The following is a 1153433-nucleotide window of genomic DNA, read 5'->3' as shown; positions in this document are numbered from 1 at the left end:
CCGTAGCAAATGGCAAAGGATTCCGCCTGTCGGCCAGCCGAGTCCGTTGGGCCTGAAAACTTCAACCATGGTTCGTTATGAACATTGAAGTCCCCCAGAACAATAAATTCAGCCGAAGGGTAGCGGGGCAAGAGATCATCAATAGTATCTCTCAAATGTTTGAAGAGCTCGGAAGTGTCTGATTCGCTATGGTTCGGTGAGCGGTTTAGACATGCGTAGAATCTTGCCGTTTTGGCAAGATTGACGCGCACCCACATTACCTCAAATCTGGAGTTTTCCAGACTCAATAATCGTACACAGTTGACCTCAGCTCGACTATAGAGGCAGACTCCTCCTTTGAGTCGGAACTTGCTTGCAAGGGTAAAGCCCGGGCAGTCCAGATAGAAGTAGTCTGGCGGCTCGGCTATCTGAGTTTCGGATAGGAAAAGAAGGTTGGGACGTTGGGACAAAAGATGGTGATGAACAAAATTTAAATTAGTGAGCAGACCGCGAATTTTGGCAAAATTTACCAACAGTTTTGGCCCGCACCGGGGACGCCTGCTACTCGCCGCTGTATTGATGTTAAATTTATTTTGTATGTTCATAATTTTAAGTTTGTTTTTTTTTTTTTTGTAAGTGTATGAGGTGAAAGGAAGGTCTGGAAAGGAAAGGTATGAGGAGTGGGTAGGAATCTGGGGTTCAGGCTGTCCGGGAGTGAGGAGCGTTTGGTTCCAGCCCACCCACTGCGGTGCTAGGCGATAGGCTGGAAGAGTCCGGCTGGAGAGGGCATCCAATGCGCCCCAAACGCTACTGCTGGTCCCCTCCGGTCACGAACCGGCACAACAGCAGTGGCGGGGTTTTTTCACTCGCTGATGGGGCAGCCCACCCTTAGTCATGAGCCTGAGGGTCGGGCCCCTGTACTATCGAGCGGCCCGGACAGCGGTAACCGGTTGTAAAGGGTCTCCCTCAACCAGCATCTCCCAACCGGCCCGCCACGCAGAAGGTGCTCCAACGCACCCGCCACCAAGACCTGGGCAAACCTTAACCCATGAACCCGGGCACCCCTGCTAAGTCACCAAACGTAGCGAACCACTTGGGGTGACCTGTGGCAGAGGTGTTGGTCATCCAATAAATGGTTCCCAGGGCGGTGGTACCCATTCCCGCCTACCAAATTACATTAATTAATGAGTAACGAGTAAAAATAAATACAAAGTATCTTTCAATTTTAATTTAAACAGGAAACATTTTTATAAGAAACATTGTACATAATGTGAGATGTTAGAGAAGTTATTGTTTTTTTTAATAATCTTTCAGCCAGAAGACGATTGTCGTTTAACGAGAGTGAGAATGGAGGACCCGGAAGTTTTCGGAGAAGGGCACCAATAAATCAAAGTTATACTATACAGAGAGGTAATCATGACTGTTGATTAGTGTTCTTCATCTTTAATTGCTTATTTTAATATATTAGTTTCTTTGCATGCACCAAATCTTTTTGTTACTCGTTACGGTCTGCTTGTATATATAAATATATGATGTAAATATTATATGTACTTATACTCTCTATGGGATGTGTGGGATTGAACTCACCTCCCCACATCCTGGAATAAAGAATTATTATTATTATTTGTCCGAAACCCAAGATGGCAATCGGTGCTCAATTTATATATTTGCAAATTTTCTAAAATATAACGAGTTAACACCTAATATTATATAAAGTAGTTGTAAGTATTGAAATGGGAGAGTGTTGTTGCATTAAAAGAAGAACACTCATGAACAAATTTTGTTTTTCCTTGCAGGAACCGTATCGCCAGCACAAAATATAAGGTGTGCCTCCAATCTCGGTGACACATACGACACAACTTTTGCTAATTACAGCGATGTAGGTTCAAGTGGTATCACGCATGGAACATATACTGTCGTTAATCCTGAAGTTTGCTTCGAAGACTCCAGATATAATGACTTTGCATCAGGAGTCCAAACCGATCTCAGATCTTCTCCACGGTCCCGACGCCAGCAATCGATTTGTAGAGATAATAACTCTACTTTTGCTGAGCTGAGATCTACGCGAAATCCACAACCACAATTTACACCACCATCTGGACGTAGATGCCCACAAAACGCCATGTCATATACTCCCCAAAGAACTGCACCACGCGAGAGACGCACTCAATCAGGTTCTAGATTCAGACAACCAGTGCAGAGACAGGAAAATTTTGATTTTGACGATGAATGTGATATATCAATAAATAATTCTCGGCGAGAAAGAAGTGATGTTAGTCGAAGTAACAGAACGGCCTCAACTCGAAGTGCTAATATACCAAATTTTAACTTATCATCTCCAAGGAATGAACCAGTAATGGTAGATATCTCGCACAGACTGCTTGAAAATTCTAATTCCAGACAACCGGCATCTATGGATGCAGTTTCAATATCCTTACTAAGCAACCGCAATTCTTTAGATGCTGATTTAAATAACATCAACGACATCCTAAATGACGAAAATTTTATGGACGATTTGATCGCTGATTTATCACAACGATCAGTTGATAATTCGAATAGATCAAATCAACCAAGAAGCCCTAGAAATTTTCCAGCAAATAGATCACGTGGACGTATAAGATCACCTCAACAACTTGATTTGGGTGACGGATTTGGTAGACAGGATAACCGTGCTGACCAAATGGAAGACATACAACGTAGAAATTTTCAAAATGTTCGACGACAAATGGCAAATGTTTCTCTCCGCGATTTGGATGATGGTCTAAGAGGTAGAAATATGTCGCCTTCAGCCAATCAAAGAGGCCAGAGAAATTTGCACGATGAAAGCTATTTAGAACAAAGAGGTCAAAGGCGAGATTATGAAGACGGGTTGATAGGATATAGGTCACCACAAGCTAATCAAAGGGGTCAGAGAAGAATCTGTGAAAACGATTATCAAAGGGAACCAAGAAATTTGCACGATGAAAGCAATTTAGAACAAAGAGGTCAAAGACGAGATTATGAAGATGGATTGGCAGGATATAGGTCACCACAAGTTTATCGAAGGGGTCAGAGAAGAAGCTCCGAAGACGGTTATCGAAGGAGACCAAGAAATTTGCATGATGAAAGTGACGTAGAACAAAGAGGTCTTAGAAATTTGCACGATGAAAGCGATTTAGACGATATTCCACTTTGTCAAAGGGGCTTGCGAAGGGATTTAGATGATGGTCTTGTTATGGGAAATGTGTCACCACCAGCAAATCAAAGAGGCCAAAGAAACCTGCACGATGAAAGTAATTTAGAACAAATGCCTCAAAGACTCGATTTTGAAGACGGACTGGCAGAAATTGTGATAAATTTGCACGATCAAAGTGATGAAGAGCAAGGTGGTGTAAGAAATTTGCACGATCAAAATGATCAAGAGCAAGGCGGTCGAAGAAATTTACATGACCAAAGCGATCAAGAGCAAGGTGGCCCAAGAAATTTGCATGATCAAAGTGATCTCGAACAAGGTGGCCCAAGAAATTTGCACGATCAAAGTGATCTCGAACAAGGTGGCCCAAGAAATTTGCATGATCAAAGTGATCTCGAGCAAGGTGGTCCAAGAAATTTACACGATCAAAGTGATCTCGAGCAAGGTGGTCCAAGAAATTTGCATGATCAAAGTGATCCGGAACAAGGCGGTCCAAGAAATTTACACGATCAAAGTGATCACGAACAAGGTGGTCCAAGAAATTTGCTCGACGAAAGTGATTTAAACGATGTTCCACTTTGCCAAAGGGGATTGAGAAGGGATTTGGAAGATGGTCTTGCTGCAGACAATGTGTCTCCTCGAGCAAATCAGAGAGGCCGAAGGAATTTGCACGATGAAAGCGATTTAGAAGGTGGTCGACGTATAAATATGTCTCTTCAAGCTGATCAAAGAGGACACAGTTTAGAGGATGGTTTTGGCAGAGTTCCTCATGGAGATCAGCGGCAGGGAGCTGGAAATGTATCAATAAATGCAAGAATGTACAGAGTAATGTCCCCCGCTGCAAACCAAAGACGATGCCGATTAGAGGAACAAGATGTAGATGGTTTAGTACCACGCAATAGACAGTTAATGTCACCACAAGCTAATCAAAGACGTTGTAGATTTGAAGAACCAGGTCCTAGTGGCCTGCCAATGCAGAACAGACAGATATACATGTCTCCAACGGGTAATCAAAGAAGGCCAAGAAATATTCAACCCATCTCGCCAGCAAATCAAAGGTCGTCTAGGCATATTCCCAAAGACAGATTAGGAAACGGTTTAGTATTTGGAAATGCTGATATTTCCCAAGAAATGCTTGACGATATGATTGAAAACCTAATAGAGGATATATCACAACAGTTAGAAAATATGCAACCTGCTCCCGAAAACATGTCATTATCATCACCAAGACGAGCTGCTAACATGTCATTATCACCGCCTAGAGCAGCTGCAATCGTGCCATTATCATCCCCTAGACAAGCTGGAAATATTCCAGTAACACCACCAAGACAACCAGGATGTTCACCTTGCACATCAAGACAGGCAAAAAAAACACCATATAACGAATCACTTGCTCCGGCTAGATCTCCTCCGGGTAATAGAGCAGGCCCTTCGCAAAACGAATTTACCACTAATGAGCAACTAATAAGCAACTTATTACGCGCATCTGCCAATGCTTCGGGTATCGCCGTACCTCCACCTACTGGAAGTCCTCAAAAAGATATTGAAAATTTAGTAGCACACGGTGCATTAGATGAATTAACTATGTCGTTAGTTAACATATCATTGAATGAAGATATAATATCGGGACCAAACGCGTTGTTGGAACATGTTTCTGAGCTTTCTTTCATTAATATAAGTACAGAGGGCGGGGAACAACAGATCTCTATTTTGAATGAATCAATCAGACCTCCGCAAAATGCAAATATGTCAAGCTTGTTGGGTGGATCACCCCGGATGCTGGAAGATGAATCTCCCTTGTGCAGCTTAAACCAAGGTGACGACGAAATTCTGAGACTGGAAGGAGCAGACCATGAGCCGTGGCGCGTTGCTGTTCAATACTCTCCCGATGGCGAATTAAGTGTTGAAGAGTATAATTCTTTCCAAAGAGTTGTTGAAGATCTTGGTGATCCTTCCCCTAGGTCTCCTAATACTCCTCCCAAGTCTTCAACACCAACGAAGCGACCCTGATTCTTGGTTTTTTGTATACTGTTGACTAAATAAAATCTGTTTTATGATGGAAAATTACAGCGATAATAAGTTTTTTTTACTTGGAAAATACGTTATTTAAACAAGCGTATGAATACAACTTGAAAGATTATTTGTTCCAACATTCCGGTCTCTCTAAAGTCAATGCCCACTCGTGGGACGGGTCATTTCGGAGAATTAAAATAATTCTTAAAATTTTAAAGTTAATTTACAAGTTCTGTGAAAGTTTAATTCAAGTTCTGTTATTATTTCAGTTCTGTCAAGCAACTAGTCTATAATGATATAATAACAGAACTCGAATAGGACTTTGACAAAACCGGAAAATGAACGTTGAAATTTGATGAATTGTTCAAATACTTCGAAACAACCCGTCCTTAAATTTGTTTTTTTTTTAGGAAATAATATAAGTGGCTTTTGTGCTAATTTGGATTACTGTTATGTATTTGGTCTGTGCAAGATATTAACAACTTTCTGATACCCATTGTTTGTAGATATTACTTTTTTCTTTATAAATATACAAATATTAAATTTTTAGGCAAACATCATGTAAGTAAGCTGTATAAATTCTGTGTTTTATTTTGCTTCTTTTTTAAAAATATTTATAAAATGTGAATGCTTTATTTGTGCCTTGATTAAAAAATACACGATTAAAATCGGTAAAAGTTATTTCACATTATTTTTTGATTTTTTAAATTTTTTTTATAATGTCGTTTTACAGCTGAGAATGGTTAAAATTGATAATTTTTGAAACTAGATTTACTTATTATGTTAGCACAGTTTGATAAACAAACAATTTTATTTAAAAATTTATTTTGGCCTTGTATATCACTGATATCTGCGATGACACTGACTGAAAAAAGAAGTGCATATTTTTAATAAAATAACACAACACCTTAGATAATTTAATTCGATTATTTTTTTTAAATTGGTGTAAAAATAATACAAAGTAAAGCATTTACAAAATAGTTGTGTATGTCATTGTTTCAGCAACTTTTTACTCTCGGTATCGCCCCGGTGAGGGACCTTTCCAGGACCGAACATCGAAAATATACTAATTTTAAGGTTAAACGCAACGCTCGTTGTATTCTACGTGTTCACAGATGGCGTTAATTAATTTTACCGATGATTCAATCCAATATTGTATTTGTATGCCTTTCTCGATAGAATTGAGTTTTTTTATGGACAAAACTATTTATTCATATTCATATTGCGTATATGAGGGCGCAAACAAATAATTTGTCTTAATACTGTAAAGCAATACCTTGCAAAAGCGTATTTAAACAAAATTAATTAATTAACGCCATCTGTGAACACGTAGAATACAACGAGCGTTGCGTTTAACCTTAAAATAGATATACGCCAGATATAAAATGTAAAAATATTGTAGCTAAATAAAAAAAATTACAAAAAATCAATGTTTTGTTACAAATGACTTTAACTATGTTTATATAAAATAAATAGCTTTAATTCCCGAGCCAGTGAGGTAACTACTGAAAAAACTGATGTATCGGGGTAGCAAATATTAAATATATAAGTTTTATTAATAAAATTTAGATTTATCGTGAAAAAAGTAAGTAGATACTGCCAACGTTTTATGAACATTAATAGATTCCAACTTTAAACGCAAAACTAAGACAATCTTTTTTCTGTCACTTTCATAAATCATTTGGGTAAAAATTATTGTGATATTTAAAGTAAATATATTTCTTCAAAAATTATTGGGTTTTAATTTTAAACAATTTACCGGAGACATAAATACGTGAAGTGAAAAGTATAAAAATCGGTTTTGTGTTTAATTATTTCTGTTGTTTGGCACTGTTAAAATATTAACTATAGAGTTCGGTAGTTCGTCATAGAATATCCTGTCACAACATGTGAGTGACAGGAAATAACACAAAATCAAATTAAATCAGTTATGTTGACGGATAACGTGTATAAATTAGGCGTAAAAGAAGTTATTAATCATGGCAAACATTTCGGACGAAGGGATGGAGGGGCTGGATATGAGTATGGACATGATGTCACCATCCAGGGCAGGCCCTTCATCGGGGTACTGCCCTCCAGGGACTTTCTACGGATCGCCCTTGGCATCGACTTCCAGTTACCCGGACCCAATCACAGGAGGCAGATACGAACATCTAAACCTGATGAATAACCTCGCAAAGATGCAGAAATTGAAGCGAATAAGAAGGCAGCTGGAGTTGAATAGGACCCCGCCTCCGATGGAATCTCCGCCTACTTCTCCACGCAGAACTCCTCGGGGGGCAGCCCCTTGCCCCGTGAGCCCCCCGCCCAGCCCTTTCCAGTCCCCGCAGGCGCCGTGGAGCCCGCGGACTCCGCCACGCCGCGCTCCAGACTCGCCGCGCACCCCGCGCACCCCGCGCACCCCGCGCACCCCGCAAACCCCGCGTACTCCACAATCACCGCGAATTCATGGACGAGGTGGTAAATATTGTTTGATTTCACTAAAGTTAAATATAATAATACATGCATATACCTGTATGTACCTAAAAAATGTTTTATTGAGGCGAGGTTTTGATTGATGTTTTAAGATTTTTATCGAGGTAATAGAGTACGGATATCATCTTCTTCAAATACAATCTTATTTCCTTGCATTTTATTTAGCTTTATTGGCACTCTTTTTGTAAATTTGTGCTTAACGCTAACTTACTTTTATTTATAAGTTTATTATTTATTTATATTTGCTCAGAAGACATTATGCCAACCCAGAATTCCAAAACTTTGAAATCATCTTAATAAATATTAAACGTGTAAGTATTGATTTCAGCCTCTTCTCCACAACGAGCTATGCCGGAGGGCTGGGTTCCATTGTTTGCAGACGAAGTCGAATTACCAAATGACCTTCTCGAACCCGTAGACTTTTATCAACAGCAAGAAGAGCCCTTAGATTTATTACAAGATAATATTCCAACAGGACTACCAAAAGCACTCGTTGCAGCTCCACTCCGGAAAGGATTCTTATACGGGGAACTTTTTGCTGAACCATGTGCCGAGCCAGGCCTCAATTTCACGAATGAAGCGATGGAGTTCGATAGTATTGAGCAGATTAGTTACGAAGCAGAATTGGAAGAAATCGAAAGAGACGATGCAGCTCAGGTGCCATTGGTAGATCCTTATTTTCCAGATGAACCTTGCGAAGGGCAACCCGAGTATGAGGTGGAAAAAAGATGGCAAGAAGTTGAAGAAAATGAACCACTCGACATGTCAGCTAGCTTTGAAGAGTGTCCATCATACATATCAATTCCTTCAACAAAAGATACAACGAAGGATTCAACGAAAGATTCAATAATCCCCAGTTTTCTTCACTCTACTTACTCAAGTATGGGTTCCGATGCGGAATTGTTTGTAGAAGACGAAGAAGATCCAGAAGCTTTTGCGATGCCCAGTATAGCTAAAATAAGAGATCCTGGAGCAAGATTCCAAAGACTAAAGTTTTTGAAAGATATGCATTTTCGTGATATGACTGAAGAATCTTTTAGCACTTCTGTACATGAAGAATTTTTCATTCCTGCTCTTCCACCCGAACTACCTGAAGTTTGTCCGGGGGAACTAGACGATGAATTAATGGACTTGAATGTTTCGGGTGCGTCATCCATGGGACCTAGCGAACCGGCTGCGGCTGAGTTGTTTGAAGAAGACCTACCTGGAAACATTACTATGCCTTATATATCGATGATACAAGACCCTGGAGCAAGATTCCAAAGACTTAAGCTTTTGAAAGATATGCATCGGGAAAAATCCAAGCGTCGCGACCGTGTTATGCCTCCCATGGGAAGAGTACCAGAAAGACGCCACTCGCTGGATCAAAAGCGTATCAAAAGTCAAGTGAGGCGTGGTTCCGCTCCTCCTGGCTTACTAGATAACCAGGGACCAATTCAAATGTTATTCCCGAGACGTCATTCATTGGAAATCGAGCAATGGCCACGGGATGCCATCAGAAACCAAGTAAGACGTGGTTCCGCTCCTGCCGACTTTTATGATAAGAAGTTTCCTTTACCAGTAATAATTGATAGACGTCACTCGTTCTCCGATGAGCAGAGGCTCAGAGACTCCATCGGAACCCAAGTGAGACGTGGTTCTGCTCCTCCTGACTTATTTCAGAGGATACCACCACCATATGTACCTATTTGTCCAGGGAATATAGGTGATGAAGCAATAGAGTGGGATGCGTCAGATCTAATGGCTGATGAGCCGTTTGAAACAACACCAAGAGAACACCTTCCTGGTGTAATCGAGCCAGAGGATCTTTATTCCCCCGAGGAAGAAATAGCTTTTCGCGAAGCAGCGAGAAGATTTATCGAAATCAAGCACGATCCTCGAATGTATTATGAAACTCACAGGCCAGCTATGCCACCTTTGCCAACTGCGCAAGAATTGGACACCAGTGGTTTTTCCGATATGGATGCTGACATACTGGGGGACGAATGTTTAGAGAGTTTTTCCAGCGTGGGTTCCGCTAATAGACTTTTTGTTGAAGATGACAATGTACAAGGAGCATACACTATGCCCGGTGTATCCAGGATTCAGGATCCAGCAAAACGGTTCGAAAAATTAAGACAATTAAGAAGTTCGCATTTTGGTGAAGTACCTGCAGACCATTTAACCCAATTTGTACAAAATGCACGCATTCTTGAACGTCGTGAATCATTTGGTGGCAGAGACCAGGCGAGAGAAGTATTTTCAGGACGTTTGTCAGGTCCTCCTGGTATGTTAGAAGTTTTGCCTTCAGCACCACCTCTAATTCGTCCCGGAAACATATTGGATGAATCAATTGATTTTGGAGATGTTTCAGAAACCTCCGCCTTACCAAGTGAACCAGATGAATCTAATTTAATGGAAGAATCATTCGATTTGGATGAAACAATACCAGAACCAGTTGTTTATGAATTTCCCGATATTGTTGAACCTGAAGAAGCGTTTTCACCAGGAGAAGAACAAGCAATCCGTGATGCACACAGAAGATTTTTGGAAGTAAAGTACAACCCTGAAATGTATTACCCTTCTCAACAATTTGCTAACATTCCACAAAGAGATCGTCTTTTTGAAGAATCATTACCTTCTGAATCATTTGAGGATTGGGAGACAATGGGAGCCCTAGCTGCTGCAATATTGGATGAGGATGAAATGTCCTTAATTAACGCCATCTCTGCTACTCCTGGAAGAAGGTCCCGACGCCTATCACAGGGATTGAGTCCAGCCAGGAGGGCCTCTCAAGGGCGAAGGCTATCTGGACCCCCTGTATTTAATCTGGAAATGGAACGTAGACCTATTCCAGATAGAATTCCGGAAAGAGTAGTAGGTAGAGTGTTTGATGCTCAACCTTGTCCCGATGGATTTACAGATGAAGCATTTGATTTAGTACTTGATGATTCGGATTTATCAGGCTTGGAAAATATTAGCAGAGCACCGGCTATGCCAGGTCGACATTCTATTGGCTTAACACCAACCAAACAACGTCACCGCCGGCGGTTATCAGGGCCCCCAGATTTTAACCTTGAAAGACGCGCTCGCGATCAGATAGGTTTTATGGACACATCAATGCCGGAGCATGATTATTCCGGTGTTTCTGATTTTTTCCCACCTAATACTGAACAATGGGCCGAAGAAATGTTTAGAACTGTAGGCAAACCGGGAAGAAGAGCTTCATATGGTGGAGCTTCAGGTCCTCAGGTGTGTCCAGGTAGACGTATGTCGGCTCCTCCTGAATCTGTAGGGCCGATTGATTACTTTGAAATGGAACCTAGGAGACCAGTAACAAGACCCCGACATTCACTTGGAATGACTCCTACCAGACCCCGTGCAGGTCGTAGATTATCGGTACCACTAGGTGTGAATCTCCAACAAGAAGCGTACATTCCTCCAGAATGTAGAGCACCACCAGGTGGTGAACGATTCGTATCTGAAATGCCCTCGTTAAGACATTCTTTTGGTGAAGCCGATTCTTCAAAAGTTTTTCCATCAAAAAGATTATCTGCACCACCAAAATTAGACATTGGTGGACCAAGAGGAATGTTTGGAACCTTGGTAGTACCACGAAAAAGGGGTTCTTTTGGCGGAGCTACAGGCCAGCGAAAATATTATCCTGGAAGACGTATGTCAGGTCCTCCAATTATGCAAAACTTTGTGGATCCGGGTGTATACAAATCTGGTCCGCGGGGACCAGATCAAGGTGACCTATTTGGGATGCCACAAACAAGACCGGATAGAAGAGCGTCTTTTGGAGGAGATACTGGTCAACGACAAGTGTGTCCAGGGAGACGTATGTCAGCTCCCCCTGAAACTATAGGGCCGATGGATTACTTTGAAATGGATCCTAGGAGACCAGTAACGGGACCTCGCCATTCTCTTGGCACGACTCCAACCAGACCCTGTGAAGGCCGTAGATTATCAGCGCCACCAAGGTTGACATACAACCAAGAGGGTTCTCTTGAACGTACTGCAAAAGTTTCTTTTATCGATATTACCAAACCTGATGGTGGAGAACAGCATATTTCTATTTTAAGTGAAGGTACACGATCACCAAGAGAAGTTCATTTCCCACCTTCCAGAGACTCTCCCGACAGAAGCTTTATTGAAGATGTTTCATTTTCGTTCGAAGACATTGAAGGGCTGGATTTATCGGGTGAGTTGGATGAAGATATTTTATTAGTTGATGGCCCAGAAAACACACCGTGGAAAATAGCCATTCAGTTTAATCCCAAACAGTCACCATCATCTCCAATATCACCGAGAGATACGCAAGAAGTGAAGGAACTAAGAGATATTATTTGTGGAATCACAAGTACTCCTAAAATGAAACGCATGCAACCTATAATCCCTCAAACTTTACCAAAAATGTCACCAATCCAAGAAAGTAATATGCGTATGCCACGACCAACAGTTCCTTCCCCAATTCCTTCACCGAGATCTTCGACCCCCCCTCGCCCTAGTGTAAAAAGACAGCTTAGCATGTTCAGATCTCCTTCGGAATCTCCCTCTCCACCACGTCCCCACCCTTGCGAAATGTCAGCATTAGAAAGAATGCTTGAGGGGCTACCACCTCAAAATGTCTTTGATGCACCTTGTAAACCGGATCCGAGCCAGGTCTATGCATCTTTTACTGCAAGGGCTGTTCCTGCTGCACCTCAGCCATCTGGTTTACAACAACCTTTGGCACGCTCACCCCCAGCGGTAGTTCATCGCATCCCAGAGCGTGGCATGCGCGCTCCTGCGACTATTTGCATGCCCACCCCTACGAGAACTGGTATGCGAGCCCCTGCGGCAACTGGTATGCGAACTCCTGCAGCAACTGGCATGCGAACACTTGCGAGGACTGGCATGCCCGCCCCTCCCCGACGTCCCCCCCCTTCCGATATGCAATCATCAGCATTAGAAAGAATGCTCGGGGGGATAGATGATGACTTTGATGCATCTTGTAAACCGGCTCCGAGTCAGGTCTATGCATCTTTTGCTGCTGCAAAGGCTTCTCCTGCCGTATGTCAGCCAGAGCAACTGCCATCTAGCTTACAAGAACCCCCATCACGCTCACAACCAGCGCCGGCTCGTCGTTCACAAGTCCTGCGTACACCAGAAGGTGGCATGCGCAGACCCGCCCAAGGTGGCATGCGCGCTCCTGCGACGCCTTGCATGCCTGTCCCTGTGCCCACCATAATTACGCGCACCCCAGTAAGCACTGGTATGCGAGTCCCCGCGGCATCTGGCATGCGAACTCCTGCGGCGACAGGCATGCGAACTCCTGCGGCGACAGGCATGCGCGCCCCTACCCGACATCTACCCCCTCCTGGCATACAATCATCGGCATTAGAAAGAATGCTTGAGGGAAAGGATGTTGACTTTGATGCATCTTGTAAACCGGCTCCGAGTCAGGTTTACGCAAGTTTTGCTGCTGCAAAGGCTTCTCCTGCTGTATGTCAGCCTCAGTCACAGCCATCTGGCACACTACGACCTCCGGCACGCTCACAACCTACGCCGGTTAGCCGCTCACAAGTCCTTCGTACCCCAGAGAGTGGCATGCGCGCTCCTGCAACTACTTGCATGCCAACCCCTGTAGCCACTGGTATGCGTGCTCCTTCGGCTGCCACCATGCGAACTCCCACTGCATCGGGCATGCGCAAACCATCACAAACCACCGTACGATCCACCAGTGCAACTGTTATTCGCACACCCGCTGCAGTTGGCCAAAGTTCCTCTGGCAAAAGTGGCAAGGGCACACCCGCCGTTGCCGGAACTGGCACGCGGGTGTCCGTCGTAACGAAACGTATCTCCAGTGTTACCAAAGCAGGTCCTACCGCTGCCCTCCCTTCCGGCAGGAAAATGTCGGCTTTAGAAAAAATGCTTGAGGGGACAGATGATGACTTTGATTCAACTTGTAAACCGCCTCCGGGTCAGGTCTACGCTTCTTTTGCGGCAGGAAGACCTCCTCCTGCTGCAACTCAGCCTCAGCCATCTGGATCACGACAACAGCGGCCAAGCAATAGCACTAAAAGGAAGTAAGAAATTTCTGGATTTGAATTTGAAAATACATTTTCCAGTAGGCAACACTTCAAATTGATATTGATGATTCAAGTACTAGTAATAGTAATACTTGCAAGCTTTAAACGAAAATCAAGCATGAAAATGGAAATCAATCCAGTATTTTATGTAATTTTTATCAACGTTATAATTTTATTATCTTTGCTGTCAATTGATATTAACAGCCGTCTTGATATCTGTGATTTTGTCCTGCTATCCTTTTGGCAGACCTACTACTTATCTGATCGTCAAAAGAGGAACTAACTACTAAAAATAAACAGTCCAAATATCCACTGCATCGACGCTTCCAATGGCAGAGAATGATATAAAGTGCCATGATAAAACATCTAATTTAGTGTAGGCACCTACCTACACATTTCTAAAATTTTTCCGCAAAATAATCTGATGTGATGCTTCAAGCATACTATTAAAAATTAAAAAATTCAAATTCAATTTCGATTATTTTAAAAGATACGAATTTAGATTTTGTAGTTCATAATCCAAAATAAAGAATACATATCTATTATAAAGGTGCCCACCTACTTACATTTGTACGATGGATCTTCCACACATTATTTAAATGTTTTATTCTTACTATGTTTTAAATTTTATAAATAATATTTGTACATTTTTATACATTTTTAATAAATGTGACTTTGTTACAAACGCCCTTATTTCTTTGGTGACGAAATCAAATAATTTATGTTGATTGAATAACCTCACTTTTGTGATGATGACTCCCCACAAACCATGTTATACTTAAGCCGGTGAGAGATCGCTAGTGATAACCTCCATAAACCTTTAAATATATTTAAACCGGTGCGATATTGATTGTGATAATCTGAATAAACTTTTAAATATACTCCAGCTGTTGAGAGATTCCTTGTGATAATCTCCATAAACCTTTGGATATACTCAAGCCAGTGAGATATTGCTTGTGGCGGCTCGAGCACTCTTCGATGGGACTGACATTTTTTACGTGTTCTGAAATCGCACTACCCGGAGAAATAAAATAAAAATGTTCATGTAATGCACATAATCAGATGTCTAGGACCCAAAATAAATTTAAATCTATATTTAACCCAATCAATGGGTCGTCCAAAAGGGGGGTCAACTTGCAAAATCAGTCTTACAAAACAAAATTGTTAACTCTTTCGTAAAGCGCAAAATTTTCTTCAATTTAAATTTAAAACTTTTGTTTTATACATAAAGCGCGGTCTCCTGCAACCGTTTCCACAAACAATACGTCAAACATTACCTCAAACGTTTTTGTTTTCGTCCAAATTCCGTCTCTTCCCTTTGTTGAATATTATTAGCGGTGAGCGTGTCCATAGTCATTATTTTCTAGATGTCTCATGAGTAAGATGTGCATGCTCTCAGTTTTTCGCTGTCAGATGAGTTTTGACTAGGAAGACGTTCTTGCAGTTCAAATAAAGTATTGCATCAGGAATGAAATACAGATATCGGGATCGATCGTACTTCGACCATGATATTTTTATATTTATATCAGGAATTGAAAAGACACATTTTGTTTAGGTAATTTCATCCGCATCTCGGAAACTGATTTCAAATAATTAGTTTTATTTATTCGGCCTGATTTTTAATTTAAAAAAACAGCATAGGGCAGTGACGTCATTTCACCAGAAATGCTTTTATGTGAATAGCGCACAAGGGTGTCAACTGATCCCAACTGTAAGAAGCCAGTGAGACAATGGCTTCCTCAATTGGGGTATGGTTGTGAGGCTGAAGGTAGTAGGGGAAAAGAGGGGAAGGAGATGGGGAAGAGGAAGGTGGGGATTTACCTGTCTATTCAGGTCTGGTCACCAAACACGGCCAAAGCCACTTCAAGCAACGTTTCAATTCTGAATGGTGGTCTTACACTAAGGTGATACTGAGAATATCTTTCACTCTGAAACGTGCCACAATTAAACTATATATCAATTTTTATTAATAAATTGTGAAACAACACAAATTAATCAAACAAAATTTACTTGCGCACGTCGGTATTTAAATCCCTCAACCACGGAGGCCGACATTATGATTTCTCGTAGCTGATGTGCCACTTGGCAATCTCGAAACAGCAGCTGTCAAAATTGTTCGGGAGAATTGTTGGGACCTCTACAATGGACTTAAAACACTTTATTTTAAAGTGAGTTAACGGTAGAAACAATCATCCATTACTACATTATTAATTTACAATTTATTAAACTAATAACTCATGATTGTTAAGCTCGCTCAGTGTACATAACCTCAAACACTCGTACGATTTATGCTCGTGACAGACCGCACCGCGCGGGGGCTGCCAAAAAGTGAAATAATCTCCTCCCCTGCTTCCCGGTTTCAAATGCGCGAGAAAGTTTTTCATCGGCCAGGGAACACATCGACATTTCGTTTTCGAACAAAAATGTGTATGGGAACGCCCCCTTTTCGAAAGTTTGAGAACATTTTCGTCGTGGTGTTTGAAATAATGTTGTGGAATAGATCGCTGGAGACCGCGGCACAATTTTTTTCGAAATACAGAGATTAAAAGAACAAAATAAATCAAAAAATAACAAAAAACACAATTTTTGACACGTTAAAGGTTTATTATTGTTCTCTTATTGTTGTCTTGATGTCTCTATATCACGCAGTACATAATGTAAAATATAAAACCGTGTGAAAGCCCGTTTAAATTAGGGGGACACGATACAGCCAGGCCAGTTTGATATTTGTCACCGTCGACTAAACAACTCAAATTTGTGAACTGAAATCGTACATGGGTACATAAAATAGGTTATTTTTTCATAAACATTCGACAAAGGTTTATTAAATATTAAAAAATAATACAGGTATCTAAATAGTTTTTTTTAGAAATATTCGAAAATGATGTAAGTCAAAAACATGGTTAAATTATTAAAGGTAAGTAAAATAGATTTTTTTTACACATATTTAAATTAATTTGTTAATTTTAACTTTCCTGACGAAGAAGATTTAATTTTCATGTAATTAAATTTTTTTTATTTAAAATTAGTAACTCAGGAAGGTAAGTAAAATAGGTATATATTTTTTTAACATCCAGAACCAAATCAATTCCGCTTAAAGAGGCCACTAGCCAATGAGAGGCCAATGGGCACAATCAATTAATCATCAGATTTATCAAGAACAATCGATTCTTGAAAATCGATTGTCGTATCTCGACATTAAAGTGGAAACTAGACAATAGTTTTGAAATGTCAGAAATCATTAGACAGTCAAATCGATACAATCATTGTGAACGTCAGAATTCATCGCAAATAGAAATCGAGAAGGTCGTTTTAAAACTTTAGAATTCATTCCAAAACGTAAATCGATTCTCAAATCCAAGAGGTTCGACATACATCAAAAATATTTCGGATTGCTTGACAATCAAGATATTCCATAGGTACATTTTAATCTACCCACTGAGATTTTATAAGCATTTTGATTTTACAATCTACCCGTTGATTGAATCGTAAACGATGAATCAATATATACTTTCAGGTTAAGATTAACGTTTTCAATATATTTTTTATTTAAAAATTGTCATGGCGATTTTTTTCATAATTTAAGATGGTAAATATGTTATTTTGAGGTTATAACACTATTAAGATGGTGAATATTTAATTTATTAGAAATGAACACGAATGAAATTAATATCAGTACCTCTTAGTTTGCAATTAATTAAACGATTTGTGAACTGTATCTTTTTTCAATAATAATATCAAAGTAACTTTTTATATATAAAAATACAGTATTGTTAATTGCATACAATAAAGAACCCCCCAAAAATATTATAATTAATAAAATGATACTATTCTGAAGTTTTATTATAATTTATTGTCATACGTAGAATTTATAAATCGGAATTTAAAAACGAATAAAAACCATCACATTAAAACACACCGTTTTGTTGGTACTACTAAATCTGCTGAATCTGACATCACAACCAGTCTACGTGATTAATATATTTGTGGTCTAGAATGACCATATTTGAATCGATGAAAATGTTGTTTGTGTTTAAACCGATTCTGATGTTGTTGTTTCAGTGTTGACGGAATTGAAACATTATTTGGGCGCCTATAATAATTTATATTCAGAAAATTAACTATAGTGAATGGCATTAATTTACAGGTCGATGATGATAAGTTTATTATTCATGAATAATATTTTGAGGTTGGTATAAAATCAAAACTCAATAATATTATATTATATGATTATAATAATTCTAACATAATAGGTACCACAAAGGATAAATTCTATAAGCCATCATGTAATTAAAAAAGAAAACATGCAGTTGAATCACCAAAGTGTAAACTAACTTTAAATATACTATAGGTTAAATTTATAGCAAACATTTATTACACCACCTAAATTAAATTATTTTACTTATATGCATCAAAATGATCCCCGGATCCCGGAATATAATTCCGTTGACCTAAATGATAAAGAAGCATTTTTTAAATGGTTTTAGTGCTGGCGCGCACCATTTCTTTCGTAGTAAGGCAGGTTTTTAAACACTGGTTAATTGTTTATCAGGTACAGTCATGGATGTATTTTTGCACGTTGGTTCAATACAATAACATTACGCTGTCCTAGTTCTTGTATGTTCAATAAGCCTTTTTTAGCAAAACTGAGTTATGAATGCCATTGTGTTCATTAGCCTATTACGCATTAATGTAGCTAAAAAAAACCAAATTTTTCGGTTTTTAACTGCTATTTTCAGCATTTCTCGAGTGCCAATATCCACTCACGGAACAATGTGTTAGTTCTTGTATGTTCAATATTCTGTATATTGAACGTTCAAACACTCAAAGTTATGCATAGAATAGTTTTAAAAAAGTTCATACATATTTGTTCAACGTTCTGCCTTGTCGTGCCGCAATTTGAGTTCTAGCATGTTCAATATTCACTTTCAACCAATCAGGAGTCGGCTTGTTACGGCTTTAGGATTGTTAGCGGCCGTCTTGGTTTTTTATTGTTTTCGAATTGCCATCAGAGCTGCTTATTGTTCTATTAAAAATACGTTTAATTGTGAATAAACTGCTGTTATTGAAGTGAAAAATGACTTCACCGACTCCAGAATCAACAAACCTTAGACCAGTGGCTCAAATAGAAAGGTAAGTCTTAAAATTATGTTATTTATACGCATTTCCAATATATTTTACATGTACTTTTTGAACTTGCTAGGCATATACACAGGATGCTCCATTTATTATTTATTAATTAAACTATTTATTACACCTTTCGTTCTTTACGTAAAACAAGTCATACTAAATTAGTTATTTTTATTCCTAATTTGTTTATTTTAATACGTTTTAAATATTCTAAAGATAAAATTAACCAATTTGTGGACTTTATCATTAAAAACGTATTATGTTAAATATGTGGTCAATAAATAAATTGTGTTGAACAAACAATGTTCAGTTATGTGTTTTCCGTGAAATGTTTCAAACGACTGACGACCTCAGGCCCCTCCACCGAAACTAGTAATTTTCGTAGCTTATAATTTCGGCACATTTTTTTAAATTTTTTTATTTCAGTGTCTGTTCCGCCTTTCCATAAACTTGTTTGTCGTATTATATCTACTCATAATATACACGCATGTCCGCGGGAGCTCAAATTTCTAAAATCCCGCGGGATGTTAGAAATTTGAGCTCCTCCTAGTTTATCTTAATATCTACATATCTAGTTTATCTTAATATTATACTTTTTTTTCAGAATTGAAGAAAATAAAAAAAAAACTTACTTTCGATGATGACGTCGTCATAATGAATCCGGAAGAGCTTCAATATCCAAATGAATTCATTATTATAGATGATGATATAATCCGTATACCAACTAGTGATACTTCCATCGATGCAATGTTCCAAGATTTACACTCACAAGTCGCAATCCAGGAAATCACGCAAGAAAAAAAAAACATAACAAGAAAGCGACTCAGAAATCCCGAAACATGGCCGAAAAACGTCAGAAAAAAACAAAGAGAAAGCGGTAAAGAGTACATCGATGTGAAAGGAAAAATCCATCAAGCTAAAATTGTCAAACCTGGGTGTGAGTTAAAATGCGTAAATTTGTGTCACCAAAACTTTAATGAAAATGATCGGGAGCAAATTAGGGCAGAATTTTACACTCTTTCTGATGCAAAGAAGAAGCAGTTCTACGTCGCATATACCAGCAGAGAAAAACCGAACAGAATCAGAACTGATGAAAAAGAAAGCCGGAAAAATTTTTCGTTTAAGTACTTTTTCTTGAGGAATTCGGAGAAGCTGCAAGTGTGCAAACGATTTTTTTGTGCGACTTTAAATATTTCTCAAAGGAGGGTTTATCATTTCTACGAAAACTGGACGCAGAAAGGAGGAGCGGTGGCACCAACACCAGCGAAGGGAAAATACGTCAAGAAGTGCATTGACAACAAAAAAGTTGATGAAGTTATCGATCATATTTCGTCCTTTCCAACCGAGGATTCCCATTTTTGTAGAGCGTCATCTCAAAGGAAATATTTAGATAGGTCGTTGAGTATTTCTAAAATGTATGCGCTGTATGCGCAAGGAAATTGTGAGCCTGTGAAGGAACATATGTACCGAAAGATCTTTAATGAAAAATTTAATCTTTCGTTTTTTAAACCAAAGAAAGATGCTTGTGATTTGTGTGCTGAGTTCCGTGCTGCAATAGTTCCGGATGAACTACGTAAGCAATTGTATGAAGAGCATTTATTAAAAAAGGATGAAGGCTACAATGAGCGTAAACAAGACAGAGATCTTATCAGCAATCCATCATCGGCAGTCATTACGTATGACTTGGAAAATATTTTTAGTCTTCCAATGGCTAACTTATCATGTATGTTTTATAAGAGCAAATTAACTGTATATAATTTGACTGCCCATTGCAGTTCAAATAATGTTATTTATAACAGTATCTGGGATGAGACCTCAAATGGCAGGAGTGGAGATGACATAGCCAGCGCATTGACGAAAATACTTAAAGAGGTAGTGAAAAGTTTGCCGTCTCAAGTAACCAAATTGGTTTTATGGTCAGACAGTTGTGTGCCGCAAAATAGAAACTCACATATGAGCATGGCATTGCTGTCTTTTTTGAAGTCTGCTCACTCTGGCAACATCACAGAAATCCAACAAAAATTTTCAGAGCCCGGACATGGAAATGTCCAAGAAGTTGACACTGCGCATAGTCTTATTGAAAGGCATCTACAACACATTGAAATATTTAGTCCGTTATCATTGCTAAGATCGCTGATAAAAATTAAGTCCAAATCATTCAAATTTGAATTCATTCAACTAAAAGGTTCTGATTTTTTGTCTTTTCACGAAGAAGCAATGAAATTTTCATTTTCTCAAATCCCTTACTTTAAAACTAAATTCATTGCTTACAATAAAAGTGCTTGGAATATTATCTCTTATAAAACACGGTTTTCTGGAAACACTACATCCAGGGATATACTGGACCTAAAAAATTCTATCAAAATTTTGTCCAGTATTCAACTAAAGCCTTCTACCAGTTCTATTTCGAAAAAGAAAATAGATGATATAAAAAGCATGTACAAATATATGCCAGAAGTTGACAAAATATATTTTCAAGCAATATTAAGAAAGTTTGAAATTAAAGACCCCGAACCAGAAATTGAAAATATTTCGGGAACATCTATAAATTCTCATAAAAAAATAGCGAAAGTGAAACATAATATTGAAGATCTCAACACGAAACTTCCAGGGACCATCATTATAAAGATCCAGACAAAAGTACGTAAAGAAACAAATAAAAGTGCCAAAACAAAAAAAATGAGCCAAAAGAAAATAAAAAACCAAGAAAAAAAAGAATACCCCGGAATAAAAAGTAAACAATTTTAAAAAGTCAACTTTTCCAGGTACACTTAAATTATGTTACTTCTAATAAAAAAGTTAGTGTTTGTTCACTTTTATGTTTATTCCTTTTTTACTTTCAACGTTTCTTTTAATGAATAATGATTTAATTAAAATATCTGTTCACTTTTATGTTTATTCCTTTTTTACTTTCAACTTTTCTTTTAAAGAATAATGATATAATTAAAATATCTGTTCACTTTTATCTTTGTTCCTTTTTTTACTTTCAACGTTTCTTTTAATGAATAATGATATAATTAAAATATCTGTTTACTTTTATGTTTATTCCTTTTTTAATTTCAACGTTTCTTTTTATGAATAATGATATAATTAAAATATCTGTTCACTTTTATGTTTGTTCCTTTTTTTACTTTAAAGGTTTCTTTTAATAAAAAATATAATTAAAATATCTTTCTACTTTTAATTTTATACCTTTTTTACTTTTAACGTTTCTTTTAATAAAAATATAATAAAAATATCTGTACACTTTTATGTTTATTCCTTTATTCCTTCCTGTGAGGAGTCAGATAAAAAAACCAAAAAAATATAAATATTTTTTGTTTTTACATTAACTCCACACAGGAGGCCCTGAGGAAAATAATTTCTCTCAGGGCCTATGTCATCTTTGAAGATGCTCTGTGGAGGGTCTTTTTGAGGAGAGGAAGGAGTGAACGTGGGTCTTGAAGAGACCCATGTTGTAGGAAGGAGGAAACACAGAAGCCGGCAATTCGTTCCACAGCCGAGCTGTTGAACACATGAAGAGTCGTAGAAGCGACCCGTTCTCATGTGACAAATGTCAACTGTGTACATATGTATGTTGGGCGGTTTCCCGACTATGCGCTGGTGCCGAGAGGATCAATGACGCTATTCACTCGGAGCATCTTCCATTGTAATACCGATAGAACAAGGATAGCATTTCCACCCGACGCCTGTGCTCTAAACATTGCAATCCACTTGTTAATGCGGGAGAATCTATCAAGCGGACCGCCCCTTTCTGCACAGAGTCGAGGGGTTTTTTTAGGTACATTGGAGCTCCTGACCAGAGGTGGCTGCCAAATTCAACCGTGGGGCGCTTACTATAAATACAATCTTATAAAAGAACTACAATAAAACTAACTAGGTACACAAATAACAAGTTATTACTATTCTGGCGCGGACCCATGACCCAAATCACGGGTTATTTATTATTTATAAAAAAATAAAAATGTCTTGTTATAATATAATGTCATATAAAAGGAAAAAAATACTATTCGAAAATAAGTAAACTTGAAAAATAACAAACATAATTAAAAAAAAAAACAAAGCGAAAGCCCTCCAAATATATGTATGTATATAATTTATAAAATAATTTTGGTACCCACATTTTTGTTTGTCTGATATGATTTTATACTTATCAGTTCCAATTTTAAAATGAAATTTGAACTTGAATAATTTTTTGTTTTGACGAGTTTTATTTTAAATGTAAATGTACATTTAAAATAAAACTCTTCAAAACAAAATGTCTAGAAATTGTTACATAGTTAATGCCCAAGAAATAAAAAAAAATGAATAATTTTACCTATGTTGTTACACATATGAATATTTCACATCACGCATGCACCGACAACCGAAATTAGTATGTTTAATAATGCACAGCTTACTCATAAGAAACATCATTAAGACGTATCTTTGTACATAGTTACGCTTTCAAACTTATATAACCTTAATCATAATATTTGAATGATTTAAAAGGTGTCGCCTTTGTCGACAATTACCTGAAGAACGCTGTTTGTGTACATATTTCAAAGTAATAATTTAGGACAACTACTACTTACAAGATAAAATTAAATTGTTTGAAATCTGAAAATCACCCTGTACGTACAATTTACCACTATTTGGCTTATTGAACATAAAATATCTCAATGTTTTGCACGCTGAATTGTTCAATATTCTAACAATGTGTTCAATATCCAAAAGAATTAAACATTATTTTCAACCAATGTTCAATATCCACCTTTAAAGTCATAATATGGGCATATTATAGCTTCAAACTTCGAAATTAGACGTTTCAACATTTCCTGTAATACATATGTATAAAATGAAATGACCAAAGCCGAGAATTATTTAGAATTTGCCTGTAAAAACAAAAAAAACGTCTTCTGTAAAATTTGCAAAATGGTTTATTGAACATACAAGAACTAAGGCAGCGATTAGTGATGAGATGCCAACAACTTACTTAGTGTTCTTCAATGTTCAAAGCGGATAATCTTGAATGAAAACGTCTCGACTCCCATACAAAATACAGCGCATCATCAGCGCCTGTTGAAAAAAAACGTAAGCTTTTTGAGTATGGTGATGTCACACGTCACGCCCATAAAAAATTAATACTCTGGAAATTATTTTAACTATTAAAACTAACCATAACAATACAATACTTGTATTTAACTTAAAAAGCCATCATTTATAAAAAATTGTGATTGGTGATTTTTCACAAAAATGGCTCTATACAAATTTTCCAACTGTTATTAATGAAAGTTTGTACTTACTGGTTAAGCTATTGCACTAAGCTACTGTAGCTTGTGAGCAGGAACTTTTGATATTATAAAAACATGTATAAAATAACAATACTTGGACAACACGTGGAAAAGGGTCACGACTGGAAAATTGTAAAGGTACTCGTAAATGCAAATAATGACATATACTCTAATATACTCGTTTGAAACAATAAATGCAAAAATTCTGGCATCCAAAAAAATATGCGAAGAAATTTGAAATCCGTAGATAATGTGTATAATAATTTATTTATTTATTAATTTAAACGCCTTGATGGGCTTTTACATTATACATATTTTACATAATTTATTGCACACTACAGTGACAACGGAAGGTTTTTTATTTTTAAAACATCAACACAAAAATAACATTTTTTTTAAGTTCACAAAATATCTACAAGAAAACAACAAATATACGCAATCGCTGTTTTAATATGCTACATAAAAATGTCATTCGGGTATCTCTTGAACACAGGCAAACTTATATTAAATATGTCGATATTTGAGGTGAATTTGTTTCGAAGTGTGTGAAAGCGAGAAATAGGTGCATGTATGTGATAGTTGGTACTAAAGTTATTGTTGCAGAATAATATATTTTGCCTAGTTGATCGAGTAGGTAATAATGATAATAGATTATTTTTCCGACTTTATGTCCAGGTTAAATCTTCCCCACAGGAAAAACTAAACCCTTCCACAAATGATCATCTAGTTAATCCACATTATTTATTTATTGGACAATTTGTTTAGCACCGCTTTTGTGAGATCATCTCAGGGGCGCTTTACAGTTGATATCAGGTATTAGAAAAATATAAATATTACAAAAATAAGTGAAATTAAGTTAAATAAAATGAAGTACATGAACAGGTGATATGAAGATAGAAGATGGAGACTCTGCAGCAAGATTTCTAGGTGGTGAGGAAAATGGACCAGCTGCTGCAGCGAAAGAGCGCACCGCGTCCATCAACAGTGCCAGCACGAGGTTCGTCATCCATCCTGGTGTGTATCTGCTGCTAATTAAGCGCTGACACAATATCCTCACATAGATAACAGACCTTGGCAGCACCGCTGTGACGTTCGGCGAAGATAGAGGATGGAGACTCTGCAGCAAAAATCCTAGGTGGTGATGGAGCAAGTGCATATAAGCATAATAAATACAAAATAATACAAAAACAACACGTCAAATCACCAGAGATCAAATGGGAAAATAACTCACCGACTCCAGATATTTTCATATATTATTATATTATTTAATAGATTTATTTTGCTTCCAATTTTTTTTGTCCGGGTTAAATCTTCCCCATAGGAAAAACTAAACGCTTCCATATAATAGTCTCACTTTTCCACAAATAATCATCTAGTCAATCAGCACTATGCAAGTGCATTATAATATTAGCAAAATAAATACAAAACAATACAAGAACAACACGTCAACTCACAAGAGATCAAATGGGAAAATAATTCACCGACTCCAGATATTTTCATATCAGAGGGTTCGGCTCGGTAGAACTTCTAACAGGGCCTATAAATCCTACTGATCCCTCAATATAAATATTTAAAAAATCTTTCGTTATCCTACATGTATTCAAAATGACCGACTTTTGCATCTTTATGTATAAATTTTTTGATAGATCTAATACGTCTAAATTTTTAATGAGAGAGCTAGGTATAATGCCAGTAGCCGAAATAACGAATGGTAATATTTTTATAGTCTGAGAATGCCAAATTCTTTTTATTTCATTCCCTAAATCTGTGTATTTTCTTATTTTGTCATTAGCAGATTTTTGAATATTACAGTTATTTTTTTAATTTTGTCATGTAAAACTATATCGGGTCTATTATGACTAATCGTTCGGTCTGTTAGTATAGTTTTATCATAATATATTTTATAAAATTCGTTTTCTAAAAATGAATTTGGTTCGTATTCATAATATGGTACTATATTACGGCAGTCAATCAAGTTATGTTTAATTACCAAACTTTGGTGAATTATTTTTAAAACTTGATTGTGCCTAAATGTATACTCGGACGGCGCTAATATAGAACATCCCGATATAATATGTTCTGTAGTTTCCGGAAAAGCAAAACATTTTCTACACAAATCATCAATTTGATTTGTATCTTTGCTATAATTTTTAGTATTAATGACTCTATCCTGAATGGCAACCATGAATCCTTCTATTTCTGCGCTCAACTCTCCAATACTCAACCATTTGTTTGACGAAAATTTGTCAACATACGTTTAGTTGATATAATTGAAGTGTTTTGCGTGTAAAATTTTATTTGACCAGGAATCTAATAATTCCTGGTTGGGATTTATAAAAATGTTGGCATTCTCATCGTATAAATTTAAAAGTGTAATATTTCTATCTGCCTTGCAAATTATTTTGTGCATTTCTGAGCTATGAGCTTTCCTATGGAAAAAAGTTCTTAGCATTTCTACCTGATTATGTTTCAAAGAAGTTATTTTGACTATACCTCTACCTCCTAAATTTCAAAAAAATATGATCATTTATTTTATTATTATTATTTTAATTTGAATGCAATGTAATTTAATTAATTAATACTTATTTTATGTAAAAGCCGACGTGTAAAATTATTAAAAATATTAATCTTGATAGTAAAAGAAGAAATGATTTCAAATAATGGTTGATATTTTTTTTCTATACGTGCTTACCATAATGTTACTATACCAAGGTACCATTATCATTTTTGTCTTTGCCCCCCCGCGAGACAAAAATTGCTGCCTCTGACTGCAGCTATGGCTCCTGCTGATTTCCGATCGATTAATTCGATTCTTTATGTTGTAATGGCTAAAAATAATATGAATATATGTAAGAATATGGAGGATGATAATCTAAATAAAAGATTAATATTTAAGAAATACAATTTATTGTAAAACAAAACATAGCAAGAGACTCAATGAGTAATTTAAATATAAATAATCTCAGGGTGCGACTAACCTCGAAGAAACGTTAGTAGGTCGGTATTATTACCATTTTATTTATTTATTTATTTTTGTAAAGAGACAAACAGCTTTAACAGAGCAAATATAAATATATATATGTTAATTATAGTCAAGCCAAAAAAGTCTCCTATATTAGAATTGATTGGAGATGGAGTTTTATTGCATAAAAAAAAAAATATATATATATATATATATATATATATATATATATATATATATATATATAAATATATTATAGGTGAGGAGGGGAGGAATAGGAATTTAGGATGAGGATAGGAGATGCTTGGGATACATTCCATACTATTGTATTAATTTTCGATCGTACGAGTTACTTCTAATCGATATTTGTGAAGTGTATTGCTAAAAATGTCTATGTTTTGAAATTTAGTATTATATTGGGCACATATACGTGGAATGGGTGAATTTTTTCTAAAGTTAGTTCTATATGTAGGTAAATGAAACAAATGGAATTGCCGTGTTGATCTTGTTGGAATATGAATATTTATTAAATTGGTTAGCTCTGGTGAGTCGAGGCCATTGTTAAGAATTTTAAATAATAAGATTTGATCAAAAATCAAACGTCGTGTGTGAAGGGAGTTGAAGTTGTGGTATTTAATAGTATCGGTGTAATTTAAGAAATGTAAGTTTTGTTTATAATTAATGTGTTTAAAAATTTTTTTTTGAATTCTTTCGATTCTTTCAATGTGAGCTTGGTAAAAAGGAGTCCAGATCGGTGTGCAGTGTTCTAGGTGGGGACGGATGAACGCTGTGTAAAGGGAATATAGAGTCTTAGGGTTGCGGAAAGGTTAGGTACGTTATTACGTAAAAATTATTAACATGGTGATTGAAAGTTATGCTAAATTGTAGGTAGTAAAATGAATTATAATTTTAAATATCATTACTATAAATATTAAGGGCGCCAGTTCCATATATAATCGATAGAACAAAATTTATGAAATTATAGTAAACCAATATTGCAAACAGAAAGAGAAACTAAAGATTGAATATTTGAATTGAATATTGAAATGCATAATGATAAACTAAAACCTTCCCGATTCCGTGTTGAACGCCATCCGCGAAGAGTCCTATCTTCCCCGTACGTCTGATTGCTGGATCCGCCACCCGAATACTCCAGACGAAGCTCCTCTTGTTCCGTCAGCCAACTCCGAACCTTGTCTCATGGTGTCGCCAGTTGTCGGACATCCACACCAAATAATAAAATCAACGGGTACTTAATTTATCCCGTTACAATGTTTCGGTTAAAATATATAGATCCTGCCCAACACTAGGTCGTACCACCTAGGAATCCTTCCTCCGTGAGTCATGCCGTCCGACTAGAGGTCTGAATTTATACTGTACGGATTTTGACTCGGCGATAAGCCACCGGCAAGGGGATTTACCAAATGTGGCCGAGCCGAGCTTGCTGATCCACACCGAGCCATATGGATTTCCTCACAACGATGAGTTTTGGCTCGGCACCGGACAATTTGGCTCGTTGGCTCTGTCGTGTTTGTCCAGCTTAATAAGTATAGAGGCCGAACGCTGAAGTAATTTGTACCAGTTGTTTATATTAACAAGAAAATAACTTATTATTATTATATTAAAATTAAATAGTTGAAAATAAATTTAGGAAAACGGGAAACATGGCATTAAAATTGTTAGGATGTTGCTAAATAAAAAAAAATCCATTAAGGTACCGACCTATCTACAAATAAAAAGTTAAAATTAAAATCTTAGAATTACCTATATATATTTTTAATTAAATTTTTATTAACTTATTGTATGGATAGGTCTTGATAAAGCTGGGTATTTCAGAATTCATACAGCGTTAATAAATTGTTGGTCTACCCCTTCTTTGCATTAGAAGCGCGTTACAAAATGATATTTTTTTATAATGGTTTTCAAATAATTTTTTTCTTTTGCCTTCTATACATTTCAGGAAACGGAGATACATTTTCTAAATTTCATTTGAGTGCCAACGATTTGTTCGCTGACCATTACTGTTTAATCCGTGACCTAACAATATAATAATATTTTTGTTAACATTATTTTTTAGACGGTAAAATTTCCCTAAAAGGAAGTCTGTTGCATATATTTTCCATGTGGTTTGAACAGTTGATATTGATCTATTGTAATAATAACAATATTACAATAGATGTCAATATCAACTTGGATGAATAATCGAATTGGATGATTTGTATAGCGCCTTCGCCTGGTTAACGTATCTGAAATGAAACCATAACTTTAAAAACTGCCCCCAACTCTAGAATATTACTTAAAAAATAGTTTCTTAAGACTGTAAAGTAATACTTTATTAGTTTTAAATGCCGAAAAACACGCGAAAATTAGCGTTATCGTTAAAATTTTAAAAAACTTTCTTTAAAATTCGCGTTATCACATACGCAAAAATTGCAGGTCTATGTCAATAACACGTTCGAACCGTTTTTCTCACAAGAATCAGAATGATATTACAAATTTATAGATAGGTAGTGCTTGTATCGGGTCAGAGTAAATCAAGAGTTGGTGTGAGTCGTTTGTGTGCCAAGAAACACGGCCAAGTTATTTCTATTTGAGAAGTGGTGTCACTTTCACTTCGTTATATCGTTTATTTTCTGTGAATTGAGTTATCAGATTGATCTATATAATGTCGGAAGGTAGCCTATTTGTGCAATATGCAGCGGCCTTGTGCGGTTGGTATTTTGGTTTTAATATTATTTTATAAATCCATGAACACTTTGTTTTATTTTGAGACAAAGATTTTTCAGTGCGCAATTAGTCAATCAATATTTGATTTACAATAAAAATATATAAATTTGTTTTAGACCACTTTGATTTTAATTACCTGATGAAGAAAGGGTGCTTCCGAAACCGGTAGAGTGTAATTAAAATTAAAGTGGTCTAAAACAAATTTATATATTTTTATTGTAATTGGCGAGCCACAAAGTTAATGCTTATTACAAATATGCAATTATTTGATTATCTTTAAATAACAAGTATTGAAAAACATATTGAAAATATAATACAAAAACGTATGGTTTCACGTACACCTATTACTAAAAATGTATAGTTTCACGTACACCTATTAATAAAAATGTATAGTTTCACGTACACCTATTACTAAAATAAAAACGTATAGTTTCACGTACACCTATTAATAAAAATGTTTATTTTCACATACACCTATTACTAAAATAAAAACGTATAGTTTCACGTACACCTATTAATAAAAATGTGTAGTTTCACGTACACCTATTAATAAAAATGTATAGTTTCACATACACCTATTACTAAAATAAAAACGTATAGTTTCACGTACACCTATTAATAAAAATGTTTATTTTCACATACACCTATTACTAAAATAAAAACGTATAGTTTCACGTAGACCTATTAATAAAAATGTATAGTTTCACGTACACCTATTAATAAAAATGTTTATTTTCACATACACCTATTACTAAAATAAAAACGTATAGTTTCACGTACACCTATTAATAAAAATGTATAGTTTCACGTACACCTATTAATAAAAATGTATAGTTTCACATACACCTATTACTAAAATAAAAACGTATAGTTTCACGTACACCTATTAATAAAAATGTTTATTTTCACATACACCTATTACTAAAATAAAAACGTATAGTTTCACGTAGACCTATTAATAAAAATGTATAGTTTCACGTACACCTATTAATAAAAATGTATAGTTTCACATTCACCTATTACTAAAATAAAAACGTATAGTTTCACGTAGACCCATTACTAAAAATACACAAATTGTAGTAAAAAAACGTTGTTTTTTATTGGTTGATTTTTATATGTGGATATGAATACAGGGGTCTGGTGAAGTTAATATTCTGTATATTACAGTTACTTCATCACTGGTGTACCAAGGGATGCTGCAAGGATGGTCTTCCCCTGTCTTTCCTAAACTTCTCTCGGGGGAAACTGGCATCCAAATAACGAAGGTGGGTCCATAAGTTCATAAACTCAAAGTTCTGGTCAGAAGTTAACAGGAATTACCAGTACTTATCTAATTTTAGTTAGGTACAAGTCATATAGTGCACATTGCATCTCACACTTTTCAGCGGGTGATGTGAAAATAATCAAACCCTTTAGGCTTAACATCTATCGACGGACGGTGAAATTGCTCATAGAATTTCCGAGTGCTTCCGAGGTATTTTAAATCTGCTTTATATATTTTCTATTTTTGAAGTTGTCAGAAAAACAAATAACAAAATATTAAAAAAAGTAAGATAATAATATTATGATGTTCAATGATTTAAAAAAATATCTCTAAACAGTGTAAAACAAAGTCACTATCTAACGTCATTTCTAACGCTGGGTAAACCCTATGAGATACATCAAAATAATGCACAAAAGAATTGTAAATCTTAAAAAGGCCTACAGAAAAGTACCCAATGGTATATGTCTTCTCCTAAGCAAAATGGTGCTGCCACACGCAAAGCTCACATCAACAGATAATATAAAGCACAATAGCGCTCGCCATACAATCCCATACAGACCCGACACACGTAAAAAGATAACGCGCTATAAGTGTGGTTCTGAACTTCGCTAACCGAATTTATTTTACGTAACCGCTCCCGACGCGATATTAGAAAAGTTATGCGTCCCCCTCTCCGCCGTAAAAAGGAGAGGGGGTCATTTTAATTACGGAGCTACCAACTAAGTTCCGTGTTCCCTTTGACAGCCATGACATAAGCAGCCTAATAATGCATTTCTTATTTATTATGTTAGCTCATATCGTCTCATGTGTGCTAGTACATTTAGAAACATAAAAAAAAACTTTATTTGGCAAACATACTTAACATATATTTAAAATATAAATATAATCGATATTTGAATTTGAAGTAAACAAATTTTCGCCCTTTCAAAGTTAATCATATTTTTAATCTCAGTATGTTTATATGGTAATATCATTCGGTTTTTTGATAAAAGTTGGACGGCTTGGACGAAAGTTTATTTTACAATAATTTATTATATGTCGCTTTCGTCGATCGGCGTGCGAACTGCGAATTTCCTGATTCGACGGAGAGGTTATGTCAGGTTATGTGAAAATGCGCTATTTACGCGCAGATTGTTTAAAATCTAAAAAGTTTATAAATAGCATTTATAATTATATAGTTGGCGGCATCATCATCTGAGGATGAGCTGTCCAACAGATCCAGCAATAGGCGACAAGTATCATCCATTTCGAAAACGTGCTCAAGCTGTCAGTAAGTAAAGTTGTCACTTTGACAGATGAAATTATGTTCCTCGGCCGCTCTCGAATTCAACTGACCCCCTCTCCTACCATAGGAAGAAATATTTGATAGCGTCGTGTGTCGGTAGAAAAGATGATGCGCTGTACATTAACTTTTGATGTGAGCTTTGCGTGTGGCAGCACCATAACTCCAAGAAACCCCGGGTACACGACGGCTAGTTTCTAAATAATAAAATTTTAACATCAAACGTGGAAATTTTGACAAATGAATTTAACGAAACATTATGACTCAAAACTTCCATAATTTTGAAATGATTCCAAGTTTTGAAAACACTTTTCCGTTTGTGTTGGGATTTACTACGAAAACTGTTACTTCACTTTTTATGCCGTTTACATAAAAAAAAATATTAACCTTCAACGGCACGGAGTAAACTTTCCGATTTATTAAAAATCTGGTAATATTATTCGTATTTATGACTGCAGGCCAAACAAATGAAACAGACTTCCTAACAAAGTATCTGTAAAACGCGAATATGTTATTAGGACGGTGGAACACGTGTGCATGAAAATAGTAATTTTGTCGTATTTCGTCATTATGTTTATCAGGAAAAGAACACCTGCGTGAACACGTATTCAATAATTCGATTTCAATAAATCAGCCATACTTATTTTTCTATCTTAACTAAACATTCCGCAAATTTGCAATCCTACATTTTGACAATTTTTAGGACTTTATCCACGGAATCAATTATATTGGAGACAAACCGAGAAAAATAATTATTTCTCCTTCCATCTACGAACAAATCACATACTTGGCATTTCAGAAAAAAAAACTTTTACGTGTAGGCAGGCCCGGTTAGATCGGTCCTTAAGAGGCTATAATGGATATGATGTTTGTGGCTAGTAATGTCCTTTCTAGGCTTGAAGGGTTAGGTGTAGTTATTTTTTTTTTTAATTGTTAAATTTTTTTTTAAATATTTTTTTTTATTTAGTTACTATTTGAAATAATTAGGTACATTTTTGTATGACACATGAAATAAAATAAATATATAAAATTAAAACAGATCATTGAAGTCCTCCTCACTAGGAGATTCTGTGCTGAGGGGGACTATATATGTTAGTATACGTTTTCAGCGACTAAGATGTTGTTTTAAATATATTAGCTAGTTCTTCTTCCGATATTTCCCTAAGCCAAGATTTGATGTCCTTAATGTAGTTATTTTTCGTTTTCATTTGTTTGATGTTGAGAGGGAGTTTATTATATAATTTAATTGCTAAAAATTCTTTGAATGAAAAAAGAGTTTCTTTGTCCAAAGGTAGAATTACATTTAGGAATATTTAGCATGTCTGTTTGCTTGGCTCTGGTTTTATGATCGGGAGAGGGGTTTGCCTCTGGTTTATTTTTTAAGTGATGAACTAGAATATTTTAAGCATAGATTTTTTGTAAACTTGGAACATCAAACAGATTAAAAATATCAGTAGTTGGCGTCCTTACGGGGAGCTTTAATATGGTCTTTATGATCCAATTTTGAGTTTTCTTTAGTTTTTTAAGATGGTTTGATGATGCTGAGCCCCATCCTATTATTCCATATTCCAGTAGAGAGTGGCATAGAGCATAATATACTCTCTTTAGATCTGTAGTTGACAAGATATTTCGTAATTTTTTGAAGAAATAGATGAGTTTTGTTAGCTTTTTTGAGGTTCCTTCGATGTGTGCATCCCAATGAAGTTTGTCGTCAATTACGATCCCAAGATATTTAATTGTTTTAGTTTGGACTACATGCGGGCAAGAACATTGCGGATATTTGTTTAGACATTCATGTAATTTGAGTGTATGCTCATTCGTTGGTTGACCTCTTTTGGTTTTAGAGAAAGTTATATATTTAGTTTTACTCACATTTAATGTAAGGGAGTTTGCTTTTAACCAGTTTTGGAGTACAGTCAGACCTTGCTCCGCTTTTTTATGTGTGCTTGTCCAATTTTGTTCATAAAATATAATGACAGTGTCACCTGCAAAGCTCATTATGTCTCCTTCAATGAGAAGACTCATAAGGTCATTAATATAAATGAGAAATAGTATTGGACCCAATACGCTTCCTTGAGGGACACCGTACTTGATTGATAGAGTTTTGCTACTTTTTTTTTACCAATTTGTACATACTGCTCTCCTCCAGTTAAGTAAATTTTAATTAGATTTAGAGTTGTTTGTGTTATTCCATTTTTTTTTTAAAAATAGTATTTCATGTTGTTGTTGCAAAACTTTCTGAATAATTTAAACCATTGAAAAGTTTCGAAAATTTAGATTTTGGGTAAACCATATGACATTTTTTTAGAATTATGTAGGTAGGTACCTACGTGAAATTATGTAAGATAGGTTCAGACACGGAATAAATAGTGTTATTCTTACGGGTAGAGAAAATGTTTCTTCTGTAATTTGCATTAAGTAAGCAGCATACCCAAATTGTTGTAAAATAATAATGTATATGTTTGCAGCATTATTTTACAAAAACTGTCAACATTTTCCGAATTTCACCTTAACTAATGAAATAATTGTTCTAAATAAAGAGTTAGAAAAAAATTGGCATAGAAAACAAAAACGCTGTTTGCTGTTAATAATACTTAATAATGCATTTATCTTAGAAACGACCAAATGAATTATTACTTTTGATACCAAAGAATTCAACAATTTATTATTTTCGCGATATTTTTCATTTATCATCATGTTATTATTTCGTGCCTTCATGTTTTAACACCAACCTCATTCCATATTATAACAGCAATGATAAATGTACAAATGTCCAGAAAGTCGTAGTAAAAGCGGGAAACTGGTGAATCTACTTCACACTTGGAGTCATAATTGTAATTTGACTATTTTAGACTTGTTGTTTCATTTTGTGTAAATCGATTCCGAAATTAGATTTTTTTAATATAAAATTTTAAAAATATCGGTCGCAAAGGGGTTAATATCGACTGTTTAATGTATTTTTAAATGCGTAGACCTGTCTTATAAAGTTTTTAACCCTTTAGTTGCCGAAAAAATTGAAAAATCTAAAAGTTCAGACCGAAGACCGTTCAACCAGTTTATACTACGAGTTTTCGATTTTCGGGTATTTAACTTATATTTTATTATTGTTTTGTTTCAGGAGCAATGTTCCTGGCTGGCATCCCTGATAGCTTTGGGAGGTCCTCCAGGCTGTCTCCTGGCGCAGTACCTGGGAGACATGATAGGAAGGAAGAAAACCATCCTGCTGGTGGCTGTCCCAGGTATTGTGGGATCGGTAATAATGTATAAAATGCTCACTAATATCGGTCTAATAACATGTCTGTTTCTTCTTTCCTGGTTTGGATAGGGGCTCTTAGCACACGATATAAGGCAAAAAGAAAACCTACTGCCGCTGGTCCTAAATCAGAACTGGGCGAAGATTTTAGCTATAGATAATAGAAACCAAGTGAGATATTATATGAAAGCGTAACCACTATCGCCGGGCTACTATATAACTGCACGGAATCAGTAAAAGTTTTGCATCAAATTTTTTAAATTGATTTTTTTTTTTTTTTTCCTAAATCTTTACACATAGAAAGAAAGGGTTTTAGATTAAATTAACTAGAATAATTAGAGATAAATAAAAGATCCAAACATAACCCTAATTAATAATCAAACAAAAATTATCAATTCTCCCTTGCTTAATATTTTCAAAAAACCCAAACAATATAATTCCTTAACATAATCACCCACGTACCAACAATTAAGGAAACCCTTAGATCATTAATTTTAACAGGTGTGCAAACACTGCTGGATTCCCAAATATTTTGGTTATTCCAATTCTTAATGAATCATTTTTGAACATTACAGAAATTTAAATGGGTGGGGATAAATAAAATCATATAAATAAGTCGTCACCGTGTGGACATATCCACAGTTTGATAATGGCCTCAAAAGCCGAAACAGCTGTCACATTAAAAACTGTAAAAATAACAGAAATACTTGCAGAACTTAATAATTATTATAACAATATTAAATTTGATTTATTTTAAATTTATTTAAAAAATTAAATTAAACACCAAAACAATAAATAAAATATTTTTAAATTGAGATTATAAAACAAAGGTGCAAATTAATAATATGCTATAAAACATTTAAATTCATTAATTTAATAACCCGATTTAAAGAGAAATATTCTCGGGTCTAACAGGGGAGCTAGTTTACTAATACTTAAAAATAATAAGGGTACTATGTAATTAAGTAGGTACCTTAAATATTTGAAATATTGGATATCACTGGAGCCATTTGTGCAATATATTTACATTTAACATATTATTTAATTGATACTATTCCTCAAAACATTAATATGAAAACGAAATTTGCATTTGCTTACTGCGGCTTAAAGCCAATGAATTCACCTAGATTGCATCGCTTATGCCATATTTTTAGGTTATATAATTATGACACATTTTTTGGAAAATGGCAAAATATGACAAAAAACCTCTCCAGTGGATAAACGAATAAGTAAAAATATAGCAACATACTACATCTGAAAATCATCAATTATATATCAATTGGTCTGTTAGATATTATGTACAAGAAATTTAAAAAAAATTATGATTTTTTATTATTTAAATGAATTAAACACTTTGTTTTTATTATTTTTCGAGAGCAAAATATGCACCAAATATCTCTAATGTGAAGTTAAACAATTTTCACATCCGACATTGTTCATTGAGATCATCCCATCTCTATTAAAAAGTCATTATAAGGATCATTATTCGCGATAATGAAACGAAAGACGGTATACCAAAGGCTGGTTTTGAATATCAACTTTTAATCAGACTGTTAGTTGTAATCAGCGAAAAATGCTGATCTAAAAAAGATTAATATGTGATTTTTATGACAAAATTGATATGATTGTCATTGATGAGTGTGTTTCGTCAGTATGGCGCGATCAAGTAGCAGGCCACCCCAAGGATGAATTTAAGTCCCCCGGGGTTTCTTCGTAGAATAATGATTTCGATGAGAATACCAATGTATACAAAAACATATAATGTCCACTAATATATACTTTTTAAAAGCTTGTATTTTTATTGGTATGTATAAAATTTCGATTATATTCTTATACATTAATTTATGCAAGTACCCGCCGGAAACCATGCGGTGGACTTGCTGTAATTTTCTTAGCCCGGATACTCGTAATACAAGCTGGAAACTAGTGAATCTATCTCACTCAGAGAACCCAAAATACTTAATTTATTGGTTTGGATTTAAAAGTTATTAAACAGCTGATGTTAACCCCATAGCGACCGATTTTTTTTCAAATTCTACTTGGCGATCCACTACGTCATGTAATATTTTAAATTGAGCCGCTATCAATAACAACCTTTACGTAGATGGTGATAAGGTTTAAATTCCCGCTTAACACCATCCGCCTGTTTTGATTTATGTAAGAAAAAAAAATTTCAAAAAGTGCCTTTTATTTTATTTTGTGGATGTTCAGGCATAAATATTTAATTTTTTTTCGATCATTTTATAAATAACTTAATTTGCCACGTTATACAATAAAATTATAACCGAAAATGGGTTCGTAAGTAGGAGATTTTGAACTTTAAAGCAGTTTTCATAGGCCTTTACATTATTTTTTTCTGGGCTTATAAAAAGACTTATCTAAAAAATACTCGATTATTTCAATAGCCAAGATGTATTCTTCTTCTTCTTCGATGGCGCTACAGCCCATATCGAGCTTTGGCCTCCTGCAACAGTCGCCTCCAACTCCTCCTGTCCTCAGCGGCTGACTTCCAGTTTGTCACCTGGAGAAGCTGTGCTGCATCCCCTCTTACCTCATCTTCCCACCTCAGTCTCGATCTTCCCACTTTTCTCTTTCCACCTGGGTGACCAGTCAGAATTCTTTTTGGGACGCGTGTATCCGGCATTCTCTGTACATGCCCAGCCCATCTCAGCCTGAGGAGTCTCATGTATTCTAGATGTATTCTACTCGCAGTATTTAATTAAAGCATCTGAAACATTTCTAGGCGACTAAATTTTCAAACCAAAAACACATGATTTTGCATTACTACGTATGGCATCGCCTTAAAAAAAAACATCTTTGGACTCGATTAATTGAAAACCAAAGCTCATATGTAAAAAAATTATACCTCAAAATTGACTACAAATTTGACGTAGATTCAACAGTTTTTCGCTTGTACTACGAGGTTCCAGGCACCGCGTATTGTACTATAAGTACTATTATGTCTTTTATTCAGTTGTGCAACTGTTTTTAAATGTTTTAAACATTTCCGAAGACTGTGTGTAGGTGTAGAGGTGTCATAGTGAAATGAAATCAGATTAAATGCTATCAAATACCGATTTTTACTTGGCATATTATTGTACTACAACTTAGCTTTATAAGTAGATAGGTACTTAATAAACAAGACGTATCACAATAAAGCGAAAAATAAAATGACAACGTTTCTAAGCCGGACGTCAACGACATTCTGAACTTTTTGAAAATGTCCACTTCAAAAACACGTTTCAGCATTTGATAAAATTATTATGACCGTTATTTTTTTAATTCAACTTGTACAATTTTTTTTATAACATTACACGTTGGGGTCGAAGTCGTTATAATTGTACCGTTTGCAGTGAAAAAAACCTTGTAAGTGCGTTGTAGGAGATGAAAAACATATCGATATTTTGACGAACTACATTAAGGCTATGATGGTAATCAAACGAAACATAAACAGTGATAGATACTCTCTGTAGATCCTGATTGTTTCTAGAAATGGTTTAAGGCGTTTTAAAGATCGCACGGAGAAAACTTACAGAAATTAAATACTGTTAATTTAATAAAGATCTTGTCAAATCATTCCTGTTAAAAATGGGAATGCGGGCCTATAACGAATAAATTGATAGAGTTTCTAACAGCGTATTAGTTAAAACACGTGTTTATAGATACTGACATACTCTTATTGTAGCATTCTTCTATTGTGAAAAGAACACGGGTTCTAGATAGATTATGAAAAACTTATATTTTAACAAGAATTTAGCATTCTGTCACTTTTTTAACAGGATTGTATTTCTCCGAGCAGATCTGAATAGCTAGGTAATTCCCAACATTCCTCTAACTCATCTTCTTTTGCTTCTCCACTCCCTTCCACTGCACAACTTATCCCGATTGCTATATAAAAAAAACAAAAGGTTTCCGGAAAACACGTGAATCAAAAATTCACCAATACAAAACAATAAAATGTTTTTACAAATATGGAAGTTTGGTATGCGTATTATTATTATTAAAATTGGGAAATACGTCGCTATTCAATCAAACAATCAAATAAATATTGAAGTTTGGTATGCGCGTTATTATTATTATTGGAAAATGCGTTTGATTGAACTGCGACGTAAAATATCAAATCGATATCAATTGATAAAACAAGAATTATATTTCTGCTACGAATAATTACAATTCGATATCATCTTGACATCTATTAGATAAATCTGTCGGTATCTGTCACGAAGTTGATTAATTCGTGATCTGATAAACCCAACTAAATCGTATTTAGTTACTTACTCATTCAAAGTAATATAAACGACCTAGCCTTTGTTAGTACCACTAAATTGGAACTGATTTTGCCCAGATTGTCAAATAAGGTTTTTCAACTATTATTATGTCGGCTCCATGACAAGACATTGAAGAAATGTGATGAAGAGTTAATAAAAAGAACAAACAAAAAGAAAGCAAGCCTAAATAATAATAAACCTAACCTTACCTAATCGAAACTATTATTTTATTTTCTGGTTTGTCTCTGTTCTGTTTTATCATGTTTATTATAATGTATGTACATTAAAAGGATTTGTCACATACTTATTGATTGGTATTTTTTGTGTTAACACTTTTTTGGAAACTTTCTGTAAAGAATGTGTGACGATGAGCTAATAGAATATTCGAGAATGTTCGCCCATGCAAAATGCATCGTATTAGAACCTAATAGCGAAGCATCGTAGGTACGGCGCATCTACCTACTCGCTGGATTATTCTCGAGGTTGCGGGTTCAAATACTGGCGTGCGCAAATAAATTTTATTTGATTAATTTGTATTATTCCACAAATCACTCATTTAAAATATTATATATTGTATGTTTTGTCGTACGTTCCAGAGTGGAAAATACTCTTTTTATTCAGAATTGAAACGTTGCATGAAATTGTTTTGGCTGTGTTTGATGACCATATATGAATAGTCAGATACTTCCCCACCTCCTTCTCCTCCCCGCTATTTTTTTCCTTATAACCTACCTCAATTGCGGATGCAATGGTCTCACTGGCTGGGGGCAGTTGGGACTCTGGTGCGGTTTCACATAAAATCATTTCTTAAAGAAAATTATAAAAATTTTGATAAAAAATATCAGCATTTTTCAAAACCAAAGATTGTTTTGTCGTTTTACTTTACAAAACCTTTTGCTTTATAAATAAAATAATTATTTTACATAAATTTTTATTTATTTTATTTATTATCTTTTACAGCGATAATTATTTACTAATTACCTTCCATTTATCGCTATATTATTAGGTTCCTACTTATTTGTCTATTTTTATAAATATCTTAATTTTGTACACTTTGTATCCTGATGAAGAAACCTTTGGTTTCGAAACGTGTTGATTATTTTTATTATAGTGGTTTAAACATCATAGTTAATCTTAAGCTTTAATTTATGATTAAAAATTACTTGTAGTAATTTATTTTTACTAAAAATATATAAATATTTAAACATCTTAAGAACATTTAATTGATGTTTTTAAATGAAAAATTGACTTATTAATTTATTACTCCCTTGATTATGTAATAAATAATATAAATAATGCCCTCGTCTTCAACAATATTAATTAAAATGTAGTCCATAATCTGTAAAGTTAAAACTGTGTTTAAACACATATTTAACCTTTTTTTTTGTTGTTTGTTTTTGGGGTGTTATGCCGTGTTGCGCTAACTCCTTCTTTAGCCGACGTTTCGGACAGCGTTGCAGTGTCCATCATCAGGGCAGATCCGGTAGATCCGAAGATGTGTGTATCTACCGGATCTGCCCTGATGATGGACACTGCAACGCTGTCCGAAACGTCGGCTAAAGAAGGAGTTAGCGCAACACGGCATAACACCCCAAAAACAAACAACAAAAATGCTTTTGGCCGTGAGAATCTAAAAACATACACCACATATTTAACCTGATCGCTATTTCATATAATATGAGAAGTTGCAAATATGATCCATTAAGTTTCACAGCCAAGAATGGCATTTTCAATTTGAAAAATATCACAACGACACCTCACATTGCACTGTACATTATTTAGCGATTGGAAATACGGATTAATAATATTATAATGTATAATGTATTTCGAAGAATGTACATTTTATAAAAATAAAATAATTTTCTTCTTTCAGGGAATGATGGTCGTCGCGAAAACTCCTTTCCTGATGTTTATATCCAGATTTATATGCGGAATTTGTGGAGCCATTGCAGTCGTTGTAAGTTTAAAAAAATTCAGTAATTAAGAAGAATCTATAAGCCAAAAATGTGTATATTCTTGGTATACCTTATATTGTAGGTAATAGGCATGAAAATCGCTTGACAAACGCAGTCTAGAAACGTTCGATTTCAAGCACAAAACTGGTATTTATTTATTTTGTAAATAATTTGATAAGAAAACAAAAAAGTTAATCAAGTGAAACTGTCACAGACAATCTTAGCTATAATACAGTATTTTTAAAAAGTTGTTTCATTTACGCGTTCATACATTTGTATTGAAAAAATATTTTTTTGTAGTTTACATTTATATTTTTTATTGAGTAATCTATTTTTTATTGTTTTCTACTCAAGAGAAACGATAGGAAAACCTTCAATTTTTCTAAAGCATATTTTTTGGTATTCATAATATATATATTTTTTAATTTGCTGGCAACCCGGGCGTTTATTGCAATAACATAATCATAATTAAAAACATGAAAGTGACCCGCCTTACTAGAAGATTTCTGTTCTGAGGCGGGTACATATATATATGCTTATACATACACATACATATATACAAATATATACGTATATTAATATATACATGGAACATTCCATATATAGTTACATAAAAATAGGAATTTTAAATTTACATAGATGCTAGCGTATAAATCTCATAATAATAACATAACAAAAAATAGTTCAAATAATAAATCTTTATAACAATGTACACCAATTCGTTATAAAGATAAATCAAAATAGTGATTTAGCATTAAGCTTCGCCTTAATATTTTTCACAAGTTAAACATTTAACTTAACAGCATGTTTGTATATGAAATGGTATAAGTACTTGGAAATTGATTCAATTGAAAGAATAAAAGCATACATATCACAGCTGGGAATTATTTTTAGTGAATGCTGATAAAAAAGAAATTTTCTGTTTTCATTGGAAAATTAATTATTTTACAAAAACTCATCACTAACACCATCACTTTGAATATACATATCTCTCAGATTCTGTAAATCTCGCATATAATAAATAATAAAGTTGATTCTAAATGTAGGGAGTCTATGATACCAACCGTCCTCTAAATGTTGTAACCAATTTTTGTAAAGTAATGAAAAAGCTATGGTTAAATATAAAATCTTTGCATTTATAAGTACCATTATTAAAAGTATCGAATACATTTTTTTTACGAAAACACTGTTTCCAGGCGGACGGTAGGTAGCTGTGCTGGTGTTACATCTGATTTCCTCATCTTATATATATAACCATGTTGGCGTTTTCATCATCTTCATGTTTGTTGACCATGTATATTGATTTCCTGACCTTCATGTTTGTTTACTATGTATATTGATTTCCCCACCTTCATGTTTGTTGACTATGTGTATTGATTTCCTCACCTTCATGTTTGTTGACTATGTGTATTGATTTTTTTTACCTTCATGTTTGTTGACTATGTATATTGATTTTCTTACCTTGATGTTTCTTGACTGTAGGTTGTGCTAGTGTTACTTCATAATTGTACGACTTTCTTATTTTCATGATTACTTAATTACGTAAGAAGTTCCATGATTGATAAGGAGCTTTTTGAAATCATGCTAATGCCAAGTGCAAGGTTTGAGAGGATCTCGACCCTCTAAGCAACATTCACGGAAGCGATAAAGATTTCACACCAAGTGCACACAAATCAGCTGAAATATGCCTTTGAAGTAGTCAATACGTACCTAAGAATCAATGTTTTCCATAACTCAATACGAACATTTCTTAGAATGAATAGGCATAATTGTCTGTAGTTATCTAATATATAATATGAACGTTTCATCAATTGAGTAGGCATTTTTACTTGTAGTTCTAACAATATTTTAACGACTTTCAAGGTTTTTGATCACACAATATCTAATAAATAATCACATACGGGCAGCTGGTACACAGTAAAAACTCATTTAGGTAGATTTAAGATAATGCATATGAATTCCTTGTATTTTATCTAAGAGAAGTTTTATCAATTATCAACTGAAAGATTTGTAATCTGAGTAGGTACTTAAAAACCCTTTGTACGTATAATCAATTAAAAATTTTCCCGGTATCTCGATTGGTTTTTTTTATGAATACTTTGTTTTATATTCTTGGGTTTCTACGTGAAAGTTTTCAATTTCAATGACGTTTCTCTATCTATATGTTTTTTCGTTTCATTTTTAATATGGCTGCCATGCAGAGCTCTTTTGACGCGTACAATAGTAGTTGGAATGAAAAAAAATTGTTCATCATTCAATTTCAATCCTTATTCATTGTCACCGGAGGCTATTCAAAAAAACACTATCCGGCCTATACAGAAACAGAATTGTCACACTCTAGTCACACATAAATAAAACAATATAAACAATTAATGGACGATGAAGACAGGTAGGCAATCGTATTACCTTTTATTTTCTCTGGAAATGTATAATTCTGATTTGAGAAACGAAAAATAATAAATCTAAATAAATATACACAATACACATTTTCAAAGATCGCATAACGATCCCAAGAGAATTTCGACTATTGCAAAATATAGTCAGTATGCTATACTAAGGAGTTGTTTGAAATTTGCATGAAGGATTTAGCATTGTTAAGCACAAGGCTAGCATGGACGCCTTAAAATTGTCAACATTGCTAGGATAAAAGTTTTTATTGAGGCAATGCCATACGTAGTAATGCAAAATCATGTGTTTTTGGTTTGAAAATTTGGTCGCCTAGAAATGTTTCAGATGTTTTAATTAAATACTGCGTGCAAAATACATGTTGGCCTTTGAAATAATCGAGTATTTTTTAGATAAGTCTATTTATAAGCCCAGAAAAAAATAATGTATAAGGCCTATGAAAACTGCTTTAAAGTTCAAAATCTTCTACTTAAGAATCCATTTGGTTATAATTTTATTGCATAATGTGGAAAATTAAGTTATTTATAAAATGATCGAAAAAAATTTAAATGTTTATGTCTGAACATCCACAAAATAAAATAAAAGGCACTTTTTGGCCCTGTTTTTTTCTTGCATAAATCAAAACAGGCGGATGGTGTTAAGCGGGAATTTAAACATTATCGCCATTTACTTAAGGGTTGTTATTGATAGCGGCTCAATTTAAAACATTACATGACGTAGTGCATCGCCTTAATATAATTGGTGATTAATCGACTTCTAAATTTACAGTACATATTTATGGTCATTTATGTTAAAAAAAAACATTGTTTAGATACTTAAATATTACATATAATCCGTTTTGACGTAATGCGATGTTTTTACCAACGTTAATTAAAAAATATATCTCTATTTAAAATTATCGACATATTGACGCTTGACGTACTAGCGATGACGCTGATAACTGAGTTTTATTGTTTTTTTTATCGATTCTGCTTAGTTGTCGATGCGGCCATGCAAGGTTCTCAGTTTTTTAATACTGGATAACATTTTTTCTCATTCAGGAAGGGTCAATATACATCGGCGAAATATCAGATAAGAAGATCCGTGGTACCCTGGGCAGTTTCATCACGGGGAGTGCCAACCTCGGCAACCTGATCATGTACGGAGTTGGACCATTTGTATCCTACGAAACCATCAACTGGATCTGTCTCTCAGCGCCTGTGATCTTCCTACTGAGCTGCCTCTGGATACCGGAGTCCCCCTACTATCATCTCAGGAATGATAATTTGGAAGAAGCAGGAAAGACAATGATGAAACTAAAAGGATTGAAGAACACTAAGGTATGATTTTTTTAAGGTTGTGAGAGTACTCTTCTGTGACATGGATTTTCCCCTATTCGTTGCCATGTCATGTTTCACAGCTTAGTGTCCAGTTATTGTTAACAGTTTGTTGTTACCTAAATCCCCTTTAACTATCGATAGCGTGTGTGGGTAAGTACAAGTTCAGTTGACCCTTATTATATTTACCCCGAAATCGTTAAGTTTTATGTAAATATATAATGAATATTTTAATACTTTACTTGCAGACAATAGATGAACACTTGCAGCAATTACAAATGCAGGTGCAGAAGGATATGAAAAAGAAGACAACGTTCAGAGAACTACTCACTAAGAAGGAGTACAGGAAAGGAGTAATTGCTATGTTTGGTAAGTTGATCTAAACAATTTCATTTTGAAATGAACATACCATAAACCAATTAAGATCTGTTAATTAAGAAGTCAGTTGAAGTCAATTATACACACCTACTATAATGTAAGCAGAGGAATAATATACAGAAAAGGATATTATAAGAACAGTGAAAATACTAAATTTGTATTGTATACTAAATTTAGCCAGTTTAAGTTGATATGTTTTCAAGGTGTTGCTATCCAAAAATACTTTGGAAAAAACTTAGAGAACTCACTAGAAAAAGCGCTACTTAGTATTAACATATTAAACAAATGCCTAGTTAAAATATATTAACAGTAAATATATTTTTAAAACTAGTAACATGATCTTAAGCTAACCGAAAAGAAAAATGCCGTCTCATAAACCATTAAAATAAAAGGATAAAACCCACAAATTTCAGTAGTGAAAAATAATCGATTATCCAATCCAAGCCGCTCGAAATCGCCGTTGAAAGGCTTATTTTTGAGTCTAGTCGAATGTCCTTAATTACATACGCCAAACGTCAAAAGTCATGTTCACTAGAACAACAAGTGGGTTGAACCAATAGTTGAGTTCGTTGAGAATATAGGCCCTGGGATTTCATATCGGTAGTAAAAACTAGTAGAAGAAAACTATCCCACTAATTGGCGTATTTGGTAGAACAGTTCATCTTCTGCCAGCATAAGTAAACAAAGGATTATAATTTAGGCTAATCCGGTCCCGATTAAATTATCTTTTAGATGATATTACACTCACGTCACGCATTTAAACGACTTACAAATACAGAATAAAGTAATAAAATACTTTTTTAAGTATAACCCAGATACATCCAGCAAAAAAGTATACCGTGAAACGAACTAATAAACGAACTATCAGAAAACTGTACTAATATAACATTATGCCTATTAATTTACAAAATCCAAAAATGATTTATACATACAAACAGAACATTTATAAAATACATAACAAGTAAATTAACCATTGACCAACAAAGTCTAGACAGGGCGTGTGGATGTTAAAGATGTCGCCGAAACCAAAATTATCGGTTCTATGAATTGGACGACCTTAGTTAGTGCCTTATTTCGCAGTCAAAAGATGGATCATTGCTTTTCAACTTGTTGGTCTGCAATGACTAAATTTGACTTCCAAGATATTATACTTTCGAAACGAGGCAACTACCCATCGGCGGGCCGAATTGTTTGACCGAATTTGTAAGCCACACTTATTTTTATAATTATACATAATTATATACTAATTGAAAAAAAAAACTGAAATTGGTAAAGGTAACATCTTCATAAGAGTGTACACATAATATACAATCTCCTTTCCGATAACCTGAAATAGAAAATGGAAAAAAAAATAATTTAGAAAAATTGTTTAAGCTTAAGATTAGTGAGCAAAATCAAAATGAGCTTGTAAATAAATATTACTTAGGTAGTAAATTATAATATTAAGATATTTTGAATGTGTACTTGAAGTGTGTATATTTCGTGTTTAAGTAATGCATGTATATTTTTTTTAAATTCATATAAATAACATACAGTTGAAAATGTCTACATCTCGTAAGGTGTTATAACAATAATGTTGATTAGATCATTTTTTTTATATCGCCATTTTCGTGATAAAATCACCTCATGGGCGCTTAACAACTTAAAGTGTTGTGTAATGTTTTGCAGATTAATGAAATTTGCCCATTCTTAGATTTGTATTGTGATATACTAAATAAAAAGTTCGATCTGGTGTGGCGTTCAGGGTAACGAAATGCAATCCCTTTTAGCAGGTATGATGAATAAACAAGTCAGTTCACAATTTTGAGGTATAAGAAAAACGCACTTATGACTAATGTTGGGTATAACAAATGTTTTTAATTTATATTTTAACTTCCTTGACGGAAATAATCATTTTAAATAAAACTTCCAGGATTGAAGATATTACAACAGCTGACAGGAACATTAGCCATCCAGGCCTATCTGGAAACTATATTCAGGGCAACAAGCATGAAGATATCAGGACCTACTGCCAGCATTATCTATGGAGTAATACAATTTCTCGCAGGTACCATCAACATTATTTCCTGTCAATATTAGTGTTTCTATAATGGACAGACGAAAGAGAATTGGAAGGTGAAGAATTTTAGGAGAGAAAAGCACTGATATCTGTCTTCAGGCTAAGGACTTCAGAAGAAGTTCTGTGAGTCATATTGGAAAAAAAATCATAAAGAAACACGCTTTACTTCAACTCGTAATATAAATATTGCATTCACTAGCAGTTGGAAGAATGTACGTATGGGGGGTTTAGGGAGTTCAAACCCATCCATCAGCCTCAGTATTGCGTTGACAAAAATAGTACTGATATAATGCATTCCTGGAAAATACAAAAATATTATTTGCACCATCCTCTTTTATCAATGTGATGTAAATTATAAGCTGTAAGTAGAGAACCGAAAAAACTTTCTGAAAAAATTCCAACCCCTCAATACGTTCTTCTTTGCCCCCCCATGGTCAAAACCTCAGGATCTAACCCCCCATGTGAAAGCTATAGCTACGCCACTGATATTTGGGATTAGTTGTTTTGTACGAAAGAGCATTTTTTTAATATTGGCAGAAAAATTGGAACAAAGAGTAAGGAAGCAAGAGAAATAAGAAGATTGCATGAAAGGTAGAACTTGAAGTAAACAATAATTTTCATCTTTTCCAGGATTCGTAGCAACTGTCCTGGTAGACAAGATGGGAAGAAAGCCACTACTCCTTGTATCCTCTCTGGGAACTGGGATTTCCCTAACTGCAGTAGGAGTCTACTTCTATATGCAGGACGTCCTCAAAGCAGACCAAGCGACGATGGAAGCCGTCTCCATGCTTCCTATCGTCGGCATCATAGGATTCAATGTCTTGTTCGCCATTGGAATCGGAAACCTTACATACGTCTTACAGTCTGAATTATTCCCCACCAATGTGAAGAGTGTTGCTTCGTCATTCTTCACCATCATTGGAGCAACGATGGCATTCTTTGTGGCAAAAACGTATCAAGGACTTGTGGACGAAATTGGAGTTCATAGTGTGTTCTGGATGTTTGCGTTTGTCGGCTACAGTGGAGTGTTTTTTGTTTATTTCTATATACCGGAGACGAAAGGAAAGTCTTTGGAAGAAATTATTTTAAAATTAAATAGGGCCAAAGGTGATAAATCGAATAAAAACGAAGTACCTTTAATGGATGAAATAAAAGTGTAAGATTGTAATTATAATTATGCATTTAAAGTAGGTCAATTATTATTAGATTTATTATTTATTTATTTTATAACAATGTAATGAAAAGTCGGAGTTTGAAAACGGTATTAAAACGGCACGTAGGTAGACCTACAGATTATGAATAAAAATTCTTATACGTGTTTTAATTTTATTTCTAACGTTATCAAACATACTAATTTTGGTTGTCTGTGCGTCCTGCGTAAGTTCGGTTTAATGAACTAATATTTTCATTGAAAATAAGCGTGATTTTCAAAACTCGAACTAATTGTGTGAAGAACTCAGAAAAGCGATAAAGTATCTACTTATAATGTAGTTAATATTTTAAAAAGAAATAATTTTTTTTCAAAAATTGGAACTGATTTGTCGAGAATTCAGACCGTGAATTTTAACTAATCTGCGTTAGTTACATTAAAATACAACTTTATTTAAATTATTATTATTACAGAAGTATTTATTTCTTCAACAAATGTATTCAATGATTATTAATTAATGAAGTAATTTACTAAGCATTATAATATGCCTACATTGAGAAAACTTACTGATATGAAATAATGTTAATTTATCAAAAATCTGGCGAAATTATCCGTTTTCCTGTCAAAAACGGGACTGTAGGCCTGTAAGAAATGAATTGACAAATTTCATAAAAAACTATCAGTAAAGCATGAATATGTTATGAGAAAGTCGGAATACGTGTTCATAAAAATTATAATATTTACGTATCTCGTCCATTATATTTATACGGACAACACGTGTTCAGGTATATTTCGAATGACTAATGTTTTATCAGGAAATGTTGATGCAGTCACATTTTAAACAGTATTTTAATAAAAACCGTACTCAATTTTCTCCGTGTATCAGAAAATCCCTCACGAATTTATTTTACGCAAAATAGATCGCATCAGAAATATCACTAAATCGAAGAAATGCTGCCACTTTTTTAAGTATGACATGTGCTGAATCTATTTATGCACGTGTCTTTTACGTTATCGCCATAACCGGTGACACTTTTCTACGTACATGAAATGTGCGGAATCTATTTATGCACGTGTCTTTTACGTTATCGCCATAACCGGTGACACTTTTCTACATACATGACATGTGCTGAATCTATTTATGCACGTGTTTTTTACCTTATCGCCATAACCGGTGACACTTTTCCGAAGAATAAATTTTCTGTTTGATTAAAATCTGTCTTTGGGAAACTGAGAATTTATTTAAATGATCCTAATAAATATAATAGTGAACATAAAATGTTCAAAAGGCGTTAAATTATTCAAAATAAAATTTTATTGTAGAAATCAGCAAATGTTCATAATGAATGAAAATTCAATTTTGGTCTAAGTACTAGTATCCATTGTTTAGTGACGATTTAAAAATAATTCAAACATTTGAATTGTCCTGTTCCGTTGGGAAGGTTATTGTAAAGTTCGGAAGCAAAATACCTAAAATTTCATTTTCCAAATGTAGTTATTGGTTTGGCCTTCAGTAGCCATTCTTTCGATTTATGTCGCGTGTTTCATATGTTTTGAGTATTTTCGTCACATTTCGTTAATTTTTTTCTAAAGATGTGCGTTAAGATTGTTTTGGCGTAAATTTATCGAACATCTAGTACTTTAAGTTTCTTGAAGATATATTCAGTGCTTGCTTTTGAAGGAACTTTAAGGATAACTTCTCTGATTTATTTTTGCATCTTTGATAGTGAATCTATGGCCGAAAGTGTTGCACCAACCCATGCAATTAATCAATTTTCGATGATCGATTGGCAGAGCCACAATATACAATTTCCATATATTTAAAATTAAGTATCTAATAAATTTTTTTGGAAATATATATAATTTCCATATTTTTTTGTGATAAGAAGGCAGTGAGAGTTCCATTTAAGATGCGTATCAAAATTAAGACTCAGATATTTAATATGTTTGGTTCGATCTTGACAAATACAATAGCAGTGTGCATTATTAGTATTATAATATATGTATGGTGATATTAATGTAAGAAGTAATTTATTTAGTTAATATTATGTTTAATGTTATGGAATTTATATGTACCTATTTTTAACAGAGTTGATTGATTTTTCAACCTTTTTGTAGGTGTCTAGAGAATCGTCAGATTACATGAGTAGCACAGTATCATATACAAAACTATCTAATTTGCCATCAATCATTAAGCTACAATGGTCGTTGATGTACAGTAGAAACAATGTTGGGCCTAGGACACTTCCTTGGGGGACTCCAAAGTTGATTTAAGTTGTTGACTGAATTTTGACACATTTTTTCTATAACATTGATAAAATAGGTAAGAATATATTACAAAAAACAAACAATTGGAATAATGTTCAATAATCTACCTGGAAAACAATATAGAATATAAACATATTATCAAAACTATTTGACTGTTACATTGTAGAAGAACATATAAAATAAAGGATAAGAAAGACGTTCTACATTGCAAATCTGGGAGGTAGTAGGAACATAGTAAGTTTCTTGTGTTTTGAAGTCACCAGAATTTCAAGACACTTTTATTTGAAGGATCTTATCACTACGTTATACAATATTGCTAATCAATAGTTGAGTATAGATAAATAATGAATATTAGAGTCACTCAAACTTAGTAAATAAATAATTATGACATCAAAAGGGTTAAATAAAGTGCATGAAATCAATTGTGACTATAATAGTGTATTCGGGCCTCTCCATAAATATTCATTCGTCAAGTATTTGTTATATTTATCTCGAGTCGGGAGCGGCTCATGTGCGCTGTGTGGCAACTAATCAGTACTATTTTTACAAAATAAACCATAGTGCCTAGCTCCCCACCAAATAATTTATATAACAAAAGATAATAATAAAAAAAGTAAAAATAATAATTAATTAAAAAAAATGATTTCAATAAAGAATTAACATAATTAAATTTAAATTACGAAAGATATTTTTTTAATTGAATAAAAAATTAAAGGAGAATAATAAGATAAAAATAATTGAATTAAAATAACTAAATTAAATTGATTAGGTTAAACTTAATTAATTAAATTCATCGCTAATCATTTAATATGCAACAAATATGCTTCTGATTCCGCCTCTTATCAACACGTTTTCGAGATATAAAACTGACCTCTCGAACTTAGGTCAACGAACAAGGGTTCCTTCCCATTGATTTATTATACGGAATGTAAAAGACGTACCTAATTTGGTTTGACAAGCAATACCTGAGGTCATTCGGAGTAAAAAATGTACATGACATTATGGTCTCCGGTGACTTTTTTTTTTAAATGGAAGGTATTGTACAGTTAGGTTCAGAGTGGGGGATCAAGCAGTAACTCGTTTGTTTTGTATAAGAAAATAATAAAAATTGTCACGGGCGACCACAATTTCGTTTACAATTTTTGCTCCAAATAATATCAGGAATCACTGATTAAAGTAGGTCAAGTACGTTTCCCGACACACTGTATACTTGATCTAATATTATTTTGACTTCGAATATAACCTTGAAATTATGAAATTCATCACATACCTATCAGATTATTCCAATTTAAGTTGTAGAGCAGCGGTTGTCAAACATTGTAGAGTAGCTATAATTTTGATAACATTTTTAGGATAAGTAAAAAAAATAGTGCGCCACAGGTAAGTTTTCACTCTGGAAAATATATGTAGGTTTGCTTGAAAAATAAAGTGGATGCAGCAGATTTTCGAAAACGCATACCTATCAGTCAAAGTTAGCCACCTAATAAAGTTGGCCATCTAGTCAAAGTAAGGCTTACTTGAATAATGTGGATGTTGCAGATTTATAAAACCGGAAACAGAACTTACAAACAAATTCACAGACAGATAGATGTAATGCCACTGTTGAGTTAAAAAAAGACTTAGCTAAGCCCAGTCAAAAATATTTATCACGTGCTCAAAGAGTGAACCTGTATTTACAATTTTAAAATTATACCAAAACTATTGACAACCTATAACCAATTAATAATAATAATAATAAAAAACAGAATAAAGCATCAATCAACAATAGAAGATAATATTTGCAATGTAGTCGATTAATGAGCGTGATACTACATCCAATATGACAGTCCTTTTAAAAGTAAAAAAATCAGAAGATAAGATAGTACCATCAGCGATGGCAAATCGTTTTGTTTCATAAACACAAAAAATACATCACCTAGATAAAGATACAAAATTCGATGGATTAGACTTCAAATATTTCTTCTCCAATCGAAATTGAAGTCGAAAAGAAGTCAAGTCCTGAAATGTACAAGCCTTTATTGTTTTGGTTTCAAATATTGCATCTCCTAAACCGGTAGGTTAGAGATGCAATATTTAATAAACCGGTAGGTAGTTATGTTAAAAAGAAAATATTCCTACCATCCCAAAGATATGAACACATTAAAATATTTTGTAAATCCTCCAGGCAATGTTTTTGAATATTTTTTTTGAAATAAGATATTGTATTTCATAAAAATATAATTTATCTTTGTTAACAAAAGTTAACATAAAAAATATTGTAATTACATTAGGTACAGATATGTACTATAAAATGGAAAAAAAATAATTTTTGTTTAACTAAATCTGATTTTAGAATGTTTGCAAATTTTCAATTTCATTTCATTTAAATATAATTTATGGGTATACAACATCTCTAAGACATCGAATTATATTCTAACCAAAAGCAGCAGTATTTATTAGTACGTGTAAAACAATGAAACTAACTCGTTTGCATGTTAGAAATCCAGAAAAATTAAACATCACCATTATGTTGAATCCTGCTGTAATTATTTATTAAATTTTATTTACTTATTTACCGTACAAGTTCCTTTAAATACACAGAATAAAACATTTTTACAAAATAGGATTACAAAACGATTTAACATCAGGCTAAAGGAAACAAATTGCAAATTAATAACTTTTTTTTAAAATATCTGCTAATTATGCATATTGGTTACCTAAGCTATGTATGCGCAGTGTAAGCAAAGATTTAAAAAAAATTACTACCAGCACCAAACCCCACTCCTGAGTGAGCGCTGGGCCCAAGCTCACTCAAGGCCACGCCCTGCATAGTTGTTAATTACTTTGTTGTTAATTTACTCTACGTCATATATTTTTTCATTTTTCACATACCTACTGTACAACAAAAATGAATGTTGAAAAAAAAAAATTGTTGGAAGTGCCAACAAGTTCAAAGCAACCCAATCAGGTCGCTACACGCATACTGCTTGATATTGCCAACCCCGCCCGCACCCCCTCTACCGTCAAATCACTATCAACACGCATACTTCGTCCTAGACATAAGAATTGATAAGCACCCACTTGTATCTTGACTTCTGGACCGAACAGACACGCGAAAGCGTTCAGTTTGAGACGAAATTTAGGACATAAGGCCTAAGAAGATGGACAGTGAGATCTGTCCGAAACGTCAGAAATTTAAAAGTCCTTTTAAGGACTACTTTACGCGGGTAAACCGAGAACATTATTCTACATATATATATATATATTGCAGTGAAAGATAATTTTAGTTCGTGTGACTCCATTAGGAACATGAAATGAAATGAATTGCAATAATGCAAGGCTGTAAATAAGGAAATGAATAATTTAAAAATGAAAAATAACTAAGCCATTATTACAATGAATTCAGTCATTATGTTGAATGCCATAATCATTTGTTGAACCCGATTACCACAATGAAATCCATCATCATTTTAAATATCCTCATCACATTGATAGCGACAATTACCGTGAGTTCCATCATCACATTGGATAAAAACATTATACAGAATCCCACTGTTGCGTTGATTGCCATAATCGTGTTGAACGTCATCATTTTGTTGAATACTGGATTTATGTTGGATCATGTTGCACAAACACAACGCTTCGACCACTATACAAATATGCTGAATACTATTGCTATAATTAAAGAATATTAATATTATGTTGACTGCCATCATTAATTCGAAGATACATTTTGTGGAAAGACCCACTGATTGGAAACCTCTGACGCGGAGAGCAGCTATTAAGTAATCGCGATAAAATAATAACAATATTTGCTCACTTATTTAATAATAAAGATATACATATATTATGCATGAAAAACCTGTTATGAACTCAGATCGCATCATGAAATGGAGTGAGACGATAGTGTGCGAAGAAGCTGATGTGTGTTATCTAAGTTGAAAGTGTGATTCCTCTACAAAGAGTGATATTGAGAAAATACTGATAAGTTTTAGTTAAAAAAAACACATTACCGTTCACAATGACAGAGGGAAGCCTTTTTGTCCAGTATGCAGCGGCGCTTTGCGGTGAGTAATATTCAATCGTTACAATAATTTATTAATCACCGGCATTTATGACGTTCTTGAAACGAACAAATAATTCAGATAAAAAATATGAAATACAATCTCATTACATTAGATTAAAATAGTGTTTTAAACAAAGTTGTTTTCATATTCACATTATTGAAATGTAGTCAGAAAGTGAATTTCCAATAATTGTTGAAGAAATTATTTAGATGTTCGCGTTAATAATCGTACATGATAACCACTTATTTTTTTTATTTATTCATTTAACTTAAAATAGTCACACTTCATTTTGTTTTATATAAACACGTATTTAACATTTTAATTTACACTTTTTCTATTTTTAATACTTATTGTAGACATACTTCCTTGAATTTCCTTTAAATATATTAAATCAAAGTACATTTTTGATTTCACTGGAAACTAAGCTATACATTTGGATGCCACAGTAAACAATTCTGTGTTTTTGATTTGTTTAATCTTTAAAGTCTAATGTTTTCTTTCTGTCTTATATGGTGTGTACAGAAGTCTTTATTGTAATGAAGTTTGTCTCTAAAGTAAGTTGGTTACTTACTACTTTATAGATACAAATTAAAACTTTACAGGAAATTCGTTGATTAACACTCTTTATACCTAATTCCTTAAGCAGTTTCTGCATTGATTTATATAACTTATGAAAGTATATAAAATTAAAGTACAGAAAATTTGCATTTTAACCAATTATTTTAAATGAAATAATATGAAGGAAGCGTGTACCTCGTTTCAAAGTAGTAGATACACTCATTATTGTCCTGATGAGAAACCAAAATTCAGAAGACAAACATTGCTGTAAATATCGTAGTGCTTAGTGAGCAGATCTGCCCCATAAAGACTAAAACTTCCTTCGGTCTCACTACTTTCCCGAAATTATTCAGGTTTCTAAAGGCTCACTGACTACGGTCAGTTAGGACGCCTATAATATGACAACAGCATAAAAAATGACTTTGTGAAATTAACTTTGTTGAAAATGTAAGTAAAAAAACATTTTTAGTGGTTGTTTATTACAACAAATTATTTTTACAACTCTCTTAGTAAATTACGTTTATGAAAAGATTTTTTTGCTAGCGGTAACCACATTCATTCGTCTATTAATGGAGTTTCCCGAATTTACCCTTCTTTCAATACCTCTGTCACCCTCCCCATCTCTCGCAAACATAAAAAAAACTCATCACCTGTTCCTAGTATTCATTATCCACAACTATATTGCACACTGTTTTCGTGCTCTCTCTTTCAAACACCATAATTTTAGACTTACTTACATTCAACATTAACTCATTCTTCATATATACTTCATTCATCCTAGATACGAGAGATTGTAGATCTTCCATACTATTAGCAATAAGCACCGCATCATCAGCGTACAACAGTCAACATACGTTTAGATTAGTAAAATTCACGCCCAATACCATCTCTTTCAATTCTTCTATACAATTTTCCATGTATAGATTGAATAACGACGGTGACATCACGCAGCCTTGCTTAATACCTTTGTGATATCAAACCCCCCCATAAAACCACCGTTCACCTTAGTACACGCAACACTTCCCTCATACAGAGACGCGATTACATTTGTGAGATTCGTATTTACTTCATACTTGGACAACATCTTCCATAGCTTTTTCCTGTCAACTTGGTCGTATGCTTTTTGTAGATCTACCTAGGCACGGAAAGTTTTTTTTGTTTTATGCCAGAAACTCCTCAGTGAGCATACGCGTTGAGAAAATCTGGTCCATGTACTCCCTTCTACTCATAAAATCACCTTGCACATCCCACATTTTAGCCTTTGTTTCCATTTTTACCCTTTCAATCAAAATTCTTCCATTCAGCTTGCCAACTGAACTTAGCAGGCTAAGAGCCCTATGATTCTGAAATTCCATATGTGACCCTTTACCTTTGTATCCTTCTCCAATCTAATGGCGTGTATTCCTCATTTAAACATTTCATAAAAAGTTTGCACAGCCATGTGAGATTTATATGGCTATCTCGTTTAATTTTTATAAATTAAAATTTTTACTGCCCCATTGTAAACTTAAACTTATATATTTTTCTATGGTTGAATCTATTCTTAGATATGGAATAAGAACTTGGGGGCACACTAGCAGTACTTACATTAAATATGTACAAAATTTGCAAACTGCAATAATAAAAAAAATAGTCACACCAAACATTTATAAACAAAGAGAAAATCTTAAAATACTGTACGGTGCAGAGTAAAAATTTATTACTTCCAATAAAAGGTCTCCTCTGGTATATTACTTTTATGGACAATACGGGAGAAAGCTTGTACAAAAAACCACTGGTACACGGGCACAACACAAGATTTACAGAAGGAAACGGGCTAAAAACTCCTCGAATTTTAAATAAGTATTGAGGCCGTACTCTTGAATACTTGGTACCTGTGATCTTCAACAAACTAAATAAAAACTTACAAATTGTTAATAATGAGAGACCTTGCCCTAAAATCATAAAGCTGTGGTTAATAAATGATCAATCCATATACCTTTGAACACCTTAATGTAAATTCCCAAACTCTTTGTTTTTAGTGAGGTGCATTAGATATATAATGTATTTACAATTACTCGTTAGAAATATATTTTGCGAATGTCTGCAATAAAATAAAATCTGTGAAATGTACCTACTTAGAAATAAGACTTACTCATGTACACATAATCATACAATGTTATAGACATAGACTTAAGATATTTTGATTCTGTGGATCCTGCAGATAAACTGACATGTGACAGCTTTGTTGGTCTACCTATGTTGTTAAATAAAAAAAATAAAAAAAAGTTTTCAGCAGCAATATTGTCGAACCTAACAGCCTTACCATTCTTAATAAAATTAATCGATCTTTTTATAATAAAAATAAAATGAAAATACTTGGTTTTATTGTCTACTGGTTCAGTACCTCCGTAACATTATCAGGACAGTTATAAAAATTATGCTATAAAATACAGAAGTGCACATATATATATATATATACATAAATTATTAAAAAATAAAAATACAGTATACTAGAGTGGGACATTGCGTCAGTTGTGGGAGAAAGGTGGGGAGGGGATCTTGGGATAAGTGAAGTAATGGGGAACGTACTAAGAAATGGGCTGGCAGTTAAATTTAATTTGGTATTAAAAATTTTAACCTTTGAACCGATTTTTTATATTTCGATCTTTTTATCTCATCCATGCTGATTTCGGTAGCATTCACCCCATCATCATCTTTTTATCTCATCCATGCTGATTTCGGTAGCATTCACCCCATCATCATCTTTTTATCTCATCCATGCTGATTTCGGTAGCATTCACCCCATCATCATCTTTTTATCTCATCCATGCTGATTTCGGTAGCATTCACCCCATCATCATCATCATTTTCTGTGTCTGGTTTTGTTTGGTGCTTCATTTAGATTTATTAATATTTTTTTCTTCTTCAATGGTTAAATATTACATTTATAGCCATAACCTCCAAAGAAGTATACAAATAAGTTCAAAACTATTGAAAATTGTGATTTGTTCGCTATCGAACTATTACTATCATAGTAGGTCTACGGGAATGTGAATTGAATGAAGACTTTGTTTTGTTTTCATATTGATAAGCTATCGGTTCTGTTCAGACAGTTTAAATTCATAAATACAACATAATTTTTTGGTTATTATTTAAATGCGATCATTATGTTTTTTTTATGTGAGTTATGTAGCTTGAATCATATTTTTCAGAATTAATCATAAATTTTACCAATAATAAAAAATATTTATTATCTTCTTTCTTATTGTTTTTCTGTACCATTTAACAATATCTGCTATAAAAAGTGTACAATATTATTATGATAACTCATAAAATGTAATTTTTTATACTTCTATTTATAAAAATTTCGATCAGAATCAAAATAATTGATGTGTGCGATAGCCCATTTGGTTAGAGGCGGCATGACTTCCTCTCTTTCTGTGATTTGTCAATAAATGAATCTGACAGTATACAGGCAACTCGAATTATGATACCACTATTCAAGCTTTTTTACAATGGCGCGCAAATTGCCGACTACGTAAAAAAATTATCTACAAATCCAAAATCGGGTAAACAAAAGTTCGGGCTTGTTCCAAAATTGAATATTCTGTTACAATATTTAGTTAGACCCTTTTACAAATGTGTAATAATTTACTTATCTCAGTTATTTTAGTGTCGCTACGCAAGGCGGTTCGTTTAAGAATGAACATTCAAATCCTACGTAGAAAAATCCCGCAATATAATAAGCTGTAAACGTTGTAAAGTTCTGGTTATTTCGGTGGTCAATGATGTAGTAATAGGAACCCTCCTGGTGCCAAAAATATCGTCAAGTGGTTTGCCCGCAGCTCGACGAAATAATACGCAGATTTGGTGTTAGGGCAAGTCTATCAATTTAGATATCTATGGTGTTCTGTTAGTTTTTTTTTACATTCCTAATGTGTTTCTAATACTTATTATTATAAATGTTGTTTCAATATTTAATATGAAAAATACTTATATTATAGTAACCTTATCACTGGTCTACCATGGAATGATACAAGCTTGGCCTTCTCCTGTCTTCCCTAAACTTCTTTCTGGAGAAACTGGTATTGAAATAACTAAGGTGGGTATGGATTATAAATCCACAGAAGTTGCAACTGTTATAAAAATGATTGAAATAATACGGAAAGGGAATTCAAAGATAGGAAACGAAAATGTTTTAGACTTCTAACCTTCGTGGAATGGAAATCCCTTTCCTCAACAAGCCTAAATTTAATTTTTGAACCAACTTAATTAAAGCTAGCGTTCAGAAGCTGGACAAAACCGTTGACTTAGTCAAAATATTCACAATTGCGCCCTGCCATCGTCTTTGGCAACCATTTTGGATCTGATGTTCCTAAGGGACAAAATAATCCTAGATCGCTGAATATATAAAACACACACATCTTCAAATAGAAGTTTGAAGGTGTATGTTTTATATAGATTTGAATGGGAACAGATGGAAGCACCGACTTAGTACCTCTTGGTTCTAGGAACAAGAGAAATAATTAAAATACAGCGTTGTGTCTATCTTACAAAGCTGGTATCATATATACGATTGGATTTTAGATTTGTACCAAGAGACCGAATTTTCGAAGTTGAAATTTATGGCCCGAATCACCAGACTTTCGGATTTAAAAACTCACCCATAGTCCTCACTATTTTTATCCTCGATGGATATATCTTTGGTGTTTATTATGATTGGCTTAAGTCCGTTTTTGCTACAAACTGACTCAAGCCCTTCATACAAAATAAAAAATATATTTTCATTTGCAAACGGATTTCAATAGTTTATGAACAGCCTGTATTAGAAATTATGAAAAGAAATCAGCATCATTCAGAACAGATCCAGAGTCGAGAAAAAACTCGTGCCCAGCTTCCGTTCTCTCCCTAGAAAGCCTTACGATATTACGATAGCGTTTTGGTAGAATTGTCTTCTATTTCTTAATTTCTTCATTGATGGATGAAGGATTCGTTCATGTCTTTTCAATGCTGTCATCACCCCATAGTTACAAAACAATGTTATTTTATTTTATTGACGTGGTTTTTCAGGAGCAATGTTCCTGGCTGGCGTCCCTTGTGGCTTTGGGCGGTCCCCCTGGCTGTCTTCTGGCGCAATACTTGGGAGATATAATCGGGAGGAAGAAGACAATCCTGTTGCTGGCAGTACCAGGTATTATCGGATCGGTAATAATACGAGCATGATGATATTAGGTATTTCTCCAGTCACAAATCGCGGTGAGCTGATGAATGACTATTAGTTTGCGCGGTGCATGGTACGGCGTGGTCTGGCGAGGTGTCGTCAGGAGTTCTTGTAAAGCGGTTCCAATAATTCTAGAAACTGTGGGAAAGCCGGAGAGTTCTCGCCGCAAGTTCAGAAGTTTGTAGGTTGTAATGTGCGCGGCTTATACTAGAAGTAGCGTGTACTTAATACTTCAAGTGAGTCATACATGCAGTAATAATAGTGGAGTATCGATAGATAAATGCCTAAAAAAATAAACGAGGATAATAACAATTCGCCCATTAAAAAGTGGTGGTAAAAAAATCACCTTCCTAAATGTTTGCGCCTGGTTGAAAATTGAATAGTGTCCAATAAGTACAGCTATGTGAAAACCTTGTGCCTCGTATGAAAAAGCAGATCTACGATATAGTCTAAATGTAAAAGCATGGCTGGGCGTAACACAAAATAAAATAAAATAGTCACTGAGTAAACACATTAAAAAATAAATGCTTTCACATACATTTGAATGGAATTACACTATTGATTTTTTATAAAAATATGAGGCCCTGTGCAGAATAATTTCCCTCAGAGCCTATGTCATCTTTTGGGATGCTGTATGGAGGTTTTCGTTTAAGAAAAGAAAGTTATGGGAAGGTAAAACGTATAAGGGTTGGGTAGAAGTCTAGGAATCAGCGTGTCCAGGAGTGACGTTCTTATGAATATATCCCTCCCACTGCGGTGCAAGATGGGTCTGGAGACCAGTTGGAGAGTTAAAAGGGTCTCCCCAAACAAGGTGGGTGGGCGCATCCTGAACACACTTCAACCAATGAACCTCGGTATCAGATCGAGTCAGCCAATCAACACTCAACTAATAACTATATTCACCATTTCATTTGATTTATAATTTGTGCTGAAACCTATATTTTAAATTTGAGTACAACATGGTCAGACTATTCGATCACAAAACATGCCCACATCGCATTGCTTGTGAGATAGTTCAACCAAATATTAAATGATGTTCTCTCTTTATTCGTGGCACGATACTCATTTTTCGATATTTTAGCATCGCTAATAGATATAAGTTTTGTAACAGAGCACGGAACATCCGAACTTTGGCACTCATTGCAATAAAATTATCTATCTAATGTGTTTAATAGAATATAATTAAACGGTGCATACATGCGTGATGTGAAATATCCCAACGTAATAATAATTTTCCAACGTAATGTGTAAAATTATTCCAGTTCAATGAACTTTTAATTTTCCAAATTGTAACTGTTAAGTATTAAATTATATCAGACAAGCAAAAAAGTCGGAACAGAAAAATTATTTTATTTTAATGATTTTTAATAATAATTTTATATTTGAAATCCGATAGACATTCAAATTAATAGACGTGCCCTAACATGAAATCCGAGTATCATTTCGAAGTGCTGGAGGCAAACCATGTGACCATATTTTTGGCACCAGGAATGTTCGAAAATGCTTTGAAAAACTATTTCATAAGTTTGCTAAAGTAAGGCAGCTTGTAGCGCTGTCCATTGTCGAACTTTCTTGAGCAGGATATGAATGTTCGTTCTCAAACGAATCGCCTGACGTAACCAGCAATTTGAGCAGTATTGTAAATAGAATAAGTAAGCAGAATTTATTTTTGAAGACCGAATGGTGATGTTACAATGCGAGTTGCCTGTATAAATCAGATTCAATTACTGACAAATCACCGAAAGTGAGAGGGTTATGCCTCCTCCCGCGCCCTGTGAAAGTTGGTTTGTTGGCCTTTCACTGATTGGCTTGTCTATTAATTTGGTTTTCTATGGACAGATCTAATTCTAAATAATGATTTTTTTAAATAAATCTATTCGATTTTCACCTTCGTTTTCGATAATCAATGAATGCAAATCTTGGAATCGGAAATTAACCCACTAATAATTAATTAACCTCTTTAATTAATTAACCTATTAATAATTATATCCGATTGAGCTGAAACACGGCAGATTGACTCGTTGTCGATGTCAATGTATTCTATAGTGGCAAATATGTATCACATACGTATTTCTCTGAAATCGGATGACATTACAGCTGTTGATATACGAAATAAATGTCTTTCGTACTTGATCGGCATTTGGCGAAGTTGTCGACTACAGTTCCTGGGTAAGAAGGTTCAATCCTCAGTCAAATATATATTTTTTTAGTTTTAAAAGACAATTAATAGTTCTATTATCGTTTAAAAAAATATTTTTACGGGTTGATTTTTTAAAGTTTACAAACGTTGTTCATTCGAATCGTAAATTTCTGATCGTCTCTAATTATTTTTTTGATAGGTAATCCTAAAATTATAATATGCCGTGATTTTTCATTAGTCTGCGCTGGTCCAGTCGTAGCCTCTCACTATTCAAATAAAAATATTTTTTAATAGTGCCAATGGTGCCGGCGTATATCGAATATGCAACTGTGTGTAGCAAAACTGTTTTTTTAATGGACACATTAATGAGTCGACAAGATATAATTATATTTGGTTCTCAATACTGTTTTTATTTGCCATCGGTTTCTTTTATAGACAGAGTATTGTATTCACATCTGTTCAGCTGAAATAAACAACTAAACAAATAATTATTCTGCACAATAGATGTATAATAATAAAAATAATAATTCCTATTATTTTATTTTAAAAATATTTTTCTACTCTGCGGCGACATAAACATTTATTGTTACAAGTTTAGAAATAAATCTAAAATTCTCGGACAAGAACGTAGTACATACTCGTAGTAATGTTTTTAACGATAAGACCATATTATTTTCACGGTAAAATAAGGGATACGTGTGCGATTATTAGCAAATTTTATTACAATTGTACATGTTTTATAATTTTTTTGCTTTTTTTTAAAATTGGAAAACCATAATAATTGAAAGAAACATACTTTCGCAAAATGTCCAAGGGAATAATCTGATTAAAGATCTGATGCTTTCTTTTTGTGACATTTCACAATAGTCAATTCACATGCTTCGTTGGATATTAGCAAACATGAACCTGGAATACTAGGAAGGTTCAAAACACATCACTCTATAGATTGGAATTTCCTAGCATCATATCATATTACAAGGGCAGGTTGGCTAAAGGTCGCACTTGGTAACCTTTGGGTGTTTCTGAGAAGTTGCAGATGAAACACGCATTTTGATCCCCTCATAAAAACAAAATGAAACTACACACAAAAATATTTACATCTACCCTCATGATGCAGCAAAGATGTCTGAAACGTTGGCTTCAGATAAGCAGGAAGCGCAAACATCGACATCTCATGAATTATTTGCAGCGATGACTAGGAGCTGACTCAATATTTATACACAGAATTTTAAACAATAACATTGACTGTACCGAACATCTGTCCCTTAACATACCTTTGAAACGTACACATATTCTAAACAAATGCAGCATCTAATTCGCCAATTAACCGAGCTCTTCATACTCTAAACAATATTTGTCTTAACTGTAACATTGACATTTTTTCGGATTCACTGCCCAAATTCAAACGTGGCATCACGTCAATAATTTAAACTATTCAATGCGCATATATATAGACGCACACATAAACAAACACTCACACATACATTACACACGTAACCAGAGATGTGCTTTATTTCAAATAAATCCATTTCAAATGGAAATGCAAAATGCAAAATGGGTATTTTCCATTTTGCATTTTAAATGCTTTTTTGCAACATTCTTCCTACTATCTCCACTCAACTTTTTTTCATAAGCCCCAAATATCAGTCGGTCCTCAACCTCGCTATGAGAGATAATTTACATTTGTCAAATTGCTCCCTGTAGGAGCCCTGGCAATTGAGTGATACCATTACAAAAAATACTGATTCAAATACTGAACATGGGGCCATGACGCTGTAATATTAAATGTTAGATAGTAGTTTCTATGTTTTTACGTTGGCAACATTAGTCCCGCGCAAATTTGTTGTGATTTCATAATATGAAGTCGTGGTGTTTTTGGATTTACCATCATGTAATTAATATGTTTGTTCTACATTGATGTCCATTATTAAATGACAAAATTGTTTAAAAATTCTATAATTATTTTAATTGCTTGACCTGAGAAACCATTTTGCATTTTCAATGCATTTTGAAAATAGGTATTTTGTATTTGAAATGCTTTTCTAAAAACCATTTTGCATTTTGCATTTTCAAATGGAAAAGTTTTGACCCATTTGCATTTTGCATTTCAAATGGTTTTGGGTACCCATTTTGCACATCTCTGTACGTAACACACACACCTATAAACTACACACGTCACCTGGTAATTAAGGAATAAACATAGATATTACAAGGAAACATATCATAGGTACCCAACATGAAATATCTTATTCCTGTATATTGTTTCATCTCTGTAAATCATGTACTGTTTGTTTCTGTAATATGAAAAAATATATAAAATAAAATTTCGAACCAGCCAACGTAACAAATCTTGTTTGATAAATAAAATACACAATTTGAAAGCAGCCTTCTGAGAATATTATTTTTTCCATATCTCTATTCTAACAATATTTTATTAAAATGTGTACTAAGTTTATTTAACTTTTTAGTACGAACAACTCTCCTATGTGTTAGACTTATTGATTACGTTTAGTAAAAAATAATTTGTTGTTGATTTCAGGGAATGATGACATTTGTGACCACCCCAATGTTGATGTATATTTCAAGAGTAATCTGCGGGGTTTGTGCGGCCATTGCGATCGTTGTAAGTTGAAAGATAATAATAAACATATTTTATTTCTAATTTGTTTAAATAAGGTCTACCTTTTCACTGTAAAGCTTCCTTGAGGTGATTATTCAATCAAAATGATTAAATGATTGAGTTACATTTTCAGAAAATACCCAAAGATGTATATGTATAATTAGATTTGATTCTGAGCTCCCAAAGTACGAGTACTTCCAATTTGCGACCATCAACCGTCGACGGATCATCAAATTCTAATTTCGATCGATTAACCCTTTCAAACCAGCGTTCTTTCTCGAGAGGATGAAGAAAAGAAAACATGTCTCTTGATTTCGAGAAATAAATAGTTTGATATTTTGCGTATTGGTTGTGAAGGGTGAAATTCGACAAATACCGTAAATAAAATGACAGATCCCGTTTCGGCTGTTTTGCTTCACTACTGCTCCATTATACTTTTTATGTGATCTTCTTATTTCCGCGTGTTACACTAAAAATTAATATATATTTTTTTAATTAAACCAAAGTTTGGGTGATAGGTTTTTCCTTACTAATATAAAATAATCCTAAATAACCTTAATAAGGCCTAAAAATAACAAAAATCATATTAGAGAAAACTCTTAATTAATAAGCAAAGAAAAGTTTACAAAACAAGTATACAAATAATTGTTTAAGGTGTAATCAAGCATTCAGTATGGTCTAGAAGTTCGGTGCAGAAAGGATTAACCGAATACTAGCTTATACTAGCTTGCGTACTTAGTCACCTTAAGAATATCACATGAATGTATGGTTTACATGCACCTACTACGGCAGGGCAGCATACTCACAGATTCGTGTTGAGTCATTCAGTATGGTCTAGAAGTTCGGTGCAGAAAGGATTAACCGAATACTAGCTTATACTAGCTTGCGTACTTAGTCACCTTAATAATATCACATGAATGTATGGTTTACATGCACCTACCACGGCAGGGCAGCATACTTATAGATTCGTGTTGATGTCGAAAAGAGCCGTACTAAACCAAAGCACGAAGCCCCTCCTCGTTTGCATGGACCTAACATCTCCAATTTCTCAATATCTTAATTATGAAAATCAAAAGATTGAGGTATTTGAACAAATAAATTAAACAGCCGGTGAGCCGTCGGTTATGCAATGGGGAGATAATTAGAAGGTAGAACGCAGAGTTTATCCATAAATTGACGCATGTATCCGTTATCGTTAGATTAATTCAGAAACTCGAGTAGTTAAACTCTACACAAGATAATATTATCTATCGGATTTACCCGAGTTATTAAAACAACGATATTTTTTAATTTTAATCACATGGATGATCAATAAATTAATGATGTATGATTATCATAGATCGAAGTGATTTATGATTTGTTTTACAGTTAACTTAATTAACGCTGATTCATAACATCAAATTTTCTTTTATCATCAGTATGTGGTGATTTTTAATGGTGAAATTGATCGGAATGCCGGTTATCATGATAATTAAAGCTGACTGGTTTATCCAAATTTTAAACTCGACTCAAATTTCCCAGTATTGATTGTGCGAGATTTCTGTATGATTCTGGTCAACAATGGCACTAGTATAGTAAGATAATTCTGCGTGATGCGATCATAAAAATAAATAATAATTACTTTTCCCGCCAATGTGCAAACTTCTAGCTATGCAGCATACGGGTATAGCTACGAGTTGCATGTTCGATTAGTTCTCTTATTCTCTTTTCTCAGAAGTTTTTTAAAAGTTCTTACATTTCCTTGCCACTATTTTTGTCTTAAAAAGACGGCTAAGAATTTGTAACAGGATAGCAACAAGAAGTGGGTGTTTTTGAACAGCGGTACAGCATAGAAGGCACGAGATGTAACAACTTATTCCTTAGAATAATAAACTTAACTCTCCTTATCAATTTTTTATTAGATTTCAAGATGCTTATTGGCTACAAAAATGTAGAGTAATATTATTATGGATTAACTTCTCCGTGGTAGCAATTCGAGGGTTGCGGGTTCAAATCCCGGTGTGCGCAAGTAAATTTTATTTGATGAATTTGTGTTATTTCACAATTAATTAAGGCGATGCCATACGTAGTAATTCAAAATCACGTGTTTTTCGTTTGAAAATTTGGTCGCCTGGAAATTTTTCAGATGCTTTAATTAAATACTTCGAGTAGAATAAATTTTGGCCTTTGAAATAATCGAGTATTTTTTAGATAAGTCTTTTTATAAGCCCAGAAAAAAATAATGTAAAGGTCTATGAAAACTGCTTTAAAGTTCAAAATCTCCTACTTACAAACCCATTTTCGGTTATAATTTTATGGAATAGTGTGGCAAATAAAGTTATTTATAAAATGATCGAAAAAAAAAATTAAATATTTATGCCTGAACATCCTCAAAATAAAATAAAAGGCACTTTTTGGCCATGTTTTTTTCTTGCATAAATCAAAACAGGCGGATGATGTTAAGCGGGAATTTAAACCTTATCGCCATCTACGTAAGGGTTGTTATTGATAGCGACTCAATTTAAAATAGTACACGACGTAGTGCATCGCTTTAATTAAAAAAAATATATGGTATATATGCGGCACGCTCTAAAATAGAAAACACCCTCAGTATCTCCCTGGTGTAATATCACCATCCAGAAATGAAACTTTGCTTGAAATGCTAAAAAGCCGTGTTTTGTGACCAGATCTGAGTAGCCGGGTACTCCCCATTTTCCTTATCTCTATATCGTTCCCTTCCCCACTACCTTCAGCCTCACAACATTCCCCAATTGGGGATGCCATAGAATCACTGGCTCCAAAACTCTTGTACGTTATTATAAAAAAAAAACATAATTTAAAAAAATCATTATAATAAATAGCATTTTACAGGAAATCTCAATATACATCGGTGAAATATCGGATAAAAAGATTCGTGGTACTCTGGGCAGCCTCATCACAGGAATGGCAAATCTCGGAAACTTGATCATGTACGGAGTTGGTCCATTTGTTTCCTACGATACCATCAACTGGATGTGTCTCTCGGGGCCGGTGATCTTCCTATTATGTTCCCTTTGGATTCCTGAGTCTCCTTATTATCACCTCAAAAATGGTAACATAGATAAAGCAGGAAAAGCTATGATGCAACTTAAAGGATTGAAGACCACTGAGGTATGAGATCTAAAAGTTTTTGACATAATATTTATCATCATTATCGATTCAGATGCTAAGCATAACTAACATGTGCCTATTGTGCAGTCTTTTGTATTTCTCTTTATTTCTTTGATAGTATTGCAGTCTCCTTAATAAAGTTAACTAGGCAAGACATTGGTTGTTTGGTGATTTTTTCTGCTTCTACAACTTCGCAGAGTCTTAAAACCATCATTGAAAAATGTGTTTTTGTTGTGATATATATAAGAAATCACCTTTGATAGAAGCCTTTTTGATGCTCTCGAAGATATTCAATTTAATTTAATTAGTTTTTTCATTCATCAAGAAAAAAATCTATATAATAATACATTTGCAGTCGATCGACGAAGAATTGCGACAGTTGCAAGCTCAGGTCAAGAGTCACATGGAGAAGAAAACCACCTATAAGGAACTCCTTACTAAAAAAGAATACAGGAAAGCAGTAATTAGTATGTTTGGTAAGTGTCATCATAAACCCTTTTCTAAGAAATTAACCCACAACCAACTATGATCAAATACTTGTTTGGTTGACGCAAGACCTGTCTAGATTTTGCTTTGTGATTTTGGAATATGTTTCATAAACATTTCTAACGTGTTCGAATATACGAACATAATGAAATTTACTTACTTAATTAATATATTTTTTATCAAATACATTCAAAATTATGATGGTTTTAGAGAAACGACGCATAGATCAATGGTTTTAGTGTTTAGGACCACTTTTTTTCTCATCCACTGCGTCATCTCCAATTTCAGCTTTTGATTCAGATTTTAGCTTTTGGCTCGACCCATATATTTGTTAACTAAGTAAAGCTCAGTTTTTTACATTATATTTACTCAAGGTTTGGTTATAAATGACCTTTATGCCTTTCTAATGGTTCCTGTTTTAATATAAAGTCTGCCATATTAGACGTCCGCATCTTTTGCAATCATCATCTTGTGCCTCAAGGAAGTATTCTGGGTCCGATTCTGTTCCTAATTTACATTAATGACCTTTGCCACATAGAATATGACGGAGAAATCATCAGTTTTGCAGATGATACTGTTCTCCTTATAAATGGGAATAATTGGACAGAAACTTTTAAGAAAGCAGAAGACAGACTAAACAGGATTAAAAAATGGCTAAACTACCATTCACTTACACTAAATGCTAATAAAACCAAATTCATCACTTTCAAAATAAAAAAATACAAAACACTCAAAAACTTGAAAATTTATAGCCCGCATCACTTAAATGAGCATTGTAATTGACCCTCATTAGAAAAAGTTGACCATATAACGTATCTGGGTCTAAAAATTGATGGAAATTTAAAATAGACCAAACACATTAGCTATTTAGATAATAAAATTAAAAAACTAAGTTATTTTTTGAAAACTATCAGAAATGTGCTCATTAAATAAGACTTAATCAAAATTTACTTGGCTCTCTGCCAATCACTGTTAGAATACGGTATTATCGGATGGGGCAGTGCAAATAAAAATATACTAAATCCACTAATTAAAACTCAAAAAGCCATTATGAAAATTATACTGAAAGTTCCTGTAAGAACTAGCACTGACGAAATCTTCACCAATCTTAACATCATGTCAATTAAACAACTATATTCTAAAACTATACTCATTCACATTCATAAGTACAAAACCCAAGAAATAACAACAAACACGTACAATAGAAACACTAGATCTCATGGTCAAAAACTTATCCAACAAATAACTACTAATACAACTTTTGGACAAAAAAGCTTCTTATATCATAGTATTAAACTCTACAGTAAAATACCACTCTCACTCAAAAACTTCAACATTATAACTTTTAAATCTCCAATAAAAAGCTGGATACTTAATAAAGGGAGATCTGAAATAGAAAATATACTGATATCAAACACAGACTAAAACCGAATCTTATAAACTGAACTATACAAAAAAACACTATCTTACTTATTTTAAAATTATTTAAAAAAAAATTATACTACATAATATATGTTTATAATTAAATTCATATGTTACTTTGTTGTTATATTCATTTCTTTTCATTTATATATATATATATATATATATATATATATATATATATATATATATATATATATATATATATAAATTATAATATGTAAATGAAATCCTCAGCACGGGAGATCCCAGTGAGGATATCATTATCTCTATATGTTACTAAGAAAAGAAGACAATAAATCATTATTATCATTTATCTTCTTATGTTCAATTATTGTAATCAATGTAAATGTATATTTTCATGTAAAAGCCCATTAGGGCGTAAATAAAATAATAAATAAATAAATAAATTATCATTTTCATCATCTCTTCCAAAGATTTAATGGTTGCTTTTTATCTTCCGGTCTCCAGTTTAGCAAGGTGTTCCACAAAGTATAATAGATTTTTAAACATAATTTCCAGGATTAAAGATGCTGCAACAGATGACAGGAACATTGGCCATTCAGGCTTATTTGGAGACCATTTTCAGGTCCACGAGCATGGAAATGTCAGGACCAACAGCCAGCATTATCTACGGAAGCATTCAGTTTGTTGCAGGTAACATATTCGCTGTTAAAGTGTTTGTTGTTGAAATTAATGGGTAAAAGTGTACAAAACGAAGAAAAGCAAACACAACATCAAATTGAGTTCTTCTGTATGATGGGAAAATGTGTACCAATGTGTTTACTAAGCTTTTTTAATTTTTCATAAGGAATTTTTTCCATCTGGTATCCAGCTTCGAACGTTTGATATCCAGTTATTTTTATTCCTAGTAGCTCTCAGCTGTCCAAAATACGCAGATCATTCACACAGCAAAAAAAAAAAAAATTAAGGTCATTAACCCATCTCATGTGTTGAAAATTTAAGACAGAGATATGTGACAATAGCCATTAAATAATCCTAAACAGAACCAAAAGTGTTTTGGATATCGCTGATGTGTTTTTTTTATATTTTAGGGTTTATTGCCTCTGTTTTGGTGGACAAGATGGGAAGAAAGCCACTTCTCATCATATCCTCTATGGGAACTGGATTGTGCCTGACTATAGTAGGCATCTACTTCTACATGCAGAACGTCCTCATTTCGGATAGTGCGACGATGAGTGCCGTCTCCTGGTTCCCTATCGTCGGAATTCTTGGGTTCAATGTCTTGTTCGCTATTGGAATAGGAAATCTTCCATACGTCTTACAGTCAGAGCTATTCCCTACCAACGTGAAGAGTGTGGCTTCTTCATTCTTCTCGATTATGGGGTCAATGATGGCTTTCTCTGTGGCCAAAATGTACCAAGGACTCGTTGATCAGATTGGAATCCATATGGTTTTTTGGATTTTCGCATTCTTTGGTTACAGTGGCGTGTTTTTCGTCTATTTTTATGTGCCAGAGACTAAGGGAAAGTCATTGGAAGATATTATTCTAAAATTAAATAGGGCTAAAGGAGAAAAAACTAATAAAAATGAAGATACATTATTACAAGACGTAAAAGCTTAGAATTTAAATATTATTTAGTTAATAAAGAATTATTGCTTTGTGTTTATTTCTGTCGTTGAATAGTGTAATCCCAATTTGAATGTGTCTATATACTAACTAACTTTGCTTTTATTTAACTACTTTTTTCATGTAACTTTAGTGGAAATCCGTATGATTTAAGAAAATGTTTTGTTTTTGTTTTTGAATATTTATTTAGATGTATGCAATACATCTAGTAAGAAAATACGTGAAATACAAGATAAATATGCAATTTTAAAAAAACCAGTTAAATTAAATTGGTTTAAGAGGACTTAAATAAGATAAAAGAATAGAATTTTTTTTTACATTAGATTTTTTTGATATCCTACGAAAAGTGCCAAGGCTTGTGGCTTCCTTTACGGCTTTTGGTAGGTTTTTATAAAGTTATTGCCCTTTATAAAACACGCCAATTGTCCAAAGAAGCGAAGCTAACAGTACACAATAAAGTTTTGGTACTTACCCTGATGCGTGGCAGTGATGGAACTGACAGAGGAAGGATGAAAGTAGACTGAATGCTGTAGAAATGAGATCCCTAATTCGTATGAATGGTAAAACCATTTATGATCGTGTGAGAAATGTGGAGATCCGCAAATAATACAAGGTAAGCGTAATCAGTAAGATTAAGAAAGGGACGCTTAGATGGTTTGAGCATGTAGAGTGGCACGATCAAGTGAAGCCGATACTCGAGTCGTGCAAGACTGTGAAGAGTCTGAATAATGGAAGAGTATGTACGAGACGATGTATGGATGTGAGTGAGGTAAGGAATGTGTGCCAAGACCGAGTTGTTTAGCGGTCCGTCCTCTCTGCCTTCCCCCGCGAGAAAAAGGCGTGATGGTTAGTTAGTTAGTTTAAAACACGCTGTTTTATGTGCACGTAAGTTTAGTTTTGGTAAGTCTAAAATGTCGGCAACTTCTCGTAAGATAATTGTGAACATTTTCATGGTACATCATATTAGTTTGCAGATAATTAGGGAGAATGTTATTTTTAAGCTTGTAGGTAAATCATTGTTAACGTATTATATATTATACATTTACTATCATTAATTGAGTCTGTAAACTTACAAACTATTTATTAATTAATGGCCAGTATGTACGTACATAGATCCTAGGATATCAATAAATTATAGAATTAAAATAAATTAATTAAAATTAAAATTATAGAATTAAAAAAAAAAATAATCAGCATAAATCACATTGGTTTTATGAGTTTATGCCCAAGGTAGCCTGCATATAATATAAACAAATGTTCAGAGCGACATTATTCTTTCTTATGACTATAAATTTAAGCGGAGATTATTCTATCAGCTTCTTTCGGCAAGTGGGTAGTTTATTCAATAAAAAAATACAATTATAATTGTTGTTAAATTAATCAGGTCGAACAAATGCGTTAACTTAATTTTTCTTAATGAAAAGTTCTAACATCCAAGCACACAGCTAACCGATTCTGCTCCAGTAAATATCCTAATAGTTTATCCTTCATAGGACACCCATTGTTTATCCCGGAGACGGGTGCCTACCGTATTACTGGGATAAACCATCAACCGGAATAAACCGGTACCCGATTCAATCTGATAACCTTATCCCTAATCAAATCTCCAAAGTCGATTTTAATCGATTTTAATAATAGATTTATTTTCAAATTCATAGAATGAACGAGGAATTATCAGGAGTTTATTAATGGTGATAATTTTATGTATTATTGTTAATAACTTGATTTTAAAAATGCTGAAATTATTGGTAAACAGAAACCTCTTCCAAAAACAGATAAAGTGAAATTGTGGTCGGGTAAAAGAGTTCACTCGCCATCTTAACAAAAGGAGATCTCCTTTTGTCACCTAACGAAACAAAAAGAACCAATGAAGTAGGTATTTTCATAAAAAGTAACTTCCACAAAAAAAATTGATTGATAAAGGTTCGAAAAAACATTTGGAAATGAAAACACTAAAACTAAAACTAATCACTAACCAGGACTAATTTTGTTCTTTTGTTCTACTAAATATGTATATAAAATGCAATGCAACCAACAACTGTGACTACTTTACTTAATTTCACTTTATTATTTAGTATTATTTTAATACGTTTGATAATCAAACATCGACTCATTATGTTTTAATCTAATTTAATTTTTTCTTTTTATTTCTTTATTTTCTTTCACTCCCTTTTTTCTTCTCCTTTAAAACTTTTAATTGAAGTCACCCATAATCCACTACTTCAAAGAGTCACGTAATAGCATAAAATAACAATTAAACGTTTCTTACTTAATACATTGTAACTGCTATAATTTCATTTTTTTTATTTTTTATATTTACTCCACACAGGAGGCCCTGAAGAAAATAATTTCCCTCAGGGCCTATGTCATCTTTGGGGATGCTGTGTGGAGGGTCTTTTTGTGGAGAGGAAGGAGTGAACATGGGTCTTGAAGAGTCCCATGTTGTAGGAGGGAGGAAACACAGAGGCCGGCAGTTCGTTCCACAGCCGAGCTGTTGAGCTTAAGAACGAATCGTAGAAGCGACCCGTTCATTACAATACCAGGCAAAATAACCAGTGCGTTAAAATTGTGGCTATACCACTCAATGGAAATTTTGATCTGTAATTTGACGTGTTATATTAAATACCAATATTAACAACCCGGCATTGATATCAGATTTACATGTATGGAGTTGGTGTTACAATAAAGACCCCGTAATGGAAATATTACCTGTTAGTAATGTCACAGTGAAATACCAGAAATTTGCTTTACGTAATTATACCAAATCTGTTTCATCAAAATGACAATTAAAAACACCTTTAAAAAGTGATATAGAGTCATTAAAAGTGATGAAACAAAAACTAGGTAAAATAGTTACCTTTGTAATCTATTTAACTTAGTTTTTGTTTCATCACTTTTCATGACTAAATATCACTTTTTGTAGGTGTGTTGAATCATTTTGATGAGATACCAAGTCAATGTTATTTTATTTAAATTGAATTAAAATCATTAATTGTTGTACGAATGTACCTATAAGGTGCGAGTTTTGTAATGATTTTCCCTTTTATTAAATTCAGCATGCACGCGGGTAAAAATCAGTATAACTGATTTATTAAAATCCGCCTTAATATGGGATAGCAGGATGTTTCCTATTTAACTTTTAGTACATTCATTATACATCGGAACACTACACTACAATTCCGTTTTTAAACGGATTACCAATAATTTTAGGAGGTTCTTAATAAATTATTATTTTTTCTCTTTGCATTCCGAAAATTTTTACTTGAATGCTAAACGTGTAACCATCCCATTTCAATTATTAATTTAAATCTGACATTAATTGAATGAGGCCGGTGACAAAGTGACAATGATACTAATACATTTAGTCGTAACTTCGTGACGGTTATGATTGTTAATGTGACGGTTACATCATGACGCCAATGCCAATGAATTTACAGCATTGGAATGCAGTGCACTAGAATAACACATATTTCAGTTCAGTGCCAATAAATCGGCGTTTATTGTAATATTAGCTGACTTCCACCAAAACCTCCTAGATCACAAGACCGGGACACTGAATCAAATCAGCCTCCTAGCTCGTAGGGGATAATTAAAAAATGTATTTTTATTTATTTCTTTAAATGAACTATAACATTTTAAGATATTTTAATAAAAAATAAAAAATTGAAAAAAAAAATTAAAACGAAATTTTTTGTAAAATCTCATACAAGTTAGGAGGCTGCTTTGAATGAGTGTCTCGGCCTTGTGATCTAGGAGGTTTTGCTTGCACTCGGCGTTGCTCGGGGAATAATAAATGGTTTGAGGTAAAGTTCTGCTCTTGTGAATTCTCTTGTGAATACCTGACAACTTGGTGCACTTTTAAGGTGGAAATAATATTATCGTATGGTGATAAGCATTTATTTCACTTGAATGTCACATATCTTCCTCGACGTCCTTGACCTCTTCAACCATTCACTTCCAAGTCATATATTCTCCTTATACCTCTTTCTTCGTTCATAACTTACGTTTCATTTTACCACAAATAATTATTTGATTCATGTCTTCCTGGGGCATCACCGACTTTTTCTACCACCCATTTCATGAAGTATAATTAAATCTATATGGTTTCTGCAAAACAACTACATTTTGTCTAATTCAACTCCGTATTTCATTCCAGTGCAATATTCTCGAGCGTCCCGAATTCTTCTACCATTAAAATGGCTCTCTAAACACTACTGGCACTAAGAAAACAAAATTTAAAATTTTCAGCGAAATCGGATAAATGGTATATAAATGCGTACGGGACAAAAAAAAAACAATAATTTTTACAAACAATAAAGATAATTTTAATTTTTCATACAAAAAGACAACAACAATATTATTAGTTGCCATCATTAATTAATATGAAGACATTTTTAGACATGTCATTAATAAGACAACGATTAGATAATATAAAAATAAATAAAATAATACAATGTGAAAATTTAAGACAAGTTGTATTTCTTAAGGTTTTCAATTTCCTTGTGATATTTTCTCATTAGCCATTCAGTGATGCTTTTGTTAAAGGAATACATATTATATGTTATTGTTATGGTCTGTAGTGGCAGTTTGTTGTAAGCGTAACAAAGGTTGTCTTATATTTCGGTACCAAAAGTCTTCCTTGTATTTTTGCTGTTGTGTCTTTACTACGGGTGATATGCATTGATGGATTTGATAGATGTATTATTATTATGCCTACGTTAATGTATAATTGCCTGACATAAAGAACCTTTAAATACGAAAAATTTACTTTATTTGATGCCTGAAGGGCTTTCAAAATATAATTCGTAGGATTACTTTTTAAATTGTTATCAGAGGACCTAACAAAGTAAGAGCCTGCTGTACCGTATCCTAGATGACTTTGACATAAGGCAAATAAGACTCTAGATCAAGAACTTTCTTTAGTTTATTATAACTATACATGGTTTGGTCAAAACTTCAATGTGCTCTTCCCAGCGAAGTTTGTCGTACTTAATGTAATGTGCGTGTTGAATTGACTCATCTTTGTAATGGTTTAATTTATTAGCGTCGCATGCGTGCATTACAATATCAGGATAGGATCTTAACTGGCCACTCTTGTTGATACTGAAGTTAAAAAATATTTGGTTTTACTTGCATTTAAGGTGAGCAAATTACAATCCAGCCATGATTTGACTCTATTCATGGAATATTCGGCCTTTAAATATTTTTCTCTTCAAGTTTTTTCTTTGATTACTATTACCGTATCATTTTCAAAGCTTATAATGGTGCTGTCATTGACGTTAAGGTTAGAAAAATCGTTGATATAGATTAAAAATTGAATTGGACCTAGCGTAATGCCTTGTGAAACTCCATTTTTTTTCTTAATTGTTCCCTTTTGTCTTCATTGAGTTGAGGACTTTGGGTCTTATTTTCAATGCAGTTTTTAAACCACTGAAGCGGTTTGTCAATAATTAATATGTTTTCAAGTTTGTAGGACATGATGCTTAATGATCTGGTCTTCTGAAAGTGAGAAAGATCAGACGAATATTTGGAATCAAAATAGGAAAATGGTTTCAGGTTATGAAATTCCAATATTATTATAATTATTTTTACTAAAAAATTAGATAGTCAAAGATCAAAGACGCATTTCTATTAACCGATTAGTAGGTGACCGATAACTGAAGGCAAACACCGTATCCTAGGTCCTATGGCATAATATACGGAACTAAAGGTAGACAACAAAATACTAGTAAAGGCGATAAGAATTTTCCAGGACTTGTAGCGGCAAATGCGATGATGATGAGGCTTGAATTCTTCTTATTACGCTTGGCAAATGGTATACAAGCGATAGTTATTTCACATGAAAAAACTACTTTTAACTCAGTTATTTCATTGGTCAAACATTGGAACAATCTTGCAGATCTTGTACATAAAAGAGTAACACAATCAGTAGTACTTAAATATGATTGGTAAAACGTATCCTATATTCATCAACGCTCGCCATGCAGTTTTCGGTTGGCAGCACTCAGAGCTTTTGCAAACCCCACTGCTCATCAAAGCCTTCGCTTATTAATTATGGACCTACAATTACGGAACGTTTAACCCCCGCTTTAATGCAACCAATTATTAAGTAACTAATTTATTCGTTGGGCGGAAAGTTGCTGATTCAAATTGGTGAACCTACGAACTGTATGTATCTGGTTGTAAAAGCTACAAACAAATAATGTGAGTGAATAACTAAGTATACGATATTGAAATTTCCATATTTTAACTTGAGGATTCCGAATTACGTAAATGTGGATAAAAATAAACAAAGTGATTGCTGATGACTGGTTGAATAAAACCAGCATCCTACTGTAGTCAAAGTTACTATAAGAAGTATAAGTAAATGATTCATGGGGTTTATTGGATGAAGATTTAGTCCGATGGTCATGTCCTTTTTTTAAAGCAACATAGGTCAGCGAATTTATTGTACCTTTCCTTTAACCCTTCAAGCCTCGGAAGGACATTACTAGCTACAAACATCGTATTCTATTAGAGCGAGGGATACATTTGAACGCGTCCATATAGTATAGAATGTGATTTGATAGAAAGAAAAATAATTAATCTTCTCATTTTTTTTCAAGTATTTATACTTAATTCAATGGATAAGATCCTAAAAATTGTCCAAGTGTATGAAAAAAGTGGGACTTTTTCGATGACTTTTGTAAGTTTAAAAAATATTAACATTTTTTTGTATAAACGGTATAAAAGTGAAGTGAGGTTTTTCGTACTAAGGAAGGGGGTTGTTTCGCAGAATTTGAATAATTCGTCAAATTTCAAAGTTGATTTACAAGTTCTGTGAAGATTCTGTTATTATATCATTACTGGCCAGTTGTTCAATCAACTTTGAAATTTCATGAATTTTTCAAATTCCTCGAAATAACCCGTCCTAATTCTATACACAAAATAAATGTGTTTTCTAAATATCGAATTCTTGCAAAATTATAGACGTTTCGATTCAAACGCTGTATCGGTGAATTTTTATGTTTGATATTAAAATTTTATTATTTAGAAATACCAATGTTATCTTCAAATACAAACATTTGAAGGATTATTTAAACTAGTTTCTAAAATGGTATTTATTTTTTCGACAACTTAAAAAATAAGAAGTACCTATGTAGCACATTTACAATACCTCGAAAGCATTCCGAAATTTGAATTCCGTGAGAAATTTCTGCGTCATTGGGACTATTTATATATATATATATATATATAAATATTCCCAACTTTAAGGGTTAATTTCCCAATTAAGTTTTTCTTAACCTGATGTTCTTTTGCTGTAATTTTTTTTTATGATAAACTTTGGTAGTGCTTGTTATTCCGCGTTCTTGCGAAGTAAACCGATTCATGTCTTGGTGATTTGTATTCTGCGTTTGTTTACTTCACAAATGTCACAACCGAATCGACATTTGGCGTCATTTGCAAAAGTTATAGCGTTTTACAATAGGGTGATTACTTTTTCCCCATATGTCGTATCAAATTGTATTTTGGGTTTGTTTACTTCATAAATGTCACAACCGCATTGATTTGGCGCTATTTTCAAAAATTATAGCGTTTTACAATAGGGTGATTACTTTTTCCCCATATGTCTTATTGCATCGTATTTTGGGTTTGTTAACTTCACAAATCTCACAACCCAATTGACATTTGGTGTCATTTACAAAAGTTATAGCGTTTTCTAATAGGGTGATTAATTTTGCTCCACCTGTATATATATCAGTATCAGTATATATGAATATACGAGTATATATCAGTACGGCTATCGATCTTGAAATATAAATTAGCAAAGTAAATCTTTCATGAAAACGATTAAATTTTAGTCTTCATTTTATAACCATAACGTTCACCCTTTTTAAAAATCTACCTCCGTCATCTGAATATTGCTTATTGATCCAATGCTACCTCATCCCATCACTTCTATGGGAAATAGCCTGATTAGTGGTTTGTTGTTAGCCCCCTAAGTTGTTTCGCAAACACAATATCCGTACTTCGGTAACAACGCGCTTAATGGAAATCTGTATTGCTACACACAGATGTTATCACAAATGTGAATGTACATTTTTATTGTACATTCACATTGAGCGTTCAACTGGCAGAGTGTTTGGAATACTGTCAACACTTTAGGAAAAGTTAAAAGTTTAAAGTAAATACGAATGCGTAAATTCTATAACAAATTATTATACTAGTTCTATTATTTATGTTATCCTTGTTTTAGCTGAGAACGTTATCTGTAACAATACGACAGATTTTTTTTATTTTCGTTTTGAACATACATTTCGTATGTTTATAAATTAGTGGCTGATAGGTACTCTCACGGTGAAAAACCACTATTCACAATCAAAATGTTGCTTGAAATGGCTTAAGCCGTCTTTGGTGACCATATCTCAACAGCTGCGTACTTCCTCACCTTCTTATCTCTCTTCTCCACTTGAATCCCCTCCACACTCACTTCAGCTTAACATCATATCCTATTTGGGGATACCATAGTTCCACTGACTCCAGATGGTTGAGAGCAGTTGGGGCTTGTGCGGCAGTCACATAAAAAATGGTAAACTAACTAACTAACTAACTAACCATCACGCCGTTTCCCCGCAGGGGTAGGCAGAGAGGACGGACCGCCAAACAACTCGGTCTTGGCACACACTCCTTGCCTCATTCACATTCATACATCGTCTCATACATACTCTTCTATTATTCTGACTCTTGACATGGCCCGACTCGAGTATCTGATTCACTTGATCGTGCCATGTCTTCCTCGGGCGTCCCCGACTTCTGCTACCATTCACATTTGCATCATATATCCTCCTTACACTCCTATCTTATATAAAATGGTATATGTATTATATATACATTAAAAACTAAACAAGTCAAAAAAATTAAAGAAAATTAAACGATAATATTTTGATACACGAATACAAAAAAAAAACAAGAAAATATTAGCAGCATTTGACGGACACTAGCGGAACATCTGTTTACAGTTGATGTTGGTTTCATAAAAACATATGTGGAATGAGCTATTGGCATCTGAATTTCATCTTTCATATAATCCGGACCTCTTCAATATATCTCTTCCTACAGCCCCTAACTCAACCCGCCTCACAACACTGCCCAACCGGGTGGTGACATAGTTCCCCTGCTTTCCACAATACACACAAGGGCAGTCACACAGTCACATAAAAAAAATAAAAAAAAACAAAGCGTCTTTAGTTCCTCTCAGCCGTACGTAAGTGAATAATTTTTGTCGAAGTTTAAATTGTGCTATATAAATAAAGCATTGTTATAATTTTATCTTCAAAATATCTTTCTGGGAATATTACCATTTGTCTGCAATCAAACACGCATTTTTAATAATGCCCCCAGAAGCAGTAAGTACATGCTCAACAGGGCGAAATGGACGTCCCACTTGTATTTTGAGTAGGTTTTTATTTTTCTTATACCTTCATATTTATTACGCGAGCCGGAAAATTTATGCTAAACGCTCCGCGCGATATGAACAAAGCGGCAAAATGGCCGCCGTGATTAAAATATGAAACGGTATAAAAAAAAGTAAAATAAAAGTCCTCGGAACATTCTGCCTTCCGATGACAGTAAGTACGGTTGCAGATGCATCCCACTGCGCCATTGATGGCGTTTCCCGGTTATGGCGGCTTCAAACAGAGAGGGATTAAGACCACTTGCTGAATATACTGCTTAATCTTCAATTTAGTTCCACCATTTTACAATAAAAGGGAATCAACACAAAGAGACAAGCTCAAAATAACTCAATCGCACAAATGAATTATTCCATTGTTATGATAAGTTCAAGCAGGGAGGGATTTGGTCCATTTGCTAAAAATACCTGTTAATTAATACCGAGAGTATTGGAATGACACATACTCAACACTCAACATGACTTATATCGTAAAAACAAGCAAGGAAGGATTGAAACCATTTGATTTATCTTTTTACGTATGGTGGGGAAGTCAAGGGGGAACATCTAGGTCCGTGAATCAGTCTAGGGTCTCAAGCGTCACCCTGTAGACCACATTGATCCTGCATTCGTTGACCACATGTTCGGTGGTCTGTACCGCACCGCATTCACACATCACATCGACTCTTTAAGACCTCACTTGTGCATCATGTAGGCACAGCGGCTGTAAAGGCACCTTATCCTCTTGATGACGGACCAGAGTTTTCGAGGCAATGAGAATCCAGGCTACCTGGATTCCTAACTGGGCTACCCAAATCGATAACGCAAAAGGATCATAACACAATCACGGCTTCAAGAGAGAGTTGATTAAGTGTTTCAACAACAAATAAACACCTCTTTTTAATTTAATTCAGAGCGTAAGTATTGGAAACATCACACGGAGCCTCAAAGCTCAAAATACACTAACTGTTATGGCGAGTTCACAGACTACACAATATACCTATACAATACACCTCAAAGCATGGCATAACTCATGATGCAAAGTTACATGCATAAAACTTTACATAATTCAGAGTGAGTATGAATTAATCCACATAGACGGCATTCTACCCATGACGTAATTTTTGGAAATAACCCGCATTTGCATAACTCAATAAATAAATGAAAAAAATCCATAAAAGCTCAAAGCTTTTAAGATTTTATAGCCAGTGGAAGCGGATTTGGTGTCATATACTTTACCCACCTAAGCGCGAAGCACTTTCTAAATCGTAATGGAAAGGAAAGATTTTATATTTCTAAAGCTACATAAGCTTGATTCAAAGGAAATTAACTGACTAACATATAAACAACAATCACAATGTTTCTTCGTAGAGGAAGGAAAGGACTTTTTGACTTTCGATATATTGGCATACAAAGCTCCGGGCCAAAAAGGCCCCTTTCTTTTTCATAATGAATTTATAATAATGGTTGTAGGAAAAATATGTATTTTACGTTTGTTCGTAATAATTATTTGCAAGGGAACAAAGCTGGAAAATGGGGAGGTTAATCTTTACGAAGGATCTGCTTAGTATTCGTAGGTACGTTTTCATCGGGTAGGACGTGAGGGTGACACACAAACCTGCATTGTGGCACACATCTTGCTTCTCATTCTAATGCTGATATTCCGACTCTCGACTCACTTGATTGTGTGCTTGTTGTCTTTGATTTTAAAAATGGCATTCGTCATATTTCATAAACACCGTGTTTCACGTTCATGCCATGAAACTTTGGGATCATGATTTTCTAAGAAAAAATCCTAATTGAGTTTTTTAAACAAAGCAATTCAATTAATTAATTCCCAACTAACTAAAAAAATTGTCCTGTATCATTGTAGCTTTACTCTTACGAGTGATGCTCGTGTTCGGATAATATAATGGTCAACCTCACATTTTAAATCTTATATAGATCAGCTGACTCAATGGGAAGAATTAATAATGGCTACAAAAGTGTGTTTATATGAACGCTTTATAAATCATACAATAAAATAAAAATTAATAACTTTTTATTGGGCACTAACAAAATAAATAAATTGTGTACATTTTTTGCTCTTCTTTCTGTTGAGGCCTGGAAGTTTTTTATGAATAACCCCCAAAGTTTCACGGTATGAGCGTAGAACACGATGTATTTATATTTGGGTTAGTAAATTCATATCAACAAACTATCATGCAAAAACTCACTCTCAAAGACACAACGATTAAATCAATCAAATAAAAATACAATTAATTAGTCTAGGATATTAATAAATTTCTGTATTTTTGAGTTAAAAACTGATAATGATTTTTTTATTGAACGGTACAGCTTCAGTTTGAAATTGAACGTGCTTTAATTATTAGGTAACGCCATACAAATAAAATAATTCAACTCAATAAATGCTTTATAACGCAACCTTTACAACTTGATTTTATTTGTTCGATCTATACAATGTGTAGATACTTAGTAACTTCAATCGTCAGAAATTTTGTATCAGGCGCTGTGCTTTCATAACAAAGTTTAAATTAATTAACACAATAGTACCCCAATGTTTAGTGTGTAAAACAGCAGAAGTTTCAACATAAACCTTACCAGAAAATTAGCAGGATTAATAATATTTCGAAAATTATAAGGCGTGATTAAGATTGGGATTTAAAAAAAAATTAAATTATGTAAGCTACCTCCGTGACAGAGCGTTAAGATCGTTGAAGCAGGGTTCAATTCCTGGCGAAGGATAGTAAAAACTTTGATAAATAAGTGTAATTTAAATCTTCATACAAAGAATAGGAACAAAAACAAAAAAAAACACCTCGTTTAAAGACCAATATTCCGAAAGTTTTTTTTCTTGAAATGTATTTGACTAGCTGGATTATTGGAATGATTTATTTCTCCATCTCTTTCTTTTCGAACATTTGAAACTCTAGTATTGTTTCACATCAAGAAGAAAAACTTTTATTTTTAATTACTTATTTTGTGTAATCCACCGCTGTGCACCACTGGTTTGGAGATGACAACCCAATAAACGAGTAGCTAGGTGCCTCGCAAGTATCAGCAACAATTTTTCTGCAAGTAGGTACCCACCAGTAACTAGAAGCCAACAGTCAGAGCGAGTAGATACCGAATGTCAGGGAATGAAGTTCCGTTGAAAGCTCGCTTTTCCGATCTCAGTAATTGCGGCCAGTTGATATACTTTTATTTTTACTTTTATACACAATTTCGTTTAACGGTAAAACGGTGACAGTTTTTTGTGTATTTTTTATTAATATTTGTGGGTAGTGGGTAAATATTAGCGCCTGCATTTGATGTATATTTTCTTTTAGAAGTAATTACGGAATGTTTTACCATAATGCCTCATACAGATAGGGTAATCATGTTAAAGTTCTTCATCGAATGAACAGCGTACTCCGATGACTTGGTTACATTATGAGGACAAATAGAAGATTAACTAACTATTATTACATTTATACCGTGGTAAAATTGATGGAAGTCGCCACACTTCTCGACTTCAAAATTGAGGTGACTGGTATTACTGCAGTTCCAATCCTTTTCTAGGCTGAAAAATGCAGGGTGAAGATTTCCACTATTATAGACAATCTTCAAAAAGAGATGGCATCATAAGATATAGAATTATTTTTTTGTTGCAAATTGATTATAGTAGTCCCAGGAGAGGTTGTATGCACGTCATCGACGATTAATAAAATTCCAAATAAAACGCGTTCATAAAAAAACTATTTCTCACAAGTCTTGTATGAAAAGAAAAAGACAGAGAATACTGTTTTAATCGTATTTTCATGAAAAATCACGGACATATGTTTCTTTAGAATTGTAGAATTTTTTATAGTATTGGCAGTTGTGAAAATTAACAACAACAGAACTTTAATTCATAAAACGCAAATTTGTAATAAAATGAATTGTAATACAATACTTGTAAAATAATATTAACAAGCAATGAGGAAGAAATTCAACATTAATTACAAACTTTTTCGTTGGTAGTTTTATGGTAAAATAATATGATACTATCCTAATAAATATTAATATGTACTAAATTCCTGTACGGGAACCTTCTAATTTTTAGACGAGTAACACTTACTACAAATAAATGTCATGGTACACTATGGGGTTTTCGAAAGCAGAATACAGCAGGTTTTATGAAAATTAAAGTTTAGCGTTTTATTAGTTTTATTTATTTATTTACTGTAGGGCTTTTACAAACAAACTTTTTTTGAAATAATATTATAGTTAAAATAACGCAGATATTATATGGATACTAGCTGACCCGGCAAACGTTGTTCTGCGATATAAATTATTTATAATGAATATTTCGGTTGTTGAATAAAAAATAACGAATGTATTTTGAGTGTGTGGGGATGGGATCTATGGCAGAAATATGAATGGAGCACTGAAGACGATGACCGCCGATAAAAATAAAAAAAGCACCAACCATTCATTTTCTCAATTCAATGTGTTTCATTAAAGTAACGGACATATTCATTGTTCAGAAAGAACAATGAATATGTCCGTTTGTAACATAAAGCTTACTACGTGCAGTAGTAGATAGACAATATTGTTTGTACCTAAGTGTGTATCAAATTCACAATCATTTCTATCATTGACGCCAGGGAGCGTTGAAAGCGTATTGTTTTCATTTTTCCTTGAACACCGGTCGGTGGCTGAGTTGACATCGTATTTGCGTCCGATTCGATTTTCATAAATTTTCAAGTCATTTGTAACCCGGAAATGTTTGTCTTTATTTAAAATAAAAAAAACACAGCTTACGTACCTGTTGGTAGATAAAAATTCTGAAAACTGGCAAAAATTAAATGTAATAATTGTTATTATGCTTCTTATCGTGAATTTTAATTGGCAGAGATTTTCAGAAAAGAGTCAACATATGATCTCCTTTATAAAAATAGATTTAATGAAAATACAGCATTTTCAAAGATATGGCTTAGATATTGTTGAAAGTTGTAACCCTCCAGAACGTACAAGACAAAAAGACCAATCTGAGAAAACGACATCAAGAAATAAAAGATAGTTTAAGGCGACACCAAAATGTAATTTAAGGAATTTTATCTGTATGATTAATTTGATGTCCACGGCCATCGATTTAATCAATTCCATTTACAACCCATATTGGCGCCCATAAAACTTTTATTCACGTGTGACAATGTTTTATCGGATTTCATTATAAACATGATCCTAAATCAACCCAAAAGTAAAGTTCAGTAATGTAGAAATTTGGGTTTGTACCTATGTAAATATACATCGCGTTATTTCTCCTCGGGTTAAAGTCGGTAGGTAGGATAGATCTCCATACTTCGTACATTGCACTTTCCTGGTGTCATAGGTATTCAATTTATTATTATAACCATTTGTACATCGAAGTTAGCAAATTTATAGCATTTAAAAATATAATAATATGGCTCCTACAATCCAATCTATCAATTGGTGCAGACTTTATGGTTTTCGGAAAGATTCTAAAAATTCTGACACAAGTTTAGTAATAATAATAAAATATCATTTTTATAGCGTAGCTTAGTGTCATTTCACTTCAAGTGGGCTCGAAGTTTATGAAGATGTTTTAAAAAAAAAACATTTCATTGAAAAAGAAGATTTAATATTGTCGACATTATAAGCGACACTTAAACGAAAATTTAAAATAGAAAAATAAGAAATTTTTTGATTGAATCTAGGAATTGAACCCAGGACCTCTGCCTTGCCGGGGATTTTACCAAATTTTCAGTTTCAAATTTCAGCTTGAGAGTCTCTAATATTGTTTTCAATTATTTAACATAACAATTTGAGGTTTTACTCATTGTGTTAATAATTTTTAAATTGATCACTTTTACATCATTTTCTTTGCATTATATTGACTGCACAATATCAAAAAGGCAACAAATCAAAATCTAAACAATGTTATAACAAATCTGTTTAGGCAAGCACTTTTCAACCTTCTCTTTCTCCTCTCCCACTTCTATAAAAACTTCGCAACATTTTCCGAAAGGGGAAATTATTGTTATTGTTCCATTTGATCCTAAACAATCGCTGTAACAGTTTTATGATAACATAAGGTTAGAAGCTATTTCCAAGAATACGTCGCGTCGTCCGTTTAGTTTTCATATAATTTGTAACAGACTAGGGAACAAAAGTGTCCTTTTTGGAGAACACAGGCCTCTCTGTTGTATTTTATATCAATGTTTAAAGCTACATCAAAATGCCATGCCGGTTATAATTCCATCTACCGCTACGCTTAGCTGTAATTTGCCCAATGGAATTAATTAATAATTATTATCATGCATAATTGAATGCAGATTCGTTCCGTTTAGGAATAATTACAATCATATCATGCATTCAAATATCTGAAAGTCAAAACAGTTTTTCGATCCACGCTGCACAAACAACACAAAAAGATATATTTATACACGGTTTCAGGAAACTCGTAGTATGAGCGGGAAACTGGTAAATCCACATCCCATTTGGAGTCGATTTTGTGGAATAATATTTTTGATTTGACTTTCGTTTTCGAGTAAATCGGGACCAAAGTTGGAATTCTCTGAGAGTCTCTTCTGCCGGAAGTGAGTAAGTATAATTGAGTGATATTACATGATGCCGCACCGGAGACTCTTCTGCCGCAAGCGAGTAAATATAACTGTGTGATATTACATGATGCCGCACCGGAGACTCTTCTGCCGGAAGTGAGTAAGTATAATTGAGTGATATTACATGATGCCGCACCGGAGACTCTTCTGCCGCAAGCGAGTAAATATAACTGTGTGATATTACATGATGCCGCACCGGAGACTCTTCTGCCGGAAGTGAGTAAGTATAATTGAGTGATATTACATGATGCCGCACCGGAGACTCTTCTGCCGCAAGCGAGTAAATATAACTGTGTGATATTACATGATGCCGCACCGGAGACTCTTCTGCCGCAAGCGAGTAAATATAACTGTGTGATATTACATGATGCCGCACCGGAGACTCTTCTGCCGGAAGTGAGTAAGTATAATTGAGTGATATTACATGATGCCGCACCGGAGACTCTTCTGCCGCAAGCGAGTAAATATAACTGTGTGATATTACATGATGCCGCACCGGAGACTCTTCTGCCGGAAGTGAGTAAGTATAATTGAGTGATATTACATGATGCCGCACCGGAGACTCTTCTGCCGCAAGCGAGTAAATATAACTGTGTGATATTACATGATGCCGCACCGGAGACTCTTCTGCCGCAAGCGAGTAAATATAACTGTGTGATATTACATGATGCCGCACCGGAGACTCTTCTGCCGGAAGTGAGTAAGTATAATTGAGTGATATTACATGATGCCGCACCGGAGACTCTTCTGCCGCAAGCGAGTAAATATAACTGTGTGATATTACATGATGCCGCACCGGAGACTCTTCTGCCGCAAGCGAGTAAATATAACTGTGTGATATTACATGATGCCGCACCGGAGACTCTTCTGCCGGAAGTGAGTAAGTATAATTGAGTGATATTACATGATGCCGCACCGGAGACTCTTCTGCCGCAAGCGAGTAAATATAACTGTGTGATATTACATGATGCCGCACCGGAGACTCTTCTGCCGGAAGCGAGTAAATATAACTGTGTCATATTACATGATGAAGCATCGGAGTCTCTTCTGCCCGAAGCGATAAAATATAACTGTGTGATATTACATGATGCCGCACTGGAGTCTCTTCTGCCGGTAGCAAGTAAATACAACTGTGTGATATTACATGATGCCGCACTAAAGTCTCTTCCGCATATCGCACTGGATTATTTTCTGCCTGAAGCGATTAAACAAAACTGTGTGTATTACATGATGCCGTGAGGGATTGAGTAAATTACACTCTCTTATAAATAGTGAAATTGTATTTTTATACTCCGGCAATTAAATGTAAGATTATGACTCAAAAGCCTAGATGATAAACAAGAAAAAAATTGAACTCAAAACAACTTTCTCACAGAGGTTGTTAGTGTAGCGCCACAGTGTTTCTATAATGCCAAACTTCATTAAAACTGTGTCCCTAAATCCAATATTCGCAATTCTATTATTAACTTGATAATTCAAAATATTGTAAGTGTCCTTATTAATAAAATCTAGTAGGCGCTCGTATCGTTGCTTCTACGCCATTAACATAAATAAAAAAATATTTTTTGGGTATATCAGTATCCTCTCTGATCATCCCGGAGAAAGACTACAACTCAAAATGACAAACAACTCGAAACGTGGTTTGAAAACACTTCAACCGTGTTTGGTGATCAGATCTGAATAGCAATCCTGTAATAATAACTTTCCTATTCGTATCTCTTTCTTATCGTCCTCACCCCCTTCAGCCTGACAACATTTCCCAATTGTGGATGCCGTAGTCCTATTGGCTTCAAACGGCAGGGAGTAATTGGGATTTGAAACTAACGCCTAGCATAATAAGTTATCATAAATAGATAAATGACCAATAAATGACTTCAAAACTTTAATTTTTGTATGGTCATAGCGCTCAACGCCATCATATATATACACCCCTAAGTGCATCTACGAGTATTATTATAGTCTATGTGTCTCTGGCGCTACGGTCGTAGCGCGAAGCCGGCTACGATTCAGTGTACCTGTGGCGTCGGTCGTAGAGGCACGTCTGTTACGCCGTAGCTCTCGGTGTAATATTAGCACTCCGTAACTTTGCTACGAGATTTAAAATACCTGGTGGTGAACGCTAGTTGCCGCGTCTCTGGCTAAACTTTTGGTATTTGGTGGAAATCGAGTTTGAGGAATTTGATTTGTTTCGGAGGTTCGATGGAATTTTCCTGTGAGTATATTCAATTTGATACTTTATTAGTTAATACATGACCATATTTTTTAAAAATTTAATAATTTTTAAGTTATTTTTAGAGTCTCCAAATTGGAAAAATATTTTAGAGGTTATCAGAAAAAAAAAATTAAATATATAATAGTATATTTATTTATTAAACTAGCTTTACCCCGTCATGCGTTGCTGTGGCTCAGTAAGTCTGTGCAGATAGAGAAACTATACCGCATGTTGATTTTACATCCAACAGATGGCGATAACATCTATATAAATGTATTCGAATACAAAATTGTGTCAAAATTTAAAAGCAATCGGTTAAGTACTTTCGGAGACTTAAGATTTTGAACAAACGAAAACTAATATTTTAATTTATATTGATTTGACCGGTCGGTGGCTGAGTTAAAATCGCGTCTGGGTCCCATCCAAGCGTAGTATGTTCAATTCCTCGGCTGGCTAAGTTTTCTATCACAACACAAGCAACATTTTCCGCTTACTGTGGTTTTAACTCAAATAGACATTGTTCGGTACATGTAAATCATTTCATGTGAATTCAAATGATATAATAAAAACAATATATATATATATACACAAATGTAATTTGATAATATACTACATTTAAGAACTATTTACTATAACACATATCTCCATGTCATTACTTAGAAACATGTATTTAAGAAGAAGTATTCATTTTAATTATAATTCTTTGAGTTGCTAATATATTTTGCAAATGTTATCTCGCAAGGAAGTTATGTATGACCAGTATCTGATATAATCACTGCTTGAATATGTTACTTTGAGTCCGAAGGGGGCAAACATCAATTAATTTAAGTACTGATTTGACTTAACTTGTTTTTAATTCCACGAATAAGGAAGTTTGAATACAAGTACCCTTTATAAAATTATTTTACTTTAAATTATTCGTCCAGTTAATTCGATTCCTTTTTCATTGAAACTTTCTAAAGAATCAACTTGTTGGCAGCGAAAAATATTAAAACGCCATTATACACGAAAACTTAAAATGGAAAAGATAATTTAAAAGATCCGTCAGAAAATACCAAATTTAGAAATCTGATTATTTTTTTTAACATGACAAAAGATGTTAAACGCAATTCGAATTAATAAAGAAGTTCTTTAATGTTTTTCGTGAAATTGAAACAAGTTTTATGTTTGTTATTACGAAATTTTTCTTTTGTGAATAAATTTCTTGATAAATCTAGGAGGTTCTTTCGTTTTTGTTATAAATAACTTATGAAGGTAGTATAGTAAAATTTCCTGTTTCTTTCTCATTGATATTATGTTGAATATTTTTATTTATTAATTTGTATTAATTAACTTTGTATAATTTGTATAAATTAACTTTGTATTATTTAATTTGTTTTTTTAACAATAACTTTTAATCCATACTTGTATCATAAATTTACATTTACTCATGTAAATAACCCCATTTTACATGAACATATTTTTAAAAAATTAATACTGGATTTTCAAGTAATAAGCAGTGAGTGATAAATGTAATAAAAAACAACCTTTATCGATTAATGAATAAATAAAATAGGGTACTGATAAGTTTGCAAGTCTGTAAATAATATAAATTGATGACAGAGCAACTTGCTAATCAATTAATGAGAACTAAAGAGTCTATCAGATGGATTGCCACATGTCACAAACCAAGACCAATTGATTCACTGTCTTTTTTATTATATTATTATATCGAAGTATTTTATAAGAAAGATATAAGGTTTTTTTTTGCACTATTTCTGAAGTCAAACTCGCTGCCCGCAAGCTTAAAACCGAATTCAAATTTTAATAAGCTGACGATACCACTATCATAATTACTCGTTGTTTCACGGAAATTGAACAATTCATCAAATTTCAAAGTCAATTTTTCAGTGAAGGTTCTATTCAAGTTCTATTATTATATCATTACTGGCCTGTTGCTTCACAAAACTGAATTCATAACAAAACTTGATTAGAACCTTCACAGAACTTGAAAATTAACTATCTAATTTGATATGTTATTAAAATTCTGGGAAACAACCCGTCCTAGTGTATCTCTATTATTGAGTTGAAAACTTGTATGGCAGAATAATAAAATATCCATTAAATACAGGTAAGTCAAACAAGGTTATCTGAACTAAAGGTGACTTGAAATACCTTCGTTGATTATTTGTGCATATTGAAGTTTATTGGAAAAAAGTTATTTATGACATCAAACGAAATACTAAAAAAAACACTTTTGTCGCGAAAAATATTTATTTTCCTGAGCATTTACATTTATATTCGTGAAAGGCATTTTTTTTAATACAAAAGCTGGAATTTCACTTTTCATTAACATACTCTTTACGACATAAAGTCTACGTTGTATGACTATTCCTTCTACGATACAATACATCGACTTGTAAGCCATGTGGTAAGGCGCTAGGTTGTTAATTCAAAGATCGTAGTTTAATATCAAGTTCATTAAACTAGTCCCGAAACGACGCTGGGTGGAATTAATTTGTATTATCGGGAAAATCATTAAGAAACCAACGGAATGTTTCACCTGAACTTCGTAGGGAGGAAAATATTTCTTCATCTTACGTAAGAGCTTCATCATAGGGGTAGGCAATGGGTAGTGCTTTGAGAAGATATTGGCTGTACGTTAGGATGATGAAGGCTAACCTAATTGATAAATCCTCTTGCCACCCTTTTAAGAGCTTATTTGAACAAGGATTTATTTTTAGTAGTTTTGGTGTTTATCTGAAATAAGTCATCAGTTTTATGGTCATAAAATCAGTGTTGATGAAAAATATGTGTCAAGACAAACTACAAACGGGGATCGGTATTATCTTCATTTGGTATTTGTTCTTCTTCTTCTGATTGCCTTTTTACTTATCGGAGGTGGTATATCATCTTAAGACCAGAATTTCTCAAATGTTCTTGTGTCAGACGTTATAGTTTTGATGTCTCGATGTACGGCCTCTTTCTCCATTACCACTTTGAACGATTGTTTTTAGTTTTTAATAGGCATGCTTCCACAGGGTCTACGTTTACAGATCTTTATTGAAAATGCGACTTAAGTTCAAAAGAAGGAAATATATTATTATAATAATAAATAATCACACTATATTTTTGTTTTAATAAAAACGTTTTAATAAAAAAGAATAGCTCCGCACAAAAGGGCATAAAAAGAGTGATGATTTATTCAACCTTTTTCCAGAACCTTATTGAGTCATAAAATCCTAAAATATGGGCTGAGATGAGAGCATTGATGTATTATATTCAGATGATAAATGAAGCTAAAAAATAAGTTTACCATTTTTACCTCCAACAGACCTCCAACTCTCCCAACGCTCTTACAAAAACTACAGAATACGGTCTACGCGCACCGCTTATCGCATTTTAGTAGTGGAACAAGTTTCGACGAGATATTAGTTCGCAGTAACACCTCTAATTGTTAACTCTATGGATGAAAAGGATTTTTATAACATACAAACACGCACATTGTGTAGCTATGTAATAATGTCGTTTTTTTCTCACATTCATTATTTTAATCTCGTTTTCCTTTCAGCAAAAATCCTGACACGCTTAGTAATAATAATTACAACGCGTCTACCAATAATGTTCAAACATGTCGACAGATTCTTTTTTAAAACAAAGCGCTCAGAGGCAGCACAAATTTTAAATTAAAGCGCTTGAAAATGGTAACAATAAATTATTGCTTTCGGGAAAGGAATGTTCGCCTCTAAAGTACCTATAACACGCAGAGCGGAACTATTTTTACACGGCAATTAATATCGCAGTGAAACAATTGGACAATGTTAGGCAGAAAAAATATTCAGACAGATATAATATAGGTACATCGAATATTTCGTTCGTGAAATAGGTTGTGCTTTTTGAGTTAGGTGGAGCGTAAAGGTGACACATATTTCTGAGCTTTTACTGTTCGGAATCACGCGAGGAATTTTATTTAAGTCGCGTAGTTCATATATATATATAAATGTATTTGTATATTTTAACGTTGCTTTTAAGCGTATTGAGAAATACTTTCGACATTTAAATAAAAATATTCGTTGTGATGATATTTGCATATAGTTAAATAAGGCAGTTCTTTATTAATCTTTAATTGTTCCCATTATTTTTACATGGAGGAAGTCCATACACGTAAAAAAAGATTTAGGTGCATAAATATGATATAAATGTGTACATAAAATATAAAATAAATATTAGTAATTAGTTGTATTTTGGTATAATGTAGAAAATTATCGAATTCAGCTCTTGATTTCCCAATATACAATTTGAAAACAAAAAAGGTTACCTTAAACGAAATTTTGACAATTCTAGATAAAATTTTGCACACTGGACATACAAAATAAGATGGAAATTTCTATCCACATCTGATATTGAAAAAGTACCACTATGATAATAAGTGAAACCTCTTTACTCTATGTAAAGCCTGGGCAATAGCGGGTACCACGACTAGTAGACATATAAAGAACAAAAAATGACATTTGAAATGGACAGAAAATATTGATTATTTTTTTTAAAGTGGACTGGAGTTCTCATTAGTTTATTACCCTAGTTGAAATAGTCCATTTATAATCGTACTGTCTTATTCGGGTGATTTCTTCCATTCATTATCATTGATACAAAAATAAATATTTCTGAGAAAAACAGAATGTTGCCGGTCGGTTGTCAAGGTAACGCATGTCTGAACACGCGAGGTTATTGACTCAAAATTGCTGTACGAACCTTAATAATGAACTGCAATCATTTTTTGATAAGAGATTTAATATTAAGAGCTGTTCGGAAGAACTCTTTTAACTGACTTATTACTATAATACGATTGATTTATCCTTTATCTCTAAATAGTATAAAATAAAGTCACTATCCGCGTCTGTCTGTCTGTTTGTGCGCTTAGTTCTTCTAAGCAACGGATATTGATAGAATTTTCACTATCATTTAGAGTTTTTCTTCCGAAAGGTTTACATATATAATACATGCATATTGTACTAATGGAAAGTAGAGAAAAGTTGATGTTTTATAATCAAGTGGTAAAAATATTTTTTCGAGCACTACATTACTAACGCTGGCTAAACCTTATGAGATACATAAAAATGATGTATTACCACAGAAATATGAATATATAGACAAGAAATTAAAGGTGAGGGGTAAAATCAACTGTTGAAGAACGAAGGGGGTAAAACTGACTGTGATTCGTCAATAAATCAATCTGACAGTATATAGGTATCTCGCATTATAATATCACCATTTAGTTCTTAAAAGTAAAATCTGCTTTTGAATGAATAGACATTTTTACATGGGAGCGCAAATTACTCGCCACGTTATGAACAAATTTGCGAGGTCCAAATTCGGCAAAAATCTATTTTCAGAGTCGAATATTTTGTTTACGTATTTAGTTAAGACACTTTTATAAGTGTTCATAATTTACTTCCCAGTAACAACGATGCGCACACTTGAAAATCGCTACATTCGACCAGATGTATCTCGATGTAATAGTATATGTTTCTACAACTGATTCATATTATACGATGTGAATAAGCTTAAAATGATGCTTACATATGGAATGTAATACGACAATTGGGTTTATTCTCTTTTTCACATCTATTTTTACAAGTTTTCATATCACAAGCCACTATTTTGCCGTGTTATTTCATAAAATGCCTCGACCATAGCTCGACGCTAGTTCGAACAAGAATGATGACGTCACATTCTCAAGATTCACGGGAAGCCATACGCGAGCCCAGCCGGCTCCAATGGAACCGGTATGGGGAGTGGGGAATAATACGCTTTTAATCACTTAGGGCAGGTCTACTAATATTCATATGTCTATGTGTATTACGGAATTGTACATCTTAAAAAGGCCTAAAGAAAATTCCGAGGTGGTGTATGTCTATCTTCTAAGGATAACAACGCCAGGTACACGTCTGCTAGTTCATAATATTTCTAATTTTCTCTAATATAATAAATTGGAACCAAAATTTCGCCTGAAAATATAAAATTTCTAAAAAGTTACCATAATACGCTCGTGACTTTTGGGTGTAATAGAGTATTAATATTATTAGAAATGGTACTTCTGATGTTGTTGTAGATCAAGACGATTTTTTTTTTAAATCGATTTTTCGTATGTAGATTTTCAGGAAATTTCAGATTACACGGATTTCCTGAAAATCTTTTTACTAAAAATTAATTTTTCAAAAAAAAATAAAAAATCGTTTTCAGCTACAACAACATCAATAAAGTTATTTTTTGTAATATTAGCACACTAGTAACTCAAAATTCACAAGCCGCCACTGCTTAATTCCCACCAGTAATAAACCATAAATGTTACATTACATGACTTCGCTACATTACAATTCAATAATACCTCAGGCGATAAACCAACATTGCGGACAAACTGCTAATAATAAAAAAGAAATATCTGTTGTTAATATCGAATCTTTGAAAAATAAATTGTCATCTGAATTATGGTTAGATATTCTCCGAAGTGATAACGTCAACGAGTGCTGTAAAATATTTGAAAATAGATTAACGAACTTTATAAATGATTCAAAAAAAATTATTCCAAAAGGAAATACAGCAAAATTTCGTAAAATCAAACCGTGGATAACACATGGGCTTGTTGTGTCCATAAGACACAAAGAATGGCTTTATAAAGAAACAAAAAAAAACCACTAGACATTAAATTAAATGTTCAGTTTAGAGAATACAAAAATAAATAAACCACGTTCATAAAAAACACGAAAGAAAATTATTATAAAAATAAACTTGATGATTCTGAAAATGACAGTAAGAAAGTTTGGAATATAATCAATGAAATCATGGAAAATAAACAAAATACCAAAAGTAATACTATTAAGAGTGTAATACAAAACAATAACATAATTAACTGTATTGAAGAACCTAAAAAAGGAGCAAACGCTTTTAACGATTTCTTTGCAAATATCGGAAAGATTCTAGCAGAAAAAATTACCGTGAAAAAAATAAATAAGATGTATATTGAAAATATTCCAAATATAGAAACTAAACTTGAACTCTTCGAACCAACCAATCCGTCTGAAATTGTACAAATTATATCAAAAATGCGAGGTGGTTCTGCTCCGGGATTTGACGGTCTCGCTGTAAAAACACTAAAAATCATTAAAAATTATATTTCTACACCAATCTCTCATATTATAAACAATAGCTTTAAGACAGGAGTTTTCCCGAGCACGTATAAGAAAACCATAATCTCTCCAATATTTAAGTCCGGTAGCCCGGAGGACATTTCTAATTATAGACCCATTTCACTCTTATCTAATATATCGAAAATTTTTGAAAAAATTGTTAAAAAAAGACTAACTGCATTCTTTAAAAAAAACTCGATTATAAATGAAAATCAATTCGGATTCACAGAGGGAAAAAGTACCCAAGATGCCATTGCAAAAATTTCATCTAGTATTCAGAGTGCCCTGGACAAATCAAATAAATGTATAGGAATTTTTATTGACTTAAAGAAAGCATTTGACAGCATTTCCCATGAAAGACAATAGACAAAAAGACAAAAATTAAAAGAAAATGGCATTGACCACTTAGCTCTTAAATGGATAGAAAGCTACTTAACAGAGAGACCTCAAATTGTAAAATTAAACCAAACCTTTAGTACACCACTAACAAGTACATTTGGCATTCCTCAAGGCACGGTCCTCGGACCATTACTATTTCTAATGTATGTAAATGACATTTTCCAACAGAAAATCAAAGGTGAATTAATCTCTTATGCTGATGATACTGTTTTATTAATAAAAGGTCAAACATGGGAACTAGTTAACAAACTTGCAAATGAATGTATTAATATCTTAAAATCATGGTTTGATAATAACCTACTCACACTTAATGCCAAAAAAACTACATATGTATTATTTTCACTACAAAAAATACCTAAACACAAAGTAAATATCATAATCCATGATGAAAATTGTGACAATGTCAACTGTAAACTACTTAATCCTATTTGTACTGTAATCAACTCTTCTTCTGAAATTAAATATCTTGGTGTGATCATCGATGAAAATTTGAAATGGAAAAGCCATATTACGGAGTTAGTAAAGAGAATAAGGAAATGTATATATATATTTGTTAGGTTAAGAAATATTTTAAATGTGAAAATACTAAAAAATGTATATTATGCTCTTGTCCACTCCCTGCTTATTTACGGAATCATAGGTTGGGGAGGATCTTATAAAAACAACCTAAACTCGGTAAAAGTCGCGCAAAAAATTATTATAAAGGTAATACTTAAAAAAAACTCTACTTTCACAACAAAATTGCTTTTTAAAATATTTCCAGTACCAAATATTGATGATATATTTAAGCAAACTTCAATTATAAAAATGTGTAAAGAAAAAAATAACACAGAATATCAAGAATTTTACAAACTGATGAGAAATGGAAATCAATTTATTACGCCAATCTTTAAAACAACTCAAATGCAAAACCATTATATTTACCAAGCCATAAAAAACTACAATAATCTCCCTTCCGAATTGCGCTGTATTACGAACCAACAAGAACAAATCAATAAAATCAAACTTTAAAAAAAAAAAACTTATATTAAAAAAATATATGGATATATTATATTTATATTTTACACATAACATTGAATCACTGAAGTAAGAATCGTGGCTCCCTTATCAGGCACAAGAGCTCCTCTTTTCTGATAAGGTATACATGAGCAATTATGTACCTAAATATTATATTTTACAAAAAAATGTATGTATTAATGTAACTATGATCTATATTAAAATAATAATAAAAAATAAAAAAAAATGTATCCCCTTACATTTTTTTGTATTTCCAATAGAGAAATATACAATCTCAATGACAATTCTTTTTTCTAACTTTTTTTAGGTAGGTGCCGGTAGGTACCATAATATTGATTATTCCGATTTGACAGCTCTTAGTAGGAACCAGCAAAATCTGGCTGGTCAAAAACATTCTGAGCCGGAACTGGAACGTAACAAAATAAATTAAAGATAGATGAAATTCCAAATGGTCGAGTTAAAACAGGACTTAGTTTGCTTTAGTTTCGACAACCATATCAGAACGGATCAAAACAGATATTTGTTGTTCATTTGCAATTTAGATTGCTTGATTTATTGGATTAGAATATTTACAAGAAGTACTTTAACAAAGCAATTGCATGTAAATATCCCTCACTAATTTGGGAGGCAGGTATGGGTACCGCCGCCCCAGGAACCATTTATTGAAAAACCAACACACCTGCCATAGGTCACGGCAAGTAGTCAGTAGGGGGGGCAGAGATGGGGTGAGGTTTGTCCAGGTCTTGGCGGTGGATATGTTTGCCCGCAAAACCCAAGACCCACCGCCTTCCACCGCAGTGGGAGTGATGATTTATTCGTCACTCCTGGATATATTGACCCCCAGATTCCTACCCACCCATCATACATTTTTCCTTTCCAGAAATTACTCTCCTTCTTTTCCTTAAAATGACCCTTTACACAGCATACCCAAAGATGACATAGGCCTTGAGGATTTTTTTTTTCAGGGCCTCCTGTGTGGAGCTAATGTAAAGAAAAAATACTTTAAGCTGGAGGATTCTACGTTTATAAAATGTGTTTGGTATGCGTGTATGGCGGTTCCATGATAACTCGATACAATAAAAATTCAGCACACCTTTTAAAGGTGATATTAAGTCTATGTCTAACCCATAAATCTAGTCTACGTAATCTTTTTAACCTATTTTTTGTTTCATCACTTTTAATGACTTTATATCAGTTTTTGTGTCTTGAATTGCCATTATAATAATAATAATATAATAATAATGATTTATTGTCTTCTTTTCTTATTAACACATAGATATAATGATATCCTCACTGGGATCTCCCGTGCTGAGGATGTCATTTACATATTATAATTTAATTATAAGAAATTAATATTACAACAAAGTATAATGTAGTATATATATATTTTTTAAGTAATTTTAAAATAAGTAAGGTACTGTTTTTTGGTATAGTTCAGTTGATTCTGTTTTATTCTGTGTTTGATTTCAGTAAATTTTCTATTTCAGATCTTCCTATGTTAAGTATCCAGCTTTTTATTTCAGATTTAAATGTTAAAGTGTTGAGGTTTTTGAGTGTGAGTGGTATTTTGTTGTAGAGTTTAATACTGTGATATAAGAAGCTTTTTTGCCCAAAAGTTGTATTTGTAATTATTTGTTGGATAAGTTTTTGATCATGAGATCTAGTGTTTCTATTGTACGTGTTTGTTGTTATTTCTTGTGTTTTGTGTTTATGAATGTAAATGAGTATAGTTTTAGAATATAGTTGTTTAATAGACATGATGTTAAGATTGGTGAAGATTTCGTTAGTGCTAGTTCTTACAGGAACTTTCAGTATAATTTTCATTATGGCTTTTTGAGATTTGATAAGTGGATTTAGTATGTTTTTATTTGCACTGCCCCATCCGATAATACCGTATTCTAACAGTGATTGGCAGAGAGCCATGTAGATTTTGATTAAGTCTTTTTTAATGAGCACATTCCTGATAGTTTTGAAAAAATAACTAAGTTTTTTAATTTTATTATCTAAATAGCTAATGTGATTGGTCCATTTTAAATTCCCATCTATTTTTAGACCTAGATACGTTATATGGTCAACATTTTCTAATGAGGGACAATTACAATGCTCATTTAAGTGATGCGGGCTATGAATTTTCAAGTTATGGTTTTCTTCAGAGTTTTTTGTATTTTTTATTTTGAAAGTGATGAATTTGGTTTTATTAGCATTTAGTGTAAGTGAATAGTAGTCTAGCCATTTTTTAATCCTGTTTAGTGTGTCTTCTGCTTTCTTAAATGTTTCTGTCCAATTATTCCCATTTATAAGGAGAACAGTATCATCCGCAAAACTTATGATTTCTCCGTCACATTCTATGTGGCATAGATCATTAATGTATATTAGGAACAGAATCGGACCCAGAATACTTCCTTGAGGCACCCCGCATTTGACATCAATACACTCACTGGTTATGTTGTTAAGTTTCACAGTTTGCTTTCTATTTCCCATGTAGCTTTTAAAGAATATCAGTTCATTATCAGTGATCCCTATGTTAACTAGTTTTTCAAAAAGATGTTGGTGATTTATTGTGTCGAAGGCTTTAGAAAGGTCGAGAAATACTCCAATGCATTTTTTATGTGAATCTAGAGAATTTTTAATATATTCAATTACTAAAGCTATGGCGTTGGATGTTCCTAGATTTTTTCTGAAACCAAATTGTTTTGGTGATAATAGTTTATTTGATTCTAGGTAATCGATGAGTTGAGTTTTAACTGTTATTTCTAAGATTTTAGATAATGTGTTCAGGATTGTGATTGGTCTGTAGTTATTGATATCTGTACGATTTCCTGATTTAAAGATTGGTGTAATAGTCCCTATTTTGAGTTGTGATGGAAATCTGCTTTCCGTAATAGATTTGTTTATTAGAAAGAGTATCGGTTCGGTAATTTCATCTTGTATAAATTTTAATGTTTATCTTGAGTTGTCAGGTTACTTTATATTGCGTATATCATTGAAAACTCGACTGAAAGACTCCTATCCACCTTTTTCATTATAGGCCAAGGAGCTTAGAAATAATTTACCTACATTATTCTGTCAATATATTAAACAGATTTTTTAGGTACCGCCACCCCGGGAAACATTTATTGGATAACCAAAACCTCTACCATAGATCACCCCAAGTGATTTGCTACATTTGGTGACTTAGCAGGGGTGCCCGGGTTCATGGGGGTAAAGATTGTCTAGGTCTCGGCGGCGGAGGCGTCTGCTCATCTATCTGTGGCGGGCCGGATTTGGAGAGACTAATTGAGGAAGATCTTTTTACCTCTCCAGACGGACTATCTTCAACCATCGTTGTAGGGGATGAATTCAAACGTCCGTCACTCCTGGATACACCGATCACATTTTACCCTCCTTCCTTTCCCTAGTAAACTACTTTCCTATGGGTCCAAATCTGTCTACTGAGTGCAGCTAATGTAAAAAATGGCAACTGTAAAGTAACGATGTAACGTAGAAATTAAAATTGATAAACCAACTATTTTTACTCACTAGTATCATTTGAACTAAAAGATGAATAAAATGTTAGTTATTAGTTATTATAAAGATTAAAATAATAACCCTATCACCTTAACCCATCCGCATCAAACCCCGCCAGCCGGCGCACTTTGGACGGAATGGAAAAAAAACGCGAATTAAGTGGTTTTTGCAAATGTTAATTTTTTTAATATTTATATTTTTTTTAGTGTAGTACAATAGTTTCTGCATTTTTTGTTATAATTTAAATATGTCAATAGGACTTAATGGAAGTTTGGCAACGCTGCAAAGTGTGTCTTAAGTTGGATGTTTGGCATCGCGTTTTTCAGTTTAATCCTACGCGTGAGCAGAGACGGTTGTGTAATTAGTGACATTTGGATATATTTACAAAAGTTTGTTATGGTTAACATTCCTCGAGGTATTTTTAATTTAATTTACCAAACTATATATCAATATATTATTTGTGTGAGATTTTAACTTACATCTAATTTTAAACTATTTTTGAATTTTTTTGCTTTTAAAATGCATATTTCAATTAGCATTTAGAAACAAAACATCGTTTGTTCCCATTTATGAATATATACGTATTGTAGACTGAAGTCTCACCTTTAATGTCATATATAAATTGTGATCATCTTTTGTTCTTCCTTGAACAATTTTGTTATTTTCAGGAAGGCCTAAATGCATTCCCCGGAGAGAATTATTCGAGACATTAAAAGAACGGGGTATATTAAATGCCACTTCTGTGAAATCAAAAGAGTTTTTAATTAATTACGTAACACAAAAATACCACATAGCGGCAGGTTCTAACATTTTGAGCCCTACATTTTACAAAAACATTAAGAATTTTTCGCTACAATTAATGAAGAAATGGAGAAAAAGCCGCAGTTATATTGTGAGGTTTCAAAAACATAATTTAGAGTGGTTGCAAGAAAAGCTAGTTTTCTCCAAATCTTTGGGTAGACCAATAAAAATATTTCAAGAAAGTGGTTCTAGATCAAAGCAGAAAAAAGTGCACGATCTGTTAGTCTCGCACTCTTGATGAAGTCCAGTTAGCAGCAGAAATGAGTTTTCGAAGCGCAGGAAAAAGTGATGCTGCAAAACTCGTAAAACAGATAACATTTTTACCTTGTCGAGCATCAAGAATACGTCAAGCTTTTGCAATGAAATGTAAAAACATCCTTAATCCATACTCACCGGAAGAGGCTTTAGCGCTTATTGTGGGCTTAAAGTTAACAAAAGAACAATACGTCAGTAATGAAATTCTTTTTACTCCCAATAGGACAACTAAGTGAAGATGTGCAAGAATCGAGGCATAAAGAAATAAGGTACTACCGAGAACATCATAGCCCAAAAAGTTTCCAGAACAAGCACCAATCAAGATATATTAAATAATTTGTTAATCTCATCAGACCCCGTAATTTCCTCTATTCGACCACTTCCTAAAAAAAAAAGTTCTGTGTTACCAACTGAAGTTTTAAGTCTACTAAGAATTCCGTCCAATGGCTCTGGAAATTTGAGTGATGATTTAGACTTCGATGACAACGGAGACACCTTTAGCACCTAGATTTTCTATACGACCATATTTCTAATTAAATTTGTGTTTCTGATTATTGCCCATCTTTTTGTGTTCATAGAAGTGACTTATAATATGTAATATTTATGATTAATATGTTTTATTTTCCCAGATATTTGTATATCTTCAAATTGTATTGAATTATTTGTCGTTGTAAATTTCTACATAAGAGTATATTAATATTTTTACTTAAAAATGGTTATAATTCATTAATAAAAAAATTAAAAAAATATTGCACTAATATTTAGCCAGCAAACAATTAATTCGTGTTTTTTCTTCATTCCGTCCACTGTGCGGCGGGGGTATATCGCTATGTCTTAAACTCAAGCCACGTTGGCATGGTAGGGGTGTATCGCTTTGTCTTAAACACAAACCACGCCGGCACGGTGGGGGTGTATCGCTTTGTCTTAAACTCAAACCACGCCGGCATGGTGAGGGTGTCTTAGACTGAAACCACGCTGGCAATGTGAGTAAACTAGAAAAGACATCTGGTTTCTATTTTTAAATAACAACGGCTTCTTAGATAATGAAGCATTCATTAATAATAGGCGTCATAATGATTTTTCAAAATATCGAGAGGTTTTGGCACCGTTAACCTGGCTCGAAAACCGCGTTGTGGATGCTTTGACGAATATTATACCTTGTTTTTGCCGTAAACATATTATATACGTAAACAAAAATTATGCTTACAAAATTGATCAATGTTTATTTTTTTCACTGTTAAAAAAAAAAAAATATATAGAAAAACATATTTTTATTTAAAGTTGCTTTTATATCCTCATTTACTAATATTGTTATTTTTTTAAACTCATTTAAACATATTTTTTTACATAACTTGATCCAATACAGAAGGAAATTAAAATTTTTACGTATAAAAGTTATATTAGATTTAGTACACCACTGCGAATATAAAAAAAATGATACCAAATTTATTCGGAGCTGAGGATCAATTTTTAAATTCAACAATCTGGATGCCAATGGGTTAATCAGACTGAGATTAAAACATGACAGCAATCTAGGTGTGCGAATATGTAAATTAGTTTTGGTGCCATTGGGTACTGAACCCAATAATATCCATCTTGTATGCAAAACGTCTATCCACTTATCTCCACTCCTTTCCAATCTCGCTATCACGTGATTAGATCCTATGTGTCTTTGAGCGAAAATCAGTTTTCCAGCGAAGTGAATTTTCAGTCATGAACATGTAAAATAAATCTAAATAATACAAGTAGGTAAAGTAGGTGTGGGAGATGCCGATGTTAAAGGCTTGACAGTACTTAAAATGTAAATAACTAGCAAGGCGTTATGAATGATTTCGAGTAAAGTTTTTGAATTCTTTTTACTTCATGTATCCTTCAGCGTCCCTGACTTCTTTAACCATTCACTTGCAAGACATAAATTCTCCTTACGTCTCGTTCTCCGTTCATCACGTATGCCTAATTTTATTGCACATGACTATTTGATTCATCTGGTCGTCTCAGGTCAGGTCTTTCGCAGGCGTCCCCAACTTTGTCTTCCATTCGCTATCATGAAATTCACATTGTTACTGTAATATTTTTTTTCATTATATCGCCTTTAATTTGACTAAATATATCATTCCAAGCATTAAGGTTTCCTCGTACGCCTAAGACCATTTTTTACTATTCACTAAATCTACCACTTTTATAATGTAAAAAAAATACATAATATCGACTTTAATTCGAGTACTTATCTCATTCCCATTCAGAGATAGTATATTTAATCTTTTTCCACCAGTCACTACAACAAACCACATTGCTAGTATTAAAACTAAATTATATCGACTTTTATTCTACTCGCATATCATTCCATCGCAGAGATATTGCGTTATGTTTTTCTCTGGTATCCCTGACTTCTTATACCATCCAACTCACACTCTAACCACCCCTGACACCAATAAGAAGAGACATTGAAATTTTCAGCAAAATCTGTTCAATAGTTTTTGAGTATTCAAGACACACACATACGGACATCCCCTTTTATTTGTATAGTTACTAAGCTCAAAGTAAAAAAAAAAATATATATTATTTAAAAAAAATCTTGTCTGTTATGTATAAAGTAAATTGGTGTAGAGTACAAAGAAAATAAAATCAAGACATCTTTCTCCATCACCGTCGATTAAGACGCCTAATGAACATAAAAATAAACTCAAGTCGAGGCAATACCCAAAAATAAAGCCAGACGATATAACAACAACGTAAGTGAATCAGCCGTGCACAAAAATTTGAGACGCGCGCCTCCGGTGTATTGAACAGACTTGCGGTTGAATTTGCCTTATCAAATCTGTAAAGTAATGTGGGAATCTTAAAGACATAAGTGATGAAGTCGTGTAAAAACAATGGCGTAATGGACAGACCTACGGTTCACTTTGCCTAGAAGGCCTAGAAAATCGATATTTCCGTGGAGGTTTATTTTAATTATTTCTGAATACCGTATTACTAAAATTTCAAAAATTTCTAGAGACATCCCCCGGAAAGTTAGTAATTCAGCGTCTAGAAAAATAAAATGTTGTGCTTGCAGCTAATTTAAATAATATATATAAAAAGTTTTATAAATTTTCAAATCGCTTTACGTACCTACAATATTTTAATGGAAGGGTACTGTTTTTATTAATATTAAATATAAATTACTTATATCAAATCTTCTAGATCCATCTAGAAACATTTGAGATTTTAGTAATACGTTCATCACAAATAATTAAATGGGAGCGTCGAGTAAACCTCCGTTATTAGAATCTTATGTCGCCTCAAAGACATTCTAGAAACTCCTGCAACATAATATCCAGTCCACTTTCGGTCCAAATTATTAAACGATTACGATATTGGAAAAAATAACAGTACGAGTCTTACCTTATTCAGTGTGAATCTATTACGATGATCGTTGATCTTACATAAAAAAGAATAAACAATTCATTGTGTTGAGTAAACAAATCGTTGACGTGTTAAAACAAGTTAAAAAGTTATGTCGGAAATCTCGCGTAGAAAATATTACAAAGCACCTAAAAACGGTGCACCTTTCTTTTAAAAAAAACTCAAGAACCACTTGCCGAAAGACGCCCATCTCTTTTTTTTTTTTTTTTGGTTTTAGGCATTTCACCCTGAAATAATTCACTTGCACAGTATAGCGGGCGGTGTGCTAGCATTTACACTTAGTTTACGTTTACAATTCAGGAGCTGGATCCGCGCACGTCATTTTTGCCAACATCGCTTTTTTAGTATCTCCAATCCCTTCTTTATCTGATGTACAAATATGATTTCTTTAGGTCTTACACCGACGAAGCTACACGCAAAAGTTTCAACACTAGTCACAAGTGATTATTGCATCCGTATATTGATGTAAGTTTGCTTGTCTGCGCATGATCCATTTCAATCTGCTATTTTTAAAATTTCAAGTAATAGGGAAGTATATACAGGGTGGGGCAAAAGTAATCACCCGATGTTCTTTAGCGGTAAATTTTTTTTAACGATAAACTTTGGTACTGCTTGTTATTCCACGTTATTGCGGAGTAAACCGATTTATTTCTTGTTGATTTGTATTCTGTGGTTGTTTATATACCCTATATATACCCTTACTTCACAAATGTTAAAACCGAATTGACATTTGGCGCCATTTGCAAAAGTTTTGGCGTTTTCCAATAGGGTGATTACTTTTGCCCAACATGTCTTGTCGATTTATATTCTGCGTTTGTTTACTTCGCAAATGTCAAAACCGAATTGACATTTGGGGCCATTTCCAAAAGTTAAAGCGTTTTCCAATAGGGTGATTACTTTTACCCCAGCCTGTATATATACCCTTAATCCCTATGTGTATATTCATAATCTTTAAGTCTATGCCCACCGGTGAATTCTCTGTAGCTTACAAAGTTCTCATTTGTTGTGAAATCAAACGTTGTTCCTGTAGAACTTTGGAACTGGAATTCATGTGTGTGATATTTCCTACATTAAAAAAACCTGGTAAAAAACAGGAAAAATATTATAAATTTATAAAGTCTCAAAATGCTGAATGATTTCAAAACTTTCGGTGATGTACCTTCAGATAATGTGGAAGAAAACTGTTATATTGTCTAAAGTGGTAGAAAATTTCTGCTAGTGAATCACTCGTGTTCGTTTTTTTTTATGTGTAATGCGTAATAATTATTTAACTAAATATTCGATTCACAATAGTTATCAAATACTAAAAATAAATTCGTATCTAAATTCAAAACCTTTTAATTTAAATTGTCCCCAAAATCACTAACCAATCACAATTTTTAAAAATTGCCTTGGATGCAAAAGCAACTTTTTCACCATTTCTTATCAAATATGTATTTGAACAACGCAGTTTTTCAAAACTTAAATGAATAGTCTTTCTAGAGTTGAATAAATTCACAACAATAACACAATACTTAAAACGCGTTCTTCTAAAACATACAATTTTTATCATAAGATTGCATCCTGTCCCTCAAATCTTCCCTCCTAAGGCGCATTCTCTATCAAGATTTAAAAAATAAAAACAAATTGCTTTTTACGTGCTTTCTAATTTGACTAGTAAAATTTTCGTGTTTAGTGAACTCAGAAATTATGATATGAGTTCATTAAATTATTTTTGTGTATGACGAACTTGTGTGTTTGACGATAGTGACATGAAATTAATTTAATGATTATCTCGTTAACTACTATAAACCATTTTCTGTTTTTTGTTGTGTATCAAGCGGAAAAAACTATAGAATGATAAGATGTGGCTTCACGAAATTTGTTTTTGTTTCAAATGTACGAGCTGACGCAATTATTTTTAGCGCCATTTAATGAAAGTTGCTTAAAACAGGTTGCACATTGTTTGCCTTTTTTAACAATTCTTCGATGATAGCAAAACAATGATGAAAACTGACGAAGTCGGGTAGTAACTACTTTTGTACTAGTGCAAATATTTTTGTGTTATCCTATAAAGGAAGGATTTAAGATTTCAATTCATCCTCATGGTAGTCTTCCTAAGGTATATGATGTGAACCATGAAAAATCACGGGTTAAACTTTATCCTCAAGAAAAAATATAAAATTAGTTGGCAGGCATTCAAATCTTATCTATGATATTAATATTTATTTACTGGTGCTTTTTTAAGATTGTGACAAAACTTTTCTCTTTTTGTATGGACGTATTATGGGAAACTAATACAATTTATAGAAAATCCGGTTACTTCCCACAAAATGAACTAATAATAAGAAACTCCGCGGTAAGAACATACTTACTAAGCTAAGCAAACTTTTCTCTTTCTGTAAGGAGATTACTTCTTCCACGAAATAATATTTTCGGCTAAGCGAAAAGTTTTTATTCTTGGAAATCACGAAAACTGAAAAAATATACTGCATGTCACATCACATGGGTAGGATTCTTTACTGTGTATGTATTTTCCAAACATGTCTACATGATGTTTCAATTCTAAGTTTTCAAGGTTGTGAAAGCGTGATTCCAAATTTAGATACGTAACGTAATACGTAGACAATTATTTATCTGTCCGAAATTTATAAAGTTAAAAAATAAATTTATTATTTAAATAGATGCTTTATGCATTTTAACTTTCATTTGGACTAATTTTGTCTAGCTTGACTTAGGAAAGTATCCGCTGACATAACTTTAAAGTAGTATTTTTACTCTGTGCAAACATGGGCAATCAGTGTAACAGTGTGGAAGAGCTCTATTTTTCCTACATATATTTTAATGGAAGGCGCTCCAAAGAACAAGCGTCGTTGATGCGCAGCTAGAATCTGGGCTAGAAATTTTTCACATGAGAATCATTGATGTTAGGATAATTGGCGGGTTTATTAAAGACCCAGTTTCAATTCATCCTCAGGTTATTCTGTATGAAATAAAGACCCAGGTTCAATTCATCCTCAGGTTATTCTGTATGAAATAAAGACCCAGGTTCAATTCATCCTCAGGTTATTCTGTATGAAATAAAGACCCAGGTTCAATTCCTCCTCAGGTTATTCTGTATGAAATAAAGACCCAGGTTCAATTCATCCTCAGGTTATTCTGTATGAAATAAAGACCCAGGTTCAATTCATCCTCATGGTATTCTGTATGAAACATAGACCCACGTTCAATTCAACCTCAGGGTATTCTCTATAAAATAAAGACCTAGGTTCAATTCAAATATTATTATTAGGGTATTTTGTATAAAATAAATATCAAAAAACTAATATCGTCTACAGCACTAAGCAATTAATTGCCTTCATCAATGTAATTGCTTTCATATTCTATAATGGTATCCCTATTATTATTTGTATTAGAAGGTATTACAGTTAATAACTTATTTATGAGTCCTGAAGATAACTGAAGAGGCATAAAATCCTTCTTTGGGGAAAGAGTATATACCTTCCATTCGCTACGTTATTGTTTCTCGGAAAATGTTGTTTTTCATCGAAAATACTGACGTAAAATATAATTCTCGACCTTGATTTATAACCCTATCATTTCACCCATTAAGGCATGAACTTTAAACCTTAAAAGTGATGCTTTGAATTAGAGCATTAGATGGTATTAACATATTAAATAAGGTTAATTTAAAATAACTGGTTTATAAGTCAAATAAATAGCGAGCATACAAATAAAAAAATTCAGGTTCTTTAATATTTACTTTCTGTTTTTTTATGCCAAATCTTTGTTTTCTTATATTAATTGTATAATATTTATTGTATAATATTTAATGTTTAACCTTTAATGATAAATCCAATGAATGGTTAGATAAAATTCATTATTGATATGGTACCGTTGTTAGTAAATAATAACATGAATACATTTTATTAAACATTTATTTGTCATTAGTTAAAATTCTTATTAGAAATATTTAAAAATAAAAACAAAATGATTGAAAATGTCCGGCTTCAAAAAAAAATGAATATATTTTTATTTATTAATTTTTTTACTATTTATTAAAGGAAAAAGTACATGTAAGTAATAAGGTTTGCAATTTACAATGACAATCTTTAATACTACTCTTCCAGAGAAGCATTCGCTTGTGGTTGGAAGAGGAGGGTACATTATGTTTTTTATTTTGAGTTTTTAATTTTGTTATGACATGTGGTGTATTATATTATATTATATTATACCGAAACGAAGTCAAGCGTACGACCACAATGTTAATGAAATTAATACACAGTTATAGAAAAGGTACAACATGAGCATCTCCTGTCCCCATCCCATCTTCCTCTGCCTCTTGCCCTTTCCTATTCTTTCTTCCTTCTAATATATTTATATGATTTTTTTTTTCTTTTTTGTTAATTTCATTTTCAGTAAATGGTTATAACCAATTACAATTTTGTATTATATCATATTAACCAACATTAGCGTAAGAAACTATTTTGGGTTACCTCATATTTAACCTCTTGTATAACTCATCCTGTGTAAAATTGCTGTTTGTTTCTTACAATAAATAAAAAAAAAATATATATATATATATAAATTATTAAAGGATCAATGTGTGTAAATATAATATATGTATATACATTTTATTTACTTGTTATATAAAGATATTATTTTACGTCGAAATTAAATTATATATAAAATTAAATAAAATATTATTAATAATCGTTGGTATTTTCCATACATTTGTCATCTGATAGAGGGTAATCTGGCATACTGGCCTTTAAATGCTTGTAAAAATATGCAGTGGTTCTGGCAGCCACTGTTGTGTTTAATAAGATTGGTTTGTTTATTTTGGGCCATACTTCCGGGGTGCTCAGAATATATCTCCCTTTCTCCTAAAATTAAACCTCTTGAAGTCAGCAATGTACTGAGTGTCAGTTTTGCAGTATCTGATGAATTGTTGCCAGCCGTGGTATAGAAATATTTGGAATTATGCCCTGTTTTTTGCCCTTCCAATCACTGACTGGACAGAGTCTACTTCCAGGTGAGTGTGACCACGTAATAAAATAATAATTTAATGATTTTGAGTTTTTAATTTTTTGTAAAACAATGGCTTTTGTTAAATTTTCTAATTTGTCCTGCGCCGTTGACAGACCACATGGTTATTTTTTCAATTTTATCCCTTAAAATGGCCAAAACAAAAACAAAAAAAACTGTACTGAAGAAATTTAGTTATCTAATTGTAGGTTTGAAACAATCGACAAAGGTTGTTAAGCTAAACGCGTCCAGAGTCCAGATCACAATAAAACTTATTCCTTTTTATCTGTTCTGAGAATAAGAACTTTTATTAAATGAACCATAAACTTGAATGATTTTATTGAAATAGCGATTTTTATAAGGATTTGTGTCTTGCAATCACTAGCCTTTGACATTTGTAAGTATTTTTAATAGCGCAAAGTTGTCGGGACGTGTAGGCACGGGAATCTGTTCTACTATCAGAGTTAATGCAGTTGGCACGTTTTATGTGTAGGTTTGGAAAGGGACTGATACTTTAGTTTTTATTTTATTTACTTTTGATTTTAATTGGCGACACGGTTCCACAGTAAAATACTTCATATATCACCTCATATTCTAATATCTTTGATATCAACTATCAAAAGCTACATAGTAAATTATCCGATTTTTTCAAATTGTATCGCACTTTCGCCTCATGTGAATGGTTTTCTTTTTCTTTTTGGAGTTTTTTTTTTTTTTGTATCAGTAGTATTTTTTATCCTCAATGTATAACAATCACAAACATCGAAACATCGCAGATGTCGTTTGCTGGAGGATCAAAACATAAATTTAATTTCTCATTAAAGATTTTACCGTAGATCCATTGATGGTCTTGAGTCTAAATTCATAATATATTTACTTCCATAGAAGGCGTACTAATGTAAGAGGTAGAAAAATGCGAATGGATTTGGGTTAAAATACTCATAATGCAACTAAATCGTAAAGATTCAAGTCAATGTACATCTTTCAGCTTCTAGGAAGTAAAGTAAGCTTCATCATTATTTATTTTTGAAAATCCCAAATTTCTTCAGGATTGGACTTCTTCATCTCTCTGCCACAAATAAACATGACCATTTTCTTCATCATACAGATATAGGCTAAAAATAACACATATGTATTTTATATTTTCTATTCTCATTTTAAATAAAAAGCATTCGTCACCTGACATTACATTGAAACCTTTTCAATGAAAAACATTTTATTTATAAAAGTTCATATGCGAAAAGTGCGTCACTTATGTAATTAGGGGTGACATGCCCTGTCATGTGTCGTGGCCCAAAGCGTAGCAAAGCTTATGGCGTAGCGTAGCATAGCTTACAGTGTATAGACATCGCAGCATAGCTTTAAGCATAGATCACAGCATAGTCTTTGACACGGAAGTGATGAGCAGCTTTGAAAGATATCAAACAAGATACACGGGCTCGTGGAGGGATATCAAATATTTATCTTCGCTCACGTTATTTTAGACATTTTTGTTTTTTGAGAACGGATCTCCGAAGTGGAAAAATGTTTGGGAATCGTTTTTCATTATTAAATAATACACACACAATTATTTTTTGGTGAGTAGAAGCGGTATACACTATGTAAGTTATATATATATGATACTCCCACTATCGCCCTGGTGAATGACTATTGACTATCCACACGGAGAAAAAATAGTATAGCTGATTTATCAAAATCGGTTAAAAACGGGATTGCAGGCCGTTCCGCGTCGTGATAATATATAATGATAAAATGCAACACAATAATTCTTATGAATATGTGTTCCGACATTCGTGGTTTACTGAAAAGTTATTACGACCTAGACTTGTTAAATTAGCAAATATTTAATATCAGTAAGTTTTCTACGTGCAAAACCAGATGAGAATGTTGGTACTTTCCAACCTTCCTATTTGTCATATCTTTCTCTTCCCAACCCCTTCAACGTCACAAAATACACCGCTTGCGGATGCCATTGTTCTAGTGACTCAGTAAGGTGACATTTAAATGTGCAAGCAAAAGCAATCGAATGGATGACCTCAATCCTTACCGTAAATAATTTGAAAACTCTTCGACTAATGCAGTTATGTCAAATGGATGGTTAGTTAGTTTAGCTAGCGAGGCATAAGTAAAACAATTTTAGAAATTGTTGGACATTTTTGGACACAAACAGTTCATGTGGTCTCCAAAATTAGCAAAACTATCTATGTTTAACTTTGCAAGCACTATACAACTTAAAACGTGACTAAACTGTACACACTGACACAGGCGATAAATACCGCATGACGATTTTCATTTATTTTTTATTGTTTTTGATGGATTTAAATTTCCCGCCCTTTTGTAGTAACTCTAACTTGACCTTGTTGTAGGTAGAATATATGTACTCCTCTTCTCTTCTGTGACATTGCAAAGCGAGTGTATAACAAATGTACTTCTTATCAGTTAATAAAAGCAAATCATACAAAATAAGAGTTTATTTCTGTTTAAATCATTAGGTTATGGGCCCAGATAACCCAGAGGCATTCAGTGAAAGTTTTTTCTAATAAACTAGCAGTGAAAAAAAGGACTATTAGTAAAACATAACCTCCGCAGTGAAAACATGGTGAAAACATAACCTCTACTCCAAAAACAAAACAGTGACTTTCTCGAATCATATTCCAAAGTGTTTTCGTGTTTGAACTCTGTGTTTTCATAAATAAAAATGGCAACAAACAGTTCATTGGCATTAATCGAAAAGTTAACCGGCCGTGAAAACTATGCGACATGCAATTCGCAGTGAAAACCTACCTACAACACGAGGAATTGTGGGATTGTATTAAAACAGCTGACACATTTACAGTGATTGATACGAAAAAAGACACAATAGCAAAAACAAAAATTATTCTTCTTGTCGATCCTATTAATTATGTACACATCGAAGAAAAAAGTACGGCAAAAGGAGTATGGGATAAATTGGCAGCGGCATTTGATGATTCCGGGTTGACACGCCCGCGCCGGGTTGGTCTTCTGCGTGATTTGTGTAATACCTCGCTCAGTGCATGTAAAAGTATTGAAGAATATGTGAGCAAAATAATGTCGACAGCTCACAAACTCCGCAATATTGGCTTCAAAGTGGACGATGAGTGGCTCGGGACTTTGCTGCTCTCCGGTCTGCCCGACTCATATCAGCCAATGATTATAGCAATTGAAAGCTCTGGCACGAAGATAACTGCAGATTCTGTTAAAGCAAAATTATTGCAAGATGTGAGAAATTATGAAAACAATACAACAGCCTTCGCAGTAAATAAAAGGTTTCATAACAATGACAAGAAACAAACCAAGGGTCCGAGATGTTATTCCTGTAACAAATATGGCCACAAGAGCCCTGAATGTAAATCAAAACCCAAAAACAAGGTACAGAAGCCAACCTCATCCTATGCTGCTGTGTTTATCGCATCGTCTAATTATGATGACGCCTGGTACATAGACTCAGGCGCCTCAGCTCATATGACGAAGAACAAGAATCTCTTTCAAAAGGAATCAACTCCTGTAATAAAGAACATTAGAGTTGCAGACAATAAAGTGTTATCTGTGCAAAGCTCGGGAGAAGTGAGTTTAGATGTTTATAATGACAAAGGCCAAGAAAATAAGATTCTGTTTACAAATGTTCTACATGTCCATGGACTAGCAACTAACCTGCTATCTGTGAGTCAAATTATTCGAAATGGTGGTCAAGTAAAATTTGATAACTCCGGCTGTGTCATCTTGAACAGCAAGCATCAAATAGTAGCAACTGCAAGTATTGTTAACAACATGTACCGGCTGAACATGCCTGGAGGGCATGCTCACATGACTAATGTTGAAGAACAAGATGCTTACCTGTGGCACCAAAGAATGGGGCATCTGAATTTTCACAGTTTAATGAAAATGGCTGAAAATACTAAACATGTAACTTTTCTAAACAAAACAGAAAATCTGACATGTATAACCTGCAAGGAAGGTAAACAGACACGATTACCTTTTAAAAGTGAAGGATCAAAGGTTAGCAAACCCCTAGAATTGATTCACTCTGACATATGTGGGCCAATGGAAACCCAATCTCTTGGTGGTGCAAGATACTTTATAACTTTTCTCGATGACTACTCAAAGAAAATTTTTGTATACTTTCTCCACAACAAATCTGAAGCTCTTGGAAAATTTAAAGAATTTAAACAGGAAGTTGAGAATCAACTGGATACTCATAAAAAGATTCTTCGGACAGACAATGGCCTAGAATATGATAACAAAAATTTTTCCGATTTCCTGAAAAGTGCTGGAATCATACACCAGACAACCACACCGTACACACCTGAACAAAATGGTACAGCGGAACGCATGAATAGAACACTGGTGGAAAGAGCAAAGTGTATGCTTCTCAATGCTGAACTGCCAAAGTTATATTGGGCTGATGCAATACACACTGCCGCTTATATCATCAATCGTTCTCCAACGAGATGTTTGTTGTTCAAAACTCCCATGGAAAAATGGTTTGGCCTGAAACCAAATGTGAATCATATGCGTATATTTGGATGTGAGGCAATGGTTCACCTGCCTAAAGAAAAGCGCAAGAAATGGGATCCAAAAGCACAAAAGATGATCTTCATCGGATACTGTGACCACACAAAAGGTTATAGATTCATACTGCCGAATTCCAGAAAAGTAATATAAAGAAGAGATGCTACATTTCTTGAATCTTCTGTGAAAAGAGACGTTGTTCCTTTAGAATTATCCATGAATAAAATAGAAACAGAAGAGGAAAGTTCAAAAGATGAAGATTGTGCCTCAGAAAGTTCAAATGAATCTGTAAAATAAAACAAATCCACTTCTGACAGTGAATACATACCAGACACCAGTATTGAATCACCTGGAGTAAGTAGTGTGAAGTTGAGACCTAGAAACAAAAACAAAAACTTGCCTGAAGAAAGTACTTACCTATGTTTATTTATTCCTGATGTTCCGGAAACATATAAAGAAGCAATTAGTTCAGAAAATAAAGAAAAATGGATAAAATCAATTGATGAAGAACTAGATGCACATAAGAAGAATGAAACCTGGATATTGATAGAAAAACCTCCAAATGCCAAAGTGATAGGATGCAAATGGGTGTTCCGAATAAAAGAAGAGTCAACGGGTCCACGGTTCAAGGCACGACTTTGTGCAAAAGGATTTGCACAAACAGCAGGTATCGACTACCCCGAAACCTTTGCACCAACTGTAAGGTATGATTCGATACGTTTATTATTATCCATGGCTGTCCAGTATAACCTTAAACGCATCCAACTTGACATCAAAACCGCATTCTTATACGGTGAGCTTGAAGAGACTATATTAATGACTCCACCTGAAGGTCTGCCTAGTGAAGGCAATATGGTATGTAAGCTCAACAAGTCTCTGTTGAAGCAATCTCCCCGTTGCTGGAATAAGAAGTTTGACTCGATTTTAAAGAAATTTGGTTTCGTCAACAGCAAAGCTGATCAATGTGTTTATTTTGGTCAAGTCAACAATAAGAAATGCTACTTTTGCCTGTATGTTGATGACGGCTTGTTATTTTCTAAAGATGAATCAGTACTAAAAGAAATAACTAATGACTTAAAAACTGTATTTGATGTAAAAATAGTGAATTCAGTGAGTAACTTTGTAGGCAAGCAAATTGAGATACTCAGCAATTGTATATTCATACATCAAACTAAATATGTGGAACAGATATTGCACAAGTTTAACATGACTGATGCCAACCCCAACAGTGTTCCTGTGGACCCTCATGTAAAGTTACAAAAAGGAGATGGAGACCCAGAAAAGAACATTCCTTACAGAGAAGCTGTGGGTTCCCTCATGCACCTAGCTATAGTGAGTCGACCTGAAATTATGTATGCAGTGAGCCTAGTGAGTCGATTTTTAAATTGTTACAATAAAACACACTGGAATGCCGTGATGAAAATCTTCAAATATCTGAAAGATACAAAAGAGTACGGGCTGTATTACTCATCCACATCACAGCCACCAGTAGTGGCTGGTTATAGTGATGCTGACTATGCCAATGATCCTGATACAAGACGTTCAATCACGGGCTATGTTTTCATCAAAATGGAGCAGCTGTAATATGGTCTAGCCAAAGACAACAAACAGTTGCCCTGTCAACAACAGAAGCAGAATTTATGGCAGCCTGTGCTGCAACCAAAGAAGCTATGTGGATAAAACAGTTGTTATGTGATATTGAGGAATATAAACAAGATAAAATGTACTTACATTTAGACTTTTAGACAATCAAAGTGCGATCAGTGTTATCAAAAATGTAAACTTCCATAAACGCTGTAAACATATCGACTTCAAGTACCACTTTGTTAAAGAAAAATATTATCAAAAAATTATTGATCTAAAATTTGTAAGTAGTGATAATCAATATGCAGATATATTTACCAAAGCATTGCCAAAGGATAAATTTCAATTTTTAAGATCTAAACTTGGAATGCACAATTAAAAACTCTACAAATAATATTATGTAAGAATATTCTGAAAGTTGTATAATATCTTGTTTCAAAGGGTAATTAATATCCAGTTATTTTTGTTTTTTTTTTTTATATTATAAGGCTCGAATTTAGAGGGAGTGATGGATTTAATTTTCTCGCCCATTTGTAGTAACTCTAACTTGACCTTGTTGTAGGTAGAATATATGTACTCCTCTTCTCTTCTGTGACATTGCAAAGTGAGTGTATAACAAATGTACTTCTTATCAGTTTATAAAAGCAAATCATACAAAATAAGAGTTTATTTCTGATTAAATCATTAGTTTTATGTGAAACTGCACAAGAGTCCCAACTGCTCCCAACCATCTGGAACCAGTGAGACCATGGCATCCCCAATAGAGGTATTTTGTGAAACTGAAGATAGTGAGGAGGAGAAGGAGGTGGGGAAGAGAAAGGCTGGGAAGTACCTGGCGGTTCAGATCTGGTCACCAAACACGGCCAAAGCCATTTCAAGAAACGTTTCAATTCTGACACCAGGGTTATACTGAGATTATCTTCCACTCTGTAACGTGCTTCAAATATACTATATGTTATTGCAAATTAGTAATTTGTGAAATAACACAAAATAATAAAATAAAATTTACTTGCGCACGCCGGCATTTGAACCCGCGACCTCCAGCTTGCTAGTCGAGAACCCTTGACCACGGAGGCCGCTGTAGCAAGGCACCTGTTTATTAGAATTTTTTTAACTTGATAATATCTTGATTGGTTAAGTGTGAATTATTTCATAATTTTTTTGTCACCCATCCCTAAAACCTGTTCACGAAACTCATACCCATTTCTAAATAATATTTGTTTATGCGGTGTAAAGACAATGTAGCATTAAAATTTTGAAAAATGTATGCGTATGTAAGAGGCAAAATTTTCTTTCAATATATTCTCATTTTACTAAAACGCAAAAAATTTTGGCTTTTCCAAAATTTTGTTTAATAGCGTATTGTTTACCAACCAATTTCAAACCGTACAATATACCTTTTGCCTACATACAAATATTGGTTGCCATTCTCGAGAAAAAGTCAACTAATATAAAATAAAATCTACCCTGAAAAGACAGATACGCATAATCCAGGTTCATACATTTTTTAAGCGATTCGTAAAACCATTATTTTTATAAATAATTTTATTTTTTTGATTTATGTGATACTGCTCAAGATTTAGAGCAGCCAGTGGATGTATTTTATTCCCTTTGTTTGGGGAATATTGTGAGATATCAAAAAATGGAAGCGATAGAACATGGACGAAGGTTGGGAGATACCTGGTTATACAGATCAGGTCACTTAACATATCTTCACCTTTTTAAATCCAAGTTTCGATCCTTAACTGAGGTCTCTAATTAATAAAATTAAAATCTCAGGCTGTCTTCGCATAACTTTTAATGTAATATTTTTATGTGAAAGAATTTATATTTTAGTTAAGAAATAAATAGATTACATATAATATATACAGAAATATGTTATATTTATTATTTCTATTTCTAGTGGTATAAATGGTAGAAAAAATCGAAGTATAGTTTTATTTTTTATGAAATGAAATCGCATGTTCGCAAAAAATAAGATTCTTTAGGTCTTTCTAAATGCTAATTTTATCAGAGAGAGAGAAATTTTTTTCATATCAATTTACACGGAGTCCATCTCAGTTTATACAACAAAATCGTTACTTATTGTTCGAAAATGAGAGCTGTAAAATGCTTCGAAAATCTCAGAAAAAGCGTTGTGGTATCATACTTATTTTAGCCACCGGTGAAAATTCATACTAATAAAACGAAATATTGAAAGGATTTTCGTACAAACATAAATTATGAAATTATGAACCAAATAACCATTTTTTGCCTTCAAAATTTGTTGGATAAAATTATAATATTTGGTTTCTGAAATACACACTAGTTTTTTTTATAGTGAATACCTCACAAGAGTCCCAACTGCTCCCGTCTGGAGCCAGTGAGACTATGGCATCCCCAATTGGGGGATGTTGTGAGGCTGAAGGTAAGTGGGGAAGGGAAAGAGGAAGGTGGGGAAGTACCTGGCTATTCAGATCTAGTCACTAAACACGGCTAAAGCCATTTGAAGCAACGTTTCAATTCTGAATGGTGGTCTTACACCAGGGCGATACTAGTAGTATCTTCCACTCTGGAACGTGCCGCAAATATACTATATATTACTTTTAATTAATTAATTGTGAAATAACACAAATTAATCAAATAAAATTTATTTGCGCACGCCGGGTTCGAACCCGCGACCTTCGGAATGGCAGTCCAATGCGTTACCACTGGACTATGCCAGTTGCAGAGAGTGTATGTATTAAATCTTAACTATTAAACTAAAAACCTGCGTGTTAAAGAATCAAAAATTCTCAAGAGATAAGTTCTAGAGTAATTAAATATGCACAGATATGCATGTCTGTATTTTATTGGTGTACAAAATTTTTAGCTTGCATTGCAATTTCCATCGTAGATCACAAAAAAATATATCTACAAAATAATTGTAAATACTTAGGTACCTATTGCTTTGTTTGCTGAGAAGCTAATTGCGGTAGTTTAACGGGTACCACCTCTCATTTTATGAAAATAATAATATAGTTACAATATTTAAAAATATAATAATTAAAATCGTGGATCAGTCAAGTAGAGAGTGTCAAAATTCGGGCAAAACAGGCTAGAAAAACAAGTTAGCTCTATTTGCGCTTTGGTCCCAAGAGACCTATAAATATTTGAGTTTCTAATTAACTATGTATGTTAAGGAAGATTGAATTATTTCTGATGTACAAAACTAAGTACCAAAATATTTCACTAATAAGACAATTATTTTCCATTATTTATAAGATCATTTTGTTCCAAAAATACGAAAACAATTTTATCGGTAAAATAAAACATTTCTCAGTATTGAAAACAGTGTTGAATCTCGCGCAAAGCCAGGCAGAAAAACTATTTATCTCTAGTTGTACTTTGTTGCTAGGGATTTAAAAAATGTTTATACTATAAGACTAAAATTCTTTCTGATGTATAAAACTAACGAAAATACGCAATTCTTGTCGTGTTGTGTTTTGTCTTGTTTCTTTTTCTCTCCTTTTCTATCCCCTGAATTTGTAATCGAGCATAATCTACTTTTAACCGTGAATAAGTACATTTTTTCTTAATTGTTCTACTTAACCTCCCCTTTTCTATTTTTGTAGTATTTTGTATGCCAAACTTATAATTTTGAAATAAAAATACCGATGTATAATTAATAATAATAATAATAATAATATTTGGCTAATTTATATAGCGCCGTTTTCGTGAGAAATCACCTCAAGGGCGCTGTACAAATATATTTCTAAAATAGTTAATACTAGAACTACTGACTTATCTCTAATACTACTATCTTAACGACATATATACCAGTATTTACATATTTAGCAACTTACAACTAAAATTAATATAAACAATCTAATCTTACTAACGTCAGAAGAAGAAAGAAGTTCTATTATATTAGGGTGTTTTTATTGTTAGCTGGATATATATGTTAAATGAATGAAATTAATGAATAAAATCAATCGTCAATCTTAAACGCATCTAGATGATTCATATGCCAACAATTAAACCGATTGACTTGTTGTGTTCCCGCTGATATTGTCCATTGTCCATTGGTAGGCTAGTCAATAGCAAAATTGAATGAACGGAATCGCTAGATAATGTAACAATTACGGAATAAAAAAAATGAAAAAAAATAAATATTTGGATAGAATTTATGGAAATGAGTGTTTAAAAAAGTGAGTTTTTAGTTTGGATCTAAATTCTGTTGGGCTGGTTATACATCTCAATTCCATAGGAAGTTTATTCCAAGCCTTAGGGCCGGATAATCCGACTGCACGATCACCAAACTTAGTGTTCGGATTTCGCTTAGGCTCTTTCAACCTTCCAATTGCAGATGATGTCGCTGATCTAAGAGTTGACTGCCTTAGACCAGTATTTTCCGGAATGCATAGCTCAGTAATATACGGTGGCGCCATTTCGTTGATAGCTTTAAACACCAACCAGCATAGCTTGTACTGGATCCTTTCAGGACACTTCAGCCAGTGAAGATTTCGGAGGTGTTCCGAAATGTGCGAAAACTTGGGTACCCCGGTGATAAGCCTTGCTGCGGCATTGAACACTGATTGTAGTTTATCAGTTTCGCATTTAGGAAGATTTGCATAAATGCCGTTGCAATAGTCAAGACGTGATACTATGTATGAGTTCACAAGTAATTTAGTTGCCTCTGTTGAAAGGTTCCTACGAACTGACTTAAGTTGTCTAAGGTAGAAGAACCCCGTGCTAACGGTCTTATTTACCTGACTTTTTAAAGAAAGGTCTGAATCCAGATAAACTCCCAGAAGTTTGACGGTTGTTTTAGCAGTTACGTCGTTGCCGGAAATAGCGATTGGTGAGTTTTCTATTAAATGTTGGCGTCTATGTGTGGCTGCCCAGAGAAACTCCGTTTTTGAAGGATTTAGCTTAAGTTTATTTGAGGACATCCAGAGATTGATTGCTTCTAGACACTCAGCGGTGCGAATTTTTAGGCCGTCGATCTCATTTGGTGAGCAGTAAAAGTATATTTGCTGATCGTCAGCATAACCGTGAGATAAAAGACCAAATGACTCGATAATTTTTGCGACGTCATTTGTAAAAAGAATGAAGAGAAGTGGACCCAAAACGGATCCCTGGGGTACCCCTGAAGAGAGTTTTGTGAAGTTGGACTGTTTATTTCCAACCTTTACTGCTTGCGAGCGATTTGATAGATAAGACTCTAGCCAATATTTGATTTTAGAATGTAAACCAAACGTTACTTCTAGTCTCTTAATGAAAAAGTCGTGGTCAATGGTATCAAATGCAGCGCACTGCAAAATGACTCATTGCACTTATTAACTCCCACCTATGTATTGTAAGATCCCCCCGTCAAAACTAATTACGTTTGTCTTCACACACACTCTCTTCCTTCTTGTTTCGGGTTCCGCAATGAAGCATACGACATTACATACGTTCTTATTCAGTGCTTATCACGATTGTTTATGATACGTGGCTGTTGATTATCGACGCGTGACAGTAAATAAGACTTATAACTGATTATGTCCCCCGAATTACGTTGCAAAAGACAAAAAACTAGTCTTAGTAGAAACAGAAGATTTTCTTCAATATTTTTATAACCCATATGACTTATTAATAATGTTTGTTACTATAAAGTACGTAATAATAATGTTAAAAAACTTTTCCTAATTGAGAAAATAATGGACAAAACCAAAACAAAGATGTGAAATAACGTTGCTTGGTGCTATTTCTTGCAACGTTCTTCCTAGTATGTATTTCATGCATTTACGCGGGTAGATTTTCTTAATAGCTTACATAAATGTTTTCAAATATTGGGTGGAAAGTTGCCAGAGACGACGGCTTTTTACGATACTAAGAAATGTTAAGATTTGGATTTGGTTTGTCAGGATTAGTTTTCAACAGTTCGAACATGACAAATTAATAACTTTATATAAAGAATGCGAAAAAATATCCTGAAATACCAGCCCTGAATGACATAATTGAATAAATTTTATTTAATAAAGATTTTATTTGATTATGATTTGAACTGCTCAATGAATAAGCCTCCCGGAGACGAACTTTCCATTTTGGCTCGTGGAAATATTTATGCGAGGGTTGGAGTCATTTGGGAATTACATATGGTTTCTCTATTTATGATCCTGAGATTTGCCATATTTACTATAAAGCAAATTGAATAATATAAAGTTAATAATAATTGGATAATTTATATGGCGCCGTTTTGATGAAAAATCACCCCAATGGCGCTGTACAATTTATTACGAGTTCCTGGGCTCTACCTAATTTTATTAACAGATACAGGAAAAACATACTTAACTGGCAGGTCACTTCAGATAATCATATTTTTGTTAAAAATTTTACAACTTTCCCCTCAGAGGACAATGTAGTGATAACACTGGTCCTTGATTTAACATTTGCCATTTTAACTATTGAAATTAGAAGATTAGCGGCAAAAGTAAATTTGATATTTCTTTTAAAATACTGAAGCATTTACGACTCTTTAGGACTGCAGAATTTAAAAAAATGACCTCAATTTCTTAGTTGCTTACATTTTAACACATTTAAATATTTAAAGTGTGTTAGTTATACCTAAAGATTAAATTAGGATGTGTCCTAATGAAGAACTAAGGAGATGAAGGTTGACTTACAAACACATAAGTCAACCACTATGGACGGGTTGTTTCAGAGATTTTGAACAATTTATCAAATTGTGAAGGTTCTATTCAAGTTCTATTATTATTTAAGTTTTGTGAAACAGCTGGCCAGTAATTATATAATAACAGAACTTGATTAGAATCTTCACAGAACTTGAATATCATCTTTGAAATTTGATAAATTGTTAAAATTTAATGAAATAACCGGTCCTTACTGCACAATATTCAACATTACGATTTGTTGCGGCGTGATTGGACTGTAATTGCGGTATTTGTGATATTGTTTGATTGACTTACCAATATCTCCAAACTGTCGGCACCTTCCACTTTGCTCTGCTTTAATCACCGGTGGGGGTAATTGTTAGTATTGGAGGAGGTCAAGGAAAGGGAATAGTGATATTGGATTTGCGAAATGGTTCAATGCGTTATAGTTTGCTATTTTTATGCACTATTTCACGGCGATATTTTGCAGTATGACATTTGCCGTTTACAGCGCGGCGCGGTGGTTTTAATAACTCAAGATAGGTTATGCGGAAAGCGGTTGCACTTGCGGCGCGGTTACTTAAACAACTGACTCATGTAGGTAAAAGGCGCGGAACGCGGGTGGGAAACAACAGAACCAAATACTTTGCAACAATAACTAGCCCGAGCACGATTCATATTATTTTATTTGAAAAAAAGTAAACAGCAATACAGAAATTTAAAAAAATATTTATTAATAAAATGTGCTCACTGAATTTCTTCTTGCGCAATGAACATTTTACCCTGTTCCTGTACCTGTACCTCTTCACACAACCAGGTGCAGTAAAACCTTTTAATTTATTACTCATAAAACATTTCTGGCGATGACAGGGTATTTTTTTTTTTTTAATCTCGAAAAATCACGATAATGAAAGCTTTTTTATCTTTGTGAATCAATTTTCTTTAACGATTAAAAATGTGCTATTTTTGATTTGCCGCCAAAATTAGGTGTTGGTTTTTACTCGTGAATCGTTGTTGACGTCATACCGGCCAACGTCGGTGATAAACACAGAATGACGTGGTAGCCAATTGGAACCATTTTAGAATGTGCGGTCTTACATTGCTTTAAAAATCAATTTTCTTTAACGATTAAAAATGTGCTATTTTTGATTTGCCGCCAAAATTAGGTGTTGGTTTTTACTCGTGAATCGTTGTTGACGTCATACCGGCCAACGTCGGTGATAAACACAGAATGACGTTGTAGCCAATTGGAACCATTTTAGAATGTGCGGTCTTACATTGCTTTAAAAATCACTAATTTTTAACGAAAATATTTATATTATACATTTTTACCATACAAGTCAAAATGTTCAAGCAAATTATTAACGGTATTCTTGGTTACAATATTGAAAATACCTCATTAAAATATTCTTCAGAAAAAGCTTCAAGAATTAGTTTTGGGGTATCTAATTGACTGCCAAACAATGAGCAGACGCAAAATTGTGTGTTCTATAGTTAAATATTAATGTTTAAATATTCAAGAGGCAAAATTGGGAAGCAAAGTGATAATAACAGTCAGTTTGTGAACTACTCCCAACCTTCCGGAGTCAGAGAGACTATGGCGACCCCAATTGAGGTATGATGTGAGGCTGAAGGTAATGGGGAGGGGAGGGAGATTTCATACACCAATATATCCAATTTATATATATTTAACTGTGTGTTTCCTGAAAAACATAAATAAAAATAAACACAAGAGAGATGAGGAGACAAAGTACATGGAGTTTTTTTTTAATATAGGAAAACAGCATTCAAATTTCTAGTAATAGTACTACAATGTATCAAAGACTATTATGCCGGAATCCTTCAGTGTTTGATTTTGATTATTATAAAATCATTCACGAGACGCAATGTTCACTCAGTTAACGAAATACAAAACGGTTTATCACATCTATTCATACTTTAGTACGAAATTCGACGTTGGGAACTATGTAAGTACTAAGCCAGGCTGAAATAGATTAATCGACTTAGTTCTTGGAGCATTGCGTGCATATCTCGCTTAAAATCCATTTTGTTTCTAATTATGTTCCTCCATTACTTACGCGCATAATTTCTGAACAGAAATTTCGCATGACAGGGCATTTGTTGAGTTTATTATGCGAAATGTTGGCCCGTCGACTTGGAATTAATAAACTGGTTATAGTTTGAAAAGAGGACCAAATAGTCAAAGTGAAACTAATTAAATAACTAATTAACAAAAAAATAATAAAAGTCTTGTTTAGAATTAAAATTAATTGCTAAAGCGTTAGAAGTAAAGATAGAACCACAAAGAATTAACCAAAACAAAGATAGACAATTGAAAATTTTAACTATAGAATTGTATTTGTATGCTATCTTGAAATAATTTATTGTTTATACGGACAAAACTATTTATTCATATTCGTAATTCGTCTCAATATTGTATAGCATAACTTGCATCATAGCATTTTAATCAAATAGTTAAGTTAACGCCATCTATAAATACGAAAACGTAGATTATAGCTAACGTCACATTTAATCTAAAGGGTCTACATAAAATAATTCATAATCTGCTCTTTCAGATGGCACTAATTTAATCATTTTTTAAAAAGAAACACTTTTTGAGAGGAAGTTCTTTTTTTTTTTTTAAAAAAGAAAGACAAACATTCCCGGGTTACGAATAACCTGACAATATTTGAAAATCTCCTACTACCACCACAGAAAGCTGAAAATGTTGCTTGTGTTGTGATGGAGGACTTAGTCGGCCGAGGAATTGAACACACTACGCCTGAGTAGGACCCAAGCGCGATGTCAACTCGGCCACCGACCGGTCAAAATACTTTAAAATATTAAAATGACTTTTTGAAGTGAAACTTCTTTAGGCGCGTAATGGATTTTCGGGGACGGAGTAAAACCGAGTCAGAATCGACACGAAAATGCGGGTACCTCCACCACCGCTCACCGTTCACTGTCCCTCTCTCACCATATGCGCTTGTTGAGGTGGGGGAGCCGCTCACGAACGTTCTCTCTCTTCTCTTCTTTCCTCTCTCTCAGACACCAGCGAACTGCGCCACGCCAAGCATCAGCTGCTTGGTTAGTATACTGCGTCGTGAGTGTAATACGAGTGAAATACGTAATTGATTGTGGTTCATACGGTTAATTTGAAAATAGAGAGAGAGGAATACTAGAAGTTTCACTTCTGTCTTGCGTAGGCTTGACACACCCACTTTTTTATTTGCGCCCGTACAACATGAATAAATATATAAAAACATTGTTTTGTCATAAAAACTTAATTCTTTCAAGACATACAATATTGCATATGTGATTCAATCTAATTTTGTATTTGTTTGCCTTTCTGGAAATATTTGCGTCTTTATACGGACAAAACTATTTATTCATATTCATAGTGCATATGTACAGGCGCAAATAGTTAAATTCGACATTTGTCGTTGGTCAGTGTTTTACGTAAGTGGAAATGTTGCATATTTTTGACGTGAAACATCCCTCTTTCTTCTCGGCCGCCAAAACTCTGTGCGGTATATTTGCTTCTACTCTAATATCTATTCTAATTGATGAAGAATGTTTTATTTGTATTACATATATTTGCGTTTATTTTAATAATTATTTTATTATAAAAAATATAAAGAGTATTGATACTTTTATTTTAACTTCCTTCAATAAAAATCAATTTTATTGTTTCACATCTGCCAGACGTCGTTGTGTCACATTGTGTGTTCATTACTGATTGAGAACTTTTTGTTTTATTATTATTTTTTTAATATGCCTATTTAAAAAAGTTATATTACATCATTTAAAAAAAGCAATGTCTTTAAAAAGTAATAGACGTAATATACAGGATATACACCCTTAAATAAGCTAGTTCGTGTGTATGTTATTTGTTTATTTATATTGTGTTAATTAACTGTTCGGTATTTTTGATAATTTGTTGACGATAACTGCAAAGGCAATTGAGTACCCAGGCTGACGGGTTGGGGGGTAGATTGAAGTAAAAGTATTATTATTATTTTAATTGAAAAGTCTTCCACGATAGGCACTGAATAAATAATTTACCCTTTATAAATATCTTAATTTTATTTGTTTCTAAATTGTTTAAATAGCTTTTATTTATTTAATATTTCAAAGTTTTTATGTTTTACTTTAGTCTTCTTCTAATTAACTGTACTGAATCGATTAACCCTCGTAAAATGTCCTCCATAGGTAAACTCCTAGCGTGGACGACAATATAGGATCTCTTATAATAATTATGTTTAAATTAAATAAAAACATTACAAAAAAATCTGAAGCCATCGAACTATCTGCATAAGACAAACGAGAACTACTTCACCATTCTTATTAATAATGCACTAAATGGATATTACCCAGAAGTGAAATCCGATGCTCCTTTTGTTTAAGACGATCTTCTAAGAAGAAAACTTTTCTATTACTTACTTGCGTAATTACGTTTCTTCAGCCAGAAGAAATATTCAAAAGGAATCAATTCCAACGACCGTTGGATCTTATTTCCCATTATTCTATCACAAGCACGTTCAACGGAATGCATTTTCATTTTGGAATTAGAAACTGTAATTACAAGGAATAACTGAACCAGTTGGTAAAATGAAACCTGAAAGTTTTTACCTAGTATATTTATATTTTTTATTTTTTTTACATTAGCTCAACACAGGAGGATCATCTTTGTCATCTTTGAAGATGCTGTATGGAAAGTCTTTTTAGGGAAAGGAATGAGAGAAAGTTCTGGGAAGGAAACAAGTATGAGGGTTGGGTAGTAATCTGAGGTCAATGTGTCCAGGAGTGACGGACGTAATAATCCATCCCTCCCACTGTGGTGCAAGGTGATGGGTCATGATACAGTCCGTCTAGAGAGGTCAAAAGGTCTCCCAACAGACTCTTCCGATCCGACTTACCACGCAGTATGTGGACAAACGCATCCGCCGCCAAGATCTAGACAAACCTGCCAAGTCAGCAAAAATTTGTACACGGTTGACATTTGTCACATGAAAACGGGTCGCGTCTACGACTCGTTCTTGAGTTCAACAGCTTGATGTTGGTACGAATTATAAGATTCTAATAACTCTGACTAATTCCTCTCCTCAAAAAGATCCTCCACACAGTATCCCCAGATATGACATAGGCCTTAAGGGAAATTGTTTTCCTCAGGGCCTTCAGTATGGATTTAATATTTGTTTAAAAGATGTAGATGGAATAACCGTCGATTACTTCAAGTTCAGACATAGTAAAAATATTACAAAATTCATTTGAATTCAACTCCTTTGCTTCTACAACCAACTGTATTTGAACTACAAAGCTGATTAAATATTATGAAAAAGCTATGCAGCAAATAAACTCATTTGCTACAAGTTTTGGTTGGAATTCTAATTAAATAAATTTATGCATTTATTGCACTGTGAGATCTGACTTAGCCGAGAGTTTGACATTGACTGAATGTAGAGTAGATCAAAATTAAGGTTTATATACAAACGGTCTTCAAATACTGAAATCAGCTACGGCAAAAGAGTCGCAAAACAGCTGAAATGTCTTCATCTAGCGATTGATTAAGTTTAGCACAAGATAAATAAGATCGTTGTGTTTAGTAAAACCCTTGCAACAGAATCTGCTTACGAATTACAGCTTCAAAAGAACATGCATTGTGTACTGTAAATGAATTTAAAACGAGACCAAATGAAACGGTGTTTATTGGAATTGGGTGATAGTATGTGTAGGTATGAAACAAAGTACAGCAGAAGGAAAAAAAAAACGAAGTCCAATAACTTACCACTGTATTTTTGCGAACACAATCACATAGTGAGTTAAAGCAGAGCAAAACTCTCAATTTAATGAGTTCAACCGCGATACATTGAGAAAATTATCGTCACAAAACAACGAATGAATACTTAAACACTTTCAATATTAAAATATTAAATATCAACTTCTTTTTTTTCAAGATTATGTACACGATGAAAACACCAACCAATTGCTTCCAGCAGTTCAATCCATTTTCAATCATTGTTCTGTTTTTCAAAACATTCAAATTTACACTGTGTTCATGAGATTGTTCCAAGTTTGAAATATTTTTCCAGCAAGGTGATGGTTAGGGATGGGTAGGAACTGGAAAAATGACATTCCGGTAGGAAATAAACATATTCTCAATTTCAAACCAAACAAATACTTTACCGACATTTGTATTTAATATCGCTTCCAGGTAGATCTAAAAAAGCAAAAATATTACTTATTTTTAATAAATACAATTCTGCTGACTTATTTTCAGCTTTTCAGAATACTGAACATGGTGTTACTTCTATTTTAATATGTCGCGGAAATTGGAAAGGTTTTGGGAATAAATTGTTCAGTTATTACAATCACACGGAATATTATATGAATTCATATATTATATTTTTGAATCATTGAACACAATATTAACGACTCTCAAACTAGAGACGTGAAACATAAAACGGATAGAATCTTGCAATTATGCATAAATAATATGTTTAAAGAAAATGAAGATAATGTTAATAGTTTTCAGTCGAAAAATGATTCAGTTAAATGGTATGATATGATGGAATTATCCCAGTTACCAGGGCACTTCCCCAGTAAGGTTTCAATTCCTATATGCTACTGATTCTTTTTCTGTTTCACATCTTTGGTTTAAGAGTCTTTAATATTGTCTTCATTGATTAAATAAGACAATTTAATAATGATAATAATAAGAATAAGAATTTATTCCAGAATGTATGCAGGGGTATTGCAATGCACTACATTCCATATTTGAAATAATATACATAATTAGATTAAGAAATGGAAAAATCAGATCTTTTAAATAACAAAAAATGCCCACTACTATTGTGCACAGGTTTCTATTTTTATAATTTTGTAATTACCTATTATTACCAGTTTTTTTTTTGTTTTTGTTATGTTATATTTATGTTATACCTATATAATGTTTATGTTATGTTATGTTTATGGTAGGTTTATGTTTATGATATGTTATGTTCATGTTATGTGTATGTTATGTTATGATATGTTTATGTTATGTTCATGGTATGTTTGTGTTATGTTTTATAATCACATTTGTTTACTCCCATGTGCTGTGTTTGTTTATAAGATTGCCAATTGCATAGTTCTGCTTAAAAAAAACGCTACTAATTTTAGAAAAATATTTGGTTAAATAACGAAAAGCGCCCACTTATATTGTACACAGATTCCTATTTTTATAATTTTGTGATAACCTACTGTTACCAGCCCTGTACCGTTTATGGTAAGTATGTTATGTTATGTGTATGTTATGTTATGTTTATGTTTATGTTATATTATGTTTATGTTGCGTTATGTTATGTTTATGATGTGTATTTAATTATATTCAGAAATTTATTGTATTTTTTAATAAGAAAAATGTTAATTGTGTATTGCCAAGATCACCCCTAATGGGTGAAAGCCAAAATAAAGAATAATAAATAAAAAATAGACTAAGAAAATTAATAATAATACAGGTGATTCCGACAGGCACAAAAAAGCGGAATTTAAGAGAAAAAAGATAAAATATAAACACAAAAATGAGTGTAAGCAGCCGTTTATGGAGGATATTTGCACATCTCCCGTCTCCAGAGGGCCATCAGAGGGGACTCCATCCAGGCAAACATAGCAGTGATGATTTTGTTACTTGATTGGCGCAGTCTGCGCCATAAGCTTCCCATGTGATAGCGGAGAAGCGCTCTCAAAGATTGTACTCATCCCTCCAGGAACATTTCTGTGGCGCTGCAATATCTCGGTAGGCGGAATAGTTGGCATTATTGTAAGCGTCTTTTAGCTTTTGCCATTGGGATGCAGTGTAATTTGAGGTTTCAGTTATTCCACTACAAAAATATATATTATTTTTTTCAAATGAGTTATATCAATTTGAACGTCTATGTGTGTTATTTATTTAGGTAACTATTACTTTTATAATAAACAAAAATGTTAAAACTTAAAACTTGTGATCTACTCCAGGCGTTATAATTCTTTAAAATATGTGTTTTTTAAACTAAATTTATATTACCGCTAAGAAAAAAAGGACTGTTTGAAATTCCTCAGAACCCGGGAAAATAATAGGAGTTTTCAAACTCAAAATAAGTAGTATATTGAACCAAAGATTGAATCTTATTCAATATGCTTAAATCGACGCGCGATGTTGAATACGATGATACTCATATTTGAAAATAATGAGCAATTAAGGTGGTAATTTAAAGCAAACAATTAAAAATATCGTTAAGGATTCTATATATTATTTATATAGATATTATTTTAGAGATATTCTTTACGGTTATTGTGTTTCGTCTTGATTTCATATTAAGATATATTTTGACGATACTTGAAATATGAATTATTATCTCAACCGGATATTTTTGGTTGTAATCTCAACTACAACGAACACAACCGTTGAAATGTCGCGTCATGAAATTTGAAAAACTTTTTTGAAGGGTACTGTTTAGTTCAGAAAGAAAGAGGGAGGTGTATTTGGACTCCTATAACCAAAGATATTTTATTTATGTGCTGATTAAGCCCTTTCTACCCCCAAAGTTTATCACCGATTTCAATCATTTACCTATATTTAGTCTACTGAATTGTACAATAATTGTTTAAGTAATTGATTCTGAGGACAGGATGTTTCACAGAATTTGAACAATTCACCAAACTTCATAGTTAATTTTCTAGTTCTCTGAACGTTGTTTTCAGTTATGCGAAATTACTAATAAGGATACTAATAATGATGTAATAGCAAAACGTGAGTAGAACCTTTCAAATTTCCTTTGAATTGTTTAAATTCTGTTAAACAACCCGTCCTGGCTTTAGTGATTTCTAATGATTCGTTATTGAGCTTCTAAACGCCTAAGTGGTATGATACATATATTTTAAATATGTCAATTTACTTTTGAAGCTCACTGTAACACCAAAAAGGAGAGTGGTATAAAAATAAGTATATTGCCATCAAGGGTAGGCAGGGATAGCACCATCTGCCTAAAGAATTCCTTAATTATCGGGAAACGGAAGAATTTACAAATGTGTTCCGACGGTTGGAACGGGAAATAAATAACAAAACACGGCCACACTGTACGACCATTTAATTTAAATACCCAAGATTGGTCTTTCATTGGGTAAAAGTAACTTACGTCATAATCTACGCGTTCAAAGATGGAGTAAATTCAATTATTTTTTGAAAATACAAATTTTTGCAAGTTATGCTTAAAAAAATGAATACGAATTATTTTATCGAAGGAAGCAAACACTTTGTGGTGTGACATTATATATTAAATGAAAAAAATACACTTTGTAAAACACCATCTAACCACCCGATGTCCCACAAACATTCAGCTTTTCACTCCATGATACATCGATTGATTACCGTACCATTAAACAAAAACAATTTTAACAAGGAATTATCTATAATTAAACAAATTGCTGTAAATAACGGGTATGAGACAAAACTAGTAGACAATATTCTTAGTAAAAACAAATAGCATCAAAAAAAATCTTTTTAATAAATCTAATAATAATAAAAATATTAATCACCAATTCCGGTGGCGTAGAGTACTGTATACAAATAACTTTTCTTCTTTAAGTGTAAAAAAATTCCCTCCAGAAATAAAGCCCGCTTTTTATACTAATAATAATTGAGGTAAATACTTAATTAACACTTAAGATATTGATGATAAACTTAGCCACTCGGGCATATATAAACTTATTTGTAATGATTGTTCTGCTTTTTATATCGGAAAAACGGCCCGGAACGTAAACATAAGAATAAAAGAACACCTGAGGTTTTTAAATAATAAAGCATTTTCAGAATTCGCGAATCATCTACTAGAAACTAACCATTCATTTGATAAAACCTCTGGGACTAAAATAATACATAAAAATGGAATTGGAATTAGGTTAAACAATTTAGAAGCCCTCGAAATTAAAAAAGCTGTCAATAATAAATCAAATATATATAATCAACAAACAAATCAATTTAACTGATAGTCCAATATTTAATTTATTCCGTTAACCTCTTATAAAACTGTTTCCTCCCTTCCCCCTCCCTACCTACCCATCCTGTAATCAGTCTACATTCTTTCTCGTTCTAGCACTAATAAGGTGTCTGCTCTTTTATTTCTATCTCTTTCACTCGTGTCTGTTATTTTATTTCTATCTCCTTCATTCATTGTTTTATTTTCTTCTATATATATGTGTATGTATGAAAATAACTTTAGTTGATATAGTAAGCCCTGACGAAGCTTGAGCTAAGCCAAAATTGGTTGGCTGTTAATATTAATTCATAATAAAAATGGTGTTTTACAGAGTGTATTTTTTTCATTTAATACGAATTATTTGTTTGCGCCCGTACACATGCAATATGAATATTAATAAATAGTTTGTGCTTATTAAAACTAAATTCTTTCAAGAAATTCATACAAACACAAAATTCAAAGGTTTGAATCACCGATACAATATTGTATTTGAATGCATTTCTTGAAGGAATTTTTTACACATACCTAACTATTTATTCATATTGCGTATTTTCCTGCGCAAACTAATAATTCGTCCTAATAAAATATATAAATAGTTTTATCCTTAAAAAAAACTCCTTTTTTTCCAATAAAGGCACACAAATACAATATTATATATCAAAATAAATTCATTTGCCTGGTTAAAAACCCACCTAGAAATTGCTGTGAAATTACTTGACCCTTATATTTAAACTATTTTTAGTGACTACAATGAACGCTTGGCATTGGATACTGAGCTAGCGAGAAGACTTGAAGTTGTGGCGTAGTTTAAAATAAAAATAACAACCCTCGCTGGGTATAGTGGGCACCTGACAACCCATTAGATCTTGTGGTAGAAATTTCCAGACTTACTGTATTAAAGTTCTAGTTCTATTCTCGTCAAAGGGAAGATGAATGCGTATTTAAGGCATTTGAATGGGTAGTTAAATCATTGTGGTTTTTCGTAATAGCTTGAAAATTCGTGCATAAATTATTATACACGGTGTCCGGAAACTCGTAGTACAAGCAGAAAACTGTGAATCTACGGTCTCGACAACGGCCTCCGTGGTCGAGTGGTAAGCAATCCGAAGGTCGCCGGATCAAATCCCGGCGTGCGCAAGGAAAATTTTATTTGATGAATTCTATACAATTTTTCATTAAAAATAATAAATAGAGTACTTGCCTTCACAGTGGAAGATCCTTTCCGTATCGCCCTCGTGTAAGACTACCATTCATAATTAAAGCGGTTCTTGAAATGGCTTTCGTAGTGTTTAGTGAACAGATTTTGAATATTTGGGTACTCTCTCACCTTCCTCTTCCTCAACTCCTCCATCTTCCCACTACCTTGAGCTTCAAAATATACCCAGATTGGAGATGCCATAGTCTCACTGGCTCCTGACGAGAAAGCAGTTGAGCCTTTTTTTTGCGTTATTCACATAAAAAAAAACAACTCAAATGTAGAACAAGTTTTTTGGACACGTAAACATTTCGATTTTTTGAAATGTTCACAATAATAATAAATGTTTAATTCTCTTCCTTTTTTGTAACAAATGGACGTTATGATATCTGCACTGGGATCTTATTTACATACTATTAAAATTTAGTACCTAGTGAAAATAATATGAAAGAATAAAAAATATACTTTTTTTTTTTTTTAAAAAGAAAGACAAATATTCCCGTTTTACGAATAACCTGACAATATTTGAAAATCTCCTACTACCACCACAGTAAGCTTAAAATGTTGCTTGTATTGTGATGGAGGACTTAGCCAGCCGAGGAATTGAACACACTACGCCCGAATGAGACCCAAGCGCGATGTCAACTCGGCCACCGACCGGTCATGTAGTGTTTTTGTGAAATAATTATTCCCATTAATTAGAAGCACGGTATTGTCCGCAAAATTTTTGATTTTGCCTACACATTCTATGTGGCATTGGTCATTAATGTAAATTAAGAACATGATTGGACCCATAATACTTTGATGATCCTAGCAGCGGTGACGCGGCTGCTACAGCTTTATGTTTTTCACTTAACTTTAAAAGAATTTTAGTTTATAATCGACAATCCGTATATTTTAATACAGCTGTCGTTCCAACTTTCAGCCCTGCAACACTTCAGTTACATTCAAATGTACATGAATTTTTACCCTTTGTTTTAAACAACTTTATTGAGTTTTATGGGTCGACGGTTTTCGGGTGCACTCAACCATCTTCAGTACAATGGAAATATAAACTATTTATATAATGTCAAGCCAGCCAGTGTTTGCTTTCGATACGATACGATACGATTACGATAGTTAAAAATGATTAGTTTTTATACATGGGTGTTATCGTAATAACTTTTGGATTATCATGCCATATTGCGCCTCCTCCTTTTTTAGACAACGTTTCGGACGGCGTCACGGTGTGCATCATCAGAGCTAATTTTGTGTTGAACCTATAATTATTGTCTATGGCACGAGGACAGCGTTACATAATCCATCATCAGGGCAGATGTCATCATTGACACTACAACGCTCTCTGAAACTTTGCCAAAGAAGGAGGAGGGGCAACACGGGATAGCAACCCAAAAAATAATCACAAAAATACTTTTGAAAGTAAGAATCTCAAAATACATCAGTACGTATTCTATATTATATTGACTTGGTGCGAAATCCGGCAGGACAGATAACATTTAAAAATAAATATATTATAAAAAATTACATTTCATATTTTAATTTTGAACTAGTCTCAGAATCGTGGTGAAAAATCCCCACTCACATTCAAAAGTGCTTGAAATGATTTTTGTAGTAATTAGTGACAAGATATGAATACTTAATAGCCAGGTACTTTCCAATCAACCTCTTTCCTATGTATTGACATACCAACTTCCCTTAGCCTCACATCATATTCTAAATTTAGGAAGCTATAGTCCCACTGGCTCCGGGAGTTCGAATATTTTTTTAAATTTTTTAAATTAACCCCACATAGATAGCCCTGAGGTGAATAATTTCCCTCAGAACCTATGCCATCTTTTGGGGTGCTGTGTAAAGGGTCTTTTTTAAGGAAAGGAAGGAGATTAAGTTCTGGGAAGGTAAACGGTACGAAGGTTGGGTAGGAATCTAGGGATCGTTGTATCCAGGTGTGACGGACATTTGAATTGAGGGATATTACCACTGATGGGTCGAGATACCAGATGGAGAGGTCAAAGGGCCTACCCAAACCAGCTTCTCCCGATTTGGCAAGCAACGCAGCTGGTGGGTAGGCGTATCTTGGACACACCTCAATAGAATCCGGGCACCCCTGCTAAATCACAAAACGTAAACGCTGGAGGTGTCCCATGTCAGAGGTGTTGGTTATCCAATGGGGCGGCGGTACCTAAACCCACCTCCCGTGGTTTTGGATGGCATTCAAATAGTTTACCTGACTTAAAAAAAAGAGACGTGTATTTTTCCTCAATATTCTAATTTCGTACGAATGAATGAAGTCAAAATTATTTCAAAAGCTGAGGGGTGAACGAATTATTATTCCGTTTTCTCCATTTTCGATTCGTTCAAACAAATGTTCGGTATCATCCACCCGAAATTCTTGGAAAAGTTTCCCCGTAATGTGTTGATTTAAGAATGAGATTTTTTCCTTTGAATTGACACGGACTCAAGATTTTTAACTGATTTGTCAAACAGAAGTCAAACGAATTTATAACTGAACGAATTTTCTCTGAGTGGGGAAATTTTTAATTTGTTTTTTTTTTCTAAGCATGGTTCAGTTCTTTTCTTTTTTCTCTAAGAAAGATAATTATTGTCGTTGAAATATGCGAATTATGAAATGATTTTGCGTATTTTCATTATTGTATATTTGAGTAGTTACATTTAATTTTTACGTTCATTTTTATAACTATAAATCATATTATTTTCAACAACAACTTTTTATTTGACTTATTTAACCCATGAATGTAATAATAATAATAATAACATGGAATTTATATAGCGCAGTTTAGTGTCATTTCACTTCAAGTGCGCTTAACTACTCGTATAACAAACTTTAAAAAAATGGTAATTCAGTGTTAATAGTTCTTAAAATTATTCCTACAGTGTGCCTTACCCTATACAGATCTAATATTATAACACTAAATACACTGTTTATACAAAGTGATGACAAAACTTAGAATAACAATAACAGTAGGACAGGACAAAACACGAATATTAAAACAAAAAAAAACATAAAACAGGAGGCAGTTTTTGCTCAGAAATGAGAATTTTCTGAGCAGACACTAAAAAGGTACAATAAGGAGACAACCGAAACCAAACAATTACCGGAAGTTTTAGAATATGGCTTATTATAAATATTGAAAAGAAGTTAAAATTTATAAATGGTAAGATTTTTCAAATAATTTTGTTTTTAAAGCTCGTTTAAATTCAGCCAAATTCTGGAGATTAGTAAGAGCTGAGGGAAGTCTATTCCAGATGAGAGGGCCTGTTACACTAAAAGAACGATCATAGTAAACAGCTCGATTTGACCTAGAAAGTTCGATTAGACGATTACTAATATCTAGATCTGCTGACCTTAGAGTAAGCTGTCTATTGCTTAAGTTTTGTCGGATACATAGTTCCGATATATATGCTGGCGCCATTCCTTGCAATGCTTTGAAGGTCATTAAGCAGATCTTAAACTCTATTCTTTCAGGGCATCGAAGCCAGTGAAGGCGATCCCTTAGGAGTGGGGTTATACGGCAATACTTAGATTCACCGAAAATCATTCTTGCCGCAGCATTAAAAACTGACTGGATTCTATTGATTTGTTTCTGAGGTAGGCCGGCATATGCACTATTGCAATAGTCCATACGTGAGACGACGAACGAATTTATGAGTGACTTTGCTCCATCAGAGGGAAGGCATCTCCTGATTGATTTTATCTGCCTTAAATGGAAAAAACCAGAACTCACAGCTTTTGAAATTTGCGATTCAAGAGAAAGAATATTGTCCATAGTGAAACCTAGAAATTTTATTTCTGCAGAAGGGATTATATCCGTATCCTGAATACGGATTGGACTGAAGTCAAGGAGAGCTTGCCTTCCAGGGGAAGCTATCCACATAAATTCTGTCTTTGTGGGATTTAGTTTAAGTTTATTGACAGACATCCAACTTGAGATTGTGTTAATGAGGCTAACCACCTGGTTTTTAAGGACGTCTTTTTCGTCCGGAGAACAAAACTTGAAAATCAAAAAATAACACTGCAGAAGAAGATAATTATATACTAATAAATTCAAACGAATCATGAAATAGAACAAGACACAGAAAAAATAAAATAACTTTTTTTTCTGTATCTTGTTCTATTTCATGTTTCATTTAGATCTCAGAACAAAATATTTAAATATATGTGCCTAATGTGTATTTATTTTTTCCCTATCACTTATTAATAAATAAAATAATTTTTAATGAAAACCTTTTAATTATTTAAAATTTTTGCTATCAAAGAAATTTTCATTGTTCTTTGTAATATCGCTTTACGTATAGGTACGATAACACAGCTAACATATACCTATTGTACGTATATAATTATTATTTATTAAAAATAGGCACACAAAACTAGGCAAATGGTGTTTAAATAATAGAAATAAGAATAAAATAATAACAATAATACAATGACATAGTAAAACTTATAATTATTATTCGACATCTCCGATCTGTTATTTGGGCAACTGTCCAGAGGCTGATGGATTTGGATGCCTAGATGTTGGCAGATGTGACAAGTCCGGAGATGTATTGTCGGATAATGGCAGATTTCAAGTCAAATCTGATTATCCTAGTCCAGTCCCCTTCGTGGACTCATATTCATCATGTTCTCGATAATAGTCAGTGTTGATCGATAATGGGCGTAGAGACGGTGTGAGGGGTCAATTTCTTTTCTCCTAGTCCACGGAGATTGGTTTAACTTATCTTACTTAAGTCAGACAATGATTTCATTGACAAAACTTCGGATTCTTTTCCATCATTTTTTACTACACATGCCAACTTCCTAAAGAGGGTCTGTTTTAATCTTAGAGCATTGCTGATGGAATTCACTATAAACCTTATCGTTGTCTAACTTTGTCACCCTTTGTTCTTACTTACTTTTGTTATTAATTACTTAAAGCTAAAAAAATTCAAACTACTGAAAAAACATAGAAATTCTTTACTATTACAGAAAACAATTGTGCGTTACGATCCTAAAACTATGTATCTTTCTCGTAAAGGATGCTTTCATGCATACAATAAAGTGTATCAGTACTATGATCTTGTGCAAACACCACCATATTTATAAAATTAAAAATATTTTTTGAATTGCTTTAAAGATCACACAAGACTGAATATCCGCCCTTCACCGTATGCCGATATCAGCTTAATACCAACGGGGCTTAAACATGGATTAAGGCATTAAATTCTCCTCGTTTCAATCTACGTGTCCTTCTTATTAATGTCAAACTCAACTCCGGCGAATATGCGATGTGCGTGCCAGTCATATAACGTGCGACCAATGGCGCAAACTTTATAAGGTTGTCTTTTACTGTGCCAAAATTGACAGTATTTCGAATAGTGTGGTGAATATATTGACTACGATACTGTCATCTGAGCGATTTCATATGAGCCGTGATGATATTTTAAGTTCTAGAATTTGGAAAAAATAATGATTCATTCCTGTCATCTGAAGCAATTTCTCTGTCAAATCTAAAAAAAACTTGATCATTTATTTGTTAACGGACTATGTTTTACTACAATATATTACATATTACATGGAGTTAATACAAAGAAAATGATAGAGATTGAAAAAAAAATTACAGCAATGACAAAAATAGGTCACAAAAAACAATAAAGATGATGTCATTTGAAGGTTTTGATGGAGTTCACGACTTCTGCCACATCAATACAAAATATTCCTTACGAAATAACTGAAAAAAAAATCATTTTGATTTACACCAAAATATTCAAGGCTTTGACTTGAGTTGTCTGTCCATTCTGGACACTGGTGAATGGTATCCATAATTAGTAATTTGAGTATTGATTGAGGAAAAACAATTCATCGTTTGTGTGTCCGCAAGAAGGGATATTGAAAGGAATGAGTTATAACAAAGTAGGTGAGTCAATCATACATTTAATAATTTAAAAAAATGGAGATGAATTCAAAGTCTTTCTGGCGTTTTTTCTTTTTTAAGAAGAAAGGTTTAATTTTACTTCAAGATCGTCTTAAGTGTAATCGCTTTTTTCTAGTCATAACTTCCAAGCAATTAAGAAACGATGCTGTACGGATTCGACATGATTAGTTAGCTCGAAAGCAAAAACAGTAAAAACAATTCTTCTTCAGGATGGGGGTTCAGAGGATGACATCTAGGTCTGTTAGCCAGTCTAGGGCCTCAGGTGTCGCCCTGTGGACCTCGTCAATCCCCGTGGGGAACGAATGGAGCGGACAAGCACATTGCAGACTCTTTAAGGCCCCACATATGGATCATGTGGGCACAGCGGCTGTGGAAGGATCTTATTCTATCGATAGCAGATCAGAGTTTACGAGACTGAGAGAACCCGGGTTTTTATGTTCCAGGTTTAACTTCTTATACATGTTTTGATTAATGGTGAATATCGATTTAAGTGTAAAAAAATTGATCCATAGTAGGGAACTTATCTAATGTATTTCACTTCAATGTTATTATGTATATTACGGAGAAGGCTGTATGTATATTTAATGTAATGTATATCACCTGACATCCTTCATATAATTTTCAGCAAAATCATCCCCCGTGACGCGGCAAAACGTTTTTCTGGGGTGTCATTTGGAAATAGGGGAGGGAATAAAGTGCTTGATTTTTCAATTTATACGGAGTGTACTACATTGTAAGGTTCCACAACAGAAGCTAAATCATGGATTAGAACGGGAATGGGTTTAAAAAGGCCTAAGAAATCAACTTTGTAACGAATTAACGATTGCCATATATTGTCAAATAACTTGTTGAGATTTATTATATGGTGTCATGTAATCGCTGGCAACAACATAAGCAAATATCAAATTATGAGGTTTTATCGAATAAAGAATCCAATTTTTTTTTATTATTACATTAACAATATGTCGTTAGTATCTGTCTCGGAAATTGATGACTTAGGTATTTGATTTGATACGAAACTCAACTTTATCAAGCATATATAAATAATAAAAAATAAAGCTTTGAAAATGTTGGGATTAATTTTAAGGGAATCTAGTGATTTAGATAATGTCAATACTGTAAAAACATTATATATATGTTATATAGTAAGGAGTCATATAGAATACAATTCCATGGTTTGGTCCCCAAATTATGAGGTTCATTCACTTGCGATTGAAAGAATCCAAAAAAAAATTTAGGATATGTAAATTTTAAAATGGGCATTCCTTGAGAATGACTAAATTACGATAACGTACTTTGTTCATTGAATTTAATAAAATTTTCTTATCGTAGAATCATTTCCGATTTAATCTGTTTGTACCATTAATTTTGTAATTGTAAAATCATTTATTCAATATTTAATACCCCTGATTTATTATATGGTTTATTATCTCTTTTCATACTCCAAGCAGGTCAGTTACAAGACCTACCATATTATTGTAGCAATTCTATATCAACGTCCCAAGATTACACTCCTATGCGACGGATTCAACAGCTAGGAAACAAATACTCCGATGTTGTTGAAATATTTAGTACATCAATTTTAATATAAAAGCTTACCTTATTGAAGTTTTTATCAAGTAGGTGAATATTTTGATAAAGCTATTTAAATTGACTAACACATTAACAGTAATTTGTCGGTTAAAAAAAAAATTGTACCTACATTCTGTGTGCATCAAATTCAATAATATTTTTCTTTATATTTATTTTTGTGCAAATTTTTTAAACAATCGTTTCCTGCACGAATTGAGTATAATTTTGTAAATATGTAAAAGCCTTAATAGGCGTAAAAATAAATCTATGAACAGCGGCGAAAAAAAAACTGATTTTTTTCTGTTTTATTGTCCAATTTAAAACTCAGCTAAGTAGAAATCAAAAGCTTAGAACCTTTATTCCATGTTTCACTTCGCCGGCATCGCGATGCCCCTTTTTTAATAGATAAAAGATTTTTGTTAGACTTAATTATAAAATTTCCTCCGGATTAAAAGCTTAAATAATAACCCCAATATGGTGGATGGGGCTAATGGCTGGAGGGTAATAATCATTCTGCATTTCTGTGGAAATATATTTAGGTATTGTACAGCTACAGAAAACAACTTATTTTTACTTTTTTATATATCTTTCTTGATTAATAACAAAATAATAAAGACCATGATCAAATAAATCCTTAAAGTGTCCATACCGATTTGAATATCGCAAGCTCGAATAATTCCTTCGAAATCTTAGGACTTTGAATATCTCCAGCTCGAATAATTCCTTCGAAATCTTAGGACTTTGAATATCGCCAGCTCGAATAATTCCTTCGAAATCTTAGGACTTTGAATATCGCCAGCTCGAATAATTCCTTCGAAATCTTAGGACTTTGAATATCGCCAGCTCGAATAATTCCTTCGAAATCTTAGGACTTTGAATATCGCCAGCTCGAATAATTCCTTCGAAATCTTAGGACTTTGAATATCGCCAGCTCGAATAATTCCTTCGAAATCTTAGGACTTTGAATATCGCCAGCTCGAATAATTCCTTCGAAATCTTAGGACTTTGAATATCGCCAGCTCGAATAATTCCTTCGAAATCTTAGGACTTTGAATATCGCCAGCTCGAATAATTCCTTCGAAATCTTAGTACTTTGAATATCGCCAGCTCGAATAATTCCTTCCAAATTTTAGGACTCAGGCCATTGAAATTGATAATCTGTCAAAAAAATAATTTTGATACTTGAAAACTTTTGATCAATTTTACAAGAAGGAGAGAAATCTGACATTAATTCGCGAACCGGGACACGTATTTTAGACGTACAAAGTCTATACCGTATCTGTCGAGGAGGCGACTGCTAAATAATAGGTTTTGCTGTGTAAAATGACTTACGAAATTGATGTGTGACAAACAGAAGCTTCACTATTTATTGTTTTTCTGTTTAATTCGTAGAACTGCAGTTAATTTTTTTAAAAATTTACTGTAAATAAAATTTATTAATATTATTATTTAGTTCTGCAAGTATTTTTTTGATTTTTGTTATTGTTACAGCTGTTTCGGCTTTCAAGGTCATTTTCAAACTGTGCTGATAACCATAACGTTTAGACGACTTATTTATACATTTTCTGATCACCTATATGTATATAAGAACACGTAATCTACCATTATTTAAAAAGTAGTGGATAAATACAGAAAAAAATATTTATTAAGGTATCAGTCCTTACCACAAAAATATGTTTTTTTGAGCGCTGAAACCACATCTCAGCTGTATTTGCCATTCTATTCGCACGGAGACTCCCTTTTGGATGATGAGTTCCATCTCACTCGCTCGCGCTATTGCCAAATCTGCCTAAGGGTGGAGGTAATATACCTACATCACCAGCGTTTCGTTTCAAAAAAGAGATATTGCTGATATATAAAAAATCTTTACTTTTACTTAAAAATCTCTTTAAATGATTGACAATCCAGTTAAAAACAGAACTGCAGGCCGCTTTCTGATATCTTGTATTCTGATTTGATATTCTTTTTGGTTAATTCGTAATAACATCGGAACCCGTGTTCAAGAACCTGCGTTTGTTTTAGTAATATGAAATGACAAAATGCGAAAATGTTATGATTTTTATTAACATTTTTTCGAACATCGTGACAATTCAATGGTATTTAAATTCGTTTTTCTCACAAAACCTTTCAATTAATTCCTTAAGGCCCTGCAATCCCGTTTTTAACGGAATAACGAATAATTGGACGAAATGCTAAATAAATTATTATTTTTTTTTATCAGTAAGTTTTCTCTGTTTATTATGATAATTATTTCTACATAACTAAGTCATAAATAATTTAAGAAGAAATGGCAGAACAGTGATAAAATGCTTTGATTGACCGAGTCACCCCTCATGGCACCCAAAGTTTTGTTTTACATTTTGGCATGCCGAAGATTAAAATACTTCAAGCTGTACAAACTAGTTATGAAAACCACAGATAAATAAATTTGTTTTCAAAATGCCTACCTACATTGGTAACGCCTCGACTGTTAAGATAATATTTATTAGGAAGTAAATACCTGACAAGATCTGGTCCTCGACCACGACTGATATCATTTCAGCAATGTTTCAATTAAAATTATCAAAAAGTTTGTAGTGTTTTGAATTTCAAGTACTTGTTCTCTGGCAACATGCCTTTTTACAGGACAAAAAAGTTAATTTCATTTAAATGCTAAGTGCTGATGTCTGAAAAATCTCTCAAAACGCTTAAAAAACTGTTTCATCATTTGACAAAGAGATTTTTTACTCTGCTTACGTTTTATCTGCTAATTATTTACGATTAAAAAAAACATATCAATTGGTGTTAAGTGTTCATTTCTGAGCATAAGTTCTTTTGACAACAATGACAAATAAAATATAATACAAATGAAAAATATTTTTTTAATTTATTTAAGATTTGAACAGTTGTGATTAGTTGAATAAAATAATATAACAAAGTTAATTAATTTGCCAAAGTTTGAAATCTCGGAATTCATTATTAACGCCTTTGAAAGTCTTTGAAAAAACTTTATAATTTTAATTATAATATTGATATTGATTTTGAACAAAGTCGTTTGAAATCACTTTTTTGGCTTGTTTTTTTCCTCTCATTTGTATTTTTAATGAGAAGAAAGGGTCCCAAAAGTCTTCAATAGTTAGTCTCAATCACTTTAATTAAAGTCAAACTCAGGTGTTCTAAACACACTGTGTTCCCAGAGTGGTAGATGATATCAGAATTAAGCATGGCTTTGACAATCAATAACAATGGGCGTGATAAGTGACTCGATCGTAACATTCAGGTACGTCTTAACCTTCCTCTCTTGCAATGCGAGGAGCATGCTAGTTTCATTCCACTCAGTCTTCTTTTTGCCATTCTAAAAAAATTGAAAACATAAAAAAATCATTTCCATAATCAGGATCGGTTCAATAGTATGACCACTATGGCGGTCCAACTATCGGATATTGTTGTTCTTTCAATGAAAATTGTTGTTAAAAAATCTAAACAACTTTTCGAATACATTTAACAATAAATAACAATAGTATAAATGCACAATGCTTACAAAAAATACAGTGTGTGGCAAGCCTACGCACGACGGAATTGAAACTTTTAGTATTATTCTCTCTCTCTTTTCATTTCATTCTCTCTTTTTTTCTGTCTATTGACATATTTATCAGTAGCATGTGATAAAAAAAATTAAAAGTCATAAAAATATGGGATTCGAACCCGGGTCCTGCATAACGAGTGTCGAACGCTTTGCCTCTAGACCGCGAGGAGAGGTATCTCGCGCGACGAGAACCGCGTATACAACGTGTACTCCTCAATTGACTTGTCCCGCGTAAATTTTCGTTTTCAAACACGGCAAATGAATAATATCACATAACGTCTCGTTAACGCTTTATATAGGGTCAAATCGAAGATATATCGGCAGTGTGAAGTCATATCTGTCGTTTTTCAAAATATTTCCGTATATTTGTCCGTTTTGGAAAAGATCTATCGTGTTTTAACAGTCTCATACCCGTATGGAGGCTGAATTTGAAAAAAATTTCTAAATTTTGAAAAACTCACTTACGGCTGCGTTTTTTACTAAAAAAACTTGTCACGCACGTCTGCGAGGGTAATTAGTCGCGTTATCGGCCTTGATTAGTAATTTTAATGATTCAAAATAAAAATAATTAATCAGAATACCGAGCGACTCTACCGGCTCGATTTGTAAGCTATATTTCGACCAAAATATCATATATTCAAAATATCTAAAAGTCGCAGCACGAGAGCATTTTATCACTTTTCCTCGTATTAAAAAAATCATAAAAAGAAAAAAAATAGTTAAAGCGGGGATCGAACCTCGGTTCTTGACGACGACCGTTGGGCGCTCTGCCTCTAGACCACGAAGCTGAGTTTGGAGAGTGACCTAAACTAGGTATATAATATTAGCTAGGCTCCTATAGCAAAATGATCACGGTTTTTCGTGACGGTCATGAGTCGGTTTTACTCCGGTCCTCGAAAATACATAACGCGCGTAAAGAAGTTTCACTTAAAAAATACAATCAAAATAAATAATAACGTTATATTAAAAATGGTAAGATTCTGAAATAATGAAGTGGTCTATTTGTTGCGCTAGTCCATTGATGCCAACCTACCCATATTTATATAAAGTAAATAGTGATAAAATCGTACGTATCTCTTTTATTTATTTGACCTTTGTGTTTCAAATACGTGACAACTTCAACAGAAATACGGGTTTAATTTAGTATAAGGTCTGACGCGATAGGTAATATAATATGTCATTGTGATCGCGTATTATGTTTTTATCCCAAATATATTGAAAAAGTTGTTCAGGTTTTAGGTGTATCAAAATCGTGTTTGACAAGTTAAGAAAATAAATCTGTTTTTAGTATAATGAGGTTCGTGCTACCTTTTTTATAAAATATTAGTTTTTTTACGGTTTTGCACGGGAATTTCAAGCTTACAAATATTACAAGAGAATATCAGTGGCTTCACCACACTGTGAATGCGGTGAAAGTGGTTTCGAAAGGCGGAACAGCTTTTATTTTAAAAAAGTCTTGCAGAACTTAAAATTTATTAGTTTTGCAAGCTTTCGTCCTTTGCTTAACTTTCCAGCTTCGCCCTAAATTTGGATTGAAAAATTTTACAGAATATTTCGCAAAAAACTGCCTTCTTGAGCTAAAAATGTGGTTTTGACTTAGAATTCATAAAACAATAAAGCTTTCTAAATTTTCTGATGCCAGAGCTCACCGTTAACCGAATGTTCCTTGTTGCTGCCTCAGTAGGTAGGTAAATTTCTCGCTTTACAATTAGGATAAATTTATTTGAAAAATGTTTATCATCCTTTTCCTCTCGCATGTTGTAGTATGTTTCCCTGAAGCACAAGGTGTCAGCACTTCCCCGAAAGAGTAAGCAGGGGGTGGGTTTGGAAGTATTGACGGAGGTAGGTACCTACTACCATACGCCATTCGCCATACGCGGAGTGTGCCCGGGAGATAAAAGAATCACACAAAAAGCGGCAACGAAAAGGATCATATTTAAAAAAGATTCATGGCTTCGTTTGACGGTTCAAGGATGCTGTGGGAATTTTTTCTCATTCAGTATTTATCGAGGCTTAAGTGATTCTAATACGGCAAGTAAAAAAACTGCTGTATTTTGATTTAAATTGTAGGGAAATGTTTATGAATAGGGGATGTTGTTTAAAACTTGTTTCCTCAGTTTCGTCTTGGCAAAAGATAACCGTTTACATTCCAACCATTAATTGAATAATTGGCTTTAGGTAGTAGTGTTAAGTGACTCGATGTGAATAGACCGGTACTACCGCTAGCCTTTGCCATCTTCATTTCCTTTTTTTCGTACTAAGACAGACAAACATTTCCAGGTTACGAACAACCTATTTTTTTTAATTCCCCCTTCTTTCATCATTTGAAGCGGAATAATGATGCTTTTGCAATGATGGGGACTTAGTTAGAAGAGGATTGAACCCGCACCTCCTGTGTGGTAATCCAACGCATTTATCCACTCGGCTACCAACCGGTCATTCTGCTTTCGACCTCACAACCTTTTCTCAATTTGGTGATGCCTTATTCTAGCTCCGGATATGTTCACACTAACGCTGTTTGATAAAACAGGCTCATCGCTCTATCTTTTCCAATTTCTTTCATATCACTAAATTCTAAATGGCAATGTGAATACAAACATTTACTACCCGGGAAAAGTGCTATGACTAACCATATAATATAGTTTTAAATTTTTAAGTTTTTTATTTTCGTAAGAGATAATATGTACTTATGAATGTATTTTATACTGACTTTTTAAAAATATCTTTGTTTAAATTTTCTTCAAAACACACATATTTGTATATATATTAAGAGATTTTACGTGACGTCATCGTTCTAGTATTTTCTGCCTTTTTCGTTTTCATACAAGACGTGAGAGTAAGTGTGAGAAGGAAAATGACGATCGTTGATGACGTAAGTACGAGCACTCGGTGGAATTAGTAAACAAAATATATATTTTAAGCCATTCAGTTTAATTTTTATTTTGTTTATACATTTAGTTTTCTAGTTATTACATCACATAGCCTATACGAACATATGACTATAATGATACGGGCATGAGTTAAATATGTTATTCGAGAGAACATAAACAAATCGTAATATGTTTAAAAAATAAAATAACGAAAACAAATTGAAGTTACGACGAACACACGATAAAAGAAAAGTCGGCGATATTAATCAAGGTTATAGTTAAATCCTTTGCCACTTACATCACTACCGTAGCACAAGTCATACTAATAACCGATCTTTATGCCAGTTTTGGAATCAAAAGTGATGTGTGTCATCGTGTTAGTCCTTGTTAAATATAGAACAAAAGATTTTTTTATTCTTCTATTCCTTACTTGCCCATCATTCACTTTATCGAATATCATTACATCCGTGATATTATCAAATGTAACTATCTAAATTTATTTGGGAAACAGACAATAAAACGAATATGGCTCAGCTGGGCGGTTACGTGTCAAAGGAAAACAGAATCTATATGAAATTTGTACCGAAAAGTCGGGAAAATGTGCCTCGAGTAATCCTAAATGAGGGAATTTGGCCATTCGGTCCAAATCTTCGACAATTTTCATATTACGATAAAACGAATAAAATCCACTTTGACACCGAATGGTCCAATAATATGGGGAATTTATGGGAATCTGAGACATGAAAGAGACGTTTTTATTGGATTGACAATAAACACATAAAATATAGGTATATCGTCGTATTGCGTTTTAGGTAATAAAACGGATAGACTGGCTGTCATTAAAATACTATTATCTCTGAGGCTGGCCAATACGGAGTAAGGTTACAAATTAGTCATTTGCCTTATACCAGTTAATTCAGAGTTTGGGTATGGAGATATTGTGGATTACTTTTTTTTTTGTATTAGGCAATTCACCCTAAAAAGAGTGCTATGTGCCGTTAAAGTTAGGGGAGATGGTTATAATTTTATGGGAAATCTATACAGGAATAGGAAATCTCAAATATTGAAGTCATTCAAGTCTATGAACTTGTATAGAACTGAGAAAATGCGAGAATTGTTAAGAGAAAGTAAATAAGGAATACTAAGGGGAGATTGGTGGGTGATTTTTATAAGTAAACGATAAATGCCTTTGAAAGATGAATGATTTTTACAATTAAAGAAAACATGATCAAGAGTCTCATTTTCCATGCCGCACTGGCAGATTGGACTATCTAGGACCCGGATTTTAAACAAATGGGATGCAATGGAGCAATGCCCAATTCTCATTCTCGAGATACAGGAAAAAAATCTTTTGGATTTTTTCTTGCCGTGGAACCAAGGTTTACTTGGTATATGATTTTGTATTCCAGCATAAAAAGCACCAGTTCGGGTTTTCGTATTAGACCAATTTTCTTCCCAGGAGCGAATCATATTGGATTTAAGAATTGGGATGACGTCAGAGATAGGAATTCTAAAATCTAAAGGATTAGAGCCAGAAATTGTTCCAAGTTTAGCTAGAGAATCGGCTTTCTCGTTACCCTCAATTCCCAAATGGCCAGGGACCCAAACCAATATTGTCTCGAAATTTAATTCATTTAAAGATTTAAGGGTGTTTCTGATATTATAAATAATATAGTCTTCTGGTTTATGGATATTTGAGGAAATTTTCAACACTGCGCCTAGTGAGTCAGTGCACAGTAAGGCTCGTCGAATATTGAAAAGCTGGATTTGGCTCAAAGCTTGTTCAATTGCGAAGCATTCTGCAGTAAATATGGAAATTTCTTTAGGCAATTTATAAGACAAATCTAAATCAAATTCGGGAATGTGTACCGCAGCTCCACAATCTTTGTTATCAGACTTAGAACCATCTGTGTAAATGAGTGAAAATTCTGGAAACTTAGAAGATGTAATGTTTTTAAACTTTTCCTCAACATTTTGATTAGATGAGGTTAAAATATCAGTTCGGAAGTCTGAAGTTATAACATTGGGGATATAATTGATAGAATCAAATGGGATAGTGAAAATAGGAAGGATAGGATCTTTTTGTAGATTTTGGAGGGAAGAGGACAGAGATTTGAATGAAAGAAAACTTTTTAGAAGGAGAGGAAGTCGATTTTTATCTGTCGATCTTTTTTCGTTATTTAAGTTATTGAACAAATAATCAAGGCTTTGTTCTAAAGGGTGACGCGATACAGAAAAAGATTTAAAAATATATTTATCAGCCAGGAATTGTCTCCTCAAAATTAAGGGGGGATCAACACATTCTACCTGGAGAGAATTAATTGGAGAAGATTTCATCGCTCCAATAATTATTCTGAGCGCTTTCGACTGAATTCTTTCAAGTTTTTTGTCCAAATATTTAGGAAGAGGATCGAAAAGAAATGTTCCATAATCCAAATGGCTTCGCACTAGAGCACCATACATTAATTTAAGAGTAGTAGGATGAGATCCCCACCACACTCTGGAAACAGCTCGCATAATGTTCATGTTCATGCATAATGTGAAATGTTCTGAATATGCGGGAGCCAGGAAAGTTTATGATCCAAAAGTAGTCCAAGAAATTTAATTTGCTTAACGATTTGAAGAGGGACATTATCAAAGCAGACAGAAAAGGGGGGTATTTTTCTTTTGCGCGTAAAAGCCACTACTTTGGTTTTAGACGTAGCTATATTCATCCCATTTGTCAACAACCAAACTTTAATATTATGTAAAGCCAAATTCAATTCCTTCGCAGCGTGCGATAGATTTTTGTGTGATAAATATATAAGGAAATCATCAGCAAAATAAAGTCGCTTGATAGATGAAGGAATTACATTGTCTAAATCACTTATATATATATTAAATAATAATGGACTGATTACGGACCCCTGAGGAAACCCCTTCCATAGTTTGCGATTTATCGTTTTTGAGGAAAAGTGGATAATAATGGATCTGTCTGTTAGTAAATTAATAATAAATTGAACTAGTTTTAAGGGAATTTTTATTTTAATTAATTTTTCTTTCAAAATGTTAATTAATACATCGTCGTAAGCTGACGAAAGATCAAGAAATGTGGCCAGAGTGCAAGAATTAAGGGAATGAGATATACGGATGTCTGTTGTTAATACACTTAAATTATCTATGGTTGATTTCTTTTTCCGGAAGCCATATTGATTAGGAGAGATAATTCTGTTATTTTCAACAAACCATTCCAATCTGTTCTTTATCAAGTGTTCTGCTACTTTCATTAAACACGACGAAAGAGCAATAGGACGATAGGATGAGATTTCAGATGGATTTTTGTCAGGTTTTAAAATCGGAAGAATTTTTCGAACTTTCCAGACTTCAGGAATAAATCCCGTTTCGAACATGTAATTAATTAGGGATAAAAAATATTCAACCGACATGTCTGAGAATGCTTTAATGAAACTATATAAGATTCCATCAGGGCCAGGAGAAGAGTCTGGAAGGGAATTGATTACTCGATTTAATTCACTTACTGAGAAAGGAGAGTCCAGCCAGCTAGAGTGAGATGGATAAGAAATAAAGGAAGGCATTTCCTCACATCTGGCAACTGACGGAGGAGCTATCTTATCAGCAAAACCTATAATAATTTCTTCTGGAATATGTTTGGAACGCTGGGGAGTATATGACGAACCGAATTTTTTTAAATTGGACCATACGGATGACTGGGGAGATTCAGGAGACAAGCGTTCACAGAATTTTCGCCATCCAGACCGCTTTTTGTTTTTCAAAACGCGTTTCGCTTCTGCCTGGGCGCGTTTCACAGAAAGGTAATTTTCGAAAGACATACATTTACGGAAAATGGAAATTGCTTCTCTTCTGGATTTAACGACACTAGTGCATTCTTCATCCCACCATGGGGTGGAATGTTTTATCTTAATGTTTACATTACGTTTTTTAAGTGTTTTTTCTGCAGCTTTTATTATCATGTTAGGAAATAATTCACATTGTAAACTAGTGTTGACAAGGGAAGACTTAGATGCTTGAACAATGGAGTCTAATTCTGAAGAAAAATTTCTCCGATTCGCGTCTTTCGTTTTAAATTTAAAACTATTGTTTATCGAAAAGGAATGCGTTGAAGATAGATGGTGGAAGGTAATTATTATAGGAAAATGGTCACTGGAAAGTGGATCTTTAAGAATGTTCCAAGAACATATGGGAATCACCGAAGATGAGCAAAGAGATAAATCGACTGCACTTTTCCGATGTTGAGGGGCAGTGAAACGAGTTGGAGATCCATCATTTAGAATACATAAATTATAGGTATCCATAAATTCTAATAGATTATGGCCAGAACGGTTTGTTAACTCACTGCCCCAAGAAGGAGAATGAGCATTGAAGTCCCCAAGTATCATATACGGGGGACGAATCTGGGATATAAATGTTGACCATTCGTTTTCAACAAAAATTGTAGAGGGAGGGATATATATTGATAGTAATGTAATATCAGATACAACAGCTGCTACTATCTGAAAATTATTGGGGAGAGTATTGAAAATAATTTGTTTAAAAGGGATAGAATTATGTATAATAAGAGCAGTGCCACCTTTGCCATCCAGTCTATCATGTCTTAGACAATGATATCCAGGAATCTTAAATTGGTATGAGGGTTTTAACCACGTTTCGGAGATGGCAGCAACTGAAATATTATGTTCATCAAGTAACTGTACAAGATCAATTTTGTTGGCGAATAGACTTCTACTATTCCATTGAAGTATTTTGCTCAGTTGCGGATACATCGGGAAGGCTAGAGAGTAAAGATTTCATATAATCGGCAGCGTTGGACGGTACTTTATTGTTATTTGAAAGGATCGTAATTAATAGGGTAATTAAAGTTTGAATAAAAGAAGAATTTTCAATCATGACTTTAGGTAAGATATCGGAAGTTGGACAGTTTTTTAAGGCAGTCCCATTGGGAGCCTGGGATTTATTATTCCCATTCGGGTTAAGTAAAAGATCATTATGTAGTTTTTTATCGAAAGAAGGAATAAATTTTGGATTAGATTTTATCGGTTTGAAAATTGTTTCTTTGTGGGAAGATGATAGAGGGGATTTAGGGGAAGAAAAATGAAACATAGAAGCGTTAGACGTTATCCCTGCAAAAGATTTTTTCGTAGGAGAGAATAATTTAGAAGCCTGAAAGTAGGAAATGTTGTCTGCAGCCATTGACTGTTTGATATTTCTCTGTCTAGATAACTCTGGACAGGCCACACTAACAGCAGTATGGTTGCCCTTACAATTAATACAAATAGGGTTATTCGTTGTATTTTGACACTGTTCAAAGAGATGATCCTCTCCGCAATGGAAACAACGAGGAGGGGAACGACAAATAGGTTTTGAATGGCCAAAACGGCAACAGTTGAAACATTGGATCGTCGGGAATCTGTATACTTCAACGGGAAGAGCGTTATAATAAATAAATACACGGGATGGTAATGTTTGACCTTCAAAAGTGATAACAACGGATTGGGAAGGTTTCCATATAGTGGTGCCGGTGGAAGTATCCTTGAAATTCAAACGACGTGCTTTTAAAACTTTTGGAGTTAATTGAGAGTCATTAAGAGCGTCTACTATTTCTGTTTCTGATAGATCAGTTGGGATACCTCTTACTCTGCCCATTCTGGTTAAATTGAAAGTAGGTATGAAAGATTTAAATTTATTATTTGAAAGAGAACCTATTTTTTTAACAAAATCATTAGCTAATGTGGCGGATTTAAATTCTATGGATAGTTTGTATCGACCTTCCGGTTTTATTGATACATTTATAATACCGAGGTTATTGAGTTTTGAGCTAAAAATAAATTTACCGAAATCCAGGGGATGAATTATTTTCCCCTGTTCAGTCCTTTGGACATTAACAATAAATGGAGCTGAAGATGAAATAGAATACATAAGCTCAATGGCTTTAGCTTCTGTAGGAATGGTATCATTATATCTTCCATGAGAGATTGGGGATTCGTTTGTTTGTGAAAGAGATTTAATTTTAGGAGGTACATTAAGACAAAGCGGAGGTCGTCGTTTTCGGGAAGGAATGGTTACAGAAGCTTGGGAATCATCAGAATCGTAGACGTCTGCAATATTAGAAATGGACTCAGGGTCAGGAGGTCGATTTTCATCCTCTTCCATTTCAACAAATTAAAAAAAATGAAACAATAAATACTATTTAAGAAATAATAAATGATAGAAATAATACACGCAACTGCGTCGCAAACCAATAATAGAAACAAAAATAATGAATACGAAAATGTAACAATAAATAAATCTTATCTGTACGCCGCGCCGCCGTCAGTCAGCCGTCAAACACAGAGTATATATTCAAGGCGAAACTTAATGCCAAATCACTATTTTGATTAATCTTTATAACGAATTGGTGTACATTATCAATACCAAAATGTATCCCTTTGATAAATTGAAGGTTTTCCTATCGCTTCGCTTGAGTATAATACAAATAAATATATAAATTACTAAATAAAAAATATAAATGCAAACTACTAAAAAAAAATTTTTTTCAATAGAAATGTAAAAACGCATAAAGAAAACAACGTTAAAAAATACAGTATTATAGCTAAGATTATCTGTGACAGTTTCACTTGATTAAATTTTTTGCTTTCTTATAAAATTATTAACAAAATAAATAAAAAAAACAGTTTTTTGCTTGAAATCGAACGTTTCTAGACTCCGTTTGTCAAGCAATTTTAATGAATATCACCTACAATATAAGGTATACCAATAATATACACATTTTTAGCTTGTAACTTCCTCTTAAAGCATACGACGATGTGACTTAACTTGTTTAATACACTTTTAAAATACTTTGGGACATTTTTTCTGATGTTCGACTACAAATATTTTTTGAATTATTTGGTAAAGACAAATCAATATTCGGGGTAGAATGCTAATAGTAAATATTTTTAATTAATAATCGAATCAAAACTTCGAAAACCCCAAATTATTTGAATATTTTTTGATTGGAAAAACCAACTCATCTCTACGACATTAACATTTTTTATTTTTAAGAATATTCCTTTTTAAATATGAATACCCCCAAAGAGTACAAACCAACTGCTCTCGGCTTTCCTAGGAAAGTGGGACACCCAATAACTGGGGTATATTGAATTTCTGATCTGAGTGAGGAAGGGAATGAGGTGGGAAAAATGAAGTTTTGGAAACATTTTTATTAATTACCTATTTACTAATATATTCTTATAACCTGCTCAAACAGTAGTCAAAATAATCAAATTTTTATAATTTTTTCATATGCATTGTTATTTTATTGACATATTTATAAATAATGATAATCATTAATGGAAACCATCATCCGTTTTGAGGAAAAAAAAATTGCTGGTGTCTTTTTTTGATATTAATATTATTGAATGAGCTTTGTCCGTATTCAAATTATTAACTCGAAACATAATTCTCTATATAAAATCCATCTGCAACCGATGTTGAAAACTGATTATTGACTATTTTACTGTCTATTAACTGACTATTTTCGAATAAAAAAAAAGAAAAAACAAAACAGTGTGTAATATTTATGAAAGGTGCCAAGACTATTTTTATAGCTATTGTGCTCTGTTTTTGCTTGCATGGCCCTCATTAAAATAGATTCCCTCTCCGGGCTGCAGAGAAAAGGGCTAAAATGTAGAAAAACCTCTTTTGTCTTAAATAATTCAAGGGGCTTTGTGATATTTAAAACGCTATGTCATTTTACCCGGGAAAAAATAATGACTGCAGCCAACACCGGTGACCTAAAAGCAATTAAAATAGATTATCATTAAATTTAATACCTTCACATAATATATTATGATGAAAGTGGTCAACCGTATTTTAATTACACCACACAGAAAAATGAAATCAACTTTTCATTATTGCATTTTAGTGAACTCAATAGTTGTTACGTAAATTGGTACCTGTTTTTATTTATTCACGTAAAAATGACGCACACGTCAACGCGGTCGAAATTCCCGACTGCAAATCCAGAGGTCGTGTGATCGAATCCTGGCGATACACTTTGTTCATTAAATATGAAATACATTCGACTATAAATCGTTTTTTTTAATCATTGGTTCGTATTTATAGCTCAATTACAATGTTTTTGAAATCCTAATTGAGCGTTGTTCCTCTCGCGTATATAACGCATGTTTGGGGGCGATGCCTGGAACATTACGGTGAGACCCAAACGGTTGCACTGGATATTTCTCAGGGCTTTGACCGGGTTTGGCACCGAGGAATTGTTAAAAAACTGTCTTCTTACGGATTTCCCGCATCATTGAGTACATGGATTGCCGAATTTTTGGGGGAGAGGTCGATTTAGACGGTTGGTGATGGTTAAACCTCTTTCTCACATTCCATAAAGCTTGGCGTCCCCCAGGGATCGGTTCTGTCCCCGACTTTGTTTTTGTTACACATCAATGACTTTGTGTCATGTGCACAAATTAATTGTTGCGCGGATAATAGCACGGTCCAAGATACTTTTTATATTTGATAAGCCTCCAGAGGATATATAAACTCCAACAGCTCGGAGGACTTTGAAGCAAATTATGGACGGTTAACTCTTGGGGAAAGAATAACCAAGTCGAATTTAATGTTTCTAAGACCCAATCATGTCTGATTTCGTATAAAAGGGATCAAAATGATAATCTAGTCTCTTTCAACGAAAGCAATCTTCCCCAACACGCCTTCAATTGGTATGCTTGATGTAACTCTAAGTGACCAGCGCAGGCATGCGGGCTGCACAGAAGTTATGTTGGCCTCTCAGAAGCTGGGTGTACTGCATGTCATGGCTCGTAGATACTTTAATAATACACAACCGTTGAGCCAGTTTTAATCGCAAATGCGCTTTACTGTTGAATTTAGCAGCCTAACACGGGAACCGTTCCTAAGACTTAATTTCACAGCTCAGCGGCAGAACAATTTGCCGGCCTGTGTGTTTTCTCCCTTCTACAACATGGGTCATGGAGAGACCTCTCACTCATTCCTCAACAACTTTTTTTATCATATGAGAGTTCAGGTTTTGGAACATGTTGATGGAATTTGGTAAAGAATAGTACAATTTTGGGACAATATAGTTAATTCGCCTTTATGCCAGCGTGGTTTTGCAGTGAGACACCGTACAAGTATGTGGTATGTCTCTGGCGTATGCATTAGAAATATGTAAGGTATGGTTTGAGATTTTCACGAACAAAATTATTATCTTGATTAATTTTTGGTGAATTATTCCGTTTTTTTTCCGATACCTCCTTTAGTCAACGTCTCGGATATCATTACAGTGTACATCATCAGGGCAAATTTGTAGATTGTAGTGAAGTATGCTTTTATGTATGTTTAGCTGAATAGTTTTTCGTTTCGAGTGCTTGACGGCTACACCAAAACTAAATGCCTAAAACAACATTAATTTAACTAACTAGCTCTATATTCATAAAACTCACAATTCACTACAATCTATATATATATATATCTGCCTAAATGATGGACAGAAAAGAGCAACACGGTATAGTTACTCAAAAATATGTAATGTTCGTCAAAAGCATTAAAATTAAATCATTCAATAATTTGTTTAAATTAAAGTTCATATTTATGCCTTTTTTTTTAATTTCCTCGCAGCATTCAATATCGGCCAATATTAATGTTTTCATTTTCTTCAGCGTTCGGTGAAATGTTTATGATATTCATACAAAACCACACAAAAAGTATTTACAAGCCTGAGAAGAAAATATTAAAGTGACTGTAAATTGTCCCGCATTGGATTCAGTTATTTTAGGTTCCAAGAAAAACGTTATTATAAAAAATCGCATTTCTTTCGCTGCTCTCCGAAATCCAGAATTTCCAAATTAATATTGTAACAGTGCTCTAAAATCACTGAATGTAAATCTGTGAAAAACTTCAGTGATTTAATAGAAAACTCTCGACACCAATCACCATAAAATCTCTTGACTTCTAGTTCACAGACTGGCCAGTAAAATTTATTTCTGAGATTCCTCTACCTTAGGGAGTGTGGCTATTACCCGTGCCTCTATCCTACTGACTTTCTCTTGGGCATGCTCGGTATGAACCATATAAGGGGCAGAAGAGATTTGCATATTATATCACACTTCTTTAAACTGATTCGTGGATGGTTTGAAAATTCATTACTAGAGTATTAGTCCCTATGTTCCTGATGGTTATCTCCGTCGCCGACAGCATAGACTGTCTTATCTCCCGTCCTGCAGGACTAACTTATTGGTCATGCCGGTGGGGAGAGCAGCCTTGCTGTTGAACAGAATTAATTTGGATATCGACATATTTAGCATCGGTGATGCTGCCTTTAAAAGGCAAGTTCTATTGATGCTGGTATAGTACCATTTTACAAATGTACTTAAAAACGAATTAAAATGTAATTTTGTAATGTTTTTAAAGGAATAAACTAATTGAATTGAATTACCTGCTAAAGAAAATTTCACCCAAAAGTAAGATAATATTAAGCTTTCTCGGTCACATTGACACGCCTACAACATTTTTATATCGATTTATCTATCCAGTTTTTATAATTTCCTAATATTTTTTTCATTTACTTGCTTTTATAAATTTTTTAACTTATCTTTTATGTATGTAAGCAGATTAGTTCCTAATTGATTTACGTAAGTATAGAAATAATTATTATTTTACGAAATTTTAGGTATTTAATGGTGTTCTATATTGCACGCAATCAGTTTTCTACGCCTAATTATCTTTTATGAACATGGAAAATTATTCACGAACAAGCAAATAAGCCCACAATTTGTATGTTTAAAATCATAACTTATTATTACTAACGGCAATTTAATGTGCAAAACAACAGAGGAAACCTGCTTTTTTTAACATGAACATGCATGTATCTAAATATGTAACCACACGAACAGTATTTTTTAAACATTTACGTTATTTGATTTAATTCATGTATTTATTTATTCAAAGCTTCTCACAGAATATAAAGCATGTTTTCAAATAATCATCGACCTCATGGGACTGCTTGTATAGAGGTGAACACTTGACCCATTTGAGAGAAGCAACAAAAATATATCTATATATTACAAGGTAAAAGAAAAAAAAAACATGTTGCATGAGTGGCTTAATGGATACTTAGAGAATGCTTTATAACAAATTTGAACAATAAATTAATCTTAATATTTGAACCATAAATTTATCATATTCAGCGCCATTACCTGTGAGATGATTTTGGACAAAAAGGGCCTATGCAAATAATCCAAATATTTTTATTATAATATTGGAATCATAAATTTTTTGTATGAATTTATTATTCTGATATGGGTCAGATATTCTTTCAGTCAAAGTATCCAACTAGCCACTCTTATAACATGTTTTTAGTGATTAATGTTGCTTCACTGAAATGTATAAGTTTGTTAACTTCGATATAGGCTTAGTCCTAGTGCAAATGATTATTAAATGGGAAAAATTATGTTTTATATTTTGTAAAAAGCAATTATAAAAAAATATTTAAAATCTACAACATTTAGGTATTAATTAGGGAAATGGTTGAAGTATCAATATACGTTTATTAAATTTTAAAATTTCTCTGTTTGTTCCGTATCAGAACCGACCAGAGTATTAATATGGAAATCAATTAAATGTTTACATCGTATCAGAAAGCCGACAAGAGTATTAAAATGGAATTCAATTAAAGGTGTACTGCGTATCAGAGCCGATAAGAGTATTAATATGGAAGTTAATTAAATATTTATTTCGTATCAGAGCCGACAAGAGTAATAATATGGAAGTGAATTAAATGTTTACTTCGTATCAGAAAGCCAAGAGTATTTATTTATTTATTTATATATACGCCTAAAAAGGCTTTTACATAGAAGTGATACATGATGCAGTACAATAAGAGAATATGTATTATATAGGAGATATTGACAGTAAATAGATGTAATCCATTTTAAAGAAGGTAAAAAATAAACACTTGTAAAATTGTGATTACAAGTATAATGAGAAAATATTAAAAAATATTAAGCAATATTAGTAAAACTTAAGAGTAACATAAAGTAAAAAAGAAATTACAACAACACTACATATAAGACAAATCATTAAAACTATTTTACCAACGCTACTCTAATTTCTAGGAATCAACAAAGTGTTGGTGTAGATTATGCTTAATTCTATATATGGAGTCAATAAATAAATCAATAGCACCCCCATACTTGTTGCCCAGATCATGCATCCTATTGGTCAGTGAGTGTGTCTGATAGTTGGTCGAGTATTTATTACAGAAAAATGTTATATTTTGTCTTGTATTCCTAGTCGGCACATGTAGTTTAATAGTGGCAAGGATGGCAGGACTATTAATTAAGTTGTTAATGACTCTGTGTAACACAACCAGGTCTGAAATAATTCTCCTGTCAGACAGTGTTATTAGATGCAATTGATTCATCAAACTGACATAATTAATGTAATCAATAGGAATTCCGAGCTTAAAATTTACGTACTTAAGAAATTTGTGCTGAACTCTTTCTATATTATTGGAGTGAACTTTATATAAAGGGGACCAAATAGATGAATTATACTCCAATTGACTTCTGACTAATGAAGTATTAATATGGAAGTCAGTTAAATGTTGAAAAGTTTGATCCATTCAATCCTTTACATCAAAGGAAAGTCATATTCGTTCTCCCCAATAAACTATTAATGAAATACAATACAATATAATATACACTCCATCGAAATCGGGTAGCTAAAAACATGTTCATAAATACTATATTTGCCAGTTAAAAAACATTCCTATTTTATTTTTATTTTGCTTTGTTTTGAAGTAACAGGTTTTTTACAGTAAAAAGAAGTTAGCATGATTGAAATTCTCGCGAATAAGTGAACGCCTATAACGTTTTCACTTTTACGCCACTCTGGCGGAAGGGGAACAATATTATTGGATATTTCCAGCGGGCGCGTGGCGAGAAGATTGGACGGCAGAAAATTGAAAATGTTCTAGTAAATGCACGAAAATGACGGGAGCCATTAAAAAAATCACACCGACATATGAAAATACATTTATTTTGGATATTTTGATGTTCATATGAAAATGGTGTATTTTGGATATGTTGTCACTTTTCTGAATATGTGATATTTTGTATATGTTGCCGCTTTTTATGAAAACGTCATATTTTGAATATGTTGTCGTTTTTATGAAATTACTATAGCTGAAGTATACGTTGCTCAGAGAATTATAAATGATTTGGGGTAAAGTTTTGAGATTGTGAATTCTAGAGTGCCTGACAAGTGGGTGCATTTTTAAGGTGCATTTAATATTTATTTATTATTTATTTATTTATTATTATTACACGCCCTAATGGGCTTTTACACATTACAAAGTTTAATAGTAGAGTATCACAGTTATTATAGATTCTACAAAATTAAAACAATAAAGGAAACATAATACAACGAAAAAAGAAAAAATATTAAATGTTACAACAAAAGCATATAATAAAATAAGATACATTAGTAAAAATGATAAGAAGTCTCACATAAATAGATATTCAAAATAAAAATAAAAATATATATATTGCGGAAATTATAGATGTCTATTTGTGTCTCGATCTATAAAAGAATTGAAATAAACAATATTTATATTGATTATTTTTAAGATGAAATATATCTCCCAGATCAGAGTATTTATTTCCGAGACTGTGAAGTCTTGGAATCGGGGAATTTTGATAAGACAGTCCTGGTGTTGTAAAAATAAAAGGGTAGTAAATTTCGGCAAGATCTTTTGGGTATGTGGATGCTGATTAATTGGAGTAACTCAGGACAGTCAATTTTGTAATGAAGTATTTTATGTAGTACTATTAAATCTGTGTTTATTCTTCTTTCAGAAAGTTTTAACAGGGACAATTTATCTAGTAAGTAGTTGTAATCAATGTTTTCTACAGGAATATGCAATTTATAGTTTATATACTTCAAGAAGTATTATTGTATTGTAGTAAGTATTTGTTTCACTTGATCATGCCATGTCTTCCTCGGACTTCCTTAACTTCTTCAACCATTCATATCCATGTCATACATTCTCTTCACACCCTTTTCTTCGTTCATCACATGTGACTATTTCTACCATTCACTTCACGTAGTATCACGAAATCCACATTGTTTCTGTTAAAAAAACTCCATTATATTGACTTCGACTCTGTATCTTATTCCGGTGCAGAGATAATGCGTTAAGGCGATGCACTACGTCGTGTAATATTTTAAATTGAGCCGCTATCAATAACAACCCTTACGTAGATGGCGATAAGGTTTAAATTCCCACTTAACAGCATCCGCCTGTTTTGATTTATGCAAGAAAAAAACATTGCCAAAAAGTGTCTTTTATTTTATTTTGTGGATGTTCAGGTATAAATATTTAATTTTTTTCCATTATTTTATAAATAATTTAATTTGCCACATTTTACAATAAAATCATAACCGAAAGTGGGTTCGTAAGTAGGAGATTTTGAACTTTAAAGCAGTTTTCATAAGCCTTTACACTGTTTTTTTCTGGGCTTATAAAAAGATATATCTAAAAAATACTCGATTATTTCAAAGGCCAAGATGTATTCTACTCGCAGTATTTAATTAAAGCATCTGAAACATTTCTAGGCGACCAAATTTTCAAACCAAAAACACATGATTTTGCATTACTGCGTAGGGCATCGCCTTAAGTCTTCATCGGGCGTCTCCTTCTTTTCCTACCATTCACTAATGTATACCATACAGTAAGTGTTAAAGTTTAGAAAGTATATTGTATAGTCTTTAATTCTCATTTCAATGCTGAGAAAATTCGTGAATTGCTTCGGGCCAGTGGCGGCTCGTGACTTGAGTGCGATAGAGTGCTAAATTTTCCAGTAGTTTTTGAGTGTATGGGGATAAACAAAAGATAGCATTATGGAAATGATGTAATTTTGTTTATGAAATGACAATGATTTCAGATATGAGTATTAGGTATGTTGTCATTTACGTAAAATGGTAAGGCTTCACAAATGTTGTTACCTTTGTGAGATGGAAAAGATTTCGGATATATATTTTTTTTTTTCCTATTTGTTTGTTTTTTGAAAATATTGTATTTATTTTGAAAAAGTATCATAAATAAGTTTAGTACAAATATTTTGCTAAATTCCTTGGATTAAAAACAATTATAATTTTAATAAAAAAATAGTTTTGATCGCGTTCATTGTTTAAATATAACCGACATTTTTAATCTCATCTGGTGTATCAGACCGAAGTGCGATACACAAGACTGTAAATGGGCCGGTGATCCCAATCTGTGGAGGCGGAAGGCGTCGTCCTTCAGTGGCGTGGAGGGGTATAACGGGGCGTCTCTGTAGCCGTTGTAGAGCTCGTCCAAATGCTGATTTTCGTCCTTCTTGTAAGGTCCGGGTCGGGTCCGTAGAGGCAGAGAGGTCCGTAGTCCAGGGTGAGGCGAGGGGGCAGAAGAAAAGAAGGTGAGTAGAAGCAGAAGTCGGAGCGAGGTAGAAGGCAGAGCAGAGAGAGAGTTGTAGAGCTGGTGGTGGTTGCTGGCTATCTGCCCTTCTGAGGGACTTTTTCTCGTTTTATAGGCCGCCGGCGGTCGCGCGATGCTCACACGGGCACACTTTCTCTTTGATTCCTGGAATCGAAGGCCGTGTTGTGACGCGATCGCGGCACGCCGCCGGTCCGTTTACCGCCGCTCGACCGGTAGTTTCGGGCCCGTGGTCGAACGCGACCACGGCCTTTCTTTGTTCAGGCACGATCCTCAGAATTGCGCCTGTGGAACGTTCTGACGGCGAATCATCTCGCACGCCATGACGGCGCACGGCCCTTTGCTTCGGGCCGTGGCCGAACGTTCCTTCTCGTATAGGCACGATTCTCATAATCGTGCCCGAATCAAAATGCTCTTATGATTTTATCCCCAGCTCTCACAACATTCTCTGCCCGTGTCCTCTAGCCAAGCTCCGACGTTTCATTTATTATAGGATCACAATACATTTTACATAATTTTACATACAGAGGGTCATAACAGTTTAGCTTTTCATAGATTTACATTTTATATTCTTCATATTTCGGGCAGTTTCTTCAATTTAAGAACAGGGCAGATAGTAGATTTTAATATAGGGCGACCGCGTCCGATCCCGGAGCAGTACGTCCGTTACATCTGGGTTTACTTAAAACTTTATTATAAAATATAGACTTAAAGACAAATGGGAGAAGGAATGGGGGGAGGCGGGGGTATTTAATACCAACCAAAGGACAAATACTTATGTAAACATGTAACATGACTCTTGACTATTTACCAGTGCCGATGGGATTAATAACCTTAATTATTCGGAGCCCTTTACATTGAAATATCGGTAGAATGAACACGGTAGTCCCAAACATAACACGTACGCACATTTACAATTATTTCTGATCTGTGTGTGCTCAAAATCAACGGTGGCTATGAACCTAACCACAAAAGGGGGACACTGTTATTAATACACGATTTGAATAGGGTTAACAATTGTGTACTTTGGAAACTTGGTAATGTTCTCAGAATTAATAAAATGACTGGTTGCGTGGCAATAAAAATGGAAATTTTAAGGTTATTATATACGACTGACTGAATACCCAACGCAAAACTCAGCAAGTTCACCGTAATGAGCGTGTGTGGGGTCATTTGTACACACCAAATCTAAAATCAACACTTCTTCGTCCCTAAATATATTTGCATACCTGGATCAAAAGGGGAATTGTGTACTTACGGTGGTCTATTTTGGGATCTAATGCTGCATCCACACAACGTCGGATCTAAAATAGGTACAAACGGAACGTATACAGGTAGTAAAGTGCACTTACTTCGGGGGGTGATTCCAAGTGATTTCAGAAGTAGAAATGATAAATAACTTTTTTCGAAATTCCAACGTTTTTAGGTAGTTTTTCGGTAAAAGTTGAATTGTTTGTATGGTAAAATAAATATTCTTCAAATATTGAAGACAATATTAGTGATTCCTAAACGCAAATCTGAAACAGAAAAATCAGAAAAGGAAACGGTCACATCTGGGACTCGAACCCAGGACCCTTGTCTTTCCGGGACAATGCTCTACCAACTGCGCTAATGGGACCCTATCCCAGTTGGTAGAGCATTGTCCCGGAAAGACAAGGGTCCTGGGTTCGAGTCCCAGATGTGACCGTTTCCTTTTCTGATTTTTCTGTTTCAGATTTGCGTTTAGGAATCACTAATATTGTCTTCAATATTTAAATATTATAATTTGAGGTTTTACTCAATAAGTTATTCCGAAAAATAATAAATATTCTTCTATGGAAAAAAAATTTACTATGGTAAAAAAAGTTGGAATTTAGAAAAAAATAATTTATCTTTTATACTTCTACCATCATGTAGAATCACCTCCCAAAGTTAGTGCACTTATTTATTTATTTATTAACGCCCTTTTCCGGGGCTTTTACATGAGAATACTAAAAAATATACATTATTTATTGTACATAACTGAATTGCTTCATTAACATCATTTTATATTTGTTTAAAGATAAATTGAAGATGTCCACTGAATGTGTCATTATTCTTTTTTTAAATTTTTTTATGCATATTTTTTTTAAGGAAAGACAAACATTCCTGGGTTACGAATACCCTGATAATATTTGAATCTCCTACTACCACCACAGTAGGCGAAAAATGTTGCTTGTGTTGTAATGGGGGACTTAGCCAACTGAGGAATTGAATACACTACGCCTGGGTGGGACCCAAACGCGATGTCAACTCAGCCACCGACAGGTCAAATTTCCACTGCTATACCTACTTTACCTACTTACATGCTATACCACAAACCTACTTTATTATAGTACACAGTGGAAATATTATTCCACTAATATTATTTCCACTGTGTATTTATTGGTCAGCGTATAAGAAGTTTGTTATATTTTGTTAATGCCATCAGAAAAACAATAATAGTATTAACACTAAACAAAATATGAAAATAATAACATTACGACCATTAAATTTTATTTTATTAATTTTTATTTTTTATTTAGTAAAAGATTATACATTTATATACATTATTTAAGGAATGTTTTGACTGCCCAACTAGGAGGGTTCCCGTTTTAGGACAGACAAATTAGGATGAGTAAACATTTTGATAAGTTGTTTGATAAGTATAGTATTAAAATAATAATGAAATAATAGGTATATGTACTTTTAACTGCTGTCTTAGCCTCCTAACATATTTTGTATAAATATGAATAACAAAGAGAAGAAATAGAATAAACTAAAATATCCAATTAAACATAAGATTAACTGCTGCTTGGGTAGCATTCTAATTTAAAAGTACTAGGTAGGTACATATATACACATAATGATAAAGATTAGAACATAAAGGAATCTTTTACATGTTTTTTTTTTTCGTTGGAGCTTTTGTTGTTGTTTTTGGTTTGTGTCTGATTTATATTTGTACAAAAATAATATTTAATAAATATTATTATATATATTATTAAATTTCAACCGGTCAGTGGTTGAGTGGGCATAGCGCTTGGGTCTCACCCGAGCGTCGCGTGTTCGATTCATCGACTGGCTAAGTCCTCCATCACAACACAAGCAACATTTTCGGCTTTCTGTGGTGGTAGTAGGAGATTTTCAAACATTGTTGGGTTATTCGTAACCTGGGAATGTTTGTCTTTCTTTACAAAAAAAAAAAAAATTAAAATTATATTTGCAATTCAAACCTAAACAAGAAGAGATTTTTTTTATAAACCTATTTACTGACGAGAATTGCTTGCAGATACAAATAATGCTACGCATTGATCATATTATTAAAAAAAATAGTAAGCCAAGGATGTTATCGTAATAACTACGAATTTCAATTATCTTACATGTAGGTAATTTAATCAATATAATATGAAATTATATTTGCTTTTGAAATTAACGAAATGTTGGAAAACTAAAACTCGTATTAAACTCTTTGGAATGGTTGTGCGACATTGTGCAGTCAGAATTCATGGAAAAACTAACCGATGAATATTTTAAATTCGTTTCTCGGTAAGCAAACACAGCCAGTGTATATCTAAATATTCAATTACTGAGATTCTCGGAAAGCTTTTTCCGCATTTTTCTAATTATACCTTAGTTTACTTCTAACTTACCGATATGCACTTTCAACAAACCTACCTTCCTGTACTTTTTAGGCAATGTCATCGAAATAATGACTACGCCGGGTGTCAGAAGGAAAACAGAACCTTCACCAGCAGATTAGCTAAAATATTCAAAGATTGTTAAATTAAAAATAAATTTTCCAACTTTAGTATCTTGCTAAAGCAAGACATCTTTGCACTAAAATACTTGGTGGAATTTTATAATATGGCGGTCGTAATTCTACATTTGTGGACTGTGTCTATTACACTTGTGTGTGTGAGAATAAACTGGGCATGCAATTGACTGAAGTCACATTACAAGTGTAGTTCAACAGATTTAGTCAGACTGTAAAGCTTCGTGATTTTTTTATTTTCTCGACTCTACTTCTTCGTGAAAAGTTACAGGTATTTCTAGTGGTAAAATATTAGATAGGCAGCTCGTGACTTTTGAGCGTGCCAGAGTGCTAAGATTAAAAAATAAGACGTTATGATTTTTTTCTAAATTTTCGTTTTTCGTTTGAAGATTTTTAGGACGGTTTCAATTCAGTGGCTCATTATATTTAAAAATAAAAAGAAAATATCAAAAGTTTCGTTTTTTCAATGTAAGCACTGTTGCACACTCAAAATCACGAGACTAATACCTTTCACATAGAATTACACCACGCAGCTCAATAGATGCCATCATTTTACTATTAGAAACACTAGTAGATTTCCATAAGTAATTAGAAATAAAATGCATAGTTTATTAGATTTGGTGTAACATTTTGCCAAGTTTCCATGTATGTGTTAGTCATATATCACTAGATAGTTCAGTATACCAGTAGAAGTACCGGTAAGTTTCCAAGTAGAAATCATTTCATAGTTCAGTAAATTCAGTACCACTAGAAGTACTAGTAAGTTTCCACATAAAATGTTCAGTAGATTTGATACCAATAAAAGTACCCAAAAGTTTCCACGTAAAAGAGTATCACCACACAGTTCAGTAGATTCAGTACTATTAGAAGTACTAGTAAGTTTCCACATAGAAGCGCTATTACATGGTTAAGTAGATTCAGTACCAACAGAAGTAGGTACTAATTAGTTTGTTTCCGGGAGTATTATTACTACATTACAGTTCAAGTAATACGGAGTACCGATATGAGTTCACACATCAGTTTCACTGCACAATTCGACTGATCCAGTTGACATTTTACAGAGATGTCCACGAGACTAAACTAACTCTCCACTCCGTATGGAAGTTGACACAAGTTAAGCACAACCCCCTCCGCCCACTGTTGTCCACCCACTCTTGAAATTGTTACATCTCCGGAGAATGGAGTTTGCTGAAAGCATCCAGCATCGAGAGTTATAATTGTTGGGAAGTGGATTGTGAACCAAAGTTGGCGACTGTGGAATCTTCAATAATCTATTAACCGAAGAATGCTTTCGGGAATTACTTTGTTAGAAAACAAACCTGAAATTATAATGTATATTTTGTAAAGTGTTTTCAAGTTGATTTTAGATGGTTGAAGCAATGAAAGGCATTCCCGCCAGATTTGCGCACTTCAATTTAATGGCTTCTACCTTTGCTAATATTTTTCCAGTCTTCATAAATTAGTGGTTTTTACCATTAGCAGCAGACCTTATAAAATACCATTTTTCTTCAGACATCAAAAAGCGTTTATTCATTTTTTTAATTTTTATTGAAAGATGTAATAGAAAATTTAAATTAAATAATGATATCTTTGCATTCGGCCAGAAAAACTAAACGTCATGTTTTTCTGACTGGGCCGTTTCACCTTATTCCTATTTTTATTTTTAGAGTATCATACAGCGATATCAATGGAAAACCTTTCTAAAGTTACTGACCAAATTTTATTCCCAAGGTTTTAGCATTTGTGGATTTTAAAAACTATGTTTCAATTATAAACTCCAGTATTATGTCAAACTTCTGTTAGTTTGTTTAAGCCACGCTTTGCGGAAAATGGTACTAAATGAGGACGGATTTTTTACGGACAAAACATTTATATATTATTTATATTCATATAGGTACTGTATGTACAGGAGCTGACAAACAATCTTGCAAAAAGTTTTTCCTAAACTAATTAAATTAGTGCCATTTATGAACGATCTGTTTAAGATTAATTTAAGCTTACCCTTAATCTAGATAAATACTTTTTTATTTACTATGATAAATGAAATTAGTTCCACACGGGGGAGGTTCCATTATGTTATCTTTGAGGATGCTGTATGGAGGGTCTTTTCGTGGAAAGGAAGGAGCAAATCTGAGCCTTGAACAGAATATTGTTATAGGAGGGAGGTAACACAGAATCCCTCATATCTACGATGGCGATGCCTCCGACTGCAGAGTTTACAGCTTTCATAAAACGAAATTGTGCAAAATTCTAAATTAAATCACCCGTATTTAAATAAAATATGAATGTTAAAAGTCTGGTGGTCCGTTGAGCCGCCATTAATCTGAATTATGACGTCACGGCTGACAGGCGCCACCTTTTGTCGTCGGCCGTCAGATGGCGGCCCTTTCACACTAATTATTGGCGCGTTCATTAATTGCCGGTTAGTGTGCGGAGCAGATAAAGTTTAAACCCGCTTTCACGGAGAAATGTGGCTTCATTTTGGGATTTTTGATATCAGAAAAGTCGGGAAAGTGTTGACATTATTTTGAAATGGCTTCCATGGATTGAGATACTCAGATTTTAAATGTAGAAGAACGGAAATACTTTATAACTTTCTTTCGTGCACATGCTTATTGCGTATTTCGCACGTTAAGTATTCGCACATTACCAATGTATTGTATAATATTATTGTTTACCAGTAGGTATATATTAACTACTGAAATCTAGATAGCTTCCTTTACAAGAACGATACAAAGCTATATTGGCGCGTCGTACAAGAAATTAAATACAAGTTTGTACTCTAAGACCACGTTTGAAATGTACACCGAGATCAGGTGTTTTCTGTCGTGCTTTAGAAGTATGATCTATAAGGAATCTATACAAGTAAATCATATGTTTGAAATGGAGTATAAATTGTAGATCTAGAGAAAAATTTGTCAGCGACTGCATTGTGCACAGGACTGTAGACTGTAGAGTGTTGGTACCTATGGCAATAAAAAAGGTACTTACTTACATGTCATTTAGATTTTTGATTCAAAAGCTGCAGATTTATTTCAAATCATTCTGATATACATCACTACCTCAGGATATTATGTTATATTGCGTTGCATAGGACATAATAGTTTTTATGAACGCAAATTAAGTCGTAATAAAGTACTTTAGTGAAGCAATTAACAAAAATATGGCATTCTTTATGGTTCCAAAAACCTTGCAGTTTCAATTTCACACTACGTGAAGAACAGCCGAGGGTTTTGAGAAAAAATAAGTTTTCAAAATAATTTTGGAGAGCAGCGTTGTTATTTGGAGTTTCCTAGAAAATTGTTGGTGTCACTGATGGAGCACAAACAGGAGAACAATACAGATGTATAACGACCTTCAAAACGAGCACTCAAATAGCTTTTGTTATGTTAACAATTTCTTTAACCGACAATGAAAACAAATTGTTCAATTAAACAATTATACTGCATTATAATGACATTGACTTTGTAAAATCTATTCGACATGAATTTAAATGATACGAACTGCACCAAACAATTGTAGATTTACACACCTACCGGTACAGGGGACAATAGTGCATTATTTAAATAAATAAATTTGCTAACTACGGTAGCGACGCCCCCGGCTGTACAGATAAGTTTTTTTATCCGAAAATGAGTCGTGTGCTTTAAGAAGCATCATTTGGAAACAAAAGCGTTCGCGGCGGCGTGGGCAAATTTGTAATTCAAATACATCTGATTTAACTTTTGTAAGTGAATTAATTTGTTTTATAAGCATTACTTTGCGTTATTTGTTGCGAAACAAAATAGGAATAAGCCGCTAGAATGTATTTAATTCCTTCGGAAGAGAAGAAAAGTAAATAACTGATAAATTTGTTGCGAAGTAATGCTAGGATTGGAATTTTTGTTGTAGACTTTCATTATTTTTTTATGAGAATGAGGTTGTGTTTTTTGTTATTAATTACAGTTTAAAGTTTCTGTTCAGATTTATATTTTCATTATTTAACTAACTAACTAACCATTATTCCGTTTTATAGGTATATATTACCAAACCCCTTGTCATGACATACGGACTACTTGCTTCATTCCCATTCATATCCACTCGTCTTCAAATATTAAAAAGGTTTTTCCAGGCAAGATTGCATAGATTTTTTGTGCTTCCTAGAATAGGAACTGAGGAACACAGTTTCAAGTTGCCGGATCAGGAGAAGCTGGTTCGACGATACTCTTTGAGAAGTCATAATCCAACTGGTCTCTCCTGACCCAACGCCTAGCGCCGCAGCGGAAAGGAATATATCATTCGTCTTGATCAAAGATTCCTATCCACGTCTCATACCTTTTTCCTTCCCTGAACTTCATATCCTTCCTTAATCCAAAAAACCCTCCACACAGCATCCGCAAATATTACATATGATATTAATTAAAAAAAATATTGATGCCATAATACCTGCTTTAATATTTTAGTACCTTCACAATCTATCTATATAAAGAAAAGTGTATGTGAAGAGCAGCGTGACTTCGCTTTTTTACACAAATCTACAGTTTTTTTCGAGAGTGATACATTTTGCATACGTGACTATCAAAACAAAAGAAAGTTCACTGTCTGCAGGAGATTCAAAACTACCCTAGCCCCCTTTCCCACCCTAAAAGCAGAATTTTGATTCTTATTGATGATATTTTGATACTTATTGATTACATTTTGATACTTATTGATGACATTTTTATACTTATTGATTACATTTTGATACTTATTGATGACATTTTGATACTTCTTGATAACATTTAAATACTTTTTGATGACATTTTTAAGCTTTCCATCTAATTTGGAAAAACTCTGCATAAAGCTCGAGCAACGCGGGGGACTATAACTAGAATAATAATATACAGAATTTACACATTTTAGCGATTTAAAAAATATTTTGTATTTTGTTGGTATCTAATACCCACGCAGACAATTTTTCAGAATAAAATTATCTAATTTAATTATGTATTTTAGACAAATTTTACCAATGTGAGTTTAAGGGAGTAACTGGTGTGACTTTATTTTATTCGGTTGTTAAGTCTTGTTCAGTCTTTTCAAGTATTTCATAATCCCTCATAAAATACCAGGTCATAATGAGAGGAAATATTTTTTTACTAGTGGATCGCCTTAAGCTTCAGACAAAAACTATTTTTAATTCAAAACCTTCAGTGTGATAAACGTCCCATTGTGCCACTGAAAGCACTTCGTTTAGTTTCTCAATCTGAGAAGTCAAATTTCGTTCTTGATTTTGACATCCCGCTAATTAGGATTTTATTAGGATGTCATGGGCTGATTCTGGCAATAATAGCTGATGAACTTTATCATTGTATATCAAAATAATTCGAAAGTTAAAAGATCCTGAGCTAAAAAGACCCAAGTAAAAATAAGTCAAGAGTCTCTAACAATAAATTGATCGCTGGGCCTAAGCAGGATTACCCTTCAGTGTAAAGGGGTGGATTCTTGAACGATCGGAGGGATAATATCCCTTTTTTGAGAGCTGCTTTTATTATTTAAAATTATATTCATATACGTGCATTTAAGTAACCTACCTCAATAGACGACGTCTCTTCTGAAGAAGGCAATAATTAAGTGTTAATTAAAGGTACACGATGTTAGGGATTAATTTAAGAAAAAACTAATTTATACATCACAAACGAACGGTTAAAGAAAATTTTCTAGATAAGTAGATGGTATAAAGTACATGTGTTAAAGAAGACAAACATTTCCGTGTTACGAATAACCTGACAATATTTGAAAATCTCCTACTACCACCACATTAAGCTGAGAATGTTGTTTTCCAGCCTTTATACTGTGCAGACATAGGCGCGCATAAGGTGTAACTTACAATTTTCCTCTTTCCCATCGACTTCTCCTATCTTCGTCCTTCTCCTAGCCCCTCAGCCTTGCATCATACCCTTAATTAGGGATGCCACAGTCCCAATGGCCCAATGCACTGGTACTCTTACGTGGTGTTTACAAAAAATATATATTTAAAAGAAACACAAACATTCCCTGTTTACGAATAATGTGACAATATTTGAAAATCTTCAACTACCACCACATTAAGCTGAGAATGTTGCTTGTATTGTGATAGAGGACTAGCCAGCCGAGGAATTGAACGCGATACGCCTGGGCGGGACCCAAGCGCGATGTCAACTCAGCCACCGACAGGTCTTGACGCTGCCCTTCGGCAATAGACGATTTTGAACTGAGAATGATGCGTGTGTGTGTTTTAAAAAAACCTTTTTCTTTATGAGACTTCTAACTTCCAGCTTTGAACACAGGCCTGTCAAAATTTCATGTGTGACACTGGCACATACCTCCCTTTAAGGGGGTGGTTAGTTCCTTGTCCCTGCTCCAACAGAGGTTGCTTTTGACGATCGTTATTTTTCCATTTTAATTTATGGAAAAATTATGTTTTGTTTTAGTACCATATTATTTCAAATCACTATTAACGTAATTTTTTTCTACGTCTATTCAGATTGTGCATAAATACTAACTCATCTTCCACATAAATATACATACATTTTAGTAATTCTTGCTGTGCAAGGACACTTGAGTGTCGAGATAAGTTTTTAAATAAATATAGCTTTGTTTATAAAAATTGTTGTTAGTCCTTGTAGTGCGCTTTGAAGGAGTAATTTGTTGCTTATAGCAGGGTGGAAAAGTGTTGTGTCCTCTCAACTGTGACAATTTCACATGTGGATGCATTTCATCTCTATATATCTTTCCGTCTGATGATATTGTGGCTCCAAATTCCAAGTTACAACATTCGTCTGTAAGTCGTGCTTTGAGTGAGTAACCCTTTCTTACTTATACCAGGGTGGTAAAGATTGTTTCCCCTCAATTTCGAACCAGACAATTTCACCCGTGGATGCACTTTCATCTCTACATCTCTTTTCTTCTGATGATACTGTGGCTCATATCTCCAAGTTACAACGATCGTCTCTAATTATAAGTCGTGCCACATGCCCAGCATACATTCACGTGAGTTTGAAGGTGGTGATGTTACTTGAATTTTTATCAGCCTCGACAAATGATTTGTATCGGAAATTTGGAGAATTTTGGAGAAAGATTACTTTTGGCGTACATTTAAAAAATTCTATTAATAAGCTCAAGTTCGTGAATCACCTCCTTACTCCATTCTTTCCTCGTGGATCTAAGTGGCTGCAACACTTGCGGATCTCGAGTGGCTTCATTGAATTGTAAAGAATAGGGCAGCTTAGCCTTGCCAGATATCCGCCCTCGGTTGTCATCTGCCGCAAAGAGCCACGTACCTACACCGCCTAGAGCCTAGTTGCCGTGCTCTGTGATGAGGCAGGGAACAGAGGGAAACGGAAGGGTGACGGACGATGGTACTTCTAATCTGAGAGCAGATCTCTTCAAATATTGGGCTTAATATATTTTTAACAATGGCGGGCCAAAAAACATTTTTTTATGAAACGTTAAGAAATATTTTTTTATTGCCGTGACGAACCACTGATTGCTGGGAGGTTGATGAAAGAGAGGAAATAGATGGTTGATGAGTTCCTGGCTATTCATATGTAGTAATATATTAAGATGGAATTTTTACAGTCTCTATGGTCGGGGGGGGGGGGGTAAGGTTCTTGTAATCAGGAGGTTGTGGGTTCAATTGCCTGTGTGCGCTAGTAAATTTTATTTGTTACTTTTTTATTCGTTTTTCATTTAATATAATATAATGTCACAACCCAGAGTATTTACTTGCTTAGCAACTTTTTTAAATATTTTACTTATACATATTATGCTATAATACAAAGTATACTTGCAGCACGATTCAGAGTGGAAAATCCTCTCAATATCTCTCTGGTGTAAGACCATCATTCAGAGATGAAGAAAGGAGGATGCTTTAAATGGCTTAAGCCGTGTTTGATGACTAGGTCTCCCATCTCTTTTCCCTTTCCACTACCTTCAGCCTCACAATATACCTTAATTAGGGATGCCGTAGTCTCACTGGCTCCAGACGGTTGGCACCAGTTGGGATTCTTCACAAAAAAAAACACCGCTAAGGCCATTTCAAGATATTTTTTCAATATGAATGGTAGTGGTCTGTCACCCGGTTGATTCTGAGAGTAGATGTCTACAACTAAGGATTATATTTTTTTAAATGTCTTCCTGAAATTAAATGTTTTTTTTTTGTTTCAGATAAAACACCAATGAGGGAAAAAGAGTAAAATTAGGAGTGTCATATATTTTGACAGTGAGGTAAATCAAATTGTAAATTAAAGTGGAGTGCATCGCAGTTATTAAATTAAAGTGCTGAAGTGCATCGAGGTTGTGTTTGTCACTTTATACAAAGAGAAGTTTCATTTGTATTAAGTTGAAGTGGAAAACAAGGGAAATGGAACTCTCAGCGGGTCTGCGGGGGTTTTTCTTCATTTTGGTGTATGTCAGCATCTGTACTGCAGGTTGGTTTTTTCTTCAATATTGATATTTGTCTTCGCAACACAGGTTTATATATTCTTTTGTACAATACAAATAATCCGTCTTACTCATATTATATAATACGGGGGATAAGAACGAGTTAGTAGAAAACATTACTCATAATAACGCGCATACCGTATACAGTATAACGGTCGCAATACGGTATTATTAGTAGATTACAGATTTTTACACCATCCGACTCACAGGAAAAGGAACGTATTATAATTGAAGTGAGACGAAGACTGCAGACTTAGGCTAAAAATCTGGTTGATTTTAAAATATAAAAAAAGCAGTAATACTCATTTGCAGCACTATCAGAGGAATATTTAAATTCAAAATTTCAATTTACCAAACAATACAGAACGCATAATTCAATTGGCCGGATTTCAATGCAAACAGACCGGGTCTATGGCGTATCCCATTCCTTGTCTCATCACACAAAAAAACTATAAGCCGTTATAACTGCATTAACAGGACAAACAATAAATAATCATAGTTTATTATGCACCACTTTACAAAAAAATTGGTTCAAAGGTTAGTCACACAAGATGGTTTCTAGGCAATTTCCCCTTATCCTAGATTTGGCTTCAATGCCATTCATACAAAATCACACAAATGCTCTGTCGAGGTCTTTTTAGGTTCATGTATCCAAGGAATAAATATGCCATACAAAATAATTTCATAAGTAAACAAGAATAATCTGATAAACTATTAGGAGTAAAGATTTTAACCCGAACTTCTTCATGTACACAGTAAAAAAATCATATTTAAATCGCATTAAGTTGCATACCTATACCTAGCGTCTCTGAGTAACTCCAGTTCAAGGACCTCTAGGATTGGGATTTTCTTTGATTTTAGAAATAGAAACTGACTGTTGGAACGATTCAAACAAGAATAGGTGCGAAAAATTGTTTTACAAATTGATTATTTTCAGTGAATTTGTTTCATGGTATAATTTTAACTGGAGGTGTCTGGGTTGTCAAAAAAATTTTTTTTCGACTTCATTCTGTATTATTTGTTGGACTTTTAAATACGTTTTGTACGTGTTTCCCGGATTTCAATTAGATAATTTATTATTGTATTAAATTAAAGACCGGTCGGTAGCTGAGTTGACATCGCGTTTGGGTCCCACCCAGGAGTAGTGTGTTCAATTCCTCGGCTGGCTATAAGTCCTCCATCACAACACAAGCAACGTTGTCCGCTTACTGGGGTGGTAGTAGGAGATTTTCAAATATTGTAAGGTTATTTGTAACTCGGGAATGTTTGTGTTTCTTTTTAAAAATATAAATAAATCAATGAATATAAAGAAGATGACGTATTCTACCAAATATACCAATTAGTGGGATAATTTTTTATCCCACTAATAGGTTTTTAATAGAAACTTGTTTAGCCTTTCATTAATAAAATGTTAAAAAAATTATTTGTTAAAATTGCTAAAATGGAGATGGACCGAAATATTAATAAAAATATGGACAACGCACACGCCCACAACTCCATTGGTTTATCTTATCAGGGTTTTCAAAATCGCACCACCATCGCATATTCAAATACTTTATTGAGTTGGAACCCACTTTTAAGAAATGCCATATTAATTATTATTAATCGAATTACTTTAACCAGTGATTAACATTGACTATGTTTAATTTTTTTTTTCAAAAACCTGTTATTTTAAATCAACCACATATCGTCACCGGTCACTTAGCATAGTAAACGCCCAACCCCTCATGTAGATACTGGCTATCCAATTACTTCTGATTTTCTATGTATTATGTTAAAAAAAAAGGCTAACATGTCACCGTCAAATTACATTAGCATTTTTTAATTCAAATAATGTCAGGAATCAATGGAAAAAGTTAATCAAGTACGTCCCTTAACACCCAGTACAGATATGGTTTTTATAGATTTAGAAATTTTAATAGTTTTGCTAGGATATTATATATTTTATGGTGCAACATTAAATAAAACATTTCACAAAAAATATCAATAATGTATTGATGTACGATTTTTTATATTATCAGAAATTTAAAAAAAATTCGTTGAATGTTAGGTTTTTTTATATAAATACTTTGCGTATTGATTAATTTTCCTGGAAAGCACTTCGCTTTAATTTTTTATAAAAAAAGCTCATAAAATAATCTGAGTATATGAAATTTGAAAAACCCTCTCGCGCTGCCAAAGGGCACTCACACCGTATTTCTGAAGCCTAAGTTCGGTAGGTCTTTGAAGTGGTTCCAGGAAAAAAAAACGCTTTTTGCCAATGTACTTAAGAAGCACCACCTCGTTAATGTTACTCGAAAGTTTCACTCACTTCAGATTTGTTGGAATTGAAAATCGATACGATTGTAATTTACAAAGTTCTATTGTCTGGAATCTTTTTTATTACCCAACATCGTAAGGCTCATATGCTTCAGATTGTTAACCTTTCCGTACCGTAAAGATAGCAATCCATGTTATCTAGACATTTACATCTTTAATATCGCTCTAAACTTACACAATCACCACACAGTTTTTAAATTACAAAAAAATTCCGTGGCAATTCAGCATTTTTTGTTATTTATTGTAACTGGTAGATATTATTATTTCTATAATTACAGACAATTTCTGTTGGTATTACATTTTAATGATATATTGAAACAATTTTAAACTAAGAAAATAATTATTCTTAATAATTAAATATTTCTAAAGTAAAATATGTATAATATTAATAATGAGTAGATTACAATATTATTTCCTACTCAATTGTTCTTCCACTGTAAAATAAATATCCTTAAGTCTAACATAATACAAATATCACAAAAAACTCCAATTTTACCAAGAATGTAATAATAATAACTATATACACCTGTATGACAACTGTAAATGGCTGAAAAATGTTCAAGTAATTAATATTCACTAATTAAATAGTAAATTAATGCCTGCTGGTAATTAACAAATAATTGTAATTTCCACAATGTTATCTAAAAAGTAATTTCTCTAATGATATGAATTTATTGTTAGGTTAGGTTAGGTGAGGTTTAAAAGTAATTTCTCTAATGATTAGGTTAGGTTAGGTTTAAAAGTAATTTCTGTGATGATATGAATTTATTGTTAGGTATTTGTGTTACATTACCTACTTCATATGAACTAAGCCTATTAATATGATTGTCTTGAAACGGGAAACCTTCCCAATTGGATAGTCAAAGATTATTCTGTCATTTTTTTTAGTATCTAATAAATAAATAAAGATAATCATTAGACCGGTCAGTGGCTGAGTTGGAATCGCGTCTGGGTCCCACCCAGGCATAGTGTGTTCAATTTCCCGGCTTTTGCAAAGCAACATTTTCCATTTACTATGATGGTAGTAGGAAATTTTCAAATATTCTTAGGTTATTCGTAAGCTGGGCATGTTTGTCTTTCTTAAAAAAATGGAAATTCAACTGTGAAACACGACATAGCAGCTAAGATGGCTAAAAGCTGAAACCGGTAACGATAAAAAATAAAATAAGTGGAAAAGAGTATGGAATTGTTTCAATATATTATAATTTTTTTCGTATAACGCATTAAATTTTAAACAATAAGCAGCTAAATCATTTTAAAGAGTGTATATTTGAATTTGAGCTCGCTGATAATGGTTCTAAATAGTTTTGAACAAAGATGGGAACAACAACACCCTCCAGTAGTCCCCTCTTACGTGTTACGAAATAGTACACAACTATTTGTAGAGATGCTTGTTTTGACAAGCATCTCTTTTAAATGATTATACTGTAAAAGTTGTGACGGATTTAAATTTCTAGTTCAGTAAATTCAATACAAAAAGGAAATAAATTATTTGATTTTCTCTGAATTTGATTACAAAGCCATCGTGCCTTGTTTATATTAAAATACAACATTTGTTTATGATTTATTCAAAGGGCCACCTTTGAAAGGAGCAAAGTTAAAATATGTCAAGTGAAAGCTTTCAAAGTGGACTGCCGCAAAACTTGTAAAACGAAGATTTAGTGTAAAATTTGCCGGAAAAGTTGCTATAAGAAGTTGTTTCACTTACTCTGATTCATAAGTCATTGTTTGAAGGTTTTGAACCAGGAATTTGGACAAACTTAAGTCGCGCAACTAAGTCCCAACGACTAAGTATTCTGACACAAAGATAAATAATCACCAGCGCAAATAAAGGACAAAGTTGAATTAAATATTAAACGGTACTTATGGTGCTTGGGGAATTCACACCCTTCCGGTTGGAGATTCTTCCACGAAATTGTGATGCCCTATTTATGGTCCTCTGACCTAGCTTATATAAAATATAAATTTATAATTATATCTGTAATCGAAAATATTAATTTCGGTTGTGTCTGTATTTCTATTAAACTCTAGAACTCGGATTTGATTTAAATAAAAGTATAATTTTGAAAATTGGAAATGATTGTGTGAAAGATTCAGACAAATGATAAAGTAGGTACCTACCTACAACATAAAATAATTTTAATTGTCCTTTTTTACTTTATTTATTCTCATTTTTTTACACATATAATACATAATAACACATAGTATATAATAACAAATAGTAATAAACAAGAAATGAAAACCCACTAAGGCACTGATTGAGTGTGGGTAGTATAAAAACGATAACTATATTTTTTTAGTTATTACAAAAAGTTAAGGTTAAATGTACGAGGACCAATGAAACTGTTATGTGTCTGCATTAATTTAGTATTGGTTTGGGGGGTGTAAAATATATTATTTGTTCTTTTGCTCATTCTGTTTTCATTTATTTTGATACATATTTCGTTGTTTTTAAGTGATTTTTCATGAGTTTGGTATAAATGTCGACAGGAATAAAATACCAAGAGTACAGAAATTTATTTATTTATTCATTTATTTAACGCCCAGAGGGCTTTTACATGGTTGGTAGTATAATTTTAATTTGACAAATACTTTCAAACATAAAAAATAAGAATAAAATTACATTTGATAAAAGCTATGTAACAAGTTATACAAACACAAGAAACAAAAACAGAAAATTACAGCTATTTGTTGGTTTACATGATGTGTTTAGGAGTATTGTTGAAATAAATGTTTTAAATGATCCACAAAACTTGCCAAGTTGGTATTGAATATGTCAACATCACCCAAGTAATGATTTCCCATGGTGTGAAGTCGTTGTATCGGAGAGTGGGAAATGTAGTTACGCTTATGTGTGCTGCTGTAGAATATTGTATTTTGTCGTGTTGTTACTGTGGGTGTATGTATGTTTATAAGTTGCAGGAGTTCGCAACAGTTGAATTTAGAGTTAAGTATTTTGAATAAGAACGTTAAATCGTTTATTTTACATCTATCTTCTAATGTATGTATTTTTAGAGTATTTAATAAGAAATTGTATTTTAAGTCTTCGACACGGATATTTAATTTAAAATTTATAAAACGTAGAAATTTTTTTTGTATTCGCTCAATGTTGTTAATGTGAATTGTATAAGATGGAGACCAAACTACTGAGTTATATTCAATTAGACTTCTTACTAGAGATACGTATAATAGTTTAATGGCTTGCAAAGAATTAAAGTTTTTAGTTGTTCTTAATACGAAGCCTAGTGTTTTCATACCTTTGTTCACAATTTGATGGATATGATTGGTGAAACTTAGTTTTTCGTCCAAAATAATTCCAAGATCTCTCATTTCCGTGACTCTTTCTAAAGCTATGTTATTGATGGAATATTCGAATAAAACAGGATTTTTGTTTCTGAAGAAAGTCAAGGTTTTGCACTTTACTACATTTAAAAATAAATTATTTTGAACGCACCAATCTCTAAACTTACTAATATTTGACTGTAGTATATGGCAATGATTTATATCAGTTATTTTCTTGTATAGTTTGACGTCATCTGCAAAGAGCAATACCTCGACATCGTTGAAGCAATTGTTTATATCATTGATGAAAATGAGGAACAAAACCGGGCCAAGGTGACTACCTTGCGGTAGGCCACTGGTAGCCCGGAAAGCTTTCGACATCCAAGATTTTATTTTAACGAACAGTTTACGATTTGACAAATAGCTACTAAACCAATTTTAGCATGTTATCCCTTATTCCTAGAGCAAATAGTTTTTGGATTAGTAGTTTATGGGATACTTTGTCGAATGCCTTCGAAAAGTCTGTATATATACAGTCGACTTGTTTATTTTCTGCAAATGATTGTATAATGAAGTTTTGAAATACCGTTAAGTTAGTTGCGGTGGATCTTCCTTTGATAAAACCGTGCTGTTTTTGATTAATTAATTTTATTAATTTGGGATAGATTTCATCAAGGACCAATGATTCAAAAAGCTTTGGCAGTACTGACTGTATACAAATGGGGCGATAATTAGCTATGTCAGTATCGTCTCCTTTTTTGTAGATCGGTGTAATGAAGCTAGATTTCCAGCGGTCTGGAAAATGTCCAAGGGACAAGAGACGGTTAAATAGTAATGTAAGTGGTTTAGATAATGTATTAGAGCATGTTTTGAGGAATATTGGTGGAATTTTGTCTGGGCCAGCGGATTTGTCAGTGTCTAAGGAAAGTAATTTTTGTTCGCAACACTTTTGTGTGATTTGGCAGTTTGTTAAGTTTGTGGTCATATTAAATTTGTATTCGGGTATTTTATCATCTGGAGTGTGTTCATCATATACATTTTTGTGGAAGTCCGAAAAAAGGTTTACAATATCCTGTGTATTGTTTGCACTGATTCCATTCATATGCATTATTGGCGGGTAGTCTGTGTTTTCATTGTTCATTTTTTTAAGAAATTTCCAAAGGTTTTTGGATTTAAAGACAGTGTCCTCGACAGAGGTTATGTACATTTTGTAACATTGTTTGGAAAGATCTTTACATTTTTTCCTAGTTTCGCTAAAGATTATATAATCATTTATGGATTTACTTTGTTTGAATTTTTTGTGTTGACTCTTTTTTTGCTGAAGAGAGGCTGTGAGCTCTGATGAAAACCAAACCGGGTAGGTATAGCTTCTTGGTGTGTAAAAAGGTACATAGGATTCAATAGTATTAGAAAAATATAAATAAAGTTTATCTAACGATTCATCAACGCTTTCATCGGATAAAAAAGACCAGTCTGTATTTGAGAAATGGGAGTTAATTGAGTTGAAGTCGGCTCGTTTAAAGTTTAGGACGCTTTGTGAAAGTTTCCTTTCATTATCACATGTCATATTTAATTTAATGTATAGGATAAATATGTAATAAATATCTAAGAATGTAACCCAAAATCTTCTTTGCTATTATTTTTTTATACAGTAACAAATTTAAGTATTTGGAGTTAGTAACTTTGATTTCATTTTACTGTCCGATGAAATAATTTTTTTTTTCATTTAAAAAAAAAAACCATCACACCTCGCCACTGGTAGTTGGGCACGATATCGGATCACTTGATACGCACTCCGTCTCGTTCTCGCAGCACGGTAATACACGAGACAGAGCTCATATCACGTGTGAGATAGAAAACCTATATATTTTGTTATACGGTATAAATGTTATACGGTATTTCCTTTTGATTGTTAGGATGAGCATTTATTGCTCCGTTATTAAAAACACACACGGAAGAAACTTTTTATTTTCAAAAATAACTTAATAAATAGATATAACTAAAAATATGATTTAAGATTTTCACGGCCAAAAGTATTTTTTTTATTTGTTTTGGGAGTTTTTTGCCGTGTTGCGCTAATTCCTTCTTTAGCCAACGTTTCAATAACAATGACACATCTGCCCTGATGATGGACACTGCAATGCTGTCCGAAACGTTGGCTAAAGAAGGAGTTAGCGCAACACGGAAGAACACCCCAAAAATAAATAACAAAGATATAAATAACGTCGGTTATGTAAAAAAAATAACTTTAAATAATATAACAAACCAACATAATAATACGAATTATTTTTTTGCATTTGCTCAGTTTTTTTATATTAAAGACATGTTTGCTTTTTCCTTTTACACGGTGCGTTGGTTCTTACCTGGCTTCCTTTAACCAGGTGATATTATGATCTCCGGTGACTTTTTTTAAGATTTTTGTTATTTGTTTTTGGGGTATTATGCCGTGTTGCGCTAACTCCTTCTTTAGCCAACGTTTCGGACAGCATTGCAGTGTCCATCATCAGGGCAGATGTGTTATTGTCATTGAAACGTTGGCTAAAGAAGGAATTAGCGCAACACGGCATAACACCCCAAAAACAAATACTTTTGGCCGTGAAAATCTTAAATCATATTTTTTTAAATTATTCATTTATTCTTTTTTTTTGTTCTTGAGTAGGTATTGGACAGTCAGGGCCGCATAGGGGTTAGACGGTTACTCGGCTGAGGCCCGTCAAAGATTTTTTTGGTTTTATTTGTGAACATTAAAAAAAAAACAAATAATTTCACCGGTGTTCAAAATGCAATTTGCAGTTATAACTCCAATAAGTTTAAAATTTGTAACACCCTATATATATATAAAGGGTGTTACAAATTTTAATATAGGGCTATATACTATATATACTTAAACAATATTTACATAGTGGACATCTTTAGTTTATCACTAAACAAATACAAAAGATTGTAACTTAGGCAGATCTGTTATGTACAAAAATGTAATAATTTTAAATATTCCTATTTAAAGTAGGATGAAAAGGGCGTTATTCGATAAATAAATATCCGAATGCATAATATTTTGACCAAACATGATATGCATTAAACTGGCAGTAAAGTATTGGTAAGATTTTTTTGTAGGAATGTAACCCAAAATCTTCTTTGCTATTATTTTTTTATACAGTAAAAAATTTAAGTATTTGGAGTTAGTAACTTTGATTTCATTTTACTGTCCGATGAAATTTTTTTTTTTTCAATTAAAAAAAAAAACCATCACACCTCGCCTCTGGTAGTTGGGCACGATATCGGATCACTTGATACGCACTCCGTCTCGTTCTCGCAGCACGGTAATACACGAGACAGAGCTCATATCACGTGTGAGATAGAAAACCTATATATTTTGTTTTTTATTGAAAAAAAAAACAAATCAGCGAAATGACATTCATTTTTTAATTCCTAGTACGCTCAGGAATCGCTTGTGAAAATACTTCGGGTAAATGCTATTATGTATATGATATTTACCACTACTAGTCCATAACTTGTAAAACTACTGCCGGATTAACCGGACTATTAAATAACAAAGTTTTTCTCATTTATAATCACCAATACAATGTAATTTACAAAGCAAAACAAAAGGGACACTTTCTACCATCTACCATAAAATTTTGTCTTTCTTAACCCAACTTTTCCCCCTGTAAAGATAAGATATTGTTAAGTATTTATTTCACAAAAAAAATGCCAAAAACCTGAATTTAGTTTTATTCTCAAATTAAATGGAGATTTGTTGGAAATAGCAATCAGGAAAGAAGCCCAATTCTATGCGAATACTAAAACGTTTGTAGGTACCCATATAAAATATAAAGAGTGAATAAAAAAATGTTATATAATGTTTCACCTTCGCACATCTTGCAAAGGAATTTTTATTAGCTAAAAACGTAGCCATAAAATTTTATATTTGAAAGAAACTGAGTTTTATTCAAGATCTTTCGACTAGGTACAAAGTTTATGTAAAACCTTTCGTCTAGGACCAGATTACGATTTCATAATAACATAAATTGTTATTATATATAGATGAGACAAAAAGCGAAATAATAAAAATATCGCATTCTGATAGTGGAACACATTTCGACAAGATATTAGTACATAATAGCGCCTCTAATTGTATTGTATGATAATTTTTATTGTATGGCGATTTTTACTGAATAATTTTTTTTTATCAATTTCACCTAAAGTATGATTCATTCTTTCAAATCGGCATAGATCACAGATCTAAGAATTTTCTGTTCAGTGGTTTTTGTAACTAACAGTGGTGGATATGCTGGAACATAATAATAGTGACTAAAAGTCGTAGAATGTATTTGTATAGGTGCATAGGGCCATTTTATGTAATGGAACATCTGTCTCGGTTTCAGCGACGTGTTAGAATGAAATGGCACGATTCTTCATATTTCTAAGGAATCTCTGTGATTTGTACTTTAGTACGGCTGGCTGTAAAATTATTTGGTACAGTTGTCAGTGGTGTGGAACGAACTATTTTTAGTCAGATTATTACCATAATCAAGAATTTTCTTAGCAAGCATTTTCATCGAAAAATAGAGCAATGAATTAATATTTAACGGTTGTTCCGTCACGCCGATTTGCTTTTGACAGGCCGTGTGCTGACCAATAGTATGGTCAGATTTTGAACTGTACAGTTTGAATTCACACACGTCAACTATAATCACGGAGTGCCGTGAGCCGTACAATCGCATCGAAACGTTCGTCTTGTCAAAACCAATGTGTGTACTATCACTGGTTATTTATCGGAATAATCCCTTAAACGTATTTTATCGCAACTATCGCAATCCAATTCAACATAACGAGTGCTACCGTACAAAAATCACCGTTCCAGTGCTGATAGATGATTCTCGAGATGCAGATTTCGTTCGCCACCCGGTAAGCTGACTGTGAATTAACCTTACGCATTCGCCTGTCATAAGCCATAGGCTTTATCCGTGCTTTATTTATGTGGAATAGCCCTTTAAAATAGGCTATCCCAACCCTTGTTCGTTCCTCGAACAAACGGTAAACTGTAAAAAAAGTATAAGGTGGGGAAGTACTTGGCTATTCAGATCTGGTCACCAAATAGGCCAAACCCATTTCAAGCAAAGTTTCAATTCTTAATGGTGGTCTTACACCAGGGCGATACTGACAGTATCTTCTACTCTGTAACGTGCCGAAAATATACTATTTATTATTTTTTTATGAGGAACTAACACAAATCAAAATAATCATTTCACATTTACTTGCTCACGCCGGGATTTGAATCCGCGACTTCGAGCTTGCTAGTGGAGAGCCTCACCCCTCCACCTGAAGGTCACAATATAGGGAAATAACTTTAATTTGTTTACAGTACGATAATGAAACTAGGTTCATTTCTAATTAGTACATAATCTTAACTACTAACTCTTGGCAATCGTGAATGATAATTAATTTAAAAAACGTAGAGAAATAAATAATTAATTGTCAATTTGGAAAACATACATATTTGATGAAATACTGATTTATGCATCCTATGTGTAATCTCAAATGATACAAAAATATTGTATTTAATAAAATGATACAAATAATCTAGTACGCTACTTACAATATGCCCATCATAGTAATTATCTCTAGTGCTCCTCTCCGTACTCAAACTAGTAAATATGAGTATATACCCCTGTGTTACTATTGCAGTGCCTATAGTATTTATGTCGTGCTTTCTTTAATATTGCTGACATTCTGTACATGCCATCTGGAAGCTTGATGTGCAAGATCAAAATAATCATTACTGAAAAAGTTGTAGGTACGCCAACTCAAAAATATTATTTTCTCAAACTGGCTAATGCGTGAAAACCGCAAAACAGCTTTACACTTTTAAAACTTAACACAATTAAGAAATACATCGAAGAATAAAAAGGAAAGATCAAATACATAAATTTAAAATCCTAAAAATACTGTTCTTAAAAACTAATCGACAAAACATTTTTCAAAAACACATTATTCAAGAAATACAACCGTATCTTTTAATGTATTGTTTTATTTTTACGTTGACTCCACTCAGAAGGTCTTGAGGAAAATAATTTCCTGAGGGCCTATGTCATCTATGGGGATGCTGTGAATGGTCTTGAAGGCCAGTGTTGTAGGAGGGAAGAAACACAGAGGCCAGCCAAGCTGGTGAACTCAAGTACGAATCGTAAAACGACCCACTCTCATGTGACAAATGTCAACCGTGTACAAATGTTTGGCGTGTTTCCCGACTACGCACCGGTGCCGAAGGGATCGATGACGCCAGTTCGGAGCACCTTACAATGAAATACCGGTGGAATAAGGTTTTTCTTATTTTTATTTCCACTTATTATTAGGTCCACGTTACCAAATAGTATGAAAAAAAATGTTTCAATATTGGATTCTAAAATCTGCAAAGAGCTTCAATTCTTCTTTTTTAAAACATGAATACCGCACAAGAGTACCAACTGGTTCCAGTGGGACTAAGGCATCTTAAATCAGGGTATGTTGTGAGGATAAAGGTAGTGAGGAGGGGAAAAAGACGAGTAAGAGGAAGGTGGAAACTAAATTACTTTTCCTATCTGGTGACCATACACGTTAAGGCTATTTCAAACAATTTTTTAACTATGAATGGTGGTTTTAGAACAAGGAAGATCAGAGTTTACTCTCAGGACTGAGAGTAGACTCTTTAAATTCCCTCCCTAAGCAGGGGTTAATCTCAAGAAAGATATTAATTAGCATCAAGAAACGTATTTAACGTATGTAACGTATTTAACGTATTAAACGTATTACGAGTGCTGTTATTCAACATGACTTCTCAGGAATTGTCCATCCACACCGGAGGCAGTTTTTATATCATTTATTCTTTTAAAATTATTATTTTGTGTATATTATTTTTATTAGTTTTACTACATACGTGAAAATAATACAATATACGTATGATACGTGTATTGTATTATTTTATGTGTTCTTATTTGTATTATGTTAAAAGCATGGTTCGGGCATTTGCCTAGTTTGGGGTATTTAAAAAAAATAACTACAACTAGTTTAAAAAATTGATGTCATACATTTAAATATATTAAAAATATTTATTTTACAAGCAATAATTATTAGCCTGAAACACTCATCCACATTGAAAAATCTTCTGATAAAATATACATGACGCCAACGGGACTTGAACCCGTGTCCTTTCGATTTCCGGTCGACAGCTCTGACCACTGAGCTATGGCGGCTTAGGTATCTCTTATCCGCGAAATAATTCAATATATATTAGTGTTTCATTCAACAATTACTGCTTGTTACATTTTTGCTTATAAAATAATATTATTGCTTGTAAAATAATTGTTACCCTTTGTGCTATGCATAAAAAATCTTGTCTTAAACACTAATTTACCAAAAAAATAATAATTAACAATATTTATTTATATAACGCATATTTTTTGATAAAAAAGGAGTAATAAATTACTTTTTCTGTTATTGGATTGTGTTGTAAATAAATGATTTAATTCTATGACTTCAATCAGACTTTTTACTAATTCTAGGACTCCACTTTTTCAATGCGTTCGAAATGTATTTGAAAATGAAGAATTATATTCAATTCACTAGGGAGTAAATCTTTGAAGTTATGCATGATGTATTGTATGTTGCAGCCCCGGGTCTCGCCAGGGCGGGGTCCCTCGAGGCGGCCGCCCTGCAGCTCGGCACGCAGCAAGCGCAGGCCCAGTACCCGGCAGCAGCGCTTCAAGGGGCGCGCGCGGCCTCCCGCTCCGCCGCCTCTTGCCTGGTCACCGCCGTACAGTACACACACGGCCAGCAGGTATGATTTTTGTTTTTGCGTTTCGGTTCCGTTTTAAGATGGTGGCCGTTTTAATGGCTCACTAAACTTTTTTTTTCAAATAATGTGAAATCGTCGTGCTTAATTGGACATTTGTTATCGTTTTTTTTTCAATATTATGGTACTTATTCGAAAAAAAAATTGAAAAAAGAATGGTCATTGAGATAATGATATTTATTTGGACAAATTGCATACTACTTTATTTTTAATTTAAAAAAAATGTAACATAAAATATACGGCTTATAATTTCAAATTTCTACCGAAATATAATATTACTTCCCTTGGATACTTTAAGAGCACCCGCAGATGAGAGACTTTCGGTACGGGGACAGTTTCATTGCAACAGTTTCGGGCATAAAAATCTATGTAAAAGTATATGTTACGGAGGTTCGCACACGAGCGACACTAGGGAGACTTTTTTGAATGAATTCTGGAATAGTTTCCAACTGTCACTGCAACTCACGTCTCTCGTCTGCGAGTGCCCTGTGTTTTAAACTTTTAAGAATATAAAAAATGATATTAAATATTTTTTAAAGATAATCTATATGCATTTACAGAAGTTAAAAAAATAATTATACGAAATTTCCTCGATAGAAAAAAAGGCAAAGTATGCTCCGAAAGTATTAAACACAGTTCTGGTTTTGTTATTTGATATGATAAAGGTTTGAAAAAAACCACAGTGTTTCTTGAGGGGGCTTTGTTCTATTTAAATAAGTCATGATATATTAAATATTTTTGCGTTCGCCTAGTAATAATATTTTTTATATTTGCTCGCTCCCTCTAACTTGTGTATTTACATATCTCAATTTCAAACCAACTTCTTCTCCCTTTTCAATACTTACCACGGAGCCTCAAGTAGGTAGGTATTAAAGTACCTACTTACAAATCTTACGGTTTCACGGGAAATTTTGGTGATGATTAATTAAATAGAGAAAATAAGAAACAAACTTATTTTGACGTGATGTCTACTTCGTCGGAGGCTTGCTATTCCGCACTCGCCTCTAGGGAACCCTCTAATGTTTTTGGTAGAAGTATAACCATCATACTGATTTCTCACGGGATAGATAGTACTACTACATACCTGCAACCTGGCATATACAGTGTCTAATTTTCATCAATTCACATTATTCTCTGCACTTGATTTCGAGTAGTATTCATATCAATTCAATTAAGAGTTCTCATCAGACAACCCACACATTAAGTATTCCTCAATGCAACATTCGAAACAAAAACACATTCATTTACCGCGTTCAGTGAATTCGATTTATTCAACACCACACCTCACAACTTCAAACCTGAAATCAATAAATAACATTCACACAATACATATTACCTACTCTAAACAATTCACAATTTGGGAGAAGAATTTGGGTACAGCCACCCGGGGCACTATTTAATTAATAACAAACAACTCTGTCATAGGCCACGCACATTAGTTTGTTATGTTTGGTGACTTAACAGGGGTGTCCGGGTTCGTCAGGTGATGTTTGTTCAGGATGCGCCTGCCCACCAAATACGTGGGTTGCCAGATCGGGAGATCTTGATTTGGGAGACGCTTTGATCTCTTCAACTAGTCACTCTTAAGGCGAAATAGGTAGACTTGACCTGAAATTTGGCATTTTGAGGCCAGTTTTAGACGTATGGACACATTTCTAGAAAAAAACACAAATTGTTTTCGAAAGATCGTTATTTTATCTATTAAAGTAGTATGTTAAATTTTGAAAAATAATATTATTTTCATATCATAATAAAGTGTTACCGTTGGACGATGCGCAGATTTGTTGCATTTTCAAAGGTGAATTTGTATTATACAACAAATATTTCAAATCATATAATAATACAGTATAAACCATCAATAAATTATCTATCATAAGTATGTATAAGAATTTTGTTTTTATTTCGAATAAAATTACTAATAAATAAATCCGAACACGCGTTTTGTGACGAAAATCCCTCAATTTGACTATTTATTCATGGTCTTACAAATTGGTATAGTTCAGATTTTTTTACAAAAATAATTTACCAAGAGATTATTGAAACATTAGAAATAATTTATGACCAAAAAATATATTCTTAAAGTATATAATAGTAATTAATTTCGATTCGCGTTTGCGCATTTTTATTAACTCGGCACAAGACGAAATATTGACATTACCCGCCGCGACCGGGCGGCAAGCGGACGTCTTGTCCACGCCGGTCTAGTTAATAACATTTTAAAGAAATTCCTCGCTTAAAAATGGGGAGGAAAATACCCTTGGAACAAAAGTTTTATTAGAAAACACAAATTACGACATCAAAAACGTACGTGGGAGATATATTTTCAAAAAAAACAAAGGTTAGCGATATTTAATTATCCGTGTACATTGTACGTACTTAAATGCTACAGGGTCGTTCGAAAAAATCAGTCAGAATAAGCACATATTTTTTATAACATTTGGAGAAAATTTTTTGTTGTTTAATATCCAAGGAAAAGAATCAACTATGGACTATCAGGAGTTTATGTCTGTCATCGATGTTTCATGTATAAATGTTAAAACTTATGCCAAAGTACGTGAAACTGTTTGTGATTGGTGGTCAAAAAGTGCCACGAACCAGATGAATTTTGATTCGTGATGTGCGATTCAAATCATTTTATTTTTCATAATTTCTATTTTACTATACAATTCACTATTATATTGGTATAATTTAACATATTTAATATTTTTTGTGTTAACGTTTGTCAGTTTCATAATGTCATATTGTGAATTGAGCTTCTTGTTTTAGGAAAAAAGACGAGGTTATGTTTGACATACAAACCTATGATTTTTCAATCGAAATTAACCTCGTGAATTTAATAATATTTCGAAAATTATACGAGTCAGGTCGCTCCGTTAACCATGAAAGCGATACAATATTATGCAACCGCATAACTACATATGTAGGTAGGTACCGTAGAAAATAGTTGGAAATAAAACCTAGTTTTAATATATATACTACTTCAGTTGTAAGGAATAAACCCTCTTTTCAATGTCATACATATCAAATCAAGTAATACTTTAAAGATAAGTATTAGAAATAAAACTTACCGGTAATACCTTTCGGAAAAACGAATAAATATGTAAAACAAAAGATTTTTACTCACTTTTGGAAAACCTATGTAAAATAAATTAAAAAAAATCAAATTAATCAAATATTTGATTTTTTTTATATCTACCATGTCAACGCACTGCATTTGTATTTATTTATGTTTACGCTCTCGGACGTATAATTTACAAATATGTATGTAACTACTTATTAGGAAGAAAGCTACAACCGATAAATCATCAACAATAATTGTTATTTCATCGGAACCATGCTGTAGTTTTTGTCAGCCGCGCGGATTTACGGCTCGCAGAGGAATGAATTCGGTGTTTCAGTCTCGTTCTAAAAAAACGTCCGATCGCGAGACCGTCTTTTAACGAAATTTGAATTCTCGTCCGCTGGTTATGACCCCTTAACCCATCGCCTTGCGCCGTAGTGAGAGGGATATATTCGTATTTCTGTCACACCTGGACACACTTATCCTTGGATACCTAACCACCACTTAATTTATTTTTCCTTCCTTAACTTTCTCTCCTTCCCTTTCTTATAAAAATACCCCTCACACAGCATCCCCAAAGGTAAAATATGACCCGAGGGAAATTATCGTTCCCAAGGCAACCTGTTTGGGATTAATTTAGGGATTATAATTTTGTATAATATATTGTAATTTTTAATTCATTAATTATTTAATATAATTAATTTAGATTAATTTTAATTTTATATTAATTTATGTTTAATTAATTTATTTTTTAATTAATTTATTAATTTTATTATATTAATTTATTTAATTTTATTTATTTTATTAATTAATTAATTAATATATTTATTAATTAATTTATTCATTAATTATTAATTTAGATTATTTTAATTTATTAATTAATATTTTATTAATCTTATTTATTATTAATTTTACTATCCCACTAGGGCGTGTAATAAATAAATAATAATACAAATAACAGAACTGATCCATTCCCTTCCCCTCCCTCCCGGATCACACCCCCATACGCTATTGTAATTATTTTTACTTTTATAATCACTGATAATTCAGAAACACAAGAGAAAACCAATTATACATTCAATTATTGTACATATTATAGCCTTACCTTATAAAATATTGAAAATCGTTGGGTTTTCCAATAAAATAAAACAAAAATCATAATCACGCAACCTTTTTTATGTAAACGTGTATATTAATATACACTCCGCTTTTCAACACAAGCATTGCTTAAAACTCTTGACAGGCCAAGATGCCAAACAAAACGTCTGTAACCAAGTGGGTCATCCGACGACCCAATGCATTTTTCTGTCTTATGGGCTTTTAAACTGTAGAAATTCCAATTATTGAGTCACTTATTAATGTATTTGCGTAGAATACGTAAAATACTAAAATGGTATATCAAGTATTTAAGCTAACATAAGGAGGATAGTAATTTTGGGTACTCCCTACTCCCCCACTTGGCTGCGGGATAGTTAAAAGAGAAGCGTAGTATTGTAATTTGAATTATAAATGTATTTGAATTCAAAAACTAAAAAAACCACATATTTGTCAATTACGGAATAAGATTTGACCATATTGATGAGATATAGTCCACAAACCAATGAATAATTATAAGCAATAATTAGTCGCCTGAAATATCAATACTAATTGAAAATATCTTTCACTTGTAAACCACCTTTATTTTTGTAGGAAAGTCTTTGTAAGTGCTAAATTTCCCACTAGATGGCATCGAGACATATTATGTCTACATTTGTTGGGTGAAATATTTTGACTTGTCAAATATTATTATTTTTTTAATGATAAACTAATATTTATAAGACAAGGTTTTATGTCTAACATAAAGGATAACAAATAATTAGGAAAAAAATATAATGAGCAGTAATTTTTGATTGAGGTACAAGTAAATTTTGAATTATTTGGCGGGTTGAAAATAAGCCAACATAGCTCAGCAGTTCAGAGTATCTGACCGGACATCAGAAGGTACGGGTTCAATTCCCGTTGGCGGCATTAATTTTATATCGGGAGATATTTTCAATTTATATTGATATTTGAGGCGACTAATTATTGCTTATAATTATTTGTTATCCTTTATAATATGCATAAAACCTTTTCTTATAAACATTAGTTTATCATTAAAAAAATAACATAAGTCAATGACTTAAAAAAAACATGATGCCATAAACAGATAAATAAAGTTGTTTACAAAATCCAAAACTAAATTTACGCTTGTGAGATTAGCAGTTCAATTTCAAACAATTTTGTAGTTCTCGATAAAGCGGAAAATAAAAGTAAACAAATTAGTGACGCGGTGTATATACCCCGCATGTCATTTTTTTTAATCCTTTTTTTTCATTTCTGATAAGCTTTCCGTCCGGCTGGCCACCAAAAGCGGCTGATTGCATCTGACGGGTATTTATTTGCGTTTCTATTTATTTCCGGCTGAAAAATGGGATCTGGCGGCTTTTCGGCAGACGTGATACATGACGAGGAAGGTTTTCCATTGAATCCACTGAAAGGAAATCGCGGGGAAAACACCGCCAAAGTTTCGTGGCAAGAAAATATCAATTATTTCGTTTGAAAGTGGGTAGAGATATTTTAAGGGGACATTGGGGCAAATATAAAGAATGATATATGAGATCAATGTTATAACTTTCAATGTAGATTTTTAAATGAAAAGAGTCTCAACTGCCCGATAGGATGATAGCATTTCCAATTCGAGGAATGTTTTTGAATTTGAACGAAGTTTCAGGATATGGGCAAGGTAAGGAGATGAGAAAGATCACGGTTGGGATATACTTGGAACTCACTAACTATGGTAATGTAATTTCAAGTAACGCAACGATTCGATTTTGCGAAATGGAAAAAAAACACACAAAAGGCTATTTAATTTGTGAAAAATTTATTTATTACATTTAAAGAAAGATGCCTACGTATTTCGCTTAAAAAGAAAAATCTACCCACCGGAATGACCATTTGCATGTTAGTCCTGTAGGCCAGGAGATAAAACAGTCAATGCTGTAGATGATCGAGATAATCATCGAGAACCATCGATGTTATAGTGAATGTCAGGAACATAGAAATGTGTGGCCTACGTCTGTGGTTTGTTAGTTAGTCAGCCTATTTATATGCACATTTCAATCTCCAGGAATCAATCTTCCTTGTCTATGCCATTAATTTATTACATTTAGATGAGACATGAAGCGAAAAAATAGGATTCGATTTTTGACCTCCAACTGACCAACAACCCTCCCAACGCTAAAACTAAAAATTCTTCTAATAGTGGAACAAGTTTCCACAACTCCAATTGTGGCTCTAAGGTTAATGCTTGGTTTGGTGTACACATTTCCATGTCGTACTCAAGAATATAGAAACAACTCTAATTCTTAAGTCTAGAACAATCTACGAAAGCTATTACTAATGCTAGACATTTCATCGTTGTTACATTTCTATTGGTTCTGCCCATTTTTAATTCGTTCATAAAGGGTTTTACAATACAACGGCCTCAGGGGCCCTGTTTTACAGCGTTAAATATTTATGTAATGTGTCAACAGTCTTTATTTAGTAGGACTTTGTTGGGGTAACCATACATTGTTTTATTCTCGTATTTAAATATCGCAGAGCTACAGCTAACAAGACATAATAAACAATTATTGTCATGAAACTAAACGCTATATTATGTAATGCTCACTCGAGCGCAACATTTCTGTTTTCTAAGACAGAGAGATAAATTGAAGGTCTGCTAGACAATAATAATTTTTATTTTTTTTCATTAACTCCATACGAGAGGCCCTAATCCTTCAGGGCCTATGGAAAATTTGACGATGCTGTGTAGAGGGTTTTTTAAGGAAAGAAAGGAGCTGAAGATCTAGGACGGAAAATGTATGAGAGATGGGTAAGAATCGGGGGATCAGTGACGGACGTATGAATCCATCCCCCCTACTGCGGTACAATGCGATGAGTCGAGAGAGTCCGGATCAAGAGGTCAAATGGTTTCCCTTAACCGCCCTCTCCCAATCCGGCCCGTCACGCTGCTGATGAGCAAACGCGTCCGATGCCAAGATTTGGACAAACCTTACTCCATGAACCCGCACACCCCTGCTAAGTCACCAAACGTAGCGAACCATTTTCTTGGTGAAACCTGTGGCAGCGGTGTTAGTACCCAGACCGGCTTCCTAAATAAATAAAGAATCATAACATATATTTTAAATTAAAAGCGATTTTTAATCCTACATACAGTAAATAAGTCGCTGTGTCGAATAACACGTTGTTTATAGCTAATTGAGCATCTTATTAGTCAAGTGCATTTAATACTAATAATTGTATAAAAAAAACACTTAAATATTTCAATGAATTTTTATAATATCATAATGTACAGAAATGCTCATAAAATACGGAAAAAAAATAATTAAACATTTTGGTGCCTTCTTGCGATACAAAAAATTAATTTAAAAATTTTGGTGCCTTCTCGCGAGACAAAAAAATAATTAAACATTTTGGTGCCGTCTCGCAAGACAAAAAAATAATTAAACATTTTGGTGTCTTCTCGCGAGACAAAAAAATTATTAAACATTTTGGTGCCTTCTCGCGAGACAAAAAAATAATTAAACATTTTGGTGCCTTCTCGCGAGACAAATAATTATTAAACATTTTGGTGCCTTCTCGCGAGACAAAAAAATAATTAAACATTTTGGTGCCTCCTCGCGAGACAAACAATTAACTCAACATTTTGGTGCCTTCTCGCGAGACAAAATTAATTAAACATTTTGGTACCTTCTTGCGAGACAAAAAAAATATTACCACTTGTTACGTGCGTGCATAACATCACTAAATGCAGTTTTTATTAACCAGTTTTTATTATAAAACAAAAAAGTAAAATTTTTATTAATCTTATTTATATTTTATTAAAAAGTAAAGTTTTTATTAATCAGTTTTTATTATAAAACAAAAAAGTAAAATTTTCACATAAATGCAATTTGTTGTAATATAAAAATATAAGCGCCTTAATAAAAGTCGACATTTACGATACATAAATGGTTGTTTATCAGTTGTGTAAAATTTTAAACACTTTATATGTAAGGCCCGTAGTGTGTTGTAAAATGAGTTGAGAATGTATTATGCAGGTAACAAAATAAAAATATACTTTCTGAATGTTGAGCAGGCCTGCTTAGAGGTTCGCAATGTCGGCAAAATGATGCGAGTTACAGTTTCTTCATTACACTAAAACCTACATTTCCATGTTAATATAGCTTTATGACAAGGAGCAAGAAACTACCCATGCTTGAAGTATATTACAAGGATAAGTAGATTGAGACATATCACTTCAGTAGCGACCTGAAAATTTCGAGTTAGTTTTCGGCGAAAAACGCGTATTTTTTGTGCAATTTTTCGGAAAAGTGGTGAAATTTTGCAAGGAGGGGTGTGGTATATATTAAAAAAAAGAACTTGTTAAATAAAGACCTAAATAGCAAAGCTTCATCTTGCTTCTTCCCCAATAAAGATGACGGAAAACCTATTAAAGAATAAATAAGAATTATTGAATATTCTTGGTTTTGAAATAATCAGATAATTCGATATTTAATTTAATTATTGAAGATTTGTTACATTTTAGAAACCTTTTGGTATTGAGCAGCAAAAAGAGGCGAAAAGCTGTTTTTTTTTCTTTACGATACGAAACTCTAGTAAAAAATATTGTGGCATAATAAATATAAATTCGCATAAATCAATGTACGCAGATTCTGAATATATGTGTTTTTTGTATGTACATATTTATTCGTTTTAAATGGTCATTTAAAACGAATAAAAGGTAAAATCAAATGACAATAAAAACAAAGTTTGGTTGGTAGTCTCAACTAGTCTACGTGTGTAATGTATCTATGGTCTACAATGTCTTTTTCTTTCGTAGTAATCCAGGTTTTTAATCACCGGCAAATAGTTGGCGAAAAAAACCGGACATGGATGTATTTTCGCACTTTGGTTCAATACAATAACATACGTGACGAGGTGCTAACATTTTACGTAGTGTTCTTCAATGATAAATGCGTATTATCTTAAGAATAAAAAAAGTATCGACTCCCGTACAAAATATAGCGCCGGTTGAAAAACAAGGTTTTTGAGACTGGTGACTGGTGACGTCATACGTCAAGTCCATAGTATAGTGCTATTTTGGGAGACTCGAAAAATTAAAACCTTGAAAATATTTTTAATATAAAACTAACTTTAAACATTAAAAAAATATTGGTTTTAACGTTAGAAGCTCATTAATGATAACACAAAAATAAAAAAGGGACTAAAGTTCCTTAGTGAATAAGTATACAAAAACGTTATTTAGAATGTATCGCACATATATTATCCTTATTTTAAAATAAATTCACGTGAAAAATAATTAAATTAATAATATTTTTTTTCGGATTCTCTGCCCAAATTCAAACGTGGCATCTGTCAATAATTTAAACTATTCAAAGCGCATACATACAGACACACACGCACACACAAACACTCACACATACATTACACATATAACCTACACACGTCACCTGGTAATTAAGGAAGAATCATACCGCTTAGCAGACATTTCAAGGAAACGTATCATAGGTACTCAACATGAAATATCTTATTCCTGTATATTGTTTCATTTCTGTAAATCATGTACTGTTTGTTTCTATAATATAAAATAAAATACATGAAATTGAGATACAAGATATCAGGCAATGTAAGAAAGACAGAGCGCATGCTAAATGGGATGGCACCAAAATGTACTAAGACAGTGGTGGCATTGTTTCTATTCAAATCTACATGAAAGACATTTCTATTGTGTTATCTATTCAGTGTTTTGAGTCATATTATGAGACTAAAATCCTTATATTTTATATATACATTCTGGTCACATAATCGGTGGAACTACGGGATTCTCTAATTCAGTGTTTTAATAACCGGTTAAAAATTATCCCAGCATTATTAAAAAAATCTTAATTTATATTAAAGGAAAGTGAACATACTTTGCTGACTGATCTGGAAGTGCTTTATCAATCTTAAGGCGAAGCTTAATGCTAAATCACTGTTTTCGATTAATCTTTATAACGAATTGGTTTACATTATGAATGCCAAAAATATGCTTTAGATAAATTGAAGCTTTTCCTATCGTTTTCCTTGAGTAGAATTCAAATATAATTTTTAATTACTCAATATAAAATATAAAAGCTAACTACAAAAAATATATATTTTCAATATAGTTATATGAACGCATGTATGAAAAAACTTTAAAAACTACAATATTATAGCTAGGATTATCTGTGACAGTTTTCCTTGGTTAACTTTTTGCTTAATCATAAAAAATTTTACTATATAAATAAAAAAACACCTTTGCACTTGAAATTGAGCGATTCTAGACTCCGTTTGCTAGCGATTTTAATGCCTATTACCTATATTCGTGACGATATAAGGCATTCCAAAAATCCACACATTTTGGCTTGTGGCTTCCTCTTAAACGTTTATTACATGCATTAAAATAGTTTCATCTTAAAACGGACCGAGGTTTTCCTGCTTGATTTTATTAAGAATCATTCACCAAAATATTTTTTTTTGTTTCTGCACAATCATTAAATTCAATAATTTTTATCTTTCCGTTGGTACTTTTTAGGTTATCTCTATTGTGGAACAAATACCAAACCGTTCTTTTTCGCTCTTTATCACCCTATCATTTTGTTGAAATATATTTATTTTATATTAAAGCCATTTTTGTTGTTAATTACATTTATTACATAATTTGCGTAATACACTGGACTCCATTTTTACACGGTGTGTAAATTACAATACCGTGTATAAAGTATACTTACCTAAAAATAATATAATGGTTCCCTTGTGTAAAAATAAATTCAAGATGTCAAAAAACAATTTAATGGTTGTTTTTTTAATCTTGATTTTATTTAAAAACAAAACAATGATTATTTACAATCAACATAATAACACGTAGGTAGGCACATTTGATAAAACATATTTTTCATCACTTAAGACGGGACAGCACCCTAAAATAAATCCAGAATCTTAACGACGTAAGTGAAACAGTCGTGTACAAAAATATGCGACTTAATAAAGTAGAAATCGTAACGACATACGTGATGAAGTCGTGTAAAAACAATATCGGCTCGAGACCCGGCGCATAGGACGAACTTTTTTGCCCTAGCCGGCCTAGAAAATTGATCTTTCCGTGTGGTTTGTTTTATTTATTTCCGATGAACGTATTTCTAAAATCTCAAATGTTTGTAGAGGGAACCTTCTATAAGGTACTAATTCATCGACAAGAAAAATAAAATCTGGTGCTTACCGTTAATTTTATAGTTGAAAAACTTTTTATGATATTTTTAAATCGTTTTAAATAAAATATTTCAAGGGAAGGGTGCTATTTTTATTAATATTAAGTATAAATAACATATATCCGTATGGATCTTGTTTAAATTAGGTTGAAGAACAAAAGGGTAGATTCCTCTTTAAATAAAACACTTTGTGGAAGTTGAAATTACACCGAATTTATTGTTGCTTTTTTCCAAAGCTTATATTGCTACCGACACCCTGTGGAAATCAATCCACCAACGGAGAGCGAAATATAATTGTCACTTTGGGTTCCTTTAGCTAGAAACTATCGAAGAGAATTGAGTTCCCCAATCAAAATTGGGGCTTAAATAACATAATTTGGCTGCCTTAAGGTGTAAACTAGCGTCATCTGTATTCTAAATCAGTTACTCTATATAAATTATAATTGGTTTGAAACTCGGATCAAATTCGAACAGATCTCTTTAGAAAGATTTGAGATTTTAGTAATAAGTTCATCAGAAATAATTAAAATGGGAGCGTTGAGCAACCTCCGTTATTAGGGTCTTACGTCGCCTTAAGATATCTTGAGATTGTGGAGTAGTTCTATTAAAAATTTCGAGTTTACTGGATTTAAAAAAATTTCTTGCTCCGCTTTCCGCATATCTCTTTGCGTATGTTATATTCTGAATACTAAGTACATACAAGGAATAAAAACCCATGTTATTTCGAAACCGTCCAAGGGAGTCCAGTGTATTAATAATTCAATACAATATCACTTTTATCTGTATTAGGCATTTACGGAATCGCACTAACTTTCAAACATTACAGCAATAAAAAAAATAATCTGTGAAGATTCTAGCTACTATGTTTACAAACAGCTGACTTTAAATACAATTGTAAAGACCCCTCCGTTATAAGATTTTGAACAAAATTGAATTATTAAGAGTCGGAAAAATTGCGAATTCGTGAAATTATTGTCACTTGAGATTACTGAGGAGGTTGACGTCGCAGAAAAGAAAATTTTGAGTTTTCCGAAAGAAATAATAATAAAAAAGAAATGCTTTTTTTAATAAAGCGAAACAAGTTAAGAATATGGACCAAATGACTGAATAAAGGTAAGCTCGGGAATTCAAGAAAGCGGAAGAAAATTTAATGAAAATATTAGTGGATTTTCTTTTCATTCCTTACGTAAATTCTAATGGATTGAGTTACTTCAAAGTTTTGAACGGACGAGAAAGAAAAACAGTTTTAAGAAACAATACGTCAGATATTAAAATGTTTTCACTTTCATTTCAGATGTTATGGAACCAAATGGCTTTAAAACACATTTTTTTCACCCGCCATAACACAGGGTCATCCCTAGCATGGAGGGTGAAATATAAAAAAAAAAACACATGTACTCTCTAAATCATTTTTATTTTTTTTTATTGTTTAACTTATAACATTGTTACATTGTACATAAAATTAGGTAATCATAGGTAATAGTGAAAAACATAAGTTATTGAATTTCTACTCCAATGAAGAGTGCTAGCTCTTGAGCTTGGCGTAGGAGTTATATGATAATTATTTCATGTTTATATCAGTAATTAACATAAATACAGTACAATAAATATAAACTTAAAAGAGGATTGTGACGTTAATTTTGGTTGTAACATGAATTGAAGTTATAACATTTGATATATGATATTAATTTTTTTTAAAGATAAATTTGACCTTCTTTTTGAATAAAATAAAATCTGGTATTTTTTCACTTCTTCGGGAAGACTATTAAAATATCCTATGCCTTAAGGATGAGTTAAATTTAAGTTTTTTTATTACAGTTTCTTTATATATTTGTAATATTGCATCTTTTTTATAGAGGTCTTCAATTGTTGGTACTTCGAAAATTTTGAACAGTGATGCTGAAGAGAATGTTGTTTTTTTTTTCAAAATTACTTTTTTAATTAGTTTTTGTACCACTTTTACAGAGCTTAAAATTTTTTCATATGCACCTCCCCACCCAATGATTCCAAACTGAAGTAATGATTGGACTAGTGCGTGATAGACTTTTTTCAGGTTGTTTAGCTTGAGAACATTTCTTAATCTAATGAATATATAGATACATTTTCTAATGCGCTTGACAAGTTCACATATGTGTCTGTTCCATTTCATATGTTGGTCTACAATTACATCGAGGTACTTTACTTCAGTTGTTTGGTTTAGTATGGTACACGATTTATTACAAACATCTTTGTTACATTTTTTGTTGTGTATTATTATATGAATGTTGGGGTAAGTTTTGAATTTATTTATTGTGAATGGTATATAAACTGTTTTTTTTTGCGTTAATTGTAAGTAGATTGGTATCGAACCAGTTTTTAGGATTTGGATGTCATTATTTGCATTTTCATTTACAATTTTCCAGTCATTATCTTAATTATGATAATTGTATTGTTGTGTTCCACTGAGGTTTTGTTTAAAAATGTCGTTTACGTCATCATCATCATCACTTTTGGCTCTACAACCCCTGGTGGGTCTTGGCCTCCTCAAGAGTCTTCCTCCACTCATCTCGGTCCCGCGCCAGCTCTCTCCAGTTTCGAAGCTCCAAGGCAGACAAATCTTTGAGGACGTTGTCGCTCCATCTTAACCTTGGCCTTCCCAGGCTCCTTCTCCCTATCGGTCTTGAGCTCAGCAGGGACTTGATGCTCGGTCATTCTCTCCACATGACCTAGCCACCAAAGTCTTCCCAGTTTTATGAATTTTGTGACGTTTAGCTCCTTAAACAGAGTATAGAGCTCATTGTTATAACGTCTTCGCCAAAATCCATTTTCTAGAACCGGTCCGAAGATGCGCCTCAAAATTTTCCTTTCAAAAACGTCCAGTGCTCGCTCATTCTTCTTAGTTAGAACCCACGTTTCGGCTGCGTACGTAAGCACTGGTCTAATTAGTGTTTTGTACACTAATACCTTGGTGGTTCTGGAAAGCAGTCTGGATTTTATATGTTTTTGTATGCGGAAATAGCAGCGGTTTGCATTCACGATGCGCTTGGATCTCCTCTGTAGTGTTGTTATTGTTTGTTATCAGGGAGCCCAGGTATGTGAATCTTGGTACCGTTTCAAAATTTTGGCTTCCACATACGAGAGATAGGGTTTGTTGGGTACGTTGGGTACGTTGGGTCGTTTACGTACATGATAAAAAGTAATGGACCCAAAACAGTACCTTGTGGTATCCCAAAATCACTTGTGAGTGGTAGACTAGATGCGTGATTAATTTTTACTACTTGTGTTCTTTGGTGAAGATAACTTTTTAGCCAACTTAATGTTGTGTCATTAAAACCCACGATCTTTAATTTTTGTATTAGTTTGACATAAGATATGCTGTCGAAGGCTTTTTGGAGATCAACAAAAATACCAACACATTTTAATGATTTGTCTAAAGCGTCTTGTATGGTACTAGATAATTTAGCAATGGCGTCTTTTGTGCTTTTGTTTTCCGTGAATCCAAACTGGTTTTCGTGAATTATATTATTAATCTTTATGAGTTATTCTTTTTTTGGCAATTTTTTCAAAAATTTTTGCAATGTTTGATAGTAAAGAAATAGGGCGGTAATTGGTTGGTTCTTCCGGATTGCCGGTTTTAAATATTGGTATAATTACAGATTGTTTGTACATGGATGGAAAAACTCCGCTTTGAAAACTTGTATTGATTTTATGGTTTTGATTATTTTATTGAGTTAATGGTTTTGATACTTGTGATTTTATACATTTCAGTGTTTGTATTGTGACCCCATCAAAACCAGGAGCAGAACCTCCTTTCATACCTGTAATAATTTATTCAATTTCTACTGGTGTTGTTGGTTGAAATAATTCAAATTTATGCTCATTATTTACTGTAGTATTTGGGTCATTTGGGGTAAGGCCTTGTTGGATTTTTTTAGCGAGGTTTTTTCCTACATTAGCAAAAAAATTGTTAAATACATTTGCGGCTTCTAGAGGTTTATCTTTACAGCAGATTTTTGAATCATTATGGTTTAAATTGTTGATTGTTTTATTTTTTAAATGTTTTTTATCGACAATTTCATTAATGATGGACCAAATCCTTTTACTGTCATTTCCAGATAATTCAATTTTTTGTTTGTCATCCTTTGTGATTTTTATTAGATATGTAAGTTTTTTTTTATAAGCTTTGAAATGTTTTTGTAATGTTATATTTTCCGGTTGTTTTGTATATTGTTTGTAGAGTGTTTCTTTGTGTCTAATTGAGATGATTAATCCGTGAGTTACCCATGGTTTGATTGGCTTTAGTTTTGAAGATGTTTTGTTAGATGTAATATTTCTAAAAGCATTTATGTGAATACTCAGTTTTTTATCAAATATTTTGCAGCATTCTTCTACATCGTTACATTGATATATTTCTTGCCATTCTTTTTCGTTACTCAATATTTTAGTGAGAGAATTTATATTAATACTATAGTTGTATTTATCAGTATTATTAACGGCCGTTGTGGGTGGTAATGAGAGGTTTTGATGTTTGTAGTCATATTTAAATATACATGCAAAATGATCCATTACAGCTGTTTTAATTACCGCAGATGATATATTTTGTATATCTTTGGTGTTTGTGAATATGTGATCGATACAAGATGGTCGTTGTCCGATAATGTTTCTGGTGTATGAATTTATACATGAAATGTAATTTAATCAATAAAATCAATAAAATAAATAAATAAATAAATGTTCTCACGTGAGATGAGATTCTCTGGTATAGTAATTGGATAACTGTTTTATAATGGAGGTGTCAGATACATAATGTCCTGACGATGTATAATGCACGATTGCCTGAAACGTTGGCTCAGGAAGGTGAAAGTGGCTTAATTTCCCAAAAACGAACAATCGACATAATTTATATTTATCTAGTAGGTACGGTTTTTTTTAAAATCATTAATTCAATAAGAGACATGGTTTGTAAGAATATAAAAATGGCATAAAAATAACATCGCTTTAACCCTTACGTTTTTTTTTTAATTGTATAACCACATTATTTAACTAGTTTTTATAAAAAAAGTAATTGATCCCCAAATTTTTAAAGTAATATTAAGAATAATAATTTTGCCCAAATGTTTATAGAAACGTATATATAACGAAATGTTTTCCAAAATCATTATGCTACTTAGGACGGGTTTCAGAAAATTTGAACAATTCATCAAATTTCAATGTTGATTTTCATGTTCTATGAAGGTTCTATTCTAGTTCTATTATTATATCATTACTGGCCTGTTGTTTTACACAACTGAAATAATTACATAACTTGAATTGAACCATCACAGATCCTTAAATTCAACTTTTAAATTTGATGAATTGTTCAAATTCTGAGTAACAACCCGTCCTAAGTTAATTTTCACGTTCTATGAAAGTCTTATTGAAGTTCTGTTGTTATTTTTTTGTGTGCATTACAGATTGATGCAATCCTATTACAATATACATGAAATATACAAAGCTTTAAATGAAAAATTTTACAATAACCAATATTTTAGAGTTCTTGCCTAAAATGACTTTTGAAATCTTCAAGGCCAATGTTGAAAATGTCAAGAGACCTAGAGGTATCATTTAGCAGCACCATACCTCTTTTCATGCTATGCTGGGCCATAACGTCCGTGTGGAATACAGAGCAAATCGTGGCGTCGACCATGATGGTAGTTGTTCGGTACAAACAATTTATAGCATTCCAAGGGGTATGGGCTGTCAATGTAATAGTTCATGATTTTAAAAGCTGTTACTTGAAGGGTCCCATTTCTCCTATTCACCATGCGTTCTCATATAAAGATACCTTAGATTTTTTTTTTAATTTGTTCTAATAATTCTATGTATTTTTGCTGGTATGGGTCCCAGAGAGCAAAGGCGTATTCTAATTGAGATCTTATAAGGCAGTTGAACAACGATGTCTTTGCTTCGGGCTTGGAGAATTGTTTGCTTATTCTTATCACAAATCGAAGAAGTGTATAACAAAATGATACCAATCCCACGATATGATCTTAAGAAGTAATTTTGGGATCAAATGTAACCCCGAGGTCTCTTATAGATTTTACTGATAATATTTCAACATTTAGTTTATAATCAAATCTGATAGGGTTTTTGAAACGCGTATACATCATAGTGACACATTTTTTTACAAGGAAAGTTTATTCTCATCTGCCCATGAAGTTATTGCGTCTAAATCAAGTTATAATTTAAAACAATCTTGAATTTCGCATATCATCCTGAGCAGTTTAAGATCATCAGCAAAAAGGGGTTATATTAACATGGGCCAGTTGCTTTATAGAACTGAAATAATTTAACTTGAATAGAACTTTCATAGTCCTTGAAAATTAACTGTGAAATTTGATGAATTGTTCGAATTCTCTGAAACAACTCCCCCTACTTAATATTAATTTAATTAAGACGGTAAAAATATCCTTACATGACATGATCTTGTTGAACACGAATAACCCGAATATAATAATCTCGAATGAAACCGTTATAATATATCCCTATGATTAGATTTAAATTTGCAACAAATATAATCTCACATCGGTGTACATCGGTTATATAATAATATGTACTATTATTTTTTTCTTTTTTTAATGATAAACTAATGTTTATAAGACAAGATTTTTATGCAAAGCACAAAGGAAAAAAAAATATTATAAGCAATAATAAGTCGCCTGAAATATCAATACAAATTGAAAATATCTCCCTACTAAAAATAAATGCCGCCAACGGGAATATATCTTCTTATTGTAAAATGAAGTACGACGAAGTATATGCCCGTTATTTACTTACAAATAAACATCAGATGATAAAATAAAATTTACGACTAAAATGATTTTCTCTCTTTTATTTTGTTCCGGATCGGTGGGTAAATATTATCCAACAGGTACGAGTAGTTCCTGAAAATGGTCTACAGTAGCCTCACTTCCAAACATCTTTTATCAGGAATTTCTTGGCTGAGGGATATTTCAGAGTCAACACAAGTGAGAGAATTCCGAAAAGTTCAAGTTTCTCGCTTGACAAAGAAAAAGATAAAAAGGGTCTGACACTGATTTAAAGTACACTAGGTTAGTTTTGCGAACGGGTATTTTTACGGCTCATCTGAAAACTATTTTACGTGGAATGTTATGAATATAAATAACTTAAAATAAATGCATTCTATATGTGCGAAATACATTCGAAAAATAAACTAATTATTTTTTCCGTAGCTGTACCAATATGCTGCTTTTTTAAAAATAAATTTAAAAAAAATTAAATGGAGTTCTACGAATTAAACACCAAAACAATAAATAAAAAAATTGAAATAAAAAAAATAAATAAAAAAGTAACGCTGTTGGTTGGAGTCGGAACTACGGTATTATTTGGGGTATGTAGATAAAGTGAGGATGTGGATGGGTTGAAGGGAGTAGGGAGTGAAAGAAAATGGAGAAAGAGAGTTGGGAGGTACCTGGCTATTCAGAGCATAGGCATTTAACACGACTGAAACTATTTAAAGCAACGTATTGATTTATAATGGTGGTCTTACACTGGGGTCATTCTCCGAGTTGTAGGGGAAAGGCTTTCGACTAGCAAGTTGTAAATCGCGGGTACAAATCAGTAAATTTTATTTGATTAATTTGTGTTACTTCACGGTTCATTAATTTAAATAATATTTAATGTACTTGCGGCACGATCCATAGTGGAAGTAACTCTCAGTATTGCCATGGTGTGTATGTAAGACCACCATTCAGAATTGAAACGTTGCTTGCAAAGGCTTTAGCCGTGATTGGTGGCCAGATCTGAATGGCCAGGTTCTCTCCCACCTTTCTCTTTCCCATCTCTTTCTCCTTCCTACTACCTTTAGCCTCACAACATACCCCGATTAGGGATCCCATAGTCTCACTAGCTCCAGACGGTTGGGAGCAGTTGAAACTCTTGTGCGGCATTCACATAAAATAGTACTTATCTGTCAGGTAGGTATGCTGTCCTTGTTCTATCGGTATTACAATGGAAGATGCTCTGAGGAACAAGCGTCATTGATCCTTTCGGCACCGGTGCGTAGTCGGGATACACGCCAAACGCGCGCCCAACATTTGTACACAGTTGACATTTGTCACATGAGGACGGGTCGCTTCTACGATTCTTTCTTAAGTTCAACAGCTCGGCTGTGGAACGAACTGCCGGCCTCTGTGTTTCCTCCCTCCTACAACATGGGACTCTTCAAGACCCATGTTCACTCCTTCCTCTCCACAAAAAGACCCTCCACACAGCATCCCCAAAGATAACATAGGCCCTGAGGGAAATTATTTTCTTCAGGGCCTCCTGTGTGGAGTTAATATTAAAAGAAAAAAAAAAAAAACTCTGACATCTCCCTCTGGGGTAGTCGAAGAATTGAGAACACAGAGAACACATTCTTGCCTAATCAATATGTGATTGATTCATTTTAAATATGTTACCATAATTATATGTATATGTATATAAGGATTGTATTAGGACATAGATAACTACGTACCTACTTAAAATACCACAATAAACAATATAATTGGTCAAATTTTTTTGTTGTTGGTTTGAAAAATGAATCGTGGTTTACGCAGCTGATAAAAAGTTTTCTAAATAATTCGTCAATGCCTATCTTGTGCATTGTATTACTATGGAATCAGAACATTTAAATTCTCTCAAAGGATTCTTTGACAATTCAAAGGAATTGAATAAGGCTCACTGGTTTCGCGGACATTTGGGCAATTTGGGATTCAAGCGGGGAATAAGACAACTAGATATATATATCAAATACTTTTGACCTACTTTCAGACATTTTTCACAAAAATTGGATTCAGGGTCAATCGACAGACAATTTTTTAAAACTGCGTCAAAGGTGTTGGTAAATGTAATCTTCGAGTACTCAACAATATAAAAATACTCCTAAGTTCATAATTGCAGAATAAGGAGAGATAAGTGTTCCAACCTTTAAAGTTACACCTCAAAGTGAAGACGTCATCGTCCCACCGACTCCGGGCAGTTGGAACTCTTGTGTAAGTAAGAACACAAGTACAAACAGTCAAAAAGCATATGGAAATACTCGTTTTTAGTGAAATTGTTTGTTGTGTTTCAGTATCGTGTTTCGTTTTGGTACAGAAATTGTTAACTCTTAAAAAAATCTCTTTCGCATAGTATATAAAAGGAGTTCAGTTTTTCGAAAGTTCGTGTCGAAGGTGTCAGCTGTTTATTTTTTGACTTCGGACCCTTCAAGATGTGCCCGGGAGATTGGTGAAATCATCAAATCGGCGATGGATGGCTTCATACAATCGACTACTAAAGAAACTGGTGTTGGCTCAAAGCCGTGGTTCAGTCGACAATACTCCGAAGCATTTCGACGAAAAAACGCGGCTTACTGAGCTTATAACACATCTCGAACGCCCGAAAGCAGATCAGCATACAACAAATCGGTAATGGAATACAAGAGAATCATTAATAGTCAAAATTCGAACACGACCTGCAGATCAGGAAAAAGCTGGCTGCCTGCCCGCATGGCAGCAGAGCATTTTGGTCGCTTGCGAGCTCAATAGGTCGGAATTTTTGCAAACCCAGTTTGCCACTTCTTACCAGACCTGACGGCTCACTAGCAAACACCGCCACCAAAAAGGCTAACCTATTAGGGAAAATGTTTGCGGAAAACTCGACCCTCGACGACGAAGGTGCTGTTCCGCCGTCGGTTCCTCACTGCGGCTTTTATATGAAAAAGCTGAGGATCCGGCATCGGGATGTACTCCACGTCATACGGGGACTCGATGTTAACAAAGCTAGTGGACCTGATGGAATACCTGCCCTGGTATTACAGATGTGTGCTGCGGAAATAGTTCCAGTTTTGACAAAGCTCTTCAACACGTCCCTGAAGTGTGACACTGTGCCCTCTGGTCGGAAAAAAGCGGTCATTCACCCTATTCCCAAGAAAGGTGACCGCTCCAACCCGGCCAACTACCGCCCCATAGCGATCACATCAGTTCTGTCAAAAGTGATGGAACGTGTGATCAACAACAAACTGCTCACATACCTCGAGAAGAACAAAATTATCAACGACCGTCAATACGGATTCCGGCGGAACCGCTCGTGCGGTGATCTTCTCTAGGTCGATTCAGGCCGTTGCTGACGGTTTCACCTCTTCCTCACACTCTATAAATGCTGGCGTCCCACAGGGATCGGTTCTGTCTCCGACTTTGTTTTTGTTGCACATCAATGACCTCTTGACATGTGCACCGATTCATTGCTACGCGGATGACAGTACAGTTCATGATAGCTTTTTGTTTGACAAGCCCCCAAAGGGCACACAAACTCCAACGGCTCGGAGGGCTTTGAAGCAGAGAATGGACGGTTATCTCGAGAGTATTTCCTCCTGGGGTAAAAATAATCTTGTCGAATTTAATGTTTCAAATACCCAATCCTGTCTGATTACGTCTAAAATGGATCCAAATGATAATCTCGTCTCCTTCAATGGAAGCAATCTTCCGAACAGGCCTTCCATTGATATGCTTGGTGTAACTATAAGTGACCAGCTCAGGTACGGGGGCTACATCGAAGCCAGAGTAAAGTTGGCCTCTCAGAAGCTGTGCGTACTGTACAGGGCCCGCAGATACTTTAATAGTACACAACTGCTGACCCTGTACAAATCGCAAGTGCGCCCTACTGTCGAATTTGGCAGCCATCTCTGGTCCGGAGCCCCTAAATACCTGAAAAAAACCCTTGACTCTGTGCAAAAACGGGCGGTCCGTTTGATAGATTCCCCAATCTTAACAAACGGACTGCAATCTTTAGAGCACAGGCGTCAGGTAGGTATGCTATCCTTGTTCTATCGGTATTACAATGGAAGATGCTCTTAGGAACTAGCGTCATTGATCCATTTGGCACCGGTGCGTAGTCAGGATACACGCCAAACGCGCGCCCAACATTTGTACACGGTTGACATTTGTCACATGAGAACGGGTCGCTTCTACGATTCGTTCTTAAGTTCAACAGCTCGGCTGTGGAACGAACTGCCGGCCTCTGTGTTTCCTCCCTCCTACAACATGGGACTCTTCAAGACCCATGTTCACTCCTTCTTCTCCACAAAAAGACCCTACACACAGCATCCCCAAAGATGACATAGGCCCTGAGGGAAATTATTTTCTTCAGGGCCTCCTGTGTGGAGTTAATATAAAAAAAGAAGGAATTCAATTTTCGTGTTTCGTTTTGCTAACGTTCATGTCAAATAAGTTCAGATTTTTTAACATTCATGTTGAGGTTCAGTTTTTCTAACGCTCATGTCATTTGAGTTCAGTTTTTTTAACGTTCATTTCAATGGAGTTCAGTTTTTCAAACTTTCATATAGAAATTTTCAGTTTTCTAGCGTTCATGTCGAACTAGTTCAGTTTTGTTAACGTTCATGTCAAATAAGTTAAGTTTTTCTAATATTCATGTAGGAGATCAGTTTTGCTAACGTTTATTTCAAATGAGTTAAGTCTTTCTAATACATGTACGATGGACACCTCAGATCGTATAATTTAATCTGAGATGGACCCCAATGTAATGTACTTTAACTTTGAAACATTGTGGATAAAATTCATGTTTATAACAAACACATTCATTTTCAATAATATACTAAAGAATTCGATTCAATTCAATGATCATTACTCATTACAATATCTATCTGTAGAATTCACCCACCGAGCAAAATGTAAGAGATAAGAGAGCACACCCTCCGGAGAAATTTCTCACAAGGCGCCCAGGAACTTTAACAATTATTCACCAGCGATAAATCATCATTAGGGGAAGATTCAATTCCTTGAGCGAGAATTATTATTATAACTACCCTCTATCCTCTACTCTATGCCCTCTCTCGGCGGCGGGGAGATAAAACGATTCGGTTTGTAAATTAAATTGTTTACTTTATTAAAAGTAATGGTTATTTAATTAGGTAAATTTATGGGTCTCAGTAATATTATTTGTTTGTTTTGTACTTCTTACGTTGTGCAGTAGTCAGGACTAGAGGACTTTGTAATTGTCCAATGATGGTATCATAGGTTCAAGGTGGAAAGATTTTTTAAAGGAAAAGTAGTAAAAATAAAGAGATGTTTTGAGAATTTTCTTTTGTTTAATCATTTTTGTATAAATTCGGAAGTAAAAGTGCTCATTGAGGGGTACGTGTGGTGTGGTAAAATCGAATTCAATCGGATGTTGAGTGCAAGGTTCCTGAATAAAAAAATGTAAAGTGCTGTATTAATAATAAACGTAATAAACAATATTATGAATTGGAAGATAAGTTTATCAGGACATTAACGTGCAAGAGAAAGGAAGACGTCGGGGACGCCTTATTAAGGGGATGCACTACGTCGTGTAATATTTTAAATTGAGCCGCTATCAATAATAACCCTTACGTAGATGGCGATAAGGTTTAAATTCCCGCCTAACACCATCCGTCTGTTTTGATTTATGCAAGAAAAAAACATGGCAAAAAAGTGCCTTTTATTTTATTTTGTGGATGTTCAGGCATAAATATTTAATGTTTTTCCGATCATTTTATAAATAACTTAATTTGCTACATTTTACAATAAAATTATAACCGAAAATGGGTTCGTAAGTAGGAGATTTTGTACTTTAAAGCAGTTTTCATAGGCATAATACATTATTTTTTTCTGGGCTTATAAAAAGACTTCTAAAAAATGCTCGATTTTTTCAAAGGCCAAGATGTATTCTACTCGCAGTATTTATTTAAAGCATCTGAAACATTAGTAGGCGACCAAATTTTCAAACCAAAAACACATGATTTTGCATTACTGAGTATGGCATCGCCTTAAGTCACACAGAACGCACATCAACTGAATCGATTCTGTGTGATGAATAATTACTGTCGGTAGGAATATTGTTCAATATTATTATTTCCCGGTAGAACAGTGCTGGGTTCCTATACAAGGCTGGTGACATAAAAAATTGTTGCACAAATGATTTAAATTACTCGTTAGTAAAAACCTATTTCTCAAAAATAATCACAGGTCATGTAAAGGGTCATTGGACATGATGCATTATTTTAATATAACAGCGCAACCTTAAATAAAAAGCTTAGGGTGATCATCAGTGGTACAAGTGTAAATATCTAGTTTGGAAATTATTTTGACACGCTAATTTTTTTGCTATCAATTTCTGTAGCCGTTGTTAACAACATGAGCACAAAATGAAGAACTTCATATTAACCCCAACTTTGAAACCGTGATTTTGAAAAAAGTTTTTTGTTTGTAAGGATATTTATTAGGCTTATATAAAGATGTGAAAAAAAAAATATATAAACTTTCTGGGGGGAATTTTAACCAAGGACATTTTCAATAATTATAGAAGACATTTTTTCTTATGACCTTATACATTTATGATTTTCATAATTTCACTTATCATAAGTGATATTATTGCTGAGAAACATATATTTTTTATTGATAGGAGCTTTGCATTGGGCATTCAACTTGCAGGAATGTTAATTATTTGGACTACAATTTTTTAAAATATATAGTTTTTTTTATTTTATCCCTAGCGCATCGCGAGTCGTAATAATATCGTGCATTTCGTCATTAAGTTTGTTTGTACGTGCAGTTTCCGCTTCAAAATGGTGGCCGTTTTAATGGTTCAGGAAATATTATTTTCAAACATGGGATAGTGCTTTTTATTTGGACTTTCTTATTAGCATTTTTTCAATCACCTGCCTAGTCAAATCGAATAATTTATTATTTGAAATAAATAAAAAGTTCCTTTTAATATATGGCTTATAATTTTCAGTAGGTAAGTATTTAAATTCCTACTTAAAAATCTCACGATCTCAGAGGATTTTTTTTTTATAATTTAATAAATCTAATTTTTGATCTTAGTTTTTTCTCATTTAATAAGTGGGAAATAGATAAATACTTTTTTTTTGACGCGAGGCTTCACAGAACTTCTAGTTTAGGTCGATATTTAGATATTTTTGATATCTTCCTCCATTTAAATCTTGATTCTTGTAGTCAAAATAAGCGATTTAATATCGGAAAAATATAAATATTCATAGTGAATCGCTTATTTTTATTATATTTTATATGAAAAGTGATGATAATTGTAATTTAATTAATGAAAAAATGAAAAAAACCATAGGCAGATGCTAAACAAACGTGCGAGAAGTCCTTATCTAACGACGGCCCGCGACCGACTGGCTGCAGGTGCTGGATGGGCGCTGGACGCACATACACAGCTATGCGGCGTTGGTATCGATGGTCTAAATAAAACTGCGAACGTGTGGATTTCTCATGTTCCCGCATAGCGAACTAAAGCGGGATATCAGTGGCGTGTCATATCCTCGCACACTTTTGGCGTAGTTTTCTACGATTTTTAACAAAACACTCTGATTTTTAATTGAATTTAAAATATTTTTTTTTTTTAATTCAGTGCATAAATAAATAACAGAGGAATACCTAAAATCTGAACACAGAATTTATAATATCTATGGAGTTATTACAGTTATTAGAAGCAATGTCTAGTAAATACACACCACAGATAAGGAAAGGTTAAAAATGGCTTTCTCATTTTGATGAACGAATAATATTATTAGATATCTACTAGTACCTTAAGTCGTAGTAATCTAAAGTCGTTACATTATTAAGTGGTATGATAGTATGAACCTGTGACATAAAACATTAAATTACACTTATTTTAAGCAAAATTATAGTCGTTTGTTTATTAATTGTTTTTGAGAACATTCTAAAAACAATAATTCTAATTTGATTAGAGATTTTTACGGCCAAAAGTATTATGGTGGTAAATGTTTGGCTATCACCTGCCCTGACGATGGACAATGTAACACAATCCAAAACGTTTGGAAAAAAAGAGGTAGGTAATTCAGTATATAAAATCCAAAAAAATAATCACTACTACAATACTTGTTTAAATAAAATAATAAAATGAAAACATTTAAAAAAGCAATATGTAGCAGGACTCGGGTACCCAGGCCCTTTGTGCTTTTATTTAATTCGCTAAACGGTATCATGATTTACATTCCAAATTTGTTCTACTCCACTTCGCTTATCTGCTGCCATTTAATTTCAAAATGGTTTATACAACACGTAGAGGGTGGGAAGTAAAAAAATATAAATATCGTGATAGAAGAACTTCCGTGGTTGAATGGTTACAATTCTTAGCCACAAGTCCGGAGGTTGTCGGCTTAAATCCCGGCGTGTGCAAGTTAATTCTATTTGAATAATTTGTTTTATTTACCAATTTATTTATTAACGTGCAGATATATTTGTGGGACGTGCCAGAATGGAAAATATTTTCAGTATCACCTAAGTGAAAAACCATTATTCAGATTCGAATCGTTGCTTTAAATTCCTTCTTCTCTCTCTCATCTTCTTCCCCTTTCTCCTGCCTTTTTCAGCTTCACAACATATTACAATTGGGGATGCCATAGTCTCACCGGCCGCAGGCGGCTGGGAGCAGTTGGGACTCTTGCGCGGAACTCACATAAAAAATATATGAAGCTTTAATTACGATTATATACACATCCTTGTTTATAAATATACCGAATGCACAAAGTTAAAAACCATGTTCGCACCAAAATAAAATAGATAAATCCGCTGTAACCTCTCTAGAAAATAGATAAGAAAAAACGGAACTCTCAGTGGCAGAACTATAAAAATATACTTGAACCATTTTCTGTTTCCTAACCATTAGATCAGAATTTTTATCCAAATATTGCAAAATTATTAATAAATTGTTGTTCTTTTAAAACGAACATTGGATATATTTACACAATAAATAAAGTTACAAAAATATACATAATTTAAATTATATTTTTGGACCACCCCTTACATCAAAAGCTCGTTTGTGGCCAAAACGGAAAAATATTCAAATAGCTTACTGCGAAAATATTTAATACACACACCCTCTGTGCCATTTTGTAAAATTGCTTGTGTTTGCATGTAACTTTTTTCAACGTAACGACCCACCATACCTGGGTGTTCAAATGTCGAAATAGGAATATATTTCCAAATTAATTTTGATAATCACACAACTTACAAGAGTTCACAACTTTTGAGTATGTTTGATGAACAAAACAGGACAACAAGATTTACAGAAAACCTTCCAGAGCAAATAAAACTGTCTTCCAAAAATTACCCGTATATATTTAAAGCAATATACAATAATCAACATAAAACCTCAAATACATAAATAATTGCCTAATGATTTATAATTCAGTTTGTAATATTCACCAGGTATGTATATTAACTTTAAGGCCCTTCTTCCACAGGTATAGGCAAGTATCGTCAACGATTCAGGTATCTTGGTGACTTACGTCGGGCGAGAATGTTCAGACTCACTTTGCACTGTGATTCGCCTCATACAAGCAAGAAGGTACATAAATCACTTTGGATTTTTATTAGATGACGTCATGGGGGTAAAGCCTGTGACAGACCATGCTATAAGCGCGCTATATTTTCATGGCTTTGCCTATTTCAGCATATCGCTCGCCGTACCATCCCTGTGTCGCCTACCTAATCCAGATATACAGTGTAACAATTGTATTCTTAATCACCCCAATCAGTGATTAAGAATGCATTTGTGACGGGGATGGGTTGACTAATACCTGAGTCAGAAAGTCTGATAATTAGTTGTTGAAATATTCAGATGCTCTTATCTGCTTCTTGCGACGCGATGAATAAGGTCGTTTGCTGAGTTTAGGGTGTTTTTATTTCAGTTCTTTAGAAAATGGCGGTTATTTTTTAATTTATTTATTAATTTAAAAAAAAAAGTTTTTATTATTAAGTCCCGTTAAACTGATTGACATCAGTTTGTCAACGGGTTCTTATAACGATTACTTTTTTTTAAATACATATACAATTTTAACAAGTACATAAAATATACACATAATTACATTAGTACAAAAAATTCTTTCAGATAACCATTTTTTTAACAAACATTTCCTTCTGATAGTCAATTCACAGCTTTTTATTGAGTTGGGTAACAGGTTGTAAATTATTGGTACGAGGTATTCTAGAGTTCTTTGACTGTATTTATTCAGGTATCTGGGAACTACAAGTCCATCGTTTGCATATACAAGTCAGTTTGCAAGGTATGGAGTATTTTTCTGTTCAGAAACTTTAATATTGTAATGTAAAATTTATATGACAATAGATTGTTACATATTTTACATCTTATTTTTTTATTACATTGATTCTATTGAAATAAAAAAATATTGTTTAGTCAAATTTTCATCGTGTTAGAGTTAAATACATCCCACAGATGGGATACAAGTAGGTACTTGATTGATATATTAGAAATTTTACCGTCTAGCTTATTTGAAACGAAACAATTTGCGTCATCGAGACTTATTTATTGACGATCATTTATTTCAAACATTTTTAGATTGATACTAAGAACAAAACAGTAAACATTAAATGATAGTCCATAGCAATGACAGCTACAGCAACTGTTTGGTTGTGAATAATGAGGCTGGTAGATGATGCTATACGCAACTTGGCTATTCAATCAATTCCCATTGGTATTGTATGGCTAGCGATACGCTGAAATGGGCCAAGCAACTAGAATATAGTGCGCTTATAGCGGTCGTATCGAAATCAACAATGATTGGTGGCGACGCAGGGTATCTATTCCCCAGTCTCGATCGCTCGCAATTTCCGCCAAAAGTACATACACTGGTAGAGTTTGTTATTCTTGAGTCTCACCGAAAGTACATACTACACGCTATACGTCAAAATTCATTCGACTTAAACAACGAGTGGATCGAAGCAGTAGAGATCGGCAAAACTGTCAAAATCTCATTGCATCCCGATGAATTGCCTTATACAAAAAAAAAAATCGTTTCCCGCGCGTTTTTCGAAGTTGGTATCGGATTCGTTTAGTTCTGCAGAGTTGTTTTAACCATTTTTCTGGCATTTCGATATGTATACACCACCGCCATTCATTTCAGAAAAAGTGCGGTAACAAAAAAAACGTTGACAGAACGACGCGGCAACGGTTTGTTTTTGACATTTCAAATTAACTCCATAGAAACCTCAAACACATCAGAGACATAGACAATATTCACAAGGTTGCCAACACAGTCATCTTTTCAACCGTGCGACACTTAAGAATGTATAAATATAGAACTAATGACAAAAGTCGTAGAGATTTTCGTTCGTAGATGGCGCATAGCGAGTAATTCGTGGTAGAGACTCTGGAATAGATACCCAGGTCTCTTGATTTCGATTTCAGTAGCGACGTGTTCGAACTGTGTGCGACAAGTTGTTTGAGTTGTTGAGTATCGGGTACTTGCGAATCCCTGTGGATGTAAGGCCTTTATATGTAATATTTATTTCGTCGAGTTTCTAAAAATCTATTTTAAACATTTAATTTACATCTCCTAAATAGCTCATTTGAAAGGTATCTAATTTTCAAAATATAAAAAAAACCTCCCCCGGCAATTATGCCGTTTACAAAGCATCGAAAGTATAATATTTGAATATCGAAGTATATTGAAAACATTATGTAGAATCCACTATTTATGTAATGTGAAAAATATTGGCCATCTTTTTTAAAATACAGGTAATTTTATCTTTGAAACGTCTTGCCAGTTGTAGTTGCCATTTTAAACAATTCAACTGTTGATGATCACCCATCTACTCGATCCACTAGCAAAATAAATAAACTTTTATTAATTATAAGTTGTGAACTCAACTAAACCGCAACAACCGTGCCCGAACGGACTAGGACTACATTATACAACTTCACCACTTGGAAATAAGCAAAACTTTGTTTTATTTTTTATTCGTCTCCAAGCTGTGTCACCCCTTCATTCGACAGTAAAACAGAAAACCAAATTGCAAACATATTTCCTTTTCCTGTAAGCCTGTCATTTCTTAGCGAAGTAAAAGTAACATAAAACACTGCCCTATATTCGGCGAGTAAGAACCTTTTTGCAGGTGCGGATCCGAAGAGAATACAAAGAATAAAAAACATCAACGATAAACTAAGGACTATAAATTACAACAAAAAAGCTCAAGAGAATCTTCGTCACTAGCATAGAAAATAGTCAATACTTAAAAGAAGTCGCAAGTTAACCCTGTCAAACCTGTGTTAAAACTAGTAATAGTAGAACATATATTTGATGCTTGATGATAATTGGTACAGTTATTTGAAAATTTTTGATGTGTTTTCATCAATAGTTTAGAAGCTATAGCTAATTTGAGTGAAATAATATTAGGTAACAAAGGGCGTGTTTCATATGAAATGATAAATAGTACACTGTGTACAAAAATATAATTTTTTAAAAATACATATAAATAAAATATCGAAAACATACCTTCAAAACAAACTGTAGAAAATAAATTGGTCGAGATTAAACGCAAAAATCACATTTTGAAATGGCTACCTTGTAAATGGCTAACTAAAATCCAATTAAACAATAGCGCGCAAAGTCAGTTATATCAGCAATTGAAAATAGAGAATTGCCAATTTATATTCGCAATTAGGAAAAAATTACACACGGTACGAAAGGGTTAAAAAAAAACAAAAATGCTAAATAAAATGATTATCGAAATAACAATTTTTTTATATTATTTTTATATTGCTCTTCTTTTTATGTGAGTGGTCTAATTCAACTTTTAACATTTTTAAATATATTTTCGAACCATCTTTTTAATAACGTTTATAAAGTTGTTTTAAAATTGTTTCTAACATTTTTCGTTGGATTGCTGTAATTTGTAATAATTGTAAGATGAATTGCCAACTTGAAATGATTTAATTGATTTTAACGCAAATTATTTGGTGAGACGCTGGAAGATTAGTGAAGTTCTAGTATGTAAAACCTGTCTAAAGCCAAGCACTCTCCGCACAACTTGTTGGGTTGACATAATTTCTCCCAAATATATGTCGCAGCGGATCACACTTCAGAATCTAGCTAAAGGTTAGTTGGAGATGGTCGTATGATATTCTTAATGCGTATTATAAATTAACACGCTGAAAATGCGTACAACTAAAGGATTATGCTCATATATGTATAAATAGGAGACATCACTAAAAAATACACGCTTTGTAAATTAGTAATCTTTTAAATTCCATATGTAATTTTAGGAAAAAATTCATAGCTACCTTCGCTGGTTTTCAATCTGAATCTATTGCAGACAGTTAGTACGTGTTTCATAGAATTTGAAAATAGCAGTATAAGAATTAGATTAACTGAAAACCTGAAGAATTTTCCTAACTATCCTAATAGGATTAACGGAAGTATCATACGTGGTGTGGTATTGTTTGTACGAGTATCAAAAATGTACTAAGAGGCGTTTAGCTTTGTTTTTGAGTGCTGAATGAAGATTTAAAAACTCTTGTAGCATGAAAATAAGTATCATGTACAAATGTAAATATATTTTGATGTACAACAATCTCTTTAGCTTATAGATATTGACCGCTCGGTGGCTGAGTTGACATCGCGTATGGATCCCACCAGGCGTTAGTGTGTTCAATTCCTCGGCTGGCTTTCGTCCTATATCACAAAACAAGCAAAATTTTCAGCTTACTGTAATGGTAGTAGGAGAATTTAAAATATTTGCAGGTTGTTCGCAACCCGGGAATAATTATTCTTTATAAAAAAATAATAATAATACAACTAAAACTATAACTGACTAATAAGTACTAAAATCGCAATTTATGTCATGTTATTAGCAGAACTAATTACGGGGTTTGAAAATATTTGGATGGAGAATATAAAACATGGAAAAAAATGAAAAATAATTCTCGGACACCCAGGAAGACATGGTGCACGATAAGCACAAAAAAGAGATTTACGAAATGTATGAGAAAGAAACGGAAAAATTGAGTCATGGTTATTAAGTATAAATATTTAGCATTTTATTTTTGTGCTTCCAGGAAAATCGACCTAGCAATCTCTGGAAGCAAATTTGATAGTAAAGTTGTATAGAATGTATAGACATAATCCTAAAACCCCGATGTTCATCGTTTTAGTCTGTTTATTCTGTCTTGCCTTAATTGGGTTTGACTTACTTAAAAGATTAAACAAAAGTTTTTAAGGCCATCTCTAATACCCCAAGGTTATTTTTGTTTACAAACAAAAGACCACGCAGGGCTACTTGTTTATATGTTAAACAATAATAATGCCTACACATAAGAATATAATAAAAACAAAATAAAGCGCTTTGTCCAGGATTCATAATGTAAGAACATTACGAATCATAAATCTAAGAACATTGAAAACAAATAATTAATATTTTTTCTTATAAAACAAAATCGAGGTTAAGAAAAAAAAACATATTTTACCATAATAATTTTCTCATAAAACAGCTTTATAAATAATATGATATCTATTTTTCAAAAGTTAAATAAATCATGTAAAAAGTTCAACGATATCGTCATTTAATGTCACTTATGACATACCTTCCAACTAAATGGAATACATTAAATGTCGCAATACTTATAATTATCGTCCCCCTTTACCCAAAGGCCTTGGGGTTTTATTCCGACTGCAGCTTAGGATCTTGTAATCCCATAATCCGGCCCTGGATTTCGCCCAGGTCCGGGGGTGGGTATGTTTTTACAACATTGGAAAAGGGTAAGATATTATGTACAATCAGAACTTTTTGTTGTTTTTGGGAAAAACAACAGATATTTTACCAGCGGAGCATTTTTTCGGAGGAAAGTAATAAGTTAGTCGTATCACGGAAACGAACCGCAAACTTCATAGTTTTATTCCTGTGTAGATTATTTGAATAAAGCACTGCGATAAGAATAATAGTATAACGCAAAATATTGAGGTAGGCATTTGGAATAAAACACTGCGATAAGAATAATAATATAACCCAAAATATTGAGGTAGGCATTTGGAATAAAACACTGCGATAAGAATAATAATATAACCCAAAATATTGAGGTCATTTGGAATAAAACACTGCGATAAAAAAATAATGAAACGCAAAATATTGAGGTAGACATTTGGAATAAAACAATGCGATGAGAATAATAATATAACGCAAAATATTGAGGTAGGCATTTGGAATAAAACACTGCGATAAGAATAATAATATAACGTAAAATATTTAGGTAGGCATTATTCAGCAAGAAATTAGTTCATATTAATTGAAAAATGTAATATTGTTGACAATTATTTGTAAATAACTTTATTATATTAAGAACGTCAGTTTGCCCATTTATATAAGGTAGATAATTTTATTTGTTTACTTTATTTTATTAATAACATTTACAGTTTTACGGGTTGAGGGCAAACATATTATGATTCATAAACTTGTGGTTCATAGATGGCACCTTTTGCAAGTTATGCTTTAAAATATTAGGATGAATTATTTGTCTGCAACCGTAAATACTCAAGATAAATACGAATAAATGGTGTTGTCATTGTAAAAACTCAATCCTTTCTAGAAAGGCATTCAAATTCAATTTTGGATTGAATCACCCATTTTTATTTATATGCATTTCTTGAAAGAAATGACTTTGTGTACGGACAACACTTTTTACGGGCGCGAACAAATGATTCATCTTAATATTTTAAAGTATGACATACAAAAAGTGTTTCTTTCTAAAATAATCAAATTAGCGTCATTCTGAAAGAGCAGATCATGAACCTTCACCGCGACACAAGAAATATTTTCAGCTTTCTGAGGTGGTAGTGGAAGAATTTCAAACGTTGTCAGGTTATTTTTAACCCATAGAAATTATAATAATTAGCTTCAATCCAATGAGTAATGTTCACATTATGCAAAAATAATTTTAAAAAATGAATAATTATATATAGGTATACTGAAAAAACAAAAGACATACATAAAAAATACAAAAACAGGAGTTCATTTGAAAAATGTATTCGGCCTATGTTCTACTTTTAAATTATTTCTTCGATGACAAAACTCTAATGTTGACACACATGGTATGAATGCAAATTGATTAAGCCGTTAAAATTAGCTCACGGATAGAAACTTTATTTATAATACTTCATCCTTCAATGTGTACATGCGCCCTTACTGATGAACCATCGTTGTTGTCGAGTTTTGTTTGTGCGGTCGGCTTCACAATGGATGAATTGATAAACATCAAAGATTAAAGAAGAACACAAGAAAAGCAATGTGGGCGTGTTTCGTAATCCGAAAGTTTGTCTGATCGGGCCTTAAAATTCAAATTCAAAAATACGAACTCTCAGTACAAATTCAAAATCAAGTGGAAATGCGATTTACAATGTCAGGCAGAGTAAGAGAGATAGATAATTCAATTCTGATTGTCTGTCTAATAGTTTATAGGTAGAATAAACAGTACTTGACGGCCGGCATAGTCCAGTGGTAACGCATTGGACTGCCATTCCGAAGGTCGCGGGTTCGAACCCGGCGTGCGCAAATAAATTTTATTTGATTAATTTGTGTTATTTCATAATTAATTAATTAAAATAATATATAGTATATTTGCGGCACGTTCCAGAGTGGAAGATACTACCAGTATCGCCCTGGTGTAAGACCACCATTCAGAATTGAAACGTTGCTCCAAATGGCTTTAGCCGTGTTTAGTGACTAGATCTGAATATCCAGGTACTTCCCCACCTTCCTCTTTCCCTTCCCCACTTACCTTCAGCCTCACAACATCCCCCAATTGGGGATGCCATAGTCTCACTGGCTCCAGACGGGAGCAGTTGGGACTCTTGTGAGGTATTCACTATAAAAAAAAAAAAAAGTACAGTCTATAGCTGTATTTGTTCCCATTCAATCTATATCGAAAGCATTTTTATTTTAAAATGTTTTATATTAGATGTGTTTAGTCAGCTATAACATGCCAGCTTTGCAGGACCATCTTTCATATTTTTTATCTGTATTTTGTATTTTGTCTAATATAATTAAATACGATGCTTTTCGGTAAACCGCAAACAACGTTTAAAATTTGTACGACAGTTGAGCGTCAGTTGAAAGTATGTTGAAAGTTATTTGAAAGTTAGTTGAACGTTAATTATTTACCCCTTTTCATGTTAATCAATGTATGCGTACCTGCTTATATGTTGGTTTATCCTAGTATACAATTAACTACATGAATAAGTGATACAAATCGTTGTCTCAATTTCTCTAACTCCAATCTAGCATAAGAGCCTACAATATATTGCATACCGTGTGAATACTAAAACAGGTTGTTTACATAGCAGATTAAGAGTAACTTGTACACTGAAAGGGAACGAGATTGAAATGTTAACTATTTGAATTTATTACGGATCCTAGTAATTTCGCAAAACATAATGGGTATATTACACAATGATAGGATAAGTCAAGGAATCATATGAAACAAAAACGGTCAAAAGGCAGCAGAGTGAATTAAATACTTGAAAATGCGTTAGAATAATACAAAATTTAAATAATTGTTAATAAGCGGGAAACTGGACATATAGGACTAAAAACACTTTTTTTTCGATCTGAGCATTTCGATTTGTTTTTACTTTTCCCATTTTTTAAGCAACTAAAGGCTTTTGGAGCCGGGTCTACACTTCTACTCATTTGCTAAGAAATTAAACAGCTGACATAAACAATAAGGTGGAGTGAAATTTTTTTTTTCAGAATTTCGAAATCGACATAGTTGCGAAAGATGCTCCATATATTAACAATTACAACAAAAATAATAAAAAATATATATTCACAATACCTGGACATCGCCAAAGCTTTATATTTTATCATTTTCACGATTTTACCAAAGTATTTATAGCTCATGTATGCGATATAAAACACATATAAAATTTTGTATTTTACCATTTATTTTACAGATAATACATTCGTAGATTGTTAGAATGAACAAATAGTGGAAATAAAAAATGTACACATATTATAAAACTCATTGAAAAACTTGAAAATTACAAAAGTTACTATGAACGGTACTGCATTTTGGTGTTAAAAATAGGCATAAGGTGTCGTGCTCTAACCTTGTTTTTATTAATCCATCTCGCCTCAAGGGTCCACAAACAACGGCTGAGGCTTCTGTTACAATTTTCACACTTCTCTCTGTAGCTTGAGTGTGGCAAGGAAAATTCTTTATCATTGGTAGTATGACATCCTCAATTATCGTGTGATCGGTAATGGCTTGTAAAATTGTCTCGTCACTTACAAATTTGGTTAGTGGTGGCTCGGTTATATTTTCCCACTTTATAACATCAATATAATCATCTGTTGAAAAATCAAAAACAGGCACTATGAAGGTACGAATAAAGTATGATTGCATTTTCATTTGCCGAGCTTTCAATATTCTTCTCAACGCCAACTCTCTTACGTATTTTCGGTTGTCGTTTAACATGGCTAACAATATATTTTCGTGATGCCCAAAAAAGCCATTACGCTGGATTACTGGATCAATAATATGTTTTAAATCACTGGGCAAATACCGTGAAAGCACTATTGTTTCGTGTAAATGCCTTGCACTGGAAAGACATAATGGTTTGGTCTTAATGTTGAACCACATAGGTGCGTAAACTGTTAATACAAATGTCGTTAAAGTTACCATATTTTTTATGGTTTTAGGGTAGAAATGTAAAGCCGAAGAATCCAATTCGCTGTAGTGAGCCACCAGGATTGTACAATTTTACCGGGATTTGTTTTTGATAAATTTTCATTGCAGAATCCGGAGTCAATAGTTTTACACATTTTCAGTAGATACAGCTGATCTGTACTTAAATCATGTGTATTTTTCATACTTGGAAATGAACATTGAATGATTTTAAATTTCACGACAGGAAGTTGTTCACACTTATTTAAAGATTTACCAATAATTCCAGTGAAACTTTGCGGTCCAGTCGTGGTTCCGTCGATGTTCTCAAAGAGATGTCGCAAAATGAGTTCGTTTGCTTGTAATTGACAGACAATCCACTGTAAAGGCCGTTTGAGATGTGATTCAAGGCGCCGAATAACACCTCCTTTGTACCCCGTATTAACTGCAGTTCCGTCGCATCCAATTGCAACAATTTTTCCAAAGCAATATCTTTCGAAGACAGTAATGAAATAATTCCATTACTTATTGCTTCAGATTTTCCGGTTTTTAATGAAATGTGTCCCATGTACTCGCTACCTGGTTCTTTTACTAAACTAACGTGTTCTTCAGTTATTCGCCGGTTGTCCTCCATGCTTAAAGTTTTGTCCTTCCGTCCGTCGAAGTATAAACCAAATTCATTGGAATTGATTACTAACGGCTTACTAGTAAGGGCAGTTCTTTTCTTCATTCGAGCTCGACGAATTTTACTCCTATCCACAACGCATCTTGTAATACAACGAAAACAATTGCAGCTCCTGCTCGATCTGAAATACAATATCTGTCTAGTGTTCTTGCCACAACAGGGAAGTCTTTCACCTCATGGTGAGAATTATTTGGTTGTGCTTCAATTTGCATTATTTCTTGAGGAATTGAAGACGAAGCACATTTTTTTGAGAGTCTAAAGTTTAAACTATAAGAAGGAATAGCGTCAGTACCCCGATCTCCTAGATAATGTCTAGCGGATCGGAAACTTCGCCAAGATGATACGCGATACACTTCACTCTGTTTGATACGCGTTTGGGGTAGAAGGATTCGTTGCTGTGTGGGAATAGTTTAACTGTTCCTACAGTCCTACTTTATAATTATATTATAAAATAATAATGTAATTATATCATAGGTAATAAATAAACACTCAATTTTTTTTACATATTTATAAGCATTTCTAAGAATCGGGAGAACATTATTGGTGTTTTCAGTGTTTTTATCAAAAATTCAAAGTGGTGGCGATGTCGTAATTATAAAAAAATATTTTTTATATTTTTTATTTAAGATAAATACATAACGGAGCATCAATCCCGCGTATGCCGAATTCTATATTACGGAAAAAAATCTCCATACTAGACCGCTCCACCTTAATAAACAACACAAATCAAAAATTTATTCTACAAAATCGACTATAACTGTGATGTAGATTCACTAGTTCCTGCTTGTACTACAATTTTCCAAACACTGTATATGACCTTCACGTTTGGAGTGGTACAAACCCTGAGAATATATTTGGCGAGAGATTACCTACCAATCTGACTAAGCGATTCGCAATTGATTAAGCCATGTTTAGTTATAAGATCGGAACATTTGAAACATTTTAAAATCGGTTAAATTTTAAAAACAAAGAAAGGTAAAAAATCTCCACTAAATTCCACCCACGACTAGGATTTGGGTACATATTATAAAACACACTAAAACAGTGTTTCCAAACCCTTTTGCTCCCGGCTATCACGTTTGTGTGGGTACAAAAAAGTAAAAATTTCCCTCCATTTTCCATTTTGTCACAGGTCATTTGGCTATAAATGTGTACATAAAAGATTTTTTACTAAATTTTTCTTAATATAATATTAACCTAATAGAAGGAGGTAAATAAAAAAATTAAAAGAAATAAACAAAAACCTCTGCAACGAAAGGATGAAATAAATCAATCACACTGAATGTCATCGTTACTTTGAAGAACGACTAATTTTCATTAGCTTGTTTACATCGATTGTGAAGCAATTCGATCTTGAAAAAAAATCGAACGTTTCCTAACTTCGCAATTTGTAAAAGTACTTGTCATGCATAAAACAAACAGTTACGTATCTAGTAATACTAAAGAGATAATTATTTCAATAAGTAAGGGTATATATCGGTGGCTCGTCTGCCCAAATGGGTTTTCTTTCTGCCGGCCGCCGCTGGATGATTTATGTATTGTCCGATAGTATATTTTCAATGTTCAGCGTCTGTGAGAACAGAGCAAGCAAAAACAAATAGCAGCTTACAACGGGCTGTTGCCAATTGTTTTGCTAGGTCCTACCGGCGGCTTTGGCTGTGTAAGATCTACGAGTATGTACGTAATATTTGCATCTTAATACTACTTATTAATATATTCTCTTATTCTATTCAATTTATTGGGATTAATTATAACCCGTATTTTGGTTTCCGTAGATTATTAAGGGCAAAGGAATGTACATTATAATTTACGCGATAGATAAGGTTTATTTAATTATTTTATAAAAATACTTTGTATGCAACATATGCTTTGAAATAATAAGACGAATTATTTGTATGCGCCCGTACATACGTAGTATGAATACGCATAACTAGTTTGATCCGTATAAAATCTCAATTCTTTCAAAAAATTATACAAACACATTATTGGATTGAATCGTGAAAGAATTGTTTTTATACGGACAAAACTACCTATGTACATAATTTTCCCTTATATTTTAAGGCATAAATTGAAATGATGTATTTTTATAAAATAATAATATTAATGCCACTAATAAACACGAAGATTATAACGTACGTGACATTTAAACTTAATTTGATAGGATGGTACCAGACACCATCTAGTAAAATTATTTTCCGTGTCTTTATCGTATTTTTGTTGATATTATTTTCGTCAGTGATTAACATACTCATATTGAATTTAACTATCAGTAAACATATTCCTGTTTTTTTTTCTACTTGTATATTCAAACAGGACAGGCAGATACTCTCAGTATCACCCTGGTGATAGAAAACCTTTCAGAATACTCATCAATTGCCTTTTTTCTTGACGAGATCCGATTAACCAGGTACTTGTGAACCTTCGTCTATCCCCTTCTTTTCTCGCCCAGTTCATCTTCAAAACAGTCCCTCTGGCCCCAGTCAGTTGAGACTTATGTGCAGTATTTAAAAAGGGCTAGACGAAGAATTGAGAAAGAATTGATCATCTAAATTTGCACCGGTTAGGTGAATCATAGAGGCAATAAAAGTTGTTCACAAAATTGAAAAGTTATCGATTTGACCTGCTGTATAAAATTTACGAATATAAATCGGTTCATTTTAACGTGCCTTAAAAATAAATCTGTTTCCAATCGCGTATATGTAAGTATGTTTTAGTTAGGTCAACGATGGTTGTTTTTTTTTTTAATATACAGAACTGAAATACGTCAATTCTAAGAGCAAACTGTGTTCGGACAAAAACTTCTTTTTAAATTCGATGAAATTCCTGGGTAGACATTTCTCCCCTTGGGAGAGGTAGTAGCAAGCAGCCAATAGCTACCAGGGAGCTATAAATAGAGAAGAGACCAATATACTGTCCCTTGTAAGTAAAGGGGGAAGAGAACTACTTCAAGAAGGGACATCGGAATTCGATATTATAGGAAAGCGATGAAATATATCTTACAAGCCTCTCAGGGCGATAGTTTACAAGTATTTTTATTGAAAGATCCCATGTTACAAGTTATAACTTACAAGTAAATCAATAAATCTGGAGGAAGGGAAATGTTCATGGAATCAATATGAAGTATATTGTTGAGTTTGATAGCCTTTATCAAAGTTCTAATTAAATATTGTGTATTATGAAATAATATCACAAGTAATTTCGTCAACTATTCGAAACGAAACGATATTAAATATTAATGAAATCATACGCTTTACAAATAAACGTGAACGATTGTTTAGGATTTTAAAAATACTCTCAGAATCGTCCTGGTGAAAAATTAGATACTTTCTAACTTTCCCCTCCCGCACCCTCCAGCCTCCAACATACTCCAATTGAGGATGCCGTAGTTTCATAAGCTTTGGACAGATAGGAGCAGTTGTGACTCTTGTACAACATTTACATTCAAAAATGGTTATACTTTTTGTATATTACAATGACGTAAATTGTTCTCTATACCCAAAAATGTATCACAAAACAGTAGCCGATAGTGAATCAAAAGCGCGACAAGGATAAATTAAAAGTTTCGGAATTTTTTTATAACTTCAAAGTAGTTCAGGTAATTTTTTTGGTAATATTCTATCGACCATGCATAATTATTCAGATCTGTTTGATTTATATTTTTAAACATAATTACTGTGATTTGTAAGTGGACGCAAGACGATACTATATAACCAACTGTCTAATATCAGACCATAAACTATATTTATCCAGAAGCAAAGTAACAAAAACAAACTGTCTAATATCAGAGCATAATAAATTATTATAAGCAATAATTAGTCGCCTGTAATATCAATACAAATTGAAAATATCTCCCGAGTAAAAATAAATGCCGCTAACGGGTATTGAACTCGCACCTTCTGATGGCCGGTCAGACGCTCTGGACCACTGAGCAACGTAGGCTTATTTGCAACCCGCCAAATAATTCAATTTTATCTAATTATTGCTTATAATAATTTATTATCCTTTGTGCTATGCATAAAAACCTCGTCTTAACATTAGTTCATCATTAAAAAAATAATCAGCGCATACATTATAATTATCCAGCAGCAGAGTATACAAAAAACTGTCTAATATCAGAGTATAAACTATATTTATTCCGCAGCAGAGTATAAAAACCAACTGTCAATATCAGAGCATCAACCATATTTATTCAGCAGCAGAGTATAAAAACAAACTATCTAATATCAGAGCATAAAGTATATTTATCTAGCAGCAAAGTAACAAAAAACCAACTGCCTAATTTCAGAACTTAAACCATATTACTCCAGAAGCAAAGTAACAAAAAAAAACTGTCTAATATCAGAGCATAAATTATATTTATCCAGCAGCAAAGAAACAAAACAAACTGTCTCATATCAGAGCATAAACTATATTTATCCAGCAGCAAAGTAACAAAAACAAACTCTTCATATCAGAGCATAAAGTATATTTATTCAGCAGCAAAGTCACAAAAACAAAGTGTTTAAAATCAGAAATTAAACTATATGAGCCTTACTAATAAACGTGTTTTAATATTTACATATCAGATAAAAAACAACCATCAACAATGGTTTTTTAACAGGTGTGTAAACTTTAGAATGCGTTAGGATTGCGTATAGGCCCTATATATCCTATAGCAAAATAAAAATAAACATGAAAAGAACCCCACATTTATTTACCCTCGCATTTTTTTGACAGCCTTTAATACAGCATTAGGTATTTAATACAGCACTTTTATATAGTGCTGTATTAAATGCCTATTGGTTTCAATTACCCAAGCTGCATCACCAACTCCACATAACATAATATGCAGATACTATCAAGAGCTAAAGAACGAAACCGGTTGGTGACAAATACTGCCACAAATGAATGGTTTTATACACGCCAGTATAGTGTCAAATCCCTACTTTATATAGGTTTCTACGAAAGTAATATTCCTATTTCACGATACAAATATTCCCAACAATCGACATTTAAAAAATCGTAAATTGGAAATAAGACCATAATGTTCCTGGTTCCGATACTATTTTCTCATAAAATCTCTGATTTTATTATTTTTTCTTCAACTAATAACCAGCTGAAAAACCCATTTTCAGAGCATTCTACCCGTGACATAAATTTTACCCTTCAAAACCTCATCTCTTCGGTAACATTTTACCGTTTACCGATACATTAGTTTTGAAATAGATTTCTGAATTCACCGCGGTTAAAGGGTCGTAATGAAGTATCGACTCTTTTCATAGTTAAAAAATAACCTTGGCGCTGTGAATATTGATTCTACCGACAGCGAAATTTACTGCTGATTACACATTAAATAAATTTTAAATAAGTCACCTAGGATTAGGTCGGAGTGGTATGGAAGGTGTACTGTTTAGTTAGTTTTTAAAAAAATGCGCACGCTAGGAAAATGTAAATTGTACAAAACCTTTGAGAAAGGTTTTCTCAGATACTTACCCATACAATCGGTCAAAGTTCAGAGCAATAACATGCCTACACTAAAATTTAAAATAACTATTTTCCTTTCACCTTACCGCGTAAATTTCGTTTGTCCGCGCAACATTTATTTACATTAAACCCTCAGGTCCCGGCATGGTGGCCATTTTATTTCAGACGTTGTGAGAAGGTTGGAAAACTCGTGTGTATTTCTGCTTTGCAATAAAATCCAAAAAATGGAAAATATCTGAACGCATCCCAACATTAAAAATTATCTTTGAAAGGTGATGAAATAAGTTTTCAAATTTTAACTGTTAGAAATAAACATATGATTCTTTATTTCAAAGAAAATTTACATTGGATGATACATTTTGAATGTATCATCCAATGTTATTTCATTAATGTTAATGTTAATGTGAATGTTAATGTGAATGTTAATGTGAATGTTATTTCAACCGTCATGCAAGGGATGCCCCTGTGTTATGCCGGGTGAAGTTTACAGATTTTCAGAGATTTTCAATATTTTCATAATAAACATAAGAGTTAGATAATAATAATAATAGTTTTATACAATTCCGATTTAGTTAATATTTTATGTGACAAAAAATAAGTTAATAATTAATTGAACATTTATAATAATTATATTTTATATGAATAAAGTCAATTAAGGAATGTGAGAGATGTGTGGAGGGAGATCAGGGCATTAAAGTGTAGAATTTATGGATGTTGTAATTGAAATATATTGCAGATGTTAGGATCCATAGAGTTATCTGTGTTGAGTTGAGTTTAGGTTTTTATGATATCAAGGAGAAGGTTAAAGGTTTTCAGAGCTAGGTAAATGATTTTTCTTTGTGCTGATTTAGTACGAGGTTTAGGTAGGTTATTTGGTTATATTTATGGTGGTGTGATTGTGTTGAAGTAGTATTTTTTTTTTTTTGTACAAGAAATGTGTTAGCACAAATATAAAATGGAGTTGACGTATATTTAAGACATTATATTCGATATAAAGTAAAATTGAGGAATATCCTGTCAGTCGCTTGTAAATAACACGTAATACCACATTTTGTGCTTTTTGCAGAAGATCAATAGTAGCTTGAGCACAGCTACCCCAAATAATGATGCCGTATGCTAATGCAAATTGGCAGAGAGCAAAGTATACTGAAGTGTTGTAAGAGTAAGGATATTTTCTAGAGTTCGAAACACATAAGATAGCTTACGAATGCGGGGAGTTAGACTGAATATGTGCTGATCCCAACGTAGATGTTCATCAATCAAGACCCCCAGATATTTTATATAAGTGACTTAAATATATATTTTTTTAATGCATCCATAAGAATGTTTTAATAATAACGCACTTTACGGTTTTTCTTCTAAACCCTGAATTGAAATTACGGATGGCCAAAAAAAAACTTATTAGAATAATGCGTTATAAACATTACAGTTCCCTTATGTTTTTGTCGTTTCATATAAAAAAATAAATTTATTAAAAATTCAGATTTCATTAAATGTTCTCAAATTGCCGTCGGAACCATTGGTTTCATAGAGGTGCACATTTCAATCATTATATTGTTAACTTCTTTATTTCAATATAAAGCATGGAATTTTTTCTTACACCTTTTGTATCATATTTCTAACAAAAACAGTAAGGGAGAGACAATGATTTTTATGAGACCAAATAAGCTATTCTCAAAAGCACACAAATTGACTTTACGGGTAAAAGCTCTTTTGAATTTGCCTGAGATGTCTTTTTCGTGAGGGTTATTTACCTAAACATGAAAAAACTATTCGCATTTGTGAACCGTGTGAAACCATTTAGTCATCAAGTTATTAACCATCATTTATGAATATACTATAGTATAATATAATATAGGTGTTTGACCCTTTGGAGACTGCAGCAAGAGAGGTGGGCTTGAAAATCAATGAGAACAAAACTAAAATCATGATGCAAACCAGAACCCCACACCGCAGAATAAAAGATTAAGTGAATTTTAAAAACTCCTATAACTTTGAAGTGGTCGAAGAGTTTGCCTACCTGGGCTCCATCATAACGCAGGACAACGAAGACCCAGTAGAAGTAAGAAAGCGCATCACAGCCGCTAACAACACTTACTTCGCGTTGCTGCCAGTGTTCAAATCCCGAAACGTCCATAGGAAAACCAAAATAACCCTTTATAAAACAATTATTAGAACGGTCTTGGCCTATGGATGTGAGGCGGGAACACTGACAGCAAAGTCTGCGGAACGGCTGGACACCTTCGAAAGAAAGGTACTTCGAAGAATCTTAGGAGCGGTGCGAGAGGGAGAGGCATGGAGAATCCGCCACAATAAGGAGCTATATGACATCTACCAAGCTCCCAGACTCTCTACTCATTTACGGCTCCAAAGACTAAGATGGGCCGGACATGTGCACCGAATGCCAAGCACACGTGTACCAAAGAAGGTTCTAACAGGACACCCGGGAGGCAAACGAAAGGCGGGCAGACCTAGGCTGAGATGGGAGGACGATGTCAGGAAAGATGCCAGAGGACTACTCCATGTTGCAGATTGGAAGACGACGGCCGAGGACAGAGGGCGGTGGAGGCTCATGTTAAAGGAGGCCAAGGCTCGAAATGGGCTGTAGCGCCATTGAAGAAGAAGATGAATATACACCTGTTACCCTATTCCAAAGTTTTCCTTTTGATAATGAATAGATTCAAACTATTTCTATTTTAGAAATATTGTGTACACATATTATATATTATTCATCAAAACACAAAATCAATCAATGTTATGAATTCACGGTCAACTGCAATAAAACTCGATATCTTCCTTATTAACGTCAGATGTATTGAAAAATTATTTGTTTTTTGAAATACGTACCAACAGATTAACAGAAATTTAATTGGAAAATGAATTATTCGTAACAATCGTTTAGCCCTTGAAAAAACAAACAGTGTTAATTTATCAAAATAAAAGCTTTTTAAAAATACAATTACGGAAAAATAATTTTTCTAATACAGGCTGTCCGGGGGTAAAATGAACAAATTTCTAAGTGAAAAGTAAGCAAAAAAACGCCTAACCCCATTTTAAGCAACGTTTCGATTTTTAATGGTGGTTATTTAACTGCTACTCAAATATTATTTTAAGCCATTCATTAAATAGAATAATAATTATTATTCATTATTTCCAGGTGTCAATTCTGTCGAGACTAATAAATATTCACACAAACGAATCAAGAATGTGCAGTTTTATAATACCTTTAGGGAAAAGTGCGTACCTACATGGAATCTTACTGATTTGAAATATTGTTAACTTATTACAAATCTGGCAAAATTATTTGTTTTCCTGTTAAAAACAAGACTGAAGGTTCATAACGAATCAATTGACAAATTTCATAACATCAGTAAAGCACGAATGTGTTATGAAGAAGTCGTGACACGTGTTCTCTAAAATTATAATATTTTCGCATCTCGTCCATTATACCTGCATGACGTGTTCAGATATATTCTAATTGACTAATATTTTATTGGGAAATGGCCATGCAGTCAAATTTTTAATAGTATTTTGATTTAAAAAAGCCGTACCCATTTTTCTCCCTGTATGCTGACACTATGCCGTGAAAAATTTGAGAATATATCTTTTGTTTTATTAAAGCAAAGAAAATTGTAAATATTTCGACTGCAAATCGATACTAAGCCAAGCATTTAAAATATTCGAAGTTTTTTGTATGGCGTGGAAGAATAAAATACATGCATAATCACATTTGGTTCGAAAGTATCGAAAGCGTTGAATTTGGTAAAAAAAGTTCTTAGCGAGGCCTTAATTTGGTTATCCATTGAACATTTTCGAGGGGAGAAAACGTAATTTGCGTAATAAAAAGTTGGAAAATGTAAAAATTTTTTTAAAATTTCGCCAGCGATTTAAACAGTTTCCCTTCAAAAATTATTCAAATTTGAAAAATAATAAGTATGTATATTTGTTAGATATTTAATACTTTGCCAATATATTATCTTTATATTTGGATGACGCCCGTCCCTTTTCTGAAACTTTTCTTCTATAATTTATACGATAGATCAACTTGCACCTGTGGCACAGGGATGTGTTGTTTGATAGATTTTTAAATATACTTATACTAAAGTAATACTAGTTGCTATTAAAAATTTACGAAAAAAACGAATTTTATATATTTATAAAGGATGTTGAATCTTATACAAATCTTTCGGATCACGGGACTTCTTACCAATGAGACAGGCACTGCTAATACTACTGTTACAAACAATGTTATCAAGATAAATAATTAGATGCCGAGTGATGCACAGCAAAGGTTCCCACTCAGTCTTCGTCTGTTTAAACAAGTCCTCAATAATTGCACAGTAAATATTTTTCGCTTATAAAAACTTCTATTAAGATAATCTCTTAAAACTGAACATCTATATATTTTCCATTTTATTTATCTGTTTTATTTCATCTTTTCATTCTTAATTTTTAATATTATTCTAATTATAGAATTTGTTTATTTAATTTTAATTTATTTATTGTAATTTAAGAAATTTGACTTCCAGTACATTTACAAAAATCTTCTGTTAACCTCAAATGAAATATGAATTACTGTATTTAACCTTAATATCCCTATTACTTATGTATCTCCTCCTTCTGTTTCGACACTGGAATTTCCCTGTGATACCGGCATTAACAAATCAATTATAGTTATATTTTATCACGATAAGTAAAACATGAAACATGAAGATACATTATAAAACAACGATGGTATTTGAAGGGATAAAAATATTATCAGGATATTTATAACAAGAAAATTGTTACTATTTCACAGCCTTATAATACATTTTTTTATGTATTAAAAACATATTATAAACAAGTTCATAGAGTAGGTAACTAAAGAGAAGTATACGTTTGATAGACGATAATTTAATATTTTGTAAATATACGTACATTTGGAACTTTCAATTGAAACTTTAATTTAAAAATACGTTTTGCTTTTCTTTTTTTCCAAACATAAGTACAATTAGTTTATTGTGTTGTTCGAACTTGTTATCGAATTCTTTTTTGATTTATTTAATGTATCGATATGGATTATTGTTATTCTTAGCTTTCATATGTGTAGTCCTTCGCTCAGTTTGATCTTCAAGAAAATCAGTCCTGAACAATAATGGTTTTATAGAAAATATCCATTGATCTTTAAATATTTCATCAATTTAATTTTTTAGCGGAAATCGTATTAAGTTTACGTTGAATAAGACGTGACAAGAACGCACTGCACAACACATACACGAACGTACAACGTTGTGTCTACTAAACAAAGGTACATTATTTGTGGCTGTAAAACGGTTTGGAAGATTAATTACCCAAATTTACATTTTATGGCGTACGGGCTTAATACGTTGGAATATGGTTTAATAAATTTTGACAGGATATGAGAATAATAATTGCAAAAGCCCTGCTTTTAATAGAAAAATTATAAAACGAGGATTAGGATGAGAATTATATCCCTTTAAAACTATTATTAAAAATCTTTTTTATGAAAAATTACTTTAAAGTGAAATAAATCTCTCACATTCATTTATGAAGGACGTGTTACTTATTTTACATGCGATCCTATACAAGAGTCCCAACTGACAGAGCCAGTGAAACTATGGTATCCTTGTTTGGGGAATGCTGTAAAACTGAAGTAAAAATACTCCCGAAATTTTCCACTATTAACGGCTATTTATAAAATTAGGTGGATTAGAGCTACTTTTTATTAATATATGTATAAAAAATTTTTTCACCTTGTCAAGTAGAGTGAAGTTACACTTGTCAACAAACTGCTTAATTGTGGTTTAACGGGAAGAAAACAATATAAAATTATAGTATAATTTTTTTTTTTCGTAGGAAGCAATTACTTTGTGATTAGACATTCTATATTTAAACAAAGTATTTTATTTAAATTTATATTATTTTCACATGTATTGTTTAAATTTATACATTGTTTTCACTTGTATTGTTTAAATTTATATATTATTTTCACTTGTATGGTTTAAATTTATATATTGTTTTCACTTGTATTGTTTAAATTTATACATTATTTTCACTTGTATTGTTTAAATTTATATATTGTTTTCACTTGTATTGTTTAAATTTATATATTGTTTTCATTTGTATTGTTTGAAATTATATATTATTTTCACTTGTATGGTTTAAATTTATATATTGTTACACTTGTATTGTTTAAATTTACACATTATTTTCACTTGTATTGTTTAAATTTATATATTGTTTTCACTTGTATTGTTTAAATTTATATATTGTTTTCATTTGTATTGTTTAAATTTATATATTGTTTTCACTTGTAAATTACGTCAACCTGTTTTATTAATTTATATTATTTTTACACCATCTGCACTTTTACAACTGGTTTATTTATTTGTATTATAAAATTATATGTACTATGTATAGTGTTATTTTTTTAATGTTTTTGGATTTTTTATTTTTTTGTTTTAAAAATAAAAACCTTCTGTTGGCACTGTATTAGGCAGTAAATCATGTAAAATATGTATCACGTAAAAGCCCATCAGTGGGTTTAAATTAATAAATATAAATAAATCAATATCATTTTATTATTTGTTATAATTATTTTTTTGTGAATTATACTTTGCTTCTATCAGGGATTCATAGATCGGATGTAATTTTACAAAAATATAGCGTGCCATATTTGTCATTTTCATATTAACGTAATGTGACCAGAAAATTGGTTTTTTCGGTAAGCGCTTCTGGGAAAGGAACTGATTTTAATCAAAATTTTCTAACCAAATTGGAAACAATAAAATGTATACGTGTTGTTGTCTACAAATACTTACCGAAAATTAAGACTGGAAAATTATGATACTAATTTTGGCTGTGTGTCTGTCTATAACTCAGGTTTAATGAACTGGTCAAAATTGGAACTGATTGTAATAAAGTACCTACCTACCTACCTACCTACCTATATACAAATATACATTTTTTTTTACTAGAAAAAAAAAAACTGTGATATTTCACTTACTTTTTGGGTACTCATGAACATTGAACGTAATACATTTATAATATATAAAAGTAAATTGGGTGAATATGGCACCGATTTCCTTCAGCGAGGTTAACTCTACCAATGTGAGCATTAGAAATTAAATTATGTCTTTAAAATATGATACGTCTTTTTAACTAATATGAAAACTAGATATCTCACCACGAATATGAATGATTCAAATTAAAATGGGAACACGGAAAAGAGGAGAAAATGTTATTTAGGTGAAAGCCCATGGGAATATGGTACGACTAACCTGGGTAATATGGAACCAGTACAAATAATTCACCAATAGTCATTATCGTAATTGAACGGTTTTATATCCAAAATCACAATACAAATAAACATCCACATGCACTGACCCAACAAACAAAGCAGTAACAGCGACTGGTCGGCAAGCCGATCAAGACAGCTTGAACTGTGTAGTACAACAATATAACGCCAATCGTGCCACAAAGGCTAGGTCTTATATAACGCACAGTTGAAAACTGGCTTCATAATTATTTAAGTGTAAATATTTTGTGAAACTATACATTCTTCCCTGCAAACTATGACAACTATATAACACAATGACTTATGGAACCATCTAAGTGATGGTATTGAATCTAGGACGTTTAACGTGTTAGTGTGCAATATTACCCACGGTGCCATATCCACCCACTTTACCTTTAAGACTCTACCATACCTACTTACCATAAGACTCTAATAACGGAGGTTTGCTTGACACTCAGATTTTAATTATTTCTGATGAACTTATTACTAAAATCTCAAACGGAATCCTTTCGGATGTAAGTTAATTTCATTTAAAATTAATAAAAAAAGGACTTTACCATTTAATAATTTTAGGTTAAATATTTAGAAAATTTTATAAAAAGTTTTTCAACTCTAAAATTAGCGGTAAGCACCAGATTTTATTTTTCAGACGATAAATTAATAACTTCTCGAGGGATCCCTCTGGAAAAAAATAAGATTTTAGTAATACATTCATCAGAAATAATTTAAAGAAATTCCACGGAAAGATCGATTTTCTAGTCGTGCTAGGGCAAAGTCGACGGTCCGTCCATTATGCCAGGCCACGCACCGAATATTCTTTTGATTCCCATTTTATTTTAGAGATTTGATAGAGAAAATTCAACCGCAGGTCTGTGCAAGGTGGCTTCACTTACATCGTTAAGATTCTGACTTTATTATAGGGTATTGTCTCGTCTTAATAAGGATGATGTAGAATACAGAAATCACTATAGGAGTGAGTTACTATGTTGTCTACACCTTGAGTTGGCGCTGTCACGTGATTGTTGACAATAATGTTGTCAGTTGGAAGTTACCGACCACATTAGACGAGTCTTAACACCCTTGTTTATTGAAGCCAGAGGTATATTAGTAAATTTGCAGTAAAGCACGCTGATTTTAAATATTTTATTTACACCAAATTTTATTGCCCTGCAACGACATTTTCAGGTGGCGTGGTGTACCTTAAATATATTAATTAACATTTTTTTACATGTTGCTAGAGCTCCTCACAAACGCAATTCAAGTAACTTTTATAATTATTTATGGTAACACGAGTTGGATTATTATTTCCGGCTCTTGCAACTATATGGATTTCTGTTAAAACAAACAGCTGCAAATTGTCTTAGACTCGAAGTGCATGAAACTCAAAATCACTCCCGTTGATCTAATTCTTGATGCCATACTGAATTACTAAAACATGCCCAATACAAGAAAAGATTTGTCGTATGTCGTGGTTGGTGAATCAAAACAGTTAAAAATACAACATGTCATAATGCACTACTTGTGAGTGAAAAACTATTTATTATTCTTGAATAACGGAAAAAGTGTTACGATTTGAAAAGTTGGTGAAATATTGGCAAAGTATAAATAAAAGAATGACAAAAATCTTATATGTCTGTCGTTAGACATCAGAAAATAAAACAGGAATTTTATAAACATATAATAAATGATATGATTATTTTCTCACCATGTTAAAAAATGCAACCCACTTCAAGTGCAACGACCGGAATTGTAGAACGAGCTCGTAAATATACTCCAAGGTACATGAATAATAATATTATTCTTGTGCAATTCGATACAAATTAGCTGAAGGCGTTTGTGAACCCTTGCTGAGCGGATTGAATACGTATTCCATTAAAGAGAAGGGTATGTTCCTGACACGTGATGTTAGCATTCTGTTACTTTAAGGGTTAGAGACGACAGAACGTAAATAATAAGGCTGTGCCGTACTACGTGGTAGGGTTACAGCTTACTTATTTTGACAGTTCTACAAACTTCCGAGTCAGAGATATTCTGTTGTTAGTTGTTACTGCTTTAATACATTTATGAGAGTAGATAAGAATTATTATTGTGTAGTTTTAGAAGTCTGCCATTGTGATTCGGAAAAAATATCTCTGTGCCCCACAGCGCTGATCTGTCAGCGCAATCTTTGTATCATACAAAAGACAAAGCAATACATAATATTGGCTTAGTGTTTATTACACGCTTACCTAATTTATATTTTTGTTCCGTAGATATGGCGTGCCGACCCTTGCGAGTTCTGCCTTTGCCTGGATGGTGAGATGTTCTGCTGGTGGCAGGAGTGCCCCCCAACAGCCCCGGGGCCCTGCCCTGGCCCACAGCCCTTCTCCCTGTGCGGTAGGTGTCCCCAACTATCTACTAGCCTAATAATCTCCCCATCACCAACTGTGTCAATCATTCACATGTTTTTAACCAATATTTGTAACCGTCCATATCTAGCTAAATTCATTTTCATCCACATTGTCAATCATCCATATCTATCTGATAGATGGATGTTATCTGACAACAACCATTTCACCAACATTGTCAATCATACATATCTAGATCTACATTTTATAAATGTTGTCAATTATTCTTATCTATCTGATGATCTACATTTCATTAAGTTGTCAATCAACAATATCTATCCGTTATAATCCCCGTTTCACCGATGTTGTTAATCACACATATCTGGATACATAATTCATCAACGTTGTCAATCATCCACCTTGAATCTAGATATCTCTTTTCCAATTGTCAATCATATATGTGTAGATGATTTCATCGACGTTAACAACCATCCTATCTAGCCCATGTAAATTTCATCAACATGGTCAATCATTCTATCTATATCTCGCTAAAATACTTTTCATCAACGTTTTCAGCCACCCATATCTGGCTGATATATGTTTCATCAACGTTGTCAACCATCCGTATCTAGCAAATATAAGTTTCATCAACTTGGTCCAATTTATAAAAAAAAATATATCAGCGTTATCAACCTGTATCTGGCTAATGTAATATGTGTTTAATGAACGTTGTCTATCAGTCTTTTTCCTTAGACGTTCACACATAATCACTCCCCGACGTTTCGTAGTATGGGCGTGAAACACATTTTTTATGGTGTTTGTATATTAACTGTTATCAATAATTTTGATTTTGATTTATATATTTTTCGGTTCCATGATAACTCAACACAGTGACAATTCAAAAGACCTTTAAAAAGTGATATAAAGTCATTAGAAACGATGAAAAAAAAAAACCTAACCCAACCTAACTAACTTAACCCATTTAATAAAGTTATTGTTTCATCACTTTCCATGACTGTATATAACTTCCTAAAGATGTGATGAATTATCATTTTGATGATTTATCCGGTCACCATTTTTTCATGTGTAGCGAAATATTTTTTTTCAATATTTTTACTGATAAAATTGGAAAATATTACATTTCCGTTCGCGATTTGTTCGGTCATTATTGGGGTCTCAAAAAAACATTTCATCTTTATTTACATGCCCATTCCCATGCCCAATTGTTCGAAAATGTAACACAAATTTTAGTTTGATTTTATTACACTACCAAGTCTAAAATAAACATTGAGGTAGATTCGCTTATTATTAAATTTTAAAAACATAATCAGACGCTAAAATCGTTATTCCTTCATGCATGATAATGTCTTGTCACATCATGCCCACAAAAAACTGATTGTGAAATTTTGAGGCAACTTGACGAGGGTAAACATTCTTTACATAACTAAATCACAATATCTTTGCCCGGACTGGTCCAGATTGACAATATATAACAATGTTCAAAATGCGGAGAAAGGTGTTTGAATTCAATGGAAATAGGATTATGAAGAGTAATGGCAGAAAATAGTATCTCTGACCGAGTGAAATGAGAATACAGAATATACCCTACCCACCCCGTAATGGCGGCGATCTGTCAACATTTTCATCCCTGAAAAGGTTGTATGGCGCGCACAACCTTCCGGCGCTTCCTGATAACGAAACATTTGACATTTCCTTGAAAAGTATTAAAATATTTATGGCTCTCATCTGTTCAGAAGGAAAAAAAAATTTGAAGAGGTTTACACAATTACATAATATTGCTAATGTTTATCTGGATCTGCTATGTTTTTAATGTCTTATTTAATGTGAATACCGCACAACAGTCCCAATTGATAGAAGATCTGTGATATCCCCAAATTGGGTATGTTTTGATACTGAAGGGAATAGAAAGGATGCTGAAGAAGAATCTATCTAAAATACAAACCTGGTAGCTAAAAAAGTTACGAGCAACGCGAAACGTTTCGATTCTAAATCTTTCACCAGAGTGATGCTGTAATCTACCTAAAATACATCCCTGAAATGCACACAATAATAGTACGTCACGCAATTTTATATTTGGTGTGAGCGTTTAATTTTTTTTCAATTATTATTCTGTAATGAATATTTTTTATCTTTGTTTCAGGAAATTCATCGGGAACATTGGTAAAGAGGCCCAACACCCCATATAAGAGAGTCAAAAAACTTCCAAAAAAAGCTTCAGAAATCAAAAAATCCAAGCCGGCTTTTTCCAAAACAAACTCCAAGCCTCTCGTAACAACTGCCCAAGACGTGACTCCATCTTACTTCGCTTCTTCAAACATAATTCCCCACGCAACTGATTACACTTCAAAAGAGGAAAGGGTGGAAAGCACAAAGATGCCTAAAGAAGTCGCGAGACTCAGAACCGAGCCGTCTAAAAATAACAAACAAATATCGAAATTCGATAGTCAAACCTACCTGACATCTGTTGAATATTCGGCGAATTTCACCGAGGACAATTCCGAAATGAGAAGTGGGGCCGACTCGCAGACACCTACTTCATTATTCGAAGTGGGAGAGAAGACAAAAGATGGGAACTGGGTAATGTCCAGCGGGGGGGACGCGAGTCTATCTTTCAAAATTGGGGTGGGGGATGGTGAGACGACGATGTCTTCCGATGCTTCTAAATCTGGTTGTGTTGTGATGGGTGAGTCTTTTTATGGATTAAATTTATTATTACATCTTCAGTGTTACAAACGGGAAAATTGTGAAAGTACACTTTTGAAATAAATGTCAGCATTCAGTTTTATTTTGCTATTTTGATAGTTCTTAAATTAGATAGTGGAAAATTTTAAATGAAATTATCTACTCAAAAATTTTAATATTTTTGTAACCAGGTATGCACTTACACGCAATTTAAGAGAAGATAATACCCGTAGCGACCGAATATTAAAGAAAGTCTAGAAATATATAAATATAATTTTAAAAAATCAACCCCAAATATGATGTAGATTTACCAGTTTCGCACTTGTACCATGAGTTTACAGACACCGGTTATATATGTCGCCGTAGCATCAATGGACTGGATACGCAGTTTTTTGTATTTATTTGATGCTCTTCGAGGTTGGTGGGCCTATGGCATCCTATGGCGGATGGGTAGGGGAAGATAAGAAGTGCCTGGCTATTCGGATATAATCCAGGCTATTCGGATCCTACACATGGCACAAGCAACGTTTAGATTATAAGTTATGAATTTACTGAACGAACTGTTGATAAACTGTGAATAAAATAAGTTAATCTCTGCAGTTTTAGTATTACTGCATACCGCTTAAAATACTTGTTCTTTAAAACTTATTTAAGCCAACTGCATAATATATATCTTCAATTACATTAGTCTGAAAACCACTATTTACCAGTACCCGCTCATCTAGAATGCATCAATAGTCAGCCAAGTAGGACGTACAAAGTTTCAGTTAAACCTCCAGAAGTTAAACTAATGTAACTTAACAGACAATCGGATCCGTTTAGTTTGAATTCACCAGCGAAGCTTAAGTTCAAGTTCTGAGACATCGGTGTTTACTGTTCTGGTTCTCAGAAGAAATCTACGAATATAAGCGTTTCACATTGATTAAAACGTTAAGAGGATCAAGACTAATGAATAATCGGCTTGGATTTTAACAGTGGCGTACTTATTATAAGTAGTTTGAAGTATATTAAAATTACATTGTATATATTTTTTATTGATTTACACTTAACAACAACTTAAAATATATTTGGGCTTAATTTGGAGAACTTCGAACGATTTATGTATCTGTTGTTTAAAGAACTATATTTTGTCAATCGTTTTGTGTGAAATATTCGATGTTTCAAAAACTATCAATAGTGAATTCTGGCTTCATAAAATATCTCCGAAAGTCCCCCAGTGTCATCATTAGTAACGGATTAAAAAAAATGTAAATAATTATTTAGGTTAAAAAAAATTATACATTTTTCAGAAGTAGATTCGTAAAAGTTGTTCACAGTCGCTGTAATTATCTTTCAGTTTATATGTACATATTATAACAAACAAATGAGGAAAAAACCTTGAAAGTTTATACAGTGACTTACTTTTTTATGAGAATACCGCACAAGAGTTCCAACTGCTCCCAATAGTCTAGAGCCAGTGTCTGGCATCCATAAATGGGTTATGTTGTGAGGCTAAAGGTAGTGGGGAAAGAAAGAAGCCGGAGAAAAGGAAAGGTAGAGGTATACCCGGGTATTCAGATCTGGTCACCAAGCACGGCTTAAGCCATTTCAAGCAACTTTTCAAATCGGAATGGTGGTCTTACACCAGGGCGATAGTAAGAGTATCTTCCATTCTAGAACATGCCGCAAGTACACTATACATGTTTTTAAATGAATAAATAGTAAAATAACACAAATTTAATAAAAAAATTACTATTTTTAAATTAAAGGCAAACCAATGTTTACAAGACAAGGTTTTTATGCAAAGCACAAAGAAAAACAAATTTTTAAGCAATAATTACTAGCCTGAAACACAAATATGTATTGAACAAATCTTCCGTGGTTCCGTGCGCATGACCGGCAATCAGAAAGTGCAGGTTCAATTCCCGTAGGCGGCATTTATTTTTTCTCGGAAGATTTTTTCAGTTTATAATTTTCTTTCAGGATAATAAATATTACTAAAATAAAATTAACTTACGCACGCCGGGATATGAACCCGCGAACTTCGGATTGCTAGTCGGGAGCCTTATCCCTCGATCACGGAGCCCGTCAATTTGTCAAACGACCACAAATATTTTCTTTATTGCACTAAAAAGTGTAGACCGCAGATAAATTACGCATCTACGAGAAAACTTATTTTTTTATTTTTAATAAGACGCTGTTTTTTATCGTGGAAATAAAAACAACACACAAATCATCGATTTTCAAAACACTTTGTTATTATTTTAGTTTTGAAATCAAACAAAGATGAATGTGTCTATGAATACTACTTGTATAATAAACCTACGCCACTGGCACTGTGTTTTCAGTAGGTAACCTTTTAAAACATTATATGAAAAGGCAAAACTGAGCCAAATTAATTAATTTAATAATCTCGCGTAGTTTTGTTTTGTTCGGAGTTTTGGAACCAAACAATTTAGAACGTAGCTGTTTCAATTAGGGTGAGTTTATATTATACTTAATAATCTTCTTCGACTAATTTTCTCCTCGATTCTCGAAATTTTGCTAAAATCGTGAGAAATTATTGTATTTATGTTAGGAACTAAAACAAACAAGGAATTTCTTTGATAAATATCATGACTGCTCAAAATGTATTTACATGAAACAACAAACAAAAATTGGTTGTGTTTATATTTTTATAATCCCATCGATTTCAAAAATCACTAAATATCAAACAGATCAACAGTTCTTGTGATTTATTTGATTGGGTGTTATGCCGTGTTACAGAGTCCATCATCAGGGCAGATGATGGACTCTGTATTGTTGTAAGAAACGTTGGCGAAAGAAGGAGGTAAAGCAATACGACATAATATCCTAAAAATAAATAAAAACTTAAAACTTTTAGCAGTGAAAATCTGAAATCATATCAGATTAACAGTTGTTTAGAATTTTCAGGGCTAAAAGCATTATTGTTATTTATTGATTTCTTATGCCGTATTGCGATTCCTCGTTATAGTGTCCGTCATAAGGACAGATTATGGACTCATTGTTTTAAAAATTTGATAAACAAGAATTTTGCTAAAACTCAAAAATGGATCACAGTAACATTTAAATTATCTAAACGTTTAGGCATACTGAAGTTATTGTTATTGTACGAGACGTCATCAGACAGGGAGATTGAAAACTATGTGAGGTCATGTCAACTTTATATGTGGTTATTTTATAAAATAACAAACACATTTAAAATATTCGAGAACAAAATATGCATTTGTGAGGGTTGATTAGTAAAAATTTTGTGAAGGTTGGTTGTCTTAGTAAAAATGACAAATAATAATTAGTATTTTGGTACTAAAAATATAGTTTCAGGGTTAAAATATACTTCAGGTAAAATATTTTTTCAAGCTTGGTCCCGGTAAGACTAAGGATCTGCGAGTCCCAGTTGTACCGTTACCTTATTATTTTGTGTCTTTTTTATTTCATATTCATTGAGAGTGGTTAATATATTATTTTTTTTAATTATGTTTCCGACTTTATGTCCGGGTTAAATCTTCCCCATAGGAAAAACTAAACCCTTCCACACACTTTTCCACAAATCATCATCTAGTCAATCCACATTATGCAAGTGCATTATAAAAGCAAAATAAATACAAAACAATACAAGAACACACGTCAACTCATCAGAGATCAAATGGGAAAATAATACATCGACTCCAGATATTTTCATATCAGAGGGTTCGGCTCGGTAGAACTCCTAAAAAGGCCTATAAATCCTACTGATCCGTCAACATAACTATTTAAAAAATCTTTCGTAATCCTACATGTATTTAAAATGACAGATTTTTGCATTTTTATATGTAAATTTTTTGATAGATTTAATATGCCTATTTTTTTAATGAGAGAGCTAGGTAGCCAGTAGCCGAAATAACAAATGGTAATATTTTTATAGTCTGAGAATGCCAAATTCTTTTTATTTCATTTCCTAAATCTGTGTATTTATTAATCTTTTTCATTGGTTATTTATATTTATTTTATCAAGTGTTTCCATATCATAGAATGCAAGCTTTTCATTCTTTCTTGATAAATAATAATGATTTACCAATTACGTTCTTCAATTAGCAAAAGATACCCTCCTACAGTTGTCTTGTATACAGAGCAAAACAACAGTATCTACTAAAATGTGTGTTCTCTTCTTATCAATTAGATTATTAGTTGAGTCTTGCGTAGGAACTGTAGGAACGTCGCAAAATCTCAATCAAAATCTCAACAAAATCTCACGAAGCCTTCAACAATATAACATGGAGACAACTGGAAGTGGTTCCATTGGACTGTTAGTTTTTGGATCATAAAAAAAGAGAGACATTTTTTTATTGTGAAGTGAAATACAGAGTTAAGTAAGTGCAGAAAAGAGAAATAAGTAAAAATCTAAGTACCGTTGGAAGAATCTTGCATATGAACCGTTCAATTAGTGATTAGGTATTATTGATGATTTTTTTTTTAATTTGGTATATTTTTTTTAAATCCTGATATAGTGATGCTAATGATACATAGAGAAAATACATAATTTAAATTTAGAAATGCAGCATTCCCGGTTTACAAAAATCTCAGATCCACTCACTTCCATAAATATAAGCGGAAAATGTGGCTTGTGCAATTATGAAGGACTAAACTAGAAGCGCATCGCACCAAAACCTCCTAGATCACAAGGCCGGGACAATGAATCAAATCAACCTCCTTACTTGTGTGAAAACTTCCTAAAAATGAAAATATTTATTTTTAATAATTTTAAAAAATAAGAACAAAACTGAAAAAAAAATTAAAACGAAAATTTATGTGAAATTTCATACAAGTTAGGAGGCTGCTTTGAATGAGTGTCCCGGCCTTGCCATGTTGGAGGTTTTGGTCGAACCCGCAAAGTCTGGTTTAAGAAAATGAATTCATTTTTATTTTCAAACTACCACTTCACTCACCGTGGTATTGCAAAAGTGTGGTGATCTTCCGCTGGCAAACATGTAACTTTCACTTTCTTCAAAATACATATCCTGCAGCGCTATTTCCGTCTATTCTGTAATGCTTTATTATTTAATATGGTAAAAGTTGAGAAAAATATACTAGGAAAATGGACGGTCGCTCAGATAAGGTTGGGAACCTCTGTTGTACACCAACACAATGTTCAGGGAAGATAATATGATAAAGGTTAAATCAACCAACATAGTTCTCAAACAATATCTTCTCCTTCATCGTTATATTCGTGCATAGTTACCTACCTACTTATTTAGGTCCTCGTTCAAAGCCTTTAGTTTTGTAGCTTTGTATGGATTACCCTCTCGCCGAATTTAAGAGCCTTAACCAATGGTCAGCATCACAATAGGCGCAAGCCATAGTTAGTTCCAGTGTTACGTTAAGTCCGTTCATTTTCGTTAGTTTCAATTCATGCCTTGAACGTTTTTCAATAAGCACTAGAAAAAAAGCGAAATGCCAGGGTTTAATTGGATTGTTGACTGAACTCTAGTATTATTTATGGCGGTCGCTCAGCGGCGTGTAAAATTGTAAATTATTTCGCTCGTTATGAAATTTATTATTCAACCATGAAATACGAAATTATACTTGAAATAAAATTATTTTTTTTATAGATATAGCATTCTTTGCTACACATACTGTTAACGGTTTTAGTATATTCAAAAATAAAATATGTATGTAATAAAGAAATAATCTCAGATTCCATTTATAACCAAATTATTTTAGTCGGAATTCTAGATAATACACCTACATGAAACAAAAAAAAAGTCAGATCAAAAAGAGGTGAGATAATATACTTAATACTAGCAGTTAAAAACCCGCTCCGCGGGTTTTTTGCTGCTAGGCCCTGCGGGCGGCACTTGGTTTTGCTTTGCCCAGTTTAAGTGATACTTGTTAGTGATACATATTAGGTCATTCACAGAGAGAGGGTGACTATATATTGTAAATAGATTATTACAATATGCCCCTGAGGTAATATCTCACAAAAGCGGCGCTATACAAATTGTCCAATAAATAAATATAATGTTAACATTTTATTGCGTACATATGCATTGATATACAACGGAAATAGATAATATAATGTAATCTTATTAAACTTTATTTCAATCACAAATAACTCTGTTTACATCACTTTATTATATACAACCACTACATGTTTCATGAACGAAGTTCACCTCATCAGGAGTAAGTATACTCCGAAGTCAAAAATTAAATATAGATTACAATTGGAAAGAAGAAGTGGAAGGAGGGGGGGAAGGTTAGAGTGGGAGGGTTTATCAGAATTAGGAATTACAATATCGTTAGACGGAAAAGATCAGTTGAGTGGGAAAATATTTAAAAGAGAGTTTATTAAAAAAAATCTTGTTTATTATATCTGCTTTTATATTAACATGTTTTCTAATTTCTAAAAATATAAATTATTTATTTGCGATGCTTTATATCCTGTGTGAAGTATTTTAAGACCCGAAAAAACAAATAGCATATAACCCCAAAACAATATATTTTATAAAACAAAAAGCATTTTATAACGGTTATTCTAATAAATTGATAGTTGAAATAGTAAATAAAAAAAATTAAACATGATCTCTACAAATGGTGAATTTACCCTATTTCTAAACAATGGCGTAGAATTCTATTTCTGGATAACGATATTTCCAAAATAATAAATAAAAACTTTCCTGGTACTATTCAACCGGCGTTTTACACTACTTACAAAATGAAGAAATATATTCTTAATAATAAAGATATCGATAGTCAAACAAAAAAATCGGGAGTTTATAAACTCAATTGGGATGATTGTAATTTCTTTTACAAATGTAGAACCAATAGAAACTTTGAAGTCAGAACTAAAGAATATCTCGAAGCTCTAAATGGAAATAGTGAATATGAGTTTGATCATCTTTTGAATAATGATCACACTTGATAAAAATTCAGGTCTTAAAATACTTCACACAGGATAAAAAGCATTGCAATTAAATAAGTTTGATATTTTAGAAATAAGAAAACATGTCAATACAAAATCAAATATAATTAATAAGCAAAAAAATTATAAACCCTCTTTTAAATATTTTCCCACTCAACTGGTCTTTCCGGTCTAACGGTATTGTAATTCCTAATTCTGCCCACTCTTACCGCCCACTCTTACCCCTCCCCCTTACTACCACTTCTTCTTTCCAATTGTAATTTATATTTAATTTTTGACTTCAATATATACTTACTCCTGATGAGGTGAACTTCGTTCATGTAACATGTGGAGGTTGCATGTAATTAAGTGATGTAAACAAAGTTATTTATGTTTTAATAAAATAAATAATGCCATCACAAAGTGATAAGCTTCCAGAAGAAATCTTCATATTAAACGTGTGTTAATGGTCCAGTAATTTTGCGTTGGTTAGATGCATATTTAAATATACGTGCCAGTCATTTGGTTCGTTCTTATACCGCCAGAGGGGCAGAGTGGTCGAATTTTGCCTGCAGACCCCCTTTCGGGATTTAAGCGAAACATACTATTTGAATTCGACCAATCAGAGGGCCTACATCGTCCAGACGCAAGGGTATTAATACTATCAGATAATGGCTTGGTGTGAAATCACGACCACCTGGCAAGCCGTAGATTCGGGTTCAGGGCCAAACGGCACCAAACATATTTTGTTCTATCCGCTATCCCAATAAAATAATGTAGCGCAACCTAGAATTTGTAATTGTGATAAATGTTTTGTTTTCTTAGTGGAGAAAACACAGATACAGACAGTAATAAACAAGACTATAAAAAAAACATTATTTGGAGAATTCGCCAGCATCCTAACTATATCTCACAGATTAATGTAGAAGCCGATAAAAATAATAATAACAATATCAAATGTTAACAAATATTTTTTTTTACTTAAATTTAAGAGAAAAAAAATTAAATAATATAAAAAAATTATTTCCTACGAAAAAAATGGGGAGAGTGCATAAAATCTATCAATAAACATTTTGAAATAAATTTCAGAAAATAGAAGGAAAAACTAAATTAATTCGAAATTAAAGTATAAATAAAGAATGTCGAAGTTATGTTTTTTTATATTTTCTTGTAGTAAAACCGTTTTCGATGTTCTACTGAAAGTACTGCAAAATTTGAAATAAAAAAATCTGTACCAACTGTTCTTAAGACAATACCCTAAAATACGGCCAGAATCTTAAAGACGCAAGTGAAGAAGCCGTGCACAAAAATATGCGACGTATTGGACAGCTGCGGTTTAATGTTCCCCAATCAAATCTCTAAAATAAAGTGGGAATCTTAACGAGATAAGTGATGATCTCATGTAAAAACAAAATGCGGCGCGACGGACCTACGGTCGACTTTGCTCTAGCAGGACTTGAAATTCGATCTTTCCACGGGGTTTATTTTAATTATTTCTGATGAACGTTTTACTAAAATCTCAAATATTTTAAGAGGGATTCCTCGGGAAGTTACAAATTCATCGTGTAAAAATTAAAAAAAAACATTAATAAACGTTTCAAAAAGTTCTCAAACTATTTTACATAAAATATTTTAATGGTAAGGTCCCTTTTTTATGAATCTTAAATATAAATAACTTATTACCGTAGGAATTTGTCTACAAACATTTGTAATTTTAGCTATGAGTACATCAGAAATAATTAAAATGTGAGCGTCGAGCACATTTTAATTATTTCTGTGTCTTATGTTGCCTTATACTGAAAATCTGTGAACTACGAACACAACATGATAGAGTTACTGAATACATTTTTAATATTTGTTAAGATTTAGTAATCAAGGAAATCACCGCCAGAAATAAAAATTGCTGCGATGTAGTTTTTGATTTTTTTTTCATGTAAAATAAAATATTGAGTCAATACATTTATTTATCTTCTAAGAAGAAACATCGTTATGTTTAACGCAAGGCAATTTTATTTTAATTCAATTTAAATAATATATTATTGAAAAAATGACACGTCACTGATTTTCAGGAAAAGGAATATAAAATACAAATCATTCAATGAAAATATCGACAGCTTCAATGAAAGAAAATGCAAACATCTTTTGAAGAAATCCAATTAACACGGCACAAAGCAACCTTACAAAAAGTCTTGGGAAATAAAGAAATTGATTAGAAGAGGAAAACTATTTCAGTTTCAATAATTACTAATTGTATTTAACCTTTACGTACCTGAAGATAAAAAATACGACCCTAGTCACTAGTCACCGCAACCACAAAAGCAACCGTTACTCTTAATATTACTCCACACCCGCATATTAGATATATAATAATTTTCAATTTCGGAGACGTATGTGGGTACCGCCGCCCGAGAACCATTTATTGGATAACCAACACCTCTGCCATCGGCCACTCCAAGTGTTTTGGAGATTTAGCAATGGTGCCCAGTTCATGTGGTAAGGTTTGTCCGGGTCTTTGTATTGGATGCGCCTGTCCCTCGCGATCTCTCCTGCCCACTGCGTGCTAGGAGAGATCGCGAGAGACCTTTTGACCTCTCCAACAAGACTCTCTCAGAAGATCGCCTTTCACCAAAGTGGGAGGGATGGATTCATATGTCCATTACACCTGGACACACTGACCCGGATTACTCTATTGACCAGACTTACAGACTCCTCCTACCCAGCGTTCATATCTTTTTCTCCCTAAAAAGACCGTCCACACAGAATCCTCAAAGATGAAATAGGCCGTGAGTGGAATTATTATCTTCAGGGCCTCCTGTGTGGAGCTAATGCAAAAAAAACATTAAAATTGTTTTGCTGTTTTACCTGTGACTGTAACAAAGACAAATCTTTTCATAAAAGGTGTTTTTTAAATATACCTACTTATTGAGTATTAAAGTAGATTTGTTTCGATACTACGAAACATTTGAAGGAAAATGTTTCCAATGTTTCCATTGTTAAAACAATTCTTAAGAGTTTTAAAAGTTGTACAATTATCGGAGAGGTAAAAGTTTCACTACGGAAATCCATTAAAATCCAATAAGATGTTTCAGAAATTAATCATTTTAATGTAGATTTAATGAAAAGTTAAGTTTACTTCAGTCTAGTTAAAAAGCAATAACGCAAAAGACCGACAAAGATACTCTTTATTTTATTCGAGGCTGAAAAAGTTTCCTTTAACAAGTAGGTACATCGTCAGTGGTAACCAGAAGAAATGAAATATATTCAGCGCCCTTGAGGTGACTTTTCACAAAAACGGTGCTATACAAATTATCCAATTATTATTATCATTATATTATAAAATGCATTCTAAAACAGAACACGATTAAACCGAACTTGAAATGAAACATTATTTTGAATGGATTAAGCTATGATGAGTAACCAGATCTGAGAAGTAAGGTAATTAACCTTTTTCCTGGACATCACACTCTGCCCTCCACTTATACCTTTCAGTCTGACAACATTCCCCAAATTGGGATGCCGTAACTCTACCGGCTTCGAGGAAATAGGACCCTTGCGCGGTAATAACATAAACAACAAAAAACGAAAAGCGATTGGTTTATTTATAGATCACTGTTTCAACGAAAGATGTTTTGTGGCTATTTATAGTTCAACATCCCAGAAAAAATAACAAATAATGAATCTACATGGATTACTGTAAGATCCATTTCAATAAAAAAAATCAGTAAATTAGGAATCCACGGTGACTTACCCTAGTGGCGCAATTCGTATCTTCGGAGTATAGTTTAATGCGTTCAGTTGGAGGAACCAAGTTCAGCTCTATTCCGTGCCCTCCGGCGTACCCAAAGGCTCTAATTTAGGGCCATCATTATTTAATTTTATACAACGGGGGGAGTTGGTGTAAAGTGCATTTTTTTCTGGAGAAGATTTTACATAATAGTGTAAGTAAAAAAGGGAAAATAACCCAGAAACATAAAGACTCTGTATTCCCTTTACGCCGTTCACATCCGCCCCCCCACTTAGAATAAATCACCCTAGATGAAACAAAGACTATCCAGTATATTGTTGAAAACTTGAACAAGAGAACAGAATAGTATTTTTTTTATTAAATTCAAAGTACATCACAATATATTATTTAAAAATTGCATGATTACTAGCACATAATAAATAAGTCGAAGACATATTCAAATAATATATACCACATAAGTAATGATGAGTGAAACCTGTTTTATCGAAGAAAATAACCATACTGAAATCACTTATCAGAGGTATTCGAAAATTAGAAGCGACTCATTTAGCAGGCATACAGGTGGAATTGCCGTATAATCCAAGACAATGTCACTTAAAAAGCCACTACGAATGAGGTCCTAGATAAAAATAATACCCGGATACTTAATATTGAAATTCAAAGATTTTTTGGCGGGGAACCTACGCAGCTATTTATCGTTCCCCAAAACAAAATGATTCAAAATTATTTGATTTTCTTGAAGAATGGTGTCGTAAACAAAAAAATATAACAGACGTAATCATCTGTGGAAATTTTAATATTGATACGATGAAACCCAATACAAAAAGCACAAGATTACAAAACATAATTAATTATATACTATTTGGTCCTTCTGTTATTTATACAATTATTGATCTCCTTTTGTACAACAGAACTCTCTATGATAACTTGTATTGTATCTGCTTATGTCGTTCATACTCAGTTTATTATTTTATCTGTTTAAAATTGTTGTTCTGAACAACTTACCTATAGCAATGTATACATGTAAAAGTCTTCAAGGCGTAAACAAATAAATAAATTGCCTAGATTAGAAGCAATTGAAAAGTTGGTCAACAATTATTCAAGAATGACAAAAAAACTCTAAAACCATGATTGACTTGGTAAATTCTAAGGACATTTTTATACGGCAGTTCTGTAGAAGAACTCAAAATATATGATTACATACCTATCGTTAAAATAATTAGATATAATAGTCCAGATTCTCAATGAATACGAAATACAGTATAAGTGTGTAAGGTTTGTATAAAAAGTAAATATGTGATAACTATCCACTATCTTATATCATTCAAAATTTAGACGGAAAAGCGAAAAAACTAGTAGGACATCTGAAAATAGTAGTAAAGAAGCTAATGGACTTTGACTAATATTAATTTAAAAGATACAAATAAATGGTATACAAAATCCCTACATCCACTACGAGAACAAATAGATACAGCTTATAAGCCTATCAAATACAATTTACGGAAAAAAGGTGGAAAATCTTTGAGAGACTTAGATACATAGCGAAGATATTCCAAAAATTCTTAGATTCTGCTAAAACTAATTAACTCACAAAGCATTTCAAGAAAAATGTGGATTACGCTTTTTACAAATTTTAGGCATCAGAGAGAAAACGTTAAAGAAGATCGGTTTCCCGATGAAGTTAAAAATAATACACCTAAAATAGCATAACAAATTGACACAAATTTTGAACTTAGTGTCGAAAGTATAAATAACCGTATGCAATTAGTTACATATATTTCTTCTCAACTAAGAATAGAGAATAATATTTGTAGGTTTAATGAAAATGCCGGTGAATACTTAAATAAAATTCTTATCACAATGAAACCAAATCATCGCCCGGTGGAATAGACATAATCAAAAATATACTGCCAGCTATAGGAAACAGATAAGTTGACACAAATTTTGTACTAATGTCAAAAACATAAATAACCGCACTCAATCATATACTTCTTTTCAACTAAGAGAGAATAATAATATTTTTAGGTTTAATTAAATTAACAGTGAATATTTAATTAAAATTCTTAACACAATGAAACCAAATCATCGCCGGGTGGAATTTATTTATTTATTTATTGACGCCCTATTGGGCTTTTAAGTACATAAAAATTACAAATTTCATTTTTAACAACAGAATAAAACAAACAATAGAAAATCGAAATAAAATATAATGATTTCATGATCTGCCCTTTTCAAACTTTTCCTTCTCTTCTTTCTACGATAAATTTTCTTTCTAATATTCCGTCTAGTATATTTTGGAGGTATATCTAAAGCTAGCAAGTTTATAGTGTCAGGGCAGTCTAACCTTGAATAAACAATTTTATATAATAAAAGGAGATCAAATATTTTTCGCCTTTCAGATAATTTCGATAAGTTGTTTACTGCGTAAATTGACATAATTGATTTCAATAATAGGAATACCAATTTTGAAATTAATAAAACGTAAAAATTTATTTTGAATTTTTTCAACGTTTGCATTGTATTCAACCTGACTTCTAACCAGAGACGTGTATAGTAATTTTATAGTTTTTATGTTATTAAAGTCTTTAGCGATTCTGAGAATAAATCCAAGCATTTGTAATCCCTTACTGGTAATGCTATTAATGTGATTCAAGAAGCGTAATTTGGAGTCAAAGATAACTCCAAGGTCATTGAATTCAAAAACTCTTTTTAGATTGGCATTGTTAATTGAGTAGTCGAATAATAAAAGGGTTTTAGATCTATGGAAACTGATCGTTTGGCATTTGTTGATATTAAGATGTAATTTGTTTACGATGCACCATTCATAAAGTTTATTTAAGTTCATTTGTAGAGTTAAACAATCAGAAGAATTACCGATCGATTAACACAATCAAAGATATGCTGCCAGCTATTGAATACAGATTGGTTGCAATTATAAATAAATAAACGTCGCAGGGATTTTTTCCGTATTCATGGAAAATGTCTATAATAACACCCTTGCAACAGTAAATGCAAAAAAATTAGGACTATAAATGGATTTCCAAAATATGAACAACTACTATAATCAGAAGATAGAACAGAAAAGTACATTTATTGAAAAAAAAGCATTTTAGTTACAACAGTCAGAGTTTAGTAACAAATATTCCTGAGAAACAGCTAATAAGTTGTGTGGTTAATGAATAGAAAAAAAAAGATTAGAAGAAAAGCGCAGAAGCAGTATTCAGGGATTTTAGACGTGCCTTTACGTGACGTGAGAAAGAGTAATGATGAAATTGAAGACATAAAAATTCATGGAAATGAACTGCAGTAGTTTATTAAATATCTAAAAAATAGAAAACAAAGAACCAGAATTAGAGATGCTATCTCTGATGAACAACAAGTAAACTTGCTCAATGATCTATTTTGTAAGGGCTCCTTTGTATTATATACATTAATGATATTGTGAAGTGCCTAAAGTGTCAAACCATCAAACTTTTTGCAGATGGCACACTTTTATACATTAAAGCAAATAATATTATAGATTCACTATCAACAGTAAAAAAGTGAACTTCATGAAATATCTAAATAATTCAACATAAAAAAAAAATTAAATGTAACTTCAAGCAAATTCTCAGTGTAAGGCCAAAAAGCAAACTTAATTATAACACTAAATATAGACAGTCAAGATATTGAAGAAGTACAAAATTAGACCATTAAAAAGAAAATTGGTCTACAACACCACTATCTCACCTGAATTACTGCACAAGTGTTATTTTTCTGAGCAATAGAATACAAGTTAAACAAACGGAAATAATTCAGAACAGAGTTATAGTATATTGTGCTGTAATATTGTGCTAATTCAGAACAGAGGCATGAGTATATTGTTGAGATTTTAGGCTTCATAGGACAAATTTTATCGGGAAAACACAACATATTTATCATAAAGTTTTTAAAATTTTCAATTAACCACCTTTTAATGTTAAGAAAGCAAAAAGTTTTCAATTTTTTTGTGGATTATGTCTCAATATTGTGAATTTTTGTACGTAGGTAATTGAATATTTTTATAGTTGTTTCAGCATAGATATGCACTAGAGGGAAAATGTTAAAAATATAGCTAAATTAAATACTCGTTCATTAAAAAAAAACTCCAGTAATTGAAGGCGGCCTAACCTAAATAGACAATTTTTCAAACATAACCATACTTATTTATTTTTTACAGGCGTGGAGTACCGCGTAGGGCAGAACCTCCCCTCTACGGGTAGTTGTCTGGCGTGCCGCTGCGAGCAGGAGAGACCTGGAGCCCCCCGCGTGGCTTGTGCGCCCCGGGGATGCGCCCCCCTAGACACGGCGCCACTGGATGACACGGGAGCTTTCTAGATCCACATAACGGCCACACGCCTGCATTCTAACATCAGGAATGATTGCGAGCTACACCTTAACGCACCATCCACGTGGACTTTTACATTGAGAATGTTTGGGAGGTTCACCCTAATGTACCATCCGCCTGATATTTTACAGTAAGAATGTTAATGTTTTTTATGGTCTGCCGCTGAGAGGTCTGTTGTAGCTGATGTTTCTGGGTTCTCAATACAATATAAAAGTTAACTTTTAAACAGAATTAAAAAACCATCCCAAGACATACTACCAATTAAATTTTATTTCTAAAATTAAAGCTCATAAAAAGATTATGATTATTTAGTACGGGTTGTTTTACAGAATTTGTACAATTCTTCAAATTTCAAAGTTAATTATCAAATTCTGTAAAAGTTCTGTTATTATTTCAGTTCTGGAAAGCAACTGGCCCATAATAAAATAAAATCAGAGTGTTAATAAGACTTTCACAGAAATTCAAAATTAAAGTTGAAATTTGATGAATTGTTCAATTTCTGTGAACCCGTCCTTAGTAAACCATACTTTTTCCTACTCAGGAATTTAATTTTATTGAAGTTTATAGTTTACCAGTTGTGTAAAAGTATGAAAATTCTGATTTGCCTCCAAATGTTTTCATATTTGGAGACCATAAACTCTTTATTATATTTGGTTTCAAATTTTAAAGAACCCAATATTTGAAGACGATTGTTTTTCTTAACAACAGAGATGCACAACCCGCGGCTCACGGTTCAATTTCGTGCGGCCCGCAGGCTCGTTCGCACGGCCCAGTTGACTAAATTATAAAAAACTAAATGTTTGAGATAATTCTTATTTTAAAACAATGGCTCAGAATATTATTGCAGAGGTTTTTTGTTAATTCTTACACCCCACGTCCTAAATAAAATACAAAGTAGTATCTTTTTTCTCACCAACGCAACGCAAAGTATAGTTAAATAGATGGTTTAGATAATTTAGGAGATATTAAAAAAAAATCCGGTTAGCACGCCAGAACATAAAACAGAATACAGGAATGTGAAAACTTCATTAACATGAGAAACAAACAAACCATGTTGCAAGGAGCGTGTGATTGATGTGGCTGGTCAATGACAATGATTGGTCAATAAATGAATCCAAAAGCTTTGAGGCAACTTGCATTCTATTAATAAATACTTGGAAAAAAAATCTGCTCACTAATTACTGTCATTTTCACGATAGCGGGCGAATTGCTAGCAGTAGTAATAAAGGTTATTGTAAATTCCAAATGCCGCTAAAAATTCGGTCCTTTTTCAAAATCGAATATTTTGTTATCGTATTTGGAGAGACACTTTTACAAATGAGTTATATTTTACTTACCGCAAACAAACAACACGCCGAGTAAACGTCAAATATGCATATATTTAGCGTTACAAGAAAAATGCTAGTAAAGTTAGAAGCGTGCACTCAGACCCTGCATAAAAAAGTCCCACGATGGGTTGCGCTGTAAACCGTTACCTTACTTATTTAAGAAAACTTTACTTTTCTGTGGAAGGTCTCGTTATATTGATGTTCGATAGCCATCGGTCAGTGTACAAATGATGTCATCGTTTATTCAAGACATGAAAGAACTCTCCTGGTTCCAAACTAATTGTCACGTGGTTTGACTCCAGCTAGTCAAAATGATAACCGAATTTCATGTTAGGGCATGACTATCTCTTCTGACGTCAGTGGAAATCTGACAAATTATTGAATATTGGCCGTTCTGCTAAAAAGGTTCTGCATCACTGTTTTAAAAAGTAAAAATATACTAGATGCAATTTTAATTAATTTTATTTAGTTTTTTTTCATATGAACGTAAAATGACTATTTTAAACTCTTTTATTTAATATAAGAAGCAGAAAAATGTATTGTTCTTGCTAGTTAATTAATTTAGCTGATCTTAGTTAAATGTTTTCAAATAAATTATAAAAAAACCACATGATATTTAATACAACCCAAATAATATCAATTAAGCCAACCATATCTTTTACCATATTATATTGTTATATCCTTCGATTATCTTACATTAGAAAAACATGAATATAAAATGTTTTAAGTCTAGGTAATCCAAAATATCAGTTTTTTAGCTTTAATCCCTACCCGACCAAATAGTTTTGATATTAATAGATTTTGAAAAATGTATAGAATTATGTTTTCATTAAACTTCAATTTTTATAAAATCCATTTTGTATCCAACAAGTCGAGAAATGGAAAATAGTGTGTTAATTTATAGATCTCCCAATACAGTCTATATTTCAATAGAAGTTATCATAGCACATGTATCTTTAAAAAAACAGATTAATAACCTTCGTACCGACTGTGGTGATGAGAAAATGTGGAAGAAATGTTTGAAACCACTGAAGAGATAAACCGATAGAAATGTGTTGATGGTGTGTCCATGCGCGCGAATTAGGTTCAACCATAGAGATATCGGTTTTCAAATATCATTAATCTACAGATAATCATGTTCATTGGCCTAGAAGACGAAGAGTCTTAAGTAAATTTATGGCGTCAGTTCAAAATCAAATCGGTGTAGATCACACTTCTTGGTAATATGTCTTCAGTGGTTTCATTGTAACGTAAAGATTTCAAGAAACTAGAATCATCATAAAACGAGGAATAAATGTATTGGTAGATTTTATTGACGTAATAAAAGGGGGAAAAATATCTTCTTGAAAAAGTTTCATATATTTAGAAACCATAATCAGTGAATTTGTAAAAGTTATGAATTGAAAAAAAAAAAGACTCGAAGTTTAAAAAAATACAAAGATATTATTTTAATTTGTTTAATTAATAAAAAAATCATGCATAGTGAGTAGGTACCTACCTGCAAAAGTAATATCAGAAGTCAAAATATTATCATCTTCGATTAGTAATCTAAGATTAATATAAACGATTGAAAATAAAATAAAAATGTTATTTAAAATGATTTTAATAGAAATGATATATAATCAGCATCAGTTATTTAAAGTAAATTATGTTACAATATCTGTTGTAAATAAAATCGACTTTATTTAGAATATTGATTGTATATATTATTATGTATGTATGTAGCTACCCAACCCATATTTTATTATTTAATAAATGTAATTTAGAGTCGATGGTATTGTAAATATTATTGAAGAACAATAAATGATTTAAGTCAAAATGATAACTTTTTTTATTCAAATGTTTAACTCTCACTAATAAAAACTAACTAATTAAATAAAATGAAGTAATTAACCCAAGATTTTTAATTTAAACGTTTTAGGACCTTTACAAATTATATAATAATGGGTTGATCGATAAATAAGTGGTGAAATATGAAGTTTTTTTGGGTGTATAAAAGTGCCACCTGAGTCAGTGCCAGTTGGTTAATGGCATCCTAACCGAAGAGAAAATAATAGTACAGGGTTTTCTAATAAGAGGTGTTATTTTGAATAGCCCGATATTTCGGTAGATGTAAATTAGGAAGCTGTCATTATTTGACATTTGACAAGTAGAAACTACACCATTAATAAATATGGAACAATACACGCTTCAACAACGCATTGAAATTATTAAAATTATTCACTTGAGTGAATCAAATGCAAATCATTTTGAGTGATGAGGCCCATTTCCACCTCGGTGGCTTCGTCAGCAAGCAAAATTGTCGCATCTGGGGCTCGGAAAACCCAAGAGTTATTGTTGAAAAGCCTAGCCTATCCGGCGGAGTCATTGGACCTTACTTTTTAGAAAATGAGTCTGGAGCAACAGTTACGGTGAATGGATTGCGCTATCGAGAGATTATTAATGATTTTTTATGGCCGGAATTGGATAGCATTAATCTGGACAACGTTTACTTTCAACAATGCGGCGCTATGTGCCACACAAGCAACGAAACCATTGATCTTTTACGATTGAATATCAAAATAACACCTCTTATTGGAAAACCCTGTACGTGTTGTTTTTAATGCTGAAGGCAGTTCGGAAGAGAAGTAAATTAGGAAAAGGAAGGTTAATAAGTACCTGTCCGTTCATTAAATACAGCTTTTTTGGACGCCGCCTCCCCGGCAACCATTTATCGTATACCAACACCCTTACATAGATCAACTCAAGTGATTCGCTACGTTTGGCGATTTAGCAGGGGTGCCCATGTTCATCGGGTGGGGGTTTTCATGTTCACCAGCCCACCAGCTGCGTGGCCTGACAGATCGAGAGAGGCTGATTTGGGGAGATCCTTTGACATCTCCAGCTGGTCTCTTGACCCACCGCCTTGCGCTGCAATGGGAAGGAAATATAGACGTGTCCGTCACTCCTGGACACACTGATCCCTAGATTCCTACTGAACCCTCATAACTTTTACCTTCCCAGAACTTCCTTTCCTTCGTTTCCTTAATAAGACCTTCAACACAGCATCACAAAAGACGACATAGGCTCTGAAGGTTATTACTTTCATCAGGTCCTCCTAAAAAAGGTTAGTGTCAAAAAAAACCTTAAGCCATTTCAAGAAACGTTCCGTTTCTGAATACTAGTCGATAATATGAGTACCCACCACTCTGGAACGAGGCAGGTTGGTATCAAAACTCCCTCGTAGACCATTAGCTCCACTTCTGAACAACTTTTTACTAGCCACTTGTACTTCCACTGGGAAATGTCCGGCAATGACGTCACAGGAGCAATTCAGTCTTTGTGGATGGATCTGTTTGGCAGATATGCATACCTCTCTTTCCAGGCAGACTTCCAGTCATATTATAATGTTTAACACGTTGAACGCCACTGTGGAAATGAAGAAACATTACCATTTTAAATTTGAAAAAAAAGTACTCAGATGGCATCGGCGACCATCAAAACGTATTCCTTTTTTTACCATAATTTTCCATGAAAATCGAGAAAATTAACTGCGGTCACCGGTGACCGTCATGGCGCTATGGGAGAAAATGACGATTTTCGTTATGAGGTCACCGGTGACCTACATGGCGTTCAACGTGTTAATGATAGAATCAATGGTAAAAGCCATTACAAGTGACAGCTTGCTTAATAATCTTATTTGGTTGATGATCTTATAAACTTTACAAATAAAAACCAGAAACTTCAACGTATAGTAGGTAATTAACTATTAGTTTTGAGAACAGTAGACCAGGCGTTAAAAAAGCATGTTTCTAATTTTCTCAAAGTAAATGTTTTAAGATATTTATTTCGACACAGGAATTCCCTAGTGAGATGAGCGGCGGAGAATTCTATTGTAATGTATCATTTTATTAATTAAGAGATAAATAAATCATACTGATTCTGATCTCTGATTTCACGAGATTTGTAAGTTGGTATTTATATACTTACCTACTTAATAATAAACCATATATATTTTTAAATGATATATTTTTTCTTTGTTTTACTCCAATTTATTATATAGTGAATCAAAACAAGGAAAAAGTGTTTGCTTTCTTAGATAATTTAACATTTTTTGTTTCAAACAGGAAATTAATAAGTTTTTCAAAAGAAACATCACTCTCCCAATGATAATTATTTTTTTAAATTTCTTCAGTCATGTAGGTACTATAATGTTGAAAAAATGTGAATAAGAGGGTTTAATAAAATCGACGATTTCACATTTGAAAAACGAATATTTGCTGAACCATAGTCAAAGTTAATCATCTAGTCCAGTGGTCGGCAAACTTATTGGCCAAATAGCCAAATATGAACATTACAGTTTAGTTTGTTTTGTCTGTTTTTTTTTTTTTAATTTGGTAAACCTTTATTATAATTTTAGACCTTCATTAAATTACGGGTACACCGAATAAAACTTATTTCACACTTAATGAAGATTTATTCGTTGATAAAAAATAATATAAAAGTAAGGTATCCATAAATTTAAATCATGACAATGGCTGAAAAACACTTTATGCGAACAAAGTCCTTGCACCTCCTTGGAAAGTTTCAGTAAGTCAGGTTTTTATGATGTTGTTTTTAATTTTAGGCATGACTCCAGGTTCTCATCAATAAGACGATTTATCAGTTTACTTTTGATAAGGTTCATGCTTGAAAAAGATTGTTCGCATGAATATGTAGAACCAAAAAGAGAAAGAACGGCAAACGCGAGTTTTTTTCAGCTGATAGTAAGAGTCAGGAATACTATTCCAGACGTTGAAAATGATCATGTCTTCCTTCTCCAGGTCTTTCAAAGCAGACCACTTGTGTTATGAACGAAGGTCACATTTGTTCTTCTTCAATATTTCAAAATCAAAACAGACGTTGAAATTTAGAGCTCCATATTTCCTTTTTTTAAATTCTGCAATTGTATTTCAAAGTTACCAATATCAATGCCAAAAGGAGAAAATTTCAACTCAGTTATCGTAGCATTAAGAAGATTTTTGACGAATGCTGAGGTCGCTCTGCTGTTTTTAAACTCCTGAAACCTGCTGATACCTGCTGGCCGTGGATATTTGTGACAGAGCCGCACTCAAGGAGCCAAAGAGCCGCATGCGGCTCTGGAGCCGCACTTTGCCTACCACTGATCTAGTCAATGTACATAAAAATAAATTTATACAAAGATGAAATGGTAAACGGTCGAGTTAAAACAGTACTTCGGTAAGCCCAGTCAATTGAGAAAATGCTTTTATGAATACACTTTGATGCTAGACAGAATAGTAAATAAACTTTGCTTTCATCAAAATAGAATCTGCTAAGAATTTTATATTTCCATTAGATTTGAAATAAACGTTTTATTGAACATAACTCGAAAAGCAAAACAAAGAAATGTTATTTTTCCATTATATTCCTGTTTTAATTTTACTTTCAGGCTTACAGTCCCAGTCGCTGGGGAAATTTCTTGTTTCAGACATATTCTTTGCTACTGGGTGGCGGAAAAGTTGTGTTTTAATTTTTATAAATGTTTTGTAGAATTTTAATTTATTCTTAACTAGCGTAAATAAGTCCCGGCGTTTCCCGAGCTTTGCACAGAGTTTTTCAAAATCATTTGTAGGCAATTATTAATATCCTCTTATTTTGAACGTTAAGAAGTTTCAACATTCTGTTGTAATGTGTGGGAAAAAGAGATTGGGGTAATTATACGAAATTTCATATAAATCTTTAGATTTCTTCACCCTTCAGAACCCATTATTTAAATCAATTTGGTAGGAGTCTATGGGTACCGTCGCCCCGGAAATCATTAATTGGATAACCAACGTCTCGGCTATGGCGATTTATTTTTAGGGTATTATGCCGTATTGCGCTACCTCCTTATTTAGACAACGTTTCAAATAAGGGAGACAGAGCGACACGGCATAATAACCCAACAATAAATCACTATTATAAAATATGGCCGTGAAAATCTTAAATCATAACTGATTTCTAACGTAGATCACACCAAGTGGTATATTACGTTTGGTCCCTTGGTTTATTTGTATGTTTTGTGAAAAAACAGTGTTTCTAAAACTATATATATTGTAATCACCTTCGTAAGTGTTCAATGATGGTTTGGTTATTTTTCTAGAGTCTGCATAGGTACGCTTAGATTACCTAATGTTGCAAAATACTTTGAATACCATCTTTGAAAACGAACCAGAAAATCACTCAATCACTTACTTAATAGAATATTTTGGGGATGTGACTGATAATATATATTTTTGAGCGCCTATAAGAACTATATAATAGTATCGGAAATAAAAAATAAACTTCAAATGATTATGATCAGATGTGATTACAATAATAAATACTAATTTCGGTTGAGCATGAAAATTTTTGTGTGGTTTTTGTTTAAATACAGTAGTTTTACTTGGTTGAATCGTATTATTTCCTTCACTTCTCTCTCGGAGGGTACAATCTTAATACTATTACATAATATTCGTATAGTGTTTTTCATCTGAGACCATTTATAGGGATATTTCCCTTCGAACAAATCAATGAAAAGAGTATGTCTGTAGCTCCGGTTCAACAAACTCTAGAAAGATATCTGTTACATAAAATATTTTTTTGTTTGTCTTTTTAAAAATTCGAATTGTATTATTATTATCCTGTGATTTTTCATGGCTAGTGTTTAATATTTATAAGATTCTTATTTTTAATGATAAACTAATGTTTATAAGACAAGGTTTTATGCATAGCATGAAGGATAACAAATAATTTCCAGCAATAATTAGTTGCCTGAAATATCACTACAAATTGAAAATATCTACCGAGTAAAACTAAATGCCGCCAACGGGAATTGAACACGTAATTTCTGATATCAGGTGCTCTGAACCTGGTTGTTTTCAGGTGAAAAAAATATAGTAAGCAGTAATTGTTGATTGAAGTACTAGTAAATATTGCTTATAATTATGATTGCTTTTAATTATTTTTATGAGATTCGTTTTGTAATCATACTGTAATACGTCGCAGGTGTTTTTGCGAAATTATTATTTGTCGGGAAACTTTCTGATTCATCGACTTTCAATACGTGCTGAGGGATTTAATGAAGGGAAAAGTATCGGTAATGGTGACGTTCTTGTTTCCAAAAGAAATAATGGAAAAGGAAATATTATTATTAATACTAACGACACAGGTGGGCAGCGTAATAGGAAAAGTAATAAGTATTTTACGAAACAAAGAAAAGTTTAGCCTGAAATAATCCTCCTGTATTCATTGAACAATGGGTAAAGTTTCAAAGTCGTCGAAGGTGGGGAAAAAATAAAATAATAAAAAATTCATAACAGAGTTTTATTAAAATTTTAGATTGACAAACAATGTATTTTCTCGGAGTTTTAAAATCTTTAGAGGTGGTTGGATATTACTTGGGTGGCAGAGCAGTAAGCTCTTTTGGTTTGAGTTCGTGGGTTCGAAAACCACGTGGGGGATTTTTTAATAAATGAATATTGTTCACCATGCTCCTGAGTCGTAGATACTTTCATCGACCTAGTGAAATAATAATGCTCTAACTCTTTAAAAACTGTTTTATTTATTTATTTATTTGACCGGTCAGTGGCTCAGTTGCATTCGCGTTTCGGTCCCACCCAGGCGTCATACGTTCAATTCCTCAACTGGCTAAGTCCTCCATGTGACACAAGTAACTTTTTCTGCTCACTGTGGTGGTAGTTGAAGATTTTCAAATATTGTCACATTATTCGTAAACAGGGAATGTTTGTCTTTCTTTTTGCGTTTGCGTTGTGAGGCGGGTTAAGGTAGAGACTGTAAGAAGCGATGTATTAAAGTGGATTTGGAAGGAGCCCAAATTGTATAACGGATAAAAAACAGATGCCGGTAGCTTGTTACGCATGCGGACCGATTTACACAAAAAACGAGTGGAAGAAACGACCCGTTCACATAAAACCAACATTAAATGTGAACGGGTGTTCACAGGATCAATGCAGCTAACTCTTTCAGGCAGACTCCATTGAGATACCTGTAGAACAAATTCAGCATAATCGTGATTTATTTTTGGAGTGTTATGCCGTGTTACTCTATCCCCTTTTTAACGTTTCGGACAGCGTTACTGGGACTATTATCAGGGCTAATGTGTAATGAAAGTGATTTACTTTAGACTCTTTCGTAATCCTCTAACTAGCTAGGGCTTATAATAATAATAATATAATAAAGTGTTTATTCCGGTATGTGGGGAGGTTAGTGCAGTCCCGCACATTCCATATATATATAATAATACCATTTAATGTATCTGTCTAACTAATACTTATTTGACCTCCTTACCTGATGTTTTTTTAAAGTATATTATTTCATATTAGTGTATATAAAATCTAAAATAACTCTAATTAATTAATATTATAGTTGTTTTTCCTACGTAATATGTGGTTGTATTCACTAGTCTGAGTCTAAGTTTCTTTAATGTATTCTATAAGTAAAAATTCTTACTAGGGTAAAAAACCTCATACAAGTAACAAAAAAACGTGGTGGAAGTAGGTATGTGTGTATGTAGATGCGGGTGACCGGATAAATCATCACAGTGATAATTCATCACATCTATAAAAATTTATATAAAGTCATGGAAAGTGATGAAACAAAAATTTTATTAACTGGGTTAAGTAGGTTAGGTTAGGTTAGGTTAGGTTTAAAAAAAAATTTCATCGTTTCTAATGACTTTATATCACTTTTTAAAAGTGTGTTGAATTGTCACTGTGTTGCGTTATCATGAAACCGTAGATACGATACCTAGTTGCGAGTTTGAATAGTTTTTGTAGGTAATAGTTTTCGGCGTTTAGTTTTGGCGAATAAATATATTAAAGTTTGGCAGCTAAAGAAGGTGGCATAATACCCATACAATTACCCATTTATTTGTGCCATTCTATTATCAGGTATGGCATATTAAGCTGGGGCGGTGCAGCCAAGACTGTACTAGATCCGTTAGCCAAGGCACAAAAAGCTGTAATAAGAGTGATGGATAAAAAACCTTATATGTATCCATCGACACCCTTATTTAAGGAACGAAAATTGTTAGACGTAAAACAGATTTATATACATGCACTCATAATGTACTATACGAACAATCCCAAGCTTCATAGTCTTGTAGATCACAGTTACACAACAAGACTAAGATCAGAACAAAGGATGATGGCACCAAAAATGAACACATCGTTTGGACAACGTTTCCACGTATTCCTGGCTCCTAAGGTGTATAATGAGTTCAAGCAGCAATTCAGTAAGGTTGAAACAGGCCATCTTCAAAAGCAAAGTACCGTATGGCTCATAGAATGTGGCAGAATGAAATCGGAAAGCTTTCTGAAAGAAATTATTGTTTGACTGAAGAAAGACCAATAAGTAAATTCATTCCGACTTTATCCATATTATCGTATATATATATTTATTATTTTTGTTTTTGTTTTACCATTTGTATAACGATATATGTACAACATTGTATAATTGTTTTTATATTTTATTTTATGTTTTTATATTTTCTTATGTTTTCTCTTTATATTTTCTTTTGTTTTCTTTTTATTTTTTTATTTATTTATGTAATCACTATAATACGTGCATTTACCGAGTTTGATATATTAATAAAAAATAAATAAATCTCTCACAAATCTCACAATTAAATCATGTACATACAGTTCCTACCTACACCTACAGTACTTACGTATAGTAGCTACACAACACGCTCTATTAGGATTGTGTGTATTACTATGAAACGCCACTGAGAAACAGTAATTTGTCAATCGGTGTAGATCACACTTCTATGGGTAGCAAAATGTTTGGGACTTTTGCTGAGGTTTTGAACATCCAATTATATTTTTGTTAGATATTTGTTTTTGGGGTGTTATGCCGTGTTGCGCTAACTCCTTCTTTAGCCAACGTTTCGGACAGCATTGCAGTGTCCATCATCCAATGCTGTCCGAAACGTTGGCTAAAGAAGGAGTTAGCACAACACGGCATAGCACCCCAAAAACAAATAACAAAAATACTTTTCACGTGAAAATCTTAAATCATATTTATCCAATTAATAGTTTCCGGGCTGTCGATAGTATTATAGTAAACATGCAAAATCTAAAAATGGCGTACATATTTTAATACAAAAGTATATATATATAATATAATCCAATATATTTTATATTAAATAAAGAAATAAAAATTTGGTAGCTAACGTAAAAAATCATATCAGGCTCATCATATTATATTGGGTCTATTCATTAGAGATGGAAATTGGTTTGTTAAAAACGTATTTTCAATCAGAGAAAGCGCTCTGGTTTGCACAAAATCAATAAGTTCATTTATTTATTTTATTTTAGCGAAATCAACAATTACAGTTTGGCTGGTTTTTATATGCTAAGAATTAATTATCTCGAGAATATTTTTTTCCACGCATCATTAAAACAAAATTGCTAGTTTTTTTGGGAACCCACATTACAATATTCATGTACAAGCTATTGAATCGATGTAAAATTAAATCTTATGTTTTCTTAATTTTAAATTGAGTTTTCCAGCAGTTTTTTTGAAACTGCTGGAAAAAGGTGATTTTCAAGTTTTGTGAAGGTTTTATTCGAGTTCTGTTATTATATCATTATTGGCCAGTTGTTTCACAATAATAACAGAACTTGAATAGAACCTCCAGAGAACTTTAAAATCAGCTTTGAAATTTGACGAATTGTTCAAATTTTGTGAAACAACCCGTTCTTAGTATTTCTATATAAAATAAATTTTAGTACTACCAGATGTAACTACCATATGTATTCCTCATTTCCCAGAATACTTATGGAGGGAAATAATTTTACCGAGTCAGAGGACATCTTTAATTTATCACTTAACAAATACAAAAGATTCTTACTGAGATAGTTTAGTTATGTAAAGTAAATGTGTAGTGTATTAATATAACATTTTTAATAGTCATATGTAAAAGCCCCTAAAAAGGCCGTTATTAAAGTAATAAATACATTAAAATGAAGAAATAAATAAGCAACTGTAGTTAGTAACTAATATCTAATTAGAACAATTATAAGCAAGTGTATATATTTTTTTAAATACAGTAAATACTGAATACTCGTATTTTAATCTCTATAAGTGTGATGGGTCAATGAAACCACTCATTGTGTAAGTAATATTCACATTAAAGTTCCAAACAGACGTTATTTAATAACAATATTGCCTTTTTCAATCCAATGTCTTGAATGTGTAGATTGTATAATATTTGTATAATGCAACAATATATATATCTTTATAAATAATAGCATCGGGTATTTTTAAAAACATGTGCCAATTTCTTTCAATTCCATGGTAAATAAACACTCTGTAAATGTTTCAAATAATAAATTAATGAAATTGATTATAAGTTCAAGAAAAAAATCGTTTTTCGAAACAGTTTTATAAATTTACTTCGGGCACTCCAGAAACGTTCAAAACATACTTCTACTGCTTTATCTCTTCGGTGACAATAAGTTAATTTTAAATATGTGTTATTTCATCAAAAACAGCAAACATTTAACCTTTATCTAGATCTTTGGTCTCTTATTAACATATTATGTGTTAAATCTACAACTAATTGCTTCAATTCGGCCTACTGTAACTTGGTGAAAAGTACAAAAGCCTTTGGATCTTTTACTGACGCAGTAGCGAATCAAGTAATACACTGGCAAGGCCCACCACTTATTTTTTATTTAATACATCATAAGGTGCCAAGTCAACGAAGCTGAAGTCAATCAAGTTGAAGTTGAAGTCAAGTAAAGGTTAAACAACAAATACAATTGTCTTTCACTAACTCTAATATAAAAATTCCACCAACCAATTTAACAATTTAAAAAGATTTTTTTTTTCAATTATTTCTGGCTTTTACCCTTCAAGGGTATTCTTGGCCATCATTTAAAATTATGGAGAAACAAAAGGTGAATTTATATATGAATTTTATTTTAATAGGCAAATTTCAAAATTATGATGAAAATTGGAGTCGAGTTCAGACTTAGAGGTCTGGAGGGTAGGCAATTTTAGATAAGGCTTGATAGAAGAAAGGATATTTGTTTAGAGATGGACAACCAAAAAATGTATCATCTAAAGTTTCCACTTCTATACCACATAATGTAATTGTGCATTTTACATGTGAACATGTGAATTACATACATGTGAATTTTTTAAAAAGGTGGGAAGGAACGGAACAATGTCCGATCCTCATTCGAATGAGTGTAGAAATTTATTTTTTGGAAAAATGGGTGAATTGCTGAAACCACGGTTTTGATGGGATAGTCATTTGCATTGAGGCATAGTAGGCTCCCTTGGTTTGACTAGCAATGTGCCAATACTCTGCCCAAACATTGCGGATCTATCTTTGATGATGGAAAAACTAATTTAAAAAGATACCACAGATCTAAATATCTTATGCATTACCATAGTCTTTAACTTACAAGAACCATAATAACTTTCTCAATATTATTATTTCAATAATTCAACATCGATGGATGCAACAATGCCCATGTGGTGATTTTTCGCAAAAAATAGCGCGATAAAAATATCGAATTATTATTTCGGACAAGGACGTATTTGTATATAATGCCATTTATTTCATTAAAAAGAATGATTATTTTTAAGTTTTTTCTAATAAGGTCCCGGGGTGATTGCCAAAGTCCCAAGTACGGTCTTGTACTGAGATATATTTAAAGACGCGAAGCCCACAAAGCCATGATCATTTTGAGTTGGCAGTGCGCCCGGCAGGGCGCTTTCTTCTTAATGAGTTTTTCTTCTCAGCCGAGATTAAAAGAGATCTTGGATTTTGAATGCTGCGCTAAATGAGCTGGCGCATTCAGCGAAAATTGGATTATTCAAAATTGCATTTTGTGCTGGACTTTGAAGAGAATGTGCGAAAATCCTCGTTATGTTAACGAACCAACGACCAACAATTATCAACGCAACTAACACACATCAGCAAACAATGTTTTTTTAGAGCTACATGACATCAACGATTCGTCACGATAGTAAAAGTGTTGTGATACTATAAATAATATTCCAAAAATGATATGAAATGAAAACATATGATTCTGTACGGTCATAAATAATAGAAAAAATGGGAGATATGGCAAACAAGCGTGCTGACTGCCGCCGAGTTATTACCATATTGCAGTGAGCCAGTGAAAGTTATGCCTTTAATGTGTGTGTAGAGTTTAAGTTTATGATAAATTGTAAACATTTTAAACAATCCTCCTAACTTAAGAAGAATATTAATAAGAACAAAAAAATCAACCGGTAAGTGGCTGTGTTGGCATCAAGTTTGGGTCACACCAGGCGTGGTGTGTTTAATTTCTCGGCTGACCGAGTCCTGCATTGCATCAAAAACTTTTCCGCTTACTGTGGTGGTAGTAGGAGATTCTCAAATATTGTCAGGTTATTCGTAACCCGGAAATGTATGACTTTCTTTAAAAATAAAATACATTTGTATATGTATATGTATATATATATTTTTTAAATAATACTTCTAAACAGCAAAATTCAGAATATTAACATAAAAAACAAACGTTTAACGGTAACAATATCGTGAACTTTATACGGAACCCTTTTCAGCGAGTAGAAAGCTTTGCATAGCTAAAGGGCCTATCGTGTGTATAGATTCTAAAGGGCAAGTAGGCTACAGAACTATTATAAGCCGCATAGTATATAGGCTACCTCAGCAATAGCCCACGTCGATAAGAAAACATTAATGGGGCAAAAACTTCCATTTACCAGGGAAGCAGCAAATACGAAAAAAAGGTAATTGAAAAAATTCCCAGTTAGGAACGACTCAATGGTTAAATAAGAAATTTGTTGTTATTTTCTTTTGCGTTACATTTTTCATGCGAGAGTAAATTGACCCGAAGGAAATACGGAATATTAAATGTATTATTAGAATATTTTATGTTAAACGTAGTTGTAATGTCGAAACACATTTTTAATATTCAAATGAAAGTTTTAGCATGAATTTGGAATACATGTTACTCCTTTTGATGAACAACTTCTTTGAAGTTTGTTCTAAGGATTTTTTTGGCGGTTATCGGCAGTAGACCGCCCGCTGTTACGTAAAATTCTCGAATCGAGCTTTATAAATTTATAGCCCGCTGCGTTTTATGTAATAAAATAAATCGTGGGTATATTATATCCTTCAGATTTTGAAATAAATTTAAAAAAACACCTTAAGTGATTCAATTCACCCCGTAATCTCGTATTATAACACTATTTAAAACAGGCACAAGAAACCTATTAACCGTTTTTATACAGGCATAAGATACGTTTTAACTGGTTTTATACTGGTACAAGAAACTTTTTAACCGGTTTAATACAGGCACATAAACCTGTTAACCTGTTTTGTACAGAAACAAGAAAATTTTAACCGGTTTTATACAGGTACAAGAAACCTTTAAACCGGTTTTATACAGGTACAAGAAATCTGTTGACCGCTTTTATACAGGCCCAAGAAACCTTTGAATCGGTTTCATATATCACAAAAAACCTGTTAACCGGTTTTAAACAGACAAAAAAACCTGCCAACAGGTTTTTCAAAGGCACAAGAAAACTTGTTAACCGGTTTTATACATGCGCAAGAAACTTTTTTAACAGTTTTATATAGGACCAAGAACGGGCACTATACGGGCACAAGAAATCTGCTAACCAGTTTAAATCCCAATGTCTGTGTTTCTGTCCATCCTCTCCACGTATCCAGATCTCTTGTCAGTCATCATACCAATCAAATATTACAATAGAATCCATCGTGCTGTTAAAACACCATACCCACTTGTTATGACTATCGTTTATATCCATTAGCTAAAACAACTAATATGTGAGTTTAAAGTTGAGAACAAGAATTTAATTTGTTTGCTTCAATATTTGAGATTACAATTGTTACCTTGTTTGTGAACCCCTCAATGTACATACCAGAATCTGAATCCTGGTTCATCTCTAATCACACCGATCCACATTCCTACATTCAGTATTAAAATCTTTTAATTTAAATACAGTGCTGAAAGTTCTTCTGGGCTCGTCCTAGATCGCTTTTAGACGGTACAGACAAACATATCATCATTTGTACACCTGATTTGAGTGTCTATCTATATTTTATCTATCTTTAGTGTTAATATTTATTATCAAGCATTGACCGTGCTCGCAAATATCGCCAACTGACTATAGATGACAGACCTCTTGAATCTGAATACGATGGACGATATTCCGCGCACAATACGGAAAAACATGTATGTACACGGAGAAACATAGATATTTCGGATTTATTAAAATACTGTTAAAAACGGGAAGCAGGCCGTCTCCTAATAAAATGCACCTTTTTCCCTCCTAGTGTATAATGAAGAAAATGTAATCATTTTTATGTATACGTTGCGTTTATAACTTTTTTACTAAAAGTTTAACATGAAACCTATCATTTCATCGTTAAAGGCCTGCAGTTTCGTTTTTAACAAGATTACGAATATTTTGACGATTTTTAATAAATTTTAAGTTAATAAGTTTTAGTTTTAATCATAAGTTTTCTCCGTGTGGAAAAAAAACCATTCAAACAAGTTCTTTTAAGGGTCAATCACCAGCCAGTTTGTTTATTTGGCGGGACTATTAGTGGTCATCATAAAAAAAAAAAAACAAAAAACAGAAACCATCGGGATCATGCACCTGACAATCGGGATCTTTCAAATAGTGTCAGTGGTTTCCTAACAATGCGTTAATAAATAACATTTTAACCTCATAAATTCGTAAAATGCTTCATATATCCTTTCTGCTGTATTGCGTCTACTCTGCTTCACGTTAAATCATCGGAGATATTTCCAAAAAAACTTTATAATGGGTAAGTAGTCTCGCTTCAAGAGACAACTATTATTTATGATCGCATACTGCCAATATTCACTATCAGTCTTTACGTCGCACGGTGTCTCGGAAAGGTGTTTTTGACGGACATAATCTTTTTTTTTTTCTTATTATTTCTGGCTTTCACCCTTTAAGGGTGTTCTTGGCCATCATTTAAAATTATTGAGAAATGAAAGGTGAATTTAAATATTAATTTTATTTAAATAGGCAAATTTCAAAATTATAATGAAAATTGGAGTCGAGTTCAGACTTAGAAGAGATGAGATGTTGAATGGAGGGGAGGAAATTTTAGATAAGGCTTGATAGAAGAGAGGATATTTGTTTAGAGAGGTACAACCAAAAAATATGTGATCTAAAGTTCCCACTTCTAGACCACAGAATGTACAGTCTGGGGAGTCAACGACGTGAATTTTAAAAAGATGGGAAGGAACGGAACAATGTCCGAAACTCATTCGAATGAGTGAAGAAATTTCTTTTTTGGAAAAATGAGGGAATTGCTGAAACCACGGTTTTGATGGAATAGTCCTTTGTATTGAGGCATAGCAGGCTCCCTTGGATTGACTAGCAATGTGCCAATACTCCGACCAAACATTGCGGGATCTATCTTTGATGATGGAAAAAATTTCAGATAGGGGAATGTGGTTGACGAGGGTAACAACAGGGTTGGACGCTCCTTGTTTTGCCAAGGCATCCGCAATATCATTACCCATGATACCAACATGTCCAGGAATCCAAATCAGAGTTGCAGTTTTACCAGAGTTTGAATGGAGGCTATCATCTCTCGAATAAGGCATACAAAGTGATCATCAGGATGAAGAAGAGGACTGGATTTAAGTTTTTGGAGGGAACTGAGAGAGTCAGAGAGAACGAGGGAATGTTCAAAATTATTTTTGATTATATATTTGAGAGATTCTATTATTGCAATGCACTCGGCTGAAAATATTGAAAATTGATTTGAAATTGAATGAAATATTCTGTCATTAGAATTATTGTGGTAACGGACATAATCTGTTTATGTGAAAACTCTTTGGATTTTTTCATGAAAATGTTTACAGTCTCTAGATAAATATAACATTAAGAAAAACAAAATTGGGTTCCTGAAATTAAAGGTAAGGAACTGAAAAAAATTGAAACTAGGAAATTGTTATAATTTAGTTATTTATAGATTATCGATTTATATTTTAGAAGTTTTTTTAACCATTTTTAATTAACGTTTTCGGTTATTGTGTAATAATAATAATAATTTATTAGCTTATTTGTATTGCACTGTTTTCGTCGGAAAATCACCTCGAGAGCGCTAAGAATTATATTTTCAAAAGTAAGGTTTCAATTCTGGATAAAAAACTAAAAAATTGAAATACGATAAATTTTATTATTTTATATATTTGTTTACAAATTATGTTCAACGTGTACAAAAAATATATGCATAAAAATAATGTGTTACCATCATGAAACCGAAACATTGAAATATCTTTCTATGAGTAATAATTATTACCATTAAATCTTTTACTATTAGTATGTTGTGTTCATTATAATGTTTCTTTTTATAATTTTTTTGTGCACTCTCTGAGATTATTATATTTGAAGCATTTTGAAGTAGATAAATTGAGTAATCGAAATATTTTTAGGTATGTAGGTACCTAGGTACTAAAAACAAATCTTGGAAAATTGAAAAGTTGTGGTGTTCAAATTTTATTTTATGTTTCGTATCCAATATTTATTTATTTATACGAAAGTTTTTTTAACAGTACGAAAAATGTATCCTTACTGAGGTTATTGGGGTGCACTGTTTTAAGGTCATTTACAGTCAAATTTATTAATATAATATTATAATAGAATGGTTAACCAATTCAAAAAATATTATGTGGAACGGAAATAAATAAAAAAAAATATAAATAAAATAAAATCATTCTAGAAATTTACATAAGATATTAAAGGAAATATAAAGGGGTGACAGATTAAGCTGTACGCATTATGGCCTGGCCTATTTCAGTATATCGCTTGCCATACAATCCCAACGGGAATGTATGGCGAGTGATTATGCTGAACTAGGCCAAGGCACTATAATACAGCGTGGTCTGTCACAGGCTTAAGGACAGTTGAATGCTGATGATTGAGTTTTAGTATAAAGAGATAGGACATAAAAGATGTAATGTTATGTTTATGAAAACAAATATAGGTGCAGTTTTAGTTAAATTACTTTTTCATTACGTTATTGTCACTTTGGTTTACCCATATTTCATATTTTTTTCATACATTTCCTGAAACATCTTGAACCAATAGCTACATTCAAGTTAAAAAATTTCTTTGAGATATTTTTTCATTTTTCATAATTTTTTAAAACCAAACAAATCATTTAGCACAAAAAATAGTTATATATTAATAAAAATAAATATATATTGATAATTTTCTCTCCAATCAGATTATTACATATTTTCTATATGTTGGTTTCCAGTAGGACACAGGTGGACAAGATTAAAATATATATTATGTGCAAAAGTTTTACTATATATTTTCGAGACCGTAAAAAGATCATAAGGTATGAAACATTTTGAAAAATATTTTCGATGGAAATATAGAAAAATAATAAAAGCCAAAAAGTGTATAACATATTTCAATAAACAATATTAAGGCGATGCCATACGTAGTAATTCAAAATCATGTGTTTTTGGTTTGAAAATTTGGTAGCCTGGAAATGTTTCTTAATTAAATACTGCGAGTCGAATACATCTTGGCCTTTGAAATAATCGAGTGTTTTTTTATATAAGTCTTTTTATAAGCCCAGAAAAAAAAGTATAAGTCCTATGAAAACTGCTTTAAAGTTCAAAATCTCCTACTTACAAACCCATTTTCGGTTATGATTTTATTGTATAATGTGGCAAATTAAGTTATTTATAAAATGATCTAAAAAAAATTAAATATTTATGCCTGAACATCCACAAAATAAAATGAAAGGCACTTTTTGGCCATGTTTTTTTCTTGCATAAATCAAAACAGGCGGATGGTGTTAAGCGGGAATTTAAACCTTATCACCATCTACGTAAGGGTTGTTATTGATAGCGGCTCAATTTAAAATATTACACGACGTAGTGTCATCGCCTTATCGATAAGAGCTTTCGAAATCAAACCCACGATTCAGTCCAAGCTAGTTTCATAAAAAAAATAATTTTCGTCAAAAGTCATCAATCAAAACCCCACAAGGTATTTTCAATTATAAAAAATGTTAATTTCATTATATCGTCAAAATTCGCGATGGATGATCGTTTCTATGGGATGAAGATGCTGTGCGTCGTCCTCGTGTTGGTAGGAACAATCGTTAAGTTCATCAACTTATCCATTAACGAATGCGGTTGGATTGGTTAAAACGAATGGCTGCGCAGCCTTTTCTTACAAAAGTTTTTTTGGATTTGAAGCCAAAATACTTTAATAAACCAAATAATAATCTTTAAATCAAAATATGTAGCAAATATCTAGTGCTGGTGTGAGTTATATTATTTATTTTTGTTTTGAATTATAAAATAGAGACCCATAAAGAATTTGGTTTTTATTTAAAGTATGCCATTTTCGATTTGCCGCCAAAACGAAATGTTCGTTTTTATTCGTGAATGTGGCAGCGTTGACATCACAAAGCGTAACGTCGGTGGCAACCATCTTAAGTGCCAGCGGCGTTATCCCGTCATAATACCGTTGTAGCCAGTTGGAACCGCTTAAGAATATGCGGTTTAAGATTCAGTTTTTAAAATCAATATTTTTTATGAAAATTACATTTTTTTAGTGCGATGATCAGAATCAAAAAAATAAACTTTAAAACTTCCACATGTTTTCAACGGTATTCATAGTTTGTGAAAATATCCCATTCTGACAGACCCGAAGAAGTTTCCAAACATTATTTTCAATATTTGATTTGATAGATTGACTAGGTTACCGAGGTAGAAAATTGGCAATGAAAATTGATAGAGCGGTCGGCCAACGCGCCTGTGGAAAGTTCAAGAAAATCAGGAGCAAGTGAGACGTGAAATACGTATGTCAAAAGTTGGTGGGGTATTTGTCTTTCACCTTTTGACTAATGTCCTATAGTTCTACAGAAACTTCGATAGCAGACGAAGCAAATGGACTAAAAATAAATAGATAAATTTGCCCAAGTTATTTTGAAAACGTGAACAGAACTAAAAAGACGATCTTCATAATTCCAACCTTATAATCTTATAGTTAAATGTAGGCACTCAAATATACACACTTTAGTCTATAACAAAAGAAATACTTCGACAAAATATATTAGGTTTCTTATGAAAATGTTGTTTGTCAGTACGTTTCAGATCCAAAAGTTAAATGAAATAAAACTTTGTTTAATGAAATAAAATAAAACTTTTATCATATGAAGCAGGTACTTCGTGATTTAACATTATAATTTACAATAAATTAATAACTTAGTAAACATTACTTTTATTATGTGTACTTAATGCCGAACGGGTTTTGCTTCAACCGTACCTTCTTTAGGGCAATTATACTGCCCTGAAGAACCTACGGTTGTAGCGGAACTTAAGCAGCATTAAGTATAAGAAATGAAAAGGGTGTTTACTAAATTATTGTTTTATTTGAATAAAACTCTAGGTAAAACGCTCGGAAATGCCTGCACTGGTTTTAAGACTGCACCTATTTTCAAACATTTTAGTACGTATTTCATACAATTTAAAAGATTAAAGTTTGAGGATTTATGTCACTGAAAACTTTAGACATTTCCTAACTGCCCTTATAGAATTAACATATAAATAAAGTGTAGTTTTTCTTGAGTTAGCTGTTATTAAACTCATGACTTGGGACATTTTTGAGTGCTGGCCCTTAAATTGCGTGAAAAGCAATTTAGGCAGGAAAATGGCAAATCACATATAAAGCAGGTAATTGTGAAAATTAAATTTTTTGATTACACAGAACATATTTATTTTTGGTTGAATGTCGTCCGCATTCAGTGGAACTAAGGGCCTGGGGAAAAAAAGGAGAGTCAGAAAGGTTGAAAAATACGTGGCTATTCAATTCTTAAGCTGGCTAAAACCATTAAAAATAATTTTTCGATTCTGAATTGTAGTCTTTCACCAAGGCGATACTGAGAGTATCCATCACTCTGAAATATATTATAATTTTGTTGAATTACCTACATAGAAAACAATTAACGTAAGAAAATTCCATGATTAATTTTGCTAAAATGGCAAATAGAACACAGGGATTGGTAAGGCGAGACGAATAACAGATGAGGTGTTATATCAAAGCGTTTATTGAGTCAGTGAAGATGTTTCGATGACTCCGAACGGATGCTTGACGCTGAAGTGGACGTTATCGATGGCCACTTCCCCAAGCCGAAGAACACCGCATCGGTGGATGTAGTCGACGGTGAATCCTCCAGGTCGATGGTCAACACCATATGAAGCGGAGATAAATGGTGGTGAAGTGGTCCTGGAATTGAAGTCGGTGGCTTTACACTGCGTTGGCAGAGACTGCACTTGTGGGCGATGTTCAGCACTGGTGAAGACCATGGGTCTTCCAGGTACTCTAATATGAAGTAAGAAAGCCAAAAATACAATGGAGCTGGTTGGCTAATGATTTTGGTCTCGAAAAGAGTGCGAAGCTGGATACTAGATGCGATGCGGATGTCGCCTTGTTCAGTTAGCGGCGGGCGCTTGCCCGGGAATGAACGGCTGAGTGCTAAAGACATGCTGCTTAGGTACCGCGATGTGGTATTTATATAGTAGTCACACGCACCTGGTAAAATTTTGAACCTTTCAGGCCGTAAGTAAGTAGGCTGGCGGCTTTGTTATAGTTCCAGGAGGTACCATTTATACTGCGCGCTGCTCTGAAAGGTCTCGAGCGTTCAATGTACTTTGAATTATTCCAGTAGCTACCGCTACAAAATTATCATTAAAACTATTTGCACAAAAATAAAACTTTCTGATTTTTTTAATATCCGGATCGATTTTTCAGTTTAAAAACAGAGTTTGACTGCTCCTTGATTTTTACATTGATCAAATATGCTAACGGAAGCATGGAATAATTAATATTTAATTTGATGGAAAGTATTTTTTTCCCAAACTCTCATTAAAAACACAATCCCACCAGACAATTTCAACTAGGCGAATTCTAATCAATGGCATACGTATTTGAGTACCAATGTGGGACACCAACATATCAACGTTTTGTGGGCTTAAAAATATTTTCATAAAATATTATTTTATAAAAAATAAAATGCATTGAAGAATTTTTTTTGTGAACGACGTCACATTGATTAAACCATTTATTGTATTTGATGATTTTATCGAATGGTTTGTTAGTAGCTGAGTTGGCGAATGTATCGGGTTCCTAACAAGTCAACGGCCTCCGTGGTCGAAGGGCAAGGTTCTCGACAGTTCCAGAGTGGGAGATACTCTCAGTATCACCCTGGTCTAAGAACACCATTCAGAATTAAAACGTTGCTTTAAATGGCTTCAGCCGTATTTGGTGACCAGGTACTCCTCCCCTACCTTCATTTTATCCATCTCCTTCCCCTCCCTACTACCCTTCAGCCTCATGACTTACCTCAATTGGGGATGCCAAAGTTTCACTGGTTCCAGACGGTTGGAAGAAAAACACGTTGTGGGTTCAATTCTCCGTCATTGCACACACAACATTTTACAAGTTTTTTTATAGAGTTGTAGTCAAGTGGTCCAAGCGTTGGACGTTAGTTTTTGCATCCAGACGTCGCGGGCTCAATCCAAGTCCTTCATCATTTCATTAGAAAAATAAAGTTTAAATATTAGTTGACCAATTTTCAAATGGGTATTGTTACGTTATTATTATTATTACGTTATACCTTGGAAATTTTTGTCTTTCTTTTAAAATGTATAACTAGTAATTCTGTAAATACTAGAACTCGCATCCAAAAATGAGTGTTTCTAATTTTCTTTCAGATAATAAATCAAAACGATTTTTTTCCGAAATTATGAGATTTATAAGTATGTACTCACCTACCTGCTGAAAACCCATATGTTTTTTTGTAATAAAAAAAATCAAAATTACGAATTACACAAGTTGTACAAGGAAACGTCAATTTCAATGAAAATTCTTTTTTCAAATTCTCTTCCGGCAGGCAGGTAGCATAATATTAAAAAATGGAAAAAGTAAAAATAAACAAAACGATTTCACATTTATTAAAAGGATTTCAAAACTAGCCATCTAGTAAAAGTAAGGCAAAATTGAAAAATAAAATGGTTGTACTGATTTTATAAAACGGAAACTGAACGCGCAAACAAATTTACAGACAGACAAAATGCAAAACGGTCGATTTGGAACAGGTCTTCGCTACGCTCAGTTAATTAAAAATTGCTTTGGTCATCATCTCCCGGAATTAAGTCTATCTAAAAGCGATTTTAACAAAAATGAAATTTTAATTAGTAATGTAATCCACCTACAGCCCTTGGTGGAATTGATTCGACCTAAAAATCGGACAAAATTTTGATTTAGTTTTACAACAAAAAGTTATTCGCCAATAACTCCCATCCCCGGCGCGTTGCCCTTTACTGAACTCAAACGGTTTTCGTTAGTCAAATATTAATTCTTGCTGAAACAATTTCCAAAATGCGGTTCGACTGGTTGGGGATGGATAATAGGGTTTCCGGCTAACTCACCTCCGGAACTAACTAACTGACATAACAGAACATTTTTAGAACAGTTATTTGGATTTGAAGTCATCAAAAGTGATGAAATAAAACCTAACTAAACCTAACAAACCTAGTCTATTTATCATGGTTACTATTATTGTTACTAAAGTCTGAATGTTTCGTAGCCGAGAGTGCGAATGGGTCAGGTTCCCAGTCAGACGTTGTGAGTTCAATTCCTCTCTTAGTTAAGACCTCAACTATTGAACAACCAACATTTGGCAGTAGAAGTTAAAAAAATATTCACAGGTTTTTCGTTAACCCGGGAATGTTTGTCTAAAAATGTATAAAATAATACGCCACAGAGGTAGATACTATCAGTATCGCCCTGGCCCTGTGAAAGTGCATCATTCAGAATTGATTCTGTTTGATGAACAGATCTGAAATCCAGGTGCTTTCTAACCATCATCAGCCCCATCTCCTCCTATCCGATCCCTTCACCCTCACAACATTACCCAATCACTGATACCATACGACCACAGGCTTCGGGCAGTGCTATTTTTGCATAAAATTATTTTGTCTCAAACAATGAAATTCCCAATGCAGGTAATGTAAAATGTTTACAGGTAGGTACATATATAAGATAATAAAAAAAAATATAGCCCTCGGTAGTCTCGTTGGTTAATCGTGCCTTAAATTTAACAAATATTTTCGGTTGCCCCAACCCTAAAAGACCTTTTCCCCAATAAACATACCCTTCACCTAAAATTGTAAATCTATACTATTTATATAACCAAATGCCTATAAGGATCTAGTAACTTTCTATCCAAAATATCGTAATACTGAAATGCCTTTAAGGCTTATTTTATTACCAAAAAGCAATGTGATACCTATTGAAATTGTAGTGGTGGAAAAATTTCTTCTAAAATAATGATGTAATAAAGGATGTTTTGATCTAAAGCAGTGGTTTGTGTGATGTATACTAATGGGTTATTTAATTAATCACAGGTAATCTAAAATAAGTCAATTAAAAAGCAATCATTCTGCACCATCCAACGAAAATTTACACCAGGAAATATTAACATCAAGAAAACTGTATAAATTTAATACATTATTATGTCTTCTAATATAAAAAAATAAATACTGAACTTGTACATATAAAATTTGAACACAAAGTTAATTAAAACGTTACGATTACACATACACTTTGCACGACAACATAATAACATATATTTAAATACCACCAATTCACGATTTGGCAAGTAACACATTTATATCATTTCTGAAGAAATTAAAAAATGAACAAGTTTAGATATAATAAAAAAAACATTCTGAAATTAAGTAAACAAAATAATTCTAGTGTGTAGGTACGCATGTAATATTGTAATGTATTTGTTTTGATAACCATTCTACAGGGATTTCCAATAAGATGTGTTATTTTCATATTCGATCGTAAAAGATCAATGGTTTCGTTGCTTGTGTGGCACGTAGCGCCGTCTTGTTGAAATTAAACGTTGTCCTGATTAATACCATCCAATTCCGGCAATAAAAAATCATTTATCATTTCTCGATAGCGCAATCCATTCACCTTAACTGTTGCTTTAGCCTCATTTTCAAAAAAGTAAGGTCCAATGATTCCGCCGGACTATAAACCGTACCAAAAAGTCACACGTTGAGGATAGAGAGGCTTTTCAACAATAACTCTTGGGTTTTCCGAGCCCCAAATGCGAAAATTTTGCTTGTTGACGAAACCACCGAGGTGGAAATGGGCCTCATCACTCAAGATGATTTGCATTTGATTCACTCAAGTGAATTTTAATTAGTTCAATGCGTTGTTGAAGCGTGTATCGTTCCATTTTTATAAATGGCGTAGTTTCTACATGTCAAATGTCAACTGTTTGTCAGTTGTTTCTACTTTTCAAATGACAGCTTCAAAAGTAACATCTACTGAAATAGCGGGCTATTCAAAATAACACCTCTTATTGGAAAACCCTGTAGTTGAATGAGTGTAAAAACATTTTGTTTTAATCTAAATTTAAATTAATAAAAACATGCATTTATTTAATTTAATTTTGTTTTTATTGTAAGAACAGAATATATCATTTGGCGGGTTGGAAATAAGCTGACATAGCTCAGTGGTTTCAGAGCACTTGACCGGACATCAGAAGGAACGGGTTCAATTTCCGTTGGCGGCATTTATTTTTATATCTTCAATTTGTATTGATATTTCAGGCGACTAATTATTGCTTATAATTATTTGTTATCCTTTATGCTATGCATAAAACCTTGTCTTATAAACATCAGTTTATCATTAAAAATAAGAATCTCATAGGAGTCCGATTCGAGCCGCGGTCAACAGTGGTTGTGTGTACCTTACTATTGCTAAGTGCCGTTCGCCCGTTCCTGCGCTGCGTACAGATAAGAGATTATTGTTGCATTTTATTTAATATTGTTTATCGTTTACCTATTTGTTTGCATTCCTGCTTACGGCTAATCCGTTTTTGTTTGTACAGTCAATGAAATAGACTGCGTATTATTTTTTCAGTTTAATTTTTAAAAGTTAAGTTTTTTTATATAATGGAGGAAGATGAAGATAGACCTCCCGACCCAGGGTCGATATTGGATTTTTATGATTCGGAATCTAATACGAGCCAGGTTTCTATTACGCTCCCATCTCGTAAACGACGACCATCGCATAGCCTTCACATTCCATCGAAAGTTAAATCTATACCGCCGATTCAACAAACCTCGACCCCTAACGACCTTAACACCAATAGTAACATCCAGCCAAGTACTTTAACTAGCGATAATGCAAAAATTACTGAATTACTTTATCCTGCTTCAGCTTCCGGTCCATTTACCGTTAATGTTCAGAGAACTGAACAGGGAAAACTTATTCATCCTTTAGATTTTGGAATATTCGTATTTGATTCAAAAAATAATAACCTTGGTATTGTTAACGGTTCAATTAAACCGGAAGGGCGATATAAATTATCTATCGAGTTTAACACTGCCGCTTCCGCAAATGGATTTGTAAAAAAAATTGACTCGCTCTCAAATCATAAATATAAATCGTTCATCCCTACATTTAACCTTTCGAGAATGGGTCTTGTGCGAGGAATTCCCGCGGAGATCCCAGAGGCTGAAATTGTTGATGCTTTGAATAATTCTCACGGAACCCCGAAAGTATTAAAAGTACGTCGACTGAACTACAAGGATTCTACTGACGGAAACACGATCTGGAAACCTTCCCAGTCTGTTGTTAAATTTCCAACAATTCAATGTTTCAACTGCTGCCGGTTCGGACATTCGAAATCCGTATGCCGCTCCCCCCCACGTTGTTACTATTGCGGAGAAGGTCACCCATTTGATCAATGTCCTAAATCTTTCAATGATCCCATTTGCATTAACTGTTCGGGTGCACATACTGCGGTCAGTCTAGCCTGTCCGGAATTAACAAGACAGAAGAACATAAAACATAAAATGGCTACCGACAACATTTCGTACTTCCAGGCCTCAAAGTTAATCTCTCCTGCGAAAAAATCATTCGCAGAGATGACATCGTCCTCAGCTCCTTTCCAAACAACCACCTTTTTAAATTCAACGTCATCTTCTCACAGAGAAACCATTCTCAAGCCAGTCAAATCCAACCCAAAATATACACCTTACCTTGATAAAAAACAATTGAATAATATTTTGGCCAGCCCGAATGGGAATGCCAAATCCCAGACGCCCAATGGGTGTGCCATTAATGGTAATTCTTCCCCTCCTGCTCTCCCCGAAATAATGAATAATAATTCTTTTATACACACTTTAATTACGCTTTTAATTTCTATCCTTACAAACAACAATACTGTACCGTCCAACGCTGCCGATTACATTAAATCTTTATTATCTTGCCTACCCAGTGGCTTCAAAACTGAACAAAATCCTTCAGTGGAACAGTAGAAGCCTCTTCGCTAACAAATCTGACCTAATTCAATTACTCGACGAACACGACGTTTCAGTAGCCGCCATTTCTGAAACGTGGTTAAAACCCTCCTTTCACTTAAGAATTCCAGGTTATTATTGTCTCAGACACGACAGACCGGATGGTAAAGGCGGCTCGGCTCTGATAATCCATAATTCTATCCCTTTTAAAGAAATTAATATTCATACTCCCTCCGACGATATCCAGATAATAGCAGCTGTCTTATCTGATATCACAATATTGTCAATATATATTCCTCCCTCTACGACTTTTATTGAAAATGAATGGGCACCAATCTTAACCCAGATTTGTTCCCCTTATATGATCCTTGGAGATTTTAATGCACATTCCCCTTCTTGGGGTAGCGAAAAAACAAATCGTTCTGGCCGCAATCTTTTAGATTTTATTGATACCCATAATCTATGTTTTTTAAATGACGGATCTCCAACCAGATTCACCCCCCCTCATCAACGGAAAAGTGCTGTTGATATATCTCTTTGTTCGTATTCGTTAGCATCTAAATGCTCTTGGGACATCCTAAACGATCCCCTCTCTAGTGATCGTTTCCCAATTATAATCCGCTTCCACCATCAATTTAACACTTATTCCCCCCCAGTTAAAAATAATCTCAAATTTAGAACGAAAGATGCGAATTGGAGCACTTTCTCTTCTGAACTAGATAACCTTATTAATTTAACAAAATCGTCCCCGGGAGACATCAGAATGTAATGTGAGACGTTTCCTTCTATGGTTATAAATGCAGCAGAAAAATCCATCCCGAAACGCAATGCGAACATTAAAATAAAACACTCTACTCTGTGGTGGGACGAGGAATGCACTCGCTCCGTCAACTCTCGAAAAATAGCAATTTCCCCTTTTCGTAAGTGTATGTCACTAGAAAAATTTTTATCAGTTAAAAAAGCCCAGGCAGAAACCAAACGAATTTTGAAAAATAAGAAGCGCGCTGGATGGCGGAAGTTCTGTGAGAACCTGTCTCCGGAAACTCCCCAGTCTTCAGTTTGGTCTAGCTTAAAAAAATTTGGATCATCGTATTCTCCGCCAAGAATCAAACATATATCAGAAGAAATTCTTATAGGATTTGCGGATAAAATAGCCCCCCCATCAGTTGCCGGATGTGAAGAAATGCCTTCTATTAAGCCGTATCCATCTCACTCTAACTGGCTAGATGCTCCTTTCTCCATTGATGAGATGAAACGAGTGATAAAAGCCCTTTCTGACTCTGCTCCGGGTTCCGATGGAATATTTTATAGTTTCATTAAATCATTTTCTGATATGGCGGTTGAATATTTCTTATCTCTTATTAATAATATGTTTGAAACAGGACTAATTCCGGATATTTGGAAAACTCAAAAAATCATTTCCATTTTAAAACCTGGAAAAAATCCATCTGAAATTTCGTCTTATCGGCCTATTGCCCTTTCATCATGTTTGATGAAAGTAGCGGAGCGTTTGATAAAAAACAGACTAGAGTGGTTTGTTGAAAGTCAGGATATTATCTCACCAAACCAGTATGGTTTTCGGAAAAAGAAATCTACAATGGATAATTTAAGTTTGTTCACAACTGATATCCGAGTTTTTCAATCCCTAAATTCTTATACATTGGCCACATTCCTTGACCTTTCATCAGCTTACGATGATGTTTTACTGAATGTTTTGAAAGAAAAGCTAATTAAAAAACAAATCCCCCCGAAATTAGTCCAATTTATTATTAATTTGCTCACAGATAGGTCTATTATTATTGAGTCTTCCTCTAAATGCTTAGGGCGCAAACTATGGAGAGGTTTACCCCAGGGTTCTGTTATCAGTCCTCTGTTGTTTAATATTTACATAAGCGACCTAGACTCAGTAATTCCTTTTTCTATCAAGCGACTTTACTTTGCGGATGATATCCTTATATATTTGTTACATAAAAATATTATTCTTGCAGCTAAGGAAATGAATTTGGCTTTACAATATATTAAAAGCTGGTTGTCAATAAATGGGATGAATCTGGCGGCATCTAAAACAAGGGTCGTAGCTTTCACGCGCAAAAGAAAAATTCCCCACTTCTCAATCTCTTTTGATAATGTGCCTCTACAAACCGCTACTCAAATCAAATTCCTTGGTCTTCTTTTGAACCATAAACTTTCCTGGCTTCCACACATTCAGATAATTTCTACAAAGTGTGAAAAGGGACTTAATATGATGCGAGCAGTTTCCAGAGTATGGTGGGGATCTCATCCTACCACTCTTAAATTAATGTATAATTCCCTAGTTCGGAGCCACTTGGATTACGGCACATTCCTTTTTGACCCCCTCCCTAAATATTTAGATAAGAAAATGGAAAGAATTCAATCAAAAGCCCTCAGAATGATTATTGGAGCTATGAAGTCTTCTCCAATTAATGCGCTTCAGGTGGAATGTGGGGAGCCTCCATTATATTTCAGAAGGCAATTCCTTGCCAATAAATATATTTTCAAGGCTTTATCGTTATCACATCATCTTATTAAACAAAGTCTTAATCTGCTAAGTGTTAATTTGAAGTCTAACAAAAGATTGAGTGAAAAAAAATGTTTTCCTCTCCTAATTAAAAGTTTTCATCTCTATAATTCTCTGTCATCTTCCCTCCAATATCTTCAAGAAGTTCCCAATCTCCCTATATACAATATTCCATTTAAGGCAATCACTTTTATGCCGAACACAATAACATCAGATTTTCGGAAGAATATTTTATCTTCCCCAAATAAACTTCATAATGTGGATGACTGTTTTAAAAGCATTGTGGCTTCAAAATTCCCTGGATTTTCCATCCTTTACACTGATGGTTCCAAATTTGAAAATAAAAGATGTGGAGCATCGATATACAGTCCAGAATTCAACATCAATCTCACTTATAAATTACCGAAAGAAGTTTCCATATTTACAGCTGAATGCTTTGCAATTGAACAAGCGCTAAATCAAATCCAGGTTCTCAACATTCATCGAGCCTTACTATGTACTGATTCGCTAAGTGCTCTAACTAAAATTATGTCAAATATTCTATGTTATCCGGAAGACAATATTATATGTAAAATAAAAAATCTTCTCAATTCCCTAAGTGAATCTAGGTTTGAGACGATATTGGCCTGGGTCCCTGCCCATTTGGGTATAGAGGGTAATTAGATGGCCGATTCTCTCGCCAAATCTGGTTCAGATTCCGGAACTATCCCACTAAATTTTAGAATCCCTATCTCCGATGTCTTCCCGATTCTTAAATCCAACATGACTCGTGCCTGGGAAGAAAATTGGGCAGTCTCCAAAATAAGAACTGGATCTTTCTATGCTGGAATTCAAAACCATATCCCTGCTAAGCCATGGTTTCACGGTAAAAAACTGTCAAAACGATTCATTTCATCTATTTCGAGAATGAGAATTGGTCATTGTTCAATTGCATCCCACTTGGCTAGAATTAGAGTTTTGGATGATCCGGTCTGCCAGTGCGGTGTGGAAGAGGAAACCCTCGACCACGTTTTCTTTAACTGTAAAAATCATTCATCTTTCAAGAACATATACCGCCGTCTTATTAAAATCACACACCAGTCCCCCCTTAACATTTCATACCTTTTATCTCTTAACAATTCTCGTGTTCATACAGCTTTATGTAAGTTTATTAACCTGAATGAATTCAACATTTAATTTGTTTTAGCGATCTAAATGAGTCCAATGTTTAATTTGTTTTATTATTCTCCCAAGAGATTAACCGAATTTTTTTATCCACTTTAACTGTTACCGGCACAAAGCACTCTTTTCAGGGTGAAATGCCTAAAACAAAAAAAAAAGAATCTCATAAATATTAAACACTAGCGCAGACCCATGAAAAATCATAAGATAATAATAATACAATTCTAATTTTAAAAAAGACAAAAATAATTTAGGTAACAGATATCTTTATAACAATATTATAGCTAAGATTATCTGTGACAGTTTCACTTGATTAACTTTTTTGCTTTCTTATAAAATTATTTATAAAATAAATAAAAACCACTTTGTGATTGAATTCTAAAGGTTCTAAACTCCATTTGTCAAGCGATTTTAATGCCTATTATTTACAATATAAGGTATACCAAGAATACACACATTTTAGGCTTGTAGCTTTCTCTTAAGTACTTTTTGAAATAAAACTCTTCGGAATCAGAAAGGTTTATTGTTACGATTTCTCTTTTCGGAAAATATGTAGAACTACAGGATACGGTTAATACGCACATATTATTTTAAAAACGATTAGTATTAATCATTATTTAAAATAATTAATAAAATTAAAAATGATTATTCCCTTTGGCGGCAATTATTTTTGAAGTGGCAGTTTTAACCCAAACTGACAACCTTAGAATCTAAAACAGGTTTTTAGTTTGGGTTACAATGTGTTTTTCTATACATAGTTTGTGTGTACAAACCATGTCCAGTAATTCTGATTTGTACTAACTTTTCTTTCGAACGGCATGAAAACTTGGCTCTACAACATACCGCAAGTTGCGATTTGCGATAGTTTGGAACTTTTGTGCGGTAACTTATTACCGCATTTGTTTGCTTACAAACATATTTAAAATATTTTTTTTTTAAAAGCTTTAGATTGTGTAGATAATATTGTATAGGCAAACCTAAAAATAACCTGGACGGAAGAAGAAAGAGTTGAAGAGTGGAAAAAATTTACTAAAATACCCTCGCTTTACGCTAATAGAGATCAAAGTAAGTGCAAGCTTATTATTTGATCGACAGGTAACTAAATATGATAAATCGGTTTCCTCCGCACAATGGCTGTTCTATCAGTATACAAATTGTAACGCGTGCATTACAATTCCAAAGGATTTGTGCTGATGTGGTGTTATTTTTTTCAATACATTTATATATTATAATGTACTCACATAGAATACCTCAAACAGGAGTTGCGAAGGCGGTTAATCTTCAAGTTACACGATAATATTTGAGATATTTACACATTTCTATGGGGAAAAGCTTAGATTTTTTGTGAATATCACACAACAACCCGGATTGTCAGAACCCAGTGGCAATATGTTTTTCGCAATTGGGGTATGATGGGTTGGAACCTGGCTATGCAGATTCGGTCACCAAACAAAGCTAAAGCCATTTTAAGCAACGCAAAGTTATGATTATATATGGTGGTCTTTCACTAGGGTGAAATTGAGAGGATCTACCACTATATAAAAAATAAATATATAACTAGTAAGCGGATATATAAAACCGATCATTTTATTTAATGTACGATCTTGCCAGGCTTCGAACACGCGTCCTCCTTTTACATATTTCTACATACATTTCTAAAAAGTGTTTTATCCTTAAGCAAGGTTATAAATACATTCCTCTATTATAGATTTGATGTCATATAAAATGATGTAAAATATACCGCATTTCTCTATACTTAGCTTTCCGTGAAAGTTCTAGAAAGGTAGGTACTTGCAATAACCTAAAAAATATTGTTAATAAAATTAACATATAATATTTTTGGTGTAAAAATATGTACAGGGTTTTCTAATAAGAGGTGTTATTTTGAATAGCCCGCTATTTCGGTAGATGTTACTTTTGAAGCTGTCATTTTTGACATTTGACAAGTAAAAACTACGCCATTAATAAAAATGGAACGATACACGCTTCAACTATGCATTGAAATTATTAAAATTAACTTGAGTGAATCAAATGCAAATCATCTTGAGTGATGTGGCCCATTTCCACCTCGGTGGCTTCGTCAGCAAGCAAAATTGTCGCATCTGGGGCTCGAAAAACCCAAGAGTTATTGTTGAAAAGCCTCTCTATCTTCAACGTGTGACTGTTTGGTGCGGTTTATGGTCCGGCATAGTCATTGGACCTTAATTTTTCGAAAATGAGGCTGGAGCAATAGTTACGGTGGATGGATTGCGCTATCGAGAGATGATTCATGATTTTTCATAGCCGCAATTGGATGGTATTGATCTGGACAACGTTTACTTTCAACAAGACGGCGCTAAGTGCCACACAAGCAACGAAACCATTGATCTTTTACGATTGAATATCAAAATAACACCTCTTATTGGAAAACCCTGAACATATTTTAAAAATTTCTAAATTTATGATTGGAATTATGCAAGCTTTTGAATATGTTAAAGCGTAAGAAAGCTAGATAGCGGTTCTTGGGTATGAGTGGTAAAAAAAGCTTATGAATCAGTAAATATTTTTGCAAAATCCTTTCATCGAGAGCGCTTTGTACTCGTGATATGCTGCGTGTCGTTACGATCGAATGGTCACATTTCACTACCATTACGCTTCTGCGTCTGTAGCCATCCCAATACCAAAAAAAGGTCGATTTCATTCAGTGTCCCAGCCGCTTGATTCAATGGGTTAACTTTGTAGATGCACGAGCTGTTGTCTTTATTTAGTGACGGGAATTATAATTACAGAATTATTATTCCCCTGTGACATGATTATGTATCACACCAGGAATAAAATAAACTGTTATAAACTTTGGAACCAGGGAAAAATATGGCAAGGAAATAAATTAATTTTTACAATTGTGTTTATTTACTTCCTTAAAAATTAATAATAAATCTATGAAATATTGTTGTATTCTAGAAACGTTATACCTATGTTTGTAGGAACTTATACCTGTGTTATACCTTTAAATGGTTTTAGCCATGTTTGGTGACAAGATTTGAATAACCGGGTCCTCCCCCACCTTCCTCTTCCCATATCTTTTCCCTCCCTACTACCTTCAACCTCATAACATGCCACAATTGCGGATTTCATAGTCTCACTGGCTACAGACGGTTGGTAGCAGTTGGGGCTCTTTTGCGGTTTCAGATAAAAAAATTAAAAATCTGCACTCTATCAATCTCCGTGAAAAATCTAAAATCAGTGAGTTTGGATTGGACAGACATTTCTATTTCATCTGACATGAAGACATTCTTCAACTTCACTCCACGGAAAGAAGTTCGTCTAATTCATATGAACTTACATCGGGCCGAGAACCGAGAAACGTATCGAGGAGTTCCACGTGGCTGGAGAGAATGGCGTAATATACTGGAGTCCTTGTTCATCCTTGAACCATTATCATTTGCTTTCCTTTTTTTGCAGGCAATACCATATTTCCACATGAAAAAAACTATAGTACCGGGTTTTCCAATAAGAGGTGTTATTTTGAATTGCCCGCTATTTCGGTAGATGTTACTTTTGAAGCTGTCATTTTTTGACATTTGACAAGTAGAAACTACACCATTAATAAAAATGGAACAATACACGCTTCAACAACGCATTGAAATTATTAAAATTCACTTGAGTGAATCAAATGCAAAATCCTCATCTTGAGTGATGAGGCCCATTTCCACCTCGGTGACTTCGTCAACAAGCAAAATTGTTGCATTTAGGGCTCGGAAAACCCAAGAATTATTGTTGAAAAACCTTTCTATCCTCAACATCTGACTGTTTGGTGCGGTTTATGGTCCGGCGGAGTCATTGGACCTTACTTTTTCGAAAATGAGGCTAGAGCAACAGTTATGGTGAATGGATTACGCTATCGAGAGATGATTTATGATAAGGGGTTGAATTCCTTGTATATATCAACTAACCATTAAGTACGGTGTTATGAATTTCTCCCCTTAAATGTTTCACATCGCATTTGGTTAAAAACGCGGTCAAAATTAGATGTAAATGCTTACTTTTAGTGGCATGCTACTAGCAGCAAACGCAGCAAACTCGGGCAAACGCAGCGAACTCGATCAAACGTACCAAACTCGAGCAAACGTAGCAAACTTGAGAAAACGCAGAAAACTTGAGCGAACGTAGCAAACTCGAGCTATTACTGTCAAACTTGTTGTGAAATCAGATAAGAGCGCATCAGCAGAATGCTGCCTGCTCATTAAATTATAATAATAATAATAAACGTAGCAAACTCGAGCAAACGTGAGTGAAGGATTAAAATTTTCGTATAGGTTAAATAAAATAATAGTTCCGTAAAACAATGATATCTGTCAAATGTGCGTCAAACTGGATGAAAATAGGTGCCAAAATAAGCATATCACATTTTTTCATTCTGAAACCATATTATGTAAAGAATGTCGAAAATGCGTCGAGTAAAGCCGAAATCTCTTAGATCTCTGTGACCTAGGAGGTTTTGGTGAAGCACCCATGGGAAAAACTAATAGTATTTAGGTACTTTACAACCTCTCTATTCCCGATTTTTTCCCCTTTAGCCTCACAATATGACTCATTTACGTACATAAAAAAACAGCGGTTTTGTAAAGGATAAACATTTTATGTAACCCACAAAAAGCATTCAAGGAAGCCACAAGTCTTGGCACTTTTCGTTGTATAATACCTGTTGTACGGGACTTGTTCGCCTGCACAAGAAAAAACTGTAAAATATAAGCACCGGCACACATTTACCTTTGTCCTTTGTAATGATTCAAATAAAGCACTTGAGGTATTTCATTTGAACCGTTACAGAGTTTCATAAAAATGCAGGGAATGTCGACTCTTGTAATATGTTTGCATCAACGAATAAGTCTTGAGAAAGACAATATATTCGACATTTGTTATTTGCATTTAAATGAACGCCTTAATAAAGACGGTTGGTTTTTATTGCGGGTAAAACTCCTTGTATTCCTCCAGGCTCAGTCGGTAATGTCTCTGAGGGGCGCTGGCTGGTTCAGTAGGCAATGGCAGATCCCTTCTCCGAGGCTGGCTGTTGGGAAGGGTGACATCTCCACCGGGGCAGGCCTTGGTCACCGGCGAGCTCGAGGAAGCCCGGGGCAGAGGCGCTGCGACGTCGGGGCGTCGCGACCGGTGAGCAGGCCAGCTCAGTAGCCAACAGTAGATCCCCTCTCCAAGGTTGGCTAGCAGGCAGGTGCAGTAGTCAGCAGAAGTGGAGCGGGGGGGGAAACCGGGTTGAAATCAAAAACGGCGAGTTAGTTCCCAGGTAGCGAAACGAGTAATGGCAGAGCGGACAGCGGTAGATTTTGCTCGGTCCAGGGCTTGTAGCGGAATGGTCTGGCAGAGCGGACAGCAGGTGTTGACGGTTCCAGGGTCTGAAGCAGGGGGGTATAACTCCGAGAAAAAAGTGGGTCAGAAAAATAGACACGGTAATCTCTATGGGTGACTTGTGACGTATATTTTCCACAAACCAATACGAACTTCATGCATGTTTATAGGCCGCTGTCACGAACTTCATGCATGTTTATAGGCCGCTGTCATTGGCCGATTTTAGGCTAGCCAATGGGTTGGCTCCGAATGAGAATTATATTGTCTATGGTTACGCCTTTTTTATAGTTTCTATCCTAGTCGATGGTGAGTATGTGTAGTAGTGACGTATATTTTTCAGTTACAGACTTTTATCTATGGCAAACATTAGGACCCATGGGCTCAGTACTAAAAACCCGAAGATATTGATCTAGTGAGTGGTTCATTTATGGTCTGAAGCAAAAGAGGCCGGTACAAATATGAGCGCTCTATTTGTAACGCGCTAGAAGACCGCGTGGGCGGCCCGGTTCGTCGCTTGCTCGTTTTGTGTTTTAGGAACTTATTTTTTCGGCGTGAGTTTTGCCGTGTTATTACATGGACCAAGTTTATCTCAGAAACAAATGAATATTTTACAATATTATGCCTTATTTGCTTCTGTCGCCCTGCCAAAACCACGCCGTCGCAATATTTTTTATTTGGTTATAATAAGACATATTCTACAAGATAAGTGGTCAAATCTCTGTAACATTTTCAGAGTTTTGCTGAGTACATAATTATCTTACGTGTAACATATTTTATTTCTATTCGAGCTTATTAAATTAACATGTAAGTATCTTTGTATATAACTATTTAGTTAACATTGACTCCTATTATTACAGGAAGGGCTTGCAAATTCTAGTATTTTTTATAAATCTCTCATTGCCTGTTGACGGGAGAACTGGCTTTTTCGTTCAACCAATGAGCGTTTGCTTCGCGAGAGCAAGATAGTTGCATGAGTTAAGGCGAGACAACTGCTCTTCCAATTGTTGTGATAAAATTTACCGTTAAACGGCAGGGCAGGTTTTTAAACATGAGTTACCTATATGTAGGGCAGGTTTATCAACATTAATTTTATGGAAGGTTTTTACATAATTTTCGACAGTGGTAAATATGATAGCATTTTGTTGTGTTTGTTATAATTGATGTACATTTTAAATTGATGATGCTGATGACGTTCGATACACCTGTTACATGTATAATATATGTATAAAAAAATGTGTACAAAGGTACTTACATGGATTATTTTAGTGATTTTGATTTAATTTTAAATTTATGTTTTTTTCGCGTTTTATGTATTTTTCTTACTTGATCTATAAATTCTCAATACAGATTAAAAAAATAATTAAAATTGTCACACAATTTCAATACTTTCGGGATTCTTCTGCGGTTTTAACATGAAAAAAATGCCACTTATCTGCGTTTCGATAGTGGCACTTCTGGGCATGCGAGCTGTTATGCCGCTTGCAATACAGGCATGCATGCTGCTGTGGCATTTAAGGTTGAACGAGGAGTTAGAGAAAGTAGCCATTACAGAATTCAGGGCAGGAACCCAATAATTAATAGTCCATTTGACCTCGCTCCCGGTCGAGTCACAAAGCACGGGGTTTGTAAATTGTAAATTCTTCCGGCAAATAAGACCGACGAGCGACCGCGACATTAAATCAAGGCAATTTTGTATTTGTTAAATGGACACTTTGTATCGGTGTGTGGATGGTGTATAAAACTATAAATAAATATCCAATCCAATCAACTTAAAATTTACAAATTGTTTTAAGGAGGTTGGTTTTAAAACAATATTTTCATAAAGGTTAAATAAAACATGGCAATTTTGATTTTAATCTCCATTTGAAATATTTCCACAGACATGCTCATAAAATAAAACAGATATCACTTCAATAAATGATTTTAATATTTTTTATCAGTTTCACCCAACATAAAAAAACACATATTTATTCAGGCACACAGACACATCCATAACACATTCCTATTAGTTTATATATTAAAACTTATAGAAAGAGATTTACACGTAATCAACGAGTAAAGTGATAATGTATTAATTTGTGTTCCGCATTAAACATTTGTCTTTAAATGCATTTTTTTTTAAATTTACCTGTCCGAAAATGTCTTTTCATTTTTAAAATAAACCGTGTAAACTCGACAGCATAAAATTGATTTTATTTTATTTTTCCTATGTCTCACTTGGAAAGAATTCATATACATTTAGTGCTTTTTTAAATCAACTATTGAAACTCAAGCCATTGTCCCGACAACAAAACCAAGAGAAATTCTATTCATTAACATTTTTCAGTACTTGGTAGCAATGGCAGGGCGGTGGAGTGGAGTGGTATGGCCATAGACTAAAGAATAACACCAGAAATGCGATGTGGGCGTGTTCCGTGATCCTAAAGTGTGACGATTCTTTGCTTAAATTTCAAATACAGAAATCATTATGAAATACGATGTCAGTCAGTGTAAGAGAGACAGATCGCGCGCTAAATGGGATAGATACAAAAGGTACTAAATCAGTGTTGACATCAGTTTCCAATCCAATCTAAACGAAAGGCATTTCTAGTGCGTATCTAGTGAATTTCTAGTGTATTATCCTTCAGTGGTCATGGTGGTGCCTGGCGAAGGCGGTGTGTATTATGCCGGTGGAGGTTTTATGGGTAATCCTAGGTTCGATTTGAGCCATTGACTCCGTTATTTGCAACCATCGAAGGTTTATGTTAACCCAGATACTTGGATACTTGGCTGCAGGTAACAAACACCGAACACCGTAAAGGGGTTAACATATATATATACAGGAGGAAGAATAAGGTTAAAATATACTTTTTATCGAATTATATATAATGACAGTTAATGTGCACATTAGAGTTGTACATGTGTGGTTGATGATAGGACGAATATGGACGATTTAAATAGTTTTGCATATATCGTTATAGTTAGCAAAAATATCAAAATACAAATTGTCACTAATCAATCATAAATTAAAGTATTGTTAACACTGATGATTATGTAAAATTTTAAAATAGAATTTGTTATATTTTCGATATACAGCAAAGTCCGTTTTTGGCTTGAAAAAGGCTTGTTCCAATTAAGTTGTTAGATTTTGTGAGGAAAACTTCGCTTTGTTAAAAGTTAAAAATAACCGATATAATGATACTGGTCCCACTGGTTCTGGACCCTCGCTAATTCACTTTCCTCACTCCTCCCCGTCCTACTCAAATTCTATTTTACTTTATTCTCTTGATTGGTCTGCCTTTGTGTTGTAGTTGCTTCCACTGATGCACCTGTTTGGTGTCTAGTCATTTGGCATTGTTTCAACAAGTCCAGCCCATCGCAATCTTTGTATATTTACAGAATATTACAATAGTCTCATGTTCATTTTAATTCTAAATGATTATTATTCTAGCGTAGGTTCAAAAAAATTTCTAAGAATTGTGAGTAAAAAGACTGCTTATTTTAATATCTATTGCTTTGCCAGCGGAATGTTTTCTTTCCAAATGAATGAGTCATTTTTATAACATGCTGTATATCAGGGAATGCTCTGAGCCAGACAGGAAATTTATGTTGTTTTGTCGAACGTAAAATCAGAAATTCTCCACTCGGGAAAGAAATCAAGACACCGAGCTCATAGTGGCTTACAGTTTCCGAGTGAATTCACAATTTAACATGTAAAATGTGTGGTTAGACGATGTATTTACACAATTTACGCGATGAGCCGAAACAAAGGTAGCCTACCCATACAATATTTTTAATAGAAATTGACGAAATTTATTTTAATACCTAGCAGATGTAGTGGTAAGTATAGACTCAGGTATAGAAGATAAGGGTTCGATATAATTCTTTGGATCTTCAACATTGTTTTAATGTTTGCTTATAGATTTGAAAATATATACAACCCAGTGGGACAATGGCGTCTTCATTTTGGGTAATTTATCAGAATGAACAACATATTGTAGTGAAATAGATGGTAAATATAAAGGTTTTAGATCTGGTCACTAAACACAGATAATGCATTTGCAAGCAAAGTTTCGATTATTTACCGTGGTATTTCACCAGTGCGATACTGAGAGTATCTACCACTATTTTTCTTCTATACTTCTTCTGAAATAAATTGATGTCACAAATTAAATATTTTTCAGGAGAACGTTAAAAAATATATTGTTGTAAGAATAAAAAATTCTAATTGAACTTCATTGCACCGCTTAAAACAAACTAATATTCCACTGAAGAAATATTAATGAAAACTAAAAATAATAACATGTAGATATTTAATAAGGTCCGGCTAAGGCAAGAATAAGACTTGATTTATTTAAGCAGGTGATTTATTATTAACGTATATTAGGTTTTAATACTTCATAATATTCATCTTAATATCTACACTATTTATATCATTACTTAATTACTTCGATCCTCCCATTCAATAATTTAAGATTACCATGCACCTATCTTTCAGATTTTCATTTTTTTTTTTCAATATAAATTTAACCTGATTTTTAGAGTCACCTTTTTAAAATTATTTGGCAGTGAGTTTTTTTTAATATTCTCAGCCAATCAAAAAGATATAATTTCACATAATAATATTTCTTAAATTTTAAAATGCATTCAGTTACATGTCATATTTAATAAATTGACGTTAATTAATCGCTTTTCATAATGCAGCCCCGCGTCGGCAGGAAGAGATATGCGAGGCGGTTAGGAATTTAATCAAGATGCATTTTTCTATTTGCCTGCAGAGAAGTCACGGCTTCACGTGGGTGGCTGGGATGGGCTTCCTGGGTATATAGATCTGCAATTTCATGAGATGAATATCAGCAAAGTCCGCGTTTTAGGATCATTGCGGTTCGTTGGAATGTAGATGACAGATTTAAAGATTATTTTCATTCAAAAAATTGTGTTCGCAAATTTAATAGAACATATTTACCATCAAAATAATAAAATTATGTACAGATACCGTATCCAGAAACCAATTTCTTTATTCAATAGCCGCAAATTGCGGGAATATAGAAGCAAACCAAAGTACATGTCTTGGTATCAAGGAAATTGATGAAATACTTGATAGAGGAAAATTGCGGAAATATAGTAGAAAATCAAAGTACATGTTTTGGTATCAGTGAAATTAAGATGAAATACGTAGTAGAGGAAAATTGCGGAAGTATAAAAGAAAACCAAAGTACATGTCCAGGCATCAGGGTTAAGATAAAATACTTGTTAGAGGAAAATTGCGGAAATATAGAAGATAACCAAAGAACATGCCTTGGCATCATGGAAATTATGATAAAATACTTGGTGGAGGATAATTGTACAATTTTAGAGGAGAAGACGTAATCGAATATTTACAAAGTCATAAAATCTTAAAGTTTATAAGAAATCTGGTTATTTGTTCTTTGAAATTCTTGATATAAAATATTGCCATTTTTGGTTACAATTATGAGAGATTTGAGGGTTCAATAATTTTATGTTTGATTTTCTCGAAATAATCTATAAAAATTATAAGCATAAATTTAGTTTTTAGTATTAATAATGCCTTTACACGCAAAAATTACTTTACCATGTGGCACAGTTATAGCTGTGGGAGGACCTTATCATGTTGATGACAGAAAGAGTTTACGAGGCGGTAAGAATCCAGACTGTCTCTTAGTGGGGTCGTGCACTCAACTTTCCACCTATCTTCTAGAGTGAGAGGTATTCGGAGGAGCCTCTGTCCTTCCATCAAGAAGGGTTCTTGGGACATCAAGCAGCATGCAGGGTGAAAGACGACATCATTGTGCAAAGGTATGACGCTTTTTTGCAACGCCTTCGTGTATTCCCTCATTGTTGCAATCTCTCGCCTGATATTTGGCGGGGTTATATTTGCAAGTACGGGGAGTCAAAGGAAAGGTGCAGGTTTCAAAGTTCCGCTGTTGGTTCGCATTGTGGCATTAAGTTGAACTTCAACCATGGAAGTTTGGACGCTTTCAGCCCATACTGGTACACAATATTCAATTGTTGAGAAAAGCAGGGCAATGGATGCCGTTCTTAGGATGTTGGCATCGCATCTCCAGTTAGTTCCAGGTAGATTATTGAATAAGTTGAGCCTTGTCCTGTTTTTTTTTGCTCACTGATTACATGCATTACAATTAGTTTAGGCTCCTGTCCAAAGTAACTCCCAAATATATGTGGTGAGGGTCATAGTAAATATTTGTCCATCAAACTGAACACAGAGTTTTGTATTCGCTTGTGAATTTGTATGCTGAAAAGCCGTCGCAACTTTTTTTGATCCATTTGGCTTTAGTCGCCAATTGAGGAAATATTCTTCCATAGCCTTTGGGTCAGAATTAAGAGTCTCTTCTGCTATTTTAAGCGTTTTGGATTGGTCTGTTCAGTTCGCCCGGCCGAACCGGGCAGTTGATATACCTACCTTCGTGCACCGGTCTGTTTACTTGAAAAACGAAACGGTGTTAATCTTAGCTATAATCACATTTAATCGCATTTCTGGCGGTTATTTACTGTATTTCTATTCTTCAGCAATAAAATAGTACATAATAAATGTTAAAAATAGTTTTTTTTTAGTTAATTTTCGGGTCGGATTACCGAAAATTGTAGTGACGTTTAAATGTGTTTTGAGTTAATCTGAATTGTATAAACACGGCAGAAACTATTGTCAGTACTGTGTTAATCTTCAATTACATAATTAAATTCGGATTTTGTGAAATTCTGGTGAGTTTGCAGATTTTGTAAATAACATCTGTATTTTCATTCTACCAACAGCGGTAAGTTCCAGCATTTTGTCTGGATTTTTTATTTTTGTTAATTTTTAGGTTGGCTTCTTTTTAATTTATTTTTATTATATGTAATATGTCCTCCGTGGACTCCTCCAACGAGGAGGAAGTTGCCCTCCATGAGCTTTCAAAGGAGGAAGTTATTAAAATAGCGCAGGCAAGAGGGAAGGAGATATCCTCACAAAGGAGACGACCTTCTCCCAGATCCTATGTGCTCATGGAGAGTATTTAAGCCCACAAGGAGCCTGGTAGTCCTAGACGGCCCACTTCACCGTTTACCAGTATCCATGGCAGCTTACTCCGTGAAGAGGGAGCAGCATCAATTTTGGCCGCCCCGAAGGATGTAGCGAACGCTCCTTCTGGATATATTTCCACTGGTACTGGTGACGTGGCCAAAAACCCGTCGCCCAACCCAGCAAAAAAGAAGCGTGGCAGAATTGAGGAACAGTTAATTTCAGGTGACAACTACGATATGCCAGTCGAGGAGGATTATCTCGCCCCATTTTGGAGCCCTCTTTCGACGATCTCTGCAAAGGTGAATGAGATTAAAAATAAAATGAAAAAGGAGGACCGCTCAGTTATAGAGGTAAGTATAGATCTAATTCGTAATGAGCTCGCAAACCTGGCAAATACCTGTGCCGCCGCCAACGCGAGAGCTGGCGCCTTTGCCGAGGTTATTAAATCACAGAAGGGATTATCGGAAAAAATAGATTTACTCATTAAACGTCCGTCCCATGTGCCACCAGTTATTGAAAAAGTGGTAGGTAAAAAAACATATGCGGGTGCAGCTTCCGGAGCGCCTCCCAGTGGTTCCATCTTATTCGAGGGACAGGAGCGTGAGCTGCCTTCTCTGAGGCCCACTATTCTATTCTACCCCACTGCCCCTGAAGGCAAAACATCTGAGGAGACCCAGAATGTACTTACATCGGTTCTGGATCCCAAAATCGACGGTTTTAAAGTGGTTAGGACACGTAAGATCAAGGGTGGAGGCATTCTTCTGCAAACTGATAGCCCGGGGGGTGTCAAAAACATTCAGAAGGCGGCGGAAAAATTAACCCTCAAAGGTTTGCAAATGGTTAACCCACAGGGACGACTACCCAAGATAGTCATTTATGACGTCCCCAGAGGAGACGCAGCTGCTGACACGGCTCTTTTCAAGGAAATTTTTGATAATAACGTCGCAGAAAGATCAACTCTCTCCAGGGAAGACCATTTAAGGACAATGCAGAGGGTATCCCTCTTTGGGAAACGTTAAGGCGGGACTATGAATATGTTTGTCACGTGTCATCCGGATTGCCGGAAGGTACTAATAGATAGCGGTCTTTGCTACCTTGGATGGAATGCCTGTCGGGTTCGTGACTACCTGGGAGCTACCCGTTGCTTCAAATGCCACAAGCAAATCTTGTACTCAGGAGTTCATTTCTTGCCGCCACTGCGCCACAGCCGGTCATGATTTCGAGGAGTGCCCCAAGAAGGCACAAGCCGCTATCTGCGCAACTTGTACCAAGTTTCAGAAACCGGCCGATCATTGTACTGGTGACCGAGCCTGCCCCGCAAACAGAGCTGCGATCGAGACTCAAGTTCGCATGACCGATTATGGCCGCCGCTAATCCCCTCTCCATAGGCCAGATCAACCTGCAGCGGTCTCGGATAGCCACCCTTGAGGCCCAGCGGGTCATGACCGACCTTGGGATCGACATTCTGCTCATTCAGGAACAATACGTTTGGCAAGGGAAAACACCTGGTATCATTAGTCCAGGGGTGGTACTTGAAGTAGGCAGCTCTCCCGGGGCGGGCGTTCTGGTCAATACTTCGTTGATTAGCCCCCTCCTTCTCGAGGGACTGTCGAACGAATACCAAACCTGTGTTTCCTTTAAATTTGGCGATACTGAGATCATCGTGATATCAGTATATTTTAAATATGGTAATTTAGTTGAACCGCATATTTTGAGACTCACGCGTTCTTTGCATAAATTAAAAGGCCGAAACATAATTATTGGAGGTGACTTCAATGCGCGCTCGCCTCTCTGGTTCGACTTTAACGAAAATCGAACGGAAAGATCCTATGCCGTCGAAGATCTTATCTCAGCGCAAGGTCTGTTCATCCTCAATGAACCAGGTACGTTTTCAACATTTTTAGGAACCGGTGGCGAAAGCAACATTGATCTCACTCTCTGCTCTGGATCTATTGCGTCAAAAATATCAAAGTGGACGGTTCATGAGTGTGCGATAGTTTCTGATCATAGATTGAAAACTTTTTCAGTGGGAATTACAAAGACAGAAGCTCCACAATCATCTTGGAACTTCAGAATCACTAGGGCGAATTGGGATAGCTTTGAGGATGCGCTGCGTCAATCTTTAAGGGGTTTTCATGACGTAGCCGCTAGGGAACCGGACAACTTGGGGAATTTCTTCAACGCGGCGGTGGTATCAGCCGCTGAAACTTCTTTGGGCAGATCAAACCCAAAGAAGTTAATTAGGACGCCGTGGTGGACACAAGAGCTGATTTTGCTGAAAGGGGCCTACAAAAGAGCCTATAGGGGCCTGGTAGTGGTACTCGCCTGAAGAAGCGGCTGCACTTCAGGCCCGTTTTAGGGCTTCCCGTGGCGCCTATCGTTCGGCCGTCCTCTCAGCAAAACGAGCTGCATGGCATAGTTGGGTAGATGAAGTGGGTAACGCCAACCCGTGGGAAATCCACAGCGCTCTTGAAAACTCGGGAAAAGGATCAGAACGATACTTATCGAGCGTTGTGCTCGGTAATAGCGAAGGGAACGCAGAGAGTGTTGACATAGTCTCCACTCTTGAGACACTTCTGGGCAAGTTAGTTCCTCTAGACTCAGTTAATGGGGAAAGTGTTCACCATCAACAGGTAAGAAACCTGTCACGGCTTCCACCTAGAGACCTCGCCCAGGGGGACGGCGTACCACCATTAAGTCCAGCAGAGGTTGAAATCATAATTAAGGGTTTGGGTCCGAAGAAGGCACCGGGATTTGACAAATTGAACGGCATAATAGCGAAGAATGTTTGGATCCACGCTAAAGAGGAGCTTTATCAAGTGTTGGAAACGTGCTTGCGTAGAGGAGTATTCCCTACAGAATGGAAGAAAGGCGCGCTCCGGATTATACCAAAGGGGAACAACAAGCCGAGAACAGATATCGGAGCCTACAGACCCATCACTTTACTTCCAATCTTAGGTAAAATACTGGAAAAAATCATCAAACATAGGCTCCGTCTCACCCTGTCTCCACCCTGCGACCGCCAATTTGGGTTCGTCCCCGGTAAGTCCACTGAGCACGCCATTAAGTATGCGCTTGAATGGGTGAGGGTTTGTACCAAGAAGTATGTAATTGGAATATTTTTGGACATCTCGGGTGTCTTCGATCATGCGTGGTGGCCGATGATTTTAACTAAGTTGAAAAGTCGTAATTGCCCGCCTTTACTGTTCAATATTATTAGTGATTATTTACGTAACAGAAAGGTTACTGTGATGTATGGTGATTTTTTCATCATACGTGACGTTAACATGGGCTGTTCACAAGGGTCAGTCCTCGGGCCTGACCTGTGGAACATCCTTTTTGACGACTCCTCTAGGTTACCCTTGCCTGAAGGATGCATATCGGTCGACTACGCAGATGATAAGTTTCTTTTGGTCTCAGGGGACAGCAGAAAGGAAGTGGAGAGTAAAGCAGAAGAGGGTCTGCGTGAAATTCTTAAATAGGGTAAGAGAAACAGGCTGAACTTCGCTCCCCATAAGACCGTGGGACTCTTGATGAAGGGTATGCTCAGTCATGCCAGAAACCCTACCATCAGAATGGGAGGCTCCACTTTTCGTTTCATTGAAAGCACCAGGTATTTAGGCGTCACTTTAGATAGATTTTCTTCGTTCCTAGCGCACGTCAAGAGCGTTTCTAGCAGGGCCCAGGCCCTATTCTTGAAATTGAGAAGGCTCTCAACGGCTGAGTGGGGATTGCGGACTCCGGCACTTCGCCTCATATATAGGGGTGTTTACGTGACGCATGTCTCGTATGCCGCTTTTGTGTGGGAGCACCGGCTAGATAATGCATTGATCCACTTGGCCCTCAAGCGGGGCCAACGGACTCCCCTGTTGGCTCTTTCGGGCGCATATAGGACTGTGGCTAATGATGCATTACCGGTTCTGGCTGGTACACTGCCGATTGACTTGGAAATTAGGGAAGTTTTGACAAAAAAGGCATTGACAAGAGGTAAGGCCGCTGTCCACCTGGGAGTCGAACTGACACCCGGTGGAGCGGTGTCCCTTCCTGGCTTATTGAAAGCCGTGCGAGATAGAACGCTGAGTGTATGGCAAGAGCGATGGGATAGGTCGACGAAGGGTAGATTGACTTTCTCTTTCTTCCCTTCAGTTAAAAATAGAATGGAAGGGGCGCACATAAAACTGGATCACTATATGACGCAATTGGTGTCCGGTCATGGGGAGCTCAGGGGGCGGCTGCATAGTCTCGCCTTGTCACCTCATCCGAACTGTTCATGTGGTGACACTAACCAGACAGCCGAGCACATTCTGTGGCACTGCGAGTTGATGAAGGATGCCCGAGAGGAAATGTTGGATGGCTTGAGAGGGATTACAAGACCGGCATGGAATGCCGATCTCGTGTTGAACAGAGAGAATTTTGAATGCTTCAAAAAGTTTGTAAAGTCCTGGGTAGAGAGATGGCCTGTGCTTAGAGTTGCTGATTTAGATTAAAATCATCTTTGTTTCAGGTGCCAAGCGTATTGTTCCTGTCACTCCACGGTTACTCCTCTATAACAACTTTAATATTGTTTATTCGCGATTGCTTTGTGTTTTATTTTTATTTTTATATACTCATTGGTTTTACTTTCTTTGTCTTATGGCATGATCGCAATGTATTTATTATTTTATTTGTTTGTTTTATTATTTCTTATTCATTTATTGTGTTTATTGGCTTTTTACACCGTTTTTGCCAGTTCTTTACACTGTTTTTTTTTTATGCACATTCTTCCTTTTACTTTTGAATTTGGGCCTTATTTATTAGGAACGCGTTGATAATTATAATACTGTTTCTTTTTGTGTTTTAGCTCTTTAATACTATGTTAATCTTTTTTTCCCTTCTTTTTTTTCTATTACGAACGGTCAATTTGTTGTTGATCACAACTTATTTTCTACGTTTGTTATTTGCCTTATTTGTTACTAACAAATTGGTTTATGAATAGGTTGTCGAACAAAACTCTATCGTACTGTATTGTTCATTTCCCCACCATGGGGACGGATAGACCCTGTTCCTGCATCCAGTAAGGTGACATCAATACGGGGCGGCTGTCCCACGAACCACGGGTGCCTCCCCCGGCATCATGAGCGGGCCTGTGGAATGTTTGCGCGAGCCCGGTCCCTTTCCGTCCTGCCTCCGGTGACCTGAGGCTCACTTCATTCCCTAGGGTCTTTGAGAGTATCTCCCCCCCCCCCCCTCCCCCCATTTACATTTCTTCGAGGGTAATCTCGGAAAACTGGCTAAGGGACGCGGGTGCTTGGGATCGTTGTGGCCAGGCCGCTTGCCACGCTCATTCTTGCCGGGACCGCCCCGTGATAGTGGGGTAAACTGCCCTCGATACGCGGCTTGTATATTTTTATGTCTCAATCATACTTCCACTTAAAATTAAATTAATAAAATTTGTGCTCCTTATTTATTATTTAATTTTAGATGCCAAACCACCAGGCGAACACATTTCATATGTGTTCTTATTTTGTGTTACTATTAATGTAAGTATGCATACATTATTTCGTACTAACAATCATGCATGCAGGGACATTGGAGGGTCTAGAATCGTTTTAAAATAAATGTAGCTTCTTTTTACAAAAAAAATTAGAGTCCTGACGTGTACGGCTAAGGTGGTTAAACAATCAGTTTCCTCACACAGCCGTCGGGAAAGGGTGGGTCCCCTCCAATAGTCTGTCACGAGAAAATCAAACCCAAAAACCGCTATTAGAACGCCGTGGTGGTCGAGTGAGTTGACTTTGCTGAAGGGGGACTATAAGAGGGCTTTTAGGGCACTTGGATCCCTAAAGAGGACTGGTGGCACGCAAGAGATGCTCACATCTCTTAAGACTCGTGTCAGTAGGGCCAGGAAAGCTTTCAAATTATATATCCTCTCGGCAAAACGAACTGTATGGCACAATTGGGTAAAACAAGTGGGTAACGCCAACCCGTGGGAAATCCACAGCGCAATCGAAAAAACGGGAAAAGGTTCTGACCGGTATTTGACTAGCGTCATAACGGATAATCCCTCTGGGAACTCTGAGAGTACCGATGTGACCAGCACACTAAACATCTTGTTGGATAAATTAGTTCCATTAGACTCAGTAATCGGGGAAAACGACCACCACAAACAGATAAGAGCTCTGTCACGGCTTCAACCTAGGATCCTCGCCAGTGAGGATAGAACGCTAAAAATAACTAAGGCTGAAATTGATGTTATAATTAAGGGTTTGGGTCCGAAGAAGGCACCAGGGCACGATCGTCTTAATGGTATAATAGAGAAGAACGTCTGGATCCATGCCAAGGAAGAGTTGTTCCAGGTTATGGAAACATGTCTGCGTAGAGGAGTTTTCCCTACGGAATGGAAGAGAGGTGTGCTCAAGATTATCCCAAAGGGAAACGACAAACTCAGGACGGACGTGAAGGCCTACCGTCCAATCACCCTTTTGCCTGTTTTCAGCAAAATTTTGGAAACACTAATAAATAACAGGTTGCAGCAATATCTTTCACCAGCATGTGAGCGACAATTTGGCTTCGTCCCTGGGAAATCTACCGAGCACGCCATTATGTATGCGCTTGAATGGGTGAAGGTCTGTCCAACGAAGTATGTCATTGGAATCTTCTTAGATATAACTGGTGCCTTCGATTACGCGTGGTGGCCGATGTTGATCACCAAAATTAAAAATAGAGGCTGCCCACCAAACCTTTTTAAAATCAACTGCAATTACTTAAATGATCGCACAACAGAGATCGTTTATGGTGATCAGAAAATAGTGCGTAAGGTTGATAAGGGATGCCCACAAGGCTCCATATTGGGACCTAAATATTGGAATATAAATTTTGATGACTCCTCCAGGTTACCCTTTCCTGAAGGATGCACATCGGTCGACTACGCTGATGATAAGCTGTATTTGGTCTCGGGAGACAGCAGAAGGGAAGTGGAAAGAAAGGCTGAAGAAGGTTTGCGAGCAATCCTCAGTTGGGGTGAGAAGAACAAGTTGAACTTTGCCCCCCAAAAGACCATGGGACTCTTGATGAAAGGCACCCTCAGTAGAGGAAGAAATCCTTTCATCAGAATGGGAGCCTCCACTATTCAATTTGCAGACTCTGTCAAATATCTTGGTGTAACACTAGATCGATCGTCTTCCTTTTTAACTCATGTTAAAGAGGTTTTCAGCAAGGCCCAGGCCCTCTTCTTGAAACTGAGAAGAATCTCTACAGCTGAGTGGGGGTTGCGATCCCCAGCGCTGCGACTACTTTATAGGGATACATACGTGGCGCAAGTCTCGTATGCTGCCTCTGTGTGGGAGCACCGTTTGGGCAATTCGCTTATACTCTCGGCTCTCAAGAGGGGTCAGCGAACCCCTTTGCTGGCGCTCTCCGGTGCTTATAGAACCGTTGCTTCAGACGCTTTTCCCGTGTTGGCCGGTATTTTGCCAATCGATCTAGAAATTAGGGAGGTTCTAACGAAGAAAAAGTTGACCAGGGGACTCCCCGCCACCCATCTCGGCGTAATTCTTACGCCAGGTGGTGTCGGGACTCTTCCTGGACTGCTTAGACAAATGAGTGATTTGTCACTCAACGAGTGGCAATCTCGCTGGGATAGGTCGAATATGGGAAGATGGACTTTCTCCTTCTTCCCATCAGTTAAAATCAGAATGGAAGGAGCCCACATTAAATTGGATCATCACATGACCCAAATTTTGTCAGGACATGGTGAGTTCAGGGGGAGACTACATAGACTCTCCCTGTCCCCACATCCAAACTGCGCGTGTGGTAGTTCTGATCAAACCGCTGAGCACATTTTGCGGCACTGTGAGATTATGATGGATGCAAGAGATGAATTATTGGCCGGTTTGGAAGTAACAACGAGACCGGTTTGGAACTCCGATCTCGTCTCGAACAAAGTGAATTTCGAGTGTCTGAGGAAGTATACAAAGATCTGGGTTGAGAGATGGTCTGATCTTAGAGTCGAGTACTAGACTAAAATCGATAGCTTTAACGCCAAGTGTTGCTCCTGGACACAATGGACTACGAGACAATTGTTTTCATGTACATATTTATTACTGTTTTTTTTTTTTTTTTCTTTCTGTTTATTTACTGTATTAATTAGCATTCTACAAATTTTCTGTTCCTGATTATACTCAATGTTTATTATTTGCATCTAATGTTTACTTTTTATCTCTTATTGCAGGTTATTTTGGATATTTCGTAACAGACTGATTCTGCTTATAATTTTTTAAAGATTTTCTTTTATTTTTATACACTGCTTTGTATCTTGTTCTTTCTTTTCTACTATAGAGTGACCTGCTTGCTGGCAGTAGCACTGAACTTATATTTTTCTTGTGTCAGTCCGGCGTACCCCAACTTTGGGGTGACAGAAGACCTCGTCCGTGCATATCAAACTTCAAGATCAAATCACGATGAGGGATCTGTGTCATCTTCTGCTCGCAGCGCCTCCTCTGAGGTCAGGAACTGGACTGAGGATGGGCCGAACGTGGATTGGCGACCTTCCGCCCTGCCTCCAGGTATTCCGACGCTTTCTCCTCATGGTCTTCGGGATATTCCCAACCCCAACTCACACTTCTCGTCAAGGCACAACCGGTTTCCTGGCTTAAGGGCGCGGAACCTGATTCTCGTGAAGCCAATCCAACGCCCAGCTTTCTCTCCCTAGGTCTGCCTGTTAGTGGGTATCGACACCCCCTTCACCACAGAAAGAGGCGCATACCATTTTTCTTTTTTGTTCTTTTTGCAGGTGGCTGTGTATTATTTTAATTCTTCTCTACCTATTGTTGACATTTTGTAAATGTGTTTTTATAATATTAACCAAGTAGAATAGAACTTACTAAAATTATTAATACACAGCACTTGCATACTGCGAATAACATCGTATGCATGGAAATTTTGGAGGTCTTGTTTTGAAATTTTAAATGTAGACTTGTTTTTTCAAAAAATTAGCGTCCTTGCGAGAGCTCTGAAGGGGTACCATCAGTACCTAAAACAGGGCGGGGATGTGGTGGGCCTCCTCCAAAATGGTCTGTGACGGCGATGTCATCTGCGTAGGCAAATTTTGTGCATTCAGCCTAAAGAAGGTCTAGGGTGTAAATGTTTAAAAACGACATCGGCAACAACGGTTTTTCTTTCAAATCGGAGATCACAATTTACTTATGCAGTATGAAAACGTAATGTTTTATTTAAGTATTATTATAGTTGTCGAACCATCCCCAACATTCCACTGCCCCAAAGTTAGAGGTAGTTTGTGTACAAAATCCCCAGTAGCGGGGATGTCCCTGAATAAATAGGGGATGCGCCGTGCACCTATGTCCACCCCTACTACCACCGCAGAGCTTGAATACGGGCACACTCCCTCCACCCACAGAGTTACTAGGAGTGCAATAACTTTTCTGCTATTTTATTTATCACGAGACAGGTAGGAAGCCATAAGTGTTTGCGTCAATATATATAGAATATGAAAGTACTTACTTTTAGGTAAGTAAGTACAATATATCCAATTTAATTGGAATAAATTCATCTAATTATTTTTTTATAATTTTTGAAGGTTATACCCATCAATGTAAAATATCATCATTATTCAAAATCATAAATGGTATTATTGATTCACCTACTCTACTGCAACTCATTCCCATCAATATCCTATCGCACAGACTCAAAAATAATGAACTGCTCTTCCTCAACCATCATTCGACAAATTTTGGACATTATTCACCATTATCCAGAATGTGTAGACTGGTCAACTCAAGTCAAAACCTTAACTTTTGCGGGATAAGTCTGAATGATTTTTGCCAGTCGCTAAACAAGTGACGGGATATTATAACTGTTCCGTGGTCCTGACCCATGGCGTAGTATTGACTTGATTCGACTTGTCACTTTATTTTCTTATATTATATCTGCCTTATGTCTTTGCTTTCATGTACCTTTGTCTAATCCTGTATTTTTCATTTTACTGTATTCGTGTTAGTATTTTGTAATTTGGACGATGTCCGTTAATAAATAAATAAATCATTGAAAAGTTGATAATAATAAATCTAAACGAAACATAAAACAGAACATAATATACAGGTAATTTATTAGTTGAAGATAATATTATCAAATCGGAATTTGAAATATGAGATCGAAAGAAATGATGTAAAAATATTTAGTTTCTAAAAGCCGAGTTGTTAGAGGCGTCATATTATGGCAAGTTTGCAAAAACGTGTTGCGCGATTGCTTGTAATAATATGCCAAATTTATAGAACCTAAAAATATAGGATAGACGGAGAAATCTATACAGATTAATTGGCTTTAAATCGCAGTTTACATGTTTTAATATTAATATTTTCAGTAATGATATTAATTAAATAATATGGTTGTACAAATTTACATAGATATACAACCAATTGCTTCAGTGTTCGAGGTGATTATTGTCATTATCATAACAGCTGATCGAAAAAATACAGAATGAACAAGAGTATTAAATAAAAACGTGCAGTAGGGGAGAGAAACACAAAAATGGAAACTTTCTTCCACGTTGCGTAAAACAAAATTAATCTTTTGAAACATTGAATTTTTTAGCTGTGGCACTCGAAAAATTGATCAAGGTGTCGATTTAAATCACTCTCAGTACCGCACTGTGTAAGACCACCATTCCGAATTGAATTTTTTCTTGAAATGGCTTTGGCCGTGTTTGTGACCATATCTGAATAACCATGCACTTCCCCACCTTCAACTCCCCATTTCCTTCCCCTCCCCACTACCTTCAGCCACACACATACCTCAATTGGGAGTACCATAGTCTCACTAGCTCTAGGCGGCTGAGAGGAGTTGAGACTCTTCTGTGATTTCACAAAAAAAAAAAAAAAAATTATCAGCAAGTTGTTGTTGATCATCAAGTATCTTATTTCGTATTATTGTGTCAGTTGTTTGTTCGTTCCAGGCTGTTCAACTGTCTTGAATGCCGAAATATCTGTCACAATATAACAAACTAAAAGACATGCAGAACTCCACCCTTCTGGCAAATTTATTCGCTTTAGGGAAAAACTCATATGATCTCACAGAAATTGATCTCCTTTAGGCTGGCCGCATAAACGAATTCGGAAATCGAATACGGAAAACGTATGTATGCGGCCAGCCTTACTGATGTGGTCAAAAATATGATCAAAGCGGTGATAGAAAGAAAAAACATCATGTTTTGTATTAAAATCTAAAAGTTAACCACAATAGAATCACAATGTGCACCTTTACGAAACCAATTTGAAAAAAACTTACCGAATTTTTTACTAATTTTTTTAATGCGAAACGACAAAAAAGTGAGGTTACATTAACGTTTATAATATATTTTTCCAATAAAATAATTGTATTTTCATATATTCTTTCTTCATCAGAAATTTTAGTTACTTAAAACATAACAATTTATATTCGCATTAAAAATTTAAACATTTCAAAAAACATATGTTTATTTATAATAATAAAATTTGAGAAGCGTATTTCATAACCTTTCAAATATTCCATTTATTTGAATTTTATTGCAAAGCGGAAATACTCCGACCTTCTAACAGAACGGGCCCGAGGCCCGAGGAATTAATAATGACATTTTTAAATTTGTTTGTCCTTAAGTTTAAAAAAAATGCATTTAAGTTCTTCAAATTAAACACAACAACAAAAATACATATACAAATCTTTCCGAAAATTTTTAAATTATTGTATTTCTGTGATTTAAATTAATATTATAATATGAATAAAATATTATAAAAATGTTTACTGGGGGAAACACGCCAACCTCGCACTCAACATTATGTCATATGAAAACGGGTTGCTTCTACGACTCGTTCTTCATTTCAACAGCTCAGCTGTCGAACAATTTTCCGGCCTCTATGTTTCCTTCCTTCTAAAATATGTGTTTCTTCAAGACCCGTGTTCACTCCTTCCTCTCCTCAAAAAGACCCTCCACGCAGCATCCCCAGAGATGAGAGAAATATTGGTTTCCTCAGGCCTTCTTGTGAGAGTTAATTTAAAAAAAAAATTACCTACTCTTAGTTTGCCTTAGTGTAATAAATGAATAGCAATAATTGTTAAGTTGATGTAGATTTATTAATTTTGGCTCGATGTACAAAGGTGTTGTACCCCTCTCTATGTTTGAGCGTAGGCACAGATTTATGGGCTCTATTCTAGTGGATAGAATGGTTTGGGATGAGCAATCCGTTACTTGAATTAATTTGTACCGTCCTGGACGATATGAAATGTGTTCGTGCAATATGAACCATGTTAAGGCTTGCATTCACGCGGTGTCCCGGTTGAAGATATTGTGAATGACAAATTGCCGAGCCGTCTATAAAATGTACCCAAAATGGCGCAGAATTTGTATTATGAATAATTTTAGCATTGTTTAGGAAGCACAGATTATGCAGATGCAATAAATATAACCGAAAATAAAAGTGTTTCCCCTCTTCAACTACCCTAACCTAACACAACTCTGAAGCATTACTTGGCCAACTAAATATTTACCCATCAGCCAAACGGGACAACATTTTTTTCCAATTTGTTCTCATTGTTATTACGATGAAAACATGCACAATAATTTAAACCAAGTGATGGCCTCCGTAGTCAAGGGGTAAGACTCTCAATCCAGAGGTCGTGGGTTTAAAACCCCTTAGTGCGCAAGTAAGTTTTGTTATTTCACAATTTATTCATTAAAAATAATATTTTTTGAATATATTTGCAGTACGTTCAGGAGTGTAAATTACGCTCAATATTGCCCTGGACTCTACCATTCAAAATTGAAACGTTGCTTGAATGGTCTTAACCGTGTTTAGTGACCAGATCTGAGTAGCCAGGAACTTCCCCACCTTCCTCTCTCCCATATCCTACCTTCAAAATCATAACATACACCACTTTCAAATCGGGCCTTCTCATCAACTCTCTAGTATTGCTTAACTCACTTGCTAGTTGGGAGTTTCTCACGTGCGTTGTGAGGCTCGTCTGTACAAAGTTAATGAAGTAAGAAGGTTGTGCTAATACAGAGTTATGTGGCGGTCTATCTCTCCGCAATAAAACAAAGCAAAACAATTAAAAGTCAAATACCACTTAACTTAGTCTTAATAATATTGAAGTGAAACTTCTTTACGCGCGTTATGCATTTTCGAGGACCGGAGTAAAACCGACTCATGACCGTCACGAAAAACCGTGATCATTTCGCTATAGGAGCCTAGCTAATATTATATACCTAGTTTAGGTCACTCTCCAAACTCAGCAGCGGTCTAGAGGCAGAGCGCCCGACTCTCGTCGTGAAGAACCGAGGTTCGATCCCCGCTTTAACTATTTTTTTTTTCTTTTTGTGATTTTTTTAATACGAGAAAAAGTGATAAAATGCTCTCGTGCTGCGACTTTTAGATATTTTGACTATATGATATTTTGGTCGAAATATAGCTTACAAATCGAGCCGGTAGAATCGCTCGGTATTTTGATTAATTAATTTTATTTTGAATCATTAAAATTACTAATCAAGGCCGATAACGCGATTAATTACCCTCGCAGACGTGCGCGACAAGTTTTTTTAGTAAAAAACACAGCCGTAAGTGAGTTTTTCAAAATTTAGAAATGTTTTTCAAATTCAGACTCCATACGGGTATGAGACTGTTAAAACACGATAGATCTTTTCCAAAACGGACAAATATACAGAAATATTTTGAAAAACGACTTAAGATATGACTTCACACTGCCGATATATCTTCGATTCGACCCTATATAAAGCGTTAACGAGACGTTATGTGATAGGAGTACACGTTGTATACGCGGTTCTCGTTGCGCGAGATACCTCTCCTCGCGGTCTAGAGGCAGAGCGTTCGACACTCGTTATGCAGAACTCGGGTTCCAATCCCATATTTTTATAACTTTTAATTTTTTTATCACATGCTACTTATAAATATGTCAATATTAGGAATCTAGTTAAACGTTCATTTGTTAACAACACGCCTATAAATAAATTTATGCTTTTTAAAACTATAATGTACAGCATTTTGAATAATAATAATATGAAATGAAAAGAGAGAGAGAAGAATACTAAAAGTTTCACTTCCGTCGTGCGTAGGCTTGCCACACACTGTATTTTTTTTTTATACACTGCTTCGGGAAATATCTTTTAATGAACCACATTCATTATTCGTGTAACGTTCCGATAGCTAATTAAAACTATTTTAATGATATACCAAATACCTTGAATCTTCAAACACGGAAAATTTCCCATTTAAAATTTCACTTCGCTTACTGGGGGCGCTACCCACTGCTTTCGACTTCCTGTGTACTACAGCCTGCCTGATATCCGCCTCCGGACTGTCTCATTAGTTTGACGCGCTGAAATGTGAACCGTGAACTTATTGATATCCGCTTTTATAACCTGTACATAGTGATTTTGATAGTAAACAAGATTGGTGTCAGTGGTAAAAAAATGTATTTTAAATTTATTATTAAGCCAATATAAGTAAAATAATCAAAATATTAAACTTATTCTAATATTAATCTGAAAAGTCATGTTTTAGAATTTACAATGTGTATAATTATTAAACCAATAGGAGATTTTTACTGATGTATCTTAATTTTTTGTGATAAGCAAGAAAGAGTTACACTAGTCCAGGGGGTGGGATGGTGGAAAAGAGGAAAAGGAAAAAAAGAGAAAAGGAGATAAGGGAAAAAGGGATGGATCTAGTCTGTGTCGAGTAATATGTATTTTGTGTATGTTATTAAATAAATCAAATTCACTGTTTGAAGTGTTTAACATGTATAAAGCACGGTGAATGAATGTTTTGTGTTGGTTTATATTTGTGAATGCCACGGTCTCACTGCCTCAAGATGGTTGGGAGCAGTTGAAGTCTTTATGACTGGAGATTTTTATGAAATGTAGAGGACTGTGAAAGAGAAAAGTTTCTGATTTTATCGATATGACTATCTGAAATAGGGAATTCTCTTCACACCAAAAAATCACTTATTATTAATTATTCATATGTAGAAACACTTCAGACACAAGAATACATAGTTTTTATAATTTTAAAAAATCATTTATTAAAGTTATAATGACTTTTAAAACAGGCGCGAACGAAATATTTCAATGCAGCTAAGAACGCCCGGTGATTGGTCAAGCGTTCAAGGGCGAAAGATGACGTCGTGGTTGACCGGCCTAAGTAGATCCTGTAAACCTATTCGCTTTAGCTGTGTTTCGCCATTAGGAAATCGTACCGTCATCTTCTCGCTTTATTTTCGTTCCCGTTTTGCTATTAACAATCAGTCTTTATCAAGACTTCTCTTCTTAGTTCCGTGTAGGTCTCTTTTTGTTATTTCATTCGTTATCATTTAGCCTAGTTTATTAGTAGAGACGATTTGTCCCGTATTATTGTTGTGTGTGCAGCGTGCTAGCTAGATTTGCGATGCCGAAGGCCGAGCAAGGATTTCAGAATGCTACGTCTGCAAATCTTCCTCGAGTGGATATGATGATGGCGTTGACCTACACGTATTACACGCAACAAAATAGCTGTGCAGTATAGATTGACTTCGTGTTGCTTCCAATAAAAAACTAGGTCTTTACACACATTATTTGCTTCATTCACATTCATACATCGTATCTCACGTTTATATGTTTTTTTTTATGTAGAGTATTTTGTTCACTTGATTGTGTCATGACTTCCTCAAACGTCCCCGACTTCTTTACCATTCATATTCACGTCATATATTCGCTTTACACTCCTTTCTTTGTTCATTCGCACTACATATCTAAACTATCATATCTAAAGCATCCCTTTTTATTTGCTTTCATTATCAGCCTTGCATTTTTTACAAAAAAAGTTATGGTATTTGTTGACGCTAAAATTTGTGCAAATATTCCTATCAAAATAATTACGCGACGAACCACTTTATTTTTAGTTTTAAAATTTTTAAATTTGAACCCAAGTTAATACTGCGCATATATATATGGTTATTGGTTATGTAAGAAATTTTTCGTTTTGAAAGACTCTGATAGACTTTAATCCACGCTTTCCTTCTCTTGATATCAACTGGCACATGTACAAAGTGTTTCTCTGGAGTAGATACAGTTGTATTTGTACACAACGGTACAAAACACCACCTCTTAGGAATCCGTTTATTAACATCTACATCCATTGCGAATGAATGACAGCTAACGTCATGTTAGGTAGGTTAGGTCACAACACATTTGTTTATTTACTTTTATACATGTAATACAATATTTAACTGCAACTTGAGGTCAAAAAGTGGTAAAATAAATAGTAATAACTATGTGGATTGTAAATATACCACAAACACAACGAATAACACTTACAAGGGAGAATAATGCGAGATGCAATTCATCAATGCGTTGATCCCCTTGGTTTAGCCAGCAACAAGCAAGACAGGCGGCGATGGCGGCAAAGGTGTGACGTAGCACTTGTGACGTAGCGGTCAAGATGGCGCATGACCGTTTTCAGAGCCGAAATAGCACGCAATTTTTAAAACAACTACAAAAAATTGAAAATGCATTTAAAACAAAAGAAAAAAAAGAGGCACATAATAAAATAATTATCTTTATTGAAATAAATTATTTACAAAATTCACGAGAATTCCCTATTGTATATTTTGATTTAATGTGTATTTTGTCGAGTTTGTAATAATTCTTAAATCACGCCGCAGTCCATTTCAGGCATTAACTTACCGAAAGCTTACCGAACTTATTATCTAGTGTGTGCTTCTGTTAATTCAACCTTCCGATAGCTGATAACGCTGTTTAACACATTTCCAATAAGTAAGCCGGAGCCATGAAAAATCAGCTACCAGATACATAAAAATCAGCATACACCCAGTACTTTGATATGTGTTTTTGGAGTAATGTCACTTACTGAAATGGTTATTGGGGAGATATCAATATTATGCTGACATCTGCTTGTAACCGTCCAGAGAAACGAAGGCTTTGATGGATTCAGCCTCTACCTACTTGAGGTTATCCAACGATTAATTGCTTCTAGATACTCAATTATGCAAAATTTCGACTGTCTATTTCTTCTGGTAAACAGTAAAAATAAATTTACTGGTCATCAGCGTAGCATTGGGATTAAAGGCCAAATGATTCGATTATTTTTGCGATTTCATTTGAGAAGAGGATGAAGAGTAGTAGCCCCAGAACGGCTTCCTGGGGTGCTTCAGATGAAATCGTTGTATGGTTTGATTGGTTTTTCCCCATGTTCACGGCTAGTTAACGTGGGGAAAAACGTTGTGACAAAGCTTGTGGCTTGGCTTGTTTCACGGTTGCCCAAATACAGCAGTTATTCACGCTAGTTCGTAACGCCACAGCTTAAACCAAAGAAATCTTCTTATCGGTTAACAGTGGATGTTCAACGCTGATTGTCACTCAAATGGGTGACGACTATTGGAAAACATAAGAATTCCATTTTTTTTTTATTTTAAAATCTGCACACTATTTAGGATGTTACGTATACACAACCGAAATTATATTGTTTAACAAATATGTTTCGTATATTTTCATTACAGCGAATTTATTGCGCCGTTCTTGCGGTAGTTGTGGTGTAATAGTTAGTATAGTTGTATTCCAAGCATTTATTGGGGGTTCGATTCTCGGCTAATCGTTTTTTATTTAATTTTTTTTTTGTGTTTTTCACTTTTTTTTCTGGGTATTATTAATCGTTAGTAAGTAGTTGGAAATGAGAACTCATAAAAAACAGTGAACCTAAAACAATAATATCAGACATTTAGAAAAAGTCAGAGTTACAAAATAACCATCCATTTTATAGGCAACGGAGAAATGTGGTGGTGGTTACTTTGTTGGGAAGTTACCATAAATATTGATTTTTAATGTGTACCTATTATATATTTATTGAATAATATCAGCGAAGGAGCGAAGCCCATTTCGTACTTGGTTTTTAAAATCACGACATCGCAGATATCAAACACCAATTCTACGAAACCAAACTCAAGCCAATGGGCTGGAGTTCACCGGACATACAAATAAAGTAATGAGATTCTTCTTAATGCTATCATTTTAAAATCAATTTGTTTAAAACCACATAATGATATTTATAACATCACTTTGTCGAATGGAAGGGTACCAGTTTTTTTTTTGCTTTTTTGAATTTCAGGAAACGGTATGCTAAAAAAAATGAATTTAAAAGTTCTTAGTTATAATACAACATTTCAAGATAAATACAAATTGAAACCTAATGGAAAATGTTTTAAAGTTTCTTTAAATTGTGTTGTATTTTTTTCTAGGATTACCTACTTAAATAACTTCATCAAAAACTTCTTTAGTAAATTTTTGGTAAATATTCGGAATCGCTGGACACGGATTATACGAACTATTTTGAATTAAAAACTTCTGATTTACCTTAATCACTATAAAAGGAATCTGACTGCATTTGTAAAATTTTTATTTTTGGCATTTTAATTTTTAATTACGTAAAATGTAAACTCGCTTTCGTTGTATGGGACCAAACCTAAACCAAAAAAACCAAACCTAACCTAACCTATAATAATCTAACATAACATAACCTATAATAATCCAACCTAACCTTACCTATAATAACCCAACCTAACCTTACGTAACCTATAATAATCCAACCTTACCTATATACTAACCTAACCTATAATAACCCAATCTAACCTAACCTAGCATAACCCAACGTAACCTAACCTATCATAACCCAACCTAACCTATCCTAAACCAACCTAATAACCTTGCCTTTTTTTAATTTTTCTTTATATGTAAAACATAAGTAAATATCTAAATATTTTTCGGGTATGGCCAAAATAGTACTTACCTAGCAATAGTGTCGCCCAAACCTCCAACGGTGTTGGACGCGAGTGAGCGCCGTAAGCGGTGAATAAATAAAATAACACCTTCAATCCAAGACAAATTATATAAATACATAAATTTACGGAAAATATATTTTTTTAACCTGGAAAAATGGAGGAAGCGGTTGATCCGCATGCCTTCATAACAAAGGCGAAACAAAACATAAGTGACTTACATACAATCATCGAAGAAAATAAACTTACCAAAGAAACCAAATCAAAAATGATGAAAGAAATAAATAACATCATGGAAATGATATCGCACATGGCAATAGAATTAGCTAAATTACAAGAAAAGTGTGATATTCAAGAAAAAAACCAAGCACAAAAATACCCTTTTTCATACTCTTCTGCAGTAAAAAACTTAATATCACAAACGCAAGAAAAACGATTTCCTATAATAATTAAAAGCTTAAAAGAAGAAGACACTGAAAAAATAAAAGAGAAAATACAAAAGATTAAAATATCGCAGTTGGGAATTCGAGTATGCGAAATTAAAAAAACTAAAAAAAACCTTATAATAACATGCCCAGAAAAAGAAGACGCAAAAAAATTAAAAGATAAGATAAATGAAGTCGACAAAACCATAATAGCGGAGGTACTTCTGAAAACGGATCCATGCGTAATATTCAAAGGTCTTGACAAAGACTATACCGAAAAAGAATTCTTAGAAGACATCATTGAACAAAACAACGACATCAAAATGATATGTGAAAAATACCAAGATAAAGAAATATTACAAGTTAAGGCCATCATTACAAACAAAAAAACTAACAGCAAAAACTTAATACTACAAACAAATCCCGAAATGAGACTACATCTTATTAATAAAAAAAAAATTCATCTAGGATTCATGAGAATCTATGTAGAAGACTGCAATCCTCTTACCCAATGTTTCCACTGTCAAAGATTTGGACACACAGCACAAAAATGCTACAATAGAATGAATAAACCAACATGCAAGCACTGTTCAGAAGATCATCCCATCTCCGAGTGTAAATCCCTGGAACTGCCACCCAAATGCGCTAACTGCAACTCAGCTAACAAGAAGAAAGAAATAAACTCCTTGAACAGTAAAATGAATGAAGTAGACCACCGAACAAACAGCGAAACATGTAAGTTCCGATCTTACATGCTTAAATTAGCCAAAGAAAGAATTAACTACGACATTGAATAAAAATCTTTTAAATAATTTTGTAAAATACAACCGAAAATGCATTAAATGGATGATTTCTTAAGTAACGAATTAGATTTAAATATTAAAATTCAAGAATATGAATGTATATGTACCGATTCGTGTAACAAAATTATTTCTAAAAACATCAATGATATAATTATTATGCACATAAACATCCGTTCAATTCAAAAAAATTTAGATGAATTAATTCTAAAAATAAATAATTTAATTAAAAAACCGGACTTTATAGTGTTATCCGAAACATTTACGAACGCTGAGTCACCGCCTTATCACTTACCTGAGTACAACTATATTTCTACCAAAGTAGACATCAATAAAAATTCGGGAATAATAATATTTGCAAGCAATAAATTTAGTATTGTTAACATAATAGAACATCCAATACACTTAGTAAACTGCATCGAAGTACATTTCAAACTCGGCAAATCCATATACCATCTAATAGCTATCTATAGAACGCATGGCTCGAGTATTATTACATTTATTAATGACCTCAAATACATATTATTAAAATTAAAAAATAAACTTTGTTTTGTCGTAGGAGATTTTAACGTTAATATTAATGAAAAAATAGAAAATAATAACAAAAATGAATACATCAATTGTATGACTGAACAAAATTTTATATCTTGCATAAATAAAAATACTAGGGAAATAAAAGAACATACTCCATCTTGTTTAGACCACATTTGGACAAATGTAAACATTAAAGATCTTCACAAAATAAAATCAATTGTTTGGAAAACTAACATAACTGATCATCACTCATGCTTACTTCTGTATAATAATAATATTAAACATAAAAAACATAATTTAATAACCAAAAAATCAACAATAGATATGACTATTCTCTCTGAAAAATTAAAAAAGGAAGATTGGAATAATGTTTTAAACAGTGATGATACTGAAATTTGTTCGACTAACTTCGAAAATATTATGTCACAACACATTAAAAATTCGACAACTGAGATAACAACATACATAAAATCAAAATTAAGATGTTTAAAACCTTGGATTACCAAAGGACTTATTATATCTATCAGAAATAAAGAAAAACTTTACAAAATAACTTTAAAAAATCCCCGAGATGAAAAAGCATATATTTTCTATAAAAAATATAAAAATAAATTAACATCTTATATCAAAAAAAGTAAAGAAGAGTATTTTAAAAATAAAATATTATCTTCAGAAAATAACCATAAACAAATGTGGAAAACTGTTAATTTCGCCATAGAAAATACAAAAAAAACAGAAAACATTAAGTACATTGAACACGATAAAAAAATTATAGATGCCAATATACAGCCTAAACAATGTGCAAACATATTTAATTCCTTCTTTGCAAATGTTGGGAAAAATCTTGCGAAAAATATTCATAAGCCTTCAAACCAAGAAAACCTAAAAAATAAAAATATACAGAAACGTAATATACTTTCAATGTTTGAAACAACAACAGAATGTGAAATCTCGAAAATAATAGAAAATATGAAAGGAGGTTCGTCCCCCGGTTTTGATTCTATTACGACACACATGTTAAAAACTATGAAACCTCACTTAATAAAACCTATCACTCATTTAATAAACTTAAGTTTAACAAATGGAATTTTTCCAATGAACTACAAAACCACAATAATCTCACCTATTTACAAATCTGGAGATCCACATCAAGCAACGAATTATCGCCCAATATGTCTAATTTCTAATATAGGAAAGATCTTTGAAAAAATAGTAAAAAAACAATTGGTAAATTTTCTAGATAATAATAAAATATTACACAAAAACCAGTTTGGCTTTATAAAATCACTCAGCACACAAGATGCTATTGCTAACGTAACTTCATACATTTACGAATCATTAGATAAAGGTAAAAAATGTGCGGGTATATTTATTGACCTTAGAAAGGCATTCGATAGCATATCCCATGAGATGTTATTAAAAAAATTGAATAATATTGGCATAAAAGGCAACGCAATTAAATGGATCACCGACTACTTAAAAAACCGTCCTCAAGTAGTAAAAATCAATCGTGTTAATAGTGATCAAGAGATTACAAGCTTTGGAATCCCCCAAGGTACAGTGCTTGGACCAATTCTATTTACTATATATGTAAACGATATTTTTTTTCAACCCTTACATGGTCAAATTACGTCATACGCCGATGATACAGTATTAATAATAAGTGATACGAATTGGGAAAATGTAGAATTAAAGGCCACAGAAGACATCAACACGCTCAAGAATTTTTTCGACACTAATTTACTGTCACTTAATAAAGAAAAGACATTTGTAATTCCATTTGCAATCCATACAAATGATACTCCTAAAAATTTTAACATTGTCATACATAATAATACTAAAATTCACAGCCAAAACTATTGCAAATCAAACTGTACAGTACTAAAAACAACAAATAAAATTAAATATCTAGGAGTAATTATTGATAAAAATCTGAAATGGAAGGAACAAATATGTCAAGTAGTAAACAAAATTAGAAAATTAATATATATATTTTTAAGAATTAGAAACTTTCTGTCGATAAAAAATCTATATTTAATTTACTATGCCTTAGTTCAATCCACTTTACAATACGCTATTATTAGTTGGGGATCCGCGTATAAATGTAACCTTCTTCCAATTGAAATTATACAAAGAACAATTATTAAAATTATATTAAAAAAATCCTTTGACTACCCAACAGAACGCCTGTTTGAAGAATTTCAAGTACCTACATTTAAAGACCTATATATTAAAAACTCATTAATCCAAATTATAAAAGAAAAAGATAAATATCAATTTTTAAATGAAAACAGAACGCGACTTAGACATGTTTTTCTATGCCCAAAACTAAATACGTCTTTTGCACAACATCATTATACTTACCAGGGAAGAACTTTTTTCAATCGTCTACCAGAAGAAATCAGAAGCATTAATGATAAAACCCGAATACTGCTCTCTGTCAAGAGACATTTTAAAAATATTCTGAAAAAAAAAACTACTGTCACTTAATTAATCTCACAAATATCCTTAGTTTTCCATAACTTCCTTTCTTTTTTAAATTTAATAAATTAATATATTATCCTTCACTACTATCAAAAAAAATACTACAGCAAACATACATTTATGTAAAAAGAATTATTTAAGTACCAACTAACAACAACATTTTTGTACACTCCCCTTCCATACACAAGCAAATGCTTTCAATGGAAGAGTAGTAAAAAAATACAAGATGTAAAATGAAACATAGCACCATGTAAACATATTATTAAAAATAAAAAATAATTACAAAAAAAAAAAAAAAAAAAAATAGCATACAGTAAATGGTTAAAATTCTAGCCCCTCATATCAGGAATACCAACAAGAAAATGTCATCAACAGAAATCATTTCAGCTGTCATCCCATACGACGAAAGTGAAGAGATTGAAAGTGTCAGATTCCTATTATAGTCATTGAGGTAAATCAGAAGGTTTTATTTTAAAATATTTCGTATTATCCTTGTCCAGCGATTGCAAATAATTACCAAATTTTTCAATAAATTCTTCAATAACTTCTTCAACTACACAATCGAATATCGGCATAACAACAAATCGACTTTTATAAAAATATATTCTCAAGTAAACGTTATGATGTTTACAGTTGAAATAGCAAAGTTGTGACGGGAAACAAGGTGGGTCGCAAATTTCCGGTTTCTGAATCTACAGGAAATCGCGGATGGGGGGCTGGGGTTGGGGGGGGGGGGGTGTTTCTTGGCGGGACGAATTCGTTGTTGTTTTGTTTTATTTTATTTTTCAACTAAAAAACGAGCGGATATCTGTCCTTAAATGGTGGGCGGTTTCAGCTAAGTTTCTTGTCGTATTATTTCGTACTTTTCTAAAGAATATTTTTAGGCGGTCTTTTTGTGCTTTTTGTAATATATCTTTTTGCGTCTCTTGAAACGTATTTTTTTAAACTTTCGCATGCGTTCTTTTCCTTATCCACGTCCGAAGTTTTTGGGGAAATGTGTTTCGAATTATTATCGCGGAATCATTTTGTGAGCGGAATATTTTATGAGGGCCTTCTTGACTGTCCGAGAATATAAATTACATCAAGATCTCGGGGATTTGGGACAAACAATTCAAGGCGGAAATCATTCCACTGAAAGGAATTCTAATATTCCAGTCGTCTGATTCTTTAATGTCTTTGTAACTACCTCCCCTGGTGGCTGGAGGTAACAGCGCGGTTTCTGAAGAAGTATGCGTTAGAGATAAACGTTTTATTTATTTTTACGTTGAAATAAATTTATGAATGCTGATCATAAAACATAAATGTTGTTCATAAAAATATCCAAAAAATATTTGGTCATTTTAAATGTGACCATCCAAAAAGCCTTATCGAATAAAAAAACACACATAATAACATATTATTCCGTTATCCAGACTATTTCAAACAAGGTTCTAACGAAAAAAAGTTTTTACAATCATCATTTCTATTGTCTACAAAATCTACACAAGTGAGATTGAGTAGTAAAAAAACCGATATTATTGATGCCCAAAACGATTGTTTTGGAAATTTTTTAATTTCGCCTCACCGATTTCTTTAAAGTCTTCCAGCAATAGAACACATTTTTGAAAAAAAAGAAAACTTTTTTGGCTATAACAATATCAAAAATGCAATTTCAACTCTAGTACACCCAAGTCACGAGCCGCTAAGGGCAGGGCACCAAATCCAAAAACAGGTGTGTCTATAATATTGTATCATATTACAGGATTGAAGATTTACAATGAACTACCGACAGATTTTAAAAGAGCTGAAAGCCTTTCTGCTTTTCGTGAATTATGCCTAAATACTATAAAGAATAAGTTTTAGATGTACTTTACACTACATACATCTTACAGTGTGCCTAAATGTCAAAGAAATAAGTTGTTCATTGTTAGTAAAGTAATCAAAACATACAAAATATTAATAGAATTATCATTCAAATTAATTTAAACCACAAAAAACATCATCTGATAAACGAAGGAAAACAGGAAAATCATAAAATGTCAATTCCTTTCTATTTTAAGACTATTAAAGCATAGCGGAGGCCTTTGGAATCAAACGTCCGTTTTATAATGCCAGTGTTATTTCCTTTGTATGCGCGGAGTCGGAGTCGTTTTCAATAAATGTTGAATTACTGGAAAAGAGTTTCAAGTCAAAATTCCATGAGAAGGTCGCAGTTGCATCTTTCGGCTGGTTTAAACTCTTTTCATCGCTTAAGTTATATTATATTTTCAAAATACTTGGTAGAGTGTTAATATTATTTTTATTAGATTATCGAAGACCAAATGCTTGACACGGAAGGATGTGGACTTATTTACTTATTCCTGTATCTACTTGTGTAGATCGTTTTGTCAAATGTTTCTTTTTTTGGCACACTTTGCTACATTTTGTTTAAACATGGTGCAAAGGAACTTTGTTTAATTACATATTTTAAACTCCATATGCACTTAGGAAATGAACTGATAATTTCACTGTCAAAAGTATTATAGTGATTTATTTTTGGGGTTAAATGCCGTGTTGTTCTATCACCGTTTTTAGCCATCTTTTCGGACAGCATTACAGTGTCCATTATCAGGGCTTATATGTAATAATTACACAACTGAGTTGATGATGGTTTTTATCGTTTTTGGTAACAGGGTATAAGCTTTGTTTAAACATTGATTAAACCTTGTATATATAGTTTAAACTTTGTTTAAGCTTTGATTTAACCCCATTTACGTAGTTTAAGTACTTATGGTACTAAGCTATACTTTGTTTTAATATGGTATAAACTTTGTAATCTTGTTCACATAGTTCAAATTCCTTATGTATTTCGGATATGATTTGAGATTTTCACGGCCAAAAGCATTACAGTGATTTATTTGTGGAGTATTATGCCGTATTGCGCTACCTACAGTTTCCACTGTCAGGGCAGATGCGTTCTCAGCAGCACTGTAATGCTGTCCAAAACGTCGGCTAGTGAAATATGTAAATAAATCACTGCAAACTTTATGCATTTGGATTATACTTTGTCTAAACATCTGTTGTTTGCACTCCGTAATCATTGTTATACATTTGAAAACGTTTTCGTTTAAGCATTGTTATATTTTATTTTAACTTTATTCGCACAAACAAATCGTTCTAAATACATATTTGATATATTGCATGTTTGCTGGGTTGCACAAACCAGTGAAGTTTCTGCAAAAAATTCATTTATGAATATGCTTTATTAACCGTTTTTACGTTACACCTTTTTCTATATATTTTAGTATAATGTGTCAAACTTTGTTATTACCAAACTCATACTTTGTTTTTGTTGTTAAAATATACATGTACTTCATTTACTAAAAACATATGTTTAACGTTTTACATAACAATATCAATCAAAACAACCAAATTTTTTTAAATTCAGCCCCGCCGTCTATAAAAAAAGGTTTTTAACCTTTCCGTAACTGCTTAAATTGTGTAGATTCTGAAATGGGTGGGTGGGAACGAGACTTTGCTAATCCGTAATTAATTAATTTTGGAGATAATTAGTGGTAAAATCAAAAATTCATTGTTAATTAAAACACTACAGATGACAGTATCAGATAACCATATATTTTATAGCCAATCTCTAACTCTGACAACGAGTATTTAAAAGCAAAAATATGAATACCGCACAAAAGTCCCAACCGTCTGGAGCCATTGAGATTATGGCATCCCTTATTAGGAATGTGTTGTGAGGTTGAAGGTAGTAGAGAGGGTAATATGATGGGAAAGAATAATGTAGTGGAGTATCCGTCCATTTAGATCTGGTCACCAAACACGACTAAAGCCATTTAAAACAAAGTTTAAATCGAATTTAAAAAGAGAATATCTTCCACTCTGAAAGGTGCTGCAAGTGTACTATATATTGTTTTTATTGAATAATTCATCAAAAATAAATAAAATGGAAAATATTATAATATAAATTATTTAAAACTAGTCTAAAAATTGAAAATTAAGCAGCCTGGGTTGGGAAAATGTTTACTAGGCATCATAGAAACAGATTCGTGAAAGAAAAGAATATCTGAAGAAGCAAACAAAAGTAGCCTACGTAATTGAATACGCAAAAATGAAAAAAATGGGAATAGGCCGGGCACATCGCTCAGAGGAAGGGTGGACAAATCTCTCTCGTTTCAGTGGCGCACGAGAAACGGAGAAATATCAAGGCCACCCTAATGGCGTGTAGGTCGACGAGGTCAACAAGGTCATCGAGGCAATACACGTGGCAGTGCAAGGTACGAAAACCGAGACCTGGGAGACATTCATATGGCAGTGGAGAGAGAGAGTGGCTAATTACGACTTACTAATGACACATGTTGCTTAATTAATTAGAGTCTTGGGGAAAGTGCAACTCACATTTGTGTAGACATAATAGTAAAAGTACAAAATACTAACTAACTAACAATCACGCCGTTTCCCCGCAGGGGTAGGCAGAGAGGACGGACCGCCAAACAACTCCGTATTGACACACCCTCCTTGCCTCATTCACATTCATACATAGTCTCATTCATACTATTTTATGGATTGTTTCAATCCAAAAAAACACCAACAAATATAATCGAAAATATTATTTCAGTCTGGATAAAAATAAAGGAGTTTAAATTTTTTTTTTTTTTTTAAATTGACATTTTCCAGACCGCTGGAAAACTAGCTTCATTACACCGATCTACAAAAAAGGAGACGATACTGACATAGCTAATTATCGCCCCATTTGTATACAGTCAGTACTGCCAAAGCTTTTTGAATCATTGGTCCTTGATGAAATCTATCCCAAATTAATAAAATTAATTAATCAAAAACAGCACGGTTTTATCAAAGGAAGATCCACCGCAACTAACTTAACGGTATTTCAAAACTTCATTATACAATCATTTGCAGAAAATAAACAAGTCGACTGTATATATACAGACTTTTCGAAGGCATTCGACAAAGTATCCCATAAACTACTAATCCAAAAACTATTTGCTCTAGGAATAAGGGATAACATGCTAAAATGGTTTAGTAGCTATTTGTCAAATCGTAAACTGTTCGTTAAAATAAAATCTTGGATGTCGAAAGCTTTCCGGGCTACCAGTGGCCTACCGCAAGGTAGTCACCTTGGCCCGGTTTTGTTCCTCATTTTCATCAATGATATAACCAATTGCTTCAACGATGTCGAGGTATTGCTCTTTGCAGATGACGTCAAACTATACAAGAAAATAACTGATATAAATCATTGCCATATACTACAGTCAAATATTAGTAAGTTTAGAGATTGGTGCGTTCAAAATAATTTATTTTTAAATGTAGTAAAGTGCAAAACCTTGACTTTCTTCAGAAACAAAAATCCTGTTTTATTCGAATATTCCATCAATAACATAGCTTTAGAAAGAGTCACGGAAATGAGAGATCTTGGAATTATTTTGGACGAAAAACTAAGTTTCACCAATCATATCCATCAAATTGTGAACAAAGGTATGAAAACACTAGGCTTCGTATTAAGAACAACTAAAAACTTTAATTCTTTACAAGCCATTAAACTATTATACGTATCTCTAGTAAGAAGTCTAATTGAATATAACTCAGTAGTTTGGTCTCCATCTTATAAAATTCACATTAACAACATTGAGCGAATACAAAAAAAATTTCTACGTTTTATAAATTTTAAATTAAATATCCCTGTCGAAGACTTAAAATACAATTTCTTATTAAATACTCTAAAAATACATACATTAGAAGATAGACGTAAAATAAACGATTTAACGTTCTTATTCAAAATACTTAACTCTAAATTCGACTGTTGTGAACTCTTGCAACTTATAAACATACATACACCCACAGTAACAACACGACAAAATACAATACTCTACAGCAGCACACATAAGCGTAACTACATTGCCCACTCTCCGATACAACGACTTCACACCATGGGAAATCATTACTTGGGTGAGGTTGACATATTCAATACCAACTTGGCAAGTTTTGTGGATCATTTAAAACATTTATTTCAACAATACTCCTAAACACATCATGTAAACCAACAAATAGCTGTAATTTTCTGTTTTTGTTTCTTGTGTTTGTATGACTTGTTGCATAGCTTTTATCAAATGTAATTTTATTCTTATTTTTTATGTTTGAAAGTATTTGTCAAATTAAAATTATACTACCAACCATGTAAAAGCCCTCTGGGCGTTAAATAAATAAATAATAAATAATAATAATCAATACAGAACAACAATCACGGGTTTTCCTGGTGAAGTGTTCACGGAACACAATACTTATTATTTAAAGTACTTTAATCTTAACTACATAAATACTGAACAAACTTCACATGTTACACCGGTGCAGCGAAACAGATAGTGCAGTTTTGAAGGGCTGGTTCATCCAGGGTGGTGGGAGTAGGAACCTGAGAGGGGTCTAATTGTGTCGGGTGGGTCGTGCCGTTTGCCGTCCGCATGTTTCGAAAATGGCCGTTCTTTCGTCACCGAAATATTGTGTACACTGCAGTGTCTGTTTTTGCTGCACCCTGTACAACATGAAATATTCTTTAAAAATTCAAATATATTATTTATAAATTTAAAAAAACCTTTTTTTAAATACAGACAATACGACTAAAATTTTTGCATTATACATGAAACAACCTTATTTCTATTCTTATATGTATACTTACGTATTAGATCATATGGGGACCCTAAGGGAAACGCTTTGCAGATGTCAAAGAAATGAAACAAAAAATGCAATATATCTAGAAGGCAAAAAGATTGATGGGTTAAGATACTGTTTTAGTAGTGGAAAAACGTTTCGATAAGTGTATTGCATAGAACGGAGCAATAATTTGAACAAAAATAAAAAAGGTTATTTTTATCGTTATCAAGTTTAATTTGCAGAACTCCATTTTATTTTTATGTTTTTCTTTAATGTATTTATTTATAATTACACTTCATATTCTTTTAATGCATAAACTTTTCTTTTTTTTTAAAATTATTTAGTTTTATCATTGAATATATAAAAAAATATTGTGTTTAAAAGTATTTTATATAAATATTTTCTATTTTCTTTTACACTTTATTTGTACTTTAAGTTACATATTTTTCAATGAATTAAAAAAGTAAGTTTATGCAAACACCTTCATATTACAGTCGCGATAATGCACTACCACTGAGATATTTGAAGAAGAGCGCGTTCCTGGATTCCATGCCCTAATCAGAAAACGGATCACCAGCACACGACTAGCCAAAATGGATATTACTTATAAAATGGATATTACTTTTGAAAAATTATTTTTTCTCATCCTCTTTTTAAAAATTTTATCTTTAAATATTCAATAATATAACTATTTAATTTATAGTAAAAAAAAAACAGTTTATAAATGCACGCCTCTAGCTACGACCGAAAACGCTCTTGTGATGGCAGCACTGGACTTCTGGCAGAGTCTTATTCACAAGCGATGGAACCAATTCCTATCATAGATTTCTAAAAGTTAAACTTTATTTTTTTTTGTCTGCATTATTATTTTTTAACTGTATATATTCATTGCATTCTTACGGACTTCCCGCATCCCTGTGTACGTGGATTGCTGACTTTTTAAGGGATAGGTCGATTCAGGCGGTTGCTGACGGTTTCACCTCTTCCTCGCACTCCATAAATGCTGGCGTCCCACAGGGATCGGTTCTGTCTCCGACTTTGTTTTTGTTGCACATCAATGACCTTTTGACATGTGCACCGATTCATTGTTACGCGGATGACAGTACAGTTCATGATAGCTTTTTGTTTGATAAGCCCCCAAAGGGCACACAAACTCCAACGGCTCGGAGGGCTTTGAAGTAGAGAATGGACGGTTATCTCGAGAGTATTTCCTCCTGGGGTAAAAATAATCTCGTCGAATTTAATGTTTCAAAGACCCAATCCTGTCTGATTACGTCTAAAAGGGATCCAAATGATAATCTAGTCTCCTTCAACGGAAGCAATCTTCCGAACAGGCCTTCCATTGATATGCTTGGTGTAACTATAAGTGACCAAAAATGAAAATGACAAAAGAAACAATGAAAAAAACCCTTGACTCTGTGCAGAAACGGGCGGTCCGTTTGATAGATTCCCCAATCTTAACAAACGGACTGCAATCTTTAGAGCACAGGCGTCAGGTAGGTATGCTGTCCTTGTTCTATCGGTATTACAATGGAAGATGCTCTGAGGAACTAGCGTCATTGATCCCTTCGGCACCGGTGCGTAGTCGGGATACACGCCAAACGCGCGCCCAACATTTGTACACAGTTGACACTTGTCACATGAGAACGGGTCGCTTCTACGATTCATTCTTAAGTTCAACTCTCGGCTGTGGAACGAACTGCCGGCCTCTGTGTTTCCTCCCTCCTACAACATGGGACTCTTCAAGACCCATGTTCACTCCTTCCTCTCCACAAAAAGACCCTCCACACAGCATCCCCAAAGATGACATAGGCCCTGAGGGAAATTATTTTCTTCAGGGCCTCCTGTGTGGAGTAAATATAAAAAAAAAAAAAAAAAATTAAATGAAAAGAACAACGAAACGACGCACGAGGAATTTAAATAAAAACATCTTTATAAAATACCGACACAAATTCAGATATGCAAAATTGATAGAATTAAAAATATTCAAGCATTAAAGTTACCAAATTGAATTTCAATTTCATTTTTTACATTTATTTTAATTTTAAAAAATTGCTAAAAGCAGTAAGACTTAGTAATGTAATATATTTGTAGGATTGTATATCATAAGGAGGACACCATGTTGCAATTTAACTTAAAACTAATTTAATGTATTATAGTTAATCTTATAATAGTATCCCAGATTACCGAACCCATTCTCCGACCGAACTAGTAACAGGGATGTTATAAAAGATATCGAAGGTACTTAGATTAAAAACATCAATTTTATATGTAATACTAATGAGAAGGTTCTGTATTAAATGGCGAAAATTTGTGGAAATGTACTTGTTATGAAAATAACAATGAGGGGTAAAATCTACAAAATTTTTCATAAGAAAATCGATGTAGAAAAGAACGAACATTTTAAGTAATTGAAACTTACTTGAAGATTACCCTGACGAAAGGCATTCTCCCACATAATAGGGCAAATTTATGAGATGATTGAAAGTATTTATTACTAGCGTGTTATAGAAATAATGCATTCGTTAAGGTAATTTTCGTATATGCATCTTTAATCATAATCATCATTGATTAATTACTTAATAATTACCTAAGAAACATTTTATCTGCTATCATCTTACGCGTTTCTAGTTTCGGCTTCGCCCGAGTTCCAATATTCATTTCATTTGGGCATTGAACAATATGAAACAGATGTCTTTTAACATTTTTTCAAACCAACTGGATATTTTAATATTTTAATGTTCTACAGATTATGATTTCGAAGTGCACTAAAAATACTTTTACTATTAATTCCAAACATTAAAATCCACGCAAATTTCAAGACATCAGAATTCATTTTCAAGATTTTTCGCTGTTTCTGAATAAATATTTTATGCTTCATTGTTAAGATGCGTTAAAAAACGTGTTCAAGCTGGGAGCCTACTTACTTTTATAATTTTATCTTATTTTACAATGAAAACCAAATGTTACTCTCGTTTTGACGAAAATAAATAAAAACAACACCTTACATGATTTCATTTGTACAGGAATTCCCCACATTTAAGTAAAAATCTGGGGAAACGTAATTTTCCTTCCCTAGACACGGTCGCCATTACACCCGGCAATATAAAGATACTGTCCGGTATCCAGTCCCTTTTCCCTATACACTTACTCCTAACGGAACCTTCGTTAACGATTGGATGAATTTAATGATATCAGGAAACCCTCCCGGACTTCTTGTTAAGCCTTGTTCTTACTGTTTAAGAGATTGTGCTTTTTTTGTTGTTCCAAAAATAGGTACATACAATAATGTTTGACTAATAAGTTTTTATATTTCACGTTCAGATCTAGATAATTCTTATCATCTACATCACACTCACGCAACTGCACTGCGGTAAGTAATAATTCCGATGTTTTAAAAAGTACATTTGAAAGAACCGTGCCAGAACAGCGCCAGATCTCAAACTAACATGGTTACTACAGTTAACAAAATTACGTCTTATTAGAACTACAAATGACTCTAATAACGGTGTCTTGCTCGAGACTCGCATTTTAGTTCATTCCGATGAATCCTATAATATAATTTTTGGTCAGACGGATGTAAATTATTGTTAGTAATAAAAACGTTACGCTTTCATTGTGTTCATCTATGTAGGTACATAATGAAGATTTAGAGCTTTTAGAAAATTTAGAATAAATTTAGAAAGATTTAGAAGTCCATTATCTCCGTTTGATATATTTTGATTTACGGTAGGGATATTACGAGTGCGTGATTTATATACATAACGAAAAGCATATAATTTTTTAATTAAAAATTATATGCTTTTAATGCGTAAATTTGTCGTAGATTCTTAAACCACGGCCTTTGTCCCTTTTAATGCCTGCTCTAAGCTTTCAACAAGACTACCTGAGGCGAGAGGACCCGAGTACTACTGTGTTCACTCTCGTATCACGCATTTTTGGATTATTATTGGTTGTGTAGTGTCTGATCTCGCTCGTGATATTTGCGTCCTTTTTTACTTGGACACAAAGGTGGGTACAATAATAATTTTTACAAATCATCAATAATATTTTAAAACTTAGGTAGTTCACAAATTTTTGAATCGTGTTTCAACTGTCTCTCTCAAAACATTCTGCCCTTTCTATGGAATGGATGCATTTTACCGGACAACTCAGACTATAATTTATTTAGTACCTTAATTCATTTAGCGTTTTAAATATGGAGAATATTTTTTGAAAATAATATTCATTACTGACAAAATTTGAGGGCACCTCACCAAACTTTATAGCATAATGCATTTGTTTCCATAGAGTCATTCTTCCCCTTTTCTTTGGTCGATTCAATTTTACGACCCCCCTCGCCCCTAGGGGGGTAAAGGGTAGACCATAGAGGCGCAATGGTGCGGACAATCTGCTTAGTAGAACAGGATTTGGGTCGTATGAAAGGTAAAGTCCTTAAGGATAATGGGATACATGTCGATACGGACGGAAAGGGTATATATTATATGAACCAGGTGACGTATAACGGATTTCGTTTGACCCCTGGAGCTCTTATGAGAAAACCCATAATTTAGATTATCTACCTAGACTGTTATTATTTTTTCTTTCGAAATACCTCGTTAATTGGGCAAATACAAATTTTCCATGTTCGGAAAAAAATATATGAGTACCTGTACATATTTTAAATAAATCATAATTCATTTATTAGTTAATGCTTCAATATGATACAAATTATTGAAAATTTTCAAATCGGACATAGAAAATTTTAAAATAAACGGATTAGGTATGAACCTTTACTTTAATTAGGAATAACGTCTCTGAGATTCGTTTCCTTTTAATGTGTGTCAATTTGATGTGCGAGAAAAAGATTGCAAATTATGCATTCGATTGAATACTTATCCGTAAAACGTCTTTATGGGTACCTGATGTGTTAAAGTTGTATTCATTTACATTTTCACAAATATAACTTTCATTCAGTTTCAAAAGTATTTATAATTCTTACCTTGCTGCCTATTTTCTATTCAATAAATCGAAATAAATTTATTAAAAAATAAAACAAAAAATGTACATTTATAAATATATATATAACAGAGCTAACATTCACATGAATATTTTACAAATAGAACAAAATTGCTGAGCTAAAAAAACAAAACGAAATTGCTGATAAAGAATTTTTCGCTTTGGAATATTCCAGCAAAGGACAAAGCATTGCAATATCTTTGTATTATTATTTTTAGCAACGTTTAGCAAGAAAATTCGCTTACCCAGGGCGATGAAAGAAAACGTGAATTCTTTAGCATTTAAAGAGCGCCATTATTCCACAATTTTCTCCAAGAATTGTGTCACTAAATCATACTTGAAACCATAAAACCGTGTTAATTTCCACGCCAACGAAATGCAGGGATAGCAGAGCAAATTTGAGAACGTGTGATACAGCAGGAATGTTAATTAGAAAAATAAAAATTTAAACAATAGAAATATGCAATACCAAACCATATTACTGATGTTAGGCTTAAGTTGCTTGTTAAGTGCAATGCATTGTTTTAGGCTAATTTGGTAGGGACTGTTTTGATTGTCGTAAAATTTTGGTTATGAAGTCCATTATACGGGGTGGTAATTCGTTGCAGTTTATCGCCATATTATTTTCAATTGTTCATTTTATGTATCTAGTTTATAAAACGCTGTACACTATATTTATTTTAGTTACGGTTGCTAATTTACCACAAAATAGAATTTTATTATTATTTTTAGTTATTGAAATATTTTTTCATTATAACACAAAGCGGCAAAAGAGAGTGTAGAAGGCGTGGATCTAATTAATACGTTTTACAAACCCTGTGCAGGCAAATAATATGTTCTCAATTAGGGCTTAGATTTTTTTTACTATTTTAAAAAAAAAATTTTTACGGTTTTAAGAAATTTTCGCTTAGAAACAATATTTTTTAACAATAAATATTTTTTTATATATGTTTATACTTTTATATATATATAAACTTTAACGGCTTCCATGGTTGAGAGTTAAGGCTCTCAAATAGCAATCCGAAGCCCATAGGTTCAAATCCTGGCGTGCGCAAGTAAATTTGATGAATTTGTGTTATTTTACAATTAATTAATACAAAAATAATATATAGTATACTTGCGGCACGTTTAAGAGTGGAAGATACTCTCAGTATCGCCCTGGAGCACCATTCAGAAATGAAACATTGCTTGAAATGGCTTTAGCAGTGTCAAGAGATTTTAGTGACAAGATCTGGATAGTCACGTACTCCTCCACCTTCTTCTTCTTCGTAAACTCCACCTCCTCACTACCTCCAGACCCAAAACATACACCAATTGGGGATGCCATAGTCTCACTGGCTTCAGACGGTTGGGAGCTGTTGGGACTCTTGTTACGGTATTTGCATAAACAAAATAACAAAATATAGATGCTAGATTTGATTGTATTATAAAGTTGTAGTGTTCAATATTTTGGTCAAATTAATAATATTAACTACTATTCACACTTAGTGTTAACTACTATGTTATTTTATTGTTATTTCGGCTAATGGCATTAGCCTTATATATTATACCTAGCCTTCAAAATTAGATCTGTCAAAGAATTTATCTATAAAAATGTAAAAATCAGTCATTTTAAATATATGAAGGATTACAAAAGATTTTTACTGAGGGATCAGTAGGATTTATATGTCCAGTTAGGAGTTCTACCGAGCCGAACCCTCTGATATGAAAATATCTGGAGACGGTGAATTATTTTCCCATTTGATCTCTTATGAGTTGACGTGTTTTTCTTGTATTATTTTGTATTTATTATGTTTATATAATGTACTTGCATAATGTGGATTGACTATATGATCATTTGTTGAAAAGTGTGTGGAAGGGCTTAGTTTTTCCTGTGGGGAAGATTTAACCCGGACATAAAGTCGAAAAAATTATTGATTACTATTAATAATATTAATTACTTTTAACACATAGTATTAACTACTATTAACACATAGTATTAACTACTATTAACACATAGTATTAACTACTATTAACACATAGTATTAACTACTACTAATAATATTGACTCTTATTAACACAAAGTATTAACTACTATTAATAATATTAACTACTATTAACACATAATATTAACTACTACTCATAACATTAACGATCCCTACGGAGAAAAGTTACAGATTAAAAATATTGCTAATTTATTAAAAATCTAACTCTACAAATTATTCGTTTTCCCTTTAAAAATGGTATTGAAGGCTTTTAACTAATGAATTGGTAGCACTCTTCAAAATATAATTTTTAAGTCGTGAGAGCTAAAAATCAAGTGGAAATGAAAAGCGATTCAAAATTTAGTTTCATGCATTGGCGTAGAAATACTTAAATATGTGGACATAAATACAGAGAAGAATTATGTTCACACTAATCGCTAACAAAAAAAATAGAGCACATTCCAGTTTCGAGATGACAAGCAAAATAACGAAATACGAAACGATGACATATCTAAATATAACATCTTGTCTAGCATGCAACGGAACGCATTAGAAAGGGATAGTCATTCAAAGAATGGGTGTGTACGGGTGATACAGCTATATTATTATGAACGCTCGTCATTTATGTATGCGGCAGCCCACTGACATGAAACAAGCATCTATGTGAATAATTGTATATATTGAAATAATAAGTGCTTTTTGAACACATACGAATGGAAAGAAATTTCATCAGATTGGGTTTTAACTCGAGAATAGTTTGTGCACCTCTCAAAAGCACAGGAAGTCTTTTAAAAAAAAGAGCATAGAGCGACGTTTTCGTGTCAGCTGGTGACAACTTATCTAACCAAAGAACTTATGTGCGAAACTAAACGCATTAAATCTCAAGTGTGTCCATTAGACCTAGTTCAGTGAAACCACGCGCGTTGTATCAGTAACTTATCTTCTATTTTAATTCATCTAAGGTTAATTATCTTGTACGTCATTATATTATTGTGTTATTGTTGTAACAATATTATAATTTAAATAAAAAAATATCACGATGGAAACAGCATATCGAGCAGAAAAGAAAGAGCGATGACTTTGGAATTTCAGTTGGAAAAATGGTGTATATTTAATATCGTTTTTTTAAACATTTCCATCGTATTTTCAGATATTTTTTAATTAGTCTGCTAGAAGCGTATTTGCGTTTAATGTTCTGAAAGTAAGGTTCTCCTTTATTCGCGGTCTTATTAATTATTACAGTACTTTATTACGTTTAAGCACTTCCATTCCCACTTTCAGTTCCAGTTGTAAGTTTGATGATAAGAACGAGACTCCATTAAACTACCAGTCGTGAATTTAGCTAACGATTACATGTTAAGTTCCATGAAAACGTCATTTTAGTATGAATGGCAATTACAAATCTACTTATTTGTTTATTCGAGGACAGGTACTTACTTGATTTCCCCCGGTATATAATTATTTGTACCGCGCAAAGGAACGAAATAAACATTAGCTTGTAGATTGTACACCCCCAGGGAGTACAAAAGATAATATTTTACTTTAACCATATAAATTAAGGTCGTGATGATGAATATTCGAAATATAACTGAGTAACATAGCTTACGCTTTTAAGATGGATAGCTGCGGTAGCTTAAATTAATTATTTATTAATTTGTTCTTTTCTATTATCTTACATACAGTTTACATAATTAGTACCAGATATACAACATATGTTAATATTCAGGAACTGTGTGGGTTACTAGTAGTGTTTTGCCAACACCTCACTAGGAGAACCTGTGCTGAGGTGTTCGCCTGTTTAAGCTAACGTGTTATAATGTCTTCATAAGAAAAAAACACAGCATCGTCCTTGAGGTACTCAAGGAAGCTACTGTGGTTCTACCCATGGCAGAAGTATTAATTTACCCCATTTGTAATTTTTAAACAATTTCTGCAAAAATTATCAATTCATTTATTCGAATGGTAGATATTATCAGTGTGGTCGTGAAAGATAACCTATCAGAATCGAAATACAATATGGCTTTAGTCTTATTTCGATCCTAAATCTGAAGAGTTGTTAGGTACTTCATAATCTTCATCTAATCCATCTCCTTCCCCACTACACTCTCTTCAACATCACAACACACTCCAATAAAGGATGTGATGTTCCTACACAATCCACGTAAAAATATTACTAATTCTTCAATAATCTAAAGTCCTTTGTTGTTGTTAATTTGTAAAAGTTTTGATGTATACGTAAATGCAACAAATAACATAATTTGGATTATTTATATTAATTACTAATTAATCTCCACTCACTGTAATATTTTGTCTATAAGCACTTATTTGTCTATTCTTATTTCTTAAATGTTCATTATACCTTTATTTTAACGAAGAAACCATTGGTTTTGAAATATATCGATACTTTTTGAATTTAGTTGTGAATAAAAATGATAATTATTTTATTTTAAGATTATTATTGGTCAAATTAACAATATGAACTACTATTAACAGTAATAACTACTATAAATAATATTAATGGTCCTTCAAAATCTAATAGTAGGACTCACGTAGACTCATAGTAGTTATTCATAGAAGATGTAACAAATATATATAGATGACAAACATGTGTGAAATAATTTCAGCGACCACTCTCTACTACAAACAAGGTGCTTTAATATTGTTTACTGTCTGACTCCTAATGCTTGTAAATCCTTCTGATAGTTTAATGGGTTATTTTTACAGTGGAGAATAAAAAAGATTCCAAATTGAGATTTAAAATTCCGTCCAATCCGAGTTATCAGGGGGCAGAAATCGCAGGAGTCTTAAGTCCATGAATATTCCGATCGCGTCTACTCCGTCCCATTAAATAATTACTTAACAGCGTTTGCCGACGCGTCAGGCTTTTCCGTCGGCATTCCCGTCACGTGGGCGCGTCACGTAGGCGCTAGTCACGGGAGCGTTCCGATGCTACTGTATACCCACCGACGTTCCCGTGCAGCGGCGTCGAGGCAAAAGCCCGACTAAAGAATCACGAACGGACCTTCCGAAGAATGCGGTTAAGTGACAATTACGGTGCAATAAAAGTGGAAAGCAGTAAACGGACTGAAATGTTAAAGTTTTGGTCTAGAAAAACGGTTAAGGAAGATTATCTATATGTAGTAGATACTCTCAAAATATCCGAAGAAAGCATTAACGTTCTTGGAAATATGATCAAATGATAAATATATTTTATTTATTGACATCCATTAGTAAAGTATTTAAAAAAAAATCATACCAAGCCAAGGTTTGTAGAAAACGTATGTTATAATATTTTCTACGAACCGTAATGCCTACCTAACGTTAAAAGCAACGTAGTACTCTAATAATGGGGGTTTACTAGACGCTCACATTTTGATTATTTCTTATGGACGTTTTATTAAAATCTGAAATGTTTCTAGAGGGATACCTACGGATGTGAGTTATTTTTATTTAAGATTAATAAAAACAGGACCTTACCATTAAAATATTTTATGTAAAACGGTTTGAAAATCTTATAAAACTTTATTCAACTCTAAAATTAGCTGTAAGCACCAGATTTTATTATTTTTCTATATGATGAATTACTAACTTCCCGAGGGATTTCTCTCGAATAATTTGAAATTTTTGTAATACATTCATCAGAAATAATTAAAATGATTAATAAACGATTTTCTAGGCCCGCTAGATCAAAGTCTACCATAGTACGACTTCATAACTTATTCCTATTATTTATTTATTTTAGAGATTTGATAGGGCAAACTCAACCGCAGGTCTGTCCAATACACCAGGAACGCGCGTCGCATATTGTTATGCACGGCTGCTTCACTTACGTCGTTAAGATTCTGGCTTTATTTTAGGGTATTCGTATATTATTTTAACAATGGCTTCATCACACTCCGACAAGGCCACACAGTTGTTTAGCGTAAAATCTATCTACCTATCAGAAGTATCTAAGCAATCTCACATTGAGCAGAACAGTTATATGCTAAAGCAACAAAAACGGTGAGTTCTGAAATGTTGGAATTTGAAAATGAAGTATTTTTCGTGTGGAATTTAGAAGTCAACGCAATATTATCTTTATCTCATCTGTATTTCTATCATGAGCTGTATAACGATTAAATCATATTACAAGAAGTATAACATTTTCGAAAATTATTATCAGGCAAAACCGGGTTGTAAAGATAGTGAAATAATAAAGAAAAATGTTCATAAATTATTTCATTTTAATCGACAGTAGCAAAATATATTTCCACGTTCCTATTAAAAAGATTATTTAAATTTCACCAGAAGGTATGAATTAATGAAAAAATACCAAAGTTTTCAGCATAAACAAACAATAATTAAAAATGTAATACCTAGGTAGTACCAATATTAATAATTCGCGGAAATGTTCAGGTTGGCTGAGTATTTCATTTGGAATCCGCCAGATTAAAACGGAGTATTTCATTTAAAAATTGGTGTGCATTTACGCTCCATTAAACACGTGGATCCGTTTAATTTATTGGAGGACTTTAAATCCATTCAATGAACTTAATAAGAAAGTCTAACGCCTACCAATACAAAGAGGGGCGTTCCCTTTGATTTTTCATTATATTCTCAATCAAAGATCTGTAAATGGATAATTTTTAATAATAAAAGCCTAATGATGTATTTTTTTGTTTATATATTATACGAAGAATCTGTAAATTCCAACAAAAACACTAGAACGTTTAAGGCGAAGTTTAATGCTAAATCACTATTTTGATTAATCTTTATAACGAATTGGTGTACATTAGAATACCAAAATATATGCTTTAGATAGATTGAAGGTTTTCTCATCGCTTCGCTTTAGTAGAATGCAAATAAAAAATAAATTACTCAATAAAAAATATAAATGCAAACTACTAAAAATTTTTTTTTTCAGTAGAAATGTATGAACGCATAAAGGAAACAACTTTTAAAAAATACAGTATATAAGATTATCTGTGACAGTTTCATTTGATTAACTTTTTTGCTTTCTTATAAAATTATTTACAAAATAAATAAAAAACAGTTTTTTGCTTGAAATCGAAAGTTTCTAGACTCCGTTTGTCAAGCGATTTTAATGCCTATTACCTACGATATAAGATATACCAAGAATATACACATTTTTGGCTTGTAGCTTCCTCTTAACTCTGGTGCTTTGAAGTTTAGCTCTGGGGTCTTGAAGTTTAACTCTGGTGTCTTGAATTTTAACTCTGGTGTCTTGAAGTTTGGATCTATACCTTTTTTTTTAATTTCCAGGGTAATGAAATTATTAAAATCTTACCAATATGTTTGTACATAAGCTCTCAAACCGCGGCTTCAGGTACTAATTATGAAAATTGCATGACTTATGTTAATAAATTTAATGTTATTTTATCAATTAAATATTTTCATCAAAGAGTTGTTTCCATCGTGAGCTATGAAACTTTAAAATGTGCATTTAACAGTAAAAAAAGAAGACAAGATTCCATTGTGATTGTTTTGTAGACATCTTTGATGTGATTAACAGAAATTATCAGAAATGATAAGACAAAATTATAATGAGAAAATAATTCAACTTACTGGCAATGTAGGTTTGTAAAAAAATCACATTGTATGTTTATAACACCAAAAATGTGACAAAATATTCTTTAGTGAGAAATGATTTCATTCGTTTAGTAGCTAAGATTGCGTTAATTCAATCCATTAGTATTTTTGTTCGCTTCTACCGAATCACCCTCCTCCGTTCCTTGCACGAGGGCTTATAATGACACAGATAAATTGAATCGATAGACGCAATTGAAATATAAAATTGAGATTAAGGCTTCGTGTTTGGACTCAGCAAGGAGGACTTAAGTTTTATTATTTACCTAATCGACGCCCCAAGACTATAAAGCCTTAAATATAAGGTATCCGAGAGGATTTAAAAAAGATTTTACAGGAAAGAATTATTCTCATTTTTCAGCAGTTTTATAATGGAATCATTTGTATCCAATCTAATAAGATGAAAGATATCGATAAAATAATCCTATTACTGCTCTTGAGATAAGTTTTCTTTATTTGAATAAGGCATTTTTAAGAAAACTGTGTAAGCAACGTTACAGGGTTGTCAATTATGTTGTTAACGCTGTTGTTGGTTGTTAATGTTTTTTAAACTTCCGATTTTGTTGTCCGGGTTAAATCTTCCCCAAAGGAAAAACTTAACCCTTCCACACACTTTTCCACAAATTATCATCTAGTCAATCAACATTATGTAAGTGCATTATATAAGCAAAATAAATACAAAACAATACAAGAACAACACGTCAACTCACCAGAGATCAAATGGGAAAATAATTCACCGACTCCAGATATTTTCATGTCAGAGGGCTCGGCTCGGTAGAACTCCTAACAGGGCCTATAAATCCTACTGATCCCTGAACATAAATATTTAAAAAATCTTTTGTTATCCTACATGTATTCAAAATGACCGACTTTTGCATCTTTATATATAAATTTTTTGGTAGATCTAATACGCCTAAATTTTTAATTAGAGAGCTAGGTATAATGCCAGTAGCCGAAATAACGAATGGTAATATTTTTATAGTCTTAGAATGCCAAATTCTTTTAATTTCATTATCTAAATCTGTGTATTTTCTTATTTTTTCACTGACAGATTTTTGAATATTACAGGAATTTGGAATAGCGACATCAAGGATATAAGTTATTTTTTTAATTTTGTCATGTAAAACTATATCGGGTCTATTATGACTAATCGCTCGGTCTGTTAGTAAAGTTTTATCATAATATATTTTATAAAATTCGTTTCCTAAAAATGAATTTGGTTCGTATTCATAATATGGTACGAGTACTATATTACGGCAGTCAATCAAGTTATGTTTAATTACCAAATTTTGGTGAATTATTTTTAAAACTTGATTGTGCCTAAATGTATACTCGGACGGTGCTAATATAGAACATCCAGATATAATATGTTCTATAGTTTCCGGAAAAGCCAAACATTTTCTACACAAATCATCAATTTGATTTGTATCTTTGATTATATGCTTTCTATAATTTTTAGTATTTATGACTCTATCCTGAATGGCAAGCATAAATCCTTCTATTTCTTCACATTATTATTAAAGTTATTGTAAAAATTGGTTGTGGAAATTTGTGATAATAGTTTGGATTGTATTAATGTCTTTTGTAGGCAACTTTCCCAGTTCAGTTTCTTTCAAACACGACAATTATATTGTTATATTCTCATTCCATGTTTTCCTCAATATTGCTTCTTGTAAAAGTAGTAGCGCAAACATTCAAATATTAATAAGATACATATGAACTGCTTACTGGGGTTTAAAGCCAATGAATCCGGCTAGATTTTTTTTAGTCCCATCCGCTCCCAACCGTCTGTAGCTAGAGAGACTATGGCAACCCCGATCTAGGTATGTTGTGAAGCTGAAGGTAGTCGGGAGAAGAAGGAGATGGGGAAGATGAAGGTGGAGAACTACCTGGCTATTCATATCTTGTCACCAATTTTTCAATTCTGAATGGTCTCATACCACGGCGATACTGAGAGTATTTTTTACTCTGGAACGTGCCACAGATATACTACATATTATTTTCAATGAGAAAATTGTGAAATAACCAATATATGCTCTGGCCGGGATTTTAACCCATAACCTACAACTTGCTAGTCGAGAGCCTTACGCCTCGACCATGGAGGCCGTCAGATTTAACCATTATTCCATATTTTTGGATTCTTGAAATATTAGACGTTTTGCTTACTTGGCATAATATGCCAAAAATCTTCAAGAATTCCAATTTCGAAAGGATAATTAAAATATATTTCTGTTTAAATGTTATATTTAAAGTAGACAGTAGATAACTCTATCGCCTGTTCGAATTATTCTTCACTTAAGTGATTCCAATCCGTCAAAAAAAATCTTAAATTTAAAGCAAATTTGAATTCATTAACGTAAATAATTTCAAATTTTACAAAATCAGATGTTTTTTCTTTCGTTTGTGTTTTTTGAGTTGTTTTGTTGTTGTAAAAAATATTACATATCACCATAATTGAAACTTTTTTCTAATTAATATAAATTTCTAACCCTTGCCACCAAGTACAGATCTTAACATAACTTTGCCCTATTCAACCTAAACTAATTTACATTAGATAGGTTCCTAATTAAAAAAAAATTACAATTCTAACACGTTTAAATAATAGAAAGTATTTTGTTCTATCTTTACTTCAACTTCCTCACACAATCCAAATCTCGAATAAAACTTGCGATCAATTAAAATTTTCAATGGACGGAGCCTGGAAGAGCTGTAAGTATACTCGCTGGTTTCATTTTTTCCCTTTTAGTTTCCTGCTCTATGTAACTAGGAGTGGGGTAGCCAAGCAGGGGGTGGGATGGGTGGGGGTGTTGGTCATGCCCGGACGTGCCAGGGGTGGGAAGCCAGAGGTCGAAGAGGAAGGCTCACTTATAAACTGGACAGGGGTTGTTAAGTGCACCCCGACATCTGCAGCGGGGCGCTGTGATAGAAATAGACATGGAACACAGGGGTGGCGAATTCCTAAGACAGATAATGTGAAATTTAATCCGGGCGTTTCAGCAATGCTAAGAAGTGTTTGGTACAATACCCGTAGCCATAAAAACGGGAATAAGAACATTTTTTCTGCAGCAATTTTAATTTTTTTAAATTTACAATTAAGATTACTTTACTTTACTTTATTGCATTTTTTCTGCAGAATTTTCCGTTTAAAAATATTTTATTTTATTTTTAATTTCTGGAAATCTCAAACAAAAAACGTGAAACATACAACATATTTGGTCGCATCTAGGAATTAAACCCAGGTCATCAGCTTTGCAGTGGTTTTACTCTAGCTTGCTCTTGCTTTGCTTAGAGCAAAGTCCCGACATGACTGAGGTCCCAGGTTCAATTCCTTTGCGATCGATCCCTTTTCTCAATTTTCTGTTTCACATTTTTCGTTTTTAGAGTTGTTTGTTATCTTCAATAATTAAATTTATATTTATTTTATTATGTATTTACCAAACCTAAAATAACTTCACATGCATTTTAAATTTTCTAAAACTTATTATGTACGTAACTTTTACTCGTTTCTAGGAACATTTTTTTATTTCACTGAGAACTCAGCTGTATTGATTATTTATTATTTAATAAATATATTTGTACAGCGCACTTGAGGTGATTTTTTACGAAAACGAAAATAAATACAGAATATAGATTTGAATTTTTCGATGCCTTTATGAGGTTAGCAATTATTACGATTTGAGAGGCAGGCTTGGGTGCCGCCGCTTCGGGAACTATTTATAGGATATCACTTCTGCCACAGGTCACCCCAATCGCCACGTTTTGTGATTTAGCAGGAGTACCTGGGTTCATCGAGTTAGATGCGCTTGCCCACCGGCTGCGTGGCGTACCAGATCGTGAGAGTCTGGATTTGGGAGACCTTTTGACCTCTACATCTGGTCTCTTGATCGTGTTTTTGATTTGTTCAATCTTTTTAGTTTAATGTTTTATTTCTGTCTTGTATCGTGTGTGTGGAGTCTTTATTGTAATGTAGTGTACCTTTAAAGTAAGTTGATAGTAAATTGTTAAAAATTTTGTAGATAAAAAATATATTGGTGTATAAAATATGTTATGTTATGTTGTTTTAGGAGTGTAAAAATGTAAGTGTAATTACCACTGAACATGAGAGAATATGTTGTATGGAAGGAAGGACTCACCATTAGGAACAAGGGCACTCGTTTTCTTCCTGTTTATTCTCCTCACAGCAATGGCACTGAACATAACGGTTTGCACGATATCGGCGCGGATGAAAATGTAATATGTTTTTTTATAGTGAGCTATGCGGTTCGGGTTATTCTAACAGACTGACTACACAATGTGCACGAATGTGTACGGAGAAAAGTATACGAATGGAAATTTGTAGGACTAGGAACAACAATATTTTCTCAGTACAGTGGTCGCATGTATGTACATATGTATGCATGAAATGTGTGTATAAATTGATGCATAATGCGTATTGGTACAACCAAATATTGTTAACGTTAATGAAATATCTTGTTTTACACTTATTATACATAATTCCTTTAGCATTTTCTCTATAGACTTATATTTTATGCACTTGACTAAATTGACTCATTGCTCTATTTTTGAATATTTATAAATTTCTCAGATAGAGAATACTTGAATAAGTAAATGTGTGATGCAACAACTGTCTTATAAATTAGTATGTTATAGCTAAAGTTTTGACGCTATTATCTCTAACCAAAGTCCAATGATTTAATACCACCAGTCATCGATAAATATTGAGATCCATTCGTATTTGACAATAACCCATAGTTGGAAGTATTTCCGCTCGTATATTGCAAATTACTTTGCTAATAACAAAAAGTCTCCAGTGGTCAGCATAGTCTCTCTGGTTCCAGGTGATTGGCAACAGTTGAAACTCTTGAGTGGTATTCACGCAGTAAAACATTCGATAAACAAGATCTCATACACAATAAATGCCCATTAGAACAAATCTTGATGTAAAATTGCAAGCGATATCTGATAAAAGATAGAGGAACTGATCGTATACTAATAATAGATAGAGGATCTGGTCATCGTATACTGATAAAAGATAGAGGAACTGATCATATACCTACTAATAATAGATAGAGGATCTCGTCATCGTATACTGATAAAAGATAGAGGAACTGATCATCGTATACTGATATAATTTCCTTGATTTTTACGTGGTTGAATGAAAAAAACCATTGTAGGTACATTTTGGGGTATTATGCCGAGTTACGTTACCTCCTTCTTTAGCCGATGTTTCGCCAACGCTATCCGAAAAATAAATCACAATAATACTTTTCGTAGTAAAAATCTTAAATCTTAACCACTTGAGAGATTTTTGGCATATTATCTAAAATTTGCGCGCTAACGAAGTTTAAAAGGAAACTTCGGAAGTTTAAAACTACATTCTGCGCGATCGCTTGTCATAAAGTGCCAAATATAAAGAAACTAAAAATATGAGATGAACGGAGAAATCTAGGTGAATTAATTGTCTTTAAACCGCAGTAAGCAGTTAAAATGTTTCCATATTAATATATTGAGGAATGATATTGATTAAAAAATATGATAAACGTATATGCATTTTTGATGCATACAAACAATTGCACAATTGTTCAATTTAATTGCCCTTTGGCATTTATTCGTATTCTTTGTTTTTCAACCCAAATGGGTTAGAATACAGAATGTAATATTATTTAATTAATATGCAATTAGGTAATACCAATCCAAAGCTTTAATTTTTTTAATAAAATGTTGCCACCCCTTGAGTTAGATAAGCTTTTTGTAAAATATACTTAGTAAAGCTTGTTGGTACTAGATAAGTCCTAGTAAAGTACTTGCCCGCAGAACGCTCTTGTAGCCGGATATTTCTACATACTTATTACTTGAAACTCACCACTAAACTCCATATCTTGCACTGTGTTCGGAAACTCGTGGAAAAAATGTAATTCTGTGAAATGCTTCAAAAAGTTGTTTTATTTTTTTTAAATCACTTCATTTAATGAACGGAAATCCGTGTCAATTAATAAAAAAAATATAAAAATATCTGTAAAAAAAATTGTACAGTAAAAAAAAATTAAAGTAATTTTTAAATGATTATTCACTTTCTAACTCAATAACTATATTTTTATCCGGCGTTTTCATAATTAAAATCATTTACAGTGAAATCTTGCGAGGTACGCGTGACGTCATACGTACCTCGGTTTTGTCGATTAACAGTAAGGCCATTCCCACATTGGTCGGAAAACAAATCTTAATAGTATTAACAACAACTAAAAAATAAATACTTTTCAAATAATTTACATATCGCATTTGTATACCGACCCGTGAGCGAACCAATGCACGCGGCTGACCGACTCGTGAGGGTCCGCTCAATGTTCTGTCAGAACCCGCCGTCTAGAGAAAGCTTCGTCTAGAATATTTTCATTTGTCTTTTATATATAGGACTTTTAGCTTTCTGAAATATTTCAAACTAGCACCGTAAAAACTAAAGGGATATTATAATTGTTGGTTTTGTGAATATTTTATAAAATAGGATTTCATTAATAATAAACACAATTAGTGAGCTTGAAAAATCATATGTAAAAAAACTTGACGAAATAAATTCACATTTCAGGATTAGAATTATTAATGAAATAAAAATAAAATAATTTTCTGAATATTGGTAGCTACTATTTATTTTATCGCTTGTCTGAATTCACACAATCATCAATTCCAACTTTGAAGATGTCAAAGAAAATTTGAGTTCGTTCCGCGGGAATATTTCATATAACAAACTACCGAAATTAATATGTTCAATGATGTGGTAAAGATAAATTTTTCGTCTGATTAATGAGATGTTGGATCTAAGAAAACTTTTTTTTATGATTTGTAAAGCGTCGTGTTTGTAAAAAAGTCACCTTAAGGGCGATGTACAAATACTTATATCTTACAACTAACTAGGGACAATCTGTTATTCAATTTTTATTGTTATCAATTTTCTTTTTAATAACTTTTGGAGGTTATTTAAACCAATCAATGTAATATATCTTTACGTGTTTGTCTTTATCTTGTTCGGTTTTATGTTTTGTTTATATTTATTAGTGTTATCTACTCCTTAAATAATATATTATTTATTTACTATAACAACTTATGGCCAACATATTTCAATCACCGTCGAACAATAATACAAAAGTATCTGTACATTGTACAGTGCATTTTCACCAATGAACACGATACTGTGTTTACATTTAGTTACATTATATGTATGTACAGGCAGTTGATATATGTACTTACAGGAAAATACTTACCCGAAGACACAGGACTTACAGAGGACATAATAGTGCAACTCATGTCGTGTTATTGGAGATGCTATTATTTACTCCTGGAATTAAAAATATTGTACGACCAATTCAGACTTATTTTTATACAGAAAAAGGGCTATTTTGAAAGTCTTTATAAATAATAACATTATATATTTATAATGAATATACATTGATATGTATACTTTACAATCAAATTACACAAAACTATTGGAATCGTTGAGGAGTTTAAAAAATTAATTTACTTTTTTTCTCTTCCTGAAAGTATATAAAAAAAACAGCTTAATAATTCAAACATTAATATCTTTGAATAATAATATTTACATTGGAATTTATATAGCTCAGTTTAGTGTCATTTCAGTTCAAGTGTTTAATATAACTAATTTATTTATATTAAACACTTACAAGGGAATACAATTACACTTATTTTCTAAGTGTAATTGTATTCCCGGAAAAAACCATTTGAAAGAAGAGAGTAATTTCTCAGTTGTAGCAAGAATTATAAATAGATATCCCGATGATCACTTAACCCCCTTTAAAAATATCCCATATCATATTACGGTACCTAAGTCAATATTAAATTAGCTACCTACCTGGCTTTACAAAAATCGTTTGCCGTTTTCTCGGTTTCCGAAACACCCTTCCCATCACGAGATAAACAAAAAGAAACGTATGGTGGGTGTGTGCACGTGCTTAAAATATGCCACATAGGTACTTTATCACTAATCTGAATTTAAAAAGATTACTTTTAACACAGGGAGAGATATCATTTTTTACCTCACGAAAAATTAATAGAGAATAGTATTTGGTCCGATGCACGGATCCGAATATTTTCTCCCTCACACGCATATCGCCGTCTCGCTCGGCAACTTTCAGCTCACCACCCGTACAGGAAGAGACCCCATTGGCCGAGCTACCCCCACCCCTCCGTCATCGGCCGCCATTATCCTGCCCCAAAGGGTATATAACACCGTGCAGGCCTATATGGAGTCAGAGTATCCAGTCTCCTGGTTAAACTAAGCAACAAAATCCTAGTGGTCATTGCCCAGTTAAACCCTCCCCAGTACCAAGTCGAGAGAACTCCCCGGGTCCTCCTTGGGAATTCAAGTAACAGCTTCTTCGGGGACATTACTTGTCGGGGAAACCTCAACCCAACTAAGAGACCACGGGTCCTATGTTGAGGTTATTATGCTAAGTGTTTAGTGAGGACGTTGGTGATCATTGTTTAAACTCTAAATGACTTTACTTTGTTCACAGCTTATGGTAACAGAGTACAGTTTTCCTGTACTCTGTTACCATAAGCTGTGAACCCTGTACGTAAGAAAAATAAATTGACCAACGCTGAAAGACTATTTTCTTACAAACACCCTGACACAACCTTATTTAAAACATCAATTTAAGAATGTTTTATCGATCACGATAAATCAAAAAAATTTCATTTTAATACAAAAATATTCGAATTTTCGAGAACACTTTTTCCGATGTCATGATAATTTAACTAAAATTTAATCAGAAAACCTGTTAATTCATTCGTCAGGCCTGCAATTTCGTTTTTAACCGTAATTATCAATAATTTGAAGAGATTCTTAGATAAATTAGCAAGAGTCATTAATTATATTTTTTACATCCGTTCCAATATTTTTAACGTCACATTCGTACGTAAGGATGGTCGCGCAAGGAAATTACGTTGTTTAATGGCTGAACTTGGCATAACCAACATTTTTTCCTGAATGGAATTGCAATTTGCGGAGTTTTTTAAGATTCCAACAGTTTCTCACTAATAACAATGCACATTCTTGTTTGTTACTATTTTATGCACAGCTGTGGGTGAAAGGTCTAAACGTCGTTGAATAAATAATAACACCACACGTGCGAAGACGGATAAAAGACTCAACACAATTCAGGGCGAATCTCAAAACTCATGTCTTCAGAAAGTAATTTCTATAAATAAATAATATAGATGAAAACCTTATTTCAGAGATAAAGCATACTTCCAAAAAACTTATTTTCACATTGTGTTTATTTGGGTTTTTGTGTATTTTACTTTCGACATGCCGCGACCATGTTATAGCAATATGCCACATTTATAGATACATCATTTTGGCTTTACAGCATTCAATCATTTCTATTTGCCAAGTTTCGTCATATTAATTTACATATGTTTATTTTTTTATTGTTACATCCCAAAAAATTGAGTATGGAGACAACTAGCTTTAACTGCATAAAAAGAACACTCATCGATATATATTTAAAATAAAGCATTCTACCAGGACAACCTCATAAAAACAATGTTTTGCCATTACAACGCCGTTACACTGCGGGAGATAGGAAGTTTGAGTTACAACATATTGGCCTCATTTATCGGCAGCTATTCAATATGCTGTATCCCCACAAAACTAATGTTGAGTTAAATGACTTTAATTATTTTGGACATTTTGTTATTTTAACAATTTAAAATTAGGTGAAAGGTATGGTTGAGAATTTATTTTAAAGAAAAAAATATATATTATGAATTTAAAAATGCATGTTATATAGTTTTTTATAACAACTTTGCTGATTGAGGGTTAACTAACCTTTCACCAAATTTTGAATTGTCACTACTAACTCTTAGTTTGCAAATAAAGTGAAAAAAATGTCCAAAAAAGTTTACTCATATATAATCTCAAAGCTATAGCTTTTTAGAGATATAGAATATTGTCAATACACAGGCGTTGAGAACGGATGTAAATTTTATTGGAACTATTTTTTAAGGTTCCCAAAAATGTTATATTAATCATTGAAGTGGAAGATAAAACGAATAAATGATCGAATACTAATAAAATTAATAGTTATCGGTCGCAACTGGGAATCAAACCCGTGATCTTTGTCTTTCCGGGACAACGCCTCGGACAATTAGTCTATTGTGACCTGTTTTATTTTTGTCGATTTCACATTTCAATCTCAGAAAAAATGACAATATTTATCATTAACATTCCTCCTAAACTTTTCCATATTTTTGGCTGCAATCTTTTTGTATGAAAGTTCTGCACCAATTTATTTGTAACCCAGAGAGGGTCTCGGATATACTAATCCGATTTTATTTATATGGGACACCCATTGATTTTTTCTGCAAGTCCAGAATTATTATTTAATTTTATTTTAACATCTTTTTAAAATAACTTTTTTGACATTTTATCTTTTGTACTCGGCGATAGGGAAATATTTAAAAATAAATACCTTTCATGAAGGGACAAACATTAAAGATCAGAATATTTCAGATCAGAAATTTTCCCACTGTTAAATCTTTATTTGATTACCGCACAAGAAACCCAACTGTCCCGAGCCAGTGGGATTAGGGCATCGCTAATTTGGGAATGCGTGAGACTAAAGGTAAGTGGAGAAGGGAAGGAGATGGAGATGGAGAAAAGTAAGATTAGAGAATACTTGGAAATTAGTTGCTTATTTATATCTGTTTATTAAACATGACTCGAAATACTTTTCGAGCAGTTTAATGAGAAAATTAAAAATTACAAATAGGCATGGATTTCACATACACACGTTACACAGCAAAATTTGAACACGGACTGAGTTACTCATGGACGAAATTTAACACGGAGATAATTACACTTGCTTAAATTACACTCATTGGTTTTACACACTTCAAAAAACCTATTCTAACCTAACTCTAAATATGTAAAATTCACACATTAAAAAACGTAAATTAACACATTTAACTTTCTTATTTAATATTCTAAACTCTAAATTAGACTGTTTCGAAATCTTGCATTTTATACACCTACACATACCCACGAGAACAAAACGACACAATATTTTAGTCTAATGTAGCATTTATCTAAGCGCAACTTCATTTCTCATTCCCCGATAAAGTGGTTTCACAGTATGGGAAACCAATAATGTTAACTCGTTGAATTTTATGAATAATATTAAAAAGCAATTACATCCCTATTATTTGGTTGTACCTTTGTAAACCTTCCAGATCACTGTGTTTTTAAAAAAAATTATTTAATTTGTTTCTTGTTTCCTTTTATTTCATGTTTTTATCAACATGTATTTTATTTTTTATGTGAAACCGCACAAGAGACCTAACTGCTCCCAACCATCTGGAGGCAGTGAGACTATGGCATTCCCAATAGGGGTATGTTGTGAGGCTGAAGGTAGTGAGGAGAGCAAAGAGGTGAGAAAGGAATGGGAAAGTATCTGGCTATTCTGATCTGGTCACCAAACACGGGCAAAGCCATCTCAAAAAACTTTTAAATTCTGTGTGATGGTATTACACGAGGGCGATACTGAGAGTACCTTTATCTCGAGAAATAATGCTGTATATTATTCAAATCAGTAATTTTTTTAAATTACACAAATTATTATTTTTTTAATCCATAGGAAAGCATTACTTTGTGGTTGGAAATTCTATATTTAATTAAATACAAATTAATCAAATAAAATCTTGCTTGTCGATAGCCTTATCCCTCGACCACGGAAAATATCAACTTGTATTGTAATTTTATTTTTATTGTATCGTTCTCATGTTTAAAATTATTTCTCATGTTAATGTTATACTACCTATTTTCACGTCAAATCCCTCTGAGAGTAAAATAAAAATGAAACAATACGTTTTCTTTTTTAACGAAATTTATTCAGCACAAGCTTTGAAACTTTTATAAAGCACACACTAAAATTGAAAAAATACAGTTTTTTATAGTGAGTAATTTTAGTCGATGTAATTGTCTCTTTATGTAATTTTGTCCATCTGTAATTCTGTCCATGTATAATTCTGGCAGTGTAATATTGGTACATGAAATTAACGCCTGTGTAATTTCGTCCGACACTCTTTCGAGCAAAGTTTCCATTGCAAATGGCAGTCTTACTCCAAGACGATACTGAAAGTATCTACATCTGTGTAACGAAGTGCAATTAAAACAACTTGAAATTAGCTGAAACAAACATCACCTTGCTAAAATTTCACAAGCTGGGCTGTCAGATTTGAACGTTAATACAATTGTTCACATTTCAAATATAATTTAGTTGCAAAACATAATTATAAATTTCAATTATCATTCGCGCACGACATTTTCATAGCACAATACATTTATTATATTCGCGTAACTCGACACATCTGAAATAATGTGATGTACAACATTGTGTGAAAGGAACATTTATCTTAGTCATTTTCGTGACAACCTAAACCTTGCGTCTATCACAAAGTGATTGACAACAGATTAGTACGTATAAAAACGTCACAGCAATGTTCGAAATATTCATTGTCATAATAATATAATGTTATAAAACACGACAGTTAGGCCGGCTTGGCGACAAATTAGCTAAAGTCAGGAGTGAAAAAAAAAACAAACAAAATTTTCATTCAAATGTTAAGTTAGGATCAATCCACTTTTTTGTTGAAGCTTTTTTTCAACATACGCTTCTTCGTTCTGAACTCAGAGCTTATATTTATTGACCAGATTTGAATAACCAGGTAATATCCAAACTCACCTCCTTGTCCCCCCGTCAGAGATCAACTGGTAGCGAGCGGTATGATGTAGAAACTTTTTAAGGCGGTTTTTTATGCTATTTTCACTAGAGAAATAGAAAAATCATTTACTGAAAAAATATATTACAATATTGTTAAAATATATGACAATTTTGTAAAGATATATGACATATCACAATATTGTAAAAATATATCATAATATTGTAAAAATATATGACCATATTTTATATATTGCGCTGCGGTGAAATTTACCTTTAAACTTCCTTATTAAAATACGATTTTACCATTCGATGCGGGGTTCTTCTTTGAAGGGTTGAATAGACCATTTTTTTATTTCTTTCCATTAAAAAAAATTGTTGGTGAAATATGAGATCAATGTTAACAGTTGCTTAATTCAACAAATTAAATAGAAGGTTTAAACGCATTTTACCACGTCTTCCAATTAATTATTAATTTATAAACACAAAATAAAAATAATCTCCGATATGTCTCCACTGGTAACTCAGCCAAGTAACCGCCCAATTCCTCACCCCGACCTTAACTGTTCAACACTTACTGATTTTTTAAAAATATTTTTGATTTTGAAAAAACATAGAAATTGTCACTGGATGCCAAAAATGTATTTACATTCTTTATTCCAAACAATAATGTCAAGAATCACTGGTTAAAGTAAGTCAATTACGTCACTTAACACCCTGAATTTTGGTAATAGGATAAAACAATAATACAGAAATATAATTTACTAATAATTCATCTCCCTCCCTAAACACCAATTATTAAAAATTAAAAATAATATAAATTAAAATTATAATTCGTGTTAAAAAAAACAGTAAGAACTTTGTGTACATTAAAATAATAACTTTTGGGCGGTAATAATTCATAAAAATACAAAGACAACAGTTTCCTACTCGTTAAGTACAGTCAAAATACTAAGTACAATGAAAATGTACTGGTTCTAATAGTAAATACTTGCACAAATTCGTACCGGTTCGCAATAACCTACCACCCAACATTACATGTTTTTCCTTTATTTTTCTCTCATATTCTAGCTTTTCCATCAGAAACTAGTCCCATAAATAATATCGTAAAGAAATTGGGGTTGGTACGTCCTCGGTAATTTTTTTCCAATATTTGAATGTGTTCCATTTTATAGCGTAATAAACAAAAGCAAAGAAGTCGATTTTGACAGATGAATTATTGGAGGAGAGTATTTTGGAAATAGGAAAAACTATATTATGTACGGTAAGAACAAAGTTCGAGATTGGTTAGACTGAGGTTTGGAAATGAGGTAATACATGTAATTCGGGGAGAGGAAAAGGAAACGTAATAATATTATTTTCTCAAAACAACGGTGAACATTAAACGCACAACAGCTTCTATGATATGCTGCTACACGATCGATGATCTGGTTCTTACACGAGAAGGTAGAGATTACATTTTCTTGAGGAAATTAGTACGATGAATTTTTAATAATAATCATTTATTTATTCCGTACTGTGGCGAGGTTAGTACGATCTTACACACGCTATACATTACCTATATACATATTATCTGCATACACGTAAGAAAGTACAAGCAAAGAATATATAAATAAAAATAGAAGTTTATGTTGTTCAGTAATATTTGAGGTTGATAGGACCAACATTTTCTCCAGTGTAAAGTGTCCAGCTTCGATGTTAAAATTTTGAATCTGGACTCTGATGAGATTCTATAATGAGGACATTTCCGGTTTGTTTTTCCGCCACCTGGGTTCTTGAGGATAAACTTTAACGCACGTTATAATTTACGCGTTCATAGATATCGATAATTTAATTAACTTAAGAAATTACACTTTTTGCAAGTTATGTTTTAAAATATTAAGACGAATTTTATATTTTCGCCCATAATTAATTCAACGGAGAATTTTAACAATTCTTCAAATTTTATGTTCAAGACCTGTAAAAGATTTTTTTAAGTTCTGTTATTATTTTAGTTTTGTCAAGCAGCTATACTATAATGATATAATAACGGAACTTTAATAGGACTTTCACAGAACTTGAAAATGAACGCTGAAATTTGATGAATTGTTCAAATTCCGTCCTAAGTAAGGTCGTCAGAAATCGACGACCAGCGCCATTTTAAATTTTTGATAATTGTCGAACAATGATGTAAAAATGTCCGTTATGTTTACAATATGTTGTTTGAATAACGGTCCCTTTTGCTGATTCTCGACCCGTGTCAGAGTGTGATCATATATTGATCAACCGTCAAGCATAACAGCATGATCGTTAGGCTTGACAGATGGTCAAAATATTTGCAAACGCTGATAACGGTTGAAAATCGGTAGGTAACGTTAGCCAATATTTGAAGAGGTAACCTTTAACAAATACGCTTTGAATTTTTAGCTGTAACGTTACAAAACAAACTTCAAACAAGTATCAAATAAATCAAAACAAAAAAAATACTACATTAAGTCCATCAAAGGCTCAGAGAATCATCGGGAAAAGAAATGACTATTATTTTAAAAACATCGTCGTAGAAGTTACAAAAAAAAACTCTCTACCCAAAAAAAATGTAGTTAAACCGCAGTAGAAGTCGCTTTAAATCCTCTACCCAAAATCTAATTCCCTTCAGTACAGGATATTTTAATGAGGCGGACTAAGAAAATGTTGTACATCTCTTTTGTATTTATATTTCATATTATCTTGTGAAAATGTATCAAACCGCATAAAAACAAAGTTTATTTTACCATAAAACATTTATTTTCAATTTTTGACCTAGTTGCGCCATGTGTTTGGCCGGCTAGTTGCCAATTTTAAAGTTTTGTTTTGTTTGACTGACGATTGAACCTTTCTCCACGGGGACTTACTCTTATCGGTGAAATTTTAAAATGTCTTATAAAACAAAAAAAATAAATATAATAAATTACTTTGACTGCGTACCTCCCCCCACCATGGACTGGAGTCAACACCTCTAACACTTAAGGCAAATCTTAATTGGATAGTAGTGACATTAACTGGAGTAAATTTTGTGCGCGCGTGTCAATTCATGAGTGCCACCAAAATCGAAAAAAAAGCATTGTCATCGACATTGAGTCTATATGCCGAACTTCAGCTCGATTGGATGTTAAAAAGTGGGTTAAATTCCAAGATTTTATTTCATTTATGCGTTCATTTATTCATTCAATCAAGAAAATAAAATCGAAATTCAAATACATGAATTATTAAAAAAAATACAACTGTCATAGATGAAAACGTATGGATCATCGATTTGTGCCGACGTTTTAATGTATGGATCGTCGATTTTTTGCCGAAGTTTAAATGTATGGATCGTCGATTTGTGCCGACGACGTTTAAATGTATGGATCGTCGATTTGTGCCGACGACGTTTAAATGTATGAATTGTCGATTTGTGCCGACGACGTTTAAATGTATGGATCGTCGATTTGTGCCGACGCTTAAATTTGTCAGAAGTTCCACTTGACACCTATACCTTTTAATGTGAATACCGCATGTGAGTAATACCGCATAATGCGAGTCCCAACTGCTCCCAAGCGTCTGATAGTCTCTAAGTGAGACTATAGCATCCCCAATTAGGGTAGATTATGAGGTTGACGTTAGTGAGGAGGAGAAAGCGATGGGGGATAGAAAGTTAGAGGAGTGCCTGGCTATTCAGATCTGGTCACCAAACATGGCTAAATTAATTTCACACAAAGTTTCAATTCTGAATGATGGTCGATGAAGGGCGATGCTGAGGGTGTCTCCAACCTAGAAATTTATGTTTTTCTCACAAAAGTTACTGTTTCTTTTACATTTAGTCTTTACTAGCTGACTTTTACCCGGCGTTGTTGAGAGACTTTTCTCTACTTTTTTAATTATAATATGGGTGTATCATATATTTAAACCTTTCGGAATAAATTTTCTAAATGATAGTCAAAATCCATTTAGTCAAAATCAGTTGCGTAGTTTAGAAAAACTATGCGCACAAACAGACAGATGCGGATAGCGACTTTGTTTCATTCTACAGGGTTTTCTAATTAGAGGTGTTATTTTGAATAGCTCGCTATTTCGGTAGATGTTACTTTTGAAGCTATCATTTTTTAACATTTGACAAGTAGAAACTACGCCATTAATAAAAATGGAACAATACACGCTTCAACAACGCATTGAAATTATTAAAATTAACTTGAGTGAATCAAATGCAAATCACCTTGAGTGATGAGGCCCATTTCCACCTCAGTGGCTTCGTCAACAAGCAAAATTGTCGCATCTGGGGCTCGAAAATCCCAAGAATTATTGTTGAAAAGCCTTTCTGTCCTCAACGTGTGACTGTTTGGTGCGGTTTATGGTCCGGCGGGGTCATTGGACCTTACTTTTTAGAAAATAAGGCTGGAGCAACAGTTACGGTGAATGGATCGCTATCGAGAGATGATTAAAGCTGCTGCCACACGCAAAGCTCACATCAACAGATAATATAAAGCACAATAGCGCTCGCCATACAATCCCATACAGACCCGACACACGTAAAAAGATAACGCGCTATAAGTGTGGTTCTGAACTTCGCTAACCGAATTTATTTTACGTAACCGCTCCCGACGCGATATTTGAAAAGTTATGCGTCCCCCTCTCCGCCGTAAAAAGGAGAGGGGGTCATTTTAATTACGGAGCTACCAACTAAGTTCCGTGTTCCCTTTGACAGCCATGACATAAGCAGCCTAATAATGCATTTCTTATTTATTATGTTAGCTCATATCGTCATGTGGGCTAGTAAATTTAGAAACATAAAAAATAAAACTTTATTTGGCAAACATACTTAACATATATTTAAAATATAAATATAATCAATATTTGAATTTGAAGTAAACAAATTTTCGCCCTTTCAAAATTAATCATATTTTTAACTCTATAAGTATGTTTATATGGTAATATCATTCGGTTTTTTGATAAAGTTGGACGGTTTGATACCTACATAGAGAAGCTTCTAGTTTGTTCGTTTGTTGATTGTTTTCAATTGTTTTCCTGGGTAATCTGGTTTGCTCTCGTCAGCTCTCGTGCTCTCTTCTCGTTCCCTGCCCTGGTGTTGGTCCTTGCCGCCTTTGCCTTCGACATTTTTGGAAATCGACGTGAGCTTATTTTACAATAATTTATTATATGTCGCTTTCGTCGATCGGCGTGCGAACTGCGAATTTCCTGATGCGACGGAGAGGTTATGTCAGGTTATGTGAAAATGCGCTATTTACGCGCAGATTTTTTAAAATCTAAAAAGTTTATAAATAGCATTTATAATTATATAGTTGGCGGCATCATCATCTGAGGATGAGCTGTCCAACAAATCCAGCAATAGGCGACAAGTATCATCCATTTCGAAAACGTGCTCAAGCTGTCAGTAAGCAAAGTTGTCACTTTGACAGATGAAATTATGTTCCTCGGCCGCTCTCGAATTCAACTGACCCCCTCTCCTACCATAGGAAGAAATATTTGATAGCGTCGTGTGTCGGTAGAAAAGATGATGCGCTGTACATTAACTTTTGATGTGAGCTTTGCGTGTGGCAGCAGCTTAATGATTTTTTATGGCCGGAATTGGATGGTATTGATCTGAACAATGTTTAATTTCAACAAGACGGCGCTACGTGCCATGAAAGCAACGAAACCATTGATCTTTTATGATTGAATATCGAAATAACACCTCTTATTGGAAAATCCTGTATTAAGAGATTCCTACCAGAATACTATTTTGAAAGTTGATGATATTAGCTGAGTATATCCCAGCGATGCACGACAAAATAATCGCAACAAAGTCGACTCCAGATAAAATAGCTGACAACGTTAGGTTACCAACATAATCTTCCAGTGAACCTCTCGTGAGATACTTTTTGTTACAAAGAACCTTTCGTACAAATTTAAACAGGTTGTTCCTGGTGATGATACAATGATGTTTACTTACACGAAAACCTTATGTCATGCCGCTTAAAAATACTTTTTCCCGTTTACCTTTTCCATTGGAAATTTTGTAGAATTTGGAGAAATTAACAACTATTTTATGCAATCAATGATATTTGATTACAACGTTCACGGGAATAGCGCGTTCATGTCTGTAATCAGCAAATCTTCATAGTATGTTCTATCTCCGTACTATTCACTTTTAAACGATGGATTTACAAATGTTAAGTTGTAAAGTACAAATAATTTTGTCAAATGTGCAAATTCTCCAATGAATAAAATTGTCAAAATGGAAATACTTTGTACTACCATCCTCATCTCGACTTGATTCTATTATTCTCGATTCATTTACACCATTGAAAATATCTTCAGAAAGCGAAAAAGTTATCTTAAAACATCTTAAAAATCATATCCGATTTAAAATGAAATGTATTTTAAAAATCTTTAATTAAAAATTGGTTAGTCCAGTATTTGAAAACATCCATCAGAATTTCCGATAAATCCTTTGACAAGACGTCTAGACTAGATTCCGGAGCAGTTAAAATGAATAATATTAAATTGATTTTCGTTTATCGAGAATTCCTCCTTAGGGTGGATTTAATCACTGCTGAAGGACCACCAAAATCGGAACGTGGACCGCGCTCTATACAGTAGGTACCTAATTAGATTTGTTTAATCATAAACCCAAACATTCTTTTCTCCACCAAAGATATAACCGATATAAGTGTAGTGTGGGGTTACCGTGTTTCCGAAGTAAGCTCATTTTTTCTTCACTACCTGCTATTTTTTGTTCTTACTTGTTCTTTTTGTTCAAACTTTTCGAAGGTAGGTAGGTATAAGCAAAAATTAGTATGTTAGATCAATACTTAATACCTATAGTTTTTGATAAGTAATCGATCAAACATTTAATTTATATATATATTTTTTTTTTTATAGTGAATACCTCACAAGAGTCCCAACTGCTCCCGTCTGGAGCCAGTGAGACTATGGCATCCCCAATTGGGGGATGTTGTGAGGCTGAAGGTAAGTGGGGAAGGGAAAGAGGAAGGTGGGGAAGTACCTGGCTATTCAGATCTAGTCACTAAACACGGCTAAAGCCATTTGGAGCAACGTTTCAATTCTGAATGGTGGTCTTACACCAGGGCGATACTGGTAGTATCTTCCACTCTGGAACGTGCCGCAAATATACTATATATTATTTTTGATTAATTAATTGTCAAATAACACAAATTAATCAAATAAAATTTATTTGCGCACGCCGGGTTCGAACCCGCGACCTTCGGAATGGCAGTCCAATGCGTTACCACTGGACTATGCCGGCCGTCAAATTTATATTATATCGTAACAGTGTTATTTCAAATCCGTATAGATAACAGTAATTTGCCGTTTAATACTCTTCCTCTTAATTCACCTAGATTTTTTTTTAAATTTCATGCAATAGTTCCAGAGGATCCCAAGGGCGGAACTCTTGTGATCATCATAAGACACAATATTAGTTTTATTTAGCGGTGAACTCTAGTGTCTTGAAATTCACACACTTTTTCACATCTAATCAATAACCTTAATCGATGCAAATATTTTCATCTTGAAATTTAATTTGTATCTCTACGCTTTGAAATATTTACGTACCTAGTACCTAAATGTCAAAATTGATGTGAATCAAATCTCAAAGTTGATTTTTAACTTCTGTGAACAGTCTATTCAAGTTTTGCCGTTATATCATTATTGGCCAGTTGTTTCACAAAACTGATATGATAAAACTCAAATTTGATGAATTGTTCGAATTCTGTGAAACAAACCATCCTAAATGTTTTTAAATTATAGTCAGTCCTAAAACCATTTTTGAATAATTTCGTCTTTTTAATAACTTTTGGGAAAGCTTATAAAAATTCTCAAAGTAAAGAATCGCGAATTAATATAAAACAAGCAAAATTGTGTACTTATAATACCTGCAAACTTGTTAAAGAAAACCTTTGTTGACATTTCAAATAAAATTTTCTAATTAATGTTCATGCATAAATTTCTACATTAAATACCTACGGCACAAAGCCTTTGTGAACGAAAATATTTTTGATGAAAATGAACAGTTTATTAGCTAAGGCTTGCAAAGCAATTATGTTTCCAATGAATTATAAGGATGTATTTGTTTTTTTGATCAAAATACACGTTTCTTACTCTGCCCTCTGTTAATTCTTCTAATCATATTCGTAAAACAGTTTTATCACAGCATTTTTAAATAATCCGCTTAACTCAGACGAAAACAAATTAATGTTATTAGAAGACCACAAACTAAATTAAAGAATAACTTCTTTATGTAAGCATCGTGGAATAAGTACTTCTAATAAGTTGACATAATAATAAAGGATGTCCGGGAGTAAATTGCGTTTAATTTGCGGGGTGATTCAACATGAGTAAAAGATAAACGAAAAAAAGATAAATGAACTTTTTTTGAAATTCCAATGTTTTAATGTAGTTTTTTTAGGTTAAAAAGTTGAATTTTTTTATGGGAAAATAAATATTCTATCCGCTCTGGGCGCCGACTTGGCAAGGCACCAAGGACTCAAGGAGCCAATTCGTTGATAGTACCTAAAACCTAAAATAGGTATTAGGTTTAAGATATTATCAACGCATTATCAAGGAGCCAATGCTTTGATAATACCTAAAACCTAAAATAGGTATTATCAACGCATTATCAAGTAGCCAATGCGTTGATAGTACCTAAAACCTAAAATAGGTATTAGGTTTTAGATATTATCAACGCATTATCAAGGAGCCAATGCGTTGATAATACCTAAAACCTAAAAAAGGTATTAGATTTTAGGTATTATCAACGCATTATCAAGGAACCAATGCGTTGATAATACCTAAAACCTAAAAAAGATATTAGGTTTTAGATATTATCAAAGCATTATCAAGGAGCCAATGCGTTGATAATACCTAAAATAGCGCCCTTGAGGTTTTTATCAGCGCCAGGTACCGTTTGACCTAAGACCAGCCCTTAGCAGGTGAACACCAAAGCACCGGTTCTTCTAGTGAGGAAAACATCACAATCTATAAATAATTTACGGTACCTACACACCATTCTTACTTTAAGAGGAAGCTACAAGCCAAAAATGTGTATATACTTGGTATACCTTATATTGTAGATAATAGCCATTAAAATCGCTTGACAAACGTAGAAAAAATTTGTGCTTGAAACGTTCGATTTCAAGCACAAAACTGGTTTTCATTTATTTTTTAAATAATTTTATAAGAAAGCAAGAAAGTTAATCAAGTGAAACTGTCACAGATAATCTTAGCTATAATACTATTTTTTTTCCTTTATGCGTTCATACATTTCTATTGAAAAAAAATATTTTTAGTAGTTTGCATTTACTTTTTTTATTGAGTAATTTATTTTTCAATTTGTATTCTACTCAAACGAAACGATAGGAAAATCTTTAATTTATCTAAATCATATTTTTTGGTTTTCATAATATACACCAATTCGTTATAAAGATTAATCAAAAAAGTGATTTGGCATTAAGCTTCGCCTTAATTTGCATATAACATAATATAATACACAGCTAATATATTTTTTAGTATCGTTTTTATAAATAACATGTGTGAATACCGCACAACAGTCTCAGCTGCTCCAGACCTTTTGGGTCCAATGGAAAAAAAGTTTATTATTATTATTGATATTGATCAACGGTATAAATATAAATCTTATACAAATGAGAAAAAGTAAATGAAATCGTAAGAATGAATATTTGAACAAATATTTTCCTTATGGGTCGCCATGTGGTTTCCATACAGGAATCGGTATTTAAAAAAAGGGTGACTGGATTACTCACCAAAATGACAATTCAACACACATTTAAAAAGTGATATAAAGTCATGAAAAGTGATATAAAGGTATTATGGAACCGAAAAACAGCAGAACTGAAGAATTTCTACATAGCACTAATACTCCGTCTTCCGACACAACAAAGTGATGAAGTTTTGTTTCTAAATAATACGTTCCGAGATTTTCCTTTCGTCTTTACGTTCTAATAACCCATTTTACTCTGCCGTTCGCCTAATAATAACACCAAAGAAAGTCAGTCTCATGTAATACATTGAAAGTATATACTATAATATATATATATATGGAACCAGAATACGAGACTGGAGCAGAGTAATAGTATGTCACCACAACAGAGACTTCTTGTTAAGACACGTTTCAGCAATCACAACATCGGGGTTGTGCTATGATGAAAGCGTTCAACATTGTTTTTATTCTTTTAATTTTACCATGAAGTAGTGCTGTTTATTAAATAAATAGTATTATTCATACTTTTGAATGTGGCTATAACTTTGTGGTTAGGTCAGGTTAAGGATTAAGATAGAATGGACCCATTCGCCGTCTGTTCTAACTCCTTCGGCAAACTTTTTACACTTTGACGCCTCCACCCCCACTTCAGCACTAAATAAAATTAATTTTGTAATGTTATGTTACTATATATTTGGCTCTGAGTAAGGAACGGTCGTTCCGAAACCGGTCGGCTTTGATTTGAAAAATATGGTCGTTCAAATAAAGAAATAATGATTTTATACATATACTTTTGTTTTTTGTTATTATTTGTACATTTTTAGAAATTTCCTTCTAATTATGTTGCTGTGGTTTTTATAAGCTCTTTTGAATGTATTTTATGTAAAGCGTCCTTGAGTTGATTTTGTACAAAAAACGGCGCTACACAAATCATCAAAATATTATTATTATTATTACTGGGTGTAGTTTTTATGCTAATTAGTAATGATGGCATTTCATCCCTTTATAGAATAAACTGTTTTTCGTGTTGGCTTTGTTCTTTTTGGTAATAATAATAATCATATTAGTTAATAATTGAATAATATTAGTAAATCAATCATATTAGTTAATAATTAATCACTAATAATTGAAATATACTTCGAAGTGTTTTTTATATAATTTATTTTTAAAAAATATTTTATATAAAATATTAAGTTAAACATGTAGGCTTGTTGAATTATAAAAATATGTAACAATAGTGATATCGATCAGCGAGGCTTACTAAAGTAATGCTGTAAGTTGTGGGTACAATGCGGAAAACCTTTGTGCTGAAACGGCGTAATGATATTTGTAGAGTTTTTTTCTGTTTGGATTTTATAGGTTCATTTTTTTTTATTTTTTTTTTATTTTTTTTAATTTTATTTTTTTTAATTTTTTAATTTTTTTATTTTATTTATTAACATTTAAACCTGCTAAACTTCTTATGTAGTTTGTCAGCAGGTACATAATGACAAAATTTTTGCAATAACATGGTACAATGGTAAACAGTATGTAGGTTTGTATAATGTTGATGATAAATTAACAATAAATGATAAGTTGGTTAAATTACAGAATTGTATAAATATAAATATGTAAGAAGCAGTATAAGCCTCATATAACAACACAAGCACAAATGAATTTTATATGAACAAATGAATATAATCAACAAGTATTTCTATGGTTTTAATATACATAAGGTAAAACAAATTTATAACGATTTTCCATTTCCCTAGAATGTGAAATTCCAATTAGGAAAAAAAGGTCTTCAGTAGTGCATCAATATAAATCCTCATTATCTAATAGCCATTTCCTTAGATATATTTGCCTTTGGCTGTAAAAACGTTTATATAGCATTATATATTATATTTATATATTATAGCAATAATCACATACTTCGAATAGTCATTTCGAGTTAATTGTTAAAAATAATACGCCTTATTTCTTGTTACGTATTTTCAAGTGTAATACGATAAAAGATTCAGACAGACAAATTAATGAGAAGAGATTTGAATTTTGCGCAGAGTAAAGAAATTTTACTGTTTGACTGATAATTGGTTACGGTGAATTTGAAATGTATTTACTAGAAACCAAATCACGGACGACACAGTGTAATAAAACTGTTACCAGATATTATAAAACCATTTGTATCCACTTCTAAGCCCCATCTCCTCGATGTCTGATATCTGATACATAATATTCTTGGTCATTACCCCATCTGAACCGAGCCGTGTTAGTAATTCAATAAAGCTTTTTTGGCAACCCTGCTAAAAAAATCTCAACAAATTCACACGTTTTGCGTTCCTTTCATCTCCCAGTCTCACTGAGAGCAGTCCAAGACCAAAAGCTCTGCTCTTTTTACTCCCCGCTCCCGATGGCCTGAAAAGGATCAGCCGAGCTTTATTAATAGTGCCTCCAAACGGCCGTACTAACTGATGCCACCGCATCGAAAAGCTCGACCATCCACACTTCCCTTCTTTAAGTGAAGCCTATTGTTCGATCCCCTCTTTTATGTTTTCAATCTGTGGACAAGTCGGATGTGTATTATTGGGTATGGAGGCAGCTTAAAGCTCACAGCTGAGTCAACATTCTCGTTTTTGTTGGTGCGGTTTTTACGGTCCTTGTTATCGCCGAGGCGGGTCCTTGCTTTTAATTTAAGGCCCTCGGAAGAGATTGAGCGGTGCCACGAAAATGTTTTCCTTTTTGTGGGTCATTTTTGACCTTGGTATGAAATTACAGACTTCATTGCGGTTTATATTGAGTTATTTTATTTAGCTTATTTTTCATGTGAATACCGCACAAGAGTATTAACTGCTCTCAAGTCTGGAGCCAGCGAGACTATGGTATCCCCAATTGGGATTTTCTGTGGGTCTGGATGGAGTGGGGAGGTGGAGGAGATGTTGAAAAATAAGGTGGTGGAGTACCTGATTATTCAGATCTGGCCCAAAATCTTATATTATATTGTTTACACTTTATACAAAATAACTTTAATATATTGGTCATCATGAAACAGGCGGTTGCATAGTATGATGATTCAATGCAACAATGACTTGTAAATGTCAATTAATTACCATATATTTCATAAATAAATGCGTTAATTCCGTGACCCTATATTTGTAATACGTTCATGCTTTGTTCGAAACATACGCCTTAGGAATCTCATTTCTAAAGCACTTAGTGTATATACAAACCGAAAAGGAAGTGAAGTTTTTTTATTAAGATGTATTCATGATAAAATCAATCTTCGATAATTTGAGTAGGTTGTCGTAATACCAAACACTCTTTAGAAGTTTTACACGTCATCTATGTAAATCGCCCCTTGGTCAAATTTGCCTACTGACTAATAAACGTGTTTTAAATTTTACATAACTGATATACAAACATTAATGAATGGAAATGGTTATTTATCAGATGTTTAAAATTTATAACACGTTAATTAGTAATGGGGTATATATGTACATATAATATGTAGAATATACGAGGAGGTACCTTAAAAGAAACCGAACTGTGCCTCAGTTTTTGTATTACTGGGTTCTGTCGGTATGACAAGCGGTGATAGTTGTTTTGTTTGTCATGAATTGTTAAAAACGGCCTACAAGGATAATGCTATGGGGGAAACTCAAATTTGAGAACCACAAATGGAGAACAAACTCTGAATGGATGACTCCTCTCACATCGAAAAAACAAATCAAGATTGTCTTGATGTCGCATTGTTTCAGGTTCTTATCCATATCATAATTCGTCACTTGTCGACCTTGGATAAAATGTTTGTCATTTCAAAACTCTGTTTACGAAAATCAGCAATGGTGAAAAAAAACAAGGAGCACACAAAACAATTGTCAACGAACTTCTCATATTTTATTACTATAAGGCTTATTTGCATGCCGGATCATTAACCTTCAGTTCCTTATTCAACAAAATTACTGTATTGTATCTGCCGGTAATAAAATCAAGTAATTAGTTTAAAAAAGTGTGAGATGCGCAAGATTGCGGTCATCCCCGACAACCGTTTTCATAGCTAGTCTACCAGAAGCTCGTGTTACACTAAACAGCTTTTTTAGTATTGTGGGTGTGGATTTGGTAGGCCTGAATTTCTTAAAAGAAGGAAAACGCATACGATGGAAAGACATACAAGGCTAATTTTGCGATTTTTGTCTGCATATCGACAAAGACGCTACATCTCAAGGTCCTCTCGGACCTAAGAAAAATCAAATTTTATTTACCGATAAGTTCACCAGAGCTAGGCAGCACAACATTTTTATTTTTCCAAGAGGCAGGACCAACCTACCAATGCTCATGCCTCTGGGAGTCACTACTACGCTTTTAAACCAACCTTCAGAGATAGACATGTTTCAGTCAAACCTCGATGAATTCAAGATTAGAATAAGTATTTTTTTTAACACGATGATCCATCGCAACTGATTTAATAAATGTATAAAGCAGATTAATAGACTTTTAGGTATATGATTAATAATTGTAAATGTAAATATTGTGAAATATTACTTCAACAAAAAAATCACAGCAACTGAAAGGACGACTTCTCCTGTACAACGCTTGGCATACTGACTGGAGAAAGGTAGCTGTCAAGGATAATAGAATATAAGGAAACACATAAAGATTTGGTTCATTTAGTTGAGTTTCTGTTGTCGCTGAGTATAGTTAGTCCTCGTTTTATTAAAAATGCCGTCTTGTTCAGCGCAACTTTGTAAAAATGCGATACGCCATGTGAACTTTAAAAGAATGGAATATCATTTCACCTGTAAGTACAAAATTAGAATACGATAACAATTTTTTTATGATTTTTAAAAAATTTTATTGACGTCAACCCGGTAGTGATGGGACGCGATTAATTTTTAATACCGACTATCAATATTTCACCATAATATATATTTTTTAAATGTATAATTTTTGTTGATAATTATTGCTGATGAATTCAATACAAAATATTATTATCTATTACTTATTTTTACCCATGACTTTATCTCAGTTTTCATGTATCATAACTTAAAGTATCACTATTTTAGATTACGCAACGGGAAGAAAGGAGACTGGTTTCCTACTTGCCATAATATCATTTGCTCGTCTAACTTTGACCAAAATGATTTTAAACCATTAACCAAAATTTGCAAACTTACTGCATGTGCAGTTCCTACACTCAACTACCACTTATCACTGTGTGATTTTTATTTATTTTTTATAAAGAATATTTTTATAATTTTAGGTAAGATGAGAAGAGTAAATCTTTTTTATCTCTCAAGTGAACCCACAATCTCTACTTCGCTCACTCTCAATCTCTACTTGCGCTGCAGCAAAAACACCAACAATTGACGATTCGAATGGAGGAAAAATTGCAGTTATTAATTGAAAATTTAAAAAAATTAAAATTGATCTCAAAAATTGCACATAAAACATCTTCAAGCTATCAAAAAGTGATATCAAAAGAAATTTAAATCGCTGACAGATGTCATTAATGTATTAAAAAAACTGATAAATGCAGGTCGGTGTAATATAAGGCTAACATCAGGATGCAAACCCTTCAATTCTATTCAATTCTAGTATAAAGCCTGTGAATATGGTAGACAAAAGTTTGAGAAATGTTTCTGATTTCGAAAAACTCTGTGTAAAGCCCGGACAACGCCAGGTACTTCAATTAGTTCACAAAACTTCCTATTCGACACACTAAGCACAAGGATCCATTTCATTCTCACCATTCACAAACAAATTACGTACCAAACTCACCGATTCCTTGTCTACATAGTTTAGCAAATGAAAATACCAATTAATATCAGTTCAAAACATACTTTTTTATGCGAAGATATTATTTATAATAATTTTAATTTTCAATTATTATTTTTTTATTTAATCCGATTGTAGGCGACTGTAATGTAAGAAATATTTATTTGCAACCATTGTTTGTAACTATAACTGTACAAAATTGTAAACATTACAATGTACCCAATGTAAAAGTCCCATGACTTTTTATCAAACGAAAGATAAACTTGAATAATACAATTGAAATATCAGTTTGTTTCTTGTAATCCCTACCCGTCTTTAATTTAAAGTATTGCTAATGATGAACGCTTTCGGAACTTGGCAAGATAATGTATTCTAGTATTACTGTCAATGTAATTGGCACTTTTCATGTGTAGGTTTGGAAAGAGGCGGACACTTAAGCGTAAGCGAAGGCGTGTAATAGTATTGTTTAACAAAAACGTCGACATACGGTTTCATAGTAAAAATACTTTACAGCATATCTCTTTGTATTATAATATCTTTGGTAGCTGAACACAGTCGTACCGGTAAAACCAGGTACCATAAATAATAAGCCCCCAAAACATCAGTTCGAATAATGTAGGTGGGGACTAAACTAGATTCATGTTTGGTAGGCTTCAAAAAACCATAAACAGTGAAACTTGGTTGAGACAGCGATGAAAGGGAATGTTACTCAGTAATGATGGGGAATAGATAAACATTGATTTATATTGATAATCAATTTAATATTAGTAATTTTGAACAAATTATGTTTCTTTACATGTATTCAATTCACATGGGAATATTTTTTCTCAGTTCAAATGGTTGATTCCATTTAGATAATTATGTTTCCTTTGAAATTTCCCGTGAAAGAAGGTACTAGATTTCTTTAACACTTCAATAAGGAATTTAAATAAAAAGTTAGGATTATATTTACCTCCTCATTTAAAAAGGCTATTCTCCGAAAAATGTAAGAATTTTCCATTTTAAAAGAAGCAAATGTGGTTATTTTCATAAAAATTTACTATTTTTAAAAGGGTTTTAAAGGCAGTAAAAATATTTTTTCGATATTTCCAAAAATGACGAATTTTTTCTCGAACATCCTCCGTGGTCGAGGGTTAAGGCTCTCGACTAGTAAGCCAGATCCCAGGGTGCGCAAAAAAAATATTTTATTCATTTTTGTTATATCGCAAATTATTAATTAAAAATAATAGTATATTTGCGGCACGTTTCATAGTGGAAAATACTATCAGTATCGCCCTGGGGTAAGAAATGTTGTTTGAAATGACTTTGGCCGTATTTGGTTACCAGATCTGAATAGCCAGATACTTCCCCATTTTACTATTCTTCCCTTTCTCCTTCCCCTCCACATTAAATTCAGCGTCACAACATACCCCAATTGGGGATGCCATAGTCTCACTTCCTCCAGATGGTTGGGAGCAGTTACGACTCATGTAGGATTACACACTAAAAAAATCAAGTCACGAGACATGAGTCAATACAATTCATAATTCGAATAGCAGTGCTACACTATCACTGTGCAGGAACCTACGATGTACGTGCTTGCTTAAGCGTTTCGGCCGGCCGCAAATATCAACATTTGCCGGCATATATACGGTACTAACCTTCATTTTAAAAAAATATAGTAAGTTCTGATCTCAGCTTGCTCCAATTATCTGTAAAACGCAAAATTTTGCAGTAGGAACGACAAAATTATGCTGGTAAGTAAGTTAAGGTACCTAAATAAATATTCTATAAAAGCTATTGAATACAAGTACCATGACAAATGAATAATTCACAAGGATAGTCTAGTCACTCAATGAGTATTCTACTCAATTCTAAGAATTGCTTGTCTCGGAGTCACATTACTCGTATATCGGTCAAAAATAAAAGTAACCAGAAAACCTGTAATCGGTGGTAATCGATATGTAATTGATGTTGAATCGATTATTTGGGGTCTAGGACGTTTCTACGCCGCCGGTTCTTTGCCGCCAGTTCATCGCCGCCCGCAGTTTCTACGCCGGGACGGTCCTGCACTGGCCGTTTCTACGCCAGCCGATTCTACGCCGCATTCAAATTAAATTAACAATTACAATTAAACTTTATTGTTTAAACGTGAAGATTATGTAGATCATGAAGGACATAATTTTAAACGAAATTAAATATGCCTGTTGCGGTGTACGAAAACCAGTGGAAGATAAATACGCCTGATGCGGGATACAAAAACCAGAGGAAGATAATTAAATACGCCTGATGCGGGGTACGAAAACCAGTGGAAGATAATTAAATACGCCTGATGCGGTGTACGAAAACCAGTGGAAGATAAATACGCCTGATGCGGGATACGAAAACCAGAGGAAGATAATTAAATACGCCCGATGCGGGGTACGAAAACCAGTGGAAGATAATTAAATACGCCTGATGCGGTGTAAGAAAACCAGTGGAAGATAATTCTTTTGTGCGGCAGTAGTAACTATACACAATTGAATTAAATTCTTTTTTATTATTGTGCTTTACATATTAAAAATACAAAGATATTGTATTTATTGTCTTCCACGCTAGGGAGTTCACCAGCGTTGTGGAGGATATTAGTGTTAGGTGTGTATTCCATATTAGAATTACATTAAATAAGTAAAGTGATTTAGCCGTGTTTATATCAATAATAATGTTGCCGATTCGGAAGATTCATTTTTAATAATTTCATACATGAAGCAAAAACATCTGCCAATCTGCTTTTCTAGGAAACACTTTCATAAGCGTGTAGAGCAGGGGTTCCCAAACATCGTAGTACCATGACCGGCTTTTTAGTACAATATTACTTATTTCGTGATCCTGGAAGCTTTTGAAAAATAAACTGGACATTTTCATAAGAAACGTATTTTTTAGCAATGTGAAGAATATGTGAAACAAAATGGACCTTTAATCAAAATTTCTGAACTTAAATATTAGATTTCAAAGTGTTAATCCTGAAGAGCATAAAAAACACGAAAGATTTTTATCAAATTATTAGAGTTTTTATCGTGGTCAGAACCTTTGGAAACTGCCATTTGGGAGTCTCATTGAACAATCCAAGGAAAACCAATGCTAGGTCACGTTCGTGACACTTGAATTGAATGAGAGTTAAATTTTACCTTGACCGTCACCCAATACGATTAGCAAACATGGCCGCCAGCAATTATTAAATATATTATGCTAGCTGGATTCCCTAGATTTCCCGGGCTTTGTGCGGCATTTTTCGAAATTAAATGTAAATTTCCTCTTATTTTGAACGCCAAGTTTGAAAGTAAAATTTAAAAAAATCATAATATTGCTTTTATGTGGGAAAGGGGGATGAGGGTAGTTTGTTAAAATCTCGTTTTGACAGTGACCTTCCTTTTGTTTTTAAAGTCAAATGTGCAAAATTTCATCAATCTCGGAAAAAAACTGTATATTTTCAGAAAATTCAATCCTTGCCGCCCGACTTTTTAATATAAATATATACGTGGCCTGTCACTGGGAACCACAGTATTGCATTAACTCCAAAATACTCGTTATCACAGCAAAAAAATGGCCTTCTCGGAAACAGAATGAGGGTATAGAAATGTCAGAAATACTCCTCAAATACAAATAAATGCTTATGAGTTAGAGTGTAAGCACTCATTCCCACCAATAATGCCTTTCCTCCACTTCTCCACAACCCCCAACACCAACACCTCCTCCCACAATCTATTCCAAGAATTCAATTTGCCTGGAATAAAAGGCTGGCATTGTTCTGTGATTCTATTTACCCAGCCCCATATGACAGCTTTTTTCAAGAACCTTTTTTCCAGAAGCTTTTTAGAGAAGCCCTCCGAGTTTCGGCAAGACAATGCACGGGGAACAAAGAAATCATTCCAAATGGAATGAAATTTCTTTTGCGAGCAATTCAAATCACTGATCATTTGGCATCATCTGGAGGTTCGCGTACGGGAGTAATTTACCTACATATACAACACATGCTCCTGAAAAAATGAGCCTGGCAAAATATAACGTTAAGTTGTTTGATTTTTAAGGAGATGTCTGTTTTTGTGTATAATGGTTGTTGTTTTTCCTCAAAATAGAATTTTTTGTTCGCAAAATAGAATTAAATAAATGGTTTTTGCACCCGATAGAAAAGTCTAATAATAGAATGAGATAAATAGAAATGGAATGATAAGGATAAATAGAATGGTTAGGGTTTGCATATCCCGCACCTTTTTCTAATCCTGTGGGTTTGCGGGATAGATTGTATAAATTCAGTTTGATCCTGCAGGATTTGTGGAGTTATTATTAAAGGATGTTAAATTGAAATGAAACAAAAATAATGCCATAATCGATATGATTTATTATTTGGTATCAATCACCTTTGCTACAAGTAATATTATAAAAAGTCATTTTAAAGGTACATAACAAGCAATATAAAAAAACCTAGATAAAAATGAATTATTTTTATAAGCAATAATTATTAGCCTGAAACACACATCCACATTGAAAAATCTCCTGATAAAAGATACATGACGCCAACGGGACTTGAACCCGTGTCCTTTTGATTTCTGGTCGACAGCTCTGACCACTGAGCTATGGCGGCTTATCTCTTATCCGCGAAATAATCCAATATATACTAGTGTTTCATTCAACAATTACTGCTTGTTACATTTTTTCACCTGAAAACAACCAACTTTATTTATATGAGAAAGGCATTGTAAGTGCTAACTCTCTCACTAGATGGCGTCGAGACAAATTGTCTACATTTTTTGGTGAAGATAGAACTTGTCAAATATTAAAATGTGGACGAGTGTTTCAGGCTAATAATTATTGCTTATAAAAATAATTGTTACCCTTTGTGCTATGCATAAAAAATCTTGTCTTAAAACATTAGTTTACCAAAAAAAATAAATTAATTAGACAGTAAAAACAGAATACGGAGAGTCTTGTGACACATATGTGAACGGATATTAAATTTGTGCACAAAGGTCCAGCAGCGGCAAACGCTCCCATATTAACTAGTTGGTGGGACTGCCATTAAAAAGCTGTAAGTTAACTATAGGTTTCTCCATTTGATACCTCCTTTCTCAATAGATTCTAGGTCTTGACGTTTCCGTACTTGAGATATGTCTCTATGCTTTCTTCCAAGCATCAAGTTGAGTTCCTCTTTCATTGTCAAATTATTGAAGCTGCTAATATTGCAACTTGCAAGCATATGCAAAATAGCATATTCCTTTTCAAATATATGTTTATGATTCTGCTATATTTTAATTTGGCAAATATAAGGTTACATGGTCTTAACTTAAACTCACCAAAAAGAAAACGCCATCTTATAAACGATTGCAAATAGAAAGAAAAAATCTACAAATTTCAGATGGTGCAAAATATTTGGGACTACATATCGATAAACACTTATCATTTAAGAAGCACATAGAAAAAATATCCTACTAATCGGTGTATTTGGTAGACTAGTCCATTCTACCAACACAAGTAAAGAGGGGATTATTCTTTAGTTTAATCCAGTCCCATCTAAATTATTTAATTGAAATATGGGGAAACATATTTAAATTACGTAAAAAAAACAGAATAAAGTATTAAAAACTTTTAAATTATAACACTGATACCCTCACCAAAAGGTTTACCAAGAAAAGAAATGACTGAAAATCAGAAAACTGGACAAATATACAACATGATTAATAATCTACAAATCCAAAATGGATTTATCCATACGATCACACATTCATGAACACATCACAGGTACATGAACACTACACAAGACAATTTTTATTTTATTTTTTTAAATAGTTAATACATATCAACAAACAAGTCCTACTAAGCCAATTGAATTGTCTTGTCAACAGGTGCTTAAAGTTTAGTTACATATACATTTTTATAAGTTATAATTTACATCTTATATCTACAGAATCAACAATTTTTTCATACAATTTTTCATACATATTAAAGTTAATATTTTTTCCGATAGCCAATTTTTCACCATATATTTAACCTTATTCATAGACTTACATTGCTGTAGTGTCAGGTAATAAATTAAATATCTTCGGTATGTTGCATTAAACCTTCTTTGTCCGTATTTATTATTAAATTTCGGAACTATTAACCCGTCATTGCGCGTGAATCTAGTACTGTATTTATGTTCTAATTTTTTTTTATGTTGCGGGGTAAATATATACTGAATTATGTTTTTTTGCCATAAAATATAGCCTTAACAGGTAAAATTTTGGCACTCTGAAACATAATAAACTATATGCACTGTGAGGGACGTGTTTGCCTGTACAAGAATAGACTATAAATAATAAGAACCGGCACACATCAGTCCTCAACCTGGGTAATGATTTAAGTAAAACACCGTGAGGTGTTCTATCCAAACCATCATAAAAAAAGACGATTCAAATCAAAATTCACATTTTAATTATACGTATTGTACTAGTATACAGAACGTACAAAGGGGAGTAGCTCATATGTACTTTCTATTTCTTACAGCCAACCCAATTCACAAGAAATAGTTATATGTATTTCAATACAACTGGGATTTAAACACAAATAGAAAACTGAGACAATCGGAATTCTTTCAGCGATAATTTCAGATTGGAGCACATTGTGTATCATCAACAATACTCATTTTCGATCCATCCTGCCCGAAAGTCGAAAAAATACAAGCAGCCATTATTTTTGACGGCAATAGTTCAAAAAGAGAAGAAATATTTGCTAATATTAATTCTTCCTTCATATAAAAATTGTTTGTTAATGAATACAGTTTAATCGTTAAATTTCAGATTACCTAGCCACAAACTGTATCGTTTATTTAAAAACATCATCAAATTATCAATAGAACATGGATTTAATTAAAAATATGCCTTCGCTAGCCTTGTTTTCAATTTAGACAGGATTTAATAACCCGAACGTAATTATAAAAAATCTACAGTAAAACGGTTACCTGTTGAGAGATTAAAAAATACATTATCCTAAATAGGGTAAACACCTTAAGATTTTAATGTCACAGAACGGTGAATATCAACACATAAAATTTAACTGCGAGAGAATTTAACTACAGCTGTTAAATTTAACTAATCGTTTCACACAAAGGCAGATTTAGTTAGATTTGAAATGGATTACAGCGCTCATCAAATGAAAATGGTCAATAGATAATTTGTTTATTTGGATTTGGGGAATAACAGGTGCTTTTATGATTCAGTTGGATAAACGCTCAGATTTAATTAAACAGGTGAGAGGTTAATTCAGCTATGTAATGACTTCTTTTTTATCTTATTTACACAGCTCCAAATACTACAGAAATATTTATGTAAGCAAATTAGACGATTATCTTGGAAAGATATAATAAAGTTTTTAGCAGAGAGCGAAGCTACTAGGTTATCCCTTCGACTACTCAGAAATCTCACTTTTTGCAGGCTTATTTGCGATTTCACAATTTTATAAAAGCTTGTTTTTTGTGTGAATACGCCACAAGGGTCCCAACTGCTCCGAACCATTTGAAGACAGTTAGACTATGATTTCCGCAATTAGGGTATGGTGTGAGGCTGAAGGTAGTGCGGAGAGTAAGGAGATGTGAAAGAGGAAGGGGGGAAGGAGATGGGGGAGAGGAAGGTGGGAAAGAACCTGGCAATCATTAAAACACGGCTAAAACAATTTTGAGCAACGTTTCAATTCTGAATAATGGTCCTACACCGGGGCGATACTGAGAGTATCTTTCACTCTGGAACATGCCGCAAATATACCATATATTATTTTGTTATTAATAAAATGCGAAATAACACAACTAAATCAAAAAAAAAAAATGAAGCGCTTGCCGGGATTTAAACCAGCGACCTCCAAATTGCTAGTCGAGAGCCTAACCCCTGAAACACGGAGGCAGTCAGAAAGCCATTAACCAAAACCACAAGTTTTGCATATATTCTCCATTTCCGGAGTGCGAAATAAGGGTTTTCGATTCAACCAACTATACCTAAATGTTAGGCAACTTAGGATTTTCTGCTCCACTAACAAATAAAGTACACCGCCAGAACAAGGACAATCCTGGCTTGTATCAGGTATTATTTGTCAAGCTTACTTCGATGTGCTTTGTCTAAGGTATGTAGTATAAGCAACAGGCAACAGATGTCACTTTATTACCTCGGGGATTGAAATAAATGTCACTTTGAATACTTCCTAGGTAAAATTCCGATGCGGAATACTTTGGAACATAGGAAGGTGTATCGACAAGTAGTTGTCACAGCGCATTATGTTTTAAACAACGATTATTCACATATAAAAATACTGGACAAAAATAAACATGGGTTGGTAGGTACTCAATCCTTAATTTCTAAAAATTAACTTTTCATTTATTATTTTATTTGAATTGAGTCCTGCCGCCCACCACAGATACTCCCAATTTATATATCAGCATGTATTCGAAGGATTTGGATTGGGCATATTTGAAATAAAAATTAAATGTAAAATAAAACAGAATATTAACAAGAATATGTGTACTGGACACCTACGCCAGTGATATTGACTGTAAAATGCCGGTTTCCTCTCGGGGGTACCTTGGGTAAGGATTTGCAATGAAACACAACTTCGTGAATGTCGTCGAAAAACTGACTGGTTGGACCAGTTGTTTGCGTATTTATTGTGTTAAAATATAGTTTCTACACGTGTTAATGCTTAGCAATTATTCTTATTGTCTAAACAGAAATATTATTAGGTGTCATAGCGCCGAGAATTAATTACTAAGGTCCCACAGTTTTGTCGTGCGAGAAATTTATCCTTGAACTGGCGATATGACACGTTTACTGTGATTTAAAATCTTATCATCGTGCGAGATAACTTCAAAGGAGTCGGCATCGTAAAATGTGTGATATCAGAATATTCATTTTCTTAATTAATTAATAATTATTAGGTACATCCTTCTGCTGTCCCGTACAATATATTTGGTTAAAACCCGCGACCTCTGGTTTTGCAGTCGGAGGTCTTAAGCGCTCGACTAAGGAGATTGTCGAAATGGTTCACAGTGAAGATCTTGAAATAGAATATAAATAAATAACCTCAAAGAATTGTCGTATCAAAGGCATTCTATGAATACCAACGTACGTATAAAGAATTTCTATTAAAAGTTACATTACTTTGCTTTATAAAATATCGAAGTGGCCAGAGTACGAACGAGGGGCAGAGAAATACGCAAAGTGGCTGCTCGAATGCTCGACTGCTCGTATTGTAAAGTAACGCTCGGCCGTCAAAAGAAACTGATTTATAAGTTTCTCGTGTTCCGGGACATTCATACATCGTTCTTCCTAGAATACGATTTAATTCACGGAAATTGAGATTTTATTGCGAGAGGGATGTTATGTGAAGAAATAAAATAAAAATTGTAATACACGGGGGTTGGTATTTGGTATGTTACTATATCTATTAATTAATGTAAATATGCGTTTTCACAATAAACACTCAAAGTATTACATTTGGTTCTGTGATGAAGAAAAATAAATAAAAAGTTTCCCTCGCCATAAAGAGTCAAGGCTTTTGTGTATGCTGAGGGAATTCATAGTCAAATTATAAAATTGTAAAAATAATAAAATATTTAAAAAAATAATAATAAGAGAATAAATAGGAAAAACTGATAATTTTATCGATAAAAGTAAAACAAGTTTTTTTTAAACTGTTTTAGAGATTGAGGTATTTTTCAATTTAATTTAAAATACATGAATAATTCTTTTTTAGAATTAGATTTTAGTTTTTTTTGAATAATTCATTCCTAGATATAAGTAGTTATTTTGAATGTGCTTGGTGATTAGTTTCGTAAATTTAATATTATCCGTGTTATATTATTTATACATTTTGTCTATTGTAGGTAAATTGAAAATTGTGGAAAGGGTTTTAGTAGAAAATGATAATGTTTTTTTAAAGATAACCTCAATATTTAATTGGTTTTAAAATGTTAATATATTTTCTGAACTCGAATAAATATATGCCAACTTTTAAATGTAAAATTAAATTTCTAAAACTATTTATGTCATACCATAAAGATTCAAAAAAAATGTGAGGAAGTGATGATTTGTCGTATGGTGACAGATAAAGCACAACGGCATTTGATGTTTCTTGACAAATTCAACACTACGTGGCCCCAGTGGTTAAGGTGTTACATAATATGCTTTAGGGTTGCTAGGTAATCTTTGTACTAGTCACAATATGTTGAAATTGTCTGGTCATGTTGCTTGCCTTTCTGAAGATATGCCTTTTCTTTCTAGTGCCCTCCCCTTGTAGGAGGTTGGCTATCATCAGATAAAAACTTACCCTACACACTGCAGCTTGAAATAGGCTTTAACGTTGTCATAAACGTATGTTATGACCGATATAAAAAAATTCCCGTAGGTAATTATGCAAGTATTATATTCAATTATTTGTAGGAATTCCGATAGTTTTTAGCATTCTGGGGACTGATTGAGTGAATATTTTTTGTCTTATAAAATTCATATATTTATAAACAAAACTCCCACGGCAAGCAAACTGTATGACAACTAATTTTCTTGCTGGGTGGACTTTTCACCAGTACATCAATGAAAAATGCACACATTTTTTTATTCACGGGTATTTTAATACTGTAAATTAAATTATCCATCCAAATAATCCAGCATTAACATAATACATTTTAATTTTAAATTTTTAACCGGTTTGTAAACCCACAAATTTTGGGTGAAGATTCTCATTAATCAAGTACTAAAAAATTAGATTACTTAACTAGACATTTTTTTCACATCATTTACCAGACTTCATGTACCATAAAAGTTATCCAAAGATAAAGCATAAACTCCATATGCAAGGACGAAGATTGGGATATAAATGAACGAAATTCGAGAATACTTTTCAGAAATGAAAAAAGTTTCACGAGAGATTCAAACTGCTGTGGAGTTTTTATTTACTTTATCGTAAAAGCTTTTATTAAACTTTTTGTTTCTTTTTTCGAAATGTGAAGAATGTTACATAAATCAAAAACGAGGTACCTAACAATATGAAATAATTTTATGACATTTTTTTTATTGGATCAATTATTTGTTATTTTAAATTGCTATATCATTGAAAACAGGCATTCAGAATCAAAAAGTTGCTTGAAATGTCAGAATTGTGAACTGTCTTGTTGATTATTATTAATCATATCCGTAGAACGGATTGCATTTCGTTGCCCTGAACGCCATATCAGATCGAACGATTTTTCAGTAGGTATACTACATTGTAAATAAAAATATATACAAAATTCATTAGTGGGACGTATCTACAAAATATACAATGCCCTACGAGATGTGAAATTTGAAAATATCTAAAATATATTTTAGAATATGTTAAACATGTAGGGTAGACCGAGGCTATTCGGATCGGGTGAGTTATTCGGATCAAGCTAAGCAATATGGATATATCTCGGCTATTGTAACCAAATGACAATAAAAGAATTTGGACATAGCATCCCCATCTACCGTATGTCATAATAGTAAAATTACCGATATTACAGATTGCGTGGGTTGACTGCTAAAAATCGATATGTGTGAAGATCGTACAAGTTACGTCTCAAATAAATGCCTGATGTAATATTGTTCTCTGCGTTCTTAGTGTTTTTTTCTGAAAAGGTAAGCTATTCAGTCATGTTCATACGTTATATATTTATCGATCAATACACAGTAAACAGAATTAAAGTGCAATAAATTGCATTTTGTATGTTTTTGTACTTTACTTTGTGTAAATATCATATTAATAAATGTGAGGTTAAACGGACCGACAGTGGAGGGGCTATTTGGATCATAATTTAATGCTTTTAAAATTCGATGCGTTAATTGTTTTATATTTTTATTTGAAACAGATGGTGTGCAACTATGTGAAAAAGACGACTAATGAATCATGGTTGAAAATTGCAATGGATGAAACCGTTAGGAAAGTAAAATCCGGTGAAATGGGATTACGCAGTGCTGCTGTGAGCTACAGAATCCCATACACGACAATTTTAGTTGGCACATCCTGCTGAAAAGGATTTTCCAACTAAAAAGAACTCCCGCGTTGCAAAGGTGCCAATTTTTCATATTACATCTCCAGTAAACGTTTCCAAATTGCGTAAAGATACTGAAGAAAAAATAAAAGCCTCGAACGCAAAAGAAATTAAAAGATCTCTCGCCAAAAACCGCCCAAAATTACAGTTCAAAGGAAAAGGTACCCCGGGACTTAAAGTTAAAAAATCTTCCGTAACAGCTTCTTCATCGGCTGGGGCTTCAAGAAAGTGGTTTTGCATTTATTGCAATGAAGATTTTTGTACATCCTCCAAAGGAAGATTGGATTCAATGTTCTTCTTGCGAAGAATGGTGCCACGAAAAATGTTACCACAAGAAAGTTTTTAATAAAGTTTTTATTTGTGCGGTGGGTAAGCCAATAAGAGTGTAATAAGTGTCATAATACTTTCATAAAAGTTATTGTTTCTAAAACATATTTTTGGTTTTTGTTTTTTTTCATACTTAACTATTTTTTCGGGTTTGATCCGAGTAGCCCCACCACTGATCCGAATCACCACGTATATATGTGGTGATTCGGATCAGTGGAGAGGTCTACAGTAATTGTCATATTTTTTTTTAAAGTAACTTTATGTTATTATCATTAAAATTAAAACATATAAAAATGTCAAATGCTTAATATAAAATAATTTTTTTTTCGAAAATGCGTTAGTTTTAATTTTTTTCAAGAAAACATAAAAAATGATCCGAATAGCCTCGGTCTACCCTAAAGCTTAACAAAAAAAAAAAAATTTTTTACTGTTCCTAAAGTATGATATTTATTTAACTTTTGTTTTGTTCGTAATGCAGTAGGTATGTACAAACTGCTTAATTAAAGGAATTAAGCTAGTTTATCTTATGTTTTCTCAATGTCATTAAAATTTAATTATAAAATTACTATTTTATTCCTAAACATAATTAGAAATAAAATATCCAAGCCAATATACTCGTATATCTCAAAAGTTTAGAGAAAGATTGTGAAAAATATTGTTAATAATAATTGGATGACTTGTATAGCGCCGTTTTTGTGCAAAATCACCTCAAGGGCGCTGTTAGTATATCAAGCTTGTTATATATTTATTTAGCTATCTGAATACGAGTTTTTCCAAAGGAACGCAGATTGATATAAAATAGGACCAGCCGTGCGAGCCATTCTCTATACCTGATTTGTATTTGGCAATCTACATAATTTGTTTGTATTTGGTTCATTTATAAATACTAGCTTTAAAAAAGAAATTGTTGGAAAAAATGTTGAGCGGAAAATAATTATAAGAGCTTTATCATTTTTAAGAAAGTTTCAATATTTTTTAGGACTTCATAGCTCATAATGGAAATGATACTGCGAGCTCAAAAATATTGCGTTTATTGAAATTTTACACAAAATTTTCTGTGCACGAGCTCACTGCTTGAGAGTTTTTCAAGGTTCATACAAACAGTGGTCCAGTTTCATCTTTGAGATTTTTTCAACTTCGACCTTGACATTTCATACAAAAAGAGCTGGGTAAGTTTCGAGAGTTTTGATGGTTCATACAAACAGGGCTTCAGTTTCATCTTAAGGCGATGCACTACGTAGTAATGCAAAATCATGTGTTTTTGGTTTGAAAATTTGGTCGCCTAGAAATGTTTCAGATACTTTAAATAAATACCGCGAGTATAATACATCTTGGCCTTTGAAATAATTGAGTATTTTTTACATAAATCTTTTTAAAGTCCAGAAAAAAACAATTTATACGGCCTATGAAAACTGCTTTAAGGTTCAAAATTTCCTTCTTACGAACCCATTTTCGGTTATGATTTTATTGTATAATGTGGCAAATTAAGTTATTTATAAAATGATCGAAAAACATTTAAATATTTATGCCTGAACATCCACAAAATAAAATAAAAGGCGCTTTTTGGCCATGTTTTTTTCTTGCATAAATCAAAACAGCTGGACGGTGTTAAGCGGAAATTTAAGCCTTATCGTCATCTACATAAGGAGTGTTATTGATGGCGGTTCGATTCAAAATATTACATGACGTAGTGCATCGCCTTGAAGATTTATTCAACGAAAAGAGCTGGGTAAATTTCAAGACGCCATAGCTCACCGTTTTGAGAATTTTGAAGGTTCATACAAACAGTGCTTCAGTTTAATCTTAAAGATTTATTATGAACTCAAGACTTTGTTAGGGAAGAGTTGTGTTAATTTCACGACGCCAAACCTTCAATTATTTTGCAGGATCTTAAAAATAGTGCGTCTCCTTCATAGTTGAGATTTATTTCAAAACACATAACCTTTCACGACAAATTTCAGTGTGCATTATAATATCATAACACCAAACCCTCCGTAATTGTCATCCCTTACTAAGTCAATATAAGTTCCTACGATTACCTGTCCCCTTTACCTGTCTGCGGGATAGTACGCCGCGTCAAAGGGATATCCCCACCCCCTGGAACATTATGCAAATGTGTAAAGGGTTTGTTTTACCTTCCCCATTCTCCCACCCTAAACTTAAGATCGCTTTTTCAATCAAATAGAGTACGAAGAAATATACCTGTTGGGTTTTATACGGTACCGTTCGCATTCATTTTATAATGGAAGCAATACGATTTGATTTTATCTGTTTTTGAATTTAACATCAATATAGTAGTGAGATGAAATACTGCAAAGGAAATCTTTGATACAATTTGGGTGTACTGTATTCCATAAACATATATCTAGCATATTATACCATATACATCAGTATATTGGTATATTATGTATGTTCTAAAATAATTTATATCGATATTTGAAGCTAATGTAGGTATCTAACGTGAAACGACATAGATATTTAAATTAAATGAGAATGTCTATTTTTTTTAATTTAAAAAATTCCAGATGTATGGCATGCAAAATTCGTTTAACTCTTTTTCGGAAAACCAAACGTGATCTATAAAGAGGAAGCCGGTTCCTATTTCACAATTCAGTATCATTTATAGTACTGAAGAATGGTTTGATGGAAAACACGTAGAATCTGATTAAAATGTAATTACCATTTAAAATATAATTAACTGCTCTATGGGCGAGAGAGGAGCTGCAGATATAGTATTAGATTTTACTAGATGGTGGGACTGAAAAAGTGAAATCTAAAAACCATTACGTTTGGTCCCAGTGTGGTTATTTATTCTGTACAGTAATCAAACAGATGGTACAGTATCAGTACAGTGTGGCATTATCCCTTTTAACGTATTACGGCAGAAAACAGGCAAGAATATCTCCTAACCGTAAAAATTTCCCTATTATTTTTCGTTCAATCTGGCCTATCAATTTCAATAAAATCTAGCTTCATGTTAGTCTCACACGAGCGCTATACTATCACGATATATGGCGCTAGTGTGAGACTAGCTTAAGCGTCGGATAGTTTGATTTAACATTATAGTTACCCACTTCTTAACCTAGATGAAAATTAGTTTTACATGGCTATATTATTTATTATCAGATTTGTAAATAAGAAAAACAGCCCCACTTGACGAGTATGTATGTTACACAATCCTGCTCGAAGGATCCAAGGATCATATCGCATAGTTATTTCTTCTGTCTTCTTGCAGATGAGATTTGTTCAACTCGTTTGCTCTGAAGTTCTGAGATCAAAAACTGTACACACTTTGTTGTTCGCTGTTGTAGAGTTTTTGTAATCCGAAAGCCTTTTTCATTTCACAAATTTAATTACATTAAATTTAATATCTCCTCATAAGTAGGCGATATACAGCGATAAAGTGAAAAAAATTATGAGATCAGCAAAGAATGCTTTGTTTTCAAAAAACTAAGTGGAAATAATGAATCATGGAGAAGATAATCCAGAATCTTATAAATTAAGGATCGACTAGATAATACAACAATAATGAACAAAAAAACATAATGTGCAAACTGTCTTAAACTAAACGAAAAGTAAACGAAATCATTAGTTAAAAAATTATTACATGTAATTTTTAAAATTTGCCAATTTATAGAATATTAATATATAAATTCACATTATCTGTCTCCATAATTTGAAATGGTGCCAAAAAACACCCTTGAAGGGTGAAATTCAGAAACATTTGAAAAAAATATTATAACACAACATGTGGGTATAGTTTCCATAAAATCCATTAAAATTTATATTTTTTTAAACTTTGTCAGCGCTTTCTGAGCGCTTCAACATCATGGTGATCATCAGCGCAAAGTGTTACAAAGGTTGTATTTTCTTGACAATTTCTCTCTAAGGGTACGTATAACACAATTTTTTTTTAAATTCTGAATATGAACAAAACATAATACTGATATCATTTTTGTTAGAAAATTTACAATGCAGAGAACGATACATCCATAATTTTTGTCGTGGTGCGAGAAACTAATCTGTTTTCCTCTGCCACAGATGATTTTGTAAAGCTGTGCTAATTGTGAGTCAAAGCACGATTTCCAGTCCACACATGCCCAAAGGGTGGCCTGAAAGAGGAGTTGGGCGGTGGGTCCGCAAGGTAGACTTGCAGAGCCACCGCCCCTTGTTTGTGATTTTCATAATGAATACGGACTAATTACTTTTACCCTTGCCACGCATGTTATCCGAATTGTAAATGCACGAAGTCTGGCGATAGTGAAACCATTATAAATTAGACTACGAGTATATTTTAAAAACAAGCAAAATCCATTTAATCTTCAAAATAAACGTTTTCTGAAAAAATATGTTTTGATATATTTCAGTTCTATCAACAATTAGAGTTCAAAATACCGTTTATTTTATGAAGTAACAATAATTCACTTGATAACTTGGAATTCTTATAAGAAATAGCATTTAAATTTCAATTTCACTTATTATACGTATTATTTTAAATAAATATATAATGTATAATAAAAACATTTATTACTACGGTGAAGAATTTTAACCCCTGTATCTTTACTAATAGTATGATCGGTGGAAATGAGATGATGGGCAAACTCCGAAAAATTATTGTTATTTAAACATCTCAAATGTTCCGTGATTCTAATATTTATATTTCTAGTATCAGTAATAAAGGCAAAAAATTAGATAATTTAGAAGCACTTGAAATCAGAAAATCCCTCAATAATAACTCCAGTATAATAAATAACCAAATTAATCTGTCTTATAGTCCTATTCTTGACATATTTCCAGTTAACCGCTCTGTTCTTCCTGGAATTCCCGTAATTACCCCTTCCACTTTGTCCACATCTCCCTCAAACACTTAACATTTTTGTATTTATGTGTCAATATTTTGTGTAGTAGATCAGTTTTAAATATTCTCCTGACGAAGGAAGGGTTCTTCCGAAACCGGTAGAGTGAAAATAAAACTATAGTGGTCAAAAACAAATTTATGTGTTTTTATTATAAATTATGATGAGCCACAAAGTGAATGCTTTTTACAATTACGAAATATATAATGGTTATGTTTGCGTATATTTTACTTTTAATCTGGGAATGCTCGTCTTTCTTTACGACTTCCGACTTCACCAGCTTTCTAAAAGTACTAACTCTCTCAACGCCAATTCTCCGCAACAGTAGGCAGAAAAAAAATACATCTTTGCCCACATATTACTTTATTACAGATAGGAGTAAGTACATCGGCTCCACAAATAAACTACTTTCTTCTTCAATAGTTGTAAAATTACTTTGTGGCGTCATTTTGATTATATTATATTTTATTCATTATTCTGACGCGGTAACTATTGGCTTTAAAACTTGTAGATTATTATTGGTTAAAAAGTGGTGTTAACAAAATATATAATGTATATATTAACTACTATCTATTTATTTATGTATTTTTTCACCGGCTCGTTCATTCCATGTCTTCCCGGGGCGTCCCCGACTCCTATTTCCATTGACTTGTAGTACTTACTTACAGGACATTCCGTATTTTTTTTAAACTCTGTACCTACTAGCAGAGTAAATATCTACTTATATTTATGTATATTATTTCATTCATTATTCTGACGCAGTATCCATTGGCTTTGAAACATGTAGATTATTATTGGTTAAAAAGTGGTGTAAACATAGTATATAATTTATATATTAACAGATTTATTTTTACTCGTGTATTTTTTCACCAGGTCATTCATTCTATGTCTTCCCATACAGATATACATATCTTTTATCAAAAATTTCTCCGCTTTATTTTTCGGTCTATAAAAATAATAGAATACTGGCAAGCCCTACAAACTTTCATGAAAACTGAAGTTGGGGTGTGTTTTTTGTTCAGGTCCCCAGACATTTCCCACATATCGGGACGCTGGAGACGATAAAAGATTATCAAAAGTGCTAAAACTACAGCATCTCATTTCGCCTTTTTGAGATACGGAAACTGAGATAAATCTCTTGGGACTTCTTTGAGCGATAACATTTTTGATAATTTTGACAATAATTCTATTTAAAGGGAACTTTTTTCAATAGAAAACAAGCGAATCCGGATAACAGAGATAACTTTTACCCAGGTTCGCATGGGATAGGTACATAAAAAAAAATTATTTCGTTGAGTAGTCAAAGCGATTCTCAAGACAATCAAATACATTTTCAATAATTATATAATATAATGTCACATCACAAAGTAACCGCTTCATATGAAGAAAAAATACATTTTCTTTACGATTTTATTTTTATTTTGTCCGTTTATGGTTATCAAAATTTCTAACTAAAATAGAACTCTTCTAAAATATCCAACGAATATTATAGCTAGCTCTTATATGTGGGCATTTAAATATTATAGCTTGCTGTCTTATAAACTGATAACTTAGAGAATGTTGTGAGATGTCAGAAAGTGAGTAAGTAAGTTTTACAAGATTTGTGGAGAGGAAGGTTGGGAAGTAAGAACTTGCCTTCTCAGAACTGTTCGCTAGACATGTCTAAAACCATTGTTAAGTTGAATGGTGGTCCCTCATCAGAGCGATACGAAGAGTAGCAGAGTAGGTATCTTACACGATAGAACATGCAAGGAGAAAACTTCCTGATAAAAACATTGCTAACTTTATTATTATTAATTATTCGTTTTCCTTTTAAAATGAGGTTGTAATTAACGAATGAATTGTCGCAATGTTCGAACATATGTTCGTAAAAGTCTTCACATTTTTGCACTTCACACAAATATATTATTAATATCAACACAGGAGGATGAAGACGCGTTCCGATATTATTACGAATTTACCAACATTATACGAGGTAGTGGCTTACAGTCCCGTTTTTAACAGGATGACTCATAATTTGGGTAAATTTTCTATAAATCAGCATTACTTATTTTCTCCGTGTGGTAGCATTAACATAATATATTAAAGGTACAATGTTACGAGGACTTATTGTATTTGAATCAAACAATGTGGTGTCTTAACTTACATTTTAAGCTCACCATTACGGTAGAAAAAACAAAAATTAATTACGTTTGTCTTGAAAATTATAACATAAAAAGCTGAGCTGATTTAAAGACACCAGAAGTCCTGTTCGAGAGAATTTTGTTGCTTAGAACAAACATACAATATTATAATAGTGACGATTAAGATCATCAATTCATCTCATATTAAATAGTTGGGTAAACCAATTCAAAAAACATAACCCTTGAGTACCGAGCATTACCTCGTATTGTTTAACATAATGGAAAGTAGTTATGGCTTATGGGGGATACTTCAGGTTAAGGGTTGTAGGTTGACTGTAGAATTAAGGTAGGTGGTTTGGGATGGAAAACACGTTGTTCAGCGGGGCTGTGACATCCGCTTCCTGCCGTGAGCGATACTTCTAAGCCTTATATCGGGGCGAGCTTATTGGAAATGATGAACCACGAAGTGGAAAAGGATGAAAAATAAACAATAAATTTAATTATTCATTCTAGCTTCGTCCAAAATTCAAACGGGTTTTCTCATTAAACTATTGAATAATAATTAAATAAATGACACCGCATTCTGAAGGGAATTTAAAAACTCAGACATAAATTTAAAATCATGTCCAACTTAACATAACCCACATAAAAGGCCCTACCGAAAAATAATTCCCCTTAGGGCCTACGTCATGTTTGAGAATGCTGTGTGGTGAGTCTTTTTGAGGAGAGTTTATTTATTACTGAGAAAGATTATTTTTTGCGTGAGTTAATAAATAAGCAATAAATTATTATACGAAAATACACATTGAGCGAATAACTAAATCATAAATTTGATATTTAAAAAAAAAGGAAACAAAAGGAAGTATTTCTGAAATTTTTTTAAAACAAACTAATGTTTTTCTTCACAAAAAAGAACATTGGCTGATTACACAATTAGAAATAGTGTCAAATATTTAACATTGTGTTTCCTGTTTCCGGGGACCGTTTTCCTCAAAATAATTATCCCTTAGATTCTTGCGATGGTGGATCGTTCCACTTCCTCTTGGTCCTTTACAAATCCGCGACAGATGTCGCTGAGAGCTTCCGGCAAGGGATATTTCCGGTTACAACATTCCACGGAATCAAGAATCGAGCCGGCGAAACAATGTCACTTCATCTTAAGCGGGTTCTGGAAATGTCGAACGCGGCTTTCAAAAATTAATTGGTGAATTGAAATATCGGAATATTTAGAAAATCCTATATGTACGGGACGTGTTTGCCTGCACAAGAAAAGACTGTAAATAGTAAGCACCGGCACACATCAGTCCTCAACCTGGGTAATGATTTAAGTAAAACACCGTGAGGTGTTCTATCGAAACAATCATAAAAGAAAGACGTTTCGAATCAAAATTCACATTTTAATTACAAGTATTGTATTAGTATACAGAACGTACAAAGGGGTGTATCTTATAGGTACTTCCTATTTTTTACATCCAGCCCAATTCACAAGAAATAGTTATATGTATTTCAATACAACTGGGATTTAAAACACAGATAGAAAACTGATACAACCGGAATCCTTTCAGCGATAATTTCAGATTGGAGCACATTGTGCATCATCGCGCCATACGATACAGTAAATGGCGTGGGCGACTGCTGCAGCAGTGGCCAGTTCAATTGGTAGCCAGCAGGAATCGGCCAGCTTCTAAGTTATCAGCATCAATGGCTAATTCAGTCGGTAGCCAAGAAGAATTTGCCAGCCTCTAGGTTTTCAGCTTCAATGGCTAATTCAGTTGGTAGCCAGGAATAATTGGCCGGCTTCTAGGTTTTCAGCATCAATGGCTAATTCAGTTGGTAGCCAGGAATAATTGGCCGGCTTCTAGGTTTTCAGAATCAATGGCTAATTCAGTTGGTAGCCAGGAATAATTGGCCGGCTTCTAGGTTTTCAGAATCAATGGCTAATTCAGTTGGTAGCCAGGAAGAATTGGCCGGCTTCTAGGTTTTCAGAATCAATGGCTAATTCAGTTGGTAGCCAGGAAGAATTGGCCGGCTTCTAGGTTTTCAGCATCAATGGCTAATTCAGTTGGTAGCCAGGAAGAATTGGCCGGCTTCTAGGTTTTCAGAATCAATGGCTAATTCAGTTGGTAGCCAGGAAGAATTGGCCGGCTTCTAGGTTTTCAGCATTTTTGGTGCATTTTTCAACTCGTAAATTTTATAATATCAAATGCAATAAATTCGTGTTTTCATGTTCGATACACTACATATTGTTTTAATGCTAATACGAGGGAGAATATGACACAGTGAAGACTACAATCGAAGCACAGGAAAACTAGTAGGTATATCCAGTCATTATAAATGGTAGGACAAAATTATCATCATATCAAGTAAAAATAGTTGGTATATCCAGTCATTATTAATAGTAGCTCAGGGTAGTCATCAAATCATGTATAAACAGTAGGTATATCCAGTCATTATAAACGGTAGCCCAGGATAATCATAGTTAGTTATTATCAGCAGACATTTCGAGTCATATGCCTCATACAGCCTAATGAAACGCCGGAAGCAGACGTAAATTAATTAATTTATTTTGTTCAACAATAACTAATGCAAAATATATTATATTTGTGGCGTGTTCCAGAGTGTGCTTATACTAACACCACTTAGAGTTGAGACATTCCTAGAAATGGCTTTAGCTATGTTTGGTGACTATATCTGAACAGTCAGTTCACCTCCCTCTTCCCCATTGCCTCACAACATACCCCGATTGAGGGTGCCATAGTCTCAAAGCCTCCAGAGAGTTGGGACTTCAAAAATTAAAACGCAAATATCTCACTTTATGAGTTCAGATTGTTCAAATTATCCCATATTCAGTTACATCGCCAATTATTCACTGTGGACTACTACTTTCTGAAGAAGGTTGTAAAACTACAGGATGCGACCAATTTAGGAGACGCAATCGTGCATATGTTGGTAACGTAATGATTGCTTTACACTATACTTTTTTTCATACCGATCCTCAAATCGGGACCCACACGAAAAACGTTCGCTTTAAACTGCCTTAGTGGGTTTTCATTTCTTGTGTATACTATTTGGTATTATATACTATCTATTAATATGTATAATAGGTGTAAAGAAATGAAAATAAATAAAGTAATAAAAAAAAAAAAAAAAACTCAAGTTAGTTCTCAATTATTTTCATACTTACGAATTTATATAGATAGTTGGTATTATAGAAGAAATAATATTTGGAGACGGTACTAAATCGTCAAAAAATGGTAACACCTTGAACATATCATGAAATGTGAAAATCATGAAATCATCTGTTACTGTCATTTGCGGTCTTTGTAACGTGTTTTATCATTGCCTAATAGATGTTTTTGTCTACCCTTTTGTCTTTGAACCTTTGTCATAATCATTTTTATAGGTACCAATGCCTTGGTAAAATTGCCTACCTGATGATCGTATCTTGATTGGTACGGTGTTAGTATAATTTATGAGGTGGAACTACCAAAACACAACAGCGCAGATGCCAAAGCAACGGTTCTCATAACCCTGTTGCCATAAATAGACCACGCTTTAATTAAAACATATGCAACCTGTTTCTATTTATTAAATAAAAAGTATGTTACAATATCAAGTTAACAAAGATATGTTCTCTTTACTCTATGAGTATGAGTTTGTAAGATTTTTTATATATTTATTCTATGAGTATTTAAAGTTTTCGTGTTCTCAAAACAAAATGAAGAATAATCAAACACGCGAAATTGTTAATATCAAACAGTAATACACATTCACAATCAGAAATAAATACATTTTTTAGTTAATCCTTTATCTTCTTATTCATATTTTAAACGTAAAATGCAACATTTTCTCGTAATTTTACGTAAAATAATGAGAGATGGCACGAAAAAAAATCATCAAACGTACAAGCGAAATTCACAAAACCTAACAATAATACACATTCACAATCAGTGATAAATAGATATTGTAATCTTTTACTAATATTTTAAATATAAAACTGAATAAACATGCAATATTTTCACGTAATATAGTTACGTAAAACAGTGACAGGTAGAAGACGTCAAATAACGTCCGCCATCTTAAAATGTAAAAAAATCGGTAACACTCAACTACCAAAATAGAACACGTCCCTTTTTATCCCGATTAGACAAGCTGGATGAAAAAAGGTGTCATGTAAAACGGCCATAAGGAAGAAATAGCTGTAAGAAACTGGAACATGATGAGGAAACAACAATGTTTATATGTAACACCGATTAGGGATTCTGAAGTTTCGATGGCTTTCAATTCTCGGTATATGGGACAATTTTTAACGGAATGTGATACCTGTTTCCACCAAACTTAGTGATACCGTTAAATCATTGATCATTGCATAAGTTTATTTCATATTTGCATAGCGCGCTTGGGGTGATTTTTTCACAAAAACTGCGCTATGCAAATCATCCAAATATTATTATTATTAAAAAAACATGAAAACCTGCAGCACAAGCGCACACGTAAGACCAGGAAAAGAAATCAAATATGACTTCATTTATTTATTGTTATCAAGTTTAATTTGTAGAACTCCATTTTCATTTTTTATATATTCAATAATTTTGTTATTGGATTTATAAAAACAGTTTATTATTAAACAAGTTCTGCTGTAACGCGTAATAATAATTACACAGCTGAACTTGTACAAACATAAACTGTTTTTATAAATCCAATAACAATATTATTGATTATAAAAATAAAAATAAATTAAAATAATACTTCACTTCAGAAAAAATACCCGTAGTCAAAAGACGCCGATGTATGGAACAATGAATATTTTTGACGAATTACTTAGAGCTAATATAATTATAGAAGAAAATATCAACAAATTTAAATATAAATAACTAAAATGTGTGATTAATTTCTATTAAAAAATACGTTTTGTAAACGTATCTTAAATTAACGTTTATGACATAATTCCATTAATCTTCTTGAAATCCTCAAAAAATTATATTTAAATATTCCAACATTGTCGTAATTTTTTTCAACTGTTAAAAAAAACTATGAAATAAATTATATATTATCTAATTTGTTTTAATCGTCATAAGTTTGAATAGGATATGCATAACAATAATATGTTGGTGTTAGATTTTTATAAGGATTTCTTTCTATTACTTATTTGTAAAATTCCCTTAAGGATTAGTTAAGGCTCAATAGTTTCAAAGATTATTTTATTAGTAACAAATCATTCACTTAAAATAGACAGGATAAGACAGAGGCCGGACAACATAAATTCGACCTAATTTGATTTCTCTCTCAGCTATGCATTAGCAACGCAAAATATATGTAAACAATATTTTTATTAATTTACGCTATGTTTATTTTTTATTAAATGTGATGTTAATTATTGCAAAACGGAAATGGCACAGTTCAAAGAATGACTTTCTGGCAGTAAATTACTAAATATGATTAATATCTGTTAAAATAAAATTTTATAATCATTTTAAACATCCTAAAACTACTGAGTTAAAATAACAATTAAGTGCATTAAAACGATTTACGCATTTTAGTTGAAAAATAATGACACTTTTCAGCGAGATATTCACATACGATGATAATTAATATCGTTATTGACAGGTCCAATGTTCATGTTCAATTTGTAATTTTGCATTTTGTACTAAAATTGTTAATTCGTGGCATTTTTTACTGAAACGTAAGCATTAAATCGTGATGATTTTCATAAATTCGAAATGAATTTTATATACAGGGTTTTCCAATAAGAGGTGTTATTTTGATATTCAATCGTAAAAGATCAATGGTTTCGTTGCTTGTGTGGCACGTAGCGCCGTCTTGTTGTAAGTAAACGTTTTCCAGATCAATACCATCCAATTCCGGCCATAAAAAATCATTAATCATCTCTCGATAACGCAATCCATTCACCGTAACTGTTGCTCCAGCCTCATTTTCAAAAAAGTAAGGTCCAATGACTCCGCTGGACCGTAAGCCGCACCAAACAGTCACACGTTGAGGATAGAGAGGCTTTTCAACAATAATTCTTGGGTTTTCCGAGCCCCAGATGCGACAATTTTGCTTGTTGACGAAACCCACGAGGTGGAAATGAGCCTCATCACTCAAGATGATTTGCATTTGATTTTCTTAAGTGAATTTTAACAATTTCAATGCCTTGTTGAAGCGTGTATCGTTTCATTTTTATTAATGACGTAGTTTCTATTTGTCAAATGTCAAAAAATGACAGCTTCAAAAGTAACATCTACCGAAATAGCGGGCTATTCAAAATTACACTTATTATTAGAAAACCCTGTATAATAACCGTAGGTGCTGTTAATTATGTTTGGTGAATTTAGACTGTGATTTTCAATGAATTTTAATTCATTATACGGGATGCGTGTAAAATTTCAGTAGAACTTTAAAAAAATTGAAAGAGCATTCGACTTTTATTTCACAACAGTGATGTTTTGACAGTTTATGTTCCACTTAATCGTGCCATATCTTCCTAGTGCACCCTCAACTTCTTCTTCCATTCTCTTCCACCTCATACATTCTCCGTACATACCTTTCTTCGTATAGCAAAACTGAGAGTAACTAGCATCTTTGATCGTAGCGTAAAATTGAAATTGTCGGTCGGTCTGTCGGTGCCATTAACACGACTCCCTTACAACGCTTTGAACTACTGCTAACTGTAGCAAAGTTAGTTAATAAATACACGAACATTGATCGAAGGTCCGTACACTCTATTTTACCCTTTTGCTAGTTGAGAGCGGCTCACCGGGTTGTGCGGGCTTAGTTCACGCTTGCGGACAGAACCATGTAAATTATAAGATAGCGTATTTTGCCACAAAAAAAAATGAACAAAAAATATACTTCACAACATGTCAGGGCTTGTAAATTCTCAACATAAGGGCTTTAATTAATGAAGATGAAAGTAAAATGATAACAGTATTTATGACCTAAATGAATTTAAAGATAGTTCGGCGTTAGTACCAGCCAGGCGAAAATTTATACGATTCATTTTAGTCGTTTTCGTGTTCACTTTGTTATAAAATACATTTCAATTCTTGAATTGATTCCCGGACAACAAATTTGCGGTGTTCCTTCTCAGTGTGAAAATAATTCGAACCGTACAAAAAGCAAGATACGTCGCCAACTCGGGCAAAGCCAAACGAAGCCACTGCAAAATGACTGCCGTTACCGCGCCAAGCCGTGCAATTAAAATTAATTCCTTTCAAGTTGTGCTAACTTTATCATTTCCCCCGGGAATATTATGCAAGTGAAAAGAATTTTCTTTTAAGTCATTCGTCCTCATTAATTGTAACGACAATTACCGTGAGTATACCGCGGCGCGATACCCGACTTTTCAAACTAAGTGAAATTAAAAATAATTATTTTCGTTGGAGAGTATTTGACAAATTTCATGGAAAAACAAGAATACCGAAATAATCGTTTTACTTACAGAAGAATGCTGATATCCAACATTGTTAATTTATTTATAACCTGGTCAAATTATTCATTTTCCTGTTTAAAACGGGACTGGAGGCCTATCAGTATATAATTTTCTTCTTAATTCCATGTTTCATAAGCATATTTTATGTTTTAATTCCACAAGAAAAAAATTCAGATTAAATGTAAAAAAATATAAAAGAAAAAAAAATGGTAAAACTTTTCACATTATCTTTAAAACTAATACAAATACGGTTATCGTAAACACTTTTCCCTTTTTCGCTAGTAACAATAATTAGGCTAAGCAATGAAAAAGGCTGTCGGAAGTGTACTTATGCACCAATACACACAATCCTAAGTATTGACTGACACTATCCTAAGATTGTGCGAGCTACATATTATAAAAAAAATATTTTTTCTTGGTAAGCAAAGCAAAAATAAATTAACTTCAACTTCAACAGCGCCATTTTTGTGGAATTTTATCTCATGAACGTTAATGTTATTTAAGTAAAGGCCAAAACTGCAGTAATAACATAAAATGAAATGAAATATTATATTTCAGTACTCAAGCAAGTCGAAACTTTACTAAAGAAAACGGTATTTAGATATGTACAGAAGATTTTTTGGACTTGACAAAATGATTCTTATTATAACGACATCAATTATAAAAGTCTAAATATATTGTAAGAAACACATTGTTGTAAGAAACAATTATAAAAGTCTAAATAGATTGTAAGAAACACATTGTTTAGCAAAATAAATGTAATAGATAGTATTTTTGCTGCCTTGATGCGCCACAGAGTAGCCGGGAAAACACTCTCATCCAGGCCGTCGCCCAGTGGCAGGGCGCACCTCTTCACCATAGATGGAGAATTTCCTCCAGCCACCGTAGTCGTAATACAAGTGCTTATTTTATTTTATCAATATCATGTAATGTATTTATTTAGATGTTTCTATATGGCAGACAAAGAATTACACTCACCGTTCTGTTCAGCTGAAATAAACATACAACTTTCTTTCATGCAATTGTGGGTCGACAAAATATTGATATTGTAAATATCCAGTAATTGGCTTGTAATATGAGTAAACGACGTTATATTATGTAGATATTTGATATCGGCTAACCAACATCGGCTAAAGCCAGCAATTTAGCCATTACCATGTGGTGAGTTTTTTTTATCAATTAATTCACTGTTTTTCCTACTGCTTACCCTGATAAAAAAAAAACTGGGTACACACCACTGAGTGGAGAGATTCGAGAGATGTAAACTTAGCTGAACGTTATAGAGGAGAACACAGTTTCCTTGGGTGTATATTACTGAAGGAAAACAGCAGGAGATCGGCAGGAGTCAAGGTTTTTTCTAAAGATGGTTAGAACTATTCAAGAGTTGTGTTGCCGATTATGAAGATGATTAATATATGGGTGTTTAAGGACGGGTTCTTTCACAGAATTTGAACAGTTCATCAAATTTTGAAGTTGATTTTCAAGTTCTGTTATTTTATCATTTTTGGCCAGTTATTTAAAAAAAACTGAAATAATAAAAGAACGTGAATAGAACCTTCACAGAACTTGAAATTTAATGAATTGTTCAAATTCTGTGAAACAACCCGTCCTTAATGATACAGAATAAACCCATTAACAAAGTACTAAAATGTATTTTAGTACTTTGCAAGTATTAAGTATTAAGTGCAAATAAAAAAAATCAGAATGATGATTTTCAGTTAATATTTTTTTATTAAAAAAAGTATTTTATTTTGACGGTGTGGAGGAAAATTTCGTGAATAGTGGTCATTCACATTAGGGGTTTATTGTGATATTGGGATGGCTAAATAATAGTCCAAAAACTGTAATTAATAAAATACCTCGGAAGACAGTAAATAACGGAGAAACAGAACATAGAAGAAAGTGAAGGAAAAAAAACCTCACCTTAAGTTATCTATTATTTTATGATTTTCTGTTTTGTATCTATTTTGTTACTTCTTCATGATAAACAACAGTGACAAACATAACAAAGAAGAAAATAAATTATTTATTTCAAGGCAGATAGTTGGACATAGTAATTAAAATGTAATTGAAATATTTATGTTAGATTCGGTTAGGCTGATTTTTATTGAGAGCCACTGGAAAACATTTAAAATTAACCTGGTACTGGAGTGTGACTTTTAGAGTACAAAAAATATCCTTTGTGGAACTATCCATTTTAAAAATTATTTAACGGCTTACATTACATCGGAAGTGCGCAGGCAACTCGGGGAAAAGGCGTGAAGATATATTTTCAGGGAACATTATTTTACTAACGAATGCACTCGTCTCGCGGTTTTTCTAATTGGCAGTTTATATTAATTCGAAGGGATCTTGGAAAATTAAATCTTTTTGTATCATTTTACTTTCTAGGAAAGTGATCAAAACTCGGTGATGAGATTCTCATGGAAGTTAAATAATATGGAATATTCATTGGACGAGATATTTTCTTGGCTCTTTGTGATGTCTTCTCTACCCTCTCTCTTGGCAAGATGTCTCACCGATAAATAATGCGAGACTATTGATATCAAGAAACTTCACTATTGATATAAAGATACTTCACAATTGATATAAAGAAATACTCATACTTAAAATGCCCAAGTGTTTATATTTTAATTTTTTCACATAATTTTGTATCGCGCAGTTTGCTTAGAATAATTCTGGTTTAGTAGTGGCATTGAAACCCGAAGAGCGGGCAATGGTTTTTAACGGTTTTGTAGCATTATTGGACGGTCTATATTTCAAATCCACCAAGCACTGAACAATAATCCCAAGAATAATGATCTATACCAATTTGACTTACACCACCGGATTACAAAATACCTTTCAACTCCTAGGCCCCAGACATACCAATGAATTTCATATTCTATTCCGAAAGAATGTATATATTTTAAAGTTTTCTAAAACTTCTATTCCGAAAGAATGTATATATTTTAAAGTTTTGGATATATTTCAAAAGTGAGATTTGTTCGCGCACATGGACACGCCCACAATACGTTTCTATCGGCGTATCTCTTTACAAATATATATTTTTTTAGTACTGGATACCTACCTACTCTTCAAAGTTAAAACTGGATAAAATTAGCCTCTATAAAATGTGTGGTCATCTTTTTTAACCCTCATCCATTAAATTTCCTCTGCAAATTAACACATCTGTATGTGGGGCAGTTATAAGTTGATAAATTCAATTAACAGCCGCCCCGTTGTCAATTAAGATTAATGGCTGAATTGCCTGACGGGCGGGCGGGTGGTGACTGTGGGAGGTGCACGAGAGATGGGGAAGAGGAAGAGGGAGTTCCATTGTTGAGCTACGGAATAACGTATAACGTTTGGCAGAGTCAACAATGAACCAGCGCCAGTGTGTGGTCGAGAGATGACTTATCAGATTAAGCGGACGATTGTGTTTGGTTCAATCGGATCCCAATCAATAATCACTTCACTACGACTTTTCATGTTTGATCTGTGAATTCATAATACTAATGCATTCGTAAACTCGTAAAGTATATCCATGTTCGGGTTTTTGTTTTCATTTGTACAACTAAACAAAAAATCTTTACTATGCAAGATTTTAAAAAAATATATACACGGCAAGAGGGGTTTTGAATGTGTCTTTTTCATCAATTTTTACGGAGTTCTCTGGGTTATAACTGCAAGCCCTTTCATACGAACTCTTTTTTTATGTAAACAACACTATATTTTGAAATTATACAACAGTTGGTATACCTAACAAGAATAACTGCGATAAATTAATGAATGCAACTGCTATTTAGTTGAAAGGCGAAACCAAACTAGGGAAAGCGCAACACAATATTGTAAAACTAGCGAAATAATAAAACAATACGGCGTTCGCCAAGCTTTCGCAGCTAAAGCAAATATTTTTTTGTATTTCTTGAGCATTAACTATGTAACTATTTCTTGACATTTATAAAACAAATAGCCCTAAACAACGGATATAAACCTGAAATAATTAACGGCTTAGTCAATAGGAAACAAGCCATTTTTTTACTAAAAGTACATTTATTGTGGAAATAATAACATCCAATCTAGTAATAACCTAATATATAAAAAAAAAATCTTTATACAGGCGACTTATCCTTAAAAATATCTCGCATTTTCCCAAATCTCTGCAATTTTTGCAGCTTTCGACACTAATTCAAAAATAAAAAAATATTATTGATGTTTCTGATAAATTCCAAAAAAATGGGATATGCACTTTAGAATGTAATGAATGTGACTCACAGTATGTAGGTATGAATACTAGAAATTTTAAAACTAGACTCAGAGAGCATGAACTCTGTGAAATAATAACTATTCCGAGTTCGCTAACCGTTTAATAGAGACAGGCCATAGCTTCAACAAAGAAAAAACTAAATCTAAACATTAAAACGTTAATAAATATTTCAATTTGTGCGCTTTACAAACTTCAGAAATTTACGACAAAAAAATAATTTAGTTAAAAAAATAATAGCATCCTGTAAGTCACCTTTATTGATAATGTTTCCCTATTCTGTAGACTATTCTATCCCTTCGCCCACCCCCAAACCACCCCACCCACTTCCCCCACCTAATAAAATCTAATCTTTCTGTACATGTATAATTTTCAAGTAAGTTTTAAGATTGCTAGTGACACGGTTGTATCGAAACTAGTAGCAAAGTAAACAAAATGTAAGTAACAAATGTACATTGGAAAATAAAACTAAAAAAATGGCAAATATTTTTTTCATCTAAATGACGGTTCAATTTTGAATACGAAAACTAAAGCATACTATATTAAAATATATACCCACTATTTTACTAGTCTGGTACATATGCCATTAAAATCAAATGGTAGGAGAAAAGTAAAAACAAGAATAAAATTCTGTAGACTATTCTATCCCTTCGCCCACCCCCAAACCACCCCACCCACTTCCCCCACCTAATAAAATCTAATCTTTCTGTTCATGTATAATTTTCAAGTAAGTTTTAAGATTGCTAGTGACACGGTTGTATCGAAACTAGTAGCAAAGTAAACAAAATGTAAGTAACAAATGTACATTGGAAAATAAAACTAAAAAAATGGCAAATATTTTTTTCATCTAAATGACGGTTCAATTTTGAATACGAAAACTAAAGCATACTATATTAAAATTTATACCTACTATTTTACTAGTCTGGTACATATGCCATTAAAATCAAATGGTAGGAGAAAAGTAAAAACAAGAATAAAAAGTTTTTTAAAAATTACCATAAAGTAAAATGACATTTATCTTACATTTAGTTGAAAGGTCCAGCTGCCGGCAAGGGCATGAGGCTCGGCCAATTTTGCTGACACCCCAGAGGTCACGTGGCCTCAAAAATTCTACTATCGCTGCCCTCAACATACCAATCGCGGCACACGAAAATTTTCTTGTTTTGGTGTAAGTTTAAGACTTCACCGTCAGGAGGATTGTGTGTGCGTGTGTGTTTTTTGTGCTGATTCTATAACGCATAACATGTGAATATGGGGTTGCTCTTCAACCGTATTTTTCGGTCGCGTGTATTTTGAGGGTGGAATTTTTTATTTTCTTATCCTTTAAACGCAATGCTGAAGTTGAATCCTATTGTTGCAGTTAATCCAACCTATTTCTTATATTTAATCCAAAAAGGTTAAATAGATGTATCTTATTTCTTCCAGTGAATACAAGAAAAAAAATCGAAAAACTTTAATCAGAATGTGAAAGTTATTAAGCCTATACATCCATAGTCCTTTATATAAGGCATGTATAAATACGTAGTTATAAAAAAAAAAAAAAAACTTATTACATAAAAAATGTGAAAATTGTAAGGTATAATACAAGAAATAGAAACGAGAGAAGAAGAAGAAAAGACGGATATTTTTTTCCATAGTTGTCGAGCTGCAAATGTACAATAACATTCACATATCTAAATATATAAACCAATAACAGTGTGCCAAAAATTAAGGTCATTTTTCCTTTCTTTTGATGAATTGATCAAACATTTCCAGATATTGAAATCTTTCTAGAACAAATAAACAATTCCATCGGCATATCGATATTTAACCACTTTTTTAAGTACTTAACCAAATCTGAATAACCAAGCACTTCCTAACCTTCATCTTCTTCTTCTTCGTCTCTTCGAAAGAATTCCCAATCGGAATCGACCACAACAAGCTTACTGGGAATATTTATCAACAAACGAAAACATAAATCATTTTGTATAGAGATGATTTGTTTTGAGTTTATTGGCATGTTTCCTTTAGTAATTATGTTGACAAATTTAATACAGGATGCTTTTCGTTTGATTAACGCATATTGTTTCTCGTACAGACTTGCACATAATTTCCAACTAGCACGTTTGCTCTGGCTTAAAATTACAGTGGATATTAGCTTGGGGAGGTGCTCGGCCAGCGGACTCGATATATCATTACGCCGTCAAAGCACTTTGAGATTAATATCATTGTTGCATCGAATCTTCAATAATGTCATCTATAATATACTTCCAATCACAGTGAGTATCCAGGTGTATTGTATTGTAAATTGTTTAGATGACCATTACATTGCGGCAGACAAAAGCATGTGTTACCAGTTCAAAAATCATAAAAGACGCTAAAAGATGCCAGTTCTTCTATCCAAATTTTGTTATATCATTACTGGCCAGTTGTTTTACATAACTTAAATAAAAACAGAACTTGAGTAAAAATTTCACAAAACTTGAACATCAACTTTGAAATTTTATGAATTGTTGATATTTTGTGAAACCACTGGCTCTTAAATTGATACAGAAAGGAGCGATCCGTTTGATAGATGCTGTGTATATACAGGGTTTTCCAATAAGAGGTGTTATTTTGATATTCAATCGTTCAAGATCAATGGTTTCGTTGCTTGTGTGGCACGTAGCGCCGCCTTGTTGAAAGCAAACGTTGTTCAGATCAATACCATCAAATTCCGGCCATTAATAAATCATTGATCATCTCTCGATAGCGCAATCCATTCACCGTAACTGTTGCTCCAGCCTCATTTTCGAAAAAGTAAGGTCCAATGACTCCGCCGGACCATAAACCTCACCAAACAGTCACACGTTGAGGATAAAGAAGCTTATCAACAATAACTCTTCGATTTTCCGAACCCCAGATGCGACAATTTTGCTTGTCGACGAAGCCACCGAGGTGGAAATGGGCCTCATCATTCAAGATGATTTGCATTTGATTCACTCAAGTGAATTTGAATAATTTCAATGCGTTGTTAAAGCGTGTATCGTTCCATTTGTATCAATGGCGTAGTTTTTACTTGTCAAATGTCAAAAAATGACAGCTTCAAAAGTAACATCTACCGAAATAGCGGGCTATTCAAAATAACATAATTAGACGGCCGGCGTGGTCTAGTGGTATACGCTTTTGACTACAGATCCGAAGGTCGCGGGTTCGAACCCGGCGTGCGCAAATAAATTTTATTTGATTAATTTGTGTTATTTCACAATTAATTAATTAAAAATAATATATAGTATATTTGCGGCACGTTCCAGAGTGGAAGATACTCTCAGTATCGCCCTGGTGTAAGACCACCATTCAGAATTGAAACGTTGCTTGAAATGGCTTTAGCCGTGTTTGTTGACCAGATCTGAATAGCCAGGTACTTCCCCACCTTCCTCTTCCCCATCTCCCTCCCCTCCCCAATACCCTCAGCCTCACAACATACCCCAATTGGGGATGCCATAGTCTCACTGGCTCCAGACGGGAGCAGTTGGGACTCTTGTGCGGTAATACTGTAAAAAAAAAAAAAAAAAAAAAACACCTCTTATTGGAAAACCATGTATATTATGATAATGTAGTGCAACCTCGGCACAGACGTCAGGTGGCAATTTTGTCTTTGTTTTACCGGTATTTCCAGGAACTTGCGGAATCATTCGCCAAATGTGTTCAATATTTGTACACCGTAAACATTTTTCAAATGAGAACGGGTCGCTTCTACGACTGCTTTTTGTATTCAACAGCTTGATTGTGGAATGATTTGCCAGTATTTGTGTTTACTCCTTAGTTTTCCTGAAATATAAAATAATTTTTATTGAATTTAATTTTTTCAAGGCGGAACTGAAAACCGTTTCATGTACGGTATATCTTATGGAATCTGAGGAATCAAATGAACTAAAATGCGAGCCGCGCGGTCTGAAATAGTAATAAAAATCGTCTCACGGCAGTCCATTTGTCTCTTTTTTATAATGGTAATTTAAAACGATTTTTTTTCGTGGCACAAGTACATCTGCGAGCGAATTCGCAAAAACGAAAGTAGGCGAAACTGAAAAATGGCAGAATTCGTCCAATATTCGGTTTTGTCAACAAATCACGAATGCGGAATAAGGTAGAAAGTCCGTCATTGAAAACATATGATCGAGTTCACACTTTTCGTTTTTTGACGAATCGATATGTTGCGATTCGTCTTGATTCGTGAGTTGGGTGATAAACTGCATACGATTCGTCAAAGACGGAGAGCCGCAGGTTCTGCGGGACCGAATGATCAGAAATTTTGGATTTGTTCTTATGTTGATGATTACGATTATTTACGATTCAAATGAAAAAGATTCTTCAATTTAAAAAATATTACTGGAAAATTTTTTTTTACATAACATAGCGAATATAATAATAATAATAATAATTGGATAATTTGTGTAGTGTTGTATTATTTTTAAATGTGTTTCACTCTAAATGTGTGTTATGAATACTAACCTACCTACTTTTTTCTGTGCACCAGTCGCAATACGTTGAAGGATCAGCCCAACGTCAAGTTATAGCCGTATTTGGGTGATTTGTGTACTGTTTATACGCCTAAATCTCTCGTCAACAAATACACATCATACAAGATTAAACAACATCAGAACTTCAACCACTCGTAAGTACCGAGAGCTTAAAAGCTGATTTCGAAATGCGCATTGATTGTTTCCCAGTTATATAGGATGACTTGTATCCAAACGTTACCCTTGTTGATAAATTTCAATTCAAACGCCAGTAGTTTGAGAGCGCATAAGTTAATTCAGTCGCTATTAAATTGTCAACCTATACTGAAACTGTGAAAATACAACATTTTAAATCAAATAAATAATTAAAAGTTTCAGTCTGGGTCAAAACAAAAGCTACGAGAAATGAAGCAAACAATTTTTTTTTATGTTCCACCATTTTTAACCATTATAATTTAATCCGGCTTGCAGCTGGTTAAAACGAATCAAAAATCAATACGTATAAACAAAGTTATTTTACTATACATCTATTTTCAAATTTTCGACCTAGTAGCGCCATATGTCGGTCCGGATAGTAGACAATTTCAAAGATTTTTTTTGGTTTGTCTGAGGATTAAACCTTCTTTCCCAGGGACTGGAAGCAACTACGCTAAAACCTAAGCCAAATCCAATTCGGATAGCACTTATATATTTCGTATAATAACTGCTGTAAGTTTTTGAATATAATGTCATCCAATTTCGGAAAAAATCGTGTGTGCGCAAGTATGTTTGCATGAGTGCCACCGAAATTGTAATCGGCAACGAGTCTGTTTGCCGAGTCGGATGTCGGGAAGTGGGTTAATTTTCAATTCTAAAAAACATTTAGTTTATTTATTGAATCAAGAAAACAACATTGAAATTGAAATAAATGCACTTAAAAAAACAATTTGACAAAGTTCTGATATCGCTTCTCTCTACGTTATATTTCTCAAAGTCACTGTATTTTTTAAAAATCTTTTCATTCCCGAGCATGAAATTTATTGTTTCAATTTCAAATTAAATTTTTGTGAATTGCGGGAACGCGATAATATTTTAAGTGATACTTATTAACTATTGCTTACAGCTCATTTAAGTAAAAATAAAGTACCTAATTGGGTTTTTCTTAAAATTCGTTATTATTCTTAAACTGATAAAAAAACAAAATATTTCAAATTCTAAAAATTTAAAAATCTTTTTTTATGATTACCACTAATGGCGTCCTTCAGTGCAAACAAGAAATGAATCTATTTTTTATTATATACTGACATAGTTCAAATAACAATTTACTTTAAATAACAATTTATTTACTTACCGGAAGTTTATTTTTACTGCGCTCTAAATGAAATCAATAGTCTCAAGATCCGTATAACTGAATGTCTAGAAGCAATAACTCGTTTGATGTCTTCAAACAAGCTGAAGCTCAATCTATCTAAGACTGAGTTTCTCTGGGCGGCCGCAAACAAACGTCAACATTTCATAGACGATTCACCTATTACTATTTCCGGCAGCGATATCATCCCAAAAACAACAGTCAAACTTGGTGTCAATTTATATTCATACTTTTCGTTTAAAAGTCAAATAAATAGGACTGTAAGCACCGGTTTTTTTCACCTAAGACAACTCAAGTCTGTCCGAAGAAACCTTCCTACAGAAGCAACAAAACTACTTATCAACTCTTACCTAGTCTCACGTCTCGATTACTGCAACGGCATTTATGCGAGCCTTCCAAAATATCAAATTGACAAACTTCAATCAGTGTTTAATGCAGCAGCACCGCTCATAACCGGGGTTTCAAAATATTCGCACATTTCAGAACACCTTCGTAACCTTCACTGGCTCAAGTGCCCTGAAAGAATCCAGTACAAACTGTGCTGGATGGTGTTTAAATCCATCAATGAAATGGCCCCACCCTACATCTCTGAACTATGCGTCCCGGAAAACACTGGTCTGAGGCAGTCAACTCTTAGATCAGCAACATCATCAGCTGTAGGCAGACTGATAGAACCTAAGCGCAAGCCAAATACTAAGTTTGGTGATCGCGCTTTCGGAGTATCTGGGCCGGAGGCTTGGAATAAACTCCCTCCGGAGCTAAGATCCATAACAAGTCCAACAGAATTCAGGTCTAAACTAAAAACTTACCTTTTCAAGCTGTCGTACCCTTAAATTAAATATACCATTCCTAAGAAAAAGCCCAGTTATATTCAATTTTTCAATTAAGTCCTAAATCCTGTATCTAAATTTCGCCAATAAACAATTAGATAATGTTAATTAAGTGTCAATCTCAAGTGACCTACCAGGTAAGTATTGTACTGTATATTTTCTCCATAAATAGTTGAGTAATAACATAGATCAGGGTAGAAATGTATCATAAGTTTGTACAGCGCCCTTGAGGTGATTTTGCACAAAAACGGCGCTTTAAAAGTCATGAAAAGTCATATTAAACAAGGCTGCGTAATGTCACCGTGGTTATTCAATCTATACATGGATAATTGTATGCAAGAATTGAAAGAGGTGGGATTGGGCGCGAATTTGAGTAATCTGAAAGTATGTTGCCTGTTGTATGCTGATGATGCGGTGCTGATTGCTAATAGTATGGATGATCTGCAGTCTCTCGTGTCTAGGATGAACGAAGTATGCGTGAAGAATGAGTTAATGATGAATGTAAGTAAGTCTAAAGTAATGGTGTTTGAAAGAGAAAGTACGAAAACAGTGTGCAATATAGCTGTGAATGATGAATACTTGGAGCAGGTGGATGAATTTGTGTATTTAGGAAGCATGTTTACGAGAGATGGGAAGGCTGACAGAGATATTGAAAGAAGAGTAAATGCAGGTAACTCCATTAATAGAGGACTGAACGCAGTTGGCGCTAACAAAAAATTGTCCAAAGAAGCGAAGTTAGCAGTCCACAATGGAGTGCTGGTACCTACCCTGATGTATGGAAGTGAGGCATGGAACTGGCAAAGAAAGGATGAAAGTAGATTGAATGCTGTTGAAATGAGATCCCTGAGGCGTATGTGTGGTAAAACCATGTATGATCGTGTGAGGAATGTGGATATCCGCAAAGAGTGCAAGGCTGATGTAAGCGTAGTGAGTAAGATCAAGAAAGGGACGCTTAGATGGTTTGGGCATGTAGAGCGAATGAGCGAAGAAAGGAGTGTAAGGAGAATATACGATGCAAATGTGAATGGTAGCAGAAGTCGGGGACGCCCGAGGAAGACATGGCATGACCAAGTGAATCAGATACTTGAATCGGGCCATGTCAAGAGTCAGAACAATAGAAGAGTATGTATGAGACGATGTATGAATGTGAATGAGGCAAGGAGTGTGTGCCAAGACCGAGTTGTTTGGCGGTCCGTCCTCTCTGCCTACCCCTGCGGGGAAACGGCGCGATGGTTAGTTAGTTAGTTAGTTTTATAAAAGTCATCCAATTATTATTATTATTAAACTAATATGTCAATGTACATATTAGGTCACAATTTCCCAAATTATTTTTTTTGCAGTAAACATAAAAATTTATTGCAGTAAACATATAATATAATTACATTAATTCACTAATTTGGAAAATTTAGGTGGGGAGAAAAGGAAGATGCGAGGAGGAAGGTTGGAAATTCATGCGATTCAGATCTGGTCACCAAACACGGCTTAGTTCATCTATAGTAATTTATCAATTTAAAATAGTGGACACCAAGATTGATGAACATTATTCAAATAAATTAAAATGATTTAAACTTGAACTTCATCACGTCGTTTCCTCATTATATTTGCCATTATGAATAATAACATTATTTTATCGTGTTATCGAACCGAGCAAAAACCGAAAACTATTTCAAATCTCATTTATAGAACAGCCACACAGTTGTTTTTTATCTGACCAATTCATCACGAAATTACTGAAACACTGTTTTGTCGACAGCGCAATCCGGTTTTTCTCTTTTTTCCCTTTCTTTCCCTGTTTCTAGGGAAAATCATTCGCTCATTTCCCACATAAGGGAGGGGGACAATTCGCTTATTGGATTGTGTTCAAATGATAGGAAATCGCATTACAAGCATCGATTCCCGACGCTCGAACGCCTCGGTAATAACATCTGACAAATCGGCACCCCGAAACGTGCGAATTTCGGGATAAGTGGCATGTATTTATATTTCGGCAAACGACACGTGACGAAATGAAAAAATAATCTTACTTTTGGCCCTTTAATTTAAATTGCTTTCCGCAAGGTAAATGTTTGCTCAATTTAAGCGCGTTTACAAGTGGGGTACCCAATAATTTGGTAAATAAAATTATTTTTTTTAATTTCCTTGCTTCAGAAGTTATATTATTTTTGGCAGAGATATTTTGAGATGGCAGAAGTTAAAAAGAAGAATGTTTTGTAATCTTCTACAGAATCAGACCCGTAAAATTTTATATAATTCTAACGTATAATCTGAACAATGAAATCCGTAAATAATATTGATGATTTAGCAGGGCTTTAAAAACACCCAACAAATCGACGCGTTTTAAAAGCATCTCAGGAACATGATATTTAATAAAATATCTTCAAAGAGACAAAGTTAATTTATTGTCAATATTTTAATAAAGGAAACGCGCAATTGTTTATGGTGATGCATCACCGAAATAGGTAGGTATATCCGGATTCAATAACTGCATAATATTATTAGTCATTACATTTGTATTTTCTGTACTCAGAAATCATAGAAAGAGTCATACTAGGTATCTATATAGAAGAAAAGGACAATGGTGGCCGACAATGCCAACCAAACATAACCAAAATGTAATAAGTAAAATTAAATATTATACACGTTCTTCAATAATTATCCAAAAATACATACACTCACATATAAAGGTGTGTTTTCATGTTTCAATATATGTCTGTGAAAAAAGAAATAATAATAATAACTTTCTACCACAACACATAAATACCTGTCACCCTTAATCACAAACACGTTAACACCTCAGCACAGGTTCTCCTAGTGAGGTGTTCACGTAACATACAATGTCACCCACACACAGTTTTACCTATATCAACCTACGTTCTTTATTTTTATACCTTTTTTCTGTACTTTTTCTCTATACTACAATATAAACCACTGTAATCATTTGTAAAATGTGTATTCAAGAATAGACATATATAAATAAATAAATGCCATCACAAACTCCGTACTCAAGTGGGACTGGAATGTTGGGTACGTACTCGTAGTTCGACTAACATATGACTGTTGAATTTCCAATGTTATCAGATGGTCGGAAAGAGAAACAGAAGTTACCTTCAGATGAGATGTGCAAACCTTGAAACCAAAAGGCCTATAAAGAAGGATACGAAACAACATGTAATAAATAATTGTTATTTTATTTGCACCAACTTGACACATAACCCAATCAAATTTCCCTGTTCGATAATATATTTTATTTAGGAAACAAACAGTCAATTATATATTTAGCATAAACTGTAATTATTTGCAATATTAGACCAATAATGTTCCATTAATTCTAGTCGATTCTAGTAAATTGATTCAACTTTTGCACCTATACAATATATTTACAAATGTCATAGAAATATAAAGAATAAACATTACTAGGCATTACAAAGTGGTATAAAAACAATTAAAGACAGTTAGTAGTAATAATGAAAACAATAAAATAAACATAGATGATAGGATTATTTCACAAAAAAAATCAATTTATCAGTTTAGTAAGTAGCATTTTATATGTTTTCAAGTTAGACTTGAAAATATCTACATCTCTAGAGGCATTGTGAGTTTTACATATACATCCTATTAAAAAGTTTAACGCATATTTGGCTTTACAGTGTGGTGTTCTAAATAAGTCGTTCGATCTGGTGTTGTGTTCAGAGCAACGAAATCATATATGATGAATCTGCAAGATTGTTCACGATTTTGTATAATAATGGGGCATCAGAAATTTTTCTGCGTTTATATAAAGCGGTGGGGTCAAACCAATGATCACTAAAGCGATACGATAGGTGTTTACTAAATTTGGATTGTATATTTTCAATACGATCAATGTATATTTGATATTGAGGATTCCAAATTACTGAGGCAAACTCGAGTTGTGACCTTACATATGACATATATAGCAGAATTGGTGTGTGTGTTATAGTGAAAGGTTTGTAATGCGTATAATAAATCCCAATTGTTTATAAGCTTTTTAAAAAATATGTTCAATATGGTCCTTAAATAACATTTTAGAATCTAGCAGTACTATATATGTCAATAACGAATATTGTAGCAAAAGCATGTTTAACGAAATGGGTTTGTGCAATAGCTGAAGGCGGAATTACATAATCTTTCCTGGAAGTGATATGAACTCAAACAACGGAACAATATTGACACCATTGAGATGGGTTATTAAACATGTCCAAAAACAGTTGTGAATGATTGACAGATTTCCCTAAATCCTCTATTTAACGCCCTCTGGTTTGGCAACCGCCAACTGTTGTGATATGTCGCACAGTGGGACAGTAAACGTAAGAAGAAACACACAAATTGAACAAAAAAACAACTTTCATAACATTAGATAGCCAAACAAAAAAAAATCATTTAAGGCGGGACAATACTCGAAATATAAAATAAAGTCGGAATCTTAACGACGTAAGTGAAGAAGACATGCATAAAAATATGCGACGTGCGGCCCTGATGTATTGGACAGACCAACGGTTGAATTTGCCCTAGCAAATCTGTAAAATAAAGTTTGAATCTTAACGACACGAGAAAAGTCGTATTAAAAATATTCAGCTCGCGGCCCGGCGTAGTGGCGAACCTACGGTCAATTTGCCCTGGCAGAGCTAGAGAATTGATCTATCCGCGGAGCTTATTTTAATTATTTCTGATATTTCTAGTAAAGGAAGTTACTTATCAATCATCAAGAAAGATAAAATCTGGGGTTTACCGCTAATTTTAGAGTTGAAAAACGTTTTTTAAAATGTTTAAACCTTTTTTCATAAAATATTTTATGAAAAAAGGTTAGCAAACGTAACTTTTCCCTTCTGTCCGATTCGAACCATTATAAAAAATATTATGCAAAAATGCGTCCTTTTTAATACAGTTTGATTGAGATTCTATTAACGTAAATATATTTCTTCAGGATATTACAAATATATATATTTTATTCTTCGTTTTAGAAAAAGTGCTTTTTTTCTGCGTCTCCGTTTAGACTTAAAAATTCTTACCTCGTAAAAAGTGAAATCTCCGTTTAGAGTTCCAGAACTACGTAAAAGCAAGCTATTTTTTGTTTCTAATTTCTACGTTTCGGTTTCAGTCTGTATTTGGTGTCAACATTATATTATTGAAGAAGAAAATAATACTAATAAATCTAAACGAACCATGAAACAGTACAAGACACAGAAGAAATAAAAAAAGATATATAGATCACAACTAGGGATCGAACCCAGGATCTCTAGTCTTACCGGGACAGGCGTCTAACCAACTTGACAATTGGGACTTATTTATTAAAAGTGATATTTATCGATCTCATATTTCAAATTCAGAATTAAAATGATCATCTTGCAACAATTTTTTTCCCATTGATATATATTAAATTCATTTTCCACCCATAAAAGAAGAAATAAACAACTAAAAATTAGTATTAGATTTTTTTTATTCACTATTTTAAAAAGCAGCGATATTCATTTTGGATCTAGACAATCCACATTTGGAATCGATTAAGCATTTTCTTTAATAAATTCTACGGTATTTTGATTTGCTAATTTCTTGCCCAATACCCACTGTGCGGTATCCCTAAGGCACGTTTAACTAAATTAATATCCAGCGGCAAGTTTCTCCGCTTGATACAATACGGTAGGCGCTCTGCGGCTGCGGCCGCCGGCTGCCGGCTGCTGGCGACCATTGTCTGGATTTCACTACACTATTATACACTTAGCACTTAAACACCTACACTGTATTACACTTTACTGCTTACTGCCTATTGCTTGGGTTATCATATTCTAGTTTAGTGAGAAAGGATTCATTAATTCTAATGGGGGGATGAGAATAAGTGATGAAAATATGTTATATTTCATAATTTCGTGGAATTTTTTAAAGGGATTTTGAAAAATTTTATTCAGCATATAGAAGTAAAAAAAGACGTTAATCCTATCGAACAGAGTGTATATTTGGAAATTATATAGATTTTTTTTAAATTCCTTTCTATCTCGACCAAATAAAAATAGGCTTTTTTGTTTTCAATGGCCTGTATAACTGGCTTTTCAAGCTATTTTTTTTATTAGATTTTGGCTAATAGTTTCGGTGGTAGCCATTTTTATATTTTTAAATGTGTTTTTTATGTTCAAACTCGATCGATTTTATTCCCAATATTTTTTTAATATAATTTTTTTCAATTTTTAACTTTTATGTAAAAAAAAAATATTGAATAAAAAGTTATATTTTCTGAACACAGTGTACGATTTGTAATATTAAGTGAAACACGCCCTTTGAGTCCATTCTTTCAATTAGCAGTAATTTTTAATCCATTGAAAACACCGAAAATTTAGAAATTACTATACCAATTCAGGGTTGGGATCCCAGGGTCTATCTACAAAAACATGGTTTTGAAATAAACGCTAATATAGATTGGAATGCTAATCTGCCCAAATGTATCTCTTAAACGGCTTATGTACGAGATAGAGCTTCATGTCATTAATAAATATGATTATGACATTACCGAAACCAAGCTTAAATCAAATCACCAGTTTTTGAAGCTATGCCCCTGTGATCCTAAGGCCCCGAATTGCTATCAAGCATCATATATGTTCAACGGCTGCCAGTTTTGATTCTGGTCTGAAAGGGTTAACGCAATATTTTTTTCCCTTTAGGTAAAGTCTGGTGTTTTCAGAAAAAGCCCTTTATTTTTAATGATAGTGTGTGATGCAAAAAAAAGTTTGAAAATACTTTTATAAATGCTTAAAAATATTCGTTTCTCCAACTCATTCTCCCCATTTTCAGAGATATTTGTGTTTTCTTTTAATATATTTTTCAATTATTGCCATCTATTTTTCTCACACTTTCTTAGAGAAAAATAATACCATTTTGACTGATAATTACATTTTAAGTGTTGCAAAATACTTTTGAAATCTATATTGTCATTTAAAAGTGAAAAAAAAACAAGTCGAAAGACTCGTCAAAGTGCGTTTTTGAGACCTGTCTTGGAAATCAAACGGTTATAATATTGCATAATTTATGGTTATCATTAAAAACGGCAGACTGAAATAAAAATCAATGTTGAATAATTTTATTAGTTTAACTCACGATATTTTGATCTGTGGTGTAAACATAGAGTTTTTTTAAATATTTTAATTCTAACTAATTGCACCCCTTCTTATTACGGTCTCTGACCCTTGCTGCGTTCCATCTTGCCTTTGAAGCCACCAATGCCCACCAGACATCACCTACTTTGGTAAATATAATTATGGTGGCATTTAGTAAATAGTAAAAAAAACATGCAAAGTCAGTATATTATATATTTCTTATATACCAAGTTTTGTATCCAGTTTTTTTTTAGATTTAAATGTTAAAATATAGTGGGATTTTGTTTTAGAGTTTAATACCATACTAAAGGAAACTTTTTTATGCAAATGTTGTATTTATAGTGTCTTGTTGAATATGTTTTTGACCCTGAGATACAAGTTTTCAAAATATATGTGTTAGTTGTTATTTCTTGTGTTTTGTATTTATGAATGAAAAGGAGTATTGATTTAGAATAGAGTTGTTTAAGTGACACGATGTTAAGTTTGTTTAAGATTTCATCAGTGCTAGTTCTTACAGGGACCTTCATTATAATTTTCGTGATGGATTTTTTGGGTTGTAATGAGTGATTTTAGTCTTACTTGAAAATCTTCAAAAGTGACATTCTGACGAAATTCACGCTACGTTAAAACAATAGACGGAAATTGATCCAATAAGCAGTAACAATAATTACGATCCATTGCTTATTGTCAACTAATTCTGAACATATCTTCAACATAATTGTCAAAGCACAATGAAATTTGACGACAGTTGCAAAAAATAATGGCACATTGCCATTATAACATTACTTTTGCCCCACCGTACATATATCAACGCAATCATTTTCAACATTATTTCCATCTTTGAAACATCAAACGACTATCAAAACATAGAACAAGGTACCATAATACCTATTTTTGTAATATAATTCTTGAGTATTGTTCAAAAGAAGTGTGTTATTAAAAACTAGTCAATATAACTTTAGCCTACATTTCAACAACATTTTTCAAAATTATTTGAGTTCAAAACTAAAGCACAATGTTGACTAGAAAATGATGTTACTTGAATTTAATATTCGTTGAAGGTGCCTACTGTTAAACATCTCAGGAATAAGTTTAGGGGAAGGCTTAATTCTAAAAGATCCGCTTTGAGCGATTGTATTAAAATGATTACAATGGCTTACGTCAGAAATTAATCCAATTTGTCTTCGATATAGACATGACTAGTGAACCCTTTTGGGAGAAATGGAGACTGACTATTGTTTGACAAGCACGCAAAACGAAACTAAGAGCAAAAAGCTTCTATTATATATTTCTAGCCAAAGGAAATCTTGATGAGATTAAAAAATGTTTCTTTAATTACCATTTTTATAATCATATACTAGCTATATAGTGAAAAATCACAGAATATTATGATTATTGTAGGATTTTTTTTTGTATTAGCCAATTCACCCTAAAAATTATTAATAATTGCATGTTAGTTAGGTAGCGCAGACCCTTTAAAAATAAAATAAAATGTGACTTTGCTTGTCAACTTAAGAAATTTAAACAAAATAAATGCACATTTCGAATACAGATTTAAAATAATTTTCTGGAAAAAAAAATTATAGATAACCTCTGCCATATTTCGCCCCGAGTGGTTCGCTACGTTTGGTGAATTAGCAGTGGTGACTGAGTTCATGGGGCGAGGTTTACCTAGTCTTGTTTTTTGTCGGGGGGTATGCGTCTGCCTACATACTGCGTGGCAGGCCGGATCCGCAGACACTGATTGAGGGAGACCTTTTGACCTCTACAACAGAACTTTTACGACATATCGCCATACACAAATGGACAGCATCCCAAAAATGACATAGGCCGTGAAGGAAATTAGCTTTCTGAAAGGTTCCTATATATTTATTTATTTATTTACGGACAAATAGTCCATTAACAATATAATATTTTTTACACGAATAAGAAACAGAGATGGCAGTGAAAAGAGAGCATACACAAATGATAAGCAAAGACAATATACATATAATATAAAAAGTACAGATGGAAGACAATTACAAGTGTTAAAAGACATTTAAAATTAAAATGCATGAAGAAGGTTTAAAGTGTTTTAAAAATTACACATTACGTATCGACTGTCGAAATTCATTCAGGCGTATACCAAAAAAATCAATGCTTTGACTTTACAAGTCTCGACATTCTGGACAAAGGAGAATGGTAACCATAACTAGTGGAATTCTAGTGTAAAAAAGGTAGGTATATTATTGCGTGTCTGTAATCTTCACACAATCAGTTCCAGTTTTTAATTAAATTCAATTGAAATCTTACTTCATTGATTTACATGGACAGACAGACCCAGAACTAAAATTAGGATTTTTATTATTTTCACATACATTAAATTTTCAATCAATCAAAATCTTCAATTAATCAAAATTTTCAAATCTAGAAAATAATTACGTAAGGTATATGTGACTACGATTAGAAATAGTATAACTTAAGGCCGATTTACCTAGTAGAAAACGAATAAATGCTAAATTAACTGTTTAATATGTTAACTTAATTGTTGTTGGATGTTTACACTTTGTGCTAACGTAATCCCTTGCACTCGCACTTAATCAATGTGTAAATCGACCTTTGTACGTGATATAGGTGTAAAATATATATTTTTTAATATTTAAAAAAAAAGTATATATATATAACTGTTATTTTAGAATATCCTGAAAATCTTAAATTTCAAGAAGAATGAAAAAAATAGCTCAAGAGAAAAGTTTTCCTATTATTTGTGTTTTTTAACGAAATTTTTTTTTTCAATTCATAGGGTTAAAATTGAAAACGATCACTTGTGATTAAACACATATTATTCAATGTAACAAACGCTTTGTTTTAAACCAAAAATTTATTAAAACTAACTAACCAGTTTTGCTCGGCTTAAGCTTTAAGTAATTTAAACAGTTTAACCCTGATGAAGCGTAGTTTGGCTTAGCTAGAAGGTAGAATTCAATAAATAATAAAATTTACATTAGCTACACGAATTTCAAAATACATGTTGTGGTTTTCGCGGAATTTTTTAAGGACGACAATGGAATGGAATCACCTGAACGGTGATTTTTCTCAAGTGGGATACTTTGTGTTTGGCTTAAGGTCCACCTGGGCTATTAGTATTTTTATGTTACTCGTGTGGTAATATAAAAGTGTAATCTTTTGTATTGTATTCCAATGGATTCTATGTAGGTATTATCCTATGCCCCAAGAGTTGCGAGTAGCGATAAGAGTAGCAAAACTTCAAAACAGATAAGTGACACGTAAGCGCGGGGGGAGGGAGCTAAGTCTCCCAACTCCCAACTCTCAGGTTTGGAGCAGAGTTCTCTTCATCAAAGATTGTTACTTCTTGCAAATAATGTCAAAGTTCTTCGCGGCTCCAATCTTGGAGTGTTGGGATATTAATCGTAGGGGTAGAGCCGGCTACTCACTACGGGCCAGATGTGGAAAGTGCGAAGTATATTATATTATGCGTCAATAAGTCAATCGTAGTGAATTAGTACACAGTAACAGTTAAAGTACTTATTTTGAATGTCTATTATGATCTTGGTAACTTCGTTTGGGATGGGAATATTTCTTAATTTTAACTAAATAATTAATTATATTAACATAGGTATATAGATCAAGGCGTGCTGGGAAAGGTGTTTCGTTAATTTATTTAATTTGAAATAATATTTTCAAATAGTTGTTATTTATGTGCTGTAGAAAAACCAAAAACAATAACTGCAGGAATGCGATATGTTGTGAAAAAAAATAATTATAATATCTGTTTGGTGTAAATGATCACATAATTTTTTATGAGAATGATCACATAATAATTTTTACATTAATTTTGTTGAGGTATTTTTTGATGCTTTATTAAATATAAATAATAACTTACTTACTCTTTTTAGTCTACTGAAACGGCGACGATTCCCAAAAAAACTATGAAAGGTGGTAAATACATTTGTTCAATAAAAAAAAATCCGTAGGTATTAACATACAATAATTTCATAACACATTTTTAAACAAATAATAATCAAAGGACTATTAAAAGGATTTCTTTTAATTTTTAAAGAACTTAAGAATTTTAATTTAAATGTATAAAGAATCGCATTCTTTGATCTGGGGTGTATGGCCGGCTTTACTAACATCAAGGCACTGCGGCATCCAGTGATATCGCCTTCCGAAAGTTTTCATACTTGGAAAACTCCTGAGTTGTTTTTGTAGATTTTTTTTACTTTCATGAACCCTTTTCTGAGAAAAAAATGGGAAAGTAATAATAATAATAGTTCATTCCAGAATGTATGTGAAGGTAGTGCATTGCAACACATTCCATATTTTGAAATAACAGACAAATAATAAGAATACAAAAAAATGCGAAACAGAAGTGAAAAAAATGTGTGCGTGCAAGTAGCCGTTTACGGAGGATATTTGAACACCTCCCTTCTGTAGAGTTCCATCATGGGGGACTCCGCCCAGGCAACCATGGCAGTGATGATTATATTATTTGACTGGCGCTCCAGGAAAATTCCATAGCGCTGCAGCATCTCCGTAGGCGGAATAGTTGGCGATGAGCATTATGGTAAGCGACTTTTAGCTTATGCCATTGGAATGCAGTATAATTCACCCGTAGTTTTGACGTGTACAGCGATGTGCAGAATGCGTTGAATATTATCCTTTTGACGTTTGTACTGCAAAAGTGAAAGAGCCTTGACAGCATACCTGCTCTTATGTATATCGCTCTACTTTGTCTTTCCATATCCTCGATGTTTTTTGGGTTTTCTGTTATAATATGTCCCAGGCATTTGACGCTACGACTAACATCGATTTTCCTTCCATAATGAAGAGGTTTGCATAATTTCGTTTTTACATTTGAAAACCATAATTATCGATTTGGAAGTATTATTTGAAATCTTCACACATTTCTATTAGTTTCGTTAGTGTGCTAAGTGACGGTGCTAGAAGAACCATAATATCATCTGCGTAATTAATATTATTTACACATACTCCTTAAACATGGCTACCTATTGTTTTCTAATTAAGTCTTTTATGTAGTTTATCAGTACTGGAGATATGCTTCCTCCTTGCATTACGTCACTTTTCAAATAAAATGGGTTGGAAAACTCGCCAGACCATTTCACCAAATTTTCTTGCTGCGTGTGCCAAATCGAAAGAATCGCTATTATATCTTTTGTAACTGCTCTTTTCCTAGAGTTTATTGTGACAAACACGATCAAACTCTTTGCTCAGATCTAAAAAGCAGGTATAGATTGGCTACTTTGGAAATGAAAAAAATATTTTTACTATTCAATCTTATTTGCAAATCGGAATTCGGAACCTCCAAACGTATGCAATTATCGTGAAATGATTATTATTTCTAACGTCGTATTTCTTACGGACTTTGTGTTGGCTGCAATTGATGAACAATGTGCTGTAACTCGATGTAATGTGTACTTGCATAAAATTTTTCAGTTTCTTTGTTTTTTTATGTGAATTCCGCACAAGAGTTCCAAATTCTCCTAACAGTGTGGAGCCAGCGACTATGACATCCTCTGAAGGTAGTGGAGAGGGGAAGAATATGGGGAAGAGGAAGGTGGAAGAGTACTTGGCTATTCAGATCTGGTCACCAAACACGGCTAAAGCCATTAGCAAATTCAAGTTTTCATATTTCATTTCAACATAATTTTGTGTGTAAATTATTGAATACAGAGATAGATCTTTATTTTTGTGTTATGAAGTATCTCATTTCCAGAATTAATTTTCTAAATCTACATATTAAAGTTTTTTCATGCAAGACCTCATTTCTGAAATTTTATAAACAGTGTGTTTAAAAAATTGCGTTGAGCTTACCATTGACCGTGTTTTTATAAAAACATGTTTTATTTGTTTATATTATGCACCCATTCGGGCTTTTACAAACATCTGATATATAGGTACATAATAATTTAGTGGAAGATTATTAAAAAATTAAAGTATGTTAAAAAAATTTAAAAAAAGAACACATGCAAAAGAAAATAAAAACGCACATTAATATTTATTAATAAAGTATGTTATTAAAGCCTTCTCGTAACTAAATTCCGTGCAGTTGAACACATCTACTATTTCTGAGAAAGTATTGTTAACTGTATTCAATGTGGGTGTTCACGCAATGTATATGAAATTGAAAGGTATAATCCTGCAATTGTCCTACCTACCCAATGTACCAATCCCGAAAATGTCACCATGACCGATTGTTCTTGCAAGATGTCAATAAAGTGATATTATGCTCTTTTTGAGCCCTGCAGAGCTCAGTGTAAAATAGTATCTCAGACAGGGAGGATCGATGCATAAAATATCCACAAATGTGGAATAAATTTTTGTGAATATAATTTAATATTCATATTTCTGGTAAGATTGCGATTATAAATATATTTTGTACCGATATGTAATTTATATAACACTACTGTATACACTTATATCCATATTAAATAAATTTAAAAAATAAATAAGAAAACTGTCTATTGCCGACGATACAGTTTGACTCTAAAAGAGAGACATGGGAGGAGATAAAATCAAAATCAGAAACAGGGCTGATAAAAATATCAAAATGGCTAGAATGCAACCTCTTGACAATAAATGCCAAAAATACATTTTATTCCATGAACAAGATAAGTAAACCGAACAGTAACATGAATATAAAAGTCCAAGCAAATGGTATATGTACCCCAGGAACACAAATACCACACCCATCCGAATGCCAAGACCTTGAAGAGGTGGAATTAGTCAAATAGCTGGGAATTTTAATACATGACTCTTTAATCTGGAGAGCGCACATTGAAAATACGGCCAAACGAATTCGCAAATTAATATTCTTCTTAAAAGGTATTCGCAATATTGTTGCTAAGAAAACCATTAAAATTGTGTACTATGTATTGTGCCTTAGGTTATTGCATATGGCATACTAAGCTGGGGCGGTGCAGCAAAAACTAAACTAGATCCGTTACCTAAGCACAAAAAGAGTGATGGATAAAATACCTTATCTGTATCCAACGATACCCTTATTCAAGGAAACATACTTATTAGATGTAAGACAGATGTACATACATGGACTTATAATGTACTATACGACCAACCCCAAACTTCATAGTTATAAGACAAGAGGATGATAGTACCTAAAATGAGTACATCGTTTGGACAACGTTTCCATGTATTCATGGCTCCTAAGATGTATAATAGGTTGAAGCAACAATGCAGTAAGCATAAAACAGACCCTCTTAAAAACCAAATTACGGTATGGCTGATAGAAAGTGGTAGAACGGAATCGGAAAGCTTGCTGAATGAAATCATTGTCTGACTGAAGAAAGACAATAAAGTGAAATCATCCCGACTTCATCCATATCCCTAATATCGTTTATCTATTTAATTATTTTGGTTTTTGTATTTATATATTTATTTTTACACGTCCAATTAGGGCTTTAACATATGATACAATTAAAAATACATTTGATATAATCAGAAAGTAAAAGAGATATAACAATTAAAATATGTACCAAGTATAAAAATATTAACTTAAAAGCAACAAACAGAGTAAACTATAGGATGCACATTCCTATAAATTTAGATACATTGACAATTTATAAATATTACTAAGCTATCAAGATAGACATACAGATTTAATAACAATGTTTTTATAGGCTGATAGACATTCAGTACCGTTGGTGTTCGTGTGATATTTATTCCCTGCACTGTGCAGTCGGTTCATTACTGAATTTATTTCTGCTTTGGTACCTGCAATGTTACAATGGTAAGGTACCTTCTGACGAACCGTTCTACTGGGCACATGAAAGTCAATCAGCCTAAGGAGTTCATGGGAGTCAAACATGTTATTAACAATTTTATAAAGAAACGGTACCATTTGTTTTACGACATATATTATGTACAACATTGAATAATTGTTTTTATATTTTCTTATTTATGTTACCACCATAATAAAAGCATTTGCCTAGTTTGTATTTGGTAACTAGATTTAATAGTTTTAATTATTTTGTTGAGTAATTTATGGTTTTTATATTTAAACCGAGTTTATGTTTAATATATCTTAGAAATGTATGATTTTAAAATAAAGGGACCTGAATATAAGATTTTTATAGAAATAATTTTTGTCTTATAAATAAGTTAAGTAATTTGAGTCTCTGCCATTACGTAGAATAAACCCAAGCATTTTAATCCTTTATTTGTTACTTTATTGATGCGAGAAAAAAAATGAAATTTGGAATAAAAAATAATGCCAAGATCTTCGAATTTTTTTATTTATTTATTTATTTATAATGTATTACAAAAAACATGGTAAGTAACACATTATTCCCAATGAGTTGAGATAAAACTCATTACGATTCATTTTCGTCAACCTTTTTTTCAATTTTATATTATTAAAACTTTGATTTATTCTGAGAAGTATATATTACATGGCATTTATTAATGTTTAGATAAAGTTTGTTACATGTACAGCAATATTGTTATTTATTTGAATGTGAATACAGTCACAAATAGTTTTTTAACGTTTAAAGATAAAGAGTTTTAGATTGTCTGCGAAGAGCAATACTTCAACATTATTATCGAATGCAGTAACAATAACATTAATAAAAATTAAAAATAAATAAAAAGTATTGGGCCTAAATGCGACTCCTGAGGTACACCACTTGTACCCATGAATTTGTAATTTGTTTGACAGAACACCAAAGACCATGACCAAGTGAGGCCCCCATTGGAAATGTCCTAGAGGTAGATAAAGGAAGACGGACGACGGGAAGAAGGGAGACAAATGGAGATACAGGCGCTGATGAAAATAATTTGTGGAAAAGGACCTACCTAAATAAACTTATTTTATGTGAATACCGAACAAGATTACCAACTGCTCCTGATCATCTTGAGCCAGTGAGAAGTGAGACCATGGCATCCACAATTGGGCAATGTTGTGAAGATAAAAGCAGTAGGGAGGGGAAGGATATGGGGAAGAGGAAGTTGGGGAAGAACCTGCCTATTCAGATCTGGTCAACGTTTCAATTCTGAATCGTGTTTTTTCACCAGGGCGATACTAGGAGTATTCTTCTCTCTAGAACTTGCCGCAATTATACTATATATTATTTAAAGTGATTTAATTGTGAAACAACATACAATAATTCAGTAAAATTTATATGCGCACTCCGGTATTTGAAGTACTCCTTGACTACAAAGGCCGTGATAAAGATGAAGGGTTGATTTTTTACACCTCACCAGAATTCCGTTAACTAGAGCTTTCGGTATTGTATTATAGTCCGGTATTGCTAGAATTGATAAGCTTTCGGATCCCACAACGTAATACTAATTCAGTCAGGATTTATTTCAGTGCAGAACTACCATATGTATTCCTCTTTGTCCAGAATACTAATGGAGGGAAACAATTATACCAAGTCAGTGGACATCTTCAATTTATCTTTAAACAAATATAAAATATTGTTAATGAAGCAATTCAGTTATGTACAATAAATAATGTATATTTCTTAATATTCTCATGTAAAAGCCCCGAAAAAAGGCGTTAATAAATAAAACCATGGCACTCTAAGTAGAAAATTTCGTAAGGATATGGTAAGAAGGAATGAGAAAAGAAAGTTATTCACCGGGATTAACTTAAGAATGTAAACAAAAAGAACTAGTTTCTATCCCAAATGAACGTGCCTCACCAGATCATTAGTGACAACTTCTTCCACAAGTTCGACATTTAATAATCATATTAAGAAATTTATTTATCTATTTTATCTTACGCCCAGAGGGCTTTTACATATATACATAAAGGCAGTACAATTTTACATGGGAAAGAAATACACACATACATGAATTAAAAATAAAAGCAACAAAAATTTAAAGTACAGTGAAAAATAATAACAATAAAGTTACGATAAAAACAATACATACAAGATATAAAATTACAGCAAAAAAAAATTAAAGTACCGTGATCGGAGAATTACAACATTATTGTTTCAGTATTGGTTAAATGGTCCAACTCTGGGGCCACCAGATATAAAATTATGCACACAAAAATTAAATTTGAAATTAATACAGAAACTACTAAAATTGAATTAAACAATAATAGTCAGGGAAAAGCCAACGGTTACCATAAGCCTTTCGAAATAGATGCCAGTTGGACTTTAATTAAAATATCACGATGTATTTCATATTGCTGTAACACATTATATTTGCATTTATATTGCAGCGCTGGTTCCAATTAATATTACATTGTTCAATCCGTCACAGACAGTTGGCGTTTAATTGAACTTTTGCAGCTGCCTACGCGTTTTTAATTTAATTTATACTGAGCAAACAAACCAACCAAACAGTACAAGCGGATTATGACGCTTGTATAGACAAAAGACAATATTCAGTATAAAAACAAATATTCTCTGGCAAACTTAATTGATAGTTTTTTTAAAACACGGAAATCCAATTATAATATGTATAATATAATATATAATTATAAAAATGATATTATGATATTTACATAATTAAATATCCATACGATGTTGAAACAGATGTGGCGCTAGTTGTTGACAATCTCTCCACATTTCTGCAAACATGGAAAGTGTATGACTGTATGGGTGTAATTTTCAAAATCAAAGAAAAAATATTGGCAGTTTCAACTCTACCGTTTTGCGTTTCGTCTTTCTGCAAATCTAATTCAGATCATGTAATTTCCAATGAAGTTTTGGTTTTGATATATTAAATAAGAGAAAAATCTAAATTTATACTTTTTAACTAAGTTTTTCATTTTATTTATTTCTACAATAATAAATAGATATCGTAATTGTTTTATTATAAAAAATAATAATATATATATATTTTGTATACATAACGACGGCCGTGCTGCGTCTATATATATCATATATATATATATATATATAATAATAATTTATATTTATATATATAAAATAACTTATATCATTGATGTCGCTATTCCAAATTCCTGTAATATTCAAAAATCTGTTAATGAAAAAATAAGAAAATACACAGATTTAGTTAAATGAAATAAAAAGAATTTGGCGTTCTCTGACTATAAAAATATTACCATTCGTTATTTCGGATACTGGCATTAGCAACTGGATACTGGCAATACATGTAGGATAACGAAAGATTTTTTAAATATTTATGTTGAGGGATCAGTAGGATTTATAGGCCCTGTTAGAAGTTCTACCGAGCCGAACACTCCGATATGAAAATATCTGGAGTCGGTGAATTATTTTCCCATTTGATCTCTGGTGAGTTGACGTGTTGTTCTTGTATTGTTTTGTATTTATTTTGCTTATATAATGCACTTGCATAATGTTGATTGACTAGATGATCATTTGTGGAAAAGTGTGTGAAAAAAAAAATCGAGGTAGTTAAAAACTTTTCAGATGATATCAAAATGACTTTTGGTTTAGATAAATGTAGAACGATCCATATAGAGAAAGGCAAAGGCTTTAGCCGTGTTTAGTGACTAGATCCAAATGGCTTTAGCCGTGTTTAGTGACTAGATCTGAATAGCCAGGTACTTCCCCACCTTCCTCTTTCCCTTCCCCACTTACCTTCAGTCTCACAACATCCCCCAATTGGGGATGCCATAGTCTCACTGGCTCCAGACGGGAGCAGTTGGGACTCTTGTGAGGTATTCACTATAAAAAAAAGGCAAAATTGTAGATGGGGAATAGAGTATATTTAGAAATTTCCAAATAAGACTATACAAGTATTAAAAATGATAATAATGTTAAATTTCAAACTAGGATCAGGAAAATTTTAAAATACAATCTATCTGCTAAAAATTTAGTAAGAGCAATAAATATTTGTGCAATATCTCTATTAACGTTTTAATTTGCCATAATTAAATGGTCCAATACAGATTTAGATAACTTAGAACGATTAATTAGAACTACGCTAACAAAGTTTAATTGCCATCATCCAAATGCAGCTACAGAACGAATTAATTTACCTGGAAATTTATGAGGTAAAGGTTTACTCAAAATAACTTCTTTGAAACATAAACAAGTAGAAATGCTAAGAACTTTTTTCCATAGGAAAGCTCATAGCTCAAAAATGCAAAAAATAATTTGCAAAGCACACAGAAACATTACACCTTTCAATTTATACGACGAGAATGCCAACATTTTTATAAATCCCAACCAAGAATTATTAGATTCTTGGTCAAATAAAATTTTACACGCAAAACAATTCAATTATCTCAACCAAACGCATGTTGACAAATTTTCGTCAAACAAATGGTTGAGTATTGGAAAGTTGAGCACAGAAATAGAAGGATTTATGCTTACCATTCAAGAAAGAGTCATTAATACTATAAATTATAGGAAGCATATAATCAAAGATACAAATCAAATTGATGATTTATGTAGAAAATGTTTGGCTTTTCCGGAAGCTATAGAACATGTTATATCGGGATGTTATGTATTAGCACCGTCGGAGTATACATTCAAGCACAATCTAGTTATAAAAATAATTTCACAAAGTTTGGTAATTAAATTGACCGCCGTAATATAATACCATATTATGAATACGAACCAAATTCATTTTTAGAAAATGAATTTTATAAAATATATTATGATAAAACTATACTAACAGACCAAACGATAAGTCCTAATAGACCCGATATAGTTTTACAAGACAAAATTAAAAAAATAACTTACATCATTGATGTCGCTATTCCAAATTCCTATAATATTCAAAAATATAATTTATTAATATTATTAATGAAAAAATAAGAAAATACACAGATTTAGGAAACGAGATAAAAATAATTTGCCATTTTCAGACTATAAAAAATACAGTGTGTGGCAAGCCTACGCACGACGGAAGTGAAACTTTTAGTATTCCTCTCTCTCTCTTTTCATTTCATTCTCTCTTTTTTTCTGTCTATTGACATATTTATAAGTAGCATGTGATAATAAAAAATTAAAAGTTATAAAAATATGGGATTCGAACCCGGGTCCTGCATAACGAGTGTCGAACGCTCTGCCTCTAGACCGCGAAGAGAGGTATCTCGCGCGACGAGAACCGCGTATACAACGTGTACTCCTCAATTGACTTGTCCCTCGAAAATTTTCGTTTTCAAACACGGCAAATGAATAATATCACATAACGTCTCGTTAACGCTTTATATAGGGTCGAATCGAAGATATATCGGCAGTGTGAAGTCATATCGGTCGTTTTTCAAAATATTTCCGTATATTTGTCCGTTAAGGAAAAGATCTATCGTGTTTGAACAGTCTCATACCCGTATGGAGTCTGAATTTGAAAAACATTTCTAAATTTTGAAAAACTCACTTACGGCAGTGTTTTTTACTAAAAAAACTTGTCACGCACGTCTCTGTAATTTTAATGATTCAAAATAAAAATAATTAATCAAAATACCGAGCGACTCTACCGACTCGATTTGTAAGCTATATTTCGGCCCAAATATCATATAGTCAAAATATCTAAAAGTCGCAGCACGAGAGCATTTTTTCACTTTTTCTCGTATTAAAAAAAATCACAAAAAAAAAAAATTAGTTAAAGCGGGGATCGAACCTCGGTTCTTCACGACGACAGTCGGGCGCTCTGCCTCTAGACCGAGAAGCTGAGTTTGGAGAGTGACCTCAACTAGGTATATAATATTAGCTAGGCTCCTATAGCGAAATGATCACGGTTTTTCGTGACGGTCATGAGTCGGTTTTACTCCAGTCCTCGAAATTGCATGACGCGCGTAAAGAAGTTTCTCTTCAAAAATATTACCATTTGTTATTTCGGCTACTGGCATTATACCTAGCTCTCTCATTAAAAATTTAGGCGTATTAGATCTATCAAAAAAATTATTTATAAAAATGCAAAAATCAATCATTTTAAATACATGTAGGATTACGAAAGATTTTTTAAATATATATGTTGAGGGATCAGTAGGATTTATAAGCCCTGTTAGTGGTTCTACCGAGCCGAACCCTCTGATATGAAAATATCTGGAGTTGGTGAACTATTTTCCCATTTGATCTCTGGTGATTTTACGTGTTATTTTTGTATTGTTTTGTATTTATTATGCTTATATGATGCAATTGCATACTGTGTATTAACTAGATGATCTATGTGGAAAAGTGTGTGGAAGGGTTTAGTTTTTCCTGTGGGGAAGATTTAACCCGGACGTGAAGTCACTAAAAAAAAGTGATGTTATAATTGTAGGTATAAGGAAATGTTTACATTAAAATTGAAATCACTTAATAGTATAATAAATATAATTAGAATACAGAAATCATTGTGTATGATTATGATAATACTGGTTAAATTTAATCAGAAATTATGATTATTATTATAAACTTGGGATATTGTGTAAAATAAATACGGAAATATTAATGAAAAACATTATTTAAAATGCTAACTTTTCAGCGAAATAATGTTTTCACAGGATGTGTGCAATATGCCGCGTCTCTGGGGACAATGTGGAAAGGTTATATTTAGAAATATAACGGGGTAAATGTCGTGGCAGTGATCGCACACAAAAGTTATAGGTCATTCAAGAACCGAGCTTTTGTGTACACATAATATAGTTCAAACAGCAATGTCAACTGCAGGGCCAGCGTTTGCAGTATCTCTCAAATGTGAACCGAAAGCAAATTTCACTGGTTCTATTGAATTCATTGAAATACCTGTAAAGCTAATGCAACATTCCTAGCTTTCATCCGTACTCCTAAAAGTGTAATGTTCCGTTGAAAATATCGCCAATGTGGGAAGTTAACTGCTAATATTATACATAATTAGAACTCATTTCCCAATGGTTGGTTTGCTGAGTAGAGTTACACGCATTTAAATGTATGTTGGGATGTTGTAGTTTCGATGATTATATAGTTATAGTGATTAACCTAACAAAAGAAGATAAACAATCGTAAGAACATCGATAAATTGAACGATATAGACAAAAAAATATTCGTATGAATCGTAGCCCATCGTTAACTCTGTCTCGAAAAGGAATTTATTAGAAAGTCGTTTAAATTAGTCTCAGGAACAGCTCGTACTTAAGTCATCCCCTATCATCCTCTTCCTTCTCACACAAGCATGCCGAGTATACACAAAAGAAAAGTGGAAAGAAGATTTCTTTTTGGAAGGATTCTTTTCTTGTGTAATGACAGAGAACAAAATAAGTTGCACATTCTCCAAAGTAGAGCAATTAGAATAATTCTTAGGCGAAATATATTTTTAAAAATAACTTGAATGTAGATTGACCAAAATTGGCTAACAGTGAAATAGATGCAGATCTTGAACACGATGATATTGATGCATAAAATAATAAAAAACCTATTACCAAAATACTTTTCAAATAAAATTATGTACAACAAGGCCATTCGCAAACATAATTCAAGAACGTGCAATGAAATTTGTCTGCCAAAAAGGACAAAGCCAATACACAAAGGAACACGATATTATAATGCGCCGTTGGACACTATAAATTCTGCACCAATTGAAAGATTCAAGCTGGATTGTAGAAGCCATATTCGTTTGCAAGCTTTGAAGAACAAATGAATGAAATAAAAAAAATAATTAAAAAAACACCTCTTGTATGAAAAATAAAAATACAAACTATGTACGAACTCTTGACTAGTTAACTAATTTATGAATGCTGTTTTAACAAACAATTTGGTAACATTTTGTTGCCTTTTTTTTTAACTGACGCGATTTTTCATAAAAATATTTTTGTATTACCGAAAAGGGTCAATAATATATTTATCCTCCTCCCTGGAAGATCAATCTCGAGAAGCTTTTTCACAATAAATAATTTCAAACAATTTTTTCTTGAAAAAATAAAGTCAAAACCACTTTTTTGAACTAAGCAGAAAATCACCTTAAATGAAATACTTAAAACAGGAAAGTACTTTCTAAAATTATAGTCAATTGCATTCGTTCCAATCATAGAATAAAACTGAATACTATAAATGCTTTTCATATTTATAGATTTGAATGGAAACCAATGTCGCCAACTTTTCTTCTAGCCCTTTTGTTACACATGCCTAACATCGTATAATGTCCTCCCATTTGAATTTCATATTGATGGTGAAGTCCTGCATATGAAATTTAAGCGAAGAATCCTCGGAGTTTTGGATCACGAAGCACGCCCACATGACATTACTCGTGTTCTTCTTTATTCTACTGTTGTGTTTTCCAATAAGAGGTGTTATTTTGGTATTCAATCGTAAAACATCAATGGTTTCGTTGCTTGTGTGGCACGTAGCGCCGTCTTGTTGAAAGTAAACGTTGTCCAGATCAATACCATCCAATTCCGGCCATAAAAAAATCATTAATCATATCTCGATAGCGCAATCCATTCACCGTAACTGTTGCTCCAGCCTCATTTTCGAAAAAGTAAAGTCCAATGACTCCGTCGGACCATAAACCGCACCGAACAGTCACACGTTGAAGAAAAAGAGGCTTTTCAACAATAACTCTTTGGTTTTCCGAGCCTCAGATGCGACAATTTTGCTTGTTAACGAATCCACCGAGGTGGAAATGGGCCTCATCACTCAATATGATTTGCATTTGATTCACTCAAGTGAATTTTAATAACTTCAATGCGTTGTTAAAGCGTGTATATTTCCATTTTTATTAATGGCGTAGTTTTTACTTGTCAAATGTCAAAAAATTACAGCTTCAAAAGTAACATCTACTGAAATAGCAGGCTATTCAAAATAACACCTCTTATTGGAAAAGCCTGTATGTACCAACAGACTTCCAAATGTTAATTCCATAAAATTAGTTAAAAAACTGATAAATAGTGAAACTTTTTTTAAATAACATAAGTTTATGCTGTTGTTTGACGACTTAAAGAGGACAATGAAGACAAACTTCCAGCTTAGTTTAATGTGTCAATTTTGGACAGTAGTTAAGTTATTTAAGCTTAAGCTTGGATCCTAAACAAGATAACAGTTTTTTGCTTAACCGGCCAACGAGACAAACAGGCCAAGCACGGTATCCTAGTAGGGGTGAGTACTAGGGATTATAAATAAGGAGCTATTTCGGAAAATCCGGATTTTCAGAATCTTGAAACACAAAAAAATATAAAAGACACACCGAATTATTTTCTTTGGAACACAGCTAAAAACAAAACAAATGTTAAAATTAACAAGTATTCTAATAATCTTATGAAATACGAAGAATTTATATTTATATCTTCACTTCACGTCGCCACTGATCACACTGATACACGCGCAACAGGATCACGTGATTTCGCGCTCTCTCTCCTCTGTCACTATGCTGCTGAAACGAGACGGAGTGTGTAATACGTGACCCGATAGGCTGTACCCAACTGCTCAGTTACGAAATGTGATGGATAAGTATTTTTGTGGTTGTTTTTAATTGAAAAAATATATATTATCGTGCTGCAAAATGACACTTATATTTTTACTGCAAATGTACGCAAGAATTGCTCGTTAAAATCCTTCGGGTACGCACTGTTACACCCTATATACATATAAATAATTTATTCATGGAAATGTCTAATTAATAAATATTGCATGCTTGTTGAACGCGTTCATTTCACGAGATATTACATTGATTCCCATATTAAATTCCTGTTTTATTCCAAATCCGAATAATTCAGATTTCATATAGTGAAATCCGGATTTCACTGTGAATAATCTGAAAATCCAATTGTTTAGAAATCCGGATTAACTGAATTGGAATCTCTAGTAAGTAGGTATCGTAGTAAGGATGCATAGGTATCTTATCCTAGGGAGGGTTTATTTGTTTTGGGAACTAATTAGGGCTGTGGAGAAAGATTTATCTTCTACAACAGTAGTTGCCGTATTCAGGGAAAATAGATTAAGTCCGTTAATTAGGGGAAGCGAAGGTGGTTGCATATTATTTAGGTGACAGGGCTTTGCTAAGGTTGTTTTAGGGCAAAAAACACGCTGAATTAATGTTCGTTAATTACTAATGTTGGTCGGTATGCAAAAACATGATTGGTATGAGGTGATTAAGATGGGCTTTCTTGCTTGCGAGATTGAAGTATTTACTAGTTAGGCCCGGCCTTCACTTGCTATTACTAGTCGCGCGATTTTTCAGTCACACTTCAACTCGTTATTTCAAGTACAAGTGCACACACGTTCGATTAAACAACCGTAGCTATTAAAAATTTCAACCACTCCTATTTTCGCTGCGACCGACGTGACTCTCGCTCTACCCTAATGAGTCGCACGGACTGTCGTAGGCAATGGACATGCACCCATTTGTTCTGGTATCTGTTTAAAAGACTGGTAATATTTGTTTAAGATGTCTGACAACGAATCTAACGGAGGTGATTGTTGATAATCAGTTACTTATTAAATAATGTGACAAATAAGAAGCCCTTTATAATAAACTATTAAAGGAATAAACAAACAAACCACTGTTACTAAAGTTACTGACAAATGTTTTTTCTGGTGGAATGCACTTTCTCCGCGTTGTGTCATTATATGTTATAGAAAGCAATTTAAAAAATACTAAATACTTTAAAATAGAGTTATTTTTAATATAGAAACACTAAGTATTACCACATTCATTCTAAGGCCTACATATTACAATATTATCGTTTTTCATCATTCTTCTATGGTGATTGGATCCTTTTAAATAATAAGAAAAAAATTAAAGTGCTAATAAAATCATAAATAAGGTTTCGTGTTCCATCTGTCACTTGTGTTTGTGGTTCGTGTATATATTATTCTTTATTTCCAGTTTATTTTGTTCCAACAATTCATCAAATCGACTTTTTATCATTCGATAATATTGGATAAACTTTGCGGGGTGCTCAAATATATCTTCGAATAACTGCAAAACTGCCATTTAATTAATCTCTGACTTCTTATTGGATAGTAACTTTATGTGCGGGTTTTAGTAGCGCCGCCCCGGAAAGCATTTACTGGATAACCAAAATCTCTGCCATATGTCGCCCTAAGTGATTAGCTACGTTTGGTGTTTAGCAGGGGTACCCTGGTTCATTGGGTGCCTGCCCACCAGTTGTGTGTCGTTCCAAATTAGGAGAGGCTGGTTTAGAGAGACCCTTTGACCTCTCCAACTGCTCTATCGACCCATCCCCTTGCGCTGCACTGGGAGGAATATATTCATATGTCCGTCACTCCTGGGCACACTGATCCTTTTATTCCTATCCCAGAACTTCCTTTCCTCCTTTCCCTAAAAAGGACCCTCCACACAGCATCCCAAAAGATGACACAGGCCTTGAGGGAAATTATTTTCATTCCCGCCGTTTCATTCTCACCCGAAGCCAAAGAGCGATCACGCTAGTAGTTTAATGACATCCATTTCAAAACCGTTGTAGATTTTCTGCCGCGATTTTTTGACCGCCACGACTGGAAATCGCAAGTGGAGGCCAGACCTTAACGATCATGTTATTGAACTGATGCATTAGTTTACTCATAAAGCACATGCCCACAATTTACTTTGAAAAGCATTATACCTACAAAGGATAGACAAAATACACAGTAAAGATATTATAATGATCATACAAAAATTCATAGTTTCGGAAAGATACATAATAATAATGGTGACAAATGCGATAAAAAACATTTAAGCGTCTTTTAAATCAAGTAATAATAACATTAAAATTAAGTACATATTGAATTATAAATAATTATGAAAATTCATTATGTTTTATGTACCTATTTATATTGAAAATAGCGTGAATTTTGGTCTCCGACTTATTGCTACGAACGATACATATTGCCGGGTACATTATTTATATTTTTATTTATTTTATTCTATAAATGTCATTATTTACATTTGTAAAATGTTTTGTCTGTCCAACTAGGTGGAACTCCCCTTTTAGAACAGGGCAAATTTTAATAAATTGACACACATATTTTGTACAAGTAAACATAAAAAAGAGAAGAAAAAAAATAACGTAATGAAAAGGTGAGATAGAATAAAGAAAATAAACGAGATTAAAACATGAAGAGACGATGCTTGATTACCAAACTTTTAATAATAAAAATACTAATAAAATAAGATATAAATGTACTTATGCATATTATATACATATTTCGTAGAACAGAAGAACAAAATTAGTCCAGCATACAGATATTGTAAGAGGAAGAACATTTGACATCCAAAACTCTAAATTCTGTTTACTTTTTTAATAAGAATTTTTTATTTTCATTATATTTATTTATTTCTATTCGAGAATACACATTTTGTAAATGCTTACAGTGGTTTATATTGTAGTACAGAAAAAAAGGACAGAAAAATGTACAAAAAATAAAGAAAATTTGTTTGATGAGGTAAAACTGTGTGTGGGTAATATTGTATGTTACGTGAACACCTCACTAGGAGAACCTGTGCTGAGGTGAGAACCTGTGCGATTTGAGTGTACCTATATATTGTTGGGTAATTCTTGAAAAACGTGTGTAAATATTTAATTTTAATTATTTTATTTTGGTTATGTTTGGTTTGAAATTATAAAATTTTGAAAAAAGTGAATATCTTGTTTTTTTTATCTAGGATAAGATATGTTTTTTGAGAAAGTTTGTAGATGTATTTACAGTCAGTAGTTGTTAAAAAGTTTGGTTGCGTAGTACAAAAAATGTCTTTGTCCGTGTGTGGTGTGTTATAAGTTTTTTTTTTCATTTTTGTTTTATTATATGGTGCTATATACATATTTTGTATATAAAAGAACAAACAAGGGAAGAGAAGAGAAATAATAAAATGAAATAATTCATTAGGTAATAAAGTCAACTGCCGTTAGTTCAGCAGGTAATATACGTATTTTTTACAGTTAAATATAGAAATTATTACATTTTTATTGTTTGGAATAACTTTATTGAGTAAAACCTCAAATTGTAATATTTAATTATTGAAGACAATATTAGCGATTTCTGAACGAAAATCTGAAACAGAAAAATCAGAAAAGTATACGGTCACATCTAGAACTTGTTGGCAGAGCGAAGCTCAGTGGTAGAACGGTGCCCCGGCAAGACTTCGAGGTTGACAAGATATAATAGATTATACGAATGAATTTCGCAATGAATATTTTAAATAAAAATGTATCACAGTTTACTTTTCTTTCCAACGTTTAAATAGATACATGGTCTTAAGTAAATAAGAATGAATACTGCACCAAAGTACCGGAACCAGTGAGATAATGGCATCTCCTAATTGGAACATGTTGGAAGGGAAAGGAAAAGCGGAAGAGAAAGGGTGGGAAGCACCTGTATATTCCATTCTGATCACTAAACACGGCTAAAACCATTTCAAGCAATTTTACGGAATTAAGTCAAATGAAAGCCTTGCCAGCTGCACAAAACTAATGGATTACTCTGACTCTATCTGTCATATGTACATTTATGTAAACTTGAGCAATACTCGAAACTTTTTAACTAGGTACCGCGAAAGTTAGAATTGCCTTTTATCATATAGAGCACTCGCATGTTAGAGTCTGACAAAAATTACTTACCATGAAACTATCTAAACAAGGTTTCATTTTCTACTCGGTGAAAACTTTGCGTAGCTGAAAAAATGTAATGCAACTATTTACTTCTAGTAGAACGTACTATGGTACATTGTGCTTAAAACATTTATATTTTTAAGCACAATGTACCATAAGATATAAATAAATAATCTAGGATAATAAATCTTTAAAAATTCGCCATACTAGTCGAAAACATGTCCGTCACTACCAGTGTTAATTTGAATGAACATTGCAATACATTTACGATATTCTGGCAAATGACTGTGAACAGTGAATTGAACTGATGTTATTATTATAGAACACATCTTAATACGTTAAAATATTTGTAATTCGAGTAAAAAATATTGACATCCCACCTTAAATTAAGTAATCGATGACGGAAGAAATTCTATGAAACTCACAATCAGCAGATATCAAAATATTTATCGTTTTTGTGGCGGGAATAAGGATTTCAACCAAGCGGAAAAAATAGACGCCACAGAAAAGATTAAAAGCTTTAAGAAAACAAAAACATGGCTGTTCTAAATCGCTACCGTTACGGTTAAAAAAATCACGAAGTTCATGTTAATTTGAACTAGCAGTTAAAAACCCGCTCCGCGGGTTTTTGCTGCTAGGCCCTGCGGGCGGCACTTGCTTGGGCTGCGCCCAGTTTAAGAGATATTAACAACAGTTACATTTAATAGATAGATATTAGGTCATTCACAGAGAGAGGGTGAGTATATATTGTTAAAACACGGAACAGGAAGGAGTTAATGAATAATAACATGCTCAATTTAGGCATAATAAGAATGACAGTTGTTTGAATAAATGAAATTTTACGTATTTGTAATGGATTATTTCAAATTAAACACTATTATTGACTACATGTCTACAACTGATATTAACTGTTATCTTAGGTACCTAATATAATATTAGCTCATAGGAGACTTGCAGTGCTTAAATATGTGTTACAACCGTAAATGTCTATAAGTTGAATCAATATCGTTTAGTTTGTCACAATTAAAGATAGATAACAAAGTTGAGTTAAATAATAGATTATTACATATTGATTAATTGTACCCGTGTTTATGGATAAAAGGAGGGTAATTGTGCAATGTGATTAGCAGTCGGTTTAATTAAAAGGTGTGAATTTTACTCCAACTGGTGGTAATTCTTTTCCTAAAACTGTTACTGTATCTAATAAAGTTTAAAGTTAGATTATATATACACCTTCATCAGGAGAGTAAAAATCTATATATAAAGGTAGATTATTACAATATAGCGCCCCTGAGGTGATATCTCACAAAAGCGGCGCCATGCAAATTGTCCAATTAATAAATAAATATAATGTTTACATTTTATTATGTACGTATGCATTGATATACAATGGAAATAGATAAAATAATGTTATCCGATTAAACTTTATTTTATTAAAAAACAAATAACTTTTTTAACTTCACTTTATTATATACAACCAATACATGTTTCATGAACGAAGTATACACCGAAGTCAAAAATTAAATATAGATTACAATTGGAAAAAAGAAGTGGAAGGAGGGGGGAGGGGTAAGAGTAGGCTGGGTTTATAAGAATTAGGAATTACAATATGAAAGACCAGTTAAGTGGGAAAATATTTAAAAGAGAGTTTATAAAAAAAAATTCTTGTTAATTACATCTACTTTTATAAACATGTTCTCTTATTTCTAAAATTTCGAAATTATTTATTTGTGATGCTTTATATCCTGTGTGAAGTATTTTAAGACCTGAAATTTTTTTTTGCATATAACCATAAAACAATATATTCATAAGACAAATAACATTTAATAACGGTTATTCTAATAAATTGATAGTTGAAATACTAAATAAAATAATTAAACATATTATCTTCAAACGGTATTTTTACCCTAGTTCTTAAGATATAAATAAACAATGGCGTAGAATTCTGTTTGTGGATAACGACACTTCTAAAATTATATATGTATATAAACATTCCTGGTACTATTCAACCGGCGTTTTACACTAATAACAGAATGAATAAATATATTCTTAATAATATAGATTGCGAAAATCAAACAAAAAAATCAGGAGTTTATAAACTCAATTGGGCTGGATTGTAATTTATTTTACAAAGGTAGAACCAATAGAAACTTTGAAGTCAGAACTAAAAAACATCTCAGGGTTCTAAATGGAAATAATGAATATGAGTTTGCAAATCATCTTTTGAATCACACTTTCGATAAAAATTCAGGTCTTAAAATACTTCACTCAGGATTAAAGCATCGCAAATAAATAATTTAGAAATTTTAGAAATTAGAAAACATGTCAATATAAAATCAGATGTAATTAATAAGCAAAAAAAAATTATAAATAATAATGAAAAATGCCATTGCAAAGTAGAACTAAACTTCCAGAAGAAATCTTATTATTAAACACTTGATGTTCAAGTAATTTTGCATATTTAAATATACGCGCCAGTCATTTGATTCGTTTCTTCACCGCCAGAGGGGCGCTCTGTCGGCCACCTAGCCGCTATGCGTATTCGGGTATCGGCCATATTGAATTAACGCTTGCTTTTTTCGTCAAACGTCAAACGTAATCACGTAATTGTGGATAATTTTCACTGTAATGTAATTAATCCAATGGATTATGAACTTTCTAAGACATATTTTCTTCGATATTATCCAAAAATTGTATAAGCAGAAACGATATTTTTTAAGAAATATCGTATTACATGTGGCGATTCTATTTCAGTATGAAATGGTGTCTTAATCTTTAAAGTCTTATTTAAACACAATTTGAATTTGACCAATCACAGGGCCTACACCGTCCAGACGCTGGAGTAATAATATTATCAGATTAACACTGGGGCTGAAAGGGTTAAAAAAATGTTACATTTTTCACCTGGTCCTACGTCCTGTTCATGTATACAGGGTGTACTGTATAGGTACATGAACGAGACGATTTCCCTGGTACTGAATCACTAACGAAGAGTGTTTTTTATTTTTTAAAGTTATAAATTAGAAAGGTACGCTTTTACACTCCAATTTATTTCATAGTTGTAAAAATAAGAAATAAAAATAATCATAATTACCAACCGCGAAAATTAATCAAGGCATTATTATCTCAGTTTGTTTTTTGACATGTAAATACAAACTTGACGGGAAGTTCTTCAAGCCGCAAGTGAGACGGATAAGTTTTAATTGGCATTTAAACGGAGGTAGACAGGGGAAAAGATTTATTCGGGAAGTGAAGATTGAAACAAACTTTTTTCGAGTTAGGAATTTTCCATTGGATCCTTGTAAAAAATAAAAGACAGTAACTTCTCAGCCTATGCTATTCTCTTTTTATATTTTTGCTTTCGAAGGCTTTAGATAACATTTCTTTGGCAAAATTTCATTTCAATTCCACGGCATTTAAATGTTAATATGAATCTCATAATAATAAATTTACAAATTTTAAGCAATTAGTGTGGATATTTGGAATTTTTTTGTTAAAAAAAGGATTTCGTAAAATAAACTTTTCTGATACCTGGAATATAAGGTGTATGGCATCTCCAATTGGAGTATGTTGCGAGGCTAAAGCTTCTTGCAAGGGAAAGGGGAAGAAGACGAAGAGGTGGATTGGGAAGTAGGTACCTAGCTATTCAGATCTGGTCACCAATCACGGTCATAGCCATTTTAAACAACGTTTCGATTCTAAATGGTGGTATTTCACAGGGGTAATACTGACGTATCTGCTCTGGAAACTCAACGTTTTGTACTTTCCTATGAGTTATATCTGCCTCTACTTATGCAGACTTCGGGTATTGGGAACTCTTTAAAAACAGTAAAAGGTTCTTAATATAATTGCGTTTATTTACGTTACAATAAAAGGTCTGGTTAAACTGAACTGTTTGTTACCCGAGGGAAGGTAATTCTCTGCCCCCCAGGAGCTTGCTCTCTGATAATATAATTTCACAAGTACCTGTTACACCCTAGCGACATCTCAATGACTCTGGCGAAAGCTTTATGACTACCGCCATCTATCGATTAAGTACTAAACCTTATTACCATACATCACACTATACAAAGCTTAAACAATAAATATGAGTAGGTAGGCACAACATAAAAATGTTCATAACTTTTCCAGGGTTAATAACAAGTCGCCAGTTCTTATTCTAATGCGAGTATGTATTTTTTTTCTTCAGAATTCACTTGGCCCAACCTGTCGTGTACGTGACACGGGCGACTACAGGGAGATGATAGATCACCTGTACATCATACTCCTTCTGCCATACAGAGTGACAAATGAACTGGCGACCTCTGTATTGGAATGGAACGCCTTTTCGAGTCTGTTGTCTTTGAGTATTTTTGGAGTAAAAATAACTCATTCTCGTACTCCCTCTCTAAACGTGAGATTTTCTGAATTAAGGAGGTTTTAATTAACATTAACATTAGGAATGAATAGAAAAAAAACATTTTAAGTAGGTACCTGTGTATCTATTGTTTTTATCGCGTAAACACTACTTTTAATCATCAAACATAATAATTTCGGTGATTTCCTTTGTGAAATCTAATTAAATAAACTCAAATATGCTTTGAATTTTAGTATCATATTCGAAATTGGAACTGAAGTTTTTGACGATTTCAGAAAAGAATTTTTTTTAAATACATCACTATGTATATAAATAATAATGCTATAATAATATGTCATCCGTTACATACGATGTAATCCGTTTTGATTCAGATTATGTGTATGAGAAGTGTTATTTTAGTATTGTTATTAATATAATATAGGTTAAACGCAACGCTCGTTGTATTCTACGTGTTCACAGATGGCGTAAATTAATTAATTTTGTTTAAATACGCTTTTGCAAGGTATTGCTTTACAGTATTAAGACAAATCATTTGTTTGCGCCCGTATATGCGCAATATGAATATGAATCAATAGTTTTGTTCGTTTAAAGACTTAATTCTTTCGAGAAAGGCACACAAATACAATATTTTACCGATGATTCAATCCAATATTGTATTTGTATGCCTTTCTCGATAGAATTGAGTTTTTATATGGACAAAACTATTTATTCATATTCATATTGCGTATATGAAGGCGCAAACAAATAATTTGTCTTAATACTGTAAAGCAATACCTTGCAAAAGCGTATTTAAACAAAATTAATTAATTAACGCCATCTGTGAACACGTAGAATACAACGAGCGTTGCGTTTAACCTTAAGGGTAAAATTTAAAATCTTTTTAATTGTTTTTTTCTATTTCTGGTAACAAATTGAAAAATTTGACTCCATTATGATATAATATTCAAAAAAAATTATAGTAGAATATTTTTCTACTCGGTTTCAAAATTGGAACTGATTTGTCGAGAATTCAGACTGTCCAATACATAGATTCTGCGCTACATAAAAAAATTAAAAATTTTAAAATGACAAAATTTTACCCAAATTCGTGTATTTGAGCTTATCGCTGCAAACCTATTTTTGTCTTCAGCGATTAAACTCTAAAAATGAAATAAAGACAAAGATTTGGAATGATAACTACATACTATACTTTAGAGTTTGAAGGAAAAGGTTTTGGAATGATATAAACTATACACTCCACTTTAGAGTTTGAAGGTTTAGGTTCGTTGTGATTTTTTTCTGAGCATTTTTTGGACAGTTTTTTCAAAAAGCTTCTGCATTCAAATCAGTTTTAATTCCCTTAGCTTTCTGGTGGATCTTCACTAATTTAAGAAGAAAACTTTTCATTCAAACGCTGAAAATAGACGAGTCTGACATTAATTTGAATAACTCCTCCCCGTGAATCGTAAGTGAAACAGTTTACCCGCGAATGGAATTAATTTAATGAAATCGGATTCGATAAATATCCTTAGTCTGCGTTTTCGTTTGCTGCAGGAAATATCCCGGAGAATTTGTCACGGGATTGAAAGATATTTTTTCCGTCGCCTCTCATCCTTTCTCTCCTTGTCCTATTAGCGCCCGTCGGAATCCATTCTCGGTGTAATTGATCTCGAAGAGGTCCTTGAAAAAATCATTATGGAAGATAATTTATCATAGTTATATTAATAAAGGAAAAGACAGTTCAACATTTTATAAGCTTTTCGCTTATTGCGCGAGGTTAAAAGAGTTTTCGGCATTCGTCATTACTAAAAATCATAAAAAAGTACTAAAATCCCTTTTTCCACACAATAGGCCCTGAAGAAAATAATTTCCCTCGGAGCCTATGTCATCTTTTGGGGTACTGTGTGTCTGTGAGGGTCTTTTTATGAAAAGGAAGGAGAGGAAGTTCTGGGAAGGTAAAAGGTTTTAGTAAAAGGATTGAGTAAGAATCTAGGGATCAGTATGTCTAGGAGTGATGAAAATATAAATATATCCCTCCCACTGCGGGGAAAGGGGATGGGTTAAAAAACCAGTAGGAAAGGTCAATAAATCTCCCCAAACCAACATCTTCCAATCTGGCACGCCGCGCGCTTGTGGATATGCGCATCTTGATCACACCCCACTTAATAAACCTGGGCAGCCCTGCTGAATTACCAAACGTAGCGAACCACTTGGGGTGACCTATGGCAGAGGTGTTGGTTACCCTATAAATGATTCCCGGAGCGGCAGTACCAAAACCCACCTCCCAAATTGTTAAACACAAATGTATAATTCATTTGTCACAACAAAATAATTTTGAATTTGACACACTACTTACACTAGCGCCAAATTAACGTATATTATGAAATGTTTGATTTATTCAAAGATGAAACACAGCTATCTTTATATAATTTTGAATATATTATTTTTATTCAAAATTATCAAATCTCTCATTGACAGCCCTGAATTATTGGAATTAATTTATATGAATGTACCTGCCAGACAAACTCGAAGCATAGACACTTTTAAATGTAACAATAACCTCAATACTAACTACTCTTTGTACTCACCAATTCCAAGAATTCATCACCTTGCAAACAAATATTGTAAACTTATCGACATATTTGGTGTTAATAACTTTGAGAGTTTCAAAAGGCAACTAATTTTAGACCTTTTTGCTAAGTATTAACTTGTAGTATTTATTAGCTTTAAAAAAAAAGGTCAAGCCTTCATACTTTGATTTACTTTACCATATTATTTTCTAATTACCTTATGAGTAAATTATATTTAGCTATTTTATCCATGTACATGTTACACTTATATACATATACTGTCAACTTACTATGTAAAAGCCCAATAGGGCGTTAATAAATAAATAATAATAATAATAATAATAATAATAATAATAATTTCGGCTACTGGTATTATACCTAGCTCTCTAATTAAAAATTTAGGCGTATTAGATCTATCAAAAAATTTATATATAAAGATGCAAAAGTCGGTCATTTTGAATACATGTAGGATAACAAAAGATTTTTTAAATATTTATGTTGAGGGATCAGTAGGATTTATAGGCCCTGTTAGAAGTTCTACCGAGCCGAACCCTCTGATATGAAAATATCTGGAGACGGTGAATTTTTTTTCCCATTTGATATCTGGTGATTTGACGTGTTGTTGTTCTTGTATTGTTTTGTATTTATTTTACTTATATAATGCACTTACATAGTGTTGATTGACTAGCTGATCATTTGTGGAAAAGTGAGTGGAAGGGTTAAGTTTTTCCTTTGGGGAAGACTTAACCCGGACAACTAAATCGGAAGTTTAAAAATAAATTTATCTTTCTATCATTTTTTATGTTATTATTTAGGTTGTGCTTAAACGATGTTGAACATGACAGTACAATGTAAGACGTAATTAACACGACGCGCGAAGCGGCGCCGACGCGACTGTATGAAACTTGCCGTTGTAAGTACTCGTATATATACGGAAGTGAGTGCGGAAAGGACGGAGGAAAGACGAAAGTAAGGTGAATGGGGTATAAATGAGATCCCCGGAGATTATGTGTCGTAAAACGAAGTACGAACGAATTACGTGAGGAGTCCAAACCGCGCAAGGCCAATGTAATCGTAAAGAAGAGATTGTATTTTTATATGTGAATGCACAAGACTTACAACTGCCCGGAGCCATTGGGACAATGGTATTGTATGGTATAAGTCTGAAGACAATGGTTTTGGAATGATATAAACTATACACTCTACTTTAGAGCTTGAAGACAAAGGTTTTGGAATGATATAAACTATACACTCTACTTTAGAGCTTGAAGACAAAGGTTTTGGAATGATATAAATTACACACCCAACTTTAGAATTTGAAGACAAAGGTTATGGAATGATATGAACTACACACTCTACTTTAGAGTTTGAAGACAAATGTTTTGGAATGATATAAACTATACACTCTACTTTAGAGTTTGAAGACAAAGGTTTTGGAATGATATAAACTACACACTCTACTTAAGATTTTAAAGACAAAGGTTTTGTTACACACTCTACTTTAGAGTTTGAAGACAAAAAAATTGGAATGATGTAAACTACACACTCTAATTTAGAGTTTGAAGGTTTAGGTTCGTTGTGAACAGTTTTTTCAAAAATATTTTTATTTTATATTTTATTATTATTATTTTGATACCGCACAAGAGTTCCAACTGCTTTCAACTGTCTGGAGCTAATCCATTTCAAGTAACGTTTCTATTCTTAATGATGGTAGGAGGTAGGGCGATACTGATAGAATCTGACACTCTGAAATCTTTTAATGAAGAAGTGTGTGTCAGATCAGTTACTGTGAAAATGGTGTTAAAAAGTATGAAGGTTTTCACATTTTTTCATAGTCAAATAAATTCCCAATAAACGGGTGAAAATATCCTTAAAAGGTGAAACAACTGACGTTTGATAAACAAAATGATTGTAGAGCGCGTGCATTTATTGATTGGTAATAGATACCTGGTATATTATAGTAGCCCCTTCTAATAAAAAGTCAATTGAAATAAAGATATATAAGAATCAATTGCATCTAATAATACTTTCTGAAAGGGGGCCATTCAAGTATTACGTAAGCAGATTTTTTACAATTATTTACCCCCTCTTCCCCCTTGTCACCAAAAGTAAGCAAAGCTCTTACCCCCTCTCCCCTTCCCATGCTTACGTAAAAATTGATACCTATATGCATTTTTCTGTTAATGTATTCTGTTTTTTAAGCGAGTACCTAAACGTATTAATTATTTGTGGGAATCCCCGAATATGTATTCGGTTTTCAAACATAGACAATGTGCGGGTTGCCAATGTGTAAAAAAAAATAGCTACTGCTGAGCAGTGCTAACGTAATCACTATCTCGACCCCCCCACCCCCCATGTCATCAAAAATAAGCAAAGCAAAGACCCCCCTGCCCCCCTATAGTGCTTATATAATACTTGAACGGCCCCAAGGAGAATTATTTCAGACCTGGTTGTATTACACAGAGTCATTAACAACTTATATGATAGTCCTGCCATCGTTGCCACTATTAAATTCCATGTGCCGACCAGGAATACAAGACAAAATATAATATTCGTCTGCAATACATACACGACCAACTATCAGACACACTCACTGACCAATAGGATGCAAGATCTGGGCAACAAGTATGGGGTGCTATTTATTTATTTATTGACTCCATTTATAGAATTAAACATAACCTATATCAACACTTTGTCGAATCCTACAAATTAGAGTAGCGTTGGTAAATTAGTTTTAATGTTTTTCTTATATATAGTGTTGTTGTAATTTCTTTTTTACTTTATTTTACTCTTACGTTTTACTAATATTGCTTCATATTTTGTTGTTTCTTTAATTAGAGTTTTTTGCTTTTAATTATTTCTTAATATTTTCTGATTATACTTGTAATCACAATTTTACAATTGTATATTTTGTACCTACTTTACAATGGATTACATCTATTTACGGTCAGTATCACCTGTATAATACAGATATTCTCCTGTGTACAATGCATCATGTATCACTTTTAAATAAATAAATAAATATAAGAGTGATTATAAGTGGATGATTGCTGTATTAATCTTTTTCCAATAATGTATAAACATCATTTAGCTCCAATTATTTATCAAACGAATCATTCGATCTCCATCATTCTACGACGAACTATCCTATTCCAGTGCGCCCCCCGCGTCCTGACACCCCCTGGGAGCTATATTTCTAGTTTGTAAAAGTGTCGCCATACATAACAAGGTCAGGGAATACGACGGTCCGGTCTGGTGAAAACTGCATCTAAGGGAATTGGTCAGCGTGAGTTAGAAAATAAATAGGGGTGGCCAAAAATATTGTTAAATGGGTTCGTAGGGTGAAAATCGGCATTTTATTTCATATGACTAGGAAAACTTTTTTGCTATTTTTTTATTTAAATATGTGTGCAAATAGAATAAGTTAATCAAAAACACGTAAATATTATTAAAGATCACTCATTCAATGCGTTTTTTCACTACATTTTAAATTATTTTTTTACAATTAATTTTCGAAAAATAAATATTTATCTACATAATGTACAAGGAAAAAAACGGAATTTAGAAAACAAAATATCTTTTTTTACTTCTACCATCATGTAGAATCACTTGCCATGTTTTTGCAGTTGACCCCAGAACATCCTGTGTGTGAAAAAAAATATGACAATCCTATTGCCTTTGCAGTACCGCAGTAAAAAGGACGCTCTTCCTTTCCTTCTGCGCAACGTTCTACACGTGCAAACTATGGGCAAACTACAAAAAGAGTAGAATAGAAAGACCACGGGTCCAATACAACAACGCCTTCCGCACAATGTTTTATCTCCCCAGATACTGCAGCGCTTCCCGTGTGTTCACGGAGGGGAGAGTTCCCGGATATGCAGCCCTTATTAGATTCAGGGTGGCAGGAATGAGGGAAAAGGATAAGAAGCTCTGGAAATATCCTCACTATGGAAGCCCGCCTCACTCCATCCTCCAGCATTGACGCACACTGTAGAAAAATACTAGCGTCTAACATAGACACGGCTCCCTAAAGGCTACAACTTTCTATTTTAATTTTATCATTTTATTCTATTTTATTTTCAATTTATTCTGTTTTTTTTCTGTTCTATCTTTTTGTTTTTGATCATATATCTTTTTGTACTATATTATTACTATATTATTATTCTATATGGAATGTGTGGGACTGCACTAACCTCTCCACATACCGGAATAAACACTATCACAATATTATTATTATTATTATTATTATTATTAGCTAGAACCTTTCACGTAATGTTATTTTACTGTACAGTTAAAAAAACTTGCAAAAAATACTAATTATAAAATGGATATAAAAAATACTAGATACAAACGTGCAAGGGATTAAGTCAGCACAAAGTGTAAATATCCTACAACAGTTAAGTCACTACGGTATGACATCTTAACAAAACAGTTAATATTATTTATAATCGTAGTCGCATACTTTAAGTTTTTTTTGTGATTGATAATTATTATTTTCCTGCGAAAATAATCAAAAATCCTAATTTCGGTTTGAAGGAATACCCTATAAAGTGTATTTACGGCACGCTGGTAGATTAAATAGACCGTACTGAAATGCTTGAATGACTTTAGCCGTGTTTGGTTGCTATATCCGAATAGTCAGTTACGTCCAAATTTCTCTTCCCATTTCTTTCCCTTCTCCACTTCTTTCGTCTCACAACATACGTCAATCGGGGATGAAATAGTCTTACGGGCTTAGAGTAGTGTTAATCTTGTTACGTATTCTCTTAAAACTGATTTGTATATACTTACAGGCACTACCATTGGTAAGTAATTATATTTAACATTTTTTTAAAGGAAATATAGAACAAGTGTCTAAAACTGTTGTGACAAAAGGTCGGTACGTTAGGCCAATTACAAATTTGCTAAAAGGTTAAACAAAACTGCAAAACTTAGACCTTTGATTCTGGAGAATGACTCCCAACTCCCATTTTTTTAAATTTTTATATTAACTCCACACAGGAGGCCCTGAAGAAAATGATTTCCCTCAGGGCCTATGTCGTCTTTGGGGATGCTGTGTGGAGGGTCTTTTTGTGGAGAGGAAGGAGTGAACATGGGTCTTGAAGAGTCCCATGTTGTAGGAGGGAGGAAACACAGAGGCCGGCAGTTCGTTCCACAGCCTAGCTGTTGAACTTAAGAACGAATCGTAGAAGCGACCCGTTCTCATGTAATGTCAACCGTGTACAAATGTTGGGCGCGCGTTTGGCGTGTATCCCGACTACGCACCGGTGCCGAAGGGATCAATGACGCTTGTTCCTCAGAGCATCTTCCATTGTAATACCGAATGTGAATTACTGTGTATTTACTTACCACGGCAGAAATTTTTACACATCTAAGCCTCAGAGATCTCATTTCTACGTCATCAGACTAATCTAATCATTTCTCTGCCTCAGTTCCATTACTACCAAATGGTTCACTACGTTGATGACTTAGCAGGGGTTTTCGGGTTCGTGGGGTGAGGTTTTTCCTGTTCGTGGCGGCAGACACGAACAGGAAAACAGAGTGGAAGGGATGAATTCATACGTCCGTCACTACTGAACACACTCACCCCCAAATTCCTACCCGTCCTTCGTACCTTGTTCCTTTCCAAAATTTAATTTCTTTCCTTTCATTAAAAACATCATCCTCACATAATTTCCAAATATGACATAAGCCCCGAGGGAAATAATTTTCCTTTGTGGAGTTAATGTAAAAAAAAACATTGGTTTATTTGAATAAAAAAAATTACAAAATTTACGCGTACCACAAAAATCCACGTTATCAAATCTTGATATTATTTTCTTCGTTCAATTAAGTAAATGTAATATTCAGTGAGTTCTATTAGAAACACTATGCTGTTAGATTGTAAAGGTTCCGTATAACATTTTCTCGGAATCTATTTATTCGCATCTTCAAGGGGCTTAGTTATTTATATTCAAATATAATCAATTCCAATAACAAGGCCGACTGGGTGGAATGCGACCGGGAACCAAAATTACAGATTACAGAGCAAATTATTCCAATAACTCTGTACAACATCGCCGCTCTATGCTCTAGTTACTGTTCTAGTGCCGGGAGCTGGATAGAATAGTGATCGGGGCCTCTAATTAACCAATCAATTCCCTCAACTGCTCGAATACTGCAAACCAGTATTTATTCTAATTAAACCCAACTAGGTCTCTTTATCTGCGATAAGATTTCGGGAGAACGTCGATTATTCGACTTCCTTTTCTGATGCCGGTTAATCGGTTAATTATTCAATTTTGTTTTGATGTGAAACCAACACTTTGTGAAATTAAATTTTAAGACAAAACAATAACTAAATTCAATTTGGGAGGCGAGTTTAGGTACCGCCACCCCGGTAATTTAGGAATAAATAGAAGATAGATAGACTAACGTAGACCCGAGAAATAAAAATCAAAATATATTTTTTAAATAATTACATAAAAATTTACCACGGCCGAGAATCGAACCTCTATCAATTGCTTGTAAGGCAACTATGCTTTCCATTACATCACCAACTATTTTAAGAACGGAGGCATAAATAATTCTCAGTACAGCCTTAGTTAAAAACGTTATGTAATTATTACGCGGGCCGTAAGGTAGAATAGTGAAAAATTTAACTTTTTATCATGGCGTTTGTTTGGTTACAACGGTATTTAACCAAGCTCAAGGCCGGCTTCACCACACCAACGTTAAACGGGCGTCTTGGAATCTTGGTTGATAAAAGCCTTATTATTTATTTTTGAATTTTACGTACACACGACCGACCGGTTGCTTCTAATAATAATAATGCTTACAGTTTGACGGATCTTCGGTGGCAGCGAAACATTAAAAGAGTGGTGTAAAATGATTTGGTTTAAATTAATTAAGTTCCTTATTATCTTTCTCTAGTCTAATTTATTTATGTTCCTTATGAAAGCCAGTCATTTTTATAAGGTCCATCGAGCCATAAAATATAAATGTGCACATGGTATAATACGCTACAGAGTTAGTAAATTACAGGAATAATCTTCCAAAAAGGTTGTCGATAATTGCATATTATTTGAATTAATTTGCAGTGTTCACAGTGCGCCAAAGTTTGATCAGCCCCAGAGACGCACGTAGCACGAACAGTGATAAGTGGTAACTAAATCACTATCCTGAGAAAAGTGATGAGTGGTAACTAAATCACTCTCTTGAGAAAAGTGATAAGTGGTAACTAAAATACTCTCTTGAGAAAAGTGATAAGTGGTAACTAAAATACTCTCTTGAGAAAAGTGATAAGTTTAGTGCCGTCCGGTCGTGCATTGAGTAAGTGATTTAGTAAATTTTTGTATTTGTAGTAAAATTTGAATGTGTGGGTCTCCAAATAGCCTCAGACATCGTAGAAAAATGAGTAATACTGATTTATTATAAATCTTTTCAAATTATTATTCATCCTGGTAAAAACGGGATCGAAAGATCCAAAAAAGTGTTGGTAAATTCGAAATAATATCGTAACACGTGTTCATTCACCTGCGTCGGTCTATATGAATAATTTGTCGAGATTTTTAATAAATTAGCATTTTCCAAAAGAGGTTTTTACGTGCAGACGAGCCAATCTGGGAAAGGCGAACAAATCAACAGGCGGCCTAGGAATCGATTTTCTAATCCAGGCCTCTCGCAATCGCCTTCGAAAGTACATACATTGGTCGACATTCTTATTCTTGAGTTTCGTCGAAAGTACACACTTATATACGCCAAACATCAAAAGTCATTCCACTCGAACAACGAGTGGTTCGACCCACACGTTTGTTGTGGAATGACTTCGTCGAGAATCGAGGCCCTGACCGTCCCAAAATTTTTGCGAATTCGGTCATCGAAAATAAAATCTACTAGTAATTTTTACAATTGCGCGTAAATTGCAGGCACTTAACTACATATCTCAAATCGGGTAAACAAAAGTTTGGGAATTACACTGTTCAGTTAGACACTTTTACAAAAGTGTTATAATTTTGCCAGCTTACTCCCTACGCCAGGCGATTCGTTTAAGATTTCACGATGGACAGCGCTGCAAACCTTATTTTACTATTCTGCACATGATCTATTTATTTCAATGTGCGCTTTTAGGTGGTCAATGTAGACTGATTTCATAGTTTATTCAAAGCAAAGAAAAATTTGTTTGCCAGCTCCAACTCGTCGAATAATACCCGGATTTCAAGTTAGGGCAATTAATTTGAATGTCTATGGCCTCACTTAACTAGAAAGGTGCACGTGCAGCATGGAGCGGGCTATAAAAACCGTAAAGTTTAGTGCTCTGTGTTTGACGGCTGACTGACGGCGGCGCGGCGTACAGATAAGATTTATTTATTGTTACATTTTCGTATTCATTATTTTTGTTTCTATTATTGGTTTGCGACGCAGTTGCGTGTATTATTTCTATCATTTATTATTTCTTAAATAGTATTTATTGTTTCATTTTTTTTTAATTTGTTGAAATGGAGGAGGATGAAAATCGACCTCCTGACCCTGAGTCCATTTCTAATATTGCAGACGTCTACGATTCTGATGATTCCCAAGCTTCTGTAACACAATAATTTTATCTACCTACAGACTTGACGTTTCATCCTTGCTCATACTAATTTAAAGAAATAAACGCAAATAAAGCTATATTTAAGCAGTAAAAAAGTGCAGAATACATTGATTTCACGATCGTGTGTTGTTTGTGTGTTTTCAAACTTAAAAAAAGTGAATCTGTGCTCTATTTCATTGTTTGTGAAAAAAGGACAATAAGACACAACAATTTAGTGAATTAAACAATTAACAAACAGTGAAACATAACGAAATTTAAAGTTTATCCTAAATATCTAGAACCTATTAAGGTTTTTATTAAAAAACGGTGTTTTTTACTTTAAAAAAATATGAATCCACATCAATTCATGGATTCTGCGAAGGAGGCAATTGATGATTTATTGAATTGTGTTCAAGATAAAGTGAATAAATTTAATAAAGAACAAACTAACTTAATTACAACAAAAACAAGTGCTATATTTAACTGGATGGGACATCTAACTCTTCAGTTATCTGAAGCAAAGGGAAAAATAGTCGAACCAACATTTGGATACGGCAAAGTAGCTGAAAACCAAAATAAAACATTGGAAAGTGATTACAAATTAATAGTTTCATCGAACAATGCTGACGAATCTTCAGAAAATATACAAAATAAAATCAGGAAGAAAATTAACTTAAGTAAGATTGGTGCAAAAGTGATTGGTGTTAATGCGATATCTAAAAATAGAATACTTATAAAATGTTCGACAAAGTACGATGCGGAAAAAATGAGTAAAGCTATTGGAGACGAGTTCAAAGACATCAGCGCTACAGAAATTAAAAAGAAAAGACCAACTATAATACTTAAGGGCATTGCTAATGACTATAATAAGGATGATATTATACAAGATATAATCGAACAGAATGAAGATATCAAGGATGTGATGATAGATAAACCAGAAATTGAGATGACGTTAAAAAAGATCTTGAAAAACAAATATAATAACACATCTAATTACATAATAGAAGTTAGTACTGAAATAAGAAGAAGGCTAGTATATACCGGTAAAATCTATGTGGGATACCAGAGAATACAAGTAGAGGATGCCCATCCTCTAGTGCAATGCTATCACTGCCTGGGCTTTGGACATACTTCTGTCAGGTGTCTTCATAAAGAAAAGGACAAACCATTGTGTAAACACTGTGCTGGTGATCATTCCTACAAAGATTGTGCTAACAAAGATAAAGAACCTAAATGTAAAAATTGTGATAAAAAAAATAAAAAAATGAACTGGAATATTGACATCAGGCATTCTGCAAACGATAAAACGAAATGTATTGTGTATAAAAAAATGAGCTTTTTAGCAAAAGAAAAAAATAGAATATTGACTAGAAATAAGATTAAACCTGTCTCAAAATAGATTTAGTGTTATTACATTTTATTACATAAATATCGTTATAAAAATTATAAAAAATCACAAATTAACTAACAAAAATAACATTATTATATTACATTATTTTTTTAATAGTAACATCATAACGTCACCTTCAAAAACATTTTTTTGTTTACTTAAACATGCATTTTTTCACTGTGTACTATATTTCACATTCATAATTATAAAAACAGCTTTTAAATTTTTTTTTAAATATGAAAAATATTCTGAAATAACACTAGATGTGAACATACAGTTTATTTTATATTTAATAAGCCTTTATCAAAAATTACTTGTACCAATTAGCTTCAAATACAATCACTTTTATTTTGTTAAATATTTAACATTAAATTGTTCAATTTATACTCAAAATATGTCTGTTAAACAAAACAAGAAAACAATTAATTACCATCACGAATTAAATGGCGCAGAATAATTTTTCTTATATAGATAATGATAATGAAATAGAAAGTAGTACAGTAAATAATTTAGAAGATTGGATAAAAAAACAAAACATAAATTCGTCTGATAATCTTGTTTGTATTCAATTAAATATTAGATCTATACAAAAATATTGGGATATATTGCATATATATTTAATTAATTGTTTGAAGCATATTGACATTCTGATGCTATGTGAAACATCTATTCAAACTGAAAGTATGTGTATTTACAATATTCCTGGATATAATGCATATAACTACTGCAGGACTGATAAGTCAGGAGGAGGAATTATATTGTATATAAGAAACAAATTTGAATTTAGACTAAAAACATTAAAATCAATACATTTTGAAAATATATCAGGAAAGCTCATACTCCAGGACAAAACTAAAGTCAATATAATAGCTATCTATAGACCTCCTAATTTCAGTAAATCTTCATTTCTGACGGAATTATCATCATATCTTGAGACAATTAATAGTAAGGAAAATATTATCTTACTTGGAGATATAAATCTTAATTTGCTTGATGAACAAGATAATATTGTAACTTCGTATGAAAACTTACTTACTAACCATTATTTAACTAAATGCATCAATGTAGTAACCAGAGAAGCTGTATCAAATGGACAAATTACTCGCACGTGTATTGACCATATATTTGCCAAATTTAGAGGCAAGAAAATAACAGCTTGCGTCTGTGAAAATAATATTGCCGATCATTTTATCACTGCTATTAATATAAAATGTCATAAACGTCAGGTAGACTTTGCAAATAAGTATATTCAAATCATCTCACAAAAGGATATTGATAGACATATCAGAGATTATAACTGGAGTTAACTTATAGAGGATAAGGATTGTATTTCATTATATGAAAAAATAAAATCTTTATTTAATAAATTTTACAAGAGTAGTTCTAAAACGATATTGCAAAACCCGAAAACACGACCTTATGCAATAAATGAATGGGTAAGCAGTGAATTATTATGTCAAATAAATAAAAGGGATAAACAATATAAAAAATGGAAAAGTACACCAACAAACAAAACATATGAAACAGAATACAAAAAATCACGAAACCTTGTCAATAAAATTATAAATAAAGATAAAACTAACTACTATAATAATAAATTTAAAAACTGTTTTAATGATACAAAAAAAACCTGGGATGTGATAAATAATATTTTAGGACGTAAACCCAAAAACGATTGTGATGAAACAATAACACGATATATGTTAAAAGATAGAACTGAGGATTCTGTGTCAAATGATTTTGTGAATTACTTCTCGGATAGCATCAGCAACATGTTACATAAATGCAATCACAAAGCTACTAATATTGTACTGGAAGAACTGCCTCACAGTTTATTTATACCAAGAGCTACTATAACTGATATTGAAAACATTGTTAAAAAAATGAAAAACTCTAAAAGCACAGGTATTGACAATATAAGAATATTTGATTTAAAAAGAAATATAAAAACTCTTGGGCCAATAATTACTCATTTAATCAATACGATAATAAAGCAAGCAAAAATTCCACAAGAATTTAAATGTAGCATTACTAGACCAATATTTAAAGGTGGAAAACACATTGAACTGGGAAATTATAGGCCTATTAGTATACTACCTGCGTTAGAAAAAATTCTCGAAAAATTTTTATCAAATAAATTAAATAATTACATTGAAAAATTCGCTATCATAGATCCAAATCAATATGGCTTTCAAAGAAAAAAAAATACTGAAAAATTACTGCAAGATTTTTCCAATTACATAAATAATCAATTAAATAATAAATTACATGTTATTGTGTTATTTATCGATAACTCTAAAGGTTTTGACACAATTAACTCTAAAAAACTGCTAGAAACCTTAGAAAAAATTGGAATAAGAGGAAATGTGTTAAATTTATTTAAAGATTATCTTAGAAATAGAAAAATATGTACCAAAATAAATAATACTTTTAGTAAAACAAAGAATGTATCTGCAGGAGTTCCACAAGGTTCCATATTGGGACCTACACTATATATAATTTATGTAACTATAATGAAAAAACTTTTCTCTTTTGTTAAACATTTTGTATTTGCAGATGATACGGCATTGGTCATATCACATAAAGATCTAAAAATTGCAATTGAACTCATGCAAATTGACTTTAATCAACTTTGTAAATGGTCACATGATGCAGGACTATTAATAAATGTTAAAAAAACCAAAGTTATGCATATAAGATCACCTAATGCCAGATTTCAATTTAATCCTAATATTATTTCTCATAGTTTTAATTGCATCCATAAAAATATCCCGACTAATTGTAAATGTGAAAGCTTAGAATTAGTTACAGAATATGTCTATCTTGGTGTTACAGTAGATTGCTTTTTCAAATGGGACAAACATATTAAAAAAACCTGTAAAAGACTCAGATCAATTGCTGGTAGAATGTACACATTAAATTTTTTCCTATCAATTGAAACACTTAAAATAATTTATATGTCAATGGCAGAATCTATTATAAGATATGGATTAACCATATGGGGAAATACTAGTACAACCAATCTGAAACAAGTCCAAGTTGTACAAAACGCAATTGTAAAATTACTAGTCGTCCCTAATATTTTTAAACAGAGACATAATACACCGTTGCTGTTTCAGAGTGCCAAAATTTTACCTGTTAAGGCTATACTATGGCAAAAAATCATAATTCAGTATATATTTACCCCGCAGCATAAAGAAAAATTAGAACATAAATACAGTACTAGATTCACGCGCAATGACGGGTTAATAGTTCCGAAATTTAATAATAAATACGGACAGAGAACGTTTGAATACAACATACCGAAGATATTTAATTTATTACCTGACACTATAAAGCAATGTAAATCTATGAATAAGGTTAAATATATGGTGAAAAATTGGCTATCGGAAAAAAAATATTTATTTTAATATGTATGAAATATTGTATGAAAAAATTGTTAATTCTGTAGATATAAGATGTAAATTATAACTTTAAAAAATGTATTTGAAACTAACTTTAAGCACCTGTTGACAAGCCAATTCAATCGGCTTAGCAGGACTTGTTTTTTGATATTATGTATTAACTATTTATTCAATAAAAAAAAAATTAAAAAAAAAGATTTGATGGTAATTTTATTGGACTGGTATTTCCAGTTGTCGGTACGGTGTCAAATAATGGAATCTCTATAATAAAGTATGAATTATAAAAAAAAAAAAAAAAAAAAATCCTTCCCGAAAACGACGACCTCCGCTTTGCCTTAATGTACCTCCTAAAATTAAATCTCTTTCACAAACAAAAGAATCCCCAATCTCTCATGGAAGTTATAATGATACCATTCCTACAGAAGCAAAAGCCATTGAGCTTATGTATTCTATTTCATCTTCAGCTCCATTTATTGTTAATGTCCAAAGGACTGAACAGGGGAAAATAATTCATCCCCTGGATTTCGGTAAATTTATTTTTAGCTCAAAACTCAATAACCTCGGTATTATAAATGGATCAATAAAACCGGAAGTCGATACAAACTATCCATAGAATTTAAATCCGCCACATTAGCTAATGATTTTATTAACAAAATAGGTTTTCTTTCAAATAATAAATTTAAATCTTTCATACCTACTTTCAATTTAACCAGAATGGGCAGAGTAAGAGGTATCCCAACCGATCTATCAGAAACAGAAATAGTAGACGCTCTTAATGACTCTCAATTAACTCCAAAAGTTTTAAAAGCACGTCGTTTGAATTTCAAGGATACTTCCACCGGCATCACTATATGGAAACCTTCCCAATCCGTTGTTATCACTTTTGAAGGTCAAACATTACCATCCCGTGTATTTATTTATTATAACGCTCTTCCCGTTGAAGTATACAGATTCCCGACGATCCAATGTTTCAACTGTTGCCGTTTTGGCCATTCAAAACCTATTTGTCGTTCCCCTCCTCGTTGTTTCCATTGCGGAGAGGATCATCTCTTTGAACAGTGTCAAAATACAACGAATAACCCTATTTGTATTAATTGTAAGGGCAACCATACTGCTGTTAGTGTGGCCTGTCCAGAGTTATCTAGACAGAGAAATATCAAACAGTCAATGGCTGCAGACAACATTTCCTACTTTCAGGCTTCTAAATTATTCTCTCCTACAAAAAAATCTTTTGCAGAGATAACGTCTAACGCTTCTATCTTTCATTTTTCTTCCCCTAAATCCCCTCTATCATCTTCCCACAAAGAAACAATTTTCAAACCGATAAAATCTAATCCAAAATTTATTCCTTTTTTCGATAAAAAACTACATAATGATCTTTTACTTAACCCGAATGGGAATAATAAATCCCAGGCTCCCAATGGGACTGCCTTAAAAAACTGTTCCACTTCCGATATCTTACCTAAAGTCATGATTGAAAATTCTTCTTTTATTCAAACTTTAATTACCCTATTAATTACGATCCTTTCAAATAACAATAAAGTACCGTCCAACGCTGCCGATTATATGAAATCTTTACTCTCTAGCCTTCCCGATGTATCCGCAACTGAGCAAAATACTTCAATGGAATAGTAGAAGTCTATTCGCCAACAAAATTGATCTTGTACAGTTACTTGATGAACATAATATTTCAGTTGCTGCCATCTCCGAAACGTGGTTAAAACCCTCCTACCAATTTAAGATTCCTGGATATCATTGTCTAAGACATGATAGACTGGATGGCAAAGGTGGCACTGCTCTTATTATACATAATTCTATCCCTTTTAAACAAATTATTTTCAACACTCTCCCCAATAATTTTCAGATAGTAGCAGCTGTTGTATCTGATATTACATTACTATCAATATATATCCCTCCCTCTACAATTTTTGTTGAAAACGAATGGTCAACATTTATATCCCAGATTCGTCCCCCGTATATGATACTTGGGGACTTCAATGCTCATTCTCCTTCTTGGGGCAGTGAGTTAACAAACCGTTCTGGCCATAATCTATTAGAATTTATGGATACCTATAATTTATGTATTCTAAATGATGGATCTCCAACTCGTTTCACTGCCCCTCAACATCGGAAAAGTGCAGTCGATTTATCTCTTTGCTCATCTTCGGTGATTCCCATATGTTCTTGGAACATTCTTAAAGATCCACTTTCCAGTGACCATTTTCCTATAATAATTACCTTCCACCATCTATCTTCCACGCATTCCTTTTCGATAAACAATAGTTTTAAATTTAAAACGAAAGACGCGAATTGGAGAAATTTTTCTTCAAAATTAGACTCCATTGTTCAAGCATCTAAGTCTTCCCTTGTCAACATTAGTTTACAATGTGAATTATTTCCTAACATGATAATAAAAGCTGCAGAAAAAACACTTAAAAAACGTAATGTAAACATTAAGATAAAACATTCCACCCCATGGTGGGATGAAGAATCCACTAGTGTCGTTAAATCCAGAAGAGAAGCAATTTCCATTTTCCGTAAATGTATGTCTTTCGAAAATTACCTTTCTGTGAAACGCGCCCAGGCAGAAGCGAAACGCGTTTTGAAAAACATAAAGCGGTCTGGATGGCGAAAATTCTGTGAACGCTTGTCTCCTGAATCTCCCCAGTCATCCGTATGGTCCAATTTAAAAAAATTCGGTTCGTCATATACTCCCCAGCGTTCCAAACATATTCCAGAAGAAATTATTATAGGTTTTGCCGATAAGATAGCTCCTCCGTCAGTTGTCAGATGTGAGGAAATGCCTTCCTTTATTTCTTATCCATCTCACTCTAGCTGGCTGGACTCTCCTTTCTCAGTAAGTGAATTAAATCGAGTAATCAATTCCCTTCCAGACTCTTCTCCTGGCCCTGATGGAATCTTATATAGTTTCATTAAAGCATTCTCAGACATGTCGGTTGAATATTTTTTATCCCTAATTAATTACATGTTCGAAACGGGATTTATTCCTGAAGTCTGGAAAGTTCAAAAAATTCTTCCGATTTTAAAACCTGGCAAAAATCCATCTGAAATCTCATCCTATCGTCCTATTGCTCTTTCGTCGTGTTTAATGAAAGTAGCAGAACACTTGATAAAGAACAGATTGGAATGGTTTGTTGAAAATAACAGAATTATCTCTCCTAATCAATATGGCTTCCGGAAAAAGAAATCAACCATAGATAATTTAAGTGTATTAACAACAGACATCCGTATATCTCAGTCCCTTAATTCTTGCACTCTGGCCACATTTCTTGATCTTTCGTCAGCTTACGACGATGTATTAATTAACATTTTGAAAGAAAAATTAATTAAAATAAAAATTCCCTTAAAACTAGTTCAATTTATTATTAATTTACTAACAGACAGATCCATTATTATCCACTTTTCCTCAAAAACGATACGCAAACTATGGAAGGGGTTACCTCAGGGGTCAGTAATCAGTCCATTATTATTTAATATATATATCAGTGATTTAGACAATGTAATTCCTTCATCTATCAAGCGACTTTATTTTGCTGATGATTTCCTTATATATTTATCACACAAAAATCTATCACGCGCTGCGAAGGAATTGAATTTGGCTTTACATAATATTAAAGTTTGGTTGTTGACAAATGGGATGAATTTAGCTACGTCTAAAACCAAAGTAGTGGCTTTTACGCGCAAAAGAAAAATACCCCCCTTTTCTGTCTGCTTTGATAATGTCCCTCTTCAAATCGTTAAGCAAATTAAATTTCTTGGACTACTTTTGGATCATAAACTTTCCTGGCTCCCGCATATTCAGAACATTTCGGCTAAGTGTGAAAAGGGGCTAAATATTATGCGAGCTGTTTCCAGAGTGTGGTGGGGATCTCATCCTAATACTCTTAAATTAATGTATGGTGCTCTAGTGCGAAGCCATTTGGATTATGGAACATTTCTTTTCGATCCTCTTCCTAAATATCCTCTTCCTAAATACAGTTCAGTTTTGTCTATGGACAACTTAACATCTATCAATTTTGCTCCGCAATCATTTACTCCCTGTTAAATATAAAACTACTTAAAATAACCGCGCTAATCTACTTCGGACCGTCCCCGTGACGTGTACAAGTATTCGCAAGGTGAGATTCCTCCTTTTTACTGAGAAAAGACTCATTTTAGTTTTTAAGTTCATTCCAAATCAACATTTTACGGAAAGTGAAATTTTCATATTTTACGTGTTTTCAATTAGTGAAATAACACTCATAGGGGTGGTTTTTATCCCCCTTTTTAATGCCTTACCATTGTTTAATCTCTTGTGTACTTAATAACGTTAAAAAACTCATAAAAAATGCTACCTGTCAAAATTCAGTGACCATAGACAACTTGGAGCTTTGCGCAGAAATTGTGCAAAATTGTGCAGACTGATCTTGTCTTTAATATATCTCCATAGATATTCATAATAGACGGGTAATTCTTTCACAAATTGCAAGAGTTCATAGATGTCCATCATTTAAGACCAAAATCATCAACATCCGTCAGCGCATACCTAAACTACAAAAAGCTTTTCAGTACAAAATCGCGATTTACAAATCGCTCAAGTATGGATTCTTCAACTGAGGAAGAACCAGGTTCCGACTCGTCAGTAGCGCATGCATCTACCTCAAGTAAGCTTAAAAAACTGCTTAAACGCCAGCAGAGAGAAATTGATGATCTCACACTCAAATCTAAAACAGGATACAAACATACTATGAGATCTGAATCACCATATAGAAGCATCCAAAGTGAACGGCTAATGTCGCTAAACCAGCCCGATGTACAGAATGCACCGAGAACAAACCCTCCAGATGTAATGACTGCTCCACCTCAGCCAAACCAACCCGCTGCTCTGATTGCACCAAGTACAAGCCACTCAAATGTTGAGAGTGCACCCAAGTGTAAATCTCCGAATCAGACGAATAGGAAGCGCGCCAGAGCTGATGAGTCAATAAATAGTGACAACCTTGCTACGGAAGAATTGGAGGACATAAATTCCGACAACATTGGACTTATTTCGTCGCACCTTGAAAATATTTTAAAAATCATCTCAGAGGGTAAAAATAAAGTTAATAAAGTCGACAGGACCGTCATCAGCGCCTCCATTGATGAAATCAAAAATAGTCTCGACAAAATCATGCTAGAGCACACTCGAGCAGTCTCCAGAGCGAAAGCGTTTGAATATGTAATTGATAAAAATAACAAAACTATCTCGGAGAAACTTGACAAACTACTGACTGAGACAGTGACTGCCACCTCACATACCCCTTCCTTCATCCCTCTACCCACCCCAAAGAGATCTTATGCTGGTGCAGCCTCCAGTGTGCCCCCCTCAAAAACTATCACAGTCGACGGAATGGAAAGACCGGTCCCTCCAAGGCAGCCAACAGTACTGTTCTACCACACAACACCAGAGGGTAAAACATCCGAGGAACTTCAAAAGAATTTGACTACCATCCTTGACCCACGCAAGGATGGTTTCCAAGTAGTACGCACCCGTAAGATCAAAGGAGCCGGGGTAGCGGTTCAAACCACTTCTCCAGAAGGGATAGTCAACATTAAAAAGGTCGAGGAGAAACTTGCGGAGAAGGGTATAAAAATTGTTGCTCCTCAGGGCCGCCTTCCCAAAATAGTAATCTACGATGTCCCGAGAGGTGAACCGTCTGCTGACCCGGCTCTTTTTAAAGAAATCTTTATTAATAACATAGACGGCAAAGCCACCGTTTCACAGGATGACCACGTGCGCACAATGCGCAGAGTCTCATTATTTGGAAAAAAAGGATACAGGCACCATGAATATGGTGGTAACTTGCCATCCCGAGGTACGGAAGGCCCTTATTGACAGTGGATACTGCTTCTTGGGGTGGAATGCTTGTCGTGTCCGGGACTACCTAGGAGCCACGCGTTGCTACAAATGCCACTTATATGGGCACATTAGTAAATCCTGTTCCCAGGAATCTATCACTTGCCGTCACTGTGCCCAACCTGGACACGACTTTGAGAACTGCCCCAAGAAAACAGCACCCGGTACCTGTGCAACATGTACCAAATTCAAAAAGCCGGCAAATCATCCCACTGGTGACAGATCCTGCCCAGCCCTACGGGCTGCAGTGGAGACTCAAGTAAAAATGACGGACTATGGCCTGTAATCCCCTTCTTCAAATAGGTCAGATCAACCTGCAGAGGTCCAGAGCCGCCACATTGGAGTCACTGCAGACAATGTCTGACCTAAAAATCTACATTTTGCTTATTCAGGAGCAATACACCTGGTTTGGTAAGACACCGATAAATCCACCAGGTCTGGTGCTCGAAGTAGGCACCTCTCCAGGGGCGGGTATCCTGGTTAACTCTTCTGTGATCAGCCCCCTCCTTCTGGTGGGACTGTCGAACGAGTACCAGACCTGCGTATCTATTAGATTTGGCGAAACTGAGATCTTCTTGATCTCAGTATACTTTAAGTATGGGAACCCGGTTGAACCGCATATCTTGAGCCTGACGCGCGCTCTTCACGCGCTTAAAGGTCGTAACATAGTTATAGGAGGAGACTTTAACGCTCGCTCCCCGATATGGTTCGATCATGCTGTAAGCTATAGGACGGAACGATCAGACGCCGTAGAAGATCTAATTGCGGCGCAAGGTCTTATTGTATTAAATGAGCCTAACTCACTATACACTTTTTCGAATACCCTCGGGGAGAGCAACATAGATCTAACTCTTTGCTCTGGATCTGTTGCGGCCAAGATATCGCATTGGAAGGTACATGAATGCGCAATAGCCTCCGATCATAGGCTCATTACCTTTACTGTGGGTGTCAAAAAGACCGGAACTCCGAGATCCTCCTGGAATTTCAAAACCACAATGGCGAATTGGGATAAATTTGGGGAGGCGCTACGCGACACTTTAAGGGGATTCTATGACGTAGCAGCAAGAGATCCGGAAAACTTGGGGAACTTTTTCAATGCAGCCGTAGTGTCAGCTGCCGAGTCCTCTTTGGGAAGAGCAAACCCAAGGAGGTCTACAAGGAATCCTTGGTGGTCGCCTGAGCTGACTCAGCTGAAGGGAGCCTACAAGAAGGCCTACAGGGCCTTGGGCGCTACCAAACGAGGCAGCTTTACGGAGGAGGAGATCGCTGCTCGCATGGAGCGCCTCAGGGCTGCACTAGAACCTTCAAGTTAGCAGTCCTCTCAGCAAAACGAGCTAATTGGCATAACTGGGTTAAAGATATAGGGAACGCCAACCCGTGGGAAATCCACAACGCCGTTGAGAAATCCGGAAAAGGCTCTGAACGGTATCTTTCGAGTGTAATTTCAAATTTTGAGGGTAGGGACGTTGAGACAGTGGACGTGGAAACCACTCTCAATACACTTCTGGGAAAGTTAGTCCCATTAGACTCAGTAATTGGGGAAAGCGACCACCATAAACAGATAAGAAATCTGTCAAGGATTCCACCGAGAACCCTCTCCCAGGAGGATAAGATGCGAATAACTAGAGAAGAGATGGATACTATAATTAAGGGTTTGGGTCCTAAGAAGGCACCTGGGCATGACAGAATCAACGGTATAATCGTGAAGAAAGTATGGCTCTATGCCCAGGAGGAGTTCCTGCAGGTCATGGAGACGTGTTTGCGAAGAGGAATTTTCCCTTCGGTATGGAAGAGGGGTATGCTCAAGATTATACCAAAGGGATCTGACAAACCACGCTCTGATGTCAAGGCGTACCGTCCGATAACACTGCTGCCTATAATGGGTAAGGTACTGGAAAAAATAATCAGAGAACGCCTGCGCCGAACACTCACCCCTCCCACCCCGTGTCAGTTCGGTTTTGTTCCCGGTAAATCTACAGAGCATGCCCTTATGCATGCGCTTGAATGGGTGAAGGTTCGACCTGAGAAGTATGTCGTGGGGATCTTTCTTGATATCACAGGTGCCTTCGATCATGCGTGGTGGCCGATGATGCTCAACAAACTCAAAAGTAGAAGCTGCCCTCCGTGGCTTTTTAAAATTTGCTCAGACTTTTTCAATAATAGAACCATAATTCTCACCTTTGGAGACTTTGTCATCGAACGTGAGGTGGACATGGGTTGCCCACAGGGATCAGTTCTGGCCCCTGAATTCTGGAACATAAAGTTTGATGACTCCTCCAGGTTACCCTTGCCTGCGGGATGCATCATGGTCGACTACGCTGATGACAAGTTTTTCTTGGTTGCGGGGAACAGTAGGAGAGAGCTTGAACGAAAGGCAGGTGAAGGTTTAAACATGATCCTCCAATGGGGAGAGAGAAATAGACTGAACTTCGCTCCCCAAAAAACCATGGGTCTCCTGATAAAAGGTTTTCTCAGCAGAGAGAGAAACCCAATCATCAAAATGGGAGACTCCAAAATCAAGTTCGTAGAGACAGTAAAATATCTTGGAGTTACTCTAGATCGATCTTCCTCCTTCTTAGCCCACGTTAAGAAAGTCTCCACTGAGGCCCAGGCCCTTTTTTTGAAGCTGAGGAGAATCTCCACTACGGAATGGGGATTGAGGACACCAGCGATCCGTCTCCTATACAGGGGGGTTTTTGTGGCGCAAGTCACTTATGCCGCCTGCGTCTGGGAACATCGTCTGGATAATGCCCTTATACTCTTGGCTCTCAAGAGGGGCCAGCGAACTCCCTTGTTGGCACTTTCTGGAGCCTATAGAACAGTCGCTTCGGACGCACTTCCAGTGTTGGCAGGTGTTCTGCCAATCGATCTAGAGATTAGGGAAGTGCTTACAAAGAAAAAGCTGACTAGGGGCCTCCCGGCCAACCACCTCGGTGTAATTATTACACCAGGCGGTGCCGGGACCCTACCCAGTCGACTTAAACAAATGCGAGAGCTGTCACTCAAAGAGTGGCAATCTCGGTGGGATAGGTCGAATATGGGAAGATGGACCTTCTCCTTCTTCCCATCAATTAAACTCAGAATGGAAGGGGCTTTCATCAAACCAGACCACTATATGGTTCAACTGTTGTCCGGACATGGGGAATTCAGGGGGAGACTTCACAGACTCTCCCTGTCACCCCATCCCAACTGCGCCTGTGGCAATACGGACCAAACCGCCGAGCACATTCTGTGGCACTGCGAGATAATGACGGATGCGAGGGATGAATTACTGAGAGGCCTAGATGTAATCACGAGACCGGTTTGGAACGCCGATCTCGTTTCGAACAAGACAAATTTCGAATGTCTGAGGAAGTATGTTAAGTCATGGGTTGAGAGATGGCCAGCTTTGAGAGTCGCTGACTAGAGTAAAATCAATCATAACCTGGTGTACTTGCTCCTGACTTCCTTGACCATGATTTGTATACTCTTTTACACCCTCGCCAGATTTTGCTGATAATTGTTCTTCACCCAGCTCAGATGATAAACACCAGACCCAGCAGCAGCAGCTCCCATCTTTGTGGATACCTTGGAATGACAAATAATATAAATATATATTTTTATTTTTTTTTGTTATGGAAATTGTAGCTTCTACCAATTCTCCGTTCTTTCATACTTTTGTTTTATTTTTGCTTCATAATTTTCTTTATTGTTTCCTCACATTTCTCTTCTGCTTTCTTTTCTTATATTTTGTTATTCAGGTTATACACCCATATAGAAGAAACCTTTAGGGGCAACACGAGTCCGGGATGAAACTGAACATCAATGTTCTGTCAATGTCCATTTTCCCCACAAGGGGGTGGATAAACCTCGTCCCCTCATACGGCCAAAGGACAGACCCCGGAAACAGGATATCCACAAACCTACCGCGCCTCCCCCGAGGACAGTAGCAGGTTTGAGGGATGGTCGGTCGACCTTAGGGAATCTTCCTCCCCGCCTCCGACGACTCGACGCATCTCTCCCTAGGGTCTTCGGGTATCCATTCCCCCATCTCCCAGTTACACTTTCTTCAGGGCACCACCGAGAAATCGGCTAAGGGGAGCGGTCCCCTGACTTCGTAACCGATCAACCCAATCACCAACTGACTCGCCTCGGGACCGCCGAAAAGAATGTGGATTATTCCTCTCCGGACCAGCACCAGATGTTTTTCATTTGTACTTTTGTTTTATCTAAATTACTATGCACATACTATGTAGACAAACAGTCTACACCAGTTGTTTTTATTTTTGTATTTATTTTTTTTCCCCTTCTACTAATATAGAAACAGAGGCAAGTACTCTACTAACAAACTAACATTGTACACAGTAAGCACTCGCAGACTGCTTCCCTAAAAACGTATGCGGGGACATTCGAGGTTTAGCTTCGTTCTTATTAAATGTAGAGTCGTTCTTAACAAAAAAATTAGCGTCCTTGCAAGAGCCCTGAAGGGGTAACCATAAGTTACCTATACCGGGGCGGGTAAGTGGTGGGATCCTCGAATGTCTTCCTAAATATTTGGACAAAAAACTTGAAAGAATTCAGTCGAAAGCGCTCAGAATAATTATTGGAGCGATGAAATCTTCTCCAATTAATTCTCTCCAGGTAGAATGTGTTGATCCCCCCTTAATTTTGAGGAGACAATTCCTGGCTGATAAATATATTTTTAAATCTTTTTCTGTATCGCGTCACCCTTTAGAACAAAGCCTTGATTATTTGTTCAATAACTTAAATAACGAAAAAAGATCGACAGATAAAAATCGACTTCCTTTCCTTCTAAAAAGTTTTCTTTCATTCAAATCTCTGTCCTCTTCCTTCCAAAATCTACAAAAAGATCATATCCTTCCTATTTTCACTATCCCATTTGATTCTATCAATTATATCCCCAATGTTATAACTTCAGACTTCCGAACTGATATTTTAACCTCATCTAATCAAAATGTTGAGGAAAAATTTAAAAACATTACATCTTCTAAGTTTCCAGAATTTTCACTCATTTACACAGATGGTTCTAAGTCTGATAACAAAGATTGTGGAGCTGCGGTACACATTCCCGAATTCGATTTAGATTTGTCTTATAAATTGCCTAAAGAAATTTCTATATTTACTGCAGAATGCTTCGCAATTGAACAAGCTTTGAGCCAAATCCAGCTTTTCAATATTCGACGAGCCTTACTGTGCACTGACTCACTAAGCGCAGTGTTGAAAATTTCCTCAAATATCCATAAACCAGAAGATTATATTATTTATAATATCAGACACACCCTTAAATCTTTAAATGAATTAAATTTCGAGACAATATTGGTTTGGGTCCCTGGCCATTTGGGAATTGAGGGTAACGAGAAAGCCGATTCTCTAGCTAAACTTGGAACAATTTCTGGCTCTAATCCTTTAGATTTTAGAATTCCTATCTCTGACGTCATCCCAATTCTTAAATCCAATATGATTCGCTCCTGGGAAGAAAATTGGTCTAATACGAAAACCCGAACTGGTGCTTTTTATGCTGGAATACAAAATCATATACCAAGTAAACCTTGGTTCCACGGCAAGAAAAAATCCAAAAGATTTATTTCCTGTATCTCGAGAATGAGAATTGGTCATTGCTCCATTGCATCCCATTTGTTTAAAATCCGGGTTCTAGATAGTCCACTCTGCCAGTGCGGCATGGAAAATGAGACTCTTGATCATGTTTTCTTTAATTGTAAAAATCATTCATCTTTCAAAGGCATTTATCGTTTACTTATAAAAATCACCCACCAATCTGCCCTTAGTATTCCTTATTTACTTTCTCTTAACAATTCTCGCATTTTCTCAGTTCTATACAAGTTCATAGACTTGAATGACTTCAATATTTGAGATTTCCTATTCCCGTATAGATTTCCCATAAAATTATAACCATCTCCCCTAACTTTAACGGCACATAGCACTCTTTTTAGGGTGAATTGCCTAATACAAAAAAAAAAAAAAAAACCGTAAAGTAGAAAAGATTCTAGGTAATCCATTCAACTAAATATCCCATACAATCCAACTATCCTATACAACCCTAGATCCCAGTATGTTTCAATGAAGATCGCGAGTTAAAAAGTTACCAATTCATTGGTAACTACCAATCTGTTCGGCAGTTCCGGGGTGTCCCTTCTTTCCTGCATGAGCCAAACCGTCAATTTTCTTACATAGTAGTGCGATATCTTCCGATTTCGAACCTTATTATGATTCGTGAACATGTTGATAATATTATTACTGTTTTTTATGATACGCACCTACATACTTTTAGAGGAAGATTTATTTATTTATTTATTTATTTATTTATTGTAAGAAACAAACAGCATTTTTTTTACAGGATTAGTTATACAAGAGGTTACATATGAGGTAAGCCAAAATAGTTTCTTATGCTAATGTTGGTTAATGTGATATAATACAAGATTGTAATTGGTTATAACCATTAACTGAAAATGAAAATGAAATTAACAAAAAAAATAAAAAACATTTAAATATATTAGAAGGAAGAAGGAATAGGAAAGGGCAAGAGGCAGAGGGAGATGGGATGGGGACAGGAGACGCTCATGTTGTACCTTTTCTATAACTGTACATTGATTTAATTAATATTTGTGGTCGTGCGCTTGACTTCGTTTCGGTATTTCACAAGAGTATTATTAAGAATATCGATATTATTAAATTGCGTGTTATATTGCGCGCATATACGGGGGATTGGAGAATTTTTTCTAAGGTTGGTTCTGCACGCGGGCAAATGAAAAAAATGGTTTTGTCTGGTTGGCCTTGTAGGTATGTGAATTCTTAAATAATTTACGAGTTCAGGAGAGTCCAGGCCGTTATTCAGAATTTTGTATAAAAATATTTGATCAGATATTAATCTACGTGTTTGAAGTGGAGTAAAGTTGTGAAATTTTAAGGATTCGGTGTTATTTGCAAAGAGTAAATTAAATTTATAATTTATGTGTTTAAAAAATTTGTTTTGCACCTTTTCGATTCTGTCAATATGGCATTGGTAGAACGGTGCCCAAATTAGTGTGCAGTATTCTAAGTGGGGGCGGATATACGTGGTGTAAAGGGAATACATGGTTTTAATATTGCGAAAAGGTTTAGATATACGAATTATAAATCCCAAAATTTTATTGGCTTTGTTGATTACTTCGTTAATGTGTTTGATAAAATTTAGTTTTACATCCAGTACTACCCCAAGGTCACGGATTGATTCTATTTCATTGATATGTGTATCATGAAAGTTATAATTAAAATAAATTTTATTTTTGTTGCGCGTAAAAGATAATTTGTTGCACTTAGAAATGTTTATGATTAATTTGTTTAATTTACAGTATGCAAAAAGACGATTTAGGTCTTCTTGAAGTTTTATGCAGTCATTGATAGATTTGATTACCAAGTATATTTTTTTGTCATCTGCATATGCAAGGTAGTTAGCATGTAAAAAACATTTATAAATATCAAATATATATACATTAAACAGTAATGGTCCCAGATGGGAACCCTGCGGTACGCCAGAGGGCACAGTTAAGAAACTAGACTTAGTTCCCTCAACTGATACGCACTGTAGTCTTTTCTGCAGATATGAAGTTAGCCATCTAAGTAAGTCGCCATGGATTCCTAATTGGTGTAATTTTTTAATGAGGATAGAGTGGTTAACTTTATCGAAAGCTTTCGAATAATCTGTGTAGATAACATCTACTTGGTGTCCATTATCCATATTGCTTGTTAAGTATTCAGTAAAGTTGACTAAGTTTGTTATTACTGACCTTTTTTGTAAAAAACCATGTTGTTGATTTTGTATGCTGCGGACAATAGTTATATAAATTTGATCGTACACAATACGCTCAAAGAGTTTACTAAATACTGTGAGTATTGAGATTGGGCGATAGTTTGCAATGTTACTTTTTGAACCAGTTTTATGGATGGGGATTATAATGGCTTCTTTGAATTTTGTAGGAAATATTCCTTTTTTTAAAGACATGTTAAATAAGTTAGTTAAAGGAAATGCAAGATTTTTGGCACATTTTGAGATAAAAAATGGCGAGATACCATCACTACCCGCACCCTTTGTAACATCCAATTTATTCAAGTATTTATTGACCAATGAGTTGCTTATTTGTACGTCCCCGATCGGGTTATTATTATTAACGCAGGTAGAATTATCTATATTACTGGGATCATCCGTGCCCTCATCGCTTACGTAAGTAGATTGGAAGTGTTTACAGAACAGTTGGCACACTTGATGAGCACCGGTGCCTGACTCGTCTTTTAGGTTCATGATTTGTGGTATGCCATTTGTCCTATTTTTGTTCTTAGCGTAATTCCAGAGACTTTTATTGTTAGTTGGAATACTAGACTCAACTGAATTTATATATTGGGTGTAACAATGTTTCTGTAAGTGTTTTTGTTGTATTCGTTTGATAGAGAACTCTATGTAATCAACTGGATTATTATTTGATTTCCATTTTTTGTGTAGTCTTTGTTTCTCATTTATGATTTTGATTAGGGGAGGTGAGTACCAGTTGGGAAATTTTTTCTTTTTGATGAAACGTTTGGGGACAAACTAGGATACAATATTAGGATATCGAGTAGGATACAATATTATGTTATATTTTGTTCCTTTTTTATGTTATTTAAGATGTGAGATTTCATCACATTCAATAATTCATATTAAAAGTTTTACATTAAAATAAAATAAAATTACGTTTTTATTAGACCACATGAAGTTAAAATTAGTAAAATAATACAGGTGAAATAAAAACTATTTATTTTTAAGATTTAATTATAGACATTAGCTTTACAACGAAAACATTTTAAATGCAGCTTTGAATTACTCATTTTGGGGAAGGTAGGATTGAAAGAATGAATAAAAAGAATCCATTCACAAAACCAGGGGAATAAGATTGAATCAATTCACTGCTGTGAATAAATCTGTCCATTTATCACTGTCCCTGCTACTGGCTGCGTGTGACAGCCTTAATAGTACCTACTGGTCAATTAGGCCACAAGCTGCAATTTTAAAATGATTATTTATTAAATGACCCACTAAGCTAGGCGTACTATGGTGGTCGAACATACTAATAATTTATTACTGTTGATGTTGTTGATGCTAGATATCTATATTTGTTTGATATTGGAAATGATTCCTCGTAGGTACGTTTTAAATTGGAGGAATGGCTGCGGGGGGCCGACCCTTTCCGATGATTTGTTTAGGCATTTGTATATATTTTGTTTGTATGGGTACGAGAATTTTGTAGTTAACTTTGAAGACTTGCTTAACTGAAATAAGTCAAAAGCAAAAAAAAATATTAAACGCATTTTTAATTAAAGAAACTTTATTTTTTAAAAGGAAAAGATACAAGTACACAAATTACATAATCTAAATAAAATATTAAAGAGTTACCTAACTAAACCAGTTAGTCAAATATTACAGGTTACCCTTGCACATTAAAAACATGTCTAAGATGTTTCAAGTCAACAATATTAACACATGTGTAATAAATATATAATAATATATCAAAAAATACTGTATTTCTGTAAATTAAAATTTTAAGATCAGCTGATAAAAACAGAAAAGTAGTACAAAACAACAACTCACGTTATACAAGTGGAAAGACGATTTTTAAATGTTTTTAGAGTCATAAAAAAATAATTGTTGATTTATTATTATCTGTTTTATTTATTGGATGTTAAATTAAAACATATTAAAAATAGTATCTGGCATTTTTTACGATTTTTTATTAAAAAAAAATTCTAAATATCGATTGATGTTTCGTTAACATTTTATTCCTTAAATTCTGCAAAAGCTGGCAGTTAATTTTAATTACACATAATTTGGACAACAAAATAGGGATACCATAAAAAAAATTATTTACTCGATATAATAAACAATTAAACATGTACATTAATTTATTGTTGCTTGCACATTAGGGTGTATCGATTTTTAACTTTTTTTTGTTTTCAAATTCCAAGTTGAAAAAAAGTTGCTACTAGGTACCACAACTTACCACAAAAAGTTTTGGATTTTTAAAAAAATGTTTAGGTCTCCCGCACAAGGCCTAAAGTTTTAACTTTTTTTAAAAAATATCAATTTTTTTTTAATTTAAAAAAATAAAATCCAAACTTTTGTGTTTATTCCAAGTTAAAAAACAGTAATATTAGGGCATAAAAATAAGTAAGAAACGATCTTTTTATAAAAAAATGGATTTTAGGTCTCCCGCACAAGCCCTAAAGTTTGTTAATTTTGATGAAATTTTGTAATTTTGTGTACATATAAAAAAAATGTTTTTTTAAAAGTTTAAACTACCTATTTATTTTTATTCCCTAAAATTACTGTTTTTTAACTTGGAATAAACACCAAAGTTACGATTTTATTTTTTTAAATTTTTAAAAAATTTGAAATTTTTTTGAAAAAAATTAAAACTTTGGGCCTTGTGCGGGAAACCTAAACATTTTTTTAAAAATCCAAAATTTTTTGTGGTAAGTTGTGGTACCTAGTAGCAACTTTTTTTCAACTTGGAATTTGAAAACAAAAAAAAAGTTTAAAATCGATACACCCTATTGCACATTTGTGTAACAGTGATATTATTTGTAGTGTAAAAGGTTTATGGTGAATGATGGTACCCAAATAACATGTGTTAATTTATAAAATCCATTTTTTTCAACATTCATATAATTGCAGAAACAGATACAAAAAGAAATACACAAAAAAAACAAAAATCAATTAACATAGGAGCTAGAATTACCGTACAAATTAAAGCACGAAAATATCGGTAAAAAAGAGAGATCAATTAACGCGCTGCTTTCGCCACTGACGGTGAAAGTGAGAACTCTTTACCCTGCCGGTAAAAAAATAGGACTACATTAAAGTTTGGTTCGCTGAACCTTACTCCAAACCAAGCCAGGTACACGAGAACTAGTAAGTATTATAATATTTAATATTTGGTAACTGCTGTCAGTTAGCCACCATTCTCTCCATAAGGGAAAATAAGTCATTTAGTATTTTGATAACTAGTATTTCAAGCCTTAAACTAACATTATTAATTACCAAATTAATCTATCCATGGGCTGACAATTAAAGGACCGGTATATCAGATTTTTTTAGTAATTAGGTGACAGGCTTATCTAGCATCCTATCAGAGAGCAACTTGACTCTCTTCAGCATAAAGAGCAACTGATATACCGGCCCTGACAATGCTTCGATACCATTTGCGGCTCAGCACCTCTTATCGGATTGCATTTCATGCCAACATTACTTACATTTTAAATTACAATATTTTTAAATCCAACAAAATCTATCTATAAAATAAAATCGTGTTGTGTAGGCTTCGAACAACTGAACTACGATCGTATACATTATAAGCGCGTGGTAGTTACCAACCCTTAAGCTACGTATACATACGCGAGCCGAGCTGAATAACTTATGGGAAAGGAACGAAGCAATCGCAAATGGCGCGAAACGCCGCTTGCAGTTGCTTCGTTCCTTTCCCGCAATTCGTGTCCCGGTTCGCGTTTCGGTTTGAAAATATATATACGTACGTATACAAGTTAGTAAAAAATATTTAGGACAGAATTTGAACAATTCATCAAATTTCACGTTCTGTGAAAGTCCTATTCAAAGGTCTGTAATTTATATCATTGTTGGCCAGTTGCTTCACAGAATTGAAATTAAAACAACTCTTATAATGGATCTTTCACAGAACTTAAAATTAACTTTGATATTTGATGAATTGTTCAATTTCTGTGAAACAACCCGGCCTTAAAAATCTTAGTTAATTCAGATATCTAAAAAGAAAAACATCTCAACAAAACACACCGTTACAAAATAGGCGTGTCAAATACATTATAAACGACTATATGTAAAAACAAAATATTTCTCTTATCCTAGTCAATAGAATACATGCGAGAAATAAAATTAATACTAAAATAAAATAATAATTAATAAAAATAATAACTACAAAGTTTTCAGTTTTGTACTGGAGGTATTAGGAATACAAAAGATATAAATGCATAGAAAGTATAAAAGAGTAGGTACGTTGTAATTGTTGAAAGAATGTTATAAATTAATAGGAACTTCTGCATGAACAGCGAATTAATGAGAAATTTCAGTTTTTCTGTCCCGCTTCTGCTTGTATAGCTAAAATATTACCACTAAAGCCTATTTGAGTAGGTATCGTTAACCATTGGTTCTACACACTAACTAACGACAAAATAAACATTTCTTTCCATATCCAATACTATCGATGGCCTATTTTAACCCGGAAACAAGTTAAAAAATGCGGAATTTGAGTTAGTGCTGCAAAATTGATATAAATATAAAAAATCAACTCAAATGTTGTCTAATTTATGAAAGCATATGACCTATTGAAAATTTATAAATTAAATTTTTGTTGGTGTTATAATTTGTTTACGAACCATTGATTTTTGCCATGCCTCAGACCATCATAAATGGTAACATCGACTTTTTTTAACTGTGTATGAATTATTGTGTTGTTTTGCGTTTTACGTTTAAATAAAGTAGGTTGAAAATTTTTTATAAAATTTTATCATTAGTGCATGTACTCAAATACACAATACACATACGGTGATATTATGTACGACAAGTGGTGGTAAATATTGCCAATCGAAATTCAATAAAAGAAAACAAATCTTTATATTAAAAAACGAAGGCACATTATTTAAACAAAAACATTTTTTCAACGGGACATTAAAAACATATATAAAATATTTATGTAACCTAGTCAATAGGGTAAATTGCGAGAGATAAAATTACTAAGAATTAATTTAAAAAAAAATAATTTGTCAAATTATCTAGGTATCAATATTTCATTTTGGTACTGAAGGCAAAAGGAACACATTTTACTTTAGGTTCCATAATAGTTTATTTGCTAGGTTCAACTTGGAATTGGCCAGGTTGATGTGTAAGATATTGATATTTTAAATTATTAATGAACATACGTTTCTCAAATAGTAAAAACAAATTAAAAACTTAAATATTTTTCTACAGACAGGTTACTCTTAAACAGGCTAAAACAATAATTTAATATTTATATAATGCGGTAAGAAGGCATTCGTTTACTTCGTGCCTTCCCCTGGGTTAATATTGGAGTTCAATCCCCAAATTTTATACTCTTCGTCAGAAAGTGTGCCGCTAGTTCTCTTCATAAAATTAAGCAACACATTGTCATCCTTATTATCTTCGGAAGGTAAAACACTTCGGTCAAAAAACAGCGACTCCGAATTATCAATTGCCTTTTCCAGCAAACCTTTCACACCGAAAGTGTCAACTTCTTGAGACGAACTGGCATGACCCACTTTTCCTGAAGCCACATCCGGCATAGCTTCTAGATATCTTTCTGAATATCCAGAAGCTAATCCGGATGACAACTGTCCAGAAAATGAATAAAACGGATCAGTCGCCATGATTCGATCAAAATCAAACGTCGGTCGAGAAACAATATCACTTTTGATTTGAGACCTTTGACCAAAAGATCCAACTCCATCAGTTGGAAATCTTCCAGAAAAGCCTCGAGAATCGGAAACTTGAAAGTTGGGTGGAAAGAATATTTGTTCGTTCTGATTTGGGGAAATTGGAGACAAATTGTCGTCAAACATAGATGGAGAACACACAGAAGGCGAACATGAAAATGCAATGTTGCTCGAACTAGGGAACTTGAAGCGTGGGGAGTTAGAATCCAATTGACTGGACCAAGAAGGAGATGGAGTAAAGGTTGCAGAAGTGTAGCTGGAAGAAGAAAAGTTTGATGGAATAAAGCTATATGGATTCGGGTTGGATGAAGTGAAGTTTGAAGGGGTACGTGGAGAATATACAGTGGAAGAGTTATAATTACCACGATTTTGTGGAGAAATGTCCATGTTGCTATTGTAGCGTGTCGTTTCTTGTGAATCAGGTGATAAACTGGACATATTCGAATTGGCATAACTAGGACTTCCACTTATTTCACTACCGTAATATTGAAAGCCATTACGGTTACACAGGTCCAACGGTTGAGGGATTGGACGCTTCCCGGTGCGAAGTGGAGTATCAGCTTCCTGGTAGCTGGTACAGCTGTCTGTAATCTCGTGAATAGCGGGCGTTGAGAGAATAGCACGATACCTGGCTCCACTGCTGGAGAGTTCGTTTTCTGACATGGTGGGAGTTTGCCTCCCGGTGTATTGCAGGATCTTAGCGGTGAGTTCCTTCACGTTGAAGTTGTGAGGGAAAGGATTCTCAGCAGAAGAACTGCAACAAAAGAAATATTCTATTTAACTAACATAACAACAAATACATTTTGGATGAAGTGCAAATGTATGGAAGAATAAGTAAGGGTCGCATCAAAAAGATATGTCACGTAAAGCAAATGAAATATGGTATCTGTAATCTTAACCCACTATAATCCGAACCACCAGGCGGCGCGACGAGATGGATAGTTGAAAAACGTGACCGGTCAGTAGCTGAGTTGGCATTGCGTTTGGGTTCCACCCGGGCGTCGCACGTTCAATTCCTTGGGTGTCACAACACAAGCAATATTTTTCGCTTACTGTGGTGGCAATAGGAGATTTTCAAATATTGTCAGGTTATTCGTAACCAGTGGCGGCTCGTGACTTGGGTGGACTAGAATGTTAATATTACAAAAAATGGCATTATTGATGTTGTTGAAGTAGCTGCAAAGGTTTTTTTTATTTCGAAAAATAGGTTTTTTGTATCAAGATTTTAAGGAAATCCATGAGGAGCACGGCAACACTGAAATTTAATGAAATCTTCAAACAAAAAATCGAATTTCGAAAACAATTAAATCGTTTTGGTCTAAACAACATCAATAAGGTCGAATTTTTCCAACTGAGCACTCCATTCTACTCAAAAGTCACGAGCCGCCATTAATCGTAACCCGGGAATGTTTGGCTTGCTTTTAAAAAAAGAAAGAAAAAAAGACGAAACATTGAATAAAAAGTGTAATTTTCACAAAAATTTACTTTTTTTTTTATTTTTTTTTTTTTATTTATTAACCAATATACATATAATACATAATTAAACAATATATATAATATATAATATTAGTGGTAACAATACCTCCCTAATTGAGAAATTCTCGTGTTTAGGGAGGGAGCACTATCAAATTGACAGTACTATACATACTTATCAGTTGTTACAATTTGGATGCATGAAGAATTACTTTTTTATATATAATAAAAATATAAGTAGCAATTGTTTTTTTTTTGTACATAATGAAAAATTATTTTTATACATAATGAAAATTATAAGATGGCATTTATTTTGTACATAATGGACACATTTTGGTTGGCACATCGTAACACATACTTAAAAATTATTTAATAGTAAAATGTTTTTTGAGTTTTTGTTTAAAAATTTCATAATTCCTCTCGGATTGTATTTCTATAGGGAGTTCGTTAAAGCATTTTATTGCTGAGTATGTGTAATGATGTTGGGCTGTTGTAGTATTAAGTTTAGGGATTATTATTTGTCCTAAGGTTCTCGGTCTGGTGCTAAATGACTTTATTGTTAGTTTGTCTTTATGGATTTGTAGTAATGCGTTTTTTTGATAAATTTTATTTATTGTTAATACTTTGAATTCATCGAATAATTTTTGGGTTGAATAGTCTAATTGTTTCTTAAGAATAATTTTGATGAGTCTTCTATGTACTATTTCAAGTGGGGTTAAGTTGGTTTTATACGCTCCTCCCCATCCTATTATTCCGTATTGCAGAACTGATTGGGCTAATGCATAGTAAACCTTTAGTAGCAAAGATTTATGTAATATATTTCTTAGTTTGAGGAATACGTAATAAAGTTTACGTATTCTATTTACAGTTTGCGCAATATGTTCAGTCCATTTAATATGTTGGTCTATAATTATGCCTAAATATTTAATATTACTTTTTTTTGAGATTTTTGAGCATTTAGGTGAATAGCAGTTGTCAGTATAATTATTACAAGAGTTATGGATAGTTATATTGGAATTTATTGTTGGGTGTATTTTGTCTGATAATGTGAAAGTCATGAAATAGGTTTTGTCAGAGTTTAAGGAGAGGTAATTGTCATCCAACCATTGTTTTAAGTTGTTTATTTCTACGTTCGCAGTTTGATAGGCTTCTTCCCAAGTTTTTTTTTCTATGATTAAAACTGTGTCGTCGGCGAAAGATATGATTTTTCCATTTTTTGGTACTGTAAGCATTTCATTCACGTAAATGATAAACAATATTGGGCCTAGAACTGTCCCTTGAGGAATTCCAAATTCGGAATAGGTGGGTTCACTCAATATATTGTTAATTTTTACGTGTTGGTGTCTTTTATGAAGATAACTTTTAAACCATTCTTTAACTGTTCCTTGAATTCCAATATTTTCTAATTTTTTTATTAGCTTCTTGTGGCTTATACTGTCAAAAGCTTTTCTTAGATCGATGAATATACTTAAACATTTATTTCCCGAGTCAAGAGCATTATATATTATAGAGGTTATTTTTGCGATTGCATCTTGCGTACCTAAATTTTCTCTGAAGCCGAATTGGTTATCATTAATGATTTTATTTGAAGTGATATGTTTAGTTAATTGTGACTTTACGACTTTTTCAAATATTTTTGCTACGTTAGATACAATAGATATGGGACGGTAGTTCGAGACGTCAGATGTAATTCCTGATTTGAAGATCGGGGTTATTATTGTATTTTTATATACTTTTGGGTAAATTCCTTGCTGTATGCTGTTATTAATGATATGTGCAATTGGTTTGGATATTAATTGTCTCATTTGTTTTAATATATTTACTGTGATATTATCAAAACCAGGGCTCGCGGACACTCGTAGGTTCATTATAATTTTTTCTATTTCTATTTGGGTGCATTTTTCAAATTTTTCAAAAATATTTTGGCAAGTTTGTGTGGATGTATTGGTAGTATTTTTAGGTTGGAACGAGTCGATTTTTTTGGCAAGTTTCTCTCCGACTTTAGCGAAGTAGTTGTTGAAAATATTTGCAATTTTAGTTGGTTCTTTTATTGAGTCTATTGTTTCGTTGTCATAAGTTATTTTATTTATTTGTTTATTTTTATTACCGTTGCCGATAATGTTGTTAATTGTAGCCCAGACTTTTTTGTTATCTTTACCACTATCTTCAATTTTTACCTTGAAGTAATTTTCTTTTGTTTTTTTAATTAAATTTGTAAGATTGTTTCTGTATTTTTTATATAATTGTAATAAAGTTAAGTCATTAGGTTGTTTTCGGGTTTGATAAAATAGTTTTTCTTTATTCCTAATTGAGGTAACTATTCCATGGGTGATCCAGGGCTTAATTTTTCTATGTTTTGATTTAGGTTTAACGTTTTTATGTATAGTTGCATTTATTATGTGTTCGCGAAGTGTTTTTTCGAATATAATTGAAGATTTTTCGGCATCTTCGGTGTTTAATGTTTCTTCCCATTTTTCCGATTTCAATTTTTGTTCAAGAAGTTGTATGCTTAAGGTTTTTATGTTATACTATTTTAATGCAGTTTTGGAAAAGGACATATTTTTTTTAAATGAAGAATTAAAAAACACGTGTAGTGATCGGTAATGTTTGTTTTCCAAATGACAGGTGTTAATTGTGTAGTTGTGTCAGCCTTAGTCCAGATATGATCAATACATGATGGGTTTTGTAGGGGCACAACTCTAGTGTAATCGTTTATACATGAAATGAAGTTAAGCTCAGCCATCGTATTAAGTAAATCATTTTTTTCGACGCTGTTTGAATTTAGACCTATATTTATATTGAAGTCACCCGTCACTATAGTATTTTGACATTTTGTTTTGTTTATTACATCTTTGAGGTTCTCTATAAATTGTTGAGTTTTTGATCCGTGGGTTCGGTAAACAGCAATAACTTGATAAATCTGATTATTTACTTTAAATTGTAATGCTACACAGTTCGTGAGGGTCATGTTTATTTCTTTATAAGATATATCTTGGTGTTTTTGGTTAACGTAAATAACTATGCCACTATTCTTGTTAATGTGTGTTTTCGTCGAAATACAAGTAAAGTTCGGTAATTGTGGTATATTATCTATATTTACTGTATTAAGGTGTGCCTCTGTCAAAACAATACAGTCGAGTTCAGTTTTTAAAAGACTAAGGGTGCATAATAATTCATTCATGTTTTTGTAAATGCTCCTAATATTTAAGTGCATAATTACTAATGAGTTTGTCATATTTTTGAAAACGAGGTTACATTCATCAACATTATTACATACTTTTTCTGTTATATTATAAGTGCTATCTAGTTCATCCGTGATAATATTATTTATCAGAATTTGAAAACGTGTGTCTTATATAAGAGTAGTTGCGAATATATAACATAAGCTTATAAATAACATATAACATAAGCATGAAACGTATGTAGAATTTAGGTATATAAATAATATAAGACATAATGTTATAATGAAGATAAAACATAAGCATATAAAAAATGTAAAACGTAAGCTTTAGCATGTAAGATATACGAGAGATATAAGTGTTTAGTTGGTGCCAATATTTAACATAAGCATATACAATATATATGGCATAAGAATAGGTATATAAAGTGTAAATATAATTGTTGAAAATATAAGACCTAAGGATGTAAAGAATGTGAAGTATAATCATATTAAGAAAGTAAAACATGAGCTTATAAAGATTATAAAACATAAACATATAATGAATATGAAACGAAAACATAAGCATATAAAGTATACAAGAGATATAAGTTAATATAATCATATTAAGAAAGTAAAACATGAGCTTATAAAGATTATAAAACATAAGTATATAAAGAATAAGAAACGAAAACATAAGCAAATAAAGTACGTAAGAGATATAAGTTAGTATAACCATATTAAGTAGGTAAAACATGAGCTTATAAAGACTATAAAACATAAGCATATAAAGAATATGAAAAGAAAACATAAGCATGTAAGGTATACAACAGATATAAGGATTTGGTTGTTGTGAATGTTTTACATAACGATATAAAGTATATATAACAAAATCATAAGTATACAGAGTATATATATAGTTATTGCGAATATATAACATAAGTATATAAAGGATATAGAGCATGAGTATGTTAAAACACAACATATACTTCTTGATTCTGTGTTTTACATAGAGATTTATGTGAAAAAGTATAAACATATGAAAGTAAGTTATGTGAGTATCTAAACGAGCTTTGTTTATTGGTTATTGATTGAGGGAGACAAAATGTTTTTGTTTGTTTCGTTAATAATAATAGCAGGTGTTCCGTTGTCTTTGCGGACATATACTTGTCCTCCCTTTGTCCAGGCGAACTTAAACCAATTTTCGTGTGTAGCTTTTCTCGCGAGAAACCATAAATGTTTTGCGCGAAAAGTCAGGTGTTCCGAAATGTAAATTTGCAAACTTGGTCCTGCCATTCCGATAAGGGCGGTGTTAAGTTTGTCCTCACGGTTCGGGGCTTGTTTGTTGTAGTTTTTAATGTCTCTCAGGAAATCATCACGGTCGACGCTGGTTTTGAATTTCACTACGATTGGCCTGCGTTGATCTTTTTTGGACTTTTGGTTGATACGGTAAGCTGCATCGATGTTATTGGAATCGTTAGTGGATTTGGTTATTTTTTTAATGTTAAAAATGTAGTTATTTAAGTTTTCCCCGTTAATTTCGGGGATCCCCCTAATTTCAACATTTTTTGACTTATTTTGCCTGTCAATTTGTTCCATTTGGTTTTCTAGGACGTCGATTCTCGTTTCCAGCTCAGTGTTCCTTTTTTCAAGTAAACTGTTTGTGGCTTCTAGATCGTGGACACGATGTAAGATATCCTCATACTGTTTACTCATAGTTGCCAAAGTGGCGAGAATTTGGGTATTTTGCTCGAGCAACTTAGAAAGTAGTTCAGTGTCCACAAGGGCACTACCACTTGCTTTGATAGTGGGCACAGCACATAAGCATTTAGAACATTTTAACTGTGTGCGTCGCTCCTTGCTGAGGCGACGGTATGAACTTTCTGTTACCCCACCACAGAGTAAATGATATGTTCCTTTGCAAAGTGTACATATAAAAACGGACTCGTCTGAGAGGGTAGGCTCAGAACAGGCTTGGCAATTCATCATTTATGTATTTTGATTTTTTTAATGTTGATTCGTATTGGAGATTGATACAATTGATGGTGTGTATAATTTATTTTAGCGCCTGTTTGTTGGCAATTTTCGCAACACCCTTGCTGACTGGTACTAACGCCTGTTGGCAGGCAATCAACAATATGTTGTTAAATAAACGTACCCACATATGAACCACTGTTTCAAGTTTTTATATGGTGGAATCACTGTTAAAACGTAGAATTTTGCACGATTTTTGGTGTCTGTAGCATAAACACTTTGGTATTTGTTATCACACAATGTTATTATTTATGATAAACTTAACTGTTAACTGTTTGTAGATATTTAGGTAGAATACCGGGAATCACTTTGACGTATTTAATGTTATTTTTTAATTTGTACAAAAAATGACACAAATGTCTTTTACGAGTGTAAAAAATAGGCTCATGAAATGCGCGGTAGTCACTTTAACCTACACTGACACTTTTTTGACTTGTGTGGATTGTATTTTGCTTGCAGATTTAAAAAACACTACCGTAAACACTATTTGACACCGCTGTCAACAACTGAAGAGGAACATAATGAATCATACTTAAATTGACTATTTTTATGATCTATGATTCATCAAGCGATGAGAAATGTCGATTATATTAATTGATATAGGGAGATAAGTACTCAAACAATAACAGTCTATAAAGGTATAAGGGTGTTTTTAAAAGATCCAATTTGAAAAAGTCTGTTTTCGCAAAGAGTGCACTGACTCCAGCAAAAATTCCATTATTTCGTATTAATAAAAAGTTCGGCGAAAGTCCCGTTCAAGTTCTGTTATTATATCATTATGGGCCAGTTGCTTCACAGAACTTTACATTAAGTTGGATTGCGGACTTTCTCAAAGGTAGTTGACGGCTCTTCTTCCTCTCCGCACCAAATCAATGCTGGGGTCCCGCAAGGATCTGTGCTGTCGCCGACACTGTTTTTGTTGCACATCAACGAACTCGTTAAATGTGCAATAATTCATTGCTACGCTGATGATAGCACCGTTCACAAGGGTTATCTTTTTGGTTAGTTCCCTTCCACTATTGATGTCCGTACGGCTCAGGAAGTTTTGAGACAAAAAGTTGACCACCACCTCGAGAAGGTTCGTGCCTCTGGTAAGGCCAATCTGGCCAGTTTCAACATCTCAAAAACCAAAGCGTGTCTGATTTCGGCAGAGGGAGACCAATGACTGTTCAGTGCAATTTGATGGATGCACCCTCCCCAATAAAGAATCCATTGAAATGCTTGGAGTAAGTATATCCAGACCGGCTCAAGTATCGGGGCTCTATAAAAACCCGACGAAATCTGGCTTCCAAGAACTGGGCGTCTTGTAGCAGATTCATTCTTCAGTAGTAATCAGTTGCTAACTCTATGCTAACAACAAATCTCAAGTACGCCCAATAATTGAATTTGGGAGCCACCTCTGAGCTGGAGCCCCACAATACTTGATAAACCTACTTGATTCTGTGTAAAGGCGGGCAGTCAGTATGATTGACAATCTATTTTTACCCCCAACAATTTAATTTGGGAGACACCTCTGGGCTGGAGCCCCACAATACTTGATAAACCTACTTGATTATGCGCAAAGGAGGGCAGTCCTGATTGACAATCCATTGTTAACAGACCGATTGCCATATTTAATGCACAGATGCAATGTGGGCATGCTGAGTCTGTTCTACGGGCATTTTAATAGAGCTTGTTCTAAGGAGCTTGCAGCACTGATCCCCGGTGCACCGGTGCACGTATCTGCATCCGGGCCTCTTCAAGACCCGCATTAATAAATCTCTCATTAAAAGTCAGGGGAGCTCTTATGAGGTAATATACTGCTTACATTATTTTAAATTCCATACTCCTTATTTCCTTTTATATTGTATCCTTTCCATATTTCTTTAGAATTCTTTTATATTTCTAAATTGATATATTCTTTTAAATAATTGTTTTTTTAATGGACTTTACACAAAATCGACCACAACAACACGGGCATGTTCCTTGCATGGTGGTCAAAAATTCTCAATTACTGTAATAAACATAGACATATGAATATTAGTAGACCTGCCCTAAGTGATTAAAAGCGTATTATTCCCACTCCCCATACCGGTTCCATTGGAGCCGGCTGTGCTCGCGTATGGCCTCAAGTGAAATTTGAAAACGTGACGTCATCATTCTTGTGCGAACTATGGTCGAGGCATCATCGGTTCATTTTACGAAATAACACGGCAAAATGTTGACTTGTGATATGAAAACTTGTAAAAATAGATGTGAAAAAGAGAATAAACCCAATTGTCGTATTACATTCCATAAGTAAGCATTATTTTACTTTATTTTAAGCTTATTCACACCGTATTATATGGATCAGTTTTAGAAACATATACTATCACATCACAATGTAGCGATTCTCAAGTGTGCTCATCGTTGTTTACTGGGGTAGGTAAATTATGAAACATTTGTAAAAGTGTCTTAACTAAATACTCTGAAACTAACTACGACTCTGCAAACAGAAGAAATTTACTTTGCCGAATTTGGACTTCGTAAATTAGTTCATAACGTGGCGAGTAATTTGCGCTCCCATGTAAAAATGTCTATTCATTCAAAAGCAGATTTTACTTTTAAGAACTAAATGGTGATATTATAATGCGAGATGCCTATTTACTGTCAGATTGATTTATTGACGAATCACAGTCAGCCTTACCCCCTTCGTTCTTCAACAGTTGATTTTACCCCTCGCCATTATCTTCTCGTCTATTAATTCCTATGTCTGTGGTAATAAACAATGCCCTCACTAATATATATATATATATAAATATCCAACCTAACCTAAGTTAACGAAACCAAACAATCAAAAATTTCGTTTCCTTTATATTTAGCGCAGCAATAAATAAGCTGACATTCTTAATCTTTAATTCCAGCGTCAGAGTCAACAGCGTCAGCGGGGGAACTTGTAGGAACTGTTACCTATATACCTAAATATTACAGGATTTGCAATCTGCAGCCGAGCCCTAAATACGATGCGTTGGACCGCAGGCGCAGTCTCCACTGCAATATTGTCCTTTATGAAATTGCTTGTTTGCAAATATTGAAACGCCGCACTGGAATGGCTTTGTACGGTTCCATAATAAAAGATGTGCATCCAATGTGTGAAAACCATAAGAGTTTGATAAGTAATATAAAAAATATAAGGTACCTACCCTAATATATTTTTAACTAGCTGAATTCCACGGAGTTTGCCGAGCTTTAAGCATAATTTGTCTTAGACAGTAATTTTCCTTTTAATTTGAAGATCAAGTGTGCAAAATTTCATCAAAATCAAAGTATCAAAATACTGCTTTGAGGAGTGGTAAAAGGGGATGGGGGTAGTTTTCAACGGCCAGTGTAGACAGTTGTAAAAATAATCGTGAAGTGTGCAAAATTTCATCAATTTCGAAATAAAACTATATTTGTATAAAAAACAAAGGTGTCCGAGATATTACATTCTTTATATATTATAGATTCATACGAGTACATTTGTGTGTTCATAAAAAATAAGAATATTTTCATGTTCCGAAAAAACCTTTAAATAATAGATTAAATTTTCATATAAAACTGATACTTTTGAGATATCCACTAATATAAGCATATAATAAAAATGTACGCCAGAACTGAATTCTTCAATATTTTACGATACTACTAGCATGTCTTTTTAACTCTGTCAATAAATATCATTTTCTCGACAATAATTTCAAACTGTCAATAGGTAGGTATCACAAAATAACACATCACATAAATTATGACATAAAAGATATTTTTATACTGAAAGTCGACAAATGACCTCTGTGGTTGGTTAAAAATCTGTTGAACGCAAATGACTTGGTTGAATTTTCAATATGATGTAAAACCTACTTGCGCATCTCACTAATAGTTCGTGAATGACGAGCTCCAAAAAGCGATGATAAAAATCTTGCAAAGACGATGATCGTAGGATAGTTTTTTTTGTCAAAACTAATTGATACAGAGAAATAAGTAATTATTATAATACTTGCTGACGTGTACCCTGCATTGTTGGGGGTTATCCTTAGAAGCCTTTTTAAGCTTTAAAATTCCGTAGTACATTATTTTGATGTATCTCATAAGGTTTACACAGCGTTGGCAATATAGTGCCCGAAAAAAAAAATTACGACTTTATTATATTTTTATATTATCTCTGCTTTCTGTAAATATAATATGCACGTATTATATATGTCGACCTTCCGGAAGAAATTCTCTAAATGATAGTGAAAACTCTATCAAAATCCGGTGCGTCGTTCAGAAGAACTAAGCGCACAAACAGACGCGGATAGCTACTTTTAATACTACGAGTATTTAGAGACTAGCACAAACCCGTGAAATTCAATGAATATTATAATTATCATAGTATTTGTGAATCTCAATTGCCTTTCAAAAACAACTATTGTCAATTTATTTTAAGTAATATCTGTAATTAATCAAAAATTTAACCTTGTAAAGCAGTACTTGTGTGTAAGGAGGGGAGGGAGTGCTATTTATTAATTAGATAAGAATAGGAAACTATCATACTCGTTCTTTCTTCTCTTACTGCCATCCACCTCAAACCATTCTCCAATTAATAGCAATTGATGTATTATACTAGATTAGCCCTGTCTAATTAAATTCATTTAAAAAATGACACCACATAGCGTACGTCACAAATATGGAGATGAACTTAACAACCCAACTCTGTTTAAATTCCTTGTACGAGCGTTCAAACTCGTAAGCGAAACAAAGGAACAGCGTTCATTTTGTTACCGAGGTGTTGTTGTAATTTGAATACAAAGCCGTCACCAAACTAACATTTTTTTGCTAAACCAAGTCTGAATCAGGTTAAGGACTAATAAATAACACAAAATGATTTTTATTTTCACATTTTAAGTTTTGGATTCTGTACACTACATATTGAACCAAAACGGGAAACGTACACATATTTACAATTGAGTAGAAGTTTTATGAATTTACAAAATTATTTATATAAAAAAGTATATAATTATCAAAGAAAGCGTTTACTTTGTGGCTTGACACTTTAATCAAATGAAAAGTTATTTTGTTTATAACCGCTTTGTTAGGTTTATAAGACAGCATTATAAAAAACTAGTCTAGATACAAACATTAATAAGGTATAAAATATAATATTAAAATAAAGCGACAGAAATCATATTAGACGAGAACAGAGCTTCTTCAGAGAGGGTGTGGTGGGGTGGGAAAAGGGAGGGTGGGGGTTACATGGTTATAATATCAATTTATTTATGCCCATTAAATAAGCTTTTACATTGTTTTTGTCTCCTTTTTTGAATATAGGCACAACTTTCCTTTACATATCTACGGAAAAAATTATGATAGTACCTTCCTTCCCAAGGATTGGAGTGAACCGCGCCAGCAACTTTGCCAAATGCATGCCGATCGGGTAGGACCGACATTTATTTCGTATATTAACTGCTGTAATGTCAAACGATTTCAGAGAAATGCCTATTCGGTTTATTTTTGTAGTGCCATTTTTGTGAAATATTATAGATGGTGCTTAATCAAAGCTAGACAATAACAACCAGTAATTAAAAAAAAAACTTTCTCAGATTAAGCAACGATACCTAATTTGTGGGTATATTACATTCTCTCCTCCACACAGCATGCTCAAAGATCATAAAGGACCTGAAGGAAATTGCAGTCTAAACGTTTGGGATGAAAATGATTTGAGCACACACGGTTTCCTGATGATGGTACGGTCAACGTGTTCCGATATCGTGATAATTAATGTATTCGAAATTTACTAACAATTTAACAGGAAACCTGTTAATTCATTCGTCAAGGGCCTGCAATCCCCTTTTTAAATAAATTAGAAAAAGTCTTCCGACATCGTGATAATTAATGTATTCGAAATTTACTAAAAGTTCAACCAGAAACCTGTTCATTCATTCGTTAAAGGCCTGCAATCCGCTTTTTTAAAATAAATTAGCAAACACTTTTTTTTCCGTATTTATAAATATACAATATATAATAAATATTACCCAGTTATTTTCAAATAATTGAATCCCGATTGCTTATATCCATTTCTCAATTTTTTCTCGGTTTGTGGGGAAACCTAAGCGAAAATAAGACATTGTAAGAATAATCAGCGGAATGTATATAGAATATATTTATTCCTATATCCAACATTTTAAGCCTAAATGAAAGTTCTTTTTCATGTAACATATCTTCCACCACTTTCATCACCTCTACAGCAATATTTATAATTATATAAATAAATATGGCAAAAAACAACACGTTTTTGTTATAATACAACATCGCTTGTCGCTAATAGCTGTTGCGCTGATTAAGGTAACATTCAAAAAATTGCTCAATATATAATAAAAAAGGTAAGTGTAATATATATAGGTATATAAATACTTTGTAATATATATTTTTTCAATGAAAAGAAAAATGTAATTAACACACAAAATAAATTACTCAACGACGCGATTTTTTCATATAATTTAACACGCAAATAATTGTGGACTTAAAACAAACCTGAATTAAAGACAAGCCCAAAAAAATAACCCATACTTCTAAAGTTTTTGGGCGTATCAAGTAAAAACGCGTGATTTCAATCAACACATCTATAATTATCATGTGCCAGGCTCGTGCCATGTCGTATTGTTTATATTTATTCGTTAAAAGTGTATAACACACTGCATAACGTCGTGATTGTGACTAGTTTGAAAGATGACGTCAGAAAATTTACTTGTCGATGGTGAAATTATATTAATTTCTGATATTTGTTGATGCGCTGCCTTCAAGCTATCTATAAGACACTTATATTTTTTTTGTATTCAGATAGCTGATTACATTTTCTAAAATAAAGTCCGCAATAGTTACAATCTAAAATATTTGGAACTGGGTTATTTTTTTGATTGATAAAATGAAGTTGCCCAGCCATAGCTGGGAAACAAAATAAGTGAACTCTAGACCTAGACCAACAAAAGGCAAAACGCAATGCACAGTGCCCATTTCGCATTGCGACACAATGCGTGGGCCTTTTCATAAATGTACACGTGAACCAAACCAAAATTGTGTTGGGGTCATTTTTCAATGGATATGCCGTGTCTAGTCTAATTTAGTCTATGACTGGGTGCCATAGTCCCACTTTCATCTTACACAAGATGTCAAATTCCAATAATGCTTACTGCGCGAGCGGACGCAGAAAATACCAACATCAAAGTTCAAACTCCATTCTTAAAATTTCCCAGAAAGCGATTCACAACCTATGTATTATCCAAACTGCCCACTAAACAAACCACACAGCATTGAACTAACAACTGAAACTTTAAATGTAGAGTTGAAATCACTCAACGACAGCGCTATAGTTTTAGGGGTGTGAAATAGCCAACAGGCTTCTATCCCAAAAGTCATATCCGTGGCTTTTATTTACCCTGGATGTAACTTAAAAAAATATATTATTATTTTCAAAAGATACAAATATGAAATATAAAAGAGATGACGAGTCATAGCCGCGGGCCTCGTTTGTGCTGCATTCGAGCGCGACTGGCGCCGTGTTTGCGGCACATGTTGGAACTAAAAAGTCGGGTTTTATCCGGCATTCTGGGCTATGGCTTATTTGCGTTACGTAACACTATAAAGGTGGCAACAAAAAAATTAACTAACTATTCACTAAGCCATTTCATCAAATGAGTTGGCAGAGATAATGCAAAGCCACATAACCCCCATCCTGCGAAGCTCGTTTAATTCCAGTTCAAACATACAGTGACTCATATACACTGCAATGGTATAACGAGTCTTGACTCAAGCAAGACATGACCTAATTCAAGTATTCGATTTGCATAGTCGTCTCTCTGTGGCGTCCGCGACTTATTCCATTAGCGTGCGCAAAGAACGAGAAAGTTGAAAGAATATTTACGAAGAAAATTAACAACGGTGATTTTTTTAATGTGAATACCACAAAAGACACAAAATAAGCCAGTGAAATTATGGCATCCCCAATTGGTGTATGTTGTTAGACTGAATTTAGTGGGAAGGATAGGTAATAGGAAGGTGGAGAAGTACCTGGTAATTCAGATATGATGACCAAACACGGCTTAAGCAACGTTTCAATTCTAAATGGTGGTCTTACACCAGGGCGATACATGTTCCACTCTGGAACGTGCCGCAAATATACCTTAGATGATTTTAAATTATTAAATAATTGTGAAATAATACAAATTAATCAAATAAAATTTGGTTGTGCATGACTGGATTTAAGGCCGCGACCTCCGGATTGCTAGTAGATAGTCTTACCTCGACTACGGAGGCCATCAAGTCGGGTCATACATTTACATGCTCATAAATAAACGAGTTGGTTGGAAGAATATATACCTATAGAGAATTTAAAATAAATTAAATCAAAACTTCTTCTTCTAAATATCTTTTTATTTAACCCACGATAGTGATGCCCCCGTCGGTATAGAAGAGTTTATGTGTTTACATTTTATAAATCGGTACGGAATTACAAAATCATCAAAGTGGGCGGTCAAATGGGGAAAAAACGAACGATCGAAAAAATATGTTGGAATTTGAAACCCCAATATCTAGAGTTACGCACATATAACTTCACAGGTATGTACATAATATATGTAAAACGTACAAAGTTGATTAATTTATTCAATCCGGCGTTGCCATGGATACGTTGTTATTGCGTGCTTTCATTAGACTAAAACACTTAACCGCCACTTGCAGCAAATTGTTTTATTGCAGTACAGTGCACTTCTGCTACATGCACAACTCGCATGCAATAATACATAATTCCCTTCCCCCTTAACCTTCCCTTACTCCACTCTTCCCTTCCACTTAGCCGCTAGTGCGCCGGGCTCCAGTTGTGTGCATATCTGCAGTCTGCGTTTAATGGCCGCTGGCTGAAAATAACACGGAAATTCACATCTGGCTTTGGGGAAAATGCTAAATTCACCTCTGTTTTTACCTCCGCTGTGGGAGTGCTAAATAGGATAGGGCGGATTTGAGATAACTTGAGAATCCTTTGAAACCAGGCTACTGTTATACCAATAGTCAGACATTGAGGCTTTGAAATTCTGATTACATGTCGCTACCTAATAGTCAACAAGTTTTGACTAGTCTTGACTTGACGTGTGTACATCATTTTTAGTTCTCACTAGATTTATAATTAATAAACAGCTTTAACCTTTTGACTGCACTCCCTTCTCTTAGAATATCTCACATTCATAACTAACTAACCATCGAGCTGGTTCCTCGCAGGAGTAGACAGAGAGAACGGACCGCCAAACAACTCGGTCTTGGCACACGCTTCTTGTTTCAATCACATTCATACACATTCTTCTGTTTATTTGGTTTATTTTTTCACTTCATCGTATCTTTCTCGGGCGTCTTATTAATCTTATTCTTATTCATTACGCTTACATCTTGCATTGCAAGGATCTCATTTCTATAGCATTCAATCTATGATCATTTTTCCTCTGCTAATTCCATGCCTCAGGATAGATACCAGCACTCCATTGTAGTCTGCTGACTTTGCTTCTTCGGATAATTCTTTGCTAGCTCCAACCGCGTTCAGTCAGTCCTCCATTAATTGAGTTTCCTGCATTTACCATTCTTTCAATATCTATGGGCCTTTCCATCTCTCGTAAAAATAATTTCCAAATACAAAAACTAATCCACCTGCTCCAAGTATTCATCATTCACAACTACGAATATATTGCACACTGTTTTCGTACTTTATATTTCAAACACCGTGACTTTATACTTACTTACATCCATCATGAACTCGTTCTTCATACACACATACGTTCATCTTAGATACGAGAGACTATAGATATACTAGATGCTCCGTACTGTTAGAAATCTCACCTTATAATATTAATATGGATGATAATGACTTTAAAATATGTAAGTATATATACGTATACACTAAGCTTTACAAAACAATAATTCAATGAAAACTTTTTTAACGACATATTTTCTTCAATTATTTTGATAATCATAAAAGTTTTTTAAGAAATTAATTTACCTACGCTAAAAAGCTTTCTGTAGAATCAATAGTGTTAACATAATTATTAAGACCACAAAAAACTTAATATTAATTTTAATTTTCTAATATAAAATTGTTAAACTCCCCGAATAACATTCAAAAGGGGAGGTTAGACTCCAAGGTACAAGTCTCGTCTACAAAGTGCAAGGCCTCTTATGGGCAGCGCGCCAACGGGGAAGTGATAATTTCCCCTCCTCCCCTTTGCAGTTATCACAGCGCTCGCGGTATATTTCACAACTAAATTTCTAAAAGAAAGTTTTGTTGGTTCCGCTGCATTTGCTGTCGGTGATTTATGAAATTTTAAAGCCAAAACTGCTAAATGGAAATACATAGTCAGGACTGACTATGAATCAAAGGCATTGACAACAAAAAGATCGCACGATATTTACGTAAATATTTTTTTATCGTTGGTAAGTATTGTTTATTTTTTAGTTTACTGTTTAATGATTATTTAGTATTCATTATTGATTGTCTATTATAGACTATTTATCGACTATTGACTGTTGGGACGTACTTGACTTACTTTAATCAGTGATTCCTGACAAAGTTTGGAGTAAAAAATGTATTTGAATTTTTGGTGTCCGATAACAGTTTTGGTGTTTTTTTCCAACCAAAAACATTTTAAAATTAGTTGGTATTGCATTGTTAGAGTAGCGTTACGAGGTTGGTTGACACGGCTGAGTGACCAGTAATAACATGTGAAAGTCGTTTTTGAACAACAACAAACAAGTCACCGGAGACCAAAATTACATTTACAGTTTTACTCCAAATAATGTAAGGAATCACGGTAATCAGTAGGTATACGTCAAATTCGTAAGTGGCAATAAGGAATATTTAAAAACCTTAAAAATAGTCATCATCATTGGTTATTACACTATACATGGTGTCCCAAAAGTCAACATTATCCTTTGGAGGGCTGATAGGCTATAACTCATAACGGATCAGAATATTTTAGTTAGTTATCATAAAATCGTTAGTTTTCGAGACACGGACGCTTCTATGAATTATAACATTTGGAAAAAAGCTTCTATGAAAGGAGAGGAAGATCTGGGAAGGAAAAAGGGTCAAGAGCCCTGTTGGAGAAGTAGATCCCTCAACCAGTCTCTCCAAATCCAACTGGGGCACCCCTGCTAAGTCGCCAAACGTAGCGAACCACATGAGATGACCATGCGAACCAGCAAACGTTAAACCATTTTAAAAAAACAACACTAAATGAGCATTTTCTTCTCAGTCTAATTTGTTCAGTTTTTATAACAATCAGCTATTATCCGTAGAGTTCATTTGTTCGCTTTTCGAAACAGATCATATGGTCGCATATAAATCGTTGTGCATCCCTTACCGTTATAGTTATAAATATGAACTAAACGATTTTAAACAGAAAAATGCCAAGCTTTACATTAACATGTAGAAATTAACCATAGAATAATTAAATGAAACTTACGTACCTTTTTTACAAATTATTTTTATATGAAACGACAAAAAATGAGGTGGCAATAATGTTTATTGTACGATTGTAATATAAAAATAAATGTTTTTTTTTCGTTATCAATAATTTTAGTTCAAATACATCTACAAAGCATACAATCTTAATGGTGCAATACTTGAGTTAGACCGTTCTTGCACTAGAGGCCTCATACATAAGTCTACGTGTCGATATTAAACGTCATATCCACACATAACAGATCATTGTAGAGCATTTCTGATTGGGTACGTAGTTTAAATAAGGAATAATTCCACCTAGGTTAAGACGGCGTGGGTGGGAAGAGTGGATGTATAAGAGTTGGGGGGAACGGGAGGCGGCTGTAGGTGTGGAGTGGGTGGAGGTGCCGACCGAGAGGGGAGGTGGTGGGTTAGTTTAAGCCCGGGTTTAGACAAAGGCCCCTTCAAACCTGGCGACAGAGACTTTAGTTTAGGATTGTCGTTTACACCGTGTTTGAATTAACATCTGGAGTTTCGACGGTGAACTCTGTCAACTATGGGGAAATGTGGAATACCAGAGATAGAAAATTGCAAGTGACAACTGACAATTTCGTTATCAAAAAACAGATTAATTTAATTTTGTCTTTTTGCGTCCAAACTGCCCGGAGTCAATGGAACTATGACATAATCAATTGGGATATGTTGGGAGGCTGAAGAGAGTTAGGGGAGGAGATGGGGAAAGGAAGGATAGCAGGTACCTATTGCCAAGCAGTGCTAATAGCGCTGAATTCATTTCAAGCAATGTTTTTATTCTAGATTGCAGTCTTTCGCCGGGCAGGAAGGATAGGAACACTTGATGTAGGATGTAAAGGACTGTTCATATTGAAAGCGAAAAAGCTCGCCTTTTTCTGACCAATATAAACATTCGTAGTAAAAAAGGTAATCCTTTCGACACAAACTATAAAACATAATCATTAGAATTTTTCCAGCGTACAGAAATATAGCAATTGATAGCAAGGAAAATAAACAAAAATAACAGCTTCCATTCCAGGAAAAAAGTAGAACTTGATAATATTACCGATTTTTATTTAAAAATTTGAAACCGCACAAGAATACCAACTGCTCCCAACCGTCTGGAGCCAGTGAGACTATGACATCCCCAAATGGGTTATGTTGTGAGGCTGAAGATAACGGGGAGGAAAAGGAGACGTGGAAGAGGAAGGTGGGGAAGAACCTGGCTATTCATATCTGGTCACCAATCACGGCCAAAGCCGTTTACGGGATTAGCCATTACGCGATACTGGGATTATCTTTCACTCCACTCGGTACACAGTATTATTTTTAATAAGTAATTTGTTGAATAGCACCAATTAATCAAACAAAATTTACTTGCGCACTCCGGGATTTGACCTGCGACCTCTGGCTTGTTAATCGAGAGATTTGCCCCTCGACCACGGAGGTCGTCTCTATGGTGTTTTGATTTGATTGACTTATTGGTGTTTTAATTTTAATTTTAATATTTCAAAATTCAACTCACTTTAAACACTATTAAACATTATACATATATGGAATTTAAACGAGATTTCTAACTTGCGACCAACATTGCAATACGATGCCAATTCGTCAATATCAAAATATGTCATAACATCTTTACTGGAATCTTCCGAAATTCAAATATTTTAGTCACTACTCCACAGAGAAATTTCCTTGTACATCTATTCAAATCAGCTTCCCAAATCCAAACATGCAACATTATTGAATGGCGTAATCAGATTTCGGTCAAACTATTCCATTATGTAGTATTGTGTTTTCACAGTTGAGTGTTCATGCCTCACCCATATACCCAATACATAATACGTTTACGCAGCACACGAGTGCATAATGCCACATGTGTGTCCGGTTGACCCTCGGTCACATATGGCCCGTCAATTGACAGGTCACTCTGACGTGTTGTGTCAGTGACACAACAGCTGGCTTCGGACCGAAACACAAAGGATTGACCTGATTTTAATTATTAAAAAAAAACTTTAGGTATGGAAATTTAGCTGTTCAATTAATTGGACAGCTCGGTGTATTTTACGACTGGATAGGCGAAATGGCTATTGAAGCAGAAATAGACGAGTCAGTGGTTAAAAAATAATTATTTACGAAAGAGCCATGCAACTCGACAATTTAATTCCTTGTTAATTTATTAATGGTTTTCATGAACGACTTTCTTTTTGGTTGTAAAGCAGTGTGTAGTGAAAACCAAAACAATATGAAATAAACAGAACAAAAAATAAATTTAAAATATACACATAATAATAATAAATAATAATAATACTTGGATGACTTGTATAGCGCCGTTTTTGTGCAAAAACACCTCAAGGGCGCTGTAAACTGGGGTTTATTTACAAAATAGAATTTTTTTAACAATACAATTTTGGTTGTGATGAACGTTTTACTTGTGATGTACCTAACATTCTAAAATTCTCATTTTTTCAATACATAATAAAATACTCCTAAATAGCCGTACTTACAATTGGTGACGATGGAAAAAAGCCACAAGTGAGTGTTACATTTTATTTTATTTATTTATTGTATTATCATATACAGTGGTATTCCACACGCTTAATTATAAAATAAATGCAGCATCTAATTTGCCAATTAACCGACCTCTTCTTACTCAAAATAATATTTGTCTTAACTCTAATATTAACATTTTTTTGGATTCACTGCCCAAATTCACATATACACGGACGCACGCACGAACACACGCACGCACGCACGCACGCACGCACGCACGCACGCACGCACGCACACACGCACGCACGCACGCGCACACACGTACGCACACACACACGCACACACGTACGCACACCTGCAAACACACACGCACTCACACACGCACACACACACACACACGCACACACGTACGCACAAACACACGCGCACACGCACATACACACACAAGCACACACACAAGCACACACGCATTGCACACACAAATACATTACACACACACATACATTACACACACACACACATACATTACACACACATACATTACACACACACACACACACACACACACACACACACACACACACACACACACACACACACACACACACACACACACACACACACACACACACACACACACACACACACACACACACACACACACACACACACACACACACACACACACACACACACACACACACACACACACACACACACACACACACACACACACACACACACACACACACACACACACACACACACACACACACACACACACACACACACACACACACACACACACACACACACACACACACACACACACACACACACACACACACACACACACACACACACACACACACACACACACACACACACACACACACACACACACACACACACACACACACACACCTATATACTACACACGTCACCTGGTAATTAAGGAATAAACATACCACTTAGCAGACATTACAAGGAAATATATCATAGGTAATCAACATGAAATATCTTATTCCTGTATATTGTTTCATCTCTGTGAATCATGTACTGTTTGTTTCTATAATATAAAATAAAATAAATAAATGATACGTCCAGAATTAATCCAGAAATTACCATAATATTAAAAATATTAATTAATAAATTGTGTGAAGCCGCACAAGAGGCCCAATTGCTTCCAACTGACTGGAGCCAGTGAGATAATGGCATCCCCAAATAGGGTATGCTGTGAGGCTGAATATAGTGGGGAGGGGAAGGAGATGAGGAAGAAAGTGGCGAAGTACCTGGCTATTCAGATCTGGATACATTTGACACGGCCAAAGCCATTTCGAGCAATGTTTCAATTCTGAATGGTGGTATCTTAGGGAGATACTGAGAGTATCTTCCACTATGGTACGTGCCGCAAATATACTATATGTGTTTATATATATTGCGCACGCCGGGTTTTAAACCCGCGACGTCCAGCTTGCTATCCGAGAGCCTTACCCCTCGACCGCGGAGGCCGTGAAAAAAATTAAAAGTGGCGATTAGAAATTAAAAAAAAATTTCACCTCAATACAATATTTTAAAAGGTCTTTTAACTTAAAAAAATAGCTCGACTCTTCTTTTTGATGATTAATCTTCCTACCCAGGAACTCTACCAACTTCGCCAAATGCCGATCGGGTAGGCCCGACATTGATTTCGAACATTAACTGATTTCAGAGAAATGCTTATACGTCCGCGTGATTTTATGTGATTTTCACAAAAATACATTAGGATGCTACGAGTCTATCTGCCGACTTTCAGCTTAATCGGATTTCGGAAACTGTGTTAATTTCCGTTTTAAAGATTTACATTCATTCATTAACATCACACAGATGTATTCAAAAAAGAAAAGAAAAAACTGTTTCTTTCAGAACAGATGTTAAATCAAAAAGAGCAAAAGATATAATCCCCTAAAATAATGATAAGCATGAGACAGAAAGGATGGAAACCAATGTAAACCTGATATTAAAACATTCTTCAAACATTTACGTTTATACCCAAAATATCAGAATGACCCATCCGCAATACCCAAAAGTTCGACTAACTTTCAATCATTTTTATTAACATCGCTTGGAATGGAAACTATTCCATTATGAGTTTTGTAATTTCGGCATACTTTGCACCTGCCACCTTTGGCCCTCTGCCCGAGGAATCAAAATGCTAGGCCATTGGTCCTGCCAGTATCGGATCCGTTGTAACATATCTTTCGGTTAAATGTGAACTACGTGGGAAAAGGGAAGAAGTTATGATGGATCAGATATACGCCTACAAGTATAATACACTCCCGCAACAACTAATTTATTATACTTAATGATAAACTAATTTTTATAAGACAAGGTTTTATGCATAGCATAAAAGTAAATAAAGTTGGTTGTTTACAGGTGAAACAAATATAATGATAAACATTAGTTTATCATTAAAAATAATAATATTTGACAAAAATATTTCACAAACAAATGTATATACAATATGTCTCGACGCCATCTAGTGGGAAATTTAGCACTAACAAAGACTTTCCTACAAAAATAAAGTTGGTTGATTACAGGTGAAAAAAATATAATAACTAATTTAATGTTTGTCATTCAAATTTTCAACGTGTAACATGCATTTGATCAATGTTTATACAGGATTTTAAAGACTGATTCCTGAGCAAAAAAAAAGTTGGTGACATTTTGGTTTCAATTTTTTTAAATCAGTAGGTATTGAATAGTTGGGGTCGGGTAGACGCTGGACGGTTCAGCGATTAATCAGCAGATTAACAAGTGACCAGTAAAGATTTTGTTTTGAAAAAAAAAATTAAAAATCCGGAGACTTTAATTTCATTAACATTTTTAAATTACAAATAATGTGAGTAATCACTGATTAAAATAATTCACGTACGTCACTCAAAAACCTGTATAAATGAGTATATACATTGGTCATATTTTTACTTACGGCAGTAAAGTTGCGTCCACTAAACGTCCTGTCATAACCTCTTTTTCCGTTACACGCGTTGTTTTAGATAAAGAGTGAGAAGTTACAACGGAGCTATCAGTGGCACGCCTTGACGTGAGAGTCCCCACATTGCCATGCAAGGGCGATAGAGCCACTTCTGGTTACAAGCGTGCTGTCTATCGCCAGTTTGACATTTACAACCTGACTTAAATATATGACGCCTACATTTATATCGTAGATTTTTAGAGCAAAAAATATTTCAAATACCAAAATGATAAAATACATTTATTTTCCTTCAGATATTTTTTTTTTCAAAATGCCAACGGTCGGTCAAAGATGGATCTTCAATAATTAGATAAATGCCTACTTCAAGCTTTTAGTAGGCGCTTTTAAAAAGAAAACAGCCAGTGTTAGAATTACAGCGTGAATACTTCTGTCACATTCTATACCAAAAGGTGGATGAAGAAAATTGCAGCGCGTTAAAAAACTATATGTTTGCTCGAGTTTTACATTTTTCCGAAACCTTTTTTTATTGAACAATATTTGGAAGAAAAATATGATATCTTATCTTATTTTTCATACAATTAAATATACATTTAAAGATGAATAGACATCATTGTGAAAATGACATGTCAGCTGAAAACACTTTATTTTTCCTAAATCCTGACGGAAAAGGCCGTGCAAATTAAATAAGATTAACACTAAATTAGCTTTGTTTAAAAAATAAGCAGTTACAATATTTAATTAAAATTTCAATTGAATATGCACAACACTAACAATTAAAATTCCATAGGGCCTATAAATAAAATAATAAGCGCCCGAGAATTGCCACACTGAGAACGATAATCTCTCGAAAAATTTCAGTAACGATCACGAAAAAGCTTAATGTTGTTGGAAAAGGGGAAAATGTTGAATATTAACACGTGTGACGGGAATTGGCCAGAAATCCCAATGTTCCTTGCCTAATTCCGGCGGATTAGGCAAGGAACGCGACCATTACCGAATCCGTAAGTATTTTAATCGAGTTGCGAAATTAGTTTTAGGCAGGTGAAAACTTTAAGTTCGATTCGACTAACTTTTAATAATGGACAGTTTCAATATTTCGTATGCACTTTTTACCAAATTATTATACCCACGTTTACGTCGTTAATAACATGATACCACGTCCTATTTCACATTTGGGATTGGGCCGCTACTATATATAATAACACTCCTTATGTAGATGGCGATAAGGTTTAAATTCCCGCATAACACCAGCCGCCTGTTTTGATTTTTGCAAGAAAAAAAAAACGCCAAAAAACCAAATTTTATTTTATTTTGCGAATGTTCTATGATCATTTTCTAAAGAACTATATTTTTCACATTATACAATAAAATCATAACCGAATGTGGGTTCGTAAGTAGTTCATTTTGATCTTTGAAGTAGTTTTTATAGGCCTGATACTTTGTTTTTTCTGGGCTTATTAAAAAAACGCCCTATTAATTTAAAAGGCCATGTGATTTACTCCCAGTATTTTATTAAAACATCTAAAATATTTCTAAACGATCAAATTTTAAAACCAAAAACACGTGATTTTGCATACCACGTAATGCTTCGCCTAAAACTAAGGGTGTAGCAATTGTTCATTAGTTGAGGATTCTTAATATGGCAATATAAAAAAGTTCACTAGTTGGGGGACTTATCTAGTAATAATTTATTCAACAGTAGTTGAGAACTTTAGAAATCAAGCTCTTTTAATAAAAAGTGCAAAATAATTAAAATAATAAACTAAAAAAAATCATTTGTATATCCTTCATATTTAAGGAATTTAAGGTCAGAAAATGAATTACTCTGTTCCTATACCACTCAAATTTACAAGTGTATAAAGAAGATATTTTAAATGAAGCCGCACAAATAATAACAAAAACACCAAATACAACAAAACGGCAATACAGGTTACCGCTTCAGATAAGTAAAAGAAAATTTTGAGTCAACACAACTGCAAATACCTAGGAATAAAATTATTTTTTAAATTACCAGAAAATATAAGATCCCTAAACAATAACAAAGATTGAATAATATTCACTTCTAAAAAAAATGAAAACTTAAACTGAAAAGTAAACATTTTTTAAAATTAAAACAACAATGGTAATAAAAAAACTTTTTACTACCACACAAATAACACCCCTTTCCCATACACACAAGCATAGCTTTTTACGGAATTGGGTACATCTTTAAATAAAAAATACTGATACATGATGATAAAAATTAAATTACACTGTTTTATATTATAAACTTATCAATTATTATAGTCATTTGTTTTTGGGGTATTATGCCGTATTGCGCTACCTCCTTCTTTAGCCAACGTTTCGCACAGCATTGCTGTCCGAAAGAAGGAGGTAGCGCAATACGGCATAATACCCCAAAAACAAATCACTATAATACGGCCGTGAAAATCTCAAATCATACACTTATCAATTATGTTTATATTTTGTATAAATAATTTTTGGAAAAAAAGTGCGCTAGTTTAGGGATCAAGTAGCAGCCAGCTCAAATAAATTATGGGTTGGTTGAGGATTCACCTCGTCTTTTCTGTATCTATGCTTGCCAGCTGTACTGTCAATTAGAAATTATTGACATATCGGTGCGTATGGCTTTATGAAAGATACTGAAGGAATTTAGAAGGGTTTGGAAATGTTTGAAAAGGATGAATAAATTTGCGGCGGAGTGAAAGGGTTAAGCCAACACTTCGGGAGGAAGAACAATGCATGAAATTCAATTATTGAAAGTTGAACGAAGTTGGAAGTGAATTATTATTATTCATGAAAGTTGAATATTTCAGACTTATTGAATATTATTTATCGAATTAATGATTAATTCAATGAATGAGAATTCAAGGAAATTATTGTTTTGTCAAAACAACTAAGTAAGCATACAACATTGTTCCTAGTCTCGATATAATGTACTGTTGACTCAGTATTGCGATTAAAATTGGCTACATCGACAAGGTCTGGTGTTAAATATACTCTCAGTATCTACCTCGAAACATTCGTAGATATCATTGCTCTATTCTATTCACTGACGCCTCTTGAATACAAATAAGGTTGCTTTTTATTGAAATATAAATTGGCACCATTGGCAATTTCAATTAAGATAAAATACATTTTCAGTATCGCCTAGTAAAGGATTGAAAGACAATACATTACAATATTATAACATTCCTGGATATGAACCGTTAATTTTTTCAAAGATATAGATATTATGCAAGTACTTATGGGAAAAAAACTTATTGAGGATACATAACGTTAGTAATACGAGATCAGTAGCTCAAGAATGTTGGTCTCGGTAGACAAGAGGATCTGGGTTCGAGTCTCTGTTGCGTATGTCCCAATATGTGAATACCTTACAAGAGTTCCAACTGCACCCAATCGTATGGAGCCAGTGAGCTATCCAATATATATTACCAATGAGACCATGGCATCCCCAATTGGGGTATGTTGTGAGGATGAAGGCAGTGTGGAGAAGGAGATGGGGGGGAGGAAGGTGGGGAAGTACCTTAATTTCAGATCTGATCACCAAACACGGCTAAAGCCATTTCAAGCAACGTTTCAATTCTGAATGGTGGTCTTACACCAGGGCGATTTTGAGAGTTTCTTCCACTCAGGAACGTGCCGCAAGTATACTATATATTATATTAAATATATTAATACTGAAATAACAAAAATTTATCAATTAAAATATACTTGCGCACGCCGAGATTTGAATCTTGGGGTATGTACTAACGGCTCGCTAGTCGAGAGCTTTACCCCTCGACCACGGAGGCCGTCAATATAATAGAGAGTTAATATTATTTTCAATGACTGAATATTGTTTATTCGTCATTGTTAAAATTCATTTCACACCCTGATTGGGATCGTCTTTACAAAAATTCAGTTGAGTTACCAGTTACTAACTTACCTACGATAGTTAGATCAATCTGTGTATTCAAGCGATGTATTGATTCGAATCAATACCAATATTAAATTCATTCATGCATCCGAATTCATTGAAATGAATTTCGAACATTCGTGCATTTCAATAACAAAAATATTAGGTTCAATAAATGATTATTAGTCGGAATCTATGATATTAAAAATAAAAATATATTTTGATATCTCCAGTCAGTGCCATTAATCTCTCCAGGATTCGAAGGTTTCAGTAAGGTTGGTTTTAATCAAATTTCGTCAGGTGAGATAAAAATTGAAGCTAGAAAAAAGTTTAATGAAATCACATTTGATTTAGTAATGGAACTTTCATTCAGATAAGACTGGCCCGCTTTCCACTAAAAATAATGAAAACCGAAGCTTTTAAAATCGCCTAGTCAGCTGCGAAGGTTTTCTCACAATGAAAATTCTCTCCGCCATGTAAATCGCTTCTACTTAACTAGAAGTGGCAGCAAGGTACCGCCATCTATTAGCGTAATTGAAAGCTTTAGACTTTTAAGACCTAACAGAGCTTAGGCTCTGAAAGCGAGTTAACACCATGAGTCAGGTATTCTAGGGTTCGATTCTCTGCGTGGTCTAAAATTATCATCACAAAAAAGAAAACTGAAGTAAACGGCCTCCGTGGTCGAGGGGTAAGATCCTCGACTTCGAATCCGGAGACCTCGACTTTGAATCCGGAGACCTCGACTTTGAATCCGGAGACTTCGACTTTGAATCCCGAGACCACGACTTTGAATCCGGAGACCGCGGTTTCAAATAAGTCCGTGCGCGAGTAATTTTCATACAAAATTCATACGAAATATTATACATAGTATACTTCCGACAAGATAGATACCTGCTAGTACCTGAGTATCACTGGTGAAAGACCACCATTTAGAATCGAAACTTTGCTTGAAACGGCTTTAGCCGTGTGGAGTGACTACATCTAATTATGCCTCCTCCGCATCTCCTTCCCCTCCCTGAAACCTTCAGCGTCACAACATACCCCAAGTGAGGATGCCATAGACTCACTGGCTCCAGTTAGCCGAGAACAGTTGGAACGCGGTATTCACATAAAAAAATCTGCAACTATAGCCTTGCCTCTTAGAACTCAGCCCTAAACATGATCTCTGTTCACACCCGTCCTTTGTGGGAAATAAGGAAAACCTACAATGGAGCTATAACGTGCGTTTGTACGTCGACCTATCTGGATCTCTTTGTGTTCTTCGAAGATTCTATTACCACTGTTTTAAAGTACCCTTTTGAACCCTTTTCTGTGGATAACGAGTGCAGAAAGAAGGTCATTGCATAATATCTACAAGGCGGGTTCAGAACACAACCGACATGAGTATGTTATCTCATGCAGTTTCCTATTCAATTTGGCATGAAATTTTATTTAGAAAGGAATAGGTGTGCATTACACTGTATCGAAATAGGTATTCTTGATGTTTGATGTCGTAAGACAAAACAAAAATATTAGTGCGGCAAAAAAGACAGATTTTATTTTACATCTTATTTTTCTTAAATAAATAAAAGGGTTGGGATTTTTTTTTGGCATGAATAAGAAAATGGCATTACAAAAATGTTTCGCTATACATTCCCTATGACCTATGATGTTACTGGAATACTGAATTTTAAGATTGAAAACTCGATAAAATATAAATACCATAAAATATACCCGTCCCATAGTAACTTGTCTCCATCAAATAGAAAAGAGGAAAACAAATTATCATAGAGGTAGGTAAGGGGAGGGAAAAACATTCGCGAGAGAAGCATTCGCGGCATTACCATAACAAAGCACATTTTCGTCACCGCCTCCCCCCCCCCCTCGCTCAGCCACCCCCCCAAACTCTCTTACTTTCGATGTGACACCAAGGACTATCTACCACTATAACCATTGGTGGGTGGCAGTGGCTGGTTGTGAAGAAAATTTTGCGGGTATAAACAAAGGTTTCTTTTTATAATTTATATTAGATTATATTTTGAAATCATAAAATAGGGGCCTCAGCACATGTAAAGCTTTCAGTGAGGCCCACATAATCAAAATGTTTTAAAATATGTATAGTTGTCATATTTAATAAGAAAAAATCTGGACAGAAAATAAAGAACCTTTTTCACAAAAAGCACGTCTATTTTTTTTATAAAACTTACACTTCATAAATCTTACAATGTGACGAGTGTAGGTATAAGACTGCCAGGAGGCTAATGTCCGTTCGCTCTTATAATTTATCTATTTCTTGAATGCTAACTGCTCGCCTTCCTTGGTACTACGCACTAACGGCATCTGTTGGAGAACTCTATGAACTCTATAAACACTAGAACCATCTGTACCACGAAGCAAGAACTATCGCACTATATTGTATGTACCTACCTATCTACGCGCTACGTTCAACTTTGAAGTTCATCTTTTTTTAATTTTGTCATAAATTATCCTGAAATAGTAAACTTTACAATTTAAGAAGATGTACAGACATTAGTGCCACGCATAAATTTTAATTCTTGTGAAAACTTGCGACAGAATTACAAAAAAGCATTAAAGATAGCTCAAACAAAAAAAAAGTTTTCTTAGTCCTCCTTTACTTGGGAGGGCTCATATAATAGAAAAAACACATCATATTTTACCAGCTACTTATATAATATAATTATTATCTACGTAAGGTATACTAATAAAAGTAAGGCTTTTTTTCTCAATGAGAATATTGCACAAGAGTCCCAACTGACCCGAGCTAACGGGGCTTTGGCATCCCCACTTGGAGTATGTTGTGAGGTTTTGAGGTTTTTAAGTACCTATTTACAGATCTAGTCACTAAATACGGCTAAAGCAAACGACTTCCACTACGGCGATAGTGAGTTTTTTATGTTTAAGATTCAATTTTATAAATTTTCAATTTTGATACAAACGTCGCGTTTGTTTAAAATGACGATGTTTCCAGACAGATTTAAAAGAATTTATGCAGAATATTCTCGCCATCAACAATACCTAAATTGGGAGGTCCGTGCAATAAAATGATAATTAAAAATGTAGCGTCTTTAATCTTAAGGTTTAATTAAAAGCATTTCTGAAGCCGGTATTCATTAGCGAGAATTATTAACCCCTGCTGCGGGGGTGGGGATTGGGGGAGGTTTATTGAATTGGACGTGACGAAAATTTGTAAGGTGACGAAAAAATTAATTTCTGCCGACAAGACGGGAGAAGGCAGTTTGAATTACCCACTTACTGGCGCGTGCCGTACCTGCTTTTCAATTTTCCGGAACAACTTACATTAGGGTACTTTTATTATAGGTATTTTTCAGCTGAAAATACCTTCTTCTATGAAACAGACATTTTTCTCGTGAAAGAAAAAAGTGAAACACTATGTTTTTCCACTGAGAGCTCCGTTGTAGCCTCTCCGTTAAAAGCGTTAAAAAAAGAATAAAAAGCTTATTTTATGTAAAAATTCATCCCTAAAATGGATCAATTTTTTTTAGAATTCATTCTTTATCAAAAAACAGCTAATACATTATAACTTTAAAGTAGTTATTACATGCTATCTGAAAACAGTGGTCGTAAAATTAGATATATTTTTCGAAACCTACAAGGAGTTTTTACCGCTACGGTAATTTTGCAATGTATTAGATAAAATATCTGTTAATATGTTTGGTTATATTATCATTGTACAACCGAATAATCCAACTACGGTAAAATTTTGTGGCAATTACAAATAAGTCAGTATTACAAACAATAATTGACAATTTCTTTATTTTAGTATTTAGGCAGGTGACTCTTCAAATATAGTTTTATGGCATATAGAGAACGGCCACCCACATCCGAATGATTTGCAATTTCATTTAACTGCACTGCCCTTGCCATGCTTTGCTTAGTCAGGGCGTCGGTTCTGCCAGTTGTGGTCTAGTACATATAAATCATAGTATCCCAAGAGGAATGGGGCTATCGATAAAATTGTTGCAATTTTGAAAAACAATAGATAGACTTGTATTCCACCTGGTTTTTAGACTTACAGTTTCCTAAAGTAAACCAATATAGTGCATGAACCTTGGACAGGTTCCGGACATTCCTGAGGAATTTCTTCTGGATTTGCTCCAACATATTAATTTAATTCCGGTGGTATGGTTCCCAAACATCGCTCGCGAACTACAGCTCGCTTCTCGGTATGCCATCGAACAATGCCAGCGTTGCTTCTTGGTTATTAACCTGCTTGTATGTCCTGATGATAAGCCCAATAAGTTTCTAGCAGGACTGAGTGAGCTGCGATGTGTGGTCAGAGAATGTCAGTACGACACCGAGATCCTACACGGATGTTACATGTGATAACCGTATCACCCAAAGATATTAGAAGAACGAGATGTGCTATGCGCAGTTCGTACTGAGTGGAATTGTTTTGCCGAGTGTCGCCGGTTTTGTTCACCGATACTACTGCACACCTTCGCTTGCGCTAAGGTATCCGCACTAATACATAGAACAGATTTCTGTGCGTACACGTCCCAATACCGTTCAAAGTACCCTAATTAGGTAGTACTCCGGCTACGGTCCGGCGGCCAACATAGCATATCTCGTTCTTCTAATATCTTTGGTATCACCCTTTGTCTTATTAACTATAGTATTTTGTAGTAATTATTAATACAACATATGCCTCCTAATCTACAAAATCCAATATGGACTTATACACACAAACACAAAATTTAAACAAACGTCATAAGTACACGAACATTATATCTACTAGGCAAATAACAAATTGTACACAAATACTGTAAGGACTGAAAGTGGCAAAAGAGACATTGACCACGAGGGTGTACAAATATACAATCTCCTTCCAGATAATCTTAAAACGGAGAGTATAAGTATAAATGTATTTAAAAAAAGCTTTTTAATCTAAAGTTATTAGAACAGAATTAGAAAACTACTTATTTAATGTTGTATGTACTTGTATAAGTTAAGAAAGTGAAATGTAAAATTTCTTTTAACTTAATAAATAAATTTTTAAAAATATATAAATATATATATATACACACAAATAAAATAAAATTTATGCTATTGCACTTATTGCGACTTTACTATTATATTTTCGATGCTGGAATGCATTTTTCCTGTTTTTTAGGTTAATCCATACATAACGTACACTCAAACGTTAAGTGCACTCCTAAGTAAAAAATTTGTTCAGCTATGGTTAATTACTCAGATATTGCGCGGTATTGTAGTTTTTTAGACTTAGCGACAGCTCAGTTTTATTGGTGAAAGCCAAAGTGAAACTTGAAATAAGGAGATAATCTACCTTCTCTTATACTGCGCCTCCATGATCATCTTGTTCCTCTTGTAGCTGGAGTGCGATCTGCCTCCGGATCTCCCTGCCACGAAGTTACCTCTCAGCTTAACCTTGTCGATACTTCGAATGCGAATCTCATCGCCTTCGAGGTGGGCTACCTCGAGGTACTGAAACAAATGAAAAAAACAGTTCAAACATGTTCAATTTCGATTATTTTTAATATAATAGAACTTAAGTGAAACATAATTCGGTAGAACGTATAAGGTAGAAGGGAGTCCAGAGTAGTCTAGTGCACTGTTTTAAATGTGGGCGGAATTATGCTGTGTAAAGGGAATATGAAGCATTATATCGCGGAATGATTTTGATATGAAAGGAAATTGATACATCTTTCATTTAAAATATGTTACAAAAAGACATTTTGCAATTGAAAACAAAGGAGCCAAAAACTAATGCTGCTATAGAATAGATTTATATGTTATTACATTAATTTTATATTTTGCTGCAGGAAATACCTTTAATTATAAGCGAAGACTGTACATTTGTTTCCTATTACCTATTATTAAACATACTAATTTCGGTTTTCGGTGCATGGGTGCATGTGTGAAGTGATGTCTACGTATTTTAAAAACTTTCTGTTTTCAAAATTGGAACAGGTAATTATAAATCATATTACGGTAAGCGATAAAGTAGGTACCAAAATTATTTTATTAATTAAAAAAAATTATTTGAAATGTGTGTTTCTTTCGTTTAAATGTTTGGCAGATGTAAAATAATAGGTATTCTATCTTCTATATAAATTTATAAAAAGGAGTGTCTGGTGTGGGTTTATGTTTGTTTGCTAAACAAACCTGTTTTATTCAAAGATGAAATTTTGCACATTTGACCTTCAAAACAAGAGGAAGGTCACAGTCTGCGTGATATTTCGAAAAACCACTTCCATCTCTTTTTCCTACCTCTTGAAGCAGAATTTTGATACTTATTGATGAAATTTTGTCCACTTGACGTTCGAAATAAGAGGAAAATTGCTGTAAACATTTGAGTTCGAAAAACTCTGTAAAAACTGTGTAAAAACCGTGCAACGCCGGTAACTTCAGCTAGTTACTAATAAGTTTAAAATATACAAAGCCTCAAATTAACTACCTATTTCACAGTCCGAGTTTCTTAACATCAAAGAAAAAGATCACAGAAAGGACATCAAATGAATAAATTTTATATTAAACGAATACCTTTGTTCCAAAAACAAATAATAATGGTAACAAATACAAATGCAAACACAAAACTTTGAATAAAGAAGATAGCATGAAAATAACACATGCGTCATTTGTACATGAAAAAGCTTGCACGCAATATTAGATGTGCTTCATAAATCATGTCCATTGAAAGTATCTTCACAGTTCTTATGAGCTCGCTCCCTCAGTCTGAATGACCAATGACCAATGACTAACATCCTACCCGCAACACGAAGGGTGTACCGCTGACAGCTCCGTTGCGACCTCTCCTTCTTTCTTATAAACTATGCTAGTATCAGAAAGAGAGGATACAATGGGGCTCTCGGTAGAAGGACCGTAACGATTTAGCACAGTAGCCTCTACCAAAGAGAAATATTATGAACAATGAAAATATGGAATAGTATTTGTTTGGTAATTTTCGGGATGACAGATTGACGGTTTAGCGAAATGGTAAATACATAGTTACTCGAATAAAAAATGGTTTCAAATTTAAGTAGTTACTGACCCTTGGGTACAGTTAATTTTTTTGTAATGATACCTACCGTCAGTATTATAATGGATTAAAACAGCCGATGAGTTTGTTGGTGAATTGGTTTTAGCTGTGTTCACTGCTCAGTGACGATAATTTAGTGAAACTATCTCATCATGAATGTTTTGAGATTTGACTGAAAAGGGGGAAAGGGCATTTTAAATTTTCTGATTCCCACGGCAACGGCACAAAAAAACATAAAACATACTTGTAAGTTCTTCATGACAATAATGCTGCTATTTTTGGTGTAAGAAAGATCTGTTAAAAATGAGACAAACGATGTACAAATAATGATGTATAAATAATATTATGTGAGAAAGATCTGTTGAAAATGAGACAAAAACGATGTACAAATAATGATGTTAAAATAATATTATGTGAGAAATATCTGTTGAAAATGAGACAAAAACGATGTACAAATAATGATGTTAAAATAATATTATGTGAGAAATATCTGTTGAAAATGAGACAAAAACGATGTACAAATAATGATGTATAAATAATATTATGTGAGAAAGATCTGTTGAAAATGAGAAAAACGATGTACAAATAATGATGTATAAATAATAGTGTGTGAGAAAGATATGTTGAAAATGAGACAAACGATGTAAAATTAATGATGTATAAATAATAGCGTGTGAGAAAAATCTGTTGAAAATGAGAAAAACGATGTACAAATAATGATATATAAATAATAGTTTGTGATAAAGATCTGTTGAAAATGAGACAAACCATGTATAAATAATAGTGTGTAAGAAAGATCTGTTTTAAATGAGACAAACGAAGTAAACGATTAAATGATTAAATTTTGAAATAACACAAATCAATCAAATACAATTTACTGTTTTGGGATTTTAACCCGCGACCTTCGACTTGCTAGTCGAGATCCTTATCCCTCGACTACGGAGGCCGGTCATAGGCGGCCCTGCGGGGAAACTGCGTGATGGTTAGTTAGTTATTCTCATTTACCCTCGCTGAGGTATTTTAAACTAATATTTGGGTATTCAGATAGGAGAGGCTAACCGGTCTGATGTCATATTTAGTCTATAAACTATCAATAATGACATTATCGTAACTCAACGGGCGACGTATTAAAAGCCAATAATATCAATCACCACCATTAAACTCATGTCGACGTTTTGAAAATTGATTTGACGCATTGCAGCGTATTGAGGGGACCGTTGTAATTTATATCGAGCACACGTCATTTCCATAGGCGATATATCATCCAGTTAAATTGCAATACACTTCCGGGTCACGACGGGCAATAGGCACCCGGAAGCCTGGCTTTTCCGGGCGGAACAGGGGCAGCTTGTCACGGGGTAACTTGTCACTGAGACAGCCTGTCACTTGTCACATAGTGTATCATATTAAATGATGATCTGTGAACTACATCGCAAGACGAACGAAATAAATCAACGATAAGTTATTACTATACATATGCCAGTGGCTCATCTCATTTGGAGTTCAATCGGACATTAAAAATGGATAAAAAAAATTTCCTCAGATATATAAACAATGTTGGCCTTCTCCATATCAAATATATGTAATTCTCCCTAGATCTTAAATAATTGCTTCACATCTTGTCTACTTATTAAAACATCTATAGCTAACAAATATATTATAATGTGGTTGGTTACAAAAAATTGATTGTTTTTTTTAAATAACATATTCAGCAATTAACTTATTTTAATAAAAAATTAACACAAATAATCACAGAAAAAAATCTGTTGTTTCCTGCAAAATACTATTCCGTGTTGACAAATCACTAAGTGCTGCGCACCATAGCAGCCACTAGATTCCCAACGTTTGCAGGTTAAGGCGAAGCTTAATTCCAAATAACTATTTTAATTAATCTTTATAACGAATTGGTGTACATTATGAATAACAAAAAATATGCTTTAAATAATTTTTTTCGGGTTTGGTATACCTTATATTGTAGATAATAGGCATTAAAATCGCTTGACAAACGGAGTCTAGAAACGTTCGATTTCAAGCACAAAACTGGTTTTTATTTATTTTGTAAATAATTTTATAAGGCAAAAAATTCAATCAAGTGAAACTGTCACAGATAATCTTAGCTATAATACTGTATTTTTAAAAAGTTGTTTCCTTTACGCGTTCATACATTTCTATTGAAAAAATATATTTTTTAGTAGTTTACATTTATATTTTTTATTGAGTAATTTATTTTTTTTTATTTCTACTTTATTCTATTATATTCTACTCAAGCGAAACGATAGGAAAACCTTCAATTCATTTAAAGCATATTTTTAAAATTAATCATTAATTAATTATAAAGATTAATCAAAATAGTGATTTAGCACTAAGCTTTGCCTTAAGCATTATTTTATTTTTGTATATACTTACTCGTACTATAAACACGAGCTCCTGGAGCTCACTTTATGGAGTAGTAGATTAGGAAAAAAATAAATTATTTTGCGTACAATTTGAAATTTCTCATTATTTTGTAATGAATAAAATAAATAAAAAAGGCAGAGTTTAGAGTTCGTTTATTATTTTCTTACCTCGACCTGACCAAGAAGTAGATTTTCAGTAAAAAGTCCATTGACTTGAAGGAGTGTCGGCTGTGATCAATTGCCCACAGAGTTTTACAGTTGGGTTAACTTTTCTCATCAATATTGGTAACATGGGTCGCCAATACTATTTCACCAGTGTAGGGAAACATAAAAGTAATAATACACTTTTACATAAAAGTAACTTTTATTGCGTTTACTGAATTTATGAAAAAATTAATAGGTCGATTGAAAGCGTGATGAAACATTATGTCCTTCAAAAAATTATGTTCATATAAAAACCAACAAAATAACATTTGTAATAAATATCAAAGATAATTGAATAAATCCATGAGCTTCTCTGTTATTAAAATTTGATATTACGTTATTATACTAGCATGAAAAGCTTTAAAAAAAGCTAATACGTACCATTAAAGCTGCACAGTAAGTATAAACCAAAGTGATACCATACAAGTATTTTCAATTACAAGAAGCTACTGGAACTATGGCATCCTTAATTTCATAATGCTAAAGAGAATGAAGGATGGGAAGAAGAAGACAAAATGGTTGGTTTGGGAGGTATCTGGCTACTCAGATCTGGTTACTAAATATAGCTCAGGCAATTATTCGAAAGATGACCTCGCTCCAGGAGGGTTGCATAGGTAGAAATGTCGCGAAAATCTATTACAGATAGTTGATTCAATATTTTTTCTTATTATTGTAGCTCATCCGTAGACGTTCAATAACATACGTAAAAGAAATGTGTTTTTAAAAGCTGACAAAGCGAATGATTCCGTCCCCATGACGCGACACCCGCAGAACTCATTAAAATTAAAATAGGATATAGGTATGTACTATGTATCCCAGTCACATCTAGATTGCATTAAGTTCGAATGTTGGTAGTTCTTATTCGAAGTATGATACAGTTCAATATGACCGAAAGAAATATGGTCCCATTAGCTCAGTTGGTAGAGCTGCTCCCGGGCAAAGTCCTAGATGTGACCGTATTTTTTCTAATTTTATTATTTTAAATATTCGTTTAAAAATCTTTTATTGTCTTCAAAAATTAAATATTACAATTTGAGGTTTTACTCCTAGTTATTCCAACAACAAAAAAATGTATTCATGACTGCAGATCGCAAACCCAGCATTGAGCCCAAAATCCAGCATAATACTGTAAAATATTCAAGTGGAGTGTACTCTAGGTACTTACTCTTACAGTGGCGGTCAGAACCGTCGTGAATCACACTACACGTCACGGACAGCCATTGCCGACACGACTACTGGCCGCGCTGGCTACTGCCAAGTCCCAGCACTGGGAGGTACAACAGTACCGGTCATAACATCGGTACTCTTTGGATTTGTAGTGAATGCATAGTGTTTTGATTGATATATAAATCATGATGTAAGTAAAAACATATTGTGGCTGCATGGTTTAATGTTATTGAAGGTTGCTGTACTGATATTTTGATCGGCGAATAATGATGAAATACCTGTTCACAGTTGTCGTCAGAGCGTCGTTCAATCGAATGAAGTTAAGAAGACAAAAAACTAAGTAGAAGAGTGAGATCTAAGGAAGAAAGACGGGTTGCATAAGTTGTATATCTGATTGGCAATGCATTTATGGATAAGGCAGGTTCGATAACTTTACAGCTGGAATAAATAATGGTGTTTTCCATACAAGGGCTTTACTGGACGTAAAATGACAGTAGTGTCTAATTTTACTCTAAATAGGCTGCACCCCACCACGCATTGCTGTGGCTCAGTCTATCTGTGCAGATAGAGAAAATATAGCGCGTGTTGATTTACGTAGAACAGATGGCGCTGTTTAAAAAAAACATATTTTTACCTGTCACAGGTGACATCTATATAATATAGGTATACACGGTGTCCGGAAACTCGTAGTACAAGCGGGTGTAATGTTTTTAACGTTCTATGGTCAAAACAAAGGAAAGAAGCCAGATAGATCTTCTTAACGGATTAATATTTTGCTCGTTTGATTTACAACTTCCCGCGGTTTATCAACCCTTCAATCTTAACGAATTAATATGTCACGTTGTGTCAATTTTTTTGTTTCGACAGGGATTAATTCATTGAAGGATCCTGTTAATTGGTTGTGGTAACTTTGGTTCTTTTTAGATGAGGCGTGTTACATTCTGTATGGTTTGAAAATAAGACAATGACCGACTACCCTGATTTTAACTACCTTTTCCTACCTTGTTTGCTCGCCCAAACGTTTCCGGTTGCTGCAGTTGATAATGTGCTAATATAATGAGACAATTAATTACAAATTAAGTACATAAAATTCACTATAGACAATTCAATTCAAGATGCACAAGATTCTAAGTTAATGATTTGACTATGGATTGTTAGTTTTGTGAGTTATTTCTATGAGTAGGTATTTTCGGGAATAGCTAGAGACAAAACATGTGTTGCTTTCGATTGGTCTCCGTCCAAATCCCACCCATCAACGTGACCAGCTCGAGAGCAGCCAAGTTGATGGTCCAATCCCAACACCTCCAGAAATGAATTGAATATCGCTCAGCGACAGATGAGATAATGACATGTTTTGCCTCCTGCCGGAGGGTGATGAAGGTGGAATGTGGGTCCTTGGTGGTAGCTGTTGATGTTGATGTTGATGATGAATGATGAAGATTCATCTTATACCGTTAGGTACAAGGAGCTGCTCTGGTCCGGTGGCATGATAGCCTGGTGTCAGGAACCATTTGGGTCACGTGGGTAGCGCGAGGTTTAGGTCGCGTCAACCTCCCCCAAATCGATGATGAGTTGAGCTTCGCCAGCATGCCGAAAATTAGGAGTCCACTCTACTAACCTCAAACATAAACATATACTGAAGTGGTTTGCATCAGCAACGTCAGGAGTTCGGGAGTCCCGTGAACACCCCTCTGGTTTACGCTCGTAAGGATAATGATGAATTCAGCTTCAGTTTGTTCGACTTCGCCTCTGCAGTCACGCCACTCCAAATAGCTCCTGGCTCCAGTCTATACAGCTTCCCGTTCCAGTAGAGGTAATGACACATATTTATCATATGTACAATACAGAACATACTTCAAGTCTTTCGTCCACACTCAAAATAGTCATGTCAATATTTAATTTGAACGGGGCGTCCATCCGACATAACGAATGTTTCCTAGACGGGAGATTTTACCCCACTTCAAAGTCATGGTCATTCGCTCTATCGTTTGTTACCCTCCGTTCGCTTCAAATATCAAAGAATGGTAGAAATTGATATCCTCGACTTCCGGCGCTAAGGATCAGGGATACTGGAATCATCAGGTCGTGAATCTGAAATCATCCGATCTCCGTCAGCTCAAACGGTTTCAGTCGGAGTCAATTTCCAACCTAATTCTGGATGACTTCTCCTCCTATAGTGGGGTAAGTACTTATTGAATTTGACAGGAAGGACGTCAGAAATCGCCGAGACAACTTCATATTCGTCACGATCCCTTCGTTCTGTCAGCGAGAAAATCCTCACCATACGCCAGACAAGAATAGCATAGCCCTTATCCGCTTTGTTCCTTCGTCTACCAGCTAACTCAAGTAGGAAAGCCCATTAGCAATTTTCGTTCCCTTCGATCTGAACTCAGTGAAAGCGTCCTCTCACCAGCTGAAAATACTCGAAACAGAGGTCTATTCCGGGTGACTATCTAAGGCTGGTCCGCCAACACCTTCGACAGAAACCGGTGCTTTTACGGGAATAACTCAACCACACCAATAGCAGGGGAAAAAGCCGGCGCTGCTATACTAAAATAGACGTTATATCGGTATCCAGGGTTATCGACTTTGCTAACACAAGAGTCCCTATTAGGCAAGCCAAATTACAAATTTCGTTCCCTTCGCTTTTGTCGCTTTGGTAAGATAGGACAGCCTACGGAAAATTCGTATACTTCGTCCAGGTCAAACCCATGAAAAATTAAAATCTCGCTTGATAGAATAGGAATGCCAGACAGATGCACTCTCTCGGCGACTAGCCTCGATCCGCTGCGTTATTCCGATTCAAAAATGAATTAAAAGAGCGATGTTTGAATAAATTATATTTAATTAAATATATTTTATGAATTCCGTATAGAATAAGTTGAATTCCCAAGGAGGATACGACAACTCATTTTCAAATAACAGGCATTGAAGATTTAATTTACCGTTCTATCCGTTACTATAAAAACACTGCATAAATACAATGGTTTGTGTTCTATAAATTTTGGCGCTAAATATAACTACTAGAGAATTATTAAATCATTTTAAACTCATAAACAATGTCTATTGTTGGATGATCTAAAGCGGTTTCAGGGTAACCGTTCTTCGTCCCTTTTTTAATGGCCAGGTCTCGTAATTTATGACCTCCTTCGCTAACGGGTACCTATAGTGCTCAAGTTGAATACCCTTACTTCAAAATACAATTGGATTATTTGGTTTACATTAAGGAAATAAGTGTTAATAATTAGATTATAATAGACTTACCGATACATCTTAGTGTCAACAATCCAAATAATTATAAAAAAACAAACACAGTCACATGCAGAAAACTCATGCTGTTAGAAAACCGCACCTTCTACACTAAATGATTTTAGCCGTGTTCGCGTCCCGACGATTAATTCTTGTTGACGCGCTTCCTAGTTTTTTACTAACTCGACTATCTTAAAACGCTGACCGATCCTGATTATTCCTGACCGTCTCCCAGACCTTGAAACTCTGACCCCCTTGACTTTATTTCCCGCCTCCCAACGTTTTCAAACTGACTATCTTGAACCGCTTTTTCTAACCACCGACTATCGACTTCCTTCTTCCGTTCTTCAACGCTAACTGTCTCGACCGTCTCATTAACCACGACTATCGGCTTCCTCCTTCCGATCTTCAACGCTAACTGTCCCGACCGTCTCCCCGCGCTTTCAAATCCAGACTCCCAAAAACTGACTACCCGCCCGCGCTCCTTAACCACGACTATCGACTTGCTTCTTCCGACCTTCAACGCTAACTGTCTTGACCGTCTCCCCGCGCTTTCAAATCCAGACTCCCCCTTCTCAAACCAACCCCCCAAATCACCATATGCGATTTCTAATTTATGTTCTTTTGAATTCTGAATGCTTTTTGTTTTCAAAAGACAGAAATGCACTAAAGGAACACATCAATTATGGCCCTAGAACCTGTCACATTAATTTTAAATCGTCTCAAAACCAATAAATTGTTACTCCTCCAGTGAAATGTATAATTCTTTGCAAAAGAATGAAACACGACCCCCCTAGATCCAGTTTCCAGCCCAAATTCGCTCTCCACTGAATAAAATCTAAGAATTCAAACCACATCCCGGAGGTCTCTGACGATACAGTGCACGTTCCCATTTTTTTTTCTCTACCCTAATAAATCTAAACACTTGTTTCTAAAACAGCTTTAAGGCCAACATCTGGAAGTCTCCATCTCGTGAGATCAACTGAAAAATTCCTTTCCCACCATAATAAATCAATACTTAAAAAAAAATGTCCCAGGGCAAGTTCATCACACGGGAAACTGGAGAATCTACACCACATGGGGAACCCAAAAAAACAAAGTTTTTTGATTTGAGCATTTTCAAAAAAAAAAAAAAACCAAAAAAAAATATTTTTCGGCTATTTTAGGGTTAAAGTTTTTTCTGGTGTTTAGGGTTGAATAACAGATGTTTTAACCCTGCAGAGCAGAAATATTTTATGATTACACCGGGTTAAATGAAGGGTGATTTCAAAATAATGCTTCAAATCCGAGTTTCTTCATTTGTTTTACTTTCAAATAGTTTTAATTAGTTGGGTACTTTGATCTTCAGTAATAATTTATAAGAATTTGATTAAAAAAAATAAAAAAAAATCAACTTCAAACTCGATTTACTCGATAACGAAAGCTCAAATAAAAAAAAATATTCTACAAAATCGACTCCAAATGTGATGTAGATTCACCAGTTTCCCGCTTGTACTACGAGTTTCCGGACACCCAAACACAAACGCGTATTCGAATACAACTTTGTGTCATAATTTCAAAGCAATCGGTGACGGACTTTCTGAAATTTAATATTTTGATCAAACGGACAATAACATTTTTATTTATTATTTTTTTTGTAAATAATGTTTAAGACAAGATTATTTATGCATAGCACAAAGGGTAACAATTATTTTATAAGCAATAATTATAAGCCTGAAACACTCATCGACATTTAAAAATCTCCTGATAAAAGATACATGACATGACGTCCCGTTGGCGTCATGTATCTTTTATCAGGAGATTTTTCAATGTGGATGAGTGTTTCAGGCTAATAATTATTGCTTATAAAATAATTAATAACATTTTTATTTATATAGATAACAGAGTATGCGTATGTCTTATTTTGTATTCAATAATATCAAAAATTCATTTTTTTGTTTTTAAAAGTTCCTCCGCGTGACAGCTGTTTCGCCTTCCGAAGCCGTGATGATGATGATGATGATTATGATTGTAATAATTGATGCGTTACAATAATTACAGATCAGAACTTGTATATAAATATAAGTTTTTTTTAATAAATTGAATAATAATACCTATTATTGTTTTATAAAAGAAAACTTAAAACTAAAATGGAGTTCTACAAATTAATCTTGATAATAATAAAAATATTCCTAGCTTCATAACTGAATAAACTAATTTCAGGTCTGAAAGCTTTTTCACCATTAATGGTATTTCATAGGCCACTTAATAAAATACCATACCTTCACAGATAACGAATCAATCTCCCAGTCGATCGGGTAGTTTAGTAACTACGGACCAATGACCAATGATTAATAAATGACCAGTGAATGACCAACGCTACGACTAATGAACATTCACAAGCTGACTTCGGGATGAAAGCAATCATTCCACCGCAGAAATTAATCCATCGATTTGAACTATGTTTGTTTATGACCACGGATGCAATTTTATGTCTATTCATGTTTGAGGGCATTTATTTATTTATATTATATTATAGAAACAAACAGTACATGGGTTACAATGATTAAACAATTTATAAATATTAAATATTTCGAGATGAGGTATTGTACCTATTATACCTTCTATGATACGTTTCCTTGTATTATCTCGTATGTATAATCAGTAATTACCGTTGACATGTGTAGTGGTGTATGTGTGAATATGTGTATGTTGTATGCGCAGATTGAACAGATTATAATATTATTGACATGATGCCACTTTTTAAATTTGTGCAGTGAATCCGAAAAAATATCGGTCTTAGAATTAAGACAAATATTATTAAATGAAGAGCACGGTTAATTGGTGCATTTGTTTTGTAATTGTATGTTTTTATTTCAAACATGAAGATAAGAAAAGTCGAATGTGTTTTCAGGTACTATGCCAACAATATTGAAAAAAATACAGTGTGTGGCAAGCCTACGCACGACGGAAGTGAAACTTTTAGTATTCTTCTCTCTCTCTTTTCATTTCATATTACAATTATTCAGAATGCTGTACATTATAGTTTTAAAAAGCATAAATTTATTTATAGGCGTGTTGTTAACAAATGAACGTTTAACTAGATTCCTAATATTGACATATTTATAAGTAGCATGTGATAAAAAAAAATTAAAAGTTATAAAAATATGGGATTCGAACCCGGGTCCTGCATAACGAGTGTCGAACGCTCTGCCTCTAGACCACGAGGAGAGGTATCTCGCGCGACGAGAACCGCGTATAACGTGTACTCTTCAATTGACTTTTAACGTGTAAATTTTCGTTTTCAAACACGGCAAATGAATAATATCACATAACGTCTCGTTAACGCTTTATATAGGGTCGAATAGAAGATATATCGGCAGTGTGAAGTCATATCTGTCGTTTTTAAAAATATTTCCGTATATTTGTCCGTATATTAATTAATAATGGGTGTGTTTTTTACTAAAAAAACTTGTCACGCACGTCTGCGAGAATAATTAGTCGCGTTATCGGCCTTGATTAGTAATTTTAATGATTCAAAATAAAAATAATTAATCAAAATACCGAGCGACTCTACCGGCTCGATTTGTAAGCTATATTTCGACAAAAATATTATATAGGTACCGACCGTTAATTCTAGCCAATTACTCGAGTGAACACCTGCCGGTCTAGAGTCTCACTAAATGGATTTAGACATTTCGGGAGACAATCGGTTAAAATTCACAAATTTATGTAATTTTTTAAAAAATTATTTAAAAAAATGTTGATATTTTCTTATATGTATGCCTGACAAAGTCAGAGCATTTTATCACTTTTCCTCGTATTAAAAAAATCACAAAAAGAAAAAAAAAATTAGTTAAAGCGGGGATTGAACCTCGGTTCTTCACGACGACAATCGGGCGCTCTGCCTCTAGACCGCGAAGCTGAGTTTGGAGAGTGACCTAAACTAGGTATATAATATTAGCTAGGCTCCTATAGCGAAATGATCCCCGTTTTTCGTGACGGTCATGAGTCGGTTTTACTCCGGTCCTCGAAAATGCATAACGCGCGTAAAGATATTTCACTTCAAAAAAGTATTTGAATTCGTAGCATGTTATTATGACCAATCAAATTTAAAAAACTAAATATAACCTAAATAAAACAGTTTTTAAAAGATTTGGTAGTAAATTTAGACGAAATTTATTTTACACAATCTGGACTGGCAAATAATGTAAATATCTGAATACGATGAAAACCTTTGAATTCTCGCATGTACACAAACATTATAAAAAGTGTCTCAATTCTCACTTCTTTGGTTTCCCAGATCGGTCAAATCTAAACCACTAAGACTAGCTCTCGGCTTATTATCTCTAGAGACTTTTATATTGTTTATTTTGTAATTATATATTTAATAATTACGAAAGGGTGTCTACTTAATAAGCTTATCAGATTAAACTAAACATTAAACCTTTCTCGTATCAACACAAATTTGAGCTATTTATTGCGTATCAGACATTTATTACACCTTTCCTCTCGGTTTGACCTCCGAGTTGACCACACACAGTAACTTATCAAACCCGATATTCTCCTCAGAATACACATTTATTTAACACCGATTAGTTAATTTATGCCCCCTCCCCCGTCCCTCTCCGAACCGCACCCTAACATGTTACTTTGAAGGTTAATTTGAAGTACCTAAGCTGATAATACTTAAAGGAAATCCTTAATTGGATAAGTTTTAAAGATTTAAATACAAAAAAATGTTTTTACATGGCCGGTAAAAAGGTAACAGACGCGCGACGTTTTTTATCGCACGAAAAAAGTCATTTGCTTATTATTTGCGTACGATCATTTTGCTTATGATCATTTAAGAGTTATGTTCATTTGCTTACGATCATGAGTAATGCTCATTTGCTTGCGATCATTTAAGAGTTATGTTCATTTTACTTACGATCATTTAAGAATTATGTTCATTTCGCTTACGATCATTTAAAAGTTATGTTCATTTTGCTAACGATCATTTAAGAGTTATGTTCATTTTGCTTAAGATCATTTAAGAGTTATTTTCATTTTGCTTACGATCATTGAAGAGTTATTTTCATTTTGCTTACGATCATTTAAGAGTTATTTTCATTGGATTACGATCATTTAAGAATTATGTTCATTTGATTACGATAATTTAAGAGTCATGTTCATTCGATTATCATCATGTAGTATACAATCATTTTTGTTACGATCATTTTACAAGTAACCGGTAAAAAAAAAAACAAATTGTATAGGTAGGTACAATTATTTTGATCAAAGACAAATAAAAGACAAATTGTCACATCCCTAAAAAAATACCCTGCGTTCCCCCTAAGGTCTGATTCCGTGGCCGAAAACCCACAAGGGTCCATGTATTCTACCCTCAAATACAGCCAACATACTCGAACGTTCCCAGTTAGGGGAAGATTTGGAGAGAAGGTTCTAATTGATCGTGAATTAGACTTAGAAGGGATGAAACGACGTCTGTCGGTTTTAATTGGACGAGACAAATAGATATCAATTTATTAGAAAAAAAGGTTTTTCTTGTGGATTCGACTTACTTGGCACTTAGGCCCCAGAGAACTAGCCTAATTGTAGATAAGGGAACGTCTGTGCCTTTTTATTTAATTGTAATACGATCTAATTGCTTCCTTTTAATCAGGGTCGCACATTTCTCAACGTCATTTAACATCCACAAAATATAACTAGTAATATATTAAGATAAAATTCTCAAATCGCTTTATCACTAACAATAAATCAGAAATCAACTCGGTGAACACCGTTATGAAAATTTCACAACGTTGATTTTCAATTTTCTTGAAAAATCCAAATATTATCAAATGGGATTGAGTTTAAAATATTAATTGAACTGTCGAAAAATATGACAAGGCGCCATGTTGTTATTTCCAAATATTTAAAAAAAAATTAGACCGGGTAGGTTAGATTTTTTTGTTAGATTCGTTGATTGGCAATCAATACTCTATTCCCAAAACAGTTAACCCAACTAGTTTCAGGCCTCAGCGTCATTTCCATCGAAGGCTATGAGACGCAATACATCTGTTCAAACATCTAATTTATTGAACTAAAAATACTTGAAAAAACACTGTTGAAATGCGAGATAAAACCAGATTTAAAAAAATAGTAATTAAATAATAAAAAAAAATTTTTTACGTAAATTATTATTTTTTACGGCTTCCTACCGCAGACGGTGCGGTGCGTCTTGAGAACTGAAACAATTCCAAAGTTGCATGGAGCCACCCCAACCCGGGGGTTGCAGCGCAAACTGTTTGGGCAAACTTGACGAAGCTCCTCATAAAAGTGTGCAGTGCTGCCAACTACAGCAACATACTCCCCATTCCCCCATCCTCCATCCCTCCTGCCACCACTGGGAGGGGAATAGGGGTAGCCAGTAGCAGTGCATCAAAATATAACTAGCCGTTAGAAATAACAGCTTGCGTCAACGCCCAACGCTATTCAAGAAAATTTGCGTCAACAAAGAGGTTGTCTCCTTCAACGAAATTTCATGTTACATAAATATAATGTGTTATATCATAATTAGATCATGCTAAAGCTAGAAAAAGAAAAGCTTTTGGGAATATACCGATTATTATTTACCGAAGATATAAGCTAAAAGCTATAAGCGTGCGACGTCAAGAAACATAAAACGACTAGCGCGGAAGTACCGCCATTCAAATTGTGAATTGTCTCGTGACGCCACGGGTATTTTCACTTAGCTCATAATTTCTTCGTTTTTGTTTATATCAAAATAACTACCTATTTAAAAATATATGGATAACACATTTCGACAAAGTGAAAAAGAAATTAGGAGACAATCTCTTGTAATTGAAAATATCGGTAACTACGTATTATGCATTTTATACGCAATGTTTTTTTTTTGTCTAGGTCCTATATACATTTTTCAAAGGTGTAACCGTTTACCTTCGTATCCAATACGGCCGATGCCCAGTACCTATAGTCAAGCAATTCTGTCGGTGTGGCAAGTAAACTTGTTGGCTGTTGTCGTTATACAGCTGGATATACACAGCAGACATACATTCTGTACCGAGGGCCGTGTCCAAATGGATTCAGATGTGCCTTGATATATGTCCAATGATGCCATACCGCAAAAATAAAAATCGGTAGGTCATCAACTTATTTATAAGGGCTGGTTTTATATTTTTGGTGGCTACAGAATTTCAGAGAGAAAACTTTCCCAGTATATTTTAGGAATGGCATCACTACCTACGTCACCATCGAGTGAACAACTCGAATTTGCGAATAAAAATCCTATATGGGGTACTTAAAATAGGTTTTTATCACATAAATTCCAGAAAAGGTTTATTTAAAGTAGGTATTAAAAATAATCTACATAAATATAATAGTTTTTTTAATTCAATAAAGTAGGGCTTATTTAAAATTGAGAATTTAAAAAATGTGTACGTAAATAAAAAAGCCTTTTTATATAACAAAGGATCATTTAAAATGAATTAGTAAGAAATAATATAGGTATGTACAAAAAATAGGTATGTATTTTTCTATAACATCCAGAACAAAATCATGTCTGCACTGTCTCACTCGTTGTCTGAATTCATACTTTGACTCGAGGATTGCTCACACACGGCAGAACCGGCGAGCCATCAGCTCGAGGACTTGCCACATACGGCAGAGCCGAGTCACGCTTTTTGGCTGTGCTCAGTTGATTTTAGACTCGCCGAATATCAGGCGGAAGCTGCCGAGCCAAACCAAACCACATGAATTTCCCCAAACACGATGAGTTTTGGATCTGCGCGGGGCTAGTTTGCTCGTTGGCTCTGCCGTGTGTGTCCTACTTAATAGTTCCTACGTCCCAAATATTGGTAGTCCCTAACGTTGGGATACCCTAATATTATTACTAATGTGCGGTAGTGTTATTTCCAACGGTAACATTTAACAGTTGAGAATCTTCAACGATAGCGATTTAGGCGTTTTATCGATTTATCGTCAGGGTTAGCCATGTAGCCAGTTGTGACATCCGATACAACCGGAGTAGGGGTCCCAGCACGCTAATGAAGTTGGCCACCCTTCCCGTCTGGGTACAGACGGGATGTGCTGAGACTGGATTCCGTGTTTGGTAGTTAGTGAATAACTGAGATAGACAAACTGTTAAACAAAGGCTGCCTCTACAAGTCTGGAATGTAATTATTTTGAAAGAGTAAATAATACAACATGGTGTCGCAGAACACTATCAGTAAATTTGTTTATATCTTACACCGCACTAAATAACTTAGATAGTTTGCTTCACACTGTATCCTATAATAGTGACATTTGGATGGTTAATATAGCGCCGCTTTTATGAAAGGAAAACACCAAGGGCGCTTTACAGTACCTTCACAAAAAAAAAATATACTCGTATTATTACGAAACATCATACTGTCCTTTTGATCGAGATCAATTTTAACAACATGTATTTATTTTTTGTAAGATAAATGGATGACAGAGCAACGCATGTGCGAAGGCAAATAAGTCTGGAGATGGCGAATAAATGGCTGGGAGTTTGACCCTGAATTCGTTGTTATAAAATTAAAGTAATTAATTTCAGATTTCACCAAATCCGTCATTCTATCCAAATATTGCATTTTTTTCCCTTTGTTATACCGTAATTGATGATTCACACATATTCTCTAGCGATTGCGTTCAACTACTTATGATAAAGTCGAAATGCTATTGACTTTCATACCAATGAACAATGGAAAATATCAGCGGAAACATAACACGTCAATCGGTTTAATTATTGTGAGATGAATCATTTAAATGCGTTAAAGATCGACGATTAATGTCATTCATTCACTTCAGATATATTTCCAGCTAATAATAAAAATAAATTTTAGAAACACTCTTATATAATCAAACTTCCTCCTTCTTCTGGAGCTTGTAAAATTAGACTGTTAATGTTAATTTTAGTTATAAGTTTCTACATATGTAAATATATATTTTATTAAGATAGTAGTTATAGGTCTTAGTCATAAGTCACTAGATATAAGTTTCAGACGTAAGTCACTAGTTTTAAGTCAGGAGTTCTAGTATTAACTATTTAAGAAATATATTTATACAGCGCCCTTGAGGTGATTTCTCACGTAATCGGCGCTATATAAATTAGCCAAATATTATTATTATTAAGTATTCATATGTTTTATCTAAAAAAGTGACAAAAAGCACGTTACAAGAGGTGAAATTTAAGTAGTAAAAAAACAGTAACGTTTAAGTCAAAATAAAAATATTAACATTTTCATAATGATAATATTTGGGATTTATTTAGGTCCTTTTTTGAGAAAAATCACCTCAAGCTCGCTTTGCAGATTTTGTTTGTAGTCTAGGAAAGCGATGTTATATTTTTCAATGTCATTTCTAAATCCGCATTGTATCGGAGTTCGAAATATTGACATCCTTGAGGTTATTTTGCACAAAAACGGCGCTACACAAATCATAAAAATATTACTATTGTAAACTGAGTTGCGGTTCCCTCTTTACACGCAGCATGGATGAGTGTAAATTGGTATTTTACTTCTCGTTGATATTTCAAGGAACCAATAAAAAAAGTTATAAATTCAAACAAAAGAAATAAAATAAAGGTTGGAAGGTGCCTACAGTAATTCCGATATCAAAACGCCGGCGTTCGCAATAATTATCTTTCCAATTAGTAACCCTGCATATGCGCGAAACGTTTTGGCGCTACGAGCTGTGTCAGGTGAAATTCTTTTTTATAAATCGAATAAAATAACTTCGAATGTAGGTAAATATCTTCCGAGTATTAATTGGAAACTCGATTTATTATTGGAGTGAGGAAATTCAGTAAACGCAATATGTTTTTGTAAATATTACATATCAATGACGAATGTACCGGATTGTGTGTATGTTTTCATATTTTTAAAATTTATTTCTTAATTTTTAAAACGCATTTAAATTTATGAAGTCTTTCGTCACATAGACGTTCATCTTCGTGTCCGATAACGCCTGGGAAGGTTATTATGATGTCATAACTCGTTGGAATCTTTTAGATATTTTTGAAGATCGTTGTATCAATTAAAAGAATACAATAAAATTTGCATTCTGAATTATTGTTATTTAAAATCGTGATGATATGAAATCATTTGATATGTGTATAGTGAGATGCAATAAATAAATCATTGATATAATAAATATTTATAGAGATTGCGAGATCTAAACTAAACTGTTATTTAAGAGAACTGACATATCTAAGATCGGTTACATCGTTAAAAACGGATTCTTTAAAAGAAATTAAACTATTGAAACTAAAATCAACTCGTAGTCGCAGAATTATTTGAGTACAGAGTTGATAGCTATATACAGGGTGTCCGGGGGTAAAGTGCACTGACTTTGGGAGGTGATACTGCGTAATAGTACAAGTAAAAAACATAAAAACTTTCTTCGAAATTCCATCTTTTAGGTGTACTTTTCAGGTAAAAACGTAAAATCGGTCCGCCACGTTGGTCTAGCATTATTACTGCGCTGTTGCTGAATCTACCGTCCCACACACAGCACAGTCGTTTAGTCAGTCTTTATTTGCCGCGTTTCGTGACAATAGATTCTATTTTATTCGCAAAGGATCTGATAATTTAATTTATCTAGCAGTGTTTAATTCGATTATTTTAATTATAACTTGTGTACCTATGTCTTTGTGCCCTTGAGGTGATTTTCTCACGAAAACGGCGCTATATAAATAATCCAATCATTATTATTTATCTTAAGTGAGCATTTATTAATATTACTTGAAAGAATGTCTATATTAAGTGCGTGTTTTCTTCAAATACTTTTAACATTGTGTTTATTTGCGATTAATTTTAATTACTGTGATTATATCTGGCTTCACCCACGAATAATGGGCAGACATTCATTAGGCTTCGGGCTACATGATGTAAATACACGTAAAATGTGGACATTTTGAAAATTCGTTATATTAGTCAAAAGCAATAATTTTATCGTTAAAAGTATTAACTATATATTGTTAATTTTAGAACAGTCATCTTTAGAATTTGGTTTAAAACATCCGAATAGTAGCAAAATTGTAAACTTCAAACACTCGGCATAATGTTATTGTTTACTTGCGGTTTTAATGGATACGGGCCGATCACAAAGTTGCCACCTCGTTCTCGGCAAGCTCACAGCGAATTTATCGGGTAAGTTTGACTTCACACTAAGGATTTTTAGTGGGTATTTTGTCCTTTTTCTATGGGAAAAAAATTGTAATATCGAAAAAAATCATTTAACTTTTTTACTCCTACCATCATGTAAAATCACCTCCTGGATTTAGTGCACTTTACCCTCGGAAAACCTGTATATATGAAGGCCCCTTGTTAAATTTGGTTAATTTATATGTTTTATATTTATTTATAAAGTATAAATCGTATTTGCAGATTCATTAAAAGTATCAAAATAGTTAGAATTTTATTTATTCAATATTTAACATGTTGATTTAATAAAATGTGTTGGAAAAAAAATTGTGTTTGATTGCAAAATACAACAATATTTATTCACAACACAATGGAGTGCTAGTACCTACCCTGATGTACGGAAGTGATGCATGGAACTGGCAGAGAAAAGATTAAAGTAGACTGAAGCTGCTGCCACACGCAAAGCTCACATCAAAAGTTAATGTACAGCGCATCATCTTTTCTACCGACACACGACGCTATCAAATATTTCTTCCTATGGTAGGAGAGGGGGTCAGTTGAATTCGAGAGCGGCCGAGGAACATAATTTCATCTGTCAAAGTGACAACTTTACTTACTGACAGCTTGAGCACGTTTTCGAAATGGATGATACTCTTGTCGCCTATTGCTGGATCTGTTGGACAGCTCATCCTCAGATGATGATGCCGCCAACTATATAATTATAAATGCTATTTATAAACTTTTTAGATTTTAAACAATCTGCGCGTAAATAGCGCATTTTCACATAACCTGACATAACCTCTCCGTCGAATCAGGAAATTCGCAGTTCGCACGCCGATCGACGAAAGCGACATATAATAAATTATTGTAAAATAAGCTCACGTCGATTTCCAAAAATGTCGAAGGCAAAGGCGGCAAGGACCAACACCAGGGCAGGGAACGAGAAGAGAGAACGAGAAGAGAGCTGACGAGAGCAAACCAGATTACCCAGGAAAACAATTGAAAACAATCAACAAAAGAACAAACTAGAAGCTTCTCTATGTAGGTATCAGGCCGTCCAACTTTCTCAAAAAACCGAATGATATTACCATATAAACATACTGAGTTAAAAATATGATTAATTTTGAAAGGGCGAAAATTTGTTTACTTCAAATTCAAATATTGATTATATTTATATTTTAAATATATGTTAAGTATGTTTGCCAAATAAAGTTTTTTTTATGTTTCTAAATTTACTAGCACACATGACGATATGAGCTAACATAATAAATAATAAATGCATTATTAGGCTGCTTATGTCATGGCTGTCAAAGGGAACACGGAACTTAGTTGGTAGCTCCGTAATTAAAATGACCCCCTCTCCTTTTTACGGCGGAGAGGGGGACGCATAACTTTTCAAATATCGCGTCGGGAGCGGTTACGTAAAATAAATTCGGTTAGCGAAGTTCAGAACCACACTTATAGCGCGTTATCTTTTTACGTGTGTCGGGTCTGTATGGAATTGTATGGCGAGCGCTATTGTGCTTTATATTATCTGTTGATGTGAGCTTTGCGTGTGGCAGCAGCTTGAATGTTGCAGAAATGAGACGTATGTGTGGTAAAACCATGTATGATCGTGTGAGAAATGTGGAGATCCGCAAAGAGTGCAAGGCTGATGTAAGCGTTATGAATAAGATCAAGAAAGGGACGCTTAGATGGTTTGGGCGTGTAGAGCGAATGAGCGAAGAAAGGAGTGTAAGCAGAATATACGATGCAAATTTGAATAGTAGCAGAAGTCGGGGACGCCCGAGGAAGACATGGAACGACCAAGTGTTTCAGATACTTAAGTCGGGAGAGTCAGAATAATAGAAGAGTATGTATGAATGTGAATAAGGCAATGAGTGTATGCCAAGACCGAGTTGTTTGGTGGTCCATTTTCTCTGCCCACCCCTGCGGGGAAACGGCGTGATGGTTAGATAGTTAGTTATTCACAACAATATTTATATTTTTGAAAAAAAAAATACTTTGACTCAGTTAAAAACATGTAAGGGCCCTTGCGCCCTTGGGGTGATTTTCTCACAAACACCGTACTATAGAAATGGTCCAAACATTATTATCATTATAAAGGGAAATTGAATTGACTATTCCCTTTCAATGATGAGAGCGACCGTCAAACCCGATTTGAAAAGCGTTTGATTTCTAAGTTACAGAATTAATAATTTATCCTCTTGGTAACTGGTTGAATTTAATTGTGACTAGTTGTGTCTTCACAAATTAATGAACGATTACAGTTTTAATTGGATAGGAAATTTCCAGGAAAACAAAATAGAAACCTGTTCATTAGAATACGTGTAATTGAAGTAATAAGAACCTGGCGGTTTGTACATATATCTATATCTAAAATGATAGAAATGAAGATTCTAAGAAACCATACATTTGAAATGGCTAAGTTTCTGAGTATGTCGAATCATACGTTTATTTGTTGGAGCAAATAGATTTGAAAAGCGTAGTTAATAATGGTGACCGGCTAAATCATCAAAATGATAATTCATCACATCTTTAAAAAGTTATGTAAAGTCATGGAAAGTGATGATACAAAAACTTTTTTAACTGGGTTAAGTAGGTTAGGTTAGGTTTAATTTTTTTTTCATTGTTTTTAATGACTTTATATCACTTTTTAAAGGTGTGTTGAATTGTCACTGTGTTGAGTTATCATGGAACCGTTAATAACATGTGTTTTATATGTGTCACCGATTCGTCAAATATTTTTTTAATTAAATTTATTAACACGTTAGATTCGTGCTACTTAGAGCTTAGTTGTGACATATATTTCACTTACATGCGTTGTTTATGGGAAAGATGGAGAGACGGAATGCCTGCACATATATATACATATTTGTAATAGTTGTTTAAATGTGGTTTCATTGCTATATGCCAATTTTGTCAAATCAACATAAAAAAACAGTAGGTAGGTAAAATTCTCGAGTGGAAAAAGGGATGGGATACGTGGGTAGGTGTAATTGCTTCTTGTAGGGGAAGAATCTTCGTTTGCTACCGTTAAATAATTAATTGTTAGTAAACCGCTAATATTAACATAAGTAAAAAAAATACTTGATGAACGTTAATATGTACACTTATTTGTGTTATAATTTAAACACGATTCGTTTAATAAAGTGTGTTTTACGGCGATCATTTAAAAAAACTTTTATTTAGCATCATCTATAAAAAAAATCACAGCACCCGTTCATTTAAAAAGTTGACAATCGTAAAAAATATTTCACGTCGCATAAAAATGTTCATTAACTAACGTATTAGATGTTAAGATAAACTAATTGAACTGCCTGTAATAAATTGCATTGATTTATTTATATTATAAATTTCCGCCCCCATATCACACACGCACATTATCAGTCTAGCCTAACAATAGGGTGATTAAACATTGAAAAAAAATTATATATAATTATATATAATTCAATTAGTTTATTCCTTTGAAAACATTACAAAATTAAATTTTAATTCATTTTTAAGTACATTTGTAACATGTTATTACATAATAAGTAAGCGGTGTATCAACTATACCAGCATCAATAGAGCTTGCCTTTTAAAGGGAGCTTCACCTTCAGCTAAATATGTCGATATCCGAATTGATTCTGTTCAACAGCAAGACTGCTCTCCCCACCGGCATGACCTGCAGGCAAGTTAGTCCTGCAGGCCGGGAGATAAAACAGTCTATGCTGTCGGTGACGGAGATAGCATAGGAACATAGAGACTAATATCTACTCTCCATGATAGTCGGATTTTCAAACCATCCACGAATCAGTTTGAAGAAGTGTGATACAATATGCACATCTTTTCTGACCCGTAGATGGTTCATACCGAGCATGCCCAAGAGGAAGTCATTAGGATAGAGCCACGGGTAGTAGCCATACTCCCTGAGGTAGAGGAATCTCAGAAATTTCTCCTGCACTCTCTTCAACATGAGGGAATACTTCACCTGATGTGGGCTCCAAACCACCGACCCATTCTCAAGCCTACTCCTAACCATCGCAATGTATAGTACTTGGAGAACCCGGGTGTCTTGGTTAAAAACAATCTTCATTGTGACATGAAACATTGTGAACGATAAAAACACATGATGAAATCAAAAAAATAAAACGTGAAAGGGAAGTAAAAAAAACTTCTTATTTCGGATATGGGTAGTTCGAAAACAGCGTACTTGTCGTAATTAATACGACAGCAATCTCGTTTTAATTTTAACTTTTTTAACTTTGCCTTTGCAATCAATAGAAAAAATTAAATTATCGAAGGAAGCAAACACTTTGTGGCTTGACATTATTACACAAATGAAAGAATATCTTTGTTTTAAACCACTTTATTACATTTATATACGTCGACCGGTTTCGGTTGAACTCAACCTTCATCAGGACAGTACAAATATAAACTAAAATATAATACAGAGGAAGATTATTAAGTAAACAATAAAGAAAGAGAAAGTATATAAATGTGAGGGAGAGAGCATCAGGGCCACGGAGTAGGTAGTGGGGTCGGGGAGGGGTGGGGATTACCCAGGGAGAAAGGAAACATCTTTAAAATAGGGCTTTTAGTGAGTTCTATCTGTTTGTTTAAAATTGGGTTATTATTTTTATTTTTATTTGCTTTTGAGATTTCCAATGATTCTAAATTATTGAGACGTATTCCTATTTTATTTTTATGTAGTATTTGAACTCCTGTCGTTCAATTAAATGTATGATTAGTGTTAATTAGGTGTTCGGCGAATTCTGAAAAACCGGTATTTGTTAAACACCTGACATGTTCTTTTACTCGAATATTTACATTACGCGCGGTTTTACCAATATATATTGCCGGGCAATCGTTGCAATTAAGTTTGTAGATCCCAGAGTGGCTAAACGTATCTTCTTTATCTTTACAATTATTTAAAAATTTGGCTAAGTTATTATTAGTATAGAAGGCCGGCCTAATTTCTGATGGAAGTTTAGATGTGCAAAGGGAAAGAGAATTTACTTATGAACAAAATTCTACGCCATTGGGTAGTTAAATTATTATTATTAATAGTTGGTAGAGCATTATATAGAAATTTATTTGTTGCGATTCGGCGAAGTTTTTTTGAAAGGATTTTATCAATAAGATCAGAGTGATAACCGTTGTTATTAGCTATTTGTTTTATTGTAAGGAGTTCGTTAGAAAAATTATTATTAGATAATGGGATGGTGACTAGCCGGTGGATCATGCTGTGAAAGGAGGAATGTTTATGTGAGATAGGGTGATTGGAGGTATTATGGATTACGGTGTCCGTAAATGTAGGTTTTCTAAAAATGTTGAAGTTAATTCTATTTTTAACGATAGACAAAGAAAGATCTAGAAAGTTTAAGCTGGAATTTATGCCCATCTCTAATGTGAACTGGATTTGTGAGTGGAAGGAATTAACGAGTGTCAGGAAAGTGTTTAACTGGCGCTCTGTGCCCGTCCAAATACAAAAAATGTCATCCACATAACGTTTCCACAAGAGAATATATTTGTATTTGGGGAAAAACACATTGGCATTATTGAATACATTGGTTACAAATGAGGCTAATTTAAAAGTAGGGGAATTACAGCAGGAAACAACGGGTCTAATGGGGCTATTGTGTTTATGAATTTTTAGGAATCCATATAGTCTAGGTATTTTAGGATTTTTAGTCTGAAATTTAACTTGATCATATGATGAATCCACGAATATTGGGTTTTTACAGTCTTTTAAAGCATTTTTCACATTTTGTTGGAATTTATTAGTGGGGTCTGAAGGAAATATTTCAAAAGCATCATTATTTAAAAAGTCTTCAATTTTGCAGTTATATTCTGCTCTGGGCATAATTATTATAGTATTGCCTTTATCTGCCCTTGTTATCACTAGGTTATCATTCTTTAACTTATTGCGAACAGCTCTTGCGTGGAGGGTTTCCGAATTAAAAGAAGGGAGATTTGTGGGTATCAATTCCTTTAGTTGCGATACATATTTGAATTACAAATCCTATTCATGCAGCTGGGAATAAAATATTAGTATTTATTTTATGATTGTGTTAATTTGAATGCACTCTGTAATCTAATTATTTTTTACTTGTTTTATGTAAAAGCCCGAGGGGCTTAAATGAATAAATGAATTATTTGCAATAGCAGAGGCGGCTCCAGGGGTCCAAAAGTGGAAGGTTAATCGAAAAAATGTTAATACATATTGCTAATGCGTAATGAATATTATAAAAACGACAATATATTTAATTAATTTGCAGGTACCCACATATTCTGAAGCCGGTAGTACAATATTGTTTAATTTAAGATTATTTGTTTATAAGTAAGTAAGATTATTTGTTTACACATAGAAATATTTTTTTTTCTTATAAAGATCTTTTCCTATTAAAAGTTGTAACTTTAATTTGTATTAACTCCAAACTCAGTACATTGTTTATCAGTACACTTAAAAAGTAAATAATTAAATCTACCTATACGTTAATTTTATTGCACCCGCAAATGCACAGATAGAAATGAAAACTTTTTTTTTTAACCTCTTTATTTTTCTCTCTTGTAAAATAAACTAATTGACGCTTTATTTGAATACGTTTGTAATGATTCAATGAATTTTTTGCGATTTCTTTCGATATGATATCCACAGAATTTGACATTTTAAATTATTCCATGCAAATTACGTCAACAATGGATAAACATAATTTCAAGATTTTAAGTTCAAGGTGGCTATCATTTATACCACAAAAAACTTACGACTGACATCTTTTCACATCTCCCTCTAATACCTCAATAATATTATTATTATGTCAAAGATATGTCTATCTTACCGCGGTCATATCGGAAAATCCCTTGAAAATAAATTTTGTATGATACTAAGCATACGTCAGACATGATTGTGTTTACCTCCTTTGTCTGTACCTATAGCAAAGATAAAGAAAGGAGATAGCTTTGGGATAAAACTTAAAGTGACCCACGCTAGGTACATACAGCAGCTTTTCATTTGGACCATAGATGGCTCTGGAACTCGCTATTACCATACGAATATGCACGAATATTCAAAATAAATTAATAATCGAGTAGTTTGTTAAATCTTTTATTATATTAATACTATTGCGGCATATTTTGGGAGGTCTTTGACCAAAAGACCTTAGGGGGAGATAGAATTACAGCAAATACTGCTGTCAAATAACATGGCGTCACGCAGATACCGATATAACATATTGACCGTCAGTATTATTTCGACTCTCTGAGTATAATATTCACGTGATTTTGGTATCCTGGTCTATTATCTGGATTTAAAAATGTTTGATCAATTTACCAGGAGTAAATAAAAATTGAATTACCTCGAGCACAATGACACACCCGTAACTCACTTCTATTGACAGTAATACATTTTTTTTAAACATCATTATGTGAGACCTAAATATATAAAAATCTTTTATTCCAATTTCCCAACAACTGTGAAAACCGTTATACAGTTTTACGGAGGGATATCTCTTGAATGGCTAATATAATAGTATATTATTCTCACAAAAAAACATAATGCAATAGATACTCTAATTTACTAATACATTTTCATAAATTTGTTCAACTTTTTTATACATTTTACATTTTATTTTAGTTCTCTCGATTTGTAACTTAAAACCAATTTCTCATTTTGTGTCTGCATTATGAAAAAGATTTCCAGAAAATCACAACGTACTATTGAGTGAACAGTAAACAGCGATAGTATCGCGGTTGGTTTGGAGTATTGGCAGTAGTGCCAGTAGTGCCCTGCCGCTCGCGCCGCGAGGGAACTTAACTCCTTTATCCCCGTCACTTTGACGTATTGGACGTGTATTAGATTATTAAAGGCAATACCTCCTAACTGCAGTAGAGTGGTTTGTACCAGGGACACGCAACTGGTGTGCCACATTGGAAAGAAAATAAATAATTACTAATAATTTTCACTTTATTTGATGAAGCTCAGAATAAATCTCACTGTAATATTTAATCATTGAAGATAGTACTATCAACACCTTTCAATGAATTTAAATATGAAAGAGATAAAGGCAGAGAAAAGGTAACAGCCCTAACTGGGACTTGAACCCGTATCTTCTAGTCTTATCGGGACTGGCGTCTCTACTAATTGTGCCATTGCCACCTAATTACATTACTTTATCAATCCCAAACTCCCATTTTGAATTACTAACACTATCCGAACATGCAGGTACCTACCTACATCATATTTGTTTTCTCTAATCTATCAAAAATATGCAATATATAATAATGTAATGTGTTCACTAAATTAGCTTCGAAAGAAAGCTAGAAAAGCACGCATATACTACATTAAAAAAAATTGTTTCGTATCCATTGTATTTTTTTGTAAAATCAATGTTCTGCTATACCTGTGAATAAGAATATTTTACCGGTGGCATGCAAGGGAACTTTTAAAAAAAAAACCGTGTTATAAGTCATTTGTAAGATTTAAAAATTATGCAGAGGCAGCTTCATACTTTAAAAATGATTCACTGAGTGTACGGAGGCATCATAAGGATGCACTATTCCTGTATAAAGTAGTTAACAATAATATTCAATGCCCAGAGTTGCTAAACAAGATTCCATTCAATGTACCTGCGCGTTCAACGCGCTCTTGTGTCCTGTTCATGGTTGATCAATGCAAAACGAACTCTAAACAGAATTCTTGCCTGAACAGACTATGCAATAATTACAATAGCGTATTATCCAAGGTTGATATTTTCAGTTGCGAACTTACCAAATACAAGTGGTCAATAAAAGAATATTTCTCTGATGGTTTTTGAATATTTTTTATGTCTCTATTGTTTATATCTCTATTATGATTTGATTTATATCTACAACCTCTCTCCATAGCTATAAATGTATTGTTTTGTAAATTTTTCGTTTTATATAATCTTTTTTGTATAATTTTTTAATTCATATTCCTTTCTTACAAATTTAATTTACTTATTCCATATTATGCTGTCTCAATAGAGGTAAAGTCACAGGGAGGAAATCTAAAATTGGTTTTATTTTGGCTATATAATACTTACATACAAGATTATTACATGTAAACTGTCGATTTCCCGAAAATAAAAAAAATAAATATACAATTCATTGTTGTAGAGCACTGAGCTATTAAATATAACCGAACGCAGTGGTTAAATCATTGAAAATCCATATCACGAGTGGCGCGCCAACTGCCGAGACTATTTTCAGCATTCTCCAGAACAAAGTTAAAGATTGGAATTTTAACGGGCTACTCCACCAAGTTTCATAAGTATTTCAAAAGCAATTACACCCTACTAAATCACTGCTAAATTTATTTGGAATTTCTGCAACATTCATTGCCACTATTTGGCATTTTAATGTCATTTCAAAAATATTAGTAAACAGTATATACACAAAATAATACCTCATTTACTAGCAGACCCCGCAATGCTTCGTTATCGCTAGCTGTTAAGGCAATAGCGAAGCATTGCGGGCTGTCGTGTTAACAATGTGTGTATAAACCATATAAGCTACGAAGACGACATGATCTTCCCAGCTCCGTCGATCAAGGGATTAAGATTACTTCTAAACATTTGTGAAGAATATGGAAAACAGCATAATATGATGTATAACCCGAAGAAGACGGAATTGATTGCGTTCCACCACGGAAAAAATCCAAATACAAGTAAGATGCTCCCTGTATAACTTAACAAGGCAAGAATAAATACATGTTCGAACGTAAAATACTTGGGGCACATTATTAATCAAGACCTATCCGACGATGGAGATATCGAACGACAAAAGAGAAGCCTAAGTATAGTGTCTAATATGATTGCCCGCAGATTCTGCAAATGCAGCAATACGGTTAAAAAATACTGTTCAACGCATTCTGCACTGGCCTGTATACGCGTGAGACATGGTGTCACTACCGAACTTGCTCGATGGAACGACTCCGAATTCAATATAATGACGCCTGTAAAATCATATTTGGATACCGTAGATACAGCAGCACATCGACAATGTTCACAGAATTAGGACTAAATGGATTTTCCGGCCTGATGAGACACCGGGTCATTGGAGCCAGGATGCGGCTAATGGCCTCCGCCAACACGTTGGTGACTGTAGCCTACCAGCACCAAACGCCACTACTGAGTGAGCGCTGGGCCCAAGCTCACTCAAGACCACGTCTGCATAGTTGTTAATTTACTCTTCGTCATATATTTTTTCAATTTCACATACCTACTATACAAAAAAACTAAACCCTTCCACACACTTTTCCACAAATGATCATCTAGTCAATCAACATTAGGGGCCGTTCAAGTATTACGTAAGCAGATTTATTACAATTATTTGCCCCCTCTTCCCCCTTGTCACCAAAAGTAAGCAAAGCTCTTACCCCCCCCCCTCCCATGCTTACGTAAAAATTGGTACCTATATGCATTTTTCTGTTAATGTATTCTGTTTTTTAAGCGAGTACCTAAACGTATTAATTATTTGTGGGAATCCACGAATATGTATTCGGTTTTCAAACATAGAAAATGTGTGGGTTGCCAATGTGTAAAAAAAAATAACTACTGCTGAGCAGTGCTGACGTAATCACTATCTCGACCCCCCCACCCCCCCATGTCATCAAAAATAAGCAAAGCAAAAACCCCCCTGCCCCCTATAGTGCTTACATAATACTTGAACGGCCCCGTATGCAAGTGCATTATATAAGCAAAATAAATACAAAACAATACAAGAACAACACGTCAAATCACCAGAGATCAAATGGGAAAATAATTCACAGACTCCAGATATTTTCATATCAGAGGGTTCTGCTCGGTAGAACTCCTAACTATAAATATAAATCCTACTGATCCCTCAACATACATATTTAAAAAATCTTTAGTTATCCTACATGTATTTAAAATGACTGATTTTTGCATTTTTATATATAATTTTTTTGATAGATCTAATACGCCTAAATTTTTAATGAGCTAGGTATAATGCCAGTAGCCAAAATAACAAATGGAAATATTTTTAGAGTCTGAGAATGCCAAATACTTTTTATCTCATTTCCTACATCTGTGTATTTTTTCATTAACAGATTTTTGAATATTAGAGGAATTTGGAATAGCAACATCAATGATATATGTTATTTTTTTAATTTTGTCATGTAAAACTATATCGGGTCTATTATGACTAATCGTTCGGTCTGTTAGTATAGTTTTATCATAATATATTTTATAAAAATCGTTTTCTAAAAATGAATTTGGTTCATATTCATAATATGGTATTATATTACGGCAGTTAATCAAGTTATGTTTAGTTACCAAACTTTGGTGAATTATTTTTAAAACCTGATTGTGCCTAAGGACAATATAAGCAAGTACAAAATAGTTATCGTTGAGAGTAGTTGTACATTCAAGAAAGATTATAATACATGTTTTTTTATAACATTTTTAAAATATTTAAAAATTACAATGCAGCTTATATCGAATTCTCTATGTGAATAGCTAGAGGTGTCAATTAAATTTTTATCTTAGACAAAATCCGTAGAAAAAGATTATTAAAATATATTTCATAAGGTACCTATTGTTTCAGTGTGTTGTTCTAAACATCCAAAACTTTTTTTTTTCGTTACAATGCTTTATAATACTACGCAAGTACGCATGTTACTCAAAGGCCAAAAACAAAAATTCAAAATATGGCAACACTCAACTCCATCGGTTGACAGTATCTTAATAATTGCAACCTTCGTAAAAAGTTCATTATTTCCACCATCCTTTACGCGACATTACGAGCTAGATAAAATTACGGGAAAAGTAGGTACGTACTCGTATGTAGGCATGTTAGAATGCCGACGAGTCTAGTATCCAGTACCTACATAAATATGGTTCGGAGTCAGGAGCCATTTATTAGGAATTTCAATTTAACATTACACTGTCTGCCCGAGCGGGAGCTATGGGGGATAGCTAAGGGATGTGTTTTTGTGCAACATGAAATCCGGTAGATTTATAAATCACTCAGCGAACAATGTAGTACATAAAACCATTGATAAATAAAAAAATGATATTACCGAAACTTTAAAAATTACTCATATCACGAAAAATAATAAAAAGGAGAAAAGTGCTCGTATACATAAAAAAATTAGTTCGATATCCATAGTACGAGTAATTATGATGAAATAACTAACCCGAAGGAAATAATACAAATAAAAGGCATACCACTATTAGCTGTTAGCTACGCTGTAATTTCTTCACCATAAATGACGCGTAACAAAGAGCCAACCCCGCGCATACCCAATTTCTTACGATTTATAAGTTTCTGTTTAATTTAGTTTGTTTTTTGGTTAGTTTTCAATTTAAAAAAAAAGATATTTTTAAAGATAAAATATATATATTTGCTATGCCGAAACGTTAATTAAATAAAACTCCCTAGATAGAAAAAATATCGCCAAGTAAGCTGCTGAAATTATTAAAATCACGTTTCGTTGTTATTTAATATGTTATAGGCATGAAAAAATTAATTTTAAATGTAATTAAAGCATTTTCGAGAGATTTGTGCTTTATTTCAAACGAGTCGTGTTTTATTAAATATTTTTACAATTTTCGCTTAATTATTGTTTTTTTTTAGTATTAGCGTGCTCCCTCTAACATTCGTATTTACATATCTATCTTCCAAACCATCTTACACAAAGCTCTCGGTGGCAGAAATATAGAAGTCATTGAACGCAAAATAATTGGATCTATTCTAATAAAAATAAAAGATCAATGGTTTCGTTACTTGTGTGGCACGTAGCGCCGTTTTGTTGAAAGTAAACGTTGTCCAGATCAATACCGTCCAATTCCGGCCATAAAAAATCATTACTCATCTTTCGATAGCGATCTAATCACCGTAACTGTTGCTCCAGCCTCATTTTCGAAAAATTAATGTCCAATGACTCCGCCGGACCATAAACCGCACAAACAGTCACACGTTGAGGATAGAGAGGCTTTTCAACAATAACTCTTGGGTTTTCCGAGCCTCAGAAGCGACAATTTTTCTTTTTGACGAAGCCACCGAGGTGGAAATGGGCCTCATCACTCAAGATGATTTGCATTTGATTCACTCAAGTGAATTTTAATAATTTCAATGCGTTTTTGAAGCGTGTGTCGTTCCATTTTTATTAATGGCGTAGTTTTTACTTGTCAAATGTCAAAAAATGACAGCTTCAAAAGTAACATCTACCGAAATAGCGGCCTATTCAAAATAACACCTCTTATTGGAAAACCCTGTACAATAAGTTTCTAGCAGAAATAAAATTAACAATGGGCTCAAGATTAACCATGAAAAGTTGTAATTAAATGCTCAAACAGACCACAGAAATTCACCTAATGTGTGCCCTAGCAAAAGAAACCCAAAACTGATAAAAAGTAAAATGACTATACGGACAGATAGCAGACTTTTATTTGTCAAAGAGGCCAAATCCTAGAAGATATTGTGACGGTGTGATAAATATATTCTAAATATTGATTATACAATTTATTGAAAATCTCTTAAAATTATTCGTATTCCCGTTGTAAACGGGATTGTAGGCCATTGCCGAATGAATACCTATCAGGTATCCTAAAACACTTTAAGTAAAATACTAATGTTTAGTCACCGCGGTGTCCGAAAACGTGTTCATAAAAGTGCTAACATTTTGCATTTCAATATATTATTAAGACCAACGCAGGTGGATGAACACGTGTACTTGTACTTAATATTATCACGAATTTACCAACACTTTATCAGAAAGCGACTTACAGTCCAGTTTTTAACAGGATGATTAATAATTTGAAGAGTTTTTCAATAAATCAGCATTACTCAGTTTTCTCCGTGCAGTAATCACTGTTAAAATTATAACCTACCTACGATAAATCACCTTATTTATAGTAAGAGTACGGTGTGATAACATTCGGTCCGTAAATCCTACTAAATTGTTTATATTAACTTTTTTTATCTAGTACCTGAGTATCGAGTCACAAGCACTTCACACCAAACGTAGCGTGCTGTCACGAACGTTTACAAATAGTCAGCATAATTTCCGGATTGCAACAAAAAATGTTTTAATTATTTGTTTGCACGGTTTTGAAAATCGTAATTTATAAACTATTTAATTTTATTGGTTCACAGGAAAGGGATATTCAAAAGCTCCATAACTCATGATGGAAATTAATGATGCCCGAGATCACTTTTCAAGATTATAATTCATGCTAGGCGTCTTGTGTGTTCTATGTCGATGCATCCTGATAATAAATTGCATAACGTCGATAAATTGTCTGCAGTGTAGAACAAAGCGGAACGGTTTTGCGATAGAAAATGAAAACTTTTCAGTATCCATTCAGTACCTACCTAATTTCCTAGAAATGGGTAGTAATAAAGAGTGAGTGCTACGTTGTATTCCGTAATTTTGTTGTGCAAATTAACAGTAAAAAATGGTAATGAATTAGCGCAGACTCTCAAAATCTGTCGAATTAAGAATTAAGAGAACAAGCATTTTATAGATTGAAAAAATGATTCAAGGAGATAACCGCACAAGAGGTCTCAACTGCTTCCAAATGCCGGTGGAACCATAGCATCCTCAATGGTATATTTTCACAAACTATGAATACAGTCAAAAATCTGTGGAAGATTTCAAGTTTATTTTTCTGATTATGATTATAGCACTAAATATATTGTTATTTTCATTATTGATTTATAAAACGGTCTAAAACCGCACGTTTAGAAACAGTTCCAACTGGCTACAGCGTCGTTGTGACATATAAAACGCCAAGGTCTGGTACAGTGCGCCTTACTGTCGAATTTGGCAGCCATCTCTGGTCCGGAGCCCCTAAATACCTGAAAAAAAACCCTTGACTCTGTGCAAAAACGGGCGGTCCGTTTGATAGATTCCCCAATCTTAACAAACGGACTGCAATCTTTAGAGCACAGGCGTCAGGTAGGTATGCTGTCCTTGTTCTATCGGTATTACAATGGAAGATGCTCTGAGGAACTAGCGTCATTGATCCCTTCGGCACCGGTGCGTAGTCGGGATACACGCCAAACGCGCGCCCAACATTTGTACACGGTTGACATTTGTCGCATGAGAACGGGTCGCTTCTACGATTTGTTCTTAAGTTCAACAGCTCGGCTGTGGAACGAACTGCCGGCCTCTGTGTTTCCTCCCTCCTACAACATGGGACTCTTCAAGACCCATGTTCACTCCTTTCTCTCCACGGCTGTCACCAAGGACGCCCAAATTCAAAAATAAGAACGAACATGTCGTTTTGGCGGCAAACCGAAAATGGCACATTTTAATTTGTTGTAGAAAATATATTCGTCAACGTAAAAATAGAACAAAAATACATTTAGAATCGTATTTTTTTTCGAGAATAAAAAAAACCGTGAAAATAACCGATTGTAGTATGATTGCGTGGCTGAAGGAAATGAGGACGATGAAAATTAGGAAATACCTGGATAAAGCCATTTCGATTTTGAATTATTTGTGGTCTTTCACCAGGGGCGATACGGAAATTATCTACCACACTTGTAGAGTGTATAATCGTTGTTGATATGGTTTAGTATTTTTTAAGTTGTTTTTGATACTTTTATCTCATCATCATCAATAAGATCAGAGTGATAACCGTTGTTATTAGCTATTTGTTTTATTGTAAGGAGTTCGTTAGAAAAATTATTATTAGATAATGGGATGGTGACTAGCCGGTGGATCATGCTGTGAAAGGAGGAATGTTTATGTGAGATAGGGTGATTGGAGGTATTATGGATTACGGTGTCCGTAAATGTAGGTTTTCTAAAAATGTTGAAGTTAATTCTATTTTTAACGATAGACAAAGAAAGATCTAGAAAGTTTAAGCTGGAATTTATGCCCATCTCTAATGTGAACTGGATTTGTGAGTGGAAGGAATTAACGAGTGTCAGGAAAGTGTTTAACTGGCGCTCTGTGCCCGTCCAAATACAAAAAATGTCATCCACATAACGTTTCCACAAGAGAATATATTTGTATTTGGGGAAAAACACATTGGCATTATTGAATACATTGGTTACAAATGAGGCTAATTTAAAAGTAGGGGAATTACAGCAGGAAACAACGGGTCTAATGGGGCTATTGTGTTTATGAATTTTTAGGAATCCATATAGTCTAGGTATTTTAGGATTTTTAGTCTGAAATTTAACTTGATCATATGATGAATCCACGAATATTGGGTTTTTACAGTCTTTTAAAGCATTTTTCACATTTTGTTGGAATTTATTAGTGGGGTCTGAAGGAAATATTTCAAAAGCATCATTATTTAAAAAGTCTTCAATTTTGCAGTTATATTCTGCTCTGGGCATAATTATTATAGTATTGCCTTTATCTGCCCTTGTTATCACTAGGTTATCATTCTTTAACTTATTGCGAACAGCTCTTGCGTGGAGGGTTTCCGAATTAAAAGAAGGGAGATTTGTGGGTATCAATTCCTTTAGTTGCGATACATATTTGAATTACAAATCCTATTCATGCAGCTGGGAATAAAATATTAGTATTTATTTTATGATTGTGTTAATTTGAATGCACTCTGTAATCTAATTATTTTTTACTTGTTTTATGTAAAAGCCCGAGGGGCTTAAATGAATAAATGAATTATTTGCAATAGCAGAGGCGGCTCCAGGGGTCCAAAAGTGGAAGGTTAATCGAAAAAATGTTAATACATATTGCTAATGCGTAATGAATATTATAAAAACGACAATATATTTAATTAATTTGCAGGTACCCACATATTCTGAAGCCGGTAGTACAATATTGTTTAATTTAAGATTATTTGTTTATAAGTAAGTAAGATTATTTGTTTACACATAGAAATATTTTTTTTTCTTATAAAGATCTTTTCCTATTAAAAGTTGTAACTTTAATTTGTATTAACTCCAAACTCAGTACATTGTTTATCAGTACACTTAAAAAGTAAATAATTAAATCTACCTATACGTTAATTTTATTGCACCCGCAAATGCACAGATAGAAATGAAAACTTTTTTTTTTAACCTCTTTATTTTTCTCTCTTGTAAAATAAACTAATTGACGCTTTATTTGAATACGTTTGTAATGATTCAATGAATTTTTTGCGATTTCTTTCGATATGATATCCACAGAATTTGACATTTTAAATTATTCCATGCAAATTACGTCAACAATGGATAAACATAATTTCAAGATTTTAAGTTCAAGGTGGCTATCATTTATACCACAAAAAACTTACGACTGACATCTTTTCACATCTCCCTCTAATACCTCAATAATATTATTATTATGTCAAAGATATGTCTATCTTACCGCGGTCATATCGGAAAATCCCTTGAAAATAAATTTTGTATGATACTAAGCATACGTCAGACATGATTGTGTTTACCTCCTTTGTCTGTACCTATAGCAAAGATAAAGAAAGGAGATAGCTTTGGGATAAAACTTAAAGTGACCCACGCTAGGTACATACAGCAGCTTTTCATTTGGACCATAGATGGCTCTGGAACTCGCTATTACCATACGAATATGCACGAATATTCAAAATAAATTAATAATCGAGTAGTTTGTTAAATCTTTTATTATATTAATACTATTGCGGCATATTTTGGGAGGTCTTTGACCAAAAGACCTTAGGGGGAGATAGAATTACAGCAAATACTGCTGTCAAATAACATGGCGTCACGCAGATACCGATATAACATATTGACCGTCAGTATTATTTCGACTCTCTGAGTATAATATTCACGTGATTTTGGTATCCTGGTCTATTATCTGGATTTAAAAATGTTTGATCAATTTACCAGGAGTAAATAAAAATTGAATTACCTCGAGCACAATGACACACCCGTAACTCACTTCTATTGACAGTAATACATTTTTTTTAAACATCATTATGTGAGACCTAAATATATAAAAATCTTTTATTCCAATTTCCCAACAACTGTGAAAACCGTTATACAGTTTTACGGAGGGATATCTCTTGAATGGCTAATATAATAGTATATTATTCTCACAAAAAAAACATAATGCAATAGATACTCTAATTTACTAATACATTTTTATAAATTTGTTCAACTTTTTTATACATTTTACATTTTATTTTAGTTCTCTCGATTTGTAACTTAAAACCAATTTCTCATTTTGTGTCTGCATTATGAAAAAGATTTCCAGAAAATCACAACGTACTATTGAGTGAACAGTAAACAGCGATAGTATCGCGGTTGGTTTGGAGTATTGGCAGTAGTGCCAGTAGTGCCCTGCCGCTCGCGCCGCGAGGGAACTTAACTCCTTTATCCCCGTCACTTTGACGTATTGGACGTGTATTAGATTATTAAAGGCAATACCTCCTAACTGCAGTAGAGTGGTTTGTACCAGGGACACGCAACTGGTGTGCCACATTGGAAAGAAAATAAATAATTACTAATAATTTTCACTTTATTTGATGAAGCTCATAATAAATCTCACTGTAATATTTAATCATTGAAGATAGTACTATCAACACCTTTCAATGAATTTAAATATGAAAGAGATAAAGGCAGAGAAAAGGTAACAGCCCTAACTGGGACTTGAACCCGTATCTTCTAGTCTTATCGGGACTGGCGTCTCTACTAATTGTGCCATTGCCACCTAATTACATTACTTTATCAATCCCAAACTCCCATTTTGAATTACTAACACTATCCGAACATGCAGGTACCTACCTACATCATATTTGTTTTCTCTAATCTATCAAAAATATGCAATATATAATAATGTAATGTGTTCACTAAATTAGCTTCGAAAGAAAGCTAGAAAAGCACGCATATACTACATTAAAAAAAATTGTTTCGTATCCATTGTATTTTTTTGTAAAATCAATGTTCTGCTATACCTGTGAATAAGAATATTTTACCGGTGGCATGCAAGGGAACTTTTAAAAAAAAAACCGTGTTATAAGTCATTTGTAAGATTTAAAAATTATGCAGAGGCAGCTTCATACTTTAAAAATGATTCACTGAGTGTACGGAGGCATCATAAGGATGCACTATTCCTGTATAAAGTAGTTAACAATAATATTCAATGCCCAGAGTTGCTAAACAAGATTCCATTCAATGTACCTGCGCGTTCAACGCGCTCTTGTGTCCTGTTCATGGTTGATCAATGCAAAACGAACTCTAAACAGAATTCTTGCCTGAACAGACTATGCAATAATTACAATAGCGTATTATCCAAGGTTGATATTTTCAGTTGCGAACTTACCAAATACAAGTGGTCAATAAAAGAATATTTCTCTGATGGTTTTTGAATATTTTTTATGTCTCTATTGTTTATATCTCTATTATGATTTGATTTATATCTACAACCTCTCTCCATAGCTATAAATGTATTGTTTTGTAAATTTTTCGTTTTATATAATCTTTTTTGTATAATTTTTTAATTCATATTCCTTTCTTACAAATTTAATTTACTTATTCCATATTATGCTGTCTCAATAGAGGTAAAGTCACAGGGAGGAAATCTAAAATTGGTTTTATTTTGGCTATATAATACTTACATACAAGATTATTACATGTAAACTGTCGATTTCCCGAAAATAAAAAAAATAAATATACAATTCATTGTTGTAGAGCACTGAGCTATTAAATATAACCGAACGCAGTGGTTAAATCATTGAAAATCCATATCACGAGTGGCGCGCCAACTGCCGAGACTATTTTCAGCATTCTCCAGAACAAAGTTAAAGATTGGAATTTTAACGGGCTACTCCACCAAGTTTCATAAGTATTTCAAAAGCAATTACACCCTACTAAATCACTGCTAAATTTATTTGGAATTTCTGCAACATTCATTGCCACTATTTGGCATTTTAATGTCATTTCAAAAATATTAGTAAACAGTATATACACAAAATAATACCTCATTTACTAGCAGACCCCGCAATGCTTCGTTATCGCTAGCTGTTAAGGCAATAGCGAAGCATTGCGGGCTGTCGTGTTAACAATGTGTGTATAAACCATATAAGCTACGAAGACGACATGATCTTCCCAGCTCCGTCGATCAAGGGATTAAGATTACTTCTAAACATTTGTGAAGAATATGGAAAACAGCATAATATGATGTATAACCCGAAGAAGACGGAATTGATTGCGTTCCACCACGGAAAAAATCCAAATACAAGTAAGATGCTCCCTGTATAACTTAACAAGGCAAGAATAAATACATGTTCGAACGTAAAATACTTGGGGCACATTATTAATCAAGACCTATCCGACGATGGAGATATCGAACGACAAAAGAGAAGCCTAAGTATAGTGTCTAATATGATTGCCCGCAGATTCTGCAAATGCAGCAATACGGTTAAAAAATACTGTTCAACGCATTCTGCACTGGCCTGTATACGCGTGAGACATGGTGTCACTACCGAACTTGCTCGATGGAACGACTCCGAATTCAATATAATGACGCCTGTAAAATCATATTTGGATACCGTAGATACAGCAGCACATCGACAATGTTCACAGAATTAGGACTAAATGGATTTTCCGGCCTGATGAGACACCGGGTCATTGGAGCCAGGATGCGGCTAATGGCCTCCGCCAACACGTTGGTGACTGTAGCCTACCAGCACCAAACGCCACTACTGAGTGAGCGCTGGGCCCAAGCTCACTCAAGACCACGTCTGCATAGTTGTTAATTTACTCTTCGTCATATATTTTTTCAATTTCACATACCTACTATACAAAAAAACTAAACCCTTCCACACACTTTTCCACAAATGATCATCTAGTCAATCAACATTAGGGGCCGTTCAAGTATTACGTAAGCAGATTTATTACAATTATTTGCCCCCTCTTCCCCCTTGTCACCAAAAGTAAGCAAAGCTCTTACCCCCCCCCCTCCCATGCTTACGTAAAAATTGGTACCTATATGCATTTTTCTGTTAATGTATTCTGTTTTTTAAGCGAGTACCTAAACGTATTAATTATTTGTGGGAATCCACGAATATGTATTCGGTTTTCAAACATAGAAAATGTGTGGGTTGCCAATGTGTAAAAAAAAATAACTACTGCTGAGCAGTGCTGACGTAATCACTATCTCGACCCCCCCACCCCCCCATGTCATCAAAAATAAGCAAAGCAAAAACCCCCCTGCCCCCTATAGTGCTTACATAATACTTGAACGGCCCCGTATGCAAGTGCATTATATAAGCAAAATAAATACAAAACAATACAAGAACAACACGTCAAATCACCAGAGATCAAATGGGAAAATAATTCACAGACTCCAGATATTTTCATATCAGAGGGTTCTGCTCGGTAGAACTCCTAACTATAAATATAAATCCTACTGATCCCTCAACATACATATTTAAAAAATCTTTAGTTATCCTACATGTATTTAAAATGACTGATTTTTGCATTTTTATATATAATTTTTTTGATAGATCTAATACGCCTAAATTTTTAATGAGCTAGGTATAATGCCAGTAGCCAAAATAACAAATGGAAATATTTTTAGAGTCTGAGAATGCCAAATACTTTTTATCTCATTTCCTACATCTGTGTATTTTTTCATTAACAGATTTTTGAATATTAGAGGAATTTGGAATAGCAACATCAATGATATATGTTATTTTTTTAATTTTGTCATGTAAAACTATATCGGGTCTATTATGACTAATCGTTCGGTCTGTTAGTATAGTTTTATCATAATATATTTTATAAAAATCGTTTTCTAAAAATGAATTTGGTTCATATTCATAATATGGTATTATATTACGGCAGTTAATCAAGTTATGTTTAGTTACCAAACTTTGGTGAATTATTTTTAAAACCTGATTGTGCCTAAGGACAATATAAGCAAGTACAAAATAGTTATCGTTGAGAGTAGTTGTACATTCAAGAAAGATTATAATACATGTTTTTTTATAACATTTTTAAAATATTTAAAAATTACAATGCAGCTTATATCGAATTCTCTATGTGAATAGCTAGAGGTGTCAATTAAATTTTTATCTTAGACAAAATCCGTAGAAAAAGATTATTAAAATATATTTCATAAGGTACCTATTGTTTCAGTGTGTTGTTCTAAACATCCAAAACTTTTTTTTTTCGTTACAATGCTTTATAATACTACGCAAGTACGCATGTTACTCAAAGGCCAAAAACAAAAATTCAAAATATGGCAACACTCAACTCCATCGGTTGACAGTATCTTAATAATTGCAACCTTCGTAAAAAGTTCATTATTTCCACCATCCTTTACGCGACATTACGAGCTAGATAAAATTACGGGAAAAGTAGGTACGTACTCGTATGTAGGCATGTTAGAATGCCGACGAGTCTAGTATCCAGTACCTACATAAATATGGTTCGGAGTCAGGAGCCATTTATTAGGAATTTCAATTTAACATTACACTGTCTGCCCGAGCGGGAGCTATGGGGGATGGCTAAGGGATGTGTTTTTGTGCAACATGAAATCCGGTAGATTTATAAATCACTCAGCGAACAATGTAGTACATAAAACCATTGATAAATAAAAAAATGATATTACCGAAACTTTAAAAATTACTCATATCACGAAAAATAATAAAAAGGAGAAAAGTGCTCGTATACATAAAAAAATTAGTTCGATATCCATAGTACGAGTAATTATGATGAAATAACTAACCCGAAGGAAATAATACAAATAAAAGGCATACCACTATTAGCTGTTAGCTACGCTGTAATTTCTTCACCATAAATGACGCGTAACAAAGAGCCAACCCCGCGCATACCCAATTTCTTACGATTTATAAGTTTCTGTTTAATTTAGTTTGTTTTTTGGTTAGTTTTCAATTTTAAAAAAAAGATATTTTTAAAGATAAAATATATATATTTGCTATGCCGAAACGTTAATTAAATAAAACTCCCTAGATAGAAAAAATATCGCCAAGTAAGCTGCTGAAATTATTAAAATCACGTTTCGTTGTTATTTAATATGTTATAGGCATGAAAAAATTAACTTTAAATGTAATTAAAGCATTTTCGAGAGATTTGTGCTTTATTTCAAACGAGTCGTGTTTTATTAAATATTTTTACAATTTTCGCTTAATTATTGTTTTTTTTTAGTATTAGCGTGCTCCCTCTAACATTCGTATTTACATATCTATCTTCCAAACCATCTTACACAAAGCTCTCGGTGGCAGAAATATAGAAGTCATTGAACGCAAAATAATTGGATCTATTCTACAGGGTTTTCCAATAAGAGTTGTTATTTTGATATTCAATCGTAAAAGATCAATGGTTTCGTTACTTGTGTGGCACGTAGCGCCGTTTTGTTGAAAGTAAACGTTGTCCAGATCAATACCGTCCAATTCCGGCCATAAAAAATCATTACTCATCTTTCGATAGCGATCTAATCACCGTAACTGTTGCTCCAGCCTCATTTTCGAAAAATTAATGTCCAATGACTCCGCCGGACCATAAACCGCACAAACAGTCACACGTTGAGGATAGAGAGGCTTTTCAACAATAACTCTTGGGTTTTCCGAGCCTCAGAAGCGACAATTTTTCTTTTTGACGAAGCCACCGAGGTGGAAATGGGCCTCATCACTCAAGATGATTTGCATTTGATTCACTCAAGTGAATTTTAATAATTTCAATGCGTTTTTGAAGCGTGTGTCGTTCCATTTTTATTAATGGCGTAGTTTTTACTTGTCAAATGTCAAAAAATGACAGCTTCAAAAGTAACATCTACCGAAATAGCGGCCTATTCAAAATAACACCTCTTATTGGAAAACCCTGTACAATAAGTTTCTAGCAGAAATAAAATTAACAATGGGCTCAAGATTAACCATGAAAAGTTGTAATTAAATGCTCAAACAGACCACAGAAATTCACCTAATGTGTGCCCTAGCAAAAGAAACCCAAAACTGATAAAAAGTAAAATGACTATACGGACAGATAGCAGACTTTTATTTGTCAAAGAGGCCAAATCCTAGAAGATATTGTGACGGTGTGATAAATATATTCTAAATATTGATTATACAATTTATTGAAAATCTCTTAAAATTATTCGTATTCCCGTTGTAAACGGGATTGTAGGCCATTGCCGAATGAATACCTATCAGGTATCCTAAAACACTTTAAGTAAAATACTAATGTTTAGTCACCGCGGTGTCCGAAAACGTGTTCATAAAAGTGCTAACATTTTGCATTTCAATATATTATTAAGACCAACGCAGGTGGATGAACACGTGTACTTGTACTTAATATTATCACGAATTTACCAACACTTTATCAGAAAGCGACTTACAGTCCAGTTTTTAACAGGATGATTAATAATTTGAAGAGTTTTTCAATAAATCAGCATTACTCAGTTTTCTCCGTGCAGTAATCACTGTTAAAATTATAACCTACCTACGATAAATCACCTTATTTATAGTAAGAGTACGGTGTGATAACATTCGGTCCGTAAATCCTACTAAATTGTTTATATTAACTTTTTTTATCTAGTACCTGAGTATCGAGTCACAAGCACTTCACACCAAACGTAGCGTGCTGTCACGAACGTTTACAAATAGTCAGCATAATTTCCGGATTGCAACAAAAAATGTTTTAATTATTTGTTTGCACGGTTTTGAAAATCGTAATTTATAAACTATTTAATTTTATTGGTTCACAGGAAAGGGATATTCAAAAGCTCCATAACTCATGATGGAAATTAATGATGCCCGAGATCACTTTTCAAGATTATAATTCATGCTAGGCGTCTTGTGTGTTCTATGTCGATGCATCCTGATAATAAATTGCATAACGTCGATAAATTGTCTGCAGTGTAGAACAAAGCGGAACGGTTTTGCGATAGAAAATGAAAACTTTTCAGTATCCATTCAGTACCTACCTAATTTCCTAGAAATGGGTAGTAATAAAGAGTGAGTGCTACGTTGTATTCCGTAATTTTGTTGTGCAAATTAACAGTAAAAAATGGTAATGAATTAGCGCAGACTCTCAAAATCTGTCGAATTAAGAGAACAAGCATTTTATAGATTGAAAAAATGATTCAAGGAGATAACCGCACAAGAGGTCTCAACTGCTTCCAAATGCCGGTGGAACCATAGCATCCTCAATGGTATATTTTCACAAACTATGAATACAGTCAAAAATCTGTGGAAGATTTCAAGTTTATTTTTCTGATTATGATTATAGCACTAAATATATTGTTATTTTCATTATTGATTTATAAAACGGTCTAAAACCGCACGTTTAGAAACAGTTCCAACTGGCTACAGCGTCGTTGTGACATATAAAACGCCAAGGTCTGGTACAGTGCGCCTTACTGTCGAATTTGGCAGCCATCTCTGGTCCGGAGCCCCTAAATACCTGAAAAAAAACCCTTGACTCTGTGCAAAAACGGGCGGTCCGTTTGATAGATTCCCCAATCTTAACAAACGGACTGCAATCTTTAGAGCACAGGCGTCAGGTAGGTATGCTGTCCTTGTTCTATCGGTATTACAATGGAAGATGCTCTGAGGAACTAGCGTCATTGATCCCTTCGGCACCGGTGCGTAGTCGGGATACACGCCAAACGCGCGCCCAACATTTGTACACGGTTGACATTTGTCGCATGAGAACGGGTCGCTTCTACGATTTGTTCTTAAGTTCAACAGCTCGGCTGTGGAACGAACTGCCGGCCTCTGTGTTTCCTCCCTCCTACAACATGGGACTCTTCAAGACCCATGTTCACTCCTTTCTCTCCACGGCTGTCACCAAGGACGCCCAAATTCAAAAATAAGAACGAACATGTCGTTTTGGCGGCAAACCGAAAATGGCACATTTTAATTTGTTGTAGAAAATATATTCGTCAACGTAAAAATAGAACAAAAATACATTTAGAATCGTATTTTTTTTCGAGAATAAAAAAAACCGTGAAAATAACCGATTGTAGTATGATTGCGTGGCTGAAGGAAATGAGGACGATGAAAATTAGGAAATACCTGGATAAAGCCATTTCGATTTTGAATTATTTGTGGTCTTTCACCAGGGGCGATACGGAAATTATCTACCACACTTGTAGAGTGTATAATCGTTGTTGATATGGTTTAGTATTTTTTAAGTTGTTTTTGATACTTTTATCTCGTTAATCTGTTCTTGTTTTCTGTTTTTTTACGTGTTGTGGTTTTCTGTGTTATTTCGTTAATAATTTGTGAGTAGCGCCAACATTCTATAAATTCATGGTTCCCCCCCCCCCCATCCATGCCCGATATTTAACACAACTACAGGTATTTGCAATTACTCGTCGCACCTGTGCGGGAAGGCCCCAACTAAATAGCCCTTAAATTTAATGGGTGCCAAACAAAAGGCTCTAACGGCGTCAAAATAACTGGATGGCGCAGCAAACAATAGTCGCAGGGGGCAGGTGACGGAGATACGGGGTGGCTGGCGAAAGGTTAACTGGAGCTGGGGGCTGGAGGCTCTAGCGCACATGGGTGTTTATACTGTTTACGGCCCTCAGGCCAGGATTTGCACTGATAATTTATGTTTTATGAAAATGGAAACCTTATCGAATTTACAAGCAGCCGAACTCACACATAATTGATAACACACCCTTACCTTATTGTGATTCATTTTTGGGTTACTTTGCCGTGTTGCGTGTATCCATCAATATACGATTGTATATCATATACCTAATAAAGAGGGGTAACAGAATGGGCAGTATTAACCTTGCCTAGATTATTAACTTTTAGTAATCTTGCATTGAAGTTTCAAATAATCTATAGTTTAAATTTTCGTATCATAAAATGTAAATATGTAAAAATAAAAACATAATTTACATAAGATAGCTCGATACATTGGATTTTCAAAGGGTATCTATATAATTGACGAAATAGTGTAATCATTAGCAGTGGCGGTTTACTTTAAAATGCGTTTGTGCAGTGAACACTAATTAAATTGAGAAAATAAGGCAAACTTCATTATAATAATATTAATACATTATAAACGGCTAGCCATCAAAATTCGGCCTTTACAATACAAGTGACTGAAAAATACGGTCGGTGAAATTCAATAGCTTACGATACAACAAGACTATATATACATATACCTAGATGGCAGCGTTAGTAAAATGTTTGATGCCACGCGAGTGTCATCGAGATTGGTCGAACCCTACGCCCGCGCCCACAGCTGGACTTCGCAACTAAATGCAATAAAATGTTATTTTACTTTATTTGTACTTGTTTCTGCATTTCTGCAAGCGTTTTTTTTTAAATCTACTAGTAAAACAGACCTTAAGATAGTATGCTTTTATTTTCGTATTCAAAATTCAACCCTTTTTAGATAAAACATTACATTATTTAGTTGCGAAAGTGTGTCGTATCTCTCTAACTATAAAATATTGTGTTGCACTTTCCCTAGTTTGGTTTCTGTTTTCAACTGGAAGGCAGATGCATTTATTGATTTCTCGCAGTTGTTCTCGTTAGATATAGATATATTGAATAATGGTGAAATATAGTGTTGTTAGAAAGTTTGTAAGAAAGGGGCTTGAAATTAAATTTGAGGCAACTCCGTAGAATATGAATTATCAAATAGGTATATAAATGTATCAGCTTCCCTTGAATTTCGAATAACAGGATGATTAAAACTTTTTTTTATTTTAACCTATATATATCGGTATTTACTCGTAATTAGTTGAAGAAAATCTCAGTATCAATCTGGAGATAGTCCCATTCAAAACAGAAAGATCACATCACGCATTCATATTCATATTCAAATTTCGCGAATGGGAACGCCTTATTGGCTTCGGACTCTTGCAATCAAGTAATTTAATCGTTTCAACGCTACCTACAAAACCCTTTCAAACAGGGTTGGACAAGTAGAAAAAAAATATAGTCCCGCGTGAAATTTTGTTCGATAAACTTAAATTTCCTTTGAATGTAGGTGTCATTTTCAAAATTGTAACTTATTGTGGGACAGAAAATTATTTTAATTGCGATTTTCAAAAAAGATTTGTCGGGAAATCAGACTATATCTTGACTAATTTTTCAAGGTTCTGCGATAAAATTCAACTCTAACCATTAATTCGTGGTGGAATCCAAATTTAATATGAATTTTTATGTAATTAAAGATAATAAATAAATAAATAGATAATTTACATAATGCCGTTTTTGTAAAAAAATCACCACAAGGTGTTTTTAATTAAATTTAAACACCACTATAACTTTATTTCACTTATTTATTAATTACCTGACCGGTTTCACTTTATGACAGAAAACAGTTATAAAGGCGTTAATCAGAGTTCAGTAATAAGGTGTTTTAATCGATAAAAAATAATATTTAAAGCACGTACGAATATGTTTAACGTTGCACGAAAAACCAAGCCACTGTCATTCACGACAATAATGTGTGCAAATAATTTATATATGCGATAATAATTAGTACAAACGGTAACAGTACAGAAGCCGTAAATTTGAGTTTATGTTCCAAGTGATTAGGAGAAACACATTTATCAAAAAGGACGACGTTCATTTTCCACGACGTGGAAATACAGAGCGAAAACAAGTTCAACACTTTACTAAATAACTGACCCATGTCCAAATAATGAATGTATCTTTTTATGCTCTCAAATAGTAGTTACTCGTAGCACGTTTGTAATTAAAAGTTTACGGTTCGGTTCATTATTTTTTTATCTAGTGAGTTGTCATTACTTACACAGATATTGGAAAATATAGTTATTCTATTATTATCAAATTAAGTTTAAATTCAACAGAGACACGATGATTGCAAATATCACAAATTGTAATAATTAATAATTGTGACGTTTTTGTTAATTCTTATTATAATATGTGCCCAGCATAATTTTGTTTTATCATTATTTGTATTTTTATTTGGTTTAATGGGATGTATTTTTTAATAAAAGCGATAAACAATAGCGTATTATCCAAGATTGATATTTTCAGTTGCGAATTTACCAAATACAAGAGGTCCATAAAATAATATTTCTCTGATGGTTTGTGAATAATGTTTATGTCTCTATTGTTTATATCTGTATTATGATTTATATCTACAACCTCTCTCCATGGCTATAAATGTAGTGTTTTGTAAACTTTTTGTTTTATATAATCTTTTGTTTTGCATAAATTTTTTAATTCATATTCGTTTTTCACAAATTTAAATAACTTATTCCATTTTATGCTGAATCAGTAGAGAAATCCATAATTGGTTTTATTTTACTATATAATACTTGGGTACAAACTGATTAAATGTAAACTGTTGATTTCCCGAAAATGAATAAATAAAAAAATAATACCAATTATAAGGTAAAAGAGTAATTCATAATGTTTTTCTTGCTCCTTCTCTCTAATTATTTCTGTGTTGAGGCGGACTAGATTTTATTCAACGCCTCAGGCTAATTTGTTGGCTTTTGGGAACAACTCATTTTATGATCTCATAGAAATCGTTGTGCCGTTTACGCCCTTACTGTCATTGTAAGAAATATAAACTAAACGGTGTTATAAAAACAAAAAACACCACGCTTTATATTCAAATCTAGAAATTAACCGCAAAATAATTACGTACACTTTTATGAAACCAAAGGTTCCGACAACAATTTGAGAAAAATTTAAGAAACTTTGTGATTTATTTATCAATTATTTTTAAATGAAACGAAAAAAATGAGATGACAATAATGTTTGTAATACATTATTGTGTAATAAAACGTTCATCAGTAATTTTATTTTGGTTTATACGAAAAAACGTAAAGTAAGCAATATTTTTAACTTTTTTAAGTTTTCGTTATTTTAATATTTCTAAAATTATATGTTTATTTCTAATAAAAAAATCAGAAAGCCTTTAAACTTCGGATACGATCAAAAATATTCAATTTATTTGGACAATTATTGCAAATCCGATATATTTCGACCTTCTGACACAATGTCAGAGGTCTAAGGGGTTGAATGCTATTTGCTTCAGCCCTTACGACATGTTTTTCTTCAAAGTGCTATATAATTCCTTTTAAGATAGGTTTCGATTTGTTTTTCGAAAAAAACAGTTACATACGTTTTTAATTGCCGGTGAAAGAGAATTATAAAGAGCTTAGTGGAGAGGTATTCATAGTTCCTTTGTTCAACGCAGTTTTAAAATTGGATATATTCACAATATAATTCTGGTAAGCTGCAAAATTATATGTAAACTTTTATTTGCTGTAACATTGCTGTATTAGCAAAATCTGTTGTTCCAATAAAAACATTGCATTTATATTGAGCACTTGAAAACATGACGATCAAGTGAATCAAATAGGATATGTATTTGAGCGTATACCTATAATCTAAACATGTTTAGAAAATAAGTCGGTAATTTTCTCTTCTTTGTGGTAGGTACTCATCGACTAATTTCATTATATAATCTCTTTAGAAGTATTTAACCGATAATCCGCAAATATCAATCAGAATAACTCAAGATCTCTCTCGCTTCAAACCGCGGTCCACCCGATTTGATAATATGCAGTTCTGCGAATAAAGACGGAACTTCGCTCCCGACCCGCCATTTCTCGAAGTTGATTGCGGACCCAGCCGCTTCGGTTCCACAACTCGAGACAGAGTGATGGCAGTTTTAATCGAATCGTTCCACAGATTGAATGCGAGCTTCCAGATTTCCACAAGTTCATATTAACTTCACAATGTTAACGGGGTTAAGGGTGTTGGTGTTCCGCATTAAACTAGGAATAATTTAATACGGAATAATACCTCATTATTCATTATTACTCATTACACAAAAATAAAAGCGCTGATAAAGAATTCATCAAAATCTTCAAGAGAAAATCTTTGTTTAAAGCAGTAAAAACTTTAATATAATGGGATTTGGCGTTATGAATTTTTAACAGTTTTTACTGGTTATAATTTCAAGGACAACGCAATTTCCAGCTCGCAACATATTGCGAAACTTGAACAGCCTTGTAAAACTTTAATAAACATTAAATTAAAAGGTCAAAAAATTACATAGTTTGATGAATAATGTTTTAAAAAAATAAAATGAAAAAAATAAAAAGGTGAATCGAAAAATAAAAATAAATAATCAAAAACCGATTCGTAGAAGACTTTTTACAAAATACCTATGATACAGAATATTAATAAATAAAAATCTAATGTTGGGAAAAGTCAGTTCCTGGCGACTAAAATTTATTAAAGTTTTTAGACTTTTTTCTAAACTTGGTTTTGAGGCGAGTGTTTTCAGAAAAAAAAAAGTAAAAATCGTAAATATTTGATTTCGACGAGACGCCAAGTGGTGGGAGTTGAGAAATGCCTTTTTTATAAATTGACATACTATTTTAACGCCTTCGTAATGTAGCGTTTGACGTTGAGTAAATGGTTTCCAAAATCGATAACCACCGAAGCTCAGAACTAATATATTGATACGGATTTGTCATATGGATTACCAGCATTTATATGAAAAAAGCTTTTGTTGGTAGATGCTAAATATCAAGATCGTGCTCTTATGCCTGACGGTTGTTCATAATTTGATCAAAACCTAAAACGGACCGAGATCGGCATTTAGCGGGAACGTTCAATTATAAAAAAAATGGGTGTGTCAAGCCTACGCAAGACAGAAGTGAAACTTCTAGTATTCTTCTCTCTCTCTCTTTTCATTTCATTCTCTCTTTTTTTCTGTCTATTGACATATTTATAAGTAGCATGTGATAAAAAAAATTAAAAGTTATAAAAAAAGAAAAAAAAAATTAGTTAAAGCGGGGATCGAACCTCGGTTCTTCACGACCACAGTCGTGCGCTCTGCCTGTAGACAGCGAAGATGAGTTAGGAGAGTGAGTTAAACTAGGTATATAATATTAGCTAGGCTCCTATAGCGAAATGATCCCGTTTTTTCGTCACGGTCATGAGTCGGTTTTACTCCGGTCCTCGAAATTGCATGACGCGCGTAAAGAAGTTTCACTTCAAAAAATTCCTGCAAAGTTATGGATGTAATTACGATCTTTTTCAAGCGCGTATGTAATGATTATTGAAGTGAAACTTCTTTACCCGCGTCATGCAATTTCGAGGACCGGAGTAAAACGAACTCATGACCGAAACGAAAATGCGGGACCGATTAAAGTTCATTTGATCTAGTCAAAGTTTTGAAGTAAAATATAAATGCTTCTTAGCTCATCTCGACAACTGGCGTTGGTGGTGTAATGGTCAGCGTAGTTGCTTTCCAAGCAGTTGATCCGAGTTCGATTCTCGGCCATCGCACATTATTTTTTTGTTTTTAACGCCTTTTTTTTTTTCAATGGTTGACCATAATATCAATCCACTAAGTAATATTTTAGGCCTGTAGCATACTTGAAAAGTTAAAGAATGATATAAAATTTTTTATGATGTTAACGATAAAAAAATAAAAAAAAACATAAAATTACCATAAAAAATGGGCCAACGGCACGCGGTGTTCCCAAGCGGTCACCCATCCAAGTACTGACCGCGCCCAATGTTGCTTAACTTCGGTGATCGGACGAGAACCGGTGTGTTCAACATGGTATGGTCGTTGGCAAACGCTAAACAATATTAATTTCTATTCTACCTGCCAATAAATATATGAAAATTAGTATAAAAAAGCCCTAATAATACTGAAAACATTAGCAAGGTGTGTGCGACGTTGATAAAAATAATCATTACATACGCGCTTGAAAAAGATCGTAATTACATCCATAACTTTGCAGGAATTTTTTTTTTCAATGGTTGACCATAATATCAATCCACTAAGTAATATTTTAGGCCTGTAGCATACTTGAAAAGTTAAAGAATTTTATGATATTATTAATGATAGTAACGATAAAAAAATAAAAAAAAACATGAAATTACCATAAAAAATGGGCCAACGGCACGCGGTGTTCCCAAGCGGTCACCCATCCAAGTACTGACCGCGCCCAATGTTGCTTAACTTCGGTGATCGGACGAGAACCGGTGTGTTCAACATGGTATGGTCGTTGGCAAACGCTAAACAATATTAATTTCTACTCTACCTGCCAATAAATATATGAAAATTAGTATAAAAAAGCCCTAATAATACTGAAAACATTAGCAAGGTGTATGCGACGTTGATAAAAATAATCATTACATACGCGCTTGAAAAAGATCGTAATTACATCCATAACTTTGCAGGAATTTTTTGAAGTGAAACTTCTTTACGCGCGTCATGCAATTTCGAGGACCGGAGTAAAACCGACTCATGACCGTGACGAAAAAACGGGATCATTTCGCTATAGGAGCCTAGCTAATATTATATACCTAGTTTAACTCACTCTCCTAACTCATCTTCGCTGTCTACAGGCAGAGCGCACGACTGTGGTCGTGAAGAACCGAGGTTCGATCCCCGCTTTAACTAATTTTTTTTTTCTTTTTTTATAACTTTTAATTTTTTTTATCACATGCTACTTATAAATATGTCAATAGACAGAAAAAAAGAGAGAATGAAATGAAAAGAGAGAGAGAGAAGAATACTAGAAGTTTCACTTCTGTCTTGCGTAGGCTTGACACACCCATTTTTTTTTTATCAACGTCGCATACACCTTGCTAATGTTTTCAGTATTATTAGGGCTTTTTTATACTAATTTTCATATATTTATTGGCAGGTAGAGTAGAAATTAATATTGTTTAGCGTTTGCCAACGACCATACCATGTTGAACACACCGGTTCTCGTCCGATCACCGAAGTTAAGCAACATTGGGCGCGGTCAGTACTTGGATGGGTGACCGCTTGGGAACACCGCGTGCCGTTGGCCCATTTTTTATGGTAATTTCATGTTTTTTTTATTTTTTTATCGTTACTATCATTAATAATATCATAAAATTCTTTAACTTTTCAAGTATGCTACAGGCCTAAAATATTACTTAGTGGATTGATATTATGGTCAACCATTGAAAAAAAAAATTCCTGCAAAGTTATGGATGTAATTACGATCTTTTTCAAGCGCGTATGTAATGATTATTTTTATCAACGTCGCACACACCTTGCTAATGTTTTCAGTATTATTAGGGCTTTTTTATACTAATTTTCATATATTTATTGGCAGGTAGAATAGAAATTAATATTGTTTAGCGTTTGCCAACGACCATACCATGTTGAACACACCGGTTCTCGTCCGATCACCGAAGTTAAGCAACATTGGGCGCGGTCAGTACTTGGATGGGTGACCGCTTGGGAACACCGCGTGCCGTTGGCCCATTTTTTATGGTAATTTTATGTTTTTTTTTATTTTTTTATCGTTAACATCATAAAAAATTTTATATCATTCTTTAACTTTTCAAGTATGCTACAGGCCTAAAATATTACTTAGTGGATTGATATTATGGTCAACCATTGAAAAAAAAAAAGGCGTTAAAAACAAAAAAATAATGTGCGATGGCCGAGAATCGAACTCGGATCAACTGCTTGGAAAGCAACTACGCTGACCATTACACCACCAACGCCAGTTGTCGAGATGAGCTAAGAAGCATTTATATTTTACTTCAAAACTTTGACTAGATCAAATGAACTTTAATCGGTCCCGCATTTTCGTTTCGGTCATGAGTTCGTTTTACTCCGGTCCTCGAAATTGCATGACGCGGGTAAAGAAGTTTCACTTCAAAAAAAAAACAAAATAGATTTGGATGTTAATCGAGACTGGGAGATTGAAATATCCCAACCTAAGTCAGATAGACTAAAATGATTTCATAAGCATTTTGCAGCCACGGTACAAAATGAATTGAAATTCCGAGCCAAGCAATAATATTAGCAGTAGACATGAAAAGCGGATAGTTTCGAGACTATAAGGTCTATATTTCTTTATGTTTACAAGTTATAATCGCCCTTATGGGTTGTAATCGTTCTGAGGTAACGCACAAAGAATTTTTTCTTGAATCGAACCAACCGCCCCGAAGTTCGCACATGTTGATTAAATTTACGAAAATCGCGTCCTGGTCAGTTTCTCTATAAAATTATCAAAGCAGTTATTCTCCTGTAACGCAAATAAATAATGAAAACAAAAATTTCAGATCATATTTTTTTTTACCTAAATGGACACCGCTCAGAAAAAAGACCGCTGGAATATCAAAAAGACCAAAAAAAAATTAAAAATAAGGTTTTTTCTGTTCATCAAAATGAATATAGAATATACAAATAAAACCATTAAGTGCGTATCGTTAAAAAAAGTTGTCCTATAAAGGGTTAATGTGTATCTTGGCTATGCACCTGAGTCAAGGAATCAATAAAGAAGGGATCAAATGTAATCATTTCAAGATATAAAATACACAACACAGTTTGTTAGTTTGTTAGTATACCCCTTACTCCCTACCTACGAAAATGGCTTCACGGAACACCTGTCGAAGGTAATTTCATCGACATAAATACTAACACACTTCGATTTCCATCAAATAAGGTAATACGAAGTTGGCTACTTTAGTAAAGAAGTTGTTCGTGTTGCATAATAAAGATACATTACCGGATAAGCTGAATTTATTTTGCAATAAGTTCCCCATTCTTCCACGAGTTGAGCGATTTAGTACGATAAGGTTTAAAGCAATGAAATAGAATACACAATATTATGTTGTGAAACTACCGATATTTTAATTGAGCCCACTTTGCTATTTTATAGCGGCATATTCTACGTATATCTAGAGATACAGAAAGTTTTTAGCATTTGCAAGCAAATTTTATTTAGTCCTGTTTAGGTGATCGATATAGCTCGATGAGTAGGACTGATTAGCAGCCGTATAGAATGAGATTGAATAAATTCACAACGAATTTTGAATACTGTAAAAGCCGTCTTTGAAAATAATATAACAACACCGTAATAATGACCGTGAAAACTCTGAAATTACTCAAATGAATACACATATTTTACTTCTCACGACTCGGATCGGCTATCTTTCCTATCTGAGTCTTAAGGAGTCAGTCGCGTTTTTTCAGGATTTCGTTGCTGGAAAGCCGTTTAAATTCCGCAGATACTATTTCTTACTAGAAATGAATTGAAATTCCAAGCCAAGCAATTTACAATAATATTAGAAGTAGACATAAAAAGCTTAAAGTTTCTTCATTCGACTTCGTCGAGACATATATTTAGTAGTTGCATTATTTTAAAATCTGATAGTTATTTAATTATAATGGTTGTTAGATTAAAATTAATAGTAAAATACAAAACTCACATAGGTTTGTCTGCCCAAAAATAGCCATCTCCGTTAAAGATGGCCCTTAATTACTTGCAAGAATTCAATTGAGAGTGCCCATCAGACAAACCAGACAAAATCACACATTAAACATCCCCCAATGCAACACTAACTAAAAACAAAACATACATTCATTCACCGCGCCTCATATAATTTTAACACTCCATTCAAAGAATTTTATTTACTTAACTCAGTACCTCACAACTTTAAACCTGATCAATAAATAACATTCACACATATTATTACTATATTAGATATCATCCCCCCCCCCTCCCCACAGCATTCCATCGCCATATTATATTTATTTACAATTACTTACAAATTATATTATAAACTTTTGGTATTATAAATATATTTTTTAAATACATTAAGTTACCACGGATATTTGCCGCCAGGACAACAAAAATGATACCATGAAAACAGATCATACATAGAGCTAAAAATTGGTTAGCTAGCCAAATCTAGAAATGATTGCTTTAAGCGCAAAAGTATTTTTTTTAAGAAAGAATCATTTCCGGGTTACGAATAACCTGACAATATTTGAAAATCTCCTACTACCACCAGAGTAAGCGGAAAATGTTGCTTGTGTTGTGATGGAAGACTTAGCCAGCCGAGGAATTGAACACACTACGCTTTTGTGGGAACCAACGAATATAATTTTTGAGTTCTTTCTTATATGAATTCAACGAAATTAACAATTTTATTTCAATTCCACCCTAGCGAAAGGGGAGAAAAAGTAAGAAAATTTTTATTTTATTCGAAACATATTTAATGGGATTCATAACGATAAAACCGATTCGTATTAAGGCGATGCCATACGTAGTAATGCAAAATCATGTGTTATTGGTTTGAAAATTTGGTCGTCTAGAAATGTTTCAGATGCTTAAATTAAATACTGCGAGTAGAATAACATAACTTAGTAGAATAGAATAACTTTGAAATAATCGAGTATTTTTTAGATAAATTTTTTTATAAGCCCAGAAAAAATAATGTATAAGGCCTATGAAAACAGCTTTAAAGTTCAAAATCTCCTACTTACGAACCCACTTTCGGTTATGATTTTATTGTATAATGTGGTAAATTAAGATATTTATAAATGATCGAAAAAAATATATTTATGCCTGAACATCCACAAATTAAAATAAAAGTCACTTTTTGGCCATGTTTTTTTCATGCATAAATCAAAACACGCGGATGGTGTTAGGCGGGAATTTAAACCTTATCGCCATCTACGTAAGGGTTTTTATTGATAGCGGCTCAATTTAAAATATTACACAACGTAGTGCATCGTCTTAAAGGTTAATCGAAAATAGTGATTTCACTGATAGCTTTGTCAAGAAAAACGGCTGTATGACCTTTTCATAAAAAACTTAATTTTGGATTTGAAGGCAAAATATTCAACCAAACTGAATAATTAAAAAATGGTTAAGGAAATATTTAGTACAGATGTAAGCAATTTTATTTATTTGTGTTTTAAATTATGAAATACAGGAATTAAAGAATTATATTGTTTAAGATTTCAGTGGCAACTTTTACAATTATATAAAAAATATATTTTTACCCTTCCTGTTATGTGAATATAATCAAATATAGTAGAGAAAATAAAACGATTTTTAAAATAATAATCATTAACTCACAAATAATCGCCAAAGTCGCCACTAAAATCATGAAAAAACTAATTATTTAATGGCTTATATTATTTTAATTTAAAATAAAATAAATTAGATGGTTTTCCAATAAGAGGTGTTATTTTGATATTCAATCGTAAAAAATCAATGGTTTCGTTGATTCTGTGGCACGTAGCGCCGTCTTGTTGAAATTAAACGTTGTCCAGATCAATACCATCCGATTCCGGCCACAAAAAATCATTAATCAACTCTCGATAGCGCAATCCATTCACCGTAACTGTTGCTACAGCCTCATTTTCTAAAAAGTAAGGTCCAATGACTCCGCCGGACCATAAACCGCACCAAACAGTCACACGTTGAAGATAAAGAGGCTTTTCAACAATAACTCTTGGGTTTTCCGAGCCCCAGATGCGACAATTTTGCTTGTTGACGAAGCCACCGAGGAGGAAATGGGCCTCATTATTCAAGATGATTTGCATTTGATTCACTCAAGTGAATTTTAACAATTTCAATGCGTTGTTGAAGCGTGAATCGTTCCATTTTTTTAATGGCGTAGTTTCTACATGTCAAATGTCAAAAAATGACAGCTTCAAAAGTAACATCTACCGAAATAGCGGGCTATTTAAAATAACACCTCTTAGGGGAAAACCCTGTAGTTCATTCCCGTACTAAATATTGGTATAAATTTTTAATTAAAAAATAATATTTATTTTTAAATATAAGTATTCAGTTCAGTTGGGTATTTTGATCAAAAATTAAGTTTTGCACATAGACATATGAATATTAGTAGACCTGCCCTAAGTGATTAAAAGCGTATTATCCCCACTCCCCATACCGGTTCCATTGAGCCGGCTGGGCTCGCATATGGCCTCAAGTGAAATTTGAAAACGTGACGTCATCATTCTTGTGCGAACTATAGTCGAGGCATCATCGGTTCATTTTACGAAATAACACGGCAAAATGTTGACTTGTGATATGAAAACTTGTAAAAATAGATGTGAAAAAGAGAATAAACCCAATTGTCGTATTACATTCCATAAGTAAGCATTATTTTACTTTATTTTAAGCTTATTCACACCGTATTATATGGATCAGTTTTAGAAACATATACTATCACATCACAATATAGCGATTCTCAAGTGTGCTCATCGTTGTTTACTGGGGTAAGTAAATTATGAGACATTTGTAAAAGTGTCTTAACTAAATACTTTTGCCGAATTTGGACTTCGCAAATTAGTTCATAACGTGGCGAGTAATTTGCGCTCCCATGTAGAAATGTCTATTCATTCAAAAGCAGATTTTACTTTTAAGAACTAAATGGTGATATTATAATGCGAGATGCCTATTTACTGTCAGATTGATTTATTGACGAATCACAGTCAGCCTTACTCCCTTCGTTCTTCAACAGTTGATTTTACCCCTCGCCATTATCTTCTCGTCTATTAATTCCTATGTCTGTGGTTTTGCATGAAAACGGCTGCAGTTCTTAAGAAACAAATGGTGCAATGTCAGATTTCCAGTTGTTCTAGCATTTATGCACGACAACTATCGATTCGACATAATATCACTTTTGGTACCTCCTGTACCAACCTTCATTTCTTATATCGATGATTTAACGATATTCGCTGCTAGTTTTATGCGCCGAGCATGGCGCGAATTCCTTAGCAGAAGCACGGCACAAAGCGAGGGAGAAATTCGATTGCAGAACCTTTCAGCACGGAGTTTCAGGGCGTAAAATAGTCGTTGCCAGGAATTATGATTCCTGCTTCGGGAAGAATGAATCTGTTTTATTGAAACTTTGTTTTACTGCACACTACTTTGTTTTCGCAACTAACTTACTACTCAATTTAGTGTCCTTATAAAATACTAACAGAATATTATTTTCAAATTTAAGATAGTTTACTCTACAGGCGATCGGTTCAGAGAGGTAAAATAAAAAGTACCATTATTCAAAATCGAAACATTGCTTGAAATGGCTTTAGCTATATTTCGTTGCCAGATCTGAATAGCAAAGTACTTTCCAATCTTCCTCTCTCCAGTCACCTTCCTTTCCTACTCCCTGTAACCTCACTATATCCCAATAATTGAGGATACTATAGTTCGACAGGCTCGGAAGATTTGAGCTAAATAGGCCATGGTCTATGTTAGTTTTTTCAAACACATTTTTTATTGAGTTTAATCAGTGTTTTTTTTTGATGATATAAATGTATGTACATACTTTTTTTATTTTGTTAACATTATTGTACAAATTATTGTTTTCTATACCTGTCTCACTGGGAGGCATCCCCGTGTCGAGGACAAGAGATACAACAAATAAAGTGATAAAAATCGGATATCGTAATGGCACAGCGCTCCTGTTATTATGACGAATTATCGAACAGTATTACTATCTATTGGATGAAAAAGCCTCCGTGAAGTGATGTGTGAAGTATTACGTATGACTATGAAAATCTATAAAACGCGCCGAAAATTATATTTAATAATTTATTTTCAATGTATCTACGGCACAACACGTTCCATTGATAGTGAAAAACTACAACAACGTAAAGAAAGTAACAAACATACCTATGGAGTATAAAAAGTACAAAGTATAAAAATAACAACAAAAAATATTAAATATTCAAAAAATAAGTAATGCTAAACACGGTTATGAAAATAAGGTAAGCTACCGGGAGAATCTCATATAATCATAATATTACGGATTAATGGCGATGCGATATGATGTATTTATACATTTTATGTATTCCTAGTGGTTTAGCGTGTACCTATAATAATAATAATATCTTTATTTAGGAGAGTTTACACATTACAACTATACATACATATTATTGTGAAGGTAAAAAGAAAATAAAAGTACAATTGAGGTTTCTCAAATACCGGCTCACTAGGCTAGCCTGTGTTGAGGCAGAATTTTTCGTGTTAGTTCCTAATACCTTTGAACATACCTATACTAAACATGTATTAAGATGTATTCGCTCAATAATGTGGTGACTTCAATAACTGCGAATTTGGGTGAATGCATCATTGAAAGCCCTATTCTTATTTTTGATCCAAATTTTATCATTATCTTTGAAATTTTTTTGTGAATCACATTGTTTTATGCTGTCTGGAAGAATGTTGTAGAGCAGGGGTGTCAAAGATACGGCCCGCGGGCCGCATGCGGCCCTCGAACCCTATCAATACGGCCCGCGATCCGTATGCGGCACTCAGGTCCCATAATTACGGCTCGCTACCACGTGACAATATTATGTCGCGGAGGACAGAACCGCACTCTTTCATTGTAGATTTTAGATATTCAGAGGACAGTCGATGCCTACGCGTGTTTAAAATTGCAAGCGATTGATTTACAGTGTAATTTCAAGAGACGCGCGCATCGGACGCGGTGCGCCGTGCACCGAGCGTGAGCGTAACCTTTTCTCTTACGCCGGCTGGTGGCGCTGGTCTGGTGCACGACTCGTACTCACGACGCCCCCTCCCCCCCAACCCCGCACCGCAAGGGTCACAGTTGCCGGTCGTCGGCGCAGTCAGATTTAAGCCTTAGCATCGAGCAGTCGCGTCGAGTGTTTATATTACTTACGTACTCATAGTTTGTTGTTCATTCAAGTTCTAATATTGGTACGTGGCATAATGTCGCAAAAACGTAAAGTTGATAGTGAGTGCAGAGTTTTTCAGACAAAATGGGAAATCGCATATTTTTTCATGGAATGGAAAGGTAAATCACTTTGTTTGTTTTGCAATCAAACAATTGCTGTTTGTAAGGAGTTTAATTTAAAGAGACATTATGATTCGAATCATAAAGGAAAATTTGAAGGTTACACTGAAAAGATAAGAATGGACAAACTATTATCTTTAAAATCTAACCTTCACGGCCAACAGTCAATATTCACTAAAGCTAAAACTGAAAGCGAAGTCGCCTTAAAATCCAGTTTCATTATTGCATTAGAAATCGCCAAGAGATCAAAACCTTTCACTGATGGTGATTTTATTAAAGAATATATGTTAAAAGTGGCTGATGTTTCATTCCCATCACAAAAATCAACCATTCAAAATATTCCGCTGTCAAGAAACACTGTTGCTTCAAGAATAAGTGATTTATCTCAAAATTTGGATTCCCAGCTGAAGGAAAAAATTAAGGAATTTACAAACTTTTCGCTGGCTATTGACGAGAGCACTGATATTATTGATACTGCTCAACTTGCTGTCTTTATACGAGGTATTAATAGTAACTTTGAAATATGTGAAGAACTATTGAAGTGCGTTCCATTGACAGGCACCACTACAGCAAATGATATTTATTCTGCTATTGAGCATTTAATAGTAGAATATGAACTCGGCTGGAATAAATTTTGCAGCATAACTACGGATGGCGCTCCTGCCATGGTTGGCAAACATTCGGGTGTTGTGACTAAATTAAAACAGAAAATATCAGAAAATTTTGTGGGAATTCACTGCATCATTCACCAGGAATCACTCGCATCCAAATATTTAAAAATGGACCATGTCATGCAATCGGTAATTAAAATAGTAAATTTTATAAGGAGCAGAGGTCTAAATCACAGGCAGTTCAGGCAATTTTTACAAGATTTGGACGAAAAGTATTCCGATGTACCTTATTTCACGGAAGTTCGTTGGCTCAGTCGAGGGGCAGTTTTGGAAAGATTTTTTGAGTTACGTGACCCTATTCAAGCTTTCATGTTAGAAAAAGGCAAGCCAATTGATTATGACAACGACTGGTGGCTTGATTGTGCATTTTTGGTAGATATGACAAAACACATGAATGACCTCAATATAAAGTTAAAGACTTGATCATCACTCAAATGTATTCGCATTTACAAGCCTTCGAAAAAAAATTAAGACTGTGGAAAATTCACATAAAAAACCAAACACTCGATCATTTCCCTCACGTGAAATCATTTGGCACAGTGAACCAGACAAAATTGGATGAGTATTCTCAACTTTTGCTGAATCTGATCACAGAATTTAACAGTCGTTTTGAAGATTTTCGCAAAATGCATAAAATGGAATTCCCACTTTTCAACAATCCATTCCACTTTTGATGCTGCACTGGCACCAATTCATTTGCAAATGGAATTGATAGATCTCCAATGCGACAGCATTGTAAAGGATAAATTTAAGGAAGTTAATGTTACTACATTTTATACACAATATTTCAAGAGTTTGAATAACTATCCAAGTATAAGAAATCATGCGGCACGTATCCTGTGTATGTTTGGTAGTACGTATTTATGCGAGCAGATGTTTTCCGTTATGAAAATAAATAAAAACAAACATCGCTCACGGCTTACGGATGAAAATCTCAAATCGATTCTAAAAGTAACTACGACGAATATGACACCCGACATCAGTGAACTTGTCAAAAACAAGAGAAGTCAGGTGTCCGGCTCAAGATAATTTACCTTGTTACCCTTCTTTTTAACTTACTGAATTTATAATAAATAGGTTTCTAACTAAATAAAGATTTTAACAATTAAGTATGGGTTTTTTTTTTAAATATTGAGTCCGGCCCGCTTACACACGCCAAATGTTATAAACGGCCCTTAAGAATATCCAGTTTGACACCCCTGTTGTAGAGTCTTGTCGCAAAGTATTTAAAGTTTCGTTGACCAAACGTAGTATGTGTTATCGCTATTTGTAGTAAGTTTTTGTTTTTGCTTCGAGTACATCGTGTATTTGAACTTTTTTCATAGTAATTATGTATATTTGAAAAAATATCTATGAAAAACTAGTTAGTTACATTTGGCGAAAACAGACAAATCGTATATTTTAAAGCCGAGAGTGACTGAAAATAGTAACGCTGGTGCGTAACAACACTAATAAAATTATATTTACTATAAATAATATTATAAGGGTAAGGCCCATTGATAGTAATTTAATCAACATTTGTAACGGGATCAAACCACGCGACTACGAATACTTTCTCGCTCAAACCTATAACGACATCCCTATCTATAAACGCAAAATATCGTAGATCTCGTACTGGTTACGCAAATTATAAACCAACTAATCAGTGGCTGGAGCCGCTACCTATCGAATGATGAACCACGGACAGCCTATACAATTGACGCACGGCCTTGAACGAGCAGCACGTGATCTGAGCGAAGTCTTAAAGAAGTTTTAGGCTCAACCAAAATTCTTTTCAAGCTTCAAATATTTATCGTTCGTATATAGTCGCAGGCAACTCACCATGTCGCTTTCTATAAATATTATTTTTTTACTTTTCCTACAATAAAGTCTCCGTTCCAAAATCATTTAAATGTTTAATATTATTTAATATTCTCTACACATTAACATATACTTGCAGACAAATTTTGTTTTACGCATCTTTTACTTGATAATAGACTTCCGGCGAGATCGATTAGAATATTCATTACATAATCGGTATGGACAAGTTGCCGCTAGTTGAAGTTGTAATGTCAACTTCGCGGAAAATAAAATAATGCTAATATAATTTGCTTTAATAAAATTATTATTGTATTAGCTTTAATTTTCACGATGATGCATTTTAATGCTTCGTTAAAATTATGATTGCAAAACACCAATCATAATTTACAACCTATCTCCATTTAAATATTCATATAATTTTGAATTGGTTAAATCCAGTCCAGGGATTTATTTGCGCTGGTATCCCCAATTCCTATAGATGCGACCACATCGACTGAAAAGCTATGTTTATCGATCTATGGTATGAATCGATAAGAATAATAAAAGATATAAAACATGAGTTTTGTTTTTTTATAGTTAACTCTACCTAGTAGAGTACGTGTCGTCTTAGAGAATGATGTGTGCAGGTATGGATTTATTATTCAGGTCAATTGAGCTCGTTAAAAGAATTCATAATCTGCTCTTCATAGATGGCGCTAACATTTAGGAAAAAACCTTTTTGCAAGATAATCTTTTAAATATTAAAATTAAACGTAACAAACGATATAATCTACGCGTTCATAGATGGCGTTAATTTTAATATTTTCGGAAAAAGCACTTTTCGCAAGTTTAAAACATTAAGATGCACTGTTTTTTGCGCATAAAAACTTTATACTTTCAAGAAACGCATACAAATAAAATATTGTAACGGTGATTCAATGCAATTTTGTATACAGGTTGTATCGGCACGTACCCGAAAAACTTTAACCAGCTATTCCTTAGCACATTTGGAGTAAAAAATGTTATGGGCACTTTGCTGTCCGGTAACATTTTTTGTAGTAAAAAAATTACTATTCTTATTTTCACCACATGTCGCCAATGTTTTATCCTTTGTCAAAGTTTGAAAACCCGTCTGGCAATATTTTGTTCGAGTTTCGTTGAATAATGTACGTACGTACCTACGTTGGCGCGCTTTTACAATCACAACGAAATGGCACGGCACCATTCGTCTAATTTTTAACTATTATTATTTAGTGTGTACGAAAGAGCGAGGACACTTTTTGACACACTTGCTAATAACAGCTGCTGAACACGAGATACAATGCAAATGACAGTGACGGAGTGTGGATTTTTTATTTATTTTTTGTTTTTAATGGAAAAAAAAATGTTACCGGACAGCAAAGCGCCCATAACATTTTTTACTCCAAATGTGCTGAGGAATAGCTGGTTAAAGTTTGTCGGGTACTTGCCGATACACCCTGAATGTATGTCTTTCTTGAAAGAATTGGGTTTGTATATAGACACAACTATTTATTCACATTCATATTGCATATTTATTTATTTATTTATTGATTTATTTATTGATACATTACTCTACAGTACTTTACATTTCAATTCAGAAACGTTGGCCTCACTGGGTTGTTCACCCGTGCTGAGGCCCCCATTTTAAAATATGCGAATTTATACATTTAAACAAAAAACAACATTAAAATAAAGATAAATTTACATCAAAAATAATGATTAGAAATCAAAATCCATTTCTCACACCAAAATATGTGGTATGAATTGAAATGTACGGGCGCAAACAAATAATTCATCTTAAGAGGAAGCTACAAGCCAAAAATATGTATATTCTTGGTATACCTTATATCGCAGGTAATAGGCATTAAAATCACTTGACAAACGGAGTCTAGAAATGTTCGATTTCAAGCAAAAACTGGTTTTTACTTATTTTGTAAATAATTTTATAAGAAAGCAAAAAAGTTAATAAAGTGAAACTGTCACAGATAATCTTAGCTACAATACTGTATTTTTTAAAGTTGTTTCCTTTATGCGTTCATACATTTCTATTGAAAAAAAAATTGTAGTTTACATTTATATTTTGTATTGTGTAATCCATTTTTTATTTGTATTCTACTCAAGCGAACCGATAGGAAAACCTTCATTTTATCTAAAGCACATTTTTGGTATTCATAATGCACACCGATTCGTTATAAAGATTAATCAAAATAGTGATTTGGCACTAAGCTTCGCCTTGAGGTTAAGTTGTTGGTACGAGTATTGATAGCAACCAACTGACCGGGTGAATTTATTTTACCGTGTTTATTTTCTTTAAAATATCTCTTTCAGTTTAATCTTTATTTTTATTACTAATATGATTTCTATATTAATATGTTTTCTTTCTGTTTAACCATTACATGTCCTTTTCTCATTTCGTTTTATTATTTATTCTACAAAATATTATTTTATTACATAAATCATGTACGACTACCATAATACGGGCATGAGCCTAGTATAGAAGTTGATAATATCACTAAGACTGTAATCTTTCAAAATTTATAAAATAAAAAATAAAAATTTTAAATTAGACGGCTACTTTGGTGAAATTATTACCTTCATACATTGTATATATTATATATATATCAATGTATAACACATCGGGATGATACGTTTTACGAACTCTTTGTCAAACCGATCGCTTATAAAGGGTGTCCGGAAACTCGTAGTACAAGCGGGAAACTGGCGAATCTACATCACATTTGGAGTCGATTTTGTAGTATATATTTTTTTTATTTGAGCTTTCGTTATCGAGTAAATCGAGTTTGAAGTTGATTTTTTTTTTTTTTTTTTTTTTTTTTTTTTTTTAATCAAATTCTTATAAATTATTACTGAAGATCAAAGTACCCAACTAATTAAAACTATTTGAAAGTAAAACAAATGAAGAAACTCGGATTTGAAGCATTATTTTGAAATCACCCTTCATTTAACCCGGTGTAATCATAAAATATTTCTGCTCTGCAGGGTTAAAACATCTGTTATTCAACCCTAAACACCAGAAAAAACTTTAACCCTAAAATAGCCAGAATTTTTTTTTTTTTGTTTTTTTTTTTTTTTTTTTGAAAATGCTCAAATCAAAAAACTTTATGTTTTTTTGGGTTCCCCATGTGGTGTAGATTCTCCAGTTTCCCGCTTGTACTACGAGTTTCCGGACACCGTGTATAATGTTTTTAAAAAAAAAATGATAAAAAAATACAAAAAAAACCTTTGTCTTTAAATTTAGCGGCGAAACGCGATGTTATTAAATGTAATATTAAATATGAACCACCCTCTATTCTCGGTGGCACGCTGTATTTTTGACTGATGTAAAAACTGGAGCTCATTTTTTAATATGAAATATGTTTCCTGTCTGGTTTTATTATTGACAAAACCGATTGATGGGTTATTATTTGATATCTCAGTGACCAATAGTGGGTACCTTGAGAGATAACCAACGACAGATATAAACTCGCACAAAAATTTGTCAAGAAGTCAACTTTTCTACAGAAATATTATCGCTATTCTTGTGGGAGAGTGGAAGAACTCGGTGAAAATTTTCCACGGAATCCACGTACGCCGCAGAACTTCAGATGTTTGCGGGCTGATGAAATTTAACACGAATTCCACACAAGGAAGAAAAAGTAATATGAAATTTCAGAAACGTCGTGTTCCATTACGTTTCAAATAACACATACCTACCTACAGGTAAATTCCAATTTAATAATATGATTTAACAATTATGTACATACAACATGCATACCGCTCGATGTTTGGTGAAAAACATTGGAATTGGCCAATTTTTTTACATTTTTGCTTAATTGTACCATTTGACATAAAGTGTTTTGTATTTCCTATCACAATAATCCCAGCGACCTGAATATTAATATTTACAATTAGCTGTAACCAGCCACGCGTAGAGAAACAATAGCGCGTGTTGCTTTTACGTACAACAGATGGCGTTACTTTTTTTAAAAGCATATTTTACCTGTCACAGGTAACATCTATATAATATTGCTATATAAAACACACGCTTAGTCAAAATTTCAAAGCAATCATTGATGAACTTTCGGAGATTTAAGATTTTGAACAAACGAACATTTTCATTTTTTTTTATAAAGATTTAGCACCAAAAACATTATATTTATTTGTTTAATCGTTTATTGAACGCCCGTGAGGCTTTTACAAATATAATACATGTCGCACGATAATATTATGATAAAAAATAATAGGAGTAGGTACCGACTTTATTATGAGCAACACAAGATGGCGCAAGTCATAAATTCAGAAAAAAAAAACTTTTATCATTTGGCTATAAACTTAGATATGTTCTTAAATTCCAAGCAACCAGTCTGATATTCTGATGATGACATCCAACCTAAAACAGGAAAGGGCAACAGAAGAACGGAGAACAATGTATAAATTTAACATGCAAAGAAAAAAGCTAAGAATAATTCTAACAAAAGAAAACAAAGTCAAGATAAAATAACACAAACGACTAATTCAGTTGATCTTAATGTTTGCAATCAAAAAGAATGAAAAACCAAATGATGCGAAAATTATAAATGTATTAATTAAGTCTACTAGGGTCAGCATTTCCTAGAGGGCGCTTTCAATGGAAATAAAATAAATATGCTCAAACAACGATGAAATATTTAATAAATATGTCACATGATATAAGGAACAATAAATATGTCACATGATATAAGGGACAATAAATATGTCACATGATATACGGGACAATAAATATGTCACATGATATAAGGGACAATAAATATGTCACATGATATAAGGGACAATAAATATGTCACATGATATACGGGACAATAAATATGTCACGTGATATAAGGGACAATAAATATGTCACGTGATATAAGGGACAATAAATATGTCACATGATATAAGGGATAATAAATATGTCACATGATTTAAGGGACAATTAACAACATATTTACTAAAAACTTTCTACGAGGTTTTGTGGGATATTGAAATCGTTGAAGGTAGATGAAACTGTGAGAAATTCCGATTAAATTAATTACTCGACTACTGAGAAAAGAATTTTCTTTATTTATTTATATAATATGTTTTTTTTTGCAATGCGTTCACAGTATTATATATTTTGCAATCGACTTGTAGGTTATAAATTAATTTAATTTTCGTATAAAAAGGTGTGATTTTTGAAAATTTGGACTGAACAATTGGAAAACATGGAACAAGCAAAATGACAGTTCTCATTTTTTATACACATTTCATTTTTGCTTTCTAATGGAGATGACTTCGTGAGTTAAGTCTTATAATTCAACGTCCGTGGAATGGCAATATGCTGTATCTCCAAAAAGCTAGTTTTGAGATAAATAACTTTTTAATTATATTTAATAAAAACTTTTTGGACATTTGTTACTTTCTTCGCAAACTAAGAGCAACAAAATTTTTAATTTTGGTGAAAGGTTAATAAGTACTTATCCACTAAATGACGGGAGATCGTTGCTCCGCCTCCACCGAGATTGTATTTTCACAAACTTTGAATAACGTTATACGTTTAAAATTTATTTTTTCGATCATGATTATCGTACTAAAAATTTGTCTTCATAATATTTTTAATCATAATTATTGGTTTTAAAACGATCTAAAACCGTACGTTCCGAAAGGGTTCCAACTGGCTACAACATCATTGTGACACGGAAAAGGCCAATATCTGGTAAGACGGCTGTCACCAACGTCACCCGCGTTACGTAAACGCCGAATTCACGAATGAAAACAAACATGTCGTTTTGGCAGTAAATTGAAAATTGCACATTTCAATTTATGTAGAAAATTTATTCGTCAACATAAAAATATACCTTCATTATTTAAATTTTTTATGCATTTTTTTTCGGGAGTCCGAGTAAAAAAATAGTGAAAATATTTTTTTTTTACAATCTGGATGAAGTGAAGATATTTCGTCTTGGATATGTCCATGAAATGAAGAATAAGCCACATTTAAAACCCGAGTTGTAAATCTTGGGTGCCGCTCGATCACGTTCGCATCAGCCGCGCCAAATCAAATACTTTCCTAGTCACATAGATAATTTTTTTAAGATGAGTATTTAAGATGAGAGTTTTTTTAAGGTGAGATGCAGAAACATTAAAATTTGTATATACCTACATTTAAAACGATTTCATCGGCAAGCTGCATCCATAAATTAAATATTGCCTGAGATACAAACATAATTATTATTATTTCTAGGTACCGAAGGTTGGAGGAAGACACGTCTAATTTCGGAGCACTTAATTTAGTACTTAGTCCCTTCGAGATTTTAAGTTGGTTTACTTTTCATTAGAGGCGGACGAAGATTGAATCGCGAATGGAAAATGCTTTCATATTGTTGACGTTTAAGATGCCGCACAGTGGCCAATTGTGATGATTTGGCGCGACATCGCTCTCGGCGTTCGACCATTTGGCATCATTGATGTTTTTTTTAAATTGGAAAAAAAGGTAAACTTTGAACCAAGGCAACAGTTATAATTTATGAAAAAAATATATTGTTTCAGTTATTTAAATAAAGCACGTATCTTAAAGAATATCGAAAGTGATTTTTAAAAATAATTTTTTTGTACAAAAAGTTCACAAACAACCTGATTTCGCACGCCTTCAAACTTGCATAGATACAACAGCATAGTTGTGCGCCCAAACATCTCAGTTCTGTGCGTAATTACCGAGTAAGTAAGCTTTGGATGTTATTTTCAATGGTTTTTTTTAATGTCAGTGATTAATTGAGAACACATAGTAAAAAAAAATTCATTTCGGGAACATGCCGATCTGGGGTCAATGTCGCGCCAGCGCTCAAATTTAAGCCACTGTGTGCCGATACAATGAACGGCTGACATCGGGGTAGTAAGTTAAGGGTTGCTCTCTTTATGTTTTTATTGTTTGGTCACGAACTGTTACAACGTCGGTTTTTATGGCAAATGCAGTTTTCTTTGCGTGTTTTGTAAATGAATTGCGATAGCAGTTACGTGCAATAAAATGGCGGTTTTTGAACAATGTAAGTAGGATTATGTGGGAAGAGAAAATATTATGGTTGATATTAGTTTGATTTTGGCAACCTCAATCGGGGAACGTTATCAGGGAGTGGGGCAGGGAAGGAGATGGGAAAAAGAATGGCTATTTGACTATTGAGATTTGATCACCAAACATGGCTAATGCTATTTCAAGCAACTTTTCGATTTTTAATGGTAGCAGGTCACGAGGGCGATACTGAGAGTAAGATAGAACATAGCGCAAAAAATGATAAATACTGCATGATCAATATCTTTGAATCATGTGTAAAATAACCCAAGTGGATAATGAGGGTAGATAGATATCAAACGGAGGTAGATACTCTCAGTACCGCTATGGTGAAAGAAAGAAATGAAACTTTGCTTGAAATGACAATAGCCATTTTTAGTGACCAGTTATGAATAGCCAGCTATTACCCACCCTCATCTTCCCCATCTACTTTCCCTCCACAACTCCTTTAACTTTACAACATACCCTAATTGGGGATGCCATAGTTCCACTGGCTACGAATAGTGAAGTGAAGTGAATGTACAGAAAACTATGTCCCCATGAAAAATACAAAGCAGGTTAGGATAGCATTATTATATACAGGGTGTCCGGAAACTCGTAGTACAAGCGGGAAACTGGTGAATCTACATCACATTTGGAGTCGATTTTGTAGTATAATTTTTTTTTATTTGAGCTTTCGTTATCGAGTAAATCGAGTTTGAAGTTGATTTTTTTTTTTTTTTTTTTTTTTTTAATCAAATTCTTATAAATTATTACTGAAGATCAAAGTACCCAACTAATTAAAACTATTTGAAAGTAAAACAAATGAAGAAACTCGGATTTGAAGCATTATTTTGAAATCACCCTTCATTTAACCCGGTGTAATCATAAAATATTTCTGCTCTGCAGGGTTAAAACATCTGTTATTCAACCCTAAACACCAGAAAAAACTTTAACCCTAAAATAGCCGAAAAATATTTTTTTTGGTTTTTTTTTTTTTTTGAAAATGCTCAAAAAAAAAAACTTTATGTTTTTTTGGGTTCCCCATGTGGTGTAGATTCTCCAGTTCCCCGCTTGTACTACGAGTTTCCGGACACCGTGTATATATATACGTCTTAAAAGGCTGTTACATAAAAGTGATACATGATGCAGTGTACATAGGAGAATATATGTATTATACAGGAGATACTGACAGTAAATAGATGTAATCCATTGTAAAGTAGGTACAAAATACACAATTGTAAAATTGTGATAAAAAAAAACTAAATATGAAGCAATATTAGTAAAACGTAAGAGTAACATAAAGTAAAAAAGAAATTACAACAACACTACATATAGATTATGATTATGAGTAGGATTAAGTGTTGGTATAGATTATGTTTAATTCTATAAATGGAGTCAATAAATAACATACTTAACCCCATACTTGTTGCCCAGATCATGCATCCTATTGGTCAGTGAGTGTGTCTGATAGTTGGTCGTGTATGTATTGCAGTAGAATGTTATATTTTGTCTTGTATTCCTAGTCGGTACATGGAATTTAATAGTGGCAACAATGGTAGGACTATCAATTAAGTTGTTAATGACTCTGTGTATCACACCCAGGTCTGAAATAATTCTCCTGTCAGACAGTGTTATTAGATGCAATTGATTCATCAAACTGACATAATTAATGTAATCAATGGGAATTCTGAGCTTAAAATTACTTGTTTCTAATTTTTTTATGATGGTATGATTGAACGATTTTGATTTCATTGTACTTTCAAAAGACTTGTGAACAACCTCACAAGTTCCAGTAATGAAGATATCATCTCTCTGTAGGTGGGTGGTACCAGGACAGGAAAGCAGAAGGCTTCAGAGTGGACCTGCGCTCCACCAACACATTCATTAAAGCATGTCAGGCCGCCGCGATGGGATCATTAACAACCCTGTCACTAGACAAACGGGGGGAGGAACCGTAGATGGACTGTTCATTTGAGGAGTCTATATAGGTCGAGCTTTGATCGAACTTTCAAAATAATTAACGTTTTTCAAATAGCTATCTAAATATTTTGAGGACAAAATGTATAATGCAGTAATGGAGATTTGAGTAGGTATTTATAAATTATTGTTTACAATTAGTGTTAAAATGCTTACTAAATCACACGGTCTCTCCATTTGAAGTTCGATGTGAAAACATGTAAGGGAAAAATAGACTAATCACAGTAATTATAATTATGCTTGGATGAAGAAGAAACTAATGTAATATGTTTGGATGAACACCTACGTTACACTTTAAACTCCGTACATAACTCTGGAAAAACCACAATAATAATTCAGAATAATCTTTTTTCTTTATTCAGTGCATTGAGATTATGTTAACCACCATGCTAGGCACATGCCCGTGTTATAATAGTCGATTTTGTATAAATAACATTAATAATTATTATTTAAAAGAATATATTACATTAGAAATGCAAGGAAATATTTAAAAGATAAATAAAAAGTAAGCAATGTAAATGGAAATAAGGAGTTTAGAATTTAAAAGAATATAAGTGGTATATAATTTAGAAAAAATATGTAGCGATGCTACGAGAATATTCTGGAACGATCGCCAATTCTCAGTCAGTCATTAATTAGCAGTTTTACGAGTGGCCAACATGCGAGCACTGTAACTGCTTGCTGCATAAATATACCACTCTCGCTTGCTGCATACTGAAGCGGCCGACCACCGACTGCCGGTTCCCCCGCGTCGCGCCCCGCTGTTACTTCACCGTGCCGTAACAGGACCTTATCTACCTACACCCGGCTCTGCACGGGCTGCGAATCATTATGTACTCCTCGGGATCACATCAGCGCCCTGGTCCCGGTTATCATCCCTGGCGAGCGCTCCTCACGCGGTTAGACCCTGCGACACCTTCGCAGTTACTTTGATACCGCCTCGGCCCCGCGGCATCATCGCCGGCCTGCATCTCTCGCACATCTGCCGACCAAGTACATCGCACCTTCGGCTACCTTGTTCACACTGGAGTACACGGAAGACTCCACGTCTTCACCAGTGCTGAACACATCCACGAGTCTGGTCTCCACCAACGCGGTGTCGACTCACTGACCACCGCCTCGATCATTCCACCGCCGTCATCGCCGCCTACACCTGGTGTCATCGTCATCGGTCCAGAGTCATCACCCAACTGAGCAACTCTACTGACTCAAAATAAAAGCTGTGACACAACACAACATTATCTTCCGTTGTCTCACTACCAGATCCCCAAAAATATATACATAAAATCAAAGTAAGCACTAAGCACACAAGTAAACAAATAAGGAAACAATCAACTGATGAAATTTTATGTGTGCGAGTAAGAGTAAGAGAATGAAGTATGTAGTAATTTGAAAGAATATATGAAAAGTATGAAATATAAAAATAATAAAAAAGTAAAGAATATAAAACATAAAAGATAGTATATAATGTAAAAGAATACATGAAGTTAATAATTAAAAATTAAAAAATGAATTCCACATTGTTCTAGATATTCTATGTGTTGCGGAGAGTGGCGATCAAAACTATCTGCGAATCACTAAAGTGACGCTGTTTATGTTATATTCAGAGTGAAGTTAACCAAAACGAAAATAAGAATCAGTTAGCACATTCTATTCTTCCGAAATCCCAACAATACATGTTAGGAAACCAAACCGAAATTTAGAGACTCTTTGGGCAGTTTTATCTACCGAGTTTTTAGATTTTAGAGAAATGACGTGTTTTTATGACTTGAGAGTACTTTGTGCGGAAATGTCAAATTTGGGTACTGTAGCTTTTGTAACATGTACATTTCTAATAAATGTCAAAATATAAGCTCATGGGAATTGAATAAAATATTTAGGTACTTGGTTTTTTGCCATCTCTTATTTCTTTTGTTTTAGTTTACTGGAGAATAGAACACTAGTTTATTATAGGGAGGGCAATTCACAAATCAACAAAATCACCGGAATACTTAACATAAATATGTGGCAGAAAACAGTTCTTAAAAACAACGATCTCAATCTTAGATACGACTCATCTTATATATCATCATACATATATATAAAAATTTCAACTCTAATGTATAGATTACAGTTTGAAGGTTTTTGCAGCTCCGGAACAGGGTATTTTTTGCTTTGTAGTTAAAAATCGAGACAGACATATTTTTTAAACAATTAAACCCTTAGTACCCACTTGAAATCATCATAAAATTATCAAATCATTGATTTTGCACATAGACATATGAATATTAGTAGACCTGCCCTAAGTGATTAAAAGCGTATTATCCCCACTCCCCATACCGGTTCCATTGAGCCGGCTGGGCTCGCATATGGCCTCAAGTGAAATTTGAAAACGTGACGTCATCATTCTTGTGCGAACTATGGTCGAGGCATCATCGGTTCATTTTACGAAATAACACGGCAAAATGTTGACTTGTGATATGAAAACTTGTAAAAATAGATGTGAAAAAGAGAATAAACCCAATTGTCGTATTACATTCCATAAGTAAGCATTATTTTACTTTATTTTAAGCTTATTCACACCGTATTATATGGATCAATTTTAGAAACATATACTATCACATCACAATGTAGCGATTCTCAAGTGTGCTCATCGTTGTTTACTGGGGTAAGTAAATTATGAGACATTTGTAAAAGTGTCTTAACTAAATACTCTGAAACTAACTACGACTCTGAAAATAGAAGCTGCCTTACTTTGCCGAATTTGGACTTCGCAAATTAGTTCATAACGTGGCGAGTAATTTGCGCTCCCACGTAGAAATGTCTATTCATTCAAAAGCAGATTTTACTTTTAAGAACTAAATGGTGATATTATAATGCGAGATGCCTATTTACTGTCAGATTGATTTATTGACGAATCACAGTCAGCCTTACTCCCTTCGTTCTTCAACAGTTGATTTTACCCCTCGCCATTATCTTCTCGTCTATTAATTCCTATGTCTGTGATTTTGCAACATTTTAACATATCGCTAGTGAGAAGGCCGTTAAATTATTAAAACTTATCGATTAAGACTTTTGTGGCAAAAATTAATTCGAAATAACGAAGTTTAAAGTTTGCATGGCGAAGAAAGAAGCTTGATGCATAATAATTAGTTATTTGTATTTTTATTTGTATTTGCAGATGATACGGCATTGGTCATATCACATAAAGATCTAAAAATTGCAATTGAACTCATGCAAATTGACTTTAATCAACTTTGTAAATGGTCACATGATGCAGGACTATTAATAAATGCTAAAAAAACCAAAGTTATGCATATAAGATCACCTAATGCCAGATTTCAATTTAATCCTAATATTATTTCTCATAATTTTAATTGCATCCATAAAAATATCCCGACTAATTGTAAATGTGAAAGCTTAGAATTAGTTACAGAATATGTCTATCTTGGTGTTACAGTAGATTGCTTTTTCAAATGGGACAAACATATTAAAAAACCTGTAAAAGACTCAGATCAATTGCTGGCAGAATGTACACATTAATTTTTTTCCTATCAATTGAAACACTTAAAATAATGTATATGTCAATGGCAGAATCTATTATAAGATATGGATTAACCATATGGGGAAATACTAGTATAACCAATCTGAAACAAGTCCAAGTTGTACAAAACGCAATTGTAAAATTACTAGTCGTCCCTAATATTTTTAAACAGAGACATAATACACCATTGCTGTTTCAGAGTGCCAAAATTTTACCTGTTAAGGCAGACTATGGCAAAAAATCATAGTTCAATATATATTTACCCCGCAGCATAAAGAAAAATTAGAACATAAATACAGTACTAGATTCACGCGCAATGACGGGTTAATAGTTCCGAAATTTAATAATAAATACGGACAGAGAACGTTTGAATACAACATACCGAAGATATTTAATGTATTACCTGACACTATAAAGCAATGTAAATCTATGAATAAGGTTAAATATATGGTGAAAAATTGGCTATCGGAAAAAAAATATTTACTTTAATATGTATGAAACATTGTATGAAAAAGTTGTTGATTCTGTAGATATAAGATGTAAATTATAACATATAAAAATGTATATGAAACTAAACTTTAAGCACCTGTTGACAAGCTAATTCAATTGGCTTAGCAGGACTTTGATATATATTAACTATTTATTCAATAAAAAAAAATAAAAAAATAAATAAAAAGTACATTCAAGGTTTTTAAGACAGCATGTACTAACTACCGGTTTCCTAACCAGTTGGAGGCACAGCCACAACCTTAATTACTTGTGTAGGAATAACATTCTGGTTAAGAACCTTACCAAAATCGAAGGCAAACTTCTCGTGTCGAAATAGCTATACCATGTAAGTAAATAACTACATATACAAACCTAGAATATAATATCCAGTAATTATCTCAAAATTATAATATGACCTTTATTTTTATGCAAAATGTAAATTCAATGATGGGAGAACTTATTTTAACTGGAAAACAGAAAATCTGTTTGCTAAAGAAAACTCTCGAATCTTAAATTTCAGAGTTTTTTTTTTGTTTTCTGGAAACTCATAGATAATAAAAAAGTTTTCAGCTTATAATATCATTTCCATCGTGAGCTATAAAGCTTTAAAATATTAATGTTACTGTCAAAATGACACAAGATGCCATTTTGCATGTTTTTGTAATTTAATATTTTGTAAAAGGAGAAATTTCGGAACTTACGAAGAATTGGCTAAGTTAAGGGGTGTTCACGGTTTTTATACATCACACCTACGCCGAGATGATGCACACTGCAAAGCTGTTCGATGCGTTTGTTAAAGCGGTAAGAGGAAGCGAAATACATCAAACGTCAACCAACATAAAAAATGACCCATACAATATTAGCCTACATAAAATATTTATTAATCGACGAAACAAATACAGTTTCAGGCGTTCTACCCACTATATAAACCTGAAGGAGCGGCAAGGTGGAACTTACGTAATAATATTTAGTGTTTTTTTGTTATAGATAGTTAACATCATAGTGTTGTTAATCATCATGACGGTATTAGATTTATACGAATTCTAATATTAAATTATTATTATTACTTCGAAAAGCGAGGTATGATTATTTCTCTTATTTTTCTCACTGCGCCTGAAATAGCTATGTTCGCAAACCGCATAGCACCAAAGTTACCATTCTAGCGGAATGCCAGGCGCCATTCGGCAATAATCTCACTGCGCCTGAAATAGCTATGCTTGCAAACCGCATAGCACCAATGCTACAATTCTAGCGGAATGCCAGGCGCCATTCGGTAATAATAATAATAATAAATGATTGGATCATTTCTACAGCGCCGTTTTCGAGAGAAAATCACCTCAAGGGAGCGTAACAACTTAATTTATAAATTTAACTAATTCCCAACCATTTAGACTTATAACCTCGATTTATTACGACTAGTGGCTTAATTGACTTACAACTAAGTCTTATAACTAATGGTTTATAACTAAGTTTATTAGCTAGTGACTTACAATTAAGACTTATAACTAGTTATGTTACATACTTGATAGTATGTTTATTGTTACGTGAAAGATTATTACTTTATATTATTGAAGGGATATATTACGTTTTTTTATCTAAATCAGTAGTTTTATTCCGAGATTACAGACAGACTAGATAAATTCCCCGAGAACGCCGTGGGGTTAGCAGTCTGTCCATGTATTTATATTTATAAAGAAGAGTGTCTGTGGTGGAAGGCCGCGTGGCGGACACCAGATGGGTGACCTGGTTTTGATTTTTATATAAATCTTAAGTTTTATAAAAATAGTAAAATAACATTTATACAGGGTGTATCGGCACGTACCCGACAAACTTTAACCAGCTATTCCTCAGCACATTTGGAGTAAAAAAAGTAACGGGCGCTTTGCTGTCCGGTAACATTTTTTTTCCATGAAAAACAAAAAATAAATAAAAAAAAGCCTACGCAAGACAGAAGTGAAACTTCTAGTATTCTTCTCTCTCTCTCTTTTCATTTCATTCTCTCTTTTTTTCTGTCTATTGACATATTTATAAGTAGCATGTGATAAAAAAAATTAAAAGTTATAAAAAAAGAAAAAAAAAATTAGTTAAAGCGGGGATCGAACCTCGGTTCTTCACGACCACAGTCGTGCGCTCTGCCTGTAGACAGCGAAGATGAGTTAGGAGAGTGAGTTAAACTAGGTATATAATATTAGCTAGGCTCCTATAGCGAAATGATCCCGTTTTTTCGTCACGGTCATGAGTCGGTTTTACTCCGGTCCTCGAAATTGCATGACGCGCGTAAAGAAGTTTCACTTCAAAAAATTCCTGCAAAGTTATGGATGTAATTACGATCTTTTTCAAGCGCGTATGTAATGATTATTTTTATCAACGTCGCATACACCTTGCTAATGTTTTCAGTATTATTAGGGCTTTTTTATACTAATTTTCATATATTTATTGGCAGGTAGAATAGAAATTAATATTGTTTAGCGTTTGCCAACGACCATACCATGTTGAACACACCGGTTCTCGTCCGATCACCGAAGTTAAGCAACATTGGGCGCGGTCAGTACTTGGATGGGTGACCGCTTGGGAACACCGCGTGCCGTTGGCCCATTTTTTATGGTAATTTTATGTTTTTTTTTATTTTTTTATCGTTACTATCATTAATAATATCATAAAATTCTTTAACTTTTCAAGTATGCTACAGGCCTAAAATATTACTTAGTGGATTGATATTATGGTCAACCATTGAAAAAAAAAATTCCTGCAAAGTTATGGATGTAATTACGATCTTTTTCAAGCGCGTATGTAATGATTATTTTTATCAACGTCGCACACACCTTGCTAATGTTTTCAGTATTATTAGGGCTTTTTTATACTAATTTTCATATATTTATTGGCAGGTAGAATAGAAATTAATATTGTTTAGCGTTTGCCAACGACCATACCATGTTGAACACACCGGTTCTCGTCCGATCACCGAAGTTAAGCAACATTGGGCGCGGTCAGTACTTGGATGGGTGACCGCTTGGGAACACCGCGTGCCGTTGGCCCATTTTTTATGGTAATTTCATGTTTTTTTTTATTTTTTTATCGTTACTATCATTAATAATATCATAAAATTCTTTAACTTTTCAAGTATGCTACAGGCCTAAAATATTACTTAGTGGATTGATATTATGGTCAACCATTGAAAAAAAAAATTCCTGCAAAGTTATGGATGTAATTACGATCTTTTTCAAGCGCGTATGTAATGATTATTTTTATCAACGTCGCACACACCTTGCTAATGTTTTCAGTATTATTAGGGCTTTTTTATACTAATTTTCATATATTTATTGGCAGGTAGAATAGAAATTAATATTGTTTAGCGTTTGCCAACGACCATACCATGTTGAACACACCGGTTCTCGTCCGATCACCGAAGTTAAGCAACATTGGGCGCGGTCAGTACTTGGATGGGTGACCGCTTGGGAACACCGCGTGCCGTTGGCCCATTTTTTATGGTAATTTTATGTTTTTTTTTATTTTTTTATCGTTACTATCATTAATAATATCATAAAATTCTTTAACTTTTCAAGTATGCTACAGGCCTAAAATATTACTTAGTGGATTGATTATTTTTTTATCGTTAACATCATAAACAATCTTATATCATTCTTTAACTTTTCAAGTATGCTACAGGCCTAAAATATTACTTAGTGGATTGATATTATGGTCAACCATTGAAAAAAAAAAAGGCGTTAAAAACAAAAAAATAATGTGCGATGGCCGAGAATCGAACTCGGATCAACTGCTTGGAAAGCAACTACGCTGACCATTACACCACCAACGCCAGTTGTCGAGATGAGCTAAGAAGCATTTATATTTTACTTCAAAACTTTGACTAGATCAAATGAACTTTAATCGGTCCCGCATTTTCGTTTCGGTCATGAGTTCGTTTTACTCCGGTCCTCGAAATTGCATGACGCGGGTAAAGAAGTTTCACTTCAAAATCCACACTCCGTCACTGTCATTTGCATTGTTTCTCGTGTTCAACAGCTGTTATTAGCAAGTGTGTCAAAAAGTGTCCTCGCTCTTTCGTACACACTAAATAATAATAGTTAAAAATGAGACGAATGGTGCCGTGCCATTTCGTTGTGATTGTAAAAGCGCGCCAACGTAGGTACGTACGTACATTATTCAACGAAACTCGAACAAAATATTGCCAGACGGGTTTTCAAACTTTGACAAAGGATAAAACATTGGTGACATGTGGTGAAAATATGAATAGTAAATTTTTTACTAAAAAAAAATGTTACCGGACAGCAAAATGCCCATAACATTTTTTACTCCAAATGTGCTGAGGAATAGCTGGTTAAAGTTTGTCGGGTACGTGCCGATACACCCTTTATAGCCCAGTTTTGTGTTATATCGCTCAAGTGTGTTTTTATCTGATATTGATGAAACTTTGCACACTTGACCCTGGCCAGGACACTGGCTACATGAAATTTCATAAAACTGCATAAAGCCCGCGCAACGGGACTTCAGATAGTATTTCTATAATACAAAGAAGTAAATACCGGTGCTGCAAAAATTAAAAAAATAACAATTTACAAAAAAAAAATTCAAAAATTCCGATACTTTTTGTGAACACAGCACAACAGATCTAACGACCCGGAGTTAAAGGGACTATAGCACCTCCAATTGGAGTACGTTATGAGGCTGAATGGAGTTAGAAGGGGAAGGAGGAAGGTGGAACCGAGCTATTCACAAATGGTCACCAAACACGGCTAAAGCCATTTCAAGCATCGTTTAGGTTGTGAATCGTCATAATGCTATAAATATATATATATATAGTACTTTATAATATTATTAAATTGGAAAATATGCATTTAAATTCTGGTGGAGCCGAGTCGTAGTTATCAGTAATTTATAAAGCTGAATCATATTTGATGATTGTACGGTGAAATTAATTATTATTATAGAAATCAGACAAGCAATTGTATTATTATGGTGAAGTAATAATAAATAAATACGGATAGTAATAATTTCAGCCGTAATAATATTAATGTTTGATTGGTCGTAAATCAGGATCGTAGAGATAAGGTATACAATAAAAAAGCAATAATAACAAATATAATTGTGAATAACATTAAAATGGACAATCATGATTTTATCACCAGGATATTATAACAGAGGGACTAAAAATAAATCACTATTGCGGAAAAATACCACAGTATCAGAGATACTATGGCATAGTGTCATACGTCAATTTATTTGTGTGTATGCTGCGAGACTGATGAAAGTAGAAAAGATGAAAGTAAAAAAGATTAAAGAAGTAAAGATGAAAGCAGAAAAGCTGAAAGTAGAAAAGATGAAAGTAGAAAAGATGAAAGTAGAAAAGATGAAAGTAGAAAAGATGAAAGTAGGAAAGATGAAAGTAGGAAAGATGAAAGTAGGAAAGATGAAAGGGGAAAGGTATGATGAAAAGAAGTAAGGGACTGAAATCTTCAGCCGTGAGAGCTACAACATCATCTTCATTTTCATAAAGCATATTTTTTATTGGCTGCTATCTTTATGTTTGTTTATTTATTTGTTCTTTTATACACCCAAGGGGCTTTTACATTGGGTACATAGGAATTGGCTTGGCGAAATGTTAACATTTTTTATACAAAAGTGTTATAAACAATGGTTGCAAAAATGTCTTGCATCACAGTGGTTTACAACTGAATAAAATAAATAATAATTAACTGAATTTAATCCTTTAAAAAAATTTTAAGCATGTTTTAAATATCGAATTTGTTACATTAAAGATGTCGGTATCATTTGCTGAACTATGTAGGCGAAGAACCGGCGAGTTTGAAACATAATTTGTGAATTGTGAAATAGGTCGTTATGCCAAGTGTACCGTGTAGGTACTCTTGAATAGACAAAACTGTATATATAATGTTTTTAAGGTATTTAATAAAAAATATTTCTTTGTTCCAATTAATTCAAAATTAATAAATCGTAAAAAAATTCGCTGAATTCTTTACACATTTTTGATGTGAATTTTATGGTGAGGTGACCAAATAACAGAATGATACTCTTATTGGCTACGAACCAATCAATGAGACAAATAAAATGTTCATGACTGCAAGTGAATTAATGTTTTTAATGGTCCGCAACAAAAATCCCCAGTGATGTACGAATTCTAGTATTTCATCAAACATAACTCAGAGGTCTCTAATTTGAATTAATATCTTCAGTTGTATATGGTTTATCGCGTAATTAAATCGTATTGGAGATTTAAATGCAATCTAGATAGCGTCTTGGATTAATACACCCATTTTTATTTTTTTATGTGTTACATCTGTTGATTTTATTTGTATATATATTTTTTAAATCACTTAATGGGTTAAACTTCGAATTTTTGTCCCTACTTCTCAGTGACCTACAAGATATCTTTTAATCAAATTCTATACGATTTTTTTTCATTCTCATGAGATTTTAACTCCTATGGATTACTTCAACATTTCAACTCTCCGTTAACCGGTTAGTGGTCAAGTGGTTCAAAACGTAGGGTTCTCAACAAGGCGTCGCTGGGAGAAGTCCTCTGCTAGCCAATTCTGCATCATTGCACAAGCAATATTTTTCGCTATGTTTAGTGGGAGTATCATTATCAAATATTAAAAGACGGGTCAACTTTCCAATCAACGTCTCGTTTTTTGCGGTTCAATAAATTAGGTTTCCAAACTACCTCCGTGGTGCGTGCTTTCACATAACGTGGAGGGCATAAGAAGTTGGGGTCGGCCTGCGAAAGGGCAGGGTGTGCTAGAGGGTGCAGGAATGCACGAGGCGAGTTTAAGCCAGCAAGGGATGATATTATAATGGATGGTCGGCTAGAGGAGGATACCTTGAAAGGAAATAAATGATTGAAGCAAATGGCCCGAATTAAAAAACAAAATCACATAGATATTAACTATAATAATAACTAGTTGTTACTACTCGGTTTCGCCAGAGCTTCAACACTGCTCTATCTTATTGAAAAATTGAGAAATATAAGAAATAAATAATAAGAAACCTTATAAGAAAATAAAGTACCTACTTTCATTTTTTTATAAAAATATTTATAGCTCATGCAGAAAATGACGTTTCAAGATATAAATGCTTCCGTCAATCTATAATTTACAGAAAGAAAATGCTATACAAAATTCATGACACGAGTATGAGAGTTTTTGTGGCTTTAATTTCATTTGTGATAAATATTGTGCGATCTGAAAATAGTTGTATTGACGTACACATTTGGAACAAAAAATGCTTGTCAATCTTTTCAAACCAATCTTAGTGATCATGATTTAATCTGCTTTAGGAAACAGATTAGGTACTATTTAGACTTATAATGCACTAAGTAGAATTATTTTCCCAAAAAATTACAATGTAGTAAAGAGCGAAAGGGAAAAAAGAATAACAGTGTAAAATTAAAATACAGCTAACAAGGGAGAAAATTGGTACATATTTTTTCCACCACCGATAAAATTTTCCACTCGCCGCGTAATGCTGCCACTGATGCAAAAAATCCATATTCGAAACAATTCTATTCAATATGATTGTTCTCCCCAACAGAAAACTAATTGCGCACACTGACCATAAAACCGTAATACATACCTATATGTGCCTAAATGCGAATATTTTTGGCGTGTTTTTGGTGGTTTTACAAATTTGTAGGTGGGAACGTCAACCTATAAATTATGAACTGCAAAATTGACGATAGATTTCAAGGTTCAAGTGTTTTTTTCTGCATCCGTTGAAAAGAAAAAAACTACCAACAAAGATATAATGTATGGAGTATTATCGTGTCTTTATTGTAGCGTGTCGGGTAGTATGCAATAATACTCTTAGGTGATCTATGTAAAAACAAGAAATATAACAACCCGAAGCGAGCGGCGCCGGCTTGGCTCTGACGTCATCGGAATCCAATTGAAAAGCAATCGCGGAGAGATTGACTGTAACTAACTAACTTTGTGACGTCATATGGTGCAAAACCGTATGGCGCCACATAACATACCTAAATATCTAAGCCGATTTTGCGAATAAAAAAATACTCTCAAATTTTATTTTACCGTATAAAAGTATTTAACAGGATTTCATCGGAATTATTTCAATAAATAAATATATGTAAGCAAATAAACTTTTTTCATGCGGAAGTATGGTTTTAAAATTCGACCTTGCGGAGACTTTCTTAAAAGGACCCACCAAAGCTTCGTACCGGAGGCGACCCGCAGTACGCTACCGATTTCTCAAAACGGTTTTGTGAGTGACAGAGGCGCGCTGAAACTTTACTTCCAGGACTCCAATGAAAATTTTTGTGAAGTAATTGTGCAAATATAATATAGGTATTTATTTTATTGAATATAGTCATTCGTGAAATTAGTTTTGAAATAGATTAAACGGATTTCAAAACGCCCAGACCCGTGACATGATTGCAGCATCAAAACGGAGCTATCTGGTGAGATTGACAACTTTTGTGATATCATCTGATTCAAAATCATAAGGAGCTGCTCTTGGCGATAAACTTCTGAGTTGGTAAATATAGTCGATTTATTTTGATCAAATATCTGGTGTTCAAAACACTAAATGGATTTTTATCAATGTGAGGATAAGAGTGTAAGGATAATGTACGATGCAAATGTGAATGGTAGAAGAATGGCCTGGGAAAGACAAGGCACGATCAAGTGAACGAGACACTTGAGTCGGGCCATGTAAAGAGTTAGAGTAATAAAATAATAATATGAACAAATAATATATTTTACACCCCCCAAACCAATACTAAATTAATGCAGACACATAGCAGTTTCATTGGTCCTCGTACATTTAACCTTCTACCACTACAAACTCAAATGATAAATAAAAAGATAGAATATATTAAAGAGGTAAAATTATGGCTAAATGAGGCAGATATTGAAACGCTTTTACTATAAATTTATTGATCCTTTCTACAACTCACTTGCTGAAACTTTATAAACTATTGTACATAATGTTTTCTCTTTACTTTTTATAATAACTATAAACAACAAAAAAAACTTTTCTACTAATGTATAATATACTTTAGGTACTTGAAATATAGTAATCGTTTTATATTACCCACACTCAGGCAGTGCCTTAGTGGGTTTTCATTTCTTGTGTATACTATTTGGTATTATATATTGTGTTATTATATACTATCTATTAATATGTGTAAAGAAATGAAAATAAACTAATAAAAAAAAAATAATAAAAAATAAAAGAAACGATTTATGAATTTCAATGAGGCGGTCCGTGCTTTCTGCCTACCCCTGCGGGAAACGGCGTGATGGTTAGTTAGTTATGAATCAACATCAATAACAATCCTAAAAACTATGACCTTCATAATTCATAGAAAACTAAATGATACTTGATAAAAGTGACAACGACACCAATTGATATTGATTGAAATGGGTCGGTAGCTTTCAACTATACGAGTATTAGGGCATTTAGCAAATATAAAATGGAACATATTAGCGTAGCACAGACGCTTCTTTGATTTTATTAGCGAATTAAATCTTCGACTAAATCACGCACTTCGTTCGCAGTCGCATACCTTAATTTGATAGTCACTAATTTGAAAAATTTTAAAATGAATACTCACCGAACGGCACTGGTGAGTACATCAGTCCGTAAACTGAAGGCTTGGGACTTATTCCAGCGTAAAAGCGAAGGAGTTCCAACCCCTAATTTCAAGGGTTATGGAACTAATATTTGTAGACGTTTTAATATGCGGGATATGAATGAAGCCAATGATTAGGTACCCAGTCATATTTCTTGGGATCGTGATCCTTGTGGGTTTGCTGCCTTGAAGAGAATCCTGCATTTTTAATACAGGGTTGACACTAGTGGGGTTTTGGACCTAGTTTCCTTGCGGTTTAGAGTCGTTGCTATTCCATGAATTTTTCAATCCATTGCAATGGAGCGTTGAAAGATCAATGCATTGATCTTTCAACGCTCTCTCCGACCACTTATACAGTTTCTTGAAAGGAATGAATTATTGAAATACATGTGATTATAAAGCGGCAAAAACTTTTATTTTACATTAACTGCGCACAGGAGACCCTGACGATAATAATTTAATGGAGATGCTTCGTGGGGGGGGGGGTATTTTTGAGCAGAGGAAAGAGCTGTTGTAGGGGGGGGGGGGGGAAGAAACACAGACGCCGGCAAATCGTTCTCTCATGCAACCAATGTGAATCGTGTACAAATGTTTGGCGTGTTTCTCGATTACCCATTCACCGGTGCCGAAGAGATCAGTGACACTAGTTTCTCGGAGCATCTTCCATTGAAATACCGATAAAACAAGGACAATTAGAAAAAAAACTTTTCCATCCAGTCAGAGTGAATTCAGGTAAGCTGAAAATGGCAGGAAGACATTAAAACGATGTAAATTTTATGATTTACCATTTTCGCACCTTCTGATTCGGCCAAAACACGGGGTTAAAAGTGTATAAGTGTGGTTAAATAAATAAACTTGGATTTTTTTAATTATTACTTATTATTAAAACAATCCAAGAAGGTGTTTTTAGCCAGTAGGTGTTATTTTAGTTTGTGCGTTGTCTTGAAACAACTCCTGTTTTTCATCTGTTTCATTAAAAATTCATATCAATATTTCATATTCTTTGTAAGAAATATTTTTTAATAATGGTGCTTTACAAGCCTTAAGCACCTTAATAACGGTACAAATCAACAATATTATAATGATGAAGAGACGTTCTGCCAAATGATGAAATAACATTCAGAAATATGATATGTATTCAAATTTCAAAAGAATAAAAATTAATGTAATTTAGTCAATGACTATTAAGGGTTAGGGGGGACGGGGGTAAATCACAAAAATACCTATAGTAAAAATTAAAACCTCAAGGATAAGGGAAAAAAAAAAACTCAAAATTACCTACAGGGTGCAGCAAAAACAGGCAGTGCAAAAAAAAGACAGAGAAGTTTTGAAGGACTTTTAAAAAAACGGCGCAAATTATAAAAATGGGGTTTATTTTATTTTATACGGTACATCGTGCCGTTTTATGCTTCAAGTCCTGAAGATGACATCAGAAAGATGAAGCCCCTCAGCAGCGATAAATTGGTGAATGCGATTTCTGAAGTTTTCAGCAGCATTTTGGCACATCTCGACGGGTATAGCGGCAACTTCCTCCCGAATTCCATTCTTGGGTTCATCTAAGGTAGGCCTATGTTTAAAAACTTTTTCCTTCAGGTCGTAAATTGCAGCCGGAAGGCCCGCTGGGTGGCGACGAAAGAATGGCCATTTTCAAGAAACGTGCGGACGGCGAAGCCCCGGTGTTGGCCGGACCAAACCATGGTAACGACAGAAAACTGCACGACCCTCCCGACACAATAAGACCCCTCCCAGGTTCCTTCCCCCACGACACGGGATGTAACGGCCCTTCAAAACTGCACTGTCTGTTTTGCTGCCCCTGTATTTAAATTTAAAATCTTTATCGTTATTTATATTTCTGGTGATGTATTAAAAAACTTTACTCGAAGATATTTATAGTTGATTTTTTTCAAACAACGCACACTTATTTTTATGTGTATTAGTGCATATCTATACGCTTACGACAATGACGTGTTACGAAACGTTATCGAGAAACAGCCTGTTGTCTTGGTTAGATACGCCTATTTATTGTTTCAAAAAAAAAGGGACAGCAAAATGTGTACGTTGTTCGAATTCAAACAATCGAAAAGTTTTTACGGTTATACGAAAAAAGTTTTAAGGTGCGTTTTTTTTATTATATACTACGACTAAAAGTGGGCAAGTAAATTTAATTCTTTTAGTTTATGTAGTTTCACAATTAATTCAAATAATATTGCATGTATTTATTTTCGGCAATAACGGAAGAATCTCTCAGTAACGTCTTGGTGAAAGGCCACCTTGCCACATTGCATTTTAATTCTTGAAATGACTTTCGTCGGATTTGGTGACGAGATCTAGTTACTTACTTTCCAACCTTCCACTTCCCAATCTCATTCTCTTCCCTACTTTCGTCAGTCTCACAACATTCCCCAATTGGAGAAGGAAATAATTAATTTGTTAATACTGTGTTTGTGTAAATAATTCTGGCTGCTAATATAAAGAGAATAAATCTGTGGCTAACATTTCTGTTCGCGTATTTTCGCGTATCTTCATCTTCTCCATTTGCGAAATCCGAGATCTAAATACATGGAAGGAAATTACCGGCGGGAAGGTTTTAAGGTTTAGGTGAATCCCGCTAGCCCGCCGGAGATAAAGCCTATTTGTGTAGTACAATGAGGAATTACGGGAGAAAAAGCATCTTTAGCCGGCCCTTTATTCCCTAACGATCTGGCTGAAAAGCATATTCGGCGGGCAGGGGCGCGAAATGTCTACCTACCACTAAAATATTATGCCGAGATATGACGAGTTAGTATTAATTAAATACATTGATATAGGATATAGACCACGGGAAAGGGCCCTACTCTTGAATATGATTGATTTTGGGCACACTGGTTTGTTGTTTCTAAACAATTACTTTCTTTAAACCAAAATCTGTCATTTCTGTGCCTAATTCTCTCTGTTCACCAAATGAAACGTCCTCATAAAATTCGTTCTATCTTCTTTTCTATTTTGGTGAGACATAAAGTATAAATAGATAAAGAAAGAGAGAACACCAAGCTTTCTATTTGCATTTAAAAGCTTACTATACACGCTCTGGCATGATTTGAAATAATTCTATACAACAGAAAACCGAAAAACAGTTCACCCGGTCTTGGTTTGTATTATTTTAAATAATTATGTAAACCTTTACAATATGTTTGTCTAAATAACGTATTTTTTAGTTTCGTATAAAGTACATAAAGTAATAAAGTACACAAGAAAAAACCATCGGTAAGTGATTTTAAAAACTTTAGGTACTTACGTTTGAGAAAAAAAAATAATTTTAATCACATGTGTTCGTTTGTAATATAAAAATCTGAAAGTCTTTCATATGCTTTCAAATACCGTATTTTTTGGAGTTCGTTCAAAAACTGCCAATCTATTTGAAGTTGAACGTCAAGAGGAGATATTTGATGACATATTATTTTTGTCTAAATCGAAATCATGATTTCACAAAATATTGATTTTTTTTAGTCGGTAGGCACTAGATTTTATCTACGAATTGATTTAATTCGTAGAACGTAGGATTAAAACTAGAAACAAAACATCATGTTAACAAACATGATGTTCAGAATAAGCATTTGATACTGATAATAGGTAGGTACCTACTCCAAACCTTTGGTAATATTGAACGAAGAGAGGGCTTAGCCAGTGACGGAACAAGAAACTACATAGCCCCAAGCCAAGCTTAAAACGCGCAAAAGCCCTCACTAGTTTTCCTAAGGCAGCAGCTTGGTTTGTAAATAAAAATGATTTATAACCCTAATTATTCTATAATAAGTAAAAACACAGCGTCTTTCTCAAGACGCTCAAGGAAGACACTGTGTTTTAGTTGCCACGGCAGTATAGAGATCCACGGTTAGTCAACGAGTATTCTTCTGTTTACTTCACAATGTTAAAGTATTGATGACGAGACGCCATTTGGAAAAATGAGAGCACCTTCTGGTAAGATGATGACTTTTGCGCAAGTTTATAAATACCTATAAGTGTAAATAAGCTGCATTGAAATTGGGATCACTAATTTATGTTTTATTTATTTAAAATTGCCAATAAAACTAAGGACGGGTTGTTTCGGAGAATTTGAACAATTCATCAAATTTCAACGTTCATTTTCAAGCTCTGTGAAAGATTTTTTCAAGTTCTGTTTTTATTTCAGTTTTGTCAAGCATTTAGCCTACAATAATATAGTAAGAGAACTTGAATAGGACTTTCACAGAACCCGAAAATGAACGTTAAAATTTGATGAATTGTTCAAATTCTCCGAAACAACCCGTCCTAACAGTTCTCGTCCGGCCCTGGCGAAGATATTAGAAACGAGTGCATTTCGTTTTTAAAATCTCCGATCATCCCTTCCCGAAGCGGGCATTTTAAATATTCCAATCTCCTTGATAAACCAAAGCCGTAGGGATGAACCACTTCAAAGGACTTTCTTTCAGTATTAATAGTTTACATTATTGGAGGGGTCTCCACTTTAAGTAGGTAATACTTCAGTAAGTACCTACTTTTCAAATTGTATAGACGAAAATTTGATAGTCTACTTATTCCTCGAGTGTACAATATGATACAGGGTGTTAAGGGACTTACTTAACTTACTTTAACCAATGATTCTCGAAATTATTTGGGGAAAAATATGTTAGTGAAATCTTAGTCTCCGGCGACTTTTTGTGAACCTAGCTTTCCAATTCCTACTGATTTTCTATGTTTTAGTAGTAAAAAAAAAAAAAACATCAAAAAAGTTACCGGAGACCAAAATTTCTTTCACATTTTTTACTCGAAATAATGTCAGGAATCACTGGTTAAAGTAGGTTAAGTACCTACGTCCCATAACACCCTGTTTATCTTTAAATAAATATATATTTGATAGAATGATATATAGAGACTATATATAAAACCAGTACCTACCTACTTCCAAACTTTCTCCTGTCTTTTCTCTTTCCCACACCTTACTTTCTTTAACCACTCAACATTGCCCAAAAAGGGGATTTTAAATGGGAATATCATAGTATGATCTGAGTCATAGTCCGACTGACTACGAGCAGACATGACTCATGCGCAGAATCAAATAAAAGTAAAAGAAGATTAAAAAAAACTGTATTATATACATTCGAGTAAGATTAATTTCCACTTCATTGGAATTCATTCACATGATGAAAACATATATCTGGAAAAAAACGAAAATCGGTAAATATGTCACAGCAAGTCACAGCATATAGCAATATAGGTACCTGCTCGTACATCACGTATCTTAGATCTAATATCCTTTAAAATATTCACGTCATAAATAAGGCATGGGTTTTCCAATATTACGTGACTCATTATTGAAAACTCTGCAGCTGTTATTGATGTATTAAATTTAGAATAGAGATATATGAAGCGAAAAACTAGGTTCCGCTTTTTTACCTCCAACTCACCTAATGCTCTAAATAAAACTACCGAATCAGCACCACTTATTCTCGGGTTCTAATAGTATGTTTAATTCGTAGAGACAATAGTACGCAATAGCGCCTCTAATTGTAGCTCTATGGCAGGGGTTGACGAGCAGCTTCTAACTTTAAAAAAGCAGCTTCTAACTTAAAAATAAACTTACAAAAAAATACACATTTTCCTAAACATAAGAAACACATATAAAATAAAACAATTGAAAACAATATATTTTGCACTTTGCCAATCAATAATAGAATATGGAATTATTGCTTGGGGAGGAGCAACAAACTCGGCTATCAATTACATAGAAACCGCACAGAAAACGATCTTAAAGGTAATAATAAAAAAAAACATAGACTGGCTGATACAGACCAAATATTCAACAGCTGTGACGTACTAGATATACGCCAATTATACGTTAAAACAATACTAAACTACATTTCTGACAAAAAAAAAATAATTTTCAACATACACAAAATAACACTAACAGACCAGTTAGACAAGCGTACAAAGAAAACTTAAAAACTCCGACAATAAATTCAAGCTTTGGACAAAGACACTACCAATACCACGCTATAAAAGCTTTCAACAGTGTAAAACTTGAAATTAAAATTGAGGAAAGTAAAAATAAATTCACACACAAAATTACAAAATGGATTAAAGACAATATTACCAAAATGTCATAGCATAAAATTAAAATAAAACCTACACGTAACACACAAAACCAATATAAACACACATCACTCACAAACACACAAGATTATTTTCAATGTTATTATTTTTTAATTTTAAATATATTATTATGAATTATGTATTTTTAATTTAAAATGTATTATTTTCTCTTTAAATGTATTATGTAGATTATATTTTCATATTGTAACATGAAGGCCTCAGCACGGGCAAGCCACCCAGTGAGGCCTACATTACTGCAAAACTTATAATTTAAAAATATTCTTCCAAATAAAAAACTGCCAGAATTTCATTGAATGTATCATGATATAAACTGACTTTGACATTTGACGATGAAATGAAATAACTACCCCTACTTTTCCATGTTAAAAATGTGCCATTACAAAAATATCGTAGGATACATTTACAGAAAAACACGATATTTATACACGGTGTCCGGAAACTCGTAGTACAAGCGGGAAACTGGAGAATCTACACCACATGGGGAACCCAAAAAAACATAAAGTTTTTTGATTTGAGCATTTTCAAAAAAAAAAATATAAATATTTTTCGGCTATTTTAGGGTTAAAATTTTTTCTGGTGTTTAGGGTTGAATAACAGATGTTTTAACCCTGCAGAGCAGAAATATTTTATGATTACACCGGGCTAAATGAAGGGTGATTTCAAAATAATGCTTCAAATCCGAGTTTCTTCATTTGTTTTACTTTCAAATAGTTTTAATTAGTTGGGTACTTTGATCTTCAGTAATAATTTATAAGAATTTGATTAAAAAAAATAATAAAATAAATAAAAAAAAATCAACTTCAAACTCGATTTACTCGATAACGAAAGCTCAAATAAAAAAAAAATATACTACAAAATCGACTCCAAATGTGATGTAGATTCACCAGTTTCCCGCTTGTACTACGAGTTTCCGGACACCCTGTATAAACACGTGATTGTAATATTTTGACGGCTTCTGTGGTCGAGGCTCTCGCTCTCGTAAATAATATTTTTTATTTGATAAATTTGTGTTATTTCAAGAATCACAATCACGAATCATTAAAAATAATAAATAGTGTATTTGTGGCACGTTCCAAGGTGAAAGATAATTTCAGTATTGCCCTGGTGTAAGACCATTATTCAGAATTGAAACGTTGCCTGAAATGGCTTTGGCCGTGTTTGGTGACCATATCTGAATAGCCAGGTACTTCACCTTCCTCCTTCCCCTCCCCAGTACCTTCAGTCTCACAACATACCCCAATTGGGGATGCCATAGTCTCACTGGCTGCAGACCGTTGGGAGCAGTTCGGACTCTTGTGCAGATTCAATATAAAAATAAATTATGGCCATTCTTTATTAATATATCGTCAATTGCGTCAAATAATGTGTATGTTCATCTTCACGCGAGTGTATTAATGGCATCAACTACGAATATATTCAATGGCTTTGCCACAAATCAGTGTGGTTGCAGCCATTAAATATATTACAATATTCATAACAATATATGTCATCATTGGAAACGATATTAACGCCTCTCAAATGGAAAATTAAAAACAGTCAAATCGGAAAAAGATTCGGTCGCATCTGGAAACCCAGGACCTCAGCCCGGCTAGGCTTTACTCTAATTTGGCCCTATCTTCTCAGGTTATATTTAACTGTATCATACTTCGACAAAGAGCTACCAACATAATCTTCATTGTCTGAACGCATATTTTTACTGGCTGCTATCTTTATGTATGATTGGAAGAAACTACCCGAACTTAATGCAATGTGTCTTGGATAAATAAATCTATAAACATGTAAATGTTCGTTTGTTCAAAATCTTAAAACTCCGAATTTTCTTAGCCGATTGCTTTAAAACATTCGCACAATGTTACATTTGAATACGCGTATGTTTTTATATACCTATATTTTATAGATATCACCGGTGACGGGTGAAAACTTGATTTTTTTTAAGTGCCATCTGATGGAATAACAACCTCTTTTATAAGAACAACGCCATTTGTTGGACGTAAAAGTAACACGGGCTATAGTTTCTCTATCTGCACAGACGGATGAGAGTCCTGGGCAGTGTTACCAACTCAGCTTCTTTAGAGGTAGAGTTAGCTCTAAATTGAGGCTGTCAGCACTAAAAATAGTGGTTTAGCTTTTTAGATCGTTTTTCAAATGATATAGCTCCTTTTTTTATACAAAACTCGTTAGCGAAATATAACAATTTATGAGTTATTTCATAAGGTACTGGTTATTACTGTGTTCATTCTATATATCCTTCTTCTTAATTCGGGAATAAATAAAATAGCACATATCCATGCAATACCTCCCGTTTTGCATGAAAAGGCCGTGCAGCTGTTGCTCTATGTGTCACAATTTTAATTGTGTCTTTATGTGTAAGGCTGGCGGCATACATACGTTTTCCGTATTCGATTTCCGAATTCGTTTTCCGTATTCGGACATCCGAATGCACGGAATCAGTAGAAAATACATTAACTGCCGCACACGTTCGTTTTAGTTCCGAACGGAACAAATTCCTTACGCACGTTCCGAATGCGAGCCGGCGCGTTCCGAGAAACCGAATGGAAAAAACCTAATGACGTCATGTGGAACGCAGCTATTGCATACATTTTGTTTGTGTCGACGCAAATGTTCGGAAATTTCCGTTCAGTAATTCAGTGTTGCCAACGGATCTTGACCTATTATCGCCGTTTCTCATACATAAGGTAGCGTAAAGTAGCCGAATTTGCTGTTAGGTGGGACATGTTTAAAATTGATGTTTTTACGTGAAAAGAAAAATTTCGTGGGGGGGGGGGTGGCTAGTAATTTCGGGACATGTTTAAAATTGATGTTTTTGAAGTAGCTTAATTGGCGACCAGTCGCCTTTTAGATTTTTTCGGCGCCGATTCTCGCTCTGAGTAGCCTAAATGGCGATATATCGCCCTAGTTGGCAACACTGGTACTGACGTTTATACATTCCGAATGAAGAAAAACGAACGTTTGCGCTAGTCTCACGGAATTCCGAATACGGAAAACGAATTCGGAAATCGAATACGGAAAACGTATGTATGCGGCCAGCCTAAGGGTTAGCCTAAGTGTAGTTTTAACCATAAAATGTGTTATCTAGATTGTGTCATTCTTTGCACGATTCAACTTAAAATAAATATTATTTCAAGTCGACTTACTGATATAATTAACTGTCAATAAGTATGGAAGTAAATAAAATGTATTTAGTCATGCAATAAATACTTACTGTAATTTAGATCTAAGAACAAGTTGGGTGGAAAAATTGCCATCTAGCAATAAATCTGCAATTAAAATGTGATTAATTAAGTTGGACGGCCTGATACCTACATAGAGAAGCTTCTAGTTTGTTCGTTTGTTGATTGTTTTCAATTGTTTTCCTGGGTAATCTGGTTTGCTCTCGTCAGCTCTCGTGCTCTCTTCTCGTTCCCTGACCTGGTGTTGGTCCTTGCCGCCTTTGCCTTCGACATTTTTGGAAATCGACTTGAGCTTATTTTACAATAATTTATTATATGTCGCTTTCGTCGATCGGCGTGCGAACTGCGAATTTCCTGATTCGACGGAGAGGTTATGTCAGGTTATGTGAAAATGCGCTATTTACGCGCAGATTGTTTAAAATCTAAAAAGTTTATAAATAGAATTTATAATTATATAGTTGGCGGCATCATCATCTGAGGATGAGCTGTCCAACAGATCCAGCAATAGGCGACAAGTATCATCCATTTCGAAAACGTGCTCAAGCTGTCAGTAAGTAAAGTTGTCACTTTGACAGATGAAATTATGTTCCTCGCCGCTCTCGAATTCAACTGACCCCCTCTCCTACCATAGGAAGAAATATTTGATAGCGTCGTGTGTCGGTAGAAAAGATGATGCGCTGTACATTAACTTTTGATGTGAGCTTTGCGTGTGGCAGCAGCTTAATATGTACTTATGAAGATTGGATTAATAAAAAAAGGAAGTTAATACAAAAATTACCTTTTAAACGATTTTTCACATTTGAGTTCGCAGAACTGATTTATTACACGGAGTAAACTTACTGATATAAAAAAAAACTGTTAATTTATTAAAAATTAAGTCATAGTATCAGTATTAAATTATTATAATACAGGCCTGTAAGGAATGAATTGAAAGTTCCTAACAAAGTATAATTAAAGTATAAAACAAGATTATAATTCCAAACCAAACATAACCAAAATATGATAAGTAAAATTAAATATTATACACGTTCTTCAAGAATTATCCAAAAATACATACACGCACATATAAATGTGTGTTTTCATGTTTCAATATATGTCTGTGAAAAAAAAAAAAAAAAACTTTCTACTACAACACATAAATACCTGTCACACTTAATCACAAACACCTCAGCACAGGTTCTCCTGGTGAGGTGTTCACGTAACATACAATATCACCCACACACCGTTTTACCTATATCAACCTATGTTCTTTATTTTTTATGCCTTTTTTCTGTACTTTTTTCTTTGTACTACAATATAAACCACTGTAATCATTTGTAAAATGTGTATTGAAGAATAGACATAAATAAATAAATAAATAAAGTATCAGTTAAAAGCAAATGCTTTATGAGGACGGCGGAACACGTATTCATACAAATACTGATATTGACATTCAGGTGTTGTCGCATTTTGTCATGATATTTATTAAGAAAAGAACACGTGTTCTCGATATATTCTAAATTACTAATATTTTATCAGGAAATTGGCATTTTATCACTTTTTTAGCACGATCATTTTTCTAAGTGTAGTGATTCAATAATAGCAATAGAAAATTTTAAAAACAGACTTTTCTCGAAGCAGTTTTTGAGATGATAATATGAGCCCTGGGGGAAACCTAAATAAGTGAAAAAAAAATTAATAAAATCCCTCAAATATATGGAAATTACCAAGTCTAGTATTTCTAAATATTTATTAAATAATTATAAGCAATGATTAGTCGCCTGAAATACTAATACAAGTTGAAAATATCTCCCGAGTAAAAATAAATGCCGCCAACGGGATGCCGCCTTTATGCCATGCATAAAACCTTGTCTTATAAACATTAGTTTATCATTAAAAAATAAAAATATTTATTTATTATTATAAAATACTACAAGATTTCAAATTATGCAAAATAAACATTTTTTTTCTTAATCATTCTACTATAAGGTGAGCTCCAGGAAATCGTGTTTATGGGAGGATCAAGTTTTTACAAAAACGAAATAACGCCTAAAAGGCGATGTCTAAACAATATTCAAAGACCTATTAAATAACTACAAACATCATTCAATATTCAAATTAACTTCAATATAAATATTTTAATAGTATAAACATAATTCTTTATTTCCAGTTATAAGCAGATGATTTCGTCTATTTTTGTACTTCAGAAGCACAGACATAGGAATTAATAGACGAGAAGATAATGGCGAGGGGTAAAATCAACTGTTGAAGAACGAAGGGCGTAAGGCTGACTGTGATTCGTCAATAAATCAATCTGACAGTAAATAGGCATCTCGCATTATAATATCACCATTTACTTCTTAAAAGTAAAATCTGCTTTTGAATGAATAGACATTTTTACATGGGAGCGCAAATTACTCGCCACGTTATGAACAAATTTGCGAAGTCCAAATTCGGCAAAAAAATTCGGTTCTATTTTCAGAGTCGCAGTCGCAGTCAAAGTATTTAGTTAAGACACTTTTATAAATGTTCATAATTTACTTCCCAGCAACCAACCAGCTTTGTGTTTCGCGTCCAAACGTTTCTCGATGTGATAGTATATGTTTCTAAAACTGATCTATATTATACGATGTGAATATGCTTAAAATAAAGTAAAATAATGCTTATATATGGAATGTAATACGACAATTGGGTTTATTCTCTTTTTCACATCTATTTTTACAAGTTTTCATAGTACAAGTCAACATTTTGCCGTGTTATTTCGTAAAATGAACCGATGATGCCTCGACCATAGTTCGCACAAGAATGATGACGTCACGTTTTCAAATTTCACTTGAGGCCATACGCGAGCACAGCCGGTTCCAATGGAACCGGTATGGGGAGTGGGGATAATACGCTTTTAATCACTTAGGGCAGGTCTACTAATATTCATATGTCTATGTTCAGAAGATATAAATTAATAAAATTTATAATATCTACATATGTATATTAAAAAATATACCTACTGTTTTCATAAGCACTAATTTTGTCTCAGAGGACTTTGTTGCAAGTCGGTTACCCGCTGTGAGCATCGAACACGGCTCGCCTGATTGAAAGCCAAGCGTCTTACCAATTGGTCTATCGACATACGCACGAAAAACCAATGTAATCAATCGACCATCTAGTATAGTATTAATAAAACCGGATCCTCATCGTATAAAAATAAAAACAGATTAATACATGATAAATCTGTAATCTCCGTATTAAACTGCGAATCGGGTTGTTCCATGTAAGCCCGGAGATTAAACCCAACCGCCTGATTAAACATTTGATATAAATAAGTATTAACCAAGGTTTTAATTTAACCCGGTGCCGCGGCGTATAAAAAGTTGATCGCGTCGGAAATAAATTATTATTTCAAAATGTAAATTAATGAATGTTTGTTTTTGTATTTCGGTCCTTCAGGCAATTCAAAACTGTTTCGATTAATATTTAAAGTTTTGACAGGTGAAGGAACTAACAGCAAGCTTCACAATACAGTGAATTTTCGCAGCTCAATAATTTCTGATATAAGAAAAAAATTCAATTTATGACGATGAAACCAGAATCTTGTTTTAGTGCAGTACCTACGTGCAACAGCGTTCAATAGCACACGGAGAAAAATGAGTATTGCTGATTAATAAAAAATGTCAAATTATTTTTAATATGATTGAAAACGGGACTGAAGGCCGCTTCGTGATAAACTTTTAGTAAATTCACAATGATATCGGAACACGTGTTCATGCACTTGCGTTTGTCTTAATTTAATCTAATATATATTAAAAATCATATCCGCCAAATTTTCTTCACAAGCAGTCACACCCTCCGGTGGTTATGGTGGTGATAGCCCTTGGTGTCACATCGAAAGTAAAAGAGTTGGGGTGGTTGAGCGTGGGTGGGAGTGAGCGACGAAAATGTGCTTTCTAGCACATTGCTTTATGGGAAGGTCGCGAATGCTTCAGATTATTTCAGAATGGGCCCGCCGACCGTGTCGGTGAGTCTGGAAGGTTCCAGAAAGTTCTTGAAGGTTCTCGAATACTCTAGAAGGTTCTGGAAGGAGAAAGTTCAAGAAAGTTCAAGTAAGGATTTTTATGAACTCGTGTTCCGATAATTGTATTTTAATAAAAGATTCATCCGGAAATCTATCAATTCATTCGTTGAGTGCCTGTAATCTCATTCTTAACCGGATAACGAATGATTTGACTAAATTTTTAGTAAATTAGCAATATTTTTTTTATAGAAAAATAGTAAAAGCTCACTAAAATTTATTATTTTATTTATTTACGTTATAAACAGTCATTATACATACATATTTTACAGTGTTGAGGAATTTTTAACCATTGACCAATAAAATAAAAACATTAAAAATTTTAAACAAAAATAAATCAGAACAGTTGTGTTTCAAAATAATATCTGTTCTGATAAAGTGCAACTACCTAAAGGTACAAAAAATGTTTTTTTTTCTAGGTTTACAAAGAATAGGTACAATAATAACAATGAGAGAAAAGTAGTGTTATTCAATTCAAACGGCTGTTATTCAATTATGCTATTATTATATTATTCAAACCTTTTTCTATTCGAACTGAATGGAGAAAGAAAATGTGATAAATAAAAAAATAAATCATTAAGTTTTCTGGGATATTCGATCGAATGTTATTAATTTTAGTGAGGTTCGTGTTAAGCATGTCGATATCTGTGCATATTAACCGGCGCCCAGCTTCTAGGATAATAAAATAACACAGGAAAGAGAAAAGTTCCTACAAACTACTTTTTAGGAGTTTGTCAACGGGTGCTTGTAACGTTTAATATTTTACTTAGTTTGGAGGAGATATTTTGTAATAGGTACGGGATATCAATAAAATTATGGATTACCTTATGAAGCACTACTAGGTCTCAAATATATCGGCGTTTACCAAGAGTTTTAAGTTTCCTGGAGACATATTTTTCATTATTTCGCATGCTGTAAAAAACATATATTAACTCCACACAGAAAGCTTCCAGGAAAAGAATTTTCCTCAGAGCCTATGTCATCTTTTAGGATGCTGTGTTGCGGGTCTTTTTTAAGGAGAGGTAGGAGAGGAAGTTCTGGGAAGGTAAAAGGTTTGAGGGTTGGGTATGAATCTAGGGGTCAGTTTGTCCAGGAGTGACGGACATATGAATGTATCCCTCTTTCTGCCGCGTAAGGTGGTAGGTCGAGAGACTAGCTGGAGAGGTCAACGCGTCTTCCCAAACCAGCGTCTCCCGATCTGGCGCACCACGCAGCTGGTGGACAGGAGAATCCTGAACAAACTTCACCCGATGAACCCGGGCACCCCTGCTAAATCACAAAACGTAACTATTTGAGGGGACTTATGCAAACCTGGCAGAGGTGTTGGTTATCCAATCAATGGTTGCCGGGGCGGCGGTACCCAAACCCGCATCCCAAATTGATTCTGAACTAATTGTATATTTGATTTATATGTAGAACAATTAATGTTCCACACTGCTGAAGGGTATTTATGGTGGCTTCTGACGTGGGATATGTAGAGAATCTTACATGTTTGTGAATTTTTGAAAACTGAACTTACTATGTAGAAATACTAGCATTTTCAAAACCTTGAAATGTTGATTACAACTATAAATTACCAAATGTAGATTTCTTAGTATTTACAGTATTATTCTCAGTATTCACATAAAAAAGAACTATGTGACGAAACATATGAAACCACCGCATTCTATAGAAATATGTATATATTTAATAATATAATGTCTACCTACCTCAATGACTTCAACAGCTTTTACGTTCAGTCATTAATACAGGTGACTGTATCAAAACAGGTACACGTAATTTAGTACTCAATCAGCCATCAGACATTTTGATATTACAAAGTTTTCAAATAATCCACGTGATTTATGGAAATGATTGCTTTTAAACAATTTTACAGAATTGCGCTAGCTCCATTTCCCGTCAAAGTAAAAAAACATATTTTTAGTCACTGAAGAGATAAACCAAATAGAAATGTGTTGCGGACGTGTCCGTGTGCCGGAGAGTTCAAATATTGAAATTCTTTCTTGACTGTTCAAGTATTCATCTGTATCAAATTCACTGCCCTACTAGTTGAAAGGTCTCAATTGTGTCTCGTGTAAATTGGTGACATATGTTTTCTTTTAAATGTCGCCCTGGAGAAATATAAACAATTCAAAATCGAAACATTGCTTGAGAGGAAGCTACAAGCCAAAAATATGTATATTCTTGGTTTACCATATATTGTAGGTAATAGGCATTAAAATCGCTTGACAAACGTAGGAGTCTAGAAACGTTCGATTTCAAGCAAAAAACTGGTTATTATTTATTTTGTAAATAATTTTATAAGAAAGCAAAAAAGTTAATCAAGTGAAACTGTCACAGATAATATCAGCTATAATACTGTAGTTTTTTAAAATTGTTTCCTTTATGCTTTCATATATTACTATTGTTATTATATTGGTATATTAAAAATTAGTAGTTTACATTTATATTTTTAATTATTGAAGACAATATTAGCGATTTCTAAACGAAAATCTGAAACAGAAAAATCAAAAAAGGTAATATTGTCTTCAATAATTAAATATTACAATTTGTGGTTTTACTCAACAAAGTTATTCCGAAAAATAAAAATTTATATTTTTTATTGAGTTATTTATTTATTTATTTGTATTTTACTCAAGCGAAACGTTAGGAAAACCTTCAATTTATCTAAAGCATATTTGTTGGTATCATAATGTACACCTATTCGTTATAAAGATTAATCAAAATAGTGATTTGGCTTCGACTTAAAATGGCTTTAGACGTGTTTGGTTATCAGATCTGAATGGCCAAGTACTTCCCAACCTTCCTTTTCCCATCGCCTTCCCTTCCCCACCCCCTTTAGCTACAAAAATAATCCGGAATAATCCGAACAGTTTAGACTTTTGGTTGATAATCAGTTAACGGGAGCCATTTTTGGATAATATTTTAGGCCTAGGAGACTAACACCCATGGTGATCTAAACTCATTGCAGAATAATTAATTATAGCCAAACAAATCAATTAAGCTGTGTAGATTTTTCCACTGCGAATGTTGTTAGTCATCGTATTTGTTAGCTTAGGTCACCCCGGGCAAACAAATCAGATGGTAAACACAGTCGGCGGTGACCGCAGTACCTACGCTTTAATTGTATTTATCGGCGGCTCTCTGGAGTGGCGGACGACAATTAGCGACTCTTCAAACGTCACTCCGTTGTCAGCCGGCAAACAGGGATCTGTAGAATCCTTGCATTAGTCTATTTAAGTATTCATTAGATTAAATGGACATAATAACATATTCATGGAACCATTTTTTTCGCTTCGTGTCTCGTCCAAATATACGTAAAATATCATATATATAATCATATTAATAAGTCGTCTAAACGTGGCTAAACCACAGTTTGAAAATGGTCTTGAAAGCCGAAACAGCTGTAACAATAACAAAAACCAAAAAATACTTGCAGAACTTAATAATTATTAAATTTGATTTTAATTAAATTTAAAAAAAAAATAAATGGTGTTCTACGAATTAAACACAAAAACAATAAATAAGTAAAATATCTGTATGTCTATATCATGTAATAGTTTTCTTTTAAAAATATTACCATGCTGGTTCGCACTTTATCGCCTGTCTAAATTCTCCGAATAAAGCATTTCCAATTTTGAAAATGAAACATAAATTCAAAGCGGAAGTTCTAGAATTCCTTGAACCGGAGTTAGAAGACAGAGTTACAACCAAAATAGTATATTTTTTTAATATAACCCTAATCCACGGGTAGACGGATGGAGAATGATGAAGATGAAAAGTTGCGCGTCGCACCAAGACCGACCCATAGGATGAATACCGCCCTGTCGAAAGCTAACTTTCCATGGGCGAGGACACCATAAGAACTAAAGGAATAACTAGAATGTTAATAAAATCCCAAAGTAATGATTGTGTAAAGCTGGACACACATGGCAGAGCCAGCAAACCCAATAGCCACGCGCCGAGCCAAAACTCGTGGTGTGGGGAAATCGATGTGGCTTAGCATGGCTCGGCACTCTCGGCAGCCTCAGCTTGACATTTAGCGATTCAAAAGGTTGTGGCTCGGCTGGGCCGTGCGTGGCAAATCCCGAGCCGACTTCGCCGTGTGTGCAATCCCCGAGCCAAAATCAGCTCAGTATGAATTCAGACATCGAGTCAGACAGTATGGTATACGGAGAAAAGATTCCTTAAAGAAATATATACCTATTTTATGAACCTATATTATTTCTCTCTAGTTGATTTTAAAACTGAGTTGAATATTTGTGAAAAAAATAACCTATTGTGTACCCACAATCTACGATTTTAGTTCACAAGTTCGAGTTGTTCACCCGGTGGTGACTAAGATGGACATTGCTAAAATATAGTTGGGTAAAAGGCAAAGGTAAAGTTTTCTCTAAGATTTTTTTCTGGCCACCAGAAATATAACAACTATTACCTATAAATGTTTTACAACCTACCATTTTCCAACTGATTTTCATTTTTGCGACACGACATCACTGGACATGATTGAAGTGGCGTTGCTCCTCGGCTCGTTCGTCGTAAAAAGTTCGGTTGCCGAGTGTATCCAGCTTTAAGTGTTGGCTGAAGAAAATTAAGTATCTAGTAGATTAAAAGGAACTAATATTTCCGACCAATTCTTTTTGTTTTAGTTTAACCAAAATTTCGGGCATCGGATGCAACTTGGATTATGTTTGCCGTTTACGGGAAGGAAATGATCAAACTGCTACATTACAAAGGGGCTATCCAAGATCAGCCGTCAATATGACGGTCGCGGTCTTTATAGGTATGTACCCGGTTTTTCTAGTGGTATGTTTACAAAAATTTCCAGTGTTTACAAAAATCCAGCGAACGAATTGTAGAAAAAAGATAAATGTTTAAGGTTTAAAAGATGTAAAAATGATTAAAATATAATTGTTTCTTTTTATTTGTAAAAAAAAATACCTTACTTTTGGGATTCCGCTCGTATAATAAGCGACAAATCCGGAGATTGCGAGAATTTTTTAAAAATCAAATAATGTAACCGCATAAAAAAGTTTAACCAGAATAAATTCAACTTAGAAATAAAAGGAATTTACTCACTAATATAAGCCCAAGTTAAACTTTTTCAAATCTTTATATACAAAACACCTTAAAAGTTTTTAAAGCCCTGATTACCTTTCTTTTTACTTTTGCCAAGCATAAAATTTTATTTACGAAAATACAAAGTTAAGAAACTGAAATTGCCTACTTATCATTTACCTGATGTTTACGAGGAGGTTGGCAAATATTTTATTATAACTTATTTCCCTTTAATTTTCCGATTTTTTCACTAAGAAATATAATTTTTATTTTTGTAATTATTATGAATTGGCTGAGCGCAGCTGCAGTTTCAACTCGACCGTTTTGCATTTCTTCTATCTGTAAATTTGTTTATACGTTCCGTTTCTTACTCAAAATGGTGCCCGTTTTAATGGTTCAGTAAACGTTTTATCGTTTGAAACAAGAATTGTCCATTGAGATAGTGACGTTTCTTTGGAAAAAATATATAATTTGAAATAAAAAATGATACAAAAAATAAACGGTTTATAATTTAGTTAGGTAGGTGTGGTAGGTAGGTAGGTAGGTAGGTAGGTAGGTAGGTAGGTAGGTAGGTAGGTAGGTAGGTAGGTAGGTAGGTAGGTAGGTAGGTAGGTAGGTAGGTAGGTAGGTAGGTAGGTAGGTAGGTAGGTAGGTAGGTAGGTAGGTAGGTAGGTAGGTAGGTAGGTAGGTAGGTAGGTAGGTAGGTAGGTAGGTAGGTAGGTAGGTAGGTAGGTAGGTAGGTAGGTATGGTAGGTAGGATTTCAGAGGATATTTTGATTATGATTTATTAAAAGAATTAAAAACATACTTTTTAGGACGCGAGGTTCACTATCACAGAACGACTAGTTATGAAATGATTTTTATTCATGAAGAAAAAATCGTTTATATTTTTTTATATGCTTATACTAAAATACATTTATTAGACAGCTATGTATGTACATAACATGCATCACATTAAGATATTGAAAAATTTTAATCATTTACTTACCATATCGATTACCGTAATGAGTTTTATCTCAACTCATTGGGAATAATGTGTTACTTACCATGTTTTTTGTAAAACATTATAAATAAATAAAATAAATCCAAAGATATTTGTCGTCCCAAAAAAATTAAACAAAAAATATGTTAAATTTTGATGGAATAATGACTTACAAGCGCTCAAAAATCAATCGCCTACTAACCGTACCGATGGAGGATATTGTCGCCCCAAAACAATTAGACAAAACAATGAGTTGAATTTTAATGAATTAGGTTAAAATTCCACTCAACGACATAAAACACTACGCCACATCAAACCATACCGCAGCGTCTGGTGGCAGCGGGCTGGTGACGGGTCGGAGTCGAACTCACTATTCTCACTAATGAGAGCATTCCTCTCATCTCCAATGAGAGAATTCCTCTCATCTCCAGCTCGGGTTGTATTATCCGGAATTTGTTGACAAAACGAAACACAAAGGCTGCCGCAAATCCACTAATTGTTTGCTTATATGAGGGGAATGCCACCTTTTGTTTAGTTGTCTGGTTGCTTTTGGATAAATGTGAAGGGCGGCTGGGCGAAGGGGGGGGGTGGAACTGGCGGAAAATACTACAACCTAACCTACTAGATAGAGGTGGGAGTTATATCGATTGGAGCGGTAAATTTAATATTGCAGTACCTATGTTTAAATGTAATGTGTGACGTGTGAAGCAATAAATACAGTTGTCGAGATTAATTCCGTAGAAAATGTAAATCATCATATTTTGTTCTTTGTTTTTTTTTATATTAACTTCACACAGTATAATAATTTCCCTCGAGGTCTTTGTCATCTTTGGAGATGCTGTGTGGAGGGTCTTTTTTTATTGTATATTGAGTTTATATGACATTTACGTATATGTACATGGTTACATTTCGATATTTATAAAATTATATTCCAGTAAACATAACCATTTTCTTAAATACCATCATAATTCCTTAATTCTTTAGGTTTCAGGCATCTCATTAGAGATATTTAATCTTTTGTACATTAAAACTAGATGTTACCCTAAAATAACACCGGAACGACGTAAGTGAAGAAGCCGTGCACAGAAATATGTGAAGCTCCGCCCCGTGTATCGGACAGACCTAGGGTTGAATTTGCCCTAGCAAATCTCTAAAATAAATTGGGAATCTTAACGTCACAAGTGATGAAGTGGTGTAAAAACAATATTCAGCGCGGACCGGTGTATTAGACGGACCTACGGTCGAATTTGCCCTAGCAGGCCTACAAAGAGGTTTATTTTAATTATTTCTGATGAACGTGTTACTAAAATCGCAGATGCTTCTAGTGGGATCCTTCTAGAAGTTACTAATTCATCGTCTAGAAAAATAAAATCTGGTACTAACTGCTAATTTTATAGATGAAAAACGTATTTAAAATTTTCAAACCGTTTTAGTAAAATATTTTAATTTGAAGGTACTTACTGTTTTTATTAATCTTAAATATAAATAACTTACATCCGTGGGGATCGCTCTTAAAATATGTATTATCGTTACGAATTCGTCGGAATTAATTAAAATGTGAGCCTCGAGCGAACCCTCTTTATTAGTCTTGTGTCGCCTTTAGCTATTAGTGATTCTATTTTTTCTCATATGCGGCAATCTAAATCTATTAACATTCTAGTTTCATAATTATTTTTATCAAATACTATTTCATTTTTTTTAAGGTTATTGTCATCCTTGTAAAAGTTAAGCACTAACTATATAACCACTAAAGCGATGCAAATGTTGGGTTCATATTAAGAACTTCAAAAGATTTCAAAAATTTAAAAACTTTAAAAATATTGTATTCATCCATTGTCAGAAGCCATTTAGAATTCAACTCAACCATTTGAAATCCATTTTACAATATTAATGAAAAATCTATCGAGCGAATCCAACATAAATTTTTACGAAACATAAATTATAGATTAGGAATTCCTATTGAAAACATTAACTACACCTCACTTTTGAAAGTCATGGGCCTTGCCACATTAAAAGATAGAAGAATATGTTCTGATCTATTTTTTCTTTATAAAATTGTTAATAACATTTTTGACTCCCCTGAACTCCTTAGGCTGATTGACTTTCATGTGCCTAGTAGAACGGTTCGTCAGAAGGTACCTTACCATTGTAACATTGCAGGTACCAAAGCAGAAATAAATTCAGTAATGAACCGACTGCCCAGTGCAGGGAATAAATATCACATGAACACCAACGGTACTGAATGTCTATCAGCCTATAAAAAACATTGTTATTATATCTGTGTGTCTTTCTTGATACTTTTGTAATGTTTATAAATTTTCAATGTATCTAAATTTATAGGAATTTGCATCTTATAGTTTACTCTGTTTGTTGCTTTAAGTTAATATTTCTATACTTGTACATATTTGAATTGTTATATATCTATTACTCTATATTTTTTTTTTTATAGTGAATACCTCACAAGAGTCCCAACTGCTCCCGTCTGGAGCCAGTGAGACTATGGCATCCCCAATTGGGGGATGTTGTGAGGCTGAAGGTAAGTGGGGAAGGGAAAGAGGAAGGTGGGAAAGTACCTGGCTATTCAGATCTAGTCACTAAACACGGCTAAAGCCATTTGGAGCAACGTTTCAATTCTGAATGGTGGTCTTACACCAGGGCGATACTGGTAGTATCTTCCACTCTGGAACGTGCCGCAAATATACTATATATTATTTTAATTAATTAATTGTGAAATAACACAAATTAATCAAATAAAATTTATTTGCGCACGCCGGGTTCGAACCCGCGACCTTTGGAATGGCAGTCCAATGCGTTACCACTGGACTATGCCGGCCGTCAAATATTGATCATATCAAATATATTTTTAATTGTATCATATGTAAAAGCCCTAATTGGGCGTGTATAAATAAATAAATAAATTTGGTTATTCACAATTTTATGTATGAAATATAATAAATTTTGTAGCAGTGTCTTTTTTTTCAATCCAATTAAGCTTCTCTCTCATTTGATTAACCTTTTCATATATTTGCCTTTCCTGAGTATACATGCCAATGCTCTATTTTGAATAACTTCTAGCTTTTTTTTTATTTGTTTTTGGGGTGTAATGCCGTGTTGCTCTTCCTTTAACCAATGTTACGGACAGCATTTCAGTAACATCATCAGGGCAGATGTGTTATTTTTGCTACACATCTGCTCTGATGATGGACAATGCAATGCTGTCCGAAAGGTTGGCTAAAGAAGGAGTTAGCGCAACACGGCATAACACCCCAAAAACAAATAACAAAAATACTTTTGGCCGTGAAAATATCATATCTATTTAACTTCTAGCTTGTTCACGTTTTCTTAACTGGCCAAATATAATACCGTGGATTAGTCTAAATGTGGAGCAAATTTAGTTTTAAAAATGAACTCTGTGGTCTTTCTACTTAATTTATTTCTTAGGGCCCGTTCCCACTTCCGTTTTAAAAACGGAGGCGGGTCCCGTTTTAAAATCGGATGCCCTAGCGGCTGTAGTGGATGTATGGAGCTGTTGTGATGAAAGGCTTTAAATCACAGTGAAAAAACAGATAAACCATAGCTGCAAAACAATATACAAATTATTTATGAAAACGGACATGCTAACGACATCTGGCGGAGAAAGAATTGATTCAGTTTGCTTGCAGTAGGCGCCTGTAATAGTTGGACTTAAATCGAGGTTCCGGGATGAAAGCAGAGAGGTCGTAAAATCGTCTAAGACGAGAAAGGAACCCCCTTTCTAGGCTTAAAAATAAATATTGAAGGTTGTCGACCAATTGGATCTGGTCGAGAACGATAAAAATTTTGAATAACCAATCAGTGAACGGAGAGGAGTGCATCAGCTACAGACAAAGGAATGAATTTTGGATCGGGCAATAAAATAGATAATTAACGACATTTCGATTCCCACAGAAATTGGAGGTGAACGCACTGTAGAATAAACATCGACGTTCAAGGGAACGGATCCTGGGAATGTTTACAATAACTGAGACATTTATTGGGTATCGAACCATTGAAATCGAGGGCTTTGGAAGTTTTACAAGTTGTAAAGCGCACACACAAAAATGCAATGAAAAAATTATAAACGTGATAGTGTAAGAGAGGGCGGAGAAACTTAGGGAAATTACTGGCAGAATTTTCAACTGTAGTACAATTATTTATGATAGAAGGAGGGTGTCATGTTCGATAAAAATCGTACTAAAGAGAGGTGAGAGTTTTGGAAACAATGGAAATTAATCGCTATCAATTTAAGATGAAACGGACATATTGGTAAATCAATTTTGGATGAAAATCTCGCAAAAAAAATAGACATTTTAGAAAAGTGCGGCGACCGAATGGAAGGATAATACAGAGATTTTTGAGCTGCTACAAAGGTCCTAGGGACATGAAAATTGAGTATCAGAAGAAGACAGTAAAACTAAACATATAGCGATAGATTAGATTCAGGAAAAGTAGACATTTTACATAATTATCAGGGTAGATAGATATTGGAGCTACGCAAGATTACAGAGGGATCGAAACAAGATAAAAGGTTGACAGTCTCATGTGTATTTTAGGAGGTAAACAATCGAAATCCGAACATGATTTTTATTTACGTTAAGGTGATAAGCCATTAGAAAAGCGATTAACTTTAACGTGGAACTTATGAGATATTTAGATTAGGCAAAAGAGATTAAAATTAATAGGTTTGAAATTAAATTAAATTTACGACCATAGTACATAAAATCAGAGACGTAAACAGGTGTCCAGACATATAATTTATGTGAAATCTTGTATGACAAAGATAGAGGATGGGGCGGAGATTGGGTCAGGCAACAAAAATGACAGATATCCCAGAGTCTAATTAGGTATATCTCCCATAGAAGTGTGGAAAACTATATATTAATTAATAATAAATGAAGTATGAAATTTTCCAGGAGACCACACACATCGGGAAAAGTGAAGAAAAGATAAAAGAAAGGGTAAAGAACGGAGATAGGAAATGATCCATGTGGAGAAAAGCGATACAATTCGAATTTATCCGTGAAATTAATAAATACGACTTGGAAAATGAGTAATTATAAGAGTTATGAGAAATGACATAAGAATAAAGAAGAAATTGTGCAAGAAAACGTCGCGGATAAAAATAAAATTCAAAGATAAAGGAAAAACTCAAATCTGCGACATGGAGATAGAAGGTACGGGTGAAAATGGAAAAGCTCATATAGGTGACAATAAAATTAACTAGAATTTAGACAAATCGAAATTCAAAAATGCGTAGTAAAGATTTCAGCATGGGTTTAAACAATTTTCGCACGAGATGCATAAAATTGAGATCTATATATATGTTATTGAGGATGGACCTATCGCGAATTGAGAAAAAAAAGGAACGCAAAATCATGAGATTTTAACTACATTTTGTATGAACGGGGGACAAAGGAAGCTTGGGCGACTAACGCGGACTTACCCGATTCGGACCCTATCGATTTAGAGTTGTGAGATAAAAAATAACCACCGCCCAGAGCCGGAAAGCAGAAGATCTTATGGAAGCACAACCGATATTAATGGCAGGGATGTTCGGATTTGCGAGTTGGTAAAAAAAGGTTGGTAGAATCGATCATCAGAGGAAATTCAGATACGTCTTTTGGAATCTGAGAAGGGTATAAAATGGCGGTGCAGACCAGTTTTCGGGGAGTCGCGCCGAGGATTTGAAAAGTTGTTACGTGGCAGTACTACGTTCTTTGGTAGGATTAACAGTGAAAAATCTTTAAGTGTTAAATTTTGAATAAGTCCCTGGACTTTCGGAAAGAGTACAAGTGCTAAAATCAGTGAAATTTTAATAAGTCTGTTTAATTTAATTAAACAGAGTTAATAAATAGATAGAGTTAAACTCAGTGCTTAAAAGTGTAAAGTGAGAAGTGCTAAAAAGTGAATTGTGAATTAATTAAATTCTAAAAATAATTATTTCATTCAAAGTGAAAACATTCAAATTCAATTAAGAGTTTTCGGAAATCTAAAGTGAACGTGATCGCGTATTGATATTTAAAAATAGATTATAATTTAGTATCAATTTTGTTTTAAAATATTAATAGCAGATACTTTTATCTTTGTTTAAAGAAACACAAAACAAAAGGGAAACAATAATAAACGCTCAAACCTTTGTTCTAAAAGTAACAGTTCGGAAAAAAAAAATAATTGTGTATAGGTTAAAATATTGGTGAAACCAGTGCAATTTAGAAGAAAATTTTAACAGATATTTAATTTATTCAGAATCGAAATAATTAAAAGTTTGCGCAATTCGGACTGAATTTTCTTATAAATTTATTTAAAAAAAATTTAAAAAGGAGTGAAAATAACAAAAATAGTTCGACCTAAATAATTTATAATTTTCCGGCACATCTATATCACAAAATATTAATTATCAGATAATTTATATGATTCAAGCAAGAATAAAATATTACATAGGAATAAATAGTCAAAGGATTTATTTTGAAATTAGTTGGAAAATACAGTTAATTAGGTAGGATTTACTTCGGCAAGATTTGTTGTGTGGCACCCAATCGGAAAAATCTTGTAGAGGGTGAGTTTTCCTTTTATAAATAATTTTCAGGCCCAAGGAGTGAGGAGGCACAGCTGATCAATGGTATATCATTTAAATTATTAAAACAACAAAACAAAGAATTACACATTAAAATATGTATATTGTGTATTTGTGTATATATATATATATATATATATATATATATATATAGGTCCCACAACATTTGTTGCGTCCGTGCGTAAATCCGTCTTTGTGCGTCCAGCACTTCTAGTTCTTTTTTTTAGATTGTTTTTGTGAATATTGCACTATGTTTTACTCACGATAATCGCTAATATCATATTTTTTTAATATTCATAATAATGCAGGTTTTGATGTTTATTACACTCTCATACATTTCTAGCGTCACGTACATACTCACGTCCGGGTGTATATTTTTTGTATATTGAAGGTTCCTTTTAATATAGGTTTCACGTCCGTTCACTCTAATTTAATTGTTACGTCTGCCGTATATTGCTGACTATTCTAATAAAGGTTTCACGTCCATACTGAATAATATATTCTTGCGTCCGAGTGTATATTATTTGTTTGTTACATGGCGTTTTGAAGGTCGATTTAATTTTTACGTCTTCCGTATATACGGCCCTTAAGACTCTTGGATTTGTTTTGAGAGTTTCAAAAGGTAAATTTAGGCCGTTGTTATGCCCCTTATATTATTAAACCCCTTAGAATTACATGACTTATTCTGATATGGGAGATATATTTCACCTTAAAAATAATCAATATAAATATTGTTTATTTTAATTCTTTTATATATCGAGACAAATAGACATCTATAATTTTTGCAATCTTTTCTTTATTTTGAATATCTACTTATGTGAGACTTCTTATCATTTTTACCAATGTATCTTATTTTATTATACGCTTTTGTTGTAACATTTTTTTTTTTCATTCTATTTTGTTTTCTCTATTGTTTTAATTTTGAAGAATTTATAATAACTGCGATACTCGACTATTAAACTAGAATGTAAACGTCTATTAGGTGTAATAAATAAATTAACAAATAAATAAACAACACAAAATATTTCTTACTTTTCTAGTGAAGTTTTCACGTTCATAGTGAATTAATTAATTAATTACAGCATCTGTGGTTGAGAGATAAGACTCTCGACTCGCAATCCGAAGCCCGTAATCTGACGGTCAAACCCGGCGTGCGCAAATAAATTTTTATTTGTTTGTGTTATTTCACAATTAATACATTAAACATAATATAAAGTGTGTTTGCAGCACGTTCCAGAGTGAAATATACTCTCAGTATCGCCCTGGTGTGTGACCACCATTCCGAATGGATACGTTATTTCCAAGCTTTTGCCGTGTTTGGTGACCAGATATAAATAGCCAGGTACTTTTCTACATCTCTCTTCCTCATCTTCTTCCCCTCCCCAATACCTTCACCCTAGTACTCAGATTGGGGATGCCACAGTCTCGCTGTTCCAGACGGGAGCGGTTGAGACTCTTGTGCGGTATATAAAAAATATATGTATATATATTTATGTTTTATTTTTTTGACATCCAGAAACACACCAGACCTGACAACAAACTGTCTATTGATAGTGAGAAGTTTTAATGAATATCTTGTTGCACCTTGTATACAAACGTACCTACTGGGCGCAGGCGTGCGACAATTTTTTTACAGCGATATCCTTAGTAAAAATGTATCATTTCATAACGCGCCAGTTCACTCCATTGCAGAGGGCGGTCGGACATTTTTAGGTCGGGATATCAATTTACCGTCCACTGTAAACCATCTTACAAAAATGTCCACCCGCGCAAGGCGCTTTTTAGTTCTGAGTGCTAAGTGGCAACGTTGTAAATGAACTGAATGTTGCCAAATCTGGGGTTTTGCTTCACCAAGGACTCAAACAATACATAAAAATGTACAAATTCGCCAACGGCCATGGGGACGCAATACTATCGACGAAATGCGTGGACGCAGCACGGCCGTCGTTATGTATACAAAATAATATCTACTCGTGATTGGTCACGAGGATACAATACCATCGACGCAGAACTTCTGTCGTTACGTATTCAATATAATAATATCTGTTTTTATATTTAACTTAATTAGTTCAACCTCAAATTGCAATATTTTAATTAATGAGTTAAACTTATTAATACCATTAAGTTCAATATAAAAATATTTTTTTATTTTTATTTCTTAACATCTTTAGTGTTACAATATTTACAACATAATATTAAATAATATTTAAATCACTTTTCTGATAAGTAAGATGCTTGTGCTTAGGAGAGGACAACAATATATTTTTACATATTTATATTGCAAATATTATTACAAAAACTATTAATAGCCTTACAAGAAAATACAATAAAAGTAATAAAAACAGGTTAGTTATAAATAATACCAAGGAATGATAAGCAGAAACATAATATGTGGAGTTTATTAAGCAGAATTGATTTGAAAGTACCTACACGGCACACACGCTCATGTAATCTAGTAAAATAAAAATGCTTGTCTTAGAAGAATATGTTCAACATATGTATAATAACATTCTCTCTGATTCTATCTTCAATGTAACCAAAATAAATATAAAAACTATATTAAAAATGTATCAAACGTGTACCAAACTGCATAAAATGTTATTATATTATGTAATGACATATATTATGTAGTATTACGTTATAATAATCTTCTGTTTTAATAATCTCCTGTTATAATAATCTCCAGTTAAAATAATCTCATGTTATAATAATCTCCCTCTTGAATAACGTTATATTTTTTACAAAATGAAACAATACTATGTTTTAAACCACTTTATATTTATTTTATACAATATTTGGGTTCAATCCAAACCGGTCGACGAAATATAAATAAAAATAAAGTGGTTTAAAACAAAGTATTTGTTTCATTTTGTATGATGTCAAGCCACTAAGTGTTTGCTTTCTTCGATAAATTTAATATTTTTTAGTTCTTGTAAGTATAGTTTTTAAATTTTTACATACATAATAGAATAGAATATTGCGGAAATCTGCAATTGGTTTCTCAGTTAGGTAAATTACACGTGTATAAATGAACCACATTGTTAACTGTTGATTTCCCTGAAATAAAATAAATAAATAAATAATTTAAAACAATAAGAAAATTAATTAGGTGGTATTAGAGAATTTTAAATTGTTTTTTTTTGTAACTGTCATAATTTTCCTCAGATATATCCAGGAGTAATTTATTGAATAATTTTATACCGTTAAATAAATAATGATGTTTTGCTGTTGTAGTTCGAACTAGTGGTACGGTTAGTCCTCCAATATAAATAATTATTTAGCTTAAAATTAATTATGGAATATTATTTTTATCAAATAAATCTTTATGTAATTGAAGTTCTTAATGTACGAGTATTTTTGTCATAAATTTTTGTGAGAATGGGAACCGGGAAACCTTGGAAAACATTTATTGTTGGATAGTTATATGGCTTTTTTAAATATGATTTTTATTAATATTTTTTGAATTGTCACAAGTGGACGTAGGTATGATTTATACGCACCCCCCCCCCCGCAAACCACGATTTCATATTGTAGTAGTGTAGAATGTGCAAGTGCAAAATAAATACCTTTAAGTATTTTTAATGATACAGTATTTCTAAGTCTAAAAAACATAAAGATGAGTTTTCTCATTCTGTCTACTGTGGAGTTTATTTGACTTTTCCATTTGATGTTATTATCGATAATTATTCCAAGATGTTCACAGCCTAAGCACCCTGATCAAGTTTCTGAAGGAATCGCTTGGGTACCTACTGGATTATAAGGGTATAACGAGCTATGTATTCGATACATGCAATTATATTAATTGGCTAATTATTTAGATTCATTAATTGACAAACAGTTTGCGTTACATATTGGTTTTTCGTTAACATTGATATCAGTAAATTTTTCTTTAGCATAGACTACAATTCCACTACTTTTATTTTTGTGATAATTTGTGACATATTGTTTGTAGTTTGGAATACTTGGTATATTTTTATGTATTGCATGCGAGTGTGCCTCGGATAGTATTAAAAAATCTGGTTGTGGACATAATGTTAAATACATAGGTATACCAGAAGTTCGTCCATGTTTCAAATTATACTCCTTATGTTTAAGTGCAAGATTGTTAGTAGATTTATTATATTGTTCTAGATTTTAGTGCATTCGCTGTATGTTTCACATACGTATTCTTCTATATTTTGATTTTTTTTTGATTTCATTTAAGTTAAAGTTTTCATTGCATTTATGAAGGTGTGATAAAATATATAGTTATAATTCTATGAATATATTAATAATAATCCTCACAATTTGTGTTACGATATTCTTGCTAGATTTCAATTCATATCTTGAGGTTTTTATTTTATTCTATAAGATTTATTTTATATTCAGATAATATTCGGGAACTTATAAATTGTTTGTTTAATTGACAACAATATTTAATTTAAAATAAAACAATAACTTTGTAAACACCACTTTTATTTTTTATACTTTGTGCCGACCGGGTTTCGCTCCCAAAAAAACGCTTTTTCTTTTAAAAAAAACAACAACGGACGCAATACTACCAACGTAATGCGTAAACGCATCACGATCGTCGTTATGCATTAAAAACTACGCAGGATACTTCTTAGTTCTTAGTGTCAAGCGGCATCGTTGTAAATTAACCCAACGTTGCCAAATCTGATGATTTACTCAACCAAACGCTCAAATAATTTATAAAAATGTACTCGTGAATGGCCATGGGGACGCAGTACTATCGAAGTAATGCGTGGACGCAGCAAAATCGTCGTTATGCATTAAAAACCACGCAAGACGATTCTTAGTTCTGAGTATCAAGCGGCATCGTTGTAAATTAACCAAATGTTGCCAAATCTGATGATTTACTCAACCAAACGCTCAAATAATATTTAACAATGTACTCCGAATGGCCACGAGGACGCAGTACTATCGACGTAATGCGTAGACGCAGCATGACCGTCGTTGTATATTCAAAATAATATCTACTCGTGATCGTTCACTGGGACGCAATACTATCGACGTGATGCATGGAAGCATCATGATTGTCATTATGAGTTAAAAATAGTATATTCTCATGAGCGGCTACGGGGACGCAGTACTATCGATGTAATGCGTGGACGCAGCACGACCGTCGATATGTATATAAAATAATATCTACTCGTAATCGGTCTTGAGGACGCAATACTAACGATGTAATGCGTAGACGCAGCATGATCGTCGTTATGTATCGAAAATTATATTACTTCGTGGACGCGGCAAGATCGTAGAAATGAATAAAAACATACACTGCTCGATATATACATCGTGTAGCGAACCTGTCGGCAAAATGTCAAACGTTCAATATTCGTTTCCAGACATTCTGAGACATTTTTTGCTTCCACAAAAATTTTTGCCATACGATTCTACATGGGGTAAGCATCGTTCTGGCCAATTTTGAGGTCAAAACATTGCAGCGTCCGTATATCGGACGCTGTAAGTCGGTGGACGCTGCAATGCTATGGAGTTTTTAGGGGTCGGACGCAACAAATGTAGCGGGATATATATATATATATAGATAAAATAATATATTGTATATAAAGAATATATATATGAGTAATGTAATTATATATATGTATTTTATTTATTAATCGAAGCCTCGAAATGGTAGCGATTTTTAATACCTACCCGAGGACATATCTATATTATTGAAAAAGAAAATATGTATTTATTAATATTCCAGACTATGTAGAATCATATATTTTATATTTATTTATTAATATATGTACTCTTATTTAACATATTTTGACAATCGAGATATGTGTACTTAAATATATATTTATATTTATTCTTCATTTAACCTAGTAAATTTACTAAATTCGGAAAATGAAAAAATAGTTTAACTTCAATAAAGGAATTAAAAATATTTAAATTAACTATGCACAATAAACGGTAACATAACTGAATCACAAGGAGAGCGCGAGATATTTTTAAAATAAACAATCTCACATCTGGGTTAGTGGGTCAGATGAGATGTTTACATTGTTCAATTTGTTGATAAAACAAGGGATCACTGGAGAATTGGGTCAACCGCATAGTTTGGAAACGACCTTGGCCATAATTAGTTAGTCACATAGGATTTTATTAATTACCCGAAACAGCTGGAAGATGCGTGCTCTCAAATACCTATCAATCACAAACGACAATTGAAAAATCACGGGTTAGCCAGATTTATATCGAAAAATTACATAAAACATTTAAATATCATTGATTAGATAGTCGCATAGATTTTTATTAGTTACCTGAAACAGCTGGAAGCTGCGTGCTTACAAATACTTATCATTCACAATCGACAATTGGAAAATCACGGGTTAGTAGGATTATATCGAATAATTATACGAAACATTTGAATATTATTGATTGGGTGCTCATACAAAACCCCATCAGTTGCCTGAGACATTTGAGAGTCGAGTACTCTCTAATGGGGCAACCAACTACTTGAAACAATTGGAAAATCACGGGATAGGATGAACAAAAATTAATGTTGAACCCTGGAGGTAAAATTTAAAACAAATACAGTTCATCAATAGGAGGCAGTGGTCGCTCCTATAACAAGACCATTAACCAAACCAAATAGAGATGGCGATTCTCTTAAATAAAAACGTCAAAACCAAACAAACAAAAAGCCTGGAGTTCGATAGCTCTCCAAAACAAACTATCATAAGATCTTATTCTACTAGTATTTATTAGTATAACCTTATTCTTACGTATATATTCGGTTACCAAGCCTAGAGTTTCGCAGAACTCTTCGTGCGAGATCCGAGCTTGGAATGCGAGGTAGATAGCCTCGTATTGCGAGTTATAAACCTTTCCCAAACTGTATGTATACATATATTTATTCGTATGTACTGTTTACTGGAGGATGCGGACCTGCATACAGCTTGCATTTTAGGTCTTCTGGACCACTCTCGCATCTTCTCTTAAACGTGGAATGAGGATTCACGACCCGTAAGTCCACACCAACCGTGAGTATATGATTGTATATAGGACGAAACCGGTTCGCCCTAAGTAAATTGTAGTCCAAGGAGGGGTCGGAATTTGGGGGTATCGGGACTCGAGGGGAAACTTGAAGGCAGTGCATGATGACGTGGAAGGCTTTTTGGGACGCGATAACTTAGGTATCAATCAAAGAGCCGTGTCAAAGGATTGTGCGAATTTCTCGTTGACTCACGATCATCTCGTTTACTTGCAGGAGGATTTGGAGCCAAATTATGCCAGCAAATGGGCTATTCCGAGTTCGTCAAATATGCAATTAACTAATTACATTAACCTACTAAATCAATCTTTACATGTACCTTATAGCAGCAGAATCATAAAGGAGTGGCGCCAAACAGACACAAGAGTTTACCAAAATCAAATTTACTAACAATTAACCATTTGAGTTATATTTAATTACCTGTCCAAATAAACATGTATAATATCTTTTATCAGCGTTTAACTACGATTTTGTTAGGGTGCAGGGAATCAGAATAATTACAATAGGAAAGTTAGCTCATCCAGAGAATTCATTTAAGTCTAGGTTTGCAATGGAAAGACCAATTAAATTTTGAAACTCAACGCCTCGATCAGAACCAAGAGGGTTACCACAAAAAGAAGGTAATTAAAATCCTATATCATAAATCAAAAAATTACACAACGTTTGATGGAATTTAATTACAATATAAATACGGAAATATTTGCGTTCAAGTTCGTAAATAACGTATTAATTAGTTAAGTACATATGTCTATAAAGATATATAGTACAAGGGAGCTTTAAGTAGCTTTCTGTAGATATCAAAGAAAAGGGTCCAAGTTTCATGGAGGCTTATGTGTTGTAGGGGAAGAATTTTCCATCCCTGCGAACACATATGCAAAGCCTTAGAAAAAAAAATTAAATATCGGTCATAGCCAAGAGAGAAGAAAATTTTATATTGTTTTAAACAAAGTAAAAGAATGGCGAAAAGAGGCGAAATATCACACTGTTCACCCTTGTCCGACACGATTTTAAAACGGATCCGACATTTTTAGTCGAATGGATCGCCAGCGCAGCGCGTCCGTTTTAAAATCGTGTCGGAACTCGCTCGCTCATAGTTTTGTATGGAGCTGTTCACACTTGTCGCCTAGTCGTTCCGGCAGAGTCCCCCCGCCACACACCGACCCCTCCCGCCCGCTATCAGTCGCAAGGAAGCAAGCACACTGCGTCGTTGTATTTGGTTATTTTGTTGAGTAAATAAATTAAAACTATAAAAAAGGATAAGGAAATAAATCCCGAAAATTGAATCCCACTGGTCGAAGAAAGAGTTGTGCTCATTAAAATTATCGACTTGGCGAGAAGTTTGCTGTTTATTCATGCCTGATATTGAGAAATTAGAAGAAAAACAAAGAAAAGATTTTGTTATGTGCTGACTTTTATTAAAAATTGTTAATTTTTTGTTTTTATTTTGTGTACGTAGCTGCTGATTGCCAAGATACAGATCCTATTGGAGACGAAATAGTCGGCGAATTCTGATCGTATATTATTTGCAGTAGGACCACCATGAGTAATGTTTGTTTGTGCACGCATCGGATGCTCCACTGGGGTTGCATAAGTACCACACGACAACAAGAGCTTCATAGTCGTCCATTGCGCATGATCGTTTACTGGAGAGTGAGCAAATAAAATTTTTTGGTTGAATCAACAATTATTTTTTTCGTAGAGTATGATCCGATTTTAAAACGGATCCGTTTTAAAACGGAAGTGTGAGCAGGGCTGAGGTATCCGATTTTAAAACGGTTCCGTTTTAAAACGGAGGTGTGAGCAGGGCTGAGGTATCCGATTTTAAAACGGGACCCGCCTCCGTTCTTAAAACGGAAGTGGGAACGGGCCCTAAGCCTTCTAAGATTTTTTGTTACATATATTTACTGTGAAATTTAGTTTTGTATCCAATATTGCACCTAGATATTTGAGGAAAGGAAGAAGTGAACATGAGTCTTGAAGAGAACAATGTTGTAGAAGGAATAAAATGCAGTGGCAAATCGTTTCAAGAACAAGTCGTAAAAACGACCCGTTCTCGTGTGACACGTTAATGTCAACCGTTTTCTAATGTTGGGCGCGCGTTTGGTGTGTTTACCGACTGTGAACCAGTGCCGAAGGAATCAATGACTAGGTTTATGACAATGTTCTTCGGAGCATCTTCCATTGAAATACCGGTATAACATGAATAGCATTCTCACCTGACGGCTGTGTTCACAAATTAGGGGAATACATCAAATTAACCGCCCGTTTCTGCACAAAATCAAGGATATTTTCAAGTATTTAGGAGCTCCAGACCACGGGTGGATCCTAAATTCAACAGTGGGGCGTTCTTGCGATTTTTGCGGGGTCAGCGGTTGTGTAATATTAAAGTATGCGGGCCCTGTATAGTTTGCAGTACGCCCAGCTTCTGAGAGGCTAACTTGAACCTGTTCCCCAACAAGAGTTCCATATCATGGAACTATTGTTAGGGAGAAGATCAATTTGAGACAACGAAGACGGTAGGGTTGCAAATTGAGACATCTACAAAATTTTAATCGAGCGTAGCAATAAAATAAAGAAATGCCGAAAACATCATAGCAATGAAGGATGGGAGTAATAAAATGTATTGAGATACCTATGAGGGATGGGAGTAATAAACTGTATTGAGATACCTATGAGGGATGGGAGTAATAAACTGTATTGAGATACCTATGAGGGATGGGAGTAATAAACTGTATTGAGATACCTATGAGGGATGGGAGTAATAAACTGTATTGAGATACCTATGAGGGATGGGAGTAATAAAATGTATTGAGATACCTATGAGGGATGGGAGTAATAAATTGTATTGAGATACCTATGAGGGATGGGAGTAATAAATTGTATTGAGATACCTATGAGGGATGGGAGTAATAAAATGTATTGAGATACTTATGAGGGATGGGATTTATAAACTGTATTAAGATAATCATATCAAGATAAGATATCGAGAAGATGTTAAAGATGAAGAAGACCGGTCAGTGGTTGAGTGGGCATAGCGCTTGGGTCTCACCCGAGCGTCGCGTGTTCGATTCCTCGGCTGGCTAAGTCCTCCATCACAACACAAGCAACATTTTCGGCTTTCTGTGGTGGTAGTAGGAGATTTTCAAACATTGTTGGGTTATTCGTAACCTGGGAAGGTTTGTCTTTCTTTAAAATTAAAAAAAAAAAAAAAAAGTTCAATGAGGGATGTGGTAATAAACTGTATTGAGATATCTATCAAGATAAGATATCGAGAAGATATGCAATGAGGGATGGGAGTAATAAACTGAATTGAGATACCTATCAAGATAAGATATTTAGAATATTTATATTCTAAGCTTCGGCACATCGAATTACCTTGATGGAACAAAATTTTATTTAAATTCAAAAATACACACATAAAGCAGCCGCTAATATCTGCTTTCACGTAAAAAAATACTTACACTTAAGCCGCGTTTACAGGGGGAGTGAAAAAACGCGCTGCCGATTTTTTTCCGCTCCTGAAGTTCCAAGATGGTCAAATTCCTTGCAAGCTTGCTTTCTGACACAAATAGCAGTACCTACCAAAATTCAAACCTTCGAAGATAAAATTTGAATTACTGCGACCATTAGTTGAAAATTCGGTTTGCAGTTAATCAGTAGAATTTTTAGTTTCAACATACGCCAGGTTTGTCAGGTTGCATGCTAAATTAGGATATCATTATTATAGAATATTTAGTTGGCCACTTCTAAAATGGCGAGCGCGGGTTTACAACCGCGCACCGGCCGCGTTTACGTGCCATGCTATCTGAAACAGCTGAATTCCTGCGGTTGGCTGTCACGTGGTTTAAAATCGCAGTAAGCATTAGGCTTACTCTATTATGAAAATATTCATTGTTTATTCGCATTACACATATTATTTTTAAATCGGAGGTACAGGAAAACCATTTTAAAGAGGACACATTTGAATGTATTTATGCACACCGATAGTATCGAATGTTATTTAGTTTGGAATTGTGATTTCATATCAGTCCTAAATGTAGTTGGATTCATACCTTAATGGGTTCATATCATTCAGGAATGTAGTTGGATTCATACCTTAATGGATTCGTATCTTTCACGAACGTATAATTGGATTCATATCTTAATGAATTCATTTCATTCACAAATGTAATTGGATTCATATCACCACGAATATAGTTGGATTCATACTTCATACCTTAATGGATTCATATCATTCACGAATGTAATTGTATTCATGCCTAATGGATTCATATCATTCACGAATGTAATTGGATTCGTGCCTTAATGGATTCATATCATTCACGAATGTAATTGGATTCGTGCCTTAATGGATTCATATCATTCACGAATGTAATTGGATTTGTGCGTTAATGGATTCATATCATTCACGAATGTAAAAACCGGAGAAAAACGTTATTCGAAGAATTTTTGTAAGATTTGATGTAAAATCAAAAAAAAATCGTTACTTGGTAAAATAAGTAGATAAAAAATGATCGGGGATCCCGAACACTCCCCCCCCCCCTCCTCAATCACCTATAAATGGCCCCCGACGGCAAGAAGGCAATACACCAATGCAGCGTAGGTAGGTACTTATTATATCTGCAATGTTGGAATTCATTCAATTGTGAAGATTGTAAAAACAGACGGTAACAATTATATTTGAAATAAATAGCGAGCGACATGCAAAGATAATTACCATCGAATGCCATGAGAATGAGATGAATAACAAGTAAGAATAGTAATCAGTCATCATTAGTCACCAGCCGGATTTTGATTGCTAAGCGAGTTATTTAGTCATTTGGATATAACTTAAGAGCAAACAAGAGCGACGTAAAATTTAACCGACCTTCACACATCACAGAACATATAGAAATGATTACAATTGCCTCCCCTCATCAAAACGCGACGCAAAGTACTGTACCTACATACTATTCCCCTCTCCAATTACATATTTTGATTATTTTAGTTTACACAATGTTCACATAAGTAGGTACAGAAAACACAAGATTGCCTATGTACTGGAATCGAAGATATTGCCAGATCACCCTGATGAGAGAACACCGTTCGTAATCGAAACGTTGCTTGGTGTGGAGTGATCTATGTTTAGTAACAGCCAACTATACCTAACTCCTATCTCACTACGTGAAAAAATCTTTGAAACTCGACACGGCACCCAAAAAAACGGAAATTTATAGACAAAATGATTTCACAATTGATTGATGCTTTAACTAATTTTCTTATGGGAATCTTAACAGCTTCATTCATTGCAATTACCCATATTTCCCAGGAAATCAATAAAAATACATTTAATAATATACAATCATCATAAGTAAACATTTTCTCAGCTCATTGATTATGCGAGGCCGCTGCATTTCCCACGACTCCGGTTCAAGGCCTGACGACGAACACCATCAACAAACTGTTACGCATATATCATTATAGCAATAACTACTACCTTCTTTGTATGCCTCATATAATAAGTAAAATCTTTATGTAAGTACAATAATAGTAATAGTCCGCATTACAATGGCAGTACCTATCTGACGTAGTTCGAAAACCGTAGAACTAAAAAAATATCTATGTATACACAGGGTTTTCCAATAAGAGGTGTTATTTTGAATAGCCCGCTATTACGGTAGATGTTACTTTTGAAGCTGTCATTTTTTGACATTTGATAAGTAAAAACTACGTCATTAATAAAAATGAAACAATACACGCTTCAACAACGCATTAAAATTATTAAAATTCACTTGAGTGAATCAAATGCAAATCATCTTGAGTGATGAGGCCCATTTCCACCTCGGTGGCTTCGTCAACAAGCAAAATGGTCGCATCTGGGGCTCGGAAAACCCAAGAATTATTGTTGAAAAGCCTCTCTATCCTCAACGTGTGACTGTTTGGTGCGGTTTATGGTCCGGCGGAGTCATTGGACCTTACATTTTCGAAAATGAGGCTGGAGCGACCAGTTACGGTGAATGGATTGCGCTATCGAGAGATGATTAATGATTTTTTTATGGCCGGAATTGGATGGTATTGATCTGGACAACGTTTACTTTCAACAAGACGGCGCTACGTGCCACACAAACAACGAAACCATTGATCTTTTACGATTGAATATCAAAATAACACCTCTTATTGGAAAACACTGTATATAAATTTTTTAGAAAGACGAACGTATCCGGTTTACGAATAACCTGATAATATTTGAAAATCTCCTACTACCACCACAGTAAGCGGAAAATGTTGCTTGTGTCGTGATGGAGTACTTCACCAGCCGAGAATTGAACATACTACGCCTGGGTGGGACCCAAACGCGATGTCAACTCAGCCACCGACCGGTCAATATAATATGTACTTAGACTTTTTCACATATGAACTGAAAAAAAAGAATAGTAATGTAATCTCGTTCTAGGGTTGAAGATACTCTAGGTATCGTTCTATTCAAAATAGTCGTCGTTGTTTACATATCGATGTCATGGTGCAATTTTCCTGTCTATGATGTGTAAATAATACACTTTTATCCAATTTGTAAGAAACAAAATGTATACCTACTAATGAAGTTTTCAAAACTGAAAGTGTGGACAATGGTTCACCGATGTCCCAACAATGTCATAAGTCACAACTCCGTGACAAAATCAAACACAACAACACAGGAAACAATCGACAAAGAACAATAACAGAGTGTTTATGACAAAATTAAGTGGATACGTAGCATACCTAAAACAAAAGCCTCGGGCTTGTAAAGTTAAACGTTGTTTTATATAGTGTTTCCAAATTGTGTACTCACTATGTATAAACACTAAGGCTTGGACCACTGCGATTTCAGTGCGACCAAAATTTTTGTGCGAGTTGTTTAGTCGCATGTGTGTGGAAATAACTAGCTTTATTTCTGCGACCGAACAATCGCGCGACTTGAAATCCATGCCTTACGCTCAGTTTCACCAATCAAACTGAGTGAGTTAAACACACCAGTCAGTGTCACCAACGCTAATTAACTAATCATCAAGCTGCGAGGCTGAACCGCCACAAAACCGGCAAACACTTCGTGGTATAATAATATCTTGTCATTCATACTCTTCGGTTATTCCTATGACCCGACTCATTTCAATTATTTAAATAGGTGATCAAGTCTTCATCATCATTGGTTATGTACCATCTATGGCAAACGGGGTAGGACTAAACAATAAGATGATGTACAGTTTTACAGACCTAATCCACCATTTCATACAATGTACCAGTCAACGTAAACAGATTGAGAGAGAAGGAGAAGAGTGTCGGGATAAAGGGAGAAAATGAAGAAAGCTAAAGCGTTACAAAAGCTTCAAGGCCATAGGAAATAAGAAAAACTCTTGTTTATTATTCTTAAAATCAACTTATTACAGCATTTCCACAACACGTTATTCTAACCTCAATCCAATTTCAAACCAGTCACTATCAATCTCCTGCCATTTACATTTCCGTCAAAATCTTTGTTTTTGTTTAGTACACTTAACCCTTTCAGCACCGCACTTTGATTTCCCCATATAGAGAAAATTTGAAGTTTGATAACACAGATAAAAAAATCTCACCAATTAAGATTTGTTCTAATTTGATTTTTATTATTTTTGGGTGTCAATGGGTTATTTTGTCATCAGTAATGAAAAAAAACCTTTCGCACAACCAATTGTTTAATTTTAAAAATATTAATTTACAGTGTAACATGAATACATTTTCTTTGTTTTTTATTTGGTACAATATCTTTTACATTTGACAGTTTTCCAGTAATGTTGGCCTTACTGGGTGGCTTGCCCGTGCTGAGGCCTTCATTTTGTAATATGAAAATATAGTCAACATAATACATTTAAAGAGAAAATAATACATTTAAAATAAAATCTTGTGTGTTTGTGAGTGATGTGTGTTTATATTGGTTAATGATAAATATAAAAATAACATAAAAAAGTACAATAATAATGGAGTCCAAGCAAAACAGCAAAAACGGATAGGTCATTTTATTTACAGTATTTGTTGTTGGAATTAAATTTGCACCCTGGCATAAAAAATATACGCCATGAGGGATATTCTTCACAAGCGATGCGCAAAATACGGGGGGATGTTTTTGACAAATTCGAAAGATATCATTCTTTTGTTCATGTTCCTCGGCAAATCTTTGGTATTGAAAGGGTTAAAATACAAATCATTTAAATATAGAATGAAAATCTGAATATACGAAAGTATTTTGCCAGATTTCAATAAAATACAGTTCTGGAGCTACAAGACGAGGTATTGAAAAAAAAAACAGTTAAAATAACAACTGCTATTTTAAAACCTAATTATTTGCAACGTTAAACAACGACACAATCGTTAAATGAAACCGTTGTTTTCGAAGTGGCGCTTAATTCTCGATTGCTTTCAGAAACCGAGTGACTTCTATTATTTCAAGTGATTTATTCTAATATTTTAAAGGGCTTTACGATGCCGAAAAAACACTGGTGGCTGGATTTAATAGATTTTTCGTTAATAATGCTTTACGACACGAAAGCTCCGAGTATTTTCGGATTGAATGTTTTAGACATTTTTATTAGTAATTTGTAGGATTTTAGGATGTACGTTGTATTTTTTTCTTTATCAGCAAACTAATATAAAACAAATTGTTTGTGAAAGACAGAAGGCGATGAAACTTTTTTAATCCTATGTTTTAATTTGAAAGTCTGAACAGTAGATTTGATAGATTTAATTTTAACACACGCTTGCATTTAATCAGTAACAAGCATCTTAGGTAAGAGATATCTGGATATTCAGATCTGGTCACCTAACACGGCTAAAATCATTTAAAGTAACGTTTCGATTGTGAATGGTGGTTTTTCATCAGGGCGAATCTGACAGTATCTACTATTTGTATAGGTAGCTGTTTATTAATACGACCCGCGCTAAATAACGCATTGCTCAAAACAAATTACACATTAAAAAAAACTAAAACGAGCGTCGCCTACTAGAATTCAAGTTATTGTTTATTTAGGTACAAGTTCCTTCTGTTTATAATTATAACGGTCACTTCTCGAGGTTATTCGCGGATACTAGTTGAGGGATATTGTAGATACCTGCAGGAACAAGTTAACTTGAGATTTTGTGGGAGAGAGCAAACCCTTTAGGCAGGAAAAATCGTTCCAAAGCCAAACTTTTGAGCACAGAAACTACCCGTTCATGCAGAAAATGTCAACAGTGTACGAATTTAAATGTTGGGACACGTCTGGTGCATCTCTCGACTATGCACCGGCGCTGAGGAAAAATGAATGAATGAGTCTAACTCTAGCTAGTCGCAGCGTCGAGGGATGCATCGTGTATCACTTCCATGTGCAACCGACGGAAGGATGGATGGATGAAGCGAGTCTATCAAACACGCATCGTCGACTCCCTCGGATGCCGATTCGAAGCGAATGCACTTTTTGTGCAGCATTGTGAATACGGCAGGCTGTGTATTGCATACTGCACGCAACTGCTGAAATAAAAACCTATTTTTTATTATTGTGGCGGTTAAAGTATTGGTGACAATATGTGATGGACCGTTCGCATTCTGACAAAAATTAAATGCACTGGCGTGAATATTTCAAAACGAATACACAAATAATCTACAATTTCATGAAGCAATTAACTGTACATACATATACATAACGCGTGATGTAACATCTGTTTAGCGAATGCTAAATGAGTTATTTGATATACAGGGTTTTCCAATAAGAGGTGTTATTTTGATATTCAATCGTAAAAGATCAATAGTTTCGTTGCTTGTGTGGCACGTAGCGCCGTCTTGTTGAAAGTAAACGTTGTCCAGATCAATACCATCCAATTCCGGCCATAAAAAATCATTAATCATCTCTCGATAGCGCAATCCATTCACCGTAACTGGTCGCTCCAGCCTCATTTTCGAAAAAGTAAGGTCCAATGACTCCGCCGGACCATAAACCGCACCAAACAGTCACACGTTGAGGATAGAGAGGCTTTTCAACAATAACTCTTGGGTTTTCCGAGCCCCAGATGCGATGCCAGATGCCCAGGCATTGGTTTGCCCTTCGACCTAGAAATTTTTTCAACTACTGTGCTTTGTCCGTGTCATTGTGAATGTAATAATTCATATTCCACTCCCTTCATCCGCGCCATACAAGAACCTCAATTGAACCTCAACCATGTAAAAAAAATACGCTTTTAGGTGTCTTTCTTAGACATATAACAAAATTTTAACTATACCCACATACAGGTACCCCGATTGGGGATACCACATAAAACATTTCGCCTGCAGCGCTTTTCTCTTTCGTCTCTGTGAGAAAAACAAATTTTCCACTCCCTGTGCACCTCGCATCGCGCTAAAAAAATAGAAAAATCAATTTGCTAATTGGAATTCACAATGGAACTAAAAAATATATAGTAAATTGTACATAACTATGTATGCTAAATATGGATATTCTTTCGATGTGACAATGTTTCAATTGTACTTGTCCGATATATAACGATTATACTGCAACTATATTTTTATTTTTTCTATTCTGTTATATTAACTGAACGTGTTATTGTATGAAGTTTGTCTGTATGTACCTGCTGACAAACTGCAAAAGCAGTTTAGCAGGTTTAAATTTTAAAATAAAATTTTAAAAAACCAACTCGCTGCCAATGGATAGTATGTTTTAAACAACCAATTTCAATGCATTACATAATGTACAACGCATACCTATAGCAAAGTGCATCACGACGACACTCTTAAAAACCACAGTAAACAAAAGACAATTCCTATACCTTTGATTTTAAAAAATGTTCCGAGGTTTTGTTAGGTATCGATCGATCGGGTCACTTTTTAAAAGTGAACCGATGAGCTGTCAGCTCAGTCAGTACGTATACAAAATTTGCATGCATAGGACGTACAAATTTAATGACACCAAGGCTCACAAACGTTAGCATACATACAATCACACTTCTACTTTATAGGTATGATTCGCCGGTAGGTTAAAGCTATCTTCCCTACTCACTTACCAAAAATTTATGTTTCGCTGTCGATAATTTGACTTCAATGAAGCACCCATTAGGCATCTCATCATAAATAATTAAAATCCAAGATGATCTGACTTCATCAATTAGTAATAATTCCTCTTTCCCCCCTGTGCCATACCGCGGAGTCTGTGATCCAGTATATATTAGGCATCTGGTAGTAGTAGGTACAGCGTGTCAATAAAATCGTGAATTTTAAAAAAATGGAACAATTAATGTGATTTTAAAAGAAAAAAAGACATTTTAATGTTAGGTTATGTTTGACTTCGGAATTATATTGAATTTTATGGGAGAATTCTTGTAATACTAGCGTAGGCATATTTTAATACTAGCGTGAAAAATCATGCGGTATTATAATATTTGTAGGATTTGTGAAGCTTTTATTTTATGTGAAACCCCACAAGAGTCCCAACTGCTCCCAACCGTTTGGAGCCAGTGAGACTATGGCATCCCCAATTGGGGTGAGGCTGAAGGTAAAAGGGGAAGAATATTAGGGAATAAGAAGGTGGGGGAGTGCCTGCGTATTCAGATCTGGTTACCAAATACGGCTTAAGCCATTTCAAGCAATGTTTCAATTCGGAATGGTGGTCTTACACCGGGGCGATACTGAAACTGTCTTCCACCCTGGAACATATTCACATACAAAATCAAACCAGTGTTTTTTTTTTTTAAATAAAGGTACATTTTTTCTTTCCAACTGTCCCGGTGTAGCCATTTAAAACCATTTAAACGATCAAAGTGCCCTTTATTTTTGTCTACTTTATTTGGACAGACTGTATCTGGTAGGCTTGATAATTAATGCGGCACCTACTTCACGGGGCGAATCAAGAACCTGTAACTTGAGTTTCATCAAAATCAGGGAAGTTAAATTATACGTGGATAATGAATTATTCATCGTGATCTGGTAAGCGAGTGATTGCGCTCATGGGCTGCAAGTAAGCTGAGTTATTGGCGCAAGATTGTACCGCTGATAGCTCCGTTGTAACTTGTCTATCTTTCCTATAATAACAATCCCGGTGGTAAAGCGGTAAGATTCTAAGCTACGGACACAGTTTGCGGGTTCAAATCACAGTGTTAGCAAATATTTGTTGATTTACATTATAAGGATAATTACTTTAACGAATGTGCGACTGACGTCTTGTACGAAAGAGACAGCATGAAAGAACATTAATTTAAGATACATAAGAGAATGCACAGTTGTCCAGCAGCTCATCCGGTCACCGGATAAATCATCAAAATGATAATTCATCACATCTTTAAAAAGTTATATAAAGTCATGGAAAGTGATCAAACAAAAACTTTATTAACTGGGTTAAGTAGGAGAGGTTAGGTTAGGTTAAAAAAAAAATTCATCGTTTTTAATGACTTTTTATCACTTTTTAAAAGTGTGTTACTGTTTTGAGTTAGCATGGAACCTATTCCGCCTTCTCAACATCGTAGTAAAATTTTAAATGTAAAAAAAAACATTATACACGGTGTCCGGAAACTAATGGTAGGTACATGCGGACTGGCGTAGTACTATCTACATCACATTTGCAATCGATTTTTTAGTAGAACCCTTTTAATCGTGTCTGAAGTTGGAATTTAGGTCAAATTTGAAACAAGTCAGTCGTCTTTTAAAATGCTTCGAAGCGTAGACCCGGCACCAAAAGCATAATTTTGTCATAGTTACTGTGTAAGGACTAGAATTACACACAGTATCGCCACGCGCGGTGGTAAATAATCAGCATTCTCAATAAAAAAAAATGTGAAATGGCTTTAGCCGTGTTTGGTATTCAGATTTGAATATCTAAGTGCTTCCTATCCTTCCTCGTGCTCATCTCATTTCTCTCCACAATTCATTAACCTCACAACACCAAAACCTGGGTATACAATACACTGAGTATTGCTGAATTATTTAAATCCTGTTAAAAACGTGATGACATGCCATTTCCTAATACACTACTAGTACTTTCATAAGATATCAGAATATGTGTTCATGCAGCTGTGTTTTTCCTGTTATTGTATAATGACGAAATGCGAAAATTCGTCGTAAAACTTATGAGTTTTACTGATAGTTTACTAGGAAATCTGTCAATTCATTTGCGAAAGGCCTGCAGACACGTTTTAATAAGTTTTCTCCGTATAGTCCTACTGAGTACTGACTCCGGGCTATTGGGACGGTTATACGATGGTCACATAATCACACATTAAAAAAAACAACGCAATACAGAAAATTAGAACACAACAGAGCTCTCAGCGGGAGGACTATATCTCGGGTAGGGACTGACCTCAAAAGATTACAAATCCTATATAATAGGTAGGTAGCTACTTTCTCCATTTTATTACTGCATGGGTAATAATGTGTTTAATTTAACTGTTCGTTACCATTCCATTTGAACTCTGAGCTAATATATTTTTGACAAAGACCCTTTTTACCCGACCGGACACATTTTTAACGACTGCTAGATAACACGAAAAATAATATGTCGGCGGCTCAAAATGAACCCAATCATATAATAATAATAAATAATAATATTTTGATAATTTTTGTGCAAAATCACCTTAAGGGCGCTGTACAAATATATAATACATTTCTACAATGCTCTATGTTATTAATATCTATATATGGAGATAATATAAATTACCATACTTAACTGGTCGAAATTTAGATACAGGATTTAGGACACAATTGGAAAATTGGATATAATTGGACTTTCTCTCAGGAATGGTTTATTTAATTTAAGGGTATGACTGCTTAAAAAGGTAAGTTTTTAGTTAACACCTGAATTCTGTTGGACTTGTTATGATTCTTAGTTCCGGAGGAAGTTTATCACAAGCCTTCGCCCCGGATGCTCCGAAAGCTCGATCACCAAACTTAGTATTTGGCTTGTGCTTAGGTTCCATCAGTCTGCCTACAGCTGATGATGTTGTTGATTTCCTTCTACAACCTTGACTTTATAAAATAAAAAAGAAATGAGTTAATACTTCAAATCGATTTAGTTTATTATTTTTTTTGAACATTACAAAATTGTTAATTTTAGTCCGTTTTTAAATACACTCGTAAAGAAGATACAATTTATAAATACGAATACGAATTACATGCAGTAAATTATTAACTATAAATATAAGCCGTGGGTATATCAACTATACTAGTAGTAAAAGGGCTTGCCATTTGAAGGCAGCTTAATTGATGCTAAAAATTTCGATACCCGAATTGATTCTGTTCAAAACAGTAAGACTGTTCTCCATCGGCGTGACCATTAGCAAATTAGTCCTTCAGGACGAGAGATGTCTATGCTGTAGGTGACAGAGATAACATAGAACTTACTCATTTACATATGCAAATCTGGTCAAAAATAGCCATAGGAATTTAAAGCAACCTTAAATTCGGTCTCACCAGGTTATACGATGAGCGAGGTGAATTTTAAATCTTCGCATAAATAAATACAAATCGAGGATGTTTTTAGTTTGCACTCGGTGAGTTTAGGCAACCCTTAATAGCCCTGCTATTGACCACATTCCAAAATAATACAAACGAACATGTTTACGCTCTGTAAACTGCTCCCAATTGTCCGGAACCAGCGGGACTATCGCTTCCTCTATAATTGTGGTGTGTTGAGTGAGCAAGAGAGAGGAGACGGGGAAGAGAAAGGTTGGTTATTCAGATACGGTCATCAAATGGGGCTAAAGCCATTTCAAGCAACATTTTGATCCTGAATACTAAATAACAGATAGTAATTCAATAAACATTACTTGTGCCCGCCGGGATTGGAACACGCGATTTCCGGATTCGTAGACTCGACCACGGGAGTTATCACAGCAAGATATGATAATATATAAATGGGTTTAAGATATGATTTGAGATGTCAGTGCTGTCGTTGAGTAAGCTTCACGGTGTTAGTATAATCACTTTGTTTCTTATGAAATTATGACTTTATATTTTTTTTCTATTTTAACGATTACGACATTATTTTATGCATTTCATTGACGTTATACTATATATTTATACTCAATAATCAATACGAAATTTTTGACTTTACATTAAATTTATTTTATTTTTATACTATATACTTTTCAACTCAATCAATTTATAATAATCATTTATATGTTTTTATACTATTTACGATATGATATACTATTCAACGAGCCTCAAAGCAGATATCTCCTATATACTTCTGATTCTTATGTACTTCCATGCTTGATCTGACTATGAAAATTGTATGTAATATGTCTTTTTTCGTTCGTATATTATGGGTGTTATGATGTAGTACTTAACTATCCTCAAATAAGACATGTTATATTCTTTTGATCACTATATTATATCAAATTTGTTCTGTATAAATTCCACGTAGTATTTCTCCTTCAAATCAGGTTGTCTCTTCTAATTATTTATTTATTACCCGTCTCGGAACAGACGTTGTCTAGTGAGACAGGTAACTTAGCTACCAACATTGCCAAAAAAAACATCAATACAATAAACGACCGGGTTGCCGGCAAACTATAATCATTTAATACGCTTGCGGTAAAACAATACACAAATCAGCAGTAAGCACGAGAATATCAATAATCGCCGCCATTTGCAAATTCTCGCTGCGCGATGGCACTGACTTGATCACGTGACACTTCAAAATCCGCGCTAAGGTCTCTACTGCAGTCGGCCTTGAACCATTGATAAGTGATAAATTTTTGCGAGGGTCCTTTTTCAAATACGAAGAAACGCATTGCCTTATTTGTGACCGCCATTACGATGACAGTTTGAAGTGCAAAAATTAATAAGGGCGCCGCCGCGCTGTGCCATAATTCAGCCGGGAGGGGAAAACTACGTGTGTAGATATGTGGATGAAACTCTCTCTGCGGGTAGTTCCGTTTCTTCGTCGAGTGGAGAACGCCTCGAGGGCGACGACAATCCAGAAGAATGTTGTGTATGAACACACACACACACTCAGGCGGAGCGCCATTGTTTGAGGAACGGCAGTTTACGTTTATACTAAGGGCATCAGGGGAATAAAGGAACAATAGAAAGATTTTGCAGAGTTGGAATTAATATTTTATTCAAATAATAATCGCCGAGATTGATGATGATATTTTGATATGTATTTTTCAATGAATTGTATAAATGCTGACAGAATTTGATTGATTGTTTAAGAAGGAAATATGTTCGCATTGCATTCGATTTTCGATGAATTCGTTGTTTATTAAAGTATTTCTTCAAAATTTAGTATTAGAAATAGACAAACTACATATATGCAATTAAAAAATTTTAAAATTTCAAACGCAAACATAAATAAGTTTTAAAGTGGCTAACGACAGTTATCATCATGTAAACTGTAATTACCACTTTACATGAAACTAAATACATTTAGACAAAGGTATTATAATAGTTGGTAACCGGATAAATCATCACAATGATTATTCTTCACATCTTTAAAATGTTATATTAAGTCATGGAAAGTGATGAAACAAAAACTCTATTAACTCTATTAAGTAGGTTAGGTAAGGTAAGGTTTAAAAAATTTTTTCATCGTTTCTAATGAATCACTTTTTAAAAGTGTGTTGAATTGTCACTGTGTTGAATTGTCACTGTGTTGAATTGTCACTGTGTTGAATTGTCACTGTGTTGAGATATCATGGAACCATAAAAGTTATTGTATTTCGTTTTAACCACTCCACCGATTGGTGTCATATACAAATATATACTAGTGGGCCCGGGCAGACGATGTCCTGCCACAGACCGCCTTTTATGTAGGGAAGTAAAATTTGTGGTTGTATGTATTTTTGAATGAAAAATCTGAAAAAAAAAATTTCGTTGAAAATTTTTATTTTTTTATATATCATTGAAATCGGTTGGGAGGTTTCGGAGACTAGCGTATACTCAGTGTCACGTGATTTTTAAATATTAAGATAAGAAGATACATTTACCATATTATTTAATACTATTCCTCAACATTAATATGGATACAGAGGATAAAGTATAAAAGGTTAAAGAGAAAGTTATAGAAATATAGTTATGAAGAATAGGAATTAAATTAATGTTGATTGTGGAATTAAAATGCATTAAAAATGTGGTTATTTTAGTTCGATGACACAAATAATATATTATATATATATATATATATATTCTACCTGAAAGAAACATATATTATAAGAACCTGAAATATTTATTTACATTGGTTTGAATTAATAATTACGAGACTTGCATCGTTACATTCCCGAGCCTGTTTCCCGGGAAAATAACGTAGATAAACGTGGGAACATTCTTATGCGTTTTACTTACGGAACTTCCTTGCGATAAAAGTTAGACTGTTCCCGAACTTTTCCCTGCAGAAGACACTACTGTGGGCGCCCCAACTATTTCATAGTGGTGCTGATGGAGGATAGAGTGTCATCAATTCACACTTAATTACTATGGTTCTTCTTCTTCTTCTTCTTCTAAAGAGCGTCTTGAAAGCGATAATTTAAAATGAAGATTTATATTTTTATAAATGTATAAAGATCATTTTGGGTGGCGCATAGCGTTTGGAGTAAGGCCAAAGTAAATACTCTGTATCGCCATTGTTAACGACCACATTTTAGAATCGAAACATTGCTTCAAATTCTTTATCCAAATTTGGTGATCTGTATAGCCCGGTACTTCTACACATTCCTATTACCTCTCCTTCCCTCCACACTGCCATGAGCCTCACAACACACCAATTTATAATGCCATGGTCCCGCCGACTTCAGACAGTTGGGAACAGTTGGGAATATTCGGGTCTCTTCTATGGTATTCACATAAAAAAGAACAATCACATCATTATACAAGTCTATAGAAATTCAAATGTGACGACTGAAAATAAAACATGTCGAGTGAAAGTCCAAAGTGCCAACTGAAAGTCAAATTTGTCGACTGAAAGACAAAAATGTCGAGTAAATTTATTTTTATTTATTTATTTAGTACAGGTGATGATACAATGACACATGTATATATACATAAAAAATACTTTGACTGCCCAACTAGGAGGAATTCCCGTTTTAGGACAGTCAAAAATTAGATTAAAAGTCAAATGAAAACAAATGCGTCGACTGAGAGACAAAGGTATCAACTGTGGACAATTTTACGTTACCATCGACCAAGTTTAGTATTGTATCTTCTACGTTACAAAAACTTCGTATCCAATAGGAAAATACCCCCTTTATACTGTACATTTTGTAATGTTGCTCTAGTAAATTCTAACTTTATATTTTGTTTTCAACTGAAAGGCCTTTGTAAAACACCGAAATAGTTATTTATCTTTGAGATTGTAGAAATCCTGGTATTTTGGGATTAAATTGTATAATGTATTGGACAAATTGTTAAGGAAAGGCAGGACAAATGAATTTTATCGTTAGATTGAAGACATTCATTGAAGTTCCTCAAATATTTAAGGTGAGCTGAACGAGCTTCTCTTTTAATTAAATATTGATAAAGTGCTTTTAAAGTAACTTCAGGAATACCAAATCTGTTGGATTGCGAGTTTTAACATCTTTGGGATGACCGGGGACGACGACAAATAATGATTGAATAAAGACAAAGGATTATGAAAATCTATTGATCTAAATCTATACCGAGTAAGAGTTCTAACCGCCAGGGGTTGGTGGAATTATAGCATCCCTCTTTAGGGGTTGTTGCAAGACTAAGTTGTAAGAAGGTAGGAAGTTATAGGAAGGTAAAAGTTGTAGGAAGGTTTAAGCGAAGGGGTAGGTTAGAATGTTTAGATTCATTAATTATCATTTATCGCATAACAAATAGACTGAATGTACATATACTACACAGCGAGAGATCGTAAATATTTTAGATGTATAGGGTGATTTTTATGCTTTATAAAATGGGGCGAGTTTAAAATAATCGAAAAGCGGAAAATAACTGGAGTAAATAATTATTGTTTATTAAACCAGGAGAATATTTTTAAAGCATTTACGGGTTTAATTTCAAAATTATAATCCGTAAAAATAATACGCTTGATTTACGTTGAAGGTTTGTCATAAACATGACATTGTACAACTAATATAGGGACAACACCTCCTAATGTTTGCTTCAGCAGGCTTGGAAATATGACAATCCTTCTGATCACAACAACACAGGTATCAGGGTAAAACAGTGCGCTAACTTCGGAAGGTGATTAAACATGATGGTAGAAGTAAAAAATACAAATAACTTTTTTAGAAATTCCAACGTTTATTTTCCCATTGAAGAATATTTATTTTGGCGTACAAACAATTTCATTATTTTACCTAAAAACTACCCTAAAACATTCGAATTTTAAACAAAAAGGTTTTTTTATAAAGCAAATCAAATCGAATCGAATTAAATCACATAGAATCATCTCCCGTCAATTAATTAACGCACTTTACCTACGGACACCCTGTGTAATCCATTACCCGTGAAACCTACGTACATCTATAGGAAAATATCAATGACTAAAGAAAATACCGTATACATAATAACTGTTCAAAACAAACACTCTTTGTAGAATTTCCTTATAGATAATAAATTTTGTCTTGGATATCGTGTAATAATTCGCTTGATTATTAATATTAAGATCTTCTGTTCACTAAGAGCGTCTTTTTCTGCTAGTATACGACGGTTAGTATACCAAATTTGCAGAAGAAAAAAAATAGTTTCAAAATCCACGATTTGCGGTTTGAACTGCTTAACCCTCCTTACTCACCAGATCTAGCCCCAAGCGACTTTTTTGTTCCCTCGGCTAAAGATTAAGCTCGGAGGATAGAAATTTTAATCGAATGAAGAAGCCATCACCTTCGTAAATTATTTTGCAGAGAAAGACACCAACCAGTATTTGGACGGGTTAAAGAGGTGCGATCATCGCCGGGAGAAGTATATATATAGACTTACAAAGAGATTGTGCTGAAAAATAAAATAAATTTGAAATTTTAATAAATTTGAATTTATTAATTCTCTGTTAGTTCGGAAACTTTTCAGACTACCCTCGTATACCTACTTCACTGCCGTACATCGCGGTTAGTATCATAACTCCACTGTTAACTGCTAGGCTCGCTTCCTTTGACAACTTTTCACTAGAAGTTTAATAGTTTAAGAAGATTGGGTAAAACGTAAGTAAAATAAATCATCGAATTAAGGCTGTAGAAACATTTAACAGAATAATGGAAGATATTATAAAAATATACACATTTGAATAGGGTTGCCGACCTCTGCTCTAAACCCACAAAAAATACTCAAAAATTCCCAAAAACGACGACATTATAATACAGAGTTCCCATTATAACCCCCAAAATTGCTGTCTGTTGTGCCCAGATCGAAATAAAATTTCCACAAAACATTTACGAGGCGAGATCGGAAATCGTTTAGACGACTTTAATACAGCCGGCTTAGCGGGCAGAATACCTCCCGGCGAGCCTTGCATACCGGCGGGAGGGGGGAACACCACCCACCCCTACTCACCACCCGTCACACACACCCGGTGGGCGGCCGTACTGGATACTGGATATACGTGAACGTTTCACGTGAGGAATAAGATGAATTTTGCTGGGTGAATTGTGGTTAGTACCTACTGCCGTACAAACATTAAATGCGGTATGTGCAAAATCGACGCGTATAATTTAAATTATAGAAAATTCATAGAAAAAATTCCAAAAAGGTCCAAATTCTATAAAACAAAGAAAAAGTGCTCTTGAAAAAGAGAACTAGGTTTTTCTGATGTTTGGATAAAATATCTAAGAAAATATTTGATGATATGACAAAATGTCTCTTAGTCTTCAATAAAGAGTGATAAACCACATCTTTGGACAGATTCTCTCCCGCTCTTTCATTTTTATCCTTTCATTATAATTAAAAAGCTAAATTGCCCGGGCTCTACCAAAGTTTTTGAAAACAGAGGAATGTAGTAATTTTCTCTTTTTTTAAACGTCAAGTATGCAAGTTTTCATCAAGACGTATTGAAATTCGGCTGCAATGGGTGGGAAAGGAGTAGACAGTGATCTTCCTCTTGTTTCGATGGCCAAGTGTACAAAATTACATCATTTTCGGAATTACACTGTAGATTTGTATAAAAATCAAATCCAAAGACACTCTTCGTTTTATAAATAGAAAAATATTTTTTTACGTTATTTCGAACAGACGGTCAAACTGTATCGTACAACCAACCATGCCGATAATAATGTAGTGCTCAAATTAAAAATAAGTGGGAAAATCAAGGAAATGTGCCAACGGCTACGATTTAACTAACGGAATAGCCAGGTATTTCCCCACCTTCCTCTTCCTTACTACTGCCAGCCTTATAAAATACCCCAATTGGAGATGCCACAGTCGCACTGGATTCAGACGATTGGGAGCAATCGGGGGTTGGGACTCTTGTGAGGTACCTATCCACATTTATGCGCTTCACGGAGTACCTACCCGCAACCTCCCGTCTAAAACCCAAATACATTATACTACGGAGGAATACTATTTATATTATTATATATTCATATATGCGCCGTCCCACGAAAAACCACGCAATAGACTGAATTCTATAGACCCGGAAATTGTTGTCTTTCTTATTTATTGTCTATTTCCTTAAGTGCAATAGTTTTAGATTTCCTAGTAGCGTGAATCAATACTAATTGTCACTATCAAATAAAACCAATTTTACAATAATTTTTTTTTTAATTATTTAAAAAACTTTTAATAATTTAACTGAAATAAGTACTTTTTTATTATCTAGTCATTTTTGGATTTTCTCTTTCGTTCAAGCTTTAAAAATAAATTTCAGAAAAATTTCTGCGAACAAAAAGTACATATAGTGCGTCCTCGCAATTATTGTAAATGTTCAATATGGTTTGATAATCAAGAAATGCCCAGAATTCTAACAAAAGGATTCTCCAAACAAAAACTCTTTTCATGAAAAACTTAAATTCCCCGCAATTTGGGGAATTCTCCACGAATTGGCAACCTTGATGTGGATTTTATAGACCATAGATGTATTGCTCACGTAGACTGGTTGTGATCAATCACTAGATCGGTCGTACCAACGTGTTTTATTCGTTTTTAAAAGACGATCGACGGCCCGCGAGGATTTTTGGTGCGGCCTGCTGATCACAAAAAAATACTTTTAGAACTCGAAAACGGTTTTCTGTCAATAGACAGATACAATGACATTATTACAAAACCCAGAAAAAGGTAAAACATAGCTGATAGGTACTGATGTATGCACCTACGTTACTAGAAAGCAGTTTAGACCCAAATAAAAAGGCGATCCAACATCCCTTTTTAATATCTTATAATTTTACTAATATTTATTACGTGTGTAATAAGAATTTTTTAATGTAATGCTAATTAAACTGGAGGCTCGCTTACAGATAAAATTACAGTTACGGATTCATCTGCAGACTGGAGGTGGGTTCTGTGAGTACTTTTCGTTACTGGGTACACAGTGAGTACAGGTACAAAAAATACCTGTTAAAATATCGGTTACAAAATACTCAAAAGTATTTTATACCGACCTGAAGATTATAGTATCTGGGGACAGAAATTAATAAATACCCATTCCCACTATAAAATACTTGTGAGTATTTTGAAACCAGGTATTTTGGAGATTTGTCACAAGTACAAAGTACCGCATGAAAATATCCGTTACTTTTACTGGGTACGATAAATACGCCTTTCCTCTACTGCAGACGCACGAAGGAAACCATTCATGGGCGTCGGCAGGGGGGGCAGCTGCACCCCCCCCTCCCCAAACCCCCCTCTAGACAAATTGGCGTAACTCATCGGCTCGGCCGGGACTTTTATTTTTTAATGTTAAATCCACAAATTAAACGTCACTTACCTCACCATTCCTAAAGACACCAGTTTACCAAAGACGGATAGGGTGGTATGATATCCCATATGAACTTGGGAGGAATAGCACTCTATAGCGCACGAAAGTGAACGGGTTGTCCGGTATTCATGGCGGAAAATAAAATTCTGCAGCACCTGAACGGCTCGTGGACAAGATCACCGACACAAGACATAATCGTACGTGTAAATGCGAGCGGAATCCGTTTCGTGCTATTTGAATGGGTTATATGGTGAGTTTGGTACAAACGGTGACACAAAAAGAACCCAGGGAAGCGAATAAAAGTTCAAGCCGAAACTAACAATTGTTTTGCTGCTCGACAGAAACGATTCACGTTTTCTAGAACAATGTAGCGGGCTTGTTGAAGGGCAGAAAACGTAAATTGGATACATTTTCTGTGACTACACACATTCAACAAGAAAGCAAAAAACCAAGTCAAATGTCTGTGTTTTTGTCAATATTTTAAATTGAGCCGCTATCAATAATAACCTTTACGTAGATGGCGATAAGGTTTAAATTCCCGCTTAACACCATCCACCTGTTTTGATTTATGCAAGAAAAAAACATGGCCAAAAAGTGCCTTTCATTTTTTTTGTGGATGTTCAGGCATAAATATTAAATTTTTTTTCTATCATTTTATAAATAACTCAATTTGCCACATTATACAATAAAATCATAACCGAAAATGGGTTCGTAAGTAGGAGATTTTGAACTTTAAAGCAGTTTTCATAGGCCTTTACATTATTTTTTTCTGGGCTTATAAAAAGACTTATCTAAAAAATAGTCGATTATTTTAAACGCCAAGATGTACTCTACTCGCAGTATTTAATTAAAGCATCTGAAACATTTCTAGACGACCAAATTTTCAAATCAAAAACACATGATTTTGCATTAATTCGTATGGCATCGCATTAACGTAATGTTACATTATAACAGTAAAAGGTATATTCTATATAATTCATTAATTTCAGTAGATCATTAATTTTTTGTAAATTTAATATCTCACCGTTTGGAAAAATCTATAATTACATTGATAAAAGTGCCCTTGGTGTGATTTTTCACAAAAACGAAGCTACTTGTAATATTTTCAATGTATTTTACAATATATGTGTACAACCCTCAACACATTATTCCCAAAGATGGCACAGGCCCCGAGGTAAATAAATTCCATCAGGGCCTCCCGCGTGGAGTTAATATAGAAATAAAACACACTACAAAATGTTTAAAATAAAATAATTTGTGAGGCTTCATTAATGGTAGTTTTTATAGCACACGTAGATATACAAATTGATATCAATATCAAATATCCGACTTGCCCTAATATGAAATGTAAGTATCATTTCTACGACCAGGGAGGGTTCGAAAATACTTTGAATAAACTACAGTCGTACTCTGACCACCGAAGCACACTTTGGAATAACCAGACCTCGCGCAGAAAAGGAAATTTCGTTAAAGTAAGGCAAAGGTTTTCAGCGCTGTCCATAGTGGGACTTTTCTGCGCAAGATCTGAATTTTCTTTCTTAAACGAAGCGCCTAGCGAAGCGACGCCAAAATTGAACTAAAGGTTAGTAAATTATAACTCAAGTGTCAACTAAATATAATTTTAAAAATATTAAATTTTGGTAAAAAGCCTTAACATTTGTTTACCCGATTTGGAATATGAAGTTTTTAGGCAGACAACAGTTTGAGAACCATTGTAAAAAGGTGGTAATTTGTAAGTAGATTATAATTTTGATGACCGGGTGCTGATATTGTCCAATGCGAGTTGTCTGTTTACTGTAACATATATTTACTAACAAATGGCAGAAAGTGGAACGGTTACGCCGTTACGAACGGTTTCCCGTGCTCCACGCAAGTTGGTTAGTTCCCCCTTCTCTGATTGGCTCGTTATTAATTCGATTGTCTATTGCATCATGCATCCTGATTCTGATGTATGAAATCTGATATTGTGCACTTCTATCAGCATGAATATGAGACGTGGGTAGCCAGCAAATATTATTTATTTCTTTCAGTAACATAATATTTCGAAAAATATTTAAATGTGAAAAAATACAGTGTGTGGCAAGCCTACGCACGACGGAAACGAAACTTTTAGTATTCTTCCTCTCTCTTTTCATTTCATATTATTATTATTCAGAATGCTGTACATTATAGTTTTAAAAAGCATAAATTTATTTATAGGCGTGTTAACAAATGAACGTTTAACTAGATTCCTAATATTGACATATTTATAAGTAGCATGTGATAAAAAAAATTAAAAGTTATAAAAATATGGGATTCGAACCCGGGTCCTGCATAACGAGTGTCGAACGCTCTGCCACTAGACCGCGAGGAGAGGTATCTCGCGCGACGAGAACCGCGTATACAACGTGTACTCCTCAATTGACTTGTCCCGCGCTTATTTTTATAACGGAGTTTCTATATGACATTATATTACGATACAAAATTCGCTTCCTTCAATCGATCGTTTCAAACAGAATTAGAAGGTTCGATCGCAAAAATTCTAAAAATAAATTACTCAATAAAAAAATATAAATGTGCATTTTTGACAACAATCATGTAGATATCTTCTTATATGTATGCCTGACAAAGTCGCAGCACGAGAGCATTTTATCACTTTTCCTCGTATTAAAAAAATCACAAAAAGAAAAAAAAAATTAGTTAAAGCGGGGATCGAACCTCGGTTCTTCACGGCGAGAGTCGGGCGCTCTGCCTCTAGACCGCGAAGCTGAGAGTGACCTAAACTAGGTATATAATATTAGCTAGGCTCCTATAGCGAAATGATCACGGTTTTTCGTGACGGTCATGAGTCGGTTTTACTCCGGTCCTCGAAAATGCATAACGCGCGTAAAGAAGTTTCACTTCAAAAATTGGAACAAACAAAACAACAATTTGGGAGGCTAGATAACCAACACCTCTGTTATAGGACGCCCCAGGTGTTTCGCTGCGTTTGGTAAGGTAGCAGAGGTACCAGGGTTCATGAGGTGAGGAATGTCCAGGTCTGCGTCAGCTGCGGATGCGTCTCCCCATCAACTGCGTGCCAGACCAGACCGGGAGGGACTGGTTGACCTGTCCAGCCGGACTCTTGACCCATCGCTGTGGGGTAATGGACACACTTACCCCCGGATTCCTAACAACCCTCATAACATTTTCCTTCCTTTACTTAAAAATATCCTCCACACATGCACATCCCCAAAGATGACACGGGTCCCGAGGGAAATTATTGACAAGGCAATAGGACTATGGGATCCCCAAGATGTGTTCTGAGGGAGTGGGGAGAGGAAGGAGATGGGGAAGAGGAAAGTTTTAACTATTGAGGTCGCCAAACTCTTCAAAAGCCATTCCAAGCAATGTTTCAATTCTGAATAGTAGTCTTTCGATACTATATTTTCGGTATCTACCACTAACGCCAAAAGATATTTTATTACTTTGTTTCCTTGTGAACAGGGCTGAAAAAGGTTCCAGCAAGACAAATAAATTAAGTAGCATAGATTTGTACTAGACATTTGATATAGGTACCTTTTGATTATAAAATATTTTTTTGAGTTTGGTTAAGTATTTTGGCCTCAAATTCAAATTTAAGTTTTGTATGAAAAAGGCCGCGCAGCCGTTCCTCTTAAGGAGCAAGTCGTCACAAATCCATTACAATATCATTTCTTATTTAATACTCTAAAAATACACACATTGGAAGATAGGCGTAAAATAAACGACTTTTTTATTCAAGATTCTAAACTCTAAAATCGACTGTTTCGAACTTCTGCAACTCATAAACTTACGAATACCTACAATAACAACAAGACAAAATACACTATTCCACTGCAACACACATAAGCGCAATTACATTGCGAACTCCCCAATACAACGGTTTCACACTATGGGAAACCAATACTTAGGTGATGTCGATATATTTAATATTAACTTTGCGAATTTTGTGGATTACGTAAAAGACTTATTTCAACACTATTCCTAAATGGAAGTTATATTTTTGTTAACCAGTCAAATCGTTGTATTTTTTCATTTATGCTTTTGTTATTTTTAATTTTGTTTCTTGAATATATTATTTTTTAATGTTTTTTTATTTTTATTATTTCTTTCTCATGTTTCAAAACTGTTAAATAAATAAATATATAAATACATTTAAGATGTCAATATTAAACCCCACAGTTATAAAACCACAGTTCCGCTTATTTTAATCTCCATACACCCAGCTGTCTGCTGTCACAGCATTCGCTCGAGAGAAGTCTCGCCGGGCGTGGAAGGAAATGCATAGTGGTGCATTCGAGCCGCACTTCTCAAACTTTACAATCAATACCGCACCGAGCTGAGTCTGACGTGGAAACATCATTGAATTATCGAAAAATATCATTCGAATTTTCAGTTGAATTATCTTGAAAATTCCGTGCATTTACATTACATTACATTTCCGCAAATATAATTAAGTACTTGTAATATCTTTGCCTTTCGTATAATGGATTTTTAAATTTAAGTTTGTACTAAGATATAAGGATGGCGGAATAATAGTCAACAGACAGTAATTAACAAAAAATCAGGCCCCAGATGCTCCAAAAGCGTGATCACCAAACTTAGGATTTGGCTTGCGCTTAGGTTCCATCAGTCTGCCTACAGCTGATGATGTTGTTGATTTCCTTCTACAACCTTGACTTTATAAAATAAATAAAGAAATTAGATGATAATTCAAATCGATTTAGTTTATTATTTTTTTTAAACATTAGAATACTGTTCATTTTAGTGCGTTTTTAAATACACTTGTAAAGAAGAATTACGGTTAATAAATACGAATACGAATTACATGCAGTAAATTATTAACTATAAATATAAGCCGTGTGTATATCAACTATACTAGTACATAGTAACAGGGCTTACCATTTGAAGTCAGCTTAATTGATGCTAAAAATTTCGATATCCGAATTGATTCTGTTCAAAACAGCAAGACTGTTCCCCATCGGCGTGACCATTACCAAATTAGTCCTTCAGGACGAGAGATAGAACTGTCTATGCTGTAGGTGACGGATATAACATAGAACATACTCATTTAAATATTCAAATCTGGTCAAAAATAGCAATAGGAATTTAAAGCAACCTTAAATTCTGTCTCACGAGGTTATACGATGAACGAGGTGAATTTAAAATCTTCACATAAATAAATACAAATCGACAATGTTTTTAATTTGCACTCGGTGAGTTTAGGCAACCCTGATTAGCCCTGCCATTGACCACAGTCCAAAACAATACAAACGAAGATGTTTACGCTCTGTAAACTGCTCCCAACTGTCCAGGAACATGCGGGACTATGGCTTCCTCAATAATTGTGGTGTGTTGAGTGAGCGAGAGGAGACGGGGAATAGAACGGTTCGTTATTCAGATATGGTCATCAAATGGGGCTAAAGCCATTTCGTAACAACGGATCATATCGGATGACACGTGATAACGAAGTGACACTGGACCAAAGATATTAGAAGAACGAGATGTGCTATGAGCAGTTTATACTGTGTGGAATTGTTTTGCCGAGTGTCGCCGGTTTCGTTCACCAATACTACTGCAGACCTTCGCTTACGCTAAGGTATCCGCACTAATACATAGAACAGATTTCTGTGCGTACACGTCCCGATACCGTTCAAAGTACCCTAATTAGGTAGTACTCCGGCTACGGTCCGGCGGCCAACATAGCATATCTCGTTCTTCTAATATCATTGCACTGGACAACTTTGCACACTATATCTACCGACATTGTTGTTTCGTTCGCGCTGTCTCTCTTGTGCAGATGTCGGTCGCATGTTCGTTGCAGTATTTACTATCCATTAAGTCATACCTGGTTAACTGGGTACCTACCTAGAAATTTATTTATCTCAAAAATATATTAATAAGAGAGAATATCTATACATATTCATACGAGGGTGATTGAATACCTGAGGTACCTAAATACTGTAGGTTATACAGAATTCGCGTTACATTTAATTGATAAAGATCATTTGTTTCTGAAATATTCTGGTATATAGGTATTATATTACTTTGTTGACATGGGATAGGACCAAGACAAAATCATCTAGAATATCTAGAAATAAATAAATCACTATCTCTCCTTCTTGCACATGTCCTCACAACAACAAAAAAATGTTTCATAAGCATGACGTCACTGGTCACTCGGCCTAATAACCGACCAACCCCATCAGCACTAGGAATAAAATAGTTGATTTATATAAAATCAATTTGCTTAAAATGTCTATAGCTAAATAAATGACCGCCCGCCCGCCACAGACACTCTTCCACCATTCCATACTGTATACCACAATTTTACTGTTAAAAAACTACATTGCATTGTCCAAAGAAGCGAAGTTAGCAGTCCACAATGGAGTGCTGGTACCTACCCTGATGTATGGAAGTGAGGCATGGAACTGGCAAAGAAAGGATGAAAGTAGATTGAATGCTGTTTAAATGAGATCCCTGAGGCGTATTTGTGTAAAACCATGTTTGATCGTGTGTGGAATGTGGAGATCCGCAAAGAGTGCAAGGCTGATGTAAGCGTAACGAATAAGATTAAGAAAGGGACGTTTGGATGGTTTGGGCATGTTGAGCGAGTGAGCGAAGATAGGAGTGTAAGGAGGATATATTATGCAAAAGCGAATAGTAGCAGAAGTCGGGGACGCCCGAGGAAGACATGGCACGATCAAGTGAATCAGATACTTGAGTCGGGCCATGTCAAGAGTCAGAATAATAGAAGAGTATGTATGAGACGATGTATAAATGTGAATGAGGTAAGAAGTGTGTGCCAAGACCGAGTTGTTTGGCGGTCCGTCCTCTCTGCCTACCCCTGCGGGGAAACGGCTTGATGATTCGATAGTTAGTTAATTCGATTCCGTATCAGAGATATTGCTTTATAAGTATTCCAAATAAATAATAACAGAAGTATTCCTCGGGAGTCACCGACTTGTTCTACCATTTACATCAACTACTATCATATGCTAAAATCTCTAAAAACGCCTGGCACTAATAAGAATAATCTTTGAAATTTTCAGCGATATCGGTCGACTACTTTTCGAGTTTTGCGAACACATTTTTTTTATATATTAGATTAGAAACCGGTTAGAATTTATCTCAACCATATATGTGTTTTTGGATAAGAATTTTGAGTCAAAAACTATTTCACGTTGGAACCAACCTACACAATTTCACAAAATTTCATTGAAATCGGTTGGGCTGTTTCGGAGATTAGCGTGTACGAACGCAGTGACAAGTGATTTTTATATATCAAGATTAATGATACCACGAATACTGGGTGCCTAATTGGAATTTATTAAAAAAGCAACGCTTGTGTTTGAGACAAATAAAGTTAGTTTGAAATAAAGACATCGCACAAGAATCCTGACTGCCTAGAGCTAGTGGGATTTTGGAATTCCCAATTTAAACTTTAACGGCTGAAGAAAGAGGGGAGGGAAAGGACATAAGACACTAAATATAGCTTTAGCCATTTCAAGCAATGTTTGAATTCTAAATGGTGGTCGCTCACAATGGCGATACCATACTACATCAGAAAGGTGTAATTTGTACTTGTTTTGTGAATGAGGTTTAAAAGTAACTAATGGAAGAAACATAATTTGTCGAAAGTTGTGAATGAGGCTTAAAATTAACTAATGGAAGAAACATAATTTGTCGAAAGTTGTGAATGAGGCTTAAAATTAACTAATGGAAGAAACAAAATTTATCGAAAGTCGCGAATGAGGCTTAAAATAAACTAAGGTAAGAAACATAATTTATCGAAAATCGTGAATGAGGCTTAAAAGTAACTAATGGAAGAAACATAATTTATCGAAAATCGTGAATGAGGCTTAAAAGTAACTAATGGAAGAAACATAATTTATCGAAAATCGTGAATGAAGCTTAAAAGTAACTAATGGAAGAAACATAATTTATCGAACGTCATCATTTGGTTAGGAACCAAGATTGTAACCAATTTATTTTAAACTGATAGTAGGTATGTGTAGCCAATATTTTTTAGGGTTCGGTAGGTAGGTACTGCTGTATCTGTGTCTAGTTTATATTTATGTTATTGTATTACCTGAATGTAGACATTTAATGTGAGCTAGGTGTACCTACTCGGGAAATAAATACACACACGTTGTTTGTTCAGCAAACGAACACGTCAGGGGGTCATTGGGCAATGGGTAACCCGTTCATGGTCACACCAAATCACAAACTTAAAAGTCGCATTATTTTTTTTTAATTCACAAGAGTACCAACTACCCGCAGCCAGTATGACTACGAAGTCCCAAATTTGGGAAATGTTGAGAGACTGAATGAAGATGAGACGAGCGAGGTGGTAGGGCAGAGAAAAAGAAATTAGTAAACAGCACACGGAGACAACTTCCTAAAAAATATATTGCCAATTTATCAAGAATCTCTTTAAATTATTCGTATTTTTTGTTAAAAACGGGATTGTAGGCCATTAACCAATGAATCGATATGTATTTTGATAAACCTTAAGTAAAATACCAATTTTTTGTCATGATGTCCGAACACGTATTCATAAAAGTCCTAACATTTCTGCATTTCGTCATGATAATGACAACAGTAATAAGACATGTGCAGGTATATGAACACGTGATCCGATATTATTACGAATTAACACTGTCAGGAATGTTACATCAGGAATCTGCTTGCAGTCCCGATTTTAACAGGATTACCAATAATATGTAATAAATCAGCATTACTTATTTTTCTCCGTGCTTGAAAACACCCCAAAAATAATATGGTCACTAAAATAAACTACAGTCATTCCAAGCAATGTTTCGATACAAGTTGGTGGTATCTTTCTCAGAACGATACGAGTAGATTATATTATCAAATCCTTTTTCAATATAATTTATGCTTAGAGAAATGATCTTGTGGGTGCGTGTGTAAATCTTAAAGTTTATATCTTCTTCAAAAAAAATATGTTAAAAAATTCTTGAATTCAATATTTTGTTAAAAGTAAGTCCTTAAAATAATAACAAAGTACTGAGGTAGTGAAACCATTAATAGAAATTGGCAATTAACTGATATTTCAAAGAAGAGAGAACCAGAGTTCAATAAAAGGATATTTTTGAACATGTGTTATAAACAAAAATACAAAATCATAGGTATTGAAAGTGTTGTCAATTTTCGAAACGGTTGCCCAACAAATTTAGTGTCATTATTTGGACGCTTTGGCCTCGTCAACTGTTCGCCTAACGACATGCTGATTGCAGGATCGCGCTGTTTAATTGCATGCTGCAGTTATACGGAAACGAAATTTCAAAAACAATCCTTTGTCAAACGAACCCTTACAAACTCTCATAAAAAATGGTCGAACACAAAATGAACGTCACCCCTTAAAAAGTGAAATATACTGAACACACACAAAAATTGACCCACACCCTAAAAATATAATTTTAAGAAAAAACCTGAACAGAAATTTATCCCAAACCTATGTAAGACCACTGAAATTAAACTATGGGTAGGTACCGTTGAAAATTTACTAAAATTAATAGGCACCCTTAAAAACTTAAAAGATCCACAACCTTTGAAAACACACTAAAATTAAATCATGACTGTCTACCCTAAAATAGTCCCAGAAAGAGGTCGTACGTTATGACATCATTCTTATATGTTCTGTCTTTTTCGTTTTCATACAACATGTGTGAGAAGGAAGATTTTTCGTCGACACCGTAAGTACGTACGACCTCTCTCTGGGACTATTTTATAAAATTCGTTCAAATTAATAAACCTGAGCCCTTGAAAATCTACTTAAACTAATCTTCAAACACTAAAAACTAAATTGAACACAAAACCTTGGATAACTTGGATGAAATTCTCAAATATGAACCAGCACCCCAAAAAGTTTAATTAAGCGAAATAGGCCAGTGCAATTAGCGCCAAAAAGGGGGTCGCGATCGAAGTAATTCCGGTAGTCCCAATTTTTTTTATATGTTATATAAACTGATCTCCTGATGTAAAATCTGAGTTTCCGACCTTGGCGCACCTGTGCTCGCGCCGCCATTTTGAAAAAGCTGCCCGAAATCGGGTCAAAATCTAGTTTTTCCCAAATATCTCATTTCCAATGCAAATTTCGGTTAAAGTACCTTAACAAGTATAATAGAACATAAAATAACCTACAACTTTTGTAAAAACAAATTTCTTCTATCTCTAATAGGTACTGAGGTAGAAAGTCGTAAAGGTGCGTATATTTTTGAAAAAACAAGTTTTTTGCGCGACTAGGTTTGGTTTTTTATAAATACCTCGTTTCCAGTGGAATTTCATGAAAATTTTATTGATACCAATTATGTAGAACATAAAAATTCAAAAAAGGCTGTGTAGTTTTTATGTTTGTATAGGTTTTTTTACCGATATAAAGAATAAATAAATTTAGGTAGGTACGCACAGAAAATCTATCACGGTTTATTATCACGTTATTAGATTTTTGTTTGCATTTTTAAATACATACATCTTTAAATTTACTAGAGGACACTTCGGTTTGGGGGGCTACCCCCCACCCTTCTACTCCTCCCCTCCGGTTCCCTTCAGTTGCCGCGTGTCACGTCTTGTGCCTATATTATAGTATTATTATATATTATAGTATAGTATAGCCTAGTCTATATTTTATTCATCATTCAACCCTCTACCAAATAATACGGAACTGGGAAGCAGTAAAATACACGTAATTGATGGAGGATATTTACTGCACAAAGTTGTATGGGGTCTGCTCAACCTTTTTCAGTAATTTTCCAGCAATATGTCAGGTATGTACAAAATCATAATGGATCCAATGCAGTTGTGGTATTCGATGGATACCCAGATCTATGGAAAAGAAAATCACTAAAGGGGTGGAAAGAGCACGGCGTGCCAGAGTTACAACTTCTGCTGAAGTTTTGTTTTTTGAAAGCATGCACCCACAAGTGCCACAGGAAAAGTTTCTGGGAAATGAGAAGAACAAGTCTCGTTTTATTTCCCTGCTCAGAACCTCATTTGCACGATCCCACATAACGACAGTACAAGCTGAAGAGGATGCTGACGTTCTCATAGTGAACCCTGCAAATTCGTTGTCATCTCAACATGATGTAGTCATAATCGTTGGTCAGGATATTGATCTGCTGGTACTCCTCACAGCTCTTTCACCTCCCAACGTATATTACCAAAAAATTGGAAAAGGTAAATCACCTAACGCGTTGTACTCGAACAAATGTTTTAAACACATTGAAATAGTTGAAAACATTTTATTCCTTCGTGCCATAAGTGGTTGCGATACAACTGGAGCTGCGTTCGGTCAAGGCAAACACAAATTTTGTAATATTCTTCTCAAGAACCACTCAGTGAATGAACTTGTTCGTGTATTTCAAGACTCAAAAGCAAAGACAGAAACAATCACTTTGGCTGCCGAACAACTATTTGCACTTTTGTATGGCGGCAACGAGAAATCAAATTTGGAAAATTTAATGTACATCATTTTTGTAAAAGGAGTAAAAAAGAACAAATTCAATTTATCCAGGCTACCACCCACCAAAGATGCAGTCCAGCAACACGCTTCAAGAACATACTTGCAAGTGCAGACTTGGCTTGGTAACGATAAAGATCCGACTGAATGGGGGTGGAAAAAGGATGCTGTTGGGTTACTTACTCCAGTAACAATGTTGAAGGAAGCTGCACCTCAGGCCTTTCTGAACTTCATATCATGTCAATGCAAAAAAGGTTGCGATGGAAAGTGCACCTGCAGAAAGTCGGGTTTGAAATGTTCCCTACTCTGCATTCATTGCAATGGCAACTCCTGCGAGAATGCTGTAGAAGCCTTCGTTGATGACGATGACGAGGAATATTATGACCCAGTCGCCACAAATTTGGGTGATAAGACAGATGGAGAAGCTATTCAGGGCCAGAAGTAAGAAACTATAGTCAAGGGCTCGTACTTCTGTCTAAACTGATCTAGCATTAATTTTATTTTTTGTTATGCTGACAACTTAACTAATAAAGAAAAGAATGTCAATAAATGTTAATTTTACGAAAATACCAATTTTTTAACTTTTTTATGTACCTTATCATCTTAATTGTATTAATAATCTTAAATGTATGTTGTGATTACGTTGATAGGCATGTCAGACCAAGATGCGAGCACAAATGTAGTGGCTTGGCCTATTTTAGTGGTCTTCCCATTGGGAATGTATGGCGACCGATATGCTGAAATAGTCTATCTACTATATTTATAGCTAGGTCTGACACAGGCATGACGATTGTTGTCAACGTATATGTTCTTAGAACAATAATTATTAAAGAAAAATAAAATCAAGGAATGCCAAGTTTAAAACACCTAACCTCTGTTTCAATTTTTGGCCTGGTTTTGGTGGATTAGAGTTTGGATACGTAATAGAGATAAAAAATATAAATCATATACCTATTTCTTTAACGAAATTTTTTTTTCTACAAAATTATTATCAATAAATTTATCACAAAATTGTACTGGAAACGAGGTATTTATAAAAAAACAAACCTAGTCGCGCAAAAAACTTGTTTTTCAATAATATAGATCTGGGTATCCATCGAATACCACTACTGCATTGGATCCATAATGATTTTGTACATACCTGACATATTGCTGGAAAATTACTGAAAAAGGTTGAGCAGACCCCATACAACTTTGTGCAGTAAATATCCTCCATCAATTACGTGTATTTTACTGCTTCCCAGTTCTGTATTATTTGGTAGAGGGTTGAATGATGAATAAAATATAGACTAGGCTATACTATACTATAATATATAATAATACTATAATATAGGCACAAGACGTGACACGCGGCAACTGAAGGGAACCGGAGGGGAGGAGTAGAAGGGTGGGGGGTAGCCCCCCAAACCGAAGTGTCCTCTAGTAAATTTAAAGATGTATGTATTTAAAAATGCAAACAAAAATCTAATAACGTGATAATAACCCGTGATAGATTTTCTGTGCGTACCTACCTAAATTTATTTATTCTTTATATCGGTAAAAAAACCTATACAAACATAAAAACTACATAGCCTTTTTTGAATTTTTATGTTCTACATAATTGGTATCAATAAAATTTTCATGAAATTCCACTGGAAACGAGGTATTTATAAAAAACCAAACCTAGTCGCGCAAAAAACTTGTTTTTTCAAAAATATACGCACCTTTACGACTTTCTACCTCAGTACCTATTAGAGATAGAACAAATTTATTTTTACAAAAGTTGTAGGTTATTTTATGTTCTATTATACTTGTTAAGGTACTTTAACCGAAATTTGCATTGGAAATGAGATATTTGGGAAAAACTAGATTTTGACCCGATTTCGGCCAGCTTTTTCAAAATGGCGGCGCGAGCACAGGTGCGCCAAGGTCGGAAACTCAGATTTTACATCAGGAGATCAGTTTATATAACATATAAAAAAATTGGGACTACCGGAATTACTTCGATCGCGAATCGCTAATTGCACTGGCCTAAAAGGAGATAGTAAGAAAAAAGCATGTTAATATTGTTAATGTTCCCTGGTCACATTTTGGCTAAATCTGTCAATTCCTAAATCTGTCAATTCTACGTTCGTGCAGCCATATATGAAGTTTCATATATGAAAAAACCTACATAACTATTAATATAATAGTAATTATTGCATAAATTTGATCTTATATTTATTCAACATTTAAAACTCATCGCACACATTCATGGTGGCATTTTTTTTTCAAATTAAATTAAAAACCTACTTTATGATTTTTTTCTCAATAATAAATTTTCTTCGATATTGGGGAAAGGAGGTGAATAGATGTGAAGCATCAAGCCGATAAAGGAAAGTTTACTCCGAAAATAGGCTGATTTATTAAAACCAGGCTTTTCAGAATCAGAAATCTGGATCATTTTAATAACATACAAGAGTGTCTTGCTATTTTTTTACCAATGGCTCAAACAAAAGGAATGAGCTAACGCTAAACCATGTTTTGCTTCTGCGGCACGCAAACAAAAACAAACAATGAACACGTCAGAGGCAAATCCAACCCTCGAACGACTGAAACTGAGCCTGGGGTTAACCACCTAGGCCAAAATGAGGTTCATACTATATTTGCAAGATTATGAACATTAGAAACATAGCAAACAACAAACAGCTTAAATTTACTTTGCATTCTGTTAACATACAGATATGTATTGCAAACTTCTTAAAACTATTAACACACAGGTAATGTATTATTGTACAGGGTTTTCCAATAAGAGGTGTTATTTTGAATAGCCCGTTATTTCGGTAGATGTTACTTTTGAAGCTGTCATTTTTTTACATTTGACAAGTAGAAACTACGCATTGAAATTACTCGTATTAAAATTCACTTGAGTGAATCAAATGCAAATCATCTTTCATTCATTTCCACCTCGGTGGCTTCGTCAACAAGCAAAATTGTCGCATCTGGGGCTCGGAAAACCCAAGAGTTATTGTTGAAAAGTCTCTATATTCTCAACGTGTGACTGTTTGGTGCGATTTATGGTCCGACGGAGTCATTGGACCTTACTTTTTCGAAAATAAGGCTGCAGCAACAGTTACGGTGAATGGATTGTGCTATCGAGAGATAATTAATGATTTTTTATGGCCGGAATTGGATGGTATTGATCTGGACAACGTTTACTTTCAACAAGACGGCGCTACGTGCCACACAAGCAACGAAACCATTGATCTTTTAGGATTGAATATCAAAATAACACCTCTTATTGGAAAACCCTGTACTTTATTGCACACTAATAAAACTATTCCATTCTATTAAGTGCAATTATATTGTACACTATTGCACTAGAATTAATACTGTTCTAATAATTCGTATGCATTGAAATTTAAAAAAGAAATTAAATAATAATTTCGGTGATGAGACTTTGTGTAACTCCGGTTCAAGGGCCTACAGAATTGGGATGTGCTTTGATTTTCTATATAGGAAATGATTCAGACAAGCGATAAAGTAAGTACCAATATTATTTTGTTAATTAATAATTCTACATTTCAATTGTATATTTTTGACATACGTAATTTTTCAAGTTTACTAGCGGTGTACATTCGAAATGTAAATTTCTGGTTGTCTTTTGAAAGGCATTGGTGGTAAATATATATTTTTTTATAAATACTTTCAGCTTCACAATTCCTACAATTGAAATATATTATGTTTGACGGGCCTGCGGTAGTTTTAAACTTAGTTTATTTCAAAGTGACGTGACGCACCCATTCATAAGAATGGAGAATTCCGAGAATAGCTGCACATAATTACGTATGACCGCCTGCAATTATTATCACAACAAAGAAAATCATTATTATTTAAACGTGCAGGTAATATTCTTTTTAATGCCCACAACACTTTGTTGAGTCCATCATTTTTTTTGTCATCGTAAATATGAACATGAACTATTTGCATATTATAAAACAGTCTCTTGTTCATTCAGCTAATTTAACCTAACAAAAACACGCTATTATGTCGATTTGATTTTCTATTCAAAATAAAAATACACAATTCAAATATTATTATAAAAGTTAAGTGACAAACAATTGATGACGTCGTAATATTTTGACACTTTATGTTCGCCTTTTTGGATTGCGGCTTTGAACATTTTTTTATCTATGTGTGACGTGTGACCCGCCATTGCAAAGGATTGTAAATAGTACTAAGTTTTAGGTTAATTTAATTTGTTTTTTTTTTGAAAAGGTTTTTATGTTATGTTACACGTATAAAAAATATACAAATAAGGTGTTCCACTTATACTTGTATATCTTTGAGTCAATATTTCAGAGAGCATTGCAGCGTCATATATGTATAGAGCACTGAAAATGCAGGCCTAATTTTTGTGTTCAGTGTGATACCGGGTTCCGATTTTACAACTTTCTGTGTGATATCCTATCAATTTTATTTGATCAACGACAACAAAACTTAATCAACTTTATGGAAAGAAGGTTCACACTTGTCAATATGCTTTCAAGTGTCGAGTTGATCAACTAAAATCGAAACGTCTGAACATGCTATTAGAGGTTTTTCACATTTTTCTACATCTGGCAGATGCACCATTCTACACGTTATCTGCCCTGATGATTTACACAGCAAGGAAATTCGAAACATTGCCTCAAGAAAGAGGAGGAAAGGCAAAAAGGTTGAGTTTCCCGGTCAAGTCTGGTTTGATGATCCGCTGATCATCTGACAAAATGATCAAACACTTAAACCGGCCGAGAATAAGCGTTTAACGGGAAATGTTCAAATGTCTAAATTTCAAAATGGCGCTGAGACTTGATGATTAACAAATGTGATCTAGTTTGAAAAACGTCAACAACTGATTTTAAAAATCGATGTAGGTAATCAGAAAACCACGACGAAATAACTATTTATTTATTTATTTAATATCAACGGTATAAATATACCATAAACAATGATAACATGTCACAGTTAAAATATTTAAAAAAAAGAATTATCAAAAATATATGTGGCATTTGATTGTGAAATGACATTACAGAGTAAGTAAGTAAGTAAACAAGAGATACAAGTACATAAGTTTGTATGGTGCAAATAAGGTAGAATTAGATTAAATTAATATTGATTGAAAAGTAAAAACTATGTTACATTATACTTATATCCGAGTATTGTAGTTTTTTATGATTTATTAATTATTCTCTAAAAGATAATTAGGTATAAATATTATGTGAGTACGACCGCACAAAATGTGTATGTAAATTTACCTGCAAACCTAACAAACAGGTATTACTTTATCAAAACAAAGGTATTATTTAAATGGTTAAAATGAAGAAAAAACCTTGCGTGGACACAATAGCAGTAAACGTGTTATTATATTATCGTACTAACGATTCGCATTGTCGCATGTGTGGCTTCAAAATAACTATGAGAAACAAACAAAAAATATTCTAAAAAAAACCTTCGTGAGACTCCGAGGTTACCCAAGGAATGACACATGGATGAAAAATGACACTTTGTTCATTGACATTGGGACAACGAATGTACGCTGATGCATTATTTGTTTTAATAGTTAATTGTGTAATTTTAAGTCAAACATCACAGGATGGCCTGCATTCTGCACAAAATTTTCGTCAAAAACGTGCTTAGTTTTTACAATTCCAAATGAAAGTACAAATTAATACATAATCGGTCTTACTAAAAAATGTGGTAAAACTTTATTCAATTAATAAACGACCGTGTATGTGAAATATTACTAATATAGAAACTGACATAAAATAGTTTATGGGAAGACATATACATTGTTTACACAGCCAAAGGGGGTTGTTTATGAACTATATAAACTTGAAATTTTACATCGAATTTCGGAATATTTCCAAGGTATTTGAAATGTGATGTATATTTCTTCTTTTTTAAGATGTCGTAAAAAAATTATACCTTTGAAACTAGATAACTTTTGTATTCGAAATAGACTTGATATTTATAAATTTAATTTAAAGATGAAAAAAGTTGAAATAATTTATTTTATTAAATATAATGTATACCTACTCCAAAATGCGAAATTTTTTAAAAACACTTCACTTTTAATCTCCTCTAAAATAAAAATTATTATAATTCCCAGAGAATAAAAACAAAAATGAGATTTAGAATTCAAACAACATTTATTATCTTACAGTATTATTACGCTAGCGTCTGGACGGTCTAGGCCCTCTGATTAGTCTAATTCAAATCGTATGTTTCAGGTAAATTCCGCTAACTTGAAAATTAAGACCCGATTTCGTAATAAAATAGGATCGCCTCATGTAATACGAGATTTCTTCAAAATAATCGTTTCTGCTCATATAATTTTTGGATAATATCGAAGAAAATATGTTTTAGAAAGTTAAATCCATTGGATTAATTACATTTCAGTGAAAATTATCCACAATTACGTTAATTATATATTTGACGTTTGTCAAGAATCAAAAATTCCAAGGTTCCTTTAAAATGTCAATCCCTCCTTTACCGGCAGCTGGAGTAGTTTCCCTATTAGCCGACAGAGCGCATAATAGCGGTATACAAATAAGTACAATTTAATTTATTCAAAAAACGGTAATTATTTACGTAAAACTACCGTTTTAATACGAATTTGCAAATAAAACAAGCATTTGATTCAACTTAATGACAATAAACAACAACTCTTTGCATTTACGATTTTGAAAATATTTATATTTAATATTATTTACGTAAATAATAATTTCGCATCATTTTGACAGTTTTGAAGTTCACGCATAATACGCGTGTGTTTTTAGGAAGTATAGGCACTGCCAGCCCAAAAAAATAACATGAAACATAATTGGAAGATAGAAACGCATCGTTGATTGTTAAATTAGCCAACAAATCTCTAATCTGACTTCTGATTAATAAATGCTATTAGATACCTCTTATAGTAATGAAGGTAAATCGGAAGGTTTTATTTAAAAATATTTCGTATTTTTCCGTGTCCAGCGATTCCGAATATTTACCTATAATAATTTACCTTTACCCATTTAGGCAATTATTCGGGAAAGGTAAAGTTTTACCCGAACAACTGTCATTCTTATCATGCCTAAATTGAACATTTTATTATTCATTAACTCCTTTCTGTTCCGTGTTTTAACAATATATACTCGCCCTCTCTCTGTGAATGACATAATATCTACCTATTAAGTGTGTTTTTAGTTTCACTTAAACTGGGCGAAGCCCGACTAAGTGCCGCCCGCAGGGCCTAGTAGCCAAAGCCCCCCGGAGCGGGTTTTTAACTGCTAGTTATCATTTATTATAATTATTTTTGTCATTTAATGTAATGAAATATTATATGTATCAAATAATAATATATGTAAACACTAATTTGTGTATCCAATACGTCTGTCTCGACACAGGTATATCCTAGTGAGACAGACATCGAAAAACACCTGTAAAAAAAATTTTATATTGAATAAAAAAAAAAAATTAAAATGGTTACCTACATAAGTAAAACATTTGACTTATTTACTAACGTCACTTTCATGTAATTCTTATTAAATTAACGCGGTAAAAGTCAAGAATAATGTGTCCGAAAGAACCCAACTTTTTCAAGACCGGAATTTCACGCGTCAGTCTGCGGAAAATCCAACGTTGCCAGTTCTTTCAGAGCTCAGTTAAAGATATATTTTATAAGTACCAACTAGAATTTAAACTTTTGCAGTCTTTATACAATGTGTAACAAAACATCGTTTAACGAATGTGATGTGGTTTTTCTTTAGTAAGGGTGTTATTCTATAATTCGTGTGAATCATTTCTTCCAATACCCCGGTGAGCAGTAAGAAACATTCAGGGCTGACAGTTAGATGAATTTTATGCTAGTTAATAGTTATGCTTAACCTCAAGAGTTATCATAATTTTCTGTACTTAATTTCAATAATTTACAAATACGAACGAACGAGCGTGCCAATAGTGTTTTTTAGAACTCAAATGGGAATTTTTGTTGTTTGTTTTTGGGGTGTTATGCCGTGTTGCGCTAACTCCTTCTTTAGCCGACGTTTCGGCTAAAGAAGGAGTTAGAACGACTAAAAACTTACCTCAAATGGGAATGTGTGTGAATCGAATAAAAGAACAAGTGAATAATTTATAACTGTCATTAAAAAAACGAATGTTGCTTAAAAGATTGTTTTCACAATGTTATATACAGACTTGGTGGTACTGTTGGATCTCAATAATAGAACGCGTGTTCGGATATAATGTTTATTAACAATTTAGTACGGATTGACTACTTCTATCTTCTGAGCTGTCGGTTGGGAAAAGAGAGCGAGCATATGCATCCGTCAACTTTTATACCTCGATCTGTCATCTCGCTCTTACACATTCAAAAAGCAGGCGTACCACCTAAAACCTTTCTTACACACAATGTGTTTAGTCATTCTATTTATAATAAGATTCCCAACTGATCCTGGCTCTCCACACCCAGTACAACAATGCCATCCCCGGTTGGGTGTGGTGAAGCTGAAAGAAGTGAGGAAGGTAAGTACCTGACTATTCAGATCTGGTCACCAAACACAGCTAAAGCATTTTTCAAACACCGTTGACGATACTAAAAAGAACAATTTGGGAGGCGGGTATAAGTACCGCCGCCGAGGGAGCTTTTTATTGATAACCAACACCCCTTTCATAGGTCACCCCAATTAGTTTGGTGACTTAGCAAGATTGCCCGGGTTCATGAGGTGAAGTTTGTCTAATTCTTGGCTGCGGATGCGTTTTCTCTCCTACTGCGTGGCGGACCGGATCGAGAGAGACTGGTTAAAGGAGACCTTTTGATTTCTCCAGCCGAACTCTCTCGACCCCTAGCCTTGTACAGCAGTTGGAGGGATGGATTCATGCGTCCGTCACTCCTGGACACATTCTCTTTACTCCGAACAGATTCCTACCCACCCATCATACCTTTTCTTTCCCTGAACTTCCTCTCCTTCCTTTCCCTAAAAATACCCTCCGCGCAGCATCCCCAAAGATGTCATAGGCCCTGAGGGATTTTTTTTCCTTAGGGTCTTCTATGCGGAGCTAATGTAAAAAAAAATCTCTAGTTAGTCTAAAAATAAGACGCTTTAAAGAACACAATATAAAATATTCTAACAATCTAAGCATTGGGCAGACACTTTTCACAACGTATTAAATTAATAATATGGGTATCACTTATATCCGGGAGAAAGTTTTTAACTGGCCCGAGTTTAGCGATGAAAAAGTCCCACAGCTTTCTGGTCCGAGCGCTTTATCCTTATTATCGGAAAATTCCGCCAAAGTTGGATAAATTGAGGACTTTTTCGAAACTGAGTCTGCTCCACTTCCGGGGTTTCTTATTTATCCCAGTTATAAGTTAGTGTGGTCAATGCGATCTATATTACTATGTTTAACCGTTCCGCACCGTAGGGAGGTAATACGAGTACACTTCCCCCTGACGAGACTTTTGTACGGTATCTAATTTAACTATTATTTAGGTAATCCGGCATTAGAACTGCATTTAAAAAAATTACCCTTTACTATTTTTTTAAGATATTTAATTTGTGAGGCGTACCGCCGCCCCGGTAACCATTTATTGGATAACGAACACCTCTGCTATAGGTCACCCTAAGTAGTTTACTACGTTTGATGACTCGGTAGGGGTGCCCGGGATCATGAGGTGAGGTTTGTCTAGGTCTTGGCGGCAAATGTGTTTGCCCACCTACTTTTATCCTACCCTTTTCTTTCCCATAACTTCCTTCTCTCCTTTTCCCTAAAAAGATCCTCCACACAGCATCCCAAAAGATGACACAGCTCTCCTGTGTGGAGCTAATGTGAAAAAAATAATACTTACAAGAGCTATTTTTGTATTGAAACAGGAATATCTTTGTTCCTAAAGTAAAATATAGCAAATGTTACATCATTTGTAAAATTACACTAAATTACCATGTTTTACATAACTTGCCATGGTGAAGCGTGGTACATTTTTTACGGCAAGTACAAAGTTGTCTAACAAAAAAATTAACACATCAATAGGGCAAAAATGCTGTCATTTGCCAAAAGCATTTCCAACATTATTTGTGATCAATAGTAATTGTGATTGTGGCACTCGAAAACCTTTCGAAGGTGCTGATTTTTCTAAATTCATAAAAGTGCAAATATCTCGTAAACTATTGACTTTTTACAAAATTTATGTCATGAGTTGGCCTGTCAGCTCTCCAAAGGATAACGTTGAGTTTTGGCACACCCTGTATAGGAACCTAACTTACAAAATATATTTCCTTAAAAGTGCAGCTAATGCTAACTCAATACATATTTTTAAGAAAGACAAACATTCCTATTTAACGAATAAACTAAAAATATTTGAATTATCCCTACTCGCCTGTGCGATGATGGAGAAATATGCTAGGCAGATATGATTGAACTATCAATTGATTGATCAGAAAAATATGTATTTTAATACAAATCGTTGCAGGGGGAATAAATGTACACTGTACAAGCTACAAGTGAATTAAGTTAATTAATTAGCAATCATCTTATCCACAAAAATATTTCCATCACTCAACAAATTGCTGGTAGGGGAAAAGTTTATTTAGTAAGACATTTTACAAAAAAGTTTCCAGAAAATTAAAAAAAAATTATCGATAAAAATTTGAATTGGAAGGAACAAATATGTCAAATTGTAAAAAAAATCAGAAAACTGATATATGTATTTTTAAGAATCAGAAATTTTTTGTCTTTAAAAAACCTATATTTAATATATTATGCCTCGGTCCAATCAACTCTACAATATGGTATCATTAGTTGGGGATCCACATACAAAACTAACCTTACTCCAATAGAAGTGGTACAAAGGTTAATAATTAAAATAATATTAAGAAAACCTTCCGATTACCCAACGGATCGATTATTCGAAGAATTTCAAGTGCCTTCATTTAAAGATCTTTATACTAAAAATGCATTAATTCAAATCATAAAAGAAAAAGACAAGTATCAATTTCTAACTGAAAACCGTACTCGACTTAAATATATTTTTCCATGCCCAAAATTAAACACTTCCTTTGCACAAAATTATTACACTTACCGGGCAAGAATTTTTTTCAATCGACTACCTGAAGAAATTAGAAACATTAATGAAAACATCCAAATAATAAACACTGTGAAAAAATATTTTAAAGACAAACTTACAAAAAACAAAATGTTTCCAATTGAATTAATCTTAAAAATAACTCACTTCAAATAAGTTTAAAATCATTTTATTTTTAATTACTTACCTCTTGTAATAAAACAATGTACATCCCTCTTCCAGCCACAAGCTAATGCTTCTATGGAAGAGGGGTCTTGAAATATTTGATCATATATTGTAACAAATAAACAAAAATATACTTATATAATAAATATAATAAATAAATAATAATATTAAAAAAAGAAAAAAAAGAATGAGGTTTTCAGAAAACTGTTGGTAATCAACTGGATGCAATCACTGTGTATTCAGACATCTAAATATCTAATGCTCTGTCCATTCCTGTTGTCCACCTCTGACAAGTTGCTCACTTTGAAGAGGATCGTAACAGGTTAAAAACCGGTCCGTTGTATTTATTGGTAGACCGGGTCTACCAATAAGCATTGGAACAACGTTTAACAATCGTTTTATCAAATCATTACCATTGAAATCCACCATGAATTAGCAGGTTCAAATATATTAGTGAGCTGTACCTATGTATGCTGTATCTTTGTACGAAATAGTTTTATTCACAAACTGTTAGATGGATTAACCTGATAGGTTCGAATGTGTTTCGTTGTTTATTTTATATTTGTTTATTTAGATTTTACAGCACAAGTGCCATTTATATACAAAGTTTTTATTTTAATTTTTATATATATAGTGCAGTATTAAATTTTGATGAGAAAAATTAAAGAATTAAATTTAGTTAAAACATAACAAATAAAATAACAGTAAAGAAAGAAGCAAAGACAATAGCGTGTTATGTAGTGACCTCATTAAAATAAGTGGCGTTAAAATGTGTTATTAGTGCAGCTTTATACTTTACAAGGGGAATATTAAAAGTATCTGCGATTTTAACATAAAAGTTCCCAAGTGTGTGCAATCTATTTATAACTGAATTATATCCTGAGACTGGTATAATTGTCACAATAATACATACTAGAGGACCTTGATCTAATGGTAGGTACATGAAATTGAATCAACATTAATATGTCAGAGCTATCCAACTGATAATTTATAATTTTGTATAAAAATATAAGATCAAAAAAAAAAAAATTCTATCACTTAACTTAAGTAATTTCAATGAATATAATAAGAAATAGATCGTAATAAAAAATAACGCAACGCAGTCAAAAAGCGGAAAATTATGTGGTAATATTATTTTCTGGATCACTATCAAACTAGGGGGTGAACGTGTCAAATAACATGGCAAGAGATAAAAGGCGCCATGACATAATCGTATCAGGTTTTTTGACAAGAATATATTGGTTAGAAAAATAACGAGAAAAATAACGCGAAGAAACCGACATCAAAAAAGGAGAGAATAAAAAAATACATGAACAGGCGAAAAGCTTTCTATAATCATATACCTGCATACATTATCTTAAAATAAAAATACATTGGGGGCTTCCGTGATCAAGGGGTAAAGTCCTCGACTACAAATCCGCGGGTTCGAATCCCGACGTAGACGAGTAAATGTTCACGTTTAATTTCGTACTAGGCGTAATACGCCACTGATGAAGTGTGTCAGTGTTGCAATCGTAGAGCGATTTTAAATAAATAAAATTACCGGTATATTAAGTTGAGCGTGCTAGCAATATTGATAAACTAGCGTCGACAATATATTTTATCGTATCGATTCTGCTTTGTTGCAGATGATTGCAACATGGCTGTGCTGAAAATCTCCATTTAATACTTGAATAATGTGAAATGATCCTACCTGAGAGAAGTCCAGGTACCAGTCGTGTCTGGACCAGTCGACCTGGACCGCAGTCCCCCAGTTGGACAGCGCTATGGGCACGAGCATCTTGCGGGCTATGGCGGCGCCGCGGTGGTTGCGGAACTCTATCACGGCGGACAGGTACTGAGGTCCGCGTTTTAAGTACACCTGCAAATAAATAAATATACACCTATAAAGCAAGCACAATCTCTGGAACTGTAGCATCAAGAAATCTGCCATACTTTCTAGGTCTGAATGACCGTTTTCAATATGCAACGTCATTTCACGCTCGGAATATACTGCTCGTATGATTGTTTCTACGTTTGGAAAGAGCCTTCAACGAGCCGGGTTACTTTCTAAGAATGACCTGTAATTTAGTATGAGGTCAAAAAAGGATTTTTTTTTAAAAATAGCCATAACTAAAAATAAATTTTAAAACACATTTTAGGTAACACCACCTATATACTTTATATTTTATATATTTCTATATATTTTCTGTAATAGTAGGTATCTGTGAAACTCACAATGCCTTACGAGATGTAGACATTTTCAACCATAACTTAATATCATATTAAATTCAGCATAAATTAATACATTAAAATACTTTTATTTTATTCGATTTTTTTGTTGTGAAAATTACATTATTATCACCCGTAGTGAATAGTATAGTTATGCGAAAAGTTGTATTTTTTTCTATTTGTTTTTAATTTTATGTATTTCTTTATTATGTTTATTTTTTTGCCATTTAATATGTTGTGTAGGTAAAAAATACTAAATCGACATTTAACTCAATGGAACTTAATTGGTCTAGAACATAATATGAATGTTTATTGTTATAATTTTTTACTGTACGACTGTTTGCTTCCTAAATAAAAAGAAATAAAAAAAATACATAATAACCAAATGAAAGCACTCATGGGATGATTTAATAACTAATCCGCACTTTATACATATGAACAATTATTATGTTGGGGGCAGCAAGGACACTTTTGCGGTATTCACACAAAAAACGCCGGTAGCGAATTGCATCGCCACGTCGTTTCGACCGCCCGTCATGAAAAAAACGTAATTCATTTCCTGAATCTCAGCTCAAAATTTTTCAGAATTTTTACGATGAAAATTCGAATTACTAATTTTGCCAAAGTATGCAATAAAATCAACTGTTCGTTAGTGGGGAATCCAACATACAACAAAAACTATGTTTGAGTTTTGACTTACTGACTCTAATCTGACATGTTGACTGGACACGACAAATGACCCAACTCAATTTTTCAAGGTTTTTATGCTTAAAGTGCGTGTTTGTTTAACATATATACTTTTTTTTTAATTTTAATTTAATGGATTATTTGATATGAAAGCACATTTAAAAAAATACTAATAAATAATTATTTTACTGTTAAAAAGGCAACAAGGTCGAATACAAAATTTTTTCAAAATATTGTAAAAAATCGTTTCCTTTCGGGAATTACCACTAATTTCAGAAATACTGTTTTTTGAGATTAAAAATATTCTCTTCACCGTGCTTTTATGTTTAATTAAGTGTTTTTACATTCAGCCATTTTTTGCGTTGCGTCCTCATTTTTGTCTACTATTTTGTTGACAGCCTGTACCTACCTAGTTATTAGGTACCTAAAAATAATCAATTAAATTCAACAGCTGTATCTTCCAGAATGCGACTATTACATATTGCTCAATAAAATTTAGCCTTCAAGCCAATTCCGACAGTTCGTATTTTCAAAGTAAGTGTAGTTTCCCAAATTTGCAGAGTCGACCCTACAATAAAACAATTCATTTGCCTGGTATCTTTATAAAAATATTGCCTTGTTTGTGTATCATTTATGATTTAAGAATTCGTGACATTTTACTGCAAGCAGCGGCAGCTTTCAAATAGAGCTGTTCGCTCTCTATTTTATGATGACCCTAGTTAAACCATTATGCCTAAAAATATTTCCAATACCTTTCCCACCCCTGTCCCATAGTAATAAAAGCCCCAAATAAAGTTTCATCTCCCTTAAAATAATTCCTTTAAAATATTTGTTTTGTTTAAGTCACGTCTGTATCATTAAGAATAGTTAAGTGCATTTTATTTTATGTTTAAGAATGTTCTTTGCCGACAAGCGGGTGGAACAACTTTATTTTTCTAATATGTCCTTCAAGAATTTAGTTTAAATACAGATACCTCCCAGAAAAAGGACAGTGTTGCTATAACGGGTAGGTACAGACGTACCTACGCAGGAGCGAGTGTTGAAATAACTGGTAGGTACATGCGTACCTAGGCAGTCAGTCGTGAGATAATTACTAGGTTTATGTAAACCTAGGGAAAACTGAAGAATAAAGGAAACTAGACCTTTATTTCTTTCAGTTTAAGTTTTAGCAGAGGAAAATAAGATACTCTGCAATTATATTGTGAATTAATAAATTTATATGTCAAGAAGAAGAAGTGTTTTCCTGCATTCCATCTGACGGCGTGTTCTCGTACCACGATAGCAGAAACAACAGCAACATTACTTTCTTATTAATGTTTTAACGTTTATTCAAAAAAGTAATTTACAAAAAAATGTGTTACAATGTAATGAATATAAGATGTACCCCCATAATTAAGCTGAGCTTGAGTGTATGTGTGTGTTAGTATTATTATTTTTTATTGTTATTTAAAGGATTATCTCGTTAAACTACAATTAAGCAGTTTGTTAACAGGATGTACATGTTCAATTACAATGCAAATATGTAAACATTATAGTATTACTATATTATCGTTATTTGTTCATTTACATTTTGTATTCAGTTTACTTAAAATTGGTGAAACTCAAAAGCTTTTAAATTATTAATTATATTTTAACATTTCATTTCATAAATAAAACATCTTGTTTTCGGCTTAGGTAATATCAATTTTCGTTGTAGCGTTCACTATGAGTGACTAAATAATATCATAATGTCTTTATTCCGTCAAACGGTTTATTGTATTAACGTTTGAATTGTGTCAACTTCGCCGCTGTGTCGTAAATAATATTAGTACGCAAGTAATATATAAATCTAATTACGACTTAGCGCACGTGTACAACGTGATACACGCCTAACTTATTCTAATAAATAAACAAAACACAGAACGTGCGAGTTTGTTCGTACCTTTGTGAATTTTCCTTGTTATTAAATTAGTAGAAAGCTGTAACTTTGAACAATCATTGGTTAATAATCGCATAAAAGGATTAGCACAACGGACCGGTTCTTCGTGAACTTATAATTTAGGAAGGATTTTCTGTCAAAACCCTCAGCAATCCCAAACGAGGTCACCAAGGAAGAAGCTGGTACCTATTTAAAAGTTGTTTATTTAAAGTACGTGATCATGTCGTTCAGTGCAGTAACCTTCAAACTAGAGATTCGTATATTAATAATTCTTGGAACTATTGCCGAGCTTTAAACTTAAGTCCTACGAAATACGATTTAAAATAATGAATTCAACATAATTCACACACGAAGCTAAAATATTAAAAATAAACCGTATTTTTCTTATGGTAAAAATCAATAGTTGAAGATCTTACAATAGCTGACATCAACAGCTGTTAAGTTAATTAAAACTATCTTTAAGTATTTGCAGAACCTACAATACCTGGCAGCGAGCATATAGTATTTGGAAGAAAAATCATATTTGACTACCGAGTGCAATATGAATGTCCAGTGAAAGACTACAGCATTCTCAATGGGGAGGGTACGATGATGAAGAAGAGGAAACATGAGAAGTACCTATCTATTCTAATCTGACCATCATAATCTAAAATCTAACAACAACCGGACACGAACATAACACCCATTTACAATTGATGGTGGCTTCATGAGAACGGGTCGTTACTTAAACTCGTTTAGTACGTGGAACGAGCTACCGGTATTTGCTTTTCGTCCTTCATAATAAACCCGGCCTCTTTAAGACCCGCATTAATAACCCACCTCACAAGGCTGCCGTACCGGGTGGCAATAGGTTTCCCCTGTCTCTGTACATACAGTGGCGCTCTCGTGCCTAAAACAATTATTTAAATCAGCCGTTTCTAGCAAAGATTTGATTATGATTTATGATATCCACCAAAGTAATAATATATAATTCTTATAATTATTTTTCATTTGAAACGACGCAACTTGCTAATATAACAAATTTACTGCTTTGCCACGAGCCACGAAAGTCATTTATATATTATTATAATATAAATTTATCATGTGGGTATATGTTTAAATATTGCACAAACCCGCCAACACAAAGTCAAACGTGTAGACAGACCATTACTCTACGAGGGGTGGTACAACTGATTAATAAAAGTTAGTTTTATTATTCAGGTTCGACAAGACATTATACAACATTGATGCGTGCCGTACAAGGCCCTATACCAAACCAACTTTAGCAATATCGCCTAAATATTGCCACTCCGCTGATCTTCAGTGGGGAATTTAATCTCGTTATCTTCTCCGTCGAGAGAAGAGGGGAGAAGCCTCTCGGTTTTCAGGGAAATATTATATTTTTAATTAGATACTTTGTTAACATATTGACGTGTTTCCGAAGATAGAAAATAGAATTAGGATAAACACATAGATTAAACAAATAAAAGGAACATAAAATATTGAATACATAATACTGAAAATTAATATTTGAAAAACAAACATTCCCGGGTAACGAAAATAAACCCTGGCAATAAGTTTTTAATTTTCTTACTTTCATAATTGAGCGTAGCGAAGTCCTGTTTTAACACAACCGTTTTGCATTTCGTTGGTCTGTAAATTTGTGCGTTCCGTTTTCGAAAATCTGCTGCATCTACTTTAATATCCAAGCAAGCCTCTTTAATAACGGCTTATTTTGGTTCAGAAAAGATTATGTTTAAAATGTAAAATCGTTGTGTTAATTTTTGGACTTGTGTTGTTGAAAAAAGATTTTCATTGAATCACGTATCTTTGGATAAATTGTATCATTCCTTTGAAATAACAATGTTACATAATATATTATGACTTGTAATTAAGTATGTAGGTATTTAAGTAAAAGTACAAAGGAGGAAGTTTTGGTTTTGATTTAAATAAGAGAAAATTATAAACCTTACTTTTTTGGACGCGAGGTCTACTAACTGTTCACAGAACTAGGAATTATAACAAGGAAATGTTGCTGTGTAAGGATTGATTGGTTTATTGTTGCTTAGGATTGCTTGGCTTTTTACCTAACGGTTCCATGATAACTCAACACAGTGACAATTCAACACACTTTTAAAACGTGATATAAAGTTACTAAAAAATTATTACTCAAAAATTGATCCATAAAGTAATGTACCAAAAAAAAATCTGTAATCCATCCAACCTACTTTATAAGGAATGTAATGTTATGTGTATAAAACAGCTATATATCACTCAAATACTTTGTCGATTTTTTATCAATATTAAATTTGCTGAAAGAACACAACAAATGCGGATAACTAGAATAATTAGCTCTACATTGAACTTTGTGGCTGTACAGTGTACATACTAAAACTTCTTTTGGTCAAAGAAATTATTTATATCAGGCACCACTTATGTTTAATATTCTTCCAAATCATATTAAGTCTACCAATTCCTTAGGTAAATTTAAAAATTTAATGAAGATTTTTGTATTGACAGACAATTAATTGTCTTAATATTTTTTCATCCTTGTCCTTTCTCAAATAATAAGATTTTATATAAGTCCCATTTACTAAAAACTGAATGTCACCCTATCTGTCTTTATCTACTTTGCTTCTTCTTTTGAATAATGATTGATGATTAGTTATGGTTCAAATATTGTTACAATATACTGTCAAATTACATATCTGGTAACACATCTAATACTTATTTTTTTTTTAATTTTGAAATATTTTGTGTTTGTATATAGAATTACTTTATGTTTGTGATTACTCTTATGTTTGCTTGACTATAATGTAAATTGTTAACCTCGATACAGGCTCAGTCCTAGTGAGGTTGATTTTTATGAGAAAAGTGTTTTATGTATAGTGAGATGCAAAAAATAAAGTCATTAGAAACGATGAATTTTTTTTAATCTATCCTAACCTAACCTACTTAACCCAGTTAATAAAGTTTTTGTTTCATCACTTTCCACGACTTTATATAACTTTTTAAAGATGTGATGAATTATCATTGTGATGATGTATCCGGTCACCATGGTTCCATGATAACTCAATACAGTGACTATTCAACACACTTTTAGAAAATGATATAAAGTCATTAAAAACGATGAAAATTTTTTTTTAAACTTAACCTAACCTACTTAATCCAGTTAATAAAGTTTTTGTTTCATCACTTTCCATGTATCAGAAAATATAACTTTTTATCCATATAACTTTTTAAAGATGAGATGAATTATCATTTTGATGATTTATCCGGTCACCATTAAAACGTTATATGATGATGCGTGCCTCACTGGATGTTTTGCCCGTGCTGAGGCTTCTATTTTACAATTTGATGCTTTGGAATGTTGCTCTTTTTCCACGAGTATCAGAGGATATAAGAACTTTATAATGTTTTCTTGTATAACTCACACATTATATTAAATTTGTTGTTAAGTTTTCAAGTCAATTCCAGAATAAAAAAACGTATCTCTTCTACTCCTAGCAATTTCTCGAAAAAATTGCTATAAGAATTTAATAAAATCGCTACAAGATCCTTCGAGGAACGAGCGTTTTTTACTATTTCTATATTCGTGCTTATGTTGACATAATTAATGCTGACCGATTTGTATACTAAGATCTAAGTATGGGTTAAATCACTGAACAGGGAGTCTCTAGAAATGTATACCTACCAATTTGGAACAAAACTGACATTCTACCCCTAGGGCCCCGACAAGCCAAATCGAATAGTATCTGTTCAAGAGAGCATTTCGTTGTTTCTAAATGTTAAATCATTTTGATTGGCACTTTCAAAATTGGAAGTGATTGCGAACCTGTGATATAATACTTTAACTATTTAAATTTATGATTTTTTAAATTGGGCCTGATGTGTCAAGAATTCAGACAAAACAGTGATTTTTCACAGGTGTGGGTTGGTTAAACATAAAATTCAATAACACAGAATCGCAGCACAGAGAAAACTTACTGATATAAAATATTGCTAATTTATTGAAAAATTTCTTCAAATTATTCGTGTTACTGTAAAAAACAGGACTGCAGGCCGCCCTAAACGAATGAATTGTTCATAGGATTCAAACTAAACTTTTAGTAAAAAAGGAATGTTTTAACGCGACGTCGGAACACGTGTTCATAAAAATCATTATATTTTCGCATTTCGTCATTATTTATTATGTTAACAGGGCAAACGCAGGAGCATGAACCGTATTCCGATGTATTCAGAAAGTGCTAAAATTTTATTAGAACGCACATTTTTAACAGGATTTTAATATATCAGCAGTACTCATTTTATTCGGTTAACTCTTTCTGAATAACTTTTCATCGAACCCAAAACTTTCTTCCGACATCCTTCCCTTGCTTACAATCGCGGTGTAAATATAACGAAGCGCGTAAGGTCGGGATAGTGAAAATCACGACATATTACCACGACGTATAGTTAAAATCAGGCTCAAGACCGGCTCAACTATACCAACGCTGAACCGGCCGCGGCGCGCGAAAACCTATCAAACACCAAGGAGGCTGTCTACGCTCAATTTATTTGTAATTTATTTATTTTATATATGGATATATTACAAACAATACAAAACAATATGAACCTTTGTCTGTCCAACTGGGGAGGATTGCCGTTTCAGGACAGCCAAATTGTGTATTTAATACATAATATTCTTACAATGGAATGGCGATGCTGTCAAAACAAATTTTGAGAACATTGTTGATTGCATTCGAAGTGACAGGATGGTTTCTTTATCCTTGAAAGAATCGTAAACATGTATTTATTACCAGAGTCAATTTGGATAACATTAGTAATTGCATTCAGAACAGGTGAATGGTTTCTTTCGAGACATCACATGTCTGAGATTCTTTCCAGGGCATTTTGGAGAACATTTACGATTGTATAGTTAGAATTTCCACATTTATAAATCAGTATAAGACATATGAATCCTACAGTACAATATTTTTAGAATTTCTTAGGTGATAGAAATTACACATTACTAGACCAGAATATATGCCGTATGACATATGGATTTCCAATTTTAAAATTTCGAATCTTTATTTATTAAATGGCTAGTCATTATTATACAGTAATCGAAGTAAAACCGCGCAAAAGATTCGTAAATTTAAATATAAATAATAACAACAATGAAGATCAAGTATTAGGAACAAAATAACCAATTTTAAACTTGAAATAAAAAGTGACTTTAGATCCTTATCTCTCCTAAGTATAAAATAGCCTTTTGGAATATAAAAAATAAAATTTAACATAATATTATCAACGCTATTATATTCTAAAGAGGTTTTCACAAACCAGCCCCTGCTTAACCTTAAGGCCTTCAATAAGCTCCACCGCTCTTCATCATGTCTCCAATAAAATTATAAATTACGTGCAGGTAGACGTCAGAACCGGTTAACATTAATAACAAGGGAGGAAGGTGCTTGAGCCTGTGAAATAAGCTAACAGCAGGGTGGAAGGCATACCGCTGAAAGCTCCGTTGCAACCTTTTTCTGATACATTGACAAATGATTAAATTGATATTATTGACAAATGTTGTCAACAATATGTATCAGAAAATATATAGGCTTTCAATATGTGAAGTAGTAAAATACACAGCCAAATAAATGAATCATAAGCTTCATTCTCAAAGATACTGAGGATTTGTTACTTATTGTAGGGTATTATGCCGTGGTAAATAAATACACAGTAATTCACATGGGAGTCCAGAATCAGAGGTCAAAGTTTTGCAGTTTTGTTCAACCTTTTAGCATACTTATACTTGGCCTTAGGTACTGATTTTTTTGTCAAGACACTTGTTCTACATTATGTTCTTTAAATTTGTAAAATATGATAATATCTGTTGAAAATATGCGATTTTATGTTTTTTCGTACCAACGGTAGTGCCTATATGTAAGTAAAAAAAAAGGAGTACAAAGAGAATTCCAGTAAGACTATGTCATCCCATATTGGGGTATTTTGTAAGGTGTAAGGAGTAGGGAGGGAAAAGAGCTTTGGAAAGTGCCTGACTAATCAGATCTAGCCACCAAACACGCCTAAAGTCACTTCAAGCAGCGTTTCAATTTCGTCTCTTTAATCTACCAGCGTGCCGCAAATACATTTTATTTAATGTTATTGTTGTGGTGGTTTTTGTGCTGGTTGTTATTTGGTGGTTATGGTGGTGGTTATTATTATGGTTGTTGTGGTGTTGTGGTTGCTTTGTGGTAGTATCGGTGGTTATTGTGGTGGTTGTTGTTTGGTGGTTGTGTTGGTGATGGTGGTGTGGTGGTTATTGTGGTGTTATTGTTGTGGTTGTAGTTTGATGGTTGTGGTGGTGGTGGTGGTTATGGTGCCAAAAATTGGCATATTCTATCAGAATTTGTGTTTATTTCCTCTTGACAATAGAATCCAAATAAATGGAATATTATACGTGATGAAACACTCTTTCAAATGTTATCATTACAAATAAATACATAGCTTTTGAAATATTATGATTTTGAATGCAAACATTAAAAATATTTAAAAATGGCTCACTTTACGTTATTTCGTCTAAACACTAAACTAAAATAACTGATAACGAAAAAAACCTACAAACATTTTATAAGACAAATGTATTATAAACATTACAGTGACGCACAAGGAACCTTTGGTGAAAAAAGAGGTGTACTTTTTAATTCTTCTGCGGTTAACTTATAGATTTGAATATAAAGCGTGGTCTTTTCTCTTTCTATCGCCGTTTAGATAATTTTTCTCATCATGACACTAAAGGAGACAAAAGATTTCTAAGACCAAATGAACTGTACGCAAAAGCGAAAAAAATAGCCTGTGGGGTTAAGTAAATTGTATTGAATATTAAAATTTTGTGTCATCGGAATAGTCATGTTCTTTCAATTTTCCTCTTCACCTGGACACGGGTGATTCACATAACCTAAAATATTGTATTCATTTGCAACTCCAGGTGCAAACAAATTCACCACCAGGGAAGATCCTTTCCGTACCACTAATCATAATCAAAATATATATTGCTAATAGCGCCATAACTACATGTTAAGTAACAAGATATTCGGCGAAAGATACTCTCAGCATCACCCTGTTGAAAGACCACCACTCGGAAAAATCTTGGTGATATGAAATATTGTTAATTTATTAAAAATATGGTCTACTTATTCGATTTCCTGTTAAAAATGGGACTGCAGGCTTATAACGAAAAATTGTTTCTAACAAAGTATCAGTCAAAAGCAATTTTTATATGCGGTCGGCTGAACACGGTTCATATAAATACTAATATTGACACTGACATACTTATATTGTAGCATTCCTTCATGTTATCTATTAGTAAAATAACACACTCGTTCACGATATTATTCTGAATGACTAATATTTTATGAGGAAGTTAGCATGATGAAACTTTTTTAACAGGATCATTTTTCTCCGTGCATTCAGACTTGAACCTTTGGCGTTGCTTGAAATGGCATTAGCCGCGTTCGATGACCAGATCTGAATAGCCAGGTACTTTCTCACTTTCCTCCATCCCATCTCCTTCACCTCCCCCACTACCTTCAGCTATTGGCTCAAGACGGTTGGGACTGGGACGTTTGGGACTCTAGTGATCAAATAAATAGTAGTCAAAATAATAATAAAAATCCAGCATTCTCAAAACTTCATCTTCACATTTACTTCCACAGTTCTTCAGTCTCACGACAATCCCCAAAATGGAAACCTCATAGTTTTCCGGGCTTCGAACAGTGGATACGTAATCATAGGTAACCAGATAAAACAGAACAATAGGTTAGTAGCAACAAAACCAAACTAATAGGTTAGGTTAGGTTAGGTTAGATTAGATTAGGTTAGGTTACCTTTATTTTAGTTTGATCTATCTTGATCTATCTTAATCTAATTAATCTTAATTATCTCAATAATCCTATCAATTGCACCAAACATGCAAGTAAATTACAAATCAAGTGACTCCAGTAGACTGCAGAAGCGATGGTAAATGATAAATCCTCTACCACTCTACATTATAGATAATCCACAACTAACACCAGCATGGCCGTATAAGTGTTACCTGCAACTTACAACCTGCAAACAACGGTGCGGGTGTGGGCCACAGTTCTCAGCCCATCGCGTGTTCGCGCGCTATTGAATTATGCAGCGATATTCGCGTGCGGTATAATCGTGCGGTCGACTGTTACGGGTTATAAAATACAAGCTAACTTCTATACTGCTGACTAAATGTGTGTGAAGGAAGAAGAACAATAATGAAAATATGTGTCTGAAACATAGATAATAATATGAACAAAAGCAGATATGCTGACTATAGCCGTACTCCGACCAAACTGCACGGACTATCAAAGCGGTGGAGCCAAGGAAAGTTAAATATTGTTTTTAAGGCGATGCACTAAGTCGTGTAATATTTTAAATTGAGCCGCTATCAATAACAACCCTTACGTAGATGGCGATAAGGTTTAAATTCCCGCTTAAAACCATCCGCCTGTTTTGATTTATGCAAGAAAAAAACATGGCTAAAAAGTGCCTTTTATTTTATTTTGTGGATGTTCAGGCATAAGTATTTATTTTTTTCCGATCATTTTATAAATAACTTAATTTGCCACATTATGCAATAAAATCATAACCGAAAATGGGTACGTTAGTAGGAGATTTTGAGCTTTAAAGCAGTTTTCATAGGTCTATACATTATTTTTTTCTGGGCTTATAAAAAGACTTATATAAAAAATACTCTATTATTTCAAAGGCCAAGATGTATTCTACTTGCAGTATTTAATTAAAGCATCTGAAACATTTCTAGGCGACCATATTTTCAAACCAAAAACACATGATTTTGCATTACTACGTATGGCATCGCCTTAAGTAGAAACAAGTCGGGCTGGCTATACAGCTTAATAATCTACTACAATTAACGAAATATTTGGTGTTACTCACAGACTCTAACCTCTTGTGGAACTCTTATGTTGAGAATGTAAAATCGAAAATTTCCCCGATAACCTGTGTAGGTACTCTATCGACTTAAAGGTGTGCTCCTCACATTTCTACTGCGTGCCACATATAATGCTATGATCCACTTCCACCTGAGTTATCTAGTTAGTATCTGGGGCACCATTACCAAAAAACAAACATCCGAAACACAAGTCATTCAAAATTGAGCCGTAAGGAATATATATCATCTACCATGGGATACACATGTCAAGATATGTACACTCACAGACACAAATACTTCCTAACGATTCTACCAAAATATAACATCACAACGCTATTCTATAAATAATTAAACACTCCTCATATACCAACACTAAACCGGTCTTAATTCCGACATACACAAGTCCAAAAACAATCACAAAATCAAATACACTTATCGTCATCTACTTACACGACTATATTTGGAATTAACTCCTTACAATACATCGCATATAAGCAATACAACGCATTACCTAGTAACCTAAAACTTCCAGCAACGAACAAAAAACATTGGCAAAAGCTCTTAAAAGCTATTTCCTCAGCAGTTTTATTAATGAGTGACATTCTTTCTTTGGAACTCCAAAAGAACTACTGTGTTTATTTCTTATAATGAATTTATGCAATATTTTCCATTTAACTGTGTTAAGTCTGTCTAGTCTGTTTTAAAATTTACGTACACTGTTCATTGAACTCCCTTTTAAATTCGTTTTCTTATTTAAAAATAAGCTTAATTTATTAATATTAATTAATTTTATCTTTCCCGAAATGAGTCATTTTGAAATGTATTATCATTAAATAAATAAATAAAAACTAGAGATACCTAGATAAAATTTAATAAAATCAGAATTTCATTTGCAAGCAATCACTTTTCCATGCAACACGCCATTACCAACCCATTAAAATTGAATTCTGTTCTGAGAAAAATTATTTCATCAATGGTTGGTTCACCGGTTACTGGTAGTTCTACCTCCCACCATGCAGTTTCCTACACAGTTTGCTGTTTCAATAATTTCACAGCGGTAGGTAGTTAGGTACCTAGCTAACTATCGATTTGACGGGTTTAATGGTTTGGAAATGTTGCTAGTGCAATGATTCAATTTTATGTCGGCAGTTTGGTAGTTGCAGCAGTTGCCCGAATTATCCAGTTTGGTTATAACATGGATAGTAATTAGCAAGTGTTCGGCATACTGATATTAGAAAGTATAAACTAAATCGAACCTACGAAAAATCAAGATTGTGCAGACGAACAGCTTTTCGGGCCTCCGATTGTAAATTCGGGATTTAAAAATTAGATATTTAAAAATTAATTCGAGATCTTAGATTCGAAAACTACAGCACATTTCAGAAGTAGTAATATTTGTTAGAATGATTCTCCATCATGTCATCTTATGAGCCTTACAGACGACTCAATTTGATTGAGTGGTTGTTTTCAATCTGGAGTTGAATGTAAAGTTGAACGCGTTTTATGCGATAAGGTTAACACTCGACGGTTGACACACAACGGTTGAACCTTGGTTGAATCAACCAAATTGAGTGGTCTTTAAGGCCCATTATATTTCGCATTACATAGCAGTCGCACTATATGTTATCATATCGTACGTACGTTTGAATACGTGGTATTAGTATTTGATTACGATCCACTGGAATTTCGATTAAACGGACCCCCCCGATTACAATTAGTCTGTTTGATCGTAGTCTAAATAACTTCGTGGGTGTACTGGCAAAAAACCTTGACTCGAAAATCGCTGTTTTTAGAAACCAAGCATTTAATTTTGTTTTCAATATAAAATGTATCTTTTTTCATTCGTGTCCGTTTGATTTTTAATTAGTCGGTTTGATGTTTTTTTTTTCAAAAATGGCAGCAATTAGTATATTTTGCCAGACGTTTGTATTTTGGCAACTGTGCTTTTTGTTCGCAAGATACTTGTTTAAAATTGACTGATTCAATTTCTTGTCAATACACTACAAATCTACACTGTAAAAATACAATTCCACTCGAATTGTGGAAACATAAACAAAAAAGTACACATTTAAATATTATGCGATGTTTACAGAAGTACAAAAAAAACACGTTCAGTCAAAAACAATTAATTTGAGTTTAAGTTTTCTGCCAGAAATTATAGATGCAAATGCACATATAAGGCGTTAATGACGGCTTCCGTGGTCGCGGGTTCAAATCCCGGCATGCGCAAGTTTTTTTTAATATTTGATTGATTTGTATAATATATACTCTTATTGCGAAATCTTCCAGAGTGGAAGATACTTTCAGTATCGCCCTGGTGTAAGACCACCATTCAGAATTGAAACGTTGCTCTCTCAATAGTCGGGCACTTCCCCACCTTCCTCTTCCACATATACTTCCCCTCCCCACTACCTTAAGCCTGACAACTTACCCCAATTGGCGATGCCATAGTCTCACTGGCCCCAGACGTTTGGGAACAGTTGGGACTCTTATGTGGTATTAAAAATAACGATTTAATGTTTTTGCCAGTGCAAGAGTATTCTTTAGATACACTAAACGTTAAATTTATTTTTTTTAAATATAGAAAATTAACACGACTTAGTGTGTTCTGCCTGTTTATAGAACGTAAATAGCAAAATGTCGAATTTCCGACTGTATAAGTACCTATTCTCTGAAAATTTGACCAAAGGCAAATAAAGGTAAACACTGTCGAATAGTAAACATAGCTGTATATAGCATGCGGTGACGGACGTATAAAGCTATCGATATAATACTATAAACTTCCTTCGTCGATCGATAAAAGTAATGGTCGGTTCGTGGTTTCTGAACTGGTGTACTACTTGTGTGTTTGCGCAATAGATAGTAAACACGTCTAACACCTGCTACTGACAATAACTAGCGGGAAAGGTGAAATGTGACTATTATTAAATTTGAGACGTGCGCTAAACAACTGATAAATCATATCGATACATTTTCATTGAAATCATTGTAACGTGGACGTCAGATGGATACGTTGTATTTTACGGCTATTCCAACGGTATGGGCTCCGAAGAACTCGCATCAACGATCCCTTATGGTGTGTGACACGCATTTTTTTACATGAACACCGCCCAACAGTCCCACTAGCCCGGAGCCGGTTGAACTATGGAGTTCCCAATTTGGGGTGATGTTAGAGACTTAAGGAAGTCGAGGAGGAAAAAAGATGTGTAAGAGGAAAGTTGGGTTAGGTTAGGTTAGGTTAGGTTAAAAAACTGAATCAAGTGAGTGAAGTAAAAATTAATTAGGAACCTTCGTACTAATAAGATTCTTACACGCCCGTTCAACGTTGGTATGATAAAGCCGACCTCGAGCCTAAGACCGTTTTTTTATTTTTTATTTATTTATTTAACGCCCAGAGGGCTTTTACATGGTTGGTAGTATAATTTTAATTTGACAAATACTTTCAAACATAAAAAATAAGAAGAAAATTACATTTGATAAAAGCTATGTAACAAGTTATACAAACACAAGAAACAAAAACAGAAAATTACAGCTTTTTACAGTTGGTTTACATGATGTGTTTAGGAGTATTGTTGAAATAAATGTTTTAAATGATCCACAAAACTTGCCAAGTTGGTATTGAATATGTCAACATCACCCAAGTAATGATTTCCCATGGTGTGAAGTCGTTGTATCGGAGAGTGGGCAATGTAGTTACGCTTATGTGTGCTGCTGTAGAATATTGTATTTTGTCGTGTTGTTACTGTGGGTGTATGTATGTTTATAAGTTGCAGGAGTTCACAACAGTCGAATTTAGAGTTAAGTATTTTGAATAAGAACGTTAAATCGTTTATTTTACGTCTATCTTCTAATGTATGTATTTTTAGAGTATTTAATAAGAAATTGTATTTTAAGTCTTCGACAGGGATATTTAATTTAAAATTTATAAAACGTAGAAATTTTTTTTGTATTCGCTCAATGTTGTTAATGTGAATTGTATAAGATGGAGACCAAACTACTGAGTTATATTCAATTAGACTTCTTACTAGAGATACGTATAATAGTTTAATGGCTTGCAAAGAATTAAAGTTTTTAGTTGTTCTTAATACGAAGCCTAGTGTTTTCATACCTTTGTTCACAATTTGATGGATATGATTGGTGAAACTTAGTTTTTCGTCCAAAATAATTCCAATCCAGAGATCTCTCATTTCCGTGACTCTTTCTAAAGCTATGTTATTGATGGAATATTCGAATAAAACAGGATTTTTGTTTCTGAAGAAAGTCAAGGTTTTGCACTTTACTACATTTAAAAATAAATTATTTTGAACGCACCAATCTCTAAACTTACTAATATTTGACTGTAGTATATGGCAATGATTTATATCAGTTATTAACCAAACAAACGCCATGGTAATAAGTTAAGCTTTTAACTGTTCTGATGACTTTACGCACCGCGTTATATTTACAATACGTTTTGTAGTAAGAGTTTTTAGTATATTTAGCTAAGATATTTTAAACGTAAACATATTCAACAATAACAGACGTACCAAAGTCAAAATAGCGAACATAATATTCGTCAATCCAACAGCTGTAAGTGATTTCCAAGAATACCTACGTCATACTCGTATATCTATTGTTCTCCAAAGTTTCCCAAGTTGTATAGTCAAGGTTCGCCATTGTCACTAAGAGATGGCATATTTCCTACATCGATGACTGTGAAGAACCGTCTAATGGCACCCTGAGAAACCTAAGTGACGAATGCCAATAGAACGCATTGTTGTACTTATGCAACACACCATTGTATTGTCTACGTAAGTTCATTATTTGCTTGTAGGCACCTATTATACAACGGGTACCTGTAACTACTCGTATATATTTAGATACAATGATATGGTACAAAAGAAAATTTAAGACAACTACTTATAATTTTGACAACAAACGATTTCAAGTCTTGCTAAATGTACCTGTAGGTCGCGCAATGAGGAACTGCAGTCCTTGCAGAATGTACCTACCTGTAGGTCGCGCAATGAGAAACTGCCGTCCTTGCTAAATGTACCTGTAGGTCGCGCAATGAGGAACTGCAGTTCTTGCTAAATGTACCTAGTACTATCCATAATTTGAGGAGATTCTTAATACAATAGTATCATTTTTCTTCGTTTATATGTATAATAAAATGTGTTTATTCAGAATCAGCGTTTGTTGATCTATATGAATATATATGTTTTTTGAGCCACATTATTTTTCACACTAGTTTCTTATTAGAATCTATTCGAAGAACACATAAGAGTTATACGTACACGCTTTTGGATACGATATCCTTGCGAAGCGTTGCTGAGAAACAGTTTTTGGTACTGGAATCTAACTATTGAAGGGCAACGAGAAAGTGTTATAACGATTAGACAGTTATTCGAAAAATGTACAGTTCTCTTTTTATCATCAATCAAACATAGGTATCTACTAATGTTGGTTGTATGTGCGTTAGTCCTGTGTGAAATCTGGTGCAATGAATTAAAATTTGCTTTGATATTATTAAGTGTCAAAAAATGTAACTGATTGTGCAAAGAATTGAGAGAAGCGATAAAGTAGGTACCTGCGCGTGATGTGATATTTTTTACTTATTTTTAATTATTTTAATTGAAATTTAAAATTGGAACTGATTTATCAAAAATTTAGATTATCCCGTGATTTTTCACGGGTCATATTGACAAACAAATAATACTTATCATTCAGTTTGGAATATAAAAAGGTATGAAATAATAAATTCATATTATTTCAATAATATTTTATCCAAACAAACCTAGGCTTGCGTCTAACGCTATTTTTGTAAGTAAATTCGTATTGAAAATCACAAAGTACACATCACTGTAGTGAAGTTTCAGGATCCTTGGAAATACGAATTGAATTGATACATCCACATCTGTTTTTGACAATATCCTAGGAAGGACTAAAACTCTGTCTTGTAAGAAACTAACGATTGTACCTTTACTAGTTGTAAATAGAAAGGGATAATATTTTTTTGTGTATTTTATTTTAAAACAATGAAACGAAAAATTCTTCTTCTGTTTTACTCAAGAAATAAGAAAAAGAAAAAAATTATTCGAAGAAAAGTTTCCCTACGATTGTGAGTGGATAGGTTCCTTTATTTCCTTTCCTACAAGTTTTTAATCAAGGCTTTCCAAACTTGAGAAAATAAAAGTAAAAATGTCACCCGACCCGACCTCAATGAAATAGTAATCACTAGATAAGATTTGAGTTAATCAACCACTCAACATCCCAAGTATTATGATCTACCGATTTGAAAGAAAACTGATGGCATTTCGATTCCTGGGCCCTGGTGACTTTTGGTCCTAGACAGTATAAGGAAACTGACGCGCACGCTGACAACAAACGGACATGTGAAACTTTTCTAATTAAACAATTATGAATCAAGGACGTATTTAACAACTTATTTTCCTACAGTACAAAATTATATTAATACAGAAAAGGTGGAAAGTAGTTGTGTTAATATGGGTCAATTTTTGAGAAGGAAACTAATCTAGTTTATCGTATTTCAAGGTACGAACTTAATTAAACAGACGATAGTAAAACTGTACCTTCAAGTGGTTTCCAAACTTATCACCGGAGGATTTGGACAGCGGAAACCGCGGCTAGTTTTTTATCCTACACCAATCAATTATTGCGCCAGCGCTAGGAAATCTTAGTCACATTTCAACAAAATTTAGTCATTTATGAATATTTGTTCCCGTATAAAACCTCAGATTAAAAAACTTTAAGCCGTACAATTATTTACATTACAGAACTGTAACTCTGTTAGGTACTCCGACAGTCACTGACTTATTTCTGTCTCGTAAGCTAATTTGTTTAATTCCTAGAAATACATTTTAATTTATTTATTTATTTTAAGTTTAATTAAATTAAAGAATATTAAGCATTATTATGTTCAGCTATTATTTATTATTTAGTTTTTTTTATTATTATTATTATTGTGACAGTTGTTTAGGCGTTGAAGGCCATTCTCAAATAAAAGCTAATTTATCTATTCCTACTAACTATAAAACACTAATTGCTTTATCGGAATCAGCTTAAACATTCAAACGATAAGTTCTGGCGTCATGAAATTTGCACGGTTTGCCATGTTATCTAGGTCAACGCCACTATTTTCGGCGAAGTAATTTCCATCGTGAGCTTGGAACTTAAATTCAAAACCTGAAAAAAGTCAAGTTGTAGGTCAACAAAACCGTTTACTGTTTGGAACTTCATATCTTTGACCTATCTTCCTAAGAGCAAAGCTAGGTAGTATTATCAAATGAGTTACATAGCTCAACTTGTATTGTATTAAATTTTATTGATTCACTTGATCGTGCCATGCCTCGTGACGCACTAAACGAATTCAAAACACACTTCAGGTTGACATTATTTGCCGTCAAGAAGACTGCCTAATGATCTTATTAATATTTCAGTGTGTTGCCGGTCGATACGAAGCGGGGTGATTGGCCGATGTTTCCGACATATTGGATTCCTGGGAGCCAATCATAATTAACGGTGACGTATACCATACCCACCGACGCGCAATATCTGCGGGCCGAAATAAGCAATATTCCTTGTCTTTGAACTGACTAGAAATCAATGAGAGAACTCAAATAAATTGTAATACTGTGTTAAAAAAGTTCAATACATTTATGAAAAAAAGGGGACTCGAGAGGAATATATTTATTCGTTAGGTACTTTGTAATGGATATTCTTTTCCAGATCAGTGTTCTGAATTTGAAAAAGATACGCGGAAATATCTAAAAAGGACGCAAAATCTTGAATAAAAACAAATTCTGTTTCAAAAAAGCGGCATGTGCCAGATTGGTATCCCTGACGAAATAGCCAGGTAGGTACTTCTCATCTTCTCGTACTATCCCATTCCCACTGACTCCAGACGGTTGAGACCATAGACTAAAAGTACATCAATGGTTGAGACTCTTTTACGGTAATCACTATTTGATTTGTTTCTATTAAAATGTGTAAAAACAATCGAGCATATAAAAATTATTATTGGTGAGTTTTTACTATAGGTACTGTGGCCATTTCGGCTATGCAATATGTAAACTTGCATTGTCTCAAAAATTATACAAATACTTTTAAGATCTACCGTAATCAAATAAAATAACTTAAAAATTTCTTGATAAATAACTAGAATAATTACTGATTTTACTGTCTGATCAGTTAACCCGTTATTAAATTACTAACGTCTCGTGTGCCGGAAGCTAATGAAAGGCGAAGAAAAGCAATATTCATTTTGTAGTGTATCAGACGAGAATATAACTAAAAGAAACCATAATGAAAGTGATCCCTAATAATAATTATGTACCTATTAATGTTTACCGGAACAAGCAATTGGTTTTCCTCCGAATATTGCAGCATTATGGTGTGCGACTCGTATTTTAAAATTTGCATAAATTGTATATTTTATTATAATTATTGCGAAGATGATTTTATATTCATTACTAATTTTGAAACGTGTCCGACATATCGTGAAAGAGAACCGATCTGCTTTATTTTTTGTGGTGCAAAAAGCCTCGCGGTTAGCAGTTTCCCTTACCTTGCTTGAGTATATTGGTATCGCAGCCACGTACTTTAATTTATTAAAAATATATATTAGATTAGGTACAAAGAAAATTTATTTGTTTTCGAAAAGTAATATGATTCTAAGGTAAATACAGGGTTTTCCAATAAGAGGTGTTATTTTGATATTCAATCGTAAAAGATCAATGGTTTCGTTGCTTGTGTGGCACGTAGCGCCTTCTTGTTGAAAGTAAACGCTGTCCAGATCAATACCATCCAATTCCGGCCATAAAAAATCATCATAATCATAATAAAATAATCATCTCTCGATAGCGCAATCCATTCACCGTAACTGTTGCTCCAGCCTCATTTTCGAAAAAGTAAGGTCCAATGACTTCGCCGGACCATAAACCGCACCAAACAGTCACACGTTGAGGATGGAGAGGCTTTTCAACAATAACTCTTGGGTTTTCCGAGCCCCAGATGCGACAATTTTGCTTGTTGACGAAGCCACCGAGGTGGAGATGGGCTTCATCACTCAAGATGATTTGCATTTGATTCACTCAAGTGAATTTTAATAATTTCAATGCGTTGTTGAAGCGTGTATCGTTCAATTTTTATTAATGGCGTAATTTCAACTTGCCAAATGTCAAAAAATGACAGCTTCAAAAGTAACATCTACCGAAATAGCGGGCTATTTAAAATAACACCTCGAACACCTCTTATTGGAAAACCCTGTACATTAGTATTATAAATACTTTCAGCTTCACAAATTCTACAATAATTATAATATCCAGTGATTTTTCACGGGTCTGCGCTAGATCTTAATATTATCAGTACATATCATAAAATTAAATTATGCCGTCGCTTCAAAAACAGTTGATGGTGTAACGGTCAGTATTGTTGCCTTCCAAGCAGTTGATCGAGCTTCGATTTTCGGTCATGGCAATTTTTATTTCATTTTTAGTTTCAAATTTGTTGTTTTAAACATTTTTTTTTACTTTCCCGTGATTTTTTACGGGTAAAACTTGTCGAAAAACTGTAAAAATAATAATGATACGAATATTGAAATTCGAACAACGTTTGCAGTATACACCATATCGTTACATCTCTTTCGCTAAAACAATACGTAGTTAGGAAATAAGAAAAATAAATGGAAGTAATACTACTGAATTCATTCCGTTTGATAGAGATACCTATATCACAAGTAACAACGCAGCTCTCAGCGGCAGTACTAGTTTGTTTTTCTTTTTCATGAATAAATAAACGTGTCTGCTTTCTTTGTGGAAATCGCAAAACCTCAACCGTTGCAGAGGAGTGGCGGTTTCATAATAAAATTAAATTATAAAACAAGAATAAAAACGTTTTATTTCAAAGAAACTACACACGGGTTTGCAGTATACACCATATCGTTACATCTCTTTCGCTAAAACAATACGTAGTTAGGAAATAAGAAAAATAAATGGAAGTAATACTACTGAATTCATTCCGTTTGATAGAGATACCTATATCACAAGTAACAACGCAGCTCTCAGCGGCAGTACTAGTTTGTTTTTCTTTTTCATGAATAAATAAACGTGTCTGCTTTCTTTGTGGAAATCGCAAAACCTCAACCGTTGCAGAGGAGTGGCGGTTTCATAATAAAATTAAATTATAAAACAAGAATAAAAACGTTTTATTTCAAAGAAACTACACACGGTCCTGTCCACAAAGCGTTTTCAACCGCAGCCTTTTTATTTCCATACCATGTGTCACTTGCCACCCACCATTGCAACGAGTTACTTCCATGATTATTATTTTTTTAGTTTAACGACGTAAGTGAAACAGCCATGCACAAAATATGCGACGCGCGGCCCCGGGGTATTGGACAGACCTGGGGTTGAATTTTCCCTTTCAAATCTCGAAAATAAAGTTGGAATCTTAACGACATAAGTGATCAAGCAGTGTAAAAACAATATTCGACGCGCAGCCCGGCGAAATCGACGGACCTACGGTCTACTTTGCCCTAGCAGGCCTAGAAAATCTATATTTCCGTGGGGTTATTTTTTTTTTTATTATTTCTGATGAACGAATTACTAAAATCCCAAATGTTTCTAGAAGGGAGGTTACCATCGGGAAGATATTAATTAATCGTCTAGAAAAAATAAAATCTGGTGCTTACGTATAATTTTATAAAATTTACAAAGCTTTTAAGATAAAATATTTTATTGGTAATCCTGTTTTTAGTAATCATAAATATAAATAACTTACATCCGTAGGGATCCCTCTGGAAACACTTAAGATTTTGGTAATACGTTCATCAAGACGCTTGACAAACTGTTGTTATTAGAATACTAACTGTACCCCGCCACGCGTTTCTGTGGCTTCTTCCAGAACTTTCAAGAGCATTTTCGAACTTTCCGGAACCTTCTAGACTCACCGACACACTCGGCCACTCAGTTTAAAAACTTATAGAATCTTCTTGAACTTTCTCCTTCCAGAACCTTCTAGAGCATTCTAACACCTTCATGAACTTTCTGGAACCTTCCAGACTCGCCGACATAGTCGGCGGGTCCATTCTGGAATAATCTGAAGCATTCGCAGCCTTCCCAAAACAAAGCAATGTGCTAGAAAGCATATTTTCGTCATTCACTCCCACCTACGCTCAACCACCCCACCAAACTCTCTTACTTTCGATATGACACCGAGGGCTATTAGTTAGATGTATGTAGGTCTTTTAACATTTCAATGATAGCTCAAGTGGTTGTATTTTTTATAAATTTATCTATCGGAAAAAAACTATCCTAGTTCACAAATATGCTTTAATTTCAGAAGTATTAAAAATTGGTTTTATTGTTTAAATTAACTTTAAAAAATTGGTTTTATTATTTAAATTAACTTAAAAAAAAACGAATGATTGAAAAAAAACATCGAATGCCTTAGCAATTTCATGCTGAACCGAAAAAAACATGGAAGTGGCTCTCTAAACCGTGTGACTGCATTTACGGCATTACGCTGCTGCCACTAAGAGTTCAATCATAACTTCTTTTTCTTTTACATGCGTCATTTATGAGAAAGAGGGAGAGGTTACGACGTAGCTACCAGCGATATGCCTTTGCAATACCAGCCGCTAGTAGTTTTCTGAGCTCACGTGCATCACGGCGTTACTTCCGTGTGACGCGTCGTAAATTAGGTCGCCACCGACTGTTTTAATGTTCCACATCACGAGTGTAGGGCGTGTGGCTTGCAGTTATCGGCTCATATTAATAGTTTTCCGACATGCATATTGCATGAGATACGTACGGTCCTACGTCCTACCGTTGAGAGCTTTGTTCTAACATATTATTATCCCTTTCTCGTAAACGGCGATGAGTCATATGGGTAGGTACAAACCTATACTAAAATATATATGATCGCGTTTTACGGCAGAAATGGTAGGTACCTAACTTATTTCTTTTAGCTTCACCGCTTTAGGTAGACGACACATTACGCTACCCGCACCATGGCTTGTTCTATTTCAGCTTATCTCTCGCAATGCGAATGAATGGCGAGCGATACGCTGAAACAGGCCAAGCCACGAAAATATAGTGTAAAATAGTATATAGTAAATATAGTATAATCCTTCGAAGAATACCGCGCATTAGCACTAGTTGCGAAGTCAAAACCCGACAAAGTGCTAATAACAATGTAAAGGGGAATTTGAGCTTCGTTCGAGAGTGGAAGATACTTATATGTATTGCATGATTCCGAATAGAAACATGGCTATTCACTCTGCTAAGATGCCCACATAGAATAAAGAAGAAAACAAGTAATGAGATGTGGACGTGTTTCGCAATACTAAAATCTGGAAAATCTGGCCTTTAATTTTCAAAAAAACTCTAGCCAGATCATACACAATACACCATACACAATACACCATACAACATACAACATACAACACAACACCACACCACACCACACCACACCACACCACACCACACCACACCACACCACACCACACCACACCACAACACACCACAACACACCACAACACACCACAACACACCACAACACACCACAACACACCACAACACACCACAACACAACACACCACAACACACCACAACACACCACAACACACCACAACACACCACAACACAACACACCACAACACACCACAACACACCACAACACACCACAACACACCACACCACAACACACCACAACACACCACAACACAACACACCACAACACACCACAACACAACACAACACAACACAACACACCACAACACAACACACCACAACACACCACAACACACCACAACACAACACACCACAACACACCACAACACACCACAACACACCACAACATACCACAACATACCACAACACACCACAACACACCACAACACACCACAACACACCACAACACACCACAACACACCACAACACACCACAACACACCACAACACACCACAACACACCACAACACACCACAACACACCACAACACACCACAACACACCACAACACACCACAACACAACACACCACAACACACCACAACACACCACAACACAACACACCACAACACACCACAACACACCACAACACACCACACCACAACACACCACAACACACCACAACACAGTCTACGGGACAAAAAGGTTGGGGTCCTCTGGTTTGGGTCTTAGGGGTTGATTCTTAGATTGTACAATACTTTGTATCTAACTACGATCATATTGGTAAATAGTGAAAAAATCGGTGGTTTGGAACTATACATTTGACTTCCAGGCACGTCTTCGAATAGCGGAGCTAAGCAATGAAGGCTTTTCGCAATGTGATATTTCTTAGTAACTACGTATTAGATCCGAAAAAATGCTTAAAAACTACTGAATAATTTCACTCACCTCAATGACGTCATCAGAGATTTGGTAGATTTGCTTGGAGACTTCTAGTGAAGGCAAATCCATCGGCAGGCGCTTCATGAACAGGCGGCAGTTGTTGTCCGTTCTACAAACACCTGAGGAATAACAGTCCGATCAATACAATTCACAAACAAAACTATTCGCAAATAAAGCCAATAGCAAATAACGCAATTCGCAAGACATCCATTATATTCACAAACAGCAAATTAACAACAACAAAAAACATATCTTCAAATTAACTCAATCAAAGTAAATTTCTAGAATATTAAATAAATAAACCGTAGCTATTTATTGTTTTAAATAACACATCTGCCCTGATGATGGACACTGCAATGCTGTCCGAAACGTTGGCTAAAGAAGGAGTTAGCGCAACACGGAATAACACCCCAAAAACAAATAACAAAAATACTTTTGGCCGTGAAAATCTTAAATCGTAGCAAACACGTACAAATTTATAAAGTTCTTAAGCAGGGCCAGAAAAAAAAGAAACAAATTTATGTTTTAAATAATACATTTATTTAAATTTTGTTTTTACTTTCGTGAATGCAAATCTTGGAAGTGGAAATTAACCCACTTCCCGACATCCGATCGAGCTGATTGACACTCATTGTCGGTGACAATGCATTATATAAATTTTGGTGGCCCGTTTGCACGTATTTCTCTGAAATTGGCTACCAGCCGGCCCAAGTGATGACACGAAAATTTAAAATAGATGTTTTATGATTAAAAAAACTTTGTTTTTATTACGAGTTCAATTTGATGACATCGTAGGTGTGGAGTTAAAGGCGGGTCTCCAGTAGAGGAGAGGCGTATTTATCGTACCCAGTAAAAGTACAGGGTATTTTCATGCGGTACTTTGTAACTGTGACAAGTCTCCAAAATACTCATAAGTATTTTATACTGGGACTGAGTTATTTATTACTTTCTGTCCCCAGTCCCCAGATAGGTATAAAATACTAAATACCAGAGTATTTTTAATAGATATTTTGAACATGTATTTTTTGTACTCACTGTACCCAGTAACGAAAAGTACCCACAGAACTCACCTCTAATATGCAATACTCGGCAGCCGCAAGCCGCTGAGAAGAGTGTTCCCCCAATTCGAATACGGATAACCCGCAAAGCAGAAGTACCAGACACGAAAATAAAAATTTGTGGGGAATCGTTGTTGGCAGAAATTATCTAAGTACAGTTACAAAAAAGGAGAAGGTAAACCTGAGGATTATAGTATCTGTGGACAGAAAGTAATAAATACTCAGTCCCAGTATAAAATACTTGTGAGTATTTTGTAACCGGTATTTTTAACAGGTATTTTTTTATCTGTACTCACTGTGTACCCAGTAACGAAAAGTACTCATAGGACCCACGTCTAGTCTCCAGCTACAATTTTACCACGTTTAACCAAATGTTTGTGCAAACATGAAACATTGGGGCAGAGCCACAAAGTTTTGTTTACCGTGGTCGATAAAAACAAAAAAAAACGTTGTGGCCTCGAACCATTATTTTTGTCCGATGTTTGCTCGCTGAAGACCCAACTTCATACATTTATATTACGTAAAAAACAAAACAATTTCACTTCTATCATCAATATACACAGCTTCCACGCCCCAATACGCAAATCAGTTAGTATGCACTTTATTGCGTGTTTTTGATTTGAAAAATACCGATACCAAATTGTACCTGACATCATCCATTAATTACAGGCCCATATTTCTTAGCACAATAATTGCAAGATCTTCGAAAAAGTCATTTTAAATTTAACTGACTACAAGCCAACGCAGAGGACTTGTTGGGCTGTGGGCTTCAAAGCTGGATGCTCTACTGATGCAGCCATATATGACATGAAACTAACAATTGAATACTCTAATGCCAGAAAAACACCTGGACTTTTGAGCTTTTCCAAAGCTTTTGACAGGGGTCATGATAAGTTGTGGAAAAATTGACCGAACGACAAGTACCGTCTCAAAATGTCGATACATTGAGCTCATGGTACTACCAACAGGATAAATTTGTCAGATAGAATGATAGCCAATCAGAGGCAGCTAAAAGTGCGGCATTAGCCAAGAGGCCCAATCTCTCCAGTATTGTTCAACATATATGTGAAACATTGAACACGACAGGAATCGGATGCCATATTTCCGGGGTAGGTATGCGTGAACATTTTTAGCTACGCATACGACATGGTCATACTAGTCCCATCGGTAAGAGCAATGAGAACATGTATGGGCATATGCGAAGCATAAGTTGATAATCACGGGCTGATGTACAATGCTAAAAAAATCATCGCTGCGCATTAGGGTGGAGTGACGTTGTATGGGACTTTTTTTTTAAAGATGCCAGTACTGTAATAGCAAAAAAATGTTGCCTTTATATAACACCTCTTTTGTCTAAAAAAATCAACTCGATCGAAACATTGCTTTATTCAACAACCAGCTTATTTATATTTAGAAAAAAATTGTATGAAAAAAATCGCTGAAAACTCTGCCAAGCATTATAAACAAGCGATATTCATAGCAAAAAATACAATTTTATTAGGGTTTTTATAGCTCATAAGGTGCATAACACACGTGAAAATTAAAATAAAATTACCATAGTTTCAAGGCGGGGTCTATTTTTGGTTTTTTGAAGAGGATTATTGATTTTTTATTGTTTTTTTCGTGTTTTTGAGAAACATGTTTTTTTATTAAATAAAATACTTTAACAAAGAGAATTTTTTTAAACATTATCGAAGTTTTATAATATTTATCGTGTTTTGAAATGAGATTTGGTGTGAAATTCGGGCATTATATGCCTAGATTTTATTGTCGCCCGAATGAATCCATCTCTTGCTTCAGGCCCACTGTAGACAACGATGCCTGGGTAACTAATTTGATGCACCTCTGGACTGCTTGAGTGTGGCAGGGAAATCTGGGAAATTCAATACTGTCCTTTTCTTCACCGAAATTATTTATCATTTTGACTAGGTCGTCATTACTGATTTCGGATAGTATCGGTGGCGGTGTAACTTCGCATTCCTGCCAGTTGATAATATCGTAATATTTACTTGCTGAAAGATTATTGTTGGAACAATAAAGTCTCTAACAACAGATGGACTCGGACATCTATCTCGCGCCTTTAATATTCGTCTCAAACCCAATTCTCTAACAATAAGGTTGTCATCCATTATCATGGATAGTAGCAGATTTTCCGGGTGGCAAAAATAGGCGTTTCTTTGAATTACTGGATTAATTATATCTCGTAGATCGGTGCTCAAATATCGGGTGAGTTTTATTATAGTAAAAACATGTAATGCCCCATCTTTACACGACGGGTGCCTCTTTATCTCAAACCATGTCGGAGCATATGCTTTAACAACATATTCAGCAAGAATTTTTAGGTTCACTGAAGGGTTAGTTGTTCCTATATATAATCGAAGTATTGAGTTTGCTGTCGTCAACCAGCGTGAGTGAAAAATACTACCTGGATGACGGTTTGCTAAATTTGGTGGGCAGTGACCTGTTGTAACTGCAAAACATATTTCGTACAAGTATTTTTGGTCCGTGCTCAAATTTTTCAATTCCTCTGCGTTGAGTTTGTGCATCTCAAAGTGTATTTGGTGAATAATTTATAACGGTGTTTTTAGAGCTGCTTGAAAGAAGTTTTCCAATAGGTCCTGAAAACCCTTTAGGTCCTGTTGTAGCACCATCTAAGTGTTGAAACAAGTGGCGAAGGAGAAGTTCGTTTACATGCAGCTGACAGATAAACTATTGTAACGGATGACCTAATTCCAATTCCATGAATCTAATAGTTCCATTTTTTTTGCCTGTATTGACAGCAGTCCCATCACATCCAATCGCTGATAAATCATTCAAATTAAAACCGTTCATTTTTAAATGGTGTAACATGCTCTTTGCAATGTTTTTGCCAGTTCCTGATGATGGTGTAACATGTCCAACATATTGAGACCCCGGCTCAGATAAAATCGAATAATGTTCTTCTGAAATCGTTCTCCGATGATATCTATCCCCTATGTTTTCCTGAGACAGTGTTTTATCCTTCCTTCCATCGAAATATAGACCTCAAATTTTTGTTGACTCCGACGACATTTGCCATGTTTTTATTAAAGAAGTGCGACACGTTTGTCTAGCTCGTCTGAGTTTGCTCCTATCAATCACCATTTTAGAGTCGTCTTCGGTTACTATGCCAAAATCTTGTAATGTAGCACTTGCAACAGCTGATGCCGACCTGTCTGACAAACCATACTGATCGCAGATTCTGGCCAAAGTGGGGAGTTTTAACATCATACGGGAATTTTCTACAGGTTGCGAAGAATGTGAAGAAAATGATTGGTTTTCATCAAAAAAGGATTGACGTGGTTTTGTCGCTGATGCTGTAGATGAGCTGACCTTCGAAGCAAGTTCAGATAAACGAGCTTGCATCCTCATTTTCCGATGTAATTTTCTTGTTGTGTCGGTGTCTATTGCTCCCAGCATCATTTTTCTCGAGGATCTTTGGTCTTGAAGGAATGCTTGTTCTTTGGTGGGTACCTTGCGCGTCTTTTCGCAGGAACACATATTCAGATTGTTACATTTGCATGAAGCAATATCGAAAAGTTTATTCATTTTGATTTTATAAGAATTTAACTTAACATAATAATGCACACTTTTTTTTGGCCAATTTTAAAGTTTTAAGTATTCTTTATAACGATCTTGGATCAGTTTCATCACTCGATTGTGTGAAACAATGGGAATAGAAGCGCGCTTCCAAATTCCTTCAACAATTGCAGATATAACACTTTTTATTTCGAATACTGACGGTTTTTTTGTAGAGTTGAGATTACGCTCATATCGTAAGAACAAATAATGTTTAATCACTTCTGAGACAGTAGGTAACACTTGAGAGTTCATTTCAGTTGGTGCCCCGAATATTGGACATAAAATTTTGCTTCTCGTGTAATTTGCATTCATTTTCACAACAATTATGTGTGTTAAAATTTAATCGGACAAGGATTCTAACACGTCTACGGTCAGCGGTAGCCGAAACAAAACTAGATGCAAGTCGCATCTAGTTTCTGCGACGAAACAATAGGAGCGAAATTATCCCCCCCACCTCCACAGCGCTCACAAACTCACTATTTTAACAGCAATTTATGCAGTGTTTTTTTTTATAAAACATGTAATGTTCAATAAGGTAAATGCAATTGAAAGTAATGGATATTATTTTATATTTTTGAGACTGTACTCAGATTTTGGGAGAAAAAGGCTAAATTTACGTTTTTTACGTTACGAAATCGCTAGGTTGTTGAATGAAGACATAAGTTTAGATTTTTTAAAGTATTTTTACGAGAATATGAATGACCTGAAGCATCTTTTGGCAGCTATTACAATACCAAGATTTGATTTTTGCAATGTCGCTCCATGCTACTGCGCATATTTAAACAAAATACTGATCGTGCTGAGATTTCGTCCACAGATCTCTGCGGAGACACTCTCAAAATCTACGGCAAAATAAAATATTTGGGGCATATCGTCACTGATGACCTAATTGATAAAAAAATACAAAGAAGTACTGAGCGTGCTAACCAATATGCTCGCCAGGAGATTCAACAGGTGCAGTCCTCCGGTGTTCTAGACTTACTGCATGAGCTTATACACTAGTGAACTATGGACAAGGTTCATACAAGGCGACATGAACACAGTCCGACTACAACGGTATAACCACGCATACAGGGCGCTGTTCGGCCTCCCTTGGCGATGCAGTGCATCGCAGATGTTCGCAGGGGGAAGGGAGCATGGATTCGCTGTTTTCATGAGCCACAGAGTAGCCGGAAAAAGTCAGCGCTACCGGTAATCGGAAAACACTCTCGTCCAGGCCGTCGCCCAGTGGCAGGGCACGCCCCTTCACCATAGATGGAGACTATTTCTCAAGCCACCGTCGTACAAGTAGTTAGTAACAATTTTATTTTATTTATCCCATATTCAATTTTATATCATATAATCATAGTGTAATACATGTATATTTGTGCTTTTATATGGCAGACAGAAACAGAGTATCGCACTCACTACTCTGTTCAGCTGAATTAAACAAACATTATAATTACTATCGCCATCCAATGGTACTTATACATTTACGAAGCAAAGGTTGCTTCGTTCCTTTCCCATAAGTTGAGGTTCAGCTCGACAGTGCGGCTCTCGTATGCATACGTAGCATTACACGTCGATGTGCATCAACTTAACAAAAAAAAAGTCTGGGTACTTTGAAATATCCCCAGCGATGACGGAGGCAACATAAAAGGAATGAATTGCGTAATATTTACCTAGTTGCCAAGTTGGTCTAATTGTAAAATCATTGTATTTGATGATGGCGCGCTGGGCGTCCTCTTCGTTTGTATACATGGCGTATCCGTACCTGAAAAACGTATTATAATTTAAAAAATACATAAATTACATTATATGGAGTTGATATTATCTTGGCACCTTGGGCCAAGCTGTTAAGATCCACAGCAGTTGAGTTCAGAGTTCGCGAGTTCGGTAGCGTGCTCAAAATGGGTCCCACCCAGGCGTCGTACAATCAATTCCTCTGCTGGTCCTAAATCACAAATACTGTGGTGGTAGTAGAAGATTTTAAAATATTTTCAGGTTATATGTAACCCGGGAATGTTTGTCTTTCTTTAAAAATGGACGTAAAATACCTGGAAAACGAGCAAGATTAAATTGCCTCTTATTGCATATTGCCAAACAAATGAGGTTGCCTCCTACAACGAAATTTCACGTATTTATAATTTTTAACAAACTCCAAAAAAGGTACATCAGACATTTTCATAAAAAAGGGAGACCACCTAGGAGACCCACAGAGGTAATTTCCATCAATATTGTCGTGTCCCGTCAAAATTTCCGTAATGTACATAAGAAATTCAAAGACATTATGACAGTTTTGGTAACGAGTTGGTGGCGAACAGAGAAGCACATAACATTATTATGTAGAGCTAATAAAAATATTTCGCCTGGTAATATTATCGTAATATCGGTATCCGAGTGAGCTTTCCGTCAAGACAGGGCAATACGTCGAAAATAATAGACAATACACGACAATATTGCGCAATCCTGACAGACATTCCGTAAATCTTGACGGAAATACCTTGCCGGCAAGAAATTATCATAAAAGCTGCTCGTTTACCAGAGCCTTTGTTCACGAGTTTTTCTGTACGTTACTCATAAAGTACCTACCTACCTCAAAAATACGACGAAAATCAACAACCATTAAAAAATAGAATTCAGAAATACGAAAAGTAGAAAAAAATTGTGTTATTAATTAATTTGTCCTTCAAGATAAAACGATTAAATTTCAAATTCTTTATCAAGATGAATTTATAAAATTGATCATTATTTAAGTCGATAAACTTGTCGAATTCCGCTGCACGCTTACGCAAAAAATATATAAATAGCACTTGGTTTAAATTTAATTACCACAATAAAAGTAACTATTTATGTCGGTAAAAGATGCATTAAGGGTCTATGTTTTTGTCAAAGTTATGTTTGAAGGTTATGAGGAAATACGCATAAATAATTAAAATAACAACCCAAACCTAAATATTTTGTCTCTATTATATGTTGTTTTTTGTTGAACAGATTTTGCATACCACGGAATTCGACAAGTTTACTTTCAAGTCTAATATAGAAAAAAAATTCTTTATTAAATATATAAACCATTACAATAATTTACAAAAATAGATAATTCAAGGCTGATTCCGAAAAAAATATATGTTTTTTTAACGAAACTGCCCAACTCTACAACAAGATACAATATATTATTGCGTATTTAACCAATTTTAATCATAATAGGATAAACGAAAACTTGAATTTCCATAAATGAACCCATAATAGTAAAATACAAGCATTGCCGGAATGCAAGTATTTAAAAATCACTGTACATACTTCAGTGTGAATAATAATAAAAACTGATTAATCAACCGCTGCCATTTGCATTATTTGCAATCCGTTTTCTCGTTGCGATTTTCCAGTAATAACAACATGAAATTAATTTGCTCATTACAGGCACCTTGAGGCTTCTAGCGCACCGTTTATTCCTTTATACTATAATATTAAATTAACTGACCCTCTGTTGCAGCCGGAAAACTGCACCATCAGACGAAACTCAAAAAGGTGGCCAGCCTTTTCAAAGAGGGGAACGAGTTCCTTTTCCAAGCTGCAGTCGCGCGGTATACGACCAATGAATATCTGTAGAAGTAAATAAACCACATTATTAACATGTAAAACTAACAAACGATAGTATTAAACATGTTCATGATTAATTTCAACTTTCAAACTCTGAAATATTTTGTGGCAAACGAAAAACGTGTGTATATTTTTGGCGTGTGGATACGATGTTTATCTGGGAAAATCATTGATATATCAATGGAGAAAGAGGTAATTTTATAAACATGGTGAAATTCTTTGAATGATAATACAAATGAACGAATAGTGTTACAAAATTTTATTTTTCGAGGAAAGCAATCACTGTAGTGGTTCAAAAACTAAATTTCTTTTTCATTGTATGTTCGTTTTTTTATAGCCTTATCATACATTGGCCAAATTGCAAGCGAAATACCAATTTTCTAAGAATTTCAATGCCAGCCAAAATGCCTACGAAATGAACGGGTACGTGTTTAAACTACGAAAATTTGTGTTTTATGCTAGGAGAATACATTTTCATATCAATAAACGTGACCCGTTCACTATGATACTAAAGATAAAAATCGAGTTAACATCATACGGATATTTATTCAAACACGGCGTCTCAACAACGTGGACTCGAACTCATGTTGGTTTTGCCAATATTATTGTGTTCTAAATACCTCAACATCTAGAAATGGAAGTGATGCACATATTTTACTTACTTCACACTCCCTCGAAGGATCTTCACCAACCCATGATTCTGGAACATCTCTGTATATCTTCTGTCCATTGATCTGCCGAACTTTGTCAGATATCTTATTAATATGGATCGTTGATGCTGATTCGATTTCGGAGAAGTTCATTTTAATTCGGGTATTATTATGAGTTATTTTGATATATCACCACAGATTCGGTAAGTTGTCCAATTAATTGCGCGTATTTACAGAATTTTGATGAAGACGCGGCGCAAAACGCTGATTTCGTTGACCGGCTGACTTAAATGACCGTTGGCCCAGCAGCTGATCGAAGAAGAATTCAAAAATCTGGACCACCTATGAAGATATCCAAGGGAAAAACACTATAATCCTATAAATCGTCAAATATATTGCCTAATTACGTAACACAATGTTTTATCCTTTATATTGGTATTTTCTTTAAATTTAAAACAAATATTTACTGTTTTGGTTTACTTATTTAAACCTTCAGTTAGCTCACATCATCGTGTGTGACAAACATTAATATGTAAAGAGATATAGAATTTTTTTAGGAAATATATTAATGATAGTGAAATACATATTTTCCCATATCTAAAAAATTTTAAAAAAAATCTATATATAATATTCCTCACCATGTACAAGAGCCTTGTCTCTTTATACTGAGGAAAATAAACTATTGTTTTTCTTTATTATAAATCCGCTATGTAACTATTATAAAAAAATGTGCATTTATGCTTTTAAGAAGTTTGTCTGTGTCGGTCAGTTAAGCTTTATTTTTTTACAAATGTTCAGTTTTATTCCGAAAATAATTAAATTTTATGTGAGATTTGGTTTTTGTGTTTTAGATTTCGATCCACTCCCATATCCTCGTATATTTATAAAGTTAAAGTTAGAAAAAAACTTCCATTTAATCCAATTTTTATTTTGTTTCCAATTAAATAAAATCTGAAAGTACACCCTTTTTAACAATTTTCTTGTGAATAATCTTTCGTTTTCTGCATAAAACATTTCATGTATTTCAATTTACTACAATTACAATGTAATTTTATTATGTTAGATTACTTTTATAAGAATTACAGTTTTAATATTTATAACATCGTATGAACAGTACTTAGGTATAATTTTTTTAACATTTTCTCAAACTCTTTAATGTGGCGATAACACATAAATTTGTTAAATATTGCATTCTTTTTTCAATCATTTCAAAAAAGTCTATCATTCTGTCCACCCTGTATTTACTGTTAAGGCCAAGGCTTGACAACTTCTCTGCATACCTTTTTACTCTGTAAAGAAACTAATTTTCTGTTGCTTTTTTACATTAGATCCACACAGGAGGCCCTGAATAAAAAATCCCTAAGGGCCTATGATATCTTTGGGGATGCTGGTGGATGGACTTTTAGGGAAAGGAAGTGGAGAAAGTTCAGGCAAGGAAAAAGGTTTGAGTGGTGGGAAGGAATTTGGTGGTCAATATGTCCCGAAGTGACGGACGTTTGAATACATCTCTCCAACTGCGGTGCAAAGTGATGAGTCAAGAGAGAGTCCGGCTGGAGAGGTCAAAAAGTCTCGCTCAACTAGTCTCTCCCGATCCGACGCATCCGCCGCCAAGACCTAGACAAACCTCACCCACGATCCCTGGAACTCCTGTTGAGTCACTAAACGTAGCGAACCACTTGGGGTAACCTATGGCACGGTTGTTGTTTATCCAATAAATTGTTCTCGGGGTGGCGGTACCCATACCCGCCTCACAAATTTAAAATACATGTTGTAATATGAATTAAACTTTAAAAAATTAATTTGTGTGTTGAATGGTTAATTATTAAATTTATGAAATTATTATCAGTCACCGCCATAAAAATATTCGTAATTTACTAATAAATTTATTATTCTTTTGTAGAGTTACATTGTTATGGCTAACAACCCCAAAACCGTTAGAAAATCCATATTTCGGCCAATCAGCGGATTGACATGCAGGTCTACCATCTTAAGAAGCTATTGTCTTTGATTTTTTAATTGACGTGAAAGGATTATTTTTCTTAGGCGCGGGTGGTTCTTACCTACCGAGGTATGAAAGGTCAATACGGGATAGTGAGTTCGGATAATGTGCACTTTATTGTTGAGTTGAAAACCGCGACTACGAAATAACGTTTTATCAGATAGTTTTAGAAATTTTATTATAATAATGCAAAACCATTTTCATAACAGATTCGTATTCATCCTAAAAATCTTAATTTAAATAATATATTAGTTCCTTTTATTCCTGACGGAAAAGGCAAGAGTGACGATTAGTTTAGTTTCTTATTATTAATTATTGTTGAAAATGCCTCGATTAAAGTTGCATAAACTGGGGTGAATCCGCTAATCAGGACATGTAGCAAGAATACGTTTAATAATACAATAATATTTATTACAAAAAACGGCGCCACATAAACATAAATATTATTGATTACAGTAATCACATATCTAGGCATCTGCCGGTTTTGATAAGGGGCGTCAAAATTTTACTCGGGCCGGGTGCCGTTTTGATCAGGGCCGGTCCCGAGTAGCGAAGAAAATGATGGTCCAGGGGTCACAGCGCCAATGGCGACAAATTAATCTAGTCTAATATATATTATAAAAAGAAACCCGTGTGTCCCTACCTGCCAAATTTTCTTCACATCCAGCCACTGCCACCCACCGGTGGTTATAATGGTAGATAGCCCTTGGTATCACATCGAAAGTAAGAGAGTTTGGTAGGGTGGCTGAGCGTGGGTGGGAGTGGGTGACAAAAATGTGCTTTGTTATGGGAAAGCCGCGAATGATTCAGATTATTTCAGAATTGGCCACCCGACTGTGTCGGTGAAGGTTCCAGAATGTTCACGAAGGTTTTCGAATGCTCTAAAAGGTTCTGAAAAGAGAAAGTTCAAGAAGGATCCAAACTGAGTGGCGGAGTGTGTCGGTGAGTCTAGAAGGTTCCGGAAAGTTCATGAATGCTCTTGAAAGTTCTGGAAGGAGTCCCAGCAACGCGTGGCGGGGTACACTGTTGCTTACGGGGTAAAAATTTCCTTGATAGGAGCCAACCTCCGATAGGAAATGACACCAAAAAGACGTAGATATTTTAAACGAGTGAATTGAGGATTACAAACCAGATATTAAGTTTAGGTCAGTGGTCATTTTGCACATAATACGTCGACCCTGGTACATAGTTTATATTACGTCTTCTGTCATATGCAGCGCTAAGGTGTTATCGCCTCCGCTTGAGCGTGAGGGGGGTCCTCGTAATACTTACCTACCTGCGAGAAACAATTGTCGCAGATAATGATATTGTAAAGAACTGTGTGCAGTCAGTTTCCTTCGCTCAGCCGTGGATTGTCTTTGTCCAGGAAATGTAGCGAAAAATTCGTTTCGCCGAGTGTTAGTTGTGTTTTTCAGAAATGGTTGCGTGTGACAAGTGGGTTACTATTAAGACTTTTGAAGTTGTAGGTATTTTGTGAATACTCTAATAATAATTACTTTTTCAACATAAAGACTACGGTTTTAATTTGAATGTTTCGGCCTTGTTTCTCGCAATATTATATTCATTGAGGGGTATTCTGTTAAAAGTTGGTAACTCACAAATTTAAGGATAATCGTGTTTGAAGTTTTTTTTTTAAATCAGAAAAAAAATTAATATGTAATCTACGTTTATGTTACTATTTAGATACTCCTTTATTTTTATTGTACTGAATTATTTTATACAACAAATATGTTGGATTACATACTAACCGGGTGGGTTACTTTACTATACCTATATCCTATATGTTATAACTACTTTTTGAAATTTTAGAAATACCTAGATAGCTCGTTCGCATTTTTTAAAAGTACATTTGGATGCAAACATGGCGATGTTAATTGAAACCGAAGAAAGTATAAATTTGGCTAGTCGTGGGCTACCGTTTAACTCCTTACACCACACCTCTCAATTAACTGTAGAAGAAAAATAAGCAGTTAATACAGACTTTATAAAACAGTTTACTAAACATAACTACACGCCTAGAATTCTTACTTTGCTGTCGAGTACAAAAAACTGCGAGTAGTTTTTGAGGGTTTCGAAAGTTACCTACTCTTCAAATTCTCGACTTTTGCGTATTGCGCATCACATCCGCTAAATAATATCGTGAATTTTCCCATAATGTGTCTTATGTAGGTATCACTTATGGTAGGTATATTATTTGACTCATATACTTGTATACTTATTTGTACTTATGATGGACACAAGTTTATCGCCCTTTCTCTTCAACATGTTTTTCTCCTAATAACGAATTTTAGTTGAGTTATTGTGTGTTTTAGATATTTTGTGTAGCATGCTTGGTCTGCAAGAGAGTAACGGATGACGAGTCCGTCAGACTCGCGCTATATCTTCAGAAGATATCGAGGGAGTGGTCACTGCTGAGGAACATCACGTGGGACTCTATTGGAGCGTCGTTTGGAGACGCTATTTATGGAGGTGATTTATATAGTATTCAAATTTTAAGATTGTTGATTGAAATACGTCTTATAGGTTATTATCGTTATTACTTAATAAGTCTTTTCTAAATATTATTATAGGTATTTACGAGAATTATTATAAATTTCTCATGTTCTTAAATTCTATTTACTGTAGGTACACGCTGTACACGTTTTACACGCTCTTTACGAAATTCTTATAGTTTATGTCTTATCCTATAAGTAATATTATTTAAAAGCCGAAAGGTAATCACGATAAAAAATAAAGGAAGATAATTTACGTTTTAAAGGATACTGACAATATTTATTTTTGGATGATTTTACAAAGCGAACATTTTGAATTGAAATTTATCGAATTTGTATTTACTTTTAGATGTTTATATCTAAAGTAAATTAAGTAAATCAATCAATTGCCTCCCGTCTATATTAATAAAGATCTATTTCACAAATAATAAAAGACAATACCAGAAGAGAGGATATGAATTTTTACATTATTATTTTATGAAATACAGACAGAAAAGATTTTTATTGTAAAATACGGTAAAAATAATTTCCATGTACCAAAAATCATTCGCCAAAGATTTACATACAATAAAAAAGTGAAATTTACCTGTTATCAATACGTGCAAAATAATTTGCATAATATTTTGAACGTACTATACTACTATTATACCAACATTGAAACAAAAACAGGAAATAATGGCCGAAAAATATACATAAACTATGCCGTCTATGCCCAAGCTGTCAAAACAAAATATTGAATCTATTCATTAATTATTATTATCAAATGTTTCTAATAACTGTATTAATGGATTTGATGGTAAGTTAGTGACAATCAACAGTGGTGTATTTAAAAGAGAATTTATAATGCACGTAGTTTTTTGATTTACGAAAACGAACAAAATTTGGCTCCTTTCGAAACTGTATGTTCACATGATTGTTGTCATTATCACTGTTTTTCTTCTTAATTGATTTGTTTGTGACTTCCGTTGACAAGTAGGTTCAAAAGTACTGTGTTATTTTTCAGTCAGCGGTGGAATGTTTTGTTTAGTAAATGGGTTACGTTATCGTCAAAGGAAAGTAAAACTTGTAAATTGAAGATAAGTACTACGTCGGGTTCTTGTTTTAATTGCTTTGTAGGAAGTGACACCGTCATGAGTAATTATTGTTGAGTTAACTGTCCTGCTTCTGCAAGTTCTTGCTGACAAACTAATGATTTTGTCCTAGCTTCAGCAAATTCGTATTATTGTATTAATGGTAATTATTTTCCTAAACTCCGCACTTTTAGGCACAGATTATGGGAATTATGCTTTGTTTCAACAATTACTACAAGTAACAACTATTTACATGATCAAAATAGATTATTAGTTTGGGTTAATTAAGTAATTTATGCGTATTTAGATTAAAACAAAACTTTTTCAAGTGTCACTCCATACAAAAATGGCAACAAAGGGATCTTTATATAAGGTAAATTTAGAACTTTGATTAAAAATGGAATAATAATGCGTCTTTTACCATCTATCCTGGTGTAAATCGTTGTTTCTTGTAGTAATTAAGTTTGAGGTGTAATTTCCATAATATTAAAATTACCCCCAATGACGTTACAAGTGGCAAACAAAAAGCACTTCAATTGTAGTGCTTTCGATTTCGTTGTTTTAGTACTAAATTGTCACGCATCGCGTAAGGTCTTGTATTTCCTGATTCCTCTCAGTAAATTGCCCTTAAAAAGTGCCAAATTGCCCTTCTGTGTAATGAGAAAGTGTTTTGATTACTCTGCAAGCGCTAGTTAAAGCCTAAGAATAAAATTTAGTTCAAATTACTTATTGTTCTCGATTATTATAAATAGTACAATTGTTTCCTGAAGATTTTATGCGTTGTTAGAGAAAATGCAAGGCCAACTAGAGTACAGGTCTGGGCGCAAAACTGCCAAATTACGAACTCACTGCTGTCGCTAAGTAAAGTCACTGTATAAAATAGTCTAATCACTCTGTTTATTTATATGCTTGCGATAAAACATCACACAAATCAGCAGTAACAATGAGTATCATCACCATTTGTAAACTATCATTGCTCTATTATGGCACGGCACTGATTTGATCACTTGACACCTCAAAATCTGTCTGGCGCCCAGGTCTGTAGCCTAGTCGGCCTCGAGGTAGTATTCAACGCAACTTTTGAATATGAAAATGTCGCCCTGTCCTATCGTTTATTTCGTTCATACACATATATTTTTTTGATGTCTGTCTTTGTCATATATGAACAACCTTTGAATTAAGAATTTACTGGAAACATAAGAGTGTTTCTTACTTGCCACATTTTAGCTTAACTTTGTGAGACAAGAACAAGTCTAGATGTATTCTAAAGTCATTGGTAAAACTTCAAACGTTATTATTTAATCTTTGAAAACAATATTAACGTCTCTCAAACGAAAAAAGCAAAACAGAAAAACAGTTGGTTCTCTATCGAAGTATGAAACAGTTAAAAATGACTTAAGTTTATATAGTCAAATTAGCTCAGTGGTTTAAATTCTTAAATGCGACTGAATTTTTTTCCATCTTTTCTGTTTCACATTTTTGTCATTGATATTATCTTCAACAGTTATAATTATTACAAAATAAGTTTTAATGTCATTTTTATATATTTTGATAAACTAAATAACTAAATTGAACTTCTTTTTTGCAAAATGCTATATTATCGATTGAGCTTACTTAGCAAATGCGTTACATTATGTTTAGTTTCTGCAAATCTTCGTTCTGGTTTTTATTGATTTTCATATTGGTTTTTAATATTTGCAGGTTACGTCATCATAACGGCTGGTCTGCTGTTGGCCAAAATCTTCAAAGAAGTACCGCAGGGCAGAAGGATCTTGGAAATATTTCTGCTCGGGCTTGGGGCCCTTTTCTTCATTGTATTAGGTGACATCAATTATTCAATTATCAGACCTGTCATCCCATTCAAAGTTCAATAGTCCGCAACGGAATCCCAACACTTAATGAATACATAATTCATTGAAGTTGGAACAGTTGTTACTAGTGATTCTAGATCTAATTATGGTTGTCTGTCTAAGTTCTGTCCTAAGTTTTGTTGAGTTCTATCATTTCAAAAATATGTTTATTTATTACATTATTTGCACGTTTAGAAAAATTATTTCATCATTTATATGTGAGCATAGAATCAAGTTCTTTATTCTATGTATAGGTGTATTATACGGCCATTGTTCCCAATCCTACTGAACAACTGTTTGAAATTTTGCCTCAATACTAAGTGAGTAACCAGCATGAAATGGAATTAAGTAAAAACGCCAACCGCAGTGCGTGTTTGTACGCGGTTTGGCATTTTCAGCCGTTCCAAAATCTCTGCGTTTAATCGCAGTGCGTGCTAAGCCTAAGGGCAGTTGTTTCACAGAATTTTAACAATTTATCAAAATTTCAAAGTTAGTTTTCAAGTTCTGTTATTATTATAGTTATGTGAAACAACTGGCCAACAATGATATAATAACAGAACTTGAATAGAACTTTTACAGAATTTGAAAATTAACTTTGAAATTTAATCAATAGTTCAAATTCTGTATAACTGACTCTAATATATACATACTCATTTAAGATTGTAGTAAATTCAATAATAAAATGTATTTTGTTTCTATTTCAGGTGGTCTTGAGTTAGCCTCACTTGATTCCATTCCCGATGGCCTCATCGACAATGCAGCTGTTCTCGGTGTTCTGTCTCTAATCACCGCTGCCTTGTTCCTCGTAGACCTGGCAGGACCTCGCGGCAGCAGAATAACCGGCAACCATTCACCAACAGATGCTGAGAAGAACGGCGTCGCATACCCCAAACTCCCTCCAGACAATAAGAAACCCACGCCCCCGACCAACACCAATAGCTTACGGCCAAAGTTTTTTCCAGAAAAATTCATAAAGTCGAAGAAGGAAGAGAAAAAAGCAACTATTGAACAACCACAAATTGTTAGCAAAGTTACAGAACCTATCCAAGAAGTACCTTCTCATCTGCAAACTGCCGAAGAGATTGAAACCGATGTTTTTATCACATCAGAAAAAAATGGCTACCACAAATTCGCCGACCAAAGTAATACGGATGAATTATTTGAAAAGATTGAGAAATCCAAGTATGGATCCGTTCGGAATGGAGATGTTAAACGAAGCAATGTTACCCAAGATGCTTTCCAACAGATGAGACCTAACGGAATAAGCAGACCATTTAACACAATTAATACTATACCTGAACAAGATGAAGAACATCACAAGAATACGACTTATCTCAAAATGTTAGATGCCAGGAATTTGCTAAAAAAACAAACCGAAAGAAAAGACTACGAGGAAGGACTTGCTAAATTAAATGAACAGTACATGAAGGAGTATCAACATAGGATGATGACTGAAGATGACAACAGGAAGAGCTATCCGCATATGGGAATGACCCAAAGAGAATACGAAAAGCAGCAGTGGGAAAAGTTTGAAGAAGAACAACTTCCACCATTCCCCGTTAGAGCAGATTACTTACCAGAATTGCAAACACCGGTATTCTCCAGAATCAAGGAAAAGCGATCGAGCAAGAATTATGGAGTTTATGACAACCTGTCCCTCTATAACATACAAGAGAAATCAGACAATGGATCTCAAACAGATACATTAAGAAGCAAAATGAGCACTCTTAGAAATTCTAAACCTCCCACATTACAACAGATAGCCGAGTATTTCGGTCTTCAGCAGAAACAGCCGCCTAAAATTGACAAGAGAGAGACTGCATCTCAAGTGGACAGAAATGATATCCCTGCTGTTGGTTTTTTACTCCCAATGGCAGGGGTCAAGAAAACGGATGACCAAGTCAACTATAACGGAGGCCCCAGTAGTCCTACTGATCCAGGGTATGTGCAGTACACAGCCCAGCAGTGGAACGATAGACTCCACAGGTCCTCCACAAGGACACCACGCCATAGTCCCACTGAGTAATTGAAGGAGAGCATCATTTTCACTAATTTCATAGGCTGCTCAAAGTTTCCATCATTATTCCCCATATTATTTGTTAATCTCTAAGAACTTATATTAATATACATATTAGGCTCATGAATCCTGGTCACTTTACTGCAAAGCAAAGCTTTGTGCAAATGTCTTCCAATCAGTCTGCTCATACCTTTCATGTCTTACACGAGCGCCATACTCATAATATATGTTGGCTTGGCCTATTTCACCGTACATTCCTAGAAATAGGGCAAGCCCACTTATATTACGAGAGTATAGTGCTCATGTGAGACTAGAATTATTCAGGAGAAATTAGGATTGTGAACACATTTTTAATGATCGACAGATTGGACATAGCCATAATATTTCAAGGCTAGTTTGGAGTTTAAAATGACTTAATGTCTTTGTTTTACATGACCAAGGACACTATTGTTACCAATGAAGTAACAAAAGCCCGGGGAATAATGTTGTATTGATTTTGGGTTAGTGAAATAGAACCATAGTGCTATTGTCTCAGAAATGAAAGAATTGCTTTGTTATGTAAACTTATTTTCTTTGAATTACGTAGGTTATTCTTTATGATTAGTACAAATATTTTGCACTGAATATTATCATATTTTTCTTTGTGTTGAATTATATTTTTACTTTGAATAAAAATATGATAAATTGAAACAAATGTGTTTTATTCAGTAAATATTTTATTAGACTTATTATTGGAATATGACATTTTCTCTTAGAATTATAATAATTGGGTAAAAAAAATATAATGATAATTTATTATCATCCATTGCTCTGTTTTCTTTACAAGTGTACATTACAATAATTATTCCTGTAGAGTCTTATTCAGAAATCTATTCATTAATTCTCTTTTGAACAAATAAATATTTTGTTGTCGAAATAATAATATTGGTGATATAAAAATTATTGTGAATCAAAAACATAAATATTTAAAATATAAAGAATATGTTTTAACTAAGACTTCATAAGTATAGCACAAATTTAATGAAATATAGATTTTCTGTTTTAAATCATTATGACAAGTCGAAAAGAAATATAAAACGACCCTTATTAAAATGTGAAAGACTTGTTTCATACAATTTTAGCATTTTCAATGTTAATCATTCAAAAACACTTGCAATATTTAACAACTATTAAAATCTGCAGAGGTTAAATCTTTCCGATATTGCCTGACATTTCTGTTATTTTTGTAGTAAAATAAATCACTCATTTCACAGTACTAAACTGTAACATCTTTATATAAAAATAATGTTTTCTAATAGCTAAGGATAATTTTTAAATATAATAATGTAATATGTTTACTCTAACAGAGTTACTAAATGGCATTAGCCTTGTAACAATATTAATTTGTTATTATACAACTAAACCAAAGTACAATATTATTAGAATATAAACAATTTATTCCTAACTTTAAAGGAATGTATGATGAAGGGAGATTGAAGAATTTACAAGATTTATTAATTATTATTAATAATTAGTTTATTTTGAAAATATATACACAAATATAAATGTTTATTTACGTATATAAAGGTTTCAAAATTATTGCTTTTATTACGTTAAATGCTACTTCTTAAATGTTTACTAGATTATTTTTTTATCTAATGTAAATCGGACGGAATTTGAGTATTTTTTGAGCAATTACAAAGAACTTTATTGTAAGCATTTTTCTAAATATACAATTAATTTAATAAAGTTTTAACCTATCGTACACTTAAATGAATATTAATTATGATAAATTAATAATTATTAAAATAGATTGTCAAATGATATGATTTGTATTCTAGTGTTGTTAAATTTTCCTACAAACTAAAAAAAGAGACTTGGATTTCGAAAGTGATAAAGAAAAGGAGTATTTTTCAATAGATATTTAAATGTTATTATGATTTTTTTATAAAAAAGGGTAAGTAATTATGTATTATTTGTTAAAATGAAACAATATAAACATGATACAAAGATATGAAGAAGAGCAAACATATTAATGATTGTTTGTGTTGTGAAAAATCCAAATCTCCTTTCCTCCCCACTATGCACAATATGTATTATGTAAACATAAAAAATAATTAAAACGGAATACTATTCTTCTAAAACAAACATTTTAAATATACTTATTTACACTTGATGCAAAATATTATTGTCCGTACATCATCAACTAAATTATCTTTTAATATTAAATTGTTGTATAATTATATCCTCTTCTTCAATATTGAAATCCTTAACCTAGAAATAAACAAAAAGCCAATTAGATACAAAGCACATGAAATGTAACAAATTGCCTCATAATTTTTATGCTTTAGTTGTCCAAACAATATGAATATTGGATTATTTTCGGGGCATTATGCCTTGTTGCGCTACTTTCTTACAGTGTCCATCATCAGGGTTGATTTTAAACATCCGCCCTGATGATGGACATGTCTGAAACGTTGGCTAAAGCAGGTAGCGCAACATGGCATAAAACTCCAAAAATTAACTACTATAATACTTTTGGCCGTGAAAATCTCAAATCATATTAATATTAAAAACATACAGAGAGAAAAGACTCAAGATGCCACCCCGGGATATAAACTCAGAACTTAGAAGAGATGTATAACACTATACACAAGCTATAAACTACAAGTGTCTACATGTTGGAGCCCCTGCCAACACAAATATTCAGAACCTTGGGAATCACCTTTATCATGAAGACCACGGTCCAAAAGAAAATTAGATTAATTTACTTAGTTAGATAATTTTATTACATAGTATACTAGCTGTACCCCGTCTGTCTGTGCAGATAGAGGAGCAAAAGCTTATTGGTTTTACATCCAACAAATGGCGCTGTTTTAAACAAAAAAAATTTTTACCTGACACATGTAATATCTATATAATATAGGTATATTTAAAAAACACACGTATTCGAATGCAAAGTAGTGCCAAGATTTAAAAGCAAAATTTGTGAGATTTTTTTTATTAACATTTTTATTTATATAGATATTTGAAGTAACCTCTAATCGTCGCTCATCTGTCCTGCACCCGCCTGTTGCAGAGTTATGTACTGCCTCACCAGCCGAGAGACTTCATGTGCTTGCTCCGTCTGTAGCCGAGTCACTCGCTGCTGCAGGAGGGAACCACACTTCATGTCCAGGAACAGGGAGCCATCTTCGGAGCGTACCTGAGAAAGAACATTTCTTATGTTATAAGAAAAATCAGGATTTTTGATAAGCATGGAAATGTTTATATGTACATAACCAGTTCAACGATGGTTACCCGTTTTAGGTCTCATAGCACTAGGCCTTGAGCGATGGCTGCCTAATTTTAGGTGGATGATTATTTTGAATTTATTACGAAATTGCCGCAAAAACCCTGCTTTTAACTTTGTAAATGCCCCATCGCCCAAGTGGATAATAACATCCACAACATAAAACATACAATACCTTCCTGAAATAAATTAAAGTAAATTAAGACAACATATATTGTGTAATTCCATCAAAGATGTCAAAATGAAAACAATTTTAAAAACCCTTTTCCACTACTTTACTTTTTAGACCAGATTGGTTTCAAAATACTACGGTCATCTTCAAACTGGTTCATATTTTTGACTAAAGCTATGGTGTTTATACATTTTTAGATCGGATCGGTTTCAACATACTACGGTCATCTTCAAACTGGTACATATTTGACTAAAGCTATGGTGTTTATACATTTTTAGATCGGATCGGTTTCAACATACTACGGTCATCTTTGAACTGGTACATATTTGACTAAAGCTATGGTGTTTATACATTTTTAGATCAGATTGATTTCAACATGCTATGGTCATCTTCGAACTAGTTCATATTTGACGAAAGCTAAGTTGTTTATACATTTTTGTGTCAGGGTTGTAAAATATTGTCTTGAGTATTCAATCTGCAATTAAAAAGGGCTGGAATACAGTCAGGAGACACATTAAATGCATACCCACAGTTAAAATTTGTCATAGAATTGTTTTAGTGTTCAACAGGTTAGCTGGAAGGATTTGCCAGAATTTGTGTTTCTTCTGATAATATTGGTCTTCTTACAAAGACTTTCAACACACCATCCATCCTCAAAGATGACCCATACGCTGTAATATAAAACTTCATAGCCTCCGGTGTAAAGTTAAACTAAATGAATGTCGCAAAGTGTATCGCATATTAAATATATTGAACATTCATCATTACATACCTTCCTGGTGCTGATGACCTCTGCGAAGGGCCAATGCTGTAACGTCTCGTGCGTCTGAACATCCAAGAAATGCACGCCGCGCCGGTTGAGTGCCAGGATGTGATCTCGCCATTCCGGCACGCCCACTCCACCGGACACACGCTTCACTGCGAAGAAGGAGCTGCCAAATAGCGGCCATTGGGATAGCACAGCCAGAACCTGCAAAGAAAACAATTAATAAAAAAATAATTTCATCATAATATTATTAACCCTTGGGACCTTCTAAGACCCAAACAGTCCCAAATGCCGTGCGCGCATTATACTCTCCTAAGACCATATTTGTCCCAGAACGACCGCACATTATTTAAATGCATATATCTCTCTTCCTCTCATCTAAAAATTAATTATTTCTTTTATGTCAGAAAGAGAACGAAATAGTGCTTGTTATTGTCTTTGAAAAAAATGGAAGCTTGTAGAAGGTTCGATCCGTGCAAATCAACAACGTCTCAAGGGTTAATCGAAAACATAGAAGAGTCAGTGTTTTTTTTATTTTAATATTCACTTGCAAAATGGATAAATTATAATTGATTACTACTAAAAATCACATAAATGAAAAAATTCATGAATGTTTTCTGTATAAAAACATAATATAATTTATCTTGACTCCGTTGACAGAACAAAAGGATGTAAAACTTTGGTAATACCAAGTCTGCACAGCATGTTGTGAATGCTTTTTTATTAATTGAAACAAAATTGAAATTATTTTTATAACTGCGCATAATTCTTTAGCAACGCTTTCAAAACATAATTAAATTCATTGTGAGAATGTATAAATCATAGATGATGATAATAAGGATACCACACAGTAATTTAAATACTAGATGTGTGGGAAAACGGAATTCATACTCAGTGCTTATTACAGCATACTTTCAGAGCATTGTTTTCACTTTTTTAGCAATGGATTACAAGTATATAATTATCTCAAGTGCTCAGTTCCATTCATTTAAGTTTCTCACGCTCAATTGTTGGAATAAGATTTGCTGACCCAAGGGAAGTGTTTACATGTTTGTCACTTTAATTCAGCGTGTGATTGATGCTGTTTTAAGTAGGTGCGTTTAAATCAAAATAAAATTTAAATTAAAACACCATCAATCAGGATATAAATAATAACTGTGCACTTTTTTACGAAGCTTGATCTAAGCGAAACCGGTCGATGTGAAAAATAATAAAAACTCGTCGTCAAAAACAAAGTGTTTTATTTAATTAAAAAATAGTGTCTAACCACAAAGTAATTGCTTCATACGAAAAAAAAAAACTTTTGTTATGATATCACATTTTTTAAATAAAAAGCTCTACTGTGGTTTTACTGCAGGTTTCTCTCTCTCTCGAAAAAACATAGCCCTCTTTAACCTTTTCTCTGCGGGAGACGCACGCCTGCGACGCACTGTACATGCCCTGTACGCGGGTGGCACATCTGTGCGACGCAAAGTTTCTTCGGCGTTATGGGTATGAAACATGCTTGAGCACGGTAAAACTTATACTCTTAAAAATACTTACATCTTTACACTACTGACATCTTACGATATTTATCCATAATACGTATCCTAATCATCGATATAAAGATTTGAAGGGATCTTCCAACTCAGAGCGAAAAATGAATCAGTTTGAATTCTTCCCGCGTCTTTACACACGTTATTGCGCAGGCGCATTTTATAAGATTCTCAAACAGAGACGCTCGCCGTGTAGATTACATTGTTTTATCGAATTATTGTTTGCTTTTTCGTGGATATGAACTTTTTTAATTACAGTGTACATTCATCTGATTTATCATATTTTAAAATAAGTTCAGTTACATAAATTCATTCAAACTATTGAAGAAATATAAAATTTCGTCAGTGTTAGATTATTTTCAAATAAAAATACGTGGTTAAAACTTTTTTTTTGTGAAAAATCAAGTGTAAAGTTGTACAAGTTTGACGTTTTATCAATTTTTGAAAGTATTTTTATTGCCAAAATACAAAATGTCGGGTCGTGGTCTTAATGACGAAGAAATATTTGGTGCTACTTTAGAAATAGATTCAGATTTTGAAATTAGTGACAGTGACGTCGATAATAATTGCGAAGATGCTGAAATACATGAAAGCCATGATTCTGAACCCGAAATGAACATTGAAGAAGGAGAAGAAGTGGTTGAAAATCTGTGGACTGCCGGCCCTTTCGTACCCATTATTTATGAATTCGACGATTTCGCATCAGGTATCAATCCAGATACCAGGTTAACTGAAGACACGCCCGAACTTATGTTTTTTGAACATTTTTTGAATACAGAAATTATGACAAAAATTGTTGATGAAACAAATCAATTTTATCAATATAAAGTTAGGACGATGGATTTTACAGCAAAATCGAGAGTTACAAAATGGGTTGATACAACAGTCTCAGAAATGTACGTTTTTATTGCGTTAACATTTGCCATGACTAGGAACAAACACTTAGCTATCGAGGAACATTGGAGTACGAACCCCATAATCTTTTCACCAATATTTGGAAAGACAATGCCCAGAGACCGTTATCAGATAATATTACAGATGCTCCACTTTAGTGATAGTAATATTCAAACGCCTACTGATAGACTGCATAAAATACGTGTTCTTGTTGACCACACACGAAATATTTTTAAATCAACTATGATGCCCCATGAAAATCTATGTATTGACGAAAGCATCATCGTTTTCAAAGGCCGTCTATTATTCAAGCAATACATTCCATCTAAACGTCACCGATTTGGAATAAAAATGTTTGTGATGTGTGACGTCATGACGGGTTTCATTCTCGATTTTATAATTTATGTTGGTTCTGATACAGAAAAAAATGATACTCAAGGTATTGGTATTTCGGGAGGCGTTGTAACCACCCTTTTGTCAGATTATTTCGGAAAGGGTCATAATTTGTGGTGCGACAACTGGTACACTAGTCCAAATTTATTTAAATATTTACACGAAAAAAAAACTAATGCTTGTGGCACTGTTCGGAAAAACAGGAAAGGCATGGCACCTTTTGTTAAATTGAAGAAAGGGGAAATCCAATCAAAGCACCAATCACCGTTGTTAGCTTTGAAATGGCACGATAGGCGTGAAATCCATATGCTGACCACTCTTCATGATGGTTCTGTTGGACCATCGGGAAAAATAAATAGATCGACAGGAGAGCCCATTTTAAAACCACAATGTGTTCTAGACTATAACAAGAACATGGGTCTAGTAGACAAAGCTGATATGATGCTAAGCAACTTAAGTTGTATGAGGAAGTCACTCAAATGGTACAGGAAAGTTGCATTTCATATAATTGATTTGTATTTATTAAATGCTCACATAATATACCAAACTGTAACATCAAAAAAAGTCAGTTTGGCTGATTTCCAAATGGCTGTGATTGAGCAATTACTAGAGAAATATCACAAAACTTTGCCGAGTATTTTACGTCCCACAACATCAAGAGATTACCTGATGCGTTTATCATCGAAAATTGTTTCCAAACACATGCCCATTAAAGTTCCCCCTTCAGCAAAAAACACAAACCCTCGTCGAAGGTGTCGTGTCTGTGCCACTTCAACACTGAAGCCCAAAGTCAGAAAACTTACTAAATTTATGTGCTTAGAGTGCAATGTGCCGTTATGCGTTGAGAACTGTTTCAAAATTTATCACGATAAAAAAATATATTAAGTGATACATATTTACGGTGACATAATAACAGAAAAATTATTTCATTATTTTTGTAAATTTAAGTGTAGTTATTTTTTATTATATGAACCTTTTTAAGTGTGTCAATATTTCATGTATCCAGTCAAACGCGACATCGCACCCATAAATCAACCACTTACATCGCACCACAGTTGAAGAGCTCTACTCCGGTATGTTTATAAGCATGTGTATCGTTATCTTTGAAATATAAACATGGCCGCCCGGGTATACCGTATCAGATTACGAATATTATATACTTCGAATTTTTATCAAATCTCATTGATGTTCGGATTGTTTATTTATACTTGAAAAGATAATTCAAGACATAAGCGACGTATTTTTTAAAACAAATTTTAAAATCCATGCGTGATTATTGTTTAAAGTCATAAATTAGATTGATGATAAATAGCCCCGCGTGTGAACGAAGTGATACAAATTAATGACGCATAGAAAAGGTTAAATTCCTCTTTTGCATACTTTACATTTACGGTCTCCAAATGTGTATGATGCACCTAAGCATTTTGTATTGTGTGAATGTGGACAAGGGCAAACTACAGAATACGTGGATGTAGAATGCCTTCTTTACCAGTTCCCAAGCAACGCTCAATGCTCTCGATCTGTTAGCTGACAAATCTCAGCACCCCTAGATAACCACCAATATATATGTACACTTAAGAATTCAGTCCCTAAAAATATTGTATCACCATTATATTTCACTTGCGAAATAATGAAAAACAGATTCCACAAATGTTAACTGTCTAAAATCTTAGACTGGAAATACACAGACTGCTACAAGCTGTCGATATGTGAACCTCATGGATGGCAGGGTTCTTTTTCTATGTGAACAATGCAGTCACTACTTGAAGCCGTCAATATCGACTGCTTGTCCCTAAGGACAGACAAATTGTTGGTATTTCTATGAGAAAAATTACAACAATATTTTTGACTATTCAGCCTAACTAACACAATATTCAACAGAATCCGGCATAGGCATCACTTTCCAGTTAATGAAGTTGTGTTCAAAACAGCTAAGCATATTGATAAATCAAGTCACTAGACAACAACTACTATGACTAACCTGTGCCTTAGCCTGGTGTGTGGTGAGTGGTTGAGCAACGGCCCAGTCGGCTTGCACCAGGGAGGCCCACCTAGCTGGCCTGATCTCTCGGAGACCCAGCACGGGCTTTGGAAGCAGGAACTTTATCTGCAATGGGCAGAAAGAATATTAACATTATTATTTAATAAGGTAAATCCAATCCACTGATGAGACAACGATGGATGATGAAACGCATAAACATTGCAACACTTCTTCTTTACACTGTGCTCTTCCCAGATAAGCACAAATCTAGGAACACCAAGTTGTTGTACGACTGGGATATTATACATTTTTTCATCCATAGTTGTAAATTAAAAATGTGGAAATAATAATTATTTTCAAAATTCACAATCGTAATCTTTGCGATCAATAAAATTTTGCTTTGCGCTCGACCAGTTGGGAACCCTTAGGTTATTCATTTCATTTTTAAGCCCAGCTTGACTTTTCAAGTTTATTTATTTAAAGACAAACAACATCTTAATGTGTACAACATAAAAACAAAATACTTTACATTGCGAGGTGGAAAAATAGTATAAGTAATACAAATATTATACAAGGTTCCAAAAGATTTCTGATTCTATACTAGATGGAAACACCACTAAAGAGATCGGCCCATGGAAATGATTTGCTGGTGAGCCTGAAGTAATGTCAAATTTATCTTACATTTTCAAAATAATATTAAAATTATATCTTTCACAGTTAATAAATTTCATTGGCACGGTAAAACATAAAACCTTGCTGTAATCTTACCTCCTTAAGATGTGGTGGATGGTTGAGGTCAGCAGCGCGATGCAGCAAGGCGGCCACCAGAGCTACATCTCTGAGGGCCCCTGCAGTGGGGCGCCCCCCTCCCGGCAGCTCCAGCAGCAGACCCTCTAGGTAGTCAGGGGCCACTTGGTTGAAGAGCACCTGGAAGATTATAAAAATTGATTAGTGGTTTGTAAAATATGACAATCCTCACATAGTAATGTTAAGAATAAGATGACAAAACAATAAATAGTATTTATATGAATTCTTTTAAGTACCTACTTCCATTTTACCCTAGTTACAGCTAAAGTCGGTTCTGTGCGGGTGCAATTGGAGCAGTCCGCTCGGACGCTGACTTGCCAAGGCGCCAAGGAACCAATGAGATAAGGCGCTAATACTTAGCACAGGGTCTTTGAGGTATATTACTAGCACCAAGTGCCATTTGGCTCAAGGCCGGCCCTGGTTATAGCCTATAGTTTGTGAAGGATGTAGCTTGCAAAGAAGTGAACCTGAAGTTTTGAAACATTCGGCTCCAAACTGGTCAAGGAGTCACGATGCAATGATAATATAATACACAAAACTTAACCTTTCCTTATCTGTGGTGTGTATTTACTACAAATTGCTTCTAATAACTTTAATAACGCTATAAATACAATAAATTCTGGGCTCAGATTTTAGATATTCTTCCGCTATACATTTATGCACTGAATTAAAAAATAATATTTTACATAGTTTTCAAATTAAATTAAAAATCAGAGATTTTTGTTAAAAATCGGGAACAAATACACGAATACAATCAACCGTGTGATACTAATACGCGAAGAGTATGCGAGGAAATGACACGCTATTGATGTCCTGCTTTAATTCGCTATGCGGGAACATGAGACATCCACACGTCTGCAGTTGTATTTAGACCATCGATACCTACGACCGCACAGCTGTGATTGTGCCAGCCGCCAGGCGCTAGCCAGTTGGCCGCGAACCGTCGTTAGATGTGGACCCCTGGCACATTTCTTTAACATCTGCCGATGGTTTTTCATGTTTTCAGCAATTAAATTACAATTATTATCACTTTTGATATAAAATATAATAAACATAATCGATTAGCTATGAATATTCATATTTTTCAAATATTAAATCGCTTATTTTGAGATGTGTATTGACTACACAGCACCGGAACACATGGATTTTTTTATCACAGTAAGGGAAAGGTTAAACAAATATTAGCGTGGCGTTAAAGTGTGGTTAAAAATGTTTATTCTGATATTCAGGCAAATTTTAATAGTCAAATGGTTTATTTTTTTACTGTTTTGGTGAGCTAAACGCAGCAGTCATAGGGAGTATGATAAAAATAAAAGTTAAACATATTGTGATAATTATATCCACTCGAGGGATGGGTGTTCAGTTTTAGATTTGGCCATTTGATTTAATTAAGAACATTCCTCAAAAGTTAATATAGAGACATTTAACTGCATACTACGGTTTAAAGTCAAAGAATCCACCTAGATTTGACTGTCTATCCCATATTTTTAGGTTCTGTATAAATTTAGCATATTATGGCAAGCAATCGATTAAGATGTTTTGTAAACTTGCCGTAATATGCCATAAATCATTCAAGCGGATGAAACTTAAAAAGTACTCTAATTAACGTATGTGTGTGTATAATATGTACAGGTACTTATATGTACAATACCTACTTATTAATATACATATATATATTGTTTCAAGTGACTGCTAGAGTGTCGACAACATTATAAGGTTTTTAAAAATGCTCCATAAGATACAAACAATGTAATATTAAGTTACCTCAGTGTAGAGTGGGTTGGTCATGTCGTGGCGCAGCGGATGGTACCACACACTACGGCAGAAGATGAGGTAGAAGGGTTGACCTGCCTTCTGCAGCTCCGTGGTCACGTCCAGGATGTACTCGTCTGCGGCCAGCGGCATGGTGAAGGCGTCTCCCTGCACGATGCAGTACAGCGAGAACTCAGCCTGCTCTGCTTCATTGGATACGCCAATCTGAGGGACGAGATAAAAATAATGTACATGAGATAAAAAAATTGCAAGGAGCTATTTATCCAAGGCGAAATAGAGGTCAGATTAGCAAACCTTCCGTGCTTAGCAAATATGTGGTGAGTGTGTTTTAATTGAAATACGTTAAACCAATCGCCACTGACAACAGTCATCCACTGAATAGGGCATACTTTTGACAGCGTACAGTGACTGGAAAAATTGAAAAGACATTTTGGCTTTATTATAATGTATATGGTAAATACATAAAGGAGGTACCTAATATGAAGAATATGGACAAAATAATTTATACACAATGGATGACAATTTTTTTGTTCCAAGTTACAAATCAATAATGTAAATTACACAAAAGAAATCTATTTCAGAATTTAGTTTCTCAAATGGTTGGAGGCTGGCGAAAACGTTAACAGAGCATCTTCGCCATCATTTCAAATTCATTATCATAAAGCCTATTTTTAGGGCGAATTAAATTTAATTAAACCCAATTAAATATATTTCGACATAGTTGTTTTAATTTGTATTAGTCCTTACCAGGTCACACAGGTCATGTATGACGTCTTGCACCACGGTGGAGCAGCGAGTATTGACCACTCTCTCAGCTCCTCCTGGTAGGCGGTATATCTGTCTCCTGGCACTGCGGCCTGCAGATACTGCTGTCACCTGGAAAACAAAATACGGTTTTATAGATAAGTTTGTAACAACTGCTCGTAGCCAACATTTGCGAATGTTAAACAACCAGGGAAATTAGATAGGGGAGGAAAATGTACTGGAAGTTTAGGAGAACTTGACTATTCAGGTATGATAGCAAAACACATCTACAATAGCTATTTTAAGCAAGTTTTTTACTGGGAAGTTTCAGAGTTACTTATTTTTTCATTTTGTTGAAATCTACATTTTGTCAGTGACAGAAGAAGGATGAAATTAGACTGAAAGTTGTAGAAATGGGGCGAATGCGTGCAAAACCATGTACGACCTTGTGAAAAATGTGGAGATCCCCAATGAATGCAAAGCTGATGTAAGCATAATGACTAAGAATAAGAAAGGGACGCTTAAATGGTTTGGGCAGTAGCGTGGATAAAAGAATAAAGGAGTGCACAGTGAATATATTATGATGCAAATGTAAATGGTAGAATAACTCGTATAAGATGCAGCACCATCAAGTAAACCAAATACTTGAGTCGGGTCATGTGAAGAGTCAGAATAATAGAAGGTATGTATCAGAAAATGTATGAATGTGACTGAAGCAAGAAGTGTGTGCCAAAACCGAGTTGTTTTGCTTTTGTCCTCTCTGCCTACTCCTGCAGAGATATGGCGTGATGGTTAGTCATTTGAGCCTTTATGATTGCCTTCAAAGTACAGTTGTAAAGTTGCTATTCTCACTGTCATATTTAGAAAAATCCACAGGGTAAAATGTGATCTGTGAGTGAAGACAGAAAGGCACAAATTCTATGACGCCAGTGATTACAATTCACAAGTTTTTGAGAAAAATATATGGATTTAGTGCTTTAGAGTAAAGATTATGTATTTTTCGGTTGGTTATCTATGAGAAAATGATAGAAATGCAGTGAATTAGTAAGTTAAAACATTCACAATGATTGCTATTTAGAGTTCCATGTTTAGTCATGGAGCATGGATAATTCGGTTATCTTTTGTTTAATGAAAATTAGCCAGGCTCATTCATGCCACAGCAATTATGTTGAAGACATGTAACAGTAATTACCTAGAGAGAAAGTGAAGCAAATGACATTAGACATTTAAACACACAAAGAACCCATTAACATGGTAATTAGTTAGTTTACGAAGCTCTGTAATATATATAATGTTGAGTATAATTTGTCAAAATGCCAAACATTGTTGCTTACTAATAGTTAAATTTTTGAATTAAGAATATTTGTGGTCACTTAATCTAATTAAATGATTCTTAATTTATTTGAGAATCGTGGAATTTATGGTAATTATACTGTTGATTGTGGAATTATGCAATTTTAATGGTTTCTTTATTTGCTATTCAGTTGCTTGTAAGAAACATTATAATGTGTGTTAAGACCATTAAATAAAACTAATCCATTGGTAGAAAGGGATCCCGACATTTAAGGATCAATTATTGGGATAATGGTGAGAAAAGAATATATTGCAGATCGGAAATAGGTGAGATCGAAAATCAAAACAATTGCCTGCCGACATCAGGTAATCCAGAAGGCAGGATCTGAGAGTAAGTTCTTACCTCTTCAACACTGGGCACATTCTTCCTGCCCCCACAGCGGGCCGTCTTGCGCAGGTTGGCGAGGCACACGGCAGCAGTTCCCTGGCAGTGGCGGCGTCGGTCTCCCGCTGCCGACGTAAGGTACTCCAGGAGGTAGGGTCTGGAACAAACACAATATCAATTAGGCAAGGCTAAATTAATTCTAGGTTTTGTAAGCTACTTCCAAAGGTACTGCTTTGAGCAGTGAGTGATTGAGTGTTTCCTTATTAATACAGAACATTGAAGAAAAGTGTAGAAAAGAATAAACAACAAACCTAACCTAACCAGGCCTAACCAAAACTAAACCAACCTATTCTTTTATCATGTTCTGTTTTGTCACTTTATTTTTTTGAAGTGAAACTTCTTTAGGCGCGTAATGGATTTTCGGGGACGGAGTAAAACCGAGTCAGGATCGACACGAAAATGCGGGTACCCCCACCACCGCTCACCGTTCACTGTCCCTCTCTCACCATATGCGCTTGTTGAGATGGGGGAGCCGCTCACGAACGTTCTCTCTCTTCTCTTCTTTCCTCTCTCTCAGACACCAGCGAACTGCGCCACGCCAAGCATCAGCTGCTTGGTTAGTATACTGCGTCGTGAGTGTAATACGAGTGAAATACGTAATTGATTGTGGTTCATACGGTTTGGTACAGAATTTCAGTGTTAAAAATGAGTAGTGACGAGATAGAGGTGATGAACACATCATTGTCATTGTAATTTCTTTGTAATTTTTAATTGTAATATTGTTATTTATGTAATATTGTATACTTGTGAATAAATTGAAAATTTTTGGAACTATACATTAATCGAACGTCATTCATCTATAAGAAAATATTAGAAAAAGCAAATCCATGCTTCGTCGTTGAATTATTTAACCTCTAATTTTCAAACTAACCTAAGAGAGAAAATAGAGATGATGAAATGAAAATAGAGAGAGAGGAATACTAGAAGTTTCACTTCTGTCTTGCGTAGGCTTGACACACCCACTTTTTTTTTATGTGCATACCGTGGAAGAGTCCCAACTGCTCCCAACCATTTGGATCCAGTGGGACTATGACATCCCCAACGGAGTATGTAGTGAGGCTAAAGGTATTATTATGCAAATAGATAAGAACTTATTGGTACATATGTTCAGGGTGCGTCACGGAAACTGCAATATTTTTTTATTGACGTAGTAATAAAATATAGTACGGCTGAGTGATTGGCTTTGAAGAGTTGGGGGTGGCTTTGATTTGTCTGTTAGAGTGGGAAGTTTAGTTGTCGAAATGTTACCTTGGTACCTAGAGCTCCGTACATTCGCTCTCTGGAGAAATAATCATCAGGAGTTACATGAGTCCCCTCCAGCCCAAAAGTAACAGTATGGTGTGCAATTGAGTAGAAGGCGTTATTGGCTCATACTTTTTTTAGGAAAACAACATTACGGTTAATTCAGAGCGCTACATCACGATGCTCCAAAACTTCTTCTTTCCAGAACTTCAACTTCGCAGATGGGCAATGAGGAGAGTATGGTTTCAACAAGATGGTGCAACTGCACACACAGCTCGTAATTCAATGGCTGTCTTACGTGATCAGTTTCCAGGCAGCCTTATTTATATAGCAATGCATATGGAAATATTCACTGGCCTACTCGCTCGCTGATCTAAGCTTATGTGACTTCTTTTTGTAGGGATATCTCAAGTCTCATGTATAAGTTGACTTGCCAGACTGCCTTGAAGATCTCAAGATGAAATCCAGGAGGAAATCGTTCAGATTCCACATCAGATGTTAATTGACGCTACTCAAAGTTTTCGGGTTGGGCTGCAATCATGCATAAATGTAAATGGCCAACATCTGAGCAACGCGATCTTCAAAACATTAATAAACTGCCGAAAAAAATTCCCATCTTTAAATAAACTACATTTTGTCATAAATAGCAAAACTGACCGAGTATATCTTATTTGAAAACCATGCGATTCCAGTGACGGACCCTGTATATCTATCTTGGTACATTTTGAAGCACTTAATAGTTAGTAATTAATGCATGAAGCCCTAATGAGATGAAAAACAATGAATGCCCTAATCATTATTAAATTTTTAACACGGGGAACTAATTCAACAATTATATGCTCGGCATTGACTAATATAGTTTTGACTTTCCAACCATTTTCCCCTTCTAATGACCATGTACATAATTCCTTAATTAACTCCTCCTACTCCCTTCCATTCATCAATAATTCTTCTGCCGATTTGGGTTGGCATCTTCCGCTGCCCTATAAACTTCTCCCAAAGTTAATCAATATTTTATCTTTAGTATACGACTGATCCTGTTGAATAGAATATCGTTCTTGGAACTTGTAGATTTTGTATGTAGTAAACTGTCGTAAATAAATTTATTTTAACCCTAGGTTCAATTCTCAGTTTTGAGACCTTTACCATTTTATTTTTCTGCGTCTTGACGCAGAAACATAAAACAGAAAACATAAAACAGAAAAAGTTCTGTTTTATGTTTCTTTTAGATTAATTAGTATTATCTTCTTCTTCAATGACTTAAATTCATTGAAAAAAGTCATAATATGCACCTATTTTAAGATATTATTTTAAAAGGTGACAACAGTGAAGTCTGCGTTGCAATATTTAATTCATAGAACACTAGATTTTTTAGCAGCTATAATGCGTGTATTCTTGCCTATGACTTGAGTACCCTTAATGCTTGTATGAACAAGAAAAATTTTTTCAAAGGGACAGAAAGGATAAGTACTTACTTAATGTTATCAAGACAGTAACGACTGCACAGCTTTTTTCATACAAAACTTTAACATGAAAATTTGGATTAGAGGCTGATTTTTTTAATCAAAAGGTATAGCAAATATTTAGTATGGATTTGTGCTGTTTTATTTATGTATATGTATTTCAAATTATGATATTTAGGCCATTAAAGAATTTAAATTTGTATGTTTTTTGTGGCAACTTTGGCATTTATTTGTGAGTTAATTCTAATCATTATAAAAACAATCTAACATACCCACTGTGCATGGAGAAAAATCACTAAACTAAATAACTAACTATCCATACACCGTTTTGCCGCAGGGGTAGGTACTCGATCTTGACACACACTTCTTGCCTCATTCACATTCATACATCGTCCTATACAAACTCTTCTATTATTTTGACTTTTGACATGGCCCAAAGTATCTGATTCACTTTTATCGTGCCATGTCTTCCTCGGGCATCCCCGACTTCTGCTACCATTCACATTTGCATGATATATTCTCCTTACCTCCTTTCTTCGCTCATTTACTCCACATGCCCAAACCATCTAAGCGTCCCTTTCTTAATCTTACTCATTACGCTTACATCAGCCTTGCATTCTTTGCGGATCTCCACATTTCTCACACGATCATACATGGTTTTACCACACAAACGCCTCAGGGATCTCATTTCTACAGCATTCAGTCTACTTTCGTCCTTCCTCTGCCAGATCCATGCCTCACTGCCATACATCAGGGTAGGTACCAGCACTTCATTGTGGATTGCTAGCTTTGCTTCTTTGAACAATTTTTTGTTAGCGCCAACTGTGTTCAGTCCTCCATTAATGGAGTTACCTGCATTCACCCTTCTTTCAATATCTCTGTTAGACTTTCCATCCCTCGTAAACATACTTCTTTAATACCCAAACTCATCCACCTGCTCCAAGTATTATTCATTCACAACTATATTGCACGCTGTTTTCGTACTCTCTTTTTTTCAAATACGATTACTTTAGACTTACTTACATTCATCATTAACTCATTTTTTATACATACTTCGTTCATCCTAGACATAAGAGACTGTAGATCTTCCATTCTGTTAGAGAAAAATCACTAATATTGGATTTTAAAACGGGATTGCAGGCCCTTAACAATTGAATTGAAAGGTTTCCCAATAAACTTTTAGTAAAATAAAAATCTATTATCACAATGTCGGAGCATGTGTTCATAAAAATCCTAATATTTCTACAATTCGTCATTGTATATTACCAAAGCAAATACAGGTGCATGAACACATGTTCCGATATATTGTGAATTTACTTAAAGTTTATCAGGAAACGGCCTGTACTTCCGTTTTTAACTGGATTACAAATGTTATTTTTGAATGATAATCTAATGTTTATAAGACAAGGTTTTTATGCATAGCACAAAGGATAACAAATTATTATAAGCATTAATTACTCGCCTGAAATATTTTTTTTTTTATAGTGAATACCTCACAAGAGTCCCAACTGCTCCCGTCTGGAGCCGGTGAGACTATGGCATCCTCAATTGGGGGATGTTGTGAGGCTGAAGGTAAGTGGGGAAGGGAAAGAGGAAGGTGGGGAAGTACCTGGCTATTCAGATCTAGTCACTAAACACGGCTAAAGCCATTTGGAGCAACGTTTCAATTCTGAATGGTGGTCTTACACCAGGGCAATACTGGTAGTATCTTCCACTCTGGAACGTGCCGCAAATATACTATATATTATTTTAATTAATTAATTGTGAAATAACACAAATTAATCAAATAAAATTTATTTGCGCACGCCGGGTTCGAACCCGCGACCTTCGGAATGGCAGTCCAATGCGTTACCACTGGACTATGCCGGCCGTCCATGCACATTGAAAATATCTTCCGAGTAAAAATAAATGCCGCCGACGGGAATTGAACCCGCACCTTCTGATCTCCGGTCAGGTGCTCTGGACCACTGAGCTACGTCGGCTTATTCCCAACCAGCCAAATAATTCAATATGTACAAGTGTACTTCAATCGACAATTAGGGCTTATTATATTTTATCGGTGACCGGATAAATCATCAAAATGATAATTCATCACATCTTTAAAAAGTTATATAAAGTCATGGAAAGTGATGAAACGAAAACTTAATTAACTGGGCTATGTAGGTTAGGTTAGATTAGGTTAAAAGAATATTATTTTTCATCGTTTTTAATGACTTTATATCCCTTTTTAAAAGTTGTCTTGAATAGTCACTGTGTTGAGTTAGCAGGGAACCATTTTATCACCTGTAAACAACCAAATATATTTTAGTAGGAAAGGCTTTGTTAGTTCTGAATCCCCCACTAGATGGAGTCGAGATATATTATATCTACATTTGCTAGTGAAATATTTTGACTTGTCTAATATTATTATTTTTTAATGATAAATAAATGTATATAAAACAAGGTTTTTATGCATCGCACAAAGGATAACAAATAAAATATTTAAAAAATACTAATAATAAAATATTTAAAACTCGCCTGAAATATCCACACATTAAAAAATATACATATGACAAATTGTTACAACATCCAAATGATTTTTTAAAACATTTTTTTTTAAATTTTCTTACATACCGAAATTTATTTAGAGCAAAATAAATTTTTAAATAATTATTACTGACCCACAAATAATTGCCAAAGTTGCCTCTAAAATCTTGCAAAATTGAATTATTTAACCTTTTAAACGCGTTAATTTGCTCCGTTTTATCTATACCCGTACGCGGTACATATTTTCAAATACCTATCCATGCAATTAAATGTCAAATTATAGCATTCTGGCATGATTTATTGGACTATATAGACAGAACAGATTATTCTCCACAATATGAAAACAAATCCTCGTGTGTCAACACTCTTAGATGTTTATAAAAACAAAAACATAAAATTTCATACAAAGACGTACCGTATCTTTTGAATGTGGTCCCGCCATTCACTCGGCGTCATAAATAAACCACTCTCGGTGTGTGTGTACTTAGGCCACTGTGTTTATAGACACAAGTGGGGCACCATGATCACTTATCATCCTTAGTTATGAAAAGTTGTGAATGACAAACTAGTACTAACGCCATCCGTTGGCAAAAATGTAAACTAAAGGACTAAAAGGCGCGAAGAGGCGCACTTGGTTATCGATCTTTTTTTATGAAATACAATTTTATTTTTGAGAAATTCTTGTAGATGTCAGCATCGTGATAGTTCTACGTTCATCGTTGGAGAATTACCTTGCCGGCGGAACGCACGTATTACGCCGCGCGCCGTTTGTTTTTTGAATATTCATTCCGAATACTATTACTTTGCCAAAAAAATGAGCGATCCAAGTTTATTTATGAATGAGCTTCATGTGCTCACTAATATAATAAAAGTGTTGAGCATCAAAGTTGACAGCCTAACAGCTGATGTTAAAGAAATAAAGTCAATACTACTAGTCGGTAGTGATAAAATTGTACCTACATCGCGAGGCGAGGTAGATACATCGCTTACCGCCCGCCGCTGAGCCGATGTCACTGCCCCCCCGCCCCCGCCCCCACCGCCGCCCGGTCACCCGGCCGCCCGCACAGAGCAGAAAGGTACCGTAAACAAAGGCCGAATGTCTACCCGTGCTACAGCTAGAGCAAAGGAAGGCGAAACAACTCAAGTTTCAACTCAAGTTTCTGGGACCATCGACAAGGGGAAGAGGCCGCTGTCCGGCCCATCTAAACCGAAGAAGATGTCAACTCCCGTTGCCCAACCTACCGATACTGTAACATCAAAGACTGCAGAAACCGATACAGCTGAATCCGAATCTGAAACGGAAGCTTATACCTCCACTTCGGCTAACACCAATTGGCGCCGAGTCACGCATAGGAAAAAAAGACGACCAGTACTTCATGGTACCGCGACTGAGCATAAAGGCCTCATAGCCGTTGAAAGGCGCAAGTATATTCATGCCTGGCAATTCGATGTCAACACTACGGTTGAGGATATTGTAAAATTCCTTCTCAATATAAACAAAGAAATTGTTTACGATGTTGTCAAATTGACAGCCAAAGCTGACTACGCCTCTTTCCGGATCGGAGTCCCGGAATCGAAGCTTTCGTTTTATATGGACCCGAACATATGGCCAAATCATGTTGCATTCAATGAGTGGTTTTTTCGGAGAAATGTTGCAACCAATGATAAAACGAAACACTCTAAGAGTGAGAAATAATTCTAACCTCTCTATATATTATCAAAACGTTCGAGGGTTAAATACGAAATTGGCAGTATTTAAAAACAACCTATTTGCTCGAGATAGCTTAGATTTAATAGCAATCACTGAATCGTGGCTGAAACCAAGTGTGCATAATTCAGAGCTATTTCCAGAGAATTATGTTGTCTTTCGTCGTGACCGCCTCACACGAGCGGGGGGTGTCGTCCTGGCTGTTCGTGCTGATTCTGTAACCCATGCTGAGAGGATTTCTTCAATGGACCTCCCCGACACTGAATCCCTGTGGGTGAAGCTATCCTTGAAATCTTCAACTGTTTTCGTATGTGTGATATATGTGCCACCTCGTTCTTCAACTTCGTTATACTACAACATGTTTGAAAAAATAGAAAGTAATTATAATCTTCTCAGTGACAAAAATATCTTAATATTAGGTGATTTGAACCTCCCTTCCTGTAACTCCAATATTGTGAACATGTTTAATTATTTTAAATGTTTCTACGGTTTGCAAGAATATAACTTGATATGTAATGATTATAATAACACTCTGGATATAGTTTTATGTAATGCCAAGGATCTTGTAAAGTGTGTTGAGAAATGTCATGACCCTATTACAAACGAGGATAAGCACCACCCTGCTTTGTCTATAAGTATTAGTGAGGCTCACTCAGGTGTTTCAAGTTCATGTCTAAACCCAAGTCCAATAGAAGTTCCCTCCTATCACGGAGCTAGAACCATAAACGCATGGAGATTCAACAAAGGAAATTTCCACTTATTATATGAATTGCTTTCTAAATGCTCATGGCAACCGGTCTGCCAAAGTTCAACAGACATAAATGCATTATGTACAAATTTTTACAATTCAATTTACAATATATTCGACAAGTGTATACCCATTTCCACACCTCGCACTACGACACACAGAGTATATCCTAAGTGGTACACAAATAGTATCATTTCAAATATTAAAATTAAACATATTTTTCATAAGCAATGGAAAAAAACACGTCACAACTTGGACTATGCTAGTTTTTCAGCCTATCGCTCCATCGTAAAACATGAAATCAGTGAAGCTTTTAAAAATCATTTAACTTCAATGGAAGAAAAATTATCTATCGATCCCAAACAGTTTTGGAAGTACATTAAGGATCTAAAAAAATCCAACAACTCATTTAAGTCTATGATTCTTGACGGAGAGGAATTGACTACTGATGATAAAATCGCTAATAGTTTTGCAACCTTTTTTTCATCTGTTTACAAAAATGTCCAACCAACTCTCAATATTGACTCTACCCTTCACACTGTACAGATTGGGCCCTCATTCGACCTGGTCAGTATTTCAGAAAAAGATGTTAAGGAGGCACTCTCAAATTTAAAGAAACCTCACTCCATCGGTCCTGACAATATTCCAACATTTATACTAAAGGGTTGTTCCGACCTTTTAATACCACCATTATGTCATCTCTTCAATGTATGCCTAAAAAACGGGATTCTCCCAGACATCTGGAGATTAACTAAAATAACCCCTATCTACAAGAAGGGAGACAAACGCGATATCCGGAATTATCGACCAGTTGCCGTTCTATGTTCCATCATGAAAATATTCGAGAAAATTCTACATAAATATATACTTAATCACGTTAATCCAATTCTTGATGACCGTCAATATGGTTTTAGACCCCAGATGTCAGTAACATCAAACCTCTTATGCATCTCAGATTTCTTATCACAAACTCTCGACAATCGGGGACAGGTGGATGTTGCTTATTTTGACCTGGAAAAAGCATTCGACAAGGTTGACATCGACATTCTTCTAAATAAGCTAGCTTCATTTGGTTTTTCCAAAAGACTACTCTGTTTTTTTGCTTCATATTTTCGAAATCGTAGACAGTTTGTTTATTATAATGGTTCCAGTTCTTTGGAATTCATAGTTTTTTCTGGAGTTCCTCAGGGGTCCATCCTTGGACCACTTCTGTTTCTGATTTTTATTAACGATATTGGTTCAGTCATCACACATTCGCTGTATTTACTATTTGCAGATGACTTGAAACTATATCGCTCAATAAAAAATCATCTTGACTGTATTCTCCTTCAATGTGATATTGACTGCGTCTCAAACTGGGCCAAAATAAATGGCTTGAACTTCAGTACACCCAAGTGCAATATCGTCTCGTATACAAGATCAAAGAAACCGCATGTATTTGAATATACAATCAATGAAATTATTCTCCAACACCTAAACCAAATCAAAGACCTAGGAGTTATTTACGACAGCAAACTAACTTTTCACCAACACATCGATGATTTAATAAGCAGAGCATACAGGCTTCTCGGCTTCGTAATTAGAAACTCATATCCGTTTCGTAACACAAAAACACTGACGTTATTATATAACACACTAGTCCTAAGTGTACTTGAATCAAACTCGATCATCTGGGCTCCACATGAATTAACATACACTTTACGCATTGAAAGAGTCCATAAAATTTTTTTAAGGTTTTTATTCTCGCGGCTCTATGGACGTTACCCTTGGCTTTACCCATCGATTTATATATTAGGCATGACCAATTACCACTCCCTAGAGACACGTAGAGGTATTGCTTTGCTTAAATATTTTTTCCAACTAATAAACGGTCACTTATCTAATAATGAGATACTGGCCCAATTAAATTTTTTTGTACCAGAGTCTCACTCTCGAGGACGTCATCACAATCTTCTATATAGTAGAGCAAGCCGCACTAATTTATTAATGAACTCACCTGTAGGGAGAGCTACGTACTTTTTGAATGCGGTAGATAAAAAATTAGATTTTTTTTTTGTGTCCTATAGCGCATTTGCGAGATTTTTGGCATTGCATATACACTGCATAAATGGTACAATTATAACGTCTTAGGCTTTATTACCTGTAATTGTTATAAATAAATGTACAAATTATATATAAATAAATAAATAAAAAAAATAAATAAAAATGTCCAAGTGAGCAAGAAATACATTTATGACGAAAGAGAGCGGGAATATCGGCCGTCAAAGTTGCCGTATCAACTGTTGATACAGCCGCGTGTGAGTATAGACTTTTTGCCGTAACAACAGTTGATACGGCCGCGTGCAAAGAGTTAATGACCCATATTTTATAATTTAAAACACAAATAAATAAAGTAGCACATATCCGTGCTAGATATTTTCTAAACCTATTGATTAAAAAAATAATTTCTGTTTGGTTTAATTTAAATTTAAGTTTTGTATGAAAAATGCCGTGCAGCCGTTCCTCTTAGGGCTGCAAAGACCCAGAGATGAAGAATGGACTAAGAAATAGGAGAAAAAGGCTGAATGGTAAACTTACTTGAGGGTATCTGAGCAGCTGAAGTAAGCGGCGACTATGGACATGAGTCTCCAAGCTCTCTGGCAGGAGTCGGGGTTGGGGGACTTGTTGGAGGTGGTCTGCTTCATCAGTTGGCAGTACACTTCGTCACGCAGTGCGGCGTTCTTGTGGCAGTGCTGGAATAGGAAAACAGTTTGTTACATATACGATCCATGTTATGAGAATTGGAATAAAGAATTTTGGTGAAAAATATTGTGATATCGCGCTGATTTCTTCAATGATTTATTTTGGAATTTGTATATTTCATTCCGAACTTTGTGGAAATAAATGGCTTTACTGTTAATTGACAAAATTGCTTTAATGTTATCTGTCAAAATGGCTTTACTGTTAACTGACAAAATGAGGCACTAGGTGTTGACTCACCATGAGAACCGTATAGACACACTTGACCTCCGCCATATCTTGATGAGGGGGCGTGTCCCCGCAGTAGCGCAGGACGCACTGGAAGCACTCCACGGCCAGGGGCGCCAGCTCTGGGGGCTGCAGCCGCAGCAGGGGTCCCCGCAGAGGCCCCGCCTGCCACTTGACCAAGTCTGTCTGCCGCTTCCATGTCCATTCGCTGCCGCGCTGCAGCTGCTGTTGCTGGAGTTCCTTATCGTGCTGCTTTTCCTGTTTGTCATGCTTGGGCTTGGTGCCCTTCAGAGTGTCGGTCTTGAGGGCGTCCAACCTGATCAAAAAGAAATTATATCATGAGTAAAGCATAAAATAGATAACACCATTAAACTTTAACATGGCACTATGAAAACTTCTGCCATAGGTCTAAGTGGAAGGGATTGATTGGTCCCTTCTGGACACACTGACCTCAGATTCCTACCCACCTCTCATACCTTTTTCCTTCCCAGAAATTGATCTCCTTCTTTTACATAAAAAGACTCCCATACAGCATCCTTAAAGATGACAGAAGCCCTGAGGAAAATTATTTTCCTTAGGGTCTTCTGTGTGGAGTTAATGTAAAAAAAAAAACAGATCTAGCCATAAGCCATCTTCAACTACTGTCTGCGCACGCACCATCTTTAATCTTCCATCTGCGCATACGCCATCTTCAATTTTCCGTCTGCGCATGCGTCGGTCTGCCACTACCACCTGAGAGAAACTTTACGAGAATCGTTTAACTATACAACTCATTATTTAAGTTGTCCTCAATTATATTTGTTATTAGTGACCAACGGATCATACCATCAATCAAAATAAATTGTAACACTTTATTGTTGGCTTTTTTTTCGAGAGACGTTTTACCATTTGCATGATTAATACCTAACGTAGAAAGAAACAAGGTTGCGTTTTCTTTTTCAAATCATTATTTTTAATAGTTTCCTTGTTATTAATAACTGTCAGTACCGGCAGTACCTACATACCTATTGATGAGTTATTACTGTGGAATCCGCGTGTAAAGATGCTTTCTTTTAGTGCAGAACAAACTCATAAAAGATTTTTTATCCTCTATTTTTTAAATTAAACAAAAACTTGGCGTAATCATTAGGTGCTAAATTAAAGTTAAGAAAATGCCTTGTAATGATAGTTAAAAATCTGTTACCTGTCAAGCTAAAGTTTCATATCCGAATGCTTACAATCGTACAACCTGAAAGCAGGGCCGGGCCTGAGCCAAACGGCGCCTGGCGCTAGTATAAATCTCAAGGACGCTGTATTAGGCGTCCGGAGCGGATTGCTCCAATTGCGCCTGCATAGGACCGGCCCTGTCTGAAAGCATAAGCTTCCTTACACTGAATATTTAAAACGATATAATTGTGTTATGGGCGTGTCAGTGTGCCAGAAGTGGTCTCAAATTGTCATTACTTTCAATAACAATATCAATAACAATATCAGGACTGAGTCATTTAGAAACTCGCTTATACCTAGATTGCATGCAGTTGGCAATGCTTTCTCAGAAGTAGTAGATGTGTTCAACTGCACGGAATATAGTTATAAGAAGGCTATAATAACATACCTCTGTCGTAATTATCAATGTTATTAGGCATAATACCATTCTATTCATAAGTTATCACAGAACCTAAACTATGCACTCACATCAGATATCAGACAGAAGAGTGTTATCTAATAATTTTATATACTTAATCAAAACTATAATTTTTCCCAAAATTGTTATGAGATGTCTTACTGACAGCCCTGTTTCAATAGAGCTAACTCTTAGTTCTCAGCAAATTCAACCAAATCCAATATTGAAGGTAACAATAACCTCAATACTAAACTACTGTACGGATTGAAAATAAAAATGCTATTGTACCTATGTATACCAGATGTTATTCTTGTTTAAAAAAAAAGAATTTATACTTATACAGGGTTTTCCAATAAGAGGTGTTATTTCGATATTCAATCGTAAAAGATCAATGGTTTCGTTGCTTGTGTGGCTTGTTGAAAGTAAACGTTGTCCAGATCAATATCATCCAATTCCGGCCATAAAATATCATTAATCATCTCTCGATAGCGATCCATTCACCGTAACTGTTGCTCCAGCCTCATTTGACTCCGCAGGACCATAAACCGCACCAAACAGTCATACGTTGAGGATAGAGAGGCTTTTCAACAATAACTCTTGGGTTTTCCGAGCCCCAGATGCGACAATTTTGCTTGTTGACGAAGCCACCGAGGTGGAAATGGGCCTCATCACTCAAGATGATTTGCATTTGATTCACTCAAGTGAATAATTTTAATAATTTCAATGCGTTGTTGAAGCGTGTATCGTTCCATTTTTATTAATGGCGTAGTTTCTACTTGTCAAATGTCAAAAAATGACAGCTTCAAAAGTAACATCAACCGAAATAGCGGGCTATTCAAAATAACACCTCTTATTGGAAAACCCTGTATTATACTTTATAAGTACATCATGTACAAACTTTGCAATTAAAACTAAAAAAAGATGATAAAATATTTCCAATCAGTTTAATCGGCTTGTCTGGGGCTAAAGAGTCGAAATGTCCTATGTAAATTGGCGACATAAGTTTTCTTTTAAAACGGCAATGATAACAATTAACCAATAACGGTTATCTATCCAATGCATCCCTCCTCCCCAGACAGTTTTCTAATCACTCTGATCAATAAATCAAAAAAACTTAAACAAAATGCTTTTACATGTTATATTAAATTAGGGAATTTATTTGAGAAGCAGACTGGATTTAATTAATAATAGTAATAATCTTATCAACAGAAGGCGTCTTGTTACAACATTTTGAATCAGAATAGCGATAACACAGGCAGAACAATGGCCCATTACTCTATCCCATGGAATAAACACAAAAACCTTCCATAAGTCATACATAAATTAATCATAATTTCCGTACGGAACAAAGAGCTAAAGGTACGTCCATAGACGTAATAGTGTTTGTTAAGTAAAACGCATTTTGTCTAGCTGTCTGAACACCGCACAGGTTTGATACGGTTTGATACATTGCTGTAATAGTACAATGTACCTACTTACTGTATAGTAAATAGGGGTGCAATCATTGTTTTATATTTTTCTTCCGAAAGCAAAAATTTGTTTGGATATAATTTCTCACCTGCATCAAAGTTAGTTATTTTTAAATATGTATCTACATATTTTTAAATTTTTCTTTTGTTTTCATGATTTAATAAATAAATTAATGAAATGGAATCTCGGAAGTGGAAATTAACCCAATTCCCGACATCCGATCTTTTGAAAAAACTTTTGGATCCGGGTCTTTATACTTCGACGCATTTTAAAAGCCATTACATAGCTGGTATTAACTCCCTAGCAATCGATTTTTTTCAAATTTAACCTAAAAAATTCCAACTTCGGATTCGATGTACTCGAAAACGAAAGCTCAAATCAAAAAGTTAAAGAACAAAATCGACTTCAAATGTTGGCTCGCATTGGTTCATTAGTTTGATGTATGAGATTCATTCGTTTCCCGCTTGTACCACTAATTTCTGGACAACGTGTATAATTCTTTGGTTCTTTCTTCTTTTTTTGAGTCCAAAGGTTTAATAATACTGAACATATGTTTTATATTTACAGCTCGTTCCAAAGTGGAAGATTTATCACTATCTTCATTGTCAAGTCCCGAATCAGACCACCAGTCAGAAGCGAAAAGTTGCTTGAAAAGACTTTGGCTATGTTACTTATGAATTGCAAAGGGCAGCTTGTTTCACAGAATTTGATCAATTCATTACAATTTCAACGTCAATTTTCAAGTTTTGTGAAAGTCCTGTTCAAGTTATGTCACTATGTCATTATGGGCGACCAGGTGCGTCACATAATAGAACTTTAATAAAACTCTAATCAATAAGTATCTCCGACTTTCTTCAGACTTACAGCATTTCTTAAAAAATGAGGATGCTACAGTTCCACTACCTCCGGGGAGTTGATACATTTATTGATTAATTATAGAAAATGGTTTCGTTATAATGTTATGGGTTGTTTCATAGAATTTGAACAATTCATCAAATTTCAAAGTTCATTTGCCAATTCCTGAATGTCCTATTCAAGTTCTGTTATTATATCATTAGATGCCAGTTACTTGATAGAACTGAAATAATAACAGAACTTTCACAGAACTTGAAAATTAACTTTTAAATTTGAAGAATTGTTCAAATTCTCTGAAACAACCCGTCGAATCCCGGCCCAACACTCATTCATACAATCCTATACAGTACTTTTGTAATAGGTTTCCATTGATATGGTGCTAATCTATGAAAAAAAAAAAAACCGTTTCGAATACCAAACAAACTCTGATACTTGTGATGCAACCATGTTCGCTTAAAAACTTTGTGCTTGTTAACAATTAACAATTCTCCGTCAGTTTAAATAACACCCACGTTATTTGCCCATCATAATTTTACCCAAATGTAATTAGGACAGAGAGCAAAAGTACGATACTTAAAAAAATTACCAACAATTATCCGAACCGCGGTGGTTAAATTCAGTTCGGATTCATAAAATAAAACGGGTAAATATTTGCTCAGGTTAAATAAATAACATCTCACGAAAAATAACTTTGCGTCCGTTAGCTTATTACGAACAGTTAAGATGATGTGAAATCTATTTTTTTTATTCTTTTAACCTTGAGAGAAGATGTGACAATCCAGAAAACAAATTTAGTATATTATATGAGTTTCTATGTGTACCTACTTCGGGATTGGATCGAGATTTTGTAGGTAAATTTTGTATGTTATATGAGTTTCTGTATGTGTACCTACTTCGAGATTGGATCGAGATTTTGTAGGTAAATTTAGTATGTTATATGAGTTTCTGTATGTGTACCTACTTCGAGATTGGATCGAGATTTTGTAGGTAAATTTTGTATGTTATGTGAGTTTCTGTATATGTACCTACTTCGAGATTGGATCGAGATTTTGTAGGTAAATTTAGTATGTTATATGAGTTTCTATATGTGTACCTACTTCGGGATTGGATCGAGATTTTGTAGGTAAATTTAGTATGTTATATGAGTTTCTATATGTGTACCTACATCGGGATTGGATCGAGATTTTGTAGGTAAATTTAGTATGTTATATGAGTTTCTATATGTGTACCTACTTCGGGATTGGATCGAGATTTTGTAGGTAAATTTAGTATGTTATATGAGTTTCTATATGTGTACCTACTTCGGGATTGGATCGAGATTTTTTAGGTAACTTTTAACAACACTCGATGAAAATATGATACGGTAATTAATACAATAATAATTCCATCAGGCGGGTATGGGTACCGCGGCCCCGGGAAGCATTCATTGAATAACCAACACTTCTGCCACAGATCATTCCAAGTGGTTTGCTATATTTGGTGACTTGGCAGGGGTGCCCGGGTTCATGAGGGTAAGGATTGTCTAGGTCTTGGTGGCGGATGCGTCTGCCTGCCTACCATGTGGCAGACCGGATTTGGAGACTATTTGAGGGAGATCTTTACATCTCCAGCAGAACTATCTCGACCCATCGTCTTGCACCGCAGTGGGGGGGATGAATTCAAACGTCCGTCACTCCTGGACACACTGACACCCAGATTCCTACCTACACCTATTTCCTTTCCAGATCTTCCTCTTCTTTCTCTCTTTCTTTTCCTTAAAAAAACCCCCACACAGCATCTCCAAAGATGAAATTGGCTCTGGAAATTATTTTCCTCGGTGAGCAAATGTAAAAAAAATACAGATAACAGAAAATAAAAAGGTAACGGTCGTAACTGGGACTCGAACCCAGATTCTATGGTCTTACCTGGACTGGCGTCTCTACCAATTGAGCCATTGAGATCTCATTAAATTCGGTCATTGTTTAGTTAACGCGATGTCACACGCAGTAATACAAAATCATGTGTTCTTGGTTTGAAAATTTGGTCGCCTAGAAATCTTTCAGATGCTTTAATTAAATACTGCTAGTAGAATACATTTTGGTCTTTAAAATGATTCAGTATTTTTTAGATAAGTCTTTTTATAAGCCCAGAAAAAAATAATGTATAAGGCCCATTAAAACTGCTTTAAAGTTCAAAATCTCCTACTTACGAACCCATTTCCGTTTATGATTTTATTGTATAATGTGGAATGTTAAGTAATTTACAAAATGATCGAAAAAAAATTAAATATTTATGCCTGAAAATCCACAAAATAAAATAAAAGGCACATTTTGGCCATGTTTTTTTCATGCATAAATCAAAACAGGAGGATGGTGTTAAGCGGGAATTTAAACCTTATCGCCATCTTCGTAAGGGTTGTTATTGATAGCGGCTCAATTTAAAATGTCACACGACGTAGTGCATCGCCTTAACATCGTTGTCAATCTGGATTCGAGTTCCAGTTTTGATCGTTACCTTTTTTTAATTTATCTGCCTTTATCTGTTTCATTGTTGTTGGTATTATCTTCTTCGAGGCACAGGAGATCCCAATGAGGATATCATTATATCTGTTCGTTACTAAAAAGAAGATAATGAAAAACTTATTACTATTATTACAACGAGATTTATAAGCTTTAATAATTTGAAAATTTTAAGGTACCTGCCCCCAGGGAGAAAAGTGGAAATTTCAAATACAAATAATTAATTCGTTTTGTGTAGCCTCAAACTTTTAGTTTGATATAAGGGATCGATTTCCTTTGAAACACAAATAAAATAAAGGAGTGTTAATTGACGGCCTCGAAAGGGCAAGGATCTCGACTACGAATCCGGAGGTCACGGGTTCAAATCCCGCCAAATTAATTTAAAATAAAATATTGTATATTTGTGGCACGTTCTAGAGTAGTAGAAATCTTCAGTATCGCCCTGGTGAAAAACCACCAATCGGAATTGAGATGTTGCTTAAAATGTCTATAGCCATGTTTGGTGACCAGATCTGAATAGCCACGTATGGTCCCCACCTTCCTCTTCACCAACTCCTTCCCTTTCACACGTCCTTCAGCTTCACAAAATGCTTCAATTGGGGATGCCATAGTCTCACTGGTTCGAAACGGTTGGGACTCTTGTGCGAAAATGCTATAATAATATTGAAACTTATTCTGATTAGAGAGTTAGATCAAGTTTAAAAAATGAAGCTGTGTGTACGAACAAGCTATAATAAAATTGACACTTTTTTTTGATTTAGACACATTTGTTTAAAAGAGAAACAAGCAGTAATAGCACAGGTAAGGTAACTTCTCGGGTCTCTAATGTTAAAAACAAAATGTTCAACAAATTATAGTAAAAATATAATTATTTAAATATGAGATCAACCTTCGCGTGGATGACTTGATGCACGTGCCTACCCACAGCAAGCAATCCTGGAGATTCATCAAGGAATATTGTCCATCGAATAATGCACACACGAAATACGAACCAACATCTTCAACACACTATCACAATATATTTTAGATCACACTTTGAGGTCCCAAAACTGTACATCTTCAAAATTTCTAATACCGATAAAAAGCACTCATTAACTTTACCCACCGTCATGGTCGTATCGGATACTAATTCGTTCAAAAAACATTATCACATGTTATATTATTTTTAAATATTTATTTGTTAGTACCGTGTGATTCGATTCGTTTTTAATTCGAATTGGTGAGACTAGATTCAGAAAATGGAACACAAAGTTCTCAAATAATTATTGGGCACAATGCAACATTTAAATTTGCAATAGGCCATTTCATAAAGATTGCAGATTTTCCGCACCACAAAACGCATTCGCCTGCAAATTTTGCAAACATTAACCAATATGTCTTACAAAACCAGATTACACTTCACATTTTTATTAAAAACTCGATTAACAAGAGTAAAAGCAAAAAAATAGTACCCATTCGAACACCTGCAATGGATTAGAAAGGCTATTAACTCTTTGTAAAAAGAACAATAAAATACTTGAAAGCTTTTCAGTCATAAAAACAACTATTGCTCCTAAATATTCAATATTCTGTTTTTGAACTTCGCGTGCACAACACTTTTCCGCGGTTTTGATGTTTTCCACAAAACAACATAACTCTACTATTCCAAAACACGGCCTAAAACTGTCTGTTTTTTACAGACTTATTTATAGATTTCAAATTTGAAAACTGGAATTTCATCTATTTTCTGGCATCGCGTGCGCTTGTCACTTTTCGCGGTTCAAATATGTGTTTTGCCGCCACAAGATGGCGTCTGGTCCGGCGGAATTTTCGCGACTGTAGCGTGTAAAAGCCACACGCTCGGTGGATGCGTTATGTGTTATTTGGTCGTCAAGCTTTCTACACTCGGATCGGGGCCTGCCCGAGTAGCGTGCAACGCCGGACTAGAGTAACAGTTAGCCGTGGATACATTAACAGCCGACAGACTACAATGCCGACAGTTGGCAATACTGGAGTGGTACCTACCTAACCTACACGCATCCTCAACCGTTTCAAGACTCCATTGTTAGGAAGGTTGGGTAATTCTTTTCGTTGCTATTTTAAGAGCATTTCGTACGAGATAATGTGGGCGAATAGATTTGGGAGCGGCCTAAATTAAGCGGGTTGTGGGAAATATAATATTAAACTACGTTCTCAATGTCCTCATAGTAATTAGTCATTTGCACAATCCCAATTGAGTACATACGTCGTAAGAATATAGAACAATCACTAACATGTTTTGAAACACCTTCTGAGTTCTGAATAAGATTTTGGCATTGTAAGGAAAATGCTAATATTTTGTGAATGTCCTAACGTAGCGACGTGAGAGAGAGAGAGAGAGAGAAATTTATCGTTCATGGTCCTCGGAAATCGTTGGTTATTTTTTTTTAAATCTGGAAGTCTGTAATAATCTTTGGAGTTATCTTGAAAACTATGAAATCCCATGGAAATAAATGAATAAGGTTATCATAAAAATTTATGGTGTTCAAGACAAGCTTTAATAAACACCATAATTAGATATTATGAGCAGGTGCCGTCTTTATGTTGAAGTTGTGTGACCAGCTATCTCAACTCCTTCCTGTCTTCTGTGACAAGCTTCAACTGCCTCATTGGCATGCGGGTCTACTCCCTAAAGATACCCACCCACTTCCGATGCTATGCACTTTATACTGTTGCGATTGTGATATTAATTACACTTTAAATATTAAATTTCATTTCAAAACAAATTCGACTACTAGACGTCATTCCCCTTCTTCGCAGTTTAAGCTAGGCCACCGATGTAAGGCAAGCATCTATTCCACACTAAACGATAAATTGCTAGTTGGATAGATCATTTATATAACAAAGAAGTTAGCTTTAGCTCAAGCAAAATGTTTGCGAGAATCCAAGCATGGAATACCACAGGGTTAAGTAGGGAGCTCCCCCCTTATCTACGTGTGTTTGTGATTTGTGTTTGAAGAAATTGTTCTGACGAAGAAGGAGATGAAGACGATTCGAAAAGTAATATTCCCGCGTATTGTATTGTAATGAGATTAGAGATAACTATGAGTATAGGGTTGCTGAAAAGACATGCGGCGACATTTCAACGGAAGAGTAGAATGGATTCAGCCAAAAAGCTTCCATTATCGTTTTCAAGTAATAACTTATACAAATGTCGCCAATGGTGATCAATAAATTATCGTTACCATAGTAGTTGTCAATGGTCAAAGAGGTTGGTAGGTTTGTCATTCTAATAATACGAAGAGAATACATTTGTAACAGAATCCAAATCTTTCCAAAATACATTTTTGGTCACTTATCACTCTTTATTTACCTAATGTTTAAGAGATTTTAAATGCAAATCTTCATTTCAACTTGAGAGTCGAAATTATAAGTTCCTAGTGGACGCCGCAATGTTTCGCTATTGCTAATATTTTGGGGGTCTTCAACTTCTTCCACCATTCACTACTGTATACCAGAATGTAACTGTTAAAAAACTACATTACATTGATTTTAATTGAACTTCGTATTTCATTTCGGTGCAGAAATATTGCATTAAGTATTAATCGGGCGTCCTCGACTTCTTCTACTATTCAAATCACTATTCTACTAGTCTCTAACCACTTATGGTACTAATAAGAACAAACTTTGAAATTTTCAGCGATATCGGTCAACTACTTTTCGAGTTTTGCGAGCGCAAACATACACCGGCAGATTTTTTTTTAAAATTAAGATTGGTAGATACTGCCAGGCTTCGTCCGAGTTTCCTCTTCTCCTACAAAAACTTTTCCCTTTTGAACAATTGCAAAATGTGTGACAAAAAATAAGAATCCTCTTCTTACTTTTTAGCAGTTAAAATGTTTAATCCAAAACTCCTTAGCTCAGAATGAAAATTACAAAATGAGCGGAAAAACGATCCAAAAATGTGTGCCTTTTTTATGTGCAAACCGCACTCCCAAACTGTCCCAACTGTCTGGAGCCGGTGAAACTATGGCATCTCCAATTGGTATTGCTGTGAGGCTGGTGGTGGGATCTGGCTATTCCGGTCCGGTAACCAAACACGGCTAAAGCCATTTTAAGTAACGTTTCAATTCTGAATGGTGTTTTTTCGCCAGGGCGATACCGATAGTGTCTTCTACGTCCTCACAATTCTCGTCTCAAGAGTTCAATGTTTGAGAGCGTTAGCTTACAATCATATTATCATCTGTTTACTTAAATGTAAATTAACTTACCATTAAACCTTTATCAACTATACTCAATAAGGTTAAGAGACTTCTCCAAGTCCCTGTACTCTGAGTTGTGCATATTAATATTACGACCTAATCAAATATTCATAGAGGCCACTCAGGTATTAATATGGCATACGTCACAACACAACCAACATCTGACAGGGCTAACGTCATAATGTATAAATAACGGACTAACAGACTAGTAGGCCCAGCGCCGGATTTAACGAGTTAAGAAAACTAACAACGGTATTGAATATAACCGTGGAAATGCATCTGTATGCACACATTGTATGCTACCGCAATCAATCAACGTCGGACCCTACAAAGAACGGCGAAATGGTTTTCGACACTTTTGAGGGGAAGATTCTTCGAAATCTCCCAAGAAAATGTCTTCAACCAACACTTATTTGATCCGTAAATTGTGTACGAATTTGAGAGTTAGCCCTTTTCATACAAAACTTAAATTTGGATTTGAGGACAAAATACTTGACCAAACTGAAAAATTATTTTTTTAATCAAAGGTATAGCAAATATGTGCTATTTTATTTGTTTGTGTTTTTAATTATAAAATATAGGCTATTAAAATTTTGTGTTAAAAAAATAACCTCACCTTACCTAATGTTTAAATATAGTGAAAAATAAAATAAAACATCTTTAATAAAAAAAGTATTTCTAATTATTGTAATTTGAATTTACGCCCATGAAAATACTTTTGATAATTTTTTTTAAATTTTAGATTTCATCACATTTGCCACATGGCAAACTTATCTTTTTAAATAAAGGCATTTGGATCGTTTGATGGTGTTGAGGTCAATACCGCAGCCCTGGGTAAAAGGAATACCAGAGAACCAGAACCAGAAGTCGAGGCGTTTTGTGGAGGACTCCAAGACTCTTCAAGGGTTGTAGCCCAGATGATGTAGGTATATTGTATGGTGAATTGGTGAAAAAATTCTTAGAACTTTAAAAAAAATAATTTATAGCTTCTTTTATACTTTCTGCATCGGGAGAAAAATGCTGCAAGCCCGACCCTGACCGAGGACGATGATATTAACTTTTGATACTGAGAAGTCTTTTTCCGACAGACTGCGGGACAAAACAACGATGTAGTACCTATTATCAAACCCATTTGATGCACTTAGAAGTTGCAATGTTATTTGTCGCTCATACTGACTTGATAATACATTGGGAGTGACGTGCTAATGATAGGTGCAATAGAAGTAACTGATTTTATTGAAAAAACACGAGACAATGAGGTTTACACGAGTCAGCAGTCAAAGAGAGGAAAACAATAAGTCAAAAATGTTAATTGTGAAAAATCAGCTCGCAAGATGTAATTGTCAAATTGATAGTGATTATTCCCAAATATGACAAAGTTATGTACCATAAACCGATATAAGATAATGTTTTCAAAGTCGCTTACCAATGGTTTTTATTGTGTAAAATGTATTTACTACTTTACAAAAAACATATTTAATTAGACAAAGGTATTATAAAAGTAATTGTAACTTTTTTTAAATAAAAATATTTATTTAAAAATTTGCAAACCTTGAGAAATATTTTTGAAATGCTCAATTTTGTTTCATAGAATTATATAAAAGAAAAATGATCGTTTATAGTATTTTTAAGCGCAATATTCTATCTTTCTAAAACTGTTTGAATCATGATTCTCAACGTAATACAAAATGAGAAAGCATATTTTTTTATGAGACAGTGTCAGGTTGGGATACATATCTCTCAAAAAGACTCAACGGTTATTTAAGGTCTCTCTCTGAGGTCTGAAGAATATCTCCCAAAATTGCACAAGGGGTTAGTTACGAGTAACATACAAAAAATAACTAATGATATACAATAAAAATGCACAATAATACAAGCCTCATTCTACTTTGAATACACGCCTCACTCTACTTTGAATATATGCCTCATTCTACTTTGAATGATCTATGAATGATAAATGTAAATGTTTTTATATTTATGTTATATCTTCTTATTCACATGATACTTATTAGCATTATAATGATCCTAACTAAACACAAATAAATTTAATTAACGAGATCAACTGGAATTCATAATAATAGGTAGAAACCAGAGGTTGCTCCTTTAAGTGACAAAACTAGAATTAACCAACCCGCCGCAGTTTATAACCATAACAATAAAAGCTAAATACCCATAAAAGTAGAATTCACCAACCCGCCGCAGGATAGAAAGATAACAATAAAAGCTAAATACATAAAACTAAAATTAACCAACCCGCCTCAGTATTGAACCATAACAATAAAAGCTAAATACATAAAAGTAGAATTCACCAACCCGCCGCAGTATTGAACCATAACAATAAAAGCTAAATACATAAAAGTAGAATTCACCAACCCGCCACAGTATTGAACCATAACAATAAAAGCTAATTGCACAAATTAATTTCACACTTCCTGGTTTTTTAGTTAGTTTGCCGTGTAGCATTAACTAGTCAGAAAAGTGCTGAGTTCATTGTGATTAATTACTGTGATCGCGTGTGATAGAAACATGTCGATGGAAAATATAAACACACTAATCAAACGGGACCAATAATCTATCTGTTATTCTTGCCTATTTGGGAATGAAGAAAATAATGCTAGCTAATGGTGAAGTATATTACGTTATATTATGAAGAAAAGACTTATAAAAAAAAATTCACAGATCTTTTTAACAATTCTACTTATTTGAGGCACATCGTTCATCATGGTTAGTTATTATTTAGAGATTAATCAGTAAATTAATTTCAATTTTATATTCTTATTTATAAATCACATGGAAAGAAAAGTATAAAGTACCTACTATCCATGAAAAATTACGCGGAAGGTAATTTAAGTAAGTAAATACGAAGGTAAGTAACTAAATTCTTTGCACAATCAGTTACACTTTTGAAATTGCACTTACATATATATATTTATTTTTTTAAGAAAGACAAACATTCTCGGGTTACGAATATCCTGAAAATATTAGAAAATCTCCAACTACCACCACAGTAAACGGAAAATATTGCTTGATTTATGATGGAGGACTTAACCAGCTGAGGAACTGAATACACTACCCCTGGGTGGGACCCAAATGCGATGCCAATTCAGCCACTGATTCTACTGGTCAAAATTCAAAGCAAATTTGAGTTCATTGAACCATTTCATTCAGGAGAAAACCACAACACAAACAAACGAAATTAATAATTTGTTTGATAACAAACAAATAAAATTCGGAATTATGAGAAAAAAAATTGTATAATTAGCAGCTTGTTGCTGCAAAGAGACGCCCCGGATGCGGGCGTATTTTCCTAGGAAAGGTTTCCACGATGATTTGCGCATAATAAGCGGCAAGTTCCGAGATGGTAATGTACGCCACAATACTTTGCATTGCAATTCGACAGATGTTTACAGTCTTCAAATGTGCATCTCTAAATGCATAAAACAAAGTAACTATCCACGTCTGTCAGTTTGTGCGATTAGTTCTTCTAAAATATGCAACGAAGTTTGATAAGGTTTTCGCCATCATTTAGAGAATTTCTTCCGGAAGGTTATATGTAATATACGGATACTATATTTAACTACTATTAAGAAGTAATTAAACGTCTATTCTCCAATAATTTCTCATGAATTATTGAATTTCACGGCACTTGGTGTAGCTAACTTGATAAGTTTAAAGTGCCTTCCCATTGATTTCGTCTAAATTCATTTGTGAAAAAAATTAAGTTTCTTCAAAATTACTTCTTTGTAAAAGTCTATTTACAGTACAGGTATCAATAAAAGTAAAAGCAACATGAATGGGGAAATAGCTTCTCGATTTCAATCAAATTGTTCTTGCGATCCAACAGATTATATCGAGAGGGGTATTAAACACAGAATTTTTCTCTGCATCCATTTGCTGAATAAAAAGTTCACGGAGAAGTGTATATTTGCGATATAATTATAGTACTTACTCAGAGAGTTAATGGTAGATTGTAGTGTAAAACTGGCGAAGTTTTTTTTCTTCTTTTTTCCGATATGCGAAATGATATTGTAATGGTAAACATCTCTTCGTATAAAATACAATGTAATGTTATGTAAAGTGACCAATTCACGAAGGTTCGAAAAACTTTCTCCTCTTCCTGCTTAGATATTTCTGCTTCTAACGAAAATCATTCTGACCTCAAATATTTTTCATCAATTAATTTAACTTGAAAAATAAGATCATCTAACTGTATTCACATAATTGGTTGGGATTATATTCATCAAAAATGATACGGTTTTGATATTCGTTCAAATGTATTTAAAAAAGTTGCGATTCTCTGCAGGCAACACAGAATAAATGATATGGATATAATATCAGATAGGTGTAGTAAAAATAACAGTTCTGATCGTAATCTGATATTTATCACATTTTCGATCGCTTCACATATATTCCTGTGAATCACGGGATTTTTCTTAAATTTCCTGTACGGAGTAGGTAAAAAAATCTTAACTTAAAATGTTCCACTGTAGCAAAAAAAACAAAATAATCAACAGTTCTAACCTTCATAACAGATTATTATTTCACTAACACATGCTTCATTTGCTAATGAATTTGTCACTTCATTCCCATATTATTAATGCTATACAAATTATTCAAAACATTTCCAAAGTTAAATTTTGAAATAAAAAAGGTTCTATAATACCAACCAAATGTTTTTGGCACTTACGCACAACTAGCACAATTTTTACCAAAGATAAAATATTGATTACTAAACTATAGATAGGTATTGATTCGCATTAAAACTCAATCACAACAACACGGATTAAAAACCAGGGAGAAAAACAAATAAAAAACTTACTCAGCCGTGATTTCACCGACTAAACTTAACATTCTGACTAATATCACATAATCCTTGTCCAATATACCCGTTAGCAGTGTTGATCACAACTGAATGGCAAAAACATAATAAATGCATTCCACAATCCTCCCATCCCAACAATACCAACACGAATGGTTCACGTTTGTTCATAAAGTACCTCTGTTGCCACAAATTGTTTTGTTTGTTTTTTTTTCACGCGATTTGCAACAAGGAAATGCACACGAAAATTGGCGAAAACAATAGAACTCCACTCGACAGAGTTGGAAATATATACTTCCTGGGCTGACCAATTTTATTTCCACCGTATTATATAAAATTAAATAAAATACACAGTCGCTCGACCTTTAACTATCCTGGGCAACATTGAACGAATAATAGATTGTTTATCAGGCAATAAGCCCGCCTATATTCCTTTACCAATCATACTAATTTCGGTTTTTTGTGATGTGAAATATTTCTGAGTATTCCTGCGTGCAATTATTCACGTTCAATGAACTTTTATTTTTCGAAATTGGAACTGATTGTGAAAACAATTCATTCAACCGATTAAAAAGGTAGTTAACAAAATTATTTTATTTTAAGGCGATGCACTACGTAGTAATGCAAAATCATGTGTTATTGGTTTGAAAATTTGGTTGCCTAGAAATGTTTCAGATGCTTTAAATAAATACCGCGAGTATAATACATCTTGGCCTTTGAAATTATCGAGTATTTTTTATACAAGTCTTTTTATAAGCCCAGAAAAAAAATATTTATAAGTCCTATGAAAACTGCTTTAAAGTTCAAAATATCCTACTTACGAACCCATTTTCGGTTATGGTTTTATTGTATAATGTGGAAAATTAAGTTATTTATAAAATGATAGGAAAACATTTAAATATTTATGCCTGAACATCCACAAAATAAAATAAAAGGCACTTTTTAGCCATGTTTTTTTCTCGCTTAAATCAAAACAGCTGGATGGTGTTAAGCGGGAATTTAAGCCTTATCGCCATCTATGTAAGGAGTGTTATTGATGGCGGCTCGATTTAAAATATTACACGACGTAGTGCATCGCTTTAACTAATTAAAATAGTAAATAATTCTCAAGCATAACTTTGTTATAAGAAAATTAACAATATTTGTTTGTGAAACGCAATTATCCTGAGGCAAATATTTTTTAAATACTTTTTTATTCACAAATCCTACAATTATAATATCCAGTGGCGGCTCGTGACTTTCGAGTGTGACAGAGTGCTAATGTTTGAAAAATTCGACATTATTGATGTTGTTTAGTAAAAAAAACGATTTTTTTAGAAAATTAAATTTTGTGTATAAAGATTTCCTGAAAAAAAGTTTTCGGCTACAACAGCATCAACAATGCCATTTTTTGTAATATTCGCCTTCTAGTACACCCAAAAGTCACGATAATATCCCATGATTTTTGGAAGACCCGTGAAAGTATAATGTATATTATAAATGTAAATAAATTAGATAAATTTACCAACCATAGGAATTTCGAACCTAGGTCTTTTGTCTTACCTGGACAGGCGTCTTAACTACTTGACCATTGGGACCTAACTTAAAACGTCATATTTGTCGATCTCATATTCATATTCGATTTATAAAACTACGATTTGAACACCGGTTCCTGCTTTATTAAGATAAAGTTAGTTGCGTTTCTGTATTTTGTCCTGAATTCTAAATAAAAGTATGACATTTAAAACACATAATAAAAAATAACTGCCGTAATAATCAGGTCACTTTTGTCACCAACCAACACTTTTTCGTACCTACCCGGCTACCTTCTGTCACTTTTTATAGTGAGGAGTCCACAAATTGACCCCTGGCAGTTAGTCGAACTCTTGAAATTTCAAATATATTCAAAAAAGTAGCTATTGCTTTTTCATGAAAATCTCACAGAAACATGAAAAAAATACCGTCAAATTATCTACATTTTATTTCACGCGCACGGGTATACTTAAATAATATATGGTAATGAAAGATAATAATAATAGTGAATTGAAATATAATCTTCTTCTATCTATATATAATGCATATTGTTATCATTTATAATGTTAAATAATAAAAAAAAATAAAAAAATAAATAAATAAAAATGTACATGTTCGCTTCTTCAAAATCTTAGATATCCGAGTTCTTCACCGATTGCTTTAATGTTTTGAAACAACGTTGAATTCGAATACGCGTGTGTTTTTAAATACCTACATTATATATGTTTTTAAATGTCACCTGTGACATGTAAAAACTTGCCTTTTTTACACAGCGCCATCTGTTGGACAAGCGTGCGTTTTTAAAACAGTACCATCTGTTAGACGTAAAAGCAACACGTGCTATTGTTCTCTATCTGCACAGACAGACTAAACAATAGCAACGCTTGACGGGGGACAGCTATTATGATATTATATATATTTCAGTATTCACAATAGGTAATCGTAATATTATCTCTTGGTGCACTTTCAGCAATAAAATAAACACTATCGCCACCTGTCGCACTTTTCCAGAAGCTTTAGCTTCACAAGGTATAGTACAGAGGGCGCTATTACGGAAAATATTAGTTCATTTCTTTGCCACTGTTCAAAGAGAGTTTTATGCCGTTTGTTGCACAATAATATTTAAGACTGAACAAAAATATATCATACTTCATGAAAAATGTTATTGTGTAGTTAACGAAATCTATTGTATTTTACTCAAACATTCCTTCTCAGCAATAAATCGATCCTAGTTCATCACAAAATCATTTACCACATTTATTGAAATTTAAAAATATGAAATACATTAATTTATTTGAGTCGGTGAAATATAAGATAAATATTTCTCCGCCGTAGCCTATGCTAATGATAGTTGTCGATTATCTTACATCAAAATTAGATAAGAAGGTGCATGTAGATATTTTTCAAAACTCAAAATTAAAATCATTATTTATTATTATCAAGTTTCATTCGTAGAACCACATTTTAATTTCAGATTATTCTTTTATATGTTCAATAATATTATTATCAACTTTATAAAAGGATGACAACCAGTTAGATAATGCATACAGAAGGCGAAAGACCTGTCACCCCCAATAATATTTACACGGCAGAATTTGTTTATAATTAACTGTTTTTTTGAATTAAATTGAATAGTAATATTATTGAATATATAAAATTAGAACATTAAAATCTTTTAAAAAGAAGAAAAAAAATAACATTTTGCAACACTAAAAAATTAATTACTTAAATTTTTTCTATTACATTAATTTTAATGGAAAATTCATGATAAAATATAAACCAATTTGGCGTACATCATGTGAAAAACTGAGCGATGGCGAAAACACACAACCCGCCAGTAATATACAGGGTTTTCCAATAAGAGGTATTATTTTGAATAGCCCGCTATTTCGGTAGATGTTACTTTTGAAGCTGTCATTTTTTGACATTTGACAAGTAGAAACTACGCCATTAATAAAAATGGAACAATACACGCTTCAACAACGCATTAAAATTATTAAAATTCACTTGAGTGCATCAAATGCAAATCATTTTGAGTGATGAGGCCCATTTCCACCTCGGTGGTTTCGTCAACAAGCAAAATTGTCGCATCTGGGGCTCGGAAAACCCAAGAGTTATTGTTGAAAAGCCTCTTTATCTTCAACGTGTGACTGTTTGGTGCGGTTTATGGTCCGGCGGAGTCATTGGACCTTACTTTTTCGAAAATGAGGCTGGAGCAACTGTTACGGTGAATAGATTACGCTATCGAGAGGTGATTAATGATTTTTTATGGCCGGAATTGGATGGTATTGATCTGAACAACGTTTACTTTCAACAAGACGTCGCTACGTGCCACACAAGCAACGAAACCATTGATCTTTTACGATTGAATATCAAAATAACACCTCTTATTGCAAAACCCTTTATTATTAAATACAAAAAACATATTATTTAAAAAAATGATGAAATCATCAGGTGGGGTATTGACATTTGCATCTGAAGCAGGGTTGATATATCGTATGCATGTTATTTGTTATATTTTTAGTGATACGAATCGTATAGTAAAGCGTTTGCATTCTGTTTTTTTTTTTGTGTTGTCGGGTATTTGTCAAACCTCACACCTGAAAATTATCAAACCCGCATAACTTAATGAAAAACAGAACATTATTATTCGATACAGGTCCCATTAATTTTTGGGTCAGAGCTCTAGCCATATGGCTCCAAGTTATAAAAAAAATACGCGAATTCCACGCAAGAGTCCCAACTGCTCCCAACCGCCTGGAGCCAGTGAGACTACGGTATTCACAATAGGAGTACGTTGTGGGCTGACGGTAGTAGGCAGGAAATGAAGTGCACACGGCTATAAGCCATTTTAAACAACATTTCGATACTAAGAGTATCTCCCACGCTGAAACGTGCCGAAAATATACTATAAGGTTTTCCAATAAGAGGTGTTATTTTGATATTCAAAGAAAAATGCCATTTTTTTATATAAATGATCGAATGTTTATTTCATTATAAAGAGGAAAGTATGCCGTTAATAGTGAAAAATAACATCAGTCAAATGACTACCACGACCACGCCTACAGGACCATATCCGTTTCTTGAAATTTTCCATAACCAAATCGCAAAGTGGCTGCCTTATGTCCTCGATATTCTTACGAATTCCATCTTTGAGGTCTTGAATCGACGCTGGGCTGTTGGCGTAGACCTTCTCTTTCACGTGGCCCCAAAGGAAGAAGTCGCAAGGTGTTAAATCACAAGATCTCGGTGGCCAATTGTGATCACCTCTTCGAGAGATAACACGGTTCGGAAAGTTTTCCCGCAAAAGATCAATGGTTTCGTTGCTTGTGTGGCACGTAGCGCCGTCTTGTTGAAAGTAAACGTTGTCCAGATCAATACCATCCAATTCCGGCCATAAAAAATCATTTTTTAGCCGGAATTAAATACACATAACTCCTCTTATTGGAAAACCCTATATATATTATTTTGAATTGACTATTAGTGAAACAAAACAAATAAATCAATTAAAATTTACTTTCGTATGCCGGGATTTAAACCCGCGACATTCGTAATAGTGTGTTTTATCCCTCGACCACAGAGGACGTCAGATAATGAAACTAATATTTTAATAGAACCAGATTCCAGTTGTTGCCAATTGCCAAAGGTACATTATATTTTTCAAGCGATATAATTTTACCCCACTTTACTGGGTAAAGGCCGAATAAAAAATAAACTCGCTTGGAGAATAATTGGATATATTTATCATATATGGTTAAAGTATAATTACAATAAACTTTATGAACGCACTTGCATTCACATGTAGAGTTTGTAGCATCGACTATTGGGAGGATAATTAACGTTTGAAAGTGAAAGGTTACGAATTATAACTAATGTTAAATAATAACTGTTGAACGATTGTATTTGAGTTTTGCCTTTTATCATCGGATAAAGAGTAGATATCTACTTACTAAGATAGAAAATGTAAGTGCGCTTGGAACAGATAATTATAATTGAAACGATTTTTTTTGACGAGTAGTTAGTTTGTTTAGCAATTTTCAAACAAGACGTTAATAGCTTCGTAAAATTGATTTGATTGAAATTACGTAGGTACCTACGTCTGCGGTCTAAATGCGGTCTACAAAGTTGTGCTACTTATAAGTAATATGTATTCAATGTACATAGGGTACATAGGGTACATAGGGTACATCAAATACATATATTATGTAATTAATAACTGTACTATATTCAATATTGTGTAATGTAAATCATGTATCTTTTTTTTACTAATAAAAAAATAAAAAAAATGTATAATAATAAAATACGACGTTTGATATTGCAACTCACTAGTACCTAGAGCAGCATAGTTTGACGTGTGACAACTCACTAATGCCTAGAGGAACATCGTTTGACGTGTGACAACTCACTAGTTCCTAGAGAAGCATCGTTTGACGTGTGACAATTCACTAGTACCTACAGGAACATATTTTGGAAGAACTTTAAAGCTATTTTAATAAATTTTCGTAATTTTTTGTTGACTCTTGAAGTGAATCTATTCAAGTCACTGGGTGTTGGTATTCCCAACTTGATTGCAATTTGTCGACAGTGTATTTCTCCATAGAATGTGATAATCTATCTGCTTACCCCTATGGAGGCATATCAAAGTACCCGTACATAATACACAAATGACAACATACGCTCCAAAACAAATAAATAATATCTCTCATGTCATGGCCGATCGTCACAGGTAATTTAATAGAACGTTTAATTTCACAATGCCAATGGACAGATAGAAGCGATTCTAAAGTATTCATTTTACAAAAACTTGGTAATACTAATTATTAGAAAACATTTGTTAGAAATTTGCCAGTTGTTGTTCATATTATATAGATACTAATGTAAATGACCAATAATTATTATCAGCAAAGGCTACAATATTTTAAATGTTTTCACTCTCTACCATATATAGAGATACAAATAAGATATCGATGCGCTTGGGAACATGTATATGATGGTGACCGGATAACAATGATAATTCATCACATATTTAAAAAGTTATATAAAGTCATGGAAAGTGACGAAACAAAAACTTTATTAACTGGGTTAAGTAGGTTAGTTTAGGTTAGGTTGGGTTAAAAAAATTTTTTTCATTGTTTCTAATGATTTTATATCACTTTTTAAAAGTGTGTTGAATTGTCTCTGTGTTGAGTTATCATGGAACCGTATATGATAAACCAACGAAAAGTAATGTACTCACGTAAGTTGTAACAGATCTAAATAATTTTTTATTAATCGTTTCACAATGACTTGAATACAACTAAAATCAATTAATTTATTTAGTTCGTTATTACCCGGTTATGAAAATAAATTTAAAAGTGTATGGTTGGAATTATTTTAAGAAATTAAGTTGTTCAGGTTTCTTGAAATTTTTAAAGAGTGGAAGAAATAAAATATTATACTTGCAGAACTTAATTAAAACAACATTACATTTGATTTACTTGAACATTTAAAAAATGCAGTAGTAGGAAATAAACACAATATCAATTAATATAACTTTAAAAATATCTGTTGGACAAATAAATATTCGATAATTTTTTAAATGTTTTTGTAACAATGAAATTGAACAGTGTTTGTTTTATTTAGATGTTATTTTACGAACTATTATGTGATGCGTTTATTTAGTAATTTCAAACTCATTTTTTCGTTCACGTACCTTCATCATAATAATAATTAAATAACCCTTTTAACTTTATTGTTACATTGCTTTTAATTAGGTATATTTTATGTTTACTTTTCTTTGTACATCAATTATTTTTTTTTAAAAGCCCCACGACCGTATACATTATATATAATAATTGAACATAAAAGTAAAGATTTCTGATCCAACTTAAGACGAGACAATACCCTAAAATAAAGCCAGAATCTTAACGACGTAAGTGAAACAGCACAAAAATATGCGACTTGCGGCCCTGGTGTACTGCGGTTGAATTTTCCCCACCAAATATCTAAAATAAAGTGGGAATCTTAACGACATAAGTGATGAAGTCGTGTAAAAACAATATTCGGCGCGTGGCCAGGCGTAATGGACGGACCTACGGTCGACTTTGCTTTAGCAGGCCTAGAAAGCAGGCCCACTCTCCGTGGGGCTTATTTAAATTATTTCTGATAAACGTATTACTAAAATCACAAATGTTTCTAGAGGGATCCCTCGGGAAGTTACTAATTCACCGTCTATAAAAATAAAATCTGGTGTTTACTGTTTTTTTTATAATTGAAAAACGTTTTGTAAAATTCTCAAACCGGTTTAAACAAAATATTTTTATTTTAAGGTATTTTTTTATTCATTTTAAATATAAATAACTTACATCCGTGAGGATGCCTCTAGAAACATTTGAGATTTTAGTAATACGTTAATCAGAAATAATTAAAATGTAAGCGTCGAGAAAACCCCCGCTATTGCTATTGTCTTATGTCGGCCTTAAGCATGATTTAATTCAATATTACTTGTATTGATAGTACAGTGATGGGTTTATTGCCTTGTGGCAAATTCTTTCAAAAGTCGTGGTAAGAGTAATGGAAAATGATGCAACGTTATATCAAATGATAATCATCATTAAAAGATTTTACGGCTATTACCAGATCAGTATCTATATTTACCATTCTTAGTGGTTGAAATGATCAAATAATTTCGTAATTCAATTATGGTTGACTTATATAATAAATAATAACTTACTTTAACTGAATTTAAATTACACAACCGATGTTTGGTTAGCCAAACAATTATATATATATACCTACATACTACTTTTTTTATGTTTGCAGATTAAAAAATAAATAAGAAAATTCTCTTCCGCATCCATAAAATGTGTTACAGGTAGGAACACATGATTCTCCCATTGATAAAGAAGGAAATTGCAACACCAAAGAGTTATGTAAATAGATTTATTTTTCAGTTTTGTTACAGTCAGTAGTGTACCTATATATGTAAGTACGTAAGATTTATGAAATATTTTTTATTGTTGATGTATTAGGTATTTTAAAAATTAAAAGTATCGTTATTTGAAACCAACTTACCACAGGTAAATACTTATCCCTTACTAATAAACGTTTTTTTTAATTTTAGACATCTGATAAACAACCATTTTCATACATTAATGGTTGTTTATGAGTTGCGTAAAATTTAAAACGACACTTAGCGATAAAATAATGAATAATGAAATACAACATGCTATGGAAGATATCTCTCTTGAATAATCTGGTTAGAAATCATTTCTATGAAGGTGGTTAAGCTGTGCTAAACGAGGATTATAAAAAATCAACCACGTTCCTACTGTCATAAATATTTAATTAAAAAACAACAAAATTAACCGAAAAAATTTATTCAACGAAATACAATAATTTTACTGTCTAAGACGATTTGAATTTTATCTTTATTACGCGAATTTATTACCGTTTTACAGAAAATCTGAAATGCGTCACAAAATAACCTGAAGTTTATATAAATAATGTCGTTTGTTTATAAAAGATTTTGTATCATTTCATTTCATCAGAAATAATCGTTCTCCAGCCTCAAACGGCGAATTGGAAACGATTTCGTAAGATTGTCTCTCAGAGGAAACGGTTTACTGAATTCCCACGTTTTATGATTCTCCGAATCGAATGCTACGAAGTTTTTCATCGTAGCATGTGCATTGTTTACATAAGACACGCCGATTAAGATCATTGTAAAACGTAAAACCTTACGCAAAATAAACGTTTCACTGTTTTAATATGGGAGCAATATTTTGAGCGAAATGATGATGTTGTACATACAAGGAAAGAGATTTGCTTAGACCGGTGGTTTTCAAAGTAAGGTTGCGAGACATCAATAAATAAAATTATATTTTTTAACTTTATTACTACAATCACACAAAGGAAATCATTTTACAGAAGATATATGTCACGAACATAAATAAAAATTGTACCCAAGTAATACACATTATCTGCTATTTTTAATATTATTTTAGAGACTGTATGTAAAAAGTATTACGGTAAAATTAAGGAGGTGTAGTATTGGCGTTTCTTAGTCCGCCTCACTGGGGTGTCCTGTGTCAAAGCGGACTAAAATTATTTAATTCTATTTTATTTGTTCTATTTGCCGTTTTAGTGTTTTTTTTTAGTTTTTTCATTTACCTCTTTCAGCCAGATTTGTTTTCTCGATTTGCACTCACTCTTGTATATACATATCTCTAAATAGTATAAAATAAAGTCGCTATCCGCGGCTGTCTGTTTGTACGCTTAGTTCTTCGATACTACGCAACGGATTTTGATAGGATTTTCACTATTATTTAGATGATGTTTTTTTAATCATGTCATAAAAATATATATTTTTGGGCGTTTACATTGCTAACGCTGGCTAAACCTTCTGAGATACATCAAAATAATGTACTACGGAATTGTATATCTTAAAAAGGTCTACAGAAAAGCCAGCGTTGGCATATGTCTATCTCCTAAGGTTAACTCCCAGCAAGGCCGGGTACACATCAGCCAGTTTGTTATTTATTCGTTTTATATTTATCGAACCTGGGCTCTGTTTTAAAAACACAGAGCATGACTAAATTTTGTGGTCATCTTATAATTTAAGTTTGTTTCTATATTTCGTTTTTATAACAATCATGGAAAAAAAGTGCGCTTGTGCAAAGTCAGATATTTATGAAAAGTGCACACCATTATTAATAAATTAGACTGAGGAGTCGTGCGGAGGTGAAAATTTAATTATTATTAAAATGGGGTCGCGCCTTTAAAAAGTTTGAAAACCGCTGACTTAGACTAAATACGCAAATCATTCATAAAAAGGTAATAAATAATAAACCAGGTTATTTTGCTGTAACATTTTTTATCGACAAAAGTTTAGATTGGATATAATTATTTAGCTAGAGTTGAATCCTGTTGTATGGAACAAGAACATCAATGTTTGAACTTAAAGTTAATATATTTATTTCTCGTATACCTTCTAAATTAGAAGAAAATGGTATACGGGAAATTATTATTTTGTTTAGACTGTTTTTCAGTTCATTATTTATTTCCCACGACCAATATTAATTTGTGTAATGTTAACGTTTGTCACACGAGAAGGGTCGCTTCTAATTCTTTTTGAATTAAACAGATCGGCTATGAAATGATTTGCCGGCGTCTGTGTTTCCTCCCTCCTACAACATTAGTCTCTGCCCGACCTAGGTTCACTTCTTACTGTATTCTAAAAGACCCTCCACACAGCATTTCCAAAGATGACATGTGTAGATATATAGTAAAACAAAAAAGTATTTCGTGACGCAGGCGTAGGTTTTGAACCACGGTAAATATTATAAATATAGTTAAACACGAAATATAAAGTCAGTTATCAAGTAGGTATGTAGGTACCGTGAAAGACCATCTCAAATCTACGGCTTCAAAATAACTTGATTACAAAAGCTTTTTTGCAGTAAAAAGCTTTGTCAATTTTGTATGTACTGTGGTCAAGAAAAAGCAACATTTTTTTCCATTCATAGCTTCAACATCAAAAATAATATAGTATGTTTCTGCAAATCGTCAAATACAACCTACATATATTAAACTACTTATACCTAGAAAATTATAGATGGCGCCACTTATGTTGGCGAGTGGGTATAGTAGATATTAACGTAATAATACGATTGATAGTACGAGTAGGTTAAGTGGATATTCGAGGTACCTAAAAATATTCACCGAAGGTACGTTTTTAATATTATATCTTGAATCTAATTATACTTGAGTCTTAGTCGCTTATATGTCCACCATATAAATACAATCTTGCATTCCTACTGCGGCAAAGAAGAAGAATTTACATCGATAATTGCAATGATAGTTGTTAAGCAACATAGAAACACCAATGATTTCATGTAAAACCAGCTTCTATTGCGGTCATAATATTGACATCCAACAAAACACGACTTTAAAGTACATAAATTAAGATAATAATAATATAATCTTGTTTAAAATATAGTTTTGAAAGACGTGTAAATATTTGTTGAGTGACAAGTTTCGCGTTAATATGATTTATTTATGGTCCATTTTTAGTTTTAATTTAAATACTGTGGTTAAGTAATTAACAACACCGTATTTCACATTAATTACCTAGACAGGTCTGGTTGGTATTGTAAAAGAAAATAAATATTTTGTTTTTATGCTACTTCAACCTCCAACGTGTGTTATTTGAGTGTGTTTTTTTTTTAAATTTTACTGTCGAACAAATTAGTACTTTCTACGAAAGATTATAATTTATGACGCAACATATTTTTACGGGAAAACAGAGTTGAATCAAACCAAGTCGGGAAAACTCTACGGGAGTACCGCAAGGACTACCTGTTGATCCTATTCTATTTATAATTTTGTAATTTAGTTAGGCATATGACACTACATAAGCTTACCTCTTAATATTTACATAACTCTCAAAAATGTCACTCAGTCTCATTTCCACAGCATTAAATTAATCCATTTATATTGTTATTACTTTGGCTGATACGTAGTTGATATCAAAAAGTAAAGAAGTCCGCTATGACCAAGATCTTTATGAAGTCAATCGAGTTTTATTAAGTAACTTGACATCTTCGCAGCGCGGCTAAAGTCACCAATGTGTGGCAAAACAACCTTCACAATATTTAACACAGTGGATGCTTGTGGTCGTTAATATTGACATCAACACAATAAACTTAATGTAGTTATAGATAATTTGAGATGTATATTTTTGATCCTTTCATTTGACAATTACCATGAATTCGAATTGGGCCCCATCGGCCCTCATGAATTGGGCCCTATCGGCATGTAGGTTGGGATGTACTTACAGGTAACATTTCCAATAACGATATTTTATATTACCAGTTTAAAAAAAACAATTGGTAGTTAAAATATAGCAACAAAATATAATTTTTTATCAAAATGTATGTAAATAAAAGGGTAACTCACTCTGGGCTCTGTCTGAAATGATTGACGGCAAACTGCAGAAGCGAATGTTTTCCATCCCTGGGTGGCGCCTCATCGACACTGTCTTCTCGTCGAAGCGACGTCGGGCCGCTGATCTGTCCAGCTCCGGCGCCGGAACTGTCCCTATCTCTCTCCCTTTCTCTATCTCTGTCTCTGTCTCTGACCGTGGGTAGTGAAGCTAGCGACGCCGAGGTAGCGCTTACGACGCCGGGCGGTGGGGACGACGCTGTTTGTAGGACGTCGCGGCGGTGCTCGAGTGTGCCGTTTGTAGCGGGGTGGCTGGGGATGGTTCTGGAAGGCGAGGTCTTCTGCTGTAACTGAAGAAAAAAAATACGGTTAGTGTTGAGTCAAAGGATTCAGAATGTTGTTTAATTTTAATAATTTCTCGAACTGTGTCGTGCGCGTTGGCGAAAAGCTCTAGATTTTCCAGATGCAACTCTAAAAGTAATTTCAATCATGAGCTGTGAATGGAGCTTAGAAATCACCATTTGACTAACAAACAATAAGACATCTTCGCTGTGCTGTTGACATAGTTTATGACTGTGACAAAATTTGGAAATTGAATCTTTTATAGAATTAATGCAAATATGTTCATATTTGTCATTTAATTCTGCACATTTAATACATTGATGTAAGATAATATTATGTATTTGATGAAAACACAAACAATAACATTTTTAGTAATGAGATATTCTAGTTCATCGCTCGTAAAATATACAATGCCTTAAACACCGATATAAAGTCAATTAATTCTATATCCTTTTTTACGATGTGTTCAATATTGGATATTTGAAAGGGGAACGGGCCCTCTTTAAAGAATACACGAGTTCCTAACACCGTTTTAAAAAAAAGTTTTAACTCTATCATGTATTTTTATTTCTAATGTTGTTTCTGTAAAAATATGTAGTTTTTAATTTTTTTTTACCATAACAATGTCCTTTTCCGTTATGTTATTGTTATTCTTACATAAGCATGTACAACTACCATAATATAGGCATGAGCCTAGTATAGTAGTTTTATCATTTTTTATAGATGTTGTCTTCTATCATGATGGTGTCTCGTAACATATCATTTTAAAATAGAACGCTTCAGTCTTAACGTGATGGATTCATAGTCTGATGATGGAATGGTTATAATAAATGGTTTTAAAAATATTTACGCAAATGACTATGAGATTTATTAACGCAGAGACATTTTAAAGCTACTCTTTCTATTGAGTGGCGATGATTACAGAATTTTAATTGGAACTTATAGGTTATAGACCGCGTGAACGAATATGTATTTGATAAATATGTTAAAATCATTTGAATAATGCCAGTTTCGAACAGAAGAGCACCTTCTTCAAAGTACCTAGTAAATGAATAAATAACAATTTCAACATAAATTTAACAAAAACAAATGTTTAAAAAATTTGGTTATCTAATTATTTCTGAATACCCCAAAGAAGGCACGGTTGTGTCCGAAAAGATTTGACTTGACTCAAGTATGGTGGTGTATAAAGGATTATTTTTTTAAATAATTGGCCACGGCAAAGTAACTAATATTCAAAAGAATATTCGTATGTACTTCCTGGCTTAGCCCGAATTTCAACCTTTTCTATTTTTTTCTAATATTATCCAATATTTTTACAATAAATTGCTGTTTCGAATTCGAATAGAAATTACGTGGCGAGCTGGAAATAGTTGCGTCGACCTTGAAAATCCATAGAGAAATGTATTAAAATTCTTATGATCCCTGAGCTCACCATTCGATTGATTTTGCTGCTTTACAAAACTGATTGTATTTTATTGATCACTGAATAAATGTGAAAAAATATGAGTCTGCCAAAAAAATGTGAATCTGTCGTCCAACAATAAATATAAACATTATTGATACCAATAAAATGTCAAATAAAATAAATTCGATTAGAATCGCGGTTATTATAAGCCATCACAAGTAAGTAATTAGCTCTAGAGGTATGCAATCAAGATACATAAAATCTACATATTTCTCAAATCATCCACGCGTTGTAATAAAACCATTAATCTTTCAGTTACCCGTTTTAGTAGCCCAATATAACCAATACGCTTTCTAGTAATGTGGAATAATTCGTATAAAATCTTTATTAATGACTCAAAAATTTGACACCAATCCAACGAATAACTTTTGTTCAGTCAGCCCATGACTAACCTCAAATACCCAATAAGCCTTTATTGCCCAAACATTAGAAGTTGTAAAAGTCATCGACCCAAAATAAACTCGCACCATGATATTAATTGAAAGTTTTATTTGATTTGAAACTACCGGATCTTTTTTTACAATATATGACCTATGTTTTATTGAATCTGTAACTTGCCGACTGATAATGTAATTATTTAAATTTCAGAGTAAAGGAAAGTGAAAGAATTATGCAGTTATGTTTTTTATATGTTCGTAAAAAGGAGTTACATTGTGGCTGTAAACAAGTTTTAGATTTTTCAAGTAGCTTAATACAGTTCTTACACATTTAAATATCCCTAAATAACGCACAATTTAAAGCCAATATATTATTTGGATTCTTTCCAAATACGTAGGCATATTGCCAATGGCAAAACAATCTGTTACCCGTCAATTGACCTTTTCACCATTCTAATTTATTACTCAATAAAAACAGACACCCAAAAAACTTTACACTATTATGCCAAAACCACAAAATCTACCAATTTAAAAAAAATCAAAATGGCAACTTATGACATCATCGCAACGGTGCAAACTAACCATATAAACAACTTAAAATACAAATATTTAAAAAAAAATTGCTGGATTATCTATAAAATTCACTACAAGATTTATTTGACTTCAGGCGATGTAATTTAAAGTACAGTGCAAAATAAACTATAATGACAATTCAAGAGCTATAGACGACGTGACATCAAAGTGAAATTGAACTGAAAAAATCAAGGTGAAGAATGTTATCTAAAAAAAAACCAAGAAAAAGATCTTCGAATTAACGTAACTTGTTCGAAAAAACTTGTTTGTTTCACATCGAGAGTAAGCAAAAACAAAATTACACATTAAACTCACAGAGACTTCTGAAAAGATCACGGTGACCTCTGCACAACTCAAAGAAATCTCTGGACAACTTTGAGAGACGTCTGGATATTTTAAGGAGACCTTTGAATAACCTAGGGAGATTTCTGGACAACTCAGAGAGACCTTTGGACAACATAAAGAGATCTCTGCACAACTCAGGGTGACCTCCTCAGTATCTACGCAAGGGACTGTGACAAGCCCTCCATCCCTACTGTTGTCATCTTCTTTGAATACACTCTCCTCTTTAGTGGCGGTTTCATCGTCACTGACATCACTGATCTCCGTAACTTGCGACACCACCGACATGGTACAGGTTGCTGCAACAACTCCTGGCGCACTGACTATGTGCTGGTGGCCGGCATTCCTCAGGCCCAGAGTAGAGAGCCCGGTCGGTGGAGCCTGACGGAGCCACTCCACACGCAAAGATTGCTTGCGTGCCATTGTTGCGTTACGAAGAGTCAGTGGTTTCAAAGCCGATCGATTTTCAATATCGAAGCATTTTTAATTTTCAGACTATTCAAAATAGAAGCAGAAGCCTGAACTGTTAAAACTTTTGGTTTATGTTTTCAGGCTGGTTGATAAATTTCATGTAATTATCTGATAATGGATACTGAAAGCTTGCAAATATTGACTCAAGAGAGAGGAAGCGCAACAGGGGTTAGTATCCAAATAATTTAGAAAAATTATACAATTTGTCGGTCGTGAGAATTTCAAATCATGCCTTGTACATTTTCAGAATTGCATAAGTTTGTACCTACGCGATTCAACAAGCTTTAATTTTGTAATTAAAGCGTTATGGGTTGTTTCAAATTGCTTTTTCCTAATTCCCCTAAGAAGTATGAGGCATACCGTAGGTCTTTGTTGTATTAAGGGTTAAAAGATGCAAGCGAATTTCGTCGTAGACTTCGTGAGCATACCTGGACTACATAAGTACATAGAAGATTATTGGAAAGCATGAGAACTTCGGCAACAAAATATTAATTATCGGGTAAAGGAGACGATATAATTAATAAGAGTAAAAAAATCCTACATATTTATAGGTCCCTAACATACGACCGAAAGTGGGTTTCGACGCTCAAAAACAATTATCACTCAAACAGTTGTGCTAGGGATGTCAAGAAATAACAGTTGGTATATTGCTTAAAAACCGTTACTATGGTAAGTAAGTACCTTGGGCCAATAAACTTACATTTAAAGATGCAAAGGTTAAATATGATTGATTTGTACTGTCAATACCACTCATCGTTACACACCTTTTACCAGACATGTTCTCGAGTCACAAATGCAAGAAACAATTCTTCTTTTTATCATTTTTTAGCATACGGTTTAGAATTTCTGAAGTTAAGTGCATCATGCAATATTTTGATTCGCAAATCATCGATGTAAATTGCTCAATATTAATTGGATTAAAACCATAAATGGACTTAGTAGTACACGAGTTCAATGAAGCAACTTGATCGCCTAATCAAATAATATATGCTCAATTAGTTAATTCCTTAATCAACCATGTCACATCAAGCTAATACAAAAGTAATGTTGTGTAAGGCAAGCATAGTTAACTAGTACAGAGCAAATACAAAATAGATGGATGATATCAATTGATACGAACGAAATGGAAATCTTAAAGGTAAACCAATTTCAATGGAAGCTTTTAAATATCACAGTTTATAATAGACTAAGGTAAACTAGTGTAGCTTGCTTCCAGACTAAACTTGAATTGATATAATTCCATTTATTAGTGTTGGGCCTTCAGTTTGGTGATTTTAGTATGAAGAAAACCATGATTATAAACCCAATTGATGTCTTCATCCAATTTTCGCTTGTCGGGAACCAAAAACTTTCGACCGAAAGCTCACTTTTACTGTGAATCAATGTTATTGCAAATAATAATTAGTAAAATGTCTGTGACTTGAGCGTACCTACCGAGATGACTACTGCATTTAATTCAATCAACGTCTACTTTGTCTAGTGAGATCATTATCCAGAACTTTCAAAAGATAGGTAACGCGTGTTTGGTTAACCACAATTTTAACTGCAACTGAATGAATAAATGCTTGCAAATATATTCAATGTGGTCTTCCAATGAGAGTTATCACCGCTCGTTTCAATGGATTCACACCGTATATTAAGTCAGGAAACAGGAATTTCCTCTGAATGTGAAAGTCTAGACTCAGTACTGAATAAGGCAGTAAAATATGTACCGGTGAATGAATGCACGTTATTAACAGAACTACTAATAACAGAAGTCCAATTACCACAGTATACTGAACAGAAAATCACTGCAAAACTATTTGAAAGACAACTAATGTCATCAAATTAAATAAGAGCTTTCGACCTGTGGGCCGAAACAGGTCAATATAAGATTATGTGTTCTTGAAAGAATTTCGAAATTTGAAAAATGAATTTTACTGAAGTATTGTATAATTGAACTTACTTCAAGCGTACACGCACGCCCACAAATATACAACAATTTATCAGGTAAGTTTTTAGATTCTCATGGCCAAAAGCATTTTTGTTGTTTGTTTTTGGGGTGTTATGCCGTGTTGCGCTAACTCCTTCTTTAGCCGACGTTTCGGACAGCGTTGCAGTGCCCATCATCAGGGCAGATCCGGTAGATCCGAAGATGTGGCTAAAAAAATGGCTGGAAACGTCGGCTAAAGAAGGAGTTAGCGCAACACGGCATAACACCCCAAAAACAAACAACAAAAACAATTTATCAGTTTATCTATTCAGTGCCACAGCACATAGCCACTAAACAATTGTAAACACACTTGCACACTGCAGAAACAAACAAAAAAAATCAGCATTCGGATGCATGCTGGAGATGCAAGCAATTTAAGCGAAGCTTGGACATCTGAAATATTTATTTGTTTGTGAATTCAGTGAGAATTAATTATTCTGTACACGCGTAGGTATGATATTGTGATGCGAACAGCAAAACGCCGTAGGCACTATTTTCCAATACACAAAACGCTGTGGGGGTCCAAAATGAACCCAGCCTTTCTCTGGTATGATCGAAAGCTGATGTTGAAAATTTATATTTTTCACATCTCATACCGTAACCAGTGCAAATATGCCACCTTTGATGAAAATAACAAGGAATGGCTAATTCATCGAAAAGCATTATTAAATAGTGTATTTCGTTGTTTGTTACTAAAACAAAGTGCATTTTATAAAGCATTACAACATATTATGATAATACCTACTTATTAGATTATACAAATTTTTTCGGAAAAACATCGACACTGAAAATGAAGATTTGTTCGAGGGACGATTTCACCAGATACGTATTACAAAAAGTAATTTCGTCAGGGTTGAACCTTGGAATCTGCCATTCAAATCAAATAAACATTTTATTTATTTCTTTATTCTATAAATGTTTATGTGCTAAAGTTACCCATAACGATAGTCGAAATTTGATATATTATATTTTTAACTTTTTTATATATTTGTATTTTTTTTTGTCTCTGCCTAAACTAACTAACCATCACGCCGTTTCCCCGCAGGGGTGGGCAGAGAGGACGGACCGCCAAAAAATTCCGTCTTGGCGCACACTCCTTGCCTCATTCACCCACACACATCGTCTCATATATACTCTTCTATTATTCTGATTCTTGACATGGCCCGATCTTCTATTATTCTCTCTCAACTCTTATAGACTCAAGTATCTGATTCACTTGATCGTGCCATGTCTTCCTCGGGCGTCCCCGACTTCTGCTACCATTCACATTTGCGTGATATATTCTCCTTACACTCCTTTCTTCGCTCATTCGCTCTACATGCCCAAACTGTCTAAGCGTCCCTTTCTTAACCTTCGCCTACATCAGTCTTGCATTCTTTACGGATCTCCACATTTCTCACACGATCATACAAGGTTTTACCACACATACGCCTCAGGGATGTCATGTCTACAGCATTCAGTCTACTTTCATCTTTCCTCTGCCAGTTTCATGCCACACACTGCCATACATTAGGGTAGGTACCAGAACGCCATTGTGGACTGCTAGCTTCGCTTCTTTGGACAGTTTGTTGTTAGCGCCAACCGCGTTCAGTCCTCCATTAATGGAGTTACTTGCATTTACCCTTCTTTCAATATCTCTGTCAGCCTTCCCACCTCTCGTAAACATACTTCCCAAATAAACAAATTCATCCACCTGCTCAAAGTACTTGTCATTCATATTAATATTTTTATCTCACCGAAAAATGATAAATATTATTTATTTATCTCTCGTATCTTTTCTTTAACATTATTTGTATATTTAACCGGTTGTTTTTTGTTTGTCCGCCGGTGACGAACTCTAGTAACCGGTTGACGCGAATCGTGTGAAAACACAACAAGAGACAAATTTGAGCCATCAAAAAGTTTTTAATACAGGAACCTGCAGGTAAAATAGAGGAAACTCCTAAGCCCCAAATGTCCAAAAGGAGATTTCGGTTCTTCTGAAGGATATGGAATTGTCCTTAACCTTACAATTTTATTATTAACGACTTTTTCGTTAGGGCGATGCCATACGTAGTAATGCAAAATCATGTGTTTTTGTTTTGAAAATTTGGTCGCCTAGAAATGTTTCAGATGCTTTAATTAAATACTGCGAGTAGAATACATCTTGACCTTTGAAATGATGGAGTATTTTTTATCTAAGTCTTTTTATAAGCCCAGAAAAAAAATAATGTATAGGCCTAAGAAAACTGCTTTAAAGGTCAAAATCTTCTACTTACGAACCCATTTTCGGTTATGATTTTATTGTATAATGTGGCAAATTAAGTTATTTATAAAATGATCGAAAAAAAATTAAATATTTATGCCTGAACATCCACAAAATAAAATAAAAGGCACTTTTTAGCCATGTTTTTTTCTTGCATAAATCAAAACAGGCGGATGGAGTTAAGCGGGAATTTAAACCTTATCGCCATCTACGTAAGGGTTGTTATTGATAGCGGCTCAATTTAAAATATTACACGACGTAGTGCATCGCCTTAACTGCGATTCCTTTTCTCTTGAATGACACCGAAAAGTCGTTAATATTAAGCTGAAAGATAATTTCTTATCCTCAAGTAGAACTGAAATCGCCACCCCTGTTCAATTATATTCTAATATGAATTTAAGTGTAGGGCGTTTCTCAGGCTTAAGTAAATTAATTCCTGAATAATACACTATTGGTTTTTGTTTATGGATGTAAAATATCTGTTACTATTGAAAATTCAATTCAAATTAAAGCTACAGGTAGCTATGCCTGGGTGTAGTGGGTCCGAGGTAAATATGTATTTACGTGATTAGCATAACGAGAATGCCCACCATAATTACTTATACAGTTAGCAATAAATAATTGGATTCAGTGGAAAGAGCGATTAATATCGTTTTTTTTTCTTATTTCAGCTGTCAGCGAATTAACAATACACGATTGATGCCAAATAAAATGTCATAACGTTGTTTCTAGCGCTAAGTAGTTGAGAGAAAAATTAAATATATAGTGTTATTTTGGCGTTGGATGTTGTTGTAAATAAAAACCGATTGAAAAACTGACAAAATTATACGAAGGTATTTATTCATCGGTAGATATTTAGTCTAAAGTCATGGTGTTTGTAAGAGAGAGTACGAAAACAGTACGCAACATAATGGGGCTGATAGATTACGCTATTCGCATCATGGCTTAGCCTATTTTAGCATATCGCTCGCCATACATTCCCTTTGGGAATAATTTGAACAGCTTTTTAATAAATAAACAATATTTTATATCAGAAAGTTTTCTCCGTATATGTAACGTGATTTGAGGTGTATCTCGGAAGTTGTGATTGAAATGATTATCATTAAATCGATTAATGTTTTTTACGCATGAACAGAGAAATTTACTGGAAGTGGCCATCAATTCCACTAAACCGCAACCGCTTTACTAGTTGCTTTCCTAATAAAACACAGAGAAATGAAAGAAAAGAAACGAAGTCTGAGTTGATTAAATAATAAGCCATAGGTTCCTAGAGAATACCGGAATAGGAAAAGTGAGAAGAAAAATCACACAAGAAATTTTTTAGAAAACATCCGATCGACTGCGAACTAAACACATTAAATACATCGATTATTACCGCAAAGAAGGAAAATTAGATTTGTGAAGCTAAACTTATTTTGTTTATTTTTGCCTCAGGATTGACTTGACCTCATTGCCGTTCAAAATCAAATATTGTCAATTTGCTTTATAATGTAATGATATTTTTTGTTGAAAAATTAGAGAGAAGTCGGAAATTTACGTTTCGAATAAATGACGTTAGTAAATTTGAAAAATCATCTTACAAAAATTTAAAAAAAGATATACACATTTCAAACATAGAATTATAAAATAACTAGCCGATGTTTACCCGGTGTTGCTGGGGGTTATCCTTAGGAGATAGTCATACACCACCATGAACTTTTCTATAGGCCTTCTCAAGATGTATAATTTCGTAGTACATTATTTTGACGTGTTTCATAAGGTTTATCCAGCGTTAGCAATGTAAGCACCCGAAAATATTTTTTACGACATGATTACAAAATATCGACTTATCTCTACTTTATATAAATGTAAGTTATTTATATATAATATGTATAAGCCTTCCGGAAGAAATTATCTAGATGATAGTGAAAACCTAATCAAAATAAGTTGTGAAGTTTAGAAGAACCAAGCGCACGATCAGACAGACGCAGATAGCGACTTAGTTTTATAATATTTGGAGAAAATAAAATAATTTTCTGAGTATAGGTAGTTAGTTACCTATTTTGTCGAATATCTGAATTCACGCAATCAGTTGAAATTTTGAAAATTTAAGGCAAATTTGAGTTCATTATTCGCAGGAATATTTATCAGGCACAACCGAAATTATTAGTATTTTCGATGTTGTTCTTGTTTGTTTTCGGATATTGTTTGAGAATGATTTATTTAATGGAAGACTTTCCAAGAATCAAGGGAAAATGCATACATTAGGTAGGCAGAGAGGATGGACCGCCAAACAACTCGGTCTTGTCACACACTTCTTGCCTCATTATAAACTAATTATAAAACGAAATATTGAAAGAGGTGTGAATTGAAAAGCGGTGATTGTCAGAAATCGATCGGGAAAAAGGCCCATCTTCTTCCTAATTTAGCAGAAGGGTGTGATGCCTTCAAATTTACTGCCGCCAAACAAATGAATAAACAGGTTTCATGATAAACTTTTGGTAAGTTGAGAATGTATTATAACGATGTTGATACACGTAACAGTATATTTGTGATTTGCATAATTTTTCATCAATTTGTAGAGTAAGCTGTTTTCTTATTAGCATTAACCTATTTTTCTCTAATTTTATTATCTACAATATAATATTTTGAATGTATCCGAAAACTGTTTTAGAAAGGTGATGAAATACGCTTTCAAATTTTATTATTAGAAATAATCATACAATTTTATAAATATTAAAATATTCCATGCAAATACAAAAAGTTTTTAAAAAGTTTATAAAAATCACTGATAGCAAAAAAGATACATTTTATTGGACAAATGTATTGCAAATATTTTATTAGCCAAATGTATTGCAAACATTTTATTAGACAAATGTATTGCAAACATTTTATTAGACAATGAATTGCAAACATTTTATTAGACAAATGTATTGCAAGGTTTGATAAATTTTTCTGTTTTTGCGGTCGGAACATTTGGTTTCATAGAGGTGTACATTTCAATTATTTTGGAGTTAGCTTCTAGATTTGAGTACAAAGCCTTGTGTTTTGAAGGGGGTAAGGGAAACCCAACGAGTTCAATTAGAACATGCAGGTGTTCCCAAAACGAACACATTAGTCTGAAGGATTAACAGCTTACTCCAAAAATCTAAACCCGCCCACAATCCGTTAAATCTTTAAATAACTTTTTGGTTTTTTTAATACTTACATATTATATATATGAAGCGGCTATGTATTTTAAGGTGATTAAACATATTTAAATAAATAAAAATTATAATTGCATACAAATTAGCAAATTTCTATTATTACCTACTGTAGTTTTAGATTTTTTTCTATCTTTGTATCCCGTGATTCGACTTGCCGTACCTACACAATCATCTACGAATTATTAAGTTGTATAAAATTAGATTATACATTTCGCGACAAACAGTTGAAGACACATTACCTCGTTATTCTCCGACTAATGAAAACTTTAAGCGTTATCTCAGAAGGTTGGAACAATCGCTCGCTACTGGACGTAGCAATAACTACTTACATCGTGAACACTATTATATAGCTAATATTACTAATTAATATACGCACAACGCACACGCAAGAAACAACTGTAATTCCACATCATTGACCACAAAGAACATCTTTGATTGCAGCTGTTCTTTTAATGAACCTATTAATGTAAATATATTGCAACTTTATTTAAATAATATTATGATAAACAGTTACGTTTCGCAAAGATTGACATCTAAAGATCAATGGCTCGATCCATCAAGATAATACAGGTAATACAAATACTACAGCATCTATTTGAGAATCGTTCAATACTCAAAGCATTACGCATTGGTACGATTTATTCTATTGAATATCTCCAGAGAAAGTACAGTATCTAACCAGATCGGCTGTTTGATGTTCTTATAAGGAATTAAGATATGTGCAGATACAAGTGCGTGAAATTTAAGAGATAAATATTTATCTCAATGCGAAATAACTTAATGTATTCGAAATTTTATCTCAATATAGAAAGTTGCATTTAATTGACAATAATTCTTTGATTAAAGAATACTGATTCAGCACAAAGCGTTTAGTATAAATAGACAAAATATGTGTTCTGAAGAAGCTCAGGTTCAAAAAAATTATTCTAGAGTCATGAAATTTTCAAGTTAATTTGAAGACTTTTTTCATTTCCATTTATGCTTCACTAAATTCCCTGCGGGATTGATAAAGTCCGCAGGGCGACGCCTGAGGCCCTAGACGGGCTCATTGCGGGATTGATAAGCTCTACAAGGCGACGCTTGAGGGCCTAGACTGGCTCACTGCGGGATTGATAAGGTCCACAGGGCGACGCCTGAGGCCCTAGACTGGCTCACTGTGGGATCGATAAGGTCCACAGGGCGACGCCTGAGACCTTAGACGGGCTCACTGAGATGTTTACTCTGACCCCCCCACCATACGAAAAAAGAAGAAGAATTTGAAAGCGTGTTGGTATATTGGTTTTACCTTTAAGAAAAAAAACTCAATCTTCGAAAATGAGCCTGGAAAAATGCGTACAATTTTTCAGTACAGTTAAAAATAGATAATAATTATCTGGCGCTTGTAGATTGTGACAAAAGTAAATCAAAATAAAAAATAGGAATGTGGTAATAAAATCATTACATGGAAAAAACACATATTTGTAATTATCGTGTTATTATTTGGACAAAGCCAATTTAATTATACAAAAAAACAACGTCTATTTTGAATTATTTTTCTCTGTTCTATTTAAATGAATAGCCAACCCATGTCCTTGTGATTTATATTGCGGAAGAGTGTTTAAGAGTGTTTTAGTGTTGTTTATAGTACTTATAAAGGACAGTTTTATTTATAAGCATTATAATAAACTAACCACAGCTGTCAATCGCATTTGCCCACAATAAATCTTTGAGTGGTTTGACGAGAGATAATGTATGCAAATATTTTACTAAAATCCAAAGCGTTTACCATTAGTAATTTGACGAAGTATTAGCAACAGTTCTTGTAATTGAAATTATTATTTATTTATTTAACTTATTAAAACTTAATTCGCAATAGGCAGACATAGCAAACTCGTTAGAAAGTTGAATCGGATGCCGCTGCTATTAAGATGGGAAAATATTACATGTAATATGGCTTAGAGAATTAAATAAATAAGATAACTAAATGGGAGAATTAATCAGTTTTATCTTTATTCAAAACCGACATGTTTATCTTATTATTTGGGATTAATAAATTCTTATTTGAAGAAATATCTCAAAGAGAGTGTGTAGACACCATAATTCAATAAAACATACAAGTATGTTATTTAATCGGAATAACCTTTAAAGGTTATTCCCATCAATGTAATGTTATCATTGGACAAGAAGATAATATTAATTAATCTAAACGGAACATGAAATAAAACACGAAACCGAAAATAAAAGGTGACGATGGCAACTGCGAATCTAACCCAGGATCCCTGTCCCTATTGAGAGGTATATATTTTAAAAATTTTCTTTGTCTTGTTCTGTTTCATGTTTCATTAAGATTTATTTGTATAATCTTATTTTTTAATGATTAAATAAAATATGTATCTAGTTTGGTAAATGAGGTCATAAAATGTGTTGTTTTAAAATTATTTATTAACCAAAATAATACATGTATTTTTTATGTTGTCACTTGTACCAAAATAGACACACATATTTTACTAAAAAAGATAATATTAATATCTCAAAATGAAATAAGTTAAGTTTGCTATTAGTAATGAAAGAAACATACGCAAAAGAGCTTTTGTATTTGGGAATACTAATCTTGAAACCAAAAAAAAATATAGAAGTTGCTCAAAAACACACTAAAGTTACTATCTGAGAAAAAGATAAAAAATAGATAAACGCAGCTGTCGTATTAAAAATCCGATACGTAAAAATGAAATCATTATTAAAACCAATGATTAGTTTAAGCTTCCTGGTGTATTAGGTACCTCGCAATGTAAGGCAGTTTTATTTGCATTTAAGTAATCATATCGTGTTCATTTATATTCAAATAAAAAAAACGAAGAAATAACACAAAACACGGAAACTAACGGACTGCCAAAGTAGGTGCAACATACAGCAAATTAATATGCATTTAACTTGAGAAAAACGGCAGTAACGCAATAACGGTTCATTTACGAACCCATATTCCGAAGAAATTTTCAACCCAAATGACTACCGCTACAAATCACTTGAAAATAGGCTAAATTTATTAATAATTATTGTAAGTCACGATTAATAGAATTAGCTGTTTTTTTAGTACAAAGGACATGTTTTGCTCTGTCTCGAATCTCAGCATCATATATCTATAAAGTATTGATCATAATTATAGATACAAACCAAAATTCCTAACACCTCTAACTACGGTTAAATAGGTGCTCTATTCTCTTCGCATGCTGCATTCCTGAACTGGTATTTCATTGGAAGTTTAGATAGTAAATAATGATAAATAGAAACATTAACAATACCAGCTAACTACTTTCACTGGCTATAAAACATCTAGTGTCAAATGTTAAACTCCAAGAAGCCGGGTGGAAAGTGAAAATGATACATTAAGATAGATGGTGCTGAGATTGAAAATGAACACTTGTATTTACAGTCATTTGGTTTGCTCGTGAAAGAATTTCACGTTGAAAAAAGTACAATTAGAAAAAATATTACTTTCTATGTTTACATTTGTCATACTGTCATACATCGTATTTTTTACAAATGGTAAGGAACTTGGGTTTTGGCACAGAGGTCGCGGGTTTGAACTCTGTCTAAAACAATATATTCTCAAAATACGTGTGATATTTTACATAGAAAATTTAAATCAATAAAATATTTTATGATTTTTATTTCATTTCACAATAGCAGATTCTTTCAGTAACGTGAGGAATATATACACATTATTTCTTTTGGGTGGTTAATACCTTTACTTCTCTATTTATTTATTTTGCAAAACTGTATAAAAATCAATACTAAAAAGCGATGAAGTAAATTACTAAAAATAAAGTTAGCAAAATAAATGCACAGAGTTACTTACAGGACAAATCAAGTTACACGTGGGTACATATAACATATGGTTAAAAGATGCTTCGTGCTTAGAATTATTGATGAAGGACATGTGTAAAACATCCACATTTCCTGTGCGTCAGTTAATCAACCTAGTCTTCAGCATAGATAAGATAGTTCTGAATATGGGAAGCATCAGTAGCCAATGTTTGCCTCGCGTGAAATTATCCGGGACCTATAATACAATTTCAGCCAGAATATATAGTATTGATAAGAAACATCTCAAAAGCTTATAAGCTGTCAGCAGTAATGCGACATCCCTTCTAGGCACCGGATACCCAGTTTGGTCATACAAGCTTTTAGAAAAAATTATGATCGATTTCACCAATAAAAATTGAGTGAACGCTAAGGAAGGTAATTGTTTGCAAAAATTGAACATTTGCTCGATTCCAAAAGGAAACAGTGAGAATAATAATAATCTTAGATTGTGATCGATCATTTCAATCGGAGGAAATTAGCGAAGAAAGAAAATATTACAAAGAATATATATTATTTGGTCATAGGTAGGTATATTTTAAAATTAAAAATAGCATTATCAGTTGAGCTGAATGTCAATAATAGAATTTGATCTCTTTGACCAACATTTTACCACTTTCGATTTCATTATTATACCAACCTGAACCATAATACCTGTCATCACCTGTTGGATTAAATGACACACGAAATTGTCCTTTCATACTGATAATTCGATTAGGTAAATTTTGCCGACACGATCGTGGGAATACGCCGGTAATACCAAACACAAAACACAGGAAACAAACAGAAAATAGATAAATTAATACCTAATACGTAATTTGGACAACAATGGGCGGATGTGAAGTTGACATTCAAAAGTTTTAGTCATTGCTATAGAGAGGGGTACTAATTAGATTTATTTGATCACAAAACATTATTTTGAATGGTTTTTGATGGATTCGTTACGAATTATAAACGAGGAAGTTATCAAACCTTGGATAGGGGGGAGTCGTGAAGCTGTGGATATAAATAGGTATTATTAATTTGTAAACAAGTGACCAAAATAACTATCAGCTGTACTTCAGCGAAATACGAAACATTTTTGATTTAAAAAATAGACAAACAAATTCGTCGGGTTCAATTTATATGTTAGCCAAGTCCCCCATACAGGCAAGGTTTTTCTCTTGTCGGATTATGCGTAACCCAGAAATGTTTGTAGTGGTTTATTTTTGGGGTATTATGCTGTGTTGCGCTACCTCCTTCTTTAGCCAACGTTTCGGACAGCTTGTTAAATTTGTAGAAATTGGCTAAATAATACCCCAAAAATTAACCAATATAATAAATACATTTAACCGCGAAAATCTCGAATTAGAAATGTTTATCTTTCTATTAACGCAACCATTAAATATCTAAGATAGATATTGTACAAATAGAAAACTATTATCTTCAAAATAAATTAAAAATACAGTCTGAGTCTGGTTTACACAAAAAAGAGGCGTTTTTTTCTCTAAAAAACACAGCCTTACGAAAATTAAAGTGCGGTCAAAAACTGTACTAATGTTCTTTCTTCATAAAGAGAAGAAAGAATGAAGAAAGGCATATTTCAAGATCAGGCACATAGTTATTTATGGCTTATTATAATTCGGAGTTTGTTTATCTGCGAACATCGCCCCGCCCGCGCAGTATGTGGAGCGCATCGTCTGCACTTCCGTTCAAATTGCCACCGAAACACCGCTTCCGGTGCGGAAACAACACATATATCTATACATACACACATTTCATATAAAAACATATGCAAACATAAACATATATATGTTAGTTAAATACAGACAATGCAGACCTACATGATTCTAAATTTGAAAAGCAGTGTACAGTCAACAGTGCTTTTGATGTAAATAAATGTTTTGATTACTCATAGATGATAGCAGGATCTTTAGCACTCTTTGTAATTTAACTGCTGAGAAAAACATTTATAAAAAAATAAAAAAATAAGACATCTGCCCTGATGATGGACACTGCAATGCTGTCCGAAACGTTGGCTAAAGAAGGAGTTAGCGCAACACGGCATAATACCCCAAAAACAAATAACAAAAATACTTTTGGCCGTGAAAATCTTAAATCATATTAAACGAACATTTACATTTTTATTTATGTAGATAAATTATCTACATGTTTCAAAACTATACGTTCCTTCATGGGGATACAAAGAATATTAAAAAATATATAAATTATAAAACGAGAGTACCTACGTAATTAATAATCAATATATAATTTATTTATGAAATTTCCAAATATTTTCACGTGTTAACCAGTTAAATTTTATCTCTGGTGCTGAAGATCTGAGCAGGTACAAACACCAAAAATATTCGAAGAGTGAGCTCTGGTATCGTAAAAACTTTGTCAGTCCGAGATTTCTAGGTTGACAATACTACTTTTTGCTCCATTTCTATCTGGTATAGAGCTCATGAAAATGTTTTTCTCAGCAGTTAAATTACAAAGAGTGCTAAAGATCCTGCTATCATCTATGAGTAATCAAAACATTTATTTACATCAAAAGCACTGTTGACTGTACACTGCCTTTCAAATTTAGAATCATGTAGGTCTGCATTGTCTGTATTTAACTAACATATATATGTTTATGTTTGCATATGTTTTTATATGAAATGTGTGTATGTATAGATATATGTGTTGTTTCCGCACCGGAAGCGGTGTTTCGGTGGCAATTTGAACGGAAGTGCAGACGATGCGCTCCACATACTGCGCGGGCGGGGCGATGTTCGCAGATAAACAAACTCCGAATTATAATAAACCATAAATAACTATGTGCCTGATCTTGAAATATGCCTTTCTTCATTCTTTCTTCTCTTTATGAAGAAAGAACATTAGTACAGTTTTTGACCGCACTTTAATTTTCGTAAGGCTGTGTTTTTTAGAGAAAAAAACGCCTCTTTTTTGTGTAAACCAGACTCAGACTGTAGTTGCCTCGGGTGCCTGAGAGGTTGATATATTATAATTATAATTTTCATTCAAATAAGATCATTGGAACACATCGGAGAAAATCCCCGGTTGTGATCGTCCATTGGCCGCCTCCACGCACCGCCTCACGCTTCGAGAGGAAAATGAAAGCTTATTTTAGATGCGCGCGCACCTGAGATTAAAATTCCTACACACGCCGGATAGTTGTTGATAGTCCCCTAGTTCAGGGATTGAGAACATTTTTTTTTACTTCCGCGGAAAACAAACTCCATATAATAAACTTATAATGACGTAGAATTATTAGAATATTTGCTTAAAAAATCGGTGCATTATGTCATATGGGCTGATAAAAGTGAAGCCATAAACTTAGTGTTTATGTACATTTTGCGATCTCCATGGCTGAGTGGTAAACTTCTTAAGGCGATGCACTACGTCGTGTTATATTTTAAAGTGAGCAGCTATCAATAATAACCCTTACGTAGATGGCGATAAGGTTTAAATTCCCGCTTAACACCATCCGCCTGTTTTGATTTATGCAAGAAAAAAACATGGCCAAAAAGTGCCTTTTATTTTATTTTGTGGATGTTCAGGCATAAATATTTATTTTTTTTCCGATCATTTTATAAATAACTTAATTTGCCACATTATACAATAAAATCATAACCAAAAATGGGTTCGTAAGTAGGAGATTTTGACCATTAAAGCAGTTTTCATAAGCCTACACATTATTTTTTTCTGGGCTTATAAAAAGACTTATATAAAAAATACTCCATCATTTCAAAGGTCAAGATGTATTCTACTCGCAGTATTTAATTAAAGCATCTGAAACATTTCTAGGCGACCAAATTTTCAAACCAAAAATACATGATTTTGCATTACTACATATGGCATCGCCTTAAACAAACATTATTTGGGTTATTTAAGGCCCCGTAGTAAGCGTTCAAAGATGGTTTGAAATGGAGATATGTAAGTACGAATGTTAGAGGGAGCGCGCTAACGATAACAATTAAGCGAAAATGGTGAAAATATGTAATAAAACATGACTCGTTTGAAAAAGAGCAAAAACTCTCGATAAATGCTTTATTTTCATTTAAAGATGCATACCTATAATATATTAAGTAACAGAACCAAACGTGTTTTTAGTAATTTACGGAACTTAATTTGCGATTTTTTTCTATCGAGAGAATTTCATATAATTAACGTTTCGGCATAACAAATGTATGAATTTTATCTTAAAAATAACTTGGAACTCAAAAACTTGTTAACTAGAAACATCGGTAGAAATTGGGTATGCGGGAGCTTAACGTTACTCAAGTCATTGGAGAGAATACACGCATTATTGCCGCTAAATACTAAAACTTTGTATATTCTACATGGTGACCGGATAACTCGTCAAAATGATAATTCATCACATTTTTAAAAAGTTATATAAATTCATGGAAAATGATGAAACAAAAACATTATTAACTGGGTTAAGTTAAGGTTAGGTTTGGTTTTTTTTCATCGTTTCTAATGACTTTATATCACTTTTTAAAAGTGTGTTGAATTGTCACTGTGTTGAGTTATCATGGAACCGTTTAGAAAACAGATCTGAATCTTCAGATACTTCCCAACTCTTCCTGTTTCTTCTGTAACCTCCTTCTACTTCCTACTCCCCCTTTTCACAATATTTTCCAAATTTGGGGAAGTTAAAACTATAACTATAGTTGCACTGCTTCCAGACAATTGGGGACGCACAACGCACAACCCTCACCTATCCCATCTCACAGTGCTGTTTCCCACTCTATTAGGTATCTAAAACTTAATGACTACTTACATTTAATAAACTCTGATATTTGAACGACTATCCCAACCCCTCTAGAAGAAAGGGTTCCTCCGAAAAAGTCATAAAAAATGTAATTAAAATAAAATATATTTTAATAAATCTTACTCGTAGTTATCACTCAGCAAGCATGTTATTTCCATATCTTCATTTTACAAAAATTTTAATCAAACTTCCATAATAATGTAGGTACTTACTAGCGCAGACCGTAAAAAATCACGGCATATGATAATTGTAGGATCTGAAAGGATTTATAAAATATTTGAAACAATCAGAAATTCACCTTTCGACTGAAGACCGTTTTTCAACATTAAAAATCATTAGTGATTCAGATTTACTTGTGGCAAGATTTTAAACAAAAAAATGCACAGTGATTATTAAAATAATTTTGATACCTACTTTATTGCTTGGTTTCCACAGTTCCAAGTTTAGTTCCAATTTAGAAAATTTAAATATTCAAAGTGCATTGAACGTGAATAATTTTACGCATTACATTACTTTACGCAGGAATATTTCACATCACGCAGATCATCACAGACAACCGAAATTAGTACGTTTTATGCCCTCTTCACGATAAGCTTATAAACAAATACAAAATGTTACTACAATGTTAAGATAAACCTGCCTACAGTTTTCCACCTCTGACAAAGAGTCACATAGCTAATACGAGGTCCAGTGAAGTGTTGCGGCTATTATATTATAATGTGGACCGGTTATTTTCTTTCTTTCCCTATATCGGTAGGATTTCTACTAGCCGGTCTATGGCTTGTTCTCTCTCTTACTTTGTACTTGCAAACCAACACATTGTCATAAATAGTAACTCATATACTAAATAAATATATTACCAGAGCATACCTGTCACGATCTTTGTTCCCCACCTGTGAGATTTTGTAAAGTTAGAACCACGTAAGAAGAAAACCGTAAAAATATTAATATTTTAAGGTATTTTTACATTTTTTGGCAGCGCGGCTGAGGGTTGTTCGTTTCAGTCACTATAATATTCAGATATTAGCAAGCTTTTACCTATTTCCTTGAATTTATGTTATCTCTTGTGTACGTGACTAAAATGACTATTGCTAATTTATTAAGGATCTCTTCAAATTATTGGTAACTCCGGTCAGAAGCGGGATTTCAGGCCTTATGAATGATTAACAGGTTTCCTGATATACTTTTAGTAAATATATATTTGCATGATGTCGGAACACGGTAATCCGAATATTTTTTCACTTGATCATAATATATTATCAGGGCCATTGCAAGGCGATTTGCCTTGATAATTTATGTAAGGCCTAATATCCCGTTTTTAACCGGAAATCATTTGGTAATATTCTTAATAAATTAACAATAGTTATTTTTCTCCGTGTAAACTTCAGATAACAGAATTATATTCAGATACGGATTGTTCTGGAAAGCGGCGGAAATGGTAAGAAAAGTATTTGGCACAAAACTGGAGGAAGATATTTAATAAATGTGTTTTCTTTCATTTGGGTTGTTGCATAAATTAATGAAACGCATTCCTGTAAGACTTCGCTAGTGAATAAGGATCTATCTGCCTCGAAACTTCAGTGGTACAGAGTAGTCACCTGGTTAATGGAAGATCCAGAACTGTTTCGTTTAGTTTTCTTACATATAATTTTATAAAACTTACGTTCCAACGAAAAAACGATAAAAGCCACTTATTAAATGTAACAATCAACAGTACAGCACCAGACTGATAGCGCCCATATTTTAATTGCAAAATTATTCTGCACTAGAAGTCAAATAAGCTGAACAAAATCGAAGTGCCTTTTTAGCGTAATGTTATAATAAAAGCTTGAATATTGTATAATGTACATCGAATTCATATCGAAACATGATGATAATGATGGTTAACTGTATGGACAATCTTACCACCTGTCCCTTTTATCTCTGACTTGGACCCGAGAAGAGCGGATTGGAAAATCCGATGATGTTTAAAAGCATTACAGCTAAAGCTATATAAACACGTGCTCACTATAACTTGCAGCTCACGAGCGATAAGTACGTAATAAGATAATAGTAGATATTACTTGTAGAATGGAAATATGCTAGATATTATAATACCAAAATTCTATAACGGTATTCACAGGAGCATGTGTTCAGAATTGTATTTGCTCCAGAGTGAAATGTGGTTTCTGATTGAATAAAAAATAAAATAACACGTTTTCAAATGCCTTTCAAAACATTTAAAAAAATTGGTGTGACTGAGGATTGAACCTTCCTACCCACGAACTGGAGTCGACAACTCTACCAACATAGCCATATCCCGATTTGATAAGACAGACATTTATTCCGTGTATTAACTGCTGTATTGTCATCTAATTTCAGAGAAATGCTTATAAGTACGTATGTGTGTACTCGTGATTGCCACCAATGCATTATCATCGACAACGAGTCTATCTGTAGAGTTTCAGCTCGATCGGATCTCGGGAAGTGGATTAATTTCCACTTCCAAGAAAATAAAATTAATATTGAAATATATATATTTGAAAATATATATTTGAAGTATTATTTTTTGGTGATAAAAATGATATTGGTATAACTTCAAAAGCAGGAATTATCTAAGGGAATTTTTAATATTATTGTGGCCAAGTTAGTGTTAATCACTCATATTAGCTATCTATAAAAAATAATAAATAATGCCTATCCCGACTTACGTGACAAATAATATTTAGTATTATACAATTACATATATTATACAATTACATATAAATAAGTAATGCTGTAATTGTTGTTTTTGTGTATTACTGTGTTTATAATAAATCCTAATCGCTTTTCCCACAGCATCACACTATGCTATTAAGCAGTTTTACAAAATTCGCATAATTCTATACCTACCAGATAAGTGAGTCGAAGAATCGAGAAGATGGAGTCTGAGCTGTTAATGGCACCAGATGGAGATGGATGGATTGGCGCTATTAAGAGATGGGGGGAGGAAGGTCAACAGCCTACCGACTTCAGCAAGGCGCCTCAGTGCTGATTGATGGAAGATAATTTATATTACTCAGCAATGTTTACCACTTGTTCGTGTTCATTGCACTGATAATATTTTTATATGTGAGTCAGAATCTCTGGAAAATATTTCTTGGTTGCAGATCTAGTGTAATGGTTTTATTCTGCACAATTAAAAACAAAATTTTGTCTAATAATACAGTGAAAAAACCGATCAGCTCAATTAAATTGAATTGAAAATATAAAATAATATTTTAAGTGGGTAGTTATGATAAGATCTAATCTCATGTTTTATTGAACAGAATTCTATCAGTAATTATAGAGGGAAAATATTGAGTTTTGTCGCCTTAATCTTAGACAAAAAGGGGGAAAAGAAAGGCAAAATCTGAGCGAGGAAAGGCAAACAATTGACCAAAGCCAACGATGTAGTGTAAATTAAGGACGTCAGGAGGGACTTTATCGAAGCAATGGGCTAAAGCCAACGATGTAGTGTAAAATAGGGACGTCGAGAGGGACTTCATCGAAGCAATGGACTAAAGCCAACGATCTAGTGTAAAATAGGGACATTGGGAGGGACTTTATCGAGGCAAAGGACTAAAGCCAGCGATGTAATGTAAAATAGGGACATTGAATGTAAAATAGAGACATCGGGAGGGACTTTAACGAAGCAATGGTCTAAAGTCAACGATGTAGTGTAAAATAGGGACATCGGGAGGGACTTTATCGAAGCAATGGACTAAAGCCAACGATGTAGTGTAAACTAGGGACGTCGGAAGGGACTTTATCGAAGCAGTGGGTAAGAGGTATCCGACTCGACTAGGATTAGGAATTTTGAATGATGAAAATAAGAGAAAATCTTCTACAAAACCGTGGCGAAATAACCTACAAGTCTTTGGATATTTACTATAGAAGATGCGCATTATATTTTACTTGTGAAATTTGTGCACTTGTAAACATTTTCCTGGAGAAACCTGGATGGACCCACGTTTCGACAGGAACTTTGTTCTGCCATATTAAATTGTTTCTAGGAACCTATTGCGAGATTAATACTAGTTGCTACCTGATACCCCATGCTGCCTAAACAATGAAAATTATGACGAAACATCAGCAAAGAAAACAGTTTGTTTGTTGTAACATGTGAGCATGTCGAATGCAGGTGTGTGCACTGCGCAATCCGCTAATGATTCTGTGCAACACAATATTTGTTGTGCGCAACCTATTATTATGCGCAAAAAATGGCTTGCTACACAAACTTAATAATAGTTTTTACGGGTTATGAATTTCTTCAAACGGAGGACAAAACGATTTGATTATTAGTTACGACAGCTGTTATGCCATTATTATAAGACTAGTGCAGAACCGTGAAAAACCACGGAAAATTATTCTTTGACATTTCTGTGCTACTGGTATTTTGTTCCTGTCGATAATATATTTTTTCAAAGTAGAAATGTAATATCCTAGTAATGTTACTAATTACCTTAGTCGCAGATCAAACTCACTGACATATTTACATTACACAATAGTTGAAATTGAGAGGAAAGTGCTATGGCCATGAATCATTTTTGTGTCTTTACACTAGTCTATAATACACACAAGTCAACAGTAATTGAATGGGAGGAGCGCTGCAATAACTAACATTCAGACATTATTTCGTGTCAAAAGTTCTCACAGTTAAGGTGGGCATGTTTCATATCAAGTTATGAATGGCGATATTTCAATGACTGACAATTACTGTGTTTAGATTGATACGTTAAGTGTTGTTATGCGACTTTAATACCTACAAGAATCACGCGAAAATTTTAAAAACGATTTTTATACCTACTGCGATAATGTAGAATAAATAAATTCTTTATTAGGGTTCGCTAAGATGGGTCAATAATTGATCAAAAATAAATAATAACGTCAAAAAATTGCAACCTAACCTAACCTGACCTTACCTAACCTTATCCTAATCTGTCGGTCCGACAGATTCTCTTATCTTAATGGACAATTTTCAATTTTTGCAACACAGACGACAAGTGGGATTGCTGTATTTGTTTGTTAGTAATTCAATGAAAGTTGTTTCTAAGAAGCATCGTTGATCTATTAAGTAGGTACTGGTAAACCAGTCGGGACGCACATCAAACACATGCCAAACATTTGTACACGGTTAACATTTGCCGCTAGAGAAATGTTCAATATAAGACTTGTACTTGAGGTCAAGAGCTTTGTTGTTATACAACTTGTTGTATTTTGGCTTTTTCTTATACCTACAACATGAACAACTTTAAAACCAGTTTTAATCATTGATCTTCTTAAGGCGACGCCATACGTAGTAATGCAAAATCATGTGTTTTTGGTTTGAAAATTTGGTCGCCTAGAAATGTTTCAGATGCTTTAATTAAATTCTGCGAGTAGAATACATCTTGACCTTTGAAATATTCGAGTATTTTTTATATAAGTATTTTAATAAGCCCAGAAAAAAATAATGTATAGGCCTATGAAAACTGCTTTAAAGTTCAAAATCTCCTACTTGCGAACCCATTTTCGGTTACGATTTTATTGTGTAATGTGGCAAATTAAGTTATTTATAAAATGATAGGAAAACATTTAAATATTTATGCCTGAACATCCACAAAATAAAATAAAAGGCACTTTTTGGCCATGTTTTTTTCTTACATAAATCAAAACAGGCGGATGGTGTTAAGTGGGAATTTAAACCTTATCGCCATCTACGTAAGGGTTGTTATTGATAGCGGCTCAATTTAAAATATTACACGACGTATTGCATCGCCTTAACAATCCCCCACACACAGCATCCTTACAGACGTCGTAGACCTACCATTTTTAGCTAATATAAAATTTAAAGTAAAAATATAAAATAAAATATGAAATTTTTAAACTATTGCTAAACAGTTTGGAAAATCTAATGTTTCAATTATTTAATTATTGAAGACGATATTAGCGATTCCTAAAGGAAAATTTGATATGGAAAAATCAGAAAAAGATACGGTCACATCTAGGACTCGAACCCAGGACCATTGCCTTGCCGGGGCACCGCTTTACCAACTGAGCTAATGGGACACTATCTCGTTCGATCATATTCTGTATCATACTTCGAATAAGAAATGTTCAAATGTTTCAGCACAAAATGAGAAGCAATTCTGATTTTTAGGCAGGTTTGTATGTACAACATTTTGTTCAAAAACAGACAAAATTATTGCATTTGATTGAGCCTTATAGGAAATGTGAACAAGAAGTCATCAATGGTGTCAAGTCTATTACAGAAATGCGATACTTGGTAAAATAAGACATTAACGGTAAGCCAGGCTGATTTATTTGAGCCGCCTCCCGTATGGCGACAGAAGGCCAATACGATGCGGATATAGAATGTGGTATAGGTGATAGAAGTGGAATAATCGCCCATCCGTCTGAGTTGGAGAGCTACTCTTCTTACTGCTGTTCTTGGCAACTTATCTCTGATTCGTTTTTATAATATTGTACTCTTTGCTTGTTTACTAATGTAATTTGTTGATTGCCTACTTGCGTATTTACTGTATTTATCATGTTCGAAGTTCATCATTTGCTCTGCCAAAAGTATGATACTATAAATGTGTTTTTTTACGAGAGAAAACCTGGTAGCACTTTTACTAGTATTAGTTTCTATTATTAGATACCTGGTAGCATTTTTTGCAGTTAAGTCATAAATTATTTTGATTTTGATAAAAGTTGCATGTCCAACACTAGCTTACATCAATTTATTAGTAATGCATAATTGCCGGATAAGAAAACGAGACAAATAAATTATTTGTTTTGATTAAGGTTTATGACACGAGCAATTTTAAGAAATACACACAAGTATTGAATTTATTTCTATAGCGCAGCTTTAGAATGCAACAGAAATAACTATGCTTATGTACAGGGTGTCTGAAGGTAAGGTGCGCTAACTTCGAGGGGTGATTCTACTTAATAGTACAAGTTCCATTTTTTACTTGTATATATATTTTTTTATTTATTATTGATTTTTTTTTATACATACATGGATAGTTACATAAAATATTGAAAAATGTATAAAAAATATTGTAATAAATGTACATAATTTAAAAAAAAAATCCCACGAAAGCGAAGCCTGAGTGTGGGTATTATAAGTATTTTTATCTTATTTCCATGGTTTAAGTAGAGATACAATATCAAATATAAATTTAAGTTATTTTAAAAGAGTTAGGTACCGTAGAGATGCAATACAATTACCCCCGGACACCCTGTATATTTATATTGTTTAGGTACAAGCTAGTAAATAAAAAATCTTTTAGTTTAATAGTTCACAATGTTTTGTTTAAATATGTTAATATCACGTTTATATCCAATACGGTTCAAAAATAAGACGCTACGAGATAGTTTCAAATAATATTCAATTAAATTTCAAACGATTAACAATACTATACGGTTCTGCTTTAATTACGGATTATCTACAAATCTTTCTTACGTACAGCGATCGACTCATTGCTGGAAATGGCGGAAAGTGGCAATAACACATCGAGGTCAATCTTTGTAAGCGTTTAATATAATCAACCCAAATGTAGATAAAATAGTAATTAATCTGATTTAAATTAAAACTCTTAACTTAATCGAGAAACTAATTGTGATGGATGAAAAAATTAAATTGATTTGGCTGATCATTGCGATAAGCACAGTGCGCTTTGTCGGCTATATTAATTGTATCGTATACTAATCTTGTAACATGAATAGTCTGTACGTGCTATAAAGCAATCGAACGAAGAGATTTAAAAATAGTAATAATTTTTATTAAGTATAAGTTTAGGCAGAACATTATTATTCTTCTTAACATCGTGAGCTTAAATTCTGAGCATTTTTATATAGTTGTCTTTCCAGCCTAAAATTTTCTATTAACAGTTTTATTTATTAGTTTTATTGGATTTCCTAAATAACAGTTGTATTTATTAGTTTTATAGGATTTCCTAACTAACAGTTTTATAGGATATCCTAATTAACAGTTTTATTTATTAGTTTTATAGAATTTCCTAAATAACAATTTTATTTATTAGTGTTATAGTATTTCATAATTAACAGTTTTATTTATTAGTTTTATAGGATTTCCTAAATAACCGTTGTATTTATTAATTTTATAGGATTTCCTAACTAACATTTTTATTTATTAGTTTTCTTGGATTTCCTAATTAACAGTTTTATTTATTAGTTTTATAGGATTTCCTAACTAACAGTTTTATAGGATATCCTAATTAACAGTTTTATTTATTAGTTTTATAGGATTTCCTAATTAACGGTTTTATTTATTGGTTTTATAGGATTTCCTAATTACTAAACAGTTTTATTTATTAGTTTTACAGGAATTCCTAATTAATATAATTAAAATAAAATTTATTTGACGGCCTCCGTGGTCGGGGGGTAAGGCTCTCGGCTAGCAATTCGAAGGTCGCGGGTTCAAATCTCGGAGGGCGCGAGAAAATTTTAACTGACGAATTTGTGTTATTTCACAATTTATTTATTGAAAATATTATGTAGTATATTTTCGGTACGTTCCAGAGTGGAATACACTCTCAGTATCGCCCTGGTGTAAGACCACCATTCAGAATTGAAACTTTGCTTGAAATTGATTTAGCCGTGTTTTCTGGCCAGATCTGAATAGCCAGGTACTCTTTCACCTTCCTCTTCCTATCTCCTTCCCCTCACCACTGCTTTCAGCCTCACAACATACCCCCATTCGGACAGATTCATCGCAAGCATATTAAAACCAATGAATCGATCAATCAATCATTACTGAATCTACTAGTAAGCCACGCTGTCTACCATTCGCAAAGAAGAGTTGCATTAGTTGACAACTGATCACAGCCGGTACTTGCTTGCGCATTATTTGGACCATTAACGGGGGCTGGAGACGGAACGCGCGGCGAGGCGACTTAGTTTAGTATGTGATACAGATAACGGGCGATACCTTCCACACAACTGTCTATACTCCGTACTCTCTACAGCATCTCTGGACCGGCCACAGCAGGCGTGCCATTATACTCTGTACGGTCATAGCCGATATTACTATAATTAATAGAAGTATGTTTTCCAGACGGACTACGGACACTTAGCGGAATATAAATAATAATCGGAGTATAATGAAACATAAACAGCGCCATTTATGTGGAATAGTACACTAAGGGCCCCGTATAGCTAGACACGAACTTACATAGAATACTTACGTAAACTTAAACAGAGGTGAACAATCGAAAACTGGTACAAAAACATGATGTATATTGCGGGCTGTGAAAGGGAGTGCACAAAAGTCTAAAAATAAGGATTCCAACTTTTTAACTAGTTTATGGATATGATTTCCCGAACAGATTAGTTTTGGGTCTCGATTTGAATTCTCTATCCGTTTTACTTCATGTGGGAGTTTATTCCGAGTTATAGATCCGATCCCCAAAATGTATTGGCATACTGATGACTTGACGCTCTTTCAAAACACTAATTTTAAATAGATCGCTATCGACACGTTGCATTAGTATAATCAGATAAGTGTTTTAAATCATATAAGTGGTGTAATGAATTTTCAATGGGTGAATAATTTCTGTGAATTATCAAAAAAGATCCACAAAGTTGTAAAACCTTTCATGCATACTTTCATTATATTCTAATTTGGGAGGCGGGTATGGGTCTCGCCGCCCCGGGAATCATTTATTGGATAACCGACACCCCTGTCATAAGTCACCACAAGTTGTGACGTAGCAGGGGTACCTGGTTTTACGGGGTGCGCTTTATCTGGGTCTTGCGTTTGCCTACCTACGCGTGGCGGGCCGGATCGGGAGAGACTGCTTGAGGGAGACCTTTTGACCTCTCCAGCCGGACTTTTGGGAGAGATGGATTCATACGTCCTTTACTCCTGGATAGATTGACCCCCAGATTCCCACCCACCCCACACATTTTCCTTTCCAGCAATTTCTATCCTTCCTTTTCATAAAAGACCCTCCATACAGCATCGCCAAAGATGACATAGGGTCTCAGAATTTTTTTTTGACTAGAACTATATCTTTCGGAGCATCAATAACCGATGAAAACTAATAAACAATGAAACGACGATATCTTTGCAGGTTTTATTGGATTCAAGAGTTATGATGATTTGACTGGAAATTAGCTTGTAGTTGTTATAATTGCTGTCCCACTTTAAAGTTTATCGTTATAATCACAGCGAGGGCATGTTCATGATGAGGTTAAGCCCGAGCCCAGGTTTACATGGATTATTCTAGACCAGTTTGTAATAATTACGATGTTATACGACTAGAAAGTTTAATAGTTTTGTCAAATTATTTTGGCCATCGGAATTGCTACAGGTCATAAATAACTTCAGTAGTTGACGATTTTCAACAAAAAATGATTAGTAGGTTCCGTAGGAATAAGAAATGTAAAGGCGGAAATGAATAGATCTTAGATCTAAAAGCGTTTGAGATAATCATGTTCGTTTCCTGTTTTGCCGAGATGTCCAAAGTAAAATATACTCTCCGTGTAGTCCTGGTAATTGACCACAATTCTGAATTAGTTCGTTACTCAATACTTTAGAAATATTTGGTGACCACATCTCAGTAGTCAGAAATTTCTCATCCTTCCTTTTCAACTTTATTTAGCCTCAGCAGGATATTCTGCAAACGGGAATGCCATTGTTATGTTATGCCACTGACCTACTTGTACAGTAGGTATTACAGAAGTTTCAGAAATTTCAACGGTCACGAATCAAAACTGATCGATTAAAAGACATGAGTACAAAATATTATTTGAATAGTCCCCAATTGGAGTCCTTGTGACATACTTGGAATGTCTTTAATATTCTGGCTTGACAAGCTCTACTTTGCTTTATAGAGTAATTTAATTATCGTATCTAACGCTACGGCTCAGTCTACCCTGAATACAACCCAAAAAGCAGTCCAACAACTAAAAGCATTCAAGTTTACAGCCTATATGGGTCAGTCTAGCCAATACCTGAATCTCTGAATGCTTTCTTTGGAGAGTTGAGTAAAAGTCAAATAGTTTTCTCCGATTTTTCTGAATAACTCGGCGTGAAAAGTTAATACGCGAAACAATAATTTATGGTGATAGTAAAAGTTGGTCTTCGGGAAAAAATGGTGCTATAAAAGGTAATATAATAATGATGCACACGGTTGAGTTTTTTTTTTCATATCATGTAAAATTTTTTATCTTTAATGTCATTTAGAAGGCACGATCGTCATTAGGTTTCATTCCTAAATTCATTCCATTTTCACGACACAGAGATGAAAGTTGTTATTATTATGAAATACTTTTTTCTAAACTAAAATATTACCATACTTAAATGCGATGAAATTGTACTTAACACTTAACACAAGTGAAGAAAAGTTGGTTTCTCCCGACCATTTTATTTATTGAACATAAGATATAGCTATTTAACGTCTTCAATTATTTTTCACAGTTATTGAACTTTAAAATAAACGTTTACGTGTAAATTGAAATCTACGGTCATTGTTTATTGCAAATGTTTCTATGATCGATAGATAATTTTCATAATTACCACGACAGGGGCGGCATCCGTTTTTTCGCTGAGGTTCTCGAAGCGGGCAAGAATTTCCCTGACGGAAACTTTGGGTTCCGTTGACTCCTCGATGATGGTCTCCATAGGTCCGCTGGAACCGGTTGAAAAATTTGAAAACTTCCTGGAAACTGCACTTGAAACGGAACTGGAAACGGATCCAGAGAGGTCTCCGGAAGACTTTCTAGTGCCATTCTGAACCGTGGTGCTGCTTTTCTTTTCCTTTCCTTGACTTTCTTTGGCTTCGTTCCGGATTATTTCTTTAGTACTCTTTGCGTACGCTGAGTGTTCATCGGTAGGGCTTTTCTTGCCATTGTTTTTGTGTTTGTGTTCTGTGTTGGTCTTGTCGTACTTTTTAAGGTCTTTTTCATATTCTGGCTCACTGAATTCGGTTTTGCATATATCAGAATGTCTTCTGTGAATCGCATCTGACATTTCGTTGAACCGTTTCCCTGCATCACTCGAGTCACTCTTACCGAGGAAGAGGTGTTTAAGATCAGCTCCAGAGTCTGAATCTGAATGGGTGGCACTGTTGTTGTCTTCGAGGCTGGAGTCACTGGCAGAGGAATTGATTAAGCTGTCTAATGAAGGAGCACGCCTCAGGTTGGTCTTATTCTGTGACGATATTTGAGAACTCTCGTTGAACTTCGGAGAAACAGAGCTGGATGAAGAGCTGCTTCCCTTTGAGCTGTCACCATTATAGCTGTCTCCGCGCATATCGTAAACTTCGTAAACATTTTCCTGGGTTTTGGCGGTTAGGTATTCCGACTTCTCGTACGACTTCTTGATGTAAGTGTTCTCTGCAGCCGGTGGAGGATCGTACGTCTTGTATGTGTTGTGCAGCTCGACCCAGTTGGACTTCATTGCTTCCACCAGCTTTTCACTCCTCAGAGCTGGTTTCTCAACCTTCTCCTGTTTACTATTCAGGAACCTGATCATCTTTTTGGCTTTGTAATCACTGTAAACTTCGATGGCGTCATCGTCATCCGTGTTATTCGTCATTTTGATCACTTTTGTTCACTTACACATCAATTCACAATAAAATTCTCTTTTCGTATTTGCAACTTACACAACCAATATAAAACCGGATTAAAATTATTTAAACTATATACTATTTTTTCTGTTAATCGGAACGCGAAGATAAAAACAGTAAGAATTATTTTGGAAACCTATCATACATCACAGACGTAAAAAACAATAAATCTATAAAATCAATCAATAACCAATATGGGAAGAACATCCAACCACGGAACCACGTGCAATCGAGAACATTGCACGCATGGAAATGGGCAAAACAATCCTGAGGTGGCCGGAAGTGAACAATAAATTGGCGGAGCAGCGGCTGCTCTGTGTCGTCATGCCCGGCGAGCGCCAACAATACCCCGCTGCACCACGCATCAGTCATCAGCCAGCCAACAGGCTACTTACGCCAGGCACAAAGGGCTGGTCACACCGTGACGGGGAACTCCGACAGGTGGAAGTGAAATTGTACCTTACCTAACAGGTGGGCAGGAAAGTTTGTATTACCTAATAAAATGCAAAAGATGTTAAGCATTCATCGAGCCTAGTGAAGATTCAATCAGGCAAAACAGCGTGCAAAATATCGACCGAAGGGAAAGTTTGATAACAGAAGAAAATTCAAAGTAAAAACAACGCGTGATCAGACGGAAGTGAAATGGTATCCAATATCTGACCAGGAAAGCTTGTTTTGCGTAAGAAAATGCTATAGATTTCAAGTATTCAATGAGCAAAACACACATTTTTTGGGAAGGAAAATGCCTCAAAGTGAAGCAGTGAACATAATGTTCAGACAATTATCTAAAGGAAAGTTCGAGCAATGAAGAAAATTCGAACGAAAAACAACGCATGGTCTAGCGCGAATGCCTATAAAAAGTTGTGTTGGACTCTCTCTCTAAATTATTAGCACGGCTGCATTGAAATAATTCAATTTGTTTAGTGATAAAATAAATCAACAAAATCTGAAAAGTGTTAAAACCATCGTTTCTGATGTACAATCATAATGAATAGTGGAGCCTACAGAATGAATTGCAACAACCTCTCTAGCCTTCAAACAAGACAATAGAGGCATAACAAATTAAGTACTGTATTGATTTTCATCGCCGCATCGTCGCATTGTATTCAATAGGTATTCATTATGCGATTTATTTAATTTGATCAGTTGATCAGTTTGATCGTTGATCAGTTAGCAACGGTTAAGTAAACAAACTTTAAAAAGGGGAAACCTTATACATGTTACCGCAATGAATAAAATATCGCATGAATATGCAAAATATGCTAATTTGGGATAACAAAGCTAATAGGCGCATCATTTGAGTGTGAAATGGGGGAGAAAAAAAGATCGAAACTTCACACTACAGAATTTCGTCATGGCAATACATGAGGACCTTTAAAAATGCGGAAAGAGAATGAAAGGAGGTTTATCTAGCGCAGATATAAGTATTTGTACCAAATGAACACACAAGGCACAGTTGGGTTCCGTTGCGATTAAAAGTTGGGGCAACTATGGTTTTAATTAACTAAATGACCATAATTAACAATTCAACATTTCAAAATAAGTGGAAATTTAAACTCTTTACTAACGCTTTAAAATTAACAACCGGGGAATATAACGCATTCGTGTTAAGATGTGTAAATGCAACACGAACCAGTCAAGTAAGTAAGAAACAAACACACCTATTTTCTACGCGATGCATTTGACCAATTGCGATTAATTTTCTCCTATCGAACAAAAAGAAAGTTTTTATCCACTGTCATCGATTGATAAATAAGTGCCAAAACACTTACGAAACGCTTTACCAAACGATGTACATTACAAATACTGTTTATAAAAAATGTAGAAAACTGCTGTCAAAACGTGATATCATTTGTTCATTTGTGACAAAGACATCAATCAATGTATTGAAATCCATTTTTTAAATGTTGCAATATTTACACTCGTGAATAAATAATCGATTCTGAAATACATTTTTATGTAGTTGAACTTGACAATTTGTATAAACTTTTGAAAATGACCCATTTAGATACGAGTTTGCATCGAAACGACATACAATAAGCCTAGGTTTTCTATCACACTACATCAATTAAGTATGTAAATTATAAATAAGAATAGTGCCTTTACCGGTGCATTCACCCAATTTTTTTTACCTTCACAATATTATGTTTGTATTTTTCTGTTAATTTTATAACCTTAAATATAAAAGTTATAAATCAATGTACACCATAATATGTATGTATAGTTGTAATGTGTAAACTTTCCTAAATAAAGATATTATTATTATTATGTTACAAAAAACGGTACAGAAAAAAAATTAAAAACACTCGAATGACATTAAAACTGTTCATACCACAAAAAAAGAGTTAACGTTGGAAAAATAAAGAACAATCATTTAATAAAGAAAAAAAGACAATAGGAAATATGATCCCCAACGCTATCAATACAACCAATATTAGGATATTAATAAATTTTTTGCACAACAATTGATTTATTGTTATCAAGTTGAATTTGTAGAACTTATTTTTTATATATTCAATAATAATATTATTATTATGCTGTGTAGTTATTATTACGCGTGACAGCTGTTTCGCCCTCTGAAGGCATTATTAAATTGTGGGTAGCCCACTTACAGACGATAAATGTATCTTTTTATCGTCTGTAATATATAAAAAAATGATGTTTTAGAATTCTCTAAAGGATAACAAGCAATGTTTTTATACCGATTTCAATAGTGACGCTCGATAATATAACATTAATTTTGTAGAACAGCAACAGATTAAAATTACAGCGTTCTTCAAAAACAATTACTGACTTATAGCGGATTAGTGACAAAATTTAATAATAACATTTTATCACTCGAAACATCAAAATAATAGGATGGCTCACGAAAATGGATTAATGTGACGTTAAACGACAACAATAATTGACCAAAGCTTCAACTTAAAACAATAACAGATTATGGTATCAACGTTCAACTTTAACAATAAATGGCCAATACATCTACACAACACAATAACTAATTAGGTTTCCTCACGACAACAATAAGGGACCAAGACTTAAAATTATAACAATTCTGATTAGGGTGTCTTGCAGAAATGGTTGACCAAGACTTAAAACACTAACAGATTTGGGTACCAACGTTCAACATAAAACAATAACTGTTTAGGGTGTCTCACAACGGCTGAAGCTTTCGTTAAACGGATCGCGATAACGGCTAACGGATTTCGGCGTAAAGTTAGTTTCGGCGTAAAGTTAGTTTCGGCGTACGAGCGGCGGCGGCCACTGCGCGCCGCGGATACCGGACATGGACTAACCGCGCGCGTGCGGCTGGGGAACTAAAGCCTCGGGGGAAGGCCCCGCTCTGACAACCGAGATACAGCCGTACTGCCGTACAGCCTGCAACGGTGTTAACACTTAGTTTTCTAAGCGCCCGCATAAAGCTTTACAACTGACTTTTAATTATTTGCTAAAATTATACGGTCTCCAAGACGTTCGTTTGTGGTAGACCATTAAAAATGTTTCTATTTTTTTAATCTTGAAGTGGCTATTTCTTCAGTTAGATGTTCAGTTTTAAAGGGTTGTTTCACAAAATTTGAACAGTTCATAAAATTTTAAAATTGATTTTCAAGGTCTGTGAAGGTTCTATTCGTGTTCTGTTTGTATCATTTTTGGCCAATCGTTTCACCAAACTGAAATAGTAACAGAACTTGAATTGAACTTTCACGGGACTAGAAAATCACCTTATAAAAACGATTATAATTGACTATTGTGAAAAAAATCATAAAACACGACTAATTTCAAATATACCTAAAATCTGAGTTAAGTAGCATTTAAAGAAACACTGCGAATTCTTTCATATCTAAAACATATTAAATAACCAACCAGATGTGTTTTTTATAATTTTCTGAGCATACTTTGCCATTTATTCTATCGAGGGATTTTCATATAAGTACCTTTTCATTTCGGCATCTGAATAGAGGTTATCATAAAAAATAAGATTTATTATTTGAAGAGCTTGAAAACTTAGTGTTCAAGGGGGTGTTCTTTGGAAGAAGGTATAAATTCAGAATGCGGTCTCTTAACGCTAAATATATCTTAAACTTAGCATTCAAGGGAAGTACGTTATTTGGTAGTAGGTAGAAATTCAGAATGCGGGCTCTTAACACTAAATATATTTAAAAAGTTGGTTAATTAATATGAGTAAAATTCCGGTCTAATTATTACGATGATTATGATTGGATTGGTGTTCATGTTGAATATTCAAATTCACAAGACAATATTAACATTATTTGACCAATGCTATTTTTATTAAAAATTAATAAAATACTTCGTTTTAACCACTTTTATTGCAATAAAAGTGGTTAAAACGAAGTATTTTATTAATTTTTAATTAAAATGGTGCCACAAAATAAGTTTGCTGAGTTAGAAGAAGTAATGCTATTTTTGGTAAATGGCTTTGTTTTTTTGATAAAAAGCTTTAGAAAGAGGGTATCACAAAAATGTATAAACAAAGAAAATACAATAAGATTGAAAAACTTTTAGATGTGATTCGGTATCGCTATAATTTGGAACACAATAAAGCAAAAATATAAAAAATAAATTAAACTCAAAGTGTGTTAGTAGTCAGAGTTCTTGTGAACAAAGCGATAGTAATTCTACAAGCTGTCATTATTAGTCTGTATCAAATAATGGTAAGAGATGTTTGCAACCGGTAATATGTTTATAAAGTTATTGTGAAATTCTCGATAATCATTCTAACCTACTGTTCGTATTCATTTGCGAGATTTTTGGCATTGCATATACACTGCATAAATGGTACAATTATAACGTCTTAGGCTTTATTACCTGTAATTGTTATAAATAAATGTACAAATTATATATAAATAAATAAATAAATAAATAAGTTTCAGGGGCGGACAGGGAAACTATTTAAAAATTATATTTTTCGTGATAATAATTTCTAACGTGTATACAAAAATTACAAAATACAAAAATTTAAAATTCGGAAGGTTTGTGCAGTATTTAAAAAAATGAGTTTACACATAGCTATGACCCTTTTCTGTATTTTGGGGAAAGGGTAGGTAGCAATGCGAGGTATCTTAAACCAGGAACTAATACAGCAGGGCCTAAAAAGTTAGTATTTCCGTGGAATGGGGATATTTCAGTCGTCAGACCCAGAAGTGATGATATGTTTTCAAACATAAGGCAGAAAATCTGTTTATTTAAATATGTTGACGTCCTTTTTAGGGGCTTTTACATGGGAATATTAGCGATTTTACAGTATCATACATAACTGAACTGGCTCAGTAACAATTTATTTATATTCGTTTAGTCATAAATAGAATCTGTTCACTGACTCGACTTTATTATTTCCCTCCAACAGCATTCTAGACAGTGAGGAATACATATAGTACTTAGTCTCAGAATTTCTGCACTGACATAAATCCCGACTTCTAGTATTACATAGTGAAATCCGAAAACTATCAAATGCATCATTTAGATGTTTATATATAAATAAAATTTAGTGAAAATCCTTCTGTCCGATAATTTAAACATATTCTTATCATTTAAAAGATTGTTGGAATACCCATTTTGAAACGTAGAAAATGTAAAAAATTATTTTGTATTCTCTTAACATTCTTTTGCTGAATGATATCTGAATATATGAGTTCTGGTGCCATAAAATTTGTATAGCTTTTTATATATAATTTCAAAGCAAGGAGAATAATTATTTCACATCAATTTTACTGAATTAAAAACAAAACGACTAAGTGAATCTTTAAAGACTTACAAAAATAATGAAACTAATGTTAGTCCAATAAATTTAATAAATTAGTCGAAGTTCCTATCAATTTATTTCTTAAACATAAGAATTTTATGAAACAAAACCACAGTATCAATTGAAGGAAAGGCATAATTTAGAGCAAACTTAAGAAAGCTCAGTAACTAAATGTCCCAAAAGTCAATAAAAAATGTATACATTCACATTTGTGTGTTCACCAGGGCGTACTGAAAGAATCTACTCTGAGATTTATCCATCAGAAGATACCCGGTAGTCCGCCCTTGTGAGTATCACCCCGTTATCTGCACATCTTAATATTTATCTCTCCTCTAGACGCAGGCGCAACATCAGTGGTCCACTTGGCTTGGAACGGCACAAAGCCAAGTGATGGTCTGTAGGTGATAATTTACCAGATCGGTATCAGCATGGATGGAATCAACTAAATAAAACTAAAAATGTTTAATTTCTCAGTCAGACGGCGGACGTGGCACCATTGCAAATCGCAACAGCATTGGTTGAATACTGCAAGCGATCGCGTAATACGGCATTATTCCAGGCGCATAATTTTATTGTAATAATGTATGTTCTTCACATTTACCCTGGTAGCTATGCACCCAAAATTTAATTAATATAAAAACTAAGAGCTTTAATGAAATGTGCAAATAAAATTTTGATTACTGAATTAGCTAATAATTGTGAAAATTAGTCCGTTGACAATTTATTTCCAGTCATTCATCCATTGATTCCTGGCGTGTGTAACATTGGTACCAGGGTCGAATTTGACGCCAGATATGGGGTCTGTTGTAAGACTTGTTCTTGGCAATCGTTTCACCCTTCGAAGGTATATTCCCTGGAAGGTATACTCTTTGTATCGCCCTGGTGTAAAACACAGTTCAGAATTTAAACATTTCTTGAAATGGCTTTTGCCGCGTTTGGTGACCAGATCTGAATATCTAGATAACAATCCACCTTCCACTTCACCATCTCCTTTCCATCCCCACTACCTCCAGCCTCACAACACACGCCAATTAGGGATGACATAGTCTAACTTTCTCCAGATGGTTGGGACGATGGGAAGATGCGTTATTCACATAAAAATTCAAATTTAAAAATTAATTTTTGTAAAAAAAACTCTCTTATGAAAATCACTTTGAGAGTCCTATAAATAAATAAAAATTAATGCAAATTGAGTTTAAATCATGATTGAAGTGTATGAAGTTTTCTTATTCAATCAAAATTAGTCTTTATTTCTCAATTATGGTTGTAAAATGTAATTATAGTGTAGTTTATATAAATATTTAACACATAATACAGACACTAGTAAAATTGTAATAATTGTACATGTTTATTGCAAAAAATGCAATCCAATCATATACTTATGTGAAGTTTATTAAAAATCAGTATTTAATTTCCTAATAATAATTTATAAACACAAGAGTAAAACAAAAACATAATTAGGTATTTTGAGTTATATATATATATATGTAGTATATAGTTATTATCAAATAAAAATATTTGTATTATTTAAATTCTGTGTCCAATGTAGTTATTATTAGGTACATAAAGTTATTTAGGTACTTATTAGTTTCATGTCCACCGATCCCGAACTATGTGTGATAATAAAAACAAGAGAAACGGCCCATGAACCATAGTAGTTAGAAACCGCGCGCAGAACGCATTTCGCCAATATAGTTCCCTCATAGCACTGCAAATCACATACTACGCATAGCGGCACCCCGCCTTTGTTTCTACCTACACCTCAAACGCATAAATTTCATTGGTTTAGTTGTAGCTTGGCGAAATCTGGCACACTTCCATAACATATATCCCGTTGTTTCTGTTATCTATTATAATACACGAACTAAATTTGATTTAAGTAAAAGAGCTATAAAAACTTTTTATGCTTATAGATGTCTGAATGCGAATAACAGCGACAATGATTTGTTATGCGAAAAAACCTAATTAGCAAGGATTACAAAACGAATGATTAAAAAAAAAAACTTATAATATAAACATTAGAACCTCATCTCGGCAAAATAATTTGGGTCAAAGCCTGTAGGACCTGTTTTAAACACTTAGTTAGAATTAGAAGTAGATGGAAACATATTTTCAATACCACACTAGTTAGGAACCAGTTTACGCAGAATCTAAAAAATTAACATTTTTACCATTGGGTGGTCAAGAATAACATTTTTGACTTAGGACGGCTTGTTTCACAAAATTTGAACAATTCATCGAATTTCATGCCATTATAGGCCAATTGCATCATAATAGAACTGGTAATAAATTACATCTTTTCGATTATTTCAAGGATAAAGAAACCATCCTGTCACTTCGAATGCAATCAACAATGTTCCCAAAATTTGTTTTGACAGCATCGCCATTCCATTGTAAGAATATTATGTACCAAATACACAATTTGGCTGTCCTGAAACGGGAATCCTTCCCAGTTGGACAGACAAAAGTTCATTTTGTTAGGTATTGTTTGTAATTTATATATAGGTATGTAAAATAAATAAAATAAAATAAATAACTATCACAGAAAAAATTAACTATGAAATTTGATGAATTTTTAAAATTCTGTGAAACAAATCGTCTTTAGAATCGTTGAAAATCAATGAAGTTACCTTGAGAAGAAAATCTGTAGGCTTATGTTGAAAAATCTACATTTTCTGTCTTGATTTTATGACTAAACACAATTAATTTCAGTTTGCAACGACATTTACATTATGAGCTATGGAGCTTTGTAGATATCCATTACTGATGAAAATAATAATGGATGAAAATTTGTTATTAAAATTTGTATATTTTTCCCTGTGTAGAAATGTTGGGCGAAGCCGGGAATTAGATAAACAACATTTTCTAACATCCATTAACCACAGTACATGGGTATATTTATCTTCTTATTATTACATTACTTCCACGCGAGCGATTGGTGTCATACCTACATTAACCATATTATTTAATTAAAACCATTCCTAAAAATATACGGAGATAGGAAACTGCTTACTGCGGTTTAAAACCAATGAATCCACCTAGATTTTGCAGTATTTAATTTAATCTCATATTTTTAAGTTCTATAAATATGGCACATTATGACAAGCAATCGCTCAAAATGTTTTTGCAAACTTGGAATAATACAACAAAAATCGCTTCAGTAGATAAAAGCATGACACATCCGTCGAATTGAAAAAATGCAATAAAATATCATTGCTCTACAAAACGGGACCCGTTCAATACAGTTGTTCCATAAAATAATTTGTTGTATACAAAATATATAAATAATACATACACTGTTATGCGTTAACGGTTGACTGGTAATTGAAACTCAAAGCGTATTAAACTTCGTATATTCGTAAGTGGAAAAACGCTATAAGCCGCTTTGCTTTCTCGTGATGCTGCCTTTAGCGGAGGAAACAATCGTTTACTGTTGGCAATGTTGTAATGACCGCAGGAAATAATAAAAAAATATTAGAAAGTGAAAGATTGATTTAAAAAGTTTAAATTAAGACGAATTAAAGAATATCTTAAAAGTATTTCTTACACTATATTTTTGTATTAAAATTATTTGTTTGTAATGCATATGAATTTAAAATAAAAATAAATTATTCTTATGAAAGTAAGTAGCTAACCTTTAATATATTTATTTCATCAAAGTACTTACGCACAAGAGACATTTTCTAAATGTGAGGTGTGCGTCCACATGGTTTCATTTTTGCAGACATTTTTTTTAAATAGTAACTAATTTAGGCGAAAAATTTTTAAATAAAAAGAACTTCTTTTTTCAACGTTTCTGGCTTTTACCCTACAAAACATTTCAACTTTTCTAAACGCAACTTTTTATTAAGAAAGGATGAAAAAATATTGTATAACGTAGGTAGGACTGAGGTGGGGTACAAAACGTGACAAAAATCATAGGAAATGTTAATTAGCACGTTCTCACGTTAGATTATATTTTTTCTATCTAAACTTACTTAACTGTTAAAACCTTCTGCAGATAACAACGAAGAAGATGTTTATAATTATGTATCGGTAATGCAATAAAATAGGAAAAAAACGTTCAATGCTTATTATACTCGTATTTTAACAACCCTCACCTACTTTTTTCATCATAAAAATTGTGTTCATCAAACAAAGTAAATTTAGAAATAGTATGCGCTACAGGCATATAATAAAATTTATTTGTCGATGTTTGAAGAAGCAATAAACAATAATATAAGGCTTAAGATTTATAGTAGGTATATTTATTCTTCGCAATTAATACAGCTAATTAAATATGCACATTTTCTTCAACCGATTTGACCAATTAATTTATTCAACCGATTTAGTAATAATTAACCATCCCGATTGGGATGCTTTTTTAAAGCAATTAAAAACAAATCTAACGGTACCTACCGGTAACATACCTGCGTTAAAATAAATTTCGCAAAAAAATAAACTATAGAATTCAGGTAAGAGCATACATTATACATAGTAGGTTAGGTTAATTTGCACTTTAGAATTTTACTTTCTTTCTACGAAGGTTTTTCGTAGCATTATGAAATTGAATGTTTATGTAGGCCTCGACGCCTAGTGCCAGTAAGTCTATGTGGGCCCCGATTCCCAGTGCCAGTAAGTCTATGTGGGCCCCGATGCCCAGTGTCAGTAAGTTTATGTGGGCCCCGATGCCCAGTGCCAAAAAAGATTTCCCGATTTTCATCGGTTTAGGAAATTTTGTGAGGTACGAGGAAAGATGGAGAAGGGTTATAGTTATGTTAAGAATAAACAAAACTTGGTTACTTAAGCCCCCTCATTCCCAATTTCTACCGATTTATAACATTTTTCTCTTTAACTCTTTAAGTTTTCCAACAGTTCCAACAAAAATATGTTATTTTTTAAGATAATATCTATACATTTGTGATGACGAGACGGTAATATTATAAAATTCCCTCGAAAGAAAAAAATCGAAAAGTAAGTTCCGAAAATTATTAAAAATACATTTTATTCTGTTATTTAATATGTTATAGGTATGAAAAAATTCACACAGTATTTTTAAAAGCAACTAAAACATTTGTCGAGACATTTTGATTTATTTCAAACAGGTATTATTTTATTATATATTTTCACCATTTTCACTTAATTACAATGTTTTTTTTTAATATTAGCGCGCCCCCTCTAATATTCGTATTTACATATCATCCCCCTTAGAATAGCTTACTTAATTAAAAAAGATTAAAAAATATATTTTTTGAAATTATTAATTAATATTATTATATAGTGTATAAAATAATTTATTTCAAATCTATTTATATGAAAAAGCTTTCGCAAAGTTTCGAACCCGCAAAATTAGAAACAATATCTCACATGTTTTTCCTTATTTGACAACACGTGTTGTCAAATATCCGAATGTCTCGTACAGAGCCAACAGCACCAAATATTTGCCTCTCAGCATTAGTTCCTCGTAAATACACGAGAAATAATTGGATTTACTTATCCAACTCCGGGAAAATGCCATAAACACGTTCATCCACTGCAGCGTGACCGAGATTTGAGGCGGATTCCGACTAGATCGGGAAAACGGGATCTTCGGGGCATTTAACGAGGTGTGTGCAGCTAATACTCCTTGTCTACGAATTGCCTTTCTGAAACTATGCTTGAAGTAATAAGGGTGAAACCTAAATTAATGTAGAAAAACTGTGCTAGAAGTAGTAAAGGTGAAATCTAAATGAATGTAGAAAAACTGTGCTTGAAGTAGCAAGGGTGGAACCTAAAGTAGTGTATAGAAACCGTGCTTGAAGTAATAAGGGTGAAGCTGAAAGGAATGTCGAACTTTATTTGAAATATAGATAGGATTTAGTGGGTAGGTTGCGATGTTAAATAGATTCTTCTTCTTTATGTGCAGTATCAGGTCCCCCCAACGTTGGCAATCACTCTAGAAAATGTCTCTTTGTCTTGCGCTGCCCGGAATAGCTCCTCCACACTTCTAATGCCGGTTCACTCTCGTATATTTCGCAGCCAAGACATTTGTCATAGATAAATAGATAACCCGTCATATAGTCGTGGTCCTTAGATACGGCATGTCAGTTAGCGTTTCTATTCAGCTTGATGATCTTTCACCGTAGCGATACAGATCTCAATAGTTATCCAAAAGTAAGGGGTATGAATTTATTATAATAATCATATAATAATATCAGTATTTGGCACAAAACAGGTGTTAAATTTTATGCAAACAATACAATTTGATACGCGGAAGTAAAGTCAGAACATAACTTTCAATTCGAGTGATTGACTCAAATATTATGTTTTTGTTATTAAAACTTCCGAAATCATACATAATAATTATTTACATAATAGGTTTCTACCAGTGGCGTAACTTCGACGATTTTTTTCATATTTCCATAAAAACAGATTTTATTTTTACGAGAAACAAGCTTTCCTAGATCCGTCTTTCAGTAATTTGAATGTATGGCACCCGTACCGTAGACATTGACTACAAGAAATCACTGAAGGTCGTTAGGAAAAGTGAGAAAATAAAAAAAAAATATTAAGGGTACCCCAAGTGTCGTTCCTTATAATATTATAACAGCACATATAGTCACTAAAATAGTAAGAGTACGCCAAGTGTCGTTTCAGTAATTAATTAATATCTCGATGGTAGGACTACAAACCAGTGAAATAGTTTTACAACCGGAAAAGAAACTCGTCGTTCGTAAATCATCAAAAAATATATTCGCTCTTTGCACTATAACAATATCTCGAGCATTACCAAAATTACGTAAAAGTTTTTGGCGTAAATGTCGTAATGATTTTTATTGTTGTTATTATGACACTCCGCATTATAGAGATTAAAATATAAACATAAAAGCGGAGTGGAAAAACTATTCATAGATGGAATTGTAGAATTTGCATCTTAAAGTACAAATGGCTAATTCAATCAGATTAAGATGGTCGATGCTTCCTTTACTTTACTAAATATAGGATATTAACCTCAAACGATATGAACAACTCAAACTTATTAGGTAGGTAGTTACCTACGCAGTGATAAAACATTGTTAAATTAACCATTGCTCCCACTGCAGTGCAAGGAGATGGGGATGCTAAACAAAACAATAAACAATCGTTGAAATCGATGTGAATCTCCGATGGAACTCACACATTAACGTAATTACAAACAAACTCAGCAGGTACATATACTTCTTTAGAAACATTAAGTAATATTGAAGCAATACATAAAACATTTGAAAAGATGGCAAGATATTATATTTAGTATATGCATAAAAATGAAAACTGAGAAAGAGCTTGCTTGGAAGTCCGTAAGATGGCAGCTAGTGGCCAGTAGTCGCCAGGGCCAGTGAGAATGCTCCCAAACAAACTTACTGTTCCAGATCCCATTTAGCCAGCTTCTAGTTAAGTCGACTATCAAGTCACCATTGTAATACGCGAAGTATTAATAAATCTCTGATTTAAACACAAGAACCTATTATTTAAAATCTCCTTCCACGACGAGTTGGAGAACTGTTTGTGGGAACACAAAATAACATAATACCTACACAAATGAATTTAAAATTTAACAGAAATTTTCTTTCTCGAACACAGAAAACAATTTTAGGACATGGACCGGAAACAATTCCGCTGTCTCCAAATCCAATATTACCATTTTAACTGTTACATCGTTGCGGTTTTATTGAATACATATTGAAAACGCAGCATTCAATCAGTGTTCCTCCAATTTTACCAAGTAGATTTACTAGAATAAATCATTGATTCTGAAATGTAAAAATTAATTAAAGCAGTCAAATGATCAAAAAGTTAAATTAATAAAATAACCTCACTATAAAATATATAAACATGAAAGTAATTTCCACAATGTTATGTAAAAAGTAATTTCTCCAATGAAATTCATGTTATTTATTTGCGTAACATTACCTAATTCAAATGAATTTTTTTTTTTAATTTTTTTTTATTTAGTAGCTATATTATACATTTTTTTACATTTTTATAAGAATATATATATAAAAAATAGATGTTGATTATATTCATAGTCCTCCTCACTAGGAGATCCTGTGCTGAGGGGGACTAGGTTTTGGATAAGTTATTCAGATTATTTGGATAAGTTGTTAATTAAACCTATCAATTTGATTGTCCTGAAACGAGAAACCTTCCGAGTTGGACAGTCAAAGACTTACTAGTCTGTATTTGTATTTTTTAATATCTAATAAATAAATAAAAATGAAATATACTTCGGAAATTTTTAATAAATTTCGAAAAATATTTTCCATTTTGGTAGCATTACTTGAAAATATCATTGGAATTATTTTAAGAAAAACAACTTTTTTTCTGACACTATTTACAAAGCGTTAAAACTAAACACAAAGACAATGATAACCGAAATAAACTAACTCAACGTAGAAGACAACGATGGGGGAGACGCGAAACTTAATTTTCACCATAATATAGTCAGAATAAAATGCATGCAGCAATTTCCAGTTGATGCACGATCCACTGCTACACATAGATGAGCTAATTCAACATAGTTTACCGGTGTTCATTTGAACGTACCACCTTATGCTGCTATGATGGATTGTGATATGTGACGGTCACCACAGTGTATCACACTGTCAAAGATCTTATAAAGATGGTCGTTGTAAATAAATGAAAAAATAACAAACAGTACAACTTACTGGATCGTCTGTAAGAGTGATAGTCGCCATCTTCAGTTTATTTAAGTTTTTTTTTCTATGAAGAACTTGGGAGAAACAATGGAAAATCGCGGCCAAAACTTTACGAAAGGCTGAGCACAGAAGGAGAAATGAAATGAAAATCACAATGTTCACATCTGGAACCTTAACGACACTTTTTCTCTTTATTTTCTGCCAAAAAATCGCCATTGTTGAAGTATTCCATCATCCCAATGAGATATTAATTGGTCATCTTGAAATGTGAGAGAAAAATCATAGCCCCGTAAGCGACGGGATACTTTTAAAACAAACTCTAAAATGACTGTTAAATAATGATATATTTATAGCACAGATATTTTAATATGAATTATGGGAATTGTTTTTAAAATGGAGTATGTCCGTATCTTTTGTGAGATTCGAGAATTCGACTGTTTAATCAAGGAGAAAAAACCACTTTTTTGAAAAGGTAAGTAATTTTTGTGGTGAAAATTAGCATCAAACAAAGAGAATTATTTTCAATAACATGCCCAGGAGGCGGATTCACGTTCTCCATCCCTAGTCGAGGACAATGTCCCCAATATACCCATCTTCCTCATTTCACCCTTTCAACCAGAGCGAATGAGATGGTTGTTCAGTCTATGCCAAAAAAATTAGGGGAATAGGTACTTACACTAAAGACATGTCCCTAGTCAAGGAAAAGGAACGGGAATCCGCCTCGAGAACACAGTTATGAAATGAATTTCGATACAAAATTCATTCGTGTTGTAAACATAATAGATACCTATCAATTAGCACAAGGTAAAAACTAATTATTGAGAGTTCACAAAATTGATATATTTTAATGATAATTGCATTAAGTCACGAAATATTTTAACAACATGCACATTTGGAATTCACAATATCTCACTTATTGCGTGATTCTGTCAATCATCCGTCCCTTAAATCAACTATTTATTGTTTCATGGACAATATTTTCATGCTGCGTTCTGCCGAATGACCGCCTTGTTTCTCCATAACCATCGAAAAATAAAATCGAGAAAGAAAACAGTAGAAAGTAAAATTGTGGAAAAAAGTTCAAAGGTTCTTCGCTAAAAATATTGTATTTTTGTTGGGTGATACATATTAAAGGTCTTTTTTACAAAGTGTCTTCCATATCAATGACTGTTTCCAAAGATTAACAATATTATGAATTGTGAATTCTACATTTGCGTGTTGTTGGAAAAGAGCGTGAATGAATTTCGTTGCGTTACGAACAAAAGCAATAGTAGTTTGTTGTTTTACTAACAGAAACCAATCGTGTTTGGAAACTGATTAAACGTGTTTTTATAAATTAAATTAAAAAATAACGATTGAAGTTAATTGCTAAAAATGGCAGAAATTTAGGTTTTTGGTAAGTAGGTATGAAAAAGATATCTTCTGTGTCAGAATTAAGCGTTCTAGATTATTGAGAAGGTATTCATTGTAAAATACTCCCTGATAGAAGACCACCATTCGGAGTTGAAAAGTGGGTGTAGAGGGGTTTAGCCGTTTTAAGTAGCTAGACCTGAATAGCCAGTCAAATGTAATAAAAACTTGGACCTTAACAAAAACAACAAATGTGACTCTAAGCGCTCCATACAAAATATGTGTAGAATTATCTGAACAGGCCGAATAATCAATTTTCCAGGCTTTAGAGTCACGGGTTCAGTTGTCGATGTTGTCGTCCAACCTAGGAATAATAGGAAAGGAAAATGAAAAAGAAGAAAATAAAAATTGTTCTACATGATCATGGAAGCGTTTCCAGGTCACAAAAAAATACAAGGCGCCTCCCAGAACTGAGTATGACGTGATATTAACTTTATATAACTGTAACCTTTAGTGTAACTTATGCAAAGCGGGTATTTTTGGTTGGTGGTCAAAATGCGTGACCGATATGGTCTGACGGTGTCACTTTTTACCTTACTCATAATAATACTAATTACTTATACGTAGTAGTGACGGCAAAGGTACACATCGAAAATTCGCGATTATTCAGAACAAAAATGTATGGGTTATTTTTGCTAAAACTTTTTAGAACAACTCACACCTTGTATTCTGTAGCACTCAAATAATTTAAGGCAATATCTAATGTCCCACTTCTGCACTATTTTGTGTTAGGTGCTTAGGCAAAATGACAAGCTTTTTGGAAAAAAATATAACATCTTGTCTAATTCAAAACAAAAAAAAACTGAATCAATTGAAACTGGATAGATTTTAACATCACGGTTAATTGGCAACCGTAAATAATATGATGATTTACTTCGTAAGTACTAATTAAACCGGGCCTAACAGACGACCTTGAGGGGTTTTGTATTCCAAATAATTCAATACAAATAATAATACGGATTCATTATTATTTCTCACTTCATTGGACAACAATTGTCGACAGTTGGTAAATAGGTGTGAAATTGATTTTTGCACGTCTTAATTTTGGTGCCAAGCAAGAATCGACGAATAAAATAATTACATTTTTATCTTTTAACACATACTAACATGACTAATTAGTCGGACTTTATCAACAACTTCAAATTGCAAATTTGATCCTTTTCATAGCCTGCGCCATTACATATACGTTAACAGGTCTTGGTGTTTCTTTCCTTTGAAGTATTTTGAAGGAAATCAAACCACAGTTTAAAGCTAATTTCTAGCTCTTATGGTGTCACATTTTTTTGCAGAATTTAAATATAATATTTTTCGTAAGTTTTGTACGGGATGGAGGATATGCTTTCAACGTATGTAATAACGAGTTGTGTGTAGCGTATTTAATGGTCTACGCATCCCGAGAACAATAACATACAACCTATAACTAAAATGTCCAATTAGGTTTCTAATCTAGGTTATGAGTTCGACTCCTGACCATTACATAGCTGAAATATCGAAAACAATGGTAGCTTCTTTCCAATCGAATGAAGAATAGAACTAATCTAACTCAACGCTTTAAACTTTCTTTGTAATAGTATCTTGATGACTTCGGTGAAGCGTGCAAGAAATTGTTTCAAATAATTCAGTCGCCATATTTGGTACATATAAAGAATAGTGCGTTAGATTAAATGTTATGTATGCGCTAATAAGACTTTTCCCATAGATATGGACTGTTGCTGATTCTCTAGTTACTTCCTTCAGTGGCGGTTCGAACTGTAACAGATTTGATGTTTTAGCCATAGAGCTATACAATTAGAGGCGATATTGCGTACCTATACCTCGTCGAAACTTGTTCCACTATTAGAACGCTATAAGTGGTGCGAATATACCGGATTCGGTCGTTTTATTTAGAGCGTTGGGAGCAATGGAGGTCAATTGAAGGTAAAAAAGTAGAACCTATATCTAAATATAATACATCACTGGTTACGGCATGCATCAGATAATAAAAATTAATACAACGTTTACTACACGAACTCGTGTAACGAATTGTTTTATTTTTGTGATAGCTCGTTGTATACTCTGCTTTTAAATATAATATACATCCCTTGGAAATATATGTAGATATTAACTGTCGTAATATAATATCGTTTTTCATGAATTCTTTAAATAATATTATAAGAATTGATTCGAAACTATATCGACTACGACTTTTTGTGAATCCATAACATCAACAGTTTCAGGTTATTTTAAAAAGGGCTGACCTTTTTACATTGTTTTCGGTCTTCCAGTTTGGAAAACCATCCTCTTTTTACCTCTAAACTAGCCGCCTTTGACTGCTACCATCATTATTTCACGCAAATGGACGAGAGAATGCTATCAAATTATCTACCATTAGCTTGACGACTGATACAGAAATTAAACGGGCGTCAAACAGACCGTGACCAATAAATTAATAAAATATTTTATACCACTTCTCGTGTAAACGCATACGTTAAATATGGGGAATTAGTTTTTAACTAGTTCAATAACTTAATAACAGACAATATACTTTTTTCTTTATATTTTGCACTGAGACGGGAAACGATCCAGCAAACTTTGTTTCAAATGCGAAAATCACTTACCATACGGAGGACATTACGTTCCAAAATTTATAAATTACGGAATCCATTTATATTCAAAGATGCCAAAGAATTTCTATAAAAAATCCAGAGAACATGAACACAGTTTAGTTAAAAGCAGTTATTTGAATTGTCTAACAGCTCAATGGCTTCATTAAAATAAACTTTTTTCATTACTGCTGAGCATAGACATATGCAGAGATGTGCAAAATGGGTACCCAAAACCATTTGAAATGCAAAATGGAAATGGGTCAAAACTTTTCCATTTGAAAATGCAAAATGCAAAATGGTTTTTAGAAAAGCATTTCAAATGCAAAATGCAAAATACCTATTTTCAAAATGCATTGAAAATGCAAAATGGTTTCTCAGGTCAAACAATCAAAATAATTATATAATTTTTAAACAATTTTGTCATTTAATCAACATCAATGTAGAACAAACATATTACATGATGGTAAATCCAAAAACACCACGACTACAGATTATGAAACCACAAAAAATTTGCGCGGGACTAATGTTGCCAACGTAAAAACATAGAAACTGCTATCTAACATTTTTATTATCATTATTAACAAAGCGATTTTCAGCCCACTGTGCACAGTGTTTTGGCTTGCAGTGTAAATAAAATATTGTAAACTAGACAAAGCATACTCATATGTTAAGCATATAAGCATTAAAATGAATCATCAACATAAAAAGAAAAAAATTTGAACTTAAGGATTTAAAAAAAAAAATCGCAAGTTGCGCCACAATACGAAGTATGTCAAAAAATACAAATAAATAGTAGTATATCTGTGTGTAAGGATAGAATGGCCAACCTTATGATTCCAGAGATAGCCTCATTTTTAATGTCAGTGCCATACATTTTTTTCTTAAAAAAATGATAACTCCTTCATTTGTACACGCAATTGCTTCGTATGAAATTTTATAGCATAGTAATGATCAGCAGAATCCATTTCTAGCCAAAAAAATACCATTGAAAACTCAAGTCTTTATGTCTATGAAAGGCGATTTTTAGCCCACTGTGCGTCATGGCCCCATGTCCAGTATTTGAATCAGTATTTTTTGTAATGGTATCACTCAATTGCCAGGGCTCCTACCAGGGAGCAACTTGACAAATGGAAATTATCTCTCATAGCGAGGTTGAGGACCGACTGATATTTGGGGCTTTTGAATAAAAGATGAGTGGAGATAGTAGGAATAATGTTGCAAAAAGCATTTAAAATGGAAAATGCATTGAGAAAAGCATTTAAAATGCAAAATGCAAAATGGTTTTTAGAAAAGCATTTAAAATGCAGAATGGAAAATACCCATTTTGCATTTTGCATTTCCATTTGAAATGGATTTATTTGAAATAAAGCACATCTCTGGACATATGATCCTATGTTTGTGCTGCTGAGTAATTTTTATCTAGCCACGATTTCGAAAATCACTCAAAGCGATTTGCGAACTTGCTAACGAGCTTAAGAATTGAAAAAGTGTACGATTAAGATGAACGAGACAACTTGTTTTTGCAAAAAGACAATTAATATACATGATTAATGACCCATTTTTCAAGATACCGTTAGCCATCAGGCGGGTAATCGTGTTTTTATTTCTTTACAGTAGAAAATACAACAGACATTATTTATGCATCGAATAAACATTTTTTTTATATAACTTGTCTATAGGAAATCAATGCATTAATTTGTCGTATTTTATTGAATACAGTAAAATTAAGTTGGACGGTATTTTGGCAATGTTCCGTTATTCTAGGTACTTGAATGATAAATCAACGGGAATAACTTTATTTTAAGGCGATGCACTACGTAGTAATGCAAAATCACGGGTTTTTGGTTTTAAAATTTGGTCGCCTAGAAATGTTTCAGATGTTTTAATTAAATACTTCGAGTAGAATACATCCTGGCTTTTAAAATAATCGAGTATTTTTTTTAGATAAGTCTTTTTATAAGCCCAGAAAAAAAATGTATAAGACCTATGAAAACTGTTTAAAGTTTAAAATCTCCTACTTACGAAACCCATTTTCGGTTATGGTTTTATTGTATAATGTGGCAAATTAGGTTATTTATAAAATGATCGAAAAACATTTAAATATTTGTGCCTGAACATCCACAAAATAAAATAAAAGGCACTTTTTGGCCATGTTTTTTTCTTGCATAAATCAAAAAAGGTAGATGGTGTTAAGCGGAAATTTAAGCCTTATCGCCATCTAAGTAAGGTTTGTTATTGATAGCGGCTCGATTTAAAATATTACACGACGTAGTGCATCGCCTTAAGAAATTTCATTGTTTTATTGTTGGAGCAACATAGGAAGGTTTTATTTTTTTGAAACTCCTACTCCTAAAATTTGGTAAATATTTATTTTTTTGGGTTGGGCGTAGTGACTTTTTTAAGCAATGTTACGGGAAACACTGAAGAACATCAAACTCCACGTGGGACAATCAATACCAAGACATATTTGCAGCAGTCAATTAGGATTATTATTTTTAGGTTCAAACATATTTCCACTTTGATGGCCGATTTCGCCTTTCGGATCTGACGCCTGGAGGCTGTTTCGTAGTTACCTAATCTAATCCTTACTGGAATCTGTTTAGAAAATACATTGAACCTTTCCGAAGTAACATTCCAGTTATGTTTTAAGAATCTACTCCATACAATAGGTACAATCTAGGAACGCAGCGAATGCAAAAGCTCCCACAATCACGTTCTGTCACAGAGAAAGCAATCAAACCATAATCGACAAAGAAAACGGGACTTGATAAAACAATAGAAAAAACGAATGCGTGTGTAATTATGATCAGCTACAATGGCGGCAGCGATTACTATTCTAGAACTAATAATCGCCAGTTTTGTTTCATGGTCTGAATGGTCCAAATCAAAGAACGGTTTAAGCATGACCACACAGGTAGCGAAGGTAGCACCAGGTGCATGTAGGAGATATGTAGGTAGGTACTGACAGTAATCAAGGGGTAAGGTGAATTTCTTTACTATCACAGTGAAGAATAATTGGGCAGGTATTTCAATTGCGTTTTAAGGCGAAGCTTAATGCCAACTTACTATTTTGATTAATCTTTATAACGAATTAGTGTACATTATGAATTACATTATAAATATGCTGTAGATAAATTGTAGTTTTTCCTATCGTTTCGCTTGAGTAGAATACAAATAAAAAAAAAAAATCCTCAATAAAAAATATAAATGTAAACTACTAAAAAAAATATTTTTTCAATAGAAATGTATGAATGCATAAAGAAAACAACTTTTAAAAAATACAGTATAATAACTAAGATTATCTGTGACAGTTTCACTTGGTTAAATCTTTTGCTTTCTTATAAAATTATATAAAAAATAAGTAAAAACCAGTTTTACTCTTGAAATCGAATGTTTCTAGATTCCGTTTGTCAAGCGATTTTAATGCCTATTACCTAGAATAAGGCACACCAAGAATATACACATGTTTGGCTTGTAGCTTCCTCTTAAGCTCGGCTTGTAAGATAGTTGCGTACTCTCTGATAGGAGTCCTGGCAAGATAGTTGATATACCGGCCCATTGTTGGTGAGGTTTCCTTTCTAAATTTAATATATTATATGATAAGTATTATTCATTTTAGCAACATATAGCATTATATGCCATTTCTCTTATGTGTAGTCTGTATAACAAAAATTAAATAAACCTATTAATTCAAACATATCTATGGCATGTTTACAAGCGGGAAACTGGTGACTCTACAACACATCCGGAGTTGATTTTGTGGTAGATATAACTTTTTTTTAATTCAAGCTTTTGTTTTTGAGTAAATTGATTCAGAAGTTGGAATTTTTTAGGTCAATTTTGAAAAAAAAATTGGTCACTAGGGGGTTAACATCAGTGATTTAATGTATTTTAAAATGCGTCAAAGCGCAAACCCGGCTCCAAAAGCTTTTTTAACCGTTTAGTTAAGAGTACTGTAAAAAATCGAAATTTTCAGATCAGAAAAAAAAGTATTTTTTGTTTCTCCACGTGATGTAGATTTGCCAGTTTCCCGCTTGTACTAAAAGTTTCCGGACACCGTGTATATGAGTACATCACATTTGGAATCTATTTTGTGTATAACTTTTTTTATCATTCGTTTTCTAAGCAAATCGAGTTCGAAGTTGAAATTTTTCAGGACAAATATGAAAAAAAGTCTTTCGCTAATCTTCTCAAATCGCTAGGGTATTAGTATTGTCTTTTAAAATGTGTCAAAGCATAGACCCAACATTATAATTTTTTAACACTTAGTTGCCGTAAAAAACTGAAAAATGTTTAAAAAAATCTGCTCAGATGAATGAGATGCAGTTTCACCAGTTTCCCGCTTGTACTATGAGTTTCTGGACGCCGTGTATTATTATCCTTGATCTCCTAGACATGTTACTTTCATATTTCTTTTCTTCTCTGCTTTATAATGTAATATATATGTAATTCTATACAAAAGTATCCAATACTTAAAAAGAACATTTTGTAAATGAATTTATTGATGACCTTACTTTTATTTTTTTATTTTATCAATATGTATTATTTGTTAAAATGTTCCTAATAAACAATAAAATTAAATAAATTTACATTAAAAAACCTTCTCCTTTGCCAAAATTTCGAAAAAACAAACAAGTATGAAATCGAATTCTTGTTTCAAATCGAGGGCCAAATGAAATTAAAAAAGGAGTTTTCGTGTTACTAAAAAGCAGAAAAAGACAATAAAAAAAAAAAAAATTCCTACCTGTCTATCCTCGATCCTGTACTTGTCGATCAGGATGAGAGCATGTTGCGCACGTGGTGCGTGCAGTTGCATGCGCGCGCCTCCCCGCAGCGTGAGCATGAGTGCTCCGACGCGCGGGCACGAAGCGCTGGCCACCCGCGAGTGCGGCACGGCACTCACGCACGCCAATGGTTGGCCGCGCCCGCCGGACGCGAGTGCGATACCCCAATGCGATATTCCAAGCACGGTCACGTCGGAGAGCTGGAAGAATGAAACAAATGTAATTCGTGTTGGTGGTGAGTATGATTTTACTACAACAACTACAATACAGATTAGGAGACCCCTCTTGGGCTGGTAAAATAATTTAGTCACTCTTACCTGTGGTGATCCGTCCACCACAAACAGCCTAGCAAAGTATAGCGGCCAGGATTTGGCCATCTCCAGCACCCTCCTGAGCACGTGAGCCCTGTGGCGGGACTGGCCCTGGCCTTGAGCATCCTCGAGGGACACGCCGAGTGCCCTAAGGGCGGCCGCCCCTGAGCGTACCTCCGCCTGGGAGAGGCGAAGTGATGGGGATGGCCCTAAAACGTCTGTCACCACCTGGAAAAAAAAAGATTTATTACTGTTGGTCACTTTGCAGTTCTTTTCAGCAGTTTTTAGTCTTGTGGTTAAAACATTTATTTAAATGTTTTTATAAATTCTGGCATTTTATTTAGTAGCATTGCGGGGTGAGCAGTTTGATTTTGGTGTACTGCGCTATGGGGGTATGTGAAAATTGGTCAGAGATTATTTAGACTATGTATTTTCTTTTGAATTTGGGTGAGCAATACATCATTTTTCGTGGAAGTTAATCATATAGGTATTATTGGGAAGGATTTTATTTTTACAGTGGTCAGGTATTGGAGTAAAATAACAAAAAAAATGATTTGCGGTCTTTGAACCCAAGAAACTTGTTTGATTCTACATTAACCCTTTTAGAATCATAAATATTTTGACAAAATATGCTGCAAAATTCCAGTAGAAAAGTGCATTTTTATGGATAATTTTTATAAAAAAGAAAAACACTTTACAAAAACGCCATTTCTGTTACAATACACTAATTTTCATAATTTTTTCAACATTCTCTTCAGAAGGTTTCAAACTATGATAATTAAAGCACAGAATTTGAATACTACATACTATATTTATTGACAAGAAAATTACAGAATATATATGGAAAATGTACAAGATTTATTTACGTTATTTTTTAAGAGTGTTTTCCTACGCAAACACCATGCAGTCTTTTTTTACACAATGAGCAAATCAGGTTGGATCTTTTCACAGCTACTGTCCTTACTGCTGCATGGTGACCGGGTATGTCATCAAAATGACAATTCAACACCTCCAAAAAGTGATATAAAGTCATGAAAGTGATGAAACAAAAACTATGTTAAATAGGTTACATAGGTAACTATTAAACATAGTTTTTATTTCATCACTTTTAATGACTCTATATCACTTTTTAAAGGTGTGTAGAATTTTCATTTTGATGAAATATCATGGAACCGAAAGTTCGAACGCAATTTAATGAATAAAAATATAAATTCGGGAACACAACCCCCACTAACGCGCGCCAAAAGTGAACTGTCGAAAAGGGCACTACTGCGTCGCTAGCATTATTTGCACACATATCTATGAGCGCCACGGCGCTCTTCGGCACCGTAAGGGTTAAAAAGAGATTATGCCGGAATCAAATGATTTCTGAAATCAATTATCTATGTAATTGAAATCATGACCGTATTAGTCCCAAGCTCATAGGATGGTTTTAAATGGGGTGCCCAAGTAGAAGGAACCCAGAGGCTGACTGAGGAAAAGGTGGAATGACTACTTGGTCCTCTAAAAAGATTGGAGCAGGGTGAGAAGACCAGATGACAAGAAATAACCATTAGAGAATATATTAAAAGTTTATTATTCACAATACCATGGAATGCTCGCGAAACTGGGTCAAGGTTTCCGTAGTACGGTTGAAGTGGGTAGTATTAGCCGACGGTAGTAAAGACTGAATACTAATAATGCTGCACGCTGCGTCGGGCTTATTTATATTGTTCGGCCGGTGGCAACAGTATGTAGATGAATGGCAACTAAATCGAAGCCACTTGCTTGGTCTGGGCCTATCGCAAAGTTTCGGCGGCGCGGCAATTATGCATAGGCGGTAGACTCGAACCTTCTGGCGAGTTGTCGTAGTGTGCCAGACGGACTGCGATAGTATTGTCGCCGATAGACAAGTAGGTGCTTGTAGCAAGTAGGCTGCTTTGTTTACCATTTGGCTGTCAGTACGTACCTGCAAGTACGTACCTAAGTAGGTCGAGCGGTTTATTATTAATTATTCAATCTGGATTCTTCTCGACGCTACATATGTATCATCTACTACAACATTATTTGGTTTCACAAACCTGACAGAAGATCAGATGCATCAGTTTGGGAGATTGCACCTCCTCGAGTGGGGTGAAGATCTCCTTTCTGACTGTCAGTTTCCAGGGCACCCTGTTGTAGGTGAGCCGACTGGCCAGGGTCGGCGCTGGTAGGTTACCCCCCACGGTCTTTGGAGGCAGGATCACCTGTTGGAGCTGGAGCTCCTGCTTCGGAGCTGGCGAGCTTAAATAACCGCGGTATTCTTCCACTGGAAAAGGTGAAATCATTAATAAAATGATTCAATAAAAAAAAGATGTATTTGCATATATACAATGAGTTGGAAAAATATAATTTCTATTGTAGCCTCTTGACAAATTATATCTTCAAACTGTGCAGAAGTAACATAGGCCCAAAAATGTTAAGCTATGGTAAAAATCTTTAACTTTTAAATTAAATGTATGTGTAATTGTTCCATTAAGCTTAAAAAAATATTTGAGAAAGCATCTCTTTGCAATTGATAACTGTTACTTCAATTATTGTTGTTTTAAATGCAAAAATAATGAACTTACTGTCAATGCGATCCGTCTTGTCTGTCACGTGAGTTGAGACAGAACTTCTTCTTTCAGCTTCTAATCTTCTGTCCCTTTCCTTCTGGGCCATGTGAGTCTTAAAGGTAGGTCTCTCTACATTCTTAACAGGTTCTCTATTCAACGTGAATCTATTCACATCGTTCCTCGCCAGTTCTGTTGGCTTACCGCCCATCAGCATATCCCGAGAGTTCTTTCGTCCATCCATTTTATTATCATGGAACTTGATGCTGTCATAACTGTCTCTAGAGATCTTGTGCTTTGACTGATCTGGACTGAAGTTATTTTGAGTGTGGTAACCATTTTGTGTATAACTCGGTTTCCGGATCTTATCTAAATCATCTTCCGCAGCTGAAGCTGAATCGTCCCATTTTGGACTTTCCCTCGGTCCTCTCATTTTGTTGACTTCAAACCTTTCAAACTCATCATGCACTTGCCTGTAGTTAGTATCGCTATGTTTTGCGTATATTTCGCTGGCAGTTTCTTTGTCCCAGTCGTTTTTGGGTGACGTCGATATCTTGCGATGGTTTTCGCTGTGGATTTTCTTGTTGTCGTACATTTCATTCTTGTTTGGTGGGGAGTAGCTCTTCAGTTCCCTGTGATTTCTTTCGATCTTCGGTTCTGTTTTTTCAATGTCTTGATCCCAGGAATCGGAACGCTTGAAAGAGTCTTTTCTGTCTCTACGTCTGTAGTCACTGTCCAAGAATCGACTAGCAAATCCTTCGTTAGCAATTCTGGGTGATTCCTTAGCGTACGACTGACCATACTCTTCTCTACGCGAACTTCTGTATTCTTCTCGTTGATACTTTCCATTTTGTACATTTTCAACATTTTGCGCTTCCCAATTAGCATGGAAGCCATTCCTTTCACGACCGCTGGTTCCATAGTTCTCTCTGTTCTGATGAACTCCATAAGTGTCTCTTTCCTGTCTCATTTGCATAAAGCTGGCAGGTTCTACTGGTGCTGGTGGCCCCGGGATGGGTGGGGAGTGTGGGGGAGGTGGAGGTGGCCTGTTGGGGGGAGGAGGAGGAGCCTGTCCCGGTGGAGCCGGGGGCAGACTGTGTGGACTAACAGGCATAGGGGGAGGAGGAGGTCTCCAGTTATTGCTAGTGGGAGATTGCGTCTTCTCCATTTTCTGTATTTGTGACCTAACACTTGGCATGTCGGGTCCTTCAGGAGAAGGCATGGAAGAATCAACTGTATCCCATCTTCCTGTTCCTCCCAACTGCTGTTCTAACATCAGCTTCCTTGTGTCCTCTAACTTATTGACTACTCTGGCAGGTTTTTCCATCTTGGAGGAAGTGCTCCTCACTGAGTGGTTGGCGGTCACTTGCTCTAGTCTCTGGCGCATTTCAGAGCTGAGTTTCAATTTGCCGACACTACCCGGAGAAGGTCTTTGAGCACCAACTTCAAAGCTTTTCTTGGATCTATGAACATGAGAGATGTTCATTTCTTTAGTCTGACTCGAGATTGTAATGTTGTCAACTTCAAACTCATCCCATTCAATACCGAAAGGAGAACTTTCAGAATTGTTCCTACTGACATTATGGTGCGAGGGAGGAGAACCTCTCATTTGGAGTGAGTCTCTCATCTGGAGTGAGTTGGGTCCTTGGCCGGACTGTGGAGTAGTTTTCCTGTGATGTTGCCTCATCTTAAACTGGATGAAATCTTCTCCGTTAGCGTCAGGGGAATCGTGCGGTGGAGGCCAGCGCCATTTGCCGATACGGACGGTCTTGGCCCTTCCATAAGGGTCGAGGAATGGCCTAGCCTCGTTAGGATCTCCCAGTTCTAGCGGTGGAGGCATTGGGGGAGGAGGTGGTGGTGGAATTCCTCCCCTAGACCCCATGGAAATATTGCTCTCAGTAGAAGCTTTCCTTGATTTTAAGTCGCTCAAGACGGAAGAGAATGAGTTGTTGGAATTGCTTTTGTTGAAGCTGGGTTTTCTAGGAGGTGGGTGGTGCATTTGTGCCTTCACCACAGTGTTTCTATTTTCAGTGGGCGGAGGAGATGTCACCTCTGCTCCTGCCACTTGCTGAGAGAGTAAAGTCTGTAGGGCTTGATTTTGGGCTAGCAGTTGCTGCTGAATTTGGATATTTTGAGCCATGGCACTTTGAAGGAATGCGCGTTGCAAGTTTTGTTGGTACGCAGCAATTTCGCCGTTTTGCGAGGCGGGAAGTTGCACTCCTTGCATATTGTAAATTGGTACAAATCCTTCATTTGGAGTTGAAGTGGGCATCATGGGCATCATCATGGGCTGTGGGCTTAATATTCCGCCAGCCATCGGGCTAAAACTAAAGCTGGAAGGACCGGCAGAACTAGTTTGGTGAGTTGTGCCTCCTCCTTTAATAGCACCTACTAAGTTATCCTTTTCAGTCAATCTCTTCAAGCTATCATTGACAAAGATCGGTTGGAATAGGTCAGTAATGTAATCGTCGACAGAAGAAGCTCTTTCATTCTCTGGTTGGCTGGCTTCTGTGAAGGAAGCTACTTCTTGATCTAGGCAGGATGAGCCGCGGCTAGTTGGCCTGCCCCGGACTCCGCCCCCGCCTTTAATCTTTCCTTGCATCTTCTCTGCATTGACAAACACTTCCATAAGTTCGTCAGAAACATCGGAATCGTAAAGTCCATTCACGAAATTGTCAAAATCATTTCTACCATCTTCAGTAGAGCTGGAATCAAAATCGAACAATACACTAGGTCTCCTGTTCATGCTAATTTCGCTGAATTCGTCATCTCCTCCTTTGATACTGGCAGCAAGCGATCTTGCATCGGATAGTTCATCCAGGTTACCATCTAGAACTGGTGAGAATAGTTCGTCAAGGAATTGATCCACATCAGAGGCTTGGCTTGGGACTCTGACTCGGCGAACGTGAGAAGCTAGGCTAGGTGCTTCTGATGTATCACTCATGGCTGACGACCTGTGAGGAAACAAATATTCATTTTAATATCGTACAATAAGTTAACGGAATGAAAAGTAAATGAAAGCCTGGAAAATAATATTTGACTTACCTTACTCCTCCAAACTCTGAATTCTTTTCAATGTGAGCTCTGCTGGAATGAGATCCAGCAGGCGCTCTCTTCCCTGCATACTGCGACTTTATGTACCTTGGAGTTCCTCTGTTAGAAGTTCCCACACTGGAGTTAATATCCGGATATTCGAAATCCATTTCTTGCTTTGACATGTACGTATTGTTGGACACGGCTAACACGGGCTCAATCTGTCCGGATAGTTGCTCAACGGAGTGATATCTTTCGTTCAAACGTGATGTGGACAATCCCATATCTGCCAAGTTAGTCGGTGACGGAGGACTTTCAACTCCTAGAAGGTTGTCAAGAGATCTGCTTCTTACTTTCTCTGCATTGTTGTCAAAGTATCTCTCGTTAAGTGCGGACTCTCTTGAAAGCACGTCGTGAGATGTCTTTCTGTTGGAGTTGTATTCGCTTTCATTTTGACTCATGTTCTTGGGGCTGGCAGAAGTTTTCCTGCTAGGAGAAGTGTACTCTGATAGCATCTCATTGTTGGATGTTTTCCTGGAGGACGATTGCATGGAAAACTCTGATTTGTCCCTTGAAGTCTTCCTGGAATCTGGTAACGGACCCAGTAGATCTTCAGCATAGCTGGAAATAGATTTTGCAGGAGGCTCTGGTGGTGGAACCTAGAAAACAAACATAAATATGTATGGATTTTTAACTGCCAAACCTTTCACCACTGCAATCTCATCTAATATATGTTTTGTATTCAACAATAAGTTTGATCTGTTTGTAGCACATGTACTGCTGTAATTTGATCTTGAATGTTCCTTTTTTTTTTAGTCAGAGATTTGTTTTTTAAATTCCTTATAAGATAGTTTTACTATATAAAAATATCATGACGTTAAGTGTACCCAAAAAATTCCATTACCTGTGGTCTCCTAGGCGTGTGTTCAGGAGTCTGCTCCCTAAGGTCTCTGGTCTCCCGGACCTCCCTAGGCTCTCTGAGCTCCCGGCCGTCGCCCCCCCGTACAGGGGGCTGAGGGGCCCCACGGCGCCCCATTCGCAGGGCGTCACTGCGAAGGGCAGGGAAGGCAGGGCAGAGCTCCATCTCGCCCACTAGGTCGAGGACGTAGTCTAGTCCGCAGGAGTCTAAATAAATTATATCACCGTGTTATTATGATTTATTTTGCAATAAGTGTTTTAAAAATACAAATTATATTGTGAAATATAAAATATTATAATACAAATGGTCTAGGATGTCTTTTAAAATCTTTCAAATCTGTTTTTTTGTATTCTTCAATAAAGACTTGCGTACAAAAAAAAAACAAAAAAACTTGCAAAATCGTCTAAAACGCGCATCGTAATACTCTAGCTCAGTACGATTTAGTCAAAGCACTATGTATGTATAAATGTTGCCATGGTTAGCTGCCAGTTATGAAAATCAAATATTCTATTCGGATATAGAGGAGAAAACTTAATTTACAGGAAGATTTTTTTTTTTTTTTTTTTTTTTTTTTTTTTTTTTTTTTTTTTTTTTTTTTTTTTTATTAAATATCAAAAATAATATACAAAAATCAAAAAGTCCCAATAAACTACTTTAAAGTAGTTTGTCATTAAAATCAATGTTAAAAGAATGTTGGCATATCTTGCTTTATACAATACGTCAACCTTCTTATAAACTATGTTCTATTATTCTATCTCAAACATCGCCATGTACTTCTGCGGCATCTTCAAATATTTCGCGCTGTAGACTGAATATCAACAGAAATTTGTAGATAGGTGAAATTGGTTAACGGATGTCAAAAGACAGTCAGTACAGAGCCTTGTATTTAAACGCATGGGAACTATATTTTCACAGCATGCCACAGCGGGTTTTTTATATTTAGTGTGCATGGACGGTGAAAGGTTCAATAAGGAAGTTGAGTGAAAAATATTTTGACTTATAAAAAATATGTTCATGTAGATCAAAAAATATCGATTTTAAATATATAAATATATTTCTATATTATTATTCTTAGAATTAGTTAAACGTTCTTGAAAAAGCATTCAATAGAAATAGACCGTATACGCTCCACGATTGGTCGAAAGAATTCTGACGTCACATGTGTCGTGACTTGTACGTACAACGGATCACCTATGGTGCATCTCTTTCTATTACATGAGAGATGGTCGGTTTAGATGAGAGAGGTGTATAGGCCAAACGTTTATTTGGGTTTGTCAAATATATGTACGTATTTGTTGTTATTATTATATGAAATGGATTTCTAAAGATACATATTCGTATAGTGCTTTATAATAATATGTTGTTTATTGCATAACTTAGAAGTTTTTATTATTATACATGTCACATAACATGTGATACACTTCAGGCCGCCGGCCGCCCAGAAAAGTCTCACAGTGAACTGGGCTGTAAACCGTTATTTTACTTTTGGTCTTTACTTTTCTGCGCGGTGGTCCTGAATTCGCGCGGGGCTCGTCAACATATAGCGACGGAAATACCGTACCGGGCGGGAAAAGCAAATATTCTAACTTAAAATATTAATTTAACTATGAAATCTTAATCAATTTTCTTTTTTTTTAATAACATCAATTCTAATAGACGGTTAACATTGGTAAAAAAATTACTGGAATTCCTTGTTGAAGAATTAAAAATTTTTCCATACAAAATGCTTAAGCGACGTGGTTTTCACAGTTCGAATGACGTCACACCCACACCCCGCCTCTTACCGCTCGGATTCCGCTCGTTCTGGCGGGCTTAATAAAATTTAAACTTTGAGAATTAATTTAATTATGAAAACAAACTTTAAAAAAAAAAAAAAAAATACCAGTATTTAAGTTTGAATGCGAACATTGATAAAAAAATATTTAAAAAAATGGACTCAACTTCCTTATTGCCATAATTAAAAAGCAATTAACTACAATTCTTTACCTGTCATAACACCGCCATCATCCAGCACAAGCGTCCATCCAGAATCCTGCTCGATGCCCGCTGCCATAACGGCAGTGGCAGCTGCCTCCTCGCAAGTGGTCCAGGCGTCCACAGCCACCCCGGTACTGTTGCCGTCTGGAGTCTGAACTGTCAGCGCCACACCAGCGTGCCGTCTTGCGCCGCGCCACTCTAACGCCGTGGGCGGGTAGCGGCGCGCCACCTGACTCGGCAGTGAGGAGTGGGGGTCTATGGAACCACCCAGGGAACGGAGTAGCAGGAGTTGTAAGGAGGAGCGGTAGTTTGCTGGAGCGTGGTCTGTGATGAATTTTAGTAGATATCTGAAAGAAAACGAATATCGTATACGCGAATGTGAATAAATTATACCCTTCCAGTCAACTTTGAAAGAGTTATTTTAGTTAATTTACATGCACAGAAAGTTTTTAACTAAATATTTCATCATCATGTTGGGTATGATATATATATATATATATTATCAATATATACGCACCACATGCTGGAAACTGGCGAATCTACATCACATGTGGAGTCGATTTTGTGATATAACTTTTTTTGATTCGAGGTTTCATTTTCATGTAAATCGAGTCCTAAGTTAGAATTTTCGAAGGTTGAAACATGCCAATAGTACAGTTTGTTTCACAGAATTTTGAAATAAAGTCATTATCCAAGAAATAATACTGAGAAACAACCGACCCATGATGAAATAATAACAAAACATGAATTTTAACTTTGAAATTTGATACATTTTTCAAATTCTGTGAAACAACCCGACCTTAGTGTAGAATTTCATTGATGCATTTTATTTGAAAACATATTTGTTCAAAATAACAAACAAATATTTGAATAATATTATGTAAGAAATTTCTGTGGACATTAAACTGAGAATGTATACGTAAGAAAAGAGGTTAAAATTACAATATAACAGGTTTATTTCACTATTTGAGGTTATACTCACTTGCTAAGAGCAGGCCCAGGCTGGAAAGCCGACAAGCAATGATGCATCAGCTGCCAGACCTTCTCCGGGTTGTCATTCCTCCAGGCTTGATTGCAGAGCTGCACCAGGAGCTCGTCCCTCAGTCCCCGGGAGGCGAGGCCCTTGTGCACGATGTAGTCGGCCAGGGCCTTCTCGCGAGCACCGCTCAACTGAGCGTCGTTGCACCAACGCAGGATGAGCTTGAACACTGCTAAAGAATCCTGGAAGTCCTGATCCCTGGAAGAAGAAAAAGTAAAAAATGAATGGTTTTTCTTTTGTAGCGAAAGGCAAGTATTGTGATCAACACCGTAACATAATTTATTTTATGAAGTTAAGGTTGGTGAACATTTGAGACTTTATTGGTTTTATGGCTGTCCACTGATTACATATTGGCTTTACTTAGGGTAAATGTTGTAAACAGATCAAATAGCTGTTAATATTCACACTAATAAAGATTGAAGTGTCAAAAATTATCACCCCACACACAGTATGAGGCAACCAGCTTAAATAATATTTGTTTGAATAGTTGCCTTTTAATAGTTTGGTGTTCACTGTTTCACACAATGCACTTGAGCCGTTCCCAACTATCAAGTAACTTAATAAATACCTGGACATTGATGGGAAGACCTGAAAATACTAACATAGTCACAATCGATTTCATACACTTCATTTTGCCCTTTTGATAGTTTAATTATTTATTGGCTAGTCGGAAGCGGCTCACGTGCGTTGTGTGAAACAGTGAACACCGATCATAAGCTTTCTCTTAAGTAAAGCATGTGAGATTATCCAAACACAATTTCAGTTTCTTAGACAAAACAATGAATATTACCTGGCGGCTGCCTTCGACAAGAAAGGAGCAGTGATGGGCTCTCTCCTCATCCCGAACTCAGCCCCCTTGAAGTAAACTGAGCTGAACTTGCCGAAGGAGAACTGGTCGAGGTCAGACGGCAGCTGGATATTGTGCTCTGTGGTCTCCACTTGACCAACAACCTACAAAGTACAAAATATACAAATAAAATTAATGATTTTACTATGGAGCTCATTAAAAACTATGATTTATTTGAATTTTTTTTAAAGCAGCCCAAACGCTTGTAGTTGTATGAAACTTACACATCTTTTTCTTAGTGGAATTTTCAGAACAATTTTACTATTTGCAACATTATTTTCATCATGAGCTATGAAGCTTTGCAATATCCATATTGAATATATGGTGTCATGACGTAGGATTAATTATAAATACAAAAAAAACCAAACTGATGCACATAAGATCTCCACATGCAAAAGTTTCCATCATGCCTGAAATAATTTCTCATAACTTTACCTGCATCCATCAAAATATTGTGCAGCCCTGCTCATGCGAAACGATTGAGCTAGTAAACAAATACATTTATTTGGGCGTGACTGTTGATTGCTACTTTAAATGGGACATACAAATACACAAAATTTGTAAACGGCTGCGGGCGATAGTGGGTAGAATATACAAATTGAAGTGTTTCGTTCCTGTGAATACCTTAAGAATTATTTACATGTCACTCGCGGAATCAACTTTAAGATATGGAATAACCACTTGGGGACATTCTTGCAAAACAAATTTAAATTACGCACAATCAATACAAAATTCTATCGTTAAATTACTAGTTAAAAAAAATATTTTTTCGCAGAGACGAAACATTTCACTTTTGTATCAAAATTTAACAGTTTTGCCGGTGCAGGCCTTATTGTGGTATAAAATATTGATTCAGCACATATCTGAGTATAAGAGGAAAGTTGAACATGGGCACAATACTAGGTTCACAAAGAATGAAGGCATGCTTGTACCTAAACATAATAATAAATACGGACAGCGAACCCTTGAGTATAATGTGCCTAAAATATATAATATGCTACCTGGTAATATTAAAAAATGCGAATTTCCAAATAGAGTCAGATATTTGCTGAAAACATGGCTACTAGGTAGAAATAATTTGTATTAGGCGATTTAATGTGTAAGTTTATTGTTATTGTATAAATTAAGGTCTAAGTTGTAATCTATAAAAAGTTGTAATAAAAATCCTGTTTGACAAACTACTTAACTGTATTTTTACTGTTTGTTTTTGGGGTGTTATGCCGTGTTGCGCTAACTCCTTCTTTAGCCGACGTTTCGGACAGGGTTGCAGTGTCCATCATCAGGGCAGATCCGGTAGATCCGAAGATGTGTTAAAGAAGGAGTTAGCGCAACACGGCATAACACCCCAAAAACAAACAATAAAAATGCTTTTGGCCGTGAGAATCTAAAAACTTACCTACTTAACTGTAGTTTAACGGGATATATATGAAATAAATAAAAAAAAATAAAAAAATGCAAAGCTAAGACAAGAGACTATATATTTATATTTTATTGTTCAACATGAAAATAAGATTTCAATAAAAGAGAGTTGGAACTCGGGCGAATACATTGTAATATTACTTAAGTTTGAGTATTATGAAGTTACCTTGACAAGTTGTCTGTCAGCGTGAGGTGGTGTCCACTGGTCCAACTTGGAGAAAATGAAAGCTAGTTCTGCAGGGATGTCCAAGTGATGGACGGCAGCAGTGGATCGTTCAATGCGTTCCCTTGCTTGTCTCTGTTCAGCGCGCTTTCTGCAAATTAGTAAACAATATATGAGTTCAATTTTATTTGCTTTATTGCAATAAATTTAAATAAACCAAAGAAATAAAAATACTAAACTCAACATTAGAGTGTCCTTAGAATATGCATAGATTTGTACTTATGGTATCAGCAGGCCTACAGTTTTCCTAACTTAAGCAAGTCACGATTTAAAAATATTTAAAAAAGTAAAAACCGTAGAAGATTGTATCAGTCTACAAAATAACTTAAACAGGTTAGTTAATTGGTGCACTCTAAATAAACTATATCTCAATATAAATAAGTGCCATTCAATAAGATTTTACAAAATAAGTCAACCAATTATTTATTCATATGAACTTAATAACTCAACCCTTATCTTTGTTGAAGAAATTAATGACCTGGGCATCATTTTCGACTCTAAGTTAAACTTTATATCTCACATAAACTCAATTAACAATAAGGGAATGAAAATGCTTGGATTCATTCTTCGAAACTCCAGAGGCTTCAGAAATATTTCAACCTTGAAAATTTTGTATACATCTTTAGTTCGAAGTCAAGTCGAATATAACTCCTCGATCTGGTCCCCACATTATAAAATACATTCAGATTCAATAGAAAAAATTCAACACAAATTCCTAAGACACATTAACTTTAAACTCGGTATTCCCGTTGAAATTATAAACTATAATTACTTAATGAAAAAATTAAATTTATTAAAACTCTCAGATCGAAGAATTATATCCGACTTAATATTTATGTTCAAAATTGTAAATGGTAGTGTAGACAGCCTTGATTTAATTAACCTCATTGAATTTCATGTACCCATAAGAGCTACTCGCTCTAAAACCCTCTTTAATTGTAACAATTCTAAGACTGAACATTTCAAACACTCGCTTGTACCTAGATTACATGAAATTAGTAATAGGTACGCAGATGTAGCGGATCTGTTTAACTGCACAGAAGCTAGGTACAAAAAAGTCTTAACATCATATCTTTTAAATCATGGCCAATAAAATGTAAGTCTACTCATACTTACGTAAAAAGTCAAATAAATATGTATATAAATGAACTGTCTGGGGCAACTGAGGAAACTTGGGTCAATAAAAATAGTCAATAAGGTGAACCAACGGCTTGATTGGCACTTAACTACTTTCAACCAAAACCTGAATATAAATGCAAACATTTTAGCTATTGTAATATATTATATCATGTATCTATACTATCATATATTTCAATCAATACTAATCTAACCTAGTCTACCTATAAGTTTTGCATATACTTGTGTCTCTAACTTTTTATATCCATCTAGAGTTTCTGTTAATTGTATATTTTCTGATGTCACTGTTTATAATCTACTGTATATGGTATATTTTATACCGTTGATATTAAAATAAATAAATAAATAAATAAATAAAATAAACTTAAAGTTATATTGAGTATTTAATGGAAGGCTTTCATTGAACGAGACCAGATATGTATTATTTTAATGATTTTTGGTCTTAATCAGTCACAATTTGGTTTTTCAAATGCATAAACATCTGTACATAATTAGTTAAGTAGGTAGACAGTATCAATGTCAAATAGTTATACATTGCAAAGAAATTACATAAAATTCCAAAAAATAAGAACAGTTCTCTCTCATTAATTTTGCCACTCTGAAAACCGGGCAAGTGAAAACAAACGAACAAACACCGCTATCGATCATTTGTAAAATTTCCATTTTTAGGTTCAAAGTTTGAGGTTTACGCTTGCAAGCGGACACCATTTTGTAAAATTATCTAAACAAAAAATGTGGCAGAACGAAAAGAACAGTAACAGTTGATAGAATACTCCGTACTAGGACTAACCGAAATGTCCTAAAACAACAAAAATTAACCCTGGTGAATGGTAAAATGGTCAGCGATTTCAAACTAGGCGGTGGTATACATAGTAACTGAGTGTATATGAGTAAGATAACCCAAACCATCGCGTTGGTGTACAAAGCTTGGCGCTCGAGTCTAGGCATGCAGCTGACTACCGGCGAATTAAAGAGCTTGATTTTGTGCTTACAACTAGTAAAAATAATGGCGGATTATAGTAGTTATCTGATAATCGAGTGGTAGAGAGAACTGTGCATACATTTGGCCAGAATTAAATAGTAAATTAATTCTTACTGAGCGGCCTTTTGAGCCTCCGCTCTCTGCTTGTGTTGTTCCTTAAGGGCTCCAAAACGCTTCCTCGCCCTTCTTCCTCGAACCAAAGCTTGGGTTCGAACCACTCCCCTTATCATCTGTAAAAACAAGTTTAAGATACACATTACATAAATAAAAACGCACATATAACAATTCCGTACATATCTTTACAGGAGAGCACTTTGAAGTAAAAAAGGTTAGAACTTTTTGGACAATTCACCCAGAGATTTAACAAGCAGCTTTAAGGTAAAGTATTATATTTTCAGTTCAGTTGTTTAGTGTTTTTACCTTATTGTATCTTCTTCTGTGGTAAACTCCTCTCCACCAAGACTGTATAGTCACCGTGCTTCTAGCCAAGGTGCGATAATGTTTTCTATAAATAAACAAAAAATCTTTTTATTAAAAAACTGAAAAACACAAACCTAAATTGTCCATCCCCAAAACATGATAACCCAATCACTAACGTAAGAATGACTCATTTCTGTTGAATTTGTTTTTTTCCTTAACCTTTTCACCGCTTACCGCATCATAAGATGCAAGAATAACCGATGCTTTGTACCACAAGCACCTTTTTATTTACAACAACAGAGACTTACGACTTGTAACATAAGCGTTTGACTTAAGGTTGGGAGAATGCAGATTGGATTCCAATTCAGCGATATATTAAAATGCATTTATTATTTCCACAAATTCTGGATATTTTTATGTTAATTATTGTTAAATTTGATGGACCTAATACCTGGCTTTACAGCGTTGCTAAGAAACATTGTTAAACAAATAAATGTATTAATTTTATGGGAATGAACGACTCTCAATAATGCGTTACATACGCCCAATATTCCGCATGATATGTAATATTTAGGTACATAGGGAACGTGGTGAAAAGGTTAAATGATAAGCAAATAAAGAAGTAGTTCGAAATGACAGTTTACAGGCAGATGTTTAGTAGAATAACAGAACTCAATAACTTTTTCACACTATTTTCGCTTTATGGTAATGGAGTTAAATTTTAATAAAAAAGTCATTGAAGATCTTTCAAACATCTGTGTTTCTGGCAATTACTATACTAAATGCATATTCACCTGAAATTAGAATCAACAGAAAGGATTGCGAAATGACGATGGAAAACACATTTTTTTTAACATTATCAAGTAAATTACAAAAATGACTTATTCACTCCAAGTTACACAGTACAAAGCCATAAAGGCATCTGACGGCCAATCTAGAGAGGCCGGGAGGAAAGGACTGCTGAGAGCCAAGGCAATGGATGGAAGAAAAAGTTTTGAAGGGATGGCCTTCAAGTAAGAAGTGCACACAGTAAAACCTTCCAAACCACTTACTGGGCTGCATGAAAGAAATTAAACGGGAGGAATGCAGATCACGCCAAACTCTGGGAATTGAATAAAAATGCACTTTCTAGATGAAAAAAGTGTGTAGAAATTCATTAAAAAAAGAATTAAGGCGCGGAAGAATAAATTGAGGGAGATACAGCCGATCAAAGTTTAATAAATTGCACTTCGCGATCTGATATTATCACCATATTCGGACAGTCCGCCGCCATATTTTGTCACGAAAATCAAATTAAAAACTTTTAATACTTTTGAAATTTCAGTAGTGCCATCCAAAAAATAAAAAGTGTTGCCATATAATAATATCAATGCATGGAAAATTCTGAAAATTAAATATCATTTGCCAGATTGGTAGTTTATTATTTAAAATCTTGTAAATACTTAATTTATGTATATATATAACCTAACCTAACTGTGATTTTCTATAACAAAAAAATGACCCTTTAATAACGCCCACTCGCATCCCCTTTAGAGTTTTATCCCAGTTTTCAAGTAGTTTGTGGGCTACGCTAGGTTTGTATAGACGGTTTGTGATTTAATACTAATACCTTTTTTCCATGTTATTTCCTGTTACACATAATTGCCCCTTTAATAACGCCTGCTCGCGTCCCCTTTAGAGTTATATCCCAGTTTTCAAGTAGTTTGTGGGCTACGCTAGGTTTGTATAGACTGGTTTGTGATTTAATTCTAATACCTTTTTCCCATGTTCTTCTGCCTACTCTAACCCAAACTAAACACCTAACCTATTTTGTAAAAAAATATTATTATTATATGGCAACACTTTTCTTTTTTTGGTTGGCACTACTGAAATTTCAAAAGTAAATACATAGTTGTTAATTTGATTTTCAAGTCATAATTGATAAATAAAACATGGTTTATATGTATCGCGTACGAAGTTTCAAAACCCTATAACTCAGTTAATAGTGCCGACCCCCACTTAATTCTTTCAGATTCGGATTCCCCAGCCCTAAATTAGTCTTAATCAAGTTCAATTTCGGTTATACTCCCATAAACCGAATTTTACCCTCAGATCGCGAAGTGCAATTTTATTAAACTTTGATCGGCTGTATCTCCCTCAATTTATTCTTCCGCGCCTTAATTCTTTTTTTAATGAGTTTCTACACACTTTTCTCATCTAGAAAGTGCATTTTTATTCAATTCCCAGAGTTTGGCGTGATCTGCATTTCACCCAATTAAACAATTAACCTTACTTATTTAATTGATAAAGAAATAAATAATATGGCATATAAAATAAATTGATTTTTGGAGAAGTAATTTTTTCCGGAAGAGGTTAAAAGGTTTTTCAAGTAGGTACCAGAAAAAAAATTGATTGGGGACTTAATGTGTGGGTTCAACTATAATACGCAACATAGTTTCCCTTTCTAATTAGGTAATTTATTAGATACCTGCTCTGATATAGATTCTTACACGCCTGTTCAACGTTGGAGTGGTAAAGCCAGCCTTAAGCCTGTTTTAAGACCAAATATGATTTAAGATTTTCACGGCCAAAATTATTTTTGTTATTTGTTTTTGGGGTATTATGCCGTGTTGCGCTAACTCCTTCTTTAGCCAACGTTTCGGACAGCATTGCAGTGTCCATCATCAGGGCAGATGTGTTATTTATATTATTGCAAATAACACATCTGCCCTGATGACGGACACTGCAATGCTGTCCGAAACGTTGGCTAAAGAAGGAGTTAGCGCAACACGGCATAACACCCCAAAAACAAATAACAAAAAACTGTTTTAAGACCGTTTTAAACAAACAAACGCATTGGTAATATGTCAAGGTTTTCACTGTTCTGACTGTTCTTTCTGTAAGACTGTTAGTATGTATGTAACAGTAAGTGAAGTTACCTAGCGAGGTATCCCCTCATATGTTTCTGCAGTGTAACAGCAGCTCCCTTCAGTTTATCACTGCGCCCAATCTCTAGTGTCCTCTGCAAACTCTCCCTCAGAAAAACTCGGCTGGCTCCCAGTTGGTAGTCTGGACCAGCTAAGGAATAACAACCAAATTATTGATTAGAACAAAAGTCACAGCAATATAGAATTATTTGTGTCTGAGTCATTAATGGATGGAGGGATAACAAAGAAGCAAATAATTACCAGTTCCAGACGGTGGTGCTGATGACAGAATGGAGCGGCATATTTCTCTGAATGGTGTTCCTCTGGCAATCACATTTGGCAGCAGATACCTAAAAAAAAATTGTGAATTTAGTCCTGTCTGCCCTTTTGTTTAGCCAATGGACCTTATTTCACCACATTTGGCCAATAGAAAACTACAAACTACTAAAACGAATTAATGTAGGCAAAATGTAGGCAATTTGAACAGATATTTTAAAACATTGATTGGAATTATTTTGTAAACTCCAGCGCGTTGGAATCTTCGATTAATCATAAAACTAACTTAGTATTTTCATGCTCTAACAAAAGATTTCTCTTGTCTCTTCCGACTTATTTGTTATTGACTTCCATGAACCGAAATTATTGAAAGATTTTTTCTTACAAATCATTGATCATGTGTTTACATATAAAAAAATGCATGTTAGAATTAAATTATTATTATTTTTAATTTATAGCAGTGCTTATAGACAACAGACAGAAGCCATAATATTTAATATTGCTTCAAGTACGTACCACAAACGGCTATTTTAATTTAAATAATGAGCAGAATACACGCTTTATAAATTTAACTATTTTTTAACCTTTTGAACGCGTTAATTTGCTCCGTTTTATGTATACCCGTACGCGGTACATATTTTCAAATACCTATATACGCAATTAAATGTCAAATTATAGCATTCTAGCATAATTTATTGGACTATATAAACAGAACAGATTATTCTCCACAATATGAAAACAAATCCTCGTGTGTCAACACTCTTAGATGTTTATAAAAACAAAAACATAAAATTTCATACAAAGACGTACCGTATCTTTTGAATGTGGTCCCGCCATTCACTCGGCGTGTGTGTACTTAGGCCACTGCGTTGATAAGACACAAGTGGGACACCATGATCACTTATCATTTTTAGTTATGAAAAGTTGTGAATGACATACTAGTGCTAACGCCATCCATTGACAAAAATGTAAACTAAAGGACTAAAAGGCGCACTTGATTTTCGATCTTTTTTTATGAAATACAATTTTATTTTTGAGAAATTCTTGTAGATGTCAGCATCGTGATAGTTCTACGAATGTCCAAGTGAGCGAGAAATACATTTATAACGAAAGAGCGCTGGAATATCGGCCGTCAAAGTTTCCGTATCAACTGTTGATACAGCCGGGTGTGAGTATAGACTTTTTGCCGTAACAACAGTTGATACGGCCGCGTGCAAAGAGTTAATAATTTTTTAATGAATCATAAAAATATGCGATAAATGATCAAATATAGGTACATTCAATGGTTCTCTAGCACTATTAGCACTTTATATGTTTCGATATTAAAATTTGGAGATATCATTTTTTGAAAGAGGGCGTAAATTTCCAAACCAAACACTTAAAAATATCCGTGCACTCAAGGCTGGAATTAATTATATAGCAGAACACTTCAGTAGTTAAATAAATTAAACATTATAGGCCTTTCAGATAAACACTTGAGAGCTAGAATATTAAGTTCCCACTCATCATGTACCACTACTCACCAAGCTTTCCATCAAACTGTCAATATATCAATATCCACTCGAGCGATTGGTGTCATGAAACTGGTTACTGCGGTATTAAGCCAATGAATCCACCTATATTTCACTGTTTTCCCATATTTTTAGGTTATATAAATTTGATACATTATGGCAAGCGATCGCTCAAAATCTGTTTTTGCAAACATGTTATATTATGACAAAAATCGCTCAAGTGGATATAATACTTATCATTTCTTTTTCCTAGAAGGTTCAGACTTTGGTGGCTTAAAAAAAAAGTGCATTCAGATAACCCATTACTTCTCTACCTGGGGCAACCAACTGGATATCTTCCCTCTATAATTGCTAATCGAAACCTGTTGTGTTCCCACAAACAGTTCTCCAAGTCGTCGTAGAAGGAGATTATAAATAAATGGTTCTTTGTGGTAAATCAGGGATTTATTAATACTTCGCGTATTACAATGGTGACTCGATAGTCGACCTAACTAGAAGCTGTCTAAATGTGATCTGAGACACTTAGTTTGTCTGGGAGCATTCTAACTGTTCCTGGCGACTACTGGCTACTAGCTGCCATCTTGCGGACTTCCAAGCAAGCTCTATGCACTGCAATCTATGACTGCATCTGTGAAGGTCTTACTTCTCAAAAAAAACCTCTGAGCGATTTATCTTTCTTTAGGCATCTAGACGAACATATTACTTATAAACTCAAGATGTTTAATAATAATCAAATCAAAAATTAGGTTAAATAGGTTACGTAGGTTAGGTTTGTAGATTAGCTTTTTCATCGCTTTTAATTACTTTATATCAATTTTTAAAGATGTGTTGAGTTATCATGGAACCTCTATAAAGATTAGCAGAGGTTTGGTGCTGAGTCAAACATGAGCTTCTAACTCAGTTGCAGTGTGGTGCGATAATTATATATTTATTTATTAATTATGTTGCTAAAGAAAGAATTCCTTACCTGTATCTCTCCACGAAGGGATGGAATTTTAGCCTGACGGGGTAACCGCACTGGCGGATCTTGATGGTATCAAGCATGCCGGTGTAGCGCAGCTGCTGCAGCACACAGGGCATGTCGAACCGCATGGGGGTCTTGTCCATGTTGGGTTTGATGCAGCGCACGAACCACGGGTTGCTGCGCGACATGGAGTCCAGCAGCTGTTGGAGGCTGTCGGAGAATCTGGAGAAAGAAGAACAAAGAAAAATAAACAAGTTAATAAATGACTGCATAGGCGAGGTGATGCTGCATAGGCATATTGTTGATGTTATGCATAACGATACATATTAGTTTATTAGGGACATGTCAATTATCTAATACAAAAATCGTAGAGATTCCTCCAGCTAAAAGCCCAGTTGGCTGCAGTTATTATTTTCACATGAAACAATATAAATCTCGAAAATAATAAATCTCTTTAGTACTTAATTAGTTCAAAAACGCATATAAGGACAGCCGTTGACGGATCACTACGCCAGAGCTGCGTGGCTCAGGTTAAGATGACCTATTTTAAACTTTGTTAAAGTTCACAATCTTAGCTACTTTTGTGATCACTCCTCCCGAAAAAAAAATTATCCATCAAATATGTTTTAACAACTAAACCACATAAAAATTCATCAATATAATTACCTTGCAGCAACAGTAGGCGTACGTGGCTTCATGGTGACGAACCTTCCGTTGGCCCCGCGTGGAGCCCCCTTGGGCCCGTGGTGCTGTGCACGCAGCCGCTCCGACATGGCGGCCACCATCTCCACGCGACTGCTGCAGAGCAGCTCAATCACATCCTGGCGCAGCTGGTCGCGGTTCTTATCGAGGAAGCCGTCCACCGAGTACCAGACCTGCCCAGCGTAATGGCGAATCTAGAAAACGAGAACATTATTATTAATTTTTTGTGATTATTCTATATTGTCAAGCAATGTGTAACTACTTGAATTTACTCACACATGGGGTAAGCATACTCCTTTATAAACACGATAGATGAGACGTTTGAAATATATTTTAGTACAATTATTCATGAAAAGGGTTGTTAGCACTACACACACACCGTAACAAGAATATTTCTTAGTACTTAAGAATTTAAGATCTATAAAAATTTGTCATGTTATTAATACAGTATACGCCATTAAAATCATTATTGAATTACTTACTTGATGTCGGTGATTTAAGAAAAATAACTTAATTTTCAGAAATACATATTATGTACTAAAAATTAAGAAATCAAAAACTCAAACCATATTTTTGTCTATTACATATTAAAATTACTATTATGAAATGCCTATTTTTTACTCTAAATAAGTTGATCAAGTTACCCCAAACTCCTTCCCGCCAACCCTGGGTCTGGAGTACAGCTCGTTGAGGGCGTGGTTGTAATGGCACTTCTCCAGGAAGGAGTTGTCCGAGGCCCGCGGGAAGTTGGATTCATCGTCCAACAAGTGCATGATACCCACTGGCTTCTTGCTGAGCAACTGAATGACTGGAATAGAGAAAAAAACACAATTAATACATTTAGAACACATTATTTTATGATTTAAATCCTTAAGTTTTAGTTCATGAAATATTAGTATCGTAGTTTATTGTTACACAGCTTCAATAGCACAGCTGTAATTAAAATAAAAGTGAATGTGAAGAATCGAGTTACAAAATTGGGTCTTCTCATAAATTTTAATCATCTTGGAGTTAATTAGTCATATTAAGCTACTCAAGTGCTGTATTCTTTGTGTGTGAAAAACTAACAAGTTACAACTTTCACTTATTAAAAACATTAAGAATGATTTTGTGTTTATCTCAAATAATTCAGTTTGCAGATTAGTAATGCTCAATTTAATAATCATTAACTTTCATAAAATATCATAGAGTAAATTCTGAACTAAAATATGTCTTAATCATATAAATAAAGATTTTATTTTTCAGAGAGAACACATGGTTTTAAGTTTTCTTTTATCTCAAGCGATATGTTATATACATACAGGGTGTTCGGGGTGAAAGTGCAGTAACTTCGGGAGGTGATTCTACATGATGGTAGAAGTAAAAAAGAAAACTAACAAAATTTCAACTTTTAGGTGTACTTTTTAGCTACAAACGAAAAATTGCGCCAGAGTGTGCGTACTGCATTATTATTGCTTTTGGATCATTTGAAATGGACCGGCAGATCCTAGAACTAACACCCACTACCCCCCCTTCCCGCGCTTTACAACTGGTAACAGAACAGCTGTGATTTGTTTACTGTGTTTAATAAGTTATTAATATTTTTTATCGTTGAAAGTGTAAATTCGTATTATTATTTTAGTGCAGTTATCTTTGTTCTTCGAAAACAACGTCACCAGTCTCGCGCTTGACGAGCACACAGCGAATTTATCGGGTAAGTGTGTACCTCCACTAAGGATTTTTAGTAGGTATGTCTTTTTGTACGGAAAAAATGTGGAATTTCGGAAAAAGTTATTTTTCTTTTTTGCTCCTACCATCATGTAGAATCACCTCCCAAAGTTACTGCACTTTGACTCCGGACACCCTGTATATAGATTCTTATTTGCCTGTTGGAATATGAAAAATAGGAGGTCCTGAGGAATATTCCCCTACACGACCTGTGTTGTTTGCCCATAATAGTTTTTTAGAGCAATTGAAAAAAAATACATTTTTGGATTTTTCTGTCTCAAACTAAAGTTGTATATGTACACATTTACCACATTATTTAATTTATATCATTTCTCAAAATATTAACATGGAAACATACAAACTGCTTACTGGGGTTTAAAGCCAATGAATCCACCTAAATTTCGCCGCTTATCCCATATTTTTAGGTTCTATAAATTTGGCACATTATGGCAAGCGATCGCTCCAACTGGAAAGAATTATTATTTCTCTTTCTTATGACAAAAAAAAAGTATTTCCGCATGATAGAATGAGAAAAAAACCTTTATAAAATATGAACGGATGAATAGTATTTTAATATAAGTATTTTTTGTTTGTATGGCCCTAAACATCACTTTATAGTCTGCTAAAACAAGCAATACTACAAATAATGTATCTGTTAATATGGATAGTTTAATTTTAAAGGTTTACATTGACATAAAACCTCAAACTGTAATCTTTAAAATTCTATGAAATACATATCAAAATGTCTGCAATTTGGTGTAGTTTGAAAACCAGTGAAGACAATTTCGAACATTTTGCCCAAAATTGTAGTACATATACCTACCTACTACCTCATGTAGATCTTAAAAGCTCAAAGTCTAGAAGCTTTGAAATACCAATATAAAATTTTAATATAGATCAGTGTATAATTTTGGGTGCTGACTATTTAGAAGCTTATTTAATATTTTTTCAAAACTCAAAATACCCAAAGTGGTAAACATTAAAATTAGTTTTTAAATTCAGAAAGGAATCCATTATCATAATTTCTTTGTTTTTGATGCATGCACAGCTTTTCAGCTTTTTTGTACTGAACTTCACTCGTAAGTACACACAATATTGTATGTACAAATAGAGGATAGAAAACATTGGAAAAGTTATGAAATAGCCAAGAAGAAAATCGGCAACTAGAAAAACAAGTAAAAAGTCACCGACACACGCGTCCAGATCAGGTTGGTTAACTGCATGTATATATCACAGGAAAATATAGAGAATGGAAAAAATAGCACATAAACAAAAAAAAGGGAAAGAAAAATGGACGAAGGAATGCAAAATAGCCAAAATTAGAATGGCGACAACAAAATAAGTTTTTAAAAAGTACACAAACCTGGTAAATTATCCACCCAGGTGAGGCTGGTCCACTCAAGTCGCTCCTTCTGATACTCCTGCTGCTCGAGCTTGAAGACGTGCTTGTTGAAGTAGAACTGCAGGCTCTCGTTGGCGTAGTTGATGCACAGCTGCTCGAACGAGTTCTCGGCTAGGTCCTCGAAGCCGAAGATATCCAGGATGCTGATGCGCTGGGCGTCGTGCGTGCCGCCGCGGTGCACAATGGAATTGACGCGTGATACCAGCCTGGAAATGGAAAAACATATCTAAAGCTTAATAATTATATAGGTAATGAATATTCCTGAATATTATTTTTTTATGTGAAACTGCACAGGAGTCCCAACTGCTACTAACCGTCTGGAGCCAGTGAGACTATGACATCCCCAATTGAAGTATGTTGTGAGGCTGAAGGTAGTTGGGAGGGGAAGGAGATGGGACAGAGGAATGAGAAGATGTGGATGTAGCTGGGTATTCAAATCTGGTCACCAAACACGGCTAAAGCCATTTCAAGCGCAAAGTTTTAATTCTGAATTTTGGTCTTACACCAGGGTGATTCTGACAGTATATTCAACTCTGTAACGTGCCGCTTTTTTTTAAAAGTTTTTTTTAAATAACACAAATTAATCAAATAAAATTTACTTGCGCATGCCAGGATTTGTATTTCAGCTTGCTAGTCAAGAGCCTTTTCCCTCGATCACGGAGGCCGTCATTGAATTAAAAGTATCTAGAGATCCCAAGTGAAATTCTGACTAATGAACAAAACAACATTTCTGGAGTATTGGCACTATTGAAAACTTATTCTTAGGTAATCTAGCATCTTGTAGGATTTTGATATAATTTGTTTGATGTGCTAATCAAAAATTATTAATTTGCTGTCTCTGTAAGCACCTAAATTTTTACATGTATGTATATGTAGATTGCAAAAGTTTGTTGTTCAGGTTGTAAGAATACTTAGTGCTTTATTTTTAATTAACATAATTGAGTTACATGTAGTATGGTTAATAAAATATAATAAAAATGTTGCGACAATAAGTTTGATTTACAGTATGTGCACAAAAGATTAAGATCGCTTAACGATCAAGATTACTTTGTAACTCCTTACAATCGGAAAAAGGATTGAACAGGTTTCAAAATGTTCATTTCATCTGCACATACTACGAAGTTATCATTTTGAATGCAATGAAATTAATGTAAATATTAATTAGGAGTGGTCGGAGATGCGAGCCTTGGGGTACACCTGAGACATTTTCCGTTAGGTGAGATGCGAAACCATTGACAATCGTGATTTGGTTGTGAAATGATTTTTCATTTGTTGATTATTTAAGAAATAATGCGAAATAGTATAATGTAATTTATTGATCGTAAATAATCTTTTCTAATAGGTAAGTACCTACTCTATTTAGAAACGGTAATTTGGATATAGGTCGATAGTTCGAGACATCTTTTTTACTCCAATTTTTAAAGACATTTGTGTGAAAAAGGTTCTAATCAAGATAGCGATTTTTTTAAAAGCTCTTCTTATTTCTGGTAGTATGTTAAACTGGTTCAAAGTTACTTGTCATCGAAAAAAATCTCCATAAAAAAAATAAGATTACATTTCAAAGCAATTTGAGGCTTCCAGTTAAGTTCCACATGGTTCACACTTGGGATCTATTTATCAATGATATTGTAACAATCTAGAATAAAAATACTCCTGTTTGCCAGTGACCTTTTAAGATTTACAAAACGATTACCCCCATCAATGATTCTTCAATCTAATCTCAATCGCTTACACGGGTGATGTAATTATAACGAACTCCTAATATTGACAAATGTCAATTTATATCATTCTATATAAACAACAATTCTATTATGTTTCATTGCAGTATCAACAATATTCATTTTAAGAAGTTGTCTCGTATCAAAGATATGATATAAAGGGCATTTCATTTGATGAAAAAATAATATTTATAATGAAGTAACAAATAAGGTTATGAAATGATTGGGATTAATTTTAAAAACAGCGAAAGATTTTACGTCGCTCTATTTTTTGAGATTCTCTTCACTGCCTTAGTAAGAAGTAATTTATTATACAATTCCACTATTTGTTCCCCATACTACAGGGTTTTCCAATAAGAGGTGTTATTTTGAATAGCCCGCTATTTCGGTAGATGTTACTTTTGAGGCTGTCATTTTTTGACATTTGACAAGTAGAAACTACGCCATTAATAAAAATGGAACGATACACGCTTCAACAATGAATTGAAATTATTAAAATTCACTTGAGTGAATCAAATGCAAATCATCTTGAGTGATGAGGCCCATTTCCACCTCTGTGGCTTCGTCAACAAGCAAAAATGTCGCATGTGGGGCTCGAAAAACCCAAGAGTTAGTGTTTAAAAGCCTTTTTATCCTCAACGTGTGACTGTTTGGTGCGGTTTATGGTCCGGCGGAGTCATTTGACTTTACTTTTTCGAAAATAAGGCTGGAGTAACAGTTACGGTGAATGGATCGCTATCGAGAGATGATTAATGATTTTTTATGGCCGGAATTGGATGGTATTGATCTGGACAACGTTTACTTTTAACAAGACGGCGCTACGTGCCACACAAACAGCGAAACCATTGATCTTTTACGATTGAATATCAAAATAACACCTCTTATTGGAAAACCCTGTATAAAGCACTTCAAATAAAAATTGAAAGAGTTCCAGGACCGACCCTGTGCAGGCGCAATGGGAGTCCGCTCCGGCTTGCCAAGGTGTCAAAAATATATTCAGTCAAAAATATTTAGCTCCACTTGGCAATGACGGATAAAGTTGAAGCAAGAGGTGGACATTAAAAAAAAACCAAGTATAGCAGTATTTTCTCAACCATCTTTGACGTAAGATCACCCTAATTTTCGATGCACACGCGTGTCACACGGTTATTGTTTTTTGTAAATACCTCCACTCATTCAATCAAACTGACTGGCAAACTTCGGATCCTATGAAAATACGCTTAGATTCCACAGTGCTTTTAGCAAGCAGGTAGTGGACTAATAAAAAAATTGTTCGCCTCCACTTAACATATGAACTGAGTATAAACATGCATTTAATGAATTCATAAGCACCGTTCTGCCTTCAACTATCAAATTTGACATTGGCCCAATATGTTAAATGAATATTCATAAATTTAAACACTTAATCAGCCATGAATATTCATCGAGATGCATGGACCAGAAACATTAAAGTGCCAAATCATCACATTACTTACTCACTATGCGGCCTTGGAAAATATGGTAGTAGCAACCCGCAGTGGCAATAATGAAAACGAAAATCATAATTAACAAGTAGGATTGAAATTAAATATTTTAATTTGGTGGATTTAAATGATAAAAAATTCCAACAATTATTTTTTTAATCAGATGAAAAAAAAAAGTGTTAACTGCCACGTTAATTTAAAGAAAGAGGTGCTTGTTTTGATGGCACGAAGAGATTAGGTACCTACCTACATTTGAATTCAAGGACATTTTGTAGCTACTACAATTGTCGCGTATCGCCGCTACAAAATAACGTAGAAAAACGGTAAAACGTATGTGTGAATTTAAAAACCAATATTGTACTCATGTTATCCCTGGCCCCAGAGTCTAAGGGTCCGGATACATACGCGAACCGAACCGCCGAGCAGAACCTCAACTTATGGGAACCAACCGCAAATGGCGCGAAACGACGCTTTCAGTTGCTTCGTTTCTTTCCCGCAATTCGTGGCTCAGCTCGCGTTTCAGTTCGCAAATGCATACGTACCATAAGATCTAACTGCTCTGTGACGAAGGTCGTCATGTATTATATAACAACACAAAATTTTAGCAATTCAACATTTATCAGAAAGATTTTTAAACTATTTAAAATCATTTTGATGAATACTCACAATCATTTTTATTTACCCTCACAGAGTTTAAACACACGGCCTCTATGTCGAGTGTCGAGAATCAAGCGCATCCGGAGCTCCACCAAAAGATCAAATATCTAGGGAGAAGACGATTAAAATCGAAATAACGTAAAAACCGGTGGGGGAGAACGGGCGGAACTACAGTTATGGGCTAACAGGATTCCCCATCCACTATCATTAAGTCTGCCGACTTGGGAGGTTGTAGAGACCATACAAAACTACAACTTCAGAGTCCACTGCAAAGTCAGTGGTCGGCAAGGACCACTGACTTCAGCCGTATGCGCACATTCACAGCGAGAAACGGGAAAGATGACTACCTACTACTTGGTCGATCACTGAAGACGTTTGCGCGCATTCACGGTGAGAAAGATAACGAGGTAAGATTGCTGCTTTGTTGATTATCTCGGTGGACGCATAATAAATTGCTTCTGTAGTGGATAGTATGAGAATAAGCTGTTAATTGTGCTGATAAGTGATAAGAAACGGGTTTACCTACTAAATACTGTATAGCTTTTAATGTTGGGCAGTGAATGAAAAGCTACGGACATGAATAAAATACTTGAAGTTGGTGATGCAAGACCGGGTGTAACTTTTTTACCCGCCATCGAATTCAGTTGTGATTTGATGTGTACTTTCCTGATTGCGCGTCCCCCGCCGTCAAGTCCACCCCGCGCCGGCGAAGCGGCTTTCAAATCAAAAGAAAGTCACTACAAGAAGGTCCACAAAGTTAACCATAATAGTGTCCTTAGGTGATTTTTCTCAAAAACGTAGCTATACAAATGATCCAATTATTTACTAATTTAGGCGATATACTAAAACGTGTTGCCTTGGTCACAAAAGTATGGCTGACATTTGATTAAAATCGGAAGGATAATTTTGTAATACCTGTCAGCGGTTTCCTTTTGTACTTATGATACCACCCAGACGACTTAATTCACTATTTCCTTCCTTACAAATTCATATTTTAGTATGCTGATCGATTTGGCAGTTTCATGACCATGGTAGGCTTTTTAGCCTCCAAACAATACCAGGGTTAATTCGGCAAGGATTTTGGCAACATCATACATATTTCATCAATAATTGAATGGAATAAGTACACAGCCTTGTCCAAGGAGTCTTTCTTATTAATATCAGTGCTCGGTTAATGGCTAAAGATTGTAGGTACCTACACTACAGTGAAAAATGAGTATGGCTGATATATGAAAATCCTTTTGAAAACGTGATGGCAAGTCATTTTCTAATAAAATATTAATACATTCAGAATATATCGGAATACGTGTTCATGCAGATGCGCATTTCTTGATTAATACAATGACGAAATGCGACAATATTAGAATTTTTATAAACACGTTTTCCGACATCCTCAAAATGCATTCGTGTTTTACTGATAGTTTATTAGGAATCTGTAGATTCATTATTTAAAGGTCTGCAGTCCCGTTTTTAACAGGAATACGAATAATTTGTCCAGATATATTTTATTATATCAGTCTACCCAACCTCGTCTTCACTGCTGACACCACCACCCTCTTCCACAAGGACTATCTTATTTACCAATTGAATAGCGCTTGGTCGATGGCCAGTGAGGTGTGTAAACCTCGTGGTGAGTGCCGTCTGCAGCTCCGTGGATTCGACCAGCAACAGGTGCACAGACCAGCGGACCTCAACGTAGCTACCAACGTTAACACCCCTAATACTATAGGTTACTCACCAATTGAACAGTGCGGAGTACAGAGCCTTTGCGAAGGCGTCTCTCTTATCCAGCGCTTGGTCGATGGCCAGCGGGGTGTGCACCCTCTCGGCCCGGGCCTCCGTCAGCCTCGCGGTGAGCGCCCTCTGCAGCTCCGTGGCGTCTACCTGCAGGAGGTGCGCGGCCCAGCGGACCTCGACCTAGCTACCAACGTTAACACCCCTAATACTATAGGTTACTCACCAATTGAACAGTGCGGAGTACAGAGCCTTTGCGAAGGCGTCTCTCTTATCCAGCGCTTGGTCGATGGCCAGCGGGGTGTGCACCCTCTCGGCCCGGGCCTCCGTCAGCCTCGCGGTGAGCGCCCTCTGCAGCTCCGTGGCGTCTACCTGCAGGAGGTGCGCGGCCCAGCGGACCTCGACCTAGCTACCAACGTTAACACCCCTAATACTATAGGTTACTCACCAATTGAACAGTGCGGAGTACAGAGCCTTTGCGAAGGCGTCTCTCTTATCCAGCGCTTGGTCGATGGCCAGCGGGGTGTGCACCCTCTCGGCCCGGGCCTCCGTCAGCCTCGCGGTGAGCGCCCTCTGCAGCTCCGTGGCGTCTACCTGCAGGAGGTGCGCGGCCCAGCGGACCTCGGCCTCGCTACCAACCTCGACGCCCTCCTGGCCATGGCGCAACTGGCGGCGGTGGAAGTACACGTTGCCGAGATGGAGGATGGTAGCCAAAACCTGGACAAATTAATAAGGTTAGTATTTTAAATCAAGGAAGAATGACTATTATCCAATAATAACACAATACAAAGCATAATGTACGAACTGAAAACAGTAGAAATTAACGAAGAATAGGTAGTAACCTAGCAAAAACTTGCAAGAGTTATATTAGGTTTTCTTTACATTTTTTGATGAAACACGTGATTCATGCAATGTTATAAGTTTTTCTAGTTTATTTTTAGTGTATTCCATCCCTGATGTAAACCCATATACAAAGAAACAATTTTTCAATATCATAATAATTTTCATATTGCTTTTTTATTTTATTTTAATAAATGTGTACAAGTGTTACCATATCTTGTCAGATAGATATTAATTCCTAGCTAGGCAGATTGCCTGACCTAAGGAACCAAAACTATCTACTAAGTTTTTACCAAGTGTGTAATAGGTAACTATATATAATTTTAGGTCACATTACTTAACACTTTTCCGGCTTCCCTCTCTCTCTACCCAAGCCAATCAACCACTTAGTTATTATTGGACAAATGTAGGACATTTTTCATGTTTTTATCTTTAATTCTGTGGAGATTTTATTACATCATTTTGGTTCCAGACATGTATACGTCTTTTGATTATTTGTCGTGTTGCTTATCGGGATCATGACATCCTTTCTGTTGTAACCTCTTGTAAATCATTTATGGTAAACTTTATCAAGATTTTCTAGGTTTTTATGTACGTGGATATGGACCTTTGTTATGTTGATTTGTGGAACATCGAGGACATTAATTTTGTTTAAGAGCTCATCGCTAGAGAGCCTATAGGGTTTACGCATAGTGACTGTTTTTATGGATTGTGGGCCCTCTACATAGGCCCGGTGGGAAAATACTTCTCTTAGGGCCTCCTGTGTGGAGTTAATGTAAAAATAATTAAAGATAGTAATAATAACAGTTTTATGTTATTTTCTAATTTTGTTAACCTCCTTGGGTGATTTTTTACAATGATTAGAAAAGTTGTTTTTATTATGACTAAATGTTATTTTTAAATTAAAAATTTTTTAAAAAAGAAAGACAAACATTCCCGGGTTATGAATAACCTGACAATATTTGAAAATCTCCTACTACCACCACAGTAAGCTGAAAATGTTGCTTGTGTTGTGATGGAGGACTTATAGCCAGCCGAGGAATTGAACCCACTACGCCTGGGTGGGACCCAAGCGCGATGTCAACTCGGCCACCGACCGGTCAATAATTGACAAAAAAACTTGCAGAAATACTATTACGAGGTTAATTATTCAGAAGGCGTTCTATTTATTTTTTATACCATAGAAGAATCATCGCAACTTCAGAGTATCGAGTCTCTATGGCATCCCCATCGAAACTGAAGAAGTGTGGGGGGGGAAGGTTATGGAATTCCTGAATAATCGGATCTGTTCACTAAAGCTACGGTATCAATGTTGAGGGGTGATTTAAACTACACGGCACATTAACGACACGTCATACACAAGGAAATGTGGTAGTTACCTAATATCTAGAGCGTTACAAAGAGTAATGAAACTACATTAACTATATCTTATTAATTCACAGGCTGCAATACGTACTACCTTCGTACTTAGATAACAGTGAATGAAAATAAGAAGAAAACCAACTAAAAGTATTACATAAGCCTTCATAAACCCGACTGAATGTATTGGCAATATTATAGGTACTGAATCTAATGTTCCAAGGTTGTCTTTAACAACGTAATTGCTTAACGGTAAGAGTGAGGGAAATGTTTCCTGAAGCAAGTAACTAGATAGCAACGCATTATAACTGATTTAACTGCAAGTACAGTACCAAAGACAATAATTCTATTATCTTTGACTTGTGCAGATCGACTAACTAATTCGTGAAGATGGTTGGTGGTTAGTCCAGAATATAGCAAAAGGGATCTTAATGATTTTTTACGTAAACCCCTTAGTTTTGGAAATATTTAACATAGTTAATGGCCTTTGATTATTGTTTTTTAAAAACGCTTTTAGTTTTCTATGTATCGGTAAAATGTGCGATGTATTGCAAGTTAATTCAAATTTTAGTGTTAGATTACAATAAGTGTCTTTGATTTTGTGATCGTGTTTTGTGCTGGTGGATGTCGGAATTAAGAGGAAGCTACAAGACAAAAATGTGTATATTCTTGGTATAACTAATATTTTAGGTAATAGGAATTAAAATCGTTTGACAAACGGGGTCTAGAAACGTTCGATTTCAAGAACAAAACTGGTTTTTATTTATTTTGTAAATAATTTTATAAGAAAGCAAAAAAGTTAATCAAGTGAAACTGTCACAGATAATCTTAGCTATAATACTGTATTTTTTAAAAAGTTGTTTCCTTTACGCGTTAATACATTTTATTGAAAAAAAAATATTTAGTAGTTTATATTTATATTTTTTTATTGAGTAATTTATTTTTTATTTATATACCACTCCAGCGAAACGATAGGAAAACCTTCAATTTATCTATAACATATTTTTATGTATTCATAATGTACACCAATTCGTTATAAAGATTAATCATAATGATATTGATTTGGCATTAAGCTTCGCCTTAAAGGCTGGTTTGGTTGTGCTGTGTGAGGAGTGTTGAATTATTTGCTTGGTAGTTGTTATATTATATTTTGGCAGAATCGTCATAGGAAGTATTTGTGTTATGAATATCTTTGCTAAATTGACTGGACTAGGTTACGTTCCTACTGTAAATATTGTGGCTATGAAATTGTTGTAGATAATTTTGTAAATCTGTAATTAGGGCCTCGTATTTATGGGACTATCACCAAATATACCCGTCTACTGTTCTGAAATTATTTTAATTTTACTTTCATTCTGTATTTTCAAAGTAGCTATATATTCTTTAAACGAATCACTGCTTTAATATTTTGTGAATTCCTCAATTTAATTTCTGCGTACAGTGTAATAATGTCGAGACGGTGTTTTCCTTGATGACTTCTCGGGAGACATACAAGTGAGAATGGGGAATCTTTTTGTTTACATAATAGTAATAATATTTGCATTTTCTGATATTCTTAGCCACCAAACTCTTTTCTCCTCCCACTCAAATATCGCCAACGCGTTTCAAACAAGATTACGTTAGGTTAGGTTAAAAAAATCTTTAAATAACACCTTATTTACAAACATTGTACCTACGCCGACGTATACCCTTAGAAAATATATCAATTAAACTTTCGCCAAAGCAATAATAGTGGCAACTCAACTCGAGTAAATCTGCCGTCAAAACAAATAAAAACGAATCAGCAGAAAACAATGAAACCGTTAATCAACAGAATAGAAGAAAATACATTTAATTAGCAACTTTAAAAATGCCTTCGGATGTAAGAATTAATTATAACAATATATAATAATAATTTTTGTAGAGGAAGTTCTAAAATAATGATGTTTATGTAATTCATAACGAACTTGAAAAGTCTTGGTTAAAATGTGGGACTGTTGTTTCATTGCAAATTGAAGGTTGAACACGAATAGAATTGTAGAAAATTAATTTATTTTGCTGATGATTTTATATATGGCTTTAAAATCTCCTTCGATAAGGTTTGCATACCTACAATAATTTTATATTAAACACATAGTATTAAAATTTTTTCAAGTTACGTATTCAGCTTTCAAAATTGCACACGAAGTCATTATTTTATAATATATAATAATAATAATTAACTGTTGGGTTAGGGTTGCTAGTCAGAAGTGCGTCAAAAATTGTAAAAAGGAAGATGTTATATTTAAAAAAATCAGAAATTGATCAAATCAACATGAAAAATTGTTCGGTAATTTACCTTTACGATTCCATCTTGCTCCTGTTCTCCAACCCCCAAGACTTGCATAGCCCCCAGCAAGGAGGCCCAGTCCGAGCCCCCCGCACCTCTTCCCACCCCACAATCCCCACCACCCTGGTTCAAGTAGAAGTACTTATCGGCATCCACTAGTCCATACTTCTGTCTCTCTTTCTCTGATAGACCCGCCAACATCTCATAAAACACGTGGTAGTTCCTCTCACCGGGAGCCTGAGTCACAATCCTCGATTTCTCCAACAAATACTGAGTCACTTTTGCACCAACAATGGCGCCACTCTTGAAAAACACTTCTAAATACTTTCCGAATCTTGAACTGTTGTCATTCCTGGCTGTTCTTGCGTTTCCGAAAGCTTCCAGCAAAGGTGCAGCTTCTAAAATCTGTTCTGGCACTAAAGGTTGTCCCCTCGCGGGAGGTGCTACGGCAGCTAAATATTGCACGACCAGTTTAGTGGACTCTGTTTTTCCAGCGCCACTTTCTCCAGAAATGACGACAACTTGCGGAGCAGGAAGGTGGGAGTAAGCTGCCGACCCCACAGCAAATAAATGCGGAGGGAGTGATCCGAGCAGCTTCCCTTTGTATTTTTGGGCAACTTCCAGTCCGTATGCGTCGTCGAACATCTTGTAGGGGTTGACAGCTACAAGGATGCTGCCGGCGTAGGTGTAGACCAGGTTCCTCTCGTAGCGCAACTTGAGATTCCAGAGAAGGGCGGCTTCGTGGAGGTCTGCGAGCTGAGTCATGTCCTCGACGCCGGAGGCCCCGAGGTCCTGACGGGTCCGGACTGAGCCTTCGCCGCTCTGTAGGGTGAATGTTTGTGGCTGGAAAGAACAAAAAACAATCGAATCAAACGGATGTCAAGTTAAAGGTAAAGAAAAAGTAACGTGAAGCATGTTGCACAACGTTTTATATAATAAGAGAACATACACGGAGAAAAATTAGAGACCAAAAATATTGCTAATTTATTAAGGATCTCTTAAAAATTATTCGTAATTCGGTTATAATCGGGATTGCAGGCCCTTGACGAATAAATTTATAGGTTTCCTGATAAACTTTAGTAAAACACTAATGTATTATCACGATGCCGGAACACGACATTTTCGCATTTCATTATTATATGTTATTAAGACAAACGCAGGTGCATGAACACGTGTTTCGATATTATTACGAATTTACTTGTTTATCCGGAAATGGCCTGCAATCCCGTTTTTAACCATATTACCAATAATTTGGAGAGATTCTCAACAAATTAGCAATGCTCATTTTTCTCCGTACAGTGAAATACAAAAACCTCGACAAAGATGTTCAAAATTTATTTTTATTTATTTATTAATCTTAAGTTAGCTCACATCTTCGTGTGTGCTAATAGTTTTATAAACATATAAACATGTACATTGTTTGGCAAACATAATCTTTCTTTAAATATTTCAATAAAGTCACAAAAAAAGAAACATTAATAATTGAGATAGACATATTTTCTTAATTCATTTTTGAACTTCTTAATATCTTCTATCACAGCAATTTCCTTCGGGATTTTGTTATAGAGTTGAACGGCCTGGTACATCAGAGATTTTTGGGTGCTTGTTTTTTTTCTTGTTGGCAATCTAATTTGCTTAGAATTTCTCGTCCCGTGTCCGTGTATCTCGTTATTGTAATTTATTTTTCTTTTCAGTTCCTTAGACATCATCCCTAAGTTAATTTTATGTATAAAAATAAGTAAATTCAAATACACAGTTTGCTTCACCGTCAAAATATTCAGCTCCTTTAACATGTCTCTTATCCGTGTGTATATGTTGCGCTTAAGTATTATTCGCATTGCTTTATTTTGCAGTATTTGCAAATTCGTAGATTCGTTACTTACTACGTTGTCGATACTGCATGAAACATCCTGTAGCCTGTTGAAAGACCATAGCTCAAAATAAATTAGTCCCCCTCATAATAGAACTAGATCAACCCGACAATCTGATTTATTTTATCTACCCTCGTGCAGAACAAACATTCGAAAAAATTCCCCAATTCCTCGTATATGTGCACAATATAATACAAAATTTTACAGCATTGACATTTTTGGTAATAACCTAAAGAAATATCGATATGAAGTAATGCGTACGATCGATTATTAATATGAGAGTATGGAATGTATCGGCAGCATCTCCGATCCTCTTCCTATTTTCCTCTTCCTCTCCCCTTCCTTTAACACCAAATTAATTTTAAGATACTAAAACTTCATTTCTAATGAACTTTAACATAAGAAACTTCTGTGGCTTGACTTCAGTTAACTTGTATATTTATATCTATCATTGTATATTATATAAAAGCTGTTTGTTTCTTACAAAGTAAATAAATATTTCCTGATATTTAAAGGTGCCATCATCTTAGCCCCCAGATAGTTGTGAATCATGTAGTCATCCGTTATAAAAAATGTAAGAATTACAGTTCAATTGAGTGCTACAAATGTATATGCTTGTAAACACCCCAAATCAAAATCTATTCAGCGTACCTACTACATGAATTTTTGTTTTATGGATGAAGCAATGGCCAACGTACTAGCCACAAGTTGAAACCAATACTCAGTAATAGCGATGTGCCGGCAATTAAGAAATGCAATCAAAACACGGCAGTAAAATATACACACATGTTTACTAAACAAATTAATGCCATCAGTTAAAAATCTGTAAAACAATTTCAACAAGAGTTTCATTATCTTTACTTCCGACAGTAAAAAACTTGGATCAAAATAATAATTATAGGCGCGGTTGTTTCATAATTTTTGAAAGTAATAAAATTTCCTAACAAAATAGGGTTTGAATTGAAAAATCAGCATAAGATAAGATATGTTCAAGGTAAGAACTTCGCAATAATCTTAACAGCATAGTAAAAAGTTTCTGGGGAACTAATTTATTTTTTCTAGATCACGATTTTCTGAATGTTTTATAATTAGAAACTACAAAAAAATCATTTTGTAAAGCCAAATCGGAAAAGAATTTTTAGATGACGATAATATAAGTTCCCGAAACTTTCGTAAGAGGAAGTTGGATAAAAAGTGTCAAGTCACTCGCAAGAAAACAATAAGTTTTTAAAAGTTCACAGAACGGTCCAAAAAGCAATAGTTCAAAAGCAAAAAAAGCTCGAAAGGAAGCGGAAAACTAGAATCAACAAGAAGTAAATTGTAACGATACGGTTCGAGTTTAATAAAAACCATCTGTACAATATTTCAACCATGCTTCAAATACGCCAAGGATGTATAGTGAAAGCAATTAATTCATTGCCGATAGCATTTTCACTGTCCGGGAAATGTTTCTGTGCCATTGAACGCCGATGGAAAATTCTTCGATGAGAAAAAATAATATCGTGCCAAAGAGATAACAAAGAACACCGCTTTAATGTATTACTACATTGTCCATTTGCGTGTTTGACAACATCAACAACAGAAAATATTTCACTTTCTTCGGTTACCTCCGTACGAGCTCAATGGATATTATGTAGATTGAATCGGATAATGTCACTGATAGGATATTTGCATATGATCGTGTAAGGAAACGCGGTAACCAGAAGTTTGATTCAGACGATAACTCTAATTTATAAATGCGTGATATTTATTGGACGTTTAAAATTTTCTGCCGTCGTTTCTGTATTCAATGCCATATCGGCATTTGTGTTCCCTCTCTCTTACAAGATGTGAATATACATAATAAATGATTTACCCTCAACAGGGATGATCTTCAAGGATGATATTGAAGGGGAGGGGGATTGTGTGCAGTCAATATAAAAAAGTGGACAGTGAAAGTTTCAGAGGAAAAAACAGTGAATTTAGTGGAAGCGTTGAAATGTGAAGTTCGTTAAAATTAAAAATCAAACCATTACGAACTGATCAAAATTGAATTTTAAACTCTTGTATATGATATTATAGCAGTTTTAGAACTTAATCCATGAAGAGAAGGCTATAAAATGCATACGATATATATCGGTCCCGATTGTCCCGAATGGTGAAGTTGTGTCAAAATTTTCTTAAATGTTCAAAAGTCACTCAAGCTGGATACTTACGTCAATCCAATTAAGTATATTCATTACCTCTTTCTATATAATTAATTCAGTGAATGTTGGTTTCACTAATTCGTTGAATGCAATTAACTAATTAATATGCCATTAGATAAAAAAAACAAGCGTGGACGATAACAACCTTTAGTCCACACATTGCTCAACTGTGAATCTCTGTAAAGCCAGATTTGATCAATGACTTCCGGTATTTTAATTAAAATGTCAACAGTCTTAACTAACGTATTTTAAATTGCCGTTATAATGAACTCATTCGATTAATAACCAGACACCGGACCTGGATTTACAAATATAAGATATAAGAAGAATGTAGACAGTAATTTTCAAGCCTTGTCAAAATTAAACAATGCAAAGCAAGATGGAAAAATCACACATAAACTTGATTTGAAAATGAAATGAGAAACGACCCATAGAAAAAAATCAGCCCAAATCCATCATGAATTATATGAAGATTTTTCAGATTCCTTTCATACCCAAACGAACAAATTCGCATCATCATATCAAGCAAAACGTTGCCACGTAAAAATAATCCATTTAGTTACCACTTAAACTACCAATGATTCTTGGTTGCGAGGTGCAAGTATATAATATTTATGTAATTGTCAACAGACTTTCAATAATTTAATGAATCCTTTTGTTCACCCCAAAAACCAAAGAAATCCCAAAACATAACCATTACTTGAGCTTTCAAGAACACCAAAACGGCTGGTGTGCAAAACTATAAACTAAGGATGACAACCTTTTCATCATCCACACAATGAATTCTCCATTTCACTGGTAAAGAACACAAGATACGAAAAAAATAATTAATTTTAAATGTTGACAGGAAAACCAAAACAAACACAATAAACGAAAACGTAAAACGTCAATACGGTGAAAGATTTCGTCATTTCATCTTCTTACCCCATATTTTGTTTTCACTTGGAAAAGAAATCGCGAAATTGGGCTAAATAATCAATCTTATGTGACCCATAAAGTTGAAATTAGCAAAATCCACGGGAAACCATCGAGCTTCAACGTTCACATTCAGTACCGACAACAAACTGATTTTTTCCTTCCTCGCCTTCGAATGGCCCCCACCAACGAACTGGCCGTTTAGCTTCGCCAATGAAGAAGTTCTTCAATCGTGGAGTAACAATATTAACTTTTCGAAACGACACGCATTCTTGGCAATAATATATGCACATCGAAAACTGTTCTACCTGTAATATTGGTCACGCGACGTTCTCTTGCCGGCGACCAAATTTGATCAAAAATGCGGGAAAACTCCTTTCCTAAATTTTAAACTTGTTTTTTCAGTTTTATAAGTATCGTGGTTTATAATACATACATATATTCTATGCCCATCAGAAAACATTAATTCAACGGCTATGTTTGCATTAAATTTATTTGATAATGAAATATCAAATGAGTCAATGCCAAAAACGAACCCGAAGGGATTTTCGAGTTTTGAATTTGGCCATCGTAACTAGTCTGCTAGAAAATTTTATAAAAAAATTGTCTCTTTGATTGATGATTCTTTGTCAAAAAAAGGGTATTATTTTAAAATCTATTTACTATTTCTACAATTAACTTTACAAATAACTAATTGGTTCTCACAAGATACTTAGGACGGGTTGTTTCGGAGAATTTGAACAATTCATCAAATTTCAACGTTCATTTACGGGTTCTGTGAAAGTCCTATTCAAGTTCTGTTATTATATCATTGTAGGCTAGTTGCTTGACAAAACTGAAATAAAAACAGAACTTCAAAAAATCTTTCACAGATCTTGAAAATGAACGTTGAAATTTGATGAATTGTTCAAATTCTCCGAAACAACCCGTTCTTAATACTTTGAATTTATTGATTGGTATATTTTTTATGGTTTCCTGGAAATAACAGCAAAAAAATCATTTGTAATTATAAACTGTTTTGGGTTTTCACTTTGTTTTTCTTTGTACACGGAGAAAACGTACTGATAAAAAATATTGCTAATTTACTAAAAATCTTTTCGAATTATAAGTATTCCTGTTAAAAAGGGGACTGCCGGCCTTTAACGAATGAGTTGAAAGCTTTCCTAATAATCATTAAAAAACGAATTTGTTTTGGCGATGTTGTTACACGTGTTCATAAAAATTCTAATATTTTCACATGACAAGGATACGTGTTTCGATATATTATGAGAGTACTAATAGTTTATTAGGAAATAGCCTGCTATCACCATTTTACCAAGATTTTAATAAATCAGCAATACTATTTTGTTCTTCATGAAGTCTGATTTCATTGCACGTCCTTGTGATGTAATTGTATGTGTTGTATGTAATTTGTTTGAAAATTATTTTGGCAACACAAAACAGCAATATAGAGAATAGTAAAAAGCCAATCAATCAAACAACTTCATCACAGCTCATGATTATATTATATCACAGATGATTATTTTTTAACCATTTAAATTGAAAGATAATACAGAAACAACAGGAAAATAATAGATTGTTGAAAAGATACTTGGGCATAGTAAAAATACAATTCTGTCAGTATAACTTTTTGTATGTAGGAGGAAAAATAATAAACGAAACATTGAGAAAGCTAAAGAATTGATGTAAAAAGAGTTGTTAACGTCACGCCGACCAACGTCTTTAAAAGCAGCATACCAACCAGTAGGGTTTTCAACATCACAATGACGTTGTAGCCAATTCGAACCGATTAGGAATGTACGTTTTTTGCGAAGATTACTAATAATTAGAAAAAATAACTTTAAATCCTCCATACATTTTTAACGGTATCTATGGTTTGTGAAATACTCCATTAAAGAATGCCGATACCTAACCAACAATTAAACTTACAAACATCAGAAACAGAGGTTCCGTGCTCTGACTCATTAGTTTTCACTTTTAATTAACTCTTATGCGATCTTACTTCAGCTACACCCTCTGTTTCTATTGCGGCCACACCCAGATTGTCGAAGATAGGCTGCCATTACCTTCATGGGCAATTTAATAGCACTTATAAGGTGATAATTCACTTTTGTGAGGCTTTCTGATTTTGTGCTATTTTTAAAATGGTAAAGGGTATCTTCTCAATGTAAAGGATTGGATTTTTTAATTGGAAAAGATATATTTATTGTGGATACTGACACATGTCCAGGACATATCTATCAATCTAATGAGATAATTTATTGAGATTAGCAAAGTCCTGTTTTACCTCGATTGTTTGGCGTTAATCTGTCTGCAAATTTGTTTCCACGTTGAAATTTAAGATTTGTTGATTTCATTTTATTATTCTAGCAATCCTTACTTAGACCAGATGGCTAACTTTGACTGAGCTTTTCAATATTATGACACCTAAACCTAACTGCCAGAAGAAGATTTGAAAAAAATATATGTGATTGAGGTAGTAACGTTTCTTCAGACAAACTGTATAATTACTTATTAAAATTTTTTTAAACTATTTATAATTAAGTAGGTAGGTATTTAAGTACCTACTTACAAATCTTATGATTTCAGAAAAAAACTATTGATTTATTAAATAAGAGAAAATTAGAAACATTATTTTTGTTCGTTTACTGTTCACAGGACTAATAATAAATAAATTAAAGTTTTTATAACAGCCTCAGTTAATTTATTTCTTTAAGTTAGTTTATTTTATTTGACTTCTTTAATTCAATTTAATTTTTTTAAGTTACTTTATTTTATTTGATTTCATTAATTTTATATTTAATTTAAATTTGTAAGATTAACATAATTTCAATAGAGTACATTTTTATTTCTCTACACAATTTGTCAAATAAAATTGTAAAATGGGGCCTCACATTACCAAATCATATTTTATAAAACAATTATTCGTATCAATAAAAAATCAAAATATTAATTTAAAAAATGGCTGAAAACCCGTATATTTGCGTGATTTGATGCCTTTTATATTTGTAGCACTAAAAGCCTTTCGATGCTTGGTGACCGTAGTTAAAATGTCAAACTTAACAATGTCGTAGTTCAAAACATCCAGTTATGTTGGAAAACCGGTTATAATGTGACACACCTAACTGAACCTCGATCTAGCATACCAATCAAATAAGGAAGATGTTTTCAGAAATATTTACATACCGAGTTCATTGTTAAATCGGAATATTATGTATGTGCATATATAATATAATATCAGGTATTTGAACGACAACATCGTGCAGAATTGTTAAGACTCTGAACATCTGACTTCCTCCATTGTAGATTGGTAAGTTTATTGGATTGATCCCAAAGATCGCGGGTTCGAAAACCACGTACACAATGAAAACTTAAAATAACACACTCACTCTTTCTATAATAGCTCCTCATTCCAGAGCGTAAAATATCCGTAGTATTGGTTTGTTCAGAGACACCATTCGGAATCAAAACAACGTTTAAAATATTATTAAGACGGGTTGTTTCACAAAAATTGAACAATTCATCAAAATCAAAGTTATAATGCAAGTCCTGTTATTATTCATTGTTGGCCGGTGGTTACACAGTACTTGGATGATAACAGAACTTGAATCGGACTTTCACAGAACTTGAATATTTACTTTGAAATTTGATGAATTCTTTAAATTCTATGAATAATGTAAAACCACCCATCCTTATAAAATTTAGATGAATTAAATTTTAAAATGCATGCTTTATAAGGAGAAATAATAATATTAAAAACATCTAATTAAAGACAATCAAAAAATAAATAAATTTCAAAGTGAACAAAAGACTTCATTGTACCAAAAGCAATTGTTTAAAATGTACCAAAGGAATCTTTAGTCAAATCAACTGAAGCAGATTCTAATTTTTTCAAGGCCAGGCACTTTATTCACCATTATCTTCCTGTTTTTAGCCAGCTCTTCCCTCGGCAAGTGATTTGGTTCATACATAGAAGGTTCATACATCTTAGGTGGTGACCTAAGATGCTTAAACAGTAATGGATTCTCCGAATTTGCAAATCACCTCATAGCAACCAACCATACGTTCGACAAAAATACTGGCGTCAGCCTATTACATAAAAACGGAATAGGTCTTAGGTTGGATAACTTAGAAGCGTTAGAGTTAAGGAAAGCCAAAAACGTCAATAGCAAAGTCGTCAACAACCAAATAAACCTAAATAAAAGCCCTATAGGTACTCAGATTGTTCCCTATTGACAAACAACACTCGCCTCTCAATCTACCACCTATCCCTACCTCTTCCACTGTAGCTCAGACTGTCCACCTACCGTGATATCTACACATGTTAATTTAATTTTTAGATTTTTAGTATTATACTGCCCTGATGAGGCTACGGTTGTAGCGAAACCCGGTCGGCATTAAGTATTTACCCATAAGTGATGTTTACAACTATTTCAGTTAACACCTTAATTTACATCACTATTTTTCATAGAATTTTATAGTGTTTTAACTATCACTTAGAGAATTTCCGGAAAGTTTATATGTATATAATGCATGTATATTATATTTATAGAAAGTAGAGAAAAGTCGATCTTTTGTAATCGAGTCGTAAATAAAATATTTTCAGGTGCTTACATTGCTAACGCTGGCTAAACCTAATGTGATGCATCAAAATAATATACTACGAAATCGTATATCTTAAAAAGGCCTACAGAAAAGTCCGCAATGGTATATGTCTATCTCCTGAGAATTAGTGCCAGTAACACAGAGTATACGTCAGCTAGTTAAATTATATTTATCAAATCAATAAGAAATAAAGTCGTGAAAAGCTGGACATACTATAAGCAAGCGCATAGAAGTCACCAAGACCAGGAACCATTGAAATAATTTAAACAGTTAATCTTGCATTAACACCAGCAGAATTAATAACATCTTATTACATAACATTAAACGTGCATCGTATTACCTTCATGTACAGGTACTAGTGTTGAAGTCAAAAGCTCCAAATCGCCGCTTATCGACATACTATTACGGCCTTTGCCGCATTATCCGGGTTGGTTGCAGGAGTGCCGTTATATGGGCCAAACTGAACCTATCTCAAAAGCAAACTGGATTGACAAGTTTAGTCTCGATGCAGGTTGCAGATAACTACATATTTAATAAGTGTGGTCGAACCGTCTGATGTAGTTACCAACAGCGAAGTTAACCGTAAGGCAATAGTAAACACTTCGTGGAAATTCAGATTCAGAAATTCAGATCACCCACTGGATTTACAAACTTTAGATAGTTTCTTGAATTGGGTTGTTTGTTAATGAGTTAATGATTAAAAAAAATCTTCATCAGGATAAAAGTATAATGAAAATTAATAAATCATTACCTATAAACAAAATATTACAATGCGCGGTGATCAATTAGTTATTATTATTTAAAAAAAAACAATCATGTAAAATAAATAAATTTACTATAAAACAGGTAATTATTGCACTTTTTATGGTATTTTAAAAAGGTACTGAGTTATATATATCCAAATACAATATATTAAAAATATAGCACAATTACTTATTTATATTATTAATTGTTTTTGTGTTTAATTCGTAGAACTCCATTTCTTTTTTTTTAATTTGGTATAAATCAAATTTAATAATATTATTATTGTTACAGCTGTTTCGGCTTTCAAGGAAAGTTTTAAAAGGCCTTGAAATCGGAAACAGCTGTAACAATAATAAAAACCAATAAGCTTAATAATTATATTAGTAAATTTGATTTATATTAAATCAAAAACTTAGGATTTTATTTTTTTATAAATTAACAAAGGAGGATCGAATAATACCTAAGATGTCTAAAGAACAAAAAATAAATAAATAAAAATAAAATTTTATCAATTTAGGTATTATTGCGAAAATAATTTTAAGAGAGGGCTATAAAAATGTATTTTATTATTAATATTATTTCATAGATTATTTAAACTTTTTCTAATTTTAAAAATGTCAAAGTGTTGTCTAATTGTAATCCCATTTTAATTGTATGTAAAATTTAAACTATTTATTTACACTAAAAGATTGACTTGAATAATAATTATTGCTGTTCAAACACCTTATTTGCTCTTTAACTGTAGTGTTAAAAATATCTAAAAGTCTTGCCTGTATAAAAAAGTAATCATTCGTTACAAATTAATTTATAGACCCCCGATTTGTATAAAATATCATCCTTATCCTAGTAATTTAAAACATATTTTTTAAATTTTATTATAAGTATTAAAATCTGGTTGTAGTATTTGCAATGTTTTCAATTACTGAATTTGAAATATGGATATTTAAAAAATATGTTTTCCTCCACTTCTCTCCACTTTTGACATTATATTTAAAATAAAATCTAATAAACTTTTCTTATATTTTTTTGTTTAATATAATAATATCTATTAATTTCTTACCATCAACGTTATTGATCTTAATTTGTGTAACATTTACCAATCTACTGCAAGGTATGAAAAGCTGATAATTTTAAAGTAAATTTAGTTTTTTTTTCATCAAAGTTTATGATGTATCGTACATAAATGTGTTGATTTATAAAAGTTTTTGATAAGTATTTAAATACAATAATTACCTATTTTAAAATAATTTAGGTTTTATTTTATATATCCGGGATAAAGTGCGCTAACTTCGGAAGGTGATTCTGATAGTCTTATTAGTCTAAACTTATATATATATTTTATTATTTTTTTAAATTTTTGAATAATTTTTATTTATGGTTATAATATTATTTCTTCATTTTCATTATAAGATTATCCTGACGTAGAAATAGTGATGTAGACCCGGGAATATTCCCCGGGGAATATTCCCGGGAACAGGAATCCCAGTGTTAGCATGTAAAGTAAGCCTGCAAACATTTGCAGTGAACGAAGCTGCCTCATCTTTACCTCGTGATATGAAGAACAGCCTGTTGGACGATGATGTTTACTGGACAAGAGTGACATCATTAGCCGATGTTCTGCGACCGATTGTTTCCTGGATTACACAGCTAGAGGGAGACGATCCACTAACACACAAAGCATTGTATGCTTTTGAGGATATTGAGAGCAGTCTAAGTAAAACTCTTCCAGCGTCTCTACTGTCACATGCCGAAGATAAGCAAATACTGGAAAATGCGGTGCAGCGCAAAGAATTTGCTATTGATCCAATACATCTGGCTGCTGCCCTACTAGATCCAGGTTCCCAAGGACATCTGCTAAGCCACGCACAGCAACTTGAAGCACTTGAATTCATTGACCAAGTAGCAACTCATATGGAGACTGTTGATAGTGCAAATGTTCTTGTTGATTGAGCCAATTACAGGGCTAAAGAAGAATCATGGAGCAAGGCATTCCTATGAAAGTGTGTCGATAAAATCACGCCAGTGACCTGGTGGAAGGGGATGTGCGGATGTTCTGATTTGTCACAGGTTGCCATAAGAATATTGACTGCTCCCATTACTTCAGCAGCCACTGAGAGATCTTTTAGCACGTTTAGTCGCATTCACACAACACGGAGGAATCGTCGTCTAACAACTCAAAGAGCAGGGAAAATAACATTTGTGGCACACAATTGGAAACTTCTTTCCTCTGAAAGAGGCTCTCAAGTTGCTCCCACAAAAACCCTTTCTTCCACGGATGAGCAGATTGCTTCGCATCAAAACGTTTCAAACCTATCTGGTACTCGCAAACGCAAACATCCAATTGACTGTGCTGAGGAAGAAGAAAACGTAGATAATCCTGAGTTGGCAACAACTTCGTCCGGGTCAGATGAAGAAGAAGAAGAAGAATATGAAGGTGAAAGTGGAAGCGAAGTTGATAGTGTCAGTTTCCAATCGGTATCATCAGAAGAACAGTAACGATCTGTGAAGTTGTGCCATTTTTACAGTTTTACGATTGATTTTCTATATGTACCGTTTACTAGCATAAAGTGTATATAGGCTACTAATACTGTACAGTATACAATTATATAGAGATACTACTCACTTTAAAATAATTTTGATCGGTGTTTTTTTGTTATTTTTCTCTTGCATCCTATTCCTATATATATGGGAATAGTTTTTATGGATCTATCCTGCTCTATATGTACCATATGTGTGTATATTTTATTTTTTATTTAATAATTATTATTCTTTTTGAGGTATTATGTTGTTAAAATCAAAATTCCCAAAATTTCCCGTCCAGGGGAATATTCCCCAGAAATAAATTCCTGGGAATTTATACATCACTACGTAGAAACCATTGATGTTCGATTATTTTGATTAAATAGTGATGTTTACAAGTTATTTATATTATTTAAAATATGTAAAATGGCGCCACAAAGCGAATTTTCAATTGTTGAAGAAAACACCCTTTTGAGTCTGGAAATGTAATATGGTTGACTTTCTCAAGTCATCGACATGTACTATAATATAACCCTACCAACTAAATAAACATCATGTACTTTCTTCGCAGGGGTAGGCAGAGTCGATAAACGCCACTCAACATTGTCATGGCAACATGTATGCATCGTCTCGTATATAATTATCTTCTCTTATATTTGACTAATTTGGCCTTTTAATGTATTAACGTGACTTCCACATCCATCTGCTTTACATATCCAAACAATCCGAGTGACCCTTTAAATCTTGTAATCTTATCTTATTATTATCATTAATTCATTCATAATAGATCAAACATGGTTCTTTGCACTTAGTCTACCTTCATATTTCCCTGGAAATTCTGTCTAAGCGCAGTTCTCATTTTGGGAAGCGGATACCGCCGCCCCGGAAAGCATTTATAGGATAACCAACACCCCCGCCATATGTCACCCCCAAGTGGATGGCTACGTTTGGTGACTTAGCAGGGGTGCCCGGGTTCGTGGGGTGAGGTTTATCTAGGTCTTGACAGCGGATGAATTTGCCCACCTAATGCGTGGCGGGCCGAATCGGGGCCTGGTTGATGGAGACTATTTGACGTCTCCAACCAGACTCTCTCGAACCATCATTTTGAACCGCATTGGGAGGGATGGATCCATACGTCTGTCACACCACAACTTCCTCTACTTCCATTCCCTAAAAAGATCCACCACACAGCATCCCCAAAGATGATATAGGCCAGAGGGAAAATATTTTCCTTAGGGCCTTCTATGTGTAGATAATGTACAAAATAAAAAAGTATATTAGAAACATATTTTTTCTTCTCCAATAAAGTAATCCTTTACACACCATTATTCACACCATTAATAATGTAGACATCTCAGTAAAAGTGTGCTAGTGAGAGATTGAACGACAGTAATTTTACGACTCGGGCCACTTACTCCACAAAAATAAGTAAATATATATAGATTATTACTGTGAATGTTAGATGTTTATAAATAGAAAAAAGAAAATTGACTGGTGACCATCCACAAGTAGTGATTATTTAAGATGTTTACGATAGAAAAGACAACTCAACCGCCAACGCTAATTGAATTCATTTGGCGTGCTGTATTTTATGATCATGCTTTATGGTTCTAAGCAACTAATAAATGTGTGTTATTGTTATCTCTGCCTTACTTTGCAAATTTAAGTGTTGGGAATCTTTTGTTAAAAAGTAAAAGGTTCTACTTATAATTGTGTTTATTTACGTTACAAATAATAGGTCTGGATTTAGCTACACTGTTCGTTACCCGAAAGTTGGTAATTCTCTGGTTAGAGAAGCTTGTTCCCTGTCAATCTCTCATCTCACAAGTAATTGTTACACTCTAGCGACATCTATCGGACTCTGGAGTAAGCTTTATGACTAGCGCCATCTATCGCTTAAATACTCAACTTTATTACCATACATCACAGTTATATTTTTATAAAATAGAAAACGAGGAAGATTAGACAAACAGAAGAATGCATCCTTGATTTTCGATGTCTCTAACACCTGTCACTGCCCATTCAATAGAAGCGTTTGAGAGGGTTTTGTAATGGATAAAATATTATTAAAACAAAATGCCTACGAAATCAGTTCTAGTGACCAGGTATTTCGAGGTCAATAAAACAGGAAAATATGAAGAAACTGATCGATTTCGTTTAACGAAAACAGTAACGCAACACTGAAGGCCTTGAAACACAGTCGAATGAATAATAGCAATAACTAATATGCAAAAAAATAATAATTACATTGTGTGCAAGCACCGTTGTGCAGAGTGAGGAGAGAGTTGGTACAGTCCTGATCCATCTTAAGGCCTTCTTCACACTTAGTATTGAGACACAGGAGTTATTCCTCTTTGGTGATCGTTCGCCGTTCTTGCTCTGTCTTCTCTGGTAGGGGGCATCTTCATCACTGCTGCCGTCGCTTTTTCCGTTATCCCTATCATGGTCAAGGTTGAAGGTCACCCGCATACTCAGGTCTAGCCCACCGTAGATATTCCGATTTTCTTCATCCTGGTGTCTTCCTTTCATTCCAAAATCTTCCAGCTTTAGCCCAGAATAGTTGTCGATTATACAATAACTGCTGTTAATTATGTTTTTACTAGTGTCATCGCTGAATATTCTATCATATAATCTAGGCGGTCTGTTTATTTGACAAGGTGTTTTGAAATCTACGTAATCATATATTCCTTCCTTGTCATCTTCTATTGTTTCGTAACTATCGGAATTACTTACGTCACTTTGTGACCCATTGTTATCAGTAAATTTGTTTGTATTGTTATTTTCTAATTTTTTTATATCACAGAGATCAGTATTGACTTCCTGATAACCATCACTTTCAGACTCGCATTTATCCACTGATATTTCATTAACATGTAAATCTTCCAAGTTGTCTAAATTGTCAACAGCTTCTATATAACTCTCACAATCGGAAACAGCTTCATCCAAAAGAACATCCTGAATGTCATCATCATTAGAAGATTCTAAATCACCGTCAGACAGTTTTTCTGAACCGGCATTGCTAAAAATAACATTCTCCGATTTATCAGAAAATTGTTCAAGTAAATCAACAATATTGTCAGTGTGTTCTTCTTGATTAATTTGCTCCCAAAGGCATTCACTTTCATCGTATATTTTCGTTTCATGGATGTCATTAATTTCTCTGAGATTAAGTGGCGGGTTACCGCCGGACTGCTGTTCGCCGGTAATACTCACATGGTCGTATATGTCATATTCTTCACTTTCTTTCGGTTGGAATGACTGGCAGTGGCAATTTTCTAGTTGATGAGTACTTTTTACAATGTCATAGACGTTGAGCAAGTCATTGGTTTCTGCATTTAGCGGAAAGAAATCGTTTGTCAATACTTCTTCGTAATCGTTGCTTTCCTCTGTCTTCTCTGGAATGTGGTTTTCATCGCTTGTTTCTTCGTTTTCACAAAGGGAGTCTTCATCTTGTGTTTTGAGATCGACGTTCGAAGACGATTCCCTGTTTAAGTTGGAAGGGAATCGTTGGAAGATGTAGATATTATTTGTGAGAATGGGATCTTCTCCAAGATCGATGGTTTCTCTCCAGGAAGTGGCTCTCCCCCGAAACTCCAGCCTCTGTACTCGGGGCATAACTGTTTATCCCTTGCGATACCATTATCTCAACCGTATAGCTTTTATGCCTTAACATTCCTCGAGGAACCTTACAGCTGTATCATAAAACCGTTATGCAAATCAATGTAATTACCCATAACTGGTCTATTACATAAAAAGGCCAATTGCCGTTCAACATGTGTTTATTCACCGTCCAGTTTGCAAATAGTAATCACGTAGATATATAATTACCAAATCAAACGCGAATAGTAATCGTGCTCCATCTCGAAGAGCTCGTCTTATATCGACACCTGAATCAGCTTGATTTTTAAAACTCTTGAATGCAACGTAGTGTAGAGAACAGAAGATCTTCAATGTTACATAAAAATTAAATAAATAACCTTAATACTGTCACACAACAATCACAAAATATTAAAACAGTTCGGCAGCACGTTACACAACAGATCCTTAAACATTCACTGTTATTAATGAAACGGGAATATGTTTCGATTCAAAACACACAGATCCTTCAACTCCACAGTTCAATAATGAATACTCTTCAGATAGTACTATAAACTCCACGATTATAAGCAACCCTAATCACAACAATTCTTTGTAAAAGCACACAATCACATAAATCCTCAGGCGCAACAATAACAGATCAAAATCAATTAGAACCAGAGAGATCTCAAAGATACAACCACAAAACACTGTAGATTTTCTAGATACTAGATACTTTACACGCGAATAAACCAAACCATCCAATAGCACATGATCAGAGGCGATGCAGACATGTTGGAGATATTGCAACTACTAGAGTAGATCTAGACTAGAGGCTGGGAGAGATCGCCTTCCCCTGCTTCTACTCCCCGGCGCGGCGATAGCTTCCTCCAGTGCCAGAGGAAGGCAATATCGCAAGTTCCGTTTTTCACTGATTGCACTCGGCTCACGAGTGCATGGACACCGCGCCATAAGTGCACTATGCAGTATGCACCCGGATTGAGCGAACGAGTTGCAGTTTTACTTGAAAGGCCATTCGTCAAAAGAAACTTGTTTGGCTGCGTAAAATTTATTGTTATAGAAAAAGACGTGTATACGAACATATATGTAGTTTTATTTTTTTCAAAATTCTTACGTTATATTAAGGTAGGATGGTCACCAATTTTCATTATTATACTTATTTCTACACTGTTAAATGAAGGGATGATGGACAACACTTATTGAAAATTTTCAATATTTTCTCCTCAATTGGGTTTCTATGGTCCGGTCAGATGATTTTAAGCTTGGCTTGGTTGGAATTTCGAGCTCTGCGCGGCTTGGAACATATCCGTATATAGGTAGTAATCAATATTATGCTACGTATACATCCGCGAGCCGAACTTCCGAACTGAACCTCAACTTATGGGAATGAAACGAAGCAACCGCAAATGGCGCGAAACGTCGCTTTTGATTGAGTTGAGTTGAGTTGATTCGTTCTTTTCCCGTAATTCGTGGTACAGTTCGCATTTCGGATCGCAAATTTATACGTACCTACTCTTACACGAATGACTATGATTTTAGTAGAGTAACGTGTTTCTTTTTTCTTTGAAAAACCAAACTGTCGTCTACATAAGTGGTACATCTTTGCTGCCCACTGTCGTCACCGGTAGTGATCTTTCAAAATGTCAACGACAGCAGTTTATTTTTAAGCGGGTTTAATTTACGAGTAGATTTTTGATAAAGTTCTCCATTTCAAACAGCATGGTGCTGTACGCGAGGATACGATTTTTAAATAATTTTGTTGTGCGTCTGTGCACTCTTCTCGAAACTATGAAGAAGTAATCGCGGAAAAAAACTTACAATACTTTACCAAACTATTCGCTCTACGAATATAATTGTCAATTCTGATAAAATTAAGCAATTTACGTAAATTTCAGCGAGTTGAAAGTATGTAATTATTTATGTGAATGTCAAATTTGACACGTGTTACTGCTAACGCCTCGGCGTCTAAAAAAAGAACTGTTCTACGGCTTATCAAGGAATGAGCGGCCCATTTAGCCCGCTCCCATTTGAGCGAGGAATGTCGTACGTATCGACGATATGGACTGACTGATATACCGGGCCTACGTTTACCTTCATCACTAGGCGAATGTGTAAAACGTCCAATAATAGTCATAGCTGATCATCGAGGAAATTCCAATCATAAGATTAATATAATGTGTATTCATATCTTATTTTTGTCACTAAACGTATTTAAAAAGCAAAGAGAATCGTATTTTATTCGGAAACATCACTGATCCATTAATTTTTTTTAGTAAAATTAATAAATACGTAGTTTATTTTCAATTAATTCCAGAGTAAAAAGCAAAATCATACTTTACACGCGAAGTATTGCCCGAAAAGAGGAAATCATTCGGAATTTTTATATTATATACATCATCTTTACCTTTTATATTTCCGCCCCAAAATGAAAAATAAAAATAGTCAGTCATATAATATAATCATGATTTATTTTGGGGTACTATGCCGAATCGTGCTTCCTCCTTATTTAGCCAACGTTTCGGACAGCATTATAGAGTCTATCATCAGGGCAGATATCCGAAACGTTGACTAAAGAAGGAGGGAGTATTTCTTGATAATGCTCTTGACCGCGAAAATCTCAAATACCAGCTGTTAAAAATCAAAAATTAATTAAAATATTAAAATCTATAAGTTATATTAGAGAAGAAAAAACATTTTTTTTTAGATCTTCGCTAGAGTAATTTGAATTTGGTTTAACTTCACATTACTGTTAATTTAACCATCATTAATATTCTTTAACATTTATCAGCGGCTTTTTATGAAAGCCTGACGAGATTGAATCTTCCGTTTATTCAAGCTCCAAATACTATTATATTAAATACAGGTATTATCAGGTATCACCTCGTATCAAACACGTTTCCCAGATCGAGAACTTTTTATAATTTCATTAATTTTTTGCGGTACATAACGTTTCTACTGCGATATGCACCAAATAAATATTAACTTCATCTATATGTGGTCAGTGCAGGTTTTATAAAACTTTGGTATGCGTATTGAATAGAATGCCAGAAAAGACTAAATATCAAGTTGCAAATGAGAGAAAAAAGACCCTTTCAAAATCGGATGGAAAGGCGCGATAAAATGGATAGAAGGAAAATCAAAGGAAAGCCTCTTTCATTAATTGGTCTTGCAAAAGAGCATTATTAAAAAAATCTTAACTTTAGCCTCACCAAGAAAAATGAGTATTACTATTTCATTAAGAATCTCTTCAAATTATCGCTAATCCGATTAAAAACGCGATACAGGCCGTTACCGGTTAAACTTTTAGTAAATTCCTCATATATCGGAACACGTGTTCTTGCATCGTGAAAATATATTTACAATTTATTAAAAGTATATCAGTAAACCTATTAATTTATTCGTTAAGGGCCTACAACTCCGTTTTAACCGAACTACCAATAATTTTAAGAGATTCTTAATAAATGAGCAACATTCATTTTTCTCCGTGCGGCAACAAACAAAATCTTAGTTACAAAGTCACAACTATAAAATAGCTTAATAAACATATTTTTATCATGTGTTTACGAGAATTTTTTCCAGCAATCCATAAAAAAGTTGATCGAAACATTACAATAAGAAAAAAATCAGACATTTTCCCTAATCTGCCGAACGGTAACATTTCTCACCAATTTTCAATCCGTCACATAACATTTTCTAATCGTCCCATAACGTCCTCTTAGTCCAACACAACCAGAAAATGGTTGATAATAACTGTTTTGTGCAACAACGGTGCAAACTTTAATAATATTATCGCGTCAGATAATAATTTAATGCACATGAATACAAACCGTTAGCAAGATAATCGGATCACGCACACTTGCTTATACATTTACGCGAATGCAATGTCCGAAAACGCATTCGAATAGACACATGCTCGCGGTATCCATAAAAAATCCATATTTGTGTAAGTAAAGGTTTAATTTATTTTTTTCTCTAATTGCTATGTAGGTACCGTACTTTCTATGTCTAAAAGTGTCTTCCCTTCTTGTCTTAAAAAAAGCCACATTTATACCCATATATAAAAATGGAAATAAAAAGGATATATAGAATTACCGACTTATAAGTCTCTTTAGCTCCTTTTCAAAAATATTGAACATGAAAAAGCTAATTGTTAAATTTATGGAAAAAAACAAAATGTTATCACCATCGCAATATGGCTTTCGGCAAAATCTAAGTACCACTGATGCCATAGAAAATTTAACAAGAGCCATAAGGAATATACATGATGGGAAAAAATATTTGGCTTTATTCATAGATATTCAGAAAGGTTTTGACACAATAGACAATAAATATTACTGTCTAAACTAAAAAAAATAGGAATGGCCGAAACGACAATGAACCTGTTGCCGACATATATAACAGAGCGAGAACAACAAGTACAAATTGGCAAACAAAAGAGTAAACCATTGCTTTTAAACTATGGCGTCCCACAAAGAAGCGTAGTGGGACCGATGCTATTTATTATCTATATAAATGATATCACTAACTTTAACATTAAAGGAAACATAATCAGTTTCGCTGATGATACCGTTATATTATTTTAAGATAAAACTGGACGGAAACATTTTATGTGGCTGAACAGGGGCTTAGTACACTTCAAAATTGGCTGAAAATGAACTCCCTTACCCTTAATATAAGCAAAACTAAATAAAACATTTTCAATGAAGTCTAGGGGCCAACCAGTAAATCACACGAATTAAAATTGCGCGAATGTCATAGACAACTTCTAAAGCATTGCATTTGCGACAGTCTAACGCACAATGGAATAGGATTCCCCAAAGAGCATCAGACCATGCCAGAGAGTATAGTTATTGGTCATATCTTCGTGATACAATATTATCAACAAACTACATAAATTCGTTCATAACGTTACGAGTTATGGGCTATATATTATACCAAACCAACACGCTTCCTCGTACGGGTGGCTGATAGACCGTGCCATGCTCTTTAATAGCACATTATATGAACATTGGCTACTCTTTCTATTTTTAATAATCACACAAGAGTTTCAACTGTCCGAAGCAGTGGCAGTTCAAGCGGCCAACGGACCAGGGGCCTCGAGCTAGTTAAATTCATTGTTCAAACAGCTATAAAAAATTTACATCCAAAATCATTGACGTATTCAACACGTAAACGTAAAAGCAAAAGTCTCCTAATTAAAACTCTTTACAGCTTCAATGTATCAGTGAAGTGAATGTATCGAGTATCAATAATATTTAATGAATTATGATGGATATCGCTTTTATGAGTAAATGAAAATCTCAGTTTTTTTTTATTTTTTTTATTTTTTTATTGTTATCAAGTTTAATTTGTAGAACTCCATTTTAATTTTATTTTTTATATATTCAATAGTTTGATAATGCCTTCAGAGGGCGAAACAGCTGTCACGCGTAATAATAATTACACATCAGAACTTCTTTAAAAATAAACTGTTTTTATAAACCCAATAACAATATTATTGAATACATAAAAAAAATTTAAAAAAAAATCTCAGTTTTTCTTTCTCAGTTAACAGTCATCGATTGAATTTCTTGTCGCGTTGATCAAAATAGTCAACTATGTTAAGGTGCAAAAAGTTTTTTCGATAAACTTTAATCTGTCTTCAATGTTTTATATCAGACCTTTTAGATCTTAGATCTAATAGATCTTTTTCATCATGCTAACCACTTTTTTGCAAAGTTTGAATAACCGTTTGGAACAATCGCTTGCCATAATGTTCTCAATTTATAGAACCTATTCCAATAAACTGGGGTTCTGTCAACATTCAAACGGCTGATTAGGATTCTGCCGCCAAAAAAGTTCAAGAACCACTGCCTGATTTTTTTACCACCAAAGGCCTCGAATTAGCTTAATCCATCTCTGGCCCAAAGCCTATTTCATACCACCCCAAATATTAGGGAACACATCAAAGTCATTTCGGGCAAAGTTTCAATCAAATTCAAGTGGTTCTTTTACCAGGGCTCTGCTGATGGCATCTCCCCTTGTATCTTGTATCCACTTATTAGAGAATTTCTTCACAGGGATGTTCTTCTGTTAAGAAAAGCCGAAAGAAATTTCTTTCTTCCATAAATCAATCTCATCCTGACAGCTCCCGGCATCACCGAAAGTTCGGGGAACATTATTTGACATGTTTGTCTGTGTACATGGCTACCGCTGTAAGTAGGTGTGAGAGAATAAATTGAGCGTGCGGCTCATGGTAAGTTGGCAGCGAATTTTCAAAGAATACGTTGTTTTTTCTTCTAAATATGAAAATTGCCAATTTGATGTAATAATAACATTTACGAGATATTGCCTTCTACAAAAGAACAATTGTACATGTAAGAGATTTTTTTTTAAATGTGAAAACCGAACAAGAGTTTCAACTGCTCCCAACCGTCTGGAGCCAATTAGACTATGGCATACCTAATTGGGGTATATTGTGAGGCTGAAGGTAGTGGGAAGGGGAAGGAGATGAGTAAGAGGAAGGTGAGGAAGTACCTGGCTATTTCAGATCTGGTCACCAAACACGGCTAAAGTCATTACAAGCAACGTTTCAATTCTGAATGATGGTCTTACACCAGGGCGATACTGAGAGTGTCTTAGGCTCTGGAACGTGGCGCAAGTATACAATATATTATTTTAAATTAATTAATTGTGAAATAACACAAATTCATCGAATAAAATTTACTTGCGCACGCCGGGATTTGAACCCGCGACCTTCAGATTGCTAGTCTATAAAGGTAAATGGAAATGAGGCGATCGATTTGTCACCACTGTGCAAATATGTTTTATTATACGCACTGTGATTAGCGTCGTGTCAAAGGTATGTAGTTACTCGAATAAATTTATACCAAATGAGGGGTAGATAATTTAAATATCCAACACCAATGCTACTAACTTCATGGCACTTCATTTCTGAACAAAATGAGTATTTAGTAGAAAGTGTCGTTAAAGATGTGTTCCTTATTATCTATTATTCAGTTAATTCCTATCAGCATACTAAGGCTCCGACCATGCTCCGACTGGTCTCAACGCCATTTTTCCATAGAAGGCCTGCGCGCCTAGAACTGCATTTGTCCAGAAGTTGTTAGACCACTAGGAATACAGAAAAAAACACAGAAATATGTAGGAACTTTCGAGTTTACCGACTGGGTAGGCAGCTACAATCGGCATTACCGACAATGCGAACTATGTGGAGAACCTAGAAAATAACGAGGTAAAGAAATAATGACTGAAGATACATTTCAAGATTAATTGATGAAAAACTGAAAGGTTTGATGCCAACGCTGCGCTGTTAATTTTCTAGCTGACTGGTTTTATAAACTCTACCTCCCTAAAAGGGTACTAAACCAAAAAAAAATTAAATTAAAATCAAAATTCCTCTGTGCTGCTAATAAAATGTTTGTTTTTAAAATACAATACAATTTTATAAATAATTTATTTCGTCAGTTGTTTATGATTGCAGTTTAAAATGTACCAGTCTGAAGATGCTCGTATCAAGGTGAAACCGATCAGGTTAAACAAAACATGGAAAAACAAGGCTATAGGGTGTTCTTTTATCACTGAATCGAGTTAGTCGATAACCGGGTGGTCGCTCTAGCATTCGGACGGATCGAGTTCTTTGACTAATTTTTGGCAGAGCAGAATTTCTTTTCAATGACGATATGGTTAGTTTTATCTACTTAGTAGTTGAGATAATATGCAAGCGAATTGATAACGGATTCTCCATTAGCACTTAGATAGGAAACGTCAGTCAAATATGACGTATTCCTCGTAAGTGTTAGAAATTAAATTAGATGTACTTGTGTTTACGGTTTGATAAATATCACACATGAACATTTTAAATGTATTTTCATCTAAAATAATTAAACAGGTGTCTTTAATTTTAGTACTAAGTAAATGAAGAATAAGTTATTAACAGAGTGTAAGCTAGTTTAAGGCGAAACTTAATGCTAAATCATTATTTTGATTAATCTTTATAATGAATTTGTGTACATTATAGATACCAAAAATATGTTTAAGATAAATTGAAGGTTTTCCTATCGTTTCGCTGGAGTAGAATACAAATAAAAAAATAAATTACTCAGTAAAAATATAATTGTACACTAATAAAAATATTTTTTTTCAATAGAAATGTATGAACGCGTAAAAGAAACAACATTTAAAAAATACAGTATTATTTTTATTTATTTTAATTTTGTTTATTGCAAAAACAAACAGTACATAATTACATAGATGACAATAGTTACAAAGTTATAAAAGTTAGTATAATAATTGGTACCAATGACATGTCGCTGACATATATACATAGGAGGTATATTATACATTTACGGTTAAGTTACATTTTTAAGTTAAGTTAATTAGTGTGCTGGGGAAGGAGAGAGGTGTGTGTGAGTGTTTGTGTGTGTGTACGTGTGTGTCTGTGTGTGGTTGTATGTGTTATGTTGGCGAATTTAGTGTGCTAAAAAAGTTTTTCTTAAATAGAGGGAGAGAATCAAAAAATATATCGTTACTTGTGCTTGTTTGAATTGAGTTGAATGTTTGAAGGATACGAGAAATAGGGGAATTGGCTGCAGCGTTTGTATTATTACTAGTTGTGTAAAAAAGGTTGGTGTGTCGAGTTCTTTTAGATGGGGTGTTAAAATTTATTTGAGATAGAAGTTCTGAGCAGTCTATTTCGTTGTGTATTATTTTATGGAGAAATGTCATGTCAGCTACCGTTCGCCTGGATTTCAGGGATTGGAGGGTGCAGATATAATTATTGTTGTATTTATAACCTAGGTACTTAATAAATTTATTTTGTATGCGCTCTATATTATTGACATAGTAAGTGTATTTGGGATTCCAGACAGGAATTATAGTTATAATTATATTATATTAATATAATTATATTATAATTATATATAATTATATTCATTATAGCTGATTATCTGTGACAGCTTCACTTGATTAACTTTTTTACCAGTTTTGTGCTTGAAATCAAACGTTTCTAGACTCCGTTTGTCAAGCGATTTCAATGCCTATTACCTACAATATAAGGTATACCAATAATATACACATGTTTGGCTTGTAGCTTCCTCTTAATGAATAAGAGCGCTTCATAAATTCTTTACTATCATCCAGGTTGTAAGCTTGGGTAATAATGATAATAATACAAAAGGCATGACCGTTTTGTGGCGGTTCCTAATTACTGCATATAATTCCGCGTCCTTCTCGACTTCTGTTATTAATTTATAATAATATTATAATTATTTGTATTCAATAATAAATTTATTGAATACAAAAACACTCCTATAATGGATTATGAATGAACATCAGAAGTCAAAAGAGGATGCTGATCGGACTAAAAACAGTTGTAAACGGCTCTGAATCACTGAGCAGTAGAGATGGATCGTTCACGAGAGAGCGGCACAATGGAACAGCTCTTTTCGATGTGTCGTATTCGTACGACTCCCGGCACTCCCGGCGCGCTATTAAAATAATTCAAGTATTAATTGTTATTACATACTCAGAGACGTGAACGGCGTCTGAAAGTCCGATATCTGGAACGGGACAAATCTACCTACATCTACTAACTACCATACATCTATTTTTTAAAATTCTAATCTAATCTAAAATTCCCACGATCATTAATACGCATATGCTGCGATATGTATCGGGCTAGCGCGGTATTCTCATTTCCTATACACTCAGAGCTCACTGCTTCCGTTCAGATGAGTTGACTCTTTGAGCCGTATGAAAATATTGAGCTGGTACCGTGACTCCCGCTCTTACTAAAATGAGTAATCGCCACACTTCCCTTTCGGTGCTAGAAAATCCCTGGAGCACCGGTGCTGTGTAGTCAGCACACAGCATATTGTACTCATTTAGAATATTGTATTTTTTAAGTTCTATAAAAATGAATGGTTTACACTTATTATTTATGGAATACACCCCAATCGGGGGTGCCAAAGTCCCACTGGCTTCTTCTTCTTCTTCTTTTCAAAAATAAATAATATTATTTTATAATTTTCCTTGAGTTTCCCTATCAACTGCAGAGTTTTTAAATCGTCATTGATTCACTTGAAAGATGAAAGATGAAAGATTATTCCGAGCATAAGATCCTATGATAGTATAAAAGCGCGATCATTTTAACAATATTAATAAATGACAACAATTTGATGTAAAGATCTGTTCTAACCTATACTAGGGTATATAAATTTATTCATAATAATATCATAATTGGTAGATAGAAGTATAGTGGAAGTATTTCTTGGCAACACCAGTATGGGCAATGTTGCAATGCGCATCTGATTCATCTATCGTGACATAGCGATGACCGCTGCTTTCGGACAGGTGGAATGCAGTAATAGCAGAGCTTCTCAACATTCGCGTATAAAAATCCAGGTATAAAATATATTGTTAAAAAACAACTTAAAACAGACGAGGATAACTTCGACTCTTAATTAATTTATTTTTTATAGTTTTATTTTATTTTTTAAGTGATACCATACAAGAGTCTTATTGCCAGAAACCAATAGGATGATGACATCCCAGATTTTTGAGAATGGTTTAAAATCAAAATGGGAAAAAGATGTAAGTATGAGAAAGGTCAGGAAGCTAATTAAAGCAACCTTTTCGTATCGGAATGATGACCTTTTATTGAGAATAGAGAATATACTGATTTATCTTCCACTCTGGAAGAGATAGAAATGAGTAATTAAAATAATATTTTTATTAATAAAATACCATTTAATTTTTATATGCCATAGCCAGGATTAGAAAACACCACCCAGAGTCAAAAATCTTACCTAACCGCCACGTGGGTCATCGTGATTTTTTCTTCTTCCCATAAAAACCTAGCAACTTCAACTGAACTCTTAAAATAAACCAACATGTAAATACTTTAAATAGTTAAACAAACTCCTAATGAATTCTAAACAGTGACAAAATCTTACATTTTGTCACCACCGTGCACCTTCCTCTACATACAGGGTGTATCGGCACGTACCCGACAAACTTTAACCAGCTATTCCTTAGCACATTTGGAGTAAAAAATGTTTTGGGCACTTTGCTGTCCGGTAACATTTTTTTTTAATAAAAAATTTACCATTCATATTTTCACCACATGTCACCAATGTTTTATCCTTTGTCAAAGTTTGAAAACCCGTATGGCAATATTTTGTTCGAGTTTCGTTGAATAATGTACGTACGTACCTACGTTGGCGCGCTTTTACAATCACAACGAAATTGCACAGCACCATTCGTCTCATTTTTAACTATTATTATTTAGTGTGTACGAAAGAGCGAGGACACTTTTTGACGCACTTGCTAATAACAGCTGTTGAACGCGAGAAACAAGGCAAATGACAGTGACGGAGTGTGGATTTTTTATTTATTTTTTGTTTTTAATGGAAAAACAATGTTACCGGACAGCAAAGCGCCCATAACATTTTTTACTCCAAATGTGCTGAGGAATAGCTGGTTAAAGTTTGTCGGGTACTTGCCGATACACCCTGTATAACACATTACGAAAAAAAGAACACAATATGCGTTGTTAGTATACACGTCAGCAAAACGGTCCAAATATATGCGTAAACTACACATTGCATATACACTCCTTCACAGAATATCACAAAAACACACATGCCAAACGTAAAATGCAAGACAAGTCCTAATCATATGCCAACACACCTATAAATTGATGAGATCTGAGACGCAACATGACTACGCCACAATAGGAACAATCCTCAATGTTCAACTAACTTTTCGAGCGCCCTAGAAACATTATGTAAATTGACTACGCTGTGCATTTCCTGATTTGTAAGCAGTTTAACTTGTGATTTATCTTTCTCTTTTCGAAGCCTTGCACCTCCTGAAAGTTGACCCAATGCAGTCAAACTACAGTTGTCCTTGACTAGAATGATTGCGAGATAAGTGTTTGGAGGCGACCCTGATCTGGAATGTGCCGAAACAGTCATCGACTGCTAATCTCAGAAGTGCGCAGAAAAACCATCGTTGTACTAATTTGTAAGCCTACTTCATTGATGCAAACGTGGCAAATTCGCCAAGATAAAAATAGAGTAAATTTAGATGACATCGAAAGAAGACATTGTGGAAAGATTTTACAAATCATGTTGTTATAGATTTATTAATGGGGTTGGACATGGATAAAGCTACAATAAAAAAATTGCGGAAGTCAACAATGACAAGTCCTGGCCCAAAAAAGGAAACAGAAATACAGGAAGAATGCCCATTATACTCAGAAATGGGTAGAGCAAAGCCAAGGAAGAAAAATAAGAATGAAATTGTTAATTAGCTAAATAATTGTATATTTTGGAATCGGGATTAATGATCTCCCTTCTCTTATATCTGTATATCTACTTGCAGATACTTCATAGTGCATTACACAGGTTTAACTGCACTTCAAATATAAACTTCATAGTGTATTATATAGGTTATATTGTAGACTTAAAACATAAATAATGTTTATTATCAAACAGGCTCGATGAGTGGGCACCTGGTGATCCCAAGGTCGAGAGTTCAAATCCTGAACCGGCAGCTTTAAATAAATCGTATGGTATGGGTAGGCATGATGTCATTTCTATAGTGATTATTATAAATGTATTTATGATGGAAGTATAAATGTTCTCAGGAACGTGTATAACGTATTAATTACTTCGACAGAGTCATTGAAAAATTATCTTCATGGCTAAGAAAAATCAGCTAAATTAATATGATTCAAGATTTTCACGGCCAAAAGTATTTTTGTTATTGGGGTGTTAGGCCGTGTTGCGCTAACTCCTTATTTATCCAACGTTTCTGACAGCATTGCAGTGTCCATCATCAGGGCAGATCTGTTATCTGAGGTTGTGGTGAAATGTGAGATTTTGTGTGAGGATGTGAAACATAGACCATGATGTACATAGACCTTGATGTACATAGACCTTGTCACTTCCGGAACAGCTGAGTTTATACACTCCATCTGTTTCCAGAGGAAACTTAGTCTTTGCAGACCTCAGTAAGTCTTGTATCTTGGTCGTGGTTCCGAAGACAGTCTTGATACTTTCCTTTCTTAATAGCCTGGCAATTCTGTCTATCACATTGTGCACATAAGGCAGGAAGGCATAGCCTTTCGACTCTTGTTCAATTCTATCTTCATTTTTTTTTTTTTTTTTTTCGGAATAACTTTATTGAGTAAAACCTCAAATTGTAATATTTAAATATTGAAGACAATATTAGTGATTTCTAAACGAAAATCTGAAACAGAAAAATCAGAAAAGGAAACGGTCACATCTGGGACTCGAACCCAGGACCCTTGTCTTTCCGTGACAGTGCTCTACCGACTGAGCTAATGGGACCCTTTATTTATATTTTAATTCTATCTTCGTTTGGTGCAGATTTGGCTCTTATGATTTGCCTTGTCTGACTTGCTGGGTAACCGTTACGCTCCAGTGCATCGGTCAGCTTTGTAAGTTCCGCTCCGATTTTATGTTCTTCACATATTCTGGTCGCTCGGGTCACCAACTTATGGATAAGTCCTCTCTTCTGCGCTGGGTGGTGGTGCGAATCAGCGTGTAAGTACTGATTCGTATGAGTTGGTTTCCTATATACGGTATACCCTAGGCTACCATCGTGTTTGTAACGTTGGCTCAAGAAGAAGTAAGCGCAACACGGCATAACACCCCAATAACAAATAACAAAAAAGCTAAATTAATGCTCAAACAGCCTAACATTTTCACGATAAAAAATTATCTTTCCCTTTATTTATAGCTTTTTCAAATTACCTCATTCGTCTCTTCTGTTAAAATCCTTTTTATAGCCTTGTGACGTCCAGTTTTTGACATTTGCCTTACTCCAGTTTTTGACTGCTTTCGTCTAGTTGTCAGTTCTCTTTAGATTTGTCAGCCCAGCTCATCTGTGGGTGACCGCTGTTTCGCATTCCCAGAAAACGATGTCATCTAATGCTTTTGGATTCTGACGGTCATTTACTACGTGCCTAACATAGCCCGTTTTCGAATGAAGAGATTGTAACAATTATATCGGCAACCTTTGTCTTGCTCCTAAAGCGTCAATCTATCTCGCAAGAAAATAACCTTAGGGTAAAAATTTTACTCTAAGGAAATAATTACCATGACTCTATGTTCAGTATCCAGTTTTGTGCCAACTTTCCTGGCAAGATTCCATATTTCGCTCCAAACGTTAGTACTGGTAGCATGCATTTATTGAATACTTAAATACCAATTAAAACTTTGCACGAACAAACACTAACCATTGTTTAGTGATTAGCTCTAAGTAGCCAAGTTTTCCAAAGTGACCCCTATCCTATATTCTTCGTGATCTCACATACCTAGATTCTCACAATAATATTATGGGCGTGATTTAGAACCAATCGCTCTGGACAGTTTTGATTCTAGTTTGTGATCATCACAAAACATACAACAAAACCATAGTAGAATACAGCATTAATTTGTAAAAAAAATAGTAGTAGGTAGGTACTCAACTACTTAATTAAGTGCGTTATTATATTACAGTACCTATTTAATTACACATAGTGTGTACGAAAACTTCGTTTTAACGAAAAACGACCTCGCCAAAACATTGACGGCCACTTACATTAATCCATTTATAATTATTACCTACATCAATGTTCCAAAGTTCCGTTCTCAAAAGAACTCGCATGCCTCTGTAATCTGAATGAATTTGCGCAGTCATCGTTAAGTGTCGATGAACGTAACTATACAATAAAACATCAATAAAACCTTATTTGCTCTATGTTTGATCACGGTCGAACTAGATCCCCCCTCTACTTGAGGGAATGGCGGTAGCCCCGGTTCAATCAGCTGAGATTGCATTTTTTAAAAAAACTTGTTTTCACATCCGCTTAGGCTTCTGGTTCCTAACATAAATATTTAAGATTTCGTTGTGTAAATATTTGGGAAACTATGAAATAATATGAATCTTATAATTTTTTTAACGTTTTTTAATGTTTTTTGCTGTAGATACACACCTTTACTTTTAGAAGGTCGCAAAACATAAACGTTGAAAAATTCGCTGTGACTGATTCTTTTTCAATGTCACAGAAAAAATATGTATTCTTTTTGTTGTTTGCCGCTCGTTTAGCTGTTTTATTTTTCGATTATTTAAATTGATTCAATTGTTTTTTTTTAATAAAGAATAACCTAAACGTGACGCAATAGGCCACTTGCAACACAATTTTAATATTTTTTTCGGTTCAGGCAAAAATTTTGTAATAAGTTACTCTGTATTATTTTTTATAGTATTTTTGAAAACCATGGCGATTTTTTGAAAATTTATATATATATATTTTTTTAGGGTGCAAATAAAAAATTAGTTAGTTTAATTAGTTTAAAAAAACGAAGAATTCAACACAAATGGCTGAGGGTAATAACGAGGAGTATCAAAAATATTACATCTCATAAAATTAAATTTTCCTTGATCATTATAATGTTCGATGTCATTTTTAGACATTTTACTTTTACTCTATCAAAATATTTTACGATAAAATCAATTAATCATTTAAAAATTCCTACTCAATGTGCAATATGTAATTGAAAAATTACTATAAAGTTTTAAATTAAATGTCTTAATAACAAGGAAAGTTAACATGATAAAATATAAAGGGAGGGTTATGAACAATATTAAATATTAATTAACATAAAATACAAAGTATATTCATATTTATTATCAGTCTATACTCATCTCCGTACTAAGATGTCCCTAATTACTCAATAATTAGTATATAACAGAATACTATATATGTACAACTACACATATAGATAATCCAGAAGTTTCAATATATATACTTACCTATAGCATAATGGTATTCTATTTTTCTTATAATTAGTGTAAGTCGCTCACCAAGCACAAGAACCAGTTTCTTCATTGGTGATATTGCGAACATAAATATATTTAGTAACTATATGTACATATATAACATCCTGTACCTTTTTTGTTGTTTGTTTTTGGGGTGTTATGCCGTGTTGCGCTAACTCCTTCTTTAGCCGACGTTTCGGACAGCGTTGCAGTGTCCATCATCAGGGTCAGGTGTCCATCATTGCAAACAAACAACAAAAATGCTTTTGGCCGTGAGAATCTAAAAACTTACCGAACATCCTGTACCCACTTATATACACATATTAAATAAAAAAAATAATAAAATATCAAAATCAATGATGGTTTTTGTAACGACATTATACATGATGTCAAAATGCGCTAACTTCGGTAGGTGATTCTACATGATGGTAGTAGTAAAAAATAAAAAAACTTTTTCGAAATTTCAATGTTTATTTTCCCATACAAAAAGTTTTTCCACGGAAGAATATTTATTTTCTCTTACGAAAAATTCAACTTATTTGCCGTACTACCAAACTTCCTTAAAACCTTGGAATTTCAAAATGTATTTTTTTTCTGTTTTAATTCTTAAATCATGTACGAAGTACCCTCCGAAGTCTCTTGTTGGATATTAAATATAATCCAACTTTTCGAATTTCAATTATACCATACTCAAACAAGTACATGGTATTATTTTGTTATTCTCGTAGTTTGCACCCTAACCGTTATATATGTGAGCCGATAAGTCGGAAGTCAAAGAAACGTACTGTCAAAAGTCAACGAAAGTCTCAAGACGCTTTATTAAAAAGTGTAGAATTTCACAATTTTATTAGTTCATTTTTGTAATCTTAGTAGAATGATTTATTCACACGATTTTTTCCAGTTCATTAAGTCATTATATACTGCATGCAAGTGGCCTATTCCGCACATAACTCAGGACGTAAATATAATACATTTCCAGATGCAAGTTTAATTTCTACGATCTTTTAACGTTTTTGAGACGATTTTTCACAAAAATTCAAAACGTTTATTTAATTTTATTTATTTATTTATAAAATACATGATAATACGTTAAAAACATTTATTTATATATGATACATTAAATCATCATACTAGGCGACTGCCTGTTTAATGGTGACTAATGGAATATAGATATGTGAGGTCTAATGTGAACATATGAACTAAATACGTATATAAAGTGTTGAAAATAGGAAGGATTACAGTAGATAATTTATAATATATTTGATTATTTATAGAATTTAAAGTAACTTCTCTGCTAATCATTTAAAAAAACATCACTTTTACAATTTCATAAAGATTCTTTCAACAACGAAAACCAAATACTTTTTTCAAACAGCAACATACCAAATGTGTAAGGTTCTATAACCTCCCCGTGCTACAAAACCACCACAGCCCAAACATTTCATAAATATAATGGAGTGAAATGGTTTAACGAATTACCTCTAGATGTAAGATTACAAAAAAATTTGTTGAAATTCAAATTCACAATTTAAAATATAATTCAGCAGTATATCTTTAATTATTACACTTTTTAAATAATATCATAATTCTCTAAAATAATATTAGATATCGTTTTTTCTGCTTTCTTCGTTTTTTCTATTATTTTTTTACAACAATTGTTTGGAAACTGTATTTTATTTTTCTTTGTTTAAAATACATATGTTAAAATAGTTAATTACGTTTCCCCACCTTTTTCACACGAGCGTTTGCTCAAAGAAAAGGTGTGTTACTTTACTCTTTCTGATATTAAAAAACAACTTTTATTTTATTATTTATTTATTAATCTTAAGTTAGCTCACATCTTCGTGTGTGCTAATAGTTTTATAAACGTATAAACATGTACATTGTTTGGCAAACATAATCTTTCTTTAAATATTTCAATAAAGTCACAAAAAAAGAAACATTAATAATTGAGATAGACATATTTTATTAATTCATTTTTGAACTTATTAATATTTTCTATCACAGCAATTTCCTTCGGGATTTTGTTATAGATTTTTATTTATTGTTATTAAGTTTAATTTGTAGAACTCCATTTTATTTTTTTTTATTTTTTATATATACAATAATATTATTATTGGTTTTATAAAAACAGTTTATTTTTAAACAAGTTCTGCTGTGTAATTATTATTACGCGTGACAGCTGTTTCGCCCTCTGAAGGCATTATCAAACTGTGGGTAGCCCACTTACAGACGATACATTTATATTATTTCTAGGTAGGTATTTTAATTTCATTTACTGATTTCTTAATTGATTTCTAAGTAAAATATTAAAAATTATTAATGGTTATTACCCCAGCAAAGTTTCCCCAATTAGTGTAATGTTTAAATTTGACTGAATGTCTTTATGTTAGTTATTCCCAAACGATGACTCATAGGGTTATTTTAATAGCATAATTAAGTACTTCATAGTGCACTCATATTTGCATTAGGTTTGAAGATATCTAGTAGGGGTGAACGAATTATATTTGTTTGTTCATTAATTAGAATAGCTTTCGGATTATTAGAGTTTTTGTTAATTTCTAATTGCTCTAAAAGATTCAGTTTACGGCCTTTATTTTGTACGTGTAACGGAGTTGGTTTATTATTATCATTAAGTGAGTGATTTTCATCTAGGAGATGTTTGGCAAATTGAGATTGTATTTTATTATTATTTTTAAGAACATATAAAATCTTTTAAAAATAATAATAAAATACAATCTCAATTTGCCAAACATCTCCTAGATGAAAATCACTCACTTAATGATAATAATAAACCAACTCCGTTACACGTACAAAATAAAGGCCGTAAACTGAATCTTTTAGAGCAATTAGAAATTAACAAAAACTCTAATAATCCGAAAGCTATTCTAATTAATGAACAAACAAATATAATTCGTTCACCCCTACTAGATATCTTCAAACCTAATGCAAATATGAGTGCACTATGAAGTACTTAATTATGCTATTAAAATAACCCTATGAGTCATCGTTTGGGAATAACTAACATAAAGACATTCAGTCAAATTTAAACATTACACTAATTGGGGAAACTTTGCTGGGGTAATAACCATTAATAATTTTTAATATTTTACTTAGAAATCAATTAAGAAATCAGTAAATGAAATTAAAATACCTACCTAGAAATAATATAAATGTATCGTCTGTAAGTGGGCTACCCACAGTTTGATAATGCCTTCAGAGGGCGAAACAGCTGTCACGCGTAATAATAATTACACAGCAGAACTTGTTTAAAAATAAACTGTTTTTATAAAACCAATAATAATATTTTGTTATAGAGTTGAACGGCCTGGTACATCAGAGATTTTTGGGTGCTTGTTTTTTTTCTTGTTGGCAATCTAATTTGCTTAGAATTTCTCGTCCCGTGTCCGTGTATCTCGTTATTGTAATTTATTTTTCTTTTCAGTTCCTTAGACATCACATCAACTTTGTAATATGTATACATTATAACTGTACCTATTAAACCAATAAACCAAAAATAAAATAAAATAAAATAGAAAACAGAAAAACGAAAATAAAAAAGAATAAAGAAGAATAAGACATGCTATTGAAATAGAAATTCTAAACCTCAAACAAATGTGGCTACTTACCTACATTTCTTAACAATGGTGATTTTAAAACAAAAAGGTGTTTTTTACGGAGACATTACGACCTGTATGTAAGTATGTATTCCAAGAATTCGCTGTTCCCCACTTACAAAAATTTACGACAAAATTGCACTATTTCAGCTACACAAAGATATTTTTAATGAAACTAATACTCCACTGCTAAATATTAGCATAAGGAATAGTTCTGTTGGTGGACTAACTGTACCACTCGTACGAACCTCAACAGCACAGAATCACTATGTATATAAAGGAATAAAATTATTTAATCAATTTCCCGCTGATGAAACAGAAAAAAAATTACGAGAAATATAAAATAAAAAATAAATCATATTTTTGCAGTACCACCATATAATTTTAACTTCCTCTTGGATATATTCTTGACTGTTTTGTTATTCCCAATGTTTTATCGACATCCCATATACATTTCTTGGTTTAATTACGAGAACCTTTAGGAGGAGAGTGTATAAAATATGTTTTTTTATGTTATATTTTGTAAAAATAAAAAAAAAATAAAATAAAATTTGTTTATATTTATTTCCATTTGTTTAGTAGTGAGAAAATTTCGACTTCGGACAAAAATATCGAGATTTGGATTTGGTTGACTTGTAAAATAAGTGTTTTTTTTACATTTCCGAGTATAAATTTTTTAAATATAATTTAATTATTAATAATCTATCTGGATAAGAGCTAGAATTAGGAACAGTTAATGTTTCCAATTGATCATTAACATTATTGGTAGGTACGCTATGTTTCTGAAATTACAGAAAAATTACGTTTAGAAACCGTCAAAATTATATAACTTATTAAATCTTAAAGCGTATTTTTTTACATATTAAATAAAACACAAAAATAGACTAACTTAACTCGAGAATATAATAAAAAATGTATTCCGTTATCTGCAGGGTGCTTGTCTTTGATGTTTCTATAAAACCGCACCGGTACAGCCTTCGTACAACGGTACAAAAAGACTAGAAAACGCTTTTCCGCGATGGCCAAAGATGTCGCTGGATTTAAACGATGAAATCGTTTTTTTACATTCCTAACAAACCGACGCATCCAGATTTCAGTGTTATTTTATTACCGCTTCGGAAAATCAACTAACTGGTACTAACAACTAATCATTCCAAAATAAAAAAAATACAGTTTTTAGGTTTTCGTCAACTAAAGGAAGAAATAAAATAGAACTATGAAATCATTGGAATAGCGGTAAGAACTCTGCCTCTTGTAGATGTTCCGGGGTTCACGAAAAAAAAGGAAAATTAAAAAACAGACGAATGTCGAGGCTTTCTCAATTTGGGACAAATGTTTTACTTCCAAATTCGGCGCGGGATTCTTTTTTCTAGGTGAAATAAGCTTCAGTAGGTTTTCTAGCTTTCTATGTTTTAAATATGACATATAAAATACGATTTTAGAACAAATATAGCTCGCATAAAATATTAAAATCACATTTAAATGATAATAATTTCGCAATAGCACCATTTTTTAAAAATTGGTTAGAATACCAATAACATCAACACGTTTGATATTTTAAATTATTTACAACATACAACTGATTAACTTCTCACACCAACTGAACATCATTTTTTTGTAAAATAACTCCGCAAATGATGACTAACAGAATACTCAAGAAATTGTCTTCTTGAAGTAAAATACTTACAGTAACGCAACCAATATCAATATGTCATGGTCAAACTCACTATAAGAATATAAACTTGATATGAAATGGCTGTAGTAATTATTTTACAAATTAATTATTGCAATATTGGTGGTGATTGGTGATGTCAGCTCTGAAATATACATACCAAGTTATTAAGACATTCCAAAATATGACCTGCCTAACGCCTATCCTAACCTGACTCCGATCAGCAGATAAGCTTTCGTTAGTGCGAACCGGTTTGATGTATTAAGAGTTTGATAGGCAAAACGAATAAGCCGAAAAATATTTTTTTTATCCAAGATACATACTTTGATTCAACCCTGTTGAAGAGGTAATACTTTTGATAATGCACTCATCGGTGAAATAAGTAAGTCCCTGGACTCTAGGACCAGAAGTCGCGGGTTTAAGGCGAAGCTTAATGCTAAATCACTATTTTGATTAATCTTTATAATGAATTAGTGTACATTATGAATACCAAAAAATATGCTTTAGGTAAATTGAAAGTTTTCCTATCGGTTCACTTGAGTAGAATACAAGTAAAAAAATAAATTACTCAATAAAAAATATAAATGTAAACAACTATCAAAAATATTTATAAATGTATGAACGTGTAAAGGAAACAACCTTTAAAAAATAAAGTAATTTAGCTAAGATTATCTGTGACAGTTCACTATATTAACTTTGTTGCCTTCTTGTAAAATTATTTACAAAATAAATAAAACCAGTTTTGTGCTTGAAATCGAACGTTTCTAGACTCTGTTTTTTGTCAAGCGAATTTAATGCCTAGTACCTACAATATAAGGTATACCAAGAATATACACATTTTTGGTTTGTAGCTTCCTTTTAAAAGCCAACGAGGGCAAATAAAAATATACTTGCCTTGCGTTAAAAATTATATTATTATTTTCTAAATCCAGAACTCAAGATTGAATCAGAAAACTACTGCAGCTTTGTTTTGTTAGCAGATCTGAAAACTCAGGTAACATAAGCCGGGGATATTTCTAATTAATTGTTAACCTCGATACAGGCTTAGTCCTAGTGAGGTTGATTTGTATGACAAAAAATATGATTTATCTATGGTGAGATGCAATAAATAAATAAATCCTTTTTTGTAATTTTTATGAAATATTATTGAAAGGTAATGGTAAAATATGTGCGTTATGTACAACATATTTTACTTGTTTGAATTGTACTTAGTAGTTTTATAAATTAGTTACAGTTTTTAGAAAAAAATATTTATAGTTAAATATCGTTATAGTTTTATGTGGGAGTGTTTTTATCTTTCCTTATTATTTAATTGTATACAGCATATTGATACAATGTAATGCCATAAAAATATTTGTTCCCAAAAAGGTGCGTTTCCATGCATTAACCGTTAACATTACCAAAAATGATGAAACTATCTTCTTAATTAATTATAACTTTTAATTTGTTTATTTACATATATTTTTTTAATATTCATATTTCCTTAAATCATAACTACAAACACCGAGGACGTGTTGTTTCGGAGAATTAAAACTCATCAAATTTCAACGTTCATTTTCGGGTTCTTTGAAAGTCCAATTCAAGTTCTGTTATTAGTCTAGCTGCTTGACAAAACTTAAATAAAAACAGAACTTGAAAATGAACGCTGAAATTTGATGAATTTTTCAAATTATCCGAAATAACCCTTCTCTCTAATCTTCATCTTGATCACTCTTCTAAACACAAGCACCAGCTTCTATAAAAGAGAAACATTAAAACAAATCAAAAGCGGTGAAAATTAATTTTACGAATTATTTTAGTTAACGTAAATTACTATTCTCTGTAAATTAATTATTGGTTCAGCTCGCGCTTCGGTACGCAGGGTGAGAGTAAATATAAGTACTTCTTTGTGCAAAGTTTCCCTGTAAGATGCAAAGTAGCCTAGCTTTACAGTACTTCAAAACCTTCTACATCCCATTCTGTTTCCCCACTCGTGTGTGGAACCAAATGTAATGATTAATACCAATAGCACAAATTAGGTCGTTGGACATTATTATGACTTTATAAGAGTACTAAAAAGTATAGAATGAATTTCACCATTCCCTTGATAGCATATCCATCGGATAATTTATATTAAATAAATAAATACAGGCAATAGGTATAAAACTCTATAGATATGTTTACATATTAGAACCAATACGTGTACATAATAATATGTAGTTAGGCCTTGTTAGTCAGTAGGTATGTAATGTGTGGTACGTAGTAATCAATATAAATACCAATTATAAGTTCCCACAGACATATTATATCACCTAGATACTATTTGTAGGTTAAAATAATATAGAATAGGGCATTCCAAACTCAGGCTCGCGATCATTTGTTCAAATTAAAACAGGTGGTCATATGAACACTATAATTACAGGCAAACATAATAAAACATTTGTACATCTACAAATAAATCAACAAACAATATTGCATAATAACCTTGTGTATATTTTGCTACGTATTTGAGCTTCCGTTGTTGTATCAGATACATACAGATACTCGGTTATTCGAGCTCGAACGAATTGAGCGAATATTCAAAACTTGACCATCTAAGAAATTTTTCAGATTCGAACTCACAGAATCGACCGGTTCGTTTAAGAAGTGGTTTAAACTTGGGTCTATTAAGTATTTTAAACTATACAAAACCGATAAAAATGATTTAATGGTTGTTTATCAGTTGTGTAAAATTTAAAACATGTACATTCAATGGATTCTGTGTTTTTGGATTTATATCAAAATTAAATACTGTTGAAAGCAGATGAAAGATTGTTTTAGGTTTTAATTTTACAAATGGATATAATATGTAGGTTATAAGTTTTAAAATTCTGATTTAAAAAATTGAGGCTTTTTACAATTGTTCTGTCACGTAATCAGTAATGATTGTTTGTTTCTTGTAAATTATAGAAATAATAATTTATACGAAACATAAAAAAACATTTTATTACAAAAATGAATTATAAAGATTTCATATAAAATAAGTAATAAAAAATTCACAAACATTGACAAATTCTTTGCAAACTCGATAACTTTTTTAATTTTCGGCTCGATAACTTTTTGGAATATATTACAATTACTCGGAAGTGTATAGTCAACTTTTAGATACAAACAAAGTGTGGTATTGCCTCTTTCGAACAATGCTTAAATTATTTTATATCTCACCGTAATACAAAAGGAGATATAACAACTTTTATGAGTCGGTCTCAGTTTGAGCTGAAAAGTACACAAAAATAGCTCGAATGGAAAAATGAAAACTTTGAAAATTATTTTAACTATAACAATTGTTAAAGGTTATTATTGATAAAAAAATGGACTGGAGTTCCTTGTTGTGCGAATAATTTTAAAACATACTTGCCATGAGTCAAACTTATTGATACTAGGCACCATACATTTTTTGATTGATCATTTACTCACTTTAGTTTTTAAAGACAATTTTTCAAATGTTTACCGGTTAAAAATTAACATGATTCGATTCACAAAGAACGAATCTAATAGAAACAATCATTAAATAGATGAATCGTTTCATGATGAAGAATCGAACTCACTATCGAAACCAATCGAACACACGCCACTAGTGAGTGGCGTGGAAGTGTTATGAAAATGAATGTATTAATGTGAGGTTTCGCAATTCCATCAATCATTTTATTAATTATTTGTTTTGTTGATGATTGATGGCCACATTAATTGGGTTCGGTCTCTGTTTCTTCGGTGATTAAGGCGTTGCATGTTGCAATTCACGGTTAATCTGGTTTCTCCGTAATTGGGTAGTTTTTAATGATTTTCTGAGGTCAACAATAAGCAGGTACTTAATTGTAACTTATAGATCTGCATTTTCGTGCGTTTTTTACTATCTCTGATATGAGACCATCATATGAGCTGTTCCTAAAATCGAACAAATTGACTCCACGGGTAATATTTGCTTCTTCAAAAAAACTGAACAAATTAGCCTGAAAAAACGATTTCTACGAGACCATAATATATGCTGTTCACAAAAGCGAACAAATTGACTCTACGGGTAATATTTGCTTCTTCAAAAAAACTGAACAAATTAGCCTGAAAAAACGATTTCTACGAGACCATAATATATGCTGTTCACAAAAGCGAACAAATTGACTCTACGGGTAGTAGTTGTTTGTTTTCAAAACCGAACAAATTAACCTGAGGGGTTAAAATAAGTTATCCTTAGATAGAGGGTGGTATTTCGAATATGCCTAGTGTTCAATTTTGTGATTGTGACGTTATTTTTATATTTTTCTGATATATTAATTTAAAGTTATTTAACTTTTTATACATTCTTAACCAGTATAAACCTAATTGATAATACATTGAACGCATGCATGTTAATGAATTCTGCAAGTGTTAACTCATTTAGTTTTATATTAGCATATAGATATAATGGATTTTGCCATGGCTTGGATTCCCAGCATCCAATCGAACCAGCTCTCTGTATACATGTATCTATAAACATTGCTATTAAGTATAGGTAAATTGCAGTAGCTCACACTGTTCAATCGATAGTTGATTTTGAGGTGAATTTGAGGCTCAGTTTGTGAGATTTGTTGATTTTGTTGATTTTGAGGCTCAGTATTAACAAGTTGTTAAATAATCATAAACGGTACACCTTGGCACGGTGGGATGACGACGCGTTGAAAACGAGGAAAATTGATATTTTATATTAATAAATCGATTGGCAAGAAATTTCTAGGAAAGATAGAAGATTGGTTTTTGAAATTCATTTGGCAACACGACATCGCACAAGGATAACAAATCTATGTATGGCTCAAGAATGTATTGTTTTTTATCTCATGGAAACAGGTGTGTTACACTTTTATAATGATTTTGAGGGCACACGGATAAAACTTACTAATATGAAATATTGTTAATTTATTAAAAATCTTAAAAATTATTCGTTTTCTTGTTAAAAATGCGCAATGAGGAAGTCGGAAAACGTGTTCATAAAGACAATAATATTTTCGTATCTCGTCCATTATATTTATTTGGACCATCTGCGTTAAACATGTGTTCAGATATATTCTGAATGACTAATATTTTTTTAGGAAATGGTCATGCAGTCATATTTCAACAGTATCTTGATAAAATAGACGCATTAATTTTTTCTCCGTGCATTATGGTTCTTACATAATATATTTCTTGTACACCAAATTCAACCAACATTATCCGTACTAATTAGCGTTTCTTCGGTGTGTTTTGGTAAAAATGGTAGATTTCCTAGGAACAGAGCCGGCTCTGAGCTGAACAGCAGTGCGCTTTTGCTAGGTATTATCATCGTCTTAGCTGATTACCTTCTTGGCGCCTTGACAAGTCGGCGCCCGGAGCGGATTGCTCTAATCACGCCTGTCCAGGATCGGCTCTGCCTAATAGAAAGATGGATATAATCTCCAAGGTCGAAGGAGGCTTATACTGCTAAAACTACACTTTTCACTACATTGTAAGAAGATAAACTAAATAAGCAACGCTCAAGCAAAGCCAGCAACGATACACAAAAGAAACAAACGTAATCAGACTTAATAGGAAAAGAGTACTCGCAGAGTGGCCAACAATAAAATAGCTGACAAAGACATATTATGGAAGCAAACTCGTCTTTTAAGTAAAGGAAATATCAGCAAATGTCAAAACAGTTGTCAAAAAGACATTTCCAATTCATGCGGACCATGTTAAAAAATTAACATAAACTGATGTACGCAAAATACACCACGAGAAATTATGATAATTATTTATTTATTATTTATTTATTACACGCCCTAGTGGGCTTTTCTTTAAAAAAAATACAAGCATTTTGTATCAGAGTAAACACTTAAAAATCAATACAATAAAGAAGAATGTAAACATAATGGCAAAAATGAATCCTTACGCATATAATTGAATTTAAAAGATTCAACAAAACAAAATAGTAGAAGCGGAGAAGTTATATGGGTACATAGGTCTTTTAATGTCTAGAAGAAGAAAAGTGATAGAATTACAACATTTATACTGATTATTTTTCAAATGAAATATATCACCCAGATCCACAGACATAGGAATTAATAGACGAGAAGATAATGGCGAGGGGTAAAATCAACTGTTGAAGAACGAAGGGAGTAAGGCTGACTGTGATTCGTCAATAAATCAATCTGACAGTAAATAGGCATCTCGCATTATAATATCACCATTTACTTCTTAAAAGTAAAATCTGCTTTAGAATGAATAGACATTTTTACATGGGAGCCCAAATTACTCGCCACGTTATGAACAAATTTGCGAAGTCCAAATTCGGCAAAAAAATTCGGTTGCATTTTCAGAGTCGAATATTTCGTTTAAGTATTTAGTTAAGACACTTTTATAAATGTTCATAATTTACTTCCCAGCAACCAACCAGCTTTGTGTTTCGCGTCCCGACGTTTCTCGATGTGATAGTATATGTTTCTAAAACTGATCTATATTATACGATGTGAATATGCTTAAAATAAAGTAAAATAATGCTTATATATGGAATGTAATACGACAATTGGGTTTATTCTCTTTTTCAAATCTATTTTTACAAGTTTTCATAGTACAAGTCAACATTTTGCCGTGTTATTTCGTAAAATGAACCGGTGATGCCTCGACCATAGTTCGCACAAGAATGATGACGTCACGTTTTCAAATTTCACTTGAGGCCATATGCGAGCCCAGCCGGCTCAATGGAACCGGTATGGGGAGTGGGGATAATACGCTTTTAATCACTTAGGGCAGGTCTACTAATATTCATATGTCTATGCCCAGATCAGAATATTTGTTTCCGAGATTGTGAAGTCTCGGAATCGGAGAATTTTGGTAAGCTAGTGTCCTGGTGTTATTGAAGTAAAAAGGTAAGAAATGTCAGCATGATTTTTTGGGAACATGGATATTGATACATTGAAGTAATTCGGGACAGTCAATTTTGCAATGTAGTATTCTTTGTAACTGTATTAAATCTGTGCTTATTCTTCTTTCTGAAAGTTTCAATAGAGACATTTTATCCAAGGGGTAATTGTAATTTATGTTTTGTATAGGAATGTGCAATTTATAATTTATAAACCTTAGAAACTTCCGTTGAATCTTTTCAATGTTATCTGAATGAGTATTGAAAAATGGAGACCATAACGTAGAGTTATACTCAAGTTGGCATCTGACAAGGGTTTTATATAACATAATAAATGTTCCTAAATTATTGAAATCTTTTGCAGCTCTCAAAACAAAGCCAAGAGTCTTTAGGGCCTTGTTGATAATATTATTAATATGACATACAAAAGTGAGTTTACTGTCGAACATAATGCCTAGATCAATAATTAAATTTTCATCGTTTAATGAATATTGAAAAAAAATTGGATTACTTATTTTGGAAAAATGAATGAACTGGCATTTATTTATGTTTAAAAAAAATTACAATTACAAATAATTAAATATGAAGTAAATTATCTGATCATCAAGTCTACCATCTTTAATCCGTATCAGATGCAAAGTATGGTCACTTCACCCACATAACTGTGAACGCGAATCGAAGTAATCTCTTGCCACCTCCTCATTCCTCAGTCGGAAGACACCGTGAGAGAATCGACTACCTATCGAACAGTGTGTGACGCCACCAAAGCGTGTGACACCGATAACAGTTCAATGTTATCATGGGATCGCTGAACTCAATGGTTTCCAGCCTCTACCTGCCTAGTCCAAGTAGGCTACCTGATGCAGACATATGTATATATGCAAACGAGTGTCGTGTTAGAATTTCTACACTCGTCTCTATAATGTTTTTCGTAAGGTTAATGATCTGTTAATTATATTCTTGTAACAGTCAATGAAAACAAGATGTTAGTTGTTTTCTTTACATAGTCTACATTTCCACAAAGTTTAAGTTTATTCAATAAATTAAATAACAATACATAGATAAAGACCTTAAAAATTTCGGGTAATGAAAAGGTGAATTTTTACGGGAATAACGAGAATTTTTTCCATTTTCATGATAATAATGCTGAATTTTCAATTTTCGGACGATAAACGCGAATTCTCTAATTTTCACGGGACTTTCTGGTATTTTGAAATAAGAACGTAATACATATTTATTGTCATCTTACAGTTATTCATTTTCAAAAAAATACTTCCAGCGCTATTTATGAAGTAAAATACCAAAAGTTTAAATATACGTAATTGTCACGAAGCTCGGCAATTTTGGGTTTACACGAGTAGAAAACAAGTACTATCACACTTTTTTTCAATTTTAGAAAAAATATTTGTGAATCGATTCATTAAAATACACATCTCAAAAAAATGATCTCTTAGGTAAAAAAAAAACAAGTAGTGATATTTTTGGTTTTCAGCATGAAAACGTTGGTCATGGCAAATTACTTAGCAGTCTAGGACCATGCTGTTGTATAAGATGAAAACAACGAAGTGTGATATATTACCTACTTAAGACCGATTAGTAGCCGAGTGAACAAATGCGAAAGGTTCCTGCCCTGGCGTCACGGGCTCAAACCTCTGCAAGCTCCTCCATCATAGAAGGAGCAAAATTATCCGCTTACAATGATAAAAGTGGAAGGAATTCAAATATAAAAAGAAAAATAATGAGTTTTATCTTTGAACCGACGACAAATGTATATATTTTGTACCTAAACAAACATGAATTATTATCAAAACTAAATGTTTTTTTCTCTCTTTTTCCAAACCAGCCATTTCTGAAGCCTCACATTAAAAATATAAAGGGTTTGAAGTCAGTCAGCGCCTACCTTTCCATTGATGACAGCCTGAATGATGAGCACCTGCGCGGCTTTGTGGTACTCCATGACTTCCCCGGGCAGGCTGTGGCCCACGCCGGGGTCGAACCACACCAGCGCGCCCGCCGCCCACTCCATGGCGGGATACTCAATGGTGCCGGCGTCAGAGCCTCATGCCAACTGGAACAATAACACACAAACATTATATCATGGGTGCTACAACATTTGGAAAGTCCTGGTCGGTTGATTAATATAAATCCTGTTAAAAACGTGTTTGCATTCCATTTCCTAATAAAATATTAGTCTTTTCAGATTTTTCGGAACACGTTTTCATGAAGTTGTCCTATTGATTATGAATATAATGACGAAATGTTACAATACTACATTTTTTGCCGACATCCTAATAACATATTGGTGTTTTGCAGACAGTTTGTTAGAAACCCTGTCAATTCATTCGTTGAAGGCTGTTTCGTTTTTAACACGAATACGAATAATTAGACATTTTTTTTAATAAATTATCAATTTTTTTTTCCATTATTTCTCCGTGTGATATCCATCTTGCTTTCTCTGTTCAGTTCCTTTTTAAGGATACGATATTCACTTCCGCACCGTCTAGCCACTCAAATTAAGACCTCCAATTACTAACTTACAATTACTACTTTTTTACTTCTACCGATGTCCTGATGTCACCTTCCAAATCCTTATGTGTCGTTTTTGTTTTTAATACTCATTAGTCCTGCAGATTGATTATAGAATAGTCTCTTGCCATTCGTTCATTCTTGCAACATAACCAACCCGTTCAAAGCCGTCCCGTTATAGTAAAGGTCGTCATTGGCAAAATCCAACAATTTGTACAGCTCGCAAACTTGTGTAAATCGTAAATGTTAAAAACTATTTCGCTTTTCTTCCATTGAGTGCACACAAAAGGTTTGACGAGGCTTCACAAATGTCATTAAAACGAAGAACTTATTTACAAGACAAGAATGAAAGATTAGCAAAATCACCGGTGCGACCCTGTGCATTCCCAATTTGCCAAGCTGCAAAGGAACCAGGAGCCAAGGCGTTGATAATACCTGTGCCTATACTGGTATAAACACCTGAGGTTTGAGGTTTTTACTAGCGCTAGGCGCTTTTTGTTTCAGGGCCGGTCCTGAATATCATAATTACCGTTATTATATCTTCTTTTTTTGAGCGCGGGAGAAAAAGTATTTTTACTATTAATATACTTTACACATTCTTGTACCAATATCGCATCAACATTCAATGTAAATTGTAACAAACGGAACTAAATAATGATGTCGTGCAAATGACTACATTACTCCAACAGTAACGATTGGAGATACAATAAAACGCACAAAAAACGATGGACAACTTGCATATTATTAGTATTGAGAACAATGGAGCAGACTGTTGTTGGTCCAAATCGCCAATGATACAAGTAGGCTTCAGTGTCAAACCATGAAATAATACAAAGGTGGCCCGCACTTGCAAATAAATAATTGAAAGCACGTACTGGTTTACCGAAGCACCTATATACCCAGATAAAAGTATTTGGTCGGTCAGCCACGTATTTAATGGCGACTATTCGATCGAATCGGACGTGATGGATGTTTTTTACAATTTGAAAATTTGGTATGCGGTTCTGAAAAACCACAATATTCAAGCATTTAAAATATAATGATGGTCTGGATGGAATTAATGCGAAATAAAACTTTTCACGGGACTCTTAAATATCGTGATAAATTCCAACCCCTTTCCTAGTCAGATTCTATTGCCAGGGAGGATACTGGATCAGGATGGGAAGGTCTGAGAACCGTAAGAGAATAGCTAAGGACCTGAGCCAGTAGAGGGCAATTAGTGAGGAGGTTAAATGACACCCTGGGACATGGGAACCGGGGATGATGTTTCCCACTAGTCTAGAGGACCTACTGCTTATGAGGAATATTTGCACCGCTTCAGTCTCTCCTATCATATACATATATTTTCCCGTCTTTCTATAAGGGACCATTTGGATAAATTGCTGATTCAATTCTACGTTCTTATCACCTGGTTTATTTAGCGTTGATTTCACAAAATGAAAAGTTTCATGGTGGTAATCAGTAGATAGAGTCAGTATTGATATGAAATCCTGAATGAATATTGTGGTCACAACTGAGAGTACGAGCACTTTAAAATTGAGGAATAAATATGCGGTCTCAACATTTTCCTTAGATTATGGTTGTCTTCTTCTTAAAATGTGATCAATCGGAGTCAAACGTGCCTAATTAATTACATCCGATTTGTAATATTCCAATCTAACTGTATTTAGATAAACATGCTCATTTCAGAATAGTACCTACCAATATTAATACTATCGGCATTTGCCATCTCAGTGTGATTGTTATTAATTCTGATTATAGCACCGCGGACTCATTATTTGAAAACGATTTTAATTATTAGAATCAGAAGGTCAAGTTATACCTTTTACCTGGCATTATACCTAATGATCAAACAAAACCTGCATATTTGCATGATGTGCCACTTTAACGAGCAAATTAAAGAAAGGAATGTTAACTTTTGTATTATTTATACAATAATAAACAGATAACTCATTACGGCACCTGTTCAATTGCACAAGGCCAAAGTAGGCGAGAGCCAGTGTTTATTTGCGACTAAGTAATTGATAGGTGGAAAAATGTCATTGTCAATAGTCGATGATGCAGAAATATTCATATGAATAAACTACTAATGGATTTTCTGTGCAATGCTTTGTGCGATTCGCATGGCGCCGTTTGCAATGTGACAAAAAGAAAGACATTCATAATTCATACAAATGGCTCTCCGTCAACGAAATGATTAAGTGGAAGAAATATTATTTAGAAGAATAAATTGATAAGGCGAAAATGGAAAATCCAGAAATAAAGGTTACACGTATGTTATATCCAAGTGGTAAATGGGGTTATTTTTCTCAACTATTATTGGGAATTCCAATAAATTTTCGGTTTAATAATGGCGGAGATAAATGATCCTGTTAAAAATAAGACAGCATTTCATCTTCCTGATAAAATATTAGTCATTCAGAATATATCAAGAACACGTGTTCTTTTCCAATATCAGTATGTCAATATCAATATCAGTATTCCTGATAAAATATTAGTCATTCAGAATATATCAAGAACACGTGTTCTTTTCCAATATCAGTATGTCAATATCAATATCAGTATTTGTATGAACACGTGTTCCCCCGTCCCGATAAAACATTCGCATTTGACTGATATTTTGTTAGGAACTCTTTCAATTCATTCGTTATAGGCCTGCAGTCCCATCTTTAACAGTAAAACGGATAATTTCCGGATTTTTGATAAATTAACAGTATGTCATGTAATTAAGTTTTCTCCGTTCAAGTATCTAGCAATGCTGTAAATTTAGTAAAATACAAGAACTGTTGGAAAACTACCAAAAATTATTTATAAATTTTATAAAACATTTAATTTCAAAAATGTAGCATGAAAATTATGACGAGTTCAAGAGACATTTTAGAAAAAATCAATTAGGTTTTTCAACCACCCATTGATCTGAATCCATCTTGCACGCACTGGTATGATAAATAAATATTGATCAAGTGTGATGAATAATAATTAATATCAATATTGAATTATTTTATATCTAGTCTGCTGCAATGGAATTGTAAATAATAAGCATTCATGCGCCATACAGGAAAAGGGCTGGCCGATGTCAATAATTTTCATACTACGAGTTAATACTGAACCGGTAGAAAATATACGGTAAACTTGAAACTTAGCGGAAAGTGGAAAATGTTATCTCTTCAGAATTATTGATATGTATATACGAGGATAAAACGATCGACCTAACCACAGGTATATAATTTAATAATCGTAGAATTAGGTTTTTCAAAGATATGTGAGTAACAAAACATCTAATGATAGACCGCGGTCATGTTATGCCGAAAATGGAGTGCATTTTTCTAAAACCAATTTACTGGTTTCCAAGGTTTAAGGCGATGCCATACGTAGTAATGCAAAATCATGTGTTTTTGGTTAGAAAATTTTTCGCCTAGAAATGTTTCAGATGCTTTAATTAAATACTGCAAGTAGAATACATCTTGGCCTTTAAAAGAATCGAGTATTTTTTAGATAAGTCTTTTTATAAGCCCAGAAAAAAATAATGTATAAGTCCTGAAAAAACTGCTTTAAAGTTCAAAATCTCCTACTTACGAACCCATTTTCGGTTATGATTTTATTGTATAATGTGGAAAATTAAGTTATTTATAAAATGATCGAAAAAAAATTTAATATTTATGCCTGAACATCCACAAAATAAAATAAGAGCCCCTTTGGCAATGTTTTTTTCTTGCATAAATCAAAACCGGCGGATGGTGTTAAGCGGGAATTTAAACCTTATCGCCATCTACGTAAGGGTTGTTATTGATACCAGCTCAATATAAAATATTACACGACGTAGTGCATCGCCTTAACAAACACTACAAGCTAGTGATCGAATGCAAGTTCGGTAGTCATCTCTGATCATATACCCGATAAACCTTTAACCCCTTCAAAAACGGGATGTTTCAACGAAAGGACTGCGTTATATCCTTTCCCCCCAAGGGTAAAATCAGGACTTACTCTATGAAGTTAATATATTAAAAAAATAACACACAAATATTAAAGAATCAAAACCAAGAACAAGATGATTACATTAATAAATCTAAACGTAACAGACAAAAATTCAAAATAAAAAAAATTAACGGTTTCAACTAGGGATTGAACCCAGGATCTGTCTTACCGGCATAACACACCATCTCTGAGCTACTGACACCTGACTGTGGTACAGTAGAGTGTTGTCCCGGTAAGTCAGAGGGGATTGAACCCAGGATCTGTCTTACCGGCATAACACACCATCTCTGAGCTACTGATACCTGACTGTGGTAGAGTAGAGTGTTGTCCCGGTAAGTCAGAGGGGATTGAACCCAGGATCTGTCTTACCGGCATAACACACCATCTCTGAGCTACTGACACCTGACTGTGGTAGAGTAGAGTGTTGTCCCGGTAAGTCAGTTATTGGGAACGATCCCCAGTTACGACCGTTTTTTTTTATTTTCTATGTCTTTTTCTGTTCCATGTTTCGTCAAGAATTCATTATTAATATTATCTTATTCAGTGATTAAATATTACATCGGTGTGTATAACATTCTAAAGTAATTTAGATATTTTGAAAAATTAAAAACGTTAAACCAGCGCGCAAGGATTTGACATCGTTGAACTGCCTACATAAATAGGTACGAAAAAAAAAATCTGGATGAAATTCGCCCAAATCCTTCAATTTGAGAACAACTTAGTTGATAATTTATCCTGCGTCTCAATATAATACTCTACTACTACGTAAAAAATCCTAGAGGTGACTTTATTACTAAGCGGCGCATTGTATTAAAATAATCATATTACTAAATGGCTAATTGTATTAATGTCCACATCTTCACTTGCCTTATTTAAAGATCTTCCGTGTTCATCTTCAGTCCTTTCCTTCAGTCTTTTATATATGTTTACTTAGAAATAAACATCGTCAATTATTCCAGATGATAAAATTTACAATCAAACGCGAAAAACGTTTTTAAAAACTTACTATTTTGAGACAATTTTCGATATTTAGAAAACACATTAATTTTGTCTAGGAAATTAGTAAGAAAATTGTCACTTCAATTTTTTGCCATTTATACAAAAAAAAACATTTGACCTCTAATTGTCAACTGAAAAATTCCACCAATTTGTAGTCATTCGTGGAATCAAATAGACTCCTGTAATGTCTGGTCAATATATGGTCGCCCGGGGTCAGATCTGTCCCTAAGCAGCTGTAATGGAATATGATGTTTGTGGTTAGTAATGTCCTTCCGAGGCAAGAAAGGGTTAAGACGTCTCAGCGTTGGTCTTTTTTGTTCGCACTGGCCACATCTGATCTCAAAGGGTGATGATGCATTCATGATGAATACATTTAAATTCCTCGTCGTCTCGGCTCGCCTTCTTGTTTGATGATGGCCGGCACGTATTCGAGCCACATCTCATATACGATACACCTGTACTAACGGTCGTATTCATTATACCAGATACAATGAGATACACGATACACCTACATTCATAAATTTCATTTTGTGAATAAAAGCGGATATTTAAGAGTTTTTATCGGGGTTTTTCGAATTCACGAATGAATTTTAAAGTAGAAAATACTAGTTATATTTTTACACACTCTACCAACATCTGGATATTCGTATATTCTGGCGAAGATAATCTGTTTTCCTTTAAATTAATTAAATTATATATACTATTTCTAAAACATTGTATCTACTCGTATACATATTTAGTTTCTTATTATTTGATTACTAACACTGAAGAAATGCGTTGTTTTAACAGCTGAATAGTTTTTTTACGTTATATTTAAGGCTTCACAGGGCGTGAAAGAAAGAAATTATGAAAAAACTATCCGCTAGTTTCGAATGAATAATAATTCTTTTGTCAACAAACAAACAAAAAATAATAAATAAGATATAAAAGTTATGAAAAAGTGATGAAGTGAGAAATAAAACAAGAAAATGAATAGAGCTTTTTTATTTAATTTACTGGTATTGACTCAACAATGTTAATATTAAGTATTATAATATTAACAATAGAATTAGAAATAGTTAATGTAGGCTGCAGCGGTTTTATTGTGAGGAAGCTACAAGCCAAAAATGTGTATATTCTTGGTATGCTTTATATTGTAGGTAATAGGCTTTAAAATCGCTTGACAAACAGCGTCTAGAAACGTTCGATTTCAAGCAAAAAAACTGTTTTTTTATTTATTTTGTAAATAACTTTAAAAGAAAGCAAAAAATTTAATCAATTGAAACTGTCACAGATAATCTTAGCTATAATACTGTATTTTTTTAAATTATTTCCTTTACGCGTTCATACATTTCTATTGAAAAAAAATATTTTTTAGTAGTTTACAATTATATTTTTTATTGAGTAATTTATTTTTATTATTTGTATTCTACTCAAGCGAAACGATAGGAAAACCTTTAATTTATCTAAAGCATATTTTTTGGTATTGATAATGTACACCAATTCGTTATAAAGATTAATCAAAATAGTGATTTAGCATTAAGCTTCGCCTGAAAATAGATTGTACTTTAGGATATTATTGTGTGTATATTCTTCATTACAAGCATCCGCTAAACTGCCAAAACAGTTTGTCAGCAGGTGAATTTCACAATATTTATTATATAAATAAAGCACACGAAAACATAGAAGTCACAATATAGAAAATAGATAAAGAAGAATAACATTTCAAGTTACTAAAATACAAAGGCATAAAAAATATATGGATAGATATAAATCAGTCCATATACATCAAAGGCAAACATTCAAAGATTTGATCTCAGAATCAGATAGTTTGGGGTAGACGGTAGACAAGGTTACTGATTTAAGACTGTATTATAAGACTAAAAATATTTATGGTTGTTTAACAGAATTTGAACAATTCATCAAATTTTACAATTAATTTGCACGTTCTGTGAAAGTCCTATTCAAGTTTTGTTATTATATCATTAACAACCCGTCTTTAGTCCTGATCCTCGACTGCCAAATTCAATCATCAGTATTATAATACTTCAGGAGCAAAGTCATAGCAAGAGAGTCAATCTCATTTCATTCTCCCGTAAAAAGTAGAAAAGCGTCGGAAGAGAAATTGAATCATTTACTGAATTACTAATACTATTTCGTAGAAGTCGTAATAAATAATGGTAGTTGTAGTAACTTGTAGTATACTATGAATTTGGGTTGCAGGAATTTAGTAGTCTTTTGTATAATCTCTCTCTCTCTCTGGTTTCAATCCTGGGATTGGTTTGCAACAATTTTATCTAATCTCCTCTTCCATTCTTCCCTGTCTTGTGTGGCTCGTTTGACTTCTGCATATGATGAGCAGCGCACGTCCACCAGCAGGTCCTCCAGGTACTCTCGGCGTGGGCGTCCCCTAGAGTTGGTAATCACAGCCACTGTATTCAGACTACTTCAGGGAGTACAATACCATACGGTGGCAGCTAGCCGCCCATCTATCTCAGGGAGATAGGTACCACTACCACAGTAATAAAGACAGTTGTGGGAACAACTTTTTCGTCGGTTCTTCTTCTGCCATCGTGTGTAACTCTGAAGGTGGTAGGTAAATACAGAATACACAATCGCTGCCAACGAAATGTTTGCCAACGTTTCTTGAAACGTTTCACATGTCGTTAACACTCCTGTGATTGACCCTAGGGCAAACATTTGATATTACGTGTGTAGGATGCAGCAACACGATATAAATTCGATTCTTATATCTAAAATATATAAAAACACGACAAACATATAAAACAAAAAGATTTGTCAACTTTTTTAACAACGCTGTGGTAAATGTTGCAAAAAAGTTATTGCGGTGACAGTAATGCAACGACCACCGTTCTTCAGCGATTCTTAACATCATTAATTTATAAGCACGGAAAATATGCAAAAAATAATATTAATATCCTATTTTGTGTAATATCAAACTTATATTAATAATAAAAGGTATTAAAAATCTGTCATATCACTTTACTAATTATCCATTTAATCCCATTGATTTGCATAAACGTAGGAAAATCACCGACGTGTTATTCTAATACAAAATTGTGAATTGTTTGAATGATTTATCGTATCTGTTAGAAAGGATTAATTTCGTTCCCCTGAACGCCACACCACATCTAATGATTGATTCAGTAGGTATACGTCATTATATTATGAATTCATTCGGGACGTATCTGCAAAACATTCAACACCCTACGAGATATAATTTTTTCAAATAAGTCGTTCGCAAAACCCATTCTGCTGGTTCTGATACATTCACAAATAGTGGTAATAGACTATTATTATTTTTCGCGTAATGTCAAAAGAATAATGTATATAAAAAGTGTTTTTATACATTTTTTCATCTACAGATTTCATTCAGTTTTCATTTACAGATTTCCGAAAAATTCCAAAGCGGGTTTTGCAAGTCGACGACTGAATTGTACCTTGAATCGTGAATACATTATACAACATCAAACCGCAAAAATTTTAGTTAATTATTTTTACTGTATTCACTGTTTTTGTTATTATATTTTTTTTTTTGCATTGTGTTATATACATTGTCAAAATATTGATGAGTATATATAAATATTTATTGTATATTTAGAAAACGAATGGAACTTTATTGGTATCGTATATTGATTTTATATTAACAATAACTGTTTGATTCCTAAACATGATAAATTTTAATTTAAAAAAAACATATTTACAATCAAAAGATCTACCATAAATACTAATAACAGGTTGTTTCAAATATTATGAACAATTCTTCAATTTTCAAGTTCTGTTATTATTCAGTTCTGTGAAGCAACTGGCCCATAATGATATAATAACAGAACTTTAATAGGACTTTCATAGAACCTGAAACATAACTTCTAGTGATTTATTTTTGGGGTATTATGCCGTGTTGAGCTACCTTCTTCTTAAGCCAACGTTTGCGATACGGTATCACATCTCCATATATGAGCATACCACATCTTTACACATCTTCCATGACAATGGAAACTAAAGCTGTTTTTTTCTACACGGCAAAATACCCCAAAAATAAATTACTATAATACTTTTGGCTGTGAAAATATAAAATCATATCTGAAACATAACGTTTTCATTTTTCAGAAATTTTCCTAATACATCTTTTAGGTTTGTGTTTCAGATTATTATATTCTTTTATTTTCGATTTTCTTTGAGTGTTAGAGAACATTTTGTGAAAAACGTTCATAAATATTAAGATTCTAACAAAATCTTATCCGATTGTTAATAAATAGTGTCATGCCTCAATTCTTTCATGTATTGTGAACCTTTGTACATTGGCATTCCGATACGGGACATACGAGTATTAGGCACCTCGCTCTTTAAAGAATGTTGATTTTAGAAAATAAACCGCCTCGAATTGGCATTCATATAATATCTGCATACTCACGACAGACCGATGTAACAAGTCCTCCATAGTTCTACAGCCCAAGGGGGCAAACAATGCGTTAACTTTCCAATATCGCCGGCGCGGCCGTAGGACAAATGCCTTCCATCGCCGCAGCCGACGCCGTATGTGCTACGTTCTTCTGCTTGCTGCTGGCTTGACCTACAAATCTGCGCAGTGACCTCTGTGAACCAACACAGAAACTACGTATGGAAAGTACAGGCGGAGTCAAATTGGCTGATGATTATTTGATGGAAGCATGCTACTAAATGGGAGCAATGTAACCTTTTTCAGGTGAATACCGCACAAGGTCTCAACTACTCCCAACCACCTGGAACAAGGGAGATTATAGCAAACCCAATTTGGGTATGTTTTGAGGCTGAAGGTAGCGGAGAGGGGAAGGAGGTGCTGTAGAGGAAGTGAAGAAGCACCTGGCTATTCAGATAAGCTCACCAAACACGGCTAAAGGTGGTCTCTCACCAGGGCAATACTGAGAGCATCTTCCACCAACTATGTAATATTTTAAAATAATGATTATCCTGAAACAAGAAACCTACCCGATTGAACACTCAAGATTCATTATTCTGTAATTGTATTTTTTAGTATCTATAAAATAAAAATAACACAAACTAATTAAATAAAATGACCCGTGACCTCCAGATTGCTAGTCGAGAGCCTTACCCCTCGACTGCAGAGGTCGTCAAAGTTGTATCAAAGACATGTATTTGTGTCTGTACAGGGGTCGGCAATCAAGGATGGATGGAGCAGTATATGTTAACTAGACTTCGTGTAATAAAGGAAAGAGGAGTTTAGTAGAAAGAGTCATAATACTCATCTTGGAGGATTCATCCCTTTCTCTAACTATTTCAGATCTTACCCTCAAGCATCAACGAAAATATGTGTTTTTTTATAGAACAGTTATTTAATTTTAACCGTAAGTTCTTTTCATTAATTATTTTGTTACACTAAGATGAATTATTGATTTGGTCCAGCGTGCCTTAATTTGAAAAGGGTCTAAGAAAGCATGAAAAAGTGAGAACTTAAAAATAAATGAATATAAGTTATCCCAAATTCTATAATCTTTGCCTTCATAATTTTGTTGTTTCCGTCCAATCGAACATTTACAGAAGGCAACAAGTATTTTTATCACTGAACTATTACAGTAGTGCATGACCGATAATATTGCCGTACCTGCAAAAGCTGGTGTTCACTCCAATTTAAAAAAAAATATTTATCACCTTATAACCGCAAATAGTTTTTTTACTCTCGTTTGTATTGTACCCGTAACCATCATCTTATTTACTTTGTCCGAATAGAAATAAAATTTGCGGTGTATTTTTCGGAATCAAACTGCTGTCAATAGCAAGGTGACCACCAAAACAGGCACCTTCACCGATAAAATTGCTTGTAATAATATTATAAAAACTGCTGAAAGAACTGAAATCTTAAGAACGTAAAAAATATATATAGCGAAAGAAATAATTAACATTATTGACATCAGCTGCTTGTGACGACCACAGTTTTTTGCTTGGTTTTTCAACACAGCACGAATCTGGGTTAAATTACTTTTAAACTTGCATAACAACGAACACAGTTCCTTTGGATAAACGTTTTATTTATCGGAGAATTCCATTTGGTTAAAAACGTCTTATCAGCCAAAGTACTGCATTTTCTAACAGTCGGTATTTGATCCTTCGAGGCGGATATTTGTAATCTACATAGGAATGTTAATGGAAATTGAACACTTAAAACTTATTTTACAAATGGCAACTGAAGGAGGTTAGAAGTAGAGGAAATTGCATTGGAATCTGACAAGAGAGAAAATGAAGGTAATGAACATAACAAGACTTTATTCGAGGATGGGTTACATAATAAAATATAGCGTAAGTTGGGGGTAGATACGGGTTTGGATAACGAGTACCTACCAAAGCCCCAGCTATGTACGAATAGTTTTTTTATAGGAAACAAACTTTTAACTAGCCAATCAAAATATGTTAAGTGCATTCCTCTGACTTAGATGGCAACTTTTATTTAGATAGGTACTAAGATGTGTGTCAGAAGGTAATAGTATGTTTAAAATAGTAATGTATGCATGAGCCGGATGCTACATGCATTCTTTAGACGGAATTTAGACAGATTCCTCCTGCTTGCGTCACAAAGATAGTCAGGTATTTGCCGATAATTATGTTAAAATTTTATCATTTGGTAGGTCATTAATGTTTGCTTTACACTATAATATCACTATTGGTGATATTGGTGATAGCCTGCTACTTTGCTACTAAAATCCACAAGTCAAAATCGTATCTTTCTAATAATTTATAATTTTAATGTAACGAGATAATTCACCGACAATCATGAATGAGTTTACATCAATAATACTTTTTTACGCGATGGACCTTCAAGGTGTGTTAATAACCAGAAATATTTATCCTTACATCCGATTCTGCTACAAATCCAATTAGCACAAATTGGTACTAAGATAAATGTGGAAAATTTGCAAATACAACGGGTCGACATTCAACATGATATCAACGGCGTACAAAACATAATATGTACATAAAAAGTTGGTCCTTCGAGCCGAACACAATCCACATTCTTCAGACCCAATAACCGATATTTTTCGCATCATTGATATTCGCCCTAATATGGGTCATCCTCCGATCATGCATTCAACAGCATACAAAACACAGGGGTTCAATATGAGATCAACGACATACAAAACATAATAAGTTGATCCTTCGAGCCGGATACAGTTTGCATTATTCAATTCCTCATTCCTGATGCTTCCACATGTTTCATCATTAGTATTCACAAAGTTTTTGCGTCACCCTAATGTGGGTCATCTTCGGACCACCTATAACCACATACAAAATGCAACAAAGTTGGTGCTTCGATCCGGACACATTCTGCATTCTTTCTTGCATTCCAGATAGCTTCCACATGTTGCATCATCGGTATTCGCTAAGGTTGTGACAGTCGCCCTAATGTGGGTCATCTTCTGAGCATTCAGTCTGGCCAGAATGCGAGTACCTACCTACAACCTGTTACCTGCGAGCACCTGTGAGAACTGTGATTGTGCGACTGTGCTGCAAGACTTGAGAAAGTTGTAGATGTGCCAAAGATATTTTTTTGTTTCTATGGTTATATTGGCAAAATAATTATATTTTTAAATAAATCAATCTACTAAAGGCTTACTTGTATTTGACAGGTGTTAAATACAGTTAAAATATGTGATATGTGATACGTTTAGCTTCATGCAAAAATACGGAAAGTCACAATGACTTAAAGTGCAGGAATCTCGAATATGTTGGCCATATAATGAGGTAAGTAACATACATTTAGGTAGATAACTGTTCATTTAAAGTAAATTTTAAGGAAAATGTAGTTGTCACACATGAAGTTATTTGTTTTTAAATATTAACCTCTGGTAGGAGAGGCACGTGAAGAAGAAGGTGTTAGTTTTCGAAAGGTGAAACGAAATTGGCATTATAGAATCGAAAATTAACGAAGTAACTTTTATTGAATAATCGTATCTAATTAAGTATCGTATTAGGTTCACGATAAAGGATTTCGAACAAACTAATGTAAACATTATCGTTTGATCTTCCAGTTATCTCAATCTAACAGTTATGGATTATGTTTATTTCGAGTTAGTTTATATCTCAATCTGACCTCACTCACATCAGAGATCAATATCAGTACTGTAACTTGACTCGTTATAACACTTGATTGCTGAGGCTAAGCATCTGAGATAAGTAGCAGATTTAAAACCACACTATTTGGGATTTCGTGAGACAGCGGCAGTGCAATAACGAGAGGTATTAATTACTTAGGTAATTTATCGCTTACGAATGATTATCGAAGGAATGTCGGCAGTTCAGAAGCCTCCCGGTGCGTTAAAGACGAATTATATTTCACGTTAAAATTTATTTACCGTAACGGAGGAAAGCGACATATCGAATATATTTTATCAGAGAGAATGAAAAAAATTTAAATTAAAAATGATTTAAATGATGACCTTCCTTCCAGTATCAAAGAATGCACGCTGTATACCAAAGTAAGTTGTGTACGAGTATATCGAACCACCCTCCCCCTTAGGGGTGCTAGGTAGGTAGTGAGTGAATAATGAGAATAGAAGGTGGTGGGCTCAGGGGCATCAGAGATTAATAAAATGATCGTTTGATGGTGGCGAGGGCAATAAGAAGATTTCAAAATAATAGTTCAGGTATTGCAGCTATATTCCAACATTTTTCCACTTACTTATTATATGAACCGTTGATTCATTATTTCTAAAAGAAATATACAATAATAATTTTATTGCAACAGATTTCTTTTCTGAAGACTTTTGCGTTAGTCAAAAAAAAAATTTCAGGTAGAAGTGAGACACTATGAGAAACTATGAAAAAACAATAAATGTTTTGACCACCATATTCTTCATTATAAAAAATAACACTCGGTGTGATGAATCTAGAAACGGCAAAAGCCGTGGGCCGTTTTCCTACAATGTTTATAATCTCTTCCATTCAAAGTTCGATCTAAAAAACCAGTCTCGTTTCGGCCAAACAACAAACAACTAATTCCGCGTTGAAATTATCCTCTTTGAATATTGATAAAGTCTTTTTTCTACGTTTTTATTACACTTAGGCATTATGCTTAAGACATAATAACATATATCGAACACGGAATCCAGCTTGTGCAAGAATGGCATGCAATATGCTCTGCTTATATAAAGTGATATGATTAGTTATGCATAACTATTTCATGCCGACTGTAATTCAGTACAATTCATGCAGAATTGTTAAGCAAGGCAATGTTTCCGTTATTAGCAGTGGCGGATTTACCCATACCAATGAAAATATTTTGAAAGTGTTGCGAGGGTGTAAAAAGGAGAAAAATACAATGTTTTGGAGAAACTATTTTGGAGAAAAACGATCGTAAATATTAGGATGATATCTTTTTTAAATATTTTTTCCGCGAATCAGATTTGTATCGGATTTTGTTCGAAATCAGTAGTTGTGACGGAGAGCAAATCCTTTTTCTGTCAGCCCTAAAAAGAAATAAAATTATTTTCCACAGAATAGTGTATGGTCGATTTTGTAATTTTGTATAATATATCTATTTGTTAAAAAGGAGATAATAAAACCCTTATTATTATAGTATGTGTACTGTTTAGCGGGTATGAAGCAATATTGTATAAATTATATAAAAAGATAGCCAGGTCGCGACAGACGCGATCGGAGTTCCCGAGCCTTTAGCGCACGTTCAAATACGCGGGAACCGCACGATTGCAAACCGTTCGGTTTGACCGCAAAATTTCGCAATGGTATTAAGGTGAAGCTTAGTACTAAATCGCTATGTTGATAAATCTTTTTAACGAATTGGTGCACATAATGAATACCAAAAAATATGCTTTAGATAAATTGAAGGTTTTTCTATCGTTTCGCTTGAGTAGAATACAAATAAAAAAATAAATTACTCAGTAAAAAATATATATGTAAATTAATAAAAAAAAATTTTTTTCAATAGAAATGTATGAACGCGTAAAGGAAACAAATTTAAAAAATACAGTATTATAGCTAAGATTATCTGTGATAGTTTCACTTGATTACCTTTTTTGCTTTCTTATAAAATTATTTACAAAATAAATAAAAAAACAGTTTTATGCTTGAAATCGAACGTTTCTAGACTCCGTTCCGTCCATTACCAATAGAAAGTATACCAAGAATATACACATGTTTTGCTTGTATTCCTCTTAGGAGAGCGGCCGTGTTATTTTAGTTATAATTATCGCCGTGTCTGAACGCACGCTTAGATTGCAAGGCCCCAGGCCGCAGCTTTTAGTTTATCGGTAAATCCGACACTGTTTATACATAGCATTACAGTTAGCAATCCAGAAGGATATTGGCCATTTTATGTAACGGACGTCATGTTTTTTTCCTTATGCCTACGCAAACTCCTTTCGTGAACGTAATAATTGGGTGGTTATGGTTGTATTGATTTAAGCCAGCTGTTTATTATTATGCTAAGGCTATTATTATATGATTTGTCGGTTGTTTTTAATGCTGCAGTTGGGTACTTATTTTACTATGGCATCAATTTCATACTTTTCGAAATTTCAAACTTGTCGATAGTGTGGGTAAAACAGTCTCCTGTAAATGAATGTGGTCAAATAGTTGCCGCTGGGTATTTCGGGGTGCAGCCTGCAGGGTGGAAACTGTCATGATAACCAACCTCGATCGGAGAAAGCACCAGAAGAAGAAGAAGAATTAAATGTGTCCGATCTTATTTTTTGCAATTAGTCATAGACCAATTGGCTTCGATATCGTAATTTTTTTCTTTATTGGTTTAAAGATTATAATTTAAACATAGTACAAGTTTTTTTAATTTTTTTTAAATCGGAAACAGTATCGTAACATACCTTTTTTTGAACAAACGCTCGTGTTAAAAAGGTGGAGAAACGTAATTAATTACCATTTTAACAAATTTATTATTTTAACAATTATATTATTTTAAACCAAGAAAAATAAAATAAAATTTGCAAACAATTTTTCTGAAAAATTAATAGAAAAAAGGAGGAGAAGGAGAGAAAAAATAAGAAAGTAGAAAAAAAGTATATCTAATATTATTTTAGAGAATTATGATATTATTTTAAAAGTGATAAATTAAGAAATTCTACTGAATTATATTTGGTGTTTTTGAATTTACTTAATTTTTTTTAATCCTACATCTGGAGGTAATTGGTTAAACCATTTCACTCCACTATATTTCTAAAATTGTTGGGCTGTGGTGGTGTTGCAGCACGGGATGGTTATAGAACCATGCACATTTGGTCTGTTGCTGTTCGAAAATAGTGTTTGATTATCGCCGTTGAAAATGTATTCCGAGAATTCGCTGTTCCCCCACTTTTAATTTACAAAAAATTTTTATAAAAATTTACGACAAAATTGCACTACTTCAGCTACACAAAGATATTTTTAGTGAAAATAATACCCCACTGCTAAATATTAACATAAGGAATACTTCTATTGGTGGACTAACTGTACCACCCGTACGAACCACAACAGCACAGAATCATTGTGTATATAAAGGAATAAAATTATTTAATCAATTACCCGCTTATATGCGAACAGAAAAAAAAGTCTAATTTAAAAAAAAAACATATTTTTATAGTACCACCATATAATTTTAACTTCCTCTTAGATATATTCTGACTTTTTATTTATGATTGTTTTGTTATTCCTAATGTTTTGTGTACATCCCATATACATTTCTTATTTTAATTACGAATACCTTTATAATCTTAAAAAATATTATGTCAAAATCGCTAATATCTTTAAATTCCTCTTTAAATATCAGGAACCCAAATTCGTATGATGTTTGGGACCAAATTTGGTCTCCTAATAATTAAAGGGTTAAGTTTTTAAGTTATAAGTTGTCCTCTCCTAACCACAAGCGTCAGCTTTTGTAGGAGAATGTTTAAAATATGCTTTAATATGTTATATTTTGTAAAAAAAAAATCTTTTATGAATTTGTAAAAGTGATGTTTTTTTATAAATGATTGTCAGCGAAGGGACTTTAAATTCTTTAAATAATCTGATGGTGGGGAAATCATATGGCTTATTTAAAATTACTTATATAATTAATGTGATTTCTAACAGCAAGAGAGAGGTTTTTAATGCACCACCCCAGCCAATAATTCCACATTGCAATACAGATTAAATCAGTGAAAAATATATGGTTCGTAATAGTTTAAGATTTCAACTGTTTCCTATTCTAATAAAAATGTACACTCATTTTCTTAACCTTTCTACTGTCGTATTGATTTGTAATTTCCACTTTGTGTTACTGTCTAAAATTACACCAAGGTATTTAACATTAGTTTTAACTGTAAGTACAGAGCTGTCAGGTTTACATAGATGTGAATTGTTATTACAGTTATATGAGTGTATACATATGTTTAAATTATCAGGGATGGCATTTTTATTGAGAGAGAAAGGTATTAAAAAAATTTTTCAGTATTTAAAGATAATAAATTTTGGTCGAATTTTTTCATTAAGTTTATATCTAATTCGACCTTTCTTTGAGTTTCAAACCAGGTTAAACCCCCAGCTAATAAAGCTGTGTCATCAGCATACGAGATAAGTTTAGATGTAATAGGTATTTTAAAAATATCATTGACATAAATAATAAAAAAATAGGTCCCAGTACAGTTCCCTGTGGGATGCCAAAATCTGTGGTCTGTGAATAGCTGAGAAAGCCATTTAACTTGAAAAATTGCTCTCTGTTAAATATGTAATTTTTATCCACGTTAAAGCATTATTAGTTATCCAATATTCGATAGTTTTGGTATAAGATTAGAATGTGATATACTGTCAAATGCTTTTCTTAGGTCGACAAATATTCCGATGTATTTTTTTATTATCTAATGCATTATATATTTCAGATGTTAAATCTACAATCGCATCTTGAGTGCTCATATTTTCTCTTTAGGCGATGCACTACGTAGTAATGCAAAATCATGTGTTTTTGGTTTGAAAATTTGGTCGCCTAGAAATGTTTCAGATGCTTTCATTAAATACTGCGAGTAGAATACATCCTGGCCTTTGGAATAATCGAGGTTTTTTAGGAAAGTCTTTTTATAAACCCAGAAAAAATTCAAAATCTCCTACTTACGAACCCATTTTCGGTTATGGTTTTATTGTATAATGTGGAAAATTAAGTTATTTATAAAATGATCGGAAAAAAATTTAATATTGTGCCTGAACATCCACAAAATAAAATAAAAGGCACTTTTTGGCCATGTTGTTTTCTTGCATAAATCAAAACAGGTGGATGGTGTGAAGCGGGAATTTAAGCCTTATCGCCATCTACGTAAGGTGTGTTATTGATAGCGGCTCGATTCAAAATAGACGTAGTGCATCGCCTTAACCCATATTGATGTGCGTTTAATAAATTATTTTCTTTGATAAATTTGAATAACTGTTTTTTTACAATTTTTTCAAATATTTTGGCAATGTTTGAAGTAAGAGAAATTGGTCTGTAATTAGTGCTGGGTCTGTAATTATAGAGGAATATTGTGAGGCTGAAGGATGTACCTAGTTGAGAGTCACCTTCGTCAGTTTCAATCTACAGTGACTCCGCACGAGAGCGACCTCAAGAGAATCTCCCATTCTGATGTTAGTCTTAGTTTTAAATTATTTCTACACAAATTTCAGTGTGGAATTATTGAAACACGGCCAGTTTTCTTAAGATTTAGGTGAAATTGCTCAATAATAAATAAAATGCCATCTAAACATTAGGAGTAATTTAAAACAAGCGGACAATTAGTTCCCATATGCTGACAATCCCGAAATTTCTCTAACAATAATTATTGCCGTCATAAACGACAAAAAATTACGGTCGCTACAAACAATGGCAGGCGTTCTTTTTTTAATCTTCAAATCTGTGTCAAGATAAACTCATGCGTCAGCCAAAGAGGCCTGTAGAAAAGCCATCAGTTATACGAAAAAATGCGTTTGCCAAAAGCGGGGTAGTTTTACTATAACATAAAACACTTCTTACACTGAAAATGAACACATTTTTTGCTTAAGTGCCCCCTGCGTAGATAGTTGCGTGCTTGTTGAGATATACAGGGTGTCTCATAAGCTATGGATCAAACGAAGTGGGATGATAGGGGAGTCATTTGAAATCAAAGTGGAATATATTTTTGTTCTAATTATATTGCTAAATAATGTATATCATATATTTAATTAAAGTATTTTTATAAATTCCGTATCTGCGGTTTATGCTGATTCTAGCAATTATAATATATAATTAACTCATTGGTCACTATCTAAATATTTTTTAACACGAGTCTCTTAAAAGTGTTTGAAGTTTAATTTAATTTTCCTAGAACTTTTCAAGTTTAAATGTAAAACCATATTTTGTGACAACCTATATATGGTCCTGCCAGCAAGAGCTCCGCTGTAACAACTTTTTTTTTGCATTTGTGTCGTTTATAAGAAAAGGGAAGCTTACGCCAAGCCCATATATCATTTTCAACACTTTTCTTAAAAACATAAAAACAAATCGGATAAGTGAGGAAGAAATTTGAATGGATACAATATAATACATCGTTTATAAGACCGCCAGTGCTGTCATACAAGAGTTTCGGAAACCCTTTTTGAAATTTATATTACCTTAAATCTGTTTTAATTGCCTTAGGCAGCATAGCTTCCGTTCGCTAGCTGCGTTTTCTTATCCTACCGGCTGCGTGTAATGTACTGGTATAATGTTTAATCATCTTAGTATGGAATATACTTGAGATCAGGAGTACCTACTCATAAATACTTTGGATCGTCAAAGATAACAAGTACTTTATTATCGTAGGATAATTACAATTAATGTCTTCTGAAGAGGGAAGCAACTGAAAGTGAGCTGGCTCGTACTAGTAATCGTAACAATTCTGGTACAACCGACATACTATCTCTGACATGTGGCGTAAGTACCGCCATCTATGGAAATACCTTACCACTACATTAACCGGATAATAATAAATAGGAGATCTAACACACTCTACCAACATCTGGTGGGTGGTATTGAAAATACAACCATATAACAACACTACAAATTAGTGCTTGGTAATGTAATAATTTTGGGAAAGATACTCGTAGGTATATGCAGGTTAACAGTAAGATATTCTTGGATCTCGAGGTGATCTAAATCTTGAGTTTTCACCTTCTTCGTTATTCGAAATGGGACAAAAGTTTTTGCCATTTCTGTTCCGCCATAATGATAAAATTATATAAATTTATATTTTTAAAAAAACCATCGAGTGTAAGCCATAAAAATAGTACCAGGGATATTCAGAAATAATTATGAGAGTAAACAATTAGGCTTTTTGTAACCTCACTTCTTATAAATGGCGCAAGGACTACTATACAGAATACATTGGAAAAAAATTGTAGTTGGAAACCCGTTGTTACAAAAAAATGATGACGCTTCTATTACATACTAGAGCATAAGTCTATTGATAGGAGTATCATAATAAAATGGATACGTTACAAGAACTTAAGAGTGACAAAAGGTTTAAGATGCTTGAAGAGGTTACCATTACAAAAAGATCAAGGGTGCTATTTAAAGGAAAATCGTGACTGAGGAACTATGGAGAAACGCAATACTATTGTGGAAGGAAGGACTGATGTAGTTCATAGACGTGACATTACAGAAATTTAGTGAAGAAGACATTACGAAACCAATTCCGTTTATTTTGTGTGCTGATATTCAAAGTTGAGAGAGACAAGAAATAAATCTCAACTTCTAGGAATAAGAATGATAAAAATCTGGTTTCGGAAGCAGCAAAAACTGTGTTTCAAGCAAAAACTCTCCAACTGTGAGCATTGGCTTCACGAAAGCAGACCACATATTTTCAGCTTACTTTTTCGTCTCACGACGAGCTATGGCGCTTTTAAATACCTATTTTTCGGTCATCAAAAATAAGATAACATGTCGTAATATTATTTGCCCTAATCAAAATTTTAAAGACTGTTGAAACTCGAGCGATACACCATTTGAATTTTAATTTAATTTCGGGGTAAATGGTCCTACCTACTTATTTTTTTATGTGAAGACCGCACAAGAGCTGCCTTCCCACCATCGGAAGCCAACGGGACTCTGGGACCCAATTGGGGTATGTCCACAGTCCTCATCAAAAATTCGCGCTTTACTGATACTTTGTTAGGAAATTTGTCAATTAATTCGGAGGTTTTTTCTAAACGATTGGCTTTTATGTAATTACTCTGATCAAAATGAATATCTGCAAAATGTTAAATTCAAAAATTTGTTAATATCATCACATGGATTTCTGTGTAAGCATTACAGGTTACAGTGTTTGTATACTATACATTTACAGTCTATGATAATATCTGCATACATTGAGTCGCACGGAATGTCGACATCCACGGAAGAATTTTCGGAATGGGGCTCCATCGGAAACCAGTTCTGGCCTAAAGCTAATGAACTATGAACGGGGTCACCTGCAAGACCGACGGAGCCAAATTATGAATATCTATGACAAAAAACTACTTACGCAAATGGTGGATACCGATCGCTGGGCAAGTGAAAACAAAACCATTCCTTGGGAGCGGTGGGAGAAGTGAACTGATTGTGAAATCATAATATAATACCAAAGGCTAGTGAGAGATGGGATGATAGAAATTCTTGATAGAATCTTTGACGCCAAGACTAAATGAAGAATCTGACTCTGAAGGTGTTGCTTAAAATGAAAAAAAGGAAAAAGGTATGAAAGGTAGGAATCTGGGGATCAGTGCGTTCAGGAGTGACGTGTGAATCCTTCCCCCGCACTGCGGCGCAAGGTGTTAGGTCGAGAGAGTCTGAGAGTCCAGCGAGAGAGTCCAGCAGGTAAAAGGTAAAACCAGCCTCTCCGGATCCGGCTTACCACGAATCCGCCACCAAGACCTCGACAAACCTCACGCCATGAATCCGACACCCTTGCTAAATCACAATTGGGTGACCTATGTTGGTCATCCAATGAATGGTTCCCGCGGCAGCGGTACCCACATCCCAAATTAAGAACCGTTTTTCACTACTAATAAAAAAAAATTTTGTTATTAGAAACAGCACTTACCCTTTTCATTATTATTCTGGGTCAACTCATGGCCAATCTAAATAGGTTTGTAGGTAGCTACTACTACCGACATAACCAGTGCCCAACTTCGTGCCAAAATAAAGTTTTCTTTTCCAAATCTGGGCGGGCTTTCCTTTACATCTCTATAATTATTATAAAAATAAGTATTGTGCGTGCTGTGGCCACCAAAACATTAAAGATCGAGCCATGTTTAATACAAACAGAACTCCTGAAACTATCCGATTTATAAAATTGTGATCTAGTTCATGCAAACACCAAAAGCAAGAACAAGTCAAGGAAACGAACAAATCGTTGCTAGTCAATACCTACACATTCGTACATGTGTTTTGGAAGATACCTCGAGGCGACACATTTCCAAAAGCTAACCTCAAAATCATCGAATATCAGTCACACCGTCTTGTAATTATGAGGTTTTGATAGTAATTTAATGCAGATCTCTAAACCTAAATGGTTAAATTGCGTGGAACATCAAGCAACGCAGGCAACCAATAATATAATTTATGGGTCAAGACCACAGATTGATACTTTAAAAAAATTACAAGTTTGACAGCGTGTAGGTTTACGGTTGTGGAAGTGTGCCGCCTGTGTGTTTGTGGGCGAAATAAAAAAAACAACCTTGAACTTGTAAATATTTTACATGCGACAGAAATGAAAGCACGCCAAATGGAAACGCCAATGTATTTGTATTTCTGTTGATATTTGGGATGGAACTATTCTGCTGACGAGCGGTGTTTTATCTTGAGTCGTTGGGTTTTGTTACAGTGAAATAATAATGATTGTTTTTTCGACTTGAAATAAAGTGTACTAGTGAAATGGTTTAAAGTCAAATGGTTTTTCAAATATTTTTGAACTGCAAAAAATGATAAAGGTGATGATAAATCGGCAAGTGGATCTTCGTTTCGTTTCGAGAGGTGAGAAATGGCACGTAGTATTGTGCGGATTAATTTTAACCCTCAGAGGGCCAATAACCTTATGAATCAATAATTTCGGTAATAGGTACGACTGTGTTGGAACCTCACGAAGAACCGCGAAGGGCAGATGGATGTAAAACGATGATCCTCAAAAGAATCACACAAGAAAATGGTGTTTAGCGGACAAGGGACATCTACGAGACCAAATGTTTGAATAAAATGGACACGATCTAAAGAACCAGAAACGCTTAGTCGGACAAAACGTTTTTTGAAGCCAAAACATAGCAGATAGTTTCAGGTAACGCTTGATTGTGGCCAATACATGCTACGTGTCTATATATTTTTTTGAAATTGCGGAGACATGATTCTATGGTTACTGAATTACCACAAAATCTAGTATTGAATACAACGGAAGTTGGTGTGGATTTCCGCGGTGTTTTAGTTCACACAGTATGACCAAACCGCACCTTTCACGCCGTCCCACTAATTTTCACACTGTGCATAATTAAATAATTGGATTCTAAAATCATGAGGAAATTTTCACCGGGAGCAATTATAATGCTTGCGGCTCTGGGCACAAAATAATAGCAAATATTGCAAAATTTGCTTCACAAAATACGGAAGGCGGGTGGAACGGCCTTCGCAGAATGGTAGGAAGGAAAATATTTGGACGTGCGTAACCACGCAGTTTTTTTCAGAAAATATTAACATAATTGTGAAGGAAAATACAAAAATATTATTCAGGTAACGGTGTAAAACATGAGTACAAATATATATGAATTGTTTAATAGAACATGTCACAACGACTTTTACATGAGTAATATTGAGAAGCGACGGCCTCCGTGGTCGAGGGGTAAATTTCTCGACCAGCAAGCCGCAGATCACGGGTTCAAATCCTGGAGTGCGCATTAATTTTTATTTGATGAATTTGTGTTATTTCACAATTTACTCATTTAAAATAATTTAAAGTATATTTGCGGCACATTCCCAAGTGGAAGATACTCTCAGTATCGCCCTGGTGTCAGACCAACGTTTAGAAATGAAAAGTTGGTTGAAATGGCTTTGGCCATGTTTGATGATCAGATCTGAATAGCCAGGTACTTCTCCAAATTACTCTTCCCCATCTCTTTGCCCTCCCCACTAAATTTAGCCTTACAACATACCCCAATTGGGGGTGCCATAGTCTCACTGGCTCCAGACGTTTGGGAGCATTTGGGACTGTGCGGTTTACTATATTTTTTAAATTAAAAAGCTGAAGTTGATAAAATTATAAACAATCTGAAATGAATAACGACATGGGATAACGAATCACGTGAATATTCTTACGTTAGAAGTGCGGGGTTCTTTTACGAATGAAACTTCATCAAATATTGGAAAAAACAACGTTGATGGGTATATTTAGCACTTGTCTGTAGAATTATTATAAAATGTGATAAATAACATAATATAATCATAAAGGTGACAATAATTACAGCCGGTCACGAGTCATTTGATAAATCGATGTCTGGTCGCCACCCAAACATTAACGAAGAATTCGATGAAATCCAAAAATATAACGAACCATAATTTGACGACCTCTCTAATCTTATAAATCGGGTTTTACCAGTATCACCTAAATGTTCAATAACCGTCGTCATTGATTCGCAAGAAATGCCAGAAATACCAGATTTGTAACATAATTTGATCGCTGGAATCGAGATGGGATTGTCAGACACTGAATATATAAATTAGGAACGTGATGAGATAAAAACTGTAAGCCAATTTCAACGGTCTCAGGGAAATTATTATTATGTTATCTTGAACGCAGGGAAATTAAATGTGAAAATACGGTTTGTGTAACTCCTGTAAGCATTCAGGATAAATCCTGTTTGGCCTATAGGCCAATTCCACTTTCGATTGTTTCCTTGACAGAGGCCCAAAGGGGTGATTTGGGTTCTACTTGATGATAAGAAATTGTTACTTAACCTTAAAATTATTTACGATTGTTTGGTTTGTTTTTCTTTTATATATTCAATAATATTGATATTCAATTTTCAAAAACAAGTTCTGCTGCGTAATTATTATTAAGCGTGACAGTTGTTTCGCCTTTTGCTAAGCCGAGTTCAACAGATTGATGATGCCTTCAGAAGTCGAAATAATAATTACGCACACTGAGAAAAATGTGTATAGCTAATTTATTAAAAATCTGTACAAATTCTTGGTAATCCGGTTAAAATTCATGATCCGTTTCGTGATGAACTTTTAGTAAATTCCTAATATATATCGTAACACGTGTTCATGCACCTGAATTTGCCTTGATAATGACGAAGAAATATCAGAATTTTGATGAACACATGTTCCACGCATGACATCATGATAATACATTTGTATTTTACTAAAAGTTTATTAGGGGACCTATCAATTCAGTTTTTGAGGGCCTGCAGTCCCGTTTTTAACCGGATTGCGACTATTTTAAAGAGTTTCTTAATACGTTGGTAACTAAAAAACCGTCAATTTTAACGTTTAAAACAATTATTTATCATAAGTAGAACCGGATCGCCGCTCAGACGCTTTAATAAAGTTCATTCTATTACAAATGGGCATTTTTCTGATTTCACAACGTGGCTTCCCAGTCGTACCGGAGAATTGTTCCTATCAAGGCAGAACGTCGGATGATGGACAATTTGAATTCTACAATTATCAGCTTTTAGCACTGATCTAAAAACTTAACAAACAGAACAACTATCATCCTGCCGGGTCTAATTGCGGGCCTTTCTATTTTCAAAACCAAGTCCACCGTTTAATTGATGAATATTTTACCTGTGCCTTCGGTAACTGCGAGTATGTTGTTAGAGTGTGGTTATCACTATAAATTCGCCTTGAATAGGGTCAATTGCTTTAGCCACTAGAGACGTGGCTATTAATTTCTTCGAGCACCTGTGCCGCCCGCGGCTCTTCTCGTTTTCTGCTATTTTTACTTTCTAGTGTTGGGAAGAATGTATTTTGAAATGAGGGATTTGGCTACAAGATAGCGCAGTCAATATGTGATTTTTTTCATTTGAGTTATAGCAAGTTGTGAAAGGAGCAAGGAATCGAGAAAGGTGCTTTATGGTTAATTGATTGTGATCTGTATTATATTATAATATGTAATTCAAAAGATTTTGCAATAATATGTTTTGGTATAAAATAAGAATCCAGGTGTACAAACTTGTCTGTGAAGTCAGGGTATAGGTGGTGTAGAAGATTGTGGTTACCTGTGAAAAAAAAATTTGTTAGTTTCTGTTTGGTACCTGCATATTTTTTAACAACAAGAAATACAAAACGAATATGATAAAAACAATATTGTATGGAATTCTTATGTAGTTGGAATTAAATATCGATGCAAATACCGTCTATGGGATGCTGTGCAATGGGAAGACGTTGAATAACTAAGGAACTTCTACCGACATCTTTCCCTTGAACGCTTGAAGTTTTTTTAAACTGTTATAAAATATAAGGTATTTTTTAAGATTTTTAAGTTAGAAGTAAAAATGTAATTAGATATAGGAAAATACATATCTTTCAAACCATTTTATTTTTCTTATTGAAAACTTACTAGAGGTGCAAGAGTCCTAAGTGGGATGGAAAGGAGATGAAAAAGAGGAAAGTTAAATAGCATGAGATGATTACAATGTTCACAGGGGTAGCCGTTTATGCCGCTTATGGTAACTAAATAATTAGAGCATTGAGCAGTCATTGACTTCACTCACATGTGGTATTAAATGCGATATCGTTTTTAATACGAGCACTCTCTCTTTTTTATACAGTACAAGTGGCAGACTGAGGCAAATCATTGGGCGCACAGACCAAAACGCTTAACGTACCAGTAAAGCACGGACGAGAAAAATAATGGACTGTCATAAGCATAATAAATGTTAGAGTTAAGACCAATATTACTCTAAATAATATTTCTCTTAACTCTAACATTGACATTTTTTCGGATTCACTGCCCAAATTCAAACGTGGTATCATGTCAATAATTTAAACTGTTCAATGCGCATACATACAGACACACACACATACATTACACGCGTCACCTGGTAATTAAGGAATAAACATACCGCTTAGCAGACATTACACGGAAACATATTATAGGTACCCAACATAAAGTATCTTATTCCTGTATATTGTTTCATCTCTGTAAATCATGTACTGTTTGTTTCTTTAATATAAAATAAAATAATAAAAAAAAATAAAACCTCAAACATGAATTGAATTGCAGGCGACCATTTTGTCAGGTACACTCGATAAGTTAAATTACGCTGGTATTAATGCGTGTTTTACCAAAACCACATTGATTTAAACTAAAATAAATAAATACAAAATATTGTGGGAAAACTGGGGCAGTTCAGTTCAGTACAAAATAACTGAATTTTTACAATTCCTGTATAAATGCCCCTAAAAAGGGTTAATATAATTAATTAATGATCATGTTTAAGGTGATCTAGTCAAGATGAAACTATACCCTAAAATGAAGCCAGAATCTTAACGACGTAACTGAAGCAGCCGTGCACAAAATATGGACAGACCTGCGCTTGAATTTTCCCTATCAAATCTCTAAAATAGAGTGGGAATCGGAACGACTTAAGTGATGAAGTCGTGTAAATACAAATATATTCGGCGCGCGGCCCAGCAACTCTAGAGACTAGAGTTTGCGCGAAACGCTTTCTCCCGAAATTCTGTCACCGACAGTTGCTTCAAAATGCTCCCCCAAAAACGATTTTTTCTAATTTATTACGTTATTTTCAAACAGTTCCGAGCAGCAGGTTATTTTGAGAAAACGAAACGGTTTCGATTATTTTTCAAAATAATCTTAAACGCTCATCTCTAGTACCTACCATACAACATTGATAAAATTTTACACAATAATTTATAACGAATCTATGTAAAAACACTTCAAAGTTCTTCTCATAACCAACGGAAAAATAGAGCTCTCAGCGGCAGGACTTAAAGCTTTTCCTGACTGAATAGTACGTACGTGTATCTGTCGAGGTAAGAGCTTGTAAGGAATGATACGTTATAAAAAAATTACTCGTTTTACGAAACATTTTTTTTTAAATTATAAGATAGCGATATTCATTTTGCTCCGAGCTCTGTTTCTTAAACCTATTTAATTGTGATTTATAGCCTTCACATGATCAATTTGTTAATTTCACGCCTCTTCGTCGCAACAATTAATATGACGCATCTGGCCGTTGAAAAGTGAAACATCCAAAATATTTAGATGCGATAAAAAAGGAAGATCTGATAAAATTGTCCGGACAATTAGTAAAGTTTAGTTCACAAGAAAATGGTTTACCTAACTTTGAGGAGTTTGGTATTTACTGTATGTATAGTGCCTATCCCATGACGAGCTCAATGCTTTCTGCGTAACAACATATTTAAAACAAATGGCGAAACACAAAAACAATTATTAAACCAGAATGAAATCAAATAATAATTACAGGATGAAAAAGCTCAATCACACTTCATATAATGCGTGTACGATGTTTCTACATACACAAGAGTCAAATAATCTTAAAACGAATAACAAAAATGCATTCAACGTGGTTATCATGAATAAACTAGATAACGCAAAAATATAAACACCTTTTGGAATCGCACCATTATCTAGTCCGTTTTTAAGATTTATAACAATTTTCTCTTTAAATCGTTCCAAAAAAATTTTATTTTTGAAGATATTTGCTATGCCAAAAGGTTAATTATTTAATGAAGGCATGAAACAAAATCAGTGTATCAGTTAATCAGTTAAATGCAACTAAAGCATTTGTCGATAGATTGTTGCTCTATTTCAAACGAGTCGTGTTTTGTTACATATTTTCACTATTTTCGCTTAATTATTATCATTTTTTTTAATATTAGCGCGCTCCCTCTAACATTCGTATTTGCATATCTCCCTTTTAAACCATCTTTGAACGCTTACTACGGGGCCTTAACTTGCCTAGGGTGCCACAAAATATATATTTTTAATGTGAGTTTTTAATGTTTAATACGTGAATCCCAACCGTCTGGAGCCAGTGAGAGTGTGATGACATCCCCGATTGGGGTGTGTTGTGAGGCTGTGACGGTAGTAGGAAGGAGAAGGACATGGAGAAGAGGAGGGTGGAAAAGTACCTGTCTATTTAGATACGTCACCAAAAACGCGTAAAGTCAACTTTTCTATTATTAATAGTGGTCTTTCAACAGGTCCATACTGGAAGTATTTACCATTCTGGAACGTGCCACAAACATAGGTACTATACATTATTTTGGATCAATAAATTGTAAAATAATACAAATTAATCAAATAAAACGATTTCATCCCGCGACGTCCGGATTCTTAGACAAGGATCGTAACAACTGGAGGACCTCAAAAATAAGTTCATAATCCAATGTTTTCCACAGATACGTTAAGCTGATCTACGAGCTTACATAGTTCCATTTCACGTATCGTTGATTCCAATTATTATCTAAGGGGGCCTCCCGGGAAACGTTTTTTACAAATAATGTACCTACTCGTAATATGGAAAATCTAGAATTCAGTAGAGGCAGCAATGACGAATTACATTAAATTTTTCGAAAATAACAACTGATCCCTCTAATTCCACAGATTCTCGAATTCCTTATTTTTTCGGTACTTACCACCCCGTTGCAGTACCAACGATTCAAGACTTATCCCAAAATATATTACCGTTGAAATCGTACACTGGAAACTCTATTCAATGGAGAAAGCAAAAGCTTCGATAACAGTCATAGTTGTGTCAGATACCACACCAAACAAAAGTACCTAACCACACCCAAAGATTAGCGGTCAGAAACAAACAGCTATCATTTGCTTGGAATCTAACATCAAATCTTCCCGCAATGTTTTCAAAATTATAAAAGCAAACACACAGTAACTGTACACATCGACCGAAGTCTGTTTTGCAATAAAAAAAATACTGATAGATGGATCTATCAGTGAATGAAGTCTTTGGAAATATTTCATCTCGGTAGATTAAGCCACATGAATGGATGAGTGATTGTCGATGTCCTTGAATATCTGGGCTCACACCTCTTCAATCGTGTACCACTATTAAGTTTTGTTTGTTGATGAATTCGCCTACCATGATGTTGTACTTAGTTGAATTTGCGTAATTAAGATAAATAAACGAAGCGAAAAAATCTAATACAAATTTTGACAGATCGGAAAGGACTGACAGAGAAAGGACGATAAATTAAACCAATCGTTGTGAGGATATTTAAAAAGCTAAATAAAGGAGCGTTAAAATGGTTTGATTCCCACTTACACATTCGATACAATTTCTAGAAGATCGAACAAAGACGATTTTGTTGTTTCTTGTTCCGCCCTAAACTTTCTAACAGTGGTTAGCAGTGTACAGTTGCCAATTTTGGTGGTGACATCACCGGGTCGTTCAGTCAATGACCCACCGTACAAGGACGTCTCGGCGAAGGAATGTCCGACCAGAGACGGACATAACTTCCTATGGCAACTTCCGTTATGATGGTCTCAGTACCTGCCCAGCCGGACTTGCAACGCGCCTGCAAACTACTGAACAGCGGTCAGGTTTCCATTTTGCGCTGAGCATGTTTCGTTTTCCAACATTACTTCCTCGCCAGAATGCTTTTATTGATACGGGAAATGGCGAAAAAGTGTTAAGGAATAATCATCATAAAAGAAATATGGTACTTTGAAAGCGACGGACAGAGAAGAATGCGGAAAGATGTTTGTTTACTGTTCACTGTACTAGACCCTACAGAAATTGAACACACTTTGAATTGTACACTCGAGAATGAAAAGAAGGCATTATCTAAGGCTTAAAAAAGAAAAGTCATAGATAATTATGCTTCATTACATCGAAACATTCAAAAGGTAAAACGGGACGCCAAACAGTTTCTTTCATTTTTTTCATAAGTTGTTCGATATAAAAATGAGGGCGAAATATACGGACGATCCCTTGATTTCTTTTTGCTTTATACGGAAAGTTTTTTTTTGTCATAATTATTTGAAGGAACGAGATATTAATGATTACAACATGAATCAGTTTGCTTGTATTTATAAAGTCTACAAAACATTACACAAATAAGTAATGTAATGAGTAAAAACTGAAGAATAATATTGAAAAAACTTAACAGAAAAGCGTCAACAACTTCAAGTCAAAGACTTCGGAGAAACAATATAAGATACCTACATTAAATCCTCACATTTACACCATATTTCGCATTTTGCCAAACAATCGGAATAAGTAGTGTGTGCATATGGAATGAGTTAGCGTACAAGTGAACGACTATGTAGGCGTGCACCACCAGTGATCCGTGACTTCGGGACCGGCAGACCATACCATCGCAGAACAACCAACCAGCTACTTAACGAGGCCGGATATTGGAAATGCATTACATTTGTATGGTTATGATAGACTGGGTGGGATTACACGCTCACGGGATATCACGGAATTGAATTATTGGATTATTGCAATTGAAGTAAATTGTCTATCCACGCAGAAAGCGTTAAGTCAATTGAAATAAAACAAAAACAAACCTTACAGAAAAATTAAGAACAGTCGTGGGAAGAGCTAAAACCGGAGCTATCAATAAATGTGTTGAATAGTGCAAAGTTTGTCTAGATCAAATAACATTTTATAGAGTAAGAAAAGAGCTTGAGAATCTAAATGAGCCTGTAATTGTCACAAGATTCTGTAGGACACAAAGACAAGGCTGTCCATGTGGAAAGAACGCCAGATGATAAAACACTGAAATTCCTACGCTAGAAAATGGATTATAAAGATTTAAAATGAATCATGAGCTTACTTTAGAATATAATTGAGCCTGAAACTATCATAAGATTATGTTGGTCCCACAACACTGCGATGGACCGGTCATGTTGAAAGATTATAAAACACAAGAAAAAGTATAGTCATGTGGATGACCCTGTACACAGGCAGGAGAAAGTTGGAGTCGAATGGGAAGGCCTGATGTTGGAGACATTTGGGACAGGAATCAGTGAAGATCATTTTGGAGGAGCCCAAATCCCCCATTGATGCATAATAATGTTTTTATTACATACCTATTTTAAGTTAAATCCAGGAATTTTCGAGAAGTTAAATAGTCAAACCTGCACAAGTCTGTATGTGTGAGACATCAATCAAACACCTCTAGGTAGTAATTATAAATCAATTAATATAACAAAGCATTACTTCCGCACATTCTTTACCAAACCGTGATTGCCGAGAGCACAGGCGATGACAATGTCCGCGTCCAATCGTATCAGACAATTTTTACACGACCAGACTTCAACTCGCTAAATTACACATGCAATCGTCAAATAACTCTTTCAAGGTGGCTTTAACACGTTGTTAAGTGTGAATGGCGTAGGTGAGGTACCATTTATATTATTTTAAGTTGCAGCAACGCAAAAACCCACACTGTTTGAATGTGGATGGTAGCAGAAATCGGAGGCGTCCACGCAGAAGCAAGATGAAACACGAGGTGGGAGATGGCAAAGACAAAAGGTTTTGAATACAAACGAAACATAAATCCTTGTACGAATCAATTATTTGTTTACAAATGATCTAAAACTTACTGCCTGGTGTGATGTATCCTCTTGTGTGAGCACAAACCAGAGAGGATTGGAATAGAATTGTGAGTTTGCCGGACAGAACAGAGAATGGAATTCGGGTCGTCTAACCAACAACTTTTTGAACCGTGTAGGCTATTCAGACATATTTACAGAAATTGGCGAATTAAAGGTTTCCAGAAACACCACACCAACGACATGAGACGATATTTAAAACATAATAAGGTTAATAACAGCATTCCATTGTAAGTCATGAAATACTAGTAATTTCGTAATAATCTTGCACTTTAACATTATTAGATAATTCGATACGGCGCTCTACTTTCGTTTCCGATTCCTAAACAGCAACGTGCGTGATGTTTTGCGTAGGTACATATAAACGTAACAACCAGTAAGTATGTACTCATACAAATTTTCGAGTGCAAAATACCGCTACATTTACAAGTCGTTGTATGCAATATGTAAAACTTTTTTTCGACCCGTGAGTATTTAAAATGGCTGGATATTTACGTAGGTGTTTTAGCTTTGGCGAAGATATGCAAGTCTACCAAGTAACGAGGTTTTAAAAGGGTTTTCTAAACAACAAATGTACTCGTATTTTTTGCAACACTGAAAACACATGGGATCAGAAATACTTGGTGCGGAGCTTTAACTAGCCTTCTTCGTCTTTCTAGTCGTTTTCTCATGACCTAGGATCGTGATCTTCACTAGTACCTAATAAATTCACTCTTCACTCAGAACAGAAATCTTCTAGTGAGGCGGGTTACTTTCATGTTTGTAATTTTGATCATGTTATTGCAATAAACGCCCGGGTTGCCGGCAATTAAAAAAAAAGTTATTTCCAGAATCTCTCACTGCTGACAACACAGAGGCATCTTTTGCGGTCTTGAACCTGTACGTCCAGCTGAGAGGAGACTTTCCGCTTCTTCTACATCCCGAACATGGATTTTCTCGGGGTTTTCTTCTTGGTATTAAATAATTCTCAGTTTTGGGTACCGTTGAGAGTCTGCCTATAATTCTCAACTCTTGCGGAAAGGATTCGTTAGTATCTATATCAGACTGTACCTACTCCAAATCTACGAACGAATAATTTTGTTTAATATTTATAGAGAAAAATTATCAAAACGAGGCATTGAACATTTTTCTTGTTCAGGTTCAACTAATCGACCGTAATATAAAGAAAAAATGGAATTATACTACGAATCAAAAGATAGCTTCATAGATAATATGTGTTGAAACCAAAATGCGTAACAGAGGATTAACAGTGCGTAGGTAAGTAGACACATAATATATTAAGTACGTTAAACTTGTAAGTACCTGATATTCAGCTTGTAATAGCACGACCAGGGTTGGATATTACAGAATACATAACAAGTAGATACAGAACTTAAATGAAATGACAAGATAAGAATACTATTAACATCATGATTATGTCGGTAATGTTCTGAAACGCCCATAAGCCATGACCCACAAACGGAACATCATGCAGAACACAGAATATACGACTCCCATCGCATGCTGGCTGGGTATGCATATTATTGCAAAATGTAAACTAGTGTTATTATTTATTATCACCGGAATAAGAGGCAGATTATCCACATGCAAATTGCATCATTTACTACCTACGAAGTGCATAATGATCTGTGTATTGTTCGGCGAGGAGATATGGGGGAATGGAAAACATGCTTGTTGCGCGCACGCATGTTTTGTCCAGTCCCTGCATTGATGTACAGAAATGTAACAATTATACGCATGCCCATCTAGTACTACTTAAAACTGTGGTTCTTGGCAAATGACATAGAAAAATACTGTGGGCCCATTCCATTTAAGTGCTTACCACTAGAGAGGTCACCTACATGCATACGATTATAGTGTATTCTATTCCAATGAATTTGAAAAGGGTTTAATAAATAATTTATAAGCATTTGTCTTGTATTTGTGGTTTCAATTAGCTTTCGATTCAATAATTAGACTTGGAGCAATTATTACTCAAAGGAAAACAATGCAGGAAAGAATTAATCTAACTTCCATCAAAGCATTCCAATGTCTTTGGTTTCAACGATTTCTCCAGTATTAATAACCAATATAAATAAGGTTAAAGGAATATAAGCAAAGTACGTATTTATCGCAGGTGTTTGAAAATATGACTAATGCAATTTGCTAAGTACCTTCCGGTACTATTCGAAGTGTTTATTTAAACTCAATAATTTTTAGAAACCTCAAAACTACACCTCGCATAAACCACATTTTCACCAATATTTGATTTATAAGTGGGTTTGGTCAATAATTAGTTACTAATTAAATAACGCACTAGCATCTATAAATAATATTCCGTACTTTCCACAACTTGTGCATCGATCGGATTTGCTGCAAAGGGGTAAAAAGGGAAATCAAATCCGGTAGGAACTTAGGAACCAGTGTTGGAATTCAGAAAAATTATTTTAATAATTTTCTTTTTCTTAATGGCAACACAAATCTTAACTTTGGCAATGGAGGTGATTTCCATAGACAATGGGTTTGCGGCCATGTCAATTTAAATTTTGACGGTTATCAAGACATAATGCCGTGGTTGTTTACTAAACATTAAAGTGTGTCAATGGCAGAGAAGCTTCGTGCAAATTGAATGTAAAATTTCTGGTTAAGAGGAATTGCGCGACCTTCCTAATACAAACCTCAAGTTTAGATTTGAGGCTAAAATGCCCAACCAAACCGAATAATTGTTTTTTTAATAAAAAGGTATTGCAAATATGTAGTTAGGTTATGTACTGATTTTTTAAATTATAAAATATAGGCCATTAAAGAGTTTAATATTTCATGACTTTAAATTTTAATTTTGGCAATTATTTGTGAGTTAAGATAACTTTATAAAAAAATAATTTACCTCTCTATACAATTAAAATATGATAAAATATTTTTTAAAATATAAAAAAATATTAAAAAAAAGGATTTGTGATGGAAGCAAATTTATATTACAAACCACCGATTTGTGTTGAAAATAGCTTTTTTGCAGTGTTTTATTTTTTAAATTTTATATTTGATTATCAGTGGGCAAGACTATTTTTTTGATAATTACAATCAACTCACAAAATATACAAAAGTTGCCTCTAAAATAGTACAGTATTGAATTCTTTAATGGCCTTTATTAAACCTAATGTAAACCACAAATAAATAAAGTAGATCAAAAAAAATATTTAATTTGGTTGGGTATTTTGGGCCAAAATCCAAATTTAAGTTTTGTATGAAAAAGCTCTTATGCTGTCATTACATGTTGGGCCAACGCATTGGGTCAAATGCCCAATGTGCACAGGACCACTTGAAGAATATTGGACGTTGCCCGCTGACCGCCAACGTTGGCCGGCTAACAGCTTTTTTGCAGTGTTTTATTTTTTAAATTTTATGTTTGATTATATTAACACAGTGGGCAAGACTATTTTTTTGATAATTACAATCAACTCACAAAATATACAAAAGTTGCCTCTAAAATAGTACAGTATTGAATTCTTTAATAGCCTTTATTAAACCTAATGTAAACCACAAATAAATAAAGTAGATCAAAAAAAAAAAATTAATTTGGTTGGGTATTTTGGGCCAACATCCAAATTTAAGTTTTGTATGAAAAAGCTCTTATGCTGTCATTACATGTTGGGCCAACGCATTGGGTCAAATGCCCAATGTGCACAGGACCACTTGGAGAATATTGGACGTTGCCCGCATTGACCGCCAACGTTGGCCGGCTAACCCGGTTATTGTCGGTTTTCCCGTTTCCGTACACACATCAAAGGATCTTGGTGCCAACCCGCCAGCAACGATGGCCCACTGTGTGCTAGGAGCTTTAAAGCATAGACGATACATTTATACAACCACACCAAAGATTGTACTAATATTTGTGTATACGGGTGTATCGGCACGTACCCAACAAACTTTAACCAGCTATTCCTTAGCATATTTGGAGTAAAAAATCTTATGTGCACTTTTCTGTCCGGTAACGTTTTTTTTAATAAAAAATTTACTATTCATATTTTCACCACTTGTCACCACTGTTTTATCCTTTGTCAAAGTTTGAAAACCCATCTGGCAATATTTTATTCGAATTCCGTTGAATAATGTACGTGTGTACCTATATTGGCGCGCTTTTACAATCACAACGAAATGGCACGGCACCATTCGTCTCATTTTTAACTATTATTATTTAGTGTGTGCGAAAGAGCGAAGACGCTTTTCGACAAACTTGCTTATAACAGCTGTTGAACACGAAAAGCAATGCCAATGACAGTGATGGAGTGTCGAAATTTTTAATTTTTTTGTTTTTAATTGAAAAAAAAATGCTACCGGACAGTAAAGTGCCAATAACATTTTTTACTCCAAATGTGCTAAGGAATAGCTGGTTAAAGTTTGTCGGGTTATTGTCGATACACCCTGTATTTCATAAAAACGTATGCGAATTTTTAAACGTTTATTTAACCGGCGGCATCCATTGATTTTTATTGTCTCAGAAATATTAAAGTGAATGACTAAAAGTAGCTGGCATGCTGTTTTTGGGTAATAAAATAAACAATCCGTGTTTTATAGCCCATGACGTCACGGCATTAAAATGTATTCTTATTGCGGTATTACTTGTACTTGCACTCAAAATTAAACAACTTACCCCGTTTTCTTGAATTCACATTCAATATTATTTGCTGGCTAAACAGGTTTTCAGATAATATGAATTTACGGAAATTTCGCTAGATATAAGAAAAATATTTAGGACCTTTAGGCAGGTTTTCAACACAATAATTTTTGAATTTTTATATAAAATAACAGATCTATTTCGATAAAACTATATTATCAAAAACCTTACTATGGTCTTAAAAATATCATTAAAAATGACCAAAAAATAATATTAGAAACGATACTTTACAATTTAACCATTAAATAAAACCACAAAACACCATGCACGTATGTAGCTCACATTTGAAATGAAATATGAAATTATTTTCTGTTAATTGAAGCATTCCTTTAAAAATAAACCGGTCGACTGATACGAGTACAATTGGAAACTCTGCAGGCGACCAAAAGATGAACTAACGAATGTCCGAACCATTTTTTCAAAAAATATTTTTTCTATATAGAAAACTGATGACATCGCAAAAATAAATAGGTAAGTCGACATTGAGGCAGATATTAAATGTAAAAATTAAAATAAATACTGGAATTATGTACTAACAATCAGCGTCCATGGCGCAGACAATGGCATTGTTCGCAATTATGATAAAGTTCATTCTTCGTGTATTGTTTTCTAATTTTGGCATTCCTCGGAATCGAGTGACGCCTCCTACGTTCACTACCTAAAATAAGGCCTCATCACTGGGCCGTTAAATCTGGGTTATTCATAATTTATGAAAACACAGTAAAGTAAACGTTATGGTCAATTATATCGTTAGTAAAACAATTTAAGCCTTCATGGCATATTGACTGATTTGAAGAATTTATGTCTATTTCCTCTTCTCAATTACATCCAAATAATGGGATATTTTTTTACGTATCTGAAAACTAAAAACTGTTTTGGAAAGGTGATGAAATACGCCAAAATTATATGTTTATTAACGGTAAAAACATTAATTTTTATAGTTCACCTTACACTTTTTCGTTCAAACTCTAACCTAAAATTACTGCTGATGACGAAAAAAGAACATATTTGTAAAAAAGCATTAACTTTGTGGCTTATCATAATTTAAATTAAAAAAACATAAATTTGTTTTTGATCACTTTAATTTTTTTTTAAACTGTACCGGTTTCGGAAAAACCCTTCCTCCATCAGGAAAATATTAATTTATTGTGAAAAAAAGAACACTTAGTTTATTAGACAAATGTATTATAAAAATTATTGCCATCTCAGTTTTATGTCGTTTCGTATATTCCAGACTCCGATAGTTTTTTGGCCCAAACATAATACCAAAAAATAACAAAAAAAATCCAAATCTAAATGCTAAATAAAAGAGAAAACATTTTTTAGGTTCTCTGTGTCATGTAGGTTTCCCGCTTGCACCATTAGTTTCCAGACACCGTGTCGTTAAATAATGCGACAAAATGAATGGTTAATAACGTATGATACACAACGTGTAAATAACTGTATGCATAGTATTATGTAATCAACGCTAATTCAAAACCATTATAAGTCCAAATAATCAATTATTTTATTAGAAACGCTTAATAAATACAGCTTTCAAAAAACATACATCAAATCAATAATGCCAAGAAGATTGTAAAGGTTCAATTCAAAGCATTTCCATATTTCTATGGCATGGACCTGCCGCTGAGAGCTCGGTTACTACTTCTCGTGCTGTTACTTTTGGCGTTTATGCGAAAGAGGGAGAAGTTACAACGAAGTTATCATTGGTACGCCTTTAACCAGTAATAACGGTACTATTTACTTAAATACGTTTCATTACGTAACGCTATCTGTTCCGAATCGGAGAAAAATGTCATCGAAATCGTGCAAGTCTACTATATAACGGTCGTTAGCAAATAGTAGCAAATCAGTACCAATAAATTCATAAATTACAGGGAGCTTACAAAGACTAGACTTCATGACCGTGATCCAGAACAACATAAGAATTGTAGACCTCAAGTCCTGGGCATCAAGAATTGATTTTATAAGGTGATTGTATTGTTCTGACTTCTGATACGTTTGCATGGAAATTATAGGACAGAGTTGCGATTATGGATTGGGAAACAGTTTTGTATTATTCCTTTGAAATGCTTTTGACTGAGTCAGCATTGTGAACGTTGACTCATGTTATTGCATGAAAAGATTTTATCATAGGTGATTTATTAATTGACAGTGTGTTAGTTAAATAAGGCAATTTGCGTAGCTTTAATGCGTTACTTTTGTTTGTACTACACATAAAGGAGAAAGGTCACCCAAATCAAATCATATTTCAAATTAATTAACACCGAGTGTTGTAATGAAAAGTGGAATTCGGAATGTTATTTCTTTAAATGAACGTCGAAGAGATTTCAATTACTTCCAATCGTCCGGCGCCAGTGGGAACATGAGATGAAGAATTGGGGTATATTGTGAAACTAAAAGGAGCGGGGAAGGGAAGGAGATGGGTTAGAGAAAGGTTGAGAAGTACCAATTCAACACACTTTTAAAATATGATATAAAGTCATTAGAAACGATGAAATTTTTTTAAATCCTAACCTACTTAACCCAGTTAATAAAGTTTTTGTTTCATCACTTTCCATGACTTTATATAACTTTTTAAAGATGTGATGAATTATCATTGTGATGATTTATCCGGTCACCATATCACTATACAAATTTTTATTTTTATTTGTTTCTAACAGAACACATTTGGCGTAATACATATATTTAGACAATAGATATGTAGCCCCTAGAAGTTGCCACATGGCTGCTTGTCTGCTGGCTCTACCTCAATATAAATCCATTTATATTTATAAATAAAGATATACATGCTTTCAAAGGTACAAAAATATTTTAATAGCATATTCATTCCTAGACTTGCAGAAAAGTCAAGTTAAGTAACATTGAAATTTAAATAGGATATGTTTATCCAAGACACTGTCTAGATTGCATTTGGTTCGATTTGAATCTTGCGATCATACGTAGAAAAGCAAGAGAAAATGAAGATAATGTTGGTAGTTCTTATTCGAAGTATGTTACAGTTAAATATGACCGAAGGAGATAGGGTTTCATTAGCTCAGTTGGTAAAGCGGTGTCCCGGTAAAACGAGGGTCCTGGGTTCGCGTCCTAGATGTGACCGTATCTTTTTCTGTGTCAAATTTTCGTTTAAGAATCCCTAATATTGTCTTCAATAATAAATAGAGTTAATAGAGTAATGAGACTGAGAATGGATGGAGAGTTGAAAGAAAATAATGTATATCTAGATAAAGCTTAAATGAAAACATGATATTTCATAAGAGTGGGTGGGCAGCCACAAAAATGTCATGAAAAAAATACCCTCTTCCAGACCACAAAAGGAAAATCCGTGAAATCAAGTAAATTTTAAATGGATGAAAATGAATGGATCAATGTACAATTTTCATTCAAAAGTTGTAAAAATATCTTGTTTTTCATAAAACTTACAAGTTGGCTTGTACCCGGCGTTCCTCGGAGACTTTTTGGTTTGGGGTAAAGTTTTGAGGTTGTGAATTCTAGAGTAACAGACAACTGGGTTCATTATTAAGATGGAAATAATATTATCGAATTGTAATAATATTAATGCAAAATATGTATGTATTAATGTAACCCATATGATCTATATTAAAATTAAAAAAAACCTATTTGTTAATTCTTCACTTACTTTCATTATACCACAAACAATTATTTGATTCATGTCTTCCTCGGGCATTACCGACTTTTTCTCCCATCCACTTCATGTAGTATCATGAAATCCACATTGTTACTGTTAAAAACTACAATATGTCGACATTAATTCCATATCTCATTCCAGTGAAGAGATAGTGGGTTAAATCTGTATCGAGCATCCCCGACTTCTTCTACCATTAAAACCACGTTCTAAGCACTCCTGGGACTAATAAGAACAAACTCTGAAATATTCAGTGAAATCGGATGAATGATATAGGAACGCGTAAGGGACCAACAAAGAAACATTCATGTTTATATATGTATACAGGTGTATCGGCAAGTACCCGACAAACTTTAACCGGCTATTCCTCAGCACATTTGGAGTAAAAAATGTTATGGGCGCTTTGCTGTCCGGTAACATTTTTTTTCCATTAAAAACAAAAAATAAATAAAAAATCCACACTCCGTCACTGTCATTTGCATTGTTTCTCGTGTTCAACAGCTGTTATTAGCAAGTGTGTCAAAAAGTGTCCTCGCTCTTTCGTACACACTAAATAATAATAGTTAAAAATGAGACGAATGGTGCCGTGCCATTTCGTTGTGATTGTAAAAGCGCGCCAACGTAGGTACTTACGTACATTATTCAACGAAACTCGAACAAAATATTGCCAGACGGGTTTTCAAACTTTGACAAAGGATAAAACATTGGTGACAAGTGGTGAAAATATGAATAGTAAATTTTTTATTAAAAAAAAATGTTACCGGACAGCAAAGTACCAATAACATTTTTTACTCCAAATGTGCTAAGGAATAGGTGGTTAAAGTTTGTCGGGTACGTGCCGATACACCCTGTATAGATAGATTAACGATTTTTTATATATGTATATAGATAGAGTAACGAGTTTCATATATGTATATAGATAGATTAACGATTTTTGTATATGTATATAGATAAATTAACGAGTTTTTAATTTTCAATAAGAGGTCCCATCAAAAATACCTCATTTCAATATCATTTAAGCTACTAAAAAGTCATTCTTATTCATATCTTCATGTCACTACAAAGTGGTTTAGGTAATAAACCAGAATATTTCAGAATAACCTAACGCTCGTTTGAGACTAGTTTCTTGCAGGTAAAAGCCCACATTTTTTTTAAATAAAAAATGAAATAACTCAATCAAGTAGTGATTAATTCGATAATTTAGCTCTCAAAACATGTTTGAGATTGGAACGAATTGATTTCAAAAGCAGCTAGATAATTTCAAAAGAGAAGAGAATATGCCTCCCATTAAAATTATTATATGTACCTATATAGATCAGAGGTACATACTATATACAAACAAGCCAAAATTGCGTATATTCTAATACAGGGTTTTCCAATAAGAGGTGTTATTTTGATATTCAATCGTAAAAGATCAATGGTTTCGTTGCTTGTGTGGCAAGTAGCGCCGTCTTGTTGAAACTAAACGTTGTCCAGATCAATACCATCCAATTCTGGCCATAAAAAATCATTAATCATCTCTCGATAGCGCAATCCATTCACCGTAACTGTTGCTCCAGACTCATTTTCGAAAAAGTAAGGTCCAATGACTCCGCTGGACCATAAACCGCACCAAACAGTCATACGTTGAGGATAGAGAGGCTTTTCTACAATAACTCTTGGGTTTTTCGAGCCCCAGATGCGGCAATTTTACTTGTTGACGAAGCCACCGAAAATTTAATCTATGAATGGGTGTCTCTATTAATATGCATAAAAATCGCTTGGCAAACGGAGTCTAGAATAGTAACTTTAGAAAGAAAAAAAAGTTTAATCAAGGGAAACAGTCACAGATAGTCTTAACCACGATACTAATTTTTTTAAGCTGTTTTTTTTTTATGTGCGTTCATACATTTCCATTGAAAAAATACATCTTTTAATAGTGTACGCTTCTTGTTTTAATAGTAATTAACAATTTTGTTTTAATTTTACTCCAGCGACAGGAAAAGCTTCAAAAATCCAAAGTATATTTTTGGTGTTCATAATATAAAGGGATTCGTAATAAATAGTAATTTGACATTAAGCTTCCCTTTTGATTCAATAGAACAAAATGGCATAAAACTCAATTACGTTGTCCGGGATACCATAATAATTGTGTTACATAATTAGATTACCACTTCTTTTGTATATTATGCAAACATATTAAATCCGACGAAACCAGGATTCTACCTAATAGTATTGTCATTTTTATATTGTACCTACTTGACAACGATACACACTCAATATAATATATACAACGTCAATCTTTCAGAGGAATCATTAATAAAAAATGACATTTGTTCCACACTTTGATGTAATTACAAATAAGGTACTTCCTCAGTCTCGGTTCGATCTAATGTATGTTTATACACTCAAAACGCTGTACATGGCACTAGTCAGAAGCATTCTTGAACATAATTCATCTTTCTGGTCGCCTTCGAAAACATTCATATAAAATTGAAATAAGTATTTTAAGACACATAAATTATAAATAACATATTCCAATTCATAATTACATTTAATGCAATTTACTTAAAATACTTGACTTGTCACAGCGAAGAAAAAAATGTGTTATTTAATTATTATTTAAATTCAATAACGGAGATTTAGACAGCCTGGCCTGGCGGTGAGTGGCGAGTATTATTCATAAATTCTCTCCATGCTCCTTTAATGTAGTTGCTTCTCGAACTAATTTAATCTACAATTCTTGTTCTCAGAGATTGCATTGTGTGGGGAATGAAACATCCATCGAAATATTTAACAGAACATTGCTTGCTTTAAAAACCAAATATACATGCAGCTATTTTTGTTTTTGAACATTTATTTAGATGTATGTAAATTTGTTCATACATCTAGTAGGAAAATATATAAAAATGAGATACAACTCAAGAATTAAAGTTACATTGGTATACAAAATAAGTTAAAAAATAAAATAAATATTATACATGTAGGTATATAATCATAAACTTTTTCTTACATATATAGCACATACCCTACGAAAAGTGCCAAGACATATAAAAATAAGATACAACTCGAGAATTAAAGTTACATCGGTAAACAAAACAAGGTAAAAAATAAAATAAATACTATACATGTATACAATCATAAACTTTTTCTTACCTATTTAGCACATACCCTACGAAAAGTGGCAAAAATTATGGCTTCCTTTACGGCTTTTGGTAGGTTATTATAAAGTTCTTTGTAAAATAAACTGTTTTGTGTGCACGTGAGTTTTTTTTTATATTAACTCCACACAGGAGGCCCTGAAGAAAATAATTTCCCTCAGGGCCTATGTCATCTTTGGGGATGCTGTGTGGAGGGTCTTTTTGTAGAGAGGAAGGATTGGACATGGGTCTTGAAGAGTCCCATGTTGTAGGAGGGAGGAAACACAGAGGCCGGCAGTTCGTTCCACAGCCGAGCTGTTGAACTTAAGAACGAATCGTAGAAGCGACCCGTTCTCATGTGATAAATGTCAACCGTGTACAAATGTTAGGCGCGCGTTTGGCGTGTATCCCGACTACGCACCGGTGCCGAAGGGATCAATAATGCTAGTTCCTCAGAGCATCTTCCATTGTAATACCGATAGAACAAGGACAGGATACCTACCTGACGCCTGTGCTCTAAAGATTGCAGTCCGTTTGTTAATATTGGGGAATCTATCAAACGGACCGCCTGTTTGGGGAAGCCTAAAATCTCGGCAACTTCTCGTAGGGTAATTGTGAACATTTTCACTGTACATAATATTATTTTGCTGATAATTAGAGAGCACACTATTTTTAACTTGTACATAAATGTTAACGTATTATATATTATATGTTGTTTAGTTGACATCATATTTAAAGTTTGTAACATAATTTTAACTCTTGTAAATACATTGGATTTCAAAATCATTCTCATCCCCCTAATTTGTATAATCTGGTCTTTATTATTTTCGGCTTCGTTACATAAGAATACAACACTACATATATACAATAATCCTTAACTGTAACTCAGTTTTTTTTATATTGATTATAATATTACTATATAACGTTTAAATAAATATATTTGTTGATTGAAATATTGGCTTTGTTTTGTATTCGCAGTTGCAGCAAAAAATAAACACTTAGAAGTACCTATACAAGACTAGGTACCTACCGATTCGATAATTCGATTGCACCTAATTAGTTTCGCATTATAACTGAGATAATTTTCTACCGATAGTGGATATAAAATGTATACATAATCTTTGAATACAATTTAAAATCTTATCTATCTGATCTGATGCAATAAATAATGGTGTACGCATGCGTGCGTGAACGAAAAGGGCAAAAAATTCAAAAGACATCCAGCTATATAAAGCTGAGACCATCGCATCGGTTGCAAAGTTTTTCACTTGCACTAGTTTCGAAAGTCCGATAGTGCATAGGGAAAAATCAATGGAGCCAATCGCCTGCGAAAATAATATTTATTATAGATGTTGAAATGTGAATTATTGCATTACCTATCACAAGTAATTAATTTAAGCAATATTAGGTGTTTCCCTCGACATTTGTGATCTTAGGACCAAATAATCTCGACGTACATTATTGAATGTAAAAAATGATAATTTTGCATTAGAAGTGTGTTTCGTGTGTACGAGCTTTTCTTACACTAGCCCTATAGTAGGCCATGAGGAAAAAATCCCTCATTTTTCAGCAAATAACAGCCTCAAACAAATTATCATTGGCTTGAAACATATATCGGGAGTTGCATAACCAGTATCTGCAATGGTACTGGTGTTCATTCCATAAGCTGTGCCACGAGTAAAATTTCCAATTCAGTTATGATGAATAAGTATAATAATTATATGTGGAATACATTAATATTCATTGATCTGAGTTCACGTTACGTTTGTCAACGGTCAAGTGAGACGTGAACTTGACACCCTGGCTGCAACAGTCGGTGAAACTTCTCATGGCCCGCCACTCGTCACCCGTCACTGTTCAATGGGCACATCGTCACCAGTTTGATGTTCCTACTCGCATACACACACACACGGCTGTTGTAATTAACATACTGCACATCAGGGTCAACATTGCTTATTGATCAACGGGGTCAATCTTTACCACAGCATAAAATGTATGTGCTGAAACAACAAAAACCTCTTCTAGCACCATCAAATTTACTGTGCGTTTTCTGATTCTAGAATCTAGATTAACGCTAGTATTTTCAGCTGGTTATGTATTTTCCATAATTCAATTCAATTCTGTTTATTCATTTCAAAAAATTACAAAATTGTTAATTTCAATGCGTTTTTGAAATATTTTTGTAATAAGAATTCTTAGATTAACAATAACAGTGTGTCATTGATGTATTATACTAGATTAGCCCTGTCTAGTTAAATTCATTTTAAAAATAACGCCACGTAGCGTACGTCACAAATATGGAGATGAACTTAACAACCCAACTCTGTTTAAACTCCTTGTACAAGCGTTCAAACTCGTAAGCGAAACCACGGAGAATTTGTTGTCAGAGGTGTTGTAATATGGACATAATTCAAATTTAAATATTTGGAACTGGGTTATTTATGTGATTGAAAAAATGAACCTGCCCAGCATAGCTGAGAAGCAAAATAGCTAACTCTAGACCGACAAAAGGTAAAACGCAATGCACAGTGCCCATTTCGCATTGCGACACAGTGCTTGGGGCTTTCCATAAATGTGCACGTGAACCAAACCAAAATTGTGTTGGGGTTATTTTTAAATGAATATGCCGTGTCTAGTCTAATTTAGTCTATGCAGTGTGTATATCAACTATACCAGTAATATAATAGAGCTTGACTTTTAAGAGGAAGCTACAAGCCAAAAATGTGTATATTCTAGGTATACCTTATATCGTAGGTAATAGGCATTAAAATCGCTTGACAAACCGAGTCTAGAAACTTTTTTATTTATTTTGTAAATAATTTTATAAGAAAGCAAAAAAGTTAATCAATTGAAACTGTCACAGATAATCTTAGCTATAATATTGTATTTTTTAAGTGGTTTAATTTATGCGTTCATATATTTCTATTAAAAAAAAAATTTTTTTAGTAGTTTGCATTTATATTTTTTATTGAGTAATTAATTTTTTTATTTGTATTCTACTCAAGCGAAGCGATAGGAAACCTTCAATGTATCTAAAACATAGTTTTTGGTACTGATAATGTACACCAATTCGTTATAAAGATTAATCAAAATTGTGATTTGGCATTAAGCTTCGCCTTGAAGCTTCATTGATGCTAAAAATGTCGATATCCGAATTGATTCTGTTCAACAGCAAGATTGCTCTCCCCACAGGCATGACCATTGACAAGTTAGTTCTGCAGGCCGGGAGATAAAATAGTTGATAAAATGTTGTCGGTAACGTAGATAACCATCGGGAACACAGAATCATGAGCTACAGAGCATTGAAAAATTGGTAAAAATCGGTAAAATTGGCAAAAATAAATAAAAAGAAGACACTACTCGTGTTTCGCTTGTTTTATTCTTTTTTATTGTACGATAAGAAAAAACTTTATTATGTTATGCTTAATATTGAAAAACAAAACGAAAATGCAAATTGAAAACCGTGTTACATCACACACACAATTCACGATTGTTTTAAAATACCGTTTTGAAAATATAATTATTTATCTACCGTAAAATCAACACTAATTAGACTTTTATTTCTTTTTTAAGGCGATGCACTACGTCGTGTAATAATTTGAATAGAGCCGCTATCAATAACGCACCTTACGTAGATGGCGATAAGGCTTAAATTCCCGCGTCACACCATCCACCTGTTTTGATTTATGCATGAAAAAAACATGCCAAGTGCCTTTTATTTTATTATGTTCAGGAACAAATATTTTTATGTTTTTCGATCACTTTATAAATAACTTAATTTGCCACATTATACAATAAAACCATAAACTAAAATGGGTTCGTAAGTAGGAGATTTTGAACTATTTAGGAATTATAATAGACAGCCAACTCAAATGGACAAATCATGTAGAAAAGCTTGTTAATAAACTTAGATATTTAACTTATATTTTTAAACGTTTAAATAACATAGTAGATATCAAAAGAATCAAATTGGTGTATCATGCATTGGTGCAATCATCAGTATCTTATGGAATAATTGCATGGGGGGGGATTTATAACACCCATATTAAGCCACTAGAAATAACACAAAAACTAATACTAAAAATAATGTTGCATAAAGATATGACCTACCCCTCCTTGCAATTATTCGAAGAGGCTAAATTGTTAGAGATAAGAAAAATTTACTGTACACAATGTTTAAAATATATATTTGCTCGAAATTTTCTTTTTATAAAAAATGAAAATCGGTCTAGTAATAGGGTAAATAATGTATTTAAAGTTCCACTGTGCAAAACAAGGCTTGCGCAAAGACATGCTTATTTTATTACACCAAAAATTTATAATGCACTCTATACCAATACAGAAATCAAATGTGAAAATATATCATCCTACAGGAAACATAAAAATGTAATAAAGTCTTGGATAAATACCATAGATATTAATATTTACCTGCTGTAACATCTGATCTTAATCTCTATTAACTTTTAACAAATCCTTATTAACTTTTATTTTTCATATTTAATCCCGTAAATACAGTAAATAATGATTTTACTATAAATATTTTCATTCTTTTCTTTTCAATTTTCTACAAAGATAAAATATGTATATTTAGAGTAATTTTAACTGAACTGCCTTAAAGAAACACAAGTATACCCACGAACTGGCGATGCCTATGTGGGATTTTTTTGCTATCATACATTTATGCATATTATTATTTTTATGTATATGCTGTTTATGAACTCGTGTGTGTGTACGTGTATTGTGTGTGTATGTTATGTATGGTGTGTAATACACTATATATGTATACATATGTGCATGTGTACATATACTTTTCTGTAATTCGCATTGTTTCTTTCTTTTTTTTAATATGTATGTAAAAAACATAATTTGTATTTTAAAACCATGTATGTAACAAAAAAAAAAAATAAAAACAAAAAAAAAAAAAAAAAAAGCAGTTTTCATAAGCATTATTTTTTCTGGGCTTATAAAAAGACTTATCTAAAAAATACTCGATTATTTCAAAGGCCAAGATGTATTCTACTCGCAGTATTTTATTAAAGCATCTGAAACATTTCTAGGCGACCAAATTTTCAAACCAAAAACACATGATTTTGCATTACTACGTAGTGCATCGCCTTAATTCATTTATCTACAATAAATGTATCATAAACGAAAGTGATTTTAGTTATTACCTGCAATAACGACCGTACATGTAATTATATGGGAAGTTGTTTAGATTAGCTAGATCGATTTATATTTTATATAAATTTAATTGTATTTGTTTAATGAAACCATCATGAGCATTGATGTATCAATTGCATTTAGTCAATGATCGTGAGTCATAATTTAGAGCCCACTCGGAATCGGCCGTAGATTTATGAGCTTATTGCTTTTACAGAGTCTCCAGCGAATCTCAATTGAAGCCTTTTATTTTCGATGCCATCAAACTCTAGTTGGTTTCATCTCTGGGCTAGCGTCCAGCATCCTTCCTGAGTTACTCCATTATATTTATTTATATATTATGGTATATGGTCCTACCGGCGAGAGCTTCTTTATAACCACTCCCTTTTTCTCACAAACGACTTGGGCATGCGACCAAAAGAGTGTTAAACCAAAACCTCCTAGATCATAAGGCCTGGACACTGAATCAAATCAGCCTCCTAACTTGAATGAGAACCTCCAAATAATATATTTTTATTTCGTTTTTTAAATTAATTAAAACATTTTAAGATGTTTTAATAAATTGAAAAAAAAATTAAAACGAAACTTTTTGTAAAATACCATACAAGTTAGGAGGCTGCTAAACCGAAATGCGAACCGTCCCTCGAATTCCGGGAAAGGAACAAAGCAACTGCAAGCGACGTTTAGATCAATTCGGCTCGCGTATGTATACGCAGCATAAGAGGTTTTGGTTAAACCGCCAGTCCCGTAGGTACCCAATCTATATTTGGTATTGTGCCTACATACGTACAGTATTATTTCTAATTTAGATAAACTCTCTCCATCTGATGTTTTAATCACCTTTGTCGCACAACACACACATTATTATTTATCTAACCACTCCTCCCACAGTAGAACTAATCTTAAATGTGTCATTTAACAGACATGGTTAACCAATACGCAAAGTTCATTTACACAAGTCAAACCAGAAGACTATAATATTTATTATTTCTACAAGCAATTTCCACACACTAAGTGCAATAACTCTTCGATAATGTGAAAATCCTAAGAATGGAGATGAATGTATCTTGAAAACTGGTAGTTTACCTTTTTAGTAAAGCAGACAAGGAAATAAAATATATTTAGATGTCAAGACGAGATTCCATCTTGACACGGTTCTGTGGAAAGAATGACGCCAGCTATAGTATAGATCTGTACGTGGACTCAAGGCGCACCGAAAACTAAACTAACCGTTATCTTGTAACGGTGATTCGGACGATCGCAGGACTTCCTTACACAATCCTATACGCCTACTACAAAATTCTAATCAGGGTTATACAAAGCCACATAAGCATATCAATTTACAATGGACATACAGTGGCGACAGTGGACATACAGTGGTCATACAGTGGCACTGTGACCATCTAATTTAAGAAATGTTGTGAAATTCTTGGTGGCGAAAACAGAACGAGTAAGAAGAAGGTTGTGAAGTACAACAGTAAATAGTGTTAATGATTTCAGGCCCAATAAGAGGGCGTAAATATGGTTGAAGAGGTAATCAAAGAGAGAACGCAAACATAGATTGACATGTATTTTTCGGCTTTTGGCCTAAAATTGGGTAGGCAATCGCGCCTAAATGAGCGACAGTTTCTGTCGAAGAAATATTAAACTTCAATACCTCGATCACTTTAAAGATTGACGTTTCCACGAAAATAACTGCGATGATGTGCGACAGCCTATCTACATTTTTTTTTCAAAGAACGCTGTCGGTATTTGATGGATATACTTTCCTTAAACAAGCAAAACGAACAATATGCGTACATAAATTTATTTATGATGGTCACGTCGTGGTGCAACATGGTAACTTTAATGCAATAAAACGTGTCTATTCCTTCATGATTGCATGAAATTTATATTTCCTGTTTATTCCATGTGCGTTCCTGCTCTTTAGAATAAATCTTTAATCTGCACAGGTAGATTGCTGTCCAGGGAAGATTACATTAATGTTAATAGTTTATCCACGGTTAGTTGCCACGTCCATCGGACATTGCTAACTAAATACTGCTAGGGATAGCTCACACTTAGTAATGAAATAGTAGATTTTTGATTCAATTTTAATGTTGCCAGGAAAAGGCGAAGTTTTTTCTCAAAAACGATTGGTGTATGACAATAGGGAGACTTTTATTATTCATTTAACATTCTTTATCTAATTGTTATTTATGTTAACTATGGGCAGTATGGTAGTTTTTACTGTCGATTTGAATAAAACATTCACATGAAGCGGTAGGACGCTTAATGGTGTCCAATTTTCTAAAATTAACGAAAATTGTACTTTGAAAGCAAGTCCAGTGACCAAAATCCAAGCCTTTGAAATATGGCTTTGTAAAGGAATATTGAAGATATCATAACTCAATAAGGAGAGAGACGAAAACAGCATTTTTATACAAGCGATGGTGCAACAACGAGTGATTCTTCCCGAAATTGGTCATGGAAGAAGAAGTGGAAGGTTGAAGGGATAATATATGACAGAAGATTTTTATGGCTGAGGAACATCTATCATTTATTTGTTTGGCAGGAAACTCGCCAATATTCTCTTACGAACATGGCACCCAAAAATAAACTAAAAAAGATATTGGATATATATCAACCGATCAAAACAATATTTTTTTAAACCCACATATCCTAGATCTACCGCAACACCTTGCTCAAGCTGAGATTGACACAGATCTTCTAATCTTGTGTAACACAATGAATAACGATGGGAGCATAAAACCAAGAGTATTATGTTCCAATCTAAGGCAGCCCTGCATCATGAGCACCTGTGATAACTCCGACCATGTATTATTTATGTATTACCAATCTTTCTGTCCTCTTGTGATTTGTGAACGGTTCTGTGCGACCCGAGCGGGTTCCGCATTCCGGGCATATAATTATTGGTACATTGCATAACACCGCACTGGCTGAACCAGTCCGCAAAGGTACGAGTATCTTATCGGTGGTAAGTAGCTGCCTCCTACCACTTCCTGGCCGCCTGGTAGTTTCTTTGCCTGCTTAACCAGAGGTCGGAAAACGGGTGCTATTTGTGTGTGCACGTGTGGCTGTTTGAAAGTGATGTTGCATTTTCAAAATAACTTATTTACTACAGCTAAATCAAAGAATAGAACATCTGCAGAAAGCAGACAAAATTATTTGTATACTTATTAATCTATAAGAAATGTGGTGGTGGAGAAAAATGCTCAGAATTCCATGTACCGCCAGACGCACAAATGGGTCAATTCTGGAAGAGCTAGGCATCCACAGTAGGCCATCAACTGTCTGCCTACAGTGTATTTTAAGATACTTTCGATACGTTGATCGCCAAACTGAAGAATCCAACAAAGATTAACTCATAGTCACTGGCAAAGTGGAAGGCGAGGGAAACAGAGTGAGGTCACCAATGCGCTGATGTGACCAAGTATCACTGGAGACCGGTTTGTCGGTGTCTGCAGCTCTCCTTGCAGCGTATAACCACCAGGAGTGGAGGAGTCATATCGATCATGGGAATCACGATACTCAGCAAACGACTTATGAAAAAGCAGAAACAAACCTAAGCTCAAAATCGGTAACTATTAAATTTGCCAATATTATCCTTACAAACATGTGTATTAAGGTTCAATCGTAGCATATAACATGATAAATAATTTGTGAACGAAATGATAATTATATAAATAAGACGAATAATTTTTATTATTTTTGTTAGTAGATGACAAAAATAAACAAAGATGTACTAATTTCCGTGCATATTTCGGAAATGCGTATCATACAGCGTTTAATGGTTTTGTTGCGACACGTTATATCTGAGCTTCACATATTAACGATTGATTAAAATGAAGAACAGTTTGCATGAGAAATATTAAAAGATATTTTGGTGCATGTCTCTTTGGGTCGTCGATCACTGCACTATGCTTTAAACAACTTTACTAGATTTGCAGGTAGGTGGCATTTCTCTCAGATAATCCGGAGAGGTGTGATCGCCAGAATGGCGTATCATTTCGCATTTCTGAATGAGTCCTCGTATAAAAAAATTGATAGCTTCTAATAACAGTTCTGCTGTTTTTTTACTCTCGCAGTAAACACAGCGTCGTGCAACAGGTGTGGGTTAGTGTGATAGATCAACGTGAAATCAGTTATGACATAGACATTATATTATTTATTTATTTGTTGCAACACACAAGGCACATGTGCCATTAATATAAAAGGAAAAATGTAGAGTTTCGATTACGTAAATAATTAAGTGAACTCAATAAAAAATATTTTTTATTGTAGGTTTTTGGTTTCTATTTATTCGGTTGATTGATTTGTTCTTCAGATAATAGAATATGGGTAGTTAGTCAATACGTTGATAAACTGAGCGTTCTTAGCAGTGATTTAAAAAATAATTCTGTGGTTGCTTCTAACCGAGACATTTATGATATTTTAAATATTTATGAACTGATGTATTGTCTGTACAGTGTAAAGACAGGGGAACTATGTCGCCACTCGGTTGGGCAACGTTGTGAGGTGGGTTAAGGTAGGAGCTGTTGGAAGGGGTTTATCAATGCGGGTCTTGAAGAGGCCCAGATTATATGAAGGACGAAAAATAGCTGCCGGTAGCTCGTTCCACATACGAGCCGACCTACACAAAACGAGTCGAAGAAACGATCCGTTCTCATGAAGCTAACTCAACTGTGAACGTGTGTCGACATCAACGCTCGTGTCCGTCGAGTTTCACGCACCGGAGGGCAGTGCGGCTAGTTCCTTAGGGCAGACTCCATTAAAATACCTGTAGAACAGATACAGCATGCCTACATTGCGTCTGAACGTTAGAGATGATAATCGGTCTGTTAACAACGGATTGTCAATCGACGGACCGCCCTCCTTTGCACAGAATCAATTTGAGTATCATAAAGTATTGTTAGGCTCCAGCCCAGAGGTGGCTTTCAAATAAAATTGTTTGACGCAGTTGAGATTTGTACAGGGTTAGTAGCAGTTGGTCACTATTGAAGAATCTGCTATCTAAGAATCTGCTATTTATAAACAATTAATAAACTAACCTAACAATATTTATGAACATGCATTACCAAACCGATTCTTTCAATTCATATCTAAGTTCAATTCATCGTCATTGACATATATTATACGTACAAAATGCGAACAATAAGTTTTTCGTGCTTATAGCAATAGTAAGGGAGGGTATAAGATGGAATTTGGGCGATGACGGGGGGATGGGGGTAGCAAAAAAGTTAATGGATCAGTTCTCTTTTGAATCGACGATCAATATAACATTCATTACCTTCTTCTTGTATCTTGTATCACATCACATGTATTGTCGACAGCAATTTATATAGTATATTCTCACAAAAAATATGCAAATCGGAAAACTGACAAGGTAAGCAAAGCCAACCTTGCTTTTCAAACCCTAAACTAATTGTACAGTAGTATATTTCACTACTTATGCACAACTCCATACTCCAGGCCATAAAAACAAACAACAAAGCGCATACGTGAATAAATTTATAAATTAACAGGCAAAAGCCTTACACTATCGAATAATGTGAATAGTAACGAGGTTGTAGAATGGGCAAGTAGCCATTCTTTGTCAAGAGAGTAGCATTCTTAAGAGTGTACTCAGGTTAACTAACAACAAACTGGAAGTGCGAGCCCGACAATGGGAGAACCTGATTAGGTGTGGCTCATCCATTGGAATTTGTGTGGTGACGATTCGGAAAGTATTTCCAAGAGATATGTAATATTCCTAAGGTGGGAGCTCATTAATATGCGCTACGTGACGTCTCGAGTCTTTGATCTAATGAAGGATTACGGAGATTTAACGACACTGATCAGTAAAAGAAAATAAAAAAGTTACGAAAAACAGAGTTGCATATGCACGGTTGTGAGATTTGGAGAAGAAACCAAGTTAGCAGTCTTTGAACGCAGAAGACTTTTGATCCATGTAAGTAAGAAAATTGATCATACATAAATAAAATAGGTATTCGGAAATAAACGTAATTAATCATGAAACAAAAGTCACAAAGACTGCAATGGGCTGGCCATGAGGAAACAATTACAGATGACAGGACCCAAAAAAAACAAGACCAAATGGACGCCACAGTGGAGGCGACCCAGAGGCAAACCGTAGAAGAGGTGGTGAAAGAAGATTGGAGCAAAACGTGGTGACTGAAGGCAAATGACTTGGAATCGGTGGAGTAGTCGAAATTCCACCATGGGTAGCACCGTGAAAACGATGTCTTTATTGCAGGTATATAAACGCATGTCTGTATATCCGAGTATCATTATGTTTATCACAAACAATACAATATCATGCACATTTTCACTGCCAACTTTCGATTTAATTTAGAAAAGATTTTTTTCAATAATCATTTGGAGAGATTCACCAGACAAACGTTTTCAGTGACCAGTTAAAATTTTCAATGACCAGACCAAAACGAAATTATCTGAAATCATCGCAATGCTGAGACGTGCAGGCTGCTGAGCATAGACGGTGGATGGGAAGATCTGATGGGATGAGGAAAGTGAAAGCATGATGCAATGAAGGCTGGTTAAGGGGATCAGTGAAGCCGATAAGATTATGAAAGATGTCTATGGTAAAGGTCCCTTTCAACAGAAATACGACTACCTTCGTCATTAAAGCGTTACAGATTTGTCTAATTTGAACTACAGGCATCATGAAATTTGTAAAGCTTTTTCTGTCTTTATTTAATAGGTCGCCGCATCTACATTCAGATCGAAACGTACTATCTATAATGTACTTTTGAAATATCCATTTTTCTTGTTAAAAATATTTCTTTACCTATTTCCAACATTAGGTGTAATTGTATCGTCGCGTGTTGATGTGTTTGATGTTTCAATATTTTATGTTTCAATATGCAGCTGATGGTTTAAATTATTATAAATTCACTAGTGTAAACTTTATTTAAGGTGTGGAGGAGAATTTTTCTTTGTCAGAGAAATGGGAGAGGTTAGACAAGATAAAACGGTCGCCAACATTACCTGTAGAGCATGTCATCCAAATAAAAAAGTTAGTCTACTCTCGTAGTATCTAAAGATTTCGGTAAAAACCAGCAATCCAGTTGATCTACTCGAGAAGTAGGTTAAATATTTTATATAAAAAATATATATATTAATCAGGATTTGAACTCGAATCCTTTCACTTTGGGAGGGAAACCAATCCGATCCAATTTGACTGGAAGTGTTCAATTGTTCGAGAGGCCTCATTTCTTTCAAGGCCTTGGCATTTGAAAGACCGGAAGGCGAAAGGAAACTGTAGTTAGAACTGACCAATGAACTTTGATTTAATCAGTTTTGATTTAAGAAATGAACCATGAACTTTGACATATTACAGAGAGCACATACGTATTCGCATATGAAAAAAATGGGCAGCTGTTTCAAAACACTAATTTGAGTCTCCAGAGCTTTTGTAAAATACATATATAATATGCTATAAGCAGGTGTTTGGACAGCCAGATTATCATGGACCTAAAAAGCCCCGAACACAGCATTAGCCCGATTTTGTATGAATGGCGTTGAAGAAAAATATAGGGAGAGGAGTAATTTTATCGCAGTTATAACGGCTTATTATTATTTTTTGATTGACTTGAGTAAAGAAATGGGATAAGTCATTAAAAAAATTAAGTAGGTTTTGGCATTTTTCATATATCTTTCCCCTCACCCCGCGGCTTCAAAGATTTCTCGAATAGCTCCGTCTAGGACTATTTAGGTTCATGAAACATTTTGACATGACATTTTAAAATGGTTTGGTTCATTGCCTTGAAACATGAGAGTTTAAATAATCAGCAGGCAAGAACCAGAATTCGGCTACAGAATTAATATTGAATTACATCAGATCAGCCGTATTCTGCAACCTGCAATACCAGTTTCCCAGTGACCTGAGAAAGGTGACATCATCAAGATGAAACTTTTGCCGCATTGTTCAAATGAATGCATCCAAATTGCCATAAAAAAGTAAGTACTAATAATAACCATTCGTTACCGAACAAGCACCAAAGCAAACAAAAAATATGTATTTCGCATATAAAAATAAAATATAGCTTGATTGTTAAATTTGCAGGCTGTGAAAAGAGAAACTTAAGACCCAATGTTCTTTGTTTTTTGGCTGTTAAAATAGATTATGTTCATTCGGTTTGTTATTCGTTTTGATTTTATAAAATAAAGCGATTCTAATGGGAAAACCTTTGAATAATAAATAATGCGTGATACACTAATAACATGATTTTGGCTTTCATTGCCTTTTAAGCCGATAATTGGGACAAACTAGTTTAAAATTTTTGTCAAAATGCCGAAAATAATTACTCATGATGGGGGTTTATTATTTTTTATCAATTGCTGCATTTGAATTCACACAATTTTAATTTTCATTGACAGTAATTTACAGTGATAATAAAACAGTGGTGACGCCACCTACTACAAAGTAAAGTGTGTAAACACTGGGAGCTTTGTCTGTGTTTGGATTTTTTCTATGGTGAAGTAACTGATCTTCTGACGTCATATTATTTCCCGGGTTATGTCATGTCAAAATTCAGCAACATTTTTAAATTATTGTATTGGAGAGAAGGTGATATAGTCACGACTTGTTGCCTGATCGAAGGTCCTCTTCAATAGACATTATGGTTTCAATGCCATTTCAGACTGTCTATACAACAATATTTCACACGATTGCTTTTATATTATAAGGTTGAATCTGTGTTGGAATAATTCATGAAGCTACATTTTAACGCACTTAGATTGGGTTGTTTCAAACTCTAGTCATATTTGATGAGTACCAAATCATCGATAAGCACTATTTTGCGTTATCAGATGACAAGCATAACAAGGTGACCGTTATGTCTGATCACAATCGGAGGTTAACTGGGAAAGTTAAAATGTTTAAAAACTTAACAGCGCTTATCGACAATTTGATCGTCATGAAATGTGACGGAGTTTGAAACACTTCAACCTTAGCCGGATGCAAGAAGGCAATTCGAAAAGAATCAAAGTGTATTTTTTTTTCATTTTAAACTTTTAAAAAACATTAATGAATACTCCACTGCCCAATATAACTACTCAACCAGGGTAATAAACAAAAAATAAACTAGTCATTCCCAATTTGCATACATCTTTTGGGCAGAGAAATATTAATGTCATGGTGCGAAACTATTATATTTAAAATTAAAGTAAAAGTATGACTGATAGAACAGAGTGATAATCAACTTGCAAACATTTGAAGACAATGAGATAAGACTTTTTTGTTTCAATGTATATATGTACTTATGATGTAAAATAATTGGTAACAAAAATTCATAAACTACAGGTTGCCTCAGAAGAGGAAACCCTAATGGGAAGGACTGAAAACTGTAACAGTATTCTTAATGGTATAATGCTTCGTAAATCATGTTCAACAACTGAATCGGACCATACTATTATTATACATAAATTTACCGTAATATTTTGTATGCATAATGTTTTTTTACAGTCGCTAAAACAAATAAAAAATAAATAAAAAATAATAATAAAAATGTACAAACTTTGCCATGAAACTAATTTTAAAAAAAAAACAGTTATCGACATGTACCTTACTTCAATTTCTATAGTAGCTGGAAGCTAAAAGCTAGAGCGAGCTGAAATAATCACAATCTGACAGAGTCGCATCTTTGTGGAATTTATAAACAAAACGTAGTCAAAAATGGCTAGGAACCTATATCTTACGTACCAAACAATTAAGAAGATGTTATTTGTACTTCGACTATACTAGTACTCGAAGTACTAAAAACGAAAAAAATTAGTGAATGTTAACATGCCCAATTATCACGCAGATTTCTTAATAAAATCGTGATACACAGATAAAATATTTAGAATCGATTGCAAACAAAATATTGAAAACTTTGAACTATTATTTATTGAAGTTTGCATGGCATTCAAAGTCGAAATCAATCTATTGTAGTGTAATTGTATTGGAGGTGAAATAAACCGTTTCGTTATTGTATTTGGTTCAGATAAGTACACAAATCAAATGCATGATGAATAGTAATGATTGTCGTAACGCATTCTTTACGAAAAATGGGAACGGCAGTCTCAATTTAGTGAGGAAAAGATTCCTTTGAGGAATTGTGGACTAAATTATCATTTGCGCCAAATATGGATATAAATGTTTGTGTCACTTGATGTAGATGCCTTGTTTGGCATTTTTTTAAACAGTAAACAAAAAATATTGAAATTTTATGAATTTCCCATTACTTTGGTAACACAGAGTAACGCATAATTCAAAATTTACAATATGCCAAGAAAATGCAGAAATTTAATAAAATGGAACTGAAATTTTCCATTACTGTGGCAACACTGAGTGCCTACCTAACACCGGATATGGAACAAAATTTAAAACATTTAAATGTTAGGTTATGCTCGAATTTTATTTAATTTGAATCACATCTAATAAATGGCGGCTTTGATAATATGTACATTTCAAAAACTGAACATTATATTTCCTTGGAATATTATTAGAATCATCTCATCTTAGGAAGTACCGATCACTAATTTCTGAACATTGTTTGATGTTGATGTGAAAATATTCACCTTACCATAGCGCTTTTGAAAATTTTTATTATTTTACCTTTGAACAATCTTGTTTTGCCATTTTTGCAATCAAACGGACACAGCGCTCTCCATTTTTATACATTATTTATTTATCAGACTGTACGCTACAAAAGATTTATGGAAATACAAAATTTGCATAAGTTGGTATGTACATTGTACATGCCTAATTTGCATATTTTTTGTTCTGGCTATTTGAAATTCCCCATAATGTTTACTACGCGTATACTAAGAGATGCGGAATTTTTATGCACGCTTTTATCTCTTTGAAATTTGCATCAAGCAGAGATAACTATGTATGAATTTATATCACTGACATATTTATTATATGTTTTACATTACATTAAACTATGAATGTAATCTAAAAATGGACCACAGTAATGGGAGAATCTGAAAAACGCAGATTTTTTCAAAAATGATAGATTTTAGAGAAATCTACCCATACAAGGGCAAACGGAGAAAAATGAGTACCTAAGGCTTTTATTAATCAAGATACTGTTAAAAATGTGACAGTATGTAATTAATGTAGTAATGTAGTTCAGATACATTCTGTTGCTTATATTTTTGTTGATTTTTCGTTTATTTTTGTTGATATTCTGTTTCTATAATTATTTGTAATTTTTTTATTGTACAATATTTTGTAGTATTTTACAGTATTTTTGAAAATATTTTTTTCCATTTTTGTAACTGTACATATTATTATCTATATATATATAAGCACATAGACTAGCTCCCCAGTTTGACCCGAGAATATTTCTCTACAAATTGGGTGAACAAAAAAAGTGATGACTGATATGAAATGTAATATATTTTTATCTCTTGTGAATATTTACTTTTTTTCTAAATAAATAAAAAAAAAATTTTTAAAAGTCCATTTTCTAATAAAATATTCCTATTCAGAATAGATCTGAACACATGTTCAACGCAGTTCGCAGGCCGAATAAATATAATGAACGAGCTCCGAAAATATTATTATTTTAAAGAAGACGTGTTACGACTTCCCCATAACATATTCGTGCGTTACTGATAGTTTGTTATTAAATTTGTCAAATCATTCGTTATAGGCCTCTAGTTCCGTTTTTAACAGGAAAACGAATAATTGGACCAGATTTTTAATAAATGAACAATATTTCAAAGTAAGTTTTCTGTGTGCACTGGAAATGAAAGATATGTTTGTGAAAAGTGCTAGGTCCAAAGATATTGCTGTAAATATATTGGTTCCTCCGTCACTGTTATATAGTCTTTAAGATGAAATAAAGATGAGCAAAGAGTTATTTATGATAAAATGCCATTGAAAGATGCGATGAATTCTAATTTTGGTGAAATCCGCGAAGGTACCTAATGTAGAAAAATTCGAAGGCTAACTCCATCGAACTGATTGTTATGAGTTCATGACTCAGGAATCTTGATGAGAAATAATACGTACATAATATTATAATAATGTTAACGATCCTACTCGAGTATTTACAAACAAATTGAATGAGCATTATCTGCTAAAGAGGGGGTAAGGAATGAACAATTGCGAAAGTACATATTTATATAAGTGTCTACCTATTATGCAATTTTACCGACTGCGTGGCTTTATTGTTATAAATATGATCCTGTTAAAACGGGACTGCAGGCCTTTACCGAATGAGTTGACAGAGTTCCTAACCAAGCATCAGTTAAAAGTGAATGTTTTATGAGGAGGGTGAAACACGTGTTCATACTAATATTGATATTGACATGCTCATATTGTCACATCCCTTCAAGAACACTTTTTCTCGGTATATTCTGAATGACTACTATTTTATCAGAAAATTGGCATGCTATCATTTTTAACAGAACAAATTTTCTCCGTGTACGATTTAATAACAAAGTCCGTATTTATTACTTTTTCATTTATTTTCACATTTAACATTTCCCGGTTACAAAAAACCTTTAAAAAACTCCTACTATCATAATTATAAGTGGAAAATATATCTTGTGCAATGATGGAGATTCATTGGCTATCACAGAAATTGAACCCACGACTGCTGACTATTAAATATATTTGGCCGATTTCATCAGCATTATAATTCAAATTACCTACATGGCTCCCACTGAGAGCTCCATTACGACCACTACTTCTGTCAAGACTGTGCACGTTGGGCCAACATTGGCTCCAATCCGCCAACATTGAACGCTGTTGGCGGATTGGCGCCAAGATATTTTGATGTGTGCATGAAAAACTGACAATAATCGGGTTGCCGGCCAACGTTGGAGGCCAACGCGTGAAACTGCTAATACATGCCAAGTCTTCCTGTACACGTAGGACCAACGTGTATTGTCAGCATAACAAGAGTTTACAACGGTCGCACCAGGTATCAGGTTATAATAGTAACGTAATATATTAATTATTTAAATAACTTCAATTTAATAATCATTCATCATCTCCAGGGAAAGCACGACAAAAAAAGTTACTTGTTTGAATGAAGAAATAATGTATTGAAAAATTAATGTACCGACTCCAGTTGAATGAATAAATAATCAATTTTGAAATAAACAGTCATTCAACCTTGATTCTGTATTATTTTCTATACAAGTTAGTCCAGTTTCGCAAACACGAGGATTTTTTATAGGCGACCAAAGTTGTCTTTTGAAATCTCAGATGACGAAAATATATTAAATGTAATATTACGCTGCAAATAAATCATAAATTTTATTAATATTTTCTTACCTATTTTGATCTGCATGTCATACAATAAATACCATAGAAAACTGATTATCCCACATCTACCAAAGTTATCCAATTTTCATTAAATTTTAAATATTTTCCTAGTAGTGTCGGGGAATAGTTATTTGATTTTTTAAATTTAAATTTCCATGATATATTTGATATTTCTCATCTGACAGATCAATTAGTTACATTTTGAACATTAAAAATAACAAAAAATAATTGGATGTATTTTAACTAGAATTTAGTACTTAAAAACAGTAACATATTTTGATTTTACAGAAACACATTTTGATTTTACAGATAAATATTTTGATTTTACAGAAACACATTTTGATTTTACAGATACATATTTTGATTTTGCAAAAACATATTTTGATTTTACATATACGTATTTTGATTTTGCAGATACATATTTGGATTTTACAGAAACTTATTTTGATTTTATAGAAACATATTTTGATTTTACAGATTCATATTTTGCAAAATTACTAAGGACGGGTTGTTTCGGAGAATTTGAACAATTCATCAAATTTCAACGATAATTTTCGGGTTCTGTGAAAGTCCTTTTCAATTTATATTGTTATAGGCTAGTAGCTCGACAGAACTGAAATAATAACAGAACTTGAAAAAATCTTTCACAAAACTTGAAAATTAACTTTGAAATTTGATGAATTGTTCGAATGCTCCGAAACAGCCCGTCCTAAGTGAATGACACTTCGTGTGCATACTTAATTAAAAGAAATGAATATAAATGTTTTATACATATTTAATGAAAAAACACACCTTGCAAAACACACTTTTTTATTGAATTAATAAATGACGGCCAACCAGGTTTCGCTTACATCAAGCTTTATTAAGACATTTTTTTAAAAGAAAGACAAATATTCCCGGATTACGAATAACCTGACAATATTTTTAAATCTCCCACAGTAAGCGGAAAATATTGCTTGTGTTGTGATGGTGGACTTGGCCAGAAGGAATTGAACACCCTACGTATGGGTGGGACCCAAACGCGATGCCAACTCAGCCACTAATCATTATTATATTAACTTAAATTCATTATATTATATTACTATATTTATTGAATTCGATGAAAAATGGTGTATCACAAAGTGTGTTTTTTTTTAAATTTAATAAATAATGTCACATCCCAAAGTATTTGCTTCCTTCGAAAACCACATAAATATTTTATTTGTTCGTATGAAGCAGATACTTTGTGATGTGACATTATAATTTGAAATAAAAAAATAACTTAGTAGTACTATTGTTTTAAAAGAAGCCCTAAAGAAACTAGGGTTATACCGATCCCAAAATAAATGTGGTGTTTACTAAGTTATTGTTTTATTTCAAATTATAATGTCACATCACAAAGTATCCGACTTTTAAAATGGAAGGAAGGTGACTGTCTACATGAGATTTAGAAAACCCACCTATTTTTCCAACCAAAGCAGAATAATGATGCTTCATAATGTAATTGTACACCATTGGCATTCAAATTGGGGTAAATTAATGTCTCTATGGGATTTCCAAAATCTCTGGGGAAAGCCCCGGGGCTTCAGTTACTTATTTATATTGTGTAGGTTATTTTTGATGGGATGGTTGGTATTATTACATCTTAGAGCGTGTAATCTTCATGGTAAAATTTCCTTGACGTTTCGTGACAAGCTTGTCAAATCAATGGCCGTTTTACAGATTACAATGCGTATTTTAACAGCATCACTTAACAGCTAGACGACTCTTTTGAATAACTATGTAGGTACATACATTATTGGTAGGCACCTAAAGGAAAATTTTGGTTGGCAATTTCTGGTACCTTCCTTTCTGCCTAACCGTATATAGTTTTATTGATCTTACAGTTACTGCATAAATCGTTACATTATTTATTTCTTGTTCTGATAACTAAGCAGATTCCATTTTTCCATAAGGAATACCTCAGGGATCGACTTCGTGACCATTTTTATAAAATAGATATCCGCATCGTTACGACAGGCATGTTGGTGTGTTGTTTATAGTTGATTATTTTATAATAATTGAATTACTGTAAGTTGAAGAACCATTGTTCCCACGGTAACTACTAACTACACGTACTTACAATTAAGTACTTAAACTAAAAATCCTTCACAACACTTAAATATTTTGTTATTATTAAGTGATAATTATCATGATTTTTTTCTACTTATTAAAATACATTCGAAAATAAGTCATAGTAATTTACTCGGAGAAAAAAATGATGAACCAAAATTAATATGAACATTGATACATTGTTTTAACGACATTGGCCAAATATTATCGAGTCAGAGAGAATGTATTGCAAAACGCTTACGCTGCCAAAACCTGAAACTTCATTCGTTGAAAGAAATAACATAAGATATTTGTGTCATTGAAGAAAACGAGTTTATACAAGCTTATTCATTTCTTTGCCAGTGTACCCGCAACGTTCTTTACTGTATATTTATTTGAACATCGTGAAAATAATCAATTTGCCGTCATGATTTAAAAATATTTTCGCTCACGATTAGACAGGGTTTCTTGTAGAGGTGCGTTGATGTCTTTCCTACGATAGTAGCGGATTGACGTGGAAGTTGCCGAAATCTGCCAAAGACGATGTTCTCACTTCACAACAATATGCGAGGATAAACTAACGATACACCTTAATTAAAGATACTAATATGTCTTACGATACATTTTAGATGGTTATTTTAAGAAATATGGTAAGAATATTCATGTTTACGTATTAAAATACACCTCATAACCCCTAGAGAATATTATTGAGCTTGTAACAGGGAGTCACACGTTTGTTTGAAGTTTACATCATGAAGGATATTAATGTTAAGTTTACCTTATCTATAAGCAAGATGTGATTTCTTCCTCGCCCCTGTTGACAAATAATCCAACAATACAGATTGGTACACAAATACAAACGACAATACACAATAATATTATTACACCACTAGTTTAGCACATAATATCACAGTATTCTTGCGGTACAAATCCGAATCCGACGTTAATTTCGCGCAAAACTAAAGAACCTCGCTTAAAACTACTGTCAATACAACACGGCGACGGTCATGCGACGGGATATAATTCGACGAATATTGTTAACAAACTGTCGTGGCACGAGATTCGACGGCGCATACCTCATAACACGGCATGGATCGCGGCGACCATTGAAATTCCTGAGTATTTACCTCACAATATTCGCCTCGAGAGAAACGCTGCATCGTGCTGTCCCGCTCAGCCGCGAGTGAAACGTCACTAGAAGAAAAAGAAAACCGCAACTGACACGTCTTTTGAGCGAGGTACGTCCATACTTGGGTGGAACCCGTTATACCTACTCCACTCCATACTCACACTGAAATACCTGTGCCGTGAGATGCAGGTAAAATTCCCCACATTCAGGGAAAAAATAACCAAAATTCGATTTAAATTAAAAAAAATCTTAATTCTTTCTTTATTATGTTATTACTTTGCCACTGAAAGCAATGTTACATGCGTCGTTTATAAAAATAAGATAGAGGGTTACAATGATTCAATTAGCCGTACGTTCACACATTTCTTCCCATTCCCAACGTTTTTTGATTGCAGTCAAAATAATACAATTTTGACTCCTCTCTCTTTCTCTTATCTAAATTATTGTTGTAACTTTGTGTGTTTTCAACGACTGGGAGAAAAAAACAACGTTATTTAGTACTTATGATCCTATCACTGAGAACTCCAGTCTAACCTCTCTTTCCGTACAAATTATCAATGTTTTGAATGACAAAATAGAGCTACAATGGATTTTTTTAATGTAAATACCGTACAAGAGTTTCAATTTATCCCAACCCTCGGGAGCCAGTGAGACTATGACATCCCCAATTGAACGAGATGCGGAAAGTAGTGGTGAGGGGAAGGAGATAAGGAAGGGGAAGGTGGGGGAGTACCTGGATATTCAGATCTGATCACCAAACACGGCGAAAGCCATTTCAAGCAACGTTTCAATTTGATTTTTTTTTAATATTCCATTCTTTCAGCGGTATACTTCTAGAATCAATATTGTTTTATTGATACATTAGCAGTATTTTTTCATAAAATATTATTTGGTAATTTCAGCCTCACTGTGTGGTTAGCCGTGCTGAGACCTCAAATTTACCATTCTATGTGACAAAATATGTATATAAATAAAAGGGACTGTATTGAAAATAAGTTAAGTTAATTTAAATTAAGTAAATTGGGATGCAACGAAAACAAAATAATTAAGCTTGCATTTCTGAGGAAAAATAATTTTGGAGATCGCATCCCTAATACCTGGCCCATAATATTATACTAGCGCATTACTAGATACCTATCTGTCTGTCTCTGTTACGTTACGACTCCGAGGTGGTAGCGGTTTGCTATCTGTTCTGCGGGAGAGAGACGACAGAATTTTGTGTTGTTACTTTGAAATCCGCATGTTTTGACGTCACGAAAACGACCGGCAAAGCAGTTTACTGTAATTTTAGACTATGTTTTCTTTCCCAATACATTATAATAATTCGAATTCCTATGAGATATATTTATTATTTAGCAATAATCTTTATTAACCTTGCCAACTCGTTCATATTTCAAAAGTAATTTACTGAACAAGAATTATGTGGATGTGTCTTTAGGTTATGCTCGGTGTTTAATTTATTTCAATGACTCATTTGAAATTGAAATACAAATTTGAACGCAGAGGAATAGAAGAAGAAGATAAATATTAACAAAGATAATAGAAAAGAAAGTTTTTAAATCATAATATAGTTGTTTCACAGAATTTTAATTATAAATTCGTCAGATTTCAATAATTATTTTTCAAGTCCTGTAAAAGCTTTATTCAAGTTCTGTTATGATATAATTATGGACCAGTTGTTTCTCAGAACTGAAATAATAACAGAACTTGAAAATTAACTTTGAAATTTGATGAATTGTTCAAATTTTGTGAAACAACTGGCCCTTATAATACTTTTTCAGTTTATCAGTTACACATAAATCCAAGAAGTCTAGAATTATTGTAATGCGCTTAGGTTATAATCGGTTTTTTATTTATTAACCTTCCAGCGGGCGCGTTGAGAAATTTCCCTTGAGCGGGCGCTTGTCATAAATTTTACGTCATCGAGTTTTCTCCATGTAAGTGGTGTTTTCTTACACAAATGTTAGGGAATTTTTTTAAGGAAAATGAAGAATGATAATAGGCAGTAATTATTTGACTTTCTTAAAAAAAACGAAGCAACACTCTAAACATGTTAATATTTCAAAACAAAATATTTTATATATTTAGTCAGAATCAATATTCTCATCCTTACAATTGTTACAAACTACCTCAACTGAAGAATTGTTCTTGCATGTAAAGGACTGGCAACGGCAACACTTCATTGATGCTGAGGATCTTTTCTTATCCAGTGCACATAACCGACAAACACCTCGTTTTGGAAGCTTCTGTTTTCTTCTTCTGTTATCGATTCAACTGCCCGACCGTAATTCACTTTGAGAAAAACGTTTATATCTTGCGGTAAATGTTTGACATTTGATTTGATTCTAGCATAGCTCGAAGCTCGATGCTTACGACTAAGTGGTAAGAGTGGGGGAAGCGATAAGGCGCGTCTGTCATAAATTTTACGACAGCGCTCCCTCTGGAAGGTTAATATGAATAATGTTTGAAACGCAAACGTTGATAGAAGTCAAAAATTTACAAACAGAGTTAACAATGCAGTTTTTAAATAATTACGAAGAAATTGAACATCAAATCATGTATAGAGAATCGGCATCAGGTTTTGATGGAATTACCTGTTGACACACAAAAAATTAATTAGACATGAACACACTCAAACTCTGGTTTGATAAAAATCTTCTTTACTAAACGCCGACAAAAAAAACTACATCCCCTCGCCATCAATATTCTCAAAACTTTTCCAAACACTTAACTATTATCATACACAACATTAATTGCAATAAAGTTACATGCAACCAAGAGTACTTAACTTTAAACTCAGTAAATGAAACCAAATAATATCTCGGAGTGAAATAAATTTAAAGTGAAACTAGTTCTGAACGGAAGCAAGTACCTGCTTATAAATTTGATACTCAGCTATTTTTTGCCCTAATGCAATGTGGTGCCGAAAACGAAAATTGTTTTTAATTTTTTAAACATACATCCATCAATGTACACTAAAAATACATTCTTGTAGAGATAACTCTAGTTGTCTGTGCAATCCACTAGAACGAGTAGATTCCATTAAATATTTGGGTGTAATAATTGACAATAAACTACGATGGGAAGATCACGTAATAAATGTTACAAACCGTATACGGAAACTGGCATATATCTTCAGGTCATTACGAAATATTCTAAATAAAAATACACTAAAAACGGTATACTTTTCTTTATGCCAATCAATTATATCTTACGGTATAGTAGTCTGGGGAGGATGCTCTAACACGATATTAGATCCATTAATTAAAGCTCAAAAATTGATAATGCGGACTATTTACAAAGTACACTATATTCACCCCACGAAGGACTTATTAAACGACTTCAAAGTACTCAACATAAAATCCTTATACGTCAAAAACATATCCTCCTACTATAAATTCAAACATACAAAAAAAATATTTTTGAATCGACCCATAATACAAGATATTCCAACAAATCCAATTATACTATTCTCAAAGCTAGATAATAACAACCACTAATTAAAATATCCTTTCTCAGATTAAGCAACAAAACCTAATTTGTGGGTATATTACATTCTCTCCTCCACACAGCATGCTCAAAGATTATAAAGGACCTGAAGGAAATTGCAGTCTAAACGTTTGGGATGAAAATGATTTGAGCACACATGGTTTCCTGATGATGGTACGGTCAATGTGTTCCGATATCGTGATAATTAATGTATTCGAAATTTACTAACAATTTAACAGGAAACCTGTTAATTCATTCATTAAGGGCCTGCAATCCCTTTTTTAAATAAATTAGAAAAACTCTGTTCCGACATCGTGATAATTAATGTATTCGATATTGACTAAAATTTCAACCAGAAACCTGTTCATTCGTTAGTTAAAGGCCTGCAATCCGCTTTTTTAAAATAAATTAGCAAATACTCTTTTTTCCGTATTTTTAAATATACAATATGTATAATAAATATTACCCAGTTATTTTCACAAAATTGAATCCGGATTGCTTATATCCATATCTCAATTTTTTCTCGGTTTGTGGGGAAACCTAAGCGAAAATTAGACATTTTAAGAATAATTATCGGAATGTAGGGGAGCCAGGGGCTTGTTGTAACGGGGGTAAGTAGTAACAGCTTAATAACTCAGCCGGTTTTAAATATTTTGTTTCGATTTTGAACTCAACGTGCCCTTTAAGATACGGCTTACGACGTAAGCACAGTCAGTACAGTGCGGGAGAGCGCCGTGACCGATTGTCTGCAGGAGTGCGTTTTTTTGCCAGGTAACCTAAAAAATATTATTTCGTAAATTTTGATTTCAAGATCACACTGTGTCAAATTGAAAAATATTTCTATTAAATTTTGTTAAGCATTTATTAAGCCATCGTATTATGGTACTTTCACATAACCAAATCCAATCATTTTTTTTTATAAATAAAAATTTCAGTAATTTCGGTTTGGGGCTAGTTGTAACAAAATTTAAGGGGCAAGTAGTAACCTGTTACAACTTGCCCCAAGCCTGCACATGGGTAAAGGTTAGTAAAGCAAAGGCGAATAGACCTGAAAATACCAAGATTGATTAAGTGAAGAAAAAAGTTTTCAATGAAGACTTAGATTCTGAAGAAGAAGAGTGGTTATGTTTGATTTGCGGAGAAGAATATAGCAAATCAGACAAAGAAGATTGGGTCGATTGTATGATCTGTAAACTGTGGTCACACGTTAAATGTGAAAGAGGTGATCCTGTTTCGTACATTCGTATAAACTGTGAATCTGGTGAAGACGAAGCATAAGCAGCGAAGGTTGAGGAAATTAGTTGTTTGAATTAATTTCTTTAAACCTTTGACCAAAAATAATGTAAGATTTGTTTGTTTTCATTTTTTAAAGCCCATGTAGCATGCCACATTGATTGTGATAGTTTAGTAAATACAAAAATTAACGAATTCTTATAAAAAAATTGTTTTATGTCGATTATAAGTGCGAATTATAAAAAATGTTTTCACTGATGATTGAGTTTATTAATAAGTTTAATTAACCTAAGTATATGCTATACGAGTCCAAAGATGACTATTGTTGTTAAAGAAAACGAAATGTATTCACTTCATTAGTTCGTAAGAAATACAATTATCTTATTATGTGTTCGTTGGTTTTATAATACAAGCCTTAAATAATGAAACCTGTTGTTTTAATATGACGTTACTACTTTCCCCACACTAGTTACAACTTGCCCCAAAAACGGGGTAAGTTGTAACAAGCGACTATTTCCACAAAAAATGTTATAAATACAAATTTATTATAGATTCAGGAAAAAATATAGTGGGAATATATTTTCAAATATATGATTACTCATTTAAAAGCTTTTTTCAATTAAAATACTCAATAGTTTAGTCACTCCATCGAAAGAAGGACAAAATGTTACAACTAGCCCCTCTCTCCCCTATATAGAAAATATTTATTCCTGTACGTAACATTTTAAGCCTATATGAACGTTCTTTTTCATGTAACATATCTTCCACCACCTTCATCACCTCTACAGCAATAGTTATAATAAAAAATGTAAGTATAATATATATATATATATATATATATATAAATATATAAATACTTTGTAATATATATATTTTCAATGAAAAGAAAAATGTAATTAAAACATTAAACACAAAATAAATTACTCAACGACGCGATTTTTTCATATAATTTAACACACACATAATTGTGGACTTAATACAACCCTGAATAGAGACAAGACTAAAAAATAACCCATACTTCTGAAGTTTTTTGCGCGTATCAAGTAAAAACGCTTGATTTTAACCAATACATCAATAATTATCATGTGGCATGCTCGTGCCATGTAGTATTGTTTATATGTATTCGTTAAAAGCGTATAACACACTGCATGACGTCAGGAATGTGACTAGTTTGAAAAATGACGTCAGAAAATTTACTTGTCGTTAGTGAAATTCTATTAATTTCTGATATTTGTTGATGCGCTGCCTTCAATCTATCGGTAAGGTATTTATATTTTTTGTATTCAGATAGCTGATTACATTTCCTAAAATAAAGTCCCCGATAGGTGCAATCTAAAATATTTGGAACTGGGTTATTTTTGTGATTGAAAAAATGAACTTGCCCAGCATAGCTGACAAGCAAAATAGCTTAACTCTAGACCAACAAAAGGTAAAACGCAATGCACAGTTGCAATTTCGCATTGCGACACAATGCGTGCGCCTTTTCGTAAATGTGCACGTGAACCAAAACAAAATTGAGTTGGTGTTATTTTTCAATGGTTACGGCTAGTCTAGTTGTATTTAGTCTATGGTATGTATACATGTGTTGTTATATGTATATAGGTATGTCTGCTGCTATATACACATGTGTGCTTGCATGCACACATATTAAAAATTATATTTATAATTATGTACTTTTTTACAATCTAATGCTAATTTACTTCTTTCTCCTTTCTAATTTCTATCTTCTACTTTTAATTACAATTTTTCCAAAATTTTAGCTTCATCTATAGTTACTAATTTCATATGTTTACACTAGATTTCATATTTCATACAAAGTAATTACACTCAATTGGTCACCATGAAACAGGCAGCCGCCTAGTATGGTGATTCATTATATCTACTTTATGTAAATTTCAAAACAATGTAACATGTATTAAATAAATAAATAAAATAAATAAATGATCAAATCATCATCCACCAAAAAAACACAAGCAGTGTGAATTTTTAAGGAGCAGCACCCCTAATAATAATAATATTTGGATGATTTGTTTAACAACGTTTTGTGCAAAATCACCTCAAGGGCCTATTGCCTTTTTTTAAAATGGCTTTTTTTTATGCAAAACACATTTTCCAAAAAATGACAAATTAAAATTTAATTTTTTTTTAATATTCTGAATTTCACTTTTGTTTTAGTGAACGAATGAATGAATGTGATTCTTGGAAGTGGAAACTAACCCACTTAACAATATCCGATCGAGCTGATACTCGTCAGATAGACTCGTTGTCGATGACAATGCATTCTATCGTGTACACGCGGGCATATATGGATTTTTCTGAGATTGTATGACATCACAGCAGTTCATATAAAAAATAAATGTCCGTCCTACCCAACCGGGATTTGGCGCAGCTGTTAGTGTGGTTGATTTCAGTCCCTGGGGAAGAAGGTTCAACCCTCAGTTAAACCAAAAAAACTTTTTAATTGGCTACTAGCCGGCGAAGAGATGCAACCAAATCGCAAATTATAAAGAGAACTTTGTTTTTTTTACCTATCAACCTTACATGCTATCATATTTTACAAAACTTTTTAATTGCATCGATATCATTAAGCAACTCTACTTTGCCTACGAACGAAGTTATCTGGAGTTTGCATTAGTTGTTTGGTCTCCATTTTACAAAATCCACATAAACAAAATTGAAGCAATTCAAAACAAATTCCTAAAATATCTTTGTTACAAGTCATTTGTAAGATAATAACTATGCAGAGGCAGCTTCGTGCTTTGAAATTGATTCTCTGAGTGTACGGAGGCATCATAAGGATGCAATATTCCTGTATAAAGTAGTTAAAAATAATATTCAATGCCCAGAGTGGCTAAATAAGATTCAATTCAATGTACCTGCGCGCTCAACACGCTCTTCTGTCCTGTTCAGGGTGGATCAATGCAAAACGAACTCTAAGCAGAATTCTTGCCTGAACAGACTATGCAATAATTACAATAGCGTATTATCCCAGGTGGATATTTTCAGTTGCGAACATACCAAATAAAAGAGGTCCATAAAAGGATATTTCTTTGATGGTTTGTGAATAATGTTTATGTCTCTATTGTTTATATTTCCTTTATGGTTTGATTTTTAAGTACAACCTCTCTCCATGGCTATACATGTATTGATAAATGTTTTGTTTTGTCTATTTTTCGTTTTATACAATCTTGTATAAATTTTTGATTTCATATTCATTTCTTACAAATTTAATTTTCTTATTCCTTTTTATGCTGCCTCATTAGAGGTACAGTTACAAGGAGGAAATCCATAATTGGTTTTATTTTAGCTATATAATACTTATGTACAAACTGAAATAAATGTAAACTGTAGATTTCCCGAAAATTCATAAATAAATACTTTTAAAAGATGGTTTTAATATGTATATGTTTTCGTAGGTCGTCTTATTTTATAAGTGTTTTGTTGAATGATATTTTTTAATAAAGATTTTATCAAAAGTAGGTTTTCAAAGATCATCTTCTTATTCATTATGTATGAGTGATAAGGATGTATTTATTTAATTTAATTGTTTTAGATTCCTATTTAATTTTGATACTTGTTTATAACAAATGATTTTTTTCAGTTTGTAGGTATTTGATACTCGGCCACTATAATATTTTTACTGAGGTTTTTCTTCAAAGTATTATCTCTTTTCATTGGTTAACTAATTCACCATAAGTGATATTTTTTATAGTCTTTGAAACATACCTACATTTAATCAATAGTTTTTAATAAACGTTTTACAAAAGGAAATTATTTTGGCTGCTATCCTTTTGAATTCACCGGCCAAGACGATCGGAATTCACTTAGTATGGCTTCGAATAAGGGCATTGTAAAGCAATTTACTGCGAGTAGGGTGTACTAACCAACAGCCAATACCTCTTAGATCCCCAAGGACAGGACACTGAATCAAGATGGCCACCGCTAAAGGCTTATAAGTGTGGATGAAATAATGAAATTTCTTGCCTCTTGTGGCATAATATGAGATAATATTAAATTAAATATAGACGGAAGTAAAAAATACATATGTAATTGCACTTTGGGGAACTAATATTGACGGGTAAATGAGAGAAAATTTCCTAGTTAAAAATCATTCCATTCTTTTGTTAAAAATACAACATTTATAAGTACAGCACGTTGGTACTTATAATTATATAAGGGATATATAAGACTAAGAAATAAACTACATAGCGATTAGTACAGAGCTCATTTATAAAAATATAGTTGCTCCACATCTGATAGTAAGGACGGTTTGTTTCGGAGAACTTGAACAACTCTTCAAATTTCAATGTTCATTTTCGGGTTCTGTGAAAGTCTCATTCAAGTTCTGTTAATATATTATTATAGGCTAGCTGCTTGACAGAACTGAAATAAATACAGAACTTGAGAATTAACTTTGAAATTTGAAGAATTGTTAAAATTTTCCGAAACAACCCTTCCTAAAAGTATATGAAAGCCTGTTTGGTTTCGATTGTTGAAAGAACCGTTGAAAGCATCTCCGATGAGAAATTGTCAAAAACAAATTTACCAAAGTTTTTCAGTTTCAAAAACAAAAACACAAAATCCTAATCCATTTTCCGAGCATAGTTTTTCAGTAAAATAAAAAATTTCCAATGTGGAAAATATTCAAACTTCACATAATATAAAAAATGTTTACGTTTTTATAAAAAATTTGGGACCTTTTTTCCAATATTCCAAATTTACCAGAAAACTTTTCGGAAAAAAATTTGCTAACTTCAATAATATCAAAAAGATAGGTTTCTGTAAAAATTTCCCGACTATTTTCCTGGCACAAATTTTCCAGGAAGATTATTTTGTGAAAAAAAAAAATTTAATTATTATAATTATAATTAAATAGGTGCTGTCATGGATGCATTCTTGCACTTTAAGAGGAAGCTACAAGCCAAAAATGTGTATATTCTTGGTATACCTTATATTGTAGATAATAGGCATTAAAATTACTAGTCAAAAGGAGTCTAGAAAAGTTCGATTTCAAGCACAAAACTAGTTTATATTTATTTTGTAAATAATTTCATAAGAAAGAAAAAAATTTAATCAAGTGAAACTGTCACAGATAATCTTAGCTATAATATTTAAGCTGTTTCCTTTACGCGTTCATACATTTCTATTGAAAAAATATATTTTTAGTAGTTTACATTTATATTTTTTATTCTACCAAAGCGAAACGATAGGAAAACCTTCAATTTATCTAAAGCATATTTTTGGTATTCGTAATGTACACCAATTCGTTATAAAGATTAATCAAAATAGTGATTTAGCATTAAGCTTCGCCAATACGTACGTCAATACGTCAGCATTGGTGACAAGATGCTTACATTTTACGTAGTGTTCTTAAGAATAAAAAATGTCTCGACTCCCATACAAAATACTGCGCCGGTTGAAAAGGTGAAGGCTTTTTGACTGGTAACGTCACGGGTTACTTCGGGGTTTTTGGGAGACCCAAAAAATCAAAACATTGTAAATTTTTTGACTATTTCAACTAACTATGACAATTAAAAAAAATACAGGTTATTATCAATAATAAATGGTTTGCAGATCATCATCTAAATAAAACAAATTCACATATATCTATATAAATAAAAATGTTCATTTGTTTAAAACTTATATTTCCGAAAATACTACACCGATTGCTTTGAAATTTTTATACAACGTTGCATTCAAATACGCGTGTGTTTTTATATGCCTATATTATATAGATGTCACCTGTGACAGGTAAAAGCAACACACGCTATTGTTTCTCTTTCTGTACAGATAGACTGAGCCACAACAATGCTTGGCGGGGAGCTAGTTTCGAATAAAAAAATATTGATTATAATTAAATCATTTTGATACCAACCTAAGTACTTTATCGCTTGGTCGATTATGGTAGGTAGTTTTAACATTGTAAATTTTGAAAATTAACTTGAACAATGTTAATTATGCAGGAATATTTGCCACATTGCCCATGTACCAACAACCAAAATTATTACATTTAATTTTATAACAACATACAGCATAAATTTATTTATTTTTGCTCTTCTGTGAACCTACCAGAAAAAAACATTATGGATGCGTTGTTTATGGCCACTGTAATTTATTTATGGTGAGTGGTATATCTATGGTCTGAGTTAATGTCTATGAAACAAACACTTCCTAATTCCTAACCTAAAAATGTCAACGTCAAACGTTCAAAATATCAAGTGACCGCGTATTATTCGTTTGATTATTTACAATGCCTAAAGTGCGAAGGAGTCGTAAAGCCCCTCCAGATGGCTGGGAACTTATCGAACCCACTCTCGAGGAGTTGGAGCAAAAAATGCGAGAAGGTAAAAAGTGAATGCGCATTTAAAAATTTCAATTTCTTCCCTCTAACTTTCCGTTACTAATACAAAGTTTGTTTTCAGCCGAAACCGAGCCGCATGAAGGCAAAAGGAAACAAGAATCCCTGTGGCCTATATTCAAGATACACTACCAAAAGTCTCGTTACATTTACGATTTGTTTTACCGTCGTAAGGCAATCAGTAGGGAGCTTTATAACTATTGCTTGACCGAGAAAATCGCTGATGGGAACTTGATTGCCAAGTGGAAGAAACCTGGATATGAGAACTTGTGCTGCCTCAGATGTATACAGACAAGAGATACGAATTTCGGAACAAATTGTATATGCAGGGTACCCAAAAGTAAACTAGAAGAAGGAAGAATTGTGGAATGTGTTCATTGTGGTTGCAGAGGATGTTCGGGTTAAATTTTTAGCTCTTTGTTTATAACACAACAAATAATTATAAGCTTTTAAGTTAAATTCAATTTCAACAAAATTCTGTTTCTGTGAACACAAATTACGGTGTCATTTTAGCGTGGGGTCTGCCTTAACATTTCTACATACCGATGACAAATAAGGACACTTATGATAAGTGATAGAAAGCTAGCCTTAAAACCTAGTAGGTTAATTTTTTCCTCGTTAAACGCGTGATGTTTCGATGCTAGGTGCCCCTGAACAGCACTTTTTTACTAATACGAGTTTGCATGACAAATGTTGTGACGTTAAAAATGATGGAAAAAAAACTAGGCTACAAACCTTACCTAAATAAAATAAGCTGTTGCTATGCGTATATAACAAACAAATAAATGTCATCAGACCGCATGCAGAATTATAAATTTAAAGGTAGCCCTCACGCTAAAGTGGCACCCAAATTACATTCAGTGTTATTGAATGCGAGAGAGGATGATTCTTCCATCGTAGTTGTAAATTTAATATATTACTTTGTAATGAAATATTAAATGAGTAAGTTAGGATAATTTTGGGTGTTCCTTGTGTATGATCATAAATGTTATTTTATTATTAAAATTACTATAAAAATGATGCTTTCTATTTTTCTAAAGAAACACAACTATGTTGTCCAGTTCCAATGACATTAAAATACAAATAGACATGTAACTGTCTCACAAAATGAACCCAAAATATGGCAAGTAACAAACACTACGTTTCCAGTAAATTCTTAATTCAAAAGTTGTTAATATATGACAAATATAGATATTCAAATATGATATGTGTGTATGGATGAAATGGAAATAGAACTGGGCAGTGTTGGGCATACTTAAAGGTGGAAACACATTATTAAAACCCGACGCGACCCGAAGAAACGCGATGCGTGTTGAGTCGAATCAAATGTATTGTTTTCTTATGACCAGAATCACACTATGAACATCCGACATGGCGTCGTGTCGGATGTTCATAGTGTGATTCTGGTCATAAGAAAACAATACATTTGATTCGACTCAACACGCATCGCGTTTCTTCGGGTCGTGTCGGGTTTTAATAATGTGTTTCCGCCATAATAGTTGGGGCAAATACTACATTCTATCACGGGTGTGACTGAGATGACAAGATTCGCCTACACCAAAACTAGTTATAAAACTTGAGGTTTTCTGAAGTTTCCCATACATTCTAATGGCAGTTCGCTAAACTAGCAGCATGAGTTGTGAGGCTTGGTTTTCTTTCATACATTTTAATGAATTTTATGCATAATTAGGCCAAAATAGTACCTGTAGCTGCCAGAGCATCAGAGTGGCCGGCCAATACAAGTAAATACTGTCTATAATTTACTGGAGTTGGACGTATTATTAATATTCTAGGATATTTGCTTCCGCTAACCCTTCAGTACTTTCATCATTTTTGTTCAGTTTGCAATGTTTTCGGTGTATTTAAAATGCTCTATATACTTCTTATTTTTTTTAATTTTCCGTAAAAATGAATACTGTTTTAGAAACTAGATAAAATTATCTTTCCGGTGTATGCATTTAAAATAAACATTACTATTTCTAAATAATTAAATTTTAATATCAAACGTGAAAAATGTTGTCAAAATGCTAACCACATTTTTACTCCAATAATAGGAAAATTGAGATTTTGAGATTTTTTGAGAAATTGAGATCAAACACATTCGTTTTTTATAGTTAAACCGACTGTCACAATAGCAGCGCGAAACATGAATTATTCATTTTGGCTATTTTTAGGATTTTATTAATGGATTCCATTATAAATATTTGCGGCAAACTAGAAAGAATTATTATTTATCTTTCTTACGTCAAAAAAACTAAGTATTGCCGCATGATAGAAACATAAATTAAAAATACTTTTATAAAATATGGACGCCCGGTCATATATGACCCTAAAACGCTGGAGGGGAATACGGAACGCTGTACAAGTCGACCCACTGCCAGTAGGTTATCTTTTTTATACTTGTGTTGCTACGTTCACTCTCACTTTATTTTTTTTATGACATTTACTGTTATCAGGTTCTAAAAGCCATTGTGAATAATTACATCTATTGACATTTGTGTGTATTTATGAATGGAAAGAAACTCCACAAGATCTGATTTTTGCTCATGAAGGCATTTTTTCACAAAAAAGGACCCTAGAGTGATGAGTTTGTGGCAGCTTGTCTGACGAACAAACTTATGTGCAATTAAAGTAATCTCAAGTATGTCCACTGGACCTAGTTCAATAAAACCAGTGCTTTGTCTCGGTGACCTATCTTCGCTTTTTAATTCATCTAAGTTTAATTCACCCCACTCGGGCATTACAGGTTCAATCCTCTGTTAGCTAAGTCCACCATCATTGCACAAGCAACATTTCCCTACCTAAATGATTTATTTATTTATTTAAACGCCCATAGGGCTTTTACAGATAATAAATTGTACAGATCTTATATTTTATATGATAAATATAGGTTATATAAAAAAATATACAAAAATATTCGAGTTAACGAAATATAGGTACAAATAATTGAGATGAAAAATAGAGAATCTGCCAAAATCCTCCAAATCAATGATAATGATTAAAGGAAAGTATAAAAATAGTTTGCAGAGTAGTAGAAATAGTTCGCACATACTCCATTTAATGTTTGCCAAGTTCATATTTGACATACAGATTTAATAATAATGTGTTTATAGGCTGATAGACATTCAGTACCGTTAGTGTTCACGCAATATTTATTCCCTGCACTGTGTAGTCGGTTCATTACTGAATTTATTTCTGCTTTGGTACCTGCAATGTTACAATGGTAAGGTACCTTCTGACGAACCGTTCTACTAGGCACATGAAAGTCAATCAGCCTAAGGAGTTCAGGGGAGTCAAACATGTTATCAACAATTTTATAAAGAAAAAAGAGATCAGAACATATTCTTCTTTCTTTTAATGTGGCAAGGCCCATGACTTTCAACAGTGAGGTGTAGTTAATGTTTTCAATAGGAATACCTAATCTATAATTTATGTTTCGTAAAAATTTATGTTGGATTCGCTCGATAGATTTTTCATGAATATTGTAAAATGGATTCCAAATGGTTGAGTTGAATTCTAAATGGCTTCTGACAATGGATGAATACAATATTTTTAAAGTTTTTAAATTTTTGAAATCTTTTGAAGTTCTTAATATGAAACCCAACATTTGCATCGCTTTAGTGGTTATATTGTTTGTGGGAGATAAATGTTAATTTGGTGTCAAATATTATCCCCAGGTCTTTTATTTCGGGTACAGATACTAAGACTTGATTATTCATACAGTATGTGAAAATCAATGGGTTTTTCTTCCTATAAAATTTCATGACTTGACACTTTTTTACATTAAGGGTTAATTTATTTAGGATACACCAATCAGAAAAGCTAATGAGATTTGATTGTAATAATAAGCAGTCATTAATATTTTCAATAATTCGGTAAATTTTCATATCATCTGCGAACATCAAAATAAAGACACGTTTAAATACATTTGTAACGTCATTTATAAATATGTTGAAAAGAATGGGTCCTAGATGTGATCCCTGGGGCACGCCGCTTGTAGCTGTAAAAGTGTAGGACAGTTGACCTTTGATGCAGACAGTAAGCTCTCGTTTAGACAGATAATTCTTAAACCAGGATAGTACGTTACCGGTTATGCCAATTTTCGCCAGCTTGCTAACAAGAATTTTATGGCAAACCTTATCAAACGCTTTGCTGAAATCAGTATATATAGAATCGACTTGTTGTCTATTAGCAAGTGCATTTGTTATATAATTTTCGTACAGGGATAGATTGGTTAAGGTTGATCTGTTGATCTGACCATGTTGGCAAGTTGTAATGATGGATTTCACGCTGGGGTTTATCTCTAGAAGAATTAATTTTTCAAAAATCTTGGGTATTGATGATTGGATACAAATTGGACGATAATTTTCAATTGCAGATTTATCCCCGCATTTAAATATTGGAGTCAAGTAACTTTTTTTCCAAAGTTTTGGGAAAATTCCCGTTGACAGAGACTTATTAAATAATATGAACAACGGAATGGATAAGCTGTCTGCACAGTTTTTAATCAAGATGGGTGGAATTTGATTCGGCCCGGAACTTAATTTTGGTTCAAGTGTTTTAAGGTAATTTGTAATGTCGGTGATGTTAATATTAATATTTGATAATTGCAAGCTTATATCAGAATTAAATTCCGGAATTTGTTCATCTGAAATGTCAGGTTCAAACGCATCTTTAAAGAAATTGGCAAACATAATACAAACACAATCGGCACCAATAATATCCGCTAACACATGTCACTATTTGCATACACAAAATAATATGTAAATAATCTAAACCTGCAAGAGGTTGACATATAAATAATATATGTATGTGCTTGTTTTAAAAGGAAATTTTTGACTTTGGAATAAGAATGCAGCGCAAGCCAGCTGGTAAAAGGTTCAATTCAACATGATGGAAGCAGGAGGAATTAAAATATTTTCAACTTATTCATACACAACCAGGGAATGTTTGTCTGTGTCAATTAAATAATAATAAAAAGTTATAATGAAAACCCTTACTCCATAATCACACATTATCATTGACTTGCTGCCAAGTAAACCTTTTCCCAGATTCCTTTTGACCCATTGAAGATTATTTATTAACTATGCACATTGCAAGTCTCCGAATTCTTTGCCTTACTAAAATATAGTTTTAGTGTACGAACACAAAGGACGCGGGTTTCAGATTATCGGGTTCAGTGCCCGAGTTTTTCGGCGGCAGTTGGCGCCGAGTTGTTGGCACGTAGAACGCGGGTAAAATCCAATCCAACCTGCATCATGGTAGCCTGACAGTAACTATCAGTTTTAACAAAATGTCGAGCTCGTCAGACCAAGATTTTTTACTTTTTTAGAATCCTCTCTTGAAATTAAGAAATAAAACATGTGTACACTGTTTCATTTATCTCAGACTGATGATTTCTTTTAAAACAGCGGCAATCAACAAGTCGCTAATTTTGACACTATCTTCCTGCTCAACAAAATAAGCGTCAATAACCGGCATCACCGACGAGTAGGAATTAAGAATTCATTCCGGTAAAGCTTATCGGCGCCGCTACGTGTGTACAAAATCTGAACCTGCCTTCACTATGTGCGGTCTCAAACTTTTACGAACAAACTGCCGACTAATCGGAAAGCCGAAACCCGCATCCTTTGTGTTCGTATACTAACACTGGTTATCTCGTTGTGCAGGAGAATGTCAAATAATGGTCTGAATATAACTATTTGTTGGTGATCCAAAACACAAGTTTTAGTAACCAGTAGTTCAGTTGTATATTTCCTTTGATGGATCGGCAGAAGTAGGTTGCCATTGCAACTAAAAACCTTCCTTATCTTCTATTTCTACTAGGCTGCTAATTGCGTCCCATTGCTGGCCACGTATCAATAAACGGGCATTACAATAGATTAAAAGAAAAGATATTTTGTTATGTATATGTCCATTCCTTTATTACATAAGTATCTTTATATTGAACGCCAATAACTTCTTAGATGGGTTTATTATTCATATGCCTAAATTTCTTTTCATTGGTTAAAATTATTGTTATAACTCAGGGAAATAAAACATTATTTTTATAAAAAAGTTTATTATGAAAATATACAAGATTTGCTAAAAATATAAAAATTTGTACTAATAATGGAGGTTTTATGCTACGTATAATAACAACAAAATATCCACGAGCCGAGCTGCAAATTATGAGAAAGGAACGAAGCAAACTTTCCCATAATTGGTTGTTCAGCTTGCGGAAATTTTGTCCCGTTTATATGGACCCTAACATATTTACTAGCCCGCCCCTTCACGGTCGATATGAAATCATAATAGTATAATAAGAAACACGCAGTGTTCTATATAAGCTCTATTAGCGCCTGTGATGTTGTGTACTTGGATACTGACCCGTAAGGAAGCATACTCACATTAAAATAAAAACAACAAAAATACCTTGTTTGAGATCTTACATCAGTTTTGGTTCTATTATTAGTAAACCAATCAATCAACCAATAAATAAAATTAGCCATGGCACCAATAATATCCGCTAACACATGTCACTATTTGCATACACAAAATAATATGTAAATAATCTAAACCTGCACGAGGTTGACATATAAATAATATATGTATGTGCTTGTTTTAAAAGGAAATTTTTGACTTTGGAATAAGAATGCAGCGCAAGCCAGCTTGTAAAAAGTTCAATTCAACACGATGACTGGAAACTCACAGTACAAAGTGGAAAACTAGTGATTCTATATATTTGGAGTATATTTTGTGGTATAACTTTTTCGATTTGACTTTTTGTTTAAATCGAATCAAAAGTTTTTTAGATTAAATTTGAAAAAAATCAGTCGCTAAGGGGATAATATCAATAGTAATGTAACTAAAATTATTCCTATTCAACAAAATTTTAATTTTCAATATTATAACTGATAATCATAATAATCTTATCAGCAAACAATAAAGTAGGCATGAAAATTATTTTATTTCATTAATTCTTTATTTGAAATATGCATTTATTTAGTTCAAATTTTTGACAGATGATAAATATATTATGAAGAAAATCAAAATTTATGTTTGTATTTGAAAGGCAATGAATGCCCTGAGGCAAATATTTTATAAATACTTTCAGCTTTACAAATTCTAAATTATGTATAATATCCCGTGATTTTTCACGGGTCCGCGCTAATATAATCATAAAAATAGCAGCGTTACACAGGGTTCATCCAAATCATGGACTTAATCACTAAAGTAAATATTCTGAATAATATACTTTGGATAAAACTGAATTAACTATCTCAGCAGTTTTCAAACTTTTTAAAAGTAGTAAAAAAAAAAATCAGTATCAGACTTTACAGAAACGCATTTTTCTTACATGGTTGTTTTATAAACAATATATAGAAACAAACTAAAATTGGAAGATGACCTCATACTCTGTGTCTCGAACACAGAGCTAAGGTTAATAATTAATGAAATAATAATCGATAAATTAAAACAAGTGCACCCGTTGCAATAATTTATATTTTTTGGGTTCAATTATTATTTCTGTTAGTGACCTTCTTCTATAAAATTGTACCCGCATGTTAAAATAAAAAATAAACATTTTCAAAGAAAAGATCTTGTAACCGATTACTTTGTGATGGCACTATTTTTTTATTAAAAAGACAAATTTACGTTACTTTATTTTTATTTACACAATGTAATGTTCACTTTTTTGGAGTAAACATCTACATACTTCTGAAAAATCCCTTTTTAAGGGTATGTACAAATAAGGAGATGTAAACAAAGTCATTTGTCTTTTTAATAAAATGTTACAATAAAGTTAAAAAAATATGTTTTCCTTATTTTATGTATTGACATCTCGCGACCCCTATTTTGAACACCACTGAACTATCCAATAATATATATTTACGTACATTTCTTATAATAACAAATTGGCCATTCCTTTGTACTACAATTGGACCAACCTGAACACAACTTTAACAGTCTTAATCAGTTCTGCTCTTATAAAGTATAAGACTTAGAATAAAAGTCCTATGAATAAAAATAATAGTGAAAAAGTGGTTTTCAAATGGGGCAGAGAGAGTGCTGGAAATGTACATACATAACACATATATCTAAGTTTTATTGTAGGTACTCATTTGAGCTAAAATTGAACTATGTGGCGTTTTAACTTAATGTCGCTAAAAAAATAATTATTTGTATCAATACTTAGAACTAATAACATGACAGTTTTTTTAACACCGATAGAAGTCACAACATATTACAATATTACATCAATAACATTGATGTTAATCGCTGTAAATATGCACAAGACAGCACTCTTTTTTTATTTAATAAAATTGATAAACATTTTGATTATTCACTATTTTAACATTTTCCAACAAATAATCACTCTTGTGGATATAGCTACCTTGAGTATAAATTACAGGAAACAAATAATCACACTTGTGGATATAGCTACCTTGAGTAGAAATTACAGGAAACAAATAATCACACTTGTGGATATAGCTACCTTGAGTACAAATTACAGGAAACAAATAATAACACTTGTGGATAAAGCTACCTTGAGTACAAATTACAGGAAACAAATAATCACACTTGTGGATATAGCTACCTTGAGTACAAATTACAGGAAACAAATAATCGGTTTCTTAACCCCTAAAATAATCTTATAACACAAAAGTAAATCCTAACACAAATAGTACACTATGTAGTAAGTGGTAGGGACCAGGGATTTTGAAATAGTTAAAAATTTAAGAAGGAACGTTAACAGAAACTCACTCAAATACATCATGGTTATGACAAGTTGGATTATGTATTACTAGAATGAGCAATGAAGCTTACTTTGGAAATGTTTATAACTAAAGTTATAGTACAAAGCAGTATTAGATATTATATTATATCACAATCTTTTTTTTTATTAGTTTTCTCAAGCTCCTGTCCCAACAGCGCGATCAGATCTTTAAAAACAAAGCAATTAACATTCTTGCCGATCAGGTGTAGGACAAACCAATCGCCCGCACGAAACTTGGCAATGATCTGATAGATGTGATACTTGGGAACCAATTTGGCCTGAGTCATGATGATGTACGCCCTCAAACACGGCGAAGTTAGCGCGAAAAAGCGATAGATCAAAGCCAAACCTGAGATTATCGCTAGGAAAATAAGCCAGAACCACATAAAGATGAATACCTTTTCGTTAATGATGTTGAGGGGGAGAATGCACATAAGGTCTCTGGTCTGGATGCTTCCAGAGCTTCCATAGATCTTGAAGAGGCACTTGGTGACTTTGGGGAAGACTTGTTCCATGGGGTTGACGACGGAGGTGTCCAGGGGGTTGCGGTAGTAGGCGATCACAGTGGCACCGTAGCCACTGAACATCCCTGCCAGAAACTTATCCAAGAAAAGAATTTGAAGAATCTGAAAATTAAATTTAGTTCATTTATTTAGAATGTGTGTGTATTAATTGCTAATTGATTACCCGGTGAAGGTAGGTATTAAAAAACAACCGAAATATGAAATGTCAATTTCAACTTTATCACCGTGTCTGTAAGGATTGAGTGATTTCGCCTTGTAGCAGTTCACTTTCGCCCCGCTACATTTATGGAATTCTTTACACAACTCTATCTGCAGACCGCTTTCCTCTATGAGCCTCGCGGTCTATGGTTGATCGCAAGGCAGCGCGACAGAGGAGCTCCAGAGAGCCAGTACCAAACGGGCGGCCTTGGAGCGAAGACGGGTCAACGGGAAGGATTCGAGCAACTGCACCAGAAAACAGACTTTACGGGAGATTTTGATGGCTGATTAGCTAGCTGTTGTAATCGCTGGTCATAAACCTTTATAAATTTTACAGTTCTTTTCCAAGAGCTGTATGGCGCCCATTTGAGAAACAGGTCAGACAATATTCTTTGTAATCGTATGTCTCTAATTTAACTGATAAAATTGCTACCATTAATTCCAACCGTGCTTGCGATCTTCGTTTCGCAGCACACACCTTGAGATAATGTAATCCATGCTAATTTGAGAGTCTCATGTTTCTATTTGTTTTTAAATAAATGTCGTTAACTTCATCTTTCTTTTATTCAATATCAAAGCAATCCTTTCTGATAGTAAACCTAAACTGTTACAATGATGATGATAATTATCTTTTTACTTTTGCTTGGTAAAGATTTTAATATTTATTACAAATGCCGTTCAACGTGGTGTATTAAAGTTGATGCAATAATCTGTTACAATGGCGACCAACGTGTCTCATTAATTTTAGCCTTTATTTAATAATGTTACAGCCTGATTCTGAATGTTATGCTACGTATACATTCAAGAGCCAAACTGCCGAACTGAACCTCAACTTATGGGAAAGAAACGAAGCAACCGCAAATGGTGTGAAATGCCGCTTGCAGTTGATTCGTTCCTTTCCCGTAATTCGTAATACGGTTCGCGTTTCAGTTCACAAATGTATACATACCCTTACACATCGAGGGGGATCTCCTTAATTATAGAATATCAGATGAATGCAGCAATACGACACTAAAGGAACATGTAGAACGCAGCGGCACCGGGAAGCAAATGTGTAGAGGCACGCTGACATAGACACGCTGGTATAGATTGCACTTATTTCCTAATCAATAAATACTTGGAGCTATTGCAGAGGTGTTGAACATTCAATGAATGGTTCCTGGGGCAGAGGTATCCAAATTAAATGATTATAATAAACATGCAAAATGTAAAAACGGTGCTAAATAAATTTAATATTGTTGTTTTTTAAATTGTTGCATAAACAAACATTCTATTTAATTTAATACATTTTTAATAAAATTTCACCTCCTCAGAGTACTATGCTCTTAGTACATTGTACAGCACCCTTAGGGTGCTGAAATGGCGCTATACAAATTATCATGATGTGGTTTTTAATTTTTTATCAAAAATGACCTAACTTAAATAACTTTACACTATATATTATTTTTTATAGTTAGTATTAACACACTTTAATCGGGAAGAGTAGTTCTACCCGTTCGGTCGATTGATGCTTAACGTCGGGAAGGGTAGTTCTACCTTCTGCGCCCGCCTCATTTCAATGGCAGAAAAGAAGAAATTATCTGATGTTTTTATATGAACATTATATACCAATCTCTTTATAAAGGTCCCAACTATATGTACATAATTATCAAATTGCAATGAAAGTCTTTTTTTTGTATTTATCTTGGAGTCTTTTGTGTACATCGATATTTCAACTAAAATGGCTATTATTATTGAACACCTGACACTTGATAGGTATTGCGTTTGAAGATCAACGAAATAAGTAATTTAGATAACATATTCTGTTATTCTAATAATTCAATTCCTGGAACCAGGGTTTTTATGACCATGAAACCCGAAACAAATCTTTCTATCTCTGTTCCGCACCCACTCAACTTCTAGGTGCGAGCGAGAGGAGAGTGTCGAGCATTTAAAAACAGCAGGTATCGGCAAACACAGTTAGGCGGACCATAATAAATATTTACAAGTGCGTGCCAGTTTTTAAAAAGCAAATTGTCCTACGATTGTGTTCCGAGGAGATAATATTTATATTTGCTTTTTCAAACCTTTCAAAATGGATTCTGAAAATTACGAAAGTGATAACGAAATCGTCGCAGATAATTTATCTGCCTGTTCTAGTAATTATTTGCCTGAATTCCATAGTGAAAGAGAAGAATCTAGTGGAAGTGAAGAAATTCCTTGTAGGAAAAGAATGTCAGTGATGCCATTACAGTTCAGTGATTCTGAAGAAAGTGATATGGAGGAAGAACAAGGAAATATTAGATGAACAATTTTTAGACGTAAACTGTAACTGATTATATAAAGGTGATTAAAAACTTAAACCTAATAGTGTATGGTGAAAAAAATAAACAATATTATGTGAGCAATACGAGAAGCATTCTACGCTAAGTGATTATTCTAAATTTCATTTGAAAAAATAACCAATATTATTAGCACGTTCTGATGGTTTTGGTCCGCTGTATCGTGCGAGAGGCAATTGCACACGTGGTATTTCAATGAGTAATAATGTGTTACTCTGACGATACTTGAGAAGTGGCAATTGTTTTTGTTTTTATAATGATTTGGGCTTGGTGAAAATATAATAATTTGTAATTTTATAAAATTGAAACCTAGTTTATACTTAAAAAATTGAACACTAATGACTCAACTATGACTTTGTTTTCGATTTATTATGTTGCATTAGAAATAATACTTGGTTTTCAGCTACAAATTATATAGCTTGGGTATGCTGAGTTAGTATGTAGAAAATTTTATTGAAATATTTCCATTATTTACGAAGATATAGCGATTTAAAACAAATTAAACAAATTCGCGCGGGACCTTTATTTTCGCCCGTTTTCAGAGGTCAGCCGGCGAAAAAATAACCCGATCAAAGTGTGTTAATACTTAAACAAAACAAAACAACCAAAAAAAACGATGAGAGGCCTTTGGGAACATGAGGGGAGAGGAAGAGAGAGATGAGGCCATGGACTCTTCCCAATTGGGGACTTCGAGGAACCGAGAGGGAGTGGAAAGGATAGATGAGACCATCGTGGTGGACTCTTCCCTTGCGGGACCCTCAGGGAACCCAAGTAAAGAGGAACCTCATAAGAAAATAACGCAACTGAATCCTCCAGGGGATTCAGATTCGGGAAAGCAGGGACCCTCACAGGACCTGCAAACTAACTCCTGTAAAGACCCCCACCTCCAACCGGGACCCTCGAGGAACCGTGAGAGAAGGGGGGATGTAAAGGGGGACCGTCCAACAGCCACCACGGAGAAAGTACAATAAGAATTTAAGGTCCAAGGGTTCCAACCAGCGAACCTCAGAAGTCAGCGGGCGACTACAGAGAGGACCTCTTATTGGAAAACCCTGTATATTCAAAAAGTTTCGTTGACTGTAAAACTTTACCAGTCTTACTCATAATGAAATCCCTAATACGACGATAATACCCCGTATTAGCTATACAGGGGTGGGGGCCTATACTGGTCAGATTAAAAATCTTTACTCATAATCATAAATTTTCCCAATATAGCTCGACGGCTGGATTATGGAATATGATTTTTTTACAGTAGCAACACTTGAAAAATTTGACATTTCGCGGCGTGTTGCCAACTTCACGTTTATTCATATGTCAAAGAAGTAATCCAAGAGTTGGTTTGTTTATCTTTGAATAACCTAAAAATGGATAGTGTTGACATTAATTTGGAGGTAGAATTAAAAAGGCGCAAGCGTAACAAAAATTGGGGTGATGTTGAAAAGGTTTGTTAACTTTTATCTTGGCTCTAATGTTTTGTTTACTTGTTTGAAATTAGTGTAAGTATAATGATTGTTTTCCTTGTAGGCCTTGTTGAAGGACTGTGTGGCTGAACACGTGAGGGCTGTAGAGAATAAAAACTCGGACAGTAACACCCTAATTGCCAAGAGGGAAGCTTGGAAGCTTGTTTTATTAAAGTAAGTATACCTCCATAATATATCCGCATTGTTAACTTTTCTACAGATTAAACTTTAAGTTTGTCGCTTCGTAGCTTTGACATCCATTTCAAATGTAAAGGTGTGCATACCACATAATTAATAGCACACTATTTTTCAGATTTAACACACTAAGTGACCAAAAAAGAGATATGGGCCAGATACAAGCTCAATGGAAGATGCTGAAATTGGCTTGTAAGAGCCAATTGAGCCGGTATAGGAGGGAAGTGATGGCAACAGGTGGAGGTCCCCAACCACCAAGTCCTTCGCAGGATATTCTCTCGATGGTGGATTTGTTACCACATGAATTCGTAACCGACCAAAATATTGATGATAGCGATTCAACATTTAAAGCAAAGGTAAATATCTTTTTATCGAAGGAAGCAAATACTTTGTGGTGTGACATTATATATTAAATGGAAAAACATACTTTTTATATGAATTAATATTTAACAGCCAACCAGCATTTTTTTTTCAAAAGATAAGATGATAGTAATATTATTGAAATATTGATGGTTCTGTCTATATTTAAACTCATGTAAATCTTGCTTTAATTGTGGGAGTTATATTGGTAATTGTGTTTTATTATTACAGATGAATTTTCCTACATCAACCCCTCACTCCACACTGCCACACTCTGTTCCCAATAGGAAGTTGTCTTTTGAGGTAATATACCTAAACCTACTTAAATGATCAGCGCAACAATGAGTGCTAACTATTTGCAATATTTAAAGCAGTAACTTTTCAGTTGGACATAATCTTTTGTTTATATCAACAGGAAACAAGTGAAGCTGATTCACCACCACCGCCACTATCACCACAAGCATACACCATTCAGCATGTCCCGCTGCACGCTTGCCCTCCACCTCCACCTCGGAGGCGACCACGCCATAAAGTAAGTATTTCTTCACACCACATTTTTGTTTGCTCACCTGACTTTATTGTCGTACCAAAACTGAAAGTTTACTAAGAAAAACAATAACTCATATATGAATATTATTTTTTTTATGTATAAAATGCACGATAATTAAGAGATTTGCAGAGAATAGATTAAAACACCGTACTAGGTGACTGCCTGTTTCATGGTGACTAAAGTTGAATATAGTTATTTTGTATGTAGTGTTAACATATGGATTAATAAAAATAATAATTGTAAAGCGCCGTTTTTGTGAGAAATCACCTCTGCTGTACACTTTGTTATATATAGGCACTATCTAAGTTTATTATTTACAAAGATACATAAACATACTTACCTGGATTGGAAATTGGAAAAATTATAATAGAAAGTTGGAAATATGTAGAATAATTATGTTAAACCAGTTATGAAAAGTTTGTCATTTAATATTTTTATTTTCAGGAAGACGACTTAGCCCAAATGAAGGCGAACGTCTTTGAAGAAACAAAAAAAATAATGCACCTTGAGCACCAAAAAAAAATGGAGTACTTGTTCAGGCTCATGAAAGACGAATCCAGGGCCAAAATTCGTCTACAGGAAGTAGAGTCACAGACCAAGGTTAGCTTGATGAAGAAGGAAAGTGACCTTAAAAATTGTCTACAGGATGAAGAGTCGCAGACCAGGATTAGGTTCATGGAGGAGGAACACAAAATTAAAATGTCGATGCTGAAAGATGGATGGATAGCCAAATAATAATTTTATTTTATCTATATTTCATATTTTCGTTTACATTTATTAATGTTCTTCACTGTGCTATATAAAAATGTACAGACGTACATCAAATTGAATTCCTTGTAATATAAATAGACCAGCTCAACGCCCATGTAAACATAATGAGGAAATCTATAAATGGTTTCTCAGTTAGGTGAATTACACACTATAAATTAAGCACGTTGTAAACTGATTTCCCTAAAATAAAAATAAATAAACAATATTGATCATACCTTAGTCTTATTATTATATCTTCATTATTGTGTAATATGCATTTGTGTCGCAGGTACATTATACTATTGAGTATGTACATTTTTTCAGTGTAATATAATTATATATGTAGATACAATCATATTGAGTACATACTAATACATTTAAAAATGTTGATCAATGAACACCTGTCTAGTAGCATTTCCAATATGATTGATTGGGGCTACTTGTTCATTGTGTTGGGGCTACTTCCATGAAACCACCACCACCTGCTTCTGCTCCTGCACCCTCATCATGTTCTTCATCATCATCTATTCCAAATTACAAATCATAGCATTAGTACATACAAAACTCTAATGTAAGGAATATCTAAAAACTGACATATTATATTATGTTTCATTTTAACACATCTTTTATTTTGAGTTGTTTTCTTACCTAACTGAGGATCATTCATATCGATGGCAAGACAATGGAGAACAGCAAGAGCTACGATAGTTGTCTTGATGGTATCGAGAGATCCTGACATACCCCGCAGCAGGCAACGAAATCTCTGTTTCCATACCCCAAAACATCTCTCCGCCGTGTTGCGAGTAGATATTTGAGCCCTGTTATACGCCACTTCTCTGGGGTTTCTTGGGTTCCTAACTGGGGTGAACAGATATGGTGTAAAGGCATAACCTCCGTCTCCCAACAGTCGTCCGTTGAAGTGACCTTCTTCAAACCTCTGCTTGATGGAACTTTCCCGGAAAATACGAGCATCGTGAGTACTGCCTCTCCAATGAGCAACAATATCCATAATTTTTAGATCTGCATTGCACACCACCTGGAATGAATTTATTCATGCAATCAATGTTGGTTAATGTTTATATTTCAGACACGTATTGAGGTTATCACTTTACAAACTTGGACATTTAAGGAATATATCCCCTTCCCATTGATGTAATATTGGCCGGCATCACCCCCAACTTTCCTTATTTTAATGTGTGTGCAGTCAATGGCACCCATTACTCCAGGAAAACGTTTTATTCCTTGGAACTTTGCAACTGTTGATTGTTGCTCTTCAATACATTGTGGCATTTTAATGTACTGTGGAGCAAGGCGGGCAAATGCAGTTGCGACCCTTTTGGCAATACGGGACATTGTCTGTTGACTAAATCCATGTAAATCTGCACAATCATCTTGTATCTGCGAAAAAAATGTTATAATAATTTAAAAACTGTTTAGTTATCGATTTTGCTGATTTGTTTCACAGGAATGCAACTATAAACATTATCCTTACCTCGTTTCTGCCCCAGTATCGTATGGCACAAAGAACTTGGAGATCGGTAGATATTTTTCCACCCCGTTTGTTATTGACATGCAAATATGGCCGTACCAAATCGATCAAACGTCTCATATTTGCTTTGGTGAATCTATATTTGGACCTAAAATCTCCTTCCGTTAGCGCCGTAAATGGGTCATACCGCTTTTTGTATGTTTTCCGTGCCCGTGGTGGATGAATACGGTCAAGATTTGCCAAAGCTCCAGTCAAAACGTCAAAATTGTCAAAGTCAGCCATTTCCGAATTTATACGCTCATATACTGCCTAATCCTGGTCTTCGGGTGGGTTAAATTCTGACGTCTGCTAATACGGTCAGATTAGGCAATGCGCATGCGCGCGAGTTGCCGCTAGTATGAGTAAAAATTTCACTTAACCTGTCCGTATTATCGTAGTGTTGCGATTATGAGTAAGGCTGTACATGTTTACGAAAGATTTGTCAAAGTTTGTGAATTTTTTATTAATAATTTTTATATGAAACGAAAAAAGTGAGTGACAATGATCTTTATAATACATCTGTGTAATTAAATACTTTTTTCAGTTTCATATAGAGTGGTATTTCTACAGTTTATTGTATTCTTACAGTTTACAAGAAAACAGTGATGCCAAGGAAGCAGGGCGTTTTGAAACAGACAGTATTTTATTCATTTTTAAATAATGATTTATTAATTCTAGGTTATATAATAAAACTTATATTTAGAATCGGTGTTTGTTGATATTGATATATGAATAAATAATTTATGAGTCATAATATTTTTCACTGGTGTTCTCCATTGACAACTACTCATACGAAGTGGTCGATCAATTCACCTACCTGGGCTCCAGCCTGACAGAGAACAATGAGGATCCAGCAGAAATCAGAAGGAGAATCACAGCAGCCAACAAAACATACTTCTTTTTGCTGCCAGTGTGTCACGTAGTGTCCACAGAAAAACCAAAATAACCATATACACGGTGTCCGGAAACTCGTAGTACAAGCGGGAAACTGGAGAATCTACACCACATGGGGAACCCAAAAAAACATAAAGTTTTTTGATTTGAGCATTTTTAAAAAAAAAAAAAAAAACCAAAAAAAAATATTTTTCGGCTATTTTAGGGTTAAAGTTTTTTCTGGTGTTTAGAGTTGAATAATAGATGTTTTAACCCTGCAGAGCAGAAATATTTTATGATTACACCGGGTTAAATGAAGGGTGATTTCAAAATAATGCTTCAAATCCGAGTTTCTTCATTTGTTTTACTTTCAAATAGTTTTAATTAGTTGGATACTTTGATCTTCAGTAATAATTTATCAGAATTTGATTAAAAAAAAAAAAAAAAAAAAAAAAAAAAATCAACTTCAAACTCGATTTACTCGATAACGAAAGCTCAAATAAAAAAAAAAATATACTACAAAATCGACTCCAAATGTGATGTAGATTCACCAGTTTCCCGCTTGTACTACGAGTTTCCGGACACCCTGTATAAGACCATTGTAAGAACTGTATTGGCATATGGATGTGAGGCGCTGACACTGACGGTAAAGATGGCTGAAATGCTGGATACTTTTGAAAGAAAGGTGCTGAGAAGAATATGTGGACCCGTGAAAGAGGGCGAACAGTGGCGTATCCGGCACAATATAGAATTGTACGATATATATAAGGCCCCTAGCATCTCTGCACACATGAGACTCCTCAGGCTGAGATGGGCTGGGCATGTACAGAGAATGCCGGATACACGCGTCCTAAAAAGAATTCTGACTGGTCACCCAGGTGGAAAGAGAAAAGTGGGAAGACCCAGACTGAGGTGGGAAGATGAGGTAAGAGGGGATGCAGCACAGCTTCTCCAGGTGACAAACTGGAAGTCAGCCGCTGAAGACAGGAGGAGTTGGAGGCGACTGTTGCAGGAGGCCAAAGCTCGATATGGGCTGTAGCGCCATCGAAGAAGAAGAAGTTCTCCATTGAGAAAAAATTATTATATAAATTTCATTGAAATACAGAATAAATAGTTCCTACACAATATCCAGGTAGGTACGTTTGAATTTTCGCAAAAAAATGGCACCATCCTTAGTTATTTTGTTTTATTTAAAATTAGTAATTTAAGTAAGTAGGTACCTGCCAAGAAATTATCGTCATATGAATGCAACTTTCACATCACTAACTGGCCTCTCTGATTGGTCACAACAATGGAACTCCGATCTGTCTCCCCTAAATGGACAGGGTTCACCAATTTTGCCTAACTCAATTTTAACAAAAACAAATTGAAGAAAAATTATAATTTTTTTTTAAATCGTTTTTAGGTTTAGTATATAAATATTTGTAAGCCCTACTTTCATCCAGATTACGAAATTAGCGACGGGCGAAGCGCTTAGCTTGCGCACAGAATGGATATTTTTCAGACAGCTACTAGCGCAAACTGACAGGTTTAAAAGGAAATTTACTTACAACATTGCCAAAGTTCAGCATCTCGCAGAGGAAAAATTGATAAGCCAAGAAGTTCCGTGTGAATAAGTTGGTGTCAATGAGATGCTTGATCAACCGCAGTCGGCGCTCCTCGTCCCACTCCGTTGGCATTGCTGGTGAATCTGGAAGTGTCATTAAGGCTCAAATTATAAATGATTAAAGTATATAATATTTTGCGCAAAAAAACACGATATACTGGGAAACAACTTGGGTGCGCAAATAGTTTGTGCAAAAGTCGCAACCATTTGAAGTATAGGGTTTTCCAATAAGTAGATGTTACTTTTGAAGCTGTCATTTTTTGATATTTGACAAGAAACTACGCCATTAATAAAAATGGAATGATACACGCTTCAACAACGCATTGAAATTATTAAAATTCACTATTATTAATTATTAGAATTCCATCGAAAATTCATCTTGAGTGATGAGGCCCATTTCCACCTCGGTGGCTTCGTCAACAAGCAAAATTGTCGCATCTGGGGTCGGAAAACCCAAGAGTTATTGTTGAAAAGCCTCTCTATCCTCAACGTATGACTGTTTGGTGCGGTTTATGGTCCGGCGGAGTCATTGGACCTTACATTTTCGAAAATGAGGCTGGAGCAACAGTTACGGTGAATGGATTGCGCTATCGAGAGATGATTAATTCTGATTTTTTATGGCCGGAATTGGATGGTATTGATCTGGACAACGTTTACTTTCAACAAGACGGCGCTACGTGCCACTCAAGTAACGAAATCATTGATCTTTTACGGGAAAAGTTTCTTTGAATATCAAAATAACACCTCTTATTGGAAAACCCTGTATATGCAAGCCATTTGCGCATTATACAATTTTGCTGTCTTAACGTATATGCTTACTTAAAAATTAACGTTCATGCAAGCGAGAGTTTGTTCAAGTAGATTGAGCGTGTAGAAGAACCTTATATTTTCATACCCTATTATCATGTAAATCTTTGATTGATTGAGGAGTAGGTAAATATTATAATAATACAAAGTAATCTACAAAAATACAAAGTATTATAGCAAAGAAAGAGATTAAAGAGTTTACGCAGGCGGTTCAAAGACTGATTAAAATAATATGTATATACAGAGTGCGGCAAAACAGATAGTGCAAAAACAGACAATGCAGTTTTGACGAGTATTAAAAAAAAACGCAACTTACAGAAATGGGGTTTATTTTATTTTATTCGGTACATCATGCCGTTTTATGCATCAAGTCCTGAAGTTAACATCAGAAATATGATGGCCCCCTTAAGTGATACATTGATGAAGGCAATTTCTGAAGTTTTTGGCTGCATTTTTGCACATCTTGACGGGTATAGCGATGATTTCTTCCCAAATTGTAACAAATTGCTGCTGGGCGGTGACGAAAGAACGGCGATTTTTAAGAAACGTGCGGACCAAACCATGGAAATGACTGAAATCCGCACGACCCTCCCGACACAATGAGACCCCTCACAGGTTCCTATCCCATCACACGGCATCTACCGGCCCTTCACAACGGCACTGTCTGTTTTGCAGGTATATTATTTTCAGCTGTTTTTTTGATATTGTAGTGCAAAAATGAGAGGTAGCATTTGACAAATTTTAGCAACCATTCTTTTGCAAAAAATTTTCAAAAGTCTGAAGAAAATGGAATAGGGGAAGGAAAATGAGGTTGGGAAATAAGCAACCATTCAGATCGGGCCACTAAACATCTTTCAAGCCATTCTAGGCAACATTTCGATTCTCAGCATTAGGTTCTCACCAGGTGGATACTGGAGTCACTCTGAAGAGATGGTGGATTCTTATTAACTACAGGATTTTCCAATAAAAGGTGTTATTTTGATATTCAATCGTAAAAGATCAATGGTTTCGTTGCTTGTGTGGCACGTAGCGCCGTCTTGTTACGTTGTCCAGATCAATACCATCCAACTCCGGCCATAAAAAATCATTAATCATCTCTCGATAGTGCAATCCATTCACCATAACTGTTGCTCCAGCCTCATTTTCGAAAAAGTAAGGTCCAATGACTCCGCCGGACCATAAACCGCACCAAACAGTCACACGTTGAGGATGGAGCGGCTTTTCAACAATAACTCTTGGGTTTTCCGAGCCCCAGATGCGACAATTTTGCTTGCTGACGAAGCCACTGAGGTGGAAATGGGCCTCATCACTCAAGATGATTTGCATTTTATTCACTCAAGTGAATTTTAATAATTTCAATGCGTTGTTGAAGCGTGTATCGTTCCATTTTTATTAATGGCGTAGTTTCTACTTGTCAAATATCAAAAAATGACAGCTTCAAAAGTAACATCTACCGAAATAGCGGGCTATTCAAAATAACACCTCTTATTGGGAAAACCCTGTATTTTTATGTATTTGTTGCGAAAAATGAAGGTGATTAGTTTTAAAAAAATTATACTCACTGAGACCATCGGTAAGACCTTTAATCCTTCCACCCTCAAAAACCTTCCACAGGGCATGAGGGAGATAGAACATGAAGGCCTGGAGGGGCAGGATGATGCAGACCCACTGGTAGTACTGGTGGTTCAGTTCCGCCTCTTCCCCCGGCACGTGGGGCCCCACCCCAAAGTGCGCCATGTTGGTACCTACCACACCTGAAATACCAATTTATTTGGCTTAAGGTTCTATGATTTAGAATATATTAGGTCGACAAATTTATCTATGCAGTAACTTTACAGCCTAAACACCAACAAACAAAACATTTTGTTCAGAGCGAAAAGCTCATTTTATCATTTCTGTCCATACAGGGTGTCCGGAAACTCGTAGTACAAGCGGGAAACTGGTGAATCTACATCACATTTGGAGTCGATTTTGTAGTATTTTTTTTTTTATTTGAGCTTTCGTTATCGAGTAAATCGAGTTTGAAGTTGATTTTTTTTTTTTTTTTTTTTAATCAAATTCTTATAAATTATTACTGAAGATCAAAGTACCCAACTAATTAAAACTATTTGAAAGTAAAACAAATGAAGAAACTCGGATTTGAAGCATTATTTTGAAATCACCCTTCATTTAACCCGGTGTAATCATAAACATAATAAAACATCTGTTATTCAACCCTAAACACCAGAAAAAACTTTAACCCTAAAATAGCCGAAAAATATTTTTTTTTGGTTTTTTTTGAAAATGCTCAAATCAAAAAACTTTGTTTTTTTGGGTTCCCCATGTGGTGTAGATTCTCCAGTTTCCCGCTTGTACTACGAGTTTCCGGACACCGTGTATATAGCTACCATATACTAAACATGTTTTTTGATTTTTGTTTGTTTTATTACTATGTACGCATAATCTCTGCTCTGGAATCGAATCGAGCTTCGGGGTGAAATTAAAGTCAATGTAATGTTGTTGTTTTAAAAGTATGGGGGGCCTCCACAGGGCCTTGGGCACTGCCTTATATATAGTATACCTAATTATAATTATTATCCTATTATTAGGAAGGTACTAAGAATTTTGGTAAACTTGTCGAATTCCGCTGCATACATAGAGGCTCTTTAAAAAAACAACACTTGATTTTAACTTAAATATGTAATGAAGACAACTATTTAAGTTGGGGGTTTAGTAAACATGCACAAAATAGGGTTTTAGGGTTTAGTTTGGGTTATTTTAATAATTTATGCGTATTTCCCATCCTTCAAACTTAACTTTGATTGAAAAAAAATGGAAATTTAATGCATCTTTTACCATCTCCCACCACATAGTTACGTCTTTTAGTAATTAAGTTGAAACCAAGTGCTATTTATATATTTTTTGCGTATTCGTGCAGAGGAATTCGACAAGTTTATCAGGACTTTTTTTCATTCGATAGTTTTGTAGTCAGTTTCTAGCTAGATTTGAATACTACAATAAAAAAATTCACACGAAGGCTAGGTGTACAAAAAACGTCAACTCTGTGACGTTCTTTCGAATAATTGAATGATGCAAACCAGAATGAGTAGGTAAAAAAAAACTGTTTCATATATACGAAGTGATGTAACGATAAATATTACCTTTTAGATGTTTTTTCACAGTGTAAGTTCCATAAAGCCAACAGTAGCTGTTTGTGGCATCTTTGTTTTTGACATCGTCGCCTATACAATGAATCGGTTCCCCAAAAAATTGCTTACTTGATATCATTAGGGTAAATACGGATAATAACACAACTGTTACCCTGTAATGTAGTTTAAATATGTTATTGTCGGTACTAACATCACCGAATCTCAAAATTCCCATTAATGGCGCGAATACCCCACTAACAATAAAACCACTTTCTTTCTTAGTCATGGTGGTGCTGTTTTTTGGAATCACATAAGTTTGATCTATATTCTGTCCGCAATCACAACAATATGGAAGATTTAACACAAATTGTGCAAAAATCACTTCAACTAATTTCGTACAAATTTGCGAACCTCGAAAATGCTCGAAAACTGCGAAAACTAACGAATAAACAGTAAACCAATCGCAGCAAAAGAAGGAATCGAAAACATTTCCACAGATTAAAAAAAAAAAATTCGTAGCTACCTACGTAAAACGATAATAATAACACAAATAGTGAATTATTTATCTAGAAACCTTTTTGTAATACTTCCATAGTAAAAAAAAAGCTAACTAGGGCCCTTATTATTAATAAAAACTAAGACATTACTATTGATATTTTGGAAAATTTGTAAAAGCTCATTTTTCGAGGATAAATTTTGATCGGTAGAACACCTAAAGTGTCTCAATAAGATTATTTATTAATTTATTGACTGAGCGCAGCGAAGTCCTGTATTAATTCGACATTTTGGAATTTCATTTGTTTGTTACGTTCCTGTTCCGGTTCTGTTGGCTGTGTTGGATACAACTTTTTCATACCGCCAGAATTTACATGATCGTGATTCCTACTACAAGCTATTAAATCGGAATAATCAATATTATGCTACATATCGAGCCGAAGACAGTTTGGAAAAGAATTTTCATCCAGGCGGTGACATTTTTTTAAACAAATTGTACATTAATTCCCCAAAATCCCTCAATTTCTCAATAAAAAAATGTTAAATATTTAGTGTCCCAAATTATTAATATTTTTCGTGATGCATAAAAATACTTACTGTGATGACTACCAGCTGCTCCATTATTTTTTTGTTTTTTCGCAATAATGTTTTGTGAACCATTATCTAATTTTTAATATTTATATTTTGCAAAAAAACGTGTATATTTTAACAAATTAGTATAGTTTCAAAGATCCGGAAAACGTTTTGTGAAAATGCTTCTCTGTGCCATTTTTTAAGTTATACAAATTTTTTGGTTTCGAAAAAACAGATGCGGCATTACAAACGTACTTGATAAATCTTCCCCGATAGTGAATTCTTTTGTCCGAAGGGGAACATCCAATATTCTAAATCCGAGAATTCTAATTAGTCTGTTTAGGAATTTGGCGCGAATATTTAAATTTGACTTTATAAAGTAATCGTTAGGTTTTCAGAATCGACTAATAAATAACAAACCATCGCGTAGGTATTATGAATAATTCCATGTCAAGCTTAGTGATAAAATAATAATGCTGTAGAAAAACTTTAATTCATTGAGTTGATGAAAGTGACTTTTTAGATAATTAAATGAAATCTATTAAAGTTTTAAAAAACAACAAAAATAAATTTAAATGCGACAATTTAATGTTCTGTCTATTCAACTTCAATTTAAAAACTTGCTCCTCTCTTTTATTTTTTCTGTATCATGCAGTTTTAAAATATGTTTTTTTTTTTTTTTTTTTTTTTTTTTTTTTTTTTTTTTTTTTTTTTTTTTTTTAAAGAAAGACAAACATTCCCAGGTTACGAATAACCCAACAATGTTTGAAAATCTCCTACTACCACCACAGAAAGCCGAAAATGTTGCTTGTGTTGTGATGGAGGACTTAGCCAGCCGAGGAATCGAACACGCGACGCTCGGGTGAGACCCAAGCGCTATGCCCACTCAACCACTGACCGGTATGTATTACTATATTATTTTATTTTTATTCTATCTCCAATTTAAAAGCTAGTTTCCGTTTTCATTATCTTTTCTTGTATCTTATGTATATTTATATGCACTAAAACATCTACCACGTATCATGTTATTTTTTCAAGTTTTTTTTTGTTACCTAAAATTTTTATAGTTTTTTTGTGAAATGTTAAAATCTCGTCAAATTTCATCTGGGTGTCGATAGTCAAAAATAATTATTGGTTTCCCATAGGGCCTATGCATTGATGTATGTATTAAGGGCATTTTTAAGGAAAAGAAGGCTCGGTGATTTGAGGAATTTTTTGATTAGAAATGTTAAACTTTTTTTTCGATGTTAGTCCAAATTTACGTAAAAACTGTATTTTTTTTAATGTAAGCTATTTACCATAAACTGACAAAATGCTGGTGTGTTGTTGCTGTTGTGGGCATGTCTGATATGCTGGAAGTTAAGTCAATTTTCCCTCACTTTATGTGAAACTGATTAATCTTTTCAAATATCGTAATTTGTTTTTGAACAAATAATATACAATTTCAGTAGCTTATCAGAGGCATAGGAGTCGAAGCATATCATGTAAATTGATGAAATCAGTAGGTATTGTTTTAGATCAGTAGGTATATGCTTCTTGTGATTTTCTGTCCAGTGGTTTCAGTCCCAGGAGCGGTCCAGTGAAGTCCGCTGCGGGCGCCAACTTGCCAAAACACCTTTGGGGATCAGGTGAGAGGCACGAAATGAAAAGACGTGTCGCGAAGGTCACAGTGTTTATTGATGAGTCAGGTGGCCGTAATGAGAGTGACGTAGGACAGATGTATTCACCGGTTGCTGGATGTGATGGCTGGTCAAGCGCGGGTCAGTGAGTCGACGCTGGGCGCTGGTGACCGGGACTCGATGATGGTCAGGCACTGGCGATCTTGGGAATCAGTACTCCAGTGCTGACGGGAAGGCCGAAGGTGCGGTGGACCTTGAGCGGGAGCTGCGTGTCCTCGTGGTGGTCATGGTGCGTGGATGAAGCGCTGGTCAGAGACGCTGGAACCAGGGATGATATCCCGATGGAGTCCATGATGTGCACGTGCGAAGCCGGGAGTATTGTCCTTCGCGCAAAGGTGCGCGGATTATCATTCGTGAGATTTGTCCGCTGACGGCAGATTGATGACTGACTGACTCCTCGCTGCGTCGGGCTTATTTATACTGTACGGCCGGCAGCAACAGTAGGTAGATGAATTGCAACTAAATCGGAGCCACTCGCTCAGTCTGGCTCTTTCAGGAACTTTTGGTCGCGCTGCGTTAACGCATAGGCGATAGGCTCGAACCTTCTGGCGAGTTGTCGTAATGTGCCAGACCGACTTGCGATCGTATTGTCGCAGGTAGGCAAGTAGATGCTTATAGCAGGTAGGTTGCTTTGTTTACAATTTAACTGTAAGTAGATACCTAAGTAGGTCGAGCTCTATATTATTAATGAGACATTCTGGATGTTCTCTTGTCGCCACACACCAATGAGCAAAGGCGCTAAACCTAACCTAACATCTAAAACAGCAATCTTCAGGTTTTTCGCCTTGGATCCGAGCTGGCCCTGATCATAATATTTCAAAACGGAATATTAATGAAACGGAGGTGCCTATGAAATAATTCCAAATGGTCAGTAACTATTTTTTTAAATAAGTTTGTTTTCGACAGCGAATGATTGCAAATTTTGGAAGCGGAAATTAACCCACTTCCCGACATCCGGTCAAGCTAAAACTCGACTGGTTGTCGATGACATGTACGCACACGCGCACATATACGTATTTCTCTAAAATCGAACGATAGTACAGCAGTTAATATACGAAATAAATGTAAAACTCTACATGATCGGCATCTGGAAAGGTCGATAGTGCGGTTGACTTTGGTCCCTGGGAAGGTTGGTTCGAACATCTGCCAAACCATTTTTTTAAGTGTTAAAAGGCATTTAAAAATAGATGTATTACATATTGATTTTTTTATTATTCGTATTGAATATTTATTTAATAATTACATTGTACATTGTAAGTAAATTGACAAAATTTGTCATCCATAAAAATAATATAGGTACTTAGTGAAAAAAGCCATAAATCATAATTTATAAGCGACAATTGGAAACTTAAGTTTGCCTTGGAGCTTTCCTCCGATACCAGCAGTAGAAGGTATAAAATTTTATTGAGTTTTTCTCACTTTTAGTCCTAGCCATAAACCAGATTCTGGGTGCATATTAAATGTATCCTTTGCCAAAGCAAACGGAATCGTTGTTTTCTCAGTGACAACCAGTTCGAAGTGGGCTAAAACGTGGAACCATACTGCTTTGGCTTCCATAAGAGCAAATCTTGCGCCTGAAAAAAGTTAAAAATCGTTCAATCAAAAAATCTGGAATATTTTTCTTCAAAGATCTATTTCATAAAGATCAAAAATTCATTTGTGGAATAAGTCAAATGTTTTACCTATGCATAGTCGAGGTCCAATTCCAAACGGAATGTATGTAAATGGTTTGATAAAAGATTTGTTTTCTTCAGAAAACCGTTCAGGATCAAATTTTTCAGGATCTGGGAAGTAATCCGGGTTGTGGTGAATAGAAAATATGGGAATCAGTAGTTCGTCACCAACAGCAATCTAAGCCAAATAATAAAAAAGAAAAAACACTTAGGTAGGTACAATAAAAAATATTAATTCGCACGAGAGTGGTTTATTTATGACTCGCACCGAGTTCATCGAGCAGAACATTATTTTTTTATGGTCTATTCACCGCTCGGATTCTTATCAGAAGTGCTTTTTTTTAAAGACTCCAGTTTTTTTGTCATTTTCAATACTTACATGTAATTTCCTTGAGGAGTTTTCATTTTGTGGTGGAAAGGTGTATGGCTTGACGCAAACTCTCTCCAGAAAACCATCAGGTGGCCAAAGTCTCAAGGTCTCTGAAAAAATACAAGGTAAAAAAGGTTCACGACAAGTGCATTGCAAAAGTATTACAATTATTTTCTTTTGTTCTAACGTAATCTTTGGGCTTAGTACATTAAAAACGTCAAAAATCACGTTGCTTAAATTTGAAATTTCATAGTTGTGTTATGGTTGTGTTCAATCGTGTTCAATGTTGAACTTTTGTTATGTGAATTTCGCGGTGAAAATAGTTAGGTAAACTTTTACCACTTAGGAACTTATTTTACCTACGACTAACGTTCTTATTACGCATAAAAAAACCTTCGTTTCAACAATGAGATGGTGTTGGTGTCATGCATAAATAAACCACAACTTACGTACGAAATCTCGTAAATCCTAGGTAAGCTGTGTAAGTGTTGTTCAATTTGAATATACCTGATATGACCATGTCGATGTATTTCATGTTGGATAGATCTGAATACGAAGGTTTTCCATTTGTCTTGGCGTAGACTTCATCAATTTCGTCGTGCAGTTTAGCTTGAGCCTCTGGGTGTCTCGCCAGTTCGTATGCCATGAAGCAGAGAAGGGACGATGGCGTTCCGAATCCAGCTATCATGAACGCCACCGCTTGGGCCGTGATCTCGTCGTGAGTCCATTCTGTTGGCGAAAAACGCTATTTTCATTTTGATGTTTCCCACATAGGTACGGTTGCAAGTTACACAAAGCACAGAGGCACAAATTGGGGCTCCCCGAAATCCATCATCTCATATAATACCTACTGAAAATTCCTGCCTCCATTGTACAGAGATAAAAAATACATTTGCAGAGAAAGTCATCATGTTAAGAGTATTGATTTAGATTTTAAAATGAATTTTAATTTTGCGTAATTAAAAATTAAATTGCTAAAATTAAAAATTTCCCAAACCCATTCAGTTTCTTTTTATAGTAATTAAGGTTAATCGAAAGGTTTTATTTAAAAATATTTCATATTAGCCGTGGCCAGCGATCCCGAATATTTACCTTAAATATTATTATGTAATACTAATCACATAATAATATATGTATTGGTTCCATGATAACTCAACACAGTGACAATTCAACACACTTTTAAAAAGTGATATAAAGTCATTAGAAACGATGAAATCTTTTTTAACCTAACCTACATAACCCAGTTAATAAAGTTTTTGTTTCATCACTTTCCATGACTTTATATAACTTTTTAAAGAAATGATGAATTATCATTGTGATGATTTATCTGGTTACCTAATATATTATACATGGTGACCTGATAACTCCTCAAACATGACAATTCAACATACCTATAAAAAGTACTATAAAGTTATGAAAAGTGATGAAACAAAAACTAGGTTTAATAGGTTACACGTGTAATTATTTAACCTAGTTTTTGTTTCATTACTTTTCATAACTTTATAGCACTTTTTATAGGTGTGTTGAATTGTCATTTTGAGGAGTTATAATGAAACCATTATACATCTCTCTTCTTCAATAAGGAACTTGAGTGGAACATATTATGGCTTAAAAAACAGGTGTTCATAAACATAGATCAAGAAATGCTGATTCGGAATATATAAGTTGTATTATATATATGTAATTACACACAGAATTAATAAATCGTCATTTAAAACAATCTGATTAGCCAGGTACTACCCCACATTCGTCCTCCCCATCTCCTTCCCCCCTACTTCCTAAAGCCTCACAACATACCTTAATTGGAGATGTCATAGTTTCACTGGCTCCAGATGGTTGGGAGCAGTTGGGATTCTTATGCGGTATTCACATTTTTACGTAGCGGTTTGAATCGAAGTAAATAATAAAAATAGTCAAACTCGTCACTTGCTAGTTCTTGCAACCGCCGCAAGTGGCAGCAACTTCGGTCGCTAAATTCTCACCATCAGCGTCGGAGAGGCAAAACACGGACTAATCGCCCACACCGTTCCCAACGCGCCCTGCCTCGCCCTCTTGAAATCCTGACCTCAGTGCGTCAACACTGTACTGAACTTCTGTCCCTTATTAACTTTAACATACCTTTGAGACGTACACGACATACAGTGCTATTCCACACGCTAAATTATAAAACAAATGCAGTATCTAATTCGACAATTAACCAAGCTCTTCATACTCTAAATAATATTTGTCTTAACTCTAACATTGACATTTGTCTTAACTCTAACATGGACAATGGCCGCCCACATTCCGCTCACCGATGAAGAACCATGTAAGCTTGACCATTCTACCCCCTTTCCATTTGCTTTCATAAACTCAGTGCTTATTTCGTAATTTAAATTCAGAGAGAGAGATTAAACTTAGTTTGGATTATGTTTTGTACCCACAATGTTTTCTATGCCCCATATGTATAAAATGTGTTCCATGTGATGATCCTTTGTATGTTGTAATGTTGCCCTTTGATATAATATAACGTTGAAACCTGACTCCTTTGTCTTTACTGAACCTCTTGTCTCGTTCTGAATGATGGTAGCGGAAACTGATAGCTGACCCCACGCCTCGAGAGAGAATCGACACCATGCCTTTATAAGAGCTAGTCAGAGGTAATGATCAGGGATAGAACCCCTGATGCTATCTATGTTGAACGACTTATATTCTAAATGCTACGAATATTACACAGTATATTGCACTGCCACCCAACGCATATTACACAGTATATTGCAACATTAAAAAAAGGTTTAAACCGTAAGACACTCACACCCTGTGATTGGTCGGCAGGTTCTGATAGCACTTAAACCGCTACCTCAAGGGTTGGCCAGCCGCGTGCATTAAGAATGTAGATAATTTTTTGCCAATTTGCGATGCGTATGCTCACACTCGGGTCACTATTGCAGTTTACAAATTCTTTTAAAAGAATTCATGTTTTTTGTAAATCTTGCTAAATATTTAAATTGGGTCTTTTGTTTTCACACCGACTCGAGTGGGATTGACTTTCCTTTTAAGCAAAAAAATTTAGTTACGTATGACGTCTCGCGTACCCCGTCAGATTTCGATCGTTTTGGCAGGCTTTGAAAAATACCAACTTTGAAATAATGAAATCAACACTAAAAAAACTTCAAAATACTGGTATTTAAGTTAGAAGGTGAAATCATAATCATAATTCCTTATTGGGGTACATGGGTCAAATAATTAGACTTCTTATCTTTGTTTTTTCAAGATATTAAGTTCATGAAGATATACGGACATTGTAAGCTGAATAACATTGCATAAAGGCTTTAAATTCCAAAGATAAAAAAGTTATGCATATTTCATGATAATAGGGTTCACCTCTGAGAATTGTATTTGTTACCTCAAATATACCATTAACAATTTTCTGCTTTATAGTTAAGAATCTTCTTCTACCTGTGATGGAGGAGTTGGTAGAGGTTAAAGTGGAATGATGTAATTATTCAGCCAGTCGACGGCATCGGAAGCCACTTGGTTCAGAGTAGATGTGCTTCCAGGAAACTAATGGAGGGGAAATTCTTATACCATGTTTTGTGTTATTTGTGTTTGTCCACATTTACAGTCCAATTTAGAATCCTTTAGGCTCCATTAGTGCATCATGTACGCAAAGCGACTGTGACTGCACAGGAAGCGGTTTAGTGAGGCTCGTATCTTCCGAGGGAGAGAGAACCCTGGCAGTTTAGTAGTTGCGTTCCCAACAGGTGCTTTTTTTCACATTGGAGGTGATTTCAAATACTGAGTTCATCATTTCTCTTCAGGAGAGTGTTGTCACGCAGACTTTTACGTTAAGTCCGAAAAGGTTTCTTGGATTCGAGGTGGTTGGCCGTGAGGTTCACACGGTTACTTTGAAATGGAAAGTTTTTTATTTAAGCGGAGACGGTTTACACATAGTTCCATGTGCTATCTCCCATTTTACCTCAATCCTTTAACAACAACCCAGTCCCTTTAATAAAGTTAACCAGGGTTGTCATTGGGTATGTGGCTGTGTCTTCTGGTTCTACTGTATGTCTCCCCAGGTATCTGAGCCTAGTTCCCACCAGGATAGGACATTAGCACCATAGGTGAATTGGAGTCTCTTCATCCTCTTCACATTTCCTGCATCTATTGGTGTTTTCTACTCCCAAAATCTGCATGTGTCTCCTGAGATGGCAGTGTCCCGTTAGTAGTCCTACCAGTTCCCTCAGCGAGTTTCTGTCCATATCGAGTAGTTTCTTGGTTCGTCTAGGCTCTGGTCCTTTTATGAGTACTTTGGATTGTCTCATTCCAGGTGCCCTCTCCCATTCTTTGTGGTGCTGGGATTTGACCCACCTATTAATATGTAATTTTGTGTGGCAAGCTGCTGAAATGGAAAGTTACTATTCACGGCTGTTTCGTATTATATTCCTTGAGAGATGCTGCCCCTCATCAGTGTTAAGATTATTTACCTCTTTTATGAACATCAGGCTTATTAGGCCCGGTGTGCCCTTGCACATTGGAGAATCTCGTGTCATCGGTGGTGGTGAGGTCGGTGTCGTACTGCAGGGATCCTTTCTTGGCCTGCATCAGCAAGTGCACCATGTCTGGCCTGACGATGCCTTCTTTCTCCCTGTTGGCCATCGTCTCATGGACCAGCGTCCTGTAGTATGTGGCCACGTCGAGCGGGAACAATGGCAGCTTGAACAGCTAAAAAACAAATGGTATTTATTTTTAGTGTGAGAAATGGTGTGTTTCGTTTCGTAACAGTCTTTTTATTTGGTATCACAGTGAATGTTGATTCAAACGCGATACTCACTCAAATGCATTGCTTGAATACAGCATGTTTCAAACTTCTTAGTCGACTTCAGAAAAGGAAATTCCAATAACATTGAAATAAAAGTTAATTTTAATACATTAAAAACATTGAATAAAGAAGAACACAAAAAATGCCTTGTGGACTTATTTACATGATCCAAATATTTGGTCAATCGGGCCATAAATTTCCAATACAATACTGTGTTCTATGGTGTCAGGCGAATGTAAGTGAAGTCAGAGCGCTGGGCTAGTGGGCTAAATGGAACATTTGTTTGTATTCAAATTTGTATGGAATGCACTTCTAGTTTACTCGTTAGATAAACTGCTAAAAAGCAGTTTATCGGGACTTTTTTTGCCTTAAAGTGTGTAAAATATAATAATAAAAAAATGTATAAAAGAAAAAACTTATTAAAAATGATAATTACAATTGCGAATGAACATTGCACCGTCGGTGCGCGACCGATAACAACTTTATACTATTTAATTATGTAAATATATAATTACCTTCATCAGCTTTGGAAATGTAGCGTATCCTTGAAACTTAAGAAACTGCCAGCCGCTGAAATTCGTTGCTTTCTTTCCCATCACAAAGAATTCATTTTCTCTGTTTTCAAAAGAGTTGATTTTGAATCCAAATGCTGTTGAAGCTATCACATCATTTGTATATCTTGTAAACATCTCTTTTATTTCGATCTCTGGCATTTTATTTTCTGAAAGACGTTTTCTTCTTTAAAATGTGGCATTATTGGCATGGGAAAAATATCAACAAACATGTTATTACAGATACACAAAGAGACATTTGACTTTCTGGAAAATAACGATTATGTAAGAATGACAAATGTAAGTTATTTGGCTACCGCTCAGAGTACTCAGGATGCCTATCCTCGGGTTACGAATAACCTGACAATATTTGAAAACCTGCACCTACCATCACAGTAAGGGACTTAGTCAGCAAAGGAATTGAACACATAACACCTGGGTGGGACCCAAACGTGATGCCAACTCAGCCACTGACCGGTCACTCCCCAACTTTCCTCTTTACCATTTCCCCTATTCCTTGGGAATGACTGTCAGGAATTACACTATCAATAAATTAAAACTTACCGCCTTCTTTCTCTTTAGCCAATTTCAAGAGGAAATCTCTAGTTTGTTCTCCGCACTCAGACACCAATGGGAATATGCTCTTCATCTTGGAGCTTGTGTATGCAGGGCTTAATGCTGACCTCATATCTCTCCATTTTTGTCCTGTGATAAATAAATTAACTTTCATCACCAGTTGACTTACTGACAATAATCTTGAAATTGCCTAGTCACATTTTTTACTTTCAAATACAAATATACTATTTTATGAAGAAGCAATGAAATTTTGGGAACTTTGTTCTAGTCTTTGGAAGTAATCACCTGTCATTCTTAGGTGAACTGGGTCTGACTCCCAGAAATGATTTGAATCATATTCAAAAAGATTAAAATCAAATTTTTTAAAATATTTTTTTCTTTTTGAATGCTTGATAAATATGGATGGTACAAAACGGCTTTTGTCTTATTTTTGAGAGTTAAATTGATATTTCAAAGTTCTATAGTTCGTAATGGAAATGGCTTTGGTAACTAAATATAGTTGATTTGGCCTATAAATTCTATAGAAAAATAATGTTGAATTTTTTAAAAATAATTTAAATGACTCACCCCTCAGGAAGAACAAGTTACTGCCAAATAGTGGTTCGGCCTCTTCGTCCATGAAGACCTTGTGGTCGATGAAGTGGTCAAAGTCCTTCACTCCCACCAGCTTGATGAGCTCCAAGTCTCGTACCACTATGATTGGCTTTGTGAATGCAAAGAATCCCGTGTACCTGAGGATATCAATCACATTGCTATTTACATTGGTTCAATGACAAAATAAAACATGAAGAGAAGTGAAAAGAAAAAAAAAACCTAACCTAACCAGTAACATCTGTTAGTTTCATGAGAATGGGTCGTTTCTTCGACTCGTTTTTGTGTAAGTCGGCTCTTATGTGGAACGAGCTACCACCATCTTCAAGACCCGCATTAAAAAATCCCTTCCCACAGCCCCTACCTTAACCTGCCTCATAATGCTGCCCAACGGGTTCCCCTGTCTTTACATTGTACAGACATGGGTGCTCTTGTGAGGTGTAAAACCGGACAACTCGGGCAGTGACAATCAACACACTTTTGAAAAGTGATGTCATTAAAAGTGATGAAAAAAACTAGCCTATATGTATACTTAACCGTTTGAGTGCCAAAAAAATTCATACAGTTGCTTGTAAAATGCCACCAAAAAAACATCATTTTTTATGAAACTATATATTTTTTTAAAACCCCATAAATTCTTTGAATTTTCAAGGATTTCGATGATTTTTTCGGTGTTTTATTAAAGTATATTGGTTTAGAATCACGCGGAGGAGGATCCCGAAGTCCAGGCGTTTCGAAAAAATGAGAATTTTACATACAGACGTACGCGCGAATCAGAACACGACTGACGCAATCGACGGAAATCGACGATCGGCAATCTTCGTTAAAACACGAATCAAGTGTTACAAAAAATAGGCATCCCCGATTGGGGTATGTTGTGAGGCTGAAGGTAGTGTGGAGGGGAAGGAGATGGGAAGAGGTAGGTGGGGGAGTTCCTGGCTATTCAGATCTGGTCACCAAACATGGCTAAAACCATTTCAATCAGCCTTTCAATTCTTAACGGTTGTCTTACACCTGGGCGATACCGAGATTATCTTCCACTCTGAAGTAAATAATGTTTAATTTTGAAAGTGATTATACAAAGGAAATACAGTAGTTTTTTTTAATATATTTCGTTGTGCAGTTTTTTTTCAAATCAAAATCTTTGAAAAAAATTTATGTCAAGTATTCAAGACATTTTAGTTACGTGGGGACAGGTTCTTTGGGCGAAATGCCAATTTAGTGGCTTTCGACAGTTGAGTGAATACTCTATGCAGTCTTTCAAGCCTTGCGGAATCGCATCGTGGAGTTAAATCTAAATTATTATTCAATTTAGTCTTACCTTTGGCCCTGATTATCATTGTAGATCCTCAGCAGCGTCTCCACGAAGTGTTCCTTGTGGAAGAAGATCTCCTTCATATTCCCGAAGAAGGGCAGTGGCTGGTGATGGTGATGCACGCCCCGCCGCTTGAAGTGGCTGTTTCTCCAAACGGCCAAGGAAAAGGCCAGGATCACCAAGAAGGCGAACATGAGTAGCCAGTCCACTAAGTTGAGAGCCATGTCTGTGAGTGAATATTTTTCTAAATACAAAACAAGTTTATTTATTTATTTTGTAAGAAACAAACAGCTTTTATATAATATACAATGATAGATATAAATATACAAGTTAACTGAAGTCAAGCCACAGAAGTTTCTTATGTTAAAGTTCATTGGAAATGAAGTTTTAACATCTTAAAATTAATTTGGTGTTAAAGGAAGGGGAGAGGAAGAAGAAAATAGGAAGAGGATAGGAGATGCTCCCAATGCATTCCATACTCTCATATTAATAATCGATCGTACGCATTACTTCATATCGATATTTCTTTAGGTTATTACCAAAAATGTCAATGTTGTAAAATTTTGTATTATATTGTGCACATATACGAGGAATTGGGGAATTTTTTCGAATGTTTGTTCTACACGAGGGTAGATAAAATAAATCAGATTGTCGGGTTGATCTAGACGGAATATGAAGATTTATTAAATTTGTTAAGTTCTGGTGAGTCCAGACCATTATTTAGGATTTTAAATAATAAGATTTGATCAAAAATTAGACGTCGTGTTTGGAGGGAGTTAAAATTATGAAATTTAATGGATTCGGTATAATTTGAGAAGTGTAAGTTTAGTTTAAAATTTATGTGTTTAAAAAATTTTTTTTGAATTCTTTCTATTCTTTCGATATGAGCTTGGTATAAAGGAGTCCTGATCGGTGTACGGTGTTCCAGGTGCGGGCGAATATATGAGGTGTAAAGGGAATATAGAGTGTTTATGTTGTGGAAGGTTAAAAAAAGATTGATTAAAATTTTTACGCTTTTTCTGTTTTAACTTTATTTATTAGCTGAAGTGCCTTGCCCGGGCTTCGTACATAGTTTTTCAAAACCAGATGTAGACAGTAATTTTTGTAAGTTGAAGTGTGCAAAATTTCATCAAATATTTTCAAAACACTGTTTTAAGGGATGGGGTTGGTTTTTGGAAATCTCATGTAGACAGTGACCTTCCTCTTGTTTTGAAGGTCAACTCACCGGCACTTTTTTTTACATAAATAGATTTATGTAAGCCTAAAAAATCAACCTGTAAAGAACATTTTTTTTTAACTATAATACAGCCTGTATTAACTTAACTATATTACATAATTTTCATTTTTTTTGGTTTGACTGAGGACTGAACCTACCTCCCCAAGGACTGGAGTTAACCACGCTAACAACCGAACCAAATCCCGATTGAGTAGGACCCACATTTATTTTGTTTGTTAACTGCTGTAATGTCATCCAATTTCAGATATGGGTGATTGCCACCAAGCTGCTCTGCCGAGTTTCAGCTCAATCGGATTTCGGGAAGTGGGCTAATTTCCACTTCCAATTCATTCACAAAAACAGAAAGTGAAATTCAAACAGACATATTTAAAAAGGCTTTTACATAAGCACAATGAAAAATACAATCAAAAATAATAAAAATAATTGAGTAGGTTAATAGTAAGAGTTCATTAATTTCAGTTGTATATATTCAATAGTTATCCTGATTTCAAAATATCTACAGAACAATATTTACTACCACGCCTATGAAGTCTTTGTTTGGACGAGTTAGAGGAAAAGTTGGTACAAAATAGTTCTTTGTGAAAAAACTAGGTACTCTGATCATTATCATTTCTGAGAGGTCCGAATCTAAGAGGATCAAATAATTATAGATTAATATTCCGTAAATGATTTATATGTACTCACTTGTAACAAATCGTTGTGTTGTTCAATTAAAATTATATTAACATCCTTACCAACAATCTTATATTAATTAATTTAGTAGGTTGAACATTGTCAATGGCAATCAAAAACTTTGCAAAGTAATTCAACTTGGATAGTATAAAAGATTAATTTGCAACAAATACGACGTAGGTTCTGTAACTGGGGAATTATTGCTGAATTCTGCAAAAAAATAGTGCTTGAAATGGCCACTGTCACAATAAACTACGATAATATCTTTTTCACCTCATGTGATGTTGTCTACCAACAGGGAAAAACCCAATAAACAGTCTTAGCCATTTCTAGGAAAGTTATGGCCTGATACAGAGGCGGCTTTTATGTAACCCGTTAACTATTAAATATAAAATGGAATAGTTAACTGGTTGTGTAATTTGAATTTTTTTATTATTTTTATAATTTGAAAATTTCAGCTGCCCTAAACCAGTGGGTTCACTAGCTCATTATTTTTTTTTTAAACATACCGTTGTTTTAAAATGATTTTTTTTTTCATGGTTAAAATAATTTTCAAATTAGAGGAAACGGATCGTACAAAGAAATTTACAGACATGAAATGCTAAACAGTCGAATTAAAATAGGACTTCACTACGCTGAGTTCAGGCGATGCTCTACGTCGTGTAATATTTTAAATTGAGCCGCTATCAATAACAACCCTTACGTAGATGGTGATCATGTTTAAATTCCCGCTTAACACAGCCTGTTTTGATTTATGCAAGAAAAAAACATGGCCAAAAAGCGCCTTTTATTTTATTTTGTTGATGTTCAGGCATAACTATTAAATATTTTTCCAATTATTTTATAAATAACTTAATTTGCCACATTATACAATAAAATTATAACCGAAAATGGATTCGTAAGTAGGAGATTTTGAACTTTAAAGCAGTTTTCATAGGCCTTATACGTTATTTTTTTCTGGGCTCATAAGAAGACTTTTCTAAAAAATACTCGATTATTTCAAAGGCCAAGATGTATTCTACTCGCAGTATTTAATTAAAGCATCTGAAACATTTCTAGGCGACCAAATTTTCAAACCAAAAACACATGATTTTGCATTACTACGTATGGCATCGCCTTAATTATATCAGTCAACTGAAAACTTGTAGTATACTTTCAGTTATAATGTAGTTGTTTAGTTAAAAAACTATTTTATTAAAATTATTTCTAGATTACATTTGAACATCTGAGATGGGTGCCTGTTTTTTAAGGGCAAACATTGTTTTGTTTACATTTGGATATAGAAGATAACACCTTATCAACTCCCCAGTAACTGCAAGGTCAATTAGAATTATTCAAATGTTAATTAAACATCCGATACAGGGTAACTAATTTGGATGCATAGTATTGATAGAAAAAAAAAATTCTCTTAGTCCCAACTGCTCATTATCATTCGTTATTTAGATGTTGGTATGTAGTAGAGGTGAGTCGTACTAGCTCGTCTTGATACTAGGAACAACTAGTACAAGTGAGAATAAATACTTATTCCAAATACCTGTACCCTTGCATTTCGCCAGTGATAGTATGCCCAGAATTTTTATTTCCCTAGATTTCAGATTGGATTTGTTTTGTGTGGGGTATTGCTCACTCAGTACTGGATTCCCCACAGTATTTTTTCGAATCCGTGGGGGGTGGCTGGAGAATATCAGAAAAGAAACTGAAAAAAGGAGTGTGTGCCAAGACCGAGTTGTTTTTCGGTCCGTTCTCTCTGCCTACCCCTGCGTGGAAATGGCGTGATGGTTAGTTTGTTAGTTAGAAACTTATTATATGCTTTACGTGTCTTCCAAGTATTTGGATTAGTGAACACTCTTATCATTTAGCATCTTGTGCGAGTATTGCGCGTCTTGCGGGATGCGCAATATTCGCAAGATGCGCAATACTTAAAAACAAATAGTAAGTACGAAAGTATCTTTGACATATCTGTTCCAAACATCTGTTCTAGTCAAAGATATTAGAAGAACGAGATGTGCTATGAGCAGTTCATACTGTGTGGAATTGTTTTGCCCAGTGTCGCCGGTTTTGTTCACCAATACTACTGCACACCTTCGCTTACGCTAAGGTATCCGCACTAATACATAGAACAGATTTATGTGCGTACACGTCCTGATAGTATTCAAAGTACCCTAATTAGGTAGTACTCCGCCTACGGTCCGGCGGCCAACATAGCATATCTCGTTCTTCTAATATCTTTGGTTCTAGTATATACGCTTCACCTCTAAATAAGTATGTAGTGAGACTGAAGGTAGTAGAGAGGAGAAGGCGGTAGGAAATAGAAGGGTCAGGAAGTAACGGATTATTCAAATCTAGTCACTAAATAAGCTAATGCCATTTCATGCGACGTTTCGATTATATATGGTGGACACCAGGATAATAAAAAGTATCTACCACTCTGGAAATTGAATATATTGTTATATTTAAAGCACCCTGTATAACCATATTCTTGATATAATTATTACGATGTGCTTTGTGCTCTTTGCAATATACCTTTGTACCGTCCTACCAAGAAGGTTATCATTTGAAGGTTAAAACGATAACCCGTACTTACAAATCGATGGTTTAGAGTTAAAATGTTGTAACTACAAAATGACAAGAATTGGTAAATTACAAAAAACCAAGATTCTTTATAAGTAACTGAAGATGTTGAAGTTTAAAGAAGTATTCTTGATACTTGAAGCATCTCTTTTGTTTAACACTGTTTATATTGTTTCTAACAAGAAATTAGTGATTATTCTATCATAACTTCAAATGATGTTTTGTAGATACAACATTTTAACTCTAAGCCGTTGAAATGCACATATTAGATACATAATACTTCGTAATAGTTTTATGGATGAGAATTTCAGATGACTAAATCGATTTGGGAAGAGGGAATTTCAGTAAAATCATTCCCCGATAAGCAGTGGCGGTTCGTGGTTTTTTTAACAGGGGGTTCAGAAATTCAAGAGAAGATAAACATATCTAATTAAAATTTACTTACTGTTGTCCTACGTCAAATAGTCGAATACGGCAGCAGTCACACAACTTAAATAAAGTTAGTGGGAGGGGTACCTACATATTATTGTTTTTAAATCACTTTACCTAGACACAATTATTAGATAATGAGAAAAGTTTTATAGGAATTAAATTGTTTAATGTTTTTATAGCACTCAATGTAGGTACGTTGCTAATTATTATTGTTTTTTAGAGAAGAATAATTTCGTAGAATATATAATAGATATTTTAAAACATCAAAAAACAAATAAAGGTGGCACGAAATAAATTTAAAAATAGGTAGTAGATTTACAAATGCCATAAGCAAACGGTTGGAGAAATGCAGAAACAAGAAAACAAAAATATGTACAAAAATGACTACAAAGTTAAATACCATAATATAACATAAAAAAATAACACTTAACTTGCATCCCTATGGTTCAAAGGTTAAATGTCGGCCGCGAAGTTCTCGGATTTCTTCGGTTACATTCGTCAATGTTCGGAGGTCACGTGATATCACAACGCGTGTTCGGCGCACACAATTTGTCTTATTTTTGCAAAGAAAGACCAAATTTTGTATATATCACCATCATAGGGTCTGTACCGGCTAAGATTATTTTGTATGGAGAGTTTGGCGCGGATTTTAACTCGCACAAATTTGGAATAGGCATCGTATTTTTCGGTGGCGCGGGTTTTGAAGGCGAAATTTTAATAGCGTGCTATCTATAATGTGCTTATATTATTATAAAACAAGGATGTTTTATTTTCTCATATTTTTAATGGGGGTTCGCCGCACAAACGCACTTTAGAGAAAACCGCCACTGCCGATAAGCGTTTAAGTCCCAATAATTGATTTATAACTGTTTTTCAGAGGAGGGTCAGTTGGGACGTTTACCATTGATTAGTCGGTGGATCTTTTAGATTTACTTAAATATTATAATCAGCATTTCAACTGTCACAACCAACAATGTCAGTTGTAAAGTTGCCATAATGTTTTTTTCCAAAGAAATAAATAACGATTTATGCAAAATTTCAAAACGACGCTATATTTATTGCTATCAACGATAGTAAAAATGTAGACTCGGAGATTTTTACATGTAGAAATAAAATTTTATATAGCCGTAATGCAAAGTTACCAATTTGAACACCCGACATTTGTTTATCTGTTTGTTGGAGTAGCAAAATTCTTGAAATAAGATGGAAGCAAATAGATATATTATGTGTATTTTATAATAAGCCTTCAACCTGCACTTGTCTTTTACGCAGGAGCCGTTTAAAGCCATTTCTCGGTTTGAGTCCTCGCTGTGTTATGAACAAGAATTTTACAGGGCCCAAATTCATAAATTCATTGTAAAAATTCCCCATTTATATCTCTAGAAATATGTTTAGTAAATTATTTCTTTATCTTGGGTAAGGATTTAAAGCGACTCTTTTTTTTTCTTTTCCTCTTCAACTCTTTTCAAATCTCGCGCGTCAGTACAAACAGCCTTGTTCGGTGTTTAAAATATTATTTTAGTTTCACCTGAGATTTCTTCGCTTGTTTTAGAAAACGTTGTCCTTATGAATGAACTATATAATAAATATGGTGTCTTGTCTTATTTTCGAGAGTTAAATGGATATGTCAAACTTTGCTCCGTAGGTCATGATTGCTCACTTGTACCACGTGGCATGCACCGTCTGGCACAGTGCGGGGTTACTCGGCTGAGTGAACATTAAGCCACTGGCGATATGCGATAGAAATATATTTTGTTTATTTTAATTGAAAAAAATTACATAATTTTTTTATTCAAGTAAGCACATAAATCACCTCACCTCCCTTAAACACCGTGTATATTTTATTTTGGGTTCAATCATATTAGATTCCACTAAGATTCTAACTAAAATTTAGTGTTAATGTGATGTATTGTGAGTATTTTTCTCTTAACACTCCCTTTCCCAAGAGTGGTAATACACTTTCCCCAAACAAGAGTTTTGCGCGATATCTAAGTTGGTTTTTTACATCACATACTCTATAATTTAGGTTATCCTGGAAAAAATATTCGGTAATCGAACTGCATTTAAAAAAAATATGTAGTTACTATTTTTGAAGACATTAAGTAATATCTATCAAATTCCAACGAAATTACTCTCTTTCCCCATTATGATGCGCGTCTTTCCTGTTCATATCCCTATTACTTTAAAAAAAACCCTCACTGCAAACAAGCCCCAAGCCGCAAGTTTCCAGTCATAAAATGTGCATTTTACTGGAAAGGGCTCCGATAATGCATATTTGAGTCATGCTTGCTTTCATACATCTCTGTTTTGCATTACTCAATGATTGACTGCTAGGTCAAGATGGGCGATGTTTGGTTTAAACAGTAGGTAGTAACTAATATCTAACGTTACTGGAAAGGGCAAAAGGAAAATTAAGAGACACAGTCACTTTACAATATTGTGGGGGACTCTAGTGACCCCCCTTCTGGTCGTACATAATTTTTATCATTAGATATGTAAAGGTTAAAATAATAAGTGGTTCAAATATTGATAGTTTTTATTAATGGCCATAGAGTATATACTTTTACATCTAATATACAGGTTTTATAATAATGTATTATATGATGACACCTATTATAAGGTTTATAAAACGGTTATAGATTAGTTGCTAACATTCTTTCTTAGTTTGAAGCCAAGCCAGAAGCCATTTTGGGAATGCATAATGAAGGTGTCACGGGCTAATTTGAGTGGTATAGTTGTGGTGGGGGTGGTGACAATGTCCAGGTGAGCCAGAATGTGGAAGATGACTATCTTTGCTTCCAGCACAGCGAAACGGGCCCCTGAAATGCAAAAAATATTGGTTTTAAAATAATAAACAGTAATTGCTAGTTTTCAGAGCATTCGTCATGTTAACAACCTAAAAACTTTTTGAAAAATAGACTTACAAGTTTTCAATAGTAAGGTCACGATTTATTTATTTATAAATTTTTCTTACTACTGTTATAGAGCCGTTTTTATGAATTTTATCAAGCCTTAACACGATAACACTCAATTCATAAATAATCCATTTTGATCATCACTCTGTTGGAATTGAACCCATAACCTACCGATTCATTCAAATTTGTAAATTTTATTTTGTACAAAAATCTATACTTTCATTTCTCTCTTTTTTAAAGTAGACAATCATTTGTGGGTTATGAGTAACTTGAAAATATGAGCAGTCAATTCTGTTACACTATCTTTTTACACAGTAAACATACATACATTTCTTGATACAGCACGGTCGACAAAACATAATGGAAATGTTCATTCTTATTAGAAAGCTCCCATTTTCCAATACACTATGTACACAATATGTATTATTGATTCACCTACTCTACTGCAACTCATTCCCTTCAATATCCCCTCGCACAGACTCAGAAATAATGAACTGCTCTTCCTCAACCATCATTCGACAAATTATTGATATTATTCACCATTGTCCAGAATGTGTAGACTGGTCAACTCAATTCAAAACCTTAACTTTTTTGGGATAAGTCTAAATGATTTTTGCCAGTCGCTAAACAAGTGACGGAATATTATAAGAGTCCTGTGGTCCTGACCCACGGCGTATTCTTGACTTGATTCGACTTGTCACTTTATTTTCTTATATTATATTTACCATATGTCTTTGCTTTCATGTACCTTTGTCTACTCCTATATTTTTCATTTTACTTTATTCGTGTTATTATTTTGTAATTTGGACGATGTCCGTTAATAAATAAATAAATATTGTTAACACGGTGTTCTAATGAATGTATCACCCGTATAAAAAAAGAATTTACTGTAATTGAATTCACTAACCGGTCATTTAAAACTGACAGCTATTCAGAAGATTTTGCGAAAGTTGAGAGACATTTTATGCTAATGTAACAAAATTGATTGATTTACTATGAACCTGAAAATTTTGCTATGCAAAATTTATTTTATTTCTTACGATTTTCGCACTATGTTGTAGAATATTTGGGAAAACAGCTGCTATTTCTCAGCAAAAGTTGTGGTATTTTACACTTATGTACTTTTTTTGGTATATATATATATTTTTTTCTTCTTAATATTCAAACCATTATAATAATATGACTATACAAACTTGTTGAAACATATCCAAAGAAACATTTTTAATGTAATATTAATTTCTTATTTTAAAATATTAGAAAAATATGAAAATTCACATTACTTGCCCGAAAAATGGCAAAATTCGCATATACGCATAAAAACCACCATTTTCGCATTTTTCTATTGATTACTATAGGATATTTGTTTTGGTTTTGATTTGAAGTAGCTTACCTATACAGAAACGCGGTCCTATTCCGAATGGGATGAATGTCAATGGAATTATGGAAGCTTTATTTTCATCGGAGAATCTTTCCGGGTTAAATTTCTCCGGGTCCGGGTGGTATCTGGCATCGTGGTGTATGGAGTAGGTGGGTATCCAAACGTCTGCACCCTTCTTCAACTGGAAACATTATTATATGTAATATATAATAATCGTTTTGTAACTTTGTGGCTTCAGAAATTCAATTATTTTATTTTAATTCATGTAGATTTGAAATTGAATCGATTCACTTATAAATGTAAATAACCTTTGATGAAAAGTACTCACGTGATAAGACTGTTGACTGGAACTGTTGGGAGGGGGAAGAGTGAAAGTGGTAGCACACAATCTATCAAGATGTCCATCTGGGGGCCATTTCCTCAATGTTTCTGAAATTGTACATCATTTGTCAAATATTATAACAGCCACATTATTTACTCTAATGGTTTTTGGCATATTATGGCAAGTTTGCAAAACGTCTTGAGCAATTGCTTGCCATAATGTGCTAGATTTATATAAAACCTAAATATATGATAAACTGTGAAATCTAGTTGGATTCATTGGCTTTAAACCGTAGTAAGCAGTTCATTTGTTTCCATATTAATATTTTGAGGAATGATATTGATTAAATAAAATTGCCAAATCGAAAACTGAACACTCATCGCTCTAGTAGTTATAACAGAAACTAATTTGTTTATATTTTTGACTGAACAAATTTACTGTTGAATTTCAAACTACGAGGCGTATCCAGAAAGTAAGTGTACTGAGGCTCTCACGACCGAATGAATTTTATTTTCGACATGTTGGCTACACTTACGTATAGCCTGACTCTTCCCCTCCGCAACGAGACCGGTTCAAGGTCAGTACGTTGAGAAGTGTCGACGCGACAACACGTTTCGTGAAAAATGTCAATCCAATCTCCCGCCAAGTGCAAAATATGCGGCGTCATCCGTTATCTCGTTTGGAAGGGAAAACCTCCGTTTGAGGTTTATAATTTGGTGAAAACTGCATATGGTGATAAAGCTATGAATTGTACGAGTATGTACAAGTGGTATCGCGAGTTTAAAAATGGTTCTCACCTCTTCACCCTCCGCCAAAAAGTTCAAAACCACAATTTCAGCCAAGAAAATTATGGCATCTGTGTTTTGGGACTGTCAAGGCATAATTTTGATTGAATATCTGCCTCAAGGGGAGACCATCATCTCTGCAAGATACTGTGAGACCCTAAAAAAATTGCGGAAGGCGATTCAAAACAAGAGGAGAGGCATGCTGACAAAGGGAGTCAGCCTGCTGCACGACAATGCCAGACCACACACGGCCAACGCAACGAAGGAACTGCTTGCTTCGTTTAAATGGGATGTCCTAAACCACCCCGCGTATTCCCCTGACCTATCACCTTCAGATTTTTATCTGTTTACCTCCATGAAGCTGTACATGGGTGGAAAAAGGTTTTCAACCGACGAGGAGGTAAAGGGGGAGGTGGAGAAGTGGACGAAGGGGTTGGCGGGAAACTACTTCGAGGAAGGCATGAAAATGTTAATCCCCCGCTTCACCACCTGCATTGAGAGGAATGGCGACTATGTCGAAAAATAGCTTACATATGTACTATGGTAACCATGTAATTTTTATGTTTCAATAAAAAAATTTGTAACCTACAAAAATTCAGTACACTTACTTTCTAGATACGCTTCGTATTTTGAGTCCTTCAGCAGAAAGATGAAATGTTATAACTTAAGATTTTCCAGGCGCAAAAAAAAATTGTCACAAAAAAGACTTATTTTAAAATTTGCTAATTTAAACAAAATTAGTATATAAATTCGCCTTCCTTCTCTCCATAATTTGAAGTTATGGCCTAGATCACCCTTGAAGGGTGAAAGCCGGAAACATTTGAAAAAAAAAAACAAGACACTTTTATGATTGTAGACTCGTCTTTAGGATAAGGGCGAGGAACATATAAAATTTGAATTTTTCCTCAAAATTCAAAAGATTTCTTAATGGAAATTATTGTGTGTGCATGCTGCGTGTATGCAAGTGTGAATCCATGTGTAGGAATACTTCTTGTCGGTAGCGGCTTCAGCCACCACAGTTACAAATTGTAACCACAACTCTATGGACAAACATCAATTTTATTGTTTAATTACCTGATACAACCATATCGATATATTTCATCTTCATCAGTTCTGGGTAGGTCAGTTTCCCATTGTTCCTCGCCAGGACCTCATCTATCTCCTCCTGAAGTCTGACTTGAATATCTGGGTTGAGAGCCAACTCGTAGGCTAGGAAACACAGGAGAGAAGATGAAGTGTCGAATCCTGCTACGAGGAATGCCATCGCCTGGGCTGTTAGGTCATCGTCGGTCCACTCTAAAAAATGAAACAAACATGAATTTGGCGTTAGATTTTATTGAATAGGAACTAGATTTTAAAAATAATAAAAACTCACAGCATTGTGTTACTGCAACTACCTTAAGTTCTCCTTCAGGGAATAATGCCATCTTTGGGAATACTGTGCAGAAATCCTTTCGAGGAGAGGAATGAGTGAAACTGGGTCTTGAAGAGGCCCATATTGTAGGAGGAAGGAATCATGCGAGAATGATGCGTTTTTAGAATTCATTCTTACGTTTTACAGCTTGGGAATGACTTGCCAATTTCTATTTTTCCTCATACCTACAACATAGGTCCTTTAAGACCCATTTGTGCCTTTTATTTCTAAAAAGAACCTCTGTCCAACATTCTAAAAGATTAGAGCTAACAAATGCGGAGTTTACACGAAAAAAAGCTAATTTTCACAGACTCCAAAAATAAAACAACAGCGCTTTATGATTCTCTATCTTTGTTAATTTTCTTAAAAAAATTATAACAATATATTTTTGCATTTTGATGAAAATTGTCTCTGGACCTAGAGTTAGCGAAGTATTTTAAATCAATTTTAAAACAACCCACCCCTTTTGGCACTCTCTTGTTGTATAGCCGCTTTATTAATGGTTGCAAATCCCGTATCGTCGGCAATGGAGGGTTCATTGTCGTACTTCAGCGACCCCTTCCTTGCCATCATGAGCTGGTGGATCATGTCTGGTCTGATGATGTTGTGGGTCTCCCTGGTGGCTATGGTATTGTGCACCAGGTTCCTGAAGAAAGACGCCACTGGAGCGGAGAAGAGAGTTATCTTGAAGAACTGAAAGAATTAAAGAAATTAAATAAATTTTTAATATATACACGGTGTCCGGAAACTCGTAGTACAAGCGGGAAACTGGAGAATCTACACCACATGGGGAACCCAAAAAAACATAAAGTTTTTTGATTTGAGCATTTTCAAAAAAAAAAAAAACCAAAAAAAAATATTTTTCGGCTATTTTAGGGCTAAAGTTTTTTCTGGTGTTTAGGGTTGAATAACAGATGTTTTAACCCTGCAGAGCAGAAATATTTTATGATTACACCGGGTTAAATGAAGGGTGATTTCAAAATAATGCTTCAAATCCGAGTTTCTTCATTTGTTTTACTTTCAAATAGTTTTAATTAGTTGGGTACTTTGATCTTCAGTAATAATTTATAAGAATTTGATTAAAAAAAAAATAAAAAAAATAAAAAAAAATCAACTTCAAATTCGATTTACTCGATAACGAAAGCTCAAATAAAAAAAAGTATACTACAAAATCGACTCCAAATGTGATGTAGATTCACCAGTTTCCCGCTTGTACTACGAGTTTCCGGACACCCTGTATATGGGTTGCTTTTATGAGTCATGTCTGTAGAACGAATTGCTGGCTTCAATTCAATTCAATTCAGTTTAAAAACATTACAAATGCGTTTTTAAAATACATTTGGTAATAAGAATTCTTACATTAATATAAACAGTGTGTATATCAACTATACCAGTAATGATAGAGCTTGCCTTTTAAAGGAAGCTTCATTGATGCTAAAAGTGTCAATATCCGAATTGATTCTGTTCAACAGCAAGATTGCTCTCCCCACCGGCATGACCATTGGCAAGTTACTCCTGCAGGCTGGGAAATAGAATAGTCTATGTTGTATTGCTTTGTATTTCTGCCCTCCTGCAACAGGAATCTGTGCAAGGTTCCCTCTTTCCTTTCTTTTAAAAGCCTCTCCACACATCCTCAAGTATGATATAATTCCCATTGGGCAAAAGTTTTCAATCCTCGCATACAAGTTTTGAGATACCTATGTGCCGCAATTTGGAAGTTAGGATATGTGGGTAAAATCAGATTTGTATGTTTTAAAGTTTATAAATATTATGTGTGTCGTTGCTTATCCAGAATATATAATGTGAGATATCGCGCTTATTTCTCGCCAGCGCCGTCGCATCTGCTGCCGTAATCTTGAATTTCCCGCCTTTCTTTTTGTAACACCCTTCAGTTGTCTATTGTCACCTTAGCAGTTTTATTCTATTATTTAAATCTTGATTCAATTTTGGCGTTTTTTCACCCACGCCGGTCGTGTAATTTTCGTTTGGGATTGTTTAAACGAAAAGAATATCTGTTACTACCCGCAAATTGTCGTAATTTTTTATGAAAATTAGTGCTAAGTGATAGTGCGAACATTTTTGACAGTTATTAGCTTCTTCATTTTGTGCACGGGGTTAAAATGGCCTCAGACAAGGACCATGTAGAAGATGACGTAACCTCTAAACGACGTGATCGAAAGAGGCGACGCCGTTCAATATCAACAAGTTCGTCGAACTCGCAATCTAGCGGTTCGGCGTCGCAAAGTAGTAGGCGACGCAGGCGCACGAAGAGACGTAAGCGGAATGACAGACATCTGCTCAAAAGATTAGCATGTCAAGTCAAGACCCTGCAAGATTTTGTCATGGACAGGTCAACGCAGGAAGCCACTGTCAGCACGCCAAGTATAGTGGCACCCTCGCATGCATCTGGGAGCGTTTGCTCATTGTCGCCTGAAAGGCAGTATCAGATGCCGGGTCCCTCTACTGTTCTGAAGGAGTCTGCAGCGCCAAAACCTTCTGCAACACATCTGGGTTTGGTGGAGAATCTCCAACGCTTCAACTCGAGCGAGTGGGCCAATGTCCGGATCCAGATGCTGGCTGCGGTAACGCATGCCTCATTGAAGCAGAGAGAGTGCCTTCAACAGGCTCTCCAAAAACTCATCAAATGGGGAAGCAGTTCAGAAAGTTCTCTGTCAGGTGAGGCTTTAGAGGAACAACTGGACAGCCTGTTAGGAGAGGACTCCGAGTTTATAAAATGCTCTGACGATATCTTGCAGATAACCTGCGGAAAGCGAGCTGAAATCATTCAGCACAGAAGAGATAAGATTTTGAGCAGCTGTAAGACTGGAGTGGAACGGAAGCTATTCAGCAGAATTCCTCCTTCTTCCACTCATATTTTAGGGGAAGAAGCACTGTCCGCACAGTTGCAGAAACTGGTTGGTGTAACAAAGTGCTTTAGTCCAGTGCGCCTACCTCAGGGTAGCCACTCGGCGCACAACCGCCCTTCAACATCTAAGGAGGTTGTTGCCTTTCCCCCCAAGCAGACAACAAAGGAAAATATGGCATTTCCCTCGTTTCCCCGGCGGGCAGACCACGGGCGACACCCCCAGTATTCCTCCCGAGCGAGGGGTAGGGGTAGGGAACAGAAGCGTGGCGCGAGGGGGCAGACCTCTCGTGGCCGCTTCAACAGATGACTATCAACCATTTCGGGCCGGTCAACTAAACGATTATTGGATAAAATGGCGGACCCTAGATGTCCCAGAGACCATCTTACGTATGATAAGAGGATACCGCATACCATTCATCCGAAAGCCCTTGTTGATAAGTCCAAGCCAAGCTCTCGCAAGGCTCGCAAAAGCTCTCACTTTTGATTCAAAACAAAAGTAACCCCGGAAATGACACTCGAAATAAGAAAGATGATGAGAGATGGTACATTGGAAAGAGCTGGCGACAATGCCTCCTTCCTATCAACACTTTTTCTGGTTCAAAAGAGCGACGGCTCATGAAGACCAATCTTCAATTTAAAAGCTCTCAATTTAGATGTAGCTTGGAAAAAGTTTTCTCTGATATCTCACCACAAGGTCCCACACTTTCTTCAAGCCAACGATTGGATGACAAAAATAGACCTCTCACAGGCCTACTTCCACATACCAGTCGCAAAAGCTCACCGTTGCTTTCTGAGATTGTATTACGGAGGCCTTCACTTACAGATGACATGCCTGCCTCAAGGCCTGAGCAGTGCACCACAGGCCACAAGGTGTGCCAGCACTCAAGTCGTCAGGGGTGTATCTGGTTGTAGCCCCAGATTGGCCAAAAGTGTTTTGGTTACCAGACCTAAAGAAAAGAGCCCTAGACCAACCTCACATAATACCCATGTTGGTCGACAACTTGATAGACTTATCGACAGGACTTCATCCTCAACAGGTCCAGAAGCTCCAACTACAGGTGTGGAAGATTGGGGGTGGAGTGAAGCATTGAACGATTGGTCACAGCAAGAGAAAGCTCTGTTGAATGCGGGTTGGCGCAAATTTACACTTTCAACTTATCACACGGCATGGAGGAGCTGGAAGGAATGGTGCTCCATTAACAATACCTGTCCTAATAACCCTTCGGGATCTCAGCTGGCACGGTTTTTAGCATACCTAAGAGTGAAAAAAGGCTTGGCTCCCAGTACCTCCCAGTACCAGCTTCACAAGTCTGCAGTGTCGGTTTTGTGTGACCCCAATGGCGATTTGAGGACTAGTAATCATCCCTTGGTCAAGCGAGTGATGAGAGGTATAAGGAATTCTGTAAATGAGAAGCCTAGAGCATTTACTTGGGATCCAGGACTCTTGGTGTCTTGGCTTTGTAAAAATCCTCCAAAGGACCTGACTCTTTTCGAAGCATCTCGTAGATGTGCTGTTATTTTACTACTGGCGTCAGGAAGACGAGTACATGATCTGACCTTGCTACATACATCTCCTGATAATCTTGTTGACAATGATGATCACATTATATTATGGCCAATTTTTGGTTCTAAGACGGACACCTCTACACATAGACAGTCTGGTTGGAAGCTTTGCAAAGCAGAGGATCGTAATATAGATCCTATATTTTGGTTGAGAAAACTTATGTTCTTGAGTGAGAACAGGAGACATGAAGCTGGTGTTGAATGTCTGTTTATTTCCACACTGGGGCCTGCAAGACCAGCCTCAAGAACTGTTATTGGTGGATGGATTATAACTATTTTGAAGGACGCTGGGATTGACGCCTCCCCTGGGAGTTTGAGATCAGCAGTAGCCTCAAGGAGTTGGCTGGAAGAGTGCCCTATAGACACCATTTTGGAAAGAGGAAACTGGCGTTCAGAAAACACTGTCAAGAAATATTATAGAAAGCAAATCAGAGTTCTCAATGTTGAGGTGCTGAATCCCCCCATTCACTCTCAGTCTTTGACTAAGTTATTTCAAGCGATACAGTAATAGTCACAATTTTGGCTTTAGAATTGTCACCAAGCGATAACAAACACTTCTCACATTATATATTCTGGATAAGCAACGACACACATAATGATGGAGTTTTATCTACCATTAAAACTCTTATTATGTTGTCTTGCTTATCCAGAATATACTTAAGCTCTGCTTGGTGAGTCCAAATTGAATAAAGATGGTGTCTCAGGACGCCAACTGCTAAGGTGACAATAGACAACTGAAGGGTGTTACAAAAAGAAAGGCGGGAAATTCAAGATTACGGCAGCAGATGCGACGGCACTGGCGAGAAATAAGCGCGATATCTCACATTATATATTCTGGATAAGCAAGACAACATAATAAGAGTTTTAATGGTAGGTAAAACTCCATCATTATAATCATTTTAAAATTTTATCTACCTGTTAAATAAAAGAAATTTAAAATATATAATAATACGAGTGGATCCCCCGCAATGCTTTGCTATTGCAAATGTCTTTCTCGGGCTCCTCAGACCTCTTCCACCATTCATTACTGTATACCACAATGTCACTGTTAAAAAACTACATTACATAGACTTAAATTCAACTCCGGCATTACGGTACAGAGATATTGCGTTATGTATTCCTTGGGCGTCGCCGACTTCTTCTAACATTTAAACATCTCTAAACACTCCTGGCACTAATCACAACAAACTTTGAAATTTTTAGCGATATCGGTCTAATACCTATATCGGTAATCCTGCCACAGACAGCCATCTATGGAGGGAACTTAAAATTTATAGAGTATTTTAGGAGAGTATCTATCTCGAATGTTCTAATTTTGACTACTCTAAATTCGTGTATGTTGGTGACTTTTTATATTATGCTAGCGCAGACCCGTGAAACATGGGATATTATAATTGTAGATTTAAAAAAAATATTTGCCTCGGCATTATTGCTCTTTAAATGAAGAAATTTACCTATCGAATGTTAGTAAACTTGAAAAATTACGACATCTGTCCAATGTAATTATAAAAATAATTCATCTAACCATCTGCCAAACACTTAATCAAAAGAAATACATATTTCAAATGAAGAATTATTAATTAATAAAATATTTTTGTTACCTACTTTATTACTGGTGTTTCTCAGTTTTTAAAATCAATTTTGAAAATTAAAAGGTAATTGAACTAATAATTTTACGCATTACGCAGGAATACAATAATATCGATGCACCAAAAACCGAAATTAGTACATTTAATTATTTCTCTGGGGGAGTTAGTATTTAAAAAGTGGAACCATAGATTGTTTGCTGCAGTAACTTTTTTTTATTTTTAAAGTAAGATGACATTCCCGGGTTACCAATAACCTGAAAATATTTGAAAATTTCCTACTACCATGTGAGCGGAAAATGTTGCTTGTGTTGTGATGGAGGACTTAGCCAGGAATTGAGATCACGACACTTCGTTGGGATACAAACGCGATGGCAATTCGGCCACCGGCAGGTCTCGGACCTCTTATATTCGTTAATCAACGTCAATGCGGACACGTTACTACTCAATCTCGATTTGTTGCTGTAGAAAATTTATTTAATCCCATTTTGAGTTATTTATATAAGATTAGGTAGGTACCTTCATAATTCTAGGGAATGAGCCGTATCCGAGGAATTTGAGAAATTGAACCCCGCTGAAGTCTGTGGCCGTTTTTCCCATCCGATAGAATTCGTTGCTCTGGTCTTCAAAGGAATTGACTTTCATCCCAAAGGCGGTGGAGGCTATCACGTCATTTGTGTATCTTGTGAACACATCCTTCATCTCAACCTCTACGTAACCCATCTCTGTAAACAGACCAAAATAACAGATTAAATAATAAAACATATATCATTATTTTTTTAGTGTTTTGAGTAAACTATAAACTATTAACCCTATAGTTGATTGTGTTGAATATGAACAGAAACGCACTGAAGGAACTGGTAGGACTACTGTAGGGAGCCTGCCATCTCAGGAGACACATACAGTTGTTGGGAGTGGAGAACACCAATAGATGCACGAAATGTGAAGAGGATGAAGAGACTCTAATGTCCCGCCTTGACGGAACAAAGCTCAGCTACCTGGGAAGGCACATTGTGAAACCAGGAGAAATAGCCACAAAGGGACCGGGATATTGTTAAAGAAATGAGGTAAAATGGGCCTTTGGTGTAACTGCTCACGGGATCTATCTGTCAACTGCCTCCGCTTTACAAAAAAAACCATTGAGTTGTCCCAAACCATCGGGTTCCCAGTTCCCACCCAGGCGGCTGTTCGATCCTTTGCCAGCTAGGTCTTTCATCATTGCCCAAGCAACAATTTCCGCTTATGATGGTAGTTAGAGGAATCATACCATTTGGTCTATGAATTTAAGAGCTAAAAAATTGACTCTCACCTCCAAATTAATTTTGTACCAAAATTTTTAAACCTGCAGTCGTGTACTAAATCTAATATAACTTTAAAACCCTATGTTTAACTGTAATATATATATTTTTAATTTACTTATGTATTGGATCAAATTATGTAAAAAATATATGTTTAGTTAAAAAATATTATAATAATATGAATTAATGTTTTTTTTCTTAATTTTTTTTTAGTTAGAATCAAAAAGTTGAACATTGGTCAATCTTATGTGCATAATTTTTATTAACATAAATAATATTTGCATAATGAAATTTTTTATTTGGTATGATAAGCAAGGTTAACAATTCCAGAACCACTCGCCGGCTTCGTAGTGATTTGGTAAAAATCACTATGAAGCCGATCGCTAACAAAATTTCATTTGTAATTATCAGGAAAAAACTTTACCCACGTATTATTGCCAACACTAAAAAATAATGCTTCATTGTATAGAGCGATTGGCATCTTAAATATAAAATCCAAATGTCACCTGTATGTCCATTTTTCGTTTTCAAGCCAACATACTTCAGACCAAAGATATTAGAAGAACGAGATGTGCTATGAGCAGTTCGTACTGTGTGGAATTGTTTTGCCGAGTGTCGCCGGTTTTGTTCACCAATACTACTGCACACCTTCGCTTACGCTAAGGTAGCCGCACTAATACATACAACAGATTTCTGTGCGTACACGTCCTGATACCGTTCAAAGTACCCTAATTAGGTAGTACTCCGCCTACGGTCCGACGGACAACATAGCATATCTCGTTCTTCTAATATCTTTGCTTCAGACCCATCATGCCAGCGTGGTATGAGTTTAAGACATAGCGATACACCCCCACCGGGCTGCGTATTTCCTTTTCCGTGTTCAGTAGGAGGCAGTACTAGAGTTTAGAAATAGAATTAGAGTAATAAACCCGTGCGTGTTTCTAGGCAGCACTGCCATACTACCTACTATTGAACACGGAAAGGGAAATAAGCCGCCAGGTCGGCGGGGTTTTATGCCAATTGGTTAAAATATTATGTATGTATGTAATAATTGTATTTGTAATTGTTTTCGTGCTGTTTCTCTATCTATGGCGGTTATTTCCAATCTTTCCCTAGGGGCGGTTATGGTAACAAATGTTATCTAAAGTCGAGGATCAGACATTTGGCTTTACCCAACATTTTTTCACAGCATTTAATAGAACTTTCAGGCAGCAACAAACCTTTTGATGGAGATTTGTTGGTTTTCTTTTTGAAATATTCAACTGTCTGTTCTGCGCATTCCACAATCATCGGGAACATATTTTTCATTTTTGATCCTGTGTAGGCCGGACTCATTGATACTCTCATGTCTCTCCATTTTTGTCCTGAAAAACAAAGACATAATCAATTTAATTATTAGTTTGTATTGTGTTTCACCTTTGATATTATTTATAAAATACTTATTACACATTTTACCTCTCAAAAAAAACAAATTCTTTCCGAATAGTGGATCTGATTCTTCATCCATAAATATTCTATGGTCGATGAAATTATCGAATTCTTTTACTCCAATTTGTTTGATGAGCTCCAAGTCACGCAGAATTATTATACGATTACGAAATGCGTAAAATCCCACATACCTGAAAAGATATCAACCAATTTCTGTAAAATAGTATGTTTATTCTACCAGTTCCCTGGGGGCATATTGATGCGACACAATGCATTGCCGGATGATATTGAACAGTTGAACAATCTCATTATCCTAATATAGCCACAACTAACTCTCTAACCACACAAAGATCAGAATATGTTGGGTTACGTTATTATCAGCTTACTTTTGATCAGTATGTTTGTTATACGTCTTGTAGACAGCTTCTATGAAGTGTTCCTTGCCTAGGAATATGTTCCACATGTGCCCGAAGAATGGGATGGTGGTCTCCATGTATTTGACTCCCCTCCTTTTGAAGTGGCCATTGAGCCAATATCCATACAAGATGATGGACGCCAAGGTGACCGCAATCAGCCCCAACCACTCCCACAAACTCCAAGACATTTTCTAAAACAGTATATATAAATTAAATAAACAATATAAATCCTATGTGATGGATTTTTGGACAGCGGGATTTGAACACCAGGTTCTTTCGTAAGCGATGGGTTTTTTTATATCTTGTTCTATAAACCTTTTAAATTTACGTATTAGAATGAATTAATGTAAACTTTGATCGCTCGACTGTAAGCAATTACTTTAATTGTTTTTGTTATGTTCAATGTTGCGATAACTATGCAGGCACTGATAACAAATAATTGGCACTTTATTATGCAGTTTGTTTTAATGGTTTTCATAGTATTTATTCTTCTCAAATTTTGCAACAAGCTTTCTGACAATCGTCTGTGTGCGTTTTTTATAAATGTATCATATATAATTGGTGCAAGCTGAGAACACAACTTTTAGAATATTTAGAAAATACCGAATAGTACCAAGTTATGAGCCGTCAAAATGTCGATATTTGCGGCCGCCCAAAAAGCTTGTGACATAACAATACATACGCAGTGATATTGCAGCACTGCTTTTTGAATCATTAATTGTAATGAATTGTGTCTCGTGTGATGTTTCAAGACACTATTGCGTATGTTTTACCCAAGTTATTTATTGATTTAACATAAACATCTATTTTATACTGTAACCTCAAAAATTGTCCGAACAGCAGAAATCATATTCAAATATGCAAACCGGTTTTTATATAATTACTACTAATTATTTATTGATACAATTTATCACCTACCGGTTTCTAGCGAACACTACCAACTGATAATGGTTTAATTTTGTATTATATTATAATGTCAAATTACAAAGTTTACCACTTATAAATATGAAATATCATGAGTATTTACCTTAAATCTGTTATAATGTATTACATTTAATAATGTCGGACACTTTTCACATGAACAATTATAAGTCACAATCGCCAATAATTTTTTTTATGATACATCACATATATAACAATATTAACATCAAATTATAATTTCAGCATTCTGTTGACTACAGAAAAATCTTTTGTATGTTTACACAGCCACATACGAAAATTTCCAACTTCAAATATTTGTAATATAATTGTTTGAAAGAAGATGCTGTTTGCTTATTATTTAAGAGCAACATAGATAACATTCCTCTTATCTTGTGTTTGCAGCATTATTAATGAGCTGTCTCAAACACTATGTTGTATGTAGGTTTGCATTTTCCAGCACTTATCTATCCTATTATTACTTTGAACAAATTTTTTGTAAGCGTCTTTTCGGTAATTTATTTTATATTTGAAGATTTTGTGGTTGGTGTGCAGCCTGTAAAGGATGAAAATATGTGTCTGCCTTTCTTTTGTCAAATTTAAAAAAAAATCTAATTTTTCTATAAATTTCAGACATTTCTAATTTTTTGATTGTTCTACAGTAAGAAATTGTTTCTGCCTTGCAAATTGTAATTCGTATTGAGCGCCTTATCCTTCAGACATTATGGTGTGATGATAATCAACACCTGAAAAGCTACATCTTACCCTTGGTAAGGAGCAATGCCAGCCACAACACACTGATGGCGCATATGGCCCTTGAGGTGATTTTTCACAAAAACGGCGCTCTACAAATTATCCAATTATTTTTTTATGCTTCCGATTTTGTTGTCCGGGTTAAATCTTCCCCATAGGAAAAACTAAACCCTTCCACTCACTTTTCCACAAATGATCAGCTAGTCAATCAACACTATGCAAGTGCATTATATAAGTAAAATAAATACAAAACAATACAAGAACAACAACACGTCAACTCACCAGATATCAAATGGGAAAAAAATTATTATTATTATTATTATGGGTAGACAGAGCTTGGCAAACTAAAGAATGCATTTTGCCCTGCAAATAATGCGCAGCTTTGGCCAAGTTATTCAGGAATTCAGAATGGTGACTGGTAATTTTTTTCCCGTTGACCCCGCCTTTTACCAAAAACTGCTTCTGCGCAACTACCATCAGGCGCATTCTCTTGCTTTGCCAGGCTCCAGTTTGGATTGAATGCCACACATCAAAGCCATGAAACATATATGAAGTAAAACAATTTCACATTCTCCACTGGCTTCATCGATAGTCATTCTTCTCTAGTCATCGAGTCTTCCCATCCTGCTCAAAACTTCTTCAAACTTCAAAACAGTAAATCCAACTCTTCCCTAACCTGCTTCTGAACTACTCTCACTGGGGCAGTCACTTGGTCATGGTTTCTGTATCTGTCACCTGGCAATATTTTGACGTTTTGAAGTTCGGTCCATTGCAGTCTTATAAGGATCTACAGAATCATATAATGGTTTCATCCTCAATTAGATTCTCGAATACATGTTTCATTTTGATTCTGTGTGATCCATTTTCTAACACAGGTCTTTTGAAAAATATTCAGAAAAATATTTTGCATTCCAAGACTGCTAACTTGGTGTCTTAATTTTGAATTAAGGTTACAATTTGTTAAAACTTTGTTAATTGATAATAATAAAATAATGCCAAGCGTCGATAAAAACAAAACCGGGAGCTCACAGATGAGTTTATCAATAAATTTTTGGTACATACAAAGAGATTGGTCTATGAAAATACATATAATTATACAATAAAATTTAATTTAGTTTATAAAGTACTTTTGATTATTAAACTTACCGTTGTAGTTAGCTTTAAAACTTTAAAAAATTCATGCTATGTTGCTCTATTTACTGAAGACTTCAGGTTTATGACACTCGTAATTGAAAGGAAGTCTTATTGAAGTGAGAGTTTAATGTTGAAAGTAGAGAGATATATCAATGTGTCTAGTCTATAATTAACTTATTATTGCCTGACAACAGGTTTTTGAACCCTGGTGTATGTACTATGTAGTGGTAATCGTTATACAGCATTTCTGTTGTTGTTTGTACATTGGTAACTACATACCTACTCTAAATTTCTTGTATTCTCTGTTAAACATCATTAGGATTTTTAAATAGATGGTTTGTACAGGAGGGAAGGGATGAGAGGAGAAAAATAACAAAAAAATTTCGCATTATTTTAACATTTTTTACTGTCAGTCTTGTTGAGATTTATAATGTTATGTGTTTGTAACAATTATTCATTTATAACAGCACAAAAATATTGATGAAATATCCCAACAATTTTTTTTATGTAGGTAAGTAAATGTACACTCATTATAATATTAAGTCAATAAAACTAATAATATTTTTAAATCTGCTTTAAAAAATAACCAATGATAAATGTTGTTTAATATTATTCTACCTAAATAATTGTTAAATGTATAAGAAAAATACTTTTCTAATTCTGGCAGTAAACTTAAATATTACTCTCTCATCAATCTGCCACAAATAGGCTAAAAATTGTAATTATATTTCTTAAAAATAAACGAACACCGATAACAATCTTTCGTAATTTTTTTTTTTTTTTGGTTTAAGCTAATCTCACACTAGTGCTTATTTTTTCATAATGTATGTGGGCTTGGCCTATTTTACCATATCGCTCACCTAACATTCCTATTGGGAATGAATACCGGCGGATTAGTCCGATAATCGAGTTGCGGATTACTAAGAGGTACCATATAATATATTATGATAAATATATTAAAACAATATTATTTTAGATTTTTTTATTTTTCATTAATCGTTAGATTACATCATGACTGTGTTCACAATCATCTTCACAAAATGTAAATTAATTTTTATAGATTGCAAATTTTCGCACTTCCCTTTAAAATGTATAAATATTGTTATTTGACTAATTTAAACCAGTAAAAATCAAGTTTTAAAAAAAAACTATAATACAAACATCTATTTTTATTATGTAGTGAAACAGTTTCAACTTTCCGCCACGGTCCCACGTATCGAACGGCACAACCTAATTGCGCCGTCATTTCATCTAATTTTAGAAAAATGCATGTGCTTGTGTGAATGCCACCAAAAGGTGATAGAATGCATTGTCATCGACAACAAGTCTGCCGAGTTTCAGCTCGATTGGATTTCAGGAAGTGGGTTAATTTCCTCTTCCAAGATTTGCATTCATTCACAAAAAAGGTGAGTTTAAAATAGATGCTTTTAAAAATACTTATCTCTCTAATTTATTTGGCAGTTTAATCCAATATGGACTATAATATTAGTTAGATTATTTGTTTTCACCAATGACTTAAGCGCTAGCATGTTCCCTCAATCTCATGCCGAGTTTAAACCCGTCGGCTGAGTGAAGTGTGAAAGTATCGGCAGCTATTTTGAGTGGTATTGTTGTCTTTGGTGTACTAATGATGTCGAATGTTGCCAACAGATGGAATATCATTGCCTTCGCTTCCATCACTGCAAATCGTGCACCTGAAAGAAAAAAAATATTCATAATTCCAGCAGTAAAGTTTCATTAACTCTATGCACGCGGCCGTATCAACTGTTGTTACGGCAAAAAGTCCATACTCACACGCGGCCGTATCAACAGTTGATACGGAAACTTTGAATGCCGATATTCCAGCGGTCTTTTGACATAAATTTATTTCCCGCTCGCTTGAACATTTGTAGAACTATCACGATGCTGACATCTACAAGAATTTCTCGAAAATAAAATTATGTTTCATTTAAAAACATCGATAATCAAGTGAGTCTCTTTGCGCCTTCGAGTGCCATAGTTTACAATTTTGTCAACGGATGGCGTTAGTTCAATTTTGTTACTATTTTGTGACATAAAATTTACGTCTCCAGTTTTAGAAAAAGTTTTCATAACAAAAAATGATAAGTGCTCATGGTGTTCCACTTGTGTCTATCAACGCAGTGGCCTAATTACACACACGCCGAGCGAATGGCGGGACCACATTCAAAAGATACGGTACGTCTTTGTATGAAATTTTATGATTTTGTTTTTATAAACATCCAAGAGTGTTGACACACGAGGATTTGTTATCATATTGTGGAGAATAATTTGTTCTGTCTATATAGTCCAATAAATCATGCCAGAATGCTATAATTTGACATTTAATTGCGTGCATAGGTATTTGAAAATATGTACCGCGTACGGGTATAGATAAAACGGAGCAAATTAACGCGTTCAAAAGGTTAATTACTAGCTGCACCCCGCCACGCATTGCTGTGGGTCAGTATGTCTATGCAGATAGAGAAACAATAGCTCTGTTTTCTTTTAAAAAGCATGTTTCTACCTGTCACAGGTGATGTCTACAAAATATAGGTATATAAAAACACATGCGCATTCGAATGCAACATTGTGTCAAAAAATTTAACAAATATTAACATTTATATTTATATATAGAAGATAGATAAATCAGAAAATCTGTCAGTTGAAGTAGCAAAAAGAACTGTAGCTTTGGGGACTCATGTACAGATTTTGTTGTGGAGTTTCTAAGTCAGTGTTATTAACTGTTTTAAGTTCGTAATGTAATTTCCTTCATGAGTTATGGAGCTATGAATATGCATTTATCTGTGAAAAAATAAGATGTCCCAATTTTTTTTCATATTTTCTACTCAATTCTATAATTTGTAACTCTGAAATCAGCTTCTTCGAGTTACAATGTTTTCCACAATGACAAAGATATAGTTTTTTGTGTAGCTCGAAAAATCTGATTTCATTGTAGTAATTACCTGAATTAAAAATTGTTCAATAAGATTTCTTAAAAAGCTGAAAATGGGTAGTAAAACCAGTTGTTTTGTAAAATTACACAAAGCACTTATGTAAATCTCCAAAGTGAAGAAAATTGAGACAGGTCTGCCATCTATGATTTTAATTGGTAAACATTTGGTAGACCATCTTATCTCTTTGTAAGAAACTTGTTTGCAGATTTCTTTATTATCATTTCTAAAATATTCAATGATTTTATTACCTATACAAACTCGTGGTCCAACCCCAAAAGGAATGAAGGAGAATGGCTGCATGAAAGGTTTGTTTTCTTCCGAGAATCTGTCCGGGTTGAATTTCTCTGGTTCTGGATGATATTTGGCATCGTGATGGATGGAATAAATTGGTATCCAAAGATCGTCATTCTTCTGTACCTGTAAGGCAGTGAAAGTTTCATGAAATGTCAGATTTTGATATGGTTATGAGTTATGAGATGTATCAAGCCAAACATAATCAACATCTGTCTGCACAGTTTTGGATCCATTTGAATATGTTTAGATTTATCTGCACAGTTTTAGAACTGTTTGCAAATGTTTGGATTCGTTTGCATAGCCTTAAATCTGTCTGCTTAAGTTTGGATTTGGCTGCATTGGTTTGGATTTGTCTATATAGGTTTGAATTAATTTGTCTACATGGGTTTGGATTTGTTTGTATAGGTTTCGATCTACATAAGTACATATATATAAACATAAAAGCATAGATTTGGAAGAGTTGGTTACCTGGTATTGGACTGAAGTCATGTCATTCTGAGGTGGCAATACATAATTACGGGAGCATACTCTTTCCAACTGGCTGTCTGGGGGCCACATTCTTAGGGATTCTGAAATAATATTGTCCAAATTATTCACTTGTCCTTTGACATTCATCATTTGGTAGCTTTTCTGCAGCTCGTTTCAGAGATGTTTCAATACAAACCCGTTACATTGGAGTTTTCCTTAATTAGATTAGATTAAATTAAAGAAATATTTCGTACATTTTGTGGTCTCAAACGAATTCATTAAAATATTCAACAGTTTTTTTTAAATTTTGTAAAATGTATAATTGGCTGGAGACTGAGGAAAATATCTATTTAATTAACTAACTATCTCGCCATTTCCCGCAGTGGTAGAAGGAGAGGACGGACTGCCAAACAACTATGTCTTGGCACACACTCCTTGCTTCATTCACATTCGAACATCGTCTTATACACACCCTTCTGTTATTCTGACTCTTGCCATGGCCTGACTCAACTATTTGGTTTTCTTGATAGTGCCATGTCTTCTTTGGGCGTCCCCGACTTATACTATTCACACTCACCTCATATACATATTCTCCTTACTTTCCTTTCTTCGTTCATTCGCTCTACATGCCCATATCTATGATAATTATCTACCTAATCTATAATAAAATACTGAGAATATCTTCGACTGTGATGTATTTCCTCTCTACATGTTAAATAGCATAATTTGCATAAAAGGATTCAACATTATGTAAATAATTAATCTTTTTAGCATACCTGATACCACCATATCCATGTACTTCATCTTTTGCAATTCAGCGTAGGTGAGCTTTCCACGGGTCCTCGTCATGACCTCGTCGATCTCCGCCTGCAGCCTGATTTGGAGGGCAGGGTTGAGGGCCAGCTCGTAGGCCGTGAAACACAGCAGTGTGGAGGAGGTGTCGAAACCCGCCAGCAGGAAGGCGACGGCCTGGGCGGTCAGATCATCATGGGTCCAGTCTGAAATTATAAGCTTGTAAGTGAATATTACATACCAAAGATTTTTAGAATTTGCTTTTATTGTTTTTTTTAAACAAATATCAATATTCCTGGGCTAAAAACAACTTGGCAATATTTGAAAAACTCCTACTGCCATCAGTATAAGCGGAAGATGTTGATTGAGCAGTGATGGAGGACTTAGCCAACGGAGGAATTGAACACACTACGCCTGGGTGGGACCCAAACACGATGTCAACTCAGCCTCTATTCCTATTCTAGTTTTCAGAACACCTTTACAATAGTCGTCAATTTTATATAATAAATAAAACGTACCACACCCAGACGGTAGCATCAATTTATGAAATAAAAAGATATGTATAATTTTATTGTAAGGGAAAACATACATATTATTTGGAATCAGTGGTTTTTATCAATATTTTATTATAAGTTATCCCTTTTTAAATACATCTATTTGAATTCAATTTGTGTTTTCGCGATGCAAATCTTGGAAGCGGAAATTAACCCACTTCTCGATATCTGATTGAGCTGAAACTTGACAGAGAGACTCGTTGTCAATGACAATGCATTCTATCAATTTTTGGTTGCAATCACTTATACACATGCGGACATATAGGCATTTCTCTGAAATCGGATGACATTATAATATGTTTAGTAAATAAACATTTACAGCAGTTAATATACGAAATAAATGTCGATACTATCCAATTAGAATTTGGCTTAGGTGTTAGCATTGTTGACTCCAGTCCCTGGGGAGAAAGGTTCAATAATCAGTTAAACCAAAAAAAATGTATTTATTTAAAAAAAATCAGTTAATAAAAATAGATGCATTATAGAAAAAAAACAGGATGATTTTTTTCATTTGAATTCCTTATTTATGTTAAAAATGATTTAAAAATTTTTCCCAGAATTCAATTAAGACTTATTGTTGTTTCTCAACCAACTGTCTTAACAAAGTTAGTTTAATGAGTAGCAGCTTTAAGAAATGAGAAGAAGATGAAAAACACCAAATCATCGATAGTCCCAATGTCCGCTCTTGATGGGTATAAGTAGTGAATATCTGAGGAACCAGGAGACATTGCCAAATAACCAATTATACCACTGGTGAGTTTTGATCAACGGACTAAGTTACACTAACGAAGATACATGATGATACAAAATAGATCTAATGGCGGCTCAATCCATATCAATAACTAGTAAAATAACCTAATGGTGGCTTGATCTATATTAATAACTAGTAAAATAACCTAATGGTGGCTTAATCTATATCAATAACTAGTAAAATAACCTAACGGTGGCTTAATCTATATCAGGTGTGGCGAACCTTTTTGGGCCCGCGTGCCAAAAATCCTCAAATATTATTTCTAGATTGTGTGGCGTGCCCAAGCTGTAAAAAAAATTAACCAAATAGATAAAATAAAAAAATAAATATTTTTATTAATAAGCTTAAAAATTACAACAGAGTTTCATAAAAATAAAGTCATAATCAATAAATGTACATATTAGTTATTTATCAATGAGATTTTTGCTGTTGTACATTCGATGACAAATTCTTAATTTCTGGATCATATTTCGTCACTTTTAGTAACACACACGACCAACTGGATTCATCAGTCATTCTCGTTCTTGAATCACATTTTATGAAATTCATTTCTGAATATAATGACTCACAAAAATATGTAGAAGAGAAAATTGATAATATTGCTCTCGCTAGTTTTTTTAAATCGCTAAAGATTTCTGGAATGGCTTTCCAAGTTCTCATTATTTCTTCTTCTGCATTTTTATTATTTATGTTCGTTAATCGATCGCTTTCAATTATTTCCAAATCATTTCTCAAATCAACAATTTTTTGTTTCCATAGCGAACTCAAAATATTCTAGATTTAGCCACTCGAAAATCTCCAAATTGAGGTCATCTGCAGATAGTGTATCCGGATATAAAATAAATTTTGATATCTTTTCAAATCTCCTGAACTGTTTGAATCTTGAAGAAAACTAGTTGACTATCGATTGAATAACTACAGAAAATTCTTGTGTTAATTTGATTTGATCTGGCTTTTCTTCTGCAAAAAGTTTTTTTGTGTTTGGGAAATATTTGAAGGTGTTAGATACAACGCCACGACCAAAAATTTGTAATTTAGCTTGAAATGCTTTGATTAAATCAAACATAACAATAATTGTTTTGTTAACGCCTTGCAATTTAATTCATTTAAATGTAAGCACACATCAGTAAAAAACATTAATTTTGAAAGCTATTCGAGGCCTAGTAACTCATTATATTTTTCAATGAGATTCTCATTTATTAAAAAAGTCTAACTTCTTCCAAACACTCAACAAATCATTCAATCTCATAAATAAACCAATCAAGTTGCAAGCGTAAAAAAAATATTCCTATCGATTTCTCTGGAAAAATTGTCAGTTTCGGAGGGGAACATTGAATGGAATTTTCAAATGTAACGTAACATAAATTTGAGTTGAAACATCCCAATTCTGGTTTGAAAAAAATCAACAGAATGACTGTTACATTTGAAAAGAAAAGAAGAATATGAACGATTGTTCAGATATTTTTGAAACAACTGGTCAAATCAAAAAAAAAAATTTTTTAAACTTAAAAATTAAAAAAAAAAATTAACTTAAATCGTTAGTGTGCCATCCAAATGATCAAACGTGCCATCTCGGGCACGCGTGCCCTAGGTTCGCCACACCTGATCTATATCAATAACTAGTAAAATAACCTAATGGTGGCTTAATCTTTTTTTTTATTTTTTTATTTTTATATTAACTCCACACAGGAGGCCCTGAAGAAAATAATTTCCCTCAGGGCCTATGTCATCTTTGGGGATGCTGTGTGGAGGGTCTTTTAGTGGAGAGGAAGGAGTGAACATGGGTCTTGAAGAGTCCCATGTTGTAGGAGGGAGGAAACACAGAGGCCGGCAGTTCGTTCCACAGCCGAGCTGTTGAACTTAAGAACGAATCGTAGAAGCGACCCGTTCTCATGTGACAAATGTCAACTGTGTACAAATGTTGGTCGCGCGTTTGGCGTGTATTCCGACTACGCACCGGTGCCGAAGGGATCAATGACGCTAGTTCCTCAGAGCATCTTCCATTGTAATACCGATAGAACAAGGACAGCATACCTGCCTGACGCCTGTGCTCTAAAGATTGCAGTCCGTTTGTTAAGATTGGGGAATCTATCAAACGGACCGCCCGGTTTTGCACAGAGTCAAGGGTTTTTTTCAGGTATTTAGGGGCTCCGGACCAGAGATGGCTGCCAAATTCGACAGTAGGGCGCACTTGCGATTTGTACAGGGTCAGCAGTTGTGTATTGTTAAAGTATCTGCGGGCCCTGTACAGTACGCCCAGCTTCTGAGAGGCCAACTTTACTCAGGCTTCGATAGAGCCCCCGTACCTGAGTTGGTCACTTATAGTTATACCAAGCATATCAATGGAAGGCCTGTTCGAAAGATTGCTTCCGTTGAAGGAGACTAGATTATCATTTGGATCCCTTTTAGACGTAATCAGACAGGATTGGGTCTTTGAAACATTAAATTCGACGAGATTATTTTTACCCCAGGAGGAAATACTCTCGAGATAACCGTCCATTCTCTGCTTCAAAGCCCTCCGAGCCGTTTGTGTGCCCTTTGGGGGCTTGTCAAACAAAAAGCTATCATGAACTGTACTGTCATCCGCGTAACAATGAATCGGTGCACATGTCAAAAGGTCATTGATGTGCAACAAAAACCAAGTCGGAGACAGAACCGATCCCTGTGGGACGCCAGCATTTATGGAGTGCGAGGAAGAGGTGAAACCGTCAGCAACCGCCTGAATCGACCTATCCCTTAAAAAGTCAGCAATCCACGTGCACAGGGATGCGGGAAGTCCGTAAGAAGGCAATTTGTTGACAATCTATATCAATCTATATCAATCTATATCAATAACTAGTAAAATAACCTAACGGTGGCTTAATCTATATCAATAACTAGTAAAATAACCTAACGGTGGCTTAATCCATATCATAACTAGTAAAATACCCTAATGGTGGCTTAATCCATATAAATTATTTTGTAAAATAACCTAATGGCCGCTTAATCAATATCAATAACTAGTAAAATAACCTAATGGTGGCTTAATCTATATCAATAATTAGTAAAATAACCTAATGGTGGCTTAATCCATATCAATAACTAGTAAAATAACCTAATGGTGGCTTAATCCATATCAATAACTAGTAAAATAACCTACCCCTTTTGACACTCTCTTCTTTCTTAGTGGTCTCCTTATATGCGGCGAAATCTGATTCGTCCACATAGTTAGTATCAGTATCGTAAGTGAGGGATCCCTTCTTTGCCAACATCAGCAGGTGGATCATGTCGGGCCTGATGCAGCTCTGCTGCTCCCGAGCATCCATGGCATCTCTAACAACATTGCGAAAGAAATTTTTCACATTCTCGGGAAATAGGGAAATGCCTAGAAACTAAAGAAAAGATGTTGAATTGGTCAGCTATTTTTACAATTTATGTAAGTAATAAAACTGTTTTGAGGTTATTCTTTCACCCTGTAACATGAAAAAATAATATTGGTCTACACAAAATAATGGGAATTTCACTTGTGTGATTATGACATCAAATATTTTCCTTAAGACTGTGTACATTGATAATAAAATTTTCACAATATGCCATAAATGTGTTGAATTATAATTTTGTTGACATAATAGCTGCACTAATTATTTAAACAATCTCTTTGTTGGGGAATTACAGAGTTACATTATAATCTATACAGGGTTTTAACATACATACAAACCTTCATCATTTTGGGAAAAGCCGAATAGCCAAAAAACTTTAGGAACTGAATTCCACTGAAATCTGTGGCTTTTTTGCCCATCAAATAGAATTCATTTGTCTTTTCTTCCAGAGAATTGACTTGGACTCCGAAAGCTGTAGACGCAATCACATCATTTGTAAATCTGGTGAACACATCCTTCATTTCCACTTGGAGATAGTCATTACCTGAAATTCATCTTACAATATGACCAAAATGTCTCTTACCCAATAACATTACAAACTTATAGACACGTTGTGCAGATCTGAAAGTGGCAAGCAAAAGATACGGTAATTGCCGTCCTTTTGATTCAGTACTAAACGGTCACGCATCGCGCAAGGTCGTGTGTCATCTAACCAAATTACTATTATTATTATTATTTAATGAACAGGCAGTATTCTGATGCGCTCATATCTGATTTCAAAATAACAGTAATTGAGTTGTTTTAAATTCAAAATAAGTAGGTAAATCCTTTCTTCTCTCCAAACAAAAATCCAATTGAGTTTTAAATTGGTTTATGTTAGTATGTAGCTTTGATGGCATGTTATGGATGTTTGTTGCATGCGTCAACTACTCTATTTGCATAAATAAATGCCAAAATTCCCTCATGTGTGATGAGAAAGTGTTTCCATTACATGTCAAACTTTGTATTTACAAATGAAATGTTAACGTTAACAAAATATCATTAATTATTTTTGATTGTTTCCTGAAGATTTTAAGCGCCATTAGAGAAAGTGATATAGCGAACGTAGTAGCACATAGGTATAAGAAGGATAACCTACTATCAATTGGTCGTCTCATTTAACCGCTTCTGTGCCAAGAGCGAGTTAACTCGCATTCTTGTCCGTGCCCAGCAGGCCAGCCATAGAAAAAGAGCGAGTTAACTCGCTCTTTTTTTGAGCCTCTGTATCATACATATGTCCCGTTTTTTTTAAAAATATGTTTATCTAAGTGAAGGGAAGCAAAAACGTCGAATATTGAATAAATTTGGTAAGTCATTTAAATATCCTTTCAAGGTGTAATGTTTTTAATTTTTAAAAATAAGATTTAAAAAAGATTTATTTTGATTAAAAATTCACGGCCTGCTGTGCACAGCTACACTTCTACCTACTGGCATTTAAAAGGTTAAGTGAGTAAGCGCCATAATGTGTCAAAAATCGCTCGAGTGGATGTAAAACTTTGTGTTATATTCATTATTTATAAAATTATTAACAATGATATGTACCGTGTGAAGAAACAATAAATAAATAAATAAAAGTGTAGTGTCAACTTAATCACACCCGTGATGTGGAATGTAGTAACTTTTAAGTACGTAAAAGCTACGCGGTCCTATATCTATTTCATTCATACACACATTGTGCAGACTGATCTTGTCTTTAATATATCTCCATAGATATTCATAATAGACGGGTAATTCTTTCACAAATTGCAAGAATTCATAGATGCCCATCATTTAAGACCAAAATCATCCATTGGCTAGTGTTATTTCAGTTAACCAATCACAAGACATTTATATCACAACAAAAGCGAATACGGATTATTGTAGCATTTGTTTCCCCAAAATAAATTTATAATTTCTATAATGTCCTCTGATGCGACAAAACCTTCTCGCGATGAATACGGTCATCGTAAGAAAAAAAGAGTACTGGACATTACGCTTTCCCCTAATGCCAAAAAAACAGATCCAGAGATCATCACAGTTGACCCTCATTATGAAGATTCTGACTCGGATGATGAGGGATCCCGATGCTCAGATGAGCCTGACGTGTCTCCCAGTGCCTCTGGAGTAGAAGTCCTAAATGACGCCCAATCTCATCTGATGGCACTACAAGACGTCCTGGCAGAAAAAAGCTCAAAGGTATCAAAGGACCAGCAACTTCGAGTTTCAAGAAGCGTATCCGAAGTTCTCCGAGCCGTATCCCAATTGCTTCTGGAGCGCGAGGCTATGCGCGCTGATATGGCAACAGTTACTGCACAGCTTCACATCGCGAGAGAAGAAACAAGGAGCGAACGAGTAGAAAATAAGCACCTACAAGAAAAAATCCTTCAGCTGGAGTCTGACCTTGGTCCTGTCATGCATAGAGTCGCTATGGCAACCAGTGGCGGCTCGTGACTTTTGGGTGTACTAGAGTGCTAATATTATAAAAAAAGGCATTTATGATGTTGTTATAGCTGAAAAAGATTTTTTATTTTTTTTTCGAAAATCGATTTTTTGTATGAAGATTTTCAGGAAATTTCAGTATACCCGTGCGCCGCACGGAATTCCTGAAAATTTTCATACAAAAAATCAATTTTTGAAAAAAAAATAAAAATTCGTTTTCAGCTACAACAACATCAATTAAGCCATTTTTTGTAATATTAGCACTCTAGTAACCCAAAAGTCACGAGCCGCCACTGATGGCAACGGAAGCCAGCCTTTCATTTGCAGACATTGCCCGAAATAGTTTTGCGGACGCTGTTCGGAATCGTCCTGAAAAAGCATCCAATCCCCCAATCACACGCACGAGGATTCAAGTGGGAAGCCCAAAGCCTTCGGTGTGCATTTTTCCCAAATTAAAGGCCAAAGATAGTGAACAAACAAAGCAGCTTATGAAGGACACTTTCCGACCATCAGATTTAGGTGTACGCGTGACGGGGATCCGGAAAATAAAAAATAATGGTGTGTTACTCCAGACGGCGACAAAAGAAGACTGTAAAAAAATTTTAAATGCCCCAGCTCTTGTCAATTCTTCAACCCTGAGTGCCCGACTGCCGACCAAAAGACTACCGAGAGTCATATTTTTTAATGTTCCCCGTGAGCTGACTGATGATGATTTCCTGCAGAGCGCTCTTACCGGCATCTCTGGGATAACTGACGTTGGGAGCACCATAGCGAGCTGCAGGCTCAGTCACTTAGCTGGTGCTCGCACAGGATCAACTTGCCACCGGGTCTACGAGGTGCCTGCTAACCTGCGACACATCCTAGTGGAACAGGAAAAGGTCTTTGTGGACTGGACAGTGTGCCGCGTACGTGATTTTATTGGCCTCACAGTATGTTCCAAGTGCCAAATGATCGGTCACTCTTTCAAGTTCTGTAAAGATCAAACAAGATGTGGTCACTCCCGCGAAAGTTGCCCAAATACTGCTGCGAAGGCAGTTTGCGCCACCTGCATCAGATTTGGAAAGCCCGCCACTCATCCTACCGGAGACAGGGAGAACTGCCCAGCATACCTAGCAGCGCTTTCGAGGGATTTCTCCACGATCAGCTATGGCGTCTAACTACATAGATGAAGACTATGATGTTGACTTTAAGAGAACTAATAGGTTAGACCAATGGACGGAAGAAATGGTAGAAAAAAACAGTGAAGTGGGAAGTTTTATATGTGTGCAAGTTAATATACGATCAATCTCTAAATATTGGGATGTTTTACATGCTAACCTCCAAAATTGTTGGAAAAATATAGATTTATTAATGTTATGTGAAACATCTATAAAAAGTGAACAAACTTGTCTTTTCGAAATTCCAGGTTATAATAGCATCAGTTACTGTCGCACATCCAAATCGGGAGGGGGTATAAGCTTATATATCCGGGATACTTTAATTTTTACACAAAATACATATGAAACAATGTTTTTCGAAAATATCTCATGCCTAATAACATTACCTAATAATACAACACTTAATGTTCTTGCTATTTATAGACCACCAAATCTTAGTAAACAATCTTTTATAAATGAGCTTTCTTCATTACTAACCAAACATTCGAACCGTAATGAAAATATGTTAATATTTGGTGATATAAATATTGATTTGCTAAATTATATTGACGCTATAACGATCAACTATGAAAACACTCTTTCAAATAATTATTTTACTAAATGTATCAGTGACGTTACGAGGGAAGCCATAGCTAAAGGTAAAGTGACACGTACGTGCCTGGATCATATATTTGTTAGGTATATTAATAAGCACAAAGACACGGACATGCTACGTGCTTGTGTATGTGACTTCATTATTGCTGATCACTTTACAACAGGTGTGAGCATTCCATATTATAAAATGAATAAACGTATTGTAAATGAAGTACGGCAGGTCTCAATTTTATCCCAAAAACGTATAGATTGCTCTATTAGAAATTATAACTGGAGTGCTTTACTACAGACAAACGATTGCACTAATTTATATAATCAAATAAAATCCAATTTTAACGAATTGTATGAAAATAGTAGATTAATTATAGATGTCAAACCTAAAGCTCGACCTTGGATAATAAAAGAATGGATGACCGAAGATATTTTATCACATATTAAAAAAAAAGATTTTTTATTTAAACGATGGAAAAATTCACCAACAAATACAATTTATGAAAAACAATATAAATCATTTCGTAATTATGTCACCAAATTAATAATCAAAAATAAAACGGCATTTTATAATGATAGATTTAAGCATCATTTTACAGACAGCAAAAAAACCTGGGATGAAATAAATAAAATTCTAGGACGTAACACAAAGAGTAACTGTGATGATGTTATATCTAGATATATGCTAAAAGATCAATCCGTGGAAATTGTGACAAACCAATTTGTAAACTATTTTTCAGACAGCATTTCTTCAATGGTACACAAATGTGATTTTAGGGCATCAAATATCGTCCCGCCAGAATTGCAACATAGCTTATATATACCACGAGCGTCACTCGCAGACATAGTGAGCATAGTGAAGCTCCTCAAAAATTCAAAGTCTCCTGGCATAGACAACATACGAATGTTTGACATAAAAAGACACATAGATATCCTAGGCCCTATATTAACACATCTAATTAACATAATTTTAACTCAGGCTGTAATACCGGATGAGCTGAAGTGTAGTATTGTCAGACCTATTTACAAAAGTGGAAAACATACCGATATAGGAAACTATAGACCGATTAGTATACTACCAGCTATAGAAAAGATTCTCGAAAAATACTTATCTTTAAAACTAACTAAATACTTGGACTTCTTTTCTATAATAGATCCCAATCAATATGGTTTCCAAAAAAAAAAAAGTACCGAAATGTTACTACAGGATTTTTCTAATTTTATAAATAATGAATTGAATAACAAAAGACATGTTTTGGTACTGTTCATAGACAATTCTAAGGCATTTGATACTATAGATACGACGAAATTGTTAAATATTTTGGAGGCAATAGGGGTAAGAGGAAATACACTCAAACTATTCAAAAACTTTTTAACCAACCGCCAAATCAAGGTAAAAATATCAGATAAATTTAGTGAAATAAAAAATGGCAAAACTGGAGTTCCACAGGGGTCAATTTTGGGACCAACATTTTATATTATCTTTGTATCTCTTATGACAAAAATTTTTTCGTTTGTTAAATATTATGTATACGCTGATGATACTGCACTTGTCATATCCCATGAAAATTTATCTATTGCAATGAAATTGTTGCAGCAAGACTTTATTTCTTTATTAAGGTGGTCACATGATTATGGTTTACTAATTAATTCTAAAAAAACAAAACTGATGCATATAAGATCACCACATGCCAAGTATAGCGAGGCACCTCTAATCATATCTCACTCTTTTGACTGCATTCACAACAATATCACACAGCCCTGTGCGTGTACAAATATCGAACTGGTTAACCAATATGTCTATCTAGGAGTTACAGTAGATTGTAACATGAAGTGGGATGTACACATTTCAAAACTGTGTAAGCGCCTTCGGTCTATTGTAGGAAGACTGTATAAAATAAAATATTCTGTGCCTTTAAAAACTATGAAATTGATTTATCTGTCTCTTGCAGAATCTACCGTAAGATATGGGATAACTTCATGGGGTCAATCGTGCAAAACCAACATAAAACATGTACAAATGATTCAAAATGCCATTGTAAAGTTGTTAGTAAGCAAAACCGTTTATAACCAGAGGAGAGACATTAGTATTATGTATAAATCAATAAATGTATTACCGATTCGTGCCCTTATGTGGCAAAAAATTGTATTACAGCATATATCTGACAGTCCGTATAAAACAATGGTGGATCATGTACACAATACACGTTTCATACAAAATAAAGGAATGAAAGTACCTATGTTTCAAAACAAATATGGTCAAAGAACTCTTGAATACACAATACCTTTAATTTTTAACAAATTGCCATATGAATTAAAAGAAAATTGCTCCATTAATAAATTCTCTTTAATATTAAAATCATGGCTACTAAGGAGTAACCTCATGTATTAAGACTGTTTTTTTTCCCCACAACACTGTTTCTGTATTTTCAAATTTAAGGTATAACACAATTTTTTATTTATATTTTTTTTGGTTTTTTTGTAGAAATGTATGTATTACTACGCTAAAGCGTTGATGATTATTTTAATTTTATGTACTATACTATTATTATAGGTGCAACTAATCTCCTGCTGACAAGCTACTTGCAGTAGCTTAGCGGGTATAAATAATATTGTATGTAATCTTTATACAAATAAAAAAAAAAAAATAAATAAAAATTCTTTAAATGTCTATCTTTGTATACATACACGTGTTTGTTACTTGCCTCATTTTGTATTAAAGTTGTTGTGAGACAATGACGTGTCTGTAAGATTGTAATGTCATTCATTTTACCTCTAGAATTTGCATAACATTATAACCACTGGAGCGCTAGGCGTCCTAAAAGTGGGTAGATAGCTTTAACGCTTGAACTCCAGGCGCCCACAATGTGGGCTCGATATATTGGTCAGCTCCAAGCTGACATAATGTTGTCACCGTTAATTAATAGATGGCACATTAGTGCGTAAATTAAATATATTAACGTTTCCAATGAAGAAAACTATAGATTTTATAACGGTTGCAATGCCAATGGTTATTTTTTTTCATGGCGGTGTGATGTTTATTTTAGGTAAATTCTGTAATGTATTATACATGGGGTCCGGAAACTCGTAGTACAAGCCGGAAACTGGAGAATGTATACCACATGGGGAACCCAAATAAACATAAAGTTTTTTGATTTGAGCATTTTTATAAAAAAAAAAAAACCAAAAAAATATATTTTTCGGCTATTTCAGGGTTCAAATTTTTTCGTCATTATTTGTTTTACTTTTAATTTTTTAAATAGTTTTAATTAGTTGGGTACTTTGATCTTCAGTAATAATTTATAAGAATTTGATCAAAAAAAAAATCAACTTCTGACTCGATTTACTCGAAAACGAAAGCTCAAATCAAAAAAAAATTATACTACAAAATCGACTCCAAATGTGATGTAGATTCACCAGTTTCCCGCTTGTACTACGAGTTTCCGGACACCATGTATATCAAAGTGTTCATTGTTGAATTCTCTACTTATTTGATTTTAAAGTCCTGGAATTAAAAATAAGGTATGAAAGTGTAGTTTAGTTGCACCTGTCAGAGAATTGCTGTTTTCAGAGTAGCCTATGTTTTATTATTAATATTAATTCAGTTAGAGTGATCCATAAGATAGAAACAGATACAATTCATTGACTTTAAACGACAGTAAGCAGTTTATCTGTGTCCGTAATAATATTCGGAGGAATTAATTTTTGAATGAGCGCAGGCGAATCCAAAACCAAACATATGGAAATCTCCAGAGCTCAAGGCAATTTTTTTGTAAATTTCGTGGTGCTCCATTAGATAAATATCTTCAAAGGAGAGTGGGTTATCATTATCGCACTACAAAACTAAACATTTGAAATATTATTAAATTTTATCTGGATTCATAATACTTATACATAGTTGGTTGATTCAATCATATCACAACATCGATAGCATTAAAAAGTTGATAATTTGACCCCATTCATATATATTATTTCTATGGACGGGTTGTTCATTGAAATACAAATGCAGTAACATTACGGTAAAATTACTATTCATCGCCATTTTACTTTTGACAGTTGAAAGGTCCCCGTTAAATTATGCCGTTTCTAAGTCCGTTTCAGCTTTTGAACAAATTGTGATCAGCACAAAAGGACAACTATCACGTTGTTAAGCTATTCAACTTATTAAAATTTGATAGAAAGCTGAAACACACCTAAAATCGGCATTTAATGTGGACGGGGTTTAATGTCAAATAAAGAAAATGGCACTGAATGACCATTTCGTCGCTCTAGTTTGTTTTTGTCCAACAGACCAAAACGTAAATCGGGAGAAATAAGGCGTTAAAGTTTTTTTTTTACGAAAAACGCATAAACATAGCTTATTCCAGGGCTTCCCTAACTGTGAGTCGCGACGCCCCAAGGCGCCGCGGGATCATCCCAGGGGCGTCGTGAGGCAATCTTTATAGCGAGAATATCGTTCCATCAGCACTGCAGCGTTAAGGGTTTTATTACCGTTTGCGACATCATACTTGTGTGAGACAGGTTTCTGTGCAGTTGCAGTAATTAAGAATAAGTACAGATCAAAAATAAATTTAGAGGCAGAGACGAGAGTGGCGATTTCGAAACTTCAACCTCGTTTTGAGAAACTATGCTCAGAAAAGCAAAGCACATCCTTCTCATTAATACCAAAGAAAAAAATTGCTTTTTTATCTTTTTTGTTTGCTTCCATTTTTGTGTTTATGTTGTGTTCTTTATTTTCTAATAAAAAAATTAGATACTATTTGGAGTTTTTCTGACAATTTGTTATTAGGTAATGTACCCATACTACATGACCCGTTCAGGGGGGGGGGGGCTTCAAAATACTACGCTTGGTACAAATGAGCAGCGTCACAGTTGAAAAAAGTTTGGGAAGCCCTGGCTTATTCTAAGTTTACTAAAATGATTTAAAGTAATGAAATTATTATTTTTAAGTAAAATTCGTTCCAAATGTTTAAAATTACGCAGAAAACACTTTTTTAATTTGAATGTAGGACACAGAGTTGGATAAACAACCTCGGAATATTGATTTAATTTTGGTGGAATTGATACAAACTGGTCTTGAAAACACACTAAAAATATTTTAAATTTTTTTTTTTCAATTGTATCGTATAAATAAATGCTTTCGGAGAACAACTGTATACTTAACTCAATTTCGCCAAAAATGGTCTGTTGGACAAAAACGAACTAGAGCAACGATTTGATGACTTTGTTACAGTGAATTTTTGCAAAGCAACTAGGCCCAAGTGTCAGAAGATAGAGATACCTCATATAAAAAAATATTTATTCAGTTAACTGCAGATCTTATAGTAATATTAGTAACTTGACAGAATGTAGATTTTGATTTGCAGTTTGGGTTTTACCGTTTATTTGTTTTTCTTGTAGTGCTTCTCTTTTGAAATACACAATCATTTGTTCGGCACACTCGAGTACAAATGGAAGCATATTCTTCATCTTGGAGCCGGTGTAGGCCGGACTCATTGCTACTCGCATATCTCTCCATTTTTGTCCTGGAAATAAATATTTATTATTAGGGTTATTATGATATCAACAGAATTACTGCCTGTTTATTTCTGATTGCCTTATCTATCAAAAATATTAATCGATATTTATCTACAAAAACAGTACATCTTATGTGGCCTTCATCTTAAAAAGTCTATGCACCCCTGATCTAATCAGCGCTTAGTTCAAATTAGATTGTGCACATCTTGAGATATGATATGTACCTAAGTGATTACATTGTGCATACATCATCAAATGTTTAACACAGGTCAGACCTGTGAAAAATCACAGGATATTATAAATTCTGGACAAATCAGTTCAGATTTTTAAAATAACAATAAAAATAATTTTCTGTTAAAAATTTCTGAATTCTTCACATAGTCAGTTCCAATTTTAAAAATTAAACTTAAATTCAAAGCAAATCCGAGTTCCAGGGTTACATAGGACAGACATGTAACCAAAATCAGGATTTTTGGTGATAGGTAGGTACTTTATCGCTTGTCTGAATTCTTCACACCATCAGATCCAATTTTGAAAATTAAACTTAAATTCAAAGCAAATCCGAGTTCCAGGGTTACATAGGACAGACATGTAACCAAAATCAGGATTTTTGGTGATAGGTAGGTACTTTATCGCTTGTCTGAATTCTTCACACCATCAGATCCAATTTTGAAAATGATACTTTAATTCAAAGCAAATTTGAGTTAATTTAACCACAATTACTGAAACTAGTATTTTTGATAGTGTATTCATTGTGCAATATGCATTCATCATAAAATATTTGCCATTATGTTCTTACCAGTCAATTAATGATCTGGTATTAATTTCATTTATAATATTAAATAATTTAAAACATATTTTTTATTTATCTGAGTTCTTATTTAATCTTTAGCGATGCTACGAGGTATATCTAGAACACTCCAGATGCAATGCGAAACATTCCTACGTTACTACCCACGGCCTACGAGTACTTGCCGCTGAGAGAACTACCTACATCAACACGTTGTGAGTTTGACCAGGTACATTTCGCGCATTCGAAAGGTCTAGACAATCACCTAGGCATAATTCCAGCGCGATCGAACCTACCAGAAGTATCCAGACTGAGCAAGTTGCCTCCAGTTTACCAGCTGTCTCGCGAAGTTACTACCGCCGTCGGCTGGACTATATAAATAGGCCCGACGCAGCGAGCAGTCAGTCAATCATTAGTACACCAAGATAACTACAAATCCATTTAAGATTAGTGTTCTTAGTACTTAAAAGTACCGGAACTTGTTTTTTTGCAGACTTTTTGTGCAGTTTACGTTGTTCCTTGTTTATCTATTTAGTGAAGCATAGGTTACTCTTCAAAAGTTGTCTCCTAAAGTTACTCTTCAATAATATTATAGTTTTGAAATTATGTATTCAGTTAACAAACCTTTTAAGAAGAATAAGTTTTTTCCAAAAAGCGGGTCTGCGTCTTCATCCATGAAGACTCTATGATCCAAAAAACTGTCAAAATCTTTTACGGTAATTTTTTTGATGAGGTCTAAATCTTTGATCACCAATGTGGGATTATTGAATGCATAAAATCCAAAGAACCTGCAACAGTTAATAATAAAGTAATTTATGGTGTTCATGGCATGCAGCATAATAAAAATTAATTTTGACCAGTGGGTTGTTTCATAGAATTTGAACAATACATTTTCGGGTTCTGTGAATGTCTTATTCAAGTTCTGTTATTATATCATTATTGGCCAGAACTATAAAAAAACTTTTACAGAACTAGAAAATTAACTTTGAAATTTGAAGAATTGTTCAAATTCTCTCAAACAACCCGTCTTTCAGTTTGCTTTTATTTTTTAGAAAACACAGCTGAAACATTTATTTATCAACACTTTTGACAATAGTTTTGAATAATTTTTTTAAGGTCCAGCAATTGACAACAACACAAATACGGATCAGCTGATGAACATAAGAATATGACAAAGAAATGACCCATTCTCATACATCAGATGTCACATCAACACATTTTTCATGTCTCCTAACAACACCGGTCTCTCGGTCTCAAGAATTTCAGTCCATTATTTTTTTTAAGTTTGTTTTCTAGGTTAAATTAATTCTCCAACTTAGAATTTGGTGTGTAAGGTGTTATGAAGTTGTTTTATGACTGTAAAAATGTTTCTCGAAGGACCTCGAATTTAGTGTAATTACCACTGCATGTGAGACAATATGTTGCATGGAAGGAAGGACTCACCATTAGGAAAAGGGGCACTCGTTTTTCCTGTTCGTTCTTCTCACAGATCACGGCGGTGGCACTGAACACGTACCTGATGCACAATATCGGCACGGATGAAAACATAATAAAGCGAGGTAGGATTTCGCGCGGATACGGTTTTTATATTGAGTTATGGGGGATATTGAAACATACTTTTAGTTATTGTAACACATTGAATGCAAAGTGGATGTAAATGTGCAGGAATGGATAGGAAGGTAGGACCAAAGGTCAACAATACTACTCAGTACAGTGATCGCAAGTATGTGTGTATGAGATGCATGTGTAAATTAATGTCTATTGTGTATTGGCGCAACCAGAATTTTTTTAAACTCGTCTAAACGACCACAATCCGAGTGGTAAGAGGCTGGAGGGTGCGTGACGTCATCTATGCTCTGCACGTCTATCATGGGAAGGGCATATTGTATAGAGATTTTAAATTTATTTTTCAATAAGGAATTCCTGTATCTGTTTCTATGTTCTGTCTTCAATAAATTAAGGGAATTTTTTTGTTTTGGTATTATCCATATATTTATGTAGCTGACAGTCTTATCACATTGCGGCAGTTCGATGTGTACTCGTCAGCAGGGTTAAACCATTGCTTTAAAGTTAATTTGAAATGAGTTCCTACTTATTCATTTTTACAAACACATTAATTTTAGGAGTAGGTGATATGATATGTGCTACCAAGCAGTAAGAAGTTTTTATGCAAAAAATGGGAGATGCGATAAGAGATCTGTTTTCGGACATATTATTATATAAAATGTCATTATGTTTTGTAATAGTTTTGTATAATAATGGACACTTATGAAGATCACAGTCACCTAAATTAATTTAAAACCGTTGATAAAACTAAAAAGGCAACCACAAATCATCTCAGAACCACAGATCAGCATACAAAACTACACAACACAAAACTTTATGTCGACCTCTCTCTCTTGTTTGCAAAGTACGCCATGTAACAGAAAGAGATGCACAGAAATGTTTAGATATTACATTCTTCAAACTTTACACGGATTATATTGGAGGTAAGATTTCAATTGAACAATCATGAAAGGCAACCACAAATCATCTCAGAACTTCAGATCAGCATACAAAACTACACTACGCAAAACTGTATGTCGACCTCTCCCTCTTGTTCGCTAAGTACGCCATGTACAGAAAGAGATGCACAGAAATTTTAAGATATTGCATTCTTCAAACTTTACACGGAGTACATTGGACGTCAGATTTCATTAGACCAATCATGGAGCGTTTGTAGAGTACAGATTTTAAATCATTTTTCAAGAACGAGAGTAAAAAAACGAAAGGTTTACGTGAACATATTTTTCAAAAGCCAACATATTTTTTACTCAAATTCGTTATTGTAGTCTCTCAGAACATCTTTCATTGAAATATCAGTATCAAACAGCCAGAATTACAACCTCTCCATAGTATCTGAAGTAAATATTTCTACTTACTTGTCATCTGGATGTGAATGATACGCCCTGTAGACAGTTTGCAGGATATGCTCTTTCCCGAAGAATATGCGGATCATATGTCCAAAGAGCGGCAGCGGGTTCTTGGTGCAGACGACTCCTCGGTTTTGGAAGTATCCATTCAGGTGGTTGGCGTACCACAGTATCAGGCTCAACCCCACAAATATTCCAATTACACAGTCCCAAATAGTGAGCATCATTTCTGCAAAGAAATAAGTTAGTTTCAAAACAAAATAACGGATGATGTAACATTTTCCTATAAATTTAATGTACTAAACAAATACCGTGGAACCTCGCTTAATGAGCACTTCCCGTAACAAGTGATTTACCTAACGAGCAAAATAATTTATAAATAAATTACAAGCTCAGCGAGTGTACGGACACCTAGCTAGTTCTCATTTGAAATTAACATGATTAAAATTGAAAATAACACCAGTTGGTTTGCTAGCAGCTGTGCCCCATACCCAGACGTAGCAAGAGTTGTCTTGCGAATACATAAATGAAAAAGTGCTGCAAACAGAGGCAGCTAGCATCAAAACATCATGTGTTTAAAGAGTTAAATAACATTTTGTGTTCATTATTTAACCCCTTGAATATTTTTGTGCCTTTTAGTACATGGTACATCGATAGCAGTAGGGTATTTTTGTGTACTTTATGGAACAAACTGAAATGGAGTCGTAAAAGTCATTCTATCTCCTTTTGTATCTATGAGCATACAATTTAAGCAGTGCTAGAAAGTTCACTTAAAAGAAACACCACGCTTTGTATTTGTATTTATGTTTAATATAGACAATAATTGTAATATATTCCAAAAAGCCATTGACTGCCATTTTTTATATGTTTGCGAATTGTCAATGATTTGTCAAAGCTTGTGGATATTTTTATTAGTTATTTTTTTCAAAACTTCTATAATACATTTGTGTAATTAAATATGGTTTTTAGCTTAGTGTAAAGTTGTATTTTGACTTATTTTTGTTTTTTAAGCAAAAACAATCATAAAAAATTCCTGTTTTTTTAAATAAAATTTTTAATATTTTTAATTGCATAATAGGTTTGTAATATTAAAATCTGAGAGAGTCTTTCCTTTGTTTTCAAAAACATTTAATTTTGGGATGAGTTAAAAAACAGCGAATCTATTGGAAAATTAATGTCAACCAGGAATTTTTTTTTAATAAATCATGAATCTGACAGATCATCTAATAAAGTAACTTGAGAAAAAAATCTCAGAATACCCCAGAGGTTAAGGTGTTAAATGAAAGTTGTCTGATTATGTTGTCTATGTGAAAGGTCATCCAGTAATAATTGCTTATAAATTGCCTGGGATGTAAAAGCTGATTTCTCACTACAAATTTTAGTAATAACAAAGATTATATAGGTAAGTTTTTAGATTCTCACGGCCAAAAACATTTTTGTTGTTTGTTTTTGGGGTGTTATGCCGTGTTGCGCTAACTCCTTCTTTAGCCGACGTTTCGGACAGCGTTGCAGTGTCCATCATCAGGGCAGATCCGGTAGATCTTCGGATCTTCGGATCTACCGGATCTGCCCTGATGATGGACACTGCAACGCTGTCCGAAACGTCGGCTAAAGAAGGAGTTAGCGCAACACGGCATAACACCCCAAAAACAAACAACAAAAAAAAAGATTATATAATTTGTGGAGTTGTAAAACCTGCTCTGGAAATTAGAAACATCTGGAGTTAGTTGTGAAAAACTTCTGTCATATTTTATACCCTAATCTTAACCCCCTAAGTCATGTCATCGAGCTTGCCTCTCACGTGGGAGCCAACTATAGTTATTTATAGGTTTGAGTCCTTGTTATATTGTGTACATGCAAGTTACAGGGCCAAATTCTACATGTAAAAAAAATCTCTAATCATGTATCTAGCGACATCTGTCTAAATTTATCCCGAAATATTATTTGTATATCTTTAGCAAGGATTTAAAGCCAGGGAGACAGTATTTCTCATTCAGTTGATTTGAATCTCGCTATGATAACCTTTACAAATCGTGCGCAGTTGCAGTTGAATAAACAAAGGCACCTCAATAAAACTATGCGCTGATTTTTTTTTATTTGTCATTTTTGAAGTGAAACTTCTTTACGCGCGTCATGCATTTTCGAGGACCGGAGTAAAACCGACTCATGACCGTCACGAAAAACCATGATCATTTCGCTATAGGAGCCTAGCTAATATTATATACCAAGTTTAGGTCACTCTCCAAACTCAGCTTCGCGGTCTAGAGGCAGAGCGCCCGACTGTCGTCGTGAAGAACCGAGGTTCGATCCCCGCTTTAACTAATTTTTTTTCTTCTTTTTGTGATTTTTGTGATAAAATGCTCTCGTGCTGCGACTTTGTCAGGCATACGATTCTGTCATATAAGAAGATATCTACATGATTTGTAATAATGTAGTAAAAAATTACATAAATTTGTTAATTTTAACCGAGAGTCTCACTAAATGGATTTAGACATTTCGGGTCTAAGTCTATGTCTAAATCCATTTAGTGAGACTCTCGGTAAAAATTAACAAATTTATGTAATTTTTTACTAAAATTTTTTACTCTATACCGGCAGGTGTTCACTCGAGTAATTGGCTAGAAGTAATGGTCGGTACCTATATGATATTTTGGTCGAAATATAGCTTACAAATCGAGCCGGTAGAGTCGCTCGGTATTTTGATTAATTATTTTTATTTTGAATCATTAAAATTACTAATCAAGGCCGATTACGCGACTAATTACCCTCGCAGACGTGCGTGACAAGTTTTTTTAGTAAAAAACACAGCCGTAAGTGAGTTTTTCAAAATTTAGAAATGTTTTTCAAATTCAGACTCCATACGGGTATGAGACTGTTAAAACACGATAGATCTTTTCCAAAACGGACAAATATACGGAAATATTTTGAAAAACGACAGATATGACTTCACACTGCCGATATATCTTCGATTCGACCCTATATAAAGCGTTAACGAGACGTTATGTGATATTATTCATTTGCCGTGTTTGAAAACGAAAATTTGCGCGGGACAAGTCAATTGAGGAGTACACGTTGTATACGCGGTTCTCGTCGCGCGAGATCCTCTCCTCGCGGTCTAGAGGCAGAGCGTTCGACACTCGTTATGCAGGACCCGGGTTCGAATCCCATATTTTTAAAACTTTTAATTTTTTTTTATCACATGCTACTTATAAATATGTCAATAGACAGAAAAAAAGAGAGAATGAAATGAAAAGAGAGAGAGAAGAATACTAAAAGTTTCACTTCCGTCGTGCGTAGGCTTGCCACACACTGTATTTTTTATTCAGTCACATTGATTCGATTGTTTAATTCATTCAAATAAAAATACACATTTTATATTACAGTTTACTAGTTAGTGCTGTGAACATAAAGATTTTTCGCAGCTCTTTTATGAAAAATTTAGTCAACGAAACTTTTTTTAGTATAATAATTTTCAAAATGTCGAGGGGTCTTAGTGAGCATTTTAGATTTAGAATCGGACATGGAGTTCGACAGTGACGCTGAATCAATTGGTGACGGTGATAGTGATGATGATGATGATCAAAGTGCAAAGCACTAGTACCGCTGCTTACCGGTACTAGTGCTAGTACTAGTGGCGGTACCAGTTCGCCCGGTACCATTGTGCCAGGTACCAGTGTGCCAGGTACCAGTGTGCCTGGTACTTCAAGCATCCATGAAAACGTATCTTCTACTGACAGTGACAATTTTTCATTGTGTGTGTCGGGTACATTTATTCCGGTCTTTCACGAATTTCATGACTTTGTGAGGAATCAAAAATCTGTCATTGACAAAGGATTCACTACAGGAAATTTTTTTTAAACATTATTTTAATCTAGAATTAATGGAGAAAATTGTTCTTGCATCCAAAAGCTACTGTAGAGCTACAGTAAATCAAATAACAAAATGTCTACTCCATAAATGGAAAGATATGTCAGTGCCTGAGATCTACACATTTTTTGCAATAACATGCTGATGACTAGGGTTTCTCACGTATCGATTGAGGAATATTGGACAACGGATTCTATTCTATCATTTTGGGGAGATTATGCCGAAAGTTCATTATCAGATTCTTCTTTGAATGCTTCATTTTTCTGACTCTGCCACACAAACTCCTGGAGACTTCATAAAATAACACTTTTAGTTAACCATTGCAGAGAAATATAAAAAACACCTTTCGTCCTTACCAAAACTTGTACATTGACGAAAGTATAATTGTGTTTAAAGGGCGTCTTAAATTCAAGCAGTATATCCCTAGTAAACTCATAGGATCGGAATTGTTTGTACTGTGTGATCTTACAACAAGATTCGTTTTGGACTTTATTATATAATGTGGAGAAGGAACCGATAGAGAACGCAAGACGGGCAATGTTTAGGGGTCTCGGGAGCAGTGGTAACCTCATTGCTCTCTGATTATTTTAGAAATAAACATACGCTATTGACGGATAACCCACTCCGAAAGAAGTATTAAGATATGGATTAAGGACACGGGAAGGAAGCAAATACAAAAACAAACAGAAAACTCTTGTAAACCGGGCGCAGTGCTACTACCGAATTCATACCGTCAAGTTTGTATCTAGATGTGTAGCACTCTAATATCTAACATTTTTAATTTTTTACAAACCCATTAATCCTAACTAATTCATTCCAAGCGCTTGGTATACTTTTTAAAATTTATTTATTTTTTTAAAAAGAAAGACAAACATTCCTGTGTTACGAATAACCTGACAATATTTGAAAATCTCCTACTACCACCTCAGTAAGCGGAAAATATAGCTTGTGTTGTGATGGAGGACTTGCCCAGCCCACTGCTCTAACTAATGAATTACCATTATGGGAGTAGTCTGTCTCCCTAATTTCACTGTTTCAGCCACTACGGCCAGTGCCCATATTGAGAGCACGTCATGTGACGTCACATCTTCGGCACTTCAACATGTGCACGATACAAGTCCAGTACGGAGTTGCTAAGGTATAAATGATTTAATGCTACGGTTTGAATGTTTACGTGAGTGGAGCGTAGGTTCGTATATCGATGTTTAGCGCACGTGTTCTCTCATTAAAATCTCGTGTCACGGTGTTTCCCGGTGTTTCACGGTGTCCCCCCGAAAGGGCTCGACCGATTTTTATGAAATATGTATATTTGTTAGGTATGAGAATAGGTTCTTAAGTATATTTCATACCATCAGGTGATTAGGGTGTCCCTATCCAGAAATTTGTTTCTGCTTTTTTCGACAAAATTATTTTTTGTATTTTTTTTATTATTTGGTATCAAAAAATATCTATAACCCCAAATTTTCACCCTCTTACCCCCACCCTACCATTTTTTAATCGTGATTTTAGTATTTTTGTATGAAAAATTTTTACTGTCGTTAATTATTGAATAACAGATGGCGCTGCGGTTCGCCTCATCGAACATTCATCCACACATGCGCAAGTCATTCACGAGAAGCGTCGTGATATTTTGACATTTCATTTGGCATTTGTTATGTATCACAACGCAGTGCGTGCATAATTTTGTACGATTTATTTTAATTCATCTATTTGTGTGCGTATATTACAGTAAACAATGCCAGCAAGACGCAAGGTGGCCCATTTGGGCCGTCGAACGAATAAAGCAACAAACATGCAAAATAGTAGACCAGAAAGAACAGACATACAAATCCAACAAGATACTGAAAATGTGCGTGTGAGCATATCGCAATTGCGTAAATCTCAATCTCAAGAGGCGCAAACTGAACGAAATCAATTTCTTTTTTTTTTTTTGCTTAACCCTTGAGACGTTGTTGATTTGCACGGATCGAACCTTCTACAAGCTTCCATTTTTTCAAAGACAATAACAAGCACTATTTCGTTCTCTTTCTGACATTAAAGAAATAATTAATTTTTAGATGAGAGGAAGAGAGATATATGCATTTTAATAATGTGCGGTCGTTCTGGGACAAATATGGTCTTAGGAGAGTATAATGCGCGCACGGCATTTGGGACTGTTTGGGTCTTAGAAGGTCCCAAGGGTTAAATTTCGGCACACCATGTTTTTCACATGGACAATTATAATTGGCATGTTCTCGCGTGGGCAAACCATCGAGCTTATTTGTGTTAGCTAAAGACGGACTGACAAAAAATATTGTACACTCAATTGCTCTTCGAAATTAATATTGATTTTCTTTATTTCATTTTCCTACTTTAGGATAAAGAATATATTGATTTTTTTCACTTTTCATTTAACATTTAAAAGATTGAACAAAAAATATTGTACACTCAATTGCTCTTCGAAATTAATATTGATTTTCTTTATTTCATTTTCCTACTTTAGGATAAAGAATATATTGATTTTTTTCACTTTTCATTTAACATTTAAAAGATTGAACAATGCATATGTCCGTTAATTTAACGAAATACATTGAATTGAGAAAATGAATGGTTTGCATTTTTTTTGTTTTTATTGGCGGTCATCGTCTTCAGTGTTCCATTCATCTTTCTGCCTATTCATTCATATCTCCTCCCCACACACTTGAAAATACATTAGTCATTTTTTATTTAACAACCGAAATATTCACTATAATAATTTATATGGCAGAACAACGTTTGCCGGGTCAGCTAGTTACTTATATAAAATCTTATGTTACTGTGAATGTGCGATAGTGCATTGCACAGATGCACTAAGGCAGGGACTGCAATTTCAAGTTATCATTGACTGACAATAACTGGCACTTTAATATTACTAATAATTTTTTTCTGATTCTGCATAGTAAATAAATCTTATTTACTCTATTTCATTTTCCTAAACATCCAAAAATAAAAATATGATAAGAGAGATCCAAACTAGGTCAAAAAGTATGATAAAAGATGGTTACACCTATAAAGCATGTCCTAAATATCTGTTTGGTTAAGATAACGAAGTTGAATTATGCAAAAGCACCAAAGTTTACTGACGTGCAAGTAATTCCATTTACGTCAGCCTGACCCAGTTTGTTTTAGGTTTTAAAAATGAGGAAAGTCATGTTTAAAATAATATAAAGTTTGTTATAAGCTATAAGATAAAGCTAGAACGTCAAGCTTTTACATAGATACATAAATAATATATATAGATACCGTTACCGGTCGGTGGCCGAGTTGACATCGCGTTTGGGTCCCACCCAGGCGTAGTGTGTTCAATTCCTCGGCTGGCTAAGTCCTCCATCACAACATAAGCAACATTTTCAGCTTACTGTGGTGGTAGTAGGAGATTTTCAAATATTGTCAGGTTATTCGTAACCTGGGAAAGTTTGACTTTCTTTTTTTTAAATTAAAATTAAAATAAAGATAACATAACAAAGTTAATTAATCATTACTTTTAAATGAGAATGATACTATTTTATTTATAAATGTGCCTTAAAAGTTAATTTCATTCAACGAAATATACAGCATTATGTGTATGAAAAATCTGTGCGTATAAGTATTTTTTCAAGCTACTATCCAATGTAAAAAATACCAAGTATTCATTTCAAAAATAGAAAACTCTTATCTTGGAAGGCCACAACTCTTCAAGTAAATAATACGGATTTGGCAAATTAAAAATAATATTTATTCAGTTCACATATCAATATGTAATTATGAATTACATTTTTTTTAAATACCACATTTGTACTCTCAGTAATACCTTGGTGAAAGACCACCATTCAGGATTGAAAAGTAGCTTGAAATGGCTTTAGCTGTGTTTGGTGACCACATCTGAATAGTCCTTCTCGACCTCCTGAACTCCTTCTCTTCACCACTTCTTTTACCTCACAACATACCCCAAATGGGGATGCCATGATCCTACGCCAGTAGGACAAGCAGTTAAGACTAGTGCAGTATTCACACAACAAAAAACTATTGATATTATATATCACCGAGAGGATAAGAAAGAATGTGATCATTTTTTGTCAATAAAAATAATTTATAAGTATATTGATAGAAAGTAAAATAATTCGTAAGTAGATTGATAGAAAGTAAAATAAATTGTAAGTAGATTGATAGAAAGTAAAATAATTTGTAAGTAGATTGATAGAAAGTAAAATAAATTGTAAGTAGATTGATAGAAAGTAAAATAATTTGACAATGTTAGTGATTTCATAATTATTATATCACAGTAAGTATACAGAAAATAGGGTCCCACTTAATACGCACATTTTATTTAAAAATCACTTTGTATTAGGATGAACGAGCCGCACTATTGAGCTAGCTCTTTTTTATTTGTACGACTCCTAACTACAACCGTACCACGGCTCTATTGAACAGTAACTTTATTCACATAATTTTTTTGTTTAACAATAACTCAATTATTAACCTCACTACGACTATAAATAACTATTTGGACATATGTGCCTCCACCTGCCAACCTTGTAGTACGAGGCAGCTCGGCGTACCGGGGGAGCCATATAAACCTTTACTCATTCAATTGAGCCGTAGTTTAATTAAGCCGTAGTTCAATTGAGCCGTAGTTAAATTGAGCAGTAGTTCAATTGAGCCGTAGTTCAATTGGGCCGTAGTTCAATTGAGCCGTAGTTCAATTGAGCATTGTTAAATTGAGACATAGTTCAATTGAGCAGTAGTTCAATTGAGCCGTAGTTCAATTGAGCCGTAGTTACATTGAGCCGTAGTTCAATTGAGCCGTAGTTCAATTGAGCCGTAGTTCAATTGAGCCGTAATTCAATTGAGCCGTAGTTCAATTGAGCCGTAGTTCAATTGAGTCTTAGTTCAATTAAGCGGTAGTTCAATTGAGCCGTAGTTTAATTGAGTCGTACAAATATATTGAGCTGGTTCCGTGACTCCTGCTTTTATTAAGTGAGTCATGACCCATCGCTACTTTGTATCAGTAAGATAATAATGAGAAGTAATTATTTCAGTTTTTGGAAATGGAAAATAATGCATTTTAGCAGCTACTAGCTATTTCGTCACAAAAACGCCATGCTTTTCTTTACGCCATGTCTTCACATAATGATATTAAAATAGTTTTTTAGGCTAGTGTTTTTTTTTTATTTTTACATATATTATTTTTATTAAACCCAAACTAATAACCTAAGAACCTATTTTCGGATCATAGGTTCATGTTTAAGTAATAAGTAAATAATAATAGAAGAAATAAACTAACCTTAAAACATTGACATGAATAACAATAACAATTTGACGGCCGGCGTGGTCTAGTGGTATACGCTTTTGACTACAGATCCGAAGGTCGCGGGTTCGAACCCGGCGTGCGCAAATAAATTTTATTTGATTGATTTGTGTTATTTCACAATTAATTAATTAAAATAATATATAGTATATTTGCGGCACGTTCCAGAGTGGAAGATACTACCAGTATCGCCCTGGTGTAAGACCACCATTCAGAATTGAAACGTTGCTTGAAATGGCTTTAGCCGTGTTTGGTGACCAGATCTGAATAGCCAGGTACTTCCCCACCTTCCTCTTCCCCATCCCCCTCCCCTCCCCAATACCCTCAGCCTCACAACATACCCCAATTGGGGATGCCATAGTCTCACTGGCTCCAGACGGGAGCAGTTGGGACTCTTGTGCGGTAATACTGTAAAAAAAAAAAAAAAAAAAACAATGGTCGCCAAGTGAACAATCGATTTTAATTTGCACGAAATAACTATTAAAATGCATTACTATCCCCAAACTGAAATACTTACTTATCATTATTATCTAACTACCACAATGTGCATATTAAGCGTGAGAGAAGAGGACCTCATTACTCGTGGGGCCTTCAGGGAACCAAGGGGGAGTGGACTCTTCCATAGTAGGGCCTTCAGGAAACCAATGGGGAGTGAACTCTTCTCCCTTGGGGCCTTTGGGGAACCAAGGAGGAGTGGAGAGGAGATATGAGGCCCTCTTTCCTCGTGGGATCTTTAGGGAACCAAGGAGGAGGGGTGAGGAGAGATGAGGCCACCTCCATGAAATCTTTCCTTGTGGGGCCTTCAGGGAACGGGAGTGGAGAGGAGAGATGAGGCTCTCTTCCCTCATGGGGTCTTCAGGGAGTCGAGGAGGATTGTAGAGGAGATATGAGACCTGGGAATACATTGTGGAACCACAAGACATAGCCACATACAATGACAACCCTGGTGAACTTTATAAAAGGGACCGGGTGACTGTTAAAGGAATGAGGTAAAATGAGAGATAGCACAATGGGCCTATAGCCATAGCTCACGGGAACTATTTGTAAACCGTCTCCACCCTATAAATAAGTAATAATAAATGTGTCCCTATTTTCTGTACATAAGATATATGTGTAGATCCTATTTGGATTTTTACTAAGAATTATAGTCTGTAGTTGAATCTATGATAAAATTTGCAGAAAATATCATTTGTGGAAATATTTTAAATAATGCAAGACTTGGGTTCAAACTTTAAAAGCCGGTTTCTCAGGATCTACACAACCGAATGGATAATAATTTTGGATTGGTACTTAAAATTATTGTCTGCAGTTGAATCAATGACAATATTTACTGAAAATAGCATTTGTGGACATATTATCATTTTCACGGGCACCAATGCAAGACCTGGGTTCGAAACTTTAACGCCATTTTCTCAGGATCTACTGGCCGAATGGACTAAAAGTTTGGATTCTTACTAATAATAACGGTCTGAAGTTGAATCAAAGACACAATCAACTGAAAATAGCAATTGTGGAAATATCATCATTCTGACGGGCACAAATGTAAGACTTGGGTTCGAACTAAGAAGCCGTTTTCTCAGGATCTATATAACCGATTGGATTTAAATTTTGGATTCTTACTCAGAATTATGGACTGTAGTCGAATCAATGACAAAATTTGCAGAAAACAGCATGTCAAATTATTTAACAAAACTTGAGACCAAAAAACACCAATTTCTAAAAACTACATAATATTTGTTAGTGAATAATTTGTCAATGAAAATCACAAGTAGCTAGGTATGTAGATTGAGAGGATGTCAAATCATTTGACAAACTTAACATTAAAATCACCGGTTTTAAAATATTAGTGAATAAGTTGAATTAATTTTAAACATATTAGTATTGTACATAGAAAATACTGTTAACCTTTAGTATCAGCAGTTTCACTTTCTAAGATAATATTGTCTAATTACACTGAGAGTACTAACTCCCAACTAGTGCAGCTTGGTATGTTATATTCTGTTTATAATGGTAGGGGAAGGTGGGGCACATATGATTATGTATAATATTACATGCAATTTTTTAAATTACTTTTATAATTTTCGCATCTACCCTTTTAAATGGAAATATGGGTAAAATTAGTTGTAAGATTATATTGTTATTCTGAATTTGAAATATGATATCGACAAATATGACTCTTAATAAATAGGTCCCGATGGTCTAGTGGTTTAAGATGCCTGTACCGGTACGACAAGAGATCCTCGATTCAATTCCTAGTTGTGTCCGTTATTTTTTTATTTTTCTGTGTCTTGTTCTGTTTCATGTTTCGTTTAGATTTATTAGTATTATCTTCTTATTTAATGATATATTACATTGATGGGAATAACCTTCAAAGTAAGTTAAAAAGAAAAAGTTCTTCCTGAACATCTATTTGTATTATGCAGTGAAACAGTTTTTCTAATTGCGCCATCATTTCATCCAATTTCAGAAAAATGTGTGTGTTTGCGTAAATGAACCTTCAAGTTAAGTTAATAGAATGAATTGTCATCGGCAACGAGTCTATCTGCTGAGTTTCAGCTCAATTGGGTTAATTTCCATTTACAAGATTTGTATTCATTAACGAAAACAATCTGCTGAATTTCAGCTCAATTGAGTTAATTTCCATTTACAAGATTTGTATTCATTAACGAAAACAATCTGCTGAGTTTCAGCTCAATTGGGTTAATTTCCATTTAGGTACAAGATTTGTATTCATTAATGAAAACAATCTGTTGAGTTTCAGCTCAATTGGGTTAATTTCCATTTAGGTACAAGATTTGTATTCATTAACGAAAACAAAAGTGTAATTCAAATAGAGTGATTTTTTTTTGGTTTATTATTGTCATACAAACACATTAAAATAAATCCCACTTTCCTCTTTTGTATCAGTGAGACAATATTATTATCAATCTGGTTGTTTGGAGTACTAACAAATAAAATGAATCTGACACTACACAGTAAGTAGTATATCAGGTCAAAGGAGAATAATGAACTTACTGCATTTTATAAGCGAGACTTATACAGTAACTCTGTAATCTGCAAAGTAAACAAATTGTTAAACAACGTATTATTAGATTTTCTTTGAGTACCTACCACGTAAGTTGCTCTTAACCGTTTGGAGCCAGTGAGACTATGGCATCTTCAATTGGGGTATGTTGTGAGGCTGAAGGTAGTGGGAAGAGGGGTGGAGATGGGGAAGTACCTGGCTGTTCAGATCTGGTAACCAAACATGGCTAAAGTCATTCCAAGCAAAGTTTTTAATTCAGAATGGTAATCTTTCACCAGGGTGAATTTCAACTAATGTAAATGTAAATATACATGCCGCATGCCAAGACTTGAACCGTAGCCTCCGGATTCGTAACCACCCAACCTCGAAGGTGAGATGATTCTTTACTGCCTTGTACTCGTTATTTAACTTTTTTTTTATTTGGTAGTATTATTTTTTGTTTACATAATATTCTTTGATTTTGCAGTGTAAATTTTTTTTTTGCTTGTTAATATAGAAATAAAAAAAAACTGTACTTACAGTGATAACAAATTATAGAATGAAAATTTTTAAATTAAAACCCTTAAAAAAAGGAAGGAAGGATAAGTATACAGAGACATGAATAACAATTTTTTTCAAATACAAAAATTAATGTGTCATTAATACTATTTAAAGGCGTGATAATATCTCAAAATAAATCTCACATTATATTTCATCATAATTATAGTTCATTATTAAAAATCTGCTAAAAGTTATATCTTACACATTTCAACAAAGTATAGTGCACATTTAACAAATAATTTAAACATTTTAATTGTTCAATTATATTTATCATGCAATTTTTTTTGCTCATTATTTTGTGAAAAAAAAATCGATTACCTTTAAAACAAAAATATCATCTAGGTACAGGCAAATCATTTTAAAGATATTATTGCTTATGTAGTGGTGTAGAACTCAGTCATTCTCCTGTATCAGGGGTCAAAGTTTTGCAGTTTTGTTCAACCTTTTAGCATATTTATACTTGACCTAAGGTACTGATTTTTTGTCAAAACACTTCTAGACACTCCTGTATTATTTGTTTTAAAAAGATTGTAAAATATAATAATATCTGTTCAAAATATACGATTTTATTTTTATACTAGTGCAACGGTAGTGGCTGTAAGTATGTGAACAAGCAGTATAAAGGGAATACGTCACAAGAGTCGCAACTACTCTGAGCCAGTAAGATTATGCCATCCCCGATTGGGGTATGTTGTGAGGCGAAAGGTGTGGGGAGGGGAAAGAGATGGGGCAAGAACTTTGGGAATTACCTGACTATTCAGAACTAAAAAAATATTAAAGCAATGTTTCAACCTTGTCTATTTATTCTTCCAGCATGCCACAAATAATTTTATATTGTTTAATTGTTGTAGTGGTTGTTGTGCTTTTTGTAGTGGTCGTTTTTTGGTGGTTATTGCGGTGGTTGTGGAGGTGGTTATTGTGGTGGTTGTTGTGGAGATGATTGTGGTAGTAATTGGGGTGGTTGTTGTGGTGGTTGTTTTGGAGGTTTGGTGGTTCGAAGCTCAAAAATCAGGTTTTAATAATTAATTAATAATGCTAATGAACCCAAATTATTTAAGCTGTAGATAATGCGGCATCAGTATGTATTTCAAATTGGTAGATGAAAATGCAGTGTTGTCGTACAGGAAAGTATACATGCAAATAATTTCAGCGTAGGAACTGTGTATTTATTTACATGAACAGGAATCTGCATCTTTACATACCAAGAGAGGTAAAAAAAACATCAAAACACAATATCATCTCTACTTTTACAAAAATATTTTTTGGTAAAACAAAAAATTCGATACTTAATAACTTCCCATAATCTAGTCATTTTTGCTAATTATTGTGTTTTTAGTTACGTCGGTGGTACTGTAGGGTAAGAGGGGACTGCAGGCTGGTTTGAACCATTTTTACTGTACAGTTTGAATAATATCAGTGTGCACAAATACTTACATTCAAATGTGTGCTCTTTAAAATAATTTGCCTGATCCTTCATTCATTATTTTAACCTTTCCCATACTGTGAAAAATACCTTCGTTTTGTCGTCTTGTAAAGCAGCGTCACTGTTTGGGTTTAGAATCTTACTTTTTCTAAAAATATTGTTGTGAATACGTTTTCATAAACTTATATTCAATTTCTGTAAAAAATAAAAAATTGATTTTGTACAAAAAAACTTAAATATAAAAAAAAAATCATTCAACTGATACTAAAATATTACTTGCAAACGGCTCGATTCCGCAACCATCGTGCGACTTGAGGCTACCGCCGCACAGTGGGCTGAAAATCGCCTTTCATAGACATAGAGACTTGAATTTTCAAGTGTATTTTTTTTGGCTAGAAATGGATTCTGCTGATCATTATTATGCTATAAAATTTCGTATGAAGCAATTGCGGGTACAAATGAAGGATTTATCATTTTTTTAAGAAAAATTTGTATTGCACTGACTAAAAATAAGGCTATCTTTGGAATCATATGGTTGGCCATTATATCCTTACACACAGATATACTACTATTTATTTGTATTTTTTTGACATACTTCGTATTGTGGCGCAACTTGCGATTTTTTTTTTTTAAATCCTCAAAGTTCATAAAAAACTTTTTTATGTTGATGATTCATTTTAATGATTAAATGCTTTACATATGAGTATGCTTTGTCTAGTTTACAATATTTTATTTACACTGCAAGCCAAAACAGTTTAAGAAATCACAAAAGTTAGTTTTTTTATTTATTGTTTTTGTGTTTAATTCTTAGAACACCATTTATTTTTTTTAAATTGAATTAAAATTAAATTTAATAATAATAAGTTATTTTCAAGTTCTGCAAGTATTCCATAAGAGGCAGACATACTTTAAGGAAACTTTAGACCTGCTTAAACTTCAGGATCAGGAAGCTCTGATAGAGTTCTTAGATGTAATGTCAATTGTAGAGCCTGATTCTGAAGTGGATTCTGATGGTGACGAAGAACTTTAAAATAAGTTTAACTTTTATTGTTTATTGATTCTTAAGTTTTGTATTTTTTCCTTTTTTCTACTAATTCAGTATTTAAAATTTGTTCTTTAGTTTTATTTAGTTACTGATTTTATTTTTGATGATTTTTTTTAATACAAATAAATGTGTGTGTGTACAACTGTTTTTTAATCATACAATCCATTGATGTATTATACTAGATTAGCCCTGTCTAGTTAAATTAATTTTAAACATAACGCCACGTAGCGTACGTCACAAATATGGAGATGAACTTAACAACCCAACTCTGTTTAAACTCCTTGTACAAGCGTTTAAACTCGTAAGCGAAACCACGGAGAATTTGTTGTCAGAGGTGTTGTAATATGGACATAATTCAAATTTAAATATTTGGAACTGGGTTATTTTTGTGATTGAAAAAATGAACTTGCCCAGCATAGCTGAGAAGCAAAATAGACCAACAAAAGGTAAAACGCAATGCACAGTGCCCATTTCGCATTGCGACATAATGCGTGGGCCTTTTAATAAATGTGCATGTGAACCAAACCAAAATTGTGTTGGGGTTATTTTTAAATGAATATGCCGTGTCTAGTCTAATTTAGTCTATGATACAATCCAATACAATTAAAAGTTCTAAATACCTACTATGAATAGTAGATATTATATCGCCACATTGGTAAAAAAACTTTTGTTATTTCTTCGACTGTTTTGGTTTATAGTGTCAATAAAATATTGTAAACTAGACAAAGCATACTCATATGTAGAGACCGGATTATATGCATTTGCATATTTGCATATGCAAATGCATATTTAGACCCTTTTCAGCGGTAGTTGCATATTTTAGCAAATAATTTGAGATCTTGCATATTTACGCTTGATATCGTTCAGATGCCTCACATAGCGACACTATAGACGTCAGATAGCAATGCGCGCGGCCAGCGAAGCTGAGCGAAGAACTGATAACTGATCTTACTGATCGCTACGGCCGGCGGCCGGAGCGGGGGGGAACCTCTCTCATCTTCGCCTGCGCTCGCGCCTACTCGGCTTAATTCTGCTAATTGCCGAAAACAATTCATTCATTCGTATGAGGGGTGATTTGGTATATTTTTATGGTAATTCAGTGAATTGCGAATTTTGTTTTTGACTGGTCGCACGCGCTGTTCTTTAGAGTTTCGTCTAGTTTTTTGTTTGTTTGCACAAAGTTGTACATTGTGAAAGTGAACCATGCCCCCTGATAAAAAAGTGCCCATACGTGGATAGCTGAATATCCTGGAATATTTACATACGACGGAAAAGTTTTATACTGCCGAGTTTGCGAGAAAAACATTTCTAGCACAAAAAAGTTCCAAGTAGACCAGCATGTCAAAACCAGTGTTCATATCGCAGGAGTGCAGAAGAAGGGCCCACGACAACAAGTTTTTACAGTGGCAAGTAGCAGTAACAGTGAAGTAACCTCCAAAGGTAAACAACAAAATCACTTTAGCATGGATCTATGTGAAGCATTTCTTGCAAGCAATATCCCTCTATACAAACTGACAAATCCTGCCTTGAAGGATTTTCTCAGAAAATATTGCATAAATCAAAATATACCGGATGAATCTATTTTACGTAAAAATTACATACCATCAATTTATCTACATGTGCTGGAAGAAATACGCAATGAACTCAAGGATAACATCATATGGATTTCAGCTGACGAAACCACCGGCACTTGCGGCCGTTACATTGCAAATTTGATTGTTGGTGCATTAAAACTTGAACCTTCACCTTCCTATTTGGTGGCCTGCAGAGAACTTGAAAAGGCAAATCATTCTACGATCGCCAGATTTGTGAATGAGGGTATAAAAAAAATATTTCCTGAATCTTCTGCGGATGAAAATGTGTATGTGTTGCTCTCAGATGCTGCCCCCTATATGATCAAAGCAGGCAAAGCCCTCCAAGTATTTTATTCCAATTTGATTCATGTGACGTGTATTGCTCACGGAATTCACAGACTCGCCGAAGAAGTGAGATCCACGACTGCGAATGTAAATAACCTGATTTCATCAGCAAAGAAAATTTTTCTTGGCGCCTGCTCGTATAATGGCCTACAAAGAAAAACTGCCAAATATCCCTTTACCTCCTGAGCCAGTAATAACACGTTGGGGTACATGGATCGAAGCTGCGATGTTTTACCATGAACATTTTGAAGCCATCAAGGGTGTTATCAATGACTTCGATAGTGCAGAGGCTTTGGCAGTTTTCCAGTGCAAAGAATCGTTTGACGACGCCAGTATTAAAAAAAAACCTAGCTATGATTACCACTCATTTCGCCTACATACTTGCAAGTATAAAAACGCTTGAAACTCATGGATTGGCGTTGAATGCATCTATTCAGGTTATGAAGGAAATTCGCCTTATGAATTCCTCGTTGCCAAAGCTATTCCCGAGTAAACTCAAAGAAAAATTTGAAAACATACTGAATAATAACCCAGGGTTTGAACATTTGTGCCAAATTGATCACTTCATCAACGGGGCAGGTGAAATTTTGCCCGGAACAATAAGTTTAAAAATCGCACCCAAATTTAAATTCTGTCCAGCCACATCAGTAGACGTAGAACGTTCCTTTTCCGCTTACAAAAATATATTAAGCGATAGTAGACACAATTTGTCTACAGAACATTTAGAACAGTACTTAGTCATATACGTTTTTAAAGGTAAATTCTTAATTTTATTGTTAAATACATTTTATAATTGATATTTTCGAAAATATAATTGTTATCCTTGAGAACTAATAGCTTACTAAAATAAAAAAAAAATATGTAAAAATACGACTTCCTGTATTATTTCATGTTGCATATTTTGACCCTTTTTATGGATTTTCGTGCATATTTTAGCTATTTTTATTGCATATTTGCATGCATATTTTGGGCTATTTTTGTTGCATATAATCCGGTCTCTACTCATATGTAAAGCATTTAAGCATTAAAATGAATCATCAGCATAAAAATTTTTGTTTTCAACTTTGAGGATTTAAAAAAAAAAATCCGCAAGTTGCGCCACAATACGAAGTATGTCAAAAAAATACAAATAAATAGTAGTATATCTGTGTGTAAGGATATAATGGCCAACCTTATGATTCCAGAGATAGCCTCATTTTTAATGTCAGTATCATACAATTTTTTCTTAAAAAAATGATAATTCCTTCATTTGTACACGCAATTGCTTCATACGAAATTTTATAGCATAATAATGATCAGCTGAATCCATTTCTAGCCAAAAAAAATACCCTTGAAAATTCAAGTCTCTATGTATATGAAAGGCGATTTTGAGCACACTGTGCGCCTTGGGATTGGGTGAGGTTTATACATGTATTTTATAATTCCAACATTTTAATGATTAACTCAAGATTCTAACAAAAAGATTACAAAATCCAAAATACTTAATGGAATTATAAAAGATTAAGGAGGTACTTAATAATCGTAATTACGTAGGTAAATATTTTTCTTTATTTATATATTATTAGATTATAACTTATAACGAGCCAATCTATAATAGTGGTTGAGTGGTTACGATCCTCGGCTACAAATCCGGAGGCCGCACGTTCAAATCATTAAATTTGTGCCTGGAGTGTTTAGAGATGTTAAATGGTAGAAAAATCCGGGACGCCCGAGGAATACTTGATGCAATATCTCTGCACCGGAATGAGATACGGTGTTGAATTGAAGGCGATGTAATGTAGCTTTTTAACAGTAACATTATGGTATACAATAGTGAATGGTGGAAGAAGTCGGAGGCGTCCGAAAAAGACATTAGCAATAGCGAAGCATTTCGGGGGTTATTATAAAAAAAAAAAACTTTCTATTTTGTATATTTATTTGTGTCATTAAGATTGATTAATTAAGAAATTTAAAAAAAAAAAAAATTTTTACTAATTTAATATTTTTTTTACTCTGAAAAACAAAAATTTTTTTTACACAACAGGCCCGAGAAAAAAAAAATTAATCATAAAATCTGAGAATGTGACTATGTAGGTTGTAGGAACACTTATAACGTGCATAACATCTAAAAATGTGAACACTCGACTTATAGAATTAAAATTTTTTAAATAATTTAAATAGATATTGCATATTGCAACTTATTTTATTTCAATATAAGCGAAATATATATTAGTAGATTTAAATATGCATTTTATATTATTCAATATATTTTAACAATATTGCAATTAATTTTCTTACTCCATTGCGTCACCGATTACAATCTTTGATAGTTTTTAATAAAATCAAATATGTACTCTAACTGAATATTCAGGAAGACCATTGATTTTTTATGCTCATGTATGATTTAAAAAAACATTTGGGTAATAATTGTTAGAAAAAATGTTTAGAAATTTTCTGTGCTGGGTTTGATTTTGCTGTTTTTTTGTTTTCTAAATTAAATGTTTTGTGTGAAGATTTTCAGTATTCTTTCAGTTCCTCAAACTGAAAAATCTTAACACCAAAAATAAAATTTGGAAAAAATAATAATTTCAGCTACAACAACATCATTGAAGTCGTATTTATCAATCTTATCACTCTGGCTCACTGAAAAGTCGCGGATCGTCACTGGCAAACATAACCCAAATTATATTGTCTAATAGAAGCAAGATGTTCAGAAATATACACTTAACCGGTCAGCAACGTAAGCAGATATACACGATAAAATAACGATAGCAGTCAAGTACAATAAGCGTGTTTACACGTCAACGCGTGTGTTTCCACAAAAATCGTCATAACTCCGTTATTCTTCTAGTGACATCCCTAAAACAAAAAGTAGAATATTCGTATTGAATGAAGCTTCACATCTCTATTCAAAGTTATCCATAGAAACCCGTAAAAAGACCTACTCAGTGGAAGCAAATTTTACCCGCCAAATCGTAAAACGACGCCAAGAAAGCCGTTTGACGTGCCGACCCGCCTCGCAAGTTTAATTATTTTTTTAAAAATATATTTTGTATGAAATGGTCAAAAAGTGAAGTGACAGAATTGTTTATTGTACATTTGTACGATGAAATAAGTGTTTTTTTTTTACATTATCCGTGATTTTAGTATCGTTTTTACATAAAACATTACAGGTGAGTCATTTTTACAATTTTTTCATGTTTCCATTCTAAATTTAAATATTTACAAATGTTAATATTTATTTATGATACAACAATTTGAAAGCCTATTTTGTAACCTTTCTAAAACAGTTTTTACTATTCGGCTCCGTTCAGTAATGTTTCATTTATAGAGCTTTGATTGTGAGGCGGTAATAACACAACGTTTTCGTGAAATTGACATTTCGGTAAAGACATCTTAGCTTCAAGTTCGCGAAAAGTCGGAGGGGTTAATGATAATAAAAAAAACACCTCAAGTGTGCTCTACTTAAGTTTGAAAGTAAATATTTTATTCCAGCGACATCTTTGAATGAAATGAGAAATTAATCTTTGCTCTTTCCAATAGTCTGTAGTTCACACATTGAAGTTACATGATTATGTATTTTAATATTTTTTTTTACAGATAAAGTACAAAAAAATAAACAAAGTTCTATGTATTACTATTTATTTATTATCAGTAAAGCTGATAGAAATATATTTTGGGAAAGGTTATCTGCTACGAAATCCATACAAAGTTTAATAGCTAAAGTAATATTATCATTTTGTCATAAAAATTTAGTAAAATATCTTGAAATAAGATTTTTTTCAAATAACAGGTTTCAGATTTAAATGCATGTAATGAATATTATTTATTTTATTTTATTGTTTTTTTTTTTTACATTAACCCCACACAGGAAGAACTGAGGAAAATAATTACCCTCGGGGCCTATGTCATCTTTGGGGATGCTGTGTGGAGGGGTCTTTTTAAGGAAAGAAATAAAAGGCAGTTCTGGGAAGGAAAATGGTATGAGGGGTGGGTAGGAATCTAGGGATCAGTGTGTCCAGGAGTGATGGATTTATGAATCTATTTATATATTTAACCATTTTATTATTCCATTTATTTACAATAATGACGTATGGCCCATCTACAGAGTGGTTGTTAGCTAGTTTTTTTGTTAACAGAATATTACGAAAATCACAGATAAAATAAAAGCAGTATTTTTTTTTATTTTTAAATTATACAATTCAATTATGAATGTAAAAGATTAAGACGAACCGATAATGTTTTTAAGTAATTAAATTTCAGTTTGACAATACAAGCCATAGTGATAAATGATAACAAAAAAGCAGGTGAGATTTTAGTAAAATGTACGTACATACATGTAGTACATGGAATACATATATATATACACAGTAGGCACAAATTTAAAAATGTTATGAAATATGTGGAAGGTAGGTAAATAAGCATGGAGCAAAAAAATATATAACAAACAATAGATACGAAAGAGAAAAGAAAACTGATTTTGATTGAGGAATATTATTATTTGAGAAATATTATGGTTTTGAAAGTAAAAATTTAAATTATAGCAAATAATTTAATAAACTCTAAATAATATTTGTCTTAACTCTCACATTGATATTTTTTCGGATTCGCTGCCCAAATTCAAATGTGGCATCATGTCAATAATTTAAACTGTTCAATGCGCATTACAAACACTCACACACACACGTCACACACACACACCTATATACTACACACTTCACTTGGTAATTAAGGAATAAACAGACCACTTAACACACACACATTTATATACTACACACTTCACTTGGTAATTAAGAAGGAATAAACAGACCACTTAGCAGACACAAGGAAACAAATCATAGGTACCCAAGATGAAGTATCTTATTCCTGTATATTGTTTCATCTCTGTAAATCTTGTACTGTTTGTTTCTATAATATAAAATAAAGAAAGAAAGAGTTTTTTATTGCACTTTTGAATTATGTAATTTGTTTTGAATCTTACATTAACGGATATGTAATTGGTTTAACCATTTCACTCCAATATATTTGTAAAATGGTTGGGCTGTTGTGGTGTTACAGCACGGGATAGTTATAGAACTAAGAACATATGGTCTATTGCTGTTCGATAAAAGTGATAAGTTTTCATTGTTGTAACAAACACATTAAGTAATTAATGCATCAATGTTTGCACTTTAATCCAGATAATATGTTTATAAAACCATAATACTCCTTAACCCATTTCGATAGATAAGATAAAGTGATTTGGCTAATAATTTATAAGTAAGTGATACATTATCTCTTGTTTAAGCTGTGTCTGAATTTTTAACTAAACAAAATTGTTACTTACGAGGGACGTTTGAAAAGTTGGAAATTTAAGAGAAATTGTGCCACAAATTAAAAATTTCATTCATATACGATACATAATTAGCGTTTGACAGCCTTAAGAGTTTTGCTTTTTCGTAACCAAGAAAATCGAAGGGTTGTGCCATACCGTAGCAATATAATTTTATTTTAAGACATTGAACTGTGCAGAGATCGAAGTCGAGTTGGAAAAAGTTCAAGGGGACTCTGCACCAGTATTGAAGATTCTTCATTACTAGTTTAATGAGTTTAACATGGCATGTGAGGCACTGAGGAAATCATTGAAAAACTCCATTGAATCATGTTGGAAGATCGCCGAGTGCATATTCCCAAAATAGCCGAGGCCTTACATCTTTGTTGAATGAGAGCATAAAATCCTGTATGAAAATTTAGGTGTGAAAAGATTTCTGTGCGATGGGTGCATATCACTTAGGTAGATATTGAAGAGAGAATAGAGCTTTGAGGGACACCTGCTCTTAGCAATCTCACTGTGGAAAAAATTCCATCTAATTTGATTCTAAATTTACGATCTTTAATAAAATTCGCTATGAGTTGGATACGATAAGCATTGAAAGGGGGATACCGAGGAGGTACATTTTATAAATGAGACCTCTGTGCCAGACTTTATCGAATGCTTTGCAGACGTCCAGGGAGAGGACTACAGTGTGTTGGCGAGAGTTGAAACCGTTTGTTATTTGTTCGACCACCCGCAGAAGTTGGTGGAGAGTTGAGTGGCCCGATCGAAAGCCGTGTTGAAAGTCGGGGATGAGTTTTAATTCGTCGACTATTTGAGTCTAGCGAGGATTAGTTATTCAAGTATTTTAGCTGCACTGGGAAGCAGGCTAATCGGTCGGTGGTTTATCGCCTGAAGGGGTCTTTGCCAGGTTTTGGGATGAGAATAACGTCTGTAGTTTTGTAGTCTTGTGGGAAAAAACGAAGTCTAAAGGATGCGTTTCTGATGGCTGTGAATGCGCAAATGGCTTTGGAAGGGAGACATTTTAAAATTTTATTTGAGATTAAGTCGGGACCGAGAGATTTTTTTGTTTTAAGAGTTTTTATAATTTTGGAAATTTCCTGAGGGGTTGTGAACGGGATTGGGCTGTCTGTAGGGATTTCTGTCAGAATGGATGAGATTTTTGAATCTACGGTTGAAACAAATTGGGAGTCATAGGTTGTGGTCGGGGAAAATTGTTCTTCGAGACTGTCAGCAAAAGTCTCGGCTTCGTCTCTAGAGGAATACACTGTGCCTTTTGGGCCCGTAAGGGGACTTATTTTGGCCAGGGGTTTTCTAAGGGTTTTAAAGAGTTTCCAAAAGGCTGTTCTGTCATCGTCGAGAGTGGAGATGAAGTCGTGTCACTGTTCGTCTCTGTATTTTTGAAGTTCGACTTTTACCTGGTGTGAGAGACGATTCATACGAATGCGATCGATCGGGTTTGAGAATCTTTGCCATTCCTTTCGGGCGAAGTTTTTCTCTCTTATAAGTTCTTTCAATTCTGCGGGAAGGTCGGGTCTGTGTTTATCATTCGCGACTTCGACGGTGGCAAGGTCTACGGCTGATTTTATATGGTTAGTGAAATTTTTAGTGGCTAAATTAAGGCTTTCTTCGTCGGTAATTGAAGTTTGGATTTTTTTTATTCTAGTAGTTTGGGGAGATTTTTGCCATTGAATTTTTTTACGTGTAGATCTATGAGAAGGTACTGAAGGTAGGGAGACATTGGATAGAAACAAGAGCACTGGATCGTGGTCAGAAGATAATTTTTTTACAGTTTGAAGGGTGTAGAGAAAGGGACAGTTTTTCATAATTATTAAATTTAAGACGTCTGGGTTGTTATTTGCGTTTTTTGGGAAAAAAGTGGGAATAACAGGGGCAGATACAATGAGTGATTTATCAGCTACGTAATTGGAAAGAAATCTACCCTTGGTGTTAGTGGTCCGGGAAGCCGGAAGTCCAAGAGCCGTGTTTTGAATTTAAATCGCCTGCTATTATTGTGGGTAAGGAGCTATCTAAGAGTATATCGAGGTCCGGGGTAGTGAATTTTCCTTTGGGGTGGCTATACGCTGAAATGAGTTTAATTGGACCATTATTTAGAGTATTTATGACCATAGCGGTAGTCTTGATATTTTCTGAAGAGGGACAGTTTATGAATCAGTGATCGATTGAATATTTTACGATGCTTGCGGTGCCACCGCCTGAAGAGTGGGTGCGGTAAGTTATGTAATTCGGATATTTAATTGTTGCGCTGGGTTTTGGCTAGGTTTCATTTATTGGGAGAACATCGATTAAGTTTAATAATCTTTTATTTTACCGTCTGCATTCCAATATACAGCTTGAAGGTTTGATGGTTTTCTACATTGTCTGGACATTTTAAAAGATTTTAATGGTTGTTGGAATTTTAATTATTTTTTTAATGAATTTAAATAAAAATAAAAAGAGTAATTTAAATGATTTTATTTTGATGCTGTTACTGGATAGAGTTAAGAAGGATCTGGACATTGGAGAGCAGCCTAGAGTTCATCTCCATGGCAGTTTTTAGCTGGGCGGCAGCGTTTTGAAGAGCTTTGATAAGATGGACTGGGAGTGTTTGGGGCAGGGTTGAGGGGGCATTGGGGTGGGGTGGGGTGGTGAGTTGAGGTAAAGGCGGGTAAGTGACGGTGGTGACGGGTGGGGGGTTAGGCGCTGAAGTAGAAGCGACGGGGGGATTTACTTGAGGTAGGGGTTCGTTGTTTTAAGTTGTGGGGGCCTTTCTAGGCGGTTTTGTTGGGAGGTTTTGGGGTACCTTGGAGCATTGAAATTTGTGAAGGAAGGACGAGGCCAATACTTTGGATTCCGTACCGGGTATTGCATGATGGGGCGGATAGTTTGAGGGTTGAGAAGCGGGGGGCGGGGCGTTGGGGACAGCCTTTATAATTGGCCGGGTGTGGCCCTGCGCAAAGAGCGCATTTACCGGGGGACGTGGGGGGATTTGTGCATGCACTTGTTGTGTGGTTTTCACCACATTTTACGCAACGAGGAGTTGCGTTGCAACATGAGGATGAGTGCCCGTGAAATTGGCAACGATGGCACTGTCCAATGGATAGCCTCTTTCTTTGAGGCTCCACAACAATTTTCAGGTGGAGGATTCGAGTCTTTTGATTCTGTAAAAAATTTTAAAATATTTCATTTTTTGTTAAGTTAACAAGCATGAGAGGGATTTCGCGGTGGTTTGGACCCGTCCGCATGCGATGTACGGATAGGACCGGGTATGTCAATCCAAGTACATCGCTGGTTTTCTGGGGATGGTATCATCACAATCAACTATTTTTAAATTGGCACGTTATCACAAGGGCAGAATATTTCTAAATATTGGACCATTTGATAGGTGAATTGAAGGAAAAAAAGACAAGCAACTCAAGTTCTCTTCCTCCCCTACTTTAAGCAGGCCCGCAGGTCGGCTGTTGCAATGGCAAAATTCCATGATTTGGCTTTGGAATTGATTCCGCTTTCACCTTAATCTCCGAACCTGACCCCATGCTATTTTTTCTTGTTCCCAAAACTGAAAGATTGGCACGGTGGAAAGAAGTATTCGACGAATCAGGAGAGAAGGTCAGCGGCTATTATGAAAAGCTTTATGAGAGCATTTTTTAAAGGGGTTGAAAAAATCTGAAAGTCGCCGAACCAAGAGTTTAACCCTCAAAGGAGGCACGGTTCGGAAATAAAATTGTTGTTTTCCCAAAAAGTATGTTTAACATCAATTTTTACCAAACTTTTCAAATCTACCTCATTTGATTGTCTGTGTTAAGTGAACCAATTGTGAAGATACAGTGTGGTCAGGAATGACTTTTTCTTAAAAAATATTTTTTTTGTTTTTGTTTGATTTCTACTTTCTTTCTAGTTTTGAAACATAATTCTGTGTGAAAAATGTATTTGGAAATCAATTGATGTTCGATTATATTACTAATATTCTATTTGAATTGCATTTTGCAAAGAATAGTACTTGGTTTAAGTTTTCTGATGATGAACATCTTAACAGTCTTTTTTGTAATGGCCAGCATATAAAAAAATCGTGCTACAATCTATGAAAGAGATTATGATTCTGGACTGCACTTAAGGCTGGCCGCATACATACGTTTTTCGTATTCGATTTCCGAATTCGTTTTCCGTATTCGGACATCCGAATGCACGGAATCAGTAGAAAATACATTAACTGCCGCACACGTTCGTTTTAGTTCCGAACGGAACAAATTCCTTACGCACGTTCCGAATGCGAGCCGGCGCGTTCGGAGAAACCGGATGGAAAAAACCTAATGACGTCATGTGGAACGCAGCTATTGCATACAGTTTGTTTGTGCCGACGCAAACGCACGGAAATTTCCGTTCGTAATTCAGTGTTGCCAACGGATCTTGACCTAATATCGCCGTTTCTCATACATAAGGTAGCGTAAAGTAGCCGAATTTGCTGTTAGGTGGGACATGTTTAAAATTGATGTTTTTACGTGAAAATAAAAATTTAGTGAGGGGGGGGGGGTGAATAAAAAAAATTCATGGCTAGAGAATTTCAAGAAAATATAAAATAGGAAAATAAATTTCATGGGGGGGGGGGTGGCTAGAGAATTTCGGGACATGTTTAAAATTGATGTTTTTGAAGTAGCTTAATTGGCGACCAGTCGCCTTTTAGATTTTTTTCGGCGCCGATTCTCGCTCTGAGTAGCCTAAATGGCGATATATCGCCCTTGTTGGCAACACTGGTACTGACGTTTATACATTCCGAATGAAGAAAAACGAACGTTTGCGCTAGTCTCACGGAATTCCGAATACGGAAAACGAATTCGTAAATCGAATACGGAAAACGTATGTATGCGGCCAGCCTAAATGTGTGCTCTGATTTCGTCCCTTGTTGATCTCTATGATTACTATTAGCAATACACGGTAACAGAGGTTTTCAAAGTATGTATAAGAATTGTGTTTATTTTTTCAAGGTTTTCAATGTGGGGCATCAATAAAGGAAATTACCAAAATATATTTTTATTATAACAAGCAAACAATGGTTAAAATATTACAGAAGTCACTAACAAAAATACAAAAAAATTGTGCACAAGTAATACAAATTAATGAGACGGACGTGCTTGTGACCATGGGTCATCTTCCAAATTTAGTTTTTTTCTAAATTTAGTTTTTATCGCTATGATGGAATAAAAATACGCTTGTGCAAAGACCCATATTTGTTAGAAGTGGAAACACAAAAAGACTGGGAGGGTGGAATTTTTTTATTACTAAACAGGGGTCGCGCTTTTAAAAAAATGGAAACTGCTGCACTATAATATGCAGTCCATAAAGATTAAGAAAAATTAACCATGCAAGGTTCTTAAAAGAAAATTTAAAAAAACAACAATTTTTCTGAAATTATTTTTACATTTGTTTTGTAAGGAACTTGTACGCACAACAATCAGGGGAATGTGATTATATATATATATTAATTTTAATGGCCATAATACTGTTATGTTTCTAGCTGATGCACGTAAGTTCCTAATACAGCTGTTGTGTTTTATTGCAATTAAATAAAACGTTAGGTACAAAAAAAAACTTATAAGACATTATCATACTTGTACGATACATTTATTCGTACAAACTTCCAACAAATGTTTAATTACCTAATATTAATTTGGTAAGATTTTTTTAGATTGTAGTCAAAAACATATTTGAAATGTTTGAAAACTTAAAAATAAGTATTTTTTATTGTACAGTTTTTATCTACCCTGTTTCATATAACAGATTTAATGTTTCTGATGTCACTGTAATATCGCTTTGCTCCAGTGATGGTATGTCTGGGGAGAAGTCCCCAGATCTGGGGGATTTTGAATTTCAAAGGGAGAAAGGGAGTTTTATTGAGATGAGGATTTTGTGTAATCATGATCATGATTTGTATAGTCAACAATGTGTTAAGGCGAAGCTTAATGCTATATCACTATTTTGATTAATCTTTATAACAAATTGGTATACACATTATGAATACTGAAAAATATGCTTTACATAAATTGAAGGTTTTCCTATCGTTTCGCTTGAGTAGAATACAAATAAAAAAAATAAATTACTCAACAAAAAATATAAATGTAAAGTACTAAAAAAAAATTTTTTTTCAATAGAAATATACGAACGTGTAAAAGAAACAACTTAAAAAAAAAACAGTATTATAGCTAAGATTATCTGTGACAGTTTCACTTGATTCACTTTTTTGCTTTCTTATAAACTTATTTACAAAATAAATAAAAACCATTTTTTTTTTTTTTTTTTTTTTTTTTTTTCATAGGAAGCAATTACTTTGTGGTTAGACATTATATTATAAAATCATAAATATCATAAATAAAAACCAGTTTTGTGCTTGAAATCGAACGTTTCTAGACTCCATTTGTCAAACCATTTTAATGCCTATAACCGGTATACCAAGAGTATACATATTTTTGTCTTGTAGCTTCCTCTTAATGGCTGATGTGAAGAAGCATAGTTTGTCTGAAATGGTTTGTGTTTATGAAATATTATATGTTAAAGTTATTATAACGTTTCCATAAACTAGCTAACATTGAATAATTTATAATTTTTGACCCCATCGGTATAATCCCCACCGCTCGTCGATAGCTGTTGCGCCTGTTTTAATCCTGTATTTTGCATTTTTGCCTATTATTTTGAAAATTTTTCGAATCTGGGGAGTTTTTATAAAATCTGGGGAGTTTTGGCGAAATACCTGGGGAGATTTATTTTTATGGCACACCATCACTGCTTTGCTCATAATTGAAAATACATTACTTGGTGTTAGGAGTGAATATCAACTGGTTGTTTTCATAGAGATATTGTCAACTTTTGTAAGTGTTATTAAATATATGCTGTGATTTTTATAAAATGTTAATAATTTTTAAGAAAGTGTTAATAATTTTTAATAAAATGTTAATAATTTTTATTAAATAGTAATGCACAACTTGTGACCCGCTAGCCCATTGTGTTGATCTACATCAGTGATGCACAACCTGTGGCCCGCAAATCCATTTCGTACGGCCCACGGGTGTTTAAATCTGGCCCACTTGCCTATAGAAAATATTTAGATGCAGAAATTGTTTCACCTTCGGCACGGCGCATTTTGTTGAGATTTATTTTTAGTGCAAGGTTTTCCGTTTTCCAAAAGATTTCTTTCCTAAATTTTATTTGGAATCTGAAATTATGAATGATAAAAAATCAACGGCATTTTTGTTCTTTTTATCTTGAACCTAGCAAAATTCAAGAGTTTTTTTCGCCCAAGATTGATGTTTTGAATGGGCTTCGTTTCATAAGGGTACACATCCAAATCTTGTTTTTGAAATCATATAAATATCAGATGAGGGTTGTGATAAATATTTCTTACTTACTAACAATCTTCAGATTTCCTGATGCTATGATCAAATATTTAAAGTTGTAAAAATTAATTTGTAAGTTTTATTAAATACTGTGCAACTTATTACTACGAGATTTAAATATCTTATAATACATATATACATCAATATTTGGCTGTAATAATGTTATAAATTACGCAATTATCATGCAACCATTATTTTGTCTCCACTTATCACTCGTGCTTTTCAATGTCATTTTATAAATATAAATATTTCAATAATCGTTCATAGGTTCTGAGACAAAACAGTTAATCATTGTATTATTGTTAATGTTATTTGTTTAATGTTACCACCATGATACAAGCATTTGCCTAGTTTGGGGTATATAAAAAAAAAAAAAATTAACGCACTTTTAAATAAATTAATGAACATCGTCTCACTTCAATCAGTCTGTGTTTGGTTGCAATATTCTATCAATTTCGTGTCTTCCAATGTCCGAGATTCATTGTTTTATAAATGTTTTGAATATATATTGATATTTGTAGTTTTAGAGTGATAATCTGTGCGGTAGTATTTGAAATTTCTTTTTATCTCTTAATAGAACAGAAATCGTTGAATATTTTTTCTATGTTCGTTTTTGCTTGTTGGATGTACCTTTGATTGAAGGATTTAGTGATTTTTGTTAGGTGTGTTCATTAATAGACGAATATAAATATGTATAGTTTTGGCGTAGAGTTGTTAAGTGACATGACGGTTGGTTTGGATCTATGAATATAAGGAATTTAGATTCCGGGATCTCGATGCGTAACGACGCGCACTCAGACCGAGGTGTTAGTAATAATAATAATGACTTATTCCAGAATGTGTGCAATACATTCCATAGTTTGATGTCGCATTTTAAACCTTTGTTATTGTTTCGTAGGAAGTTTTCAACATCACCGGTTGTCGTAATGGCGTCAAATAGCCAGTGTGAATGTCTTTTTCAGATCTCAATTAAATGTATATTTCTGCTCTTTTAGAACTAAAGGATGGCGTTTGGTTTATGGGATTGGGCCCTGCTCTTAGCTTCATTGCTAGGAGTTGCCGTTTATTTTCTTTGGAGGAAGAATCAATTTTTCAAAAATCTGAATCTTAACTATGATAAACCTAACTTGGCAGTGGGAAGTATGTTGAAGGTGTATCTTCAGAAGCGACATATTGTGGATTTATTTCAAGATATATATGATAGATTCCCGAATGACAGGTATGAAATATATATATATTTTGAGTTTGTAAATTTTCGTCTGTTAATTTCTTTATTTGGACTGAAAGCTTTAATTTTTTTTCAGGTATGTTGGATTCTTCAACTTTCTGACGCCCACAATTCTGGTAAGAGATCCCGAACTACTCCGTAAAATAATGGTCAAAGACTTTGACCATTTCGTGGACCATATTGAATTTACTGATGAAGAAACGGACCCCCTATCGGCCAAGATGGTGTTTGCCATGAAAGGTGACTCACTACTGTTATAATAGGATTTGCATGTGACAGATGCTCTCAGTATCGCTCTGGTGAAAGACCACCAGAATTGCCCTCAATTACTTTCCAACCTTCTTCTTCCTATTTCTTTCCCCTCTCCATTCCCTTCAGTCTCTAATCGATGCCATTGTCCTGTTGACTTGGGGCAGTGGGAACCTTTTTACGTTGGTGCGTTTCGAAAAAAAAAAGAATATGAAATGTTAATACATATTGCTAATGCATTGTTAATATTATAAAAACGTATGTAATTAATTTGCCGGTACTCACTTATTCTAAAGCAGGTAATACAAAATTGTTTAATTTAAGATTTTTAATTTAATTATTTACACATATAAATAATTTATTTTTTTATTTACAAAACTCTTCATATTAAAATGTTTTTAAAACACTAACTCCAATCTCAGTCCAATGTTTATCAGTTGAGTAAAAAAGTAAACAATGAAAGCAAAAGTACCTATATGTTTATTTTATAGCACACAAAACACATAAATATTGTTTTTAATCTCTTTATGTTTATCTACTATCATGGAAACTAATTGACACTTCACTTGAAAATGTTTGTCATGATTCAATAAATTGTTTGCGATTTTTTTCAATACGATATCCACAGAATTTTACATTCTAAATGAATCCATGCAAATTTCGTCAACAGTAATAATCATAATTTCGCGAACTAATATTCCAGATGGCTACCATCAATAAACCACTCACATGGCTACATTGAGATCAATGGATGTCTATTGTTTATCACACAAAAAACTATCGATTGACATTTTGTCATAGGTCGCAGATTCTCTATCTCACCGCAAACCGAAACCCCCTTCAAAATAAATTTTGTATGATACTAAGCATATGTCAGACATGATAGTGTTTACCTCCTTTGCCTGTATGGCAAAGCGAAAGAAAGGATATATTCAGGGGAAAAAATTTAAAGTGACCCATGCTTAGTATATGCTATAGCTTTTCATTTGGACACTAGATGGCAGTGGAACCCGTTATCACTATACGAATCCGTATGAATATTTAAAGATAAATTAATAATCATGTAGTTTGATGAATCCAATTTTTTTTAAATTTTATAATATTTTTGGGAAGTCATTGACCAAATGACCTCCATAAAAAAGCCGCCACTGGTATTGCGGTATAAACAGATCACATTTAATATATTATGGTGTTCTAAATGCGTTCCATTTATGAATATCTGAATCTTGAGATAAACAGATTATCTGAAGATTAAGATTTTTAATGAATTACTTTGTTTACACCATTTTGATAGATAACAAAATCTACAATTTTCGTTTTTCAATGTTCTCTTCATCAGAATGAGTTGTAGGTATAATAAAGTTAAATATAATATATTATATTAAGATTTGGAGAGTGGTAGAGCCGCGGGGGGGTGGGGCATTCTATATTTTATTAAAAAGGCAAATTATAACTTTGTTTACATCACTTTATTTTTATATACACAATCTACATGTTTCGTTGACAGGAGTAAGTGCATAGTAAAGATAAAAAATGAAATATCAACTTTGGAGAGGGGAGGTAGAGGGAGGGGGAAGTTTGTTAGAATTTTTGTGCTTTTAGATCTTTTCTTTTTAACCCATTTCACCACTAATAATAATATGACTTAATTTGTTAATTGAAAACACTATTTTATTATTACAACTTTTATTTCAAAGAAATCTTAACACTAAGCATCACATAAAATTAAAACGGTACAACATAGAATTTTTTTTTTTTTTGTTATTTGGATATTTGTTTAATCTTCATCTCCAGGCAGTTTATTTTTGAAACATTCTGACATGTGGAGAGCCACCAAGCATTTCTCACATTTCCATCGTGATTCACTTTTCTTTTTCAGTAATGAACACAGATCAAGTTTTAAGTAATCAACCTCCACCTTTGTTTACAAAGCCTAGACGGGTTTTGTTTGACAGGATTTGGAGGAATTTTTCTAGGCTAATGTGTCCATTGTACAGCCTGTAATCTAGTGGTAGCGTAATTTTCTCTAATATGCATTCCGCAATACCTATCCTATAGTCGCTATATGTCAACCTTTGCACATTAGACATATTTTTATATAATGCATAGGTATTATATAAGGCCACGTCCGCCAAATAATTTGAGAAATCAAGCCAGCACTGGTCATTTCTTTCGACTCCACCCACCCCACGATTATAATCGATGACTGCCTTAGGTTTTAGAATAGTTTTCCCAGTTTTGTAGTCATTTTTACCTGTATCCGTCGTAAAGTTGTTGTCAATGATTTTTTATGCATAAAATGATTACGCAAAGACAGATCGGCGTTTCGCCGGCTTAGTGCTTTAATACCATAATATAGTTGACTGACGATTCGCCGGCTTCGTGTGTCAATGGGTTGATAAAATAATTTGTAAATCTTTTTCAGGAGACACATGGAGAGAAATGAGAAGCACCCTTAGCCCGGCCTTTACCAGCTCCAAGATGCGAGCCATGCTGCCCTTCATGCAGGAGTGCGTGGACAACCTCATAGAGTACTTAAACACAGAACTCAAGAGTCCAGATGGGAAAGGTACCTGACTTAATAAATAAAAATATCATGACAATAATTACTTGTATGCTTTTGCGCACTAGTTTTACACAAAATGCCATCTTGTCCTATTTTTTAACAGTTTAAATTGATTTTTCAAAGATCCATAGCTCATGATAGAAATCGACATAGTGTGCTGAAAATAGGTTTTGCTGGTTCAAAGGAAAAATAATAAAAAATCACAAAAAATGTTTGTTGTTTAAATCAATATTTTTTATATTTTTGTGGTTTAGGGTTGTCCAGCTTCCTTTTGTTGATTTCCTTTCTCTTTTTTTCTCCATCATTATTGACTTCATTCCATTCTAATTGTTTTTTAGTTTCAGGAACCGATGGCAAAGATATGGAAGTAAAGGATCTCTACACAAGATACACAAATGATGTCATCGCATCTTGCGGCTTTGGGATTAAAACTAACTCTTTGAAGGAAAGGGACAACTCTTTTTATACTATGGCCAAACAGCTTTCTACCTTCACTACAATGGACATAATTATATTTTTAATTTACATTGTTTGTCCACCTATAATAAGGGTAAGTACTTTGCTATATGCAAAGCTCCATAGCTTGTGATCGAAATTACATCGTCAGCTGAAAACAGTTGTGTTGAACTAGAAATTTCATTAACCTGTAACTTTTGCTCACCGTTTGAGACAAACAAACATATTTCTGTTTTATATACATTTCATTACATATTTCATATACATCACAAAATTTAATACGTACAATAAATTACAAATAGTGTTTGCACAAAAGAGAGATTTACAAATATTTAAAAACAATTTCAAAAAAATTTCAGGCAGTGGTGAAGAGGAATCAATGGGATTTCTCTTTTGAATCACTCTTCAATACAGTCCTCTCCAATGGGAGAACCAAATCTAACTTCAATCAAAAAAATTGTGTGCGCATTATTTTGAGCTAAAAATTTGGGCTTTGCTTTAACATATTTTTAATAATATAAGTATATTTCTAGGTGTTTAAACTTCAGTTTGGCAGGAAAGAAATAAACAATTTCTTCAGAGATGTGTTCACAAGAAACATGCAGAACCGATTGGACCATAATATAGTAAGACACGACATGATCCACCTCCTCTTGTTGGCTAAGCAGGGAAAACTAAGCGATGACTCTGCCACTAGTGCAAATGGAGATCAGACTCAGTCTGATATGATTAAGAAAGGAAAGAAAATTGGTAACTATGTTTTAGTATTATTACACGAGGCGATGCACCACGTCGTGTAACATTTGGAATCAGGCCGCTAACGATAACATTCCTTATATAGGTGGCGATAAGGCTTAAATTCCCGCTTAACACCAGCCGCCTGTTTTGATGTATGCAAGAAAAAAACATCGCCAAAAATTGTGTTTTATTTTATTTTTCGAAGTTCAGGCAACTTAATTTGCCGCATTATGCAATAAAACCATAACCGAAAATGGGTTCGTAAGTAGAAGATTTTGAACTTTAATTTTTTTTGTTTGATCTTCGCAAAAATAAATGCTAATAAAGCAGAATATATGTAGCATCTTTTGTGGCATCCCTACCAGGTAACATTGGCGGGAGATTTAAACCGAGAATTACACACGAAAATTGGTAAGAAATGTTGTTTCGCCTGTAAAATGTTAATGTAAACATTGTAAAATCTCACTTTATAGGTTTTAAATAAAGTATTTGCCACATAATTATTTTTTAATAAAAAAAGGTATGGCAAATATCTAGTACGGATATGTGCTATTTTATTTTTGTGTATTAAATTTAATATTAAAGAGGCAATTTTGACATTTTTTTGTGACTGAATGACTAAAAAATTAATCATTCCCAACCTTCTATATCAATATAATGAAATATAAAATATAAAGATTTAAATTTATTTATGACAAATTAGTATGCCAATGATTGGTCATTTGGAATTTAAATTTTAGCCCATCAAAAAGCTTTTATAAAACATTGGTATGGAAGCCTTTAATGTGACACTTCCACATCAAGAGACACATGTTCATAGTTGTTAGGGATGGAAAGTACCAATAGTTGCAAGAAATATGAAGAGGACAAAAAAAACTGAGCGATCTACAATGCCAATGTCCCACCTTGATAGCAAGATGGCTCAGATAACTGAGAAACGATGTTGTGTAACCAGAAGACATCCCCAAACACTTAGGACGGGTTGTTTCGGAGAATTTGAACAATTCATCAAATTTCAACGTTCATTTCCGGGTTCTGTGAAAGTCTTATTCAAGTTCTGTTATTATATCATTATAGGCTAGTTGCTTGACAAAACTGAAATAAAAACAGAACTTGAAAAAATATTTCACAGAACTTGAAAATGGACTTTGAAATTTGATGAATTGTTCAGATTCTCCGAAACAACCCGTCCTTAATAATAACCCAGGTGAACTCTAAAGGTGAATCATGGTAGATAGCTCTATTGGTCTATGGCCCGAGTGCTCACGGGAGCTACATTTAAACATGGGAGATAGCTCTATTGGTCTATGGCCCGAGTGCTCACGGGAGCTACATTTAAACATGGGAGATAGCTCTATTGGTCTATGGTCCGAGTGCTCACGGGAGCTACATTTAAACATGGGAGATAGCTCTATTGGTCTATGGCCCGAGTGCTCACGGGAGCTACATTTAAACATGGGAGATAGCTCTATTGGTCTATGGTCCGAGTGCTCACGGGAGCTACATTTAAACATGGGAGATAGCTCTATTGGTCTATGGCCCGAGTGCTCACGGGAGCTACATTTAAACATGGGAGATAGCTCTATTGGTCTATGGCCCGAGTGCTCACGGGAGCTACATTTAAACATGGGAGATAGCTCTATTGGTCTATGGCCCGAGTGCTCACGGGAGCTACATTTAAACATGGGAGATAGCTCTATTGGTCTATGGCCCGAGTTCTCACGGGAGCTACATTTAAACATGGGAGATAGCTCTATTGGTCTATGGCTCGAGTGCTCAAGGTAGCTACATTTAAACATGGGAGATAGCTCTATTGGCCTATGGCCCGAGTGCTATGGCCTGGGAGCTACATTTAAACATGGGAGATAGCTCTATTGGTCTATGGCCCGAGTGCTCACGGGAGCTACATTTAAACATGGGAGATAACTCTATTGGCCTATGGCCCGCGTGCTATGGCCCGGGAGCTACAATTAAACATGGGAGATAGCTCTATTGGTCTATGGCCCGAGTTCTCACGGGAGCTATATTTAAACATGGGAGATAGCTCTATTGGCCTATGGCCCGCGTGCTATGGCCCGGGAGCTACATTTAAACATGGGAGATAGCTCTATTGGTCTATGGCCCGAGTGCTCACGGGAGCTACATTTAAACATGGGAGATAGCTCTATTGGTCTATGGCCCGAGTGCTCACGGGAGCTACATTTAAACATGGGAGATAGCTCTATTGGTCTATGGCCCGAGTTCTCACGGGAGCTACATTTAAACATGGGAGATAGCTCTATTGGCCTATGGCCCGAGTGCTATGGCCCGGGAGCTACATTTAAACATGGGAGATATATCTATTGGTCTATGGCCCGAGTGCTCACGGGAGCTACATTTAAACATGGGAGATAGCTCTATTGGTCTATGGCCCGAGTTCTCACGGGAGCTACATTTAAACATGGGAGATAGCTCTATTGGCCTATGGCCCGAGTGCTATGGCCCGGGAGCTACATTTAAACATGGGAGATAGCTCTATTGGTCTATGGCCCGAGTGCTCACGGGAGCTACATTTAAACATGGGAGATAGCTCTATTAGCCTATGGCCCGCGTGCTATGGCCCGGGAGCTACATTTAAACATGGGAGATAGCTCTATTGGTCTATGGCCCGAGTTCTCACGGGAGCTACATTTAAACATGGGAGATAGCTCTATTGGCCTATGGCCCGCGTGCTATGGCCCGGGAGCTACATTTAAACATGGGAGATAGCTCTATTGGTCTATGGACCGAGTGCTCACGGAAGCTACATTTAAACATGAGAGATAGCTCTATTGGTCTATGGCCCGAGTGCTCACGGGAGCTACACTTAAACATGGGAGATAGCTCTATTGGCCTATGGCCCGCGTGCTATGGCCCGGGAGCTACATTTAAACATGGGAGATAGCTCTATTGGCCTATGGCCCGAGTGCTATGGCCTGGGAGCTACATTTAAACATGGGAGATAGCTCTATTGGTCTATGGCCCGAGTGCTCACGGGAGCTACATTTAAACATGGGAGATAGCTCTATTGGCCTATGGCCCGAGTGCTCACGGGAGCTACATTTAAACATGAGAGATAGCTCTATTGGTCTATGGCCCGAGTGCTCACGGGAGCTACATTTAAACATGGGAGATAGCTCTATTGGCCTATGGCCCGAGTGCTCACGGGAGCTACATTTAAACATGAGAGATAGCTCTATTGGTCTATGGCCCGAGTGCTCACGGGAGCTACATTTAAACATGGGAGATAGCTCTATTGGCCTATGGCCCGAGTGCTCACGGGAGCTACATTTAAACATGAGAGATAGCTCTATTGGTCTATGGCCCGAGTGCTCACGGGAGCTACATTTAAACATGGGAGATAGCTCTATTGGTCTATGGCCCGAGTGCTCACGGGAGCTACATTTAAACATGGGAGATAGCTCTATTGGTCTATGGCCCGAGTTCTCACGGGAGCTACATTTAAACATGGGAGATAGCTCTATTGGCCTATGGCCCGAGTGCTATGGCCCGGGAGCTACATTTAAACATGGGAGATAGCTCTATTGGTCTATGGCCTGAGTGCTCACGGGAGCTACATTTAAACATGGGAGATAGCTCTATTGGTCTATGGCTCGAGTGCTCAAGGTAGCTACATTTAAACATGGGAGATGGCTTTATTGGCCTATGGCCCGAGTGCTGAAGGTAGCTACATTTAAACATGGGAGATGGCTTTATTGGCCTATGGCCCGAGTGGTCAAGGTAGCTACATTTAAACATGGGAGATGGCTTTATTGGCCTATGGCTCGAGTGCTCAAGGTAGCTACATTTAAACATGGGAGATGGCTTTATTGGCCTATGGCTCGAGTGCTCAAGGTAGCTACATTTAAACATGGGAGATGGCTTTATTGGCCTATGGCCCGAGTGCTCAAGGTAGCTACATTTAAACATGGGAGATGGCTTTATTGGCCTATGGCCCGAGTGCTCAAGGTAGCTACATTTAAACATGGGAGATGGCTTTATTGGCCTAAAGCCCGAGTGCTCAAGGTAGCTACATTTAAACATGGGAGATAGCTCTATTGGTCTATGGCCCGAGTGCTCACGGGAGCTACATTTAAACATGGGAGATAGCTCTATTGGTCTATGGCTCGAATGCTCAAGGTAGCTACATTTAAACATGGGAGATGGCTTTATTGGCCTATGGCCCGAGTGCTCAAGGTAGCTACATTTAAACATGGGAGATGGCTTTATTGGCCTATGGCCCGAGTGGTCAAGGTAGCTACATTTAAACATGGGAGATGGCTTTATTGGCCTATGGCCCGAGTGGTCAAGGTAGCTACATTTAAACATGGGAGATGGCTTTATTGGCCTATGGCCCGAGTGGTCAAGGTAGCTACATTTAAACATGGGAGATGGCTTTATTGGCCTATGGCTCGAGTGCTCAAGGTAGCTACATTTAAACATGGGAGATGGCTTTATTGGCCTATGGCCCGAGTGCTCAAGGTAGCTACATTTAAACATGGGAGATGGCTTTATTGGCCTATGGCCCGAGTGCTCAAGGTAGCTACATTTAAACATGGGAGATGGCTTTATTGGCCTATGGCCCGAGTGCTCAAGGTAGCTACATTTAAACATGGGAGATGGCTTTATTGGCCTAAAGCCCGAGTGCTCAAGGTAGCTACATTTAAACATGGGAGATAGCTCTATTGGTCTATGGCCCGAGTGCTCACGGGAGCTACATTTAAACATGGGAGATAGCTCTATTGGTCTATGGCTCGAATGCTCAAGGTAGCTACATTTAAACATGGGAGATGGCTTTATTGGCCTATGGCCCGAGTGCTCAAGGTAGCTACATTTAAACATGGGAGATGGCTTTATTGGCCTATGGCCCGAGTGGTCAAGGTAGCTACATTTAAACATGGGAGATGGCTTTATTGGCCTATGGCCCGAGTGGTCAAGGTAGCTACATTTAAACATGGGAGATGGCTTTATTGGCCTATGGCCCGAGTGGTCAAGGTAGCTACATTTAAACATGGGAGATGGCTTTATTGGCCTATGGCCCGAGTGGTCAAGGTAGCTACATTTAAACATGGGAGATGGCTTTATTGGCCTATGGCCCGAGTGGTCAAGGTAGCTACATTTAAACATGGGAGATGGCTTTATTGGCCTATGGCTCGAGTGCTCAAGGTAGCTACATTTAAACATGGGAGATGGCTTTATTGGCCTATGGCCCGAGTGCTCAAGGTAGCTACATTTAAACATGGGAGATGGCTTTATTGGCCTAAAGCCCGAGTGCTCAAGGTAGCTACATTTAAACATGGGAGATAGCTCTATTGGTCTATGGCCCGAGTGCTCACGGGAGCTACATTTAAACATGGGAGATAGCTCTATTGGTCTATGGCTCGAATGCTCAAGGTAGCTACATTTAAACATGGGAGATGGCTTTATTGGCCTATGGCCCGAGTGCTCAAGGTAGCTACATTTAAACATGGGAGATGGCTTTATTGGCCTATGGCCCGAGTGGTCAAGGTAGCTACATTTAAACATGTGAGATGGCTTTATTGGCCTATGGCCCGAGTGCTCAAGGTAGCTACATTTAAACATGGGAGATGGCTTTATTGGCCTATGGCCCGAGTGCTCAAGGTAGCTACATTTAAACATGGGAGATAGCTCTATTGGTCTATGGCCCGAGTGCTCAACAATATGTTATTGTTTCTAATATTATTTTCAGAATGGTCTGATGACGACATATTGGCCCAAGCGATGGTCTTCTTGTTTGCTGGATTTGACTCTTCCGCTAATCTCATTAGCTTCATAACATATGAGCTTGCACTAAATCCCCATGTGCAGAAAAGATTGCAGGAAGAAATTGATGAATCTCTGGCAATAACTAATGGCGTCATTGTATATGAAGATGTTCTCCAACTCAAGTATTTAGACATGACTATTTCAGGTGATTATTATTAATGCATATATAGTTAAAATTAATTTATGTAGTACATAGTATTATTCATTATTTGCTCTACCATGAGATTACTCCTATTCTTCTTCTTTTTTCGTATGGTTAGAGTTCAGAATGGAACATCTAGGTTTGCTGGCCAGTCTAGGGCCCTGTGGGCCTCTTCAATTCTGCCGGAGAATGAATGGAGTGAGCATTTGTTGACCACATATCTGGTGGTCTGCATCACACCGCATTCTCACATCCCCGAGTCTTTAAGGCCCTACCTGTGCACCGTATGGGCACAACGGCTATAATTCTCAGTTATATTGATATGAGAAAACATACTATCGACAGTTTAAAGATCACATTTTTTATGTCCACTTTTAGGTAAATTTGAGTTTTATAGTTTAAAATTTCATATTTGTATGTATTTTTTATTACACAGACACTGCATGTCCTATCCCATAATAATTATTGCAATTCAATTACTGACACTCAAGTTATTTATTTATCAATTTAAACGCCCTGATGGGCTTTTACATGATTTGCTGCATAAAACAACAAGAAAATAAATAATTAAAAACTTAAAACAAATGAATATAAAACATGGTACATATAATTTTTCATTTAGACGTACATAATATAAGAAAAGAGAAAACAATTAATAATTCAGTTTTAAAAGTGCAGATGGCATAAAAATAATATAACTTAATAGAAAAAGTTGATTATACGTAATGTAAAGTGAATAGAAGTAATTTACAAGTGAATGGAAGTAATTTGCAAGTAAATAGAAGTAATTTAAAAGTGAATACAAGTAATTTACAAGTGAATAGAAGTAATTTACAAGTAATTTACAAGTAAATACAAGTAATTTACAAGTGAATACAAATAATTTACAAGTTAATAAAAATGTAAATAGAAGTAATTTACAAGTGAATAGAAGTAATTTACAAGTAAATAGAAGTAATTTACAAGTGAATACAAGTAATTAACAAGTGAATACAAATGATTTACAAGTGAATACAAGTAATTTACAGGTGAATAAAAGTAATTTACAATAAGAAATCAATGAAAATAGTAATAATTGTAATCGCTCCTACGCGATACTCCTAAATGATAATATAAGCTGCATAAAAAAAATCATTCAGGTATTTAGACCCGGAATTATTATTGTAGAATAACATAATTTGCCTGGTTGGTCGATTTCGTACTTTACAGTCGATGAGAATGATTATGGAATGAATGATTTTATGCAAAAAAATGTAATCATTTATTTTTCTTCTATTTTCTAGGGTATGTTTTTGAATGCACCTGACGCAGTGAGTCAAACATTCAAACACGTTTTTCTCAAAACTAACTATTCTGGATTTACAATAATTAAACCATCGTTATGTTGTTTTCAGAAACTTTACGCCTCTGGCCTGGTGCACCTAACTTGGATAGACTCTGTGTAAAGCCGTATACACTGCCACCACAAAACGATTCACAGAATACCTATACCCATAAGGTATACTATACATGTTGATATATTACAAAATAATTTTTTATTTCTTACATTATTAAATTACGGAGTATTTTTACGAGAGATGGGAAGGCTGACAGAGATATTGAAAGAAGGGTAAATGCAGATAACTCTCTGCAGATGCAGATAATGGAGGACTGAATGCAGTTGGCGCTAACAAAAAATTGTCCAAAGAAGCGAAGCTAGCAGTTCACAATAGAGTGCTGGTACCTACCCTGATGTACGGAAGAAAGGAATGGAACTGGCAGAGAAAAGATGAAAGTAGACTGAATGTACTGAGGCATATGTGTGGTAAAACCTTGTATGATCGTGTGAGAAATGTGGAGATTCGCAAAGAGTGCAAGGCTGATGTAAACGTAATGAGTAAGATCAAGAAAGGGGCGCTTAGATGGTTTGGGCATGTAGATCGAATGAGCGAAGAAAGGAGTGTAAGGAGGATATACAATGCAAATGTGAATGGTAGCAGAAGTCGGGGACGCCCGAGGAAGACATGGCAAGACCAAGTGAATCAGATACTTGAGTCTGGCCATGTCAAGAGTCAGAATAATAGAAGAGTATGTATGAGACAATGTATGAATGTGAATGAGGCAAGGAGTGTGTGCCAAGACCGAGTTGTTTGGTGGTCCGTCCTCTCTGCCTACCCTGCGGGAAACGGCGTTATGGTTAGTTAATTAGTTATTAAATTTATTACATTATTACATTATTTCATTTATTACATTATTACATTTATTACATCATTACATTATTACATTTATTACATTATTACGTTTATTACATTATTATATTTCCCTACTTGCTAGGCTAGCTTGCGCCGTGTTGTAGCAAGTAGTCTACGACTTCATTTTTAGTATGGTCAAAAATTAAACATGCATATTTTTATAATAATAAAAATAAAAAATTAAACAGAATAGTGTAAGTGTCTCTAGCTGTACTTGACCACAATTTCTTTTTCTTCATAGGGATTCGGAAACGTAAACCGGTATGAGATAGTAGAACTCACTGTTTTAAGTTTTTGTGGGGAGGATGCTGAAGTGTGTTTTACAAAATAAATATTGTCCCGGCGTGCGCAAGTAAATTTTATTTTATTAATTTGTTTTATTTCACAAATTACTCATTAAAAATAATATAAAGTATATTTACGGCACGTTCCAAAGTGGTAGATACTCTGAGTATCGCCCTGGTGTAAGACCACCATTAAGAATTAAAACGTTGCTTGAAATGGCTTTGGCCGTGTTTGGTGACCAGATCAGAATAGCCAGCTACTTCCCCACCTTCATTTTTCTCATCTCCTTCCCCTCCAAACGGTTGGGTGCAGTTGGGACTCTTGTGCGGTTTTATTAAAAACAAAAGCTGTACTGGCACAATAAAAACAGCAGAGGTTGTAACACAGATCCTTGTGGTATTCCTTTTATGGAGCTGAAATGAAATAGAGTCTCCTACTGTTTCAATCAATTTTGTGAATGATATGATGATACAAACCATTGTGGCTGAGCTAATGTAGTACGACTTTCATAAGATATTACAGTTTAATTTAAAACTATAAAGTCAAATCAATAGAGGCTTTGTGAGTAATATGGTGTAGTGATTATTTTCATGTACGTTTTTAGTTGCAAAAGGGGGACCAGATATTCATACCAACCAACGCATTCCACCGAGATCCTCAATACTTCAAGGATCCATTAGTCTTTGACCCTGAACGGTTTTCAGAGGATAATAAGGCTTCCATCAAACCATTCACATATTACCCATTCGGAGCAGGACCGAGACAATGTATTGGTAAGTTCTTTTATGAAATTAATTTTTTAACCCAGTTTTTAACATTGTAATTATTCTTACTTTACATTTTACATTAAAATTTTACGGCTGTTTGTGATAATTATTGACTAAGTGTTATTTTAATTGCAGCATCCAGATTTGCACTAATGGAAGCTAAAGTGCTGATTGTCAACTTGGTGTCAAAGTTTGAGTTTGTTCGTACAGCGAAAACACCTGTTCCTATGAAACTCAAAAACAGCGTTTTCGATATGGTTCCTGAAAATGGATTCTGGGTCGGAGTTAGACACAGGAAAAATCTTGTGAAATAAAATAGATAATTTTTTTTTTACTATATAATCCTATTGATTACGCTGGTTTTGTAAAATTGTTTTTAAAATATATTTTCTGAGATAAACCTTTCTATTATTTAATGTTACATATTTGAATTGTTACATTAGAAAACAAACAAATTAAGAAATTTTGTTTGACTTATTGGCGAGAAAATGCAGTTTGGAGGAAAAGCAAAAACTTTATTTATTCAGGAAACAAGTTCAATATACGGTCGGTGGCCGAGTTGACATTGCGTTTGGGTCCCACCCAGGCGTAGTGTGTTCAATTCCTCGGCTGGCTAAGTCCTCCATCACAACACAAGCAACATTTTCAGCTTACTGTGGTGGTAGTAGGAGATTTTCAAATATTGTCTGGTTATTCGTAACCCGGGAATGTTTGTCTTTCTTTTTAAAAAAAAAAATAAATTTATATGTAACCACTTTTCCACCTCTGACCAAGCCAGATGGTCGGCTGGCTAACTCGGCCATCACTGCCGTACTCTCAAAGGAATTGGAAAGGGTGGTTATTAACAAGTTGCTCACATACTTCGAGAATAACAACATCCTAAGTGATTGTGTGGCGATCTGCTCGGATATGTGAAGCAAATTTGTATGGATATCTCTGGTCTGGTCTATAATAGGGTCTGGCACCGGGAGCTTATCAGGTAGTTACCATCGTATGGGATCCATCAAACCCTGCATAGTTGGATTGCGGACTTTCTCAAAGGAAGAACATTCCAAACCGCAGTTGACGGCACTTCTTCCTATTCGCACCAAATCAATGCGGGGGTGCCACAGGATCTGTGCTGTCGCGTACGCTACTTTTGTTGCACATCAACGATCTCGTTGAATGTGCATCAATTTATTGCTACGCTGACGACAGCAGTGTTCACGAGGGTTATCTTTTAGACAAGCCCCCTTCCACTTTTGATGTTCAAACAGCTCGGGAATCTTTGGAACAAAAAGTTGACCACCACCTCGAGAAGGTTCGTGCCTGGGGTAAGGCCAACCTGGTCAGTTTCAACGTCTCAAAAATCCAAAGAGAGAGAATAAAGACAATCTGGTTCAATATGATGGAAGCACCCTCAATGAAATCTCCATTGAAATGCTGTAAATATATCAGACCGGCTCAAGAATCCGGGCTCTATAGAAGCCCTAGTAAATCTGGCTTCCAAGAAAATGGGCATCTTGTATAGGGCTAGCAGATTCTTCAATAGTAACCAGCTGCTAACCCTATAAAAATCTCAAATACGCCCAACAATTGAATTTGGGAGCCATCTCTGGGCTGGAGCTCTAGAGGGGTTGATTATTTATAATAACTTTTAAATTTTCTAAATAAAAAAGTATTGCCAATATTTGAAATGTCGAATGAGCAGATGACAGGGGCACATGTTCAACATATTGTGACCAATTTTGCGAGAGAGAGTTTGAGAAGTTTTCTACGCCCCTACCTATATTTCGGCACGACGCACTCAAGAGGCATAAAGTGTCATGCCGATATATCGGCATACTGTAACTAAGGGGTTAAAGAGTAGTTAGTGAAGGGTTTGAGTTTGTGTGAAGGTTAGAGTAGTGCTATTTGAAAATTATATTGATTACGGAAGGAAAGATTTACGATGAATTCTTGAACAATTTAATAACAACTCATTTCTGTAGAATATGATTGTAAAATATGTTTTTATTTAATATTAATTTCTGATGGTTTATTCAATGTATTATCTTCATTTTTGACTTCCCTGATGTCAGTGATAAATTCAATTAGCTAACATGATTGACCTTGTCAATTGTAATTTGGTGAACAGAGATGGTCAAACTTTTACCACAAAAACACAATAGACATTATATTTACTGTTATATGTATATTTTTATTTTATTAAATTGTGTTAGAACCTACACCACCAATAAATTAACAAAGTCCTAAATGTTGGATAGCAAATTTTATTTTATTGGTATTAAAATATTATTTACCTCCATAATCGGAATTTGATGACCAATACTTTGGCCCTTATGTAAATAGTTTCAATAAAATATTACTTATTGTGATCGAAAACAATAGTACATAGATGCTTCTCAAAATGGTATTCAAGTTTTTCCAGTGTTTTATAAGTTATCAGAAATGGATCAACGGAATTAAATCTAAACAACTCTTAATCCCATTTCAATCAGAGATGTGCAAAATGGGTATCCAAAACCATTTGAAATGCAAAATGGAAATGGGTCAAAACTTTTCCATTTGAAAATGCAAAATGCAAAATGGTTTTTAGAAAAGCATTTCAAATGCAAAATACCTATTTTCAAAATGCATTGAAAATGCAAAATGGTTTCTCAGGTCAATCAATCAAAATAATTATAGAATTTTTAAACAATTTTGTCATTTAATAATGGACATCAATGTAGAACAAACATATTACATGATGGTAAATCCAAAAACACCACTACAGATTATGAAACCACAAAAAATTAGCGCGGGACTAATGTTGCCAACGTAAAAACATAGAAACTGCTATCTAACATTTAATATTACAGCGTCATGGCCATCTTCAGTATTTGAATCAGTATTTTTTGTAATGGTATCACTCAATTGCCAGAGCTCCTACCAGGGAGCAACTTGACAAATGTAAATTATCTCTCATAGCGAGGTTGAGGACCGACTGATATTTGGGGCTTATGAAAAAAAGATGAGTGGAAATAGTAGGAAGAATGTTGCAAAAAAAGCATTTAAAATGGAAAATGCATTGAGAAAAGCATTTAAAATACAAAATGGTTTTTAGAAAAGCATTTAAAATGCAAAATGGAAAATACCCATTTTGCATTTTGCATTTCCATTTGAAATGGATTTATTTGAAATAAAGCACATCTCTGATTTCAATGGATAAAATAAAGGGTTTGGGTAGTGATATATTATTACCTCCTTCTTTACCCAACGTTTTGGACAGCATTCCAATGTCCATCATCGGGGCAGATGTGTAATCGATGATTTTTTTTTTCTTCATTTTTACATACTTATTTGACGTGAAGTGGTAAATCATTTAAATTTACTGAATTCGTAGCTAGTTTTCTGTATAAAAATAGAACGCAGTCATATGTGCCTCACAATTTTTACCTCATATGGGTGTTTAAAATATTACCTGTCTATTATAGACAGAGGCCTTGTGTTGTCTAGGTAATCTCAGTAATCGAAGATTGTGGTGTGGTGATTGTGCTTATGTAGATGCGATACCATGCTGCGAACTCCAATCCTCTCTACAGCTGGTATTACAGTATAATTTTAAATGGTTTTTTGCGTTTATTTTTTTCGTAGTTGTCAAATACCGGATACCAAGAACTATTGAGCGCCCCGTCATCTTTATTAATGGTAATGCTTGTGAATTTCAATTGCCTCATTGCTTTCATATTATGCGCATTAGTGGGTGTTACCGCCGGATGCTTGTCATCACACAATATCTCCCAAGCAATATGTGAGCAATTGAAAAATTGACACTACCATTAAAAAAAGGTTGTCCGTCACTGGTGTAAGTAGATCAAGTTTTCAAACACACTTTGGTCAGAAATGCTATGCTTATGCTAACAAAAAAGGTAAGTATTTTTTAAAAAAATTTCCGACTTTATGTCCGGGTTAAATCTTCCCCATAGGAAAAACTAAACTCTTCCACAAATGATCATCTAGTCAATCAACACTACGCCAGTGCATTATATAAGCAAAATACATACAAAACAATACAAGAACAACACGTCAACTCACCAGAGATCAAATGGGAAAATAATTCACCGACTCCAGATATTTTCATATCAGAGGGTTCGACTCGGTAGAACTCCTAACATGGCCTATAAATCCTACTGATCCCTCATCATAAATATTTATAAATCTTTCGTAATCCTACATGTATTTAAAATGACTGATTTTTGCATTTTTATCTATAAATTTTTTGATAGATCTAATACGCCTAAATTTTTAATGAGAGAGCTAGGTTTAATGCCAGTAGCCGAAATGACAAATGGTAATATTTTTATAGTCTGAGAATGAAAAAATTCTTTTTATCTCATTTCCTAAATCTATTTCTTATATTTTCATTAACAGATTTTTTAATATTACAGGTATTTGGAATAGCGACCATCAAGCGACTAATCAATGATATAAGTTATTTTTTAAATTTTGTCATGTAAAAACATCAGAAACATTATTATTGCTAGAGGATTCTTGATATCATTTCAATTTTTCTTTTTATTCCCTTAGGTCCGGTGTACACTTGGTTTTTGTCGTACCCAATCGATGCTGCTTGACAAACTTGTTCATTCATTGTTCAATCGGCCTCTGTGTTTCCTCCCTTCTACAAAATGAGACCCATGTTCACTCTTTCCTCTCCTCGAAAAGACCCCCCACACAGCATCCCCAAAGATGACATAAGCCTTGAGGGAAATTATTGTGGAGTTAATGTATACACGCATCGCATTGTGCTGAACATAAACCATACAGCGCACCCATATTGCCGAGCTGCAGCGATTGACAAATAACTTTACGTGTCACTGGGCCTTAGCGAACGAAGTAATAATATTTTTTAAATGTGTAAATTCAGTGAAGAATTATTTTTGTGGGATGAAGTTATCATAACTAACCTACAGACTTTGAAATTTAATGGAAAAAGTGCCACCAAGCTCATAGCTAACAAAAATGACACTGAAGAACAACAAAAACCGAACAATAAATTTGAAGAAAGACGAAAACAATGAAAAATACGGTAAGTCTTAAACAAAATACCTAAATTTGCTATATAAAAATTATATTTACATATTATTTTATTACATTTAAATAAAACTTAAAATAATCAGACCTCATTTGAAAAGAATTTAAAAATAGTATAGGTACTATTGTATTGTATATATGTAGGCTGGGAAATAACATTGTTTGGAAAGAACATAATAAAGAAAGAGTTATCTTTTTTGCTGTTCAACGTTTTGGATGCACCCTGTTAACTAGTTGAGATGTATACGGTTCTGTTGTCGCTTAATATAGCTCTTCACTCTGCACTATGCTAATCAAACCATTGAATACGGTTTGGGTGTGAATATATGTGAATTACTTGAACAAGTTTGGATAGATCTGCTGGGAACCATTGTAACACACTTACATAACATTGTAAGTTTTGTTTAATATTGTGTCACTTCTAAGTTTTAAAAGGGATTTAAAATTTTTATTACTAATCAAACCTTTGGATATGGTTTGGGTGTGAATATATGCAAATTACTCGAACAAGTTTAGATAGATCTGCTGGGAACCATTGTAACACACTTACTTAACATTGTAAGTTTTGTTTAATATTGTGTCACTTCTAAGTTTTTAAAAGGGATTTAAACATTTTTATTACTAATCAAACCTTTGGATATGGTTTGGGTGGGAATGTATGCGAATTACTTGAACAAGTTTAGATAGATCTGCTGGGAACCATTGTAACACACTTAACATTGTAAGTTTTGTTTAATATTGTGTCACTTCTAAGTTTTTAAAATCGTTTTATTTAATTTGAATTTCAAAGGAATTGAAATTTCATTCGTATGGACTTATGCATAGTGCAGGTAGATGTCAGTCTGATAGTCAGGGCTTATATCATCTTTAGGAATGCTGTGTGGGGGGTCGTTTCGAGGAGAGGAAAGAGTGGGTCTCATTTTGTAGAAGGGAGGAAAACACAGAGGCCGATTGAACAATGAATGAACAAGTTTTGTCAAGCAGCATCGATTGGGTACGTCAAAAACCTGAAGTGTACACCGGACCTAAGGGGTTAAAAAGAAAAATTGGAATGATATCAAGAATCCTCTAGCAATAATAATGTTTTTTATAAAAAAAATTTGTTGGCATAACCATAATCTGCATAATATATGAATAAGAGCGTCTGTGGCGGGCGCCGTGACTTTGTTTTTTATATACAAATACATAGTTTTATTCTGAGTATGGTGGAATTTTGCACACTTGACATTCAAAATAAGAGAAACTCTGCGTAAAGCCCGGACAATGCCGGGGACTTTGGCTAGTGTAATAATGGAAGAGTTTCTCTGTAAATGATATGTCAATTTATTTGTTAGATTTAAATTATTATTTTTTCAACCGTTCATTATCTTTGTTGACCATAAATGTGAAAAAAATATTTATGATAAATTTTGTTTTATAAATGGATTTTAGTGGACAGTAATAATTATTATTCTTCGCGCTTTAATCTAAAAAAAATTATGAATGTAAATATTTTATTTTAACGTTGCTTAAAAATCTTATCTTTTTCAGTCTTCGCGATTAGTTTTTATTTATTTATTTTATTTATTAATCTTAAGTTAGCTCACTTCTTCGTGTGTGCTAATAGTTTTATAAACATATAAACATGTACATTGTTTGGCAAACATAATCTTTCTTTAAATATTTCAATAAAGTCACAAAAAAAGAAACATTAATAATTGAGATAGACATATTTTCTTAATTTATGAGAACGTGGTTGACTGGTCTCACTTAATATTCATCAACTCATAACTGTAAAGTCTATAGATTTACGTACTTCATGGGTACAAATTTAATGACAGGTCAATTTGCCAAAGCAATGTTATTTTAGGTGACTGGAAAACTCATTAAAATGACAATTCAACACACCTATAAAAAGGGTTCCATGATAACTCAACACAGTGACAATTCAAAACACCTTTAAAAAGTGATATAAAGTCATTAGAAATAATGAAATAAAATAAATTTAAACCTAACCTAACCTAACCTACTTAACCCAGTTAAAAAAGTTTTTGTTTCATCACTTTCCCTGACTTTATATAACTTTTTAAAGATGTGATGAATTATCATTTTGATAATTTATCCGGCCACCTATAAAAAGTGATATAAAGTTATGAAAAGTGATGGAAAAAAAAGTAGGTTACATATGTAACTATTTAACCTTATTTTTTTTTCGTCACTTTTAATGACTTTATATCACCTTTTAAATGTGTGTTGAAGTGTCATTTTGAGGAGTTATCATGGAACCGTTATTGTATTATACATGGTGTCCGGAAACTCGTAGTACAAGCGGGAAACTGGTGAATCTACATCACATTTGGAGTCGATTTTGTAGTATAATTTTTTTTGATTTGAGCTTTCGTTTTCGAGTAAATCGAGTCAGAAGTTGATTTTTTTTTTGATCAAATTCTTATAAATTATTACTGAAGATCAAAGTACCCAACTAATTAAAACTATTTAAAAATTTAAAAGTAAAACAAATAATGACGAAAAAATTTGAACCCTGAAATAGCCGAAAAATATATTTTTTTGGTTTTTTTTTTTTTATAAAAATGCTCAAATCAAAAAACTTTATGTTTATTTGGGTTCCCCGTGTGGTATACATTCTCCAGTTTCCGGCTTGTACTACGATTTTCCGGACACCATGTATATGTATTGTATGAAAGGACGGGTTGTTTCGGAGAATTTTAACAATTCTTCTAATTTCAAAGCAATTTTCAAGATATGTGAAAGTGTTTTTCAAATTCTGTTTATATTTCAGTTCTGTCAAGCAACTAGCCTATAATGATAATAACTTGAATGGGACTTCCACAAAACCCTTAATGAACGTTTTGTGAAACAACCCATTGTTGGGACGGAATTGTTGAACTTGTTTCACAGAATTTAAACATTTCATTAAATTTCAAAGTTAATTTTCACGATCTGTGAAGGTTCTATTCAAGTTCTGTTCTTATATCATTATTGGCCAGTTGTTCCACAAAACTGAAATAATAACAGACTTGAATAGAACCTTCAGAGAACTTTGAAATTTGATGAATTGTTCAAATTCTGTGAAACAACCCGTCCTTAGTGTGTCTTATAAATTTTAATTAAATGGTTTTTGAATTTCAGAATTTAAAGATGGCCTTTGGATTTTCGGATTGGGTGTTATTGGCAACTTCATTGCTAGCTGTAGGTGTTTATTATCTTTGGCGAAAGAATCAATTTTTTAAATATCTGAATCTTAACTATGAAAAGCCTAACTTGATAATGGGGAACATGTTGAAGGTGTATCTTCAGAAGCAGCATATCAAGGATTTGTTTCAAGACATGTATGATAAATTTCCAAATGACAGGTATGAACTTTATATTTGGTATTATTTAATAAAATTATATTTATCCCTGAGTTTATATTATCAGCGTTTTCAAAATTATATTACTAACCCATTGAATTCGAATTGTTGAGCTAAAAAATTGGCTAAAAACATTCACCTCTGAATTAATTTTGTACCAAAAATTTTAAATCTGCACTAGTGTACTAAGGATGGACTTGTTTCACAGAATTTGAACAGTACATAAATTTTAAAGTTTGTTTTCAAGTTCTGTGAAAGTTCTATTCAAGTTCTGTTATCATTTCAGTTAGTGGAACAACTGGCCAATAAAGATAAAATAACAGAACTTGAATAGAACCTTTACAGAACTTGAATAGAACCTTTACAGAACTTGAAAATTTACTTGGAAATTTGTCGAAATGTTGTCAAATTCTATGGCCCTTAATGTAAATAAAATAAGTTTTCTTAATTTTTTTTATTTAGATTAAAAAAAGTGGAACACTGGTCAATCTTATTGGCATAATTTTTTTACATGAGAGGAAAAATTTTGGTATGAAGTTAACGATTCCACAACCACTCGCCATTTTGAAAAATCACTGACTCGATTTTTTTCCCTTTTATTATTATTATTTATTGGATAATTTTTATAGCGCCGCTTTTGTTAGATATCACCTCAAGGGCGCTTTACAGTTGATGCAGTTATTACAGAAAATATAAATATTACAAAAATAGAGTGAAGTTAAGTTAAGTAAAATGAAGTATAGGAACAGGTGACACGAAGATAGAAGATGGAGACTCTGCAGCAAGAATCCTAGGTAATGAAGGAACTGGACCAGCTGCTGCAGCAAGAGAGTCCACCGCATCCAACAACAGCGTCCAGGTATGTATCTGCTGCTAATAAAGCGCTGACACTTCACATAGTTAAGAGACCCTGGCAGCACCGCTGTGACGTTCGGCAAGTCCATCATTTATCTCCATGTAATCCTGTTCCTGGTAATTGTTGAAGTGGTGCATTCTGCCTGCAATAAAAAGCGACAGTCGGGATAATAAATTACCCTGGGCTTAGTAAAAAACTTGCCAGGGTCAAAACTTGCCCAGTTTCCGAGAATTTCGTTGAAAACATCTGGGGTGCATTTACCGATCGCCGTTCGTTTCGAATGTCCAATATTTTTGAGCAAATTTCCGAATATTCACTTTTAAAACACTGCACTCAAATCACATATTATATAGTTCTAATAATTATTAAGTTTATTTAAGTTCAAATGTTGATTGATTGATTTTAAATTAATTTCCCTGATAATTGCAAAACTTATTTTGTAATTATCAGGGAAAAACTTTACCCACGTATTTTTGCCAACACCAAGAAATGAATGCTTCATATTGGGATGGTTCGATGCTCTGTAGGGAACCCGCTTGCACAGCGCGGGTGTAAACTATGCACCCTAAAGTTTAAGTTCAGACTTACGGAATTCAATACTTCGTTTGTGTGAAAGCACTATGAAACAATCCATGATTATTATCTATAGGAAGATTGGCAATTAACATTTGAAACCCAGATGTCACGTTTTTGTTTTTTAGACGACATATTTCAGACCCGCCATGTCGGCGTGGTTGGAGTTTAAGACGTAACGCCACACCCATGATTTTGATGCCAATAAGTTAAATCATTTTTTATTATCAGATTGAACTTTTTTGTAGTTTCATTGGTTGTTCACTTTATTTGGGGAAAAAGATGGTTGTAAATGTTTCAGTTTTACGATCTGTTTTAAGTGAATTGTAATTATTTTAGTGAATTATAATTTTAATGATTTGAACCCCCCTTGACTTTAACGAGTGGCTGAATTTTAAGGTGACAAATGGTTTCAGCTGAAAATACCTAAATTTTTAAGAATTCAAAATGAATTTATTAGATAATAAAAGATTTCTCCAATGAACTTTCCTTGTTTTGTGGTCATTCCCAAATATGTCATTGTCTTTTATATGAAACATCAAAGTTTTTAGTCCTTTAACATTGTTTATAGCAGTATTGTGTAAATACCTACTGGGTCATAAAAATATGTATAGTTTTAAGTCATTAGTTAAAGTCTTAGGACGGGTTGTTTCGGAGAATTTGAACAATTCATCAAATTTTAACATTCATTTCTGGGTACTGTGAAAGTCTTATTCAAGTTCTGTTATTATATCATCGTGGACTAGTTGCATGACAGAACTGAAATAATAACAGAACTTGAAAAAATCTTTCACAGAACTGGAAAATTAACTTTGAAATTTGAAGAATTGTTCAAATTCTCCGAAACAACCCGTCCTTAGTTGTAAATCACTCAACATTAATCTTAGTTATAAGCCACTAGCTATGAAACTTAGTTATAAGCCAAAATGTATAAGTTATAAGTCTAAGTGATAAAGTATAAGTCTGAGTGATAGAAATAAATTAAGTTTTTAAGCACCCTTGAGGTGATTTTCATACGAAAACGGTGCTATACAAATAATCCAATCATTATTATTATTACTTGAAACAATAGACTGGAGCTATAAGACTAAGGATGATAAAATTGATATCCAGATCTATTTTAAGGTTTTTAAAAATGTTTTTAATATTTAAAGAAAATTTATTCAGATTTGTTGGATTCTTCTCTTTAATGAAACCCACCTTCCTGAATCGGGATCCGGAACTTCTCCGGAATATTATGGTCAAAGACTTTGACCATTTTGTGGACCATGTGGGATTTGCTGATGAACAAACTGACCCTGTGACAGCAAAAATGGTGTTTTCTATGAAAGGTAATATTTTGTTGTTATTGTATTTTAATAATATAAAGCAGAAAATCTGTATGTATGATGCAGGAAAATCTCTCAAACTGTGAGTTCCATGTGATTGAAAATGGTTAACATTAAGAGGAATTTTTCATACAAAACTTAAATTTGGATTTGAAGCCAAAATCCTTGACTAAACTAAAGAAAATATTTTTTTGTAATTAAAAGGTGTAGCAAATACTTGCTTAATTATAATTAATAATTCATATTTTTTTTTTAATAATTATCAATTAAAAACAATTATTAAATACTAAATTGTGGAAAATCGATTTCTTTAATGGCCTATTTTTTATAATTCGAAACACAAATAAACAAAAATATTATTCTGTTTGGTTTTGTTTTTTGGCCTCAGTTCTAAATTTAAATTTTGTATGAAAAAGGCCGTTCCTCTTTATAGCTATGTGCATACGTATATTAAAGCTCGATGGTTTGGCTCGGAACCATGCTCGTCGTTGTGTTCACATGCTCGAGCAGTTTGACACGTCAAGACACGATGGATAAGAATTACGGTCCTTAAATCTTTTTCGCAAAGCGGGAAGATATACACACGTTTAGACATGTTCGAATGAACAAAAAACCATCAAACAAACCAATCAGTACAAAGCTTAAGAGTTTTTGCAGTTTCATATGCATAGAAAACAAACAAATTTTTTAATTTTGCAGCTGAGGCACTTGTGATTCCATGTTTATTTAAAATAAATCCATTATTATTTTTGTTTGTCTTCTTTTATAACGCCTCCAAGATATTAAGGACCAAGCCTGTGAACCAACCATTTTTATGTAGCACTTATACCCCTGTATTCTTATCAAAAGTATGGTCTATATTAATTAGATATTCGGCAAATTCTGAAAAATCTGTTCTTGTTAACCTGAAGGATCCGACCAACTACAATTGTAGTTGAAGAAAAATTCTCCTACAAGCCGACCCACTACAATAGCAGTTAGGAGAATTCGTCATGTTCATCTCCAAATATTGAGTTAATTTACCGGTAAATTTTCGAAGTAAAAGATTCATACTCTAAAACTGAATTTTTTCTACCATACCATTTAAGGAGGAACTCCTTTTTACTTACAGTGATTTTTTAATTAATTTCTTGTATCCATGTATTCCTTCGCAATTCATCAAACTTTTTGTCACTCGCATACAGTCTCGTAATGCGCGTCGATGAATGCGTGTCGTCCCGTTGCCACGGCGCGTGTGTTTAAATTACAGGCTGAGTTATTGCTACTTGCGGTGAACATAACTGTTAATTAGAATTTTTTTATCTTTATAGCTAATAATAAACTATTTGAGGGATGTGAAATCATTTGTCCACTATAAGATAATCTTGTTAATATTTACATTAGTGAAGTGATTACTTTAGATATACCATTTTATTTAGGAACATTTATTCTTCGGGTGTCTTCAAAAATATTCCGTTGCAGTGCATATTCTTCCATGGTCCATTTTTTATTATCTCCAATAATTTCAGATAAATAGTTTGGGTTATTAATTCTTAAAAATTGATGTTGGCAATCTGCTGTCCATTATTTGCAGACATAGAATCCATATGCATTATTTTTGGAATAGAATTTGTATTACGCAATGATTCAGAATACGCCCAGAAAGTCTTTACATTATCTTTTATCCCTTGCTCAACTAGGTTCATATAGGATTTGTAGCATTCTTTAAGTATTTTTTTAAATCTTTTTCTAAGAGTAGCAAACTCGGCACGGTCTCTTGGGTTATTGTGTTTTTTAGCCCGTAGTCTAACCTTATTTTTCTCTTTGAGGAGCATTTTTAGAGATTCGCTAAACCAATTGGGATAGTGATTACTTACGTGAGTTTTTTTTTTTTTTACTGTATTTATCTATAATATTCCGTAGTATATTGTAGAATAATTGTACCTTATTGTTGAGATGACAGTTGCTGAAAAGTGAGATCCAATTTACATTTGTTAGATCCTGACAGCATCCTTAATAGTTACCTTTCTTGAAGTTGGATTTAACGGCAGAGTGATTTTCTTCCAAGTATATTTATAAGTGATATAATATAATTTATAACTGTATTAAGTTAATATAAAGTGCCCGCCGCGCTTAATACTTTTATGGTAACCCTATCTCATGGTCATGGTCTCATGTAAGTGTATGTGTGGTCAGCGGAAAAAAGTGACTGCATAGTAAGAAATATTCATAATATGACTGACAAAGGTACATTATTTATGTGTAAAGAAATACATAATTCGTGGATGTTATAATGAATAAATAAATAGAGTGATTATATTTGGAGCGGCGGTATTTTGAAGGTAAATTTGCTTTTAAATTTAACCTAATTTTGGATATACGTATACAATAATTCAACATTTGAGAATGCCATAAAATAAAATTTATAACTTAAAACCTTTTGGTGCAGCTGTATAATTTTTAAATCAATGACCCAAAATTTCAGAAAATCATGCCGGTCCAGGCAGCCAATTCATTGAAATTCTTTCCGATTCCTAAAGGTTAAACACCTGTGCTTTTTTAACCTAGTATTTACACTTTTAACAGAAATTTTAATTATAATGTCAGCCACAAAGATATTGTTTTCTTCAATCACTCCTTATTCTCAATTACTGGCAGTTTCTTTCTATTATATTTCAAATTTTGTTTTCTTGATTATTATTATTTCTGTGTTATCTTTTTCACGAGAAACGTGGAGGGAAATGAGAAGCACTCTGAGTCCCGCCTTTACCAGCTCCAAGATGCGAGCCATGCTGCCCTTCATACAGGAGTGCGTGGACAATCTCGTAGACTTCTTACACACAGAACTCAAGAGTCTTGACGGAAAAGGTACCTAACTTAACTGTATGTAGACTCTTTTTATAAGAGTTATACTACTGTTGAACACTATTGCCTAGGCAAAAGACAGGTCCAGGATGGAGTTGATAAGTCAGGCTTCAATCTCCTTTTGCGCCGGGATGTATATTCGTGCGTTGGACTAGTGTAGCCCTTCTGTTGTATAGTTGCACCAGTTCGGCATGCTGACATCCCGCCACAAACACAATCTTGTACCCCTTTACTAATAAAACTAACTTATGTGATGTACTTGACCTATAAAGTGAGATAAACATTACTTACGAATTTGCGTGTGTAATTCTCGGTTTAAATCTCCCGCCAATGTCACCTGGTAAGTGGCAGTCCCAAATGTCAGTTGGGTAAAATTTAAAACACGCTTTTTAGTATGGAACTTAAGACCCGTAATCCGAATTTCGTGAAAGCTTTAAGTTTTTAAACTTGGATCTCTTTAGCACAGGCCAGACATTTTTTAAGCATTCTGAAATATTTTCAGCACTGTACAAGCATTTATAGACACAAACCTTATTTTACGTAGTAGTTCGTTAACTATTTTATCCTAATCGTCTTTTCAGGAACCGATAGCAAAGATATGGAAGTAAAGGATTTCTACACGAGATACACAAATGATGTAATCGCATCTTGCGGTTTTGGGATTAAAACTAACTCCTTGAAGGAAAGGGACAACACATTCTACACTATGGCCAAAAGATTGACTACATTTAATGTGCTTGACATGTTGAAGGTTTTTGTTGTCATGTTTTGTCCACCTTTATCGAGGGTAAGCTGCAAAGCTATTAATTATAAAAAAAAATCAACTAAAAATTAAAAAAAAACTGCCTAAATGTGGTGAAAAATGGGATTGTTTGCTTTAACTTCTAGGGCGTCAAAGTACCCATGGGTTACAAAAAACTTGTTTCCATTGAGCGCCAGCATATCCGATTGATAATCTGAAAACAATACTTTGTGTTTGTAGGATTTTAGGTTGAGTGAACTCGATATTTCAAAGGTTAATATAATTTTGATATATTTCTAGCTGTTAAAGCTTAAATTTGGCTCAGTACAAGTAAACGAGTTCTTTCGTCGCGTGTTCACAAATAATATGGAAGAGAGACTGAACCATAAAATAGTGAGACATGACATGATCCATCTCCTCATGTTGGCTAAGCAGGGAAAACTAAATGACGATTCTACCACCATTGCAAATGGAGATCAGGCTAATTCTGATTTGATAAAGAAAAGAAATAAAATTGGTAACTTTTTACATAATTTGAAAATTGATTTTAAAGTTGAATCTTGCTGATCCAACTAGTTCACTTTTCAATCCAGTAATTCCAGTATCTCAATCCCTTTTTGTTAATGTTAGTTACAGTTTTTAATCTTTGTTGTTTTTTGTGTGTGTGTTTTCTTATAAAAGTTTAATATATTATTTTCAGAGTGGTCTGATGATGACATATTGGCCCAAGTGATGGTCTTCTTGTTTGCTGGATTTGATTCCTCCGCTAATCTCATTAGCTTCATAACATACGAGCTCGCACAAACCCTGATGTACAGAAAAGGTTGCAGGAAGAAATTGACGAATCGCTGGCAAAAACTAACGGCGTTGTTGTATATGAAGAAATTCACCAACTAAGATATTTAGACATGACTGTTTCAGGTAAATAATCAGAATACATCAAATATTGTTTAGTTTTTCATTAATGCATTAGATTCTCCATTCCAGCTCTTTTGAAATGTGATTGGCTTGTCATATGAGCTTTGTCACATGTTTTCTCTATTGACAGTTATAAATAACGTACCATGTTCTTTTCAGAAACTTTGCGTCTCTGGCCTGGTGTACCTAACTTGGATAGAGTCTGTGTGAAGCCGTATACACTACCCCCACAGAACGATTCCCAGAATTCTTACAGCCATAAGGTATTATAGATGTATTTCACGTGAGATTCTCTACTCTACTCCTCTAAAGTGAATTAATCATTGATTTCCCTTATTGCAAAGATCATATTTTGAGTTTATTTATGACACCCACACCCCAGCTAACGAGCCTTCTCGAGGTGGCTGTCAACTCTGTCTCATATCTTCTCTAACAGCTCAAACGTTTAAAAAGGCCTTGGGGCCGTTTAGGGGCCTATTAAAAAGATAACGGCTACTATCAGTGCCATCATCTGGTTAGCTATGAATTGGTGCAACAAAAACAATGAGGGTGACAGCTATGATCCTTGTGGTATTCCTTCAATCAATCTTTTAAAAATTCATGTACAACTTTCCACAGTCAGAAGAATCCCATACAGTGGCGTAGCTAGGTAACCAAGGGCCCTGGGGCAAATTAAAAAATGGGGCCCCACTGCTATGTAAACTGATTAGGTATTATCAAATAAAAATATGAAATGTGGTTCCTCCAAACCCTCCGCTCTTATGTGTGTCATGCAAACATCATCCACGTTCACATGTTCGGCGGCGGAGGTATATCCAACTGCAATAATTGTCTAATCTTCTTCAGTAGGCTTCTCAACCAACACTGCAGTTACCACATTATTTGAGTCACTATCAATAGAAATATTTTGTCCAGATGTACTTGCAGAAGGCTGACTAAAAAACTTGGCAATTTTGGGCAATTTTCGTTTACTATCTTCTCTTTCTTGGCGTTGTTTGCGTTTAAATGCACCACTGGGTTTCTACTTTTTATCTATATTTTAATACGCTACAAGTGTCGTTGGGGAATGACGCACATATCACTATCCGTCAAATTGACAACACTGCCAACCTACAGAAAGAATTTAGGGGAATTCCCTAGGCATAACTTTTGAATTTCTCTCAACTGAGCTGTCATGAAGTGGAGTTGCAAGTTGCAACCTGTCATATTTATTTTGAAAATTGGAGAAATTTCCAAAAGTTCAGTTCGATCGAGATTTCTGGTAAGGATTCGAGGGCCCCCTGAGCTTGAGGGCCCCCTGAGCTTGAGGGCCCCGGGGCACTGCCCCGCGTAGCCCCTAGGTAGCTACGCCACTGATCCCATATAAAGCTAGATTTTTGAGAAACTCCCGTACTTGGAAGGTTTTGGTGTTGTCTATTCCAATGGTTTTGATTTTCCAACACGTTTTAAACATCTGAATGACCAGATGCTTCCTGACCTTCCTTTTCTAGTACTACCCTATGTCAATCATTGAATAAATCATCGACTAAGTCAATATTGTGATTGTCTTTTGGCCAAGTTGATATAATATAATGGTTTTATTCCATGGTTTAACCTAAACCTGGAAAGTAAAATCAATTGATTTAATTACATACATAAAATATAATAATACAGAGTGAGTGTAAAGTTTGTTTTCAACGATTATTATTATTGGACCTTTTTTAGTTACAAATCGGAGACCAGATATTCATACCAACCAACGCCTTCCACCGAGATCCACAATACTTCAAGGATCCAGAAACCTTTGACCCTGAAAGGTTTTCAGAGGATAACAAGGCTTCCATTCAACCTTTTACATATTTCCCATTCGGGGCAGGACCAAGACAGTGCCTTGGTAAGTGTTTTATGAAATTAATGAATAATACAGAATGTTACATTGTTTTTACGTAATGATGTGCTTACTGATGTGTATAATTATTAGATAATATATAGACTAAGTATTATTTTAATTGCAGCATCCAGATTTGCGCTGATGGAAGCTAAAGTTCTGATTGTCAACTTGGTATCAAAGTTTGAGTTTGTCCGCACTGCAAAGACACCCGTTCCGATAGAACTCAAAATAAGTTCCTTCGAAATGGTTCCTGTAAATGGGTTCTGGGTCGGAGTAAAGCACAGGAAAATCTTGTAAAATGAAGGGGACGAGCAGTTTTTACAACTTAGATTATTCTGTTATTAATAAATTATCATGTTTTTGTTAAATTGTTTGTTGATCAGTTTGAAATATATTTTTTGAGGTAAAACCTGTTTTTTTAATGATGTGACAAAATTATTGTGGCAGGTACTATACTTATTATAGTTTTTTATACTTTTTCTTTCATATTTATTTTCTTTCTATTTTTGTTAACACACTTCGGGCGGGAAGGGTAATTCTACCTTTTACACCAGTCCTACTTGAATGGCGGAAAAGTCATTGCTGTCCAATCATTTTATATCAATCTCTTTGTAAGGGTCTAAAAATGTGAACCAAGACTTCCCCATCTTCGAATTCTCGTCTTTTGTGCGGAAGAATATTTTATCAAAAGGAAACTATATTTAAACCCATAGAACAGGTTTTTTTTGTGAAGATTTGTGAACATTTTTTACAAATAAAATATCACTAAATGGCCCACCACTGACTTTGACTTCAGTTTATGGAGTAGTATTAAAAAATTAGGCTTTAATTTCAGACAGTAATTTTATAGTTGGGGTGTGGTAGTAGATACTGTGTAAAAAAATAAAATAAAAGTATTATTTTCAAAGATATAGCTGTTTCAAACAAAATCCATTTTCTCAAATGGGACCCTTGTTTTCGCATGCGTGAAATGTGTTAATAGATGTATTATTTTAGTTTTGACTGAGGATTGAACCTTCCTCCCATTGACTGGAGTCAACCGCATCGTAGTTACCGACAACGAGTCTATATGCTGAGTTTCAGCTCGATCAGATGTCGGGAAGTGGCTTAATTTTTTCTTCCAAATATTTCACTTCATTCATTCATTTATTTATTTGTTCATTCAATTATTTATTTATTCATTCATTTATTTATTCATTCATTTATTTATTCATTCATTTATTTATTCATTCATTTATTTATTCATTCATTTATTTATTCATTCATTTATTTATTCATTCATTTATTTATTCATTCATTTATTCATTCATTTATTTATTTATTCATTTATTTATTCATTCATTTATTTATTCATTCATTTATTTATTCATTCATTTATTTATTCATTCATTTATTCATTCATTTATTTATTTATTTATTCATTCATTTATTAAAGAAAACCAAATTGAAATTCAAATAGATCTGTTTAAAACGAAACAGAAACAAAAAAGTTAGTTTTGACAGAGTAATTATTGGCGGCAAAAAACCGAGATTAGAAAGATTTTAGAATAATCATATTTTGAAAATGATACAAAGGTATAATCTGAAAATTAGTCAATATAAATTATTGACACTGGTATGTCCCTTCTTCTATTTTAAGCTTAGTTATTATAATGGTAGGTGAAAACGTCTATTCAAATGAATAAGAAATTATTATTTAGTATATTATTTATAATATTATTTAATATATTATTTAGTATATTATTAACTTGGGTATTGGATTCAATCCTTATCCTTATCAATAAAATTTAGTTTTTGAGAACCCTGCTGTCAAAAACTGTTATGATTGACCTTGCAAATGATAATTAGGTGAACAGAGATGTTCAAACTTTTGACAGAAAAACACAATGTCAGTTTAACAATATTAATCACATGAATTATCCCTAAAATACACTAACATAGATATAACGTCTTAACAGTCATCTTGTCATCTAAAGAATTTACTCCTAGATAGAATTCTACCTTTTTCTTTTACTGCCATTCGAGTTATGAATTATACTGTGTGTGACGTCACGAGACATAATAAGGAATTTGCAGTCAATTTATTTTATTTTTTGTTATGAATGTTCACCCTCTATCTTAAATAACTGTAATTTTTGTTTTTTTACAAATTCGATATCAAGGTTAAAATAATTTTCATTTTTCAAATCCCGCCAAAACGATCGAAATCTGACAGAGTACATCATACGTACCTCGGTTTTATCCGTTAACAATAAGGTCAATCGTACTTAGTATGTATTTAGGAAGATTTATAAAAAACATTAATTCTTTTTAAATAATTTGTAAACTGCAGAAGTGACCCTTGTGCGAATATATGCGGCGCAACTTAGCACAAAGTCGTCCGCAATCTTAATTTACGCTCCTGGCTAACCCGCGAGGTAGCAGTTTAAGTGCTGTCTGTACCCGCTGACCAATCACTGTGTGATTGTTTTGAGTGTGTCACGGTTTTAATTGTTTTTAAATGTTGATTTTTAAAATTATCTTTGTAATTAAATATATTAAAACATGTTTATTCAGAATCAGTGTTTGTTAATGAATACATGTTTTTAAGCCATAATATTTTTCACTGAAATTCCTCAATGCATACATTTTACCTATGCCCAATGAAAGTCATTTTTGGGGCTATCAAAAAACTAATTTTACTGCAGAAAAAAAATTTTACTAAAAAAAAAAAAATAGACAAGCACATATGCAGTCATAGTAAAAAAGAAAATTACAAGTATTAAAAAAAAATGAGAACCGTAGGTTGAAGTTCTCAAATAGCCTGATGACTCAGCAGTCTACTGTGTGATATGAATACAGATTATTTCATTTATACAGATATTCATCGATTATGTCATCAAGTTTTTTTCAGTTGGTTGACGCCAATAAAGATAGGAGTTACTATTACAAAATTTTACTGTAGTTGCCTGGTTTATTTATGGTATTAGGTTAACCTTGAACCTCATTGCATAAACAGTGTTTGTTTCAAAATATTAATTGTTTACTTGACATTTTACATTGTTAATTGTTTTTGGGTGTCTATGAGTTCAAGGTAGGAGATGATAAGAAGTTGTTACAATATTTTTCATCTTAAAATTAGGGTTTATGCAAAACAAATTCAAAAACAACATTCACCATTTCATATTTTATTGTTTGTGTCTAAATGTCTTTTAGATTGCTTTTATTAATCCTTGCACTCAAATTTTTCCATTTTCTAAAGAAATGCATACTTTATTTACACTTTCTTTTAAACTCGACTTTAGTCAAATAAATCATTATTCTGTAAATGGATCATAAATCCATCAATAAAATAAATCTAAAAGTTTCACGGATTTAGTTATTTTTTAGGTTATGGGTAGGCTTATGTTTTTCTTTGTTCATTACATTCCACTGATTAATTTTGATTTCTTACTGATATCAGTTTCAATATGTGACAGCTGGATTATTGCTGACTTGGTTTTTCACACCTCATACCTTTTTCCTTCCCAGAACTTTCTCGATCTTCCAGAGTGTGGAGCTAATGTAAAAAATATCATCTAGATATTTTTCTAGATCATGGCTCTAACTATTGTGGACTGGTTTCTGTTGCTGGTGGGACTTTTGGCAGCGTTGTACGCCTACGGGATGTGGCAATATGGACATTTCGCAAGGAAGGGTATACCGGCCTTTGTGCCTAAGGTGCCCTTCTTTGGCATGGGTTTTCCTATCCTATTTCAACAGGAGCATGTCTCTGTTTTGATGGACAGAATTTACAATCAATTTCCTGGCCAAAAGTGAGTACGCTGATCAGTTTTACTTGATTCCAAACATAATACAAAATTTCTGGGGCCCAAGTCTCTATTTTATAATGGGGCGTTAAAAGATGATAACTTAAGAATATCGGACTGATAGGCTTAACCCTTGAGACGTTGTTGATTTGCACGGATCGAACCTTCTACAAGCTTCCATTTTTTCAAAGACAATAACAATAACTATTTCGTTCTCTTTCTGACATAGAAGAAATAATTAATTTTTAGATGAGAGGAAGAGAGATATATGCATTTTAATAGTGTGCGGTCGTTCTTGGACAAATATGGTCTTAGGAGAGTATAATGCGCGCACGGCATTTGGGACTGTTTGGGTCTTAGAAGGTCCCAAGGGTTAAAACTGACGACAATTTTATATCAATTTCCCGAGCACAGTTAGGCGTGTCTACCAAGCCGATATTGATAATAAAATAAAAAAGAAATCACCTTACGATGGCAACACTGGCAGATTTTGTCTATGGATCAACATTTCTAAACGTCAAAGAAAACGTTAATAAATTGTTATATTTTAAATTGTATTATGAAAAGTGAGTAAATTGACAGTGTCGAATTGAAATGCTCATAGACAGTTCGCATGTACTTTTTGACGCTAAAAAGGGAGTCAATTGGTCAATGATGTCTTTAGTTTCAACTCGTTATATTCTGATCAACTTTCTAAATTCTGTTACTCTATTCTCAAACGTTCTCTACGAGCTTCGTTAGTCTGCCTCCCTTCATTCATAATATTGCATAACGAATTACATTACTATTGCATATATTGACAGTTAATCGAAATTTAGTGACAGCCAAGACACCGGGCTTAATTAGACTGCTTTTGTCTGCCAGCTGTGGGAATTAATTACTGACTACTTTCATATACCGCCAAACGCAGCCTAATGACCATAGTTGACGGATTTAGACATCGTATTAATGTAGGGTTTTATCGATCAACTGTGCTAGATAGAAACAAGTATAAATTAATTACATTACATAGTGCAGGTGTGGCGAACCTTTTTGGGCCCGCGTGCCAAAAATCTTCAAATATTATTTCTAGATTGTGTGGCGTGCCCAAGCTGTAAAAAAAATTAACCAAATAGATAAAATAAAAAAGTTTTTTTTTTTAAATTTTATTCATAAGCTTAAAAATTACAAGAGAGTTTCATAAAAATAAAGTCATAATCAATAAATGTACATATTAGTAATTTATCAATGTGATTTTTGCTGTTGTACATTCGATGACAAATTCTTAATATCTGGATCATATTTCGTCACTTTTAGTAACACACACGACCAACTGGATTCGTCAGTCATTCTCGTTCTTGAATCACATTTTATGAAATTCATTTCTGAAAATAATGACTCACAAGCATATGTAGAAGAGAAAATTGATAATATAGCTCTCGCTAGTTTTTTTAAATCGCTAAAGATTTCTGGAATGGCTTTCCAAGTTCTCATTATTTCTTCTTCTGCATTTTTATTATTTATGTTCGTTAATCGATCGCTTTCATTTATTTCCAAATCATTTCTCAAATCAACAATTTTTTGTTTCCATAGCAAACTCGATTGGAATTCGATAAATTGCATTACAAAATCTTCTAGATTTAGCCACTCAAAAATCTCCAAATTGAGGTCATCTGCTGATACTGTATCTGGATATAAAAAAAAAATTGATATCTTTTCAAATCTCCTGAATTGTTTGAATCTTGAAGAAAACTCTTTGATTATCGATTGAATAACTACAGAAAATTCTTGTGTTAATTTGATTTGATCTGGCTTTTCTTCTGAAAAAAGTTTTTTTGTATTTGGGAAATATTTGAAGGTGTTAGATACTACTACACGATCAAAAAATTGTAATTTAGCTTGAAATGCTTTGATTAAATCAAACATAACAATATTTTTTTTGTTGACGCCTTGCAATTCAATATTTAATTCATTTAAATGTAAGCACAAATCAGTAAAAAACATTAATTTTGAAAGCCATTCGAGGTCTAGTAACTCATTATATTTTTCAATGAGATTCTCATTTATTAAAAAAAGCCTAACTTCTTCCAAACACTCAACGAATCTTTGAAGAACTTTTCACATTGTTGTACATAAGTAAGCCCTTATATACTGAGTTTACCTCATTTAACAATTCAAAAATTTTTTGTTTGTTTAATCCGCGTGCAGATATCAAATTGATCAATTTTGTTACAAGAATCATAACATCTTCCAGTGACTTTAATCCGTGCTTTGCGCATAAAACTTGCTGGTGTATAATGCAATGAAAACCCAGAACGGAATGTCCAACACGTTCAGTAAATAAATTGACAAAACCATTTTCCTCTCCAGTCATACTGCGAGCGCCATCCGTCGTTACTGATACAATTTTGGAAAGATCTATTTCTCTTTCAGTGAGTGCTTTTACAAATGCATTGCAAATATCTATTCCTTTTGTTGTTGTTGCTAATGATATTAAAGTGATCAATTCTTCTTTGATATTATTTCCATTGCAGTACGAGTAAAAATTGCTAAACGAGCTGATCCAGTTATATCAGTACTTTTATCAAGGCAAAGGGAAATTAAATCGGAAGACTTTATATCTATGTTTTGCTCATGAGTTACATTTTTGGCCATTTCAATGATTCTATGTTTCACTGTATTTCTAGCCAAAGGCATATCATTAATTCTTTGAATAATTTTTTGTTTGTTTTCAAAATCTTCAAAGAGATTGGAAGCGCATTTTAGCCATGCTTCTTTCAGATATTCTCCATCGCTGAATGGTTTTCCGTGTTTAGCGATTACGTTTGAGGCATCAAAACTAGCAGCAGTTATATTTGAACAACCGCCTATAAATTTCATTAGGAATGTTGATTGTACATTTTTATTTTTATTAGCTCGAGCAATAAATTCTTTTCGTTCCTCCTTACTTTTTTCAAGGAGAGATTTATGTTTTAGCTCAAAATGTCGTTTAACTGACGAAGTTCTGCATACAACTGTACCGGAGCATAAAACACATACCGCTTTTTCACTCTTTTTTATCATACCATACTGTTCAGTCCACCAACTTTGGAAGTCTCTGCGGTTCGTTTCCGATACTTTTTTTTATTTCTACCAGCCATGTTTACCATAGAAAAAAAACACAAGTAATGTAATTAAACACATAGTTATCGAGTTATATTAATTAATTATACACGTTAAAAAATCATATCACACCATACAAACTTTGGTAGATACGTTTCTGAATACGGATAAGACATTTTTTTACAAAAAATCTTGCACTCCAAGCCTATCAAATGTCGAGTAAAAATACACAACTAACCTGTATTTCACGACGTTTTATGTGGTCTTTAAAACTTTACTGTACTTGTAATTAACTAAATACGAATAAAAACAGCACTTACTTATGTGTCATTTGTAAAAAAACAGTGCGCACGGCGAACATAAATAAACCAATCAAGTTGCAAGCGTAAATAAAATATTCCTATCGATTTCTCTGGAAAAATTGTCAGTTTCGGCGGGGAACATTGAATGAAATTTTCAAATGTAACGTAAGTTAAATTTGAGTTGAAACAACCCAATTCTGGCGTGAAAAAAATCAACAGAATGACTGTTACATTTGAAAAGAAAAGAAGAATATGAAAGATTGTTCAGATATTTTTGAAACAACTGGTCAAACCAAAAAAAAATATTTTTTAAACCTAAAAAATTAAAAAAAAAAAATTGAACTTGGAAATCGTTAGTGTGCCATCCAAATGATCAAACGTGCCACCTCGGGCACGCGTGCCCTAGGCTCGCCACACCTGACATAGTGCATTCAAATTCAGCACTTGAATCCTGCTTGGGATGTTCAGCCATTTGTGTCGGCATATTTTTATTCAAATTATTGGTTCAAGGATGAGAAAAATGAACCATAGATTGTCAGATGTGATTTTTACAAATTATGGACGGAAATTACTCGTTGACCATAAAATCCTGTATAAAATTTAGTACCTATTTATAATTTCATTCTATTATTTTTTCTCAGATATTTTGGAACATTTGAAGGACCTTCACCACTGATCATTTTAAAAGACTTGGAGTTGATTAAAAAAGTGTGTATCAAGGAATTTGATACTTTCAATGCTCATCGTACCATTGTCTCGGAAGACGCCGATCCCATGTATGGAAACTTCCTGGTCATCTTAAAGGGTTATATTATTTCTATACTATCTGTCATTCCTCAAATAATATATTATTTGACATAGAATCTATTAACCCTTTCAGACCTGAATTGAAACTGGCAGTGGTGGAACATATTTGATGCTTGGTAATAGTTAGTAGTTATTTGAAATATATTTTTTCAATGGCTTTGAAGTTATTGATAATTTCATTTGAAAGAAAGTTAGAACTCAGAGGGCTTGTTTATCAAAAAATAACAAATAGTAGTAATAATACACTTGGTACAAAAAATACAACATTTATTCAATAAAAAAAATTACATAAAAATTAAATCTGGGAAAAATTAAAACTTAAATTAAAAAAAACAGGTTTTTTTTTTTTGTTGGGGTTGAACACAAAGATCATGTTTCAAAATATGCCTATATATGTTATTTAATCCCTCATGCCTCTGGCATTTTCTGTCACAAGATCAGAGTATTTATGGTTGGCAATAATATCCTAATAAATGGAATATTTGAACTATCCCAAAACTAAAAACTGTTTTTAAAAGATGATAAAATATGCTTTCAAATTGTGTTATTTGAAATAAACATATAATATTAAAATTTTGGATGCGAACATAAAAAGTTTTAAAAATCATTTTAATTCTTCTGTTGTTAATTTCTAGATTTTAATATAAAACGTGATGTTTTCTCTTTCTAACACCGTTTAGATCATATTTCTAACCATTATAGTAAAGGAGACACAACGATTTCTATAAGACTTATCAAAAAATAATTTAAAAAAAATTAAATCAAAATAACAGAATATAATGTATGAGATGAAGTTTAAATGTCAATGAAGCAAGAAGTGTGCCAATATAGAGTTGTGTGGCGGTCCATCCTCTCTGCCTACCCCTGCGATGAAACGACACTAAGTTAGTTTTAAATTTGGAAATGTATCAGTAATAAATACCTAAATAATTTTTTTATTTCTAGGTGAAAAATGGCACGATATGAGGTCGACACTAAGTCCCGCCTTCACCAGTTCTAAGATGAAGAATATGTTTGAATTTGTCGAGGAGTGTTCACAGCAGACGGCAGATTATTATCTCAAACAATTTACCCCAGGTGATTGTATCTCAAATACCCACCTATTATGTACTTCACAACCTTCTTCATCCCCATATCCCTCCCTTCCCCAATCCCTTCAGCCTCATAACCTCCCTATTTAGGGGTGCCCATCGACCAAGTATTATTATCTAGACAGGGCATGTGAACCTTAAAATTAACACCAAAACCAAAAATTGTTGTTCATGAAAATGTTTATCAAAAAGAAACTGCATTATCTCGCAGTCGAAAGATTGAAAGAAGCATTGCTTTTTACCTTTTGTTGGTCTGCATGGAGCAAATTCGTCTTCCAGCAAGTTCGTCCCACAAGAGTCGTGAAGCAGTTAGCCATATTTTCGTTAGGGATCATCATTTAAAATTTAATAAGCTATATGAAAATTAAAAAAAACATGTACCTCATAGATGGCTTCGAGGCGACATATCGATTAGTAACAATTGATAAAAATCTTTTTTCTAGCAAAACAATTACCTCACACAACAAATTACGACGATGCTTTTGCCACAAAATGAACAATCTCTGCTGGTTTCGTGTACGTTTTTAGAAGCTTGGACAACAAATTTGGGTTGCGTTCATCTCTTGTGACTTTCGGGCTTGCCATTGGCCGATAAAATAAACAATTTATATCATGGGATTGAGCGATAACATAGTGCTCTGTTTTATATTGTAGGGAACTTGTGTTTATACATAGGCTTATAAATTTGAAGGGGAGTATTATTACGAAATTACTTTTACGTGGTGTTATTTTTAGATTGGAATAAGAGGGCTATTGTTATTATAGGTACATATATCGATGGGGAAGCCATAACCCCACTGGATCCAGATCACTCCCACTAAAGTAATTTTGGGGACTTTTGTGATATATTTACTTAAAATAGCAGTTTTATGCATTTTATATAATTTTTATTTTGTTTTACTTAGGAAAATCTGTTGTTGAAGTTGAGGCCAAAGATATATTTTCGTATTATACAAATGACGTCATCGCAACAGCTATTTTTGGATTGAAGATTAACTCCTTAGAAGATCCAAACTGCGAGTTCTACAAAATGGCCAAAAAAGCAACTGACTTCAGCGGTATTCAGTTTTTGAAGATGATGTGCTATGCCATCATGCCTCGAGTTATGCTAGTAAGTGTCACTTATCTTATCATTCCATAATATGAAAGTCATTTTCTACAATCAATATGATTCCTTTCACATTCTTATTGTGTATTATTCACCGTGTTCGGAACTGGTGAATTTACTTCACATTTGTAGTTGATTTTCGTTTTTGAGTTAATTGAGTCCAAAGTTGGAATTTCCTAGGTCAAATTTAAAAAGATTAGTTACTGGGTGATTATTATCAGCTGTTTAATGTCTTAAAAATGCATCGAAGCGTAGTCCGAGTTCCATTTATTTTTATTTTTTATCTTTAATTACCAAAAAAGATTCTTTATGTGATGTAGATTCACCAGTTACCCGCTTATACTATGAGTTTCCGAACTCCGTGTACACATTCAGAATTTATAAAAAAAGAAAGCAGGAAAGTAATTTTAGAGCTTAGTTTCTTGAAGGTTCTATTCGTGCTCTGTTATTATATCATTATTGGCCAGTTGTTTCACAAAAGTGAAATAATAACAGAACTTGAATCGAACTTTTACGAAAAGGCGTTTTTTCGATATTCCAATGTTTAAAAAGTTGAACAGTTTGTGTGGAAAAAAAACCTTCCATGAAAAAATATACAATTTAATTTCGAAAAAGTTATTTTTCTTTTTTAACTTCTTCCTTCTTCACAATCACCTCCCGAAGTTATTGCAGTTTACGGACACCCCGTATAAATAACCCAATGTCTTTCTCGTAAAGCAAATTCTCAGGAGATCACAGTGAGATCTCTTTATTACAAAAAAAGGAAGATATTAAAACATTTATAATTATTATTAAAGCTGACATAATATATATTTCTAAAGTACGACAGAAAACAATTGGGCTCGGTGTCAATTTGAACTAATTGAATTCAAATTGGTATTATCATAAAATAAAGAACAACACTAGAATTGCCTTCCATACAATAGCCCAGCGCTCCCTCCCACTTACATTCGTCTGACATTATAGATCTCCATCCGATTTGAATTTCATAACACACTTTTGAATTGGAATTATAAGCCTCGGTCAAGCAATACATATTTGGATCATGAAACACGTCCACTTTATTCTATGGGAATTAGGTACCCTCTTTCGCAATGAGATCATATATAACCCTATTTAGTTTTTGCTTTCGTGCATGCAATAACGTATTTCATTACACAATATATTGATAATGTGCCAAGACTAAAAAATTGACCAGTTTTTTATTTTTTAAAATTGAAATTGACGGAAAAATGTCTTTGGTAGCATCAGAATTTTAATAGAGGAATAGTAGGTTACTTTACTATGACCAATATTTTGTGCAGGCTCTCTCAACATTATATTCTTTGTTTTAGCTACTCGACATCCCATTGATTCGCACAGATATAAAGAAATACTTTTCCAACTTGGTGCTGGGAACAATGGCCGAGAGAGAGAAGAATGGCATCATCCGCCATGACATGATTCACCTGCTCATGGAAGCTAAGAAAGGAGCCTTGAAACACGAAGAAGCGTCTACCAAAGAACACGCAGGCTATGCTACTGTGGAAGAATCTAGTACCGGGAAAAAGAAAGTCGAAAGAAGTAAGTATAATAAATAAAGTGAATAGCAGAAGAAGTCGGAACCGAGTGAAATTTTTTATTGTTATATTGTCTTGTAAACTTTTGTGTTACATCTTGTTATATTGTGTTGTAAACTGTGCCTGCTGTCATCACATGAATTCCTGGCGAGAGAGGCACAGTAGTACCCATGGCACCCATGTAGTAATGTTATAAAGATAAATAATTTAAAAAAACATTGTTTGTGATTTGGTTAGGTGTGACCATCTTCCCAATGATGGGATAGATTGATTTAAGCTATTGATATCCAAACTGACACTTATTGTTTTCTATGTTTAGTTCATGATGACACAATTGTTTCTATTAACATTTTTAGAATGGTCTGACGACGAGTTGGTAGCCCAGACGGTGGTGTTTATCATCGGTGGCTTTGACACCACATCCACCATACTGACATTCCTGATGTACGAATTGGCCAAGAACCCAGAAATTCAGAAGAAACTGCAGGAAGAGATAGACGAATATAAGCGCGAGACTAGCAACACTCTCACTTACACTGACCTCCCTAAACTTAAGTATTTAGACATGGTTGTCTCTGGTAAGACTACATAACTTAATACAACTTAACCATTTTGTATTTGACTCATACAGATACCTTCCAAGAAGATATTTCTAAACCATTTCTCAATAATTATAATCGTAACAAGTGTACCTGCTTTCAATATTGTTTTTTTGCACACAATTTCTTTTGGAATGAGTCAAATACGAGTGTCCGGGGTAAAGTGCGCTGTGAGGTATTCTACATGATGGTGGAAAAAGATAAATAACTTTTTTAGAAATTCAAACGTTTTAAGGTAGTTTTTAGGCAAAAAGTTTATTGTTTGTATGAAAAAATAAATATTTGTCTATAAAATAATATTTTTGTATGGGAAAAAACAATGTAATTTCGAAAAAAGTAATTTATCTTTTTTACTTCTACCGTCGTGTAGAATTACCTCCCGAAGTTATAATGCATTTTACCACCGGACAACCTGTATATGAGCCTGAACAAAAAACATACAAAGATGAAAGATAAAAGATAACCAGCCACCAAAAAGCGTAGGACAAAGCAGTGTTCGATGGACAGTGTGAATAAAAACACAGCATCTGTAAGGAAGTGAAGGGAAACAGAAGGAGACTGGCAGACAGGACTCTACAAGGGTTGTAGTGCCGATAACTTGGCACTTTTAGAGCGGGAGCACACACAGAGCGGTCAGAGTTCTGCGTTCTAGTGACCGTTGACCGCTCAAGAGTTCCAAAGCACACAAGCGGCGTTCAAATTCTCGCTTTCTAGTTTCGTTTGGGTCTTTGCATATGCAACATGTCACTAGAAAGTTCATCATCCGATGAAGAATTATTGCTCTTGTGGAGCTTAGCAGCTTCTAAAAAGAAAAGGAAGTATTGGGTGCACCCAATCAACACAACGCGAGAAGAACAAGGCGAATTTACTAATAATAAAATTTAAATTTACTAGTAGCAATTTCAAACCAAGCTTCCGCTTTTTTGTCGCGGTTTTTATAATTTACATCACTTAAATCGTATAATAAACTCCTTTCCCTAACCAATTCAATTAACTTTTCCGTGTTTGTAACCTCAGACATCGCGGCGTTCTGGCGTTCTCTTCCTCGGCGGGAAACGAACTCTTAAAATGCGACGTTCCGTTTTGACTGCCCTCTGTGTGCGTTGTTGTTATAGTATCAGTACATTCTAATAAACGCGGAACTCGGAACTCCGCTCCTTTCTGACCGATCTTTGTGTGCTCCCACTCTTAGGATCATTTCTGCATTTACATAATTGTGCACTTAATTATATATTGAATAATATTGAGATACATGTGTGTATTTGGTAATGTTATTATTTCTTTTTTAGAATCGCTGCGACTCTGGCCATCTTTTGGAAATGTAGACAGAGTGGCTACTACAAAGTTCACCCTTCCTCCTCCTAATGATTCCAGTAATTCTTATGAGGTTAAATATTCAATTAATAATATTGCCCACTATCAAATTTGGGGAACTATTACATTATATATTACTCTGTTTTCCGTTATTGGGTTGATATGAAAATTTTAGTTCGAAAGCACGGTTGCATTGGAAAGGTTTTTTTTTTAGTTAGGGTTGTTGACTCCGACGTCAGATTTTCATATTTTCCACTTTTTTTTTCTGTTTGAATCTCCTTTAAATTTCAACGCTACTTTTAAAAATTGGTTTGAAGACTTGTTCAAACCACTCGATTCTTCAAGCTTGGAACCCAAAAACTATAAAACTATAGAATGTTGGGAGTCAATTGCAAACAATGCAAAAACTATCAGAATTTTGGGAGTCAATTGCAAACAAAGCAAAAAATACAATAGTAGATAATAGTAATATTGATAATAAATTAATAATAAAAAAAATTACTAATAAATTTACTTATAATATATATTGTCAACCCAATAAATTGTGTTTTTTGGTAATATTGTTTTATTGTTGCAATTTTGTAATTTAATAATTAATTTTTTCATATTCAGGTCCAAAAGAATCACGCAGTGTGGATTCCAATAAGGAATATTCATCGCGACGCACAGTACTTTCCCAATCCCGAGAAGTTTGATCCTGAAAGATTTTCTAATGAAAACAAATCGTCCATACAGTCGGGCTCTTACTTGCCGTTCGGAATGGGACCAAGAAACTGCATTGGTAAAAACCCTTATTATTTTTTTTTCACTCAACTTGAGCAATTTGAAATAACCTTAACTTAATAATTGGGAAAAAATTTTTTTGCGTAAAATCTCTCGTAGAAATACTCTCTACAATGGCTGGAAATACATATTATATAAGATTACTTGTAGGCCCGGGCAGACGCTGTCCTGCTACAGACCGCCTTATAAGTAGTTTGGGTAATTATTTACCTACGACTACCGTTTGAGAAAATATTCCGTACATGTTAGGTTAGGTTGGATTAGGTAGAATTAAATCACAAACGAGTCTATACAAACCTAGCGTAGCCCACAAACTACTTGAAAACTGGGATATAACTCTAAAGGGGACGCGAGCAGGCGTTATTAAAGGGGCAATTTTTTGTAGTAGTAAAAACGGTAGTCGTAGGTAAATATTTACCGTAGTTTGGTGTAGGGAAGTTAAGATTTGTGGTTGTATGTATTTTTAGATGAGAAAACTGCGCCACCTATCGGGTCCAAAAATATCATATCTTTCTAGCTGGAAGATAGTTTAGTTTTTAGAGATTAGTTTTAGTATATACATTCACAAAATTTCATTAAAATCGGATGGGCGGTTTAGGAGATTAACATGTACGAACACTGACACGTGATATTTATATACATATTAACATACACATAGAATAAATGACGAATTTTTATTTATTGTTCTATGAATTAATTTCATTATTTTATTGATGACTAATGTTTTCTGAAGATAATCACTGTCCATTATAGGAATGATTAATTATTTGTATCCCAAATACGACCGTTTTTAATGCCAAATAATTTGACTAGACAACATTTGAATAACAACACATTTTAGCAAACTCTGCTAAATTAATGAAAATCCATTGAACTAATTTTTAAAAAATTGTGTTTTTGGTAATTAATAAAACAGATTTGAAATTCTTTTTAACTTTGCACCATCATTTATTGATATTTCAATATAAACGGCGTTAACTTTTCAGGCTAATTTGTTCGCTTTTGGGAAATTGTTGTATCTCCCTTACTGTCATGGTGAGAAATATCATCTGAACGGTGATAGAAAAAGAAAACACTACGCTTTATATTAAAATCTAGAAGTTAACCACAGAAGAATTAAAATGTGCACCTTTACGAAAACAAAGTTACAAACGCAATTTGAAAAAAAAATTATGAAACAGTGAATTTTTTTATTAATTTTTTTTATATGAAACGATGAAAAAGAAAGGTAACTAAAACGTTTGTAAGTAATTTGTCTAAAAATATAATGGGTGAGTTTTATATATTTTTTCATTATCAATAATTTTATTTACTAAAAGAGTTTTAAATTTTTTTTTTCATATTTCCATTTAAAATTTTAATATGAAACAAAACTTATATTTTTATTTATAAGTAGTCGTACTCGGCCACACTTTGCTGTGGCTAAGTCTGTCTGTGCAGAGAGAGAAACAATAGCGCGTATTGCTTTTATGGGCGAATTACACCTGCCGAGTACTCGGCCGAGTCACTCGCTTTGTTACTCCGTCAAGTAACTTATTGGAGAGTAGAGATTATCACATATAGAAGAGACAGTGGGTTCGTTGAGATTAGTTTAAACGTCAAAAACACCTAAAATTCTAAATGGTTTTTTATTCACTGACCGACCCGGCCGAGGAATTTCAAAGCAATCGGTAAAGAACTTTTAAAGATATAAGATTTTGAATAAACAAACATTTACATTTTTATTTATAAGCATATTTTATCACCTTTCAAAAACAGCTTTTAGTTTTCGGATATATTCAGAAATATTCCATTTATTTGGATTTATTTGCAAAGTGGAAATAGTCCGACAACTTAGTATATAATTAACTATTTAATTTCATAAAATTAATTAACAAAAAATATATTTTTCTTCTTTTACCATATCCTCTTGAAATATTATATCAGCATTCGAGCCACCAACAGATTATTGTCGCAATTTATTATGTACCTTCGCTTGCAATATTATCAGCTCCGTTTACTCCAAATGAATAAAATAACTCCATGTACTTATACCACCTACTACCTACTAATTAATCGAAATGTAATAATATTATTTTTATTTTACTTTTATTCTTAAATTATTGTTAAATTTAAATAAATATATTCTTATATTTATTTACATTTACTGTGTATCTAATTTAGTAACTGCTATTGTAGTCTATTTTCATTATCTATACTTTTGTTATCATGCTTTGTACATTTTGTTTATTTCTTACTTTATAAAAAAAAAAATTCTTTCTTTTCTTTACCCAATATAATATATTGTAATGGCACTACTCCCCAAATCAAACACGAGAAATGTTTTTCACTATTGAATTGGGTAGTTACGTTAAAAAGAAAACATTTTATTGTAATTAGTTTTTTTATTATAACATATTTATATTTTTAAATAAAAAAAAATTTAAAAAATTTCAAAATATGACAGAGGCCTAAGGAGTTAGATAGAAGATTGGACAAGAATTCTGTTAAATTTGATTCTCTACCTATTCAAAATAATTAAATCCGACGTACAACTATATTATGATGTAAATGTGGTGATATAATATTTTATGCAAAAAATAATAAAATAATGTTTTCACAGGGTCCCGTTTCGCTTTGATGATCGTCAAGGCCGTTGCATTCAGCATGCTGTCCAAATTTGACATAGTTGTAACCTCCAAAACCCAAATACCGGTGCAGCTCTCCAAGAAGACATTCAACATGATCACAGAAAACGGCATGTGGCTCGGCTTGCAACTAAGGACTACTTAAAAAACAATGAATTTATTGACAATTAAATGAATGTCAATTTTAATTAATTCAAGTATTTCTTTTGTATTTTTCATATTATTTTATAATAAAAGTATTGTATTAACTTATATGGAAGTTTTTTTCAAACCTGCAACTCAAAATCTGGATGCTGGCACAGCAAAAGTGCTCAAACTCGTGATGTCGTGAGATTTTTCGGTGTGAATTAAATGCAACTATTTTTAACTCACAATGTTATTTTCATAATTTGTATTTTCAAACCCAATTAAATTAAACAGTCTTTTCCAGCTATTTAACTTTTAAATAACCATTTCAAAATTTGATTTTGAAAGTGGCGTGGTGAACTCAGGTGAAGCCTCT

The 1153433-nt window shown here is 34.0% G+C and overlaps 11 protein-coding genes, 1 long non-coding RNA gene, 7 other non-coding genes and 1 pseudogene across 21 annotated transcripts; 14 read left to right on the top strand and 6 right to left on the bottom strand.

Moving 5' to 3' along the window:
* Positions 1-29608: 29608 nt before the first annotated feature.
* Positions 29609-49152, top strand: LOC149419292 (facilitated trehalose transporter Tret1-like). Of its 2 annotated transcripts, XM_089637763.1 has the most exons (8): positions 29609-29768; positions 30952-31049; positions 35449-35583; positions 41725-41808; positions 45253-45531; positions 45777-45897; positions 47819-47953; positions 48596-49152. In XM_089637763.1, the coding sequence occupies exons 1-8, from the start codon at positions 29723-29725 to the stop codon at positions 49123-49125; spliced, it is 1428 nt and encodes a 475-aa protein (XP_089493889.1). In that variant the 5' UTR covers positions 29609-29722; the 3' UTR covers positions 49126-49152. The 2 variants fall into 2 exon arrangements, with proteins under 2 accessions (XP_089493889.1, XP_089493890.1); XM_089637764.1 differs by lacking the exons at positions 29609-29768; positions 30952-31049 and having other exon boundaries at positions 35469-35569.
* A 6106-nt stretch (positions 49153-55258) lies between these two features.
* On the top strand, positions 55259-72572 carry LOC149419291 (facilitated trehalose transporter Tret1-like). Its single transcript, XM_089637965.1, has 8 exons — positions 55259-55429; positions 59974-60071; positions 61040-61174; positions 65870-65953; positions 68801-69079; positions 69435-69555; positions 71510-71644; positions 72043-72572. Exons 1-8 carry the CDS (start codon positions 55384-55386, stop codon positions 72570-72572), a joined length of 1428 nt encoding a protein of 475 aa, XP_089494091.1. The 5' UTR covers positions 55259-55383.
* An 18072-nt stretch (positions 72573-90644) lies between these two features.
* On the top strand, positions 90645-262734 carry LOC149419289 (uncharacterized). Its single transcript, XM_089638207.1, has 6 exons — positions 90645-90828; positions 177678-177940; positions 191204-191370; positions 243932-244055; positions 246168-246710; positions 261530-262734. The coding sequence occupies exons 2-6, from the start codon at positions 177874-177876 to the stop codon at positions 261685-261687; spliced, it is 1059 nt and encodes a 352-aa protein (XP_089494333.1). The 5' UTR covers positions 90645-90828; positions 177678-177873; the 3' UTR covers positions 261688-262734.
* Positions 118122-118878, top strand: LOC149419290 (uncharacterized; annotated as a pseudogene).
* A 219889-nt stretch (positions 262735-482623) lies between the features above and the next one.
* Positions 482624-716800, bottom strand: LOC149419281 (putative RNA-binding protein 46). The gene is made up of 8 exons (XM_089637964.1): positions 716660-716800; positions 715879-716000; positions 714080-714171; positions 707767-707879; positions 682324-682491; positions 515625-515782; positions 483336-483583; positions 482624-482727 (listed from the first exon to the last, which is right to left on the bottom strand). Exons 1-8 carry the CDS (start codon positions 716798-716800, stop codon positions 482624-482626), a joined length of 1146 nt encoding a protein of 381 aa, XP_089494090.1.
* LOC149419288 (5S ribosomal RNA) lies at positions 567865-567983 on the bottom strand. The gene has a single exon (XR_016302963.1). It is a non-coding gene; the product is annotated as a 5S ribosomal RNA (ribosomal RNA).
* On the bottom strand, positions 568307-568425 carry LOC149419287 (5S ribosomal RNA). Its single transcript, XR_016302962.1, has one exon. It is a non-coding gene; the product is annotated as a 5S ribosomal RNA (ribosomal RNA).
* Positions 569097-569215, top strand: LOC149419286 (5S ribosomal RNA). The gene has a single exon (XR_016302961.1). It is a non-coding gene; the product is annotated as a 5S ribosomal RNA (ribosomal RNA).
* On the top strand, positions 569538-569656 carry LOC149419285 (5S ribosomal RNA). Its single transcript, XR_016302959.1, has one exon. It is a non-coding gene; the product is annotated as a 5S ribosomal RNA (ribosomal RNA).
* LOC149419284 (5S ribosomal RNA) lies at positions 594954-595072 on the top strand. Its single transcript, XR_016302958.1, has one exon. It is a non-coding gene; the product is annotated as a 5S ribosomal RNA (ribosomal RNA).
* LOC149419283 (5S ribosomal RNA) lies at positions 595396-595514 on the top strand. The gene has a single exon (XR_016302957.1). It is a non-coding gene; the product is annotated as a 5S ribosomal RNA (ribosomal RNA).
* On the top strand, positions 595838-595956 carry LOC149419282 (5S ribosomal RNA). Its single transcript, XR_016302956.1, has one exon. It is a non-coding gene; the product is annotated as a 5S ribosomal RNA (ribosomal RNA).
* Positions 716801-719999: 3199 nt separating the features above from the next.
* Positions 720000-726689, top strand: LOC149419280 (uncharacterized). The gene is made up of 4 exons (XM_089637762.1): positions 720000-720108; positions 720959-721115; positions 723910-724029; positions 724763-726689. The coding sequence occupies exons 1-4, from the start codon at positions 720064-720066 to the stop codon at positions 726082-726084; spliced, it is 1644 nt and encodes a 547-aa protein (XP_089493888.1). The 5' UTR covers positions 720000-720063; the 3' UTR covers positions 726085-726689.
* A 207-nt stretch (positions 726690-726896) lies between these two features.
* Positions 726897-981150, bottom strand: Myo10A (unconventional myosin 10A). The gene is made up of 33 exons (XM_089638199.1): positions 980675-981150; positions 914803-914970; positions 868489-869322; positions 864421-864689; positions 858362-858606; positions 855936-856099; positions 855256-855485; positions 854593-854811; positions 852100-852188; positions 851851-851989; positions 848933-849017; positions 848627-848742; positions 846337-846484; positions 844695-844855; positions 843848-844102; positions 842875-843212; positions 840874-841094; positions 839982-840628; positions 836955-839890; positions 836427-836653; positions 834373-834594; positions 834016-834255; positions 778719-779053; positions 750816-751119; positions 750414-750568; positions 740108-740246; positions 738415-738543; positions 737659-737871; positions 735856-736014; positions 735088-735213; positions 730291-730488; positions 729093-729259; positions 726897-728328 (listed from the first exon to the last, which is right to left on the bottom strand). Exons 2-32 carry the CDS (start codon positions 914926-914928, stop codon positions 729095-729097), a joined length of 9834 nt encoding a protein of 3277 aa, XP_089494325.1. The 5' UTR covers positions 914929-914970; positions 980675-981150; the 3' UTR covers positions 726897-728328; positions 729093-729094.
* Positions 981151-991884: 10734 nt separating this feature from the next.
* Positions 991885-993347, top strand: l(1)10Bb (BUD31-like protein). Its single transcript, XM_089637760.1, has 2 exons — positions 991885-992091; positions 992170-993347. The coding sequence occupies exons 1-2, from the start codon at positions 991998-992000 to the stop codon at positions 992508-992510; spliced, it is 435 nt and encodes a 144-aa protein (XP_089493886.1). The 5' UTR covers positions 991885-991997; the 3' UTR covers positions 992511-993347.
* Positions 993348-998591: 5244 nt separating this feature from the next.
* Positions 998592-1015668, bottom strand: LOC149419277 (innexin inx2-like). The gene is made up of 4 exons (XM_089638198.1): positions 1015179-1015668; positions 1013601-1013792; positions 1011176-1011315; positions 998592-1001492 (listed from the first exon to the last, which is right to left on the bottom strand). Exons 1-4 carry the CDS (start codon positions 1015450-1015452, stop codon positions 1000965-1000967), a joined length of 1134 nt encoding a protein of 377 aa, XP_089494324.1. The 5' UTR covers positions 1015453-1015668; the 3' UTR covers positions 998592-1000964.
* Positions 1015669-1019105: 3437 nt separating this feature from the next.
* LOC149419276 (uncharacterized) lies at positions 1019106-1074597 on the bottom strand. Its single transcript, XM_089637963.1, has 27 exons — positions 1074078-1074597; positions 1071781-1071944; positions 1070228-1070374; positions 1060989-1061194; positions 1060431-1060662; positions 1055971-1056192; positions 1055195-1055295; positions 1054681-1054849; positions 1053006-1053172; positions 1048644-1048864; positions 1048285-1048448; positions 1048050-1048193; positions 1046051-1046256; positions 1039978-1040209; positions 1039177-1039398; positions 1037324-1037424; positions 1037008-1037176; positions 1035351-1035521; positions 1027797-1028034; positions 1026452-1026615; positions 1025873-1026013; positions 1025273-1025478; positions 1024423-1024660; positions 1020464-1020685; positions 1019966-1020066; positions 1019596-1019764; positions 1019106-1019487 (listed from the first exon to the last, which is right to left on the bottom strand). The coding sequence occupies exons 1-27, from the start codon at positions 1074293-1074295 to the stop codon at positions 1019315-1019317; spliced, it is 4908 nt and encodes a 1635-aa protein (XP_089494089.1). The 5' UTR covers positions 1074296-1074597; the 3' UTR covers positions 1019106-1019314.
* Positions 1074598-1103262: 28665 nt separating this feature from the next.
* LOC149419273 (uncharacterized) lies at positions 1103263-1153183 on the top strand. The gene is made up of 23 exons (XM_089637962.1): positions 1103263-1103344; positions 1104865-1105088; positions 1105174-1105337; positions 1107772-1107915; positions 1108251-1108462; positions 1108902-1109118; positions 1114835-1115056; positions 1116448-1116551; positions 1118174-1118342; positions 1118472-1118641; positions 1131997-1132345; positions 1132924-1133129; positions 1133385-1133601; positions 1133785-1133978; positions 1139446-1139666; positions 1143685-1143848; positions 1144796-1144927; positions 1145847-1146052; positions 1147384-1147612; positions 1147965-1148186; positions 1149497-1149594; positions 1150134-1150302; positions 1152907-1153183. The coding sequence occupies exons 2-23, from the start codon at positions 1104874-1104876 to the stop codon at positions 1153074-1153076; spliced, it is 4194 nt and encodes a 1397-aa protein (XP_089494088.1). The 5' UTR covers positions 1103263-1103344; positions 1104865-1104873; the 3' UTR covers positions 1153077-1153183.
* On the top strand, positions 1123679-1129474 carry LOC149419275 (uncharacterized). Its single transcript, XR_016302894.1, has 3 exons — positions 1123679-1123784; positions 1126521-1126744; positions 1129338-1129474. It is a non-coding gene; the product is annotated as an uncharacterized LOC149419275 (long non-coding RNA).
* Positions 1133844-1137069, top strand: LOC149419274 (cytochrome P450 9e2-like). 2 transcript variants are annotated; one of them, XM_089638195.1, is made up of 4 exons: positions 1133844-1134005; positions 1134162-1134265; positions 1135707-1135875; positions 1136869-1137069. In XM_089638195.1, the coding sequence occupies exons 1-4, from the start codon at positions 1133993-1133995 to the stop codon at positions 1136883-1136885; spliced, it is 303 nt and encodes a 100-aa protein (XP_089494321.1). In that variant the 5' UTR covers positions 1133844-1133992; the 3' UTR covers positions 1136886-1137069. The 2 variants fall into 2 exon arrangements, with proteins under 2 accessions (XP_089494321.1, XP_089494320.1); XM_089638194.1 differs by lacking the exon at positions 1136869-1137069 and adding an exon at positions 1135997-1136266.
* Positions 1153184-1153433: the final 250 nt, after the last annotated feature.

This window comes from Hesperophylax consimilis, chromosome 12, assembly GCF_061612785.1.
Source record: "Hesperophylax consimilis isolate HC1 chromosome 12, BYU_Hcon_1.0, whole genome shotgun sequence".
Taxonomy (NCBI): Eukaryota; Metazoa; Arthropoda; class Insecta; order Trichoptera; family Limnephilidae; genus Hesperophylax; species Hesperophylax consimilis.
Note: the sequence above shows the minus strand (reverse complement) of the source record. Positions and strands in the feature narration are given on the sequence as shown.

What these genes read in the sequence shown, in the direction of transcription:
- Myo10A (XM_089638199.1), bottom strand. Translation starts at nt 914,928, where the DNA reads ATGGAGTGGGCGGCGGGCGCGCTGGTGTGGTTCGACCCCGGCGTGGGC. An exon ending in ATGAGGGGATACCTCGCTAG is followed by an intron (nt 849,018 to 851,850) that starts GTAACTTCACTT and finishes GTTTATTTATAG; the next exon opens with AAAACATTATCGCACCTTGG. An exon ending in TGGTGGACGGATCACCACAG is followed by an intron (nt 834,256 to 834,372) that starts GTAAGAGTGACT and finishes TCATTCTTCCAG; the next exon opens with CTCTCCGACGTGACCGTGCT.
- LOC149419274 (XM_089638194.1), top strand. An exon ending in AGAATTCTTACAGCCATAAG is followed by an intron (nt 1,134,266 to 1,135,706) that starts GTATTATAGATG and finishes GACCTTTTTTAG; the next exon opens with TTACAAATCGGAGACCAGAT. An exon ending in AGGACCAAGACAGTGCCTTG is followed by an intron (nt 1,135,876 to 1,135,996) that starts GTAAGTGTTTTA and finishes TTTTAATTGCAG; the next exon opens with CATCCAGATTTGCGCTGATG.
- LOC149419281 (XM_089637964.1), bottom strand. Translation starts at nt 716,800, where the DNA reads ATGAACTTCTCCGAAATCGAATCAGCATCAACGATCCATATTAATAAG. An exon ending in TTTTCCGGCTGCAACAGAGG is followed by an intron (nt 714,172 to 715,878) that starts GTCAGTTAATTT and finishes TACGTTTTTCAG; the next exon opens with GTACGGATACGCCATGTATA. An exon ending in CCCTCAACCGTTGGACCTGT is followed by an intron (nt 482,728 to 483,335) that starts GTAACCGTAATG and finishes TTTTCTGGACAG; the next exon opens with TTGTCATCCGGATTAGCTTC.
- LOC149419291 (XM_089637965.1), top strand. Translation starts at nt 55,384, where the DNA reads ATGACAGAGGGAAGCCTTTTTGTCCAGTATGCAGCGGCGCTTTGCG. An exon ending in CTGGTATTGAAATAACTAAG is followed by an intron (nt 60,072 to 61,039) that starts GTGGGTATGGAT and finishes GTGGTTTTTCAG; the next exon opens with GAGCAATGTTCCTGGCTGGC. An exon ending in AGCAGTAATTAGTATGTTTG is followed by an intron (nt 69,556 to 71,509) that starts GTAAGTGTCATC and finishes CATAATTTCCAG; the next exon opens with GATTAAAGATGCTGCAACAG.
- LOC149419277 (XM_089638198.1), bottom strand. Translation starts at nt 1,015,452, where the DNA reads ATGACTAAGAAAGAAAGTGGTTTTATTGTTAGTGGGGTATTCGCGCCA. An exon ending in TGTGAAAAAACATCTAAAAG is followed by an intron (nt 1,013,793 to 1,015,178) that starts GTAATATTTATC and finishes TTGGTATTTCAG; the next exon opens with GTGTGGTAGGTACCAACATG. An exon ending in TGCTGAACTTTGGCAATGTT is followed by an intron (nt 1,001,493 to 1,011,175) that starts GTAAGTAAATTT and finishes TTTAATTTTCAG; the next exon opens with ATTCTTCAAATTCTTTTCTT.
- LOC149419289 (XM_089638207.1), top strand. Translation starts at nt 177,874, where the DNA reads ATGGAACTCTCAGCGGGTCTGCGGGGGTTTTTCTTCATTTTGGTGTAT. An exon ending in AGTACACACACGGCCAGCAG is followed by an intron (nt 191,371 to 243,931) that starts GTATGATTTTTG and finishes TTTGTTCCGTAG; the next exon opens with ATATGGCGTGCCGACCCTTG. An exon ending in ATCTGGTTGTGTTGTGATGG is followed by an intron (nt 246,711 to 261,529) that starts GTGAGTCTTTTT and finishes TATTTTTTACAG; the next exon opens with GCGTGGAGTACCGCGTAGGG.
- LOC149419273 (XM_089637962.1), top strand. Translation starts at nt 1,104,874, where the DNA reads ATGGCGTTTGGTTTATGGGATTGGGCCCTGCTCTTAGCTTCATTGCTA. An exon ending in AGGACCGAGACAATGTATTG is followed by an intron (nt 1,118,343 to 1,118,471) that starts GTAAGTTCTTTT and finishes TTTTAATTGCAG; the next exon opens with CATCCAGATTTGCACTAATG. An exon ending in TTTGTCCACCTTTATCGAGG is followed by an intron (nt 1,133,130 to 1,133,384) that starts GTAAGCTGCAAA and finishes ATATATTTCTAG; the next exon opens with CTGTTAAAGCTTAAATTTGG.
- LOC149419280 (XM_089637762.1), top strand. Translation starts at nt 720,064, where the DNA reads ATGGTTGCGTGTGACAAGTGGGTTACTATTAAGACTTTTGAAGTT. An exon ending in TGGAGACGCTATTTATGGAG is followed by an intron (nt 721,116 to 723,909) that starts GTGATTTATATA and finishes TAATATTTGCAG; the next exon opens with GTTACGTCATCATAACGGCT. An exon ending in CCTTTTCTTCATTGTATTAG is followed by an intron (nt 724,030 to 724,762) that starts GTGACATCAATT and finishes TTTCTATTTCAG; the next exon opens with GTGGTCTTGAGTTAGCCTCA.
- LOC149419276 (XM_089637963.1), bottom strand. Translation starts at nt 1,074,295, where the DNA reads ATGATGCTCACTATTTGGGACTGTGTAATTGGAATATTTGTGGGGTTG. An exon ending in ACAAGAAAAACAAATAAACG is followed by an intron (nt 1,061,195 to 1,070,227) that starts GTAAAACCCAAA and finishes GATGAATTTCAG; the next exon opens with GTAATGACTATCTCCAAGTG. An exon ending in CAAACTAAGAAAGAATGTTA is followed by an intron (nt 1,028,035 to 1,035,350) that starts GCAACTAATCTA and finishes TTTTGTATTTAG; the next exon opens with AAAAATATTCACTCACAGAC.
- LOC149419292 (XM_089637763.1), top strand. Translation starts at nt 29,723, where the DNA reads ATGTCGGAAGGTAGCCTATTTGTGCAATATGCAGCGGCCTTGTGCG. An exon ending in GTGGAGCCATTGCAGTCGTT is followed by an intron (nt 41,809 to 45,252) that starts GTAAGTTTAAAA and finishes TTTCTCATTCAG; the next exon opens with GAAGGGTCAATATACATCGG. An exon ending in AGTAATACAATTTCTCGCAG is followed by an intron (nt 47,954 to 48,595) that starts GTACCATCAACA and finishes CATCTTTTCCAG; the next exon opens with GATTCGTAGCAACTGTCCTG.